The 1,153,433-nt window shown below is 36.1% G+C and overlaps 15 protein-coding genes and 1 pseudogene across 27 annotated transcripts in view; 6 read left to right on the top strand and 10 right to left on the bottom strand.

Moving 5' to 3' along the window:
- Positions 1-10,167, bottom strand: part of CASKIN1 (CASK interacting protein 1) — a 23,636-nt gene extending 13,469 nt beyond the window's left edge. The window contains 5 exon segments of the mRNA XM_074279535.1: positions 1-47; positions 158-303; positions 402-499; positions 608-659; positions 10,008-10,167. The exon segment at positions 1-47 is cut by the window's left edge and continues 49 nt beyond it. Coding sequence (XP_074135636.1) covers positions 1-47; positions 158-303; positions 402-499; positions 608-659; positions 10,008-10,101 — 437 coding nt within the window. The 5' untranslated portion in view covers positions 10,102-10,167.
- A 22,595-nt stretch (positions 10,168-32,762) lies between these two features.
- LOC141549724 (hexosaminidase D-like) lies at positions 32,763-39,670 on the bottom strand. 3 transcript variants are annotated; one of them, XM_074279515.1, is made up of 14 exons: positions 39,388-39,670; positions 38,328-38,436; positions 37,807-38,005; positions 37,539-37,648; positions 37,107-37,194; positions 36,586-36,750; positions 36,304-36,487; positions 35,453-35,524; positions 34,965-35,196; positions 34,648-34,730; positions 33,977-34,055; positions 33,646-33,744; positions 33,315-33,404; positions 32,763-33,135 (listed from the first exon to the last, which is right to left on the bottom strand). In XM_074279515.1, the coding sequence occupies exons 1-14, from the start codon at positions 39,455-39,457 to the stop codon at positions 32,844-32,846; spliced, it is 1,872 nt and encodes a 623-aa protein (XP_074135616.1). In that variant the 5' UTR covers positions 39,458-39,670; the 3' UTR covers positions 32,763-32,843. The 3 variants fall into 3 exon arrangements, with proteins under 3 accessions (XP_074135616.1, XP_074135620.1, XP_074135617.1); XM_074279519.1 differs by lacking the exon at positions 39,388-39,670 and adding an exon at positions 38,823-39,125; XM_074279516.1 differs by lacking the exon at positions 39,388-39,670 and adding an exon at positions 38,823-39,018 and having other exon boundaries at positions 38,194-38,436.
- A 30,212-nt stretch (positions 39,671-69,882) lies between these two features.
- MLST8 (MTOR associated protein, LST8 homolog) lies at positions 69,883-97,511 on the top strand. 3 transcript variants are annotated; one of them, XM_074279509.1, is made up of 10 exons: positions 69,883-69,928; positions 70,616-70,729; positions 89,809-90,083; positions 91,027-91,078; positions 91,771-91,933; positions 92,326-92,401; positions 93,387-93,539; positions 94,249-94,373; positions 96,499-96,662; positions 97,073-97,511. In XM_074279509.1, the coding sequence occupies exons 3-10, from the start codon at positions 89,955-89,957 to the stop codon at positions 97,189-97,191; spliced, it is 981 nt and encodes a 326-aa protein (XP_074135610.1). In that variant the 5' UTR covers positions 69,883-69,928; positions 70,616-70,729; positions 89,809-89,954; the 3' UTR covers positions 97,192-97,511. The 3 variants fall into 3 exon arrangements, with proteins under 3 accessions (XP_074135610.1, XP_074135611.1, XP_074135612.1); XM_074279510.1 differs by having other exon boundaries at positions 69,918-70,238; XM_074279511.1 differs by lacking the exons at positions 69,883-69,928; positions 70,616-70,729 and adding an exon at positions 70,851-71,501.
- Positions 97,512-97,915: 404 nt separating this feature from the next.
- BRICD5 (BRICHOS domain containing 5) lies at positions 97,916-101,711 on the bottom strand. The gene is made up of 6 exons (XM_074279514.1): positions 100,694-101,711; positions 100,258-100,383; positions 99,758-99,913; positions 99,451-99,552; positions 98,682-98,835; positions 97,916-98,415 (listed from the first exon to the last, which is right to left on the bottom strand). Exons 1-6 carry the CDS (start codon positions 100,742-100,744, stop codon positions 98,321-98,323), a joined length of 684 nt encoding a protein of 227 aa, XP_074135615.1. The 5' UTR covers positions 100,745-101,711; the 3' UTR covers positions 97,916-98,320.
- An 82-nt stretch (positions 101,712-101,793) lies between these two features.
- On the bottom strand, positions 101,794-106,371 carry PGP (phosphoglycolate phosphatase). Its single transcript, XM_074279513.1, has 2 exons — positions 104,529-106,371; positions 101,794-104,194 (listed from the first exon to the last, which is right to left on the bottom strand). Exons 1-2 carry the CDS (start codon positions 105,163-105,165, stop codon positions 103,869-103,871), a joined length of 963 nt encoding a protein of 320 aa, XP_074135614.1. The 5' UTR covers positions 105,166-106,371; the 3' UTR covers positions 101,794-103,868.
- A 7,300-nt stretch (positions 106,372-113,671) lies between these two features.
- E4F1 (E4F transcription factor 1) lies at positions 113,672-134,893 on the top strand. 2 transcript variants are annotated; one of them, XM_074279505.1, is made up of 14 exons: positions 113,672-116,216; positions 122,712-122,857; positions 123,296-123,392; positions 128,765-128,973; positions 129,267-129,387; positions 129,690-129,842; positions 130,337-130,503; positions 131,297-131,512; positions 132,102-132,207; positions 132,555-132,772; positions 133,132-133,330; positions 133,561-133,697; positions 133,826-133,888; positions 134,075-134,893. In XM_074279505.1, the coding sequence occupies exons 1-14, from the start codon at positions 116,060-116,062 to the stop codon at positions 134,429-134,431; spliced, it is 2,346 nt and encodes a 781-aa protein (XP_074135606.1). In that variant the 5' UTR covers positions 113,672-116,059; the 3' UTR covers positions 134,432-134,893. The 2 variants fall into 2 exon arrangements, with proteins under 2 accessions (XP_074135606.1, XP_074135605.1); XM_074279504.1 differs by having other exon boundaries at positions 123,293-123,392.
- Positions 134,894-134,999: 106 nt separating this feature from the next.
- On the top strand, positions 135,000-140,146 carry DNASE1L2 (deoxyribonuclease 1 like 2). The gene is made up of 9 exons (XM_074279508.1): positions 135,000-135,808; positions 136,053-136,245; positions 136,393-136,481; positions 137,005-137,088; positions 137,666-137,766; positions 137,855-137,967; positions 138,182-138,336; positions 138,425-138,521; positions 139,408-140,146. Exons 1-9 carry the CDS (start codon positions 135,780-135,782, stop codon positions 139,459-139,461), a joined length of 915 nt encoding a protein of 304 aa, XP_074135609.1. The 5' UTR covers positions 135,000-135,779; the 3' UTR covers positions 139,462-140,146.
- A 975-nt stretch (positions 140,147-141,121) lies between these two features.
- On the bottom strand, positions 141,122-168,935 carry ECI1 (enoyl-CoA delta isomerase 1). 2 transcript variants are annotated; one of them, XM_074279507.1, is made up of 7 exons: positions 167,070-168,935; positions 166,332-166,451; positions 150,038-150,165; positions 146,638-146,784; positions 145,412-145,533; positions 145,029-145,207; positions 141,122-141,857 (listed from the first exon to the last, which is right to left on the bottom strand). In XM_074279507.1, the coding sequence occupies exons 1-7, from the start codon at positions 167,137-167,139 to the stop codon at positions 141,691-141,693; spliced, it is 933 nt and encodes a 310-aa protein (XP_074135608.1). In that variant the 5' UTR covers positions 167,140-168,935; the 3' UTR covers positions 141,122-141,690. The 2 variants fall into 2 exon arrangements, with proteins under 2 accessions (XP_074135608.1, XP_074135607.1); XM_074279506.1 differs by having other exon boundaries at positions 150,038-150,227; positions 166,310-166,451; positions 167,070-167,254.
- Positions 168,936-177,331: 8,396 nt separating this feature from the next.
- RNPS1 (RNA binding protein with serine rich domain 1) lies at positions 177,332-188,755 on the bottom strand. The gene is given in 9 exon segments (XM_074279503.1): positions 177,332-178,318; positions 178,922-179,063; positions 181,291-181,444; positions 183,823-183,925; positions 184,855-185,049; positions 185,700-185,841; positions 185,844-185,854; positions 186,105-186,294; positions 188,630-188,755. Coding segments are annotated over 8 exon segments (918 nt in total). The 5' UTR covers positions 186,176-186,294; positions 188,630-188,755; the 3' UTR covers positions 177,332-178,218.
- A 4,640-nt stretch (positions 188,756-193,395) lies between these two features.
- Positions 193,396-198,799, top strand: LOC141549715 (uncharacterized). The gene is made up of 4 exons (XM_074279502.1): positions 193,396-194,028; positions 195,116-195,252; positions 195,740-195,856; positions 197,595-198,799. Exons 1-4 carry the CDS (start codon positions 193,599-193,601, stop codon positions 197,904-197,906), a joined length of 996 nt encoding a protein of 331 aa, XP_074135603.1. The 5' UTR covers positions 193,396-193,598; the 3' UTR covers positions 197,907-198,799.
- Positions 198,800-200,641: 1,842 nt separating this feature from the next.
- Positions 200,642-318,482, bottom strand: ABCA3 (ATP binding cassette subfamily A member 3). Its single transcript, XM_074279501.1, has 31 exons — positions 318,254-318,482; positions 285,018-285,098; positions 284,528-284,792; positions 282,718-282,845; positions 281,743-281,908; positions 280,042-280,301; positions 268,721-268,837; positions 266,447-266,567; positions 262,982-263,155; positions 248,542-248,723; positions 247,974-248,117; positions 245,996-246,125; positions 238,144-238,298; positions 237,427-237,582; positions 236,769-236,979; positions 235,991-236,141; positions 228,431-228,529; positions 225,675-225,861; positions 224,685-224,988; positions 220,712-220,985; positions 220,321-220,525; positions 219,307-219,526; positions 218,514-218,672; positions 217,159-217,331; positions 216,171-216,299; positions 215,635-215,829; positions 212,337-212,524; positions 204,375-204,545; positions 202,943-203,142; positions 202,401-202,474; positions 200,642-201,930 (listed from the first exon to the last, which is right to left on the bottom strand). Exons 2-31 carry the CDS (start codon positions 285,069-285,071, stop codon positions 201,802-201,804), a joined length of 5,121 nt encoding a protein of 1,706 aa, XP_074135602.1. The 5' UTR covers positions 285,072-285,098; positions 318,254-318,482; the 3' UTR covers positions 200,642-201,801.
- A 41,453-nt stretch (positions 318,483-359,935) lies between these two features.
- Positions 359,936-363,393, bottom strand: LOC141549713 (relaxin-3 receptor 1-like). Its single transcript, XM_074279500.1, is given in 2 exon segments — positions 359,936-362,525; positions 362,528-363,393. Coding segments are annotated over 2 exon segments (1,425 nt in total). The 5' UTR covers positions 362,718-363,393; the 3' UTR covers positions 359,936-361,290.
- Positions 363,394-400,203: 36,810 nt separating this feature from the next.
- ADAMTS12 (ADAM metallopeptidase with thrombospondin type 1 motif 12) lies at positions 400,204-910,617 on the top strand. 4 transcript variants are annotated; one of them, XM_074279496.1, is made up of 24 exons: positions 400,207-400,536; positions 418,524-418,894; positions 555,715-555,889; positions 688,933-689,129; positions 691,679-691,762; positions 711,180-711,304; positions 719,721-719,870; positions 729,827-729,970; positions 730,826-730,970; positions 733,958-734,050; positions 734,995-735,140; positions 737,938-738,107; positions 765,902-766,035; positions 789,271-789,391; positions 809,086-809,330; positions 809,903-810,044; positions 835,268-835,394; positions 849,378-849,588; positions 860,368-861,531; positions 863,506-863,658; positions 875,784-875,957; positions 883,599-883,742; positions 894,815-894,968; positions 909,737-910,617. In XM_074279496.1, the coding sequence occupies exons 1-24, from the start codon at positions 400,410-400,412 to the stop codon at positions 909,913-909,915; spliced, it is 4,875 nt and encodes a 1,624-aa protein (XP_074135597.1). In that variant the 5' UTR covers positions 400,207-400,409; the 3' UTR covers positions 909,916-910,617. The 4 variants fall into 4 exon arrangements, with proteins under 4 accessions (XP_074135598.1, XP_074135597.1, XP_074135599.1 ...); XM_074279498.1 differs by lacking the exons at positions 400,207-400,536; positions 418,524-418,894 and adding exons at positions 540,658-540,845; positions 543,045-543,138; XM_074279497.1 differs by lacking the exon at positions 883,599-883,742 and having other exon boundaries at positions 400,204-400,536.
- Positions 815,318-815,718, bottom strand: LOC141549712 (riboflavin kinase pseudogene; annotated as a pseudogene).
- A 56,834-nt stretch (positions 910,618-967,451) lies between the features above and the next one.
- Positions 967,452-1,003,694, bottom strand: TARS1 (threonyl-tRNA synthetase 1). The gene is made up of 19 exons (XM_074279495.1): positions 1,003,351-1,003,694; positions 1,000,277-1,000,357; positions 990,934-991,124; positions 989,103-989,229; positions 985,710-985,831; positions 984,535-984,652; positions 983,658-983,722; positions 983,476-983,554; positions 981,877-982,023; positions 979,831-979,929; positions 979,233-979,399; positions 977,828-977,990; positions 977,587-977,724; positions 977,173-977,250; positions 974,493-974,593; positions 973,956-974,060; positions 972,816-972,888; positions 968,813-968,927; positions 967,452-968,116 (listed from the first exon to the last, which is right to left on the bottom strand). Exons 1-19 carry the CDS (start codon positions 1,003,405-1,003,407, stop codon positions 967,968-967,970), a joined length of 2,175 nt encoding a protein of 724 aa, XP_074135596.1. The 5' UTR covers positions 1,003,408-1,003,694; the 3' UTR covers positions 967,452-967,967.
- Positions 1,003,695-1,080,081: 76,387 nt separating this feature from the next.
- NPR3 (natriuretic peptide receptor 3) lies at positions 1,080,082-1,153,224 on the top strand. 4 transcript variants are annotated; one of them, XM_074279492.1, is made up of 9 exons: positions 1,080,082-1,080,683; positions 1,081,393-1,082,111; positions 1,088,891-1,089,013; positions 1,101,262-1,101,428; positions 1,129,719-1,129,854; positions 1,143,565-1,143,659; positions 1,146,135-1,146,270; positions 1,149,349-1,149,436; positions 1,151,814-1,152,695. In XM_074279492.1, exons 2-9 carry the CDS (start codon positions 1,081,409-1,081,411, stop codon positions 1,151,923-1,151,925), a joined length of 1,560 nt encoding a protein of 519 aa, XP_074135593.1. In that variant the 5' UTR covers positions 1,080,082-1,080,683; positions 1,081,393-1,081,408; the 3' UTR covers positions 1,151,926-1,152,695. The 4 variants fall into 4 exon arrangements, with proteins under 4 accessions (XP_074135593.1, XP_074135595.1, XP_074135594.1 ...); XM_074279494.1 differs by having other exon boundaries at positions 1,080,090-1,080,683; positions 1,149,352-1,149,436; positions 1,151,814-1,153,224; XM_074279493.1 differs by lacking the exon at positions 1,080,082-1,080,683 and having other exon boundaries at positions 1,080,959-1,082,111; positions 1,149,352-1,149,436; positions 1,151,814-1,153,224.
- Positions 1,153,225-1,153,433: the final 209 nt, after the last annotated feature.

Raw genomic sequence — 1,153,433 nt, 5'->3', positions numbered from 1 at the left:
TTGTCCACAATACATGGGTTAGACTGATGCTGAAGGAGCATCTCTGACTGCAGGTCCCACAGGGGAGGAGAAGGGGAGAGGAAAAGCAGTGAGAGCTGCTGTCGGCCCAGCGCCCCAGCCCTGCCCAGTCCTCCCACGTCTGCTCTGGAGCCCTCACCACATCGTAGTGCCCATGCTGGGCTGCCAGGTGTAGCGGGATGTGGCCCTCGTCTGACGGGACGTTCACGGCGGAGCCTGCCTTCAGCACCAACTTCATAGGCTCCTTCCTGCCTTGCCAGGCTGCATAGTGCAGGGGCCGCATCCCTGGGGTAGGAGGTTGATGGTCAACTGGACCCTGACCCCTGACTTGGCCTAGGGTCTCCCTCCAGAGGGGGAAGGCAGTGGGAGGTGGGAGCACTTGCCTTTGTTGTCCTTGATGTCCACAGCGGCCTGGGCCTCCAGCAGCAGGGCGATGAGTTCTGTGTTGCCATTGAGGGCAGCATGGTGGAGGGCTGAGAAGCTGGGGAGATCGGATGGGGGGACTCGTCAGAGAGGCGTCCAGTCTCATCCCAAACCCCATTCAAGCCAGAGGCCAGGGGAAGAACCCTCCAGGGGCTCCCCAACTCACCCATCAGGGTCCTGGAAGTTGACATTGACCTTCTTGGCCGAGCCCAGGAGCTCTAGAAGGGAAGGGAGAAGGAGTGACGAGGATGAGTGGGAAACCATTGCTCTCCCTGACTCAGGCCATTTGGGAAGGGTCATAGAAAAAGGGGCACAGATACCTCTCCAACAAAAAACAGACACAAATATTTACAAAGAGGCCTAAAATCAATAGCCTGGTTCTAAAGGAGACAGAGCCCCAATCCAAGTCCAAGGCTGACGTTCACTGCATCAAGATCAACAAATAATATTAAATTATTATCATTATTATTACGTTTTATATAGCACTTAGTATGTACCCAGCACTGTGTGCTATCCTTTACAATTATCTTATTTGTACACAATGATCCTAAGAGATAAGGTTTTTAAAATAATTCCCATTTTACAGATAAAGAACTGAGGGAGATATAGATGACATGACCTGTCTGAGCCTGCATAGTTTGTGTTTGAAGCCAAATTCTTTTTTTTTTTCCCCCCTGAGGCTCAGGTTAAGTGACTTGCCCAGGGTCACACAGCTAAGAAGTGTTAAGTGTCTGAGACCAGACTTGAACTCGGGTCCTCCTGAATTCAGGGTTGGTGCTCTATCCATATGCTATCTAGCTGCCCCTGAAGCCAAATTCTAACTTGGGTCTTCCTGATTCCAAGAACAGCACTCTATCCAATATACCACCTAACTGCCTGTTTTATGATCTACAACGTATCTCAGCTCCTTTAAATCTCACAACAACAACCACACTGCCACATGATATAGTTATCCTTGTGCCCATTTCACAGATGAGGAGACACAGAGAAGCAAATCTCACAGAAGCAGCAGAACCAAGACTAGCCCAGAGCCTTCCTCCCTCCTTTGAGAACCCCTGCAATAGCCTTCCAGCTGGGCTGCTGGCCCGGAGCTGCATCTCCCCTTTAACTCTCTCCCCCACCCCCCTCCCCCCACCACACACACACTGCCATCCTCCCCTGGGCTCCTGGCCCACCAGGGCACCGATCCAGCTGCTGCTGCTATTGCTTCTCTTCTACTAAATATAGCCTGGGGGGGTGGGGGAGACTGGGAGAACACACAACAGATTCTCACACACAAACACACACACACTTCCAGGACGGGCTGAGGACTCTGTATGGGAACTAATTGAATAACTCCCCCAGTGAGTGATCCATCTTCTTGACGTCTGCAGACAGGGTGGGGCAGATTGGGCTGGCTTGGGAAAGCTGGTAGATCCAGGACAGGGGTGTCTCTGGGGGAGAGGCAGGGGCCCCCAAGGCCTCACCATTAAGCTTCTGGCTCAGAGGAGCCCTCACCCACTTCTCTATGCACTCAGAATGGAGCGGTTCCTTTTCCTTCTCCGCCCCACCCCCACGTCCCCCGGTTCCTCAGCATCCCCCAGCACAACTTGGGAAAGGCCAGCACCAGCTCTAAGGACACTTCCTGGTCCAGTAGCATAAAGCCCAAGAGTCCCTGGTAAATGCTGAAGCAAACGCCCGTGCTTGTGTGAGTATTTCTCTGTTCCTCCATCTCTGTCCCTAGTGTCTGAAGTGTTCCTAACAAAACTGAGATTCTTATTGATAAAGAGCCTCAGGCTGAGCCCAGACTCCAGTCCTGCCCCTCTTCCAACCCTGCCTGCCGCTGCCCCCCAGGATTCAGGCCCAGAACAACCTGGACCCTATACTACAGCTCCACAGCCTTCCCTGGAACAGGCCCAACACCCTGCTTTCTGTCCCCAATAGTCCAGTCATTCTCAGCTCCCTCAATCCTCTTGGAACCTTCTCCTCCAGCTCCACTCTCCAAATCTCCAGGATCTGCCATTCCATTCTGTCTGCTGGATTAGCCCGCTGCCCCTTTTCTATGGTTGGGGCCCCCCAAACCAGGACCAAGATGGAACTCTTGCTAAAGGAATAGGAAAGATGGGTAGAGGACTGCATACAAGGAAAAACGGGCAGCCAGATGGATGAATGGGTGCACGGGCATGGACAGACAGATGTAAGAGCTGTCTCTCTTGGCCCCTGCCCTGGGCTCAGGCCCTTCACCGGATCTGAGTCAGCCCTGGCCAGATTCTAGTGGCCCCCCACCACCACTGGGCCTGCCAGGACATTGGTTACATAACCTGTTTGTGGGTCAATCAACTCCATGGGGGAGGGAACCTCCGCTGGACAGAAGCCCCTTTGTCCCCGATTAGGATGAGGGGGTTGGGGACTTATGGGGAGGCTCAGGGGGTGTGGCTTGGTGGAAATATTACAGGATCAGGGGGGAATGGAGAGAAGGGTGTGATAAGATTCAAGTACTGTGTTCTAGTCCTAATTCTGTCACCAGCTATGTGATTTTAAGTGACTTCATCCTTCTGGGACTTAGTTTCTCCCATATGCAGACTCAGATTTGGATTAGATTTTCCATAAGGTCTCTCTGGTTTTCTAAGAATTCTCTTCTATCTCTAACAGCTGTAAGGGAGTTCTAAGGTCCCTTTCCTAAGGAGACAGCCTAGATAGTGTAGCAGGAAACAGTGCTAGGCCAAGAAGGCCTGAATTCAAAACCTGCCTCCGACACTGATTAGCTGTGTGACAATTACTTAATCTCTATTTGCCTCAGTTTCCTCAACTGTAAAATAGGGGAAATACTTCACAAGTTTGCTTAGAGGGTCTGATGAGTTTCTGTTTGTCAAAAAAAAAAAATCAGTACAGTGCTAAACACATAGTAAGTGCTTAATATTTATGTCCTTCTTCCTATTTCTCCTTCCCTCCATTTTTCTTCTCTCCCTTACTTCCTATTCTTCCTTTCCTCCCTCTTTCTTTTCTTTGTCCTTTCCTCCCTTCCTCCTTTTTTCCTTCCCTCCCAGTTAACATTCTAAGCACTAAATCCCTTCAAGCACTAATAGTTTGTGTTGTAAGTTCTCTTCCAGCTCAGGCCTTCTATGGTTCTGCTATTCTATCCAGTGAGACCCACACATACATCTGCTCAGTCACACTAGAGCATAGCAGATCTACCTCATTAGCACATAATAGGTGCTCAACAAATATTTTTTGAATGAATGCAGTCACACATCCACACAGTCACAGATCCACACACTGTCATATACACAGTCACCCACGCTTGCCTCTCTGGCCAGGAGGTGAAATTTTAGAGCAAATGAGGCTGATTCCCTAAGATGGATTTGAAGTTAACACTGGGAAGATGAGAGGGTCCTTGCCAAGAAAGGAAATTCCTACCCCCCATCACACACACACACACACACACAGAGAGAGAGAGAGAGAGAGAGAGAGAGAGAGAGAGAGAGAGAGAGAGAGAGAGAGAGAGAGAGAGAGAGAGAAGAGAAAGAGAGAGAGAATGAGAGAGAGAGAGAGACACAGAGAGAGAGACACAGAGACAGAGACAGAGACAGAGAGACAGACAGAGAGACAGACAGAGAGAGAGAGAGAGAGAGAGAGAGAGAGAGAGAGAGAGAGAGAGAGAGAGCCTGGCTATCCTAATGACATCCAGAGTTGGGAAGAATCTGTCTCTTCCATTGGTTAGATTAGGACGCAGGACATTTATCCTCTTCTTTGCTCCAGCCCAGTACTGTCTTAGAGATCTCCTAGTATTTAGTAGAGGGAGATGGGAGGGAGGTGAAGATATAGGTTCCCAGCACTTGTATCCTCCCCCCCTCTTCTCCTCTGAAAATCTACACAAAAGGTCTCAGACAGCCTCAGGTCTTCTGAGCTTTTTTTGAGGTCATCAGCTCTTTCTTCCTTTAGGGAAAACAACTAGTCCTTCAGCCCAGGAGTTTCCTCAGCAGACATAATAAATGATCATACAGAGACCTTGAGAACTTCCCACTGGATTATTACCATACACCATCCTTTGATATCAGATCTGACTCCAACTTAACCAACTAATGTCATCGAGTAGCCCTAAGACAACCACACTGACCTCCAAGCATCAACAAAATTCAGCTCAAATTATCAAGCCCCTGATGCTATGATAGCTGCTTACTGAGCCCTTATCACTGAGATATCACTACTGATCTCACAATATCATCATTGATCCTGGGATACAATATATAACATCATCATTCGCCCTGAGATATAAACCCATAATATCATTACTAACTCTGAGATATCACCATGTCTATTCCACCCCACAATACCACCCTGATTCAGTGGCATCATTGTACTAATCCCAAGAAATCATTATTCTGATCCCCTAATATCACATCTTACCCCAGAGATATTAACAAGTGTGTCTGAGTATGTCTTATATCCCTTCTGGGGGTTCTCTCCACAGTCTAAGAGATCTCCAAGAATAGAAGTCACATATATTCACGTACCTCCTAGAGTTGAGTCAAGTTCTGAAAAAGCTAAGGTTTGGGCACAGATAGGAGCAGTAGCTCTATGACATGGGGCAACACACTAAAGGATAAGTTCAAGTGTAGTGTAATAGGTTTAAGGGAGTAGGGAAAGGATAGGACTTTGGGATTTTCTCAGCCATAACCATAACCATAATTCTAAGGGGCACATGCATCATTGTGTTGATATCATGAAGATTCCTTGTGGGATGGTTGGTGAAAGTTTGGAGGGATCAGTGCCTGGATGCTCCTGGTTTCCTCCACCACCCACTCTATTCTGCCACAACAAAGTAGGCAAGACATTAGGTTGACTTATACCATTGGCCTTTCATGATCTTTTGAATTATATGGCAGCAAAATGATTATGGGTCACTGACAAATGGTCCTCACACAAATGGCTTACATGCAAATACACACACACAGAAGCAGACATGAATATTTGGAAATAGATTGTTTCCCAACTTCATATGTGGATGATGTTCTTCTTCAAATCCCCACATCCATCAGCAGCTAAGTTGTGTTGAGTTATCTATCTCAGTAATATTTTTGTCACTCTCTCTCTTCTTCTCCACTTCTCCGCTCACCCAGCCACCACCCTAGAACAGCCTTCATTACTGCTTTCCTGGATGATCATAATAGCCTCCTAACAGCCTTCACTTCTCGCCTTCTAATTCACCCTGTACAAGTTGCCAAGTCAATACTCTCAAGGTACCATTCTGATCCCATCACTTCTGAGCTCAAAAAATATTCAGTGGCTCCTCACTGCCCACTAGCAAACTCCTTATTCTGATATTCCAGGGATTTTACAATATGGCCCCAGCCTACTTCCCCTCACAAAAATGTGCACATAAGTCATTTTTTCATAGCCCTCTATTGGTTTACAGAGTGCTTTCTCTCAATGCCGTGTAACCTCCTTGAGAGCAGGAGTAAATTTGTAATTTGCCTTTGTATCCAAAAAGTTTTCTTTTCACACAGAGACAAAACAAGAATTGTTTGTGGAATTAAATTGAACAAGATCATAGGGGACCTCTAATTCTATTAACATAGGAGGAGCTTTCCAGTGAGGAATTTCCTCTACAAAAGTAGTGGGGCACACTCTGTGCAATTTATAGTTTTAGCATGTTACTTGCAGCCCTGAAAGGTTAAGTGATTTGACCAGTATTTTATAAAGTGGGCCAGAGGTGGAACTTTGTCTTTCTACCATAATATATTCACCTTTCCATCCTCTTTCTCTATGGAATTGCTAGTGCAAATATTACTGTTTCCATTTTACAGATAAAAAAACTGAAATTTAGAAGAATATAGGCTCTAAACTCAGAACCCTTAGTCTCAAATCCAGCACTCTATACAGCTCTATTGTATTCTATTGCTGTTACTTAAGTGACATAGTATAAAGAGATGGTCTCTGAGCTCAGGGGACCAAAGTTAAATCCCAGTCTGAAATCTTACTTGCTATGTAACCTTGGACCTATCTTCTAATGTGTAAAACTGATATAAAGGCACTTGCACTACCTACCTCTTATTCAATACAGTTCAACGTGTGTGTGTTTGAGGCAATCAGGTTAAGTGACTTGCATAGCTAGTTGACTGAGGATGGATTTGAACTTAGATTCTTTTGATTCTAAGGCTAGTATTCTATCCACTGTACCATCTGTCTTCACATTTATATATTAAATGTCTTTTATGTGTCAGAAATTATGCCGGACACCTGGAATACTAATACTAGGGAAAATTCTCTCTGAACTTTTGGTCACTGTTCCTTCTGCCTAGAATTCCTCCATCTCTTCTTATCTCAATCTGACTAATACTTAAGGTCCAGCTTAATTCTCATTTCCTTCAAAAAGGCCAGTCCAGTCCACACTGAACTTCTTCCTCTCTGAGGCCCTTCCTCAGCAGCTTAACCCCTGATCATATTTACTCCTATTCTGTTCTTTCATCCCTCAAGATGATAAGCCCTAAAGCCAGAGTTTGTTCCCCCTATCCCACTTCCACACACCATAGGAGAATATCAAATTGGGTACATGAGACACTCAGCTCAGGAAGACTAGATGAATTGGTGATAGAAACAAAAAGGGAAGATGATAGGAATGGGGGGACGATGATTGAGAAAGCAGATGGGGCCATGGGGAAAATAATCACAGGATGATGGAGAATAATAAACATAAAATAAAAATAATAAATAATCAGAGAATGGTAGAGATGGAACCTGGTAAACAGTGGAGTCAGAGGGATGGAAGAGAGCCTTTTGGTTACAGTGGGGAAATTTCCTATTTCCTCCCAGGACCAGAAGTGCCCACTGAACATCACTCCCTGACCTGGCCCCACCCTCCCACTCCCTGGGCCCAAATTCCAGCTGCACTTTGCTGAATCAAAATATATCTTACTCCAAAGCAGGCCAGTGTCACCATGGCAACCGTGCTAATTCATGAAGGGGTTTCTCCTCTCTGATTTATGAAGCCCGCCCCCTTGGAGTCAGAGCACCCGGTTGGGATTTCTGTCCCTATATCTCTGTGTCTCTGTCTCTGTCTGTCTCTCTGTCTCTCTCATTATTACATCTCTTCCAATTTCTGTCTCTCTAGTTACTATTCCTCCCAGTCTCTCTTTCTCCCTATCTATATACTCAAGTTTGAGTTTTTTCCAGAGCCTAGAAACAGATTCCTCTGACTCTGAACCTCAATGTTCCTAGTTCAGGACTTTTTAGGTGGACCACTGATTTTTGATCCTTGGGAGCGGGTGGGTGTTTAACCAGGTTAGCTTCTGAGAGAACCTATGTGTGATAAATGGGCATGATCACACTCAAGGAAAATTATTGTCTTGAGGGGAGGGGGAGTTTGAGAGCTACCAAAAATTGACAGGGATCAGAGAGATTAGAAATGAGTAGTACCAAGGGAAAGGGAGTGGTCCCTTAGTCTAACTGGCTCCCATCTTCTTGTGCTTTGTATCTGTTTATGTATGTTTCTGTGTTAGTGTATATACCTGCTAGTCTGGGTGTAATTGTGTATCTCTTTCCCAGTATGTTATTGGAGGGGTGGGGTAAGGTATCATCAATACTCTACTCTGGTCTCCCATTTGACTCTAAAGAAGCCTGAAAAAAAATTCAGACCTGGGGTCTCTAATCCCATCCCCATCCCACCTTCTGACTCCCCAGAGAGGATAAACATCAAGGCAAGTTTGGGTTAGAGGCTGACTACAATGGGGGCTTGATGACTTCCCCCACTCTCCCCCCCAGGGCTGAGTGTACCTCCAGCCCTGCCATTCCCTGGGGAAAGGGAGCTCCTCTGATTTCCCAAGAAATCCTTCCCCCCCATCGGTCCCAGATCTTAAGGACAGAGACAGATTCACATAAACAACTTGTAATTGTTCACAAACACTCAGTGACACACTTGTACACACAAATTGCCAACTGCTGCTCACACACAGATGCATTTGGATGTACACGCCATAACCACACACGCAGTCACATGCAGAGGGAGGCATAATCTCGAAACACTCTAGGAATTGGCTTCTACCTCCATCTCACCCCCCTTTTCGTCCTTCCCCCGCCCTCCCCCAGCCCCTCCATCCATCTCCTGCTCCTGGGGGAGGCTCTGGCTGAGCCAGGATCAGCATTAGGATCAGAAGGCTGAGCAGAGGCTCCTGGGCCCTCCCAGGGGGAGCTCACTGCAGCCAAGGGTTCTAACCTCTCTCCTCTGCTGGCTTCCTCCCTCCCACAGCAGCAGAAAGAGATGGGCACTGGGTGCTTTGGGATCCTTTCCCCCAGCTTCACTAGACTAGGCTACAGCAATAGTCTCTAAGAACAGACTGGTAGCTCCGACACCTGAATTCTTATCCTGGTTTTGCCCCCAGGTGGGCGACCTTGGACAGGTCACTCACACACTTCCTGCCTCAGTTTCCCCATCAGTAAAACATTGCCTAAATCTTCTCTTTAGGGGCCATGGAATGGGATTATGTCTCCTGCAAAGCCACCACCTCTGTTTCCTGCCCTTAGTCACCCCCCCCCACATATAGACATGCATACATACATACTTACAAAAATACATGGTCACATCAGCCACACCCTCAGGGTGGCCCCTGCCCAGCTTTCTCCAATCTTTGTTATTAAGCATGATGAGAAAGTGTAGAAGACCCTTCTCCATCCCCCTGGGGAGTTCCAGGGATGGACAGACCCTCATTCCCCAGTTGGAGAATGAGAATCAGAAAGGTAGGACCCTGCCCCTCACTTTCCCCACCTGCATACCCAGGGAAAGGCAGCATATAGAGCTATAAGAGAGCACACACATGGGACTGTTCAGGTGGCCCACTTGCTTATCTGTGTCCACCTGTGTGTCTTGGAGTCCCAGTGACCCTGCATCTGTCTGTCCTAGCCTTCCCTGTGCCCATCCCTCTCTGAATCCCTAAAGCTTCCTATAAATCTCTTGAGTATGTGTGCTGAGGTTGGGGGGGGGGGGGGGACGACATAGAAGGGCAGGGGGAGGTGCAGGTTTGGGCTGTTGGATAAAATGCGCCTCCGGAGCCTGGTGAGGGCGAGTCATTGCCTGGCCCCCACCACCTCTCTCGGCCCCAGGCCAGCCTCTCTGCAGCCTCTGGCTAAAGTGGGGGGGGAGGAGGCGGGCTACTGGGGGCGGGACCACAGACACCGCCCCCCTCAGCCTGAATCCCCCCTCTCCCAGAACCCCCAGACACTGCAACCCCCCCAGTATCTTCCCATCCCCTAGGTCCCTTGGGGATCCCCTCAAACCCTGCATTCCTATCGCCCAGTATCTCTTCGTTCCTTGTGCCCCCCACCTGCACCCCCTCCCAGACCTTGCACGCTCCCCTGGCATCTGGCAGCTCTCACGGATCTCCGGGGCCTCCTCTGACACCCCAAATTCTCCTAATGCGTGCCCCCAGACCCAGCACCGCCTCTGGACCCGCATCCCCCAAGGCAAGCATCTCATCACCCGGGGGGCCCTCTTGCCCCAAGCCCCCCATCCTCTCCCCGGCACCCCACCCCCCCGGATTTCTCCGCCCCCAGCCCAAAGCAACCCCCCCGCCCCCGCCCCCGCCCCCGCTCACTGGCTTTCCCGGGCCGCGGCCTCTGCAGCAGCCTCTGCACGGCGCCCACGTCCTCCGTCTTTACCGCCTGCACCAGCTCCTGGTCCTTGCCCATGACGGGGTAGCCCGCCCGGCCCTGCCCGGCCCTGTCCGGCCCCGGTCCCGCTCCGCCCAGGCTCCAACCCCGGCTCCCGGCCCGAGTCTCCCGACCCCCAGCCCCAGCCCCGGCCCCGGCCCCGGCCCCGGCTCCGCGCTCGGGCTCGGGCTCGGGCTCAGCGGCGCCGGAGCATCCTCGCCGCGGCTCTCGGGCGGGAGGGGGGAGCGCGTCACGGGCGGGGGGCGGCCCGGGGGCGGGGGGATGGCGGGGATGGGCGGGGGCGGGGCCGGGGGGAGGGGCTGCTGCGGCCCCGGGCGGAGGGGGTGTTGGGGGGGGTTAATAGGGTTGGGGGAGCCTGGTTACCTGGCGCCGCCTCCAGGACGCCTAGATCCCAAGCATCTCCTTACATCTCCCCCCTCCCCCTTCCCTAATTACGGTGGGTTCCCTCCTCTCCAGCGTGTCTGTGAGTCTGTATGTCTGTGTCGGAGTCTGTTGGGGAAGACGGATGGAGATGCATAACCTCCACCCCTGCTCAGGATCATGAGTCCTGGGGAGGACTTTTTTCTTGACCCAGTCCTGCAGCATCTCCTGGGGTTTTTCCATCTTAACATAGATAGGACTCAGGCCCCCTCTGGAGTCATCCTGAAGTGGGGGTAGGGGAAAACATCCCCATGGTGCTAAGAGAAACCCTAACCAGTTTAGTGGGAAGGGGCTAATGCTGAACATTTTGGGGGTGCCAAGTGGGGGAGGGATCGGGGAGATGCTCAAACCCCTTAGCGTTTCATTGCTTTAGGGGCCTCAGAGCAGTGAGAGATGCAGAGATGGGTATCAGGAACCCAGAGATGATGTCAAGGGACTCTGAGACATTATCAGAGGCTCAGAGATATGTCAGAGACTCAGAGATGTGTAAAAAGGTGTCAGAGACGGTGTTGAAGAGGAATCTCCCGGTAATGAATTCAGCGTCAGTGAACCTGCTCAGAACCTCGGTTCCCACCCCCACCCCCACCCCCAGTGGCACCTCCACAGCCTGAAGCCTTTTACACATTCACACTTCCTGGAAAACACAAAACACCCCCACCCCTCCTTCCAGCCCCTTCTCCACGATGGGGATGAGCAATCTTGTCCTAAAACGGTATTGGGGTTCTGTTAGCTCCACCTTTAGTTCCTTTGTGCCTAGATCCAGCTGCCAACAACAGTCCTGCAGAGCTCTGGATCTCAGGTCTCCGGTCTGACTAGGTGTCTGTTTTCTCCAGGATGTTGAGGTCAGAGCCGGGATGATCGGTGGGTGCCAGATCAGACATACACATACCCCAAATTCTCCCATCACCCCCGGGGGAAGACTCTGCTAAAAATATTTTGATGAAGCCCCATTGCTTAAAGTTAGCACATGAACATGTCATTTTGCAGTCAAGGCTCTCCGCAGTTGGCTGTCACCTTAACTTTAGAATTTTGCCCCACTTTACTGCCCTCCTCCTGCCAAACTGAGGGACACTCTCCTCATTCTCATGCTGGAATGCTTCTTCCATCTGCCCCAATATTCAGCTTTAAAATACTCCTCATTCTTCGAGGGCCACTTCTGGTGTTACTTCCTCCTGGAAGCCCTCTCTAATAACGTGCTCTTCCTCTTTACTCCCCAGCCAAAATGTTCTCTCCCTCATCTGAACCTCCCCCTCACTCCTCAGCTCACATATGGTATTTGTGTCACATCCTTCTGGGTATGATGGTCAAAAGTGTTCCTGTTTCATCATTGGAATTAAATCCTTTTTTTTTTTTTCCTCAGAGGACAAGCCTGGGTCTTCTTCATCTTCATCTCTCACCACCTCTAGCTCTTTGCTAGAGGTTCTGTTCCCCAGAAGAGCACATCTATTTGAGAAATGAACATTTATTACCAGATAAATTTAGCCCTTGATCCAAGAAGCATTGGCAAGGTAGATAGCATGACCACATACCACTATCATATACCCCCAAATCTTCCGTAGGCAGAACTGGTCATTCTTGAGGACCCATTACTTGCTGATGTCAGAGGCAGAGAAATTAGTTATCCCCTGCATAAATAATGTCCTTGAGACTCACACACTCAGCCCATAATTTCCCAGGCCTGAGAAAAAGAGTAAAACTGCCTTCATCATCCTATATAATGTAACCAGATTTCTCTTGGTAAAGGGAGAGAAGAAATACATGATGTGTAATGGCATTTGCACAGGCATGGCCCTCCCTTCCTCTTATCCTGGTATTCTACCCTGGGGAATGGCTCAGGTCTCTAGAGATGCTACTAAGACCTGCACACTAAGAACATTCTGTCTCTTTTCTACAATTTTCCCTCCCTAGATACCAGCCATACTCTCAACCCTGTGACACCCCTTTCAGCCCATCTCTTTTAGGCCATTCTGAAATCTCAGGGGCAAGCCACAACTGCATCTGGACAACTCCCTGATCCCATTCAGATACTGCTGCCTGAATTTTCTCTTTCCCTAGCACATTCCCTTTCCACTTTTCTTCAGGGCTTGCTCCAAAGAGGAAATTTCTCTACTGATCATTGGGCCATGTCTAACAACTCTCATCACTACTAGGGGCAAGACCTCATGTGAAAAGTTAAACTGGACAAAGTCCCTTCTTCCCACCCTTGAGCCTGAGAGCAGAGTTCAATCACACAGAGTACATATGTGCATTCAGGACAAAAATCTTGGTGTGGTGAAAAATATAGGATTTTATGTCAGAACTCCAGGGTTCAAATCTCCATTTTGCTATATGTATATGACTTTAGGAAAGACTCTTCCCCTTTATGGGCCTCAATTATTTGATGAAGTGATAAAATTAGAATAATGATCTTTCATGTTTCTTGCAGCTTTAACCTGGACTGTGTGATGATCAGGTGACTCAGAAGAACTATACATACCTGTCAGTTCAGGTTGGTAAATATTTAACAACTAACCCCCCCCAAAATATGTATGATGCATTCTTATGTTTAATCTACATTATTCCATCTTTGCCATCCCTTTCTTAAGTCTTTAAAATCAAGTAAATAATAAGAAAAGGCCTGATTTGTAGTATTTATGGATTTTAGAGGTATAAATACTCACAATGAAAATTTAAAAACTAGCATCCAGCATACCATTGCCATGCTACTGATCTTCTACAGTTGTAAAGGAAAAGATGTTTTTTGCCCAAGTGACAAATACCTAAGGGCCCAGCATAACTAGTGTCTTACCAAGAGACTGTCCAGAAGATTTTGTAACAGTGGGAATTTGCCCCAAAATTGAAGACTTATTCCTCTCTCTTCTCTTTAAAAGATTAGGTTCTCTAATCTTAGCAGGCAAAAAAAAAAAAAAAAAAAAAGTGGTCTTTAGTTATCTACTAATTAGAAGGAACAATGGAAAAGAAAATGGTATCTTTTTTTTTTAATGGGGAGGAGGTGGGGCAGCTAGGTGATGTAGTAGATCAATCACCAGTCCAGAACCCAGGAGAACCTGAGTTCAAATCCAGATATAGATACTTATTAGCTGTATGACCCTGAGCAAATCACCTAACCCAGATTGCCTCAAAAAAAAAAAAAATTGGAGGAGTACTGTCAAAAAGTCCCTGAGGTTTAGAAATATTTTCCTGGGAGAGATGCACATCCAATTTGCAGATAATATAAAGCAAAGGATATTTGTTAGGGTCATCAGAAAAGAAAGAAAGAAGGGTGCCAGAGAGAGTTCTGAAGAACAGAGAGGAACAAATTTTGATGGATAAATAATAGTTATGTAAGAAAGACAGAGGAGTTTTCATGAACCTGAAATTCAATGGTCAATAAAATGATATAGGAGGAAAAACTACCATTTTATTAATTTCATTATTTTAAGAATCTGTTATTTCACAGTGGGTATATATATAATTCTTCAACTAAGGCAGAATGTAATCCTTTTACCTTGTTAATAAATGGTCTTAATGAGTTGCTATGGCTGACCAAGATGTTGAATCTTTCCAAACTTAGCTAGATAACAGTCTAGTCTTAGTCTTTAGATAAACATTCCATTTCTCAGCTCTACTCAGAAAAGTCCTTCCAGTGTGATAGGATCTACTAGAACCTTTGTTCCACTAACATTTTGTCATATTGCTTCTACCAGAGGTAGTCCTATACCCCGATGAGACGTTGGCCCAAGAATGCAGAGAAGGGCTGCGTTGTCAGGCTACATTCATAGAAATTTTGTGTCCAGAATGAGAAAAATTATAAACTCTTCGTACTTTATCCCTGATTAGATCATATCTGAAATATTCTGTCCAATGCTGATGGCCAGTCTATAGATGGGCAAGTGAAATAATGAGGGGACTTAATATTATTCCATACAAAGCTTGAGAAAAGGAATTAAGGATGTTTGGCCTAAAGAAAAGTTAGGAAGGACATGATAGCAGTCTTCAAATATATGAAGAACTGTCATGTGGAAGAGAGATTAGATCTCTCTTGCTTGTCCACACAGTAGAAAAAGGAAAGAATTGGGGAAGAGGGGAAGAGAGGTACAATTGTTTTGGTATAAAAAATTTTTATTAACAGAATTGTCCAAAATTAGATTGGGATGCCTTAGAAGAAAGGATTTGTTTCCTATTTTTAATGACCATATTTGTTTCCTATTTTTAATGACCATAGAGAGATGAGTTCCTGTTGGTAATGTTGCTATATAAACTTTTATAATATATCATGGCTTGATGAATATGGAAATATGTTTAGAAGAATTACAATTTTTTTTTACAGTACATAAGCATAGGTAATTTTTTTTTCAACATTATTCCTTGTACTCCCTTCTGTTCCGAATTTTTCCCCTCCTTCCCTCCACCCCCTACCCTAGATGGCAGGCATTCCCATACATATTAAATATCTTATAGTATATCCTAGGTACAATATATATGTGCACATGTTTAACTTATATCAGCTTGCTTGCTGTCTTGGGGAGGAGGGAGGAGGAGAAAGGGGGAAAAAATTTAGAATACAAGGTTTTGCAAAGAAGAATGTTGAAAACTAATTTTGCATGTATTTGGAAAAATAAAATACTGTTAAAATAAAAATTTTTTTTTTAATTTGTGAACTGTCATAGCTGCTTATGAATTCATTAATGAATTTTAAGTGACTATTCTGCTCCAGGCATTATACTAAGTGCTTGAGATACAAAAAGAAGATCCCTGTTCTCAAGAGCTTACAAGCTAATGAACAACAGGTTATTACGTGTATACTTATAGACAAAAAGCATTTTTTTACCCACTCGTGGAGAGCAAGGCTGTTCTCCCTGCAATGACTGTGGATCTCATTTAGAAGTCTCTGAGGTGCTATGGACATTGAGGCAAATGAGTGAAAACTGGAGAACCATCTCCAAGACTGGGAATTCCTCTTTAAGAGGGATTATGCATTGTCTAACTCCAGGAGACTGGGAACCATCTCTGGTAAAAATGCAGCTCCCTGTTTTATGCTTCATTTGGTATTAATCATCAAAGAGCCAACAAAGTCATCTTTATTATGTCTTGGGGGAAGTTTTTCACACTTTGTCATGTGTATGGGAGACACATGAGAACAGTTTTTAAGGCAGTATTTTGTGTCCTGAATCAAATAATTTTTAATATTCATCAAACAATAAATAAAATATAAATTGAAAAAAATAAAAGCACATGGGCAAGACAGTATACAAATATACATAAAGCAAGCTATAATTAAGAGAAGGAAGGCACTGAAATGAATGGAATTGGGAAAGATTTCCTATAGAAGGCAGAATTTTAGCTTGGGCTTAAAAAATAACAGGGAAATCAGTAAGTGGAGATAAAAATGAGGGAAAGTATTCTAGGATAGAGGAATAGGTGGAAAAAAGGTCCAGACCTGAGAAATGGAGTGTCTTGTTTGTGGAACAGCCAGGAGGCCAGTGTCACTAGGTCAAGAAGTCCTTGTTGAGGAATAAGATATAAGCAGTCTGGAAAGTGGAGGTTATGAATGGTTATGAATGCCAAAGAGAGGGTTTTAGTATTTGGTCCTGAAGGTGATAGGGAACCATTGGAGTTTATTAAGCATGTGAGGTTGGAAGTTGACATGGTCCAATAGAAGGTTTTAGGAAAATTGTTTTGGTGGCTGAATGGAGAATGGATTGAAGTGGGGAGGGATTTGAGGCAGGAAAACCCCCCAGCAGGATATTATAGTAGTTTAGGTATGAGGTGATGAGGGTTTACACCAGGATAATGGAAGTGTTAGAAGAGAAAGGGACATATTTGAAAGATGTTGAAAAAGTGAAATAAACAGGCTTTGACAGTAGTTTGGAGGTGGAGGGGGGGCAAGGAATGATAGTGAGGAGTTGAGGAAAACTTCTAAGGTTTTGAGGCTGAAGATTTCAGGGGGAACATATTGCCCATTATACACACTAAAAGGAAGGTAAGATACGGGAAGGTTTTGGGGGAAAGATAATGAGTTCTGATTTGGATATGATTACCTTAAAATGTCCACTGGACATTTTGAGAAATCTGAAAGGCAGTTGGAGATTTGAGATTAGAGGTCAGCAGAGGAGTTAGAGCAAAACAGCTAGATTTGAGAATCATAAGCATAGAGATGGTCATCAAATCCATGGGTGATAATGAGATCATCAAGTGAAGTAGTAGAATGGGAGAAGCAAAGAAAAACCAGGATTGAACCCCAAGGAACACTTATGGGTGACTTATGGGAAGAGAGTGCAGAAAAGAGATTGAGGAAGAATGGCCAGATAGGAAAATAACCAGGAGAGAATGACATCCTGAAAACCTAGAAAAGAGAAAAAAGTATCAAGGAGAAGATGATTAGCATTGTCAAAAGTGCAGAAAAAATCAAGGAAAAGAATAAGGATTCAGAAAAGGTCATTGGACTCTGCAATTCGGAGATCAACTGTAATTTTGAGAGAGCAATTTCAGTAAAATGATAAGATCAAAAGCCAGATTGTAAGAGGTTAGGAAGAGAGTGAGAGAAGAGAACATGGAGGCACCTTTTTGAGGATTTTTAATTACAAAGGTGGGAAGAAATATAGGTTGATGATTAGATGAGGATTTTTTTCAGGATGGGCATGTTTGTGGACAGGAGAGGATAAACCAGTTGTAAGTAAGAAAAACTATGTGGATAACACAGAGGGTAATCTGTTGGAAGAGATGGGATGAAATGGGATCATTTGCACGGGTTAGTTTTGGTAAAACATAGGCCACTTCATCTTATGAGTCAGGGGTGAAGGAAGGGATATGGCAGAAAGCATTTTGAGTAATAGGTGAGAGGAGAGGGAAAAGGGGGCTCACAGCAAATGCTCTTAATTTTTTCTGTAAAATATGAAGTAAGGATTTCAGCTAAGAGATTTGGGAAGGGGGAGCCATGGGGGGTTTGATGAGGGATTTAAAAAAAAAGGTTAGAAAGTGCCACTGTGAAAATGGAATAGTAAATTGATAAGGGAAGTTAAGTAGGATTGCCTCACAGCAGTAAGAGCCCAGTTCAGATTGTACAATATGAATCTGAAGTAGACCCAGTCAGAAAGTTGCATGATTTTCTCTATTTTTCTCTATGTTTGTGGGGGCAAAGGCAAAAAAAAAAAAAAAAAAAAAAAAAAAAAGTGGAGTGATCCAAGGCTAAATAAAGCATGGTAGGACATAATTGGCAATATCTTAAGAAAGTAAGAGATTCAAGGAATGAGAACAGTATAGACCTGGATTGTCTAACTAAGGGTTCAAGGTAGAGAAAAGATATGTGCATCTAGGTGGCTCAGGGAATAAAGCACAGGGCATGGAGTTAGGAGGACCTAAATTCAAATCCAATCTCAAACACTTACTTTAATTGTGTGTGTGACCTTGAGCAAGTCACTTAATCCTGATTGCCTCCCAAAAATGGGGAAAAGAGGAGTGTCTAGTGCAGGGGAGATTTCTAGGGAAAGAATTCAGAGATTAAGAGATTAGATGTCATGACATAGATACAAAGTAGGATTTTGTAAAGGAAGAGAGGGAGAGATGAAAAGTTGATAGTTTATATAATCTGATAAGGGATTCTGGAATTCTTGAACATAGGAGTGCATTTGTGATCAGTGGCAAGATCAAACCCTAAAACCAATTGGGAAAGGCATAACTTTCCCTTTTCTTCTATCAGTGACTCCCTATTATCTGTAGAATAAGTACAAAAACTAACTTCTTTTAGTCTAAATAGCCTTTAATGTCTCCCATTGGAGACACCTTTACTGCCTTAGTTCCTACATACATGCTGGGAAAAATCATGAAACTGTGCTGATTGATTTCAGAAGCTAAGATGGTGAAATAGCAGGAAGAAGTACAGTAAGTTTTCTCCCCAAACTTCTCCAAACAGACCTATAAGAATACTTATAAATCCTAGTGGGGAAATCCAAGAAAAAGTCATAATAATTTTTCCAGTCCAGATTCAGAGAGACAGAAAAAGAAGTCTGTGGACCTTGGAAACCGCCATATGCAGAACATTCCAGCACAGGGAGAAGCACCAGTGCAAGAGGAGGTACCATACCCACCCTCAAACAGATCTCATGTGGAGTATGGGAACAAATGCCATCTGGCATCTTTGTCATTTGCTGCTTGCTACCAGATCCAGGTCATAGATCCATACCAGAATGAGGAGGAGACCTGCAAACAGGGGTAGCAATGTAATTCAGAAGCTTGCAGAAGTAACATGACTCTGGTCCCAGGGACAGAGCAGAGTCTCAGTTCCAGCTTCTAGTCTACTTTGAAGCATAAAGAAGAATAAAGCCCAGACTAGGGAGAGCTTGCAGTTCTGTCACTTTGAGCCAGACATGCTTCCCAGTGGCTGATAGCAGCTGAGACCAGTCACAGCCTATTGTTGTTCAGACCTAAACCCAGGTCAGGGACTTACAAGCTCAGGCCAGGAGGGCAACAGACTTTTCACTGGATCATACATACCATTTTGGGAGCACTGAAAGCTTGCAAGTCCCAAGCCTGAACTATCTCTGCAACCCTGAAATGACACAACACTCAATACCCTAAGAAAGTAACACAGGACTAACCTAAACCTTCCTTTCGGAAGTGCAAAAAGTTTGGCCCTAATATTAAATCTGAAATCAGTAAGTAAGCTGAATGAGTAAACAAACAAACAAAAAAAATCCACCATAAAAAGCTATTATAATGAGAGGGATATTCAAGATTCAAATCCAGAAGAGAAAGACCTGAAAACACCTACAAAGCAAAACCACAAAGAAAAAACAAGCTTGGGTACAAATTCATTTGGGAATTCCTGGAAGAGATTAAAGCAAGAATTTTTTTTAAAAAAGAGTTAAAGATGATTTTTATAAATGACATGAAAGTTATCGAGGAAACAATTAGATAATAAATGAGAACTATGGAAGAAAGAATTGAAAACAGAATTAACAGAATGACATAAGAGATAAAAACTTTACTCATGCAACAAATTCCTTGAAAATTAGAATGGATTGGGTCAGTGAGATAGCATAGTGCACAGAGTACTGGCCCTGAAGGCAGCAGGACCTGAGTTCAAGTCTCAGACTCAGGATATAACACTTGGGCAAGTCACTGAACCCCAATTACCTCATTTTAAATATGTGTGTGTGTGTGATGGACCAAATATGAACCAATGACAGCAAGAAATATTAAAAACAAAGTCAAGGATTGAAAATGTAGGAGAAAATGTAACATATTTCATAGCAAAAACAACTGATCTGGAAAATAGATCAAGACAGAAAAAAATTAAGTATCATTGTGCTATCAATCACAAAAACAATTTTAAAAATCTTATTATTTCAAGAGATAAAAGTGCCTTTGACAAAATGTAATATCAATTTCTGTTTTAAAATACACATTCACGTATATGCATGCATGCACACAAAAGTATAGGAATATATGGAGCTTTCCCTAAAATGTTAAGATGTAACTATTTAAAACCAAGGATAACTATTATTTTTAATGGGAATAAGCTGAAAGCCTTTCCAATGAGACCAGGGGTGAAGCAAGGCTATCCATTACTATCACTATTATTCAATATTGTATTAGAAATTCCACATATAGCAATAAGAAAAGAAAAAGAAATTGAATAAATAAGCAGAGATAATGAGAAAAAAATCCCATCCCCTCTGTAGATGATATGATGGTTTACTTAGAAACTCCTAGAGAATCAACTCAAAAACTAATTTTAACAACCTCAACAAAATTGCAGAATATAAAATAAACCCACACAAATCTTTGGCATTTCTATGTATTACCTAAAAAATGCAGCAGGAAGAGATAGAAAGAAAAAATTCCATTTAAAATCAGTACAGAAAGAATAAAATCCTATCTGCCAAAAATTATACAAACACAATTACAAAACACTTCACAGAAATACAGATCTAAATACCTGGAAACATATTAATTGCTCAAGGGTAGGTTGAGTTACTATTTTTAAAAAATGACAATACCACCTAAATTAATTTGTTTAGTGTCATACCAATCAAACTACCAAAAAATTACTTTATAGAGCTAGAAAAAAAATTCATCATGAAGAACAAAAGGTCAAGAATATCAAGGAAATCAATGGGGGAAAAAAGAGGAAGGAAGGGGACTAGTTTTCTCAAACTATACTACAAAGCCATAATTGTCAAACCAATTTGTACTGGATGAGAAATAAAGTGGTTGATCAATGGAATAGATTAGGTACATAATATACAGAAGCAAATGAGTAAGGCAATCTAGAGTTTGATAAAACCAAATATCACAGCTACTAGGGCAAGAACCAAGTATTTGATAGAAACTGTTGGGAAAACTGGAAATCAATCTGACAAAAAACAGGCATAGAAAAATGTTTGTGGCAGCTCTTTTCGTAGTGGCTAAAAACTGGAAAATGAATGGATGTCCATCAATTGGAGAATGGTTGGGTAAATTGTGGTATATGAAGGTTATGGAATATTATTGTTCTGTAAGAAATGACCAGCAGGAGGAATTCAGAAAGGCTTGGAGAGACTTACATGAACTGGTGCTGAGTGAAATGAGCAGAACCAGAAGATTACTATACACTTCAACAACAATACTGTATGAGGATGTATTCTGATGGAAGTGGATATCTTCAACATAAAGAAGATCCAACTCACTTCCAGTTGATCAATGATGGACAGAAATAACTACACCCAGAGAAGGAATACTGGGAAATGAATGTAAAATATTAGCACTACTGTCTATCTACCCAGGTTACTTCGGAATCCATTTCTTAGCATGCAACAAGAAAATTGGATTTACACACATATATTGTATCTAGGTTATACTGTAACACATGTAAAATGTATGGGATTGCCTGTTATCTAGGGGAGGGAGTAAAGGGAGGGTGGGGAAAATTTGGAAAAATGAATACAAGGGATAATATTATAAAAAAATTACTCATGCATATATACTGTCAAAAAATCTTATAATTATAAAATTAATTTAAAAAATAGAATCATAAAAAAAGAAAAACAGGCATAGATCAGCATCATATACTATAAATCAAGATAAACTCAAAAAGGGTACATGATTTAAACATAAATGGTGGTATCACAGGCAAATTAATGAAACATGATCCAAGTAGAGAGAGAAAGTTTCATAAGAGATAATAATAATAATATGTTTAATTATATAAAATTTAAAAGTTTTTTGCGTAAGCCAATGCAGTTAAAACTAGGAGAAAAGCAAAAAATTAGGGAAAAAAATCTTTACAGCAAGCTTCTATGATAGAGGCTTCATTTCTAAAATATATAGAAAATTGACCTAAATTTAAAAGAATAAATACTAGTCCTCAATTAATAAATGGTTAAAGGAGTTCATAGGCAGTTTTCAGATGAAGAAATCAAAAAACATAAAATACTTGAAATCACTACTAGAGAAATGCACATTAAAACAACTCTGATATACTACCTCTTCCCCATCAGATTGGCTAAGATGATAAAAAAGAAAAATGAAAACAATGGAGGGGATGGGGAAAAACAGGCATACTAATGCACTGCTGGTGAAGCTGTGAACTAGAACAATTTGGAGATATGCCCAAAGGTATATAAAACTGTGTTTAACCAGTTTTATCTTTAACCCAACAATATCACTACTATATTTTTATCCCAAAGATATCAAAAGAAAAGGAAAAGAACCTATAAGTGCAAAATTATTTATAGCAATTCTTTTTGTAGTGGCAATGAATTGGAAACTGAGGGGATGTCTATAATCCAGGAAATGGCTGACCAAGTTGTTTATTTATGTATTTATTTATTTATTTTGCTGACGCAATTGGGGTTAAGTGACTTGCCCAGGGTCACACAGATGGTTGACCAACTTGTGATATATGATTGTAATAGAATAATATTATTGCACTAGAAGAAATGAAGAGCATGATGATTTCAGAAAAAAATAGACATATGAAATGATGCAAACTGAAGTGAGCAGAACCAGGAGAACATTGTACATGGTAACAGCAACTTTGTAACAATAATCAACAGTGAAAGACTTAGCTTCTCTGATCAATACAATGATCCAAGACACTTCCAAAAGACCCATGATGAAAAATGCTATCCACTTCCAGAGAGAGAACTGATTAATTCTGAATATAAATTGAAGCATATTTTTCACTTTCTTCATCTTTATTGCTTTAATTTTTTTTTTACAACAGCTAATATAGAAATATGTTTTTCATGACTTCACATGTATAACTGATACCATATTGCTTGCCTTCTTGATGGGTGGGAAAAGAGTGGGTGGAAGGAAGATTTGGCACTCAAAATTTTTTTAAATGAATGTTAAAAAGAAAAACCTGAGAAAATTTATATAAACAGACACAAAGTGCAGTGAGCAGAATCAAGCGAACAATTGACAGAGTAATTCCAATATTGTAAAGATAATTAACAACAAAAGATTTAGTGACTCTGATCAACACAATGAACTACCTATCATAATTCCTAAGGACTCATGAGGAAAAATACTATCCACCTCCAAATAGAGAACTGATGGACTCAGACTGCAAATGAAGGCATACTCTTTTTTATCCTTCTTTTTCTTGCTTCCTCTCCACCCCCCACAGAACCCAACTAATACAGAAATATGTTTTGCATGATTTCACATTTGCAATGGGTTTTATATTTTTTGCTTTCTCACTGGATAGGAGAGAATCTAAAACTGAAAATAAAATAAAATTGAATTTTTAAAAAAGAACACAGGAAGTACACAATGCCAGGATATTCCAAAATAAATAACCGTAGTTATCTAAGACCTGGATGCAAATTTAGCTTTGAATTCATGTTAACTATGAAATTTATGATAAATAATTTTGTCTTTTAGGCCTCATTTTCCCCATTTATAAATAGCTTTTCCAGGTCAAAGAAATATAAAAAATAATTCTAAGTGGAGAATAATAACATACTATTGTCATAATCACCTTGTATTTCAGCACTGGTCCTTTTTAAGAATAGAGATAAGGATTGGACTTATGAGAAACTTCCTCTTGTAGTACAGGTCTGAACTTTCTAAGCAATTTACAATCTGAGAAAACTGAGTGGAACCCTGAAAGATTAGATAATTTTCCGAAGTCTCACAGCTGATATGTGTAGTCCTGATCCTAGATAATCCTGCTTCAGAGGCTAACTAGCATGCTATCTAATAGCACCGCAGATAAATGGAGCAATGGAAAAATAAAGTAAAATTTAGTTGGAAATTCACCAAGATAGATATTTTAAAAAATAATTCCAGGAAACTTCTTAATTACATATGAGTGATAGGATCACAGGATCATATATCTAGGACTTACAAGGAGTCCTCAGAAGCCATCCATTCTGTTACACAAGTCAGGAAACTGAAACCTGTGAAAGTTGTGTCTTGCACAAAGTCACACAAGTAATAGTGTCAGAGACATAATTTTTTAATAAAACTTTTTTATTTTCAAAACATGTACCTAGATAGTTTTCAACATTCACCCTTGCAAAACCTTGTGCTCCAAATTGTTTTCTCCCTCCCTCCTCCCCTCCCCAGATATCAGGTAACCCAATATGTGTTAAACATGTGCAATTCTTGTGAACGGATCCAGCCATTCTGGAGAATAATTTGGAACTATGCTCAAAAAGTTATCAACCCGTCCATATCCTTTGCTCCAGCGATGTTACTACTGGGCTTATGATCCCAAAGAAATCTTAAAAGAGGGAAAGGGACCCACATGTACAAAAATGTTTGTAGCAGCCCTTTTCATAATGGCAAGAAACTAGAAACTGAGTAGATGTCCATCAGTTGGAGAATGGCTGAATAATTGTGGTATATGAATGTTATGGAATATTATTGTTCTGTAAGAAACAACCAGCAGGATGATTTTAGAGACCTGGAGAGACTTACATGAACTGATGCTAAGTGAAATGAGCAGAACCAGGAGATCATTGTACATGGCAACAAGATTATAAGAAGATCAATTCTAATGAACATGGCTCTTTCCAACAATGAGATGATTGAGGCCAGTTCCAATAATCTTGTGATAAAGAGAGCCATCTACACCAGAGAGAGAAGACTATGAAATGAGTTTGGATCACAACATAGTATTTTCACTCTTTTTGTTGTTATTCACTTTTGTTTTATTTTCTTTTTCATTTTTTTTTCCTTTTTGATCTGATTCTTGTGCAAGATAATTGTATAAATATGTTTACGTGTATTGAATTTAACATATATTTTAATATGTATAATATATTACTTGCCATCTAGGGGAGGGAGTGGAGGGAAGGAGGAAAAAAATTTGGAGCACAAGGTTTTGCAAGGGTTAATGTTGAAAAATTATCCATGCAAATGTTTTGAAAATGAAAAGCTTTAATAAAAAAGGAAAAAATGAGGAATTCTTCTATATTTCTATACATATTTCTACAATTATCATGCTGCACAAGAAAAATCAAAAAGGGAAAAAAGTGAGAAAGAAAATAAAATACAAGCAAACAACAACAAAAAGTGAAAATACTATATTGTGACCCACACTCAATCCTTGCAGTCCTCTCTAAAGTGCAGATGATGCTCTCCATCATGAAGCATTTTATATGTGTATATGTATATGTATGTAGAGATACATATTCCTAAATAAATTCCAAATAACATAAAATAAAAATTTATTATAAAGAATACTTTTTTTATAAAAAATTATAATTATCTCAAAAATATGCTGACTCTGAAATCAAATCTCCTGCATTTAAATACTGTCTCTGACTTACATGAAGTGAGTAGAACCACGAGAACATTGTATAAAGCAACAACAATACTATATGATGATCAATTCTGGTGGACGTGGCTCTTTTCAACAATGAGGTAATGTTTCATAATAAAATGTCATTTTCATTTTTAAAAATTATTAGACTACATGAAAATCATAACCAACAAGCAGCCTAACCCATCATCTTTCAAGAAATCTTAAAAGAAAACTGCCCAGATCTTTTAGAACCAGAAGATAAAGTGAAACTAGAAAGAATTTGCTGGTTCCCTCATGAAATAAATGCCAAAATGAAAACTCCCAGGAACATTATAGCTAAAATCTAGAGCTTCCAGATCAAAGATAAAAAAAAAAAATACTTCAAGTAGTCAGGAAGAAAGAAACTTATGTTATATAACCTCAGCGAGGTCTTTACTGCTACAAGACAATGTTTTTATACCTCCCTAATTAATTTACTATCCCACTCACCAAATCTTTTTATCCTACTTCAAATTGTCCATGACTCCTCAACTCTCAGTTGAAAGCCTTGACTCATTCTTCACTGAAAAAAATTCATACTATTCACCAAAAGCTTCCTTTTCTTCTTCATCTCACATCATCCAGATGATTTCTCTTGCAATCTCCTCCTTTACACTGTCTCATACAAAGAAAAGGTAGCCCTTTTCCTTGACAAGATACACCCCTCTACATGCACAAATGATTCCATTCCATCAAGTTTTGTCTAGCAGGTTGCCTCTTTAATCATTCCCACTCTGTTACTTACATCACTTTCTCCCTGCTTGTTAACTGCATTCCTCCTACAAAAATGTCCATATCCACCCCACCCTTCCATACTAAAAAAAAAAAAAAAAAAATCCTCATTTGACCCATCTATCTCATCTCCTCTAACTACCATCTAAAGCAAACAGAAGTCTAGGGTCACATAGGTCTAGGGTCACATAGCTAGTAAGTATCTGAGGCCACATTTGAATGCAAGTCTTCCTGACTCCAGGTTTGATGCTCTACCCACTGATCTTATAACTGTCTCCAAATTGCTTTTAAAGCCCTTTATAATGTGATTTATCTACTCCTTTACAATTTTCTTTTTTTTAAACAGTATTTTATTTTTCCAAATACATGAAAAGGTAGTTTCATCTTTGCAAAAACTTCTGTTCCAAATTTTTCTCCCTCTCTTCCCTGCTCCTCCCAACTCAGCAAGCAATCTGATAAAGGGTAAACATATGGAATTTTTCTAAACATTTCCATATTCATCATGCTGTGCAAAAATAAATCAGAACAAAAATGAAAAAACATGAGAAAGAAAAAAAAGACCAAGCAAGCAAACAACCACAGCAAAAAGGTGAAAATACTATCCAAATTCAGTATCCATAGTTCTCTCTCTGGATGCAGATGACTCTTTCCATCACAAGTCTATTGGAATTTCCTTGAATCACTTTACTATTGAAAAGAGCCAAGTCCATCAGTTGATCATCATATAAACTTGTTGTGTACAATGTCCTATTGGTTCTGTTCATTTTACCCAACATCAGTTCAGGTAAGTCTTTCCAGGCTTTTCTGAAATCCACGTGCTCATCATTTTTTATAAAATGATAATATTCCATTACATTCATATGCCATAACTTATTTAGCCATTCCCCAACTGATGGGCATCCAATTTCCAGTCCTTATCACTACAAAAAGGACTGCAAGTCTTCTTATACTTTACTCCACCCCACGGTCTCCCCATGTGCTCTTTCATTCAATGACACTGGCATCCTTGCTATTCCTTGAACAAAACACTGCATCTCCCAGTTCCAGCATTTTTCCTGGCTGTCTCCCATTCCTGGAATGCTCTCCTTTCTCGTCTCCGCCTCATAGATTCCCTGGCTTCCTTCAAATAGCAGCCAAAATCCTACCTTCTACAAGAAGCTTTTCCCCAATCTTGCTTAATTCTAGTGCCTTCCCTCTGGATTATTTCCAATTTATCTTGTATATAGCTTATTTGTCTGCAGTTCTTTGCATGTTGTCTCCCTCATTAGACTGTGAGATCCTGGAGAGCAGGAACTGTTGATTGTTTTTCTTTGTATTCCTAGCATTAAGCATAGTGCCTAGCAAATTGTAGGTGCTTAATAAATGTTTATTGACTGACTGACAATGCAGTTTCAGTGTTTTTGATCTTATGCCTTGTGAAAAAGCTTTAGAAAGTCATGATCTTGAGCGTGTCAAGAGATAATGGAAGTATAGGGGGATTTGTTAGCTCAGTGACCAGAGGCTCTGCTGAAGAGCTCAGTAGCTGGAGCCAAATATTTAGAGATTAGTGATTTCAAGGTCAATCAGGCATCATTCTCTGAGGCAGACCTGAATAGACATGTTATCCCTGGGGAAACTGGGTTCTCCATAAACCCTTTGCCAGGATAGTTTTTACATAGCTTAATCAAAGCTCTCTCGCTGGGCACAGCCTCCAATGTCATGGATCCCACATCTTCCCAGTTCCAGCCATGGAGTTTCCCATGATGGAGGGCTGCATGCATGTAGACAGGTACCAATACACCCCTCCATCCTCATTGATATAGTAACCTAACTCAGATACAGAGTTTCAGACTCCACCCATGCAGAATCTCAGCTGCTCCCTAGCACCCCCTGGTGTGCATGGGGAATAGCAGCCAAAGTCTCTGTCCAGCAAAGTTTAGGACTGCCTCCCTCTGATCATCTTGGAGATCACTGAGTTTTGTACCTGGAAATGCTGAACTGGACTTCTCCTATACAGGGTTCTATTCCCTTCAGCCTCCTTAGTGACTTTACTCTATCAATTCCTCTCTTCTGCATCTTCAATTCTTTCCTCTCCACCCTACTATCTATCTGTTCAAGGTGTTTAGAGTTGAAAAGAACCTTAGAGATCATCAGATTATTACAACAATCTCCTAATTGGTTTTCCTGCCTCGAGTTTCTCCTCATTCCAATCTATTCTACACATTGCTACCAAAGTAATTTTCCTCAAATACTGACCATGATGTCTTATTCAACCAATTCCAGCAGCTTCCTATTTCCTCTAGAATAGGAATAGGTTTCATGGGGGGGTGGGGAGATGGGGACAGATTGTCCATGAATTCGTCTGGGGAAAAAATGCATCTTGATTTCAATAGAATTTATTGACTTTGTAATCCCATATGTTTTATTTTATGCGTTTAAAAACATTATTCTGAGAACGGGTCCATAAGTTTTGTCAAACTGCCAAAGTAGTCCTAGACACAAAAAGGATAAGAATCTTCCTTCTAGAATAAAATATAACCTCCTCTGATTAGCTTTTAAAACCCTATCTTTCCAGCCTTGCTTGACATCATTCTCTCCCTTTTCCCACATCCAAAAGTTTTGTGATCCAGGCAAATTGAACTTCTCTAGGTAAGGGACAGATATATGCACACAATACCACATCTCCTAAACTTGTGCCTTTACATGGGCAATGCCACAAGCTTAGAATTCACTCTTTCCCAGAAAGTCCCAGCCGTCTTCTACAGGAAGCCTTTCCCCAACTGCTAGTACCTTCCGCCCCAAATTACCTTGAATTTAACTGCTGTGTGTGTGTGTGTGTATACACATATTTGTATGGATGGATTTCATATTTACACGTTTAATCTTATATTTCATGAATTACATTTAAATGTACTTATATTTTATATATTACCACATAATATACAATATCCATATAATTACACATGTATGAATGTAACCTGTCCCAAAGCCTGTTAGTATGGGATTCTCTTCTTATTGGTGGAGATGAAGGCCCTGCCCAGGTGTGAGTTAGTGAGAGGCAAGAGAACTCAAACTTTCACCAATTACCTTAGAATTCACCTTTGGAAGGACTCTGGGATTTTCCTGGCTTCCAGACTCAAAACAGAAGATGAATGAAGCTGATCTCACTTCAGATAGCTGAAGAAAAAGACTCTGGGAATACAAGACAGTCTCCATCATGTCCCTATCTCCAGTTTGCTACTCTAGAGACTTTATGATGTGAGATATAGGATTCAACTAAGCTGAGTTATCTCCACTCCATTGGGAGAGTTTTACTCTATATTGTTTGATATATTTTATCCTACATATATGGGTTGTGTACACACACACATACACACACACACATCCTTTTCTGTTTTCTGTTTTGCTAATATTTGGATAAATAGACTTCTTTGCTATTCTCCATATGTCTTCATTATGATGTGAAGGAAAGTGGTCAAGCCTTGGATATAAAGCTTGGGAGTCTTTCCTTCCCCCAAAAAAATAATAAAACAAAACAAACAAAAAGTTGCTCAAACTAGACTAAAAATATTTAAGGGAGCAGATAGGTGGTACTCCATTTCTCTCTCCCTGAAGAGAGTAAAGTGGTCTCAGTCCCAACTTCCTGTCTTCCTCTCCTGGAAGGAATGAGTCTTTGAAGAACAATAGGAAAAGAGATTAAAGATGTCATTCTGCTTTTTATTAAGCCAAATAAAGCCAACAAAGCCTTACTACATGTGGACCTTCAATACACCAACACTTAGCATCATGCCTGGCACATAAATATTTGTCAATTGACTAACGGTATTCATTCCCTTTGTTTTTCCAATGAGGAAAGCTATTGCATCTCTCTCCCCTTACTAATCAAACTTACTGTAGAGTCAACTATACTTCATATCTTCATTTCCTTAGTGCTCACTTGTTTCTCAGATTTGTCTTTTGCTTTCTCAGATTTCAAAGTAGCTTCAAGATCTATCACACATCTAAAAACGCTCTCTTTAAGTTCCTTCATGACTCCATTGGACTAAATCCAATGGCTATAACTTCTCAGTCCTAGTCTTTCTTGATCTTTCTGCAGTATATGACATAAGTTGATCAATGTCTTTCTCTTGGATATTATTTCCTTCCTTGGTTTGTCTGACTCTTCTCTGAAGGCTAAGAATTGGAAATCAAAAATATGTCCACCAATTGAGAAATGGCTGAACAAATTATGGTATATGTTTGGAATGGAATATTATTATGCTATAAGAAATGTCAAGCAGGATGATTTAAGAAAAAAAGTAGAAAGACTTACATGAACTGATATAAGATGAAGTGAGCAGAACCAGAACACTATAGATAGTAATGGCAATATTGTATGATAAAGCGCTGTGAATGACTTAATTTTTCTCTGTAATACAATGATCCAAGACAGTTTCATGATGAAAACGAGAGTCTGAAAACAGACTGAAGAATGCTATTTTTCCCTCTCTTTTGCTTGTTTTATTTTTTCTTTTTGCTTGAATTTTCTTTTTTTATTAAATTTATAATTATACATTTTTGACAGTACATATGCATCAGTAATTTTTATAACATTATCCCTTGTATTCATTTTTCCAGATTTTCCCCTCCCTCCCTTTACTCCCTCCCCTAGATGACGGCAATCCCATACATTTTACATGAGTTACAGTATAACCTAGATATAATATATGTGTGTAAATCCAATTTTCTTGTTGCACATTAAGAATTGGATTCCAAAGGTGTAAGTAACCTGGGTAGATAGACAGTAGTGTTAATATTTTACATTAAATTCCCAGTGTTCCTTCTCTGGGTGTAGTTGTTTCTGTCCATCATTGATCAGCTGGAAGTGAGTTGGATCTTCTCTATGTTGAAGATTTCCACTTCCATCAGAATACATCTTCATACAGTATTGTTGTTAAAGTGTATAGTGACCTTCTGGTTCTGTTCATTTCACTCAGCAACAGTTCATGCAAGTCTCTCCAAGCCTCTCTGTATTTCTCCTGTTGGTCATTTCTTACTGAACAATAATATTCCATAACCTTCATATACCATAATTTACCCAACCATTCTCCAATTGATGGACATCCATTCATCTTCCAGTTTCTAACCACTATGAAAAGAGCTGCTACAAACATTTTGTCACACACAGGTCTCTTTAGTATTTCTTTGGGATATAAGCCCAGTAGTTTGCTTGAATTTTCTTGCATAAAATGACTAGTACAGAAATGTTTTACATGATTGTACAAATATCAGATTACTTATCATCTTCAAGGGGGAATAAAATTTGGAACTCAAAATTTAAAAAAAATACTAAAAAATATTTTCATATGTAATAAGGGAAGACACCATTTAAAGCAAAAAAGAAGGTAAGCTCTTTGAAGGTAAGAACTGTCTTTTTTTTGCTAGTATTTGTGTTTCCAGGATACAGCACAGTGCTTAACATTTAGTTAAGCGCCTAATAAATACTTATGACACATCCAGGACCAAGCAAATCTTTCCTTTCCAAATCTATTACTTTTCCTCCCCACTTCTCTATTGCAGGGGTATCACCATCCTTTTCCTCGGTTGCTGAAGCTTATGGATTTTACTTCCTTTATGTTTCTCCCCTTTATCCTCTCCTCAGTCTCCATACTATAGTTCAAACTCATATCATGTCTCCTTCAATTGTTACAATAGTTTGCTGACTCACCTCTCTAATTTCATTCTCTTCCCTCAGATCCGTTCTCTATCTAAGAATAGGGATAGAGACTGAGGAGGGTGGATTGGATAGCCTCCAAGGTCCAGCTCTACATCTTATTTATTTGTTGTTGTTTATCCTTTATTCCTGAAGGAGATCAATCTGGAGTCTGTAAATGGACCTAGATCCAGGAATTAACTCCTGGATGAGGTAATTTTCTCTTCTCATGCAGGCTGGCACTTTTTCTTAAACTTTGTCTTAAAGAATTACTAGAGTAGTAAGGTTCATTGAATTAATCAAGATCACACAACTAGTATGGGTCTAGTCTTTCTGGATTCAAAGCCAAATCCCCATCCCTTATGATACACTGCCTTTCATCTCCTATATATACAACCAAATTAATCTTCCTATTTTTCTCCTCATTGCTTTCCATTGCCATCAGGACAAAACTTCAACAGTCATCCAAGATTCCCCATGAACTGTTTCCAACATGTTTCATGATTTCTGGACCCTTCACCTTCCCCTATTTCATGTCTGCCTCGGTGACTTTTTTAAGGATTTTCTTCATACCTGGATTGTTTTTTCCTACTTTGAGGCCTTTCTAAATCCTACCTGTTTTTCAAAGCCATGCTCTAGAACCATCTCCTTGAGGAAGTGATCCCTATAAAATCCACTCCATATAGAGCTCTTTTAGCCTTTATTTGAGATAGACAATCCATCCTTCCATTATACCTATATGGTATAATCTTATATACCTATATAATATAATAATCTTATATACCTATATAATATAATCTTATATGTGTCTCCCTTCCTCAATTTCCTATTTTCCTATTCCCCACCTGTGGAATAAGGAGTGTATTCTGCCCCAGTTAGATTATACCTAGAATATTATGTTGAATTCTAGGTCTCCATAATTTAGGAAGATTCCTTCCCACTCTAGAATTCTGTTTCCATGTGTCTGCTATACTTTTGCCTCCTCTCCAGAGTGTCCAGTCACAGAGGATTACATAAAAATGCATTGATTTGTATCAGACTCCTTCTCACCCACAGCCAGTTTCCCTAAAAAATGAAAAAGTCTTCAGAAGCCCATTTAAGAAAATAGTTTTTAATCGCCAAAATCAGTTTGATACTCCCACCTCCCTCAGACAGAACCCACCCCCACCATGGGCCTTAGCCCCCAAATGAGGCATCACCTGGACTCTCCCTCCTGGAACGGGGACCCCGGAAGCCAGGGCCTGGGGTTGGGATGGCTGGGGGGTTCAGCACAACTTCCCCAGGCCGGGCCCCCCCAGGTTTCCCTTTCAGTTGGAGGAGCTCCTGGTAATCCCGAACCATAGCCCTCAAGGGTTCTAGCTGGGGTAACACATACTCCTCCAACCATTCATCCACAGTATTAGAGTAGAACACGACACCCAAATGCATCTGAAGGGTTGGCAGTAGGCTCTCCCAGGCTTCAGACACCCTGAGGAAAGGAAATGAGGGTGTCCACAGGTCTCCCTTCTCCCACCAGCCTCCAAGAATCAGTTCTTCCTCAACCCACAGTCATCAACTTGAAGCTCTCCACTCCTCCCTGAAAACCCTGAGGAGTCAGTCTCAACATCCAAGAGCCTTCCTCAATTCTTCCCCATACATATTACTCACTTGGTCAATTTTCGGCCAAAGGCCTCCAGATTCTGTGGGTTCCCAAAGTGATTTTTACGATGGTAAGGGCTGAACCAGCCCTGAGCTGTGCTAGGGATACACAACAGAGAAAGGGGCTACTTCAGCAAATGGTCAGACATCCCCTGCCTTCCCATTTTGGATGTACTAAAAGGAAAATGGCAAATTGGGATAGAGCCTCCAGGACTTCTCAAAGTCCTCCCTTCAAGGGTTCCCAAGAATGAGGCACTAGGAGCTGCTCTCCCTTGGGTAAATCAATCACATGCAGGCAGGGGAGCAGGTTAGAGGGCAGAGGGATGGGTATAGGAGGTACCTATCCTCCTCCAGAGCTCTCAGTCCATTCTCCTTCAGCTCCTTAACTTGTTCTACCAGGTGGTAGACCTCAGCCCCAGGAAACATACCATCTCCTTGGCTGTGGATAGGAAGGGGACAGGATCAAGTAGGAAGGGCCTGGACTGGAATGGGAGCAGTTATTTGGCTAGGCTTCAGACTGACATGCTAAACTGGTCCTCCCCTTCTCCTTCCAACTTCCTTCTTCCCCAAGTCTGTCCCATCCGTCAGTGATGGCCAGCCTAGCATACAAAGCCCCTCCCTAAAGCTCTAAGTAGGGACTCCACCCCCAGTCTGGCCCATGGTCTCCCCACCAAGTGCTGGACTCCAGGTTGATAGTCTGAAATCCTAGCAGCTCCATAACTGTCTTCTTGGTCACCTCAGTGAATTCTCCTAGGGAAAGAAAGAGGGAAAAAAACCAAATGATTCAGGCAACCTGCTCTTTCTAAACCAGAGATTTAAAATCTAATTCAGAGCAGGACTATAGATAGTCTACTTCTATTGTCTGGGAAAGTTACTATGAGTAGCAACTGTTTAATTGTCTAAGAATATCTACCAAAGTCTAGAGTACCTACAGAAAAAGGCTTGGTTAATCCTAGCCGCAGTTTCCTTTTCTGTAAAATAGGGATACTTATACATATATTATCAACCTCACAGTGTTTTTTATGAATAAACTGTTCTATAGATCTTCTAGTGTTTATAGTGCATATGAGTTATGCTAGTTAGGACCAAATCCTCAGGGCTACCTAGTGTTTTTTCCCACACCTTTGAAGGAACTGGAAGAAAATCAGCCATTGATGGGGTGGGAAGTGAGAGAGGGGAAGAAATAGGGAAGGGAAGTGTAAATTCCCAGCTGATGTCCATGCCTCCTCTCCCAAAACTTTTCCAAGTTGTCATAGGCCTCTCATTCACATCACACAGGAGGGAGCTAGATGAGAAAGTAAATTCCCCTCAAGCCCATTATCTTGTGAATGACTACCCATACCATCAACGAGGGTCTGCAGACAGATGGCCAAGGAAGGAACAGCCACAGGGAGCAGCTCACACAGCACAGAATAATGGTCATATCTGAAAAGAGGAAGAGAAAAGACAGAGAGCCAGAGATGTGTCTAAGACTCTTCATCAAAATACAAGTTTCTTGAGAGCAGGGAGCCTGCTTTTTGTCTTTGCATTTGGGGCACTTAGCACAGTGCCTGACCCACTGCAGTAGGTGCTTAACAAAAGTTTTTTTGATGACTGATTGCCTCTAATTCCCATACTCACCCTATCTCACCCTACTAGACCCCCAGCCTAAGCCTTCACCTCTGCCAACCAGTCAGAACAATGCCCTGGCAGCGGATAGGGCGGGCATCCCGGATGTGGGGGCCAGAAGATGCAGCCTGCAGAGCTCGGAGCACACGAAGCCACGACAGCTGGTTGCTCAGGTGATGGCTAAGAGGTGTCCACATCTGGGCTGGGCCTGTGGAACCCTTGAAGGAACTGGCAAACCAAACGCTTCGGAAGCCACTTTCTGCATACTTGGCAATGATACGTCCTGGGGATAAGGGGGAAGCATAAGAAGTGTAAGAAAGCAGGAGCTGGGAAGGAGGAAGGGTCTGGGGAGTATAAAGTGGAGAGGACCCACTCATCCAGGAGTCAGGGATCAAGAGGACTATCTATCCCACCCAGGCCCACTTTAACTATCTCAAGTTATCCTAGGGCAATATAGCTAGTTACGGGTCATCCCTGTCCCACCCAGCAACCAGGGGAGCAGGGGATGTGACTCCAGTTCTGACAGGCCATATGCTCACCAATCTGGTCAGTGTCCAAGTCAGGGTCATAGAACCACATCATAGGGTCTGCAAGCTGAGGGATCCCCGATTCTAGGAGGACAGGAAAGATCAGTAAGAGGGTACTAAGGAGGCAAGAATAAAGCATACCAAAGATTCCTCCATTATCAGGGTACTGTCCCTCTACCCCACACTAGGCCAAGATGTAGGTGACTTTGGGTTTGGGGAGACCTTCCTTAGGCATAGAAAGGCCTTAGAGGAGTGCTAGGGATAGGAAAGGGACAAATGCTAATGAAGGAATCCCAGGATGCCAGAGGCCAGAATCCAGAGAATGAATACCAACTAGATGAAGTTGGAATCTTGGGAAGGGGGGACCCTAGGATAACAGGGTTGAGAGACAACGGCCAATGAGGGAAGAAGATGGTCTGTAGGATGGGGGCATCCCAGAATACTAGGGTTGGGAAACAAATGTCTATGAGGGAAAGTCTATAAAATGGGGGTTCCCAGGATCCTAGGGTAAGGGGTATTCCTAATACTGGGGGGGACAAGGAAGGTTCCCAGGGCTGGGGGATGATTGCCGGTGAGAGGAGTTCAACATCTTTGGGATCAGGGGACTCTGGTATTCTAGACTTGTGGGAAGAATACCAATTATGGAATGGTCAGTGTCTCCATGTTGGGAAGAGTAATACCAGGGTCTCGGAGTAGGTAACATTTCTAGCATCCTCCAACCCTGAATGGCTGGGAGATGAATGGTAATAGGGGAAAGTCAGGGATGGGGAGATCCTAGAGTTCCAAAATTGAAGGATAAATGCCAATGAGGGAATGTCAAAATTTCTAGCAATTGGGGGATCCCAGGGTTGGGGTCCCCCTGCCTTGGACAGCCTGGGGTGGGAGTCTTCGAAGCACATCATCCCAAAGTAGCAGTCGAAGCCCTGGATGGCGCCAGCTCAGAAAAGTCACGACTTCTCGAACATGATTCAAGTACATGTGACCAACATCTTCTCCATGGCGAAGTAGCCAGGCTCGGGAGTCTGCACCCTCACCCAGGTGGAACACCTACACCCCAAAGGGAGATAGATCACCTTAGACAAGGCTCCCAAAGCCTGATCTTACAGGATTCTCCCCCACCTCTCCTACCCTCTCCCAGATCTGACCTCATCAGCTCCCACATGTAGCCAGCGGGTATGTGGGTGCTGGTCAAGAACCTGGCCCAGAAGGGCTCGGAGTAACGGCATTGTCCCAGCTGCATGTGGATTCAGGGTGCTGGGATAACGATCCACTTCCCGAAGGGGCCAGAACTTCTCATGTTTTAGCACAAACTGGAATGAGAAATACCAAGATGAAGAAGGGGAAAAGAAGGAATAGATCAGAAAAGCTGAGAATTTAGGGGGCAATAACCAGTTTCCCATGGAAACAGAACATATTCTCATATTTCATCAACATGTTCCTCGAGACAGGACAGAAATATAAATAGCTTGGATAGACTAGGGTAAAGGGGGACAGTCAGTCCTTACTTGGACCCTTCCCGTTGCTCTCCTGAGATCATCCCCCAACCCTGAAAAGGGTCATCCTGGGATATCCTGGTCAGGATTAAGATAAGAGGAGCTGAGTCAAGGGGCAAGGGTTAATGGCCAGGATGAGAGTTAATTGCTGAATAGGATCAGAGGTCAAGTACCTCAAAGTGGCCAAATGTCTGCACCAGGGGAATCACTTCCAGGTGGTTCTGTGTTGCCAATTGCTGAATCCTCTCAATGTCGTGTTTACTGAGGATACCAAGGTCCTTATCAGGCCCCCACCAGCCCCATCTTCATGGCCTCCATCCCCTGCCAGAATTACTTCTGGCTTCTCCAACTCATGACTAATCTTCTCTATTAAGTCCCCCAGATTCCTCCCTCTATCAGACCCCACAGCTCTGACCTCCTTCTCCCAGATCCCTGGGCAGCCTCCCTTGATGAACCCCATAGTTATAATATGTCCCCTCCCATCCAATTCAACTCTCATAGACTTGTTCCATTCCCTTATCAGACTCCTCTCTCATAGCCTAGGGCTTCCTAAATTTACAGCCCCACTCCTCCATCAGTTCCCATAAACCCAATTACATTCCCACCTGTAGGAGTGGGGTGAACGTAACAACTCCAGTTCCCCATGGAAAGGAAACATGTCTTCATATTCGATCAGCACAGCATCTGCCCCGAGCCGGGACAGAAGTGGAAACAGCTTGAGGGGGACCAGAGTGAGGGGCAACAGGTCAGAAGAACTTGGATTCTTCCCTTTGCCCTCCAGCAATCATCCCCCCACTCTGAAAAGTCATTGCCCCTCCTCTTCAGCACAGTCCTTTCCCAGATACTCCCAGGCATCTGAGTCAACTGTCTCACCTGTTCCAGATAAGATACCCTGGGAGCAGCTCCCTTCATGTCCAGATGGACAACTTTCATCACTCCTGTTTGATCTCTTCGAGGGACTTCCCCAGTCAACCTCTCAGACCAAGACCCCAGAGTGCTCTCTCCAACTGGTTCAGGAGATGGCTGGCCACCCCCTGCCTCACCCCAGGGCCTGCCTGATGTTGGCTCCAGACTAAAGTGGGGGGGAAAAAACAGTGATCATTGATCAGCCAACAGAAAGCAAGCATTGGATAGGATGAGTTCCAATGAGCACGCACAAGCAAACACATGGATGCACACACACACACACACACACACACACACACACACACACACACACCCCTTTCCCTTTTCCTCCCTTATGCCTAGGAAAGCACCTGCCTTTATTCAGGGGCTCCAGCTTATGGTGATGTATCTTTGTACATCTAAGGATAGCATGGACTTTATAGGCATATGAACAATTCTCCCCCAACTCCAAGCTCCCCACTCCTCATGCAGCAGCCCTAGCCCCTCACCACCGGGGCAGAAGCAGTCTGAGGCCGGCACAAGCACAGAGGAGCAAGGAGGCCACTTGCAGAAGCAATTTCTGGTTCCTTTGCAACATCCTGGGGGGTGTAGTTACTCCTGGGGTAAAATGGGAGGGGGGTCAGTGGGTCAAGCCCGGGACTGGGAAAGGGAGCAATTGTCATTCCTGTGAGGTATTGGGAGGATGTCGGGTCTCAGCAGATGGATGGGAGGAGGGCTAGCCTGAGAGTCGATGGGGTGAAGGGGGTTGGGAAGAAGAGGGGGGGGAGGGGAGAGTACCGCCCGGCTTTGCAGCCTCCCCTCCCCCAGGCAATCCTAGGTTGGAGCAGAAGGGAGGGAGCCTTGGGTGGAAGCTGGCCGAGAGGGAGGGGATGATTGATGGTCTAGACCCGGAGCATGGGGGCGTAGAGGCGGGGCGCCCCCGCGAATATCGCTCCCGCCTCCCAGCCCCAGCCCAAGCCCGGCCCGCCCAGGTCCCCCAGCACCTGGCTGAGCTGCTCTCCTCCCGGCCCCGTTAGGCGCCTCGGGGTTCCGACGCCTCCAGGCCCCGCCCGCACCGCTGCCCCCCCAACCCCTCCGGGCGGTCGCCGAACCGACCCCCACTCCCCGGTGCGGGCGGGCAGGTGGGGAGCGCACCGAGATCCCCAGGCTGCGGGTAGCGGGCCGAGACAGCCTCAAGCCCCACCCGATACTGCGATTGGACGCGAACAGCCGCGGCAAGCTCCTCCTGCTGCCCGAGGATGACAGCTCGGGAGGAGGAAAGGATGCAGAAGGATGCGGGGGCGGGGGTCGTGGGGGAGGGGAAGGAAGAGTGGGGTCTCCCTAACCCACCCCCCACCCAGGAACAAGTCGCTATAGCCAATTCTGAAAGCCCCACTGGACCCCATTCTTTCCCATTCCACCCCCAGACCCCGTTACAGTTATATAGGCTTATGGGGCCAACGATCCATCCGGGAAAGAACATTTGGACCACCGCCCACCTTTTCCCGGAACATCTGGGACCCGCAGAGACTCCCATCTCTCCCCATTTGACAAGTTCTCAAAGCTTACCTTCCACCATCCTATCTCCTCCATCACTCTCCCCAGAACTTTCCCCGTCTATATCCTCCGGTCTTCTCATTCCTGCCTGCGATCGATGGGTACTAAGCCTCCCTAGCCTTGCTCCACCCACTCCGCGCCTGCTCTAGCCCCTTCTACTGTGCCCTGTGGAACCCCGGTTCTACTGTGAGCAAACGCCTCTCCATCCCCCACCTTTTCCACAAGCCCTCCTTCCAGCTGCCCGCCTTAACAAAAATCTGGCTTTTTCCCTGACAACGCCGACCCCCTCCCTAACAATTCTCTCCAATGGAGACTACTTCTTCTCCCACTCCCTGTGAATCACAGGGGCAGAAGGAGGAGTCAGTATGTTTCTTGCTCACCACCTTTCTTTATTTCTCCTAGACTTTCAACCTGCCACTATCATTCAAAAATCTTTTCTTCCTTGAAATTCATGCCGTTCTTTTTCTAATATCCTCTCTCCATTTTAGCAATCATCTACCAGGACATTCTCCTTTTCTTCAGAGGCTTTAGCTCCTGGCACATTGTTTCTCTTTCTATTAAATCATCTTCAGTGACTTCAGTATTTATATTAATGGCCTTTTAAAAACCCAAGCTCCAGACTTTTTTAACACACTCGGCTCTCCAACAACTTTAACCATCTTAGATAATGATATCATAGGAAAATCAGGAATCACCTTCCTGATTCTAAACTTTTTTTTTTAATTTTTATTTTATTTTATAATTATAACATTTTTTTTGACAGTACATATCCATGGGTAATTTTTTACAACATTATCCCTTGCACTTACTTCTATTCAGATTTTTTCCCTTCCTCCCCCAACCCCCTCCCCCAGATGGCAAGCAGTCTTATATATGTTAAATATATTACAGTATAATTTAGATACAATATATGTGTGTAGAACCGAATTTTTTGTTGCACATGAAGAATTGGATTCAGAAGGTAAAAATAACAGTTTACATTCATTTCCCAGTGTTCCTTTTCTGGATGTAGCTGGTTCTGTCCATCATTAATCAATTGGAATTGGATTAGCTCTTCTCTATGTTGAAGAAATCCACTTCCATCAGCATACATCCTCGTACAGTATCATTGTTGAAGTGTATAATGATCTTCTGGTTCTGCTTGTTTCACTCAGCATCAGTTGATGTAAGTCTCTCCAAGCCTCTCTGTATTTCTCCTGTTGGTCATTTCTTATAGAACAATAATATTCCATAACATTCATATACCATAGTTTACCCAACCATTCTCCAATTGATGGACATCCATTCATCTTCCAGCTTCTAGCCACTATGAAAAGGGCTGCCACAAACATTTTGGCACATACAGGACCCTTTCCCTTCTCTAGTAGTTCCTTGGGGTATAAGCCCAGTAGTAGTATGGCTGGGTCAAAGGGTATGCACATTTTGATAACTTTTTGGGCATAATTCCAGATTGCTCTCCAGAATGGTTGGATTCTTTCACAACTCCACCAACAATGCATCAGTGTCCCAGTTTTCCCACAGCCCCTCCAACATTCATCGTTATTTGTTCCTGTCATCTTAGCCAATCTGACAGGTGTGTAATGATACCTCAGAGTTGTCTTAATTTGCATTTCTCTGATCAATAGTGATTTGGAACACTCTTTCATATGAGTGGAAATAGTTTTAATTTCATCATCTGAAAATTGTCTGTTCATATCCTTTGACCATTTATCAATTGGAGAATGGCTTGATTTCTTATAAATTAAAGTCAATTCTCTGTATATTTTGGAGATGAGGCCTTTATCAGAACCTTTAACTGTAAAAATTTTTTCCCAATTTGTTACTTCCCTTCTAATCTTGTTTGCATTAGTTTTGTTTGTGCAGAAACTTTTTAATTTGGTGTAATCAAAATGTTCTATTTTGTGATCAATAATGGTCTCTAGTTCTCCCTTGGACACAAACTCCTTCCTCCTCCACAAGTCTGAGAGGTAAACCATCCCTTGTTCCTCCAATTTATTTATGATTTCATTCTTTATGCCTAAATCTTGGACCCATTTTGATCTAATCTTAGTATGTGGTGTTAAATATGGGTCCATGCCTAGTTTCTGCCATACTAATTTCCAGTTTTCCCAGCAGTTTTTGTCAAATAATGAATTCTTATCCCAAAATTTGGGATCTTTGGGTTTGTCAAAGATTAGATTGCTATTTTTATTCACTATCTTGTCCTGTGAACCTAACCTATGCCACTGATCAACTAGTCTATTTCTTAGCCAATACCAAATGGTTTTGGTGACTGTTGCTTTATAATATAGCTTTAAATCAGGTACACTTAGACCACCTTCCTCTGACTTTTTTTTCATTAGTTCCCTTGCAATTCTCGACCTTTTATTCTTCCATATGAATTTTGTTGTTATTTTTTCTAGGTCATTAAAATAGTTTCTTGGGAGTCTGATTGGTATAGCACTAAATAAATAGATTAGTTTGGGGAGTATTGTCATCTTTATTATATTCGCTCGGCCTATCCAAGAACATTGAATGTCTTTCCAATTATTTAAATCTGACTTTATTTTTGTGGCAAGTGTTTTGTAATTTTGCTCATATAATTCCTGACTCTCCTTTGGTAGATATATTCCCAAATATTTGATACTATCGACTGTTATTTTGAATGGAATTTCTCTTTGTATCTTTTGCTGTTGGATTGTGTTGGTAATGTATAAAAATCCTGAGGATTTATGTGGATTTATTTTGTATCCTGCGACTTTGCTAAAATTCTGAATTATTTCTAATAGCTTTTTAGCAGAGTCTTTGGGGTTCTCTAAGTATACCATCATGTCATCTGCGAAAAGTGATAATTTGATTTCTTCATTTCCTACTCTAATTCCTTGAATCTCTTTCTCGGCTCTTATTGCCGAGGCTAGAGTTTCTAGTACTATATTGAATAGTAACAGTGATAGGGGGCAACCTTGTTTCACTCCTGATCTTACAGGGAAAGGTTCTAGTTTATCACCATTACATATGATGTTTACTGAAGATTTTAAATATATGCTCCTTATTATTTTAAGGAATAGTCCATTTATTCCTATACTCTCAAGGGTTTTTAGTAGGAATGGATGTTGGATTTTATCAAATGCTTTTTCTGCATCTATTGAGATGATCATATGGTTTTTATTATTTTGATTATTAATATGGTCAATTATACTAATAGTTTTCCTAATATTAAACCAGCCCTGCATTCCTGGTATAAATCCCACTTGGTCATAGTGTATTATCCTGGGGATGATTTTCTGAAGTCTATTTGCTAATATCTTATTTAAGATTTTAGCATCAATATTCATTAAGGAAATTGGTCTATAGTTTTCTTTCTCAGTTTTCGATCTACTTGGTTTAGGTATCAGTACCATGTCTGTGTCATAGAAGGAATTTGGTAGGACTCCTTCAATCCCTATTTTTTCAAATAGTTTACATAGCATTGGAGTTAGTTGTTCTTTAAATGTTTGGTAGAATTCACCTGTAAATCCATCTGGTCCTGGGGACTTTTTCTTAGGAAGTTGGTTAATAGCTTGATCTATTTCTTTTTCTGAGATGGGACTATTTAGACTACTTACTTCTTCCTCTGTTAATCTGGGCAAGCTATATTTTTGAAGGTATTCTTCCATTTCATTTAAGTTATCGAATTTATCGGCATAAAGTTGAGCAAAGTAGCTCCTAACTATTGTTCTAATTTCCTCTTCATTAGTGGTGAGTTCACCCTTTTCATTTTCAAGACTATCAATTTGCTTTTTCTCTTTCCTTTTTTTAATTAGGTTTACTAAGGGTTTGTCTATTTTGTTGGTTTTTTCATAAAACCAACTCTTAGTTTTATTAATTAATTCAATAGTTTTTTTACTTTCAATTTTATTAATCTCACCTTTTATTTTTTGAATTTCAAGTTTTGTGTTTGTCTGGGGGTTTTTAATTTGTTCCTTTTCTAGCAATTTTAGTTGTAAGCCCAATTCGTTGGCCCTCTCTTTCTCTATTTTATGCAAGTAGGCCTGTAGAGATATAAAACTTCCCCTTATTACTGCTTTGGCTGTATCCCACACATTTTGGTATGATGTCTCATTATTGTCATTTTCTTGGGTGAAGTTATTAATTATATCTATGATTTGCTGTTTTACCCAATCATTCTTTAGTATAAGATTATTTAGTTTCCAATTATTTTTTGGTCTATTTTTTCCCTGGCTTTTTATTAAATGTTATTTTGATTGCATTATGGTCTGAAAAGGATGCATTTACTATTTCTGCCTTACTGCATTTGATTTTGAGGTTTTTATGCCCTAGTATATGATCAATTTTTGTATAGGTTCCATGAACTGCTGAGAAGAAAGTATATTCCTTTCTGTCTCCATTTAGCTTTCGCCAAAGATCTATCATATCAAACTTTTCTAGTATTCTATTTACCTCTTTGACTTCTTTCTTATTTATTTTGTGGTTTGATTTATCTAATTCTGAGAGTGCAAGGTTGAGATCTCCCACTATTATAGTTTTGCTATCTATTTCCTCTTGAGGCTCTCTTAATTTCTCTTTTAAGAATTTAGATGCTGCACCACTTGGTGCATATATGTTTAATATTGATACTGCTTCATTATTGATGCTGCCCTTTAGCAGGATATAAAGCCCTTCCTTATCTCTTTTAATTAGATCAATTTTTGTTTTTGCTTGATCTGAGATGAGGATGGCTACTCCTGCTTTTTTGGTTTTGCCTGAAGCATAATAGATTCTGCTCCACCCTTTTACTTTTAGTTTGAATGTCTCACCCTGTTTCAAGTGTGTTTCCTGTAAACAACATATATTAGGATTCTGACTTTTAATCCAGTCTGCTAACTGCTTCCTCTTTATGAGGCAGTTTGCCCCATTCACATTTATGGTTAGAAGGACTAATTCCATATTGCTTGCCATCCTGTTAACCCCTGCTTATGCTTTTCCCCTTTCCTTCCCTTTTACCCCCCTACCCAATATTAAGCTTGTGAACACCACTTGCTTTTCATAGCCCTCCCTTTTTAGGATCCCTCCCCCACCTTAAAGATCCTCCCCTTATTTTACCTCTTTTCCTCGAAATTTCTGTATTCCCTTCCCCTTAGCTTACTCCTTCCCTTTCACTTTTCAATGAAGTGGAAGAAGTTTCACCACAAATCGAATATGTCTATTGATACACGCTATGTTCATCTCCCCCCTTTCTTTCTCTCAGATATAATAGGTTACCTTTGCCTCTTCATGAGATGTAGTACCACCACTTTACACTTTTTTATGATATAATCTCCTTTCCACCTCTAGTTTCTAAGACAATTGTACATATGTTCTTTACATATTTTTTTGACAGAAGTATAGTTCTCAAGATTTCTTTTTACCTTTTTAGAAATCTCTTGAGTTCTGTATTTGAAGATCAAACCTTTTATGTAGGTCTGGTTTTTTCATCAAAAATAGATGGAATTCATTTATTTCGTTAAATGTCCATCTTCTTCCCTGGAAACTGATTCTAAACTAAAATACTACTTTTTCATACAATTTCTGATCTTCCTACCTTTTCTACTCCTCCTTCATCTGCTTTTTGACCTCATCCTGACCTCTAACACCTTTGATTTTCCCTCATTTTCCCAATCCATCATCCATTATAGTTTTTCTTACTCTCTACCCAAATCTGGAGTAACATGTTATAGAAAATAAAGAGTTGATCACTTCCAGTTGATCAATGATGGACAGAGGTAGCTACACCCGGAGAAGAAACACTGGGAAGTGAATGTAAATTGTTAGCACTAATATCTGTCTGCCCCGGTTGCATGTACCTTCGGATTCTAATGTTTATTGTGCAACAAGAAAATGATATTCACACACATGTATTGTACCTAGACTATATTGTAACACATGTAAAATGTATGGGATTGCCTGTCATCGGGGGGAGGGAATAGAGGGAGGGGGGGATAATTTGGAAAAATGAATACAAGGGATAATATTATAAAATATATATATATAATAATAAAAAATTAAAAAAAAAATAAAAAATAAAGAGTTGACTTTGAATTCAGGATAGACCTGAATTTGAAACCTACCTCTAGGTGTTCGACCCTAAGCAAACCACTTAACCTTTTTGTTTAAGACTAAAAAGTTTCAGAGAAGATGTCAACTTGCATTATTGGATGTAATGTGCTCTCCTGGCAGTTACAATTACTAGTCTGTCCTAGACCCACCAGAGTACCTTTGACCACTGTCCTTTGCAGTGTGAGCTCTACCCGGCTCGCCTCCTCTGAGGCCTTCTAAGGTCTCTGGCCACAATCTCTTGAATCTATAGCTTAGTAACCGGTAGCGCACTCAAGAACAACCACATGTAATCTTAAAAGCCTTTATTATACCTACTCACATAATGCCCTAACTGATGCCCTGACTTGTTGGTTCCCTGGTGAACACCTGGTCAGAAGACCCATGTGTTCACTACCAAAACCCTTACCTCTTTTCGCTACCCATCTTGGCTTGGCCACCCAGGCTAGGGAGCCAGAGTGAAGAGCACCAGGTTAAAGAGGGCGGTTGCTGCCTGCAGTGGGCTTACATAGGGCCTGTGAGGTCACACACACAGCCAATCAGCGAGAGAGTCACCCATTACAAAACTATCTCAATATGGCCAGGATCCCGCCCAAGGGCAGTCCTAATATCCACAGAAATTACTTCTGGGCCTCAATCTCCCGATGCACTGTGTCCGCCCATTTAAAGGGCCCTTACAATTGGAGTTTCCTCAACTAGAAGTTACCTAGACCAGAAAAATTATAGATCTCACTCATAACCTTCTCAGCCTGTAATCTACTGTCAGCCATTGCAACAATGGCTTCCTATTGATTCTAACAAAAAAAAAAAAAAAAAAAAAAAAATTCCTCTGTTAGGCTTCTAAAGTCCTTCAAACCTGCCTCCAATCCATCTTTCTAACCTTATCCTGCTCTTTGAACTGGCACTAACCCTAACACTCATTCCTGGGATGCCCTCCTCTTTTCTTTTGCCCCATAGCATTCCTCTTTTCCATCAAGATATGGCCCAAGCTCCATCTTTGACATGTATTCCTTTCTGATTCTCCCATATCCTTGCACCTTCCCTTACAAGAAGTACTAAATCTTACCCAAGTGTTAAACTCCCTGAAAAAAAACAGACCAAATAGAAGCCAGTGACTCTATGTAGCCACAAGAAATGTTGAAGACAAAAGGCTGGAAAAAGAGAGAGAGAGAGAGAGAGAGAGAGAGAGAGAGAGAGAGAGAGAGAGAGAGAGAGAGAAAATATTATGTATCTTACAGCAAAGACAATTGATCTGGAAAACAGATCAAAGACAAAAAAATTAAAATTATTGGACTACATGAAAGCCAAGATCAAAACAAGGATTTAGATACCCTATTTAAAAAATCTGTAATCTGTGACTTCTTGTCCCATTCTCCATGCAAAAGCTCCAAGTTTCCCGACCAACAGGATGATTTCAGAGAGGCTTGAAGAGACCTACATGAACTAATACAAAGTGAAATGAGAATAACCAATAGATCATTATACACAGCAACAACAAGACTATACTATGATCAATTCTGACAGGCGTGGCTCTCTTTAACATTGAGATGATTCAAACCAGTTCCACTTGTGCAGGGATGAAGAGAACCATGTACACCCAGAGAGAGAACCATGGGAACAGAGGGTGGAACACAGCATAGCATTCTCACTCTCTCTGTTATTATTTGCTTGCATTTTGTTTCTTTTTTCTCAATTTTTCTTTTTCTTCCTTCTCAATCTGATTTTTCTTGCGCAACAAGATGGCTGTGTGAATATGTATACACATATTAGATCTGGCATGTATTTCAGCATCTTTAACATGTATTGGACTTCCTGCTGAGTAGGGGAGGAGATGGGAAGAAGAAGGGGAAAATTTGCAGCAGGGGGATGTTGGAAAAATTACCCATGCATATTCTGAATAAAAAGCTTAAAAAAAAAATCTCTAAGTCTTCTCCACTATCTTCAAGTGTTCATCTTACCCCCATCCTCACTGCCTTACTCTCTTTAGATAAGTTCCCCTTATATTTTATTGAGAAGTTGGAAACTGTTCTATATAATCTCCCTGGGGGGGCAGCTAGGTGGAGCAGTGGATAGAGCACCAGCTCTGAATTCAGGAGGACCTGAGTTCAAATCTGATCTCAGACACTTAATACTTCCTAGCTGTGTGACCCTGGGCAAGTCACTTAACCCCAGCCTCAGGACAAAAGAATATATATTTATATGTATATATAATTTCCCTGGATTCTCTTTCTTTATACTTCAAAGTCTATGTCATCCTCTCCTCCCTTCTGATGATGAGGGAGCAAGCATTTTTGTCAACTTTAATCCTTCAATCTTATGTTTTGATTCCATGTCTCCACCACACCTACTTAGGATTTTGGCTAACCTCTTCCTCCAACACAAAAATCTAATAAAATAAAATAAAATAAAAACAAACCCTTGCCTTTACCCTGCTGCCCCTTGAGCTATTTATCCTTGTTCTTCTTTAGATCATCACTAAATTTTTAGAAAAAAGTTTCTAAATACATTAACTCTACTTTCTCATCAACCATTCACTCCTTAATATTCTATATCCCTGCAATATGACTTATATCTCCTTCATTCCGTTAGCAGTATTTTTTTTTCAAAGTCACAGATGGCCTCATCACCAAACCTGATATCTTCAGTTTCTATATTTGATGCTGCTGACCAAAATGCCTTTCAAGAGATATTCTCTTTTCCCTTGGCTTTGTGATATTGAATTCTCCTGGTTCTCCTTCCATCATTTCTGTCTCTCTGGTTTTCCTTTTGTTTTCTTCATTGTCTGCTCTTTTTATTTCTTCCTAAAATGTAAGACATCCTCCCAAGGTCTTATCCCTAACCATCTTCTTTCTTTTCTTTCTTTTCTATTCTCATTATTTCAACTATAACCTCTCACAGATGACTCTCAAATCTCTATTTATAACAATGTAATAGTCATCATATATAAAGTGCTTTAAGATCTGTAAAATGCTTCACAAATAATATATCTCATTTGATCCTTACAACAGCACTAGGAGATAGATGCTGTTCCCCACTTTACAATTGAGGAAACTAAGGCAGAGAACAGTAAAATGATTTGTCCAGGATCACTTGGTAAATGTCTGGGTCAGGATTTGAACTCAAGCCTTATTAACCACAGATCTAAAGTTCTATCCACTAAGCCCCCTAACTACAATCCTGACATTAGGAAAGAGCAGTTTTTCCAACAGCTTGATTGTCCATTACTATTTCGATGTTAGTTGGATAAATTGAAAAGAGAAAAATCTTCAGAAAGACTTCTACCCCCAATTTCACAGTTGCATCACATTTTAAATATCATCATTAATGTTGATCAAAATTGTTTCCCTTCGTTGGCAACAATGAGACATTTTTCCCCAAAAAAATTTAAAGAGGAAACAAAAACTTATACTTGTAAACTTAAAATCCTTAACACAAACCAATAGATTCAATTGAATTAATTATACTTCAATATTCTAGGCATTTGTGATTCTGCCTTTCTTCACCAAACCAGATCACCATTCCTCTATAACTAAATACATAATTTTCAGGAGTTACTGTGGATGAAAAATTCCTCACCTCATAAACAGCCTAGTGGAGAATTACAAATTGAGCTATATTGATCAGGTAACAGGTATACATAACAGTCTTTTGTTTGTTCCAAGCTTGGAATTTTGGTAAATACTGTCAGGAATTATATTCCACTGGCATAAGCTTTCAAGAATTGAGAATCCCCACATATACAAAAATATTTATAGCAGCTCTTTTTGTGGTGGCAAAGAATTGGGAATTAAGGAGATTCCCATCAATTGGGGAATGACTCAAGTTGTGGTATATGAGTGTAATGGAATACTATTGTGATATAAAAAAGTGATGAGTAGTGGATTTCAGAAAAAAAATCTGTAAAAACATGAATTGATGCTGAGTGAACAGAACCAGAAGAACATTGTACACAGTAACAACAATTTTGTGTGGTGATCAATTTTGATAGAATTAGTTCTTCTCAGCAATACAATGATTGCAGGCAGTTCCAAAAGACTCAAGATGGAAAATGTTGCCCACATCTAGAGAAAGAATTATGGAATCTGAATACATTTTAAAGCATACTATTTTCATTTTTTGGTTGTTTTTGTTTTTTTCTTTCTCATGGGTTTTCCCTTTTGTTCTGATTCTTTTTTCATGGCATGACTAATGTGAAAATACTTTTAACATGATTGTACATGTATAACCTAAATCAGATTACTTGCTGTCTTGGGGAGGGGAGGGACAGAGGGAAACAAATTGGAAATAAAATTCTTATTTTAAAAATGAATGTTGAAAACTATTTTTACAAATAATTGGAAAAATAAAACATTATTTTGTTAGAGGATAGAATCTAGGGTCCCCTTCAACACATGAGGAGGCCCTGGAATAGGACTTTGATAGAAAAACAACAATAATACACAATACTTTTAAGATTTATAAAGCAATTTGCTTCCAATATTTCATTTAGTCTTTGAATTCGGTTGACTGCAAATGTTTAGGTTATTGACATGAAGCAAATGTTCCATTGTTTTGTTTCCAACGTGGGTTTTATTTGTCAACTAAATTCAAAAGCTACCACAGAGCATAGTTAACAAAGTCAATGTGAGTCATCTCTGCAATGTTCTAATATCTTTGCAAGAGCATGACACCGTTATCAATGACTCCCTGGCAACAATCACATATTCCGTAAAGAAATCATCTTTTCTCCAGATAATATCAGTAACAGATGTATTCCCACATAATAAATAGAATATTTCCTATGAGGGTTGCAACCAATTCTATCAAACTCAAAATAAAAACTAGAAAGAATAGTCATAGAAAGAAAACAAGTTGTTAAGAAATATGATGGCCTTTGAGAAGCCTCTTTTTCTAGGACCAAGGGATATTTAAGTAAGTCTCAATCTTACCAATTGTAAAGAAGTCCTTTTCACAGGTAAATGTATATATAAATTCCCAAATTTATTCCAAATCCAATCTTTCATACTAAGGAATTTAGGAAGCCAGAAACACAATTGTTTATACTTTTGGCCATTGAAATTTATATCCAAAAGTTAGTTCAACAATAATTATTAATATTAACAATAACTAGAATCCTGTGAAATAGATGCTATTTTTATTCCTACTTTCCAGACAAAGGAATCTGAAGCAAAAAGATTTGCCCAGTATCCCAGTAAATGTCTGAAGTAAGATTTGAACTCATACTTTCCTGATTCCAAGTCCAGCTCTCTATTCATTTCACTATCTAGCAGCCTCAATTCACAATCTAAATACAACTAAAAAAGTATATATTCATTCTTTCTGGCTGATTTTGGTTCAATACCCATTTCAAGCAACGTGATATGCTAGAAAGAGCAATAGAAGGAGAGGAAGATGACCTGAGTTCAAATCTCTCCTCTGCTACTTACTTCTTATGTGATCTCAGTAAAGTCATTTAACTTCTCTACCTCAGTTTCCTCATTTGTAAAATGGGGTTAGATTATATGATGTTTGACTTTTCTTCTAGCTCTACAACTATGATATTAGATGACCTTTAAAATTTCTTCCTGTTTTAAGGGCAACTAGGTGCATAATAGAGCACCAGCCCTAAAATCATTAATGAAGTCAAGAAAACTCATCCTCTTGAATTTAAATCTGGCCTTAGACTCTCACTAACTCTTTGATGTATTGAGAACTTTTTTCCTTCTCCCTTTCGGGGATTAGATTGACCCAAATTTAAGTTTTAAGTGATTCTTCCTGAGACTCAGTGTGGGGTTGAGGGAAGGGTTGCAAAGAACCAGAAACAATGTGAAAGAGGCTGCCTGACACCTCTCTTGTAGATCAGGCTTATCCTGGATTGAATCTAGTCTGGGGGAGGGAAAAACCCAAACCAGGGATCCCCCCAGTAGGAAAAAGAAAGTATAAGAGCTTCATCCTCTCTGGGTCTAGTGGCAACTTTTATGTTGTTATTTAATATTAGTTTATAGAAAATATACAAACACACACACACACACATATATGTATATATATTTTTTCCTCCTGAGGCTGGGGTTAAGTGACTTGCCCAGGGTCACACAGCTAGAAAGTGTTAGTGTCTGAGATCATATTTGAACTCGGTTCCTCCTGAATTCAGGGCTGGTGCTCTATCCACTGCATCACCTAGCTGCCCCTATACATATATATTGATTATGAAGTGACTTGGTGGGTAAAGCAATGAGGAAGAGAATGTGAATTAGAAAAGGCTTATTAGGACTAATACTTAAAATGAGCTTTGAAGAAAGTGAGGTATTCTAAGAGATAGAGGCAGGAGTATACTAGTAAATTGTTTGGGAAAAGAAGACCTACCCAAATTGACTACTCAGAGATCACTCATAGAAAGCAGAATTATTTATTAGAATCTCAAGAAGTGGACCCCATCCTGGTCTGCAAGCCAAATTTCACAGCAGGATAGGGCCAGAGCCTTGAAAATGCTTACAGATTTTATACATTTCAAACAAAGAACCTCCAAAATCCCGCCCTCTATATGATGTGATTGGTCACATAAGTCTATTGTACCCCTAGTTGGTCAGTAGAATGTAGTAGACAAGGTGTTATACAGCTTCTTTGGCCATGTTGGACAATGGAATATTGTTTAGGCCTTATATAAAATCATATGATTCTGGACAAGCTCAAACTGAGGCCTAATAGGCTTGATCTACTTTAGTTAACAGTCTCTGATTAATATGTGCTGTAAGTTCTTCACTCTTTTCCCACATAAAATATTTAACAACTATTTTTACAAAACAATAAACAAAAACTAGTTTAATCAGTATTATTAACATTTTTCTTCCTTCCTTGTGTGCAGACAATCAATAAAACAAATCAAGCTCTAATTTATAGCAGTTGCTAGTTTCTGAAGTATAGGAAAAGATAATGATAAATGTTGAAGGGGCTGTGGAAAACTGGGACACTAATGCATTGTTAGTGGAGTTGTGAAATGATCCAACCATTCTAGAGAGCAATTTGGAACTATGCCCAAAGGATTACCAAACTCTGCCTATCCTTTAACCTGGAGTGACATTACTGGGTCTGTATCCCAAGGATATCATAAAGGAAGGAAAAGAAGCCACATGTTTGTAGCAGTTCCTTTTGTAGTAACAAAGAACTGGAAAATGAGTAGATGCCCGTCAGCTAGGAAATGGTCGAATAAATTGTGTTATGTGAAGGTAATGGGATATTATTGTTCTATAAAAAATGTTGAACAAGCTGATTATAGAAAGGCCTGGGAAGATTTACATGAACTGATGCTGAGAGAAATAAACAGAACTGGAATACTTTGTACACAGTAACAGCAAGATTATGTGATGATCAACTATGAAAGATTTGGTGTTTCTCAGTGCTTCAATGATCCAAGGCAATTTCAATAAACTTTGGGGAAAAAATGCCATCTGCATCCAGAAAAAGAACTATAGAGATTGAATGTAAGTCAACACATGCTATGTTCACCTCTTTTTTCTATTTTTTTCTCTCTTGTGTCTTTTTCCTTTTGTTCTGATTTTTCTCTCCCAATATAGTTCATAAAGAAATGTGTACTTTAAAAAGTTAATATACATGTATAATATATAGAAAAAAGCAATTTTTAAAAAGTGTAAATGCTTTCTCAGAAAAATTAACAACTAGTTCTAGTAAAGAACATTCAAGCTAATTCCACCACATGCCAGAGTTGAAAAGGAGTATGTTCCTGGTTTTTGGTCTTATCAGTACTCTCTGCCCCTCTGTTTGGATCCTGGTTTAGGAAACAGAGACAGTAGCTCCAGGGCTTCTCTTTAAGAAAGATGAAATAGGACTTTTGAACTTCTTAAGTACTATCCATCATACTTCTCAGTGGATACCTTCTTACTCTACATACCCCCCCCCCCGTTTTTCAACTTCCTTTTGTGTATTGTCTTTCCCTATTGCATCATAAACTCCTGTAGAGTAGAGATTGTTTTTATAGTATCAAGTACAGAGTTAGGTAGAGTCAAAACGATATAGTAAAGGCAGGGACTCACCAGAGTTCTCTAAACTCTTCTAAATACTTTAAAATAATGATTCCAAACAAATTCTAGAGCAGCAGAGCCCATAGAAAGATGGAATGAAATAATTTTCCATCTCAAGACAACTTAGAAGGTTGGCAGGAAAAAATCTGTTGCATAAATGGAGCACAATTCTGGCATAGACTGTGCTAGCATAGCCCAGGTCCAGCAAACCATGAGCAGACCTTGAGAGCCACTGAATAAGCAAAAGCAGCTCTCACCCGGCAGGGTCAAACAATAGGTCCAAAGACTTCATAGGATTTTTTGTGGTCAGAAGGAGATTGTAGGGGTCTCTTTGCTACCACAGAGGACTCTGTTGCTTTGCCCTTACTTGGATCTGGTTGCAGTTCTGGATGGCAGTCCCAGGAAAGAGAGGAGCAGTAGCACACCAGAGATTGCAACCACATTGGAGTGGGGATTATCCTCACAGTTCCAGGGCAGAAAAGAGTGTTTATGATTACTCACAGTGGATAGAGCACTAGCCCTGAAGTCAGGAGGAACTGATTTCAAATTTGATCTCAGACACTTAATACTTCCTAGCTCTGTGACCCTGGGCAAGTCACTTAACCCCAACTGCCTCAGCAAAATAAATAAATAAGATCAAAAGATGAAGTTTTCAGATGAACTAATCATAGCTATCTATAGCCATATGAAAAAAATACTCTAATTCACTATTGATTGGAGAAATGCAAATTAAAACAATTCTCAAGTACTATCAAGTACTTAGATTGGCTAATAGGACATAAAAGGAAAACAACAAATGTTGGCGAGGATGTGAGGAAAAAAATGACATTAATGCCCTGTTGGTAAAGTTGTGAATTGATTCAATCACTCTGTAGAGCAATGTGAAACTATAGACTATAGAAGACTATAGACTAAGAGGAGTATAAAACTATTAATATCCTTTGACCTAGCAATACCACTACTATGTTGTATCCCAGAGAGATTTTTTTTTTTAAAGGAACAGGATCCATATATACAAAAAATATTTATAGCAGCTCTTTTGTGGGGGCAAATAATTGAAAATTAAGGGGATACCTACCAATTGGGGAATGGCTGAATAAATTGTGATATGTTATTATAATGGAATACTATTGTGTTATAAGAAATGATAAGCAAGATGTCCTCAGAAAAACCTGGTAAGACTTCCATGGGCTGATGCAAAGTGAAATGTACTATGTACAAAGCAAAAGCAATATTGTATGATTAGCTGTAAATGACAAAAATATTCTCAGTAATACAATGGTCTAAGGCAAGTCTGAAAGACTTATGATGAAAAATGCTATCTATACCCAGAAAAAGAACTGATGGTGTCTGAATACAGTTTAAAGCATGCTTTTTAAATTTTTCTTAAGTGTGTGTGTGTGTGTGTGTGTGTGTGTGTGTGTTTCTATGTTTTCTTTTACTACAATAATTAGGGAAATGTTTTTCATGACCACACATATTCTTATAATATCAGATTGCTTGCATCCCCAGTGTGGGAAAGGAAAGGAGGGATGAAGGAAAAGAATCTAGAACTCAAAGTTTTAAAAACAAATGTTAAAAATTGTTTTTACATATAGCTGGTGAAAAAAATAAAATACTTAATATAGTATTTAGCACACAGTAGCTGCTTAATAAATATTGATTTACTCGATTTGGGATGACTTGTACAAAGTCGCAGAAATGAAACATGAAATGTCATATGTGAAAAATAGCAAAAAAGCCATTTTGGCTGAATCCTACAGTTTATCCTACTCTTTAAATTATATTACTATTTAATTACATATTTAAATTATATTGCTATTTGCCCTATTTCTGCCCTATTAAAATGTTTTTTGCTGACTTCTCCAAGTTTATTTATCTTCCAACACCTGTAAATATAAAATCAAACATTTTGGGGAAGGCCACCTTATTTAATAAAAAAAAAATCTGCTTAGTCATAACAATTGCTAATTGTTATTTGAATTTATTCTTTAAAAAGCTATGTTAAAGTACCAGTTTCTCAATTGCTGGTATTGTTCATGTTCTTATAAATTTGATTGGTTTTGGCTTGGGGTGGAGGGGTCTCTTGCTTAATTGCTGATCTATAGTTTTCAAAGCCTGATTTAATAGGATATTTTATTTCTGTCTTGATATTTTATGGGTAGAGTGGTGTATATTTAGCTTAATGTTAAAGAAAAGAATCAATATTAATACTTTACATTCAGGTGTGTGAACTGGTCATTCAAGAAATATTTATTAAATTATCTACTATGGTACCAAGCACTGTGCTAAGCCAGAAAGTTTTATTTAATGTAGTAACATTGTATATTCCAATCATTTCTAATTTGAAGTGAATGCCCCAAACTATGCCCTCTGACCTGATTCTCTACCCCAAGATTTCAGGGTGACATTTAGAGAAATCTTGAACAAGGAAAATATGTATTAAAATATACACTAGGTTAACTCTTCCAGAATTGAATAGTCATAATCCTGCTCCTCCTAGGCAATTCCTTTACTGCTAGAATTAAATAATAAAACCACCTCCCTTCCACTGATATCTTAATCTTTTCTTTATGTAGAAAAATAAGACCTAAATCTCATCTCTTCTGACAGTTTGAGAGGGAAGAGATAATAACTCATTCTTTTCTGGGGTGAGGAAGGCAATGATAAACAAAAAAAGATTATTGTTATTGCTTATTAAAAATCCTTTTTGTCCTCAACCTATCACCCACACTTCCAGGGTGCCTTTCCCAAGAGTCTAAGAAAGGGCTTTAAAGAAAAATATTATTTCTTAATATTTCTAGGAAATGGAAAACTTGTTTTGTTATTTAAATAAGCCTCCATACTCATAACAGTTCACCTTAACAAACCTTTCACCTGGCTGTACTGCCCTGGGACTTTTCAGGAAGCTCATTGTTGGGAAACCTCATCATCCTTCAAGATTCCAATTACCTTGGTGCTCTGCCTCATCACTCTTCCCTAGAGTAGAACCATATTTTCCAAAATTCTCCATTCTGGGAATTCTCTTACTTCTTCTACAACTTCCTACTTTTAGCATTTTTCGGGGCATTGTCTTCTCCCATTAATCAACCAATAAACATTTATTAAATGTCTACTATATGTCAGATATTATGCTAATTCGATTCTAAGTTCTTGAAAGCAGGGACTATTTAGTACAATATACATGTACAAGGTACTTTATAAATGTTTATTGACTGACTTTTCCAAGCTGTTGTACTTTAATAAGTTCCCTTTACCTTTAACTCTTTTCTCTTACATCCTTCCCAACTCAGGGCACTAACTGCAAACTGGCTTTCCCCTGGTACCACATCTTAAACTCCAATAATAATGATGATGATAACTGACATTTATATAATGCTTGGCATTTGGTGTACAAAATACTTTACATTCATTTTCTTTTTGATCTTCACAACAACTTTGTGAAGTAAGTACTAGAGATGTTACTTTTCCACTTTTACAATAAGAAAACTGAGGCTCAGAGAGATTAATTGGCTTGCCCGTGCTCACAGTATCAGAGTTAGTAAGTATCAGAGATAGGCTGCAGATCTTTCCTGGATCCAAGTTCAGTGTATTTGAAACTATATAACACTGCCCTGATGTTGTTTCCATTTTTTCATCCTCTGTAACTAATAGGGTGCAGAGAAACCATACTTCTTGGTCTCAACTACCACTTCCAATTCCTAGTGTAAGTTTAGTTTTTGTGGTTCAGCCATTTGAACTATATCCAATTCTTTGTGACCCTATTTAGAGTTTTCTTGGCACAGATACTGGAATGATTTGTCAATACCTTCTCTAGTTCATTTTACAGATGAGGAAACTGAAGCAAAGGGATTAAATGAGTTACTTGAGATCATAGAGCTAAGAAGTAGCTGATGGTTGATTTTGAACTCAGGAAGATGAGTCTTCCCTCTGACTTCAGGTCCAACAATTACTTTACTTTTAATATTCTAATTTCTCTTCTCATCAGAATCTGCCATTCCCCATTTTGCTTTATTCCTCCTCAATCAGTTCTTCATCCTTTTCACAGCTACTACTCCCCTGAGCTCTCTATCTTACTAATCCATCGCTCTTATCCTGGTTTCACTTTGTCTTTAAAGTCTTAACTTTATAGGTTGCCATTTGACAAATGTCTTCTATCCTGGAATATCTTGCACTTTTGTTCCTTCTTTGTTCTCTCCCTGTGTCTTTTTCACTCCTACTCCCAAGCCACCAAACAGTGATAGAAGAAGTCATGAAATAGTGATGAATGGACCCACTATAAATTTGTGCCATCTCACTTCAACTGAGCCCACACAGATACACAGAAATTCTTTGGGTCATCTCTGATTAACTATTACATTGCTCACTTCAGCTTCCAAACCTTTTCCTTTCCACTCAAGATCCCAATTTCCACTCCCCACATACTCTTGGTAGCATATATTCTCATCTACTACTTTATTGAGAAAATTCATCCTCTACATCTAAAAACACCTATTTCCTCAACCCTTCTTTTGTCCTTTTCACCAGACAAAGGATGATGTGATCTTTTTCTTTATCAGGATTCATTGCTACATCTTGTGCCCCTTTTTCTATCCTACCACATTCCATTTCCTCCACAACTTTTCTTCTATCCACAATTCACTCTGATTTCAATCTTACCAATATGAAATGGAGCTCTTAACCCAAGTAAGCAGATTTTATTTCATACATGTCACTGAGATACAGTGTGATGAGAACCATGACTGGAATATCAGGCTGGAAAGATCTGCTCAAAAGGGTCTGTAATTTGTATTTTCCTTCCAACTTTGTACATTACCTGTCCATCTTGTAAAATTTTTGCCCATGCCTTTCCATAAGTTCACAACAATAGGTCTACCCAATATGCTAGAAAGCTTTTCCCCTTTCTGGTGTGCCACTTGGGAAATGGATGAAAAAAAATTATGGTGCATTAATGTAAAGTAGTACTATTGTGATGTAGGAAATGATGAAGAGAATGGTTTCAGAGAAACTTTTAAAAGACTTGTCTGAACTGATTTAGAATGAAGTGAGCAGATCCAGGAGAACAATTTATACAATAACAATATTGTAAAGCAATTTTGAAAGACTTAGGAACTCTGATCAAAGCAATGAGCAATTAGGATTCCAGAGGACTCATGATGAAACATGTAATCAGGGGCAGCTAGGTGGCATAGTGGTTAGAGCACCAGCCCTGAATTCAGGAGGACCTGAGTTCAAATCTGATCTCAGACACTTAACACTTCCTAGCTGTGTGACTCTGAGCAAGTCACTTAACCCCAGCCTCAGGAAAAAAAAGAAAGAAAGAAAGAAAGAAACATGTAATCAAACTTCGATTAAAATACAGATTGAAAAAAATATTTTTTTGACACAGCCAATGTGAGAAGTTGTTTGTTTTACATATATTTGATGAGATTTTGTTTTTCTTTCTTTCTCAAATGAGAAAGAGGAGAAAATGGCAGATTTTTATTAATTGGGAAAAACAAAATTTAATTTAAAAACAAAAACAAAAAATGCTTCTTCTTTTTCTTATGACATTACAAAGATACTAATGGAGTATTTAAGTCATATAGTTTTTATCCCTTGCTCTTATCCTGAAGCTTGGTCAAGTACTCTTCCCCTCTTTATCTTCTCTTCTTGTCATATATTTCCTTGATTATCCTTTAGTCTTATTCTTATTTGAAGTTCTTCAGAGTTTACATGTTGCAACCTACACACACACAAACATACCTGTATGCATATACACATCCATTATGAGCCTTTGTTTAATCTCTATGTGATAATTTTTTTTAATTTTTCAAAAATAATAACAAGCATTTGCATAATGCATTCTATGTGCCAGGTATTGTGCTAAGTGCTGTGCAAAAAGAAAGGCAGGTATTATTAATATCTATATTTTATAGCTGAGAAAACTGAGGCAAACAGAAGAATTAAATTACTTGTCCAAGACTATACAGCTAAAAAATTTTGAGGAGAAATTTGAACTCAGGTCTTCCTGACTCTAGGTTCAGGGCTCTATCCACTGTAGCACCTGGCTATTATATTATGTTTTGTATTTAAAACACTGTTATGTTCTATATCTTGGTGCTTTACAGAAATACTGGCAGACTTTTGGTATTAAAAAGATGGACCAATGTCCTGAGAAAGTTTGGGAACACTTAAGAGTTTGGTCAAACACCAAAGACACCAAGGTCACCCATTGTACCCCAGGCTATTGCCAGTCATTTTGATTTTTGTCTTGCTATTGGACTTCCCAAACTCTGGGAGAATGAGGCTGATGACTTTGTGCAACTCTGCCTCACTTAAATCCAATTCATGTGCAAGTCATATTACCCCTTGATGTCATTGCTCCTTTTCAAAAACAAAAGAACAAACAACATCAGTTGCTGAATTCTGAATTCTGGTGATCATGGAGGAGTGTGGGTAGTGCTGATATTAATGCATACACAATAGTGCTTCATCACAATCACATATCATAACTTGTTAAGTCATTCCTCAGTTGATGGGCATCCCCTCAATTTCCAACTTTTTGCTACCACGAGTCTCCTCAATTGAGCTAAGACACTCTCCACCTCCTAAATCTCAGTGCTTTTTCCAGTGCAATCCTTCATCTGTAGCATCCTGACCAGTCAGTCTCTCATATTCCCTCCTGTTGTTATCGAGAGGTAGATCTCCTAGGACACAAAGCACCATCTGCTAGGAGATTGGAACTCAAGGAAGATGTACTTCCTCAATTCATCCTTCAGTGGTTGACCTATTCTCAACCCCATATTCTTTGTTCCTTTATTCTTTCTAAGAAAATACAAAGAGGGAGTTAGTTGTAGAGAAAATAATATTTATTAATTTTTAAATCAAATTATTAATTATAATTATGAATATGAGTGATCATAAAATATAATTATCAATAAATAGATAATGGATTTAAATAAATGTATGGATTGAATCTTTGTCCTAAAAAAACAATAAAAACCCTTCTTTTCATTAGCAAGACTGATTAATGACTGTGAAACAAAATGTGACATATTCTATCAGATACCATCACTCTATCAGTTGCTTTTGCATAAATTTTTTTTCTTTGTTACAAAGGAGTATACTTGTAAAGGAGAGGATGTTAAAAAATTACTTTAGTACAAAAACAATTCAGTGACAACACTGCTTTAAAATAACAGTAATTTTAAAAAGAAAGTCTTCTATACTTAGTGCTTTAACTTCTCTGACTTTTTTTCTAAACAATCTGTTATATATTTTTTGTCTTTTTTTTCTAATAATTTCATCAAACCGAAACTGCTTTTTCCAGTATCACTAATGATCACTTAATTACCAAATCTACAACCTTTTTTCAATTATCATCCTTCTTGACCTTTCTGCAGCACTTGATACCGTGGATCACCTCCCTAAGTTTTCACACTATTACTCTCTCCTAGATCTTCTTGTTATCTGTCTAACCACTCCTCACCTTTCTATGATATTTCTTCTTCCAGGTCATAATCATTTTGGGTGTACCCCAAGGCTCTGTCCTGGTTCCTCTTCTCCTTTTATCCCATAGCATCTTACTTGGTTGTCTTATCAGCTCCAGTAGATATCTCTATATGGATAATTTTCTTTCTTTAAAAATATTAGTTTTTTATTTTGCAAGATATATGCAAAGATAGTTTTCAACATTCACTCTTGCCTTGTGTTCCAAATTTTTCTCCCTCCATCTCTCCCCATCGTCCTCCCTCCCCTAGACAGCAAGTAATCCAATATAGATTTAAAATGTGCAGTTTTTCTAATTATATTACTACATTTATAATATTGTGCAAGAAAAATCAGATTAAAAGGGAGAAAAATGAGAAAGAGAGAAAAAAAAAAAAGCAAACAACAGCAAAAAAAAAAAAAAAAAAAGTGAAAATGCAATGCTGTGATCCACATTCAATCTCCATAGTTTCTCTCTGGAACAGATGGATCTTTCAATTACAACTCTATTGGTATTGCCTTGAATCACCTCATTATTGAAAAGAGCCAAGTCCATCACAGTTGATCATCGAATAATTTGGGTGCTATGTACAATGTTCTCTTGGTCCTATTCACTTCACTTAACATCAGTTCATGTAAGTCTTTCCAGGCTTTTTTGTATGCAGATGATTTTCAGGTCAATATATCCATTCTTTAACTTCACAGGAGCTACAGCTTAACATTACCACCTTCCTTTTGGACTTCTCAAAGGAAATATCTTATAGGCATCTCAAACTTAACATGTCCAAGACAACTTACTCATTTTCTCCTCAAATTCTCCTCTCTGCCAAGATTCCTTATTACTCTATTACTCTCTAGAGCCCAGTTTCTTAAACTGTGGGTGGTAACCCCATGTGGGGAGTCTCATAAGTGAATGTGAAAGTCACAAAATTATGATTTATTATCAGTAAATGTTTGATTTGTATACCTTTTTTATATACTGAGGTCACATAAAAAATTTATTGGATGAAAAGGAGTCGTAAGTGAAAAAAGTTTAAGAAGCTTTAGTCTAGAATACCAGCATCCACTTAACCCTGGAGTCATTCTGGGCTGCTTATTTTCACAGTACATAAGCAGTCTATTGCCAAATCTTGTGGTTTATACCTTTACAACAGCTTTCATATACATTTGCTTCCCTCTACCTCACAAAACTACTACCCTCATTACTCCCAGACCCTCAACTTCTCTTATCTGGACTACTGTGTAGCCTACTATTTGGTATTTCTGACTCAAGTCTTTTCCCACTCCAGGCCAATCCATTCTTCACTCAACTATCAAAAATATTCCCCCCCCTTCTCATTATATATTTGGTATGTCCAGACATAGTTGCAAACTGTCTCTCTCATTAGAATAAGTTCCTTAAAAACAAGACTGTTTTTGCTTTTATATAACTAGCCCTTAGCACAGTGCCCAGCATATATACTATAAGACTTAATATACTATATTTACTATACAAACTATATTTAATACACTACAGTGCAGTATACTAAATACTTAATGCTTGTTGATTGACTAATTGAAGGAATGTCAAGATATTGCTAAGATAGAAACCCTAAATTCAGTTCCCTTCTTAGGAATGGGTGATGGATTATTTTAGTATTCTCTGGTTTTCTACATCTGGTCTTGGGTTCCTATGATTCTTCTGCTGCTTTTACATTTTCTTTAATGTGACACAAAGACTGCCTGATATTTAAAACCACATAGCACTTCAAATACTTGTTAGGGACTCTTTTGAAGAAACCTACATATAAACTATACCATGATTTTACTAGCAAATTTTCCTGGAACGACTCCAGATGGGCAGTGAATTAAAAAGAAAAAATACTTGGAAATAAGGCCCTAAGACTGGATAAGAAAGTGAGCCTTATATACCTCCAAAGAAAAGTTTATGCTCTTTGATCTCATGAAGTTGATTAGAAAATTCATCAAATTAAGCATGGACTCCTGCTCTCCAATCCAGTCACAGATAAAATCAGGTACAGCATAATATGTAAAGGGCTACATGTTTTCAATGGCTAAGTTCCAATAGTCTTGTGATGAAGGGAGTCATTTACACTCATAGAGAGGACTGTGGGGATTGAATGTGGATCACAACATAGTATTTTCATTCTTTTTGCTATTGTTTGCTTGCATTTTGTTTTCTTTCTCATTCTTATTCTTTTTTATTTGATTTTTCTTGTGTAGCTGATATTTATGGAAATATATATAGAAGAATTTCACGTGTTTAACATATATTGGATTACTTGCCATATAGGGAGGGAGATGGGGAGAGGGAGAGAAAAAAATGTAGGTAACAAAGTAAGGGTGAATGTTGAAAATTTTCTATGTATATATTTTGAAAATAAAAGCTCTAATTTAAAAAAAAAAAAAAAGTTCTAGGCTACAATTTGGCAGTAGTTTATTCAATAGAGACCCTGGTAGAAATCTAGGCAAGCTAATCTAAGGAATAATTTTATAATTGTGTTTTGGGATGAATATTACGGTTGCTCAGCTATTTGAAAATTGGTGCTTAATGGTGGAGGAAGACTCTCATGTGGGTTTAGGACCACATACTGTATATGATAAGGAAAATATTGAAAGAATGTTCCATCACATTACAGTCTCTGAGGAGGCATAAGGTACTAAATAAGGCATACAAGAAAGGAAATAATGCAATTTTTATGCTGTATGAGCTGCTTGAAAACTGGAAATTTGCAAGTTTCCAAAGAGATAACTAGAAAGGAAGGTACTTGAAAATTAATTACTGGGTTAGTAACTAGGAATAAGGAATAGAACCTTCCAGGTACTGAATGAAAGGACTGAGAAGGATGGATATGTCCTTAGCAGCAAGTGACCCGGAAATAGCCCCCTCTTCAGTCAGACAACAAACATTAAGTGACTACTGTGGGCCGGGCACTATGCTAAGTGCGGGGGACACTAAAAGAGAGAAATACCTGCCCTTAAGGAGTTCACAATCTAATGGGGGAGAAAACCAAATTTGTACAAACAAGCTCTACACATGATAGATAGGAAATAATTGAAAGGGAAAGAACTAGAATTGAAAAGGTTTGGGAAAGTTATAAGAGCATCAATTCCAGTCATTTTCAGGGCACATCACTGCCCATTAGAAGATATCCAGGCTAGGATATGCCACATGGATTATAAAAGAATGGCTGAGGACTGATGTAGATGAATGTAAGTAATGACTACTGAGCCTTAGGGAACCTGTCTTTACTTTCATCTATTACTCATATCATGGGGGGCTGGCCAATGAGGGCTTGATTCGGGGAGCATGCTCAATAGGCTCTGCCTGCTGGCAACCCAGGCAAGCAAGTCTAAGAAGCAAGGGAATTTATGAGCTGATGAGATATATATTTCTCAATCTCTCTTCCTCCCCCCGCCATTCTCTCTTTCTAAATATATATGTAAAGAAGAGCAGAAATAGAGAACTCTTTGTAAGTATATAACTACATATATACATGCAGATTATATATAGAGAGAGATAGATATATGCAGATATATATCCATACACATACATACAAAAGAGACAGAGAGATATACAGAGACAGAAAGAAACAGAGACAAAGACAGAAAGTGAAAGAGAGACAGAGACAAAGAAAAAGATAGAGACACATAGAAACAGAGAGAGAGACAGAGAGAAAGAGAGGGAAGAAGGGAGGGAAGGGGAAAGGGAGAGGAAGAGGGAGAGGGAGAGAGGGAAGGAGAATGAGAATGAGAATGAGGCAGTGAGAGAGAGAGAGAGATCTAGAGTAACAGTTTGGGGTAAAATCTCTTTTTCAAGTATATTAGAAGAGGAGAAAAGTATACTTAAAGACAGGAATAGTCAAAGAGACTGGAGGAGTAAGATAAAAATGTAGTGTAGCCTGTGCTTGACATGGATCCTTGCACTGCCTCATCATTCAATTATCTGCATTCTCCCAGTTTAATGAGAGTTTTCCAAAGAGGGGGATGCAAACTGCTCTAAATCAAAGATCTTTGTCCAGGTTCCAAAGATAAGGTAGTTTTCTGTCCCTGGCTTCTTGGGACTCCTCTTGTTCTCTGCTTACCCTTCTGTTCTTTTCCCTTTTTATAGTTTCTTCTCCTGCTGTCTTAACCTCCTCTAATTCCTCAAATTAGAGCATCCTACTAGTTCATGACTCATACCTTATGAGGTAAAAATCAAGAAATTCTTTTTTCCATTGCCCCTGAATATCCCACCTGTTCATTAACTCCCCAGATTTACAGAAACCTTATGAATTATAGAACTTTCATCTAGAGACGGAAAATGTAGACCCAGAGAGGTACTCTGTCCAAGGTTGAACAGGTAATAAGCGAGAAGGCCAGACTAGAATTACAAGTCTACTCACTTTGAATCCAATATGTGTATTTGTATTTTCCATCACATCATCCTGCTCCCCATTATCCCCAGCTTCAACACTTCCTTCCCAGATAATTTTTTGTCCTCATTTTGTTGAATAACTATTCTTTAAGAATGTCCCTGTCTGTATTACCACTCAAAGCCTAGATACTTGTGTCCCATCTCCTCAGGGACTCAGGGTCTGGTTTTCTGCTCAAGAGTTACATTTATCTGCCTCCTAAGGCTTCTCTCCCTATTCTCTCCCTATTAGGGTCTGAATTTCATTTGTTCTCTCAGACCTCAGATGTCAGTCTATCTCTTGAGGGTTTAAATATTTCCATTTGGATGCCCACCTGCTGCTTTCAGTATCTGGATGTCTTTTCACTTCATGATTTGGATGTCTATATCCCTCAAAAAGCCTGGATGTTGGTCCATCTACTCTGATTCTGGATTTTTGCCTCTTTCAAAGCCTGAATGTCTACCTGTCTTGGTCAGGACCTCTGTTCCCTCACAACATAGATGTTTGTTTCTCCCTTTCAGAGACTGAATATGATAACGCACAGATCATTGAATGAAAGGATTCTAGATCTCAGGAGCTGGAAGGAACATAAGGGGTCATCTATGAGAAAAAAAGAAAACTAGAACGATGAAGATTACCCAGATGGTAAGATCAATAGGAACTGAATAGATTCCAAAAGCTAATTTTCTTTCCTCTATGGCACACTGTTTCTAGGTATGGTACCTGTCTTCTCTACATCTGGATGTCCATCTTTTCTTCAATGGCCCTTCATGTCTGATTATAATTTTCAAAACCTTAATTAGGCCTCTGCCCTTCAAAACTGGATGTCTGCTCACTCAGCCAGCTAGGTGGCTCAGTGGACAGAACACAGGGTCTGGAGGTAGAAAGATCTGAGACATTTATTAGCTGTGATACTGTGAGCAAATCATCTCTGCTTGCTTCACTTTTCTCAACTATAAAATGAAAGTTGATAATTTTAGCACCTACCTCAGCAGGTTATTGTAAAGATCAAATTAGACAAAATACCTAAGAAGTGTTTAGCAGTGTCTGATACATAACAGGTGCTATAAAAAATATCTATTCCCTTCTTCCCTCATCAGATGATTCTGGATATATTGGTTCCCTCTGAGTCAGTCTGTCATGGTCTCTCTTTCAAGATCTCATTGATTCTTTTCTCAGAATCTGAATGTCCAGTTCTTGGAGTCTGGGCCTAAATATCTCGCATAATTTCTCCTCAGGATTCAGACATCTGTTAGTCCCTCCCAAAGAGAAATAAGAAGTTTTCTCTCCTCACTTTGGAAAGGAATGTCTCTCTTGTTACAGGTATTTTCTGCTCTCTCCTTTATCTTCTATTCCTTGAGAGCTTGACTCTACCATGGATAGGTCCTGAATATGTCTGCCTTCCCAGAACCTATAGTGAAATCTGTATCTAAAAAAGCTTGAACATTTTTCTTTCCCTTCAAAGTCAGAAGTCTATCCCTTTCTAGATCTGGGCACCAGTCTGTCCCCTACAGGCCTGCTTACCTGCCATTTCTGAACATAGATGTTTGTTCCCTCAACAATTTAACAAGTATTCTTGTCATCAAGTCAAGAAACATTTATTGAGTCTACTATGTGCCCGGCACTGGCCCTAAGAGTAAAAGACTCTTTTCTCAAGGAGACTAACAGGGAAGATAACATGCAAATGATTCTGTATACACAAAATACATAAATGATAAACTGAAAATAATGAAGGAAGGAAAAGTACTAGCATTAATGGAGGATTGGAAAATGCTTTTTGTGTCTAAGGTATGGAGGATACAAACCCAAAACAAAAACAGTTTCTACTTTCAAAGAGTTTATAAGCTTATTCAATAGTTGAGTACTTACATAGTTCAGTAAACAGAAGATAATGTAAAAAGCAAAGAAGCAAGGCTTTCTATAGGTGGTAGCACTTGGATTGAATATTGAAAGGAATTATGGATTCTAGGAGAAAAGGCAAGAAGAGATTATATTCCCACCATGGGGGACATCTATGAAGTCATGGAGGCAGGAGATGGAATGGAATACCAAATTCAAGAAGCCCTGAGTAGCTTGATTTGTCTGTAATGTAGAATACATAAAAGAACAATATGAAATAAATCTGGGAAGATTAAGGTGGGGCAAGGATTAAAATGCCAATTTAACAATTATGTAGGGCCAGATAACTGGCAAAGTGCCAGCCCTGAGTCAAGAGGGTCTGAGTTAAAATCCAATCTCAGACACTAACTGTGTGACTCTGGCCACTGTGTGACTCTTTTGTCTCAATTTCTTCACTCCAGTATCTTTGTCACGACCACCCCAAATGGGGTCATGAAGAATTAGAACTGATTGAAATAACTCAACAACAAGTAGATTAAGCTAGGCACTGTGTGCTAGGTGCTAGGAATACAGAGACAAAAGGAAAAATAATACCGGCTCTTAAGAAGTTTATACTCTAATATGGAAATATGTTTGAAATGATAATAAATGTATAACTTATATTAGATTGTTTGTTGTTTTGGGGAGAGGGGAGCTAAGGGGGAGGGAGAAAAAATTTAGAACTCAAAGTTGTATAGAAATGATGAAAACCACTTTACAAGTAATTGGGAAAATAAAATACTATTGAATTTTTTAAAAAATAAGTTTATAATCTATTGAAGGAATTCTATAGCATTTGGTCTGTATAATAATACAGACAGGTCATCAAGGGGAAGGAGTAGAGGGAGGGGGGGACAATTTGGAAAAATGAATACAAGGGATAATGTTATTAAAAATTACTCATGCATATACACTGTGAAAAAAATTATAAATAATAAAAAAATAATACATACAGGTAAATACAAGATAATTTGAGGGAGGAGAAAACAATGAGACAATGATCAGGAGGGTGATCAGGAAAGGCTTTCTATAGAAGATAACGGGTGAGCAGAGCTTTGAAATAAGAGGTCTAAATGTTGGGGGATCACAGGACTGTATCCCAAGTATGGGGAGACAGCCTGGGTGGAGGCTCAGATGTGAAAGATAAAAGGCCCAGGGAATAGTTTGTAAGCCAGTTTGGTTGTTAACACAAAGGGGAAAAGGTAAAATAAGGATGGAAGGGCACTTTGGAACTAGTTGGGGAGAGCCTCAAATTGCAGGTGAAGAAACTTTTGTCTCATCCTGGGGGAAACAGGCAGCCACTTGGGAACTTTTGAACAAAAAACGACAGCTCAGGCATTAGGAAGAATTTTTGAATGGCTATTTGTGGCAGATGGCATGGAGAGGAACAAATGAAAGCAGGGAGACCTATTGGGAGAGTATCGTAGAAGTCTGAACTGGGGAGGTAGCCAGAGGAGTGAATGGATTCTAGAAACCTTGTATGTGGAGACAGAACCAACAACACGGATTGGGGGAAGAAAAACAACTGAATGGTGGTTCTCTTAATAGAGATAAGAAATCTGTATCGAGGGTAGCTTTAGTGATGCAGTACTTGGAGTGCCTATCCTGTAATCAGGAAGACTCATTTTCCTGAGTTCAAATCTGTGGCCCTGGGCAAGACCCTCCTTGTCTCAGTCTCCTCATCTGTAAACATGAATTGAAGAAGGAAATGACAAAGTACTTCAATATCTTTGCCAAGAAAATTCTGAATGAGGCCATGCTAAGTTGGACACCACTAAACAACCACCGCAAAAGTTTGAAGCCGGGAGCGAAAAGCTGCAGACTTCAGTTCTGATGCACTGTTCATGTTGAATCTGAGATGGAGGAAGGGGCAGCACCCAAGGAACAGAGCGAAGAGGATCAGAGAGGAGGATCAGGACTACAAGTGACAGCAGGAGGTGCAATGGTCAGCTGTGGCAATGCCAATAAACTGGATAGAAAAGCCCTCTGCATCCGGAGGGAGAACTGTGGAGAAGGAATGTAAAGCATCACCTGCCATGCTCCCTTTTTTCTTTCCTTTTTTCCTCTGTGGTTTTTCCCTTTTGTTTTAATTTTTTTTCCAACGTGATTGATAAAGAAATGTGTATTAAAAATTAATGTACATGTGTAACCAGAAAAAAGATAGTTTATATTAAAAATCAAATTAAATTAAGAGAGTGAAGAGGCTCAGCGGGCAATTAGTGGGTCATAGGACTTGAAGATTATTAGTGAAAGATATTAGTCCGCCAACATCTATTCCACAGATACTGTACCAAGCCCCCGGGACAAAGGAGAAAAAACCCAGATCCCAGTTCTCAAGAAGCTCCTATTTTAAAAAAGGAAATTAGAAATCGTACGTATATATGTATATACCAATGGGTGTATTATGTATAATTGTGGTGTGTATCTATATGGAGAGAGAGGAGCGAGGAAGGTGGTGGAGAGGAGGAGGAAAAGAGAGGGAGGAGGGAGGAGGGGGGAGCTTCCATTAAGAGAGGTATCATAGAGAGAAGGCCGAGGCCAGTTAGAAACAGGAGCCAGGCCACAGGGGAATCGGGAGAGGGAAGCGTCTCAGCTCCACGAGAAGCAGAGGATGTCCTGAAGGACAGAGATGTCAGGAAGGATAGAAAAAAGCCATCGTGTTTAGCAGTTAAAGCGCGCTGGAATCTGCGTTTTGCCTGGCGCGTAGTGAGCACTTGATAAATGCGCGCCGGACAAAGAACAGAGGTTTGAGGAGATGGTAGCGAGGGGGATCTGGGAGGAACCGAGAGTGCCTGAGGAGGCGCTGACCATCTGAGACTGGCAGGGGAGAAGAGGAGCGGGGAGGGCGGGAGATGATAGTACGGGCTGAGATGTAGACAGGAGAAGAGGGAGCCAGTGACATATTGCTTCAATTTAATTTCCCCATTAAAGCAGGGCCTTGGCTCGGGGGGAGGGAAACGAGGAAGGGCCGACAGAGAAAGCCGCAGTGGGAGGAGAAGAGTCTGGAGCCTTCGCGGCGCGGGAGAGCTGGAACCAGTCAGGGAGGAGCAGAAGCGTAAAGAACCCGTTAAGATTGGATGACATAAGTTTGTGGTGGAAGTGGTCCAGCCCCAGTTAGGCCGAGGTCACGTGTTCATTTCAGCTGCACGCTGCGGGGGTCCTCCTCAGGTGGAAGGAAAACCTAGGGCGAGCAGCTCCCCACACTCAGGGAGGTGCAGGGTTATCTAGGAGGGGGTGGTCAGCTCCGTCAGTAAGGTCGAGAAGGCAGAGGGCTGAGAAAAGTCGTTAGGTTGGGCCTGAAGGACTGGATGACTGCCCTCTTCTGCACTATGCAAAACCCCGAGGGTTTCTAAGACAAGTGGTTCCCCCCATACACAGAATAATGGACTCATCCAGCTTCCTTTCCCCTCCTTTCCATTGGTTTCGCCCTAGAGCGAAAAGAATCCAATCGATGACTCTATGCTCTGGTTCGCTACCCATCGATTCGTTCCGACTCTCCCAGCCGTCCTGAGCCCCGGCAGCGGAGTGGGGATTCTTGTGAGTGAGGTACGGTGCAGGGTCCCTGCGGCCGGGGGCTCGGGAGGCAGACTGAGCGGCTTATAGGGCGGGGGCGGAGGGGAAGGTTTGGGGAGTGGGCGCAACTCCTCGGACTCGGGTTGGGACAGAGGCTCAGGTGACTTCCGATCCTAAAACCCCCCGCCCCGCCGGCTCGCTGTTAAGCTGAGCATGCGCCATGCTGGCGGCGGCGGCGGAGGCTTTCTCCCCGCGCCCTCCCCTCCCTCACGCCGTGCGCCTGCGCTTCTCATTGCTGCGCCACTCCCTGGCGTGGCAGGCGGAGGCTGCCCCCTCGTGGCCCGAGTGTAGGCTGCAGGCCCGACCGCCGGCTCCCTCTTAATTTTCATAGTCTCGTGCTGTGGGTGCGTGAGAAGAGCACGTCCTCTCTCTTTTGGGAGGCTCCCTCCTTCTGTAACCTAAAAGCTTTAGGAAAGGCCTCACTCAGCAAAGATACACGCATGGAAACCCTTGTTATTGCCCCTAAAAACACCGATAAAGACCTCACTTTAGGCCCTCCGAAGGCAGGCCCCGGACCATTTTGTGTAGATCCAGCACAGCCCCGCGCACAATGCAGAAGCTTGATGGCTTCAGGGCACTTAGCGTAATGTGTGCGCCCGGAGGCGCTTGATCCTGCGTCTTCCTCAGTGTTGCCATCAGACATCATTCTGCTTCTTAGAGTCATTTTGGAGAAATAGCTGGTAGAGCAATATAAATGAAGCAGAATGTATGTGAAGAGGAATGTTCTAGGCTGCGCCCAACTCAGGTAATGCGGGTTTAATATTGAAACAAAACGTTAACAAAAATTAAACACCTACTGTGTGCTAAGCTAAGTGCTGTGGAGATTAGGGAAAAAATACTCAGCTCATTCAGCAATTGGTAAAATGGATAGAAAGCTGGGTCTGAAAAATCGCTGGGAAAATTGGAAATGAGTATGGCAGAAAGGAGGCATTGATCCACACCTAACACTGACTACCAAGATGAGGTCGAAATGGGTTCATGACATAAAGAGTGACATGATAAGCAAATTAGAAAAAAAAAGTTGGAAGGGCTGTGGGAAAACTGGACACTGATGCATTGTTGGTGGAGTTGTGAACTGACCCTACTATTCTGGAGAACAATCTGGAATTATGCCCAAAGCTATCAAATTGGGCACACCCTTTGATCCAAAGGAACCAGGAGATCCTTGTACAGGCAACAGCAAGATTATATGATGATCAATTCTGATGGACGTGGCTCTCTCCAAAAATGAGATGATTTCCAATGGTTTTGTGATGGAGAGCCATCTGCACCCAGAGAGGCTTGTGGGAACTGAGTGGATCACAACATAGTATTTTCACTCTTTTTGTTGTAGTTTGCTTACATTTTGTTTTCTTTCTCATTTTTCTCCTTTTTGATCTGATTTTACTTGTGCAGCATGATAATTGTGGAAATATGTACAGAAGAATTGCACATGTTTAAGAATGAATGTTGAAAATTATCCATGTATTTATTTTGAAAATAAAAGGCTTTAGTTAAAAAAAAAATGATAAATTTTGAAAAAGAAAGCTGGGTCTGGTCAGATGCTTCTCAGATGCAGTCCACAGGACACTAGGCTAGTCACTTAATTTCTGATTTCCTCAGTTCCTCAACTATAAAATGAGGATAATAATTGTTATCTACCTCCCAGCTGTGTTGGGAGGTTCAACTAGATGTTATTTGAAAAAAAGCACTTAGCACCATATTTACCATGGAGTAGATGTCTATCCTTCCTAGCTGCAATAAAATTAGTCATTGAAGACAACTCTAATTGATTGAAGTGAATGAAATTCTTATCTAAATTGTCAATCATTTTCTACCCGTGAGATATCAGAGAACACCTGAAGTTCTTCCTGATCTTCCTCAGTCAGTGAGGATGCCAGGTTAACTACCTGAGTATGGTCTTTTTTAGCACAAGTCTCAAGGATGGTTTTGATATATTTTTTAATGATTTGACCAGAATTTCATATTTAATTAAATCTCTTTCATCTATAAGCATGATGCATTTCCTCATCATGTTTATTAGATTTTGTCAGTTTAAAAAAATCAGACTTGTACAGAACAGTGAAATGTCAAGAATAAAAAGCATTATTTTATATATATATATATATATATGTGTGTGTGTGTGTGTGTGTGTGTATACTTGCATATATGCACATAAAGAGACATACTTAGTAAAGGCCTTTCTTTGGCTTTATTAACTATAACATAAGTCCACTAAAGAGATTATTTTTTAAAATATTTAATTTTTCCCAAATTACACATAAAGACAATTTTTAGCATTCTTTTTTTTTTTTAAATAATTTTGAATTCCACATTTTTCTCCTTTCTTACCTCCTGTGAAACAGTAAGCAGTTGGTTAGAGTATATATGTTCTGTCATGTAAAACATACAAACATTAGTCATTTTGTGAAAGAAGACAGTCTCAAAGGAAAAAAATACAAAATAATACACAAGGTGAAAAATAATATATCTTGATCTGCAGACAGATAGCATCAGTTCTTTGGAGATGGCTAGCATTTTTCATCATGAGTCCTTTGGAATTGTCTTGGATCATTGTATTGTTGAGAATGGCTAAATCATTCAGAGTTACTCATTACAGTACTGTTGTTGCTATGTACAATGTTCTCCTTGTTCTGCTCACTTCATTTTGTATCAGTTCATATATCTTTCAAGTTTTTTTTTAAATCTACCCACTCAGCATTTTTCATAGATAGTAGTATAGTATTACAATCATATATCACATACTGTTCCTCCATTCCCCAATTGATGAGCATCTATCTCCTCAGTTTCCAATTCTTTGCCACTATAAAAAGAACTGCTAAAAATATTTTTGTACAATAGGATCCTTTTCACTTTTTTCTTTTTTAAAACTCTTTGGAATACAGGATCTGGAGTGGTATTGCTCGAACAAAGGATATGCACAGTCCTTTGGGCATAGTTACAAATAGTTCTCCAGATTGATTGGGTCAGTTCGAAATTCTACTAAGAGTGTTTTAGTGTCCCAATTTTCCCACATCCCTTTCAACTTTTATTATTTTCCTTTTCTGTCATATTAGCCAATCTGATTGGCATTAAGTGGTGCTACAGAGTCGTTTTAATTTGCATTTCTCTAATCAGTAGTGATTTAAGAGAATGTTTTCATGTAACTATGTAGAGCTTTGATTTCTTTGAAAAACTGCCTGTGCATACCCTTTGACCATTTATTAATTGGGAAATGACTTGTATTCTTATAAATTTGACTCAGATATCTCTGTATTTAAGAATTTAATTAATTAAGAATTTAAGAATAAAATTTAAGAAATTTTATTAGAGATTATTTGCTGTAAAAATTGTTTCACATCTTTCTGCTTTTCTTCTAATCTTGATTGCATTGGTTTTGTTTGTGCATAACCTTTTTAATTTAATGTAATTTACAGTTTTGTAATGCTCTTTTATCTCTTATTGGGTCATAAATTCTTCCCTACTCCATAGATTTGACAGGTAAACTATTCCTTGCTCTCCTAATTTGCTTATGGTCTCATCCTTTATGTTTAAATCATGTACCCATTTTGATTCCCTTGATATATAAAGTAAGATGTTGATCTATATTTACTTTTCCCAGCAGTTTTTGTCATATAATGAATTCTTGTCCCAAAAGCTGGTCTTTGGGTTTATCAAGCAATAGATTGCTATAGTCATTTACTACTAAGTTTTATGTAATAATATTCCACCAATCCACCACTCTGTTTCTTTGCCAGTACTGTATAGTTTTGACATTTGCTCTTTATAATACAGTCTGGGATCTGGTATGGGCAGGCAACCTTCCTTCACATTTGTTTTCCCTAATTTCCTTGATATTCTTGATCTTCTATTCTTCCAGATGAATTTTGTTATGATTTTTCTAGTGCTATAAAAGAAAATTTTTTTTTTTTTGTAATTTGATTTGGTATGTCACTGAATAAGTAAATTAAGTAGAATTGTAATTTTATTATATTGGCTTGGCCTACCCATAAGCAATTAATATTTTTCCAGTTCAAATTGGACTTTGTGTGAAAAGTGCTTTGTAATTGTGTTTATATATAGTTCTGGGTGTGTCTTGGAAGGTATACTCCCAAGTACTTTATGTAGTTTACAATTATCTTAAAAGGATTTTCTGTTTCTCTAAAGACAGATTGTGAAATCATTCTCTTCTCTAAGAAGCTCAGTGCTCTCACTGTCCCCCACTTTGTGTTTTTCATCAGTAATGTCATCTGTAAAGTCTCCCCAAATGATGATTTCCTGAGCACATACACACGTGTGTGTGCGCGTGCTCATGTGCTTAAAATGGTTAATTTCAGAAGTTGCAAGGCTGTTAAGTTTTTCTTTGCACCAGGAATTTTGGCTATTCTAACCTTTTCAGTTCTCTGTTCTTTTTTGTTTTTTTTGACCCTTTCCACCTGCCTTGTGTTATTTTCTTCTCTTTTTCTGTGCTACTTGGAAAAAATCTCTAATCATTGCCTACATTTAGCAACATCAATATGTATTTATAGTGCTCTGTTGAGAATGAAAAGATTCCCTAGCAAAGGAACTGAAGTGGGTAATCTGTGGGGGTCTTGGTTTTGCTCCTCAGGTTTCTTTACATTTAGGAGTAGTGGACTCAGAAAAGTTCATAGGTGTGTCACAAATTTCCACTCCACCCACTGAGTGTATTCATTTCCCACTCTCATTCTAAGACCTGAAGTCCTCCTCAGTCTAACTTGCTTGGGTACAGGGATTGGGATGTTGCTGCTTCTATGAGGAGTGATAGTATAAAAGGAGCTCCACTTTAGATTGTGGAGAACCTGAAAAGCCTAGAGGCCATGGGAGACTGCTAAAGGTGGTAAAACCCTTATTAAAGAGAACATCTTATTCAACACCTTCAATTTACAAATGAGGGATTGTGTAAGGCCTTCTTAACTTCTCCTCTGACACATAAGCATGGCATGGGCTGTCCCCCAAGGCCATATATATGCCTGTCTTCCCCATTCCTTGAAAAATCTTCATTGGATTTTTCCCCCACTTTTTCACCTCCTTCCTCACTTGCCAGCCACTTGTGGTCTGGCTTCTGAATCTACCCTCTGCTGAAATTGCTCTTGAACTAGTTAATTTCCTCATTGTTTATTGCCATGGTGGTTTCTGAGTCCCCATCTTGTTTGACCTCTGCAGTTTTTGATACAGTCAGCTACCCACTCTTCCACACACTTTCTTCTCTTGGTTTCCATGACATTTTTCTTGACTTTTTCTCTCCTTACTTACCTGTCTTCGGCAGTTTTCTTCACTGGATCATCCTACCTATTTCATCTATATAAGCGAAGCAGCACTTCAGTATGGTGGACCTATTTTGGTGATCTCATTGGTTGCATGTATCCAGTTGTTATCTCAAAACAGAGCATAATCTCTCCTCTTAGCTCTAGTCATGTGTTACCAATTATCTGTTGATCATCTCTATTTTGATGTCAATTCAGTATGTCTATAGGGATACCGGTAGCCAGCCCCCTTAGAGTATTTGAGGCAGCTTTTCCAGTAAGGATATGTTTGCTTTCAGTCATCCACACATTCCCAGCAGGTCATCTTAGATTTGGATTTATCCTTCTATGAGGAGCCCATTTCATCATGCTTTACCACAACAACTGAGAAAAGCACCTTTGCCCTTGAATCAAGCACCTAAACACCACACCTTTTGTAAAGGCATCAGCTTTCCAGTCAATTAGATTCATATCCTTTGAGACATTCTTGATTCTTCTCAACCAATACTGTTGATGAGTTGCAAATCTTGTCAATTTACATCCACATCAGTTCATATTTCATATTCATCTCCTTTCCTCCGCTCAGGGGGCCACTACTTAGTTCACCACTTTTTATCTGGATTATTGTATCTGCCTCCTAATTGGTCTCCCCACCAATAGTCTCTTCCCTCCCCAGTTCATAGTCCATATACCGTGTTTCCCCGATAATAAGACACTGTCTTATTATTTTTTTGGGACTAAAAAACACCAGAGGGCTTATTTTCAGGGGAGGGCTTATTTTATCCTCCATCATGCCCATTTTAGCCTCCATCATGCCCCTTTTATCCTCCATCATGCCCCTTTTATCCTCCATCATGCCCCTTTTATCCTCCATCATGCCCATTTTAGCCTCCATCATGCCCCTTTTAGCCTCCATCATGCCCCCTGAGTGCTTATTTTATTCTCCATCGCTTACTGAACTTACCGAGTTTTTAGATGGTCCTGTCTCAGCTCTACTCCGCGGCGCTGCTCTCAGTAGCGCCAGCAAGCAAATCACCAGGGAAGAAGAGGATGACGCGCTCACTGCTGCAGCTCTGATTGGATGCAGCTTGGAGCGCGACGTGCGTTTCACCCGGGAGGGGAGGGCGGCGCTGCTTACTGAAGGTACCGCTACGCAGCATATAGCGCAGGGGATCACCATGATGACCATTTTCATAGTAAGTTCGATAGGGCTTATTTTCGGGGGAGGGCTTATTTTAGCGGAATATTAAAGAGTATGTGGGTGTCTTATTTTCAGGATAGGTCTTATTATCGGGGAAACACGGTAGCTGTCTAAGACATAGATTTGACCATCTCCTGAGTTCACAAATCTTCAAAGGCTTCCTATTAACTTTGGGATAATATAAAAACTGTTCAGCCTAACCTTCAAAGCCCTCTGCAGTTAAGCTCCAACTAGATTTATTAAATATTACATTTATTCACATAGTCCATCTTTGAGCCAAATTGGACTGGTTTGAGTCAAATTGTACTAATTTATAGCATTCCATCTTTAAAATATCTACATTTAGCTAGAGATTGGAAGCTCTATCTAGCTGTTGCTTCCTCCTTCCATTGTCCAGCAGACTTCCATCTCTTCCTCTCCAAAATCAAAACCACTATTTGCTCAAGCAGAAACTCCCTTCCCTACCTCTATTTCATTCACTTCAACCCACCCCTTTCCTGGTGCTTGTCCTCTGTTCTCCATTTGTATTAGGCTGTCACTAACAAAGTTCAATTCACCTTAGACCTTTTCTCTTGCTTATTTTCCATCATTTTAGAAGAACAGGTTCTCCTACTCCCAGAGGACAGGCATTTAGAGCTTTGGTGAGCTCTTTCTCCTGAACGCTTCTCCTATATACCCTAATAGAATGGAGCACAAGGAAGTGTAGAGATAGTTCTCACTTTTTAAGTGCTGAGTTTCTGCTTCCCTTACTTGGCAAACGTTCCTCCTTTGTGGTTTATTTAGCCCATCTATATCGCTTGATCCAGATCCTTGCTGCATGCATTTACTAGTTTCCAGTCTCCTTTCTCAAGGAATTCAATGCCATACTTATGCATTTCCCCTCCGTTCCAGCCCTTTCCCTGTACTTGGGTGCTTCAGTAAACATGTTGGTATCTCATCAGACCCACTGGCCTTCTCTTTCACCCACCTCCAGCACTCACCTACATTACCATTCTCTCAAACTAATCTTTACCCATGAATGGCTGCTCGGATATGGCTTTCTCTGATGATAATTTCCTATTACATTATCCCTAGTTTTCCTTTAGTCCTCTGAAATCTGTTCTTTTCCTTCACGGTAACCTCTGAACCTCTTTACCTCTCCCTATTGTTTTGGCCCTTCAACAGTGCTTTCCCCTGATGGCTGCCTCAGAGGTCTCCAACGTAGTTAGCCACTTCAGCTGTGCATTCCTTTCTATTTGAAGCCTTTGTCTTCTTGCCCCTTCTGACTTGACAAACTCCAGCCTTCCGTTATCCCCATTCTGTGTCATTTTTGTTTAACTTGCTGCTTAAATGTCAGTTAGAGGAAATTGTACAACCACCACCTGAGTCTATGGCAAATTTATGTTATCTAATGTCCATTAGACACTGCTGAATAGTCTTTTTTTATTCTTTCTTGACTAATGGGAGATTGCATTCCCCATTGAAGTTGTCCCAAACTTTCTCTTTCCTCCTTAAGCTCTTGTTAATAGAATTTTAACTGTATTGGTCTTCTCTACTGTGAATAGCTGGAACTGCATAAAGTCGGCCGAGAGACAAGTTTTAGAGATGAAGCAACAATTTAATCTTTCAGAGTGAGGAATATAGTTTGCAAACTGGAAGTTCTTTGGGGCAGGAAACCTCTACCTGTTGTAGCATAGGCAGAGATTTTATACCCAAATTGTAAGTGAAAAGAAAGAAGGAGGGTAGATTATAATCCAATTATTTTTAAGGCCTGTGTGGTTTCTCAGGACAAGTCCATGAGTGCAGGACAACATGGGTATTCTCCAGTCTTCTGGAAACAATTTTTTAGTGATTGTTTCAAATCCCAAGGATCATTACTTGATAGGAATCAGGACCAGAGTTCTATGACAGGAAAAGACTTTGCAATCTTCGATTCACTTCACTTAACATGCACAGGAGAGCATCCTCAAAAATTGAGTGATTATTTCAAACTGCATTGTAAGACTTTTGATTCCCAAATCAGAGAATGCTGGGGAAATCATAACTCTGAAAAATTTAGATTATTAGCATGTATATTATATATATATCATGTCAATAATTATGAAAATCATTATAATAATTTTTTCAACACTCCTTATGCCTTTTCCCCTATCCTTTCAGGAGAGGATTCTAACTCCTAGTTTACAGAAAAAATTATCTGTCAGTCTTCCTTATCACTTAATCAGCTTTTATTTAGCATATAATTTATCCCAGGCACCAGATTAGGGAGCTGTGTACAAAGACAAAATGAAATAATCCTTGCCTTTGAATTCAGTGGCAATTTGATTTCAATTTGATTGAAGCTAACATCATATACACATATATGTGGATTTAAAATATGTACAAAATAAATCCAAGGTAATTTACTGGGAGGAGGCAAGAAACACAAGAAGATTGTGGGTAAAGCTTCATGTTATAAGAGATTATTGACTAAGCTTACATGGAAGTTAAGGACTGGAAGAGGAAGAGATGAGGAGAGAATAGCCTGTGCAAAGGCACAGATGACAGAGGTGGGCTGTCTTGTGTGAGAAGGGGCAACTAACACAGAGGGTATGGAAAGAGGATCTGGAACTCTCTTGTGAAGATTTCTGAGTTCCAAATATAAATTTGTATTTGAAGAAACCCCACGAGCTTCTTCCCTGTGTTATATCAGCAGACCCCTCTACCTTATTTCCTCCCATTCCCGCCTCTGCTCTAAGTGTCTTAGGAAGGTAGGACCCTTAACTTTTCAAAGGCCAGTTTTTCTATTTATGTCCATCTCTCGTTGTCTCTTCTGGTAACTCACCCCTTCTTTCTTCTTGTAAGTCTCCTAAATATTGTCTCCTTTCTTGCTTCTCACGAAAATAATCATTTTTTTCATTCTTAAAAGCATTCCTAGATGCTGTCACCCCTCAAGCTTTCATTATGCATCTCCTCCTTTTAACTATAAACTAGAAAAAGACATTTGCACTCATTTCCTCATTTCTACACTTCTTTTAGTCCTTTGTCTTCTGGTTTCACAACCAACCTGTTACTGAAACTATTATTTCCAAGTTTATAGTGATCTCTTAACTGTCACTGTAGAAAGTATGACATCTTTCTCTCAGTATTCATTTTATTTGACTTCTATATTTTTGGGCATTGCTAGTCCCACCCACTCCCTTCTCCTCCTTTGGTTTCCATAAAACAGGAGTTTTATTCAGTCAGATACTGAATTCCTTGAGAAAAGAAGGATAAGACTAGTAAGAATATTTGTGCTTCCCTTGATTTCTATAACAAAGTTCTCTCCTGGTTCTTCATAGCTACCAAACTGATCAGTTTCCCTTTCTAGATCACTCAATTTACCAAGCATTTGTTAAACTTCTTGTAATATATTTCCCACCTTCTAAGTATGGGTATCATTTAGTTCTTGCCCCTCTTCTTTCTCTATGTTCTTCCTTCTATTCAACATATTCAGTCATTAACTCTGCACAGATGATTTCTCAATGTAAATATTTAACTCTGATATCTTTTTTGAACTCTGTTCCAGCTATCTGCTGTCCACTTGCATCTAACTGTCCTGCTGGTGTTTCATATTCAATATGTCCAAAGCAGAATCGATTATCTTCCTTCTGCTAATTACACTCTTCTTCTAAACCTCTTTATTTCTATATGACCTTTATTTCTAAGTACATTCTTCCCCAGTGTCCTACCCCTTTGTAACTAAAAAAGAAAAAAGTCAGTTCATCATCCTCAATCAGCATCTGAGTCAAACACCATAATCATGTTGTTCAACCTATGCAAAGAAGTGATTTTTCTCATTTCTTCTTCACTTGGCCAAATTTGGGTCATTATGATTACCCAGCTTATAGATTCATTGGATTAATTTTCTTTTAAATAAATAATAATTAGTATATTTTGTATTCACATCATCTGTATTTCTCCATGTATCATTTTCCTCTCTCTGTCCTAGAGAGATATACTGTATATAACAAAGGATAAAAAGAGGGAAAAATTTCCAGCAAAATTAAAACAAGCATATTGAAACAGTCTGGCATTATTTGTAGTATTCTATACCCATAACCTGCTGCCTAGATTGTATTTCTTCTTTGGGGTCAAGCTTGATTATAAGAATTTCATAGCATTCAGTTTCAGTTGTTTTGTTCTTTTCATTTGCCTTGTTGTAGTCATTGTCTGTTGTTTTCCTGCTTCTGCTTTTTTTCACTCTTTTTTTCACTTTTACCTCAGTTTATATGTCTCCTCATACTTTCTTGGGTATAATAATATACTGTTACATTCATGTAACCATTTGTTTAGTCCTTTTCCAATCAGTGACTATTTCCAATTCTTTTCTACCATAAAATGTGATTCTCTATTTTGGTGCATATGGTTTCCTTCTTTTCTGTCTGTGACCTTCTTAGGATATATGCCCAGAAGTAGGCTTTTTGGCTCAATGGGTGCATACATTATTCACATTCTTAGAATAATTCCAAATTTCTTTCCAGTGTGATTAGACCAATTTGTAGCTCTTTCAACAATGTACTAGTGTTCTGGGCTTCCCACAGCCCCTCCCAGATTGATTGTTTCCATCTTATTATCTCTGCCAGCTTACCAATAAGATGAAACCTCAAGAGTTGTTTCAATTTGCATTTTTCTTATTAGTAGTAATTTGGAGTAATCTCACAGGTGATTATTAAATTTTCAGTTCTTTTGGGAACTTTGTCCTTTAGCTACTTACTAATTATGAAGGAGTTCTTGACCTTAACACATTTGTATTATTAGTTCCTTATATATCTTAGATATGAGATTCTAATGAGAACTATTTGATGCAAAGTTTTGATTTATACCCAAATTGGTAGCTCCCCTTCTCATCCTAGACACCTTGATTTTGTTGGCTCAAAAACAGTTTAATTTTGTGTAATGAAAATTTTATCTTTTGTGATCAGTTTGATTAAGAATTTTTCCTCTTGGTGCTGTGAAAGGTATTTGATCTGCTTTTTTTTAAATTATGACATAACCTTTAACATCAAGTTATATATCCATTTAGACATCATTGTGGTTTGAGATGTAAACCTTATTTCTGCCAGGCTATCTTACACTTTTGTATTTGTTTAGGGTTTTTTGTGTGTGTGTGTGAATTAGGGAATTGTTTCCGTAGGTAGTAATAATAATAATCATAGCTAACATGTATACAGTGATGTAAAATTTGCACAGTATTTCATATACATTATCTTATTTGAAACTTCTTATAACCTTTTGAGAAAGGTACTATTATTATTCCTATTTTACAAAGGAGATAACTGTTAAATTAACCTACACAGTTACGCAGCTGCTAAATGTCCAAGGCAGGATTTAAACTCTTGACTCCAAAATTGCTTGGTAATTTGATGCAATTCTAATTATGCAAGTTCATTTAGGTAGTATGTCAGTGTTGCCATATTGATGTGGCCCAACCATCAGCATTGAATATCTCTCCCAGTTATTTAAGTTGCTTTTTATTTTTTCAGTGCTTTGTAATTGTGTTTACGAAGTCTCAATATCCTTTGGTAGTTTGAACTTCCCTTTTTCTCGTAAGGGTTCCCCCTCCTCCTGGTCCCAAGTTGGCAGCCTTGTTCCTCTTCCTCACACTGCATTCTAAGCAGTGGACAAGTTGTGAGAGCGCTGGCTTTTCAGCGGAAAGCACCCTGGCTCTGGAATCAGAGAAGGTGTGTTCAGATCTCATCTCTGATGCTTACTGCCAACCTGGGCAAGTCACTTATCCAACCCACCAGGGGTCCCGGTGCCCTCATCTGTAAGGCTGGCTTTTGAAGTCCTTCTTGTTCTAAAGCTGGGCTCCAATGATCCCTTTAATTTGTTCTCTAGGGCTTCTCATGTCATCAACTGCTCTGCGCCCTGTTGGTCATTCGTGCCTGGGCCATTGCAGTAGCCTCCTAGCTGGTCTTCCTGAGTCCAGCCTCTACCCTGAATCCTCCTTCTTCCCACAGTTACCAAGCTGGTCTTCCTAAGGCAAAGGTCTGACCATGACATTCCCCTTCTGTCACAAACTCCTGGCAGAAGCTCTCCATAGTCTCACTAGCCAGCCTTTCCAGTCTTATTGCATGTTACTCCTGGTCATGCATTCGCCATCCCAAACAGAGTGAACTACTAACAGGTTCTTCATTTATCCATGTCTTTGTGATGGGTGAATGGAACCTTTCCTCCATCCCTGCCTTTCAGAATCCTAGTCTTCCTCCAGAGCCCACCTTAGGTGCTCCCTTCTCTGCAAAGTTGTCTCTCATTCTCCCAGATGTAGGTGCTCTCTCCCTCATATTGCTCCCTCACACACCACTCTAGTACAATGTAAGCTTATTGAAGGCAGAAACTGGTTTGCTTTTTGTCTTTGTATTCCTAAGTGTTTATTGGATTGAATCTGATGAATATTTTTGACCACAACTCACTAAGGCTGTCTGCTGATGCATAGAATATTTATTTTATACATACACACAGATGAACTCATGAGTCTTAGAAGTAATCAGTATGCACAGAACACTATATTGGATGCTGGGAACAAAGATAAATGAGACACTATTGCTGTCATAAAGCTAAGAGTTCCAGTGATTGCCGCTTTCAGGGGTGGAACCATGTGCCATCTGTGTACCTTCCTGGGTCACCTATAATGATGAGAGGGAAATTTGATGCTATCAGATTGATGTGGGTTGTGCTCTCTTTAAGAAACTAATCCTTTCAGGGAATGATGTAGGTTGTGCTCCCTTTGGGAAACTAATCCTTTCAGATTGATTTATTCCTTTCTGATTCCCAACCTTTGATTCACAAATCCTGTCAAAAGCACCCTTTTGAATTCTAATAGGAGATCTGAGTCTGTCCCAGTTCCCACAGGATCTGAGTCAACTTGGGACACCACCCACAAGCCTCCTTAGCTATAAAAATAAAAGACCCTAACTGGAGCTCTCTCTTTTCAGAGGTTCCTAACATGGCAGCCCTATGCCTGGCATGCCAAGGATCTCTGTCCACTGGAATCCTATTCTGGTGCTCTTTTATCTCTACCTTCACCTTTTACTAACTAGACTTTAACTTTACTTCCAAACCCCATAATAAACCTCCTTTATCAATCTAGGTTTTCGGGTCTGTAAATTCCTTTACAGGGGACTCTGCGCTGCCATTAGACCTCATTTAACTCTGTATCCTTGTGCCAAATCCAAAGAGGTTGCAGGAGAGCTCTATTTGATTCCCTATGTCCCAAACCTGCCACTAGACCTAATTTCATTTAGTTACCCCAATTCTAAACCTCATCAAGATGAAGAGCCTTTTCCCCTCACAGTAGCAACAGTAGAAGCCAAGGCAAGTGCAAATTCCTTCATGCAATAATCTTTTAAGTGTGAAATATAACAAAATTTGAATAATCCACAGTCCAGTAGGGGGATGAGACACAAAGATAGCCATAATACAATGCCTTAGAGAATGGTGAAACAAAATATAGTATGAGTTCTGGGAAGGAAAGCTGTTATTGATCAGGGGGATATACTATGTTATTTGAATAATATTTTAAAGGATGGATAAGAAGAAAGAAGGGAAAGACAATCCCAGCATAGTAGAAGTATGATAGTAGAAGTATGAACAAAGACAAAAAGGTGAGGGAGTTGAGGACATGGACAAGGGGTACATAAGTTCATTTCAACTAGATTATAGAATGTTTGGAGGAGAGTAATGTGTATCAGAGGAGTCAGATGGTATCATATTGCAGAGAGCCTTGAATACTAGGCTAAAGAGTTTTAAACTATATTGAGCAAGGTCTCATGCCCAACATACACAAGGAATTCATTCAAATTTATAAGACCAAAATTCTTCATGTAGTAGATAAATTGTCAGATACAAGTGAGCAGTCTTCAAAGGAAGAAATTGAAGCTATCAACAACAGTGTGTTAAAAAAAAATTGGCAGAGTTGGAAAAGAGGAAAATGGCAGTTCTTGGAGAAGCTATGGGAAAACAGGCACATTAATGCACTGTTAGTAGAGCTGTGAATTGATCTAGCTGTTCTGGAAAACAATTTGGAACTGTGCTCCAAAAGCCACTAAACTGTGCATACACGTTAATGTCAATAGCAATAACACTCTTAGGCCTATATCCCAAAGAAATCAAGGAAAGAGGAAAAGGGCCCATATTTACAAAAATATTTGTAGCAGCTTTTTTTTTTTTTTTTTTTTTTTGATGGCAAAGAATAAGAAACTAAGGGGTTGCCCATGAATTGAAAACTAGTTATATAAATTATGATATGTGAATATAATAGAATATTATGTCATAAAAAATGGCAAAAGAAATGTCAGAGAAACCTAGGAAGACTCACATGAACTGATATTGAGTAAAATTATCAGAAGCAAGGAACAAGCTATATAATAATAATATTATGAAGAAATAACTTTGAAAGACTTAATGCTTCTCAGTGAAAACAGTTCACATTATAAATGCTGAAACAAGTTATGCATCTCTGGCCAGAGAATTGATGTTCTCAAAATGCAGAATGAGACATAATTTTTTTTTTTTTAATCTAACCAATGTAGGACTTCGTTTTGTTTAACATAGACGGTTGTTAACTGGAGTTTTGTTTTTTTTCTTTCTTTCTCCTACCTCCCTCTCTGCCTCTCCCTTCCCTTACCCTATCCCACCCCCTGCCCCTAAGGAGAGGGCTGCCTGGAAAGGAAGGTTAGGAATAGGGTTGTCAGAAAAAAAGAAGGTCGTTGGCACTGATACATTTGTTGGTGGGATTGTGAATTGATCCAACCATTCTAGAGAGCAAGATGGAACTCTGTCCAAACTGTATACCCTTTGATCCAGCAGTATTTCTTTTTTTTTTTTTTTTTTTTAATTTTTTATTTTATTTTATAATTATAACATTTTTTGACAGTACATATGCATGGGTAGTTTTTTACAACATTATCCCTTGCACTTACTTCTATTCAGATTTTTTCCCTTCCTCCCCCAACCCCCTCCCCCAGATGGCAAGCAGTCTTATATATGTTAAATATATTACAGTATAATTTAGATACAATATATGTGTGTAGAACCGAATTTTTTGTTGCACAGGAAGAATTGGATTCAGAAGGTAAAAATAACAGTTTACATTCATTTCCCAGTCCTTTTCTGGATGTAGCTGGTTCTGTCCATCATTAATCAATTGGAATTGGATTAGCTCTTCTCTATGTTGAAGAAATCCACTTCCATCAGCATACATCCTCGTACAGTATCATTGTTGAAGTGTATAATGATCTTCTGGTTCTGCTCGTTTCACTCAGCATCAGTTGATGTAAGTCTCTCCAAGCCTCTCTGTATTTCTCCATCCAGCAGTATTTCTACTGGGCTTATAGGGACCCACATTGCAAAAATGTTTGCAGCAGCCCTTTTTGTAGTGGCAAGAGACTGGAAACTGAGTGAATGCCCATCACTTGGAGAATGGCTGAGTAAACTATGGCATATGAATGTTATGAAATATTATTGTTGTATAAGAAATGACCAGCAGGATGATTTTAGAGAGAGCTGGAGATTCTTACAGGAACTGATGCTGAGTGAAATGAGCAGAACCAGGAGATCATTATACACAGCAACAAGAAGATTATTTGATGATCAATTCTGATGGACATGGCTATTCTCAACAATGAGATGATTCAGGCCAGTTCTAATAGATTTGAGATGTAGGGAGCCATCTGCACCCAGGAGAAAATTATGGAGACCGCATAATGCAATATTTTCACTTTTTTTGTTGCTTGCTTTTTGTTTTCTTTCTCCTTTTGGATCTGATTTTTCTTGTGCAGGATGATAATTGTGAGAATCTGTAAAGAAAAATTGCACATGTTTAACATATATTGGATTACTTGCCATGTAAGGGAGGGAGTGGGAGAAAGGGAGGAAGAAAAAAATTGGAACATAGGGTTTTGCAGAAGTGAATATGGAAAACTATGCATATATTTTGAAAATAAAAAGCTTTAAAAAAAAGCATATGATAAAGCCCCTCATGTGTCAAGAGATTTTTATATGACTACCAAATCACCCTCTCCTGGGGCTTTTCCATGTTGTTCTTGGCAGTGAGTATTCTTCCATTATATGCTGAATTTGTCAAGACTGCTAGAAATATTTTCAATAAAGGATTTAGTTTGGAATTGGTGAAACTGGATGTAAAACAAAGCCTTTGAGTGGGGTGAGTTCTTATTATCTAGTACATCTATTACAGGCACTATAAAGTTAAGACTTTATAAAGCAAATATAAATGATGTGAATCTGGTCTGATTTTCACAGAAAAAAAATAGAACATTGATATATATACCCTTAGACTAAAATTTCCATAGCAGATCAGATTTACCAAGGTTTGAGGTTGACACTAGCTTCTCATTAAACTCAGGAAAGAAAAGCAGCTTAATAGAGTTTGCTTGCAGACAGCAACAAATAAATTTTGGCTGAAACATTAACTTTGATTTGGCAAGACCAGTAAATCCCAGGTCATCTGTTGTTGTTGTTGTTTTTTTTTTTTTTTGCTATTTAAACTGGCTTACTGGTCACCAGATGACCTTTAAAAGTGCTAAATCAAAGTTGACTAGGAATAACTTTGCAGGGGATCATATGCCTAGATCCTTCCAGCTTCACACTAATGTCAGTGATGAAACGGAATTTGGAGGTTCTGTTTATCAGAAGTAGGCATCCAAGGGGTTCAGCGGATAGAGCAGTGGACCTGAAGTCAGGAAGACATCTTCCAACTGGACAAGTCATTTAATCCTGTTTGCCTCAGTTTCCTCATCTGTAAAATGAGCTGGAGAAGAAAATGTCAAACCACTCTGTATCTTTGCTAAGAAAACCCCAAGTGGGGTCATAAAGAATCAGATATGACTGAAACAAAACAACAACCACAAAATTCATTGGAAAGTAATACTTCTATATAAACCCAGCTTGGACATCATGTCCTTCTTGTACTCACTTTGGCATTATAGCTAATATCAGATGGATCCCATTGCTTCTGTTTCTGAATAAGGCACTGATTTTAGTTTAATTGAAGTTGGCTATACTCAGATAGACCATGAGACTGTGTGAAGCTTATGCTGTTTGCCTTGGATAGAAAGAAAGACCATTCACTATTGAGACTGGGGCTCACCTTAGAGTCAGAGCCTTAGTATAACTGAAAAACCTGTGGAGGAGGGAAAGCAGATTTGTTATTTTATTTTTTTCTATTTTCCCCAGTTAAATGTAAAAAACAATATATAGAGATAGATATGGATATATAAATATAGATATATTTGGTTGTACATGTACATTCATTTTCTTTTCTTTTCTTTTTTTTTTTTTTAACATTTTGACTCATGTTGGGAGAAAAAAATCAAACAAAAGGGAAAAACTATGAGAGAAAAAAATAGAAGGGGGGAAAAAAGTGAACATAGCATATATTGATTTACATTCAATCTCCATAGTTCTTTCTCTGAATGCAGATGGCATTGTCCATCCAAAGTACATTGGGATTGTCTTGGATCATTGAAATGTCTGAAAAAAAAACCACGTCTGTCATAGTTGATCATCATACAATCTTGCTACTGTTATATTCAATGTTTTCCGGATCCTGTTTATTTTGCTTAGCATCAGTTCTGGTTAATCTGTCCAGGCCTTTCTGAAATCAGCCTGTTCATCATTTTTTATAGAACAATAATATTCCATTACTTTCATATACCATAACTTCAGTCATTCCCCAATTGATAGTTAGCTACTAATTTGCTACCACAAAAAGAGCTGCTAAAAGCAAAAAATTTGACTGTAAAATATATTTGCAATGTTACCAGCAGGGTTTTTTTTTTTTTTTCCCAAGGTGGGTGATTTAAAGAAGGAATGATCCAAATAAGAGTTATATTTTAAATGTTTAGATAGTTACTTGCTAGTTTCCAATTAGATTGGTTAACTCTCTAGTCATCAATGCTGTAAGTAGTGCAGTCACCTAAACATCATTTAAATATATCTTGATGTGGGTTGTGGTCCCTTTAAGAAACTAATCCTTTCAGATGGATGTATTCCTTTCTGATTCCCAGCCCCTCCTAGCTGATGCATTATCAATTCTAAAAACTAGGACCTTTGATTCACAAACCCTGTCAAAAGCACCCTTTTGAATTCCAATAGGAGATCTGGGCTCTCACTACCTCCAACCAGATCTGAGCCAACTTGGGACACCACCCACAGGCCTCTTTAGCTAAATCTTTCATTATAAAAGAGCCAAGCTGGAGCTTTCTCTTTGCAGAGGTTCCCAACATGACAGCCTTACTTCTGCTTTGGGTTGAATTGGGGAGGGAAGAGAATGAAGTTGATGAAGGCCTGTGGCAGCGTTCCGGTGGCCACTAGTGAAGCCTGTGCCAGTGTTGACAGTGGAACAAATAACAGGCAAGGGATGCAGAGGTCTTGCAGAAGTGAAATTGATGGAATTTTTTAAACTGATCAGATGTGAAAGATGAAAGAGGGATGAGTTGTAGATAATAATCAAGATTACGAACATGAGAACTTATAGTGGGAGAAGATCAGTCAATGTAGATATGAAGAATAATAACACTGATAGATTGTTTCAGAGTTTCCTCACTTCTCTATGAGATGTTAAGATCATTCTTATCTCCGTTTTACAGATGAGGAAACCAAGATTGCAATCAGTTAAGTCACTCACTTTCAGAAGCATTTAGTAGTCTCCTGTGTGAGCCCTATCCCTTCAGCTCCAGAGCTTTCTCCAGTGGGAGCTCACCTTCCACAAGCCTCTCTTTTAAGGGGCCCGATCATGAACACCTCCCAGGGAACCGTGGGCAGTGACCCTGTCATCCTTGCCACGGCCGGCTACGACCACACCGTCCGCTTCTGGCAGGCCCACAGTGGAATATGTACCCGCACAGTACAGCACCAAGACTCAGTATCCTTTGGCGTGGGTTATCCTTCCAGATGGAGGGGCTTGGGTCTGGCCTATAGAATAGGAACTGCTGTGACTCTGGAGCTGGACTCTGGAGCCAGATCAGCTAGTGTGGGATGGGGAGGCCGAACAAATACCTTTCCTAGTTCAGGGAGTGCTCACTATAAGACCAGTGTGTGATTGAGCGAGCTACGTGTTATCACAGTCAGGCAGACATGACATTGAAGCTTGTTTATACATTTGTGAGCTGTGACACTTAGCCACTTAACTCTCTGTGCCTCAATTTCCTCATTTATAAAAATGAAGCAGTTGGACTCAATGACATGAGAGAGGCCTTCCAGCTCTAAATCGGTGGTCCTCTAAGCTTTACTTGGTTTGAGGGCCCTAGGAAATCCTGCAATCTAACTCTCTGCTTTTCAGAGAAGGAAGCCTAGGGAGGGGAAAGGAAGTTAATGGCAGAGGCAATACTAGAATGGAGTTGGTCTCATTCAGTCAGTAAAGCTTTATTGAGCACCACTGTGTACCAGGGGCTGTGCTAAGTATTGTCTCTATCCAGCCCTCTTTCTATTCTTCATTGTCTCTTGTAAGATGGGTGAGCATTACAGTAATTGGAGGGGTGGGAGGGGGAGCTGGAGGAGGGAGAGTATTTGTAGATGGATTAGGGTTAGGAGACTTCCAATGCCAGGCTAAACCAGTTGGCCTTGCTGCCTGGAGCCATGAGAGGATTATCTTTTGGGTGTTTTTATGTGTGTCTGTGCCTCTTCTTGTTCTGCCTCCCCACCTGTCCAGGCCTGAGGCTTCTGCCCGCAGGGCTTCCAGCCTGGTGTCTTGTCATAGCCTGGCTTCTTGTAGCTTAATAAGCAGTCTGAGTGTCAGGGAAGTTTTATGATAACATCTTTTGCTCTGCTCCTAAACTGTCCTCGGTCACCTTAACCTAACCCCCTAGCAAGTGAATGCCCTGGAGATCACCCCAGACAGAAGCATGATCGCCGCTGCAGGTACCCGCTGGCCGGAGGGATGAGGGAGTATCCTGGATTGGCACCAGGCCAGACCAGTGCCCTCTCAGCCAGGACCCTGCAGGTTCCCACCAGACAGTGACAGGCTCTGCAAACCCTAATACAGTCATCCTAAAAGGCTCCTTTCAGGCATAGTGCTGGCACAGTACAGGCGGGCAGTGGGCTGTAACATGAAGCAGTCCCACCTAAAGTGTAGGGAGTCTGGCATTTCAGAGATTTGCCACTGGTTCCACTCCTGAGATGGGCGGGAAGGAGATATCAGTGCCAAGAAGTTCTTACAGGAAACTCAGCTACCTACGAATACTGTTCTTGCCACTGCTGGCCTGTCAGTAGGCATGGCAGATCCTTTTTTATGCTGATTCCTCTTAATGTCGTAAGAGGGGGAGGTCTGGGTGCTCTGGGGCAGCAGAGGGAAGGCTTCTGGGGAATCAGTGACCTCACCTCAAACCCCGAAGCTCCTGAAGATGCCTTAGTCTTTGCTCTTTTTTCTGGGAGAGGCCATGAGGCAAGGTCCTTGGTGCGGGTCCCAGCCTAGGCAGATCATGCTGTCAATCACATCTTCAGGATTCAACTTTCTCACCCACCATGATTCCTAGAGAGAGCTCTGCCTCAAGAGCCCCCTCCCCCCCTCAAAAGGAGGAAAAGCAACTAGTAAGCAAAACTTGTGCCCTCAGGTTACCAGCACATTCGGATGTATGATCTCAATTCCAATAATCCCAACCCTGTTATCAACTACGATGGAGTGAGCAAGAATATCACCTCGGTGGGCTTCCATGAGGATGGCCGCTGGATGTACACGGGCGGAGAGGACAGCATGGCCAGGATCTGGGACCTTAGGTGCCAGCCCAGGGATCGGGAGAGAGGGGAAAGCCTGGTGTAAGGATAGGAGGTGGGAAGTCAGGGACGAGGGGCCAACCCAGCTCAGCACTTGTCCCAGGAATCTGAGGAAGACGCTCTGCAGATTTCCCCTGGATCTAAGTCTTGTTCCTGCTTAGATCCTATTAACTGAAGCAGGAAACCACCGTTCCTCCAGTGTCAGACCCACTGGTCTGCCACATGCCCACAACCCAGTTCCCCATGACAGGCCTTCTCCTGGGGCTGCTGGGATTCTCAGGCAGCTCGGTTTTCTGGACACTCAGGGAAAACAGTTAGAGTGGCTCTCAGCTCCAAGGTAAGTTGGTACATCAGCACTGCCCCAAGCACCAATATGAGTTTGTGTTTGATGCCAGGTCACGAAATCTCCAGTGCCAGCGAATTTTCCAAGTGAATGCACCCATAAACTGTGTGTGTCTGCACCCCAACCAGGTAACCTGCTTTCCTGTCTGCTTGCTTCCTGCCTGTACCCCAGCTGTCCATGGCAGCCACCACAAGTGAGCTCTCTGTGGGCCTGGCAAGCTTGCCTGCAATGGGATGGTCTCTGGAGGTTTTTGGAAGTGAGCTTTGTGGGGACGTGTGAACCTAAGTCTTTTCTAGGCAGGGGAAAGTGACAGAGAGTGTTTCTGAGGAGACAGGTGGTGGGTGTTCATTGTTCTGTGCCGGCTTCTTGGGGTCAGATTATCAAGAGTATGGCTGGGACAGAATCAGCTACATCCAGAGAAGGAACACTGGAAAATGAGTGTAAACCCTTTGCGTTTTTGTTTTTGGTCCCAGGTTATTTTTACCTTCTGAATCCAATTCTTCCTGTGCAACAAGAAATTTGGTTCTGCACATATATATTGTATATAGGATATACTATAACATATTTAACATGTATGGGACTGCCTGCTGTCTAAGGGAGGGGGTGGAGGGAAGGAGGGGAAAATTCGGAACAGAAGTGAGTGCAAGGGATAATGTAAAAAATTACCCATGCATGTGTACTGTCAAAGAAAAAAAAAAAGTTATAATTATAAAATTAATTAAAAAAAAAAAAAAAAGTATGACTGAACAGGAATGACTGGGCCCAAATGGAATGTAACAGTCACATGCTTAGCTACTTCCAACTCTTGGTTCACATTGTCCTTTTGGGGACATCAGAAAGTAAAGGAGAGTACAAGGGGATATTCAAGGCTACCAAGCCTCTAGAATGGACTGTGGCAACATGATAAAGTCAGAAAGCTTTGCATCAAACAGTTAAAGCAGCACCAAAAATCGGGCTGAAGTGCAAGCTGACCCCCTGTGCAGTCCAGTCCAGTGATTCAGCCCTTTAGATGTCAGAAGTGCCCTCCCACTGTGGTTTGAGAATGGGAGGCCAGAGGTCTACCTTCAGGTAACTTGCAGGGAGCATCAGAGACTGACTCTACTGTCCATTCAGGCTGAACTGATTGTGGGGGACCAGAGCGGCGCTATCCACATCTGGGACCTAAAAACTGATCACAACGAGCAGCTGATTCCTGAGCCTGAGGTCTCTGTGAATTCAGTTCACATCGACCCTGACGCCAGTTACATGGCAGCTGTCAACAGTACAGTAAGAACCCTTTGGTTTTTTCCCTTAGGATCTCACCTCTGCCCTGCCTACTGCCTGCATAGCTACCCTTCTCTGTGGGCCCAGTCTTGGGGTCACTTATGTTTGGGGGAAGACCCCAGGCTCGCTCTTTCTTTTTTTTTTGAGGCTGGGGTTAAGTGACTTGCCCAGGGTCACACAGTTAGGAATCATTAAGTGTCAGATCAGATTTGAACTCGGGTCCTCCTGAATTCAAGGCTGGTGCTCTATCCATTGTGCCACCTAGCTGCCCCCTGACCCCAGGCTCTTTCACTTGGAAAAGGAGACATCTCTGGAGCCCTGCCGTCCATTCCTGCCGGGTCTGGGGGCTCCTCTGAGAGACTTATCACTGGAGGACTCTGCCGGTGAATTTGCATGCTCTTAGTCTGGAATGATTCTCCATTCTTCCTAGAGCTTTTCAGCTAGCACTCCCATCCCCAGCCTACCCACTTGGCCCCATGGGCCTGATTCCCAGAGGCCTTCCTTGTGGGAAGTGGCACCTGAGTTTCAGTGCCACACGGCCTGGTACTGAGTCAGCCTGGCCTTTTCCGTTCTTCCTGCCCAAGTGTGGACGGTCAGTCCCCCCACAGAATGCTTGACTTGGGGCAGAGCTCTGAGCACTTAAACCTTCAAGTCTGGGGAGAAAAGTTGCTTCAGAATTTTCACTCCATCTCTCTCTCTCTTTGACTTGTAGGGAAACTGTTATGTTTGGAACTTGACTGGAGGCATTGGGGAAGAAGTGACTCAGCTAATTCCCAAAACCAAAATTCCAGCTCATACGAGATATGCCCTGCAGTGTCGGTTCAGCCCAGACTCCACGTGAGTGCAGAACAGAACCGCTAGTCGAGGGAATTGGGCCGAGGTCCAGTAAACACAGGCCTCACTTCTCAGCAAGGCATCTTTTACAGGATCCTGGGGGACAGGATGCAGAAGTATAACTCAAAGGGTACTGCAGTAAGAGGCCATCATAGTCCACTGAGTGACTAGGCCCAGGAACTATTTTATCTTATTAAGTACCTTTATTCACTGGAGCTCAAGTGCATGTTAATAAAGACAGTGCAAAGCAGGATATGCCAAGTACCACACGGAGATCTGATAGCAGGGAGAGACAGCTTCCACTTGGGGCAGAACCATATGGCACAGAGGAAAAAACAGACTGCAATCGGGAGAATCGGGTTAAGCCCTGGCTTAAGTAGTAATTAGCTGTGTGACCTGGCCAAAGAATTGGACTTTGTTTTCTAGAGTCAGCTTAAATATATCTTCCACAAACAACTCATAGCTCAACTAATATTTTTATGGCATCTTTGAGATTTGTAAATAGCATTTGCTCAAGACCATCATTCAAGGCTATCTGGAAGTTCATAAATTTGAGCTAAGCCCTTCCAACTCAAAATCCTATAATCCTATGAATGGTATCTACCTGCTGGGACATCTGTCAGGGCACACTACAAGGTTCTGTCCTTGGTCAGTTTTATCAGTGTTGTAGATGAAGATATAGATTGCATGCATGCTCATTAAGTCTGCACATGCCATAGTCCTGGGAGGGGTAACAGAATCAGGATGTCAAAAGGTCATGATGGGCAGAATCAAAGGGTTGAAAAGTAATGAGAACAAAAGTGATCTTGTGCTTAATTAGGTTCAGAAAATCAGCTGCACAAATGTGTCATGGAAAGACATGGTCAGCTAGTGCATAGTGACTTTAAGCTCAGTGTGAGTCAGTAGGCTGACTTGGTCACCTAAGAAAAGTAAGGCAGCAGTGACAGAAATGGAGTTATCCCAAAGGAGGGAGCTCATAGTCCAGAGACCTTGTCTAGGTGTTCAGGGTAGGATACCATATTTCAGGAGTGGTATAGATAAACTGGAATGTGACCAGGATAAGGCAGACTTATGCCTTAGAAAGTGGGAGTGTGTAGCCTAAAGGGAAAAAAAATGAGGACATGTAATTGCTGTCTTCAATTATCTGAATGGCTGTTGTAAGGAAGGGGCTTTATACTTATTTTGTGCACTTCCAGGGAGTTTTAGGGAAATGAATTTGAGCTCATCATAAGGAAGAAATACCTGTCTTTTGTAACTGCATAAAATATAGTGAGTTTCTTATGGCTGTATTCTAGAGGAAGCTAGGTGATTATCTTTTAGAGAAAATGTGTGCCTTGGGCAGGGAATGTCTGAAATTCCATGAATGTTTATCCTTTCCTCTTTCATTAACTCCCCTGAGAGAGCTCTCTCTAGGGAGCAGGAGCTGAAGCCTATGTATAGGCAAACTCTAGACCTTATGGCCTGGCTTGGCCTCCCACGGGCCTTGGTCATTTAAATTCTCCAAGCCACAATTACAAAATCTGTAAAATGTGGCTCTTCATATCTACACTACCTACTTCACAAGGTTGGGGGGAAAGCATTTTTGAAACCAGTAGAAATGTCAGTTATTTCAGTAGGGGAATATGTTGTTATGTAGTGTGTGAGTGACCCTGTCTTCATAGAAGTACAGTCCTTCCAGACTGAGCTCCTAGTCTCAGGGATGCCTTGAGACCATGTCATAGGGAACATGTGGCCATTGGTCCTTTTCCTCATCAGATTTTTCCCTCTCATTATTAATCTCATACCCTCTTTGCCATCTAGGACAGGTGTCGAACAGGCAGCCTGAGGAACCTACGTTCCCATGTGCAGGACCATTAAAAAACAGTTGGAAAATGCTAAAGAAATGTACAGTAAAACATACGCAGTGTAATGTGTTATTTTCTAAGTCAGTCTGAGGCCAAGGGGCCTCAAGTAGGGTTTAGTGACTTCCATTTCTGTTCGACACCATTGCTGTCAACATAGGACATGCAGTCCAGTGAAGACAGCTGAATGGAGCGAGTCCCATGAGGTGGGGCCAAAGGGAAGGCCTGGTGTTTTTGGAAGGGTCCATTGGCAAAGCACAGAGTTAGGAGTTCTCCCTTTCTTACAGGCTCTTGGCCACCTGCTCAGCAGACCAAACATGCAAAATCTGGAGGACCTCAAATTTCTCTTTGATGACCGAGTTGAGCATCAAGAGCAACAATCCTGGTGAGACTTCGAGAGGCTGGATGTGGGACTGTGCCTTTTCTGGAGACTCTCAGTACATTGTGACAGGTGAGCTTCTGCATCACAGGGTTCTCCTTGGGGCCTTGATCCCATGTCCTTTAGACTTTTCTAAGTCTAAGCTCAACTTGCTTAGCTTACAGCTGGAACAGCCTGAGATAAGGATTGTGGTGTCCCAGAGCTAAGCTTCCAAATCCTAGTATTGACCTTAGTAAATAAATAAAGCCCATCCGGCCTGGGGTCTGTACTGCTGTGTCAGTCTCTGTCAGGGGAGTGTGGGTTTCAGGGTCAGGACTGTACTAACAATTCTTTACTGGAAGATCCTGTCAGAGGGGCCATGGCCCCAAGGACAGGACACATTCACTGTGGGCAAGGAGGACAGGGAAGGGACAGAACAGTACCCTAGTTCCCCTTTGAGAAGAACCTTCCAGTAATAGGACCTCTTTTCCTCTTATCTCCAGCCTCCTCTGACAATTTAGCACGGCTGTGGTGTGTGGATACAGGAGAGATCAAGAGGGAATATGGTGGACACCAGAAGGCTGTAGTCTGCCTGGCATTCAATGACAGTGTTTTGGGCTAGCTTGAAAGCCTCCTCTCTGCCTGTGGGCCTTCAGGGAGCAGGAGCTGCTCAAGACTGCTGTGCTAGCCAAAAAAATTGGGCTTTTCTGACCACGGAAAGTCTCAGCTTTGGCTCAGAGAGGAATACTCTCTCTTGCCCTTCTTGGTCTGAGGGCAGTGGAGAACAGTTCACAGGAATGGAACTGGGAGAAGAGCAAAAGGGACCTTGGGACTGAGCCTTCCAGTGGTTAGTCATAGGGCAGTTGGGCTATCAGTTTCCAACATGGCTATTTCTATGTGTATATATACAAATATAGATGGAGAATTGTTGAACATTAAAAAGCCAGGGGCATCTGGTGCCTGTGTATAGAACCTCAGCTTAAGGGAATGATAGTGGGTCTCATCAGGCCCCAATCCTCAATTTTATACCTTTTTTCCCCCCTGAGGCAGTTGGGGTTAAGTGACTTTCCCAGGGTCACACAACTAGGAAGTGTTAAGTGTCTGAGGCCGAATTTGAACTCAGATCCTTCTGAATTCAGGGCTAGCGTTCTATCCACTCTGCCACCTAGCTGTCCCTCAACTTTATTCTTAAACCTAACCTAACTCTTGGGCTATCCATACATTGAGTCAATCCAGGTAGGCCCAGTCCATCTGAGCTGTTGGAAAACAGAAAGGGCTTGGGACTGGACCTATAGACTTGGGACAACAGGGACGGAGCACGGCTGATGAGAGGTGGAAGGGCAGGAACTCTGGTACCCCTAAAGTTGGGATGGAACTGCCACAAAATAGAAGGGCACTGGATTGGTTCTCCTGATCCCAGGAAGAAACTGCAAACTCCAAAGGTTGGGATATCTAAGCCATCAAGTCAGCACAGGATCAGCCATTTGTGATCATTTTATTCAGGACTAAAATCAAGCTCTCCCTGGCATCTCCCATGTTAATGGAGAAACCCTCATTTCCAATAGAGAAATTTTCCAACCTGGCCTACAGCCCTCTGGCTTGGCACTAAGGACCAGCTGCCCCCACCCATGGATCTGGGAGGGGATTATGTTCCTGGTTTAGTCCCTGATTCCTGCATTGACCAGGGACAGACTGGGGCAGGCAGGGCAGAGAGGATCGCCCAAGGTGCCTAGTCCTTAGGCTATTTATTCCTAATCTGGAAGGTAATAAAAGCAGACAGACACACAAATGTTGCTTGGAAAACAAATGTCAATGCAGAGGTAAATTAATCTCTGTTTCCGTGAACCTGTAAAGAAAATTGTCTAAAATTAAATATCCCCCACATTGAGACATGAAAATCTGAAGCTCCCATGTCTGGCCTGGGCATTTCTTTTCCCACCCCTTCCCTGCCATAGAGTGATGCTCCATTGCCCACCCTCCATTCCCCTTCCTGGGTCATGCTGATGAGTAAGAAAAGGACCAGAAAGGCTAGGGACATTCTTTTGGTCGGTGTCCTTTCATCTGGTTCTCCTGAGAGGTCTATCTCCTGGATGCCTTTAGGAATTTACTCACCTTCTGCCCTTTGCACCCAGTAGATGGGGAGTTGGTCACAAAGGTGTTGGACTGGTCCTCCTACTAGAGCAGGGTCCACTTCATGCCCCCCTAGTACCCCCAAAAACTCTTGAGTATATCTAGTATCTTTGTTGGGACCCAGTGGCCAGTCAGCCTGAAGGAGAAATTAGCATTGTGGATGTAAGGATCTGAACAGCATGAAAGATAGGAAGATCTGAAGCGGCCAGAGCTGGCAGACTCCCCCCAGCAGTGCCCATGACAAAAATCCATGGCTTCCCTAATCCCATCTCAAACTAGAGGGAACCCCCCCCCCCACGGGTTAATATTGTGTTGTTGATGGAGCAAAGGGAGCACAACTCAGGGATTTCCCAGAGCCAGGGACACCCCCACCTTCCATCCCTTGATCCATCTGGATGTTCTGTGCTATCACTGCTCCTTCATTACTGAGAAAGGGAGGGGACAGGAAGTCTCTCAGTCCACCCCAGCCCTACCCTACCCATTGTTCCTGTAAGAAAACCAGGGTATCTGTCATCAGGGACAGCCAAGGGAAGATAAGAGTCCTCTGTTCCCCTGAAACCAGAGCCTTGGTCCCTCTGCCCTCTCAACGTGGCTGAGGGAGAGTCATCAGTCACTGGGGACAGGAAACAGGGGCCCTTTGTCTCCTTCCCCCTCACACTGCTGAGCTGAATCTCAGTGATATGGGGGCAGTCGGCTGAACTTTGGTGTTTTCATCCTGGCGGAACACCTGGGGGGGAGCAAGGTCCCTCACCTGAGAGGTGTTGAGGACCAGCTGCAGGGTTTCTCTCTCCCAGGTCTCCATCCTCCGAAGAAAGCAGGACCTTTGTTCCCCAGGGCGATAACACACAAAACCCTGGGGGCAGTGAGGGGAGTGTTTGGGAAAAGAGAATCCCCCAAGACTCTGCAGAGCTCCAGCACCTCCCCAACCCAAACCTTGGGACTAGTGACATTCTATTTTGCAGACCTGGAAACTGGGAACACAGTGAGTGAATGACTGGCTTGGAGTCTGTTCCCCTTCCCTATCCCAGTCCTAATTGGAGTAAAGGAGGTTGACTCACATTGTGGCTGTCAAATAGCACAGCCCAGCTATGGTTGTTCTGAGGTGGGGTCACCACATAGGTCACTGTGTCCTGGGCTGCGTCCACTGTGGCAGTCTGGTTGGGCCAGGAGGTAGGAGGACTCAAGAATGTCCATCGGACAGCCTGCAGCATAGGCTATGGACAGCGAGTGAGTTTAGAAGGGAGGGTATGGGCAAAATAGGCATTCCCAAGTTCCAGTGATGCCCCCGGAGACAGTCCCTCCTCTCTACCTGTCCACATCTATACCCTCCAAGCATAGGTAGGAAAAGCTAGTTTCCGGCAAACAGCAGACAGATTCATAGCTGAGTAGTCCTAGTTCCCATCTCTGAATACATAACCTTGGGTGTGGGAGCAGAGTAGGATCCAGACTACCTGGGGAGCCTGAGCACTAACTGTCCAGGACAAAGCATCTCAGAAGAAAAAAGTTGCCTTTATGCCCTTACACTTAGGATAGAGGACAGTTAAGGGCGGGAACTTACCTTAGCAGGGCTGTGTGCCAAGCCAAGGAGCCCCCCGACCACAGCTCCAGCCAAAGCCAGCAACAGTAGCAGCAGTGCCAGGCCTAGGACTGGCCAGTGTGATCTTATAGGCAGCTTGGAGCTCACCTGGGGAAGGCCATGCAGGGCAATATCAAAACTATCACTTTTTTTCCTCCTCCCTGTTCTCCCACCCCTCTGCCATTTTGCAAGGAAATCTAAAAAGTTACAGGATATATAATTTCTAAGAAAGGAAACTCAATTACTAAACTAACAATTGAAACATCCAAGAATATACTTACACAAATATGTGTGCACAACCTGTGTGTACAATCTGCCTTATGCCTTTAAAGAGGAGCTTTTCCCCAGATAAAGGGCATCATATTATTCGTATTAGTCTTAGGGAGCTTAGCGGGTTCAAGGGGTAGTAGACACTCACCTTGGAGGGCCTTTGACTCTGAACCCCACGTCCGCTGCTCTGTGCCTCCATGCTGCAGCCTAGACTCTGCTCCCACTCACAATGTCTGGATTGTGCTTGGCCCTACCCAACCTGGCTCCTTAGAGCCAGCCGAAGAAACCCAAGGATGTGTCTATCAAAGCTGAACAATCAGTATCTTCCCAGAGGACCCTCAGATCTACCCCTCCCCCCCTCCAAGCATGTCACCTGACACTGATATCCCAGGGCAAGACCAGCCAGGATCTCCCTCTTCTCCAGGTGGAGAGAGCTTCTGTCAGTCCCTCCTAGAACAGCCACCTAATTTATCAAGGGAGGGCCACAAGGCCTAGCTAAAAGTCTGTGTCAGGCTTCTTCCAGACTCCAACTTTGTATGAACATGTATATGCACAGACCTGTGTTTAATTTTGCAAAAACCTTAGCTGGTTAACACAAAGTAGCCCAACTCAACTACACTTATTAGCCATGTAGCTATGGGCATGATTTAAAGTTCCTTTCTCCCCAATATATAAAATGAGAATAAATTTACCTGTCTCCCTCACAGGATTGTTAAAAGCACTTTGCAAAATTCAGTAGAAATGTGAGATAACATGGTCATTTTGGGGGGCAGCTATGGCATAGATAAAAAATGTTCAGTGGTGTCTGGGGCATTTGCCTAGTGACTTTCACGTAATGCTCTGTCAAGAGTAAATTTTTGCCTTTTCTGTGGTCATATTAAATGGAAAAGTGGGGAAATGCAGATTTAATCTGGATCCAGATATTTGCCACAAGTAACATACATATGGTTCAAGAATTGAAAAACTTTGCTTGCACTCTGAAACTAGAGTCTTAATTGGTTGGAATTTACAAAACGCTCCTATGAAAAAGCTCACCAATACCAGGAAGAACCCCTAATTCAGTGAACACAGCAAGAGACCAAGAAAATGGTCGCACAGGATTGTGACAACAAAAAATGGGAGTTGAAAGTATAGGTTCAGTTCTTTGAGCTATGATACAAAAGCTTGGTGGGCCTTAGTTTTGTATAGTTGTCTTCATTCCTAAACCGGATTAAAATAACTTCAGAAAAAGAAACCACCCTAAGAAAATTAGAGTCTGAGCAGGTTTGTAAGTTTAATATGAATTCAGGTAAATACAGTGGGATGAGCCCCAAAGGGCATGGAAGGTTCACAAACATTTTACCAGTACAGTTCCATGGCAGGTAGGACAACCAAGGGTCTGAGACTTCTGACCTAGAAAACTAACCCAAACAGGCAATATGATATACCTACTCCCTCTACTCTAGATTTGGGTTGTAACACTTTTAATATTAAGAACCCTTGACCTGATTTGGCAGAGCCATGCTTTTGAACCACAAAAAGATTTACTTTCTGTAAATCACATGGAGGGAAACTGGGATGCATAGCGGACATAGCTGACAGTGCCAAAGAACAGTACCTACTTGCTGCCTGTAGCTGAGACTATGGAAGAAGCTGAAGAGACAGGTTTAATTCCTGTGTATTTATTGCTTATGGGAACAAACATCCATGGGCATATTTCAAGTGTGAATTTTCCTGTGAAGTCCTACCATCATGCTGTGCAACCCCATTAACACTGTTTGGAGAGTTTTTCTATCAGGATTCTGCTTTTTCTAGTACAGAACCATATTTTCACACTGAGGAGGTGTCCTATGGCCCAAGGAAGGATCAGAAGCCAAAGGATGCCCTTTCAGCCTCTACAGAAAGCTCCAAATGGTGGTGCATATCTCCAGCTTCTATAGGCACCTAAGTGTCTCTCCATTGCCCTCGTTTAGGGAAGTTACAAATTTACACTCCTGGCATCTAAATCCCCGTGTGTGTGTGTGTGTGTGTGTGTGTGTGTGTTGTGTTGTGTCTCATAGGAAAAGACTGCAAAGCTCTGTACAGCTTTGCACTGCTTTGGCCTTCTGCTTACAAGGATCCCACCCCCTCCCTGGCTGGTTCCCACTACCAGACACAAGTGCAGTTTTGCAGGTTGTTCCTTAAGATGAGGCACCTTTGTCATGGCTCTAAGCTTCTCTTTACAATGGGAGTCAGAAGCCTGGCCTGCTTAAAGGAGACCCTGAAGCTCTTTCACCACCCACAGAAGCACTGCCAGCACATGTCCTAAACAAGTATTTGAAATCCTTTAAAATATTCTTCCTAGGACATGAGAACAGCAATTAATACATTAAGATTTAATTCCACCACTTTACAAAGTTGTTCAAAAGTAAAAAAATAAGTTTTTGGTACCAATACCCACTTTCAGTTCACTAAACAGTGGTACTAAAACAAGGAGGCTGGGTAAAGTGGACACCATTTACATTCTCTCTACCACGCACTTCATAAAACTGTTCTATATAATATACTTCACTTAATATTTTAAATAAATATTGAAGATGGATTGAGACGTCCTCAGGCCTTCTGAGTTATCCTGAGATCTTACAGATATATCTGGATGGAGGCAAAACAAGGCCCAAGGGCCCTGAGTTTGAAATGCAACAAATACCCATTTGTGACATCAGAGTGCAGTTGAATTGAAAGGGGAGGGGTAAGAAATGGGGACAGAACCTTAATGAAGGGTTTCCAAATGGGAATGTGCCCTTCTTCCCCAAGTCTTGGTAACCCTAAGGCAAAGGCCTCTAAAAGGAGGCTCGCCAAGGACAAAAAGGTGTTGAGGCCCGGCCTGGTTTGGTTTCTATGTTCTCAGAAGTCACAAAATAGCCCCACCTCCCTGCCTGAAAAAAAGGCTTATCCCTGAATAAACTTTGAATTTCAGATATTTCTGAAAGATAAATTTAAACACAAGTCTGAAATACTCTCCCTTCCCTAACTCTGCAGCTTCAGTTACAACTCTGAAGTTAGCTGAATCCCTGGGAGGCAGGCATTGTGGTGGGCCCTCCCTCCCAACAAAATGCAGTCAGGAGCCACTACAATGTTTCCCTCCTTTTCAAAGTGCATCTTAAAATAGAGGAAATTTGTAAACAAAATCATCCCCTCTGTTCGCCCCCCTCCCCAGCTCAATTGCAAAGTTTACAAACTAAGATTTCTTAAATTCCAATACATTCTTTGTACTCATTTAAATGAGTACATGCTCAAGCCCACCCATTAATTAAGGTAACTGATTTTTTATTTTTTATTTTGGAGATTAAAGACACTGTAACTCTCTAATCTTCAAGAGCTGGTATAAGGTCGGCTATGCTGTCGACATAGAAATCAGGAACCATTTTGTTCCTAGAAGAACAGTCACTTTGCTGGTTGCCTTTCACATCCTCCAGACTGGAGACCCCGGTAAGAGTCAAGATGGTCTTGAGGCCACAGGTAACCCCCAGCAGGATATCTGTGTCCAGCCGGTCTCCCACCATGACGGTGCGGTCTGGGTTGAGCCCGAACTCCTTGGCCACGCAATCGAAGATGAATCTGCTGGGCTTACCTATGATCTCCGCCTGCCGCTGGGCAGCCATCTCCACCGCTCGGACCAGACAGCCAGTACCTGTGTCAGGCACAAGGAGAGGATGGTCAGTAGCCTTGGACCACCCGGCTCTCTTCCCGTCCCAACCCGGGGGGAGGAGTCCAAAGGTGAATGGGGTCTTCTGTTCTGGTGACCTTTTCCCACTATAAGATGTCCACTGGGCACTCAGCCCCTGGGAAGGTCCTGAGGCAGGGATGCTCTCTGCCCCCCCGGTGACCTGGGGTCGGGGGGCAACAGACTCACTTCCCTAGAATTCCAGAGGGCACGACCTCCCAGCCGGGCCCTCCCATCCATCGGAGCTGCAAACCCCCGGCCGGCATGGGGCCCCTTCCCAGGCTCCCTCCCTCGAACTCACCGGCAATGTAGCTTCCGCCTTCCAACGGGAGTCGGTTGTCCATGTTGGTGCCCACGAGGAGGCAGCCCGGTTGTTGGAGGTAGCGCACTGCCTTGGTCAGCTTTGCGTAGCTGAAGTGGGGGTCGAAGCCCACCACCACTGCACCCACGCCAGGCTCCAAAGGCTCCGCCAGCCAGTCCCCGGGACCGGCGCCCTGCAAGGGCTCAGGCCCTACGCCCACGCTCGCGATGCCCACGGCCTCCAGCTCGGCGGCCAGGGCCGGACTGCCCAGCACGTAGGCCTTGGCCGGGACCCCGCCGCCCTCCAGGCGCTGCCGGAGGTAGAGGGCGGCGCAGTAGGCCGTGCCGAACACCTCGAGACCGGCGCCGGGCCCCGCGGGGCCGCCAAAGCCCAGGCGCTTCAGCTTCTCGGCGTAGGCCTCGCGGGTCTTGCTGCTGTTGTTGGTCACGAAGCCCAGCCGCTTGCCCCGGGCCCGCAGCGCGGTCAGAGCCTCGGGCGCGCCGGGCACGGCGGTCTCCCCTCGCCACAGCACGCCATCGCAGTCGAAGAGCAGCGTGTCCACGTCGGCCAGCAGTGCCTGCGCCCTATCGGTACTGAGCCGGACGCAGCGGCCATCGTCGCCGCCAGCCTCCGCCATCGCTGTCCGGCCCGCTCGGCCGCCTATCCCGCCCGCTCCGGCCTTGGCCCCGGCTTGGTTCGGATCTGCCCCGCCCCCAACGGCTTCATTGGCCGCGAGGCCACCGCGCGCCCCACCCCGCGGTCCATCAACCAATCCTAGTTATCCTCCTTATCGCGCGCACCGCCCCCGGTGCGAACTGGAACCAAGCACCAACTGTCACAGCCCGGCGCGTGATAGCCTATGGAATGCTGGAGCCGATTGGCTGACGAGATCGGAGTCCGTTGATGATTGGTTAAGAAGTTTCCAATGGGTGCCTCGCTGGATCTCACCTCAAGCTTGCACCTAGTTTTATTCCCGACTCACCCAGTCTCCGGGTTAATTCGGCGTGCTTGTGGTAACGCTGCCTCCTAATGGTAGAATTGAGGGATTGCATGATTTCGGTCAGCCCAAGGGAAGGAATAGGTTTTTAGTGATGCTTGGCTACCCTCCATGTGCGTGCTCGTGGCAAGCAGTAGAAGCAACCCTGGATGTGGAGTCAAAAGGGCTGGATTCGAATTCTGCCCAATCTGCAAGTCACCAATGTGAATTGGGGCAAGTAATTTAACTTCTCGCGGCCTCGGATTACCCATCTGTGGTAAAATGAAGGTTGGATTAGAGCCCCTTTGCCACTCTTACATCCCATGATTGTTAAATCGTTTCAATCGTGTCTGACGCTTTCTGGCTCCATCTGAAGTTTTCTTGGCAAAGATACTGGAGTAATTTTGCCCTTTTCCAAAAATCCTTTGAATACTTGACTCCAACCCTTTTCAAGAGGAAAAAGCACCTGAAAAGCATTGTTGGAAATGGCTGCTCATTCCCCTTATTTACTGCTAGGAGATGAGAATAACCAGGATTTTAACAAATACTTGCAAAGTTCAGAGTTTACACATTCACTCGCTCACACACACGCAAACTCCCATCACAGACAAAAACATGGATAATGAGTAGTATTCTGATTAAGGAAGCAAGAGATACAAAATCCATTACAAATATAAAATCATGCAAAACAAATTTCTAAATTGTGTTGGGGGGGAAGAGAAACATTCCTTAATCTTCACTCTATCAGTTCTCTATTTGAAGTGGAATGGAACGTGTTTCATAATGAATCTTTTGGAACCGTGATGGGTCATCGTGTTGGCCAGAGCTTCCAGTTATCTTTACAATATTGCCATTAAATGAATGAATGCAAATTATTCTTCTAGTTCTACTTATTTCACTTTGTATCAGCTCATAAGTATTATATGTATTTTTCTGAAACCATTGCCTTTAATCATTTCTTTTTGCTGAAGAATTGGGGTTAAGTGACTTGCGGGGGGGCGGGGGGGGGGGGGTCACACAGCTAGGAAGTGTTAAAGTGTCTGAGATCATATTTGAACTCGGGTCCTCCTGACTTCAGGGCTGGTGCTCTATCCACTGCGCCACCTAGCTGCTCCCCTTTATCATTCCTTACAATGCTTCATATACTGTAAGTTGCTCATTCATTCCTTAGTTGATGGTTTCCATTTCTTTGCCACTCCAGAAAGAGCTGCCATAAATAGTTTCATACATGTTCTTTTTCCTTTCTCTTTCAAAGTAAGAAACTTGATGGGATGAGACACATGATTCAAATATTGACTTAGATGAGGTATATCTTATTTAAAACAAACACACACACATACACACACAAAACAGGATTGGTGAAAGGGGGCAGGAGGTCAATAGGACTGCATATATACATATATGTATATATACGAATATATGTAATAGGACGGCTAATATAGATATAGATTTCCTTCTGTGAAGAAATCAAAGAATCAGAGTGGTAGAGTATGGTGAAGACATTTGGAGAAAGATTAGAAACAAGCTATAGTCAGTAGAGAACAACAGGATTAAAAAAAGAAAGAAAGAAAGAACTGAGAAGATGAGGAAATAATCATAAAACTCCTAGAGATGTGTTGCAGTAATGATGTGTGTGGATGTTTCAATTATCTAGATTTGAATGAACGAATGAATGAAATATTTATTAAGCAGTTACTACATGAAAAGTGCCGTACTAAGTGTTAGAGATAGAGGCGGCAAGATAGAGTGCTAAAATGACAGAAAAAGAGAATGACAAATGTTGGAGGGGATGTGGGAAAACTGTGACAATGATACATTGTTGATGGAATTGTGAAATGATCCAACCATTCTGGAGAATAATTTGGAACTATATTCAAAAAGTTATCAAACTGTGCATATCCTTTGATCAGCAGTGTTTCTACATAGTGTCTGTATCCCAAAGAAATCTTAAAGGAGAGAAAGGGACCTGTATGTGCCAAAATGTTCGTGGCAGCTCTTTTTGTAGTGGCTAGAAACTGGAAAATAAATGGATGCCCATCAGTTGGAGAATGGTTGGGTAAATTATGGTCTATGAATGTTATGGAATATTACCATTCCATAAAAATGTATTAGGAGGATGATTTTAGAAAGGAGAGACTTACATGAACTAATGCAAAGTGAAATAAACAGAACCAGGAGATCATTATACATGGCAACAAGAAGACTATACGATGATCAATTCTGATGGATGTGGCTCTCTTCAACAATGAGATAATTCAAACCAATTCCAGTTGTTAGTGATGAAGAAAGTCATCTACCGCAGAGAGAAGACCCATGGGAACTAAGTGTGCATCACAACAGTTCATTTTCACACTTTCTGTTGATGTTTGCTTGCATTTTATTTTCTTAGTTTTTTGTCCCTCTTGATCCAATTTTTCTTGTGCAGCATGATAATTATGGAAATATGTATGGAAGAATGGCACATATTTAACATATATTGGATTATTGCTCTCTGGGGAAGGGGTTGGGGGAAAGGAGAGGAAAAAAACATTTAGAATACAAGGTTTTGCAAAAGGGTGAATGTTGAAAACTATGCATGTATTTTGAAAATAAAAAGCTTTGTTAAAAAAAATTTTAAGCTATTTTCACCTTAAAAAAACACAGTGCTGGGCCTAGAGTCAGGAGTCAAGATCTGAGTTCAAATTTGACCTGAGACACCTACCAGCTTTGTCAAAAGACTTAATCTTTGTTTGCTTTAATCCACTGGAGAAGGAAATGGCAAATCACTCCAGTAATTTTGTCAAGAAAATCCTTTGGATATTATGGTTCTTAAAAATAATAACAACAAAGTGTTAGAAAAAGCAGGACAGCTTCTGTTCTGAAGGATTAGGAAAGTTTCAGTTCCAAGTCAGATAAAGAAGTCCCCTAGTCTTTAGAGTATAGTTGCAAAAAATATTTTAATATCTTTTCTTTAATGTCATTTCTACTGATAAAATCCTTTTAGTTGAACCATTTGATAATGACAAGGGCTTTGACAGCCAGAACTTTCTTTCCTTGCCCTTTAGTAGCTGTGGCTGTAACCCCTGCAGGGGCATTTACCAAACTGCATTTCCACTGCTTCCCAGGAAGATGATTGTGGATCCTAGTTCCAAGGCAGTTGAATTAGGAGTCCTGCTGGTGTTCAGCAGCATGTTACCCCTTCCCCCCCTTCCTCAGAGTAATAGCTGTTCTGTGTGTGGCACTTGGTTGGCCAGAGGAGATTGCTGGCCTCTTCTCCATAACAATGAGGGCAGTTAATCTGACATCTGCTTCAATTATCTATTTATCTTTATGCCAAAAAAAGCAGAGCATTAACTAATTTCTTGACTTGCTTTAATGATAATTACATCTTTCAAAAGGCAGAGAAAACAAGAGGAAATTCTATCCTAGATTTGAGATTGGGCTAAAGAGACTGATGTGAATATACAGGCAATCATCAATTAAGTTAGCTTTTAGAAAAAGGAAACAATTTTTACCTTCCGAATCCAATTCTTCCTTTGCAACAACAACAACAACAACAACAAAATTCGGTTCTGCACATATATATTATACCTATGTTGTAAAAAATTACCTATGCATATGTACTGTAAAAAAAGTTATAATTATAAAATTAATTTTTTTTAAAGAAAGTATTAAAAAGAAAAAAAAGAAAAGGGAAACAAGGTCAGATAACAAAAGACCAAGATACAAATACAGCGCTGGTCTATATGAAAATGTCAATTGTGGTAAAGCTTAGAATGGTCCAGGATGGGTAGGGTGGGAGCTGGCCACGGAGAGAAAACGAAAGTGTTCAGTTTTTATTTCTCTAATGCCTGCCTTGGAAGGGGGTGTCTTTCCTTGGCATTCCTGTTTCCCACTGGGACCAGAGCACCCCAAAGAGCAGTAAAGGATGGGAAGAAGTTCATTTTTCAATTCTAGGACCAACATGGAATTAGAGCTCAGAATAAACAATTCCAATCTAAGGGTTAGTGGGACCCTGAGGCATGACTCGAGAGGTGCAATAGAGATTGAATGGGCCTGTCATTGTGCTGGAGACCCTAGAACTCCTCTCTTCTATTTCCCTGATCATGCAGAGTCAGAGTTTGCAAAAGAATTACTCCGCTGCCCTTTGGACAGGAAAGTTCCCCTTGAGCCACAGGTAGGCTGTTGTTCTCCGTAAGAGTTCCGGGGCTCTTGGTACAAAAGCTGGAATGGTTGTTGGTGAGATGGTCTTATCCTCTTTCCTTTCCCTCCTCTTAGTTCCTCCCTCCCTTTATCCCCACTCCTGACATTGACTTTGGGGCATAGAAAGTGACTCAAAACTACTAATTGGGTTGACAGTCTAGGAGTTGTCCAGAAGATAGCAGACATTCTTATCCCAGCAGCTCTTTGAAGAGTCTCAATACAGCATTTTGTTTGGTTTCTTCTCCTTTTTTAATTAAAGCTTTTTATTTTCAAAACATATGCATGGATGATTTTTAACATTAACCCTTGCAAAATCTTGTGTTCCAATTTTTCTCCCCCTTTCCCCACCACCTCCCCTAGATGGCAAGCAATCCAATCAATATATGTTAAACATGGTAAAAATATATGTTAAATCCAATATGTGCATACATATTTATATAAGATCATGCTGCACAAGAAAAATCAAATCAAAAAGAAAAAAAATGAGAAAGAAAATAAAATGCAAGCAAACAACAACAAAAACAGTATGCTATGTTGTGATCCACACTCAGTTCCCACAGTTCTCTGGGTGTAGATGGCTCTCTTCATCACAAGAACATTGGAACTGGCCTGAATCATCTCAGTGTTGAAAAGAGCCAGAGCCATCAGAATTGATCATCCCATAATCTTGTTGCTGTGAACAATGATCTCCTGGTTCTGCTCATTTCACTCAGCATCAGTTGATGTAAGTCTCTCCAAGCCTCTCTGTATTCATCCTATTGGTCATTTCTTACAGAACAATAATATTCCATAATATTCATATGTCATAACTTATTCAGCCACTCTCCTTAATTAATGGGCATCCACTCAGTTTCCAGTTTCTAGCCACTACAAAGAGGGCTGCCAAAAACATTTTTGCACATGTGGATCCCTCTCTTTTCTTTAAGAGCTCTTTGAGATATAAGTCCAGTAAAACACTGCTGGGATCAGGGTATGCAGTTTGATAGCCCTTTGGGCATAGTTCCAGATTGCTCTTCAGAATGGTTCCATTCTGGAGAGCAATCTGGAACTATGCCCAAAAAGTTATCAAACTGTGCATACCCTTTGACCCAGCCATACTACTACTGGGCTATATTATCCCAAGGAAATACTAAAGAAGGGAAAGGGACCTGTATGTGCCAAAATGTTTGTGGCAGCCCTTTTTGTAGTGGCTAGAAACTGGAAAGTGAATGGATGTCCATCAATTGGAGAATGGTTGGGTAAATTATGGTATATGAATGTTATGGAATATTATTGTTCTGTAAGAAATGACCAATAGGATGAATACAGACAGGCTTGGAGAGACTTACATCAACTGATGCTGAGTGAAACGAGCAGAACTAGGAGATCATTATACACTTCAACAACAATACTATATGAGGATCAATTCTGATGGAAGTGGATATCTTCAACATAGAGAAGAGCTAATCCAATTCCAATTGATCAATGATGGACAGAATCAGCTACACCCAGAGAAGGAACACTGGGAAATGAGTGTAAACTGTTAGCATTTTTTGTTTTTCTCCCCAGGTTATTTTTACCTTTCGAATCCAATTCTTCCTTTGCAACAACAACAACAAAATTCTGTTCTGCACATAGGATACCTAGGATATACTATAGCATATTTAATATGTATGGGAATGCCTGCCATCTAGGGGAGGGGGTGGAGGGAAGGAGGGGAAAAATTCCGAATAGAAGGGAGTACAAGGGATAATGTTGTAAAAAATTACCTATGCATATGTACTATCAAAAAATGTTATAATTACAAAATTAATTTTAAAAATATCGAGGAAATAAATGAAAAATAATTAAAAAAAAAACAGAATGGTTGGATCAGTCCACAACTCCACCAACATTGGTTTCTATTTCTTGCAATACACCTAAACTCTTCAGTGAATTTTCTTTTGAGTCGCTTGAAGTTAAGAAAAAAGCTAATTTAAAGGAAAAAGATACAAGAACTATATTTTTAGATTTTTTTTCTGGTGCTTTTAAGAGTTCTTTAAAAATAGTTTTCTGAGGGGCAGCTAGGTGGCTCAGTGGATAAAGCACCAGCCTTGAATTCAGGAGGACCCGAGTTCAAATTTAGTCTCAGACACTTATCACTCTTCTTAGCTGTGTGACCCTGGGCAAGTCACTTAACCCCAGCCTCAAAATAAAAATAAAAATAGTTTTCTGTTAAATGTGAGCTATGAGCAAAAATTGTGATACATTTTTGAAATATATATTTAATCCCTAGGCCAAGCTAAATGGGTATACTTTGCTTTTCAAAACAGGACAAGTGTTTCTGCATCAACCAAAGGAAAAGCTTCTTCTAATAGAAAGCAACAGCTAAGCCCTTCTCATGTTAGGACAATTTATTCCATTAAGGTACACAGAACTACACTGATACCACCACCCCTAACCTGTGTCACATGGCAAGGTTCTTTTTACAATCACATTTGAAACCACAATACCATCAATGCCCTTCTGTTTCACTACCATGGAAATTTTTATTTGGGATAGAAAAGGCAGAACAAAAGCCATCATTAGAGTGTTAAATTAAAAATTGGTAAGGCTTTAGCTGTTCTTAACGAATTTGCATTGTCTGGTTCAGATTAAACCAATGCTGAAAAAACGGGATTGCCCAAGCCACTCTGAAAGAACATTCAGATATATCTGAAAAAGAGGCATCATGTCCCCTGGAATCTCCTTTTCACCTAAACACCTCCAATGCTTTTATCCTCCTGTTACAATCCTGAAGCAATTTACCATCCAATTGACATTCTCTGAAGGCTTTCGAATTGATCAGTGTCTTTAGGAACAGTTTCAGGCCACATTCCTAAAGATATTTGAATCTGAGCCTTAGGGGTAATGTGGATTCTTTACTCTTCTCTCCCAGTTCCTAGAGTAGCTTAATGATTTGTAGCCAGTAGTTTCACTGGGTTGCTTTGTCAGTTTCCTAGTTTCAGAGCTGGAATCTTAGAAATTTAGTCCAATCTTCTCATTTTGCAGGATACAGGTTTAGTTATGTGATTATCTAAAGTCAGATAGATTATAAGGAGTTGAGCAAGGATTCCAACTCAAGACCCCTGATTTAAAAGAAAAAAAAGGTTATAGGAATGATACTGCAAAATTGGAGAAAGGGAATTCTATTCCCTACATAATTTTAATACATATTTTTAAGGAGATAGCAAAATGAATCTCTCTGCTGATAGACAATCTGAGGTAACATTTATTAGAATCTTAAAAAAAGATAATGTGAAAATACAATTTGGGGTTAAAATTCCTAAATACTACTTAGTTTCTATGGACTATGGTCATTAAAAATTGAGAATTCCATTCTGAAATCAGTGTCTTTGAATATAAAATGAGACATATCTTAGGGTGTTTTCTCTCTTCCTTTCTCTTTTCTTTTCCCACAGCTTCTGTCTCAGCCTTTCTCCTTTCTATTAGTCTCAAATGGGTACACTAGTAAAGCTCCTCCCTTTGCCCAAATCCTTAGCCTCAATGGAGTCCATAGTAAGTAGTAAAAAATAAACAAGAAAAACCCTTTATTATTATTATCTGTGTTGGTACCGACAGGAAAAGAAACAGGTCATTAAGGTTTTGACCAATAAAAGGTTATTTAAGCAAAATATTCAATAAGGCTTTATTTATTTATTTTAATATTACATAATTTACATGTAAGTACAGGATTAATACCCTCCCCTTCACTTCAATTTGAATTTATTTATTTAGCTCCTTTTGTAGGGCAGGGCTGGACAGACTTCACTGAAACTAAAAACTCCCTATAACAATGCATTATATAGTATCTGGCATGACTATTAAAAAAAAAATGTAGAGGTCTAAAGTTACACTAGAAAACTTTAAGGATGTTTGTCTCTAACATACTTAAGACTGCTCATCACTTCATTGTTTCAGTTTTTAAATGTTGAGCCAAACGCCCCAAAAACCAAAACAAAGCAAAGCCATGCCCAATCTCCTTTTTTTTTTTTTTTTTTTTTTTTTTTTTTAGCAATTATCATATCACAACTTTTGGCTAAAGACAAAAACAAACAAAAAACCCTCAGTCTATTTAGAAGCATTTATTGTGAACAATGAAGGGCTGAGATTCATCCTGCATTCTGAGCCACATGATGGGGTTCTAATGGCAGTCAGAGTTGTGAAAATCCCCTTTTGGTTGTGCAGGCTTGATGAGGAGTAAATGATGAGTAGTAAATTGAGGAGTAAATTGTGGTCTAAACAAAGATGGGTCAGTTCCTTTTCTCTCTCTCCTTCCTTCCCCAAAGTAACCAATGGAGGGTTCGGCAGCAAAGGAATTTGCTACTTAATGCTGTATGGAAACATAGTCTTTATTGATTAGAATGGGAACACCGGAGAGCCGGTGGGCAAAATGGCTGCATGATACAAGGCCCATTTTGCAAAAAGTAAATTTTTGAGTTCTCTCTTTTATACCAGAGCACAATCATTTAGCCTGAGAGTGATGTAAATAAGATAAGGACTCTCTTGTTATCTTTTGGGGACAGAAGAAGTCTCTTCCCAAAAAGGAATTTCCTGATGCCATTTGGTCTGTTTGAGCAGATTAGAATGGGGGGCTGTAAAACCCTGGCCAGCTCAGATAGCCCAAACTAGTTTGACCACATCAAAGTCCAAGTCCCAAATGCAGTTGGAGATCAAACAAGGAATATCAAGGGGCTACCGCCCTCAACAGGTTCATCGTGAAAGAATTCATGAACCTGAAGAGTTTTAGGTGGCAAAAATGGAAGTTTGCTGTTGGAGAAGCCAGCTTTTCTAAGAGACTGACTTGTTTAGTGGCAAGGTCCTATTAGAGAAATGGAGGCGGGCACTGAGAAGGGAATGCCTTCTCCGCGGGCAGGGTCCCGATCTGCAGCTATACCAAGAGACAAGGCATAGTCCTGCTTTGGACATTCTGCAAATAAGTGAGTTTAGAAATAGCCTTTAATAGGGAATCTTGAGGCTCCGGTTTCAGTTTGAAAAGAAAGTCCCCCGGCCTAGATCTCCAATTGAATGGAAATCACTTTTTGAAAGTTTCTGGAATTTGGAATTTCCTGAAAAGGGTCAGCATCCCCAAAAGACCAATGGGGTGATTTGCCTTGGAAAAGGCCAGCCTGAGAAACAGACCCCAGGGACCCTGGGAGACCCTGATCTCTCGGATTAAAAGGGGACACAATTTCAGACCCTCCTCACACACACCCTGGATGGAGGACTTGTGCTCCAGGTGCAACAATGATCTTGATTGCCATTTTGCTGAGGGTCTAGGTCTGGGATCTCCTCCTGCATCCTATCAGTAACATCTGGGAACCTGGCGCTGCACCAGACACACTTCCCGATGGAGTCGAAGGTAGTGATGGGTCCCCAGGAGAGAAAAGGATTTGATGGATCCCAGCTCAGAGTCCCCTCAAAATTGCCCGTCTGGTAGATGAATGTGAAGCAATAAAAACCACATATTTATCTAAGGAATGTGGAGCAATTAACACCTCTTGTTTCCTGTAAAACCCCCACCCTAACTTTGTCGCGCTCGGTAAAAGCTCCGGTTATTTCCTTCCCTAAATTATGATCTTCCGTATCTTTTGTCATTTAAAGCTCTCACGTGTTTCCCGCGCTAAATTACAGCCTTCCTTCCCTTTCTTTCATCACCTACAGTCTGGTACCTGTCAGCCCGCTGGCCACACTCCGGGTTTTCAGTATATAAACCTTTCCCAAAGATTGCGGACCCTTCCTTAGCTTCTGCTCGGCAGCTGCGGTGTAAGTCTGCACTTCTACGACAGGGGAACCCCGGAATTCTTTCACACTATGAGCCCTGATTCTCACACACACACTAGGTGGCGCCGCCGCGGACGCCGCGTCTGGCCCTCTCGTGGCTTGGGGTAACTAGACCTCCGCTTTTCCAGAGCAGGCAGGGATGCACTAAGAGGTTTATAAATACAATCTCGTTGGATCCTTCCGGCTGCAGAAACTAACGCAGTGACCTGGAGGCAGGATTTGAATTCGGGTCTTCCCCACCCTAAATCCAGCGCCAGCGTCGGAGGAAAAAGAGGAAGGCGGGACTGCAGGCCGAGGGTAGGGGGGAGGGGTTGGAGGGACCAGGCCAGGGGGAGGTGAGGTCAGCACCAGCCCCGCGCACCCAATGCGGTTCCGAGAGAGAAGGCTCCGGCCCAAACAGACATTCCCTCTCTACCGCTTTCCTGGAACGCCCAAGTTCATCCTCCCAACTCCGCCCACTCCCCTCTTGCCCCGCCCCGTACCTCGCCCCGCCCCCGTAGTGCTCTTCCTATTTTTTCCCTCCCTCCCGGCCCGGCTCGTTGTTATGACGACACGGTCGTAAATCCGCCATCTTCCTGCGGCGCGTTGCGACATGGAGGGCGCAATGGCCGTGCGGGTGGCGGCAGCTCATACGGCAGGAGCCGGGGCCGGGGCCGGGCGGGAGCGGGGTGAGCCGGGAGGCGCAGCGGCGGCAGCGACCTCAGCTCCCGGCGGCTTCCTGGGCCTTACGACGCCATTCAGCGAAGAAGGTAAAGAGAGGAATCTGAGGCTAGTCGGCCCGGAGACTGCGGTCCCTGACTAACCCCTGACCTCGGACTGACGTGACCTCATGGGTGCCCCTCCCCCTCGTTGCCCCTCCCCCACGGGGCACCCCGCCTTCCCCCCATCTCGCGCCTCTCTCTCTAGACTGGGCCGGAGCCAAGACCCTCTTGCCTTCTTGTTTCCTGCCCAGCTCTGCAACCCCCTCCCCCACTGACCCCAGCTGAGTCTGGGGAGGGGGATTGTGCCAGGAGGCGGGGCCGCCTCCACTCCTGGGCCCTGGACCCTGCCTCTTGGTCTCCTTCCCAGCTCGTCCTGAGCCCATATAAGCAGACCTGGAGTGAAGTTGGGCGAGGGTCTGCTGGAAAGAGCTCAGGGTCTGCAGTCTGGAGGGTGAGGCCGGGGCTGCCGCGGGCTTGCTGCGTGATGGAAGTTTCTGTAGGCCTCCGTTTTCTATCAGTAATCCTATTTATTTATATGATGCTCGCCACGGGCCAAGTACTCTGTCCTATCCCATTAGAGCGTCACTGTAACTCTGAGAAGTAGGGACTGCCTTAGAAAGGGGTAACTGCAGCCGAGGCGAAGTGGTGGCACAGCTGGTAGCTCCGGCCAGACGGAACCCTCCTGACTGCGGGAGGAGGGGGAGGGACTCGGTGATCTCGGAAGGCTTTGCCTGCACATCTGAAGAGGGACAGCCCACGGAGTAAGGAGCGCCGGGCTCACCCGTTTTATGTCCTAGAAAGCGGCTACCCTGTGACTGATTCTGCCTGCTGCGATGTCTGCGCTGCAAAGTGGGGCTGTGAGAACCAAGTGGAGAATCAGTCATTAGAGCGGTGCTGGAAGTGCTAGCCCTTGTTATAGAACTACTCCCGTTCCTCTGGAATCAGGGGCGCAGGGGAGAGAGGGAATTACCTGCACTAGGCCTTAGTCTCTCCCACTGGGAAATGGGCGCTTTGGGAAGGCTCGGAGTCTGCGGGAAGCCCTGTGGTTGGGGAAGCTGCGAGAGCCTCCAGTTGCTGGTGATGCTAGGAGTAATTTCCTGTGGTTTGTCTGATGTACTCCCGCGTTACATCTCACTTTAAAGCTAACTAGAGGCTGGACGGGAGTCCTTCCGCCGCGACTGGCTTCCTGCCTTTGAGGAGTTGTGAGTCAGCAAGAGCCCTCTCCTCCCGAGCCCTCGGGCACAATCATTGTGCGTCCGGAACCGGTCCGCGCTCTGCCCGAGCGCCGCCCTGTCAGCTGAGCCCTTCGCCTCAGCCTTGCTGCTCAGATTGTTTCCATCCGCTGTCATCTTTTCAGGTTTGCTGGTTAGTGAGGGAATTCTCAGAGTTGTTGGTTTACATTTTATTAGTGATTTTGGAGCAGTTATTTATATGGTTAGTAGTTAGCAGAGAATAGCTCATTTTATATATATATATATAAAATCAGATCCTAATCAAAGCTACTTGTAAAGAACAACAATTTGTCCCCAATTGACAGTTTTCAGAAGAGATGAATTTCAACAATTCAGATTGTGGAAATGATTTTTATTTCTTCTATTCCATTTACTTCACACTGGCTTCTGACCTCACTGTTTACCTGAAACTACTCTGAAAGATTGCTAATGATCTCTTAATTGTGAAATCCTTTGACCTACTCCTAATTTTCTTCAGCTTTCAACCACACTTGACAACGCTGACTGCCACCATCTTTTCTCTGACTTTCCTTGATGCTGTTCTGTCCTGATTCGCTTATCTTTTTGATCTTCCTTAGTCTCTTTTGTCGGATCTTCATTATCTTCCATGCCCTGCTCCCTAACTGTGGGCAAGTTCTCCCAAACTCTCTTGAGCCATCATCTTTTGTCTACACCTACTCTCTTGGTAATCTCATTTACTATCACATTCTACTTGTAATTTCTCTGTCAAAGACTACCAGATATTCAACTTTCCTCTCTTGACTGAGCTCTGGTCTGGTAGAAAACATCTGGTTTTCAACTGCCTGTCTCATAGAGATCTCAAATTTAGTAATGTCCAAAATAAGAATTCAATATCCCTCCCCCCCCAAAAAAAAATCCATCGCTCTTGGTCTTCCCACCATTGGCACCACGATTTTTCAGTCATTGAGGTTTACAAGTTTGCTGTCAACTTCAACCTTTCCTTCTCCCTCCTATCCCCTAATGCCTTTCTAAGGTTGTCTCCTTTGACAACACTTGCTCAGTCCCTACTGCAGTTCACTTGCCTCTTGCCTGACTAGTACAACTACCTTCCCTATAAATACCTCTGGTTTTCTTTCTCTCACCTCATCTTGGACACAGCTGCTGAACACCTTCCTCAAGTACAAACACCTGGAGAATACTCAGTGGCCCTCTGTTTTCTCCAGGATAAAGTGTCAGTTCTTTAGCTTTGCATTTATCAGTCACAATTTGATGTATTGATGTAGCAGCCAACCTTTCCAGGGTTATGGGACATTATTCTCCTTGCATTCTGCAGTCTTGCCAAGTTTACTTGCTATTTCCTCTAACTCAGCAATCTTCCTGCCTCCCTGATAGTCTGTCCTCTACCCTGGAATACAGTCCCCCTGTTCTTTAAAGTCCTCGGCCTTCTTCACACTGAAGCTCATAAGCCATTTTCCACAGAGGGTCTTCTCCACTTTTTGGCCATCTGGACCAAGCCTATGGACCTCTTCTCAGAATGAGGTTTTATAAATGCATAGGTAATTCAGTGGATAGAGTGCTGGGCCTGGAGGTAGAAAGCCTCGTTTTCCTGAGTTCAAATCCTTTCTCAGACGCTCATCTGCTGTGTGACTTTGGGCAAGTCTTTTAATCCTATTTATCTCAATTTCCTTATCTATAAAATGAGCTGGAGAATTCCATGAATGGCAAACCACTTCAGGATCTCTGCCAGGAAAAGCCCCAAATGGGGTCATGAAGAATCAGACACAACTGAAAAAACCACTGAATAAAATAAAATACATAAAATTACAAAAGAAAACCATTATATTACTACAAATATCAAATACTAAAAAAAAATTTTTTTAAACTCTTGTCCTCCAGGAAGTCATTCTTTCTTGTCCCTTTCAGTGTTTAGTGAACTTTTTTCCTCTCAAATGTTCTTTTTGATGATTAGCTGAACCTTGGCTCCTTTCTCTGCTTGTATCCCTCTCCTAAGTAGAAGCATCCTCCTAGACAGGGATGCAAGGGTTGTTTTACCTTGTGCCTTTGTGTCCTCAGTTCCCATACTTGAGAGAGAGAGAGAGAGAGAGAGAGAGAGAGAGAGAGAGAGCGCGCGAACACACACACACACACACACACACACACACACATTCACACTCACACTCTTAAGTACTTGTTGAATTAGATTGGAGATGATGGGCCCTTTCAGAATAATCAAAAGTGGGAGAGAATGACACAAGAGGGGGTGATGAAAGTCAGGATTCTTTTCCTTCTTCAGTTAGTTAATCTGGAAAATGGAAGAATTATTGCTGAATTCTCCTGATCCTTTGCAAAGGACCTTGACTTGTTTAACTGAAAGCAGATTTTATAAAATTTTTGATTTTGGGCTTTAGAGCTCTCACTGTGTTTCCAAGTTTGGTCTAGGGCATTGTCTAGTTCCTGACTCTGCTAGGCAACCCAGAACTTTATGCAGTTCCAGATAGCCTGCATCTTTTCAGGACGGAATATTTATTTACATTTCAGCAAATGGGAGTAGGATAAGGGAGCTGGAAAAAAAGCTTGAGCCTTGCCTGCTTTTCTTGGTTCTGTCTTAGGCAGGGGGATCTGACCTGTATTGTTTGTTTTTAGTTCTTGCTTGCTTATTTTGTCCTAGTTCTTTGCAAGGATGAGGTTTCTAAGGGTAGACCTATGGCAGATTTTAGGTACTGGTTCTGCTAATAACAAGAAACCCTATTAAGGGTTTCTTGGTAAGTTGGAGAGGTTTTAGAAGTCCTCCACATGTGCAAAAGTTTGTGGCAGCCCTTTTTGTAGTGGCTAGAAACTGGAAAGTGAATGGATGCCCATCAATTGGAGAATGGTTGGGTAAATTATGGTATATGAAGGTTATGGAATATTATTGTTCTGTGAGAAATGACCAACAGGATGAATACAGAGAGGCTTGGAGAGATTTACATGAACTGATGCTGAGTGAAATGAGCAGAACAAGGAGATCATTAATACACGGCAACAACAAAATGTATATGAAGATCAATTCTGGTGGACATGGCTCTCTTCAACAATCAGATGATTCAAACCAGTTCCAATTGTCCAGTAATGAAGAGTGTCATCTATACCCAGAGAGAGGACTGTGGGAAATGAGTGTGGACCACAACATAGCATTCTCACTTTCTGTTATTGTTTGCTTGCATTTTTGTTTTTCTTCTCTGGTTTTTTTCTTTCTTTCTAGATCCTATTTTTCTTGTGCAGCAAAATAATTGTATAACCATGTATACCTATACTTGATTTAATATATATTAAAAAAAATAAAAAATAAAAAGAAGAAGAAGAAGTAGTTTGTCCTGCTTCTCATTCTGAAAAGTAAGGATGGTGCCCAGAGCCCAGGACATCCTGGAGACCTTTCCCCTCTTGAGATAGTTGTACCTGTATACTTTGGCAGGGCGGATATTTGGATAGGGCACAGATATAAATCTTTAAAAACTGATTTCTTGATATTTGAGCTGCCTTTTATTTCATACAGTTTGAGGAGTCTTCAAATATTGAATTAGTTATTTTCAAGATATAGCGTACTTAAGATTTTTGCAAGGCCTCGAGTCTCCTCCAAGTAAGTTTTGATTAGCTGTCTCTGCTCCTCAACCTTCCAAACTATGTGGCTCCAAAGTGAACATGATAATGCAGAAGAGAGCACAGAGGAGCTGTCACTTCATTTGCTTTCTGCTTTAAACATCTTTTAATGTTGCCTAAGATCAGTTTAGCTATTGTGACAGCCTCATTGCAATAGTGATTCATATTGACTTTGCAGTCCATGAAAACTCCCAGATTTTTCACTCTATGGTGGCATTTTCACTTAGATTTGCTTATCCATAACTTTCACTTTGTACAGTCTAAGTGTTTGTGTGTGTGGAGATATATATATATATATATATATATATATATATATATATATATATATATATATATATATATATATATATATATATATTTTTTTTTTTTTTATATTTATAAACACAAGTGTAGGATTCTCCCCATTAAGTTTCAAGTTCATCATTTTAGCCTGGTAAGATCTTTTAAATTCCAGTTTTGTCCTCTAACATATTAACTAATCCCTGCAGCTTTATGTAGGCCACAGCTCTAGATGGGGTGATATTCCTTGACAAGTCAGGGCCAGTATGAGTCTGCAGTGTTTAAATTGCCCTCAAGAATAATACCCAGAAATGGATTCTAGTAGCCTAAATCACAAAGTGGAAAGAGCACCAACTGCTATTGAACTGATATTGAAACTTTCTAGGATGACCAGCTTTCAGATAATCTTTTTTTGAATGTCTTTGGTGAAAAGGATCCTAGGCCCTGATTACCACCATTTTAAGAAACTGAGGATACTTAACATAGAGCAGAAAAGAGTAGAGGAAGAGGGAGAATGATTTATGATTGTTGCCTTCAACTTGTTATGCAGAAGTTACTCTGACTCCTAAGAATAGTTAGGACCAGCAAGTGAAAGTTGTAAGAAGACAGTTTAGTTTAGCATAGGAAGATGCTGAAAACTTATTTTCAATCAGAACTGTATCACCTCCTAACTGAACTAATTTATTTCCCACCTCTTTTTCCAGTCCATGTTCTACACAACTGCCAAAGTGATATTCCTAAAGTACAGCTGTGAATTTATCACTTTCCTACTCAATAAACAAATTAGCATCAGTGGTTCCCTATTGCTGGATTTTAAAGCCCTTTATACCTTGGTTTTTAACTATTTTCTTAGCCTTATTATACCTTCTTGCTCCCTGTGGACTAGCCAGAATAGCCTTTCATTTCTCATACAGGGCACTCCGTGTCTAATCTCATTATCTCGACATTTGCCATACCCAGGTGGAGAATGCCTTCCTCTCTTAACCCTTAGAATCTGTTGTTTCTTTCACAACTCAATTCTTTCAAGAAAGAAACCTTTTTTCATTGCCCAGTGACTAGTTCTTCCTTCTCAAGTTATCTTGGATATAATTACAAATTTGTATGTTGTCTTCCCCAATAAAATATCAGCTTTTTTTAAGCAAGCAATTGTTTTATTTTTGTGTCTGTACCCTAGCACTAATGATGCTTGGCACATAAAATAGTAGGTTTTTAATAAATGTTCATTGGTTAATTTTTAAAATGGAAGGAATTACCTGAGAGGTGATTATGATCTTGAAGTGTTCAAGCAGTGGTTGAATAGTTACATGTCAGAGATGTTGAAGCCAAGATTCTTTCTTAAAGTGGAGGTTGACTTAGATTATCTACTGGCCTTTTCAGTTCAGAGATAATAGGAGCAGCCATGTTTATTTATTTAGTGGTACCATTTATATTTCAGATGAAGATGATGTGCATAAGTGTGGCCGTTGCCAATCTGAGTTCACCACCCTGGAAGACTTTGTGCAACACAAAATACAGAAGGCATGTCAGCGCACACCCCAGGAAGCTACGACAGCAACAGCAGCAGCTCTGCTTGGCCAGGAGGTGAGGACATTTCCCTGGTGGGATCTCTAGGGGCTATACCCTGCCTTGGGGTGCTTAAAGGGCTAACAATGACTTAATTCCCTGTAACTTTGTCTCTCTTCCATGGAGGTAAGCTGCAAAGTCTCTTTACTTGCCCTTCCTCCTTAGGTGCATCCCCTTCTTGCATCCAAATCTGCCTACTTGGAACTTGTGAAATGGACACAATTTGGTGTTTGAGAATGGAGAGTCAGTCCATAGCTAGAGAGATAAGATAGAAAGATAGATTTGTCCTCTTTTGGGAGCTCTCTCCCTGAATAATGCTTCTCTGTTTTCTTTTTAAAGGAAAGTAATTGTTATTTAAAAAAGAAAAGAAAAGCAAAAGAGAGTCATCAAAATCTTTCTTGAGTCTTGTATTTCCTGACTATTCTCCTCCATTCAATCCTTCTTGTATTACAGCAGGTGGTCCCATCTGGGGAGGAGTCCATTACAGTGGCTCACATTGTTGTGGAGACATCTTCGCTCTCAGAGGATGTCAGCAATGCTCCAGACATCATTGGTAAGTGGGGCTCTGGACCATCAGGATGTTGCCATCTCCAGGATGAGTGAGAATGCACTTTGTCAAGGGGAAGAGCTCTGTATTTGGAGTGAGAGGACTCATGCTGGAGTTCTGCTTTTCCTATGTACTCTCTCTAAACCTCTAAATCTTAAGCAAGTCACTGAATTTCTCTGGGCCTCAGGTTCTTCAGATGAAAAAGTGGGGTTGAAGTGATGTTTCTGGAAGCTTTGCCAGCTCTAATTTCTAATATCCCATGATTTTATATCTATGTATATCTTGGAGCTGTGTATTCTAGGAGTAGCATAAAACTCTTTAACTTGAAAATCTCACTTGCTAGCTGATGCCCGAAATTCCTTTGACAAGAAACAGGACCTTTCATTCCAAAGAGAGAGAGCTTAATGTGGAGCAGAGTTTCTTAACTTTTTTCCTGAGAAATTTTTACTCGACAGCTGTCTTGAATCAGAGCCGAAGTATCTCTGGCCACATTTGTGCATGTACAAAATGCCCATCTTGTGGCTTCATAACGAAGCTGCAGTGAAGTTGCTCAATGCAACATGGACAAGTGCTGCCAGAAGTACTTCGGATTCATTATGCCTTTGATTTTGAATTAATTTTTGGTTGCTGCTTGAAGAAATCTTTTAGCATTGCCACATTTTTCAGAATCTTCCCATTCAGTTATGTCACCCCCTTATGGGGTTGTGACTCACAATTTAAGAAGCTTTGTTCTAGAAGATAGAATTTAGTCATTATTGGTAAATCAACAAGCATTTTTTTTAAGAGTAATTCAGGTGTTAGGTGCTATACTAGCCAATCGATATCTGATTTTGAGGTGCTTATGTTCTCCTGGAGAAACAGTTGTACATATATGGGCATTTGCAAAACATATACAAAGTAGATACAAGATTTTTTTTTTGGAGGTAGGAGGAGGTACTAGCATCTTGGGAGTTTAGAAAAGATTTCATGTAGAAGTTGGTCCTGTAGCTGAGTGTAAGAGGAAACAGAATCCTAAGAGATATAGATAAGGAAGGAATACCTTCTAGCCAGGCACTCACATAGGAGATGAATTGTCATATATGAAAGATAGCAGAGTCATACTAGTGTACTCATTCAGTAATATACTTTTTTAATATACCTACTAGGTTTAAGATGCTATGCTTGAGGCTGTTTCATTGTGTCTAGGACAGATATCGGAACCTTTTCTGAAAGTAGATTTCAAAAGAGAATACTAAAGATGGAGGCCTAGAGGAGGCAGAGTATGGAGTGGGGAGATTAGATTGTGAATTTGGGATTGGACTATGGAGTACCAAAAACAATGTGTACACTGTTGGTGAAAGTCCCCTTTGAACTTCCACAGTTTGTCAGTTGACTTGCATCCTAGCATATCTAAGGCGACTGCCACATATTTTCTCTCCCATTCATCCACCCATTTCTTTTCTTATCCATCCCACCCCGAGTCCATTTTCTTCCTCTTATTTTTCTTTTTTTCCTTCTTGACCAGTGCCTCAGTTAGTATCTTAGTACCTCTGGGATCTCTGTTACTTAAAGTTTGCTATGATCTAGTCTGAGTGGAAATAGGGATAGATGTTCATCAGCTATCCAGATTGACATACATGAGGAGGATCTGGGCACAGCATGGTCTATTGGAATGGGTAGAATTCCATGTGTTCTTAAACAATTTGCTTCTTATCTTTATCTCTCAGCCTCAATTTCTTTTCTTCTTCTTACTTTTTTTTTTTTTTTTTTTTTTAGCCATTGGAGGTTATAGAATGAGAGAATAGCATGGTTAGATGCACTTTAGGAACATTTTTTTTTAATAACAGCTTTTTTTTTTTTTAATAACTTTATTTACAAGACATATGCATGGGTAATTTTTCAGCATTGATACTTGCATAATTTTCTGTTCTAACTTTTCCCCTCCTTTCCCTCCCCCCCAGGTGGCAGGTAGACCAATACATGTTAAATATGTTAAAGTATAGGTTAAATACAATATATGTATACATATTTATACACAGTTATCTTGCTACACAAGAAAAATCTGATTTAGAAATAAAGTAAAAATAACCTGAGAAGAAAAACAAAAATGCAGGCAGACAAAACCAGGAATGTAAATGCTATATTGTGGTTCACACTCATTTCCCAGAGTTCTTTCGCTAGGTGTAGCTGGTTCTCTTCATTATTGAACAATTGGAACTGATTTGGCTCATGTCATTGTGGAAAAGATAGCTTTTTATTTTTCAAAATACCTGCAAAATAGTTTTCAACATTCACCCCTACAAAGCTTTGTGTTTCATGTTTTTCTCCCTCCTTACCACCTACTCCCTCTAAGTAATCCAATATAGGTTAAACATATGCAATTCTTCTAAACATATTTACACACTTATCATTCAACCTCAGTTTGTCTGAAAATTGAAGATAATAATCCTGTCAAATCCCACCCACCTCATAGGGATATCATTATGAGCAAATGAATTAATGTCAAAATGTTTTAAAAGTTAAAGGAATTGCACAAATATAAGGTAATTACTACAGTTCAAAGACAAATAAGGTATTATAGGTATATTGAGTGACATGGAGAACTGAATCAAGGAATTGGGTACTGCAAGGGAATTAGTTGGAAGTTAGGATTATTCTCTTTTGTATAAGAAGTCTTCTCAGAGGAGGCTAGTGCTCATTGCATCTTTGAAGGGCAGGAATGTAAATAGCTTCTTGTATGTGAAGAGAAAGATCCTTCTTTGGATGAGATTCTGAGCATACACAGATTTAGGGCAAAAAATGGTAGGAACTGTTATCTGCCAAAAGCTAAAGCCAATCAGCACATTACTGGTCTCTGAGGGATTGTGATATAAAATGTAAAGAAGCTGATTAGATAGCAGCCTTTTAATACAATCTTACAAGTATAAAGGGAGAGGGGAAGAGGAAAAGACCTGACTGGGGAAAAGAAAGTGATGGGGCAAATCAGGAGGGGAGGCAGATATATCCAGAAATAGTGGCAGTATACCTTAGATTAAATACCTTAGATTAAAAAGTGAATCTCTTTGATATCTTCTCCACATTGTTAAGAGTGCCTGTCTTTTACTTTGCTTTAAATTCTTGAAGTATTCATACAGATAAAGAAATTTCATCCATAGGCAGCAGCACCCCAATGTAATCCCACAAGGTTTATAATTGAGCTTTCATTTGAAATTCCTGTTTCAGGGAAGGTATTATTTGGAAAACCAGTTCTTTTTGGCCCACAGTCAGACGCCCACTTTGTTCTTGAAAGTCTGCTTTGATCCTGCTACTTATGTGGATCACACTGGTGCCAGGCATGTAATTAGGTACACAAGGCACAGGCTCCCAACTGTAGCCTTCCTCTAGCTGGAATGCTTTCTCCGTGGCTACCTGGCCCCCATTCCTCATCCTGTTTCTTTCTTTCTAGTTTTCCATTGTGTTACCCATAGTTTTTCCTGCATCTGTCCCCTTTTCCCTCTCCTAATTTTCCCTTCCCCACTTAGATATCCTAAAGTACATCAGTGTCCTGCCTGCCCCTGCCCCTCCTTCCAGCTTCCTTGGCTGGCCTGACAGGCTTGGCTGGTTAAATCTCACCACTAATGAGTCCAGGGCTGTGACCCAGTTAGCGTCACATGAGAAAACATAGTCCCTGCTCATCAGTTGTCTCAGAAATAGATGCATTTGATGTACAATATATTTCTTAATAACAATAATGGGATTATATGTCTTAATGAAAGGCAGTGTAGCATATTGGCTAAACAGCTGACTTAAAAAATCTGGAAGGCATAGGTTGTAACTACTGATACATACCAGCTTTGTGACCCTGTATTTTTTTCAGTGCTCAGGCATATCTCTTAAGGCAGGGATTCTTCATTTTTTTTGTGTCCTGGACCCTTTTCATATCCTAAGAACCTCTTTTCAATAAAATGTTTTTAAGTGTATAATATATAATATTTATATAATATATAAAATACAAATGAAACCAATCACAAATATAGACAACATACTAAAAGTAACAATTTCAACAACCTCTCTCTTGAGACTTTTTAAGATGTAGAGAAGGGGCCAGTCCACAGTAGAAGCAGTCCCCTGCTCTGACAATTGGGCACGATATTGATCAAAAAATTTTATTCCTCACATTAATAAGTATTTCTCTAAGACTGTCTAGAAACTCTGTAAGATCCTGGAATAGATAATAAAACAATTATTTTCCCTAATTTATGAATAAGGAAACTGAGATTTAAAAGGTAAAAATGACTTTGCCCAAGATCAGATATCTGGTAAATGTTAGAGGTGGAATTTGAACCCATTCCTTTGGCTCTAAATCTGGCATTCTTTTCATTATATCTTAATGCCTACCTAACATCTTTACAGTAGTGAAGTGCAAGAGATAATTTAGAAGCATGTTGTTGAATATCTAAAGAGTTTAATTTTCATTCATTTTCTCCTCCTGCAATTTTTATTTAAAGAAAGAGAAATAGGAAAAATTGATCACCAGAGTAGTAAGATGTGTACCAGTGAGACAGCTGATGGGAAAGATCAGGCAAGTAATAGTTATATCCACAGAATGAGACCACCAGCCACCTCTCTTGGAGCAGAGTTTCCAGTGTTTGAGGCAAAGATTACATGAGCTTTATATTTTGGGTTCTGTTCTGGGCTTAGCAATTACTGCTGCTACTGAAAGGTCATAGAAGTGGGGAAGAAAGATGACACGTATTTGCTCAGATTTTTTTGACAGGGTGTGAAGCTTCGGCTTCCCTCTCAGTCTGACTAGCTGAATCTTACCAACTCCAAGTTCTCTTATGGCCCAGTCCTGGGCAGTTTCCTTTATGGCTCCTCCTGGATGAAGCATGATCGCACTATCCCTGATATTTTAAACTTAAAGAACAAGAGTCAAGAACATGCTTCTTCAAGAAAAGACAGTGGATCCAGATAGACCAAATTGCTTCCAGCTGTGTCTGTACTATAGGTTTGTGTGTCCTGTCCTGAGAAAAATTGGGCCATTTCAGGGCCAGAGGAGGCTTTGTTATTTTACTTGTCCTGGAGCTCAGCTTTGCTATAATTTGAGGAATTTTTTGACAGCAGTTTCAGAAGAACAAAGCTTGTGGCTCCTATTAGATCCAAGATTGACTAGTCCTATCCTTTAAACTGACCTTTGGAAACCTATTCCAGTTCTTTCCTTAGCTCTCTCTTGACAGCAAATCCTTGGACTGATTTGATAGTTTCTGTGTTCCTCCATAAAGAGCCAGGAAACACCCAAGGCCATGCTATGGGTGTGAAATTGGGCCAGCACGAAGTCCTCTAACAATTTCCCACTTTCCTGCTGTCAGGAATTTTCTTTGGCAAGAACTGAATGTGATGGCAAGATTTTCCTTCCCCAGGCAATGGTCATATCAAAGAAGTTATTGTTGCAGCAACAGACCACGTCTTTGAAAACCCCAGTGGGCCTGGGGACAGTGAGGTTGTAGAAGGTCCTGTTAGTCCTGATGATACTGAGCAAGATGTTTCCACTGAGCTACTGAAGGTGAAACTGCTTGTCAACAAGGAAGGACGCTATGTGTGTGAGCTGTGTCACAAGACTTTTAAAACGGTGAGCTGGGCTGGCCTGGGACAGAGTCCCTTCATGGTATTTGACAGTGGAGCTTTTCTTGTACTTTTGAGTGGAAGCCAGCCAGATTGGGCTATAGCTGTTCCGAAACAATGTTCCTTGAAAATGGCCATGTTTGCTGCTTACTTTCTTGACTCCAGTCATCCCCTTTTTTTGCCTTCAAGTATTTTTATCCTCATTTCTCAGTGACTTGTGTGTTTTTTTGTTTTGTTTTGTTTTATTTTGGGGATGGGCAGTATTCCATTTTACAGACAATCATCCTTCCTCCTTCCTAGGCCAGCATCCTCAAAGCCCACATGATCACACACAGCAGCAAGAAGGACTATGAGTGTAAGTTATGTGGAACTTCCTTTAGGACCAAGGGTTCTCTCATCCGGCATCACCGGCGGCACACAGGTAAGATGAAAACTGGATTTGGAGTTTTTTGGGTTCAGAACCCTTTGAACTGCATTAGTGGTTCCACTTTCTGTATAGAAATGATTGTGGCATAGTTGGGACCCAGCCTTGTTCTAGTCCAGGATAATGTTGACTGGGCCTGAAGCTCTGAACAGCCACATTCCAGGTGAGAAGAGCTACCTCTGTGGCTGAATGAGTAGTTCCTGGGTGACTTATTAACTGGGAAAGAAATTTTTTTTCCCTTAGGGTTTGTTTTCTATTCATCATCTTTTATATAACTATTGGCTTGGTTCTCTCACCAGATGAGCGTCCTTATAAGTGCAAGAACTGTGGAAAGAGCTTTAGAGAGTCTGGAGCACTGACCCGACACCTGAAATCCTTAACTCCCTGTACAGAAAAAATCCGGTTCAACATGAACAAAGAAATAGTTGTCAGCAAAGAAGACATTCCCCCAGGTTTGTAAATTCTCTAAATGAGCCCAGGATATAGTAAGTAGCTGTTCTCCTACCTATGAACTTACTGGCCTGCCACCCACAGAAGAACTAATGGGTGATTTCATGTTCAGGGGCTTCATAACAGGTGACTCCTGCAACCTCGTAGGTTAGAAAGAAACATGCATTAGTCATATGGGGTTACAGATTGATGGATCTGTTATTGTTTCTGACCTTGTCATCTTTGGGTTGTTCCTGGAAACAGGAAGGAGTGCAGAAGCCCCTACCTTGCATTTTGTCAACTCAATCAATCTTGGGTCCTTTCTTCTCAAATATACTATGGGGAATGTTAGTGCTAGGCAGGATAGAGAAGGCAGAAAGGAAGCACTGACCATAAGAAGAGTGAGGTAAAGGGAAGAAGATTCTACCCCTTTAGATATTGTTTTCTTTCCCTGTGGGCACCCAGTGGGAGGGTCAATAATTTTCTTATGATCGTGGTTTTTTCATTTTGCTTTAAGGAACCAATGATTCAAACAACGAAACAATCACAGCCATCACAAGTGAATCCATTGAGACAACCCCACCAGTAATTCACCTTGTCACTGATGATAAGGGAACTGTCATCCATGAGGTCCACGTCCAGATGCAGGAGCTTCCTGTGGAAATGAAAACGTTAGCCCAGGAAGTAGGTGAAGCTCATGAGTAGACTGGAAAGGGCTTTGTGCTAAATTGGGCTTCATTAGGTTTCTGTCTGAATAAAAAGTATTAGCTTTTCCTTCACTGAAGGAGTGAGAATGGTGTCTTCTGCCAGTTCACCAGAAGGAAGGTGAATGACCTTATCTTGGATATGTTCCTTGGCACTAGCCCTTTATGAGTAACTGCCAGGGAAAATCCCGCTTGTATTTTTCTGTATTTGGGTTAAATTGAATGCAGGATCTTTGTGAACTGGACACGTTTACTAACTATTGGGTTCTGGTGGGGAACACCTAGTTCTGTTCTTGGCTCTCCCCAAGAGTTGCAGGATTATGAAGAATCCTAGTACCAAGAAAAGTTCCAGCCCTTGTTTTAGCCCAGACTTTGTAGACCCAAGCATTAGAAGAGTCCCATATTTGCTTGTGGAGGGTAGGTAAGCCCTTGAAAATCTCAGGGTTACCATTTGAGAGGAGGAGAAAAGAGGAAGGATGGCCTTCTTCACTGGAATGAACAGGACTGAGCTCCTTGTGGGCTGCGGTGGATGCTTTTGGAGCTGGTGGAAGACATCATGTGTCCTATTGAGGGCCAGAGTCAGCTTCTCTCCTTATCCCCCAGAATATTCCTCAGGGTAAAATTGACCTCTGTGGGCTCTTCTAGATCAGTTCTCATGATCCCTCTAACAGAGTAGCCAGAATATGGATAAACTTTTTTTTAAGTGCCTTTTCTTTGCAGAGTTCAATATTAGGTACTGAACAGTATTTCTTGATATCTCTTGTTCTCTGTAGACTTCAGTCCCTGAAAAGGTACCATCTGAAGGGGAGGTGAGCAGTGAGAATTTGCTGAGACAAGCCATGCAAAATTCAGGTCTCGTGATTGAGAGAGTTGCAGTAGAAGAGGGGCCCATGCCAGCTGAGCCTTGTGTTGGCACTGCCCAGGAGCCAGGGCCCGAGGGGGTGAGGACAGGAGAACAGCACTTTGTGGCTGTGGAAGAAGTGCAAACAGTAGGTGCCTATACCCTGTGCTTCTCTCCAGCTCAGGGATAAACTTTGGGGAGTGGTGGTGTCTGCCTTCTGGAGGGGATCTTGAGGAAGCCCCATCAGTATGACTGCTCAGAGGGACCTATGTGCCCTTTACTCCATAGCTGTGCATAGTGGGGCTCCTTGTTCAGTTTCCTATTGAATTAAAGAACCCCCTTTATCCTTTTTCATAACAGAACTATCTGCACAAGCATGGCAGAGTGTGTGTGTATGTTTGTGTGTGTGCAGATGTCCAGGCCAGAACACTCCCATCAGTCAGAAGTTTTCTAGGAACTGGAAAGGTGGGAGGGGGGCAGGTGGAAAGAGGCTTTGAATGCCAGATGGGATTTTATATTTGAGCCTGGAAGTGATAAGGAGCTATTGGAGTTGGAGTTTATTGACTAAGGATATGAGCAGGAGCAGATGGGGTTTTAAGAGGATTGGAAGAGTGGAGAATAAACTGAGTCACAGTTGTGCTCTATATGTGTATGTGTATATTGGGGTAAAGTCGTGCTGTATTTCTGTCTGTATTGTGGGGGGCTCAGTTTTTGGAGATAACGGTCTGTCCCCACAGGCGGACCCAGCGTCCCAGAGCGGATACACACAGTACTCCTGCCCTCAGTGTGTAGAGGTCTTCAGGTCAGCCCCGGCGCTGGAGGTGCATGCCAAAGTTCACCTTGGTAGGTCTGGTCTCCGATGCTCTTGTCCATCTTTGTGCCCTTCTCATGCTGAGAAGGCCTTGGGAAAGAGAGGGTGCAAGGCAGTAGGAGGAAGGAGAAGGGATGTCAGCTTGTAGAGGAGACTCCTCTAGCTGGGGTTAGGGAGGGAGCTTGGCTATTGATCCCAGGCTGACACAAAGTGGCTGTGATCTGAGGGCCTATGTCTGTGTGTCAGCCTCATTGCCCATCCCTACTTCTGTGTTTGGGTGCCATTCTGGCTGTGTGTGTATATATGTGTGTGCATGCGCGTGTGCACTTGGGGATGAATTCAGTGTGGGCCCTGGGGGCTGGTCTCCCTTCATCTGCAGGACAACAGCTGTTCAGGTGTGAGCAGTGTGGGAAAGAGTTTCCTAAGGCCTACCTGTTGAAGAAGCATCAGGAGGTACATGTCAGAGAGCGGCGCTTCCGCTGTGGCGAGTGTGGGAAGCTCTATAAGACCATCGCCCATGTGAAGGGGCACCGTCGCGTACACTCCGATGAGCGTCCATATGCCTGTCCCAAATGTGGGAAACGTTATAAGACCAAGGTGGGTTATTTCTCCCTTTCATTAGAAAGGAAATTCAGGTATGGGTGGGAAAGAGTCATACCTGCAGGACCCAGGAATGGGAGACTGTTGCTGCTGACCCTCTCTGGGTCCTTCCTTGTCACTTGCCAGGGCTTTGGTGTTTGGCCTACCTAAACAGGCTCCTCCTCTGCACCTGCATTGGCCAAGCTACCTCTGACCTTCCTACAAGGAACCTGCCTGCTCTAAGCTCCCTTGGGTGGGCTTTTTTGACCTGGGGCCTCCATCAGCTGGTATAGCAGGTGCAAGAGAAGAGGGGGAAAGAAACTGTACCGGCTCCCCTGGGTAGAGGGTCATCATGGTGACCTCACTTTGTCTCCCAGAATGCCCAGCAGGTGCACTTCCGGATACACCTGGAGGAAAAGCCGCATGTGTGTCAGTTCTGCAGCCGGGGCTTTCGGGAGAAGGGCTCCCTGGTACGGCACGTGAGACATCACACTGGGGAGAAGCCCTTCAAGTGCTATAAGTGTGGCCGTGGCTTTGCCGAGCACGGTACTCTTAACCGGCATCTGCGGACCAAAGGTTAGCCTAGTGAACCTGACAAACTCTCTGCCGGGAGGTGACTCCTCTTGGTTGATGTGGGCTTATTCCCCGGGTGGGATGGAAATAAATACACAGCTCAGACTCTAGCAGAGCCAAACCTTGATTCAGAGTGGGTGTGGGTGTGGTGTCTCCCTGTGTTGTGGGAGTAGGGTGGGGGCTGGCTTTTCTGTTGGGCAGCCCCGACCCTCACCGGCCATGGGTCTGTCCAGGAGGCTGCTTGCTGGAGGTGGAAGAAGTGGTGGTGTCCAGGGCCAGCCCATCTGCTCCAACCTTGTCTGAGGATGCCCATACGGTGCTGGTGGAGTTCTCCTCAGTGGTGGCCGACACTCAGGAGTACATCATTGAGGTGCAGGGCGGCCTGGCAGAGGCTTGGGGAGGCAGGGGGAGGGAGGGATGAAAGGGTATAATGGCCCAGCTGGGCCAGCCGTCTAGGCTGACCGGAGTCCCCTCCCTGTTGTTGTTTTCCTTCCCAAGGCCACTACAGAAGACACTGAGACCAGTGAAGCCACGGAAATCATTGAGGGCACCCAGGCCGAGGTGGGATAGGGGTAGGAGGGGAGGTGGGAGCTGGGGCTTAGGGACTTTGGGTGAAGCTTGCTGGGGGATGGGCTGGGACCCTTTAGAGCCCAAGGATAGAGTACAGCAGTCAGGCTTTGTCTTGGTGCGGACCAAGGCCTCCCCCCCATCTTGAGCTCTGTAGCTGAGCCGCCTCTCCCTCCCCAGGTGGACAGTCATATCATGAAGGTAGTGCAGCAGATTGTGCACCAGGCAGGTTCCGGTCACCAAATCATCGTCCAGAATGTCACGGTGGATGAAGATGAGGGAATGGCTACCGGTGCAGCGGCTGCGTCTGATACCATCACCATTGCCACTCCTGAGAGCCTCACAGAGCAAGTGGCCATGACCCTGGCCTCAGCCATAGGAGAGGGTGCTGTGTTGACTACTCGGGCAGGAATTGAGGCTGACCAGGCCACAGTCACTATGGTGGCTTCTGAGGACATTGAGATCCTGGAGCATGCTGGGGAATTTGTGATCTCCTCACAAGAGGGTGAATTGGAGGTACAGACAGTCATTGTGTAGGGACTTTCCGACCTGGAAGGATTGGTATTGGGCTTAGTCCAGCATCCAGGAGCAGATGTGTGTTCATCAGGGTCATTGCACGGTCTGGAAGCAAGGATGGAGCCAGTGAGGATCTGAGTGAGCCCAGAAATTTGTGACAAACACCAAGGTCTTGGAAAGGCTGCCTTGAATTATGCAGATGATGGACAGAGGTGGCCTTTGGGGACCAAGGTGTTTGGAGTGTTAGAAGAGGGGCTGATGGGATCTGGAGCTTCCCCGGTGGGCACCCTAGGCCATTAGAGCCTATCAGCTGCCCCCTCGCACTGCCAGGACCCTTCCTGAGCAAGCCAAGGAGGCAAGAAAGCCATATTGTACATTGCAAACCACAGAGCAATTTAAGACAAAAACAGGATCCCAAATGACCTATTTGGGGCTGTGAATAAAATGATTTTTCCTTTGTTTACAATAAAATATTAAAGCCTACAAGAGTGTGTCTTCTGAGATTCTAGCTTCCAGCCGCCCTGCCACAGGCCTCCCCGTGCTCCCTGGCTCCCCAGAAGTGCTCAGAGAGCTGCTGCTTTCAGGGCAGTGAGCCCTTTGGTATGGATGTGTGGCTGGCTGGCAGTGTCTGTGTCTATGGGGTAGAGAAGTGGGCAATGCCAGAGCCTGAGGCCACACCCTCACCTGGCCATTCTAGACTGCGGTTTCCATCCCTATGCTTACATCACCAGCTTTCCTAACTCGGGTACGGTGACTTAATGTGCTCGGGTGTGCCCTGGGCCTTCTACTACACACTCCAACCACCAAAGACTGGGACCTTCTAAGAGGGAGGGAAGAGGGAAGTAGACCCATCACATTCTAGTTAGAGACGGACTTGAGGGACCAAGACGTTTGGTGTTCCACCTCCTTCGATGGCCGCTCATCCCGCTTTTACTCCTTCCAGCTTTTCTAAGCGAATTCCGGCTTGAGCCAATTTCCCCCCCTCCCAGCCTTGGCCGTTTTGGGGGTGGAAGGGGCAGGATCGGAGCCGCTGGATGCCCAGCACCTCCCTCTCCAGCTCCCGCGGCATCGCGTCGGAGTCCGTCCCTGTCAGAGGGGGCGGGGCCGCTCCTGGTACCGACTAAGAAAGGGACATCCCCGGGAGCAGAGGCTCAAATACGTCGGCGCAGCACCGAAGTCTCCCAGTCCGGCCCGGACGGCTGCCGGCCCCGAACTGATCCCAGACGCACCCAGGTCTCCGTCCGACCTAAGTGCCTGGGCTAGCAGGCGCCCTGGCAACTTGGACCGACCGACTGACTCGTGAACCACGGAGAACAGGAACCAGAGCCCGGAGCTTCGGCGGTCCCTGGACGTAGAGTCTGCACCTCCGATGCAGAGCGGCTCTCGCTCCCCGCTCGCGTGAGTCCTGGTCCCCGCTCGCCGGGGTCCACGGGAAGAGGTCAGGATGGGGCGCGGGAGAGAGCCGCGGCTCCCCACTCAGGCCGGGGACGGGAGTGGGGAAAGGGGGCCGGGACGAGACGTTACACCCCCGTGGGGTGGGTGCAAGCGTGAGTACACCCGAGGCTGGTAGGGCTGCTGGAGTAGGTGTGAGTGCGGGGGAGAGCGGGGAAGCACTGACGGGCTCGCTCTCCGCTCTCCGCAGCCGGCTCAGGGCGCGCACCATGCGCTCGCCCCGGGCGCTGCTGGCCGCGCCGCTGCTCCTGCTCGGCCTCCTGGCCCGGGCCCCGGCCGCCGCAGCCGCGCGCGCAGCCCCGTTCCGCGTGGGCGCCTTCAACATCCGCAGTTTCGGGGACAACAAAGTGGCGGATCCCGCCTGCAGCAGCTTCATCGCCCAGGTGCCGGGGACTGGGGGGCGGGACCCGGGCGCAGGAGCGCACCGGGGGGTAGTGGGGAGGGGCTTAAAGGCCTGGGGTCCCTGACGGGGTGGCTGGGGCCGAGACCCTGGGCTGTCCCTCGCGGGTGACCCCTGTGCCTCCTCGAAGATCCTGGCGGAGTACGATGTGACCCTGGTTCAAGAGGTCAGAGATCCGGACCTGAGCGCCGTGTCCGCGCTCCTGGAGGAGATCAACAGGTGCCTTCCGGTGACAAGAGGGACACACCCGAAGCGGGGAGGGAGAGAAAAGGAGGGGGAGAGACGGAGGGGGGAGGGAGAGGAGCTTCCTAGCAAGTCCAGCCCTCCACGGTCCTGGGAGGGTCCCCGCACAGGGTAGTTCCCAAACCGGCGCGGGTGCTTTGTCCCCGCGTCCGTCTGTCAGACCCCGCGGGCCGAAGCGGGTGCGGGACAAGCCAGGCCCTTCGCGGCTCCCCAGCCCCTTCCTCTGCGCTGTTCCTGGGAGAGATGAGTCACTGGGTTCGGAATGGTGTTTGGTGCCACGGGGGCGGAGGTCGGGGCTGGGGCTTCGGGTCGAACAAGAAAAGGTTGTCGGGCCGCCCAGGGAAGGGGAGTCCGGGGGCGAGCGCAGGGCCAGTGTGATGGTCCCGGGCTGAGGGGGCTCGTTGGCACCCGGCCTCGGCTCCGGCTGGGCTCGGCGGGGGCGTCGGATGGAGAGGCTCCCCGCGGAGCGTGCGACTCCCTCCCTGTCCTCTCTCCCCAGGATATCCGAGTACACTTACAGCTATGTGACCAGCGAGCCGCTGGGACGGGACAACTACAAAGAAATGTACCTGTTTGTGTACAGGTGAGGGGCCGCGAAGGGACGGGCCGGGCCGGGGCTCCATGGGACAGGGCCTCAGGCAAGAGAAAGCCTGAGGACGGGGCTGGCGAGGAGCAGCGGCTACTTCAGAGCGGGGACTTGGGGGCCAGAAGGGAGGCTTCGGCCAGGATGCTCAGGCCGCCTCAATAGTCATCTATTAAGGTACTTTGCTGAGCACTGGGGCTACCAAGGTAGGCAAAAGAGCTGTAGACAGGCTCTCTGTCTCTCTCTGTCTGTGTCTGTATATCTGATATATGTAGATATAAGGTAACCAGAGAGAAGGCACCATTTAGAGAGGGATTAGGAAAGCTTCTTATACAAGATGGAATCAGCAGGGGTCTGAGGGAAGCCAGAGAAGGGGGAGATGAGGCATGAGCGTTTCCGGCATGTGTCAGTCAAGGAAAATGCCAGGAGTCTGGAAGAGGGTCTAGTTTTAGGAACAGCCAGGAGGCTGTCATGGGACTTCAGGGTATGTGGTGGGTGGCAGGGAAGCAAGGCATAAAAGCCTGGAGACAGGAGAGGACTACTGATGACTGAGGTTCCCCTGCTCCACTTCCCCCAGGACAGAGACGCTGTCTGTGATGGATAGTTACTGCTACCCGGACCCGGAGGACGTTTTCAGCAGAGAGCCCTTCATTGTCAAGTTTTCATCTCCAAACACAGGTGGGGCAGGCTGACACCCTCTGACTACCTTCTTGCCCTGTTGCACCACTCTGAATTAACTCCTCCTCCCTCTGCACTGCTCCTACAGCCGTGAAGGAATTTGTCCTAGTGCCCCTGCATTCGGCCCCACACAATGCTGTGGCAGAGATCGATGCCCTGTACGATGTCTACTTGCATGTGATTGACAAGTGGGGGACTGATGTAAGACTCATCTCACCTACCTCCCACTCACCCACAACTTCCTTCCCCATTCTCACCTCCTTACCTAACTCTTCACCCACTCCTGCCCCTGCATCTTCCTCCTAAGAGCCTGAGAAGAGGGTCAGGGAATCAGGGAGGAGAGGAGGAAGGAGCTCTGAACCAGTGCCAGGGCCACCCACACATTGTCTTTATTACTGCTGATCTCCCTTTGCAGGACATCCTTTTCCTAGGAGATTTCAACGCAGACTGTAACTACGTCAAGCAGCACGACTGGGCCAACATCAGGCTTCGGACTAGTGAAATTTTTAAATGGCTTATACCAGATGGCGCTGACACCACCGTGGGCAATTCTGACTGTGCGTATGACAGGTGAGAGGAGCCGGTGCCCTGGAGAATGTGGGAGGAAGGGTCCCTCCTGGCGAGGAGGGCCGATCATCACTGTCCCATCCGTGTACAGGATCGTGGTCTGTGGCTCTCGGCTGAAAAAGTGCATCGCGCCCAACTCGGCGACAGTCAACAACTTTCAGAAGTCCTTCAGCCTGGACCAGACTGCAGTAAGTGCTGAAAAGAAGCCTGTTTTTCTGTTACCACTCACTTTTAAAAAGAGGGGTCCATCCTCTGCCCCTACAAGTGTTTTCACACAATCACCAAGGTAATTTTGTCAATTGTCTGGCTATCTCTGACCAAATTCCATTAGAATTTATGAAGATCTTAAGTGGTCAACTGGCCCATCCTCTTGCTTTCATCTCAGCTTCGTCTCTGGAAGCAGTTTCTCTATTAACCCTGACTGAAAAACACTCAAGTGCAAGGTTTGGTGGTAGTGTGGTGGGAGCACATACATGAATTCCCTCCTAACCCCAAGCCTTCCTCTGCAGTTCTGCCCTTTCCCTGTGGCTAAGATTTCCTTGGAAAGTGTTTGGAAAGTAAGCGCGTTATATTCAGGGCATGATCTAAGAATCTTTCTTGGTCACAGACTAAACTGATCCTGGCCAAAACTGAGACCTATGTTACCTAAACCACTGTTTCAGCATTCATTGTGCACATACGGCACAATACCACAAGAAAAATTAGGCAGGGAATTAATGTAAGTAATTTTCATTAATCAAGAATTGTTTAGAATACTAAGAGGAGGGAAAATCAAAACAACTGCTGTCTGAGGTGATGAATCCTCTCTTTCATAGGGAAAATTCTCTCTAGAATAATTAAAAAAAACAACCCAAACTATTATTATTATTATCTGTTGGCTGGAGGACTTGAGAAAGGACTAAAGGCTAAAAGCCAAAGGTTCAATACAAGTCATTCAACTTTGCTTATTGGTTCCTGGATAACCATTCAAGTGCCTGAGTGCATATCAGAGTATGTATTCAAGTTAATATCTTTGTAAAGATAAAAAATAAAAAGGCTAGAACAATCTCACTCTCTCTTCTTCTTTTCTTCCAGGCTTTAGCCATTAGTGACCATTTCCCTGTAGAAGTGACACTGAAAACTCACTGAAGCTACTTAAAGACTGTGTGGGATGCTCTTCTTCAGCCTCTTTTGTCACAACAAACAGCCCCACTGGACACCAATGTGGGAAAACATTGCTGGACTGTTGAGGAGATGGAGTTGGTGCCAGAGATATTTTTCTTTTTCAAGACTGAAGGTTTTCAGGATCTAACACTTTAACTGGTTTAATCCCTGGGTGCTAAGCTCCTGAAATAGTTCTAGTGGCCTTGAAGTACATATTCTCAACCTCCAACAACAGGAGGGAGAGCCTGTCTTTCCCTGAAGCCACTAAATGCTTTCTGCTGGAAACTTTCACTCAGCCTAATGGATTGTAATTCAGTCTGTCTCAAACACAAATTTTTTCAAGGGTTTTTCTACAGATTTTGCTAAATCACAAGAATCATGGACAAAATAATTAAATGAGGATGGGAAAGTCCAGATACAGTCCCACCACAAAACATACAAGGTCAATGATTGATTCTGGATGCATTAATGAATTTTATCTCCTAGTTTTATGTTCCCTAGGCTCATATTATGCAGGGGCTCCTCATAGCCTTCAGGGCTAGAGAAGAGACTGCTGCTGCCTGCATCTGCTTGCATTTCATAAGCCAGACCAGCAACTAATTCTTCAGTTTACTTGTAGAATATGAGGAATTTATCCTCAATGTTCAGTAAAAGCCCATTTTGGAGAAAACTTTCTGACCATTTTGTTTATTTGAAAAACAGAAAGCTGTCACTTTTAACTGGTGTTCTGTCCACAAAATGCTACTTACAGATACTAAAAATTTGGCTTCCCACTGAGACAGGGGAAGCCCATGATGTTACATCGTCACCATTTGATTACTCCTAGTTCAGTTTTTAAATGACAAATCTTGTATTTTATACTTTGTTATTTTTCACATCCATGATTTCATTTGTTTTAAAAGTTATGTGAATTATGTAATAGAGGGATCATTCTTTCTATCTGATAAAGAAACTGAGGTTCAGAAGGGGCTCACTTCCAAACAATTCTTCCTTGCATTCTTCTAGTCCTTTTCCATTTGTGCTTTAATTTCATTAGATTTTTCTTAAAAAAAAAAAAAAATTTTCTGAAGATTTTCACAATTAAGTTGGTACTGTCTTGAAGAGGCAGTCGGAAAAATTGGGATCCAAGTGATACACAGCCACTGTGTGGACTCAGGTAAGTCATTTCACCCCTAACAGCCTCTAGAACTTTTTCTTGCATATCTGGTGGAGGAAGTATTTACACAGGTTTGGCTCTTTCTTTTTAACCCCTCCAATATTAACCTCCATTCAAAAACCTAATTATGCTACTCAAAAAATTAGAATGACAACCTCATGTTTGGTGATTGAGACTATAACTATCTAGGGTCAGGAAGAAATTTTCTACACAATTAATGACATTTATCTGAAAGTTTGGATTTGTTCCTGAAATGTCAACCTTTGACACCCACATGAGTAGGATTTGGAAAGGGCTATGAAAAATACATAAATGGCTATTCCAGGAGAAGACAGGTTTTGGAAAGAGAAGCTCTTTGAGAATAAGTTAACAGAAGCATTTCTAAATCATGGAAGAAATCAGTATTGTGAAGATACCATCATCTCCTCTTTTCTTTCCCATTCCTATTCTCTGCAACACTCATTCCAATGACAAAGGAACAAACAAGAATCCTGAAAAGCTATTTATTTGAAAAGTTCCATTCTGAGTATATACAGGGGAAGTGGTGAAGTGCTCTTTGCAGCTCACTGATTACTTGTAAAACACCTCTCATCACTTGCAACCAGGTCACCAGCCCTGAGGCTGGAGAGCAAAAAAAAATCTTCAGACTTTTATTCACAATTCTCTTTGAGCAAAGAGGTTCTATTTCCAAGTTCTAGTAAGGCCACTACTCATGATTCCCAGGTAAAATGCTATTCAAGAACTAAAGGCTTCCTGTCCACATCATCAGCCAAGTCTCTTCAGAACCTACCCCAGCACCTTCTAGATGTATGTGGAGTGGGCTGGGGACAAAACACACTGATGGGAAGAAAGAAGATACCTTGGGGAAGTCAGGATAAAGCAGACAAGATCTTCTGAAAAAATCAACAACCTAAGAACAAATAATTATATTTAATTTTATCTTGAAAAATATTTTGTTTTAAAAAACCTACAGCTATCCAAAGAAAGGCCTGTAAGGTCTGTACATGACTTTGTTTCGATGGACCCAGCCACACAACCTGGGTCAGGAGCCTCAGCTTTTACTCTTTTCGTTCTTTAAGTGCTTTTAAATACAGATGAAGAGACTTCTGGATACCATCTCTGGATATGAATCTGACAAAGTTGTCGATATCCGCTTCTCGCTGTTTCAGCAGCAGGTCGGCAATAGGTTTTCTCATCATGGTTTTGGTAAGCTGGCGAGCATGGGCTAAAGATAGGGTTAACAAGTCATTAATTTCTAGGTCATCAAGAGTCAAACCAATTAAGTCATAACCTGGTTTTATAGAAATGCATTCCCACAAGCATATCCTACACCTTATGATGCTTTAATCAACTTTTATTTTCCAATCACAGTAAGCCCTAGCCTAATCCCAGCATAAAGTCCTACCCTAGACGCCAACACCATTGAATGACCAGCTTAGCTGCTGCTCCCCAATGACCTCCCTCTTCCAGGCATGATCCTGACTTCTGCCACCCTTTATTTTCCCAGACTTTGCCAGGAAGTCTAGATTCTCTTTCCCAATCCTTCACACCTCAGTCTGAGTCCTCTCTTGTCCATGCTCATTTAGTGGTTCTGATCTCCCCTCTTTCCAATTAGTTATGTCTGTAGAAATTCCCTCCTAATACTGTTTCCTTTAAATGCATTTTCTGGAACAAATCAATAATGTTAGACTAGAATGCCAGTAGAATGAAATGTGTACATCACTTTGGAAACTCAAAGCTTCAAATGTATACTCCAATACCTTTCTCCTTACAACAGTTTCCTCCTTTGTGACAGAGTTTTTTTTTTTTTTATATTTTTTTTTATAATATTATCCCTTGTATTCATTTTTCCAAATTATCCCCCCCCTCCCTCTACTCCCTCTCCCCGATGACAGGCAATCCCATACATTTTACATGTGTTACAATATAACCTAGATACAATACATGTGTGTAAATACCATTTTCTTGTTGCACAATAAGCATTAGATTCCGAAGGTATAAGTAACCTGGGCAGACAGATATTAGTGCTAACAATTTACATTGTGACAGAGTTTTTAACAAAAGGAGGAAAAAAGAGTAGAGGAACAGATCAGTGGGGCAGCCAGGCTATTTTTTGGAAAAAGTAGGCAATGCTACCCCTGCACAAAGAAGGGGCAGCTCAGAGCTGCACAGGAAGCTTGGAACAGCGCCCCCTTTATCCCAGAAGCAGAGCTTGACCATAAAAGAAAAGAAAAAAAAAAAAAAAAAAAAAGAAATATCAAAAGAAAATGAGTAAGAAACAGAAATGTACTTTGACCCTAGAAAGTTACTATAGTGATGGGAAAGACCAAAATACCAACACAGATGAGGACAAAATATCCATTGAGGAAATCTCAAAGAATGAGATAAATATGTCTCAAGCCCAAAGAGGCTTCTTGGAGGTGCTAATAAAAGACTTTAAAAGGAATAGAAGTAGAAGAAAAAAAAGGGGGGGGGGAAGTGAGATATGTAAGAGAGAATCACAGCTTAAAAAAGAAAGCAATTCCTTAAAAAATATAATTAGCCAACTGCAAAAAAAAAAAAAAAGAAAAAAATCACTGAAAACACTTTCAAATGTAGAATGAACCAAATGGAAAAAGAGATGGAAAAGTTAACTAAAGCAAATCACACATTAAAAACTAAAACAGGGCAAATGGAAGCTAGTGAATCTATGAGACATGAAGAATCAGTCAAACTAAAAAGAATGAAAAATGGAAGAAAATGTGAAATACCTCATTAGAAAAATAGCTGATCTGGAAAATAGATCCAGAAGAGACAATTTAAAAGTTATTGGTCTACTATAGGCCAAGACCCAGAAAAAGAGCCTGGATAGCATTCTATAAGAGATCATCAAGGAAAACTGTAGAAAGAGAGGGGAAAATACTCATTGAAAGAATCCATCCATCACCTTTGGAAAGAGATCCCACAAGGAGAACCCCAAGGAACATTGTTCCAAAACTCCAATTTCAAGGAAAAATACTTCAAGCTGCTAGAAAAAAACAATTCAAATATCAAGGAACAACAGTCAGGATTACCCAGGATCTGGCAGTTTATACAATAAAGGATCAGAGGACTTGGAATACCATATTCTGGAAGACAAAGAACCTGAGATTACAATCAAGAACAACTACAGAGTGAAGCATTGTAAAGGGCTAGAACTGAGCAATGCACTTGGATAATGAAACACGTGAGACTAATTGCCAATTGGACAGTTCCCTATTAACTTGTTTGAAGGTTGACCCTCCCCAGCTGTTCTGTGCTGACTTGATTGGTGGGACAAAGAGGGGGAGGTGATGTGTGGGAGGAGGAGGAGGAGGAGGAAGAGGAAATTGAGACACTGACGCTGAGTCAGTCTCTTGTGGCGTTTGAGGGAGGAAGGTGTGTGTGAGGTTGCTAGACCTAACCCCCTGACCTTGATCATAAAAGATCAAGAATAAAGACATTTAGTGATCCTGACTCCGGCTGATTCCTGGGAAGACAGAGTTCCAGCAAAGCATCATCTTTCAGGAGAGGCAATGGATCTTCAATGAAGCAAGAGACTTTCAATCATTTCTATTGAAAAACAGAACTTAAAAAAAAAAAATTGACCTACAAACACAGGATTCAAGAGAAACATAAAATGGTAAACAGGGGGAAAGATATATTATTTAAAGGTTAAACTGTTTACATCCTTTGATGGGAAAATTATATCTGTAACTCTTGAGAACTTTATCTGTTACTAGGGCAGTTAGAAGAGCATTACAAGAACTGAGAGTGTGTTTGTGAGTGGACTCTGATGTGGTAACATCAAAAACAAGCCATTAAGGGATGGAAAAAGGTCTGGTTGGAAGAAAAAGAAAGGGGACAATTAGTTCACATGAAGAGGTACAAAAGACATTATAATTGCGGGAAAACAGGGAAGCAGATAAGCATTGCCTGAAGCTTGATCTCATCAACTGTGGTTCTAAGAGGGAATAACTTAATCATTCAGTAGGGTATAGAAATTTATCTAAAAAGAAGTAGGAGGAGAAAGCCAAAAGAAAGGGAATGGGTTGGATAGAAGGGCAGAAACAATAAGAGAAAGGGGTTAGAGAAGGGGAGAGGGTGATAGGAGATAAGATAATGGGTGGGGTGAGTCAAAAAGAATGCTACTAAGGACAGGGTGGAAAAAGAAAACAAAAATATATATGGGGAGAAAATAAGATGGAGAGAAACACAGAGCTAGTAATCATAACTGTGAATGTGAATGGAAAGACCTCTCCCATTAAAAAAAAAAACAACCAAACCCCAAAACAAACCACCACCAACAACAACAAAAGGTGGGGGGGAAAAAAGTCAAATGTTCCCAGCAGAAATAGTCCCTCAGTGACCAGTCCCCAGCAGAAAGGCATCTTCTCACCTGGAATCTTCAGCCACTGAGACATCACACTGAGAGCTGTGCTCTGCACCTTGTCTTCTGGCACCGTCTGATCCACAAGGCCTATTCTGAGGGCTTCCGCAGGAGGGAAGAGCAAGCCCAGCTGAAGGGCCTGCTCAGAAGCTCGGTTCCCAATTGTGTTTACAAGGCTGTCTTTAAACCTAGAATTAATAACACACAGGCACGGCCGTCACTTAACTCCTGTGTGGAAGGACTGAGCAAAGATGATCAGTATTTAAAAAAAGAGAAGCGTCTAGTTCTGATACTGAGATGACAGATTCCCCAAAAAGAAAAGCAAAAGCTTCTTTCTGAGATCATGTTCCCACAAGTGCAGCAGACCTGCCTTACGGTGGGGCTGGCCTTACCAGAAGGGCGCCACGATGCCCAGCAGGGTTTCGTTCAGACCAATGGTGTACTTTGGGTTGTCCGCCATAACTCGATAGTCACACGTTAAGGCAATCAGGCAGCCTCCGGCAGGGCTGGATCCCTAGAAGCAAAGTCAGATGTTGACTCTGGGCAGGCCTGCTATTCCATCCAGCTGTGGCAGACTCAAAGTAAATGCACAGATCAGATTTAGTCCTAGAAGAATATGCTGCCATTGTGAAGGGGGGGGGGGGGGGGGAGAACACAACACAACTCTAGTTTTGTTCTTAGCCTCCTAACAGTCAAGAAGGTGTGCAAAGTTCTGAGAATGGGTCAGCTGAATCCCCGTTAAGGAAGGAAGCATGCATGGAGCTTTATATTTTAAAACCATTTGTAACTGGTCTAAATGGTCATACATTAGAGACATCCATGATGCAGTAGAAGGATTCTTAGGTTTGAAGGGTAGAGGACATAGGCTCAAACCTGAGCTTTGCTGTTTAACCTACTGTACTGAGTTTAGGCAATTTTCTTCCTGTCTCTGGGCCTCAGTTTCCTGAACTTTCAAATGAGGGAGATGGGTTACATTTCCTTTTATATCAAAATTCTGTGATCCCTGAACTCTCAACGGAACTAGGAAGGGGCCAACAAAACTCTTAACTAAGAACATGGCCAGAATGGCAAGAACACAATGTTTCTCTTTAAGACCTAAGATGAATATATAACCTCTATTATATTGGTTGCTGTCTTGGGGAGGGGACAACTAAGAGAGGAAAGGAAAAAAATTTGGAACACAAATCTTACAAAATGCTGAAAAGTATCTTTATGTGTATTTGGAAAAATAAAATACCATTGAGGAAAAAAAAATACCCAAGTTGAAGTAGCAAACACAAACTTCTTCCATCTATAGTTTTTATTATTGTTATTGTTCAATTGTTCTAGTCATATCTGGCTGTGACTCCTATTTTAGGATTTTGTTGGAGTGATCTGCCTTTTTGTTCCCAAGCTCATTTTACAGATGAGGAAATTGAGGCAAAAAAGGTGAAGTGCCTTGCCCACAGTCACACAGCTAGTAAGTGTCTGAAGCCAGGTTTTACCTCAGCAAAATGAGCCTTCCTAACTAACTCCAGGCCTAGAAGTCTATCCACTGTGATGCCTATCCTACCCTAGCTTAGGGAAAAGCAAATTACAAGCCAGTTTCCTTTGAAGTCAGAGAAAAAAGGCAACTTACATTGATTGCTGCTATCACCACCATGTTGGACATGTACAGCTTCAGCCACAACTCTTGTACTGCTTTCCAGTACTCAGTATAGTGGGCTGCATTTTTTCCACACATTTCAGTAATATCCAGGCCAGCAGAGAAGATTTTGGGGTAGTTCTGAAATAATAAAAAACAACAAGTCAATTAACATGCATTTATTAAGCATTTACTGTAAGCAAGGCAATCAGGATATGACAAAAATGAAACTCTACTCTATCAGCCTATGAGAAGTCAATGGTATACATAAAACATACACAAAGTTATATCAGATAATTTTAATGTTTAATGAATTAATTTGTTTTTGCTGAGGCAATTGGGGTTAAGTGATTTTCCCAGGGTCACATAGCCAGGAAGTATTAAGTGTCTGAGGCCACATTTGAACTCAGGTCCTCCGGATCCAGGGCTAATGCTCTATCCACTTCACCACTTACAATGAAAGTGTCTAATTATAGAGAGATACTATAGCAGGTGGATCAAAAAAATGTCAGCATGGCACTTGACAAACTTTGACTGATAACCTTGTGGACAAGAGGAAGAGATGGGTTTGTGAGTTATCTAAGCTATTCTCCCTCTCTTTCTCCATTTCTTGGATACATTCTCCTCATCCATTCATTACAAGCTGGAAGTTACAGCTCCTACTACCGTAAAATAAATTATATGATAGCAAGTGTTTGATTCATAACTAACTGAACAACCATATCCAGAGTATTGCTTTAGAGATTGCTGGTAACCTAGAGGGAGGCTTCTAGAAGCATGCTGAATAGCTCTCCTTGGACCTATCATGTTTTATGTTTTATATCAAAGGCTTAAATAATTTAGTACACTGCACAGGCCTTGAATGCTGCAGATGACTCAGACACACAGACTTTTAGAACTGGAAGGGAACTTGAAGGTCAGTTAGATGGATAAAACTCTTCCAATTCTACCCTTCCCCTCAAAAAACAGTCCTTTTAACCAGTGCTTGGAAATTATGTCTGGGTGCATCTGAGAGCTCAACCTCTTAGAGTTACTTATGTTAAAGCAATACCTGACTCCTTATTAATTCCAAAAGTCTGTCCTAGTCTTGTTACCTGTAACTGATAACAGGCCTGAGTCAGAGCAGCATCTAATTCTTCTTTGACAAGACAGTTTCTTTAAGTATTTGAAGTCAACTATCAGGTCTTCCTCCCTTTTTTCTGCTTTAAATCTTCTCTTTTCAAAGAAGGAGAGATTTTATCTGTTGGTATGTAGCCAAAGCTTCAGGAGTTGTAGATTCTTTCCTATCAAAACTTTTAAAATTCACTGATACACTTTGGTGAATGTATTTTTGAATAATTTAAAAGCAAATACAGTAACAAATGAATTTGAGAATAATAAAGAAAACAAACATATTAATTCTAGGTTAACTATCAGTGAACTGTGAAACAAGTTCTTAAAAGGTTATTACACAAAACTAAGAGGATAGCTGACATGTTACACTGACACAATGAGTGGCTGGTACCATGTACCAACCAGTGTTGATAAAACAAAATGTAACCGAGTGTAGTCACACATTAAAAATAGATCACACAACTAGAGTATAGGCAAGACTTGGCTTTAAAAATAGTTCTACTGCTCTTTTCACTATTTCTCAAGGGAGAAAAGTGTGTCAGTATCACTATTATAAAGACCTATAGTCTTGTGTCTTCTATAGAGACCTAATTTATAAAGTGTACATTTGGCTTTGTAATGTTTACTTATTATGGGTTTTTCTGAAACGTCCTGTGAGTCAGGGAATATCTGAAATCTAACTAATATGTTCTTCACAGAGTAATGCCATAAAAAAATTTGTGGCAGCCTGTGTGGATGTTAGACCAAAAGAGAGAGAAGGAATAAGAGTGCTACTCTCAGCCCTATCTGCTAAGGTCGTCCAAGTCTCTAGATCTCATGCACTAACAGAGAACTGTTTTATTGACTTTCTGCATGGGTATTTTTGCAAGATAGTGTCATGACTGGTCGGAATATCTGGTCTCTTTAGCATATTTATCACTGTCAGTGAGACTGGCATGTATTCATCGGTCTTGTGAGCTGGGTGGTATGAATTAGTTCTTCCATATCTGCAAAGCTTAGATTGAGATTCCAAGAGTTGCAAGAGCAGGCATTCAAGAGCACAGTGGGGGAGAGCTTTAGAGTAGGAAATTGGTGAGGGTGGAGTTAAAGATATAGGAATAATTGAGCACTCAGTTTGGGATTCGAGAAGCCTTTCTACAAAGGTGCTAGGGAGGTAAGGGCATAATTGGGTAGGAGGATGTTAATCATTGTAAAATGAATTCAGGAAAGTAATCATCGTCCTGAAGGGCTGAGTGTCCTAGTTAGTTCTACCAGGGTAGTAGGTACCAGAATTATTTTTCTCTTTAACTTTCCTCTCCCATATTTTTCATAATCAATTGCTTCACAAATAAGAAACCTTGCATGTTTTTTTTTGTTTGTTTGTTTGTTTTTTTCCCTGAGACAACTGGGATTAAGTGACTTGCCCAGGGTCACACAGCTAGGAAGTGTTAAGTGTCTGAAGCTAGATTTGAATTTAGGTCCTCCTGACTTCAGCACTGGTGCTCTATCCACTGTGAAACCTAGCTGCCCCTTGCATATGTTCTTAAGTATCTTTTTTTACATTTGTCCTTTATTCTGTCCATTTTGTCAGTCTTCCCCACTGGATTACTAGTTCATTAAGGACAATAGTTATTCAACTTCTACTTCTTTCTCCCTCCCTACAATGAATCTAATACACTCACACTCAGCATGGTAGATGAATAAACAGATCTTGTACTTTACTGATGATTTTGTTAAACTTTTTCTATGCATCTTTGCTACACGTAATCAGCTCAGGAAAATTAGTAACTACCTATTAGTGAAATTAGTAATAGCCAGGCACTGTGCTTAACCCTGGAATTCCAAGACAGAATTAAGTCTAGAATCTGACCTCACGGAGATTATATTCTACTTAGGGGAAAGTGACATTCACCATCTGTGGAGTCAACAGAAATGTTTTCAGAGCTCTTGAGGCTAAATTTCAAGAATATTTCCCTCTTCTCATTCACTCTACCACTTTAAAATTTCTGATAAAATGGATCACTCCTCTATTATGACTCTTAGGCTTAAAATTGGCATGTCTCTAGTATTTCTGACTGTTCTCCAGTGGCTACCAAGCCTACAGGAAGATGGCAGATTTACTATTCTCATTATCCTCAGCAGGATTCTTCTAGATTTCATTATTATTATGACAACAATTTCCTTGTTTTCCTATGTAGAGAATTTTGGTTTTTGACTCTTGGACAAATGATAGATTTGCATGTTACCCATGAGCTTTAAGGAAAGTTAAATCAGTAGTAAATAAATTAAATATAATACATACGGATGTTAAGATGACACCTTTGCAACTTTTATCATTTTCTAGTTTCTCCCAGCTTATTAAAAATTCAGTTAGTAATTCCAGACTTAAGCTGTTCACTGGAGGATTCTTCATCTTGATTGTAGCAACCCCTAGTTTATAAATGCAAAATAGAAATGTTACCACTCTGAAAGTAAAAGAGTCAAAAACAAATCTGCCAAAACAATATAAGCATGAGAAACTAAAATACTCTTTACAATATTACAATATAATACAATACAAAGTCCTTATAAGGTCTCATCAAAAACATCACTCAAAAGAATGGCCAAAGAATGGAACTGCTGATTTTTAGTCTTAAGTATGGACAGGGAAAAAGGTTATTTAGGGGGAAAAAAGCTATTTACTCTTGGCTAAATATGGAATCAGTCAACAAATATTTGTTAATTATTGAATTCATGTCTTGCAATATGCTTTGGCAATTCAAGTTCCCATCCTGAGTCTAGTTATTGAAATCTACTTTTGCATAAAACCATTTCATTTTGATCTTTACTGACCATCAAATATGAAGTATGATTCAGCAGAAACTTTCCACAGTCGGAATAAGCATTATATATTAGATATATGAACTATTTCCTCCTAAAAATTATTATACAGTATAACTGTTAATAAAAAAAGGCCATCTAAACAAAATAAGGAGTAAAATATTACCTAAAACCTTTAAGCATTTGAAAAAGTGGAAGCAACTGAACTATGCAAGCTTTTGTTTTGTATTTCTTTCTAGTTTTGTTTTTTAATATATAGTAATAGCATGTCCAAAGGGCTATAAAACTGTGTATATCCTCTGATTCAGCAGAGCCACTAGTGGGTCTGTATCCCAAAGAAATCGTAAAGAGAGAAAAGGACCCATATGTACAAATGTTTGTAGCAGCTCTTTTTGTAGTGGCAAGGAAATTTAATGAATGCCTATTAGTTGGGGAATGGCTGAATAAGTTATGATTTATGATATTAATGTAATAGAATATTATTTCTTCTATAAGAAATGATGAGCAGGCTGATTTCAGAAGAGCCTGGAAAAATCTACATGAACTGATGGTGAGTGAATTGAACAGAACCAGGAGAACATTGTACACAGTAACAGCAATATTTTGTGATGATCAACTTTGACCGGCTTAGCTCTTCTCAGCAATACAGTGATCCAAGACAATTCCAACAGCCTTGGGACTGAAAAATGACATTCACATGCAAAGAGAACTATAAAAACTGAATGTGGTTCAAAGTACAATATTTTTACCAATTTTTAATCTTGTTTTTTTCTCATTCTTTTTCCTTTTTGTTCTGATTTTTTCTCTCCCCCAAATTAAAAAACATATGGTTGTAGCTGTTGTATATATAGTTATGGTTGATCTTATTTCGCATCTTTCTTTGCAAAAAACCTATATTTTATATATATGTTTCCATATTTCTTTTTATATTTTAAGGCACTATATTACTTCACATAATTCATAATTTGAACCATTTTGGAATGGATATATTATTTCCTATTTTGCTATGTCAAGTAGTGCAGTAATAAACATTTTTGTGTTGATAGAGCCTTTTAATGATAAAATACTAGCATAAGAATCACAATGTTGAAAAGAATGCTAAGTTTTATGTCTTTAATTTGCTTATTGCCATTGTCCTCATCTAAATGTATATACCATTCTGACAGTAGGTTAAAGCAGCTATTTCACCACCAACCTGAAATTTGTTTTATGTCTTGCCATTACTACTAGTAGATATAAGATGATCTCTTACGTTTGTCTTCCACTTCCGATTATGGCATTTTTTCATGAAGTTATTTGCTTTGAAAAGTATCTATTCATATCTTTATATTTCAGTTCTTTATTATGAATTTTAGTCCTTTATTTGAAATACATCACAAATATTTCCCTCCCCTTCTGTTTCTTTTAATTTTAGAGTTATTGCTTTTTTACTGTACAAAAAAAAACTTGTCTGTATAATAAAACCCAAATTATTTCCAAAATTCTCTATCTAATTAATAAAAATGCCCCTCCTCACCATAATTGAGATAAATATATCATTTCTTTTTCCTCTTCACTTTAAATGATTTTAAAAAGTTTTTTGATTGCTGAAAGTCTTATATTTGATGGTATTATATGGGAAATCAAATTCATTATTTTGGCCATAAAATTATCTATTTTTCCCAGTTTTAGTAAATGAAGATTCTATTCCTTAATGTTTTTAGAGAAGTTTAATGAAATCCTAACCTTTTCTACGTTCTTCTATTTTTTATTCTTTTTTCTAGCATCAAAGTTTTTATAACTATTACTTTAGAATACATTGAGATCTTCACCAGTTTTTTCATATTTCTTCATTTCTTCACCTACTTTTCTATATGAATTTTGTTATGACACCCCATCACCCTGTAAAATAATACAAAACAGTGTTATTGCTGGGCTTATATCCCCAAAAGATATTAAAAGAACAGAAAGGGATTCACATGTGCAAAAATGTTTGTGGCAGCCCTTTTCGTAGTGGCTAGAAATTGGAAATTGAAGGGATGCCTACCAATTGGAGAATGGCTGAATAAACTGTGGTATATGAATGTCATGGAATATTATTGTTCTATAAGAAATGACCAGCAGGATGATTTCAGAGAAGCCTGGAGAGACTTATGTGAACTGATGCTAAGTAAAATGAGCAGAACAAGGAAATCATTATATACTTCAACAACAATACTATATGATGATCAATTCTGATGGATGTGGCTCTCTTCAACAATGAGAGGATCCAAATCAGTTCCAATTGATCTGTAATGAACAGAATCAGCTACACCCAGCAAAAGAACACTGGGAAATGAGTATAGACCACAATATAACATTTCTACTCTTTCTGTTATTGTTTGCTTGCATTTTTGTTTTTTTCTTCTCAGGTTATTTTTACATTATCTCTAAATACAATATTTTTTGTGCAACAAGATAACTGTATAAATATGTATACATATATTGTATTTAATATATACTTTAACATATTTAACATGTATGGGACTACCTGCCATCTAGGGGAAGGGGTGGAGGGCAGGAGGGGAAAAGTAAAACAGAAGTTTTTGCAAGGGTTGTATTGAAAAATTACCCATGCATGTGTTTTGTATATAAAAAGCTATAATAAAAAAAATGCAAAATTACTCAAAATATCAGTAGCTTAATTTTTAAGTTCATTTTGAAAAGTATTGACATTTTAAACATATTTATTCAACCTAATCATGAACAAAGAAAGATTTTTCCATTTGTTCAATTATTCCTTATTTCTCTCAAAATTGTGTTGAGGTTTTTTTTTTTTTTTTTTTTTTTTAATATAGTAGGTTTCTTGTATGTTTCAATAAGTTAATGCCTAAATATTTGATTCAGTTTATCTTAACTCTAAAATAAAATTTTTCTGCAGTGAATAGAGTGGGCCTGAAGTCAGGAAGACCAGAGTTCAGCTGTGACTTGAGATACTTCCTAGTTGTGTAATCCTGGACAAGACACTTAAACTTGTTTGCCTGTTTCCTAATCCATAAAAATGAGTTGGATATAACAAACCACACCAGTATTTTTTTTAATAAAAGAATATGACATAATTTTATTTTTGATACAAATGCATTGTCTTATAAAATCTAGATGTATTTTTCTTTTACTTATGGAAAACACAACACAGTGTCTATGGAATCTTAAAAGAGCTTCCCTTAGTAAATGAGTATTTTAATCTATGCAAATATTTATTTATAGTTTTGTTAATAGTGCTAGTTGTGACATTAACATAATAGTATGGTACTTAGTGAAGAAGAGGAATATATACAGTAGAAGTATATAAATAAATCAAGTATCTCTTTTCCAATTCAGCAATGACATATAGTATTGGGTTACAACAACTCAATAGTTCAATGAGTACATTTTTACAATGAGAATACTACTTGCTGCATGCTGAAATTCATGATTTTTATTTTTTTTTTAATTTATTTTTTTATTTTATTTTTTTGAGGCTGGGGTTAGATGGCTTGCCCAGGGTCACACAGCTAAGAAATGTTAAGTGTCTGAGACCAGATTTGAACTCAGGTCCTCTTGAATTCAAGGTTGGTGCTCTGTCCACTGCCCCACCTAGCTGCCCCCCTGAAATTCATGATAATGCTGTTGAAAAAGTATAAGAAGCTTGCAAAAGTTTTTCATAGCAGCATCAGATAAATATCCATTATATTATAATTATAATATCCATTATATATATGTAATCCAATATAATTATATGTATATAATCGATAAGTTATCCATTATAATAAGCCCCAAATTATTTGACTAGAGACATTTAAATTCACTTTAAAATATTTTACTTATACCTTTCCTCTTCAGACAAAACAAAACAAAACAAAAACAAAAACAAACCCGTGACCCCAAATTTCTAGGGCATTATTAATGGCACAAGCTAAAACAATCTTTTTTCTTTTTTCCCATGGAAAGATAAATTTGTAATCCTGTATCTTTTGTAGAAAAAGTAATAGAGGATATGTTCATCAAATTTGCAGGTGACATAAAACTAGGAGGGATAGCTTACATGCTGGATAATTATGAAGATCTTAAAAGATGTTGACGGTCTACAATGCTGGGCACTCAACATATCAGCAAGTCCAATGAGATGAAACTTTTTTTTTTTTTTAATAGTCAGTAGCATCTATTTATTTTTTATATTTTTTAGTGTAGTTTTTCTTTTATTTTCTTTTTTAATAGTTTTCTATTGACAGAACATATGCATTTTTCAACATGGTCCCTTGCACTCACTTCTGTTCCAACTTTTCCCTTCCCTCCCTCCATCTCCTCCCCTTAATGGCAGGCAGTCTCATACACGTTAAACATGTTAAAGTATATCTTAAATATAACATATGTGTACTGATCCGTATAGTTCTCTTGTTGTACAAGAAAAATCGGATTCAGAAGGAAAGCTAAAACAATCTTAAAATGCTTTAGAAGGTAGAGGGAGACTTTCTTACGAGGAAAATTAGTATCTTTAAATGTTAAGTCCAAGCTAGCTCCCTGGAGGCCTTGGGATCAGCCAAAGTCAGGATAAGTAAAAGTTCTTGGTCTTTAGGGGGAGAAGCAGGCAAACTGCCAGGAGTTTTGCCTAAGATCTCTTCTTGATTCCGAAGTCTAAAATCTCTACTTTTCTCCTCCTGTAACCAAGTGACTCTGACCTGTCTCACCCCTCCCTCTAATCCTTGCCTAAAATTATCTTAACACCAAACATTGAGCCCGCACCAACAGTAAAAAGAGCCATTTTCCCTAACATATGCTAATAATCATTGTCTCATATAGAATAGGTAATTAGTCTTAAGTGCTTAGTTGTCTGATTCAAGTATATCTTTTCATAGTTTCAGTCCTTTACAATCTTTCTTGAAGCAAAGAGGAGAATTCCCTTTGGTACTTATACCCAACTGTTTCAACAGCAAAAATAACTATTGATATAAAAACTATGTATTCATATCTATCGAGTCTTGCCTCTTGTCATTCTAAGTCACTTAAGTCTTTCTGGCCTAAGTTTCCTCATCTTTAAAATGAGCTGGAGAAGACTATTGCAAACCATTCCAGGATCTTTATCAAGAAACCTCCAAATAGTCACAGAGAATTGGAAACAACTGAACAACAAAATTTCTGTCAGTTTTTCTTGATTCTTATAGATAATATAAAGGAATGAAGTTCACAAATAAAGAATTGGATCAGGAAGAGACCTCAGTCCAATTCATACATATTACATATAGGGGAAACCGAGGGCAGGAGATTTAGTATTATTCAAGTGATGTGAACCCTAGTTCTCCAACTCAAGAGTTAGTACTGTAGACTGGGCTGCCAATTTATAATAACATGTAAAATTATCTTTTATCCTATTACTTTACTATAATAATATTATTTACATTACAATGTTATAAAGGAATAATCATAAACACTATGGTACTAGAAAAACATAAGTAAATAGAAAAATGGAACAGAATTTCATAATCCAGAAATAATACAGTGTGTGTGTATATGTGTGTGTGTGTGTGTGTGTGTGTGTGTGTGTGTGTGTGTGTGTGTGTGTGTGTGTGTGTATACTTAGTGTTTGCTTCAAAAACCCTGGAAATTAGAATCTTAGTTTAATAAAAATTGTAGGAAAAACTTTATAATTTTATGTCAAGTATGAACTTAGGCTCTCTCTCTCTCTCTCTCTCTCTCTCTCTCTCTCTCTCTCTCTCTCTCTCTCTCTCTCTCTATATATATATATATATATATATATATATATTTTTTTTTTTTTTTAAATCATAAAAAGCTGAAAGGAAAAAGAATACTGTGATTAACATCAACTATAAAGAGGGGCATTTTTGTTAAATGTATTTTTGACTGGGACTGTCTTGGGTTTTCTAGGAAAATAGAACTTTTTTTATACTTTCTTAAAGATGTTCCTACAATTTTTTTTTTCATGCTTAACTCCTATATTACTAAGATTTCTAAGAAACTTGATAGGAGTGTGAAAACTGGACATTTCTAGCAGCTAGGTTTGTGTGTGTGTTGTGGCAATTAGGGTTAAGTGACTTGCCCAGGGTCACACAGCTAAGAAGTATCTGAGGTCAGATTTGAACTCAGATCCTACTGATTTCAGGGCTGGTGCTCTATCCACTGTACCACCTAGCTGTCCCTCTAGCAGCTGTTTTTAATGAGAATGACTTATCTTTTTTAGCTTCTTACAAATATATTCTTAAAAATTATCTCATACTTCTCTTTTTATATATTTTAATGTTATGCACTACTGCATTATTTAACTGAAGGATTTCTCTAAGTCTAATGATGCTAAAATAGTCTTTCGGTGTTCCTTCTGATATTATTTATTATATTGATTGCTTTCTTAGAATTAAATCATGCTTACATTCCATTTAGAAATTCTTAGTTATTATCTCTTTTTTGGGGGTGGGGCTGCTGTAGCCTATTTGTGAATATTTAATATTTTCACAACCAAATTCATTAAAAATGCCTCATCTTAACTTTGAGGTACCCCTGGATTCTTGAAGGCTATGTTAGTGGAAAGTAGGCTCTGTCAGGTCCACTAGAAGCTGGAGAGGCTTCTAGTGTGGTCCTAGCAGCAGACTAAATCTTCTAGCTAAGATTAGAGGGGCTTATCATCTCTAGGTTGTCCACTAGGGTGAATTCTTTGACCACGGTAATATATGAAACCATATAAAAATAAAGTATGGAAGTGGCCCCTTTTACTTTTATAATCTAATGGGGGGAAAAAGCCAGAATAGATAGAGATAGAAGATACTAAAATAAGTTTTTAAGATTCCTATAAATATTAACTCTAGACATTCTAAATGGGGATCTTTGTTAAATGATGACTGAAGTGAGAGGAAAATAAAGTATAGAAGTGGCCCTTTTATAACCTGGTGGGGAAAAAAGTGGGAATAGAGGTAGAAGGTGCTAAAATAAGTTGTTGTTTTTTTTTAAGGTTTCTAATATTAACTACAGCTATTCTAAATGTGGGGTCTTTAATATTAATAGTGACATTCTCATGACTAATAAGTACAAGTCACCATTAAATGAATGACTTACTACTACTTCTTGGAGAGGTAACAGAAAGATGATTAAAATCTTGATTTCACAATTTGCCCAAAGGCCACAAAACAATATGCTATTTTATGTTGATATGTATTTAGTTACTTTGGCTTGCAGTGTTCATATTGGGCATAAGCAAAAAGATCACCATGAAGATAACTGCAGTTCACATACCAATATAAATTTACAATGTGTACTGAAAAGTAGAATCTCAGATTCTAATCCAGAAAGACAAAGGTGAGAAGGGAAGCAGAAAAGGAACAAGTAAAATACCAAGACAGCTGTCCAAAAGAGGCCATACAATATTTAAGCTATGAAAGGATCACTTATAAGAGACTATAAGTAACTACTATGTCATGTGCCGTTTCCTTTTTATACAATCTTTAGTGTACATGTGAATTGAAGACACATGTGGTAGGAGCAATCTCCTAACTAACCTTCTCTTCCCCTCAGCTCCCACCCATCCTGGTTCCCATGGCAGATTTGGTTAATTTTTTTCTTACAAGGCAGGGAGACATTATTCGAGAATGTCTGCTTGGGAAACTAAGGGCTTGGGATGCTGTTAGTTCCTTATTGCCAGAGTACAAAGCACAAGAGCTCCTATAGTATCTCTGACACTTGGCTGGTGGTAAAGCTGTGTTAAGTATCCTCAGGATGCCTTGCCTTTCCTCAATAATACTCTTCTGCTGGTTTGGCTAACTAAGAAAACTCTTTTTACTGACTGTTGAATGACTCACTAATGCTCAACCTGTTCCAGTACTGAAGCTTAATGACTAGGAGACTGGCCTCGGACTCAGCCCCAAAAAAGTTCCCCAAGAAGAAAACATCAAAGGAACAGGCAGCTTTCTGCAAACAGTTCTCAAATCAGACCACATATTCAGTCATGGAACTTAATGAAAAGTTGAGATTCTACGCTTTGCTTGTGCTTATTGTTAGATGGTAAGGAAACACATGGCTGAGTAAGATGAAATGCAGTGCCTTCAAGATTTTCTTCTAAGAGGTCCCTTATACATATGCTAGGATCATAAAAGATTTCTGATCAATGCAATCATAGAAAATAACTTCTCTCAATGCAATCATAGAGATAACTGTCAGATGATACACAAATCAGTAAGATATGTGCTGGGCAAAGGTGTTTACAACTGTGAAAGAGGATGTCTTGTCCCAAGTTTGCATGGAAGACAAGTATTTCTATTTTATTTAAGAGACCTATGCAGATTTCTTTACCTTGAATTTTCCTTTCTATAAATGATACGAACTTCATTTCAGGGTTATTCTAACTTCCCTCCAGATTTTCTTTGGAGGGGAGGAAACACTTAGCATAGTGCCTGGCACATAATAAATGCTTGTTGAACGACTTTGCATCGCTAGCCTTTTTTCCTTATTTCCCAGACACAGTGATTCAGCTGATACAACTCTGAGACTTCATATTTTGTAAGCAACTGGATTTTCTTGGTTTGAGAAATATGAATTATTTTCAATACTTTAAATTTTTTTCCTTCAAATAGTTTATTATTAACTATTGATTAAATAATATTAATTATTTATTTAATATTAACTATTCACTTTTTTTTTTTTTTCATTTGTGCCAACTGTTAAGTTTAAAGAGAAAACTCAGACTTGTTTTGATGACTGATTTTTTTTTTTTCACATGGTGGTTAATTACTTTAAATATCAATACAGCTTGTTCATATCCATTAAGGACTTGCTCATCATGGAATGAATCTTTGTCTTAGACATTTTTAAATTCCATTTACATTGTAGACATTAGACCATTACTTGAGATGTTTTTCTAATAGATAGCTTCCCTTCCTAACCTAGCTACATTAATTTTATTCATGCAAAATCTTTTCAATTTCATGTTAACTGAAATAATTTCTTTTGTCTTTTGTGATTTTCTCTATTCCCTGATAGCTATAGAAGGTATTTAATCTCATTCCCTAATTTCTTATTTTCTTTACATTTTTATATTTTTTTAGTACTCATGGTATCCATCTATTTTGGTGAAGATGTTGATCTAAACCTAATTTCTATTAAATTGCTTTCTACTTTTCCTAGTAGTTCAGTTTCTAGCAGCTCTATCCCATGTTATTTATTTATGTTTTCAGATGCACTGAACACTGGACTATTAAATTTGTTTGTTTTATTTTTTTCAATCTAGTTTGTTACAATAATATGGTTTTCTATTTTTTGCCTAATATATTATTTTATTTATTGCTTTACAACATGAGATATAGTCACTCCTACTTTTTTCCCCATTATATTCCTTAAGTTTTGTTATTATTTTCTCTAACTCCATAAAGTAGCCCGTTGATAGTTTGATCAATATAACATTAAATTTGTAAATTAATTAAAATGTAATCTAATCCATTGTTTTAATTAAATTAGTACAGCCCTATCATGATCAGTGAGAATCTCTACAGTTATATTTTATTTCTTTAAAGAATAACTATAATGTATCTTATCATAAAACGGTACTTCGCTTGATACATTGACTCCTTGATATTTTTACATTTTGTAGTTGTTTTGAATGGGATTTCCCTTTTTGGCATATCCTCCTAGATTTTGTCATTATTATAAATATATGCCATTGTTTTGTGGTTTTTACCTTGTATCATTATCCATAATCCATTAGTCCAGAGGACTTTTAGGGAGGACATTTAAGAATGAAGATTTGAGAAAAGGCCATTTAGTAGTTAAGATTGTTGGTGTCCATACTTTGAGATTCTATGTTAGGCATATACCTCAGGGATGTCAAAGAAAAAAAAAAGGTCCCATACACACCAAATTATTCAGAGCTTTACTTTTTGTGGTAGCAGAGAATTGGAAACAAAGTAGATATCAATCAACTGAGGAAGAAACTGGCACATGAATGTAAAAGATATTACAGCTCGGCGAATATGAAGAATTTGGAGAAATAACTGAGAAGTGTGGAGGAGAGAGGGTAGCCATCAGAGCCAGGGAGATCTGGATTTAAGTCCCACCTCTGGCCCATATTTTGTGGCTCTAAGTCCCTTAAAACCTCCCACTGCTTTAGGCATCGAGATTCTAACACCACAAGGGGCAATGAAAGTTTCCTTGCTGAGAGTTCTGTATACCAATGAAATCACAGACACAATCCTTAGTTCCTATAGGAAGACTTATTATCCATACTGGTACCTATAATGAAATGAGCAGAACCAGAAATATAGCCAATACAACGACAATAATCTAAATATAACAAAAAGCCCACAACTGAACACGGGGTAAGTACAATGACCAAGAAGCTTGTCCACTGAAGAGCTGAAAAAAATGTACTCCTCCTCCTTTCCTAGGAAGCAGATATTTACAAATTAAGGTGATGTTAAAATAAAAGACTAACAAAAACTTTTAAAAAAAAATCAAAATCTTAGTTTTCTATTTTCTTACAAAGATATTCCTTCAGGTTTAAAATTTCATTTCTGCTGGCTTGGACTTGTGAAAAAAATTAGATATATAGTTTTCAATAACTGATTGCTATGCCCAAAATGCCTTATGAAGAAGAAGACCACTACTGATAGAAACAAACAGCCCATTTCTTTTAAAAAAGTTAAAGCTCATCCTAAGTCTGTTACTGTTTTCTTTGAGCTAGAATTTCTTGGCAAAGAAGCCTCTGGTTAAAAAAAGAAAGTAAGTCAAAGGTAAAGAGGTAAAATAAAGAAGTGAAAGGTCAAAACAGAAAATTTTATACAACTGGAAATTGTCAATATAAAAAGATTGTAAAATATATGAGGTAGCAGAAATGAATACAAATCATCTACTCCAACATTAAAACAAAAGGATTTAGCTACCTTTAAGAAAAAAAAGAATGAGGTTGTGATTCAAGTCTTTTGGCAGCACTTTAAAAGAAATTCTATAATTTGTTTTTAAAGATTCAAATCTACAGCAGAAAATAAACAAACAAAACTCAAACTGTAAAAACTGTCTCTTTCTTCTTAGAAAAGACTGTGCCACCAAAAAAAAAAAAAAAAAAAAAAAGTCAGAGCCAGGAATCTCGGGAATTTAAAAGTTACTGGAAATCTAGACAAGGTCTGGTTGTGTAAAAAAAAAAAAAAATAGGACTTTTGTCGGACTGTTCTATTTTTGTCTATAAAAACAAATCTCATATATATAAATAAGTTGTATTTAACATATTTAACATGTATTGGTCTACCTGCCATCTGGGGGAGGGGTGGGGGGGAAGGAGGGGAAAAACTGGAACAAAAAGTTTTGCAATTGTCAATGCTGAAAAATTACCCATGCATTTATCTTGGGGGAAAAAAAAAAGAGATCCCAAATACACAAGTGTTTTAAAGCAGAAAAAATGGTACTTTCAGGTCCTAGTATATACCCTGAAAGAATGTTTCTTTAGGCTTTTAAATCAGACTGCTTATTTTGCCTGTAAACATGGGAGAGAGTTATAGGCTTATATCTAGATTTCTATAAGATTTACAGCAGGTGGTTCTGAGGTAATCTAGGCTGGGTGCTTTACCTTTTCAGTGTCCAGGGCCCTGTAACATCCTTGGAGAAACCCTTGGTTTCTCCTGGGGAGCAGCCTGGTGAGAGTGACACCTAGGGATGGACCCCTTCTCAAAACAAGCTTTTAAAAAAAATACAAACACACAGAGATTAACAAAGAAAATCAACAATATTGAAATACAGTAATTAAAATGGTAAAAAACCTGAAAAATTTTCAGATGAAAAAATTAAAGCCATTTCTAGTCACATGAAAAAATGCCTCATAATTGACTAGAGGAATGCAAATTAAAACAATTCTGAAGTACCACTTCACATCTCTCAGATTGGCCAAGATGACAGGAAAAGATAAATGTTGGGAGGGAATGTGGGAAAACTAGGACACTGATACATTGTTGATGGGAGAGTTGTGAAATGATCTAAACATTCTAGAGAGCAATATGCCCAAAAGGCTATAAAACTGTGCATACCTTTTGATCCAGCAGTCACTCATTACTGGATCTGTATCCCAAAGTGATAATAAAAAAAAGAAAAGAGGAACTATACATGCAAAAATATTTGTAGCAGCTCTTTTTGTAGTGGCAAGGAACTGGAAATTGAGTGGATGCCCATCAATTGGAGAATGGCTGAGTAAGTTATAGTATATGAATGTTATGGAGTATTATTGTTCTATAAGAAATAATGAACAGCCTGATTTCAGAAAAACCTGGAGAGATTTACATGAACTGATGCTGAGTGAACTGATGTTATATAAAGTTAAAACAAGATTATGTAATGATCAACTGTAGTGGACTTGGCTCTTTAATACTTCCTAGCGGGGTGACTTTGGGCAAGTCACTTAATCCCAATTGCCTCAGCAAAAAAAAAAAAAAAAAAAAGAATTAAAAAAATTAAGGCTCAGGGAGATAAAAAGATTTGCCCAGTCATACAATTTATTTTTTGCCTGTGACAAAATTCAAATCCAGTTCTCTCCTAATTCTAATCACAGAATTCCCTTCTCTTTACTGCCTTAAAAAAAAAAAAAGAAAGAGAGTAAAGAAAAGTAAACATGCTTCATGTTTATTTCAGATGGCCTCTAAACCAACATTTGTGTTTAGTCAGGAACAGATACAAACAGGGTAAGAGAGAAAAGTGAAATAGCCTGTATTCAGTTGGTTATCATGACATGATCAACTGACAAAGTTACTTCTCCCTCAAGGAGCCCATCTTTATATCTAAAAGACTTTCCAAATCCTCCCAAACCACCTTTCATTTAACTATTTTGTATACATATGTATTGATTCACTTTGTTTCATTCTTTGTGCTTATATGCCCTGGCAAATAATAGGTGCTCAATAAATACCTGTTGCTTGATTAATTCTTTTTTTTTTTAGGGCTAAGAGAGAGAAGTGTGGTTCCATTATGTGTCCCTTCCCATGAAGACAAGATTGCATATGCAGAAAGTACTTATTAAAAACTTACTAATTAGGTTCTTTTATCCTCTTTACACTATAAGTTTCTTAAAATAGGGATGTGACATTATGAAGTATCCAACAAATTAATTTGAGGAAGAAGATTCAAAAACACTATTGAAATATGTAGAGAAGTTTGATCTGATGTTGAACCAAGATGATGGAGTAGCAAGAAAAAATAAAGCATTCTTCCCTATAAATTTTCCAAAAAGATCTAGAAAATATATCAGGCAAAATTCTTATTAAAAAATACAAGAAAAAAATCACAGAATCATTTTTCCCAAAACACAGAGGTATCAGCACATTAGCGGTCCAGCCAATAATGCACATGGTTGGGTAAAAGTTAGAAGCCAGAAGTAGTCTCAGATCCAATAGAGAAGGACCTAAATTTGTATAGAGCACAGGAATAAGTGTCAACTGGCAGCTCTGCTGCTCACTACCCAATTCTGGGTCAAAAATTCAATTGACTCATAATGGGGCCTAAGTATAATTTCAGGTTGAGGTGAAGTCATGAACTGTGTACTGAGCAAGTAGCAGCTTCTAGCTCAGTCTAAAATCTACAAGGGAAGGGCCAGGACAGGAATCTAGTACTTTCCAAATGAATGAGTCTCAAATTCGTCTTTTGAAACCTCAAATGCAACAAGCCCACGGGTCTGTTGCTCATCCTCAAACTCAGGTCAGGAACTTTTCAGAGCTCAGACAAAGAGGGCAGTAATGAGATTTTCATCAGACTGAATATACTGAAAGCTTTCAGGTTCTCAGCCTAAGCTGCCCCTGAGATCTTGGAATAACACAGCAATCAATAGGCCATGAAAGCATCAACAGGACCGGCCCAGACATTCTGACCAAAAGTGTGCAGAAAATGATCAAAACGTAAAAATCTCTACATGAACTGATGATGCTAAGTAACGTGAGCAGAACCAGGAAACATTGTTCACAGTAATAACACTATACAATAATGAACTTTGTAGACTTAGCTCTCTGCAGCAATGCAATGATAAAGGACAGTTCCGAAAGATCCATGATGGAAAATGCTATCCACGTCCAGAAAAAGAACTACTGAGTCTGAATGCAGATTAAAGCACACAAAATCTAAAGTAAGGAAGTAGGCTGGAATAACGAGCAAACTGTTAGTATGATAGGGACACTCCATGACACAAAACCAGAAGAAAATGACTTCAAAGGATCTTAAAAGCACACAAATTTCTGCACACTACAATTCTTCAGAAATAAAGTAAGAATTAGGGCCAGGTAGGTGGCGCAGTGAATAGAGCACCAGTCCTGAAGTCAGGAGGACCTGAGTTCTAATCTGGTCTCAGACCCTTAAGACTTCTTAGCTGTGTGATCTTGGGCAAGTCACTTAAACCCAAATATCTCAGCAAAAATAAATAAATAAAGAATTAAATGAGAGCATTTAAAGAAAACATGGAAAAGAAATGAGAATTATGGAAGAATTGGGAAGATTAGTTTGGTGCAAGAGGATCAGGAACCACCATGAATATTATAATGAAAAAAGATTAATAATTTTATGAAACAAGAAATAATAAAGAAATTGAAAAAAAATGTAATCTCATAGCAAAAACAAATTACCTGGAAAACAGATAGACATTTTTAGAATTCAAGAATCAATAAGCTATCTAGAAGCATGACAAAAAAAATATAGCCTAGGTATCATACATGAAGAATCATGAAAGAAAACTGTCTAGATTTGTTAGAACCAGAGGGTAAAGTGGAAATAGAATCTAAGTAACTTTTTGAAACTCAAAATGAAAATTCCTAGGAATAGCACAGCCAAAATCCAGAGCTAGCAGAATAAAGAAAAAAATATTACAGGATTGAGACATAAAACGTTTGTTTGTTTGCTTTTGGTGTCACAGAAGTGAAAATTGAGGAGGTTACCCATCAGGTGGGAAGTGACTGAACAAATTATGGTATATAAATGAAGAACTATTATTATGCTAAAATCAATGTAAAAGAGGATGGTTTCTGAGAAACTTGTTAAGACTTGTATGAACTAATACTAAGTAAAATGAACCGAACCAGAATTATTTAAACAAGAACATTTTATGCTATTCGTACAACGTATAGACAAACATTTTAGCAACACAGATCAGAGTAATATTCAAGCATGATTCCAGAAGGAATCATGATCAAATATGCTATCCATTTCCTGAGAAGTGAAGCATTTTGTGGGAGGAATGGCAACATGGGGATTTGTTTTGCTTAATTTTTCTTTCTCAATAAGGTGAGGGGGAAGATTAAAAGGGACAGAATGAAGATTTTGGTCAACTGAAAAATTTTAAATAAAAAAGGAAATCTGACATTAATTTGTATCAGAAAACTATCATTGCAAATGAATCTACATTTACAAGACAAAATTCAAAAATAGCGTAGGGTAAAAAAGAACTAGATTTAGTTGCAGAGGTGGATTTGGTCACAGAGCTTTAGTTATCTTGGATAAATTATTTAATCTTTCTGGATCTCATTTTCCTCAACTGCAAAACACTAAGATTGGATGATCACAAAAGCCCTTTCCAACTTAAACAGTGTAAGAAAACTGGGCCAGAAACTAGTGGACTGATTGTTAATAAGATACTAATCTTTTCTTTGAACATCATGAACCATGGTGAAAGGCATGGTGGGAAAAAATTTGCATGAGATAAGTAACACCTTTGAAAGGGAAGCTAAGGGGAAAGCAAAAAAAAAAAAAAAAAACAACAACAACAACAACAAAAACCCAACCCTGTACAGAGAAGTAATTTAGGAGCACAAAGTTCCTAATGGCATTACCAAGACTCTGATCCATATCCACTAGAATGCGATGGTTACTAAATGACCTCCTTGCGGGTGCTGGGTTGTAACTCGGCACTTTTTCCAGTCGGTGTTGAGCAGCGCAGGGAAGAAAGTTGCCTGTAGACACAGAAGCACATTTCCCCATTACCTTTTCTGCAGGGATAGCATAACTACTACGAGAGTTTGCTCTCCGCCTGCGGAAGACCAGGGCTCTCCTTCCTCGGAGGAGCTGGTGAATTACATCCTCGTGAGAGGTTAAGCCCCAGACCACGGCCCCAGGAAAGTGATTGACATTTTTATGACTTACTTAAAGGAAAAGAATAACCATTTTTTTTTTTAATTCACAGGACGGACAAAACTGCATTTCCTCTTTTATTATGACGATTGACAAGGTTTTTGGTGGGGAAGGAGATAACTAGATATATGATCGAGGGGAGCACGGGGCAGGGGGGAGAGTGGGGAACGAACCTCTGGCGAAAGTGGGGTCCCGTAATTCTCCCCGGAAATACAGACCGGGCCCTGCCCACCCACCACCTGCCCGCCCCAAGCATTAGCCATCGGTGGAACTGGAAGGGAAACAGGCTCCCAGGTCGGCCCAGCAGGGCGGCTTGGCCAGCTGTTCTCCCAGCCGAGGTCGGGGGCAGGAGGCTCCCGCGCCGCGCGCCGCGCCCCGCCCGAGCCCTCCCCGCCCCGCACAGCCCCCTGCTGGGAGGTCGGCGGCGGATGCAATCTGACCTGAGCGAAGGAGCCCCAGGCCCGAGCCGCCGAGCCCCCTCTTCAGTGCCGACACCGTCCTCAGCGCCATCTTTGGCCAGACAGGGGGCCTGAGCCCCAGCCCCGGGAGAAGGGCAGGACAAGGATGGGAGGAGGCGGGGCTAGGCCGGACTCTGCCCGGGACACGCTCCTACCCCGCCTCCGCGCACCCCATAGATGTGGGGCGGGGCTTAACGACCGCGGACACGCCCCGTCTCCATCGGTCCTGGCCTTCCCTTCCCAACACTCACTCCCAGGGGCCGTCGCCCACCCCTACCCCCCGGAACCCCCTCAAGAGCACCCCTCCCGCTGCTCCCCTTCCCCTCCCGCCCTCCCGCAGGCCGTGGGGCGTTCAGCTCCCTCGCAACCCTTCCCGCCAAACCATCCTTCGCGCGCGCGCTGGCTCCTCGCCGGGCCCCAGGGATGCGGGCAAAGGTCAACCCCTCCACCCCCTCATCCCTGGGGTGGGGGGTAGGGGGTGCTCTCCGGGTCCCATCCCCACGAGGAGCCTTTTCCCCTAAGGCTGCATTGAGGAGCGCGCGCGTCCCCAGTCGGCGCCGGGGCCGCTCCTGGGGGAGGGCGTGCGGGCTCCCGCGGTCAGAAGGGCAGACCTCCCGGGCTGCCTGCAGTGAGCCCGGCAGGGCCGAGCGTAGGGCGAGCCGCGCCCGACTGCAGCAATCCGGGCCACAGATGATGCAGATGCCAACATGGCTGCGTTAACCCCTGCTGGACTGCAGACTGCCCACTCCTAAGAGCGGCCTATCTAATCTTGTAGATCCCTAGGCCGCAGGGGGAACTGGCCTAGTCAGCTTTCTCCACAGACGCATCCGTGTTTGCCTTTGGGCCGGGATACATTTAAGGATGGGGAAGCGTTTTTCGTTCACCTGGAGCAGCTAGGTGGTACTGCCCGGGGTCCGGAGCTGAGAAAACCTGACTTCCCTCCCGTCCAGACGAAGCCTTAATTTCTTGGTTTAAATTTTGCGCGGCACAGACGATAACATTTACCATGGGAGGATTGCATAAGTTCATATTTAAAATGTTTTTGTAAAACCTAAGTGTTTCTTATCGTTATTATTGTCTATGGCGTCCCAATTTCCCCAAGACCCTGGGGAAGGACTTTGGGGGCCGGCCTGTCTCCCTTTTTCACAAAGGAGCAGAGAGAGGGATCGGGAGCTTCACAGCCTTCAGTCAGCGCTGTACTTTATCCTTTGAGTTACCTGGCCTCGTCGGTATTTACTTAGTGTTGTTGAGATCTGTGCCGTTCCTCTGTGATCCAATTTGAGGTTTTCTTGGCAAAGCCACTGGAATGGTTCGCCATTTTCTTCTCCAGCTCATTTTATGAAAACGAGGCAAACAGAATTCAGTGTCACACAGAGGCCAGATTTGAATTGAGGAAGATGAGTCTTCTCTGACTTCAAGCCTGGTCCTATATCCTTACCATCTACAGCTGCCCCAATTTAATATGCACATATAATCAAACAGATGTAATCTGTGCACACGTTTTTTAAAGGCATCTCATATATGAAATAAAGATGAACTATGTGTTCCATGTATATAGATGTTATAACAAGCATAGTATTTACAATATGTAAATGTTTTATATGAAATGTGTAATATATTAAAATGTATCTCATATGTAACATATAACAAAGTTGGACTTGCTGTACAGGCATATTTTTAATACATATATACACATGTACACGAATATGCATATATCCTATATACACATATTATACATGTTATATATAAATAAGTATTATCCCTTTCTAGATCACTGCCTTGTTGTGATGGAAGAACTTGCATAACTCAGTTGTGAGAAATAAAATTGGAAGGTTTTGTTTCCACAGTTGAAAAGTTTCAGTCTCACAACCTTTCTGTTGGTAGGAGAGAATGTGATAGAAGCTTTAGGGTCAGTACATCCTGGCTGAAGAGAATTAAAGAATGTCCTATCAACAGAAGTAGGTGCATTTTTTTTAATGCAAATAACCTGAGTTTATGCCCGGGGCAAGCTAAATTTTAATTAAACATGCTTAATAATCCTGATATATATTAATTTCTTCCTTACGGAGGAGACACCCTCCATTTTTGAACATATGATGATGTGGCAAAGGGAGGGGGGACATGGAAACATGTCAAGGTACGTAGAGGGAGTATCATGAAATGTTGTATTTTGGAAGGATCTTCTCTAATGGAAACCCTGAGGAGGAGGAGTTGGAGTTAGGGTCGGATTACAGAAAATTATGGCTAATTTTGGCTTCTGTAAACTGCATGTGTGCTCTCCTAAACGTATGTCACTTCTCTCTAGCCTACCTTCACTCACTCCAAGTATTTGAGTCTGAAGTTTTCACTTCTAACCTGTGAATGAAACTATATTAAGTCTTCCCATGAATGGGAATGAAACTATGATGTGCAGGTTTGAAGAAGGAAATGGCAAAACTTTCCATTATCTAAATAACATCCCTTATGAATATGAAGTGGAAGTAATTAATAGATTTAAAGAATTTGACCTGGTGGATAGAGTGTCTGAAAAACCATGGTCAAAGATTCATAAAGTTATACAGAAAGCAGCAAAAAATTTTTTCTAAAGAAAAAGAAAAGCAAGAAAGCAAAATGGCTGTCTGATGAGGCTTTACAAATAGCTGAGGAAAGAAAGAAAGGGAAAATGGATATACCCAACTGAATGTACAATTCCAGAGAATAACAAGGAGAAATAAGATTTTCTGAAATAAGCAATGCAAAAAAAAAAGAAAAGAAAAGAAAAGAAAATAGAATGGGAAAGACAGATTTCTTTGAAAATTAAATATATTGTAACATTTAAAAACATTTTACAGACAGAGTTTCTGGATTTTTTAAATTATTTTAGAAATAAGGCCAGCAGATTAATAAAAGGAAAGTTATGACACACAATCATGGCAGAGTTTCAAATATTATATACTCTTCCGATGAGTAACTGATGTCAACCCATCATTATATTACTCTTGGACAGGGAAAATATCTCTATGCCAGATCATTTCCAGCCTTGGGCTATCTAGAAAAAAGGATCTGTTTTCATTCAAGTTTGAGTATAACGCAATGGATTTCCCTCTTAGTTGTAAGGTTGGGTGTTTGACTCAGATCTGAAGAGTTAAAGCAATCTTATCAGTTGTTTTCAAGAAAACTAAACTTTAAAAAATTAATAATTTGGAAAAGAGGAGACCTCTGAATTTTCCCAAGATATTAATAATCATTTCCCTTAATGTCAAGGAAAAGGTTCTTGTAAAAATGGGCATGATAAAAGACAAAAATGGTAGGGATTTAACAAGCAGGAAAAAAAAGAGTTAACAAGAACAAAGGGACTATACAAGAAAAATGCAAGGTACTTGTGGTTATTGGTTTTAAGACTAAAGAATGAAGCCAACTGGGCCCTAGCATTACTAGCAATAAGGTTAGTGTAGACAGAATTTCAGTTGAGTTATTTAAACTCTAAAAGATATTGTTACAATGCTTCAGTCAATATGACTGAACTGCACAGCTTTTCCTCCCTTAAGTCCAATCCATGCACAAGTCAAGACTGCATCCTTTGATGCCATTGGTCCTCTTTGAGAACAAAAGCATTCACTGTGCCAGAAAATTTGGAATGTGCAACAGTGGACACTGAACTGGAAAGATCAATTAATTCTAAAGAAGGGCAATGCCAAGGAAGGTTCAAATTACTGAACAATTGTGCTCATTTCACATACCAACAAAGTTATGCTTAAGATTCCTTAAGCTAGATTTGAGCAATATGTGAATTGAGAATTTCCAGAAGAGCAAACTGGTTTTCTTTCTTTTTTTTTCTTTCTTTTTTTTTTATTCTCTTTGCAATTTTCTTTTTTTTAAATTAATTTTATAATTATAATTTTTTTGACAGTACATATGCATGGGTAATTTATTTTTACAACATTATCCCTTGTATTCACTTTTCCAAATTTTCCCCACCCTCCCTCTACTCCTTCCCCTAGATGACAGATGTAACACATTACAGTATATCCTAGATTCAATATATGTGTGTAAAACCAAATTTCTTGTTGCATGGTAAGAATTGAATTCTGAAGGTATAAGTAACCTGGGTAAAAGACAATAGTGCAAACATTTTACACTCATTTCCCAGTGTTCCTTCTCTGGGTGTAGCTATTTCTGTCCATCATTGATCAACTGGAAGTGAGTTGGATCTTCTCTATGTTAAAGATATCCACTTCAATCAGAATATATCCTCATACAGTATTGTTGTTGAAGTGTATAATGATCTTCTGGTTCTGCTTGTTTCACTCAGCATCAGTTGATGTAAGTCTCTCCAAGCCTCTCTGTATTCATCCTGTTGGTCATTTCTTACAGAGCAATAATATTCCATAGCCTTCATATACCATAATTTACCCAACCATTCTCCAAGTGATGGGCATCCATTCATTTTCCAGTTTCTAGCCACTACAAAAAGGGCTGCCACGAACATTTTGGCACATACAGATCCCTTTCCCTTCTTTAGTATTTCCTTGGGATATAAGCCCAGTAGTAGCCCTGCTGGATCAAAGGGTATGCACAGTTTGATAACTTTTTGGGCATAATTCCAAATTGCTCTCCAGAATGGCTGGATTCTTTCACAATTCCATCAACAATGTATCAGTGTCCCAGTTTTCCTGCATCCCCTCCAACATTCATCATTATTTGTTCCTGTCATCTTAGCCAATCTGACAGGTGTATAATGATATCTCAGTTGTCTTAATTTGCGTTTCTCTGATCAATAGTGATTTGGAACACTCTTTCATATGCGTGGATATAGTTTCAATTTCATCATTTGAAAATTGTCTGTTCATATCCTTTGACCATTTATCAATTGGAGAATGGTTTGATTTCTTATAAATTAGGGTCAGTTCTCTATATATTTTGGAAATGAGCCCTTTATCAGAACCTTTAACTGTAAAAATGTTTTCCCAATTTGTTACTTCCCTTCTAATCTTGTTTGCATTAGTTTTGTTTGTATAAAAGCTTTTTAATTTGATATAATCAAAATCTTCTATTTTGTGATCAATAATGATCTCTAGTTCTCCTTTGGTCATAAATTCCTTCCTCCTCCACAAGTCTGAGAGGTCAACTATCCCATGTTCCTCTAATTTATTTATTATCTCATTCTTTATGCCTAAATCATGGACCCATCTTGATCTTATCTTGACATATGGTGTTAAGTGTGGGTCCATGCCTAGTTTCTGCCATACTAATTTCCAATTTTCCCAACAGTTTTTTTCAAATAATGAATTCTTATCCCAAAAGTTGGTATCTTTGGGTTTGTCAAACACTAGATTGCTATAGTTGTACACTATTTTGTCCTGTGAACCTAACCTCTTGCACTGATCAACTAGTCTATTTCTTAGCCAATACCAAATGGTTTTGGTGACTGCTGCTTTATAAAGCTATATAGCTTTAGATCAGGTACAGCTAGGCCACCTTCATCTGACTTTTTTTTTCATTAATTCCCTTGAAATTCTTGACCTTTTGTTCTTCCTTATGAATTTTGTTGTTATTTTTTCTAGGTCATTAAAATAGTTTCTTGGGAGTCTGATTGGTATAGCACTAAATAAATAGATTAGTTTAGGGAGTATTGTCATCTTAATTATATTCCCTCGGCCTATCCAAGAGCTCTGAATGTCTTTCCAATTACTTAAATCTGACTTTATTTTTGTGGCAAGTGTTTTGTAATTTGAGCAAACTGGTTTTCAAAGAGGCAAAGGAACTAGAGACCAAATTATCAACATATAATAGATTATGGAGAAAACAAAGGAGTTCTAGAAAAAACAAAACAAAACATCTATTTCTGCTTTGTTGACTACACTAAAGCCTTTGATAATGTGGATCCTAACAAAATGTTGCAAGTCCTCAAAGAGATGGGAGTACCAGATCATCTTGTTTCCTGACCAACTTGTTTGCTGGCCTAGAAGCAACAGTTAAAATCAAACATGGAACAATAAATTATTTTAAGATTGGAAAATATATATGACAAATCTATATGTTGCCACTTTAAGTTATTTGCAGAGAAGCCATTCCCCAATTAATAAATGATCAAAGGATATGAACAAATGAAAAAATTAAAGCCATTTCTAGTCATATGAAAAAAAAATGCTCCAAATCACTATTGATTAGAGAAATACAAATTGTGACAACTCTGAGGTACCACTTCACACCTCTCAGATTGGCTGACAGGAAAAGATGATAAATATTGGAGGGATGTAGGGAAAACTAATGTATTGTTGGTGGAGTTGTGAAATGATCCAGCCATTCTGGAGAGCAATATGTAACTCTGCCCAAAGGGCTATCAAACTGTGCATATCCTTGTCTCTACTAGGTCTGCATCACAAAGAGATTACAAAAGAAGGAAAAGAACCCAAATGTGCAAAAATATTTGTAGGGAAATGGAGTGGATGCCCATCAGTTGGGGAATGATTGAATAAGTTATGGTATATGAATGTTGTAGAATATTATTGTTCTATAAGAAATGATGAATAGGCTGATTTCAGAAAAGCCTGGGAAGACTTAACATGAACTGATGCTGAGTGAAGTGAGCAAAATCAAGAGAACATTGTACACAGTAACAAGATTATATGATAACCAACTGTGATGGACTTGGATCTTTAAAACAATGTAGTGATTTAAGGCAATTTCAATAGATTTGTGATGTAAAGAAAGTACCATCTGCATACAGAAAGAATTCTGCACACTGAATATGGATCAAAGCACATAGTATTTTCACCTTTGTTGTTGCTTTTTTTTCTTTTTTTCTTCTTTGTGTTTTTTTTTCTCTTTTTGATTTTATTTTTTCTTGCATAGCACAATTAATATGGAAATGTTTAAGAGAATTATACATTTTTAACCTGTAACAACAGATTGCTTGCTCTCTTGGGGAGAAGAGAGGGAGAAAAATTTGGAACATAAGATTTTGCAAAGGTGAATGTTGAAAATTATCTTTGTATATATTTGGAAAAAAGAACTAAGGATAATTTAAGATTGGTTGAATCAAAAACTGGAATAAAGGTTGTGGGGAGTGGCAACTGTATGGAATCTAGCCTTTAACCTAAGAGTGGCTAGAGCTGAACAGAATTGACCAGAGACTGGTGTGTCAGGTATTAAAGTAGTTTAATTTCAGAGTGAGGAAAACACTTGTGGATGCCCTCCTCCCTCAGTCCCCCTTCTGAGGAGTAACATGGAGGGATAACAGCAGTACTTTATATAAGTGGGCTGATCCACGACATAAGCTCATTCTTTAGCACTTTCCACTGCAAGTCCATGTATGGACAATGCAGGCGCTTCTATGTCATATGGTAAGTCTCAAGTTCATTATCTCACAGCGGGTACAGACTCAAGAGGTAGTATGGTAGTACCTGGCTAGGTTCACTTAGTAGTTACAAGAAATAGGAATAGTTAGCATGTCAAGAGATATGATGGATTAATTGCTTCTGCCTCTCAAGTCCCTGAAAAACAGGGGGAACTCCCTCAATGAACACCTAGTGCTAGTCAAAGCAATACAATTTGCCAGTGTGTGAGATCATCTATCATGCAAAGAACTATTATGTTAAGCTGCGTCAAAGGTTATGTACATTTTAGTAACTCAAAAGAGCTTTTGAAAAATGTACCATAAACAATTTTTTCCCCTGAGGCAATTAGGGTTAAGTGACTTGCCCAGGGTCACACAGCTAGGAAATGTCACAAAATTATTTTCTAAGTCTTTCTGCAAAGAACAAACTTGTTGATACATGTGACAAACTGAATAGAATGAGATGATCAATTTGAAGGTAATGTGTTTATTAAGGGATGAACTGTGGCAGTTAGTGAATTGGTCTTGGAATATACTAGCTATATAATATGATATATTAAGACACTAAGGACAAAAAAGACTCAGCTCCTATAGAAAAAAGGTTCAACACAGCAGATGGAAGATGATCAGCCTGAGTAATATAATAAGTCCAGTACTTAAGAATCACCAGAACATGGGGGCAGCTAGGTGGCACAGTGGATAGGACACCAGCCCTGAATTCAGGAGGACCCGAGTTCAAATGTGGTCTCAGACACTTAACACTTCCTAGCTGTGTGACTCTGGGCAAGTCATTTAACCCCAGCCTCAGGAGAAAAAAAAAAAGAATCACCAGAACAGGTTTCAAGCCCCAAGTCCCCTAATTTAGCTATGCAAATTAGAACAAGTCAGTAAACCTTTCTAAGCCTGTTTCTTAGTAAAATGCTGTTACTTGCATTAGCTGCCTTACAAAGTGCTTTATAAACTATTGATTTTTCCTTTTTCCAAGGATCAGACTTAAAGCTAGAGGAATTTAGAAGTTACCTAATTTTATATACCTATAAAAGGTGTCGACCTTGACTCCTCTCATTTCACATATCCAATCTGTTGCTAAGGTGGATTCTACCTTCACGTCTCTTGTAATTGTCCTTCCTCTCTGCAGCCACCATACTAGTTCAGGCTCTTGTCCTTTAACTTAATTATTTCAAGAACCTTTTTAAAATTGATCTCTCAGCCTCAAGCTTCTCCCCATTCCCATTCATCTCGACTCAGCTGCCAAAGTAATTTTCCTAATTCACCATCTGACATCACTCCTACGGATTAACTCAATAAATTCCCATGGTTCCTCATTTCCTCTAGGATAAAGTCTACAATCCTGTTTGGCTAATCCTCTCAGCCAAATTCCTCTCTTGTATACTTTTTATACTTCCTTCCCTACTTGGAAGCTGGAATCTACAATCCAGCTATATTGGCTGATTTATTATTCTTTGTGTCTTTTCAATGGCTTTTCCCATACTAGAAAAATTCTTCCTTCTCACCTATTGGTTTTTAGCTCCAATTTCACTTTCTGTTAGGATTACTAAGTGAGAACTCGGGTTGTCTGGATAGTGACAAGGTGAGAATTCAGGTTGGACAATTACAAGGTGAGAACTCAGGTTGACTTAATGGAAGGAGCAGGCTCATTGGCTGAGGTGGTTCTTCCCAGAAGCCCTTGCATTATCCCACGCCCATTCTCTGGGAGAATAAAAGAGAGGACTCCCAGAGATAGAAGAAGACTCTGCATTGCATCAGGCTTGACGGGGCTCCCTGCAGGAAGGGAAGTCACTTCTCTGGACAAGAGTTAACAGCAACTGCCTGGAGACAACGGTTCGTTACAGGAAGAAGAATCTGTCGGAGAGATTTGAGTAGAAGACACAGCAGATCTCTTCCCAGAGAGTGATCCGGCAGCTTCTAGAGACGACAGCTCGCTACAACTTTCTGTAGACTTTTTCTGGTTTTCCCACCACGGATGCTTTCCCATCTACTCTGTATATATCTTACAGTATACATGTTATCTTCTCTCAAGAGTATGAGCTACTTGAGGTTAGGAGCTGTTTTTTGCCTTTCTTTATATTCTTAGTTTTTAGATCATGTCTGAAGTCGGATCCTCCTGACTCCAGGCCCAGCACAGGTCTCCCTCACTTAAATCCAATTCACTTGCATATCCTGGCATCTCCTCCTTGGTACCATGGTCCTCTTCAAATGAAGGACAAACTTCTGTGAGCAGAAGCTGCCCCACACTGAGAACCTAACTGGAACTGGCCAGTTAAGCAACCACAGCTCTTTTCTTTTTTCCTTTCCTTTCCGTCTGTTCATATAAGAATCATACCTTTATTTACTGGTTATCTGCCCAAAGAAATGTAAATTTTGATTATGGAAACCTCAAAAGATGTCTTAAGAGCTTCTGGCTAGGATTATGATTTAAACTCAAAATTTATTGGCCAACATTAGGTCCCAGGCCAAGTCCCACTTGGTCACTGAGCCCAGTCCATTCATATTTTATTCAGCAAATTATTGTACCAGAGGATCTCTGATTGGAAGGAATATAGCTTCCAATTTCAAATCCAGTGATTTTCCCTGGGGCACCACTCAATTACTGTTTGAGGGCATTTTGGAATAAAGTCGGGTCCATTTGAGGGGAGGCAAAAGCAACACAAAGGCCTGTTTTACAGTAGTTGCCTATTTTGTCAAAAACAAAGGAGAACAAAAACTCTAACCTGGAGCTACAGAGAATTCTGAGCTCTTACTACAAAAGCTGCTCTGAGATCTTAAAATTTCTAACCAAAAGGTATACTAGGCACCAGCACATCAAGTATACTATGACTATGATCCTTTTGTGGGTTTATTTTAGAATAGACCATGACAAAAAAGTGACCCAAAAGGCCTGTAAAGAATCAACGAAACCATCATATTTCAACCCTTGAGGTTTATTCAATACGATTTTATTCCATTCTACACAACAAAAGTACAAACACAACATTATCTAAAATACTACAAAGATACAAAACTCAACACAGAAATTTTCTAGTATTGACTGTACAATAAAAGCCAAGAATGCAATTTACATTTTGCAAAATTAACCTGTTAGTTTTTCAAGAGGCCACAGCCTCAAAGGGCTGGCTCCTTGATGAGGCAGCACCAGTGGGTTGGCCTATAATCTGTTTACCAATTTTTGAGAGAGGTGGTCACTGGTGTGTGTAAAGAACCACTTACAGCAATGAGTAAGGAGTGAAATGAAAAAAAATCTATACTTCCCAGGGTCTTCTGGACCTCAAAATCAGGAGAAAAAAAATTTCAAAGCAGCAGACTGATTGTTGGCCTCGCTTTAGCAGGAGATAAAGTGGACATCAGCCTGGCCAAAAAGCAAGCATCAAGTCTTCATATTTGCCAAAAATTTACTTAGGGAGGAGGGGGGAAAAAACACACACACACACAAAACACTGCCACTTTGGGGTGGGCAGGGCTTCAGCATCTTGATCTTTTCTTTGCTTGATCTGGCTCTGCTATTTTCCTGATTTTCTCAGAAGTTAACAGCTGAGCGTTCTGTTTGGGCCAGAAAAAAAGGTATTTAGATTGCAATTCAGAACCTTCAATATTCCTGTGAGCCAAAATCAGCCCTGAGAAATGAATTAAATTTGTTGTCCAGAAGCTTTCAAGGACAGGGAGACATCCAATGCATTAAACCTTTGCTAGTCAGTGCTTGGTTCCCATTTTTTCTCTCCCCTACCCTCAGTACAAATGTTCCAATATTGTTTGTATTGAATCAAATTTAAGTTACAAAGTGAGAGCTGCCCTGCTTTATCGGGAAGAATTGGAGCTAGAGCGGCTGCGGTGGCGCCGACGGCCTGGGGAGCGTGATCGTCGGCGGACAGGAGATCTGCGCCTAGGAGATCGGGACCTATTGGAAGGAGAAAACTGCATTAGACCAAACTTGAAAAAGGGTGTTCAAGGATATAAAACTGCTATATGGCTTCTTACATGGGACTTTAACTCTTATCTCTCAAGCTTGAGCCAATGAAGGAAATAATTTTTTTCTTTAAGGCCAGATCTTTCTGAAGATACACAAAGGTTAGCTCTGCCTCCACTACTTTTCTCTTAATCCTTTATTTACTCCTTCCCTTTTATCTTCGAATAGCTGTCCCTATTAATTTTTGTTTTGTGAGGAACCACCATTATTTTAAAAAACAAAATCTTGTGCTTAAACCTTTGAATTCTCTCCTAGCAAATACTCAGTGGGCCCCAAAGACAAGACCTGTTAAGCAAGATAAAAAGCAAGATTCTTAGTACTAGGTATGTATATATACCATAACAATATGGTAACCTGCCTTTGTTAGGTCACATTTGTAGTATTACGTGCACTTATGGATGATATATTTTTAAGAAATCTATTGAGGATCTATAGAGCATCCAGAAAAGGACAATTAAGATAGTAGAGAATCTAGAAATCATGCCCCGAAGACAGGCCAACACATAAGGACCAGAGATTCATGAAAACGTTTACCTTCTCCTCATTCGTGGCGGTGATCTACGCCACATTGGGGGTGGTGGCAACATCCTTCTGGGTGGGCTAAATCGTCTGGGTGGGGGCCTGGGCCAGGGGGCCAGCACTGCAGTGGCTGTTATCTCCTGACCATCAATCTGTCCTGTTAAGAAAGGATCCATACTAAATCAGAGAACGAAACCAAAGACAAGTTACAGAGATCTTCTCTGCTGTTAGGGCAGCTAGGTGGCACAATGAATACCACACTAAGCCTGCAGTTAGGAAAAACTGAGTTTGAATCCAGCTTCAGACATTTACTAGTTATGTGACCCTGGGCAAATCATTTGACCTAGTTTACCTCAATTTCCTCATCTTTAAAATGAGCCAAAGACAGGTCACAAAGACTTGGATAGATTGAAATAACAAAGCAATCTCTGCTTTTAAATCCTTGTTTCAGGACCTGTAGATCTATAGGCTTCAGGTGGAAGAAACAACCCCCCCCCCAATTTTTGCTTACATCCAGGTTAGAGACCTCACTGGATCTCCATCTGCCAGCCCAATGACAATATATAACTAGCATAGCAACTTTTTAAAGAAATAGCTCCAGAATGACAAAAATATCATAGTAGCAACTATGAAATCATCACCCATTTTACTTGAACAAATGGGGTATGGCTTTGAACTACTTTGGACTTTCCAAACAAATTCTCAGATCAAGATGATGATATTCTAACAAAATAAGAAAATTAAAAATTTTTTTCCCCTCACAATTCAATTAATATAAAACTAGGGCTTAGATTCAGAGAATACCAAGGGCAAAAGTTCCTAAACCAGAAGCAGAGAAGGAAATCAGTAGGCTTTCTCTTCTTCCTCTCTCCCTTTTTCAGTTTCCCTGTGGTGGTTCTTCACCACAATAAAAGAAGGCATGCTTCTGTAAATCCAGAATGAAGTCCCAAAAAGGCAGCAAATTTACTAGAAAGAAAAAGAACTTAGAAGACACCCAGCTCTTCTGCTAATTTGCCATAAGATTTGGGCTAAGTAAATTCCTGTTCCTTGGACCTTGTTTCAAGTGTAAAATAAAGGAATTGGACTAAATAGCTTTCTATATTGCTGGGCTACATAAGGCCCTGGAAAAAGATGCTTCGTGTACCTCCCCATCTTGTATGGTAGCCCTGCCTCCTTTCCTATGTACCCTCTTGGTTCTAGAATATATCCCTGGGCCTCCCATGCTATTTCCAAAATTTTTGACTTTTAGGTTAGATTTCTGTCAATAAGATGTATTGTTAGAACATAGCCTCTTAATAATAAAGATATTGCTTTATGCTTTTATCTGCTTTATCCTCTGGGGCTGTACTCTAGAAACTGCACTGGCTATTAGCATTATCCCAGAACTTGATATTCCTATTTCTAGCTGAATGAAACAGTTCATTTTATTTAACAAAAGTAGCCAAGATGTATTTGGCTGTACTCCAAGTTCTGGAAGGAAGTCTTCCTTCTCAGTGTGCAAAAGTTGTTTCATGTGGAAAAATAATCAGACCTGAGTGGACAATATAATCTTGTTTGGAGGTGTTTCCCAGGTTTCCTCCAGCCATTTTAGGTGCCTTCAGCAAACCCTGAACAATAAGGATCTGGAAAGGATGAGGAGAGGTGGACAAACAAGGTCACATATGATCCCTGTCTGCAATCCATAGGATAGGAAGGATTACAAAAACAAATTTACTTCGTGTAGACAGGTTGACTAAATGATTTTAAGTAAGGGGAATGAAGGGAGGAGTAAAGGCTAAGAGCAGTGAACTATGTATACCCAGGTAGGGCAGACAAAGTGGATGCCAGCTGGAGCATGTTGAAGAGAACACCAGAAAGTTTGAAGAGAAATGTAAGGGGCAGACTGCTCAGAATACAATATACAAGACTAATTCAAGGGGAGAGCTGGAGGAAGAGCTAAGAGGGGGCAGTTGGATCAACTTGCTCATAAGTAACTTGGGGCTGAATCAGGACAGCAGACCTGGAGTCAGGAAAGACTCAAGTTTAAATCTGACCCCAAACACTTACTAGCTACATGACTGGGCAGAAGCATCATTGAATCTCTGCCTGTCTTAGCTCCCTTTTAAATAAAATATTATCTTCCTCCTAGGACTGTGAGAACAAAATACTATTAGGGACACTTTAGAAACTATAAGAGAGTAAATTATTGCTAGCTGTCAGTAAATACAAGAAAAGGTAAGATGGTAGTGCTGTGAAAGCAGGACCATTAGAGCTTCCTGAAGTGAGAGAAGAGTCTGGAGTAAAGAGGTGATAGAGGAGTCATGTTTTATTATGATCTTTTCCAGGGAGGCAAAAATGAGAAGCTAGAAGCAAATTAAAGCCTATTCCCTAGCCTAAAGACTTACCTCCATCCATGTGCTTCAATGCCTTCTCAGCCTCATCTGGGTTTTCAAACTCCACATATGCATAGCCTTTAGATAAATGAGGATGCATCCTTTCTACAGGCATATCAATCATTTTAATTTTCCCATAAGTGGAAAATATTTCCATGATGTGATCCTAGGAGACATCACATAGAAATACAAGAGATACACACATAGATAACTATTACAAAGGCAGTGCAGATGCTTTCTGCAATTCCCATCAAATTCTCATGTGAATGTTTCCTATCTACAGGGGAATCACCTGGTATTTTACCAGGGGTTTGAAAATGTTATAATTCTTTTTTTTTTTTTTTTTTTTTCTTCCTGAGGCTGGGGTTAAGTGATTTGCCCAGGGTCACACAGCTAGGAAGTGTTAAGTGTCTGAGACCAGATTTGAACTCGGGTCCTCCTGAATTCAAGGCTGGTGCTCTATCCACTGAGCCACCTAGCTGCCCCAAGTGTTATCATTCTTAAAAGCAAAAGTCTAGAATAGATCCAGTCATACTTTTATAACTGACATAGAGATAACTCAGTTCCATCCTTCAAATAAGGGAGTAGGTCCTTGGAGGGAGGAGTAATTTACCAGGTTTAAAATGCCATGACTGTTATTTGGTGACATGCCAAAGGGCAGCATGATGCCATGGGAAAGGCACTAGGTTGGAAAAGAGGTTCTAGATTCAAATCCCAGTTCTGTCATTTACTCAAGCAAGCCATTTAATTTCTGATACTCAGTTTTCTCATTTGTAAAACTATAAGTGTGGATAGAATGTCTTACGTTTTCATTAATTTCTTCTACTACCATAGTTATCCCTCCATCTCTCTCTTAGAGAATCATGCTGTACAACAGCATGGAAGGAAAAAAATAATCATTGTAACTGAATGATACATTGAAAAAGTTGGAAGACACACTGTATGTAATACTTATGGATTTACTACCTCCAAGAAGGGGCAAGTTGGGAGTGTCCTTTCATAGTTCTTCATTCAAGTCCCATTTGACTGTTCTAATTTTGAGACCGTCATTTTTGATTTTTTAGTGTGGTGTTTTTTCTGTTTACATTGGCTTTGTATATATTACTTTCTTGGCTCTGTCTCAGCACTCTGAATCAGCTCATATCCATCTTTCCATACTTTTGTGTGCTCATATTTCTTTTCTTATAGCACAGTATTAATAATTGCATCAACAAAGCACAATTTGTTTAGCCTACTCCCTAACTGATAGGCTTCTACTTTGTTTCTAATTCTTAGCTATCACAAAAAAAGTTGCTACAAATATTTGATATGTGGGAACTTTTTTTATCAAAGGCTTCCTAGAGATCTACATTTAGTAATGAAATCTCTAGTCATAAGGGTACCAACATTTAGTCATTTTATCTGCATAATTCCAAAATGGTTATACAGACATCTCACTGCTCTATCAATGTTTATAATAACACTGACTACTGCCATTTTTATCATGTTTTACCAATATGCAGGGGGTGAGGTGAAACAAGAGTTATATTGATTTTCATTTCTCTATTAAAGATCAAGTATCTTTTAAAAAATGTGGTTGTGAATACTGTGCAGTTTTTCTTTTGAAAACTTCATATCCTTTGGTCATTTATCTCTTGGATGGTGGCTATTAATCTTATATTTGTTTTTATATCTTAAGATACCAAATTTTTAATCAAAGAAACTTGATAGATTTCCCTTCCCACCTGATCCTTTTTTATCCTAGGTTCATTAATATCACCTGTGTAGAAGCTTTTCAGTTTCATGTAATCAAAGGTATCTATTTTGCCTTTTGTGATTATTATTTCTCTCTTGTAAGAAGGTATCTCTTACCCATAACTGGGAGAGAGATGTTTTCTTTCTCTTCTAATTTTTGACAATACAGTATGATTTTTAATATTAAGATTTCATATCCATTTAGAATGTTTCATCAAGTATGGCATTAAAATCGGGTTTTAACACAGTGTTCAATAACTTGTTTTTAACAAAAGTTTAAGGTCCCTTGGGATAGAAGTTATTCACAGCTCTCTGGTTCTGTTTATGGTTCAATAATTACCAAGGGGATCAATCTAAATTTTAAAAATTGTTTATACTTCCTCTAATTGTTTATATTTAAAAGAAGCCCAATAAAGGGTCTATTTGTAAACATTCTAAAACAAATTAATTTAATTGAAAAAACTATACTCCAAATAGGACTTTTAGAAGAACAGGAGAAAGGCTGGAAATGAAAATAAACAAAAGTTCCTTCTTAAAAAAGATTATAAGGTTCATTAAAGGTTCAAAAAGTTCATTAGTTTGGAAATCCTTAGTTTCTGAATAAAGAATGTCCTGAATTACTTAACAATCTATCATATGTGAGACTAATCAATCATGGTTTACTTCACTGAGAGCACTATCTCTCCCCCTACCTTCTAAATCCAAAAGTTGTCCTGTGACTCACCAATGGAAATAACCAGGATATACTAGCTCTAATGTAAACTTTGCAGAGAGACAAGAATATGAAGTGGGTACTTAATAATTTCTTACCTTTGTCACATTTCTAGTAAGCCTTCCAATATGTACTTTGGTGGGTTTGGGTGAAGGACTTCGTCTCTTCCGTTCTTTTTCATCCCTTTTAGGTGGTTTTGATCTTATTCAAAAAATACCAGACATTCCATCAACTTCTCAATTATGTCACACAATTATTACAGTTTCCCTATATCTTTAAGATGATGCAGAATTTCAAAACACATGGTGACAGTTCCAATTTAGTTTACAGTTAGTGTTTTATTTTTTATATAAAATAATATATAATATAAAAATAAATTATTTATTTTTAATATAAAAAAAACACAAAACAAACAAACAAAAAAAAAAACAAGAGTTCCAAATTCTCTTCCTCCCTCCAACTCCTCCGCTACCCATCAAGAAGGAAAGCAATGTGACAATTATACAACGCAAAATTATGCAAAACATTCCCATGTTAGTTGTTCCATAAACAATCATCTAAACACATCCCCTCTCTTTATTTCTTATAGTATAGTAGAATGCAAATAATGTTTTCAAAAGAAGTCCTTTTCACTAGATAATAACGTAATTTCTGGTAATCCCAAAGAGATTGTACAATTTTACTGAATGTTAACTAGTCACCATAAAATCCTCATCAGACTTTTCCCCCTTTATTTAGATCATGAAGGCAACCACTCTTAGGATTGTGTTGTCTTTTTGTATTCCCAGTGTTATCACAGTGCCTGGGATATAGTGGATATTTAATAAATGAATGATTGATTTTAAAAAAATCTGATCACTTTCTAGCCTATTAGGCTGCTAAATAATAGTTGATATTACTTCAAACATTCTGACTATGGTAAAAAAAAAAAAAAAGTGTATGTATGTATATCTATCTATCTATCTATCTATCTATCTATCTATCTATCTATCTATCTATCTATCTCACCCACACTCAAATTTTAAAAAATAGAAGAAAAAAACTTGGTAACTTTTATCAGCTTACAAATCACCACATCACCGACCAATTTATAACAGAAGAGACAGGAGAAGATTTAGGCTAACACTCACTTGGAACGGGACCGCCTCCTATTGTCATGCCTTCTTCTAGAGGGACTTGGAGATCCAGAGGAACTGCTGGAACTGGAACTTCGGGAGGTGCTAGAACTTCCAGACCGGCTAGATGCAGAAGAAGAGCTGGAACCACTACTAGAGCCAGTGCTAGTACTAGAGCCAGAGCTGGAAGTGGAACTGGATCGAGACCTGCTGAGTAATGAGGTGGAGAGGAGTAAAAAGGCCACAGGCTGAATAGAAATGGGAAAAGAATAATTTTCAAATTGGAATTAGAAGATCTTAGGCTCAATGGTAATGCTCTTTTAAAGAGAGAAGTCCACAGTTTTATTTTACTACTCTTTAGGGAGTAATATTACTTCTAATACCAAAATGTCTCTATTAGTTAGGTTGATGAAGAAGAAATTTAAGTAGAAACATTTAAGGTGGAGCCAAACTCCTGAGCAATAACAGGAAATCAACCACATGTTCCAAAGAGAAATCTAAAGGTTAGTACTTAGTATGGAGAATGAGAACTATACTTAATTCTCCCCTCATATATAGAAATTGAACAGGTCTAATAGAATTTATATTACAGACTGATTAATAGCAATGTTTATCAAAATAAGTAGCCTGAGAAATCACACACCTTGCCACACTAACATGGAAGAAAAATAGCCCTAATTCTTTTAACTCCCTTTATTTAAAAGTTTTTCCAAGAGACAACAGACAACCAGAACACTGTTTATCTGTCATATGAAGAGGCTGCAGGCAAGAAATCACCCCTGTAATCTGACTATGCCTGCATTCAGTTCTCCCCAGCTCATGCAATAAATAAAAAAAAATAAACAAAAAACAATCCCCACCTGGAGGTGCTGCTACCACTGGAGGCACTGCGCCTCTTACGAGCTTTGTCTCTTCCACGATCCTTTTCACTTGATTCTTTAGTGGCCCCTTTATCTTTAGACCGATCCTTTGACTTGTCATCTGTTCTATCTTTACGTTTGGTGGAGAGGGAGCCCTAGAGAGGGGAAAAGTCTGTGAGAATCACGCCACTTCCAACCACAACTTGAAACAATATGCCACAGCTTAAAAGACAGGGCATCCAAAAGCTTGCAGGGATCCCAGTTAATTACAGGGCAAAATGGTCAGTTGTTTATGGAAGCTTTCACTAAGAACAAGCAAACAATTCCAACTTTTGCCCTTCCTGAGGGATCCCTAGCAATGGCTACCCCAAAATTAGCACTAGAAAAAGCTGACGGAAGGATTACCGAGTGCTGGACTTTTTATTATTTTCTTTGACTCCTAGCAAGCTCTTCTTTTTCATTCCTGATAAATCCATTCTCCCCTTCTGAGGTGGTTCAAAGCAGTACTGGATAAGTACTCACTTATCTGAGCTCTCACTTCTAACTCCTTGATTCTGAGAACCGATCCCTAATCGAATTTACTCCATAGAGCAGCCTAATAACAAGATAAAAGGATTTAAAAAGAATCAAAGGCAACAAATCTATTTTGCAGTAAAAAAAAAAAAAAAAAAAAAAAAAAAAAAAATCAGCAGTGTGGAGATAGGATAAAGAGGTGAGAGAAAGACCATGGATTTAACACCACATACAATAAATGTTCTAGCAGAATGCTGCAGAACAAATAGGCTGAGGAAGAAGCTGATCACAGGGATAATTCCATCTCACACAAGCTTTCTCTTGGCTCTAAAGGAGTTTTCACCTTACCCTGGCATTTTCTTATCAAAGCAGACTTGGAGGAAGGGGAGTGAGAGGAAAAGGAAGATATCCTTCATAGGTGGCAAGCTCCATTTCACCAAGGGAAGGTGAAAAGCTTCTTTACCTCCCCCTCCCTCCTTTGGAATACAATTTAGTCATCATATAGAAGACAAGAGCACAAACCACCAGGGCTCTCTTGATTACAGGAGATCTATTCTTGGTTAGATTCTTGCTAAGTTTATTGCTATACTTTAAACATAGAAAATCCTATTATAATATACTACTACCACTCCAAGGTTAAGAAATATTGATATCACAGCATTTAATATCAACCTAATGAAAGCTTTAAAATTTCTGTTTACATTAAAAGCTAATACAATTATCCCTTAAAATGCATATCTTCTTACCTTTCTTCCCTTTAAATATGTGAATGGATACTTTGTTTTTAATTTAATATCTGAATATATCCCTTCCCCAGACTCCCAAGGAGCCCTCTCTTTTAACAAAAATTAAAAAAAAAAATACTATCTTAAGACGCTATGACTTTATTCCATAGAGAACTACCAGATGAGGAAACTACCAATGCAGGCTGGCATCTTCTTTGAAACTTCTAATTTTAAAGAGTTGTCTAGAACACTTGAGGGAGAAATGACTTGCCCAGGATCAGAAAGTCAGCATCTGTCAGTCAAGATGCAGAGCTTGAAGGCAGTTCTTCCTGGCTTTGAGGACAGCTCTAGACCAAGTGCTCTTCACTGAAGAATCTTAAAATTCTTACAATTAGGTGCCACATGTTTTAAGTGAAATTCAGTAATTGAATTTATTTACATAGAACTGATACACCTGTCCCAACCTCCATTTCTCAAAATCGGAAGCCCGATCTAAGTTAGGGCAAGTACACTGACTACACCTGGCACTTGTATAGACCGGGTATTCTATCTGGGAAACGAAACACTATCTTGGTCCAGGGCCCAATTTTATACTTGCCATCCCTGGAATGACTGGCAAAAGCAGAAGCCTGCACCAAAGTGTAGAGAAGAACCCTTGACCTTTGCAGTCGGAGCCAAGCAGCTCTGGATATATGATTAGAGAGAAAAAGGCAGGAGGGCATCTGAATCGAGGGTCCTGTTTTAACAATTTTAACAGCTGGCAGGACAAACTGTAAGGTGTGAGGACATGACAAGAGTAAACAGGTTTGCTTCCATTCGCATCAAATTAGGAAAAGGGCCATTTCTCCACATTTGGGAGTTTTTCAAATGCAAATCCGTCCTCCACTTGGACAGTTTCTAGAAGAACCCACACCCAAATGCCAGCAATGAAAGGCCTCTGCCCTCTTTGAGACTGTGGAACTAGACTGACCAGTGCTCTATGCAGATAGTGACCACCCACCTAACAAACCCTTCGCTAAATTTGATCTCGCTTACATTCAGGTGCCCAAATGAAAGGACACAGGAGACTCCTGTCACGTAAAAAAATCTTCAAACCCAAGCTGAGTGACTTCCGTCTTCCCTGAAAGGGCTACCTTACAGTTTGTCCTCTCAAAGTCTAAGCCTTCAGAGACGCTCATTTTCAATTTTTCTTTTTTAAGTTCTGAAGCTTAAGCTAACTCGATTTTCACGTGAAATAATCACAAAAGGTTCTGGGAAAGAGCCAGGTTCGGTGGGGCAAGCTCCCTGCCCCCGCTCCCCCCTCCCCCGACATTACCCGTTTGCTCCGGCCCTTCCTCCTCCGGCATTACTGCTGACCTCTCGCTATCAAGCTTGCCTGGTCTCGGGCCTCTCGACCCCTCCCCGCGTCCCCCACGACCTCCAGCCAGGCCGCCACCCCGCCCCAGCATCCCCGGCTTCCTTCCCTCCGGCTTCGGGCCCCCTCCCTCCGTCCTTTGGCTCCTCCCCCTAGGGCCAGGCCGGGGCCCGCTTTCTCCCTCAAACCACGATCCCGCCGGGTCCATCCGGGACTCCTTCCGCCCGTGAGGCGCTGGTCCATGTCCGCCATCCACCTTCCAGGGGATGGCGGCCGGCCCCAGGCAAGCGCGGGGCGGACAGAGCCCCGGATGGGGCCGGATTCTTCTCCACACTTACATCTTCTCAAGTCCAGCGCCTCTGCTGCCCGTTCCTCCTCCCGCACTCTCCGGCGACCAGAAATGACGTTGCGCGCCAGGGCGGGAAGACAGAGCGCTGCGCAGGGTGTTGACGCAATTGGTTACGTCTTACGTGCTAGTTAAAGGGCCATTCGGCGAGTCGAGAGCTCGCGATCAGTTCGCTTGCAGGTCGAGCTCCCGTCTGGGTCTTACCTCTCCTTCTTCTGCTCGGTCAGAGCCGATTAAGGTGGGCCTGGGTGTCGCAGCTGATCGTGTACGATTCTTCCTGAGGTGCTCTACGGATTCGAACGATTTTGTCGTTAAGACGGGGCTGCGACGTTTCGCCTTCTCCGAGGCCGCTTCGAGGCCTTCTTCTGACGCCCACACGGAAACGTGGGACAAGGGAAAGAAGAAAGAGAGAGAGATTCTGGTGGGGAATGAGCCTCACGCGCCCCGACTCCGAGAGGGTTAAGGCCGTATCCTTCCCGGCATCCTCAGCGGGTTCGCTGGCACCCGCACAGGGCGGCGGGGGCGAGGACGGGGACGCGGGCGCGGGCCCGAGCTCGAGCCCGAGCCCGAGCCCGAGCCCGAGCCCGAGCCCCAGCTCGAGCTCGAGCGCGCTCTCCCCGCGGAGATCCGCTTCGTGGATAGAGAGGCGGCGCCGACGTCGGCGTCGGCTCCTGAATCGGGCTCGCGTAACTCCCAGCGGAGCGGCGTCCACTTCGGCGTCGGCGTCGACTTCGGCGTCTGCTTCGACCTCGGCGGCAGCCGCCAGGAAGAACAGACCGGTCACCACCGGGCAGAGGGCTCGGCAAAGTGATCCCGTTCCAGCTCAGAGCTACTCCGACTCGGACGAATTCGAAGATCCGGACGCTCCGGGAACCTCAAGCGGGAGGCCGCCGCTGAGGCCTCGTGTGAGACCCCCTCTAACTCTCCTGCGCTTCCCAGGTCCGCAGGCGCAGGTCTCGATCGAATTTAGGGTGAGTGACAAGCCCGTGTGCAGAACACCTGTGGAGGGCGGGAAGGGGGCCCCCCAGCTCCACCCCGCACCCTACTTAATTACGAGAAAGTGCTGCTCCTGGCGCCAGGGCGACATGCACTTCCTAAAAAGTGAAGCCCTGGAAGCCTTCCTGGAGGAGGCGGGGGAGGGGGGAGGGGTGTGTTTGGAGAACTGGTGACCCCAGGAAAGTTTGATCGCCACTTACTCGTTCACTAGCTCCCACCATTCGATCCAGTCGCACTAGATTCGGAGCTGGAAGTCCAGCTTCTCTTTTTACAGGGAAACAAAGTGACTGACTGGTGTCCCACACAGTGCTATAATCTTAGCTGGCTAATTCAACATCTTCCTGGCCCCTTGACACTAAATCCATCTCTTCCCACTGTTTCAAAAGGTGGTCAAAAAGCATGTTTATGAAGTGTCTGCTATATGCCAGTCACTGCCAAGTACACGGAGTAAAAAACAGGTACCTGCACTCACGGAGTTTACAGCGTACCGCAACGATGTTCATGTGGCATTCCCAACTGGAACATAAGGCTCATGATGTCTAAATGATCACGGAGCAAAGAATAGAATTTTCAGAAATTCTTAAGTAGTCTTTAGTTATATCATGGAACTTTAAGTGGGATTTTACAGGAGTTGAAAGGAAAAGTAGAAGTAAACTTGTAAGTGGCATAACAGGGAAGTAGAGAGGAAGATTTACATATCAAAAATAGCAAATGACAAATTGGTGAATTTGTAAGTTGATTCATAAATAGTAGGGCATCAAAATGCTTGTCATGAGTAAATAAAGCTGAGCCAGAACTTTTTATTATTGCTGGTTAAGTTTTTTGAGGTCTCAGCTAAATTTCACATTAAAAAAAAAAAAGAAAGCTTCAGTAGGTAGCCATAGAATTGGTTGTTTTAAGCAGTGGGGCATAGTATCTTTGACCAAATCATCTACTGGAAAGGAAATTGCCCAAGAAGTCATGGTTAAGTAGACAAATGAAATATGTTACTTTAACAATTTTTTTGTCCTTTTCTAAAGAGACTGGAGACTATTCTGGGTAGGCCTTGTGTGCTATATTTACCTTTGATATCAGTCAGGATGGGGCCACATGTAATTACACCTACTTGTGGCTCCATAAATTAAGTTTTGTATTTCTTCTGCTACTTAACCAGTAGGGATAAAGGCAACACTATCAAATCTTTTCAAGGAGTCAGACTGGATACCAGTCTATAATGTACCGAGATCAAGTCCTTTCCTCATGGTGAAGTGATAGGCCGTCTGCCCTTGTCTCAGTTTTTATTCCTTCGGGTTTTGCTATCATTGCTATTTATGAAAAAAGAAATAAAAAGGAAATGGAAGACAGGATGGAGGCAACAGTTTCCACTACATCCTGTGGTATTGATGAGGTTCTTGAAGTCAAGAATGCAATCTCTGTAATGAATTCAAACCCGCCTTCCATTCTAGGAGAATATAGCTATAATAGGAGGATGAAATTATTAATAAACCCTCAATTAACAAGAGGAAAGGGGAGTGAACTTCTTTTTGCAGAGGACTAGCACAGTATGCTAGCTACACTAGTTGACTAGAGTCAGAAAGTTATGCATGATAATAACCTTGGGGGTTGACATCTATAGCTTGGCCTCTTGGTTATATTAATGCCCCTTCCTATAGCCCATCTAGACATTAGGTTGCTAGCAAAGACATGGCCTTTTGCTGGGCTTTTACTCACCATCATTATGACAATTTTTTGGGCATTGGGTTCTGACTAGTGATAATAACTGAACTCTGAGGGGAGAACCTGAAGGGGAGTGTCATCCTGACACAACCACGGGAGTCCTCCTTTGCTGCTGGTGGAGTCCTGTGAGGGATGAGGAGAGGAAGTGTTGGGCCTTGTGGTAGCTACCTATTTTAACTAATTATTCTTGCTATTTTAGTGCTGGTTTCAGCTGTTTACACTACTAAAATAGGGCAAATGCTATTAGCATTTTCTTACAAATCAAGTCTCAATCAAATTCCTGATCTATTGGGCCCAGGGTTGGGCATTGTAATTTTAGTGGCTTCCAGGATGGCTCAGGAACTACTTTTTTAAAGCAAATGTATTTTCCACAAAAATTTTTACTATCTAAGATATAACCTGTTCACAGGTAAACACATCAACCTGTCACCCGAGACTTAAGTATATGTTAGGTGTAAAGGACTGTGTTAAGCTAGGGATACAAATTTTAAAAAAGATAGAAAAGAAACAACCTCTACTCTTGTTAAGCTTATGTTCTTTTCCTTTTACAAAAAATTTTGTATATTAACATTAAAAAAATACAAAGTAGTTGGGAGGGAAAACTTTATAAGAAAGTAGTGCTTCAATTGTGTCTTGAAGAGAGATTCTGTGAGGGCAAAGACGTAAATACAAGAAATGAATTATTGTGTGAGGAACATAAAGAAGGATAGTTGGCTGAGCCTTAAGAGTGCCTGCATGTGAATAATGTAGAACGAGGATGAAAAGAAAAAATGGAACTTCCTTTAAAAGTCAACAGGAATTAATATTTTATTATAGAGTCAATAGGGAGCCGATGTGGTTTGTGGAATAAGCAATGTGATGGTTATTTTGCTGTTAAGGAACAAATCTTTTGGCAACTGTGTGAAAGATGGATTGTCCAGGGGAGAAACTTGTGGAAAGGAGAGTAGGAGACTATTTTAACAGCCTAAAAAAGAGGTGATTTTGGGGGTGAACAGAAGGGATGAATGAGAAAGATGCTTTGGAGATAAAAGCAAAAAGACTGAGCAAACTGATTGTATGGGAGAGACTGGGAACTCAAGACTTAGGCTAGATTATGAATTTGGGAGACTGGAAAAATGATTATGCTTTTCATGGATATGGGGAAACTCAGGGGGTTTTTTGGGGAGGAAAAATGAGTTCTGTTTTGAACAGATTGAATTTGACATGTGTCTGGTATATCTAGTCTGGAATGTCCAATGAACAGTGTGGCGTGGGATGAAAGTTTAGGGGAGAGACTAGGGCTGGATATATAGATGAGTTAGTCATATGCATAAAGATCTAGTCATATGCATAAAGATCATCAACTCATGGAAAGCTGATGGAATCATGAGAAGAGAATAGCTAGAAAAAGATTGCTAGTGGTAAAAGAGCTTAATGAACCAACACAGGAGCCTGAGAACCCAGAAGAGAGTAGGGTCATGAAAACCAGGAAGGATAATTGTAGTGTCAGGTGCAGCAGGAATGACAAAAAGGAATGAAGATGTTTAAAAAAAAAAAAAAAAAAGTCAGTGGCAATTTTTGTTATGGTGAGGCCAGAAGCCAGATTGCAAAGAATTGAAGAGAGGAAATATGGAGGTGATGAATATAGATTTTTTTTTTTTTAAAGGAGTTAGCTGAAAAAGAGTTGGGAGAGATAGACCAGAGCTTGAGTGTATATGGTCAGGTGTAGTGAGTATTTTTTTAAGGATCTGGTAGAGTTGAAGGCAGAAGGAAAAGAACCAGTAGATACAAAGAGAATACAAAGAGATTGGAGGAGAACATTTTTGAACAAGCATTCTGCTAGGGATATTGAGAGGGAATGGGATTAAAAGCACATAAAGAGGGAGGTTGTTTTTGAGGAATTCAAATTGGTTTTGTGTAGGAAATTTGGATATGCGGGGCAAAGATGATGGGGGGAAAAGTTAACTTAGGCATTTATTGTGTATTAGGACTAGACTGTCATCTGGGGAAGGAGATAGTGAATCTGAACCATGATGGGGCTGATAACCAGTTGTGTTTGCTTTGCAGGACCAATTTGAAGATTGGGACCCTCTTAATGAATTCTGCCCTGGAAACTTCCTCTGTGCATCTCCAAAGTCTGTCTGTGTGCATGCATATGTCTCTACACGGGCTGCTCTCTTACATCACACTGCCTGAAAGTCATCAGCCAGGGCAAGGGACTCCTCAGGAGTGAGACCCTGGATGTACTTAAGTTCCAGCAGGCCAGGGTCATGGGTCGCCTAGATGACTATGCCAAGAAGAGAATTGTGGAGCTTCGGAAAGCAGGGCTGAGTTTTCGCAAAATCAAGAAGGTTCTGGAGCTTGACAATATCCGTGTGACCCCACAGGCTATTTATCTCTTCTTGAAGCGAAATAATGTGGAGCCCAGTCCCTTGCCTGGCAGCAACCATCCTCTCCCTCCCAGGGACCAAAACAGCCGTCGGCTGGCACTCAGTAGGGCTGGTTGGGAGGAAGAACAGCTCTGGGACTTGTTGCAGGAGGGTGAGGTGGAACCAAAAGAGTCATTGGAAGGCCAGCCAGTTGGCCCCCAGGGAGAGCCTGGAGTGGATCAGAACTGGGATGGCAAAGAGGGCATTAAGATCATCAGCGTGGCATCTCTGTGTCAGGACGGTGGAGCCCATCCCAAAGATTCTTGTTCTGGTGAGACTCCCCAGACATCTGTTAACAGTAACTTTTCCAGACCTTATGGTCCTGTCTTAGTGGTTATGTCCAGTAAGGGCCATACTGTGCCTAGCAGGAGAGTGTGTCCATTAGACTTCTTGACTTTCTGGAAGTGGGGAGCCCTCTCTCTAAGATTAAGCTACTCTAAGAACTCTGCTATATCTTTTGGAAAAAGTCACTGTGGTATTATCTTCCCCTTCTCCCTTTTCCACCCAGGGTTATGTGTTGGCTGTCTCCCTTACCTAGTATGTAGTAGTGGGGAGGGTATGACAAGTCAGGGAAATTTTCTTTGCCTGACACTGCTTAGGTTACAAGGCAATAAGTATAGGAGAAAACAGTGGCCTTTTGATACTGGGAGTCTGCTAAGCAGGCATCCTCTATTCTGCTCTGGGCCTCAGGCAGAGAGGTGTTCTTGAGTCATTGTCCTCTCTTCCAGGAAGGCATCTAGTGTTAGGCAGAACTTTGGTTTGGAGGTCAAGACCCAGGCTTGAGGACTGGCTGAGTTCCCCTTTGGGCAGATCACTTTCCCTCTTTGATCTTCAGTTTCCTTATCCAACCAGTAGAGTCGACTAGATGATCCTAGGGCACTTCTTCAGTTTAAGAGCTTATGGTTCTTGAGCTGCCCTGGGCTCCCTGTAATTTTATTTCTTAGGGTAGGTGGAAGGCAGGGGAAGAACTTGAATGTTATGGTGTTCTTTCTGTCATTCAACATCAGTGACAAGCAGTATTAATAGGGCTTTTTCCCTCCCTCCCCGCCTCCCCCTTCCCCTCATCTTAATCTTATTTCCTTCATGGATCACTATGCAGGACAGGGAGTTTTTTAATGTCATTACCTCTCCAGTTTTGCCATTGCTCATGGATTTCTAGGTAGTGTTCTAACCATTCTTGACTTATCTTTGAAGAATAGCTCCTGTTTTTTCTGGGGAAATAAACACTCATTCATTCCTTTACTTGGTTTGCCTGTTAGTTCTGGGAGGCTGGATTCCCAAAGTAGAAAGCATGGCATTAGATTCTGGAGATTGGGTTTCACCTGCCTCTATAGCTGCTCTTTTTGCTTTACTTACAGATGATGCTGGTATTGGACTAGGGGCTCCTGGTCCAGGGAGCCAGCCGGCTTCCTCTCATCCATTGAGTCGGGGGCGGAGCTCTGCCCTCATTGTCAAGAAGAAGATTGTGGACAGAGCCATCTTCCTCCACAAGAAAGTAAGGAATAGGGCATCTGAATATTGATTTGATGGGAGGGCAAAAAGGGGGGAAAGTGGCCATGACTTGTGCCTTAGCTTCATTTGTATAGAGTTGAAATAGTTACATAACCTTGCACAAATAATTTTGTAACTGGCTTTAGTTGCCTTGCCTGTGAAATGGGGGTAGAGAGGGTGGTAGAGATAAGACCCTTCCTCCCCTCCCCCCTCAGAAGGTTGTTCCAAGTCTAACTAAATTTATATGAGAAGAGGTAGTAGAGCCTTCATTACCTAAATCTTCAGTTAGACTCTAAGGCTTCCTCCCATCTGGGAAAGTAGAGAGGGAGAAGGGCTGGGGGAGGAAAAGTGCGTGGAAATCCTCTGCTTTGCCGAGTTGGTATGGGCCCTTTCAGCCAGGGGTTGTATTGTATTCTCCCCTCCCCCCCTCAGTTTTTTTTCCATCTCAAAGCAGGAAGGGACTCTAGGATGACTGATTGCTTCCTCTACAGGCCACTATCCAGAGCATGCAGAGGAGCACTAGCTCCTCTTCTCTCCCTCTCCTGGTAGGAGTACAGTCTCCTGGACCCAGCCCTGGCCTTCCAAATCTTAAGGACTCCAGCCCACATGTGAGTAGATACAGAAATGGAAGGGATAAAGAGGTAGGTGAAGCAACAAACATGGAAGAATCTTTTTTTTTTTTTTTTTTTTTTTAAATTTTTCAATTACATGTAAAGATAGTTTTCAACATTCCTTTTTCCAAGATTTGAGTTCCAGATTTTTCCCCCTCTCTCCCTTCTCCAAGATAGCAAGGTCAATAGGTTATATATTTACAATCATTTTAAACATGTTTGTTTCATGGATGAATTTCTTGAAAAGGTTGGCAGGTGAAAGGGAAAAGATGGGTTGCAGGGTGTAGGGAGAAAAGTTTGATAATAAGACACACGAGCATATTGGGCAAGGGAAAAGTTGCTATGGAGAAGTGGTTGAAAGAACTGAAAATGTTAGTTTGGAAGTTTACTTAGAACAGGGAATGATGATTGCCCTCAGGTATTGGAGAGCTAATTTGTGAAGGAAAGATTTGGTTTGTGTTGCTTGGTTCAAGAAGACAATTAAAGAATTTGAGAATTGGAAAGGACTTCCTTGAAGTCCAACCCATACATGATAGGCATCTCCAAGATAACATAACCAGCACAGATTCATTCAGCCTCTGCTGGAAAACCTTCAAAGTATGTAAAGTCCACCAATTCCTGAAGCAGTCTATTCCATGTTTGTTATTTAGTCATTTTTATGTTTATGGCTCTATTTGGCGTTTTGGGACATTTTTGACAAGCTCTAATTGGTAGGCAGTTTTTCCTGAATTTAGAGCTTGATAATTTCTCATTATTCCTGATTCTGTTAAGGCAGTTAAGACGTAAGAGGTGATTATACATAGGCAATTTTCTTCCTCATGTATTAAAGCTCTTTTGATAAGGTTTTTCACACTTGGCAGTTTTTCTTACAAGCAACTTTCATCTTTACATTTTAAACAATGGTCCAGAAATCCAAATCACAATCTCAGATTTCACCTTCTTAGTGTTAACTTCCCATATTAATCTTTCCTTGTGCATCCCTTGTGTTCAATTGTTTAACAATGAAGAAAACAGAACTAGTGCCCCTGTAGTCTTTTAGTTTCTTGCTCAAGACTAATCATTGTGGAGACTTTTGGGGTTTCTTACACCTTATTATTGTCTTAATGTCCCTTCACCCACACACTATTCTTTTATGATTCTTACTGGGTGATTTCTCCCTTAATTGCTTCTGAGGCTCTTTTTCTTTTCTTTCCTTTTCTTTTTTCTTTTTTTTTTTTGGGGGGGGGGAGACAAGTTTTCTTTTTAAAGCCTTTATTTCCTCTTTTTAGGGAAAGCCAAAACTCTTTTAGCTATAATTGCCCTTTTTTCTCTATGTAACATTTCCATTCTCCAACATCCAGACAAGGATTGACTCCTCTTTTACACACTGTTCTTCTCCTCCCTATTCCTCCACAAACTTCAATTCTGACTAAAGGGTAGAAGCTAGGCAGAAAGTAATTTAATCTAAGGGGGAAAAAAAAAAGACTTCCTAACCAGCTCTTTAAAAGTGAATGCTACCTAAAGAGTGATTAGATTCCCCTTTCTTAGAGGTCTTGAATAGAGTTTGGATGCCTCTTTGTTGGATAAGTTGTGGTGGATGTTTGTGTTTTAAATACAGGTTGAAGTAGAAAACCTCAGGAGTTTCACATACCCACATTTGGAGTTGCTTTCAGTCGATTTAGGAGTGTGGGAGAGATGGAGATCTCTCTTCATCTCTCTTGTACTGGAGCCTCACACCCAACTTTTCTTTCCACAGGTTCAGGACATGAGCACCCAGACCCGTCTGCCCTGGGCCAGTGCCCAGGGCCTGGCTGAGAAGCTGGATGCAGTGCAAGGGGCTGTTGAGCAGGTTTTGCAGGTGCTCCAAGTGCTGACCAATCAGCAGAGCCGGCTAGAACGGCAACAGGAGCAGCAGCAGCGCTGGCAGCAGCAAGTGCTGGGGACTTTGCAGCAGCTCAAGGGGCCTGCCCGGAGTCAGGGCCCTGGGATCAGGGAAAGCCAGGACTTTGGTAACCCTGGGATTCTTGAGGGACCTAATTTCCACCAATTTAAGATGGAACTTCTTTGACCCAATACCCTTATATAGGTGTGGCATTCCTTTAGCTTTGAGGAAGAAGAGATTTGTGTCCTGCTACTGTCTCAGCTGAAGACAGCCCTCACTGAAGTGGGGTGTAAGCAGGAAACACTTCTCTCCTTCCCCCAGCCCTTATGTCTTTGTGCACCACACAAGCTATATAGCCCCCACATCCTTTTCCTGTGTCAGCACCTTCCCCAACAAAGTTCTGCCTGGCTATGGAGGGTGATGGGAGTGGGGGTGGTTTCATTATAAATAAGCCTGGGATATGGGAGTAGATGACCCTTTATGACTTTTTTTCTTCCCTGGGGCTTAAACTCTGGGTTTCTTTTATCTTCATATGCTGTTCTAGAGAGAGTGAAGGACTCGGTGTTTCTTCAAAATAGGGGATGGTTCATGTGTTTTTCAGGTGACTGCTAAGCACATTCCAAGGCTTAGAGCACAGTGTGGGGCCAGGATTAAGAACATAGTTAGTCGTTGGGGAACAGTAGCTATATGATAGTAAGACCAGCAAGGATTATTGAAAGGGAGAAATGTCAGGCTTTTCCATCAGGCATTGACAGTTTTCATGTGACATAAATATACTCTATCTTGAACAAGTTTAATGGCTAAGTAGGATCTCATTCTAGACTTCTGCCTCCCTAAAGAGATTGTTATTTTTGGTTGGGAGAGGGGCAGACAGCTGGCTTTTATGCACATAAAACAGTCTGCCCAGTGGCCTAGACAGGAATAGGGTCCAGTAAGACTCAGGAAGTGCTTTGCTGTCGTAATGCATTTATCGTCATTATGAAAGTAGAAACTAGGAGACAAAAAAAAGACATTGTAGTCTCCCCAGGTTTTCAACTCTGGAAACCATATCTATGTCATTAAATAGTTAAGTGAGCACAGTCCTGTTGTGCGTTGTCTTCATTTTGCGTCCATGACATAACTATTTGATCACTAATAGGTCTGTGGTCTCACCCAATACTGTGGTTCAGTCCTGTAGGAAATGTCACCTGGGAACAGACTCATACAAACCAAACTGATTGGGGCCCAATTTGTCAGTGGGAGAGAGGGTGGGGCTTCAGCTTTTTCTACTCATGATCCCTTTTCACCTGAGAAATTTTTACATGACCCTGAAAGGAGTATATAAAATAGGTGTATCAATCAAACATTTACTGATAGTCATTTTGTGATCCTCACCTTCAACTACAAGAACTTATCTGGGGTTGCAAACCAGAATTTAAGAAACTGGGCCTAGTGAAAAATGCCACCTTGAATGTAGGAAGACCTCTGTTCAGATCTTGCCTCTTGACACACACACTGGTGATGATCCTGGGCAAGTCAGGGCTGTAAACGATATTTTAGGATTCTGAAGTTGCAGAGAAAGCACTGAACTGCATTGACAAGGATTTTCTCAATCATGAGTCCCTATGCCAATGCATTCACAGTCCCTAAGCCCAGGGTGTATCATGCCAGGAGGAAGAAGTTGCTTTTGCCATAGGCCATTTGGATGGTGCCTGGAAGCTGGCAAGCTTCTTTTTCACACGCAGAATAGAGTGGTTACCAGTTAGCTAGAGTGCCACATCAGTGCTCTATTCCTGGCTGAACTTCCATCAAAAGGTTTCTTGTAGCGTTTACTCCTTTACTTAGTTTTGCCCACCTGGCTTAGGGCTCATCAGACTGGTTCCTTTATTAATTAAAAAGGGTGACAGTTCTTAAAGAAAAAAGTGCAGCAGCAGCAAAGAGGGCACAGTCCTCAAGATTATTGATTGAGGTTTGTCTTTTTACTAAATATCCATGAATGAAATTTGTAGTGTTTTTTGTCCCAATTTGAAGCACAGAAAATTATATATATATATACATATATATATATTTTTTTTTAACCTAAGAAGGGGCTAAAAGCTTGGATTCTGCCCAATTCTACAAGGTTGACCTGTGTTTTACCCAATCGTGATCATGATGGCTAAGAATGGGAGGGGTACAGGTGGTATTATATGGAATGTGAAGGTCAGAAAAGGAAAAATCTGAGTTTAAGTAGATTAAATCCTTTCCTCTGAAATAGATTAGCTTTGTCTATTGGCTGTTTTGTTAGAGGTTCCCTCCCTTGATAGATTTTAGAACTTATTCACCATTCACGGCCTTTTTGATTGGGGAGGGAAAGAATTTGCATTTTACTTCTGCAGTTGAACAGTATAAACAAAAGGACTGGGGTAAAAAGTGCTAAAAGGGGAATGCCATTCCTCTACAGACTACTGTCACAGGAAAGCCTCAAAATCGGATGAACTTCGTGATGTCTGTATAGGGCCAAATTGCTCTGTTCAGTTAAACCCCAAAGGGATATTGATGACTTGTCGAAAGTGATTCAACCTTATAATCAGAGTTTGAAGGAACTTTTTAAAGATCCTACTTTCCATCCAGGGCTCATTACAATCCTACTGAGAGTCAACCAGCCTTTAAAGAACTTTGGGGAAGCTTACATTGTGGAATAGGTTTTATCTTACATTAAGCTGAAACTGGTTTCCTCATATTTTTTTACCCATTAGACTTGGTCTACTTTAAGAATAAAAAGAATAAGTTTAATCTCTACTAGAGGAACAAGTGGCCACAGCAACCCTTAAAATCTTTAGGTTCAACATTTCCCAATTTTTTCAACTAGTATACATTTGTAAAACTGGTATTAGACATAGGGGATATTATAGAAATATCCAAGACAAGACAAGTGGGGCACAAAAGAGCTCACAACATACTTTTTTTTTTTTTTTTAATAAATGCACATTTTTAATGTTTTTTGTGGCTTGTAGGTCTTTTAATAAGTTCAAGGCGCATGTGTTACATTGAAGGCTCAGAGCCTCTGGTAGGCAGTAGCACCTTTGCAGGAAAATAACAATAAAAGTAAACAGGGCTAATCAAGAATGCTCTTTCATTAGGGGACTGTGCAAATATAATTTTCAAACCATGCCTATGTTCATTTGCTTTTTTCCAAATCCCCCTCTCGACAAACTAGTTAGTTGTCATCCCACAGAAGTGGTACCACCCAGAACTGAACACTGACCTGAAGATGTGGGCATTATAGCATAAGGTTCTGACCACTCCCTGCACCTCCAATCAGTATGCTATGTTTATAAAGACTGAAATAGTTTGTTTACCATGATTAATGTGACACAGGGACAGCATCACACACGTGCACATGAACACACTGTGGGGACATGCAGGGATTGGTGATGAAAAAACCATGGAGGGGTAAGCACCATCTCCTGCCACAAATGGGCCCCCAATGCAATAAGTGAATTGTAAACTAATTCACCTAGGACATAAAGCAAGAATCAGAGGCCACCATCCTGGAAAAAGTGGTACATGTATGCCCAAATTTCGATTTTGTTTAATTGGAATCAGGGTCACAGTTTCGGGTCGTTTTGGAGAATGTCAAGCAGAATTCCCTGTTTTCACACCTTACTCCTAGACTCCAATGATGTATCAATTTCTTTAGGCTGGTGGTCACTGATTCCTAGAGAGGCAAATGATCTTGGGATATGCCAAATGACCAGTGTGAGGATTAGCACCGTCCTTTCCTTCCCTGAATCCTTTACTCCTTGATACAGTGCATAGAGGCCTTCTCTGCTGTGGATTTTGGCCTAGTGTGTAGGGCTAGGAGATGCCACAAACAACTACATTCAGAAGTAAATTCACCGTGAGCAAGGTCCTATTCTGTCCAGAACATGTTCATCATCTCTGGTTTGAGAGCAGTATTTAAAGTCTGTTATTATGGATACTGAGTTGTTATATCCATAACATAAAAAAGAACCAACTAAACATAAAGGTGCAGGATAAAGAGTGGCGGGAGGTCGTCACGTGTAACAGCCCTGTGATAAGTACTCCCGAAAACCAACTTCGTGGTGGGTGCCCCCATTCATCGTTCATCTTCCGCTGAAGACTGTAAATGGGCAAAGCTCATGAAGACTTGTTCCAGGGAGACTTGGCTGACGGAATAGTCGTCCAATCCGTACTTCTCTTTGGCCTTCTCCAAGATGCCAAAAACCTTTGGGAGAACACAGAGTCACTGCTGAAGCCTCCAGCCAGGGGAGAGAGGCCAAGGAAGGCCTCCTTACCACATCACCAGCACCACAATGGAAAACCAAGGGCTTTAGGAGGGAATGGTCCAACTTCTTAAACCCTGGGATTCTGGATAAGATGGGAATTCTCCCCCACCCAGACAGTTTTTAGGATTACCCGGGAAATAAATGCTTTTGAGTCAAGTAAGTGCTAAGCACAGAGCTGTGCTCTTAATTTTTAAAAGGAACCTGATCATCTGGGAGAATTCAGGCTAAGAAATTTCAATGGGTATCGCCATGGTAAGTTTGAGAGAGAGAACAAACTAAGTGCTCAGGAAAGGAGAAGGATTGAGCTTTACCACCTTTTCAGATTCCCAAAGACCAGGCCATTTGCCAGTGTCTCTTGCTGGAGGCAGCATCACTATAGCCTAACACTGGGAAGCTGTCCCAAACATACCTTTGCCCAGCTGAGGTCCTTACTGGGCAGGTGGTAATGGACCATTCCTTGGTGTTCATCCTTTAGAATGCTCCCTGCCAGGGGAAAAAGACAGTTCCCATGAGGGACACAGTGAGCTAAGGCTTTCTCATCAGGTGTTGTTTTCAACCCTGTGTTACCAACTCCAGCCAGTTCAATTATCCATATGACCAGAGTGCAGTTAAAAAAGCAGAGTATCCAAACACCCCCTTTTTTCTCTTTGGGTTTGGAAGACCCTAAGCAATTAAATTTCTGTAGCACTCATTTTTGTTCCTAAAGCTGCTCAACTTTTGCTGACAACAGTGAGTTTTAATTCTTTAGGGAGATGAAAGCAGGTGCTGGGTGGTGTGCAAAATAAGTTTGACTCCCCAAGAATCAGTTTGCAGATACCTGATATATAGAATATATGTGGGAAAATCTACATGGCCCGAAAAAAAACTAGTAAGAATCTCAGTGCCATCCTTGCTTTCTGAAAATCCCATGTCTGGCCAGGGGTTCTACCAGGAAGTTTTTGGTTACATTACCTGGGAAAGTCTGGTTGATAAACATCTTGAACAACTCCAGGGCCTCCATTTTCCCCTCTTGCCTGTCGCTTTTAACCTTGGCTAAGAGGGTGTAGCCACTCCCAAACTTGCTCTTGAGATGCTGTGGGCTGCCCAAGCACTTGAACTGTCCATTCACCATCATGGTCAATCGGGTGCACAAAGCATCACATTCTTCCATGCTGGAAAGTCAAGGGGTTAAAGGGACAAAGGACTAGAGAATCCTTTCTGAGAGTGACAGTTATGGTTCCTATCTCTACAGAGGGCAGGCCTGGTAATACAGGCCCTAGGTGAAGGCTAGGGAATCAGTGGAGGCAGAGAAGACAGTGTAAAATGGAAGGAATAATTGCCCAGATCCCCAAATCTGGTAGAAGTTCCTCCCATGGTTAAGCCATCCCATAGCACACATCCCTGTTAGGATTACTAAGTGAGAACTGAGGTTTTCTGGACAATTACAAGGTGAGAACTCAGGTTGACTTGATAGAAGGGGCAAGCTCATTTAATCTTTAACAAAGTTTCCTCGTTACTCACGGTTCTGGGTCAGAGAGACTGAGATCTAGATCTGAAGCTTTTCCACTGGAATCAGGACTGTGTCTGTCCCTGTTCGGGCGCCAAATTGAGAAGGTCTGGTCTAGCTCTTCTTGTCAGGATAAGCAAATGTCCTTGCCCCACGTTGGGCGCCAATTTTAACGAGCTATCGTCTCCAGAAGCTGCTGGATCGCTCTCTGGGAAGAGATCTGCTGTGTCTTCTACTCAAATCTCTTAGACAGATTCTTCTTCCTGTAGTGAACCGTTGTCTCCAGGCAGTTGCTGTTAACTCTTGTCCAAAGAAGTGACTTCCCTTCCTGCAGAGAGCCCCGTCAGGCCTGATGCAATTCAGAGTCTTCTTCTTTCTCTGAGAGTCCTCTCTTTTATTCTCCCAGAGAATGGGCGTGGGATAATGCAAGGGCTTCTGGGAAGAACCACCCCAGCCAATGAGCTTGCCCCTTCTATCAAGTCAACCTGAGTTCTCACCTTGTAATTGTCCAGAAAACCTCAGTTCTCACTTAGTAATCCTAACACATCCCTACATGCCTTTTCCCCGCCAGTGGAATCAGTTTCTTATAATCCTTCTTTACCTAACATGAAGGGTTCCATGAATACACAGGAGATCTGTACCAATCCACGTTCCCAGTCCTATCCTCACCCTTCACTGCACCCCTGGTGCAGAACAGAAGGCTGAAAGGAAGCCTTAGAAGACACTTAGTTCAAACTCCTCAGTTTGAAAAGAGGAACCAAGGACCAGCAAAGTGGAGGCTAAGTGTCCCACCCTTGGGATTTGAGACCATCTCCTACCTGGATCAGATAGTCTTTTTACTACCCCCTTCGGTTCCCCAAGACTTTCTCTACATGTATCAAAGTGAGAGCTCCACACCTGTGGGAGGTGATGACAATGGCCTTGCCAGATTCACGGGCCCGAGTCACCGTATCCCAGAGCAGGCGCCGAGCTACAGGGTCCATGCCAGTGGATGGCTCATCCAGGAAGACGACTGAAGGCTCTCCAATCAAGGCAATACCCGTGCTCAGTTTACGCTTGTTGCCACCACTATATCACAAAAGAAGAGAAGAAATAGTGTAACTGTAAAATAATACAAATGCTCAGTTTCTAGTCCAGAATACTGGGGAGCAGAGGGACAGGAAATGTAAATTTAACTACCTCCCAGCTAGACTTTTTTTTTAACCATAGTTAGCCACCTATAGGATATAAATAACTATCCAAATATGCATTCATTTAAATGACATTTCTTTTATTTAATTTTTAATTTTTTTTTTTTTCCTGAGGCAACTGGGGTTAAGTAGAGTCACAGGCTAGGAAGTGTGAAGTGTCTGAGACCAGATTTCAACTCAGGTCCTCCTGACTTCAGGGCTGGTGCTCTATCCACTGCGCCACCTAGCTGTCCCTGTTAAATGACATTTATTAAGACCTTACTGTATATAATTTTCTTCAAGAACTTTATGATATAAGGAAGATATATATATATATATATATATATATATATATATATATATATATATATATATATATGCCTTATCTTCCTTATGTCATAAAGTCCTTATATATTTTTGTACTTGTTATATTTTATATTTTATTTATATATATGTGTATGCATACATATATATAAAAATAAAATATAAAGTAAAATACTTAGATAAGAACAAAATATTAGGGGATCAGATGAGGGAGAGATCACTTCAACAATTTTTAAAACTGCCTGCTGCTGGATTAAAATATGTAAAAAATGCTTAGAAGAAAAGGGGTTGTGTAGATGAATATTCAAACTACTATAAGAGTTTAATATGTGACAACTCAACTAAAATGATGCAACAGAAAACAAACAATGAAATAAATGACATAGGGTAAACTGGATACCAAATACAGAGAAAAATAAAATTAGACCCATAATTAACATCATCTATCATAGTAAATTCCAAAGATGTTAAAGAATTGGACACTTAAAAATATTTTAAAGAAATGGAATAACATTTGTATTCCAATTATAGATGGGAAATAATTTCTTAATTATTTAAATGATAGAATGATAGAAGAAAGTAACAGTAATGAGATGATTATATGACTATAAAATATGTAATAACTGATGACATAAAAATAAACTAATACACAAAAGAAAAGTAAAACTATGATGATAAGGCAAACATTTTGGAAAAAAATTTCCAATTATCTCAAATACAGTTTTTAATATTTTTGTCCTATTTTTCCATATTAATTTTTACTCTAATTTTATAAAAATCTATTGAAATATACTCTTAGAATTTCAAATTATTCACACTATCAGATAAATGGGGGGAAGTACTATTAACTTCTTTTTTTTTCCTACTAAATTTTTAAAAATTCATTTTGAATTTAAATACAAAAAGACAAAAAAGGGGAACATTTCCATGTCTAAAACATAAAAAGAGGATTCAATGTAAAACCATGAATTTCAATTTTATAATGCTTTCTTTTTTAAAAAAAAAATTAAAACTTTTTATTTTCAAAAATAAAATTTTGCATGTACAATTTTTCAACACTGATCTTGTAAAATCTTGTGTTCCAATTCCCCCACCTCCTCCCCACCTCTTTTCCCAGGTGGCAAGTAATCCAATATATGCATATATATCTATATAATTATCTTGCTGCATAAGAAAAATCAGATCAAAAAGGAAAAAAAATGTGAAAGAAAACAATGCAAGCAAACAACAACAAAAAGGGTGAAAATGCTATGTTGTGGTCCACACTCAGTCCCCCCCAGTCCTCTCTTTGTGTGTAGATGGTTTTCTTCATCATTGAACAACTGTAACTGGCCTGAATCATCTCATTGTTGAAAAGAGCCATGTCCATAGAATTGAGCATCGTATAATCTTGCTGCTATGTACAATGATCTCCTGCTCATTTCTGCTTTGCATTAGTTCATGTAAGTTTCTCAAAGCTTCTCTAATATCATCCTGCTGATTATTTCTTATAGAACAATAATATTTCATAACATTCATAAATCTTAACTTATTCAGCCATGACCTGATGAGATCCACTCAGTTTCCTATTTCTTCCCAATACAAAAAGGGCTGCTACAAACATTTTTGAATATGTAGGTCCCTTTCCCTCTTTAAAATGTCTTTGGGATAAAAGCCCAAACACTGTTTTCTTAAAAACAAAAACAAAAACAAAACCAAAAAAACCCCCACACCAAAACTATTTAATAAATACTACATATCACTTTCAAAAGTACCTTGATGTTTTGTGTTTCCTTCTAAGCTTTCTTTTGTTCTCTGGTATTTCTATTATATTTCTATATATTTCTATTAGTTCTTTCTCTGGATGTGGATAATATCTTTCATGAGTTCTTTGTAGTTGATTTGAGCATTTAAAATACTCAAAATTTCTTCTCCACCAATAAATTTTTGATACTGTAATTACTGTAGTATATGTAATATACTGTAATATATGTAACAATTCCTTGTTAGGTTAAGTTTTCAATGATTTTGCTATTTTAAATAGGTTCAGAGAGGTATTTCATAAATATTTCTAGAATATATGAATCTGATTAATTTTGTGAGTTTATTTTACAAACTACATTTTTGTAAAATTCATTTATAATTTTTAAGGGCTATTCTGTTTTATTTACATTTTCTAGGCACATGATCATATAATCTGCAAATAGCAATTTATTTATTCTTCATCTATTATTATTTCTTGGATCTCTATTTTACTGGGATTTAGTGATGGTAATAGGATTATGAAATAAAGATCATCTTTTTATTTTCATTTCTAAGGTCTTCATTAATAATAGAAATTACTTTTTTTTCAATGCTTTTTAAATATTTATGCAGTACATGAAAATTTTATTACTAAATACCACACTAAGTTTGAATATTTGATACTTAATTACTTTTAGCTTGTCACAATATCTCAAAGACCATATAATCCAAACCACATATGAAAAAGAATCCTCTTAAAAAACATATTTCACTTATCACACAGCCTTCACTTGAAGTCTTCTAATGAGGAAGAAAGTATCTCATGAAGCAAATTTGTGCATAGCAGGATATTTTCCCTTGAATCAGTCTAAACTTGCCACTTATTTTTCCTAGGTATTCCATACAGAAAAAAAGGTCTCATCTCTTTTCAAAAGGAAAGTCCTTCAAAACCTTATAGACAACTCTTGATGCTCTTCCTTTCCTTCTGCTTCCTCTCCCTGCCTCTATTCCAATTTTTTACTCTAAAGGGTTTTAACCTTGCCCAGGGTCACACAGCTAGGAAGTATTAAGTCTCTGAGATCAGATTTGAACTTGGGTCCTCCTGAATTCAGGGCTGGTGCTCTATCCACTGCGCCACCTAGCTGCCCCCATAAAGGGTTTTAATTCTAATCTTCATTCTGCATGATACCAATAAATATATATTTCTTTACTATTTTGATTGTTTGTTACTGGCCTCCCTAAAATGTGGTGCCCAGAACTTAACACCATGCTACACATATGGTGTGATGGGAGAGAGCATGGAGCAGCTAGGTGGAATAGTGAATAGGGAACCCAAGCCGGAAGTCAAAAAGACCTGAATTCAAATTTGGCCCCATCAAAGGAAGTGAACAGACAATTTTCAGATGAAGGAATCAAAGCAATTTCTAATTATATGAAAAAATGCTCTAAATCACTATGGATTAGAGAAATGAAAATTAATATAACTCTGAGGTACCACCATACACCTCTCAGACTGGCTGAGGTGACAGGAAAAGATAATGACAATTGTTGGAGGGGATGTGGGAAAACTGGGACACTAATACATTGTTGGTGGAGTTGTGAACTGATCCAACCACTCTGGAAAGTAGTTAGGGACTGTGCCCAAAGGGCTATCAAACTGGGCATATCCTTTCACCCACTAGTGTTTCTACTGGGCTTGTATTCCAAAGAGATCTTAAAGGAGAGAAAGGGACCTGTATGTGCAAGAATGTTTGTGGCAGCCCTCTTTGTAGTGGCCAGAAACTGGAAACTAAGTGGATGCCCATCAATTGGAGAATGGCTGAATAAATTGTGGTATATGAATGTTGTGAAATATTATTGTTTTGTAAGAAATGACCAGCAGGATGATTTCAGAGAGGCCTGAAGAGACTTACATGAACTGATGCTGAGTGAAATGAGTAGAACCAGGAGATCATTATATAGAAACAGTAAGAATATATAATGATCAACTGTTATGGACTTGCTCTTTTCAGCAATTCAGGAGAAGATTCAACAATTCCAATAGCCTTGAAATGGAAAATGTTAATCACATCCAGAGGGAGAACTATGGAGACTGTATGGGGATTGAAGCATAGTATTTTCACCTTTTTTTTTTCCCCCTGAGGCTGGGGTTAAGTGACTTGCCCAGGGTCACACAGCTGGGAAGTGTTAAGTGTCTGAGATCAGATTTGAACTCGGTCCTCCTGAATTCAGGGCTGATGCTCTATCCACTGCACCACCTAGCTGCCCCCACCTTTTTTTCCCCTGTTTTTTATTTGTCATTGTTTTTTCCCTTTTGTTCTGATTTTTCTTGCACAACATGAAAAATATGGAAATATGTTTAGAAGGATTGCACATGTTTAACCTATTGCTTTCTGTCTGGAATACAAAATCTTACAAAAATAAATGTTACAAAAATGAATGTTGGAAACTATCTTTATGTGTATTTGGGAAAATAAAATACTAACAGAGGGGAGAAAGCAATTGTGGCCTCAGACACTTACTACCTGTGTGACTCTGAGCAAGTCACTCAATCCTGTTTGCTTCAGTTCCCTCATTTGTAAACTGGAGAAGAAATGGCATAACACTCCAGTATCTTTGCCAGAAATACTTCAAATGGGGTTATGAAGACCCTGATACAACCAAACAACAAAAGGAGACAGCACAATGGGACTATCACCCATCACCTGTGACTCATTAGCCCTAAACAACAGGACTTTATCATTGCAACCTAAAAAAGCACATTAGCTTTTTTGACTGCTACATCATACTGTTGATAAAATTGAGCTTTTGGCCATCCCTATGTCTTTTTTAGGTGATTGTCTAGACATTTCTTTCACATAATTTTTCTTGTGAAGCTGATTTTTGTGAATCCCAGATTTCCACATTATTTTTCTTGTGAAGCTGATTTTTGTGAATCCGAGGTTTAGACTATTCATTTATGCCTTATTAAATTTCTTACTAGATTTGGCCCAATGTTCTCTCTACACTGTAGATTTTTTAAAAATTTAAACTGTTACAACCAGTGTGAGACAGTCCTTTCTGTTTCATTTACAAATTTTATAAATGTATCATCTTTATCTAAATCACTGATAAAAATGTTAACGCAGAATCAAGACTAAGTCTTTGGAAAACACAACTAGAGGTCTGTTCCATGCTTATAACCATTAATGCTTTCTCTCTGGATCTTTGCACTCAATATTCTCTAATTCCCTCTTCCTAAAGGGGAAGTTGTATGGCATAAGGCTCTCCTCTAACCTTCTTCTCTTCTCTTAACATATCATTTCACTTGGTGATTTCAACAGCTCATATGGATTCAACTATCAATTCTATGAAGATTATTCTTAGACCTCAAAAGAGGGAATACACACACACACACACACACACAGAATTGAGTTCAGAAATACATTTCTCTTAGTAGGGAAATAAGAGGGGAAAAGGAAAATGGAGAAGAGGGAATTTAAAAGGAGGATAGTTTAAGGGACATACTAATGTCTAATAAGGGAAAGATTAATCCTCAATAAAAATTAATCCTAAGAATGTAAAAACATTTTTAGCTCTCTTTGAGGTGGCAGAGAATGGAAACCAGAGAATGGTGAATCCACCAATTGGTGTGTATAATTATAGTTATAGTATATAAATATGATAGAAAACTACTGTTAGAAATGATGAAGGGGATGGTTTCAGAGAAATCTGGAAAGACCTGTATGAAGTGATGTGGAAGGAAGAGAACAGAACCTGAAGACAATGTATATAATGACAACATTATGCTAAAGACTTACAACTTAAAAAAAATTAATGTAATGATCAATGAGGATTCCAGAGGACTAATGATAAAACATGCTACCCTACTTCCTGAGTAAGAGGTGAAGAATTCATAGTGCAGAATGAGACATAAATATATATTTTGGATATAGCCAATATGGAAATTTGTTTTGTTTTTCTCTGTTTTTATAAAAAGGGTTTTGTGTTTCTTTTGTTCTCAATTGGGAGGATTAGTTCATTTGGGAGGGAAACAAAGTAAGTTTTTGTTGAGTGAATAAATAAAATAATAACAACTCCATGTTTTTAGTATACTTTTAGATGCATAAAATAAAATTATATGAAAATAAATATGAAAAATGCTTAAAATAAATCAAATAGAATAAGAGCCTAGAAAAATATATCACATAGACAAAACAGAATATTTCCAATCTCCATTAAAGACCTATGATGATATATATCAAAGCTTATTTTTAAATAGCACATTAAGAGTTCAAGTGCTTGATATACATCTTATTTGATCTTGAGGCAGATGCTACTATTTTTTCTGTGTGATGAAGGAGGAAACAGACTCACAGGAGTACTTATAAGGGTAACATAGTGAGAAAATATGAAACAGGATTTGAATTCAGATGATCTTAAATATAAACAATGACTCATCAAGCTGGATGGGTTTCAAGTGTGGTATGGTCATGTCTATCATCTGAGGTTCAGCCTGAATTAAAGAAAACCCATCACCAGATCCAAACCTGAATAAGGGACTGCTGGCCACAGACTGGCTCCTAAGTTGTGGATTATGGCTTGTGTCAGAATTTTTCATACCTGCACTAACATGAGTTCATTAAATGTTTAAAAAATATGATTAAAATGGATAATTCCTATATTTAAAGTAAATATATTAAAATATCCCAAAACAATGCAGCAGGTAATAATGAGCAACTGAGAAACTGGTAAACACAGATAACTGACTATGTCCCTGGAAAAGAAGCAGAAAATCATTAAGAACAAATTTAAATCTGTAACAAAACAGAATTAATACAGACTTAAAAAACAGATTAAGAAAATCAGACTCTAAGGATTCCTTGAAGGAAAAGCACAAGAAAAAATCCTATATTTTAATGTAGTAGTGTTTACATAAAGATCCCTGCAGACCACATATTGATTTAGAAACCCACAAATATATGCTATCTATGTTCTATTGTATTTTTATTAGCTTAGTTAAGCATTTTCCAATTACCCTTTTAATCTGGCAGACCTCATTCCAGGAGGTTGCAGCTTCAGTGCACTTCTTATATGTGACCCCTCAGCTTTAATGGTTTTAAGAAATCATGATGAAGGCTTTCTCTCCATCATTTCAGCTCCTAACCTTCACATATACACACAACACCTTTTCTTATTTGTGTCCAGATTTTCTCCAGATCCTCTCTAAGGGTGGGGAACGTTTGCCTGGGCTGTCCAAGGCCAGAGGAATCAGTTGCTAAGGCAACGGCAGGGATGATGAGCTGAAAGCTAAGCACACCAATCTCCCACTGCTCATAAGCTGATCATTTTGTGTGGCCCGTGATTAATGTTATTCCAAATGGCTGCTGGCAGAAAAACTCTCCACACTGCCCTACACCAAAGGAAGCTGTGAGGTGCCCTGGCAGACAAGGGCCGGCTGCTGGATGGACAGCCCGACAGCAGGTGCCCGGGCCACAGTAGCGGGTCTCTGTTCCCTGGGGCCCCAGGTCTCTTGTCTATGAGGTTGCCATGCTGACAGTGGCTGGAAACAGTCATTCCCTTTCTGGAGGAGGAGCCGCCCATTGCAGAGCAGAAGCCATTTTGTAGCTGGCACCCTGTGGAGGAAGTGAAGGAAAAGGCCTACCTGTAGGTCTTGACAAGTCTGTCTGCGTGGGGTTCCAGCAGCAGCCCTTGGAGCACGTTCTTCACGGAGTTGCTAATATGACACTCAGGGATGCCCCGCAGCCGGGCGTACATGGTTAGAGTCTCTCGTCCAGTCATGTGTTCCAACAGAGCATCAAACTGAGGACAATAGCCTATTCTCTGCCGCACCTGAAACAATAATGAATCTCCAGGAGAGGGGGCAGGTAGAAAGGGGTGCTCCAGTGAGAAACATACATGTGCTATAGAATCTGTCAACAAGGACTTTCTATCCATGATCCTACCCAGGAGAGGTGTTTGTTCCAAACACTTCCCTTTTCTGGGATTTTCCCTGTTATCTAACACAAATCAATTACAATTAAAATAAATAAAAACAAAATAAAAGAGAATTCACTAGATTCCCTATAGATGGAACCAACTAGTTGCCTCCCTATCAGGATTATCCTGAAGTTTCCTCTATTAGCATGGGGCCAAGATAACCTATTAAACATCAGTCTCCATCTCTGCTAAATTCTAGATTCAGAAAAAAACACTGAGAGAAACTTAGAAGTAGAAAGTTACACTGGAGGATTTTGCCTGGCCCAATGATACCATCAACATCACTAGGTTCCTTGGATAGTGGCTCCACATCTCCAAATATGGGTTTATAATCAAACAGATATGGATGAGAAAGGCAGGGAATTATAGCCATGGGGCATAAAGGTACTCAAACTTGAAAATGGGCTCTAGAACAAGGCAGGTGTCCAGATGCAAAGAAGATTGTCCAAGAACATGAATTAGTCATGTCAATAATGGCATTTGGCAATCAATTAGCTTGTGAGATGGACAAGTTTTAGTTTTATATTTTAGTTTTAAGTTTTAATAGTACCTACATTTTGTGTATGTGTACAGCAGACAAATAGAATTTTCCCCTTTTCTCTCTCAAAGATATTTTTGCCAAAAAACTCTGAGACCTAGGAAAATCATATCTGGCTAGATGCTAAAGCATTTGTTGTTGGATTAAATGACTTAAATTTTTTTCTTTGTGGGTCTTCATAGCTCTAGTAACATGTCAGCACCTACACCAAGCTACCATCCTACTAGCATAAATAATCTGGTGATGGACAACAAAGCCAAGAAGGCTGTGGGCAAAAAAATTAAAGGTCTTATATATTCTCCCAAAATGGCAACCCAAATCTTCAGTTCAGACTATATCATTCGTGGTTTGCCATTCATATGGACCTCATGTGCTTATTCCTGAAGGAGGAAGCTGGGTAAGAACAGAAGATGTCTAGAATTCAAAGGAAAAGAGAAAACTAGTTTTTTCTCCAGGAAGCATTTCTGTGGACATAGTAGGAACACACTTATTGACAAATGAAATATCCATTTTCCAAAAGCAGTAGGTTGCCCCATTAGTAAATTAAATCCCAGTCAAGAACTCCCTATGGGAGATTAATTGTACATTATTTCAAAGTCTGATTCTTCTTATGCAGCAAAATAACTGTATGGAGATATATACATATACTGTATTTAATATATACTTTAACATATTTAGCATGTATTGGTCTACCTGCCATCTGGGGGAGGGGAAAAATTGGAACAAAAGGTTTAGCAATTGTCAATGCTGAAAAAACCACCCATGCATGTATCTTGTAAATAAAAAGATATATTAAAAAGAAAAAAAAGAACTCCCTGTGGATTGTGCATTAAACAAATAGCAAATTAGTCATGAAGCCCTTTTGGCTAACTAGCAAGAGGACAAAGAAACTGAGGATCTTTCTTTTAAACAATTATGGAGAACAAGGAAAAATCTGCAGTGACCTAAAAGGAATATGCTTTTTTTTGCCAATACTAAGTAACATCTTTTTTGATTTCTGGCCTAGAAAAGAAGGTCAAAAGGCTGAAAAAAACAAGTTAGCTTGTACCAGGATATCAAGGAAAATGAAGTGTCCTTGAAAGAATGACTTCAAGGAGGAAACAAAGAAGAACAATTGTGTGAAGAAGTATTTGGAATAGTTACCCTGTAACAAGAGAATACAAGAAAGAAGAATAAGACACAGAGAAAAGAGGAGGAAGGAGGTCCATTAAATATCTGGAGCTAAATAATAGATATGGAGAGGTAGCTGGATCTTTTTATAAGAAGATATACTTATACTATCTTCAGTTTTGTTTTTTGTGGCTTTTCCCTTTTGTTTGGTTTTCTTTTTTTTTTTTTTTTTACAACATGACTAATGTGGAAATATGTTTAATATGACTGCACATATATAACTTATATTGCCTGTCTTCTTGGAAAGGAGAAGTGGAAGGGAAGGAGAAAAATTTGGAACTCAAAATCTTATAAAAATTAAATTTGAAAACTATCTTTACATATAAGTGTAAAAATATTATTTACAAAAACATTTTAACTATAATAGATTGTGAAATTGAAAAAAAGAAAGAAAGCAGCTTCTTAGATTCCAAGGAGAGATGATTTAGAGCCATAAAAGCCATCAGATGAGAGATCATTAAGGAATAGAGAAAGAGGAGAAGAGCAGGGAAGACTGGTGGTTCCCTGTGGAGGGTCACACCAAGATGGCTCTCTGTTGACTTATTTGGTGAAAAATGGAACTACCAAAAATAGCATTATGAAATCTTGGGGAAAAAACTTAGGAAGACAAGTGTTTTTATTATTAGTGCCAAATGGAAGTTGGATATTCAGAACAGAGGAAAATTTGGGATCTAAACAACTGGCTAAAAAGAAATGGGTTTGGATTCCAGCTAATGACTTAAAAGTATGGGAATTAGGAGCTTTCAGTGAGGGGTGGGGTATAAATAAGAAGCTTTTCCCCTCTCTATACCTGGAGTATATCCTCCTTCTCTCTGCTTCTAAAAATCCTGTTTTCTACAGAGATCAGCTGGACTACTACCTTCTACACTACCCCTTTCCTAAACCCCTGGAGGCCAGTCCTTCTCCCAAAACTATCCTACATGTATTTTGTATCTACTCATCCAGGTACTGCTTCTCCTTCTCTGTTCCCTCTCTCTGGCCTAGACTACAGTACATCCTGTATCTGTTATACCAGTATCTAGTACAGTGTCCGGAACATTGCAGGTGCTTACTAAATGTTTACTGATTCATCAGTTGACTGGAAAAATCCATTTGCTTAAAAGACGGCTTAGAGACAGGGAATGAGAACATTGTGCACATAACCTATTAATGCCACAGAAAGCAGAAAATGAAAAGGGAACAATTTCTTCTGTTTCTTCTTTTTAATGAGAGTACATTCATCTCAGGTCACTATGTTTTTCTGGGAAAATTCTACCTTTTTGATGTCACTGATGATGCTGTAGCCATCAACAAAAGCATCTCCAAAGGTAATAGTATCCTCGCCAGTCAGCATTTTGAAGGTAGTGGTTTTTCCAGCTCCATTGAAACCCAGAAGTCCAAAGCACTCCCCTTTCTGGACTGTGAGAGAGATCCTGTCCACAGCTAGGAAGGGCACCCTCTGGCTGTACACCTAAGATGTACCCAACAGAGAACCCATAGATTGAGATACTGTGAAAATTGGGGGTGCAACCCTTAAAAATAAACATAAGCCCCACCTCCTGGGAATACAATACAAGTGTTGTTTCACTTCATCCTCCAGGTTACCACTCTACATATCTATATCTATCTATCTATACATATACATACATATATCTCTATATATAGAAATAGACATCTCTCTATATCTATATCTATATCTATACATAGAAAACACATATACATTTTAGAGACCAGGGGCTCCAAGTTAATGACACATCTATTATGCTGTAGGTGGGAAGAACTAGGACAACAATGACCAAAATGTGGCCTTACTTTTGTGAGGTCCTTAATAACCAGTGGGGTATTCAGCAACAACTCTGGTAGGGATTCCAAGACTTTCTTTTTTTCATCTTCCACATCTTGGTCTTTTGGAATTACTGATGATTGGAGATGTATCTGTGCCTGGGTTCCAGAGACAAGGATTAAAGATATAAATACCCTGAAGATGTCTGGCTCAACTGGATTGGAAGGAGCTTAGAAAAGCAGGGTCTGAGGGCAATAGGAATGTGTTAGGTCTTCAGAAACCTTAGAAAAAAATACAATATTCTTAGAAAAAATACATACAAAATCCCAGTGAACTCAATACTGAATCTCCCAGAATCCATTATCTCTGAAAACAGGTAAGCAAAACACAATAAAAAGTAATTAGGACTACTTTTTTTTCCCCCACTTTTCATTTCATTTTATATATTTTTATTCCCTTTATGATGTAGTACAGAGGAACAGGGCTCAGTCATTTCCATCCACTTAGCCATTTTACCAAACTCCAAAACCAGGCATTATTATACTACTGATAATGTCAACTATTCAGCAAAAGAGTTAAGTATGGGATCTCCTATGAATGAGTGAGCTTACTCTTCAAAGGGAGGAGGCAGATTCCTTTACTTCCTTTTCTGACAATGGATTCATTTGTCTGGTCTGCTGTACATTGTATTGTATTATATATTGTGTCTGTTTTTCTGGAATAGCACTTTGATGAGATTTAAAAATAAAATTTTGTGTCCCATTTCTTGGATCCTATAGATAGCTTATATATTTCAAATAGGACCATCATGGAAAATGAAGTCTGAAATCATGAACCTGATCAGTCCTTATTTTCAGATTGGCAGAAATTATACAATGTTCATAGCTATAGGGACAAACCTATGATGGGTTAGCTAAATCTGATTCAAATTTATTTTTTTTTCTTCAAGAAAGATGGCTATATTCATCTCCTTTAAAGCTGAGGAGAAGTGAAATCTCATATAGTTATTTTACTTACCCAGTTCTGTGTTCTGAAGATGTTACTGACCAAAGTTCTCAGTCTCCAGAGGAGATTAGTTTCAATGAGGAATAGAAGAATGAGGAAAACAAAGCCTGAAACAGCCATAGAAGTCATGTATTTTCCAATCCCGGGAGCTTTCCATGCAAAGAAATTCTCTTGGTATTTAATATCTGGAAATGGTAAAAGGATACGTGTTTACTTTAAAATGCTGAGGTATATGCTTCTCTCTTCCCTTTTTTTTACTGTGGAAAGACCTCCCTGTCACTCCCTTCAGATTACTCCCAAAAGGACCCAGGTATCTTTTGAGAGGTCCATGAAGGTCATACCATTCTTCCCACAATTTGGCTAATCCAGCTTCCTATTAACCTCCGATTCCCTACCCTGAAGCAAACTCAGTGTGGCCATGCTATAAAAGATTTGGGGAAGAGGTAAATGTTTAGAGAAAGGCCTCAACCTACCTGAACTGCAGCCAATGTTAACTAGGTTCCTGGGAAGGGAAGAAGCCCTGTGTTTCCTTTCCCTCTTCTCCACCATTACACTACTGGTTTCATTCATATCAAACTGCCTTCTGCTCTGTTGCTTCCAGGTATCCTAAAGTTATAAGTCTGAATTACAGATTTTCCGCCGTGTGTATATGGAGCCTAAGAACTTTATTAATGGGTCACTGTTTAGTGATACTCCAGAGGTGGGTCTCCAAGTCTCTTGGGGCCATGGCTTGTGGGTGTGGGTCTAGAATGTAGTTAGCTCAGTACCCTAACATTATCAAGTCATCCCCAGCAACAAGGATTCATTAACATTTTTATTCTCTTCCTTTACTTCTATTCCTCTAGGATGCTCTCGGCTTTACCTCTGAGCTATGGCTTGGGAAGACAGTGTTGTCACAGAAAAAGGAGAAACTTTAGAAAGACTATCTAAACCAAAAACTCTCATATTACAAATAAGGAAACTGAGGTCCAGAGAGGGATAATTTGTCCATGGTGACATAGTAAGTGGCAAAAAGAATTTTCCAACTCCAAATCTAGTGCTCTATCCACAATAGAGTATGTTGCTTTTCTTACTCAATGGCTTGCAAAGCTTATTGGAAAACAATAAATTCTCCTGGATCAGTTCAATTTATGTGCCATGGACTACTTTGGATTTTCTCCCAGGGACACTTCTCAAAACCTCCAAGTACTTTACAGACATTTTTCCATGTTTGAGAAATAACTTCTGTGTCTCCTGAGGATGCCTCAGCCTTTTTTCTTTCAAGGAAGATTATACTACCTCCAGTTTATCCTCTGTCTGCTTTAAGTAGGAAAGGTAGTAAGAAAAGGGCTGTTAAACCAGGGCCTGTGGGAATTCAAGATACTCACTAAATTTCTTGCAGTTATGAGCTGCAATCTCAGAGGATGTGCAGTATCTCTTGGTCTCAAAGTTTTCAAAAAAATTGCTGATAGACATTCCTAGGCTATGACTGGGCAATACCAGGAAAACCATATCCAAGGTTTTAGAAAGTTGCAACAATTTTAGCCCTGTAATGGAAATGTAATAGATTAGTTTACTTTGTAACAAACCAATTATTCACTAGGGAAGCCAAACTACGCTAGTGAGATAACCTGAAGTTACAGATATTCTCTGCACAATAATAATCTTTTCATTACTCCATGTGAAAATAGAAGTGTTACTTTGGGAATTTTCTCAAAATGGACAAGTGTTATCAAACTCAACTTTGTATCTTTCACTCATATTATCAGTGTACCTTACTTTAGGCCTGGATGTCAGAAATTATCTCTGGCCTAAAAGCCCTGGGTACATTCCCAAGTTCCCTTGAACATTTCTCCTCAAACTAGAGAAAACAGATTGTCAAGAAGGAAATTGCAACAATTCCTCCAAATACTCATTCAAAATGGTTTCCAGTTATGTGAAGAAGGGGTGATGAGGTAGCTCCACCCAAGCAGCCTATTTTCCTAACTCAATATCAGCATGTTGATTTAGCTCCAGCATTAGACTGAAAGATTTATGAAAACAGAGACTTTCATTGATATCTCAGGGATTGAGTACTTAATGATCATCCGCATTCAGGAGGCTACTTCTCAGATGCTCATTATCTGAAGAAGGGTAACGTGTCTGCCGGGGGATGATGGTGACGAATTCAATGTCCCCCACCTGGCATGCGCAAGATGCTGATGATGAGGAAGGTGGCAAGGCCCGAGAGGATGTTGAATATGCTAAGTCTGGTGTAGGCAGCTGCAGCTCCAGAAAAAAAGAAGCTCATCAGGTACATAAGGGGGATGATGGACCAGCCATAGAGCATTAAGATCATCAAAGCATCTGCAAGGTGGTTATCCTGGGTGAAAACTTCCACATCGAAGGCTCTGAACACCACCTAGGTCATAGTGATACGTGGGAGATGGGGAGAAAGGGAACACAAGCAACAAGAGATTAACTTATAACAATGTCAGAAGAAAAAACAATGAAATGCAATTTCAAAAATAGATACAGAACACCTTAATCTCCCGTGAAAAATGGACACATCAGGTGTTACTAAGGGAGTCTGAGGAAGACAGGTCTAAAGATGATCTTTATCCTGGTTATCCTAGTGAGAGGAGATTCCCTCTCTTCTCTCTGGAAAGAATCAGAGGAAAGATGCTCTAACTTGTGAAGATTTCTCCTACTAACAGCTTAATGGGTCCCAAATAGGGGGATTGAGGCCTAGAAAAGATTCCTCTTTCTGCAGAGCCAGGAAAGGGGGGCGAGAAGTTTCTAACATCACTTCCTCAGCAATCAGGTTCCTTGGACAGATTAGTTCCTGGGTACCAATGGCCAAAGGAGAAGAATTAAGAAGAAATGGGAAGACTGCGTAACCTTGGAACTCTGGTTAACACAACGTCCAGTCGTGATGTCAGAGGACTGATGGTGAGGCAAGTTTGCTACCCCATAGCAGAAAGGTGATGACAATAGGTGCAGACACTTGAACATGGTCAGTCTTGATTGAACATGGTTAGCTTATTCATTACAAGGAAAAGTTCTATTTGGGGGAATGGTCATTGGAAAGTAACAGCCATATTCAAAAAAGAAAAGAGCATCAAATAAAACGCTTAAAAGAAATTAAAAACAAAAACAAGTTGCTTATAATGTGTGAGAGATAGGGTTTCAACTGACACCTTATTCAGCACTCACCAGCAGCAGGGAACAGGAGACAAGGAAGGTAAGGAGATCCCATAGCAGGGCAGAAAGCCAAAAATGAATGACATAGACTCCACTGACAAACTGAATGTGCTTTGCCTTCATGTCTCTCTCAATGACTGCCAGGATTGAAAACGTACTGGCCAAGAAAGCCATGCTGAAGAGCAAATTAAGAGCTAGGTGAAATCCAGTGTGGCTCCTGCAGGAGACAGAACGGGTAGAGGAGAGCTTTCAGTGCATCTAGTTAGAAGAAAAGAGGATTTTTACTAATAGCTGCATTCTAGAACATGATCTACTAACAAAAAATTACAACCAGCCAGGCAGGGAAAACTGCTCATGGAATCAAAGCCTTGGATCTGGGTAAAACCCAGGTTCACATACTTACTCATCGGCTTGTTCTGATGTGGCCTGTCCAGCACCTCGGGGCTGAGGGTAGTTGGAGACAGTAATGGAGGCACTGGGGCCAGAAAGCAGCTTGAACAGAATATTGTCCACAACAGCCAGGGCAGTGGCAGGAGAATGGTAGGCTTGGTTGTTGAACAGAGCAGTGATAACTGTCTGGTCTCCGACATCTCTGAAGGAAGTTGCCACAAGGCATCGTTCATTAAAACCTTCGCCTTCCACCGAGGCCCTAAAAATCAGGAACTCTTCCAAGTCACCTTGTGTGGGGAAGCAACAATTAAATTCAATTAAATAGATATTTATCAAGTACCTACTAAATGCAAAGGCTTATATTAAGTATTCAAAGATATGTGAAAATTTCTGTACCCAAAGAGCTTACAAGTTACAAGTAGATGTATATGTGTGAGTGGAGGGAGGAGAGATGTACTCAAATGACTACAATATACAGAATATAGAATATACAAAGGGTATCAAGTGCTACTGGAGTTCTGAGGAAAGATACTTTTTGATGAGAGGAACTGGGGAAAGCTTCATGAAGGAGAATGCATTTGGACCAGGTTTTGAAATATCAGTAGATTTGTAATGGGTAACAGGGAAGAATGGCTAGGATGGGAGGGTATTTCAAGTCTAAGGAATAACACAAGCAAACTATAGGAGGATGGAGTACCCAAAAAGGGTAAAAATGTGAAATAAGGCTGCTGTTATTGGTTGGTTTTGTATTTTTGAGGTTATTGAATGCCAGACTCTGGCAATGAAACTTTATTTGATAGCTAATAGGATGCAGTGGCTCAGTGGATAGAGTGGCTAACCTGGAGCCAGGAAGACTCACCTTCCTGAGTTTAAATCTGACCTTAGACACTTATTAGCTGTGTGGTCCTGGGCAAATTACTCAATCCTATTTGGCTCAGTTTCCTCCTCTGTAAAATGAACTGTAAAAAAAAAACTATTCTAGCATCTTTGCCAAGAAAAGCTCAAATGGAGTCACAAAAGAGTGTGAAATAACTCAACCACCAAAATAGGATGTCACTGACATTCTGAGCAACACTGACATGATTAGACATGTACATGAGGATGGTTAGTCAGACATCAATGTGAAGGACAGATTGAAAGGGTTATGAGACTGGAAATGAAGAGTCTAATTAGAAGGCTACTGTGTAGTTATGGAAAAAGGCATTAAAAGCCTAATCAGAGATAATGGTAACATGAGAGAGGGAAGAAGAGCGAAGATGGGAGAGATCCTTTGAAAGGATAATAACAGAATGTGGCAGCTTGTGTACTACCATTTGGGAAAGACATTATTAAATTGGAGAAACATCTAGATCAGGGTAACCACTATGATCAAGAGCTGAGTTCATGGAAAAACATACCTGATTTCATAAGTGAGTTTAAGAACTCTTATAAAAAAAATGCTTGTTGAATTTAATTGAATGATGTCAACATGGAAGGAAGTAATTAGTAGCTTGTATAAGGCTCTGATCTTTGCACTATTCTATTCAATACTTTAATCAATAAAGATAAAAACATAGAATGTATGCCTATTAAAATTTGAAGTTATGTCAAAACTACTTTTAAAAATTATTCTTAATTTTTACTCATTAATAAATTATTCTTTTTATACATTACAAAAATGTAATTTATGGAATGTCTTGAGAATTAGATGCCATATTAGTTAGGGTTATGGCCAGTATGATGTCACAAGTATTTAAAGTATTTTTCCTTGTTAGCACACCATAGAAAGAATTTCATATGTATCTGACTGGCCTAATAATTCAATTCTTACACTAAAACTATGAGTTATAGAATCAGGATCCAAAATCATCTTCATAGACTGGAACTCAAGAGATTTAATAGGAATTTAAATTTTTAAAAAACTCACAAGTTATTATAAGCATGAACAAAGCTTACATTTTAAACTTAGGATTCCCAATCTTTTCCTGATGAGAAGTCTTTGACTTTCTCATATTTTTACAATCATCAAAATGGATGTGTGCATGTGTAGGCACACATGTTCATGCACTGTAAATATAAATTCGTGATGGAGCCATGACAATAAGTCTGAACAGGTAAGGTCCAGAGACCCTGCTGGATCTGTTGGGGATATTTATCCAAGGTCTATACTGGAGAGGCCAAAGCAAGCAGTTTGGTACCTTGAAAAGGATGCTGAATTGTTATCTTTCAAAATGTAAAATACCTATTGTCATTCGATGCTTCAAGTGATACCTCAAAGTCATGCCAAGGCATCTCATCCACTTTTCCCAGTAAAATACTAAAAAAAGAGAGTGTACTTTTGCTTTTAGCATTCTTTTTTATGGTTCTTTTTGATATTTTTTCTCATTTATTTTTCTACAGGAAACTTGTGATTTCATATGACTCTATTAAGTAGTCTATGGGCATTCTGACCTATACTGAGTTAAAGCTGTAGTTTGAGAAGCAATGACTTTTTTAAAAAAAATTTATTTGCTCAACTCACCATTGAAGAGGGAACGCTTAAGCCTTCTCTTGTTCAGCTCCTCCTGTCACAATCAGTTTGGAGATGTTTTCATATCATTTGCATGTCTTGCTAGATCAATGTCTAAATATTTGATGCTCAGTTTCTGATTTCCAGACTTCAAAACTATACCTTTGCTATTTCATCCTGAAATTTCCCTTAGGGCTTGGAGCCTTCTCACTCTAGAATATCCAACTACCTCTGCAGCCTTCTCAACCTGGATTATCCCTCTGCAATTTCTTCCTACAGTCTCCCACTCAGTGGAGAGGCCCAAACCAGTCTTCCAACCCCTCTTGGCTCTGTCCCCGACTAAAAGTCTATTTCCTGGATATAGACGCTTGTTTCATCTGGGTAATTCCTGCCTTCAATCCTTCCTTTTGTTATTTAAGGGGAAATTTTCTTTTTGTCAGTTTTCCTTATTTTCTATTGGGTTGACTATTTAACCCTCTCTTTAGAAATTAAGAAACCGAAGCTGGAAGCTGAATGACACAAGTAGTTAATGGTAGACTCAGGATCTTAACAATGATGACAAATTCAGCATTCTCTTTACTATGTCATGAAACCTTTTGAAATAGTCTTTAACTTTCCTCTTTTTATAACTAAATATTTTCTGGTATTAAATTATTCTAGTTATAAATTCTGCTTTGCTGTGATAAATTAAATTATATATTAAATTAAAATTAATTAAATTAAAAATCATATTGTATCATTTAGAAATATTTATAAATATTGTATTTAGTATTTTTGTATTGGTTTATTATTTATTTTGGCTGATTTTTTTTCTCCCAGTCATCTTTGTGTTTGGCATGGATATCAAAGTTATTCTTCCTTCACTTTTTATAGATAGGTGGCTCTGAAAAAGACTGTCCATTTTCTCTTTCTGAGATCTGATGTATTTTGGTTATCTACTTGTTTTATTTTATTCTTAATTCACTTAATTTTATTCTTTCACATTTTGAAAAATAAGTATTAATTTCTTTTAGATTCTCAAATTTATTAGCAAAGAGCCATCCTTTTAGCTTTCAAATGATTGTTAACACCACATTTCCAAACAGCATATGAAAACAATGTTTATAGTACCTGTAATGTACATCCTTGCACAAAGGGTACAAGATGTGATGCAAGGTTTAGGGCTTGCAGTCAGAGATCTGTCTTAAACCCTGACATTTTATAGCTATATAACCACAGAGAAGTCTGAAGTTCCATTTCCTCATCTACAAAATAAGGATAATTTTAATTGCATGATCTATCTCACAGGATTGTTGTGAGACAACTTCTTCACAAACCTTAAACCCTACAAAACATGAGTCAGTATTATCATTACTTGAACTTTCCTGGAATCAATCAATATGAAGGCTGTTTGTGTTCCCTGTTAATTCTAAATAACTTCTCTTGTGTGATGACACCACATCATAACTTTATTTTTTGGCCCCTGGTAGACGGGTCTCCTCATGCCAGCAGCACTTACCTAACACCTCCCGAGGAACCTGTTTCTCAGCCTGCAGCATATCTTTAAAGCGTTCCGAAAGTTGCTGGTCCAGCTTGGAGGTGCCATAGATGGAAAAGGGCACAACTGTCTGACCATACTGACCCAGGGTTAGCTGCAAGATGGGGTCATCCCGAATCGCTGAAGAGTAGTTGATGGCCATGAGGGCTAAGGTGATACAAGTCAGGGGCACCAGGATCTGCGCCACCAGGATCTTCCAGTTGCGCCAGCTGTACAAGACCTTCTTTGTGAACATGGCATAGAACTGTTGGCAGTGAAGGTAGAACTACAAGAAAGAAATGACAGATTTGGAGTTACAATGGCTAACAAGACCAAGCAGGTCAACCCAGTCCAGATTCTTTGAAACTTAAAATTAATGGCATCTTAGAAATAGGAAGAAAATCCAGGGGACAGAGGAGAATCTCTGACATGTCTCAGCAGGGTGACCTGCTCACGTTTGCCCAAGAGTATTTATCTACCAAAAGAAGAGAGGTTACCAGTAGGGATCTGGTAATAGGATAAGGAGAACACCGTCTTTTATCCATGGAACACCTTAATGTCCTCAAAATATTGGCAAACTGAGCATCACTCCTGCTCTGTGAGATAAGCAGAGCAGCTCTCACCACCAAAGATGAAGGAATTGTGGATCAGAGAGATTACATGGTGTTGCTCAAGGTGAACAAGCTGAGGTGACAGAATTAGAAATCAGTACCCCTTCCAGGATTTTCTTATCACACCCTATGGTAGGATGAGAATGGTCACTGCTCTTGGATATGTAAACAGCACTTACAAAATGGAAGAACACTCTCCGTCTCAGGCGGCACCACAGAGAAGCTAACATTTCAGATCTATTGATCTATTGATGGCCGCCAATGCTAATATTTCCTTGGACCCAAATAGTTCAGACCTAGTTGAGTCACTTACATCTATCCTGAATTTGCTGGCCTTGCAGTCCCAAGTAAGAATGCTCACCCTGGTGTTGAATTTGATGGCGGTACAATCTTCCTTGATTAAGGCTCCAATGCTGTCGGTGAGATCCATTATTCCACTGAGGTTATTGTCCATGGCCCAGTCACTTGCCCGTCTCTCATGCTGATACTGCAAGGCAGGAAGCTGTATGGCTTGGATATCCATGCTTGAATCTACAAGTTTACCAACTCTGAACCAAAGAAGTATAAGACATATTTTTATTATGAATGCTGATAACATTTGGTGTGTAGGAATTAAGTCAAATGAAATATGAAACTGAAAAGACTAATTCAGCTTTCCTGAACAAAAGGAATAAAAGAAAAAGAAGGAGAAGATTCTCAAACTCTTAGTGTGGTCTTCTTTCTATGATTCTCTAAACTATGTATTCAGTAATACATTTATTTAGTACCTAATAAACATTTATTAAGTACTTACAATAGTCCAGGCACTGTTCTAAGTGCTGAGAATAAAAAGAAAAGCAAAAGATAATCTGTATTCTTGAGGAGCTTATAGGATAAGGTGATGTAAACAACTAGGTACAAAGAAGCTATATACAAAATAAATTGTAAATAATTAATAGAGGGAAAAGCACCAGAATTAAGGGAGAAGGGAGGATCAAAACTGGGACTTGAAGAAGCCAGTAGATGAAGATGAAGAGGGAGAGTTTCACCAGTAAAACTGCTCAGAATTAGGAGATGGGGTGTCTTGTTCAAGGAATGGCAAAAAGGCTGCTGTCAGTGGATCAAAGAAGATATAGGAATGGAGGGAAACAGAGGGGAGGAGAGGTATAAAGTATGGGAAGAACTGAAAGTTGGAAGGAGCAGTTGGGTTATGAAGGCCTCTGAAAACCAGAGTGGCTTTTATATTTGATCACTGGAATTTACTGAGCGTTGGTTGCATCTGATCTTTAGAAAAATTACTTTAGTGACTGGGAAGAAGATAGACTGAAATGGGAGAGACTTGTGGCAAGCAGACTAACCGACAAGCTATTGTAATCGTCCTTGCATAAAGAGATGAGAGCCTTCACCAAAGTGGCAGCAGTACCACAGGAGATAACGGGATATATTTGAGAGACGTCACATAAGTAAAATTAAAAACAGTCAGCTCTATTTTCTTTATTTTCTTTCTGAGTGTGTGTAACATGAATTTGTTCATTTTAACCACATGATTTTTGTCAATGTGTATAATGTTCTTTTTGATTCTACTTTCTTTACTCCGCATCATCTCTTATGCATATTCTTGCATTTCTTTGAATTCTTCATACCTAACTTTTCTTATTGAATAATTATATTCAATTACACTTATATATTATAATTTGTTCAATAATTCCTCATCTAAGGCAACTAGGTGGTCCAGTGGAAAGAGCACTGGTCCTGAACTCACATTTAATTTTACACTTTTACTAGCTGCGTGTTTCTGGGCAGATCAGTTAACCTGACTCAGTTGCCTCAATTGTAAAGTGGAGATAATAATAGCACCTATCTCTCAGGGTTATTTTAAGAATAAAATGAGATAATACTTGTAAAATGCTTATATCTGTGGTCTTACATTACAAATTGCCTACTGTATATTTAAAATTAGATGTTTCCTTGATATCTCAAACTTAAAATGTCCAAATCAGTATGAAATATTTTTCTCTACCCCTAAACCTCTTCCTTCTCTGAATTTTGTTTCTAGTAGGGCTTCACTATCCTTCTAGTCTGCCAAGTTCAAAACCTTAGTATCATCCTCAATTCACTCATTCATCTCACTTACTAAGCCACTGCCAAATATTTTTGTTTCTATCTCCATCACATCCCTCACATACGTACCTTTGAAGCTCTGACCATCTTGGTTCTGGCACTTATTACATGTCATCTGAACTATTGCAAAAAACTCCTATTTGGTCTCTTTGACTTAAGTCTCCTTCTACTTTAATCCATTCCCAGTTTCTAAATTGATTTTCCTAAAGTGAAAATCCTTATTACCCTCCTCAAAAAAATCCTATTTTCTATAGGATCATGAATAAATATGCATTTATAAAATAATAAATACATTTATTCCATCCAAGGTTTTAGTCCTCTTTTCATTCATTAATGCAGAAAACTCAGTTTTGCATATATATATATATAGCATTTTATATTTATTTATGTATATTTATATATATAAATTTATCTATCTATCATTTAACATTTTTAGAAGAGAGGGACAAAGGAGTTATTCTTATTCCCATTTCACACAAGTTTGAAGAGTGCCTACAGTTACTAAGCAATAAAACTGATAATAGAACCTGGTTCTCCTGATTCCTGGAGTTTAGTGTATTTTGTATTATATCATGCTGCAGAGAAATGTCTGCAATCAGACATCAGAGAATCTTCAAATTATTGTATTTGATATAATAATTATTGTAGAACTGAATGCCAGTTATTAAATTATTAGTTCTGCCAAGTATTCATCTAGAGAAAAATCTGGACCGATGACATTCTTCATAAACTTTCTTCTGGCAAAATTTTCTAAATTAAAGGCTTGGCCAAATTATCTACTACATCATAATAATAGGCACAATAGTCTCTAGAATAAATCTAGGGGAAATTATACATATTTTAGTCCTAAGAATCAGTATTGGTACTGGACTCTCTATTTAATTTTTCTATCTCTGTTCTAGAAAGAGAAATTTTAGAACAAATTGAAAAGCAATAATTCTTCCTTCAATATTTTAACCAGCAATACTTCTAAACTTCAAATGATCACCACAACAAAGTTCAGAGTTATATACACACCTAAGGAAAACTTCTTCCATGGTGGTGACAGAAGCTCCATAGCTAGCAATGCCTAGTTCCTTTCGTTTCAGTTCCAGCTCGGTAAAGAGAGTTTCAAACCTAGAAAGAGGAAGGAGATGGAATGAAAATGATCAGTTTGGTGTTCTTTAAAAAATCCATTGAAAAGAATAGGTTTTGTTTGTGAAATAGATAAGAAATATGAGCACATAAATAAAATAAAACAAACCCAGGGCTATAAAATTTTTTCATTATTTAACAATTGTTGTCCACATACCAAAAAGTATATTAGTTTTAACATAGCAATATCTACATAACCTTTTTCACTTTTCAAATTTTCTGGGTGTGAATTTGTTCATTTTAACCACATGGTTATTATAAACGTGTATAATGTTCTTTTCAGTTCTACTCTCTTTGCGCTACATCATCTCTTATACGTATTCTTGTATTTCTTTGAATTCTTCATACCTAACTTTTTTATTGTATAGTTATATTCCATTACATTTACATAACACAATTTGTTCAGTAATTTCTCATCTAAGGTAACTAAGTGGTCCAGTGGAAAAAGCTCTGAACTCAAATTTAATTTTGCACTTTTACTAGCTGTATGTCCTGGGGCAGATCATTTAATCCATCTCAGTTTCCTCAGCTGTAAAATAGAGATAATAGCACCTATCTCTCAGGGTTATTTTGAGAATAAAATGAGATAATATTTGTAAAATTCTTAACATAGTAACTGGCACATAGAAGGTAGCTATATTAATGCTAGTTATTATTTTATATTATATATTATTTCATTTATATTTATATTATTTTATTTTGTCATTTTTATTATTATACCTAGAGTTACTAAGAATTTTTTTTGCAAAAGGCCTTATTTTTTCCCTTGTCAATAATCTTCTTAGAATGTAGTACCAGCAATAGGACTAGGTCAAAGTTTGTACATTTTTCTGACTCTTTTTATTCCATATAATTCCAGATTTATCTCCAAAAAAGGTGGACCCAGTCTCACAGTTCTACTAGCTATGTTGACAGTATGCCTATTTTATTATAGCTTAGCCTTGCCAGCACTGAATACTGTTGAATACCTTTGTCATTTTGATAGGGGTGGGATCTTAGAAGTGTTTTGATGTGAATTTCTTTAATTATTAGAGATTTTGAATTTTTTGGTAAGATTGTTGATAGTTTGTTTCTTATTCTGAGGATTATCTCTTTATATTTTTTGACAGCCTATCAAATGAAAAACAGCCTTTATTCTGATAGACTTGAATCAGATTCTTTATTCTAGAAGTTATAGTTTTATCTGAAATATTTGATAAAAAGGTCTTTTAAAATATAATCAAACCTATTTTATCTTTTAAAAATTTTTCCTAAGTCACCCAAAGCTTACGAATTTATCCTTCCTCCATATAATATAATTATCCTGTCTGTTCTAATTTTTTTGGTCCCTTAAAATTTTTGTATTGTTGGCAATGATGTCCTGGTAAAAGTTTAACAACTTTTAAAAAGTTTTAATATGGAAAAAATCTGCATTTTAAACAATTTCCCCATCTTTTCTTCAGTCTATAATGGTAATACGTGAAGAAATGCAGAAAACAGAATCAAAAAAGCCATCTGCATGTTGACAAGAACTATGTGGTTAAAATCAACAAAACAGTAAATTAGGCCTTGATTTGTAATATTTGCACATTTCCAAAATGTATATGCTCACCTGAAAATTTAACAATCAGATTTTGAGTGCTGGTTTTCATGTAGGCTTCAATACATATCTGGTTGAGTCATTTAAAATGGTAAGAAGTTTTCTTCTGGTTCCAATTTTATCAAAACAGTGTAGTTTTCTGTATAATTTGTGCTGAATAATGAAATGTCTTCCCTAATGTTTTGTGGCTCTGTGTCTATCAAAAAATATGAGCTACCTATATATGGTTTGGACTTGTTAGTATTTAACCCATTCCAAGATCAATTTTAAAATTTTGTAAAAATCAGTATCAAATAGTTTTGACTGTTTTGGTTTTATACTATAACATGAAATCTGGGAATATACATCTAGTCCCCTTTCCTCTTTTTGCATAAATTCCCTTGATTTTCTTTACCTTTTTTCTTCTGTACGAATTGTCATTTTGCTTAATTCTGAAAAGTATGCCACCAAATTAATGAGCAGTATTAGTATTAAACCTATTGATTAATTTGAGAAGCATTTTAATATTTACTATATTAATGTGCACTATTTCTCTAGTTGTTTAATTTTTTATTCCTATAAAAAGCTATGTCCGTAGGAGACTAAATCCTCCTTCACAGAATAGAAACCAGTAGTCATGTTGTTGTCATGGAAACAGGGAAGAGGCTGTGATAAGGTAGAAGAGGTACATATGCAGCTGTAACAATTTACCAGCAAGCCATATTCCATGCAATGCATTTACTGCAGCAATGGCAGGGACATTACACATAAATGTTGCCCTGAGCTGAATTGTTGTCAACATAAATATGGGTGACACTTCCATGTTTGTTAAATTCTTCAATTGCATCATCTTTAATTTCTGACTCCCAGCCAAGTTCATCTTCCATTTGAGGGTTAAACACACTGGAAAGCTGGAAACACTGTGTTGTTTATTGTTGACTTACATAAGTCCTGTGTAGTTCTTAATAGATTAATCTCAAGATAATGAATATATTTTTTAAAAATAAATTTTTATTGATATCTTTTATTTTTATATTACCTGAATTTCCTTTATAACTCCCTAGAGGGCTGCCATATATAACAAATAATTTAAAATTAATTTTTAATTAGCAAATTTCCTATCACTTTTTTTAAACCGATAAAATATAGATATGCTGATGATTTTTGTGGGTTAATTTTATACTTTGCTATTATGCTGATATGTTTTTGCTTGTTTACTTAGAAAATACAAGAAAACCACATTATCTACAAGTAGTGATATCTTAACTTCCTTTTTATCCTTGAGTATTCCTTTAGTTTCTTTTTCTTATCTTACTGAGATACCATGTTTAGGACTATGTTATAAATAATAAAATGATATCGTTTACAAAATTTCTCCATTACATATAATGCTTACTCTTGAGTTAAAATAAATTCATTCTATTATGTTAAAGAAAAATTCTTGTTTTTATTTTTGGTATCTTAAACATAAAATGAGCATGATGTTTTATCAAAGGCTTTTTCTACATCTATTGATAAATTCTTTTTACTGTCAGAGGTTATGTGAATTATTTTTCTAATATTAAACTATCAATTTGGTCCTAGTATAATTGCTATTTGATCATAATGAACCAGTTTTGGAGGGAAAATTTTGCTGTCTTCTCATTCACAAAGTAAAGACAAACTTGGGAAGGCACAGCTCTTGTAACTTTGACTTTGATAGAGAGACTTCAGGTGTGGTCCTGGCAATAACTATGTCTATTTTCCAAGGATCAGCTTTTGAAAAGCAGGAAGCTCATAGTCAGTACGATAAAGGTCCAGTTAGGAATTTTTTGCCCATTGTACTAGTGATAAGAAGAAAAATACAGCCCTGTAGGGCTCTTATTGGCTTCTTCAGTGGCAGGGACTGAACTGCAGAAAATGAAGCAAAAAATACTAAAAAATGCATAATTGTGAGACCATCTTTAAATATTACCTGTATTCTAAATGTCAGTTTGTTAGAAGCCATGTATGAATCTATGTATTATTAGAGGAAATTAATTATAGCAATCATGGTATTTGCTTTAAAAATAAAAGTCTAAGACCCAAAGAGAAGTTGGTATTAAATGGAAGGACAGTCAACATTTTTTTTAAAAGAATGGCTTGAGCTACATGCCATACATTTCAGTTTGATATAATGTTATTGTTATCACCTTTGATATAATTTTTTATTGTTTTTTAACTCGATCTTTCTGGCCAATTATATTTTCCTTTCCATTTAGGCCCATTTATTACACTGACTAATAAACAGAGAGTACAAGCTAAATACTTGTTGAATTTGGGTTGGTTCTTCAAGCTTATTGGTTGCTCTTTAGCCACTGATGACAAAACGATCTTTATGAGATCCAGGCCTTTCTCTATCCACATTAAATTAGATTCTATCAGAACCTCCTTCACTTAGTTATTATCCAATTTGATTTACTTTATGTTAGGGCTAACCAGTCTGTGAGCCATTCTTGAGGATGACTTGCTATTTCTCCCTTTTTGTAACATCTCCATAATAGATCAGAGGCATTTCTAATTTGCACATTTCCAAAATGTATATGCTCACCGAAAATTTAACAATCAGATTTTGAGTGCTGGTTTTCATGTAGGCTTCAATACATATCTGGTTGAGTCATTTAAAATGTTAAGAAGTTTTCTTCTGGTTTCAATTTTGTCAAACCACTGTAATTTTCTGTATAATTTGTGCTGAATAATGAAATGTTTTCCCTAATGTTTTGTGGCTCTGTGTCTATCAAAAAATATGAGCTACCTATATATGGTTTGGACTTGTTAGTATTTAACCCATTCCAAGATCAATTTTAAAATTTTGTAAAAATCAGTATCAAATAGTTTTGATTGTTTTGGTTTTATACTATAACATGAAATCTGGGAATATACATCTAGTCCCCTTTCCTTTTTTTACATAAATTCCCTTGATTTTCTTTACCTTTTTTCTTCTGTACGAATTGTCATTTTGCTTAATTCTGAAAAGTATGCCACCAAATTAATGAGCAGTATTAGTATTAAACCTATTGATTAATTTAAGAAGCATTTTAATATTTACTAATGTGGACTACTTCTCTAGTTGTTTAATTTTTTATTCCTATAAAAAGCTATGTACGTAGGAGACTAAATCCTCCTTCACAGAATAGAAACCAGTAGTCATGTTGTTGTCATGGAAACAGGGAAGAGGCTGTGATAAGATAGAAGAGGTACATATGCAGCTGTAACAATTTACCAGCAAGCCATATTCCATGCAATGCATTTACTGCAGCAATGGCTGTAGCAATCGAGGGACATTACACATAAATGTTGCCCTGAGCTGAATTATTGTCAACATAAATATGGATGATTCCTCCATGTTTGTTATATTTCTTACATACATACGAATATATTTTTTAAAAATAAATTTTTGCTGATATCTTTTACTTTTACATTAACTAAATTTCCTATAAAACTCCCTAGAGGGCTGCCATATAACAAATAATTTAAAATTAATTTTTAATTAGCAAATTTCCTATCACTTTTTTTTAAACCGATAAAATATAGATATGCTGATGATTTTTGTGGGTTAATTTTATACCTTGCTATTTTGCTGATATGTTTTTACTTGTTTTACTTAGAAAATACAAGAAAACCACATTATCTACAAGTAGTGATATCTTAACTTCCTTTTTATCCTTGAGTATTCCTTTAGTTTCTTTTTCTTATCTTACTGAGATACCATGTTTAGGACTATGTTATAAATAATAAAATGATATCGTTTACAAAATTTCTCCATTACATATAATGCTTACTCTTGAGTTAAAATAAATTCATTCTATTATGTTAAAGAAAAATTCTTGTTTTTACTTTTGGTATCTTAAACATAAAATGAGCATGATGTTTTATCAAAGGCTTTTTCTACATCTATTGATAAATTCTTTTTACTGTCAGAGGTCATGTGAATTATTTTTCTAATATTAAACTATCAATTTGGTCCTAGTATAATTGCTATTTGATCATAATGAATCAGTTTTGGAGGGAAAATTTTGCTGTCTTCTCATTCACAAAGTAAAGACAAACTTGGGAAGGCACAGCTCTTGTAACTTTGACTTTGATAGAGAGGCTTCAGGTGTGGTCCTGGCAATAACTATGTCTATTTTCCAAGGATCAGCTTTTGAAAAGCAGGAAGCTCATAGTCAGTACGATAAAGGTCCAGTTAGGAATTTTTTGCCCATTGTACTAGTGATAAGAAGAAAAATACAGCCCTGTAGGGCTCTTATTGGCTTCTTCAGTGGCAGGGACTGAACTGCAGAAAATGAAGCAAAAAATACTAAAAAATGCATAATTGTGAGACCATCTTTAAATATTACCTGTATTCTAAATGTCAGTTTGTTAGAAGCCATGTATGAATCTATGTATTATTAGAGGAAATTAATTATAGCAATCATGGTATTTGCTTTAAAAATAAAAGTCTAAGACCCAAAGAGAAGTTGGTATTAAATGGAAGGACAGTCAACATTTTTTTTAAAAGAATGGCTTGAGCTACATGCCATACATTTCAGTTTGATATAATGTTATTGTTATCACCTTTGATATAATTTTTTATTGTTTTTTAACTCGATCTTTCTGGCCAATTATATTTTCCTTTCCATTTAGGCCCATTTATTACACTGACTAATAAACAGAGAGTACAAGCTAAATACTTGTTGAATTTGGGTTGGTTCTTCAAGCTTATTGGTTGCTCTTTAGCCACTGATGACAAAACGATCTTTATGAGATCCAGGCCTTTCTCTATCCACATTAAATTAGATTCTATCAGAACCTCCTTCACTTAGTTATTATCCAATTTGATTTACTTTATGTTAGGGCTAACCAGTCTGTGAGCCATTCTTGAGGATGACTTGCTATTTCTCCCTTTTTGTAACATCTCCATAATGCCTAGACCAGAGGTATTTCATGTGTGGAAGATTTTTTTCCCCGCTATTTGTTCATTTTTTGTTCTTTTCTTTTTTTTACTTAAAGGCAATTCTTGTTTGATGCTCTTTAGTTGTTCTCCTTTAATCTTCCCATTTTTTAAATTTAATGTTTAGCTACTCATGGGGTAGATGGGGAGTTGGCAACCTTTTACTCCATCAATTTTCCAGAATTTAATTTATGTTCAGATATTGTCTTTGACATTTGATATCTCTACCTTTTTGTAAGACTGAGCATCCAAAGTTTCTATGGCATGATACTTAAATAGTCACTATAAATCCAAAGGTACTAATGAACAAATCATTAATAAAGAAATCCCCTTTGGGGATTTCAGATGTGGAGTAGATATGAAAATTTGTGGAAAAATTAACATTGTTTTGTGTAATTAGGAAGGAAATCAAATGTATTTTAAAAAATTACTCATCTGGAGCTGCCCTTTAAAAATGACTATGCTGACTAAATTAGAAGCAAAAGATCTAAGCTTTTTTCCTGAGGTGGTCAGTAAAATGCTGTTTATTTTATAAAAGATGTAAAAGTCCTCTGCCTCAAAGCCTGATGTCACCCACTGAGTTCTGGGATTGCAATAATATCATGATTCATCATATATTGATATAGGTGACAACTAAGCTTCTAAACAGTGAGCTAAATACTCCTTTGCGGGAACTTGATGGTATTTGTGTAAAAGTGATGTACTCATTACTCTTCTACAATTTCTCTAGGGGTATCTGTGTTCCCTTGGTTTAGTAAGGTGCTTTTCATGGTGTGCATTTCCTGACTGCTCATACTATGCATGTGATGGCAATGTAAGTAACCTAGAAAAGTGCTTGTCTATTGGAACTCATTTACTAAGGCTGAGGAATACAGAGAACTGCAGACACTAAGCAAATGAAAGACCTCAATCAGTGTAGAACTCTGATGCATACCGGTGTGCACTCTCTTTGGGGAGGATAAACGATAATTCAGCTCCAACGTTGCTCTCCAAAATGGCATTTGGTATATGACGATAAACCAGATGAGAAATGTCACTGGTATTACAATGAAGCTCCTTCACTATGATCATATGATACCCCGCACCTAAAAAAAGGCATTTAAAAGACTGGATGAAACCAAACAGGTTTTTATAGTTCTGTTCCCTAGGTTGTGCCTGGCCTTAAGTTGCTTTGATCATGTTAGCCTGATGGGAGATAAGAGAGGGAACCTCCTGCAGTTTGAATGCATGTATAAAGAGCTAATCTTAGAAGATCAATTATTACTCCTGAGAACCTTGTTTCTTATTTTTCATAAGAGGGCTTGGGAATATGAGTTTGAGGGTGATTGGCTTAATGAAGAAATATAAAGCAATAATTTAGGAAGAAGGCTGCCAAAATTCCATAGCTAACAATTACATCAATGTCTTGAGTGTGAAGAGTTGAGAATAAAATATCTATAGGGGAAAAAAATCTATTCTCTGGCCATTTACACTCTCTGAGATAGAATTCTATCAGACACTGAGCTGCCTTATCTGCACAAATATTCTACCTCAGTCTAGGATCTAGGATCTAAGAGTGAGAATTTCAGTGCAAGAAAGCCTTTCATCATAATTCAGGCACTATGTCTGAAGTGAAGCTACAAAGTATTTTACTCATTATGCTGGAAATTTGATAACTCAGCAATGAAGAAAAGGAATAGAGACACCCAGTTTTCTTCCCTTGTGCTTCTCACCATATTTGTGCTTGAGGAAAAGTGAAGAGCCACAACATTGCAGGTCCCCTTTGGCCATAATGGCAATTCGGTCCCCCAACAGGTCAGCCTCGTCCATAAAATGAGTAGTCAGCACAATGGTGCGGTCACTTTTCTGCTGCTGAAGGAGATCCCAGGTGGCTCTCCGTGAAACTGGGTCCATGCCCGAAGTTGGTTCATCTAGCATCACGACCTACAGACCAAAAAGGGACAGTTATAAGACGGGTCAAATGGTACTTTGCCACTTATCAAATCAGGGATTCTGTATATTCTTTTATTGGTGACAATGTTCTTGACACCATGATGCTCCACTCAAGGGAGTACAGTGAGTTTTACTTAGACACAGCAGCTGGTATGTGAGATAGATTATCTGTTATGCATTTATTTTTCTGGATGAGATGCGAGACAGTGGGGCAATGTCAGTTGTTTAAAGACAGACAGTAGGCCCAGGACTATACAAGAATTAGAGATCCCCTCACTACTATGACCACCCTAGACCAATGAAAGACCTGATTGCCCCTTGAACATATCTTAGTAGAGTCTGCTTAGGAGGAATGGTCCATACCAGCTCATTTAGTTCTGCATCAGTTAATGTTTTTGCCAGGCTGCAGAAGGGATGTGACTCCATCCATTAACATACCTTTGAACCTCCTATGAGTGCAATGCCCACAGAAACCTTGCGTTTCATTCCTCCACTCAGTGACTTTGAAAGTGAGTGGCGTTTAGTCTCAAGATCAAGAATGTTCAAAATATGATTGACTTCCTCTGGACATTTTTGCTCGGATAATCCTTTCATCTATGAGACCAAATGAAGGAGAGAACTTTATTTATTTTTTAAAAAATATTTATTTTTAATACACATTGCTTTATGAAGTATGTTAGGAGAGAAAAATCAGAGTAAAAGAGAAAAACCATGGGAGAGAGAAAAAATTCATTCTCCTTAGTCCTTTTTCTGGAGGCAGATGGAATTTTCTGTCCAAAATCTATTGGGATTGTTTTGGATCACTGAACCACTGAGAAGGACCAAGTCTTTCATAATTGATCACTGCACATTCTTGCTGTTATTATGTAGGAGAGAACTTTAGACTGGGGCTTTCTGAGAGGAACTGGACCCAGCATGAAGTGATAGACCACTGGAGTTAAAAGTCAGAAGCTGTGGGGACCTCTCCTGCTACCATGTGAAGATGCTCATCTATATTCTCTCATTTCTTTCCTCCTCATCCCATTTCTCTACCTCCTTCCCCCATCTCCATGGTTCTTTTAAACACATTTTGTGACTCTGTGAAGGTAGGAGTACTGATTACTTCAAGCATGTGAGCAAGGGAAAAAAAAAAAAAGATGTTCATTTCCGGCTCACCTGAGCATAGAAATAAAGGTGTTCAGCCACTGTCATGTAGTCAAAGAGAACATCATGCTGGGGACATAAGCCTAGACTCTTCCGGATCTGAACTATGTCACGTGAAATCTCATAGCCATTGATATATGCCCGTCCACTTGTAGGGGGAAACAGACCTAGGAGAAGCAGAAGATGATCCGGCATGGCTCTGGTAACAAGAGAGTTAAATTCACCTCCCTCTCCCCCCCAGAAATCAGAGATTAATGTGAGTGAAAAAGCTGACCCTTCTGATGTTCCTTGTTTGACATGGCATTCCTTACCCAACCCCAGGAATTGCCACTGGCTGTCTTTCAAGCCTGGAATTATGCTCTCTCCCAATCTTCATCTCTGGTTTCCTTGATACCTTTTAAGAGCCAGCTAAAATCCCACCTTTTGTAAGAGACTACTAGTGCCTTCCCTCCAAGATGATCTCTAGTTCATCTAGTCTATATTATTTGAAGTAGTTTTTTGAATTTTGTTTATCTACCTTAGACTGTGAGCTTCTTGAGGGCAAGATCTTTTTTTGCTTTTTGTCTATTTGTTTGTTTTACTTTTCTTTATACCCCTCAGAACTTGCCTGGCACCATGGCAGGTAGTTAATAAATGCTTATTGACTTAACTTGACTTGAACCCTACCCTTCTGGCTTATTCACAACAATTAACTGAAGTCCCTTTTCCAGAAGGAATATATTAGAGCCTGAGAGAAATGTAACAGAAATTAGAAGAACAATCCCCAATTTTTATGGAGACAAAACACAAAATTGGTCAATAATTTTTTAAAAAATAACAAGTACATTTTCTTATTAAATGTGTTAAATATTAAAGAAAAGTAGAATAAAAACAAAAATAGAAGGATTAATCAGGTAACACTAGAAGAGAAGTTTTGAGTTAGTTTTGAAGGATGTGAGAAAAACAATATAATATAAAACTCTACCATAATAAGAAATATGGCTTATGCAATTAATCTCATTAATATTAGTTGCACTTTATAAATTGCGCATATGAAGTATGAGGAGTAACAATCACAGCGGTTTGGTGGAATGAACTTCCTAGTCATGGAGAAGGGACTTTAAGCAAAGTGATTTAGCTACATAAAAGGCCTTGGAAGAGAGGTACCTTTATCATTACCTTAGGGAGGCTATATCTCAAAATATTATTTTGGAATCATAGTTCCAGCAAACAAAAATTGTTAATTCATCCAACAAGACTTTAGGGAAAAAACCCAACCCTTCAAATAAGATGAACTAATTAATCACTATAGCATGGAGATAAGGTTTTTTTTTTTATCTTTTATCCTATTGCTGTCTTAAGCTTTCTGATCCATCCTCTTCCACAGCTGACAAAATGATTGTCTTAAAATGTAAGTTTGACTCTGTCATTCCTCAACTCCACTCCAATGGTTCTCCTTGCCTCTTTGAATAAACTGCCTTTCCAGTCTATTTAAGTTACATACTCATATACCTTATATCTCACTATCACTCATAATAGTAACAATTTCATGATTAAGAACTTTGAAATTCCATTCTCTGACCACAACTCTCTCTTTACTCACAATAAATTCAAGCTTCACAATTATAATTCCTAGAACCATTTTTATTCTTTCAGTCCATATTCCTGTATGTGGTCTTACTTAATTCCATATCAACTCTGATCCCAGGGTCAGCTGTTTTATTAGTCCAATAGCCATTACTCTAGAATCCCCTGTTCCCTTTCTCTTCTGCCACACCTGTCCAACAGAGCTTCACCTTTGGATAATCCTTATCAAGCCAATTTTTTTGCTTTTGCTCCAGAGCTGAGTGTCACTAATGAAAAACCACAGAATCAAGTTGATTTCACTCACTTCAAATTCATGGCACAAAATCAGGAGAAATAACATTACTTTTCAACAATCCTTGTATTCTATTCTTCTTGACTTCCTGTATATCTTTAAAGTAATGGTAATATTTTCTTATTTCTTTCCTCCCTCAACTGGCCTCTTAACAACTCCATTACCTCCTATAGATAACAAAAAAAACAGGCTAACTAAAATCATCTCTTTAAGTCCCCTATTTCATTTCTCACTATCATCTGCTGGTTTTTTTCCTTATTCCTTCTTGTCATAAAAAACGACACTTCCTTACTTTTTTCTAATATATTTCTAAATTTAATATTCAACAATATCATTCTTTCAAGAAGAAACAAACTCAAAACATATTAAACATTTTCTTAAATTAACACAATAATTGATTTTTTTTATCCTTCCATAATTTTGGTATCAGCTTATTCCTAGGTACTAGGAAAACAGTAAGGTAAAACATATTGAATGCTTTTATAATACAATCACCTTTTATTCTGAACTTAAAATGGGCATTTCTAAATAGAAAAAAACAGAGGATTACAAATGAAAGTGAGAATCTGTAATATACAGTTTGCCTGAGTACATGATAAATTAAACATGTAATTTTCTTCTTTTTTATTAAAGCTTTTAGATTTCAAAACATATGCATGGATAATTTTTCAACACTGACCCTTGCAAAATCTTGGGTTACAACTTCCTGCCTCTTCCCCCCACCTCTCCCTTAAATGGCAAGTAATCCAAAATATCAACATATAATTTTCAAAGCTATCTGCTTATCTGTAATTCTTTCTGTTCTTTTTTATGCATTCAAAATGTTTCTATAATCATCTTTTCTTTCTTCAGTGAAGGGTTATCACATTCCTAAATTCCCTTCTTCCTACCACCAAATTAAAACAAAAACAAAAGACTTGTAGCAAATAAGAATAGAGGAGCAAAACAAATTTCCACATTGTATCTGAATAAATTCTTGAGTCTATCACCTCTTTATCAGGATGTGGGTGATATGCTCTATCACTGGTCCTCTGGGAATTATGATTGGTTATATCACATCAGAGTTCTCAAGTCTTTCAAAGTTTCTGTATTTATTGTCATTAAATAAACTTTCTGGTTCACTTTGTATCAGTTTATATAAGTCTTCCAAGTTTCTTTGAAACTTTCCCTTTAATTTCTTAAAGTATAATAATAATCCATTACATTCATTTACTATATATGGGTTCCCACCCCCTTGTTTTGTTTTGGGCCCTTTTCTTTTTTCCTTGATCACACTGTGATGTAGACTTAGTAGAAGTTTTTGAACTCTTGATATTTTTCCTTTTTTCCCTATTTTCTCCAAGACTTAGCGTTAGCAGTCAATCTCATCAATCTTCAATATCTTTCTGTCTCTTTCCACCAACTGCTCTATTCTCTGTAATCCTTAAAGTCTTCTACCTAATTTTTCTAGCCAATCCAACTTCTACCCTCTCATTCCTCTCCTCCCACTCACTGAAAACTTCTTGAAAAGGCCATCTACAATCAGTGCTTCCTAGTTCCTTACTTCATACTCCTTCAAATGTCTGATCCCTGGTTTCTCCATCCACCACTCTACTGAAACAGTAGTCTCAAAGATCACCTGTGGTCTTATTGGCAAACAGCAGTCTTTTCTCTTTAATCATAGATGATCATGAAGAGATATTTCATAAACAAGATAATAAAGAAGAAGGCCTAGCACAGAGCCTTGAGGTGCAACCATATTTAGGAGGCAAAAGAAAGATGATGATCCTTCAAAGGATGCTGAAGGAGAGAGAGAAGAAAGGGGAGAAAGAGATAGAGAGGGACAGAACAGGAGAGGTAGAGACATTTACTCCCACAGAAAGATACAGAGACACAAGACAGAGAGAGACAGAGACACAGAGAAAAAGAGAGAGATAGAGAGAGCAAGAGCAAGAGTGAGAATCATAATCACAGAAAACAGAATTTCAGGAAGGGACCTTGAGGACCATGTAGTTCAATGCACTCCTGAATAAGAATCTCTTAACAGCATCGTAGGCAAGTAGTCATCCAGCTTTAAAAAAAAACAAAACTTAAAACACTTTTGGTCAAGAGCAGCTAGAGGAGCTCCTTTGGACCAGGGATTTTTTTTTTTTAAACCTATCTTGTGTTATGGATCTCTTTGGTAGTCTGATGAAACCCATGGATCCCTTCTCAAAATGTTTTTAAATGCATAAAATAAGAAACATAGGACAAAAAAGTAAACCAATTATACTGAAATACAATTATCAAAAAATTTAAAAAACCAAACAATTTAGAGTAAAATTTAAGAACTTTTGCATTGAGGATTGTCTAGTAGGGGCAGTTGTTTGGTGTAATGAACAGAATATCAGGTCTAGAGTTAGAAAGACTTGAGTTCCAGATATCCAAGTGGCACAAACACTAGCTGTGTGGCCCTGGGGCAAACTTTCTGTTTGTTTCAGTTTCCTTAGCTATAAAACAAGGGCAAATAATAGTACTTACTTCCCACATTTACTTGGACCATGGCAGAAAGAAAAACATTGTACTTTCTCTGAAAGTCACTACAGGATTCTCCCTGAGCTCTGTGCTTTCTAAAAGTTCTATAAAGCCTATATTATACACACACACACACACACACACACACACACACACACACACACACACGTATGTATATATGTTATATAATCCGACAAAGGAGAACATATTCAGATTGAGTGAGTGTAGAAGTCATCAGCTAGATTATAGCAAATAGGGTGCTACAAGGAGTGGTGAGAAAACAGAATCTAGATAATATTTCTTAGGATTTTAGCAGTAAAAGCTTGATGAGACATAGGATGAGACTCTGAACAAGTGGCAGGGTTGGGTGAAGATTTTTTTTTGAGAGAAGGGAGCCAATCTTAGGGCAGGAGCTGGCAGACAGGGAGAAATTGAAGGAAGGCACAATTAATGGGTCAAGTTTCTAGAATAAACAGGAGGAGATAGGATCAAGAACACAAGAAGTGTTAGCTTTAGCAAAGAGAAATACTCCCATCTCTTCCTCCAAAATCAAATCAAAGGAAGAAAAGATGGTAAGCCAGCACAACAGCATTTATTAAATATTTGCTATGTGCCAGGAGCCAGGCACTGGGAACACAAATACAAGCAAAGAACAACCACAACACTTGCTCTTTAGGTCCTTAAATTCTAATGGGGAAAAACAACACTTCAGGGTAAGATGAAAAGATGAGTTGAAGGAAAGGGAGCTACAGGTTAACTAGTCTTCAGAATGAGGCAACAGAGGAAAAAAGAGGAGATGACGTTGATGGTATCTAGAATTTCCTAAATAAGCTCTATGATTTAAAAACCTCTAGACCATTGTTCATGTTTATATGTGTGTGTATGAATGTGAGAGTGTGTATGTGTATGCTGGGAATCTTACTGCTTCCTAAATGCATCTGTTAAAATTCCTACCTATCCTTTAAAATCCAACTCAAATGTTACCTCCTCCAAAGAACTTTCCCTGACTGCTCTTTCCCCTTCTAATTTCAAAAAAAAGTTTGTATTAACCTTCCTTTATTTCTTTAATATTCAATGGATCGTGATTACATAAATATGGGTACTCCCTCTCCTGATCCACTTTTGTCTTCTTGTCCTTCATGGTTCTTGTCTAGGTTTTTCCATGGCTCATTTATGCAGGGTTCACCCAATAAATGCCTTCTTCTAAGGGTTTTTACATTTTTGGTAAACCTATGGAGCAAGCATCTAAGCTATTCATTTGTTATCACTTGTTTGAGACTCCTTACATTTTCCTTAATAAAAATCTTACATAATTTTTTAAACACTGATAATTCCTGGAAATATGTTAGAGCTTATTTGTCCACAGCTGAGAGCTCTTTATTGCTCTCAAGTTCACTTGGTAGGTTAATTCCTCAGAGAACAGGATGTTCCAGGATTCACAGTCATAAACAACGGCTGGAAAAACAATTATGTTTCAAAGATGGGCTTTTGAACCAAGGCCCTGATTAGTAATATAAAGTTTCCTAAATGTAATCCATCTCCAATTCAAGGTCCAATTCATTGTCCATCTGCAATGTACATTCCAAATAAATAGACCACCTCAATAAACCAACTATAAGGGTGCATGTTATGCTCTGAATAGTAGATTTTTTTTTCCCCATAAATTTAGTGTTTTTTTTTCTGAACAGATTGTTAGACTGACCATGCTTAAAAATCATGTAACTCATTGTGGAGGCTTGTAATATCATGGCATTGGATATAAATAGTACAACATCATCCACAAACTGGAGATATTATAGGCTGTCATCATTAATAGGCAATCCCTCATTCACTGTGGACCTTGCACTAAGACATCCTTTTTAAATCTTTTTTCCCTGAGGTGTTAAGTGACTTGTCCAGGGTCACACAGATAGAACATGTTAAGTGTCTGAGGCCAGATTTGAACTCAGCTCCTCCTGACTTCAGGGCTGGCACTGTACCCATTGCACCACCTAGCTTCCCCAAGACATCTTTTTCTGATAGTGGCAGACACCTGGGTAAGTGTGCATTGTCCTGGTGCACAGCCTCACGTAACACTGATAAACAGAAACTTGTGAAGAGTTATAACTGTGATGGCATTTGTTAGAGAATCTTGTGTTATTTTAACTTGTGCTCAAGAGCTTCCATTTTGGAACAAAGTTTTTAAAACAATATATTTTTTACCTATTGTATCAAATGTTTGCTTGCTATCAACAAAGCAGAGTCAATGGATTTCATCATCCCATTGTCAATTTTGTGACCAACAAGATATGATCTAGTAGGGAGAAATATCCAGTAAAACCTGCTTGCTTGCTTCTCATTTTTTTAAATCAAATATTCCTTTGATTCACATATAAATAATTTCCATAAAATTTTATAAAGATGAAAGAGTAGGCATATGAGTCAGAGTTAGAGATGTTTTCTTGATTCCCTTTTTCAGGGTACTGATTTTTAAATTGTTTTGTTTTATTCTCCTGCCTGAGATATCTTGTGAATCAATCTCTCAATGCTGCAAAGATTGTATTGTTACCGACATAGATTTCCTTGTTATGTAACTGGCCTGATACTGTTGCTTTTTCTGACACTGTCTTCCTAAATGCCTTTTAAATGTTAAGCTTCCAATTTTGGTAGTTCCTCTGTTACCTATGATAATGATAGATAATTATAGAAACATTAAAAATTTGCTACATTCAAATATATTTGTTTTCTTGCCATTTTCATCTGTGAACAAACTTGGAATGATGTAGTTCATTTTGGTTTCATGCCAGAATTTCTTTAGACTTGTTTTTGCTTCTATTTTTTCTGTTGTTTTATAAGATGATATTGCTTATAAATTACCATCCTTTATGATGTTTTATACATTTGCATTCAAAATTGATGATGCCCTTGGGCTACCATCTCCATTTTGTAAGGAGATCAAATGTTTGTTGAGTGAAGTGATTTCTAGGCTCTTTTGGCCTCTTCCTTAGGGTTCAACTTTTCTAGGAAATGTTGATCATCAAAGTCTTTAATCTTTGTCTTTTTATATTTTTATTTTTCCACATTGGCACTCTACTTATACAGTTGAATTTGAAACTCTTGCAACTGTTCAAGTGTCTCTCATCTTTAACTTTCAAATCTGATGTTGAATTTGAACTGATTTTGATGACTTCCAAATCAGTAACAGTGTGACTCTATAAATATTAACATACAATATATATATTTATATAAATTTGTACTTATTTTTGTTGTATTTGTGCATTATCTTCTTGTTTTATAATAAGCTTCATAAGAATAGGGATCTTTTCTCACTTAAATTTGGTATCTCTTCCAGTGCCTAACCTTGGTGGTCTGTATATAGTTATGTGTTTAATAAATGTTTGTTAAATGAATAAGAATGGAAAATACTGAAATAGAAACAACTCAATCTAGGCAGGAAAGGAATCTTTAGATTCAAGAAACATGAAGGGTTGTCCAGAATTATTCCCCTTGCCCCTCAGCTGGGCTGATCCTGACCTGTGAGGATGGACAAGGTAGTGGTCTTCCCTGCTCCATTATGTCCTAGGAGAACAGTGATCTGCCCCTCGTACATATTCAGAGTCAGGTCTCTTATTGCTTCTTTTCTCTTATTCCTCACCATAAACATCTGTGGAAAAGGTAAAGAAAGTAAATTTATATAAAACTCAAGGACTTGTGAAGGGGTTTACAGTAAGTTAAACATTAACCAATAGCTACTAGTTATAAATTCAATACTTTTTTCTCCTTTGTTAGTATCTACCTCATTTAAAAATTAATCTCTGAACTGTAATAAAATTCTGGCCCAAAAACCAAGCTCAGAGAGTAACAAGAGATGTTAAACTGGATAAGAGTCTAGGGGAGTGTGAAGTGTTTGTTTCTATTACCCTAATCTGTTTAACATTTTTATCTATGCCTTTGAAGAAGATAGAGATGGAATACTTATGAAAATCTGAAGCTGACATAAAAGCTTGGAAGGATATTATATCAGATAATAAAGCTAAGATCTAAAGATAACCTGATAGTTTGAACCATGATGAAACTTAAGAGGGACAAAGAGACCTACACAGGATAAAAAACTCAACTGCACATGTACAGGACAGGTGAAAATTGCTATACCACTAATAATTTCTTCTCAGGAGCAGTGAGGAGAGGGACAAAAAGTTGAGTCATTATCTAAAAGTAAACCAAAACCCCAGGCTAATCTAGAGTCTTTGATCTCTTCAAAGGTATTTCTTTAAGTGGCAGTCTCCTATCTCAAGCAAAAATCTAATGTACATCATTGAATGCATTAACTGAAGTCTGTTAATGACAGAAATGACAATCCAACTCTATTCTTTCCTGGACAGACCACAGCTAGAGTACTGAGTCCAGTTTTGACTGCTATATTTTAGGAATATTAGTGAAAAATTGGAGTATTTCCAGAGGTGGCCAAGACATTAAAAGGATTCAAAACTATACTTCAAAAGAAATGGTTGAAGAACTTTAAATGTTTAATTTAGAGAAGAGAAAACTTAGGGAGTGATTTGATTATAGTGTTCAAATATTTGAAGGGCTCCCATGTGGACAAAGGATTAGATTTATTCTGCTTGGTCCAATAAAATGGAACTCAATTCATTGAATGGAAGTTATTGAGAGGAAGAGTTCAGTTTGATAGGAAGAAAAACTTTCTACCATTTTAGAATTGTCTAGAAATGGACTATGTTGCTCCAGGAGAGAGATATCTTTCACTAATGGTCTTAAAGAAAAGGTCGGATTACACTTTTTTGAGATATTATAGAATATTTTCATACTCCAAGTTGAGCTAGATAACCTGTAGGATTCCTTTTAATGTTGAATGACTAATAAATAACAAACCAGAAGAGAAGGTTCAAAAAGACAGATATTTTTACTTCTTAGTATAAAAGAGTATGAAAGTTTCATAGGAAACTAATTTGGAAGTATTTTATATACAAGAAATTATATGCCCTAGTTCTACTACTACAAAACCCATATTTGTAAGGAAGGAGAAAAACGAGGATGAAGAGTCGAAAAACTCTGACAGATAAAAAAGAACCAGTGTTAATTCTTTTTGACAAATATTCATCTCCTTCAAGGCTATGAATCTCTAGAATCATGCTTTAACCCTTCCCAGAGGGAATTAAGGTCAAATATTGAAATGCACAATTCTTCTCACCAATCCATTATACTTGTGGGTTTTAGCATCAAATGAGACAAAGAAATGAAAGCTTTTGAAAAGACAGAAATCAATCCTCGCATACAAACTGACATAGCTACTCCCAGGACAGATTCTCAAACTCAATTTTACTTCTCAAAGACAAAATTCTACATAATTCATCATTACAGTCTCCATAAAACTTATTACATTTCTGGAAAACTGAAAGAAATGTGTTGGTAATTGGGTGAAGAAATAATGATTTCTTGGAAGACATACTCCTTCAACTATACATTGATAAAACATTTTGGTCTTAACAATTACCTTGGACAAATGCTTGATCTTTATTCCAGCTACTAAATCTTCAGGTTCAGCCTCAATGTACTCAGTTTTTAGAACTTTTTCAGGATCATCCTCTTCCTCCTCTTTTCCCATCATAGATCTTTGATTCCCACACCAATAGGAAGGCTAAGGAAGAAATCACAACTAGATCTTCAATTATTTGACAATGATGTCAAATTTTATTGAGATCAGAAAAAATATCAGTCAATGTAACAATATGAACTTTGAAGTAAATAATCTTGAATTTGGCAATCTATTTAAGAAAATCAAACTTTACTCGACAGTGTTATTATTGGTTAAGGAAGAGGGAATCTAGAATACTAAAGTCAAGGCCAAAATCATAAAATAGGAAGATTTCTATTAAATTCTATTGTAGCTAGATTTCTTTCTCTAGAATGTCCCTTAGTAAATAATAAAGCAGAAGGGAAAGGGATAGCTGTTTCCTATCCTTCTATAGTCATGATTGTGGCCTAAGTAAGCAGTGGAAGGAATAAGTTGGTTAGGAGTAGTTTCTATCTTCAAAAGATCAAATAGTAACATCAGAACTCACCATCAAGAAAAAATACCAGGGCTGGGGCATACCATATTCTCCTGGAAAGACAGCTTCCACATACCAGGTCACCAAACCATAGAAGGCAGAATCAAATAGCAGCATTATCAGCACATGCCCAAAAGTGAAGTTATCATCAACATTAACTGATTTCATGAGGTATTTCCATTGAATTCCTATTCCTGAAGCACAAAAGGGAAGAGAATTATAATTACAGATAGAATACTACTGGATCAAAGCTGTCCTGAAGCTTCTTGATATCAAAAGAGTAGCCACATGACTGAAAAAATATGTAAGCCCATTATTTACCATATTGCTATGAATCATTTACTTCATGAAGCATTCAGTAATATTTTTTCTTGCTTTAGTTTCTATTTTTTGATTAAATTTTATTTTATAGTATTGTATTGACAATCTTGAATTATCCTTCATTCACTTCCCCTACCCCACCTATCAAAAAAGCAAAAAGAACAAAAAACAAAAAACCCAAACGCTAATTTATGTAAAGCCAACCAAAACAAATACCCAAATTAGTCATGTCAAAAAATAGTATGTTTCATCATGAGTCCTCTGCAACTGTGATTGATCAGAGTTCTTGACTTTTAGAGTTAAATGTCTTTGTAATAATATTGTTTTTGTACAAATTGTTCTAGTTCTGTTTTTTCAACTCTGCATTGTTCATCTAAGTCCTCTCAGGTTTTTCTGAAACCATCTCCTTCATCATTTCTTATAGCACAGAAATTTTGTCACATTTATATATTATAACTTGTTCAGCTATTTTCCAACTGATGAGTAGTCCCACAGTTTACAATTCTTTGCCATCATTAAAAGAATTGCCATAAATTTTTTTGTGGAGATATTCTTTTTCTTTGCTCAGAATGACTAGCTCAAGTTTACAGACCCACCAATAGTATATGCATTAATGTAACTTTTTTTTCCCCAATAGCTCTTCCAGCAATATTAACCTATTTTTTTTTGCCAGTCTGAGGGGTGTGAGGTGGTACCTCAAGACTTCTTTTAATTTAAATTTCTCTAATTATAATGATTTAGATAATTTTTTCACATGGCTATTGAGAACTCAGATTTATATTCTACCACTAAAGTTACTTTAGTCTTTAATACGAGTTTGCTTTGAAATTATCAAGATCAACCTAAGCTCATTAACTGACAATAGTATCTTTACATTAGTTTTATAGTATGTGTTTGTGTGGGCCCTTTTTGGATATGGTATTAAAGTTCAATGCTTGGCTCTTTTCTACTTTCCCTGTCTACATTTACTCCACTTTATTATATTATGAAATTGCTATTTGAATGTTCCTAATAATGAACCCAACAGAAATTTTCATGGTATATTAAAATCAATCTTTGTACATAAAGTGCTCAGCTATCTATGGTGAATGAATACTTTGAGGACTACAATTGGTGCTAACTTTAAAAAAGGTCAAGACAAAATTTGAAAAAAATTAGATTAATTCTTATTTACAATTGATTTGCATGGAAATGACATGAATTTTAGTGTTATTGTATCATTGCAAATACAGTAACCTATGAAACAAACAGAGAGGCAGGGACACAAGAGTGTCCAGTGTATGACTATGAGTAACCAAGTGCTGCAATGATTCTTAAAGAGCATGCCATGGATACCATATTTCAACCTGTATGCTATGAATTATATAGTATTGATACTTGAAATCATGGGTACATGCATGAATCTCCCAAGCCTTATAAAGTATGCTATGTATTATTTCTAACAGCAAAGAATCATAATGTGAAGTGAACAAAAAAAGAAAGAAAGAAAGAAAGAAAGAAAGAAAGAAAGAAAGAAAGAAAGAAAGAAAGAAAGAAAGAAAGAAAAGAAGAAAGGAAGAAAATTACTGTTATTGATTCCAGAAAAAAAAGATGAAAAAAGAAGAGAAAGCATCACCAAAGAGTCCTTTGTTCCTTTAATCTACAGTGGACAATAGCCACGAGGGGATAACTTTTGGAAACTACAACTAGGAACTGTTCAACTGTAGTCCTCAAAGTATATAATTCATCAACAAAAGATTCTTTAACCTTTGATTCCAGGTGACAAATTGTCCAAATTTATACTGTCTTAATATACATAGTACATATATTTATTTAAGACAAAGTTAATCAGGTGCAGAACATTTCAGATGAGAGAAACATCACTGGCAAGAGGTCTTTGCAATTTAAAGATTAAAGACTAAATCACTTCCTGGCTTTCCTGAAGTCCAGATCTGTTATTGCTATGTGGACTGATTAAGAATGAAGGTAAAATCTGATCATAAGTTTTATCTTTGCCTTTTGAGAGAAAGTGGTATAAGTAATGGATTATAATTTATGTTTTGATTATCTGTTGATATGTGCCTATAAATCTTTTGTGCTTTGGGCATTTCCTCTGTGATAGAGTAATTGAGTGACTGTTGTATACCTGATATCTACACTTTGTGCAATTAATATTTTCCTTGAGGGGACTCTATTAATCCTTTTGGGAGAGAATCTGGATGCAAAACATGCCTAGGCTTTAAGAGATTTATTATTATTATTATTGGATATTTTATATACATTTAATATAATTGCCCTAAAAATTGAATATCACATTGCCATCCCCTTTATTCAAATATAATCAGACATCTCTGAGTCAAGGCAGGCTAAAGCTCAAACTTCAGAGTAAACCTATATCGCTAATTACTTAATATAGTGCCTGGCACAGAGTAAATGCTTAATAAGTCTGTTGATCAAATGAAGATCAGCCTCTTTCCACCTGGTTCAGGTCAATAAAGAAAGCACTAAGTGTTATCAACACAAATTATTTCTTAATTCCAGAGTAAAAACTATATTTCAAAAAGTATTTCATTGACTCCAGCAGAGGATAAATTTCTTTATTATATCTTTTTCAACTGGATTCAGCAAACATTTATTAAGTACCTAACATACGCATAATACTATTTAAAGTGCTGGAAGAGAGACAAAATTTATATTAAATCCCATCCTTGCTATGAAAACCTTTAATGATCTGGTTTCACTTAACTAGGCAAGACAGTTGGCCAAGTTATTTATGGAAGTGAAGGATTAACAGAAAACTAAGGATCACTAAACTCCCACTCTTTTTGTAACTAAAAACCTGCCAGCGTGGGTTTCTTTTTAAGCAATGGGGAAAAAAAATCAAACTATTATGGAAAATGTTTAAACTAAGTATAGGTTGGTCTCACTTTAAGGAAGATTGTTTCCTGAATAGTTTGTGTGGCAAGTGAACACAGCTATATTAGTGCATTTCCTCTCCCCAAAGCTTAATTTTGTTGTTTATCAGTCTCTTCTCCTAACTTAAGGCTTGTAAATTAAATAGAATTGATAAGAGTTCTCTAAGATGCTGTTTCTTGAGTTGGGCTAGATGAACTTTTTTTCTTCTTTTCATCCACTTCTCATTTTTATGTGGCCATTTTGTTGTCTTTAGACTATCCCTCTCAAGTAAATGTATACTTTCTGTATACCTGTAAACATATTCAGGTTTCCCTCCATTTCTTTCTTTCTTTTTTCTTTTTCTTCTTCTTCTTTTTTTTTTTTTCTGAGGCATTTGGGGTTAAATGACTTGCCCAGGGTCACATAGCTAGTAAGTATTAAGTGTCTGAGACCAGATTTGAACTCAGGTCCTCCTGACTTCAGGGCTCTATCCACTGCATCACCTAGATGCCCCATAAAAGATTATTTTCTAGTTATTAAATCCAATAACTTCTTTTAAAGTCTTCATCTGCTTGAATTTTCTGCAGACTAAACTAAATACTGTTGACCAATTCTTATTGGATACTACTCCTTCCCTTGGCTTCAAAGAAAGCACCTTCTTTTTGGTTCTTCTTCCTAATCTAAAATTTCATGGATCATCTTTCTCTCTAAACAGGTTGGTCCCTCTTAAGTCCTCTGTCACTATTAAGAGTAACACCGTAATTCTAGTCATCTAGGCTGTCAACTCAGGTATCACCTTCTATTCCTGATTCTTTCTCATCCCCACTCCCCCACATCCCATCCAATCATTTCTCAAGTTTGTAATTTCCATCTTGGTACCATGTCTCATATATATCCCTTTTATTCTGACACTGCAATCACCCTAGTACAAGACCTCATTACTTCATACCTGCACTACTATAATGGCCTGCTGGTTAGTCTCAGTGCTTCAAGTTCTTCTTCTTTTTTTTTGCATCCATTTTGCATTCACTTGAGCTTCTGAAATGCATATATGGCTATGCTTTCCCCCAGATCGCATGGTTTCCTAATGCCTTTGGGATGAAACATTCTGTTTGGCTTTAAAGCCCTTCATAACTTGGCCCCTTCCTATCTTTCCAGTCCTTGCACCTTACTCTTCCTCCACTCATTCTGCAATCCAGAACACCAGACTCTAAATTCCAGTTGTTTTCATAGGATGTACGCTGTGCCAGATGTTCTCTCTTGCCTCCTGACTTCCTTCTAGTCTCAGCTTAAGTCCCACTGTCTGCAAGAAGCCTTTCCTCATCTAAGACTGGCACAGAGAAGATGCTTAATAAATGCTAACTGAATGAATGATCCTTTTCAAGTCTTCTTTGCTGGCATCTTGTCTGTGTGCTTGTTCCCCAAAGCTCATCTTAGACTTTTTTTTCCCCTTCTCTTACAATTTCTTTCTTGACAAATGAATTAACTTCCATGGCTATGATCTCTATGAAGATAACTTTCAAATTTGTCTTCCAGCCCCGATTTCTTGTGAACTTTGGCTTCACAAATTCAAATACTTATACAGGATGTCTCTACCTGAATGTCCACTGTATGAAAAGAGAATTTCTTGCTCAACTTTATTACTGATATTTATTTAAAATCAGCAGGTCTGTTTGTAAAATCAAGCTATCGCCTGGTTATTATATGGTTAGTTTCTGACTTATGTGCAAAATTCCAGCTTGAGATAATTGATTATAGCTCTGGCATTTATCTTGTTTTACCTGATATAGATCTTCCCCTTCTTTGCCTTTGCCCCTTCTGTTATTTGGTTTGCAAATCATCATCTCTCTTCATTTTCTCTTTAAAATTCCATTGTACCCATCCTACTATGTAACCATATAACATAGGCTAAACCTGTTGCTCAGAGTTTAGGGATTTTTGTATATAGTGATGTCTACATTCTGAGTGTAATAAATTGCTTCCTTTACATCTCTATTTCACTGATTATTCTGTTTGTTAATAGTAGCTATAAGTCAGGTTATTTTTGTCACAACTAGAATTTCAAATATGACATATCCCAAAATGAGTTTATCATTTTGTTCTTTAAACTTGCTTCTCCTCCTCTGATATCATTATTTTTTAATATGGTAGAATTTTCTCCACCAAGTTAAAAATCTTTCACTCTTCTATTTCCTTCACTTTTCATAATCAGATAGTTACTAAGTACTGCCAATTCTACTTCTGCAGCTTCTCTCACAACTGTTTTCCCATTTCCACTGCCATAAAGCCAAAATAACAGTATGGTGATTTGGTTGCTTGGGATGGGGATGAGGATGGTGGGCAATTTTCTACTCTAGTTTTAGTCTGGTCTTGCTCCCAAGGTGATTTGCATATTATCTCAAGAATAAAAGAAGTTAAATGTAAAAATTTCACCAAAGTTCTACCTTGCTCCTTTTCATTTTTCATAAAGTGAAATTCTCAGCATGCTCATAGGTTTCTCCAAGAGTATTTATATGGGTTAAAAATACTTTTTTGACCATAACTCAAGTTAAAATTTTTTATTTAAGTATTTTACTAGCAGGCTGGATGGGTGTGAATAGAAGGGACCTGAAATCATAAAAGAGAAAAATACTACTTGGAATTATGATGGTTTAAAAGATCTAACAAAGCCCTTTATGGAAAAGATGACACATAACAAGTAAAGACCAGAAGATGGCCACAGAGAGCATTCAGCTGAGCTACCAGTTTGCAGCCCAATGACATCACCCAGGACAATTTCCTACGGGTTTTTAAAGGAAGTAAGCCACAGTGTTGGAGGCAGAAGTGTTCCAGAAAGGTGGCTGCTTTAGAAATATGAGTTGTCCAGGCTATCCCCCTCCTTACAAGTTCACCAGTCACTCATGTAATTTCTTTTGTCATATGCTTATTTAAAGGTATTTTACTTTGAATTAACTAATTTGCTAGATTAAGAAATGTGCCCCTGTGCCAAGATAAAGTCAAAATGGGTTATTATTTAGGTATAAGGGATAATACTATAAGCAAATTAGAAGAAATAGTCTACCTGTTGGTTCTGTGGAGAAGGGAGGAATTTATAGTCAAAGAAGAACTAGAGAACATTATGAATGCATAATTTTAATAACATGAAATTAAACAGTTTTTGTACAAACAAAGCCAGTACAGCCAAGATTAGAAGGGAAGCAGAAATCTGGGGAAAATTTTTTACAACCAGTGTTTCTGATACAGGCCTCATTTCTCAAATATTGAGAGATGACTCAAATTTATAACAATGCAAGTCATTCCTCAACTGATAAATGGTTGAAGAATATGAATAGACAATTTTAGATGAAGAAATTAAAGCCATTTCTAGTCATATGAAAAAATGCTCTTAATCACTATTAATTAGAAAAATGCAAATTAAAATAACTCTGAGGTACCATCTCAGACTTCTCAGATTGGCTCAGATGACAGGAAAAGATAATAATAAAAGTTGAAGGGAATGTGGGAAAACTGAAAGACTAATGCATTATGGGTAGATTTGTGAAATAATCCAATCATTCTGGAAAGCAATTTGAAATTATTCTCAAAGGACATAGAAACTATGCATGCCCTTTGATCCAGCAGTGTTTCTGGGTCTATATTCCAATGAAATAATAAAAAGGGGGAAAAGACCTATAGATGCAAAAATGTTTATAGCAGCTCTTTTTTGTAGTAGTAAGGAACTAAAAATTGGGTGGATGCCCATCAGTTGGGGAATGGTTAAATTATGGTATATGAAGATAATGGAACAATAATATAAGAAATGATAAGTAAACTGATTTCAGAAAAGTCTGGAAAGAGTTACATGAACTAAGGCTGAGTGAAGTAAGCAGAGTCAAGGAAAACATTGTACACAATAACAACAAAATTATGAGATGATGAACTTGGCTCTTCTCAATAATGTGGTGATTCAAGGCAATTCCAATCACTTGGGATAGAAAATGCCAATTTGTATCCAAAGAAGGAATTGTGGAGACTGAATGTAGTTCGAAGCATAATATTTTCACTTTTTTGTTTGTATTCTTTCTTGTAGTTTTTCCCCTTTTTTTGGTCTGATTTTTCTTGCACAACATGACAAAATTGAAAATATGTTTAAAAGGACTGTATATATAGAACCTTGTTGTCCTGGGATGAAGAGAGGTAAGGGAGAAAAATGTAGAATACAAAGTCTTATAAAAATGAATGTTGAACATAAAGAAGATCCAATTCACTTCCAGTTGATCAATGATGGACAGAAACAGCTATACCCAGAGAAGGAACACTGGGAATTGAATGTAAACCGTTAGCACTACTGTCTTTCTACCCAGGTTACTTATACCTTCAGAATCCAATTCTTACCATGCAACAAGAAAATTGGATTTACACACATATATTGTATCTAGGTTATATTGTAACACATGTAAGATGTATGGGATTGCCTGTCATCTAGGGGAGGGAGTAAAGGGACGGAGGGGAAAATTTGGAAAAATGAATACAAGGGATAATGTAAAAAAATTACTCATGCATATATACTGTCAAAAAATTATAATTATAAAATTAATAAAAAAATAACTGAACAAAAATGAATATTGAAAACTATCTTTACATATATTTGGAAAAATAAAATACTATTGGAAAAAAGAAATATATCATTAGACAATTATAAGCTGTGACTTTGATAGATGCTGGCCTCCAATGGGTTTTGAACCTGAGATAGCTTTCAGAGGACCTACATGTCAAACAGGTCCCATATGATGCATTTGTGGTACGCTTTTACTATCTACCTAGATTGATATCTACTTATTTTGCTCTAATATATACTTTATACTGTTATTTGAATAATCTTCCTTATGCATAGTCACATTTCTCATTGCCCAGTCAGAAACCTTCAAAAGTTCCTTAATTTTACCAAGAAAAGTTCGACTACCCTTGACAACTTTCAAAACTATTGCACAATACAAAGAAATTGGAATGTTATCTTCCTCATTTTCCATGCTCTCAATATGTTCTGTTTCCCCCCCCCCCACTTCCATGCATTTATTCATTAGTTTCAGCTACTGTAATGGCACTTGTTGCCTGATGTATTACTAAATTATTCTTTTAAGCTCAAATCAAATGCTACTTTCTCTGTAAAGATAGTTGGTCTGTATCTAATCCTCTTCTCTATATTTACATACTCAGTACCATTGTTTGCCATTGCAGAATATTAGACAGAACTTAAAAATAATAGTTTATAAATGACTGAATAAAATAATTCTATAATGTTATAAGTAACATAAAGCATGCAAAGAAATTTGTAAAGTTTTATAAATAGTGCAATTTGATGAAAACAGAACCAGAAAACAGTATGCTTACTTATTTAAAATGAAAAAATGTAAATATGGATACAGAATAGACAAAAACAACGAAAAGGAAGAATGACTATGGAAATACTGTATATTGAAATTAGTTTTAAAGTGTAAATTTCATGACTACTACTGAAATGTAAACAGAAATTAATTTTAAGTGTAAATAAAATATAGTAATTATGCTTAATTAGTTTAGTTTTTTTTAAGTCAAGACTATGATAAATATACTTCTCTGTTAGGTTCTTACAAAGTGCTAATGAGATAATGAGATATTTGGTTTTTACTAAGTGCTAAGTCAGTACTTAACAATTTTCTAGGTCCGGCCTTTCCTGGGAGTTTGACTTGTGAATTCCTGGGGAAGAGCTTGCATGCTTAGGAGGAGCAAGTCCATTGGTTGAAGTAATTTTTCCCAGAAGCCCTTGCATTATCCCACGCCCATTCTCTGGAAGGATAAAAGAGGGCAGCTCTGGAGGAAAAGGGAGTCTCTCCTCTAGACCAGAGAGTGATCGGCAGTCTCTGGAGACAATAGCACGTTACATATTGGCGCCCAACGTGGGGCAAGGACTTTTGCTTATCCTGACAAGGACTTATTCTGAGCCCTTCAGAGGAGCTAGCCCAGACCTTTGCATTTAAGGACTTATTCAGAGCCCTTTATGGACTGGACCAGCGCAATTTGTGCCCAACATGGGGCAGACACGATCCTGATTCCAGTGGAAAAGCCTCCTATCCAGATCTCAGTCTCTCTGACCCAGAACCCAAAGTAACAAGGAAACTTTGTTAAAGATTAAGTGAGTGTTCTAATAGACAAATAAGGAACTTGACTTGTTAAGGGCTAAACTAGCAATCTCTTATAGTGAAATAGGGCAAACACCTTCTGTTCAAGGAAAATGTTTAGAAAGCATCATCAAGGTTATGAAAAGCCAAGGATTGATTATAATTTTGGAGGATATTACTGAACTTTTAAAAACTGTGAAGGTCATATGTCCTTGTTTTTCTCTGGAAGAAGAATCGGATCCAGATGAATGGGAATTAGTAGGAAAGCAATTACGTGAACACTACAATTGCCCTTGTGACATTTTGCCCTTTGGTTCCAGACCAAACTCAATTTCCAAAGATACACTTCATACCTACAATTTAATCCAAATGGCTTTAAAAATGTTATTCTAAAGGAAGAGAAGAAGGAGCAAAATGGGGAGGTGTCAACTAAACTAGATGAAAAGGATGAATCAGATAGCAATGAAGTTAAATACAATTCTGAGCAACAGGAGCATTTCCCATCTCCTCCCTCAATTAACCCTTCATGGGTGGAGCAAGAAGGAGGAAGGGAAGAGGCAGAAACACAAACAGAATCGCCTGTGAAGCAGCCTAAGCCTATGACAAGATTAGAAAAAGCATTGGTTAAAGCTAAGAGAGAAGGACAGAATATAAGTGATTTTATACAGGCATATCCTGTGATTGAAGATATTGACTCTGTAGGTCAAAAAAGGAAAAGATATGCACCTTTAGATTTGAATAAAATTAAAGATTTGAAAAAAGGTTGTACCCTTTATGGGGCTACATCAGCTTATGTTAAAATGTTACTAGATGGTTTGTCTTATGAAGTCCTAACCCCGAATAATTGGAAATCCATAGCAAGGACATGCCTAGAACCTGGAGAAAATTTGTTATGGCTTGCGGAGTTTCACGAATTATGTAAAATCCAAGTCAGATACAATTTGGAAATAGGAGTTAACACACAATTCACTTTTGAGCACTTAGCTGGTGAAGGTCGGTATGGAGAGAATTCAGAACAGATTAATTATACCATGACAATATATGAACAAATTGCTAAGGCTGCAATAAAAGCTTGGGGTTCCCTCCCTGGACAGAAAGATCGGGGAGAGGTTTTCACTAAAATAGAGCAAGGTCCCAATGAACCTTTTGCAGATTTTGTGGGATGTTTGCAAACTGCTGTCAAAAGAACTATTGGAGAAAATGCAGCTACAGAAATAATGACCAGACATCTGGCTAAGGAAAATGCCAATGAGATTTGCAAAAGAATTATATGGGGACTAGACAAAGATGCTCCTTTAGAGGAGATCATAAAACGCTGTGCTACAGTGGGAACAAATGCTTTTTACACCCGGATGATGATGAACGTGGACAGACAGGGTCCCTCCTGGCAAAGGCCTTCTAGAGAAACTCGGCGATGTTTTCAATGTGGAAAAATTGGACATCTAAGAGCTCAGTGTAGGTATGGAGATAGAGTGAGAAGACAGGGTGAGAGAAGACCTAAAACCCCATGTCCAAAATGCAACAGAGGACTCCATTGGGCATCAGAGTGTAGAATAATTCTGGGAAATGGGATGAGGGGCCCAGGTCCAGGGCCCCAGGCAAAAAAGACTTGGGGCATGATGGCAGCTGATGTTACACCCAAAGAGCCTTTAGAAGGTCAGGACTCTGATGTGATCAACCAGCAGAAATGCAATCACATGGAGAAAGGGATTAGCTGATAAGTCAGCCAGAAGGCAATCAGATTGCAAAAATGGATTACACTTGGGGAGAATACAGGCCTTTTAAACCAACAGGGCTGTGTCCAGTGCAAACAACTCCAATGTAATTGTCAGATGATGAGAAAAGATTTAGAAAGTGGTAAATAGAAGGGAATTAGATAGGTTAACTGCCTGGGGGAGAGGGTTTGCTTGTATTTCTTCAGATGGAGAAGGAATCAGATGGGTGCCAACGAGTCATATTCGCCTTGTCCATCGGAGAGAGACAGAAAAAGAGAAAGACCTCAAAACAAAGGAGAAAATCTAAGAAACATCTGACACTGAAAGAGCATGGCTAATAAGAAGACTGTTAAAGAACTTTAAAACCAGCAGGAATCATTGGATTTCCTAACACAAGATGAGACTAATGGACAATGGACTTATGGACATTTATAAATTCTCAATTTATGATTATTTGATCATGTTATTTGTTACATACTTCTAGTATGTACAATGTTACTATGTTATTATGTTACTATGTGTTTATGTAATCTATGTAATTATGTGTAATGCCTCCCATATTGATGGATTTATGTTTCAAGGTCATGAACACCCTATGTTCTAAATCAAAAGAAAGGAGGAGATGTTAGGTTCTTACTAAGTGCTAATGAGATAATGAGATATTAGGTTTTTTACTAAGTGCTAAGTTGGTACTTAACAATTCTCTAGTTCTGGCCCTTCCTGGGGAAGAGCTTGCATGCTTAAGAGGAGCAAGTTCATTGGTTGAAGTAATTTTTCTCAGAAGCCCTTGCATTATCCCACGCCCATTCTCTGGGAGGATAAAAGAGGGCAGCTCTGGAGGAAAAGGGAGTCTCTCCTCTAGACCAGAGAGTGATTGGCAGTCTCTGGAGACAATAGCACGTTACACTTCTCAGCATCCAGTAGAATATCAGGCCTGAAGTCAGGAAAATATGAGTTTTCATCTAGTCTAAGACACTTACCGAACTATGTGACCTCTGACAAGTCACTTTATCTGTTTGACTCAGTTTTTTTTATCTGCAAAATGGGGATCATAATAGCACCTATCTCTTAGTGTTATTATGAGGATCAAATGAGATTAACAATTATAAAGTGCTTGACACAGTTCTAAATGTTACATAAATGTTAGCTATTATTATTATTAAATTTGATTAAAACCTATAAACAAAGTGTTGGAAGAGATATTAGGAAGTATTGGTGCAATGCCTTCATTCATAGATGAGAGAAGGGTTATGATTTGTTTAAAGACAAATAGTGAGATAGGCAACAGCAGAGCTAGGATAACATAGAATTGTGTATAGATCAAGAACTGGAAGTAATTTCAGAAGTCATCTAATCTAAATTTCTTATTTTATAGAAAAGGAAACCAAGGCCAAGGAGAATTAAATGACTGACCCAAGATCACAAGGAAGTAAATGTCAGAGGCAAGATCTGTTTGTTGTTTTTGTTTTTTTGATGTCTTAATATTTTTATTTTCTAGGACCTACATGTGCAGTAATATTTGTAGCAGTTCTTTTTGTAATGGCAAGAAATGGAAATGGAGTGGATGCTCATCAGTTGGAGAATGGCTGAATAAGTTATGATATATGAATGTTATGGAATATTATTGTTGTATAAGAAATGATCAGCAGGATGAATACAGAGAGGCTTGGAGAGACTTATATGAACTGATGCTGAATGAAATGAGCAGGGCCAGGAGATCATTATATACTTTAACAACAATACTATATGATGATCAATTCTGATGGATGTGCCCCTGTTCAACAATGAGATGATTCAAACCAGTTCTAATTGTTCAGTGATGAAGAGAACCATCTACACCCAGAGAAAGAGCTATGGGAAATAAGTGTGGACCATATCATAGCATTTCCACTCCTTCTGTTATTGTCTGCTTCCATTTTTGTTTTCCTTCTCAGGTTATTTTTACCTTATTTCTAAATCCGATTTTTCTTGTGCAGCAAGATAACTGTATAAATATGTATACATAAATTGGATTTAACATATACTTTAATATATTTAACATGTATTAGACTACCTGCCATCTAGGGGAGGGGTGGGAGGAAGGAGGAGAAAAGTCAGAACAGAAGGTTTTGCAAGAGTCAATGCTGAAAAATTACCCATGCATATGTTTTGTAAATAAAAAGCTATAATAATAAAAAATAAAAAAAGAAACAATCAGGAGGATGATTTCAGAGAGATCTGGAGAGACTTACATGAACTGATATTAAGTAAAATGAGCAGAACCAAGAGAACCTTTTACATAGTAACAAGATTATGTGGTGATCAATTGTAATGGTCTTGGCTTTTTTCAAAAATGAGGTTATTCAAGACAATTTTAATATATTTGTGATGGAAAGAGCCATCCATATCCAGAGAGAACTATGGAGATTGCATAGTATTTTTACCTTTTGTTATTACTATTTGCTTGTTTTTTTGTTGCTTGTGTTTCTTTTTTTTACCCTTTTGATCTAATTTTTTTGGGGGCAACATAAAGAATACGGAAATATGTTTAGAAGAATTGCACCTGTTTAATCTACATTGGATTATTTGCTATCTAGAGGACAGGGGAAAGGGAGAAGAAGAGAGAAAAAAATTGGAACACAAGATTTTACAGAGGTGAATGTTTAAAACTATCTTTGTATGTATTTGGAAAAATAAAAAGCTGATAATATTTTTATTTTCCTCAGTTACATATTTTCCTCAGTTACATATAAAGCCATTTTTTACATTTGTTTTTAAACTTTGAGCTCCCTTCCTCTCCACCCTTCCCCCACATTGAGAAGGCCCATGTGAAGTTGTGCAAAACATTTACATAAAAATCATGTCTTAAAAGAAAACATAGATCTCTACCCTTCCCCAAAATAATTCTCAAGAAAAAAATAATAAAAAGAAAAGTATGCTTCAGTCTGTATTGAGACACAATAAATTCTCTTTCTATGGGTAAGTCTTCAGAGTAGTCTTGAATCACTGAGAATAGTAAAGTCATTCACACCTGATCATCCCACAACATTGCTATTTTACTTTATCCATAGTATATTTTACTTCAGAGGCAAGATGTGAACCTAGAACTTATGGCTCCAGTGTTCTTTCTATTATGCCCACTTCTGGCAGGGGCTCTCCCTTGAAAGATATTTGTTGGCAACATTGTAAAGTAGGAGGCTTTGAGGACCACTCAAATGGCACTCCTAAGGGGAATCTTTACATATTGCAGTTGTGAAGGGTCACTCACACTTTATTAAATGTGTTTATCCTAAGTATCAACAAATAAAAATTAGTTGAATGAGCTTAACTCATGTTGGAAACTTCATACTATCATTTTCTGCCATTGGCCTAAATGATACCTAAAGTTGCAAAGGCAGCAGTTACAAAATAAAATAAAATACTCACCTTTTGCTTCAAACTTGCCTATGAGCTGGGCCCCCAATGCCATGGCAACATTTGAGAAGAGACAGGAAGATAACTTCTGGTTGAGGGTCATCCAGTTATATCGAGGACCAATGAAGAAGTAAGGAATATATGTAAAGAAATAGAGGAAACCTCCGATGGCAGCTGCCAAATTGGCTGCAAATGGGGAAAGAAAGAGAAAAAGATTAAGCAATATTTCAAGAACAGAAATATAAATACTTCATAATAACAAGAGCTGTGTACATCTATCAAGATTTTTAGAAAGAATCCAATCTTTCACTTAAGAAGCAAAGTGAACCTTTTTTGGAAGTTAATTTCCTATAATGGAACAATCAAGGAAATTTATAATACAATAAAAAAGAAGCAAAACACTTCTGTTTAAGAAAGTTGTCTCATGATCTCTTGTTGATTAAATTCAACACATATTACTTATATACCAGAAGAACATACTGGCAAATTCCCATCTTACCTTGGACAATACTTAGAAATCTTATTATTCACCTCTCATATGTGCCCCCAGTCATTAAACTCTGCATCCTCACTTGTCTCAGAGATGCTCATACACAAAAATATTCATAGTAGTTTTTTTTTTTGGTTTTAGCAAAGAAGTGGAAACAAAGTTGGGGGGGGTGCCCATTACTTGAACAATGGATAAACAAATTAGGGTATGTGACTATAATGAAGTATTATTGTACCACAAAAAATGATAAGAGGGATAGTTTCAGAGAAAGCTGGCAAAATCTGTATTGAACAGATGTAGAATGAACTAAGAACATACAGTATTAAAATACTATAAAAGATAAAATAATATCATTTATTTATACTTTAAATTAAAGATTTTATTAAAAACTGAATAGTCCATATGTGTATAAGCAATTCAGTTTTCATAGTGATTTTATATGTTTTAATTTCAATACATAAGATGTAAACACTTTTCCAGTTACTCCTCTCAATCCTGCTCTCAGGACTCTCAGAAGAATTTTTAAAAAATCATTTTCATGATATGAAGTTCCAAACTTTTTCAACATATAAAATCAGCATAGCTTATATAAAGAAGGAAACTGCCAATTGAAAAAAATCTCTTTACGAATCTGATGTCCAATACATAAAGAGAATTATCATAAATATATGAGATCAAGAGTTAATCCCCAAAAGATAAATGTTCAAATTATATGAACAATTCACAAAAGAATAGCAAACTATTAATAGCAAAGTGAACAACTGCTCTGAATCCTCATGATAAGAGAAATGTAAATCCAAACAATTCAGAGGTTTCACCTCACACCCATAAAACTGGTAAAAATGAAAACAGAAATAGTCAGTTCTGCAGCAGTTGTAATAAAATAGGCTGTGAATTGTTCAACTATTCTGGAAAACAATTTGAAGTTATAAAAAAGAAGATTAAAATGTTCATACTCTTTGATCCAGAGATCCCTATGCTAAATACCCCAAACAGGTCAAAGAAAGAAAGGTTTCATATACAGTAGCAATTTTGTTGTAATGAATTGGAAACAAAGTAGGTACCCATCAACTGAGGAATGGCGACATAAATTATTGTACTTAAATGCAATGGAATATTACTGTGCTATAAGAAACAATAGTACATATGAAGAATTCAGAGAAACTTGGGAAGACAAATTACTAATGTAAGATGAAGTAAGCAGAACCAGGAAAACAATGCACAATGACTTCAAAAATGTAAACAGAAAGAATAAAAAAAATGCTGAATATTGTGTAATGTCATAACAGCCAAGCTTAGTCTTTACAAGAAGATTTGAGAAAATGTACCTCTTTCCTTTCACTAGGAGGACTATGGATATGGAAAGTTCCGTGTGATATTCAACTCAGGTGATGCTAGATTTGTTTTCTTTTGTTTTTTTAACTTTTATTACAAAGGAAGACTCACTGTGTAGTGAAAGTAGGAAGGATTATGTCTGAGAGAAGAATATATAAAAACAAGAGACCCATTTTTAACAAAAGAACAATTGCGTCAACTTGACCTCATTTCCTTTCACAGTGTTATCAGACTAACAGATTGAGAAAGTATTATGGGTAATGCTTTTGCTAAATTTTAACCTAAGCATTTGACAAATTCCCATGGAAAATATAGAAAGATGTTGGCTAGATGACTGCATAAATAAAGTATATTTGGAACTGGATGAATAGCCCAACACAATGAAACTCGTTAATGGTTTGATGTTGACATGGAAACAAGGCTCCAGTGGACTGCCCCCCAGAGATTATGTATGTGCTTGATTCCATGCTGCTTCAAAGGTTTATAAATGAATCAGATAAAGGCATAAATGGACTGGTGAATAACAAGGATCCATAAAGATCCTGATAGACTAGATTGTTGAACTAGATCTAAAAAGATGAATTTTAAATAAATGACAGACATATAGCTGGTCTTAAACATGGGTTTGGAAAAAAACAAAACAAAACAAAACAAAACAAAAAAACTAAACCACGTAACAATTTAACCCAGTATAAAATATGGCTTGAGAACAGTTTGAAAAATCCCAGAAGGTTTAGTGCAAGCTTCAATGTGTCAGAAATATGCTATGGTAGCCAAGAATAGGCTGCATTATGAATAATGAAGTGATAGTCACACTGAATTATGTTTTGGTTAATTAACAAATTAATAAGCATTTATGAAGCACCTAGTATGTGCTAGGTATTAGGTTGAGGATAGAAATAAAAAAGAAATGAAACAATCCCACTCCCAAGGAGTTTACATTCTATCACATGCTGTATACCACCTTTTGGAAAGGACACTGATAAACTGGAGACAAGGCCAAGAATGGCAATCACAATGGAAATCATTTGAATTGACACTCTAAGAATTGGCTCAAAGAGCTATGGATGCTTAGTCTGAAGAGGAGAAGCCACAGGGGATATGAGAGATTTCAGGTGTCTGAAGATGTGTAATGTTCAAAGGGAATTAATCCCAAAGGGTAAAATTAGGAATAATGGGTAGAAGTTGAAGAGAAGCAAATTTAAACTTCTTTTAAGGAAAAAAAAACCTAATCATTGGGCTCTACTTCATTGGAGGTCTTCAATAAAAGTTTAAATCACTGCTTGTTGGGCATGTTATAGAAATGATTTTTCTTCAGTTATGGGGTAATGAATCCCCAACTCTGCAATTCCAAGATCCTATAAATAAATTAACTCCAAGTTCCTTTTTGGCTTTCAATCTATGATCCTCTGATCAAGAGAATATGATTATTTTTCTCCAACTTTTGAGATAAGTTAACATATTCATAACCACATACAAATGAAAATTTTGCTCTAGAAGAACTGAATGATCCTTGACCATCTCAGCTTTTTTGTATATGAATACCTCAAGCCACAGGGATTCTGTAGAGAAGGAGGCCCTCACAAACTCATTTTCACTATATCTCTGGGAAATACGACTTTGATGGATTGGGGTCCCCAGGCGCATTTTACCTTTATTGAAGAAGGTGCTGACCATAAAACTGAAGGAGATGGAAGAAATGGCGAAACACGTCAAAAAGACAAACACCAAAGATGGGTCACTGTTGGTGATCACTGCAATGTCCTCTTCTATCTATAAAACATTCATTATACCTGTTTAGTCATATGAGCAGCAGTATACCAATTTTATATAATCAAAATTCTCTATTTTCCCTTTTATGATCCCTTCTGTGTCTTATTTAGCCATAGGTGTAAAGGAACCCATCCCTTTATTCTCATGAAAATTTTTAGTGTTGTGAATTTTTATATTTAGACCATGTATTCATTTGTAGCTTGTGTTATAGAGTATACATTGATGGTTGTTGGTGTGTACCTAATTCCTACCAAATTTCTTTCCAGTTTTCCTAAAAGTTTTTGTCAAATAAGGAGTTCCTGGGCTTATCCTAAGATATAGCTTAATTCAATACTACACTATTGTGTCTGTTGGGGGTCTTTCCTCTTTTTTAAGCAGGACTAAATAGTTTTGATGATCTCTGCTTTATAGTATAGTTTGAGATCAGGTATTAATAGCCTCTCATTCATTCCTACTTTCTTACTACCACTTCATTTTGTTATTTCTTTGTCTCATTCTATGAAACAGAACTTGGTAGTTTGATTGGCAAGACACCAAATCTAGAAATTAATTTAGGTATATCACCAATTTTATCTATGGTCCAACCATGGACAATTAATATCTTTTCAAGTATCTAAGTTTTTCTTTATTCCTTTATAGAGTATTTTATAGTTATAATTATCATCTTGGTAGTTTAGGTTCCAGATATTTTCTGTATTTTACAGTCATTCTGAATGTAAATTTTTTGCTATCACCTCCTGCTGGGTTTTGGTAGCATTATGTAAAAATATTGATGATTTTATGAGTTTTATTTTATATTCTATTACTTTAATGAAGCTACTCATTATCTTAAAGAACTTTTTTTGGTTCTGTTACTAAAATTCCAGTCACATGTACAAATAATGAAAAAAGGGGATGGGATAGAAAGCATAACATATCATTTAACATTACAGTACCATTATTGCAACTTCAGTAATTGTTTCATAAGAGACATAACAAATTATAAGAATAAATGCTTATTCAACACCTCCTAGGCACTGTGTCAGGTGCTGAAGATTCAAATACAATAGTGAGGAAGTTTCTTAAGAAACTTCACCTCAAGAAGCTTATAGTCTATAAGGGGGAGAAACATTCACAGATAAATACAAGATATACATAAAATATATAATGATTGCAGTGGGAAGAGGGAAGGGATAAACCATTGTTAAAATTAAGAAAGGCCTCTTGAAGTAAGTGGTATTGGAGTTAAGTCTTGAAAGGAACTGGTGGTTCCAAGAGGCAATTGTGAGTACAGAGGGTACTTTAGGCAGAGATAAGGTACAGAAGAGAGGAAATGTCCTTAGGAGAAGAATAAGTAGTCTTATTTGGGGGGAGCATAGCATGCATGAGGGAGAATCATGCACAATCAGATCAGAAAGACAGGCTGGTACTAGCTGTGAGGACCAAATCTTTTATTTTATCTCAAAGGCAATAAGGAACGCTAAAACTCCTTGGACAGAGGTTAGATCACACGGTAAGATCTGAACTTAAGGGATATCAATTTGGCAGCTGTGTGTGGAAGGTGGATTAGAAAGGGTACAGATTACATGAGGTAAGATTAAGAGGCTATTGCTTGAGAATAATGTTCTGGAGAATTCTCATGATATCCTAGGAGAAGCTAGCTACTAGTTACTTTAAAAAAATCACCTTAAAAAGGAAAATAAAAAATAAGACCATATTTGAACATGTCACAGGAAAATATTATAAACAGGAATTTATCAAAACTCTACTATGTATTTTTTAAAAGGTTATTGTAATAATCCAGGCAAAAAATGATGAGGGTATGTATTGAGATAGCAGAGATAAGGGACAGATGCAAAAGATGTTGAAAAGGTAGAATTAAAAAAAGACTTGTCAACTAATTTAATATTAGGGATGTAGTGAGTGAGAAAAGTCAAGGAGGACTTTTAGAATGCTACCCTGAGTGACTGGAAGAATTATGACATATATATATATATATATATATATATATATATATATATATATATATATATATATATATATATATGTATACACACACACACATGCCCCATGCCTTATATTTTCAATCAACTATCCCCTTCATCACCACTGGGTCCAAATGAAAATTTCCTGATAAGCAGATTCAAAAAAATTGGAGAAAACCAAATACTTGCCTTGACACAGAAAAGCACAGTCATAAAAAAGACAGTGAAAAGTAGAAGCAGGAAGAATGTGAGGAACCAAGCACTCCAGTGAAGCCAGTTGCTGAGTCCCATGATGCGCATGTACTCCTATGAAGGATGAAAAAGAAACCGAACATTACAATTTGCTATTTGGTTAATATGGAAGAAAATGATTCCCTTAATCCTGGGAAGGCTAAGATGAAGGTCTCTATGATGCTTCTTTCTATCTTTTGTTTTAGAGGGCAATTAGAGTTTAGTGACTTGCTCAGGATCATATAGCTGGTAAGTGTCAAGTGTCTAAGGCTGGATTTGAATCCAGGTTTTCCTGATTTGAGGGTCTGTTCTCTAACCATTGTGACACTTAGCTGCCCTGGTGCTTCTTTATATTTAAAATCTAGAATGGGAGGGGGAGGAAGAAGCAATTTTACTTTAATGTTTATATGTAATTATGTCTGGAATTAGGAGAGAAAAAAGAAAAATGAAAACCATTAATGGCTATATGACTTTTAAGCATACAGGTAGGTTCACCTCTTTTTAAAATTTTAATTTTTTTTCTTAAAGCTTTTTATTTTCAAAACCTGTATATAGATAATTTTCAACATTCACTTTTGCAAAACCTTGTGTTCCAAAATTTTTCCTCCCTCCCTCTACCCCTTCCCTAGTTGGCAAGTAATTGCACATATTAAACATGTGCAATTTTTCTATACATATTTCCACAATTATCACACTGCATAAGAAAAATCATATCCAAAAGGAAAAAAATTGAGAAAAATGTAAGTAAACAATAAAAAAGTGAAAATATTGTATTGTAATCCTCCTTGGACAGAGGTCAGATCACATGGTAAGATCTGAACTTAGTTCCTCTGGGTGCAGATGGTTCTCTCCATCACAAGACCATTGGAATTGGCCTGAATCACCGTCAGTATTGAAAAGAGCCACATCCATTAGAATTGATCATCTTATAATCTTGTTGTTGCTGTGTATAATGTTCTCTTGGTTCTACTCACTTCATTTAGTTAAATCATCCTGCTGATCCTTTCTTATAGAACAATAATATTCACATGGTAGGTTCACCTCTTAAAGTAATTCACTTTTTTAAAATAGGAAAAAACCCCTCCAAAATCAATGACATTATATAATGATTTTAGTACCTTTTGCTTCTTAAAGATGTTAACATCTGCCCTTTTACTTTGCTCTGTAAAACAGAGCATAGATCATATCAATTTAATTGAAAAGAGGCACAGAGAAGAGAGAGAAAGAGAGAGAGAGAAAGAGAGAGAGAGAGAGAGAGAGAGAGAGAGAGAGAGAGAGAGAGAGAGAGAGAGAGAGAAAGAGAGAGAGAGAGAGAGAGAGAGAGAGAGAGAGAGAGAGAGTAAGTAAAAACTAGGGCTTCTTGAGGAAACAGTTGATGTACCAAAAAATTCTGAAAACTTTTCTTTCAGGCCATGCTATGAAACATGAATTTCCCCAAATGAGCATATTTTTGACATTTCAAGCATAGAAAGGGAATGTCTGGGGTTTCCACCGTTTCTCAAACCACAGAGCAGTAAAGAAACAGGAAGTAGGTTTATGGAATCCAAAGAGTCAGAAGGTAGCTTAGGGGTCGTATGATTTAACCTTCTACTCAGTGTAAGAAGCCTTTCTACTATATCACAGGCAAGTAGTTCGACAGCAACCACATAAAGAGCATCCCAGTTTGTTTCTGGATAACTTTTAAATAGGCTTAATTCAATTCAATATTAAGTACCTCCTATTACATAGTAAATATAAATGATACTATACCAGCATATAAAGAAGTGCCTCACAAATGTTTAAAGTCTAATGTCAGGAGTGAAGACAGATACACTAAAATATGAATTATAAAATGCTATATGCATTGAAAAGGCATAAAATACTAAGACAGATTCTTAGGAAATTCTGCCTTTCTAATAGCTCAACCCATTGCTCCTAATTCTTGCCTTCTGAAGCTACACAAAACAAATCTAATATCTATTTCATATAACTAACTTTCAAATAATTTAAATATCAGATACCCTATCCAGTATGCCATCTTGAAATCTTTTTTTTTTTCAAGCTTAAACTTCTGCAGTTTCTTCTGAATTTTTTAAATTAAAATTATTTTTAATAACAAAAACCTTTTTTTCTCTCTCCCTTTTTTCTCTTCTTATCCCAATGGGAAAAAACCTAACAACCTTATAACAAATTTGCAGGGTCAAGCAAAACAAATTCCCACACAACCATATCTGAAAAATATGTCTCAATTCTTCTCTATGAAATCATTACTTCCCTATCGGGAAGTAGATATCATACTTTGGGATCATGGCTGATCATTGCAATAATCAGAGTCCTTACGTCCTTTTTTATATTTTGAACACATATTTGGGGAATGGCTTTTGATCTAAAATATTTTTGTTAGTTGTCTATGTATCTTGGATACCAAATTTTAAATCTGAGAAATTTGATACAAAGATTTTTTGTATTAGTTATTAGATTACAATAAGTTTACATATTTTTTCTTTTTTATAATAGCTTTTCATTTTTCAAAACACATGCAAAGACAATTTTCAGCATTCACCCTTCCAAAACTTTGTATTCTATATTTTTCTCCCTCCCCCTACTCTAGATAGAAAGTAATCCAATATAGGTTAAACACATGCAATTGTTTTATCATGCTGCACAAGAAAAATCAGATCAAAAAGGAAAAAAAAATGAGGGAAAAAATGAGAGAAAAAAAACAAGCAAACAATAACAACAACAAAAAGAAGAAAATACTATTTCCACATTCAGTCCCCATAGTCCTTTCTCTGAATGCAGATGGCTCTATCACAAGTCAGTGGGAATTGGCCTGAATCATCTCATTGTTGAAAAAAGCCACGCATCCTTAATTCTTCCCAAGTTATTTAACTTTACAATGTTTTTTACTGTTTAAGTTATTTTCTGGTTCTGCTCACTTCACTTTGCACCAATTCATACAAATCTTCCCAGCTTTCTCTAAAACTGACCCTTTCATCTTTCCTTATGTTCTATAGTATCTCACTACATTCATATACCATCATTTGTTTAGATATTCTCCAATTGTTGGGCATCCCCTTAGTTTCTAGTTCTTTGTCACCACAAAAAGAGATGCTATAAATATTTTTGTATACTTTTGTCCAGTGATCGCTTTGGGGATCCATCAGTAGTTACTTTGATAGGGTAACATGGCAATTTGCAACCCTTTATCTTCTTGGTCTGCCCTCTGTGCATGTACTTCTTGTTTATCAATATCCCTATTAAAAATGATACTTAGAAATTATGTAGTTTGATAAAGAAAATATCTTTTAACTGATTAATCATCAATCATTTTTTTCCAAGTCCATACTATTTACAAGACACTATTATTATTCATTGGTCTTAAAAGAAGCAGCAAAACATATATCTACACAGGTGTATAAAAATGTACCAAGCAGAGATAACAAGATGAGTTTAGGTGCATGGAGGATACTGATGTAGAGTAAGTCTGGGCAGGGAGGATGGGGCCAGGTTACAAAGACTTTTAAATGCCAAACAGAGGAGTTTATAGAGTAATCAGAAGTTACTAATATTTATCAAGTAGAGGAATGATAAGCAGAACCACGCTTTGGGGGGAAAACATCTCTTCAAAGGAGAACTATTGCCATTTACCATATATTTTTATGTTAATGTAACCACTATAATTTTTATTAATGCAAAATAAAATCACATTAGCTTTTGAGCCTGTCATATCATAGTTCTTTATATTGAACTTCTGGAAGATTTATATAGTAATGGAAATAGGGACTAAACCTACGATTTCATTGGCATAGAAAACTCCCCAGGTAGGAAATTCCTATTATCAATGCAGTCTTAGAGGGTTATCTAAAACCCAGAGTTAATAATTTGCTCAGAATCACATAGTAAGTATATATTTCTGATATATCCCTGATATCAGATACTTATCAGAGACATCTGATGCAATTGGTAATGCAGTAGATAGAGCTCTGGGCCTGGAGGAAGGGAGACCTGAGTTCAAATTTTGTTTCAGTTAATAACTGTGTGATCCTGGGCTGTCACTTAACCTCTGTCCATCTCAGTTTTCTCAATTGTAAAACAGGAATGATAATAACAACTATTTCACAGGATTGTTGGAAAGATCAAATGAGATAATAATTGTAAAGCACTTAGCACAGTGCCTGGCATAGTAGGTACTTAATAAACGTTTTTTCCCTTCCCTTCACGTTCCCTTTGATACAAAGGTTTCTTTGCTATCTACTTCCATTCTGGTCCATTTTTTTGTTCTTGTTCATACAAGAGCTTTTCAATTTCATTTCATCAAATTATCTCCTTTGCCTTTTGTTATTGACTCTATTACCCTCTTGTTTGATTAAATTTTTCTACACCTATGAAAGGTAGTATCTATACCTACCTTATTTTAAGATATGACCTTTAATATTCAGATTATGTATCCATTTTAAGCTTATTGTGCTACATGCTTTAAGCTGTTGGTCCAAAACTAATTACTTTCAAATCACTTTTCAGTTTTTTCAGCAATTTTTGTCAGGTAAAGAGTTCTTCCATGAGCAATTTATATTCTTGGGTTTACTAAACACTGAGTTACTGAAATAATTTCTGATTCATACTGATTTAGTTTGTCATAAAAAGATTTCAAAAGAACTACAAATTACTACATATGGAAACATGTTCCAAATTATTAATATAGAAATATGAATTAAAGTGACCTCAGATGGGCAGTTAAGTGGTACAGTGGCTAGAGCATGGGCCCTGTTGTCAGGAGAACCTGAGTTTAAACCCAGCCTCAAATGCTTGACACTTAATAAGCTGTGTGACCCTGAGCAAATCACTTAATTCCTATTTACTGGCTAGAAAACCCAAAATTGACCTCAAGGTCATGACCTACAAATTGGGAGATAAAAAAATTGAACTAGACAATTAATATTCAAAGGGTTGACTAACACAGTCTTGATAATGTTATGAATTGTTTTAACTGTTCTAGGTTTCAATTTCATAATTATGCAAGAAAAACAACTAATCTCTTTACATTGTATGGCCCAGTGGCCTCATAACTGAGCATAAAAACCCCAAGAAGGTAAAAGATAGGAACAGAGATCTAGTATATGTTAATATATTGCCGAATATTTCAGTGGTAGTTCAAGTCTGGAAGGGCAGGACTATTTTTCTTTCTACTTGTATTTGCATTCCTGGCACTCAGCACTATGCCTGGGACATAGTAAATGCTTAATACATGCCTTCTGACTTGACCTGGCTGCCCATTAGCTGGGAAATGATTGAATAACCTATGACATATTGAATTTAATGGAATATTACTGTGCAGAAATGGCAAATAAGAATTCAGAGAAACCTGAGAGAAATATATGAAATGATACAGAGTAAAATAAGCAAAACCAAAGTCTGAACTATAAACACAATGACTATGACAAAATAAATGGGGAGATAAGCAAAATGAAATCAAACTCTGAGTAAGTGATAATAATAACCCAGAACAATAATCCTATAATGATTAAAGCTATCACTTCCTCTTAGCAGAGCTGGGGGATTGACAACTAGTAGAAAAGATAATTTACTCTGTCATATAGTGTCACCATATTGGAAGTTTTGGGTAGGCTGTTTTTCTTTATTAAAAGGTGAGCCAAACCAGAAACTACAAACTGAGTGGATGCCCATCAATTGGAGAATGGCTGAATAAATTGTGGTATATGAATGTTATGGAATATTATTGTTCTGTAAGAAACGACCAGCAGGATGATTTTAGAAAGGCCTGGAGAGACCTACATGAACTGATGCTGAGAGAAGTGAGCAGAACCAGGAGATCATTATACACTTCAACAACAATACTGTATGATGATCAATTCTGATGGACAAGGCCCTCTTCAACAATGAGATGAACCAAATCAGTCCCAATAGAGCAGTAATGAACTGAACCAGTTATGACCAGCGAAAGAACTCTGGGAGATGACTATGAACCACTACATAGAATTCCCAGTTCCTCTATTTTTGTCCGCTTGCATTTTGGATTTCCTTCACAGGCTAATTGTACACTATTTCAAATTCCGATTCTTTTTGTACAGTAAAATAACTGTTTGGACATATATACATATATTGTATTTAATTTATACTTTAACATATTTAATATGTATTGGTCAACGTGCCATCTGGGGGAAAGGGTGGGGGGAAGGAGGGGAAAAGTTGGAACAAAAGGTTTTGCAATTGTCCATGCTGAAAAATTACCCAATGTAAATAAAAAGCTATAATAATTAAAAAAAAAAAGGTGCGCCAAAAATAAATAAAAGGTGAGATGCCTCATATGGCACAATTTCTAGGTCCTTCACTACTCTGCTTATTTTTTAATGAATTTCTGTTTATGCTCTTCCTGGAAAATGCTGCACAGAAATGAACAAAGTTCTTAATATGTGATGTAACCAGGATAGAAAGAGTATAGCAGGATTCTCACCTCTCCTGTTATGAACACTTTCTCTTATTTCTGCCTAAGTCAGATCAGCTTTATTAGCTGCCATTTCATTCTCTTGATTGATAATGAACTTGTAAGCCACTAAAACACCAATATCTTTTTCACAAGACAGGCTGTCAAGGCCATTTGTCCCCTATACTATACTTAAGTTGATTTTTTGAATCCAAGTATTAGAACTTCATATTTATTCTTATTATTGTGGACACATTCATAAAAGAATAAAAATTTAGAGCTGGAAGGGGCATTAGATGTTCCGTAAGAAGTTTGGGTTGAGTCTTAAGGAACAGTGGGGTCAAACTCAAATAGAAATGGATTTTCAGGGGCTGCATGTTGACTTGTAAAACAAGAAATTAACATCATCTATGTTTTATTTTTATTTATTGTGTTAAGCATTTCCCATTGACATGTGAATCTGGTTGGCTGTACTGAGTTGTGTCTACTGGCCAGAAATTTTACACATCTGCCATAAATAAAAGATAAAGGCATACAAGAGAACATTTTACATAGTAACATTATGTAATGGTCAATTGTGATGGACTTGGCTCTTTTCAACAATGAGGTGATTCAAGGCAATTCCAATAGACTTGGGATAGAAAGTACCATCTGCATGTAGAGAGAACTATGGATACTGAATATGGATCAAAACATAGTATTTTCACCTTTTTTGTTATTCTTGTTGTTACTTTTTTCCCTTTTGATCTGATTTTTTTTTTTTTTGCACAGCATGACAAATATGGAAACATGTTTAGAAGAATTGCACTTATTTAACCTATATCAAATTGCTTGCTGTCTTGGGAAGAAAGATGGTGGGGGAGGGAGGGAGAAAAATTTAGAACACAAGATTTTGCAAAAATGAATGTTGAAAACTATATTTGCATGTATTTGGAAAAATGAAGTAGTATTTTAAAAAGGGATAAAGGTAAAAAGAAGGATGAGAACAAGGAATGGAAAACAGTCTATTTTAAGAACAGTAAAATGAGATAAGACTAGATAGGCATGTTAGGGGATCTTGAATGAATGCCAACATCAGAAATTTAAATTCTCTTTATTAGGCAATGGAGAGCTACTGAAGGTTTTTTAAATAGAGAAGAAATGTAATAATGGTGGTATATTAGGAAGATTCGTTGGGCAGTAGTTTGGCAGATGGATTGAAAAGAGAATCAATTGGAAATAAATCAATTAGAAGTCTGTTATAATGGTCTAATCAAGAAGAGATGGAGGCCTAAATTAAGGTCATTGAAATAAAAAATAGCTAGCATTTATAAAACACTTTAAAGTCTGCAAACCACTTTACAAATATTATTTCAGTTGATCCTTAAAATGGCCTTGGAAGGTAGTTAAGTGCAAATGAGTTTTTTGGGGGAGTATTTGGTTATTTTTGTTATTGTTTTTAAGTGACTAGCCCAGCATCCCACATCAAGCAAGTATCTCAGTCAGGATTTGAACTCGTGTATTCTTGACCTTAAATGCAGCGCTCCATCCCTATATCACATAGCAACCTCTGAAGTAGAAATGAAGAAGGGCCAGATGCTAGAAAGATTGTGGAAGGTAACTAAATGGACATATGAGAATCAAAGATAATGCTAAGATTTAAGCTTGGGTGATAGTGATTCTACTAATACAGATGAAAAATGTCATCCTTCTCTTATTCATTTGTAGCTACTGTCCAAGTACACATATTTACTGAGTAATTCAATAAAAGCCTAAAGTGTCAAACATATGGCCTGTGAGCTTCCAACTTAGATTAAAATATAAATAGGAAATATGTAACCAAAAAAATGCAATAGAACATAGTTAAAGTTAATATGTAGTTTTCTAAGTCAATATTCAGCATTAGGGATCCTCAGGTCCAGTTTAGTGGTCTGGTTTTCCTTTGGATTTGACACTAATGGTCTGGGCAAGCCATTGTTTCATCTATTTTGTGCTTCTCCTGTGGACAGTCAGACTAGTTTCTTTTGCAATCATAAGCCTTATTAAAATTCATCTTTTTAATTTTAACCCTTTGGTTCAACATGGTGAGTAAAATTTGTGTGATATATTAGCTTTTCTTCAGAGTTTTGTATCCTATGCATATTTGATAAGCAGGATTTCAGTATCCTTCACCCAAGTTAAACAAGACAAAGTGCATTCATCCAAGTGATGGCAAGAGCAAGAGCGTCAAGTTTAGAGCCCTACATATGCCATTAAAAACTTCCTTCTGTTTAACAAACCAATCGGATCATTATTCTTTGGGTTGCTGCTGTTGTTTGTCCTTTGTTCTTGAAAACAATCATGACACAAAGGAAGGTATTACCATGACATGCCCTGGAATTGGATTTCAATGAGGAAAAATAACCTGCCTTACTTCCCCATCCAGAGCCCTCTGGGTCCTGTGATCAGATATAGGTCAGGATGACTGGAGAGAGCCCTGGATTTAGTGGGAGACCTTAGCCTTTCTGGGTTAAGGTCTTTTAACAGTTTGACTGAGGCAACCAACCATTCGCTGATTAGAATTAGGTAAGAAAGAAATGAGTCAAAGAATGGCCTTTTTTTGCCTAGTCTAAAATAAATAAATAAAAAGAAATCCGTTTGGGAGGGGAAGACCTTCAGGGTTTCTGGCTAAAACCCTGAGGCAATTCTGAGGCAATCAGGGCCAAACACAGACATTATGAATCAACATAAATTTTTTTTCATCTAATTCTCCTTTCTTCATTTTATTGCAATAATATGAAAAATTTGGTCAAATGTGTTACTGAATTAAGGTATTTGAAATCAAGGTCTACAGTATTATCTTACTCTGCCTAATTATACAATAGTAGATGAAGCGGGTTGGGGTCCCTTTAAAAAACTGTATTTCCTATTGATATGTGATTCCTTTCAGATTCCCAGCCCCTCCTGGCTGAGGCATATTCTCCCCAGACAAAGTTGTCTTTCCTGGATGCCAGAGTCTTTGATTCACAAATCCTGGTCAAAAGCATCCTTTTGAATTCCAAAAGGAGATCCAGGCTTGTCCCAGCCCCCACTGGTTCTGATCTGCTTGGATTTCCCAACCTCCACTAAGACAACCAATATAATGAGCTTCCATCAACTAAGATCTTTGCAGATGGATCTTGGCAGCCATTTTTGCTGCCAGGACCTTCTGTCCACTGAGAACTGCATTCTCAGTGCAAAACTCCATTTTCCATAGATCTGCCCGCTGGAATAATGTTCTTTTTCAGTGTTATGCTTTCTTTAATCTCACCTATTTCCCTAACAAGACTTTATGCGCTCTGTCAAGATTTATAATCTTACTTCCAATCCCCATAATAAACCTCTTTTATCAATTTAGGTTTCCGGGTCTGTAAATTCCTTTACAGAGAACCTCTGTGCCACCAGAAGGGAGTCCCCAAAACTCCCTACCCTTGTGCCGAATCTCAAGGGGGTGTAGGGGAGTCAAACCTCTCCATTTGCTTCCCTGAACCTCAAACCTGCCATTAGACCTTATCATTTAGCTCCCTGACCACTAGAAACCCTAATTTCATTTTGGTTCCTTAAATCTAAACCTCATCAGTAGATACTTCATATATAGAGCTCATAAGCCATATTCCCTTGCCAGAAATATCAGGGGAGTAAACCAAAGTTTGTGCAGCCAGAAGATGCAGCCCTTTAGAGACTTGATCATGCTGGGATCTACTTTAAAGAATTAGCAGAATCAAACTGCTCAACCTATCCCCTTTGGTCATTTGAATGAATGAACTCACAACATTCCACATTCTGAACCTTCTCAAATGTAGTGTAAAATGTCTTGAGTGACTTTCCTCATTCAACTTTCTAAAACTTTTCACTCAAATCATTTAAAATGCTCCTATAATTCCTTCAAGGTTTGTGCCCATTTGAGATTTTCAGAACAATGGGTCACTAGCTTGAAGATAATTCTAAAAAAAGAAAAAAATCCCCAAAGTGTTTTTGAGCAATAGTATTATTATTAAAGTATTATTAGAATAAGATTAACCTCCTTAAGAGACTATTTTGAGCAGAAAAACATTACTTTGAATGCATAAAATTCTAGTCTGTTAGAAAATCAATCACGTTACTTTAGAATTATATCTCATTAACTACCTAATACTATCTTAAAATATTAATATCAATATCTATATCAATCAACCTAGTGCAGCTAGAAGGCACAGGGGATACAGAGACCAGAAGACTCATCTTTCTGAATTCAAATCTGGCCTCAGACACTTACTAAAGGCCTGCATCTAGGCAAATAATTTAATCCTTTTTGTCTCAGTTTCCTCATTTGTAAAATGAGCTAGAGAAGAAAATAGTAAGCCATGTCAGTATCTTTGCCAAGAAAATCCCAAACGGGGGTCACAAAGAGTTGGACACAACTGATCTGATGAAGCAACAAAATGAAACCACACATCTATATATAATAAAACCCACATTACTTTAATTATATTCTAATGTTTTTGTTCTTCTATTGGTATTGTATGTATTTACAATGTAATCTCTAACTGCTGATCCTGAACAATAGAGACAATATCCACCAATGCATAGCATTTTGCATAGTGCTACATCTAAGTATAAATACTTTATACATGTTTTCTGGCTTTTGATTTTGAAGGCTATATTTTGGGGTAAATGAACAATATAATATAATGTAATATGACATGATATGATGTAATAATCTCTGGCTGCTGTGGAAGCTCTGCCTGAATAAGGCTGCTGGCGAGCTTCATCATAACTCTACTAGCTCTGAAGTAACAGTTTCATGACAACTTTTATTTACTGAAGTTAGCTAGGTTCAACTTGTTAGTTAAAAAATCCAAACAAAAAATGTGTTTACCTTCAGTTTTCTTTCCTTTTCTTGTACGATAGCACGAGTGATGGTGAGTGTGGAATAAGTAAAGCTCAGCATGAGCAGCAAGGGAAGCTGGTATTGGATGGCTACTAGAAAGGAGTCTGAAATGAATGGTGGATATGGGAACCTCTTGGCAATAATGGTGATCTTCTCAAACAGTCTGGCTGTGGCAGCGCCTGCATGGTATTGCATAATGGCTTTATCCACAGCATGCTGAACAGCCAGGAATCCTTCTTGGATGTACCCTAAACAAGAAAGGAAAGGACACCAAGCCCTGTGAGTAGAAGAGCAGGGGTACCAAGCTGTTGGCTCTCAGAGCGCTGCCTGTCAGAAGTATGAAGGACAGCCCCACAATTCTCATACTGAGGGATGGAGGAAAAGAGTCACTTCTCTGGCCCTTTACTGCTGGTAAATCCTACAAAGCAAATGTACACACAAAGAGTGGAACAGGAGCGAGCAGTAATATTTTCATTTCTACTTCTCTCCTTTATGTGAATACTGTTTGACATGAACAGAACAGATATGACAGAACAGTGTAGATATAGAATATATCCATAGATATATATCTATAGATATATAAATATAAGATAGGCAAGATTATACCATAAAAAATGAATGTGATGGTTCCCTTAAACTCAACAAGCATTGATTAAGAGCTTTTCGTGTGCAGGGTGCTATAAGAGATAATGGGGATGCAAAGACAAATGGAAAACATTCCCTGCCCCCAAGGAATAAACTTACTCCGGGGTAATATGTGTGCTTCATTTAAGTAAATGTGTTCTCATTCGAGGTGGGACAGAGCACTAACACCTAAGGGATCCTAACAACTAGAAAACCTTTCCTACACAAGGTGGCACATAAAAGGGCCTTAAGTGTCAGCATGAGGAAGCATGGTGGTCAGCCTGTGCATAACGGTGGGCTGCTAGGCTTGGGGAATGGCAGGCAGACTGGGACACAGAGTGCATAAGGGGGGACAATGTAAAACAAGTCTGGAAAGCTTGCTACAAAGGGCTTTAAGTGTCATGGCGAAGAGGTTATATAGTAGAATAGGGAGCCACGGAAGCTTCTTAAACAAGATTAGATTTCTGCTTCTGGGAAGTGGACTGGACACGGTGAGTCTAGAAATAGGAAGACCAGTGAGGAGGCTATGAAATAACACAGTAAGAGATGAGATAAGGGCTGACCTAAGGTAGTGGCTGGATAAGGAGAGAGAAGGAACAAGATTGCAAGATGTCGTAGAAATAGATCAGAAAACATGTAGCAATCTAATGCATAGGGGCTGGGGAGGTGAGCAAGTTAAGGAAAGTGGGCAAATCAAAATAAAATCCCTGAAATTCAAGATGAAGTAGACATCTGGAACATTTCTTATCTTATAACACTGTATCTTTTTATATGTACCCACATGAGTACACATCTTCCCTGCTAAGACAGAACTTCTCTTGGGTAGTTCCTAGTTTAATTTCTCCTATACTTTTAGTGAATGTGATATGTCCTCATTCTAGATTGTGAGTTCTACAAAGGCAGGAATTAGATCTTATCTGAATTTTGAATGTCTCTCATATCTTGTATTACTTCCCCCACACTGGTTTCTTAATCAATGTTATTGAACTTTGAACTGAGTTAGGCGGCTGAAAAAACTGCTATTTTAAAAACAAACAAAAACTATGCACATAGAATTCTCCTCACCGGGTTCTCCTCCATCAGGGAATGAAGGTTCCCTGGGTCCTGGGTTTGGGAAAAGTGGAAAGAGAGAAGTCGTGTGCCATCCTTCAATCTCTTTTGGAAAAAAGAGAGACATCCCAGCCCACATATCATTCTTTCTAAAGTAACTGAAGCGCAGGTGGTACTTAACCTACAAATAGCAAATAAGAAACAAAATGTATTCCATGGCAACAAACATTTTTTCATCTGAAACCTGAGAATAGATAGGTAAAAAGACATTTTTATGAGAAACCAGATATGAGTAAGCTCATATATAATATGATCCCACATACAATAAATGTTCAAGTGAGTAATGACTGAGTCAGAGAATGACAGCAATCTTGACCTGAACCAAGTAGCAAATCCCCATATTAAGCTATTTAAGCCAGTCTCTCCATTGATCAGCAACACAAATGATCCCTTCTAGAAGCAGTGAATCACTGAGGCATCATGAATCATAATTTAAATGGAATAAATGGATGGTCCCAGCTTAAGAATACATGTATTACAAGGCTTTCAATGGCCAGCTACACAAAAATGTCCCCATTACCTCCTAAAAAAATACTGCATTTAATATGCTGAAAAATCACACTTAATTTCATCCTGAAATGCCAGCTCATGAATGGAAACATGCCATCCTGTGCCAGTACAGAGGCCTAGGAACCGATATACCTTTTAGCAACCTTACAGAGCTAAAAAGGGCCCTAGCCTCATAGCATTAGACAAGAAACCGGTTAATTCATTCTGTATTGACAATTGTTTCTTCAGAAGAATTTCACAAAAATCAAGGATGTTAGCTACAAAGACCATTGGAAGCAAGACAAAGATCTATCTGACTGAACTAAATGAAGGCAGAAAAATGAATGATGAGATAGAGGCTCTTTAGCTGAAAGCTTTTTTAAAATCACTGAAACCAACTACAACCATAACAATAATGATAATAAATAAATTCTTTCTTACCTCAAGTGGTAGGGGTTCCTTGTAATAATCAAAGTTGTGCTCAAACACAATACCAGCCAGTACATTATATGAGTGATTATTAAACTTAATGTAATCTTCAAAATCCTTTTCTGAGGGAAGGCCACGAACTGTAGAGAAAACAAAGCCCAAAGGTGACTATTCTGCATAAGATATTAATGTTCAGTCATCCAAGGATTGGCCCATTTCATCCATAGCCAAGGGTGGCCAAACTTGTACACTTCTCTCTATTTTTATAAAAAGACCTCCCTTGGGACACAAGTCCCCTTTTCTCCTCAAGGGAAGATGAAATATAGTAGTGTCTGGGAAAGCAACCCAATTTACTAGATTGTAAACTGAGACTATTTTGCTATTTCTTGCACAGCCAAATATAGTAGCTTGTACATAGTAGGATGCTAAAAGTCTGTTGAATTAAGCAAAATCAGGACTTGAATGCATTACACTAAATCAAGAATTTTAAAGGACATTCCAGGTCATCTTGTGCAATCCATATGTGAAGCATGAATCACCTCTACAGCACATTCTGCTAGAAGATGTTCAAAATTAGGTAATTCATTTCTTCTGAAGGAAGTCCATTTTATTTCTGAACAGCCTGAATTATTAGAGATTTTCTTTTCATTTTTAATTGAAATTTGCCTCTCTGTATCTTCCATCAAAAATTGAGGTTCTGCCTTCTGGGGCTGGACAAAACAAGGCTATCCCTTCTTGCACATGGAATGGAATTTCAGCTCACGTTCTAATGTAAGAGATCACTCTTAGAGCAAGGATTTCCTTCCAATAAAGAAATAAAATGAACATATCAGGTTCTGTGAACTATAGCTACAATTTCCTTTTGTGCATAGTAGTAGTCTTACAGAATACAGAATTGGAATAGATATTAGGAGCATCTAATTCACCCTCCACCCCAATTATGAATCCTATTTATAATATCCTTACTAAATATTTACCTAATCTCTGCCTGATGGTCTCTAGGAAAAGGAACATATATTGGTTCTTACACTGTATTCTATTAGTGAAAAACACAGTTCCTAAATATCACCAGTGGTCACTCTTTAAGCACGTGAGTTCTCTCCTCCTGCCTTCCTTATGCTTTCCCCTCACTTAAAAAATCTGGTATAAGTAGATTATATTACTGGACTTATTTCCCAAAGAAAGTGAGGACATTTCCTGCTTTTGAAATGCCATACCAAATGCCTTCATGAGGAAGCCTGTCCTACAAGCAAGGATTTGGAAGCACTGGTGAGGGTCAAGACCATTCAAAGATTCCTAATGCACTCAATTCTAGAGCAATGCCTCAGAAGGCCCATTCTAAGGAAGTCCTTTGAACAAACTACAAATAGAACCTTGGTTTTGCCAAAAAAGATGTTCTGTGTTTGTCACCTTATTGTCTTATTGCTACTTCTACTATTAAAAATCCTAGCATGTATTTATTGATCATTTTCTATGTACAAATAATAATTGCCTGGTTAACTGAGGAGCTTTATACTCTTCAGAAAACTTTCATGAACCTTATCTCATTTGTTTTTTTCTGTGAGGTTGAAAAGTTAGCTATGAACTACTACTTCCATTTAACAGATTAGGAAATTGAAATAGAATAAATGACTGGCCCAAGACTATACAAATTAGAGGCACAGCTACTATATTGTGATTTTTAAAGTCCTAATTTTCTAAAACACATCAATCTATAGAGATCATCACTAAAAGGGCCAAGTACAAAGAGCTGAATCTGAAGAGCTCTGATAAAACCATCTGATAATAAATTTACAAACTCATCTTCCCCACACCATCTAACCTTTCATATCGATGACCAAAGTCTTTTTCACCATCTCTGTGATAGTCTTCACAGCTTCACTGTTAGAAGGAACATAAACCAGCTCCCATGTATCTTCTGGGGGAGGGAAGTTGAAAAACAAGGGCAGGTCATTGATGGACTGGCCAGGGTATATGGTAGCATTGGGAATGTTTTCTGAGTGAATATTCTGGCGAAGCCAAATTAGTATCCCAGAAAATAGCAAGGGCAGGAGAATTTCCAAGACTGTTACTACAATCTTCCGTTTCTAAAAGAGAAATGAAATTCTGTATTAATCTAAAATAGAACACATATACAAAGCACATACAAAGCACTCTCTTGAAAATAACTTCCTCTTCTTGCCCCATGACTACCAGAAACACAGTCTGAACTGTCTAAAGAGATACAATCAAAACTGAATGAAAGGGACCTGGAATAATTTTTTCCCCTTTGTGCTATGTCCTGCACTCCATTTCTTACCATATGTATTTACCTTTAAGGTGTAATTCTTCCAGAGAAGAAGTGTAAACTGCCTGAACACAGCCATTCTTCTGTCCAAATGGGAAGCTCAGTGCTATTCAGGATCAGAAAGAAAGAGAAAGAGGGTTCAGAATAAACATTTTAGTAGCAAATCTTTTGATGGATATGCTGAAAGGGAAAAATAACAGGGAAGAGAAAATCAGTTTAATATAAATTACCCCTTCTCCCTGCATGGCTCCTCTTTTGCTCAATTCTTCACAAAAACAATAATACATACACACAGGGAAAAATGCTTAAGATCACAAATTTTCTTGTGTAGCCTAAGAGAATCTCTGGAATATAATGTTCCTTCTATGTCATCAGTACACAAATCTGTCAGGGTAAGTGATTATTATTATTATTTTTTTCTAAGAAATATGTGCCTGAATGAAAAGAGAACCACTGTCTCACAGATTTCTCTATGTGGTTTTTTTTTTTTTTTTTTTTTTTTTTTTTTTTTTTTTTTTTTTTTTTTTTTTTGGTAATGAGAGAGAATAGTTCACATCTGATTTGGTGTAAGAAATCCCTAATGTGGAAACTCCCTTCCTGTATGCAGATTTTCTATATATAGTCTCTCTCTCTGTGTCTCTCTGTGTCTCTGTGTCTCTGTGTCTCTCTCTCTCTCTCTCTCTCTCTCTCTCTCTCTCTCTCTCTCTCTCTCTCTCTCTCTCTCTCTCTCTCTCTCCCCCCCCCCTACTGAAAGACTGAATGATTTGCCCCCAAGTCACAGAGCTAGTAGGCAGAGCTTGCAGGCAGGACTTGAACCCATGTTTTCTTGACTTCTCGATCTACTTTGGCATTTAGTCCAATAACATACTTGATATATGAACTTTCTCAACATGACATTAATTAGAGAATAAATTTGTTTCATATACTCAATCAATAAACAAGCATTTATTAAGGACCTACTACATGTAGATTTGGCAGTAGTTTGGGATAGAAGGTTTGCCCTGAAATCAGAAAGACCAGAGTTTAAATGTGGCCTAAGAGACTTATTAGCTGTGTGACTTTGGATAAGTCACCTATCTATTTGCCTGAGTTTCTTCATCTGCAAATTGAGATGGGCAAAGAAATGGCAAACCACTCCATTATCATTATAGAGAAAAACCCAAATAGGGTCACAAGGAGTAAAGCATGAATGAAAATGACTGAATAATAATATAACATGCAGGGTATGTAAATACAAATACAAAAGTGGGACACAGTTCCTAGTCCTCAAACAATCAGGAAAAAAATTCAGGTTTCTGGAATTTTATCAATCTTCCTTTTTCTTTCTTTTTTTTTTTTTTTTTTTTTTTTTTTTTTTTTTTTTTTTTTGGGCTCTATCACCAGGCTGACAGAATATAGGATCAGTAAAGTAATTGTGACTCTTCAAAATCTGATTTTTGTGTAAGGAGTTGGGACAGAGGTGGAGAGGGAAGATCTCCGAGTCAAGACTGCCTACCATATTATAAAGCTTTTCCTTGCTTTTTTTAAAGATAAAGATTGGTCAGATGCTTCAAATCTTGATATCTAATTTCACATCTATTTTTTATATTTACTTATTTGTTCGATTATTTTGAGGCATTTAAGGTTAAATTACTTACCCCAGAGTAATAGAACTGTTTAAGACTGTTTTTGAATTCGGGTCCTTCTGACTCCAGGCTTGGAACTTAGCTATTTAGCTCCCTCCAAATCTATTTTTAAGACAAGTATTCATTGTTTATTTTATATCTAAGCCTTTTTTCTACTCACACAGCTAATATCTTACTACAGGTCCTCATTTTTTGAAATGACTCCTAATTGATCTCCCTTCCTTAAAGCTTCTCCTCACTCCAAACCACACTGTAGCCAATGGGATTTTCCTTAAGTACAAGTCTAACATGACTATTCTAACTCATTAACTTCAGTGATGGCCTAATGCTTCTAGAAGAAAATGTAAAACTCCTGTCGGACTTTTAAAGCCCTTCATAATCTAGCTTCATCCTATCTTTTGAGCCTCATTATATTTACATCAGCCCCCTTCCCACACATATAGTCCAATCAAACTGGCCTTCTCTGCTCCTCAATATCTTACCATATCTTGCCCTTGTCTTTGCCCTGAGCAGTCCCCAAGGCATGGAATGAATCCCTTCACCTGGAATTCATACAATCTCTCTTCCATTATGAAGCAATTTAAGTACCACTTTCTCCATGAAGTCTTTCTTGATTCCCCCAAAATAATGGCATCTTTCTTCCCATCTACTTTACATTTCTTTCTTTTCAAGGGAATCAAGGTCACACAGCCATAAATGAGGTCACATTTGAACTCTAATTCTCCCGACTTCTGGGCAGGTGCTCTATTTATTGCACTACCTAGCTGTCCCACTTTGTATTTCTTTTGCAATTATTCCATATGTACTTCTATCTGTACATTTTGCCTCCCCACCAGAATGCAGGCTCCTTGAGGGTAACTATTGTTTTATTTTCTGTATCTGGATTCTTCATCTATAAAATTAGGGAAGGGTGGGCAGAAGAACTTTAAGAGCCCTTGTGGCCATCTGTGTGGCAAATAACCAATCAGTAGCAACAACAGGGATTGGCCATTTTAGTCCATTCATTTCTGACTAGTCAAAAAAACTATTAGCAAAGCCTAAATAAGACCTAGCATGTATAACTTGGCAGATTTAGTCTTTTTTCTTTGCATCTTCAGAAAAAAAGATGCTCAGGCAAATTTCAAATTAAAAATTGGGCACAGCAATTTGTTTTCATTGAGCTTGAAGTCATCAGTTAGAGTACATTGTGTTAGGTGGGAATACCTGTTAGAAAACGTATGATATTACAGCAGAAAAGGAAGGGAGGGAACTAAGTTCTATGTGCTTAGGGTATAGAGTCAGATGACGAGAAGGCTTTTGAAAATTTCTATGTGGGCAAGAGAGAGAGCCTGAGGTTCCTCTGTTCATTTCCTGTCAAGATTTCACAACTCTGGAATTTTAAAATATGAACTGAAGTATATGATATCTTAAGCTTTCAATAAAGAAGGCAATATAAATGAACCCAGACAATCACGATAGTTGCAAATCAAAGTCAATTGCATTCTTTTGGCTAGGTATATAGGGACTAAATGCAAACACAATGAAAAGTTCATTTATTTATTTATTTTTAATTTTATTTATAAATTTTTTTTGAAAGTATATATGCATGAGTAACTTTTTAAAAATAACATTATCCCTTGTATTCATTTTTCCACATTATCCCCTCCCTCCCTCTACTCCCTCTCCTTGATGACAGGCAATCCCATACACAATGAAAAGTGTATTTTGAGGCACTGTGCTAGGTAATAAAAACATAAAGATGAAATCTGAGTTGTCATTAGGTAGTTATTTATTATTACTAAGGCATATAACTCATCAGAAGAACATAATTAGTAAATCCTCCTGAAACATACTTCAGAATATTTCAAAATGCCTTTTTTCTTAAAATAAGACATGACTATTGATTTTCTTTGGAAAATAAATGATATTCTCATAATCAACATACAAAAAAGTTAATGTCCACATAGAAGTCATGCTGGTTCTTTTCTCTAGTATGTTCCTTAAGTTTATGCTTCTTAAAATATTTTTTGCTCAAAGTAGATCATTGCTAATAGCAGTATAAAAAACAGCCACAATAAATTATGTACATGATAACTTAAAATATGGCTTATTATAAATTATGAAAAAGTATACATTTAAAGGAAACTATAATAATATGCGCAAAATGGTCAATATGTAGCTTCTAAATAAGTTGTTCTTATCACTAAATTACACACTTGATGCACAAAATTAAAGAAAAGTCTATTTATTATAATTAGTATTATAATTGATTAACATTATAATTAAGACTAGGATAAAGAGATGATTTAATTACAATAGAGAACACCCAAAGTGAAGGACTTCCTCTGCTCTTACAAATTGGCACCTCCTCTGTAATTTACAGTTTTAGAAGCTTCCTGGAGTACTGAGAAATCAAGTATTTCCCCAAGGTCATCTAATCAATATGTGTCAAATGTGGGACTTGACCCCAGTTCTTCCTGGCTTTGAGGGCAGTTCTTTATCCATGTTGCTAGACTAGTGATTAGTAAATGTTTTCTCAATTCTAAGGAACTACATAGTACAAAAGGCAGCAAAATAAGTGTTTTTAATATAGATAAGGGAAAAAAAACAAGCTAGAATCAAAAGAGTAAGCAAAGTGTGCTCAGTTGGGGCAAGAGATTTCATATGGGAACCTGATGAATTGAAATGGGCTTTTAGCTCTGTTAAATTTAAACTGTTATCTCCACACGTGGGGGTCAGTGTTAAAGGCAGTGAGTTAAACAGAACACCCAGGAGGCAGCTAAACGGTGCAATGGATAGAGCGTTGGACACGAAGTCAGAAAGTCTTGAGTTCATATCCAATTTCAGACACTGACTGCCTGTGTGACTCTGGGAAAGTCATTTAATCTGTTTGTCTCAGTTTCCTTATCTGTAAAATGGGGATAATAAAAGCATCTACTGCTTATTATTGTTGTAAGGATCAAATGAGATATTTGTAAAATTAGCATATAGTAGGCATTATATAAATGTCAGCTACCATAATTAAACAGGAAAAAGAGAGCAGAACTGCTACTTATTCTGTTTTCATTGTCCCAAATTAAATACTTCTTTTTAAGGGGATGGGGACAAAATAATTGGGAATCAAAGAAAAGACTCCTCCAATGGCTCCAATGATCTCAGGATCATAAGATTTAGAGTTAAAAAGAATTGTGATTGTCATCTGTTTTAACCCGTCTCACCCATTTCCCCCCCTCCCAACATATACACTTAAAAATGGGAAAGCTGAGGTTCATGACAATTTATTGATTTGTCCAAAATTATTCATGTAGTAAGCAGCAAAATTAAAAATGGAACTCAAGAGTCAGTTCAGATTCCAAATCTACTGTTTCTGTCCCTATATTACACAAAATCTCTCTTGAGAAAACAGCAGTAGATTTCTCTGCAGGTAAGCGAGATACTTCTGTGTGGAGTTATTGCCATCTGCAGATTATCTATCTATCTATAGATATACATATGTGTGTGTTTGTGTGTATCTATATATAAAATCTTTAGGCTCAAGAAAGGAACAGTCATTCTTACTTCTTAACTAAGATAGAGAAGCCACTGACCTGGGATCCTAGGGAGAAGCTCATGGTATTCTTCCTCCTCCTGGGAACAGGAAAAGAATGGAAAGGACACAGGTATCTTAGGGTGGAGTTAACAATCCTCTTGAGCTTGACTAGGAACTCCCTAACAAGGCAGCCCTGAAATTTGGCAACACTGACCACTCTGAGAGGTAACAGGAAAAACATTTGATGATTTAACATCATTTCCAGGCACCTTTTGAGCACACCTAGATAAAATTTGGAAAATGCTAATAAAATAATAACTCAGAAATAGCTCTTCCACAACTCAGAACAGGGTCAAAAGGTATAAATACATTTTAACTTTAAGCAAAACAGATCTGACATATGCAAATTTGTATACGAAGAGATCAGTTAGGTATGCATGGCAAAACCTTACAATATTATATAAATATGAGCCGTTAGGCAGTGATTCTTTACTTTTCCTCAGTGAATTTAAATATAACTCAGATATCACCACCAAAATGATTTACACACTATTTGCAAGCACTTCTATTGTTTAAAGTGTACTTATATTTCATATAGACATTTATGTTTATTTCATTTTACTTATAAACATAAAAAGCTAATGTTCAACAAGGGTCTCCATTTGTATTTTGTTAGATGCAAAATAAACAGAACTTCAGCTTTGGGGGGACTTCCTTGGGAAGGATTTTAACTGCTAGGAATTTTAAAGCACTTTGCTCAATGGAGGTTAAAATCTCCTATAATATGGATGTGCTTCCTTGATAGTACTTAAGCTTAATATAGTCAAAAAATTACATTTCCTTTTCTGAGAACCCAGATGTTCTTAAAAAAAAAAGCTAATTCTCTGATAGTAATAAGTACCTTTATTTAGGGGAAAGAACACTGGGTTTGGAGGCAGGGCACCTTGGTTCAAGACCTGGCCTTGCTGTATGACCCTACCCTGAATCTCCTTTTCCCTCTTCTATAATATGAGAAGGGTATGTTAGATGCTGTCTGAATATCTAGCTAGTCCTGCATCCCATTTAACTCAAGAGGGGTTGCCATAGTTGTCAAGAGCTTCAGCCTTCAGTCATGAAGAAACCAGTTATCATTAAAAATTTAGAAACTCAAGCAGAGACTTAAAGAATCCCAAAAAGTTCTAGGTAGCTAATTTCTGGATTTGGAAACTCTAGCACGACTTTTGGAGTAGCAAGAGCAGTTGTTACAAGGAAAAGCACAAAATTAAGTCCATAAAATAAGAAAATCAATCATTTGTAGCACAGACTATCGTTACTTTACAGATTAAAGACCAGGGAGCCACCACTCGACTCACAGAGATTATTATTCAGTAATTGCAATAAAATATGAGATCAAAATATTCTTTATTTAGGGTCTAATTTTCTACAAGATCATAAACAGGATGCTGGCAAATATGATTTATTTTTAATTTTAAAAAAATCACCACTTCTTTTCTGCTCCATGTCAACCTATCAATCTTAGACCACTCAAATTATTTTTCATTATGTGAAATTAAATCACTACATTTCAACATAAGTCTGTATTATAAATCTAAGTTTTCAAAATTAGACAAACACACCTCAAGGATACTACAAAACTTAAGAGCAGCTTGGATGTTTAATTACTATGTCAGCAACTAGATTGTACTCTTTTAAACTGGATGCCAACAAAGCTTTCTTTGTTCACCTTGTGTGGAACTGTGGGGAAGCCTGTGTAGTTCCCAAATCAGGGATTTACTTAAGGCAGGAAGTTAAAAAGAAACTGCCTCCTTCAATATCAACTAAACGGATAAATTACTAAATTCGACAGGTGGAAGAATTTTTTTTGTCTTGCTTTTAATAGCAAATACATGCAAAGATAGTTTTCAACATTTACTTCTGCAAATCCTTGTGTTCCAAATTTCTTCCCCCCCCCCCAAAAAAAAAAGAAATAGCAAACAATCCAATATAGGTTAAACAGGAGGAAGGAATTAAAGGAATTACTGATTGATGTGAAAGGCAAGAATTCCAACGGAAGGAACATAATCTCCTGTCATAATTATGAAACTCCTCCTGGTTTACTAGTCACTGCTACCAAGGGTGGCCTTTAATAATCTGTTCCAAGATCACAGGCTGTGTCTTCCTATGCTTTGTAGGGTAATAAAGGTAATGAAAAGCCAAGAAAACAAAGCTAGTATTTTTCACTTAAACCCTACTCTCAGTAATTCTAAATCTTAGTTATAGACAGTTTTAGGCCCTAGGACTGTACTAATACTGGATAAACTGAAACAGTGAATTAAAAAATGAACCTGCCTCTGAGTCAGAGAAGTCTAGAATCAATCAATTAATCCATAAGTATATATTAAGTGTCCACTGCTAGATGCTTGGAATATAAACAGCAAGTACATATATAAACAAGAACAGAATGTACAGAGAATACATAAAATACCAGGTAGACTGGAAGGGAAAAACTAACAGTTGCAGGAATCACAAAAGGCTAATTCATGTAGAAGATGGTAAATAAACTATGTCTTGAAGGAAAAGGGAGATTCTATGTTAAAAGGATTACTGTGAGGACAAGAGTGAGGGAATATAACCATACTGATGTGACTATGGGCAAACCTGAATATAGCATATACACTAAAACATAAGTCATATATACTAATCAAATTTCATATAACCTCAATTTATGTAGAAATAATGGTCTAGACAGAGACTCAAAAATTTTTATATTAAAATATTGGGATTGAAATTAAATAATTGAAATTAAAAAGAACTTTAAAACTATTTTTAGTTGAAAAATGCAATAAAAAATAAAAGATGTAATTTAAGATGAATTTTGACACAGCTCTCATATTTGAAAAAACCAAAACAAAAAACAAAACCCAAAACCTAACTCCTGTGTATCAGTTTCTTTGGTAAATTGTGGATAATAATCCTTGTACTACCTAGGTTACAGGGCTATTATGAAGTAAGTTTTTTGGTCCTTAATGTCCTAAATGAGATTATTTGCAGCACCCAGGTCCTCCTTCCCCACTTCACACCATCACTGAAAGTTATCCCAGGTTCAAGACACATTGTGGATCAAATGTCCACTCAAAACCATATAGTTTATGAGCTCCAACCAGTGTTTCTTTTACCACTCAACCAGAAGGCATATTAGTTCAAAGCAAAAGACATTCCTCTGCTTCTGACTCTCCATCCCCTATTCCCTCACAGCCTTCTACTTTGAAAGCTCCTTCTAACCTGGGAAAGTAGTCCCAGAAAGAAATGACAAACTGCTCCAGTATCTTTGCCAAGAATAATCCAAAGGGGATCAGAAAGAGTCAGATACAACTTAAAACAACTAAACACACTTGCCCAGGTCAGCCATACTCTCTCCTTCACTCCTTTCCCAGTATCCCTCCAAATCTTCTTCCCCTGCTCGCTCCCTCTCCACTCAGGTGACCAGCTATTTTCTTTTCTGTTCTTCCTTCATTCACATGTAAGCTCCCTCAGGGCAGGAACTGATTTTTTTTTTCTTTTTTTTTTGCTTATATTTATATTCCTACCACTTAGAAGCAAGCTTGGCATATGGCAAGTGCTTATTGACTTAAGATAGCATAGAAAATAAATGAAAAGAAAGTCCTGCCCCACCCCAGCTAAAGACAAGAGTATATTCTCCCATATAAGCCATGCAAGAAGGAGCCCTTAGTTTGTGATGCTTAGAAATCATACTCTTAAGTTACCTTTCATCTTATTTTCCCCCATTCTCTTCTGTTTTCTTGTTTAGTGAAATGCCTTTGTGTCCTGCTGTGTTTATATTCTGTCCTCTGACCAGTTCAGAGAGTGAGGTTCAAGTGTGAGTAGCTCTCCTTATTCTATCCTTGTTTGTATAGATTACCAGCAATCTGATTATGTAACATACTTTTCTCTAGCCTTTCTATCTCTTTTCTTCCACTAGTGTATTCTTCTTCTACTCTCTTACCACTCTTCTTTTAAGATCATCAAAACATAATGGAACCACTCCCCAAGTACAGTGTCTAATAGATTCCCACTATGATCCCTGATGATGATAGAATTCTGAGGGGACTTTTGAATCATCTCCTTATATACAATAAGCAGTGTGCCCCCTTAAAGTCCCTTAAGATTGTTCATGCTTATCTTTTTATATTTCTCCTAAGTCCTGTATTTGAGTTTTAGAGATTCCATGCATTTTGGATTGTTTTTCATCAGAAATATTTGGAAATCTTCAAAAGATCCATCTCCCCCCTTGTAGGAGGTTATATTCTATTCATCTTTTCTCAGTTATTTTTGGCTTCAAGCTGTTTTGCCTTTTAGAATACCATTTTCCAAATTTTCCACTCTTTTTTATTACTGGCTGCTAAATTGTGAATGATATTGTGACTCTTTCTGGTTGCTTCCAATTTTTTTTTTTGTTCTTTAATTTGGAAACTTTGATTTTGAATAAAACACTCCCAGAAAGTTTTTATTTTATGGTTTCTTCAAGAACTGACCAAACCACAAAATGCTTTCCAGTTCTACTCTCTTTTCTAGTTAGAAATCCAAGCAGTTTTATAAAATGATTTCTTGAAACACATTCTCTTTTTAGACCTTTTTTTTTTTTTTTTGGTCATGAAGTTTAATAGTTCAACAATTCTTAAATTCTCTTTCCTTGATCTGTTTTCTAAGTCTTTTTTTTTTGCTTTAATATTTCTTGTCATTTCATCAAGTCATTAGCTTTTATTTAGTGCATTCTAATTTTCAGAGTTTATTGCATGAACTGTTTTGTGCCTCTTATGCAAAACTATCAATTCCCTTTCCAATTTTTTCTTCCAGTTTTTTCCCCCTCTAGCACTCTCTTCCATATATAAAAGCATTTTACACTCCCTTTAAAAAACTTTTGCTTTACTTCTTTCAGGAATTCTAGTTGTAAATGTTATGGTTTGTGTCTTGAGCAGCCTTATCATCACAATAACTGTTTATGGTAAGGTGCTTTGTGGTTTGCTCATTCTTCCAGTTTTAGTTGAACTTTGTGTTGGGGCCAGCCTCTGTGTACTTCTAGAGGCAATGTTTGGACTGGTTCTTGGGTTATTGAGTACTAATTTTATCAAGCATTGAAGGCTGGGTTCTTAGGGAGAGTGGATGCTATTTCAGGGCTCCCAAAGTGTTATAATAACAGTCCGATTACTTCTTCTTGGTCTGAGCTCCACAAGATTTTGACCTGGGTCTGAGTTTGGGCACACTCCTGTGGACTTGGTAGATAGCTACCGGACTCAGCCACTATCAGATACTTGGAAGACTGCTGGTTTAGATAACAGAATTGGAAGCTTCCTTTTGGTCTAGGATTCCTGCCCCGATTGTTCCTCTGCAGGTTTCAGACTGGATTAAAAATTGGAACTGGGATCTAAGACATATAACTGTTGCTTGATCTTGAACTTGCTTTTAGCTCAGTGTGTAGCCTAAGGCCCACATAGCACCCTAGAGCAGTTTCCCAAACTTTTGACATATGTGTACCCCTTCTATAATTTTCATAATGCTGAGTATCCCTCATCAAAAAAATTGGATGTATTTTAATAACAATCAAAATATATTTATTCTTTCTTTTTTGGTACATACACAAAATAATAATAAATGAAAAATAAAATTATTCATAATAAGATACAAATCCTTGTCAGAAAGTTTGTCGCATGCAGAAGAAGAACAATTGTTGGAATTGGCTTCATATGGATTCTTGAAAAATAAACATAAGGAGTGTACTTTAACATCATTCTGGTTACAAACGCAACATGTGTATCCTGTTTTAACAGAAAAAGTTCTGAAATACATCTTGCCTTTTCCAACTTTATATTTATGTGAAGTTGCTTTTTCAGCATTTGTAGACATTAAGTTGAAAAAAAGGCACAGATTATTGGACATGGACCTACATCTCAGATTAAAATTAACAACCAGGGAACCAAATTATGATGTTATCTCAGCACAATTTCATCCTTTTATAAAAAAAAATCAAAATCAGTGGGACTTGCAAAAGCAAATAACAAACCTTTCCTATAAGGAAAAGCACAAAAGCTAAAAATACACAGGCACCTGGAGAAGCCACTATTAACTAAGCAAGTTGTCTCTGTAATGAAGTGCAGTATATTCATGCCACGTCACACCGGACCATCTCACACCTCACAAGATTATTTTGATTTGATTCATGAGAATGTAGAATTAGGTACAGCTAAGCACAGTGCAGTGCATATCCCCACCAAACTCTTCCTGTACCCCTGGGGGTACATGCACCACACTGGGAAATACTGCCCTAGAGTGACACTAGAGCTAACAATACCTGCACCCTGCACAAGTTTAGGCCCCCCTGTGTTAGATTCAGAATTTCTTCTTTCCCTCATGTAGAGCCTGTCCTTGTGCTCTGAGGATCTATATGGTCATTCTTTGCAAGACCTCATCTCCTCATGTTGATCTGGACTTTAAAAATGAGCATCTTAGAGATTTTTTTCCTTACAATTCCCAATCATGACTCGGCATTATTTTCTAGATTTTTTTTAATAGGAGGTGTGTGTGTGTGTGTGTGTGTGTGAGAGAGAGAGAGAGAGAGAGAGAGAGAGAGAGAGAGAGAGAGAGAGAGAGAGAGAGAGAGAGAGAGAGAGAGAAAGGGAGAGAGGAGAGAGAGAAAGAGGAGAGAGAGAGAGAGAGAGAGAGAGAGAGAGAGAGAGAGAGAGAGAGAGAGAGAGAGAGAATATGAAAATGAGTGAGTTCAGCTGTACTTCTTATTACTCTACCACCCTGGATCCCACCTCTGAAGTTAAGGAACATGTATGGTTGAAGACCATGCATAGAGGAGTACACAATTAGCTGGGAAACAGACCTAGTCCCTAAGGCAGCATTCCTGCTAGTGTTCTAGCACTTGCTGATGTTCTTTTGTGACGACATTGGCTGTAAGTTGATTTCTCCATTGAGAAGGTAGCCATTGCTAAACTGTTCTCTGATGGTCTTTCCCTACTATGCTGACTCTTCCCTTATAGAGGGAGGTCTGTTCAGCAATCTCTCTGCTACTGCTATTCTCAGTCCCATACATTCTTTTAATTCCTATAAAACTCATGATCCCTTTGTCCTTTTGGGTCCTTTTTTGGGTCCTTTCAAATCAAAAGAAGGGCACTACTTGGCAAAAATGCAGAGGAAGTACACTGAGAAAAGTCTTTTCAATCCCATAATTTTCATGGTAAAACCCCCCTCCCCACCCAAATCACTGTATTTACTTCCTGTATATTTTTATTATCATATGAAAGGGAAGGTTTATTAATAGAGAAACATAAAAAAGTTGAATGCAAAATTATAGTATGGTAAATTCCCACAAAATTCTAGAATTCATATTCCTCAGTAATCCTGTAGTGAAGCGCAATATAGCATGGTAGACAGCTGCTCACAAAGTAAAGAAGACTTGCACTCATGCCTCCTCTGTGACACACACATTGGTTGTGTGACCATGGGCCCTGGGCCAATCACTCAGTGCTTACGCTCTCTAGGACTCTAAGCTGCTGCAGAGAGGAAGTTTCCTTATCCAGGAATCCCTAATATCAAATTAAACTACTAATTCAGTACTCATCCTTATCTGTGCCGTGGCAAGTTGCTGAAACCTCAGAAACAGTGTCCGTTGCTCTCCTCTGCAGTGCTTTTTAAAAAAATGACCACTCCAATAACTCTCAGATCTCAGTTTTGGGTGATCTTGCACCAGCTGTTCACAGACCTTTTTGCAGATATCTTCTGGCTCTTATTAGGAGATCCATTACTGTCCCAGAGAACTCTTGACATTCTTAGAAGTGAGCTATAAAAGGATCCTGCCCTGGTCTCTCTCTGGAGTTATAACTCTTGGCAGAAGAGCTTATAACAACAGTACATTAGACCAGGAATAATCCCTTGTTAGCTCAATCAAAAAGACTCCAGTGTCCCATTTGAAGAGTAACTCGCTCTCTCCTAGGGCCTTTGATTTTCCCATATAGCTCATGATGATTACCAGCAGGAAAATGGAGGGAGACTATCAACTCGAGAAGCCCTTCTTATTTCTGTCTTCCACTCTCATTTCAGGGGGAACATTTCCCATTGGTTCGCAAGCTAACAATTATTCCCAAATTTGCTCTCTAAGCATTTGAGTAAAAGTAATCAAATCACTGAAAGTAATTGTTAGTACTAGTTATAAGTTCTACCAATTCTGCATGGCTTACCTATTATCCACCTAAGTTAAAAGGGAAAGTTAGAAGCCCTGGTCCAAGGTCTTAGTCTCAGAAGATATCAAGAAATGCTTTTTTCTTTTTCTTTTTCTTTTTTTTTTTTTTTTTTTGCTATAATCAAGAATACTTATTATTCATAAAAATGGAAAGAAATGTTTGAAGGTTATTTCTGGGACTTCTAGAATGTTTCTTCATTCATTCCCAATTCCCAATGTTATTTTCCCTCCAAAAATTTCAATGTTTTCTTTGGTATGTTCTTTAATATGATTTGTACATATATAGTAGATACTTTCTTAGTCATTCAAAAGTTTTTGTCACATTGAAAAGAATTGCTCATTACCCTTTAGCTTGCCTTATTTAAGTGCCTTCCCTCATTTGTCTCTGGTTAACATCTATGTCCATTAATGTGATGTTGCCATTGTTAATTTTTAAAGCTCTATTTGTGAAAATACAGGCTTTAATTTAAAAAAAAATTATCTTGCTTATGTCATTTTTATTTCTAGTTTCTTTAGCCATTTGACTTCTGAGATCCCTAGTTACCATAGCCTTTTTAGATCTTACAGTGATTCTGTAAGGATAAAGTATAGAGCCAAAAAAAGTTTCTTATATGATTTAGAAAAACAGAGACCCTATCAGGAAAAAAACACATATATTTATTTTGAAATATCTCTGGATAAAAATACACACAAAGGTTTCAACAACCAATGATATTAATGGTAATTTAAGTTACTAGAATTAGATTTTACTAATATTAAAAGTTTGAAGGACTCCCCTTATAGTTTTTTAGTGTAAATAAAGATTTTTTAAAAAAATTATATCATTCTAAAATAAAATATATTTATTGTTTTATTTAAAAACTATTTCAACACTAATTTTAGTTTTAATATAAAAATAAGCCATTAACATGTCTCAATTTTTATTTCTAAAATATAAGAACTTATAAAGTTGTAAAAGAAAAAATGGATTAACATAAAATTATACAATGAATACAAATTGAATAAAATTAACAAATAGAATCCAAGAATAAAAAGCTAACAATTATTAAAAGAATGAAAAAACATGGAAAAATAATGTATTTTCCTCCAAAATATATTTAAAGGAGTTATAATTTTATCAGGATGAGTAGTCCCTCCACTGACCAGACTGTAATCACTCCTTGCCCTTGAATCTTGTGAGATTTTCATGTTTTCCACAAATTCTTCATAGATTTTCTAAATAACAAAAGAATAATAATTTCATGGATTAATTACAAAAGCTAAAAAAATGAAGAGAAAAGAAAAAAATATGTAAAATTATTTTGATAGCCCACTATATGGTAAAAATAGTAATAACATTTGGCTCTACTTATGTGTCATCAAATGATGGTAGCTACATGTATAAAATTTCATAAAATCATCATTTATTGGCATGTAGGTGCTATTTATATTTTCTTGTGAAAATTTCAAGCAGGGATAAACCTTTTTTTCTACTTATCTTTTGGAACAAAAGTTTTTCCCCAAAACCTGATCCTGGAAGAGGGGCTAGGTTAGAGAATCTTAGAGAATCACAGATTTATAGCTGGACAGGGAAAGAGAAGCATTCAATACAACCCCTTCACCTTGCCAATAACTGCTGGGGCACTGAGAAATAACACTGTTGTAACAAGAGATGGTACTTGAATCGAGATCTTTTGACTCCAAACTCAGCACTTTTTCTACCATACTATACTGACAATGAATTTAGTATTTAAAATTAACTCCAGAGGGAGAAGTTTCAGTCAAGTGATCAAACCAGAGTTCAGAACCAGATGATAAGGAATTGAGAAATGAGTGACAAGTGAAGAAGTAAAGCAGAGGCAACAAGCATAGGAAAAGAGATATGGCACCACGCTGATGAGGATAATAGGGTCAAGTGAAGGTTTAAGTTAAATGCAAGAGTTATTGCTAAGAGTTATTCTTATTAAGATGGTTCTTATCTAACCATAGGTGTCACCCAGGCACTGTCCTGGGCCAGCCTTTATGCTTTGCATACTCTTTATTGATGATCTCAACGTGAATTCAGTTATCTCTATGCAGATCAGTACTATACATATACATCCAACCTTAACTTTCCTAAATTCTAGTCTTAAATCTCTAGTTACCTCTTAGACATCTCAAATTGTCTTGAAGCCATCTCAAATTCAATATGTTCAAAACAGAAATTTTTTCCCCCTCAAATTGTCCTCCCATCCAAACTTCCCTATTATTGTCCAAGGCACTACCACTCTCTAAGTCACTTAGGTTCACAAACTTGTTATGATCAATTCCTCATTTTCACTCACTTCCCATACGCAATCTATTCCAAATATTGTTTCTATTCTCAAAAGACTTATTATATACCATCACTTCTCTCCATTCACAAAGCCTCATCCTTAGTTCTTATTCCTGCTTTTCCCTCAGTTAGCTATCTCCCTTCTAACTCAGAGCTTCACCAACAATGAATTATTATACCTGTTTTCACACACTATTGTGTGAGATAGAACCTTAGTTCTTATAATTTGTATTTCTCTAATTATTAGTGAGATGGGACACTTTTTCATGTAGTTATTTATAGCCTAGATTTAAAAAACTGTTTAAATCATTTGATCATTGATCAATTAGAGAAATGATTCTTATTCTTTTTTTTTCCCTTTCCCGCTGAGGCATTTGGAGTTAAATGACTTGCCCAAGGTCACACAGCGAGGAAGTATTAAGTGTTTGAATTAATATTTGAACTCACGTCCTCCTGACTTCAGGGTTGGTGCTTAATCCACTGCGCCACCAAGCTGACTCTATGATGGATCTTATTCTTATAAATCTGAATCATTTCCTTAAAGATCTTGGAAACTTTCATCAAGGAAACTAGCTGCAAAGATTTTTTTTATCCTAGTTATCTGTTTCTCTCCTAATTTTAGCTTCATCAGTTTTGTTTGCACAAAATCTTTTTTTAATATAATCCAAACTGTCCAATTTATCTTTTGTGATCTTCTCTATCACTTGCTTAATCATGAACTCTTCCTTTTTGACAACTGTAGATGTGAAAGATAATTTTTTTCTTGCTCCTCTAATTTGTTTATGATGTTACTTCTTAATATTTAAGTAATATCATTTGAAGCTGATCTTGGTAGAGTAGGAGATGGTAATCTGTGCCTAATTTCTGCCAGACTGCTTCCCAGTTTTCCCAACAGTTTTTATTGACTAGTTAGTTCTCATCTCATAGGTGGGGTTTTTATGTTTGTCAAACATTAGGCATGTATGCACATGCTATGTACCCCCAATCTATTCCACTATTTTAAAATTAGTACCAAATCATTTTGATAATTAATCCTTTCTAGGAAATTTTGAAATCTGGTACTGCCAGGCCCCCTTTATTCCCACATTTTCCTCCATTTTCTCTTGGGATCTTTAAACTTTTTGTTTTTTTAGATAAATTCTGGTATTTTTTCAGGTCTATAATGTAATATTGAGTTGTTTGGTATGCACTAAACAAATAAATTGAGTGGTATTATCATTTTTACTATATCAAATTAGCCTATCTATGAGCAATTGAATTTTGTAATTGTAGTAATTTAGTTTCTTTGAGTGTATTGGTAGATAGACTTCCAAGTATTTGATATATTCTGTAGTTCTTTTAAATAGATTTTTTCTATCTTTTCCTGATAGGTTTTCATGATAACAGAAATACAAATGATTTGTGTGGTTTTATTTTATATTGTGCAACTGTCCTGAAATTATTTGTATATTTCTTAAAATGTTCTTTGAAAAATCAATTACTATTGATAACAGCTCTCTTTTCTGGCAATTAAAAACTGAAAAAATTAAACAAATATATACAGTGGCCATATCCAAAACTATATGCCTCTTTTTGCAACTTAACTCTATTCTCTCTGCCAGGAAGTGGGTAATATGCTTCACCACAGATTCTCTGGGGATCAGTTTTGTTTAGAGTTTCCTTTCTGGTCTTTCAAAACTATTATTCTTTATAATTTTTTGGTCATTATATAAATTGTTCTCCCAGTTCTACCTTTTTTTTACTTTTCATCATTTTCTACTTCCTAGGATTTTCTGAAAGTCTTTTTGATAATGGTATAATAATATTCTGTCACATAAACTACCATTTGTTTACCCATTCCCCAATTGATGGACAGCCCCTTAAGAGTCCAATTATTTGCTCCCCCATACTTTTTTTTTTAATCTCCCCTCTTCAAGTTTAAAAAGTTCTTTTGGCCTGGTATACTATATCTTCACTAATATCTATCTTTTAAACTATTCCTATCTCTATTGGCTTATTTTCCTATTGAGTTTGATATATTTCTTCACCGAACTCTCTCTCTCTCTCTCTCTCTCTCTCTCTCTCTCTCTCTCTCTCTCTCTCTCTCTCTCTCTCTCTCTGTGTGTGTGTGTGTGTGTGTGTGTGTGTGTGTGTGTGTGTGTTCAAACTCTCTTTTGGTTCAGATAAGAATGAGATTCATCAGATATTGGTTCTCACCACTTCTTTCACACACACACATTATCAGTTTCAGGTTTATTGCTTAATCTTCTAACCTATATTTCACACTTTACATAAGTAGACCTTTCCACAGATGTGGAGAAGGAAGGGGTTGGGTATCTGTGGATGGAGATGGAGATGGATTTGCACATGGTTCAAAGAGAAGTACAAACAGGAGAAGGAACAGACCTAGCTAGGACTAGCCACACTGAGATCTGGCCAGAACTGAAAGGAGAGTTGAAACTTAGGGGCTAAAGATTGACATACAGTACCCAAGTATGGAGGACAGAAGATAGTTATGGGGTGGATATGTGGGAAAGTGGGTAGAGTAGGACAAAGGTCTCCTCTCTCTGGACTAGAGCTCATAAAACAAGCCTCCTATCTGGGCAATCTCTACACATACCTAAAGTTGGTTTTGTTTTCATTTTAGGGGGAAGGGATTAGAGTCACATACCAAGGGAAAGGATCAAAGAGCACAGTAAGTGTACAGTAAAAGATTTTTTTGAATGCAAATTTCTTTCAGAATTCTTTATATAAAGTCAAATTTGTTCAATGTGAATCTACATAAAGTGAGAACTGTCTGTATTCCATTCTTTCTTCCAGAGCTATTATTTCTTGCTTCATTTCTCAATATTGATGTTGTTCTTGTAGAAAATATTTTTTCTTTGAGTCTCTGCAGTTGTTAGTATTTCTCCTTTTCACTGGATTTTAAAGTATCTGCATCACAAATAATATTTATAATGATTGACATCTTTATGTTTAGTATCTATTATCATTTGATTAATCTCTAAAGAGATATAAAATTTGAAATTAGAAGAAAGCTCCTGAGGGCTAAATTTGAGAGATATCCACACAGAGATGATAGATAAAGCCACAGGAGTATGAGAACTTTTAGGGAGAAGTCCCAGGATTGAAGGTGCTAAAGGAAAGTAGGCAATATTGAAGAGGAAAAATGGGTACAGACCACTGATTCCAACTTGACAGTTGGAGTAAGGAGAAAAATTTAGCAGAGGCTTAGAGGGAAACAAGAGCATCAAGATAATGCTTCATCTTCAAGATGACTAAGCTCTGTGCATATCTGAAGGCACAGAAAGGTCATACCAGGAACCTACATATAAAGAAAATTACTATCTGCAGCACAGATAATCTTACCTGACAGAAATAATATAATTAAAAAGCCAATCATATCAGTCTGATAGAAGTTTTTCATTTGGCATATATTGTTCTTCCAGGGATTTTTCCCTTTAAAAAGATGAACAGACTGCTTATAGCTACTAGTCCGACCGAAAATCTGGAAAAATAGTACTATTTCTCATTTAGGTAATAATCACTTCAGTACACTTAATACATTTATACTATTTCAGATGAACATTTTTAATTATGAGAAATCTCTGATTCCTAGTTTGGTGCTTTCTTTGACAACTCTGTGAAATTTAGCTGGTAGGCTAGAGATGACATACTGAAGAAAATAAATTCACCATTTTTAAAGCCCAGAGACAAAATAAATAATTTATTTCCAAGCTTTCCTAGATATTTCTTTTTCATTATTTTTCTCCATTTTCATAAGAGGACAATCTGTGAATCTGACAATCTAGATGTCACTCCTGCATTTTTTCTAAAGTTTAAACATATGTCCCCTCTATTATAAGCATGATTGTATTAGAGACATGCAACAATGCTAAAGACAATTGTTTAATAACCAAAGTGGTATGGAAAGAGGAAAGATGTATACAGGTTTTCCAGGGTCAATTCACAAAAGGCCTCTGATCCCCAAATTTTTTATTCCTTATAAAATAAGGAGAAACTGATTGAAAAGTCTTCAGCACTACTACTACCTTCAGTTTATCAATAAACATTGATTAAATACAAACTATATGCCAAGCACTAGGGATACAAGGAAAGGCAAAAGATACTATGCAAAGAACTAAGTCTAATCTTCAAATTTTGGAAGTAAAAGGAAACAATTTATGAAGCCTCATTAATATAATGGCTCTGTTGTGAATATTGCTCTATACAAGCTAAAGCTGAAGCTTTAACTCGAGTTAGTAAGCCAGATATTTAAGCTTAACAGGATTTTACCTCATCTCAATTGATCAATATTTTTTTAAAAAAAGATACTAGATGAAGGACCTGCACAAAGCTTGATGGAATATGATTAAAAGCACTGTTATCATTATTATTTATGTGCTTAGTTACATCCACAATTCTTTAAAACAGAACTCTTTAAATTGAAATTTCAATATCCAATTATTTTGTTTAAATTGCTATAAACAAAATAAGTGGTCCCCCCCCAAAGCCTTTTCGTAAAGTCTAGAGTTTTCTCAAAGAACCTCTAGCTACTACTATAAATTGACATTATTTCTATTCTGGGATTTCAATTAAGTCCAAAACAAAATTTTGATTGTAAATAATATATTTTCTGGGCAGTCAGTGCCACTTCTGATAATCAATAATGATGAATAATTGCTATATCTCAAGTGATTGGTGTGCTGTAAAACTTGGTGTGGAAAGACAACTTTCCCATTTCCCATAATACTATAAAATACTGTTTGAAAACAATGTCCTTAACATTAGAAAGCCTGAGATTTTACCTCAAAAGACTAAGCTAGTTTAAATGGAAGCAGTATATATTTTTAAAAATTCATAATAAATAAAATAGAGAATAAGATGAAAATTTCTATTTCAAAAAAGAATTTTAATATATATGGGTCAATTTATGTTCCTAGTTTTTCTAGTAAACAGATAACACAATCAGATATTTGTAACTTTTTTCAGAGTAAGGGAAGCTTGCAGTACGAGACTAGCAGAATTACAAAAGTTAGAAAGTATATTAGAATTGCAAAAGAAAATACCTATAAGGAAAAGGAAGTTAGAATTCCTTAAAATACTTGACATTTCAGTACCAAGAGCCCTCAAAAACAATAATGGCCAGAATCCAAAAAAGGTTCTTGAAATCAGAGTCCCCTAAGTCAAAGGTCCAAACTTAATTACTCAGCTCTAGTCAAACACTTAGTTATTTCACTACCACTTTTGACACCACCTTACCCTCTGCTCTCTTAAAAGAGCCCACTCCAAGAACCCTTTAAAGAGACTCATTTCATTCTGTTTAGGAGTAGGAAGAATAGGAGAAAGAATTTTGTACTGAAAAATCCATTTGCTTACTGTTAAAATATTGATCATTACAATAAATCCACTTCAGGAAAAGTTCACTGTTTACTTTTTTTTAAAGTAAGCAGTTAAACTGCCAATAGTTAGCACATACCATTTAGAGCTCACTTCCAAGAGCTATTGGTGTAGGGTATAGTATTTCTCCATATAATACTTTTGTTTCAAATAACAGGTAGTGTTCACAAGATTGGCCAGCTCAGTTCACAAACATCTATACTGCTTCAATGCCATTCTTGCAATAGTATTTTTAAACAGTAGATTAGAGTTCTAAAAATTCTAGTCTTGTTACTATTTACTTGATGACTTTGAAAAGTTTTTAATTTCTCTGTGCTTTGGCTTCTCAAATTCTTAAATGACTATATTTATTTCATACATCATTATTTATAGAATTTGTATCACTGCATATTTTGAAAAATTATATAAACAGTGTTCTGAAATCATTAAATGATATGTAAATATAAACTATTATGGCAACCAAGAGAGCAATGAAAGACTTGAGATCAATACAGTTAGATTCTCAATTTGGCAGAGGCTATGAAAAGAATATTTTGTTCTATCAGTGATTTTTACTGGAAATAAAATTTTGATTTAACCTAGTCATTAAAGCTATCTATGAAGGACTAAATTGAAACTAATATTGAACTCATAGAAGGAATTCAGTTAAAAAAAAAAAAAAGAACAATCTCACCTGGAAGGAATGGCTTACCAAATCAAGATGGGAAGCAACTATGGTACTGCTCAATGCAGATATACCTATGGTAACCAAAAATGTCTTTATCCATTTCAGTTGGACAACACAGACACATGTTCTTTGAGTGAAGAACCTATAATCTTTCTCAGTTGGATGAAGCAAAGTAAACTTCAGTTTATGACTTTTGTAGATGAGGTCTTCAAACACTGGTGGACTGAATGTTTTACTAGATGACGTAAGAATAGTAGGCAATTTAAATCCAGAGTACCCAGTAGAGGAAGAAAAGAACCTTTAGAATATGCTCCTTATTCTTTTTTTTAACATTTGAAAATAAGAAACTATACTTAAAAATACCAATGAGATAAATCATATGGTAGTTAATTTACTAGAGAAAAATACATTTACACTATAGAATATAAAAACTATTTTGTACTGCAAAAGGATTACAAAGTGATTTCTAAAGGTTTGCTTCCTAAAGATTTTGTCACAGATACAGGTTCCACACCTCAAGAGACTCCTTATAGAAAGAAATCATGGAATTAAAAAAAACCTTCCTTTCTTTTAGAAATTAGGAAATCTTAGAAAAGGAGAAACAAGGAGATGTTGAAATAAGGGTGCCTGAGTGCTCAGCCTTGGCCCTATGACCAGTTGACAATGCATTAATTACATCCCCAGATAACTGATACCCTAAAAAGAGATGAACACTTTTTTTTACTTAAGGATAAGCACATTTTAATGGCACCAGAGTTGCTCTTCCTGGCATCTCTGTTCCATCCTCAAATTCCTCCTTAAGATCATTAGAAAGGAATAAACTTAGTTGAAAGATAGGTTGATGGCACAAGACTCCAATGAATTTAATGTAGGAGTAGCAGTTTCCCTGCCAACCCACATTTTCTCCAAATGTTTAAAAAAGACAGTAAAATGGTAAATTAACAACAACAACAAAACCAGATACAGATTAAAACAGTGGATATTATAAATGACAAAAGAGGTATAAGCAAGAATGCACTCTGCTCTGTGCCATTCCCTTCAATACTACTTATTAAAATCTATCCAGCCTTCAAAATGGAACAAGAGGTTGAGAAAGTATTTTTTATTCATTGTGAACTTAAACACAAAAAATAAAAAGAACATTTCCAATTATACAGCACAACATAATGGGAGGATTAAATATAAAACCATGAAATAAATATTACCTATTGTTTTCGGTTACACTGCTTTTCTGTACTTTCTTCTAAGTTTTATTTTCTGCTGCGTATTTTTTCTCTCAGGTTATTATTTTTTAAAAATAAAATGTATTAATATTTTTTGCTTTTACATAAATTAAATCTCCTTCTGTACCCTTCTTCTCCCTTCTCCAAAAACCATATCTTAATACAAAGAAATTTTTAAAAGAAGAAAAATAATCAGCAAAACTGATCAATACCACAAAAAATCTTGACAATACATGCAATGTTCCACACTTATCAACTGAGAAATATTAATCAAAAAAACATCAGAGCAGTTAAACCTTTTTCTGATTGTGAGCTTGACAAATATCAACAAATATGAACATTTCTCATACAAATAGAAATAAAAAGGAATTGATATGAAAGCATGAATCTCCACTATATTCAGCTTACTTTTTTTCCCCTATTTCAAATTTAACATGATAGTAATAGTTCTGCTCATTTGTGTCCCTGAAATTTTTCTTCTGTGTATTTTTAAATTACTTAATTGATGCTTTTTCTTTTCTAGTTTCACTTATTACCATACCTCAGTTATTTAACCTTCCTTCCAATAAAATTCGCTCTTTGTTACAACAGAGTCACACAAAATAAATCCATACTTTGGCTATGCCTGTAAAGATATGCCATTTATAATCATAACGTCTCTCCAAGAGTTGGCAAACATGATTCAGGTTTCTGAAGTCATGATCTGTTACAATCTTTTAAAAGTGATCACATTAATATGAACATTGTATAATTTGTTCTCCTAAGTCTACTCATTTCAGTTTGCAGGGTTCCTACAAATCTAATGTTTTTCTGAACTTATCATACACATTACTTCATATAGGACAATAACATTCCATTACTATAGCAGCAGTTTTTCTCAAAGCAAAGAAATGGAAGCCAAGAGAAGGCCCATCAACTGGATAATGGCTGAACAAATTACTCAATCTTATAAAGGACTATAAGAAATGAAAAAGTTGAGGGAGTCAGAGAATCCTTGTAAGAGTTATAAGTGCTCGGTAAGAAATGACCAGCAGGAGGAATATAGAGAGGCCTGGAGAGACTTAAATCAACTGATGCTGAGTGAAATGAGCAGAACCAGAAGATCACTGTACACTTCAACAACAATACTGTATGAGGATGTATTCTGATGGAAGTGGAAATCTTCAACATAAAGAAGATCCAACTCACTTCCAGTTGATCAATGATGGACAGAGGTAGCTACACCCAGAGAAGAAACACTGGGAGGGGAATGAAAATTGTTAGCACTAATATCTGTCTGCCCAGGTTGCATGTACCTTCGGATTCTAATGTTTATTGTGCAACAAGAAAATGATATTCGCACACATGTATTGTACCTAGACTATATTGTAACACATGTAAAATGTATGGTATTGCCTGTCGTCGGGGGGAGGGAATAGAGGGAGGGGGGGTAATTTGGAAAAATGAATACAAGGGATAATATTATAATATATATATATATATATAATAAAAAAAAATAAAAAAAAAAGAGTTATAAGTACTAAAGTATAGTGAAGAAAGCAGAATCAGGAAAAATGTGTAAAGAGAAAACTATGGAAGAAAACAACTTTTAAAGACTTAACAACTCTGATATACAAAGTAAGTATAAGATATTTGCTGCATTAGCAGTGAAGGGGATCAGGAAAGGTCTCATGTAGGAGGTGATGTCTCACGAGTTCTGAAGGAAGACAGACATTCTAAGAGGCACAGGTAAGGAAGGAATGTATTCCAGGCAAAGAGGATGGACTACAGAACTACAGAAAGGACAAATGATAGAATGTCACGCATGAAGAATACCAGAGACCACTTTGGTTGAATTGGGATACAATATTAATATAGGGTAAACTTGGGAAGATCAACTGGAGTTATTTGATCCTAGAGGCAATAAGTCACAAAAATTTAATTATTTCAATGAACAAATATTATATACAAATCATTACATATGTCAAAAAGATAAAACTAAAATTAAAAATATAGACCATGCCATCAAGGAGTTTACACTCATCTACAATAGAATAAAAAGCTACTCAAGTACTTAAAAAATGAAAGAAATACAAATTAAGATGACCTCAAAATATCTTATACCTAACATATATATATATATGAAAGACTTATTGGCATAAAAGTGTTCATAGTTGTTTTATATGTAAATAGCAAAGACCTAAAACATTTATGTCTAGTAACTTGTCAAATAAATGCTATTTTACTAAAATGGAATATTAGAGTGCCACAAGATAATAAATATGAAAGAATATAAGGACAAATGTTAGAAAATCTATATGAAAATATATGAAGCAAAACCAGTATGATCAGAACTATATACATATTGCTTATTGCTATAATTGGAGAGAAAAGCCCAAAGAAATGAAACTTCAGGAAGTTTCAAAAGAAGACAAAGATTAAACCCACTAATTGTCATTTCTCCACTCCTTTCTGGATGTCTGTATATTATTTTTAAAAAAACCCTTTTTTTTCCATGCACCTCAGTTGTAACAAATATTAAATTTTCTTCCTTTCTATAATTTCACATACTTTTTACACTCCCTTATCTTCCCTATTTCTAATCTTCAGAAAAGAAACAATCCATCCTCTTCTTGTCAATTCAATACTCTTAATGCCCTTTGAAGACATCAAAGTTCTTTTTTGAAAGGCCACTTTTCCTCCCTCTTTTTCATCTTTTGGAATGTTAGCATTTTATCATCATATAGTCTTTATCATTTTAGTTTTCTAGCTTTCTCTTGACCTTTGTATTTGTATTTCAGAGTTCTTTTTCAGCTTTGTTCTTTTCACTAGACATGTTTAAAAGTCCTCTATTCCATTACAAATCCATTTCCTTCCTTCACCATATCCCATTATGATTCAAGGTAACTTTGAAAAGTAAATTAATCTTGGTGATAAGCCTACTTTTTAAAGTTTGGGATGCTGTATTTAAAGATTTCCTCTTATAGTGGAAGTCTGCAGGGTTTTATATAAATCTGGCTGTGTTTCCTCAGTTCTTAAAATCCATTTTTTTTTTGCTTCTTGGAGTATTTTTTTCTCTTCTCGATTGTTATTAGTACATTATTGGGGATTTTTGTTTCAGTTTTTTTCTTTTTTTTTCCCCAAGGAGTAGATTCCTTCCATTTCCACCATTTTCCTAGCTACTAACAGATTTTGGTTGTTCTTATATTTCTTGAAACATATTTTATAGGCTTTCAAAAAAACATGGCTTTCCAAGAGTTTGAAGTTTCATTAAAAATCTTGCCCTCTCATGTTTTCCAAGTATCAGGTGTTTTTCCTTTAATATAAGACATCTTACATATTCTATTTTTTCAAATTTTAAATTTTGTTCTAATGTTTCTTGTTTCAAGGTATCTTTGGTTTTAGGGAATTCATTACTTGATGGAGATCTACCACTTCTAGTTAAAGCATTTATTCTTTTTCATTAGCCCCCTTTAACTCCATCCAAGTATTTTTTCAGAACTTTTATTTTTATGTTTCATTCCTTGTACATATTTATGTAGACTTTGTGAAAAATGCATTTTTCCTTCCTTTGAGTGTCTTCCTACAAGTGTTATATTAATCTTTGTATTTTTTTTCCTTTCTCTGGCTCTATAACTCTTTTGTAGTGGTCAGTGTCTTCTGTTCACTTACTTCTACAGAGTTACCTCCCATAGATAGCAATCAATATGCTGTGCCTGTGAGTAGGGTACTTGATGTTTCCTGATCACTCTAGGTTACTATGATTCCCATGCTACCTCTGGTGTGTCCCTATGCTAAAAGCACTAGCAGGTGTCAGCTCTCCTTGTCTTTCTGGATTTTCAGGGTCCTCTTTAACTATTCAGAATTGGATGCTAAGGAGCTCGGAGATCCCGGCCCTGGGATATCCAATCTGAATGTGTCTCTTCCAGGATATATGCTGTGAAATTCCAACCATCCCAGAGCTTCCTGTAGAATCCTCTGATCTTGCAGCCTCTCAATAGAGAGTCTGCCTTGTAGATTACAGATACAGCTGGCTTAATTCTGGTTAGCCTGTTTTCTTTGCCTGTGATGACAATAGCTTCTAGTCAAGCCTTCTTTCCCATTGCTCATGGACTTCTGCCTTTTTGTTCACTTCCAGATGAAGTCATTTACTGTAATTTCTCATGAGATTTCTTGGTCGTTAATCAGTCTGGTGTTATTTTTTATTTTTTTGCTAGAGTAGGTGTGTGGGGATTGGGCTGCCTGCCTCCCTACAGAAAGCTCTTGGCTGCAAGTCAATGCTTACATTTTACTCTTGATTTTACATGTTTATTTGATTATTTTTATCTTGACATTTCAGTTATAATGAAAAAAAAATCAAGTCATTTAGGAGTTTGAACTAGATGATCGCTAAAGTCCTTGGCAGTTTTAACATTTTATGACTATGAAGCAATGACTTCATCAGCATGAATCAGTCGACAACATTGATTAAACTCTATGCCAAGCTTTATGCTTAGCACTAGGAATACAAAGAAAAGCAAAAGAAACTCCCAAGGTAGAAATTTCTTCCACTGGAGTAAACTCTATGTGGCTTAAAAACAATTACAATATATGTATGGCTTAGTAGAGAAGTTCTAGGGTATTGATTATGGCACAAACATTAAATGACTTGCCCAGGATCACAAAGCTACTAATTACCAGAGGAAGGACTTGAACCTATTCTAAACAGGAACAGTAAAGGAAGGGAAAAGAATAAGCATTACATAGCAAATACTATGTGCCAGGCGCTGTGTTAAGTACTTTTTTGCAAAAATTATCTTATTTGATTCTCATGATAAATCAGAAAATAGATGTTATTCTTATCTCCATTTTACAGTTAAAGAAACTAAGGCAAAGAAGAGCTTAAGTGACTTGCCTAGAGTCACAGGCTACTAAGTGTTTGAGGTTGAATTTGAACTCATGTCTTCCAGACTCCAAACCCATCAACTACTAGATTCATTAGGTCACCAGCTGCCCCTACACAGATTCTATTCTGTAGATGGTATATGTCCTATTTTAGTGCCCAACTTAAAGTCTTCTCGTTTCCTCAGTAAGGAATCTTCTTTCTCTACCTTCTCCTCAAAATATGGACAGCATTTTATTTATTTATTTAACCATTCAAATGATAGTTATTATAATACAGTAGCTGACATAGTATTTGTGTGCATGTATCAACCTTTCTATGAGTACAAAAGCTCCTTGTGGGCCAAAAATATGTAGGTAGTTTTAAAAAAATTAATTTTAACTTAATTTTACTCTCAATTACATATAAACAAAAATATTTACATCTTCTTAAAATTCCATATTCTCTCCATCCTTCCCTTTTTCCCCCTCCTTGAGGAGGCAATTTGATATATTTTATTTTTATATTTTTAAATTTGATATGTATTTTATTTATGTGTAATCATGCAAAACAAATTTTCATATTAGCTATGTTTCAAAAGAAAACACAGACCAAAAATAAAATTAAAAAAAGGATGCTTCAATTTGCATTCAAACTCCATTAGGTTTTTCTCTGGAGGTAGATATCATTTTTCCTCATAAGAATTGTCTTAGATCATTGTATCTAAGAACAGCTAAATCATTCACAGTTGACCATTGTATAATGTCATCATTATTATTTACAATGTTCTCCTGGTTCTGCTCACTTCACTTTGTATCAGTTTATATAAATCTTTCTAGGTTTTTCTGAAAGCAGCCTGTTTATTTCTTGTAGCACAACAGCATTCTAAAACAATCATATACTAAAACTTGTTCAGCTATTCTCCAAATGATGGGCATTTCTTCAATTTCCAATTCTTTGCCCCACAAAAAGAGGTGTTATAAACATTTTTGTACTTAAGTTCTTGTCCCTTTTCTTTGATCTCTTTGGGATATAGATCTAATGATATTGCTAAGTCAAAGGGCATGCAGTTTTATAGCTATTTGGACACAATTACAAATTGTTCTCCAGAATGGTGGATCACTTCACAACTCCACCAACAATGCATTAATATCCCTAATTTTTCATATCATGTGAAATTTTCACAGGTCATTTTATATTTTCTATATATTTTATTGTCACTACTCATATATGAGTATATTGTCATCTCATTAAGATGCAAGCTTCTTGAAATAAAGTACTATTTCATATTTTTGACTTTGTATCCTCAATCTAGCACAGTGACTGGTACAGAGTAGAAGGCATAAAAATGCTTGTTAAATTGATTTACTGTTTTTGACAAAACAAGCACAAATTTCCTGTAGGCAGCATGGTACAGTGGAAAGAGCAATTGTTTTAGAATCAGAGAACCAGAACTGGAATACCATCTATGGCAAAGATGTTGGCAAATCAGCTTCTAGACTCAATGTTTTCATTTGCAAAAATGAGGGGTCTGAACTCAATGAACCAGAATGTCCTTTTTAGCTGTAAGCCTAGGCTCTGTGAAATATGTTCCACACTTGCTCTTGCTTTTCTAGTCTATTCATCTTCCATAGACAAACTGTGGATTTCGCTTTCCTCTCTAGTTATTTAATTCCTTTTCCCTTCCCCATAGTCTATAGAAGTCCTGAAACTTAAAGCCTAAGACATAAACCTGAATTTCAAGAATTTACCCTGCCAAAGCACTGTTTTATAACAGTTGGATTATTCAAGGATTTACAGTAAGATTTCAGTTAATACTTTTTTTCAATAAAACACCAACATTCTCATGTTTAGATGACATTTTCACTGGCCTACCATCACTTTGAACTTAAGATATAAAAATTAAATTCATTTTCCTCCCAAAATTAACTTCTCCCTCCAATCTAGGGAACATGTCTTATTAGCTTATCTAGCACAGTGACCTGTACATGATGTACACTCAAACACTGTGATAAATAAAATGAATCTTCTCTGAGTTAAGACTTCAGGGACCTTAACTTGGCAGAAGAGCTAATTGTACCACAGGGACAAGCTATGAGGCAGAAGAGAAAGCCCAACCCAGAAATCTTACCAATGATTTCTTATTTGGGACCAAATCCACAAGTCTCAGTATGCCTTAAATGTTTTGTAAAGCCAATAACTGTTTTAAATTAGAAGTTGAACTATTTTCATATTCAAAAACTGTATTTTTCTTCTCAAGATAATGATACGGCACTTCAGACATGTCAGCAAGTCATACTTTTCCCATTTGATATTGTAAGATAAGTAAATTAAAGAAGCAAGGCTTTTTATAAAAGCTTCTTTTTGCACACATTTTAACCATTTGATATTTTTCTTAAATTTCCCCAAGTATAATCTTTCGAATCATAAATATCCAATTCAACTAAAGTATTTCTTTTAGTTCTTTCATGTGACACTACTTTGAGGTAGATAGTGTTGATCAGGTCCCTGTTCTCAAATCAACCCAATCAGACACTATGCCTGGTACTGGATATACAAAGACAAAAAACTTAACAGCTCCTGCTCTAAGAAAATTACTCTTGGGAGCCGAGTTTGATGAAACCATTTAATGAACATTTTGTAGCATCAACAATATCTTGAATTAAATATAAATAAGTTGTTCCCCCCCAAATTAAAAACCATACAAAAGAATTTTCCAAATATCTAAAAAAAGAAGTGCAAATCAAATGAGCTCTGAGGTTTCACCTCATACCCACGTATTGCCAGAGATGACAAAAGCTACAAATAGTGCTAAGGTGTTGTGGATAAATGAGTAACTAATGCAGTGTAAATTAGTCTGACCATTCCGAAATTTTGAATTAAGTTTAAAAAAAAAGAATTGAATATCCATATCTTTTGACTCAGAGACCCCTTTGCTAGGCCTATGACCCAAGGAGGTTAATAATAAAAAGGAAATCCTATGTATATGTAAACATATTTATATATGTACACATATAAACATATATTTATAGCTTTTCATTTTGTAGTAGAAAAGAACTGAAAACAAAATGATGCCCATTAGTTGAGGAATAGCTAAATGTGGTATGTGAATATAGTGGAAAATTACCATGTTGTCAGAAACGAATATGATGAACATAGTACAGAGAAATAAAGAAAAGCTCATATAAAGTGTACAGAACCAAATTCTGTTGAATCTGGAACCCAATGACTATAACAACACAAATAGGAAAAAACAATAATAATAAATCAAATTAAATTGAATGCTAAACATATTATGATGATCATGTCAGCCACAAAGAAGAGATATAAGAAAGCACTTCCCTCCCTTAAATGTAGAGAAGAGGGGTTCTAAGTGGGAACACTAGATATGAATACTCTTATCCAACTGCACCACATATTAACTAATCACCTAATAGAGTTAGGGATAGGCTAGGAACTAAGAGATCAAGATTTAGATAAGGTGTATCCTTAATAGAACCTAGAGTCTATTATATGGACATATGTCACAAATAACTATAATACAATATAATATAGGAGAGGCAAAATATGAAGTGCTAAGTGAAAAGGACATCAACGACTTTAAAGATTACAGATCTAGAGCTGGAAGTAATCTCAAATCTTCTAGTTCAACCCTTCTTCCGCTCCCCCCCCCTTTTTTTTTTTAACAATGGAAGAACAGAGACCCAGAAAGATTAAGTGATTTTTTCCCCAATGTTACACAGGTAATAAAGGTTAAAGATTAATTTGAATCCAGGCTTTTTGACTCCAGAGCCAGTGCTATTTTAACTGCACCACCAGAATTTGAGTAAGAAAACTATAGTAGAAATGTAAATGGGGTGGTATTCCAAGCTTATGGAAATAAGCACAAAGCACAGAAGCAAAAAAGTACAAAGTGTGCATAACAAGGAAGTAGTTTGTTTTTTTAAATGTATTGGGGGGGATTATGAGATCTGGCTGGAAAAGTACTTTTAAATGATAAAGCATTATATAAATATGAGCTGACACCATTATATTGTGGATGGCTTTATATACAGGTTAAGGAATCTAAACTTTTTTCAGTAGGCAATAAGAAACCAATGACTTGCTCTGAGCAGACAAATCTAATGAAACTCTGTATAAAGATTTGTTCAACTATAGTGCATAGGATACAGTGGAGCCAGAAGAGAACAGAATTTATAAAACCTGCTAAAAAGAGTACTGCAATAGCCCAGACAGATGACTGTCTTGTTTGATGAGGTTTTCAAAATAGAAAGGAAGGAACCAATGCAAGCAGCAATACAGGGCCGGTAGATTCAACAGAATTTGGTAATGGTTTCTTCCCACTCCCTTATTTCTCATATCTAATCAAATTTAACATCTAGGTTTTGAACAAGAGGGAATGAGTCAAATCAGAAAAGCAAGAAATAAAATTTTCAGAAAAGGAAATTGTCCTGTTCTACATCTATTGAGTTTGGGGAGCTGGCATGATAAGTGAAGAGATTTAAATCTATTGCATAGCTCTGAGATCATTTCTACAAACATAATAACTGAATTGAGTGAATGTGTTTGGGGAGAGAGAGACAGACAGACAAACAAAGTGTAGATGAGAAGGGAAGACAAGCACAAAATCTTGGGATACCTTAACCTGACATGAAAATGATAAGGTGCACGGGAAGGTGACATTAAAACATGATTATGGAGAAGCAGGAAGAAAGCCAAGAGAGACTGTATTCAGAAAGAGGGAGGTGGTCCAAAATGTCAAAAGCTGAAGAACGAAAGAGAATCCGAGGGGGGAAACAGTCACTGGATCTGGTGATCCCCCTTTGACAGAGCAATTTCTGTATCCTGATGGGGGTGGGAAGGTAGAAACCAAATTGCAAGGAGTTGAGATTAAAATACCAAATGCTCCAACTAACTCGAAAGGGTCCAGAACTCGATTAGGCCCTCCTGCCATTTTGCAGCTTAATCTTAGTACTGAGGATATCAGATAGCCTTCATTTGGAAGCCAGTTTCCTCATCTGCCCAGCCCAGCGTTTCACATAAATTCCAGATTCTAGACAGAAGTTTTTCAGCGCAGAGCTAGCTAGAGAGGTAGAGTTGGGTTAGTAATAAGACCGCAGCTATTCTAAAGGGACAGACAGCCACGGGGTGCGGCTGGTGGGGGCGGGGTGAGGGTGGGGTGTAGCGGCAGGACCTAAAGAGGGAATCTGCTAGGGAAGGGGGAGGAGGGGGCGGCGGCGGCTTCTGCCGGCCCCCAGGGGGCAAACTGGAAGTGGGGAAGGAGACAGAAGGAAGCAAAAGCCTGAAGGCGGTCCAGTGGAGCTGTCCCGCTAGTGCGGCTGCAGCTGGGACGAGGGCGCGGGATGGCCGGGAGTGCTGGCTGCAGGGATGGATGGATGGGCGGATGGAGGAATGCAGGGATGCAGAAGGGAGGGACCAGAGAAGGGAAGGAGCTAGGGATGCCCTAGGGAGTGGGGGCAGACGGGAGCGGTGATCAGCAGCACTCACCAGGCCCCTCAGCACTCTGCTCTGCTCGCAGCCTCGGGAGGCTTGCCCCTCTTCCCCGCGACTCAGTCTCCCAGCACCTGTCGGAAGGGCAGAGACCCAGACTCCTCACAGCGGCGGAGCCGACATAGCGAGGGAGGGGGAGCGGAGGCCGGGAGAGCCGCCCGCAAAAGCCGCCGCAGCGCTCAGCCAGCCAGCGCCGGCTCCTCGGCGCGTCACGTGACCGGCGCACGGGGCGCGCGGGGGCGCACGTGACCGGCCCCGCCGCCTCGCCAGATTCGACGCCCTTGACCCCTCCCGGGCTGTCTGGTCTCAGTCCCCGGAGACCCGCGGGTGGGCCAGGCGGGGACCTGCGGCGGTTCCGCCATTGCAGAGGCGCTTGGCCTGTGGTGGACCATTCCCCGTGCCGGGATTGCCGCTCCCTTTAGTTTTTCTTTCACTCGTAGCCCCAGCCTGTTGATAGGTGCTAACTCACTGTTGGCGATAGTCGAACTCGTGGCTTCGTCCTTAAAAGGCCCCCGGCCCCGGTTGTTTCACAGAAGGTGGGCAGCAGCCCCGCACTTGGGCACAGCCCTGTTACCTGCAGCTTTCCTGCTCATACTGAAACCGAAGCGCAGCGCTCGCCCACCTGCGGCCAATGGTTAATAACCGCTCCAAAATGGAACATTTAAAGTTTACCTGGCATTAACATTGTATCTATTTCTTTCTAAGTGTAGACAATCTACAAACCACAAGGGGAGCTCTCATTTACGTGTAGCTTTTGCCAGGGCCACTTCCCACTTTCATTTCCTGCCCGTGGCTCCAAGAGTTATCGGTCAGTTTCAGAACTTCCGCTAAAATCCATTTCTCCTGGCTGTGTGTAATTGTAACAACGCCTCCCCTTCCCTCCCCCATTTCCCCTCCCCCCCCATAACGGGGTACTAGAGACTATTGGAATTGCCTTGAATCACCTCATTGTAGGAAAAAACAAATCCATCACAACTGGTCATCATATAATCTTACTGTTGCTGTGTACAATGTTCTGTTGGTTCTAGTCACTTCACTCAGCATCAGTTCATGTAAATGTTTCCAGGCTTTTCTGAAATCAGCCTGCTCATCATTTCATATAGAACAATAACATTCTATTACATTCATATATCATAATTTATTCAGCCATTCTCCAGTTGATGGGCATCCACTCAGTTTCCAGTTCCTTCTAGGCATGGTTTTATAGCCCATTGGGTTTAATTCCAAATTGCTTCATAGAATGGTTAAATCAGTATCCAACTTCACCAATAACATGTTAATGTTTTAATTTTCTCATATGCCTTCCATATCCTTTTTTCTGTCACATTAGCTTGTGGGACCAGATTAGCTCTCTGGAGTTTCTCCAGACCAGCTTTGGTCTTAGTGGAGGAGTGAAGTGAGATAATAGCTCAGAGTTGTTTTAATTTTTATTTCATTGATAGAGATTTAGAGCATTTTTTATATGACTATAGTTAGCTTTGAGTACTTTGTCTGAAAATTGTCTGTTCATATTGTGAGGGATAGAAAATCCTATCCAAAAATGACTTCTCAGAGACCTCTCGAAGTAAAAAGCAGAAAAGTTGTTTATTTAACAAATTCTCATGAGAATGAGCAATTCCACCGTGAGGAGGGAAATAAAGAAAGCTCACGGTAGAAGGGCTAAAGAACTAAGGGAAGATATACAGTTTTTATAGGTTTAATTGCAAAAGGATTACATCATGAGTTTGGGGAACATTAAGGGATAGGTGCCCCCCCTTTCCCCACCAGTTAATTGAATGTCATCATATATCTCAAAAACTAAACAATTAGCCTAAACATCGATAGCCTGGACAGACATAAATGTCATCAAAAAATCTAAGCAATTAGTAGCCTAAACATTGAACATACCTATGCAGGTCACAGAGACCTAGAGAAGATAGAATACAGAAAAGGAATTTAACATTGCTGTAAATTCTTTACCATATCCTTACTTCATACTTGCTCCACACAATATCCTTAGACCATTTTCCAATTCCAATTTCAATTTATGGCTCTTATTTCTTTAAATTTGACTTAATTTTCTATATTTTTGAGGGATGAAGTTTTTTATCAGAGAAACTCTCTTTAAATTTTTTTTTTTTTCATAATGGGATGAACTCTCCCATAAAATGGAAGCAGATAGCAGACTGGATTAAAAGCCAGAATCCTACAATATGTTGTTTACAAGAAACACATTTAAAGCACAGTGATACATACAGAGTAAAGGTAAAGAACTGGAGCAGAATATATTATGCTTCAGGTGAAGAAAAAAACCAGGAATAGCAATCCTTATCTCAGATTAAGTCAAAGCAAAGATACAGCTAATTAAAATATATAAGGAAGGAAACTATATCTTACTAAAGGGTACCATAATGAAGTAATATCAATTCTAGAAGAGAATTTAAGAGAGATGAATGGGGGATCTCAACCTTACTGCCTTAAAACTCAATAAATTGAACCACAAAATAAATAAGAAAGAAGTTAAGAAGGTAAACAAAATGTTAGAAAAGTTAGGTATGCTAGATCTTTGGAGAAAATTGAATGGAGACAGAAAGGAGTCTACTTTTTTGCTCGGCGGTTCGTGGAACTTATACAAAAACTGACCATGTGTTAGGGCATAAAAATTTCAAAATCAAATGCAAAAAGGCAGAAATAGTAAATGCATTATTTTCAGATCATGATGCAATAAAAATCACAAGGTCAGGAGAAAACAGACCAAAAAGTAATTGGAAATGAAATAATCTCATCCTAAAGAATGAATGGGTGAAACAGCAAATCATAGATACAATTAATAATTTCATCCAAGAGAATGACAATAATGAGACAATATACCAGAATTTGTGGGATGCAGTCAGAGTAGTAATAAGGGGAAATTTTTTATCTCTAGATGCTTACTTGCATAAAATAAAGAAAGAGAAAACTCAATGAATTGGACTTGCAACTAAAAAAAGCTTGAAAAGGAACAATTAACAATCTCCAATCAAATACCAAACTTGAAATTCTAAAAATAAAAGGAGAGATTAATAAAATTAAAAGTAAAATAATTATTGAATTAATAAATAAAACTAAAAGTTGGTTTTATGAAAAAAACCCAACAAAATAAATAAACATTTAGTTAATTTGATTTAAAAAAAGAAAGAGAAAAATAAAATTGTTAGTCTCAAAAATGAAAAGGGAGAACTTTCCACTAATAAAGAGGATATTAGAGCAATAATTAGGAGTTACTCTGCTCAACTTTATGCCAATAAATTTGATAACCTAAGTGAAATGGAGGAATACCTACAAAAATGTAGATTGCCCAGATTAACAAAAGAGGAAATAAATTACTTAAATAGTCCCATTTTAGAAAAAGAAATAGAACAAGCTATTAATCAATTTCCTAAGAAAAAATCCCCAGATGGATTTACATGTGAATTCTACCAAAAATTTAAAGAACAATTAACTCCAATATTATATAAACTATTTGAAAAAATAGGGAATGAAGGACTCCTACCAAATTCCTTTTATGACAGACATGGTACTGATACCTAAACCAGGTAGGATGAAAAAAGCAAGAAAATTATAGACCAATCTCTCTAATGAATATTAATGCAAAAATCCTAAATAAAAGATTAGCAAAGAGATTACAGAAAAACATCCCCAGGAAAATGATCAAGTAGGATTTATACCAGGAATGCAGGGCTGCTTTAATATTAGGAAAACTATTAACATAATTGACTATATCAAAAACCAAATTAATAAAAAAAATATCTCAATAGATGCAAAAAAATTGATGCATTACTATTGCATTTTTTACTATTAAAAACACTGGAGAGTATAGGAATAAATGGACTTTTCCTTAAAATAGTCAGTAACATCTATTTAAACATCAGCAAGCATCAAATGTAATGGAGATAAACTGGAACCATTCCCAATAAGATCAGGGTGAAACAAGGTTACCTACTATCACCATAACTTGTGAAGTCCAAGTTAGCTTTCTCTCTCTCTCTCTCTCTCTCTCTCTCTCTCTCTCTCTCTCTCTCTCTCTCTCTCTCTTTCTCTCCTTTTACCCTGTCTATTCTCAAAAATATTTTACTTGTGACTTTTACCTATCCCAAACTACCTTCCTTTAAAAAAAATCAGCTCTCTCCGTGTCTTATTGTCTTCCCTTCTTATTTTCTTGGATAGTAAGATATATTTCTATATCCAGCTGATTGTATATATTATTCCACCTTTGAGCCAATTCCACTGTGAAAATGGTTCTCCTCCCAATTCTCCTCATTTTCCCTTCCACTCTAATATTTCTTTCAGGCCTCTTTTATGTCAGTCAGTTTATCCCACTCCACCTCTCCATTTTCCCCCCTCCTCCAATGCATTCTTCTTTCTCAACTTTCAATTTTATTTTTTAGATAAAATTACATTCAATTGACACCTCTGCTCTCTGTCTATGTATACTTCTTCTAACTGCCCTAATAATGAGAAAGTTTTTAGGAGCTATAAATGTAACTTTTTCATATAGGAATAGAAACAATTTAAACTTATTGAATCCATTGTGATTTCTCTTTCCTGTTTACATTTTGTGCTTCTTTTGAATTTTATATTTCAAAGTCAAATTTTCTATTCAGCTATGATTTTTTCATCAAGAATGCTTGAAAGTCCTCTATTTCATTGAATATCCATTGATAGGATGATTGTATTCCTTGAAGGATTGTACTCAGTTTTTCTGGGTAGATGATTCTTGGTGTAATCTTAGCTCTTTTGCCCTCTGGAATATCATATTACAAGTTCTCTGATTCTTTAATGTAGAAGTTGCTAAATCTTTTGCTATCCTGACTGTGACTACACAGTATTTGAATTGGTTTTTTTTTTAAATTTTTTTTAGTTGCTTGCAACACTTTTTCTTTGATCTGGGAGGTCTGGAATTTGACTATAATATTCCTGGGAATTTTCATTTTGGAATCTCATTCAGGAAGTGATTGGTGGATTCTTTAAATTTCTATTTTGCCTTCTGGTTCTAGAATATCAGGGCAATTTTCCTTGACAATTTCTTGAAAAATGATGACTAAGGGCTTTTTTTGGACATATTTCTCAGGAATTTCAATAATTTAAAAATTAATTCTTCTTGATCTATTTCCCAGATAAGTTGTTTTTTTTTTTTTTTCAAAGTGCTGCACTTGGGACCAGAAAATGGAATGTCGTAAATCTCCTTATGACTTGTTGTCTGATTCCCTTGGTGTTTGTGGACTGAGAGGTCTGAAAACCACCACTACTGTCATTGATTCAGTCTCTTCAAGGTTTGCTATGGTTTGCTGGGACTTCTTTTGTGCTAGCAAAACCTATGCTGGACTGAGCTCCTCTCTCACTCAACAGAGCTTTCCTGCCAATCTTCTAAGTTGTCTTAAGCTGGAAATTCCACCTTTTTTGTGGTTCTTATTGCTCTAGAATTAATTTAGAATCATTACTTAGATATTTGAAAAAGTCTGGAGAAAAGCTCAGGTAAATCCCTACTTTTACTGTCATCTTGGCTTTGACCCTTCTAAATTCTTAACATATTAACTACAACACTAGAAGATGATGAAATAAAAGTTGACAAGGGAACCTATATCTTCTCAATGTTATTCCTATTAACACTAATAAGTATATCAGAAGAAAGCAAAACTATGATGGGATAGGCTCAACAGGACAACCTTCCACCCCAAAAACCCAAACCATTTAGATAAATGAAGCTAACCAAAGAAGTGCTTCAACAATTTTTAAATTTAAAAGAAGCTGAGACTTCTTAGGTATGTATATATATGTACTTTAAGAATATATATGCATATACTGAAATATCACTAGTTCCAGATGAAATGTTAGAATTTTCTCAAGATACAATTAATTGGATAATAAATACAGTAATATTTATTAAGAAATAAATTGACAAATGATTACCAGATGAAATAATAAGGAACTAAGAGCAATGGAGAAATTCTAGGATAAGAATCTCATAAGCACTCTTTGTTCCAGCTAAACTTGGCTACTCACTCTCTCTTGAATTTTATATTCCATTTTCCATTTTCAGTAGGCTACTTTTGGCAGACTATCTGAAATGCTTATAATACCTTTCCTCTTCAGCATTACCTGGACTCTCTCCAGCTAGTTCCTCCTCCTCACCTGCCCTTTTATCATTCTGCTACCCCCTTCCTGGCCACCCTATACATTTTCTCTTCCTTCCATTAGAATATAATCTTCTTGAAGATCTTACTTGTTTACATTATTTACATGCTAGCCTACAGCATAGTCCCCATGAATTACAAATTCTCACTTACTCTGTCTCTACATCTCTCAGAATTCCTAATTTCCTTCAAAGTTCAAATCAGTTCTACCTTCCTTGGGAAAGCATTCATGATCTCTACCTCTTTCTTCCCTCTCCCCACTTCTTTGTTAATGTCTTTTTCTTCCTCAAATTAACATATCTTTCTATCTGTGTACAACTTGTATTCCCTTAAACAGGATGCCAGCTCTTTAAAGCAGATGCTGTTTTATGTTGATGATTGTAGTCCTAGTTTCTTGTGAAGAAATGGGTTTTAATAAATGTTTGTCGACTTAAGTGAAACTTTTGAGCTTAGAAATTATCTGTGGAAAATATAAACAAAACAAATAGAGTAAAAAATAATAATTTTTCTGAAAGATATTGTAGTGAGAGGATTAGAGGTAGTAAAGTAGAAAGAATGCTCAAATTGGAGTCAGAACATAAGGATTTGAATACGTTCAGCAACTTACTGATATGACCAGGGAAAATAGCTGGAAGGGAACTCAGAAATCATCTTGTTGGATTTCCTCACATTACAGAGTAAGTGACTGAAGTTCAGGGGAGTTAAAGGGATTTTCATAGAGTTAGCAAACATTAAGAGTGATATTTGAACGTAAGTTTCTGACTTCAAGCACAGTATTCTTTCCCCTGCAATACACTGGCCCTATTTGACTCCTCTAGTCTAGGGCTTTAAAAATTTTTTCCTCTCACAACTCTTTTTGCCCAAGAAATTTTTTTTACCAGACTCTGAGTATATAAGTATATAAAATAGGTATACAAATGAAACATTTACTGATTAACAAATCACAGTTTTGCAACCCCTTCATTCAATTACACAACCCCATATGGGTATTTTTAAGAGGCCCCAGAAGCTCAGCCAAATCTTTATTTCTCACCAATTATTCAATATCAAATTAATAATATTATGTCCTTAGTCCTTCAGCTTTTCAACTTTCTTTTGTTATCTTAGCCATTAAATTGTAAACTCCTTTGGGCAGGGACTATCTTTCTTGTTCTTATTTGTATCCCCAGCATTTAGTATTGTGCCTGGCACATAGTTGATGCTTAATGAATATTGTCTTGTACTGATGAAGCAGGATATGTAAGTGTTAAACTTGCAAGTAAAGTCAAATTAAAGGGACTTGAAACTCTAGTTCAATGAACTAGGCCTCTAATCTTAGTATTGATGGGGGCTGTAGCCCCTTGATATTCCTTGTTTGATCTCCAACTCCATTTGGGACTTGGACTTTGATGTGGTCAAACCAGTTTGGGCTATCTGAGCTGGTTGGAGTTTTACAACCCCCCATTCTAATCTGCTCAAACAGACCAAATGTCACAGCAGGGGAAGAGACTTCTGTCTCTACTCAAAAGATTACAAGAGAATCCTTATCTTATCTACATCACTCTCCTGAACCTCCTTAGATCAATGCATTTGAATAATTATGCTTTGTATAAAATAGGGAACCCAAAAATCTATTCTTTGCAAACTGGCCTTGTACCTTGCAGCCATTTTGCCCACCGGCTCTCCGGTGTTTCTATTCTAATCAATAAAGACTTTGTTTCTACACAGCCTTGAGTAGCAAAATTCCTGTTGGGACTTTGGGAAGGAGAAAGAGATTATTAGACCTCCTGAAAGGAACTGACCCATCTCGGTTTAGACCCTCAGTTTACTCCTCATCAGTATTACCTGTTTATCAATATTAATTTGCCTTTGTGCCAATAGTGCCATATGTTACAAAGTCCAAGAATATATAATCTTTGGAATATGACTGAAGAGGGGACCCCAAAACTCTAAAAATCCTTAAAGGAGAAAATCTCCTTCAACTCTGCCTCAGTGAGGGACCCCACCCCAGGGACAAACAGTTTCATCCTTGTTATCTAGGTGGGGTAGGCTCAGTCCTGAAACTCTTTGAATTCAAATTAAATTCTAGCTCAATGAAAAACCCAGCAAAGAACCAACTCGGAACTTCACCCATGAGTTCCCTTCAGCTAACTCCCATTATAAAAGAGCCAAACTAAAACCCTCTCTTTGCAGAGGTTCTAAACATGACAGCTATGCCATGCTTGGGATGCCAAGGGCCTCTGGCCACTGGAATATTCTTTCCAGTGCCATCCTCTCTTTACTCTCACCTATTTCCCTAACTAGGCTTTATGCCTCTCTGTCAGGATTTCTAACCTTACTTCCAATCCCCATTATAAACCCTTTTATCAATCTAGGTTTTCAGGTCTGTAAATTCTTTTACAGATAATCTCTGCGCTGCCAGAAGGGCGTTCCTCAAAACTCCCTACTCTTGTGCCAAATCCCAAGGGGTTGCAGGGGAGCCAAACCTCTCCATTTGGTTCCCTGAACCCCAAACCTGCTACTAGACCTTATCATTTAACTCCCAAACAACCAGAAATCCTAATCTCATTTGGTTCCCTAAATCTAAACCTTATCATGACCAGTTACTTTTAGATTTGTTTTAATAATTTACTCTTGCTTAAAATCTCTAGAATCTTTGAAGCTATATATTGCTGATTTTTCATGATTGTGTACTATCAATGTATCTTTGGCTTATTTTATATTTGTTAGCTAAATACTTTGTTCTTGAGTTTGTAATAATAATGCAAGCTTTATTCTCTGAGAGAATTACTTAGAATTCTTTGGCAGCCCCTTTGATAGATATTTCTTTCTTTATTTTTGTTTTGTTTTGTTTTTTTAAATTAATTTTATAATTATAACATTTTTTGACAGTACATATGCATAGGTAATTTTTTTACAACATTATCCCTTGTACTCCCTTCTGCTCCGAATTTTTTCCCTCCTTCTCTCCACCCCCTCCCCTAGATGGCAGGCATTCCCATACATATTAAATATCTTATAGTATATCCTAGGTACAATATATATGTGCAGAACAGAATTTTGTTGTTGTTATTGCAAAGGAAGAATTGGATTTCCCAGAGTTCCTTTTCTGGGTGTAGCTGATTCTGTCCATCATTGATCAATTGGAATTGGATTAGCTCTTCTTTGTGTTGAAGATATCCACTTCCATCAGAATACATCCTCATACAGTATCATTGTTCTGCTCATTTCACTTAGCATCAGTTGATGTAAGTCTCTCCAAGCCTCTCTGTATTCATCCTGTTGGTCATTTCTTACAGAACAATAATATTCCATAACATTCATATACCATAGTTTACCCAACCATTCTCCAATTGATGGGCATCCATTCATTTTCCAGTTTCTAGCCACTACAAAAAAGGCTGCCACAAACATTTTGGCACATACAGGTCCCTTTCCCTTTCCCTTCTTTAGTATTTCCTTGGGATATAAGCCCAGCACTGCTGGATCAAAGGGTATGCACAGTTTGATAACTTTTTGGGCATAATTCCAGATTGCTCTCCAGAATGGTTGGATTCTCTCACAACTCCACCAACAATGGATCAGTGTCCCAGTTTTCCCACATCCCCTCCAACATTCATCATTATTTGTTCCTGTCATCTTAGCCAATCTGACAGGTGTGTAGTGGTATCTCAGAGTTGTCTTAATTTGCATTTCTCTGATCAATAGTGATTTGGAACACTCTTTCATATGAGTGGAAATAGTTTCAATTTCATCATATGAAAATTGTCTGTTCATGTCCTTTGACCATTTATTTGATAGATATTTAAATCCTAAACTTTCTCTTAAAAATTAGAAATTTTGGCTTTTAGGGTAGATCCTTATAATATAATTCTCCAAATAATTACTTGATAAATTAATATGTAAATTATTCTCCCATGTTATTGGGACAGTTTGTTTGATTGAAAGGAGTAAAAACAAAGAAACAAACATATTTTTATAGCCCCCCCCCCCGAAAAAGTCATTTATTGAGAAAAAAAATTTACATTTTACTGACATGAGAACTTTAAGATGAAAAGATGGGATGCGTTGTTACCCAGAACTAGTTGGTTACAGGTAAAGTTAGGTAAAGAAGAGCTTTAAATACTAAATAGAAGATTTTATATTTATTCCTGGAGGTATTATAGAGTTGCTGAAGTTTATCCAGTAGAGGATGATATAGAAAGACTTGCACTTTAGGAAAATCACATGGGGGGTTGAAATGCATTAGAGTAGAGAGTTGAGGCAGGCGACTCATCTTCAATAGTTCAAGTATCAGTTGAAGAGTGCCTGTACAAGGGTGATGGGAATACCAGAGGGAAAAGGGACTTAAGACTGGTTGCAAGGATGAAATAGTCAGATCTTGGCAAGAGATTGGATATGGGGAATGACAGCAAAAAATCCAGAATAACACCAAATTGTAAGCCTTGGAGACCAAGAGGATAATAATGCCCTTGACAGGAAGAGAGAATTTTGGAAGGGAAGAGGATTTAGTTTTATTTCTTCATTGCCTTTTCTAATTTCTTCACTTTCTTTTTCTTCTCTTAATGCTGAAGTTAATATTTCTTACACTATATTTAATAATAATGGTGATAATGATATCTTATTTCATCCCTGATTTTATGTATATCCCCATTATATATAACATTTACTGATGATTTTAGATAGATACTGCTTATTCTTTTAAAGAAAACTCCATTTATTTCTATATTCTCTAGTGTTTTAAATAAGAATGAGTGATGCAATTTGTCAAAGGCTTTTAAAAATCTATCTATTGAGATAATCATATTTCTGTTAGTTTTGTTATCGATATGTCCATTATGCTTATAGTTTTCCTAATATTAAATTATCCTGGTAATAAATTGCTGTAATCTCTTTGCTAACACTTTATTTAAAAATGTTGCAGCAATATTATTTAGGGAGATCAGTCTGAAATTTTTTTTCTCACTTTTAGCTATTCCTGGTTTAGGTATTAGCACCATATTTGTGTCATAAAAAACATTTGGTACAACTCCTTCTTCATCCTTTTTTCCAAACAGTTTGTATAGTATTAGAATTAATTGTTCTTCAAGTATTTGTTAGAATTCACTTATAAATCTGTCTGGCCCTGAAGATTTTTTTCTTATGAAGTTCATTGATCTCTCGTTCAACTTGTTTTTCTAAAATGGGGCTATTAGCAAGGTGATTCAGGCCAGTTTAAAAGATCTTATGAGGGAAAGAGCCCTCTGCACCCAGTGAAAGAACTGTAGGTCTGTGTGGATCATGACATAGTATTTTCACTCCTTTTTTGTTGCTGTTTGCTTGCATTTTGTTTTCTTTGTAATTTTTTTTTTCTTTTTTGATCCGACTTTTGTTGTGCAGCATGATAATTGTGGAAATATGTATAGAAGAATTGTCCATGTTTAACATATTTTGGATTACTTGCCATCTAGGGAAAGGGTGGAGGGAAAGGAGAAAGAAAAAAAAATTAGAACACAAGATTTTGCTAAGGTGAATGTTGAAAACTATGCATGTGTTTTTGAAAATCAAAAAGCTTTATTAAAATAAAATGGTATTATTATTTAATAAGCATTTTGTTTCCTCTTTTGTTAGTCTGAGCAATTAATATTTTTGTAAATATTCCTCCATTTCACTTAGATTGTCAGATTTATTATCTAGAATTGAGCAAAATTAAAACAAGAGTTATTATTTTAATTTTCTCTTCATTGATCATGAATTCCTTTTTTCATTTTTGATATTGGTAATTTGGTTTTCTTTTTTTTAAATCAAATTAACCAAAGGTTTATTTATTATATTGCTTTTTTTTTTTTTTAGCTTTTTAAGCTGCATGTCCAATTCATGGATCCCTTCTTTCTCTATTTTATTCATGTAAGCATTTAGAGATATTAAGTTTCCTCCAAGAATTGCTTTAGCTGTATCCCATAAATTTTGGTATGTTGTCTCATTATCATCATTATCTTGGATGAAATTGTTGATTGTTTCTATGATTTGTTGTTTGGCCCACTTGTTCTTTGGGATTCGATTGTTTAAATTCTGAAGTTTTAAATCTATTTTCCCATGTTCTTTAATGCATGTAATTTTTGTTGCATTGTGATCTGAAAAGGATACATTTAATATTTCTGCCTTTCACTGTATAAAAACCCTAAATCAGAATCAATTTTTGTGTAGGGGACATGTATTGTTGAGGAAAAGGTATTCAATTTTATCCAAAAGTCTTTCATTTGTAACTTTTCTAAAATTCTATTCACCTCCTTAACTTCTTATTTATATTATGGTTAGTTTTAACTAGTTCTGAGAGAGGAAGGTTGAGGTCCTCCACTAGTAGAGTTTTGCTGTTTATATTTCTTGCTATTACTAACAACTTTTCCTCTAGGAATTTGGATGCTATACCACCAGTTGCATACATATTTAGTATTTATATTATTTCATTGTTTATGATACCTTTTAACCAGATATAGTTTTCTTCCTTATCTCTTTTAATTAGACCCATTTTTGTTTTTGCTTTGTCTGAGATCAGGATTGTTCTCCTGTCATTTTTTTTTTAAACTTCAGCTGAAGCACAATATATTTTATTCCAGCCTTTCACATTCCTTCTGTGTATAAATTTCTGCTTCAAATGTGATTTTGTAAACAAGATATTGTAGGATTCTATTTTTTAATCCACTCTGCTATATGCTTCTATTTTATGGAAAGAGTTAATCTTATTCACATTCATAGTTATGGTTACTGTGTATTTCCCTCTATCCTATTTTCTTCCCTATCTCATTTTACCCTATCCCTCCTCACTAATATTTAGCTTCTGACCACTACCTCTCTCAATTTGCTCTTCCTCCTCTTACTCCTCCCTTTTCTTCCCTTTTCTTTTACTACTTCTGTTTTCCCTTCTATCTACCCCCTCCCTTTTCTTTCCCCTTTCTCCTCCTACTTCCCCATAGGGTAAGATAAATTTCCATATCAACGTAGTATGTATGTTATTCACTCTTTGAGTCAAATATGAGGTTCAAGTTCAGAAAAATGTTCATTTCCCTCCCTACTCTTCCTCCACTGTAATAGATCTTTTGTGTCTCTTCTTGTGATGTAATTTACGACATTTTGATTCCCCCTTCTTCATCTCTCAGTACAATTCTTTTTCCATTCCTTAATTTATTTTTTATATCATCACATCAAAGTCAACTTATATCCACATCCTCTGTTTATGTATACCCCTTTTACTTCTCTAATAAAGCTACTGTTCTCTAGAGTTACAAGTATCATCTTCCCATATAGGAATGCAAACAATTTAACCTTTGAATAATATTTATTCTTTCCTGTTTATATTTTTTATGCTTCTCTTGTAACTGCTATTTGAAGATCAAATCTTCTGTTTGCTTTTGGTCTTTTGATCAGAAATGATTGAAAGCTCCCTATTTTGTTGAATATACATTTCCCTCCTAAAAGATTATATAATTTTTTTTTTCTGGTTAGTTGATTCTTGATTGTAATCCAAACTTCTTTGTGTTCTGGAATACTATATTTCAGGATTTCTGATCCTTTAACATAGAAGCTGCTAAGTCCACTGTAATTCTGACTGTGACTCATCAATATTTGAATTCTTCTTTCTGGATGCTTGTGATATTTTCCTCTTGACATGATAATTCTGGAATTTGGCTACAATGTTCTTTAATTTTCATTTTGGGATTTCTTTCAGGAAGTGATTGGTAGATTCTATCACTGACCATTTTGCCTTCTACTTCTAGGAGATCGGAGAAGTTTTCTTTCTTGATTTCTTGAAAGGCCCTTTTTTTGATCATGGCTTTCAGGTAGCCCAATAATTCTTAAATTATCTCCCCTGGATCTATTTTATAGGTCAATTGGTTTTCCAAGTAATTTTACATTTTCTTCTATTTTTTCATTCTCATTAATTTATTAGCTTCCATTTGCCCAATTCTACTTTTTAAGGAAAGATTTCCTTCAGTTAGCTTTTATACCTACTTCTAAACATTTGGCTAATTCTACTTTTAAAGGAGATGTTTCCTCCAAATGATTTTTTTCCTCCATTTGGCCAATTGTATTTTTAAGGAATTGTTTTCTTCAATCAATTTTTGTCCTTTTTTCCAAACTATTTATTCTCTCTTGCATATTTCTCAATTTCTTTTCCCAATTTTTTTACTTCTCTTTTTTGACTTTAAAATCCTTTTTTAATTCTTCCAAGAAGGCATTTTGGTCTAGAGCCTAGTCCATATCCTACTTTGAAATTTCATATCTTAAAGATAAGCTCTGCTCCCGGGGTACAGGAGGCCCTGTCTCAAGTTTCCCATATTTTGGAACATGGTTGGGGTCACTGACTTTGAGCACTGGGGCCTTGGGTTTTGGTGGCTTTCTAATTGCATTGGGGTAACCGTCCTAGTCATTCCTGTTGTTGCCTGGTTTCCAGGGCTAATAATATGTCTTCTGTGCTGGGGTTGGAAATTCTACCACTAACTTGTTGGCTGTTGATTTGTTGATCCAGGACAAAGAGGTTTTGGTTGCTGATGTGTGCTGTGGCTAAGAGCCTGCTGCTGACCTAGACACCATCTGCATCTGTGCTGGGTTGTGCTCCTTTTTTACCCAAGTGAGATTGACTTTTCCTGAAATCCTTCCAAACTATCTTAAGCTGGAAGATATTTTCCCTCCATCTTTTTGTAGGTTCTGTTACTCCAGAATCTCTTCAGAGGCTTGATTTAAAGTTGTTTCTGAGGGAAATTGGGGAGAGCAAGAGGAACTTCGTGGCTTCTCTCCCCCCCTCTTGGCTCCAACTCCCCCATCCTGGCTCCAACTCCCCCACCCAATCCAGTTTGTTTTAACTGACCTCTTTCACCTCATTAAGAAGCTTCTTAAATCTTCACTTTCTTCCAACAGAATGATATCATTTGCATATCTGAGTTTATTATTTCTCCGGGCAATCTTAATTCTGGCTTTTGATTCATCTGGTATTTCACATGCAACACTCTGCATATAAGTTAAATAAATAAGGTGACAATATACAGTTTTGCCATACTCTTTTTCCCAATTTAAAACCAATCAATTGTTCTATGTTCTATCCTAACTGTTGCTTCTTGATCTGCATATAGGTTCCTTAGGAGACCAGATTATTTGGTACTTCTATCTCCTTGAGGACTTAACTCATTTTATTGTGAACCACACAAAGACTTTAGTGTAATTAATAAAGTAGAAGAATTTGTTTTTCTGAAACTTCTTTGCTTTCTCCAAAATTTGATAAATGTTGACAATTTGGTCTCTAGTTCCTCTGCCTCTGAAGACTAGCCTGCTTTTCTGGTAATTCTTAGTCTACATATTGCTTAAACTTATCTTGCAGAATCTTAAGCTGCACATGTTTCACATGCTGTCATGTGAAATGAATGCAATTGTTCAGTCATTTAAACATTCTTTGACGTTACCCTTCTTTAGGATTAGGATGTAAAGTGATCTTTTTTAATCCAGTGGCTACTGTTTTATTTTTCAGATTAGCTGGAATATTGAGTGCAGCACTTTAATAGCAGCATCTTTTAGGATTTAAAATAACTTGCCCAGAATCCCATCACTTCCATTAGCCTTATTGTTAGCAATGCTTCCTAAGGCCTGCTTGATTTATTCTCTAACAAAGTCCAACATCAAGAGATGCAAAGAGAAATTCCATTTAAAATAACTGTTGATAATATAAAATATTTGGGAGTCTATCTGCCAACACAAAATCAGGAATTATATCAACATAATTATAAAACACTTTCCACACAAATAAAGTTAGAGCTAAACAACTGTGAAGAATATCAAGTTCTTATAGATAGGGCCAAGCTAACATAATAAAAATGATAATTCTACCTTGTTGGGGTTTCGGCCCTAATTCCTGAGTGAAATAGGCCTTATGTGACCAGCACTGCCTGTCCACTTGAATAGCAAAGACTGTGAGCAATGAGGGGCGAGAGCCAGGGTGGTGTGAGACTCCGATTTATTACAAAGACTGCAAGTCCTTTTATCTCCTCAGTGCCTGCTTCTAGTTCCTACATCATAATGTAAGCACATCCTAACCTATACAGGATACATAATTCTCTACAGGAAGCTGCACATAGATACAGAGTGAGTGTTCCTTTCCTAATAGGGTATGGTCATTGTACTCCCCTCCAAGGTCTAGCACTCCTCCCCTGGGAACTGCCACGTTTCTTCTTCGGGTAGGACCCCTTCCTCCCAATACCAACTTGTTCATCCTTACAAGGCTACTACCCTCAGTTTACCTGAGCCGCTCCCTGTGCGATGTCCAAGACTGGCAGGAGGTTGGCAAGTCCTCTTATGCTACCTAAGTTAATCTGCTTATTCAGTGTCATACTAATCAAACTGCTTAGAAATTACTTTATAGAGCTAGAAAAAAAATAACAAAATTCATTTGGAAGAACAAAAGGTCAAGAATTTCAAAGGATTAATGAAAAAAAAATGCAAATGACCTTGCTCTACCAGATCTAACATTATATTTATAAAGCAGCAGTCATCAAAATCATTTAGTATTGGCTAAGAAATAGAGTAGTTGATCAGTGGAGTGGGTTAGGTTCACAAGACACAATAGTTAATGACTATAGTAATTTAGTGTTTAATAAACCCAAAGACTCCAGCTTCTGGGATAAGAATTCACTATTTGACAAAAATTGCTGGGAAATTGGAAATTTGTTTGGAAATACAATTGGAATTGTATGGCAGATTGGAAAATAGTATGGCAGAAACTAGGCACTGACCAACACCTAATACTCTATATCAGCATAAGGTTGAAATAGATTCATGATTTAGATATAAAGAGCGATACCATAAGCAAATCAGCAGAACAAGGGCTAGATAGTCTACCTCTCAGATCTATGGAGAAGAAAGGAATTTAGGGCCAAAGAAGAACTCAAGTACATTATTGAATGCAAAATGAATAATTTTGATTATATTAAATTAAAAAGTTCTTATATAAACAAAACCAATGCAGTAAAGATTAGAAGGGAAGCAGAAAATTGGGAATTTTTTTTTTAACCTCTAACGGTTCTGATAAAGGCCTCATTTCTAAAATATAGAGAGAATTGATTCAAATTTATAAGAATAAAAGCCATTCTTCAATTGATAAATAATCAAAGTCTATGAACAATTTTCAGATGAAGAAATTAAAGCATTTTTATATGTAAAAATTACTCTAAATCATTATTGATTAGAAAAATGCAAATTAAGATAAATTTGGAAAAAAAGGTTTTGCAAGGGTGAATGTTGAAAACTATCTTTGCATGTATTTTGAAAATAAAACAGCTACTATTGAAAAAAAAAAAGTAGAGATGGATGGGGTAAGGTCCTTTGAGTCCTTGGCATCCTTTGTGTTTGCAGTGCCTTTTTGCTTAAGTGGAGGTGCTGCCTAAGTTTGGAGGCAAATGGCACTTGACCATCTTGGCCCTTCTGTATGATGGTTTGGGCATCTCTTGAGCTTTGGTTTTGAGGATCTGTAGCCATTGACTGGCATTTATCCAGAGGTAGCAGCAGAGCTGGGGTTGGGGCTAGGTCCTGGGCCCCTAATCTTAGCCTTGTTTGTCACTTTCTTGGCTAACCCAGGTCCTTATCGAGATTTAGCAGACTTGGCCTTCCTTTCTAGCCCAGGCACATGTGCAGACCCCTCCAGCTGATACCCAGACTGGTATTAGTATTTGGTATTAACTTGACCTCAGTTCTTGAAGATTATGTCTTTGGAACAAACCTGGCAAGTCAAGTTATGCAATCATAAGTTTAGATCTGGAAGGGACCTTAGAGGTCATATATTACTTAAGAAAAGACAGAGAGGAAGAGAAGTTAAAGGACTTGCCCAGACTCTAAAAGATATTGGTAAAGATAGAGCTGAACCCCAGTCCCTTTTTAGACACTATGCTAAATGCTTAAGATATAAATACAGGCAAGTAAGACAGTCCCTACCCCCAAGTCTATCTGTAAGGGGCTTATATTCTAATGGGGGAAGGTAGCACAAAGCAAGAAATGCAACTAGTTGGCTCAACAGATAGAGTGCTGACCCAGATTTGGGGGAACCTGAATTCAAATCCAGGCTCAAACACTGTTTGTGTGATTCTGGGCAAGTCAAACAATCCTCTGTCTCACTTTTTTCATTTGTATAATGAGCTGGAGAAGGAAATGGCAAACCACTCCAATATCTTTGCCAAGAAAACCTCAGATGGGATCAAGATGAGTCAGAAATGATTAAACAATATATAAAAGGGGAGTGTAACATGGTATGTGGATAGCCAGGAAGTGGTAAGGAGACCTGGCTCTAGGCAAGATGAAGCAAAAGCTTTATCAATTAGAGAGAGAGCTTGATCTATGACTGTGGTAGGCTGAGGATGAAATTCATAATAAGACATATAATATGTTATTATTCATAAAACTCATGAATAATAACAGTGAAAGAGGGCTGAATGTGAAGATGCTCACTTCTTCCTATTATATTGGACAAAGTCCAAACATGGAAGAACTGTGACTGTCAATCTTAAAAAAGAAAAAAATCAGGCAAGACAGTAAATACCTCCTCACCAATGTACCACAGAAAAAGCACCAAAAGAACACTCACAGAATCCAGATTTAGATAGACCCTACAGAAATAACATGGATTTCTACAAATAAACAGGAGAGAAAGGGGTGCTAATGCTACCAGTGCTGAGCTTGTGGTTTGAACAGCTTTTTAAGTAAAGAAAGCATCTTTTTATTTTCCAAGGAATGCATTATATCTTTTTTAACAATAATTTATTCCTAGAGAGTGAAGAAAATGAAGTCATGGAAATGTCATGTAATGGATAGAGGGAAGGTCTGGAGTTAGAAAGACTCATCTTCCTGAGTTGAAATCCAGCCTTAGACACTTACTAGCTATGTGACCCCTAGACAAATCATTTAATTCTGTTTGCCTCAGCTTCCTTATCTATACATGAACTGAAGAAGGAAATGGCAAATCACTCTAATATCTGCCAAGAAAACCTCAATTGGGGTCATGAAGGATCACACACAAATGAAAGGATTGAATAAGAAGCAAGTGACCAAGTCAGATCTGACCACCAGCCCTAAGTCTTTTCTGATTGCTTTTCAGAGGCTACAGGTTAATAATGGAAAAAATTAGTTATGGAATGATTCAGAATTATTATTGTGTGTTCACCTGCATTTGGTACTACCACTCTGGGTTAGTATCTGACAGAATCTTTGTGTACTGTTGTGTGTTAGGAAAAAGAGGGAAAGAAACAAGCATTTATCTAGCACCTATTATATACCAGACATTGTGTTAAGCATTGTTTTCAAATGTCTCATTTGATCCTTGTAATAATCTGTGGGTTAGGTGCTATTATTATCCCTATTATATGATAGAGGAAACTGAGGCAAACAGAAACCCCTGTGACATGCCCAGGGCCGTACAACCAGTTTGCACCTAGGGTCAAATTTGAATTCAGGTCTTCCTGACTGTAGACCTGGTGTTTTAATCCACTGTGTGAGTTACCTTAGAATAGGATGGACTTTCTCTCAAGCCTTTGTCCCACTTACCTCCATCAAGATCTTTTGAGGCTTCCTGGGAAATTTAGCCACTACATACATGCTGTCACTGAATTGTGCAAGAAAAATAACAGTGTAGTGTGTAACTTTAAGAAGGCCACAAAACCTCTCCACTAATATGGGGATAGTTTCTCTATCTATTTTATGGGATTTTTGTGAGGATAACAAGATAATACACTTGAAAGTGTTTTGTCAAATGGAAAGCACTATACAAATGTAAGGGAATTTCATCATTATAATTACTGTTATTTTCAAGCAATTCCCTGTAAAGAACTTGAAGCTGATGACAGCTGTGTTTTTGGGATAAAAAAGTTGGTTTGGAAAAGCTCAAATAGGGTTTCAAGCAAACTATAAGACTAAATTGGCCTGACTTCTCAGGCCAAATGATTTTGTTGAAACTGGATGTTAAGGAAAATAATAACAATAAAAGGTTTATTCAGTGACCTCTTTGACCAAATATTAAAGCTCAGAACTAGGGCAGCTAGGTGGTGCAGTGGACAGAGCAACAGCCCTGAAGTCAGGAGAACCTGAGTTCAAATCTGGTCTCAGACACTTAACACTTCCTGGCTGTGTGACCCTGGGCAAGTCACTTAACCCCAATTGCCTCAGCAAAAACAAACAACAACAACAAAAAAAACTAAGGACTTCAGAGAGATATAGTATGTGGCTTTGAAGTCAGGGCTTTGAATTTGGATGTTGGTTCTACTTCCTATAGCCTGAATGACTTCAGATGAGGTTTTACTTCATCTGGGCTTTATTTGTCAAATAAGAGGGTTCAAATAGATGGCCTCTGAAGTCTCTTTCATCTGTAGGTCTGTAATCCTGTGGTTAGCATCTTTGGATCTCTATTTAAAATCAGATACTATGTGATTTCATCTCATTTGGGAAATCATTTGAACAGCCTCTAATCAAAGTTTCTTAAACTGTGAATTGCAACCCCATATGGGATTAAGTAACTAAATATGGGGGTGTTGTGAAAAATTTGACAACAATAAAAGATAGCAATTATTCCACCAAGATTTAATTATGCAAATATAAATAAGCACATCCACCACATTAGTATGCAAATTTGCTTTTGTCTTTAATAAGTGGGAAAATTATATGTATACCAAAAATCATTTAAAAATAAATTTCTTTATAATTCATTATCAATAATTGTTTTATTTGTATACCTACTTTATATACCTATATACTTGGAGTCATGTAAAATGTCTCAGGCAAGAAAGGGTCTCAAGTAGAAAAAAGTTTAAGAAGTCCTGTTCTATATCAGCTACCCCTTCTTGATGAGGGTTGGGGTCCCTTTAAGATTCCTAATTGCCCAACCCATGACTGACCTTGATTCACAAATCCTGGTCAAAGGCACACTTTGAATATCCGGGCCCAGCTCCCATCAGCTCAGCTTCTCCCAGCTCTCACCTGATCTGGGCTAACTGAAAAGCCCGACAGAACTGGGTACTGCCCATCATTTAGGTATAAAAGAAACAAGCTGGAACGCCCTCATTGCAGGAGATCTCCCAGCCAACACATGGTATCCTTCCAGCCATGTAAGAGTCCCTGCCCGCCAACGGCCACCTTTGGCCCTGGCGTCTTTGTAACTGATCTTTACTTCCAAATTCCTACAATAAACCTTTTATTTATCAATCTAGGTTTTCGGGCCTGTAAATTCATTTTACAGGGGACACTGCGCCTCATGGAATCATCTATGCGCTGAGAAATGGGGTTCCCCCTTTCCTTTCCCTCATTATTCTCAATTGACAGGGGTAAATTTTTACTTTTAATTTATGCATGAATGATATATTTTTGTTGGGGAGGGGCCAGGAGGAAGGAAGTAATAGAAAAAACTTTCCTACTGCTGCCTGTGATAGAGTGACTTATCTAGGGAATATTAATATTTTTAAAGACCCAATATTTTAATACTGTGAAATTAATGGCACAAATGAAAATGAATTGATATGGTGAAATGGCAGGAGTTTGTCAAGCTGGTAGAAGAAATATTTTCAATCAGGGAAATTCTTCTGAATCCTCAAATGTCCTCAAAGGTCCTCAAATGGTCACATAGGCAACAACTTTTATCTCAGAGGGTCCTGCTCCAGTCTCTGTTTGTCTTTCTCTGAATCTCTGTCTCTATCTGTCTTTCTGTCTTTCTCTCTCTCACACACACAGTTACATATGCACACCCACACGTTATGTGATGGAGTCTTGTTCTTGAACTCTTGCTACAACGAATATAGGAATGGCCTCCAGGGGTGGCAGAAGAAAGGGAATTGATTGTGGCTCCCTGATTTTCCTGGTGCAACTGGCTCTGGTGGACTCAGAGATTCTTGCTCATCTTTGCTGGGAGTGTGGTTGCGGTGGTGATTGTGGCTTCTGCTGTAGCCTTATTTGGCTGTTGCTTTGTGATGTAGAATAGAATAAAAAAGAGACAATGGAATCTCATCTTTCTGATTCTTCTAGAGGAACAAAAAGGAAAGAAGACACGGACCTTTCCATTAGGGAGATTACAATCTAGAAGGGAAGACAAAAAAGGGGCATAAATGATCTGTTCATGCATCAGTTCCCAAATATTCTCCAAAAAACAAATCATTAACTCAGCGTCACTTGCTTAAGAGATAGCATAAAAGGGCCATCTTTTGGTGGAAAAAATAACTGCAGGATTTCTAATCTTTATAGCTCTAAGAGCATGACTGTACTGGGCAGCAGTCACATACTGGATTGTATGTACTGGATGTGGCTACATGCCTTGGAAAAATGGACATTTTTCTTCTGCTGTTTTTAGGTTTGTATTTTAAAGTAGAAGTTAGTTTGTAATTTTCAAAAATTAAGTTTATTCATGTTTAGTTTCTTTAGCTGGATAAATAAAAATAAAATATTTTATAGTTGAAAACTGATCATTAAAAAAAATAAAATTCTATGTGTTCTCAGTGAAATGTGCTGTGTGTATATATATCCACATAGACTTTTTGGGCAGATTTTTCTTCCTCTTAGACATAATCTTTGTAGGAACTAATTGCCTTTACTCTTTCTCCTCAATTAGTCTAGGTACATTTGACCATAGTCTCATTCCCTTTCTCTTTCTTGTTTGGGAGATGTCTAAGGAATTTAATTTTATTGCCTGGAGGGTTGTTTTCTTAAATTGTCTGTTGGGTTTTTACAAGTTAAAAAGTCTTTAGGGGATCTTTTTTTTTTCATTTCAAGATATATGACTTTAGTCTTTTTCTTAGAAGAGTTCTAGTCTCCCTTCATCAGAATATTAAATGTTGCTACGTATATATGTCATTTTGTAATCATTCACCACACTACAAATGTAAGGAGTTAGTATAGTTAATATGTTAGAAGATCTAACTAGACTCTTTTCTGGATGTGAATTTGGGGAAATTTTTAGGAATCAAGATCACTTAGATGCCATTGAAATGGAGATTTCTGGTTTTTTGTTTGTTCATTTTTAATTTCTGGGGCTGTTGTGGGGAAATGACAGAATCCTGGATAATTATATAACTATTCATAGGTTATTTGCAGTTCCATCATTAGAAATTTCAGCACCCAGGACAAGCTTCATACAAGTCACCCAGGGCAAACAGCATACAATATAACCTTAAACCAACTTTTTTCCCTCAATATTTTATTTTTCCAAATACATATAAAGATAGTTTTCAATATTCATTTTTGTAAGATTTTTTTTCCTCCTCCTCCTTCCCTTTCCCCAGGCAGCAAGCAAAGTAATATAGGTTATACATGTACAATCCTTTAAAAAAATATTTCCATATTTGTCATCCTGTGCAAGAAAAATAAGACCAAAAGAAAAAAAAATTTGAGGAAAAGTAAAAGCAAAAAATTAAAAAATAAGAAGTTAAAATACAGTGCTTTTACATTTAATATCCATAGCTCTGTTTCTGGATGTGGATGGCATTTTCCATCCCAAGTCTATTAGAATTGTCTTGGATCACTGCATTGCTGAGAAGAGTTAAGTCTATCATAGCTGAACAGCACATAATTTTGCTGTTACTGTGTGCAATGTTCTCCTGCTGAACCAATTCTTTAAGACAAATTAAATCAGGGAGAGAGAAACTTGGGAACACAATGTCCCTTTAGAAGAAAAACCCTGACTATTGCCAAGTGGAGAGAAGACAATGACCCTGGGACACAAGCTACTATTGGTGGAAAATCTATGCTGATGGGAGGATTACCAATAGGAATATTTGAAAGGACCTCACCTGGTTGCAGCTTGGGGGTGGAAAAGAAAAAGAATACATTTTTATATAGTGCCATAATGCCATGTGCTAGGCACTTTTCAAATATCATTTCATTTTGATTTTCACAATAACGCTAAGAGATAGATGCTACTATCCCCATTTTATATTTGAGGAAACTGAGATTTAAGTGACAGGTCACATAGTAAGTATCTAATGCCATATCTGAACTCAGGTCTCCCTGACTCTAGGTGCAGTACTCTATTCTCCACCTAGCTGGCAACTTATAGGGGACTTTGGGGGGAGGGAGATTAAATATGCATTTGGTAGCTTTTTGGATTAACCAGGTATTAAATTTAGGTGTTGCTATATTAGTGTCATGTGACAAAGACTAGTTACATTACCTTAATTAAGAATCTGATTATGTTCCAGATTTAGGGGATAGTAGGTTGTTGATAGAGGATTTGGAGGAGCAAAGGATAAAGGGATACAGGGAAGAGAAAAGGGCAAAAGGTCTTTGGAGACTTGGAATCTAACTCCTCATTCCTAATGAGTGCAAGACAATCTTTGAGCCTCCCTTCTTAGTACTCCTCAAAATCTTTTTTTCTTTTCTTTGCTTAAAACTGAGAATCATAGAAGGGCAGAACACAAGGCTAGGATAAACACCTTATTCCTTAAATTCTAGGCATTAGACTTATATTACATAGCCAGAGTGAGTTTGTGGATGGAAATGGGGACTGTGATCTCAACCTCAGTGGGGAGAGGAGGAAATACCATTCTTCCCCCTCCTTCTTGCTCCAATATATGCCTATTATAAATTATTGACGACATATTGAAGTCAAGGTTTTAAAAATCGAATCATCTGCATTGTCTAATGCTCATTTCCTTATGTTCCATCCACTGATGGACCATCTTACCTTCCATATCCTTTCAAATGGTCCAGTGGTGTAGCAGAGAAGATGGTTTTCGTCTCTGATTTACCTAAAAGTAACTTCCTTTATTCTAGAATAGAAGCTATGTAATTGTAATACCTTAGATGGATTAGTGAATGTGAGAATGTGCCCCACAATAAAGACTTTTCTAGGCCACCATCTTTCTTTGTTTTTATGCTATCCTTCGTAGCATATGATGGGATGGGAACATCTATTGGCATTTCATAATGCCATAATAGTTTTGGCACCTACAAAAAGAGGGCATGGTTCTCTCTTTCTGCCAATGTCCCTGACTAACTGAACTATCAATCAATATAGAACCAGCCTGCTATGGTCTTAATTAGTTGTTATAAGGTCCCACATAACTGGGGACATTAATATGGGAAGTGTGTGGACTAACATTTTTGGGGTATGAGTCCAATAGCTTATTTAGCTGACTTTACTAGGATGTGGTTTAAAGGGAGCACAAAGAGTTTTGAGTTCTTGGATATAGGTTTGAGTCCTATTGTCCTAGATTGGTTGGTCTTACAGAGGTAAAAGATCAGGAAAGCAGGAAGATCTTAAGTATGTCTTCCTTCACATGTACTTAAATAGGGCTCCTTATTTATATGCTTCTCTCTCTCTGTCTCTGTCTCTCTGTCTCTCTCTTTCTCTCTGTCTCTCTCTCTGTCTCTGTCTCTCTGCTTCTCTCTCTCTCTCTCTGTCTCTGTCTCTCTCTCTGTCTCTGTCTCTCTGCTTCTCTCTCTCTCTCTCTGTCTCTGTCTCTCTCTGTCTGTCTCTCTGTCTCTCTGTCTGTCTCTCTGTCTCTGTCTCTGTCTCTCTGTCTCTGTCTCTGTCTCTCTGTCTCTCTCTCTCTCTCTCTCTCTCTCTCTCTCTGTCTCTCTGTCTCTGTCTCTCTCTCTCTCTCTCTCTCTCTCTCTCTCTGTCTCTGTCTCTCTCTGTCTCTGTCTCTCTCTCTCTCTCTCTCTCTGTCTCTCTCTCTCTCTGTCTCTCTCTGTCTCTCTCTCTCTGTGTCTCTCTGTCTCTCTCTCTTATTTATAAATGTCTTTAAAAGATTGCCAAATACTTTATGTACATTATTTTATCTGAGTCCTATGGAAATCTTGGGATGGAGATCCAGCAAATATCTCCATTTTGCAAATGAGGAAACTAAAGCTATGAGAAGTTAATTGTCTTACTGATGCTTATACAGTTAGTAGAGTGTCAGAGGAAATGGGATTAAATTCCAGGTCCTCCTGATTCCAAGGTTAGTAATCTTGAGCACAAGAGAAGTTTGCAGGGCAGGATCTGAGAATGCAAAAAATGTGTATTTGCCCCTCTGGCAACACCAACACCTCCATGACAGCAGAGACAATTCAGTCCAGAGACCAATACTTTAGATTTGAAAGTCAAGGAAAAGGATGGGAGAGGGAAGAGTTGCATAAATTGGTCTAGTTGCCCATAGCTGTATACGCGTATATTTATACCAGCCTGTTGAGAAGCTAGAGTAACGTAGAAAACTCTTGAATTTTTTGGCTTGTCTCTTCTAACATGTTCCTCACTCTCTGTCCATGCTTCCTCCTCTTTTCTCCTCTGATTCTTTTCTGAAATCCTCTGAATCTGGATACCCTTCCCACAGTATATTTACTTATTTGTATGTATATTTTTCCTCAAAAATGTCAGTTCCTTGAATAAAGGTAAGTGGGGATTCCTCTTTGAATCCCCAACATGTAACACAATACCTGGCACTTCTTATTGGAATTATCTTGGTCGCTCCATTGCTAAGAAGAGCTAAGTCTATTACAGATGATCATCACATAATCTTGCTGTTAATGTGTGTATTGTTTTCCTGTTGTTCTCAACAAATTAAATCAGGAGAGATAGAAACCCTTCAAACTGCTAAGTGGAAGGGAAGGAAGACAGTGACCTTGGAACACAATTCAGTATAGATAGAGAATCTATGCTGATGGGAAGGTTATCACTAGGGATGGTTGGAAGGATCTCACCTGATTGAGGTTTATGAGTTGAAGGGGAAAGGAATAAACATCTGTAGAGTGCTATAATACTATGTGTTAGGTATTCTACAAATATTATCTCATTTCATCTTCACAATAATCCTAAGAAGTAGAATGAATGAAGAGGAAGCTGACCAGCTGTGGCCCAAATGTCTAGAAATGAGGTGGTGGTCCTTCTAACACGGTACTCCCTAGACACTTAAAGAAATGAGATAGAATCTGTTGACTGAGAAAAATGGCCCATTCCTTTGGGACATCTTTGCAAAGGAGATACTGCTTTTTGCACCTTGGGTAAATAGTGAAAGGTGATGTTTAAAGTTTTGATTTATTCTTTATTTCAGTTGTTTTTGCTAATTCATTGTGTTAACAAATCAAATAAATAGCCATTAATAGAGAATTATAGAATCCTGTAAGCTTTTTTGGGGGGGGTGCAGGGGAGAGGTGTAGTAGCTGACAGAGTACTCTAGGGAAGTAAGACCCAAATGAGTTAAGGAGATATTTCTATTTTTAGTCATTTTGACAATATTTTCTAGATTTCTTTTGAACTGGGAGGCAACTTGATCAAAGCCTGGTCAAAAGCACTAGAGTAGTGAAGAATAGGAACAGTATTTACAGGTAGCTAGAGTATCATCTGGGGACCAAACAGGTATGCTGCACCCTGATAAATAGGCTAAGTAATCTTTTAAAATAAAAAAATAGCTTTTTATTTTCAAAATATCTGCAAAGATAATTTTTAACATTCACCTTTGCAAAACTTTGTGGTCCAAATTTTTCCTCTCTCCCTTCCCCTTACTCCTTTCCTAGACATTAAGTAAATCAATATATGTTAAACATGTGTAATTCTTCTATACATATTTCCATAATTATCGTGCTACACTAGAAAAATCGGATCAAAGAAGGAAAAATGAGAAAGAAACAAAAAGCAAACAACAACAAAAAAGATGAAAATACTATGTTGTGATCCATATTTAGTCCTCACAGTCCTCTTTCTGGATTTGGCTCAGTAATCTTGAGCCCAAGAAGTAATTATATAATAATCTTACAATCTCTTCAATAATAGGAAGCAAAGAATAAACTAGGGGTATTTGCAGATCCTATAAAATGTATTTTTTTTAAAAAAGAATAACTTAAAATTATATTTACAAAGTATATTCATTACCTTAGTTCTTTGACTTTGTATAGAAAATGCTACCCCTATTTTACATGTTAAGAAACTAAGGCTCAGAAGTTGTCACTTATTTGCAGATACATAGCTTGTGTCAGAACCAGGATTCATTGCCTGTAAAACATAAAGCACCAAATAAACTCTTGTTTATTGGCTGACTCAAACCTAGACTTTTTGATTCCAAATTAAATATACTTTCTATCACACAAAGAGAATTTATACATTATCTTAAACAATCATTGCATATATTGATTAAGAAAAGTTAAGTGACTTCTCTGAAGTCATTCTTTTCTTATAGAGCCAAGATAAAGTTTTAGGTCATGTGATTCAGTACCATTTTCTTTCTATTACAAGATAGTGTCTGAAACTGTGCTGATCAGCTTTCAGGAATATTGAAAAAAATATCAGCATTAGGTGAGGAAATTAACTAGAGGATAATGACTTTACAATGATACATGAAATGAAAAACAATATTTTTTGTATGGCAGAAGAAGAAGATGTTTCTTTTTTGCATCTTCCTATCAACATTGAATATAAAGGGTTTGGTAGGAAAAAAGTGATGTCATTATTTTGGGAGACTTTTTGGAGGGAATGAACTTGTGGTTTAATTAGCACAGGAAATTCCTTGTAAGAAAATTGTGACAAAGTCGATATGTGTCAGAATCAGGACTCATGTTTTCCTGTGAAGCTAGTGTTCTACCCTCTATAAAAACTGTATCTCATTTTTTCAGGGGAAAAAGCAAGAAAATGATGTAAATTAGCTGTCTCCAGTTTTTCTTAAAGAGATATTTCAATTTGAGAAGTATATCGAATTCTTTACTTCCACACTTCACAGAGATTTTAAAGGTTAAACGTATGCAAAAGGACTGTTAAAACTCACACTATTGCTTTATAAATTATATCTCTTTTAATCAGTAAAATGGATCTTTCAGAAACCAGTGGTAAACTATTTTGAACTGAATATAAGATGGGCACAGAGATGTTGGCATTATGCAGAAACACTTAGGCATGATACATACACATATACACACAGAGTCTTTCCAGAGAAAATATTACACGTTTTCTAGGCACACAGGATGTATTTTTGGGTAGTATACCCTTGAATACTGTTGATGAATACATTGAATGGTAAATTTTTAGGTGAGCTATTTTGTTTGACTTATAAAAATGAAAGGGATTGAATTATTGTTCTAAGAGCAGTTCATTCTGAATCAAAGATTTTCAGAATCAGAAGTAATCTCACAAATTGACTAGTCCAGGTCCTACCCGAACACACATTGCTTTTATAATATTCTCACAAGTAGTTATCTAAGCTTTCTAATCACTGGAAATTGATCGGAATTTTACTTCCTGAATTAGCCTTTTGTATCTGGGGAGAGTTCTAATTGTTAGAGTTTCCATTTTGTTTCTATTTTCTAATATAATCTACCTCTCTGAAATTTCTACCCATCGTTCCTAATTTTAAGTCCCATTAAAACAAATATAAGCCTTCTTATTCATAGCAATATCTTACCTACTGAGAGGATACCCCACCCTAAGCACCACAAATTTCTCCAGAGCTAAACATCCCCAATCCATAAATAAAATATTATATGGCACATTCTCCTGTCATTTCAAAATTCTGATTGTCCTCTACTGATTCATAGTAGTTTCTTGATTTTCTTGATACGGAGTTGAACAAAATCATGCAGATCAGCTCTGACCATGAAGGAACATAGTAGACCTGTTAGGACTTCAATGCAAAATGTTCTTTTTAGCACTGAGATCATCATTCATCAAGGACTCCCCTATCACATCTGTAAATACAAAATGTAGACAAAATAGATATTGTTTTCATTTGATTGTTAAGACTTTAACCAAGAATAACCAAGAACAGAGATTTGCCTTGACAGAGTAGGACAATATTTTTGGTCTCATCAAGACAAAAACCATAGAAAGCAAATGAAATTAAATTGAGCCATCTATTGGAAACAATAAGGAACTACAACGGCCAAGGGAGAATGACTCCAGAGTCCATCAGAGAAGAGAATAAAGAACAAGTGAAATGAAGTGAACAGAACCAGGACATCATTGTACACAGTAACAAGATAATGTGATGATCAACTGCGATGGACTTCACTCTTTTCAATAATGAAATGATTCAAGGAAATTCTAATATAATTGGGATGGAAAATGCCATCTCCAGCCAGAGAGAGAACTATGGAGACTGAATATGGATTGAAGAGTAGTATTTTCAGTCTTTTTGTTTTGTTTTGTTTTTCTTTCTCATGATTTTTTCTTATCTGCTTTGATTTTTCTTGCACATATAGAAATATGTTAAAAGGATTGCACATATTTAACCTATATCATATTTCTTGCTGTCTTGGGGAGGGAGAGGTAAGGGAAGAAGGGAGAAAAATTTGGAACACAAGAATTTGCAGAAATGAATGTTAAAAACTATTTTTACATGTATTTGGAAAAATAAAATACTATTGAGGGGGGGAAAGGACATTAAGCTCTGGACTGGTACTATTTGGGAATTGTAGTGAATTAGAAGCGTTCACATAAATTATTAAGAATTTTACTTTGACCTTATGGGAGATAGTTGCTGCTTTGAGGTTTTTAATGTTTTCCTATGCATTTTAATACAACTTCTTGTAATACTATGTGTTCATAAGTGGACAGTTGGTCTCATTATACTGGATAACATCTTCTGTAGATTTTCTTTCCTGCATTTCTTGTATGGAAGAAGAAAATCCTCTCTCTGTGCCTTATATAAATCAAGTATTGGCAGGGAAAGAACTGTCTCTGATGGGCAGACTGGTTCAGATCTTAATGTGTAATGAGAGAGAGCTGAGCAGAAGATGTGATCTGATAGTTTTTATATATTCTTAAGAATAATAGAAAGGAGGAATATTTCTGACTTACTATTGACCTATGAAATGTTGCAGAGAAACAAACTCTAAAATGCAACTGGAGTATAAACAAGACAGGACCTAACATACTCTCCAGGGATCTCCCAAGGAAAGATTTTAAAGATTTGCAAAATCTCTATACAAATAGCTATTAGGTTTGATTATTTGTTTTTTTATTTTTATTTTTTTGCTGTTACATTCTCAGAACCAAAAACTTTCAGATTCTTGTTTATTTTTTTAAACTCCTTGCTAGATCATAGGCAATGGAATTTTAATCTACATTTTGAATATCTTTGCTTCTACTTACTTAGGAGGAGGAATTTTCACCAGAAAAAGTCTATTGGGGTCTTTCAGGTCATCTATATCATGATACTGCAGGAGAGCACTTGGCTGGGAGTCAGAGGGAGAACATTCCCACAGGATCCTCTTTAAGTCAAAGCTCTATTTTGCCAAAGGTGTTAGGCCAAAGCATGGATAACTAATGGGCAATTGTTAGGAATTAGGAATATTCGAACTGCGAAAAACAGAATCTTTTTCAACCAGAGTATGTTCAAAACTGAATTTAAACCCCCCCCCCCCATCAACTTAGTTGACTTGTCAAGAAACAGTTTGTTAGGCAAGTGTTCCTTTTGTAGCCCTAGCGAGTTGAAACATACTTATGTTAGTGATTTTAGAAAATGTTTATGTTAGTAATTTCCATAAGTTAGTTTGGGGCCCAGGATTAGGGTCCATGTCCTCTACAATGAGAGCCTCTGACATAAGAGTTATATTCATGCTTCCATTGTCATAGAATGGAAATGCCTGGCATTCTGAGGCTGATTTCTTACGTAGTCAGCTAGGTAATATTTTTAATATTAAATTCTACTTCCATGAATCCTTCCTAGACCTCTTGTACAGAAGGTAGGTAGGAATGACCAGTTTCTCCTCTGATTCCTGAAACATTTGGGTTGGTTTTTTGGAGCAGAAATGGTATTGGATTAGCAGTTAGGAGTTGGGGTTTTAGATGTAGCTCTGCTCCTTAGTGCCTGTAGTCTTAGGTCACTGATTCTCTCTAGTCTGTTAATTTGTGATATGAAAATGATAAATTGTATTACATTGATGAAGTTCTGTGTAACTAGATGGGGATTGGCCAAGAAAACCTGAAGTACTGATAAGATTACTTTCTGTGGCAAGTATGGAAGAACACTGATGGATTTCAGTTCAACCTTACAGTCCCATTCCTGTGGAGCTCTTTGGAAACCCCATCTTACTGTATCAGATCAGAAATCCAATTTATGATGTCAGGCCCCCAGGTTAAATTTCCCTGATAAATATGTCCCTGACTTGTACCATCTTTGTTGAATCCCTTGTGGGTTAGCCTACCACTGGCTTTCTGCTACATGATGTCCTTCTTCCTATTTCCCTTTCCCCATGCCTCCTTACCCTATCCTTCCACCTTCCTCTTGGTGTTTTTTTCCCCATCCTTCCTCTTCCAAGCTTCATAATGTCTTTCCCCTTGTTATAGCTAACTCTTTTAGAGCTAAACTCCTCTATAGTTTTAGCCTGCCAGTTAATGGCATACTCCCACCTTATGGTGTATTCCCTTTTCCCTGTTCAATCATGAGTTCTACTAGGGAGCTTGTTTTTTACCTTGTTAATTGTTAAAACCCCTTTCCTTGCTAATTACATGGTCTCCCAAATGTATTTCATATTTACTACTTCTGGTATCTATTTTACCTCTTCATTTTGTCTGTAACCTCTTTTCATAAATAAATATACCTTTTGGCAAAAAGAAAGGTCATTGTGAATTATTCACATGTAAATTGCTACCGAACCCCATCATTTGGTGTATCTACACAAATCTCATCATTTCGTGTCAAACACCGACATTTGGCACCAATTACTATCCTGAATCTCATCATTTGGTTCTTGTATTAATATCATCATTTGGTGCGCTGAAGCTCAATCTCATCAATATTGTAAATGGAATTCCATTTTAAATTGTAATTATGTTGTTCTTTGAATAGAGTCCTTTCTACTTGGGGAACTAATGAGCTTTTTCACTGGGGAACCTTTATGGGGACTAGGTCTCCTGACCTGGTTTGGTTGGTCTATCTAGAGAAGTAGTCTGGAATTGGAACATAGCTCATGAGTATAGAGTAACAATTCAAAACAGTACTTTCTCTGCCCCAATCTCTACTCCCAGCCAGCAACTTGTGGTACATATGAGTAAAGGATTGTTTTAAGGGAAGGGTTAAAATATAGGCAACTAAGCTCAAGTTCTTTGAGCTATTTCATGGCTCACCTGATGTTTCCTCATATAGATATCTTTGTGGATAAGGGATCACTTAAATTTTGGTATGTATATGTAACACATGGGAAAATGACTGTATTTTACAAGAAATTGTCAATCCTATTTATCCAACATTCACAATTTAGGAATATATAGAAAAACTAAAACTGCATATGACAGTCATTAGGCACAGAACTGGATCTGAAAATTGCAGAACCAGTCTTTTGTGACAAAAAAAAGGTCATAGAACACACTTTAAAATTTACTCTATATTTCTTAAGTCTAGGCAATTTACAAAACAATAAATCAAGCCCTGATTTGTTAGCATTTACAGAATTCTGAGGTGTGAATGTTCATACTGAACATTTCACAATTGACTTTCAAGACATTTCAGACTAGCTTCAGCACACCCCTGGGTACAAGTAAGAAAATGATTTGAGAAAGACAATTTATAATTTAAAAAATCCTTTGCTATTTAAGAGATCTAAGAGGAATAGTTACAATCTCATAGATGGGAGGCTTTCCTAATTCAAAGGGTAAAAGCAAAGAGGTAGGGGAATAACTTGATCTGGTATTGCCATTATTTTCATGGCAATAACTTTAGTCATCCCAGAAATATGCAGCTACATGGAATTAATTTTATTCTTAGGTAAAGTTAAGCCTCATACCCTGTAGGTGCAGTTAGCATTTCCTTTTGCATTATAGAATACTAATATGTGAGCAGAAAACTTTTAACTTGATCAAAGTGAATGCAGAGGCCAAATTTTCCTAAAAAATTCCAACTCCACACAGTTCACTACTTGTGATTCAGAGAGGGAGGGTAGTTGTTTAACATTAACAACACAAGGTTTTGATACTATTTTGCAGTTATAACATAATACATGACCTTACCACAATATAACACCTCATGTATCCCCTGAGCTCATAAAACATAATGTAAACACATTTTTCTCTTTCATACTACTGCTGCTACTGCTGCTAGCACTTTGCTAAACTTGGGTCACATACAACATTCCATTCACAATGCATTTCAGAGTAAAAATTGATTTTAAAAATTAATTATCACAAAAATATTTTAATGCAATTTAGAGATTTCACACAGAAATAATAGGATTCACTCAAAACCAGAAAGGTACTGAGTTAGAAGAGCATTAGGTAGCACAGTGGATAGAGAACTGGGCCTGAAGACAGAAAGACTCATCTTCCTGAGTTTAAATTTGGCCTCAGATATTCACTAGTTGTGTGACCCTGGGCAAATCACTTAATCCTGCTTGCCTCAGTTTCTTCATCTGTAAAATGAGTTGGAGAAGGAAATAGTAAACTATTCCATTGTATTTTCCAAGAAACCCTCAAATGGGGTTATGAAGAGTTGAACCTTAATGAACAATAACAGGTGGCAAAGTAGCTCAATACTATTGAGATTTTAATGATTCCATTATTTTTGTTATTATTAGTACAAACATCTAGCCACTCAGTTATAATATTAATCCCTGGAGATAAAAATCTTTTGGATAGGATCTATGGATTTGAAGTTGAAGGTCCTAATACTCATATTCTAAGCTTTCTCAACAAACCTTCAGGGAATTTCCCTCTATGAAAACTGGGATACAGATTGCAATCTTTTAACACACAATATCAATATCTTCCACTAACTGAAAAGGTTATTATGCACAAAAGTATAAATGTGATCTGCTGCCCCATTATTTTCCCTTATTTTCAAAAATTATGTAGCTAGTAAATGAGGGAAATAAGAGCCTTCTGAATATGATGATCAGTTTACAATATGTAGGACAAAGAGATAATTTTAAAAAACATCAATCAAGAATCCATTAATCAGTTATTATCCAAAGATGCACAAATTCTACTCAACTTTTCCTTGTCATGTGTTTCATTTAACAATGTATGTGAGTAAATGAGGGGGTGGTTGCCAAGTAGTCACAGAAGCATCAAGTTCCTGACTGATTCTTTTTCACTCTCTCATATTCTCTGATAGCATAGAGCAGTGGTTCTCAGAATGTAGTCTAGTGAATCCTATAGATGTTATAAAAGGTTTTTAGGGAATCTACAAATTCAAAATTAGTTTTTATTTTTAATATGGTAAATATCCATAAACATAATCCACATAAACAAAAACTTCTCGGGCAGATCCTCAATAATTTTTAATAGAATAAAGGATACTGAGAACAAAAGTTTGAGAACCACTGACCTAGAGGAGGTAGCATTATTCAATTCTCATTCCCATTCAAATTTCAGGCAAGAGTTTGATTTCCAGGGGAAGAAGGCAAAGAAAGAATTTGGAAGGTAGGCAAGATAGCTTAGAGGTGGCCAAGAAGTTTCTATAGTGTTATTCACATATTGAAATAGATTACAGTTTATAACTAGAAAATGAGATTGTTTTAAAATCTTAATAAAACAGTAGGAATAAATTTGTCAATTTAGCATAACTGACTTCATTTGACGTCTCAATAGGTTATCTTTCATTGATAAGGTAAGCATTTGAGTGGTATGTTATAGTAAACAACATATGTGTGTTCATAAACAATCGATAAATATATATGGATCCTTTGATAGAACAGACCACTATTTGAAATATAAATGACTTTGTCAATAGTTTATTAATAGACTACCAATCAAATTATGAGATAAGCAAAGTAGGAACTTCTATAGCTAAAATTATAAGAATCTCATCACAAATCCTTGACTTCAGCTGGATCCTAAGTCAAGGCTAGAATGGATTTTTGTGTTTGCACTTGAAATTTCAACAGCCACTGTTCACTTGAAGGCAGCACTGATTCAAGACTGTTAGCTTTTCATTTTAAAATTTAAATAACTCAAACCACAATATTCAAGATTTTTTTCCAAAGCCATATGTACAGTTTACATTTTTATACATGTAGAAAAACTTTAAACAAACCCCCTTCTTCCACATATATCTTTTAAAAGGAAAAGATTGACTTCATAGCTTCTAGTTCTGGCAACAAATCAATAGGAACATATTTTTTGCTTCACAAACCAATAAAAAGTGAATGACAAAACACATCTTTCAAAATTATCAAAATCAAAATCGATTACTAAACTGATTATAACAAACACCTAGGTTTTTCTCTCAAATTAATTCATATAGAAAATAATTCTCTTTCTCTTCTATACCAGATTTTGAGATTTCCCCATTTACTTCTGCACTGTAATCTAACTAGCAGGTTTTCCCACCTCTTCTCTTTCCTCATTTTAAATGGGCTGAAGAAAACTTGTTTGTTTTGAAATTTCAACTTGTTTTAATTGCTCTTAGGGGTGTCTCAATGTGGGGTCAAGATTATAAATGTTTATACAGCAAGAAAAAAGAAACAAAAGAACATTATGAGAAGGGAGCAGGATGTTTATGTATTACACTTTCCTGAATACAGAAAAGTGGCATAACATGAGGTCACAGCAGAAAGGAAAAAAATTGCCATTAATGAATCAAGGAATTAAAATTAGGATATGTGTTTCTTTGATTCAGGACAAGTAGAGGATAGTTTTATTTAAAAAAAGATCAAAGAGTTTATGCTAAGATATATTCCATTGTAAGAGTGCCTTTTCATCCTCATTCTAATTAATATCATTACAGAAGGGTCAAATAGCTTATCATACCAGTCAAAAGTATAAATGAAATATGAATAAGTCTTTAATCAATCTGAAAGGAATGTAGGATTCTAGCCATTTAATGAAAGGCAGATGATACCACATAGGAAACATCTTGTGATTGACTGAGAATAGAGTACATCTTTTGAGCCATATATAAAAACGGCAAGCTATTCCAGAATAAACCAGTTTAGTAGAGGAATAATTTCAGTTTAGAAGATTCTAATTTGATGGTTGGAATCCAATTCCTGAGTGGGTATTAGTCTTGAGAAAAAAAGGAGATACCTTTGGTTCTATTTTCTCTTTCTTTTTTTCCTTCCTTCTTTACTTTTCCCCTCATTGATCATCTAATCTTGTCCCTAGAGAGACTAAACCCACAACAATGCATCCAGTGGGACTAGATAGGTCAGTTCAGTAGAAGACAATATAATATGGCAGGAAGGATAGTCACCTAGGAAAGGCAGCTTCAGGGAATGATGGAGATAAGTGTAGTCTGTGGGTTTCAAAAAGGCACCAACCACAGGAGCCCACCAGAGACCTACACCTAAGGAAAACTTCATAAGAATGATGTGAAGGGATGAAAGAACTTCCACTTTGTCAGATGTGCTCTCTACACATGTGACTTAACCATTTTATATTTTCAGTTTGTACCCAATCTCCCCACAGAAAAATGTTTTTGTAATGACTATTCTTGTTATGCTATCTCAGTAAAACTCCTCAGTTACCTGCTCATTTCCCTCCAGCTGCACTGCTTGTTTCAACTGTACCATTTTTATGCCTCATTACTGGGTACCCTCCCCTTTCTATACTCCTTTCAACTTGCTTTTCTGTTCATTTTCTTCTCCCATTAGATTGTAATCTGCTTGAGGGCAGGGACTATCTTTTTCTTATTTATATCCCCAGCACTACTACTTAATAAATGTTTATTATATCATAGCAAATCTTTTTGGTTAAAATCTGATTAGGTCTGAATGATTACTAGTGGGAAGCACATTGGTTGAAGCTCATGAACAATGAGATCTAGCTCCTCAGCATAACTACTTCTATAATCTGAGAAATTGAAGTAGTAGCCCGGCTTTCCATTATTAGGAGTATAGGTTGAGAGTAACTCCAAAGATGTGTTACTCTGAGAGTTTTCAATTCATATGTGTGTGTATGTATACACACATGCATGCATATATACATAACACATACATATTTCAATATCAAATATGTGTTATAACTACATTTGTTAACTACTCTCAGTTTTTGTTAGCACATAATCTGAATACTTTACATTACTAATGTTATTAGAACTCTGATTTTACTTGATATTATATATGTTTATGTGGGGTAGCTAGATGTTGGGGCCTGGAGTTAGGAAAGCCTGAGTTCAAATCTTGACTCCGACAGTTAATAGCTATGTGACTTTAGGCAAGTCACCTAACTCTGCTTTAGAGAAGAAAATGGCAAATCATATCTTTACTAAGAAAACACCAAAAGGGGTCACAAAGAGTTGGACATGATTGAAATGACTCAGCAACAAAATGATAGCATGCATATTTATATTATACAGATACACATTTACTAATGTCCTGAATATAATTTAGACAGTCACTGAAGCAGGTTTGCCAAATGATGCTCTATATTGCTCTATGTTTATTATGTGTACTGTTGATATAGGAAATTTGTAAATGTACCCTAAGGGAATCGCTATCAATTTACCTGAAAAAATTCTACAAGATAGAGAAGAAAGTGCTGGCTTGAGGGCTGTATAATATTACCTTTAGGTTGAAAGTGAGCTAACTATTGTTAATAGCAGGGACTCAAACTTTTTCTATTCAAGACCCCTTTTCAACCAAGAAATTTTTATAAGACCGTGGGTATATAGGTACATGAAATAGGTATGCAAATAAAATATTTACTGATAATAAATCATTAATTTGTGATCCTCACATTCAATTACTTGGTCCCATATGGGATCTTGACTCAGGGTTAGGAACCTTTAGTTAACTTCTTTCAGGAGAAAAAAGAGGAAGAAGAGGAATATAGAGACAGGTGAAGACTAGGTAAGATATAGCTCCATCTGAAGTGTCAAACAGCACCAGTAAAGTCCATACTTGACTGGATTATAATGAAATTGGAAAATTTATAACAAAATAAATAAAAATATAATAGAACATGGATAATGTTAACTTGTGGTTTTCTAACCTAATATTCAACCTGCAGGGATCTTTATGTATGGTTTAATGACCCTTGTTTCTATTTGAATTTGCCTCAGTCTTCTGCAGTATAACCTATTAGCATTACATGTTCGTGATACTATCTACATCATATATCTCTCTTGAAGAATTGTTGTGAAGGAAATAATTCTGCAGACAAAATGCTTGTTCCAAATGTGATTATTCCCACACCTCTTATTTATTCCTTTTAATGGTACGAGTTCAAGTCTGAGAACATTATAGTTGTCTATAACTTTGGTTTCCTGCCTGTGCCAAGCTGATTGACTTACATATATAATAGGTATTCAAAAAATAGCTGAATAAATAAATATAAAATTATGTATGCATTGTCCCCAGTAAAGTTCCCATTCTCTAAGAGGGAAATGATTGAAAATATGAGACAAAGAGCAAGGCCAAAGGAGGATTGAATAGTTTGGGAGAAAAGCAGACTACATAGTTAAATAGAGAGAGAACCCTGCACTAGGAATCAAGAGATGTGGATTCTAGTCCCAGCTGTCACAAACCCTGTCACAAACTATTATGAGTGCAAATAGCTTCAGTTTCCCTGTGTGTTAAATTAACATACTGGACTAACCAATACCTAAATTGATTCTCTCTAGCCCTAACATTTTATAAAAAGAAGAGTAAATAGAGGAGAGGGCAAGAATTATCAAAGTGAGATGTACAAGATTCTTAGAGAATAAAGTAAGTCTTTTTCTACTTCTGTGATTACAAAGTAAGCAGGATATTATTACTCTAATAAAAATATTAACTGCAGCTTCCCCCCCAATATTTTCTACCCTAGATAGAGGGTTAGAAGTGGAGGACAAATTGATATCCCACATTTCTCATTATATTAGGTTTGTGTTGAAAGCAAACTAACACTTTTCCTTCCCCTCATTCCCCAATACTATTTGGTTTAGCATTCTAAAACAATGACTCAGAGGAACAATGAACAGATTTTCAAAAGTGGATAATATACCTATCTGCAATATTCATTCTAAGAATTATCAAGAAAAAATAAAAGAAATAGTCAGCATCTTGTTTTAACCCCTTGCTAAGTAGAGATTTTATTAGGGGTCTATTCCTTTTATTGCATTGACATGCTTTTCTTGAGATTTCTTTCCATGCAGATATTTGAAGACAGTTCTCATAATCTCACTAAGGCTTCTTTTATGTGACTTGAACATATACATTTCCTTAATTGAACCTTGCATGGTACAGTTTTCAGTCTTTTACCACCCCAGTCATAACAACAAGGCAGATACAATCAGAGCCAGGCACTAAATTCAGTGATCTCTTTCATTTCAGGATAGTCATATACCAGTTTCTGGAAAATTGAACAGAGAGCTATCCTTAGGAACATTTGAGTTCAAGTACCCTCCCCCAACTCCACATATTGTCTGTAGGATTCCCCTCTCCCATCCCAGAAGGTCATTTCACTTCTCAGTGAGTGCACCCAGCTATTCTCCAAGATAATGTAAGGGACAGAACAGATAGGTGATTATCTGCTTTGATAGAGGAATTTCCTTTCTGGAAAGTTTCCTGCAGAAATGAAATAATAGGTTGTGTCAAATTATATTGAAACAGCTTCCAGATCAGGAGGTTGCATCTGCTCAATGTCTTGTTTCAACTCATCAATCAATGGAAGGATTCTGGAAGCAGTAAAAATGAAGACTATTTGACTCTGGTGTAATTTGACTAGAATTTAGGCAAGACAAGATTTGAAATTAAATGATCAGCAGCAGTTTTTCCTAAAATTTGGGATGTAGACTGGTGTTTCTGAGACCATTTAGCAAGTAGATGGTCTCTAATTCCTTAAATAACTATTGCCTTACATGGCAATACATATTTTTACATATGTACAATACCATTATTGCAAGGCTAGGTAAAAATAAATAGGATGTGTTTAAAGTGGCCTGAAGTTGAAAGGGAACACAAGATAGCACAATATCTAACAATCCTATCATTACAACTATCCTCAATACTAATCTGAGAGAAGCAATCTATTTTTTTTCTGGCCTTTGGAAATCCTGTTTGGGTTTGAATCCTGGCCTTTCTTACTTGCTAGACAAGCCCAGTCAACCTACTTGAGCATAACCTGGTCTTAGAGTTCACATCTTTAAGGGTCCTATTAGCAGCACTTATCTCATATGGCATTTGTGAAGAATACTTTGTAAATCTGAACAGTTACGAGAAGTCTATTAATTAGTATCAATTAACTCTCTGCTCTGTCCTCTAGATGTATAGGAAAGAGCGATGCTTCATCTTGGGGGCTATTTTTTGTTTTTTAAAATCAGAAATGAATTTTTAAAAGAATGAGCTAAAATTTTCCTTTGGGAAACCCATTTTTTTGGGTATTATGGGAAGCGTAATTTCTACAGAAGGGTCTCTAAACTGAGCTTAAAGACTGGGAATTCTCTTTTGCGGTTGTAGCCTCAGTTGCAACTCAATGTATTTAAAAGACAAGGCTCGAATATCTCCGAGATGTGGGAAGCAGAGCCCAGAGCTGCAGTGTGTTCTCAGGTTTAGCGGGAATGGAGAGCGCTCACCTGCAGTTTAGCCTTTCACCGCGTGTCGGAGCTCCAAGTATACTATTCCTAGGATGGTGTTTGTTGCCGCTTTTCCCATTCGCTATTGCATTCTCCTCCCTCCTGTCTTCCGTACCCTCCACCCGACCCCCGCCACGCTCCGACCCCCCCCCCCCCAGTCTCCCGAATCCCCAGTCAGAGTTCCTTCAGTTTCGCTTTTTTCTCTTGTCATAAAATAAAGGCACATTTGCCTTTCCCCTTCAGGTCCAACTTCGCTAAGAGATGTTGCTGCCCCGCCAGGAAATAATTTAGCTACCGCTTTATTTAGAAACACGTACAAACACCTCTTCCACCAAACACCAAAATTGATGTCATTTACTATATGTCATTTTGTCTTTAAAGAGGGCCATCACGGCTGAGAAGCAGGTGTCTCTGGAGATCTGAGTAAGAATCAGTCAGTTTGGGGCTCCCTATTGGATCCTAAAGCAGAATGGACGTTCTGGCCCCTCAATACTCTCTCAATTCCCACAAGTTTTATAATAGGAGCCGGTCTTATTTCTCAGATTACAGAAGTCTGTGTCTCCAGAATCTGCCAGAAGGAGTGGCTGCCCAACAAATAGACGGTGAGAGGAATTTCTGGAGATGTCTTGACAACTCAACCCGGGCCAGACCTTTTAAGGTCCTGAATAATCCAGATTCGCTCTTTGCCGTCGTGAATGCCCAGTTTTAACCAAAAGAGACCGTGAAATTTTTTCCGTCCGTGTGAAAGCGATTTTCCTCTACTAAAGGAGAAATCATTGAGTTCTTATTTTCCTCTCAGAGTGCTTGCTCTTTCTGGGAAGAAAGGACAATAGACCGCAGCCCCCAGCTCAGCAGGGCAGCCCTTTCCATAGTTCCTTCCGGGAGCAGGGGCAGCCTTGGAGTCAGGAAGGAAAAGTGAAAGCCTCAAGGCTTACTTGAGTCTATAGATTTCACCTCACATCTTTCCATCCTCACTCTGGCCAGTTCCCGTTCTCCGGAAAGTTGTTGTTGTTGTTGTTGTTTTTTTTTTCTTCTCTAGAGACTAGACTCATCCCCTCTGCTCACAACCTAATCTCAACAAGAAAGGATTTGTCTAAGGTCTGAAATGATCCTGGCTCAAACAAAGTGAGCAAGAAGGCATAGAGCACCACAGTTTACCTCTTAGTTTAACTTAAGGTCTCATTCCGCGGCTTTTTTTTTTTTTTTTTTTTTTTTTTTTTGTTACTGCTGCTGCTGCTGTTGTTTTACCTTGGTGCAAGCCTGACTCCTCAGTACCTCTCTCGTTATCCCCTGCAGGGTCCTCAGAGCCACTTTACCAGTTTGGACCACTTTGCATCCTACACATAAAGCCTACTTTTACTGGTCCTCTCCAATCTGCTCTACACCTGTTCTCTCTCTGTTTATCTTTAGGGTTCTGTTTTTGTCTCTTTCACCTCCCTCCCTCCTCCGAGGAAATCATCTACTCCTCTTTACACAACGGACCCTCCGCCCTTGGCTTCCTTCTCTGGTCAGCTCTTCTCCTTCAGTAGCGTTGCTCCTCTGAGCTAGTGGGTAGTAGGTCATAGCGACCTCCGCTGTAGACGACGACTCCAGGTGGGCAGTAGAGGATGTCAGGCTCCACTGAGGCAGGCAGCGGGGCCAAGGTCTGCAGGGCCTGTTCCTCGGGCTCAGGTTTAGTAGTGGCGGTGAAGGGGCGCATGCTGGTGAGGGAAGGCGAGGCGATGCGCCAGAGCAAGTTTTTAAGAGCCTTGCGAAACTCCCGGCGCATGAGACAGTAGAGGATAGGGTTGAGGCAACTGTTAGAGTGGGCCAGGCACACGCTCACTGGGAACACATACACCTGGCTTAGGAAGTACTCGTGACTGAAAGGCAAGATATTCAACTTGATTAGGATCCCCCAAGTAGTCAGAGCCTGGTTGGGCAGCCAACACAAGAAGAACGACAGGACCACTATAGTGACTGACTTGGTCACCTTAGAACGCCTTCGGGCGCTGGCTCCAGCCGCGCTGCTGGATCCTTTTCCAGAGGTACTGGCAGTGCCAGGTGCAACGCCCGCGCCTCCACCTCCCGCGACGGGACGTTCGGAGATGTAGCGCACCAGCAGCAGGTAGCAGAGGCTGATCACTCCCAGCGGCAGCACGAAGCCCAGCAGCACCTTCTGTATGTGGTACAAACCCAGCCAGAACTGAGAGTCCCCGGCCCGCGGCTTGTCCGGGAAGCGAACTAAGCAGAGTTCCTCATCCATCACCGTGCTAGTGGTGGAGAAAATGGCATGGGGCAAAGAGGCCAGCACTGCTAAGACCCAGATCAACACGCAGAGCGCCTTGGCTGAAAAGCAACAGTCACCGTCGCTGCCCAATAGGAGGATTCTCCTCCAGCCACCGCCCCGACCCGGTCCTCGGGGCCGGTAGTTTTTGAGAGCGGAGGCCACCGAGTGGTAGCGCGCCACGCTCATGGCCGTGAGGAAGAAGACACTAGCGTACATGTTCATGGCTGTCACCGTGGAGATGATCTTGCACATGGCCTTGCCGAAGGGCCAGGTGAAGTCCAGTGCGTTCTCCACTGCCCAGAAGGGCAGGGTGAGCACGAACTGTAAGTCGGTCAAGGCCAAGCTGGTGACAAAGAGGTTTATGGAGGACTTACGCCAGCCCTGCTTGCTTTTCATCAGGTACAAGACCAGCAGGTTGCCCACGAGCCCCAAGGCACACACCACTGAGTATATCACACTGAGGAGGATCCGCACCGCCGCTCCTGCTGGCCGTCACTGCCAGTATTCCCACGGATGCCCGAGCTCGGGAACTGCCCTCTCATGCCGTCTGGTCTCTCCAACTCCAGGCCCTGAAGCTCGTCCCTCATCATTAGCGTAGCGTTGCCACTTGCGTTCCCCAGTTCCAGCAGGTCCGGGAAGAGACCCAGAAGAGCAGATTCCCAAGAGACAGCCTCCTTCATGTTGACAGTGGTGTCTATCCAGTTCGGGACATGACCTAAAGACGACGACTGGAGCAAGTCCGAGGTAATCCTTGAGCTGCCTTCGGGGCTACCCTCCCACAGGAACTTTCTCCGAGCAGCAGCCACTAAGTATCACAAAGTGATTGGTCTGGCGACAAGACACCCTGAGGGCTTCTCAATAGCGACTTGCCGGCCACTGCTGAGCTCTGAGTCCAGGCGCGGAAAAAATAAAGAACTCTGACGCTGGAGCTGGGAGGTAGCTGCGGAGAGGTGTGGGTCTGGATGGTTGCTTGGAGAGGAACTTTCAAAATGAGGGGTCCATCTGTCCTCTTCCCTTCCCGTTCGAAGGCCGGCGGTCGCGAAAGGGTTAAGAGATTTCAGATTGCCGCTCGGGTGCTCTTGTAATTTCCAGTTTGTTTACTCTCAAGACAAACGAAATAAAACATAAAACAAAGACCTCATACAAAGCTTTTTCCTGCTTATTTCTCTACTCGCACAAGTTTCCTCGTGGATTGTTCTCTAAGGAAGAGAATTAGGTGTGGAAAGATCATTTCTCTCAATCACTCTCTCTCTTCTCTGTACTTAATTGCCAGTAAGTTATAAGCAGCTCTCTCCGGAGTTATATTTGCACCCACTGCAGCCTCAGCTACTGGCTCAGAAGAGCATGCGCACTCACCGTGAGCACTGGAGGGGGAGCTTTCCGAGGTTCTGAATCAGAAGCTTCCACACCCAAAGTACTTGCGGGTAAATTGGGGGATAAAAGGTATTTACAATTCCGGCTCTTTAATCCTTAATTTTCTTTGTTAAAGGAATTAAATTTTGACTTTTGATCTTTTCGGCTTTCCAGTTGGTTTCATCAAAATGGTATTTTCCCTTCCTTTCAACCCAACTTCTCCATACTTCACCCTGGAAATCATTGGAAAGAAGGAATAAGAAAAAACTTGCAAATCTAATTTTTTTTTTTCTCCACTAAAGCAATAAGAATGCTATTTTCCAGCGTCCCAATCTAGTTTCAAACCCAAATCCTAATGGCTATGTTAAGCTCTTATCTGCAGTATAAAAATTGTCTGAGGTTTAGAAATTAACTTTATCTCTCTTTCATTACATGGTCATTTCACCTGACAAGATGTAAAGAAGAACTCTGAACACATCTCTTCATAGAGTTCAACATGAGATGCTTTTCAGAGGCACATTTCTACTACATCGTTCCTGGATTTTGAAAGATGAAACTTTGCAATTAGTTCAAAGGGAGTTTGTATACATGGAGCTTTCCAATTATTCCATTATTGCCTTTTCTCAGGTCCCTGTCATTGAAGGTTTCCAACCAGAACAAATTTTTATGGATATTCTAGTCCCTCTTCTCTCCTCCTTTTGTTTTGTTTTGTTTTGTTTTGCCATGACCTTGGAGGATAAAACTTTGGAATCAATGGGGAAAAATTCAAACTGCTTCATTAGCAAGAGCATCTCCAGGAGGGGAGACAGGTATTAAAGGAATTTTTACAAAATTCTTCCTTCCTTATACTTTCCTTCCTTCTTTCCTTTCTTTCTTCCCCTCCTTTGCAAAGTAAAATATCATCCTCATTTCTATTTAAAATTACTATTTAAATCACTATATTTCTCTTAAGCAGTAAGATGCTTTATTATTATTGAAAATTGTCTCAAACATGTATTGACCAATAACCCACATTTATATAATATTTATAATATACAAAACACTTTACATGCATTATTTTATCTGATTATCATAATAGCCCAAATGAAACAGATAGTGTAAATATAAATGGCCCTTGTTAGAGATGAGGGCACTGAAACTTAGTTAAGAGAAGCACACTTACAGTAGAAAGAGTTCTGACTTTGAAATCAGAACACTTTGGTACAAATCTAATTTCTCTTACTACTACTTGGTGTGATCTTAAGTAAGTCATATAACCTTATTGAATCCTAGTTTTCTTATTGGTAAAGTGACAAAGTTGGACAGGATGAACTCTCCTATCCCTTCTGCTTCTAGAGCTAAAATTCTATTATTCAAAGAGATAGTGGCTGACCCAAGCTCAGGTGCTCTGAGGGTTCACATTTCATGCTCTTTCATTAATGCCTTTATAATTCATAGTTTAGTGTAAATTGCACCTTTTTGTCAACATTACTCCCACTCTGTCTTTATCCCCAGATCTACTATATCCATCAGAAATAAGCAATCAGAAAAGTATTTTCATATATTACTTTCCCTCCCTCTCTGATGTTAATGTAGTGATTACACATTTCAGACTTCATTTAGCTTTGATGAAGTGAATAGGGATGAGATAGAAAGCATTATTTTTGAATAGAAAGAAATTGGATGAATACTAAAAACAATGAAATTTAATAGAAACCTTATACTTGGCACATGAAACACAAAGCAGGAAAAAATAGGATTGCAAAACAAACAAACAAAAAATTCTTGAAAAATTTTGTTGTAAACTGAGTGAATTTACCAGGTGGAGAGTATATTGACCACTAGAGGGCTCTAATGTTTCAGGGAAAAAAAGTCGTGATACTCTAAATTTGACAAGGGCGTGATTGAATTCCAACCAAAAGAATTGGTCCCAGGAAAATAAACATCATTTTTCACTTTAAAAATTAACTCTTACCTGATTTCTTGAGTCAGGGATTCTAAGGGATTCTCTGGTTAATGTTTCTTCATTTCCCTAGAAAATGGGACTTCCAAAGGTTTGGAAACTTGGGGTTTTCCTGGAAAAAATCCGTTATCCCCCCTCATTTTAAACTTAAGGTCTATTAAGTTTTCAGCTAAACTTTACCCCTCATTTCTTTTCTTCCTTTCAGTTTCATTTGTCCCTAAATCTTTGGTCCATAGTTGATTATTCTATTGTTTTGATGGAAAGAGGAAATCGCATTCTTTCCTTCTCTTTCTGTTTCATAAACACCCTAATCAGCTTAATAGGCATTCTATGACAAATATGCAATCGCTAACTGCTTTCTTTTATTTCTCCTCAAGAATGCTTTTGTTAATAAACTAAGCAGAAAGGGACTAGAAAGTGTGCACACAAATAGGGTCTATATTATCCATGTAAGTTGCCAACAATGGATTTTTAACTTCACATAATTCCATCATGGGAGCCCTCAAAAATCTAAGAAGACTTTTAAATTTATATTGTCTGGGGTGGGAGTGGGATTAAGGGAGAAAATAAATGCTGTGTACCTTAAGAATGGAAGAGAGATTAGAATATTCATAAGATTGTGTAATTAGAAGAAATCTTAGAGTTAATTTAATTCACTTTTTATATTTTACAGATGAAAAATATTAGTCTCATAGAAAGAGTGGAAGATTTGCCCAAAGTCTCATACCTATACAGTTTTTCACCCTGATATATGTTAGGGGAGATTTCTAGTGATGAAGGAGATAAAATTAGAGAGAGGCTCCCAAGGCTAAATGAGAAATAATTTCTACATAGCTGAATATACAACTGAATAATAGTTGAAGACAGAAGTCAGATTCTTTTTTTTATCAATTAAAAATATTTATTAAGCATTTATTGTGTTCCAGGCTCTTAATTAGATGTTCAAAGTACAAGGACAAAGAATAAGATAGTATCTACTTATAATGTACTTACATTTTAATGTTATTGCTTGCTTCCACTCTGATTAGCCAGTCTTCTTTTCTAGTCATATCACACAATACCATTCCTCTAGAGTATCTCTAACCCCCTCTTCTTTAAAAAATGCTATTTATTTATAACTAAATGGTTTTTAAGCCTTTCAAAAGTCCTTTTTTCAGTTGTAAACTCAAACTGACCAAAATGATGTTTCTTTTCATCATACATGGTACTCCATTTCCCCATTTCTTTACTTTCTTTAAATTTTTTTAATAATAGTTTTTCATTTTCAAAATATATGCAAAGCTAGTTTTCAACATTCACCTTTACAAAACCTTGCATTCCAAATTTTTCTCTCTCCCTTCCCACCCCCTCCCCCCGTTCCTCTCCCCCAGACAGCAAATAATCCAGGTTAAACATGTGAAATTCCAGAAGTCAGATTCTTAGGCTACTATCTATAAAACTGTGCACTTAAACCAAATTATAGCTAGTTATAGCACTGAATTAACAAAGTTGAGGTCAGAGTCTGATCCCTATATGGGTCAACTGTCTTTCCTCTATTCTATTAGCTACATACTATTGCCAAGTTGAGTCACCACCTTAGCAACTAAAAATTCCTTGCATCAAGAAGGCCAGGACAAGTAATTGTGCATTGACCCATGGAAAGCCCTTCACCAATGTTGAAAAACCCCCTTGGTTAGTAAGGTACTTGACGGTAGCACATCATTTCACTTACTTGCTCTAGACATTTGATGATCTGATTTAAGCACTTTGGGACATGAGTACAATTCAAGATTTTGACAAGAAAGAGTAAGCCTTCTATCATTCTGCAGAACAGCTAATAAAGTTAAGCAGCTGCTGCAAAATTTTTCTTTGGTGACTGAATGAATACATTTCTTCAAAGAATGGGAGAGAATTGGGATTATGCATTGTCTTGCTGGGATGACATTTGGGTCTGGCAGGAGAAAGTTATTTTTCTCCTTCCTATCCCTTTCCCTCTTTCAAAAGGCAAGCACTTTGATCTCAATTATATGTAAAAAGTCATACAACACATATCTCCATATTAGCCATATTGCAAAAGAGAACACTAACAAAAGAACAATAAAAAAGAAAGAAAAATTTCAAAAAGTATTTTCAATCTGTATTCAGAGTTCATCTATTCTCTTTCTGGATGTAGATACCTTTTTTAAAAATCATGAATTTTTTGGAATTGTCTTGATCAGAGTTTAAGAGTTTCACAGTTAATAATCCTAGTAATATTGCTGTTACTATTAATAAGGTTCCCCTGGTTAGACTCCCTTCACTTTAAATCAGTTCATATAAGTTTTTCCAGGGTTTTCTGAAATCATCCTGCTCATATTTCTTATAGCATCATAGTATTTAATCCCATTAATATACCACAACGTGTTCAGCTATTCTCCAGTTGATAGTCATACATTTCTTTGCCACGATAAAAAGAGTTGCCATAAACATTTTTGTACAAATGGATCTATCCTTCTCTCCTTTTAATCTCTTTGGAATTTGGATCTAATAGTGGTATTTCTGGGTAAAAAGGGTATAGTTCCAAATGGTTTTCCAGAATAGTTAGATTAGTTCACAGCTAAACCACTAGAATATCAGTTTCCCATTTTTCCCCATGACCTCTCCAACATTTGTAATTTTCCTTTTCTGTCATGTTAGACAGTTTGATAGATATGAGGTGGTATCTCAGAGTTGTTTTTATTTTCATTTTTCATTATTTTCATTTTCAGTGATTTAGAATATTTTTCATGTGACTAGTGATAGCTTTGATTTCTTTTTCTGAAAACTGCCTGTTCTTAAGTTTTGATTATCAGAGAATGGCTCTCTCTGTTTTTGACTCTGTGACTGTCGGTTTTTCTTTCTCATAAATTTGCCTCATTTCTACATATAAATGTGTGTCTTTGTCACAGAGAAGTGCTGTTAACAGTTTTTTCCCCAAGTTTCTTGTTTTTCTTCTAATTTTGGCTGCATTGTTTTTGATTGTGTAAAACCCTTTTAATTTCATGCAAGCAGAATTACTCTTTTTGCCATTTGTGAGAAAATAATATTTTCACTATTTATCTTATAGAATAATTGCAAAATGTATTTGTAAGTCTGAAAATAATATGGAAATGATTCATTGTTTCTTAAAGTTTTTCTTGCTTGTCCAATAGCTTAAACTCATGACCCAGGGTAAGCATATATCTTTTAGGTTTCCTTGGAATAAAAGGATAATCTTCCAAATGAACTATCAGTATGAATGAAGGATTTGCCTTTGGGTAGCAAGCCATTCAACCAACATAGAAATATGAGCTAATCTAAAAATACCAGATTCCATTTCTGAATACAATATCCCATTTGCTCCTAGAATTATTCTTAGCTTGTCTTTCATCCAGTAAGCAATTGAGTCCACATTACTGAGTTCTAGGAAAAGCATACTCCTAAGTGCCTCTCTGAAAAGATGCTGCTTTGGAAGATTTGTGATTTGACAATCTCTGCCTTTAATTTCTGAATCTGTTCTCTGAAATTGAACTTTAGACCATCCACTGGAATTATTGTTATTATTTATGTGCATAAAAGAGAATGGAGAGAGAAAAAATCTTTCAAAAATAATTTTTCATTGTGACAAGTGAATATCTTAGATAATTTACTCTGAAAGGTGATTAGTTTTTCCTTTAATCAAGGTGCAGGGAATTCTAAGGTAAAAAAATTCCAACTCCAAAAGGAGTTAATGCAAAGGATTTAACAAAATTGGTCAGTAATATATAATCGGATTTTAAGATCTAAACACCTCCTTCAATATCTGACCACTGTCTGACAAACAAGCTGAGGACACCCAAAAACAAATTAATCAGAAAATGCTAAAGAACTGAAAAAGAGCATGATGTTCTTTCTGGTCTCTCTCTCTTTTTTTTGCATTCCTTTAGAGACAGTTAGAATTGGTGCCAATGCCTAACTTATCACATTGGGTGTTAGACAAACTTTAGTTTGAGATAACTAGATAATCTTGTAGTATTTCACTTAACCATATGTATACCACTGATACCTTCTCCCATCCAATTTACATAAAACTAAAAGAAACAATTAAATAGGGACAATTATTAATGTTGCAAAGGAATTCCTCCAAACACTTTTAAAATAATGAAGAAGTCTGAATAGTACATGACTAATTGTAATTTCAGAGAACTGAAGATGAAGCAATTACTTTTTGGCAGAAAAGGTAAAAGATTAAAAGTGCAGAATGACATATGTAATTTCAGACATGGCCACTGCCTTGATTTGTATCTCTTAATGTATGTGCATTTATTATAAGAGAGGATTTCATTTGGGAAGAGATGAGTGAGTGAATATTGACAAAAGAAAAAAGAAAAAAAAAGCACTGAGTAAAGCATTTAAAATGCACAAGGAAAAAAGTACAGAAGAAAATACCTATCAATTTTCTTACTATGTTGTTAAGTTTAAAATATGTTTAATAAACTGTCCTTAACAAAACTTCAAAGTCTCTTATACAAATTTTCTTGTTCTATGTTTATAATAAATAAAACTCTATTGTTTCTTATACAATCTTTCTTGTCATTGTTTCTTATACAATCTTTCTTGTTCTATGACTGTACTTGTACAAGCTGTACTTAACAAAACTTCACAATTTTATACCATCTTTCTTGTTCTTTGTATAACCACAGTTCAATAGTTCCTCCCAAAGAGACTATGGAGACTTGCTATATGCAGTATTTTTAAGTAGAGATAAAATCTTAGGGAATTAAAATTTAGCTATTGTCTTTGAGAGCAATGAGAAGACTGAGAGTCTAATTGTTATTCTGAAGAAGTACCTGTCATTGTTAGAGAGTCTGAATGAAATACAAAGGACTAAGAGAACTTTAAGAGGTCAAATATAACACATCTTATAAGGAAGCATTATGAAGAGACTTTTCTCATAGATGACACATTTAAAATAATTACTCATATACTTGTTTGCTTTTTACACTACTGGTAAAGTAAATATCTAGTATTTAAGCCTAGGATAGTAAGAGAAGGAAGAGGAGGATTGGGAAGAGAGGAGGGAATAGATACATTCAGAGAGATAGACAAGAGAGGGAAACTAAGACAAAGCGACATATACAGAGACAGAGAGTAGGGGATAAAGACAGAAGAAGAGACAGAATCAGACAGAAGCAGAGATACATAGAGAGATAGAAAGGCAGAAATTATCAAAAGTTTATTGTCAAAAAAGTTAATAGATCATATTCCTGCCTCTTACTTTATCTCTGTTTGAGTATATTTCCAGGGTATGCCTTTATAAATAATTTATCATGAGTTTCTACTTTCTAATCCATTCTACTAACCTTTTCCATTTAATGAATGAGTTCATCATCCCATTCAAATTCATGCTTATGATTGTATGCTTCTCATCATCCTGTCCTTTCATAGGTTTTTTTCTCTTCCTTACTTGTCTTTAGCATAGAGATAGCAGTGCTGAGAAAACACAGTGCTAATAATCTACATTTGATGCAATCTTTTTTTTTCTTTTGCTTTTTTTCTCTCCCTCTCTAGCAGTTTCACCACACTTTCATCTTCATACAGCTCAGCCTACTACTTCTCAATTCTTATTCCCTTCTTCTTCTCTAACCTTCCTTTGTACTCTCTGGAACATTTGAACTATCATTGACACATTTTCTTTCCTCCTAGGATTTCCCTCTCTTCCCCCATCCCATCCCCAATCCCTGTCATATATATATATATATATATATATATATATATATATATATATATATATATATATATATATATATATATATTTGTTATTCTTAAATTCACAGAAACTTTATTCACTTTGGAGAATTCTTCGTCTCTGGCAAGGTTAATATCTAGGACAAGCTCCGCATTTTTTCCCCAAACATGGGACTAACCCAGTGGGGGAAATAATCATATTCTTAGTTTCTTGCTGCTACCCCTATCTCAGATGCTAGCATTATAGAATGTCCTTTCCTTTGGAGTTTGCTTTACTTGTCTATATTCTGCAGTTGATAGCTTGTTTCTATAATCTCCTGGATTCAAGTTAAGTTTCTCTCTTTCTCAAAATTTCAGGAACTAGTTTAGTCGTCTCTTCCAAATTAACACCTGGATATGATGTCAGTATGTAATGTGATATCTCCTCAAATTCTCTGGTCTCCAAACTACCTCAAGTTCCATGCTCTACATTTTCATTCCTCCTTAACTTTCCATGGTAAATTTAATGTCACCACCCAAATGGCTAAGGTGGAGTGAAGATGTAAGGGATGGGATTTAAGATCTCTCTCTCATTTATAAATGTCATTTTCATGATATGTAACTTTGAAATTTCTCTTTCTTATCATAATCTCTTATTCTTCAGTCTCTTTTCTGTCTCACTTTTCATAGCCTATTTTTCTTTTTCTTTTTCTTTTTCTTTTTTTTTTTTTTTTTTTTTTGAGGCTAGGGAACTTGCCCAGGGTCACACAGCTAGGAAGTGTTAAGTGTCTGAGACCAAATTTGAACTCGGGTCCTCCTGAATTCAAGGCTGGTGCTCTATCCACTGTGCCACCTAGCTGCCCCCCATAGCCTATTTTTCACTAGGCCTGCAACTTTCAGTCCTACCATCATTCCCTTTTCTCATAGTACATAAGTACTTCTCTGATGTAATTTTTTTTCTTCACAGTTTTAAACTTATGGTAAAGCAGTTTAGTTCTATACTTTTCTCTAACATATAATTTGTCCCTCATATAATTTATTTTTAAAAATTATTTTTTTCACACCAGCCCTAAGTCAGGAGGACCTGAGTTCATATCTGGCCTCAGACACATAACACTTCCTAGCTGTGTGACTCTGGGAAAGTCACTTAACCTCAATTACCTCAAAATTTTTTTCTTTCAATTAAGAAATGTTTACTTTTTCTTCCTTCTATCTCTCCCAGAACTGAAAAAAGAAAAAAAAAGAAAATTATTGGAACAACAATTATAGCTAACATTTTATAGTGCCTATTATGTGCTGGAGTTGGCCCAATGGAAAGTGTGTAAGGTCTGAAGTTAAGAAGTCTCATCTTCCTGAATTCAAATCTGGCCTCAGATAATTCCTAGCTGTGTCACTTTGGACAAGTCACTTAATCATGTTTGCCTTAGTTTCTCATCTATAAAATGAGCTAGAGAAGGAAACAGTAAACTACTTTATTTTTGCTAAGAAATACCCAGATAGGATTATGAAAATTCAGCTATGATGGAAATAATTGAATAGCAACAAATGTTTGGACATGGCCAAGATCATATAATAATAAGTATTTCATGAGGTTAGATTTGAACTCAGGTCTTCCTGACACTTTTCACTAAAAAACAAAATAAAACAAAGCAAAGAAATTCTCATGTACACTATTTCCATAAATGTATATCTTTTCTTCATCTTGAGTCCATAACTCCTGTGTTAGGAGATGGGTAGATTCTTAGAAAACAATAGACTTTAATAGGTTTCTATGGGAAATGAGTGTGGACCACAACATAGCATTTTCACTCATTCTGTTATTGTTTGCTTACATTTTTGTTTTCCTTCTCAGGTTTTTTTTTAACCTTCTTTCTAGAGCTGATCTTTCTTGAACAGCAAGATAACTGTATAAATATATATACATATATTGTATTTAACATATACTTTAACATCTTTAACATGTTAAATAACATGCCACCTAGGGGAGGGAGTGGGGGCAAGTTGGAATAGAATGTTTTGCAAGGATAAATGTTAAAAAATTACCCATGCATATATTTTGTAAATAAAAAGCTATAATAAAAAACCATAAGTTTTACTGCATTTTTCAGAATTCTTAAATCTTTCAAAGTTGTTTATTTTTTTAAAATCTTGTTATTATATAATTATTCTCCTAGTTCTGCTCATTTTACTCTATATTAGTTCATATAAATTTTTTCATGTTTCCCTGAAACTTTCCCTTTTATCATTTCTATTGCCTTCATATACTATACTTTGTTTAGTTATTTCCTAATTGTTCTTTGACATCACAAGAAAAATCACTGTAAATATTTTTGCATACATGTATATTTTGTATATACATCATTTACCTCTTTCTTTGATCTCTTTGGATTTTAGGTCTAATAGTGGTATGACTGAATAAAATTATATACTCTGTTAGATTAATTTTTGGATCCAGTTCCGAATTATTTTCTTTTTTTTTTTTTTTTTTAAATTTTTTATTTTATTTTATAATTATAACATTTTTGACAGTACATATGCATGGGTAATTTTTTACAACATTATCCCTTGCACTTACTTCTATTCAGATTTTTTCCCTTCCTCCCCCAACCCCCTCCCCCAGATGGCAAGCAGTCTTATATATGTTAAATATATTACAGTATAATTTAGAGACAATATATGTGTGTAGAACCGAATTTTTTGTTGCACAGGAAGAATTGGATTCAGAAGGTAAAAATAACAGTTTACATTCATTTCCCAGTGTTCCTTTTCTGGGTGTAGCTGGTTCTGTCCATCATTAATCAATTGGAATTGGATTAGCTCTTCTCTATGTTGAAGAAATCCACTTCCATCAGCATACATCCTTGTACAGTATCATTGTTGAAGTGTATAATGATCTTCTGGTTCCGAATTATTTTCTTAAATGGTTGGATCAATTCATAGCTCCAGCAACAGTGGAGCCCTTTCAACACTGGTCATTTTCTTTTAATATCTATTTTTCCTATCTTACAGGATTGAGGTAAAACTTCAGAATTGCTTCAATTTATTTTTCTCTAATCATTAATGATTTGGAGTATTTTTTTTTTCATATGGTTATTGACAGCCTGGAGTTTTTCTTTTGGAAAACGTCACTTCTTATCCTTTGTGTGTAACAGTTGGGAAATGACTTTAGTCATAAACATTTTGAATCAATTCCTTATGTATGTTGGAAATGAGACTCTCTTTAGAGAAATTAGTCACAAAGATTTCTTTTCCATTTGACTTTTCCCTTCTAATCTTAGGTGTAGTGCTTTAATTTTATTCAGAAGTGTGAACATAAATAAGCCTTATAAACTGAAAGAGCCCCAATACTTTAGTAAGTAAATTCTTGACTTACTTGCCAAAGAGAGAGAGATGGTGGTTAAAGGTAACACTGGTTTATCAATCAATTGATCAACAAGAATTTATTAAGTTCTTATTTTATGCTAGATATTGTGCCAGATGCTAAGGATAGAAATGCAGATGTGAAACAGTCCCTGCTTTCAATTTGGCAGAAACAACATATTCACTAATAAGTAAAATTGGTATTCTATACAAAATAAATACACAATTAAACGAATCTCCAATAAGTAGAAGAGCAAGGAAAGGGGTATTTGATCTGAGTCTGAAAAAGAAATGTGCCCCCAGTGTTCTGTGAGGCTTCCCTCCCACCCATTTTGGTTAAGATGTAAATGAATATGGACAAGAGTTACATATGATGGGCTGGCCCAGATGGATTGTGATCTACATTATTAAAGTTGATGTCTAAGTCAATAAATTCACAGGATCTTTTAAATATTTGAGTATCAGTGGCATATTTGATTATTACTACGGATTGGCAAGTGTGTCACAAGACAGAGTCCATGTTTTTTCAAGTGTGGACAAACCTAGTTATATTCAGATAACTCCATTATCTGGGGGTTGACTACCAGGTAATTACATTTTACTTCAGCATGGCAAATCATGAAAATTCTCTACTAAGGCATGGAGGATAGGGTGTGATCAGAGCCAGTGGAAGGAGTCATTACTCCAATGAAATTAAAAGCTATGTAATGACTGAACTCTGAATAATCATTGAATGAAACATATATGAGATACCTTCTAGCTTGTATATTCTTTGAATCTGTAACAAAGGTACCACGCAACTGACTTGAGATTGTTTTGTTGTAGGATCTGATTAATTGGTCACCATGGAATGAAAACACAACAATAGCATAAATAATCTATGGGGATAATTTGGGTTCCTGCATGCAATGCTATTGGACTTATTGAAGGAGATTTTAAAAAATGGCACAGTTTAAGTTCATGCTATTGTGGTCAAATTAAAAAATATGTGGAATCATGCCATTGATGACCTGGATTAAAAAAAAAACAGTAATATCAATTTTTAGAGGTGGAGTAAAGGTAATGGGAGCAAAAGAAATCAGAAATAATAAAATATTAGAATTAAATATAAGAACTTGTCTAAAAATAAATTATGCTATTGAATTAATTCAAATTATCCCAAACCATTTTCTGAGATGTTTGGGCTAGGAGTGTGATTTCCTTAGTATTGAGAATGTAAAATGAAGAAATTTCTTGTACTAACACTGATTAACAACTCCTTTTGTCATTTAGAGTTGCCTTGGCTACTGGAAGGTTCAGTGACTAATTATTAGAGTAACAACTCAAACACTCATTGTGTAGCTGTCAGTCCACTATATCATTCTGCCTTTGGGTGATGATGAGGAAGGAAACAAGCATCTATTAAGCATCTACAATATTCATGTTTATTTGTAAGCACCTACCTCCGTGTGTTGTAAAGATCAATGGAAATAATATGTGAAAAGTTCTTAGGGCAGTTCTTGGCATATTCCTTGTATGATATTGTCATTCAGTTGAGTGCAACTCTTTTTGATTGTATAAACTATAACACTTTAATGTCCTCGTGATCTTGGCAAAGATATTGGATTGGTGAGGCAGCTAGAGGAGGCAGTGGATAGAGTACTGGCCCTGGAGTCAGAAGATCTGAGTTCAAATCCTGTTTCAGATAGACACTTAACACCAGTTAAGTGACCTTGGGCTTAATCATAGTGGAATGATTCACCATTTCCTTCTCTAGTGCATTAAAATAAGCAGAGGATAATTGGATTTTCCAGTGTCACACAGCTAGTAAATAAATGTCTGGGTTGATTTTAAATTTAGGTCTTCCTGACTCCAGGTCCAGCATTCTATCTACTATACCACTTAGCTGACTTCTTTGTAAAGGTCAAGAAACAGGCAAGTAGAAAACCTATTTTAATTTATTTTTTATTATATACATGTAAAATTTCTTTTTGCTGAAGACTTGGGGTTAAGTGACTTGCCCAGGGTCACATAACTAGGAAGTGTTAAGTGTCTGAGGTCAGGTTTGAACTGAGGTCCTCCTGACTTCAGGGTTGATTCTCTATCTACTACACCACCTAGCTTTCTCCAAGCTTTGGATTTCTTAATGAAAGGTGAGTCTTTGGATCACAATAGAGTAAATCAATAGTTTAATGTCAGAACCTCTTGGTGTTTCCTCCAATTGCTCTGTTATTCTAGTACAATATTGCTCACTTCTGATTGGGAAGGCTGATTGATCTGTGGGGGAGGAAGCTGATGGTCATAGTCTTAATGAGAGCTGAGGATGCTAGTCAGCAGTATGTAAAAGTGGAAGGTCCCTTGTCCCTGGAAATTTGTTTGATGAAAGGATAGAGGGTAAAAAATTCAGAATTCATTCATTCACGAATTTATCTGTTCATTTACTTATTAATTTATATATAATTCTAATTTGTATTATGCCTTTGTTTATTCATCATATGTCTATATAACTATATATATTCATTCATTTATTTATTGTAACTGAACAACATGGCTCTGGAACATTTGCTTATTGATGTGCCATGAAGAGGCAATGTGTATAGTGGAAAGCCTGCTGGTTTTGGAGTCAGGGATTCTGGGTTGGAATATTTTGTTGTTATTCAGTCATTTTTAATCATGTTCAACTCTTTGTGACTTTGTTGGGACTTTCTTGGCAAGGATACTAGAACAGATTGCTATTTCCTTCTCCAGATAATTTTATATATAAAGAAACTGAGGCAAATAGGGGTAAGTGACTTGCCCAGGATCATTTAGCAAGTGTCTGAGCTTGTATTTGAATTAAGAAAGATGACTTTTCCTGAATCTAGGCTCAGCTATCCACTGCATCATCTGGCTGCCATCCTACCTCTGTCATTTAGGACCTGTGTGACCTTGACCTTTCTGGGTATTAGTTTTATCATCTCTAAAATGAGGGAGTTAGACTAAATGGCCTCTGAAGTCCCTTACAGCTGGAATAGTCCTGGCAATGAGAAATCAAGAGGCCAGTCTGTACAATGCCCTCATTTATAGTTGACAAAATGGCAGCCCATAAAAGTGAAGTGACTTGACTAAGATCATACAGAAGTAGCATCAGAGGCAGAATCTGAAGTCATGTTCACTGGGAATTTTTCTGTTCCTCTTTATTAATCCACGAGGAAAAAATCTTGCTCTTTGAAACATGAAGCAAACAAGCTGCTTGAGATCTTAGGCACAGAATACAACTAAGGACAAGGAAATAATGACTTCATGCCATGAGATCGGTGGCAGATACATCCTTGCCTTCCACATAGTTCTTGAGAAATATTTATTGATTGAATCATCAACAATTTCTGAATTTTTTTGTCCTTCTACTCTCTCTGATTGTGCCAGAGTTCATGGGACTTTGGAAGGCATTGGTTATTAGGATCCTGATGATAATGTTGCTTAGGTATCATTTGTACTGCCATTTGTACTCAAATTGTTTTAAATTTATTCCAGTGTGTGATTTCATCATAGAAAAGTTAAGCCTCCAAGGAAAATACATGTCATATTAATTCATTACCTCATTTAACAAACATTTCTTAAGCTTTATTATGAGTCAGGTATATTCTAGAATCTGTAGATACAAAATAAAAAGTGAAACAGTTCCTGTTGTCAACCTGGTAGTGGTAATGTAGTGGTGGGAGGATGAAGGGAAGAGGTGATGATGAAGGAGAAGTGTTGTGATTCCATCCTCTTGCAAGTCAGCCTAAGAGGATGCCAAGTCATTTTGTATCTGGACCAAGATCTTATTTTTACTTATAAATTAAGTGGAAGTGGAAAAAAGAAGAGTAAGGAAATATTTATATTTGGTGCTAAATTTAGATTTACTTCAAATTGTGGTAGGGGGAGGCTCAGATTGGGTGGAAGGGATATATGACGAGGCAGAAAGGAATTTACCTAATTAGGAAGTAGGTGAAAATCATGAAATTCAGATATCTTGAGTAGACATAAATAATTACCATTAGCTGAATGTCCTGGGCTCCCACCTAAGATTAGAAATGCTTCATGAAAGTTAGCACAGAAGACTTCTCACAGAGAGGTCAAGACCAAGGTACTTTCTGAAAGTTCTGAATTGCAGAAACCTGACCTGATAAGTTCTCCTACTAGAGAGTGTCAAAGAATTAGTTCAAAGAAGATTTGATAGGATTTCCTACTGAGTAGTAGGGAGTATGTTTATTTGCAGAAAAATATGCTTTCACACTTTGCTTAAGAACTTTCTGCACAGTTAGTCATATTCCTACTCGAGGTCGTGAATCAATTAAAGGACAGGAGGCTCAAATCTTTCGGAATTCTCTTTGAAGTCCCTTCTGAGAGGCAGAGCGGTTGGTTGCCCAATCATAAATAACAAAGTCAAGTTCTAGCAGTAAAAATGACCCCCCAAAAGTCACTGCATTTTTATGGAGCCAACTGATTCCATATTGGGGATATCACAAAATAAAACAAAACATTGCAGACATTAATGATTTTTGTTAGGCACTGGAGGAGATCTAAAGTTTACAAAAGAACTCTCAGGCACCAACCTACTAAGGAGATAATGCTAAGAAGCACTGGATTGGAAGCATGAGAACCTGGGTTCCAATCAAAGCTCTGTTATTTATTTGTTGTATGATTTGGATAAGTTGCTTTCTTTCTCTGCTCAGGTTCCTCATCTCTAAAATGAAGAAATTGGATTTTTGAGTTGCATTCTAGGTCTAATAGTGTGACCTTATGACATAAAGACACCAACAAAAATTGCATAGCTTTACATCATAAATAAGGCAGAAGTGTACAAATTAAAATTCAATATGAAATCTAGTGGAAACTTAAGAGTGGAAAGGAAAGAGTCAGGGAAGGGTTTCTGGAAGACTTGGCATTTGTGAAGAAAATTATAGGCTAGGAAGTAGTTCCACATATAAAAATAGGGAAGGGAGTATTTTTAAAAAAATCTTTAAAATAGGTATTATAGGTCTTCTTTTATTTCATCATAGTTGTCCTCAGTATCCCTTCCACTTTTTCTCCCAAAGAACAACCCCATATAAAAATAGTATTTTTTTAAAAACAAAAATGAAAAATAAAAGAAGAGAAAAAATAAAGTACAACTCTATCCCTCATGTATAAATTATACATAAATTATAATTATAAACATTTTTTAGGGTTTTTATTTGTAGCACAGGGATTTGTTATCTGTTAGTGATCTAACAGAAAATTATAGTTTTATTAATAACAACCTACAGTGGTTCTTATGTTCCTATCCCTCAAAAAGATCATATATGTATGTTCTTTAAATAATCAAATAAATTAAAACAAAGCAAAAATAGATATATATTGACGTTTTATAAATACATTTATAAAACTACATTTTAGAAACCTAACAAATTAAATTAAATTAAATAATTTTGATGTTTTAAATGTTTGGTTTCAAAGTACCTTCAGAACTGAAGAAGTCAAGATAAACTCATAGGATCACAGCCAAGAGAAACCATAAAGTTCAGGTTCAATTCCTTAATTTCCCAAAGGAGAAAGTTAAATCTAAAAGATAGGAAGGTATGTGACCCTTGGATAAGTTACTTAATTCTAATTGCCTTTCTTCTTCCCTCCCCCCCCCAAAAAAAAAAGAAAAGAAAAGATATGGAAATACCTGCTCAAGATTATGCAGATAGTAAATAACATAGTTGGGGTTAGAGCTCAGGTTCTCTTACTTGAAATCCAGGAGTCTTTCTGTTGCATGATACATGCATTGATTAAAAGTGCCAAACTGGCTAACCATGTGGCAAATCATGGAAATAGACTCGATTTTAAATATATGATTTCAGAACCCATTGTCACATCTTGGTCTTGAACTGAGGACTGATTTAGGCATTGGTGGTGTGAGGAGAAGGGCAGCTAGGTGGTCCTGTAGAAAGAGTGCTGGTCCTGGAGTCAAGAGGACCTGGGTTGGATTTTGACCTCAGATACTTGACACTTACTAGCTGTGTGACTCTGGACAAGTCACTTAACTCCATTACCTCAAAAAACAAAAAAGGAAGGAAGGAAGAAAGGAAGAGAGGAAGGAAGGAAGGAAGGAAGATAGAAAGGAAGAACAAGAAGGCATTGATGGGGCTGATATAGAAAGTCCATTTTATAACATATCTGAACTTGTCAAACTCTCCTTACTTTCCAAATCAATTTTAGTTTACCATCTATAATTCAGTTGTTGATGCCCAGCCTTTCACAACTTTTCTGGGCTGTTTTAAATGTTTTTCTGCACTTTTGTGTATAGGAATGTGTTTCCTATATTTTAACATATAAGAGCTAGTAAGGAACCTTCCCTACAAGTGCAGATTAGTAATATAAAATTTTAAACTCTTCCCTCAGGGCACTGAGGAATTAAACAGGTTAATAGTCCCAAGAAGGACCTTCCACAGGTCTTCCTGGTTCAGAGTTGAGCTCTCTACTAACTGTGTTGCACTGTCTCTCATAATTGGTATTACTCTCTTATTATTAAAACAATAATAATCATTGTGTTAATAATAGAGGAAACATTAAAAACCTTTAATAACTTCAGGTCACCTGGAAACTGATGCATTGAACATGTTCATTGGAGTTTGTTGGAAGTAAATGTAGAAAAACTACAGAAAAAATAGAATACTTTAACTCAATTCATCAAGTACTTAGTCAATATTTACTATATGCTTAGTCCTAATCGAGGGGCTATGAAATTTCCTTTCTGTATGCATATAGAGGAAATCACTTGACAATAAGCTCTTGATATTTCTACCAACAACCAGGAGAGGATATGGTATAAATTAGCGGGGTGAAATAGGCCAAATGTTAAAGAATTGTTGAGTCTGAGTTTTCTTAATTTATGAAATGACAGTGTGAGATTACTAGGAATACTTCTACTAATAATATTCTATGGTTCCATTGAAAAGGGGTAATTTCACCTTCATTAATTCAGTCTTTGGACTTGGTCAATTTAAAAAGAATTTCATTGAGATGAAAACAATTTTGCACCTCCAATGAATGTGGTCTCCTATTTTGCCAAGTCAATTTGGACAACTAGCTTTTCCTTGAACGTGAAATTGTATCTCCTGTTTCCATGCCTGTGCACACAATGTCTTCTCCTCACCTCTGTCTCTTTGGATCCTTAGCTTTCTTCAAAGTTCACTTTCCAATGAAGTCTTTTTTGTTTCCTTCCTAGTTCTCTTGTTCTCTTCTTTTAAAAATAACTTTGTATTATTTTGTATATACTTATGCACATTTTTTGTTCCCCCAGTAGACTGTAAGCTTTTTGAAGGCAGGGACTATTTCATTTTTGTCTTTTGATGCCCAAGACTAGTACCATCCTTTAGTAATGGGCACTTAATAAATTCTTATTTAGTTGAAATCTATTAAATTGAACCAGGGGTGAAAGTTGTAGAGAGTACATTTCAGCTCAGTGTTAGGGAAAACATTCTGGCAATAGGAGGTGTCCAGGAACTTCCTTGCAAAGTAGTGAGTTCCACCTCTATGCAAGGCTTTTCCAAAGGCTGGATGAACATATGTCAGGATGCTAGGAAGAGAATCCATGATTCAGTAGGATTGGAACCATATGGCTTCTGAGGTCCTTTCCAATCTGCATTGGATTGCATGATGTTATAAGACATTATTTAATGCCAAATTAATGGTCCAGATAATAAGTATTATGGAGTCAGAGAAAGAAAAGAGTTTACTTTGAGTGAGATTAGTGAAGAAAAACTTCACAGGCAAGTAGTACTTGAGGTGATTAGAAGAATTAAGGTAATTAGAAGAATGAAGAGGATTGGGGTAGGCAGAAAGGGGGTGAAGGAGAAGAGGCTACTTTTCTTTCTACTCGATTTACTCTCCTTTTCTTTCCAGGGTATTACTTAATCTTCAAGCAAACTTGAAATTATTCTGTTCATAACTATTCATTGATGTTGGTTATTTTAGACTATTTCACAAGCTACTGGCTTTAACTTTTAGAAGTCTCCAGAGTCTGGAGCTGCTGTGCAGAGTGATAGCAACCAAATACACTCTAGGAGGGCTGGATAATCCTTGTTACCTACAATTCTCTCCCTGGCAGAGTGAATCCTAAACACTGTCCTGTGCCTTCTGCTTTAGGGAGGATCACAATCTGGGCAAGTGAGGCAATACAAGATTTATTTTTTAACCAGGCCTTGTGTTCACACAAGATACATAATCAATTTATAATCTTCCTACTAAAAATAAATCCACTTGTAATGCCCCTTTTCTTTTCTGCCCACTCCTTCCCACCCTGCAACAATTTCCTCCATTTTAGTCTGCATGTTTTGTCACTGTTTTCTCATTACTATTTATTTTTAATCTGATTTTACATCTACAAGTGTCAGGGATGATACAGGAGTAGGCATCTATCATTGACTTGAACTTCATTTTTAATTCATCATCTCATTTCCATTTCTGCTTTCCCTTTTCTTTTTTTTTTGTCTCTCTTTACCTCTTTTATCTCTATCTTTGGCTATCTTTCTCTATGTTTCTGTTACGGTTTCTCTTTTTCTCTGAGATAAAATCTCTTTTTTTAATCTCATTTGGTAAAGTCTTCCATCTCTGGCTTTACTATTTTTTTGTAGTAGTGTCCAATTTCCTATTCCTGTAAAATCCATCTTTCTAAGAGGCTTGCAGCTGGCTTATTCCAACTCACCAGTAAAAGAAAAGAAAGTCTCTCTAAAGGGTACAAACCATGGCATGGCAGCCTATCTCCCTCTCCCTTTTCTCAGCATCACATATATCTGATTTGTTTCTTGATTTGGGGTTGGTTCTTGTTCTCTGTCTCATCTTGCCAACATCCCTGGCTCTTCTAGTTGTCCCTCTAACCTGTCTATCCATTCTATTTTCGACATGCCTTGTTAGCTATTCTTGATCATTCTATTCCATTCAATGCAGTAAACTTAAATTAAGTACTTCCTCTGACCAGATGGTCTTTCTGCTTTGGTCTACCCTTCAACTACTCAGAATTAGTTCTTAGTTCTTGGCATCTCAACTCTTTTTCTGGCATTGTGGTGATAAAATATCTGGTTACATATAAGTTCATTTTAATTGAAAACATTTATTATCTTGTATATGTAACATGTATATTTATAGATACATATATGTGTATATATATCTGTACCTACATGTCAAACAGTGGCTTTCATTAGTGCTGGATAGGGATAGTGATGCTTTGGAATTTAAAATATAATAGCAGGGGAATATATTTTTTAATATTTATAAATTTTTAACTAATAATCATTTATTTTTAAAAATAGTATTATTTTTATTTTTAACTAATAGTATCTGTGTATACTATAAACTAATTTTCAGTATTCACCTCTGCAAAACCTTGTGTTCCAAATTTTTCTCCCTTTCTCTCTTTAAGACACCAAGCAATCTGATATAGGTTAAACCTGTGCAATTCTTCTAAACATATTTCCATATTCATCATGCTGTGCAAGAAAATTCAGATCAAAAGGGAAAAATACAAGAAAGAAAAAACAGACAACAACAACAAAAAAGGTGAAAATATTGTGCTTTGATCCACATTTAGACTCCATAGTTCTCTTTCTGGATGCAGATGACATTTTCCATCACAAGTATTTTGGAATTACCTTGAATCATCTCATTGTTGAAAAAAAGCCAAGTCTATCAATTAACAATATTTTTTAAAAATTTGATAAATACAGAAAAGCAAAACCATGATACAAGTAATTTACTAACCACTATGCAATAAAATTCATTAAATAAAATACGATTGAGAAAAGCATTAAAATTATCTGATAATTAAATAACTTAAAAGATTTAGTAAATAAAAGGATGAAACATTTAATAATAGATAATTTCTTTCATTTTGTTTAAAATAATATCAACAATGAGATAAAATGCCAAATTTTAAGGATGCAACGAAAACAATCTTTACAGAAAAAAAATTATCTCTAAACACTTTTGTGAACAAAAAAAAGGAATACATCAGCACTTTTTCCAGTTATATGATACAGTGGATGGAGTGTTGGACTTTGGGTCAGGAAAATCTGAGTTCAAATGCTAATATGCCTACAGCTATATGATCTTACCTTCAGTTTTCTTAACTATAAAATGGGGATAATAGTACCTATAATTGTTATTAGGATCAAATGAGATAACACATATGAATAGTTTGCAAACTTTAAAATGTCTTATAAATGCTTGCTTCTAAATATATTTTTCTTTAAAATGATAAATTATGTGAATATATGTCCATATGTATACACATATAATTATATATACAAAGATCAATATATGTAACAGGCATAGAGTCTGTTCCAATAAAATTGAGGTGAAACAAGTATGGCCTTTGACACTACTTACATTTCACATAATATTAAAAGTGTTGGTTATAATGATGAGAAAAATATCACAGAAAAGAAAATGAGGAAATTAGAGATAAAATAATCATCTTTTTGCAGATAATTGTATGTAAACTTAAAGAACTAAAATTAATTAAATATTTTTAACCGGCAAAATTGCAGAATATAAAATAAATTTCACATAAATCATCAGCATTTCTAAATAATACCAATAAAATCCAGCAAAAAGAGATTGAAAGAGAAATTCCATTTAAAATAATTATAGAGAAAGAGCAATTATATCATTGGAAAAAGACAAATTGCTCATGGGTGAGATAAATAAATATAATAAAAATGATAATTCAACCTAAATTAATTTACTTATTCAATACTATATCAATTAAAGTTCTAAAAGATTACTTTATAGAACTAGACAAATAATGCAAGTCATATAGAGATGAAACAGGTCAAGAATCTCAGAGGAAATAATTTTTAAAAGTGTAAATGAAGGCAGAGCAGTATTGCAACTTAACCTGTACTACAAAACAATTATTCTGCCTCTGTGGCTTTAAAATAATCCTTTTTTATTTTCAAAATATATGCAAAGATGGTTTTCAACATTCACCATTGCAAAACCTTGTGTTCCAAATTTTTCTCCTTCCTTTCCCTTCCAGCCCCTCCCCTAGACAGCAAGTAATCCAATATATGTTAAATATGAACAAAACGATAATTCTCAAAACAATTTGTTCCTCATTTAAAAAGAGAGAGAGATCAATCATTGGAACAGATTGTGTGTAGTCTATGGAAGAAAATGAACCCCAATAGTTCAAACCCTCCACAGGAAATCCTTAGTTATTAGAGTCACATTTTAATGAGAACTTCTAGGAAAATTGGAAAGGAGTATGGGCAAAATTAGAATTAGAGCATATTTTAGTATAGGATTTGAGATGTTGATCTAACTGGGATATGTGACTTAAGATATAAAAACCCACGTCATAAACAAATTAGAGAAACATTTAAAAAAATCCTTTAGATTTTTGGCCAGAAGAAAGGTTCATGACCAAAGCAGGCATAGAGAGGAACACAAAAGAGATGGATAATCTTGATTACACAAAATTTAAAAGATTTTTCACGGGCATCCAAGCAAGCTAAAGATTAAAAGGGAAACAATTGGGGGGAAATGCCACATGCATCTCTGAGAAAGGTTTCATTTCCAAGAACTGATTCAAATTTATAAGAATAAGAGCCATTTTCCAACTGATAAGTGACCAAAGGGTATGAACAGTCAGTTCTCAAAAGAAGAAACTTAGGCTATTAGGAAACTGAATGAAGTGGTCTTTTCATTACTTTCTAACTTTAACAGTCTATATATTTGTGAAATTTAACCTCCATTGGATTGTGCCTCATCTCAGTCTCATTTTCACTGTATTGGAGGAACTTTCCTGTCTGACCAGGACAAGTTACTTCTACTTGGCGCCTCTATGTCTACTTTTATAAAACTGAAGAACTGGGGGTACTTGACCCTTAGTGTCAATTCTAATAACCTAAATACTTTCAGGATTGGGTTTTTTTTTTTTTTTTTTGGTTGGGGTGTGTGTGGGAGACAGGGTTAGCTTCAAGTTCTCTTTCATTCTCTCTCTTTCAAAATATTCATCCATTTATTTATTTATCCATCCATCTATTTATTTATCTATTCATTCACTCATTTATTTATTTTTACCATTTTAGCTCATTAGGCTTCCTAGATTCCAAAGATAAAGAAATAGCTAATTATTCTCACTAATTAGGTGTAAGGTATTTTAAATAGGAAACTATCTAATTCAATCTACATCCTCTGGCCTCATCAGTAATGAATTTATGTTATACTGAAGTGTCTGTCTCCTCAATAGGTTTAGGTCTTTTTCCTTATCCTCCAACAACTGAGAGGCTTTCCTGCTGCTTGTCCTGGCTGTATATAGGGACAAAAACCTGTGGTTAGAACTCTAGGTAGGAGAAAGCTTGCTGATTCAGACCTAACTTTTCCTCACTTCCAAGTTGTAAAAATTCATTATTCTTTGCATGCAACAGAGGCTAATATGTTAATTTGATGAGTCAACATACATGCTCATGCCTGAATTTTCATTAAAAAAAGGTCATCCATCTGTACTTAAAGAGCTCCCTGTGATTCCAAAAGGCTGGTTTGTCAAATCCTATTGAAGCGAAAATCACATAGATAATCATCCCAGGAGGCAGCTTATTTATTCCATCTCCTTTTACTGCAAGTGAAGGTTCTTAGAAAAAAATTAACAAAGATCTTCTGTTCTAAAGCTGATCTAAGACTAGTTATTTCTTTAGCCTTTTTAAAATGGTTCTTTTGAAGTTGCAAGTTTATGTGCTTTTTACTAATTGATTTTTTTTTAGAAGTTGATCTCTATTCTGGGGATTTTAGGATCAGGTATCTCAAAATCTGTGTAGTTAAAATTCAAAATCTCTTGGGGATCCATTGTTAATAAAGGGTAGAGAGTGATCAAAACACTTTACAGTGGAGCAGTTTTTTGTCATATTGACAAATTGTTAAATATCTGATTTGGCAAATAAACTGCTGAGCCCCATTTTAGGGGATGCACAATTTCCCAGCTCCAGCTCTTTGAGCCTTCACCTGATGACTATTTTCCTAGTTTGGACAGGTTTGAAGGAGTGCCCCAATCCTTTTCCTCAGTTCTCAGTCCCAAACTGTACATGACACTTTCAAGAACATTTCTAACTTCAGTCAGCTTTCTTTTTTGCATTACTTTATTTAACCATCAAATTTAATATTTTTGTTCCTCCCCCATTGCATATTAAAGCAATTTTGGACATTTCTTTTAAGTTTTGAGTTCCAAATTCTATTCCTCCCCCTCTCTTTCCTATAATAGCAAGCAATCATAAATCCATCATCCATATTTAATCATGTAAAATATTTCCATAATATTGTATAGGAAGATTTGGATAAAAGAAAAAGAATGTAAGAAAGACAGAAAATGAAAATAGCGTATTTCACTATATTTAGACAATATCAGTTCTTTCTCTGGAGGCAGATTGTATGCTTCATCATTAGTCCTTTGTGATTATCTTGGATCATTAGATTGCTAAGAAAAATTAAGTCATTTACAATTCTTCATCGTCAACATTGCTATTACTGGGTGCAATGTTCTGATTTTTTTTCACTTCATTTTGCATCAGTTCATGTGAAGTCTTTCTAGGCTTTTCTGAAATCACCCTGCTTGTTATTTTTTATAGCACAATGATATCCCATTACAATCATATACCACATTTTATTCAGTCTTTTCTTCAGCTGATGGGCTGCCCTTTGATTTCCAATTCTTAACCACCACAAAAAGAGCTGCTAAAATATTTTTGTACAAATATGTTCTTTTCCACTTTCTTTTTTGATGTCTTTGGGATATAAACCTAGAAATGGTATTGCTGGATCAAAAGGTATGCACAATTTTATAGTCTTCTGGGCACAGTTCCAAATTTCAGCTCTTCTTTTAAGAAATATTTGGCCCAAACAAATAAAAACCAAGGTTTTATTGTGACCCCCTCTTTGGGGTCATAACTAGAAAAGTTCTCATTTCCCTATTCTCTTTCTCTCACACACAGACATACACACGCACAGAGATACCCATACCCTAGACCTTCAATTTCCTTAATGTAAGCAACTCTCAGTATGGAAATTCTAAGTCACTTATGATCTTAGCAAATTGCCTTGGAATCAGGGCCATTATACATCTTACTCATTACCATAGAACTAGTATGTATGAAAGGAATGACTTGAACCTCGAGGTGTGCTAGAACCAGCTCACATTGGTTCTCCATAGGCTAAATTTCATATTTTGAGATAATGACTAATACTACAAATTAGAGCTTGATTTATTATTTTGTTGGTTGTTTAGAAATGAGAAAGTGATGGAGAACAATAATGCAGATTAAACTTTAAAAGTGTGTCATGAATATTTTTTTTTGAGAGTTGGTTGTCTAAGTAGTCTGCTAGAGTAAATAGAGGGCTAGATTTGGAGTTAGAAAAAATGAGTTCAAAACCATTTTTGATACTTCTAGATGTGTGATTCCAGGTAATTCTCAGCCTCAGTTTCCTTATCTGTAAAACTGGGATAATAATAGCTCATACATCAGAGTTTACTTTTGGTTAGGACCAAATAATGCATTCAAAGTGCTTTATAAACCTTAAAGTACTAAACAATGCTAGCTATTATTATTGTTGTTGCTGACATTAATAATAGTAGACCACACTCTCACTACTGAGGGGAAAAAGAGTATAAAGCATTTATCCTGCTGAAGGCATTGGCACAGGCAGCATTTCTGCACACAAAGTATAGCTCATTAATTTTTGGTGCCCATGTGAATAATGATCTCAGTAGTGTGAGAGCATATTTCCATACTCTCACTGCCAGACTCATCATCAATGATACACTATAAGTTCAGGCAGGGGTCATTTGGACGGGTTTGTTAGCATTTACTATTTTGGGGTTTCCAGGTGTTTAGACTGCATGTGTTTCCCAGGATTCAGACGCATAGTTCAGGAATGTTTAACCAAATAGCCTTCTTCTAATGGCATAAAGAACTGTGAAGGAACAGATGCCATCTCTCATAATGGTGTAGATGTTTAAGTACTCTGATAGCCTTCAAATGGAACAAACTACAGTTGGTCACTCTCCAGAACCACACATGGTACTGTCATTTTTTCCCCTAAAACTAATTATCCATCTCTTTCATGCCCTACCCCTTAGAGGTTCAAGCAATGGTGAAGCTATCGAATCCCAGTATTTGCTGGGCTTCTAAAAATTAATCTCAATCTCTGGCCTTTAGGCACAGTCCCATTCTACTCCTGCAGCCAGATGACTTGTGATTGTCTTTTCTAGGAAAAAATAGTATTTTATTTTTCCAAATAACTGAAAAGAAAGATAAATTTCAACATTCACTTTGGAAAAATTTTATTTCAAAATTTTCTCTCTCTTTTCTCCTCCCACATCCACAAGACTGCAAGCAATCTGAGATAGGTTAAATATGTGCAATTCAAGAAACATATTTCTTAGGTCAAACAGTTTTCCTGTGGCTGTAGTCCACATTCTCATCCCAGGATTCTGTTTCCAATGTTCCATTCTCATTGGAAATGGAGAACTATTGCTCGTCACTGTGATGAGAGCAGAGCTGATCACTCTTTTGACTCATCCTTGAACAATAGTGTGTTTGTCATCCTGAACAACAGCAACTGAATACAGGCAAACCCCACTGCTCTCTCATGACTCTCTACAAGCTTTGAGTGTGTCTAGTATGACAGCAAATTGAATGACTAACAACCATGAGTCACTGTGTTATTTGCATCCCTCAAGTAGGATTGTAAAGTAACAAAGACTGCTTTCTCCCTATCCAAAAGGGGATGATACTCCTAAAGACTTATAAAGGATGGTGATGGAGATGGATCCTGGAATACAAAGATGCTTTAGCTGTTCATGCTTGTGGAAAATCAAAGAAAAGAAGCCGTACAAGTTTTTGGTGGTGAAAATAATCCCTGCATCTCTTTCTCAAAGCTCAGGGCTGCTTGTAGAGCCAAACTCAATAATACCAATAAAAGAACCTTCAAGACTATACTTCAAAGCCTGGTTTTGATAATTTAAATGTATATCTTTTTAAGATATATGTAAGATATATATATATATATGCATATATATGTAAGTATATATTTAAGATAAATGTATATTTGCTTTATGCCAAGCAGAATCACAGCTTCATTTATAGAAATGTAGTTATTAAATGCTTAGAGGGTCTATACATACACTTTACCTATCCTAATGAAACTCATTAGTATCAGTCAGAAGTATGTATCTGTCTGTTTGTTTTAAGGAGTGAACAGGAGTCTTTTTTTCCTTCCTACCATTAAAGTTTATTCCAGGACTAAACACTCAAGAAATTGTAAGTATCTCAAAGTGATCATAAAAGAGGGAAAAGGACCCATGCATGCAAAAATAGTTGTAGTAGCTCTCTTTGTAATGGCAAGGAACTGGAAATTGAGTGAATGCCCATTGGTTGGGGAACAGCTGAATAAGTTATTGTATACAATGTTTTTGTTCAATAAGAAAAGATGAGCACGCTGATTTCAGAAAAGCCTGGGAAGGCCTAAGTGAACTATTGCCAAGTGAAGTGAGCAGAACCAAGAGAACATTGTACACAGCAACAACAAGATTATGTGTTGATCAACTGTGATGGACTTGGCTCTTTTCAACAATGAGGTGATTCAAGGCAATTTCAATAGAATTGGGATAGAAAGTGCTATCTGAATCCAGAGAGAGAACTATAGAGACTCAAAGCATAGTATTCTCACCTTTTTTCTTTGTGGTTGCTTGCTTTTTTTTTTTCCTCTCATGCTTTTATCCCCTTTGATCTAATTTTCTTTCACAGCATGATGAATATAGAAATATGCTTAGAAGAACTGAGCATATTTAACCTATATTGGATTGCTTGCTCTCTTGGAAAACAGGAGGGAGGAGAAAAAGGGAGTAAAATTTGGAACACAAGATTTTGAAAAGGTGAATGTTGAAAACTATCTTTGCACATATTTGGAAAAAATAAAATACTATTAAAAGTTAAAAAAGGAAAGAAATAATGAGTGTTGTCTTTACTTCTCATCCTGGAATGATCAGTCTGAAAACTGTATGAAACCTCAGGGGCTATCTGCTGCAGCCTCCTCAATATATAGATGAAGAGAATGAGACCCATTGTCAGAGGTAGGATTTGGATTCAAATTTCAGAGTTCAGAACCAGTGCTGAATACCAACTATGATTCAAGAAAAATTCTTTTTTTAAAAAAATTATTTACTTAATATTTTCCCCAGTTACATTTAAAATAATTTTGTATATTTGTTTTTTTTTAAACTTTTGAGTTCTAAATTCTCTCCCTCATACTGACCCCCAACCTCTATTAAGAAAGTACATGTGAAGTTTATGCAAATCAATTTCCAGAAGAACATTCTCCAGAGAGAGAAAGAGAATGTTTCAATCTGTATTCAGACAGAATTAGTTCCCTGGGTATGGATAGGATTTTTCATCATTAGTCCTTCAGACTAGTTGTAGATCATTGTACTAATGAGAATAGCAAACTCATTCATAGCTGATCAACCCAGAATATTGCTATTACATTATTATTGGCCACTTCCTCCCCCAATATTTCCTCTATCACCCTTACCCCCATCCCATATCCCATTCCCCTCCTATTTTCATGCAGGATAATATAGATTTCTATACCCCTATTAAGTATGTATGTTATTTCTTAGAGTCAGTATTTGAGTCTCCTATTTGAGAGTAAGGTTCACTCACTCACTCTCTCCTTTCCTTCTTCCCCTCCACTACAAAAGCTTTTTCTTGTCTTTTTTTATGGTAGATATTTTGCACCATTCCACTTCTCCCTTTCCCTTTCTCCCAGTACATTCCACTCTCATTCCTCAATTTGGTTATCTTAAAAATATGTATATTATCCCTTCATATTCAACTCACACCCATGCCCCTGTTAATATATTCTCCTTTTAACTGCCATAATGAGAATGTTCTAATGAGTTACAAGAATCATTCTTCCATATAACTCTGCAAACATAAATTTTATTAAATCCCTAATGATATCACTTCTCTGATTACCTCTTTATGCTTCTCCAGAGTCCTTTATTTAAAAATCAAATTTTCCATTCAGCTATGGTCTTTTCACCACGAATGCTTGAAAATCTTTTTTTACTTTGAAGGATTATACACATTTTTGATGGATAGTTGATTCTTGGTTGTAATCCTAGCTCCATTGCTCTCCAGAATATCATATTCCAAGCCTCTAGTCCTTTAATGTAGAAGCTGCTAAATCTTGTATTATCCTGACTATGGCTCCATCAGACTTGAATTGTTTTTTTTTCCCTTGGATGCTTGCAATATTTTCTCCTTGACCTGGGAATCCCAGAATTTGATTATAATAGAATCAATTCTTTTTAAGGATCAAATAATATGTGTAAAGTATATCGCAAACTTTAAAGCACCATACAAATAATTATTATTATTGTTGTGATTGAAAATAACAGCAATAGTTTCCCAGACTGAATAAATTTCTCTCTCTGCTAATGAAAAAAGGACTCGAAGCCTTTGTCCTCCTGAAGCATCAGTGTCAGAAGCTGTTCTGCACAGATTTCTACTATGTTTTGCTAGGAGCAAGAGAAGTCTGGCTGATCTTCAAGGCCTTATCAATCTTTTATGGTGTGGTGTGGTAGAAGAAATAAAGGTTTTGGAATCAGAAATTCTCATTCAGAATTCAGAAATTTGAGTTATGTCTGGCCCTGTTATTAGGTCTATGGCCACAGATAAATCACTTAAGCTCTCTGTGCTTCAGTTTTCCCATCTGTAAAATGGAGATAATACTTATACTACCTCCTTTACAGGATTGCTATGAGAACAATCTGTAAAGTGTTATATAAATGTGAATAGCAATTGTCTTCCACTATTCCCTTACATAAATTATTCTGTTTAAGCCAAAAAGATTTCAATTACTGGCTTACAAATACACATTATGTCTTCTTACTACCTTTGTGGTTTTCCTGTCCCCTACATGGAGTCTCTCCACTATCAGCCCCCACTTTCCTTTGTCTAACTGAATTCTCTTCTTTCCATCAAGGCCTAGCTCAATGGAGCAAGAATTCCCCCAACCTTAATTGCTATAGGTAAGAAAATTTCTTCCTTACCTAAACTCATCTATTATTTAAATCATATTTATGTTCTTCATGTTTCCTCTGAAGTGCTTAATATTAACAGTTATAATAGCTAACATTTATATATCACTTTTAAGTTTTCAAAGTGCTCTACAAATGTTTTGATTCTTTTTTTCCCCTGAGGCTGGGGTTAAGTGACTTGCCCAGGTTCACAAAATAGGAAGTGTTTAAGTGTCTGAGATCAAATTTGAACTCTGGTCCTCCTGACTTCAAGGCTGGTGCTCTATCCACTGAGCCACCTAGCTGCCCCCTTGATTCTTTTAACAATCTTGTGTGGTTATTACTTTTTACAGATGTGAAAACTGAGGCATAGGGAAGTTAAATGACTTGTCCAGAGTTCCATAGCTAGTGTCCAAAGCAGGGTCCAAATTCAGTTCTTCTCACTTCAAGTTTTATTTATAGCATCACCAAATTGGCCAACATATCAGAATTTATATCAGATTTCCTAAGGAGTGAGGAGTGACTACTACTTTTAAATTCTCTTAGGGGGGTAATACTGTAAGTGGCTATTCCTGTCATACCAACTCACAAGCCCCTATTAATGTGCTCCCTTTAACAATCAGCCAATAGAAATAATTAACCTTTAGCAAAGGTATTTGTTAAGGTGGAATAGTAAGAAAAACTGGTACAAAATAATTTTCCTCTAAATCTGAGGTGCTCTCTTCCACAAAAATATGTCCAGTAAAGAGTAGGATTAAGTGACAATGGTAGTGAGATACACATGTAAAATACAAATGAAATAATAAAAGGTAATTATATTCCTGGTACTAAAAAACCTAAACTGTTCTGTTCTGTAGAATCCTTATTTGTTTCCCTTTGACTATAGTTATGTTCTGGGAAAACTGTGCAGCTAAGTTCCCAGGGTTTACTCCTTTCTTCAGTTTACAGCACTTCTCTCTGCCACAATGACTTATACTCTCAGAAGTTGCCTCCTCCCACAACTGACTGTTTCTCCAGAATAGCTCTTGGCTGGATGGAATTATTTTTTTCTTACTGGTTTAATAACTCAGATACTTTGGCTCAAGGCCAGTAGAGAAGAGGGAGAAGGAAAAAAATCCCCTCTTCTTGCCATTGATGCTCTCTCTGGGATATAGGTGAAAGTTTTCCTGTGGAATCCCAAATCTTCAACTTTGAGACTTACTTGCATTTTTTTACTTATAGCCCCAAAGGAGTGAACCCATTTCGGCCAAACACCTAGTTTCCTTCTTTAACTAATTAGAAAGAAGTTCATTGCTAATAAAAGGATTAGATCTAGAGTATCATTAAGTAAAATGGGGGTAATAACAGCTCCTAACTTGTAAAGCTGTGAGGAATAAATGAGAATGTATCTAAGGTACTTTGCAAGCTTAAAACACTTCACAAATGTCAAGTATAATTATGAATGGAGGAGGAGTCATTATTAAACATTCTAGAATTAGAGGGGATATAGATAGGTCTGTTGTTGTTTAGTCATTTCAATTATTTCCAACTCTTTGTGATCCCATTTGGAGTTTTCTTGGCAAAGACATTAGAATGCTTTGCCATTTTCTTCTCCAGCTCATTTTACAGATGAGGAAATGGAGGCAAATAACATTGATTGACTTTCTCACGGTCTCACAGCTAGTAGGTGTCTGAAACTAGATTTGAGCTCAGTGCTTCCTAACTCCAGGTCAGTTGTTCTGTCCACTTTGACATCTGATTCCAGATGCAATGCCCTGTCCACCTTCCCACTATGAATGGGGAAAGGATAAATAATCATTTCATACTCTAGAACTGGAAGGGGTATAGAAAGGTTTATCTACCCCAAATACAGAGGTACATTGGCACTCATCTGCTTTGAAATGCCTCGAATTTGGGATTGGAAGCAGTAAGGAAATGAGGTTGCACAATGGTACTGCCCCATTGCTATTGCCCTTGGCCATGGGGACTTCTTCCCCAGAGAAGGCTTGGTGTGAAAGACTGTAGGTTGAAGTTCTTGGTGTTGAGGTATCAGGTCTGAGGTCTTCCTCAATCTTCCATGATAATGTGGCTATAGCATATAGTCTCCGGACTCTCAAAACAGTAGTACTGAAAGGGACATTGAGTGGCTAGCATATTCATCAGGAAGAGAAACAGGTGGTGGTCCAAGCAGCAGTGGCTGGAGAGGCAGAGGAGGACCCAGGACTCTTGGCAGCCCTAAGTTCCAAGGTGTCCAAGAGGGGCAACAGGCACTGGACCATAGCTTTCATCCCCACATCCAGGTATCCTTCCCTCTCTCCCCTGCCTTGCTTGGATGGTGTGGGGTAGAGTACTACCCATATAATGGTTCTTTTTAGAAAGTGAGTTGGGTCAAGAAGGGAAGATATTGGTGGAGAGTGATGGTTAGATTACAGACTGGAGATGTACCCCTTATGGGAAAATTTCATATGGTACTTATTTTCACCATTCATTGTGCCTTCTGGAACCAATTAAGGGTAAGTATGGAGGTACACCAGTTGGTTACAGTCTTCTTTCCCTCTACGTGTCCTGAAATTCTTAGCATTAGTCATTATTTGAGGCTTTATAAAAGCAGGGGGTTATCTCTTGAAGGTCACTGTTAAAGTACATGTATATTACCTAAGAGAGAAGTCAGATCAGGGCATTAGCTCCTTTTCACTAACAAGTTATCCTCTATAAACAACTGCCAAATTAAGAAGGCCTGATTTAATACATGTTTATTGTGGTAGTTAAGGTGTAAAATGAGTAGGTAAAGATGAGTAATTAGCTACTATTGTGGAAAGCAAAGATAATATTTAGAAAATAAGAGGGTATTGGAAAATTAAATTTTGATAAGGGCAAGCAGTAATAGATTGAGACACTGTAATTTTTTTTTGGTGGGGAAAAGAAAGCTTTTTTTTTTTTTAATTTAAGCACATGGATGGCATCATGCTAAATTTAGAAAATAGCTTTAATAAATAAAACAATTGTTCTGTCATTTTATTTACAAGTTTTCTTACGGATTTTAATTTATATTCTAATATCAGAATATAAAAGTAAGCCATGCCATTAAAGCTGTTTTTTTTTTTTTTTTTTTTTTTGTAGGACATAAGACTTGTGAAGTTGTTCATGAACAATTACATCATGTGCATAGATGTAAAGTGAAACTTTACAAAACTTGAGCAAAAAAATGAAATCAGAGAAAAAGAGGAAAGCTTACCATCATCAAATCAAACAAAATGTTGATAAAATAATCAACCAGAAGGCAAAACTGACAGGATTTGGTAACATATTGGTTATAGAGAAGCGAGATAAAGTGAAGAGTAGAAGATGCTGCCTCAGTTATGAACCTCTGGAACTGGGAGATAGTATTGTCCTCAACAGTGTTATTATTGTCTCTTTCTTGAGCTCTGAGAGTCTATTGGACTCTAGCAAGACAGATTATCAAATACTGAATGTAGTTATAAATTCTAGGCCTGTAAGTAAAGCCATCCTTATTTCCTCTGACTCTCTTGACCATACTCCTGCATGCTATTCTCAGCAATACCCTTAAGTCCAAGGTTGTGCTGCAGTCAGTTTAAACAAGCTCCCAATTATTACATTTTCAGAGTGATCATTTACCTCAGAAATGGGTACTATAAATCAGAGCTTTATTTATTGTTTGGTGATTGTCTAGATTTGTGAAAGTGATGGAGATTAAGCTTAAAAGTATGACATGCTATCATGCCATATCCTATTGCTGACAAAAAAGATGGTTGCTAAACATTTATCAGTTTACTTTTTGGTGGGATTTCATGGATTCTTAAGACTACGTGGACAATAATTGCTTTTCTTCCAGTCAATAATGAGCCAATGGTGAGACCATAGCCAAGGGATAGTGGAAACACTGATACCTCAAAGTTTTAGATCTTTGAAGTTAGGAAAGATGCAAAGTAAAAGAGGAATGAGGATTCTTAAATTGAAAATGATGATTCAGTTCACTAGGCATGGGACCAAAATCTTCTCTCCATTTGAAATAAAGAATACTCAGAAAGACCATACAAAGTCAATTTATTTATATGGTGTTTGGAACCAAGGAAAATGGGTTTGAATCCTGGCACTGAAATTTATTAACTATATGACTCTGAGTAAGATACTTAAATCCTCTCAGATCGACTTTCTTCATCTATAAGATAAAAAAAAAAGGATAGTTTGATCTTCACAGTGTGCATTTCAGGGAGTGGGGGGGGAGTGAAGAGTAAAGTTCTCTTTAAATCTAAAGACAATAATAGGAATTTCAGCTGATGCTATTTACCAAAGTTTTACACAACTCACATTTCCATAGTGTGTTAAAGTTTAGAAAATACTTTCATTATAACAACTTTGTGACATATGTTAAGTATTATTTTCCTCTTTTAGGAAACTAAGCCTCACTTTTAGGAAACTAAGGTCACATGGCTAATAAATTTCTCAGCTGCTTCTTCAATTTAGAACCTCCATTTTTCATATCTCTTTCCATCCTACCTCAGGACCGCAGATAAACCAATACAGTCAGACCTCTAAGGTCACTTCTAGCTTCTGTGTTCATATTATAGGATCTAGTCCAATTTGTATGATCTCCAGGGAAAAGTTGGCTAATTCAAAGTTAACCCAAACCCACTTGAGCCTTCCAGTTAATAATCTACAGCTGTGCTTGTTTTCCCAGGGTTTTGCCAGAGTGGATGTTTTGGGCCCCCTCTGATCTACAGACTAGCCACAGATATGTTGTCGTGACAACAAATGCTACAGCCCCATTTTTGGCCTCTTCTAGGCTTACTCTAGATGGTAATTTTCAATATCTAAAGATGTTGCATCCTTAGATCATAGTTCATACTGTAGTTGGTAAATTTAGAGCTGGATGGGACCTTAGAGGCCATGTGGTATAATTTTCTCATATTACAGGTGAGGAAACAAAAATCCAATGAAGTTATGTGATTTTCCCCCCATAATTACATAGGTAGTATTAAGAATTAATTTGTACCTGATTCCTCCAGCAGTCTTCCTACTGTTTATTTCTGTGGCCAAGTTCAATATTATACTAGAATAAAGCCTCTCTCCTTATAGATTTCTATGAGGAATCTAGTATACACACATATTTAGTCATTTAAAAGTTGTGCCTGACTCTCTGTGACCCCACTTGAGGTTTTCTTGGCAAAGATACTGGAATGTTTTGTCATTTCCTTCTCCAGATTATCTTACAGATGAGGAAACTGAGGCAAACAGGGTTAAGTGACTTACACAGGGTCACACAAATAGTATCTGAGTATACATCTGAACTCATGAATCAGGTTCTATATTCCATCTACTATGCTGTCTAACTGTGAAGGTGTGCACATACACACATACACAAAAGTATGAATGTATATGCATATACATGTACACATCTACATATATGCATGAATATACATAATATGGGCATAGACATACTATCCCCATTTTACAGGTTAGGAACCTGAAGCTAACAGTTCTGTGAAATATGACACACCTTCAGTATCACTAATGCTAAGTTCATTAGCAAAAAGCTCTGTGCTATCTTTTCTCTCTTGTCACAGGACTTATGACAACTAGTTGCACTTAGGACACATTCTAGGAGAAACAATGGAAAATACCGGGGATTTGGAGGTAAAGGATAGCTACCTGTGCAATCTTGGTATTCATTTGAACCTCCGTTTCTCCATCCATCTCTCTAATGTCTTCCAGCTCTACATTTAAGTACTTATAACGGGAGTTTATCATGTTATCCTCTTTGCCTTGGATGGGAAGTTACGGAGCACACGCTACTTTATATTAAAGTGAATTGTAGGTCTCTCTGTAGCTCAGGTCAGACTGGACTTTTCCAGAGTGCAGTGAGTCAGCTTTTCAGGGGCTGGGCAGCTCAAGATCGTAAAGATCTTTCTCTTTTGGAGTTGATCTACCTCGCTTTGGCGGGGGGCTAACTTCTCAGGCCCTTGGGCTGCCAGTTGGAACTACTAAGAGGCAGGACTCATCAGCAGGTGAGTCAAGTGTGCTCCACAGGTGGAGTCAATAAACAGCTAATGTTTTCTGGTGTATCTCAACCTAGTTCAAACCAGTCTCGTGGTCAGCTTTTAAAAAATTATTATTCACAGCTGTAGTCTTCTAGTTTAATGTCTATTGTGCTTGATCTCTAGGTCAAGAAAGAAAGCTGCCCAATCCTCTGTCATATAACGAATTCGAGCTCACCGGGATAGACAGAGACAGGAGAAATTAAATCGGTGAAGAGAAGGGTGAGAGTGTGAGTAACGCTTTCGGGACCTCTCAGAGAAAAGTCAAGAGAGGAGGCGGAAAAAGTGTCCCTTTCTATCCCTACCTGCGGGGTTACTCCGAGATCCTAGGTTTGAGGGCTTCCTCTTTTTCCTTTTCTGCCCAGCAGAACCCTAACCTCCCCCCAAACTGCCTCCTCCTCCAGCCCAGGGTAACGCTTCTAAGCCTCCCCTATTTGGTTTGGATCAGTAGGCTTCTGCAGAGCCTCTGGGCGGGACTGAAGGAGTTCAGGGGAGGGGAACCCCGGGGAGAAATGCCGAAGCAAAGCTTTGGGCCATGCAAATGGCTGCGCGGGTCGTGTGTGTGTGTGTGTGTGTGTGTGTGTGTGTGTGTGTGTGTGTGTGTGTGTGTGTGGAAAGGGGGGGCGGGGTGGCCCTAGGCGGCTCCCTCTTGCTTTGACCCAACCCACACTCCCAAGAAAGCAGACACTGTTGGCTTGATCACTCCCCTTTCAGGGAGGGAAAATGAGGAGGGGGGAGGAGAGAATGTGGGGGCTAGAAAGGTAACTGGCCCCAATCTGTGCAAAAAAGTCATTCTTTGCTGCTCGCACCAGCTTCTTGGTCACCCCAGGGCTATGTCCCTCAGTCTCATTCTGCCCAGCCACATGCACGGACTTTATTACTAAGTGCAAAACTTAGTACTGCCTTTTCTTCCTTTTTTCTTCTTTCTTTCCCTTTCACTCTTTCCAACAACTGAATCATGCCATGGGTCCCGAGGAACTGGGTCGGAAACATTTTCCTTGTAGTCCAGTTCCTTGACTTTCAGGCGCTGTGCAATGACAGACAGCCTCAGCCAGGCGCGTTTTCCTTTCCGGACAAGAGGCAAGGTTAGTGATTTTTCTCCTTCTTCTCTGCAGACAATGGTGCTTAGAGATACGAAAGCTGGGCAGCTTGTACTTTTTTCCTTCCAGGCGATTCCCTGCTCTCTCACCTCCCCAGCCCCAATCCAATCTAACTGCACACACACAGAGACACATAAAAAGCGAGGGAGGAGAAGGGGGGAACGCCGTCCCCAGAGGTGGAAGGCAGGCTGCACTGATTTCGGGGTAGGGGTGGAAGAGAGTTACAATCCAGGCTGTCTCGGAGTTGTCCCAGTGAGAGATCATTAAAGCCCCTCCAAGGCTGGAAGGGAAGCAGTTAACATCCCGACTCCACGCATACCCGTGATAATGCAATTCTTGAGAAATCGATGGTATGGGGACCCGGCCCTCTATTTTATTACCGCTCCTTTGAATGCAGCACTATTTCAAAATCCAAATTCTTCAGATCCCGAATATGTAAAATCATCAGATTTCTTGGAGAATCCTGCCAACGGGCAGCTCTCAGCTACTTTTTTTGTTGTTGCAAACTTCATATCAGCGTAGTCCAAATATAATCCCACCCCTGCTGAGCAAGCTTGGCTGTGTTTTGCTTTCCTGGAAAGAACTGGTCCCGTATGTGTGTGCGAGTGTGTTTAAAAGTACACACACACCCTGCCCCTCTCCCCTCCTTTTGGAGAAATTCCTTGTCCCGGCTCTCCCATTTTTGCCTTCCTCGCCATCACAGCTGGTCCCTTTCAGAAACTTTTTGCCCTAGGTGATACGCCCTGTCAGTCCGACGTATTAGGTGTAGACAAAATGTGTCAAGGGTCATGGATCAGTTGATGTGGAGCTCTTCCTTCTGCATTTCTCTGGGCTGGTAACTTGTCTCAGAAGTCCAGAGGGTGTTGTTGCCTTGCTTAGTGATAAGTAACATCATACAGAAGGAACTTCATCCCTGCTGAAGTATTCTCTCCAACTTCCAGATGTCCTCCGATTCTGGAGGCACCCAGGGTAGGGCACTTTGATGAAGTGCTGGCTCGTCTGTCTTCATTTAGAATTTCCGGAAAGATTGCCCTGGCCTACCTCGGAAAGTTCAAACACAGCTGGAGGACTCATCTGCTTTGGTTTTAAGAGGGATTAGCCGAAAAACTCCATAATTCACTAGGAATCGGCATGCCGTGTTGCAGGAACAGAGATGTGGGTCAAGGAGTCACTAGCCTTAAAAATGGTCCAGATATCCATCTCCTACTCTAGGTTTAAAATAGCAACTGTTCTTTGAACAATTTTTGTACTGCAGCAACATAAAGAAATTCAGAAAATGTTTCCCATGACATTTGCATATGATTTGGTTCAAAGGATACATCCCTCTGCTGTTAGATTCTAGCTCTGTCTCACATCCATTTTCCAAATCCTAACAGGTATAGTTGCTGCCAATAATAATATTACTTTTATGTAAACTGGGTATGATACCTCTTCTTCTCCCTCTGTAAAGAGGGACTAAACATTCCTTGAAGCAAGGCAGAGAATTCAATTTTGAAAAATATTTGTGAATGTTTTGATCCTGTTGGAGAAAGAAAAGATGACTACTTTGTACTTGTTTGTGCCATTAATTTCACACACACAGGTTTTAAAAAATTGATTTAATGAATTAAATGCATTTTATTTTTAATGAAAAAGAGTAGAGTTTCCAAGCCTCAGGCATATGTAGATGAATTAAATCTAACACCATTCGCACAATTCTATCATTCTCTTTTTAATTGTACAGTAGTTGTGTAGGGATGACCTCAGTTAAAACCATGAAGTAGAAGTTTGTTTTTCCTTTTAACATCCAACTCCTTTTTGACTCTCCCCTCCCTCCTGGAGATATTGATATAGTCAACTTTATTTAGGCTAGTCATGCAGAATTGGCTCTTGAGTTTGGTCTCTTTTAGGTAAGGTCTGGATATATGCTGATATTACATCTTCCATGCATTCTCAGAGCACTGCTCTCAGCTTTATATTATGAAAACTAGCAAATCTGATGTATTAATCTAAGATATTACTAGGAGATTAGACACATAGCATTTCCCCTTCCCCCATAATTAATATATATTCATTTGAAGAGTGGCCTTTTGCAGATAAAATAGTCTCTATTTCTGTAACTTGATTTTGGGATTTTGGGGGGGGGCAGGAAGAAGAGTGGAATTTTTATACCTCACCACAGAAAATACAAAAATTACATAAAGAATTCATAATAATCCATTAATAACCAATTACAATTTTCTTCCTTCAGCAAATACTCCTGTCTTTTAGGGCCCTATGTATCAGATTTATAGTCTCATGCTGTGGTTTGTATTTCCATCATAAAGAAAACAAACTTGGAGTTAATAGGAGTGATTGTAATCTTACTTTTGATCTGGTGGGTCCCACTTTTAACCCAGAGACCTAAGTCTCTATCTAGACCTATCCTTTTAGCACTTATTGCTCTGAGGGGTTGTACTCCTCTTGGAAGGGAAACAAATGGGGCAGGGCAGGGGGGAGTAAACTAGAATATCAATTTCCTTTCTGTTAGGATTACTAAGTGAGAACTGAGGTTGTCTGGATAGTTACAAGGTGAGAACTCAGGTTGACTTGGTAGAAGGAGCAAGCCCATTGGCTGAAGTGGTTCTTCCCAGAAGCCCTTGCATTATCCCACGCCCATTCTCTGGGAGGATAAAGAGGACAGCAATCCAGGAAGAGGAGAAGACTCTGAATTGCATCAGGCCTGACGGGGCTCTCTGCAGGAAGGGAAGTCACTTCTTTGGACAAGAGTTAACAGCAACTGCCTGGAGACAACGGTTCGTTACAGGAAGAAGAATCTGTCGGAGAGATTTGAGTAGAAGACACAGCAGATCTCTTCCCAGAGAGAGATCCAGCAACTTCTGGAGACGATAGCTCGCAACATTTGGCGTCCACACGTGGGGCAAGGACATTTGCTTATCCTGACAAGAAGAGGTAGACCAGACCTTCGCAATTTGGCGCCCGAACAGGGACAGACACAGTCCTGATTCCAGTGGAAAAGCTTCTGATCTAGATCTCAGTCTCTCTGACCCAGAACCGTGAGTAACGAGGAAACTTTGTTAAAGATTAAGTGAGCGTGCTAATAGATAAATAAGGAATTTAACTTGTTAAGGGCTAAACCAGGAATCTCTTAATAGCTGAAATGGGGCAGATGTTAGCTATATTCAATTCCTGGACCTCAGCCGACTCATCCCCAGCCCCAGAAGCAACCTCAGCTCCACCCCCATTCAGGAGTGGTACTATAGAGAGTATAATCAACATAATTGAGGAGCAGAGTTTACTTGTAACCTGGGTACAGATTGCTAAACTCTTGGCTGCATTAAGACGCACATCTCCTTGGTTCTTAGAGGAAGAAAAGATAGATGTAGATAAATGGAAGCTAGTGGGATATGAAATGAAAGATTTTCAAGCAAAAAATGGGCCTCGTTCAATTTCTGCAGAAGTATTTTATATCTACAACATAGTTCAATTAGCCTTAAACTATCAAGCAAGTTGTAGGAGAAGGAAAAGTTCTAAAAATGAACAGAGGAGGAAGTGTGAGGAAAAAAGGAAAGATCAAGATCTTTCCCTAGAGCAAGAGGATTTAAATGAGGAATTATGGTATGATTCTCTTGAAGAAGCTTCAACCCTGCCTAGAGAACAGATTATTGACAGGCCCACATCAACCCCACCTTCAGAGATGGAGGAAGAAAGAGGGGAAGAGGCAGAAACACAAACAGAATTGCCTGTGAAGCAGCCTAAGCCTATGACAAGATTAGAAAAAGCATTGGTTAAAGCTAAGAGAGAAGGACAGGATATAAGTGATTTTATACATGCATATCCTGTGATTGAAAATACTGACTCTGTAGGTAAAAAAAGGAGAAGATATGCACCTTTAGATTTGAATACAATTAAGGATTTGAAAAAAGGTTGTACCCTTTATGGGGCTACATCAGCTTATGTCAAAATGTTACTAGATGGTTTGTCTTATGAAGTCCTAACCCCGAATGATTGGAAATCCATAGCAAGGACATGTCTGGAGCCTGGAGAAAATTTATTATGGCTTGCGGAATTTCATGAATTATGTAAAATTCAAGTCAGATGCAATTTGGAAATAGGAGTTAACACACAATTCACTTTTGAGCACTTAGCTGGTGAAGGTCAATATGGAGAGAATTCGGAACAGATTAATTATACCATGACAATATATGAACAAATTGCTAAGGCTGCAATAAAAGCTTGGGGTGTCCTTCCTGGACAGAAAGATCGTGGAGAGGCTTTCACTAAAATACAGCAAGGTCCCAATGAACCTTTTGCAGATTTTGTGGGACGTTTGCAAACTGCTGTTAAAAGAACTATTGGAGAAAATTCAGCTACAGAAATAATGACCAGACATCTGGCTAAGGAAAATGCCAATGAGATTTGCAAAAGAATTATATGGGGATTAGACAAAGATGCTCCTTTAGAGGAGATCATAAGACGCTGTGCTACAGTGGGAACAAATGCTTTTTACACCCGGACAATGATGAATGTGGAAAGACAGGGTCCCTCATGGCAAGGGCCTTCTAGAGAAACTCGGCAATGTTTTCAATGTGGAAAAATTGGGCATCTAAGAGCTCAGTGTAGATATGGAGATACAGTGAGAAGACAGGGTGAGAGAAGACCTAAAACTCCATGTCCAAAATGTCACAAGGGCCTCCACTGGGCCTCCGAATGTAGATTGACACAGGGAAATGACAGGTGGGGCCCAGCTTCAGCCCCCCAAGTGGGGCATGATGGCAGCCGAGGTTACATCCAGAGAATATTAAGACACGATCAATCAGCCAAAAGGCAATCAGATGGAAGAAAGGGATTGAAATTAGGAAAAATAGAGTTGTGTGCAGTAGAGACTACCGAGATACTCCCTGGAGAAGTGAAATCTGTTCCTGTTGAGCCTATGGATCCTTTGCCTCCAGGCACAGTAGGCTTGACCATTTCACCTTCTGAGAGTGCCTACAAAACAGTGTCCATCCATACACTAATGTGGGAGACTGGAGAACGTGTATCTAATATCCCAGTCACTAACACAGGCAGACAACGTGTGATTTATCAACCAGGAGAAGTAGTAGCATCAGGCTTATTGTTACGGACCCCTAATAAGCAACCTAGTGATAGTCGCCTAGATTTTGACTCCAATGAACAAAATCCAGGAATATATTGGACAGCAGCTGTGACAGCTGACCGACCTATGCTTACTATTTATATAAACGGAATACCATTTGAAGGATTGGTAGACACGGGGGCAGATCGTACAGTTATTAGAGGTGCCAATTGGCCCGGTCACTGGCCAAAGATTAAAGCAGACACCTATATGTCTGGGGTGGGAGGATCAATAGCAGCAGAAGTTAGTGCTAGGCCTTTGAGATGGGTATTTGAAGGAGAAACAGGAGCTTTTACTCCTTTTGTGGTTGAAAAAATCCCCATCAATCTGTGGGGAAGAGACATTTTACAACAGATAGGATTACAAATAAGCACTTCGGCTTTTTAGGCAGGGCTGCTGTTGAAGGCCTACCTGCACTTTCACCAGTTCCTATTCAGTGGAAGACTGATTCACCAGTGTGGGTAGAACAGTGGCCCTTAAGAAGTGATAAAATTCAGGCCTTATTAGACATAGTGCAAGAACAACTTGACCAAGGACACTTGCGGCCTTCTCTAAGTCCTTGGAATTCCCCAGTATTTGTGGTGAAAAAGAAATCTGGAAAATGGAGGATGTTAACTGATCTAAGAAGAGTAAATGAACAGATGGAAACTATGGGAACTCTTCAGCCTGGACTTCCATCTCCTACTCAGTTGCCAAGAGAATGGCCTCTATGGGTTATAGACATTAAGGATTGTTTCTATTCTATTCCTCTAGATAAGGAGGATATGAAAAGATTTGCTTTTTCAGTGCCTAGTGTTAATTTGGCTGAGCCTTATAAAAGATATGAATGGACAGTTTTGCCACAGGGAATGAAAAACAGCCCTACTATGTGCCAAATGTATGTTGCAGCTGCTCTTGCTCCAGTAAGAAAAGCCTTTCCAAAAGTAATATTGTTACATTATATGGATGATATTTTGGGATGTGCACCTGAGGAACAAATGTTAGAGGCATGTCTACAAAGGACCATGGAAACATTAAAGTACTACAAACTGCATATAGCTACAGAAAAAATTCAAAGACATGCTCCTTTTCAATATTTAGGATATGAAGTATATCCTAAGGTGCTTACAGTACAAAAACTCTCCTTAAGAACAGAGAAGCTAAACACCTTAAATGACTTCCAGAAATTGATAGGAGATATCCAATGGATGCGTCCCGTGCTAGGCTTGACTACCTGTCAATTGCAACCACTATATGATATTTTAAGGGGAGACAGTGCTTTAAATTCACCACGCCAGCTTACAAAAGAAGCACAAAAGGCTTTGAGAGAAGTTGAACTGGCTTTATCCAATGTGGTTGAAAGAGTCACTCAAAAACCCTTGGAAATATCAGTTTTTGCTACAAAAGAGGCACCCACAGCAGTCCTTCATCAAGGAGACAGAGTGATTGAGTGGGTGAACCTCCCAGCACAACCAGAACAAAGCCTTACACCTTACCCAGTGCTTGTGGCTAGGATTTTATTAAAGGCTATTAAGAGAGTAACACAATTATCTGGGATAAGTCCTGAAAAAATATACACATTCTATACTAACGCACAGATTAATGTATGCTGTGAGAACATCCCAGAATGGCAAATTTTATTGGCCACCGCTCTAAATTTTGCACATGGATCTCCATTAAAGATTACCCGGCTACTACATAATTGGCGATGGATTTTTGAAGAAAAGGTTTCTAAGGTTCCTCTTAAAGGACCAACAATCTTTACAGATGCTTCCAAAGAAAATATTTGTGCCATATACTCTCATGATTTAACCATAAAGAGAGTAATCAGGACTCCTTTTCAATCCACTCAACAGAATGAATTATTTGCTATCATGCTAGCTCTCACTTATTACCCAGGAGACGTAAATATAATTACTGATTCAGCCTATTCAGTAGGTGTAGTAAAAAGAATTGCCACAGCCCAAATAAAATTTGCAGCCTCCAATATTTATCAGCTCTTTAAGGAACTTCAAGAGCAAGTGAGAAAACATCCAGGCAAGATTTATATCTTGCATGTCCACTCACATAGTGGACTCCCAGGTCCTATTTTTGATGGAAATTCAATGGCAGATAGCCTTCTAACCATGTTAGCCAGTAGTCTTTTATTTCAGGAAGCGCAAGAATCTCATTCTAAATATCATCAGGCTGCTCGAGCTTTACGTTTACAATTTGGAATCACGAGAGAGGAAGCTAGGAGCATAGTAAAAAGCTGTACAGCTTGTCTTCCTTTCCATGCTCCCTCACTCCCTCCAGGGAAGAATCCTCGTGGTTTGAGACCCAATGAAATCTGGCAAATGGATGTGACCCATTATAAATCTTTTGGTCGTCTATCTTTTATTCATGTCGTGGTAGACACCTTTTCAGGATTCACATTTGCAATGCCAGCAGCAAAAGAGACAGCCCGAGTGGTCACTGAATTCCTTATACAAGCTTTTGCAATTATGGGTGTGCCACAAGCAATAAAAACAGACAATGGACCTGCATATACGTCCAAACATTTTACACACTTTTGTGCACAGTATAAGATTTTACATACCACGGGCATACCCTTTAATCCTCAAGGGCAGGCAATAGTAGAGAGAAGAAACAGAGATATTAAGACACTCCTCCAAAAACAAAAGAAAGGGGGAGCCACAGGTAGCCCTAGGGAACTTCTAAATTTAGTTCTCTATACCATTAATTTTCTAATTTTTGACAAAGATGCACTGGCTCCAGCAGACAGGTTTTATAACCCACCAGAAGGGCAGTGTCCAGTGAGAGCATCTCCACTGTCCTTAGATAATCGCCAGGTGATGTGGAGAGATCCAGAAAGTGGTGAATGGAAGGGACCAGATAGGTTAACTGCCTGGGGGAGAGGGTTTGCTTGTATTTCTTCAGCAGGAGAAGGAATCAGATGGGTGCCAACGAGTCATATTCGCCTTGTCCACCAGAGAGAGACAGAAAAAGAGAAAGACCTCAAAATAAAGGAGAAGATCTAAGAAACATCTTACACCGAAAGAGCATGGATAATAAAAAGACTGTTAAAGAACTTTAAAATCAGCAGGAATCATTGGACTTCCTCACACAAGATGAGACTAATGGACAATGGACTTATGGACATTTATAAATTTTCAATTTATGATTATTTGATTATGATTATGTTATATACTTCTAGCATGTGTTATGTTACTATGTTACTATGTGCTTATGTAATTTATGTAATTATCTGTAATACTTCCCATATTGATGGATTTATGTTTCAAGGTCATGACTGTCCTATGTTCTAAATCAAAAGAAAGGGGGAGATGTTAGGATTACTAAGTGAGAACTGAGGTTGTCTGGATAGTTACAAGGTGAGAACTCAGGTTGACTTGGTAGAAGGAGCAAGCCCATTGGCTGAAGTGGTTCTTCCCAGAAGCCCTTGCATTATCCCACGCCCATTCTCTGGGAGGATAAAGAGGACAGCAATCCAGGAAGAGGAGAAGACTCTGAATTGCATCAGGCCTGACGGGGCTCTCTGCAGGAAGGGAAGTCACTTCTTTGGACAAGAGTTAACAGCAACTGCCTGGAGACAACGGTTCGTTACAGGAAGAAGAATCTGTCGGAGAGATTTGAGTAGAAGACACAGCAGATCTCTTCCCAGAGAGAGATCCAGCAACTTCTGGAGACGATAGCTCGCAACACTTTCTATTATTCCTGCTCTGGCCAAATAAGATGCAGTAATGGAGGGCACAGTGAATGATTTTCTGATATTCAGAAAATCCTCATTCTGTCTCTAGAAATATGGATTTCAGATTTTCTTCTGTCTCTATTAGTTAAGTCCTACCCAAGTACTTCTTCCTTTCTTTTGAAGTCTAGATACTTGTAGTTGAGGTTGCTAGAGAAGAGGAACTCTTCCATTTCTCAATTGAAGAATGAGCTTCAGAACTCTTAGGTTTGGAGTTGTTAGATAATTAAGATTCTGGTGCTGCTCAAAAACTCTTCTCTAGAACAGGGATTGGGTACTGCTACTGCTTGGCCACATGGTCCCCTTTTTATAAGATTGTGTAGTTGAGAACATAAGCAAAGACAATATAGCTCTTTAAGGCTAGGTCCTGGCACTTAAGAATCCATGAATTATATACATGCCTACCACTTTGGATGCTCCCATCTCTTGAGTTTAAGTATTGCTAGGTATGGGGCTGAAGTAGAAGGTACAGTGGTTGCTCAGCTCTTGATAGACTTTCCAATATGCAGCTGACTCCCCACCCCTGGAGACCAGAATTTAGTCCCATGTTTCTGGTCTCTGATCATTGCTGAAACAAGAAAAAATAAGGACAAAATGTATTTTTGCCCTTTTTTTGCCTCAAGGAAATGACTTCAGTGGTGGGTTTTTCAGGCCACATGGTAGAGGAGGGAGATGCTCTGGAAGACCATGTAGGAAAAATGTTTTTGATGCCTCTTGAAGGCACAGACTAGTTATTACCTAGTGTATCTACTTATAGCATCAACTCTGGTGAGGTTGCTTGTTAGTATGAACTAAAGATATGATAAGCTAACGTGTTGTGGGAAAATTGTTGGATGAAAAGTAAGAAGATGTAGGTTCTAGCCCAGGTTCTGCCAATAAATTGTTGAGCAATTTTGACAAGTCACAGAGTCATAGGAGTTTTGCTTTAGAAGGGACCTCTATTACAAAATATATTATGAGTGGTAATTCATCCTTTGCTTGAAGACTTTTAATTCACTATTTCCTGAGGTACGCCATTCCAATTTCAGATAGGAAGATATTTTTCTTCCCTAATGATGACAATAAATTTGTTTCCTTGCAACTTCCATCTGTTACTCCCAGTTCTGTTGCCTGGGGACCAATAGAACAAATCCCATTGCATTTCCATATGACAGTCCTTGAAATAGTTCAACATAGTTAAGAAAGACTCTTCTATTCTTCTAATGAGTTTTTTATTCACTACTTTTTCTAGCTCATTCTCAAGTAGTACAGACAAGCTCCTTCACCATTCTGATTTCCCTTCTCTGAATATTCTCCAGCTTATAAATGTAATCACAAGGATCATCAGGAACATAGATTTACAGATGTAAGAGACCTTAGAATTTATCTACTTGGCCCCTCTCTTTTTATAAACTGAAATCTAGAGTAGTGTGACACTGAGCAATATAGAAGCATAGCAGGAAAAGCTGGAATTTGAATCCAGAGTCTCTGACTCCACATACAGGAATCTTGCCATATTTCCTCTTAAACTGATCATTTAGACTTTGAGTCTAAATTTAGACTTCCTTGTGTGTAAATAAAGTATAGGATTTGGAGTAGGGCATTTATGCTTCCCTACCAGTTCTAGATTTTTATCATATGAAATGGGTCAAAATTTAATGTAGATCAACAAACATTCACTAGATACTGATGCCTGCAGTTCTGAGGCAAATGGGCATGTTGGAGAGAAAACTGGCTTCAAGGAAGGAAGAAATACCTGGGTTCAAATCCTGCCTCTGAGACATATAGACTGTGTGACCCAAAGCAAGTTATTTGTTTTCTCAGTGCTCCCAAGTAACTCTTTATGACTCTTAAGCTGTACAGCTGTTTCTAAATTGCATTGGTGGATGGTGTTTCTTCCTTGGGAGCTCAGCATAAAATAAAAAAATGTGAGTTATTTCCCCCCAAATTCAATGCTTCCTACCTTAAATGCCTCCAACACATAAGACATAAAAAAATTTAATAATATATAGTTCTTGCATTCACAGAGCTTACAGTCTGGTAAAAGAATATAACTTATAAACAGGTAACTATTATATGTAATAATTTTAATTTCATTCATTATTATGAACGGGATAGCTATAATATACAGTAACTGTCTTCCATTCATTAATCTCTTATGTTCTTCCTTTTATGCAAAGCAGAAGAAAATAATCTCATTTCATACTATTCAGATACCTCATTATCACCTCCCTTTTTATAAGTGAAAATAGCTAAATTTCTCTCTCTCTCTCTCTCTCTCTCTCTCTCTCTCTCTCTCTCTCTCTCTCTCTCTCTCTCTCTCTCTCTCTCTGTATCTCTGTCTCTCTGTATCTCTGTCTCTCTGTCTCTCTTGCTGAGGCAATTGGGGTTAAATGATTTGCTCAGGGTCATACAGCTAGGAAGTATTAAGTGTTTGAGGCCATATTTGAGGTTCTCATGACTTCAGGGCTGGTGCTATAACCACTGCCACCTAGCTGCCCCCGGAAATAGCTAAATTCTAATGAAGTTAATTTAAGCAATATGCATAAAGTCAGTCTAGTCCAGGCTGTGGACAGACAAGGCTTTTTCCTAGGTGTGTTTTCTTCTACATTCTCCTTCTTGGTGACCTCAAAGCTCCCCTGGGTCATAATTGTTGTGCAAATGATTCCTAGTTCTAGTATTCCAGTTTTGGTCTCTCTTTTAAACTATGATTCATCATTTCCAATTGCCCATTAGACTTTTCAATCTGGTTGACACAGGAATCTTACACTAACCACATCCAAATCAGAATATTTATTGAGGACATCACATACATATATAATATATAAAATATTATATTGTACATATAATATTGTATGTGTATGTTTATAATGCATAATGCATATGCATACATATACAATATATAGTATATGCATATGTGATATGTATATATGTAATATATAATATATAAAATATAATTATAGCATACTAGTATATATACATAGAATATATATGGCATACTATACATACAGAAGTATGATGCTATGATTATATAGCATATAAATGCTATATGTAATATTATTATAGTATATATACATAGTATATAATACTATACATAGTATATAATAGTATGAATAGCATATAATATTTTATGTATACTAATATTGTACTATTGCTATACTGTACTATATCATATATATATACCAGTATATAGTATATATATTGTATTTACATACGTAGTGTGTATATACGATTGTAACATGTGCCAATATATAGTATATAACATATAGTTATGCATATTAGCAATATATTACTTTCCATATTATGTATGTACTTACATATATATATATATTATGTATATGTAGTAAATTCAAACATTTTTGTGTACATGTTGTTTAGCCTGATAGAATGTAATCTTCTTGAAGACAGGGACTATATCTTTTTGTATTTGCATCTCCAATACCTAGTATAGTGCTTAATACCTAAAATACTTATTGGTTGATTTGTTTGATTAAACCGAATATCTTATTCAAATTGTTACAGTCAAAATTAGCTTCTGGATAATACCTGAAAATAATTTGTTTTCTGGTTTACTTTTTTAGTAACAGGTGAGATCAGAGAGTTAGACAGCGAATAACTTCATAGACAAAAATCAGTTTTCATTCTATCTTAGGTCTCTTTTAAGGGAGTCCTAAGCTAAATATATTTTGATTTAGCAAAGATATTGAGTATTATCCTCTGAGATACTGGTTAATGTAATAGTTTCCTAATCTGTCTCTCACCTCCTATCTCTCTCCTCTGATTCATTCTATATGTACCAGCCAGATGAAAATTCCATAAATGTTAAGACATCCTCCTCTCTTCCTCATGGCAAATATCAAAGAATTTGATTTTGAGAAATAATTAAGAACTACTTTGATAGCTTTGCCATCAATTATGGGGAGATAGAGGGAATTTTCATCATGCCATTCTCTTGGTTTAATGCCTTCAAGGGCTCCCTGTTAACTGTGGGATCAAGTACAGGTTATTTATTCTGGCATTCTGCGACCCCAACCTAAATTTTAGGTCACTTTTACAAACAATTACTTAATGCCTATCTTTATATTTTAGCACTGGATGCCAGATAGGAAGAGTTTAGGGCAATGATACAAGTTACAAATGCAGGATTTAGTAATGGAAGGAACTTGAAAACCACCTACTCCATCCTTTTGCTCTTTTATGAGAGAAAAGAGAGAAAATGCTATTTTATCAGATTCTTCTGCTTTGAGCTAAACTGGCATATGCCATGGTGGGCAGAGTATTACATTTGGAACCATTTGAGTTCAAATTCTGCCTTTTAGACTTACTTACTGTATGACCATGGGTAAATTCACTTAGTTTTTACAGGCTTCCTTTTCCTCCTTTCTGAAATGGTAATAATAATATCTTTACTTACTACAGGTTTGTAAGCTTCCAAAGGGATAGAATATGTAAAAGCTTTGCAAATCTCAAATTGCCATATAAATGGAAGTTATTATAGATAAGACAACTGAATTTTTAAGTGATATGACTAACTTGGATAGGAAATAGATAGCAAAGTCAAGATTTGGACACTGGTTTTGTGATTCCAAATTCTCTAGTATGTCCCCTGCTACCTTTGAAGCAGGATCCCTTGGCTAGAGTTGGTTCTCTCTCAGATTCCAGGCTTCTGACTCAAAACCAGAATTTTTTTTATCTTCTCTCTTACTCTGTTTTATTCAGTATATTATTGCTGGGACAAACTCAGATAGGAATAGGGCCAATAATGCATACATAATAATAATAATGATAGCTGGCTTGTATATATATATATATATATATATATATGTATATATATACACACACACACACACACACATTATATATATATATATAAATGTATGTATGGCATATATATATATATAATATAAATATATGCTGTACATACATATATACCTTTATATATATATATATATAGTGCTTATTATGTGCTAGACACTGTGCTAGGTGCTTTTATAATGATTATATCACTTGATCTCTACAATAATCCTGGGAGGTAGATGCCATTATTATCCCCATTTTGCAGATGAGGAAACTGAAGGATTTCCTTCATTAAGTGCCTTGTCAGGATCACACTCTGAAATCAGATTTAGTTGCATGAAGTCTTCTTGAAGGAAGTTAAGTGTCACAGATGATGGAGTACCAGGCCTGGATTCAGGAAGATCTGAGTTCAAAGGGCCTCAAACACTAGCTGTGTGACTCAGGACAGGTAACCGTTTATCTCAGTTTCCTTATTTGTAAAATAAGCTGCAGATAGAAATGACAAAACACTCCAGGATCTTTCCAAGAAAATCCCAAATGGGGTAATGAAGAGTTGGGCATGACTGAAAAACATCTGAATAACAACAGCTTCCTGACTCCAGACTCTTTGCTCTATCCACAGTGGTCACACCTGAAGATCCCTGTCGGCTTCATCATATTGACTTAGTTTTAAAATGTAATGTCATCTATGTTTTATTATATTTTTATTTTTATATTTATTTATTTATTTTCCTGAGGCTGGGGTTAAGTGACTTGCCCAGGGTCACACAGCTAGGAAGTGTTAAGTGTCTGAGACCACATTTGAACTCCGTTTCTCCTGAATTCAAGGCTGGTGCTCTATCCACTGCACCACCTAGCTGCCCCTATTTTTACTTATTTTGAAACATGTTTCCCAATTATATTTGAATTTGGTTCAGTTAGCATTTGAGAGTGTTGTAACCTCAGGTGGCTGTGTTTGACACCCCTGGTCTAGGGTAATGTATTTGTGATAGAACCTGGAGAGAGTTCAGATGCAGGAGTGTAACCTCATCTAAGAAAAGACTGCTTGTAATGAACTGAACCAGCTACACCCAGTGAAAGAACTCTGGGAGATGACTATGAACCACTACATAGAATTCCCAATCCCTCTATTTTTGTCCACCTGCATTTTGGATTTCCTTCACAGACTATTTCAAAGTCTGATCCTTTTTGTACAGCAAAACAACTGTTTGGTCATGTATACATATATTGTATTTAATTTATACTCTAACATATTTAACATGTATTGGTCAACCTGCCATCTGGGCGAGGGGAGGAAGGAGGGAAAAACTGGAACAAAAGGTTTGGCAATGGTCAATATTGTAAAATTACCCATGCATATATCTGGTAAATAAAAACTATAATTAATTAAAAAAAAAAGAAAGGCTGCTTGGTCTCTGTAGTTTTATGCAAATGACAGGCAAACTTTTAGCAAAGCACCACATTCCTGTCTACTCTTTTATGCTTCCCTCAGTTGAATTATGTTTTTGCTATAGTTCAATGGAAAATAAACCTCTATCATGTTATTTAAGAGCCTCTCAAATCTCATCTATATTGAAAACTGCCCCAGTCTTCTTTCTCTGAAGTCCTGTAGCATTGATTCTTGGTTTCTCCAGGAAGCCTCTTTAGCTTCCCCTAGTCTGTAATGATTGCCACTTTTGATCTCACTGAACACTTTGCTTTAAAATACTCTAATACATAGTAATACCATATAAAATTATGTGCGAATGCTGTGCTGTAGGTAGTTTGTGCTTGTCAATTTTCCTTCCCTACTATACTGTGAATTCTAAAGACTAGACATCATATCTTTAACTTTTCATCTTCCCTGCTGCCTAACTTATGGGATGTTTTGCATCCTGTATGCTATACCTAATATTTGTTAAGTGAATCACTCATTTTAACTTAACTCTATATTATCTTTTAAAAATATTCTTATCACCTTAACAATTACTTCTAGGTATATATTCTGTTGCCCCAGTTAGACGGAGTAATTCCTTCAAAGGAGTGTACAAATCTCATAATCTTTTTTTCTGCCCTAAAGCATAGCCAATTTAGGAAGGATACTTAAAGGAATTCAAAAATATGAATACTAATAATACTTTATGTTTTAATGTGTTCTAAAGCATTTTACTTGCATTGTTTCATTTGAACTACTATATCAATAGGCAATCACAATTTCATGAAACTTATGTGAAAATTAGGCTTGTTATTATGAGAACATACATGTAGAACCTAAAGAGTTAATAATTCATATAAAAGTTTGCATTTTTATAGCAGTAAGACAAAGGAAGGAGGAAATACCAGAAATCTCCACCTAAAGATCTATGGCATGGGAAGGTGAAAGGTACAGTAAAGATGGGAAAAGGACAAAAACCCTTTCTAAAGGGGAAGAGCAAAGCTAATGCTAAAGTATTTTTTTCCTTGGGAACTGCTACACTGTTAAGATTAGATGGTCTGCTTATCCATAAGGGCCTCAGCTGAGCAAGCAGTTTCTCAGTCTAGACAGACTAACTGGTGACTGTCTTGACTCTCAAATACAGAGAGGGAATCCAGCTTGGGATGCAAATAACAAACTATGTCAGCTCAGTTGAAGGCTTCGTCCTCGACACATTCAGGACCTCCAGCATACTCTAGGTCCAGTGTTCCTGGAAAATATTGTAACTCAAACAAATTCAGGGAACTCCTTCATAGTCCTTAACGATAATAAATGAGATTCAGGGGGATGAAGTGACTTGTCCAAGATCAAAAAGATAATGAATGTGCAAATCTGTTTTCTTTACTTTAGTTCCAATGTTCCAACTGCCCTTACCTCCTGATAAAAAGCAAAGGAGAATAAGTTCTAGCTTTGAGGAAATTTAAAGTTTAGGGGAATGTGTTTCACACAGAAATAATGACAACATGGAATGAAAAGAGCATTTGAAAGATTCAAAAGGAAATGCTGCATGAGGGTTGGGTGCCGAGAGAAAGTCATTATTGATTGGGGGAAACAAAGGGAAGGTTATGTGTTAAATGTAATAGGTACATATGGGGGGGAGGACATTCTAGTCATAGAGGTTATTGTATGCAAAAGCATTGAGGCTAGAGAGCCCAGAAAGTGTTGGGGAACAGAAAGTGGTCATGTTTGGATGGAGTTGTTGTCTGGGGAATGCCAGGCAAGTGAGTTAGAACTTCACATAGCAGCAAAAATACTTACACTAAAGTGTGACATGATCACATCTGGGCTAGGATATCTACCTGGCAGATGGAGTAAGGGAAGGAGACTGGAAATACTGCCAAAAGGCTTTTGAAATAGGCTAATACAGGGATAGAGAAGGTCTCTTGGGTGTAGCAGGGAAAGAGAGAAGGGCATGATTTAGAAAACCTTGGCTCTCCGTTATTGCTTCATACCTTACAGGGAGTGAGGCACAACACTCTTGTACTCTGGCCAAGTCTGTCTTAAGGGGAGGCTCTCAAATGGCCTTTTAATGAAGCCCTCGAGATGAGAACTGTTCTGTTCAATGATGTTTGCCCGAGGAATGGCAGATCCCAATCTCTTTACTCTGGCACTGCTTATTAATTTTCCCTTTTAAATCCTGTTAACTCTGCTCCCTGGTTACTGGTGTCAGGACCCTGCATTCTAACCAGGGACTGAAAGCCAGTTTTGCTTGACTTAGGAAGATGATAAAATTTGGTAGTCCTTATGTGGTAAAGATAACCAATAGATTGGAAAAGACCTTAATATTCTAAAGTAGGAGAATTTGTGATTCAAACCCTTCAATGGAAGTAGCCACAGCTATTCAAGATTTAGCAAAATGTTGTCATTGTCAAGTGGTCTGGTATCAGGAATGGTTGTGGATCATCCAGAAAATGACATAAAGAAGAGCCAATACCACCTGTACCCTGAATTTCAAGGCAACCTTTCCATCTGACTTGTAGATGAAACCTCTGAAATGCTTATCTTCCCCATTAGAATGTGAGCTACTAGAGAAGGACTGCCTTGCTTTTCTTTTTGCATCTCTTGTGTTTAGCACAGGGCTTTTGCACCTGATAAATACTTTTGGTTAATTCACTCACGAAAATGACACTGGATAGCAAAGTACCCTTAAAACCAGGAAAATCTGGTTCCAATTTCTCCTTTGACACATGTAGTCTGTGTTACTCTGACAAATTAATTGACCATTCAATGCCTCCAAGAAACTCTGAGCTTGGGGAGTTGCAATTGATTGAGGAGTCCACATAGGAATTGCCTATACCAATGAAATCCCAGGGCCAGTTCTTATCCCATCTACAAAATCGGTATTAATTTGTATCTCTACCAATTTCAACTAATTTTTTTTCTTCTTTTTTTTCTTCCAGAACACTTTATCAAGGCTTTGCCAGAGTATCATGTGGTGGGCCCTGTAAAAGTAAATGCAACTGGACATTTTGTATCCCATGCTTTGTATCATCATGCCCCCAGTGGAGGGAATGCTAGGAGAAGAAGAGATCTGGAGCTCCAAGATGACCGAGTATATTATAAAATTGCTCATGAGGACAAGAACCTGTTTTTTAATCTGACAGTTAATCGAGGATTTCTTTTTAATAACTACATCTTGGAGAGACGATATGGAAACCTCACAGGTGCCAAAATGGAAGCCCATTCAGGCTCTTCCTGCCACTTCCACGGCACAGTACTACAATCGGGAGTTGGAGATGGCACTGCAGCTCTTAGTGCCTGCGAGGGACTGGTAAGGGGGCAGTTAATTCCATCTCCACTTTTCTCTTGTGCCCTCGACCTTTATCTTACATGGTTTGTTCTATGTTATTTGTTTCTATGATCATTCACTCAACAACGTTCACTCAGACATTTTTATGGCTGCCAGGATGAGATGGCCACCAGTTCAGGATCCTCTGGGTTGAAGAGATGATGGCTTTGTGAAAGTTTCCTACAGAGACAGATGTGAGACAGAGAGGAGAATATTTTAGCATGTGGAAAAAACAAATAAGATGGAAGCTAGAACCAGGATTCACAAGAGGGATGCTAAAAACTGGACTGAGGTCCAAGATAAATTCAGTCACTGGGAAGGAGATCAGAGTGGGTGGAGCTGAGAGCTAGGATCCAATAATTCTGATTAGCGCAGCCATCTAGTGTGACTGCCCATCTTTTAGTTATGAGCTCTCTGTTATGGATCAGTAGGTTTCACTTCTTTTGAGTGTGTGTGTGTGTGTGTGTGTGTGTGTGTGTGTGTGTGTGTGTGTAGATATGAACACTGCTAGACCATTGCCTGTGCTGTACAGTGCAAATATGAGGGGATTCTGAAAAAGTAGATATGAGGGTAATTGTCCTCAAGGATCTCACAGTGCATGTGTGAAAAATTAATATGGCATCCCATATTTTCAGACATTGAAATGTGTATATATATACATCTATATCTATATATACATGTATACATATAGCTGTTTTCTTTTCTTTTTTTTCCTTTTAAAAATATTCCTTGTTCTATGGGGTGGTGCTTTAGGGAGGCAATAAGAGAGGGAAAATTTTGGTGATTTTTAGGACAAGATATCAATAATTTTTTAAAAAGAAAAGTTAGAAAATACAAGAAATTAACAAAGCAGTGTGGAATAGAATATAGGATTGAGAGTTAAAAGGCATGGGTTCTCATTTCAGCTCTGTCACTGACTGCCAGTGTGAGACTGGGCAAATAATGAAACTTCTCTGTTTGTCTATCTCTAAAATGAGTATAAAAATGTTAAGTTAATGATGGATTCGAATCAGATCTTGGTTCCTGATGACTAATGTGTGAGTGCATGATGTTGAACAAGTCACTTCTTTGTGCCTCAGTTTCTTCATCCATAAAATGAAGGGATTGGACATTCTATATCTCTGATCCCATGAACTTCTTTTTCCTTAGACATTCACAGTCCTCATGACTCACAACGTCAATGAAAATCAGCGATTAGGTTTGTTATTATATTTTCTTATTCTGAAAAATCTGAATTTTCACATTCAGAGTTGACTTGAGTTTTTGTATATTCTTGTATATATTTATTTTATCTCTGGTCCTGGTCTTTGGCTATCCCTACTCAAAGATGGCTTTTTCCTTGCTTCCTCTATAATTCTTCAAGAGTTCTAATGAAATTCCTTATTTTGTTGCTTGATAGGTTACCTCTTTGGATTATATAATTTTTGTCCTTTAGGCTGAATTTGCTTTTTATCTTTCACCTCTCCTCTGGCCTCCCTCTTGTATCCCAGTTCCTATCATGGAAAATCAGTCAATAAACATTTATTAAACAAATATTATGGACCAGGCACACACAAAGGCAGCTAGGTGTTACAGAGTGACGGCCCTGGAGTTTGGAACTGAGTTCAAATCCAGCCTGGGACATTTATTACCTGCGTCACCTGTTAGCCTCAGTCTCCTCATTTGTAAAATAAAATGGAGAAGAAAATAGAAAACTATTCCAATATCTTTTTTTTTTGGAAGCAATAGGGTGAAATGACTTGCCCAGTCATACGAATGTTAAGTGTCTTGCATCTTCTGAGGTCAGATTTCAAGTCCTCAGACACTAAGTATGAGATTGCTGTTGAAGTCGAGTCCTCCCGAGTCCAGGACCAGTGTTCTATCCGCTGCTCCACTGAGCTGCCTCATTCTAGTATTTTTGCCAAAAAAACCTCAAATGGAGTCACAAAGAGTTGGATATAGGGGACGCCACTGAACAAAAACACATGCCAGGTACATAGAGATGTGCTAAGCCATAGGTATTCAAAAAACAAAACAAAACAATCTCTTCTCTCAAGGAGCTTACAAACTAATAGGGATAGCTGAAAAGCTGGGGGAGAAATAAAGGGGAAGAACAAGGAAATCTTTTATAGAGACATGATAAAATCAAGTGCAAAATGGGTATCACCAGGTGGGGAATAAAGAGATGACCTTTCTTATAATATTTTCATATTTGTTGTTTGCTTGTTTTTTTTCTTTCTCGTATTTTTTCCTTTGATCAGATTTTTCTTAAGTAGTGTGATGAATATGGAAATATATTTAGAAGAATTGCACACGTTTAACCTATATCAGATTACTTGCTGTCTTGGGGAGGGGGGAGGAGGAAAGAGAGAGGGAGAATTTGGAACAAAACGTTTTGCAAAGTTAAATGTTGAAAGCTATCTTTGCATGTATTTAGAAAAGTAAATTACTATTTTTTTTTTAAAAGGAGATAGCTTTTCTGAACTTCTTAAACTTTAAATAAAGATTTTAGAGTTCTTGGATTTGCCCTCTAAATCAGAAGTCAAAATAATAACAATAAATAATAATAAATATTAATTTAATTAAATAAAATATTAATTAAAATAATAATAAAGTCAAAGTCAAAGTAATAACAAGGTTCTCAAGGCTGATTGGATCTTGTTGGATGATGAGATTTCCCAGTGATGAAGTTCTTGAGAGCATGATAAAGTCTAGTAAGTCCACAGAAATGTATATAGTTGGGAAATGAGGTTGTTTCACACAATGGTACAAATCTAATTATTTATGTGATAATTGTCAGTCATTATCACCATTCTCTGACAGTAGTAGCAGGGGCAGCAAATACTGTCTTTAATAGTAGCTGATGTTGCTCTTCTTCTAAGTAGAAAAAAGAAATAGTCACTACCAGTAAGGTAAATGAAATGTTAAGATAATGCTAAATGTTGACTTAAGCACTTGACAAAAGAATATGGTTCCAAACCACGAAAACACACACAAATGTGAGTATACTTTAGAGCTACACATTATTAGGCAAAGGTAGACCTTCCTGCAGACATCAGAATGTATCAAGAATAGAACAATGTGAGAATATTTATTAGCAGGATCAACCACCATTGTTGTACAATAGACATCTCTCTGACAAAAGTTTTGCCCCTGTGCCTGTTTGATGGAAATGGAAGGAAAATGACAGTGAGAGAGGGACCTGGACAGGGAGAAAAAGAGACTCGGTGTTAGTGACAAGACTGCCTGGAATTGGGAAGACTTGGCTCTTTGTGACCCTTACAGGCTCTCTGGACACTGATTTTTTTTTTTTTTACTTAATCTCTCTAGGACTCAATTGGCTCTTTAGCATGCAGGGACATCCCATACCTCATATTTGGAATTAGAGTCTTGAATTCTCTCCTCTCTCAAACTTTGGTTTATTAGAAAAATTAAATATTTAGAAATATGTCAGACCTAAAAGGGTGGCTAGATAATGCAATGAATAGAGTGCTAGCCCTGGAGTCAAGAGGACTTGAGTTCAAATGCAATCTCAGACATTTAGTAGCTATGTGATCCTGTTCAAATCAGTTAACACTCTTTGCTTTAGTTTCCTCATTTCTCAAATGAGCTGGAGAAGGAAAGGTCTGAAGTACTGCAGTATCTTTGCCTACAAAACCCCAAATAGGGTTACAGAGTTGGACATAAATAATTTACTTAACAACAACAGAATTAAAAATTGAACCTAAAAGATGGGATTTCTAGAAAATATGCTTTGTATATTTCCTGATAATGAACTATGGTGTGATAATAGAGCAAATATCAATAAATATGCAAACTCATGGTTTAGATGGGAGAGATTTTGAAAATCAGAATACTGCCTAATTTTACCATTAGGAACAATTTATTGGAATCTCTTTTGGAGTTTTCAAGTGGCCAATTAATTAAGGGTTATAAAGAGAGAATATAATTAGAATATAATTATTTTCTTTTGAGGTTTGATATCAGCAGCACAGCCCTTTAACACTCATTTTGTATAAACCCTCTAAATTGCAAATGACATTTATAGAGATAATATGTATAAAGCACTTTGCAAACCTGAAAGTGATATATAAATATCTATTTTAATATAGATATTTAACATATATAACAATGCCTAATAGTGGTATTGTTAGATCAAAAGATATACATGACTTTATAACCCTTTGGGCATAGATCATATCTTTTGATTATTTATCAATTGGGGAATGGCCTTTTTTTTTTTTTTTTAAATAAATTTGACTCAGTTCCCTAAACATTTGAGAAATGGTCTTCATCAGAGAAAATTGCTTCAAGATTCCTTTCATAATTACTATTGTTAACTGTATTTCCCCCATTTGTTCTATTATCTCTTTCCTTTTATCCTGTCACTCCTCAAAAGTGTCTTTCTTCTGACTAGTCCCTCCCTCTTCTATCATCCTCCCCCTCCTCTTATCTCCTTTCCCTCCTACTTTTCTGCAGGGTAAGATAGATTGAGTGTGTATGTTATTTCCTCTCTGAGCCAATTTTGATGAGAATAAGATTTATGATATATAAATATTATTAATATTATTTGTAGGGATTGGGTTCCTTAATCTGTATCACCTACCTTACCTCTCCAAGTAGAATGTAAATTCTTGGAAGACAGGCGTTGATTTGGCGTTTTATCTTAACTAACATAACACTTTACATATAGTAAGTGCTTAAGGAATGTTTGTTAAATTGCTATGAACTCTGATCGAGGCATAATGAAAAGAGTTCTGGCTTCAGAACGAGTCTTAGTTCTGTCACTAACCCAGTCCAAGTCTTTGAACTTCACCACCCTCATCTGTAAGAAGAAAAAAAGTGACTAATACTTCATTCAAACAGACAGTAATACTCTAATGAATATATAAATGTAACTTATGGATAATATGAATAATACTTGTACAAATTTATTTGATGCTCTTGTTTTGAAATCTTAGGAAATAATGTATGTGAGGTCTTGCCATTGGAGCATTTCTCAGATACATTCTCTCTTCAAACAATTGACATTTGCTTATTATTAATTATTGCTTACTACATAGGTACTAGTGATATAGAGACAAAAGAACTTACATTCTAGATTCTCCCATTTCTCTGCTTAAGGAATCCTAGAATTCTGGGATTAGACCTCAGAAATTATTTAATCCAACTCATATAAAGAATACTGCTACAACATGTCTGATGTATAGTTAACCAGGTATAATTTGAAGTCCATCACTAGGTAGAATTTGGGAAGGGGAGAAAGAACCAATTTTTTGAGGCATCTAAGTATGTTTCTTAATAACTTTAATAACTTAAATTGTTAGGACATTTTATCTTGAATCAAATGAAATTCTGCCTCTTCTCAAGGTTTCTTGATTTTGCTCACTGAGGCCAGGCTCAACAAGTCTCTGTGTTTCCATCCTACATATAGGATGGAAGATAGTGGTTCTATTCCTTCCACCCAAGTCTTGTTCTCTATAGGTAAACATCCTAACAACTTCAATTGATTCTGATATGTAACTTTTTGAGATTATTCACCATTATGATTGCCTTCCTCAGAATGCTTTCCAAATTTTCAAGGTTTTCCCTAGATATATGACCTAGAACTGAGCATAATACTCTGACTGTGGTCTGACCAGCAAAGACGACAGCAGAATTTTTACTTCCCTGTTTCCTTGACATTTTGCCTCTCAGTGAAGTGTAAGATCACATTAGTGTGTTTTTTTCATAACACTGTTGACTTGTATTAAATTTGTACTCTAAAAAACACTAAATCTTTCTTAAATGTCTAGCTATTTCTCCCTCATCTTGTGAAGCTGATTTTTTTGAATCTGATTAAATTTACATTTAAGTCAATTCAATTAAATTTTATTACATTTGGCCCAAGATTTTAGCCTACTGAGATCTTTTTTGATCCTGCTTCTGTCATCTAGCATGTTAACTAGTATCATCTGCAAAATTGGTAAGCATGCTATATTTTGAATGACTAGAAATTGAAAAAATTCTAAATCTCCAAAAACTAATCACAGATTCCCTGAGGTACCTTTGCAAGTTGGCATCAAACCATGAAGGACTAATCTTTGGGTTCATACAAATCAATTCTGAATCCACTTAACTGTTGATATGAAGTCTCCATTACTCTATCTTTTCCATAAGAACAGCATGAACAACTTTGTCTGATATTTTGCTGAAATATAGGTAATCTCTATCTGTACCAGACTAGTAGCTCTCTCAAAAAAAGAAAATGGAATGAGTCTAACATTACTTGTTTTTGACAGTTTCACTTTCTAGATGTTCATAGACATCCCAGTATACTTAGAATTTTTCTAGGAATTGAAGCTCATTGCCTCTAGTTTGCCATGTTAACTCTGCTTTTTTTTTTTTTTTAAATGGGACAGTACCTGCTTTTTTTGTAGTCCTTTAGCATCTTTCTTGGATCCCACACTCTTTCAGAGACATAAGGTCCAGTTTCTCCAATATTCTAGGATATAATTCCTTGACTCTGGTGGCTGGAATTTATTAATAGCATTTGGTAGCCCTATGCTCCACCTGAGGGAATGGAAATTTGAGGGTATCTGGGTCTGATACCTTTTCTCTATGAAAAGGAATAAGATTTTAGGGAGTCTTAAACTCTGGATATCAGAATAAGGACTCTGATAGTTCTGTTGAGTTGAGGAAATTCTGCTTCATATATACACATCCCAGGTTCAAAAAATCTCCCTTGCTTTCAAAGGACTTTGAGAAATGGAGAGGGTTTTAGAAGGCAAGGCTTAGGTTAAAATCAATTTTTCAAGGCCTTGTCAATTTCAGGACCATATCAGGACTCTGAGCCTATTTTCCTCTCAAACCCAATATTTTTCAAAGTATTCTATTTCTGTCGAGGGTACCACTATATTAATCTTCTAATGAATAGGGTTCATAAACTTGAAGTCATCCACAACTCTTCACTCTTTCTCACTTCAAATATCTAATCAGTTGTAGTGACTAATTAAAAAAAATCCTTTTACATCATCTCTCACATCTTTTCCCTTCTTTTCATTCATATATGCCAAACACCTTAGATCATAACTTCATTACTTGGGCTATTTCAGTAGCCTAATTGGTATCATTGCTTTAATTCTTTTCCCTTTCAAATTTATCTTCCACAAATCACCAGAAATCTGCTGAAACAATATTCTAAAATATAGCCTCAATATTATCTTTTGGATCAAAGACAAACTCTTAAGTTTGTATTTAAAGTTTTTTTCTGGCCCACTGACAGACTCCCTTTTCTGACATATGCTTTCTTACTCATCTTGTACTTTTTTGGTCCAATCAGAATAGCCTCTTTATTGTTATTCACATATAATATTCCCTTCACATTTCTGTGAATTTTTGTCTCTTCTGTCTCTTAGACTCCTTAGTTGCCTTTAAAATCTACCTTAAATGCTACCTGTTTTAATAGACCTTTGTTCATGTCCCTCCCTAACATCAGGAAAACCTGTCAAGTTACTTGGCACATATAAAATCTTTCCCTTGGTGGAAGATAAATTCTTTGAGGATAGGGAGTACTTCGTGATGGTGGATCAGGAATTTACAGCTGGAAGGCTATCCAGTCTAACCCTCTCCTTTTATATGTATGGAAACTTGGATCTTTTGAGGTGAAATGACTTGTCCACGCCACACAGCTAGTAAATGTCAGAATCAAGATTTGAACTGGTGCAGCTTGGCATATTGAAGTAGAATGATGGACTTGGTGTCCGGAAAATCTGAATTAAAATCCTACTCTCGACAACTACAAACTAACAAACTCTTCTAGCCTCTATTTTTTCATCTATAAAAATGGGGATAATTTTAGCATCTACCTCATGTGAAGAGCAAAGATTCTCTATCTGTGTTTCTATCTATGTGTATATGTGGAACCTAACATTTCTTCCACTCTGGATTGATGCTAGTTCTTTCACCCCATTTTCATCCACACTGGCAGATTGAAATAGATCCCCAAAGGGGAAGATATTCTATTATTCATGTTTGGGGACCTATGGGTAACTATAGTGTAGGGGTGAACATATATCTCTTACAGCTATAGTACCTAAGAAAGTGTATTTTTGATTTAAAAATTAGCCAAGATGACTAATTCTTAATTATGGAACATTTCTTATCAGGAGACAAAAGTGGTAATAGTCACAACATAATGCAACAGTATACACACTCTCCTATATAATATCTGCAGAAGAAAGTGAGAACTACTTGTAGTAACTTAACAGTGAGTCATTCAAGTATGGAAACTCATATGCTGGTCCACAAGACTGACTTGCAGTCTTTCAGTGAAAAGCAGTTCCCTTCAGCCCAGAATTTCCAAAGCTCTTGAGAGCGTTCTCTCTTTGAATCATGGAGGACATTTAGGACAATGTAGACAATTTCTGAGGTGTTTCTATTTTCTCAAGCTGAATATAGAAAGCTATATAGCAAAGATGGCTCTTCAAACCACAGAGTTGTTGGCTTTCTCTAACCAATTCCCAACATCAGAGCTTTCTTTCAATCAGATCAATTCCCTGCATCAACTGTCTTTAATCATTCTATCTTAGCTCAAAGTAGTGTCTTTATCTTCTCTCTTCTCTCTTCTGCCTTTCTGCTCCTGTCAGCTTCTCAGCTCTGTCAATTTTGTCTTCTAGTGCTCTGCTTTTGTTAGCTTTAGCCTAATTTGACATTAACTCTCTTGTCTTAAATCAAGATCTCATATGGAGTTACCCACTTCTATCTTAGGTTGAGAAACCTATATTCCTGTCAAATATGACATAGTTAACACAATTGTCCTAAGCAGGTTTTTTTTTTAATTTAGATTTTCTCAACAATGAACTTCAAAACCCTAAAAATAAATGTACACAAATTAGGTTCCAGAAATAATGCATAGTAGTACTCTTTCCCATCAATACTTTTTGCCACTGAGGGCTTTCATTCAGATTGTCTCAGAATTGTCAGTGTTTCTCTTCAAACTACTTTTCTCTGCATTTCTCACACCAATGACCTTGTTCTGCCCCCTTTCAGTAAACAAAAGATCTACATGAGAAATGGACACTTATGTGAAGTACTTGGTAAACCTTCAAGTGTTATATAACAAATTCTATATATTATTATTGTTAGCCACAGTGATGTACTCCTTCTCATTTTTGTTTTTAACATCCCTAGCATCTAATACAGAATTAAGTACATTGGTATTTGATAAATTATTTTTGATGGATTGACGAATTAATCTGATCTGCTCTGAAGAAGGAATGAGTGGTCCCAAATGAAGTTGTAGCTACTAGAGACAATAGAATACCGGGGGTGAATCTTTAATCACAGATTAGCTTTTGGTGGTTTTTCACTAATTAATTCATTGTTCTACTTCAAATCATAACTCAAGTCTTGCCTTTTCTATGAAATTTCTTATATTAATCGCTGTTCTGTAACATACCATCTCCACTTGTGCCTTACCCTTTTCCCTTGATGCATGTATAATTTTTTAATGCATTTCTCTCAATTATGTATTTTTCACAATAATTGCAATGATGTGCAGATAGGTAGCATAGTGAATGGAGTGCTGGATCTGGAGGCAGGAAGACTCATTTTCCTGAGTTCAATTCTGGTCTTAGATACTTAGTAGGTGAGTGACCCAGGGAAGATAATTTAACCCTCTTTGCCTCAATTTCCTCATCTGTGAAATGAGCTGGAGAAGGAAATAGCAAACCACAGCAATATCTTTGCCAAGAAAACCCCAAGTCTGAATAGTCAGACATGACTGAGATGACTAAACAACAAAATACATATGGTAATATAACGATAGGTTGAAGAATTTACATTTTACTCTGAAAGGCCTTACTTAAGATACTGGCCTCAGTCCCAGTTGGAAAATCCTGGTGGTCCCTTTTCCATAATATCAAAGACTTTTGCCCTTTTGCTCATGAACTCTGGCTGAAGAATGGGGTGATGTAGCTGAGGAATGAAGTTCCTTGGCAGAGCTTTGTGGGAAAACTTTCCCTGGGCTACATTTCGCTCTATTTTCCAATCTGGAACTTCACTTCTCATTTGTAGAAAGCATTCATTTTAATTTGATGATGGGCGTGTTTGAGAAATTACTCTTCCTCATTGGAGGTCTGGCTACACTGGTGTTGGGAATGAGGATAAATGAGTAAGGGAGAGAAATAGGGAAGGGAATAAAGGGGCTGTTTATTCCCTGATGTCTCCAGGCTAAGCAACGTGACTTGTGGAATTTTTGGGGTTTCCTGATTAAATACTTCCTTGTTGAGGATCTATTCTTCTTCCTACGTCCTAGCCAAGTGGTTCTACTTGTTGTTTCCCAAAATTTTCAATTCATTTCCTATCTCTACATATTTGCACAGACTGTCCTATATACATAGAAATCACCTCTATCTCAAAGGATCCTTTTCTTTTTTTCAAGGCTCAGCTTGGGTGCTACTTCCTATTCCTTTTCTGATATCTTTAGTTGTTAAGGCTCCCCCCCCACTTCCCCCGCAAATTATGGTGTGCTTACTTTATTATCTGTGTAACCTTCTAGAATATCTTGCACATTATTGTTGTTTAATCATTTCAGTCATGGCCCTATTTGAGATTTTCTTGGCAAAGATGGAGTGATTTGTCATCTCCAGTTCATTTTACAGATAAAGAAACTGAGGAAAACAGAGCAAAGTGACTTGCTTAGTCACACAGCTAGGAAGTATCTGAGGCCAGATTTGAACTCAGGAAGATGAATCTTCTTAATGCCAGACTTGGCACTCCCTCTACTGTACTACCTAGCTGCCACCTTGTATACAGAAGGTACTTAATAGATGCTTGGAGACTTGAATTATTTACTTTTTTAGTTTCTTTTTAGTCTTTTTGTGCTTCATTAACACTCCCTTTCTGGGAACTGAAGAGTTTATCTTATTAATGGATAGCATAATTTTTCTCCCTTAATTGAGAGATCATCTCCAAGATTTGATTGTTAGAGATTCCTTTGTTGTAGAAAATATAAAGAATAACCCTTTGACTATAAGTGTTACTGAGTTAATGACAAATGCAAAATAGACCCTATGAAAGTCTGTTTAAGTATTCTCTCTAGGTTTTACTAGGGAATATATTACTATTTGCATTGCAGATGCTACATTTAGAGTATTTGAGTCTTTCTTTTGAACTTCTTTGGCAGGCAAATTCTGAGACAAGGAGCCTTTTTTGTGTACCTAACAAGGAATTTTCTTTCTAAGAGGCACTGTGGCAAAGTGCACACTCAGCCTTGGAAGAGGGAGGAGCAAGATTCAGATACTGCCTTTGACACCAACTGAGCAAATCACTTAACCGACTGGTGCCCAGATAGCTCTGTAAAACTATAATTTGCAGAGTAGAAGCTCTTCTTATGCCTTTGTAGAGGGTATTTTCTTACTGGGAGTTCCATATATCAATGAAACCAAAATGACCAAAACCAGAACAAATCTACTAATTGTGTAACCTTCATCAAGCTACTACTTCTCCAAGCCTTAGTTTTCTCATTAGTAAAATGAGGGGCTTGAATTATATGACCTTTGAAATCCCTTTCCAATCTATAATCAGTCTTTGTCAGGAAGTGGACAGCATGTTTTATCATTAGTGTTCTGCAACCATGGTTTGTCGTGGCAACGATCTGAGTTCCGAAAAATGTTGTTATTTACAAAATTGTTATATATAAATTATTCTCCTGGTTCTGTTCACTTTATTCTGTATCAGTTTATATAATTTCCCTCAATTTTTTTCTGAAACAGTTTATTTTATCATTTTTATGGCACAGTAATATTTCATTATAACCTTGCATGTTGATTTGCTTAGTTATCCCCCAATTAATGGGGAACCTCCTGAGATTTCAGTTCTTTTCTACCGTAAGACAAAGCTATGATGTCTTTGTAATTACAGATTTTTCTTTGGTCTTTTTTTTTGGGATTTTGGGATTATCACAGATTTTTCACTAGCTTTTTTCCATGCCCAGGATATTTTTCTATCCTTTATTTTCTGACTTCTTGTGTTCTTTCAAGATTCAATTGAAATCCTTCCTTCAGAAGGTTTTCTCCCAATTCCTTTCACAATTAGTGCCTCTCTCTGACATTAATTTTCATTTATATTGGTTATATTTTGTTGTGAACATAGTTATTTAGGTCTCTCCCTTTAGAATTCTCCTTGAGGGCAGGGTCCTCAGCACTTAATGCAGTGCCTGGAACATAACAAGCAAATGTTTGTTGATGGGGTGACTTCATAAGATCCTTTCTGAGATCTAACCCATAGCAGGGCAGTTGGCACATATGTGCATAGTAAATATTACTGGCTGACTAATTGACAGGATCCATTCCAGCTCTTGATCTATGGTTCTGTGATTTAATTAGTTACTGAGTTATTTACCAACCATCTTTACCACATATCCTCTACAACTTTCTGTCAGAATGTCTTCTCTTACTTAAATGTAAGTCCTACATGAGAGTGCCTCATAACAAACCAAAAAATAGAAATTCTGTAGTATGTGTAATCCTTTCCGGAAATGCTTACCCATAGTCCCACGGCGGGACTGGATGGGAATTCAGTGAAATATCAACACTTAAGAGACATAGTTCTCCCAGTCTCATAAAACTTCATAGGCAAGGGAGTCATCAAATGTCTGATTATTTCTCTCCGCTCCCCACCTATCCCCCTGGCATTTATAGATGGACAATTTTGCCATCTGGGAATTCTTGCTTCCTTATTCATTTTCTATTTTAGCCTTCAGTAATGATTTAAACAATTTTCCTACTTGTTCACAGTTTCTAGAAACATGGTAGGTCTCTTTACAAATCAACTACTCTTACCCTTATCATTATTGATTAGTCATTTTCAATCATATCTGACTCTTCAAAACCTCATTTTGAATTTTGGGACAACCACTGGAGGGGTTTACCATTTTCCCCCCTCCAGCTCATTTTACAGATGAGGAAATTGAGGCAAGTAAGGTCAAGTGACAGTTCCTAAGTGTCTGAGACCAGTTTTGAACTCAGGAAGATGAGTCTTCTTGACTTCAGACTTGGTATTCTATCCACTGTGTCACCAAGCTGCCCCAACCTAATCAATGTCCCAGTACATCTCTACCATCAGGTTAAAGATAATTTGTGATTCTTGATGAGCTCATTTTCAGGCTTGTAAATAGTAGCTTTTTTTTTTTTTTTTTTTTTTTTTGCTTTTATTATTCTCTTTACTTGTTCTTTTAGGACACTAATCATGAATATTTTTGTTTGGAGTTAGATAAAGATTGAGGCAGTAGGGCTAATATTAATGTTGTATTCATTTGGCTACTGGGAGTGACTGGAAAAAAGATTAATTGGGGAGGGAGTTGAGCTACAGGCCAAAATGGGTTTTGTTAAGTGCATAGATAATGCTTTCTCTCCAGGGTAAAAATGGTTTGTACTTCCTAGACTTCTGAAATTGGTAGATTTTGCTTATTTCCAGAGGTAAGGGAATATCACATGGTTTGGGATTGAGACAGTACTCCAAGGAAAGTTCATGAAAAAGGAAGAGAGAGGACAGCTCTTCTCCCCAGCAGCCCAGGATCCCTGAAGAAGAGTAGGCTTGAGAGTGATGGTTTATATGGATCCATAATCAGTGCTGATAGTTTGAACAGCAGCTGATATACTAATGGCTTCTCCTAAGTCATAGGGAAAGGAAGGCAAGAAGAAAAGGAATGTACTAAGAGAAGGGCAATGACCCCAGGCATGAGGAATGGCATTGTGGATGTGGCAATGATGATGGTGACATTGGAAATTTCTCCCTCAAAAACTCTATTCCTCTGAGAAGACTGGTGAGGAGAAGGTTAAAGAGACAAGCACCAGAGATTTTTTTTTTTAAAATAATGGCTACTCATTCAGGAGGGCTTGAGGACTAAAAAAAAAGCCTCATGTTGTGAGGAATGTGGGAGAATTGGTGGTCTTTCCCCCCCTTCCCTGCTTCAGTAGAGTATGACTGGAACTCAATGATCACAGCATAGTTGGACAAGGCAGCAAGCAGTGCAGTGCGAGGACTGATTTTTGCCTTTGTCTCTCCTGCACTTTGCATTTTACTATGTGCCTTTAAAACTTGTTATCTGAAAAGGCACCAGCTTAGGAGGAAAGAAGATCTAGTTTAATCTAACTCTGCTACAACCTAGTTATGTGACTTTGGACATTACTTTACTTGCCTAGGTCTTTCTGATAAAAAGAGACAGTTGGACTACAGCCTTCTAAGATTGTTTCCAGTTCTAACAATTTTCTTGTCATCTCTCAGTTTGTTTTTAGTGAATCATCAGCTTTGTAGCTTATCTGTTAGGTCACTATGGTGCAGTGATATATAATAGATAATATTTTTTGAATGTAAAAAAGAGAAAAAATTAGTTCAACTGATCAACACTTTGGAAAATGTCTGAAAACATGTATGATGTACAACACCGGTGGTCCTGCCATCTCCATGAAAGGGTGGCTAGGGAATATTCTCTCCTAGCTCATTACATAGTCTCTAGAACAAAATAAGTGCTTAATAAATATTGATCTCTTTCTTAATTTGAGTCATTATTTTTTTGCTATATTTATTCACTTTTGTGGTTCTTTTGATTTACATTTATGTAACAATTATATATACTACTGTTGTTTTGGCTCTATTTACAATTTTTTGTATATACAATATACAATTCACATAGATCTTTCCACGATTCTCTATTCATCACATGCTTTACAACGCAAGTAACATTCCATTACATCCAAGTGCACAATTGATGAACATCTACTTTGTTCTTAATTCTTTGTAACCCCCAAAAGTGCTGCTATAATTATTTTGGTGCATATTGTAATTTTCTTCTTATCAGTAAATACCATTTATTTTCATGCAATTTGGAAATGACAATATTCATCTTTTTAGTCCTCAAGTTGGTCAATTTTAAAGTCTTAACTCCCTCTAATTCTTTGAATCCTGTTAAAAATACTTCTACCAAGTAATTAGGGCTAGTATTTCTTTCTTTCTTTCTTTTTTAACAAGGAAGTTTTTCTTATTATAGCTTTTTATTTACAAAACATATGCATGGGTAATTTTTCAACATTGACTCTTGCAAAATCTTCTATTCCAACTTTTTCCCTCCTTCCCCCCACCCCCTCCCTTAGATGGCAGGTAATCCAATACATGTTAAATATGTTATAGTATATGTTAAATCTAATATATATATACATATTTATACAGTTATCTTGCTGTACAAGAAAAATCAGATCTAGAAAGAAAGTTAAAAAAACCTGAGAGGGAAAACAAAAATGCAAGCAAATAATAACAGGAAGAGTGAAAATTCTATATTGTGCTCCACACTCATTTCCCATAGTTCTCTCTCTGGTTGTAGATTCTCTTCATTCTCTTCATCACTGAACAATTGGAACTGATTTGAATTATCTCATTGTTGAAGAGAACCACGTCCATCAGAATTGATCATCATATAGTATTGTTGTTGAGGTGTATAATGATCTCCTGGTTCTGCTCATTTCATTCAGCATCAGTTCATCTAAGTCTCTCCAGGCCTCTCGGAAATCATCCTGCTGGTCATTTCTGCACATGTGGGTCCTTTTCCTTCTTTAAAATCTCTTTGGGATATAAGCTCAGTAGTAACACTGCTGGGTCAAAGGGTATGCATAGTTAGATAACTTTTTGATCATAGTTCCAAATTGCTCTCCAGAATGGTTGGATCCATCCACAGTTCCACCAACAATGCATCAGTGTCCCAGTTTTCCCGCATCCCCTCCAACATTCTGCATTATCTTTCCCTGTCATTCTAGCCAATCTGAAATGTGTGTAGTGGTATCTCAGAGTTGTCTTAATTTGCATTTCTCTGATCAATAATGCTTTGGAAGGGCTAGTATTTCTAATTTAAACACTTGTGATCACATTGAGCCTTATAGAAGAAAAGCACTTGTTATTTCTGCTCAGGGTATGTACATGATCCTGAAGAGTGTATGTGGTCAGTCTGAGGTTAGATTGAGTTAACTTTTTAGGGTTTGGTGTTTGTTGGTGAAAGAAAAAGTCAATTAATAACAGAAACAACAAATATTAAGTGTCAACTATGTGCTAGGCAAATGAGATTGTTTCTGTTTTCAAGGAGCTTACATAATACTATTAATGATTAGCATTTATATAGTGCTTTAAGTTTTACAAAACACTTATGTTATCCCATTTGCTCCTCACAACATACATGTAAGGAAGGTACTATTATTACCCTCATTTTACAGAAGAGGAAAATGAGGTTAAAAAAGTTTAAGTACTGAGGTTTATGCTTGATTGCAAGTCCAGCTCTTTATCCACTCTATGCATTTTATTTGCCTGAACCACAAATCAAAGATGATTACGATGGGGATGAAATAGCTCCAAGCTCTTGAAAATTATATTATTCCAAGGTAGTAAAAAAGGAGCAGAACTTAATGGCTGTATTAGACATTCCAAGGCATCTTTTTAAAATGGGAATTACAATGGGGACATTAAATGTACTGGATATGTTATCAAAACTTTGCTCCCCTGACCCCATCTCTTCCCCACCCTCCAAGGCGGAGGTCAGAGTTTTGGAGTTCGTTTTGGTCACAGAGAGCTGTGGGAAGTGACTTCCAATTTATTAAGATAATTTTTGGGCAGATAATGGTGCAGTGGATGGAGCACTGATCTTAGGGTCAGGAGGACCTGACTTCAAATCTGACCTCAGACAGGATAGATTTACTAGATAGATCCTGGGCAAGTCACTCCAGTGGCCTCACAAAAATGAGAAAAGAAAAAAAATAAAGACAATTTGAAAGCTTTTATATCTTTGATGGGGCCCCTAGAGGGCATTTTCCCTCTAGTTTTTATGGAAATTGACTTTTGCAACTTTCAACTTGAGAACTACATTAGATGAGAGTGATGGGATATAAAGAATTTCTGTAGAAGACAGGGTGTAGCAGATAAAATTCATATCTTGAAATCAAGAAGTCATGAATTTGAATGCTAATTTGCCTTTGTCTCATTCTTACTGTGTGTCTTTGGGCAGATTATTCCAACTTGCTCGGCCCTAATTTCCTCATCTGTAAACTGGGGAAAGTCTTGCTTGGTACATATACTTTATGTGCTTATTGTAAAGCTCAAAAGAGATAATGGATGAAAAAAATTGCTAAAAGAATACTTTCCCTACTTTCAGTAAAGGGTGGTGGTGGTAGTGGATTTGCTAAGCAAAATATCTATACAAATGGCCTTCAGTTAATTTTATTTATATACTTTAAAATATTTTTCTGTTGCATTTGACATTACTGAGTATCCTCACTTAATATTCTCTTCTTCTTTTTTTAAAACGATTCCCTCCCCCAAGGCTGAGGTTAAGTGACTTGCCCAGGGTCACACAGCTAGGAAGTGTTAAGTATCTGAGACCAAATTTGAACTTGGGTCCTCCTGAATTCAAGGCTGGTGCTCTATCCACTGCACCACCTAGCTGCCCCTAATATTCTCTTCTTCTGAATTTTCCCAGAATGATTCTTTTTTTCTTGACTCTCTTATATGTTTGACTGTTTTACTTCATTTGCCTTTGCAGAATCATCTTTCTTATTAAGCACTCTGATGATGAGTGTTCCCTCACTTCTCATTTTCCTTTTCCTGGAGTCCTTGAAATTTATTTTTAATATTTTTGATTACCAAAAAAATTCTGAAATAGTTATCTTATATATGTTATTTTATGTGGGAAAACATTATTCTAAGTAGTGGTTTGTTAATGTCACCAAACTGCCAAAGGGACACACAAAGAGGTATTTCTCTATAACCTCATCGATTTCAATGAGTTTAATTATCATTTCTATATAGATGGTTCATATATGTGTTTATTAGAGTGTACACACACATACACAGTCCAGTTCTAGTCTCTCCCTGACCTTCAGTCCTGCATCATTATTCTCCTGTTAGACCTACATTTCATTTTTAAAAAATTAATGCCTAAATACATAATACAATTTTATTTTTTTTTATTATAGCTTTTTATTTACAAGACATGTGCATGGGCAATTTTACAGCATTGATAATTGCCAAGCCATTTGTTCCAATTTTTCTCCTCCTTCCCCCCAGATGGCAGGTTGACCAATACATGTTACATATGTTAAACAAGTTAAATACAATCCATGTATACATAGACATACATTTCAAACAGGATGTCCCAGAAATATTTCAAACTCGATCGAACTTGCTATGTTTCCCTCAAAACCTCCTATCTTCAAATATTTTTCCATTTTTGTCAAAGATCAATATCCTTCTAGTCTCCCAGGTTTATAATTTTGGCATATCCTTAATTCCTCATTCTCTCTCATTGCTAGTTGGCAAATCTTGCCATTTCCACTGCCACATCATCACTCACATTTAATTCTTTGTCTCTACCTCACACAATTACCATCTGAACTTAGTAAGAAGTTTGTAAGAAACAAAGAATATAAGAAACACAGGGAGGAAAGTACATGAAATAATTCAAAGTGAATTCCCTCTCACTGAAATTATTGCAAGAATCTCCTAATTAGTCTCTTTTCCTCACCATTTACATAAATTCTACATACTCCTGCCAAAGTAGTTTTCTTTTCACACAGATCAGACTGTGCTATTTTCCTACTTAACCAACTCTATTGGTTTCTTGTTTCCTATAAAACAATATATAAGCTCCTCTGTTTAACTGTAAAAATTCCTTACAACCTTCCTCTAAGCTATTTTTCCAACCCTGGTGGATATTACTTCTCTTATACTCTTGTGTTCTGACCAAAATGACTTTCTCTTTATTCTTCCTATGGAACACTATCTTCTTTTTCTGTGCTTGACTTTGGACTCATTGTTTTTCAAGTCTGGATTGCCTTTTCTTACCTTTGCCTCAGAAAGCCCCTCTCTTTCTTTAAGATCCGGTTGAAATATTACTTTCTACTTGAAGTCTTTTCTGATTCTCTAATATCAAGTGCCCTCTTGCCCTAACTTGTATTTATTTTGTGTTTACTCTGTATATTTTTGTTCTATGTACATTAGTATATATTTTTTGCATTGATCAAATGTAAGCTACTTGTGAGTATATTTTTTGTTCTTTGATTTTGTATACCTAATATCTGGCACTATGTATAACTAGCACATAATCAACACTAAATAAATCTTTGAGAAGAAGAAAAGTCAGTGAAGGAGAGAGAGAAGAGCCAGAGATGGAGGAAAAAAAAACCAAGATGATTTGGTGTCATGGAAATCAAAGGAGGAATGAATTCAAGGATGAATTACCATGGATAATTAAATCAAGTCCAATTCAACAAGTATTTTTTGAGTGCCAATAATGTACAAAGTACTGGGGATACAAAAAAGAAAAAAAACAATCCTCCACCTCAATTAATTTATGTTCTGTAAGGGGATATGAAATTCTTGATGTTCAGGGTAATTCAAAAAACATTTTTTGTACATTATCTTCATTTCTCAACAAATCCTTCCCCCTCCCCCAACTAGAGAGCCATACCTTATAACAACAAATAAAGCAAAAAAGAAAGAGAAAGAAAATGTTTAGCTAAAATTTGTGATCATCACATCAGTGGAGTCTGATAGTATATGTAATACTTGACCTCTGTGATCTCCTACCTGAGTAAAACAAGGAGGTAAGTGCAGTCTCCTGTCACTTCTTCCTGATCAAGTTTGATCATTATAATTTCAGTGTTTACTTTTAATTTGTTTTTTTCATTTACATTATTTTCATCATTATGTACATTGTTTTCTTGCCTTTTCTTCACTTTGAATCAGCTTGCATATTTTCCTATTCCTCCCTGTATTCCTAATGTCCATTGTTTCTTATAGAACAGTAATATTTCCTTACATTTATATATCATTATTTGTTATATGTTCTTTAATAACCAGTAGGTTAGGGTACCACATTCAAAAAGATAAATCAATTACAACATCTGAAGAAGGACACACCATAAACAACTAAGATATCAGACAAGACTTTTTATAGGGAGTGGTACAGGAATGGATCCTTGAATGAAGAGGTGGAGGTGAGAAAAGAGTGCATTCTTGTGGGGGGAAAACACATAGCTTGTACAAAACTATGGGAGGCAGAAGATGGAATTCAAAGCCTAATTGGGACAGAGAATGTGAAGGTGAGTGAAGTGGAATTAGTCTGGAAAAGTAGAATGGAGTCAGATTGTGAAGAGCTGCAAAGGATCAAACTGAAAATATAGTATTTGGTACTTAGGATGTCATTCATCATCTGTTGGGAAGTTGTTCAAAGCAAGGGGAAAGTGGATATCAATGGGTTAAGAGGTAAGTGGATTGTTAGTGGAAGAAGTACATAATAGACTATTCTTTTAAGTTCAGAGATGTTGAATAGGGATGACAGCAAAGGCCCACCAGAGGCAAACTAGTGCTGATGGCTGTGGCTATCACCTTCGAAATTCTCTGTCCCTTTCATCCTAGTGGGGGTGATATATCCCCACTGAAGCTCCTGACTTGTCCAAAAGTGACATTATTCAGCTCTTACCAAAGGAGAAGTGAACAAAAGGTAGACAATAAGAAGGAAGTAACATTTAAAACAATTGATGGTTGTGGGGATTGGTTGATTGGTTGTTGCCTTTCATTCTCAAAGAAGGCCAAAATGGTGAGCTCAGGGTTCTGTTGATCAGACTGATCCTAGCTATCAATTTTTGAAGGTCCAAGGCAAAATTTCTCCAAGTAATTGAAGCTCCCAGGCCTGGAGTTGTTCAAGTTTGGAATTAGCTTAACATTTGAAAAGCTCTTTCCTCTTGAAAGTTTGTTGCTATGGCATAAAGGAATTAATACTGGGATTGCCCAGCAATAATTCATTCTGTCAAAAATAAAAGGGGAGAAGTACATTGAATGCATTAAGTCCTGAAGCTATGTGCCTCTAAAATAATCATTTTTCTCAACTGGTAATTTGATTGTTTTATTCCTCCATATGATGGTCCAGGAAAGCTTTCTTTTGTCCATTTCAGGACATGGGGGAATGGAATGCTAAAGAAGGCATTTATAGTGAGTGCAAAGGGGAGTAGCACTCTGTAATTTTCTTTGCATTGTGATTCCCAGTGGGCTATATTGTGGTTATCTGCTTCTTAAATGCTTTTGGATGAGGGTAATGATAGGGGGAATAAAATTTTTTTCTAGAGATCATTTCTGAAGTAGACAGAAAAATATAAGAAATAAATTTATGTATTTATGCAGTATATTGGGAGAGGAAGCATGTGGAAGTGGGATGGGGGGGTGTCCCAAAAGTCTTAATAGTTTAAAACTGCACTAAGACTATGGATTCTGTATGTGCCTATATGTGCTCAAGTTATTTCTCTCTCCTTTGAGGGAAGGGACTCTTTCCTTTATGCCTCTGTGTCTCTAGTGCCTGGTACAGTGCATGGTAGTTGTTTAATAGATGTTCATCCATTGATTTATAGATGAGTGGTGACTCCCAGATTTTTCTACCTCTAAGGACAGATTTCTGGCCATGTTAACTATTAGAGGATGTGGGGATGTTGCTGGAATAACCTCAGAAGAACAGTAGAATATATTTTAAAAATAGGTAATGTCATATTTTATGTAATTATGGTATGTTTTAATTGGAAAGGATTTAGAGATGACCTGGCCTAGCTCTATGATTTTTACAGATGAAGGAACTATGACACAGCTACTTCTAGAACCCAAGTCTCCTGGTTTCCAGCCTAATGTTTTTTCATTTAGCAAATAGCAGCTAGGTGACACACCACATGGGGAATGCTGGACATGAAGTCAGAAAAACCTAAATTCAAATCCAATCTCAGAGATTTACAAACTGGGTGAGTCACTTAAGCTCTGTCAGCTTCATATTCTTCATCTGTAAAATGGAGATCAAGATAGTAACTACCTCCCAGGGTTGTAAGAGGGAAAAAATGAGATAATACTTATAAATCTATGTAAATAATATTTGCAAATATTAAATAACATTTAGTTTACCAATTTTTAAGCATTATATAAAAATGATAGTTATTATTATTGTTATTTTTGTTACATTGAGATAGTTCTCAAATTATAAAAATTTATTTGCATATTTGTTTGAAAGTCAGAACATATTTGTGTCATAAGAAAATAAATTATGGTGATCAAGTTTTTATGCTAATCCATAGAAGCCCCATTAGTCTACAATATGACCAAAATTGTTTGTAATGAAAAATATAGTCAGAAACAACATTGTTGAAATACTAGGGTTTTTTTTCCCCCTGAGGCAATTGGGGTTAAGTGACTTGCCCAGGGTCACACAGCCAGGAAGTGTTAAGTGTCTGAGACCAGATGAGAATTCAGATCCTCCTGACTTCAGGGTTGTGCCAGCCTAGCTGCTCTATGAAATACTAGTTATTAAATAACATTCATAAATAATACCATTGAATAAAAATTATTTTTTATTTATCTGGAATTTTGGTAATAAGGGAAAACAGATTTAATTAGAGAATGTCTATTTCTGAAAGTTACTTCTGGAAACTTTCAAGGACTTTGGAGATTGATGATCCTTTATTATGTTTGATTTTTCTTTCAAACTTAAAAATTTTCCTATTTTCTGTTGCAGGTGTAACACTGGTAATATACAAACTTTTAGACATGATTAAGATTCTTGTTTAGTTCATGAATAGAAGTAAGATGAAGAAAGACAATTTCCTGAGACAAAATTTATAAGCAAGAAAGAAGAAGGTTAAAGAAGATATATGTACTTCTGAAAAAGATAGACTGAAGTGAAATTAATTGGGCTGTGTGTTGGGAGAGACAGAATAAACGGGAGATACAGTTTGCCTGTGATCTCTCTCTATGGGGAAGACAGGTAGTGGCTCTCACATTTGCCCAATAGCTATATTGTTAACCCAGAATGGCTAAGTCACTGACTAGTCTGTGGGGTGGGGGAGTAAAGAGAAGGGGAAGTAGAAGGAAAGGAGGCAGTGTGAAAAATCAGTCATTGGAATGTACAGGATATGCTCAGGATATCTTTCAGATTGTCTTTATTGATTGAGTTTTTAGAATGTAGCACAAGCCTTTAGAGATAGACTAGTTGATAGTCAATAAGGTGAGTGTGTGCTAAACACTGTGCAAGGTGCTATAAATTCAAAGAAAGGCAAAAATGTGTTCCCTGACTTTAAGGAATCCATATGCTAATGGAGACTAACCTCCCCTCCTGCAAAGTACATTCAAGATGTGTGGATAGTAATATATTTATACCTATACACAGTATGTACATAAATAAATGTATATGTGTAGGTGTAAATAGGAAAATATTTGACTGTTATTCATGTGTATATAAATAACCATTTATACATGCATAGCTGTCTATCTATATCTATCCATCCATCCATCATCTATTTATCTCTCCATCTAATCTCCCTTTTACTTCTTAGCTTAATTTTCACCTTCTACATGGAATTTTTCTTGATCCTCTTTATTGCTAATGAAATTCCACTAAGACCAACTATATTAACTATATACACACAGTATACTTTGCTAGGATTACCTAAATAATTATGTATAGTCTATTAGATGTGTACACAATGCATAAACAGAGTTCGTGTAGAAGGGATCTTGCATATAGCAGGATATATGTTATATAACACACGTGTGTGTATATATATGTATATATATACAAATATACACACAATATATACATATGTGTATATATGCATACATATATACATCTATATATCTAGTAGAGAGAGCGTATATAAATGGAGGTAGTCTTACAGGTAATCTTCATGGAAAGGCATTAACAATGAAAGGGAGCAGGGAGGATCTTCTGTAAAAGGTGAGATTTAAAGTCAGAGGTGGGAGAAGGGAGGACATTCAGTGAGAAGGTACAGAATTGGAGATGGAGTTTGCAAGGAAGAGCAAGCAGGCTGGTATCTTTGGAACTGTATAGTTCAGAGAAAGGAATAAAATGTAAGAAAACTGGAAAGGTAAGAAGTAAACAGATTTTGATGGCCTTTAAATGTCAAACAGGATTTATATTTGATTTGGAGTCATTGGAATTTATTGCTTTTTGGGAGGGATGACATAATCTGTGTGTGCTTTAGGAAGATTGCTTTGGCAGCTGAGTCAAGAATGGACTGCAACTGGGAGAGACTTAGGACAGCAACGAGCTTTTGCAATCGTCTAGGCTGTGAAAGTTGGACTATAAGGAAAGCTGAGCCCTGCAGAATAGCTCTGCTTTTAAATTATGGTGCTGGAAAAGACTTCTGAAAGTTCCCTGGACAGCAAGGAGATCTAATCAATCAATACTTATATTGAAACTGAAGTTTAAATACTTGGGCCACATAATGAGGAGATAGGATTCATTGAAGTATGGGAAAAATTAAAGGTAAAAGGAGAAGGGGATGGTAGAGGATGAAAGGGATATATAATGTCATAGAAGTAATGAACATGAGCATGGACAGACTTTGGAAGATAGTGGAGGACAGAAAAATCTGACCTGCTGTGGTCCATACAATCATAAAGAATGACTGAATGACTGGAAAACAACAGCAATTAGGCATATATCAGGGATGACTGTGAGAGGGGATAAAGGATGTATAAAATACATGAGGAGAATATAGAAATGATAGGACTTAGCACCATATTATACATGTGGGATGAACAGGAGTGAAGAATAAAGCCTGACACTGACTTTGTGAGTCTGAGCAACTGGGAGCATGGTAGTACCCTTGATAGCAAAGTTATGAAGAGGAGAAGATGGGGGGGGAAGATAATAAGTTATGTTTCTATTAATTATATCAAAATTTATGAGATTGCAAGTGAACCCAATTACTTTGAAATACAATTATCAAAATATTAACCCCCCTCCACACAAGTTTATAATCCCTTGGTAAAGAATCCTTGGATTTAGTATAATATAACAGAGAGAAAGTCTCTCTTAATCCTTGAGGGGAATGGTTGGGGAAGGAATTAAGTAGTTTTATATAATGTAATAATTGTTCTATTAGAGAGAGTAGAATGTTAACCTTAAATTGTATTTTAACATATTGTGATCTTTTTTTCTAGTTCAAAATCCCTGTAAATGTTATTCCTATTATCTTATGGGAAAGAGATGTGTTAGGATATGGGGGAGGGACTATTTCTCTAATTGGACATTTCTGTCTCTAAGCTAGAGATGTTTGAGTTAAATAATATTACATTATGAAAAATTGTTTCTTGCAGATTTGTGGCTAAAATGTTGAGTGCGGTATCAGTATGTTTTTCATCAGTAGTTTTATACTTGTACTTGAAATGTCTATGGAAAATCCATTTTGGGGTGTACAAAAGGCAGTTGGTAATGAGAAACTGGAGCTCCATAAAGAGGTTAAGTGTGGATGTATCTGTCTTGGAATCATTTGCACAGAGAAGATGATACCAATAAGAGCTGATGAAAATACCAAGTGAGATAATGTAGAAGTAGTAGATAAGAGAGTTTAGAGTAGAGCCTTGGGGTTATCATCATCATCTCTAGAATTTATATGGTGTTTTAAAGTTTGCAAAGTTAAATTATATTTGAGTCTCACAATAACCTTATGAGATGTTTGATATTATTATCTCCATTTTACAGAGAGAGAGAGAACAGATTGAGAAGGGTTAAATTATTTGCTCAGGGTCATAAAACTAGTAAATATTTGAGGCAGGATTCACATTCAGTTCTTTCTGATTTCAAAACCAATATTCTATTCTTTTTACCATCTAACTACCTCTTACTAGACATATTCTTGTTCTAAAATGACTCAGAATCCACTTCTGATGAATCTAACATTTAGCTAGGTCATTCATTCACTTAACAATTATTTACTGAGCTCCTTGAAAGGCACTGTGCTAGGCCTGTGAAGAATACAAACATATATTCCATAAAAATATATAAAATTCAAATTTTATTCTATAAGATTTGAATTTGAATCTAAAGGAGTTGACTATAGAGGGAAAAAATAAGGTAATAAAACTATGTTAAAAATAAAGATTGATATAGTAGGCTTGGAGTCGGATTTTCTTCTGATTTTTCTAGGATCATTTGTATACTTAGATATCAAAAATTTAACTTATTTATGTATTACATGAATTCTGTTGTCCTGTTAGGATAGAGAATACTGTATTTCCTACATGGGAAAATTACTTCATAAATGGTAAAATGAATGTTGATGGAGAGACTTTAATTCTTATATTTCCCAATATTAATGCAGTATTAACAGAGTGGTAAATCAATATTTTGTCTGCTTCTTTAAAATGGAGAAGAGACAGAGTAAAAGGTCAATAAATACTGTGCTTGAGAACATGTAGTACTTTATTCTATCAGTCTCCTTTTTCTCTTTCTCTTGTTTCTGTTTTCCTTCCTTCCTTTCATTTCTCTTTCAACTATTCCCTAGTTCTTGCTATTCCCCCCTCTAAATCTCTGCTTCTCAGACTTCTCTCTCTGGATGTCTCTTTCTTTTACCTTTCCTTTCTTTCTTTCCCTAAAGTGGGCAGTGAGATCTATTTGTACATTGTACAGTGAAATTGAATCATATGGGAGTTCATCTTTGTGATAGAGCTTAATCACAGTGGGTAAATTTTGTCACTGGAAAATGTCAATAGTCAGGTTCAGCTTAGGGAGAAAGATAATATTTCTCTATGCAATGCATTGTTCTTGTAGTTGGAATTCTTTAGTGTGAATATATGAAAGAGGACTACTTCATATTTTTTCCAGACTTTTTCAGTCATGATTCATGATAGAAAACTAGTTATTCATGTATGCTTTTTTTTGGGGGGAGGGATTATTTGAGGTTTAAGGATATGTTTTTGGAAATAATGACTTTATCCTTGGAGCTTAACTTTGTTTCTCTTATTTGTTCCTTGTTCAGCTTTGTAAGAGAAACGAAAAGACTTGTGGTTGGAAAACTGGAAACTATTGATCCTCAAAGGTGGTTGGTAGTTCTTAAACAAATAACCATTTTATGATTTATATCCTAGTCCTCAGTGATTAAAATTACCATTACCTAAAGTGGGGTTAACTATGAATATCTTAAGCCCAACTACCAGAAAGTTGAATCCAAATAAAAATTAAGAGATATTGGTTATATGTTGAGATCCTACCTGTTGTACTAAAAAGCTTGATGTCTTAGGCTGAGAATTTACTGCTTGAGAAATAAGAAGCTTTGTAGTCTAGTCAACCCAAAGGATAAGTAGCATTTTGCTGGCCCCAGGCAATGTTTTCTGCTTTCTCCAAAAGAGATATGATGGGCAAAAAAACAATCTATGGATTCTAAGGAAAAGAAAACATGACAGTACCCGTGCTTCCCTCAAGGATCAAAGAGCCGAGAAGTATTTCAGACAAGTCTGTAGAGTAGGGTTTGGCAGCAGCATTTAGTAGAGCATGATGCAGGGGAGAATACAACTGTCATTTTATTAAATGCCTTTGTTTGGAACTAATTGCACCCTCTGACTGCAATTTGTGAAACACATTGATAAAGCTCATGAGTTATGGCCTTTTTAGGATGTGAACTAACAGTGTGCTTTGAACCTCAGATAACTTTTTTAAGACCCACTCTTTAAAATGGATGTTTAGAGACATTTGTATTCAAGCATTTTTGGGAGATTTGTGGAAAAAAATTTGGAAAATGATTTCTTAGTCACAAATCTCAAGATGGTTACTTTTTTAGAGTTTGAGAGATGTTGAATTCTACTATAATTTAATTTAAATGTGACACATTTTCAGATTAAATAATAGTGGCTCTATTGTATTCTCCATTGTCCAGAAGTTTTAATTTAATTTCCAGAAAATCAGTTTTAGTGATGGGGAAAGGGTACATAAAGTTATAAAGAAGGTCAATGTATTTAGAAAGGGACATAGAGTTAAACATTCTTTTAGATAATGAATTCTGGGCATTGCACTTGCAGGAATAGTTTACCCAATGTCTAAGTTATTGAACCCTAGAAAATTCACATGCCTTGGCCTGCCTTTCTGGTCATGTCATTTGGTATTTGTCTATTTGGTTCATTCTTTAAAATGCCCCCAACAGTTTTAACTATATCTTCTGGGAAGGCTTTGCAGTTCAAGGGAAAATTAATGGAATGTGGACTTACCTCTGCCTTGGAATCTCACCCAGCTGAGCTCAAAGGCATTCCCTGCAGGGCCTGGGGTAGATTCCTTAAAAGGAATGGATGAGTTTCAAGAATTTTCTGGTTTCATAAAATCTTAGCACTAGTTAGAGCCAAATGATTAATCATCAAAAAAGAGGGTTAGTGTGGAGTTTGTTATGGGCATTAAAATCAATACTCTTCTCTGGGTCTGACATTAAACAAAATATCAAAATCTTCAAAAATTATATTTAAGTGTTCCTAACTTCTGCTTGATCTAACTTCATGCCCCTCTTTCAATACCTCTCTAATTCTCAGAGTCCATTGCATTATGATGTCAAATCTTCAGGGTTTCCTGAAGATGAGAGATCTGATAAATGAATTAATACTAAGGTGAGATTTAATAAGTTTTCTGTCTGACAAATATTTGCATTTTCTCAATGATTGACTTGAAAGAGTAAAGGGGAAGGAATATAAATTACTTCTAGGGACCTGGTGTTACTCCTTTCTAAATTCAAAAGTAATGTTTTGTTGTTTTTCTACTTCATGCCAATATAGATTGGCAATCTTTCTGTAGCCTGTAGCTTTGGAGAATTGCTTGGAACACTCCAGAGTTCACTGACTTGACTAGGGCTTCACTGTTCCAGAGTTGGACTCTGAACCCACGTCAGTCATCTGCAATTCTAGACTGCCAATCTCTAACTTGCAAATTGTAGGTTATAAAGATTTTATTCAATGAGTGAATGTTGACTGAATGATTAGAATAATAATAAATCGCTAATGGTAAGTTTTAGGGATATATGGGGATTTTTTCCTCAAATCTTCAAATTACATTATGTGGGTAACTCCCTAGTTTACCTGGTTCCCCATTTGACTTTTAATGTAATTAATCAGTCCATCCCACTTATTTGCCTCAAGCAGCAAAATACTCCCAGGTGCTAGTCATACTTTTTATAAATGGCCTCAGGTCTTGGCTTCCTTGTCAACTTTTTGACTTAGAAAAGATAGCTATGTGTCAAGAGAGTAAAAGGACAAATGGAGTTTTATTAATTATTTTGTTTTCTTGCTTCATAACACAAGGTAAACTTCTCCTAGAGGAATTGTTTGTCAGCACAGGGATTTTGTAAATCCTTTCTCTAAATCTTTCAAAGACCAGCACTGAGGAAAACTGTGATTTGGCTTATTTAGTCTGAATATTAATTACTTGGTTTTCATGGTGTTATGGAATAGTGGAAAGCTTTTGTAATTGTGGTACCTAGGTTTGAATCTGGCCTGTAATAATTCTTTACGTGTGATCATGTTTCACACTTCCTCTCTCTGAAACTGTTTCCTCATTTGTCAAATGAGGAAAATAATGCTTGTACTGCTTACCTCACAGGATTGTTGGGAGGATCAAAAGTTAGACATTTTGTGGAAGCCTATGACACTATATTCATACAAAATATGATTATTATTAATAAATAGAACCATAAATTTAGTATGGGAAGGAAGGGTTAGCATCTAGTCCAATTCCAATGTTTCCCAGTTAAGCCCACATGACTCAATTTACTTGATTATACAATTTGTTATGTGGTAATTCTAGAATTTGGACGCAGAGCCTCTGATACCAAATTTGGAGTTTTCTCTTTCTTTGAAAACATGACTGCTTTACTGATGATTCAAATAAAGGCTATTTTTTTACTCTGACATTCAAGGCTTTTGGAATCTGGCCCCTATTCACCTTTCTAGTCTTATCTCTCATTACTCATCTACATAAATTTCTGTCCACCCCAATGTACTGCTACCTACTCCAGTGTTCAGATTTCAATGGCTCTATGGTCTCACCTGTGTGGGGACTGCATTCAGTGGTGTCAATCATATAAAACCTTCTCATCCTATGTAGTTCTTGTTTCTCCAATACTTTAAATCCTTCCCAGACAGTCTATTTACAGTTCTGGCGGCCTTTTAAGTGTCAGAGGAGCAGCAATTAGACTTTTTTTTTCCCCATCAGTCATCCCTTGATCTCACTATGTGATGAGCTTGCCTCCTTCTCTGATCACATGCTTTTTGGAGAACATGTCTTTTCACTATGCCTCATGAGCAAATTATCATTAGTAACATACTGCAGCCTACTTACACCCATCATGGAGCTCCCCATTCTCTTTGAGTCACCTGCAATTTCAGTTCTTTGGAGATTTTAGGAATTCATGATTGACAGTCCCTCAGCATCACTGGGAAAAGTACTGTTAGAAAAAAAAGTTTTTTATGTTAGAGTGAATATCTTGAAATCACTATAAGCCCTACATTTTTCAAATACATTTCAGGATAAGTATCACACATTCTACATTCCAATTAAATTTGACCTCTTTCTCTGATCTGACTGCACTTTATCTTCTTCAATGTTACTTCCTTTGCTTATGCTACCTAACCTTCCATCTATTCAAATCCTGTCCAATCTTCAACACAGCTTCTGTTCCACCTCCTGCAAGAGGCCCTTTGTGATCTTACCAGATAAAAGTTAATTAGCTTAGTACTATTTCAGAGTAGAATCAGCTATCTTGGGAGAAAATAGATTTCTTCCACTTCTCTGAGGTCTTCGAGAAATAAATACATCACTATTTATTGTGCATTAGAATTTTTGTGGCTATTTGTACTAGATAGCCACTGATATTCCTTTCAACTCTGAATTTCTGTGATTCTCTGGTTAGAAAAGATCATTTGATTGCTATGGGGCTTATTTCCTCATCTGTAAAATGAGTGCATTGCAATGGACCTTTATATTCCTTTTAACTTCTCAAAATCTATAATTCTATGATCTTTCTTTCTTCTCAACTTCTGCAGCATTTTGGTTATCTTTCTCTTTATATTTAGCATATACTATAATTAATTGTATATATCTTTCCATGTTCAATTCTAAGTCTGAGATTATACTTTCACAGGTTCTATTATGATTGAGTCTCTCTCATAGATAGGGCTACCTTCCCAATGGATAGGGTCATTACTCTTGAATTGCCTGGTCTGAGGATTCATGAAAAGAGACACACAACTGAAATCTGTGCTAAGTTTTAATTAATGCTTTGTCATTCATTCTTCAGTGTGAGGTCAGTAAGGACCATCAGTGGAAAAAGGTAGAGAAAGAGCTGCTATACCTACTCTATTACACAGTAAATTCTTTGAGGGTGGGGACTTATCTTAACCCTTTCTCTCGGTATTCATTGTAGTCTTTATCTTCTCTACTGATAGCCTGTACAGAGAAAACAATGAATACATTTTAGTGGCTGATTATAACATGGTTTTTATAGAATTTGACTATAAGGAAATCTGTCCTGAAGAATCGACTCTCAAATTGTGGCATTGGAGAAGACCTTTCAGAATTTCTTGGACAGCAAGGAGATCAAGCTAGCCAATATTTAAAAAAATTAATTTAGACTATTCATTGTAATTTCAAAGACTGAAGCTGAAGCTTAAATACCTTTGCCATGCAATGAAAAAAACCAAAACTCATTGGAAAAGACCCTGATGTAATGAAAGATTTAAGGCAAAAAGAAAAGGGGGCAGGAGAGGATGAGGTGAGTTTGTAGTGTTATGGAAACAATGAACATCAACTTGGACAGACTTTGAAAGATAATGGAGGACAGAAGGGACTAGTGTATTATATATATATAGCTTATGGGGTCATGCAGAGTTGAACAAGGCTGAACAACTGAAGAGCAACAATGAATTATGTATTTCCTGTCAAAGAAATAATTATTATTTCTAACTCTTTCCCCCTGCTGTGGTCAAGTGAAGGGGCTCCATCTCTGAGTCAGGATTCAGAGGCTCTGGTTCCAGCACTTTTTGTCTTAGAAATTTGGAATTGATTTACCTTTTCTCTACTTTTTCCCCTCATGCTTTTTGGCTAGTAACTTTTAAATCTCTTATTCTTCTAATTCTAGTGATTCAGAATCACCTCTTTTCTTGATGAAAACCCCTTAGCCTTGATAATCAGCCAACTCTCCCTCACTCTTTCAAGCCTATTGAGCTTGGTTAGGCCCAGCTCTCCCTTCCTGTTGTTAACAGAATCCTTTTCATCTCAAATCTCCTCCTCTCACATTCCTTCCCTCTTCTGGTACTCTCTGATGCCTAGTTTCTTCTGAAGATATTCTTTCTCTTGGAACCTCTCAGGCAGGAATACTTCTTTCTTACTCTGTAACATTGAGAGCCAGAAGGAGAGATAAGCTTATTCATGTTTCCCATGATCACTTAAAATTTCTTTTCATGTCCTTATCCTTTATTTATTTATTTTTATTTATAAAACATATTCATGAGTAATTTTTCAACATTGATCCTTGCAAAATTTTCTGTTCCAACTTTTCCCCTCCTTCTGCCCATCTCCTCCCCTAGATGGCAGGCAGTCCAACACATGTTAAATATGTTAAATCTAATATATTTATACATATTTATACAGTTATCTTGCTATACAAGAAAAATTGGATATAGAAAGAAAGGAAAAAAAAACCTGAGAAGGAAAACAAAAATGCAAGCAAACTATAACAGAGTGGAAATGCTATGTTGTGCTCCACACTCACTTCCCATAGTTCTCTCTCTGGGTGTAGCCGATTCTTTTCATTACTGAACAATTGGAACTGGTTTGAATCATTTCATTGTTGAAGAGAGCCACAGCCATCAGAGTTGATCATCATATAATCTTGTTGTTGCCATGTATAATGATCTCCTGGTTCTGCTCATTTCACTTAGTATCAGTTCATGTAAGCCATTCCAGGCCTTTTTTTCTGTATTCATCCTGTTGGTCATTTATTATAGAACAATAATATTCCATAACATTCATATATCACAATTTATTTAACCATTCTCCAATTGATGAACATCCATTCAATTTCCAGTTTCTAGCCACTACAAAAAGGGCTGCCATAAACATTTTTGCACATGTCGGTCCCTTTCCCTTCTTTAAGATCTCTTTGGGACATAAACCCAGTAGTAACACTGATGGATCAAAGGGTATGCACAGTTTGATAGCTTTTTGAGCACAGTTCCAAACTGTTCTCCAGAATGGTTGGATTTGTTCACAGTTCCACCAACAATGTATCAGTATTCCAGTTTTCCCACATCCCCTCCAAAATTCACCATTATCTTTTTCTGTCATCTTAGCCAATCTGACATGTGTGGAGTGATATCTCAGTGTTGTCTTAATTAATTTCCATTTCTCTGATCAATAATGATATGGAACACCTTTTCATGACTAGAAATAGTTTGTTTTTTCATTTGAAAATTGTCTGTTCATATCCTTTTGTCCATTTATCAATTGGAGAATTGCTTGATTTCTTATAAATTTGAGTCAATTCTCTATATATTTTAGAAATGTAAAAATATTTTCCCAGTTTATTGTTTCCCTTCTAATCTTGTCTGCATTAGTTTTATTTGTACAAAAACTTTTAAACTTAATATAATAAAAAATTTCTATTTTATGATCAATAATGGTATCTAGTTCTTCTTTGGTCAAAAATTCCTTTCTCCTTCACAGGTCTAAGACGTAAACTATTCTGTGTTCTTCTAATTTATTTATAATCTCATTTTTTATGTCTAAATCATTTTGACCTTATCTTGAGTATGGGTCAATGCCTAGTTACTGCCATACTAGTTTCCAATTTTCCAAGTAGTTTTTGTCAAATAGTGAATTTTTATCCCAAAAGTTGGGGTCTTTGGGTTTGTCAAACACTAGATTGCTATAATTATTGACTATTTTGTCTTGTAAACCCAATCTATTCCACTGATCAACTAGTCTATTTCTTAGCCAGTACCAAATGGCTTTCTGTTGCTTTATAATATAGTTTTAGATCAGGTATAGCTAGGCCACATTCATTTGATTTTCTTTTTCATTAATTCCCTTGAAATTCTTGACCTTTTATTCTTCCAGATGAATTTTGTTGTTATTTTTTCTAGGTCAGTAAAATAGTTTCTTGGGAGTTTGGTATAGCACTAAATAAATAGATTAGTTTAGTAGTATTTTTAGTTTAGGTAGTATTGTCATTTTTATTTTATTCACTTGACATATTCAAGAGCATTTGATATTTTCCCAATTGCCTAGATATGACTTTATTTGTGTGGAAAGCGTTTTGTAGTTTTGCTTATATAGTTTCTGACTTTCCCTTGGCAGATAGATTCCCAAACATTTTATACTATTGACAGTTATTCTAAATGGAATTTCTCTTTGTATTTCTTGCTGTTGGATTTTATCAGTGATGTATAAAAATGCTTGATGACTTATGTGGATTTATTTTGTATCCTGCAACTTTGCTAAAGTTGTGGATTATTTGTAATACCTTTTAGTAGATTCTCTAGGATTTCTAAGTATAGCATCATATCATCTGCAAAGAGTAATAATTTGATTTCCTTATTACCCACTCTAATTCCTTAAATATCTTTTTCATCTCTTATTGCCAAAGCTAGCATTTCTAATACAATATTGAATAGTGATGGTGATAGTGGGCAACCTTGTTTCACTCCTGATCTTGTTGGGAATTGTTGCAGTTTATCCCCATTACATATGATGCTTAATGATGGTTTTAAATAGATGCTACTGACTCTTTTAAGGAAAAGTCCATTTATTGCTATATTTTCTAGCGTTTTTAATAGAAATGGATGTTGGATTTTATCAAATGTTTTTTATGTATCTATTGAGGTGATCGTATGGTTTTTGTTAATTTGGTTAATTATATAGTCAATTATGCTAAAAGTTTTCCTAATATTGAATTTCCTAATATTGAATACCTGCATTCCTGGTATAAATCCTTAGTCATGGTGTATTATCCTGGGGATGATTTCCTGTAATCTCTTTGCTAATATTTTATTTATGATTTTTTCATCAATATTCATTAGGGAGATTGGTTTATAATTTTCTTTCTCTGTTTTCCTCCTACCTGGTTTAGGTATCACTACTATGTATCATAAAAAGAATTTGGTAGGACTCTTCATTCTTTATTTTTTCAAATAGTTTATATAGTATTGGGGTTAATTGTTCTTTAAATGTTTGGTAGAATTCACATGTAAATCCATCTGGTCCTGGGGATTTTTTCTTAGGGTGTTGATTAATAGCTTGCTCTATTTCTTTTTCTAAAATGGGACTATTTAAGCAATTTACTTCCTCCTCTGTTAATCTGGCCAATTTATATTTTTGTAGGTATTCATCCATTTCACTTGGGTTATCAAATTTATTGTCATGAAGTTGGACAAAGTAACTCCTAATTATTGCTCTAATTTCCTCTTCATTGGTGGAAAGTTCTTTCTTTTCATTTTTAAGACTAACAATTTGATTTTCCTCTTTCCTTTTTCTAATCATATTTACCAAAGAATTATCTATTTTGTTGGTTTTTTCATAAAACCAACACTGAGTTTTATTAATTCAATAATTGTTTACTTTCAATTTTATTAATCTCTCCTTTTATTTTTAGAATTTCAAGTTTAGGATTTGATTGGGGATTCTTAATTTGCTCTTTTTCTAGCTTTTTTTAGTTGCAAGCCCAATGCATTGATCTTCTCTTTCTCTATTTTATGCAAGTAAGCCTTTAGAGATATAAAATTTCCCATTATTATCGCTTTGGCTGCATCCCACAAATTTTGGTATGTTGTCTCATTATTTCATTCTCTTGGATGAAATTATTAATTGTGGTTATGATTTGCTGTTTCACTCATTCATTCTTTAGGATGAGATTATTTAGTTTCCAATTACTTTTTGGTCTATTTTCCCCTGCCTTTTTACTGAATGTAGTTTTTATTGCATCGTGATCTGAAAAGAATGCATTTACTATTTCTGCCTTTCTGCATTTGATTTTGAGGTCTTTATGTCCTAATATATGGTCAATTTTTGTATAAGTTCCATGAACTGCTGAGAAGAAAGTGTACTTCTTTCTTCTGTCTCCATTCAATTTTCTCCAAAGATCTATAATATCTAGTTTTTCTAGTATTCTATTTGCCTCTTTAATTTCTTTCTTATTTATTTTGTGGTTTGATTTATCTAGTTCTGAGAGTGCAAGGTTGAGGTCTCCCACTATTATAGTTCTGCTATCTATTTCTTCTTGCACTTCTCTTATCTTCTTGTTTAGGAATTTGGATGCTATACCACTTGGTACATATATGTTTAGTACTGATATTGCTTCATTATCTATGGTACCCTTTAGCAAAATATAGTTTCTTTCCTTATTTCTTTTAATTAGATTAATTTTGCTTTTGCTCTGAGATCAGGGTGGCTACCCCTGCTTTTTTTTTTTTTTTTTTTTGCTTTACCTGAAGCATAATAGATTCTGCTCAACCTTTTATCTTTATTCTATATGTATCACCCTGCTTTAAATATGTTTCCTGTAAACAACATATAGTAGGATTCTGGCTTTTAATCCAGTCTGCTATCCATCTCCACTTTATGGGAGAGTTCACCTTATTCACATTGAAGGCTAAAACTACTAATTCTGTATTTCCTGCTATCTTCTTATCCCCAGATTATATTTTTCTCTTTCCTTTTCCCTTCCCCAGTATTTAACTTATTGGCACCACTTGCCTCAAGCAGTCCTCCTCTTTTAGAATCCATCCCTCTTAGTCTCTCCCTCTTTCTTATACCTTTTCACTACTATTTTTGTATTCTCTTCTATTTAGCCTACCCCTTCCCTTTTCTGCTTTTGCCCTTCCACTTTTCAATAAGGTGAGAGAAGTTTCTCTGTAAACCAAATATGTCTAATATTTTCTCTTTGAGTCAAATCTGATGAGAGTAGATTCACATGATGTTTATCCTCCTTCCTTCTTTCCCTCAGATACAGTAGGTTTCCTTTGCCTGTTCATGAGGCATTTTTACCTCCACTTTTCCCTTTTTCTGGTACAATCCCCTTTCCACCTCTAGTTCCTTTTTTATATTATAATAGTAAAATCAAATTATACCTGGACTCTCTATGTATACCCATAACAGAAATACAGTTCTCAAGAATTCTTTTTACCTTTTTATGCTTCTCTTGAGTCCTATATTTGAAGGCCAAATTTTTTGTTTAGCTCTGTTTTTTTTCATCAGAAATAAATGGAATTCACTTGTTTCATTGAGTGCCCATATTCTTCCCTGGAAGAAAATGCTCAATTTAGCAGGGTAATTTATTCTTGGCTGCATTCCAAGTTCCTTTTCCTTTCAGAATATCAGATTCCAGGCCCTTTGATCCTTTAATGTGGAAGCTGCTAGATCCTGAGTAATTCTTTTCATGGCTTCTTGGTATTTTTTTCCCCCTGGCTGCTTATAATATTTTTTCCTTGTTCCAAGGGTTCTGAAATTTAGCCACAATATTCCTTGGAGTTTCAATTTTGGGATCTCTTTCAGGAGGTGTTCAATGAATTTTTCAATGGCTATTTTACCTTCTGATTCTTTGATATCTGGACAGTTTTTTTTTTGATGATTTCCAGAAAAATAGCTCTCCTACTATCTTCACACTAATTACAAAATTCAGCCTCTGAAATAGTGCTGGACTGGTAGAATCCATGAATATTGGGAATTACCAGCAGAAGATAATTTCAAAAATCACCAGAAAAGGTTTATTTTGATCAGACGTGGGCATGGGAGGAGGCTAGCTTATGCTGATTTATCAGAAAATCATGATTTTTCACTGAGTCCAATAATCCTTAGATTATCTATCCTAGATCTGTTGTTTTCTCAAGTAGGTATTTAACATTTTTTTCTATTTTTTTAATTTTTTTTTTTTTTTTGGTTTTGCTTGACTGATTCTTGATGTCTCATCAAGTCATTCATTTCCATTTGTTCAGTTCTGATTTTTAATGAATTATTTTCTCAATTTACTTTTTTTAAACTTCTTTTTGTATTTGTCCAATTGACTTTTTAAATGAGTTGTTGTTTGTTTTGGATTTTTTCCATTTCACAAATTTTTTAAAGGAATTATTTTCTTTTTCTAATTCACAAATTCTGTTTTCCTGGGAGTTCTTCACCTTTTCTAATTTACAGATTCTGTTTTTCAGGGAGTTGTTTTCTTTTTCCATTGTATATTTTAATAAGTTATATGCCTTTTCCAAACCCTCTTCTTTTTTTCCTTTTCACAAATTCTTTTTTTAAGGAGTTGTTTTCTTTTTTTGTTTCACATATTCTGTTTTTCTGGGAGTTGTTTTCTTTTTCCATTATCTTTAATGAGTTATATGCAAAGTTTTCCTTTCCTTTCCCCATTTTTCTTCTAGCTATCATTTAAGATCCTTTTTAATTCCTTCTAGGAGAGCTTGTGTGATGGGGACTAGATTATATCACCCTTTGGGGCTTCATCTGGAGACAATTTGCTTTTAGTCTTCTCAGGATTTGAAATCTGTTCTTCTGTTTCACTATAGAAGCTGTTAGAGCTCTCTTTGCCTTTTTACTCATTAAAAAAAAAAGTTGGATTCTGCTTTTTTAGGACAAGGATGTTCCAAGGTTCTTCTACAGACACCTGGAAATGGCAACAGCTGTGCTGGGATAGCACTGAGTCACTCCCACAGTTGGGTGGTTGTAGCCAGGTCCTGTGAGACTCTGGTGCTTTGGGGTACACACTTTACCTTTTGTGTTTGTGCTGGATGTTTTATAACTTCTCTGCTGATCTACTGGCTTGCAACCAGGGCAGAATAGCCAACACTGGTAGAGTTCTCCCCGTAGATTCTCCATCCTGTGTAGACTGCCCCTCCCCATTCTTCTCTCCCTCCTCCCAAAGCTTAGCGTGGGCTGGCCTCTATGCTCTGCCTCCCTGCCTGTGCGTGGCCTTCTTCCATGCCTGTGTCTAATCAAAACAGACCTTTTCTGGTAATCTTCTAAATTATCTTCTGCTGTTAATTTGCTGCACTCCCAATATTCGTGGATTCTGCCAGTGCAGCACTATTTCAGAGGCTGAATTTTGTAATTAGTGTGAAGGTAGTAGGAGAGCTCAGAAAGAAGCGTGTGTCCTCTCCACCATCTTGGCTCCATCCCTGCCCTGTTCTTATCCTTTAGAGACCACCACTTCTTCAAAATTCCTGTAATCCTGGCCCAGATTCTTGTTGCCATCATTCTCTGTGGAACCCTTGCTACTTTCCCTCTTTCCAAATAGTTTCTGCATCTGATTCACTATTCTTCTCCATCTTAATTCCTATCACTTTGAACCCCTGTCTTTCTGATTCTTCATCTTTCTCAGTTCCCAAGATATCCATTTATGGTCTCCTGAATAGGAAAGCACATATATTAAGTACCTCTCCCCTTCTACTTGATTTTTTTTCTCTGTACCAGAATTCCTAGTTAAGGCTCTAGAAGTAAAAGCTCCAAGATCCACTAAGTTTGGTTTTTCTGGAAATAGGAGAGGTTATTTGATCAGATTCCTCAGTGTTATTCAAGTTCAATCCTTCAAGTTCCAGCCAAAATTATCTTTTATAAGAAGCCTTTCTTGATCTCTCTTAATTCTGTGCCTCTCTTCTGTTGATTATTTCTAGTTTAATCTGTATCTACTTTGTTGGTACATAATTAGTTGTAAGTTAACTCCAGATTTTTCCCTGTCTGTCTCTCCGTATGTCTGACTCTATATCTCTCTCTGTATCTTTCTCTTCTTGTTCTTTTCTCTGTCTGTTTCTCTGTCTCCTTTTTTCCCTACCTCAATCTCTCCCTTTCTCCCTCCCTCTTTCTCTCTTCTTCCCTCTTTCCCTTCCTCCCTCCCTCTTTTTCTTCCTCCCTCCATCTTTTTCTCCCTTCCTTTCTTCTTCTTTCCCTCACTCTCTCTACGTTTTCTTCTCTCTCCTTCCCTCCTACCCTCTCTCTTCCTCCTACCCTCTCCCTTCCTTCTCATTTTCTCTCCCTCCCTCTCTCTCCCTTCTCCCCTCTGCTTTCCTGTCTCTATCTTTGGCTCTCTGTTATTTTGGGCAGGTTGCTCTGGGCCTTAATTTCATCACATATAAAATAAGTGGGATGGACTAGATGGGCCATATATACCACAAAATGATTATGAATTGCATACAAGGCTCTTTATATCTTTCTGAAGGAATAAAATAAGATTCTTCCTCTTATTCTACCTGAACATTTTCCTTTTTCCATCTTAAAGTTTCCTTCTTTGGGTTCTCCATACACATTTCAATTATCTGGCTTCCTTTTCTTGGCTGATTTCCTAATTGCTTTTCCCATCATTTTTGGCTTTTTTCTTTGACTTACCTACAGAATAGTGGCTTCACCCTTTTTCTAAACCATTCCTGTGAATGTTATTTTTTCGGTGTACCACAATGAGCTTGATTATTCTTTAATAGCATGAGATTGGGTCCATAAATATGGTTTAGGCTTCTAAAATTATCAGCAATGTTTCAAAAAAGTGTGACTTTTTGTGGCAAAAATATATATGTATTTTTCAAACAGGCTTTTATAAATAACATTTTTTTTTGGCATAGGTCAATGTGTTTTTTGATGACTGACTCACAGAATTTGAATGTAGTGATCTAATTCTTTAGGGAATCAGTGACAAATCTTTCTAGTTCACATATGCATATGATTCTTATGTGAAGTCTTCTTGATGCTCTCTTCCTTCTGGCTTTGCCTTCCTACGTCTGCCAGCAGAGACCTAGGCTGATAGGATGGAAGGTATTCAGAAAGCCTGCCAAAGATTTACAAGAAAGCATTTTGGAAACCCAGTCTTCTCAATATGAAGAATTATTCATTCTCTGATATATACCTGGCATTTGGCTCTGTTCTCAGAATGTTGCTTTGAAGGAAATCCTTGCTATGTTTTGAACAGTCATGTCAGTATTGATTCAATTACATATGGTTATAGGGAATAAGGAAGAATGATAGTATAAAATTCTCAAAGCAACAAGTGCATATTATTTGCAAGGCACTATGCCAGGGGCAGAGGAATCTAGGAGGAAAGAAGAATGGCAGCTCTGGGAGCTCCTTGAAAGCTATTTCATCTTATCCACAGAGCCAAGTAAAGAGTAGGACCTTAACAAATATTTCTTGCTTTGAATAAAATTGATAATCCATATAATGAAGCTCAATCAGGGGAAACTGAAGAATTTGATGTGCTATCCCTCATCAAACACATTTGTTGAGATCACAGAACTTGGTGAGGACCATTGTTAGTCCCCGTTCAAATGTAGCAGTTTCTGAATTAAACTGATAAGATTTGGCGGTTTGGATCATTTCTTTGAAGTTATTGATCAGATAGAACCTGATTGAGAATCAGCTATCCTTCAACCTGATTGAGAATCAGCTATTCTTCTCAGTCATTAAGAATATAATCTCACTATCTGATGACTTCTTTTTTAAAAAAATTCTTGTTGCCAAAAAAGCAAGAAAAATAAAGAAAAAAATTATACAGTTTAACTGCCACTAAGGCTTTATCAGTTCTCTGATATTTTTCATTATTAATACTTTGTAATTGTCAAGGATCATTGTATTAATCAGAGTAGTCAAGTCTTTCACAGGTGATTATCATTATAATATCTCTGCTACTATGTATATTGCTTTCCTGATTCTGCTTACTTTACTCTGTACTTATCCATATATGTTTTCTCAGCCTTTTGTGAAGTCATGCTTTTCTTAATTTTTTATAGCACAGTAATATTTCATCACAAACTTATAGTGTAACTTGTTCAGTCATTCCCCCAATTGATAGACATTCCCTCAGTTTCTTTGCCACTATAAAAAGAGCATCTATAGATATTTTTTCCTATTTCATTGATCTGTTTGGGATTTTACAAACTTAATAGTGATATTGCTGAGGTCAAGAAGTATTCTATACTTTGTGATCCCAATTTGTTCTCCAGAATGGTTGGATTAGATCACAACTCTACCAATAATGCATTAGTATATTTGTTTTTTCACATCACTTCCAGCATTTGTCATTTTCCTTTTATTTCATATTATCTGATACGTGTAAGATGGTACCAGAGTTGCTTTCATATGCATTTCTATAATTATTAGTGATTTAGAATATTTTTATGACCATAGCTTTTATTTCTTCTGAAAACTACCTGTTCATATTTTCCAATCATTTAGCAGTTAAGGAATGGCTTTTATTTTTATAAATTTGATTAACTTCTCTACATTTTGAGGAATGGTTTATGAAAAAGTTACTATAAATTTTTATCCTTTCTTACTTATCTTTATGAGTGTAATTTATTTCTCTTGTCTTAATGCTATTGTGTTAGCATTTGCAAAATTTTATCAAATGATAGTGCAGAGAATAGACATCCTCTATTTATTGGGAAAAGTTCTATGTGTTCCTGTTGCATAGGATGCATGTTTTTGGTTTTAGATACATTCTTTTATAATGTTAAAGCCCTCTGTAGTTTGCAAACTTTTTTTTTTTTTTTAGCATAAATGATTATTACACTTTGCCAAAGTATAATAAGGGCCTTTTCTTCATTTAATGTATTTTGGATGTTATTGTTTTTAATGGAATTATTTATGTTGATTATTTTCAGACTTTTGAATTATATTTACATTTCTGGTATAAATGCAATTTGGTCATGATGAATGTTTTCTTAGTTAAATTGTTTTAGTTTGATATGATTTTATTTATCATTTAAAAATAAATTTCCACTAATGATATTGTTCTATAGTTACCCTTTTGTGCTTTATCCCTTTCCTTCACATGAAACTGGAAATCTACCACATACAACTTGATATTCCTTCTAAATATGCAACAAAGTTATCATGTAAGTTCCTTTTTTCCCCCTTTTTTCTCCTCTCCCATCCTAGAAATGGCTACATATATATATATATATATATATATATATAAATATATATATATATATATATATATACACACACATACAGGTGTGTGTATGTATATATATGTATATATAAATATAAATGTAAAATTATTGTACATAGTTCTTTCTCTGGATATAGATATCAACTCTTCACATGTTTTTAATTTTTTATTTGTATATTTACAATATTCAAAATGACTTAGTCACACAAAATTATTTTTAAAACAATGTTGCTTTTACAATATACAATGTCCTTTTGATTCTGCTCACTTCGTTCTTCATCATTTTGTGCAAGTCACTCCATGCCTTTTTTAACATCACTGATCTTATCATTTCTTATAGCATAGTACTTAATTCCATCACAGCCATACACCACAATTTGTTTAGGCATTCCTCAGTTGATGGGGATCCCTGCAATATTCAGTTCTTTGTCCCCCATTGCATTCACATTCAAGGTTATAATTTACTATTTGTGAATTTCCCTCAATCTTATTTTACTCACTATTTTCTTTCTCAACCTCTTTATACCCTATCCCTATTATCTTATTTTCTTCCCCAATTCTCATACTTCCTATGCATCCCTGCAAGAGTCCTTCCATCCTTTTCTTCCAGCCTAGGAAATCTTATTTCAAACACTCCTCAAAAAGTCATTCCCCCTAGTGATTTCTAGTATGGTACATAGACTTCTTCTATATTATGTGCTGTTACCCTGTTTGAGCTGAAATTTGAAGGATGACGGGTAAATCCTCATGTATGGTTAATGAGCATCTGAGATGGTATATGCTGGGAGAATTACTCTGAACTCTTCTGAAGAGAAGCTCTGATGTTGCATGTTATTATTTTTAGGACTTTGTCTTTTCCCACATCCTCACTGTACTGCTATTGCCCAATAAGAGATATTGGTGTGTTGTAATTTTTTTAGTCTCTTTTTTTCTTTAATCCTATGGAAATAGAACCAGCTCTTAGAAAGAATGATGGCTTTGGAACGATGGTGCTGCTCTGAGCAGCCTGAGGAATTGCTGAGACTAATTGGAAGTGTCTTGAAGAAATGATCACATTTTTTGACTCACTTCTTGTACTGTACTTGGAACAGTAACTGTCTTTTCCAGTTTTCTTTCCTAAATTGGGGAGCTGAGATCCTTTTCTCTGCCATTCTGTCATAGTGACAATTCAGTCATTGTACCCTGGGAAGAGCAATTATTAGAAACAAGATGTTCTGTCATCAATACTAATGGGAGGGACCAAGTTGGCTGAGGCAGGGAAAGTCAGAAAATTAATCAAAGGAGAAAATGAAGAAGCTTGTTTTCTCCACATTCTGATATGAGACTGGGATTCTCTAATCTGGTCCCCAGGTCCTTTAACTGTCCTTATTGTTTGTTGGCATGGCTAAGGGAAAGCAAAGTGTTATGATTTTCATAAATAGATAAATAACATGCTACATGTTCCATTTAATTGTGTGTGTGTGTGTGTGTGTGTGTGTGTGTGTGTGTGTATGTGTGTGCAGCTAGGTGGTTCAGTGCATACTAACCCTGACGTCAGGAGGACCTGAGTTCAAATCTGGTCTCAGACACTTAAACACCTCCTGGCTGTGTGACCCTGAGCAAGTCACTGAACCCCAATTGCCTCAGCAAAAAAAAAAAAAAAAAAAAAAAAAAAAAAGTAAAGTGTATATGGGAGGGGATATATGTCAAAATATAGTTTGTTGAGAGCTATTTCTAATCTATTTTTCAAACCTGCAAAAATTATGTCTTTTAAAAAAATCAAAATACTTGGATGTGTGGGACAAGTTAAAAAAATCTTAACCTGTCTTGCACTCCTGAATGGAAATATTCTGTCGGATACAGCAGCAATTTAGGTTGGGAGGGGTGTGTGTGTGTGTGTGTGTGTGTGTGTGTGTGTGTGTGTGTGTGTATAAATAGAGGAGCCCCCAGTGCTGAACACACTTGGCTATATCTCTCTTCTAGAAAACAGCCCACTCCTTTGACAGCTGAAAACAATTTGAAGCTAAATTCAGAAAAAGGAATCAAATTAAGTATTTGAGAAAAGTTCAAGAACATTGAGAATTTTCAGTTCTCACACTGTATATTTTTGAGTCATTATGCAGGGCTAGGGACCCAGTCATGAAATTGACCTATTTATCTTGAGTTGCTAAGAGTAAGGTAGGTAATCATTCCTATTGAACAGATGAAGAAACTGAGACTTTCTGAGACTTTGTTCAATTCTATACAATGTGTCAGTGGCACATTGAATTCAAAGACTTCTGTTTTCCATTTAATAACTCTAACCACTAGCTAGTATTGCCTCCCACAAAGTCTAGAATTTTGCTTTTGGCAAAGGAATACAAACATTTTCTCCTCTCTTTTGAACCATTCCAGATGTTTTAGTCATGCTTTGGAAATGTCAAAAAATCCAGATTCTTTATAAATAGTTCAGAAAACAATTGGAAAAATGAATTTACTTGTTATTCAATATTTAAGGAAACCATTTTACTAATCTGAGCAAAGTTCTATTTTTTAATGGCATTTTATTTTTTCAAATACATTTAAAGATAGTTTTCAACATTCACTTTTGTAAAACTTTGTGTACTAAAATTTTCTTTCTTCTTTCCGTACCTCCCAAAGACAGCAAGCAATATGACTATGTTAAATATGTGTAATCCTTTAAAATATTTGTTCATATTTGTCATGTTGTGTGAACAAAATCAGATCCAAAAGAAAAAAAAACCATGAGAAAGAAAAAGGCAAACGAACCAAAAAAGGTGGAAATAATATGCTTCGATCCACACTTCCAATTCTCTCTCCATGTGAGTGGAATTTTCCAACCCAAGTATTGGAGTTGTTTTGGATCACCACATTGTTGAGAAAAGCCAAGTCTATCACAGTTGATCATCATATAATCTTGATATTGTGTATGATGGTCTCTTGGTTCTGCTCACTTCATTTAGCATTAGTTCATGTAAGTTTTTTCAGGCTTTTCTGAAATTATCCTACTGATCATTACTTATGGAACAATAATATTCAATTACCTTTGTGAGAAATGCTGAAAAGTTGGTTTTCCACAGTGTTGTAAGCTTTGAGGTAGTATGGGATTGGGATAGTGGGTACCATTGACCAAGAGGTTTTCAGAATGTGAGAGATTAAGGAAAATTAGGATTCACAGAACATTTAAGTGATCAATAGACGCATTGAGCAAATAAGAAATTGGGGGGGGTAGGAAGGCACAAGTGGATTCAATCAATCAGAAAGACTCTTGTGATTTTGAGAAAACCACAAACTTAAGATGATAGCCCATCCAGGTCAAACTAGTTCTGTCAATGATCCGACTTAACCAAATCACTATTGCCTGCTTAATAGACTAATTAAGTATTACACAACACTCCAGAGGAGGCATTTCCCCACCATTTTTGAACATGGGATATATGATGGGGGGTATGTAGTGGGTATATCAGAAAGACTGTAACTTGGATAAAACGGACCAATCTATTTTCTGAAAGGAGATGCCTCTGCCTCACACAAGCAAATATAAAGGTTCCCCCATTTCTGTACTCAGTGCTCCCTCTTCCCGAAGAAGAGTGGGGCCCACTTCTGGCCAGAATTGTTAAGACAATTCCTTAAGATTCTTCTTTAATAAATTTTCCTTTATTTGATTTTCAGTCTCAAGAGTGTTATTCTATCACCTTCATTTAGCATAACTTAGCTATTTCCCCTCTGATGGGTATCTTCACTTTCCTGTTCAAAAAGGGCTTGAGCAAAGTTCTTTTAGCTAATTCTCCCATGAAGGACAGACAGACAATTTTTTTCTTATTTAGAATCAAACCCCAGGTTTAGTTACCTATTAACTGTGAGATACTTGAATCAATCTTAGATATTTTTAGGTCTCAATTTCTTCATCTGTAAGATGAAAAGAGTAGTAAGACTTATAAAACTTACATCAAAGGCTCCTGAGAAAAGCATTTTGTAAAGTTTAAGTATGAACTGTGGTTATTTTGGTGCTTTGTAAGCAGGGACATACTCAAACTAGCTTCAAGACAGCTATTAAATTTTCATTTGGAGTCTTTATATCTTAGAAATCAATAAATGCTACAAGCCATTGCTTAATTTGTTGTTTTGTTGATTTTCTAGATGTAAGAAAGTGATGGAGAAAGTGTTAATAATTTAGATTAAATTTAAAAGCCTGTCCTACTTTTTGGAGAGCTGGTTATTAAACATTTACTTGTATTCTTGGATACTTGTGCATCCTTACACAATTTGCACTTGAAAATAAGGTCTAGAAGTAAGCAAACTGCTTTAAAACTAGAATGAATTATATTATAGAGGCAGCTTATTTAATTTATTTACAAATGCATTAAGTATTTATTTGTCAAATGACAGATCTGGTGTCAGCCTGAGAGGTGATTAGAAACACTTAGGAAAATAGATCTTTGTTTTTTTTTTTTTTTCTTTTTTTGGTAAAAAATAGGCATTGTCCTTAGACCCCAAGGTCTTCTAGGAAACACCTGGCAAAATCATTGTAGAAAATTTGTCTCAAAACTGAGCCCTCATTTAGAAATAAATCATTTACCATTCCATGTTCACTAATCACCCTCTGGGCAAAGAATCCCTTAACTTAGGGAAAATTAGAATGATTAACTCAGGACTCTGCTCCAGTCTTGCCCACACTGTTGTGTCTAGAATGATAAAGTAACTGAAGACTGGTAAAAGAAAGATTAGAATTACTCAGCTGGGTGAAAGAGGAGGTGCTCCCTCTTAGATGATGTACTGCTAAGGTACATGAATTTCACATTGGCTGGCAAAGAAAGGGCCAAGAGTGGAATCCAGGCATTTTAACACATCCTTTGTTCCTACCTTCACCTCTGGTTCTGTTTGTGGAGCCATGAGATTTACTGCTGGACTTTGGAGAAAATCAGTAAGATATAAGCTCCCTGAGAACAGGGACTGTTTTGTGTCTTTTTATCTTTAGAAACATGATATAGAGGTTCGAAAGCTGGTATGGGCATCAGGAAAGTGTAGATTCCAACCCAGTCCTCTGATATATTCTAGCTGCTGAGACAGATATTGGACAAATGACTTAATTTCCAAGTTCTCACGCAACTTTTTTTTTTTTTTTTTTTTTTTTTTAAGACTTTTAATGTTGCAGTGTAGCTGGTAGTGGGAGTTTCCCTATTAGGAAAACAGTAAACACTTCATCTAGTGTTTTTCTGCCATTTAGTGTTGTTTCATTTGCAAAGGTGAAACAATTGTGGTATTCATGGAGCACTGTCACTTTTGGTGGGAACATTTGCTTCGCTTTTTCAGAGGGGCTTAACCACTTCTAATATCCCCCTGTCACCCAACTCTCATCTGCAGCTCCAAGAAGCTATATAACATGTGGAGCAGTCATACCCTGGGAAACTGTCTCTGCAGATGGGCTAAACTAAGTTGAGGATAACCAATGGATTATCTACCCCAAGCATGTAACGATGTCACCCAGTGGAATGGACAGATAAGAACAATTCATTCTAAAGGCCAACAACTTTTTGCAACAGTGCTCTGGAGTGCTTAGAGCATCAAAGATGCCAGGGTCATCCACTGCAATCTAGACCATTGCCAGTCATCATGACTATTGTCTTGCCATTGGATTTTGATTATTCTGGAAGAAAGAATGAGACCAATGACTGTGATTGCTTCACTTAAATCCAAGTTATGTGCAATCATCACTTGTGACATCATTGGTTTTCTTTGGAAAAAAAAAAAGGATGAAAAATGGTTCACTCTGTAACACTTTTTGCAAGTCTTCTGATTTTTCGAACCCTTCATATCTATAAACATTGAAATCCGGCAGGTTTGCTCCACCCTCCAAAAAATAACAAATAAAAACCCTTTAGTATAGAATCTTGTACATTTTTTGGACACTAAGTAGATAACTAATGTTTACTAAACAAGATTAGAATTAGGTTAGGTAGTTGATTTTTTTTCCTCTTTAGTTTCATACAACATGTGCTGCAATCAAAGCCTTTTTCTATTCCGAGAGGAAGGAATGGAAGTGGATAGAGAAAAGTGAGGGAGAGAGAAGGAAAGGAAATGGAGAGAGAAAAACCAGAAATAGAGACTGAGAGAAGCATTACTCGTTGATTAGAGTTTGAAGTTGAACTTTAAGCATCAGTTAAATTATGCTCATTTATAAATAGCCTGAAACCTGAAAGTCAAAGAATCTGGTTTTCTGCTTAATTCTCTTACTGGTAGTAACCAAGGCAGCAGCTCTCAGTGTGTGTGCTAGAGTTCTCCCCATGGAGGAAGGGATATGTTGTCGTGTGGGAGAGGTGGAGGCAGCTTTTGTCAACCAGATTTTACCACTCAGAATTCTTAACATAGAAAGATGAAAAGATATCTTTTCTAAAATAGAAAGGCAACAACAACAATGATAAAGAATGCCCTACATAGAGATAATAAAGAAACTGGCTTAGGGTTCATGCATATTATTGAATGAATAATTCTGAGGTGTTGATAATGTCATTCATTTCATAGGCAAGTTCCTAGACTGGAATTGACTGCTGCTACCCAGATGTGTGTGCCAGAGGCAGGAGGGCTGGGTTGTACCAGGCAGTAAAGAAATCATCCAGAATGAGGAGCTGCTAAGAGTTGGAGATATAGTTCTTTGATTAGAAACAGTAAAACACTAATTGCCACCAGTTTCTATAAATGCAGTCTGCCAAAAAAAAAAAATGCCTGTTTTGTTTAGGCAACCGTGAAATGCCTACCATCATAAAGCTGGCTTAAAGCTGTCGAGGCTGCTTCTGATTTTGTATAATTGTCGCAGGTAAATAAATAGTAATCATTTTGCTCAATATAGTCAGGGGGCAGTGCCTGAGTTTTTAATTTTAGTTTTATTTATTTAATTTTTGTTTATATTATTTTTATTTATTTTATTTTTGTTCAACATATGGAGCTCTTTTTTAGGAAGTCTTGATGTGTTTTGCCTCCTACAGTCATAATGAGAAAAGTTTTGACAATAGAATTGAATCAGGAACCCAGCTGCACTAAGCCAACAGCTGCCAGTCCTTCCAGATGTTCCGACTTCTAGGTGAAACTCTTTAACAAGCAACGTTAAAATCATCGATAAAAAGAAAGGTCCCATTTACACTAAAATATTTATAGCAGCACTTTATTTTGATGGTAACAAAGAACTGGAAATAGAGCAGATGCCCATTAATTAGAAAATGGTTAATATGTTGGGGTATATGAATGTAATATAATATTATTGTTTTGTAAGAAATACTGATTTTGATGATTACAGAGAAGAAAAACTTAGTGGTACACAGTGAAGTAAAGAGAGCCAAGAAACGCACACGTGTATATGTGCATATATATGTACACATGCAATACTCATATATAATACACACATAAACACAGAAAGACACACACACACACACACACACACACACATATATATATATATATATATACCTACAAAATTGTTATAATATAGACAAAAAGAACAACCACCACCAGACAATTGGAAGTGAATGCTACAAAGTAAGATTGCCTTCTGAGAACACATAGGAGGGGACGTTTCCTCTTATTCCTTTGTCAAGATGGGAGGTCCATAGGTGTGAGATATTGTATCTTCAGATTTTTTTTCAGTGTATTGATTGCATTTGCTAATTATTTTCCTCTTCATCTTTTTAAAATAATTTTTTTGTTATATGGAGTGGCTCTTTGGAAAAGGGAAAAGAGAAGGAATATAGAAGAAAATCTAGGCTATGTAAAAACAAAAACTATCAACATTTTATTTAAAAAGAAAAGAAGTCATCTTGAAAAGACCTTGTACCTCACCAGGAACCTTGTTCTAGAAATACAAGGTGGTATAGTTGGAGTAGGGGGGAGAGAAAGAGTGAAGAAAAAAGAGACGTTAGAAGACAAAGAGGGAAAGGGAGAGGGAAGAAGTGGGAGAGAGGGGGAAGAGAGAGAAAAGGGAGGAAGAAGAAAGAAAGAAAAAGAATTAGAGAGGGATAAGGCAAGAGAGGGAGAGGATCTAACATTTATGAACTTGGATAAATCATGAGATCATAGATTTAGAATAGGAAGGAACTTTATAGACCATTGGGGTTAATTAGCTTCATTGAACCTCCGTTTTACAATCTATAAAATTGGAATTTGACGTTCACTTCTTTGACAAACATTTATTAAACATTCACTGTATTTCAGGCATCATGTGAGAATCAGAGTAGTGTATCTTAGTGAAAAAAGGGTCAGATTAGAGTCAAGAAGACCTAGATTCAAGTCTCACCTCTGGTATATATTGACTATATGGACTTGGGCAAGTTTTAATTTCTCAATGTCCCAGGAAGTTCTCCATGACTATGAGGTTTGTAATGCACATTGGTAGAGTTCCCCGCACCATTGAAATTACATTTTTACTTCCCTCTCCCAATGAAGCACCAGCCTCAAAGTCTATATCCTCAAGGAGTCTAACATTCCATTTAGAAAAATATTTACACAGGAAATTAAATATAAACTCAATGTACAAAACAATTTCTGGGGTGAAGACTCTAGTAACCTCCTATAGGGAGTTACATTCAAACTTAGCTTTAAAGGAAGCAGAAGTAGGAGAGGGGCAAGCAGTACTTGGGGACATTGGGGACTATTTGTACAAAGATACAGAGGGAAGACACAGAATGGAATATACAAGCAATGACAAGCAGGCCAGTTTGGTGTATGGAGGAGAGTGATATGCATCAAACCTGGAAAAATTGGCAGGAGTTAAGTTGTGAGGGCTCTGAAAACTTAATTGAAAACTTAACTGTGCCTTTTCCTGAAAATCCCAGCTGAGTTGCTCCTTTTTATTATTATTAATTTTTAGGTTATACATATACATTCATTTTTTACATATTCCATATGTCATGTTGGGAGAAAATATAGGACAAAAGAGAAAAACTATGAGAGGAAATAAAAAGAGAAAAAAGGGTGAAAATAGTGTGCATTGATTCATATTCAATCTCCATAGGTCTCTTTCTGGCTGCAGATGACATCCAAAGTTTTCCATTCAAAGTTTATTGGAATTTCCTTGAATCACTGAATTACTGAGAAAAACTAAGCCCATCATAGTTGATCATCACACAATCTTGTTGTTATGTATGATGTTTTCCTGGTGCTACTTGCTTTGTTCAGCATCAGTTCATGTAAATCTTTCTAGATTTTTCCAAAATCTCAGCTGAGCTTCTTAAGTTAGGAAGTGACAGAATCAAAGATGCGCTTTGAGAATATCCATTTGGCATCTATGCAGAGGATAGATAGGAGAGGACATGAGGCTCAGTGAGGAGACCATGATAATAGTCCTGTAGATGATGTAAGAGGCTGGCCTAGTGGTGGCTGTGTGATGGACAGGTACAATCCCGATTATGGAACTGATTTTGATTTTGTGATTTTGAATAAAACCTCTAATACTTGATAAAACAGTCAGAAATTCAGTATTTTCTGTTATTGTAAAAAGATGGAGGAAATATGAGAAGAACAGTTCTAGCATCAATTTATTATCCATACAACTTGGTCAGATGGAAGGGAGATTAGGTTGGGACAAGAACATGGTGGGTTGAAGTTGACATGAATGGGAATGAATTAGAAGAGAGCAGGGAGAAAATTTTTCACGTAGGTAATTCTGAATCTCAGAGATTTTAAATGGAAATATAGGACTACATCTTGTAGTGTGCTTTCTAGAGCCCTCAAATTGGGGTGCCAAAATGTTCTATACTTTCTAGAGCTCCTACACTGGGGTACCAAAATATATTGTCTAGACTTGCTCTCTGGAGGATCTGGAGACCAGCCCGAGTCCTAGCTCTTATTTCAAGTCTTCTCAGTCCCCAAATATCTTAGTAGGAATACATTACAATAGTACACTGAGCATGTGCCAACTATAGAACCATTACATCACCATAGCACATTGCACAAGTGCTGACTATAAGCAACCTGCTCTTGATATGTAAATGCCTCTCTTTACTGTAAGTATCTCTTGCTTCAAGTAGAACACAGGTTCTCATTCATACCCTCAGGACTTGACTTCTCAGGAAGGGGGAGAACACCAAAGGGAGGTGGGGAGCCAAACCAGACATTGTCAGGAGGTTCCCTTAGGGCTGAAGGGTCTTATACCTTAATCAAAGTTTCCCTACCATCTGCGGTCCTCTACAACATCTTGTTAACTAGTAGTTTTTGTTCTCTGAGGAAGAAGAGGTAGAGAGTCAGGGAGGAAGGAAAAGAGGGAGAAAAACAGAGAAATGGATGAAGTGCAGATAATACTTCTAAGGTTATTGTAAGGTGAGCACTCTGGTAAATGAATATTGGTTGAATTGAATTCAGTTGTAACATTTACAATATTTTATAAATATGACATTATTATTAGTTTATCCCAATATATATCATTCTGGTAAGCTTGGTAGCTTCTGATGTCTCTTTTTTTTTTTTGAATGGAAAATATCTTTCTATACTTCCATGGATCCATGTGTGGGAATTCCTTCCAATGGAGTGTGTTTCAAACTATATTCCTCTTTTTACTCTGTATTAATCTTGGCCATGGCTTTCTATAAGGCTTCAAGGTTTCTGTCGACTTTCTTTTAGGTATTTTAGTATTAATATTGTATTGATATCACATCTGTTATCCCTCATCCTTTCTACATGAATGATCCATTTTCTCTTCCAAGGACATGTCCATATTGTATTTCTTGTGCACAAGACATCTTTGACAACAGCCAATGAGTATATAATATGTCTCTCTAATGTCCTTTGGGTGACTTCCAATTTTGATTTTTTGGAGACTGTGGTGGTGTAAGATTCATCATTCAAAAAATACTAGTGTTAAAAAAAAGATGTCAGGAAACAACTTGGGATCATTGAAAGCCTTGAAGTTTCTCCTTTGTAGTCCCCTCTCTTCCTTCTGTTTAATCCTGGGGTCAATTCATTATCCATTTTCAATAATTCTCCATGATTTGAGCGTTATAATGATTTGCCTATTTGACTTCATGAAACATAGTTTGTATAGTTAAATGAAATGTCAAACAGATGTAGAATTCATAGAAATTTCAGATACAATCTAGTCCAACTGAGGAAATCAAGAGCAAAGAATTTAAGTGACTTGCCCAAGATCCCACATTACTTAAGTAGGAGATACATATAGGTTCATTAACTTTATATCAAGCTCTCTTTCTTCTATACCAAGTTATCTCTGTAAATCAATCTATAACTCATTAAGAGTAAGGACTACCATTTTTTTCTCCTTTATATTTCCAGTTTTAACACAGTATCTTTCACATAGTAGGTCCTTAATAAATTTGAATACATGAATACATAAGTAACCTAAGTTGACCCTTGATATCATGTTGTAGGTGTATAGCTTTTATCTTCTCCTGCCTTTCTTTCTATGTCCATTTGACGTTCAAAGGCCTTTCTCTCATTCTTCCCTCTGGTCCTGTTGAATATCCTTTTGGAGCATTCCTTTCAGGCTTTCCCTTTGTGGCAGTGCCCATGTTCTAAAATAGCCCCGTTTCTTCTCACCCAGACCATCAAAATATCTATTCATTAAGTGTTCATGTGATTTCAGTTAGATGCTAGAAAAATAACAGATTTATTTAGTGTAACAATTACACCAATTAGAGTTATCTGACAATGGAGGAATCCACTATGTCAAGTCGTGATCTTCACATTGCTGGAGGTGTTTAAATATTTGTTATTATATGTCACTTGTGTCATGGGAAGAATTTTTGCACTGAAAAGCATAGTGTAAGATGCATTTCATAACCTTTAAAATATCTTCCAAATATAGAATTTGAATTAAATGACCACTATAGCTGTTTAATATTTACTCTCAGGACTGTTAATATTTTAAACATTCAAATGAATTTATATCTAATGGTGTAATATCAGGCAATATGACCAAATGAAGTAAGAATTTCAGGAGGACAGAAGTCTTATCCTAGGGTTGGTGGTTATATCTCCTCCAACAGCCTCAGAACTTAAAAATTAGAATTCAGACTTAATCATGTTTTCAACTCTCAGGACCATTTTTCTTAAGTGATTCATAGAAATTGCTTCCAAGTCCCAATATTGTTTCAATCTTAGCAGCATAATTTAACAATGCCATGTCTCCTAGGAATTATTGGGAAAGGAAGTATTGACACATTAGTCAAGGGCTATGTGTGACCTGCTTGTTCTCCCCCAAGAAAGCTAAATGAGTCCCTCACTACTGAATAGATGGTTCCTCAGGAAAAAGTCCTTAGAGAATGAAGAGAAACTGGTTTACATTAAAGCCAAAAATAGAATGGGGAGAACAGAGAAAGTAGTACAGAAAAGGAAGTATCATTCTTGTTGATCACTCTTTAGTTTAGTCCAAGGCCATAAGTTCAAAGGAACAGAGCGGTACCAGGGAACTGTTTCTAGAAAGTGAGTATGATCAGGGCAGAGAATCTGAGATTTTAATTGAGATTCAAGGAAGCCACCAGACAAAAGTAAGGAGGGAGAATCTTTCAGGATTGGGGAGAAACTGTGAAAATGGCTACTATCAGGAGATGGGCAGTCAGTCACATTGGATTGTAGACAATGTAGAGGAGACTATATAAGAAGACTAGGATGGAGTCAGGACTTTAAAAGTTAGAGGATGCTGAGTGACTCAAAGTTTGCTTAGGATATGTCCTATAATCTGTCTTCTGGTTTTATAGATCTTAAAACTAAAAAAAAATAAGTTTCCTAAAGATTTAGTCCATCTTCCTCATTTTATAGAGAAAACCTAGGCTGAGAAAAATTAACTAACTCGATCAGGGTTATAAAGGTAGAAAGCAGCAGAGTTCGATTTGTGTTCAAGGGCTCTGATTACATGGGGGAAGCTATGTGAGTAGAGAACCAGACTAGTGTGGAAGACCTGAGTTCAAATCCCGTTCTAGATAATAGCTTAATAGCTAGGCAAATCATTTAGCAGTTTCTTTATCTGTAAATCGAGCTGGAGAAGGAAATGGCAAAGTACTCCTTTATCTCAGCCAAGAAAATTCCAGATGGTGTTACAAAGAGTGGACATAATGACTGAACAGCAACAATGTCTGATTACAGACCTAATGCTATCCTTATTAATTTATTTTTTAAATCATATTTCCCTCTGTGAGAAGGAGATCCTGGGATATTCCAAATTTGGCCAGAGGAGGGATTAGTAGTTTATAATACAAGAACCAGAGATAGCATGAAGGCTAGTTTTCTTTTTCAAATCTTTTCCCCAGCCTCTGAGTGTGTTCTCTCTCTCTCTTTCTTCCTCTCTCTCTCTCTCTCTCTCTCTCTCTCTCTCTCTCTCTCTCTCTCTCTCTCTCTCTCTCTCTCTCTCTCTCGTCTCTCTCTCGTCTCTCTCTCGTCTCTCTCTCTCCCTCTCTCTCTCTCTTTCTCTCTCTCTCTTTCTCTCTCTCTCTCTCTCCCTCTCTCTCTCTCCCTCTCTCTCGTCTCTCGTTTTCTCTTGTTCTCTTTCTCTCTCTTGTTTCTCTCTATGTCTCTGTGTGTCTCTGTCTATCTCTTTCTCAGAGAGAGAAGGAGGATGTGTTTTGACCTGTGATTTCATTGGGATAGGAAGATCTAAGTGAGGAAATTGACTATATTTCAACTAAAAGTCTTAGACATTTGTCTGGGCTTACTGAGACCTTAAGTATTTGCCTAATTTTCAATATTATATTGATTGGTGGCATCCCTGCTTGCTTTAGCTTCTAGTGGGAATACACCTGTCATAGAAGTTGTCTCATACATGACTTTAACATATAGTACCCACTGAACCAAAAAGCACAGAAATCATCAAAAATTTCTCCAAATTCTGGGTATAAGCAGAGAGGATATCTGGGTAGAAGGTCAGAAACTTTATTGTTATCACTGTGATCATCATCATCATCACCACCACCATCACCACCAGCAGCAACATTTATGTGACACTTTAAGGTTTACAAAACACTTTTCATATATTATGTCATAGATGTTATTTTTATTCCCATTTTACATATGAGAAACTAAGGCTGAGAGAGTTTGAATGTTTTGAACAGCTAGTAAATAACTGAATCAGAATTGATACTTGGTTCTTTCTGACTCACCCTCTCTTCTCCCTATTTCTTTTCCTCTCTCCTCGAAAGAATCATCATGTTTATAATTCCTCTGTCTCAGAGCTATCTTGGGAATATCTTTCTTCATTCCAACACTCCCAGTGTGTGTCAGAAGAATATGGATCAAAATATTGTCACTCCCCACACCCACACAAAGGAGGGGTGGCTGATCTTAGGCTGAGAAAAAAAACCTTTTAGAAATCAATGTTCTCTTAGAGCACTAATTCAATCATTTACTATCTCATTAATTTAATTTGTAAAAGTACTTTCCCTTGGGAAGGTCACTTGTCCTAGGAAGAAATGCAACTCCCTTCTGAATATACACAGACATACAGCCATACAGACACACAGATACACACACTGATGCACAGACTCATTTAAGAGTTGGCATAAATACAGTTGTAAGCAGCACTCTCAGTTTTGAAAGCTGACTTGCAGCCAACTGGCTGAAATCACTGGACTAAAACAATATGTTCTTGTGAGTGATTTGACTTTGTCAAGCTGCCTAGGCTGTTCCAACTCGATTGCCAAATTGGGCAGGTGTATTTCCCCAAGGTAGATTAATGTTGTTCATTTATTTTTTTGGTAGTTATTTTCTTTTAAAATTTTTTTATTATAGCTTTTTATTTACCAGATATATGCATAGGTAATTTTTCAGCATTGACAATTGCAAAACCTTTGTTCCAACCTTTCCCCTCCTTCTCCCATTCCTTCCCCCAGGTGGCAGATTGACCAATACATGTTAAATATGTTAAAGTATAAGTTAAATACAATATATGTATACATGTCCATACAGTTATTTTGCTGTACAAAAGAGTCAGACTTTGAAATAGTGTACCATTAGCCTGGGAAGGAAATAAAAAATGCAGGCGGACAAAAATAGAGGGATTGGGAATCCTGTGTAGTGGTTCATAGTCATCTCCCAGAGTTCTTTTGCTGTCACCACTTATTCTTAAGAATTTTTTCATTTATGTGTTCCAAGACAGCATACGTTGGTATTCTGTAGATGATCTCCCAGGGCATAAGGGTCCTAATGCAGAACAGCATGTTGGCACAGTGAAAAAAAAAAAACAAACAAACATTGAATTTAAAGACAAAGTACCTATTTCCTATCTGTATAAACATTGAAGATACCAAGAAAATCAGAGGACCTACTTGCAAGGTTCTCACTGTTTAATGGAGGAGATCACATGCAAATAATAGTGATGTAAAATGCTATCATAAAGTTGTTTTAATTTGTATTTTTCTAATAATAAGCTAAAGAAGGGAAAAGTGACAAATGTTGAAGGAGATGTGGAAAAATTGGGACACATTCATTGTTGGTGGAACTGTGAACTGATCCACTCATTTTGGAGAAGAATCTGGAATTATAATTAAAGGGTTATTAAACTGCTTATATCTTTTGATTCCTGGTATTTCATCTGTTTCCATAGATGATTGGGGAAAAGAGGAGAAGAAGCTATATATTTTAAAACATTTATAGCAGCTCTTTCCGTGGTAGCAAAGAACTTGAAATTGTTGAGATGCCCATCAATTGGAGAATGGCTAAACAAATTATGGTTTATGATTGTGATGGAAAACTATTGTGCTGCAAGAAATGATGAGTTCAATGATCTTAGAAAAGCATGGAAAGCCTTGCATTAAATAATGAAGAGCAAAATGAACAGAACCAAGAGAATATTGTATACAGTAATAGCAATCTTGTTTTAAGAGCGACTTTGAGTGAAGTCATTTTGACTATTGTAAATACTCAAATTAATTATAAAGGCATATGAAGGAAGCTACTTTCTGCATCCAGAGAAAGAACAAATAGAAATATATATAGAATGATTTTACATACACATGTATCTAATGATAGCTGTCTTAGAGGTAGAAGAAAAAAATTTACAGGATAATTATCATAAACTTAAAAGGAATAACAAGTCATACAAAATAGATATGCAATTTCATGTGCAATTATAATTTTTGGTTATACTACACCACAGAAATTCTTGTTTTATTTCATAAATTCAAAATAAATAAAAGTTTAAAAAATCATTAGGGAAAGGATGGCAAAGAGAAACCAGGGATCATAAAGAACAGCCAATACTGATGGTACTTGGCACTTATAGATGACATTACCCAGTCAGTTGAAAGTGATTTCTGGAGTTGGAATCATCAGGCTTTAGAAGTTGAATTATATTGTAAATCATACCATAAATGTAGGCTGTATTACAAACTCCGAATAAGAAGTCAGTATTTGTTGGGGTTTAATGAGCATGGAACAAATTAAATTAAAAAATCAACATTAAGAACTCTCAGATTATAATAATATCTTTAAAATTTACAAAACATTCAATACTCTGCTCTCATTTGAAATTCCATAACTCTGTAAGCAGTTTCTCCAGTTGTTATTATACCCATTTTATAGATACAAAAAACTAATGATCAGATAGGTTAAGAACCTCATCCTTGGTGATCCAACCATTGTCAGAGGAGATATTTGAACCAAGGGTTTGCTGACTGGTACGCTAATTGATATATTATTATAGCATGTAGGTGAGTTTGTACTCATTGAAGGGTTATTTATCACAATTATTCCCTAGTGGGGCAGCTAGGTGGCACAGTGGATAGAGCACCAGTCCTGAATTCAGGAGGACCTGAGTTCAAATCTGCTCTCAGACACTTAAACACTTCCTATTGTGTGACCCTTGGCAAGTCACTTAACCCCAGCCTCAGAGGGAAAAAAAAAACAAAAACAAAAACAAAAACCAAAAACAAACAAAAAAATTATTCCCTGGTTCCTGAGCTAAATAAACATGAGATATTATCTAATCCAATCCTCTCTTTCATTTTATAGATGAGAAAATTGAGAGTCAGGGAGGTTAAACTCTTAGCTGGAGGTTACACAGATCATAGCAGAATTGGAAACCAAGAAATTTGTTGTAATATATATTTGAATACTTTCATGTGTTCTGCTGTGAACATGGTAATTTTTTCTTTTTCTATTTCATTTTTTTTCTATTTTCTATTTAAGTTTTAAATGAAAAAGTAATAAATAAACAAAAAAGAACTGGAGTTCAAACCAAGGCCTTTTGAATTATAGTCCAGAGCTCTTGTCAATATATTCCATAGAAGGGCACCCCGAAAAAAAAGGCATTGCCTGTAGTAATCAAGGCCTGGTTTCATCTTTCTCAAAACTGAGAAGTGGAATGAGAATTTATGAGTTTCAAAAATGTGTATTTGCATTCTGGTTTTCATTTCTAACTTTCCATCCTTGGGGCTACAAGCTCGGAGCAGATGTTGTGACTTATGTTTGAGAAAATGGCTCCATTGGATCCTCCCTCGGTCCATCAGGCAACATTTTCTGTTTTTAAAGTAGAAATGCTAATAGTATTTTGATGGCTCTTATTTGATTTAAATCTCATGGACACCTGCCATGATAAACATTACCCCCCCAAATAGTTTCCTACAACTCTTTTTTTAAAAAAAATTTTTTTTCTCATTCCTTAATGGTGTGAAAAACTTTCCACACAAAATTCACCCATGTTCTTTTTTCTTTTAGATTTCAAATTAAATTGATAAACAAAGGCAAGCCTTACAGAGACTCGTTGGTGAATGGCCTGAGTAACTATATGTGTGGTTTTCAATATTCCTTCCCTGATGCTTTGGGCACAGAAATTAAGAACAAATAGTCATTAAAATTACCAAAGAGAGTTGTAGGAAACTCTTTGAGGGGTGATGTTTATGAATAGAAACTGACAAAACTTAATTCAGACATGTCTACTTGGCCATTTGGTAAAAAGTAATTCAGCTCTTCCCAACTCAGGTTGAATTTCCTAGCCATTTATTTCTGCATATATGACATTGGAGGAAGTATTTTTGATTCTCAGAGATTAGGAAAATAAAATCTTAGATCTGGAAATGACGTTTGTAGTATAAACTTTTCATTTGACCAATAAGGAAATTGAGATCTACAGCCATGAACTGATTTACCTAATGATGCATTAGTAATAACAGAACCTAGACAGCATCCCCAATATTCTGATTCCCATTCCAGAGTTTTTTCTGACATCCTTCCTCTCTGTTCAAACTCAGAAAAATGGTTATTAGTTTCCAAATCAGGATAGAAGAGAGCAAAGGAAAGGCAAGCATGGCTTTTAGAAATAGAAGATTTGGGCCTCTGAACAGTTAGTTACTTTCCTTTTTACTTTCTAGTCTTGGGAGAATTGAGCAGCAATGGTTCCATTCTTCTTTGATTACTGAGGGGAATATGGGAAAGGAGGGCTCAGTGGAAGTCAAAGAGATGTAGAGTAATGCCCTTTTGGGGAGTCAGATGGGTTAGATATAGGTAGAAGTTCTATGGACTAAGTTCTGATCTTTTTTTGTTTTGTTTTGTGTTAGGTGTTTATGCCAAACTCCTGTGGCAGTTTAATAGAGCCCATGGACTCCTTCTCTTAAAAATGTTTTAAATGTATAAAATAAAAGACATACTATTATAGAGAAAACCAACTCAATTATCAAAATATTTTTATAATCATTCATGGATCCTAGGTTAGAGCTATTAATAGATAAAATTGAACTATGTAGTTTTAAAAAATTTAATTTAAAGTTTTTTCTTCATTTAATAGTATTTTATTTCTCCTAATTACCTGCAAAGATAGTTTTTAACATTTACTTTTATAAGATTTTGATTTTCTTTTTTTTTCTTACTCTCTCCTTCCCTCTCCCCAAAATGGCAAGCATGCTGATATACAATATACAATATACAACCATATTTAACATAGTTACACATTAGTCATATTGTGAAAGAAGAATCAAAACAAAAGGGAAAAACCTATATAATTCATCTTATAGACTCTCATATTAACTTTTCAGTGCTTTCCTCTTCTGTGTTGGTTCCTAGCTATCCACAATCCTCCATAAAAATGCTTCACCTTTGCACGGACTCCTTATTGAAACTTACCTGTTCTGTGTTCCATAACTTAGGATCCTGCTTTCTAATAGCTAAAACTGATGGCAATATAATAAACTGAGGTGCATATAATGACTAGGTTTGATTTATTTACATTTCCTCACCTAGACAAAATATTTATTTGAACAGAAGTCTTCAATACCTTAACCCAAAGGAATGTGTGTAATATGGAAGTTTCAGATGCCATAAAGGGATATATTTTTTAGTTAAAGGGGCCTTTTAGTGTTTTTTATCTTCCACCAATTTGCAGCTGTGTACCCTGACCCTGCATAAGGCTGACCTTGCTTGGAGGGATTTTATGTTCTCTCTTATTGTTTTTTAGAGTGGGCTAAAGACCACTTGGAAATCACTGAATATTCATTTAAAGGTTCTTTCCACTCATGGCAGGGGGTTGTAACAGTTTTATTGTTTGGCCTGTGATTCTCTCATGCAGAGGGAATTTTGCATTCCTCTCAGGGAAACAGCTGTACAAGAAAATTGTGAAGTAGATATTGGAAAGAGCAGAACTGAACAAATGAATAAGGGAGTGACAGGAGTTTGTTATGAAGAAAGAACAGACGACATCATACAAAATGAAGAGGTTGGCTAGAAAATAATGGACCCGTCTTCCCTTTGGGAGGAGAAAGATAAGGTTGTGAAGGCATATGAGGACATTCACAGTTGCCTTCTGTATCCTAAAGCCAAAGAAGGATTAAGTTAGTGATAGATTCACTCCTCTCATCCTTAGTACACTGGAAAAAATGACTTTTTTAAAAAAAAATTTTATTATTATTTTTTAAATTTTATAATTATACATTTTTTTCTGACAGCATATATGCATGAGTAATTTTTTTTATAACATTATCCCTTGTATTCATTTTTCCAAATTTTCCCCTCCCTCCCTCTACTCTCTCCCCTACATGACAGGCAATCCCATACATTTTACATGTGTTACAGTATAACCTAGATACAATATATGTGTGTAAATACCATTTTCTTGTTGCACGTTAAGTATTGGATTCCCAAGGTATAAGTAACCTGGTAGATAGACAGTAGTGCTAACAATTTACATTCACTTCCCAATGTTCCTTCTCTGGGTGTAGTTGTTTCTGTCCATCATTGATCAGCTGGAAGTGAGTTGGATCTTCTTTATGTTGAAGATATCCACTTCCATCAGAATACATCTTCATACAACATTGAAGTGTACAGCGATCTTTTGGTTCTATTCATTTCACTCAGCATCAGTTGATGTAAGTCTCTCCAAGCCTCTCTGTATTCCTCCTGCTGGTCATTTCTTACAGAGCAATAATATTCCATAACCTTCATATACCATAATTTACCCAACCATTCTCCAATTGATGGGCATCCATTCATCTTCCAGTTTCTAGCCACTACAAAAAGAGCTGCCACAAACATTTTGGCACATACAGGTCCCTTTCCCCTCTTTAGTATTTCTTTGGGATATAAGCCCAATAGCAGCAATGCTGGATCAAAGGGTATGCACAGTTTGATAACTTTTTGGGCATAGTTCCTAATTGCTCTCCAGAATGGCCAGATTCTTTCACAGCTCCACCAAAAATGACTTTTTAATTGATTTCAATAAAGATATATTAAGCAACTACTATGTGTAGGGTATCACTAATATAGTTAGGAAAACCTTGGTTCAAGATACTTCTCTAACTCATACTCAACAAATTATTTAACCACTCAGTGCTCCTCTTCAAATCTATAATTGGTGAACTAGTTACTAATCTACCATGGTGGAGGAAGTTCTTTACTAGATATAGATTCAGAGGTTTAAACAATAGGAAAATGGACAGAGATACAATGATAAAACAAAAAGTCTGTTAGCCTAGATGTTTTTATATTTTATGGGAGTGGTTGATATGAGTTTATGAAGTTGCCTAGAAAACCAAGGAGGGAGAGAAGGGAGCAAAGGACAGATCAAGACCAAATTCTCTGGAAATATTTGAGGAGAGAGTGCAGATGGGGCTATATGTGGAAGGACTGAATCTGGAAAAAAGATAAACATTTGAAAGATATGGGGTGAGAGGTATGTTAGTTATAGAGGAGAATCCTTATAGATGGACAAAGGTGAGAATTGGAATTCCAAGTTCAGGGAACAGTTAGTAAACATTCCAACCAATTTGGAATGGAGATGATTTTAATGCAATAAGACTTTAAAGACAGATTGCATCTAGTGAAGGTACCATTTTAAAAATAATAGAATCTAATTTTAGTAGTAATAAGTAATAAGCCTCCAGGCTGCACTATAGACTTCTTTTACCATGTCCCAGTTCTTCATCCTGAAATCTTACTTCAGTCCTGTACTTCCCACATTGGAAGTATCCTCTGCCACTGTGACTTCTCTATCAGATTGGATGATTCCTCCAAGAGCCTCCATTTGAAGAGGACTCCCTAGACCAGCCATATCTTATTCCTCCATGGGGTGGATTCTGGACTATATCATTTCATTGTGGCTAGCTTTGTTTGTCCCTCCCTTTCTCACCCAACTTCCATCTTTCAACAGTTGGTGCCTGATACATAAAAAGATCTTTATAAATACTTCTTATTGTTGACTCTGTCTTTTTTTTTAAAAAGACATAGGAAGCTTCTGACGTTTTTTGAGCAGTTAGTGATGTGGTCAAACTTTTGCTTCTTTTTGTTGGGAGAGATCTGGACCTGTTATTTCATTGGTATAGAGTAGTCAAACTCAAATAGAAATGGCTCCCTACAGATCCATATTGACATAGAAAACCTCAAGTTAACATCTATGTTGCATTTTTATTTATTTTATTAACTATATCCTAATTAAATTTTAATTTGGTTTAGCATTGCCAAGTCGAGGGATTCCCTCCTCTAATGCTGTTTTGTACATCTGTAAGTGATAAACATCTTATATGATTGCCTAGACTCACTGAGAGATTAGTAAGATTATTTTGGTAATTTGTTTGAAGGATGACTTAAAGAAAGAAGGATCTGAAGATAGAGAGACAAGTGGTGATAATGCTGGTGGTAGTTGGTGGTGAGTGAATGAGCAAATCACAATTAGTCCAAGTCTCAGCTTTTTAATTTGTAAAATAGATATAATATTCATCACAGTATATGGCTCCAAAAGTTGTTTCTTGGAAAGTGTTTCCTCTAGACTTTTTTAATGTTGAATTTTCTGTAGCAATCGAGTAATTAATTATTCTCAGATTTTTCCACATGATCTTTCCACACCTTCTAGATTTAAAGAAGAGGGTTAATAGTGGGGAATAAAAAGCGTAGCTAGGGAGAATAATAGATTACAGAACTCTGGATAAAACATACCTAGGGCCTCAACAGTAAGGGAGACTAAGAAGATTACCTTTGTAGAGAGAAGCTACTGAGTATAATCTGGGTTCTAGACTGTAGTAGGGCTATTGCTCCTCTTGAAATTGATACAACCTACTCTTCCAACAAGCCCAGATAATATAGAAGTAAAATGATCAAAAATGCTTTATGTCATTCAAATGGACTTCTTAAGTTTGCTTTTCATTTGCTTGGGGTCTTAAAATTTAGAATTGCAAAAGACTTTAGAGATCTTCTAAACTAAAACCTCATTTTACAGAAAAGAATGTTCCATCTACTCTCCTCCCTAGGAATTTCTTCCATCCTCCTATTTTTCCAATCAGAGGCATGGGAAAGAGACTGCTACTAGAGAAGTGACAGTGCTGATCTAATAATGGCTATGGCTGGGGCCTGAGAGTTGGCGGAGGTGGAGTCAGTGACCTCTACGGGTCTTAAACATTCCCTTTAACATAGGACCATCTATCATACTAAAGTGAAAAAAACAAAACAGAACCTTGAAGGCTCTGTGTCACATGCTCTGTCCTTTTTTGAGTTCTATATTAGATCAACTTAGTATCATCTTCCATTCTTTTCTTCCTTTCCCCATCTTAGAGGAGTTGACTCTTTCTTGCCAAAACTAACACCTCTAAGTTTCCTACTGATCAATTCCATTTCCTCACCAAGTTTTGATCTCTCATTATTCCCTTTCTCCTCAGTTTACTTCATCAGTTTACCCCCAAATCTCCTTTATCCTTAACAAAAACAAAAAACAGACAAACATATACCTGAGCCTATCATCCCCTTAAAGATCCCTCTTTCCTTTTACAACAAAATTCTAGAAGAAGCTCTTGGCACTTTTTGACTCCTCTTTTTTAACCTCTTAATGATTCTTTTTGGCTTCTATCCTTATCATCCAACTGAAATCCTTTTGGTACATTTACCCATGATTTCTTTATTGCCAAATTTTATGACCTTTTCTTAGTCTTCATGATTTTTTACCTTGACATGCATAAATGCACACACACACACACACACACACACACACACACACACACAGCGTGCTTTTTTTTCATAACTTTTCTTATCTGTTTGATGACTCCTCAGTCTCCTTAGTAGTATCACGATGGCTCCAATGTAAGAATGTACCCTCAGGCTTGTCATAGATTATCTTTCCTACATTCTTTCTCAGTGATCTCATCATTTCCTTGAATTCAGATGTCCATCTCTAAGCAGATAACCCCCAAGTCTATATTTCTAATACTCATCTTTCTCTTGAGCTATTATATCTCTGACACCTGGACTTCACCATCTGGATGTCCTCTTAGGCATCTTGAATAAACAAGTCCAAACTGAAGTCTTGATCTTTCACCCTAAACCTATTTTTCTTCTCATTGTTCCTTTTCTTTCTGAGGCATCATTGTTTTTCCATTTAACCAACTCCCTGACTTCATTCTTTCTCAATCCCCATAAGTAAGCCGTTGTTAAGTCTTGCTGATTAATATCCCAAATATGTCCTCTTCCTTGCTCTTATACCACAATCACCTTATTCCCAGGTCCTTTTCACTTCTTTCCTGGACTATTAGAATCATAGTCTCCTAATTTATCTCTTTATATTTGGACTCTACTCTCTCTTATCCATTCTCACTTAACTTCCAAATAGATATCCTAGATCTTACCATGTCACATTTGTACTTTTAAAAAGATTCAATGATTCTCCATTACTGTTAGAATAAAATACATTATTCTATTTGAAATTTATAGCCTTTCTGTCTCCTCCTTTTCCTCATCACATCCCTCTCCTTCCCATACCTTCTCTGCAATTTGCAGTCTTTGAGAATTAATAGAGACACTGAGAGTTATGGCCACACTTTCAATATGTATCAGTTCTTTCAGTCTGTTACTGGGATATTTTTCTAAGACCTTTGGCAGCCCTTAGGTAGAGTGCTACAGTGGAATCACAGGATCTAGATCCAAATGTTTTATCACTTATTAATTACCTGGGTGACTTTGGTTTCAGTTTCCTCATTTGTAAAATGAGAAAAACGAACCAGATGCTCTCTAGTGTTCCTTCCAATAATCTGGTATGTTCAATCACTGCTCCTTCAATTACAAATAGGTATAATATCTCACTGTCCTTTGAAATCCATTTCTCTCCCTGTCCCTTCCCTTGCTCAATTTGAGACAGAATCTAAGAGAGACTTCTGGTTAAGGAGAAAGTTGGTATTTTTTTGCCTGGAAGGGCAATCCAAGTCATTTTATGATTTGAATTATGCAGAAATAATTCATCTCCTCTGAGGGAAGAATGGAAAAAAAAGACATCTATATAGACACTTAACAAAAACATATTGAACGAATGAATGATTTCTAACCATGTAGAAACACTTCACCCCCCTACCAAAGATAAATGGGAGGTTAGTCTGTAATCAGTTATTATGGAAGATGATATGATCTTTTCCCCTGAAGATCTTTCCAAATAGGATGGATTCTTAAATGTCTGGGATGGTTTATTCAGGGACTGAGCTAAATGACTTTCTTGGCTGCTATAGCCCTAGTCTTATTTGTGCATAGTACAGTTTAGGACATGTAGTTGAAAGTTAAAGAATAGCCATTAAAGGCTGAGATAATCAAGGGCGAAGCATCTGTGGAGGTGAGCTGAGCAGTTTATCCTATTTCCATTTTCATGTTCCTAACTGTTTTAGGCATATGAAGATCTCTCCCCACTAACACTTATTTACTGTCTTGTATTAAAAGGTAGAGAATAGGTCTTTCTGCTTGGTATTCTATACCTATAATCTAGTCACTGACATCTCAAGGTTAATATTGCTTCCTTTGTAATTTCTCAAGCTTAACAACTTTCTTTTGGTTTCAGAATTAGTAGAACAAGGATCACTGAGGGGTAGTTTACAGAGGTAATGGCAGCCCCACCATCTGCACAGTCTGGGCTTACATTTATCTTCAGCTCTTTCCAAAAATTTGGAAAGGTTTCATTTATGTCCTTGAGCTGCTGGTTATAATCCTGAGCGCTCAAGCTATACATAAACATTTAGCATCTATAGCTTCTAAGTGTCTGAAGTTAGATTTCAACTTTTTAAGTCTCCTTGACTTTAGACCCAGCACTCTATCCTAGCTACTTCTAACTTTATTATATTTACAATTTTAGTTATAGAATCCTAAATTTGGGGAAGAGAGAACAAGTCACCTTCATTTTAGAAAATAGTAAATGGCAGAACCAGAGCAAGAACCCAAGGCTCTTGACCACTAGTTCAGAGCTATGTATGATCCCTCTGTATTATTCTTCGTGCCTATATTGGTGAATTAAATTTTTAGGGAATGTTAGTTTTTTTTTTTTTTTCTGGGGACCATGTTCTATTCCATTATCTATTTGGTGAGTTGGGATTAAGCTGTGGCAGCTTCCTAGAAGAAAGCCTTATGTAGGATGAATAAAGATAATGAAATGTATTGGAGTTGAACAGAGAAGGTATTTTTTTTTTTGTTTCTCTGATTATGCTTGAATTGAAGGACATGCAAAATCAGGTTGGTAATGAAATCCTTTTAGGCCTTAGAGTACCAACCACTTAATGAATTATTGTGTTTTTAAAAAAAGTTTATTTATTTATTTATTATTTTACCAGTTACATTCTTTTAAAAAGATATTTGTTGGTTTTTTTCCATTTGCTTTTAAGATTTTTGAGTTCTAAGTTTTCTCCTTTATCCTCAATCACAATTAAGAAACCACACATGGAGTTATGCAAAACATTTCCATAAAAGTCAAGTTGTGAAAAAAAACAAACATAGATCTCTCACCCTAATGAAAATAAAAAAAAAACTCTCAAGAAAAATTAAGTTAAAAAGAAAAAGAGAAGTAGAGAATGCTTCTATTTGTATTCAGACACAATCAGTTCCTTCTCTGGTATGGATAGGATTTTCCATTCTAAGTCCTTTAAAATAGTTGTGGATGATGGTATTACTGACAATAACAAAGTCATTGTAGCTGGTCTTCCCAGAACATTGCTATTACTTCGTATACAGTATATTTCATGTTGTTCATAGAGGACTTTCTAGGTTTTTTTTTTTTCTGAGAGCATTTTGCTCATTATTTCCCATATACCACAGTTTATTGAGCCATTCCCTAATTGATGGACATCCCCTCAATTTCAGATTTTTTTGTTCTGAGAAGAGTAGCTATGAATATTTTTTGTGCATATAAGTCATTTTCCTTTTTTTCCCACTTCTATTTTTTTTGACTCTCTTTTGGTATTCATATCTAGTGGTGTTGTTCAAAGGATATACATGTTATTATCTCTTTTTACCAAAAAATTTCAATAGAATTTTATTTCCCAAATACATGTAAAGATAATTTTCAACACTTGTTTTTATAACACTTTGTGTTTCAAAATTTCCCCCTCCTTTCTTTATTTCCACCTTCCCCAAGATAGCAAGTAATCTGATATAGATTAAATATGGGTAATTCTTTTAAGACTATTTACATATTTGTAATATTGTACAAGAAAAATCAGACTATAAAGAAAAAAAACATGAGAGAGAAAAACAAACAAAAAGTGAAAATACTATATTTCAATCCATATTCAATGTCTATAGTTCTCTCTCTGGATGTGAACAGCATTTTGCATTCAAGTCTATTGAAATTGCCTTGTTATATTCACTCTTTTAGCAGACAAAAAGTATTTGAATTTATTTTCCTTTTAACAGCATTTGATAGATATTATTGATTCTACCTCTTACATTTGACCTCACATTCACACTCATGTGATAACCACCTTATTCTGCTCTTCATCACCTCTAACTTCAATATCTTCAATAGCTTTTTAATTGATCCCCATGCCTCACACCTTTCTGTAATGCATCCTTCACCCTGCTGCAAAATTAATATTTTTAAACCACATGTATGACCATGTTACAGCCTACTATGAGAAGCATCTGTGACTTCCTCTTGCCTTTGAAACCATTCATTCAATAAACATTTATTAAATGCCTTCTATATACCAGACACTGTGCTAAGTGCCTACAAAACTAGGTAAAACATAGTTCCTGCCCTCTCGGAGCTTACAGTCTAATGGGGGAAAATAGCACTCATACAAATATATACAAACCAAGTTGTGTACAGGGTAAATACGAAATAATTAAAAGAAGAAAAACATTGGAATTAAAAGAGGTTGGAGAAAGTTTTCTGTAGAAGACCGAGTATAAATTACTTTGACATTTAAAGTCTTTTGCAATCTGGCTTCAAAATGTATTAATGGACCAGTTTCACTTTCCTTCCCCTCATGAACTCTCTACTCTTGTCAAACTGTTCTATCCTTTGCTTCTCATACTGATGTTGCATCTATCCCCTCCAACCCTTTGCCAAGAATGTCCCCCATGCCCGGAATACTTTCCATCTTCACGTCTACCTTTCAGAATCTGTAACTTCCTTCAACATACAGTCCAGATGCCACCCAGAAGTCTTTCTTTCTCCTCTTAACCCAGTTATTAGTAACTTCCTCATCCTGAATTACTCTGTAATTTTATTGTAAATTGTAATTCAAAATTAAAATTTACTATAAATTACAAATTGTAATTTATTATAATTTTGTTTTGTATTTTCATGCAAAGAGGCCCACAGAGAGATTTACACTCATGGTGTAGAGCTCCACAAGCCAGTTAGAGTTAGAAATGTCTTGAGTTCGAGTCTTGCCCTTGACACATACTAGCTGTGATTTTGGGCAAGATGCCTTAACTCTTGATGTTTCAGACATTTCTCTGTGACTATACATTTTTATTTTTTTAAATAACATTTTGTTTTCCAAATACATGTAAAGATGGTTTTCAACTTTGATTTTTGTAAAACTTTGTGTTTCAAATGTTTCTCCTTCCTTCTTTTACTTTCTCCCTTCCCAAGACAGCAAGCAATATGAGATGGGTTAAATATGAGCAATTCTTTTAAGCATATTTCCATATTTGTCATGTTGTGCAAGAAAAATCAAACCAAAAAGGAAAAATCATGAGAGAAAAACAACAGCAATGACAACAATCTAACGTAAAAATGTTATGCTTCTATACACATTCATTCTCCATGGTTCTTTCTCTAGATGAGGATGACACTTTTAATCCCAACTCTGTTTGAATTGCCTTGAATCAATTAATAGTTAGGAAGAGCCAAGTCCATGTGATGACACATTTTAGAGACTTAGATACTCTGCACCCCAAGGAAATAACAAGTCTAGTCTCTATTCTTTTGTTTTACATGTACTTACCTGTGCATATGCTGTTTTCTCCCAACAGAATGTAAACTTTTTGAGGTCAGAGATTATTTTATTTATTTTGTCTTTGTAGTCTCACAGCTTGGAAGACAGCAGATGCTCAATAATTCATTGTTGAATTGAATAGTTCATAAAGTCATAGATTTAAAGTGGGAGGGGACCTTAGAAGAGGTCAAGGAGAAGCGAATAGTTGTACAGCCAAATAAACTAAGGTACAGAGAGATTAAATAACTTTCCAAAAGTCAGAGAGGCAGTAAGTAGCAGAGTTGGAATTTAAATCAAATTTGAACTCAGGTCCTCTGACCTACATTCCTAACCACTCCAGAAAGCAGCTTGATAGAGAAAGAAAAGCACTGGACTAGGCCTCAGGAGAGCAAAATAAAAGTGCTAATTCTAAAATGAATTATCCAGGTGATGTTGGGAAAGTAATTTATTCTCTGTGGAAAAAAAACAAAACAAAACATGTCCTCAGCTGTAAAACTAGAATAATATTATCTGACTTACTACCTTACATTATTGTTGAGAATAGCAAATAAGATACTGTATGTGCAAACATCTTTTTAAAAAGTTTTATTATATAAATGAAAGACATTATTAACATAGTACCAAGTATTCAGTGATCTGTCCATTCTCATTGTTTGGGATTTAAGATTTCTATGAGGCAGTTAGCTGATTCCTTTCTTGAAATGAATATTCTAGCCTGGTTTGGGGCAAAAGTGACTATCCTTAAAAAAAAACAAAAACAAAAAAAACAACAAATGGGAAATTCTGTTTGAATCTATGTGTTATAACATATAGTGCTAATTTTTTCAATGTGCTAGCTAGACTTAATGATTTTCTTTAGCTTCCTGTTAGGGAAAAGCTATTTACAAATCTTGGATTGCTTAGGCAGATTCTTGGTAATTAGCTTTATGGCATTTTTCAGCCCGTGGACAATATGGTGTGTGAGCTGACAAACAAGACAAATTTGCCCCAGTCTTCTATTTATTATGTGTTTAGACTCTGCATTCTAAGTCCAGAGCTCTGGTTGGTCAGAAAAAAGGTTTATTTCATCTGCTGCTTCACAAGTCACATTCTTTTGCTCTTCTCTTATGATTACTTAGGCTCCTCCAATTAATTAAAAAGGGTAGAAATATATTAGCCTTTGAATCAATCACACACTCCTGTTAGTAGGGGAATTCTTGCTCAAATTGGATTTCTTAGTTAGCTCATGTGATAGAGAGGCTAGTCCTGGGGATGGAGGTAAGGTCACTTCCTTTCTGAATGCTCACAGAGACACCTGGCTAGCAAGAATTTATCCTCTGGTCCTCCAGATGAAGCCTCAGGGGCATCAGCCAGTCTCAGCAACTACTTGTTATCCTTTCAAGCGGGAGATGTTCACATCTGTTGGAGCAGCTGATGCCATCTCAGCAAGCCATGAGCCAGTTCAGACAGCAGCTGTAGCAAGCCAAGAAAATTTGAGTGAGTGGGTGGGAAGTAACTAATAAATAGAAGAGCATATTCCTGCTTTTGGAACCTTTGTCTCCTGCTCCAGGGGATGCAAAACATTGGGTTAAATGTATGACCTGTGTAAGAGAAACTAAAACAGGGGCAAGTAGGTTCTAGGGAATTCTGGAGCTGGTTTCGTCTTTTTTTCCCTCCAATTTTTTTAAAATTAATTTTTATAATTATAACATTTTTTGACAGTACATATGCATAGGTAATTTTTTTTACAACATTATCCCTTGTACTCCCTTCTGTTCCGAATTTTTCCCCACCTTCCCTCCACCTCCTCCCCTAGATGGCAGGCATTCCCATACATATTAAATATCTTATAGTATATCCTAGGTACAATATATATGTGCAGAACCGAATTTTGTTGTTGTTATTGTTGCAAAGGAAGAATTGTATTTGGAAGGTAAAAATAATCTGGGAAGAAAAACAAAAAAAAATAATAATGCTCACAGTTTACACTCATTTCCCAGTGTTCCTTTTCTGGATGTAGCTGATTCTGTCCATCATTGATCAATTGGAATTGGATTAGCTCTTCCCTATGTTGAAGATATCCACTTCCATCAGAATACATCCTCATACAGTATCATTGTTGAAGTGTATAGTGATCTTCTGGTTCTGCTCATTTCACTCAGCATCAGTTGATGTAAGTCTCTCCAAGCCTCTCTGTATTCCTCCTGTTGGTCATTTCTTACAGAACAATAATATTCCATAACATTCATATACCATAATTTACCCAATCATTCTCCAATTGATAGGCATCTGTTCATTTTCCAGTTTCTAGCCACTACAAAAAGGGCTGCCACATACATTTTGGCACATATAGGTCCCTTTCCCTTCTTTAGTATTTCTTTGGGATATAAGCCCAGTAGTTGCACTGCTGGGTCAAAGGTATGCACATTCTGATAACTTTTTGGGCATAGTTCCAGATTGCTCTCCAGAATGGTTGGATTCTTTCACAACTCCACCAACAATGCATTAGTGTCCCAGTTTTCCCACAGCCTCTCCAACATTCATCGTTATTTGTTCCTGTCATCTTAGCCAATCTGACAGGTGTGTAATGATATCTCAGAGTTGTCATAATTTGCATTTCTCTGATCAATAGTGATTTGGAACACTCTTTCATATGAGTGGGAATAGTTTTAATTTCGTCATCTGAAAATTGTCTGTTCATATCCTTTGACCATTTATCAATTGGAGAATGGCTTGATTTCTTATAAATTAAAGTCAATTCTCTGTATATTTTGGAGATGAGCCTTTATCAGAACCTTTACCTGTAAAAATGTTTTCCCAATTTGTTACTTCCCTTCTAATCTTGTTTGCATTAGTTTTGTTTGTGCACAAACTTTTTAATTTGGTGTAATCAAAATTTTCTATTTTGTGATCAATAATGGTCTCTAGTTCTCCTTTGGCCACAAATTCCTTCCTCCTTCACAAATCTGAGAGGTAAACTATCCTATGTTCCTCTAATTTATTTATAATTTCGTTCTTTATGCCTAAATCTTATCTTTTGATCTTATCTTAGTATGTGGTGTTAAGTGTGAGTCCATGCCTAGTTTTTGCCATACTAATTTCCAGTTTTCCCGGCAGTTTTTGTCAAATAATGAATTCTTACCCCAGAAATTGGGATCTTTGGGTTTGTCAAACACTAGATTGCTATTTTTATTCACTATCTTGCCCTGTGAACCTAACCTATTCTACTGATCAACTAGTCTTTTTCTTAGCCAATACCAAATGATTTTGGTGACTGATGCTTTATAATATATTTCTAGATCAGGTACAGCTAGACCACCTTCATTTAATTTTTTTTTCATTACTTCCCTTGAAATTCTCGACCTTTTGTTGTTTCATATGAATTCTGTTGTTATTTTTTCTAGGTCATTAAAATAGTTTCTTGGGAGTCTGATTGGTATAGCACTAAATAAATAGATTAGTTTAGGGAGTATTGTCATCTTAATTATATTTGCTGGGCCTATCCAAGAGCACTCAATGTCTTTCCAATTATTTAAATCTAACTTTATTTTTGTGGCAAGTGTTTCATGATTTTGCTCATATAATTCCTGACTTTCCTTTGGTAGATATATTCCCAAATATTTTATACTATCGACAGTTATTTTGAATGGAATTTCTCTTTGTATCTCTTGCTCTTCGATTGTGTTGGTGATGTATAAAAATTCTGAGGATTTATGTGGATTTATTTTGTATCCTGCCACTTTGCTAAAATTCTGAATTATTTTTAATAGCTTTTTAGCAGAGTCTTTGGGGTTCTCCAAGTATACCATCATGTCATCTGCAAAGAGTGATAGTTTGATTTCCTCATTTCCTATTCTAATTTCTTGAATCTCTTTCTTGGCTCTTTTTGCCAAAGCTAGCATTTCTAGTACATAGTGAATAGTAATGGTGATAGTGAGCAACCTTGTTTTACTCCTGATCTTACAGGGAAAGATTCCAGTTTATCGCCATTACATATGATGTTTACTGACGGTTTTAAATATATGCTCGTTATTATTTTATGGAATATGCTCGTTATTATTTTAAGGAATAGTCCATTTGTTCTTATACTCTCAAGTGTTTTTAGTAGGAATGGATGTTGGATTTTATCAAATGCTTTTTCTGCATCTATTGAGATGATCATATAGTTTTTATTAATTTGATTATTAATATGGTCAATTATATTAATAGTTTTCCTAATATTAAACCAGCCCTGCATTCCTGGTATAAATCCTACTTGATCATAGTGTATTATCCTGGAGATGATTTTCTGAAGTCTTTTTGCAAATATCTTATTTAAGATTTTACTATCAATATTCATTAAGGAGATTGGTCTATAGTTTCCTTTCTCAGTTTTCAATCTACCTGGTTTAGGTATTAGTACCATGTCTGTGTCATAAAAGGAATTTGGTAGGACTCCTGCAATCCCTATTTTTTCAAATAGTTTATATAGCATTGGAGTTCTTCTTTAAATGTTTGGTAGAATTCACCTGTAAATCCATCTGGTCCTGGGGATTTTTTCTTAGGAAGTTAGTTAATAGCTTGTTCTCTTTCTTTTTCTGAGATGGGACTATTTAGACTACTTACTTCTTCCTCTGTTAATCTGGGCAAGCTATATTTTTGAAGGTATTCTTCCATTTCATTTAAGTTATCAAATTGATTGGCATAAAGTTGAGCAAAGTAGCTCCTAACTATTGTTTTAATTTCCTCTTCATTAGTGGTGAGTTCTCCCTTTTCATTTTCAAGACTAACAATTTGCTTTTTCTCTTTCCTTTTTAAAATCAGGTTTACTAAGGGTTTGTCTATTTTGTTGGTTTTTTCATAAAACCAACACTTAGTTTTATTAATTAATTCAATAGTTTTTTTACTTTCAATTTTATTAATCTCACCTTTTATTTTTAGAATTTCAAGTTTCATGTTTGTCTGGGATTTTTTAATTTGTTCCTTTTCTAGCAATTTTAGTTGTAAGCCCAATTCGTTGACCCTCTCTTTCTCTATTTTATGCAAGTAGGCCTCTAGAGATATAAAACTTCCCCTTATTACTGCTTTGGCTGTATCCCACACATTTTGGTATAATGTCTCATTATTGTCATTTTCTTGGGTGAAGTTATTAATTATGTCTATGATTTGCTGTTTTACCCAATAATTTTTTAGTATAAGATTATTTAGTTTCCAATTATTTCCTGGTCTATTTTCCCCTGGCTTTTTATTAAATGTAATTTTAATTGCATTGTGCTCTGAAAAGGATGCATTTACTATTTCTTCCTTACTGCATTTGATTTTGAGGTTTTTATGCCCTAGTATATGATCAATTTTTGTATAGGTTCCATGAACTGTTGAGAAGAAAGTATACTCCTTTCTGTCTCCATTTAGCTTTTCCATATCAAACTTTTCTATTATTCTATTTACCTCTTTGACTTCTTTCTTATTTATTCTGTGGTTTGATTTATCTAATTCTGAGAGTGCAAGCTTGAGATCTCCCACTATTATAGTTTTACTGTCTATTTCTTCTTGCAGCTCTCTTAATTTCTCTTTTAAGAATTTAGATGCTGCACCACTTGGCGTGTATATGTTTAATATTGATACTAGTTCATTATTGATGCTACCCTTTAGCAGGATATAATGCCCTTCCTTATCTCTTTTAACTAGATCAATTTTTGTTTTTGATCTGAGATGAGGATGGCTACCCCTGCTTTTTTGGCTTTACCTGAATTGTAGTAGATTCTGCCCTACCCTTTTACTTTTAGTTTGAATGTATTACCCTGTTTCAGGTGTGTTTCCTGAAAACAACATATAGTAGGATTCTGACTTTTAATCCAGTCTGCTAACTGCTTCTTCTTTATGAGGCAGTTTACCCCATTCACATTTATGGTTAGAATGATTAATTCTATATTGCTTGCCATCCTGTTAACCTCTGCTTATGCTTTTCTCCTTTCCTTTCCTCTTACCCCCCTACCCAGTATTAAACTTATGAACACCACTTGCTTTTCACAGCCCTCCCTTTTTAGTATCCCTCCCTCACTTTAAAGTTCCTCCCCTTATTTTACCCCTTTTCCTCACAATTTCTGTTTTCCCTTCCCCTTAGCTTACTCCTTCCCTCTCACTTTTCAATGAAGTGGAAGAAGTTTCACCATAAATTGAATATGTTTATTGATACACACTATGTTCATCTCCCTCCTTTCTTTCTCTCAGATATAATAGGTTACCTTTGCCTCTTCATGAGATGTAGTACCACCACTTTACCTTTTTTTTATGATACAATTTCCTTTTCACCTCTAGTTTCTAGGACAAATTATACATGTGTTCTTTACATATCTTTATGGCAGAAATATAGTTCTCAAGATTTCTTTTTACCTTTTTAGAAATCTCTTGAGTTCTGTATATGAAGATCAAACATTTTGTGTAGGTCTCGTTTTTTCATCAAGAATAGATGGAATTCATTTATTTCATTAAATGTCCATCTTCTTCCCTGGAAAACGATGCTCATTTTTGCTGGTAAGTTATTCTTGGCTGTATACCAAGTTCCTTAGCCTTTCGGAATATCATGTTCCAGGCCCTTTGTTCTTTTAATGTGGATGCTGCTAGATCCTGGGTTATCCTTATTGTGGCTCCTCCATATCTGAATTGGTTTTTTCTAGCAGCTTCCAGTATTTTTACCTTCGTCTGATGGTTCTTGAACTTGGCCAATATATTTCTTGGCATTTTGATTTTAGGGTCCCTTTCAGTAGGGATCAATGAATTTTTTCAATGTCTATTTTACCCTCTGTTTCCAAAACATCTGGGCAGTTCTCTTTGATAATTTCCTGGAAAATAGTGTCCAGGCTCTTTTTTTCCTCACATTTTTCAGGAAGTCCAACTATTCTCAAATTGTCTCTCCTGGTTCTGTTTTTCAGGTCTGTTGTCTTTCTAATAAGGTACTTGACATTCTTTTCAATTGTTTTGTTTTTCTGGTTTTGCTTGACTACTTCTTGGTTTCTCCTTGAGTCATTCATTTCTACTTGTTCGAGTCTAATTTTCAATGATGTGTTTTCTTCATTCACTTTTTTTATATCTTTTTGTAATTGTCCAATTGAGTTTTTATCTTCTATGGAATTTTTTCCATTTTATCCATTTTATTTTTTAGAGAGCTGTTTTCTTTTTCCAGCTCACTAATCCTATTTTCCTTGGAGTTGTTTACCTTTTCTAATTCACTAATTTTATTTCTCAATGATTTGATCTCTTTATCCACTCTGGATAACTTCTCCAGCCTCTCTTGCCAAGCTTCCTTTTCTTTTTCCCATTTCTCCTTTATCTCTCTTGTGAGAGCCTTTTTGATTTCCTCTATGAGAGTCTTATGTATTGAGGAGCAGCTCATATCCCCCTTAAGGAATTCCTCTGAAGATAATCTGCTTTTAGTGTCCTCAGTATTTGAAGTCTGCTCTCTCTTCATACAGAAGCTGTCAATGTTTAGAGCCCTTATAAATTTTTTGTTCATTTTGTCAGAGCGGAATCGAAGAAAACAAATTGACAAGAGAAACAATTGGTCTGTTTCTGGGGGGGGAGGATGGGGTGGATGGTGTTACTAGGCTTCCTCTACAGATTGAGGGAGACAGCAGCGAGGCACTAATAGGACAGAGATGGCTGTGCTGGGTCTGCACTCTGAGGCTCTGAGAATGCGCTGTCACTCTGGGTGGGGGTGGGGGTGGCCAGGTTCTGAGAGGCTGGCTTTCTGGGGTTTTATTCTTCACCTCTGGTATTTACACCCTCTCCACTGCTTCTGGCTTGCTGCCAAGATGGAATATCCACACTGGGGTAAAAGTCTTTTCGCAGAAATGGAAGAGATTGTACCCCTCCCCACTACGGTCTGAGCTGTGTGAGCTGCCTGTCTCGCTCTAGCTGCCTGCCTTCAGTCTGTGCCCAGTCTGTTTGTCCCCTCCCCTGAACAAACACAGACCTTCTCTGGCGAATTTCAAGGATGCCTTCTGTTGGTGATTATTTGTGGGTTTCTTTTCCGGTCAAGCGTTACCTCCAAGGCTTGTCATGAAGTAAGTCCTGAGAGAAAACATGGAGCTCAAGCAGCTGTCTGCCTCCATGCCGCCATCTTGGCCGGAAGTCCTGGAGCTGGTTTCTATAGGCCAATCCTTAGTTTTTACCGTGTGAACATTTATGAAAATTAATTAATGCTACAAATCAGGATTTTGTAAATTTTTTGAGAGCCAATTGTTAAATATTTGCCAGCACACTTATGGTACTTTACTGCACCTAAAAGAATACAAAACCTTTTTACATGTTGTGAACAGTTTTTCTCTTATGTATACATATAAGATTTGCTGTGACACACTGCCAAAAAATTACTGAGCCAACTGTTGCAGTAGAGAATAGACCTGAGTCAAATACCTGTGAATGAGCTCCATGAGGTATTAAGTCCTAGAGAGAAAAGAGAATTAAAGATGGACAGGTCTTCAGAGAGCACCCAATTAAAGGGTCTATAGGAACAAGAAACTTGTGAAGATGGAGAGACTAAGTTTAGGCAGAGAGAGAGGAAAACAAAACAAGTGTTTTGCTCAGAAGTGGAGAGAAAAGAGAATATATAATAGGAGTGAAAGAGTTGACAGCAGCTAAAGGTTTAAAGGGGTCAAGGACCACTGGATAGCCACAGGCCATCGGGTTTAACCATTTGGTTACTGTAATCAAGACAATTTCATTAGAGTGGTGGGCAAATAAGTTGATGACAAAATGGATAGTAGACAAATGTACAGATTATCTTTTGAAGGTTAGTGGTGAAGGAAAGGAAAAGAAAGAGATGTAACAGTAGCAGCTTATTTTTTGAATATTATTAGGACTGAAAGAGGAAAGAAATGTATGAATAGCTATTTTGGGGAGAAAAAAAATTTATATGATAACTTTATTATATACTTAAAAGGAATAGCAAATTCATAATAGATTTGCAGTTTCATGTGCTATCTTTTGTTGTTATGCTATTTTATTATTATGCTATGTTACAGAAATGCCTGTTTTATTCCATAAAAAAGACTTAGTGGATGACTTTTTTTAGCCTGAAGGGACTTGATGGTATGTATAAGGAATTAGAAATGAGCCACGAGCCATCTCTAAGTAGGAGACTGATGTTTTTGAAAGATAAAGGATTACTATTCAAGTAAGATCCTGGCAGAAATTTATAGATTATACTATTGGTGGGGAACAAGAATATTGATTGTATGACATGGAAGATACTGACACAGGACTACCTAACGTGGTATGACCTTATTAGAGAAGGTGTTTTGGTGTTTTACTCTATGAGCAAAATGGAATTGAATTAGCTTTGAAGAAACATGAGATGTGCAGTAAGAGAAGTTGTCTCAAATGTTTATAGGAATTATTTGTGTCTGACATGTGTCAGAGAATTCCAAGTTCATATTGGTCCTTTTAAGAATGAAGGACAACAACCAACCAACCTGTTCATCACTATTATTAAATGTAGTTCTAGAAATTCAATATATCAATATTGAATATCAATATCAATAAGAAAAGCAAAGGAGTTCAAGGGAAAACATATGCAAAGAGAAAACAAAATTATTGCTATTTGCTGATGCTATAATGAGAGAACTCTAGGGATTCAACAAAAAGAGTTTTAAAAATTAATAACTTGAATTAAGTAGGCTATAAAATAAACCCACAAAATGAGGGACATTTCTTTATATTATTAACAAACCAATTAAGGTTAAACTGAAAAAGAAAGTCCATTTAAACTACAGACTAGTCATACTAACCTAAATATAAATAGTTGTAAATTTCCATATTATATAAAAAGATCTATAAATGTACAATGATGCAACTAAATTGTCAAATGTCATACTAACCTAAGTATCAATGTTGTAAATTTCCATATTATATAAAAAGATCTATAAATGTAAAATAAACTACAGGCTATATAGAATATTTGGGAATTTCCAGCCATAACAAGGGAAAAGATGCTTCAAGGCAGGCAAATTTAATTTGCTGCAATAGGGCTGGCAGTTCCTAAGAAACCTGCAAAGAAGTGGGTTCTTTTATAGGGTCACTGAACACTAAAGGTAGAGGAGCACTCTTGAAAAGGGCTTCAGCAAGTCCTCACACAGTTGTGTGAGGTTCGAGCTCTCCTGAATCCCACTCACACCTGGGCTATTGTAAGGATAAATCAAATGCTGTTTATTTCATTGCTATACAAAGATTAAATAGTGTTATTATACAGTGAAGATAAGTCACATAATAATATTTTAAAACTCCAAAATACAGTTTCTTATTTTGGAAGAAATATAAGTTTAAATATTTTTAAAGACCAGATAGTTTTATGTTTATATCAATGCATATCCAGATTTTAACTCCCTAAAACATCTGTTCCTGGACTTTCATCAACTTCCTCTGGTTTACAACTTATATTCGAGAAGTGGGAGGAAGCTGTGGTTTTTTCTATACAACTTTTATTAGCAATTGGACTAAAATGAAAACTTTTGAGGTTTTGCTTTATAATTTTAATAAACTTTTTTCTTTTATTATTAAAGCTTTTTTTCAAAACATATACATAGATAATTTTCAACATTCAGCCTTGCAAAATCTTGTTTCAAGTTTTTTTCCTTTCCTTTCTCTCACCCCATCCCTTAGTTGGCAAGTAATCTAATATATGTTAAACATGTGCAATGTTTCTATATATATTTCCAGATTTATTATGCTGCACAAGAAAAATCGGATCAAAAAGGAAAAAAAATGAGAAGGAAAACAAAATGCAAGCAAACAATAACAGAGTGAAAGTCCTATGTTATGATCCATACTCAGTTCCCACAGTTCTCTCTCTGAGTACAGATGAGATGGCTCTCTTCATCACAAGACCATTGAACTGGCGTGAATCTTGATAAACTTTTTTGAAGAGCTCTGATGTTGTCTTGGAATCAGGTACTGAATGTTATCCTGAGTTTCAAAAAGCACAAGACCATCAGTCCCAAAATTGCTAAAGTAAGCTTCCAAACAGAGAACATTGCACAAAAGTCTGTACAATGTAGCAGGAAGGATAGAGGTACTATGACATTCATTTAAAATCAGGGCTATGATAAATGCTTTTGTTGTGGGAGAGAGAGAACCTGGGGTTGTGCTGAATCAGAAAAAGACAAATTGTTGGTTATTCACTAGAAAGTCACCAAAATTCTTATGGCTCCAGCTTTAGTGGAATCATTATCATGGCACCATGGATTCTGGGCATCACATTTTGGGAATTACTTTGATAAGTTAAGTGAGTCTAGGAAAGGATAATCAGGATGGTGAAGCATCTTTCATGGATTAATTAGAAAAACCACATGTATTTGGAAAACAGCATGTATGGAATAAAACAAGCATTTCCATAACTTAGTATAATAAAAAGATGAATGCACACGAAACTACAAATAAAACTATTATATACAACTTGCTATTCTCTTTAAATAGTAATAAAATTATCATGTAAATTTCTTTTTTCTTCTCTTGCCTCCGCTTTGAAGATGGCTACCATTAGATGCAAATAAATATGTGAAATTATCATATATATATGTGTGTGTCATATTTTTATATATATACACATACACATACATTTCTATTTCTTTCTCTGGATGCAGATAACATCTTTCTTCATATGTCCTTTGTAGTTAATATGGTTATTTATAATAGTCAAAATGATTTATTCACTCAAAGTCATTCTGAAAAGAATGTTCCTGTATACAATATTCTCTTGGTTTTGCTCATTTTACTTTTTATTATTTCATGCAAGTCTTTCCATGTTTTCTAAGAAACACTTGTAGTAGTCTATCACAATCATATCACGAGTGTCATATATCACAATTTGTTCAGCCTTTTTTCAATTATTTGAAGGGAACTCAAATGAAAGACTGGACTTGTTATACTTGATTAAAGTGGAGAGAACTAGGAATAATGTGTAGAAGTTTGTAGAGAAGCATATTTAGGTTTGAGACCAGGAAAAAAACTCTCAACAATTTGAACTATTCAGAAATGGAACCAATGTCCTCAACAGAGATGTTCAGAAAGAGGCTGAATGACTTGTTAGGTATTGTTTAAAGGGGATTCATATGCAAAAGTGGGTTGCCCAAAATGACCTTTTCTTGATAGGGACTTTGAGATCCCCTCCCATTTGGAGAGTATGTGATTCATGATTTCAGCATCAAAACATAATGCCAAAGTATTGTCCAGAGATACCCCCTGATAATAAGTGATATTTCTAATGCTTTAAAGTTTAACAAAGCATTTTATCTGTATTTGAAACTCATGGCAATCCTATGAGATGAGGTATATATGAAAGTTCACATTTTATTGATATGGAAACTGAAATTGCTAAAGTGACTTACATATGGCCACAAAAAAGTTGTTAGAGGTAGAATAAGAAATGTGCTTTTCTAGTATTCCATCTCCTAATTTCAAGTGAGTGACACTTAGACATGTTTAGGGTTGAAAGAAACTTGAGGTAATAAAAAGAATATTAGGGAGCCATTAGTTGGTGCAGTAGATAGAGCACTGACCCTGGAATCAGGAGTCACCTAACCCCAGTTACCTCTAAAAGAAACATTAAGATTATTTTATAGCCAGAAGACCTGGGTTTAAGTTCTGCCTCTGCCATTCTTACATAACACATGACCTTGGATAAGCCCTTCCCCTCCCTGGGTGTCAGTTTCCTTATTTGTCAAAAATTTGTCAAATTTGAGTAAGATGAATTCTCAGATCTATTCAACCCTAACATTTTGTGGTTTTGTGACTCCGTGGCCCTGACCTAAATATCTAAACAATCTAACTCCCTTCATTCCCAAATCATTGCCAGGGTCATGTTTGAGGTAGGTATAGCACCCACAATATTTTATTAATGCTATAGCAATGGTTATTTCAGAGATTTTGAGGAGAGAAGAGTTAATAAATTATTTAAATACTCAATTCACTTTTTTCCCTATGTCTCCTCACTCTGACTTCCATATCTAATTCATATTTTATCCATATCTCATTCCATATCTGGCTTCTAAGGAGCATGAGACTATAGAACCTAGCAAGTGCAGAGTATTTAGGAATGTATATTAAAGAAATTAAAATTTTAAACTCCGAATGCCAATCACATTAAGAGAGAGATCTTTGGAGACTGAATGTGGATTGAAGTGTAGTATTTTTACCTTTTAATTGTTTTTTCTTTCTCATAGTTTTTGGTCTGATTTTTCTTGTTGATGAATATGGAACTATGTTTAAAAGGACTGCACATATTTAACCTATATTAGATTGCTTGCTATCTTGGGGAGGAAGGAGATAAAGGAAAAAGAGAGAAAAATTTGGAACACAAAATCTTATCTTATAAAAATGAATGTTGAAAGCTATCTTTACAAATATTTGGAAAAATAAAATACTATTGGAAAAACCCTTACATTTCTGTCCTCAGGAGCTTAGTTGAAGCTTATTTTAGTTGAAGATAGGGGAATCCCTTCTCTGCTCCCCTTTATTTTTCCTTTCCTCTTATTCTCTCATTTTGTAGATGGTGCCTGAGCATTGCCTCACTGAAGACACAATGGATTTCTCAATCATTAGATTAGGGTTTCTGGATCATAGAGACCTCAGTTTCCTCAGGCATAAAATCGAAGTGGGATGAATTAAATAGTCTCTGAGGTCCCTTGCAGCTCACATATTCTTTGGGTCTATGTTAACATAGTTTGTCTTCCTCAAAGAGATCCTAGCTGCTTTTTCTGACCTCATCTGGCTCCCAGCCTTACTAATCCCTCTCATCCCTCCGGCTTCTCTGGTTTTTCCACAACTCTGTTGGCTAAGCTTCTGCCTGATTTTCTTTTCATCTTTCCTTGGTTCATGCTTGTGAACTTCTCTTTCCATGCTTGGTTTGGGGAGGATTAAAGGCAGTTTCTTGGCCCCTCTTCTACCCTGTCCTAAACCTGGCTTTATTGTCTCCAAACTTACTGTACTACTCCTCCCCTGGCACCAAATTCAGCTCACTTATCCAAGAATCTGCCCAAGCACTAAAACTGCTGCTAAATCTCAATTCCTGTTTTATTTACATATATATAATATGTATATATATATATATATGCACATACATATCTATCTATCTATCTATCTATCTATCTATCTATCTATCTATCTATCTATCTATCAATATCCGATCATACCTTCTGTACAGATCTCTGTTTCTAAAGCCAAAACTTGGAATCTAAATCCAATCAAGAACATAAACATAAAATACACAGCTGAGCAAAATATAGTATCTAACAAGCATGGTAAGGAGTAACACACTTGTGCATGTTGCACAGAAACGTATATCAGGGTAGTGGTGATGCAGGTGGTGGCACTGAATCAAATCAGGTTTGCTTAATCAGAATAGCCTCCCTAGAGGAAGGACTTTCAAGACAGACAAGGTTATGCTAGGAGCAAACTTGGATCATTTTATTGACTCCATCCCTAGTTTTCCCAGTTTATTTGTAATTTCTCTGTATTCAGCCATCTCATTTTCCTTCATATCTATATTCCTTTATTTTCAACCATTTCCTTCCTCCAAAGGCATTGATGATATAGGAAATATGTGAATAGATCAGCCATGACTACTCAGATACTTGTTTTTCCCTCTGGATGCAGATGGCATTGTTTTTCACCCAAAATTGATTGGAATTTCCTTGCGTCATTGAATTGTTGAGAAGAACCACATCTATCATAGTTAATCATTACAAAATTTTGTTGCTGTGTACAATGTTTTTTTCTGGTTCTGCTTGCTTTACTCAGCATCAGTTCATGTAAATCATTCCAGGCTGTTCTCACTCAGATTCTTAATGGGTATTGGTAAAGGGAAGACATCTCTGTGCCCTTCAGGTACAAAATTTCATGGTTGATTCACCAAGTTTAACCAAGACATGGCCCTTGCCCTGATAAAGGTCTAGTAGGGGGATAAGAGGCAAAGACAGAAAACTAAAATATACAATATTACATGTTACGAAAATTGTAATAGCACTATAAGCATTTTTATGAGGTCTGAGGGTTAAGGTTATTGCTGATGAAAGAGGTCAGGGCAAACTTTCAAGAAGAGATGGCATTTGCTTTGGGCTTAAATAAAAGGATAGGAATCCTACTAGAAGATTCCTCTTTGTTGAAACCGTCTTCCAGCATATGGTTTCTTGCTGAAATCACGATCTTCCACTACATAAAAAAAGCTCAAATTATCCCTTTAATTTGTTCTTGTTCTAAAGAAAAAAATATGTATTTCTCATTTTAGGGCTAATTATGATATGATTTGAAGTCCTATGGGGAAAGGACATTTTCCCTCTATAAGTACCCTTGGAATTTGTCTTGTTTATCCATACCCACATTATGAAGGGCAACTGGGCAGAAGGCTCTTTTTCATTCTTTGGCATTTGGCAGGATTGGGCAGAGCAACTTCAGAGCTATTCCATAATTGAGCATAGACAGTTTTCTTTTATAACCATTCATCAAGCAGTTTAATGGACCTCATCTAGAAAATTTCCATTGACAAATACAATTTTTGGTACATTATTGTATATTATTTTCTCTCAGATTTTTTTGTGAAATCAGGTATGAATCAATTTATGGAAATTGAATCAGATTTCACACATGCTAAGAAATCTTACTGCTTAACAGTATTATTGCAAAACTCAGCAAAGTATCACTTTCTGATTTATCTTTTTATTTCTGTAAGAGAAGAGATTATATCTTACTCTTTGTGGCCATATAATATCTAACACACTGACATGCATATGACTTAGTATCAAGGAAGGTTTTTTAAATTTCTATCTGATCTAGGGGCTACTAACTTGGAGTCTGTGAACTTTTAAAAAATATTGATTACTATTTCAATATAATAAGTTTCCTTTGTAATCCTGTGTATTTTCATTAATTTATTTGATTATTAATTATCATTAATTTATTTTATTATGGCTATTATAATAATAATTGGTTTTATTTGTTATGCACTTTATTATTTAAAAACATTCTGAGAAAGAATCCTTAGGTTTCTCCAAGTTTGTAAAAAGGGTCACCCCAAAAGAATTAAGAAAATTTATTTTAGTTCAGTCTTTCATTTTACAGATGGAAAATTTGAACTTCAGAAAGGTTGAGTAATCTATCTAAATTCACATTGCTAGAAAGCAGCAAAGTTAGCTTTTACAATATAATCAAGTGTAGTTTCAACTTGGTCATCTTATATTTCATAGGCTCTCAATATATATTTTTAAATTCATAAGTATTTATCTGTTGAATGAGTTTAAAAGTAGTTTTAATGTAATTGGCCAAAAATGAGGTAAATCTGTTACCAGAGTTCCTCCTCCTATGAACAAATGATGTCTGTTCACTGAATTGCTATGGTAATAGAGCCAAAGTATATATTTATGTCAAACACATTCTACCTCCACTCAGATGCTTAAGAAAAGCACAACATAAGGGAACAGCACAAGGGGGAATTGGTTTCTCAGAGGCCCCATCTACATGGTATTAGGCTAACTGCCCAGTTTAATTAATGAATTCAGTCAGCAAGTCATTTCATTAGGTTTTTTTTTTTTTTTTTCATGAAGTAGATCCATATGTCTTTCTGACCTCGGGCACATGTTTAATTCCTAGGACAAATCTGGGGAGTGACTCAAACATTCCCTTCTCCCTGAGTTGTTTTTTCACTTAGAGAGGTTCTTAGAGATTTCTGGTTAAGATAGCATTGTGAAAGGTCATAGAGCATCTGAGTTGTACCACATATCTACCAGCAATTATTGAAAAAGGGCATTGGATTGAATAGGATTAAGCAATCTAAAGAAAAACATCAATAAATTCATTTATCCAGCCCAGGAATGCACAAAAAAAAGACACTAGAAGCTGAGAGCACTGGAAAATGAGCTTCTTTGTGGTAGAAATTCTCTTTTGCCTCATTTTTTGGGATATTTCTGGCACTTATCACAAAGCTGGAACATGGTAGATACTTAAGAAATGTTCATTGATTGATTGGAAGAAGGGTTTTGGCAGCAATGTGAGGAACTCTGGGGTTGTGAGTAGGGGTGGAAAGAAGCTCATAGTAGTGCCTTGACTGGGAAGATTTTTAAATAAATGGTTAAAATATTAATATGTAATTTTTACAATAAGAAATGTTAGCTATTAACAATAATAACAACGCTCCAAATAACTAATTATAAGATATATGAAAATTAAAGCAATTAGGACAGTCTATTTCATACTCCTGTTTGGTAAAAATAGTAGAAAAAAAATGAAAGTTGTTAGATGCTATTGATGAAGTTTTTGAGTGTTGTACTTCAACCTCATTTTCCCAGAAGCCCCAATGGCTTTTATTGCTCAAATTAGGTAGCATGGTGATTTTTAGGAATACACATCTCATTAGAACAGAACTGACTTGTATTTTTAAAAAGTGATCTATACATAATGATTCCTATAGTTTTCTATACAAGAATATTTTTCTATTTTTTTTACATACAGAAATGTTGATTTGTGTTATTTAGCATAGAATAACTAAAATTGTTTTAAAAAAGTTTTACCTGGATCACTTTGGGGAATCAAAAATAAAACATTTATTTAATGTTTACTTTGTGCTAGGAAGGGTTCAAGGTGCTAGGAATTCAGAGTGGATGATGTATGATTTGTGATGTATGACAAGTAAAAGAGTTTCTTCCCTCAAGGAGTTTATAGTCTATCAGATATCAATATTTAAAACATGTCAATATATTGTTGTTTATCCTTCATTCTAGAAAAGGACCATCATATCTGGGAGGTGATGCCATGACATGTAAGGTGAATTGGATTTAAGTGAGGAAGGGCTGGGTAAGGTCACCTGTCTTACTTTCCCCTCCAGAGTCTTTTGGGTACAGGGGCAGATTATAGATCAAGATGACTGGAGATGGCTCTGGATGCAATGAGAGACTTTGGTCTTTATAAGCTGAAGTCTTTAACAGTTCTCAGTTTGACTGAGGCAACAACCAAACAGTGATTAAAGCTAGGTAGCAACTGAGGCAAAAATACTTTTCTTTCATCTAGTCCCCACCCCAATCTAAATGAATGACTGAATGAATCTGGGGGAAGACCCTCAGAGTTTCTGGCCAAAACAGAAATGATTGCTATTTGGATTGCTTAATTTTAAATTGCTATTTGGATCTGATCCAAACAATGACAAAATAGGCTTGGCCTAGGACCTCTTGTTGGCCAATTAGAATCAGATTTTAAAAGGCCTGGTTATTCAGAAAGAAATCTAGCCAGTAAGCTTCAAGATATCTTGGGAGGGTTCAGAGGTACAAATGAGAAAAAAAAACCTGCTTTTAAGAGCATCTGTAAGCAAGGGTGTAGTAATATAATAATTTATGTGGACAGAGGGAGAAGAAAGGAAGGAGTGAGGGAGAAAGGGAGGGAAAGAAGAAAGAAAAGAAGGAAGGAAGGGAGAGAGGGAAGAAGGAAGGAAAGAAGAAAAGCAAGGAAGGAAGGAAAAGAAGAAGGAAGGAAAGAAGGAAAGGAGAAGAAATGGAGAGAGAGAAGGAGAGAAAAAGAAAGAAAGGAAGAAAGGAATTTTCCAATTGATAATTGCAGAGGTTGTTACTTGTCCCTTCATTTTGGAAGAGGACTATGACATCAGGGAGATTTTGCCATGACATTCAAATGATTTGGATTGAAATGAGGGAGGGCTGTATAAGGTCACTTGCCTCACCTTCCCTTCCAGAGCCATCAGGGTCTCGTGATCTTGATCTATATCTTATCAATATATAAATATATACAGAATGCACGTATATAGAATAAATATTAAAAAAAAAACCCTCAAAAGACAGTTAAATACAAGATAATTTAGGATGGAGAATACTAGCAGTTAGAAGCCTTTACGAAAGACTTTCTAGAGAAGATGGATCTTAAATTGTGTCTTATAGATAGAATTGGGGGGAGAATATATTCCAAGCATGAGGAAGAGGGTGTGTAATACTATAACTGACTGACAATTAAGAGAAAGATGTTAATTTTGGAGGAAATAATGAACTAGAATAAATGAACTCCAAATTTCCATCTATCTGTGTTTGTTATCCTCTGACTAAAGAAATAGATAATCTCTATATAACAACATGGGTTAAAAGTAATCCATTTCCAACTATTCTAGCTAAGTTCTTCAGTGTATAGAGTGCCTATTGGGCTTAGAGTCAGGAAAACCTGAGTTCAAATCCAGCCTCAGATACTTATTAGCTCTGTAACCCTGGGTAAGTCACTGAACTCTGTTTACCTTAATTTTCTCATCTTTAAAATGAGCTGGAGAAGGAAATGGCATGCAAATTGCTATAGCTCTTTGGACCCCAGTTTCTTCATCTATAAAATGAGGGATTTGGGATAGATAGCATTGAGATCTCTTCTAACTTTAATCCTGTGGACACTTGTCACAAAGGAAGTTTTCTGGAGCTCACTCCTTGGCCTGCTTCTGTGACTTTTTTTTAAATTATTTACCTGAATAAAAACACATAGAATGAGTGAAATGAGTAGAACCAGAAGATCACTATACATTTCAACAACAATACTGTATGAAGATATATTCTGATGGAAGTGGATATCTTCAACATAAAGAAGATCCAACTCACTTCCAGTTGATCAATGATGGACAGAAATAACTACACCCAGAGAAGGAACACTGGGAATTAAATGTAAACTGTTAGCACTACTGTCTATCTACCCAGGTTACTTATACCTTCGGAATCCAATTCTTAACGTGCAACAAGATTTACACACATATATTGTATCTAGGTTATACTGCAACACATTTAATATGTATGGGATTGCCTGTCATCTAGGGGAGGGAGTAGAGGGAGGGAGGGAAACATTTGGAAAAATGAATACAAGGGATAATGTTATAAAAAAATTACTCATGTATATATACTGTCAAAAATTTTATAATTATAAAATTAATTAAAAAAATAAATTGCTGTAATCTAAAAAAAACCACATAGAATGTGATTATTCAATTTGCACATGAAATAAAGTTGGGAGAAATGGCTAGAGTGTTATATATCTACATTTCCCAAAGGAATTTGGGATTGAAACATAATAAAAAAATTCATAAATGTTGGTATTGGAAAGTATGAGAATGTAAAATACTTTGGAAATAAAAGGTACTCAGGGAAGTTTTGGATCAAGATCAAAGAAACTGAGCCAATTTTATGTAACTAATTTCTCTTACGTATTTGGTTCATAATTTTATATTTAATATTTAGAGGAGAAACCACTGTTAGACATTTCTTCTTTTCCCTTCCTCTAGGATCCTTCTTCTTATGGATAGAGGCTTGCACAGGATACAGACTTGGAAATGTTGCATAACATGATACAATCCAAATCCAAAAAGAACTTAATATTCTGGAACAACGGGCTACTTCTGATAGCACAAAATAGAAGAGTGAAAAATATATATAGTCTTTCCTTGGTTTCAAAAACAATCAAGCCCCTGGGTATAGGAGGGGAAAGCTATGTCTAGACAGAAGCTTATGTGGAAGGGACCTGGGGGCTTAATGACCTGAAGACTATGTGTGTCAAAAGTTTAATATAGTTGCCAAAAAAGTTAATATGATTTAAGTCTAAGAATGAGAACAGTAACAGTTCCACTGTACTCTGTACTGGACAGATCACATCTGGAATGTTGGGTTCAGTTCTGTGCATTGAAATTTAAGATCTATCTGTGGCTGCCACTCAGAACTGGCTAGTCATGATGGAAGCCATCCAGCTGCAGCTTATAGAGAGGAAGCTGGAAGGTGGTGCTGACCACCTGTACAAGAAAATACAAGAAAAATAAGATATCCAGATATAAGGAAAGAAAACATGTATGCAAGGGTAAAGAAATAGCAGATGGTGTGAACCCTGTCCAGAAGGCAGACGACCCTCTTTACTGTTCTAGTCAATAATAAGCACAGGATCTTGTTTCCAGGATGTACCTACTTATTTGCTGCAAAACTTCACTTAATCCCCTGCTTCTGTTTTGGACATTTCCTTCTGCCTCTGGTCTTTTGGCTCAGTCCCACTGCTACAGGCTAGACCCAATATAGGCTGGTCTGATGTGTGAGCTTTGGAATTGGCAGGAAATGAGGCCCTTATAGATCATCTAACAGTTAAAATCAATCAACTGATCAATCAATCGACCAATCAAAAGACATTTATTACCTACTATGTGCATGATACTATGCTAAGTATTGGGGATATTAGAGAGAAAAGATAGCTCCTGCCTTCAAGGACCTCATAATCTAATAGAGAAGACAACAAGCAAATGAATATGTACAAACAAGCTATGTACAAGGAATCATTAAAAGAGGGAAAACACTTGAATTAGGAGTTGGAAAAAAGCTTTTTATAAAGATGATATTTTAGCTGGGACTTGAGGAAATCTTGGAGAGTCAATAGACAGAGATGAGGAGGGAAAGCATTCCAGGGACAGCGCCCAGAACTGAGAGGTAGAACATCTTGTTTATAGAACAGCAAGGTGGTTGGTATCAGTGAATGAGAATTCATGGTGGGGAGCCAAATATAAGGCTGGGAGCTGTGGAGGAGTAGATTGTGAAGAGTTTTGAATCTGAACCAGAGGATTTTAGATTTGAGCCTGGAATCAAATGGGAGCCATTAGAGTTTATTGAATAGGGAGGATGTGGTGATATGGTCAGATCTATAATTCTGGAAAAAGGAGGTTAACTTAACCTAGTGCTAGCATGAAAAGGGTGCTCATCCAGGATATAGCACAATTCACTGGAGCATGAGGGTATTGACCAGGCTGGTGTGCCATACAGAAGCCTGAGGTGAAACTCTTGACTCCTCCTGTGGTCCCCAGAAAGCTATGTCAGTGATTTGAACCTTAGTCTCTGTGCCAATTAAGTCTCAAGGATGATTTTGGTAGCTTTTAAGGAAAAAATAAGTAGCCTAGCTTGCTTGCAAACCTAGATCAACCTATCTTAGGAAGCTTGTATCTCTTGATCCATAGAGTCTTATGTAAGGGGCTCCCTAGGGATTTCCTACTTAGAATTTTGTAGATTTGGAACTATATCTCAGAAATAATTTAGCCCAACCCCCTAATTTTACAGATGAAATAATAGATAACAGAGGCCAGAGAGATTAAGTCTCTTACCTAAGGTCACATGTGTAACAAGTAGAACAATCTGGACTTGGAGCTGAGTTATTTGGAACTAAAACGTGTTCTTTTCCTCTCTGTTCTTTATTTTACAGATAAGGAAACCAAGGGCCAGAAATATGATTTGCCAAAAGTTATATGGGTTGAATTTCTAAGTGTTAAAATGGCTTCCAGAATTGCTTAGTCTCACCTCATCTCAACAGATCACAAGCAGAAGAACTGGGATTCAGATCCAGGTCCTCTAAAACCATATCTAGTGGCTTTTTTGCTACATCACAAACTCCTGGCAACCCACTGTTCTGGAAAACCAAGAGGATGCTTCTTGGCTTTTGCTTCATGCATAATTTCCCATTTAATTCTTCCCTTGTTATTTGGCTTAAGAGATTTTTGCTTGTTGGAGACCTTGTTCTGTCCTTTCTTTCCTCTAAATGAGGTTGAGACAAACAGGAATAAGCTTGATCCCAAAGAACATATGTATGATGAGACTCCTCCTGCCCTGATACTCCTTATTTGTAAAGGTCAGAATTAATCTTTGTGGAAGATTTTTAAAAATATGAAAATCAATTTTGCTCTTCTCTTCCCCCCATCTTTAAAATTTTTTCTTATAAGAATTTGTCCTCTGGAAAAGAGAAAGTAGTGACAGGCAAATCTAAGTGATCTAAAGAAGTTTTTGATTAAAAAAATTACTAAAAAATATAATAGATAAGCTAGGGAGAGGGTAATGAGAACAGAAACTGACTGGGATGGTAAGGGCCACAAAACAATAATCATCTGTGGATCAACTGAAGGAACTAGGGATGATTATAAGAAAACTTATGTCTAATAACTCTCTTCAAGTATTTGTGCAACTTAGAGTATGTTTATCTTGCTTGGCTCCAGAGAGTAGAGCTAATAGCCACAGGGGCAGATTTCAACTCTGTATCAATAAAGATATAATTGAACCTTTAAAAATTGAATTTTTTTCTTTTGAAGGGTAGTTCATTGGTTCAGATCCCATTTCAAGAGGTCATTAGGAAGAAAGTGGATGAGTCCATGTTAGGGAAATTTGTGTGGAAAATTTCAGTTCAATTGTGTATCAGAGCAGATGATTTTTGAAATCCTTTGCAATTCAGATTCTGTGATTCTAAGGTTTAACACTTGGAATACAAACTTTTCTTACTTTAATTTCTTCCATCCTGGCCCACTGTCAATTGTCTTGACTCTTATCTAGCCTTGGACTGTGAAGACTGTGGAAGAGTGAGGCTGAGGACTTTGCACCAATCTGCCTCACTTAAATCCAATTCATTTGCAAATCATTTTTCACCCTCCTGATATCATTGGTCCTCTGAGAAAGAAGAAGGAGCAACAATAGAAACTCCTCCCTCCCTATTCTCTTCTGCCAGATGGGATCTTAGAATAATTTTGTTTTACAATTTCTGAATAGTTTATACTTATCATCCATCCATATGTGTCAACTTGCTTCACTAGTAGGAAACTAGACCCTGTCCTAAGCTGATCTCCTCTCCTAAGCAACACTCATGTTTGTGAGCTCCGCAATGAAATCTTGCTCCCTGGGAGCTTAAATGGAAAATCTACCTTGAATTAATGACTAAAGCTCTTTACCCAGATTAGAGCATACATTAGAGAGCAAAGGCTGGAGTCAACTGCCTTATAAATTAAATTATATATATATGTATGTATATACATACATACATATATATATATAAATGAAAATTAGTTTAAAATAATACATTTTATAATTATAAAAATATATATTAGTGTTTTAAGGTTTACAAAGTACATTCTTCATAGCAACCCTATGAGACATACAAATGATAATATTTATATGTTTAATTACCATTTTAAAGATGAGGATCAGAAAGATTATTATTTGTCCTAGTCAATATCAGAAGTAGAATATGAACCTATATCTCCTAAATCCCCAAATGGTAGTGATTCCATTATACTGTGCTGCTTTAGTGTACCTTCACTAGAAGCAGAGTAAAAATACTAGTGGTATTGGTGGTGGGGAGGAGGGGATAGATTTTCATATATATGTGTAAATATATACACATATATTTCATATACACATATACATATATACCAGATTTATGTGTATATAAGTATATGCACACATTTGCACATGAGAGTATATGTTATCTATATATCTATATATATCTATTTTAGACCATTACAAATGAGGAGTGTCGGGGCAGGAAGAATCACATCATACATATCTTCTTTGGGACCAAGCTTATTCCTGTTTGTCCCAAAGTCATTTACAGGGAAGAAAGGGAAGAACAAAATCTCCAACAAGCAAAAGCATAATAATGTGGAAGACTTTTCCATGATGGTTTGAGGAATCATAGCTCTCCGAGCTAGAGGGACTTTGGAAGCCATCTCTGTACCTGGTTTACCTTCCTCTCTATTATACTCTAAGTAGCCATTCAGTCTTTGCTTAAAGATCTCCAGGAAGTAGGAACTCATTCCACTTTTGGACAGCTCTCATTGTTAGGAGAGTTGTCCTCACATCAAGACTAGATTAGCCTCCAGGACTGTTTTTCTTTTTCTTGGTTCTGCTCTCAAAGGCCAAGAAGAGCATGATCAATTTGTTTTCTATTAGGCTATACTTCTAATACTTAAAGGTAGTTATTATTGTTATAACCTTCTCCCTGTTCAGATTCCTCCCATCCCAACCCTAGGTCTTTTTTTTCCTTTTTTCTGCAGAATAAACATCCCTAACTTCTTTTTTTTTTTTTCAGAATTTTTTTTTGCATGAGTAATTTTTTTATAACATTATCCCTTGTATTCATTTTTCCAAATTTTCCCCTTCCTTCTTCTACTCCCTTGCCTAGATGACAGGCAATCCCATACATATTAAATGTGTTACAGTATAACCTAGATACAATATATGTGTGTAAATCCAATTTTCTTGTTGCACTTTAAGAATTGGATTCCGAAGGTAAGTAACCTGGGTAGAAAGACAGTAGTGCTAACAGTTTACATTCAATTCCCAGTGTTCCTTCTCTGGGTGTAGTTGTTTCTGTCCATCATTGATCAACTAGAAGTGGGTTGGATCTTCTTTATGTTGAAGATATCCACTTCCATCAGAATACATCTTCATACAGTATTGTTGTTGAAGTGTATAGTGATCTTCTGGTTCTGCTCATTTCACTCAGCATCAGTTCATGTAAGTCTCTTCAAGTCTTTCTGAATTCATCCTGTTGGTCGTTTCTTACAGAACAATAATATTCCATAATATTCATATACCATAATTTACCCAACTATTTTCCAATTGATGGACATCCATTCATCTTCCAGTTTCTAGCCACTATGAAAAGGGCTGCCACAAACATTTTGGCACATACAGGTCCCTTTCCCCTCTTTAGTATTTCTTTGGGATATGAGCCCAGTAGTAGCACGGCTGGGTCAAAGGGTATGCACAGTTTGATAACTTTTTGGGCATAGTTCCAAATTGCTCTCCAGAATGGCCGGATTCTTTCACAACTCCACCAACAATGTATCAGTGTCCCAATTTTCCCACATCCCCCCCAACATTTATCATTATTTGTTCCTGTCATCTTAGCCAATCTGACAGGTGTGTAGTGGTATCTCAGAGTTGTCTTAATTTGCATTCTCTGATCACTAGTGATTTGGAACACTCTTTCATGTGAGTGGAAATAGTTTTAATTTCATCATCTGAAAATTGTCTGTTCATATCCTTTGACCATTTATCAATTGGAGAATGGTTTGATTTCTTATAAATTAGGGTCAGTTCTCTATATATTTTGGAAATGAGGCCTTTATCAGAACCTTTAACTGTAAAAATATTTTCCCAATTTGTTACTTCCCTTCTAATCTTGTTTGTATTAGTATTGTTTGTACAGAAGCTTTTTAGTTTGATGTAATCAAAATCTTCTACCTTGTGATTAATAATGATCTCTAGTTCTCCTCTGGTTATAAATTCCTTTCTCCACCACAGGTCTGAGAGGTAGACTATTCTCTGTTCCTCTAATCTATTTATGATCTCATTCTTTATGCCTAAATCATGGACCCATTTTGATCTTATCTTGGTATATGGTGTTAAGTGTGGATCCATATCTAATTTCTGCCATACTAATTTCAAGTTTTCTCAACAGTTTTTTTTTTTCAAATAATGAATTTTTATCCCAAATGTTGGTATCTTTGGGTTTGTTAAACACTAGATTGCTATAGATGTACCCTTTTTTGTCCTTTGTACCTAATCTGTTCCACTGATCGACTGGTCTATTTCTTAGCCAATACCAAATGGTTTTGGTGACTGCTGCTATATAATATAGCTTTAGATCAGGTACACTTAGACCACCTTCATCTGACTTTTTTTTTCCCATTAATTCCCTTGAAATTCTCGACCTTTTATTCTTCCATATGAATTTTGTTGTTATTTTTTCTAGGCCATTAAAATAGTTTCTTGGGAGTCTGATTGGTATAGCACTAAATAAATAGATTAGTTTGGGGAGTATTGTCATCTTTATTATATTCGCTCAGCCTATCCAAGAGCACTGAATGTCTTTCCAATTATTTAAAACTGACTTTATTTTTGTGGCAAGTGTTTTGTAATTTTTCTCATATAATTCCTGACTTTTCTTTGGTAGATGGATTCCCAAATATTTTATACTCTCAACATTTGTTACCATTCTCTTGGTATCTCTTGCAGTTGCATTTTGTTGGTGATGTATAAAAATGCTGAGGATTTATGTGGATTTATTTTGTATCCTGCAACTTTGCTAAAATTCTGAACTATTTCTAATAGCTTTTTATTAGAATCTCTAGGGTTCTCTAAGTATACCATCATATCATCTGCAAAGAGTCCATCCCTAACTTTTTCAATTGATTCTCATACAACATGGTCTAAAGCTACTCTTCTGGTTGTCCCTTTCTAGACCCTCTACAACTTGTCAATGCCTTTTCTAAACATGAGACATGGTCTCACCAGAGATAAGTATAGTACAACCATCACCTAGTTCTGCTTCTCTTAATTCAGCATTAGTTGATATTTCATAAAGTGTCATCATCCTTGATATGCTCGACTAATAGGATATTTGTGCAGTCTACCAGATACAGAAACTCTAGTATTGCTAGGGGGCGGATTCCATTACTCTCTTTGAGATGAATTATTTAGTTTGACTACTTTTTAAATTATTTGTTTGACTACTGGGATTGTCCAGCTTCCACAGATGCTTCCAGCAGTGCTATTTGTATTTGCTTTGATCCTTGTTTGCAATGTGCTCGAATGAAAATTGAGGTTGCTAGGTAATTTATCAAAACGGATGCCTACCTTATCTTCCAGTTTCTTGATGTTATGGAGAAGTTTAACAAATTTATTACAGAGTAACCTAATGAATCTTTTTACTGGCAGTGAATTATTCATGATAAAAGCATCTTGAAGTTTGAAGACAAATTATGGAATTTGACATTCAGGACTGTAACAAGGCTATAATCAAGATCAGATTCTAAAAGCATAAAAAATTCAAATAGGAGGAACACAAAAAGCTTCAGAACAAGTGCTAAAACCTGCAGAAACAAAAAAAGCAAGTACAAGAATATTACTGAAGGCCCATATTAGTTAAACCAGTCATTGTATTTTTCTGCTTTCAGTTAAAGGCATTCTGGGAAAGAACGTCCAAAAGAATTAGTACCGTGTACTTTTAACTGCTCAAAGTCTAGCTACAGAAAGAGATCAGTCAAGCTTTTATTAAGCACCTACTATAGCAGAGAAGTCAATGTGGAATGACTTTGAGAACTGACCTTGGGAGTCAAGAAAAGGTTTTGAGTTTTACTTTTGACATGCTGTTTGATCCTGGGCAATTCACTTAACTTCTGAGTGCTTCAGAGGACTTAAGTTGCAGAGCAGATACCATCGGTTTTGATCTGAACCAATTAAATCACAGTTTTGAGTGTCAGCGAAGGGACAGAGAATAGGGAAGGAAGAGTGTTTGCTTGGGGTGCACATATTGGGAAATGATGGTCAGGGAAGAGGTCTTCAGTCTAGGTAGCCAAGGATAGAGCGTGAAGCCATAGGGAAATAGATTGTCATGCATTTTACTAGTCATGATGATCATACTGATTTATTTATTATTTCTTAAGCAAGATACACGATTAAGATAAGTGTAGATGTCCATGTGGCAAGATGTTGGCACTAGTTTAACCTTAGTCTTCCTGGTGAGATACATGAAGAATGGTCTAGTCAGTTAGATATAGAAGGCTAGAGTGAGATTTGATTCATTTACCCTTTAATCCAGGCAGTTTTTTCCCCCACGAAGTACCAAAGTTAAGTGTGTTAATTTTCCCTGCAATTGTGGGTCAATGTTTCTGGACCTTTCTTGACCACAGTTGAAGCAGGCAACAATAGGACAGATGCCAAGGTGCTTGTCTTAGCTAAACCCTTAAATGATGACTAGATTGAAAGATTGGAACACATACTTGCTGGAAGCAAGGGGATTTCTCTCTCAGGGCTATGAGAGAAGGACAGACTGATTCAAAGCTTAGTAGGAGAGAAGTTCAATAAATGCCTTATTGTTTTAAATATAAAGAGCTAGCTGGATATAGAGCTGAACTTGGAGGGAAGAAGACCTGAGTTAGAATCATGCTGTAGATACTTACTAGCTGTATGACCCTGGGCAACTTCTATTAAGCTCAGTTTTCTCATTTATAAAATGTGCATAATAATTGCATCTCCTTTGTAAGGTTGCTTCTGCATCCTAGAAGGATCAAAGAAGATAAAATAGTAAGATAACATAAAATACAAAACAGTTTTGCTGCAACTTAAAGCACTATATAAATGCTAGTTACTTGTGTTATTCATTCTTTGTCCTTCATTCTCAAAGAGGACCAATGGCATCAAGACTAATGTCTTGATTTCTGTGCAAATTGATTTTAAGTGAGGCAGAACTGCTCAGTCATCATTATCACTCTCTCTTGAAGAATCATTCACTAACTAGCAATTATTATGATGTAGACCAGAGCTTCTTAAGTTTTTTCCATTTGTGACCCCATTTTCCCTGAGAAATGTTTATGTAAGTTTGGTTATATAGGTATACAAGTCAAATATTTACTGATAATAAATCATAATTTTGTGACCCCCAAATTTAGTTATGAAACCCCATATGAGGTCATGAACCATGGTTTAAGAAGCTGTAATATAGCCAATCCATTCTACTCTCACCTGATAAATATGGATTATTCACAGCCAAAATATGGTCTTGCCCAGGAAATAACTGATATTATTTATTCATGATTGTATTAGTATTATGAGTCCCTAGAATGAAATAGGATTACAAGATAGAGGATTATTTTCATGAAGCAGGGCAATGGTGTTTCTGGGAGCAATGGGATAAGTTGCTTTGCGTTTGGAGGATGGGGTGGGTACTACAGTAAAAACTTTTCCCATGTCAGCAGTGAGATATAATTGTATATGCTAATACAGATAATAATCTTTATTTTAATTCTAGTGGAACTTAAAAATTATATTGAGATCATGACCAAAATGACCAATTTCATATTTATTAGATTGGTCTCAAGAGGGAACTATAAAAGCAAAGAAATCTAGTTGTTTTTAGATCAAGTTAAAAGTATTTGACTTAGTAAAATGAAGTTTTAACTTGTTGGGAAATATAATTGGAGTGTCAATTTCTTGGGTGAAAATGTGAAAGGGAACTGGAAGAATCCCTATGAGATACTTTTTGTGCTATACAAGTAGTGTGTGTGTGTGTGTGTGTGTGTGTGTGTGTGTGTGTGTGTATGTGTGTGTGTGTATGTAACCTTATAGGTGAGTGCCCTGGATTTGGAGGCAGTAGATGAGGTTGCAAGGTGAGTAAACCAAGGCAGGTGATGCTTCCTCAGAAAACCTTTTATTATCTATAAAATTGATATAGGAACACTGTATTAAGAACCTTGCTCCAATATAGTGAGGCACAATTGAGTTAATTTTGTGACAGTGTATTTCAGCTATACATAAAGATACTATTGTTACTTTAGCCACTAACCTAGAGTAATAGATGGAAGACTACTCTCCATATCAGGTACATGAGTTCAGGTTCTGCCTTAACACCTTCTAGAAGTGGGATTATGAACAATAAATCTCTCCCCTCCCCCAGTCAATTCTCTGACTTTAAGTTCTTAACCAAAAAGGTCAGAGACCTTTTTAGTAAACTGGGGAAGTCTTGGGATCCATTCTTGGAATAATATTTTTAAAGACATTAAGTAAAATAAATGACATTTTAAAGAAAACCAATTATGGTGAAATATATTTATCAAAATATTTTTTTAAAAGTCTAGAATCCACATAGCAATAACAAGATTGTGTGATGATTATCTATGATAGACTTGGTTCTCCTTAGCAATTTAATGATCCAAGGCAATCCCAATAAACTTTGAATGGAAAACGCCAACCACAAAAAATTAAAACAAAAACAAAAAATTCAAAAAAGGTCTAGGAATCCCAGATTAAGAAGGGCTGCATCTAGGTCTTTGTTAGAGATGAATTGCCAATCTATTTGGGAGAAGGGGATTATTTTATTTTTTTAAAAATTAAGTAATTTGTTTTTGTAACCATTGTCTCTTCCTCCCACTGCCTTCTCCCTATTGAAAAATAAGGTCAACAATACAATATCTTCATAACAAACATGCACAGCCTAGCAAAACACATTCCTACATTGATCGTGTCCAGACGTGTATGTTTATTTTGGATTTGAAACCTATCACTTTTCTGACAGGAGGCAAATGATGTGTTTCATCTGAAGCATTCTGGACTTGTGGTTTAAAGTTGCACTGGTCAGAGTTTTAAGTGTTTCAAAGTTGCTTTTCTCTGTAATGTTGTTGCAATTATATACATTGTTCTACTTTTGCTTACTTCTCTCTTCATCAGTTCATACACGTTTCTGGTGGGTGTTCTAATCTAGGACTCTTAGTTCAGGTTTGATGTTGGGATAAAATGAGGCACTTGCAAATCACTGAACAGGAGGTTTTACTTTGATCAATATAGCATAGCCATGTAATAAGAACATAATGATATTTAGCTTCTTTTGAACCTCATCTTCATATGGAAATGCATCTATCTGATCATCAAGGCAGAATATGGTGAAGGATGTGATGATGATGGACTTGGCCCTCAGAAATCCACCAAATCATTTTTCTACTTTCTATGGCTAGGGCTATTTATGCCTTTTGGTCCTTGGGAAGCCAGCACTCAGGACTTTGTCTGCATTTAGGGGAAGCTAATTCCTTAGTTGTGAATATGAAGGAAAGAAGCTATGTTAGGGAAACATTTGTAAATACAAGGTATTCCAAAAGTCTTAGTGTAATTTTAAGTTATTAATGCTAATAAATTAAATTAATTTAATATTAAACTAGCTCTCTCACAGAGATCTTTCCAGTATCTCTGAAATGATGGTCTATACTCTACTCACACCCAGTAAAATATAAATTTCTTGAGAGATGCGACTTTTCTCTCCCCCAAAATCTTTTTATCTTTATAGTCTAGCACAGTGTCTTGTACATAACAAGTGTTTAATAAATGTATTTGAATTAGATTGGATTCAGAGAAACTTTAGCTATCTATGATGTTGGTTATTTGCTAGATATTTATGCTTATACCTTGAGAATCACAGCAGCTCTGGATAGATTTCAGAATTGCCTCCAGGCATCTGTGGAGGAAATCCAAACTAAACAAGGTTTTAGTTCTTTGTGTCATAGTTTTTAAGTCAGAAAAGACCAGAGAGGATAGGGAATCTATCCTTATAGCATAGATAGAAAGTGACTATTTTGGGGAATTAGCCTTGAAATGAAGTTACCCATTGTTTCAGCTAGAATTATAAGATACTGAAGTGACTTTTGCAGGACTCCCAAAGCTATAGATGTTTCTTAAAGAACACAAAGATAGAAAATAGCCCCAGTGGATGATTCCCACTAGAGCTTGGGTTTCAGGCCCCATTTAATACAGCTTGGTCTCAATCATCAGTCTTCTGCCTTTTCAGAGTCACTGCATAGTGCCCCAGTTATCTCAAATGTGTATTTTTTGTTAACCAGGGCATTTTCCCAAGGTGGAACTGGTCTACATTCCCCCTCAGAGAGAGGTTTTTATATTTCAAAGGTGGGATGGGTTTGTGTATATGTGGGGGGTGGGTGGGAATGAAGGCACTTTTATCTTCTAAGGCTCTCTTGTATAAAATTCTCAAAACTACCTGGTACTGGCTAAGAAATAGAAAGGTGGACCAATGGAATAAAAAAAAAAAAACAAACAATTTACACAAGCAAATAGATATTGTTAGCAACTGTATATTCACAAATATAAAGACTTAAGATTTTGGGATAAGAATTCACTATTTTTATCATGTTTAACATATATTGGACTACTTGCAATCTAGGGGAGAGGGTGAGTGAAGGGGGGGAAATTGGAACACAAGATTTTGCAAGAGTTAATGTAGAATTATCTATGCATATGTTTTGAAAAATAAAAAAACTTTTAATAATAAAAATTCATCATTTCATAGAGATCATTTAATTCAATCCTCTAATTTTACAAATGAGGAAACTGGAGGCCCAAATGTTTAAGTGACTTGCTTAGGATCACATAGCTAATAATTGTTTGAGATGGCATTTGAATGCAGATCTTAATGAATGCAGGTGTTCAGAACTAGTACTTCTATGATTTAGGAAGAAAGAGTGAGGCTCACAGTTTTATGCAATGCTGCCTCACTTAAAATCCAATTTAAATTCATCACCCATGATGTCTTTGGTCCTATTTGTTGTTGTTGTTATTATTGTTGTTTTTTGCTGAGGCAACTGGGGTCAAGTGATTTGCTCAGCATCACACAGCTAAGAAATGTTAAGTGTCTGAGGTCAAATTTAAACTCAGGTCCTCCTGACTTCAGGACTGGTGCTCTATCCACTGTGGTGGATAGCTGGTCCTTTTTTAAACAAAAGACAAATAGCAATACATAACTGAATTATGGATCAATTTTTCATCATCAATTTTTTATCATTTGATAAATGATGGAAATCATTTGATTTTCTTCTGCTGCTTGAAAGTCTTATCTGTCTATCTCAGTCAGTACCTTTTATTTTAAGCTATTAGAAAGCAGGAGACAGTTCTTTATCTTTCTCAGGATAGATGTTTAGCTTGACAACACTCAATAAATGCAGGATGGTACTTGTAGTAATGATGATGATGAAGATAAGATCATAAATTTAAGCCTGGAGGGGATCTCAGAGACCATCTGGACCAAAGATTCTTAATCTGGATTGATAACCATATTATGGTTTTGATAACCATATTATAACTGTATAAATGGTTTCTTCATAACCCTACTTATTTTACTTTATCTATTTAAAAACATTATTCTGGGAAGGAGTCCATAGACTTCATCCACCTGCCAAAATGGGCTATCATCCAAAAAGAGGTTCAAGAACCTCTGATCTAGTCCAATCCCCTCATTTTGCAAATGAGTATATTGAGGCCTGGGGCGTTGAAGTGACTTGTCTAAAGTTACATATAGCCCTTGACATCTAAAAGCAAAAATCATTTCTAAAGCTAATGAAAGAGATAGTCAGTGGAAAGAGTAAAAATCATACTCTTTAAATATGGATTTCAGGCTCAGCTCCTAAGAACCTGTCTGACATTGGTGTGGAAAGTTCATGAAATAGCTTGGAAAGCCTTAATCTCTCCCCCAAATTGGCAAGTATGTAATATTAATATTGAGGGCCAGTAGATTCCTCCTAGAAATAAATTTGAAGAACACAGACATAGTAATTATCACACTTATGGATAAGTGAGCAATTTGCGAATAAACAGGACATATAGATCAGAATGAGTTGTGAAATGTATAATTTTGATTACATTAAATTAAAAAAGTTTTGTACAAATAAAACAAATGTAGCCAATATCATAAGGAAAACAGAAAATTGGGACAAATTTATAGACAATTTTTCAGATAAGTGTCTCATATCTCAAATGTATTAAGATTTTTATTAAATCTATAAGAATACAAATCATTCCCCAATTGATAAATGTTCAAGAGATATGGACAGGCAGTTTTCCAATGAAGAGGTCAAAACAATTTATAGTCATAATAAAATGCTATAAATCATTATTGGTTACAGAAATGCATATTAGAACAATCTTGAGTTATCATTTTATGCCTACCAGACTGGTTAAAATGATACAAGGTGAAAACATACAAATGTTGGAGGGAGTGTGAAAAAATTGGAAATGGAATTGTGAACTTATCCTACCATTTTAGAGAGCTATCTGGAATTATGCCCAAGGAATTATTAAATATTCTATATCCTTTGACCCAGCAATATCACTAGTAGGTCTATTTCTAAAGATGACTGGGGAAAAATACCCTGTATCTTCTAAAATACTTGTAGCAGCTCTCCTTGTGGGTGGCAAAGAATTGGAAATTTCGGGGTTGCCCATCAGGTGGGGGATGGTTGAATAAGTTGTGATTTATGATTGTGATGGAATACTACTGTGTTAAAAGAAATGATGAGCTCGATGGTCTTAGAAAAATATGGATAGACTTGCATGAAATAATGAAAAACAAAATGAGCAGAATCAAGGGAGAGTTGTATAAAATAGCAGTAATATTGCTTTAAGAATAGCTTTGAATGAGTAAGTCATTTTGACTATTATAAATATCCAAATTAACTACAAAGGACATGAAGGAAGTTGCTATTTGTATCCAGAGGAAAAAATGATACATAGAAGCATGCATACAATAATTTTACACCCCACCCCCACATATATTATATTGATATTTAATGGTAGCCATCTGTAGCAGAGAGGGAAGGGAAAAAACAGAAAAAAAGAAATACATGATAACTTTAATATATATTTAAAAGGAATAGCAACTTTTGCATGATAGTTTTGAAGTTTCATATGTAATCATCTTTTTAAAAATTATGATATATTATGGAAATGCTTATTTTATTCCAAAAATTAAAAATAAAATAAATAAAAAATTTAAAATGACCTTTATGATCCCTTTCAACTCTAATTCTATTATCTTATGCTTTCCATTGCATTCCCCTCCCACCCCTGCCTCCCCAAGCTTTCAGATGAGAACTGATCAAATAAGGGAGTATACACTGTGATTATCACAGGCATTTTCATAGGAGAAAAATTACATCCTAAAGCTTTTGGCTGAAGATTTTGTTTTTATTTGTAGAGAACATAATTCTGCATTAGTGACCCATTCACATTTCAGATTCCCTAAGGGAGTCAATGAGAGCTAAAGATAGCTACAGCATTTTTTCCACATCACACAAGAAGCTTGGTGCATAAGGAAATCATGAAAGCATTGGGAGTGTGATATATTAGATTCCAGGCCTTAACCAGTCCTGGTTGATTCCATTGTAGTTAGAAATGACATGGAATAACTTTGGGAACACATGGGTTCAAATTTTACCTTATATACTTACTAGATATGCGATGTGGGGCAAGTCATCTGATTTCTCTAAACCTCACTTCTCTTTTCTGAAGTATTGTGGTGTTGGACTTCTGAAGTCCTGCAGCCCTATCTGAAGGCCTATTGATATGGATTTCTCTCCTTATTGGTTGAAATGCTCTGCTTGATGGGCAGAATCCCCAATATTTGCCAGGACCCTTTGGAATTTATTAAGGTGTGTTATATCATTCTCAGTGGGAGAGCACCTTCTTTTTGTTTTGTCAGGTATTCTATATAAATCTCTGATTTCTGTTTTGCTATAATTGCTATTCACTGTGTATATTTATTCTGCAACAGATATTTGATAGGAAAGCAATCTGAAGTTTTGTTGGATTCTTCCCTTTTTGAAGAGGGGACCCTGGAACTCTGAAAATCCTTGAAGGAGAAAATCTCCTTTAACTCTGCCTCAATAAGGGACACTGCCGCAAGTCTTTTTCCTTTAAATGAATTTAAGTTTTGACTGCTTGAGGGGGGAATGAAGAGGGAACCCCAAAACTCTGAATATCCTTAAAGGAGAAAATCTCTTTCAATTCTGTCTCAGTGAGGGGACTCCACCCCAAAGCACAGTTTCATCTTTGTTATCTGGGTGGGGATGGCTCAGTCCGGAAACCCATTGAATTCAATTCAAATTCTAACCCTACCTGAAACCTAGCGAGGAGCCAATTGGGGACTCCACCCACAAGCCCCCTTCAGCTTGTATCCAAAGCCCCCTTTTATAAAAGAGCCAAACTAAACCCTCTCTTTGCAGTGGTTCCTAACATGCCAGCCCTATGCTTGGCACCCCAAGGAGCTTTTGCCCACTGGAATACTCTTTTCCAGTGTCCTCTTCTCTTTACCCTCACCTATTTCCTTGACCAGACATTAACTTTACTTTCAATTCCCATAATAAACCTCTTTTATTAATCTAGGTTTTTGGGTCTGTAAATTCCTTTACAGAGAACTGCTTGTGCTGACAGAAGAGAGTCCCCCCAAACTCCCTACCCTTGCACTGAATCCCAAGAGATGCAGGGGAGCCAAACCTACCCTGTACCCCAAATCTGCCACTAGACCTCATTTAACTCCTTGTCCACCAGTAACCCTAATTTCATTCAAGTTCCCCAAATCTAAACCTCATCATTTTCTCTCTTAAAGCTGGAAGCTAGAAGTGCCTGAATTGAATTGATTTAAAGCTTGATAAGTCCTAGGGAGGACTGACTTCTGAAGAATCTCAGATGGCACTATTGAAGGCTGGAAATCTCTGACCTGTCACCAAATCCCTTACCCACTAAGGGGAGAGTCACATGCCAATGAGATTTGGGACAGGGATTCCAATACCATTCTAACTCTAAATATATGATTCTAAAAAGATCAAAAAATGTTTTGACATAAATGATTGCATATTTGAGCACAAGAACTGATTTGGCTCTCTTTTATGTTATAAAGAGTAATTTGATGAATGGGTAGCTTAAGGAAGATTTTGTACCCTAATAATATTGAACAGAGAATAACAATAGAAATGGAAACAATATTTGCATTTGCTAATTGTTCTTCACATTGCTCTCCTTTGATCTTTATCAAGCATTCTTTCAATAAATATTTACAAGTATCTACAGTAGTGGAAGTGTGTCCATTTCCTGTAGGAAGTGATACTAAAATCAAGCCTAGAAGGAAGAAGTGGGAGTACATTCCAGAAATAGGGGATATTCTATTTTTAAAAGAGGGGGGAAATGTAGTGTCAAACTAAGGGAATATGAATAAATCATTTTGACTGGAAAATGGCTGGAGCATAATGAACATGAAGAGATGGATGTGAAATAATTTGGGAAATATAGACTGTAGTTGGAAATGCCAAACTGAGAAATTTGTATTTATCTTGGAAGCAGGAAGAAGTAATCATAAATCTTTGAGCTAGTGAATGACTTAGAGCATTTTATTTAGGAAAATTATTTTGGCATTAGTGAGGAAGACAAATTAGAAACAAAGAAATTGGAACCAAGTATCCAATTAGAAGAATGTCTCATTAACCCAGGTGAGAGATGATATGAATCTAATTGAGAACAGTAACTGTATAAATATGAAGAAGCTAGATTCAAGCGGTGTAATACAGAGAAAAATTAACAAAACTTAGACATTTATTAGCTATGGAGATGGGGTGGAAGAATAAGGAGTCAAGGATAAAGAGGCTGTTTACTGCTTACTAAGCAGAGACTACTTGAGGGACTGGGGAGGGAAGAACATGGGATATCCAGGTACAGGTAATAGAGAGAGCATTGGAAAGGTAGATGGCAACTGTGAGCAGATTGACATAGAACCAAGGAGAAACTCCAGAGAAAAACAGAAATAAAGATATTATCAAAGAATTACATGATAGAAAGAGATAAACTGTTCATGAAGTAAGAGCAAGAGATAACAGGTGGCTAGTCATGGTACTTCATTGATACCCATAAGATGTTGCAAGAAAGTGAGGAAAGCATCTATTATATTGGGTCCTTACCATTCCCAAATAACATTTTGGGTGGACATAGATAATTTTCACTGGATCCAATCCAATCCAGTGAACACTTTTTAAACACCTCTTATATGTCAGGCACTATATTAAGTGCTGGGGATACAATTAATGGAAAGAAATACTGTCTCTGGTCTCAAGGAGCTTATAATCTAATGGTGGGAGGAACAGCACACAAAGAAACAGAGGATAGAGGAAGGGAGAAACCAGTATACCTGGAGTAGAGGGATCTTATTCCATGTAATCTCTGAATCCAGGCAGAGTAACTGATGCAAAGAGGAGTGAGTAGATGGGTTGTAATGTGTATCCTCAAAGAGAATATCTAATTTGAAGGCATCATATTCTTTTTAAAGCATCTTTATATTCTTAGAAATGTCATCTAACTCAAGAGTATTAATGATATTTCAAAGAAAGAGAATAGAGAGAATAAAAGAGATCTCAAGGAATAGTGAAGATGGTACTTATAAATAAGAATTGGGCATGAATGTTGACCAGGCAAAAAAAGCTTGGAAGAAGCAATTAGATAAACAAGAGGAGAAACAGGAGAGATAAGTGTTATAAAAACTAAAAGAGAGAGTATTTGGTGGAGGGGATGGCTAAATGCAAAATTTTGTGTTCAAACTTTTCTCCTCTTCCTCCCAAACCCTCCACTAGACAGCAAGTAATCCAAATCTAAGAATATGTACAATTCTTTTAAACATATTTCTACAATGATCATGTTGCACAAGAAAAATCAGATAAAAAAATGAGAAAGAAAAAACCAAACAAACAACAACAAAAAAGGTGAAAATACTATGTTATGGTTCATGAATAGTCTCCATGGTCCTCTTTCTGGATGCAGATGGCTTTCTCCATCACAAATCTATTGGAATTTGTCCTCCTTTTAAAAATTAAGGTTCTGGGAGTCCAGTCAGAATGAGAAGTCAATAATGGAAAGATATTGAAAAGGAAAAGACTTTAAATTTGGCAACAAATAGATCATTGCTTGCCAGTTTCAACAGAGTGATGAGATGGGAAGCAAAATCACAGACTTTAAAGTGATTGAAAATGAGAAAGAGATAACACGTGTTTACAGGAGTTTGGCTTTGTAAGAGTTAAGGTCAAGAAAGTTGAGGACTGAAATAATGCCATTAAATTATGTAATTAGTTGAATAGGAGAGTAGGCTGGATTTTTTTCCAGGAAATGACAGTGTTCTTTTATGAATCCAGAGCTTCCTGTGAAAACAAAGGCCCATCTATTCAGTATTAACATCTTATTAATATTACTATATGTCTGTGACTTGTAGATCAGCAGTAAATCAGAGCTAAAGATAAGCATCACATACATGGCAATGGAAAGATACATGGTTGAGCAAACTATACTAGGTAACGAATGGTGAATGTTATTCTAAAAAAGGAACAGAGATAAAGGATATCATCAAGGAATTATGTTATTGGAAGAGAAGATGGTTGGTTATGCGGCAAGATGGAGAGCTGATGAGGGTGGCTAGCCAGAGTATTCCAATAGTATCTTCATTGTGTCACAAGAAAGTGAGGAAACTCTTTAGCACATTGGGCAGACCTTTGGGCTGAACTTTTATAAGGACATTGACCAGTATCACATAGTTGCTGCCCAGGATGGGCAGGCATAGATGAGTTGTGACCTACATCATTAGAGGGAACTCCCAAATTAATAGATCATAGCTCCACTTGAGTATTTTGTATAGAAATAAGAGATTACAAATATCCATAAATAGCATTTAGGTACTAGTAATTTATTTTGTGTATCATCTGATTCCTTAGAATTTTCTACTTTCTTCTGGACATTTGAACATTCTAGGATAGGGAAGAGGGAATAAAAGATGGATCTGTAATCAATTCTTCTTGTTACTGTTGAACAACCTCAACCAGTGCTCTCAGTGAAACTCATTGCACTTTCTCAAGGTTTTCACAATATCACTGCCACTTATGTAACAAGGGTGCCCAGTAGTCAGCCACCTTATATATGTAATTCAGTCTGACAAAATCAAATTCCAAGGTAAGTCATTAATCATACACAGAAACTCTTCTCTGGTTAAATGACACCTAGCTATTTGCCCTTGGACAAAGACAACATCCTCCTTCTTTGGTTGTTGGCTGGCTGGCTTTGTCCATTTTTCCCTGGTGGGTGGTAAATGTTTGTCTTATAATCCACATCCCTTTTATTTTTCAGTCCATTTGAAGTTGGCATGACAGGGAAGAGATTCGGGATCATAGCAGGTGATAGAAAACATGGGATCCCAGGCATGTTTTTATCTCTGCTAAATCAACCTTCAGTTGAGATAGTTAGTTGGCATAGTAGGTAGAATACCTTGTCTGGAGTTGGGAAAACTCATCTTTCTGATTTCAAATTTGACCTCAGACACTTACTAACTCTCATTTTGACTAAGTCTGGGCAAGTCACTTACCCCATTTCTCTCAATTTCCTCATGTATAAAGTGATCTAGGAAAGGAAGTGGCAGACCACTCTAGTGTCTTTGCCAAGGAAACCCCAAATGGAATTATGAAGACTTGGACATGATTGAACTACTGAATTAAATAAGTCTCAGTTTCTCATTTATAAAGTAAGGCTAATAATTCATTCCTTCTATATGCAAACACACAGATACATGCATATTCATGTTTACATATATACATACATACACAATGTACATACATACCTATATCATATACACTCATACCCTACTATCGGATCTGGAAGGAAGTTTAGAAGTCCTATAGCCCAATCCCTTCATTTTTCTGATGAGAAACCTGGAGAGAAATAATTTACTCAAGTGTTTTTGAAGACAATGAGCTATTTCTTCTTGTTTCCATCAAATATACAAGTCTGTGATACACATAATCTCTTTTAATTCCTTCTAAAACTTCTGTAACCTCTTTCTATGTGGAACTACCCTAAAACTATTTTTTTCCAAATATAAAACAAACTGTATTTTACATGGGTACATTTGACATTATTATACAGCATGGCCTTAGGGGTGTCAAATGATTCTTCATTTTCATTAACTGCAACCCCTGCTTGGCCCAGCCACAAGGCAGAATGTCTATATTGTCACTGAAAAGCCCTATTGAAACTCAATGTTGTTTGGAATTATGGTGACACAGTGAGTCATGATCAGCTAAGGGTGTGTGTGTGTGTGTGTGTGTGTGTGTGTTATGGGGATGTCAAAATACCAGGAATATACAAATGACAACTCAAATCAGCTCTTGAGAGTTTATTGTTAAATTTTTTTGTGTGAACATTTATATTTTTAAAAGTTAGCAAATGCTAAAAATGCTTGATTTCAGTCAATAAATATTATTCATTAGGCACTGGATTGTATAATAAATTTATTACTCTGTTGATTGTTCAGACTTAAAGAATGGAAGAAAATATTTTTGCAGATTAAACTTAAAAGTATGTTATCTGTTCCTTTTTTTTTTTTACAAAGGTTTTTGCAAAACCTTTACTAGCACACCTTTGAATGGCACTAAAGACAAACTTTGATTACAATCTTATATTACATTAGGATATCCCTGATATTAGGAAAGATGTAACATTTTCACTTTCTATATTATCTGGGGTTAGTTTTATTCTTATTCAATGTAGAGGGAATAGAAATTGTAAAGTGTGTAAAGAATCCTAGACTTGAGTTTGGCTTCTGACTCTTATTGTGAAGAAGCAAATCACTTGATCTTTATCTTCAAAATGGAAATAATAATACCTGTGCTAATAATATTTGTACTCTTTACCTCACTAGTTTCATGGGAAGAAAGTACATAATAAAGCCTATAGAGTGATGTAAATGTGAGCTATTATAATAGTGGTGCCAGTGTTGTTATTTGGGAACACTCCTGATAGACCAAGCAACATGTTTTGCTGTTCCTAATCCTGAAAATGCTAATATTCCTAACTAGATCCAACCCATGGTTTATTATATGAGTAGAGAATGCATACTGTTTGTTTCCTTTGTTAGCTTGCCCTTTTGTCTTGCTGTTTCTGTGTTTTTTTCTGTGAAAATCTGTGGGGTCCACGGTCCTGCAAGAGTGAATGTTGATGCCAGCCTCCGCATGACTCTGTCTTGCTGAATTCCTGGGAGGTCAATGTCTTGCCCAGAACTTTCTTCCTTTATTCTACTCTTGCTTTCTGTGTTTTGACCCCCTCTCCAGAGCACTCCAGTACTCTAAAACCACTGGCTGTCTGTGTGAACAGTCTTATTAGGCAGCATATTTTGTGCTACCTGTGCACATCAGACTCTTGAGTAGAGAAATTGTGATTTCAATTTAGTTTCTATTGTGTTTGTTGCATGGCTATAGTGTAAGGGAGGGGACATGCATTAAGGAAAAAATTGATAAAAGTATCCTAGGATCGGTAAGGGCTCACTGGAAAGGACCATTGAGGGATTATCTAGTCTAACTGCCTGATTTTACAGATGAGGAAACTGAGACCTAGACTTTCCTGACTTCATATAGCTAGCAGCAAAGTACAGGGCTAAGTTCTGAACTCAAGTGTTCTGATTCCAGTTCTAGTTCTAATAAAATTTATTTAATTCTAGTTCTTTCCACAAGACTATGCTAACAGCTCTAAGCAAAATTGTGAAGTTAGTAAAGAGAATCTGTGGTTTCTATTTCTACTTCATTGTATTAAGAACTCTGTTCCTTCCTAGTTGTGTAAACTTGGGCAAGCCAAGTTTTTGCTAATTTGCTCTAAGCCTTAGTTTCTTCATCTTTGTCAGAGAGAGACAGACAGAGAGAGGGGGAAGGAGGAGAAGGGGGAGGGGGAGAAGGAGAGAAGTGGGGGAGGAAGAGGAGGGGGAGAGAGACAGACATACAGACACATACACACAGAGATAGACACACAGAGAGCCAGAGACAGATAGAGACAGAGGCACAGGAGACAAAGAGACAGACACATAGAGAGATAGAGACAGAGACAGAGACAGGCAGAGATAGAGGCACAGAGGAAGACAGACACAGAGAAAGACAGAGACAGAGAGACAGAGACAGAGGCACAGAGGGAGACAGATAGACAGGCCTACACAGAGCAAGAGAAACAGAGAGTCAGAGAGCCAGAGAGGGAGAAGGGGAGGATGTGTGTGGGTGTGTGTGAGTGTGAATGTGTAGGTATTGGACAATATCTCTAAGGTTCCTTTTGTCTCCAAGGGATCTTCATGTTCTCTTTTCTATCAAAATTATATCCTAAGGAAAGGACATGATTAACCCATTTACATTCATTGATAATACCTTGGGGTCATATGTGGGTTTGACCTTCCCAGGATAAATTCTAATGGCATTTATACATTCATGTAGAGGACTCCCTATTTGGCTTATGTCAAGAAAATGCTATTCTATGGAAATATGTTTAGAAGAATTGCACATATGAAAATTATTTTGAATTGCTTTCTGTCTTGAGGAAGGGAAAGAAAGGGAGAAAAATGTGGAACATGAGGTTTTGCAAAGATGAATATTGAAAATCATCTCTGCATGAATTTATAAAAATTATATACTATATAAAAAAGAAAATGCATATCAAAGGAAAGTTATTTTTCTGGGCACAAAGGTTTTCCAAGTGCCTCTGAAATGACAATTTGTATTCAGCAGAAACTCTACTAATGTATAAGTTTGGCTTTGCTGTTTGTTAGATTTTTCTTCCTGGACTTCCCCAAGAATCTGACCACATCCTTTCAAAAAGCTAATGGAGAACATGGGAAAATTTTATTTTCTCAGCTATTTTTTGCTACTTTAGCCTTATGTCACCTCAAACTTAATAGTCATAAGCCCTAGAATTTTAAAGAAGGGTGTTTTAGAAATCATCTATTCCAACCCTCTCATTCCCACATGGGGCCATGGTCCTTGATAGTAAGCAAGAGCAGAGGTTAGTAGAATTCTCCTGGTGATGAGACTTGGTAAGAGCTCTGAACTTTGGTCTAAATGAGCTGAATCACAGGCATTTGTAAATTTTGTACTTCCTTCAAGAGACATTACATGGTCCAGATTACTGAGTTATGGGAGAGATTCCAACATTTTCATAAGTTCTTTAAAAATCAACAGGAAGACATGCTGTTTTTTCACAAATCCCCACAAAACCTCCATTTCTTTAGTCTAAGTTAAGAATGACTAAAACCCAAGTCACAGGCCACATTTCCAGTAACACTAGTGAGGGATTCAGATCCTGCAGGCTGTAACGGGTATTCAGATGTGAACTTCTGAAGACAAGGAAAAGCACAGAGAAGATATGATAGAGTGGATAGGATACTGGACTTGGAATCAGGGATACCTACATTCAAATCCCTCTATTGACCCTTACTAGCTGTGTGCTCGTACAAATGACTCAACCTCTTTGAAATTTTGTCCTTTCATTTGTAAAATGCGGGGCTAGAGGAGATGATCCCATTCTAACCCTAAGCCTATGACCCATAGAACCTTTGACATCATTCTACAACTGCACGTATCAGGAAGCAAGAAAATCTGAATTAATTAGCTTCAGAGCCATACACAAGATTTCTAAGAAGGTAAGACATTTGAATAGTCTCTTCGTGATTTAAATATTCAGACATGGAAAAAGATATAGTAGTCGCTTTCCATGAGCATCATGAAATTATTTGTTACCAACTCAGTTCCTGTATTCAGCCAACCTTCCACCTATCCTTACCCTCCTTCAGACCCCAAGTAGAAAGAAGAGCTATTAAGTCTTCTGATGCATTCCTGTGGCATGGAAGTATCTCTGTGTTCTTGTGCCATACTGGTTGAGTTAAAACTAGCAGATCTTCCCAACCTATTCAGGCTTCAAATATGGGCACAGAAATGAAGTATCTATTGTTTAAGGACCAATCTAGCTAAGTGTAGAGAGCCTCATTTCCATGGGGAAAGTTTCTGGATAATACCATTTTTGGCCACTGCAAATCATGATGCTATTTAGTTACTCAGGGAGCAGAGAAGAAACAGCTGGACTTGAGGTCAAAGATTGTGAGATCTTGAATTTCAGGGGCTGGCAAATGTCCAGGTAGAATTACTGCAGATGCTTGGAAATATGATTCTGGATGTTTGGATAGAAAATTGAGATTTAGAAACGTTCCTCTTTTTTTCAATTCCTTCCTTCACTTATCATTTATTAAGAACTTAAGGTGATTGATTGATTAAAGTGATGAAGATTGAACTAGGATGGTAATTTTGTTAGTGGACAGAAATGGAAAATGGGTGACCTGATAAGGCTAACCAGTTCATTGAATTTATGGAATGAAAAAGATGAATGGGAAAGAATGACTCTGAGATTGCATTGCAAATATGGTGGTGCCTTCAATAAACATATGCAGAAATGAGTGTCCTCAGCTGTGTAGTCATGGATCTTGAAGGATTCAAATGTGGAAAGAGAAAAAGACATTAAGATCTTAACTTTAATATACTTAACTGTTCATTACAAATAGCTATAAATAGCTGCATGGAGGTGCAAATGACTCTTTAAATATCTATCTGTAGTCCTTACCTTTAGGCTCACATCTCATTCTGGCTCCAGGATATCTCTAACTGAGGTGGACAGAGTAGTATGGAGAGTACTAGTATGAAGGTGGCTCATTCAACTTTGTTGTTTATCTATCACCCAACTCTTACCTGTGTCTTCAAGAAGCTGTGATGTATATAGCAGCCACATCCTGGTAAACCATTTAGACAGATAGACCATCAGGTTGAGGATAGCCAATACACTCCCACCCATTAGTGAGCAAGGGAGGTATCTACCCAAAGGACTGAGGACTTCTCTGGTGGAATGGGCAAACAGGAACAATTTGTTTCGATCAGGAAGGTGACTGAAGCAGGCACTATAGAGCCCTTAGAGCTTGATAAGACATTGAAGATACCAAAGTCTTCCACTATGTTTTGAGCCATTAACAGTCATCCTACTTTTGTTCTGCCGGTGTTGGTGACTGAGAGAAAGAGTGAGGCTGATGATTTGGGCAATTCTGAATCATTTAAATTCAATTCATGAAAAATGAGACATCGCTCATTCATGATGTTATTGATCATCTTCAAAAGCAAAGAACTACTACCAGCACCACTAATAACCTGAACTAATTCCCCTCAATCATGTGTGATCAAAGAGGACTGCAATGAAGCAGAGAATGCAGTTGATTTAATCACACTAAAATCTGCCCTGCATAAATTAGATTCCTTTATCAAGTCTGGACAAAATTTGTGGATAGCAATATCTATCCCATCCTTCTTGCTGTTGGACATAGGTAGTAGTGTAATAAGCTTAACACTGCTATTTTTATTTTATTATTTTTATAATATTAAATTATATTATAATTGATATATACCTAATAACCTAGCTATTAAATTCAACCTCTTTTACTTTAGGTAGCAAAGTGGATAGAATATTGAACTCTGAGTCAGGTAGACTGGAGTCTGAATCCTGCCTCAGAAACTTAATATCTGTATGACCCTAGGCATATTATTTGACCTCTGTGTTTTATTTTCCATATTTATAAAAATGGAATTAATAATAGACCCTACCTTATAGGGTTGTTGTGAAGTTCAAATTAGATAATATATTTAGAGCATTTTGTAAAACTGAAAACTATATATAAGTGCTAGCTGCTATTATTATTTTACATAAAGTACTATATGACCTTGGGGTTGAGTTACATTACCTTTCACAGCTTTGGTTTAGTATTCTGTAAAATGGAGCTAATAATACTTTGCTTACCTTTCTTTGCTGCCAAGATTCATTGCGATTATATTACTAATAATCAAGAGAATATTTTTCCTTTATCAATCTCTTCTTCAATTCCTTTTGTATTTTTTGTGCATGTCAGACTAGACTATACTATTATATGTACATGTAAACATCTATTTATGTATGTGTTCTGTCCTATTCTCTCATTTCATAATATACATTTTAGCACTTTCTTACAGCACTTAGAGGACTGTTTTTTGTCTCAAAATATTCTTAGAAAACTGTAAATTGCTAAGTGTTTCATTGTAAAATGAGTCACATTTTTCTGTGAGAACAAATGCTATGATTTGGGGTTGCCTTCCTGTCCAAGGACGTGGAATGAAATCAATCATAGATAAGAGCAACAGAATTTAATAAAAGCAGAGATACATCTATAAACCTCTATAATCATTAACAAAATATAATTATCCTCCTATTCATATGAAATATGAATAATGCTCTGTACACATTGATTTGGCCATAAACTCAAAAGTACAACACCCACACAACACATGAAATACGCATCTCTGGGTCAACAAATTGATCCCCCAAACAAAGTATTAAACATTTAATTAAGAAAGAATCATCCAGCTTAAGAGCTGCAAGGGATCCAACAATCATCTAGTACATCCTTCTTTATGCAGTTGAAGAAACTAAGACCAGGCAGAGTCAATGGTCCCTTATGGATAAATGGCAAAGATAGAATAAGCACCCATATATGCCAGCTCTCAGGCCAGTATTCAACCCTGCACTTTTCTCTTTGTTGATTCTCTTGCTTTTAAATCTTCCTGTATTGCCTCCTAGGAAGCTGATTTATAGTGCATTCCCCACCCTGCCTTGACTCCAGATAGCTATTATGCCTGACCCTGCCTTAGCAGTCTGGTTCAACTCTTCTGTCTCACTAGCTTGATAACTTCAGTGATCTATAGTTTCATTTGACTTTTAAGAATTTAGAAAGCCTTTATTTTTGTCTGTGTAAAATATTTTGGATAGCTAAGATTTTTTTTTTTGAAAAGCTGTCTAGAGGAGTTTGAATTGATCTCCTTTTTCTTTTGATAAAGTTCCCAGGAAGAAGCAGGGACTTCAAAATAATTCCATTGACCTTTTGGCAAGACTTTTCAAAAATATTCTTCAATTCTTTCTTTTAGGTAGAACACTTGCATACAAGCAAACTAGTAGTAAACAGAGATGAACAAATATTTATTAAGTATTTAATAAGTACAGAGGACTATTCTAAGCTCTCACTGGAGGGCCAAAATTTAGCCTTTGCTCTCAGGGAGCATACATTCTAATGAACATAAATATGATAACTATAATGCAAAATAAAACATGACAAGTATGTAAGACTGGTTCAAAAAATGCTGCATAAGCATGAAAAATGAAGGGGTCAAGGAGGGAGTCCTAGAGAAGATGGCATTTGAGTTTAGTGTCAAGCATTTGGTAAAGGGTTTAGTAAACAGTAAATACATGCACTGGCAAGACAGGACAGAGTAGGCTATACTAGGGTGAAGAAGGTGTTCTAGCTATAGGGAAACAGCCTGAACAAAGACCCAGGAGAAGAACAGTGAAGGGAACTGCTGGAATGAAATATTTTGAGAAGAACAAATCTCCATGCCATTTCTCAGCTAATCACTTGGCTTTAGTTTCTTCATCTGTCAAATGGGGATAATATGGAAACACCTTCACAGATCAGGTAAGACTGTGTAAAGTGCTTAGCAAACTAAAAAACACTATATAAATACTGTCATAATAATTTAAAAAATGTCCCTAATGAGAATGTACATTTATTAAGTCAAGGCCACTATCTTACACTCCTGTTGTATTCTATAGTGTTAAATACAATGTCAGGCATATCATAAATGTTCAATAAACATTTGTTGGTTAATAGAGTTCTTGTCTATAACTTTTATTTTCTGGCTTTGTCTTTCTGTTTATATTCTTCCCTGCTATTCTATCCTCCAGTGAAATAATTCTATTTCTCATTGATTACATTATTTATATTTTCTATATATATTCTTAATCTTCCAAATTTCATCATTTTCTTGTCCTAAGATTCCTCAGTTGCATGTACTTACTTTATTTCTTCTTGTGACTTTAGGCTAATTAATTTTCTCTTTTGAATTTCCTCAGTATTCATGTTTATTATTCATTTTAATAATTTTTGAAAAACATCTCATCAAGTTTAGTAGCTATTACTTCCATTGATGTTATTTCAGTACATTTTTTCTTTTAATCTTTATTTTTCATTGCATCATAATTCTGCTTTACTCATTATTTTGGTCATTTAAAATTTTTTTGTTTGAAGATCTTGCATAATTTTGTTTATTTCTAGTGTTTCTATCCTTTTTTAAAAAAAAGGATATTAAGGTGTCTGCCATATAATCCCCTTGCTCTATCACTTTGCAGAAGTGTTAAGCCTATAACTTTTATAAGTGTTGTCCCTGGGTTTTTAAGGATTTTGTTTGCAATGGAGGTTTGGATTATATAAAATCTACCCTTCTTTGGTAAATGGGCTCACACAAAACTCTTTGACCTGATGCCTAGTTGGAAAGAGTAAGACTTTGTGAGGAAGAGATAGAAATCCTGAGAAGAGAAGGTAGAAGATGAGAGTATCAAAAGAAAAGTCATCTGAAGAAATTGCCAATGGTGGAGAGATGAACCAGAGCAGAGACATTATTGACTTCTGAACTGGCCAATAAAGACGATGGGAAAAGACAATAGTGCTGAGAGACTTTGCTAGCTGCTGAAGGGATAGAATGATGATGTTCAGGAGGCATGAGAAACAGGACTCATTGCTGCCAAGATGGGATTTTTTTCTGTTTGAAGTGGGGAGCTTTCTCTTGGACCTAAGTTTGGAAAGAGGATAGTGGAAACATATTCATTTGGGAATCATTGGTGAGGATGTTTCTAACTTTATTTCTTTTTTGGCTCAATAATATGTTTTTTATTTGTTCCATGCTGCGGCTTGCTTTGTCTTTGATACTTCTATGACATCTATCATATGTTATCCCTTATCTCCACTAGCTGAGGAATGAGTTCATATTCTCATCATTTGTCACCTAGATTATTGCAACAGCCTCCTAATTAGTTTCCTCACCTCAAATTTCTCCTCATTCTAGTCCATCCCACATTGTTGCCAGTGATTTTCCTTAAGTGCTGATCTGACCTTGTGACTCCCTTACTTAATCAGTTCCGATGCTTCCTGTTGCCTGTGAAATATAATATAAATTCCTTGGCTTAGCTTTTAAAGCTATATACAAACTGGCCCCAGACCATCTTTCCAGCTTCATTGGACATTACTCTCCCTCTGACCCTTTTCAATCCAGACACACAGGATTTTTCACTGTTTCTCACACACTACAGTCCCTATGCCTCTCTCTCCCTCAAAGTGGTCATCCCACATACTTGGAATGCTTATCTTTATCTCCTCTTGAGTTCCTCTTTTTATTTATAACAAAACTTAGATGTCATCTTCTTTATGAAGATAATGCCATTTGCTAGGGCCCTCTAGCAAGGCAGACCCAATATTGCATTTAATTACTTTGTATGCATGTGTATTTATTTACTTTTTATTTATACTGCATATATTTTATATGTATTTATTGGCATCCCCTTTAGAACATAAGCTCCTTGAGAGTAAGGATTGTTTTATTATTTGTTCTTGTATCCCCAGGTCTGTCTCATAGCAGGAACATATTAAATAGACACTTGTTGATTGATTAAATTGGTGAAATCAAAACATCTACACCTGAATTAACTTTAGAGATCCCAGTTTTACACTGGAGTTGGAGCTTGGACTGTGATTTTCAGATACCACACTGAATCCAGAAATCCATGATGATTTGAAAGCAGAGTGTACAATGGACAACACATCAATGTAAATTTCAGATTTCTTTTATGTCAATTTTATGTATTTGGGTTTTCTTCTTCTTTCTCTCTATCTTATCTCCTTTCTACTAATTTTCCTTTTATTTTTCCTATTTCCTTTCCACCCTATTTCTTCTTTTTTCTCCTTTCTTCCTTTCTCTTCATCTTTCTCTTCTAATTTCTTCCTTTATTTCCCTTCCTTTCTATATTTTCTCCTACTTATTTTCTTCTTCGTTTCTCTCTGAAATTTTCCTTTTATTTCCAGAAAAAATGAATTATATTATTGTTAAAATACTTATCACAGAGCCTGACACATAGTATGTCATTTAGTTTTACTTAATTATTAAAAACAATAATTAGAAATAAAAAGAAAAAGCTCTTGGTTACAAGGAAAGATTGGATGGATTGGGAATTTTCAGAGCTAACTGTGATGTGAAAAATGAAAGACAGCAACAAACTTTAATGAAAACTAGTAGTAGTTGGGAAAGAAGAGAGAAGGAAAAGGAAAAAAGAGAAGGAAGAATAGGAAGAAAAAGGAAGAAGATGATGATGATGGTGATGGGATGAGGCTGGTTCTAAATTTTGATAGGAAATAGACTTTGCTTTCCAAGCCATTCTGAATTGTATTTTCAGGGTTATCATGCATTTTCTCCATTTTTGAAGCCCACTTCCCTTGATTATATGTACAACTCTGGACAGAACTGCCATTTTTTTTTTGCACATTGTTAAAAAAATGCAAATCCTACTTAAAAGGCTAACATTTTGTTTTTCTGTGAAGTCTGCAGTTTTCTGAAGAGAACTTTGTTGCAGAAAAGATGCCTTATTCTCTTGTTTCATTTCTAAGAGACATGTCTTTCCCTCCCTCACCTCTCCTAATCAGGAAGTAGTTTCTTTCCTTTATACTCACTTTATACAATTAGGATTATAAGATTTTGGATCCAAAAGTACCTTAGATATTCTCAAATCTAATGTGTTCACTTTGCAGATAGTGTAACTGAGACATAAATATACAAAGTGACTAATTATCTTTTGATTTATTTATATCTATGCATATTTCTGTTGTTCTTCTAGAGAAGAAACTCTTTGAAGTTAGGGGCTATTTTTCCACCTCTCTGTTTTCCCTGGCATTTATCATAGCACATTGTAGATTATTGATGTTGAATAAAAAAGCTATAGTACTGGAATACTATGTTCATTTTTAGAAGCTTTTTTTTAAAGTATTAAGGATATATTTCATGTTTTATTACCTTCATTGGTAAATTTCAAAATCAATCTCTTTGTCTCTCTTTTTCTCCTGTCTTCCTTCTCTCCCTTTCTCCTTCCTTCCCCCAACTCTGTCTCTCCTTCCCCCCCCCATTCTTTCCTCTACCTCTCTCTTCCCCTCCCTCCCACTCTCCTCTCTCTCTCTTTCTCTCCTTCTTCCTCCCCCCTTTTCTTCTCTTCTCTCTTTCTTTCTTTCCCTTGCTCCCTCCCACCTCCCTCCCTTCCCTTCTCCTCTTTCCTTCTCTCCTAAATTTCTTTCTGTAGTTTTGACTTGGAGTTTATGTCCACTGATGGGATTTCCAGTTCGAACTGGTAGTTATTTTAATAAGTGGGACATTGACAAGCTAAAATACAATGAGAGAAAGGTGATGAGAATGATGAAATGTTTAGAAATGATGTCATCTACATGTGCTGCAATATTTGTAGACGTTATGTTAGCAATAACAAAGAACTGAAAACTAAGGGACAGTTCATAAATTGGGCAATAGACGAATAATAGTTTTGTACTATAAGAAATTATAAAAGGGACAATTTCATTAGAACCAGGAGAATAATTTATACAATACAACATTTTAAAGAAAAACAGCTTTGAAAAATTTAAGAATTCTGAATAATTCCATAACCAAACATGATAACAAAGGACTGATGATAAAGCATGTTATTTATCTTTTGACAGAGGCAATGGACTTGAAATGTAGAATAAGACATATATTTTATGATGCAACCAATGTGGGAATTTGTTCTTCTTGATTATGCATATTTATTAAAAGGATTTTTTTTCCTTGAGGGAAAACAGAACAAAAAGAATCATAGACAAGCAAGTTAGCACTGACATTTATACATTGCTTTTTATTTTAAATATATAATAAATTCAATGTGTACATAAAAGAGACTTACCAAAAAATTCTCTTCTGTTCTTTGCATATGAATGTCCATTTTGTTTGAGATTTGGAATAAAAATAAAATAAAAAAGAAATGTGACACAGGAAAAATAAATTGAAGAATTTGTACGCTAACCTGGAAAAGACAAGATTTAGAAGGTACTCAATTTTTGTTTTTCTGTCATTTGGAAGAAGAATTTACACATACTCTATATGTTCCTTAAGTTGTTCAATGAAGACCAATGGCTAGAAATTGTTAGGGATGTTGTGTCCAGGATTCCTGCATTGGGACCAAATGTTTTTTCCTATTCTTTTCAACTTTAAGTTTCGCTGACTTTGAATGACTGTTTCTAAGTTGATGGTATTTTATTTACATAATTGTGGTTAATTCAAGAATTTAACAATTGTTTATTGTTTTCTTCCATGTATTTGGCATTTGACCTACTACATGTGTAATAGAAGAAGATACAAAAGAAATTTATAATGACCCTCCAAGAGATTACAGTATAATGAAGGACAAAAGACCTAGAGTTTTGGAAAAAATAAAAGGCTGCAATAAGATTCTAAATTGAACATAATTTAATGCCAATATGTTTGATTGTGACACTTAATGTAATGGGACATCTGGAAGAGCAGAGACCTATGTTGGCCAGAATTATTAGGGGGAGTTTCATAAAAAAATGAGATGAGACAATATAAACTTAGGTAGCATTAATAGAAGTGTAGGCTTATAGCAAAATGTATAATTAATAGAAACATACAATGGCACAAAAGAAACATAATATTCAGAGTGAAGGAAGTGATAGTTCCCATATAAATTTATCCAGTTCTGAACCAAGTCAGCTGTAGTATTGTGTTCTCTGTGCCACATTTTAATATCTAAAAGAAAGGTGGTTACCATGACAGAGGGACTGGAGACCATACTTGGGATATAAATTTGAATACAGTAAATCCTAAAGAAATGCTGATGAGTAGTGGTGGTAGAGGGAGAGTCTGGAAGAAGCAATGGAGAGGGAAGAGTATTCTTACTCCCCCACCAAGACCAATGAGTTGGGCATTTGAAAAAAAAGTAAAACAGTAGCCAGGAAGGCAATGTTTTCTTGGAGGAAGCAGGTTTCAGTAAAATTCTAGAAGTAAAAAGGAATAAGAAAGGAAGAGGTCTAACATGAAAGTAAGTTCATTAATTTTAAAAGGGGACATCTCAAAGACTCAGTAGAAGGAAGAGATAGATCTAGAGAAGAGTGGGAGAGAGGAAGAGAAGGTTGAGGTAGATGAGAAAAAATGAGTAGATTACTTCATTGGTATGGGAAGTTATTTTGACAGTTAAAAGTTCAGTGTCACTGGTGTGGGGAGAATAAAAGGAGGAGGGAATATGCTAACCATTGTGGAATGAGTCTAGGAAGAATATCAGGGGATGGAGGAGCCATTCTAAGTGATTAAAAAAATTCAAGATTTCTCTCAGGTCTAGACCCTTCAGTCTTCACTCTCAACTGCCTACCCTTGTGGCAACTGCATTGCTGTTTCCTCTGGGCAATCCAAAATACGTCTTCAAGGCAAGTGAAAGCAGGCCTTGGTGGTGGTGTGACCTAAAGGGTCTCAGGTACCATATAACAAAGCTTCTTAAACTGTGGGGTATTACCCACATGGGGTCTCATAACTGAATGTGGCAGACATAAAATTATGATTTACTTTTAGTATTTGATATGTATATCTATTTTATATACCTATATACCGACATCATGTAATAATTTCTTGGGCAAAAAGGGCTTGCGTGTGGAAAAAGTTTAAGAAGATCTGAGATATAGAGAAAAAGAGAAAATGTTGAGGTTTCTGAAAAGACAGTTGGTCCCTGTGGAAATCATCATATATAGTGTTCACTGGGAGACTTTTCTGACTAATGTTGAGATTGTGTGTCGGGCAATGATGGATGGCATGTTGAATAGAGACAATAAGTTTTAAGAGGTAGAATAGAATTATAAGATTTAAAAATTGAAGAGAACTCAAAAGTCATTCAATCAAATATCCTTATTTTATAGACGAGGAAACTAAAGCTTAGAGAGTAAAAACCTTTACTTGACTGAGGTCATGTAGTAGCAGAGCTGGAAGAAAACTCCAGGTGTTCTGAAGCAAATTCAATCCTCTTTTCACTGTATCATGTCAACTTGCTATGTTGGACATTGGGAAGTCACATCAATGCATATATTCGAGTAGAGGAATGACTTGATGGTAAGGGGCTTCTAGAAAGACTAAGCTCTTTGTGATGTTCAGAATGGGATGGGAAGTAGCGGGTGGGAAGGACTGGCTGGGCAGAAAATACAGGCAGGCTCCTCAGTTAGGGGACCCTTGTAACCTTTCAGACGAGAAGTGACCAGAGCCTGGATTTTTGCCCTCTAGTGGTAGTCATGAGCATAAAAAAGGAGGATCTAAAATACTGAAAAAGGATTAGCTGTTGGTATTTTAGGCAGCAAACTTGGTAACAGTGTTTCATTTTTTTCTTTTCATGATATCCATTTGTAGAGATGGGCATGCAGAGATGTATTGCTATTCCTTTTTTTTCCGGATAGCTAGTCTTTGATATAAAGATCAAGTAGTTTGCTCAAGGTCATAGAGTCAGTTAGTGATAGAGCTTGGACTAGAAGGCAACTTCTTTGACTTTTTGCCCAGTGTTCTTTCCACTAGCTCACAAGGCTGAAATTGCCAAGATTCAGACAATGTTCTCTCAGTATGTTGAGCTTATTTCCAGGTCTCTGTGCTCAAATAAGGTAAGATATAACTCATGAATATACAAAAATGAAAAAATAATGTCTCCCTCAGGGTACTATGATTACCACACGTAAAAATTGCATCATTGTGCCTCTGAATCATAGAAAATTTCTAGCAAGAGGAGAGTTTACTACCTCACAAGTCAGTGAACTTTTGGCAGATAAATTATCAGAAAGTTATCAACCTGATCACTCCTCATAGCTTCCATCCCATTACTCCTAGTCCTGACTCTATAGCAATACAGGACAAATCCATTTTCCCTTCCACTTGAGAATAATATTTAAAGTAAATCAACATTTAATCCTTTATATATTCTCTCTTCAATTATTCCTAACATTATTCTACCTCTCACCTTCTTTCATATAGTTTTTATTGAATTTCTCCTCTTAAAGCATTGTACTCAGAATTTGGGGGTTTTTTTGTTGTTTTGTTTTGTTTTTCAAAACAATTTTTGACTCATGCTGAGTTTGTGACCAAGTAAAACCAAAGTCCATTTCTCCTCTCTCACCTTCCCTTCCTCCCTTCCTTTTTCCCTCCCTCCTTTCCTTCCCTCCCTTCCCTTCCTTCCCTTCCTTCCCTCCCTTCCCTTCCTTCCCTTCCTTCCTTTCCTTCCCTTCCTTCCTTTCCTTCCCTTCCTTCCTTTCCTTCCCTTCCCTCCTTTCCTTCCCTTCCCTCCTTTCCTTCCCTTCCCTCCTTTCCTTCCCTTCCCTCCTTTCCTTCCCTTCCTTCCCTCCCTTCCTTTCCTTCCTTCCCTTCCCTTCCCTTCCCTTCCTCTCCTTTCCTTCCCTTCCCTCCTTTCCTTCCCTTCCTTCCCTCCCTTCCTTTCCTTCCTTCCCTTCCCTTCCCTTCCCTTCCTCTCCTTCCCTTCCCTTCCTCTCCTTCCCTTCCTTTCCTCTCCTTCCCTTCCCTTCCTTCCCTCCCTTCCTTTCCTTCCTTCCCTTCCCTTCCCTTCCCTTCCTCTTCTTCCCTTCCCTTCCTCTACTTCCCTTCCCTTCCTCTCCTTCCCTTCCCTTCCTTCCCTCCCTTCCTTTCCTTCCTTCCCTTCCTTCCCTTCCCTTCCCTTCCCTTCCTCTCCTTCCCCTCCCTTCCTTTCCTTCCCTTCCCTCCCCTCCCTTCCTTTCCTTCCCTTCCCTCCTTCCCTTCCTTTCCTTCCCTTCCCTCCTTCCCTTCCTTTCCTTCCCTTCCCTCCTTCCCTTCCTTTCCTTCCCTTCCTTCCCTCCCTTCCTTTCCTTCCTTCCCTTCCCTTCCCTTCCCTTCCTCTCCTTCCCTTCCCTTCCTCTCCTTCCCTTCCCTTCCTCTCCTTCCCTTCCCTTCCTTCTCTCCCTTCCTTTCCTTCCTTCCCTTCCCTTCCCTTCCTCTCCTTCCCTTCCCTTCCTCTCCTTCCCTTCCCTCCCCTTCCTTCCTTTCCTTCCCTTCCCTCCTTCCCTTCCTTTCCTTCCCTTCCCTCCTTCCCTTCCTTTCCTTCCCTTCCCTCCTTCCCTTCCTTTCCTTCCCTTCCCTCCTTCCCTTCCTTTCCTTCCCTTCCCTCCCTCCCTTCCTTTCCTTCCCTTCCCTCCCTCCCTTCCTTTCCCTCCCCTCCCTTCCTTCCCTTCCCTTCCCTCCCTCCCTTCCTTTCCTTCCCTTCCCTCCCTCCCTTCCTTTCCTTCCCTTCCCTCCCTCCCTTCCTTTCCTTCCTTCCCTTCCCTCCCTCCCTTCCTTTCCTTCCCTTCCCTCCCTCCCTTCCTTTCCTTCCCTTCTTCCCTCCCTCCCTCCCTTCCTTTCCTTCCCTTCCCTCCCTCCCTCCCTTCCTTTCCTTCCCTTCCCTCCCTCCCTTCCTTTCCTTCCCTTCCCTCCCTTTCCTCCCTTCCCTTCCTAGGGATTTTAAGAGGCAGAAATGAAGAGGAAGAGTATTCTAATCATGAAGTATACACAATTCAAAAGTCTTGTAGCAGGAGATAGAAATGTGGTGGGAACAATTCTGTAGTTTTGCCTGGAAAATTAAAGTGTGCCTAGGATGCCCTGTCCTTCTATTCTCACATTTTCTTTCTCTTCCTTCTTTCCCCAAATATCTATTTCTTCCAGAATTGGTTATTATACAGAACACAAATAAAATGTTTTATATTCTTTATTAGATAAAATTTAATTTAACTTTTTATTTAAAAACAGGTAAGTTGAATTATATTACATTTCTGTTTCTTAAAAGACAATCATCTGTATTAAGCTGTGTCATTCTCAATTCATTTTTCCTTTCTGCTAATCAGTAGTCCTTAATATAAAATTCCTCCCAGACAATGGAAATGAGGTATTAGTGGTAGTGGGCATGAAGGAGAAAGTCCTGGAATAGGATCAGGAAGACTGTTCTATCATATATACTTTAGAATTGTTTGAAACAATCTCCTTTGCTGTAACCTATTTGAATTGCCTAACAGAATGAACAACTGAGAGATTCATGATTTGCTGCTGCTGTTCCCACTCCACCACACCTTCCTATTCTCTCTATGGCCTTTCTCTTCAGTCTATTTCCCTTTCACTTAGCCCTACTCTCTGACCCCTGCTCTGTTTCCCCTGAATCATCTCCTCATCAACCTATTCATCATCTCTTCCTCTTATCTTATTCTCCCAATTTTGGTAATAAACATTATTGTCAGCCCAAATGCATTGACTATTAACCTAATTTTATGGGATACTGTCCTAATTTCTATACAGAAAGCGTTACTATGGTGACAAAAGGCCCTGGCCTCTAGGAGCAATAATGCTTTTCATCTTTCCATCAAAATATCCTAGGAAACAGAGATAATAATATGGTTTAATGTGTACCAGATACACCTCCAGTAGATTTGAACATTAAATCAGGATATGACTAAGCAGAAAATAATATATGCTTTTGTAGAATGGATGCATGTATGAATTAGGTAGTAGGAAATCAGGGAGACATTTGGAAGAGCTATAAATTTGCTGGGTCAAAGAGGAGGAAATCTTAGGGGCTAGCAAAACTTCTGAATGTAGCCCAACTAGCTTAAAAATATAATAATGTTTAACAAAATAGATAAAAATATAGTATAACATAGATAATGTTAATGTGTTGATTTTCTAAGTCAACATGCAGACAGCAGGAATCTCTTTTCTATTTGAATTTGAAATCATTGCTCCAATGAATCTAGGATTTCATCAGTATGGTTATTCCTTCTAGAAGAGTAGATTTCAGCTCATTTGATACATACCTTGAGGCACTTAGGTAGCATTGGATAGAATGCCAGACCTGGAGTCAGGAAGACTTATCTTCTTAGTTCAAATCAGACACTTATTAATTATGTGACCCTGGTCAAGTCACCACAATCTGTTTGCCTCAGTTTCCTCATCTGAAAATAGCTGAAGAAAGAAAATGGCAAATCCCAACTGAGGTCACAAAAATAGTACATGATTGAATAATAATAACATACATTTCAGTCATGGGGGATAGTTTCTGCAAAGAAATATCCTGTATGGAGAACAGCAAATAGGACAGTTTGTTGGGAACATATAGCCTATGAAGGAGAGTAATGTGTAATTGGGGTGGAAGGATAGATTGTGGACTTTTAGGTCTTATTCCAGCTTGAAGAATATCATTCTGGAGGTGGAGCCAAGATAGCAAAGAATCAGGAAGTATTGAAGCAAGGAGTTCCATCCACATTGGTCTGAAGTCAGTCAACAAAGGTGGATTTAGCATCTATTACCTTCTTTGCTCTTTCCACCTCTGGGTCATTGAAAAGGCCTGTCATACGCCATTTCTACTGCCTCTTGGAATCTTTTCAAAGATCAAATCAGATGCCATCATCTATGTGAGTCTCTTGTGATTACCCCCAAAGCTAGTACCTCTTCTCTTAAAATTACCTTATGTCTATTTTTAGTATATGTTTGCATGTACATATGTGACATTGACTAGTATGGCCTTCCTTTTATGTAAAACCAGGAAAGTAAGATTTTATTCCTCCCTCAGGATTCTCTGGCATCCTTAAGAGAACTGGAAGCATTTAGGTTCTCTGCAAATGGGACCAGGCCCCACCACTGATGTTATCTTCAGTATAAGGAATGTAGAACCCTTATATTCTAGTTCCATTTAGCCACAAATAATTCGATTTGCTTTTATAAAAGAAAACTTGCTTCAAAATATAATCTTTTTTTCTTTTTAAAAATATTAGCTTTTTATTTTCAAAGTAAAGAGTTTTCAACATTCACTTTTGTAAAACTTTGTGCTTCATTTTTTTCTCCTTCCCCCACTCCCTCCCCTAGATGGCAAATAATCCAATATGTTAAACATGTACAATTCTCCTATACATATTTCCATAATCATCATATTGAATAAGAAAAATCAGATCAAAAGGGAAAAATGAGAAAGAAAACAAAAAGCAAGCAAACAACAACAAAAGGTGAATATACTATGTTGTGATCCACATTTAGTCACCCCAGTCTTCTCTCTGGGTGCAGATGGCTTGCTCTCTCCATCACAAGTCTATTGGAATTGGCCTGAATCATCTCATTGTTGAAAAGAGCCACAACCATCAGATTTGATACTTTTGTTGTTGCTATGTAGAATGTTCTCTTGGTTTTACTTACTTCTCTGCTTAGTTAGCATGTAAGTCTCTCTAGGCCTCTCTGAAATCATCCTGCCGATCCTTTCTTGTAGAACAATAATATTCTATAACATTCATAAACCATAACTTATTTAGCCACAAAATATAATCTCAAAAGAACTGATGGAGTCTGAATACAGATTAAAATGTTCTTTTTAAAACTTTGGGTTTTTTTGATCATTTTCTTTCACAAAATGGCTAATATTGAAATGTGTTTTGCATGATTACATATGTATAGTTTATATAAAATTTCTTTTCTTCTCCAAGGAGAGGAAAGGGGAAGAAGGGAGGAAGAGAATTTGGAACTCAACATTTTAAAAAACAAATGTTGAAAATTGTTTTTATATGTAATTAGAAAAAAGTATAAAATAAAAAAAGTAATCACAAATGTACCAAATTACTCCCTCAACATTTGGGAGGCATAATCCTTCTCTCTAGTCTGTATCAGTCTCTGTGCATGGGAAGATAATGAAATTATAGTTTAGCTCTGTTCCTTTGGAGCACATTCCTAGTTCCAGACCTTAACTAGGGCTAAGGTTTTAGGCACCCTGGCTTGTCAGGGCTTCCATGCCAAGCTGGCATCTCTACAATTCTGGCTCCAGGGTCACATTGGTTCAAACGTCCAAGTCCTGAATCACCTCTAGCACTTGAACCTGAGAGAATATCAAATAATAGAGAACAGAAACAAATATAAAGGTCCCTTTCTCTCAATGCAAGAGGGAGAAGGAATATTTTTCCCCTGCTTGCCCATTCAGTTCATGTCTCCCATACTGTGGGGGAAGTAGGATCTTCACCCTCTGGAGGTAGTAGATAAGAGTTGTTGAAGAGAGAGAAGCAGAAAAAGATACTGGCTTAGTCTCACCAGATTTAAAGGCATTCAATACAATGAGGCTACCTCTGCTTGTGTGTTAGCTGATGAAGAAGCCTCCATGATAGGCAATCCAGATGTTTCCCAAAAGATATCAAATTAGGTATACCCAGTCAAGCCTGCATTTTACTTATATGTGTACATATTCTTTTCTCCAATAAATGCAAACTGAGGACAGGGACTGTTTTATTTTTGTCTGCATTCTCAGAACCTAGCACAGTGCCAGGAATATATAACAGGTGATTGATAAATACTTATTTATTTATGCTTGATTGCTTAGCATAATGAGGAAAATAAGAAGTATGTATTTTGGTACTTTTCAAGAAGACTATAATCTCCTTGGGCAAATGAGGCTACTGTGCCTGAAACATTTGGCAAACAATAAGTGTAATTAAATGCTAAATTGTGAAGTCACAATTCTAAAGACTATAGGTCAGAATAAAGTGAGAGAGGGTAGGCTGAAGTATTTGATTAATGATCTTTGTATGTTCTTTAGTGTTCACAATTTAAATTCAGTAGTTTCATAAACCATTTGTTAAAAGACTAACAGATGCTAGGTACTGGTGATTTACATACAATGAATAATTCCAGTTAAAATAGTTTTTATTTTACTACTCTTATAGATTCACAATAAATTGCTGAATTGGATTGAATTGATTTAGAGAAAATGTGGCTTTAGTATTCCTCCTAAACTGTCATGGGAAAGGTGGCTTCTAACATGACACAACATGACTTAGTTTTGTAATTTGTGGAAACTGAACATTGGGAAAACAGCAGCAAGAGAACCCACTCCTGATGCACAAAAAGTGACAATGATGTCTTGGATCAACCTCATCTGGCTCTGTACAATTTGGGTGTCTGCACAAAGTTTGGGATTGAGGAAACACCATTAAAATCTCATTATTGTATGTAACCTTCTGTTACCTTTTTTGGTTGTTCAGTCATTTCAGTTGAAATGTGGGTTTGTATTGTATCCTGTCTTTTAGAGCCCCCAAGTTGGGGTAACAAAATGTACCATTGCTTTCTAGAGCCCCCACATCGGGATGATTAAAATATACCCTCCTAGTGGAGAAGTGATGAGGTGGGACTCCTGAAGATGGTGGGAAAATGGAGTTTGTTTATTTCAAGGACTATCCCCTTTATATAATGTAACAAAACCAGCACTATGCACATGCGACCACATGAACAACTTGCTATTGTACATAGTTTGCCACCAGGTATCACTCTTCCTCCTGCTATCACTCTGCTTCAATAACAACAAAGGTTGTCACCACTCCCTGACTGCTCAGGAAGGCCGAGAGCCCTTAGTGGATGGGGAGCCAAACCAGACATTGTCAGCAGGTTCCCTCTGGGCTGAAGTCTCTTATACTTCACCCAGGAGTTTCCCCACTGACTGTGACCCTCTACAGGTTTTACTCTTCATGATCCCTTTTAGGGTTTATTTTGCAAAGATATTGGAGCTCTAGCTCTAGCTCTAGCTCATCTTACAGATAAAGAAACTGAGGCAAACAGAGTAAAGTGACTTTTTCAGAGACATACAGCTAGTAAGTGTCTGAAGCCAGATTTGAACTCAGGTTTTCCTGATTCCAGGTCTGGCCATAGCACCTCAGCTACTCCACTCACCTCCCTTAGAAAAGTGATAGTCAGTTGATAAAAGTCATAGAATGTTCACAGAATTCATGACCCTATTTGGAGACTTGTTTTGTTACTATGGAGCAAAAATGTACTCTTAACAACCCATATCAGACTCAGATTCTCTGTCTGCACTGCTCTTATGCTTAATTATAGAAATGGAAACAAATGCTTGAGTTATAAGGAGTCTATTTCCAGCTATTTTAATGCCTTGACTCGTCCTGGAGAGGCTCTGACTTTAAGGAAAAACAATGACAGAGAAAATGACAGTCCTCAAAGGAACAACAGGAAGAAATGCTGGATTTGGATTTTTTTAAAAGCATGGTTGGTATGCCATCTTTGTCATTTTTCCTTTGTGACAAACTCTTGGAGCCTCTATTTTCATCTGTAAAACTAATATAGTTGGACTAGATCAGTGGTTTCAAATCCAGATAAGAAGGGGTGAAAAGATCTCTGTAATCTGTATATTGACTTTAAAAACTCTTTATTGACATTATCTAAATTCTTTTTTCTTTATTTTGTATTTCCCAATTGCATTTCAATCTGGTTTGGGAGACCTGTGACATCTCTAGACTTGGTAATCAGTCAGGTTCTTTATCATTTGAAACTTCTATGTGAGGATGACTGAAACACTGGATCAGATGGGTTTACTGTGGTCTTTTATAATAATATAACATAATTCAATAAAAATTGAGGAATATCAGTGACTAAGATGGGGAACTAGTTATATAATTTGTGATTATATCATTTTTCATAGAAGGTTGATTTTGGAATCAAGAAAATGTGGATTCAAATCATTTTTGACATGTATTTTCATATGCAACAACTTTTTGTTTTTAAAATTAAAAGGATAAAATAAAAGCATGAAATTCCTGAAATATAGTACAGGATTTTAAAAAATGCTTTGTAATTTTCTCAGATGTAGTACTTTCCCTGGACTCTAAATAATATTTCTCAATTATCTGATATATCTATATCTATATCTATATCTATTTTCTATTTGGTTATTGGCAAATTACTTTAACTTTTGGTGTCCCAAGCAACCCTCTAAGACAACCTTACAAACTTTGCATTAGATTTCATTGCTGTAGGGAGTTTTCATGCTGGAAGTTCCTCAGACACAAATTTAGAGCACTCACCTACCTCCGCCAAAAAAAAAAAAAAAAAAAGGAATAAAAAATTTCAGAAGTAGCTCTCTCAAATTGGTATTAGATATCAAATTTAGTTATCAGTGACCACAAGAACTTTCTTCTTTGAAAATTTCTTACTTGAAATTATGCACAGCTTGTTTGAATCATCTTTATATCTATGATTCTCTATATAAGAATGCTTGGCATACATAGTAAAATAGATTTGGGATTTTCCATAGATTAACTTGGAGTGATTTATCTCTTGGGGTGTTTGTTTTAGGATTGGCTTTCTAAGATTCTTGAGGTTCTGGGTCTGTGAGCTGGTCCCACAGGTCTAACTTCTATCCTGATTCCTAATCAAAAAATGTATGTTTTGGAATTGTCAACCCAAATGATACCATTCTGGAAAGGGATAAATGTGTGTGGTGATGTAAATATTAGATTTATAACAGGAGAGCCCATAAGTACAATCAATCAAAATGTTTCTTTCCAACATATATTCTCTTCTGGATGGGAGAATGAGGTTCCCAGTGGAAGAAAATGGCAGCATTGTACAATGGACAGAGTGATGAATTTGGAGTCAGAAGAACTGGGTTCAAATTCTTGGACAATTCACAATACCTCTCTGATCAGTTTCTTTGAGTATAAAATAATGGGATTAGACTAAACAACCTTGAACATCCATTCTGACTTTGAAATTCCCCCACTAGTGTTATGGCCACATGCATTAGCACTTTGCAAGAGTGAGGTACAGAGAATCAACAAGTAGTCCTATTCCAAGAAAGGGTGGGTACAGGTCTAGAAATGAGGACCCTGTCATCATGCTGTGTGTAACTCGTTTTTCATAGATCAAGTTATTATATCTTAGTTTCCCGTGTTCTTGAATCCTGTAGGTCAGTGATATATCAGTTTTGCTACTTAGCAACCTTATGGTGAGCAGTTTGCATTCTAAGCCAATGGAGAGGAATGACTGAATGAATGAGTGAATAAATCAATGAATGAATGAAAAAACATTTAAGTTCTGACTTTCTATGTACCAGGAATTTTGCTATGTATTGGCAATTTTAGTTGGGAATTCAACACATATAATAGAAGTGGTGACTAAGAGAATTGGCCTTGGAACTCCAGGGATGGTGACTCTTTATCTACTTGAAGTTAATTGACCTGCCTTTTCTGAAGCAGTGGATTTGATTACAGTGCCCAGAGTGAGAGGTAGAAAGAGAGGGGGTAGGGTGAGGTGAGGATATATTTGAGCTGACAGCAAGATACCCAGACTAAATAGATGGAGGGCATATGAAGGTGATTTGGGGCCAGCTAGATACAGTGGAGTAGATAGATTTTTGTCTCATTCACCAATCAAGATAGCTGAGCTTGGGTTCAACCAGATGAAGTATCAGTTCAGGATAAGACGGCAGGGAGTTCAAATAGACTATATAGAAAAGCTGTTGAATAGATAATGTACCCAAGGACAATTTGGAAACTGCTAAAGTCATCAGGAGATCATGTTATTCTTGCAAATCATTAAGTCACTACTGAGAGGTCCTATTTGGTAACTGATATTAATACTGGACAGTTCTTTTTAGATGCAGGAGGATAGCTAGAAGAGGAAATGTATGTTTGGTGCTGAACAGTGATCTATAGAAATGCTGGTCTTCAGCAACAGCAACATCTACAGAATTTTGTTTTCTCTAAGTTTTTCTTTCACTTGCAAGAAGTTGATCTAAATCAATCTTCTTACTGAATGTATTTTCAGACTGGATTTTTCCGCCTGCCACAAGGAGACTATTTCATTGAACCTGTTAAAATGCATCCATTGGCTGAAGGAAAGCATCACCCACATGTCATTTACAAGAGACAAGTACACCTAGATTCTCTGAAGAGGAAGTGGGGATCTCCAGAACAAAAAGAACCTGCTTGTGGATTAAACGGTAGGGGGATCTTTTTTTTTTTTTTTTTTTTTTTTTTTTTTTACTGTTTGAGAGGGATAGTTGGAAGTTGATGCTGAAAGTAGAGTCTTTAGGAATGAAGATGTTTATTCCAAATATACTCTGATTTGTTTTTATGTTGTTTTATTTTTTATTGTTTCTCCTTCATTAAGAAAAATTATTTCTATTTACAGGCCTTGTCACTAAATTATCTCACTTGCTTGTGCTAAAGTTTCTTCCTTTGTGAAATGAAAGGAGCTTATAAGCTCTCTGAACAGAGATGCTATTGAACACAATGGCGGCTTATTTTTTAAAAGTAAAGACATATTTCAAGAGATATATTAGGAATAAAAGACTTGTTGATTATTTTTAATGTTACAAGTACAAAAACTTTTAGATTACGAGACAGCTTTTTACATGTTCATGTAATAAGAACTAGATCAGTAGCTCTCAAAGTGTAGCCTACAGATCCCTGGGAGTCCCCAAAATATTTTCAGGGTATCTATGTGATAAAAATTATTTTTATCATAATATTAATACAATCAAATTTCTAATATGGTAAATATTGATAGCTATAACCCACATAAACAAAATTCTTCAAAGGTCCTCAATTTTTAAGAGCTATAATGGTGTCTTGAGACCAAAAAATTTGAGAATCACTGGTCTAGATAAATATTTGACAATAAATGGCATACATTTAGTAAAGAAAGAACTGGACTTGATATCAGGGAACCTGGGTTTGGGCTTGAAATCCTGCTTGGACACTTATTATCTATGTGATCATGGGCAACTCTGTACCTCATTTTCATCACCTGGATAAATGAGGATGTTGGAATCTCTCAGAGGTGTTGTGAGGAAAGTGCATTACCTGGAAATGATATATTTTGTTGGGTTGTTTGATTATTTTAAAGGAAAAAAAATTGGTCACCCACTAGGTGGCAGTTCCAGTTATCATATTATGGCTTAAGTATTGTTGAAAACTTTCTTATTAATTTTACTTTGTGTCCATGCCATGGTGTACAAACTATATTGTGCCACATGCAGGGCATCCATCTGGCTCCACTGATGCTTCCTTTCATCTTGATAATGGGGATAAATTTTTGGAAATAATCTGGCTAAAACCTCCTTTCTTTAGTATTCAGGAATGCTGAAAATGATAATCCGATGTCTACTGAGATTTTGAAATTGCTATGAGAATTATAGGATAAACTTATGTTTCCATGTGTACTTTATTCATTCACATCAACCTGGTGCTATGAGTAGTACTAATATGATTATTTACATTTTCCAGATGGGAAAACTAAGACTCAGACATAATTCATGGCCACACAGATGGTAAATTTTCAGAAAAAGGACTTGATCCTGTGTGTCCTTTCTTCAATTTCTGTGCATTGTCCAATACCTTTAGTCTTAAAAGAAGATCAGGGGGTTGGGGTAGAAAGAATATATAATATTAGAGGAGAAGGAACCTGAATTACAAGAGAGAAATTGGTTAACAATAAGGAGACTAGGAAAAGGCAACAATGAAAAAGGCTTGGGTTAGTCAGTCATTCAACCAGCTATCTATTAAGTACCTGCACCTACAATATGCTAAGCACTAGGAATATAAAGAATGGCAAATGGAAGTCTGATCTCAAAGAGCTCAGTTTAATAGAAGAGACAGTGTACAATAAACTATTTACAAAGAAGAGATACACAGGGCAATTTGTAGATAAATTTAGATGGAAAGTATTAATGATGCAAGGGATTAGGAGTGGCTTTCTGAAAAAGGTGGGAATTAGCTGGGATTTGAAAAAATCTAGGGAATCCAGGAGGCAAAGAAGAGGAGGGAGGGAATTCTAGACATGAGGAACAGACAGTAAAGATTTATAGTATCCGAAAATGGAGTATCTTATGTGAGGAACAACACAAAATTAGAAAACAAGAGATAGTTGTAAGAACAAAGGTAAGGATATAAGTTGGCATTTACATTAATTTCTCTGAGACTCCCCTCCCCCAAATGAGAGTACTAGCAGTTTCTTGAATGTATTCTGTGGTGCTATAGCAAAATAACTTCAGAGACTGAGAGGTATTCTTTGCATCATGAAGACAGATTGCAGTTGAGGCATCTTGGTGATGTAGTAGATATAGCACTGGTCCTGGAATCAGGAGGGACTTGAGTTCAAGTTCAACATCAAAATCTTGATATTTACTCTCTGTGTGTGATTCTGGACAAGCCACTTAACCACACTACTTCATACACACAAAAAGATGGAGGCTTTCATCTTTGATTTACTATCCATATAAGTTATTGCTTCCTTATTTGACAAGCTGTCACACAAAGAGCCAGAGCTTTTCAAGGGCATTGCCATGTTTGGGGATGTCCATGTCCCACTTGGAAGACTTTCCTCCAGGTACATACATTTTTGTGTGTGTTGATACTCCACAAAACATTTCTGCCTTCAGCCTTAATCCATATAAATTTGAATGACCATACTCGCCATTATTGTTTTTTCACACTTTTTAATAAAATCTAATGAAAACTTATATTGTTATTCTTTCCGTTTTCTTTTTATCTTTTTTGATAGGGTTCAGATAGAAATGTAATGTTCTCACATATCATGCTTGTATTCTTTTATGTTTAAAATGTAGTGAATTATTGTGCAGATGGGTTAAGTGATTTCTTTGTGTTAATGAATAAGAGTTTTGAGATGAGAATCAAATCAGTGGAAAATATTCACTATCCAACATATAGAAACAAATCATTGTAGCTTCATAGTGTTTGACAGGCTCAAAGACCATAACTACCAATGTAAGGAACCTACTATTAGACCAAAAACTGAAGAAACTGAAAATTAGGTTGGCAGAAATTAGGTTTAGATAAAGATTTCATACCATATGCCACCATGAATATATGACCTAGATATAAAATGTCACATCATAAATAAATTAGAGGAGCAAGAAAAAATACCTTTTATAACTATGGGCAAAGGCAAAGTCCATGACAAAGAAGAAATAGAGATTCTCATGAAAGGTAAATGGACACATTTTTTACAAGTAAAATCAATATAGTTAAAATTAGAAGGGGAACAGTTAACTGGGGATATATCTTTGCAGTAAGTTTCCTTGATAAAGAAATGGTGTCCAAGATATATAAGGGACTGATTAAATTATATAAGAATGACAATCATTGCTTTATAGATAGATGACAAAAGGATATAAACATACAGTTCTCAGGGGAATTGTCTACCAATAAACATGAAAAATGCTTTAATGTTATTAAATCATCAATAGCAAGAGATACAATAATTAATATTTAATAATAGAAGTAAAAATTAAAATGACATTGCATCTCACTTCTATCATATTGGTAAAGATGAATACAAAGGAAAATGATGATTATTGAAGGGCTATGGAAAAATAGGCAGTTTGGTAAACTGTCTCTTTAGAAGATACCTCTTTTTATACCAATTGTTCTTGATATTATTGTGTTGGTAATAGGTTTTCAATAAAGAATGATTTTCTATGTAGATATCAAATGCTGTGGCACAGTGGTTCTCAAAGTATGGTAGTGAGTTCTCTGGGGATCCTTAATACCCTTTCTGGGGATTTGTGAGGTTAAAAGTATTTCCATCATAATACTAAGATATTTTAATTCCTAATATGATAAATATCAATAGATATAACTCATATGAAGAAGTTATTTGCAAAGAGGAATGTCTTCAATTTAATTATAAAATCTTTCATTTATTTACTTTTTTCACATACTTTTCTTTTTAAATTTTGAATTCCAACTCCTTCACCTTTCTGATACTCTCCTTCACCAATGTGAAGAAAAGCAAAATGTCATTAATTATACATGCGAAATCATGTAAAAATGCTCCCATATTGGCCATGTCACCAAAAAAAGGAAAAAAAATACAAAAAGTAAAAAAAGTTATACTTCATTTTGTACTCAGAGTTTGTCATTTCTATCTCTTGTGTTGATAGAATTTTTTTTATCATGTGTATTTTGAAATTGTCTTAGACCATTGTATTGACCACAGAATGCAAGTCTTTCACAGTTTATCATCATTACTACATTGCTGTTACTATGCACAATGATCACCTGGTACTTCTCATTTTATTTCTTATCAGTTCATGTAGGATCTGTTACATTTTTCTTGAAACCACCCCTCATCATTTCTTATAGCACAATAGTATTCTATCACAATCATATGCTATGACTTGTTCAGCTATTCTCCAATTAATGTTTCCCCTCAATTTTCAATTCTTTGCCACCATAAAAGAGCTGCTATAAATATTAATTTATGTATATCTTTTTTCCTTTTTATTTGATTTCTTTGGAGTATAGACCTAGTAGAGATATTTGTGGGGTTAAAAGTATGCAGAGTTTGATAGCCCTTTGGGCCTAGTTCTAAATAATTCTCCAAATTGGTTGGAACAATTCACTCTACTAACAATTTATTATTGTACTTATTTCTTCTTATTCCCAGCAGCATTTTCCATTTCTGATAAATGTGAGATTTAGAAGTGTTTTAATTTTTATTTCTCTAATGCATAGTGACTTTGAGCATTTTTCCATATGATTATAGATAACTGATTTCTTCTTCTGAAAACTGTTCATATGTTTTATCCTCAACAATCTTTAAGAATTTAAAGAAGTTCTAGCATATTTATTATGCATAGATCTATTTTATGCATTTACAGTATATTACTAACCCAAAAATGTACAACTCAAAGGTTTTGTGATTATCAATAAAGTAATGTAAATGTTATAGTAAATTGTGGCACTTTGAAGTGGTTTTTCCAGCATCTGGTGAACTAATAATGGATTTTTCTTTATGCCCATAAAACTGCTTGATATTCCTTTTTGGCTCCCCAACTAATATCTTGTTTTCTCTTAAATTTTTATAGATTTTTTTTGAGAATACAAGCTTTAAATGTTTTGCATGATGGGCATAAACATTTAATTGAACTATATTTGTTGGAGGAGTTATTACTATTCCCATTTTTTGGTAACAAATATGTAATACTTTCTGTTAAGAAAGATGAGATCAAATGCAATGAGCAACCACAATACCAGAGGACCAAATGATGAAATATGTTATTTACCTCTTGACATATAGATGATGGACTCAGGGAGCAAAATGAAACATGATTTTTCCTTATGGTTAATGCACGAATTTCTTTTACTTGACTATTCATATTTGTTACAAGGTTTTGCTTTTCTTGTCTTTTTCCAATGGAAAAGAGGTAGAAAGAAAAGAAACTGAATTTTCATTAATAGAAAAATTAATGAAAAACTTAAAAGTAGATAAAGTTATGTTTGTATCTGAGAGAAATTTAATAGAATGTGTTGCTAATAATATGAAGCACATTGAAATGTTTAAACCAATAATTATGGATTTTAATGAACTTACTATTTTTCTACTTTAACAGTAAAGTTAGAGTTTGTCTCTTTCTTTGATGTAATAATTTTGTCATTTATCATCATTATTATATTACCACCAACTTCATTGTCCTTATCACCTGCCTCACTATTGCTTATCTTTAATGACCTCACAGTGAACTCAATCTTCTTCTAGTTTATTTGCTCTTGTTTTCTACCAGTGGATTCCCAGCTTCAAGCTCATGCATGATAGAATATGAGAAAAAATAAGTCTGAGCCCTGGATACCCCAGTTTATGAACCACAAGAAGGGAACCACCAAAGGGGTTCCCACTGAGTCAAGGTGAACCAACTCTATTTTTTGAATTCTCAGCAGGAAAGACCATACTTGTAGCAAGTGGGGAGTAAAATATCAATCATATTTGCAATAGTAATAAAGAAAACAGAGATAGACAATGAAGAGGAGGAAGGCAGCTCAAGGGAGAAAGGTAATAGTTGGAGACTGGAATTGAGAGCACTTGGACAGCATGGTCCTGTATTGAGAGGAAGAGTGCCTAAGGGCGATGGTTTTGGGGTCCATTTTATAGAATTTTGATGCTGATAGACCATCCCTTATCCAACTCACCTAGGATGAATTCATTAACATCAAAATCATCTTAAAGTTATTAATGCCACTCTAGAGATCCTTATTTTACATAATATTTTTTTGCTATGCAGGCCTGGAATTTATCTGCAATCTTCAGACTGAGGGAAGTTAGTGGGATTGAGGGCTGCTAAAATGAGGTCTATTTGATTTTCTCTAATTTAACACATAATTTCAGGATGTGGTTTCAGTTAATTTGAGATGGTTTGCAAGTGCCTGCAATGTTCTCCTTTATACTCTTCCTATTATTGTTGTTGTTTGTTCTTGATTTTCAAAGAGGACAAATGACCTTGTATTAGCTATTTATGTACTATACTTCCTAGAAGTGGGGATGAGGGTCAAGAGACTAGAACAAGATATTATTTCAACATAATTACTATAACACTATATGAATTAGAGATAAGAGATTTTTTTAGTTAAAATTTCTCAGTGTAGAAGAAGTAACAGTAGATGGAGTTTTGGGTCTGGAGTAAGAAGAATTAAATTCAGACTTTCTCTCAGATACTTACTAACTTATTATCATATTAGGATTATGAGAGAATCTATCTTGCAAAGTTATTGTGAGGATCCAACAAAATAATATTTGTAAAAAAGCATTTAGCACAATGCTTGGCACATAGTAAGTTCTTTGTAAATGCCTATTCCTTTCCCCTGCCCTTCCTCAATATCCTTCCTTCAAGGTCCTTCAACCTCATCGTTTTTCCTTCATACTTGAAGAGGATCCATGACATCACAATGTTGGGGTCAAGGTACAGTGTGTTCAAGTCCAAATGAACTTGGAAGGCTCTACCACATGTCAGGCACAAATAGTCCATTGGAACATTTGGGATGGAGATGTTTCCAGATTTGTGCATCTCCAGTTTCATTTGTGCTATTGCAATTCTGCTTTGCTCATAGAGTACAGAATCTTTTTTGAAATGGGCACACTGTGATGGGCAATTTGTGCCAATATGTCCTGTGCCTCAAATTGATACTGAAGTTTTTCAGAGGCCTTTGTAATGCCCTTGTATCACTTCATCAGACTTCCCTGTAAGTACTTGCCTTATGTAATAGTCTTTTAGATAAAAATATATTTGACACTTAGGCTTCGTGTCCAGCTCATCAGATTTGCACTCTCTGCAGTAGAGCTTGAATGTTTGGCAAATCAGCTTGAGAGAGGATCTCAGTGTCTGGTAACTTATTTTCCCCTGATATTATATCAAATATTGCTTCTTTCACAAAGCCTTCAGTAATTCCCTCAACCAAAAGTGATTAACCAATCAATCAGTTGGTCAAGAAGTAGTCTCTATGGTAAAAACTTATAGTACCTTATTCATCTTTCTTTTATTATTAGTTCTGGAGCTCTCAAACACCCTGTGATAATGAAGAAGAGTCTCAAACTAACCATCTTTAGAAACAAAGCTTGTATTACACACACATACACACACACACACATATATACATACACATACATATACTTGTATAGACATACTTACACAAACATATTTGAGTACATAAATGCATATACATATACATGTTCAGGTACAACACTCTTATGATTTGGTTTGTTAACATTACTTGTGCATATATCATCACACACTTAATTATAATAGATATATATCACTATACAAACATTAATGCATACACATATGCCCTTCCAGCAAGTACAACACTCTTATCATGATTTGGTTTGTTAATATTACCTGTACATATACTATCACACACATAATTATATAGACATACATACTTATACAAACATATTTGCGTACATAAATGCATATACTTATACACATATAACACTTATCATGATTTGGTTTGTCAGTACAGATATTATCACACATACTTACTATAACACTATATGAATTAGAGACATACTTATATAGACATACATATTTATACAAAAATATATGCATACACATATGTTCTTCCAGCAAGTACAACAGTCTTATCACGATTTGGTTTGTTAATATTACCTGTTCACACATCATGAAACAATTATTGTATCCTAACAAATTTGTCCAAACTTGTCACCTTTCTACCACTGCATTTTGTGTTTCAGATTTGAGGCTTGAACACATATTGAGATAATGTATCTCTCTATAGGTTTTAGATATATTTTTTCTCTTGACTTTACTACAAAGTATCTTTCTTATAGTTTTACCCACCCTCATCCCAATTTTTTCATCAGTGAGTAGATATAAGTAAGATAGTTTAAGTTTTGTGATATGTTTTTATGTGTTTGAGAGTCTATTCAGTTCCACATTTTAACCAGGATTACATTGTAATGAGTCATAAAAATAACACATTTATCCTCGTTTTATTTGGCTCCTAAGCTTATTTAAAACACATCATTTAAAATTTTTCCAAATTGCCTGCTGATATTCACATCTTTTTCTCATTACAGTAGCAGGAAATGTATCTTTAATAAGTAAAATATATCAAAGCAACGGAAGCTAAAATGTTGGTGATTTTGAATCAAGATGAACAAAGCAATAGTTTAGGTAGAAATTATCAGGGCTTCCCAAGATGTCAGTAGATACAGTAGTGAAGAGAGAATGAGACTTGAGATCCAAAAGACCCAAGTTAACACTTTTTCTCAGACACGTATTGGCTGGGTCATCCAACCTCAGTCAGATTCAGTTTTGGCATCTGTAAGATGGAAATAATAGTAGTACCTATCCCCAGGGTAGTGTGAAGATCAAATGAAATACAAGTAGATAAAGTGCTTTGTGTGTGGCATCACATAATATTATTACATACTATTATCTTTTATTAATTACCACATACTATTCTTATTTTCACCTCTCTTTCCCCAGTGGAAAAACCTCCTACTCCCAATCTGTGATGTTGGCCAAGTAGTTCAGTATTTATAACTGCTCAAGGGTCACTTTCCTGATCAATCCTAATCAACAGTGATTTTTCTCTTGTTCTGTCTTTCTTCCTTATTAATGGTCATTATCAAGGAGCCCAAAACAATCTAATCTACTTTCTCTGTCTTTTTTTTAAGAATTTATTTTTGTAAATGATATGTAAAGATAGTTTTTAACATTCATTTTAAATTTTAAATAGCTTTTCATTTTTTCAAAACATGCCAAGATAGTTTTCAACATTTACCTTTGCAAAATCTTGTGTTTCAAATTTTTCTCCCTTCTTCTCCCAAACCCCTTCCCATAGATAGCAAGCAATCCAATATAGGTTAAACATGTGCAATTCTTCTAAACATATTTCCATATTTGTCATGCTACATAAGAAAAATCAGATCAAAAGGTGAGAAAAAGAAAAAAAAAGAAGGAAAAAAACTCAAGCAAACAAACAACAATAACAACAACAAAAAAAAAAAAACAAGATCCACCTTCAGTATCCAAAGTTCTCTCTCTGGATGTGGATGGCTTTTTCCATCACTAGTCTATTGAAATTGCCTTGAATAATCTCATTTCAACATTCTTAATTTTAAATAAGTCTTTGAGTTCCAAATTTTTTTCCCTCCCTCCCTTTCCAACCAGCAAAGCAATCTGATATAGGTTATACATCTGCAATTATATTAAACATATTTCCACATTAATTATGCACTTTTTCTTTTAATCTGTTCTTAGTCCAGCTTCTTGTTTACCTATAAGAAAAACCTGGGTTTTCCATCTCAAATCTACTAATTCATAGCATTTGTATACTGAAAAAGTGAAAGCTATAGGCTACTCTATGTTATATGTCCAAATTGCCAAGAGATAGACAGATGGAACATTTGTCAAGCACTTAACTCTATGTCAGGCTCTGTATTAACACTTGAAGGACCAGGGACAAATTACTTTATTTCCATGAAGTTCTTTTATATATATGTGTGCATAGATCTTTGTCTCTATTTAGTTATATATACATACATATATATGTGTATGTATATATACATATATATGCATGTATATCTGTACATATTTGTATATATATATACATATATATGTGTGTGTATGCATGTGTGTGTATATAGATAGATAGCCAGCCTGTATAGGCTATTAATCTATATATATTGACATCCACACTCTCATACTTCCGTTAATATATATCAGCAACAGATAGTCAAGAAATAGGCAGGGGTTTTGATTTTGAACTAGTATCTGAGAGTGGACGGCCCTAAGTCTTATGACAAAAATAAGAAAAGACATTTTGGTCGAACTGGGAAGTAAAGGGCTGCTGAGTAAGGGAGTTCTAAAACAGTTGTAATCTGAACATCATGGCTCTTTGTTGAATAGTACCTTCTCTCCCTTATTGTACTTGGAATTAGGAAAACCTAAGTTCAAATTTTGCCATTCTGATTCACCAGCTTTGTTACCATAGGCAAGTAAGTCATTTAACATCTTCAGCCCTCAGTTTCTTCATCTCTAAAATCGGGAGAATAATACAGTACCTACTTATAGAGGTTTTATGGAGCTTAAAAGAAATAACAAATGCAAAATGCTTCAGTAAAAGACTATATACATTTCATTCTTTATTATTGGAAAGTGAGCTGTTGGTGGACCCAAAATTTTCTGAGTTACAATTCTGACTCATTCAAATTCAATGACCCTAGGCAAGGAATGGACCTCTAGGCAACCCTATACAACTTCAAGTTGTAGATCAGATGATAAAATACATTTGTAGGGAAATTTCCTCTCCAGATATTCTCTATGCCAGTGAAATCATAAGTCTAGTACCTTTTACTGAATTAAGGTTTACACTGTTCAGTTACATTCTCTTAAATTTCCAGTACCTTTGGGCTAAGACAAATCATACAATTATTATCAATCATTAATAGTTTAGTTGGAATTAGTTTATTAGATAATTTTCTAATGACAGAAATTTTTTTAACAAAGCTAAAAGGTGGGCCATCAGACACTGTCTGGAAAAAGGAGGCTTGCCTAAGACAATAAGTTGGTATATAGACCACATATATATACCAGGTGCCTAGAGGAAGATAATGGAAGGAAACATTTCCTTTATTTTTACAAAGGGGACACAGGACTGGTGGATTGCCCTAAGTGACCTTTGAGAGTTCTTCCAGGTCTAAGATCCTGTGATTCACTATAAATGTGTCCATGTATGTGGTTATTAAAAAGAAGGGCCGTGAAGATAGTAGTAGAGACAACCGATCTAAACTGATTTTAATGGTCTCTGACCAGTATGATCTTTTTCTGTTGGGATTAACAACCATGAAAAGATTTTTAAAAATGAGTCTGATGTAATTTTATATTTCATTTAGTTTTTTAAATAGTAACCCTTTTACTGACTCTCTGTGCCATGGACGATTGTCCTTCATTATGCAGTTCTCTTCCCTCCCATCAGATACCTCTTTTCTAATACCTAACTAACATCCTAAGTGTCATCTCAGTAAATCTGTATGATCAGAGTTGCACACTTTGGATAATTCACACAGCAGAGAATAATTTAATGATGTTGAGGCTCAATTCTTCTCTCCAACACCTACTCTGTTCTTTTTGGCATTCTTTATTTTTTCATATCCATAATTTGATACTTATCTCTGCCACTTAATCTATAATAATACTGCCTCTTAGGGTCTGAAACAGCTTTGGCAGGCTAATCCTTCAAGAATATGGTCCCCTTGACTCTTGAAACTTTTTTCTCTGGGAAATAAGTTCACATATGACATAGCTCATGACATATAACATGACATATGACAGGGCTCCCCAGCCCGCTCTAGGCCCAAGGCAAAGACAGGAAGATGGAGGGAGAAGTAAGACAGTCAAAGGCCAAGTCAGAGAGGGTGAGGGAGCAGGATAGAGAAGGCAGGAGCCATGGCAAATGCAGGAGGAGGGAGATACGCAGGGGCAGATTAGGCAAGAGAACAGGCCGGGCAGGAGAGTGTGGGGAATAGAGGGAGATAAGGTGAAGAACTTACAGGAATGTATGAATTCTTTTTCTGTGTTTTATTTTCATTGTTTCTGTGTTTCCCCTGTGACCTGTATAATATGTGCAGGCCCATGTGCACTTGAGCCTTGGCCACCTATATCTGAAGCCTGAAGGCCTGAAGTATTTGCTCTGAATTAGTCTTGAATTGAATTAGTCTTGAATTATTTTGAGTTTGCAGCATATAAAAGTTAGGGCTTTTGTGTCTGGTATATGTAGGCCTGAGGGGTTAATATAAAGGTGTGACTTTAAATGCTACACTAGGTATAATCAAGTCATCTCTTTGTTATAAAATATTCTTTGATTCACTTCAGAGAATGCTGGCCTGTATAGAATATAAGTTCAACTCAAGTCAATAAGTATTTACTGAATACCTTTTCGCATGGCATTATAGGTAGGTGCTGGGAATACAGACACAAAATAAAAACATTTCCTTTTCTCAAGGAGTTTGATTTCTATTAAGGTGTGGGAAATAACATGTACATAGATGAGGAAATATGGTATTTAAAAAAAGAAGAAATTAAGAATAACTGAGGAGAAATCAGGAAAAGTTACATGAAAGAGTTACTGCTTGAGCCAAAACTTGAAGAATTGAAAACTGAAAGGCAAAGTTGAGGAAAGGGTAAGAGGCAATGCAGTACAGTGGAAACAAGACTGGATTTGGAGACCCAGAGTTCAAATCCCACCTCTCACTAAATCCCTATGTGACCTTAAGCTTTGATATTTCTTCATTTGTAAAATGATGGAATTGGATTAGATATCCTCCAACATCTTTTACAGCTCTAAATCTTTGATCCTCTGAGAACATTATAGACATGGGCAGGGGGAGAGCAGATGGAAGATGAAATGAGAGTTTTAGAAAAAGTTAGTAGTCTTAGATTCCGTGGAATATAGTAGACATAGAGGTGAGTCATAGAAATGGAACTAGGGAAGATATGTTAGCAGCAGATTTCAAAAGGATTAAATGCCTGGCTTAAAAGCTTATATTTTAACCTAAGAGCATTAGGAAGCCATGTAAGGTTTTTGTATAGGAAAATGAAAATGGTGAGAACTGTATTATAGGAATACTATTTTGGTAGTTTTATGGAAGATGGATTAGAGAGGGGAGAGACTTGAAGAAAGGAGGTCAAGCAGGAGGTCATTGCAATAGCTGAGTCAGAGAGAGTGAGGACCTGTGATAGGATGGTGACTGAGAGTCAGGAGAAGAGTATGATACATGTTTTGGAAGATAAATCAGTGCATTTGGCAAATGATTACATATACCTTTGTCAGAAGGAAGAGTCATGGTTACTCTGAGATAATGAATTTGAGTGAATGGGAAGAAATTTTTTTAAAATAAAATTTTTTATTTTCAAAACCCATGGATAGATAGTTTTCAACATACACTCTTGAAAAACCTTGTATTACAAATTTTTCTCCCTCTCCTCCCCCACATGCTACCTTGGATAGCAAATAATCCAATATATATGTATAATTCTTCTATATATATTTCCACATTTATGATGTTGCACAAGAAAAATCAGATCAAAAAGGGAAAAAATGAGAAAGAAAACAAAATGCAAGCAAACAACAAAAAGGTGAAAATACTAAATTGTGATCCATACTCAGTCTTTACAGTCCTCTCTCTGGGTGCAGATAGCTCTCTCCATCGCATAACCATTGAAGCTGGCCTAAATCACCTCATTGTTGAAGAGAACCAAGTCCATAATATTGATCATCACATAATATTGTTGTTGCAGTGTATAATATTCTCTTGGCTCTGCTCACTTCACTTAGTATCAGTTCTTGTAAGTCGCTCCAGATATCTCTGGCATCATCCTGTTGATGGTTTCTTATAGAACAATAATATCCATAACATTCATTCTCCAAGTAATAGTCATCCACTCAGTTTCCAGTTCCTTGCTACTACAAAAAGGACTGCCACAAACATTTTTGCACATGTGGATCCTTTATGATCTATTTGGGTTGGGAAGAAATTCTCAACAGAAATAAGCAAGTTTGAAAGAGTGGGCTGGGAAAGAAAAAGATTAGTGCAGTTTTGGACCTGATTGAATTTAAGATGTTATTGGGGCATCCAATTGGAAATGGTAAGTAAGCAGTTATTGATATGATGCTAGAGTTTAGAAAAGACCAGTATACTCTCATTCTATTTCTTTCTGTCTCTTTCTCTCTCTCTATGTTTCTCTCCTTTCTCTCTCTCTCTCTCTCTCTCTCTCTCTCTCTCTCTCTCTCTCTCTCTCTCTCTCTCTCTCTCTCTCTCTTTCTCTCTCTCTCTCTCTCCCAAAAAAAGAGAATTCAGACAGTGTGGAGGAGAACCAGAAGACAGATGTCTTGATAAGAAGGAAAAGGGAACATTTCAGAAGGAAAGATGTTTTTATGTCAAAGATTACAGACAGGAAAAGAAGACTGAGGACTGAGAAATGTATACAGGATGTAGAAGTCATGAGGTCATCATCTATCTGTCTCACAAAGTTTCAACACAGTGAGTTAAAAAGATCAAGAAGTGAGTGGAAATTCAGGAAGTAGAGGCAGAAATGATGTTGGTTGGCATTTGAGTAAGAGAAAAGAAAAAGAGAGACTACACATTTTTGACATTTAATAAGTTCTTATGATTTGAACACTCTTGAAGGGGGCAGTTGGAATTAACCTCACCTCTTGTATAAAAATTGATTTTAAACTAAGCCAGAACTATCCTGCCTAAAAAAGAAAAAAAAAACATATTATAGTAAGTTATAGTAAACTTCCACCTTAAGATCTCTCATTCTTCTTCCCACCAAGAATGAATGTATTAAAACATTAGAATTTTAGAACTTGAAGGGACTATGGTTCATGAGAATACATAATTCCATAGTCATAGTTGTGATTGACTCAGACATATAACTAATTTGTGCTGGAGCCAGATAAGAATTCATTGTTTCTATCAGTTTCTATCATAAACTATCAGTTGATAGTTTAAGGCTCTTCCTGCTATGAGATACTTTTTCCTATCTCAGAAGCATATTCCTGAAACGAGACTACCTAGAGGGAAGCAGGTACATGCTTAAATGAACTGCTGGTCTTGCTATGTTCTCATGGTGGAGAACTTCTACTTTCAGAGTGGTATTCAGAGAGAATGCCACATCTGGGATTCTCTATTTGTCTTCAGTTAACAGCAGAAAAACACTCTAAAACCTCTTACCTTGTCAGTAACTTTTGTCTTTTTCTAATTTTCCTAATGATTGGATTACATTAAGTACCAGGCTGCAGATGGCATTTCAGAGGCTCCTTTAAAGGGATCTCTTATTCTACTCTGCTCTTGTACTTTTCACATTTTAATTATTTTATAAGGCCTCGGTTTTGAAATATGATAGTAAAGTTTCCTTGAACATTTGCCTTCATCAGATTAGAAGATAATGAGGGAGAATTTTAGTAATCAGTTAATCAAAAGAAAGGGGAAGAGAAGACCAGAGTTAAAATGTATAGCTGAAGTTGATATGTGAAGAGCAAATGGTAACACAGTTTGTTTCTTCTATTTAGATATTGTTAGAATGCCTCTTCAGAACATGGAGATGACTCTGAATATCTATCTCTTTTTAATTTAAATTTTTTATTTTTAATTCTAAATCCTGTCCTTTCCTCAACTTCCTCTTCTACCCACTGAGAGTGCAAAAATATAATACCCATTATACATATGTGGTCATGGACAATTTATTTCCACATTAACCATTAAAAAGCCAAAAAATTAAGAAAGTAGACAAAAACATTCATCAATCTGTATTCTGAGTCTATCAGTTCTTTCTCTGGAGGTGGATAGCATTTTTTTTTTCACTTGTTCTTTGGAATTATAATCCATAATTGTATTTGTCAGAGTAGCTAAATCTTTTAGTTTATCATTACAATACTGTGGTTAACATATATAATATTCTCTTAATTCTGATCACTTCACTTTGCATAAATTCATGTAATCTTTCTGAGATTTTTTGAAGCCGTTCCCTTCAATCAGTTTTTAATAACACCATCATTTTCCATAACAACCATACACCAAAACTTGTTTACCCATTACCTAATTGATGGTCATCCTCTCCACTTCCAATTCTTTGCCAAAAAGAGCTTCTATGAATATTTTTGTACATATGAGTCTTTTATCTTTTCTATAGTTTCCTTGAGGGACCTAGTAGCAGTACTGCTGGATCAAAGAGTATGCACAGTTTTATAACCCTTTTGGTATAGTTCCAAATTGTTTTCCAGAATGGTTAAACTATTTCACAACTCTATCAACAATCTATTTTTCCATATCCTCTCCATAATTTATTATTTTCCTTTTCTGTCATGTTAACCAATCTAATTTATATGAATGAAGTAGTATGTCAGAATAGTTTTTATTTGCATTTCTCTAAATTATTGGTAATTTAGAGCACTTTCCTCCCACATAATTTTGAATAGCTTTAATTTCTTCTTCTAAAGACATGCCTCTTCAAATTCTTTAACCATTTATCATTTGGACAATGGGTCATGATTTTATAAATTTGGCTCATTCCTTATATGTTTGAGAAATGAGTCTTTTATCAGAGAAACTTGCTGTTAAAATTTTCTCCCAGTTTCCTGTTTTTCTTCTAGTTTTGATTTCATTGGTTTTGTTTGTTTAAATTCTTTTAAAGTTTAATGCAATCAAAACTAGTCATTGTATCTCCTTTGATTCTATTACTTATTTGGTCTTAAATTATTCCCTTATTCATAGATCTAGCAGGTAATTTTTTTTCATTGCTTTTCTAATTTGCTTATATTACCCTTTATATTTAAATCATGTAGCTATTTTTGATCTTATTTTAGTTTGTTGTGTGAGATGTTGGTTTATGTCTAATTTCTGACAGATTGCAATCAATCCTGAATTTTCCTGTGCCCATAAGTGGCAAGCTCTATTAGATCTCATGAAGCTTAAAAGACTTTGAGTACTAGCCTAATGACATCTGTGATCTGAGGACTAATGTAGCTCAGTACTGAGAAAAGGGAGACAGTTTAAGAGATACTGCAGACTCTGGATTAAAAGAAACTAAGTTGAATTCTACCACTAATGACTACTTTTGGGTTACCTCAGGCAATTTCCTTCATTTTTTTTCTCAGTTTCTTCATTTGTAAAATGAGAGAACTGGGTAATGAATTTGTGATGGTCCTTTTCAAAATATAGGTATGGAAAATCTGCATTCCCTGTTGGTAAAGGGAGAATTAGTGCTGATAAAATTGGAGAGCTTTTGAAAGGAATTTGCTTGATGCAGTAAAAGAGAGAAAGAGAAAGAGGAGTGAGATGGAGAAGAGAGAGAGATATAGGAGAGAGGAGAGAGAGGAAGGAAAGAGGAGATAAAAAAAGAGAGAGACAGTGACAGAGGCAGAGAGGAAGAAACAGAGAGAAAGAAAGAAATAGAAGGGAGCAGGGAGGGAAGAAGGAAGGAAGGAAAAAGAAAGGAAGAAGGAAAGAAGAGAAGGTAGGCAAAAGAAGACATAAGCATACAATATATCAGAAACAGTAAAGATCAGCACTGGGGCAGCCACTTTGTACATTTTAACTGTGTTCCACTTTATCCTTTATGATCTTGTTCTGAAGCCTATCTTAAGTAGCATAGGATAACGGCTCTAGGCTTTCAAAGTACCACAAAGGTTATCTCATCCAACTCCCTCACTTTACAGATGAGGCTACTGAGGGCCTGACAGGTTAAATGAGTTGCTCAAGATCACACAGATAGCAAGTGGCAATGCTGGCATCTTTTTCCATTTCCCCTGCTGCATCTCTAGTCTAACATCAAAACCAATCTTTTGTAACAAACTTCTTGGTTTAGCATCGACTTTAATAACTTTTTCCCCTTGAAATTCTCAACATTTTGGAATTCGCTCTATTATTTAGCAACTATTATTTGGTTAATATTTCATTCTGTCCTCCCCCCCACACTTTTATTTGTATCTCTTTCACCCACCATTCCTTCATCAAATACCAATTCCCCAGAACAAAGTTGTACTTTTATACTTTTCCTTTCCTTTGTATCCCCATAGAACATCTAGTACTACAATACTTTGCAGGAAAGTCATTGCTCATTAAACTGTTGTTGACCTATTAATTTGCTTTATGTATCCTTGGGGCTGTGTAATTCAAAAACAATCAAAAACAGGGATAGTGGAGTAAAGGACCATCCAATTTCTTCCTTCCAAATAGTGTTGGGTTTTAAAATAGGCATGTAGTACTGTCTCTCTATTTAATTTTCTTCTCCCTGTACTTATCACTCTCACCTCATTTCATGGTCTAGGTTTCATCTGAAAGTAGAGGGTCAGAGTGCTTATGGATTCATAAGGATATTAAACAATATGTTCTTGTATGGCTTTCCTTTTTCCTTTTAAAGTTTTATCATTGTCTTTTGTTTTTACACTATAATCATTTCCCCTTGATATCCTGAGTCTCTGCCACTGAACCATTCCTAGTAAGAAAGAAAAATATTTAAAAACACAGCTAAGCAGCATAACATCAACATTGGACAGTGTGTTCCTCATCCCACATCCATAGTCCTTATATCTCTACTGAGGGGAGGACAATTTGTTCCTTTATCAGAACATAAGATCATGGCTCTAATGCTGGAAAGAATCTTAGAGGACCATCTGTCCTTGGCTCCCATCTGTCCTTGGCTCCCATTATGTATTATATTTATTAATATGTGTGTTATATTGCCCTTACTAGACTATAAATATCATAGGGCCAGGACTACTGGTTTTCATTTTAGATATGAGGGAACTGAGATATGAGATATGAGGCAGTTTAACTAACTTGTGTAATGTTGTACATATAGAAAGAATCAGAGGTAGAATTTGAAACCATGTCTTTTGTCTCCAGAGCCAGTGTCCTTTCCACTCCATTAGAACTTTAAAAACTGATATTGCTTATTATAGTTCATCACAATTAACTTTTTTTAGTGATAACATTTAATTGTTTACATTTCTATAAATTACTGTATTTTGTTCTCATTCTGCTTACTTAGCTTTGCAACAGTCAATATAAAACTTTCCATGTTTCTCTGAATTTCTCATGCCATTTTATAGCATACCAATATTCTATTATATATACCATAATTTGTTTGGCCATTATACATATGATAGGCAACTGTTCTGCTTGTGATTTTTAAAAATCATCATAAAGAGCCTCATGTTGTTACTTTTCAACCAAGTTTTACAAATTCCCAAAGAGCTTACTTCAGATAAACAAATTGACTTTGATGGTTTTCAGATTTATTTCAGAAATAGAAATCACCTCTCCCAATTTGAAACCGGAAGTTTCTAAATAACAAAAATAATTTCAATCCCAAATGTTCATTTAGCTCCTAAAGGTTTTCAGGATGCTATGAGGAAGTTATTTTAAATATTCTTAACTCCATTTTACTGATGGGAAACTGAAGTTGTAAGGGATTATGATATGCCTAGAACCACATGGCTAATTAATGTCTGAGGTGAGATATAGGCAAAGGTCTCCTAATGCTAAGTCCTGTCCTCAATCAGCAAATCAGTTGAGAATTTCAGAAATCAGAAATCAGTAAAGATTGACTGAGCTGCTATTAGATATAATGAATTGAAAATTATAAAAAATATGGAATCTGCTACTTCAAGACCTAGAATAATAATTTATACATAGAAAAGAATTAATAAATATTTGCTGTATTTAATCATAATTTAGTTGAGGAGATAAAATATGTGCCAAGATGGCTAAAAAACTGAGTAATAAATGGTCATTGTCAAATTACAGTTGTAAAGCTGTGGACAGTTGATTCAGTTGGAAAACTTTATTAGAAGTTTGGAGGTAGAAAATGTTTTTCCCAATGAGGTTATTAGGGAAGGCTTGAAGAAAGAGCTAGGTTTTTAGCAGTGCCTTCAAGGATTCAGATAGGTAAAAAGGAGAGAAGAGAACATTCATTGCAGGAGAGAAAAGAGCAATTCCATTCACTTTAAAAGCATTTGTTAAGCACTGGCTAGACATTCTGTTCAGTGCTAGACATACAAAGTTGAAAAATGGTAGTCTCTATACTCAGTACTCTGGAAACTCAAAGTTTCCAGTTTATTAGAGTGAATATCATGTATAAAAATCACCTTAATAGAAAACAGGGTATGATAGAGATTCATAGCCTAACTCCCCTCTTTCTGTTGAGAGTATGACCATCACTCCAATTACCCAGGTTCCCAACTTTGGAGTTATCCTGGACTCCTTCCTTTTCCTCATCTCTCATAAACAATAAATGGGAAGTATTATCTATTGTACTTACACTGTATTTCTTGCAGTTCGTCTTCTTCTCTCCACTCACATAGGCAATATTCTACTCCAGGCTCTTGTTCTCTCTTTCCTTGGCTAATTTCGGGAAAGAGAATGGTATTAGTTCTGTGATTTCAGTGGCATAAAGAACAATTAGGTGACTAAGTTTACCAATGTAATTCAATACTTTTTTCTGTACCCTATTTTCTTAGAGTTTTGCCTAATTCACCAAGAAGTTAAATTGCTTGCTTATAGTCATATAGCTTGTACATATAGATTAAGCCTTCCAGGGGGCTTCTTATAATGTCATTGGAAATCTCTTTCCATTTCCCCCTCCCCCTCTCTTTTATTCCTGTAATTACTTTTAACTACTTATTTGTCCCACAGCCTGATTAATGTCTTTATTTGCAAGAAACAAACATTTCTATCCCTACGCATTTGAACTTCAGCAGCTGGAAATCATGTAAATGACTGTGAAATTTTTTTATAGGGAAGTAAAAAGGAGATTTATGGGAAAGAGCTGGAAATTGTCACTGTGTGCTGTAAAAATTATCAATATACTATACAGTGAACACCAAAAAAGTCACTATAAAGAAAAAAAGTAAGTTAATGATGTTTAACTATCTCTTCCAGTCCACTGAGCACTAAACTCCTAAATTGAACAAGTAAATTCTCATAGGTTTTTACCAGAGCTTATGTTCTTAGCTTTCCTTTTTTATATTCTAGGCTTTTTAAAATGCTATTTTTATAAATTCATAAATTCATACAAAGTTAGTTTTCAACATTCACCTTTGTAAAACCTTGTGTTTCAAATTTTTGTCCCTTTCTCCTCCCTCCCTCCTTCCCCAGACAGCAAGTAATTGGATATAAGTTAAATATGTGTAGTTCTTCTAAACAAATTTCCTTATTTGTCATGCTGTGCAAGAAAAGTCAGATCAAAAGGGAGAAAAAAAAGAGAAATAAAAAAATCAAGCAAACAAACAACAACAAAGGTGACAATATTATTCTTTGATCCATGTACAGTTTTTTTTGTTCTCTCTCTCTCTCTCTCTCTCTCTCTCTCTCTCTCTCTCTCTCTCTCTCTCTCTCTCTCTCTCTCTCTCTCTCGATGTGGTTGACTCTTTCCATCATAGTCTATTAGAATTGCTTTGAATCATCTTATTGCTGAAAAGAGCTAAATCCATCACAGTTGATCATCAAATCTTGTTGCTGTGTACAATGTTCTCTTGGTTTTGCTTACTCCACTTAGCATGTACATGTAAGCCTTTCCAGGCTTTTCTGAAATCATCCTGTAGAGCTTGATTTCTTCATAAATGTTTCTTTCTAACCTGCTGCTTTTTCCAGCTTCACTATTGCAGTAAGGAACTTGGTCGTTCACTCAATCTCCCCATGCACTTCACATTGTAGTACTTATGATTATTTCACCTTCTTTGCCCACCAGTTACTGTGTTTTGTTGATTGTTGTCTTTGCAACATCTGTTGTACCTCATCTCTTTTTTTCTAGTCTTGCCACTCCCCATTTTTGTTTAGGTTTTCATTGCTGCTAAACTTGATATCTCCAACTCTCATAATGCCTCCCTTTATTCAAGGTTCATTTCAGGCAGGCTCATTTCATTGCTTTCTGTGACATCTCCAGGCTTGGAAAGGCTATATAATTCCAAGAGATAAAGGCAGGCCTGGGTTTAAGTCCTGCTATAAAAACTGTGACCAGGGGGCCAATCAGGACTCAGCTTCTCAGGACCCCTAATAATCCTTTAAGATTATAAGTTATAAGAGGAAATCTAAGTTAAACAAAAAAAATAATAAAAATCTGTTTTTGAAAAAAAAAGTTATAGATGAGATAATGATCTGTGTCCGTGCCGTGATTTTTTTCATTAAGATTTCCCTGTGGCTAATGGAATAATGGAATTAGAAATTACTCCCCCTGACAAAGTCTTCCCTGACCCAATTGTTTAGCATACTATCCTGTATATACATGGTAGTAGTGATAGTAGAAATAATGGTAGTAATATTTGTAGTAGTAGTAATAGAGGTAGTAGTAGTGGTAGTATTAGTAGTAATAATAGTAGTGGTAGTAATAGTAGCAGTACCACCAGTAGTGGTAGTGGTAGTAATAAGTGGTAGTAGAAGTAAAAGTGGTGTTAATGGTAGTGATAGTAGTAGTTGTTATTGTTCAATAATTTCAGTTATGTCTGACTCTGTGACACCATTTGTTTTTTGGTAAAGATAGAGGTTTTCTATTTCCTTCTCTATTCATTTCACAGATAAAGAAACTAAAGCAAACAGGGTTAAATGATTTAGCCATAGTCACACAACTAATATGTATCTGAGACCAGATTTGAACTCTTTAAGATGAGATTTCCTGACTCCAGGTCTGACTCTTTCCACTGTACCATGTACACACACATATACATGACAATTGATAAATGTTAAAGCTAATTATAATATTGTTTTCTTCCCATTTTCAATCAAGCCATACTGTTGCCACAAAAAAATTCTTATGCTTGGGGAAACACAATTGTTCAGTGACTGGAGTGTTTGAATTGGAACTAGGAAAATTTGAGGTTCTAGAGCTGCCTCTGATACAAACTGTGTGATGTTAGGCAAGTCACAGCCTTTCCTTGTGAGTCTAGGCTTGCTACAAGTGGCAAGCACAATTGCTGATTTTGATTGCTAGAATCTCTGTTCCTGGGAGTTCCTATACAAAAAAGATCACAATGTCCTTTATTTGGATCATGTTTAATCATTCACCAGTTCACAAATTTCTAGTGGTTCTTGAGTAACATTCAGAGTCCTTTGCCTGGTGTGCAAAATCCTCTGCAACTTGATACCACTTTACCTTTCTATGTATGGCTGCTATTACTTCCCTGTGTATTCAGTCTGAATATCACTCAGAAGGGGACAAGTTTTACTTAGGCTATCCATATTCAGAATGCCTTTCTTCTTAGCTTCATCTTTTAGACTCTTGCTCATACTTTAAAGCACAGCCAAGAAAACTTCTCTGATCATCCTCCTCCCAGAAAAAAAAGTCCTTACCCTCTAAAAATTCCTCCCCACCTCAGATTTTATAAAGCACATCATTTTGTAACTTTATCATTATGCACTTATTATGTAACATTATGTTACATCTATTTATGGAGGTGACACGTTAGATTCTCTATTAGATTAAATTCTTTGAGGGCAGAGACTATTAATTTTGAAACTTCCTTAGCCTAAGTACTATATTCTCTGTATACCATAGGCATTTAATAAATGTTTGCTAGTGGTTAAAAACAATAGACCTAAATCAAATACCCCAACTTCCAGTGTTCTCTTTGCCTCTGGCTGTGCCAAAGAGCTGGAGCTTAGGTTCTTTTGAGCTTTTGTCCCCCCATTATTCCAAGTCTTCTTGTTGCCAGGATACCCAGGGACCTAGCTGACCCTGCTCCTTCCCTTATTCTTCTTACCCCAGGGCTCTCTTAGTCTAAAATAGAACCTAAAGAAGAGGACAGGAGTCCACAATGCTCTTGTTCTTACTCTATATTTACATTCACTCTATGTAGGAAACAGTCATGATGTATCCCAGCAAACAGTTGATACTCCCTCTCATGTATATTGTTTCCATTTTTATTCTATTATCATGAGTCTGTACTGCTTAGAGTATCGCCCTAAACCTGTACAAAACTCCAAATTGGATCTGAGCAGCACAGATGGGACCATCATCTCTCTTACTCTAATACTCAGTTGCTATTAGAGCAATAGGATCACAATCTGCTTTTTTACTGTATCTTCAAACTATTAGCCCCAGGAAGCAAGAGCTGGCTCAGCTGAGGTGCCTCAGGTTTTATAAAAGTTTATTTTTAACTTTTCAGCATACCCTGTAGATTACAACCTGTACTGTTCCAATGGACAGAAGAGTCCTTTGTTTAACTCCTCAGGGATGAAGGAATTCAGACTCAGGAGCCAAGTTCTACTGAAGGATTTCCCTTCTGTGGGAGACAGAGTGCATATACTAGTACCAACTTTACCTCACTGGGTTAAGTGTATCCAATTTTTGTTTTTCCAATAATTCATATAAATAGAAATCCATATGGGTGCAGCTCACATGAACATTTTTATAATTGTCATTACTAATTGATTGGAGATTGCCAGCATGACATCTGGCAGCAAACCAATGGTAGGGCTCCACTTGCTTAAAAGTTGATACATGTTAGTTAATTAAGATCATAGGTTTAGAACTACAAGGAATCTTAAAGGTCATTTAGTCTAACCCATCTGTTTTACAGGTGAGGCACCTGAGGCCCAGAGGTTGCCAAAAGGTAATTGGCAAAGTCAGGGTTTTGAATGCAGGTTCTCTGATTCTGCACATTCCAAGGTCCCATGGTCTCTTTCCATTTTTTTTTCTTTTTGGGGTGATGGTAGATACTATAACTCTAAAGCAGGCCATTGCCTGGGGTCAGGCATATTGGATATTCCAGTGATGGATGCCTATTCAGTCACATGATAAGGAACTAACTCATCTTCAAAGGAGTTTAGTGGCAGAACTAAGTTTCCAGTGAGAATTTTCTATCAAGGGGCAATCATCTCCATCATCTTTTTACCCAACTGTAATCAGGAATGTGTACTTATTGTCAGTTCCTAGCTTGTGAAAACTCCATGCTGAGTTAGTTGCATTGGTGATTAGAAAGAGGTAGACATCAAGGACTAATAATGAATCCTTGCCAGACTTATTGGCTCATGACAGGAAACTTAACAACCAGGAGGAATTTAGTCACAATGACAGAATAATGAAAAAAATTAGACTGAAGTGTAATTTGACTTGGTTTCCACACCTCAATTGACATGATTGAGGGGATAGGTATTATATTTCATTCATTGCATTGGTATAGAGGTATAGCTATAGACATAGATATATAGATTTTATATCAATATTGATATAGATATAGAGATGTAAATATGATATATATATAATATCTATGTCTATAAACATGTAGATATATAGATGCATATATAAGTATATAAATTTGATAGCAACATCAATTTAGATTTGCCAATATAGGCAAAAGTAGATATATAGATTGAACATGGGAATGGGATGTGCAAGGCCACTATAGCTTTCCTTTGCAGCTATTTTCCATTCATAGTGATTTTTTTTTTGGAAAAATGAAAGAATTGGGGAAGGACATGGGAAAAGACAGTAACCTTGGAGGAGCTAGGAATTTTCTGGTCATGGAATCAGGAAGACCCAAGTGCAAATATGGCCTCTGACACTTAACTAGCTGAGTGACCCTGGGCAAGTCACTTAACCCTGTATACCTCAATTTCCTTATCTGCAAAATGAGTTGGAAAAGAAAATGGGAAACCATTCCAGTAATCTTTGCCAAGAAAATTCCAAATGGGGTCACGAAGAGTCAGCCATGACTGAAATCACTGAATAATAATAAAACATCCAAAAGACTATGGCCAGGGAGTTTCCTGGGAAGCATGCAGTGGGAAGAAGCTGAGTGCATATTTTCCATCTTTGCAAGGAGAACAGAAGAGAGTGGGTACCAGTGAAAGTGCCTGGGGCATAGCAACTAAGGGATGAAAAGTAGAAATGGGATGGTAACCTGAGCAGAAACAATAAATATTCACTGGTGAGTGGTCTTGTTCAGTCCCACAGTTCAGAATTCCTCATCCCTCCCCACTTCCCACCTTCTCATTTTCTATAACTCTCTGTAAGAGACCTGGTGGCATTAGTGACTGACTAAACTATGGGTGCTGAGAAGTTATCTATGTTTTCTCATAATTCCCATGCTACTAAAATTTTGGCTAATTGTTAAGCTGGGTATGTCAGTTCTTATTTGTAGCTTTAAGAGAAACAATTGGAAAATTTGGAAGGGAAGGAGTTCTAAACTGTCTCATCAGCAGCCTTAAGATGTGGGTTCATATTCAAAGGGAAAGAGGTTATTTAAATAATTTTCCAAATCAAAGAATACATTCATCAGGGGACCAGGAGTATCCTTCACCACAAAGCTTCTTAAACTGTGGGGTCACAAAAAATGTTGGCAGCAGTAAGGGTATCAAATATTCCATCAAGATTTAGTTATTTATATAAAAAGAAATAAGCACACCTCATTAATTTGCAAATTACCATCTTTAATAAATAGAAAATTATATGTATATCAAAGAATTGTTTTAAAATAAATTTCTTTATGATTTATTATCAATTAGTATTTGCTCATATACCTATTTTACATATCTATATACCGGAGGTCACATAAAATTTTTCTGGGCAAAAAGGGTTTGTGAGTAGAAAACATTAAGCCTTGCTCTATCATCACTTGATTAAAAATCACAATGGTGGCTGAAGCTAATTAGCCTGCAATCATAACAGTTTCAGCTTTTGAGAATTTTATAGACAACCAAATCTTGTTTGCCTCAGTTTCCTCATCTATAAAATGAGCTAGAGGAGGGAAATGGCAAACCAATCCTGTATCTTTGATGAAAAAAAAGTTTACAGAAATTGAAATGAAGTCACAGAGTTGGACATAACTGAAATGATTGAACTACAATCATTTCTTGGTACTTTCATATCTATATCTTTAATCCCTTTCTCTGTTATGTTTGTATAGGAAAGTTGTGTGCTAGTCTGAGCTGCAAGTTGCCTGAAGTCTGTGGCTGCACCAAGGAACTGGTCAGCATTACAAGATTAGCAAAAGTCATGTCCTTGATAACACCTTCTTAATCTTCTTCCATTTATTCAGGCTTATATTTGTCAGAGGTTGTAATATCTTGACATGAGACAGACACATAAGGCACTGAGTTGGGAGTGCGGAGAGCAATTGTGTTTTATCATCATGAAGCTGGACAGAGTACCTGAATAGGATGTATTTACCATGAATGTTCTGAAGCTGAAGATTCATATTTTCAAATGCAAAAAATAACTCCAAAATTTAAACAAATGTTTACATAGTTTCAAATAGTATCCCAACTGCTCACTTTTCCTGCACTTTGTTCTTTCTCATGACTCATTCTCTTTTCTTCAGATGAAACTTTCTTCCTAACCATGCTCATCATTCTTCCTTCTGGAGGATTCCTGATGCTACATCTTGATGTTGATGATATACAAAACTATAAATTACAGAGAAAATGTTAATTTTCACTGGTAGAAGTTCTTTAGTGGGGAACACTTTATGCCAGTGAAATCACAGATCTAATTCCTATAGAAATTTACATATTTAACAATTTTTTTCTTTAAACAAACAAGAAATTTCACTTTTTTCATAGATACTTTGGTCCTAAAATGTAGTTCCATGCTTTAAATCTAAATCCTGGGATATCAGTCCTAGGCAAAGTCCCCAATGTAGGACTGACATCTTTGCTTCTGATGTACAATATGTGTTTAATCTTGAATGTTTCTAAGAATATGGTCCCTGGTCTAGCCCTGCCGTGACTGTGTGTGTGTGTATGTGTGTGTGTGTGTGTGTGTGTGTGTGTGTGTGTGTATGCTTCTGCTCAGATCCTGATTTAGAAACTGATTGTTGGTCTGAAAGAAAGGCGTCTCTCCCTTAGGCTCAATAGTTGTCCTAATTAATGATGCAGGATAGTCCCCCCTTTGACTTCTTTTCTTCCTGATGTGAGTTTTGCATTTCCTGTTCAGGTTCTGACATGTTTATGATTGGCTCAAGACCAGGTCATGTTGTCTGTGTTCCCTGAAAAATGGAGTCCTATTGTAGCTCCCTCAGATCTGATTATTTTGGGATAAGGGATGTAGAACTGAAGACAGTAGTAGTAAACTTTATTTTAATATCTATGAGATTCCTTATTGATATTAGGTGAGAGTAGAATAGGAAGCTTAACAACCATGACAGACATAATGCCTTATGCTGAATTCCTGAGGCAATTTCAATGAATTTTGAATTAGAGAGTTTTCAATAGAATCAATTTTTATCTTGTTCTTCTTGTCTTTTAGGATAAAGGGGAAAATTATAAAGAAGCTAAATTGATATCAGGGATTTGCCTTTTTGAAGGCCCATAAATCCCCACATACTTTAGAGACACAAATATATTTTGAGGCTTCTCAGAACTCAGATTTCCTCCTTTCTGACTGTATTCAGAGGTATAATATTCTTTGAAAGGATGTAATTTTTCAACAGTACCAATCTTGTTATCTTGTGTTTTTGTCTCATATCTGTGATTGTTGACAAATCTCCCTGGTGGCTCTTTATCATCAAAAAAAGAAAGATTTACAAGCTCATTTTGTAGGCCCAAGTGAAGGAATCTGACTGTTATTTTAACAGAATGGGAAAAAAATCAACAAAAAACCTGAAGTAAGCAACTCTCATACTTGAGATTCTCTAAAGTGTTCATTCTCTATATGGGAAGATATTAGAAACAAAAGACTGAATTTAAATTCATAATCTGACTTGTTTTGGCTTTTCCTTACTTAATCCAGTTGAACTCTTGAGCAGGTACTTTAACTCTTTCAAAAGGGAAATTCAAAGATTTAAAACCCTCCAGAATTTAGATTGAAAATAATAGTGGTCACATGTGAATTCTACCAAACATTTAAAGAACAATTAGCCCCAATGTTATATAAATTATTTGAAAAAATAGGGGATGAAGGAGTCCTACCAAACTCCTTTTATGACACAGACATGGTACTGATACCTAAACCAGGTAGATCGAAAACTGAGAAAGAAAATTATAGACCAATCTCCTTAATGAATATTGATGCTAAAATCTTAAATAAGATATTAGCAAAAAGACTTCAGAAAATCATCTCCAAGATAATACACTATGATCAAGTAGGATTTATTCCAGGAATGCAGGGCTGGTTTAATATTAGGAAAACTATTAATATAATTGATCATATTAATAATCAAATTAATAAGAACCATATGATCATCTCAATAGATGCAGAAAAAGCATTTGACAAAATCCAACATCCATTCCTACTAAAAACTCTTGAGAGTATAGGAATAAATGGACTATTCCTTAGAATAATCAGGAGCATATATTTAAGACCTTCAGTAAGCATAATATGTAATAGAAATAAACTGGAACCTTTCCCAGTAAGATCAGGAGTGAAACAAGGTTGCCCACTATCACCATTACTATTCAATATAGTACTAGAAACGCTAGCCTCGGCAATAAGAGCCGAGAAAGAGATTCAAGGAATTAGAGTAGGAAATGAGGAAATTAAACTATCACTTTTTGCAGATGACATGATGGTATACTTAGAGAACCCCAAAGACTCTGCTAAAAAGCTACTAGAAATAATTCAAAATTTCAGCAAAGTGGCAGGATACAAAATAAATCCACATAAATCCTCGGCATTTTTATATATCACTAACAAAATGCAACAGCAAGAGATACAAAGAGAAATTCCATTCCAAACAAATGTTGAGAGTATAAAATATTTGGGAATCCATCTACCAAAGAAAAGTCAGGAATTATATGAGAAAAATTACAAAACACTTGCCACAAAAATAAAATCAGATTTAAATAATTGGAAAGACATTCAGTGCTCTTGGATAGGCCGAGCGAATATAATAAAGATGACAATACTCCCCAAACTAATCTATTTATTTAGTGCTATACCAATCAGACTCCCAAGAAACTATTTCAATGACCTAGAAAAAATAACAACAAAATTCATATGGAAGAATAAAAGGTCGAGAATTGCAAGGGAACTAATGAAAAAAAACTCAGAGGAAGGTGGTCTAAGTGTACCTGATCTAAAGCTATATTATATAGCAGCAGTCACCAAAACCATTTGGTATTGGCTAAGAAATAGACCGGTAGATCAGTGGAACAGATTAGATACAAAGGACAAAAAAGGGTACATCTATAGCAATCTAATCTTTGACAAACCCAACGATTCCAACATTAGGGATAAAAATTCATTATTCGGAAAAAACTGTTGGGAAAACTGGAAATTAGTATGGCAGAAATTAGATATGGATCCACACTTAACACCATATACCAAGATAAGATCAAAATGGATCCATGATTTAGGCATAAAGAGGGAGATAATAAATAGATTAGAGGAATAGAGGATAATCTACCTCTCAGACTTGTGGAGGAGGAAGGAATTTATGACCAGAGGAGAACTAGAGATCATTATTGATCACAAAATAGAAGATTTTGATTACATCAAACTAAAAAGTTTCTGTACAAATAATACTAATGCAAACAAGATTAGAAGGGAAGTAACAAATTGGGAAAATATTTTTAAAAACAAAGGTTCTGACAAAGGTCTCATTTCCAAAATATATAGAGAACTGACCCTAATTTATAAGAAACCGAACCATTCTCCAATTGATAAATGGTCAAAGGATATGAACAGACAATTCTCAGAGGAAGAAATTGAAACTATATCCACTCACATGAAAGAGTGTTCCAAATCACTACTGATCAGAGAAATGCAAATTAAGACCACTCTGAGATACCACTACACACCTGTCAGATTGGCTAAGATGACAGGAACAAATAATGATAAATGTTGGAGGGGATGTGGGGAAATTGGGACACTAATGCATTGCTGGTGGAGTTGCGAAAGAATCCAGCCATTCTGGAGAGCAATCTGGAATTATGCCCAAAAAGTTATCAAACTGTGCATACCCTTTGACCCAGCAGCGCTACTACTGGGATTATATCCCAAAGAAATACTAAGGAGCGGAAAGAGACATATATGTGCCAAAATGTTTGTGGCAGCTCTTTTTGTTGTAGCTAGAAACTTGAAGATGAATGGATGTCCATCAGTTGGAGAATGGTTGGGTAAATTGTGGTATATGAAGGTTATGGAATATTATTGCTCTGTAAGAAATGACCAGCAGGAGGAATACAGAGAGGCCTGGAGAGACTTAAACCAACTGATGCTGAGTGAAATGAGCAGAACCAGAAGATCACTGTACACTTCAACAACAATACTGTATGAGGATGTATTCTGATGGAAGTGGAAATCTTCAATATAAAGAAGATCCAACTCACTTCCAGTTGATCAATGATGGACAGAGGTAGCTACACCCAGAGAAGAAACACTGGGAAGTGAATGTAAATTGTTAGCACTAATATCTGTCTGCCCAGGTTGCATGTACCTTCTGATTCTAATGTTTATTGTGCAACAAGAAAATGATATTCACACACATGTATTGTACCTAGACTATGTTGTAACACATGTAAAATGTATGGGATTGCCTGTCATCGGGGGGAGGGAATAGAGGGAGGGGGGGTAATTTGGAAAAATGAATACAAGGGATAATATTATAAAAAATATATATATAATAAAAAATTAAAAAAAAAAAAGAAAATAATAGAGGTAACAGATCTAGAAGACTAGGCTTTAGAGCATTCAAAATGCATATTGTTTCCTTAAGTGATTAGGGTGCAGGGTTAATCTAGATATGAGAAATAGGCCGACTTCTTTCTTGGTGTTTTCACCCTGCCTTGGTCATGCCCTTCTTTCTCTTCATTGGCTTATCTCACTGAGGAGTGCATGTCCTCTTTCTCTTCTACTCTTTGTTAACTATAAAAATTCTACCTTAAATTGGGAAGGCAATGTGGAGAGATACCTGTCCTAATTAATGAGGAAGATTTGAGTTTAAAACCTGCTTCTGTTATGCATTGACTGTGTGACACTATAAACATCTTTGGATTCCAGGCAACTTTCAAAAAATTTAAATTGAATTGAAAATTAGAAATATATGTATTTAACTTATCCTTTAACATATTTATTGGTCAACCTGCTATCTGGGAAGGGGTAAGGGGAAGGAGAGGAAAAATTGGAACAAAAGGCTTTGCAATTGTCAATGCTGAAAAATTACCTATGCATATATCTTGTAAGTAAAAAGCTATAATTAAAAAAAAGAAAATTAGAAATATATGAAATGTTTAACTTTTGTTACTCATTGTACTCTAAAATCACTTCATTAATTTAACAACAAAATACCTTACTTTTACTCATGAAATGATCTTTTTTTTATTATACATATGTTTTTTTAAAAAAAGATTATTCAGAGAGTGATTATAAGTTTACTAAATAAATTTATTTCACATTGTTTTTTATTGTGTTTAGAAGTGAAGTTAAAAGCTGCCAAACTTTTAGGAATCTTTTAGTTTTGCCAAAATATATTTAATAGGCAAATTTTGAAAACAGAAGAAACTCTTACCTTGATTTTTAAAAAGGTTACATTATCCTCCTAATTTTTTTTCCTTTGCAATTAAAAAAAGATAGAGAAATAACTCATTGTAAAAAACACTAAAAAATCACAACTTTTCTTACAGAGAACCAAGGCTGCTCAATTCTATTTTCTGAGTTCTCATTGTCAACAATGTCTCCTTGTTCTGAAGCTTTAATTTTATCCCCATCATATTTTTCTTTTTGCTTTCCCCCTTTCCCTTCTCACCAATGTTTTGCTTCTGACCACCACCTCCCTCAATCTTCCCATTTTATAGTCCCTCCCACTTTCTTATCACTTTCCCCTTCTACAGTTCTCCCTTCCTTTCCCTTTTCTCCTCCTAATTCCCTATAGGATGAGAAGATTTTCCATATTAAACTAAATATGTCTGATATTCTTTGAGCCAAATCCAATGAGATTAAGCTTCATACAATTAAGCTTCAATTTTATCACCATTCCAAAATTCTGAAAATGGAAATCTTGAATAGGTAAAGGTAAAGCCTTCTCTGCTTTGAAAGATCTTACTCTGTTTTGTATTTTGATTTGAGGATTTGCAAAGAGTTGATTTCTTTCATTTTTGAAAAAAACCCTAAGACTTTTAACAAGGTAGAAATAGAGAAACTTTTTCAGAGTTAGAGATTTCATATTTTGAAAAGCTACCATCCAAGTCAGTGTTGATGAGTACAAAAAACTCTCCCCCCAAATAAATAACCTATCCCCTAATTCTTTAATTTGTTTCCTTTTCTTTTACCCTTCCTTTCATCCCCTGTGTCTTCAATTGCTAGCAAAATATGATTAATCATTTTCAGGACTTGTCTTATCTGAACTAAAATTTTAAATCTGGACTTTTAGATTTAGATTGTCTGAGAAAGGGAAAGGGAGAGGCAGGAGGCTGACTAGTTTCTTCAGTGAATGAAGGCATGGATTACAGTAACCTCCAAGACCCCTTCCCAAGTTATATCCGTGATTTTATTATTCTTTCTAACACTTCTGGTCAAAGAAAATAGGTGTCTATTTATAAAATAAATCTTTGAGTCAATGAAATTTACTTTACCTAGTGTGGGCAACTAGGTAGCACAGTGAATAAAGTATTAGGCCTGGAGTCAGGAAGTCTTATCTTCTTGAGTTCAAATTTGGCTTCAGACACTTACTAGTTAGGTGACCCTGGACAAGTCATTTAACCTCATTTACCACTAGTATCTTTGCTAAGAAAACCTCAAATGAAGTTATAGAGTTGGATATGACTGAAACAACTCAAGAATAATGACGAATTATGTCTAGAAGAAATAAATATTGTCTAAAAATGGTAATCCAGAGAACTTAGAACTGAAAAGGACCGGAGAGGAAAAGTCCCTTCTTTAAAGTTGCATAAGTAGTAAGCAGCAGAACTGACCCCAGTGTTCTTTCAAATAATGTCTCTACTCTCTTGAATCATAGGAAGAATTCGTTTCATATCTATGGAGGCTACATATTTGGATTGTCTATTGACAGAGGAAATAAGTTTAGTCCAAAGATTGGGAAGAGTCAAAAGAATATAATTTGCTTCATATGGAGAATATACATATATATATACATAGATATATATATATATATATCTATATATATATATATATGCATGCTGTTAAAATAGCAAACTAGGTATTGTTCTTATTGAGACATGGTTTGAGGTCATTATCTATTTTTCCTTTTTATTTGACAGCTAGTTGGAGCATTAGATTGAGCACTGAACTTACAGTCAGAAAAAAATAAATTCAAAAAGTCCTGACTCAAATAATGACTAGTTCTGTGACCCTAGGCAAATTAATTTAATTCTCTGTATCTGAGTTTTATGTCCTTCAAATAATACTCTCTCTTGCTGCAATACACTTCCAAATACAGAAATACTTTGTTGCCTGATTGATACAATTTGCTAAGACAAATTGTTAAGACATCTTGTTCAAATTCCATTTACCTTTTTACGCTCTTTAAGAATGTAACTGCCTTTCTACATTGTTGTAGCCCAGGATTTCTTAAACTTTTCTCACATCCCTTTTTGCCTGAGAAATTTTTATGCTACTCCAGGTATATAGATATGTAAAATAAGTATACAAATCATTTACTGAAAATAAAGCATAATTCTGTGACCCCCACATTCAGTTATGAGACACTATGTGGTTGCAAACCACAGTTTAAGAAGCTGGATCTGGGATATATCATACAAAATACACGCACAAGTTACAAAATACCTAATGTTTCTTGAGATGCTTCCTTTATTCTGTGGTAATGTCAGCTTTGTGAAGTAACCACTAACAAGTTATTATCCCAGCTTTATAGATAAATGAACCAAGGACCAGGAAGGTCAAGATCACATAGTGGTAGAGCTGAGACTTTATGATTCCCAGTCAAATTCTCATTCCATGACACCAAACCAATTCCACCTAGGCATTCCCAGAAATAGAAAAAATTGGGAAGGATTCAGATTGCAAAGTGAGACAATATGTAGTTGTCTAAGTAGGCTGTTATGGTGTACTTCCTCCCTGCCATCACTCACCTTTCAGTACTCATTTTTACCTCATGTGCAAAAACTGACAAGTTGACAATGGACTCTGGTTACATCCTATAATGTGAAATTTATGATGAGATATTCCTTCCCTTTATCCCCCCATGAAAGAACTTAAAATTTTCATAGAGAGTGATCTATGGAGAAAAAAGCTCTGATAGTCCATTCCATTCAGGAATGAAAAAAGGCTATATTTATCAATTTTGCTGAACTCTTTGCATGTGATTATCATGGTGAATCATAACATATTGCCATATTTAAGGCATATTCTTTATAATGAGAATGAAGCAGGGACTTTTCTGTGCAGTTTGGCCAGTGTGTTTGATATGTGTGTGAGTATGCAAGTGTGAACACTAAAAACTCAAACTTATCTTTGGAAAACCAGACACTGACCAAATATCATTATATGTCTACCTAACACCACACATTTTATATATTTTCTCTGGGCAAATGTGAAGTTCTCTTTTCATAGCCTGGACTTTATTTTACTCTAGTGTTAATCGCTCTGTATAAATGCTGTTGCTTTTGGAAAATCCCCAGAAATTCATAAACAGGACATTCCAGAGAGTCAATTTACATTTAGACAGTTCATTATGGCTGCAAAATGCTTTTGCACACATCATCTCATTTTAGTATAAATGATTTTTGATGCAATGCTTTGAGGTTTACTAAAAGTTTTTCTCCTAGCAGTTCAGTGAGATGCAAGTGCTCTTATCCCCATTTCACAGATGAGAGATCTGGGCCTCTATGACTTGCTCATTGTCATGCAATTAGTAAATATCAAGACTCACTTGAACTAAGATCTTTGTACTCAAATTCATAGCATTTCCTCCAATGTGCAACTAACCATTCAACTATTCTTTCACAAATACAGAGTAAAGATGGCATTGAGCATGTCATTTTATTATTATTTGAAGTATATAAGGCATTTTGCTTTTAAACAACTTAAATTTTTTAGATGTTTTAATATTAATGTGTAATATTTGTGTCATTCTTTACAAACTAACAAAGTTCTTTTGCCTAAAATAAAACAATAAAAAGTAATACTTAAACTTTTTTCAAGAGGTTGGAACTTTGAAGAAATTCTACCATAAAAGGCAAATATCAGATGGCTGTTAGGCTATGTATTCCTATATGAAAAAGTTAAGTTTTATATTGCTAGACTATGGGAGGGCATGAGACACTGCAATGTTGTTAACAGAACTTCTCGGGGATGGAACTGAACCCTCTTTTAAAGGCCTAAGATAGACTTCCCTTTGCTATTTTACCTGTTATGGTCTTTTAGGACCTTGGGCAGGAATCTGAAATGATGTAAAATCTTGGCTATAATCCAATAGTTACATAATAAAATTTGTATGAGACTAGTTCATGAATTCTCTTGTTATCAATCAATAAGGCACTTGGTGTCTGGTCAGGCCATGCACTGGGGAGATAGATAAAAATGACAATATTCCCTAACCATAAGTTACTTACAGTCTATTAGGAAGAAACGGCATATGTACAAGTAAGTAAATAAAAAAATGCATATGGACTAAAGATAGTGATTTTTAGGGAGAGGATCACTAACAATAACAACTGATCAACAAGCATTATGATGTACTTATTGTTTGCCAGGTTCTATACAAAGTACTGGAGATATCAAGATAAAATTAAAACAGTCTTGTCCTCTTCCTCCTTCTTTCCTCCCTCCCTTCCTTTTCCTTCCTGTCTCCCTCTATCTCTTCTTTCCTTTCTTCTCCCTACCTCCCTCTTCCCTTCCTCTTCCTTTTCCCCTCTCCCTCCATCCGTCCATGCAACCTTCCTTCCTTCCTCCCTTCCCTCCCTCCATCTGTCCCTTCCTCCCTCCATCCATCCATTCCTTCCTCCTTTAGCTCCAGCTCCTTCATATTGTCCTTCATAATGGGGATGTGGTGCAATGGGAAATATGTTGGACTCAAGAGTATACTAGGAATTGTGTAACAACTGGCTCTTCAAAAAATATGGAAGACACTTAAAATTTAATCTGCTTATATGAACAAATGTTCTATTATCACTTTCTTACATCTAGAAAACCAACAAAACAGAAATGAAGCTGATTAATAGCATTTGTCAATTTCTGAGGTATGAAAGCTCCTGCTAAACATTTAACAATTAGTTCTGTTTGAACTAACTTTGGAATACTTCTGGACTTGGATCCCCAATGAGAAAGCTGGGCTCAATTCCCACCCCCAATAACTGACTAATTATGAGACTTTGGGCATATTGCTCAGGCTCACTTTTTGTTTCTTTACCTAAAAAAATGGGGAGAATAATAGTGCTCAGAGTATTATTAGGACACAATGTGGATAAAGTGCTGGGCCTAAAGTCAGTTCAGATTTAACCTTCAACAAGTCATTAACCTTTCTGTCTACCTCAGCTTCATCAGTTATAAAATAGAGATAATAATAGTACTTTCTTTCCAGCGTTGTTGTGAGAATCAAATAAAATAATATTTTAAAGTGCTTAGCACAGGGCCTGGCATATATTAGCTATTTTAAAAATGCTTGTCTCCCACCCCCTTGTAATGATGGAATACAATAATATATGTGAAAAGAAGTACATTTTAAACATTAAACATTAGGTAAGCATTTAAGCATTAGGTAAATGCCTAGTACCTGGTTTCATTTAGAACAAAAATGTTAACAAGTATATGATTAAAAAACAAAAGGAAGATGTCTTGTTGGTAATGATGTTGATCCAAAACTTCCATTTACAGATATTGTTATATGCTCTTTGCATCTGGTCCTGAAACATTGTAAATATTCCTCAATGAAACCACAGAGATGTGAAACAAATTGTCCTAAATAAAGGAGATTAAAAAACTTTTTTTTTAAAAATTCACATTGCCAAAATCATGATGTGTAGCTAATGGAACCTCTGACAAGTTACTCTATCCATCCATATACCTGGAATTGATGCTATGGTAGGGGTACAATGAACTGCATTCAAAATTGAATAGTTGGAGAACACATTGGGCTACATTTTGCAAAACTGGACAGTTGTTTCAAGGATACAAGTTTGCTTTTTAGCATTCTTGTGTTAGGATTACTAAGTGAGAACTCAGGTTGTCTGGACAATTACAAGGTGAGAACTCAGGTTGACTTGACAGTTCTCTGGCTCAGACCTGTAAAGGGAGTTTACACCTTAGGAATCCTAGAAGGAGCAAGCTCATTGGTTGAAGTGCTTCTTCCCAGAAGCCCTTGCATTATCCCACGCCCATTCTCTGGGAGGATAAAAGAGGCAACATTGGGCCTGGAGAGGAGTCTGCCTGGGGAAGGACAAGAGCTGGAGGAGATTCAGAGCCAGGATTCAAGAAGAAGTCTCTGCATTACATCAGGCCTGACAGGGCTCTCTGCAGGAAGGGAAGTCACTTCTCTGGACAAAAGTTAACAGCAACTGCCTGGAGACAACGGTTCGTTACAGGAAGAAGAATCTGTTTGAGAGATTTGAGTAGACACAGCAGATCTCTTCCCAGAGAGCGATCTGGCAGCTTCTGGAGACAACAGCTCGCTACATTCTTGTATTCCAAGAAATCTCTTGTCTACTTATGTTATTTACCTCTCCAGAAAAAATTTGTTGGCTTGTAATTATTTCCAACCATATTTAAATCTGGAGAGTTTTAAATTCTCTTTGGCTATTGAGAAGCTGTTTCACAGCAGTGATGGGAAAGGGTCTCAGTTTTAAAAAATGATATGTTATAATTATATTATTACTTGTGTCTCTGTTTTTGGGAAGTTGAGGGCTAAGCTTTGTAACTTGAATTTATTACAATATACACTCATGCTAGAATGTAAGCAAATTTTTCTTTGTGATGTATTTATCGTCCCACTAAAATAGCTATCAAGCCTGTTCATTGTCCCTTTTGGCTTACAATTTATTGTTGGCCAATCAATGAGAACCAGAGGGATTTAGGTCTGTGGCCTGCTCCTACCTCTCAGCCACATGATAATTTTGTGCATAAATCTGCATACTGATACACAAATCAGAGAATTGAGCAGACTAACTGGGAACTCTTAGTTGAATTATGCATAGAGCATAATATACTTATTTTTTCTTGTGTCCTTGATTTTCCTTTGTTCTTAATTAGTTGTGCTTTACTCCATTAGTTTTTAACAGGGAAAACTTTGTAAATGGGAAAAATATAAAAAAGAATTTGTAAACAAGCAAAAACAAGGACTTAAAGTGAAAGTGTTTTCTTGAACTTCTATAAGAATCCAATAACAAAGAATTCTATAATTCTATTAAATTCTATAAGAATTTTATAACAAACCTTAGAATTCATAGTTCTGTTAGCTCTTAACTAATTGAGACCAAACCTTGTTTGAGGCAGATCACATTCTTTATTCTCATTTTATAATAAGGAACATGACAGCATATGATATTCTCCTAGCTATAAATCAAGTGAGTAAGCAGAACCAACATTAGAATATATGGTTCTTCATTCCAAGACTTCCCCAAACCCCAAAGATCAGATTGTCTCTCATAATGTTTAGAGAAAGTAATGTTTTTCTCCCCTGTCTATTTTGTCTTTAAACATGTATGTAATAAAATAATAGAACCCCCCTCAGAGCTTTCATTATAGTATTTTATAACTTTAATTTTTCTCTTTCATTGACAAAAGTCCACAAGCTATTTTTACCTATAGTTTCAACTTTGAGACAGTTTTTTTTTTTTAGTAAATCAAATGTTTATTTGAAATATAACTGTCTTTAGTTATTTTAACAATGTGTTTAGTGATTGTTTTTGCTACATAAATTTATGAATTGCTTTTAAAATCAAGATTAAATCTGAAATTTCATCGTGGAATAGAAATGACTTTAGGTTCTCAAAGTCTAGCCTCATAGAGCACAGTATTGGCAATTGAAAAGTCTTTTTTTGGGGGTAGGGGAAACCTAGTGACTATGCTTGCTAAAGATCAATTGAGGTTGTTCTAAATTTCCAGAGTATCCTCCCCAGGTTGACTTTGAGTTAAGAATTTTTTAAGCCATAACAATCTGGAAGAGTCAGCTAAATCATAGGGAAATTATGATCTGTATCAGTGGAAAGAGTATCTGTACTAATGAAATCACACATGCTTAATGTTTTGAAATATTTTAAAATAATTTTATGGGCTGAAGTATTGCTAAAATTTCAAATTTGGGGAAACATATAATTATTGATTTTTCCTTCATGTACCAGAGGTCAGAAGGTGGCAAACTGTATGAAAATATTTTATATTAAGATGCTATGAAATTCCTTTTATCTTTCAAAGTCATGCCAGTTGAATTAATTTTTAAAGTAATAACCTGTTAATGATCCTAGTGATTCCATAAACTGGATTTTTAAACCAAAGAAAATGATGGAAGGAAGTCTGGTTAAAGATAATCAACTCATTCAGAATTCTCCAAAATATCTAGAATAAGATAATAGGATCATAGATTTAGAAATTAAGGGAACCTTCTAGGTTTGGTAGTCTCATTTCTTCATTTTTATAGTTGAGGGAAACTGAGACAAATGCATACTCATAGTAAAAGCTGGACATTAATCTGTTCTTGCCAATCGTCCCCAACAACTGACAGCTGTTACAGTGTCCTGTTAGTAATTATAATAGGTAACATTTATATAGCACTATAAGGTTCACAAAATATTTTATATATGCTCTGTTATTGTTGTTATTTTCTCCAGATGGATTGAGGTGTTATTTTACATGGGACTGTTGGAATAAATTTAATGACTAATTTTTGAGAGTTAGCCTAAAGTAATGTTTCTTAATCTAATTTGGCTATAGAATACTTTAGTGCTTGAAATATATTGACAGAATCCAAAATTGATGGTTTGGGATATCTGTAGATATATAATCCCTATCAAAAATCAGGATTGAGGAGAATTTTTGGCACAAAAATGAAATTAAACCTATTTTAATATCAATTACTTCAATGGATCTATTAAACCTCAATATATCTATCATCACTGTGAATACTCATTCCAATGCTGTAAATTGCAAGCCCTCTCAAATAAGAAAGGGATGGATTCAGTGGCCTTCAAGATCCTTTCCAAATTTATTTTTGTGATTCTGTTGTATCTGTGAGATTCTTGGCTTTTAAAAAATTGTTTATAAAGAAGCTATGCAATGGTCTGGAGGCTTTCTTTTATTTCTTGAAATAATCTGTAGTTACCATGCTATATTAAGTTTGATGTTTGTGATTCTTTTCCCTACACTATTGGGCTACCTTCTTTATTTAAATGCAAACAGAAACAAGTTTTAATGATAAATTTTGTTTTTTTATATAGCTCTTTCCAAATATTTCTTAGTTGTTCCAAGATTATCCTTGTTAACAATGAAAAACAGTTTAGAGACTTTACATCTGATATTATCTTCAACATTTCAAATTAGAGCCTTTATGTCCTCTCTGTAAGAGGGAAGAAAATACATTCCATTGGGATATCAGTTATGAAATTTCAGTTTGACTTTTGTTCAGTGTTCTTTTTTATTTACATTATTGCAGTTATTCTATTTCTTGTTCTCCTGGTCTTGCTTACTTTGAACATGCAAATCTTAATAATAATAACTAGAATTTACACACTTCTTTAAGGTTTGCAAAACTGTCCAAAATTGTCCTCATTATTGTCCTTTCTTATGGTTCAACCATATTTCATGATATTCTCATATCATGCATTTTTTAGCTTTGACTCAATCAATAAACATATATTAAGTACTTATTATAGTTTAGCCTCTTTGTTGAATGCTGGGAGATACAAAAAGAGGCAAAAGACATTCCTCAAGAATATTGCAGTCTAATGACAGAGGCAATATGTAAACATCTATATACAAACAAGCAATAGTCAGGATAAATAGGAAATAATCAAGAGAATGTCAGTAGAACAAGGAGGGATAAGGAAAGCCTTCCCGTAGCAGGTGAGATTTAAGATGGGACTTGAAGAAAGTGAGGAGGCAGAGATAAGGAGAGGGAACGTGACAGGCAAGGGAAACATTCAATAAAAATTCAGAACTGAGAGATGGAGGAACAATAGGGAGGCCATTGTTACTGGATAAAAAAATACATGGGAGTTATATATGGCATAAGATACAAGGCATAAGATGTGATATAAGGAATAGGAAGACTGGAAAGTTGTGTATGTGATAGTGGTGGGAGCTACATTATGAAGGACTTTGAACACCAAATAGAAGATTTTACATTTGATCCTGGAGTTTCTAGGGAGTGACTGGGGTCAAGGAGCATGGGGGAAGTGAAATGGCCAGACTTGTACTTTAAGAAAATCACTTTGGCAATTGAATGGAAGATGAACTAGATGAGGGAGTAATTTGTGGCAGTCAGAGAAACCAACAGGCCGTTGTAATGGTCCAGATGTAAGGCAATGAAAGGAACACATTTTAAAAATGTTGTAAAGGTGAAATCGACAGGCCTTGGCAGCAGATTAAGTATGGGAGGTAAGAGATCATGAGGAACTGAGAGTGATATCTAGGTTGTGAGCTTGAAAGATTAAGAGGAGGATGATTCCCTTGAGAATAATAGAGAAATTTGAAAATGGGGAGGCCTTGGGGGGAAAGAATGCGTTTAGTTTTGAACATGTTAAGTTTAGGATGTCTAGAAAACATTCAGTTCAAGATGTCTAATAGAGAGGGATGTGATTCTGGAGGTTAGTAAAGAGGTTAGGGCTGGTTTGAGAATCATCAACATGGTGATGATAATTGAATACATGAGAGCTGATGAGATGATCAAGTGATGTATAGAAAGAGAAGAAAAGCAGAGCTGACAGAATCCTGCATGAAACTTACAGTTATTGAGCATGACCTGGATAAAAATCCAACAAAGCACTGGGAAAGATTGGTCAGATAGGTAGGAAGAGAACTACAAAGAATGGTGTCCTGAAAACCTAGTGAGAAGAGAATATCAAAAAGAGGGTAATTAATAGCATCAAAGAGAACAGAGAGGACAAGAGGAGTGAAAAATGAAAAATATTTATTGGATTTGGTATTTAAAAGATGATTGCTAACTTTGAAAAGAGCAATTTCAGTGGAATAAAGAGGTCAGAAGTCAATTTGCAGAGAGTTAATAAGAGTATTGAAAATATTTATTGCAGATGATCTTTTCATGGAATTTAGCTTGAAAAGGCAGAAGAGATAGGGAACAATACCCTGCAGGGATGGAAGGCTCAGTTGAGGATGGAGGAGACATGGACGTCATTGTAGGCAACAGGGAGATAACAAGTCAATAGGTAAAGAATGAAGATAAGTGAGAGAGTGGAGGTGATAGAAGTGGCAGCCTACTGGAGGGGATGGATGGAATGGGATCATTTATGCATATTGTGAGGTTTGCTTGAAAAGGAGTATGAACTCTCTTCATGAGAGACTAAGTGAAGGAAGAGATTAGTAGCACAAGGAATCTGAGTGAAATGAGGAGAGGAGAGAAGAGGGAGTTCTCTCTCTTCAATTAAGGGCATATACTTTGTTTCCACAAAAATAATGCTATGATATTTTGGTTTATCTGTGATCTTTATTTCTGTCTTTGATCTCTTGTCCTATATGCCAAGTAGTGGAACCACTGGGCCAAAGAACATTAATAGTTTAGTGAACTTATTCATTAAAATCAAATATGTTTTTCAGAAATTTATAAAACCTTTTCATATTTCTACCTAATAATGTATTACTGTGATGATAAAATTATGGAAACAAACAATTTTGGAAGGACAAGCACAATAATGATCTTCCTACTGATTATTTATAAATGTATGCACACAGTTATATATGTAAAAGCTTAGTGATTTTATATATATTATATATCTGTATATGTCTGCATATACACATACAATATGTGAAAATATGTGTGCATATATATACATATACACAAATATATTTACGCAATCTCATATTAAGTTTTCTTCACACTTTTTTCTTCAAGTAACACTTGCTGTTTAAGAAAAGGTAATTTTCATAATCTTCTACAATCCTTGTCTGTAATATTTTGCAGGGGAATATACATATATACACAAGGCTCTTAGATTTAAGTTACAAATCTAAATCCTCAGTTTTCAAAAGTACATCCATATATTTCATATATATACATATATATTTATAGATAGATAGTTGACAAATATTGCCAAAATATATGATGAATAACATTAATGGGTTTTTCTTCCAACAGTTTATCATAGTGTGAAAAATATACATCTACTTTTTCTTTGTGAATTGTTTCATTTTTGTTGTGTGGCAATGGATCTCATGGAAGAACTTACATAGTATTTTGGTACTTAATACAATCGATATGATGTTGCCTAAAAATAATACCTTTTTCATTTGGTCTCTGCATAGGTCATCCATTATTATAGTGGTGAACACTTTCGAGCACATAATTCCCTGTTTTGTTTCTCATTTGATAATTATAATCAGAAGATTACTGAAAAAGTTTCATGTTTGTATCTATTAAAAACTTTTTTATTACTTCAAATTATCTTGTTGGAGAAGAGCCTTTAATGCTATATTTTGCTTTGCAAAGGCTGCTTTCTTCTGTAGAAAATGGTTTGTGAATTTTTTTTATATTTTCATCAACATTATAAAATACTTAGCATTTTATGTAATTATCTTGTATAGATCATTATACTAAAAAATTGTCTAGAGATTGGAAAAATAGTTCTAATGGTTAATAGATATTTATGTCCTCTCAGTTACATTTCTGTGGGTAATAATACTGATTGATTGCTCCCCCAATTTTGGAAGACAATCTTCCCCCTTTTCAGATAACTTGAAAATCATTCTTTCAATACTATCAGTCATATTGCATATAACACAAATTTGTACTGTGTATATTTGGCAAGATTGCTTTTGTCATCTTTATCTTCTTTAGTACTTTTTATCTTCTTCCTTTATGCATTCCAGGCACCAAATTATTAGATTACAAATATGTTGATTACTCTACCCATTGACAAACATATTTTGCTATAGAAATACTGACAGGTTTGTTGCATTTTGCAAGTATTTTATGTTGTCTTTCTACTTTCATCTATAATTGTTCTTGGAATGATCTAACTTATTTGAGTCTTATATTAAACTTTCTTCACTTATTTTTTCTTCAACTATGTTTTGCTGTTTATGAAAAGATAATGTGCATCATCTTCTACAATTGTAGAATTGTAACATTTTACAGGTGAATTTATATCCTGAGCTCTTGATCCTTTGAATTTCCTATTTCTCTGGTAAGGCAGTCAAATATTTGCTATACAAAATAGTTTCTTATTCTTGTGTCATCTGTTGTAGGGATAGTTTTATAACAATTTAACTTAGGTAGGAAATAAGAAATAATCACTATTATCACTTATATAATGTCTCATCCATTTTCCATTTACCATCACTAGTAGTTTGCTGCTCAATGTGAAACTGTTAAAATTGTAGTCAATATAGTATCTTAATCCTTCTAATTTGGAGTTGATTATAGTCTTCTTCTAAGAAGCCAGTCATAGGAATGTAGAAAATCCTTTTTTTTTCCAGAGTGGGAGTAAGGGAAATAATTTCCATGTCAATGACTAGTTGGATTTCTGTCTGTTAAGATATATTCAATTTCTTTTCTTTTTAATATTTTACATTTACCATATCCAATGCCTTTTAACATCTTTTTTTCATGAAATTATTTATGATGTATAGGTATGAGGATTCAAAGTAGTTTCCAAGACTTTGAACTCTTCCATTGTATAATTCTGAACCAAATTTTCTCATATATATTTTTATGTTTTTCCCCTGTTTCCTTTTATGTCTAAATTATTATGTTTATGTTGTCTTGCTTTGAAGCATCTTGCCAAGTTCTTTGTAAAATTTCTCTATCTCTTCATCCTCTTCGATGGATATTAGTGTTTCTGTATCAGTAGAAGAGCTGCAATTGTCTTCATCATGATCCTTTTGCATATGTTCATTCAGAGCACTGCAAAGCACAATAGTCAAATATCCATGAAAGAATGCTTCTTATTGCTTTTTGGCACAGGATGAAACAAAATCTGCCAATTCTGTCCATTCCTTTCTTTGCCTCTTCAGGAAAACCTGTGATTCATACATTTAACCACAAATTCTTTATGTCCTCTGGCTTTATTCATAATAAGAATGTCAATATTGGTATAGTTGGGTCTTCTAATAATATGTCAGTTCTTTGGCTGCCAAACATGAATTGCAAATTTAGAGTTTGGATCATTCATTTTTTAAAAATGTAAAACTTATTTCCATGTTAGCCATATAGCAAAAATAAAAACAAGAAAAATAAAGTGAAAAAGTTATATTTTAATCTACATTTAGTTCTTTCTCTTCAGGTTGATAGCATTTTTCATAATAAGTCTTTTGGAATTGTCATTGATTATTGTATTGATCAGAATAGCTAAGTCATTATGATCATCATGCAATATTGCTGTTACTCTTCTACTTCTGCTTACTTTACTTTGCATCAGTTTATATATCTTTCCAAGTTTTTTTGAAGCCATCCTGTTCATCATTTCTTTTTAAAAAGTTTTAAATTTAATTTTTATTCATATTGAACTTAAATTAACAAAGAAAAAAGAAAACTTCCGATACAGCACAATGTGAAAGAGGATTTATTATAAAATCTTGGGCTCCTATTTGACACTGTTTAACAATTTTCTGTTTTACACTATTACTGTTACTGGGTACAACATTTTCTTGGTTCTGCATATTTTTACTCTTCATTATTTCATGTGACTTTCCATGTTTGTCTAAAATCAATCAGCATATAATTTCTAGGTTATAAATTCTTTCCTTATTCATAGATGTGAGAAGTAAAATTTTTCATGTTTTCCTTATTTGCCCATTTTGGCCTGATTTTGCTATTTGGTATGAGGTATTGGCCTGTGTCTACTTTCTACCAGACTGCTTTCCAATTTTTCTAGTAATTTTTGTCAGATAGTGAATTCATGTACTCAAAGTTTGAATCTTTGGTTTCACCAAATCCCAGATTATTATGGTCATTTATTATTGTGTATTGGGTACTTAATCTATTCAACTGATCTACCATCTGATTTCTTAGCTAGTACTAGATTGTTTTGATGATTACCATTTTGTAATACAGTTTGAATTCTCATAATGCTAAGCTATCTTCTTTCACATTCCCCCCTCTCACTATTGCCCCGTCTCTTCCATTGATATTCTTGACTTTGTTCCTTCCACGGTGTATTTTATTATTTTTTCCTAACTCTATGAAATAATTTCTTGGTAGCTTGATTGATATGACACTTGTAAAGGGCTGAAACTCTGAATAGGTGCACTGGAATCAGACAAGTGAGCACTTAAAGCTAATTACCTATTGGACAATACTTTATTAGCATATGCTTGGAAAAATGGCCCTTCTCACTATTCAGTGCTGGCTCAATCTTTCAGTGTATACAGATAATTGTAGGAGGGATTAGAGGGTGGAGTAAGACAAGCCAGAGTCACTTTGGAAGAGTACAAGAAGAAGGGAATCCGTGGATAGCGTATGACAGATTTGTCGATCCCTTCACTTCTCCCCTTAAAGACCAAGGACTTTTGCTTATCCTGACTCCAGATGATTCTGAGGCCTCCAGGGAGCTAATCTGGACTTCACAGACACTGAATAAATAAATCAATTTAAATAGAATTGTAAATTCTATTATTTTGCTTGGCCTACTTATAGCCAATTAATTTTATTTATGTGAAAAGTGTTTTGTAACAATGTTCATATAGTTCTTGTTTTTTTCCTGATAGGTAGATGTCCAAATATTTTATTGTCTACAGTTATTTTAGATTAAATTTCTCTTTCTATCTCTTCTTGCTGGACTTTGTTAGTGATATATAGAAATGGTGATGATTTGCTGGGTTTATTTTATATTTTGTAGCTTTGCTGAAGCTGTCCATCATTTCAACTAATTTTTTAGTTGATTCTCTAGTATACTATAATATCATCTGCAAAGAGGGATAGTTTTGTTTCCTCATTGCCTCTTTTAAATCCCTAAATTTCTTTTTCTTCTCTTTATGCTATAGCTAGCATTTCTAGTACAATACTGAATAATAATGGTGATAATGGGCATCTTTGCTCATCTTTGATCTTACTGATAAAGTTTCTAGCTTATTTCCGTTACAGATAATGCTTCCTGATGGCTTTATTTAGATCCTGCTCATCATTTTAAGGAAAAGCTTTTATTCCTGTGCTCTCTAGTATTTTTAATAGGAATAAGTGTTGTATTTTGTCAAAATATTTTTCTGCACCTATTTAAATAATCATAAGATTTTAAAATTGTTTTTGTTATTCATATGGCTGTGGTGATAATCTTCCTAATTATTGAAACAGTTCTGAATTTCTGATAAAAATTTTATTCATAATATAACTATACAAATATAAATAAAGAAAAACATAAAATTCCTTCATACATGATCTTTCTGATATATTGCTGTAATTTCCTTGATATTTTTTATTTAAAATTTTTGCATCACTTTTCATTAGGGAAATTGTTCTATAATTTTTTTTCCTGCTTTTTCTCTTTCTAATTTAGGTATCAGCATCATATTCTGGTCAAAATAAGAATTTGGTTCAACTCCTTTTTTGCCTATTTCCCCAAATAATTTATATAGTATTGGGATTAATTGTTCTTTTAAGTGTTGGGTAGAATTCAATTGTGTATTCATTTAATTTTGTGTCTTTTTCTTAAGAGAGAGAATTCATTAATGGCTTGTTCAGTTTAATTTTTTAAGTTGGGATTATTTAAATATTCTATTTTTTTTCCTTTAAATTTTTTTTAGTAAATTTTCCCTCATTTTTGTAAGTTTTGTTTGTAAGCATTCATTTTACTTATATTATTAGATTTGTTATATAATTGGGTCAAAAAGCCCTTATCTTCTGAGAGCAGAGATCAAGTTTAAAACAAAGGAAAAAGTCCCAAAAAGATGAGCAAAAAACAATAACAAAAAAAGATCAAAGAAAGTTGTTATAGTGACAGGGAAAGTTAAGACATAAACTCAGAGGAGGCATTGAAAAATTTTACTGACCACCTCAGGAAAGAGATCCCTCCCACAAAAACAAACAAACAAACAAAACAAAACAAAAAAACAATTTCAAACAAACTTTCAGAACTATCCTATCAAGGAAAATATATTGCAAGTGGCCAGAAAGAAACAATTCAAATATTGGGGATTCACAACCAGAATTACATAGGACTTAGCAGCTGCAATATTAAAGGATAAGAAGTCATGGAATATAATATTCCAGAAGACAAAAGAGATAGGACTACAACCCAAAAATCACCTACCTGGCAAAATTAAGCATAATACTTCAAGGGAAAAAATAGTCATTCCACAAAATAAAAGGATTTCAAGTTTTCATAAGGAGATAACTAGAATTGAACAACAAAAGAAAAAATGATTTCCAATATCAAGACTGAAAAGAAAGCTAAAAAGGGGAAAAGGGAAAAGAAACAATAAGGGATTCAGTGGATCTGAATTATTTATATAACTAAATGGAAATATGATACTTGTAATTCTTTAAAATGGAAGCACTTGTAGTATACCTAGAAGGAAAGATTGAAAGCATGGTATAAGATAAATTTGAATTAATAACAATCAGCTAGTTTTCCTTGAGAATTTCTTGAAAGATGATGTTTAACCTCTTATTTTTTGTGTTATGGTTTTTAGTTGGTCTAAAATTCTCTCTTCTAATTCTATATTCTAGGTCAATAGATTTTCCAATGAGATATTTAATATTTTTCCCTTTCCCTAATTATTTTATTTTATTTTACTCTTTTTTCATATCTCATGGAGTTTCCAGCTCTTGTACTTCTTTTTTCATTTGGTCATTCTACTTTTTCTTTTCTTCAATGAACTTTTGTACTTCTTTTCCCATTTAACTTATTTTACTTTTAAATTAGTTCTCTTCAGTAGATTTTCTGTGTTTCTTTTACAAAGTGGCTAATTCTGTTTTTTTTTTCCAGTATATTTTGTTCTTTTTTCACCAAGATGCTGTCTCTCTTTTCATAATTTTCTGACATCACTCTCATTTCTTTCTCCAATTTTCCCTCTATTTCTTATTTGATTTTTAAAATAATTTTTGAGCTCTTCCAGGAATTCCTGTTTGGCTCATGTTCAAATCACATTTTTCTTTGAGCTTTGCTTATAGGTATTTTTATATTACTGTCTTCTGAGTTTGTAACTTGAACTTTCCTGTCACTATAATAATTTTAAATAGTCACTTTCTTTCTTTCTTTTTGTTGCTGTTTGCTCATTTTCCAGGCCACTTTTTTGTCTTTTAAATATGTTAAAGTTGAGTTCTATTCTCAGAATGGAGAGGGCATTGTCCCAAGCTATAGGTTTTTTGTGCTGGTGTTTTCAGAGTTGGGGGCCTATAAGTTTTCAATGCTTCTAAGATGGCATGATCCAAAGAAAGATGTAGTTAATACTTTCTGGCCTGTGGTTTGGTCTTTTCCCAGGAAGGGACTTTTCACCTTTTAGCACAAGTATTATTGCTTTCACTCTGAATATATAATCAGTTCTATGTATGGACAATGCAATAGATTCTTGCACACAGTGCCAGCAAAGGCTTCGCTATAATCTCTTTCTGACCAGTTGTCCAATCCCCTTACCATCTGTTGGCTGAGAGTTCTTGAAGCTGCTGTCACTGTTGTAATTGCTTCCAAGGATTGCTTTTGGTGGTATACTGGAAAGTGTTTCCATAGCCCCTACTGCACTCCAGGCAAACTCTAACCCAAAACCCTGAGATTTCCTGCCAGCCTATTAAGTTGTCTTTTGCTGGAAAATGTCTCCTGACTTTTTGTTACCTCTAATATTTCATAATTCAATTTGAAGTGTTATTTTAAAGTTGTTTGGAGAAGGATGTTGGAAAAGTTGCTGCCTATGCTCCTCCATCTTGGTTCTGCTCCCAAAGTATGTTTATATATAGAATAAATACTAAGAAAATTGTTAGTGATACCAACTTTATTTTTAAAATTCCTAATATCTTACTGTATGCCAGGTGTCTAAAGGAATAAAAGCTCAAGGTGGAAGCTCTTGAATAAAATAATAGAGTTTTTTCTTTTTGCAAAGGGAGCTTTTTAGACAGTAGGTCATTCTGAATTGTAGATGAACTCTTCCTGAATGTGGAAAGATCCCGCCCTGGAATCTGGAATGTTCTCCTGGGATGGGGAAAGGGTAGGTATGGGGAATGAATTTGGAGTTTTCATGGGGAGGGGCAATTCCGGAAAATCTCAACTAAGAGAGTGAAAATCTAGGACAGACTTTGGGTGGGGATGCCTCTTGAGAGAAAACTCTGGAAGAAGGGCTAAGTAAAGATTGAAGCTAGGAAAGGCCTAGAAATAACCCTAGAAATAACAGATCCTCTGTGAAATTACTTTTTTATCTTTTGTTTTTTTTCCTCTATCCCTTTCCCTTCAATATGTAGTAAATCTTTTTTTTTTTTTTTTTTTTTTTTTTTTTGTGCTTTAAGGAAGGGCTGTGTGCTATTTTTTGGCAAGAGACTTCAGATCAGGCATGTCAGCTTTCCCTGGAATCTAAACTGGGGTGAATGGTACAGTGGAAAATTCAGCACTATTGATAGAAACAGTAAGGCAAAAGAGAGTACCAGTGAGTTAAGTCCATGGCTTATCAATATAGAATCAATCACTGACTGTTCTATATGTATATGTGTGTACACATGTGTGTGTCTGTCTGTGTGTAACATAAATAGTGGATCTGTTTTTGGCAAAATATGTATAAGATTTTTAATAACCATTTAGATTCTTGTTTTTATGGTGTTCTGTATACATTCATTTGTATTAATGAATATTTGGGACAATTGAGTAAAACAGAAAATCTGGGAAAAAAGCCCTCAAATATTCATAATAATCAGAATTTGAAGAGGAAATAAGCATTTCCAAGCCTAATCCCAAAAGGAAAAAAAAATGTAATTCTGGCAAAAGTTACATCCAATTAGGTCTACTTTCAGTGGTCTTGATAGGCAATATGTGTTGCATTAACATGTTAAAAAATTAGTAGAATGTTCTGACAATTATGAAGACATTTACAAATAAAACACAGACACTCTAATTTTTGTAAAGTAAACACGTGATGAACAATTCTTCCCTGCCTCATACTGGCTTATATAAGGAATGGGAGAAATGAAAAAAAAAATTTACACATTTTACTTTAACATGAGTTATTGCCTCCAATATTATTCACAGCTATTTAACAGTTATTGAAGGCAAACTTACTTCTCATTTAATATGTTGTTTGTAATATTGTTAGATTTACAAATCTGAACACATAAGATTTTTGGGGTACCTTATTTAGTAGCATTGTCTTAAAGCAATAGACCCTGTACTATTAGGGATACAAATAGAGATGACAGCCTCTTCCCATGAAGAGCAAATATTCTAATGGAGGAAGACAATATACAAAATGGAGCGTTAAAAGGTTGGGTGAAGTTCCAATTTTGAAGTCCAAAAAATCAGAGGCCAGAGACTAGAGGGAAATGAAATTTGCTAAGGCGGGTCATTTCACAAAATGAAGGGCCCAGGAAGAATTCACCAATGCAAGGAGGCAAATCTGCCTTGGAGAGAGGGCTATTCTAGGGTGAGAAATCAATAAAGATGGTTACATGTCAGAAGGTGAGGAGATGAGGGAAATTCTAAGATGGTTTAGCTGCAACTGAGGCATGGCTTTGAAGTGCAGAAAGGATCAAGACTAGGACTAGAATATCTGAGTTTTGAGGGAAGGCATGAAAGCCAGAAGTTGTAGGTGAGAAGGGAGAGCAAACCCTCAGGCAGTTAAAATTTGCAGAACAAGGAGATGGATTTTTTTGTGTGGGAAGAATAATAATTAGGCCAGAAGAGTTGAATCACTGAGTGTATGGAAATATAGTAAAATATATGGAAATTGTAAAGATGGGAAGGAGCCAGGTTATGAAGAGCTTTAAATGCTAAATGAAGAACTTTGCATCTGATCCTGGAAGTAATAGGGAGCCACTGTGTTTCACTGAATAAGGGAGTAATATGGTAAGAACTAAGCTTTAGGAAAACCCACTTTCCGTAGCTTAATGGAGCATATATTGGAATGGAGAGTGACTTGAAGCAGGAAGACCATTTGAAAGGTTATTGCTATAGTTCAGGAAAGAAGTAATATGAGAAGGCATATATACATATATATATACATATATATACATATATATATATATATATATATATATATATATATATATATATATATATATATATATATATATATATATGAGAGATTTTGTAAAGAGAGAAATTGCAAGATTTGGCAATCAACTAGATATGTAGGGGTGAGGATGAGAAGTAAAATATGATTAAAATTGTGAGTCTGATAATTTAGAAATTGGGGTTTTGGACAGTAATTGAGAAACTGGAACAGAGAATATGGTATTTTTTTTGGTAGGGTGGAGGGAGGTAGGAGGCAGATAATGAATTCTATTTTTGGAAATGTTAAGTTTGAGATGCCTACAGGACATCAAAGTCAACATGACCTCCAAAAGATATATCTATAATATGATATTAGAATTTAGCAGAAAGACTAGGGCTAGATAGATGGATCTGCCAATCATTTGTATAGAGATGATAATTAAATGTGTGCAAGCTGGTAAGATTAGAGCAATGCAATTTAGAAGGAGAAGAGAGCCCAGTAGATTTAGAGCAGGAGGGCACTATAAAAGCCTTCTGTTCCAAACCCTTTACTTTATAGCTGCAGAATTAAGGCTTAGAGATGTAATCTAGTGGTGGGTAGCAAGAGTCAAGATTCTGAAATAGGTCCTCATTGGAACAGGAATGGAAATTACAGAAAGCTAACTCAAAGAACAAAGTAGAAATGCACAGAGATAAAACTCTAAGGTAGTCAGATCAATACAACTGTATAAGAAAGCTTTGGCTACGCACACTGAACAAAAGCCATTGTATGTGATGCCAAATAACTCTTCTGACTGTCTCTCTGTATAGTCAGAGAACTTTCTGACCCTTTTAGTTTTCTGTGTTGCTTCTCCTTCACCTCCCATCTCCTGGTCCCTCCCTTTCTCATATCCCTAGAAGCTATAAGGAAATTCAGGCTGAATCAAAATCAGTCAGCAACCTCATATTAATGAATGGATGGATGAAGTGCTTATTAAGAGTTTACTAGGCACTGTGCTAAATGCTGAGAATACAAATAGAAAATTAAGATAGTTCCTAGTCTCAAGGAGCTCACATTTTAATTGGAGAGACAATCCATCTGGTAGGTTTCAGCTGCAAGTCAGATGAAAAGACCCATGTTCCTTAGCATGCAACAACAATGTAAATGCTGATGCTGTTTATGAAATCAAAGCATTTTCTGATGTGGAGCCATTTTTAGTGCCAAGAACTTGGCTTTCAGAAACTGTGGCTGTTCCTGTAGGAGCAGTTGCTAAGCTGCTTCCTAGGATGATGGTTAAGGACACAGTTGCTATTTGCAAGGTTCTGATCCACCCTTTCATTCTTTGGCAGTGAGATGGACTAGATTGGAAGTGGGCAGGATCCTGGAGATATAGGAGGAGAGGGAAGCTTCCTTCTGGAATGTAGAGAGTGTTGTCAAATTCTACTTGACAAGTTTATTCAAACTGGTTACACTGAGAATTTTTAGTTTCTTTTGAATTGAACCTTTTTTTTTCTGTGATTAGTATGAATTTGCACATATAAAATGGATACTTTGATTTTTATTGTCTTTCAAACTGGATTTAAAAATGATCCCTTTTGCCCATAGAGCAGTGATAAATCTACATCTGAAATAAAGATGAGGATGTTGAAGACACTAATGATGACTATCTAGCAATGCATCTCATGGTATGATGCAATCTACTTTACTAAAATAATTATGAGGAGGCCTATTTTTTCTCTTTTTTGAAAAAAAAGAAAAACAAAAGAAATACAAAACAAACTAAAATAAAACAAAAGATAACATTGTCATGTGTGGAACATCAATGAAGATTCAAAATATATAACAACAAATTACTAGATCAAGAAAGTGTGTGTGTGTGTGTGTATATATATATATATATATATATATATATATATATATATATATGTTAGTAGAAGAAATTATATTCATGAATGCCCATTTTTTCTTTACTTTATTTTATTCTTTTCCCACTTTTATCCACCCCCATCCCCAAGCAAGCTACCATTAGGAAAAGATATTTATGTATATATGTGTAGATGCATACATACATCTCATGTATACACATGTCTTTCCTATCCCTGTTGCCTCTTTAATAAAATTTGAGGAAGCATATATCTTAATAATTTTGGAAGCATGTTTTGAACCCAGTAGTTATATTTTTTGTCTCAATCAGGAGTAAGATTTTGGATCACATCTTTAGAACTGGGAAGGATATTAGGGGACACCTAATCTAATCCCATCATTTTACATATGAAAAAATTGAGGTTCAAAAATGCTTTACTCAAGGTCACGTAGGTAAGAAGTGGATTTGAACATTGCTCCTTTGAATCTGGATCTAGAGTAGAGATGTGAAACTCAAATAGAAACTTTCTATGCTCACTAAACCTTACATAGGTCCCTGCATATTGATGTAGAAAACCATATTAATATTATTTGTTATATTGTATTTTTATGTATTTTGCTAAATATCTCCCGATTTCATTTTATAATTGTCATCAGTGATTTAGAACTTTTCTTTTTTAATTGTACCATGTAGCTTCTTCTAATGTTTCCAATCAATGACTATAGACTCAAAACTATCCATATCCAACAGTGCATAGAAAACAGAGGAGAAAGCAAAGAACAGGAAGGAAAGATCAGCAGAGTATGATTCTATTCTAGAAATCATTGAACTGATAGTGATGTTCTAGTTGTTCTGCTTTACTTCCTTGAATGCCAGTTCCTGCCCAGATCTGGCAAGGATGTCTATTCCATCCTGAGTTAGTTGACTTTCTGGGACTTTCATGCCTAGACTAATGGTATCCGCCAGATACTTCCCACTAAACTTCATTTTCAGGTTTGGATCCTACCGACTAACCCTGCCCTATTGCCACTGATATTCAGTGACAATAATAGATGAAAAAATTGAGTAATTGGAATGATGGAAATAATCCTATAGTTGGTTACAATACTGAGAATTTGAAATCATCCTCGTTTTTCTAAGTGCTAGAACATAACTGCTTTTGTTTTTGTCTTGATAAGAAGATTTATTTGTCATTTATTTTATGAATTAGATGATGTAAAACATGCAATTTTTTTCTTTTCTTTTTTTTTATTAAAGTTTTTATTTACAAAACATAAGCATGGGTAATTTTTCCAGCATTGACCCTTGCAAAACCTTTTGTTCCAAATTTTCCTTTCCTTTTCCCCACCCTGTCTCCTAACTGGGAGGTAGTCCAATACATGTTAAATATGTTAAAATGCATGTTAAATCCAATATATGTATACATATTTATACAGTTATCTTGCTGCACAATAAAAATCAGATCAAGAAAGAAGAAAAAAACTGAGAAAGAAAACAAAATACAAGCAAATAACAGAGAGAATGAGAATGTTGTTATGTTCCACACTGTTCCCACAATTCTCTCACTGGGTATAGATGGTTTTCTTTATCACTGAACAAGTAAAACTAGTTTGAATTCTCTCATTGTTGAAGAGAGCCATGTCCACCAGAATTGATCATTGTATAGTCTTGTTGCTGTGTACAATGGTCTCCTGATTCTGCTTATTTCACTTAGCATCAATCAGTTCATGTAAGTGTCTCCAGGCCTCTCTGAAATCATCCTGCTGGTTGTTTCATAAAGAAAAATAATATTCCATAGCATTCATATTATACATATACATACATACATATATATATATATTCAGCCATTCTCCAATTGATGGGCATTCACTCAGTTTCCAGTTTCTAGCTACTACAAAGAGGGCTGCCACAAACATTTTTGCACATATGGATCTCTTTCTCTCCTTTAAGATATCTTTGGGATTTAATCCCAGTAGTAACACTGCTGGATCAAAGGGTATGCACAGTTTGAAATTTTTTTGAGCATAGTTCCAAACTTCTCTCCAGAATAGCTGGATCTGTTCACAGGTCACCAACAATGTATCAGTGTCTTAGTTTTCCTACATCTCCTCCAACATTGGTCATTATATTTTCATGTCATTTTAGTCAATCTGACAGGTGTGTAGTGGTATCTCAGAGTTGTCTTAATTTGCATTTCTCTGATCAAGAGTGATTGGGAGCACTTTTTCATATGATTACAAATAGTTACAATTTCTTTGTCTGAAAATTGTTCATATCATTTGACCATTTATCCATTGGAGAATGGTTTGAACTATTATAAATTTGAATCAATTCTCTATGTTTTAGAAATGAGACCTTTATCAGATACTTTGGTTGGAAAAATGTTTTCCCAGTTTATTGCTTCCCTTCTAATCATGTTTGCATTAGTTTTTTTTGTACAAAACCTTTTTAACGTATTATAATCAAAATCATCTATTATGTGATCAATAATGATTTCTAATTCTTCTTTGATCACAAATTCCTTCCTCCTCCACAAATCTGAGAGGTAAACTATCCTATGATCTTCAAATTTGTTTATAATATCATTCTTTATGTCTAGATTATGAACCCATTTTGACCTGATCTTGGTATATAGTGTTAGATATGGGTCTATGCCTACTTTCTGCCATATTAGTTTCCAGTTGTCCCAGCAGTTTTTGTCAAATAGTGAATTCTTATCCCAAAAGTTGGTGTCTTTGGGTTTGTTGATTACTAGATTACTATGGTCGTTGACTATTTTGTTCTGTGAACCTAACCTATTCCACTGATCAACTTCTCTATTTCTTACCCAGTAACAAATAGTTTTGATGACTGCTGCTTTATAATATAGTTTTAGATCTGGTATAGCTAGACCACCTTCATTTCCTTTTCTCTTCATTAATTCCTTTGAAATTCTTGACCTTTTGTTCTTCTAGATGAATTTTGTTGTTATTTTTTCTAGGTCAGTAAAATAGTTTCTTGGGAGTTTGATTGGTATAGCACTAAATAAATAGGTTATTTAGGAGGTATTGTTATCGTTATTATATTCACTCGACCTATCCAAGAGCACTTGATGTTTTTCCAGTTACTTAGATCTGACTTTATTTGTGTGGAAAGTATTTTGTAGTTTTGCATTAATATTCATTAAGGAGATTGGTCTATAAATTTCTTTCTCTGTTTTCATCCTACCTGGTCTATGTCATAAAAGGAATTTGGTAGGAATCCTTCATTCCCTATTTTTTCAAATAGTTTATGTAGTATTGGAGTTAATTGTTCTTTAAATGTTTGGTAGAATTCACATGTAAATCCATCTGGTTCTGGGGATTTTTTTTCTTAGGGACTTGATTAATAGGTTGTTCTATTTCTTTTTCTAAAATAGGACTTTTTAAGTAATTTATTTCCTCTTTTGTTAATCAGGGCAATCTATATTTTTGTAGTATTCTTCCATTTCACTTAGATTGTCAAATTTAGTGGCATAAAGTTGGGCAAAGTAACTCTTAATTATTGCTCTAATTTCCTCTTCATTGGTGGATAGTTCTCTTTTCATTTTTAACATTAGCAATTTGATTTTCCTCTTTCTTTTTTCTAATCAAATTAACTAAAGGTTTATCTATTTTGTTGGTTTTTTCATAAAACCAACTCTTAGTTTTATTTATTAATTCAATAGTTTTTTTTTTTATTTTCAATTTTATTGATCTTTCCTTTTATTTTTAGAATTTCAAGTTTGGTATTTGGGGGTTTTTAATTTGTTCTTTTTCTAGCTTTTTTAGTTGCAACCTAATTCACTGATTTTCTCTTTCTCTATTTTATATTAGTAGGCCTGTAAAAATATAAAATTTTCCTTTATTACCACTTTGGCTGCATCCCACAAATTTTGGTATGTTGTCTCATTATTGTCATTCTCTTGGATGAAATAATGATTTGCTGTTTCACCCATTTATTCTTTAGGATGGGATTATTTAGTTTCCAATTACTTTTTGGTCTATTTTCACCTGGCTTTTTATTTTATTGCATTATGATCTGAAAAAATGCATTTACTATTTTTGCCTTTCTGCATTTGATCTTGAGGTCTTTATGTGCTAATATATGGTCAATTTTTGTATACTTTTCATGAACTGCTGAGAAGAAAGTATATTCCTTTCTGTCTCCATTCAATTTTCTCCAAAGATGTATCATATCTAGCTTTTCTATTTACTTCTTTAACTTCTTTCTTATTTATGATGTGGTTTGATTTATCTAGTTCTGAGAGAGCAAGGTTGAGATCTTCCACTATTATATTTCTGCTATTTCTGCTGTCTATTTCTTCTTGCAACTCTTAACTTCTCCTTTAGGAATTTAGATGCTATACCACTTGGTGCATACATGTTTAATATTGATATTGCTTCATTATCTATCCTACCCTTTAGTAAGACGTCGTTTCCTTCCTTATTTCTTTTAGATCAATTTTTTGCTTTTGGTTGATTTGAGATCAGGATGGCTACCCCTGCTTTTTTTCTTCACCTGAAGCAAAATAGATTCTGTTCCAGTCTTTTACCTTTACTTTGTATGTATAGCTCTGCTTTAAATGTGTTTCTTGTAAACAATATATTGTAGGATTTTGGCTTTTAATGCAATCTGCTATCTACTTATGCTTTATGGGAGAGTTCACCCCATTCACATTTACAATAATTCTGTATTTCCTGCCATTTTATTAACTCTGGATTATACTTTTCTCTTTCCTTTTCCCTTTTCCCTCTTCCCCAGTATTTTACTTATGAATACTACTTGGCTCAAGCAGTTCTTCCCCCTTAGAGACCCTCCCCTTTTCTTATACCTACTATTTCTGTTCCTTTGTATTTAGCCTTTTCTCTTTTCTTTTCCCCTTTCCCCTCCTACTTTTCTATAAGGTGAGAGAAGTTTCTCCATGAAACCAAATATATCTAATATTCTTTCTTTGAGCCAATTCTGATGAGAGTAAGATTCACACAATATTCATCACCTTCCCTTCTTTCCCTCAATTATAATAGATTTTCTTTGCCTCTTCTTAAGATGTAATTTCCCTCATTTTACCCCCATTTTCTCCTTTTTTTCCTGTTACAATCCCCTTTCCATCTCTAATTTCTTTTTTACATTATAACAGTAAAATCAGATTATACGTGTAAGCTCTATGTATACCCATAATAGAAATATAGTTTTCAAGAGTTTTTTTTTTCTTTTTACCTTTTCATGCTCCTCTTGAGTTCTATAATTGGAAGTCAATTTTTTTGTTTAGCTCTGGTTTTTTCATCAAAAATAAATATAACTCACCAATTTCATTGAATGTCCATTTTCTTCCCTGAAAGAAAATGCTCAGTTTAGCAAGGTAATTTATTCTTGGCTGCATTCCAAGTTCCTTTGCCTTTCAGAATATCAGATTCCAGGCCCTTCCATCCTTTAAAGTGGAAGCTGCTAGGTCCTGAGTAATCTCTATTGTGGCTTCTCCATATTTGAATTGTTTCTTTCTGGCTGCTTGTAATATTTTTCCTTGGTCCAATAGTTCTGAAATTTAGCCACTATATTTCTTGGGGTTTTAATTTTGGGGTCTCAGGAGGTGTTGGGTGAATTCTTCAAATGGTCATTTTACCTTCTGATTCCATGACATCTGGGCAGTTCTCTTTGATGATATCCTAAAATATTTTTTCATCATGTATTTCAGGAGTCCAATAATCCTTAGATTTTCTCTCCTAGATCTATTTTCCAGGTCAGTTGTTTTCCTAGTTAGATATTTTAATTTTTTTCCTGTTTTTTTTTTTTTTGTTTTGTTTGACTGATTCTTGTTGTCTTATTAAGTCATTCATTTCCATTTGTTCAGTTCTGAATTTTAGTGAATTTCTTCATTTATTTATTTTTTTATTTCTTTTTGTATTTGTCCAATTGAATTTTTAAATGAGTTGTTTTGTTCTATGTAATTTTTTTACATTTCACAAATTGTTTTTTAAGGAGTTTTTTTTCTTTTTCTATTTCATAAATTCTGTTTTTCTAAGAGTTGTTTTCTTTTCCATTTTATCAAATCTATCTTTTAATGAGTTATATGCAGAGTTTTCATTTCCTTTCCCCATTTTTCTCCTAACTCTCTTTTAAGATCCTTTTCTATTTCTTCTAGAAGAGTCTTGTGTGATGGGAGCAAGTTATATTACCTTTTGGGGCTTCATCTGGAGACAATTTGCCTTTAGTCTCCTCATGATTTGAAGTCTGTTCTTCTCTTTCACCATAAATGCTGTCTATCTTCAGAATCCTCTTTACTTTTTTACTCTATAAGTGGCCAGGGCTGCACTGGGTCAGAGCTGATTCACTCCCAGTGTTGGGTGGGCGTGGCCAGGTCTCATGAGATTCTGGCATTTTGGGGTTCAATCTTTACCTTTTTTGTTTGTGTTGGATGTTCTATAACTTCTCTGCTGATCTACTGGTTAGCATCCAGGTCAGAGTGGCTAACACTGTGGTAGAGTCCTGTAGATTCTTACCCATAGATTCTCTACTACATGGAGTCTGCACTATCCTGGGACTGTGCATTGTCTTTGCTGGGGTGTGTACTCAGTTGCTTGTGCTGGCTGCCTCCCTCCTGTTTCTTATTGAAACAGGACTTTTCTGGTGATTTTTGAAATTATCTTCTGATGATAATTTGTTGCACTCCCAATATTCGTGGATTCTGCCAGTTCAGAGGTAATTCAGGGACTGGATTTGCTAATTAGTCTAAGGATTGTAGGAAAAGGTAAGAAAGAAACATGTGTCCTCTCTGCCATCTTGGTTCCACCCCCTGCTATTTTTTTCTAAATGAAAACATAAAAACAAATATTGACTATTTTTTTCTGTTCTTTTGCATGGCCTTGAAAATGTTAGAAACTCTAGGACACTTTTTTGTTTTCTCATTAAACTTTATTCTCATGGAGCAGGTTTAACATTAGATAAGTTTAGGACTATGCACTATTATACAAAGGTATAATTACCCCCACCCCCGGTCCCCATACATACACCATGATCTTTGTCTAGGATATTGTCTTACTCTCACAGGAAGACCCTGAAAATCAAGAACCACAAATATTGAACTAACAAAACATGACAGCTAGGAAAAGTTATTGTTTTATTTGATGGTCTTGCTATATTTATTTGTTTTTTTTTTAATAAAATAGTAATTTGTTCTATGTCAATTGTCCTTGTATAGTTGAGTAAAGAAGTTCTAAATTTCAGGATATTCTTATAATTATTTTCCCTTGCAAAATATTTGGAATAAATCAATGGTACATAATGGAAATAGGATTACATTTGGAAGGCTGTAACATAACATAGAGAGCGAATGTACCAGAAAAATAAGATTTAGTGCTTGATTACCTTAATTTGAGTAACCTTTTATTTATTTTTAGTAGAGCTGGGTGAGAATTGATTCTTTTCAACTTATTGTATCATGTCAGTTCTTGAATTTGTAGTTAATATGTAATATTATTTCTTGCCACTTCCATTATTCTGTTCACTTATTCTTCTCTATGTTTTTCCTTGTTGTGCCTCTCAGCATTTCCAGGTGGCTACCTTCCCAAATGTAAATCAGTAGGGACCTAAAGTAGAGTTTTCAAACACATATTCCATAGTATTACCTAGCACACTTGAACCAGTTTAAAATGTAGTTCCTATCTTATTTTTAATATGTTAGTATATTAACAAAAATGAATTATATAAACATGAGTAATTTTCTAAGTCAATATGTGATCTACAGGATGTGCATGATTTAGTGACCCCATTTCTATTTGAGTTAGAAGTCAATGATCTTAAAAAAAGATAAATAAAGATATCTTTTAAAGACTACATAGGGAAAAGATGGCTGTCCTCCATTATAGTGCTGTCATACTATAGTGACTTAGAAAATCACACATTACCATTATCATTGTTCTGTTATATTTTTATTTATTTTGCCAAACATTTTCTTTTTTTATTTTAATAGTTTTTATTTACCAGATATATGCATGGGTAATTTTACAACATTGACAATTGCCAAACCTTTTGTTCTAATTTTTCCCCTCCTTCCCCCTACCCCCAAATGGCAGGTTGACCAATTCATGTTAAATATGTTAAAGTATAAATTAAATACAATATATGTTGTTTTGCTGTACAAAAAGAATCGGACTTTGAAATAGTGTACATTTAGCCTGTGAAGGAAATCCAAAATGCAGGCAGACAAAATTAGAGGGATTGGGAATTCTATATAGTGGTTCATAATCATCTCCCAGAGTTCTTTTGCTGGGTGTAGCTGGTTCAGTTCATTACTGCTCTATTGGAGATGATTTGGTTCATCTCATTGTTGAAGAGGACCACATCCATCAGAAATTGATCATCATATAGTATTGTTGTTGAAGTATACAACTATCTCCTGGTTCTGCTCATTTCACTCAGCATCAGTTCACATAAGTCTCTCCAGGCCTTTCTGAAATCATCTTGTTGGTCATTTCTTACAGAACAATAAATATTCCATAATATTCATATACCACAATTTATTCAGCCAATTTCCAATTGATGGGCATCCATGTAGTTTCCAATTTCTGGCTACCACAAAGAGGGCTGCCACAAACATTCTTGAACATACAGGTTCTTTTCCCTTCTTTAAGATCTCTTTGGGATATAAGCCCAGTAGTAACACTTCTGGGTCAAAGGGTATGCACAATTTGATAACTTTTTGAGCACAGTTCCAAATTGCTCTCCAGAATGGCTGGATGTATTAATTCCACCAACAATGTATCAGTGTCCCTGTTTTCCCACATCCCCTCCAACATTCTGCATTATCTTTCCCTGTCATTCTAGTCAATCTGACAGGCTAGAATGTATGTAATGAAGAATGTAATGAGTGGTATCTCAGAGTTGTCTTAATTTGCATTTCTCTGATTAATAATGACTTGGAGCATCTTTTCATATGACTAGATAGTTTCAATTTCTTCATCTGAGAATTGTCTGTTCATATCCTATGACCATTTATTAATTGGAGATTGGCTTGATTTCTTATAAATTAGAGTCAATTCTTTATATATTTTGGAAATGAGGCTTTAGTGGAACCTTTGACTGTAAAAATGTTTTCCCAGTTTATTGTTTCCTTTGTAATCTGCATTAGCTTTGTTTGTACAAAAACTTTTCAATTTGATATAATCAAAGTTTTCTACTTTGTGATCAATAATGGCCTCTAGTTCTTCTTTGGACATAAATTCATTCCTCTTCCATAGGTATGAGAGGTAAACTATCCTATGTTCCTCTAATTTATTTATAACCTCATTCTTTATTCCTAGGTCATGAATCCATTTTGACCTGACCTTGGTGTATGGTCTTAAGTGTGGGTCAATGCCTAGTTTCTGCCATATTAATATCCAATTTCCCAACAATTTTTGTCAAATATTGAGTTCTTATCCCAAAGGCTGGGGTCCTTGGGTTTGTCAAATACTAGGTTATAAGAGTTATTATTTTGTCCTTTGGACCTAACCTATTCCACTGATCAACTAGTCTATTTCTTAGTCAATACCAAATGGTTTTGGTAAACTGCTGCTTTATAATATAATTTTAGATCTGGTACAGCTAGGCCACCTTCATTTGATTTTTTTTTTTCATTAATTCTCTTGAAATTCTTGACCTTTTGTTTTTCCATATGAACTTTGTTGTTATTTTTTCTAGGCCATTAAAATAGTTTTTTGGGAGTCTGATTGGTATAGTGCTAAATAAATAGATTAGTTTAGATAGTATTGTCATCTTTATTATATTTGTTCGCCCTATCCAGGAGCACTTAATATTTTTCCAATTGATTAGACCAAACTTAATTTGTGTGGAAAGTGTTTTGTAGTTTTGCTCGTATAGTTTCTGATTTTCCCTTGGCAGATAGATTCCTAAATATTTTATACTATTGGTATTTCTCTTTGTAACTCTAACTGTTGGATTTTGTTAGTGACATATAAGAATGCTGATGATTTATGTGGGTTTATTTTATATCCTGCAACTTTGCTAAAGGTGTGGATTATTTCTAATAGCTTTTAAGTAGAATCTTTGGGGTGCTCTAAGTATACCATCATATCATCAGCAAAAAGTGATAATTTGGTTTGCTCATTACCTACTCTAATTCCTTTAATCTCTTTCTCCACTCTTATTGCCAAAGCTAGCATTTCTAATACAATATTGAATAGTAATGGTAATAGTGGACAACCTTGTTTCACCCCTGATCTTAATTGGAATGGTTGCAATCTTTCCCCATTACATATGATGCTTATTGATGGTTTTAAATAGATGCCACTGATTATTATTTTTAATAGTTTTTATTTACCAGATATATGCATGGGTAATTTTATAACATTGACAATTGCCAAACCCTTTGTTCCAATTTTTCCCTTCCTTCCCCCTCCCCTCAGATGGCAGGTTGACCAATACATGTTAAATATGTTATAGTGTAAATTAAATACAATATATGTATATGTGTCCAAACAGTTGTTTTGTTGTACAAAAAAAATTGGACTTTGAAATAGTGTACATTTAGCCTATGAAGGAAATCCAAAATGCAGGCAGACAAAATTAGAGGGATTGGAAATTCTATGTAGTGGTTCATATCATCTCCTAGAATTCTTTTGCTGGGTGTAGCTGGTTCAGTTCATTACTGCTCTATTGGAGATGATTTGGTTCATCTCATTGTTGGAGAGGGCCACATCCATCAGAATTGATCATCATATAGTATTGTAGTTGAAGTATACAACGATTTCCTGGTCCTGCTCATTTCACTCAGCGTCAGTTCATGTAAGTCTCTCCAGGCCTTTCTAAAATCATCCTGCTGGTAATTTCTTACAGAACAATAATATTCCATAATATTCATATACTACAATTTATTCAGCCAATCCAATTGATGGGCATCCATGTAGTTTCCAGTTTCTGGCCACCACAAAGAGGGCTGCCACAAACATTCTTGCACATATAGGTCCCTTTCCCTTCTTTAAGATCTCTTTGGGATACAAACCCAGTATGCTACTGATTATTTTAAGGAAAAGTCCATTTATTCCTATACTCTCAAGTGTTTTTAATAGAAATGGATGTTGGATTTTATCAAATGCTTTTTCTGCATCTATTGAGATGATCACATGATTTTTGTTAATTTGGTTATTAATATGGTCAATTATACTGATAGTTTTTCTAATAGTGAACCAGCCCTGCATTCCTGGTATAAATCCTACTTGATCATAATGTATTATCCTGGGGATGATTTTCTGAATTCTTTTTGCTAATATCTTATTTAAGATTTTAGCATCAATATTCTTTAGAGAGATTGCTCTATAGTTTTCTTTCTCCATTTTCAATCTACCTGGTCTGGGTATCAGTACCATGTCTATGTCATAAAAGGAATTTAGTAGGACTCCTTCATTCCCTATTTTTTTCAAATAATTTATATAACATTGGAGCTAATTGTTCTTTGAATGTTTGGTAGAATTCACCTGTAAATCCATCTGGTCCTGGAGATTTTTTCTTATGGAGTTGATTAATAGCTTATTCTTTTTCTTTTTCTGAAATGGGACTATTTAAGCAATCTACTTCCTCCTGTGTTAATCTGGAAAGGCTATGCTTTTGGAGGTAGTCATCCATTTCACTTAGGTCATCAGATTTATTGACATAAAGTTGGGCAAAGTAACTCCTTATTATTTCTCTAATTTCCTCCTCATTGGTAGAAAGTTCCCCCTTTTCATTTTTAAGACTAACAATTTGGTTTTCCTCTCTTCTTTTTCTAATCAGATTTACCAAAGGTTTATCTATTTTATTGTTTTTTTCATAAAACCAACTCTTAATTTTATTTATTAGGTCAATAGGATTTTGCCAAACACTTTCTAATTACATTTTAATTTGGTTTTCATTGTAGCTCTGGTACACATTTCCTACCTGGGCACCTATTGCTGCATGTTTAAAGTTACACATCATGAAAACAGAACTTGAGAGTTGGAAGAGGCTATAGTGAGAGAATTGAGTGACAGCTTTTCAAACTGTTTTGATGTCTGTATGTAGAGAGATTCTGTGAGGAAAACATTGATGCTAATGAAGTCAATCTGGCCCTTTGATTCCATATATTTCCTCTGTAGCATGCTACCACTCCTTGGATTGTTATTCAGTCATTTCAATCCTCCTGTCTGACTCTTCCTGACTCCATTTGGAATTTTCCTGGCTGAGATGCTGGAGCAGATTAACATTTCCTTCTCCACCTCATTTTACAGATTAGGAAACTGAGGTCAATAGAGTTAAGGGACTTGCCCAGGATCACACAACTAGTAAGTATTTGAGCCTCCTCCTTGGAACTGGGGCTGAAATATAGTGGAACCTTGAGCTTGGAAACCCAGATCATACCTTTCACGGATATCTAAATATTGTACATTAAATTTATTTCCTTAAAGGTGACCTCTAAGGTTCCTTTCAATTTCAAAGCTAGCAGCTACAATTCCAAGTTTTATGTCTGGAACAGAGTTCTCCAGCAAGAACATTCCCTGACTGTTGAGCAGAGAATCCTTTCAGATTGCTAGTGCTCTCCAACACTTCACCTCCTCACCCCTGGAATTTGCTTTGCATTTCATTTTCTGTGTATGTTTTGCATCTCTAAATAAAATAAAATCTCTTTCAGGGAAGGAATTTGTTTTTGTCTTTTGAATTCTTAACATATGGTCCATAGAAGCATGTGTTGAATAGAATTAAATTGAAAGAGCAGACAACTCTTATTGATTGCCACCTATGAATCAGAGTGATCAATCTTTTGCCTCATGGTTCACAGACTCACACAGGCCTTCCTGTTGTAGGAAACAGGGATCCACTGAGTTGATTTTCAAGCAGAAAGGTCTGTGATCACTGCTGTGTATTAAAATCGTTAATTTAGTTGTATGTGAAGGATGAATTGGAGGGTAGAGAGAATGAATTCAGCCAATTGGGAGAGTGTTCTAATAGTTTTGGTGAGAGTTTGTGAGAGTCTCACTAATATATAGTGGCAGCCCTCTATGGAGCTCACCTTTACTCCCTTTCTACCATCCATCTTAGATACATTTACTGATTTCATTATCAAGGTTTCTTTGACAGGTAGAAACAGGATATAGATAAGGAAGGAGCTAGGGGTTGCATCTGGTATCTTTGATGAGATGTTGAATTGAGATGTTGAATTTGCCATTGGGTTTAAGACTTATGCTTCCCTCATGTGTAGTTTATTTTTTTAGGGGAGAATCAGATCTAGATCTGTAATTTCCTGGATTAAGGTGCTCCTAATGAGGAGCCCTCTTTACCAGAACATCTCAGTAACTATTCTACCACTTATGTAGAAGAGGTGAAGTGACTGCCATGGGTTTTATAGCTAGGATAACTAAAGGTACAAATGACTCTACAATTGCTCTCCTGTCTTTCAAGCCAAACTGTGTATGGGTGCATTTGTATTCATGAGTATAGGTATATACATACATATATATCTATATATAGATAGATAGATAGATAGATATAGATATAGGTATATGTATAGATATCTGTACATCTCTCTCTCTCTCTCTCTCTCTATATATATATATATATACACACACACACACACACACATACACAAACCTATTTTTGCTTTTTGTGGAGTTAATTCAGTTGTGCCCAACTCTTTGTTGACTCCATTTGAGGTTTTATTGGTAAAGATATTGGAAATGAATGAAACAGAGTTAAGTGACTTGTCCAGGGTCATATAGCTAATAAGTGTCGGAGGTTGGTTTTGAACTCATGAAGATGAATCTTCCTGGTTCCAAGTCCAGTGCTCTATGCACTATGGTGTCACCTATCACAATTGTGCCCCATGCAAACATATAGGCATGTATAAAACATTGGAGAGAAGGAACTAGCTACTGGGGGTGGAGTGAGGACTCAAGAAAGCTTCATGTAAAATAAAGAGCTTGAGCTGAGTCTGAAGGAAATTTGGAGTTCTATGCGGTAAAAGAGAAAGAGGAGAAAGGGCATTCCAGGCATTGAGGCAGTCTGTGCAGTGTCAGAAAAATGAGAATGGAGTAACATGTGTGAGTACATAAAAATGGAAATGTAGAGGTTGTGAGGGTTTTGAATTCTAAACAAAGGAATTTGTATCTGATCCTGGGGGTAATCGGGAGCCATTAGAGGTTATTGAGTAGGAGAATGTCCTAAAACCTGTATTTTAGGAAAATAATTTTGTCAGCTAGGTAGAGAACAGATGAAAGAAGCAAGAATTTAAGGCAAGGAGAAGAACAAAAATAGAAGAATATTACACTCATTCAGGGGAGAAGAGATAAGGCCCTGTTGTTAAGTTCTGCATTTTCTTTTCAAAGGCACAAAACTTGTCATTTCAATGATGTGTGTAGGTTAACATGAAAGCTTGGCTGAGCATTATCTATTCACTTAGAGTCATAGGATTTTATATGTAAAAACCTTAGAGCCCTCTCCCCCTAAATTTTACAGTTAAGCTGAGACAATCATGAAGTGCCTTTCTCCTAGATCACACATCTTGTTAGTGGCAAAGTCAGGACTAGAACTGATGTTCTGTAGTCTCATTCACTCTGAGATGTGAATGACATCGCATGCATTGCTTAGAAAATAGTATCACAAGAGAGAAGGAGGATCCCAATGAAGGGAGATAGGAGGAGATTGAAAAAAGAGGAAGAAAAATAAATCAGACTGATGACATTGCAGATAAACTTCACCTTCCCCACCTTTCTAAGTTCAACCTGGCAAAGGGGATCCTCCCAAATCAAACCATCCCTCCTTATTCCCTGCCCCCAATCAAACTTCCTGGAAATATTTTATTCCACATCAAACAGGAGCCCAACAGGGAACAATTTCTTCTCAAGGGTTTTTTCCTGTAAAGTCTTTTTTTTGTGTATTTCAGAGCTGTTCCTGTACCTACTCATCTGGTCCTTTCCTGCTTCCCTTTTAGCCTGTGGATTTTCAGCTGACTCTTGTTATTTCAGTAAACAGCTAAAGGAGAATGTCTTCCTTCAGATTCTATGAGGGGGCCTCCATCTCTCACTTCCCGCAGCTGTACTTTCTTCAAGATGGGGATGGGGATAGGGATGGGGTGGGTGAGGTTGGGGATCAGCCAGACTGTCATCTGTCTGCCACTTGTTCATCTGCTGATCCTGGAACATTTAGCAGGTCTCTGTTAAGAAATGGCTTTTTTTCCACAGTGATGCTGGAAGGTCTCAGACTTTAAGGCTTTGGACAGGATTAAAAACACACTATTTTCTGTTATCTATGTAACGAAGGCTCAGGAAGAGCTAAGAAAGTGATCTCTGTGGAACCCATAGAACTAAGTTTAGGCTTTAGAATTCTTTGTGCTAGATCAGAACTGATAGGACAAAAGAAAGCAAACATTTATTATTTTAATAGTATTTTATATTTACAAATATGTGTAAAGATAGTTTTCAACATATATTTTTGTAAAACTTTATTCTAATTTTTTCTCCTTCCCTCCTCTACTTTTCTCCTTTCCAAGACATCAAGCAATCCAATATAGGTTAAATATGTGCAATTCTTTTAAACAGTTCCATATTGGTCATATTGTGCAAGAAAAATCAGACCAAAAAAGAAAAAGAATCCATAAGAAAGAAAAAAAAAAGTGAAAATACTATGCTTCAATCCACATTCAGTTTCTATAGTTCTCTCTCGATGTGGAGGTCAGGATAAACCATAAATTGAGGTTATTAAGTTACCTGTAAATAAAATCAATACTTTTCCCCACCCATCTTGATCAAATAACAGAATCTTGATCTCAGAATGTCATTTGAACTTGATAAGTGTTATTCATGATATATGTAGAGACACACACACCTTGAAGATTTTGAATTTGATTTCAGAAATCTAACAGATCAAATCAAAATTTTTAAAAGTTTTTTTTTTTTTCTGCCCCACATCACATATAAATCAGCCAAGGAGAAAACTTTAGCTCTGAATGTCAAGAGACTTACTGGTGTCTTAATATCAAAACTCATTGAGAAGAATGTGGAATTGAAGCAAATGATGGTTAAATCTGATAGCTAGTAAGTGTTTTAGCATAGATTTGAACTGAACACTAACAGAAGGGACTAAATAAATAATTGATAGTTGATTTCACTTTGCATGATCTCTTTTGATCCTCAGTGTAAAGTGAGAAGATTACACTAGATGACCCCCTAAAGTTCCTTTGGAGTATAATGGTCTATGTTTCTATGTCAGAACTCTCCCACCATCTCTAGCAAAGTTTCCTCTTCTTCAGAGTTCAGATTTACATGTCCAGATAAATATGCAAAGGAGCATAAAGCCGTTGGCCCACCTAGGAAGGCTCCTGCACTCCCTTTCTGAGCTTTCTGGATTATTGGAGAGCTGAGTTTGTTATATCTAAAGATGCCTCTTTAGGAGGAAGGAACAAACAACAGCTGGCCAGGATCAGAGCCAAGAAAATGCTGCCTTTGCCGCGCTGGATCTTAGATCTCCTAAAGGTTCTTCTAAAAAATTGTGTCCCAGGAGTGGGCAAATGGTTCATGCAGTCCTATGAATCAGCTGAAGGGAATCAGCTGTGAGAGGTTAGCTAAGCTCCTTGACAAGATCATAGATTTAAGGTTAGAAGAACACTTCCTAATTCCCCCTTTGATTTATATAATCACAGAAGCCCCAGACTTCTCAGGTGAATTTATTAAACAATGTGATTAAATACTTTGATTCCTAAAGATCATGAAGAAATATCTTGAGATTGGCTTCCCATTATTTTACAGATGAGAAGACTGAGGCTCAGATAGATTGAGTGGCTTACTTAGGATCACACAGTGATCACACAGTGATCACACACACAGCGACACATTTCTAATTTTAACTCAGGTGAAGGAGAACAGTCAAATTTTTCCTTTTTTTTCCTTCCTTCTCCCTCTCCACAGCTAGCAGGGGAGCATTTAGAGTGTAGGCTGGGATAACTGCTTTCCAAAAAGAAATAAGTTCTATGCAGGAATGCAAATTCTTTCTTAATTTAGCTCATGTTTGTTAGTCTGTGTGAGTTCCTCAAAGATATACTCCACCTTTTCTCTTAAGCCCCACTTTTTTCTGTCTCCTGACAAACCCAACATACTTAGACACCCACAAAGTCTTCAAGATTTCCTAGTTTCCAAATGATCAAGTTTATGATAACTCTGGTAGAAAAGTACAGATGGGAAAAGTGACAATTTACAGGAAATCTAATATTCTTGAAAATGCTGGAGCAGAAAAATCCTTTTAAGAGGGGCCTTGTTTAAAGAGGGATAAGAAAAGGAAGGTTGGGAGGAAGTGCATCTTAGGGACATGGGCAAGAGGAAGAGACCTTTAACCTTTAGCAAACTTGGCCTGAGATCCAGAGAAGACTCCTTTTAAAAGTCTTGATGACCAGGCAGCCTTTGAAATTGTCTTTTACAGGACAAGTTTGAATAAAATAAAAGAACTGAAATAAATCTTAAAAATAAATTAACCCAGCCCTGAAAAGTCATTCTTTATGGGAATCTCATGAAATGACTTATTCAAGATATGAACCTCATAAATGGCACAATCTGTGCTAAAAATCACCTCATTTTCCTTCCAATGATCTGTAGTGTCTACTTTACCAGCAGGTTTAATCTTTTTCTCTTTAGTACAAAGGAGAGTTATCCGAAGTTATTCAAAGAACATTGTGCTTTGAAAGCATCAGGAACTTTTGGAAAGACTTCACAAGAAACTAGAAAGACAGTCTCTTCTTTTGTACATCTGAATATTCTGAATGGATTGTAATTAATGGCAGTATCATTTAGCTTTCCATGAAGACTTTATAGAGAGATTTTATGGTTCTTTCCATATCCTAATCTCTGAATTCAATTAAATATTTATATTACACGTTAGAATAGGTTTATTCTATTAGCACTAGGTCATTCTGTTGTTGCTTAAACAACATTAACCGTAGAGCTGTTTGCCCCTCAATTCCCTATTACAGAAGCTGCTATTGCTCTCAAGATTCTAGGGGTAATCTTGTTTTTTAAATTAAAGCTTTTTATTTTTAAAACATATGGATGGGTAATTTTTCTTTTTTTATTATAGTTTTTATTGATTTTATATATATATATATATATATATATATATATATATATATATATATATATATATATATATATATATATATATATATATAATCCATTATATATATGGATAATTTTTCAACAATGACCCTTGCAAAATCTTGTGTTTCAAATTTTCCCCAACTTCCCCCACCTCCTCCCCTAGATGGCAAGTAATCCAACATATAATAAGCATGTTAAAATACATGTTAAATCCAATATATATGTATATATTTATACATATGTGCATCTTGCTGTACAAAAAAAAATTATATCAAAAAGAAAAAAAATGAGAAAGCAAACAACAACAACAAAAAGAGTGAAAATGCTATACTGTAAATCACACTCATTTCCCATAGTTCTGTTTCTGAGTATAGATGGCTCTCTATCATCACAAGATCATTGGAACTGGCCTACATCATCTCATTGTTGAAAAGAGCCAGTTCCATCAGAATTGATCATCATATAGTCTTGTTGACTCCTAGTTCTGTTTATTTCACTCAGCATCAGTTCATGTAAGTCTCTCCAGGCCTCTCTAAAAATCATCCTCCTGATCATTTCTTAAAGTAATATTCCATAACATTCATATACCACAATTTATTCAGACATTCTCCAATTGTTGGGCATCCATTCAGTTTCCAGTTTCTGGCCACTACAAAAAGGGCTGCCACAAACATTCTTGCACATTTGGGTCCCTTTCCCTCGTTTAAACATCTCTTTGGGCTATAAGCCCAGTAGAAACATTGCTGGGTCAAAGGGTATGCACAGTTTTCATAACTTTTTGAGCATAATTCCAGATTGCTCTCCAGAATGGTTGGATTCTTTCACAACTCCACCAACAATGCATCAGTGTCCCAGTTTTCCCACAGCCCCTCCAACATTCCTCGTTATTTGTTCCTGTCATCTTAGCCAATCTGACAGGTGTGTAGTGGTATCTCAGAGTTGTCTTAATTTGCATTTCTCTGATCAATAGTGATTTAGAGCACCTTTTCATATGACTAGAAATGGTTTTAATTTCTTCATCTGAAAATTGTCTGTTCATATCCTTTGATCTAGATATATATATTGCTAGGGAGTTGGGATTTCTAGTACTGTCACTCATGAGCTTCCCACTGGTGTGCTGTGCATTGTTTATCAGCTTTAAAAATTTTATTGCTTAATTTAATTTAATGTTTAACTGATAAATAAATAAAGACAGAAAAAGAATGTCATGTACCTAGCAAAACATAAGGGAGGATTCAAAATATGTAATAATAAATTTTTATTTCCAGCAAGCATATATAACAATAAAAGATATCAAAATTCAGAACTGTCCATCTTTTCTTTTCTTCCTTGTAGATTTTCTTTGTTCTCTGTTGTACATTTTTTACTTTATTCTTTTTCCCTCTTTCCTTCCCCTACCTTCCCCAAGCAAGCAAGAGTTAAACATGAATATATTTATGTATACATGGATATATATGGATGTACACACATATATGTACATATTCATTCACACATACATATTTATATACATATATATGTAAAACAATATTAATATGGCTGACATAGATTTCTTAAGTTCATCAACTTTTAAGAATTGTATTTACTAAGCAGGTATAAAAATAGTTGTTGCAGAAACATCTCATATTAGGGGAGTACTCACTTCTTGTACAAATAAGATTTGGAGAAAATAGGGTTCAAAAGTATACTCACAATTTCTACTTATTGGAAGTTATTTTCTCATTTAGTGGAATCCTCATGAAGTTCTCCCTTGATGTAATTCTCTGCTGGATTCCAAAGGTTGGTATCCTTGTAATAAGGTCTTAATGTAATGTTCTATTTGTCCCCATGTATCTTGGCTCCCAATTTGGAGACTGTTGTGAGCCACTGTTCTCCAGGGGCCTTCTTGCCAGCTCCAGGAGGTGCAGCAGCTAACTCACACCTGCCTCTTTTCTGGTCACTAATGGGACATTTGATGTTTCTTGGGGGGTTGAAATTCTCCGTTTTCCCTTGCTGAGTGATTCCATTATAGGGTTTGGCTACAATTGTTTGACCAGCAGAATGACCTTCTGCTAGAATACAGGATCCCCTGGTTCCTTGGTCTTTTTATGGCAATTATTTGTCTTAACTAATAGTCAAATTATTTCATTTTTCCCAAATTGATTAAGAACTTATTTGCCCCAGCTTAGTGTCTGAGATAAAATTTGAATTCAGAGCTTCCAGAGTTCAGACCTGGTGCTTTGTGCACTACACTGTCACCTTGTGGTCCAAAGGAAAATATACAAGGCAATTGATAGCTGTCTTCTGTTAAATTCATTTCCAGTGTTACAATGCATTTCCAATATTCCTAAAGTCAATATGGCATAGGCAAAATACTTCTTTTAATCTAAGCTTGTTTTACATCTCTTTTTTTCTAGTTGACGTCTTTGTTTTTCAGATTGGGAAAATGAAGTACAAGGAAGTTAACAAGTTCAAAATCATATTTATTTACTTTAAAAAGTCATTTTTATGGATACCTTTTATTTTTGTATTCCTTTTATCTCCCTATATCCCCACCTTAATGAATTTCAGAGACATATTCTTTAAAACAAAGGAGTTTTAGAGAGGAAGAAAAGAAAAATTAAAAAAAAAACTCAACATATTAAAAAAGTCTAATAAGTGAAATATTTCACGGTTTTATCACCCTTATTTACTGAATGGAGTTAACTGGAAACAGGCTTTTCAACCCTCAATTCATTATCTTTATCATTATCTCATACTATTTTTCTTTAGGAAAATAACTTTCAAGGACCTCTGTAATCTAATTTTGTCTTATCTGCAGAAGCTAGTTTACCCCTTTTATTTAACTTGTACCTTATGCTCCAAATGGATCAATCCCTCCCAACCTCTTACTTATCCTTTATACATTCCTGATAAATTTTTACCTTGTATCTTTTTTAGTGCTGTTACTCCTGCTTAGGAGGCAGATCCTCCTGAACTAAATCTACATTGATCCAAATCATTCTCATTCACTGGAAGTCCAGGTTAAGTCCCACTGTAATCAATCTACTAACTTCTACATGTAATTTGCTAGGTTGTTTGTAAGAAAGGACTCATTTGTTCAAAGCAGCACTATTTACAAATGCAAAAGGCTGTAAATGAACTATGTCCCCAAAGATTGGGCAATAGCTGAGCAAAATATGGTACATAAATACAATAGACTATATAATAGAACACATACAGCTCTACAATGGATAATGCACTATAATAAATGACACTTGAAGAATTAAGAGCAATATAGGAAAACTGATATAGAGATATAGTAAGAAGAAAGCATATGTCAAATGAAAGCCTACAAAATGACTGCAACAAACTAAAAACAAAATAAAATGGCAATTAAAAATGTCAAAAAATAATATGGGGAATGTTGACATAAAATCAAATAATTAACTGGAAAGAGAGTTGAATTTGGAATCAGAAGCCTGAAATTCAGTTCACAATCCTGCTAATTAGTACTTATGTGAGCTTGGTCAAGTAGTTTCCTCTTCCATAAAATGAGAAAATTTTAATTAAGTCTAATGTCTATTCTAGTTCTTAATGTGCAATTTTATGGAATGATTTGGAAAAATATGTCAAGTATTTACTAAGTATTAATTACTTTGCCAAACATAGAAAAACAAGACAATCCTTGATCTCAAATAGGTCCACGTCTAGTTAGGGTAGATGAATGCTATTTCATGGCAGATGAAAAGGCTTAAGAATTTGGAGAGTCAAGAAATAGGGAGAAGTAAGGCTCAATAGACCTTGAGAAACAATGTCAGGACAAAAAGTCCCTGGCCAGTAACTTCTGGGAAGAAAGTTGTGAAATTCAAGATTGGAGTGGAGAAAGGCTCTGTATTATCTCAAGTAGGGCCATGGTCACTTTATTTTTCTCTACCCTGATAAATAGACTTGATGAGCAATATTTGTGTTGTGTTGACTTTTGCTTTAGAACATTGCCAAAACTATCATAGATTTAAGGATATTGCAAATGGGATTTATGATTTTGGAAAGAGTTGGACTAGATCATTATTCAAACTCCTTTTAATTCTTCTTTGAATATGCAGTTGATTTTTGATGATCAATCTGTGAATTATTAAGTCTCCTCAAATTTTATTTGATGATTATAGGATTTGGTTCTGGTCAGCTGGCTCAACCCTTAAATTTTATAGTTGCAGAAACTGAAGCTATACCAGAGATATGGTATGCACACCATACCACAGATGCATAAAAACAGTTGGTAGTAGAGCTAGATGTAAAGCGAGGTCTGCTGACTCCAAGGTTAGTATTGTTCTACTATTCTTAGCTAGGAAGTCTAAAATTGCTTGTCTTTAAAATTTGGGAGATGTGAGTATACTTTTCTTGGCAGAGATATTGGAATGGTTTGTCATGTCCTTCTTCAGCTCATTTTACAGATAAAGAAATCAAGGCAAACAAGATTAAATGACTTGCCCAGGATCACACAGTAAGTGTTTGAGTCAGATGTGAATTAGGAAGATGAATCTTCCTGATTTCAGGCCTGGATTCTATCCATCATGGACCCAGCTGTCTTGTTATAGCCTTTTAGAATTTTGCAATTAGAAAATAGCACAATGAAAGGAATATATTCATCCATAGTTAAGAAAAAAAATTGCAAATACAAATTGCATCCTGCTGCCACCTTGATTATATTGGAAATAAAAGCCTTGGCACATGAAGCTGTCTAGTGTTAATGTAATAGAGGGAGAAGAAAAATAATAGCATACATTTGAATGTTTGCTCTGCTCTCTGTTAGTTTTAGCTCAGGACTTCCATGAGCTAACAATCAGTATGCAAAAAGAATTTGTGGCTTTTAAATTTTTGTACTAGAATAATAGATTTAGAGCTAAAAGACACCACAGAAGTTATGGTCTCTCACAATCTCCTTGCTTTACAAGTGAGGAATTTTAGCCATAGAGAAATTTAGTATGTTGGCTCAAATCACCCAGGCAGTAAGTATCAGGGCCAGGTTTGGAACTGAAAATCTCTTGTTCTAAGAAGCTTGCAAGTGGGAAAAATTCAGATGTAACATGAAGGGAATTCTTTGGGCTGGAATTGCTTAGTACTATTCTGTGCCCTCCACATCTATCAATAGCTGCTATGGAAGCTCAGGGATTTATCCTAGAGATTGTGGAAAAGGAAGAGGCCCATGAAGTCTCCAAAATTTCACTCTCCTCTTCCCTGGCAGCCAGCTGCTTATGGATTGGCCTTTTCGTTCTTTATAATTAATTCAGTTATTTTTGTCCCATTAAATACCACAGGGGATTAGATATTCACAGGAGATTGACATTATTACCTCTTGATGTCATTTTCCAACAGACTATCTAGCATCTTTCAAAGAGGAGGGTAACCCCCATTGTACAGCCCCAAATGGAGACTTAATGGTGAAATCCTAAATAATGAGAATCAAATAACAAACCATAGAGATAATTACTAAATTATGTGAAAGAAAATTACGTTAAGGAAACAAAATTTTGAAGTTTTCTGGAATGTAATTAAAGTATTCCTCAGAGGATAAAATTATATCACTAAAACATCCTTTTAAAAATAGAATTAATGAATAAATATTTTTAAATTAGAAAGTCAGCAAATAAACTTGAAATAAGTATAGAAGAGAAAATATTAAAAATTAGAGAAGAAACTGAAAAAAAGCTGAAAAGGAAAAAAAGCTATGAAAATGGAAAATAAAACTAAAAGCTGATTCTTGGAAATGATTAATAAAATTGATAAGCTTTTCACCAATGTAGTTTTTCAAAAAGAGGCAGAGGATTTAATAAAAAAAAATGTGACTAGTGCTAATCTGAACTGCATTCAGTATGATCCAATAGATTTTAATCTCCATCCTCCTCTAGGTCATCAAGTTACTGGTCTCAAAAGTATGTGTGCATTGGATTCATATCAGTTCTGGCTAATATGAAGATCTAGCTCTGCCTTACTGTGTTTTATTTATTTATTTACAAAAGAAAGAATCCCTTGTGTGTGCTCATGGCAGGAGCGTCTGACTCTTGGAATGAAAATAAAAGATTCTGAAGGAACATTTTCTGGAGTTTATAAAATAGTGGTGGTTCTTAGAATTAATAATCTTTTCTTTATCGCTATGAGCCAATTTAAAGAAGCTAAAATCAGTGACAAAGGAAATCTTTTTCTTCCTTGCTGATAGTTCATCTTAAGAGCAATATTCCATTCGATGGAAATTAGTTACTGATTTATAAATGTCTGAACAGCTTCCTATTTAGTTCATTTGAATTTCACAAATCCATAAATTTTTTTCATAAAATTCATAAAATGTCATAAAAATTTTTGGCTCTAAGGATTGACTCAAAAAAGGTCAGATGGGTGATTTTCCTTAAAGATATCTAGGAATTAAATTTAGATTACTTAAATATACAATCATTGGAGATATCACAAGGAAATTTGTCCAGTGGCTTATTAGTGTTTTTCAATATTTAGTGTTGATCAATATTCAAGAATACCTTTTTTTTTTTGTAAATGTAATATCTGTAACAATGTCTTTCCAAATTCAAGGAGACTTAAGTGTAGTGACTTGCTAATAAATATTTGCTACAATTTTGATTTTCATCTTAATTATTGGCATTTTCTCCATTACTTTCTTAAGTCTAATTAAGAAATTAATGAAACAATAAATCAAATCCTGACTTGTAGCCTATTTCCAAGTTATAAATGTTTACACTGAATATAATCAGCTCTATGAAGTAATGCAAGTTAGACCCAGTATACCCAGGATTAGGATAACTACTAATTTTTATATCCTCTTATGGCTCACAAATTATCTTCTGGAGAGCAAAATAATTGATGGAGATTAGGAAACTATGCTGAATCTGCATGAAGAAAATAACACTATAAGAATGCGAATTGAAATGTATACTTTAACATATCAAGAATCATCCCCAAGGAAGCAACCTAACTACAACATTCCAAAATAATTATGTTAATAGTTGCTAGTTAGGTGAATGAAATGCTACTTCTGAGTTTTACTTTTTGTACAACCTCTCTGGACCTCACTTTTCTCATCTGCAAAAATGAGGGAGATAAACTAGATAGCTGTTGAAATCCCTTTCAGCTGCAGATTTTGGGTCCTATGAATCAACTAGTTACCAAATGCTATGATGGCAGTATCTCAGTAGCTATTATCATGCACAAATTATGTCATAAAGTCGGTGTGTAATAAAAGCATAAAAAAGCATCATGACATGGGGAGGTGATACCATGTGCAAGTGATTTGGATTTGAATGAGGGAGGGGCTGGGCAAAGTCACCTGCCGCCATTTCTCCTCTGGAACCATCTGGATCCAGTGACTGATAATAAATCAGGATGACTGGAAATGGACCAGATGCACTGAGAGACCTTGGCTTTTTTAAATTAAAGTCTTTAATAGGTTTGACTGAAGCAACTTCTCATTTAGTGATAAAGGCTAAGGCAAAAAATGGCCTTTTTTAAACCTAGATAAAAAATTATCAATCAATTTGTACTTTGTCCCTTCCTTTTTACAATAGTTTCACCATGGCTCTTCCTTTTAAGAGTTTCGCTGGATCAGGGCACCTGATCATGATGGATTAGATGATGATTTTGGATGATGAATTGACCCAGTGGAAAGTACAGATGAGACTTTCCAAGTACATTGAGGTACAGCCAAGTCTCTTTGGTAACACATTTGAAATTCCCATGTGATTAATTCATATCTGTACGCAAATGATTGGTTCTCTCCTCATCTTCCCAGGTTAAGGTAGATGGAGTTCTGTTGCTATTTCATATTTGGTTATTTCTCAGAGTATTCCTACAATCTGCAAATGCATATCCAGCACACAACTTGCTGATTCCTAGTATATTAAATTGATTATGGAGCTATTTTTCTAACCTCATTCACACTGATACTCTGAAGAGAATGTGGTTGGCTTCTTTTGTCTTCAAAGTTCTAGGGGACCCTAAGCTAATGGAGATGATTTTGCCAGTACTTTATGGCAAAGTTACTTACCCCTATCAATCTGCTTCCTCTGTTGTCAATTGATATCAATTGTTATCTAGAACTGCTTTTAGAAATAGTTATTTGCTTAGATGATATTATTCTTTATCCCTTACAATTGGAGAACATTCACACAAATGCATACAGAAAAAAGTGGGTTCAAGCTTAGGAAGTACATGAGACAAAAGTTTTTTTAGCTTCTGCAAGTCTTTTTGCTATCAGTTTCTTTTTTCCCTTAGTGGAATCCTCATGAATTTCTCTTTAGAAATGGTTTGATTTTCTTATAAGTTCCAGATAGAGTCTTGGAGCTGCTTTTCCTCAGAATGTCTATAACCTACTTCCTATAATAAGCTTTTTTTCTGATTAGTTCCTATTAACTGTGTTTATTCTTTTACTCTGCATCCTTTCAATACTTGAATAAATCATTATTCTTTGTATTACTCTTCATGTTGCTATGGTTTACTTAGAAGTATTCTTGTGTGATTACCATATATGAATATTTACACACACACACACACACACACACACACACACACACACACACACACACACACACACACCCAATAAGTTGTATTGGAATTGAGATTGTAACTGCAGTTTTTTGATGCTTTATTCCTCACCATAATAATAGTGCTTGAGAGCTAACAGTTTATTTATAAGCAAGTCATATTTTTATAGAACTTCACAATTTTCAAAGTATTTTCTCATTTTATAGCAATCTTTCAAGGAAGGTAGTAGAAGTATTCATAGTTTTCATAAACTTAGAGCTGGAAAGAACCTTGAGAATTATCTAAGTCAACTCTCATTTTACACAGGAGGAAACTGAGGATGGGCAAGAGTAAGTGATAGAGCTAGCTTCTGAGCAGTTTTGTTTATAATAATAAAGCAATTTATAAGAAAGACCTAGTGCTGGGCAGAGCCAAGATGGCGGAGAAGATATATGCGATTTTGTAAGCTTCCTTTTCCCCTCATTACCAATTAGTTAAATCAGCCTCAAAAATAACACTGGACTGATAGAAACCACAAGGATTGGAAGCATGACTTACCAGCTGAAAAGAATCTGGAATTTCAACAGAAAAGGTCAGTTCTGAGGGGAGGAAGAAAAAAAGCCACCACAGACAGGGTTAAGTGCTAGAACACTGTGCCGATTGGGCTGGGGAGAACTCTGGGATCAGAGAAGCCACTGAGATAGAGGAATCTGACACAGGCTGTTAGCTCTTCTCTGCTTATAAAACAGCAGATCAGAAGAGAAATCAAGCCACTTTAAAATATAAAGCCAGATCCTAGAACCACCCCAATCCAGAAGTGACCTAACAGATCTTGGCACGGCTGTGCAGCTGCTTTCTGCTGCCCGGGGCTTCATCTTGGGGTAGTTAAGAGCTTTAACAGCTGGGACACAGCCTGAGGCAACGTCTAATCCACATAGTGCCAGGCTTGGCTGGAGGCTGTGGAACTAAGCCATGGAAGTCCCAGAGAAGCAGAACCTTTGAAATAAGGACCGTGGTTTCCGGGCAGACACTTCCACTTTGAGCGCAGGGGCTTTTCACTTCAGCTGCTGATATCCACGCTCCATGGGACACATTGGCTGGGCTTTGTGTCACCTTTACTGTTTAGTCTTAAACCTCAGGGAAGTCACTACGACACACAGCAGGGTCCTTTACTGGGCAACCCTCACAGCGCAGCCATACTAAAAACCTCTGAGGCACTTCCAGGGAGGGGGAGGGGAACTCTCTCCCAGAGCTATCTCTTAGATCAGGCACCGGGGCCGCTGCATCCATCCAGTCTGGGAGGAAGCTGGTAAAGAAATAAATAAATAAACTTCTTACCCCAAGAACTGACCCGAAAAGATTTTTTAACCATGAGTAAAGAGCTAAAGAGAACCATTGATTCTTCTACACAGAGAAAGAACGGGTATCCAACCCTGAGGAAGTTAATAGCAGAGAGTCAGTAGGTAACAGCCTAAAGGGGAATGATACCTGCCCCCCCATCACATAACTCTCATCTAGAAGAAACTATTAAAAAATTAAGAGAGTTTGAAGAAAAATGGGGAAAGGAAAGAGAAGCTATGATAGAGAATAACAATGTCCTGAAATTTGAGTTGGAAAAAATAAAGAATTCACAGGAGGCGCAGGGAAACAAAACTTGTGAATTAGAAAAGGTTAAAAAATCACAGGAAAGTAGGATTTCTGAATTGGAAAAGATGAAAAAGTCTCAAGAAAGTAGGATTTCTGAATTGGAAAAAGAAAATAATTCTCTAAAAAAATTAGGGAAATGAAAAAAAATTCAATAGAGCAAAAGAATTCATTTAAAAACTCAATTGAGCATATACAAAAAGAACTAAAAAATGTGAATGAAGAAAATAATTCATTAAAAATCAGGACAAAACAAATAGAAATGAATGATTCATTAAGAAACCAAGAATCAATCAAACAAAACAAAACAAAAAAAAAAAAAAATGAAAAGCTGGAGAATAACATCAAATACTTCCTGGAAAAATCCTTAGACCTGGAAAATAGATCTAGGAGAGATAATCTGAGGATCATTGAACTTGCTGAAAAGTATGACCAACAAAAGAGCCTAGATTCTATTTTACAGGAAATCATCAAAGAGAACTGTCCAGAGATAATAGAAACAGAAGGGAAAATAGACGTCGAAAGAATTCATCGAACTCCTTCTGAAATAGACCCTAAAAAAAGAACTCCATGGAATATTGTGGCTAAGCTGCAGAATTACCACACAAAGGAAAAAATATTGCAAGCATCTAGAAAAAAGCAATTCAAATATCAAGGGGCCACAATAAGGGTCACTCAAGATCTGGCTGCCTCCACATTAAAAGATCGAAGGGCCTGGAACCTGATATTCCGAAAGGCAAAAGATCAAGGATTGCAACCAAGAATAAACTACCCAGCTAAGTTTAGTATTTTCTTCCATGGAAGAAGATGGTCATTTAATGAAACAGAGGAATTCCATTTGTTTCTAAGAAAAAAAAAACCAGACTTAAACAAAAAATTTGATCTACATCCACAAGACTGAAGAGAAACAGAAAAAGGTAAAAAGAACTCTTGAGAACTATATCTTTGTTGTGGATATATAGAAAATCCTCATGGATAATTTGATTTTACTGATATAAAAAAGGGGGAGTAGTAAAGGGAAGGGGGTAGTATCAGAAAAAGGGGAAGGAGTGATAAAAAGAGGGAAACTACATCCCAGGAAGAGGCATAGAAAATATCCATATCTGAGGGAATTTAGAGAGGGGGAGAAACATTGTGTGAATCTTACTCTCATCAGAATAGGCTCAAAGAGTAAATAATTGACATATTTGTTTTTCAGAGAATTCTCTCTCACCTCATTAAAAGGGGGGAGAAGAAAAGAGAAAAGGAAAAGGGAAATAAGAGAAGGGACTTGGAAGGAGGGGGAAGGGATACTAAAAAGGGAGGGCTGTGCATCACAAGTGGGGTCTATAAATTAAATATTGGGGAAGGGTTTAGGGGGGTCAAGGGAAAAAGCATAATGTGGGGATAATATGATGGCAGGAAATAGAGAATTAGTAATTTTAACTGTAAATTTGAATGGGATGAACTCTCCCATCAAATGGAGACGGATAGCAGACTGGATCAAAAGTCAGAACCCTACAATATGTTGTTTACAGAAAACACACTTAAAGCAGGGAGATACATACAGAGTAAAGGTAAAAGGTTGGAGCAGAATCTATTATGCTTCAGGTAAAGCCAAAAAAGCAGGGGTAGCCATCTTTATCTCAGATCAAGCAAAAGCAGAAGTTGATCAAATTAAAAGAGATAAGGAAGGAAACTATATCTTGCTAAAAGGTAGCATAAACAATGAAGCCATATCAATACTAAACATATATGCATCAAGTGGTATAGCATATAACTTTCTAAAGGAAAAGTTAAGAGAATTGCAAGAAGAAATAGATAGTAAAACTATAATAGTGGGAGATCTCAACCTTGCACTCTCAGATTTAGACAAATCACACCACAAAACAAATAAGAAAGAAATTTAAAAAGTAAATAGAACATTAGAAAAACTAGGTATGATAGACCTTTGGAGAAAACTGAATGGCGATAGAAAGGAATATACTTTCTTCTCAGCAGTTCATGGAACCTATACAAAAATTGACCATATATTAGGACATAAAGATCTCAAAATTAAATGCAGGAAGGCAGAAATAATAAATGCCTTCTTCTCAGATCACAATGCAATAAAAGCTACATTAAGTAAGAAGTTAGGGGTAAATAGACCAAAAAGTAATTGGAAACTGAATAATCTCATCTTAAAGAATGGGTGAAACAGCAAATTATAGAAACAATTAATAATTTCACCCAAGATAATGACAATGATGAGATATCATACCAAAATCTGTGGGATGCAGCTAAAGCAGCAATAAGGGGAAATTTTATATCTTTAGAGGCTTATTTGAACAAAATAGAGAAAGAGAAGATTAACAAATTGGGCCTGCAACTTTAAAAGCTAAAAAAAGACCAAATTAAAACCCCCCAACCAAAAATCAAACTTGAAATACAAAAATTAAAAGGAGAAATCAATAATATTGAAAGTAAAAAAACTATTGAATTAATAAATAAAACCAAGAGTTGGTTTTACGAAGCCAATAAAATAGATAAACCTTTGGTAAATCTGATCAGAAAAAGGAAAGAGGAAAATCAAATTGTTAGTCTTACAAATGAAAAGGGGGGTCTTTCCACCAATGAAGAGGAAATTAGAGAAATAATAAGGAGTTACTTTGCCCAACTTTATGCCAATAAATTTGATAACTTAAGGGAAATGGATGACTACCTCCAAAAATATAGGCTTCCTAGATTAACAGAGGAGGAGATAAAGTGCTTAAATAGTCCCATTTCAGAAAAAGAAATAGAACAAGCTATTAATCAACTCCCCAGGAAAAAATCCCCAGGACCAGATGGATTTCCATGTGAATTCAACCAAACATTTAAAGAACAATTAGCCCCAATGTTATATAAACTATTTGAAAAAATAGGGGATGAAGAAGTCCTACCAAACTCTTTTTATGACACAGATGTGGTACTGATACCTAAACCAGGTAGATCAAAAACTGAGAAAGAAAACTATAGACCAATTTCCTTAATGAATATTGATGCTAAAATTTTAAATAAGATATTAGCAAAAAGAATTCAGAAAATCATCCCCAGGATAATACACTATGATCAAGTAGGATTTATACCAGGAATGCAGGGCTGATTTAATATTAGGAAAACTACTAGTATAATTGACCATATTAATAATCAAATTAACAAAAATCATGTGATCATCTCAATAGATGCAGAAAAAGCATTTGATAAAATTCAACATCCATTCCTACTAAAAACGCTTGAGAGTATAGGAATAAATGGACTATTCCTTAGAATAATTAGGAGCATATATTTATGACCATCAGTAAGCATAATATGCAATAGAGATAAACTGGAACCTTTCCCAGTAAGATCAGGAGTGAAACAAGGTTGCCCACTATCACCATTACTATTCAATATAGTACTAGAAATGCTAGCCTCGGCAATAAGAGCTGAGAAAGAGATTCAAGGAATTAGAGTAGGAAATGAGGAAATCAAACTATCACTCTTTGCAGATGACATGATGGTATACTTAGAGAACCCCAAAGACTCTGCTAAAAAGCTATTAGAAATAATTCAGAATTTTAGCAAAGTTGCAGGATACAAAATAAATCCACATAAATCCTCAGCATTTTTATATATCACCAACAAAATGCAACAGCAAGAGATACAAAGAGAAATTCCATTCCAAACAAATGTTGAGAGTATAAAATATTTGGGAATCCATCTACCAAAGAATAGTCAGGAATTATATGAGCAAAATTACAAAACACTAGCCACAAAAATAAAGTCAGATTTAAATAATTGGAAAGGCATTCAGTGCTCTTGGATAGGCCAAGCGAATATAATAAAGATGACAATACTCCCTAAACTAATCTATTTATTTAGTGCTATACCAAATAGACTCCCAAGAAACTATTTTAATGACCTAGAAAAAATAACAACAAAATCCATATGGAAAAATAAAAGGACAAGAATGGCAAGGGAAGTAATGAAAAAAAAGTCAGATAAAGGTGGTCTAGGTGCACCTGATCTAAAGCTATATTATACAGCAGCAGTCACCAAAACCATTTGGTATTGGCTAAGAAATAGACCCGTCAATCAGTGGAACAGATTAGGTACAAAGGACAAAAAAGGGTACATCTATAGCAATCTAGTCTTTGACAAACCCAAAGATACCAACATTAGGGATAAAAATTCATTATTTGGAAAAAACTGTTGGGAAAACTGGAAATTAGTATGGCAGAAATTAGATATGGATCCACACTTAACACCATATACCAAGATAAGATCAAAATGGGTCAATGATTTAGGCATAAAGAATGAAATCATAAATAGATTAGAGGAACAGAGAATAGTCTACATCTCAGACCTGTGGAGGAGGAAGGAATTTATGACCAGAGGAGAACTAGAGATCATTATTGATCACAAAATAGAAGATTTTGATTACATCAAACTAAAAAGTTTCTGTACAAACAATACTAATGCAAACAAGATTAGAAGGGAAGTAACAAATTGGGAAAATATTTTTACAGTTAAAGGTTCTGATAAAGGTCTCATTTCCAAAATATATAGAGAACTGACCCTAATTTATAAGAAACCAAACCATTCTCCAATTGATAAATGGTCAAAGGATATGAACAGACAATTCTCGGATGATGAAATTGAAATTATATCCACTCATATGAAAGAGTGTTCCAAATCACTACTGATCAGAGAAATGCAAATTAAGACAATTCTGAGATACCACTACACACCTGTCAGATTGGCTAAGATGACAGGAACAAATAATGATGAAAATTGGAGGGGATGTGGGAAAACTGGGACACTGATACATTGTTGGTGGAGTTGTGAAAGAATCCAACCATTCTGGAGAGCAATTTGGAATTATGCCCCAAAAGTTATCAAACTGTGCATACCCTTTAATCCAGCATTGCTGCTATTGGGCTTATATCCCAAAGAAATACTGAGGAGGGGAAAGGGACCTGTATGTGCCAAAATGTTTGTGGCAGCCCTTTTCATAGTGGCTAGAAACTGGAAGATGAATGGATGTCCATCAATTGTAGAATGGTTGGGTAAATTATGGCATATGAAGGTTATGGAATATTATTGCTCTGTAAGAAATGACCGCAGGAGGAATACAGAGAGGCTTGGAGAGACTTATATCAACTGATGCTGAGTGAAATGAATAGAACCAGAAGATCGCTGTACACTTCAATGTTGTATGAAGATGTATTCTGATGGAAGTGGATATCTTCAACATAAAGAAGATCTAACTCACTTCCAGTTGATCAATGATGGACAGAAACAACTACACCTAGAGAAGGAACACTGGGAAGTGAATGTAAATTGTTAGCACTACTGTCTATCTACCCAGGTTACTTATACCTTTGGAATCTAATACTTAATGTGCAACAAGAAAATGGGATTTACACACATATATTGTATCTAGGTTATACTGTAACACATGTAAAATGTATGGGATTGCCTGTCATCTAGGGGAGGGAGTAGAGGGAGGGAGGGGATAATTTGGAAAAATGAATACAAGGGAAATTTTATTTTAAAAAATTACTCATGCATATATACTGTCAAAAAATTTATAATTATAAAATAAAAAAAAAAGAAAGACCTAGTGCTTCTGAAATTGTAAGTTCATGAAAGGCATGGGTTTTGTTGTTGTTGTTTCCTTTTGTTTGTGATAGAGTGTCCTTTATTTTTTATTTTATTTTTTAATTTTTTAAAATTTTATAATTATAAATTTTTGACAGTATATATGCATGAGTAATTTTCATAACATTATCCCTTATATTCATTTTTCCAAATTTTCCCCTCCCTCCCTCTACTTCCTCCCTTAGATGACAGACAATCCCATACATTTTACATGTGTTATAGTATAATCTAGATATAATATATGTGTGTAAATCCAATTTTTTTGTTGCACGTTGAGTATTAGATTCCGAAGGTATAAGTAACCTGGGTAGATACAGTAGTGCTAACAATGTACATTCACTTCCCAGTGTTCCTTCTCTGGGTGTAGTTGTTTCTGTCCATCATTGATCAACTGGAACTGAGTTGGATCTTCTTTATGTTAAAGATATCCACTTCCATCAGAATACCTCTTCATACAGTTCTTGAAATGTACAGCGATCTTCTGGTTCTGTTCATTTCACTCAGCATCAGTTCATGTAAGTCTCTCCAAACCTTTCTGAATTCATCCTGCTGGTCATTTCTTTTTTTTTTTTTTTTGTATTCATTTTTCCAAATTACCCCCCCTCCCTCCCCCCGATGACAGGCAATCCCATACATTTTACATGTGTTACAATATAGTCTAGGTACAATACATGTGTGTGAATATCATTTTCTTGTTGCACAATAAACATTAGAATCAGAAGGTACATGCAACCTGGGCAGACAGATATTAGTGCTAACAATTTACATTCACTTCCCAGTGTTTCTTCTCTGGGTGTAGCTACCTCTGTCCATCATTGATCAACTGGAAGTGAGTTGGATCTTCTTTATGTTGAAGATTTCCACTTCCATCAGAATACAACCTCATACAGTATTGTTGTTGAAGTGTACAGTGATCTTCTGGTTCTGCTCATTTCACTCAGCATCAGTTGATTTAAGTCTCTCCAGGCCTCTCTGTATTCCTCCTGCTGGTCATTTCTTACAGAGCAATAATATTCCATAACCTTCATATACCACAATTTACCCAACCATTCTCCAACTGATGGACATCCATTCATCTTCCAGTTTCTAGCCACAACAAAAAGAGCTGCCACAAACATTTTGGCACATATATGACTCTTTCCGCTCTTTAGTATTTCTTTGGGATATAATCCCAGTAGTCTGCTGGTCATTTCTTACAGAACAATAATATTCCATAACCTTCATATACCATAATTTACCCAACCATTCTCCAATTGATGGGCATACATTCATTTTCCAGTGTCTAGCCACTACGAAAAGGGCCTGCCACAAACATTTTGGCACATACAGGCCCCTTTCCCCTCTTTAATATTTCTTTGGGATATAAGCCCAATAGCAGCAATGCTGGATTAAAGGGTATGCACAGTTTGATAACTTTTTGGGCATAGTTCCAGATTGCTCTCCAGAATGGCCAGATTCTTTCACAACTCCACCAACAATGTATTAGTGTCCCAGTTTTCCCACATCCCCTCCAACATTCATTATTATTTGTTCCTGTCATCTTAGCCAATCTGACAGGTGTGTAGTGGTATCTCAGAATTGTCTTAATTTGCATTTCTCTGATCAGTAGTTGTAACGTGCTCTCCTGGCAGTTACAATTACTAGCTTAATAACCGGTAGCGCACTCAAGAACAACCACGTGTAATCTTAAAAGCCTTTATTATACCTACTCACATAATGCCCTGACTGATGCCCTGACTTGTTGGTTCCCGAGTGAACACCAGGTCAGAAGATCCATGTGTTCACTACCAAAACCCTTACCTCTTTTGGCTATCCATCTTGGCTTGGCCACCCAGGCTGGGAAGCCAAGGTGAAGAGTGTCAGGTTAAAGAGGGCAATTGCTGCCTGCAGTGGCCTTACATAGGGCCTGTGAGGTCACACGTACACAGCCAATCAGTGAGAGAGTCACACATTACTAAGCTATCTCAATATGGCCAGGATCCCGCCCAAGGGCAGTCCTAATATCCACAGAAATTACTTCCGGGCCTCAGTCTCCCGATGCGCTGTGGCACCCATTTAAAGGCCCCTTACAAGTAGTGATTTGTGGAGTGTCCTTTAAATCACAATCAACTTGTATTGAATTGAAAATCTCATGCTGTCTTTTCTATTCTTCTTTTAGTTTACTTATATAAGTTAAATAGAAAATTGCTTATTGAGTAGATGATACCATATTGATAAGTTTTGTGGTCTTGAAGAACCCAACTGCATAAGGTTCCCTCAGCACAAGATTTTAAGTGGGGTATCCTTATAATTATATAGTTAAGCAAAATTAATCAGAAGAGAAAAATCTGTAATACCTCAACAGTAGAAAAACAAACATTCAAAATCTTGCTAAATTATGAAATAAATGTTTGTATTATGTAAACATTGAATTAACTAAAAATAACTTAATATTACAATTAAGGGGGAAAAGTTCTGCATAATTAGGAAATTACACAGAAGACAAATAAAAAAAAGATATCACCTGTGACATCATTGGTCCTCTTCTGAAATGAAAGACAAATAAAATATTCAAGGTATAGTGGTTCAAAATATAGAAGATTATAAAATGGTTGTTTAGATAGAGTTGTTGGGTTGCAAATAATATATATCAGCAAAACTTTGTCAAATATGCATTGCTTGACTCAGACAGAGTGAATGAGGAATTATTACAGAGAGGTCCTGTCTATGATAATGAAATTATTAAGTTTTAGAACTGAGGTTCATTCTAGGTGTTCTGACTTTCTGGAAAGTTTCATTTTTGTCTATATGGTATTCTCTTTCTAACTTCATCTCTAAGTGCTCTGGCCAAACTAGACCTCAGTCCAGGCTTTCTGTAAGATGATAAAAACTAATATTATATTGTCAGTGTTGCTTATTGAATTGATTTTATTTAAAAAATTAAATAATATTTTATTTTTCCAAATGTATGCAAAGATAATTTTCAACATTCATCTTTGCAAAACCTTATGTTCCAAATTTTTCTTCTCTCTCATCACCTCCCTTTCTTAGATAGCAAGCAATCAAAAATAGGGTAAGCATGTGCAATTCTTCTAAAGACATTTCCATATTTGTCATGCTGTACAAGAAAAATCAGATCACAACAACAAATGATATCAACACTGAAAAGAAAGAAAAGCAAAGAACAATAATCAAAAAAATCATGAAAATACCACAGTCTGTCTCCATAGTTTTCTCTTTTGATATGGATGGCACTTTCCATCACAAATCTTTTGGAATTGCCTTGAATCTTCTCATTGTTGATAAGAGCCAAGTCCATCATGGTTGATCATCACATAGACTTCTTGTTACTGTGTACAATGTTCTGTTCTGCTCACTTCACTTAGCATCAGTTCATGCAGGTCTTTCCAGGATTTTCTGAAGTCATTCTGTTCATTGTTTCTTATAGAACAATAATATTCCAAACATTCATATACCATAACTTATTCAGCCATTCCCCAACTGATGGGCATTCACTCAGTTTCCAGTTCTTTGCTACCATAAAAAGAGCTGCCACAAACACTTTTGTACATGAGGGTCCTTTTCCCTCTTTTAAGATCTCTTTGTGATATGGCTCCAGTAGAGATACTGCTGTATCAGAGGGTATGCACAGCTTTATAGCCTTTTGGGCATAGTTCTCTAGAATGGTTGGATCATTTGTTGAATTGATTTTAGGCACACTCTTTATGGTGGTGGTTGTGGTGTTAGTGATGATGGTAATAATAAGTATGATGATGATTTAGTGTTATGTTTTGAACCGAATACATCAAGCCTCAGAACACTTTCAGGCATATTTCAGGGAGATAGAGCTGTGGCTACTTAAATGAGACAAGCTTAACAATTTATAAGAGATAAGCTGAATGGATAGAAAATGTCAATTGCTTAGACTATGGAAGATATATAGTTAGGTGGCTAGCCTACTAAGTTAATATATTAATACATATATCAGGGTAAGATACTGTAGGTGAAGAATGAGTTAGACCCCAAATTGAATATAGGTTAGAGAGTAGACTATTATGCAGTTAGGAAATTGTCATTTATTGATTCCATTCAGTCCCTGGTTTCCTCTTTTTAAACAAATGTTCTTTTAAGTGATGCTACATGGTTATGAATTGTGGGATATTTCAGTCTCTCAGGAGTCAATTTTGCAAGTTATATAAAAAGCCATAGAGAAATACATGGTGAGTAAAAACAGGTTTAAATTTTATTCTAGAATCCCAACTGATATTAACAAGGAAATATATACTAGAAAAGGAACATAGGATTGTCTTTGTACTGTGAATCAATCAGCTAAGTGCTAGTACTCATAAAATATATAAAGAATAGGAAAGCTTCTAGTGCACTGAAGGGAATCCTTTTTCTCTGTGAAGACTCTTATAGAAGGCTATGGGTAAGAATCTCCCTGGAAAGGAAAGTAGGCATGGGTTTATACTCCCACAATAAGCATCTTTAAGATGTTTAGAGGACTTGATTGACTTAGCTGTAGTTTGTGTCTTCAAAGAAGTTACTGTTTGGTACCTTCTTATGGATGTCATAGAATTTCTATCATATCATTACAGGTTATGTTGAAATTGAGCTTCCCAAGAAGGATGCCTCATTTTAATCATAGAATGGTAAGGCTAGAAGGGATCCTAGTGGCTACCTAAACAAAGTGGTAGAGTAATGGGAGATTTGGTCTTGGAGGAAGAAGGCCTGAGGTCAAGTTCTTGCTTTAATATTTTTTTCTGTGAGTCTAGGCAAGTTAGTTAATAGCTCTGATTGTTGTGAGAAAAATATTTGTGAATTTTAAAGCATCCTATAAATATGTTCTATTATATATAGTCATGCAATCATAAATTTGGAGCAGAGAGGGATCTCAGATGTCTTCTCCTCCAACCCTACCATTTTATAGAAGAGGAAGCTGAATCCCAAAGAGGTAAAACAACTAATTTATGGGTAGTAAGCTGAAGAGCTGAGTTTTGCACCAAGGTCTCCTGATTTTTACCCTCATCATACTCCAGCTGCCTCTTCTATAAACAAGAAAAATGAGGTCCAGAGAACTGGAATGACTTACTCAAAACTACAGAGCAAGAGAATGATGTGAGAATCTGAAACAAAACCTGCTTCTGATATGGATTCATTGTTTTCTGCTACATTTACTGCCTCCAAGGTGAATGACTTTAGGCTTTAATTACTATGCATTTCAAAAGCCTTCCAAACTATGAGCATCTAGGCACAACTTCTCAAGTATTAACATTTCTGGCTACCTCAAGTGCCAAGCTTTGGACTACCAGAATTCTAGGCCTGTTTCCAACACTGAGTATGCAGGAGAAACAAACAAACAAAAAACCCATCACTACACCTTTAGTAGCAAGGTGAAAGCTATTGCATATGTAAAATAGGCAGCTGCCTCAACTGTGGGATTATAACAGACCTCCTTACCTAATTTTCAAAACCTAATTTCTCAGAGATCTGCAGATTCCACTGTTTTGGCATCATGCTGTATTACTTTATCTAGATATAGCTATAACTATCCATTTTCCTTCCCCCCTCCCTCCCTCCCTCCTTTTTTCCCTCCTTCCCTCCTTCATTCCCTCCTTCCCTCCTTCCTTCCCTCCTTCCTTCCCTCCTTCATTCCTTCCCTCCTTCCTTCCCTCCTTCCTTCCCTCCTTCCTTCCCTCCTTCCTTCCTTCCCTCCTTCCTTCCCTCCTTCCTTCCTTCCCTCCTTCCTTCCCTCCTTCCTTCCCTCCTTCCTTCCTTCCTTCCTTCCTTCCTTCCCTCCTTCCTTCCCTCCTTCCTTCCCTCCTTCCTTCCCTCCTTCCTTCCTTCCCTCCTTCCTTCCCTCCTTCCTTCCCTCCTTCCTTCCCTCCTTCTTTTCTTCCCTACCTCCTTTCTTCCCTCCTTCCCTCCTTCCTTCCCTCCTTCCCTCCTTCCTTCCCTCCTTCCTTCCCTCCTTCCTTCCCTCCTTCCTTCCCTCCTTCCCTCCTTCCTTCTTTCCTTCCTTCCCTCCTTCCTTCCTTCCTTCCTTCCCTCCTTCCTTCCTTCCTTCTTTCCTTCCTTCCCTCCTTCCTTCCCTCCTTCCTTCCCTCCTTCCTTCCCTCCTTCCTTCCCTCCTTCCTTCCCTCCTTCCTTCCCTCCTTCCTTCCTTCCCTCCTTCCTTCCCTCCTTCCCTCCTTCCTTCCCTCCTTCCTTCCCTCCTTCCTTCCTTCCTTCCTTCCTTCCCTCCTTCCTTCCCTCCTTCCTTCCTTCCTTCCCTTTTTCCTTCCTTCCTTCCTTCCCTCCTTCCTTCCTTCCTTCCTTCCCTCTTTCCTTCCTTCCTTCCCTCCTTCCTTCCTTCCTTCCTTCCCTCTTTCCTTCCTTCCTTCCTTCCTTCCTTCCTTCCTTCCTTCCTTCCTTTCTTCCTTCCTTCTTCCTTCCTTTTTTTCCCTTGTTCTTTTTCTCTCTTTCTTTCCTTCCTTCCACCTCTCTCTTTATTTTATCATTATATTTTAGTCATCTTTCAAAATAAAATATTTTTATTTGATATATAATATGAAAATAATGCTAAAATGCCTTTATCAGAATAGCTAGTTGTTACTTTGCAGAGGAGAGAATAGAATGAATGGTTAGAAGGCAGACCTTAGGGTATTACCCAAGAAGGTGAGATCTGAGTGAGAAGCCAGTAGTATAGAGCCCTAGACAGCTGGAAAGCAGCACAATTAAGACACTGGGAGGGGTGTGGGTATATTTTTAAGGAGGATGGGAGAATTTAGAGAGGAGAAAGAAACAAAGGGAGCATGGAGAATTCTAAAGTCAATTTTTTTTTCACTCACTTCCTAATTTTGCTCTCAAATAGTGTTTAGGAACTAATCAGCTCAGATCATCTTGGTATAGTAGAGAGTACAGGCCTTGGAGTTAGAAGGCCTGAGGCTAACCTAATTACCTGCTCCAATTTAAGTAATTTCTCTTCTCTGAACCTCTTTTTTTAATCTGTAAGATAGGAGTCATTTTAACCCTAATCTCATAGGCTATTGTGAAAGAACTATTGTGAATCTTAATGTGTTACAGAAATGGGAACTTTTTGCTACTCATGATGTCCATAAAGAAGACCTACCTGGTCAGTTCCTGTCATACCAAGAAGAGCTTCTGTCACAGTCTTTCCTAAAATTGAGGAAAAAAAAGTCCAGTTTCTCAGAAAATTGCGACTATTAGCTCGTCCATGGTGATGAAGTTCTTGCAGTTTTGAAGCTCAAAAGAATTTTATAATAAGCTAGAATCAGACCTTCCAGCTTTAAATCAGAGGTTTCAAAAGGTTGACTGAGAGTAACCAACTGTGTTTTGAGTTTTGGTATCTCAGGGTGGTTATTTGAGTTTGTTTTCTGAGTTGGAGGGAGAGTTTGATGTCCTTTGTGAAGGAGCACCACACATCCACCAGAATTGCTGACTGGGCACTGATGCTCACAATAAACCCTGATAAAATATTATCTAACTTAGGCCTGCATTATAGCTGCCTGATTGGCCCATTGGGAAATGCTGATTGTCCCCTTTGTTCTGTTCTATTTACACCATGAAGCCTGCTCTAATGACTGATGGGAAGTATAGCACCTGCCTGTTTAGCTTTGGCAAGCTTTGGTCTAATCATGGCAACATGATTAAGGAAAGAGGTGGCAGGAAATAGAGCAGGTCCTTAATTCAGAACAGAATAGCTGGGTCACACCCCTGGATCTTTCATTAACTAGTTCTGTGATCTAGAACAGGTCACTGAATCTGTCTCAGACTTAGTTTTTTAATTTGTAAGAAGACGGGAGTGATACTTGTACAACTCACTTCCTAAGATCGGTATGAAGAAAGTACTTTGTAAACCAAACAGGGCTTTGGGAGTGTGCGTCATTATTATCCATGGATCCACGAAAGAAATATCTGGATTCTGCTAAAATGCTCTTAGAGGCAACATTGCCTAATGGTTAGAGTGAAGTTTGCTAACTGCAGCTCTGGTTGCTTCAGTTAACCTCTCTGAAGCCCAGTTTCTTCATCTGTAAAATGAAATAATTGGACTAGATGAACTAAAAGCTCTAAATCTGTGATCCTATGGGGATTGTTTTTTGTCCTAGAGCAAGAGCCTCCCATAGGGAGGTCAGTTACATATGAGGAATGCAATCTGGGGCATTAGCTCTGTATTTATTTAATCTAAAAACATGATATCTGGGTTAAGCTCCTGCCAAGTCCTGCAAAAGTTCAAAAATTCTTCACCAATTCAAGCCAAAGTCCACAGGGACTTGGGGTCATAATTGCTAAGTCCAGGGGAATGCTATGCTGTTTGTCTCATCCTTTTTTCATGGATTGTGGCTGAATCTATGATCCATAATCTAGGCAGAGTTTCAGAAAGGCCTTGGTGACCCAATGGACAGCTGTTGGCCAGGGGTGCCAAAGATTCAGTATCAGTTATAAAGAACTCTGATGAGGTCATTTTAGCTGGAAACCATCTTTTCCCAGGACACAGAATCATAGATTTGGAAGGTACCTTGGGTTGAGAGGTCCTATCGTTTATATAATAACACTAACAGCCCAAAGATCATTAACCTTAAAAAAAAAAAACCAATAGCAGGACATGTCCCAGGATTATTCATTTTTGAACCTCATTGAAAAAGATGATAGTAATATTACCACTAGCAACCCATCTACATAGTGCTTAAGGTTTACAAGGTAGTACTCAAGAAAAGCTTAGTATAGTGGGTAGAAAACTGGTTCTAAATCACAAATACTTGGATTCAATCCTGTCTCATACATTGTGATCCAGAATTAGCTACTTAATTCCTAGTCTCTAGTCAACTCTATAGGAATATAAATTAAAGAGCAAGTATCAGTCTACATGGATAGATGTTGTTCCCTATACCAGTGAAATTACAAGTTCAAGACTGGGGATAAGGGATGAATGAATTGTAAATCCTTTTTTGATAACAGTCCTATGAATCAGCATTATTCTATCACTTCCTATTTTACAGATTTGTAAGCCAAAGTTTGCAAAAGTTTGTTTTAGATTGCACAATTATTAAGCAGCAAAAATAGGCCTCAGTTCCATGTCTTTGGATGCTAACTCCAATTTTTCTTTCACCATGCTAGCTTCCTAGTTGGACAAACAAGTTTTCTTTATGTCTTCTACATCTCTCTTGCTAACTGAGGATACATCGATGCTCGTCTTGTCTTGTTCCTGGGACTTCAACATCCACAGCCAACCTTTTAACAATTCTTATTTCCTTCCTTCTTAATCACCTGTCATTTCTTCAATACATCTAATAGCTATGTATTGTATAATCTTCCTATAGGAAGGCACATTGTTGAACTTTCATCATATTGAGGATAAGATAATAGGTATTTTTATAAACTCTTAGCATTGTTGTTCCTATTACAGACATGCATTTCTGCCTTTTTCATTATTTGGTTGTTAGTACCAAAGGCTTGAGCTCTTCTAGTATGGTTCTGGCTCTTAGTGTACTGGGAAAATACATGGATAAAAGTATTCAATATATTTGAGGGTATAGGAAAGCTCCAAAATATGGAAGACAGTTTTTTACCCTCACTGGCACTTTCCCTGTAAAAATATTGCATTTACTCTGAAGGTCTCATAGTCCCAGAGTGGGGATTTTTAACATGAGAATATTGATTTTAGGTAGACCATGAATTTGGATGGAAAAAACCCACAAACATTTTATTTCAATGTAATTAGTTTTCTTTGTAATCCTATGGATTTTATGTTGTGTATTTGTAAGAACTGTTTTGAGGATTAGTCCATAGGCTTTACCTGAGGCAGCTGGTGGCTAAGTGGATAGAAGAATTAGGAAGATATAAATTCAGACACCCTAAGAAACTTACTATCTATATATGCCTGGATAAGTCTTCCCCATTTTTTTCAATATCAAATAAAATATTAGTTTAATAATCAATGAATAATTTGGGATTCAAGCTTTTCTCTTTCATTTCCTCACTAAGTCCCAGATCCTATAAAAATCATTCTCTGAAAGACATGACATTGGTGAAATAACCCCTAGCCCTCAAAGAACATGCTCTTCAATTTTGGATAGGACCCCACTCAACTAGGAGATCTATCTTCTGTTTAGAGTGTAAATAAAATCCAATCTGGATAAGTTCTTACCCCAGAGGAAGAAATCCTTGTCCTTAGAGTTTAGGGTGGCCTAGCTCATGAAGGAGAAAACCAACCAGAGTGATTTGTTTGGAAATGAATTCTCCTGTCCAGATTGCTGGAGGTGGCTGAGTCTTATGATTAAGTCATGTTATCTGTAGGAGGAGCTGAAATCTTCTCATCTACCTGTTCATTTAATATCCACCAATTGAGGTTGACTTTCATTGTCAAGGGCATTCCCTTTTCAAAAAAATATTTAAGGCTTTTTGGCTCTCTATGGGTTGAAACCACTAATCACCAATTTATTGATTATTAGCTAGTCTAATTAATTATTAGTTGCCCATAATGCTTTCTCTTGGGGTTTTTCATTTGTTACATTATAAAATGGGGATGTTGATAGAGGATTAAATGAAGCAATATTTGTAAAAAAAAAAAAAAAAAAAAAAGTGTTTAGCACAAAGCCTGGTACTAAGAAGCACTATGTAAATTCCTATTTTCTTCCTTTGCCTTCCACTTTTCACCAGACTGCCAATGACTCAAGAAAGGGAAGTCTAGCACGAGAGAAATAATTGTTCAGTTGTTTTGACTCTCTGTGACCCTATTTAGTGTTTTCTTGGCAAAGATACTGGAGTGATTTGCCATTTTCTACTCAAATTCATTTCACAGATGAGAAAACTGAGGCAAATGGGGCTAAGGGACTTGTCTAAAGTCACATACTTAAGTGTCACATACTCAGGGTCTGAGGCCTGATTTGAACTTAGAAAAAAAATAAGTCTTCCTGACTTCAAGCCTGGAACTCTGTGCCCTATGGCCATCTAGCTGCCTTAGTAGAGAATTAGAACAGTACTACTCCATAGCCCACTTTTCCAGGAACATGTAACATAGTGCTCAACTCTTTAAGTATTTAAGCTATCCAGATCCACTGGAAACTGAAATCCACAAAAGGTGCTTCACTGGTATATAAAGTCTGAAACTATTCTCCATTATCAGTCACATTCATACCCAAATAAAATAACTTATATTCTGTTAACAGTAAAATTGTATTTGGCTAATCTAGGTCTAAGTAGCCTCCTGCTGGTAGAGATCTCCCTATCATCCTTTGTGTGGTCTCACTTCCTCCCCTTGACTTCATCATTTCTCAAAAGTCTATTCATTCACTAGTTGTCAACAGTCATAAATCAAGATCAGAAAGGGTCCTTGAGGGTCATCTCATACAGGCCCCTTCTTCAGTAGATTAATAAGAAGCTGTGAGTTATAGGAACTGAGTGATTTATGTAAGTACCATGGAAGATAGGAAGCAGAATCAGTATTTGAACTCGTCTAGTAATTTCAAGTACAGCAACTTTTGTATTGCCCCATCACTGTCTCTCTTAATTTTTAGCTCTGTAATTTTCATTGACAAATGAACCCAACTCCTTGTTCTCCCCTTTCCCACAGTATCAACTCTTGAGGAAGGTTTCATTTTCATATTTTTGTGAGCCAGTTCACTCCTTATGGTGCCATGGATAGTAGATTCTCTTAATAAAAGTTTATTAAATTGAATTGAGGTCATATTTTTCTTTGTTTTCATAATTAATGTTATTCTTTTAACATGGGAAACACCAGGTTGCACAGGTTGGGCATTTTATTGAATATATCACAATAAAACAAAACGGAAATTAAAAGCCTCATTGCCCCACTTGCTGTTTATCCTCAGGGTGGCTCCATCTCTCTGAGATTGAGTGTTCTTTTAAAAGTAGTAATTATATTTCCATAAAGAAAGAACAACAATCTCATCATCCCTTTCTCCTAAACTAATAATGATATAGAAGGCAAAGAAGAGAAGGGGAGGGAGTCTGGATGGCATTGTGTGCATTCATATGCACTATTTAACATTTTCTTCCGATTGAGGGGGAAAGAGGTGACTGGTGTGTTTATTGACATAATTCAATCCTTTTGGAAACTGATTCCAGGGGGCAGGGCAGAGGCATATGCTGAATGTTTTTAAAAGCCCCAGAGGCCTGTTTGTGCAATGAAGAACCACAGAGACATTGGAGGCCCTGCTGCCTGAGCCAGCTGCAACCCGACCCCATCTTTAATTCAGAATTTCCTGAGTAATTTGTTGAGCCAAAGCTTTCAATGTGCTTTTCATGATGATAACTAAAAAAGGAACAAGAAGTCAGTCAGCTAAAAAAAAAGTGTTTTCTAGGAACTCAGCCATGTTATCAAACATTGTCATTCCAGGGTAACCAAATAAATAACACTTTAGAAACTCATAGAAAATGGGGAGCCACAGCCTGGAGGAGAGTGTCAGGGAGAGAGTGCTTAAAATTTCATGGACTTAGTGAACTGCGGAAGCCAGCCTCCAGAATATAGAACTGTGAAATTTGGGCACTGATATCTAGTTCTTGTTTTAAGATTTACTTAGAGATGAAAGGAATGAACTAGTGGTCAAAGTTGCTTTCTTGCCTTCAGAATAAAAGGGAGAAAGCAGAGAATTTAGTAATGATTTTTTTTTCATTCATTAGCATAATGTGTTATTTTATCTTTCCTAGTTAACTCATGTTTAAAATGAAGTGGTGGGGCAAAATGATATTTTCCAACATTAACATTTTTTAAAAGCTTTTTATTTTCAAAACATGTGCATAGATGATTTTCAACATTCATCTTGTACCTTGTGCACCTTGCAAAACCTTGTGTTCCAAATTCTTTTCTCCCTCCTTTCTCTCTATCTCCTCCCCTAGATGGCAAGTAATGCAATATACCAACACTAACATTCTTGTGAATATGCCTTGTTCCTGACTTGCTACACAGGGAATTGTTTTCCTAGACGATGTGATAGATTTGCCAATAAGATGTGCATATATTTTCACTCCTTGACCTTGTTTAGTTCCTGGAACATAATTGGCATTTAGTAAATACACATTTCCTTTCCCCTTCCACCCAGCACCTGAAGTGACCATTGACAAGTATTTGTGAAAACAATGGTGCCTGGAAACAGAGTGTGCATGCCGTGGATGTCCATGATACAGTGGAGCTGATTGCTTCACATCAAGATTGAATCCATGACTTTGCTTTCATCTATTCTCAATGGGTATCATTTAATAACTCTCCCCTATTTCATGGCTAACCTCCTAATAAACCTAATAATAATTAGTACCTTCAATCTCTGCAGCTTGATTTCTGACCTTAATTGAAACTGTTCTTTTAAGTTACCCAATGATCTCTTAATTGCCAAAACTAAGGGGTCTTTTCTCATTCTTCATTCTTGATCACTTTGCTGCCTTTGACACTCCTTTGACACCTTCTTCTCCTGGACACTTTCATTTCTTTGCCTTTTCATGATATTATTCTCTCCTGGTTCTCCTACCTTACTCTCAGTTTCCTTTCCTGAATTATCAGCTAAGTTATAGCTAACAATTAGCTGTCTCCCTAATGTTCCATCTTGGGGCCTCTTCTCTTTTCCTTCTATACAATATTGCTTGGGGATTTCATAAGCTCCCATAGATTCAGTTATTATCCCTATATAATCGCAGATCTATTTATCTAGCTCTAACCTCTCTCCTGACCTTCAATCTCTGTTTGAACACTTTCAGTGATGGGGAACTTACTTCATGAAGCAATCTATGCCCTTATTATACAGTGCTAAATGTTAGGAATATTCATTATAATAAGCTGAAATATTCCTGGTAGGTTGATTGGCCTTCTGAAACTTGTGACACACTTTGCATATTATCTAAGTGACCTGATGCTTAATGATTCAACATGTCTTATGGGGTTGAAAGGAAAGAGTAATGATTTAGCTGGACCTAAATAATTGGCTGTATGCTTTTAATTGCTATCTAGTGCAGTTATTTGTATTCAGTGAACCAAAACAAATTCATCTCTATATCATGTTAGAAGCTGACTAGTGATTTTTTTTTCATATTTTGAGTCAAATCACATTTTGTGTAGAGCTAATTACTGTATGACTACTTGTCTAAAGTACCATTTTTCCCAGCCTCCCCACCCTTTGCAGCTGAATAATCCAGATGCAGGAGAGTTTATGAGTTTTATGCATCAAACTCATAGCTTCTATTTTTTCTTCTTCCCTTTCATATATTGCCAGAATCTTTATATAAAATACATGGACTTAGTTTAATCCTGCACTTAAAAAATGAGTAACATAGGGCAACCAAATGTAGAACATCTTTCATCCTCAGCTAGTTATCTTTTAAATTTTCTGACACTACAACTCATCTCACATTAGTAAACAACCTTCCTGATCGTGGCAGTTGTGCATTGGGAAATCTTTTGTTATTTATGCCTTTTTCCCCTTTATTGTGCAGTCACTCATTCATCATCGCTGCTTATTCAGTGATTTGTGGAGACTTCTGCTTTATTGGGGAAATAGTGCACCCTCTACTGGAAAGGTTTTCTATCAAAAAAAACCCAACAACAACATGCAACCAAAAGTCAATGCAAACAGAATCCAGGAGTAATTCCACTCTCACTACAAAAGAAAAATATTACTCAAACCTGGATTTTTTAATATTTCTCTCAGGCTCAAAAGATGGGAGACAGCATGATACAGTGGAAAGAGAACTTTATTTAGAGTCAGAAAAGCTTGGATCAAACCTCATCCAATGCTTTCTTTCTATTTGGACCATGGAAAGTCATATAATCATGCTAGAATTTGTTTTCTTTATCTGTAAAATGAGGAAATAACATTAGACAGCCTTAGAGGTTCTGCCCAGTTCTAAACATATGTTCCCATCATTTCACAGCCTTCCTGACTCAAGCCTATTCTGTGCCTTACAAGGTGTGTAGGCAATATGGAGAATCCTTTTTTGTTTTAATTATCAGGATATTCTAACTGAGAGTGGGTTCAGCAACTGAATTTTACTGTGGATTCTCTATGTTGATCTTCTATAAATAACAACAAAGTTATTCACCACTGAAGTGGGCAGGAGAGCTGAGTGGGACTGGCATTCAACAAGAGTGACAGTTTATTTTTATTTTTTGAAGAATCAACTCTAGAGAAAGAGGGCTGTCAGATGTATATTATTTTCTGGAATCTCCATTTACATTTCTCTATTAACACCTCAATAATAATAGCTGATATTCATATAGTACTTTAAGGTTTGTAAAACACTTTATACATATATTTTAAGCATCACAACAACCCTGTGCAATAGGTGGTATTATTATAGTTTTTTAAAAAAATTAGGCGGTATTATTATCCTTCTTTTGAAAAGATATATGAAATCCTTGGTGCTTTTATTCCCTCATTTACAAAATGATAATACTTGCTCTACCTACCTTGCACATAACTATTAGGAAGATCAGATGAAATAAATATATGAACATGCTCTGAAAAAAAATTGATAACACTATATGGATTTATGACATTGGTGTCAAACTAATAAGAAAAAAGCCACCAATCTGAACATAAAGATCCTTGTAGGAAGTGTAATTTTAAAATGTAGTTCTATCTGTGTTGTATTATATTTTTATTTCTTGTATTAGAATTGGGATTATGGAAATCTAATTTAGATAAATTTAGAAATTGAGATTTTTTTTTTTTTGAAGTCAAGGAGTGTAGAACCTATGGCTTAAAGGTTTCGTCTTTTACACTTAGACTATACTGGTAGAATATATGAGAGATTTTAGTAAATCTATGTTGATGGGACAAATCATAAGCATTTTAAAAATATGCTTTTTATCATTTACCCTTTTTAACACTGGTGGCTATAAAGACCTCTGTCTGCCTTTTAAAGTCTTTTGTAACCTTTCCAGTTTTCTTCTACCTTCCTCTGCCTCATCCCCAACCCTAGCTATGTATTCTGTAAACATTGACCTCTTTGCTGTTCCTCAAATGCAATACTCGATATCCCAATTAAGGGCATTTTTACTGATCATCATCCATATCTAGAATACATTCTCTCCTCATTTCTGCCACCTGCCTTTCTTCAATTCCCAGCTTGCACAAGAGCCCTTTCCCAGTCATTCTTATTCTTAGTGCCTTCTTGCTACTGTGATTATCTCTAGTTCATTTCACATACACATCTCTTACACACATATAAGTATCATATATGTACATATGTATAACATATGGAAAATCTTATTTTCACATAGTTATTTGCATCTTACCTCCCATATTAAAATGTATACTCCTTTGGAGCAGAGACTCCCTCCCTTTTTAAAAATACCTAGCTTTTAGAATGCCTGACACATAGCAGGAGCCTAATGAATGCTTATTAACTTGAATTTAGAGGGGAAATAGAATTTTCATAATTGTACTAATTGAGCTTTTAATTGTTTTATTTTTCTCCTTTTCTAGTCACATCTGACTCTTTAGGACACATTTGGGGTTTTCTTGGCAAAGATCTTGTAATGGCTTGCCATTTCCTTTTCCGGATTGTTTTATGGATGTAAAGAGGACAAAGTGACTTGACCAGAATCACACAGCTAGTATGTGTCTGAAGCCAGATTTGAACTCAGGAATAAGTATCATGGACTCTAGGAGAAGCACTCTATCCACTGCCCCACTTAACTGCTCCCAGGTTTTATATTCTATATCAAAGAGTTTTTCTATTTTGTGAGTGTATCATTATCCCATTGAGGATCAGAGGTGGGAGATATGAGGGAAGTTTGCTTGCCTTTGTTTTGCTCCATGTGTTCTAGTGCCACTTTGGAAAGACTCCTTTAAAGATACTTTTGATGAGTATTATATCCTTTTAACTTGACATTAGCTAGAAACCTTGGGGAAAGGGGAAAGATAGAGCAGCTTCTTTCTGTGGATATGAAGGATTTTCCTATTTATTTTCAATAAAGTAAGACAAAGGGGAAACTATATCTCTCTGAACCTACATTTTACCAGCTGAAAAGTTACCCTCCATTTGATTGGGCAGAACAGGGAGGCCAAAGTCTACTCTCTTCTGTTCTGATTCTGAATGTTGGCTATTTAGAATGACTCAGATGTAACTCTTTTTAAAATTTTTTACTATTTTAGCTTTTTATTTTCAAAATATATGCATAGTTTTCAACATTCACTCTTACAAAACTGTGTGTTCCAAAATTTTTCTCCCTCCTTTCCCCTATGCCCTCCCTTAGAAGGTAAGTAATCCAATATATGTTAAACATGTGCAATTCTTCTATATATATTTCCACAATTAGTATGTTGCACATGAAAAATCAGATTAAAAAGGGGAAAATGATAAAGAAAGGAAAAAAAAAACAAGCAAACAACAATAGAAAAAGCTGAAAATACTATGTTGTGATCCACACTCAATCCCAATAGTCCTCTCTCTGGATGCAGATGGCTCTCTCTATTACAAGACCATTGGAACTTACCTGAATCACATCATTATTGAAAAGAGCCAAATCTATCACAGTTGAACATTGTATAATCTTGCTGTTGATGTGTACAATGTTCTCTTGATTCTATTCACTTCCCTTAGTATCAGTTCATGTAAGTCTCTCCAGGCTTTTCTGAAATCATCCTGCTAATTGTTTCTTATGGAACAATAATATTCCATTACATTCATATACTTTAATTTATTTAGCCATTCTCCAATTGATGGGCATCCACTCAGTTTCCAGTTTCTAACCACTACAAAGAGGGCTGCCACAAACATTTTTGCACATGTGGGTCCCTTTCCCTTCTTTATATCCTTCTCTGGATATAAAGTAGAGACACTCCAGCTTTAACTCAACATATAGATTTCAAATTATCCTTAGCCCTGACCGGGATGTAACTTCTATTTTGAGACACAACTGACTTTCTGGAGTTCCGAACAGTTAGCCCATGATAGCATCTCCTGGATTCAGGCTTATGGCAAACAACAAGGAGACTGAATGGACAAAAGCTGAAGATAAAATTGGCCTTGAAAGCACCTTGAGTTCCATAAGAATGGGATGTCTCATTCTTATTCCATCTCTGCCACAGTATGAGCTTTGCTTGCCTGAAGTTATCTATAGTGTGAAAGTAATGGTATAGGAGTGAGCACTGGAAAAGCGAGAATGCTTTCTCACTGACCTGTAGGAGGTCTGGTGTTAGATCTGTTGTTACCTGTAGCTATGTTCTGTGGCAATCTAGGGAGGCCAGGAAGGCTTTGGGATTTTCTACCCCACTATTCCTCTTATATTAGCATTCTGTTACCTGAATTTCCATCCTTTGAGATTTTAACTTTTTATCTTGATCAATCACTTTTATCCATGACTGGGGCAATTAGGCGCCATTAGTATAGATAGACTATACTTAGATTATATATAAACAGGCTAAACTTGGAGTCAGCATCCTTGCTAGTTGTGTGATCTTGGTCAAGTCAGTTTATTTCCTTTACACCTAGCTTTCAGAGTTGCTTTGAGCATCAAATATGAGAATATTTGTAAAGTTCTTTGCAACTTTTAAAGTGCTATATAAATACTGGCTTTTATTATTACTATTATTCTGTCTTGGATGAAATCATAGAAGGAATATTTGTCAGATTTACAGATGAGACATTTAAGATGCACAGTTAGCTAATTTGGACTATAAGAGTTGAAAAATGTCTCAGCAAATTAGAATGATGGATTGAAATGAAGGATGTGAAATTTTAATAGGTGTAAATTCTACACTTGGGCTAAGAAATCAACTTCACAGCTATGGGATGAGGAAACATGATTAGATGATGCTTGATACCTACTAAGTACTTAACCAATTCTTTTGACTGTCAACATATCCTCTGTTACTGGCTGATGTGTGCTGTCAATCAATATTGGGAAGATGGCAATTAAGTAGTCAATTCTATCACCTTCTTGGAACCTCACAGCAATTCAATTGTTATCCCCATCTGCAAGATGGGGAAACCAAGACTGAGAATGGGTATCAGATGATTCTAAGACCTAGGCTGGAACTGATTCCAAGCCCAGCATCTATTCAGTATACCACATTGACTTTGGATAGCTTTTGGCAAGTTGTTCAATCTGTCAGGGCCTCTGTTTTCCATTGAAAAAGAAGGCATTAGTCATCAAGAAAGGTACTGAGTGGGCTTTCTTAAGTCTCAAACTCTTTTGTGACAACTGACTCTTCCTTTCCCACTAACAATGCACTAGACTGTCAGAATTCAGACATACAGGAACAAGTTTGGAAGCTCACACTGGGGATGAATCTGGTACTTGTGACTGTCATGTAGAGGAAGTATGTTCGGGCTAAATGTGATATAATTTTCTTCACTAACTTCTTTGTGTGGCTGAAATAACTTTGATTTTTCACAATTGATTAGAAACAGTCTTTTTTTCCTTACATATTTTCTTTATAGCTCTATCTTATCTCCAGTGATATTTGAAACTTTCATGGGAAAGGCTATAGCTTATCTTTCTTTATTCCCAATGGAACCTATTTTAGTGGAGGGTACCATTAAATCTTTCCATTGTTGGGGCAGAGTCAAGTTGGTAGAGAGAAGCCAGGAAGGTGCCTGAACTCATCCCAGTTTCCCTGAGAAAGGATGCTAAATCAAGCTCTAAATAGATTCTAAAGTGACAGAAGTCACTAGAAGACAGAGTGAAACAATTTTCTAGTTTGATAACTTAAAAGGACTTCAGGAAATATATCTCACTTCGGTAAAAGGGGAGCACAGCCTAGTGCAGGTAAATTCCTTCCTTTATATTGGCCCAAGAACTTTATGGATTTTCATTAGGAAAAACAAGCTTTATTGTTAGTAAATGCTCATTATATAACTCTTGAGTTTAATATCCTCATTCCCACCATTGTCTTTGATATAGAGTTTTCTTAAAGAAGTAGAGTCTATCTCTGGAGACCAACTAGAAACTTCTCTTTTGTAATTATTCTGTAGTAAGGAGCTTGCCCACCAAAATGTTTCAGAGTACACACTCAAGGAAATTGAAGCAGATTGAAGAGGGTAGATGAAAGAGATTTCCTAATTAGTATGCTAGGTTGTAAACTCCTTGAGTGTGAGGACCCTGTTCTTATTTTCTTTACTACTTTGTAAAAGATCTTTAGATAGGATAGGATGGAAGCAAAATTAGATCAATAAACCTTAGGAACCGTAGGAAAAAAGGAACTTGAGTTTAATAATGCCCTAGCTTCTCTGATGAGCACAGAACATTCAGTCATTAGATATGGTTTTATTTTTTCTTAACTATCTGATAAACAAACTCAATCAATTCTCATGTTTAATATACTGAATTATATGGGTCATCATGGATCTTGGATTGAATATACTAGTGTATCTGAACCCCTTGGCCCATGCTTTATGCACACCTTATGCTGAATTATTGAATTAGGTATATTCAAGGTTTCAAGGAACAGAGAAATGGCCATGACTACTTTAAGCTAGCTATTGGATTTATAGAATGATACACAGACTATTTGAATTTAAAAAAACATAAAAGATAAGGAGATAATATTATTAACATTTTATTTTTCCAATTACATGTAAAGATAGTTTTCAATATTCATTTTGGTACTTTGTGTTCTAAACTTTTTCTTCCTCCCTCCCTTATCTCCCATCTCTAAGGACAGCAAGCTACTTGACATAGGTCATATGTACAATCATTTTGTAAGTCCAATCATATGTACAATCATTTTACACATATTTCCATGTTTGCCAGAACATTTTTACTGCTCCAAAAGTTTAGAAGTAATTAGACTTAGTACTTAGTGAACAAGAATAACTAATAGAACTAGGTAACTACTAGATGAACTAAATGTTTATTTCTCTTATAACCTTGCACAATAGAAGCAAAATCAAAGAGGATGTTATCAGAGATATAGAGAGCTGAAGAGAGACAATCTAGGCCCACTTGGTCCAGAATCATCAACTGCTTGTTGGACTATCTCTATCTGTGAATATCCCATAGCTATTTCAGATTTGATATACTAAAACAGAACTTACTGTCTATTATTTTTCTTTCAACGTCACTTTTTTCCTGATTTCCCTATTTCCATTGAAGGCATCCCCATTTTTGCTATCATTTTCATTTGCAATCTTAGAATCATCCTCAATTCTGTCCTTTTCCCTCCTACAATATTCAGTCAATTACCAGGAGCTGTCAGTTTTTCATTTACATTTTTCATATCTGTTCCTTCTTCTCCAATCACACTGTCAGCACCTTAGCTATTACCTCTTTCCTGGATATTTGCAAAATCCTCTTAATTGGATGCCCTGCATGTAGGAACTTGCATCTTCAATTAATTCTCCCTGGGACTTTCATTAGTCTCCCTCATGCATTCTGGGATGTTCTCTATATAAAATCGGTTGTTCCCTACACAAACATCTTTCACTTCTATGCCTTTGCATGGGTCATTTCTGACATTTGGAGTGTGAGTGCTCCTCCTCCTCTCCCTCACCCCTTTTAAAAAATTTCTATTTGTCAGAAGCTGTAGCTGTTATTTAAGGATCAGGTCAATGTCTTATATCTTTTCTGATTCCCTCTTTTGTTAGTGCTTCCCTAAGCCTATAAAATTATTTTGTTTATATTTTGAATTTGTTTGTTGTGTGCATGCTGTTTCTCCCAGTAAAACAAACAAACAAATAGATAAACTCACTGGGGCACTTGGTATTGCTTGTTGAATTTAACTGAGGATCAGTTTTATTTGGTAAAAGTCTGACTATTGGATGACTTGTAGATGTTAGTACTATGTTGTTTTATAATGATATAGACAAAGCACTGTAGATACTTTGATCTAGAGGCAAGTAAATCCCATCATCTCTGAATACACCATTTTAAGATTTTGCCAGAGAAAGCTTAAACACGGGTTGATGAATTCCTTTGGAGTATGAAGCTCGATGAATATTCATCAGTCTATTAGCTCTTCCTATCCCCATTAGTCTAAGTGAAAGATTTTGAATTAATTGTCCTGCAGCAATTATCAAATTCATGTTTCATACTCTGTGTAGATGAAGAAATCCTTGAGTCAACATTCAAAAGAAGTAAATAAGTACAGTATCAAGGACTGGACCTCATGTATATTGAGTTACTTTCTGAGGAAAATGTAAATGTTGAGAAGAAGAAATATTAATAATTTAAAAGGAAATAGAAGTCTTTGAAGCAAACAAAGGAACAAAGAGCAATTATTCAAGTTAAGTTTTTCTCAAATCCAACAGCCTTGGGCGATTCTGCTTAGGAAGTGTCTCAGAAGAGCCAAAACAGCTGAAAATATGATAATGGATCACATTTGTATAGTGATTTATGAAGAGTCTTTCTTACAATGTTCGTATGTGCTAAACAGAAAATGCATGGTGAGGACCTAGACCAGGTAGATTGAATGAAATTCACACAATGTGTGTCAGAATCTATATAAATCTAGAACTTCTGATAGATATGCTAAACTTTTTTTTTTTGTGTTTTTTTGTTTTTTGCTTTTTATTGTTCATTTGTTTCATTCCTGTCTGATTCGTTGTGACCCCATTTGGGGTTTTCTTGGCAAAGATAAGAGAATAATTTGTCATTTTTCCTCCAGCTCATTTGACAGATGACAAAACTAAGGTGAGCAGTTAAATGACTCACCCAGGCTCATACATATTTGAATTCGGGAAGATAAATCTTTCTTACTCCAAGCCCAGCAGTATATTCTTTATGGTACCACCTAGCTTCCTGTCTTTTGCTACTTTGGGATTAATTGGCCAGGGCCAGTATCATGGTAGGGAGAGAAGGAGTGACATAGATGCTTGATCACTGACTCCACAGAAATAATCTCCACCCTATCCCTTATAGACTTGAGGACTGTCAGGAGTACAAGGCAATATTAGCTGGAAGCAAAAACAAATCTCTTCCAGTGGTTAGATTGGATTGCTTTCCTGAATGTCCAAAGGAAGATGGAGATGTCATTTTCCCCTTTTGCTTAATGTCATCACAAGGCATAGTATTATCTTAAGAATTAGAAAGCCTTTTAGCTTAATTTATTTTAGCTACAGTTGTTGAAAAACTTTATAAGATAAATGAGCTCACTTTTTTGCCTTAAGAAATATAGTGAATATATTTAGATTTTTAAAAATACATAAGAATCTTAAAATGTTGAATCACAGACCATGAGATTTGAAAGATTATCAGGCCAGGGATTCTTAATCAATTTTGGTATCATGGACTCCTTTGACAGCCTGTGAGTGTCTTCTTAGAATAAAGTTTTTAAATAATTGAAGGAAATGCTAAATTTCAGCTAAAATCTAGTTAAATTAAAATATAACCCCCCCAATTTGTCCAAGTTCATGAAACCTTAAAATCTATCACTGATCCCAAGTTAGGAATTCATGATCAAATCTAACACATGCATTTAATACATGAGAAACTGAGATACTTGGTGTGACTGATGTGGCTTGCCAAAAGTCATACCTAGTGTATAAGTGATGAAGTCACAACTAGAAACTAGTCATCTGGACTCCTAGGGCTCTTTATATCATAAAATATATCTATATCTACATCTATACATATATATATATATCTTTATGTTATCTTTATATGATAAAATACCTTGAAAGATAGGGTTGAACACTGATTTCCTTTTTTAGAAAGTAGTGCAATTCCATAGTTTTTAAAAATTCCTTTTAGTTCTGTCAGTCCCCTAGGGAAAACACAGTGTCTTATTTTCATAGTTCTCAACTAACTTTTAAAGAAGAATAGATAGTTTATGTGCAAACTACAAAGCAAACTTACTAACTTTCTACCTTGCTTGTCTTTCTTCTTCTCTCCCTCCTCTTCCTTCCTTATTTCTTTATTTCTTTATTTTCTTTCTTCCTTCTGTATTTCAGAGTTCATTTTTTTTCACTTGAAAAGAACTGGAAAATCATAAAGAAAATGAGTGGTTCTGTATTTCTCAACAGTGATATGTGTTATTAAGCAATATTGATTGTCAAGAGGGTGCTTTATAAAGCTTCCATGGGGCTATATAGAGCCTCATGCTCTGAGTAAAAAGGAAAAAGTCATAACAATAAGGAATAGGTGAGAAACCAACAAAAATATCTCTTTTAAAATACAAAATGTAATGAAAACTACATAGAAATGAACAATCTCTCCCCTTTATATTCTAGATAAAAACACTTGGGAGGTACCAAGAAGTTTTAAAATTGATCCTAGAAAGATCAGGCTAATTTGTTGCTTAGTTTGTTCCTTTAATAGTAGAAGAAAAGACCTTCCTTGTTCAATTTTCTGGTGTATGTTAGAAATGTGTGTTTTGTGTTATCTGTCACCTTCCAAAGAATCTTTTCCTTGGCTTCAGGCTCTCTTACTCTGAAAGAGAAGGATGTTTCTCAGGTGTCCTGCACTGTTCTGGAAGCCACTATAACATTTTCTTGTGCTTTCCATGACTCTGAGTTGCTCTTGACACTCTTGTCTTGTACCTGACAAATCTATTCTATCCTGATTGGTTTTCCTGGAGCAGATTTTCTAGATATTTATTCTATGTCTCTCTTCCATGCTGATAGGTTTAGAATAGTATATGAATCCAATCCTCTCTAGACTTGTGATTATTTGCCATGGGATTAGCTTATCAGGATATCTAAACTTTCTAATATTGTTCTTTGTTAGAGTTTCTGGGGAACGAGTTGTTTTTTCCAATTCTATGTTGGACTTCCCATTGAGCTCTATTTGCCCATTTCTCAGCTCATCAGTGAAACAGAAATGATAAATAATATCTTTGTTCCACAAATAATACTGATTCCCTTATGCTCTCCTATATGACTATACAAAGATGATCTTTCCCTCTGTGAAGGGATGGTTTTCTGGAACTCCATTCAGCATTGGTTTAAAATAGAAAAATAGAAAATGGAAAAAAAAAAATTGGTCCAAATCTTGCTTCTGCTGTTTATTCCCTATGAGAATCTGGATAAAGTAATCACTATTTTATTAATTTTCAATAGTAACAATAAAGACTGACATACAGTGATTTAATATTTTCAAAGAAATACTTAAATTTGCTCTCTGAACTTTTTGACATGAGGTTAGTAGCAGAAATTCCCTACTAACTCTAAGAGTGTTTCCCTCATTCTTTCTTCCAATTTACATAAGAGAAAGGACAATTCCTTCCCATTGTGAATGTCCTAGAGCTTTGTGACTATTAGCTTTGCATTAGCACCCTTTGAGTTTTCTTTGTTTTTCAATCTCAGCTGGAGGGCTAGATCAGAAATCTGAATTTCCTTCTTATTTCTGCAGCCCTTGGTACTTCTCATATTTCTACAACTGATTGGGGGTGGAGCAGGGACAGGGGGATTAAAAAAGGGAGAAATACTGTTTCAATATACAGATATTTTTCTGAAAGAACAGGGTTTTCAGGATATTGAATATGCAAGCAGCAGTTCGGTACATTCCTAACCAAAGGCAGGATAAGTACTATTTGTTGCAATATCTTACATAAATTCTAAGCAGCTCCATCCCAAAACTACACTTTTCAAAGACAGAAGGAAAAAAAAAATGCATGTAGCATTTTAACTTTTAATGAAACAGAATTGAGCAGTTCTCAGCTTTTCCAACTTCAATTAGTTTCCAGAGCTATGCAATATTTCTGCTAATTTCATTCTTGGTCTTCCTTTCTTCTCTCTAGCAGTCTCTTGTAGGGGATAGAATTGGGAAGGGACTGATGCCTCCCAAACAAAACTCAGTTGTGAGTTTGCCATTTCACACCCATTTTGCCATTGGACAAGGTAAGCTTGAGCTCTGCACCAGCCTCTTTGCCCTTCGACATTTTTTACCAGGGATCAATCCTTCTCTCTTTCTCTCTGTCTCTGGAGAAGTTATTTCACTATCTCAGTCCTGGATAATGGAGCTCTCTTAACATGATCCACCTTACCTATGAGTCAGTCTTGTTTTATGGCTGGAATAATCACTAGAGGTTGGAATATAATAACAATAAGCATTTATATAACATATTAAAGTCTGTAAAGCAGAGATGAAGTGCTTTAACTGAGGTTTTCCTGCCTCCTAGTTCTACATATTATCTACTGAACCACTTAACTTGTTTAAAATAGCTAACAAAGCACATTACTTTCTTTTTTTCCTTGCACTTTTCCTTTTTTTTTTTTTTTCTTCTATCTGGTATTTCCACCATGAATTCGAGACCTAGTTGACACCTCCCAGGGTTAGCTTATCAAGATCTCTTCTTTCCATATTTTTGTGCAACTCACTTATATGTAGGGCTGTTTTTACCACAAACAGAAGAGGAACCTGTCCACTGAAGAGATTATTATTGATTTGTCTATGGCAGAAATTCTCAACTTGGGGCTCATAAACCCCTAGGGTCTATATGAATTAGATCGCAGGAATAGTTAAATTAATTTTTTTAATGTTGAGAAATATATTACAATATAATTGGTTTCCTTTGTAATCCTATATATTTTATTTTCTACACTAAAAGACATTATACTACAAAGGGCTCTGTAGGTTTTATCAGGCTGCTCAAGATTTCTTGAAATTGGAAGAATAGTGATATGTTAAGAAAAAGCAATACCTGATTAAAAAAAACAAAAACAAAAACAAAACAAAACAAAAAAACAACAACAACAACCAAAACCAAAAACCCCCCCCTGCATTTCTAAAGATTGGGAAATAGTTATTTTTACTGATATTCATTTTATGTTAAAAGAGTTGTCAGAAGAAGTCTATAGTGAGGACTGAGCTAAGTCCTGAGGGTACAAAGAAAGTAAAATTAATCCTTTCCTTCAAGGATCTCACAGTTTAATGGAGGGTGGGATGTGCAAATAACTATCTACAAAAAAAAAGATCAATTGATAAATAGATAAATTTATGTACATATATATAGACATACATATATAGATAAATGGGAGAACTTTTAGAGATAAGACTGTAGGAAGCAAATGGTGATGAAGGGGACTGAAGAAGACCTCTTGCAGAAAGTGGAATTTTAGCTGAGACTTGGAAGGAAGACAAGAAGTCTAGGAGATAGGGTTGAAGAGTGAAAACATTTTAAGCATGATGGACTGGAGTTCATCCTCCCCAAATAGGATCTAGATCAATTCTATCATCCTATTTAATTAAGGGCCAAGTTAATTGTCCATATACAGCATCTTTCTAAAAAGTAAAAACAGAAAGATTAACTCAGTGAGCTGGCTGATTTCTAGTTTCATGTTCTAGTCACTGGTATATGTTTTTCATCCCCTTTGCTTTTCCAGGGTAAATGAACAAAGCAAACTTTCATTTGACTGAGGATATCATTAAAGAACTTTTGTACTGTTCTGGAACTATATACAAAAGCATGACATTTTTTTGAAGTCTGTGTTTTCTTATTTTATACCTCATTTGATGTCAGAAATCGACATTCAACCAAGTTCTCTCCATATTCAAATGTGTTATTAAGCCCTACCCTACTTAAATGTCTATATAAGAAACATCTAGTTTGAGGCAAGCCTTAATGATTGTATTTTGAACTGTTGAGCCAAATGCTTTTAAAAAATAAAAAATAGACATACTGCTTTATGTTCCACATTTTTAAGCAGTTTTATGACTCTGAAGGTATGGCCTACTGGAAAAAAAATCATCTTTGAAAGCTTCTGTTTCCTTTGAACGTTTTCAATTTGTTTCCAATGTACACATAAACTATTATTATCATAAACATTTTGTTAAGATGAAAATGTAGGCACAGGGATCATTAATTGCTGATGTTTTCTCCATCCTAGAGAGTTGTTTTGAGGAAAGGGAATAATAGAAATGTTCATCTATTCTGTTTTTTGAAACCTTTTCCTTTTTGATATGTTATGAAAAATCAATCCTCAAATTAAATAAAAGATGACCTGATTCCTTAAATTCATTAGTAATGTAAGAAGTTACTTCATGTAGTTAATAGTGATTCAAATCGAGCCTCAAATATTTAGTTATCCGTGTGGTCCTGGGCTACTTATGCTATATCTCATTCTTAGTTTCTCCAACTGTAAAAGAACAATAATGATGGCACCAACTTCATAATTTTGATAGCACATAATGATTATAGGTAGTAGGGTATATTAAATCAATTACAAGCTAGTGATTTCTCTACTTAGGTATATTACTGAAAATGTATAGTAGATTGAAAGAATATAGGAGAGAAAAAAAGAGAGAGGCATTTAATAAAAGTTAGAAAGCACATGATAGTTTTCAATATTCACCTTTGCAAAACCTTGTGAGTTCCCAAATTCTCTCCTTCTTCCTCTCCTGAAGACAGCAAGCAATCTGATATAGGTTAGACATGTGCAATTCTTCTGAACATATTTTCATAATCATTATTCACAGCATGATGATTATGAAGGGGAAAAATGAGAAAAAAAACAAGCAAACAAACAAAAAAGGTGAAAAATACAATATTTTGATCCAGCAGCCTCCATAATTCTTTCTCTAGGTGCAGATGGCATTTTCCATCCCCAATCTATTGAATCACCTCATTGTTGAGAAGATCCAAGCCCATCACAGCTGATCATCACATAATCTTGTTGTTACTATGTTCAATGTTCTTGTGTTTGTTTATTTCACTTAGCATCAGTTCATGTCCATGATTTTTTTGAAAAATTTCTAGCTTAGTATAAACATACTTATGTATACTTATTATATTACATATTATAAAAATGACTTCAATCAGGTGAGGATAAATTCTGGTAAAAGTAATTCTTGAATGATAGTCATAAAGAGAAGTAATAGTAGGTATTCGTATGAAAGGATGAATGTGATGCAGTGGAATGTTCACAGATTCTAGAATCAAAGAGCATGGTCTAAAACCTGCTTTTAACATTATCTGTGTCATGTTGGCCAAGTTGCATAACCTTCCCCCCCATCCTAGGCCAAATTTTGTTCATCTGTGTAATGAGCAAATTAAAGTAGTTGGCCCCTAAGGTCCTTGGAATTATGATGTGGCTTGAGATTTATGATCCATAGGATTATCATTCTTATGAATTACCAATTACTATTGATTTAAACCTGAGGGACGGTTTGACCACCAGAGTCAAATACAGCATCCTTAATGATGATGACTGGGCACGAAGATGAGGCAGAGTGAGTATAGAGCCACTTTCTAAGATTCCGTGCTTTAGGATCAAAGCCTTAGTAGAGATGTATAAATGTATGACTTTTCTTACAACTTCAGGTCTCACCAGGTTATGGGCATGTGCTGATCCTCACACTTGTTACTCAGCAGCATTGAGGGATGTAGGGAACGTCAGACTTTTTTCATTTCAACTTCTATGCATACTACAGGATTAGTATTCTCCCTTTTCAAGGAATGAGTTAATTTTCAATTAAGGAGATGTTTACAGCAAAAAGGAAACCTCAGCCTGGTCAACATGACACTTTGGGAAATTACTGGCTATGAGAGAATTGAGAGTCTTTGTGTCTATACAGATCTGAACCACAATCTTCTGAATTTTCATCCCTCTTCCTCCTCTGACTTCAGATGTCTTCTTAATATGGCATTGGAGTAAATTCCTTTCAAAGGAAAGCTTTAAAAATGAGGATAGTTTCATTTAGTTAGACTGGCTTTGCTTTAATATGAAACTCAGGGGAATGGATTAAATGGCCTATGAATGTCTTCTAGGCCTAAGAAAAGAATCATGGTGCAGGAAATGGAACTAGAGAACCTGGGTTCTGTTCCTGACTCTGATGTTTACTACTTGGACAAGTTATTTAACTTTCCTAATTAAAATGATGGGATTATATTATGTCCTGCTTTCTAGAACACACATGTTGGGGTGATTAAAATATACCTTCCTAGTGGAGAAGTGATGAGGCAGGACTCCTGAAGATGGTGGAAATACGGAGTCCATTTATTCCCAGTTTTTCCCCCTTTTTATGCCCTCATACCTGTATGTAACAAAACCAATGGGCAAGCGCCAAGTATATACTGTGCATGTGGGACCACATGAACAACTTGCTATTGCCACCTGGATTCACTCTTCCACTTGGTATCACTCTGCCTCAATCTCAACACAGGTTGTCACCACCCACTAACTGCTCAGGAAGGCCAAGAGCCCTTAGGGGAGATGGGGAGCCGAACCAGATATTGTCAGCAGGTTCCCTCTGGGCTGAAGGGTCTTATAACTTGCCCAGAGTTTCCCCACTGTCTATAACTCTCTATGGGATTGGATAAGATAGTCTTGAAGGTCCTTTTCTGTTTTAACCCTGATCCTTCAAGATAACCTCTGAGATCCTTTTAAGATCTATGGTCCTAACTCTCAGGGATATACTTCAGTTAGCTACATTTTCTGATTTCTTTGCTCTTATAGAATCATTCAAACTGTTCATCTCTATTATCATTCATTAACATTTATGAAGCAGGTTATTTCATGACATGTTTGCCTGAGAGACACTGAGAGATCTAGATAGGATTTAGTGCCCATTTAAGCATCTGATTCTTGTTAGTCAAAATATCACACAGTTCTGGGAGGCACAGATAGTAGTGAATAAAGCAACAAGCCTTTGATGAAAGCAGATAAATAATGATTAATACAGCCTAGCGCACAGGGGCTACCTTGCACCTTTGAAAAAAGAAAGAATAAAAGTGTGTGAACTCAGATGACCAATTTGCTGCATTGCAGTTTTTCCTGTCCTTTGAACTCTCTGGGACTTAGTGTATTACTATCTGCTAGGAATTCTGCCGTAGGGGAGATATGACAAGTTTCTTTTGATGGAAAGAGGACATATAGATGTTTGAAACAGTCTACTGCTGGATGCTGCTGGCATTCTCAGTGGGACTAGTCCTGTCGTTGGGACTGCTGACAGATTGGTGGCACTGAAAAAGAAAAAAAAAACCTAGGGAAAAATTTCTTTTTATTTCCTTTTATTTCTATCCTGAGTGGAGGAGAAATAACCATTGGAGGCAGCATAATTGTACCATCTGATTTTACCCCTCACTTTGATACTTCACTAAGGGAGATGTTTTATGCACCACCTGGATATTTGAGAATCTTAATAAATTTTCCAAAGCATGGAAGGGATCAGATAACTGTTATGGGAAAACTTGAGTTACTCTCTGTGAGTCAATGTGGTTTTCAATACTTATGACAGATGTGAAGATGCTCAGGCAAATGCAGAATACAACAGAACATGTAACCCACAGGCTGTGAGATTGTCTTAGTCTCTGCTTGTTCAGAATACTTAAGTTCAAATCTGGCCTTAGACACTTACTAGTTGTGTGACTGGGAAAATCACTTAACCTCTGTTTGCCTCAGTTTCCCCTGCTGTAAAAATGAGAATAATAATAGCATCTGTGAGTACCAAAATGAGATAATACTTGCAAGTACAGTGTCTGCCACATTAGTAGGTCCCATGCAAATGTTATCTGTCATTTGTCATCATCAACATCATCATCATTATTACACCATGGCTTTTTTTTTGATCCCTTAGGCAAACAAGTAATCTTTGATGCATGTTACCAATAGGGATCGAAGAGTTACTCATTCATTTACTATGTAACAGGTAGTGTGATTGGAGGTGATTAGTACTGTCTGTATTAGATACTATTAATCTCTTCTTCTGAAAATGAATAATGTTACTTTTTCCCATCTCTTTTTTGGCTCCCACAGTCTCTTGCTTTTGCTCATTCTCTTTCCAGGGATAAGCTAACTTCCAAAGAGGACAATGGGATTCACCTTGTTTGAGTATCCTGTCTTTTAACCCAGCAGGTTTCTAGGCAGCAATCCCTATTTTACTCACTACAGCCTGAAGACAAAAGATGACCTCCATATAGCTTTACTTTGCTTCAGAAAGCTTAGAAAAAATTCTCTCCCTTCCCTTCTTTCTCTTCCTCTTCCTTTCTTCTTCTTTTTCTTCTTCCCCTCCTCTCTCTCCATTTCTATCTTTTCTTTCCATCTCTCTTCTCCTTCTCTCTTCTTTTCTCTCTCTTCTCTCTCTGTCTCTTTATCTCTCTTCTCCTTCTCTCTTCTCTCCCTCTCTGTCTCTTTCTATTTCTTTCACTCACTCCTCTCTCTATCTCTTCTCTGCCTCTATTTGTCTATCTTGTCTATCTCTCTCTACCTCTCTTCCTTCCTCCTCTTCCTCTTCCTCCTCCTCCTCCTTTTTCTTCTTCTCTCTCACCTTTATTGGCCAGATGATTTCTCTGCTTTTTATTATGTTGTCCAGATTTGCCATAGATTTCCTTCCAAGGAGCATGTTTTAATTTCATGGCTGCAGTCACAATGTATAGTGATCTTTGAAATCAAGAATATATTTTAAACTATAAAGAGGAAATCCTTCCATACCTTAAAAACTTGAAAGCTTGAATAGTTCAACTGCTTATAAAAAGAGAAAAACTTGCAGAGAAGATGAATTTGCCCTAAGGCACAGACTGCTATATATACATTTATTGCCAGCTCCTCATCTTTATAATACTGTAGCAGGAATCTGATGACCATAAGCAAGGATGGAGTACCTCACTGAAAGAACCTGCTCTGGGTCAAGAAGAAAATCAAGTTAGAGAGACCAAAACTTTGCCATCTCCCACCTGGAGTTGAGTCTCTGAGGGAGCCAAAAAAAGAGAATGTTTCAGCACTCCTAGATTAGGGGTCATTCACTTATTGGAAAGAATATAGTAACACCTGAGTGAGACACTCAAGTTGATGAAGACTATAGCTGTCCATTAAAGAGCAAACCTAGGGAGTCTAGTAGATGAGCCATCCAGCTGAGTCCTCTGGACATTTCAGTCTAGACAACTCTAGCTCAGTGGTCAGGATACTTAAAATATCCTGTAAGAACTGTCTTCCCTTGCTCAATCTGGCAGCATTTTATCCAGTGGCTGAGCAACCTGCTCAGTTCAGTTCAGTAGCTGCTGACCTTGAAAAGAGCCAGACCATCAGCCAAGTAACCTATTTGGTTCAACCCAGCACTGGATTGACCCATTCAGCAGAGATATTGTGCCCTAAAAGGAGGCAAACCCATCTGAGTATCAGAGCAAATGGTATGCCACTGATGTCCTATCCTCTGCTGAACTTCGTATGGTAATAAAGAACATCAAGTTCTACCTGTTCTAGTATTGTGAGTTACCTTAACCCTATATGTTCTCTTCACATGTGGCTTGCTATTAAAGTACATAAGCACTTTAAGTTTGTATCTACTTCCCATCCCCCTTCCCCTATGATTCTATGTATCTGTTGAAGACTATACCCTATGTTTCAGGGAAAACACTATACCTACTATTCTTGCTGTGCCCTTTTGAATAAATACCTATTCTTTGTTTCTTTACATTTGGATGTGTTTGCTTTTTGTATTATAAATATTTTCAGATTATTTCCGCTTTATGAAGGATCTCTTGTAACAAAAGTAAACTAGTTAATCATACAGTGACTTAATTAGTGACTCATATAATGGCATCATATTAATAATATAGCGATCTTCATATAATAGAAATAACATTTTGAAAGCATATTCAATATTTTGCATCTGTCAAAATACTCCATCTACTCTATATGAATAAACATGAAAAGAATTTCCCTTACATATATATATATATATATATATATATATATATATATATATATATATATATGAAACACAGGGGAATGGATATATATATATATATACATATATATATATACACATACATACATATGCATATATGTATGTGTGTGTATTTTGTTTGATAGCCTAAATCCATCACTTTTCTGTAATGGAGAGTGTGCTGTTCATCATGGATTCTTTGGAATCATGAATGTTCATTTTTTGAATATTCATGATTCCAAAGAATCCATAATTGGGTTGTATTGATAATTCATATAGCTTTTAAAGTTTTTTAAAACATGTTTATTGTTATTGTATGAGGTGTTCTATTTTTGCTCATTTCATTCTTTATGATTTTATAGAAGTTCTCGAAATTGTTCATTTTAATAATATTGATGTTATAGTATGAATTATTCTACTTCTCATTCTCTTTGCATCAGTTCACACAAGTCTTTCTATGTCCTTTTGAAATAATCCTTTTTCTCATATCTTATTGTTTCCCCCCCCATCACATTCATTTACCATAACTCATATCCCTAAGAGTATTTTATCAGTTGGAGAATGGCTCTTGTTCTAATAAATTTGAGTCAGTTTTTTTTTTTTTGGTATCTTGGAATAATTCAAAGAAACTTGTGATGAAGATTCCCCTCTTCCCAGTTAATAGTTTCCATTTTAATCTTGATTAAATTTGTTTATGCAAAAACTTTTAAAATTTTGTGAAATCAGAATTATGAATTTTATCTTCTGTGATCTTCTCTATTCCTTGTTTGGTCATGAACTTTTCTTCTACACATAGATCTGATAGATAATTTTTCCATATTTCTCTAATTTGTTTATAATGTGACCTTTTTATATTTTGGTCAAGTATCAATGGTAACTCCTTTTTATATAAGGTATTGATCTAAATTTAATTTATTCTTTACTGCTGTCAATTTTCCCAGGACTTTTTGACAAATACTGAATCCTTATCCCAATAACTAAGGTCTTTGTGTTTATCAAATACTAGGATATCAACCATTTTTGTTTCTGCTGATTCCACTGATTGATGTCTCTCTTTATTAACAAGTACCAAATTCTAAAAAGCTAATTGAGTTTACTGGCTGACTATTAGGGGAAACATATCAGTAGGGGATCATATTAGGAAAGCAGTTATCTATAGGATTATTCTTAGAACTACTTACTAATGTGAATTGAGAAAATGAACTCAAATGGTATGAATTACAAAATATAGACAGAGTAACAAAGTAATTTCTAGGAAGGAGCATACTAACAAATGTGGCAGTAGGATGTATTTTCATTACGAGATGCCACTGAAGTTGATCTGAATGTCCATAAGCATTTTAAACTCAACATGTACAAACCAGAACTTATTATTATTCCCACAAATCATCCTATTTTCTAGACTTTATATGTCAGCAGTGCTTCCACCTTTCCAGTCATACAAGTTTGTCCGCTTACCCTCTCAGTACTCTTTTATCTACCTCTCTACATTCCATCTTTTCTGTTGACTAGGTGTTTGGGACTCTTAGGTTTCTCCTTGGTTGTTGAGATAAGTTGCTTGGATACTTCACCTATGTTTCTCAACCCTCTGCTCCTCAGTATCTATGACACTAACAATTCCTCTCTGCTCCTCCAATTCTGGTGAGAATCTTGAATTTCAACAAATAAGAGGTCATCGAGATCAAAGAGACACACAAAAAGAAAATATAAACCACCTAACATAGCAATTACTCTTGTTTTAAAAATTATTTTTGAGTGCTTTTTTTGCTCTTGAATTCCTATAAGAATTATGACTCAAAATTAAATGGAAATTTAAGATTGACAAAATTTTCTTTCATGTTCAAAATATTATAGAATATTAGAGTTGGAAGGGACCTTTATGTTCACTTAGTCAAATCTGTTTTTTTCAAAGTAGCAATATCCTTTGCACCATTTATCAACTTATTTGGGTGTTCACTACTGATTTGGGCAACCTATTATGTTTTCATACAGTCCCTTCCCTAAGATGTACAAACATTTTAAAGAAAGTTAAGGCCTTGAAGGCAACAGAAAGTGATCATTGATATCACAAGTGAAACTCCCAAGTTTCTAAATTGCTCTCAATACCCTCAGTCACTAAGATGAAGGGAAGAATGAGATCCAATCAACTCTCAATTGTGCTAAAGCTCATTGTGCATTTTGTGAATTATTCAGCATTCTGCCTCCTGCTGTCTCATTGTGTTACTATTCAATTTTTGACCAATTCTCAGATTATTAGCACCACAGGTTCTGGAAGGAAAGGAAAGAAAGGGGAAACTCAAATTTGCCTACATATTGGGAGCATTGGTAATGAATGAAATGAAGGATTAAGAAACAACAGTCATCGTATGTCCTAAATTTATCTATGTAAACCTTTCTCCTATGAACAAATTCCTTAACTGGAGTCACTTTGGACTCTACGTTCATTTCATTTTCCAGGAAAAAGTTACATCTGTCTTTTATGTGAACTGACCATCATCCTCTTTCCCTAATTTTTTTTTTCCCTTTTTTGATTTAAGTAATGTAGTGGGATTAAGGTTACTTAAACCTCGGAAGGTTGATTACAATTGAATTGGCTCACTGAAGATAGTCCATCCTGTGTGAATCTTAACTCTCCATTCCTGATATCTCTTTAGTGTTTCAGATCCCACAACATATATGACTTTCAGGACAACTTCACCTAGATATCTCACTGACCCCTCAAACTCTACACATCCAAAACCAAATGGATTAACTTTTGATTTGACTATTTCTGTCATATTCAGAATTTTATCCCTCATTTCTTACTCACCCAGGTATTAAATAAACAGCCAATAATCCTCTGTAATATTTCATGCATCTGGCCTTATCTCTCTTTTTCTGCTGTCAGTATTTGAGTTATTCTTCAGTGGTTGCTAATAGTTATCTTCATTATTGCCTGCCTGGACTACTTCAGCATTCTCCTCATATTGGCTTGCTTTCACTCTCCCTCCTCCAATTCTTTCATCCTGCTGCCAAACGCCTTTAAATATAGATCTGGTGGTGTGACTTCTATGCGCAAAAATCTTCAGTGGATTCCTACTGCTGATCAAATAGAATTCAAATTATTTTTCCTGGCATTTTAAACTCTCCACAGATTGGCCCAACTTCAACTTTCCAGGCTTATCTCACTCTCATCCATATCCTCGGAACTCCAGCCAAATGAGATCTTCTATATTCTTTCTACTTTCTTGACTATGTGCTCTTGACTACACTGAATCCCCTGCTGAGGATGTGTTGAACTTCTCCATTTTTCTCCTTTTGGCCTTCCTTCCTCCCTCCCTCCTTTCCCTTCTTCCCTCCCTCTTTTCCTTCCTTCCCTCCCTCTTTTCCTTCCTTCCTTCCCTCTTTTCCTTCCTTCCTTCCTTCCTTCCTTCCTTCCTTCCTTCCTTCCTTCCTTCCTTCCTTCCTTCCTTCCTTCCTTCCTTCCTTCCTTCCTTCCTTCCTTCCTTCCTTCCTTCCTTCCTTCCTTCCTTCCTTCCTTCCTTCCTTCCTTCCTTCCTTCCTTCCTTCCTTCCTTCCTTCCTTCCTTCCTTCCTTCCTTCCTTCCTTCCTTCCTTCCTTCCTTCTCTCTGAGGGATGATTACATATTTCATAAGTCTTTCAGAAATGTCTTTGGATCATTTTATTGCTAAGTCATTCATAGCTCTTGGTATATTGTTCATTTCACTTTGCATTAGCTCATGCATGTCTTTTCAGGTTTTTCTGAGAGCATCCTTTTCATCATTTCTTACAGTACATCATAATCTCATACCCTAATTTGTTCAGTCATTTCCCAATTGTTGGGTATTCCCTCAATTTCTAATTCTTTGCCCCCAGAAAAGAGCTGCTATAAATATATATATATTTTTTAACAAGAGTCCTTTCCCTTTTTGTTTCTTTTATTTTTTAGGGGGAGGGAATACAGACCTAGTGGTGCTATCACTAGGTCAAAGGGTATGTGTGGTTTTATAGCCTTTTGAGCACAGTTTCAAATTGTTCTCTAGAGTGATTGAAATAGGTCACAGTTCCACCAATTGCATTATTGCCTCATTTTCCACATTCCTGAACATTTCTCATTTTATTTTTCTGTCCTATTAGCTAATCTAGTAGGTATAATTGCTTTAGAATTGTTTTAGTTTGCATTTTTTCTAGTCAATAGTGAATTAGAACATTTTTCCCCAATATGGCTATAGATAGCCTCGATTACTTCATTTGAAAATTATTCATTACTTCCAATCATTTAGCAATTAGAGAATAGCTCTTATTTTATTTTTTTTTATAAATTTGACTCAGTTCCCTGATGACCATTTTAAGGTAAACATTTTTTTCATTTTAAAATACAATAATACTTTAATTAGTAGCAGTTTCTTCATCTGTAAAATGAAATGGAGAAGGAAATGACAAACTGCTTCAATATCTTTGCCAAGAAAACACCAAATAGAATTATGAAGGGTTGGACCCAACTGAAAACATCTGATAAACCAACAACAAAACTTCATTTAAAAATGTGAAACAAAACAAAACTTTCTTGGTTAAAGGAAAGACATTACAAAAATAAAGAGCAGGCATTATTTGGCCCCTAAATAGTAGGTAGAATGCTTGACTTGAGAGAGAAAGACCTGGGTTCAAATTCCACATCAGATATTTACCAGCTTTGAGTCTAATCAAGTCATTTCATTTCTACCTGCTTCAGTTTCTTCATTTGCAACCCTGCAAAATGACAAGATTGGACTCATGGCCCATAAAAGTCCCTTCTAAATCAATTTTCTTATAATTCTATATATTGAATATAGGAACTAGAAAGATAAAAACAACCATTCCTTGTTCTCAGGAGTTTACATTCCATTGACCTGTACTTTGTTTGTACTTCTTAAATGTTCTTACTTCGCTTTATTAACATTATCTACTTATGACTTTCCCCCAGTTGAGTTAGGTTATAGGAATTTAATTTTATCTAAATGTTGTATCTCCCCCAGGACCTGGCATAATTCTCTACACTGAACAGGCTCTAAGGAAAATTTTTTGACCCTAATAGATAAGATTTTTACTCTTAGGCTTCAGCAGTCTACCAGAATATGCTTGAAAACCTTTAAAATTTATATATTTGAAAAATAAGCTGCAGTGTGACTCATCTTCATCTGAAGGTGAAATCTGGATATGTTAGGAGAGACATTTGTATCCTTTTCTGATCTTTGCTTTCTTTCAGTCATCATTATCATTCTAGACAACATGCAGAGAGCATATTTGGTACAGTAGAATTGTTAGTGAAGGATTCAGAAAATTGGAAATTTTATAACTAAAATGGAAGAAACCAAGCCAGTTCAAAGAAAAATAGGCATAAATAAAAATAACAGGAAATAAATTTGATCTTTCTTGTGTAACAAGATAACGTATAAATATGTATATTATATTGTATTTGACATATACTTTAACATATTTAACATGTATTGGATTACCTGCCATCTAGGGAAGGGGGTGGAGGGAAGGAGGGGAAAAATTGAAACAGATGTTTTTGCAAGAGTCATGCAAAGGTTTTGTATATAAAAGCTATAATTAAAAAAATAACAGAAAAATCAAATGAGTACTGTGCCCTTTATTCATGAGAAGCAAGTCTAGGTTATCCAGCTAATGAGGAGGTAACTTTATCCAATAGTTCTTGTAGCTTTCTGGCGTGCTCACCCCCTGATTTCATAGGTAACAGAGTAGATAGAGTGCTGGGCTTGGAGTCAAGAAGACCTGAGTTCAGTTAGCCTCAGATACTAGCTGTATTATCCAAGGCAAATCTCTTAACCCTGTTTGCCTCTGTTCCCTCCTCTGTAAAACGAATTGGAAAAGGAAACAGCAAACCTCCAATGTCTTTGCCAAGAAAACCCCATATGGGGTCACAGAGTTGGACAGGACTGAAAAACAACTAAACAACAACACAATTCTAAGCAGGAGGGGAAGTGCTTCTGGGAGAGGAGTTCTCCCATATCCAAAGCCAGCCAACATTCCCACTCCCACCTCAAACCTGGGTGATCTTTAGGTTCCAGAAGGAAAAAGCATCTTCTTTCTCACAAAAGGGCTGGAAACTAAGAGGTAGTGTGGGATGAACAGAATCAAGGAAGATTTATTTGAAAGGAGCTGAAATCTTGAGCAGTTGTGATGAGGACTTGGATAGCTGGGTTGGCAGAGAGAAACTGGAGGACTGATGGAATTTTTCCCTGGAGCAGGCAGGGGAAAAAGGCTCCGATAGAGATCAGTTTAACTTAGTGGTCCCATCTTCTATGGCGGTTCTTCCTCAGTTGTGGATGGCCCTACCTTGCTGTGTCCCATCAAGAAATCAATTTATGTCAAGCCCTTGAGGTTCACTCTCTTTGGGGCTTGTGGGCAACCCAATTATGTCCTATCAGAAATCCCAAGCATATCTCTCAGGTTAAATTTTCTCCATAAATCTGTTTATAGTCCATGCCATCTTTGCTGAATCTCCTTTGGGCCAGTCTGCCATGACACTCTGTCTCATGGTGTCTTTTCCCTTCTGCCTTCCCTCTTCCCCATGCCACATGGTATTTCTCCTAACCCTCCTATGTCTTATAGTGTCTTTCCTCTCAGACTCATTTCTCCTTATAGTTAGCTCCTTATACTTAGGGTGCTAAATCTCTTTTAGGATTATAGGGCAGATGGCATGCAATCAAGTAGGCACAAAGAAGCCAAATTCAGGATAAATTTGAAATAATCAACTAAGTGAAGGCAGTAGAATTAAAGAGGATGGAGAAAGGCTTCTTGTAAATAGTGAGATTGATCTGGGACTTGAAAGAAGCTTGGGAAAAAGGAGAATATTTCAGGCAGAATTGAAGAGAGTTCATTGATAAAGAATTAAGAAGTTATTACCTAGTGCTGTGGAGTGGAAGTTGGATATAGAGTGATAGTGAAGGATGTTCTATTGGATGAGTAGGCATGAGAATTTATTAGATGAAAAGAGAAAGGGAGGATATTCTAGGTAAGCAAAGACACAGCAGTGGGAAATGTGAAGCTTGTTTGCAAGTGATTTAGGAGTCTAATTTGGCTGGAGCATCAAAAACATGGAGAGAAGTAATAAAAGAAAATTTTGGAGAGGAAGGATGCCAGATTGCTAGGGGACCTTGAATGCACTCTTATGAATGTTTTTTTTACATTTCTTTTGTGGAAATAAACAGTTGTTCTGCCCTTTGTTTATTGAACAACTTCTTTAAAAAAAGATTCTGTCAATTTCTTTTGGGGGAGACATAAGGACAGAATTTAACTTTAAAAAATTTATCTTCTGGGATATGAGTTTAGGATATTAGTCATTTATTAAGAGAAAAGACTTCAATCCTTTCTGTTTAGGGTTAGGTCCCCAGAACACTGTACTAGGTTTATAGTAGTCCAGATTAAGAGCCCCCTGACTAGGGGATGGGATGAGAGGAAGGAAGGGAAAAAATTTGCAAAACAAGGCTTTGCAAGAGTGAATGTTGAAAATTATCCATTGATATGTTTTGAAATAAAAAGCTTTAATAAAAAAGTGCCTATTTTCTCCCTGAGTGACAATGTAAGTTTCTTTAAAGGTAGGGACTGTTTTGCTTTTGTATTCCTGACTCCCCTACTAGTGCCTGACACATAGTAGGCACTTAATGGATGCTTGTTGATTGATTAAAGGATGGGAAACATGTTTTCTGATATTTTTAAAAAAAAAAAAAACTCCTATTAGGAGATTAATTTGTAATTACTGATAATTTATAACCCCCCAAAGAGAAGGAGGTTATAATTTTTTGCTTCTACATGACCTTTAGTGTCTACTCACTTGTCTTTTATAAGTCTCACTTGATATGCTCACTTGAGCATTTATAAGATAAGCTAGCCATAAGATTATCATTTCTTTTCTTATCCAGTTTTTTCTCTTTCTACAACTCACAGAGTCTGCCTAAGATGATAGAGGGCTGTGATTTTTATTGAGAATGCCCACACAGTGATGAAATCTAGAGTCTTTGAAATACTGAAGCATAGCTTCAGAGAAGAACTCCCCGGGGTTGGGGGGAATGATGGTTGCATTATTCTGTGTCTCTTCCAATTCTGTGATTCTTCTAGTAGTAAATCCTGAAATCAGATAGATAGCAGCTCTTGCTGGAGATTTTTTTTTCAATTTTAATTTTCTGATAGTTTCATTTAGACCAACTTTTTTTCCCTTGGAGATGAAAGGATCTTTCAGGATTTATAATGGGCAGTACTAGGGCTGGTAGGGGAGCCATCCTGCTTTTTAAAATTTTTCTTTTTTACCATGTCCTTATAAATTGGTATTATTTTTTCTTGATTATGTTCATTCCACCTCCAATAGTCACTGTTTTTGTTAAATTACCTAGATTCTTAGGCCTCAGGATCACCCTGAGTTCCTCCATCTTTCTCACTTCCCACGACTATCCAATTATTATGTTCTCTTAATTCTCTTTTGTCATAATTGTATAGCCATCCTCTTTTTTGACTCTTATCCCCCTCTCATCACTTCCTTATGGTATCTCAATTGCTCTATCATTGTTCTTTCTCTCCCTTTATTGTCTCTACTTCAGTTGACTCTTCATGAAGCTACAAAAAATTAACATGCTAATATATATATATATACATATATATATATATATATATATATATATATATATATATATATATATATATATATATATATATATATATATATCTCATCTAGAATAAAAGGCAAACCCCTGAGCCTGAAATTTAAAGCCTTCAATTCTCTGGGCCCAACCTAGTACTAGAGACTTATTTCACATTATTCCTCTACATTATATTCAAAAGCACTTAGTTAGCTCCACTTTAGATTGGGCATTCTCTCTCTTGGTTCCACATAACCATTCTTCAGTATTAGACTGCTATTTGTTCTCTCTGTCTTTTATGTTTTTAATCTTTCTTCAAAGTTTAGCTTTCTGAAGCTTCTCTCACCCCCCCACCTATTAATGCTCTTTTTCTCTTTCATTATTAATTATATAATCTTTTCTTATTCACTCACTACTATGTTATTTTCTAAATATATATTGCATTTCCCTACTGTTAAGCTTCTTAAGAACATAGGCTGATTTATTTTTATCTCCCTTTCTCCAGTGTCTAGGATGGGAATGATTAAATGAAAAAGAATATTTGTTACTCTGTCAAGAACCATGCTAAGCTATGGGGATACCAATACAAAAATGAGGTGCTTCATGAACACAAGGCACTTATATTCTAATGGAGCTGACAAACTCACGTAGGGTAGTGTTTAGCATGGAGTATTCTTTTGCCTTATGAACTTTCAAGAATGGTGATTGGAAACCATAGGGAAGTTGAGTAACATGTCCTTCTTAATGTCAATGACAATAGTTATTTGATTTTGGCTTCCAAAGGGATAAAGAAGAGGTGGAGTGTTATTAGTTAACCATGTAGGGCAGATGGTAAGTAGAAGGCCTTGTTAATCAGGCAGCTAGCACTTATTACCTGCTTACTGTGAATCAGAAGCAGTTAGGTGATACTGTAAATAGAGTGCTAAGATTGAATCAGTAAGGCTCATATTTCTGAGTTCAAATGCAGCCTCTGACGATTATTAGCTGTGTAAGCCGGTGAAGGAGCTTACAATCTAAAGGGGGAGACAATATGCAATAACTACATTCAAATAAGATAGAGAGTGTTCCAGGCATGGGAGATAGTCCATGAAAACTCTCAGAGTTGGGAAAAGGATAGTGTTCAGAGAATGGAAAGATGCTAGTGTCACTGGATCAAAGTTCATGAAGGAGAATAAGATTTAAGAATACTAGAAGTTAGGAAAGGATCAGATTATGAAGAACTTTAAAAGCCAAGCAAAGGATTTTATATTTGATTCTGGAGCAGGCCCCCCAGAGATGAAAGGATGATGTCCTCTAGGGACTGCTCTCTAAAAGCCCAGTGTTCTGTCCATTGCCAATGATGGACAGGTAGGATGGTAAGACCAGAAATGCTTGATCAATTTTGATTGAATTGAACCCCAATTTTTCTTTAGTAAATCATGTTCATGGATTGATGTGATGTTTTTTCATTTATTTATATTTACACCATTTTTAGCTTTTTTGAATATAGTATTCTTGAATTGCTACATGAAACAGTATTTGCTTTTATTTTATCTAAACAATCACTTTTTTAAGCTTCAAGGAATATTCTCCAGTATGAATACACTGGGATTTGTGAACAACCCCACATTTAATCTTCCATATCCTTCTTTATTTTATAGATTATGATCAGTATTTATTTTTAAACTACGTTTTTTTTTTTTTTTAAATCTTGATCTATACTCAATTTTGTCCCTTTGTAGATGATCATGACTACTCTTGACATTCAGGTTTAGATTCACTTAGGTTCTATATATGTACTGTTTCATATACTCAATTTTCTTTTTAACATCCTTTGTAATAACAAATGTCATCCTTCTCCAACTTTATTATCTTTTGGGAAAAGATAATACTTGGGCATGTACTATAGATTATAGTATATTAAGTAATGTTAAGGAAACAGCAAATCAAGGTCATAAGCCTGGTTGATAGCAGAGCTAAGATTCAACTACAGGATCAGTATGAAAATTAAAAGCAAGGCATTTCAAAGTATTGACAATTGTGATGTTCTTGTCTGAAAATTTTACTGCCTTGAATTTTAATTCAAATTGATTTTCAGTGATATTTAGTGTCATTCATTGATCTGTAATTGTATTTCTTCTGGTTCTTAACTCATTTTCTACTTTGCAGGTGGAAATAAATATGTACATAATGTGTGTGTTTATCAGAGCATTGTATAAGAACTTTTTAACATATTATACTCATTTGCTTGCATCTTTACACAAACAAATCCAAATCATGATCAAATCTTTTCTATTTTGTTCCACATTTAGATAGTCGTGCCATTTTTCAACAGCAAGAACAACAACGAGAAAAGTGGGAGAGAAACAATGCGTCAAAGAAAAGACTCTCTCGGAGATCCATCAGCAAAGAACGATGGGTAGAGACCCTGGTTGTAGCGGATACAAAGATGATCGAATACCATGGGAGTGACAGTGTGGAATCTTACATCCTCACCATCATGAACATGGTATGTTGATGAATGTAGTTGGAAATAACTTCTTATTAAAAAGTGAGAGTAGTCATATTTTTGGTTTCTTTTTAATGCTTGGAGTTAGAATATCACTCTGTGTTACTAGTGAGTGAAGGGAAACATTCAAAGTAAGATTGTTTTCCTTTTGGAGATGAGATTTCTAAGAAATGTTATTTGATATTTATATAGTGTGTTAAATTGAAGAAAAAACTATAAAGACATGCACAAATCTGTTAAACTAATCTATCAAGCAGTAAAAATTTGATAAAAGTGTCTATTGTGTACCAAGTACTCTTCTAGACATTAGGAATACAAAGACAAAAAAATTTTTTAAACTCCTATATACACATACATACAAAGACAAAAAATGAAATAAATTATATATACACATATGCATATATAATGTGTGTGAGTATGTGTGTGTATATATATATATACATATATATATAATGTATATACAGGATAAATATAAATAAATACAAAATAAGGAGAGAGGAAACTAGAAGTTGAGAGATCAAAATATCAAGACAAAAATGTTTGCAAATTTACTTTTAAAAAATATGTTTTCTCTAGTTTCTGAGTTTCATTGACATAAAAAATGAGAAAGCAATTTGTTTCAAAAGATTGGTCATTTCATTGATGTGATTACTTTTTGCTTTGAAACATATTGCAAGAAATATATCCATATCTTAGACAGCAATTTTCTGCTACCTTATCATCATCTGAAATTGGCCCTGGTTCTCAGATGCAATGCAGAGTCCAAGTTCTGATAGATCCTATCAAGATGGAAAAGCTTCTACTGAGAATCTAATCTGAGGATCTAGCTGTATGTCTCCCTATCATCAAAGGACCACTTTAATTGAACATGGAAACTAAAGTTCTACAAGTCACCCCTCACCTTCACTTTTTAATGCCAAATATGTAACTTGGAATTAGGGTTACTGAAAAGATTAGAACGTTTGACTTCTAAAAACAAACAAAAAACTTTCACAGCCCAAATCCAGCTAAAACATTTAATTTTCTACAAGCAAATCAAAAGATTGATCATGGGTTGGTTTAATATAAAGAAAAAAAAATTCTTGGCAATTTGATTTCCCCCAAGTGGCAGTGACTGTCTTAGTATGTAATAGGTTTTCTTCAAACAAAAGCTAGATGTCCACTTCTCAGAGATATTATAACAGGAATTCTTATACAAGTATAGGTTGGATCAAATAACTCATCTCTAAGATTGCTTCCCAAAGACTGAAATTCTATGATAATCTTTCAAATCTTTGATTCCTAAAATGAAAAAAAGTAAAAAGATAGAAGAAAATGGGAGGCACATATCAGACATTTCAACCTAAGAAGTTTACATTAAAAATGAGGGAAGATTCATCTAAGAAAGCATCATCTTTGTTCACCTGTTTGACAGAAAGTAATTAAAAATTAAAAATTTCAAACTCTGGCTTTTTTTTTTTTGGTAGAAATAATGCCAGTGCACATCCTGGAGGGGCACGAACTATTTAAATTTAAAATAATCTTGCCTCTGTGAGTTCAGGAAATAACACGATACTTTAATGTTCTCACCAGTTCTTTTGGCAATTATTAAAGCCCAGTTCTTTTGGCTATTATATGAGGCTAGGCTATTATGAACTCAAGGAAAAATGCTCTGAATTCATAAACTGGAGATAGGATGTAATGGTTAGACTCATTCTGCTGTTTTACTCTATCTTACATATCTCTCAATAGGGAAGTTCTATTCTAGAAAATCACCTTCCCATTCCCTCCCAACCTTCCATCCTCCTACACTCTCACACTACCCAGTGAAAATGCTGGTTTCAACTTGACAGTCCCCAATCTGGCTTACCATTCTTTCTTATGACCTGAATCTTGCAAATTATGGCAAAAAACTGTTCCTTTGAGTTCTAAATCTACAGTCTTATTAAGAGTCTACTATAAAAAGTCTACTATGTTCAAGGCCATATGCAAAGCCATGAAGACTATAGAATATATAAAAGACATTAGAAAACTCAACTTATTTTTGCCATTTGCTTCTTAGAAAACATCTATTTGTACCCAAAAGTGGTTCTTTACAAATACACCAGTTAACAAAGGAGTAAGAACTTATTTCAAGACCTGCATACACATCCTCTGGGGGGGTCTGGCAGGTGTGGATGGCAGGCATGTCTCTAAGAAAGGCAAGATTTTAAATTAAGCAGAACATCAGATCAGCCAGGGCTTTAACTTTCAAGTGGTTATCGGTGACAGGGAGAATTAAGTTATGGAAGAAGGACTAGAATAGAAATATCTTATAGCTGTTCCTGGGTCTGCCATCCTTCGCTAAGTAAGGTTGGGCTTTAGATAAGTACTTTATCCCATAGGGTGGAATATGCCGTTATCATGGGTCACTCTTTCTTATGAATACCTTACCATCCAGTTCTCTAACAATGTGAAAAAGGGTAAGCCAGTTCCAAGGTACACATTACCAAAATTGGTTTGCATATTTTCCTTTCAAAAGTTAATTGTTGGACTTGGGCTACAATTAATTTTTTCCCTCTGGTTTGTAGGTCACTGGATTATTCCATAATCCAAGTATTGGCAATGCTATTCATATTGTAGTGGTCCGGCTTATTCTACTAGAAGAAGAAGAGGTAAGAGTATTTTTAATTATCTCTTACTTTGGACTGATGAGGAAGATTAATGACTGAGAAAGTCTAATAGGATGGAATGTAATAGGATGAAATGTGGAAATTAGGTAATAGAATAGGCCTAAGATGTAGCAGGAGAGTGTTCAGGTGGCAATTGGAGAAGAAAAATAAACAAAAAACTAACAATACAGAACTACCTATCCCAGGAAAATTAGTGGTATATTATATAATTACATATCATAATCACATTGATATGTAATTATACATTATGTTATTATGTTATAGTTGCATTATAATATGTAACTATACATCATATCATGTAATTGTATATTGTGATATAATATTAGAGGATCATGAATACACTCCATTTTACAGATGAAGAAACCAAAGATCAGGAATATTTAAGTGATTTGAGTTTGTCACAGTTAAGTGACAGAGCCAGGATCCAAACTCAGGTCTTATGCCTCCAAATTCAAGGTTCTTTGCAATGATTCATTGCCTCTCTATATGTCCAAGCACTACACTATGGTAGAGGATAAATGACTTGCCCAGAATCACACAGCCAGTAAGTGTATGAGAATATATTTGAATTCAAATCTGCCAGTCTCCAGGCCCAGCACCCTATCAATTGTCCAACCAGCTGTCTCCAAATGAACAGTGAATCAAATTTCACAAGATTTAATGGATAAAGTGGGAGAAATTTGATGGAGATAAATGTGAAGTTCTGTATCTTGGTGGACAACTAAACAACAGCTAATGAGAAAAATATAAGAGAGATTAGCTGGATTTCAGTGTCAATATCAATTAATTTTAAAAAGCAACTCTTTCTGGATTTTGAATTATTGAGGGCAGCATAATCTAATGCAGAACTGTCAAACAAGTGCCCTGAAAGGAATCTCTCAAGTATGCCTGAACCAGATTAAAATATAATTGGGAAATATTTAACAAAACAAGTAAGAATATGATAAAACATAGATAATGTTACTTTGTGGGGTTTTCTAAGTTAATATATGACCTAAAAGGGTGTTTCTTTTTGAGTTTGACATCTATCAGCTCTATGATCCTGGGCTAATCACCTAACCTCTCAGTGCCACTATACATTGCAGAATAGGTGCCAGTCTCTACTGGGAGATGAAATTTATTTAACAGGATGTTCCTTGTGCCACTGAAATCAATCATTCAACATGCATTTATTAAGTGACTGCTGTGACCATGTAAGACTGCCCCTCCAAAACCCAACAATCCAAAAAAGCAATCTAAACAAAAAAGGCATTGAGTCCATAAATAGGGAGTTTAGAGTCATCCTTTTCTGACCAAGTAGGACAATATGTACAGGGTTTCATGCACTTTTAGTCATGAAAGATCATTCATTCATGAAGATCATTTGTTCAAAAATATACTTATTTTTTAAATTAATTAATTAATTTTATTTTTACAAAAATTTTATGCATAGGTAATTTTCCAGCATTAACAATTGCAAAACCTTTTGTTTCAACTTTTCCCCTCCTTCCCCCCACCCCTTCCCCAAGATGGCAGGTTGACCAATACATGTTAAATATGTTAAAGTATAAATTAAATACAATATATGTATACATGTCCAAACAGTTATTTGCTGTACAAAAAGAATCAGACTTTGAAACAGTGTACAATTAGCCTGTGAAGGAAATAAAAAATGTAGGCAGACAAAAATAGAGGGATTGGGAATTCTATGTATTGGTTCATAATCATCTCCCAGCGTTCTTTCGCTGGGTGTAGCTGGTTCAGTTCATTACTGCTCTATTAGAACTGATTTGGTTCATCTCATTGTTGAAAATGGCCACATCCATCAGAATTGATCATCATATAGTGTTGTTGTTGAAGTACATAATGATCTCCTGGTCCTGCTCATTTCACTCAGCATCAGCTCATGTAAGTCTCTCCAGGCCTTTCTGAAATCATCCTGTTGGTCATTTCTTACAAACAATAATATTCCATAATTCAATATATACTTATTAAACACTTCTAGTGTGTTAGACATTGTTCAAGTTACTGAGGGATATACAAATATTTAAGACAGAATTGATTGACCTTCATGAATCCCTTTGGAAATCTAGAAGAAGCCTATGGGCTTCTTATCAAGATGTTTCCAAATGTATAACATAACAGAGGATAACAAAAGAAACTAATAATACTGAAATACAGTTATCAATACTAAAATGATAATATTAATATTATAATGGATGAAAATAATAAGAATATGGCTCAGGTTAAAAATCTTTGCTTTTAATTTTCCTTCTTATCACTGGTCTTGCTTAGAAATCTATCACAGGTAGTTCTCCTGGAATTTATAATCTCCTGGGAGAGTATTTTTTTTTTTAAAGCTCAGCATCTACACCATTTTCCTAATCTTACACTAAAAGCTAGTCAGGTCTGCTTTCTCCAGAGATAGTAATTCCCCATCAGCAAATCACACATTAAGATTAGCAGCCACTATTGTATTTTATCTACTACTAGAATAAACATTAGCAGAGAAATTGCAAGAAAGGGAAGGGGAACCAGGTTGTATCCTGCTGCCAAAAGAAGTAAGACTTTTCTGTGCTAACACCTGCTCATTGATAAGTGAAGCAAAAAGTCCAGCATGGTGTTGATGGAAATCTTTTCCCTAGTTTAGAGACATGACAAGAAAGATTTGTCTTAAAGGCAGCAGGGAACAATATCACCTGAACTGTACAACTAGAATTAATGAGTGTAGGTTATTCATTATTGACCCAACACAGCAATATTATTAATTAGAATGACTTCCAGTGTGCTGGCAATAGATGACTCTTTCAGGATCATTGAAGGGGAAGGACAAATTCAATATTAAGTACTTCATTCTTCAACACTCAACATATCCATGAGATGGAGGGGACCTGACTTTTAATCTCTGAGCTATGATTTTCTCCTTTTTTCTAGCATCTTTCTCCCAGAACTCTGAAAAATTTCAGAAACATGCATATAGGCCAGTGGAATCTTGAGGAAAAATTCTGAATCTCTAAAATTACCCTAATTTAGGGTCATATTCTGATGCAGGGTTGTAGTACCTTCCCAGTCTTAGATTTTTCTTTCCTCCCTTCTCCTATACTCTACAATTCAGCTACAATGACATCCCTTGTAATGCTCTATCTTCCACCTCTGTGACATTGTACTTGCTATCACTAATACGTGAATTTTTTTTCTCTTCTCATCTTAAAATCCTTCCTTGAAGACTCAGGTCAAATATCACTTTCTGAAGGTCCCATCCAGTCCTTTCAACTACTAGAGTCTTCTTTAAAATTATCTTCCATTTACTTTGTAAGTACCTATTTATTATATATTATTTCCTTCATATATAATAAGCTTCTTAAGAACAGGGCCTATTTTTGGCCTTTTTGCACCCCCAGATCTTAGCACAATGCTTGCCACTTAGTAAGGACCTAATAAATCCTTTTTGACTAATTCATTTTGCAACTTCCCATAAGACAATGAACAATTCACTTAGCCTATCTGGGACTCATTTTTCTCATCTGCAAAGTGATGGAATTTTACTAGATCTTTAAGATCCTGTAAGCCATTTTGAACTTTCTTTTTCTTTAGTTAGAAGTATAAGAGAGCAATATGGAAAGGATAATTAGACCATGGAATCTAGAGCTAGAAGAAACCTTAGAGATAATCTAGTTCATTTTTCAGGACATGAAAACTGAGACCCAGAAAGGCCATGTCAACTGTATCAGAAGTAGCCACTAATCTGTGGGTAGCCAGAGCCAAACAACAGAGTAGACTAGAGACAGGAGAATAGGGACACAAATAGAAGTTTAATTTCAGAGTCAGAAAAATGACCTTCGCAAGTGGAAGTTCCCTTTTTAAGAAGGAGAGCTTAACATGATGAACCAAAGGCAGGTCTTACATATCACAAGTGAGTTGGATTATGACAATCGCTTTTAGGTCTTGAGTTACTGTTTCCATGGGCCCTGTAGGAATAGTATTGTCTCAAATCTTGAGGGTTGTGTCACCCTGCAGGGCATAAAACCAGAGTTCTGTAACAGGAACAGAAATGCAGTACCTATCATGACCAGGAGCAAGGATTATGAATATGAGATTGATGCCCCTGGGATTTAGGGGGAGCGTGAACCCTAAATCCCTTAGTGAACACTTGCTGCTGGTACAAATAATATTCTTTACTAGTCAGTGATATTATCCAGAGGGCAAAGGATTATGCCAAGATTAGGACACAGCCTGCTTGCTGGGCCCTAGTTCTGGGAAACAGGATGTCTCCAAAATATTTTTGACAGCCAAGTGATAAATTCATATAGGTAATAAATGGCCAAACTAAGATTTGAACTCAAATATTCTGAACTCCAAATCCAGTGTTTTTTCTGCTTCTCCCATGGGAGGAAAACAAGTTCCCAAACCCACTTTTATGGTTATTCTGTTCTTTGTAATATTCTGGGGCAACATATCCAGAAGAATGTGAAAAAAACTAATCTATTGCTAGACATGAGATTGTACCTCAAAATCAGAACTAGTTTTAGAAATAAAGTTATTTGGTAGTTAGAAAGCTAGAAAAAGGGAAACCCCTTCCCTTAGTCTTTGTGAGGTTATATGATGTAGAGTTCAGACAGGGGTGTAAGGACATTTGCCTGATTGGTCTCATGTAGGTAGTAGGAAGTCTCCAAAAGAAGGACAATGTAAGATGTATATCTAATTTGGGGAACCCAAAACAAACTTTGGGTATACCTTGAACAAGACCTGAATAGACCCCACAAAAATCACTGGGTGGGATCTAACTATTTCTTACAATCCTACCCCCTCCTTGGATCCTTTCTGAGCTAATGATTAGATAATTAGAATTGATGATTGTGGAAACTTTGTCTCAGGGCCTGGCATTGGGCAGCTTGTTCAGTCTGTTTGTAAGAGATAGTTCAGCTCTTTGAGCAAAAGATCACCTCCACAGTAGTTGGTCCTTTGAAAGAGGAGTCAGAAATATTCACTACCATTGATTTTTCTACTTAGCTACAGTGCCATCTGATAGGGGAGGGAATCATCATTTTTTATAAGAATTCACATCTGAAAATTGCCTGGTTCCTCTCTAATACAGGTTTCCTCCCTCTCCCATCCTCCCCCAGACTTTTAAGAAGAGAAATGTATGTTCGGTCAATCTGGGTAGCAAGTTAAATGTTATTATAATTCATTCCAAAATAAATCAATCAATATTTTTGTTTTGGAAAGAGGTTGCAGAGGAAAATAGTGATTTATAATAAGACATGTATTCCCTTTGGATAATTTCCTCTAGTTCCTTGGAACTGTGTATTCAAAAGGTTTGTGATTTCCTTGAAGCTAAACACTTTTCCTGTAAAGGTCACACATCCAATATTCTGTTATCATTCCTAACAGCCTAGGAAGGGAGTGTGGGGGATAGCTATTGAATTGGTTTGAGAAAATGAAGTGTGAAAAAATAAATGAAGAGTCAAAAGGGAAATGTATTTTTATTTTCTAAGGAAATAGAAAAGTGTTAGTATTGAAGAGGGCTGTTCCAACAAGCTCAGATAACAAGATAATCTACTTTGTGATATATATATAGATATATCACATTGTATATATATTGATATATATATATATACAAAATATATATATATATTTTATCTAGCTCACCTTAAGAATCTTATCTAGTCATCATAATTCCCAGGATGAGAGAAAATATATCTTGGGCTGTAATGCCAGAGAAACTGAGGCAAGATAGAGATTAGAGAGTTTTTAATATTTTATTTGAGAGAAAGAGTTTGTACCGGGGGCAAAACAGGATCCATTTTGCTCCCAGAGCTGAATAAGTCTCAAGAGTATCCAGAAATGAGTGAAGAATTCCAGGGATTTTTATAGGCTCCAGCAATCAGGGGAACAAAGCAAGGTGGGGTTAGAGCTCTGGTGAGCAGGAATTTCCAGGAAGGAACCATAATTCAGTTCTGACAGATTGGGGGTAAAGATCATAAATCCTGATAACTTGGGAGACTAGGAGCCAGGATGTCTGATTCAGAAGTCCCGCCATCTGCATTTTATGGTTCTATGGAATGCTAGTCATCTGGGCTAGTTATCTCTGTCCTAATTTATATCAGTTGTAATGTCAGAAAGGGAGGTTACCATTGAGACAGAACAATTCTGGGAAACTGAAGTAGAACAATTCAGAGAAATTGAAGTAGAGCAATTCAGGGAAACTGAGGCAGAACAATTCAGGGAAACTGTAGAATAACAGGGCTAGGAAAAAAAAAACTGTCTTCATTGCAACTCTTTAAGATTAATTTGGTTGAGAGTGTGAAAAACTCTTCTACTAAAGAGGTCATCACCAGGGGAAGTTACTCAGTGGAAAAGATTAAGGAAGTCACCTTCTCAGAGTGTGACCAACACTAGGAAAATAGGGAGTCATTGGAGAAAATATTTGGCAATTAATATTTTAACTATTTTATAAGGTACCAGGCTTAGTTGTTTCTGCCCACCTTCTGAAGGAATATGGGTGCTGTTACTACTCTAGAAATGCTGGCTTTTTTTATAGCTCGGTTTACTTTTACAGACACATCAGGATCTAGCATGATTTATTGCTGGAGTCTAGGTCCTGTAGTGAATTAATGGTGTGAATTTACCAGGGCCAGGCAGAGAGACTCTCAAATATGAATTCTTCAAAGTTTATTGATTAGAGAGACAAATATATATTCCTCCAATGCTTATAGACTTATACAAAATCTAACAAGCATAGTCTACTGAGATGTAAATGTTTAAGCTCTAATCTTGGTTACTTAGACAGAGATGTAAATAGTTGAGATATACATGAGAGTAAACTTATCATATCAATATCCTCAAGTACCTTTTTCCCAAATGCCTTTAGTCTCCATTGTGGGCTGTTTTTCCTGTCCTAAAATCAAAGGTAAACCTTTGATCCATTGCATAGTAGTTTTACATTTTGCTTCAGTTGTTAGATTTCTAATCCTTATTATTAACAAGTATGTCTCTGCTATTTCATAAGAAGAGGAAGGCTGGTAAGCCAAGTTACTGTAAGATTCAAGACCTGGAATAGATTCTTACCTCTTGGCCCTCTATAATTTATGAAAGTTTTTTTGAATCATATGTATATTAATGATAGTATTATTTGTATGGAAATTGTTAATTGCCTATTCCAAGCTGAATTGATCAATATATTCAAGAAAGAGGAATGAATTCCTGTTATCTGTATATGACACCTTTACATATGCTTTTAAAAATTCACATTTCAATGTAGTGGAGAGTGGGAAGGAGGAAAGCAATAAATCTAGAGCTCAAAGTGTTTTTTTTTTTTTAAAAGGTTAAAATTGTTTTAACATGTAACTGGGGAAAAATAAAATCCTAAAAACAAAACAAAATAAAACAAAACCCCCCACAGAAAAACAGTACAAGGTAGTCATGTCCTATTGAGACTTCTAGTAATTCATAAGAAAGAAGTCAGAAACCTAGATGAAGCCACAAAATGCTCATTTGGCATACAACATCTCCAAAAGAAAAATTATCTAAATGTGAAAGGTTAGCATTTGTTCAAGAATAACTCAGTTAGTTATATTTGTGACTTTAGTTTTCTGAAAAAAATGTGGAATAGTCCACAGAACAGGGATTAATTAGGTTCCTAATAGCTACTTTTTCTCCCTTGTAGTGTCCAAAATAATATGATAATAATAATTAACCTTTATATATCACAGTTAGATTTCCAAAGCACTTCATATAAGTACTTTGTACTTGATCCTCAAAACTATTAGATATATGTTATTATTATTGCTATTTTACAGATAAGGAAATTGAGGCACAAAGAGGTTGACTTGCCCAGAGTCATGCAGCTAATAAATGTCTGAGGCTAGATTTGAACTCAGATGTTCCTGTTTCTAGGACCATTATTCTATAGATTGTAGCTTCTCGGTGTAGATATTCTCAACATTGTTCAGCCAGAAGGATCTCTGTCTAAGATCACTTTGTTTCTGGATTAATATCATTTTGTCCTTTTACCTTTCATCCATTGTGACATTAGGTTATTTGAAATTCATGGGATTGTCATTAAAAAAATCTTTTGAGGGCTCTATCATAGGCATTTCCTCCTCTCAAGTACTATTCATTCAACAAATATTCATTTTTGCAATCACTATTTTCAAAGTACTCTACTACATCTGGGAAGATAGAGAATTAAAAGAAATAGTCCCTGGCTTCAAAGAATAGATCATTGGAATACAAAATGTAAGTACCATATATTAGACTATAGAAGCAGGGAGGATAGATCACTTTTAATGGAAAGAATCAGAAAAGGTTCAGGGGAAGAATCTAACATTTGAGCTGGCTCTTGAAGGATGGATACCATTTCTTTATGTAGAGCAGTCAGTGGAAGGATGATATTTTAGCTATAGGAAATGGCATAAGCAAAGGCATGGAAATGGATAAGTATAACATGTCTTTAGAAAACAATTGTCCCAATTTTCTTAAAGCCTTAGTACTTGAAGGGCAGCTACATGGTTCAGTGAACAGATTGGACCTAAAGGAAAGAAAACTCATCTTCCTGACTTTAAATCTGGCCTCAGATACTTAGTAGCTTTGTAATAATTCATATTTCTATTCTATTTTACAATTTATAAATTTTTATTTTATTACAATAATCCTATGAGCAGTTAACATAAATAGCATTATTTTTATTTTATAAATTAGGACATAGAGACTAGAAGAATAGAAGTGAATATTTATTGTCTCAAAGTTGGTAAGTGACAAAGCCAGAATTCATGTATATATCTCTTCTGGATATAGTTTTGACCTAAATTTAAATCTGGCCTGTAATACTAAATGCATGATCCTGGGAAAGTCATTTAACCTCTGGTTCTCTAGGTTTCATCATGATTAATTTAAAATTAAATTAAAATTAATTTAAAATTTTAAAATGGAAAAACTTTCTTTCTACAACTTTCTTCTCTGTTTTCAAACAAATATAATAAGTCAGTGGATTTTCCACTGGGAACATTTCAAGTACTTTGGCTTTGCTAGAGTTCTTTCCCACTGAGCCATTACTAAAATACTAAGGAAGTCCCCAAATATAGCAATTACATGCTACCTTGTAATTCTTAAAAGCAATTCAATTCTATTAAAAATTTTTCATACTTTCTGTTCCTTTAAAATAAGTATTATTTTAAATATTTAAATACTATTAAAATTTAATATAAAATGAAAAAATAAATTGAAATTTGACTCTTAAAATGCCTTTAAAACAATATAATTGTGGGCTTCTGGGAGCCAAGATGATGGAATAAGTAGTTAATCACCACAACTCTTCCATATTTAGCTCCAAACAACCATAAAGTACCACTTCAAAACAAATTCTGAAACAGTAGAACCGACAAAAAGATGGAGTAAAACAATCTTTGAATCCAAGAAACTTGAAATATCAGCAGGAAAGGCTTGTCTCACTTGGTAAAAAGGGAGTGCTAAGATAGGAAGCATTCCAGCAAGCCAGCAGCAAGTCCTACTTCAGGAAACTGAAGATCCTGAGCCCTGAGTCTGGAGTGATGGAGCAGGCAAATGCCAATAGGACCTACCACATGTATCAGCATATTCAGGAGAACAGGCAAATTCCAGCTCTGAGAACCTCTTATGATTCTGCATATTCCTGGGAAAACTGACTGGGAACAGAAAGAATATATCTTTTCTCCACTGCCCATGGTACTTATACAAAAGCTGACAACCTAATAGGACATTAAAATCTCACAATCAATTGTAAAAGACAGACTTATTATATGTATTTCAGATCACAATACAATATGAAAATTATGTTCAAATAAGTGCACCGGAATGATATATTAAAAATTAATTGGAAACTAAATAATTTAATTTTAAAGAATAAGTGTGATTAGATACAAAGGACAAAAGATTAGATACAAAGGACAAAAAAGGGTACATCTATAGCAATCTAATCTTTGACAAACCCAAAGATTCCAACATTAGGGATAAAAATTCATTATTCGGAAAAAACTGTTGGGAAAACTGGAAATTAGTATGGCAGAAATTAGATATGGATCCACACTTAACACCATATACCAAGATAAGATCAAAATGGGTCCATGATTTAGGCATAAAGAGGGAGATAATAAATAGATTAGAGGAACAGAGGATAATCTACCTCTCAGACTTGTGGAGGAGGAAGGAATTTATGACCAGAGGAGAACTAGAGATCATTATTGATCACAAAATAGAAGATTTTGATTACATCAAACTAAAAAGTTTCTGTACAAATAATACTAATGCAAACAAGATTAGAAGGGAAGTAACAAATTGGGAAAATATTTTTAAAAACAAAGGTTCTGACAAAGGTCTCATTTCCAAAATATATAGAGAACTGACCATAATTTATAAGAAACCGAACCATTCTCCTATTGATAAATGGTCAAAGGATATGAACAGACAATTCTCAGAGGAAGAAATTGAAACTATATCCACTCACATGAAAGAGTGTTCCAAATCACTACTGATCAGAGAAATGCAAATTAAGACCACTCTGAGATACCACTACACACCTGTCAGATTGGCTAAGATGACAGGAACAAATAATGATAAATGTTGGAGGGGATGTGGGGAAATTGGGACACTAATACATTGCTGGTGGAGTTGTGAAAGAATCCAGCCATTCTGGAGAGCAATCTGGAATTATGCCCAAAAAGTTATCAAACTGTGCATACCCTTTGACCCAGCAGCGCTACTACTGGGATTATATCCCAAAGAAATACTAAAGAGCGGAAAGAGACATATATGTGCCAAAATGTTTGTGGCAGCTCTTTTTGTTGTAGCTAGAAACTGGAAGATGAATGGATGTCCATCAGTTGGAGAATGGTTGGGTAAATTGTGGTATATGAAGGTTATGGAATATTATTGCTCGGTAAGAAATGACCAGCAGGAGGAATATAGAGAGGCCTGTAGAGACTTAAATCAACTGATGCTGAGTGAAATGAGCAGAACCAGAAGATCACTGTACACTTCAACAACAATACTGTATGAGGATGTATTCTGATGGAAGTGGAAATCTTCAATATAAAGAAGATCCAACTCACTTCCAGTTGATCAATGATGGACAGAGGTAGCTACACCCAGAGAAGAAACACTGGGAGGGGAATGAAAATTGTTAGCACTAATATCTGTCTGCCCAGGTTGCATGTACCTTCGGATTCTAATGTTTATTGTGCAACAAGAAAATGATATTCGCACACATGTATTGTACCTAGATTATATTGTAACACATGTAAAATGTATGGTATTGCCTGTCGTCGGGGGGAGGGAATAGAGGGAGGGGGGGTAATTTGGAAAAAATGAATACAAGGGATAATATTATAAAATATATATATATATATATATATATATATATATATATATATATATATATATAATAAAAAAAAAATGAATCCCAAAAAAAAAAAAAAAAAAAGAATAAGTGTGTCAAAGAACAAATCATAGAAACAGCCAAAAAATTCATTAAAGAGAGTGACAGCAATGAGTCAATGCATCAAAATCTATAGGATACATCCAAAGCAGTACTTAGGGAAAATTTCCTTGCTATAAATTCTTATATCAACAAGAGAGAAAAAGAACAGATTAATGATTTGTGCATGCAACTAAATAAATTAGAAAAAGAACAAATTAAAAATCCCCAATTGAGCACCAAATTGGAAATCCTAAAAATCAAAGGGAAGATTGAAATAAGATTGAAAGTAAAAACAAAACAAAACAAACTATTAAATTAATAAATAAATCTAGGAACTGGTTTTATGAAAAAATATAAATGAGCCATTGGTTAATTTGATTAAAAATAAAGAAGGAAACTAAATATTTAGCATCAAAAATTAAAATGGTGAAATCGCTAATGATGAAGAAATTAAAGCAATTATTAGGAAATATTTTGCCCAATTATATATTAATAAATATGAGATTTTAGTGAAATCAATGAATATTTGTGAAAATATAATTTATCTAGATTAATAAATTAGAAAATATAATGCCTAAGTAATCCCACTAAAAAGAAATTGAACAAGCCATTAATGAACTCCATAGGAAAAATCCCCAAGGCCAGATAGGTTCATGAGTAAGTTCTACCAAACATTTAAAGAATAATTAATTCCAATACTATATAAATTATTTGAAAAAAATAGGCAAAGAAGGTGTTTTATTAAAATCCTTTTTTGACACAAATATGGTGCTAATAACTAAGATTTGGAAAAGCTAAAATAGAGGAAGAAAATTGGAGACCAATTGCCCTAATGAATATTGATGCAAAATTTTTGAATGGAATACTAGCAAGATGATTATAGCAACATATCAAAAAGATTATACACTATGACAAGATGGGATTTATACTAGAAATGCAGGATTGGTTCAATATTAGAAGACTATAAACATAATTTAGTATATTAATAACAAAACTGATATAAATCATGTAATTATTTAAGATGATGAAAAAGTTTTTGACAAAGTACAGTGCCCATTCCTATTAAAAATACTAGAGAGCATAAGAATAAAGGGAACATTCAGATGATAAACAGAATCTATCAAAAATCATCAGCAGGCATTATCTGTAATGGATATAACCTAGAAGCCTTCCCAATAAGATCAAGAGTGAAGCAATGATGCCTATTATTACCACTGCTATTCAATACAATGTTAAAAATGTTAAATATAAGAATAAGAGAAGAAAAAGAAATCAAAGGAATTAAAATAGGTGATGAACTATCACTACTTGCAGATGATATGATGAATCAAGAGAATCAAGTAAAAAAAACTAGAAATAATTAGCAACTTGAGTAAAATTATAAGATACACATTCATTTATTAAGTGTCATAACAATCTGATTGATACATAATCTGTTCCACTGATTCACCATTCTATTTCTTGACCTGTATCAGATAGTTTTGATGATTACTGCTTTATAATAAAGTTTGAGATCTGGTATCGCTAGGCCATCTTCCTTTGAATTTTTTCCCATTAATTCTCTTGATATTCTTGACCTTTGTTGTTCCAGATTAATTTTGCTATTATTTTTATTTTTTGTAGCTATATCAGATAAGTCAAAGGACTTGCCAAAGGTCACATAACCAGAAAGAACCAGAACTAGAAGAGAAACAGAAAGAGAAACCAGTGTCTAGACTTAGACCAATGTCTTTTATACTAATACTGACATATGAAATACTTTCTCCTTCCACCTCCAGAGTCACGATTATATCATTTTATTTTTCCCTCAACTACTTATGAAGAAAATTTTAGCATTCATTTAAAGATAATAGCTTTTTATTCTCAAAATACATGTAATTTTCAACATTTACCCTTACAAAACCTTGTGTTGCAAAATTTTTCTTTCCCTTCCTTCATCCTCTCCTCTAGACATCAAGTAACCCAATATATGTTAAACTTGTACAATTCTTCTATATATATGCTTCCACAATTATCATGATGCACAAGAAAAATTAGATCAAAAAGAAAAAAAATGAGAAAGAAAACAAAAAAAAACCCAAGCCAACAACAACAAAAAAGATGAAAATACTATATTATGATCCATATTCAGTTCCCACAGTCCTCTTTCTTAATGCAGATGCTTTTCCCATCACAAGTCTATTGGAATTGGCCTGAATTACCATATTGTTGACAAGAGCCACATTTATCAGAGTTGATTGTTGCATAATCTTGCTCTTGCCATGTACAATGTTCTCTTGGTTCTACTCACTTCACTTAGTATCAGTTCATGTAAGTCTCTCTAGGTCTTTCTGAAATCATCCTATTGATCATTTCTTATAGAACAATAATATTCCATAGCAGTCATATACCATAACTTATTCAACAATCCACTCAATTTCCAGTTCCTTGCCACTACAAAAAGGGCAATAACATTCATTTTTACAAAATTTTGAGTTCCAGTTTTTATCTTCCTCCATCACCTCCTTCTTCTAAAAATAACAGGCAATTTGATATAAGTTATACAGGTACTATCATGTAGAACATGTTTCCATATTAATCACATTGTGAAGGAAGAAACAGATCAAAAGGAAAAATCCATGAAAAAGAATAAAGTGAAAAAATATGCTTTGATGTTTATTCAGAGTCTTTCAGTTCTTTATCTGAATATGAATAGCATTTTCCTTCATGAGTCCTTTGTATTTGTTTTGGATCACTATGCTGCTGAGAAGAGCTGATTCATTCATAGTTAATGTTGCTGATATTGTGTATACTATTTTCTTGGTTCTGCTCATTTCACTTACTATCAGTTTGTACAAGTATTTCCAGGTTTTTTTGAAATCTGTCTGTTCATCATTTCATATCATTCATATACCATAGCTTGTTCAGCTATTCCCTGATCAATGGGTATCCCCTCAATTTAGAATATTTTGCCATCATGAAAAGGACTGCTATAAATATTTTTGTGCATATATATCCTTTCCTTTTTTTATGATCGCTTTGGGATACAGACTGAATATGGTATTGGGCAAAAGAAACATGGGATGTTTAGTTAGAAAATCCACCCCAAATATTTATATGGATTATGTGTACCTAACCAATGGTGGAACATTCCAAGCTCATATTGATCTGATCAACCAAAGTTAAAATACACTGTCATTTGCTTCTAATATAGTGATGTTATTTGGTCCTCTTTTAAATTGGAAGACAACTACCACCATTGCCACCATGCTATTGCTAAGTCAGAGGATACACGGTTTTGTTAGCCTTTCGGCAAAGTCCAAAATTGCTCTGCAGCTTATTTTTAATTAGACTTTTTTTTTTTTCAAAAATGTAACTAATATTTATGGCGGTCATTGGTTAGAAATTCCTTTGGGCTAGCCCAGTAAGTTGCCCTTTTCTTTTTTGCATTACTAGAACTCAAGTCTTTTTCTTGCCAGTCATTTTGCTTGCTGCTACCACCTTTTTTCACATTTCCCTGAATGTCTTCTTTCATTTTCTCATCTTATCCTTATCTATATTGTCAAGACATTCCCCCTCTCATAATATAACTTCAGGTTCTTAGACCTTTACTTTCGAGACTGTGCTCCTCTCTAGGGCTGATTGTCTCTAACGGTAGTTTTCTTTCATTCCCATTTTTTCCTATTTTGTTTTCCAGATCTCTAGTTCATGGGAAGCACTGTGTCATATTTAGGTGGAGTGGGACTTACTTTATGAAAGTGTCTCTAGTTAGTATGTTTATGTCCAAATCAAATCAGGATTATAAGAAAATCTACTATATGAAACTTGAGCTTGTCAAATAAATAATTTGCTTTGATGGAAAGTTTAACCATAGAGTTTCTTTAGCTAATGTGTAATTTAAGATACTATGAATGTAATCACAGGTGCTACCTAGTCTGATTCCTTCACTTTACAGATGAACAAACAGGCCCAAAGACTATCCAAAAGCTCACCTGTCTGTCTCTTACATGTCCTACCTAACACCACACAGGTATTAATTATCAAAGTTAGGATTTGAACTGTGAACTTTTGAATTCAGCGTCAATGTTTATCTTATACAACACTGTCTCCATAGATAATGTGATATATATATATATATATATATATATATATATAATATACTATATAGATATATATATAATGTATATAATATATATAATAATATATATTTATATTATATATAATATATTATATAATATTATATATAATATATATAATAATATATATATTATATATATAATATATATATAATGTACTTGTATATATGAGTTGATGGTCCCTCCAGGATTCCTACATAAACTCTCCTAAGATATTAAACTCAAAGATAGATTTTAGAATTTAGAATTGAAACAGGCCTTGATCATGTAGTTGATCCAGTCATTTAACAGTTATCTAGTCAACAAGCTTTCACAAAGCTTACAATGGGTTGGATAATGTGCTAAACACTAGGGATGGAAGGAAAAGAAAAGAAAACCTTGGTCCCTGCCCTTAAAGAGCTCATACTCTACTATGAGAGAATGAGTACAATTATGTACTCTATTTTTCCTCACTTTAATTGCCAGCCCTATATCTTTTGCCTCTGTAGAGGCTAAATTTGCTTCTGTATGCCAGGGAAAAATTCTTCAGGAAAGACATGCTGCCCTGTTCTATTAATTGATTAACTTGATTGGATAGCTAATCTTGATGCCTTCAAACCATCCCCATACATCATCTTCAGAGAGAACAGAGAGCAGTAGGGTAGGGAGAATGACTAGCAGCAGGAAGAACAATATAATATGTTTTTGTCTATGTAAATTATTCCTGATACATAGTTCTTTCCTCCTGCGGAACCATTTATTTTTATTTTATTTTTTTTGGTATTTGCCCTAGGGAAGGCAGCCTGTAATTGGAAGAAAGATATCTGGGAATGGAATAGAGATTAAGGGTTAGAATGATGTGGGGGCTGGAGAGAGATTTTTTTAAACAACCCCAGGGAATCAGCAATTCCATCAAGCTTGTTGCTCTGTTGGCTGTGGTGTATTTTGTTCAGGAATGGGGTGAGGAGGAGGCTGGCAGATCTGTTTGCTTGGTACATAGCCTTCCTGAGCTTTGTAGGAAACCTACCACTTCATAAAAAAAAAAAAAAAAAAAAGAATAAGGATTTAAAAGAAAAGAATGGGGTCATATTTTGAAGCCTCAGAAAAATTGTTCTTATTATGTCATCCCTGAATACCAGTCAGTCTCACTACTCCCATCTTTAACCCCTTCCATAATTAACATGCCTCTCCAACCCCAATGCCCATCAGCTTTGCAATCATTTAGTTAACAGCATAATTAATTACTGTGTCAGTTCGGTTTGCAGATAGATAGTTGATGATGGGTTCTATGGTAAAATCCTGTTCAAATTTGTCCTGCCTGACAGATATTGCTTCACCCCATGCATACTCAGTTCACTTAGATCCCCCAAAAAAGAAGGGAGAAAGGAAACAAATATTTATTGTGTACTCTGTGCCAGGCACTATGCTAAGTGCTCTATACATATTATCTCATCTTATCCTCACAACAACCCTGGGAGGTAGGTACTATCATAGTATGTGTGTGTGTGTGTGTGTGTGTGTGTGTGTGTGTGTGTGTGTGTGTGTGTGTTTATGTATTGTACTTGCATTTAAACTAAGTCCAACCAGCAAAAGACAAACCAAACTCTTCAGGAGTGGCGTACTTTCTGTCCTCTGTTCTCTGTAGAGTATCTCATCATTTATCATGTTTGGTTGAATTTGGTCCAATATTTTAAATGTCCAGAAATAAGCAGTCCAAAAAATACTGTAGGCTCTTTAAGGCTAAGTCTTCCCAGTGTTTCTCTAAGATAAAATGTTCATTTCATAGTTGAAGAAATTGAGGCAGATACAGGTTATTGATTTGTCAAATGATATCCAGCTAGTGTCTGAGATCAAATTTAAATTTAGGTCTTCCTGGGGGTAGCTAGATGGCACAGGGGATTGAGCACCAGCTTTGAAGTCAGGAGGACCTGAAATCTGATTATGATATGAAATCAAATCTGATCTCAGACACTTAAACACTTCCTAGCTGTGTGACCCTGGGTAAGTCACTTAAACTTAATTGCCTCAGGGGAAAAATAAATAAAAAATAAATTTAGATCTTTCTGATTTTGGGCCCTGAGCTCTATCCAAGGTAATAGGGGTTTAGATCAGAGGTTTCAGAAAGTATTCACCTCCCATGACTGTAATCCATTCTTTACTTGTAATGGCTCTGTCCAAACCCTCAGAAGGCTACTCTTGCAGAATTAGTTAAACCAAGCAAAAGATACCCTGGAGCTTAGTCGTGGTCTAAAAAAGTGTAAATTCTTTGAGGGAAAAGAGTTTTGTTTTGTATCCTCAGAGGGAAAAAAAAAAATCTAAATACTTCCTTAGAAGTCAGAGGAACTGGATTGAACTTCTACCTCTTAAACTTCCTACCTGTTTGATTCTGAGCAAATTATTTAACTTCTGGGCTTCAGTTTCATCATCCATAAATGAGGGGTTTAACTGATATATTGTTGATGGAGTTGTGAACTGATCCAGCCATTCTGGAGAGCAATTTGGAACTATACCATCAAACTGTGCATACCTTTTGATCCACCAGTATTTCTACTGGCCTGTATCCCAAAGAAATCATAAAGAGGGAAAAGGACCCACATGTGTACAAATATTTGTGGCAGCCCTCTTTGTAGTGACAAGGAACTGGAAACAGTGGATGCCTATTAGTTGTAGAATGACTGAATAAATTATGATATATGAATATTATAGAATATTATTGTTCTGTAAGAGATGACCATCAGGATGATTTCAGAAAGGCCTGGAGAGACTTACTTGAACTGATGCTGAGTGAAGTGAGCAGAACTAGGAGAATATTGTGTAGAGTAACACAAGATCATGTGATGATCAACTATGATAGATTTAGCTCTTCTCAGCAATACAGTGATCCAAAGCAATTCCAATAGACTTGGAATAGAAAATTCCATCCAGATTCAGAGAAAAAAGTTTGCTTACAATGAAGAGCAAAGAAGTTCTGTTAAGCATAAGAAAGTAATAAATAAGCAACTCATGCATGAAAACACTGAAGCATCAGGAAATTACATAGTCCAAGGTTTCTTTAGAAAAACAGCTCTCTCTTGTGTATATAAGCTTGGATCCTCAGATTAATAAACAGACTTCTTTGCTGAAGCATCTGCCTGTCCTGCATCATATTTTATCCTTGGAAAGACCTTTGAGTTGATCTCATTAGGTGAGTATGAAGTGCCTAGTAATGAGGCACTAAGCTAGGCATTAGGGATATAAAGATAAAAAAAAAATCATAAACAAAAATTCTATCAGAGCAGTCCCAGAATTGTAGGAATCCCTAAGGAGTCAACCTCTAGCCCAATATGTTTATTTTCTAATTAATAAAAATCAGCAAAGAGGCCCTTTCTGAAATGTATGTTTGATGGAAGGAAGTGAAAAGGAAGAAAAAAGAAACAGATAATCAGTTGCAATTGATCTTGAGAAATTTTTAAGTCTTTAGTGATATTTTCTTTTCTTTTTTTCTTTTAAGGCTGTTTTATCCCAATGCTAATTTCTCATTTATGTATGTAGTAGAAGGAGTATGGGTTAGAGGATCAAAGATTTGGATTCAAATTTAGACTGTCATTTATTACCTATGTGAACTTGATCAAATTAGATGACTTGTTAAATGAGAGAATTGAACTGGATGAATTGTAAGATTCTTCCTTGCTCCAAATTGTATGAGCCTTTGCCCCTCAGTTCTGTTAGAGGAATGGCAGAGAAGAAAAGCAAAGAGTTAAGCATACATGTTGTTATTCCTTCTCCCCCAAGCCAAAATCTAGCTCTACAATGAAACTCCTGGAAACACTGGGAGTATAATAGACTGCTAGTCCCATGGCCACCTCAGGCTAATCCCTTGTTTTTCTGTCTCCAGCAAGGATTGAAAATAGTTCACCATGCAGACAAGACGCTGGCCAGTTTCTGCAAATGGCAGAAAAGCATCAATCCTAAGAGTGACCTCAACCCTGCCCATCATGATGTGGCCGTCCTCATAACCAGGTATTGTCATCCCTTCTGGATGGAGAACTGGGGGATGCCCGCAGGAGGAAAGAACATGGGAGGATCTGAGAAATGAGCAGGGTTTTGTCCATTCTTCCATTTCTTGGAGGCTACTTTTCTGATACTTCCAATTGCTGTACTAATGGATGGAGCAAAATGAGATGAGTCATCCAGAATCATGGATGATACAAAAGGTTTATTTGAAATGCCTGACATGAGTTTGGGGAATGAATTTGGAGGAGCTGAGTATAGTGGAAAGCTTTCTGAGATTGAAATAAAGGATTTAGTTTTGAATCCCAAATCTGTCAATTACTATACTTGAGAAAATAACTTCACTTTTTAGGGTCTCAGTTGCCTCATCTGTAAAATGAGAGTATTGGACTAATTGATCTCCGAGTTCTTTTCCAGTATAATACTATGATCCTATAATTTTCCTTCCTAATACATTTTTCTTAGTAATCATCAAGGAAGTTCCATTTGGTTGATGGGGGAAGAGAAAGTGATGAATGTCCAAAGAATCCAGATTCTTTTAACTTTTCTAAAGTTAACAGAATACAGATTATGTTTTTGAATGTTTTCTGCTGTAGTCAGTTCACACAGAATTGCTTGTTGATCAAGGCTGCCTATGGCTTTTCCCCTGCATGCACTAAGATTGACTTCTCAAAAGCATTGTACGGTATAAAGGGCAGACTACTAGAGATGTGGGGAACTGGAAGCAGAATAAATGCTTGGAATGAAGAAACATCTTTTGAATAACTCTATTCTTAATGCACAGAGGAAATGTGGAAGGCAGGGACAAGAGTTATGCATAGCTAAAAGTCTTTCATGGTGTAGATTCTTTGGCGATATTTGTTATAGTTCACATACATGTGTAAAGATGTGTGTATGTTAAATTTGCATTTATCCTGGACCTACTATTGGAAATGTTCAAATAAAGTCTCTACTTTACCATTAATTCTCATGAAATCTCCTTGGGAGGGTGGCAAAAAAGGGAAGGATGCAAGAAGTTGTTCTAATAATTTGGGTTCAAAGATCTGGAGCTGCCAAGTCTAATTCCATCAATACAGAGATAAAAAAAAACCCAAAAACCAAAAACAAACAAACAAACAAAACTGTGATATAGTTTTCTATATCTAGAGATGCTAATTGATTCCACATGGTCACACAGTGATTAAGTGTTCTAAGTGGGGCTTGTACCGAGGTCCTCCTAAGTCCTTATGTAACCTTGACTCCCTTTTTCCTTACCTTCCAAATAGAACTCCTATACTTTATTTTTTAAAAATTACCACTATATTTCATGACAAAGGATTTGGCAGAAAGAATATTAGTTAGAAAGCTCTTTGAAGGCAGAAATTATGTTATTTTTGTCTTTTTCCACCCAGCAACTAGTACATAATAGATATCTAATAAATTCTTATTGATAGATTGATTGACTAATCTTGAGTAGTAATACCTGGGTTTAAGTCTACTCTTCACTTACTACTACTTTTTAGGAAGCAATATTGCCTCATGACTTGTAACAAAATACTTTCACCATCTTTTTCAGTCCAGTTCAAATAATATAAAAGTGCTGTTGGTTTATTGGAGTTGTAGGAGGAAAGTCTGTGCCATTGCTCTAATATAATGAGATGATGACACTGTGGTTTTAGAATCTGGAATTGGAGAAGGAAGCCTATAAAAATCACAGCCATCACCAAGATGACATCTATGGCACAGTAATATTCTACTTCATTCCTATAAAATATAGTTTAATCAGGAGGGGAACCAAAGGGGAACAAAACTGGAAGGTGGGGAGGAGGTTCTAGCAGATTTAGAATTTCTAGAGGAAGGAAGTTTCCCTAAACCTTGCATATTTAAGAGGATCACATTTGGTTAATTCTGGGATCCAGTAGTTTCTTCCTTGGATTATTCATTCAGGGCCTGGAAGACAATTAATACAAAGGCACAGAGATAGGAAGTGGGAATACCATGTATGAAGAAGTTGGAATAGATCAGTAAGTGTGGGAAGGGAAATGAGGTACAATAAATTTGGTGTGTTAGAGTGGGGGTCAGATTGTGAAGGGCATTAAAAGCTAAACAGTGGAATTTATATTTAATCTTAAAGATAATGGGAGGTTCATTTGAATTTATGAATTGATTGGGGGAATGACAATATTAGACTGGCACTTTAAAATCACTCTATGGGAGCTGAACTGAAGAGGAAAGACACTTAAGATAGGGAGGCCAATTAGGAAGCTGTTATTCCAATAATCCAGTCAAGAGGTTATGAGGATCTAAATCAGGGCTGTGGCTGTGTGATCAGAAAAGCTGAAGGATGAATGAGATTCTGACAAGTTTGAGGGCTGATTAGATATGTGGGTTAAAAGAAAGTGGGGAGTCATGGATGATGTGAAAGTTGTGAATGTGAAGAAATAGAATCATAGTATTGTCAACATAATTGGGCAACTTCAAGAAGGAGAAAAGTTTCGCCAGAAAGATAAATTCAGTTTTAGACATGCTGAGTTTGAGATGATGAGGGGACATTCAGTTAGAAATATTCAATAAGCAGTTGGAAATGACAACTGGATCTTAAGAAAGATGCTAGGGTTGGCTATATAAATGTTGAAGTTATCTGTATGGAAATAATTAAAACCCTAGGAGCTAATGAGGTCAACTCATGAGAGAGTTTAGAGGGGAAAAAACAGAATGTTTAGAAAAAAGAGAACTCTGAACAGATCCTTTACTATACCAACAGATCCTTTACTATACCATACTGTGGTATGGAAGATAAATTGTCAAAGGAAATGGAGAAGTAGTTGTCAGATACTTAGGAAGAGAAAAAAAAATGTTACACAAAAATCAGGAAGGAGAGAATATCCAGGAAGGTGGTCAGCAATATCAGATACTGCATAGTGGTCAAAGCATGAGAATTGAGAAAAGATCATGGATATGATCATAAATATGATAAGACATTAGCAAGAACTTTGGAACCGAATTATTTTAGCTCATTGATGAGGTTAGAAGCCGGATTGCAAAGGGTTTAGAAATGGGTATGAGTCCAGGAAGAAGAAACAGTAGATGTAGATCACTTTTTCCCTAGGACTTTGGTTGTGAAAGCATGTAGGGATAGGATGATGGTTTGGGAAAATGACTAATGAGGGTTTTATCAGGATGGGGATAACTTAGGTGTGTATGAAGGCAGCAGGGAAGAACTCAGTAGATAAGAAGATGAGTTTTTATTAGAAACTAGTAGATGGAGGATCATTGTATATGTGTATATAAGGAAGCAATATTACAGAATTTTCTACAGAAGGCTACAGGAAATTGGATCAAGAAATGCTAGAAGGCTAATTTTAACCGGTGGGCCCAAGTCTTAGGTAATATAATCATGAAAAAGAATGTAAGCTCTTTGAGGTATGGGATAATGTCATACAAAGCAGCTTTTTTTTTGTTTTTTTGCTATTTCTTTGAGGCTAATGTATACTGTTGAATGCACAATATGTATTCAGTCAAAATGTATTGAATTGATTGACCCCAGGATGTATTCATTAGAAAAGTTAATAAATGATTCATTATTACTACCTGTCACTACCATTTTTACTGGACTCCTGGCTCTTTGGAATGAAATGAAGAAAAAGACTATAGAATCCCACTGGCCAGATAGCTGTTTAGGGTAGGGAGAATATTTAATTGCTATTTCTACATGTCCAAAAGGGATTAAAGTGGCCATGGTATATGACAAAATAAAACACTTTGGAAATTTCAGAGGCAGCTGTTGTCACTAGCAAAGCACGTGTGCAGAATCTTTGATACTCCTCTGTAAATAGAAATCTTTGGAACTGGCTCCATTATCCCAGTTATTGCTATAGCTATGGGCTAATGAAAACTGGCAAGATTCCCCTGTGCCAGCATCTTTCTAACAGCACAATTGACATCAAAGTCCAGAAAACCTATGTAGACAAAAGCAGTACCCACACAAACCACATGCATTAAGGCCTGAGAACTGAAATTCATGATGCCTTTGGTGTTTGAATGAGTCACTTATTGGCAAAGAAAGTTTTCTTGTCCTGAAGACATCCCGCAACTTATGCTAGCAGTTTTTGTGACATGATTTGAATTGATTTAAATGACCTTGCCTCAACAAGTGTATCAGACATATATAACTTAATTTGGAATGTAGAAGGATGAAGGGAGGAAATTTGAAACTGAAAATTCTTTTTCAAATATTTCATGTACTTTTATTGTTTAAGCTTTTCATTTTTAAGACATATGTATAGATAGTTTCACCATTCACCTTTGCAAAACTTTGTGTTCTAAATTTTTTCTCCCTCCCTTGCTCCCACCTTCTCCCCTAGATGGCAAGTAATCCAATAAGTGTTAACTTGTGCAATTCTTCTATACATATTTTCACAATTATTGTGCTGCACGTGAAAAATCAGATCAAAAAGGAAAAAAGAGAAAAATGCAATCAAACAATGACAAAAAAGTAAAATACTATGTTGTGATCCATACTCAGAATCCACAGTCCCCTTTCTGGGTGCAGATGGATCTTTCCATCACAAGGCTATTGGAACTGGCCTAAATCACCTCGCTGTGGAAAAGAGCCATGTCCATCAGAATTAATCATCATATTATCTTGTTGGTGCTATGTACAATGTTCTCTTGATTCCCCTCACTTAGCTTAGCATCAGTCTCTCCAGGCCTTTCTGAAATCATCCTGAGTGATCGTTTCTTGTAGAACAATAATATTCCATAACATTCATATACTATAATTTATTCAGTTATTCTCCAATGGATGGGCATCCACTCGGTTTCCAGGAATTGAACAGTTTTTTAAAAGAATGTTAAAAATGTTTTTATATATAATTGGAAAAATAAAATATTAAATACTTTAAAAGTATGCTATAATAATTTGATGTGTCAAACATATCCCATGTGACTTGTGATGAGCTTGGGACAACTGAATGGTGCAATGGATAGAATGATGGGCCTGGAATCAAGAAGTGAGTTCAAATCTGGTACCAGGCACTGATTAGCTGTTTGATCCTGGACAAATCACTTAAATCCCATTTGCCTCAATTTTCTCAAATGTAAAATGAAGATCATAATAGTATTCCCAGGTTATTGTATCAAAATGAGATAATCTAAAATGCTTAGTACAGTGCCTGGCATATAGTAAGTGATATTTAAACATTAATTATTATTGTTATTTTTTGTTATGGTTGTCCTTTTCCCATTTTTGACCAGGAACAGTATAACACTATTTAATGTCTCTAAATAGTGCCAGCTTGTTAGCAGAGTCTGTGTTTGTATAGGTAGATAAATTAGAGAATAAGTGTGAAAGGGAACAGAGAAAAAAAATCAAGTAGGTGTGTGCCTATGTATGGAAGAAGTAGGTGTATACACTCTTCTAGGGTGCTACAGGTGAAGAGTATATGCTGTCAGACACAGTTTGTTTTGCTTAAATGTATTTTGTTATGAGTCAGGATTTTATTCAACAGTAGTGGGAAAGGGGATGTTGTATTAGGAATAACAGTTATGTTTTAAAAAAGAAACTATTTTAAACAAAAAAACCCATTAACATTGTGGACATTACAAGGTCCCTGGGAACATTTGTAAAAAAGCTCTCTAGTAAGGGAAAGTCACTTCTCTGCCTAATATCAGTCCTTGAAGTTATAGTAAAAAAAAAACTGATAAATGAAAAAAAAAGATACATTGGCTGTTGATAGAGTGAGAGGAACCCCTAGATCCTGGACTCCTCATAACAAATTGAAGGAGCCCTGGAAGCAGAGTGACATACTGCCCAACATGACTCCTCATTCTCATGTCCCTCCATTTGGGGCCACTTAACTTGCACTTGAAAACTTCAACCCACCCTATGACCAATCTATCACCTAGGCAATAGAAATAGAAGTACCTGTAAATGTGTAAATCCTTGCTATTGATGTTCCATATCCCTTGGTTCTAGCAACTAGTTTCTTTTTGCCTTGTCTTTAACCCAAGAACTATAATTATGAATTAGATTGGTATACATCCAAATGTCCCATTTCCTTTGGAATTGGGGTCAAACCTTACTTGCAACTAACTGTTCTCTCCTAAAGTTATAGCCTTTGTAGGTATATCCCATTACCTACTTTTAGATCTTAGAGTAGACAATAGGGTTCAGAGATTTAGAATGAGAAGACATATGTTTAAATGCTGAATTTGCCTATTAATATACGACCTTGGACAAGTAATATAAGGCTCTCTGGACTCAGGTTTGTGTTCTGTAAATTAAGGGGGTTAGACTAGATAGCTTCCAAGGCTCCTCCTAATTCTAGATCTGTAATTTTATCTGAATTGATACTAGTTCTCATATTCTTATGAGAACCTTGCCTACTGCTTCACCTTCTTCCAAGTTCACATCGCTGACCCCTTCCTGAGTCACTATTGCCATCCTCCTGGGTCTGTATACTTTTCAGTCATTGGACAGTTCCTTCTTTGCCTATTAAGTCTTAGCACCAACAGGGTAGAAGTAGAAGCTAGACAGATGGCTTGAATTATGGATAGTTAGCACTCTTTTGGAAAGTTAGCACCACATTTTGGAAACATGTTTGTATTAACATGGATGAGAAATATGCTCTGATGTGCTTTGGGTCGCAGATGCAAAAGCTTGACCTTTTCTAGTTAATGTCTCTAAATAGTGCCAGCTTCTTAGCAGAGTCTGTGTTTGTTCAGGTGGATAAATGGTTATATTATAAGCTCATCGTTTAGAAATGGCCTTCTCTTCCAGTCACATTTTAAAGTGAATAAACTGAAATCCAGAGAAAAGTGAATCGATAAAAGTCACATGAAGACTTAGTGGCAGAGTTGAGACTTGACTGCATGCCTTACTCCAAAGCCAGAGAGCTTTCCACTGTGCTGCACTGCTTCACAGTTTCTTGTGATCTAGTTGATGATGAAGAAGATAATAAGACATAATGGAAAAAATGCAGGGTCCAGAGTCAGAAAGAATTCAAATGTGGACCTTGCATACTAGTTGAGTAACCCTGAGCAAGTAACTTTTGACCTAGGTCTATTTCAATTTCCACATTTGTAAAATGGAAATGCTAATAGCATCTGTTTTCTAGGGAGGATCAAATCAGATAATCCTTGTAGAGCACAATGCATGGCACATAATTGATATTATATAAATGGTAATTATCTTCTTCCTCCTCCTTGTATTTCTTCTTTTCCTCTTTCTCCTTCTCCTCCTCTTCCTCCTCTTTATTTATCTCCTCCTCCTTGTTTTTCTTCTTCTCCTTTATCTCCTCCTCCTTCTCCTCCTTCTTCTTTTCCTCTCCCCCCTAAAGTTAACGAAAAGTAAAGCATCAGAGGTGAAATTTAAACCCAAAGCCTTTGATTTCAGAATCACTCTTTCCCTTTGCTCTGTCAAATCAGTGAGATATTATCCCAAAGTAATGTTTATTTATTCTTAAATAAATGCTAATTTAAGTTTATTCTTTTTTCCCCTGGGGCAATCGGGGTTAAGTGACTTGCCCAGGATCACACAGGTAGGGAGTGTTAAGTGTCTGAGGTTAGATTTGAACTCAGGTCCTCCTGACTTCAGGGCTGGTAATTTAACAACTACACCAACTAACTGCCCCTAAATTTCTTCTTAATAAGTATATCTCTTATTTCAAAAATGCTTTCAAACTATTCCAGATGTTTACCTAATATTGTAACTGTTTTATTATGATATTTTATTAAACATTGTCTTTAGGTATAGCACCCTCCAAAATCTATAAAGAAATAAGTGGGAGGGAGGGATGAGCGGATGAGGAAGTAAAGGTTAAGGGAAGAAGACAAGAGAAGGATCCTTGGGTGATGGAAGATTAAATAATTGTAAGATAAATTATGAAGCAGAATTTAATTAAAGAGGCAGCAGGAAAAACATGTATGTGTATGTATAAGACATGTGTGGGTATGAGTGTATATGTATGTATATAATTACATATGTATGGATAAATCTTTTCTTAACTGTGGGGTGGTCGTGGGGAGGAAAGGGATAAAAAAATAAAGTAAATAAGGTGCACAGCAGAGAATGAAAGAAAAGTTTACAAGGAAGTAAAGAAAAAAAGGACATTCATGAATATAATTTCTCCTACTAACATATATATATATATATATATATATATATATATATATATATATATATGTGTGTGTGTGTGTGTGTGTGTGTGTGTGTGTGTGTGTTTTCTTGTTCTGGTAATTTATTATTATATATTTTGAATCCTCCCTGATGCTCCTCTAGGTACATGACAATGTTCTCTATTGTTTTGCTTTATTTTGTTTTGTATTTTTCTTTTTTTCTTACTGTTTTTTCAAATAAAGTAAAATTTTAAAATATGCAATAAAAAACAAAAAAACAAAAAAACATTGTCTTCAATGACTAGTTCTCCCTATTCTCTATTTCTAGGAAAGACATCTGTGCTGGGGTTAATCATCCTTGTGAAACCCTAGGCCTTTCTCATCTCTCTGGCATGTGCCAGCCTCACCGGAGCTGTAATATCAACGAAGACTCGGGACTCCCCCTGGCTTTCACAATTGCCCATGAACTTGGGCACAGGTAATGACCTAAGAAAGGATGGAGAAGCTGTGGCTAGCTGATATTTAAAACAGAAAAGATCTGGGAAGTTTATTATGTCTAGAGCTCCCTATGTGTCTGCTCTGTAACAGGGCAATCACAAAAGCATAGGTTGCCATCAAACTTGTGTCCAGAATGAGGAAGGTGATATTCATTGTGTTTAATTCTACCTTGGTCAGATCACACCTAGAATGTTCTGTTTAGTTCTCACTGCCACACTATAGCAACATAGTGAGTGACTGGAATATGACTAGAAAGGGGAAAATCAGAGAATTAGAGATTCAGGGCTTAGAAGTTATATATAGATATATTATTTATATTATGTAGATAAGGAAACTGAGGCTCAAGTGTATAAGTTCTGAGTCACATGGATACTAAGTGGGAGAGTCATAATTTGAACCCTCACGCTATAGTTTCAAAGTGAGAATTCTTTTTTTCCCCCATGAGGCAGTTGGGGTTAAGTGAATAGCCTGGCTAGAAACTGTTAAGTGTGTTCTATCTAGTGCATCATCTAGTTGCCCCCAGAATTCTTTCCAATTATACAATTCTTCTTCCCAATTATATTCCAAGGGGAACTTAAAGTTGTTGGTTTCACTTTATCATTTGAAGGAACCAGTGATGTTTAGTTTGAAGTTTGAAGAAAATTTAAAGCTGATGTGACAGTGGTCTTTAAATATTTGAAGAGCTGTTGTGTGGAAGAGAGGGTGGCCTGATTCTGCTTGGCCCTGGGGGGTAGAACGAGGACATATGAATAGAAACTATAGAGAGTCATGTGGAGGTAACCTGTGGGGAAGGACTTCTTAATAATCACAGCTGTCACAGAAATGGAAAAGGCGGCCTTAAGGCTTGTCACTGGAGGTCTATAAATGAAGACGAGCCCTCTTTGGGGCTCCTGTAGAGAGAGCTCATTCTTCAGGTAGCACTTGGACTAGACCAAGAGGCCTTTTAGCCTTTTGTGTACTATGGATCTCTCTGACCATGTGATATGGACCCCTATTCAGAATAGAATTTCTAAGTACAAAAAGTAAAATGCAGAAGATCACAAAGAAAATTAGTTGTTTTTGAAGTTACATTTATATATGCACAAATATACAGGTACACACACACATATATATATATATATATGTACATATATGTATATGCACACTGTGTATATGTCAATCTATACACAATATGTAGACAACACATGTCTATATACACATACATGTTCAATACACACATATAGATAACACAAATGTATGCATATGTGTCATATAAACACAATGCATGTTTATGGCTATGTGCATATGTGTACATGCATATACATGTATAGATATATGCATACAGATGCACATCTATATATGTGCGTGTGTGTACACACACATTCAGAGCAAGTCTGTGAGGATAGCTAGGATGCAGATGTACTACTTCAGCTGTTTAAAAGTTTCTTGTAGGGGGCAGCTAGGTGGTGCAGTGGATAGAGCACCAGCCCTGAATTCAGGAGGACCTGAGTTAAAATCTGGTCTCACACACTTAACACTTCCTAGTGTGTGACCCTGGGCAAGTCACTTAACCCCAGCCTCAGGGGGGGAAAAAAAAAAAGAAAGAAAGAAAGAAAAGTAAAAGTTTCTTGTACTGTAAGAAAGGTGACACAGCCTGCTTCTTCGAAACTACCCATTGTTTCTAAGAATGGCGTTCTGGCTAGCACTCATTCCCCTTCCAAATGGAGAGTAAGAGAAAACTGAAAGAACTTTGTCAAACATTTCACATAAAGTTGGGGAGGCCTAAGTGGGAAAGCATCTGTCTATCTCTTATCTGAACCTCATTTTAGTGATTGTTATTTACTCCTGAATTCCACAGAATATGGAATCAAATCCTGCTACTTACTGGTATGATCTTGGGCAAGTCATTATACTTCTCTAGGATTAAATTGATTTAATCATCTCGAAAAGGAATTGATTACCTTGGTGATTTTTCCAAGTTCTAGATTTCTGATTATCTGATACTTTTCACCAGTGTGGGATGGGTGCTAGACCCCCTTTCCCAAATTAACTAATCAGAGACAACTTCAGGTACAAAGAGAAAGCATTCCTGCAGACATGCTTGGGAGCCATCCCAACTCCCACCATATGCTCCTGGAACCTGGCCAGCTTCAGAGGTTTAAATAGCAAAAGACCTGAGCTTTTTCATTGGATAGACTAAAAGAATGGAACCATTCTTGACCAATGTTGTCTGCTTCCTGTGGGTCATGTCGCTTCCTGTGACTTCACTAATTTAGTCTGACCTTTTGTCTCTGGGAATAGGGATCATGTGATCTAGGTCTAGTCTCATAGATTGAGAAATCTCTACCTGATCCCATTCAACCACAACCTGATCCCACTTACATCAAGGAAATGATGGCATTAAATTCTTGGAGTAAGCAGAATTTCTCAGTTTATCAAACTTCAAAACTAATGACAGTGACAGAGAAAGTAGAGAAAGAATCAGCTTTGGGATGCAAAGAGTGAAAGCTTTTGCTATTGCCATCCTTCCAGTAGCATTTTGCCTCCATTTCTAATTAACTTCCTTTTCTTCGTTTCCACCCCCCCTGACATATTTCTCTACCCAGACTATTATGAACCACCCATTCTCCCTCATATAACCTGAAAACTCAATACAGTGATAATTGAATCTTTGGAATAAGACAGGAAAAAATCAAATAATCCAGAAAACAGGACTCCCATCTGAAAAATGATTTTCAAATTCAAGGTGATTTGCTGGGGGATATAAGAACAACAAAAATGACAGCCCTTGTCCTCGGAGAGCGAAAACACACAAAAGGAGCTGAAAAATGGGAGGAGGGGTGCAGGGCAAGGTGAGGGAAGGTGCCCGATACAGGGGCAAGATAGAAAAATCTGAGAAGTCCTGCAGTGTTATAGCCAAGAGAGAAAGGAGGAGTACGCAAAGACAAAAACAAAACAGTCCCTGCCCTTAAAATGCTTATAATCTTTTGAGGACAAAAGAACATGGATCCAGAAAAGTTATTTAGGATATAATATAATACAGTATATGCATAAATATACATATGCTATGTGAATGAATATACATACATACATATGTATGTATGTGAGTATATACATAGTAATTCCCAGGAGAGAGAAAACACTAGCAAATGATGGTGTTATGTAGGACGAGTTAAATGAGATGGAGTAGGAAGAGTACCAGAGCTGAGCTTTGAAGGGAACTGGGATAGAAGTGAGGAAGCACAAAGGTAGTAGAAGAAATATCAGCAGTTCGGTTAGTTTGGAGCAGACAGCGCATGGTGGAATTGTGCAGTGAGCTTGGAAAGACAGACTAGAGCTACATTATGAAGAACTTTAAAAGCCAGAGTAGTTTGCATTTTACTCTACAGGCAAAAGAGAGCCACTCGAGTTTATTGAGCAAGGGAGAAACAATGTGCATTAGTAATATAAGTGAAATGAGAGAGTAGTAATGGGAAGAGTAGTTTGCAATAGTTCCCTTGGTCCTCCAAATCAGAGATGGTAACAGCCTGACTCAATGTGATAGAAATGTGAATGGAAAGAAAGTTTTGGAAAGGAAAGATATTTTGGAAGTAGAATCAATGCAACTTGGCAACTGAAATAAATAGCTCATTAAAATTAAATTGCTTTTTGTTGGTAACTTATGAAGCTATAAAGTAGAAGCTAATAAACAGAACCAGATTAACATAAATATTAACTGATTTGATTTGATCAGCTAATTGCAGGAGGGTTGCCAAATTCTTGAAGAGAGGACTAAGATGGGAGATTAATGAAGGATGAGCAATTAACTCTGGTTATCATTTTAATGGGGACCTTTCCTGGGGAAGAAAACATATTCTTGAAAGGAGGTATGATTAGAAAGGAAAGGAGGGATGTATTAATAATAATAACATTGTATAATATAGTACTTATACTTGTGTGATTCTTAATGCATTTCAAAGCATTTTCACATCCTTTATTTCACTTGCTCTTCATATTAACCCTGTGAGCTCTTTCCAGGCAGTTTTATTATTCCTTGGGGGTGACTGGCTAAGGTAGTAGGTAGTAGACAGAATCAGCACAAAAAGCTGATTTCCAGACTCCTATTTTTAATACCATAGCATGTTGTGTTTGTACTCCACTGTGTGGGAAAAAGACCATTTAACTGTTCAAATATATATTTTGTCTCCTTTAAAATGATGTTACTGTATCAGGAGTGTTAGATTAGATCTGACGAAGATTTGGATTTTCATTTTCCTTGGTAACCCTATTGCTCTCCCAAATCTATTACATATGACCACACTTGCTGCTTCATTTTGTCTGTAACTTCTCTTAAGTAAAGGTAATTTGTGTCAAGGAGGAAAAAAAAAAAGACTTGGGTTTTAATTTGCTAATGCTTACTAGACTTGGAACATTGGACAAGTCATAATTCCTCTGAAGCTCAGTTTCCTTATCTATACAAAAGGACGATAGCTTTACATTTACATGAGCTGGAAGGACCTGAGAACTTATCTGTTTCATTTTAGAGATGAAGTTTAGAAGGATCAAAGAGATTACTTGGCTGCCTTACCTCACTTAGGTGTTGTAAGAAAAGTGTTTTGTGAACCATAAAGTGTCAGAGTGAGTTATTGCTGTTAATTAAGGATCTTTTGTGTCCTAAAAGCAAAATTGTGTCATCCCTTAGGTGAAAGAGGTTTCCTTGAAGGAGGAAATTAGAAATAGATAGGACAGACACAGTGCTATTTAATCCTTTTAAAAAGAATGTTCAGAGGCAGTCAAGAAAGAAACAACAGGATGACATCTCACAACATACCCACAGAGGATTAGTTAGAATTGTTTAGAATTAGCATGGCTTTCCCAAAAATTTATCAAGGAGGGATATGGTATTCTTAAATAGTAGTTGAGTAGAAATAGAAAGAAATTACCTCATAGGTGAATGCCAATGTTCCCAAAAGGAATTGATTAAGGTTTAAGTTGGTGATCAGGTATGCCATTTTCAACCTTTTATAAACCATGCTTTGTTCTTTCAATGTTTGTTCTGTATGATAAAATTGATGTCAAATATACATTTAATGTGTATATACTTATGTACAAAAATACATAGGGCCTTTTTGTAAAATTCTACTCTTTACATGTACCCCACTCGATCTTCTCAACAACCCTTTGAAGTAGATAGTCCCATCTTCTTGATAAGAAAAATGAGTCTCAAAGAGTGTACCTGACTGATAGAGGGGTGATTCAAAACCAAATGTTCTCCAATCCCAGGTTCAATAGTCTTTCTACTATACCTTGCTGTGGGTTGTTTTATCTTGATGGAAGTTAACTAGTTTCTATAAAATTCCTAAATTTATACACACATAAATGCACACACAGGTATAATTTTTGGAAAGCAGAATTAAATTAACTAAGTGGGGGCAGTTCCATTCTCATTGCCAAAGTAATACTAATGGTTGCATCTTACTTTATACTACTAAATTACCATAAGTATCATAGGACTGTAAATCAAGAGAAGCATTGACTTTAGGAATCTTGCAGGGGGGTAGTCATCTGAACCAACCTTCTCTTTTTATAGATGAGTAAATTGAGACCCCAGAAGGTCAAATGACTTTCCTAAATGTATATAGATAGGAAGTGGTAGATCTAAAATCAGGATTTGGGTCCTGTGCCTTTAAAATAGCATTCTTCTTACTGTACTATGCTACTTCTAATTACATTCAGGTGACAGATAACAAATTCAGTACCTGGGAAGGATTTAAAATACCTTTTAGCTCATTTTTCTGAAACCTTTTTAAGTGATTAAAACATTGCACAAAGCATCTGAACCCTTGAGATACAGTCTGTAATTACATAATTTTTTCTACTGTTGGATTCTATGACCTATTCTGGTGCCTATCAAGGCTCAGAAAATGTTAAATGAACTAAGCTAGTTAAAAAAATCTAAATGTTATTTGGAAATATAAGCTCTATATCTCTTGAGGAAATACTATCATAAAATAGTCAAAATGAGCAGATAAAATCCAATAAATTGCCTAGCATATATTTTCTCTCTGTTAATTTACCCTTATTGTATAGGTTTGCCAAATCTGTGGTCAGTGAATAAAATGCAAACAAGTTACAACAAAGCAAGAAAGAAAAAGGCTAATCAGAACAGAGAAAATAATGAAGTCTTTTTTCCCTCCTTACTCAGTAAATAGACTCTGTGCTATGGACAAACCTCCCTATCCTTCATATTCCCTTGGATTAGCCTACAGGGCAGAGATTCTGAAACAAGGCACATCAGTAGTACAGGAAAAACATTACTGGATTTGGAAATAGAAGACCTGGTTTTGGACCCTATTTCTACTACTTAGTAATTGTGTAACCTTGAGAAAGTTATCTATCTTCTTCGAACACTAGTAAAACCAGGTGATTGAATTAAGTAAACTTGAAAGTCTCCAACAGCTTTAACTTACAAAATCTATTTCAATCCCATCATTTTTGTAAATGAGGAAGCTGAAATACAGGAAGTTAAAGACTTGCCTAGCAAGCTGGGAAGTGGCAACATTCTAGTGGAAATGGGGCTGGTCTCAGAATAGAAAGATCTTGATCCTCCATTTACTAGTGAAATAGGCTAGATCCTGAAGTATTTAATCCTGTAAAAATGAGTTTATCTGCCTAATACAACCTCAAAAGGTTGTAATAAAGATCAAATTCAATTTGATGAAGATTTATTAATCATTCATCATGAGCAAGGCAGAGAATTCATGGCCCAATGGAAAGAGAGGTAGATTTAGAGTGAGGAAGATCTGAATTAGAAATCATACCTCAAACACTTAATGGCCTTCATGGGTAATCTGTTAATATCTCTGAGCCTCAATCAGATCTTTAAGGCTTACCTAGACCACTGGAATTACTCATCTTTGACTTGTTATATGTGAATCCTATGGGTGAAATAAAGATATGACAAAAGAAACTATCATTGAATAGCTATCAATGATAATATGTAAATGGGACCCTTAAGTACTTCATAAATATGAGCTATTATTATTATTGTTATTCTACCTGTAATCCTACTGGGGACAGAACTAGAACCAAAGCCCCCGAATCTCCTGCTTCTTCAGAGCAAGGCTTCTCCCACTTCATCATAATACATTTTCTTTCCATCGTTTCTTCAAGACAAGAACAGTATCACAAAGCAATGGAATATCCAGTTTCTGCTACTGTTTCTGAGAGCTTCTTTTCTTTTTAAGTTAGGAAAGTTTTCTGAAAAAAATTAAGGGGATAATACTGGAGATATTAGATCTATTTAATGCAGGGAAGATTTTTTTTTTGCAATAGTCAATCCTCTTTAAGTGTTTGGCTAACACCTGAGACCTATTAGAGCATCGTGCTGTGTGTGTGGTCCTTGGGTATGGAAGCAGACAATGTTAGAAAGATCGAAGTTCCTCTCGCCTACCAGGGAACTGCTAGAGGCTTGAAACTTTGATAAATTATTAAACAGATAATCTCAGAGAGGAGTTGATGAGTCAGAAAAGATTGAATTTTGAGCAGTCTAGGGAGGACCTGCTGAAATAAATCATTGCATCAAACCACATTCTCCACTGGAAAAGAGGTAATTATTGGGATGAGAGGTTTGTAGATTAATTCTTTGCCTTATTTGTGAGTACATATCAAGTCTAAATGAGTTGAGGGCTCATGTTTAAATCGATTTAACTTTTCATAAAAAGGCATAGAAAAATGAAAGAAAAATCACTAGCTCCCCCAAGACATTCATGTACATTACAAGTCAGGAAGAACTGCTTGTGTTTGTCAGAAGCTTTGATGCAAAAGTAATATAAGCTTACAGGCATGAGCCTGGCCACTAGTTTATATCTTTTTCAACCAAAGCAGCCTACTTAACTTTTCTCCTTCAGGTAACAGTGAATCTGTGGCAGGACTGCCAAGAGGGAAGTATCTCTGAGACAAAATAGGGTTCTTGGAAGCTGATAGTGTATAATGTGTATGTGGAAGAGAGGGGATAGTCATTCCAAGATCATCAACAGATATCACTAAATAAGGTTTCCTTGTCCACTGGGTTAAATGAGCCTAACTCACTGATATGAAACTTTAAGATGTATAAAGTGATTTCCTTACATCTTATCTGTGAAGAGAAGCAGAGTGAGTGCTATAACCCCCATTTTAAGATGACATAGCAGTTGTATCCTGTTGACAGAGGGTGGGCCAGAAGTCAAGCTTTAACTAAGGGGAAAGAAAATCATACTGAGGAGCTTGGAAGTTTGCTTCAGACAAACCAATCAGAACAGAGAGGAATAGGTCAAGGTTGAAATGAGAAGTGTAAGGAGCCAGATCCTTTGTGATTCAGCAAAGTGTGAGGAGGATAACCTGAAAACAGTGGGAGTAACCTTGGGAAGTCAGAGAAGATAGCATGATATAATGAAAATGGGCTGGATCTGGAGTTAAAGGAACTAAGTTCAAATTCCAGCTCTGTCACTTACTTTCTGTAGATAAATGATCAGTCTGAGCCTCAATTTATTTACATAAAATTTAAGGTTTACACAAGATGATCTTTAAAATTCCTTACAACTTTAAATCTATGATCCTATGATCTAGAAAGCCAAGAGGGCTGGTTTTCCTAGGGCTCAAAAACATCAAGAGTGCCCTCGAAGGGAAAGGACAAGGTCTTTGCAGAGCAGCTTGAAGCCCAATGGAAGAATCTTCAGAGGACAGATTTAACTCCATGCCACAAACTTTTATTAAGCACCTGTTATATACAGAGCACTGCAGTAGGAGATAATAGATTTGGATGGGAAGAGAGAATTGGGACAAAATCTGAGATTTCATTGGGTATAGGGAGTTATGAGGAACTCCTACCAATGCAGTCTATTTATTTACTTCTCAGACTTAAATCTTGGTTGCCTAAAATACCAAGAAGTTATACAATTTACCCATTGTACGCAATGATTCTGTGCCAGGAAATGGGGCTTCCTGACTCACAGATTATCTCTACATCATCATGCTACGCTGACATCCCTTACTACTGGATTTAACTAAGATAGTAACTGTGATTGTGGGGGCAGCCACATTAAATTATCTTCCCATTTCACACAGTTGGTAGACATTAGAAGTGATTTTTTAAACCTCTCTGGTCTAATTTGATTCACTTGAATCCAATTCTAACATTTCCCCCCCCCATATTGCTTCTCCATTGCCATCTAATTATAATAGGAGAGGATGGGCCAGGATCAATCAAGCAGCAGGAATAAGAAATAGTAATGGATAGCTAAAGTGCTATGACAGTGCCCATGAAATGATAGGAATCCTGGGGTAAGATATCTAACCTACTGAGCAGTTCCTCAATGGAGTGTTTATTGGAGGGCATAGACAAGAATTTTACAGGGTGAAGAGGAATGGAGGGATCATAATTTGCAATATTGGAATGAGTATTCATGTCACTAAAATCCCTGAAATGATGACATTTGTACTTTTCTATCATTACTGGCAGTAAAATTCTTAGGAAACCTAAAGGAGAGTTGTATTTTCATCTGAAACAACAAGTTTATGTAAGGGTGGAGTTAAAAACTTATATTTCCACATTTAGGAGAACTGGGTGAGGGGAACCCCAAATTAGAGAGCATGTAATGGCATGAATTAGCTGGGGGATTGGAAAGATTTTGGAAGAGACTGGTTGGGCTTGGGGTGAGGGTGGAAGTGAAGGCTTCAAATCAAATAAACCATAGGGTTTGGACCAAAGTTCTTGACCCCAATCAAGAGCAAAGATAGCAGTCTCTTCCCTTTGCCCCTTCCCACCCTAAGTAAGTGAAGTATTGTGTATTTTGTAGAAATCTATTTTCCCTATAGCAACATTGAATTATGGTGCTTAACCTAATAAAAATGTGCATTTATCTTGGCCAAGAAAAATGAAAATTTCTTCTTTGATTATTGCCATTCAGCTTGTTGTTGTTCTGCATACATCCCTTTTAGCTTTGGCATCCAGCATGATGGAAGAGAAAACGACTGTGAGCCTGTGGGAAGGCATCCCTATATCATGTCTCGTCAGCTCCAGTATGACCCCACTCCACTTACATGGTCCAAATGTAGCAAGGATTATATCACTCGCTTCCTTGAGTAAGTAGTTAAGGAGCTTCCTAATTATCTAATTAGTGATTCCTAATTATTATCCTGAGCTTCTCCAATGCAACTTATTTGCATTTGATTTCCTCCGTAGCAGTTTCCCAAAGGAGATTTGTTGTTGCAATAAATAAAATTAGGGATATAAGTATAAGGGTTCATGATCGACCATGTTTATTATGCATTAATATTATTTGCTTGGTGATTAGCCAGATGAGTCAGATTTGAAGAATTTGTATTCGGTTTGGAAGTCAACATTTAGGCGTTGAAAAGATTAGACAAGGAAATGCCTATGATACTAGGACAGATGAAAGGGGCACTATTTGTGAAACATTCTGCAGCGTTCATCCAGGTTTATTCCATATATATTAATTATTTTCTATTCACTGGGTATACATATTAAGTATTAAGCTTTAAACAAAATAGTCCTTGCCCTAAAGAGCTTATAGTCACCTAAAGGAAGTAGCCCTTTCTCACTTCTGACATTTTCCGTTCCAGCTCTTTGTGGATCTCTTCCACAATCTGAGTCCATTTTCCTGAAGTTGAAGGAAACCTCGAATGTTCCCAATTGAAAATTGTCCAGACTGGGCAAATTCAGTAACAGATATTGTTTTGAGTTGCAAGATAAAGCTACTGTGCTTGTACTGAGCAGCCATGAGCTCAGCTTGGCCATTGCTTGTATTGCTGTGCTCTCTGAAGACCAAATATTTGAACTTTGATTAAGGATACAAAAGAATAAGAATGTGATAGAGAGGAGGCTTTGGGATTGGAATGTACATCTGCCAACTAAATCAGTTGGTGAGAATGATTATTGTTGACTTTCATTTACTTGTGTTGAATGCTCATGTTCAGCCGAGGCTGGGGGTTCTGCCTGGATGATGTCCCCCAGAAGAAAGGCTTGAAGTCCAAGGTCATTGCTCCTGGAGTGATCTATGACATCCACCACCAGTGCCAGCTGCAATATGGTCCCAATGCAACCTTCTGTCAGGAAGTCGATGTAAGTGCCAGATGTCTTCAGCATTCCTCCCTATTGCTGTGTCAAGCAGGCCTAAGTGGAGGTCTAGACACTCTGCCCAAAACATGGATAGCAAAACGCTTAGAAGCTTGCAGATTGCAAAGCAAGAAAATCATTGATTAGTAGGCTGCAAATTAAGTTATCTGGCATCTTCTGACTCCTAGGCTGTGTCCCTTTCCACTATTATTGGGGGAGGGAAAGGAACAAACATTTATTTAGTACCTACTATGTATGTCAGAAGTCAGGTATCACCTAGTTAGTAAGTATCTCAATCCACATTTGAATTTAGGTCTTCCATCTAATGATCTAATTGATCATCATCTGATGATGATGATAATTCCACTAATACTTTGTGGAGGACTAGTAGTACACTAATACTTTGCTTTTCTTTTGCTGTACCTGGCAATATTCACATACCACTAAATGCCATGAATTCTTGGGATTAAAAAAAAATGCTATAGAAAGTTAAGGAATAGTAATTTATTAGGAATAAAAGGGAAATAATTTTTTAAACACAGTAGAAAGAAAGGAAAGCACACTCCATGAATAATGAAGGAGAATTCACATGGATAAAGTCCCAGGGAAGAATATAAGATATTCTTAACTGAGCTGATATATATAACCATTTTTGGGAGATGATGGATATAAATGATGTCAACCCCACTTCTCTGTCCAGATTCAAGAAAAAGCTTGTTGATTTTATTCTCCTTTATGATTGCATTTATTTTCTTGAAGTTAAAAAGCAATGAATTTTTACATCATTTTCATTTCCAATTATGGCCATGCCCTCCCTAACTCAGAGAGCCATCTCCTGTAATAAAGAATAAAAAAAAAAAAAAAAAGGGAGGAAATGTAGTTCAGCAAGACTAACCAACACAACAACCGATTGTTATTATATGATGTTCTGAATGCATAGTCCCTCATCTCTACAAAGAAGAAAGAGAGGTATATTTTTTCATTTTTTCTTGAAGGCCAAGAGAGGATATTATATTGCATGGCATTTAATTTTTGTTGCTCTTCATATTTCCATTGTGTAGTATATATGTGTATATATGCAAACATATACACACACACAGATTTTCTTTTTTCTGTTTACTTCACTTTATATACATTCATGCTTTAAGTCCCTTTCCTTTGTATTTTTGATTCTTTTAATGTGATTTTCTATGGTATGATAAAAAAATGAAATAAACAAGGTCATAATGTGTTCCAAGATCTTTCATCATTAATTAGGAAAGAGAACTGATTCTGAAGTCAGGTGGCTTCATTTTGAATGCTGGTTATGTCATCGTATCCCCCTACCCTCTGTTTTTCTATTTGTAAAATGAAGGATTGCACTATTCTTGGCCCCTTCAAACTCTGCATTTATGATCATATGATCCTGGCATGATCTTGGGCAAATTATTCTTTGGGGTTTTGATTTCTAAATAGGAGGGGATTCATGAGATTCCTTATAGTTTAAATATTTTATGATTCTATATCAAAATCACATCTAAAATAATGGTTAAATGGAAATGGATGTGCTTATTGCATTTAATAGGAAACCAAACTAAGACTCTGTAGATCATTCTTAGAAGGTTCCCACAATACCTTTCTCACATTCCTGTTAAACTTGTTATCTATCTTTCTCTCTCCCTCTCTCCCTCCTTCCTTCCTTCTCTCTCCCTCTCTCTCCCTCTCTCTCCCCCTCCCCCTCCCTCTCTCTTCCTCTCTCTCTCTTTCTCTCTCTCTCTGTCTCTCTCTCTCTCTCTCTGTCTCTCTCTGTCTCTCTCTCTCTCTTTCTCTCTCTCTCTCCGTCTTCCTCCCTCTCTCTCTCTCTCTCTCTCTCTCTCTCTCTCTCTCTCTCTCTCTCTCTCTCTCTCTCTCTCTCTCTCGTCTTCCTCCTCTCTCTCTCTCTCTCTCTCTCTCTCTCTCTCTCTCTCTCTCTCTCTCTCTCTCTCTCTCTCTTCTCTCTCTCTCTCTCTCTCTCTCTCTCTCTCTCTCTCTCTCTCTCTCTCTCTCTCTCTCTCTCTCTCTCCGTCTTCCCCTCTCTCTCTCTCTCTCTCTCTCTCTCTCTCTCTTTCTCTCTCTCTCTCCGTCTTCCTCCCTCTCTCTCGCGTTCTCTCTCTCTCTCTCTCGCTCTCTCTCTCTCTCTCTCTCGCTCTCTCTCTCTCTCTCTCTCTCTCTCGCTCTCTCGCTCTCTTGCTCTCTCTCTTTATATATATATATAAAACTATTTTATGAATAGTGAGAATACTAGATAATTTTCATTTCCTTCACTGGAAAAAGACAAATATAATTATTCCACTTTTATTGATGGAGAAGACTAGCTGAAGGCCTTTTGAAACAAATGTGTGAATACTCAATGATGATTAGAACCCAGAATCTGTGACTTGCTCTCAGTTATCATGTTTACCAATGATTATGTGTCAAGAATTATTCACTATATTATTAAACGTTCTGCAAAAATAATCTTGGATTTTAAGGAAACATGGTCCCATCTTTTATTTTCCTAAACACTAGAATCTAGATCCCTATCTTTCATATAGTATTTAAATCCAAAGTGTGTTTGAACTGGATTGGATGCTAAACTTAAAGGGAGATTATATGGTATAATGAAAAGAGTACTGGATTTGGGAACCTGGGTTTAAAACTATCACATTATCTGTATGACACTGAGCAAGTAATTTAATCTTTTTGGGCCCCATACTTCAAAGTATCTGTGATCAGAGCATCTCCATTATGTCCTTCCAAACATTATTGAAAGTATAGTTCAAATTTTGTCTCAGGAATTTACTAGTTCTGTGATGATGAGCAAATCACTTAATTTAGAGAACCTCTATTTCTTCATCTGTAAAATGGGAATAATAATAATTAACCTCTACTTCATAGGATGGGTGAGAGTAAGACACTTTGCAAATCTCCTTGTACTGTATTAGTAGGAATTGTAATTCTTATTACTAATGGCTGGGCCTTTCCTGGTTTCACAGAACATTTGCCAAACATTATGGTGCTCGGTGAAAGGTTCTTGCCGTTCAAAGCTGGATGCTGCTGCGGATGGGACAAGATGTGGAGAGAAAAAGGTGATGTTTTAGACTGTAGATGAAGACTAGAGGAACAGAGAATCCTGATCTTAAGGAAAAAGGTCACAGAAGATCAGTCAGTGTGCCCTGCGACTGAAAACAGTTCAGGCAGAGCACCTGGAGATAAGCATTTTCACTTCTGATACTCATTCTGGCATTTTCTAGTAGGAAGATGGAAAGAGAGGGAACAGTCCTCCATGCTACATTTAGCTGAATAACCTGTGGCCAAAGATTAGCATGAGTTTTATTATACACACATATATATATATATATATATATATATATATATATATATATATATATATATATATAAAACTCATACACACATATATAAATATCTATGTAAAATGCTAGCCTTCTGTAATATGAAGTCGGGGAAGAAGAGAGACAATTCAAAACAACAAAAAATGAAAGGAATTTTTGCATGGTTTCATATGAGAAAGAAAATTGATTTATTCTTTGCTGCAGAAGGTAAGGTTAAAAACAACAGGTTAGATTAACAAAAAAGCATTCCTTATTCATCAAAAAAAAAAAAAAAAAAAAAAAAAAGAATTGTTGAAGCCCTATCTCAAACAGTAGAGAGCTGCCCATGATTAGAAGCATGAATCAAATACTAGCTGACAACTTGTCAAGGGCATTCTAGAGGAGATCCCTGTACCACATGGGAAGTTGAATCAGGTGATATCTAAGAACTCTTTTAACTCTAATATTATGTGACTACGAAGGTCAAAACTCTCAAAGGGGACTCTCTTTAGCTTCTATTTCTCTGGTTTAGTTTTGAATTACTTGCCTCAAAAATTAGTGGCAAAAGCAAGGTCCTGAGTTTGAATTTCCCTGCTGTGAAGATATTTTTTTAGCTCCCATAGTGCTAAGTTTTTATTGCTGTGAGGTTGCCAACTTCCTGATCTATTTTCTCTTTTTTCCACTTCCTCTTGATCCCTCAGTGGTGTATGGCTGGCAAGTGTATCACAGTGGGAAAGAAACCAGAGAGCATCCCTGGAGGTTGGGGTCGCTGGTCACCCTGGTCACACTGCTCCAGGACCTGCGGGGCTGGAGTTCAGAGTGCAGAGAGACTTTGCAACAACCCTGAGTAAGTCTGCCCCTTATTTTTTCTCCATTTAAAAAAATGCCTTTGTGAGTATAATCCCTGTAATTCCAAGCTTTCTATCAAGTCAGTGATTCTCTTTTCTCAATCAAGAAAGAATCAAAAGGAATGACAAAGGACAATAAGAATTCATTGGCTTTGTGTTTGATTAGCTATTAGGCCTGCTTCCTAATATTTTGTTTTTATAGCTTGAACAATTAGGTCAGTTATCATTTTTATGGTTAAATTTTGAATTGACTTTTTATTTTTCTAATGTGCACATGTCCAACTGTAATGCTTTAGAATAGTTTCATTCACTTAGGGCAAAAAATATCTCTAGAGCCCATTGATGCAGAATTTATTTTTGCAAGAAAATTTTCTGCCTAATTTGATCTATCAGTGAAAATTTCTTAAGGGTACCTCCTGTATATCCTGATGTAACTGCTGAAATATTCAATAATATGGACTAACTGATATGATTTTAATAACTGAATTCTGAGTTTTCCAAATTTTTCACAGAATCCTTGATTTGTACAGATACTTGTTTGGGACAAGTGGATAAACAGAGGTCAGTGGGTTAGTTTTACCACTGGAAGCTTAGATTTATGGTAAAATTACTGATTTAAAAAATACTCTAAGTTTGTATGATGCTGGATCTAAATCCTTTCATTCTTTCTAGTTCCAAAAGATACTCTAATGCCTAGTATTAGTTCTTTTTGTACTAAAAAATAATCAAGTGCTACAGCAGAAAGGTGACAGTATATACTGTCACTCACAATCAGAAACTGAGGTTCATTTTGCTGTGACTTAGAAAAGAAAAAGCATGAACATTAAACAAATTTTATTACAAGTGCTCCAGCTCCACTAACTTTTTACTAATTAATTAATATGAAAACTTTACATCATTAAGAGATGACCTGGCTTAGTTTATAGAGAAGACTGATCTTGAAGTCTTTAATCTTTGGCATCAAGTTCTGCATCTGACATATTAAGGTAATTCCCACACAGGAAGTTCCCTTCACAAATGAAATTCTAGGGCCAAATCTACACCCAAAGAGAATACTGTGGGAACTGAGTGTGGACCACAATATAACATTTTCACTCTTTCTGTTGTATTGTTTTCTTTCTCAGTTTTTTTTTTCTTTCTTGATCTGATTTTTCTTGTGCAGTAAGATAACTATATAAATATGTATACATATATTTGATTTAACATATATTTTAACATATTTAACACATATTAGATGACCTGCCATCTAGGAGAAGGGATGGGGATAAGGAGGGGAAAATTTGGAAAAACAATGTTTTGTAAGGATCAATGTTGAAAAATTACCCGTGCATATGTTTTGTAAATAAAATGCTTTAATTAAAAAAAAAAAGAGAGAGAGAAATTCCAGGGCCAGATAATTTTTTAAAAATTGTGATTATTATCAGGATGATGATGATGATGACTATAGTGATAAATTTAATACTTCAGTTCAGACTTTAACTTGGTCCATGGACCCCATAGAGGTCCAGATAGATTTCAGGGAATCTATGAACTCATATGGGAAAAAGTATATCTTTATTTCAGTAAAATTGTTTTTTTTATCCTTTGTGTTTTATTTTATGCATTTAAAGTATTATTCTGAAAATGGTTCAGAGGCATAAAACTTCCAAAGGAGTCCCTGAGACAAAAAAGGTTAAGAACCTCTGCTCTACTGTTTCTCTGTAATACGAGGTAACCTTCATTTCTTGAAGGTTATACCAGTAAGGCACAAACTGTGGCATGTCCTTCCAACTTGGAAAACATCTGAGTAGAGGTGCAGCAATAGCTTGTATGGCTACAGTCTAAAGACTTACCTCTCTAAATTTAGTGTAGCCATCAGAGAATGATGTTTTTTATCCTGAAATTCATGAAACCCAAATACTGATGGGTAGAAGCGCTATTTGAAGGAGCATTCATATAATGGAATCATGCTTTTTAGGAATAATCATAGGTGGTGCAATTGAGAGATAGTTACTGAATTTGGAGTCAGAAAATTCCAAATCTTGCCTTAAATACTATCTATGTGACATTGGACAAGTCACTTAACTTTTCTTACAGTTTCCTCAATTGAAAAATGGGAAAATAATAACATCTAAGAGAATTATTGTGAAGATTAAGTGAAATAAATGTATTTATATCATTAAATACTTTCTTTTCTCCTCCCTTTCCTCTCCATCCTCGATGGTCCATTGGCTAAAAATTGGTATGAGAAAATGTCTTATACCAATTAGATAGATATAGATATGGACAATAGAGATAGAGAGTTGGAGATATAGATGGGTATAGTATAGATTCTATAAATGTGGATATAAATATAGACAATGTCAATGTGAATATATACATATATATATACATACATATTATATGTATATGTATATATATATTTTTTTCCATTTACTAATATTGAAAGTAGTAACTCTCTCTGTCAATGCAGATTGGCAACTTTTCTGTAACTTTTAATGTCAGAGTTGTCTTGGGGCATTGAAAAATCCAGTGCCTTCCCTGGATCACAATCAATGTGTCAGAGGAAACACTAAGGTTCAAGTTTTTCCGAAACCCAGGCAATGCTTTTATTTCACAATGTTTCTGGGTTATTATATATCATTATGTACTAAAGTGCTGAAAATATGCTGTAGAGAATTGGCCATTTAAAATAAGTGACTTTTGAAGGCGGAAGGAGACATGAATTTGGTAGAGAGTGAAAAATTCTGGATAATGCTTTTCACCAAAAAAAGTTCTATTTGAGGAAAATTTGAAAGCTCCTTGTTTCATTGGCAGACCCAAGTTTGGAGGGAAGTATTGCACTGGAGAAAGAAAGCGTTATCGCCTTTGCAACATCCACCCCTGCCGCATAGAAGTGCCAACGTTTCGGCAGATGCAGTGCAGTGAATTTGACACAGTTCCCTACAAAAATGAGTTCTACAATTGGTTTCCAGTTTTTAACTCAGGTAAGATATGATGAAAGTTAGCACATCCCATTTCCTGAGTTTTATCAATTCAAAAAACATATTTCGTTTTCATATTGCCTATGGCACCTGAACTATCAAATAGAAAAAATAAAATAAAATCATGAATCTAGTCCTCTAGGAATTAATAAAAGAAACAGGTAACTTTGACATGGATATATCAATCAGTCAGCAGTTCTTAGTTGTCCTGTACATTCAATGTTTGTTGAGGCGTACTGTGAAGGAGTTATAATGAACATATAAGATACAATCCCTACTCTCAAGGAGCATTCTCTTTCTCATACACACACACGTACATGTACGGTTTTATTTGTGCTTGTAAAAGGTAAATTTCACAAATGATATTCCTCATGATTGGGATGCTCACTAGTTGTTCAAGATATCATGATTGGTGGTATACTTAACGCTACAGTCATCAGAAATGATGAACTCAGCTGTCAGATTCTTAAACTCTTTGTCATTGATCTTTTCTGAGAACTCATTTCTTAGAGATGTGGGTCTTCTGGTAGCCAGGGAACTTGAATTTTATCCTCTTCAAAAGCTCAATTGCATATTATGTATTCTGAACCTTGATTCAGATGAACGTGATGATCTGGCTAATACACACATGGGTTACAGTGCCCTGAAGTTTTCCAAAGACTCTCTCCCCCCGTACTTTATATATTAGTTTAGAACCTATCAGTCCTGAACAGGAAAATATCTTATTAATGTGGATGACATGAAAGGGATGCAGTTGTACCCAGAAATGAAAGCCATCCCTGTCATAGCTCTTCACTTTGTACTTATTGACATAGATTTGAGAGAAATTCAGGGCTTCTGAACATTGCTGCTTGTATTCATCTAAAAAATACAGACACAAAATGGGAACTCATTCACTTTTGCTTTCTTTTTGTCAAGATATTGATTATCCTCAGCAAACTCTCTGCAAAAATGGAATTTTAGGTACAGTTTGTTCCTATACAGTAAGTATACCTTGCACTACCTTTAGCAGCAAATAGGATGATGACCTATGACAGCAGCATGATCAAGTGCTATGTCTTTCCCCAGAGAAGGAATTAATGAAACTTTTAAAACTAGCACATATGAATAGTGGGGGGGCGGGGAGGAATAAAGGCTTGGGTACTTGCTAATTCATCTCAGTAGTATTAGTTATACCTTTATATCATTAGTTATTCTATATATATATATACATATATACATATATATATATATGGAGGTATGGCCTGAAATATTCAGAGACAACTTTTTGGAGGAGGTCAAAGTGATAATGGGCTTCAAAGTGTTCATAGGGAGTGAGATGTGGATCAGTAGAGGGGGGAAGGAAAGTAGCTTAAGCAACATCACAAAATTGTAATGGAATGTGCTATACATGGAATTGGAGCAGTAGAAGAAATACTAAAAAAACAAATAATAAACCTTGGTAATGTTTGACTATAAAGTATATTCTATTTAGATTTTATAATTGAGATAGATATAAGGCAATTTCAGCAGTTCTGTGACCAGGAATAATGGCTCAGAGAAGCTTTCTGAAACTTGTGAACAGAGGAATGGACAGAAGTCTTTCCTATGCAAGGACAACAGTCTGAGAGCCAAAGGTCTTTAGCTACAGTATAAAAAATGCCTGTTATCCATAAGAAGTAAGTTCCTGCTGATATTGGAATGAGTTAGGAGAGATTCCCATTTGCCTAGATGTGATCCTTACTGAAGGTGAAATAGGTGGTTTTTTCCAGGTCCTTGTCAACTCCTGGTACCTGACTTTATAGCTGCTGAAAATGCACTTGGAAGGATATGAGAAAAAAAAATTTTAATTATTAGCAAAAGAATAAAAGTTGCATGCCTGAAGTTTGAAATGAGTGGTGTGGCATTTGAGAGGCTGTGGTATAGTGAGAAGATCATTGTATTTGAGCTCTAAAGATATGCATTTAAATACTGGCACACATACTGAACCACACAAATCTGTGTGGAGTTTGCCAACTTATTTATTGAATTATTTTATTCCTCTCTTTCCTCATATATACACTACTGATAATATCTACACTTTCTACTTCTCAGGTTGGTGGTGAGCAAGGCACTTTAAAAACTGGTATACTCTACAGAAATACCAGTCATTAATTCATGTTCTCTTTTCTACTAACTTTCTATCTGAAATAGATTTTATAAAGTATATAGTTGTCAAGGTCAACATCTGCCTCTCTGACAAAGAACCATCCATTCATACTTTTGGTTTAAAATCTCATGTATCTTTCTGAGATGTGTGTCTGAATTCTGGGAAACACATGTAATCTAAATACCTGAGAACCCCAAATAACAAAAACTAATATCCTTTTCCAAATGGTCATTGCCTGATCTTCAGTCACAGACTTGTGGTATGTCCTTGATGATGAAAGTGCTGATGGGAGTGTGGAACTTTTCCCTCACAGTTTTGAGGGATACTCAAGAGTGTTCTTTAATGCACATTGTCTTTTATTTTCAGAGTTGCTTCTGATGCTTGCCCTCCCTAGAGACATTTCTAAAGTGCTTTTTCAAAACTACAAAATATTTTACATATAGGGATTGGATTGGTGAATTAATTGATATCAAGTGAAATTTTGCATGTAAAGTTGGGGGAGTGGAAGGAAGAAGGGGTATGGATCTAATTTTTTCCATCATGATAAATATTTTTATATCAAAACTCTGAACAACAGTGCAGATTGGCAACTGCTCCATTACTAAGTTTCACTTAGAATTGAAAAAGGTTGTGGTCATGCAATTAACATGTGTAAAAAGTGGTACCTGAATAGGGTTTTTTTTTAAATCATTTCATAGCTAGCCCTGTATCTTCTCTCCCGTGACCAGTTTTGCCAACAAGGAAACTGAAGTAGAAAGCTTAAAAGTCATAAGCAAATAGGTGTTAGAGGCAGGATTAGAATCCAGAATTCTCTAGGATGCTACTAGAACTCTTCTGCTAATGATATAATAATAAATGGGTTAATATTAATGACAAAGTATCAATAACACATTTCTAAATTGTGATTTTCTTTAATTCACAACCATGAAGCATCACTAGAAGCATAATATAGTGGCAACCAGATGGGTTTTTGAAGTATCAGGCAGTTTGGATTCAATGGAAACATTGAAGTTTCATAAATGTGAGCTAATCCAATTTCCTGCTTTTATTCAATTTTGGGTATGGCATATAATTGTCCACCTACATTTCCTGACAAAAACACACACACTGATGGAATAATTTGATAGGCTCTTTATCCAATTGGATGTTATAATCTGGACACTTGGTATTTTATCTACTTTGTTTTGATTTTTGAAAGATATATGATAAGAATTCAAGAATGTTATTCACACATACATATCTATCTATATATGTACATACACATGAAAATATATGCGTATATATACACACATATACATATATACGTATATAGACAAGTAGATAAATATGATTTATAACATGGGAATCTTGGATTTGGGGAGACAATTCTAATTTTTAGGTTAACATTATGGAGGTTAAACCTTCCTTCCCACAATACATCTTTTAGTGCTGGTGTCCAAGATAGACTATTGGCCCTTACATATGATTCACTGTGGTTGCACTTTCAACATAATGGTCTCATGTGAGAATTTTAATAATCTATTTTTAAATTATCATGAAACTCTAAAATAGTGGCCTAGTCTCTCTGTACCTCAGCTTCCTCAACTATGAAATGGGATTAATAACTCCTTTCCTGCTTATCCCACGAGAGGTTATCATGAAATTAAAACAAAATAAGGAGTTTGAAAATACTTTTCACTTTAATAATTCAACTCAATGAGATATTCATTATGCTTCTCATACAATGGAAAGTATTGATGGCAGACACTGGGAATACTAGGGAAAAAATGAGAAGAAAATCTGCTAGAAGCTTGTTTTCTATTAAGAATTGGAGTGAAGATGACACAACATGTAAACAAACAAAGAATGTATCAATAAAGTTATTTGTGGAGGAGAAAACATTAACCATTGGAGCAATCAAAAAGGCTTCATGAAAGAGGCAGTATTTAGGATTTAGAAAAGAAGAGTTAGAGGAGTATATTTTAAGACAAGGGATGTTCTGTGTTAGTGTAGTGTGGCAGGAAATGGGATGATGAGTACAGAGAGTAATTAGCATTCCAGTTTGGCTAGGGCATGGAATACAGGAAAGGGAGCAAAGTGAAAAATGACTGCAAAAGTTATTGCAGAATTACAGTATTCCAGAGATGGACAAGACCACAGAGAATACCTTATACATGAATGCCTATTAGAGTACATCCGACATGTGGCCAATCAGCCTTTGCTTTGGGATTTCTAGTAGGGAGGATGTCTACTCTCTCAGGAAACAGCCCATTAGACTTTGGGGATAACTTAGTAACAGTCTAACAATAGTTAGTAACTGATTTCAAGTCTTAATTTACCTCTTTGGAACTTCTACCCCAGTTGTACTACTTCTTAGCTCAGAGGCCAAACAGAACAAGTCCATTTCTTCTTCTTTGAAACAACCCTTTAAATGTCAATAGAGAACCATTATTTCTCATCTTAGTCTTCTCTAAAATAAACGTTCCCAATTTTATCCCCATAGGACATTATCTCAAATGTCTTCATTATTTTGACTTCTATCTTCCCTTCTATGTGTTTTGTGCATAAATAATAAGAAGAATAAATTAATAATGTCTAATATATGTGGTTTTAAAAAAAATTCATTCATTCAGTATCATTAATTCTTAACATATATTCCCCAACTCAACAAAATATTGCAAATGTGGTCTGATCACTTTCTCTATTCTTGGAAGCTCTGCTTCTCTTAACTTAACACAGCCTAAGATCTCTTTAATTCTTGGCTTTTATATCACACTTCTAACACTCAGGAATCTTTGATGATTTTGGCAGTAGTGAAGATGATGACTGAAGAAAGAGATAATGGAATAAGGGAAACTAATTAGGAAGCTATTGTAATAGTTCAGCTAACAACACCAAATCTTTTATAGATTATTGTGTAGCCCAGTCTTTCCCACATTGTACTTGTAAGATATTCTTCTTAAATTTAAATGTAAAACTTTACATGGTGTCTTAGCAGATTGCCTATTTTTCATTCAATACAATTTTTTAGCCTGTCAAGATATTTTTTGGATCCTAACTCTCTCAATCTTTGTGTTAGCTATCTCTCTGTTTTGTTTAGATTAGATAAGGCTTCAGACTTTCTTTATCAGAGAAACTAATAAATATGTTAAATAGCATTGGGTCAAAAAACAACATTGAATTAAAAACAGATCTCTGAGGCACTTTGGTTGAGTTGTTGTTTAGTAACCTTTCAGTCTTGTTCAAGGATTAATGGTTCCATTTGGGGTTTTCTTAACAGAGGCTCTGAAATAACTTGCCATTTCTTTCTTCAGCTCATTTTTCAAATGAGAAAACAGAAACAAAGAGGATTAAGTGACTTCCTAATAAGTGTCTGAGTCTGGATTTGAACTAAAATCTTTCTGACTCCAGGCCTCGTGCTCTATCCATTGTACCACTTAGTTGCCTTTATTTTATTGGAGACTTCCTTTTAAATTGTTAGAGATTGTTAGAATTAGAGAGACTGAACTGATTATTTAATTTCTGTAGGGAATTCCTAAATGAGGAAACTCCTATCAATGCAGGTTTCTCTGTAATTTGGTCAGGACTTAAAGCCAAATTTTCCTGGATTCAAATCTAACTTTTCTATTCACTATATCCTGACATTCTAAATTTTACTACCATTTCACTCTGGGACATTCCTTCTCCAGGCTGATCTCCTTCTTCTATTGATGAGTCCCTCTTATAGCCTCTATTTTAATTGAACAAAGGGCTAACCTTCATCCATCTCTTCAGTCTGCTTCTCTTTTTTTATCTTTTAAATTTTTTTATTGAAGCTTTTAATTTCAAAACATATGCAAGGATAATCTTTCAATAATGACCTTTGCAAAATCTTGTTTTCCAATTTCTTCGCTTTTCCTTCCCCAACCTCTTCCTTAGGTGGTAAGTAATCCAGTATCACTCTGCTTCTCGAGACCCAGCATATAACATTGTATCTAAAGCATGGTTGACACTTAATAAATAACTTATTTTCTATTGGCTATATGATGCTACTTTCTTTTTTTTAATTATTTTTTATTATATTTTTTTATAATATCCCTTATATTCATTTTTCCAAATTATCCCCCCCTCTCTCTACTCCCTCCCCCTGATGACAGGCAATCCCATACATCTTACATGTGCTACAATATAACCTAGATACAATACATGTGTGTAAATATCATTTTCTTGTTGCACAATAAGCATTAGATTCCGAAGGTACATGTAACCTGGGCAGACAGACATTACTGCTAACAATTTACATTCACTTCCTAGTATTCCTTCTCTGGGTGTAGTTATTTCTGTCCATCATTGATCAACTGGAAGTGAGTTGGATCTTCTTTATGTTGAAGATTTCCACTTCCTTCAGAATACATCCTCATACAGTATTGTTGTTGAAGTGTATAGTGATTTTCTGGTTCTGCTCATTTCACTCAGCATCAGTTAATGTAAGTCTCTCCAAGCCTCTCTGTATTCCTCCTGCTGGTCATTTCTTACAGAGCAATAATATTCCATAACCTTCATATACCACAATTTACCCAACCATTCTCCAACTGATGGACATCCATTCATCTTCCAGTTTCTAGCTACAACAAAAAGAGCTGCCACAAACATTTTGGCACATACAGGTCTCTTTCCGCTCTTTAGTATTTCTTTGGGATATAATCCCAGTAGTAGCACTGCTGGGTCAAAGAGTATGCACAGTTTGATAACTTTTTGGGCATAGTTCCAAATTGCTCTCCAGAATGGTTGGATTCTTTCACAACTCCACCAACAATGTATCAGTGTCCCAGTTTTCCCACATCCCCTCCAACATTCATCATTATTTGTTCCTGTCATCTTAGCCAATCTGACAGGTGTGTAGTGGTATCTCAGAGTTGTCTTAATTTGCATTTCTCTGATCAGTAGTGATTTGGAACACTCTTTCATATGAGTGAATATAGTTTCAATTTCATCATCTGAGAATTGTCTGTTCATATCCTTTGACCATTTATCAATAGGAGAATGGTTTGGTTTCTTATAAATTAGGGTCAATTCTCTATATATTTTGGAAATGAGACCTTTGTCAGAACCTTTACTTTTAAAAATATTTTCCCAATTTGTTACTTCCCTTCTAATCTTATTTGCATTAGTTTTGTTTGTACAGAAACTTTTTAGTTTGATGTAATCAAAATCTTCTGTTTTGTGATCAATAATGATCTCTAGTTCTCCTCTGGTCATAAATTCCTTCCTCCTCCACAAGTCTGAGAGGTAGACTATTTTCTGTTTCTCTAATCTATTTATTATCTCATTCTTTATGAGATAATCATGGACCCATTTTGATCTTATCTTGGTATATGGTGTTAAGTGTGGATCCATATCTAATTTCTGCCATATTAATTTCCAGTTTTCCCAACAGTTTTTTCCAAATAATGAATTTTTATCCCTAATGTTGGTATCTTTGGGTTTGTCAAAGATTAGATTGCTATAGTTGTACCCTTTTTTGTCCTTTGTATCTAATCTGTTCCACTGATCTACCAGTCTATTTCTTAGTCAATACCAAATGGTTTTGGTGACTGCTGCTATATAATATAGCTTTAGATCAGGTGCACTTAGACCACCTTCCTCTGAGTTTTTTTTCATTAGTTCCCTTGCAATTCTCGACCTTTTATTCTTCCATATGAATTTTGTTGTTATTTTTTCTAGGTCATTAAAATAGTTTCTTGGGAGTCTGATTGGTATAGCACTAAATAAATAGATTAGTTTGGGGAGTATTGTCATCTTTATTATATTCGCTCGGCCTATCCAAGAGCACTGAATGTCTTTCCGATTATTTAAATCTGACTTTATTTTTGTGACAAGTGTTTTGTAATTTTTTCATATAATTCCTGACTTTTCTTTGGTAGATGGATTCCCAAATACTTTATACTCTCAACATTTGTTTGGAATGGAATTTCTCTTTGTATCTCTTGCTGTTGCATTTTGTTGGTGATATATAAAAATGCTGAGGATTTATGTGGATTTATTTTGTATCCTGCCACTTTGCTAAAATTCTGAATTATTTCTAGTAGCTTTTTAGCAGAGTCTTTGGGGTTCTCTAAGTATACCGTCATGTCATCTGCAAAGAGTGATAGTTTGATTTCCTCATTTCCTACTCTAATTCCTTGAATCTCTTTCTCGGCTCTTATTGCCTAGGCTAGCATTTCTAGTACTATATTGAATAGTAATGGTGATAGTGGGCAACCTTGTTTCATTCCTGATCTTACTGGGAAAGGTTGCAGTTTATTTCTATTGCATATTGTGCTTACTGACGGTCTTAAATATATGCTCCTGATTATTCTAAGGAATAGTTCATTTATTCCTATACTCTCAAGAGTTTTTAGTAGGAATGGATGTTGGATTTTGTCAAATGCTTTTTCTGCATCTATTGAGATGATATATGATGCTACTTTCAAATTAATATGGAGTCATTGGTTAATATTTTTTTTTGAGCCAGGCCATTCAACCACTTTTGAATCCATTTAAATGCATTCTTATCTAGCCTACAAGAATAGTAGGAGATACTTTGTCACAGTCTTTAATAAAATCTAGGTAAAATATGACAATATTTCTCTAATCTAATAGTTTCTTAATCTTATCAATGATGAAAGCAGACAAGTTGAAGCTAAATTGTAAAGTACCTTAAATTGCCAAGTACAGTTTTACTTACCTTTATACATAATAGGAAGTCCCTGTAAATTTTTGATCAGGGAAGTGATTTATTTGGTCAGACTTATATTTTAGGAAGATGATTTTGACCACAGAGTAGACAATGACTGAAGAGTGATAGAGATGAAAGAAGAGAAACCAATTTGGAAGCCATTTCAATAGTCCTTCTAAGAGACAATGAGGTTTGAACTAAGGTGATAGATGCCTAACTGGAGAGCAGGACATTGGATAAAAGAGATATTGTAGAAATTGACAAGACTTTGAAACTGATTTGATGTTTGAGTCAGGATGAGAAAATTGAAAGAATGAGGATGACTTCATCATTATGAGCCTGTTTAACTAGGGCAGTGTTAGTACTCTTAACAAAAATAAGGCATTGGAAGGAGAGATGCGGTTTGGATTTGTAGTCTTAAATCCACAAAGGGAAGTAAGATAATAGAAGTATTGAAATGAAAAACTTACCCAGTAGTGTTAAAGCTTTACATAGTAGATATGTTATCAGAATTTGACTTTGGATATGGATTGTATTAGGGGTTATGTTTAATTCTTAAATTTTGTGACTATAATTCACATAGTTGTTTTGATTAAATTTGAAACAGGGAAAAATACTTCTATATTTTAGATAAAAGACAGATTGCATTATTCTTTTTTCTTTGCATTAAGCTTTTTTGTACTTATTAAGACTGGAACTGTATTCAAATATAAGGGAATTAAGCTAAACACCACATTGTCAACCCACATTATGCTTATATTAAGCCATTTTCCATTATCTCCTAGACTCTTTATATAGTCTTTTCATATTCCACTGAGTCACTGTGTGATCTAGGGCAAGTGACTTTGTCTCTATGAACCTCATTTATAAAATGAAGGCACTGAAGAGCACCAAATGAACTCCAGGGACCTTTCTAATGCTGAGATTCTCAGATTTTGTAGTTTGACCACTATTGGCTTATTACCTCACCTAAGTAACTGCTGTGTGTGTGTGACTTTTATCAGCACAATTTATTTTCCTCTCCCATCTCTTTTCAGCCTGCTTCACATGGTGGTCACATACATAGAAAAAGGAAAACATGATGGATTTAAATCATATTACATATGATTTAAATTTCTGATTTTTCACTACCATAGCTTTCCTTTAGAAGCTTCTCGGAGCCTAAAATAAATATGACCACATGATTCTAGAAGGAGTTGGATGGGACCATCCGATCCAATCTCCTCATTTTGCAGAAGGGCAAAGTGGATGGGCTTAGGTCACATAGCAATTATTAAATTTTCCTATTTATTGAGTCAAAATGTTAATAGCTTTAACTAAGTGACTGTTTATGAGTGTTCCTTTGATCTCCTCAATGGTCATTGAAAGAAAAGCAAACCTTATTAGTTCTTAGTGAATGAAATTTATTCTCTCTTCTATCCTTTGTTAGGAAATGACAGGTATCTGTACTGGGTGCTTTGAGTTTCCTGGAATTTTTCTCTCCATAGAAATGTTGTTTTTTTTTTCTTTAACGGTGTGCCTTATTTACCATCATTTAGGCAAATGACTTTTCTCATCTTCTGATTGCCATTCAGACCTGCTGGTGCTTGTTACTATTAACCTTTCCAAGAAAGATTAAATTTGGAGCTACTGCAATGAGGTTATAGACTTCTCCTAACAGATTATCAAGAATTGGCCATATGGAATAGGATAATGGGGAAAATGGTAATAGTGCTGTGTATTTATGTAGTAAAAATGATTCCTTTTGTGAGGCATAGTTAAGGACCTCAGGGATCCCTATGTTTCACAAAACATCTTGTACTTTAGGAATCCTGGACCTTTGGAGGACATAAAGTCACAATGATGGGTAGGAGTTTAGAGAGCATTCAGTTATGGAAATATATTGAGGTCTCCCTTGTTCCCTCTTTGGGCTTTCTATTACAAAATAATATTAGGGATTTGCTATAGACTCACATCTTTGGCCTTCTATTTGGGCAATGTTTATTTCCTTCTTTCTTTTCCTCCTTCCCTCCTTCCCTCCCTCCTTTGCTCTCCTCCTTCCTTTTTCCTTCCTTCCTTCCTAGATCAAAGAGTATATAGTTTAATAGCCCTTTGGACATAGTTCCATATTGCTTTCCAGAATGGTTGGATCAGTTCACAACTCTACTTACAATGTATGTGTCCAATTTTCCCACATTTCCAACATTTATCATTGTCTTTTCTTGTCATCTTAGGCAATCTGAGAGGTGTATAGTGGTACCTCAGAGTTGTCTTAATTTGCATTTCACTGAGAAATAGTAGACTGACAGCTTTCTACTCAGTGGAGAAATCTCCATGATGTCCATGATAGGTAATCCTCCAAATCCTCTTTGAATAGTTTCAGTGGCAGGTAGCTTACTACTTGATAATTACATTATATTTAAATAGTTTTCTTTGTTAGAATGATCTTATAAAAATTGAGTCATAATGTGTTATAGAAGAGAGGACAGTAGATTTGAAGCAAGAATACTAGATTTGAATCCTAGGTCTGTTACTTACTAGTATGTGATCTCCAGCAAAAGATTTCATTTCTCTCTATCTTCCCTTCCTGTCTGTAAATATCAGTGTGTGTGTGTGTGTGTGTGTGTGTGTGTGTGTGTGTGTGTGTGTGTGTGTGTGTGTGTGTGTGTTTTGGGGATTGTAGAGCAAATAATGAGATCTCTTCTCTCCCCAAATCCTTTGAAAAATCTTTCTTTTTTAAATTTCTGCTTATTGATCCTAGTTCTTATATTTATTGCTTACTGACAAAAAGTATTTGTCTCTGTAAAGTATGTTTTATTTAAAGGCTCTTTCCTAACAAAGTATCCATACTCTGAGATCATGCAAGACTCCTTGTAAATGTGACTAAAGAGATACTTTTGTACAGAGATCCTTTGATTACCAATATCAAGCAAGACCTAAAGTAAGGAGGCATATGCTTAACAAAAAGCATCATTACTATCCTGATATCTAATGTAGAGTTCTGGAGCAGGGATCCCTATCTTGGAGATCATGGGCCAAAAGATCTGTGAAGTTAAATATAGAAAAATATTTTCATTACATTATTATTGAAATTTATCATTTCCTTCAGTTGTTTTAAAAACATTCTTTGGAATAGGGGTATATAGGCTTCATCAAATTGTCAAAAGAGTTCATGACACATAAAAAATCAGTAATCCTTCACATAAAGAATGAGGTTCTTGAGATATCCGTTGTTTCAGATGATATTGTATAAATGGCATTTAACTCTGGGACACTCAAGAGTCTTTTTGCTGAAATTCCCTAATTTCTTGCTGTAACAGGAGATTTAACCTCATGATCCACAAGGAAAAAACAAGTTGATTTAGAATGAATAATTTTCCAATTATGACAGATTTTTTTGATATAGAATCCATTGAGCAGCTCAACATAATACCCATGTGTTGGATAGGTACTGCTAGTGGATTAGGAATTTCCTTCCCCTATACTGCAAAGAAGGAAGTGAGTGGATTGGGGGTATATTTGGAAGACATATTTTGTACTTCTGAAGATTTGAGGCTGTTTCCTGCTCACAAAGTCCACATTTTAAAATCCCACAATCCTCCAGGCAGTATCACAAAGCTCCAACTCATGGAATGCCACTATCTCAGAAGAATCAAAATTCTAAGTGACCCAAGGAGTAACTGTATGGTGAACATTAAGTGGGCCTCATCAAATTATAAACAATGACTTGGAATCAAGAAGTAGCAGAAAAGTCATAAACAAAGTCATGTAGACAGAAAATATCTCAAATATTTAAAAAGAGAAAGTATCTTTCCATAAGGAGAAAAAAGAGAGACACACAGAGATAGACAGAGAAAGAGAAACACAAAGAGACAGATAGACATATACACAGAGAGAGACAGAGAGAAACAGAGAGACAGAGATGGGGGTGGGAGAGTCTCTTACATAATTACAGGACTATCTATAAACATTTTAAAGCCCTCTTTGTAGTCCTTATCAATTTTCACAAATCTCAGCATGTTCTGTGCTGTAGCTCTCCTCACACTACTCTCATCCCAGACTACTCTTACATTTGTCCTTTATTATGTTCTTCTATCTTTTATGCATATTTTTTTAAAAATATGAATTCCTTGAAGAGCTTTCTTCATTCACCACAGTATTATTACAGGATTTAGAGCCTAATGGATTTTTAGAAACTATCTGATCTAGGAATTTTTAACCTGGCCTTTTAAAACATTGAATGTGTTTTTGCTAATATTTTAATAGATGTATTTTAATATGCTTGGCTTTAAAAATAATCCTTTGTATTTTTATCTTAGGCATTTAAAAGCTTTATTCTGAAAGGAGTCCCATAGGCTTCACTATATTTCACAAAAATATAGCTACTCTTATCAAGTATCTTAAGTATCAAGACATTTACAAAGGATACATAGTGAAAAATGCTACCCACCTCTAGAGACAAAACTGATAAACTCAGAATACAGGTCACAGCATAATTATTTTATTTTATTTTAGTTTAGTTTGTGTGTATTTGTTTTCTTTTGCCACATGGCTAATATAGAAATGTTTTGCCTTATTTCACATGCACAATTAAGTCATGGACTATAGTGTCCTGACTAGCTCTTTGGAGGATCTTGGGATCAGTCTTGAATTTAGTGGAGGAGTGAAGAAGGTAGGAGAGCCACCAAGATGTTCAAAGATAGAGTGTGTCATTTCTAGTCCTCTCAGCCCTTAAACACCTCAGTATGATTACATCATTACAGCACACTAAGTATATGTGAACTAGAGAGCCATTTTCTCATCAGTCACACTGATTATTTGATAACTATAAGCATCCTGCTATGTAAAATTCCTCTTACTGTAAGTATCCCTTGCTTCAAGCAGAACACAGGTGGATATGCCCTTCCTAACTTCTTAGGAAGAGATGTGGGAGCCAAACCAGATAATGTTAGCAGGTTTCCTCTGGGCTGAAGGGTCTTATACCTTACCCAGAGTTCCCTCACTATCTGCGGCCCTCTACAATGTACAAAAATATCACCTTGCTTGCTTTCTCAAGGGTTTTTTTTTCAACTGACAATCCTTACAATATTGCAATTATTGTGTACAATACTGCTTATTTCATTTTGCATCAGTTCATATGTCTTTCCAGGTTTTTTCTGAAACCATCTACTTATAATTTCTTTTTTATAATAAGTTTTTTATTTTTTACAATACATACTAATTTTCAGCTTTAACCCTTGCAAAACCTTGTGTTTCAAATATTTCTTCCTCCCTCCTTCTCCCTCCCCTAGAGAGAAGGAAATGCAATATAGGTTATACACGTGCAATTCTTCTAAACATATTTTTACATTTATCATGCTGCATAAGAAAAATTAGATCAAAAGAGAAAAAAATGAGAGAGAAAAAAAAACAAAACAAAAAGTAAGCAAACAACAACAAAGGTGAAAATATTATCCTATGATCCTCACTCAGTTCCCACAGTCCTCTCCCTAGGTGCAGATGACTTTCTCCATCACAAGTCTGTTGGAACTGGCCTGAATCACCTCCAACAATGTATTAATGCCCCAGTTTTCATCACATTTCCTGTAATATTTATCATTATTTTTTCTTGTATCTTAGCTAATTTGAGAAGTATGAAGTAGTATCTCAGAGTTGTCTTAATTTGTATTTCTCTAATCAGTAGTGATTTAGCTGTTCTTAATTTCTTATAGCACAATAGTTTCCCTCCACAATCATATACTACAGCTTGTTCAGCCATTCCCCAATTGCTAGGTATCCCCTCAATTTCCATTTCTTTGTCAACAAAATATGAGCTATAAATATTTTTGTAAAAATAGGTCCTTTTCCTTTTTTATTTTATCTCTTTGGGATGTAGACCTATTGTTGAATCAAAAGGTACATGGTTTAATCGTCTTTTGAGTGTTGTTTGAAATTGTTTTACAGAATGGTTAGACTACTTTACAACTCCATCAACAGTACATTAAGGGTCCAGTTTCTCCAAATGGCCCCTGGCATTTGTAATTTTTCTTTTCTATCATCAACTCATCTGTTAGCTTGAGGTGATATTTTAGAGGTTTCTTATTTTGCATATTTCTAATAAATAGCAAATTAGAATGTTTTTATTATATAACCACTGATAGCTTTGATTTCTTCTTCTGAAACTGCCTTTTTATATCCTTTAACCATTTGTCAACTGGAAAAAAGCTTGTATTTTTATAAATTTGGTTCAGTTCCCTGTATCTTGGAAAAATGATACCTTTAGCGGATGCTATACATTTCTCCCTCCCCCCCCACCCCAATTTCTTGTTTTCCTTAAAATTTAGGCTGTTTTCTTTATGTGCAACCTTTTTCATTTCTTGCAATCAAAATTGTCCATTTTACTTTCCTTGATCATCTCTATCACTGATTTAGTTATAGAATTTTTAATTTTCTATAAATCTAACAGGTAAAATTTTCAGTGCTCTCCTAATTCACTTATGATATTATCCTCTATCTCTAAATCACTTATCCATTTTAACTTTTTCTCAACATATAATGTGCGATGTTAGTCTGTTCCTAGCTTCTACCTAATTGCTTTCTACATTTCCCAACAGTTTTTGCCCCAAAAGCTTGAATCTAGGTTTATCAAATAATAGATTACTATGATCATTTTACTAATATGTATTATGTACCTAATCTATCTCTCTAATCCACCATTCTAGTTTTTCGACAGTACCAGATTGTTTTCATGATTACCACTTTATAATACAATTTGAAATCTGATACTGCTAACTTTCCTTCCTTCACATTTTTTTTTTCATGGATTTTCCCTGAATGTAGATATCTTCACTACATTATGAGCTTTGCTAGGACAACAAATTCTACTTCAATCACTTGAAGTCCTCATTTCTTTTTTTATGAGAATCTTAAGATCCACTGAATTTGTTTGCATAAAGGTAGTGGATTTTGTAAATGTTTTATGAATGGCTTTTATTCTTTATACCACAGTCATTTCCCAATAATTATTCCCACAGAGTCCTTCCTAATTATAAACAAAAACAATTAAACAAAATCAATTAACAGTTAACCAAAATTATATGGTAGGAACATTTATCATTCAATAATGATTAAGGTCTTATTATCTACTAGACATTGTGCTAAGTGCCAATGACATAAGGAAAAAGCAAAAATAGCCCCTTTCCTCAAGGAGCACACATTTTAATGGGAGATATACAACACTTACAAATAGAAGTTAACCTTATAGGAGAAAGTATCAGCAACTGGGTTGAGGGTAAGGAAAACTAGGAAATATTTCCTTCAGAATTATCTTGAAGAAAATTAAGGAATCTAAAAGGCAGAAGTGGTGAGAGTAAGAGCAAGAGAGCAAGCAAGTGAGAGTGAGAGAGTGAGGGTGTGAATACAATGCTGATGAGAATACAAGTCCAAAGGAACAAAGAAAACATAATGTTTCATGATATAGATAAGTATTGCTGGACTAGAAGGATCAAGAAAGGGAGAAATGTATGAAAAAAAGGTAGTTTTGACAAAGTCAGATGCACTCTGGCATATTTGTAATATTCACAAGGAATCAAACTTTTGATTATTTTTGGGTATTCATATGCATTCACACACATACCCATACACATACCACACACATATATATATATGTATATATATATATATATATATATATATATATATATATATATATATATATATATATATATATATATATTTATATATATATATATATTCATACATGCTGCTTCTTAGTACAGTGCTTCATAAATGATATACCTTGAAAACCTGTTTTCAAAAAAAAAAAAATACTCTAAATGACTGAAAAAACCAAACAAACAGAAAAATGTAAAATTTAATGCTTATAAAAATTTCTGACATTGGAATGAGATTGTATGTATTCAAGTTTTCTAAATATTTAGGGATTCATATTTTATTCTAGTGGATACATGTGCAAGAAACAAGTGTTTTACCAAAAGGGCCTTCTATAGACCCTAATGAAGCAAGGAAATGATTTTATTACATTCTTGCAAGAATGGGTATCCAAATTAGTAGGCACACTTAAAATCAGTAAAATATGCCTTATTAAACCCTGTCCTCAAATTTTAAGTTCCTCCTCTGATTCCCTATTGGCTGAGTATTACAGATGTAATAGCCTATATGGAGCCTCTAATTCCTCCACACGTGTGAACCTCCACCCTACTAGTGTTCATCTTACTTGGACATAGTTCCTATGTCCTCTCCTAATTCTCTATTGGCTGAGTACTACAGAGCTTATAGCCTATCTATAGTGCCTAATTCCCCCCACATGAGTCTCCACCCCTTATTACATATCTCATTGATGGTCATTTTATTTGGATATAGTTTCTGTCTCTCCCCTAGTTCCCTATTGGCTGAATATTACAGAGTGAATAGCCTATCAAGAACACCTAATTCCTCCTTGTGAGTACCCATCCCTGATTAAATTGCATAGTGTGTTTCTTATTCTAAGTTATGGCTTCCCTTTATAAGTTTTATAAGCTTTAGATTTCATTTCTTAGGTTTCAATTTCATTCCTCTGATTTAAGTTTCATTTTTCTAGTTTTAACTTTCATAATTTTCTGTGAAAACTAAACTCTCATCCAGTTCTCACACATGGTCAGACCTATGTATTAGGAAAAAGATTTTGGCAGCTACTTGGAAGATATATTGATATTAGTAGAGGTATAGTGGGGAGACCAATTAGAAGACTATTGGAATAGTCTGATGAGATCATGAAGATCTGAACTAGGAATGTGATCATATAAGTGAGGAGCAGGGAGTATATAGGAGAAATGATATATAAAGGCAGAAAGAACAAGACATAGAGGGTGCCATGTGGTGCAGTGAATAGAGCACTGGCCCTGAATTCAGGGGAACCTGCATTCAAATCCGGCTCAGATATTTACTAGTTATGTGATTCTGGGTAAGTTACTTAGCCTCTCTATTAGCCATAGCTTCTCAACTGTAAAATGGGGATAATAACAGCACCTCTTTCCCAGAGATTCTGTGAGTATCAAATAGGATAATATTTATAAAGTTCTAAGCACAGAACTTGATGCTTAAAAATGCTTATTTCTTTCCCTTTTCTTCCCTTATTATCTTATTGGGATCAGTGAGAATGATCTGTCAAGAGATAATCATGATGACTCTATACAATATTCTTAAACCATCCTTCATCTTCTCCCTACTGCAAGGAGAGAAGTGTGTTGCTTTTTACAGATCTTCTCCAATAAAAGTTGGCTATTAAGAACATACATTTAAAATTATTTTAAAAATTAGGATTTAAACCATTACAAGAATAATAATCAATGCTCTCCGCTAACTGGGAAGTTTTAGTCTCTTTTTCTTAGTGATGGGATGTGGGGCATAACCCCTCAAATGTTGGGGTTCTGGCCCAGTGTCACAAAGTGTCTCAAAAGAAATTTATAGTCTTAGATCGGCTCCAAATCAAGAGGCAAAGCTTTTATTATTGGCAGATTAAGTCCCGAAAAAGAGTAGTTCATTAATAAGGGGAAAGGGGTCAGTAAAGGCACTATGAAGGGAAGAGAATGGGTGCCTAATAATACTAGGCTTAGTCCTGAAAGAACTTACCAAAGATCATCATGAGCAAATCTTTTATAGAGAAAATACATCCATGGGAATTTCTCAAAGAAATCAGGGTAGTAAAGGGAGGAACTCCAAGGGAGGGATAAAGGAGAAGCCAAAGGAAAATACCTGGCAGACCAGGTCTCAGACCTACCTAAAGATATACTAATCAATATTTCAAAGGTTGTTGTAAAATGCACAGAGGTTAAGGGATAAATAATGAAAGTTGATAAAGAGTTCTATCTTCATAATCACTCTATTAAAACAGAATAGCCTGTGAATTAATTATATCTGATAATAGCCAGATGGGTTTCTTACTCACAGGGGAAGACAGTAAGTCTACATCATATGGATCCTAAATGTTCTGTTCTATAGGATACTACTTCTTCAGTTGTGTAATTAAAGATTTTTAGCTTCACCCTTCCCAAGTCCAATGGAGTTATTTCTCACATTATCTAGTCTAATGACTAGAAGAGAAGAATTCCTCTGTGCTATGTTGGGAAACGTTTCCTTTCATGTCTCTTCAGCTTCTATCTCTTTCTTCTAGTTCTGTTCTTTGGGGCTTAAGAAAAGAAATCTAATCCTTTATTCAGATAACAACCCTTCAAATACTTGGAGACAGGTATCTTTTTTAGGGTAAATTGCCCAGTTCCATCAATTGCTTTTTACATGATATAAACTTGAGTTTCCTTGACAACCTAGTTACCTTTCTTTGAATAGTCCCCAGCTTATTAATGACTTTCATGAAATATGGTACCTAGAATAGAACACAGGCTCTTTTTTTTTTTCTAACAACAGCAAGAGTTTGCCTTTCTCTACTTTATTATTCTCTGCAGTCTGCAGGTAGGCTTTGCTGGGGATGAATCTCTCTGAGAAGTAATTCCTGAGAAATCCTAAAGCCTTGGGAGTGTCACAAACAATGAAGACTGTTCCAGAACAATCTGTTGGTCAGTAAGCCACAGAATTCAAAGATGGGAGCTGTTCCACCTTTAAGCCACAGAATTCAATGATGAGCACTGTTCCATCTTTTCTACTAATTGTACCTCTAAGCCATAAAATTAGCATAACCTAATCTTTGCTTTTCTTTCTTATAAAATTATTTTCTTGCTCCTGACTCTGCTAAATTCCCTTGGAACTTTAGTCCTTTGTCAAGCAGCTTAATAAATCTTTGCCCCTTAACCTGGAGACTGAGTTTGTAAATATCTTCACCATACTTGTGACATGGGACAGGGGATATCTTCTGCCTCAACCTTGGCGTTGTCACAATTGCTTCCTTTCCTATTCTTTTTCTAGAAATTTATAACTTTCAAACAGACTTCTGACATAATCTCCCTTGCATGTAAATACACCATTCCCATGGGAACATGAAACCCTTCCAGTGAACATTTACTTTATGGAAATAATTAAATAAATAATAGTCTTATCTTCTTGGGAATCAGACTAATGTAAGAATTAGATAAATTAAATCACACATCTGAACATAATTTCCATGATGGAACTAGATCCCTAGATTGAGAACCAAATTACTACAATTCAACTTCATAATACATAAATATCTGATATCTTTCTCAGTCTTTCTATTTATACTGTTGAGGAGTGAGAAATGAGGTTTGAGAGATCCCCTGACAGCAGTGTGGTCCCCTTGTTGGTGGCAGGCTTTGAGAAAGAATTCGCAAACCTCAATGAATACAGGCATGAGGTTGGTAGCAAAAAAAGTGGGTTTATTACACTAAGAAAACAGCTTTCTTAGTGGGTAAAATCCTGTTAGGATTATTTGCAAATGTCTGGGCACACAGTCTTTGATTTTTATTGGATTTTTTGCTGCCCCAAGCTAGGGACCTTTCAATAGAGGGTGGTCATTATGCCCCTAGCCAAGATCTCCAATTGAATGGTAGGAGGAGATTACTTATTTGGAATTTTCTCCTTTAAACAGGAGGGTGGGGGCTCCTCCCAAAGGCCTCATTGCTTCTAATTGGTTATCTTGCCCATAGCCTTCCCAGCACCCCAACTCCAATTCATTTTTCACACCACAGCTGAAATAGTCTTCTTGAACTCTGATTTTATCTCTCCTCTCCCTCCATTCATATCCCTTAAAAAGCTTTAATGATGGGGCAGCTAGGTAGTACAGTGGATAGAGATCTGAATGCAGGAGGACCTGAATTCAAATATGATCTCAGATAGTTAACACTTACTAGCTATGTGACCCTGGATGGATCACTTAACTCTAATTGCCTGGGGGGGGGGGGGAAGCTTTAATTACTTTTTTTCCTATAAGAAAACAAAACAAATACTTTCATCTGTTATTCCTGCCTGTCCATAATTATGGTTATCTAGGAGCATTTCTTTTCAGGCACAAAAGTTGCAGCCCAAGGGGACTAGTGGTGCTTGTTTCTTCTAATGATACTATTCCCTACTCCCACTCAAAGGAGGTTTATTCATCTTAAAATCAATGCCTAAAGCACATCATTGTCAAAGTTACAATAAGCAGCTGGATAAATTTACCAAAAGAGAGGAGCAACTGTAGCTTATTCATGAAGATCTTTGTTTGAAAAGTTCTCTTTTTGTAGCACAGAAGTAAGAGAAAGCTCTAGAAGGACTCAAAACATTCATTGTATACCTTTTGCTTTATGTAAGCCCAGAAATACCTTGTCCTTTTTTTTCTTGTTTTTTTTTTTCTTCTCTTTGGCAACCAAACAATATACTGTTTTAGGAAATTATTTATCTAAATTCCATGCATCTGAATTAGTGCTTTTTATTCCAGGATTTTTCCTGAGTGATGTTGAAAATATCCTTTATCCAGTTAATGTAGTATCTGAGCCAATAATGGCTCCAAAAGTTGAAGAAGTAAAGGTCTTTGTGATATGCTGATGTAGCAAATGATGTGACTCCAGATGATGTGCTTTAGGAGAACGTCTGTAATTTTCTTTCTCTGTTCTGGTTCTTCCTGGTTTACATATCAGTACCATATTTGTGTCATAGAAGGAATTTGACAAGACTTCTTCTTTACCTATTTTTCTTAGTAGTTTACATAGTACTAGGATTAATTGTTCTTAAAATGTTTGGTTGAATTCACTTGTGAATTCATCTGGCCCTGGAGAATTTTTTCTTGGCCTTGTTCAATTTCTTTTTTCTAAAATTAACTATTTAAGTAATTTATAATTGATTTATAATCAGATCAACCAAAGGTTTATTTATTTTGTTGTTGTTTTTTCATAAAACCAACTCTTACTTTTATTTATTAGCTCAATAGCTTTCTTAGTTTCATTATATTAATTAATTAATTGTATTAATCTCTTCTTTGAGTTTCAGAATTTCTAATTTGGTATTTAATTGGGAGTTTTTAATTTGTTCTGTTTCTAGCTTTTTTTAGTTGCATGCCAATTCATTGATCTCTTTTCCTCTATTTTATTTATGTAGTCATTTAGAGATATAAAATATTCCCTATGAAGTGCTTTGGCTGCATCCCATAGGTTTAATATGTTGTCTCATGATTGTTATTCTCTTGGATGAAATTATGGATTGTTTCTGTGATTTGTTGTTTGACCCACTCATTTTTTAGAATTGTATTATTTAATTTCCAATTGGTTTTTATTCTATCTTTTGTTGAATATAATTTTCATTGCATTGTGTCTGAAAAGAACACATTTACTATTTCTGAAAGCCTTTGTGCATTTGATTGTGAGGTTTTAGTGCCCTAATACGTGGTCAATTTTTGTGTAGGTGCCATGCACTGCTGAGAAAAAGGTATATTCCTTTCTGTCCCTATTCAGTTTTCTCCAGAGGTCTATTGTATCTAGGTTTTCTAGGATTCTTTTAACTTTTCTAGTTTCTTTCTTGTTTATTTTGTTTAATTAGATTTGTCTAATTCTGATATGGGAAGGTTGAGGTTCCATACTAGTTTAGTTTTGCTGTCTATTTCTTACTGTAACTGGCTTATGATGTTTTCTAGGAATTTGGCTATTCTACCACTTGATACAAATATATATTTGGTATTGTTATTACTATTTCATTGTTTATGATATCCTTTATCAAGATATACTTTCCTTCTTTATCTCTTTTAATAATATTCATCTTTACTTTTGCTTTATCTGAGATCAGAATTGCTACTCCTGGTTTTTTTTTTTTTTGTTTGTTTGTTTTTTACTTCAGCTGAAGTATAATGAATCCTGTTCCAGCCTTTTATTTTTACTTTTTATGTATCTCTCTCTGTGTCAAATGTGTTTCTTGTAAACCAAGCTTATTGGTTTCTGTATTGTAGGATTCTGTTGTTTAACCCACTCTGCTGTTCTCTTCCATTTTATGGTGAGTTCATCCATTTACATTCATAGTTATGATGATTAGCTCTGTATTTCCCTCCATCCTATTTTTTCCTTTGTATGTACTTTTATTCTCTCTTTTCCATCCTGTCCTTTAGAAGTGCTTTTTTTTTTTACCCATTATACCCATTACCTATCTCCTATCACCCTCCCCCTTCTCTTAGCAGTGTTTTTTAATCTACTCCATCCACTACCTTATCTTCTATCACCACTCTCCTCTTTTCTTACCTTTTTTTTTTTTTAAATGTTTCTGCCCTCTCTTCTATCCTGCTTCTCCCTTTTCTTTCATCTTTATCGTCCTACTTCTTTATAGGGTTAGATAAATTTCTATACCCAACTGAATGAAGTTATTCCCTCTTAGAGTTAAACTGATGAGATCAAGCTTCAGACAAGCTTCTTTTCCTTTATTGTAATAGATCTCTTGCTCTTCTTCTTGTAATCTAATTTGTTCCATTATACCTCCTCTTTCCTCTTTTCCAAGTACAGCCCTTTTTCCATCCCTTAATGTCTTTTTTTTTGATATCACATCAGAGTCCATTCACACACACACCCTCTTTCCATGTGGTCCCCCCCTCCCCGTCAGTCCCAGTGACAGACACAGTTCTCAAGAGTTACAGATATTGTTTTCCCATCATTTAATTTCTATTGTACTCCATGGTTCTTGAATATTAGGACAATTTTGCTTGATAATTTCTTGAAATATGTTGCCTGGGATCTATTTTTGATCATGGCTTTCAAGTAGTAAAAATTCTTAAGTTATCTCTCCTGGATCTATTTTCTAGAGCAGTTTTTTAAATGTGATATTTCACATTTTCTTTTATTTTTTTCCATTCCTTTGTTTTCTTTTTATTGCTTCTTGATGTCTCATGGAGTCATTAGTTTCTACTTGCCCAATTCTAATTTTTAAGGCATCATTTTCTTCAGTGAGTTTTTTTTTTTTAACTTCCTTTTCTATTTCTCCACTTCTGTTCTTTAAGGCATTCTCTTCATTGAATTTTTGTGCCTCCTGTATTATTTGACCTATACAGTTTCTTAAGGTATTATTTTCTTCAGTGTATTTTATGCCTTCTTTACCAAGCTTCTGACTTTTTTCATGACTTTTTTCATCACTGTGTCATTTCTTTGCCAGTCATTTCTCTGCCTCTTTTATTAGATTTTTAAACTCCTTTTCAAGTTCTTCTAGGAATTCTTTTTTTTGGGCTTGAGACCAACTCACATTTATCTTTGAGCTTTGAGCAATTTTGACTTTGTTGTTTTCTTCTAAGTTTGTACTTTAATTTTTCTTGTTACCATAACAACTTTCTGTGTTTGGGATCTTATTTTGTAGTTTGCTCATTTTTTTTTCCAACCTATTTCTTGATATTTGACTCTGTTAAAATTGGGTTCTACTCTCAAAGTGGATGGGGCACTGTCTCAAGCTTTGAGTTTTTATTAATTTGTTTTTAGAGCTAGTTCTGTGGGTCTATAAGCTTTTAATTCTTCCAAGATGCTATAACCTAAGTTAATTCTTCCAAGATGCTATAACCTAAGTAAGGTATATTTTTTTTACTCGTTTGGACTGTGTTCTGGTCTGTGATTAACCATAAAGACTTTTTTTCTGCCCTGAAACTGTGACAACAGTCCCCACTCTGTTGTGGCCACAAATTTTGCTGTGCTGGTGCTTCTCCTCTCTCTGGGATTGTGACCCAGGATTGTAACCCTGATCCAAGTATGGGCAATATAACAGAGTCCTACAACCAGTGCCAATAAAGGAACCCCTTTATTCTCCTTCTGACCAGTTGTCTAACCCTCTTACTATCTGTGGACTAGAGCTCAGGAAGTAGAATCTGCAACTGCTGATTCAATCACTTCCAGGTCCTATTACTGGTTTGTTGGGATGAGGCCTGCACTGGTACACTGGACTACATACACTCCTCTCTTGCCTCAGTGGAAAATGGTTTTTCCTCATCCCTTTGTGGGTTTTGCTGCAGATTTTTTTTTTTTTTTTGGCTGGGGCAATTGGAGTTAAGTGACTTGCCCAGGGTCACACAGCTAGGAAGTGTTAAGTGTCTGAGGCCAAATTTGAATTCGGGTCCCCCTGACCCTAGGGCTGGTGTTCTATCCACTGTCCCACCTAGCTGTCCCCTGCAGAATTTATTTAGAGGAATTATTTAAAGTTTAGAGAAGAATTGCAGAGAGCTCAGCTGTATCTCTGCCTTTTCTCTACCATCTTGGATTCTTTTCTTGCTGTCTTTAAAAATATTAAAATATCTCCTTAAATTGGTTTTTCTTTGTTGACTTTTCTAGTAATTTGTTTCCTGGACTTTATGTAAATTCAGCTAGTTCTTATTCTTTGTTTTCAGCCTTTTTCTCTTAGGAACAATGGTTGTCCTTAATTATTCCATCCTTTCCTCTCCTCTCCTCTCCTCTCCTCTCCTCTCCTCTCCTCTCCTCTCCTCTCCTCTATTCTCCTCTATTCTCCTCTCCTCTCTTCTTTTTTCCTCTTCTCTCCTCTCCTCTCCTCTTCCCTCTCCTCCTCTCCTTTCAATGGTTGGTCCCTCACTTTTTATTCCCAGGAAATAGTATTCTTATGAAATTAGGAATCTTTCCTTAAATAGTCGTTGTTGTTCACTTGTATATAACTCTTCATGACCCCAAAGACTGTCTATTGAGTTTTCTTGGCAAAGAGACTAGAGTGGTTTGTCATTTCCTTCTCCAGTGGATCTATATTGACAGAGGTTAAATAACTTGCTCAGGATTACAGCAAGCAACTGTTTGATCTAGATTTGCATTCACGTCTTCCTGATTGTAGTTTCAGTTCTCTATTCACAGAGCCATCTCATTGTTTCCATTGATTTTCCTTTACAAGTCAATGCTAAATTGTCATACAACATGTAGCCCATTGTTATATCTATACAACGCTACTGTTAGTAAAACAAGTGAGCATTTTGCTCCTTAAGAATTACTTTGCAGCTATTTTGCTTGAAGATTCACATGGTCACATGGATGGTACCATCTTTATCCTCTACTTATCTGGTCCTTGAAGAAAGAGCTATCCAGTTGTATATAACAAATTTATTCAGAAGAAATAAGCAAAGTATGTTTCAAAATTGAGAATAAGCAAAAGTAGATCTGTCCTTTTCTTAGATTTACTGAAATAAAAATATAAATGAAGCCAGATTCCAGGGATAAAACTATTTATATAGCTGCCCCTGATTAGGAGATAGAAATAAGCAAAAAAAATATTAAAAAATACTACTAATTGGGTTGAGGGTATTGATGTAACAGGGGAGTTGTGGAATGGATTCTTGTTTAGGCAAGATTTCTATGAAATGCCCTCTGAAGCTGTTTCCAACTCTTTGATTCTGGAATCATAATTAAATAATTTCATGTACCTGCCAGTGCAAACTAATTCTGCAGAAGAGATCAGGTTACAAATTTGTCTATGATACAGCTTTTTAGGACTCTCATTTATTTGTAATAGGCAAGGTTTTAAAAAGATTTAATTTCTTACACATCTCATCTTTTTCAGTCAAGAGAGATAAAAAAAGACAGTTCTCAATGAGACAAGGATGTGGCATCCAAGGTGGAAGAAATCATTATGGTTTAACTAAGCAATATTTCAGTATTTGGGAAGGGAACAAAATAAATACTTATGCAGCACTTCATTTGTGCCAGGCTTTTTTTGCTTTTTAACAAATTACTCATTGGAGCTTCACAGAAACCTTTTGATATAGGTACTATTATCATCATTTTACAGATGAGAAAACTGAGGCAAGGAGCTGTTGAGTGACTTGTCTTAGGTTACACAGCTAGCAAATATCTGAGGCTGGATGTGAACTCAGGTTTTTCTGCTTCCAGATCTAGAGTTTTATCCACTGTGCTGTTTACATTAGAATCCTGACCATTTGAGTAAATTTACATTCTGAGACTTATATGCTGAATGATCTTGGAAACAATCTTTAAGTCTTAGTTTTCTCATACATTAAATGGGAATGACAATACCTATAATACCTACCTCAGGTGCATTTCCTGATGACCCAAGTTGTCATTGCCTCCTCCACTCCTACTAATGTTATTCCCCCAGAAAGTTTAGATACCTTTTATTTTATGAGAATTTCGTCATATTTCTGTTTATCCCCAGTTCCTAATACAGTGCCTATCTGTATGTTTGGGATCTGTGTGTATGTGTGTGTATGTTTGTGCGTATATATACATACACATACAAACATACATATTCACAGAAATATCTCCCCTGAACCTCATAAACAGTGCTGCCAATCAATAAGTATTTATCACATGCTCTCCCACAACACACACACACACACACACACACACACACACACACACACACACTACAAATTTACAATACTATATAAAAGTCAAAAAAGCAGTATGGAATAGTAAATAGAGAGAAGGCTTAAAGCCTAGATTTAAGTCCTAGATCTTAGTGCCATCTTTGATACATTAATTGTGTGTTCCTGGGCATGTTATTGAACTTACTTGGTACTCTAGCCAGTGGGGTAAAATACAAATAGAAATGGGGGGAGCACCAAACTAAACTTTCCTGAAGCCCACATATTGATTTATAAAACCATATTTACATATAAAACATGTTTTTATTTCATATATATATAATGTGTAAATGATATGTTGAAGAATAAGTATTTGTTTAGTGCCTATTATATGACTAAGGTTGTGTTGGATACCACCATGCTACAGTTTTCAAATATATGTAACAACAACAACTATAACAAAAATGGCTAGCACTTAGGGGCTGTTTTAGATATTATCTCATTTATTTAATACTATAACTCTATTATTATCCCTATTTTATAGATGAGGAAACTGAAGTTGGGAAAATTAAGTGACTAGCTCAGGATTTCACAGCTAGCAAACATGTGAGGCAGAATTTGAATTCAGGTCTTCCTGACTCCAAATCAGGTGCTTTTTTCATTACATCACCCAGCTGTCCTAGGAATGAGGTTCTTGCGGTTTTAAAATCAAAGGATGATTAGATGTCACAAATTTTAAAAGTTTTAGAAAAGTCATGAATGTTAATCAAAATGTTAATTTGAAATTTATGTTTTTCTCTCTTTTATTGTTTCCACTGCAGAATATCCCTGTGAACTCTACTGTCGGCCCATTGATGGACAGTTTTCTGAGAAAATGCTAGATGCTGTTATTGATGGTACACCTTGTTTTGAAGGAGGCAACAGCAGAAATGTCTGTATTAATGGCATATGTAAGGTATTGGGTATGTTTCCTTAATATCCAACTTTGAACAATCATGATTTTCCAAAGTAATTAAGCTGAGTTAAAATCATTTTGGTTCAAGATGTTTAAATTTCTCATCAGTTCTTGACATGAAATTTCATTTTGCCCTTATGATCCAGTAGATCCCAAGGTTTTTATAGATTTGTTGTTGTTGTTGTTGTTGTGTTTTGTTTTTTCCTCTCAGGCATCTTTGCCTAAATGCTGTTTTTTCCTTTTTGTGGTTCAATGGAACATTTGGAGATAGAAGACGGGGTGCAAATCCCAGTTCTGTCATTTACTCTCTATGGGATCTTGATTAAAAGCATTTTGTTTATTAAGGGTTTTGTGAGCACTTAACATTTCTTTGGTGTAGGTCTAGCTTTCAGATATTGAAGAGTAGACAGAAAAGGACATATGGGGACTTGTCTTTTCAAGAAGCTTAGCATCTAATTGATAAATGTTTGGGGAACACAATCCAATCCAGAGAGTTTCTATGACATTTAAGATTCTGCATTTAAAATGATCCTCTGTTTACTTTGTCAATGAAGTGAGATTTCAAATAAAAATCAAAGTTAACCGTATAATTTTACACTTGTATAATTTTCCTGTATTTTCAAATCATTATTGAATCTTCATTATTCATTGAGGCAAACAAGGCAGAGAATTGCTATTACATGAAAAACCTATAATTAGTCAGTAGGAGCTCCTAGTATGGTAACTCTCCATCCTTCTCTGTCTCAAAACATAAGATGGCTTGTTGATGACAGAAACAAGAAACTGAGTTTTCTTGAGATTCAGAAGGGATAAGTCATTTATCCTTGGTCACATAGCTAGTAAGTAAATCTTGTCAAGAGACAAGATTTGAGCCTAGATATTTCTTGCCTCCAAGGCCAATGTTACATAAATTATAGATGACAGTTCTTAGTCTTTTTTTAAAACAACATTAGGAAATTGAGACTCAATGAAGATAAATCCTTGTCCAAGGACAAAGTTGTTTTAGCATTGAAAGGTATTTTAGAACTCATCTAGACACAACCTTTTATTTTCTAATTGAGGAATATTGAAGTTTAGAGACATTGGCACATTGTATTTACCCAATGTGATATAGCTAGTTAGTGTCAGAGTTGGGTTTTAAATGCCAGATTTAAAAATTCTTTACATAATGTCTTTAGTGTTACACCTCAGTGCATCCTTTAACTGTTTTTTTTTTATTTAAATCCAATGTGTAAAAAACATTTGTAAGTGGACTATGTATTATGAAATTATAGCTTGGTATTTATCTTAAAAAGAATAAGAATTCTTGTGAACTGATCAGTTTAGTGATAAAAAGCAAGCTAAATTGTAAAAAGAAATTGTTTCATCCAATAAAGGGAAATATACTGGATTCACTATGGCTTGCCACAGTGTTCAAATCAACTCTAACAATCATTTGCTTGTCATTTCCAGAGCCATCTCAAAATATGACAATGTTAGCCCCAGTTTCCTCAACTAAAAATCAAGGGAAAATAATACAGATTGCTTCATTTGGAGTCAGGAGACTTTAGTTCAAATCATGGCTCTTCTTATATACTACCTATGTGCATAGGACAAATCATCTAACTTGTCTACACTACAAAATTAGGTTATATAATTGGCCTCTTACTGTGTACAACAAAGCATGCCTTTTATATTTCCCTCAATGGCTTTACTGCTGTCCACTCACTACAGCTGCTCTTTTATCACTCTCCAAGCCTCCCAGGGAACTCCTTCTATCTACCCTCTCAGGTGAAGACCATACCCCATACTGCACTGAAAAAAAAAAGGTCATTCAATAAGTTCTTTCTCTTTTCTTTCTCATCTTAAACATTTCCTTTACCATTTTCTCTTTCATCCCTTACATGAAGAAGTGGCCCTTCTCTTTATCAAAGTAAACATGCAATCTTGATCATGTCAAGTTTTGTACAGTTGATCTCTTCCTCTATTCTCCTCACTGACTCCCTCCCTTCCTCCTCCTTGTTTCTCTCTCCCTGTATTTCTGTCTCTCTCTCCCTCTCCTTCTGTCTCTCTCCCTTTCCCTCTGCCTCTTTCCCTGTCTGTCTGTCTGTCTGTTCTTTTCTATCTCCATATCTTTGTCTCTGCTTCTGTCTCTCTTCTCTTTCTTTCCCTCTTTTCCTTCCTCCTTGCCCCTTTCCCTCTTGTTCATTCTCTCTACTGTGTACTTCCATGATGCCTTTGAACATATCTTTATTTCTTCTGTCTTTAAAAACTCAGTCTTTACTGGACCCAACTAATCATCCCTATTAGATACTCTTCTCTCTCTCTTGTCCTCTTCTTAACTAAATTTCTTGGAAGTTTCTCTTCTCCTTTAATCTACATATGCAACCCTATTATTTAACTGAAATTACTCTCTCTAAAGTTACCAACAACTTCTTAATTACTAATTTTAATGACATTTTCTCATACCCAATTTTTCTTAGTCTCTTTGCAGCTTTGGACCCCATCAATCATACTTGTCTCCCAGACTCTCTCTTTTCTGTAAGGTTATTGCAGCACTATTCTCTTGTGCTTTTTCTTCTACCTGACTGACTGTTCCTTCTCAGTTTCTTTTTGTAAGTCTTTAATCATATCATGTCTAATAAATACAGATTGTTTTGAAAGCTATATCTTTAGCTCTCTTCTGTTTTTCTTTGATACTATATTTCTTGATGATCTCATCAGCTCCAATAAATTATCAGTTATTTCCATTTATATGCACATATGTGCATATATACACAAATAAACAAATATATGTGCATTATATGTTTATATATATGCATGTATGTATAAAGACACTTATGAACATTTTTGACTATAAAGACACATATATAATACACCTATATACATTTAAATACACATATACATGTAAGTCACAAAAGTCTGGATTATTAAAGCTTTAATAGCTTAAAACTTCATTGACTTTTGGTATTTCCTATATTACATATGCATACATACATGTATATATCTTTATGTATGCATACATATATTTATATGGGAAGGAGGAGAGGAAGTAGAAAAGAAAAAGAAAGAGAGAGAGATGGAGAAAAAGGAAAAAATGAGAAATAGAGGAGGAATAAGAAGGGAGGAAAGAAAAGGGAGTAGAGGTGTAGAGGTTAAGGGGTGAGGATAGAGAATGAATCTCTCCTGTCTATAGTCCCAAAATCACCAGCTATCTTTTGAATTCCTCAGATTGGATATCCCAAAGGCATATCAAATTCAGTAGATCCAAAACTTACTATCTCCCCTCCTCCCCTCCATAAAGCCCTCCCTTCTTTTCATCTTTCTTCCCAGTCGCCAAGGTATACAACTTCACTTTCTCATTTGCACTCATACCACATGTACGGTGTATTGTCCAATTTTATTATTTCTATGCATATATTTTTCATATACATCTCTTTTCTATCACATAATCATCATCCTAGTTTCCTAATATCTTTTTGATAAATTATAAAAATCCTGTTTTGGGCATTTAGAGCCCTTTACAACCTGATCCCTTTTTATCTTTTCAGGCTCCTTATATCTTACACTCTCCATGCACTCTTTTATATAGCTCCATATATCTACTTGCTCTTCCTCCTGTGTGATACTCCATCTTTCAATTCTGCAAAAGGAACTTTCCCTCATGTCTCATATGCTCTCCTTCCTTCCCTCTGCTTTCTGTATTCCTTGACTTCTTTTTGGACTCTATTAAAATCCTTACCTCTGCAAGAGGCATTTCTTATTCTCTACTCATCCATCCCCAGACCTAATGCCTTTCCTGTATAGATATTGTATGTGCACAAGTATTTGTATGTCCCCCCCATTAAACATGTGCACTTATTTTAAACATATTTCTGTATTTGTTATGCTATACAAGAAAAATCAGATCAAAGGAGGAGAAAATGAGAAAGAAAAAAACCTAGCAAATAAACAACAATAAGGTGAAAATATTATGCTTTGATCTACATTCTGGGTGTGGATGGCTCTTTCCATTACATTGGAATTCCTTTGAATCACCTCATTGTTGAAAAAAGCCATCTCAGCTGATCATCACATAATCTATTGTATACAGTATTCTCTTGGTTTTACTCACTTCACTTAGCATCAATTCTTATCAGTCTTTCCAGGCTTTTCTGAAATTAGCATGCTCATTATTTCTTATAGAACAATAGTATTACATTACTTTCATATACCTTAACTTATTTGGCCATTCTTCAGCTGATGGGTGTCCACTCAATTTCCAATTTCTACCAAAAAAGGACTGTCACAAACATTTTTACACCTGTGGATTTTTTCCCCTTTTTTATGATCTCTTTGGGATATAGGCCCAGTAGAGACCCTGCTGGATCAAAGGATATACACATTTTGATAACCCTTTGAGCACAGTTTCAAATTGCTCTCCAAAATGGAGATCAATTCACAACTCCATCAGCAACAGTTTCTGCCATTCTATTTTCCACTTTTTTCCAGCACCTTCTGTCAAATCGTGAGTTCTTATACCAGAAACTGAAGTTTTTGAGTTTATCAAACACTAGATTACTATAGTCATTGACTACAGTGTGCTGTGAACTTATCATATTCTACTAATCCACTACTTTATTTCTTAGCCGGTACTAAATGGTTTTGATGAATGCTCTTTTATAATATAGTTTTAGGTCTGGTACAACTGGGCCACCTTCCTTTGCATTTTTTTCATTAGTTCCCTTGAAATTCTTGACCTTTTGTTCTTCCAAATGATTTTTTGTACTCTTTTTTTTCTAGCTTTATAAAATAATTTCTTGAGTAGTGTGGCACTGAATAAGTAGATTAATTTAGATAGAAATGTCATTTTTATTATATTAGGTTGACCTACTCATGAGCACTTGATATTATTCTAACTTGTTTAAATATAACTTTACTGGTACGAAAAGTGTTTTGTAATTGTGTTCATATAGTTCCTGGCTTTGTCTTGACAGGTGGACCCCCCAATATTTCATGTTATCTACAGTTATTTTAAATGAAATTTATCTTTCTATCTCATGTTGCTGAAACTTTATCGATAACATAGAAATGCCAGTGATTTATGTGGTTTTTTTTAAATCCTGCAACTTCCTAAAGTTGGTAATTATTTCTAGTAGTTTTTGTTGTTGTTGTTGTTGATTCTTTAGGATTCTCTAAGTATACCATCATTTCATCTGCAAAGAGAAATAGCTTTGTTTCTTCATTACCTACTCTAATTCTTTTGGTTTATTTTTCTTCTCTTTTTGCTAAAGCTAACATTTATAGTACAATATTGAATAGTAGTGGTAATAATTGGCAATCTTGTTTCACCTGTGATCTTATTGGGAATGCTTCTAGTTTATTCTCATTACATATAATGCTTATTAATGGTTTTAGATAGATGCTACTTAACATTTTAAGGAAAACTCCATTTATTCCTATGTTTTCTAGTGTTTTAAATAGGAATGGGTATTATATTTTGTCAAATGTTTTTTCTGCATCTAATGTTATAATCATCTGATTTCTGTTAGTTTGGTTATTAATATGGTCAAGTATGCTGATAGTTTTCCTGATATTGAACAATCTCTGAATTCCTGTTATAAATCCTTTTTGAACATAATATATTATCCTGGTGATAAGTTGTTGTCATCTCTTTGATATTATTTTATTTAAAACTTTTACATCAATATTCATAAGGAAAATTGGTCTTTCTTTCTCTGTTTTGTCCCTTTCTGATTTAGGTATCAAACTATATCCAATAGTTTATACAGTAATGGAATTAATTGTTCCTTAATGTTTGTTAGAATTTACTTGTAAATCTATCTGGTCCTGGAGATTTTTTTAGGGAGTTCACCAATGGCTTCATTAATTTCTTTCTTTCTTTCTTTCTTTCTTTCTTTCTTTCTTTCTTTCTTTCTTTCTTTCTTTCTTTCTTTCTTTCTTTCTTTCTTTCTTTCTTTCTTTCTTTCTTTCTTTCTTTCTTTCTTTCTTTCTTTCTTTCTTTCTTTCTTTCTTTCTTTCTTTCTTTCTTTCTTTCTTTCTTTCTTTCTTTCTTTCTTTCTTTCTTTCTTTCTTTCTTTCTTTCTTTCTTTCTTTCTTTCTTTCTTTCTTTCTTTCTTTCTTTCTTTCTTTCTTTCTTTCTTTCTTTCTTTCTTTCTTTCTTTCTCTTTCTTTTTTTTCCCTAAAATGGGACCATTTAAGTAATTTATTTCCTCCATTAATCTGTTAATCTCTATTTTTAAAGTATTCACATATTTCACTTAATCACATTTATTGGCATAAATTTGGGCAAATAGCTTCTAATTATTGCTTTAATTCCCTCTTGATTGGTGCTAAATTCATCCTTTTCATTTTTGATACTGGTATTTTAATTTTATTCTTTCCTTTTTCTAACCAAATTAACCAAAAGGCTTATCTATTTTGTTGGTTCCCCCCCCCCAAATCAACAGTTTTGTGTTGTGTTTATTATTTCAATAGTTTTCTTACTTTCCATTTTATTAATCTCTCCTTTAATTTTTAGCATTTCTAATTTGGTATTTAATTGGGTTTTTTTCATTTGTTCCTTTCTTAGCTTTTTTATTTGCATACTCAATTCATTGAGCTTTTCTGTCTCTATTTTATTCATGTAAACAGCTAGAGATATAAAATTTCCCCTAAGAATTGCTTTGGCTACATTCCATAACTTTTGATGTGTTATCTCATTATTGTCATTCTCTTGGATTAAATTATTGTTTGTTTCTATGATTTGCTATTTCCCTCAGTCATTTTTTAGGATTTCGGAGAACTCAGGCAATGTCTTGTCTATTCTCCTCCATTTTGGCTTTGCCCCGTTAGCACTTCATTTTATGAATGAGGATACTGAAGTCCAGAGAGACTAAATGATTTACCAGTCATACTTTATAAATTTTAAAAGTGGGTTTGAATCCAGGTCCTAAGGAATAGCAGTATAAGAACAAGCAGAAGTTCAAGGGTATCATTAGGTCAAAGCTGGAGGGGAATGCTTTGTTGAAATGGGTAATTATAGAATAAAGAACATGAAAAGCCAGATGCAAAGTCAGAACAAAACTGACTGATAGACTTGAAGAACAAATAAACATGGAAGGACTAGAGGGCATAAAAGTGCAGGTTCATGAAAAATGATATGGTGAGAAAGAGAATTGTTATCAGAGTGGGAAGTATCAAAGATCATGATCTTAGAAGAAGTAACCACCCCTAGGATTATTGGGAGAGTGAGGAAGGAGTTATGGAGAAATGAGTTTGATAGTATGGTAGCTCAGGTATTAGAAGTGACACCAGCATATATATTGAAGTCTCTAAGGGCTTGAGGTAGATAGGAAGAATTTAAGCCAAGAGCTGGAATAATTGAAGAAGATGGGATAGTAACCTGGAGGTCATAAATGGCTATGAAAAATTCATGAATTGTTTTCATTGGCCTTCTCATAGTCACATTTCTCCCACCAAATAAAGAAACAAATAATGAACACAAAAGAAACAATACATTTACCCTTCTATCCCAGCATAGAACTTGAATTTCTCTCCTAACTATTCACATAGGAATCAGTGACTGTTGTATAAGAACCATTCATTCAAATGCTGTCTTCCACAGGAACTCATTTTTTGGGCATTAACTGGAGTAGTAGGGCCTAATAGTGGAAGGTCATACATAAGATGTTCAGGACAGGACCTTCTGAGTAATAAATACTACCTCATTTGATGATCTACATATGTTTGTATCATGTTCGAAATGTCAGAGGAAATAGATTGCCAACTATAGCAATCTTATAGAAGCAAACCAGTAGCATCTATAAGTCAAAATTGTTTCACTGCAGAATTGGAGATGAAACTGCTAGAAGAGAAAAAGAGGCACAAGAAGTAGTTAATCTATGACTTCTAGACCTTGAAGGAACCTCAGAGATCATTTGGTCCAATGCTCTTCTTTTACATATAGGTATTCTGAGATTCAGAGGAGTTTGATAGTTTGAGTAGGTCCAAACAACAAGACAGTAACAGGTCCAGGATCTGATTTGACTTCTGGGTCAGTATTTTTATTACAATGCAGGATTTCTTACCCAAAGGTCTATGAAAATTTAAAAAAAAATCCAACATCTGAAAATTTTGTTTCAGAATAATTTGTTTTTTTTTAAATAGTGTGGATTCAAATATATATAATTTTAAGCTATTGTGAGAAAAGCTTCACCAAACTGTCAAAGTATTCTGACAGAAAATATTGAGTCCCAACACTGTACCATTATTACCTCCAGACTAAAGAGTCAGCAGGCTAAAAAAGATCATGGATTTATAGATTGTAAATGACTTTAGAAAGCATCTACTCTTAGCCTCTCATTTTTTAGATAAAGAACCTGACGCTTAGATATGATGACTTGCCTACAGTTATCCTGACAATAAAGTAGTAGACCTCCTCTAATCAGCACCTTGGTCAGAGGCAGCAGGTAAGCTGAATGTTTTCAGTTGAGTCAGAAGATAGCAGAAAGCCATTTTCAGTTCATTTGTATTGGGTTTTTTTTTTTTTTTCCCCTTTTGATGGATCTGTTGGGGAATGATAGATTTAAGAAGAAATAATTACTACTATCAGTAGTAATTTAGATAGCAATGTGGATAGAGCTCTGTGTCAAGTCAGCAAAACCTGAGTTCAAATCCAGTTTCAAAAACTTTCTAGTTTTGTGACCATAAGTAAGTCACTGAGATATGCCTCAGTTTCCTCATCTATAAAATTTGGATAATAATAGCACTTAACCTTGAAGGGTTGTAGTGGGAATACAATGAGATAATATTTGAAAAATACTTTTAAAATTTTACAGTGTTATATAAGTGTGTAGGAAAGAGGAAGAGGAGGAGAACAGCAATGACCAGGAGACACTATTGTGATATCTTGGAGCACTCTTTTTGGAGAATGATACAGATTCCAAGTTCTAGGGAAGTGTAATCACATCATTAAGGAAGAAATTCTCAGCGTAGCTATTGGGCCTCCTTGAAGATGTCAAAATGACAAAGGAGTCAAATATATATGTATATGTATATATACATAGACGTATATATATACATATATATATATGTGTGTGTGTGTGTGTGTGTATGTATATATGTATATATACGTATATGTATATATACATATATATGTATATATGTGTGTATATATGTGTGTGTATGTGTATATATATATATATATATATATATATATATATATATATATATATATATATATATATGAAAGATTTTTTTCCCCTTCAGAATCTTGCTTGCTGTGTCCCTCAGTGATCTAAGAAGAAATAGTCAGGGTTGGGGGTCTGGTATTGGGTGACTTTTATGATGACCAGGACTTCCTAAGAGAGCCTAAGGTCACATCTAAAGTAAAAATTGACCCTATCAGTCTTTAAACTTGTTTAAAAGTCACATATTTACTGATGAGAAGCAAGTTCAAAACAACATTAAATAAAGAATTTGAAATGCTAAAATCAAACCAGTTAGAGGCAAAAGATATTGACTACATTGCTTCAGAGACAGCCAAATTCTGAAGATCCAGAAACCTAGCACTTTTTGGTTCTGAATTGCACTCAACAAGGCCATTAGATGTAATGACCTTTAATGGACTTATGCAATAACATTATACTCTACATTAATCTTTTTTTTTTTTTTTTCTTTTCTGAAGCAATTGGGGTTGTGACTTGCCCAGGGTCATACAGCTAGGAAGTATTGTGTCTTAGGCCAGATTTGAACTCAGATCCTCCTGATTTCAGGATTGGTGCTTTATCTACTATACCAACTAGCTGCCCCTACTCTACATTAATTTTATATGCAAAAAATAGGAATATGTAATTACATATAATAATTAAATGGGAAGGAGAAAAGAAGGGAATAGACATTCAGATAGCACCTACTATATGCCAGAAAGTGCACTAAAAATATTCTTTTACTTGCTGCTCACAACAGTTCTATATAATAGATACTGTTATCATTATTTTACAATTGAAGAAACTGAGGCTGAGAGATTAAATGACTTGCCTAGGGTCGTGAAGCTAGTATGTGTTGGAGGCTAGATTTGATTCAGGCAGATCTTCCTGACTCCAGGTCCAGAATTCTATCCAGTTCAATATCTACCTTTTAATAAAATGCTCTTTATTAATTGGCATTTTCTGAATCTGTAACCTCATGAGAAAATGCACATTTAGAATTCTCCAGTACCTTTCTGTGTAAAGGGAGGAAAGCATAAGAAAACTATATATGTACCCTCTCTTCCACCCTCTCTCCTTGCTTCCTTATTTCTCTCTTTTCTCCCCTCTCTCTGTGCTTTTCTTTTCCTCTTTTCCCCTCTCACTCTTTCTCTCCCTTGTCTCTGTCTCTGTCACACACACACACACACACACACACACACACACACACACACACACACACACTACATGTATACAGTTGGATAATTACACAAGAATCCAGTGATAGAGAAAACATGCTAAGATAAAACAATAACCTGATCCTTATTCCTTAGTAGAAAGCAGGAGAGACAGAGAGATATACCAATAGAAAGACAGAGATAGAGAAGAGAGAAAGGAAGAAAGAGGAGAAGGAAAAGAAGGAAGAGGAGGAGGACGAGGATGAGGGAGGAGAAAAATACTTTTGCTTAGAGTAGATGAAACCAGAGAGGATATTCACTTCAGTCTATTAGTCTTGTGTTACAGAATTAGACTTACCTACCTTATCTTTTGCTATCCTAAGCACTAGGAGAAATATTCATAAAACATTCATATATAGACTTCAAACAAAGACACTTTTACTAATAATAGACCTGAGAAATATGATGATTTTTATGCACTTTCCAGTACCATTTTATGATTCCATAGGAGAAAGGATGATGTGAATATAATCACGATTAGGGAGTTATTAGATCGCTAAGTGCCCATTTATCCCAAGTACTCTCCTAAGCACTGGAAATACAAAGACAAAAATAAAACAATTCCTATCCTCAAGGATTGGATTATATAAGTACATAAATTACATAAAGAAGTATAAACAAAATAGGTGCTGAGTGGCTTTGGAGGAAAGGTACTAAGAAAGAAGATAGCAAATATTTTGTGGAGATAGTACTTCAGCTGAATCTTGATAGTTACTAGGATTTGAAACAATTGAGGAAGTAGATACTAAGCAGATTAAACACACACACACACACACACCCTAAACCAGTAGAATGTTAATTTATTCTATCTGATTATTTGATTTATATTGGGTATCTCTGGTCTTTCACAAGTTTGTAAATTTAGCATCTTATGAGCTTTTGGACCTGAGAGTAAGAGGTTAAGTGTTATTTCTTTGATACTTCCAAGACTATTACAGTATACTAAATTAATCTGAGATATTATCTTGTATTTGTAGTAACATCCGTTATTTGCCCACTTGGAAAGGGGGAGAATGAATTCCTTAGGTATAGTGTATGAGTGATATACCTTAAAAGTATATCTTTATCTGTATTGTTGTGAAAAGAAATGTGAAATGAATTAGAAGCAATCAGAAGTGTAGAATCACAAACACCTTCATGTACTATCCATTCCTTGAAAGAAGGTATACATTTTGTATTCCTTTATATTCCTGGCACTTAGAATTGTGCCTAGCACATTATAAGTGATTATTAATTGCTTGTTGAGTGAGTAACTGCTAGTCTGAGGAGAAAGTAAACCATGTTAGGTAGGTTACTACTAGTAAGAGTGTATACTTTTGGGAGAGGAAAAAATACATGATGAAATCAAAAGCATTACCCCTAGTATGGAGGGGAAAATGTGAGAGTTTTAAATTATTTTTACCAAGTTCAGCTACAAACTTAATGAATTTGTGGCATAATAATCTATTTTAGAAGAGTTGACATAGAAATTGACATATTACTGAAATGCTATGTGCATACCTATAATGTCTTACACAGATCCTCTTGACCTATTATCTGGCTGGAGAAAAACATTGTCCAGCATGCCTCAGTAGGAGTGATCTATGAGTAGGATTGAAAATGCATAGTGGACAGGTGGGCCTGGAAAGAAGGACCCTATGACTGCTGGTGGTAAATTTGTTTGATATTTAGTGGCAGAAATATTTATAGTAAAAAATTTATAGTCAATTTATAGTCAATAGAAGGGCTACTCATGGTTTCAAATCTGACAAGGACTCAAATTTAGGTTTTTATGAGTGTTCATCTGTCTGTTGAACATGGTTTCAAAAAGAATCTGGGATTCTTCAGGCTCCCAGGAAGGCTGAAAATGTTTTAAGGTTTTATGACTGGTGTGAATGGTGATAATTGGATATGTCACTGACTCAGAATAATGTCTCCATATTTCAAATGTGCTTTTAACTCTGAGCAATAACTTTTCTCAGACTGTATAGTTCTACTTCACGGCAGACAGCCTCATTAGGAAATATACATGGGGTCAGTGTATCTAGGGAGTAACATGTAACATAGAAAGAGCATGACTGAATTTGGGATCAGAGATCTAATCCCGGTTTTCCAATTTGTGTGAGTTTGGGCCAATTACATATAATTTTCTGAGCCACTGAATTAGATAACCTCTAGATCTATGATGTTATTGGCAGCATGGTATTGATTTCCATGATTAACTTCTCACAAAACTAGATATATGAAGACAAGATTAAGATAGCATGGTCCTTCAAGTTGGTAAAAGAGACCTCTGGTTCTAGTATCCAATGGAAAGTCACTTAGGTGGTGCCATAATCTGCAGAGTGCTGAGCCTGGAGTCAGGAAGATTCACCTTTCTGAGTTCAAATCCATCTTAGACACTTTCTTGCTGTGTGACCCTGGGCAAGTCACTTAACCCTATTTACCTCAGTTTACTCATCTGTAAAATGATCTGGAGAAGTAAATGGCAAACCATTTCAGCATTTTTGCCCAGAAAATCCCGTAGAGGGTGACAAGTCAGACATAAGTGAAATGATTAAGCAGTAACAAAGAAAGTCCTGGGGGCAAGGAAGCCTTCCATGGTTCAGTGAGAAGAACCTACAGGGCAAAGAATTTGAGAGGAAATTGGAATGTAGTATACTATCAAGCTGATAAGCTTGTTACTATGGTATCTTTAATCTATGGCTAGGATGATTGAGCTTCTTAGAATTGTATCTAAAAACAAAATAAAATTCAATAAAACTGGCTTTTATGAGCTATTTAGTGCCTAACGTTTTGTTATCCCTCCTTTTTTGGGGGTGGGGTGGGGAAGTTGTTGCTCAGAGACATTTTTTGCATCTTCTTAAGGTTGGCAGAGAAAGCCTGAAGTACTAATAAGATTACTTTCTGAGGCAAGCAGAGAAGGTCATTGATGAAAATCAGCTCAGCCTTACAGTCCCACTCCTGTGGAGGTCTTACTGTATCTAATCAGAAAGCCAAGTTATGATGTCAAACATTTGACATCTATAAATCTACCCATGATGTTTGCCATCCTTTGCTAAATTCCTTTTAGGTTAGCCAGCCTCGAGGTATTTTTCTCTTTACCTCCCCAACCCCCTACCTCCTTGTTATTAAAGATGAGGTGTAGACAAATGAAATTAGGGTTACTGGTGGTCATGCAGTTAAATAAGGTCTAGTGGCGGTGCAAGGGCAGGGAGTTCTGGGATTCCCTTCTGGAGGTGCAGAGTCCCCATAAAGGAATTTACAGATCCAAAAACCTAGATTGATAAAAGGAAAAAAAAAAAAAAAAAAAGGAAATAGTAAAGAGAAGGGGTACTGGAAACAGTATTCTAGTGGGCAGAGAGTCCTTGGGGTGCCAGGCATGGCATAGCTGGCATGTTTGGAACCTCTGCAAAGAGAGGGTTTTAGTTTGGCTCTTTTATAATAGGGGGTTTTAGCTACAAGCTGAAGGGGCTCGTGGGTGGAGTCCCAGGTCTGCTCCTGCTGAGTTTCAGCTAGGGTTAGAATTAGAATTGAATTCTATGGGTTTTTGGGACTGAGCAGCTCCACCCAGATAACTAAGATGAAACTGTTTGTGCTTGGAGTGGAGTCCTCTCCCTGAGACAGGAGGTTTTCTCCTTTAAGGATTTTTCAGAGTTTTGGGGTTCTCTCTTAATAACTAACTCTTTTAGGGTGCTAAATTCTTCTATGGATTTTGCCTGCCAATCGATAACTTATTCTCACCTCATGGGGTATTCCTTTTTTACTGGTTTACTGTGAGTTCCACTGAGAAACTGATCCTCTTTCCTTGCTAACTATATGCTCTCCTAAATCTGTTTCATATTAGCATTACTGGTGTCCATTATACCTTTTACCTCTTGTAATTTTTTTGTAATTTTGCCTTTTGGCAAAGGAGAAAGTCCTTTTGAATTCTTCACATGTGAATTGCTACTGAAGCTCATCATTTGATCCCAAACCAAATTTGTTGACATTCATTTGGTGACAATTGCTCACCTCAATCTCATTAGGCATCCTTTAGTAAAAATTTTCCTAAGTATCCTTCTTATCCCTCCCAGAGAGTCATCTTTTATAATAAATTTTTTAAATCACAGAAGAAAAAAATTCATCAAAACTATTCAATATATGAAAAAAAATCTTCCAATATCTTCAGTGTTCTCCCTTTCACTGTGTTAACTTTTTATTTCTACTAATTATTCTAACTAGATGTTACAAGTTCTATTGTTTCTAAACTACTGAAGAATTGTAATTGCAATCAGTGCTCTCTCAATTCAGAATTGCCCCAGGAAAAGCACTGTTTGCCTCACCCTACCTAGTTTTAGCTACATTTTAGTTCTACTCTCTTATTTCACAAATGAGGAAATTGAGAAAGGGTTAAGTAACTTGCCTAAGTGAGTTTCCCAGAGGTATTTAAGGTAACACAGTGAATAGAGCACTAGATCTAGATTCTTTTGTCTTGAGACAAAATAGGGAAAGTACCAGGTTAAGATTTTTGGAGGGAGAGAGGCATTTAGGGGCCATATGAGCTTATGAAGTCCTTAGAAGACTGAAATGGATTAAACTAAGTTTTAGAAAATATGAAGTCAAATTCAAGTTTTGTCATTTGGTGTAACTTTAACTTTCTGTGTCCCCTTAGTCAGGTTATTTTACTCTCCCATCCTAACAGGTCACTTCTGTAAACTGAGGGTCTGTGATCTTAATTTTTTTTTTTTTTTTTTTTTTGATAACTGTATTTCAATATAGAGCAGCTAGGTGACTCAGTGGATAGCACACCAGGTCTGAAGTCAGGAAGATATGCATTCAAATTTGACCCTAGACCTAGCTGTGTGACCTTGGACAAGTCACTAAACTATTTGCCTTAATTTCCTCATCTGTGAAATGAGCTGGAGAGGGAAATGGTAAGTCACTCCAGTGTCTCTGCTAAGAAAACTTCAAATGACTTCACACAGACTCAGGACTGAAACAAGTGAACAACCACAATTTCAATATAATTGTTTTCCTTTTGAATCATATACATTTTATTTTATAAGTTAAAAGAATGTTATTTTATGAAGGAATACATAGTCTTTGCCAGACTGCTAACAGGGTTTGTGCCCTAAAGTTAAGCATTTCTGACCTAAGTAATTTCTTGGGTTCCCACTAAAATTTCTACAAAAGTCAGTGGGGAGTAGGACAACAATGGCACACATACTATTATTTCACTATATTGGCTAGAGCTACTCTCATTAAGGCATATTAATTTTTAAAAATTTATTTTTAATTTATGAAATAAAAATGTTTTTAATTTATGAAATTTCCATAACATATCACAATATAGCATAATTTATGAAATTTCCATAATATACCATAAAACTGTTGAATATGAAACTGCAAATCTACTATACACATTTTGTTATTCAAATATGTAACAAAATGATTGTGTAAATTTCTTTCTCCTCACCCCCCCAACTCTAGAGATGTTTATCATTGGACACACACACACACATACACACACACACACACACACACACACACACACACACACACACACACACATATATATATAAACCATTCTATATACATATTTCTTCCTTTGGATACAGAGAGTATTTTTCTTCATGTATCCTATATAGTTAATTTGGATACTTATAATAGTTAAAATAATTTGCTCACTCAAAGTAGTTCCTAAAATAGTATTGTTTTTTTTGTATTTAATGTTCTCTTGATTCTGTTAATTTCATTCTTCATTATTCCATGCAAGTCTTTAGATTTTTCTAAGATCTTCGAGCTCATCATTTCTTAGAGCACAATAATATTCCATCATAATCATATACCATATTGAATTTTGCTAAGCTGTTCCATCTCTTATTATTTGTATAGGCAGGATTTTGAGCTTTTGAAGCTTATCAGAAATCATTTAGAATTGTGAATTCTATTTTAGCTAGATGATAACATTAGTGAGCTCTGCAGATAGGGGTTATTGTATTAATGCCAGAGGAAAGCCTACTGTAGCTGGTCCATTCATGAATAAGATTCCATTATCCATCTCATTTGATAAGTATAACACACATTAATTGTTTGAAATTGCTAAAGCTTTACAACCCAGAAAGTTTTGTAATCAGGAAACCAGGAACCTGGCCTTCTTCCCTGCTTTGTCTGCTATTAAGCCTTGAATAATATGATTAAGAATTTTAGAGAGACATTACTTTTAGGATGGATTAGGAAAGGAGACTTAACACTCTCTTCTTCTTGGAGTTACATATTTTAGTTTTTGTCGATTTTTCCGTGAATATAGTATTAACCTTTTAGAGAAAGACTCAGAAGAGAAAATGAAAAAATAGGTTAAAAAGAGGGGGAACCATGTCAGTCCCGAATATATACCAGGTACTCAGTAAATATTTGTTATTCCTCCCTCCCCCTTAAAATAAATTTTGCTGATGTTTCATTTCTGGAAGTGAAATCTCCCAGTTCCATGCCATTCCTAGGAAATATGCACTTCCTTGCAACAAAGAAAAAGAATTAAATAAAAACAATGAATCAATGCTGTGATCACCTCTAACAATCCTTGCCATATTCTGCACTCATTAACCCCGACTTCTTTGAGAGGAAAGATTGAAGTTGAATTTCTGTAATTTCTGTTACTGCAAGATCATTGCCATTTCATTTATTTGGGGCTCAATTTCTTTTTCAGATTTTTTATGTTGTGGTTCTCTTATTTCACTCTGAGTCAGATGAATGAATAAAATACACACATACACAAATACACACACATTCATTCACTCTTAAGGGTGTCAAACAAATGCCTTAGGAGGAATTGGTTTTTTGCCTTTCTTGTTATCTTTAGGGCCTGGTACCTAGTCTATAATAGGCAGTGGGAATACAAATACAACACAAAACAGCTCTTTTTGTCCAGAGACTTGTATTCAAATAGGGGAGACAAAACATAAAAGGAACAACCAGGGAAGGGAGTTTGGATTTGGTGAATCAGGACTGTTGATTTGATCAACAGGGAAGCAGATTGCAGAGTATTGATTTATCTACTTTGCCCAGAGCAAAAGGTAGAAAATGGAGATGGGGAAAAGGGAAAAATGAGTACCAGCAGGATACATGGGAAGGTTATTGTATAAGTATTTTGTATTTGTATAAGTAGATGCCTTGAAGGATGTAAATTCTAGTTTGGAGCCAACCAGATAGAGTAGACAAAGTGAGTTATTCTCACTAATCAAGCCAGTTTAGATACAGGGCAGGAGATCCAAAGCTAAGTAGAATTTTTGTCTTGGGGAATGGAGGGCATGGTGTCTTGAGTAGTCCAGAATGTGCTGTACCAAACTGAGAAAAGTAGGGCAAGTCAGGGCAAATCAGTGAGTCTTTATTAAATGCTTACTTTATGTTAGGCACTATGGTTAGTGCTGGGGATATAAAAAAAGTCAAAAATAACTCTTGTCTCCCCAAGCCTACAAACTAATGCAGAGGCAACATTCAAACAAGGCAAATAGAGAATAAATTGTAAATATTCACAGGGGAAAGGCATTAACATTAAGGAGAGATGGAAGGGGTTTCTTGTATAAGGTAGACAAGAGACATGAAGGAAGGCAGGAGGTCAATGAAAGCGCAACGTTGGCGGATAGAACACTGTATAAGAAATAGCAAGGATTATAAGAGAGTAAAATGTAAAAAGTCTGGAAAGGGAGGAAGGAGTGACATCTGAAAAGGCTTTTTAAAGGCAAAAAGAAGATTTTATGATGCAACAGGAAGACACTAGAATTTATTAAGGAGGGAAGGGGAGAGGTAGGACTAACTAAGTAGCAGAGTAGATCAAGTGCTGTGCCTGGAGTCAAGAAGACTTCCTCTCAGGGCAGCTAGGTGGCTCAGTGGATAGAGCACCAGCCCTGAATTCAGGAGGACCCAAGTTCAAATCTGATTTCAGACACTTTCACTTCCTAGCTGTATGACCCTGGGCAAGTCACTTAACTCCAGCCTCAGGGGAAAAAAAAAAAAAAAAAAAAAAGAAGACTTCCTCTCCCTGAGTTCAAATTTAGTCTTAGACACAGTTACTAGATGTGTGACCTGGGCAAGTTACTTCCCCCTGTTTGCCTCAGTTTCTTCATCTGTATAATGATCTGGAGAAGGAAATGGCAAACCACTTTTTGGGGAAAACCCCAAGTGTGATCATGGAGAGTTGGAGATGTCTTAATAATAACACTGTGGAGGGGACATGTGTTTGAGGTTTAGCAACTAATGATGAGATTGATGTAGGCACTGCATGCTGAGATTTAGGAGAACAATTGGCATCAAATGTTGCTATTTGGTCATGTGAAGAATTCACAATGGCCTATTTACAGACAAAATGAAAAGATAAAATAGGCACAGGAATGGTAAATATGAAATAAGAGTTGGGAGAACATATAGTTAGACACTATGAGGCATGGGAGAGGGAGAAGGAGAAAGACACTATGAGTGGTGGGCTCACTAGGGTGGGCTAACCTAAAAAGGATGTAACAAAGATGGTGTCGCTGTGGACAGATTTATAGGAGATAATTTAACCTCAGATGTTTGACATAACTTGGATTCTGATTGGACATAGCAAGGTGGAACTACCCACGACCTCCACAGAAACTGGGATTATAAGGTTGACTTGATCAGTACCCTTCCCTGTTTGCTTCAGGGAGTCATTTTATCAATACTTCAGTCTCTCTATGCCAATTCAACTTAGTGGCTTTGTATCTCATCAAACAGATTAGAGCAAGGAGAGACTTGAGGCAGAACAACCAACCCAATAGTCTATTGAAATCCTTCAGGGATGAAGTAACAATGGGGACCTATGCCAGGTGGTGGCAGTATCTTAGGAGAAAAGGAGGCATGTATACAAGAGATGTTGCTAAGGTAAAAATAAAAGGTGTGCCAGTAGATTGGATTTGTGAAATGAGAGAGAAAGCCAAGTGGGGAACCTAAGCAAGTGAGAGAATTGTGTTCTCAACAGCAGTAGACAAATTAGGAAGGGGAAGGTTGAGAAGGCAGATGAAAAAAAAATAAAGAAAATAATGAATTCACTTTTGGACATGTTAGGTTTAAGACGTCTTCGAAACATAATATCTCCAATTTATCTTGTATATATTTTATATGAACATAGTTGTTTGCATGCTATCTCTTTCATTCTACTGGGAGTTTCTTGAGAGGCAGCATTGTAAGATAGTAGATAGAGTACAGGATCCAGAGTCGAGAATACTGAGTTTATATCGGCCTTAGACACTTAACTGTGAAACCCTAGGCAAATCATTTAACCTCTCTACTTCAGTTTTCTCAACTGTAAAATGCCTCTCATAATAATACCTACCTCGAAGGATTGTTGTGAGAATCAAATGAGAATATTTGTCAAATGATATAATATTTGAGACACTTAGCACAGTGTCTGATAGTGGTTAATAAGTGCTTTATTTTTTTTTGCCCTCTTGCCTTTCTTCAATGCTTTTACACAATGCCATGCACATAGTAGACACTTAATAAATGTTGGTTGACTTGATTAAGTTCTTCTCTGGGCTTATAAAGATAGAAATAGTGTTTGCCCTCTTAATATGTGATTATACAATGTATCGGGGAAACTATGTATGCAGTATAATTATATTCAAAATATGTAAAAAGTAACTACAAGATAATTTCCCTCATAAGAAGTACTATCTATTGGAGAATGGTCATAATAGAATGATTTGGTAGCACTAGCAAGTCCATCTCTTGAGTTGGTAATAAGATAATAAGAGAGAGCCATGACTTTTTGGAGTCAAAAAACTGAACACAAGACAAAATTATAATACATAAAGCCCTCCCTATTTTTCTTCCTTCTTATGGGGGCATCTTCTAAGTGAGAGCATAATAGATCACATTTAGAGGGTATTTTGAGATTTCTACAGTATCGTAGTCATAAAGCCTGGCACAGAAATATAATATGTTACTGCTGAGAGAGTTCAGTTACCTAGGTATCTGCTAAATCATTTTCCTACCAACAGCCAAGCAAATAATCATTTCTTGATTTCTTTAAAAAAGGAAAGAAACTAACAAGAAATATTTTGCTAGGATATAGTTGCTAGGATAAAATTTGTGAGAACTGTGATTAGAAATGACCATATCATATTAGAAATGGTTGTAGATAAGGGAAATCAAATGTGTCATGCATTCTACATTTCTTCAGAGGAGATTTCAGAGGGTTCTGAAGAAGGATAGGTAATAGAAATTTATAGGATAAAATTTTATTAGGAGAGAAGGGGAATTGTGAAGAAGGAAATTCTTCTATTCTTAAAGAACCCCCAAAACCCAATAACACATTTATTCTGAACTTCACCACCAAAAATTAAGAGCATTTCCATATATACAGCACTAAAAGAATATAATACTTTTAATCTCCATATTACTTGTAATATTACTTGACTAGGTAAAAAAGGCCATTCCTTGCATCATTTCTTTCTTACCTCAATGGGTATTACTTCAATCCAGCTGAAACCTTGAAAATAAAAGCCAAAGTCTCCCATTGCATCTGGGGCCATCTCCCGTTATCCTGATCTATATCTCTCCACTGAACCCAAATGGCTCTGGAGGTGAAAGTGAGGGAAGTGACTTTGTATAGCCCTTCCTCATTTCAGTCAAATTCCCTTACAATTCATGACACCATCTCCCTGATGTCATGGTCATCTTTTGAGAATGGACAGACAATAACAATAACAACAATTCTACGGTATATTTACAGTGAAAAAAATATTACTCTCATTCTATAGGAAGAGAGTGTGTTATATTAAAAAGGCATTGAATTTGGAGTCAGAGGACCAGGATTTGAATTTTATCTATCCAACTCACTAAACTTCTTGGGCCTCAGTTTCCTTGTCTGTTAAAGTTGAGTAGTAGATGATTTCTGAAGCCCCTTTTAATTCTAGATCTATTGACCTAGATGAGGAAATCAAGTCTCAGAGGGATGAGCTATTTGTCCATGGATATACAGCTAGAAAATTAAAGTCATAGTCATATGAAAAGGGCTTTGAAAATTCTAGTTCATTCCTCTCATTTTCTAGATGAAGTGAGTAAAGCAGAAGTGACTTGCCTGTGTTCTCACAGATAGCAAATAACTGACTGGAGTCCCAAGCCTTTTTTCTCCAAATCCAGTGGTCTATCCTTTGCAACAGGAGCATTAATATCAAGAGTCATATTTAGGGCTCATGACTCCAAATCCTCTTTTACTTTCAAGTCTTACTCATTTTAGTAATATTTTAAAAGTGTATCACATGATTACCTTATTTTCATTTGTTTGGAGCACAGTGGAAGGTAGGGAAAATTGAATGAGATATAAGTCAAAATAATGTCATGTTTTCTCCATGATATCACTTGACACAATGTCTAATTATTTTTTCCATGGAAGTCTTGATTTGGTAATAAAGGTACCAGTAGTGATAATATGAAATAGATTTGAGAGAGCATAATTATAAAAGAATATCATAAAATAGTATAATGGCTCAATTTATGATAGAGACATCCATCACAGGTAACCTATATTTGCCATTTATTTATGTAAAATAGCTCAAGCTATTGAACATAGATTCAAACAAATATGACTAGGTGAGATAGAGTCAGATTGATTGAGCAACTTGCTTTTGGGGGGACACAACTTTTAAAGTTTCTGGGGAGGAGCAATGGGAGCAGGATTTAGGAAGTGATAAAGATGTGTCTTAAGATATTGAGACTATCTTAAAGACAGTCTTAAAGACTGAGTTCCCATCAAAGTTGCTTCAAATATCCTAACAAGACAATTGTTGAAGAGGTTTAAAGCAGGATGGATGGCAATTAACAATGATTCAATCTTCACATCATTCTATGCAAACAGGACTATCTAGGACAACTGACCTGATTATGATTTGATAATAGGGATATTTTATATTTATTATGTTTTATTATATCATATTTATAATTTTTTAAACAATTTCTGAGAATAAGCTGGTTTAGGATTCACTCAATTTCACCCATTGAAAAGGTCCCCTATAAGTTCTATAATGTCATGGGTAGAAAGAATGTTAGAAATAATTTTCTAGATAAGAGAATTAAGGCCAGATTAGAGAAAATGACTTACTCCATTTAACTAGTGGCAGAGCCAGATCTTAAACCCAGGCCTTGATCTTCCTACTACAGGGTGGTTATTTTTTTTGTTTGTTTTAATTTTTTTTGGTTCTTAAAACATTTAATTTGCCCTGGCTCTGGGCAGAGTATGAAAAGAATAGTTTTAAATGAATCAGAAGACTTCTTGTTGTGCAGTGTCCCTGGATTATTTGGAATTCATGAATGGATGAAGGAATAGTGGGAATGTGATTTCTAATTATGGTGCCCAATTTTGGCACAATCACATCACTTTTAAGTGTTTGACATTTTTATTCACTCACATCCATTGAATGGCCACATTTGGAAAATTTCTTCTATTCTTGATGACCAGGATTAAGTATCTATTCATTTTCTGATGCAAATATCTCATAACCATGTAGGTTGAAATTTCAGGATTATGTCTAACTAGGATATCAGAGCTATCGCCCCATTTGGAGATGCTTCTTCTCTCCTAATTTCACCTAAATTTACCCTTTCACCATCCTTTACTTTCATATTTATGCCTTGGGATAAGGCATCCTTATCTAGCATGTCATGTGTGCTGATATTTGTTGACTCACTGAATGATTAGTAATCCCTTTGATAAGTACTGTTTCTCTTGCTAGAAATATGAGGATCTTTGTATAGTTCCAAATAGTATATAGCAATGAAAGTGAGAAAGAATAATAGGAGACTGCAGAGTCAAAAGCTCCAAACAGTTCTTGATGAGACTCACTTATATTGGAAACTCTTTTTTTCCCCCTCAGATGGTTGGCTGTGACTATGAAATTGATTCCAATGCTACTGAAGATCGCTGTGGGGTATGCCTGGGAGATGGTTCTGCTTGTCACACGGTGAAGAAGATATTCAAGCAGAAGGAAGGATTTGGTAAAAAAAAAAAAAAAAAAAAAAAAAAAAAAAAAATTAAAGAAAGAAAAAGCTTCCTAGTTGTGTGATCCTGGGCAAGTCACTTAATCTTAATTGCCTCAGCAGCAAGCAACAACAACAACCAAAAAAAAAAAAAAAAAAAGGAAAAAAAAGGAAAAAATTGGGACTGATAATATGGGGATAAAACATAGTAGTTAACTGGTATTTCCCCCAACACAATCTGATTTACTAAGAACAATATTTAGGATTTTTACTTATTTTCACTGGAATGTAATTAGAGCTTATGGCCCGGATTAGGAAATTTTACCAAAAAATCCTAATGTGGAAAATATTCAAGTGTCTTCTGCCCTCATCAATTAGATGTACCATGAAGTTCCTTCTAGTTCTAAATCTATGATTTTATAATTCTTAGAAATATCTGGACTGTGGAAAAAAGTTCTAAGATAGAAAAAATTATCATATGTTATATAATATATCATGCCAGTTCAGATTTCTCCATAGATACATATAATCAAACTACTACCTTAGATTTGAGATGGTTACTTTGGAAATCCTGCCTTCTTTGGAGAGAGGATGAATTTAGCCTGGGAGTGAAGCTGGCTCTTAAGGCTAACTGTCAAGATGAGCATTATATAGTATATAAGGAAGGGAAGGCAGAAAGGGAAAGGGGAGGGGAGAGAAAGAGACTGAGATAGATAGAAAAAAGAGACAGATAGGGAGAAAGAGAAAGGAAGGAAGGAAGAGAGAAAAAGAGAGAGAAAGAAAGGAAGAAAAAGAGAAAGAGAAAGAAGACAGAGGGATACACAGAGAGAGACAGAGATAGAGAGAGATGGAAACAAAAAGACAGAAACAAACACAGAGAGACATACAGAGACAGAAATGGAGGGAGTGAAAGAGATAAAGAGACACAAAAAGATAGACAGAAAGACAAAGAGAGAGATTGAGAGAGAATTACAGAGATGCACACCCAGAGAAAGAGAGTGTTTAAAAGACCCTTGGATCATAGTTACAGAGGTATCATTTAGTTCAACCCTTAATTTTATGGATGAAGAAACTGAGGCTGCTAAACCTTAAATTACCTGCTCAAGATCATAAGGCTAGTTTGTAGAAGAATTGGGATTTGAATTCAACCCCTCTTATTCCAAATCAAGGCTATTCCCCAGTTTACCAGGCTGCTTTTTATTATTGGACACTAGCTATGAGAAGTCATTTTTCCAGTGTCCTAGGTGTAAACAGGAGGCAGTTTTTTAGTCTCTACTCTGCCATTAATTTCTTGCAAGTTTATTGAATAAATCTCTCTTTCAACTTTAGTTTCTTAATCTATTAAATGACCTAGGAAGGTCTCTAAGGTTTCTACATATGGTGAAATTTAGTTAAATTGCATGTAGCTCAAAGCAGCTCCATTCTTTAATTTGTCAGATGACTTGTTGCTCTTTAATTTTTCTTTTGAAAAGGGATATTTTGAATCTGGTTAAATTCTCTCCATGTATTCATTAGGTTTTATAGTAGGATGGAATATGATTACTTTATTATATAATGATCATTGGATCCATGAAGAATATCCATTGGGAGAAATGTATTTGAATTACTTCATTGACAGATTCATTCTGGGTGAAATATAATCTTTGACTTAGTTATTAAGAGTGTAGCAACCCAACATATTTCAAGTATTTCATGATGATTTAAATGTTTTTTTCAGTCCTTTCAAAAAGCCTCCATTGTGTAACTATTTTCCATTTTTTTGCATCATGAATATGATTAAATGAATTACAAAAAAGTTGATTTGGGGATTAAGAACAATTAACCTTTATTTTCTTTTCTCCCTTCTTGGGGATTAAGATCTTTTGTAATAATGGAGGCAATCAAGTACAATGTGGATAGAGAGCTGTTCTTTGTCCACCTTGTGCCTGTTTGCCACAATTGTTCAAAAGTTCTTATATGTGTGTATGTATTTGTATACAATTCATACATATTTATGCATATATACATATACGTATGTATTATATTTATCAAGGTTTTATATATCTATGTACATGCATACATACACATACATACATATACTAGACAAGTCACTTGACCTCTCAGTACCTCTAGGAACTCTCTAAAACTATAGGTTACAAGACAATTTCCAATGTATATTGAAAGAGGGAATCTTCTAACTGAGGTTTTCTTACCAGTAAAATCACAGGTCTAGAAAAAAATCATAATATTAGAGTTAAGACATTGAAAACCAGATGAAGAATCTTAAAAGCCAGGATCCTCATCCCTGTGAACCCTTGGAAACTGGCCACCTCAATGTCTGACTCAGGGTTTCTAACAGTCTTTGACTTTTTCATAAGGATCTTGCATCTCCCTGGCTTCTTGGCCTTTTCCGGATGATGCCTTCTTTTATCATGGTCAAAGCTTTGCCCTTCATGGTCTTCTTTTCAATTTCTCACTCATTTGCCACTTAGAATACTCCAGATAGCTTTTTCTTTTCATCAGGTCATATATGCTTTAAGATACTTCTGCACTTATGTTGGCAGTCTTGCCCACATAAGTATGGCAATGTGCTGAAATCTTTTTAAAAAGTGAACATGAATTACGTTGCCAGATTGTCACTTTCTCTTAAGCTGAGTAATAGAGAATCTTAAAATATTAGGGTGTTACTATAGAAGCCATGTACTATAATTAGCTTACTCCATGCAGAAATGTCAACATATGAGAGGGAAAACAATTTGTCTCTGTTACAAAGTAATGTGACTTTCTTAAGTAGGAAGTTTCCTGACTGAATCACCGATACCAAAATTTAAACTAACTATGAAAGAAAATTGTCTTTCCTGAATACTGAAAGCACTGACAATCTAACCTACAAGTTTGGGTACTTAGCCCCTATCTTATGTTGTTATTGTGCTTTCTCTCTATGTATATCTTATATTGTTTCTTCCATAGAATTGTAAGCTTTCTGATAGAAGAGACTACTTCTTATTTATATGCCTTGTATTTCAACTTACCTTTGGGAGGGTTTTATGGTATAGGTAGTATGTTGGACCTGGAGTCAAGAACACTTGTATTCAAAATTTGCCTTATCAGCTGCATGACTCTGGGTAAGTAAATCACTTAGTTTTTCTGGATCTCAGTTTTCTCATCTGAAAAATGAGCATGATGAGATCTATCTTGGAGGGTTGTAATATCAAATAAAACTGTAGACACATATATGTATATATACACATGTATAAAGAGCTTTGCAAACTTTACACCACTATATATAATAGATAAACTATTATTTTTTCTATTTTATCCCTAAAATATATAGCATAATGCAGAGTATAGTATGGGTCAGAGAAACATTTAAGGCAGAAGGATCCCTCTATCTTGGGACCCTTAAACTTATCCTTCAGTCTTACTTTGACTTCCTCAAAACTGCAAATTTTTTCTAGAACATCCCAAGCTCTTGCCCTACACTGATTACAATCTCCTTCCTTTTCTGCTTTAACTCCATAGTGAATCACACTGTCCTTTTGACTTGTGCTGAACCCCAATCTTGGTTAACTCCCATCATACACTGCCTTTGCTCCTATTCACAGACTATTGGTTGATCATAGCTAGAGAAAATCATGAAATGGTGCTAAAATGGGTCCACTAGAAATTTATTTTGCAATCTAAACAGGATTCTCACCAAGATAGCCATGCTATCCTTTTGTATTCCATAATTGACTCACTATTCTGTTCAACACAGAGGCTTTTCCAACCTTTCCATTTGTCCTCAAATTTCCTATAGCTTCCTCTAACCTCATTTTCAGCTCCTGACCTCATATTTCATTGAAAAAAGAGGTTATTCTCTAGGAATTCCTACTTCTCCCCTTATATTCATTTCCTATTACTCAGTTGCCTTTTGACACTATCTCCTCCCACACCCCTATCTCATATAAAGAAGTGACCCTATTCCTTGCTAAGGCAAACCCTTTTACTTGCACAAATGATCCCAATTCACTCAATCTTTTCCAGTAAATTGCTCCCTCTGTTAGGTAACATTTTTTTTCTCCCATTCCTGACTCTCACTAATCTTCAGTTGTATACTGCCAATCTTTTGTTTTCCTACTAATTCTGAATATGTCCATATTTCCTCCATCTTCAAAATCTCCTCACTTGATCCATCCATCCCATTCTGTCTCTTCTCAAATCACATCCACCCTCAGTGAACTCCAAGAGCAAATATAAAATCCTCTGATAAAAAAGCCCTTTGTAACTAGACCCTCCTATTTTTCCAAGTCTTCTTGTACCTTATTCACTCTAGGTATCCTCAGTCTAGTGCCATTGACTTCCTTGCTGGTCCTTGTATCAGATACTTGATCTCCCAGTTCCAGTCATTATCACTGAATATCACCTGTGCCTAGAATATTCTCCCTCCTCATCTTCAATTCCTGAATTCCCTGACTTCAAATCCCAGCTAACATCCTAACTTCTACAAGAATCCTTTCCTAATCCCTTTAATGTTAGGGCTTCCCCTCTTTTGATTATCTTGTTTACCCTATTTATAACTTGTTTCTGAATAGTTGTAACATGTCCCTGGGTTAGACTTTGAGCTAAGAACAAGTACTTCTTTTTTGTTGTTTTTTTATTTGTATCCCTAGCATTCATAGTAGCACTTGGCTCATAACAGGTGCTTAATAAATGCTTGTTATCTAACTAATCTTGTAAATTCTCCATATTTTACAGATTGAATTCACTGAGGTAGAAAAGATGAAGTAACTTTCTTAAAATGATGGAGGTAGTAAGTGACAGAGCAGGACTTTGTGATCAGGTCTTCTATACAAATTGAATGTGCAGTAAGTTCCAATAAGAAAACTGCAAAAAGGTGATCGAATTTTGATTTAGAGTAAGAATGAAGGTAAATTGATAATTATATACCATTCTGTTGTTTCTTTGGTGATTTAAAAAATGTTTACATATTGCCTTGATTTGCTTGAATACCACTATTTTCTTTCAGTATCAGTAACCCTATCCAGCTTTACAAGCCTTGTCAAAAAGTTAAATATTATTTATCCTTCTCTTGGTCATTCCTATTTTTTATTTATTCTTCTTTCCTTCCCCCTTAAGCATAAATATATGCTCTATGGTGAGTGGGAATATTTTTTAAAAGATGCCAAGTTGTCACCTTGACTTTGGATAAATAGATGCTTCACTGACTTTTAAAGGATATTGTTGTGGAGTTGGATTATGGCATATTGTCAAGTAGTATGGATTTTGGGAAATGACATTTTGTTTCAGTAGTTGTATATCAAGCACCCAAAAAAACTGTTGCTGAACTGACTAGTTTGTTAGGGCCATAGAGAAATGGTCTTTGCATTAATAATTTATTTATTTATTTTTAAATGAGATTTTGGCAATCAGCTAAAGGAACCAAAAACCAATTAAGTTGGTTGCCAAGTTAATTAAGATTAATAATACCTCCCACCCACAGTTTTTTTATGCTTTAGAAGAATATAAGATCAATTCTAACCAGATATCAAAGCCATCTACAATTTAGCCCCATCCTACCTTTCCAAACTGCTCTCCCAAAATTCATCTTCATGCTCCAGGCAAATGTGACTATTATTCACTTGACGCATTTGTTGTATTCATGTTGTTGATTTCTCCTTTCTCTATACTGCTCCCTCTCCTTAATTGATTACTATCCATCAAAGATTGAGCTCAAATGACATTCTCTCTTGAAAGTCAGCTTTGTCCTCAAAGTCTTCCTTCCCCTAAATATACAGTTTCAAGTTGTTTTTTTCAAATTCAGAGTAAAAATTGATTTTAGAAAAGGATAATGATCTGTTTTGGGTGAAGTGTAACAGATGGCATAGAAAACAGCATAAATCATTCATGTGGCACAAGAACAACTTTAATGAGAGTATATTTGTGTGGGTGCACATTGTCCTGTGGGGAGATAGGGATCTTGGATACTATGAGGCCATTTCTGGGAATGTTGCCCTCCTTCTACCAAAAGAAGTGGATCATTTGAAAATGTCTTAATACAAATAACTATTCTTTATAATTAGGTGCTAATAAATACATGTTACATGAGAAGCCTAATTGCTAGTGGGTGTGAGGAGATAAGTGATCCTTTTAGCAGATAAATGATTTGGGAATTGAGACTAAAATATGGCTTGAAACTAACCTCTACAAAAAGTATAAATACTAAAAATACAAAAATTATTATTTTAAAACTATGAAGGACTTTAGGGATTATTTAGATTGCCATACTCATTTTAACTCATTTGATAGCTGGGGTTTTGTTGTGTAGGTGAGATTGCTGACACTTTGCTCAGAAAGAATTGTGGAAAGGTCCTGAGCCTTCATATACAAATATCAAAATAAGTCACTTTCCAAACAAATTGTACTAGACCAAATTGTCATCAATAAATTCAATAAAAACTATAGTGATTTTTTTTCTCTGTGCCATAATTGTACAAAAAGTCAGTTTTAAATTCATTGGCAATAGGAAATGATAAATCATCAGAAACACAAGCACTCATACTCAGCATGACCAGAGGTAGTAATAGGTTTCAAAGCTTTGTATCCAGAGGTAAAGTGAATGAAAAATTCTCTCAGGGAAGTCCCAGAATGGTTGGAAATCCACAGTGAGCACCTTGGAAGGTACTAGGAATAGTAAAAAACAGAAGAAGCCATGACTAGTCCATGCACAATAGTACTCAAAACAGTACACTCCAGGCCCAAATCTCTAGTACTTTGTCCTGAAATAATATAGGGGGACCTCTTGATCCAGTCCTCTGGAAAGAAACATAACTCTAGGAGGCAGTGATGTATTCAGAAACTGAGGTGACCCATACAGAGGCCAACAAGAACAACCATTCCAACCAAGAGCACACCAGTTGAGCCTGGCCTTGTTACTAAGCCCAAACAAAGAAACTAAGCTGGAAAGTTAATCAAACAGGAGAGATGGCCCACTATAAAAAAACATAAGTACATCCAGAGCTATCCAAAAATCGAATAAAGAAGCAATACATAATTTCATAAAAACTGCAAGTAGCAATTTAAAGGGAAAAATGGATTTCCCATAAGGATTACATGAATACATAGCAAAAATTAATCAAATGATAAAACAAAATTGAAAGAAAAGCTCTGGAGGAGAGTTGAACACACAAAGTTTAGTGTAAAAAAGCAGCAAACTCGGTAAGAAAATAATTAAGAATAGGGAGAGAATTGTTTAAAAGGCAGGATAACACTATAGAAAGAAATAATCCTAAGTGAAACAAGCATCCTGATCTCGAAGAGATTAAAAGAAAAAACAAACTAAAAAGGTGTTGAGCATTTAGGGAATGGGTGAATAAATTATGGTATATGAATATAAAGGAATATTATTGAGTTATAAGAAATGACAGGACTGTTTCATAGAATCCTCAGAAGTAGGAACTGATGCAGAGTCAAGTAAGAAGAATGAGAATAACACTATATACAATGACCATGGAATTATAAAGAAAAACAACCTTGAAAGACTTGAGAACTTTTCTCAAAACAATGGCCAATCATTTCTCCAGAGAATCTATGATGGAGCATGTTATTTGCCTCCTGTCAGAGAGGTGATGGATTCAAGGTCTGGGAGGAGACATCCATTTTTGGACATAGCTACAATGTGAATTTGTTTGCTTGATTGTTTTTATTCTTTGCAAGCTGATTTCCTTCCCCCTTATTCATCTAGGAGTTGGAAGGGGGGTGGGGGGAGTATCAAGAGGGAGGCAAAAAAAAAAAAAAAAAAAGTCATTGAAACATTTTATAAAAGCTCCAAAGGAGAATAGAAGGTAGTTCAGAAAGAATCACGGACAAGCAGCAGAATTTTGGAAGTAATTTATTATTTACTTTCAATCAAGAGAAAGAGGTAAGGAATAGAGATTTACAGTTTCAAATACAATATTTTTGTGTTTTATATATGAAAATGCTCACTTGTTAAGTTCAGAATAATTTTAATGGAGGTTTTATAGTAATGAAATAAAGTAAAATTCAATATAAAGTCAAAATAAGAGGACGTCATGTCTGATGAAGCACAGCTAATTGGAATTTGAGGGGTTTTTCCCCTGCTGCTTAAGTCAAGAGACCTTCAGGATTCTATAAACCCTTGTTTCTTACTTTCTCAAATAGTAATTTAACCTGAATTTACCTTAAGGGATTAAATGAGAAAATCTATAAGGTAGTTGGTGTCCTTAGAGAAAAGTATTTCCTTCTCATAAAATGGCATTCCAATCAATTCTTCACTATTCAGAGGTCATCTCATTGTCTACTAGGCAGAGTTTTACTCCTCTCCACCCCCCTACCAGTACTCCTCGTTTGGCTTCTTCCTTCCTTGTTAAAATCACTGGAGGATGAGCAGACCTTCTAATCTTAGAATTCATTTATTTCTTGTTTCCTTGAGAGAAAGATGAGAGATAATAGAGTGAAAATGGAGTGGGATTTTCTGTCTGTGGGTTTTATTTTACCATGATTAGCACAACTGATCTAGGGGTTTTGTTAAGATCTGAAACCTCAATATTATTGCCAAGAAGTTTCTCTACCCATCATTTCATTATTATGTCTTAGCAACAGATGTTCTTTCTTTTCTTTTTTTTTCTTTCTTTTTGTTGGTCAGCAGATGCTGAGAACTTTCCCTTTATTCCACATCTCTCTATTCTGTATCCTGTGCTGGGACATAAAATCATAGAGTGACAGGATCTTGGTTAAAAGTGACATCAGAGATCCCAAATGTACTGGAGTGGGAATATACTCTATAAAGGTTTAAAAAGTAGTGATCCAATACCAAGTGGAAGATGTTGAATGATATGGAATTCATTAACTTCCAAGGCAACCTGTTCCATTTTTTTATACTTTTCATTGTTATGAAGTCCTTTATAGTATGCCAAAATATATCTATTAGTAGTTTCTATCTACTGCTCCTAATTCTATCCCCTCAGATCAAGTGTGTGTGTGTGTGTGTGTGTGTGTGTGTGTGTGTGTGAACTCAGCCAAGTCATTTAATTTTAATTGCCTCCCTCCCAAAAAAGGAAAGACTTTTAATGCCTTTTCCAATATGTGTAGATATCAAATCCCTTAACTATTCTCTTCTTCAAGATATTAAAACCCTCTTTCCTTCCTCTCACCACCTTCGTAACCACCTCTAAATGTGGATTCTTTCCTAAAAAGTGGATTACTAGTGTTGGTTGCCATATTACAGTATTGTCTCATATTGATCTTATATAATTGCCCAAAAACCATCCAACTCTTTTTTATATGACTTTTTATATTCTCTATTCATGTCCCTCCCTATTTGTGCTATTTGTTTTTTTAATGCAAATGTAAAATATGTAATGGGGATTAGACTTGCCCAGAGGGCCAAATAAGGAGCAAAAGGTAAAATTTATAAAGAAAAACATTTAGGCTAGATGATGTGTGTATGTGTTGAAGAGAGGATTCTTGGTTAATCATAAATTGGACTGAGTTGCCTCTGAACTATATTCCAACTCTGAGATTCTATGAATTTTCCTTTTATTTTCTTAATCAACTTCATCTTACTGTCCCAGTGGTCTGTCCTGTGACGGTATCCTTTATGATATCCTCCCAAAATAATCACTCCTCTGTGTCATTGTATAAGTAATCAAGCTTTTTAAAAAATACTAGATTTGTATTCAAATTATCCACTTACTGTATGACCTAGAGAATTTCATAATATCTATGGGTTTCAGATCCTTGTTGAATTATATTGCTTCTGAGATCCCTTCCAGCTCTAGATCTATAATTGTATGATACAAATAAGTCCAGGAACTGCTTCCTGTGATGTTTTATTAGACACTTCCATACAGGTGGTCATTGATCTAATTCCTACCATTTTGGGAGTTGCTTGACCAGTTTTAAACTCACCTAACCCTATAATTTTATAGTCTTCTTTTGTCCATCTGGAAAGATGGTAGTATTTTCTACAGAAACTGGAAAATTGAAAAGAAAAATGGGTTTGATGGGGGAAATACAAATGACTTGTTTTTTGGACACATTGAGTCTGAGATGTTTGTGGTATGTCCAATTTAAATTTCTAATAGGTGGTTGGTGATCTAGGACTGGAGCTCAAGAGAGAGCCTGAGGCTAGATATATTGATTCCTATGTCCAGTAAATAAAGTAAGCTCATGAGAGCTGAGGAACTCATCCAAAGAATACAAAAGAGAAAAGAGGCAAGGACAGAACCTTGAAGGATGCCTATAATAAAGAGGTGTGATATGGGTGATAAAACAAAACTGAAGACTGAAAAGGAGTATTCATATAAGCAGGAGAAAGCAGTGTTATGAAAACCAAAAAGCAAGAATAGATACTTTTACAAATGTGTTCCAAATCTAAGACTATTTTGGGCCCTGATCACTAAATATATACAAATCCCTTTTATCAGAAGATAAAAGAAGATAAAAGACACATAGGAATAAAGCTTTATTACTTCTGATGGTATGTTGTGCTTATTAAACCTCTTGGTGAGTATTATAGTCCTGTACTCCCTTATTGCATACTCTGAATTACTAAAACTCATTTTTTGGACTCATTATTGGGTTCTGTGTTCCTTTCTTCTCCAGTTTCTCAAGCTCAGCTTCCTAATTCCTGCTACCTGAAGTCTTCCATTCCAAATATCTTCTTGTTTGCTACAAGCTACATAACCTATTTCTTTCTTCCTCCTCACCTTTATTGAGTTTTCAGATCTTCATTGCTGAACCTTCCAAATTTAGGTTCTAGAAGCCAGATCCTTTCTTGTTTAACCAAACTTCTGGCCATATTCCTAGCCCTCTTTTCTGCCCTGATTTCTGTTTAGTTCTAGACATAGAAATAAAATCTGGAATTTGAAGAATGTTTTATAACTTCCATCTCAATTATTAAATCATTTAGCCAAACCACTATTTCTGTCAGTAGCTCACTTCTGTTCCTCTAGTAACTAATTAACTAAGACCCTTTAAGAAAAGACTAAGCACAGAACCTTAGTCTTCAAAATTGATGACATTAATTGTGAGATAAGATCACCACTTACTTCATGAACATTGTTTATTGACAGATTTAAAAACTATAGAGTATCTAACTTAACTTTCTTAGCTTATTCAACTTAAACCACAGCTTCCCCTGCCTGTATATATACAAATCCAACTCAGTTTCTTTCTTTTTTCTTTTTTTCTTTTTTAATTACAGCCTTTTATTTTCAATAAAAGAATTAAAAGTGGTAATGTTTGTAAGGAAATAAAAATATAGCTCTTATTTGGAGAGAAGTAGTTTAGCTTTCTGAAAGGCCTAGTTAGTACATTTGTTTCATTTGCTGTCTTCTGTTGTGTTTTTTTTGGCTCCATGTTTTTATTAAAACCTGTCAAAGAGAACTGGAGTTCACTGAGATCATAAATTGTTCTTTCCCTGATTTCTTCTCACATAAGTCATTAGACCTTGGCCTTCAGTGAGAATTGCATTATATACTACTAAGTGCCAATATAAATCATAACAGAAAAGCAAGTCAGTGTTTAAAGATCGATTGTCTGGGGTTGATATAAAACCTTTTTACTCGCATATCTTTAAAGAGTTTACAGAGATTAGAAACCAAAGGAATTTTGTTTAGGTTCCAGAGCACAGTTAAAAAGATTTGCATTAGCTTGAATACTACACTGTATCTAGTCATTTGTTCAAAAGATTATATATAGGTTGCTGGATGCTCAAGATTTTTATCACAACTCTTCGAGAACCCATATGGTGGCTCTCATTTTGGGGTTCCCAAGACTCAAGGATAGCTAGTTAGTTAATATAGTTTCCTATTGACTCTTAGGTCTGAGGCTTCCCACCTTAGGGTAATGACATCTTGGCTTCCCTAGTCTACCTAGAAAAGTATTTAATGGTTCCCCTAAAGAAGTGAAGCTTAGAAAAAATAACAGCTGTGTGCTTAAAGTAAAACAAAACAAAACAAAACAAAAAAACCCAACAAACTTATAACAGCTTTTAGCTCTGAATAACCCCTTTCCCTACTCTTTCTCTAGTCCATAGGACAACAAAAGGCCATACTGGAAATATATGGAATTGATGTTTTAGGAATATGGCCCTTGGGTATTTGTAAAGAAGTGCAGGATGGAATATATGAAAGGAGAGAGTGATTAGTGTAACATGTCTGTATGGAATAAGAGAGGGTGCTGGCAGTTTTCAGGTAAGGATTTAAGGAAAAATTGAGGATGCATTTGGTATATCAGGCACCTCCCACTAAAGGGTTTAGGATACCATGGAAATATTTGAACCTTAAGGCAGTCTGAGAAAGTAGCTATCTTCCATATATATCCAGTTGGCAAATGCCTGGAGGATCCCACAGAGTAATTACCACAGAGTAATAGTGGAATATGGGGATCATAATGGTTTACAGGCATAAAAAATCCACATGAGGGAGAAACTTTGCAAATGTGATTTATATAGTAAAAGATTCCATTAGAAAATTCATAATGCAAGGCATTGGATCATCCAGAACCCTCTAAATGCAATTAGTGTGGTAAAGGATTAATTCAGAGAAAAAGCACTGCACATTCATAATGGAGTCTATTCAAGAAGAAAGTTAAACAACAGTGAAAGTGGTAAAGGAATCAGCCACTACTCCCATTTTTAAAGACATCAGAAAGTACTGTTTGTGTGATATATGTTTGACCCAATTTGGAGCCTCTAATCAGGAAACAAGTATCAAAGCATGTGTAAGTAGGTACATAGCAGGAAATTATAGTAAAATTGCCAAAAATTGGATTTAGATAAATGTCTTTTAATATGCTTTATCCACATTTCTATGCCCATCATTCTCATCAGCAGCAGCACTTTTTATGAACAAATTCTAGGTTCTGACGATATAAAGGATTTTTCTATCTCTCTCCTCAAGGGGACTGTAATATAATTGGGAATCACTAAAACTCAAAATTTATTTTAAAAAAATGTTAAAATCATTTTAGATGCAATTGAGAAAAAATAAAATAACAACAGTGTTAAAGAAAAAAAAAGAATAATAAAGGGTCTATATGGTAAGTATGTGAGTGATAAAGCCTTTCAATGCTATAAGAATTTAGAGGAAAGAGAGAATTTACTGATTTAGTGTTGGGACATTTGGAGAGATAACATCTAAGTTCTGATCTAGAAAGAAGTATATTCCTTAAAATATTCAATGGATCTGTTATCTCAATGATGTGGATGTTCCCTCCATGATGTAGATCATAAGCTATCCATGCCCACCCATCCTGAGCTATTCTTGTTCAAATTCTTCCCTTAATTTACCACATGGGCTCATTTCTTCCCACAATGTGCTGGGCAACTTTCTTGTTTCTCTTGATGTTAGAAGAACACCAGTGGAACATATCTAAGTACCAGTGGAACATGTGCTAAGCCCCTCTTCTCTTTTTATCATACAGACATACTTTACTTTGGGTTTTTTCCCCTATAATTCCTTATTTGTTATGTGTTACGGTCTGTTATGTGATGTAATCTGTTCAGAGCTGCCACATATCTCTCTCTTATGTCCTCTGAGGAATCCTTGTTTTTAAATCTCTCTAGTCATGATACCATTATATGTGCAAATATATGGCTAGTGTATATTTACATATGCATATACATGTGAATACATGTATGCATGTAAATCTATGCATATCTATGTATATTTCTCTATATATAATATACCTCTGATTATTTGCCATAATCCAAACAACAGGCATTCTCTATTCACTTGGTTTTTCCTGTTTGAATGATTAAGCTAAGCTCTTGAGGAGTTGCAAGTTTTATCTGGGATACTTTGCAATATTCTGGGGCTTGATTCAACCAATAGAATATGATCTTCAAGAAAGAGGAGTATCTGAAGGACCTCATTCTTTATAGGAAATTCTTTTCAACCTTGACTCTGCCTTGGATCATTTTTATCATAGGGGGATAAACAGTTCTGGAGTCAAGTCAATTCAACAAGTATTTGTTAAGTGCCTATTATGTAGTCTTTAGAGAACCTACATCACTCTATTTTAAGTTTCATCTCTTAATATGACTAAAGTTTTATCATATAATGTAATTTCTGTCAGATCTTTCAAGTAAAGAATAGGTTATACTTGCTTCCTTCATTTCATTACTAACTACCCATTCCTCAGCCTAATACAAGCTGGATTTCATCCTCTTCACTTTCCAGAAATAGTTCTGCTCCAAGGTCTCCAATGATTCAATTAAAAAATCTAGTTAGAATATTTTCTAAGTTTTTATCCTTGATAGTTTTGCAGATTTTAACATTGTTGATTATTTCTTTCTTCTTAATGCTATCTTATTCCTTAGTTGCTGTGTTCGGATATGATTTTCCTATACCAATATGACTGTTTCTTCTTGTCATTTTATTACCTCTCCCCTCTTATTCCTCCCACCCCCTTGTGTGTATATGTGTATATCTATATCTATATATCCCCTAAGATTTTGTTCTCAGTGCTTTTTAAAAAAATCTTACATTTTTCCTTTGAAGAGCTTATTCCCCTAAAGAAGCACATGACTCAGTTATTGCCTTTAGGTATGGATGACTCTCGAATCTGTCTCTTATCTTTTTTTATGAGCCTACAAGCCTATGAGACTCCTCTTTTGATCTTAAATCCAATTCATGGGCAAATCCAGACAGCACCCTATGATGTCATTGGTCTTCTTAAAATAACAAAGGATGAATAACAACTAACAAATTTCTTGTATCAGATATCCATAACCAAGCAAAAGAAATTCCTTTAATGAATCATATGCCAAAATGCAAATGTCTTATTCTATACCCTAAAATACTTCTATATCATCATCAGTCTTCTGGAATCACAATTGGTCGCTGAGTTGATGTGAGCTGGTTATTACAGCTTTGAAAGTGGTTTGATTTTACAATATTGTTATTGTGTGATTTATTCTCTTGGTTCTGCTCAGTTCATTCTTTATCATTTTATAAAAATCTTCCAAATTGTTCACATTTATGATATTGATTTATGATATTATTCCTCTGGTTTTGCTCACTTCATTCTGTATCAGGTGATATAAGTCTTTCCATTTCTTTTTGAAATCATCTATTTTCTCTCTTGCCTTTTACTTACATTACATTCTCCCTTGCATTACATTATATCCATGTATTCTTTTTTCAAGTCCTCTTTCCTTCTCTGTGAAATTTAAACTCCTTGAGGGCAGGAAACCTGAAGTATTCAGCTTTCTTTTCTCAGTCTTATCATGGCCCCCAGTGCAAAGCACACTTAAATGTTAATTCCATTGCTTATTTGAATATAAGTCTCTTGAGGTCTTGAAAGTTTATTTCATTTTTGTCTTGATATACTCAGCACTAACACAATACCTCACACATAGTAGGAATTCAGCAAATCATTATTAAGCATCTATTACTTAGCACTGAGCATGCAAAAATAGACTTTGTTTTCAGTGGGTTACATTCTACTGGTGAGATACAACATATATGTTGTTGTTTAGTCATTTTAGTCATGGCTGACTCTTTGGGACCCTATTGGGAGTTTCCTTGGCAAAGATACTGAAGTGGTTTGCCATTTCCTTCTCCAGTTTTATTTTGCAGATGAGGAAACTGAAGCAAACAGATATGGGGTCACACACCTAGGATTTTAGGCTGGATTTGAATTCAGGAAGATAAATCTTTCTGACTCTAGGCCTAATTACTATGCCACCTTGCTGCCCACAAGATGTATACAGAAAAAAATATGTTTTAAAATGTATGTGAAGTAATTTAAGGAGCAAGGGAACACTAGAAACTGGGAGGATCAAGAAAGAATAGAAAACGGTGGCAATTGAACTATGCTTTGAAGGATGTCAGGGTTCTAAGAAGCAGAAATGAAGAAGGAGTATAAACATAAGAGAAAGCCCCTAGACCAAACATATGGAAGTGAGATGAGAGAAGAAATTTTGTAGACAGAGAACAACTACTAGGCAAATTTGACAGGAATGGATTTTGAATAGGAAGAAATGTGGACTGAACCAGGACTGAAAAAATGGATGAGAACTTGATTGTGGAGGGCTTTGGTACTGTACAGGCTGAGGTTTTGTCTTTTATCCTAGAAGCCTAATGGGAATGACCTTTAAAGAAAGTAATAGGTGGACAACCTGAATGCTGCATTTGTGTATTAGAGTTATTAAGAAAATCCAAAGAAATCATCTGGCATGTTGAGTAAATCTTATATGGAAGATTGATGGAAAGACATGGGCAAAAAGCTCCCAGGTTAAAACATTGTATTATTGTCCTCTGCATTGTTGGAGATAGAAAGGCGAATGGAGAAGTGCCATACTTTGCCTGGAGTTAAGAATCCCTGGATTTAAATTTCATCCTTCACATTTACTAATTGTCTGACTTTGAGCAGACTAGGTGTCAGCTTCCAGACATGGAAAGCAACATAAGGAGTTCGGGACTACCATAAGTTCCCTTGCAACTCTGTGATGCTAGGACTACGTATACTTGTGAAATTACAAAGTTAGCAAGCTATCATTTGGTTCCCCAAATGAGTTTGTTTTTCTCTTTCATTCATATAGAATTTGGATATGATAAATTATTTCTTCTCTTTGGTGATTTTAAAATTTAATTTGCAAATTGGTGCATGAATTGCTTTATTTTACACTTGCCTTCCAGAGCTCTTATGAGGAAATCTTGTCATCAGTCTTAAAGCACTATATAAGTGTAACCTGTTACCATTTACTATTATTATTCAGTTCCTCCTGTATTCTTTGATTTGCCAGCAAGAAATAGTGGTGGTTATGGTTTCTAATGTTTTGAGATTTCCCTCATATTCTCCAGTATAAAAAGGGGTGTGATACATTTGGTCATTCTGAAATGTTCCTCTGTAACCTACATTTTTAGAGCCAAATGTACTGTCTCCCAGGAAACCTCCTTGAAACCTCCTTGAATATTTCTTTCAGATGAAGTTTATACATTAATGGTTTTAATTAACTCTCTTCTACAAGTGTGTAAACTTCAACTGGAGTCATCACATTCAGGAGACATTTCATTTCCATTAAAAGTGTTTCATTAAAAGATAGTTTTTTTTTTTTTTTTAATGGAGTTTTTGTTGACTCATTTTTTTACTCCTTGTAACCCCAGTAGGTTTTTTCTTGTCAAAGATAATGAAGTGATTTGTCATTTCCCTCTCCAGCTCATTTTACTGATGAGAACTTGAGGCAAACAGTGATTTGCCCAGGTCATACAGTTAGTAAGTCTCTAAAGCCACATTTGAACTTGTAAAGAGAAGTCTGTCTAACTCTAGGCCCTGCACTCTATGTACTGTGCTCCCTAGTTGCCTGTTCCTTTCCCTATGAAATTTAAGATCTTGAAGGCAGGGAACCTGTCATTCAGCTTTCTATTCTCAGCACTTAATGTAGCTCTTTACACAAAGCAGGCACACTAAATATTTTAATATTTTATGTTAATATCAATTGCCCATTTTTAAAAAGTCTGTTAAAATTGTATGAGCTTAATTTGTGGTTAGTAGAACTCTAAGGAGTCTGTGAATAGATTTCAGTATCAATGAACTTGAATTAAAAAAATTACATCTTTTTGTGTATGTGTATACATATATATGTGTGTGTACATATATATATATATACATATATATACATATATATATATATATATATATATATATATATATATATATATATGTGTGTGTGTGTGTGTGTGTGTGTGTATAGATAGATAATTGTATGCATTTAAAAGCCTCATTCCGAGGTCTGTACATTTTGCCAGACTGCCAAAGGAGCCCATGACAAAAAAGTTAAGATCCCCTAATGTAGAATTTAAACAGTAAAAGAAAGTAATTTGAAAGCTAATAAACTTGTCATTATTTGAGACATTCAAAAAAGAGGTTAAATGACCTTTGTGAAATAGTGAAGCCAATGGTAGATTTGAAGAAGAGATGTAAATTCACATCATAATTTTGAAACTTCTTAGTTATATGACTCAGGAAAGGTTATTTAATTTCTCTGAGTCTCATCTGTAAAATAAGGAATATAATTCATATCTGTAGAAAAGTAAATTATTTTCTATTATTATTGAAGCTATTAGGAAGGAGTCTTCATTAGGTGAAAGAGTGAACTAAATATAATTTGATAGTCTCCTCAACATTAAAATTCAATGAATATCGTGTGTCCTTAGGAAAATAGTCCAGAAGCAGTATGTTGGATAGGTTGAAGAAAAGAGAGACTAAGAGAGATTAGTTGAAAGTTGCAAAATATTTGACTTACAAAAATTGGGTAACAGAAAAACTAATGTTAAATCAACCATTAAATGTTTGGGATTGTCATATAAACTTTATTCATCTAACAATATTAAGCTATTTTTTGAAATTGAACTAACTTTCTCTCTCTCTCTGTCTCTGTCTCTGTCTCTCTCTCTGTCTCTCTCTCTCTTTCTAGAGGAAGAGAGAGAGAAGGAGGGAGGGAAGGATTCCTCTCCTTTTGCCTCTGCCTCTTCCTCTTCCTTCTCTTTTCTTTCTCTCTCTCTCTCTCTCTCTCTCTCTCTCTCTCTCTCTCTCTCTCTCTCGATAGATAGATAGATAGATATAGATAGGTATAATAAGCATAGACCCTTCTTAAAACACTGAGTTTCTCAAATATTCTCATTTTACACTATTCTGCAAATCTATATAAATAATAAAGTGATATGAATATGACATGCTATGGGGTGAAAAAGACATTTTCAGAAATATATATTTTTATACGAGACTCTGACTTGTCTCTTCTCTGAATTCCATACTTACATTTCCAACTGTTTATTAGATATCACCTTGTTTTTCCACTTGTATTTTTGATTGAACACATCTAAGATTACACTTATGAGCTACACTACTCCTCTCCAATAACAATAAAAAGTTGCTCCTTCTGAATTCTTCCACAGGGATACCATTATTCACCTATCTTGTATATATTGATGTTTCATCTGTCATCTATTTGTCTGTTTTTGTTTTTTCCCCAATGGAGCATTTTATTTTTAATGTATAGCTTAAAAAAAAAGAACCCCAGGATTTTTCTTCCTATGTGCTTTAATCTTGCCAACAGAAGTTGTAAGCACATTGAACTCAAACTGAAAAGATGGTAGTAGATTATTTTGCCACTCTTCCAGATCTTTCAGTTAAACAACAGATCTGCAGCTTCTTGTACCGTAACAGCTTAATCAGCCGAGTAGGTTGATTTGTCCTGCCCTGGGATCATCAATAATCTCATATCCATCATGCTTTATCATCACAATTAGGAACAAGGCAATAATTTTAGAGAAAGGGCAATGAGATGGACCCCTTTTTAGAATGATGGTTTTAAGTGCATAAAATAAAGTACATAGCATTACAAAGAAAATAAATTATACAGAAATGTAGTTATTAAAATATAAAAAAACCCAAGTTCATGAGCTTCAATTTAAGAATTTTTGATTCAGATAAGCCTCCTCATTTTTCAGATAGCAAAACTGATGGCCAAAGAGTGACTTGCTTAAAGTAAGTGGAAGAACAAACATTTGAACCCAAGCCTCTGAGTCAGATCCAGCTCTCTTTCCATTTTGTATTTTTTAACATATTTAATTTTCTCTCACTCTATTTTAAACTCCACAAGAGCGGGGACTGGGTTTTATTGAGGTTTGTATTTTCCCAAGTGTACTGCATATGGTAGGCATTTAATAAACACTTTTTAAAAAAAATTTTTTATCATTTCATCTATTTTATCTCCTTAGGCTATGTTGATATTGGGCTTATTCCAAAAGGAGCAAGAGACATTCGAGTTGTAGAAGTTGAAGAAGCTGGAAACTTCCTGGCTATCAGGAGTGAAGACCCAGAAAAGTATTACCTAAACGGAGGATTTATTATCCAGTGGAATGGAGACTACAAGTTGGCAGGGACAGTCTTTCAGTATGATAGGAAAGGGGACCTGGAGAATCTGAGGGCAGCTGGCCCTACCAATGAGTCCGTGTGGATACAGGTAATATGCAATGTCAGTAGGAAGTTCTGAACTCTAAATGGGACAGTACTCTTCAGATGTACTTTTCAGAACAGTGGATTGTGAAAGCATTGATTACTAAGCCAAGATATTTAACTGCATAAATGTATGATCCAAATACTCACTGAAATCAAATAACAAAGAAATTCAAAGCCATTAAATTTATTCTGCTCCATGACTGACTTTTTTGGGGTGGAAGGCCAGACATATTTATTTTAGATCTTCAATAATTCCTGTGATTTCTGTGTTTGTATGTGAATATTAAGTCACAAGGAGTCAGCCTGAAGTATTTATTGGAGAACTGGTCCCTGTGTCGGGTAATCCTGAATTTAGGTCCCACTTTTAACACATAGAGGTTGGGTGTTCCTGGGCAAATCACTTAACCTCTCAATATTCTAGGAAACCCTCTAAGACTTTAAGCTGCAAAGTATTCAACTACCAACTTTCTTTGGTAAAAGAAAGTCCTTATTGGAACCTTCTAAAACTGACAGAATCACAGATCTGATTTTAAAAATGAGCATGACTCAGTTTGTTGTCACTCTCTTGCTTTTCAGCTCCTGTTCCAAGTGACCAATCCAGGCATAAAGTATGAGTACACAATACGGAAAGATGGCAGCTCTGAAAATGATATAGAGAAGCCAGAGTACTTTTGGCAATATGGCAGCTGGACAGACTGCAGTGTAACATGTGGGATAGGTAAACATTGGCTCATATAAGATTTGGTTGGTTCCTCAGAAGGGATGGCCTATGGAGGAAGGATTAGGTTTGTCTTAACTCCAGAGAGCAGAAATAGCACCAATAAAGTGTAGTTTTAGGGAGGTAGAATTTAGCTCATTAAATAGAAAAATCTCTTAATCTGCTAACAGACAGTAGGTAGAGTACCAGGCATGTATTCAGGAAGACTCATTCTTCTAAATTCAAATCTGGCTTCAGACGCTTACTAGCAGTGTGGCCCTTGGAAATGCTGTTTGCCTCAGTTTCCTAAACTGTAAAACGAGCTGGAGAAAAAAAAAATGGCAAATCACTTCAGTTTCTTTGCCAAGAAAACCCCAAATGTGATGACATAGTCAAATATAACTAAAATGACTGAATAGCAATAACAACAGTGACAAAATTTAAGATGCAATGGATGGCCTTTCTCAGAGTAGTATAGTGGAGAGAGAGTCAGATGTGGAGATAGGGGTAGAATCTTGCTTCTGATACCCCCCAGTTATATGGGACCTTGTCAAGACATCCAATTTCTGGGCATCTCAGTTTTTTCCTCTGAAAAATAGAAATAATAACTAAAAAGTTTGCCTCAAAAAGTCAATGGATCCATTTCAGGAGATATGGGAAATTAGGTGATATTTTGCAAACGCTAAACCCTGAAAGCTAATTTATGAGCTGGCTGTCTGGCTAGATGTATAGTTCTGCTCTATAGGTATATTGTCACCTACATTGTGTTGTGTTTTTCCATGAAAAAGTACAAAACACTGTCCTCACATAGCAATTTTCTTCCCTCTGATTCATCACTGTGCTTGTCTTGCCAGATTCCAGCCCTGGGATACCTACCATATCTGCATTTTACCAACTTTGATTTTATTTAATGAAAGCTACTACAGAAAGTGACATGACTATACCAACTGGCACCCTTACACATTTCTGTCATCCAATCTCTACTGGGACCTAAGAGCTTTCTTTCTTCTCTTATAGATTCTCTATCACATTACACCCAGAGGTTATTCTAAACCTTGTCTTTGATCTACAAGACTCCAACAACATCCTTTCCTCTCAACAGAGGATCTCACCTCTTTTAATGATAAATTTAAAAGCATCTGAGTTCTCTCTTTTAGACCTCAAAGCTCCCCCTACCTTATGCATGCATATTTTCTCCCCCTTCATTAAGAAGAGGCAGTCCTTTTTGCCAAGGTCAACCTGTATTTGTGTCCTTGATCACATTCCCTCCTGTCTTCCTGCAACTTGCCCCTTCAATATCTCCCCTATATGCTTTTTAATTTCTCCCTGTTCTCCCTTCTTCTTTGTTGTCTACAAATCTGGCCAGGCCTTTTTCATCTTTGTAAAACTTCCCTTGACCTTGCCATCCCCTCAAGTTGTTATTCTATCTCTTTCTCAGCTTCCCCAACCAGACTGGTAGGAAATCCCATCTGTTTCTCTTCAAAGCAAATTTGGTTCCTCTCCTCTCATTTACTTCTCATCCCTTTGTAATCTGACTTCAAACATCATGATTAAATTGAAACTATTTTGCCCAGGTTACTCCAACTCTTAATCACAAATCTTATCACCAGAACTTAGTCCTCACCCTCTAGATTTCCCTGGAGCATTTAACACTGCTGATCATCCATCCTTCTGGACGTTCTCTTCTTGTGTTTTCATGAAACTGTTCTCTTCTATTCTCCACTACTACTTCTCTGAACACTCTCTAGCTTTCTTTACTATATACATCTTTATCTATGCTGCATTTTCTAACTGTATTTAAGCCCAAAATCTCTGTTCTAGGCTATTTCCATTTTTCTCTCAACACTGTCTCTGGATAATTTCATCAGTTTCTATGGTTCAAATCTATCACTATAATCTTATCATGAGTTCCAATTTTACATTCCCAAACAACTGTTGGGTATCTCCAAATGTCTGTCTCATTGTTTTCACAAGTCTAATGTTTCTAATACATAAATCATTATCTTTTCCCCAAAGCCACCTCTCTTCCAAACCACTGGTTCTACTGAGGGTACCACTATCTATCCCCATTACTCAGGTTCAAACACTTAGAAATTATCACGGAGTTTTCATTCTCACTCTCACTCACCCCTATATCCAATTAGTTGCTGAGTTTTATCAGCTTTATCCTTGCAATATCTCTTTCATGTCTTCCTGTATAGCCATCACTCTTGACTGTTGTAATAGTTTCCTTTTATGTATCTCTGTTGCATCTAGAATAAATTACTTGCCTCTACATATAATTTGAAATCCTTCATAATCTAGCTCTAGAAACTGATTTAAGAGTATACCTATTCTAAATTGCACCAAATTTGTCTATTTGGAGTTATTGTATAGGGCATACAATTTGCCATTCCCATATCTTTGAATAGGCTATTCCTTGTATCTGGAAATCTCTACCTCATCACCTTTGTCCCTTGGAATCCCTCCTTCGATTCAAAGCTAAGCGCCAATATTGCCTTCTATATAAAGCTTTTCTTGCCCCCTTCTGTATTTGTGCTACTTTATTGTCCCTCCCATTATTTTGTAAAGATCATATCATTAATCTAGAGAGAATTTATGTACACAGATGTGTAGATGTGTATACCTATATATAGACACATATAATTTGTTTGTGTATCTCTTTACCTGCTGTTTTCTCTTCAATAGAATATTTTTGTTTTTGCATCCTTAATATCTAGAACAGGGCCTGGCATACATTAGGTACTTTAAAAAAATGCATGTTACATTAGCTTGTTGGGTATTGAAACTACTTCAGCAGAAAACTAATGGGACATTTTTAGCAATGAACAATTCTGAGGAAAACAAAGGTAGCATGATTGTAAGTATCATTTTCCCAATGGTCCCAACATCAGTCTTGCAGTAGTTTAATGTATTAGCAAGAGCACCGGACTATGTGACTTTGGCTTAATTATGTAAATTCTCCAATCTTCAGTTTCCCTAACAATAAAATGATGGAGTTTTACGTGCTAGTACTTCAAATCCTTTCCAATTTTAACATTATATGATTGTAATCTATGACTGAATTATAGAATATAAATATAATTTTTGTTTTCCTAACATTTTGGGGAGTTAAACTAAGACATTACTGAGCTAATATAATGTAGATCTCACCATAGACAGCTTAAAGAATTGGAATTATTTTAATCCTTGTTATTTCATATAACACATCAAAGAAGGAGAATGACAAACTTTCTATTCTGTGCACGGTATGTTAGTGCATCTGGAATGAAAAGATAACTGCTTGATTTCTTTGATGATAGCAAAGGAACATCTGATTCAGTTGCCCAGTAAATCAGAGATTGCCTTGCCAGATGTGGTCTGTTTTCTTTTGTTATCAATATATTCAGTCAGTAATACTCTTTCCTATTCTAGATTCAAGTTGTCAAAGCTTAAAGAACAACCTTCCCCAATTTAGTCACTCAGAAACATTAGGTTTTAAGGCAAATTTTTGAGATACTTTTTAAATGTCTCCTTGTTTAGCCAGAAATGAAAGTTCTGAAGTTATTGATGTTTATGGTAGGTAACATGTACTTTCTAGGTAAACTGATTATCTTTTGACCCTGGTGTTATTAAGTCTTGGAGAAAAGTAGCCACTTTCATTGCAATTACATGGATCCATAGAAATGATTTGCCATTCTCTTAGATAAGGTTTCTGAAGCTGAAAATCATCCAGAAAGGGTGTCTCTATTTTAATAGCTCCTCTCTTTAATTCCAGTGTTTTTTGTCTTAGATTGTCACTAAAGTTTAAAGGCTTTGCTACTTGGTTTCTAAGATTGTTTAAGTCTACAATGTTCAGAGAACATTATCAGCAGTACCTCTCATCTGAACCCCAACATAAGCCATGGTTTTGTTGTTTGATAATTTCAGTCATGTCTGACTCTTCATGAATCCATTAGGTTTTGTTTGTTTGTTTCTCTGGCAGAGATCCTGGAGTGGTTTGCCATTTCCTTCTGCAGCTCATTTTATAGATGAGGAAACTGAGGCAAACAGTGTTAAATGACTTGTTCAAGAACACACAAATAGTGTCTGAAGCCAGATTTGAACTTTAATCTATAGAGCTTATAAATCCTTTTCAAGTTATAAATATTGGACTGGCATTAACAATGTAATTACACAACTATAGCAGAGTTTACTCATACTTAATATACTCAATTACATTTAAAATAAGTTAAATAACTTTTAAAATATGTTCTATAATTTAATTGGCCCTTAAATGTTTTCTCTCTGGGAAACATTAGCTGAACTTTTGCTTTTTCTATTCAATTGGTTAACTATTTTCCCCTCACTTTAATGAGTTACTTTAAAAAACTAAGGTTGTTGAAATATTTAAAGTTTTGTTTTTCTGAAGTGAAATCCAATACTTTTTGCATATCTATTATTGTTCAGTTAATAGTAGCAGAGGGAAAGAACTAGAGAGACTACAAAAAAACATCAATTGGAAAGAATAATATGAATACAAAGAAATCAAAGTTTAAGGAGTAAAAAAGGTTCAAATAGTTTTGAATAAAACAACATTTATGATGAAAGGATAGAAAATACATGGAAATTTGATAGTTATAGTTTTGAATTATTTTTAAAATTTAAAAACCCTTGGAATTCAGAGCATGAAAATAAATATAAAATGGAAAACAGTGCAATAATTTGACCCTAATAAGAATTTTATTTTAAATAAATAATCCCAAATAAAAATTAGTTTCACAAAATTCCATCTTTAACAATATGTAACACGTATCAAATACAAATACTACCATTTCTTTCTTTCAGGTTATTAAACTGCCAAAGCTTTACGTAGGTACATTTTACTTCTCCATGGCATTTGGGTCTTATAGATTAGTTGGAAATCATAAGTGAATATTACAGAATCCCTAGCCATGACCATTACTCTCATCTTTAGCAAATGACTTAGTTAAGCCAGTTTTTACTTACATACATATATTTTCATCATAAAAACTCAAGATCTTGTTTATACTCTCTGCTTTTACTGTGGTGTGTTTAGTGAAACTTTCTGTATAGTTCAAAATTTTTTTTCTCTCAAAAATCTTGATTTTTAAATAGATCTTTTTGGCACTGCTGCCATGATGGATTTAATGTAACATTAATTTATGTATAAAATGGCAACTATATTTTATTGTATAAATTCCTAGCTTCTGGGAAAAATTTTCTTAAGCTAACCAAATACAAGGCTGCAGGAATTATATAGAATAGTGGAATACAAGGGAAAAAATGAATAAGTAAATCAAATGACTTTTTAATCAGTGGTCATTCATTATTAATTTTTTGGCATATGGAAGAAATTATCTTTTTTGAGTTTAAAATGTTCTAGTAAATCCAGTTGTCTCTTACCTTCTTCAATATCACTTTGAATTGAACTAAAGTTCTTCTCTAGTCTGATGTAATACTATACTATACTAAGGATTTCTCCATAGAAGTCCTCTTTAAAGGTTATGTATGAGTTTCCATAGATTTTTTAGTATTCTTGTAGTATGGATTCAATCCTATACTTAAAACCATTTATGGACATCTCCATTTCCAACACAGACCCAACCATAATAAATTCCAGGAGATAAATCATGTGGAATATGCCCAACTGCTTGGAACCCCATCTGAAGCTCCTTACCATCTTGGCCCAGCAGAAATAAGGCAGGTGTTTCATCACATCACTGACTTTGGGCTCTGGAGACAAACTGGGGCAGAGTCCAGTGGAGCTACCATCGAGTTCAGGGCCAAGATTAGCTTTAGTGGCAGAAAGAGATTCAGGATCATAGGAAACTTTACCCAACTTCCCAAATGAAATTTGACTTGATCTCCTTCTGTTCAACTCCAAAGCAAACTCAGTCTATCAGCAGTGCCTGCCCAATATGTTCAGTCTCTGTGCTGATGGACAACCTTAGTGAGCTGCCCATAATTGTATCTTTTCATCTGATCCCAAGGCATTCTATATGTTATGTAAGACTTTGTATCATATAACAGAAAGAACTAGATTTGGAATCATCATGCAATCAGAATACTGCATCTTTATTCTGTCATTTTACATGTGGGTTCAAACATAGCTCTATCAATCATCACCTATATGACCTTAAACAAGGTACCCTTTCTGGGTCTCAGTTATCCATGAGTCCCTAGCTGGAATCTTTCATAGGGATCCCATTGAGGCTTACTATATTCCTAGCTCAGCTAACTCTCTAGAGTATTCCATATCCTTCCTTCCTTCCTTCCCTCCCTCCCTCCCTCTCTCCCTCCCTTTTTTCCCCTCCCCCTCCCTTCTTCCTTCTTTCCTCCTTCTTTCCTTTTCCTTCCTTCCTTCCTTCCTTCCTTCCTTCCTTCCTTCCTTCCTTCCTTCCTTCCTTCCTTCCTTCCTTCCTTCTTCCTTCTTCCTTCTTCCTTCCTTCTTCCTTCCTTTTTTCCTTCCTTTCTTTTCTTCTTTCTTTCCTTCCTTTCTTCTTTCTTTCCTTCCTTCCTTTACTCCTTCCTGTCCTCCCTCCTTCCTGCCTGCCTTCATTCCTTTTCTCCCTTCCTCCCTCCCTTCTTTCTTCTATCATTCCATCCTTATTTCTTTCCTTCTTTCCTTCCTCTACTCCTCCCATCCTTCAACCATTCCTTTGTTTGTTCATTCTTTCCTTCCTTTTCTGTCATCTGGCTCTAATTACTCTCTGTAATACTTCCTTCCTAGTTATTAATGTTAATACAAAAGTTAATGCTTCTCATTGAAGCCTCAGGCTTATAAAGTTTTTACCAATTTAGGTACAGTATTTATTATTATTATTATAGTAGTAGTCATAGTAGTAGTAATAGTAGTAGTAATAGTAGTAGTAATAGTAAGCATGTACATTGTGCTTTGAGATTTACAATTTGCTTTACAAATATCTGATTTTATCCTCAAAATAATCCTGGGAAGCAGGTGCTATTATTATCCCTATTTTGTAGATGAGGAAGCTGAAGTTGGAAAAGTTTAAATAACTTTATCAGGATCTCACAACTAGTAAATTTCTGAAACCAGATGTGAATTTAGGTCTTTCTCACTCCTCCTTGAGAAGGTGTATTTACTTTAGAATTTGATGAATTTTATAAAAGAAAGTAATATATTGGGTGTGGCAGATGAGGTGGCTCAATAGAGCTCTAGGTCTGGAAATCAGAAGATTCATTCTCCTGAGTTGAAACCTGGCCTCAGGCATTTCTTAGTTGTGTGACTCTGGTCTTGCCTCAGTTTTCTCATCTGTAAAATGAACTGGAGAAGGAAATGGCAAATCACTCTAGTTTTTTTGCCAAGAAACCCCAAATGGTATCATGAAAAGTTGGATATGATTAGAATATCTGAACAACATCTTGGGTGGTAGTTTTAGAGGAAAAACACTGCTGTTTCAGAATTGAAGCACTGACTATGTATCTGACATTTTCTGTCTTCAATTGTGTGTAGTAATAGGGCCAGAAGTCCAGGTCTCTCAGTTACCCTTGTATACATTGTCTTCTCTTTTATGAATCAAGCTAACTCTCTTCCAGACAGGATCCAGTGAGCTCTTTCATAAAGTGTTTAGCCAACTAAAGTAGAATCTATAAAGATCTTTTTCTGAGCTTGGTGTCCCTAATCCCACATTTCCCTTCAGCAAATTCTTCTGAATTCTCTTTAGATTATGGTCGCCACTACCAAACATTTCATGTGATAAAGCACAAAGGCAAATATTCAGGCATGGAGACCACCCGAAGGGTCTGGGGATTGGCCCACATGCCTTCAACTTAAATTGACTAGATGTGTGAAGGATATGTTGAGCAGAAAATCTGGAAATAACAGATGTGTATAGTCACTGAAATCAACAAAGTAAATTAAATTATGTAGTTCCAGCAGCTAGTTCTTAATGAGATCTCTAGATCAGCTTTGACAATCTGTTTTAACAGTTAATATTTAAAGTGACAATATCATATGTGAATCCCTCTAACTCTCTTCTGGGCCTTTGAAAATATGTCAGCAGTTTAAAAGAGTTGTGATTTCATTGAGTATTCTTTCCACTGGCATAGGTTATTCCTTCCTCATCTTTTTATACAAATTTTTTTTTTGCACATCTCCTACTGTAGCCTATTACCTCTGTTCAAGTCTTTGCTGCTTTTTGCCTAGATTATAATTACAAGAATAGCCCCTTGCTGGTTCTCTCTGCCTCAAGTTTCTCTTTTCACTATTCTATTGTCCTCATATCTGCCAAAATTACTCTTCTAAAGTATATTTCTGACCATGTTACTAGATAGACTTCAATGGTTTTCTTTTATTGTTAGAAGGAAATATAAATTCCATTTTGTGCTTGAAGCTTTTCACAATCTGTCTCTAACCTGTCTTTCCAGTCTTATTATACATTATTCCCTTTTGTGAATTCTCCAATCCGACCAAGCTGAGCTTCTTATTGCTCCTCACACACAACATTCTATCTTTTATCTCCATTCCAGGAGATATGGCATATCTATCTTTCCCATGCCAGGAATGTATTTCCTCATTACTTCTGCCTCTTAAAATCCCTAATTTCCTTTCTTTTCTTATGTGAAACCTTTCTGGATCTTCCCAGGTACTAGTGCTTTCCCCCAAAGTTGCTTGTGTGTGTGTATACATATGTATGTATGTGTTCATGAGTACATATATTATATATATATATATATGCATATATATACATATATATATATATATGCATATATATACATATATATATATGCATATATATACATATATAGCATTGCCTTGATCAAATATATGTGAATCTTGAAGACAGAGATCTTTATTTTTACAACTGTGTTCTTAGCACATTAAACATAGTAAATACTTAATGAAAGTTAGTTGATTGGTTCATGTGTTGCTTTCGGCATAGAAGTCATCCTTTTTATCTGCTAGCCAACAATTCTGGTAATGGTAGGATTCAGCCTCTAATATAAACACAATAACCATTTATAAACTCATGCTTAACATTTTTCAGTTTGGGTAGGATCTACCAGAAATCAGCTGGCACAGGCTTTAAGAACCCAGAATTACCTTCAAGCCACTATGAGGTAGCAGTCAGATTTTGTGGACAATGTCTTTTTTTTTTAATGATTAATTCTCTCTCTCTCTTTTTTATTATAGCTTTTTATTTACTAGATATATGCATGGGTAATTTTACAGCATTGACAATTGCAAAACCTTTTGTTCCAATTTCCCCCCCCCCATCTCCTCTCCCAGATGGCAGGTTGACCAATATATGTTAAATATGTTAAAGTATAAATTAAATACAAGATATATATATACATGTCCAAACAGTTATTTTGCTATACAAAAAGAATCAGACTTTGAAATAGTGTACAATTAGCCTGTGAAGGAAATCAAAATGCAGGCAGACAAAAATAGAGGGATTGGGAATTCTATGTAGTGGTTCATAGTCATCTCCCAGAGTTCTTTCGCTGGGTGTAGCTGGTTCAGTTCATTAGTGCTCTATTGGAACTGATTTGGTTCATCTCATTGTTGAAGATGGCCACATCCATCAGAATTGATCATCATGTAGTATTGTTGTTGAAGTATATAATGATCTCCTGGTTCTGCTCATTTCACTCAGCATCAGTTCATGTAAGTCTCTCCAGGTCTTTCTGAAATCATCCTGCCAGTCATTTTTTACAGAACAATAATATTCCATAACATTCATATACCACAATTTATTCAGCCATTCTCCAATTAATGGGCAACCACTTAGTTTCCAGTTTCTGGCCACTACAAAGAGGGCAGACAACTGATTTTCATTTGTGCCACTGATATGTTGATCCCTCCTGATTGTAAGAACAGCTCTTTAAGACTCAGAAGTCCAAATTTTTTAAACTTATCAAAATAAATCATTCATAAATGGATAGCAGGAGCAAATAGTTTATGTAGCCAAAAAGTGTGTATTGATTGTTTTTACAGTAGATTATATTCTCTTTTGATACTTCTGTCTATGCAGAAAGTTACACAATTATTGTTCCTATTTTACAAATAGAAGAACTGAAGCTCAGTGGGGTACACAGGGCTTACATTTGAACTTAGGTCATCTAATTTGAATTCTGAGCTGCTTTAGGAGTCCAAATGTCAGGATTTATCTGAGGTTTATAGGAGACAAATATGGATTATAGTAAAGCTCCATTCACTGGCACTGTGCCAACTTGGAATTGACTGTGATTTGGACTGAATGTTCTTTGTGAACATTTCCAAAAAAATTGTATAGCAAGATTCTTCTCTTGATAGCACTAGCTCTGTTGGGTCAAATGTTGCTAAATGAGGATAGCATTGTAGATTTGAGTCTCTCAAGATCCCAATTTGCTTTGTAGTCACAGTGTTCTCAGTTCTGGATAACATCCTATTAAAGCTTGTATTTGATCAAAAGGAGGGACTGTTAGGAAGTAGATATGCCTTGATCCAATTATCACCACTTGAAAAAATGATGAGATTTTCCCAATGGAGTTTTAATTGGCCATAAAAAATTGTCTAGAATTTGATGGCATTGAGATTTCTTAAACATTATTCAGGGAAGTACTAGAGGATTTTTCTAGGCTGAACTGTGAACTATTAGGAGCTTTCTATTTAACTCAAAAAGCATTAATTAAATACATGCTGTTAGGCATTACGTAAGGTGCTGGAAATACAACTGGACCCATGGGCTTCCCACAGTGTTAGTGAGTGGCCTATCCTTTTTTTTTTTTTTTTTCCCCTGAGGCAATTGGAGTTAAGTGACTCACCCAGTGTCACACAGCCAGGAAGTGTTAAATGTTTGAGGTCAAATTTGAACTCAGGTCCTCCTGACTTCAGAGTTGGTGCTCTATCCACTGCACTACATAGCTGCTCCCTAATGATATTCTTTTCACCACTTCTGCATAATTCTCCATCTGTAATGTGGTGTAGGTTGTTTACACTTACAGTGCGCCTTTCCATTATCCTTTAAGTAATCTTTAACTCCAGTTTTTAGACAGTAGTGTTCTGAGATGTCATAGGTAGACCTTTAAATTTGTAATCAACTGACCTCAATTCAAACCCTTGCTTTGCCACTTACCTTGTGATCTTTGGCAAATCACAGAACTTCTCCTGGCTCATTTTTGTCCTCTGTTAAATAAAGGAATAGATTAACTAGATTCTCAAAATAATTTCCTGCTTCAAATCTCCCTATAGCCCATTATTCATAACCATTAAATCCCATTGGAAGAAATTAGTATCAAGCATGTGAACATTTGTTCCTAAAGGTAGAATTCTACTTGTGTGGTTTCTAATTCTCCCCAGTGGTGATTATATACTTTAGAAGTCAATTGTAATCATGTAAATGTGTAACTGGTATTGCAATGTTTCATTATGAAGAGTAATTTTATCCTTTTTAAAACCTGAACTAGTTAGCATATGATTGTTGTGATGTATCATTTTCGAAGGTTTGCAGGGAGTCTGGTATCCTCATGACCTAGGCTCCCTTGAGTACCCTCTCTTAGGTTTTAAGAAATTGGTTATCAATTTTTTTTTTTTCTGCAGGACATTTTGGAGCCAATAATTGATAGCCCCAGAGATGTTTTCTCTCTATGTAAGACACGATCGAATTTAATGAGGCCTTTTTAAAAGTCCTGTCTCATCTGAAGTAAATACTTTATTCTACCTGCTCCATCTGTTAGAATTTAAAAGATGACTTAACAGTGAGAACATGGGGAGTTATATCACTGCTCATCCAATGTCCCTGACAACCCACTTAACCTAGACTGCCTCCCAAAATTAAAATAAATAAATAAATGAAAATGAAACAAGGGAGTCATATATATCCCCTGTCCTCCAGGAGCTTAAATTCTCCAAGGATAATGTAGGAAAATTTAAATAACTGATACTTCTTTAATAAGGGGCAGTATAGCATAATGGATAGAATGCATTCATCAGAGCCACCAAGACTTGGTTTCAAGCCCAATCTCTGACACACATTGACTGTTTGCCCTAGAGAAGGTTAATTAATATCTCAGTGCCCTGTGAGAACTCTCCAGGACTATAAATTCCAGAACTATTTCCAGTGATAAGGGAAGTTTCTCCCTAGAAGTTCTTTATAATGATGAAATCAAAGATTCATATAAAAATGAATAAATTCTTCAATCCTCTAAGAATCTAGACTTTCATTAGTTTGGGTATTAACTCTACTACTATAGATAACATAACTCCCAGGATATTCAGAGGGTTTTGTTTTTTTTTTCCCCCTGAGGCTGGGGTTAAGTGACTTGCCCAGGGTCACACAGCTAGGAAGTGTTAAGTGTCTGAGACCATATTTGAACTCGGGTCCTCCTGAATTCAAGGCTGGTGCTCTATCCACTGCGCCACCTAGCTTACCCCTATTCAGAGGATTTAAAAAAGATAATGAAACTTAATTTATCCTTTTAAAAATATTCCTTTTCTTAAAATTTCCTATTCACATTTGGATATTTTAGTTTTGTTTCTGTATAATAAATTTTGGGCAATATATTATGTGGTGAAAAAGTTTTATGTGCCAAAAGTTTATATTTGATTCTATAGTCAATGGATATCTACCAAAGCTTATTGAGCTGAGTGGTGACAGGGTCAGTCTGGCCTTTATAAAAGTCTCTGGCAAGTTCTGGAAGCCAAAGCGTGCAATCTCTGCTGCTGGAGAGACTTTGCTTGATATTGTTTATTATTTTATCCTTTGTTCTTAAAGAGGATCATGACATCAGGGAGCTGATGTCATGACAATCATGTGAATTGGATTTAAGTGAAAGTGGGCTGTGCAAATCAACAGTTTCACTTTCTCCTCTAGGGCCATCTGTGTCCAAGATAAAGATCAGCACAATTGGAGATGGCTAATAAACAGATCTCTGGAATTTAGAAGTTTGGAGCTGCAGTGAACTAAGCCCATCAGGTGTTTAGTGACTAGGTGCAAGAAATACAAAGAAAGGCAAAGGAGCTCTTGCCCTGGAATAACTATCTTAAATGGGAGCTTAGATAGAGGGAAAAGCCAGCCAATATATCAAGCATATAAGTATATGCATTGTTTTTCAAAAGTAGACTCCTACTTCCGTACACTAAGCTTTTTGAAGAAAGAATCAAATAATATAAGATTTAACACCAAGTATTGAGTTTAAAAAAATAATTTATCATTATTTTTAATGTTCATTAAATTTTTTTTTTTGAGTTCTGAATTCTCTTCTTCCCTCTCACCTTCCCCCACCCATTGTGAAGGCAAGAAATGTGATATCAATTATTTATGTTAAATCATGCAAAATGTATTTCCATGTTAGTCATGACGAAAGAAAATTCACCCCCCAAAACAAGAAAAATAAAGAAAATGAAAAAAATACATTTCAATCTGCATTCAGATTCTATCAGTTCTTTCTCTGGAGATACCTAGCATCTTACTTCCTAAGTTCTCCACAATTGTCTTGAATCATTATAACTGCTGAGAATAACTCGATTCTTTATCATACGACATTGTTGTTACTTTGTATAACATTCTCTTGGTTTTGCTCATTTCACTTTGCATCAATTCATGTAAGACTGTCCAGGTTTGTTTGAAACCATTCTGCTCACCATTTCTTCTAGCATGATAGTATTCTATCACAATCATACAATCATATACCACTCTTTAATCATTCCCCAATGGGTGGGTGGGTATCCCCTCAATTTATAATTCTTTGCCTCTACAAAAAGAGCTCATACACATATTTTTATACATACAGGTCATTTTCCTTTTTTTAATCTCTTTAATCTCTAGACTTAGTAGTGAGTGATATTTCTGGATTAAAGAGTATGTGCATCTTTATAGACTTTTAGGCATAGTTTCAAATTGCTCTCCAGAATGATTGGACTACATATTTTATCAACTGTGAATTAGTGTATGAGTTTTTCCATATCCCTTCCAATATTTGTCATTTTCATTTTCTGTCATACTTGTTGCTGTTGTTCAGTAATTTCAGTAATGTCCAAATCTTGATGATTTCATTTGGGTTTTTCTTGGATAAGATACTGAAGTAGCTTGCCATTTCCTTCTCCAGCTCATTTTACACATGAAGAAACTGAGATAAACAAGGTTAAGTGACCTGACCAAAGTCACAGAGCTAATATCTAAGGCCACACTTGAACTCAGGTCTTCTTTACTCTTGGCTTGGTATTTTATCCACTGCCTCATCTACTTGCCTTTCTGTCATATTAGTCAATTGGATAGGTGTGAGGTGGTATTACAAAATTGTTTTAATTTGCATTTTTCTTCTAATTTGGTTTGCTAATACTTAACCTCCCTCTACCCATGGATCCTTCCCTTGTCTTCTTCACACATGCTTGCTTCCCTGTCCATCCATCCTTTTATTTCTTTATAGATTTTGGAGGGTGTTATACCCTTCATTGTATATATGTAGTGCTGACTATTTAACCCATTCTCAGTGTAAGTATGTTTTCAGAACTGCAACCTCTCTTTCCCCTTTTAAGGCCTCTATTTAGTCTTCCTCTGTATCTCATTTGCAAGACATAATTATTATTTTTACTTTAACTCTGCCCCAATCTTTCTTTTGAGCTACCTTATTGTTGATGTCAACCTTAAACATATGCTACATATTTCCCATGTAAAAAAAAAAAAAATACAAACAATTTGTCCATGTTGAGTTCCTTGAAATTTTAATATTGGTGTTTATATGCCAAAGTTTCCATTCTATTAAGGTCCTTGAAATTTTGATATTGTTTTTATATGTTAAATTCTTTATTAAGTTTGGGTTTGGTAGGTAGAAAGTCCTGAAAATATGCAAGCTCATTGTCGTGTATTTTTTCTATTTCCATTTTCTTCTCCTGTTCTATCACTCCAAGATAATTTTCTTAGATTATTTCTTACATTATTGTATCAAGGTCTTGTTTTTGGTCACAACTTTCAGACAGTCCAATTATTCTTAGATTTTCTTTCTTGATATGTTCTCCAGATCTTTTTTTCTTATAAGCTATTTTACATTCTGTTCTATTTTTTTTTCATTCTTTATAATATATTTTGTTATTTCTTGGTCTCTCATAGTTTCACTGGCTTCCTCTTACCCAATTCTAATTTTCAAAGAATTATTTTCATCTTTGAGATTGCATTTCCTTTTCTAGTTGTTTGACTTTTTAAAAATAATTTTCTTATTTTTCTTGGGTTTTTATTTTTTTTTACTTTTTCCTCAATACCTCTTAGTTGATTTTTAAATTCTTTTTTGAGTCTTTTTATATATTATCTCTGGGCAGGGATCCATATTACTCTTTGGGATAATTTTTTTTTTTTTTTTTTTTTTTTTTTTTTTTACTTCAGTGCCCTCCTCTGAAGTTGAACCCTGATCTTTCCTGTTCCCACGGGATGTTTCTATAGTGAAGTTTTTTTCTTCTTTGCCAGGACATCCCTCTAATTCTGGGGTGGGGGGATGGTGCCTCCAGTTTCACTTCAGCTCTCTCCTCTGATCAGAAACCTCAAACCAAGAACTCTCCCCTCCAGCAGGTGCCTACAGTCAGAAGCATTCCTGTCCCCTGCTTCTGCACTCACCAAGTGCTGGGTCCTTCCCACCCAAGGCCTGGCTCTGAAGCACAGCTGGGATTGGCATTCCTAATCAGCAGATGATACCTCAGCCTTCTTGGACTCAGATCCTGACTCTGAAAACAGTCTGGGAGATGAAATTCCCTGTGGCTCCTGCTGAGGATCCAACCACACCCAGATAGGCTCAGGAGTACCCACTTGGTATTTTTATGGAGCTAGCCTGGAGGTGTTCGTAATTCACACGGGTTAATCCCAAATCTCTCTTTGGATTTTTTTCCAGTCTTTCTTCAGATATTGCTTTGCATCAGGAGGACCCTTGTTGTTCTCCAAGTTTTCTTAATTTTTCATCAGTCTATGTTCACCCTGAGGAGCAAATTTATTTTATTTATAGGGGAAATCAGGAAAGAGAACCCACTTTGCTATCTTCCCAGAATCCTCACCTGCATTTTTCTAATCAATAATGATTTAGAATATTTTAAAATGTGACTATAGATAACTTTGATTTCTTATGAAGACTGTCTCTTCATAATCTTTGATTATTTATCAATTAAGGAATGACTCTGTTATAAATTTGACTCAGTTCTCTATGTCTCTTTACCAGAGAAACTTGCTATAAAATTTCCCCCTAGTTTCCAGCTTTCCTTCTAATATTGATCGCATTTGACTTGATTGTTCAAAACCTTTTAAATTTAATGTAATCAAAATCATTCAATTCTTTCTGTCTCTTATTTGATCTTAAGTTCTTCCCTTATTGTTTGGATCCTAAATGATTCAAAGTGAATGTAAATAGCAGTCATTTCTGCTTTGGTCAGAAACTCTGAGGGTCTTCCCCTCCCAGATTAATTTATTCATTTAGATTTTTTTTTTTTTTTTGGACTAGGTGAAAGAGGAGATTCTGTGTCTCAGTTCCCACCTAACCTTAATCACTTAATGGGTGTGGCCTCAGTCAAACTGAGACCTATTGAAGACCTTAGCTTAAAAAGGCCAAGGTCTCCCATTTCATCCAGGGCCATCTCCAGTAATCTTGATCTATGTCTGGGCACTGGACTCAAATGGCTCTGGAGGGGAAACTGAGGCAGCCCTAACTCAAATCCAGTTCACTTGCATGTCATGGCATTACCTCCCTGATGCCATGGTCCTCTTTGAGTACAAATAACAAACCTGAGAGATAAGATATTTGCAAGCTTCCTTAATTTTCTTTTGATATCACTTTTCTGCTTAAATCATGTATCTATTTTTACCTGATTTTGGTATAGACAGTGTGAGATGTTGATTTATACTTAGTTTATGCCAAACTGATTTCCAGTTTTCCCAGCAAGTTTTGTCAAGTAGTGACTTCTTGTCCCCAAAGCTTGGATTTTGGGGTTTGTCAAACACTAGATTATTATTGCATACTTAATCTGTTCCACTAACTTATCATTCTATTTCTTTGCCAGCACCAGATCATTTGGATAACTATCAATTTATAATACAGCTTGAAATCTATACTGTTAGGCCAATTTCCTTCATTCTTTTTAATACTGATTCCATTGGTATTCTTAACCTTTTGTTCTTTCTGATGAAGTTTACTATTTTTCTAGCTCTATAAAATAACTTTTGGTAATTTGATTAGTATAGCACTAAATAAGTAAATTAATTTAGGTAGAATTGTCTATTTATTAGAATGACTCAATACACCCATGAAGAGTTAATATTTTCCCAGTTGTTTAGATCTGTATTTACTTGCGTGAAAAATGTTTTGTAATTGTGTTCATAAAGTCTTGGGTTTGCCTTGTCAGGTAGACTTCCAAGAATTTTATATTAACTGCAGTTTTTTGAATGGAATTTCTCTCTCTTTTCCTGATGGACTTTGTTTGTAATGGTGATAATTTTTGTAGGTTTATTTTATATTCTGCATTTTTGCTGAAGTTGTTCATTGTCCATCATTTTTTAGTTGATTCTATAAGATTCTCTATCATCATACCATCTCCGAAAAGTGATAGTTTTATTTTTTCATTGCCTATTCTAATTATTTCAAGTTCTTTTTCTTCTCATACTATTATAGGTAACATTTCTTTTTTAATATTTCAAATACAACATTGAATAATAGTGCTGATATTTATAGAAGTTTTTTGGCCCTGAAACTGTGACCTAGGTCCCTGGCTCTCTTCTGCAAGGGCTCCTTTTTGCTTTAAAACTGAGGCCAGAATTTTGCTTCCTTATGAGAAATCATAAGTGCTTTTCTGCATCCTGGAACTCTGACCCAAAGTATGGACTGTGCAAATTGTACTCTATCTCCTGTAGTTGTCTGATACTTTTATTACCTATGGGGTGAGAGTTTCTGGAGCATTGCATCTGCAGTTACCTCCAAGACCTGCTGCTGGTATTGCTACAACATTGGCTAACATGGCCTGCACAGAGCTCCAAGTTGACCACCACTCTAGTCATCTCTTAAGTTGTCTTGGGATGGAAAAATGTCTCATCCTGACTTTTTGTTAGCTCTGACACTTCAGAATTCTATTTGAGGCTTTACTTTAAAGTCATATGGAAGATAATATTAGAAGCATTCTTCTGAATTGTTGCCTGTGTTCTGACATCTTGGCTCCTTCTCCCTTCCCACCTCTAAGTATTGATTTTTAAAAGAAATGGCTTTCAGGCCCAGCCTAATTCTCTCTCCTTAATCTCTTTGAGCTATTTCCTTATCTGCAAAATGGAGATAGTAATATTTGCCCTATATATACTTCATAGAATTAAAATATGTGTGTGTTTGATAAGTGCATCTGTATATCTACACTTGGATGAGATCTTTTAGAAACTGGTTAAAGAAGGTTTTCATAGAGGAGAATTGGTCTGGAGGCAACTTGGACTATGTGACATCAGCAAACTTGTAGAGGATTCTTATGCTATCTCAAAATATTCTTGGTCCTTATATTGATGCCAAATTCATCATTGTTCAAGTAACTTAGAATTTATAGGAATTTTTAGAACATCAACATCTTATCCTTTTGTGCCAATGTAAAATGGCCTATTTTGTTTCATATGTTTGTTTTTCTGACTTCAGACATTCTAAACACCTTTTCAACTGAAATTATCTAAAACATGTACAGATGTTTATCTTTCAGAACAAGGATTTCAGCTTCATTCAATGTGCCTGTCAAAGGGCCTTCTCTTGTATCACGCCAACAGTGTTTATTTATGGAGAGAACAAGAACACAAGAAGATAGACAAGAAGGTTAAATTAATTGGAATAAACCTGGTTGGTTAGTTACCTATTTTTAATAATTTGATTTCTTATCAAAACAAAAGAAAAAAGAAGATAATTCATTTTCTATAGACTTTTGTTATTTTATAGCAATGATTGACCACTTTTGTGATAAATAGGTACAGTAATCTAACTCTGTAGGCAGAAAGTCATTATTGGAGAGGCTAAGAGAGTAAATTTTATCATGAAGCTGTGTGAGATAGTGATTCATAGAATCAGGAATCTTGATATCTTTTGAGTTCTTTCAACAAGGATAATTCTTCAACTTTATCACTTGTAAAATAAACATAATAATAATAATAATAATAAGAAGATATTCTGGTAAAATAATAATGGAGACTTCCGAGTCACTTGAACAATAAAATGGAGAACTAGATATTTTCTCTCATTCTCATGATTTCTCATACCTCTTCAAAGTAAAATTATGCAAAAGAAAAACTGTTTCCATGGTCTAGGCCACCAAAAAGACAAAGGAGGTACAAATGTCATGAACTAATACTTAATTTGGGCTCACTTAGCATCCTTTCCCTAATATCTACTGTACTCCTGTATTAAGACTGCACTAGATGACCCAACGTAGAGGCTTGTAATAGAATATAACTCTATATCCTGATCTCCTCCCCGACCCCACCCCACCCTCGCCAATTCTTTAGTGCCATAGAGATCCAAAGTGCAGAAATGTGGTGAGCCTGTAGGGCCAGTCAGTGCTGCAGCAATATTCTATGTTTTAATAGAGCTCTGTGGGAGAGCAGAACAGGAGCAATAAAGCATTCTTATGTTTGGGCTTATAATAGAGTTCAGTTCTCCATTCTGGCCCCCCACCTCTTCCCAGTGTCAAAGAGATTCAAACTCCAAATGAGAGAAATGAAATACTCTTTCATGTTGGCCAGAGATCTGAGGAACAGGGACAGGATACTATATGAGGAAGGATACATGCACATCACTAAGCCTGAGGAAAAATCCCAGCACTCATCTACAGTTAGTTTTATTTCTCCCCAAAATACTTGGGGAAGATATTTAAGTTGGTAAATCATGAATAAATTCCCATTGTGGGAGGATGCTGGTACTCTGAGATCCAGCTCCTAGGGAAATTATCATTGAAAAGCAGGGATTCAGAAAATGAGCAACAAGGAAAAAAAAAAAGATGGAAATTACCAATGATTTCAGCAGGTAGAAAACTACAGGAATTTGTTGATAAACTAATAGGGGAGATAGCAGAAGAGCATGTAACTTACTACTAACTAGACCATGTAAATGAGTTTAGGCATTTATGAATAAATTTATGAAAAAACAGTGTAAAACAAAGGAAAATGATGAGGAAAAGTAAAAGGAATGAAGAAAAGAGGGAAAGGACTCCATGGATTTTTTTTAAGGAAGGCAGAAGAACAAAACAACCTGTTTCTGATTGTTTTGAAAGGAAAATGAGAACTGTGAAAATAGAATTTATAGCCTGCATAATAAAAATAACTAGCATAATGGGAAAAAAAAACCAAAACACTAAAATCTGTTGAGAGCAAGTTTCACCAAAGAAACAAAAGGGAGGATTATTGGGAATGCAAGCACATGGAAGTAAGGACAATCTGGAAGAGAAGCAAAAAGCAACAGCATTAAAAAACAAAACAAAACATGCTATCAATACAAATGAACATGTTACTCTGAAAGACTAAATATGTATAAGCAAACTAAATATTATAAGTCTCCTAGAAGAACATGAAAATTTAAAAAACTTGAATACTATAATGCAAAAAAGACCCAAAAATTTAATTAGCAACTTAAATTACTTCCATTGGTACATGTATTAACAGCAAGGTATTTTATCATTTTCCTTTTGGATGGAAACCCAACCTCATCTTTCCTAACAGAAGATATCACTATTTACTTACCAAAAATAAGAACACCAGTGACCCCCCATATATGTAAATTTCATGTCTGTATTTCATACAAACAATTCACAATCTGTATAACATTCTTTGTTGTTGCGGCTGAGGCAATTGGGGTTAAATGACTTGCCCAGGATCACACAGCTAGGAAGTGTTAAGTGTCTGAAATCAAATTTGAACTCAGATCCTCCTGACTTCAGGGCTAGTGCACTATCCACTGTGCCATCTAGCTGCCCCAATCTGTATAATTTTTAAAAACCTATAAAGCTTTTCAAGACTATTGCCTGAGGAGCAAAACTGGTGTATCTTCTCCCCCCTAAAAAAAAAAAAAAAAAAAAGTATAAAGAGCAACTCATCAATATAGTAAGTATGGAACAATTTACCCCAAAACATTATAACATTTGTAAAGGAAGAATAAGCATTTATTAAGCATTTGCTATATACCAGGTATTATACTAAATGTATTAAACATATCATTTGATCTTTTTTTAATCACATTATCTCATTTGATTTATTTTGTCTTTTAAAAATTATAATAAAATCTTTGATTTAGTATTGCATTCATGAGTTATTCTATGTACTGAAACTATTAAAATAAATCCAAATATAGTGAGAATACCAGAATAATTGTTTTCTGTTTAAAATAAATCACCAATATAATAATGATAAGAAAGGGGGGCATTTTTCAGGAAAACAGTTTGAGCCCATTTTATTAGTGCCAAGCCTGAAATGCATTATCATTTCATGTAAATTGAATTAAGTGTGGCTTCCAAATTAAAGAGTGAGTCAAAGCAAAACATCTTATTAATCACTGAATATACATAGATGGATCTACTAAAAAGAAAATAGCTCTTTTGTTGCACACATGGACTATTTTTTTCCAATATCAAAATCCATTTTTTTAAACTCAGTAAGCATAAAATTCTTAATATATGCCTAAGACAGAGTCTGGAGGCTTCCAGTTTGAATTAGGACTTTGCATTGAGCCAATGGATAAAAATCATATCACAAAATCTTTGTTTCCTTTAAGCAAGATACATAAACATAAAGATATCAAGAAGTCATTGGCTAAATGCATTAAAAGAGTTGCTTGCATCACGAAATTAAAAAAGAGAAAACATATTTAAATCAATTAACACTTGTGTAGTAGTATTCTAAATGTACACTTTAACAACTGTAAAATGAATGTAACAGATTTGAAAAGTATCTTTATAAAAAATCCTATACAATATTACTAAATCAGGCAGCCCATCTCTTTAAAGAAGCTATAGAAAGATGAACACTGTGCCACCAAAAAAAGGAAAGGGATTGATATCCCCTTATAGTAAGTTTTGTTTTTTAATAACCAGTACAAAGGGCATTCTCTTTGTCATTCAGTGAATCAATAAACATTTATTAGGGGTAGCTATGTGGTACAATGAATAAAGTACCAGGCCTGAAGTCAGGAAGACCCATCTTCCTCAGTTCAAATCTGACCTCAGATATTAACTTTGGAATTTGGACAAGTCACTTAACCCTAATTGCCTCAGCTTTAAGATGAATTGGAGGAAGACATGACAAAGCAATTCAAGAAAATCCCCCAAATGGCATTACGAGTCAGACATGGCTGAACTACATTGTGTTTAGGTCTTTTCCCATTCTTTTTGGCAGAGAAAACAATCAGAACAAGAATTTGCACATCTCTGTATCCTGTTAGTAATTATGATTTTATCCATCCCAGGTCAGAATGGGTAAGGGTCTCCACTATGATCATGCTGATAACATCAGAATCAAGTTTCAAGTGTTTAGATTGCAAGATCAGCATATTTCCACATTGCTTCATACCATATGTTTCACTCCTTCAGACATCTCAGGAATCTGGTGTAGGTTTTTTTATTCCCCATTGAGAATACTTTCTGAACCAATTCATATAATAACCTCTCAATGATTCATATCATAGCTATAAACAAATATAAAAAATCCTTAGTATATAATATTTATATTGCTAGACTGTAAATTTCCCTGAAGTTAGGGACTATAATTTATATCTCTTAAAAACACCTAGGGTACTTTGCGTCATGTACTATATGTACTCAGCTGTTGTGGTTGTAACGGTGGTTGTTGTTGTTTGTCCTTTGTTCTCAAAGAGGACCATAACATCAGGGAATTGATGGAATGACATGGAAGTGAATTGGATTTAAGTGAGGGAGGGCTGGGTAAGATCACCTGCCTCACTTTTCCCCGTAGAGCCATTTGGGTGCAGTGGCAACATCAAAACAACTGGAGATGGCCCTGGATTCAATGGCCTCTAAAGTCTTCAGTATTTCTCACTTTGGGAAGAGAAGAAGGAAATGTATAAAAAAGAAAATGAAGAGTAGGGAGATGGGGGGAAATATTTTGCATTTTCTTTGTGAATGTCTTCTTAGTTCAATTAGCTCAAGCAGTATTAATGATGGGATTGGTTTGATCACTATGTGAGCTAAAAAACTTTGCTTCATAGCCAAGTCACAGATTGCACAGTCAACTCCAAGAAGTTCTTCTACAGCTCTCTGCTACTAGCCATAAGAGGTATCAAATAAGAGAGTGTAGATTGGTCATAGCTGCAAAAATAATTTAAAGAGCATATTTAACTAAGGTAGAACCACCTTTGTTTCTGAAGAAGTCTCTGAGGTTTTAGAATGATAGAACCCAAAGTGATCAAGGGAATTATAGGTGTAATTCCAAGAGTAGAAACAACAATATGAGGGATGGAAAAGGGATGGATGGTTTTCCAAAGCAAAATCCCAACGACACTTAACTGGAATTGAGGACTGGAAGCTATAGGAAAGTAGATTTTTTATCTCAGCATAAGAACCAACTTCCTGAAAAATAAGTCAGTCAAAAATAGGTACCCTTATTTGAATAGTTCTGGTTACTGGAGTTATTATAAGGCTAAGTGAAAACCACTGAAGATGTTGTAAAGGAGATTCTTGCATGAGATTTAAGGTTGGTATACATAATCTCCAACATTCTATGATTCCCTTGGTTCATTCTTGAAATAAAAAAAAAAAAAACAACTTATTTAAAAATATTTATCTAAATCCCCTTAATAATAAAATAGAATTGTTATTTAACCTCATAGAGTATTTCTCTTAAATAAGAAATGAAAATTGAGCATATATTTGGGACTGGTTAAAAATAGAAAAGTAGATCAATGGAACTAAATAAATATATGAAAAAGAAATAATTGAAATCAACAACCCAATAAATCTAAGAAGATAAGCTAATGGGAAAAAAAAATTCCTGTTCAATAAGGAGTGATGGGAAAAATGGAAAGCAGTTTGGCAGAAATCTAGGTTTAAATCAATTTGTTATACCACATGCTACAATAAACTCAAATGAATATACAACCTGAATATTAATAGTCCTACCATTAAAAAAAATTAGAAGAGAACCAGTTCAGGTAACTTTTGTAGCTCTGGTTAGAGATTTCTTTGTCAAATAAGAAAAAGTAGTGAACACAAAATATAAAACAACTAATTTAATTAACATGAAAATGAAAGACAGTTGCATTAATAAAATCAATACAATTCAATAAGAAGAGAAGCAATCAGGAAAAAATCTTTTCAGTAGTTTGTATTTTTTTCCCTTTGGGAGCTAGGTTGTCCCCTTTTAAAACAGTCTAAGATTAAATTTGTTTTATTTTATTTTTTGGCTGATATATCATATAGCTAATTCATTTTAAACTTATAGTGTGCTAAAACTCTAAAATCTTCTTAATCTATGGTTTAATTCTTTGAGAACTTATGAAACACCTCTTCTAGACAAATACCATGCTAGACATTCAGGATACAGACAAAAAAAAGGAAACAAACTGCCTTCAAGGAGCTTACATTCTATTGATGTGCGCGGAAATGTATACAACATATAATGTATATAATATATGTAATATAATAAATGTATATTGGCAAATTCATGTACATAGCTTGAGGAGGGAGAGACACTGACAACTTGGGTTGGGGGGACACATCATGCAATAAGACAAATCACTTTTTTTTTTTTTATAAAAGTTAGGAATTATAGGAAGTATATTTTATTACTCTTTATATTCCCCAAAGCACCAGGGACACGACTTTACTTATTTTACTTGCCTAAGAAATATTTAATTTTTGTTGATTTAAATATTCACAGTCAAAACCAAAACCTTTATGAAACCACATGAATTCTGCTATTCATTTATTGGATTGGTAGCCACTTTGTTGGAACATGTGGCTGGAAATAATATCTACTTTTTTTCACCATCTAAATTCTGTTTTTTCTTTTCTTTAGGAAGTGTTATCTGGTATGCATTTATATAACTAATTTATCTGAGACAGACTATAGTTATGCCCCAGGAGACCAATTGAGCACTTTGGCTTCATCATCAAGATTATAAATTGGAAATGTCATTTGTCATTTCTATTGTAAAGATTTACACATGCTTGTGATTTGTGAACAAGTGCATTTCCATCAGTGAAAAGTCTTTTTTGTTAGCCACAAGCATGGCAACCAGCTATGCTTATGTTTGCATACAACAGAAATTATGTGGATTTAATGCAGTTTTCTATATGTATGAATCATTATGTCTTTTTTTTTTTTTAGGTATTCGCCGCCAGACTGCCCGCTGTATGAAGAAGGGTAAAGGCATGGTCAGAGCTACATTTTGTGACCCTGAAACCCAACCCAATGGGAGGCAAAAGAAATGCTATGAAAGGGATTGTCCACCCAGGTAACATTAAAACCAAAAAGGCAGTTTGTATCTCTTCAGGGTTATGTCTCAGCTTCATTGTCTAAGAAGCAATGCACAGGAGAAATTAAAAGTTTCCATGGTTATGGAATACGATTCTACACAAAATACAATTGAATACAATGTCTCCCTGGGGAGTGAAATATGTTTATGGAATGGAATATGACTGTGGTCTGGATTTAATTATTTGATTAAATATGAATTACAAAGTAATGTGGTGGGCAAAACCTTGCAGATTTTTGGAAGGCTACTTAGAAGAATTTGAATCTTCTGGGCTACTGTCTTTATAAAGATTTCCCTGATTCCTTTGGTTGGAAGTGATCCTTTGCTTTTAGTACATCTCTGGGATAATACAATGTGAAGCTGGATGCCACATTAGATATCATTTAGTCCAAATCTTCATTGATGAGGAAACAGAGGTCTGGTGAGGTTACATGACTTGCTCCAAGTTATATAGATACTAAGCAGAAAATCTGAGATTTTAAATCCCAGTAATACAATCCAAGACTTGGAAGGGATCTCTTTTAGTTTATTTTTTGTTTGTTTGTTTATTTTTTTTTCAAATTCTAAAGTTCCAAATTCTCTTTTTCCTTCCCTTCCCACTTCATTGGGAAGATAAACAATCTGATATAGATTATGTATGTGCAATTGTGCAAAACACATTTTATAGAAGTCATGTTGTAAAAGAAAACAAAGAAACTCAAGAAAATTAAAATAGGTAATCATATACATACACATACATATATACATACAAGCATACATATATACATATACACACACATATGCTTTAATCTGCATTTCAGAAGATATCAATTCTTTCTTTGGAGGTGGATAGTATTTTTCATTATAAGTCCTTTGGAATTATCTTGATCATTGTATTGCTGGAATTCATTCATAGCTTTTCATCATACAATGTTGCTGTTACTGTGTACACTGTTCTCCTGGCTCTGCTCACTTCATTTTGCATCAATTCATGTAAGTCTTTTAGAAAGAATCTTAAGTCCAATCCAATCTGTATGTGACCATGTGATTCCTTCCATGATAACTGCTGACAAATGGGATACTCAAGGAAACCCATTCCTCTAGAAAATTTTAATATGTATCTGCATCAAGCCTAAATCTGTCTCTCTACAATTTACACTCATTGCTCTGGTTCTGGCTGATGTGGAAGAATAAGTCTAATTTATTTTACTGATGGAAGCCTTATCTTTTCCAGACTTTAAATCCCGAGTAGCTTCAATCAATTTTTAATACTTGATCTCTGCTCCTCTGACCATCCTAATCATACTTTTCTGAGTATGTTCCTCTCATTAGAACTGAATACACTACTCAGGATGTATCCTTGAAAAGGCATATTCTTTTTTTAGTAGCCTACATTTCCCTTCATTAAGACTAAATTTTGTTTGTGGGGTTGCCATGTTGCATTTAATTCATATGGAACCTTCAAATTACTAAAATTTAGCTTTCTCACATGACTGTGTGTCCCCAGACTTGTTATTTGTGAAACTGATTTTTTCACTATATGTTTATGGTGGTATTCTATACCACAGAGAACCTGATATGCATGCATATTAAATTTTATCTTTCTTGATTTGGTCCTTAAGTCTCCATTGAACAAATCCAATTAATGTTTAATAATGTCCATTATGTTTGAGACAATTCATGCCCATGTCTGATCATGCATAAAGCATATTTGTTAGTTAACTTATTAGTTGCTGGAAGACCATGACAACTTTCTTTTCTCATGTCCTAGGTCCCTCTAACTTTGTTATTCAGTACATTGGCTATCCCTCTTATTTAGATGTCACGTATGTATTTGACAAGCATTGCAACTATTCTTTTACCTGAGTCATTGATTTAAAAAAAGTTATATAGTTCAGGGCACTGGAAATAATACACTAGAGACTTTCATTCAAAATGACATTAGTAGAATTAATGACTAATCTTTGGATAACTCATTCAAATAATTCCAAATGCACTTAACTATACCATTATCCAGTTCCCGTTTTCTCAAGTTTTTCAACCAATATGAAGAAAATCTGATACTTTGATGAAACTTGAATACAATATAATATAATATTAAACTGATCTACCAGTCTAGTTACCCTATGAAAAAAGAAAATAAGATTAATCAGGAATGACATATTTTGCTTTGTTTTATTCATTCATTCATTCATTTGTTTAATTACTTATCTATCTATCTGTCAAGCTATTTATTGATTGATTGATGAGGCAATTGGGGTTAAGTGACTTGCCCAGGGTCACATAGCTAGGAAGAGTTAAGTGTCTGAGGCCAGATTTAAACTCAAGTCCTCCAGAATTCAAGGCTGGTGCTCTTCAGGGTTGGTGCTCTATCCACTACACCAACTAACTGCCCCAGGAATGATATATTTTGAAGAAATCATACTTACTATTACTAATGAAGAAATATCATTGCTTCCCTTTTTAAATGCTTTGCTTTTAATTAAATTTAATTAAAGCTATGCTTTAATACTATGACTTAGGATTTTCAAAAAAATGAAAGTGAAGCTTACAGACCTCACATAGGTCTTATGAACTCACATGTATACATTTATGTTATAGCCCTATCTATATGTGTCATGTTCCTTTTATTAGAAAAAACAGCTTAAGATTTGTAAAGCACTTTTAGATATGTCATCTCTTCACATTTTAAGATACCCAAAGGTAGGGTCTATATCTTACCTAAATAAATTTTTTTTCTCTTAGTAGTTAGCACAGTGTTCTACTTATATAAAATGTTTAACAAATTATTCTTTCCAATGTTTATGTCTGATCTTCATTAAAATAATTTTTTGTATTGTTTTGAATTTAAGATTGGTTACAGGATCATGGGAATTAAAACCAGATGTGCTTTTGACATAATTTAATCCAATTTACTTATTTTACAGATGAAGAAACTGAGAGCCATAGAGAGTAGGTGATTTTTTTTTTTCAAAGCTAAACAGTTATTAAGTAGGTAGAGCTAAAGTTCAAGTGTGAGTCCTCTGACTTTTAAATCCAGTGTTTACACTGCATTTCTCCTCAGCAGTTAAACCTGCATAAATAAACATTCATTGAACTCCTGCTTTGTATAAGACGTGTCAGAGGATGAGGACATATATGTTGTCCAAATCCTTAAGAGCTTACAATGTAAAATATGTATATGAAAATTTAATCAATAACAAGGAAAAAAACAGGAGAGGATAAAAGAAGAAGAGTTAGGATAACCATTCTACCATAGCTGACTTTCAGTAATTAACCAATCTGCTCTCTACCATTTACAGAATTGAGCATCTTTTTTTTTTTTTTTTTTTTTTTTTTTTTTTTTTTGTTGATGCAATTGGGGCTAAGTGACTTTGCCCAGGGTCACACAGCTAGGAAGTGTTAAGTGTCTGAGGTCAGATTTGAATTCAGGTCTCCTGACTTCTGGTCTGGTGCTCTATCCATTGCACTACCTAGCTGCCTCCTGAACATCATTTTTTTTTTAAAGATTCAGTTTCTTAGATTCATTTTTTTTCAACTCAAGCTTTCTTTTTTCTTATGAACCTAACAACAATCAAACACAAGTCTTTAATTAGAAAGAAGATTGAAGAAGAAATTGTGAACCTCTCTAATGGATGGCCTATTTTTAAAGAAGAACAATCCAAAAGTAGAATAGGCTTCAATAGGAGATAGTGGATTCTCTTCAATCTTTTGCACCTCAGGTTTGAGCTCTTTTCAATTGTAGGAAAATAGATCCAGAATTTCAAAGACCTTAAAGGTGATGTGCTCTGATCCTTTACTTCTTTTTTATGGTAGCTTTTTATTTTTCAAAATATATGCAAAGATAGTTTTCATTTTTCTCTCTCTCTTCATTCCCCCCTTTCCCTAGACAGCAAGTAATCCAATATAGGATAACCATGTACAGTTCTCCTAAACATATTTCCACATTGATTATGCTACATAAGAAAAATCAGATCAAAAAGTGATCCTTTATAAGTAATTAGTGGTGGAATTTGGAAGAGATTTTGAAGGGGGAAAAGAGGGAGAGGGAGAAAGAGAAAGAGAGAGACAGACAGAGAGACACACAGAGGCACATAGAGACAGACACAGAGACACAGAGACAGAAGAGGAGAAGGGGAGAAGGAGGGAGGGAGGGAAGGAGAGAGGGAGAAGGGGAGGCAAACAAAAAAAAATCATCCTTTACTTCTTATAGATGAGGAATTTATTCCCAGAGAGGTTAAGTTAGTTGGTTAGTCATTCAGTTAGTAATTCTCTGAGTAGGATTTGAACTCAAGTCTGCTCAACCTCAGGTTCAGCATTCTATCCCAATGTTATTATGTAGGGGATTATAGTAGAAGCTGTTGAATCCAGGGACCTTGTGATATTTTGTTATTTCTACATGTTTTTCTAGTTCCTTGTTGTCAGGGCATCTTGAGAACAAGGAAATGAAATCTTTTTACATTGGAATTGTACTCTCCAATTAAGCATGTAAAATCAGATAAGTCTTTTGAAATGAGCCAGTGAGAAAGGAGATTCTGCTCATTATAAAGAAAATACTAATGGATCCTAAATAGCAAGTAGGTTCTCTGGCAACTCACCTCTACCTCTGCACAATACCAGAACATTTGGGGCTTTTTCCCCTTGGTTAGCAAGTAACCAATCATGTTTATAACTGTATCTTTTACATTATTTTACTATGGTTCTTAGAAGAAAAAGAAAAGAATAGTTGTGAGCATTTAGACAATGCTATAATTTATATTTTGTCTCCTTTTGATGAGGTTTAGATTTGGGGAATCCAAATGAAATTAGGGTTTCTGGTGGTCAGAGGGTTAAATGAGGTCTAGTGGCAGTACAAAGGTAGGGAGTTCTGGGGATTCCCTTCTGGTGGTGCAGAGATCCTCTGTAAAGGAATTTATAGATCCAAAAACCTAGATTGATAAAAGAGGTTTATTATGGGGATTGGAAGTAAGGTTAAAGTCTAGTTAAGGAAATAGGTGAGGGTAAAGAGAAGATAGCACTGGAAACAATATTCCAGTGGGCAGAGGCCTTTGGCATGCCAAGTATAGCATAGCATGACATGTTTGGAACCTCTGCAAAGAGAAGGTTTTAATTTGGCTCTTTTTATAATGAGAGATTTAGCTAAAGAGGGCCTGTAGGTAGAGTCCCAAGTTGGCTCAGATCCGGTGGGGGTTGGGACAAGGCCAAATCTCCTATTGGAATTCAAAGGGATGCTTTTAACCAGAATTTGTGAATCAAAGACTCTAGCTTCCTGGATTGATAAAGCATCAGCCAGGAGGGGCTGGGAGTAATCTGAAAGGAATCACAAATCAATAGGAAATAGTTTCTTAAAGGGACCACAACCCACTTCACTTTGATTCTAACAACACTATGAGATAAGCACAGTTATTATCCCCTACTTTATGGATGAGGAAATTTAGGTTGAAAAAGGTTAACTAATTTAAATTGTAAATGACTGAGGCAGAATCAAATGCTGGGCTTCTTGATTCCAAGGCTAGAGTTCTAACCACTGTACCATCTAACTGCCTCAAAGAAAATTTAAAAAAGAAGGCCAGAACCTTACATATTGATAAGGTCTAGATTTAGGGAACCAAAATGAGATTAGGATTTCTGGTGATCAGGGAGTTAAATAATAAAGTCTAGTGGCAGGTTTGGAGTCCAAGGAACCAAATGGAGAGGTTTGACTCCCTTGTACCCCCTTGGGATTCAGCACAAGGGAAGAAAGTTTTGTGGACTCTCTTCTGGTGGCGCAGAGGTTCTCTGTAAAAGAATTTACAGACCCAAAAACCTAGATTGATAAAAGAGGTTTATTATAGGGATTGGGAAGCAAGGTTAGAAATCCTTCCAGAGAGGCATAAGGTCTCATTGGGGAAATAAGTGAGGATAAAGAGAGGGTGACACTGGAAAAGAATATTCCCAGAAGGCAGAGGCCCTTGGCATAGCAAGCATGGCATAGCTAGCATGTTTTGAACCTCTGCAAAGAGAGGGTTTTAGATTGGTTCTTTTATAAGCCCTAACTACAACTGGGGGTTGCTTTTGATGGACCTGGATACAGCTTGAGTTGAATTGAATAGAAGATCTTCATTTGAATAGGGTTAGAATTATTTAGCTCTGGGCTGAACCAACCCCACATAGATAAACCACTTTATCTGTTTCCCTGGGGCAGTCTCTCACTGAGGCAGGGTTGAAGGAGATTTTCTCCTTCAAGGATTTTTAGAGTTTTGGGGTCCCTTCTTCATTATTAGTTTTTGTGTGATAAATATATTTTCCTCCTGACCTTCAAAAAATTAGTATTAAAAAAAGCATTGAAGGACAAGGCTGTAAAATGACTTAAGTCATAAATTTCTAACATCTAACACTTGCCTATTTTTCTTATGACTAATTACTTTTCCCTTCACAATATTTTCTACCTTCTGAATGCCTGTGCATAGCTTAGGTCAGTGGTCCTCAAACTTTTTAAATAGGGGACCAGTTCACTGTCCTTCAGACTATTAGTAAAAACAAAACCTTACACTGTCTCCACCCCTCAGCCCATTTGCCATAACCCGGCTGGCCGGGTCTCAGTGGGCCGCATCTGGCCTGAGGGCTGTAGTTTGAGAACCCCTGATTATCCAACAGTACATGCCTTACTTCTCCTATTGATGAGGTTTAGATTTGGGGAACCCAAATGAAATTAGGGTTTCTGGTGGTCAGGGAGTTAAATGAGGTCTAGTGTCAGATTTGGGATTCAGGGTAGGCTTCGGCGCACGGGTAGGGAATTTTGGGGAGTCCCTTCTGGCAGCACAGAAGTTCCCCTCTTCACTACTAGACTAAATATTCTTGAGGTCCAGTCAGTGTCTGGAACATCTTCTTGTTCTCTCCATCTCCCAAAGCAATCAACTCAGAGACTTGCTTATAATGGCAATACCAATTGGTTGAACAAGTAGACTTATAGCTATCAAAGTCAATAAATTAGTCTAAAAAGCTTTATTGAATGGATCTCTCCTTAACCTAAGGACTTATTTGAGACAAACTTGTTTCTTTATTGGAAGGAGGTTGTATAGTTTTTGTTGAGCCTCCAGAAGTAATAAATCATGCTTGGTGATTTTTTTTTTCTTTTTATGTCTTGGGGTGTGGTTTGAATTTAGTTAAACAAATAGAATTGGGGTTCCATGACACCAACTAAAAGACTAAGTTCAGATTGTTGTTTGAACTTTATATAGATACCAGCTAAGTTATGGTGTTATTTAATTCTATCTAGATATATTTATTTTATTGATGTCTGTCAATCTGAAAGAAAAAGTTGACTGAAAGATGAGAGCTCACTTCAAGTGTGGGGAGGGAGGTATATACATGATGACTTCATGGTGTGAAGATGGCTGAGAAGTGGGATTAGAATCCTGGTTCCAGGCAGGATAAGACAAAAGGTCATTTATTAAAGCAGAGAGAGACTCAAATCATGAAGAGACCAGATTAATATGTGCTTAAAAAAAAAAAAGTTCACAGCAAGAAAAATCAATTAGGAAATAAGCTGTATGAATCAAGCTGTGTATGAATTCAGTGTAATTTGACAAGTATTTAATAAGTACCTATTGCATGGAAGATTCTGTGCCAAAATACTAGGGATATAGCCAAGAAGAAAAATGATGCAACCCCTACAGTGAAAGAGCTTGCCATCCAATTGGAGAATATGACAAATACTCCAGTAAGTGGGATTATAAACTATGATGTAATGTGATCACAGTCAAGGAGAGACCCAAACAAAATGCCTGGGAATATTTGGGAAGGAACTTGAAAAGGGCTCAGGGAAGACTTCTGAAGAGAGATGGAAATGGGCCCAAAGCTGGGGGGGGGGGGTTCTTTGAAAAAAAAAAAAAAAAAAAAAAAGAGCATTTTAAGAAGCACAGATTTGAAGGAATTGATCTTTAGGCACCTCAGTCTGGAAGAATGCATGCAGAGTCTATACATGAAAAGCTTTGTTTTGATTTTTGTATCTCTGAAGAATTTAAAATAACGTGTTTTATTTTGTTGTGTAAAATGGAAGAAAATTACATGGAATAAGTCTCTGGGGTTGGAATAAAGAGGGCAGAGAACAAGATTGGGCAAAAGGTACTAATTCATTTAGGATGAAATAGTGATTGAAAAATCACCAGGAAGGGTTTTTTTGAGGCAAGATTACAGCAGATGTTAAACGTCAGACTAAGGTTTGTGGATTTTTTCCCATAGTTAATACAGATCCACTGATAAATTTTGAGTGGAGAGTGATGTGGACAAATGAAAAGAAATGAAGATAATTATAACAACCGTGTGAAAGATGGATTAGAAAAGGGAACACTACTGGAAGTAAAGAAACTAGTTCAGAATCTTTTAAAATATTCTAGGAAATAAATGATAAGGAATAGATTTAGTTTGGTGGCTATGTAAATGTAGAGATAGGAGATGAGGCAGGACAGTGGCATAAAAGATCCTCATCTATATAGAGTAGTTCCCAGGAAGAAAGAGAGTCACAGTGCTGAATGATCTAAACTCGAGTACTGAGAAAAAGAGTTATTTGAGAATGATGAGTATCATAATAATTAATATTTATGTAGCATGTTAAGACTTGCAAATAATTTTACATTCATTAACATATTTGATCTTCACAATAACTAGGGAAGGTAGATGTTATTATTATCACTATTGTACCAGGAAGGAAACGAAACCTTAAAGGTATTGAATGCCAAGATGACATGGCTGTTAAATGTCTAGGACAGAATTTAAACTCAGGTTTTCTGTGTTCCAAGGCCAGCATTCTATTTACCATACCAAACTTTTCAGTTGTTTCATTTGTAAACAACTCTTCTTAACCCCATTTGGAATTTTCTTGGCAAATATAGTGGAGTGGTTTGCCACTCCTTCTAGATCATTTTACAAATGAGGAGACTGAGACAGAGTTAAATGACTTGCCCAAGGTCACACAAATAGTGTCGAGCCAGATTTGAACTCACAAAGATGATCCAGCAATCTCCGTTCTATGGCTCCACCTAGGTACCATGCTACTACTGCTCTAAAATGTGTTGATTATGTTAAAATATTTGCATGTTGTTGATATTTTGTTTCACCTTGATTTATAATTTCATTATTGTAGGAAATTTCTGGTTCATTCTAGATAAATAGATTGCCTTGGTTACTTAGGAATTAAACAATTTTCCCATGGCAACTAGTTTATATCAGAGGCAAAACCTGTCCTAGAACCTATACCTGTACTTTATCATTGTACCTTTTGTCTCGCCCCACATGTTTCATAATATCTTAATAGAAGTTAATAGGCATAAGCCATTTCATCTACAACATACATAATGATACTCCCTCAAACACCCTATCTTCCCAATTCACTCTTTTCCCATGTCCTTCTCCACATTAGTTACACACAAAGATGATTGTTCCTTTGATGTTCACACATGCTTGACTTCCATAGTCATGAACTCTGAAATGCTTTTTAAAATTCTGGTCATATTTGGCAGATGTCCCAAGACCAACAGAGTTGGTACACTCTGATCTGCTCACCACAAATTTCAGGGATATATCTATCCAAGCTAAATGCTATACTTGTTGAATACACTTTCCATGTTATACCAAGTAAACTTCTCTTCACTTACTGCTGAAAAAAAATTCTGGTCATAATTTTATTATTCTAGCTTTCCCTCTATCAAATAACCCTTAGTTCTGTTTTTCATTCTCACAGTGACCTTCAACTCCTCCACTTCTCAGTTTTTACCCCCTATCCCAGCTATGTTCTTTTCCTTTCCCTATCTCTACTTCTTGTTGAACTCATTCAACTTTACACTATCTTCTACAAGAAGATGCTAGTACAAGAGATGCTAATCCTCATTGAACACCCTTTAAGGGCTGTTTATCTACTTATTGTGTCCATTCTCACCCAACTCTCACCAGTGATTCTAAGAAACTGTAGCATATACAGCAGCAGATCCCAGCGAAATTGTGCTTGCAGATGGGCTAAACCAGGGTGAGGATGACCAATAGATCTCAAGTCAGTCTGTGAGTCAGGGTGATACCTACCTCAAGCATGTGACTTTCTTCCCACAGAATGGATAGATGAGAACAATTTGTTCCACTAGTCATGAAGGTTGGCTGAAGCAGGTACTGTGGAGTGCTGAGCTTGGTCAGACATGGAAGATGCCAAGATTATTCACATCTCAATCTATCACTGGCTGTCTACCATACTTGTCCCTTCCACTGGTTTTGGATGACTTGTAAGAGTGAGGCTGACAATTTTGTACTTTTCCTTATTTAATCCTCCAATTCATGAGAAAGTCAAGACATAGCTCATGATGTCACTGTTTCTCTTCAAAAATGAAGAATCAATAACAGCTCTACTTACCTAGGTGACACAGTGACTAAAGTGCTATGTCTGGAGTTAGAAAGAGTTGAGTTCAAAATGTAATCTTAGAGACTAACAACTCATTTAAATTCTATTTGTCTTAGTTTCTTCAACTGTCAAATGACAGTTACGATAAAATTCTTAGCATAGCCCACAGGGGGTACTATATAAATGCTTATTTCCCCCTTTTTTCCTTCTATCCTTTATTTCCTTATCCTATTATCACTTTGTCTAACTAAATCTCAACCTTAGATTATTCCCACTATCCTCTCTTCACTCCTATTCACATATAATTAAATCAAATTGGAGAAAATCACAAAATCATCTTGATTGGATCCACTACAAATTTGTTACCTGATTTACAGCAATGCCTTCACTATAGGAAGACGATTTATTTTCAGTTCTCAAATTCACCACAGGGATTATTCCAAACCTTTTCATTCCTTCTCAAGCTACCCATGGTAACTCCTGTGACTCCAGTAATTAAGACAAGTATTAGATACAAACAAATGTTGATGCAAAAGTAGCTTTCATGCTTAGGGATGGAGAGTTTTTGTTCCTATAAGTGTCTCTACACACTATCTGCAACTTAATAAAGCTTTATATATTGCCTTTCATATAAAGAAACTCAGAAGACTTTACCTGTACTTTTTTTTTTTAATTAGTTTCCTGATATGTGGAAGTGAAGTGAAGACAGAAGGAATAAAATAGATGGAAGGCAGCAAGCAACAGGAAAGCTCTTCTTTTCTCCTTATCCCTGTCAGAAAGATCTCACAGTGTAAAAGATCGTGCCATTTTTAAGATAGTGACAAGCATATGGAGAGTATCCATCACTGTATGGAGGAAATACCAGGAAAGGAAAACAAGGAGGTACATTATCTCTTCTCAGGGATACAGCTGAAGGCCCAGCTGAGAGTAATTAGATAAGTCAGGCATTCAGTCAGCCCAGATTAAGCAGCAGCCAGAATGACATTTCTTATATTCAGCAGTGTGCTTAGGATACTGGGAAAATGTCAGAGGTAGAGAAAAGTAATTAAATTAGTAAAGGAGACTATTAGTTCAGTTTCACATCACACAGTTCCAAATATTAATTTTTTTGTCAGTGTGTGGTACTGGCATCCTCTGTCACTGAAAGAAAAGCAAGTGATCTCACTTGCTGAGAAATTTTACCCCTCCAGAACAAAACTTCTTCAAAAGGCCATGACTTTAAAAATGACTACATTTTTGGAGGCACTGATTATTTTTCTTCCTGTAAAATTTGGTCAAGATCTTAAATTATAGTAAAGTAATAAAACTCTTAGCTGACATAATAAATAACAATAATAAAAATGATATATTAAATATAGAAATAATAAGTAATATAAATGATATGGATAATTATAAATATATAAAATGATAATATTAATAGCATTTACTTTGTATTTTATGTTATCTCAATCTTCATAATAATTCTATAAGGTAAGTACAATTATGATCTCCATTTTATAGATTAAAAAATCAAACTTGAATAATGTTATGATATTTGCTCAGAATTACATAGCTAATATAAATATCCAAAGCAGGATTTGAATTCTGACTATAAACAAGACTTTTAACTTCCTTATAGCCTCAGTTCCCTCATCTGTAAAATGATAAATTTGGAGTAAATTACCTCTGAGATGTCTTCCAGCCCAATTTAATTGAACCAAATAAGCTTTTATTAAGTAGCTATAATGTGCCAGGATCATGCTAAATGCTAGAGATACAAAAAAGGCAAAAGACAGAGCCCCTTCTCTCAAGGGGCTTATAATCTAATAGGGAAGATAACATGCAAAAAAAAAATTACATACCAAGAAAACTATATACAGGATAAATAGGGGAATGTTTTAAGAGAAGGAAGAGGGGTTAGGGAGAGATTTCTCTAGAAGATAAAATTTTAGTTGGGATTTAAAGAAGGTCAGAGGAGGTCAGTAGTCAGAGCTGAAGAGAGACAGCTTTCACAGCATGGAGGATAGCCAAAGAATCAGGATGGATAACTTTACAATCAATCTCTAAGTCTCTTTTAGCTTTCTGACTATGATCCTATGATTTTTTACCTGTCCATATCTCATTGAGGGTGTAAGTATGCAATTTTAGGGACAATAAATAAAATGTAGATAAAAGAAGAAGGGAAGACACTCAGGATGTGTAATGAGCTCTGGAATAATCAAAAATAATCTATCCCATTAATGGCATCATGATCAAGTAGGAAAAACAACAAATAAACTCTAGACTGAGAATGAGACAGTTTGGATACAGTGGACAGAACACTAAACCTGAGCTCAGGAAGACCTGACATCCAATATAATTCAAATATAACCTCATAGTTATGACATACATATGACTATGGACTGCAAGCCTGCCCACAGGAAATTTCTTATGCTTGAGAAAATCCATCCCTACTCTCTATTATCTCATATCTTCTTTCTTTCATGGCTAAACTCCTTGAGAAGATTGTCTAAATAGATGTTTTTCACTTTTTTCTTGACTACAGTCTGTTTTCTGAAACTACTCTCTTTAAAATTACTAAATGATCTCTTCTGACCAAATCTCATGGATTTTTCTTCATGCTCACTCTTGACCTTTTGCAATTTTTGACACAGTCAATAAGTCTCTTCTCTCTAGGTTACATGATACTACTGGCTCTCTTTCTACCTATCTTACTGTTCCTTCTTAGTTTTCTTTGATAGATCTTTATTCAGATCATATCTGCTTCGTAGGTATTCCACAGGGATCTGCTCTGTGCCTTTTCTTCTCTCTATACCATTTGATTTAGTTATTTCATCAGCACATATAAATATAATTATCATTGCTGCCAATTCTAAGGTTTATTTATCCAAATCTAATTTCTCTGCTGACTTCCAGTCTCACATCTTCAACTGCCTACTGGGCATCATTTGAACTGGATTCCTATAGATATCCTAAACTCAACATGTCCAAAAATGAACTTATCTTTCCCCCTAAATCTCTTCACTTCCAAACTTCCCAATTACTCTGGGACTCCTCTCCATCATCTACATTTGCAACCTAAGTGTCCATTTTGATTCCTCTTTCATCAAGATTTCATTTGAAGACCTCCAGTAAGGGGAAAGCTATAGTTTTCTGAGGTAGCCACTTTAGGACAGCTAATAGTGTAATTTTCAGATCTTTCTCAGATGAATTGATCTTCTGAGTTCACCATAACTTTATCTTTATTGTATTTAATGCTTTTAGAATAAACTCACTTTTTTCTAGCCTATCAAGATATGTCATTCTTTAATCAATCATCCACAGTATACTACATGCCTCCAAATTTTAGGGGCAAGTTTTAGAATTACAGCCTATCTTTGTCCTATTCATTGTAAAATATGCTAAATAGAATAGAATACCAAATCCTTCAAAGATTCCATTAATAATCATCTTCCCATTTCATAGCAGACCATTAATAACTATGTCTTGCCCATATCACTCCATCTTTTCCACTGGAACAGAATGAGAAATTTTCAAGTATTCACAATTTCCATAATTGTATGTCATATTTATTTTCTTTTAAATACATGGAACTAGATGTATTTATGATTTTTTAATTGCCATAAATTTCTTTGTAGATGGTGGGCAGGAGAGTGGCAGGCCTGTTCAGCAACCTGTGGTCTTCAAGGAGAGAAGAAACGAACAGTGCTGTGTATTCAGACAGTGGGTTCTGATGAGCAAGCTCTTCCTGCGAAGGACTGCCATCATTTGCTTAAGCCAAAGGCTCTCATTTCCTGCAATAGAGATGTATTGTGTCCATCTGACTGGACAGTGAGCAACTGGAGTGAGGTAAGTTGAGCCACATGAGGCAAGTATGAGTTCTAAGGGTTTTATTAAAGGTCCTTCTCTAGGACCATATTTCAGATGATCAACACTCAGAAAACTTGGGCAATGACTATGTATCCTTTCCCCCCATTTCTTTTTTTCCTGCCTATGTCCTATCACTACAAATTTTTAATCTAGGTTTGCTGTCAACTAATAAGGCTTAATACTTCCTAGGGGCTATTTATATATTCATGATGGGCTCTTGAAAATTGACAGTCTTTGAAATTCAAAGAAACTATACAGCATAATGTCAGGAAACAAAAATGACATTTGGGTGTAGAAAACCTAATATCCTCTTTAATCATCCCTTTATTGTAAGCAAACTCCTATTTTGCTTATATATTAGAAAGCATGACACTCTGATTAAGCTTTTAGTCATATTCTTGGAAAGAATCAGGGTGATATAGCATAGACCCAGAATATATCATTTTTATGGATTGTCATTATACTTGTAGAATTTATTTTCTGGAATGCATAATTCAGAAACAATCAGATGTAAGTTTATCCTCAACTTAGATTTTCTTCCAATCAACTTCTAGATTGGCATCCTGAGGCTTTGGCTGATTCCCTAAGTGATTCTAAAAGAAATGCATTTTTATTTGTCATCATAAGGATCAAAGGTCATTATTGTTTCCAGTCCTGTTGTTGGGATTGCATGCTATATCTGCTTGCCACCAAGTTAGTTAATAACTGCAAAGATGACTCAAAGTGATGTGATTAAATTGTTTCAAGAAACAGACCATATTATACATATTCAAATAAGGCTTGTCTCTAGAGGTCATTATCTTAAAAGTCAATATATACTTCTTTAAAGTAATGATGCTCTGTTCCCCTTGCTTATTGTTACAATAAATGTAACTTAGCAAGGTAATAGGCAATGTCTGCCAGGCATATAAAAATAAGAATTTATTTTTATGGTGAGCTAGAATTTGAAAAGTACTTTTATCACAAGAATCTTGTGAGCTATGAAATACAAGTATAACCCCCATTTTACAAATGAGAGAACTGATAATCTAAAGAGGCTCAAGGGTCACATTAGAAAAAAAATATTACAAAGATTAGAGCTATTCTGTTTGATACTAGCAGGCATAATGAGGAGCTATAGGTTGAAATTACAGAATAGTAAATTTAGACTTAATATTAGGGGGAATAAACTCACTAACAATTAGACCCTGCCACTGGAGGTCCTTATATATAGACTGGACCACTACTCTGTCAGTGTGCTGTAGAGGGAATTTTTGTTGAGTTATACTTTGGATTAGACAGGTTCTAAAGTCTCTTCCAAATTCTTTCTCATTCTGGAACTTACCCAAAATCATCTCCTCAAGAGCTGTCAGTCTCTTCTAGTGAGCTAAAAACCAACTGTCTATCACGCCATTTATATTCTTTCTCAGGTTGTAGTCTCCACATTTTCAAAATCCGTTTCTGCTTTGGTTAAATGGGCCTTTACTCAACATTCTTAAACTCAGCAAACCCAGGACACTGGTTCCTTTAGCTTCTGTGAAAGATCTAAAAGTCAAGAATATGCCAGTGAAATAAACCTCTTGGTACTACAGAAATGCATATCCTAATATATCATTGTTGGGCTAGAGCATCCTTTCTGTAGTTTCAGGGAGGGTCTGAACATAAAGATTGGACAGGCAGGTGTATTTCCCTACTGACCCACAGGGCTACAAATAATCATGTTGCCAAACAGGCCAAATGGGATATTACAGCTAGTCCATTAAATCTGTTTATCTAAAATGTGTCACGCACACCATAACTTTAACTTTATCTTTATTGTATTTAATGCTTTTAGAGTAAATTCATCTGTCATGCAGAATTCACTAATTGCTAGTCCCTAGTGGTTTTTTTTTACAAGATATTTAATGGCAGATTCTATTGTGAAATTCTTCACATTATATTTGTATACAAGATGTACAGAATGACTCACATTAGCTGGTTTAAAAACAAAACAAAACCAAACCTGGTAAATGGCCTGACACATGCTGGTACCTACGTACTTCTTACTCTAGGTTTGTTACATAGTTTGTTGTTGGAGGGATACCTGTACCTGTGATTTGGCTTTCATCTGTCATAGTTAACTGTAAATAATAGCAAAACCACTTGTTAAGTAATGTTATTACTCTTTTTAAATCTATGCATACACATAGAGGGACCTAGCCTTCTCATTTATCCCCTAGCATTCTCCTAATCCATCATTGAAGATTGACAAATAATAGGTACCTTGGCAGAGGACGGAGTTGAATGATGCAGGTCTTCCTGACTCCTAAGCTCCACACTCACAGACTTACTGTTCTACATTGGTGGGGAAAGTTTCCATGTTGGGAGTTGCCCAGATCAATAAGCATGAATCTAGCCCTGCTCCCATCTCCCTACCTATCATGCACCACCACTTTTTCTGCCATAATATGTATATAATAATTATATCTCTCATACATGTTACTGGATATATAGGATAAGGAGCTAGTGACAGACAAATACTATCTTCCATTTCTTCCCAAGAACCAAATAAGTTGTCTCTGATACTGCCACTATTCTGTATTGTCTCACCCTTGGACAAATTTATGGCACTCTGCTCAGTCTGTGTACTGGCATTGCTTAACAATCTTACCAGGATTTTCATGTGTGAATGGAGAGTGTTGGAAGGCAAGTCATTTCTTAACCCAATTCAATTCAATTTCAAATTCAATAAACATTTACTTAGTACCTATCATGTGCCAGGATTATATTAAGCAGTGGGTATACAAGTAAGAAAAAGAAAGTCTAGTCCCAATTTTCAAGGAGCGTATAAACCTAATAAGAGAAGATATCATAGAAGGAAGCTGGAAAGGGAGGGGAGATGAAATATTAGAAATAATAGAAGAGCAGAGAGGCATCTTGTTGAGTTGAGTTTAAAACAATGAAAGTTGCAGATGGAAGTGAAGCATGAATTAGAAAGTTTAGATCGAACCATCTATTAAGGAAAACTTTTTTTAAAATTTAATTTTATTTTTTTTATTCATTTTTCCAAATTATCCCCTCCCCCCGATAACAGGCAATCCCATACATTTTATATGTGTTACAATATAACCTAGATACAATATATGTGTGTAAATACCATTTTCTTGTTGCACATTAAGTATTAGCTTCTGAAGGTATAAATAACCTGGGTAGATAGACAGCAGTGCTAACAATATACATTCACTTCCCCGTGTTCCTTCTCTGGGTGTAGTTATTTCTGTCCATCATTGATCAACTGGAAGTGAGTTGGATCTTCTTTATGTTGAAGATATCCATGAAGGAAAACTTTAAAAGCTATTGAATTTAAAAAAAAAAAGTTTATTATTTGCTTAACATTCTCTTTTTTATTAGGCTTTACATTCTTTTCCTTCCTCTAGCTCCTCCCCCACTAACTGAGAAGACCAGAAATATATTGATTATAAAAGTGAAATCATACAAAACATATTTCTATATTAGCCGTATTGCAAAAAAGACAAGAAAAATGAAATAACAAAATTATACTTTGCCTTTAGAGTTCATTTTTTCTCTCTATGGAGGTAATTTCATCATAAGTCCTTTGGAATTGTCTTGGATTATTGTTTCACCAGAGTAACTAAATCTTCCATGGTTGATCATCATTACAATATTGCTACTAACATGTACCCTGGTCTCCTAGTTCTGCTCACTTCACTTTCTATCAGTGCATAAATCTCAGATTTTTCTTTTTTTATTATTAAAACTTTTCATTTTCAAAACATATTCATGGATAATTTTTCAACACTTTCCCTTGTAAAAGCTTGTGTTCCAAATTTTCCCCCTTTTCCCCCATCCCCTCCCCAAGATGGCAAGTAATCCAATATATGTTAAAATATGTTAAATCCAATATATGTATACATATTTATACAATCATCTTGCCACATAAGAAAAATCAGATCAAAAAGGAAAATAAAATGAGAAAGAAAACAAAATGCGAGTGAACAACAACAAAAAGAATAAAAATTCTATATTGTGATGCATTCAGTTTTCCCAGTCTTCTCTTTGGGTGTAGATGGCTTTCTTCATCACACATCATTGGAACTGTCCTCAATCATCTTATTGTTGGAAAGATCCACGTCCATCAGAATTGATCATTGTATAATCTTGTTGTTGTCATGTACAATGATCTCCTGGTTTTGCTCATTTCACTTAGCATTAAGTTTGTCAGGTTTTTCTAAAACCATTCTCTTCATTTCTTATAGCACAATAAAATTTTATCACAACCATATACCACAACTTGTTCAGCTATTCCCCAACTGACAAGTAGTCTTTCAATTGCCAATTCTTTGCCATCAATAAACTGCTATGAAAGTTTTCATACATGTTCTTTTCCTTTTCTTTAATCTCTTTGGGATATAGACCTAGTAAGGTTATTGCTTAGTCATAGTGCATTTTATAGCCCTTTGGGCATGGTTCCAAATTGTTCTCCAAAATAGTTAGATTACTTCAAAACTACACCAACAGTACATCAATGTTCCTCTTTTCCACATATTCTCCAGCATTTGTAATTTTCCTTTCCTGTTACATTAATCCCTCTGATGGGGTGAATGGTATCTCAGTAGTGATTCAGAGCATTTTTTCATATGACTATAGATAAATCTGGCTTTTTAATTTTCTAAAACCTGTCTTTTCATATCCTTTGACCATTTATCAATTAGAGAATGGCAAATAGTTTTATAAATTTGGCTCTCTTCTTCACATGTTTAATAAACAAGGACTTTAATCTGTGAAAATGGCTGTAAATATTCTTTTTTAGTTTCCTGCTTGCTTTCCTTCTAATTGTGGCTATATTGGTTTTGTTTCTGCAAATCTTTTTAATTTCGTGTAACCAAAATTTTCCATTATGCTTTTCATGATGCTCTCTATCTCTTGTATGGAAAAGCCATTGCATTGTAAATCAAATCATTTAATTGACCTTTTGATTTACCCACTTTCTTAAATTACAATTGACTGAATCCAGGTGGAGTCTCAGTTGGGTTTGCCTGCCCTAAGGAGATAGCCAGTTCACTTTCCCTTTTTTTGTTTTTATATAAACTATTTGACTAGGGCATTGATCATATGGTTGACAGGTTATGGATTCATTTGTTTTATGTAATCTAAGTGGTGCAGTGGATAGAGTTGTGTATCAGGAAGACATGAGTTCAAATCTAGCTGCAGACACTTTTTACCTGTACAGTGCTGGACAAGTCACAGCATCTGTCTGTCTTAGTTTCCTCATCTGTAAAATAGGGATAATAATAGCATCTGCCTCCTGGATTGTTGTGAGGATCAAATTAAGTTAGCTGTCATCATCATTAATGCTGTTGTTATCATTTGAAGAAGTGGGTAGTCAGAAGAAGATATGCATAGAGTTGACAGGCACAGAGAAGTAAGAATGCTATGACATCTTCAGGGGGCAGGAGCTATCTTTTTCTTTAGCTGGGGGAGCAAGTCCATTAGGGGTGCAAGTGAGGGTCTTCAATCTTGACACTATGGCAGCAAAAGAAAAATGAGCCATGATCATGTGACATGATGCTTGTGGACTTAACACCCACTTAGATCACTCCATAAAAGAAGGCTGGATATCTTATAGAAAAAGATGGTGTCTCACTCAACCTTTTCTGATTGGTTTCTTACCCTTGATGTCACAAAAGGTTAGGTGTCAAAAATCTAGATGTTTCTACCAAGAGTTATTGCAAAGGGTTTCTAGAGATAAGACAGGGTAGACATTCAAGCAGAATGGAGACAACCTGTTCTGAGAATGATTGCACTTCTCAAACCAGAGGTTTTTCAGGCTAAGCACAGGGAATGGATTATTTGGGTCTTCTAGTTTGTGCTTACACATTACACCCCTGTCCTTCCTTAAATTCTTGAAATTGCTCTTGTTCTTAGAGTGGCTATTTTTTTGAAAATGCTCCTTGAATATACTGTCACCATCGGGGATACAGATGAGCCTCCTGCCAAGATCAGTGTGATGGTATTAACCTGTTCCCTACTCTGAGATTGCTTGTAGACACCAAATAAGAAAGGATGGAAACAAGGGTTCTGATTTTGTCTTTTTATTCTGATTATGGAAAGGAAAGAGAAGCATATAGTAGAATGATGGGATTTGGAATCAAAGATCCAAATCCCGTATCTGATAATTATTTTGTATTTGATCTTGGGCAAAAAATTGATAGGTAGGTGCTATGTAGCCTAGATAACCTATGAGATCAAGTGATGGGGCTTCAAGTTCCTACCTTAAACAAAAAAGTCAAGGGTGAACTGTGTAGTTAAGTGACTAGAACAATGTCACACATGTGGAAATCAAGATCTGACAAGTTCTGACACTGCTTCTTTCCAATGCAACATCCTGCCTTCTGAGGGGTCTGTCTGGTTGAAAGTGATTACAAAAGACTTTGCTAGGGAAATAGTATTTGGATTGTGAAAACTATGGTAAAGAAATAGCAAAGTCAGGAAGAGGAACTAGGTTTGAAGTGGGAAATTAGTTCAGTTTAGGATATGATGTGGCCAACAAAACATCCATATGAATTTTAGTGATGATAATGGAAATATGGGGAACAGATGTGAGAAGCATTTTGGGAGGATAAGATTTGGCAGATGATTTGATGTTGGGAATGAGAAAATACAGAATTCAAAATGACAACACAATTTCAAATTTATATAAGGGAATGAGCACTTTCCTCATTACACAAATTTGAAACTGTCAGTAGAAATAATAAAAGTAGTAGAAAGAACATGTTATAGAGCAGAAGAGAGGGAAGTAATGGTTTGGGATAGGATGAGTTTGAGATACTAGCATTATATCCAAATGAAAATTTCCAGCAAGGCACTGGGAATGCAGAGTGGGAACTGAAGAGAGATCAGGCTACACTAGATAGACACATTTGAAAGTATTCCTATAAATCAGAAAAATAAAAGTACATGGTTAAAAAAGAAAAAAAAAGGTTAAATATCAAAGTAAAAGTGGAAAGTTAAGAGTATCTAATGTTACAAAGAAATACAAGAGAATTTTTAATAAGTTCATTGCATTGATATTAAGAAGACTGCCAAGAAACTTCAAAGGGCAGCTACCATTGGTGGTGAACATTGAACCAACACTTGCCAGACATTGAAGGGGTAAGGAGTGAATAAATAAAAAGGAAATGGAATTAGCAATCATTTGGTCCTCACAACAATCCTGGGAGGTAGGTGACTTTATTATCCCCACTTTATATATGAGTCAGTCCTATCATTCTATCAACTGTGCTTCCTTATTGTAGAAGAAGATAAGAGAGAGAGAGAATATCTTAAAGACATAAATGGGTCAAAGAAAGGTGGTTGCTATTATTGTTATTTTTTAGACTAAGAGGAATCTGATCATATTTGTTGATTATCCTTTGGGTCACTCATGGTTTAGAATCATCTGAAATTTTGTGAGCCATGTCAAAGTTGGGATCTAGTAGAGAGGGAGAGACAAAAGAATGATGGAACATGGATGGAATGATGGAACATTCTAAGGGATTGCTGGAAGACTCAAATGGGACAATGAATTATAAAGTATTTTGAAAAATATAAAGCCCTTACATAAAGGTAATATATTATTTTTTCAGTGTAATATATTATTAATAACAATTATTATCATTGTATAGACTTGGGATACATACATTTTTAGGCATATCTCATTCAAATATATGAAATGCCAAGAAAAATGAAAGGGTAAGGAGTCAGACTAAATAATCTCTTAGGCACTTATCTACACTAGGAATCTAAGAGAAGGATTCTCCAAGAATATATTCAAGTAGCAAATTGGGTGATGCAGCCTAAAAATACAACTGAAATTTTAAATTGGTTTTAAAAAGGTGGGGGTGGTGCTTCCAAATATCTGAAAGTCTGGAGACCCAGATGGCCTGTACAAATGTTGTGAATATCTATTGTTGATTCAGTTAAGCCCTTTTCCTGATTTAGTTCCTTCACATGCTTCACCTAATCCCCTAAGCAATGGTGTTTGTCTATTGCCTATAGAATACGACTTTAAAACCATTTCCATGGGGAAAAAAAAGTAGCAATAGCACACCTTAAAACTCTGCAAAACAGTCTCGTAACATAAGAAACATGGCATACTTTGCTTGAGATTATTTCCATTCTTCTTGGTAAATACTTTTCAGATATATGAAAGAATACTCTATGGTATATGATTATTTTCTGTATTTTCCAAGCTCAGAGTTTGTTTAAATAAAGAGCTTTGTTTTCCCTGTAGGACAACAGAACAACTTTACCTATAAAGATGTTATAAAAATCATAATGGTTGTGCTGATTGAAGAAGCACTATGTTATCCCCAGGAAGGCCTAAGCCTTTTCAACTTTACCATAATGATACTAACATGCATTGTGATTTGTAATTAGAAATGACTTTCACTGACAGTGTCATGATATTTCAATTACTTTTAACCACCATGTAAAAATAAAATGTCTTCTTTTGGGTTTATTAGCTGTTTGTCTTGTACACAGGTAATAAATGAATTTTAAAATGTTTTGTGAGCCATGTCTTCCAAAATGTTTTGGTAATCCTATGAGAATAGCTGAACATTATGCTTCTCTGAAGTTCAAAAAGGAGACATTTTGGAGGAAATCTGCCTCCAAATTAGACCAGGATTATATCTGATAACCAAGAATATATTTGAATTGAAATGGATACTGGTTCGTATAGAAATATAATTTATAGATGAAAAAACACGAGCTATTCTAACTATATGGTAAGAACATTTGGTTTTTCTTTATACAGTCTTTCTTCCAGAGAAATTATATTTGCCTAATTCTCAAACTATTAGGGTAGTACATTCCTTTAGGACCAATTCAAAGATGACCAAGAAGTTAGTCATATATTTGACTGACTTTCACTATACTCTTAGGTCTGTTTTTTTCTCCTGGTGTATGGTTTTGTTCAAGTAACATTGGTGCAAACCAATAAAATCAAGGAAAATATTTAAGTTCGATTCTATTACTTCTGTAACTGCTTGCTACAAAAAAGGTTGTGGAGGCCATATTGCTCCACTAATTTGTTCAGACAAAATTACTTTGTGGAAATAATGTCCAGTACACAAGCAAGAAGAGTATAAGTTGAGTTACCAATGACATTCACATGTCTGCTCTTTCTGCTTTGTTTCCTCAGTCTGGTTAAGTATCAATTTTTGTACTGGTGAATGGTGATATTTAGCTGTGGGGAAAGTGTCATAGCTAATAACAAAATAACAACAAATCTCTAGCTTTTACACTTCAAAAAAGAAACAATGGAATTTCTTTTTTTAAAAGATTTTTTTTTTCAGCATGAGATAGATACTATATTTTTTGAAGGACTTAGTTGTAATCTTCCTCATAAACAAAAAGAAATATATCCATTAATCAACAAAAATTTATTAAATACTCACTATGTATTGGGCACTGTGTGAGGCACTAGACTAGAGATGAACTATTGAGGTGATATCTTTTGTTTCCTTAAGAGTATTTTATTTTTCCAATTATATGTAAAAATAATTTTCAACATTCATTTTTGTAAGAGCTTGTGTTCCAAATTCTTTTCTTCCTTCTTCGCTTACTTCCCTCCTCCCTAAGGTAGCAAGCAATCTGATTTGGATTATACATATTAATTTTAAACATATTTCCATACTTGAAACGTAGTGAAAGGCAAATCAGAACAAAAGGGACAAAATGAAGAAAGAAAAAGCAAACAAACAAACAAAATGGTGAAAATAATATGCTTCGATCTGGATGTTGATGGTACTTTCCATCTTAAATCTGTTGCAATTCTTTTGGATCATTGGAGTGATTTCTAACTACCCCTCCCATGTTTATGGGCATATGCCTATGATTGCAAAAGATTCTTAAATTGGTTATCTATGTACTATATTTGTTAACTCAGATTCACCACTATTGGAATTCAGAGCAAAACACCACCTTGAATCAAATTTCTTTAGTTTAATTTGTCTTTACTTACATTGCCAAAGACTATTAATTTCTTCCTATGAAAAGTGATTCTTTATCTTGCCAACAGCTTTGATAATTTCCACATTCCACATAAGGGAAGCTATTATTTCTGCACAGGTTCACAAGCCCCTTGAGATTATATTATTTCCTTAATTGTTAGATAAAGTTTTTATCCTGGGGGATAAATGTGATTTCCCTAAGTCACTGGCAAAGGAAGCTTGCTAAATACAGTCATTTTCAACTTTTGACAAGCTCTGAACATTCTTATACTGGATCTTCCCATATTTGTTCATATCTCCATTTACTGATCTGCGGCAATGTCTACATGACACCACTCAAAATAGGCAATTTAATCAGATTACTGGAACTGGAAAAGAACAGGCAGATTTGGTGCTGTAATGGGGCTATTTGGGTCACTCATATCCATACTTATTGAAATGGATTGAATATTTTGCTTGATCAAGAATTCAGAATCAAATCATAAAATCATAGCTTCCTAGAATTGGAAGGGATTATAGAAGCTATATATTTTGTCAAATTTTCCTCACCTCAATATAATGTTAGAACTTCCTCCTTGGGATTTCTGATTTATGGTTGGTTGGGATCTATTTGGACACTTTCTAGGGTGATCATTCCTTTAACAGATAGCTGATTCCATTATTGAACAGCTCTAGTTGCAATTTATTTTCAGCATACTGCCCAATTTCCATTAGGTCCTAATTATAATGATAAGGGTTTTTTTTTTTCTTATCCAGAATAACTATTGATTTTTTTTTCTCCCAGTGTACTGTTTCCTGTGGTGGAGGAGTAAGGATTCGAAATGTCACTTGTGCCAAGAACAATGATGAACCATGTGACTTTACAAAGAAACCCAATAGCCGAGCCCTGTGTGGTCTACAACAGTGTCCTTCTGGCCGGCAACTACTGATCCCTCCTCTGAAACCCAAGAAAGGACCAATTCCCAATAGGAGAACTCTTCCCAAACCTAAATCAACTCCCTCAAGACTTCCCCCTACACCTAGTTCCACAGTTCTGACTACACCCAAGATGTCTGAAAATGTGAACTTGAGCACTACAATAACTATTAGCCCAAGTCCTGCCATGTCTTCTGAAGATCAAGATCCAACAGGAGGAAAATTGCAAAATAATTCAATCTCTTCTGAGCTATACCCTCCTGTTTCCATTGTTCCTACTGAAAACACATCACAGCCAAATCCTACTACTGGTTCTGTGAGTACCCAGACAAGCAGCAGAATTACAACTAGCAAAGAGAACATTTCCCATTCAGAAATGACATCCACCTCTAAAGTGGACTTTGTGGTCAAAACAGATGTCACTCCTGTGTTACCATTTACCACAAGCCCAGTGACTTTGCAAGTAACTCCCATTTTTGATCATTTGACTGAGGAGCCAGAAATAGACCACAGTGGCTCAGGAGAGGACAGTGAACAGCATGTAGACAAAACTACTGATGGTCCTGTAATGTGGACCAAGAGCAAAAGCCTCACAAGCCAGTTTCCATCTTTAGATGAAATAAGTATGCCCCCCCAGCCCCAACCAACACTATACCTCAGTGATCTTACCACAGGGTATTCATTCAGCACAACAGCAGATGGGTTATTGTCTTCAACAAGGATCAGTCAACAGCCTACTACTCTTGAATATGACACACTGGATGTCAATGCAATTGTCACCAAAAAACCTTCCCAACTACCACCAGGGCAGAAAATTGAACCGATGCCACATGAAAAGCTGTTGACTCATATGCAAACAGAATCTATGAGCAACAAGACTGTATCACAAGGCCTTGAATCTGATCTGACTGAGGAGGATGCAAAGAATCTGATTGCTGAGGGGTTTTTACTGAATGCCTCTAATTATAAGCATCTCAAAGTGCCCAGCCCAACACAAAGCATTGCCTACTGGATTGTGGGTAACTGGAGTGAGGTAAGAAGTGTTATCTAGCTCATTAGCTAATAGAATCATAGGACAACAACTAAAAGGGACCTTCTTGTCCATTGAGTCTAGCTTCTTCATTTTACAAATGAGGAAACTAAAGTGCCTATGGAAGTCACTCAGATTCTCTTGTCACACAAATACTTAACAGTCTTGCAGTAAGCACCACAGATTGGCTTTGAATTTAGGTCCTCTGACACTGGAGCCAGTACTTTCCACTATATCCCTTAAATAGATTTCATGTGTAGAAAACAGCCAGAAGCTTAATATTCTAAGTAATCTGACTCCAGGTCCAGTATTCTTTCTACTCTATTACATTTTCACTCCATTTTTCATTTCCATAAATGCATTACTAGTGTTTGGTAAGTGGTAGTTAGAAACTGACTTGAGTATATTTATCAAGAAAGTATAGATAGACAGCTAACATTAGTGGTGACAGTTCACCAAGTAGAGAGGACAGCACTTGATGTTTGCTAGGATATGTTTATAAAGCCCTTGTTACACATTTCTATCTTTGTGAAAGAAACAGAATAAAGAAAATGTAGATAGAGGAGGAGAAGATGCTCCTCACTGTGCAAAAGACACACCTAGTAATCTTTAGCCCAAGGTTGCAAGATCAGTTTCTGTCTTTTAGAAAGAACATATCTAAATCATGAGTTTCTGGGTTCATTCTAGCTGTATTCTAGGAAGAGATTGCCTTGTGACTCAAGGAATGGAGTATGTAAGACAGAGCATACCAGTATTATGACAAGTGTTTTATACATAATGAATGATAAAAGTGCTACTGAGTAAATGGATGAACCACTAAAATGTAGAATCATAGAATTTAATAAATTTTCAGAAAAGGAAGTAAATTAGAGATGTTTTTGTCCAACTATGCCTCTCATTTTTCAAGTGATAAAACTGAAGCAACAATGAAAGCCTCAGAGATTTGTCTTGGACCCTATATGATTCCACACTTTTATCAATGAAGAATAGGTGGTAAGTCCTGTCATCCTATGTAGATGGACAACAGGGTGGAAATTGTCCGTGAATTTGAAGGTACTATCTTTGCCCTGATTCCAGATTGCTGTGTCCCTCTGGGAAAATCTTTGTATTTCTCTGTGACTTTATAACAGGGTTTTGTGATAGATTATCTTTGTGACCTTGAACTAGCCATTGCATCTCTTTGTGCTTCAGTTTTCTCACCTAGAAAATGAAGGGATCAAACATTTGAAATCTATGATCAACTTCTTGACCTAAGGATTCCTTGTGACCCCAAGAAGCATGATGTAAAAACATAAGAAATACCTTTCTTTATGATATCCATTGTATTTCAAAGAGCTCCACATGAAATCCAGGAATGGATAGCTCCCTTTATTTACAGAATCACAGAATGTGAAAAGTAGAAGGAACCTCAGAAATGATGTAAGGTAACCCCCTCATTTTACCATATCATACCAGACTCTTCTATCCTCAATTATCTCTCAATGTTTATCCAAGCTCATATTCATTGCTTTCATGACAGTATCTACTCATCTCATCCTCTGCCATTCCTTTATCCTCTTGCCTTCAATCTTCCCAACATGCTATGAGTTCCATCTTCTCATTATGTGACGAAAGCAGTTAAGCTTCAGTGTTAGTATTTGACCTTCAGGTTACTGCCTGAATTAATTTTTTTAAGTACTGACTGCTTTTTTTACACAATAATTATTTCCTGATAACCTTTCCTTTCCTTATTAAGTTCACCCTTTGAACATAGCAAAACAAGTCAAGCCAGACCATCTAAGAAAACAATTTTATCTAATAGCCTGTGCACCATTTCACTCTATAGCTCTCTCCTTCTTACTGGAGAGAAGAAGCAAGTGTTTCATCCTATGTTTCTTTGGGCAAGATTAGTCACCACCATTCATTTGAATCTGGCAGTTTTAATGTTGTAGTTATGTGTAACTTGCTCCATCAATCCTTTCTTTTGCTCTCCCACAGTGTTCTACCACATGTGGCTTGGGTGCTCTTTGGAGACACGTGGAATGTAGCACTCAGATTGACTCTGACTGTGAGTCCATTCAGAGACCCGATCCTGCCAAGAGATGTCACCTGCGCCCCTGTGCAGGTTGGAAAGTGGGCACCTGGAGCAAGGTAATTAAAGCTCAGTCTTGTGCTTGAGGAATCCCTAAAGATTCACAAGAAAATAAAACACACACATTACAAAAAAGCCTCCCTTCCTTCCTTTCAGAAAAAAAGAGTCTCAACTAAGGTGATAATTGTGAATTGAGAGAAAAGAACATTTTGTTCTGAAGTTAGAAAGAGCAAGATATAGCAGTTGATTGGATACATGGGATACTATGTGAACTGAATAATAGGGAAGATGGTGGTATCCTCAATAATGATAATTAGGAAGTTTCAAAAGAGTTAGCAGTTTAGAAGGAAAGTTTTTTTGAACATTTGGAGTTTGAGATACTTAGAAGGCATCCAATTTGAGATAGATGTCTGAAAGACAGTTGGTAATGCTTAAAAGAGACACAAAAACCAGATATATAGGCCTGGGAATCAAAGGCAGGGAAGTGAGAAGTGGCCTCATGGAAACTGATATTACCTAAGTGAAAGAAAAGGGGAAAAAAAGAAAAAAAAAGTCTTAAAGGACACTTATGGTTTGTGAACATGAATAAAGAAATATTAAAGGAGTCGGAGAGAGAGCTCAGATAGAGAACTAAGAGAAAGACTTGTCATGAAAATCTTGGAGAGTATAGATGAAAAAGTGATTAATAGTTTGGATTGCTGTAAAGAAGTTGAGAAGAGGGAGGACTGAGAAAAAAAGTATTAAATCTGGCAATTAAGAGAACACTGGTAACTTTGAGGAGAACGGTTTCAGTTGAATAATGACACTAGAAGCCAGATTACAGAGAATCATGTAGAAGGGAGCAACTGAAGATGATTATGGTTTTCCCAAGGAGCTTTTTTTCTCATAAGAAGAGGAAAGATATAGGACTATAGTTAGCAGGATGATGGGACTAATGGAGAGGGTTTTTTTTTTTTTAAAGGATGGGCAAGACATGATCATTTGGAGATATTGCTCCTTTTAAAGGGATCAGTCAGAATTAAGAACAGATTACCTTTATTAGTTGTAGAAAATTGTTCAATTCTAACCATTTGCAAGATCTAATATTGTCTCCTTTTCTAAGACCCATTGTTCTTAATAATTCTGATCTCATGACTTGATCAGAGTCAGGAAATAAAGGATGCATTGGGATCTAATTTGGTGTGATCATCCCCATGCATAAACATAATATGAGGCAAGGAATATAAAAGTTGCAATAAGAGATTGAAACTTCTGAGAAATTGGTTGAATCAATAAACAGGGATCTTGTCAATACTGTCTGTGCCCTGGCTTCTAATCTGGGACTTAACCATACAAGGATGACTCTCCATTCTAAAATGTATTTTCCCACTCATCAGAGCCCCTTGGACTTTAGAGATATAGAGAAATTCAGTTTCTCAAACCAGGCCAATCTTTGTTTTATAATCACTTAGAACTTTATTTTAACCATGCCTCCCTTTTCCTCTCTCTAGCCCCAGTTCTAGAGATTGACATGATAATTCACAGATGTCAGTCACCTGAGATGATGGGGAATATGAGGGAATGATGGTAGAGGTGGAAAGGACAAGTATACTTAGATGTCAGCAATGATGGAAAAGTTCCTAATATTATAGGAAGCAGATAAGGAATAGAGAATATCTGGTGAAAGGAGATCTGCCCTTTGATTTATGAGCAGGATCCTTATTGGGAAAGAATTTCATGTTGTAAGAAAATGACTGGCAATTAGATAAACAGATACCACCTCTGTCTCAACAAGGTACAACAATAGGCAGAAATATAGACCTCTCTCCCATCTTGGTATCCATTTTCCCAAGGGAGATATAATTTTCTGATATCTGGAAGAAGGGGAAAATGGAGTATCTAGAAAAATTGGAAAGGAAGTGAAATTTGTCTTTGGCATCTCATTGTCTCCCTTTTGATAAATTTCTATCACATGATTCTTCTACTATTTAGAGACCTGGTACCATCATCTTGCCTTTTGTATTTCCAAAATCCCCACAATGATATTTGACTTTCCTTCCTATTTATAGAGATGCACATGCAAAGATTTCTTCCCTCTTCCTTATGAATAAAAGCTTCCATTCTCTCAGATAATTGATGCTAGGTATCCTAGATCTTAGCAAATGTTAATATTTCATGATAGTTTTGTGGAAAAGAGAGAGATGTGGGCCAGTTAATTGTACAATTTTGTGGATTCAGAAATGGTGAATGGATGTAACAAAAAGTAATTAATAATCTTATATCAGCTATTAGGAGGTGGAAAGTCCCAGGAATCCACTCTGAGATCTATGCTATTCAATTTTTTAAATGACTTGAATAAAGATAGGTAATACATTTTCAAATTTGTAGATAGAAGATGAGAAAGTCAAAGATGGGAAGAATAATTAACATACTGAAGGAGAGAGTCAAGATCTTAAACAACTAAAGCATTTGGCTGAATCTAATCATTTGGAATATAATAGGAATAAATATAATATCTTACACATGAGTTCAAAAATTTACTTTATAAATTTAACATGGAAAAAGCATGGCAGATGACAATTTGAAAAAAGATCTTTTTAAAAGCAAACAGTAAGCTTAATGCAAACTAGCAATTTAATATGGCAATCAAGGATGCTAATATAACCTTAGATAGTGTCCAGAGATGCCCAGTGTTCACACATAGGGAACAGATAGGCTCTCTATACTCTTCTCTGTCCATACAATGTTTGATGTGTTATGTTTAATTCTGGACTTTCTATTTTAGGAAAGGCATTGGAAAGATGGAAAGAATAAAAAAGCCAGTGCCAATGCCAATCAAGTAGTTGTCTTGCCTATTGTTAGTGTTCATTCATTTTAATCATGTCCAACTCTTCATAACCCCATTTGGGGTCTTGTTGGCAAAGATACTAGAGAGGTTTATAATTTCCTTCCCCAGCTCATTTTACAGATAAGGAAACTGAGGCCAATGAGTTAGATGACTTGTCCAGGATCACAAAGCTACTAAATATCTGAGACTGGATTTGAACTTGGGTATTTCTAAAACCAGGTCTAGTGTTCTATCTATTGCATCACCTAGCTTTCCTTGATTGTTGACTTATGGATAAATTAAAATGGTAAGAAGTCTTGAGTTCATGCCTTGTAAGGATCAATGTAAGGATTGAGACAAACTTAAATTCAATATCTATCTTTAGGGATCTGAGTATTGTTACCATTGAAGAGGGACCAGATTCATGTTTTTTCATTCTTGGAAGGAAGAGTTAAGGCCAACTGGTGCAAGTTCCAAGGTGCACAAATTTTTCATTTAAGAAAGCTTCCTAACAGTTATGGTTAACTAAAAATAAAATGAACTTTCTACAGAAGTATGAGTTTTAGCTCTCTCTGGATAATTTGTAGAAAAGCTGAATAGGTCAGGTATGATATAGAAAGGTATAATATAGAGGGAAAATTCTTATTCTGGTAGTTTTTTTGAAACAGTTGACCTTTGATTCCTTCCATTTTATGTTAGAAGGAAAGAAATTTGGTTACATAAATTATGACTAAAAAAATGACCTTTATTTATTTGTCATGAAGACTTAACTTTTTTTTTATTTGATAGTTTTTATTTACCAGATATATGCATGGGTAATTTTACAACACTGACAATTGCCAAACCTTTTGTTATGATTTTTTTCCCCTCTTCCCCCCACCCCCAGATGGCAGGTTGACCAATACATGTTAAATATTTTAACGTATAAATTTAATACAATATATGTATACATGTCCAGACAGTTGTTTTGCTGTATAAAAAGAATTGGACTTTGAAATAGTGTACAATTAGTCTGTGAAGGAAATCCAAAATGCAGTGGACAAAAATAGAGGGACTGGGAATTCTATGTAGTCATAGTCATCTCCCAGAGTTCTTTCACTGGGTGTAGCTGGTTCGGTTCATTACTGCTCTATTGGAATTGATTTGGTTCATCTCATTGTTGAAAATGGCCACATCCATCAGAATTGATCATCATATAGTGTTGTTGAAGTATACAACGATCTCCTTTTCCTGCTCATTTCACTCAGCATCAGTTCATGTAGAAGACTTAACTTTTAAAGGAATATGCTCGCTAACCCAAATTAATTTTTAATTAGTGAAATCTGTCAAATAGTAAAACTTATAATTTCAATGAATATCAAAGACATTTGGGACCCAGGCACAGAAGCTGGTAGACTGAATATCTAATATCCCTATTTTTGTACCCTATATCATTTAGCAAAAGTTCTTATTCTGAGATGAGATCAATAAGCTTCACCAGAATTCACTAAAGAAGTTCACAGCATAAACAAAAAATGGTTAAGAATCCCTTTAAAGGGTACTCTGAATGAATACTTACTGTGCTTATCTCCTTTTTCCCTTCTTCCCATGGAAGTACCATTCATGTTTATCCCAGATTTTTTGTTGGTTCTCCCTGTTCTCCTATTCTTCCTAGATTGGTCTTTGTCTAACTACAAGCTATGTTTGTGTATAGCAAAACTGACTCTGACTAGATAGCGGAAAATTTAAAAACTTTGGTTTTATTCAAGGTAGGACAAACCTGACTAAGAGTTTTGGCTCAAGAATTCCATTGATACTGTATAATTAGAGAACCCCAAAGACTCTGCTAAAAAGCTATTAGAAATAATTAAGAACTTCAGCAAAGTTGCAGGATACAAAATAAATCCACATAAATCCTCAGCATTTTTATACATTACCAACACAATCCAACAGCAAGAGATACAAAGAGAAATTCCATTCAAAATAACGGTCGATAGTATAAAATATTTGGAAATATATCTACCAAAGGAAAGTCAGGAATTATATGAGCAAAATTATGAAACACTTGCCACAAAAATAAAGTCAGATTTAAATAATTGGAAAGACATTCAATGCTCTTGGATAGGCCGAGCGAATATAATTAAGATGACAATACTCCCTAAACTAATCTATTTATTTAGTGCTATACCAATCAGACTCCCAAGAAACTATTTTAATGACCTAGAAAAAATAACAACGGAATTCATATGGAACAACAAAAGGGAATTTCAAGGGAAGTAATAAAAAAAAATTAAATGAAGGTGATCTAGCTGTACCTGATCTAGAACTATATTATAAAGCAACAGTCACCAAAACCATTTGGTATTGGCTAAGAAATAGACTAGTTGATCAGTGGCATAGGTTAGGTTCACAGGGCAAGATAGTGAATAAAAATAGCAATCTAGTGTTTGACAAACCCAAAGATCCCAACTTTTGGGATAAGAATTCATTATTTGACAAAAACTGCTGGGAAAACTGGAAATTAGTATGGCAGAAACTAGGCATGGACCCATATTTAACACCACATACTAAGATAAGATCAAAATGGGTCCAAGATTTAGGCATAAAGAACAAAATCATAAATAAATTAGAGGATCATAGGATAGTTTACCTCTCAGACTTGTGGAGGAGGAAGGAGTTTGTGTCCAAGGGAGAACTAGAGACCATTATTGATCACAAAAGAGAACATTTTGATTACACCAAATTAAAAAGTTTCTGCACAAACAAAACTAATGTAAACAAGATTAGAAGGGAAGTAACAAATTGGGAAAACATTTTTACAGTTAAAGGTTCTGATAAAGGCCTCATCTCCAAAATATACAGAGAATTGACTCAAAATTGTAAGAAATCAAGCCATTCTCCAATTGATAAATGGTCAAAGGATATGAACAGACAATTTTCAGATGATGAAATTGAAACTATTTCCACTCATATGAAAGAGTGTTCCAAATCACTATTGATCAGAGAAATGCAAATTAAGACAACTCTGAGATATCATTACATACCTGTCAGATTGGCTAAGATGACAGGAACAAATAATGATGAATGTTGGAGGGGCTGTGGGAAAACTGGGACACTGATGCATTGTTGGTGGAGTTGTGAAAGAATCCAACCATTCTGGAGAGCAATCTGGAATTATGCCCAAAAAGTTATCAAAATGTGCATACCCTTTGACCCAGCTATACTATTACTGGGCTTATATTCCAAGGAAATACTAAAGAAGGGAAAGGGACCTGTATGTGCCAAAATGTTTGTGGTAGCCCTTTTCATAGTGGCTAGAAGCTGGAAGATGAATGGATGTCCATCAATTGGAGAATGGTTGGGTAAATTATGGTATATGGATGTTATGGAATATTATTGTTCTGTAAGAAATGACCAACTGGAGGAATACAAAGAGGCTTAGAGAGACTTACATCAACTGATGCTGAGTGAAACGAGCAGAACTAGGAGATCATTATACACTTCAACAATGATACTGTATGAGGATGTATTCTGATTGAAGTGGATATCTTCAACATAGAGAAGAGCTAATCCAATTCCAATTGATCAATGATGGACAGAATCAGCTACATCCAGAAAAGGAACACTGGGAAATGAGTGTAAACTGTGAGCATTGTTTTTTTGTTTTGTTTTGTTTTGTTTTGTTTTGTTTCTCTTCCCAGATTATTTTTACCTTGCGAATACAATCCTTCCTTTGCAACAACAACAACAACAACAAAATTCGGTTCTGCACATATATATTGTACCTAGGATATACTATAAGATATTTAATATGTATGGGAATGCCTGCCATCTAGGGGAAGAGGTGGAGGGAAGGAGGGGAAAAACTCGGAATAGAAGGGAGTACAAGGGATAATGTTGTAAAAAAAAAATTACCTATGCATATATAATGTCAAAGAAAATGTTATAATTATAAAAATTAATAAAAAACAAAAACAAACAAAAAGAATTCCATTGATACCTGCTTTACTATCCCTGTGCCACTAACTAAATTCTATTGACTTGTTCTCAGTTGCATTCTCATTCTCTCTTTCTGTCTCTGTCTCTGTCTCTCTTTTTCTGTCTCTGTATCTCTCTTTCTCTTACACATACACACACACACACCCTCCCAATAAACTTGCATAATGCAGCAAAACAAATCCCTACACTGTTCATGTACAAAAATATATCCTTTTTCCTGGATTTTAAATTCATCACCTCTCTAGCAGAAGGTGGGTGATGTGATTCATCTTTAGCCACTAAATTCATGACTTATCATTATATTAATCAGAGTTCTAAAATCTTTTGAAATTATTTTTCTCTATAATGTTGTTTTCATTATTTAAATTGTTCTCCTACTTCTATTCTCCTATTCAAGACATATTATTTATTCCTCTACCACTTCCTCCAATAGGAAACTTTTCCTCATTACCAAAGCATCATTGGATACTTAAAACAAAAAGTTTGAGAACCATTGATTGAGAATAGAGAAGGAAAGAGTAAGGATAGTGACTAAATAATGTAATCTAAATGTACTTAGAGTAATGACCATTATGACCATTTGTCATTCACAATATTACTGACTTTGGATCTCAAATGAGATAGACAGCTGTCAAAACTGATTTTTATCCTGCCATACTGTCCTCCCCCTTTACCTTATCTTAGTATATGACTTTAAGTTTTTAAGACTAGTGTTTCTGTGTGACAATGAGGCAGAAATATAATAATAAGCTAAACATCTTTTCTGGCTATTGGTATAGATTTAATGTCTTGGCCATTTTTTTAACTCTAAGAAATCAGCTTGATACAGAAAAAGCCTAGAGTATGCAAAGCCAGGGAAAATGCTTACCATGGTTTTGAGCCATTCATTGTTAATGAATTTAACCTGGGAACACATTGAAATGATTTCATAGATCATAAAAACGCCAGGAAGAGGGAATTGTGATTTCATTTCAGTCTCACCACTGGCTCCAGCCAGCCAGTGGCATTTGTCATTTTAACTTGATTTGGTTTGGAAATTATATCAGTTGAGTAACTGCACTGGAGTAGGCTGGAAAATTATTGGGCCTGGTCAGTAACAATGATTACATCGTCAACCTTTTTCATTAGTCCAGTCCCTACCCTCTGTCTGATTCATGTCCCCTTTCATTAGGAAGTGCATAGATTTTATTTTTAAAAAGACACTTATTTGAGAACTGTGGAGATGAACTTAGGCAATTGACATTCAGTACACAAAGGCAAAACAATATTTAGAGTGGAGTGATTTAATATGTCACCATTTCCCTCTTACTAATTCAATCTTAGAGCTTTTGAGAATGTAATAGAGTAAAATAACCAGGGAGCACCTTAGTCAATTGCTTTATTTAGTATATTAATATTTCATTTCTTTGTAAATAAACATATTCTTTCACCAAAAAGGGTAATTTTAAAAATAAATTTATGAAGAGACCATGGCAACAAGTAGAAAAACCAGAAGACCCCTTAGTCTATGAAAGTCTTGAAAATTTATTAAAAAGAAGAGTTCTCACTTTTTTTTGCACTGTTATATTTGCCTGGAGTTTGTTTATGGGAGACAAATGACTGCTTTATGTGGAAGTCATTACTATACTTCCTCATCTGTTTTGATGCTAATTTTAAATTGGCAGTTTTCTTCTAGAGGTGCTCATTGCAATACAGGGAAATAGGAGTTTTATAGTGTGTTTTTTGAGCTATTGGACCAAGGATGATCTTTTTTTTTTCCCATGAGAAAACCAACACACTTTATTCATAGAAGGTGAGAAACAGCCATCTGGCCCCTGCCTACTTTCTCACTGTCTTCCCTAGTTATATGTTAAGAACTTGTTGTTGTTGTTTGTCCTTCTTTCTCTGAGAAGACTGTAATATTCTTCTCTAAATTGTAATTTTATCTGGGAGCAGGTTTCTTGGGGGGCTTTTGGGAGCAGCCTTCCTTTCAGTTCAGTAATCACAAGTGCAGCCAGGGATTAAAGTCCAAATCCTTTATTGTCTCCTTCAAAGTCTTGTCTCCTTCACTTGGGGCTTGGCTAGAGTTTCTGGAGGCCTTCTGTCGTCTTGGTTCCAAGAGCTTAAGCTGCCTTCTCTGGCTTCTGAATCTCCTCCACTGAATCCTTGCTGAGGCTCCAAGAGCTTCTAGTGGTCTTCTCCTTTCTGGCCCTGAGAGCTTCTCCTTATATGCCCCACATTGAGTATATACCAATCATTATATCACTAGGAAACCATTATTTGTTATAGGATTAAATCAATGCTAAACTAGATTTAACCACTGTCTCCTCAATTCTACTTACTTAGCACCTTGTAAGAATCCTAACAGAAGACCATAACATCAGGGAGGTGATGCCTTGTCATTTGAGTGAATTGGATTTAAATGAGGAAGGCTGTGCAAGGGCATCTGCCTCACTTTCCCCTCCAGAACTATCTGGCTTCAGTGGGCAGATATAGATCAAGAAGACTGGACTTGAAAGCTATAATACTTGTGGAGTATTTCTCCAGTACATCAGGGAAAGAAGGAAAGTTAAATATTTCAGTATCACTTCTTAGGACTCTAAATTCAAGGTTTGAAGAGATCTTAAAGATTGTCTAATCCAATCTAGTCTGTTTCCCATTTTACATTTAGCCCAAGCTCAGCCAAGTAAGATACAGCATAGCTGGAATTTGGACCTCCATTTTTCTGACTACAGATCCGATAGTCTTTCCATTGAACCTATTCAGTGACCAAAGGAAGAAGAAATCTTTTTGTGAAATGACAGATTTTGTGAAATCTCCCTTAGGGGCCATAGATTTCTCCCACAATACATCATCTACTATGAATTTTAATCTTTTTTTAGAGAAAAGAGCATAGAACCAAAATGATAAAGTATTGATATGAGAGCAGCCAGGGGCATGCCATTGGTAAGAATATATCTTCCTTAATTAAAAAGTGTATCACTGACAGGAGGCATGAAGGATATGAATTAGTAGCTACTGTTCAATGTATGAGAGATATTATCTGAGTTGCCTTTGAGTGACTGAAGATTTTTGTGAGCTGAGAGAGCTATGGTTTCTAGAAAATTTTGAAAATCTAGGTAGTTTAGAGATCAAATCCAAGTGCCACTGTTCAGAAAGGTACCATAGATCTAGAAAATCAGATAGACAACATTCAAAATGAAGGAGAGATAGCGTAAAATAGAAAGAACATTGAAATTGTAGTCAGAAGAACAGGATTTAAATCCTGATTCTGGCTCCCATTTGCTTTATGTCCTTAGGCAAATGTCTGAATTCTCAGTTTTTCTCTTCTATAAGAGGAGGTTATTGTATTTAATCACTTCCAAAATGTTCTGGACTCTAAAATTTTATGAATTTCATACTAAACAATCAATAAGACCAGCATTAGCAAATAATTGCCAAATTTTGATTCTAGGACAAAGGCTATTTGCCCTATCCTGTATTGTTTTACCTTCTGAGTGTGGATAGTCTTGGATCCACAAGTGTAGGTGTTTAGCAGAAAGTGGTCATAGATCTTTTAAATATTAAAGCCAGAAAAAGGTAAATGGGCATATGAATCCTTTCTTTGGTTATAATAGGGAGAGTACTGGTAAGATGATCTCTTCTATGTAAGATTATGGTGATGATACAGAGGGAGGGGAGGAACAATCATTTATATAGCTTTGTGCAATATTCTAAGATGTCTGTTTTTAACACAAAGCAGGAATGAATTCTTTTTTTGTTTTGTTTTGTTTTGTTTTTTTTGGTTTTTTGCTGAGGCAATTGGGGTTAAGTGAGTTGCCCAGGATCACACAGCTAGGAAGTGTTAAGTGTCTGAGAGCAGATTTGAACTCAGGTGGTCCTGACTTCAGGGCTGATACTCTTCATGGCTATAGGCAAGATGGAGTGATCTACCTCTCTTCCCTAAAGGAAATGAAAGGGGGAATGGCAGGTGGATATGTTGCAGGTGTTCATGTCTCAGGGTAGAAATGCTGTGATCCAGCTTCCTGAAAATGGTTATTTGGATTCTAGTGAAATAAAGAAAAAATAAGGATTTCAAAACATATTTTAAGTTACCTTAAGGCGAAGAAGAAAAGAAAATGTAGATTATTTTATTATTCATAATTGTTAACCTACATATTACTAAGTGAAATGTGAAACTAAATTTCACATATAAAATACTCAACTGAACTTGAGGTGGCTACTGATGTGTACATACTTATGCTAAAAAGATTTAGGGCAGGAAGGTCAGCAGGGAAAGGCATTTTGTAACAAAGTCAAAAGTAGACCAAAACTTTAAATTTAAGGAGACTTCCATTTGCTTTGTTTAAAGTTCACTTTGAGTTTCATGGCTGTCCCCATAGGATGGGCTGGTAGCACAAAAATTTGACACATTTTCTGGGTATGCATATTATCTATATTAGGAGATTAAAAAGTGTTGCTCTAATTTGGAACTATGTTCAAAAAGTTACCAAACCGTACATACGCTTTGATCCAACAGTGTTTCTACTGGGTCTGTATCCCAAAGAAATTTTAAAGAAGGGAAACAGACCCATGTGTGCAAAAATGTTTGTGGCAGCCCTTTCTGTAATGGCAAGAAACTGGAAACTGAATGGATGCCCATCAATTGGAGAATGATGGAATAAATTATGGGATATGAATGTTATGGAATATTATTGTTCTGTTAAAAAAAATCATCATCAGAATGATTTCAGAGAGGCCTGGAGAGACTTACATGAACTTATACGAAGTGAAGTGAGTAGAACCAAGAGATCATTGTACATGGCATCAAGATTATACAATGATCAATTCTGATAGACATGACTCTCTTCAACAATGAGATGATTCAAACTAGTTCCAATTGTTCAGTGATGAAGAGAGCCATCTATACGCTGAGAGAGGACTGTGGGAATTGAGTGTGGTTCACAACATAGCATGTTCACTTTTTTTGTTGTTGTTTACTTGCATTTTACTTTGTTTCTCTTTTTTTCTTGTGTGGCATGATAATTGTATAAATATGTATACACATGTTGGATTTAACATATACTAGACTATTTGCTATCTAGGAGAGGGCATGGTGGAAGGGGGAAGGAAATTGGAACAGAGTTTTGCAAGGGCTAATGTTGAAGAATTTTCCATGTATATATTTTGAAAAATAAAAAGCTTTAATAAAAAAATGTTGCTCTGATCTCTCTTTGTGTTCCTTTCAAAGGTACTAAAGTAATTTTATTTAAGACTAAGTTACTCTTTCTTCCTAAAAGTAAATGTTGTTATTTAACTATGAACAAGGAGGAGCTGTCCAACAGCCTCATGAACAGCTTGCTGTTTAAGAAGATACTGCCCATGAAACAAATGAGCTAAGACTATCCAACACTTATTCTCTTTGCTCTTGCTTCCTTCCAGTGCTCCCGGAATTGCGGAGGGGGCATCAAGGTCCGGGAGGCTCGATGCGTGAATAGCCATGACCACCGAAACCTGAGGCCATTTCACTGTCAATTACTTGAAAATAAGCCCCAGTTGAGCACCACTTGTAACATGGAGCCCTGCCTAGAGTGGAAGACAGAGCCCTGGAGCCAGGTACAGTGGGTGACCATAGCCTCTTAGAAACTGCAAGGAGATGTTAATAGCCCTGTTTGAACCTCAAATTCAAGAAAGACACATAGCTAGACTTTGGATCATAGATATAGAACTATAAGGGACTTTGGAGGAGTCCAGTCTTCTTCTTTATTTTACAAATGTAGAAACTGGGACTTGGGCAGGTTAATAACTTGTCCAATTTCTCACTGAGTGGTAGGTGGAAATCGAATCCAGATTCACTGACTCCAGTAGTCATAGTACACTATATCCCTTATGAAAACATTTGTGCTTAGAATGAGTATGGATATGCAACAGCATTTACTTGTTATTGTGGATAGCAAGAGGATTGAATGCTTGATTAGGGCTTAACCAAATGTGTTCTGGGTACCATGCTAGGCACTAGGGTATACCTGTTCACTTGTTTCAGTCTTGCCTGACTTTTAATGACTCCATTCAGGGTTTTCTTGGCAAAGGTACTATAATGGTTTGCCATTTCTGTCTCCAGGTCATTTTACAGATGAGGAAATTGAAACAAACTGGGTGAAATGACTTGCCCCAGCGTCACACAGTTAGTAGGTGTCTAAAGCCATATTTGAACTTTAAAAGTTGAGTCTTTCTGACTCCAAGCTCATTGTTCTGTACACTAGGGCACCACTTAGCTGTCCAAGGTAGATATATAATCATGAAAAAGCTGTTTTCCTTATGGAGCTTGTGTTCTAAAAATGGCAGACACTGGTAGCCAGAGTAAGGAGTTTTGATCTAGTCAATGACAGGGACTATGAGTGGAACCAAAGGGCAGTAGGATGTCATTACCCTTCCAGTAGCAAGAGCAGTATTGATTTGAATATTGTTCCCAGGTCAAGAAGTAAAAAGGAGGGGAAGGATAATAAGAAATGTATATGTCCAGGATCAGAACATTGACAAGATATCTACACTCTGTAGACCTGGTACCTTAGTTGAAGATGATATGGTAGTGGAGCAAATTCTAGGGTTGGTTAGATAAGTGAATTGAGGTGAGATTTTACTCAACCACCAATTGAGACTTGTATTTCTGTTGAAGAAATCTGAAATTTGAAACTTGAGGGCCAGGGCCATGAGAAGACTGGGACTGGGGAACTTCTATTTCCAATAATACAGTGGAATAACCACAAAGCTAGTAAGAAAAATAAGAGAACAAGGTATCCATTGAAAAGTCATATTGGAAGAACCAAAATAGGTCTATAATGCTGTTTGTGCCTTGGTTCAGATTTGTTTTCTTATTTAATTGCAGAATTCCAGGGTTCTTCCAAATCACTTTATCTGCCAAACATCTACAGCCTTCACCCTTTCCTCTTCCCCCTCCTTGTAGGGAGCTATCATGGATCATATCATATGCTTCATCCATATTGTCCTTGTAAGGACAATTGATATTTGTGCTAAATGTTTTGTTTTGATTTTCATTCTGGCTAAGTGCATCATGGATTGTTGTCCTTTAAAATGATTGCAACCACTTTACTAATGATCAAGGCATGATTTGGCCCTTGTTCTCTTTACCTAAGAAGCATCCTTAGTGACAGAACTATTGTGCTCTGTAGCTAGGTGTGATGATCTGTTCTAAAAATTCTAGGTTTCTGGGTTATTTAGTGGGTTTTTTTTGGAGGGGTTAATTATCCTCGTGATTAAAATGATCTTCCCACTAACTCATCATTTTAATTAAACTCAAATGGCTCTCTGTCATTTCCATGATCAAATATAAAATATTCTGTTTGGTGTTCAAAATTTTTCATAACGACCCTCTTCTCAGCCTTTCCAATATTTTTATACCTTACTCTGCTTCCCCATACACCTGATATTCTGAAGTTTAGTGCCCGTGGTCTTTTGGCTCTTTGTCACACAAAATAATCCTTTTTCCTGACTTTTTCACAATTTCCCATGCCTAGAATTCTCTCCAGGCTTCCATCAAGTCCCAGCTAAAATCCCATCTTGTAAAAAAACAAAAACATAAAAGCACAAAAAATAAGCCAAAAAACCCTTTCCTGATCTCCCTAATGATTGTGTCTTCTCTTTATTAATTATTTCCAATTTATCCTGTAAATAGCTCATTTGTAGGTTGTTTGTGTACTGTCTCTCTCTTTAGATTGTGAGCTCAAGGATTGTATTTTTACCATATTTTATATTGCCAGCATTTAGCATAATGCCTCATTCATAGCAGATATATAATAAATGGTCCTTGACTTACTGACTATAATATTTATCTCATAGGGTAATTGTGAGGCACAAAAACATAAGAAAAATATTTGATAACTCAAGTATTTTATAAATAGTGTTGTACAAATAAGAATAATTCTTAGCTAATCCTATATTGCTAGCAGCCTTATTTATTCATCCATATAGCCATATGATCATAGGCCCATTTCCTTTTCTGATCATAACTTTCCTTGGTGATATTTTTAGATCTACTCCTTTAAGCCTTTTTGGATCCACCATACATCTTATTCCATTGAATCACATGAAATTTTTGTTCTTTAGATTGTACTGTTCTATGAGTCAAAATCAGAAAACACTTCCAGGTCACATGAGTTACAAGTTGACAGACTAGACATTTTCTTTGATCCCTACAACCTTTCAGACATTTCTAGGACAGAAGTTATACACTAAAGGTATAGCAACTTCTATTGTCTTCATGTTCTAGAACACAAAGAATCATCGCCCCCTCCTTCTCAAAAACAAAGTTTAAAAAATTCCCTTATCTCCCACACTAGTGGCAGCAAGACTGGATTAAGAGACCCAGGACATGTCACATCAAAATCCATTCCTCCCTCTTTCAAATGATGTGGAAAGTGTTGAAATCTCAATCCTATGCTGTGGAGGTCTGCTTGGGCTTCATAACTTGGTTATAGCTACTCAAAAGCAAAAACCTGCCAGGGGCTGAAACCTGGAAACACCAATGTAGCAAAACTCTGAAGTTGTGATGTTGGCAAAAACAGATTCTGAACTGCTAGTGCTGACCCAGAGAACTGAGGGACAGGAATGAGACAGGTAGACAGAATGGTATCCTAAATATGTGGGGAGCTGTCCAGCACCCTGCCAAGCCTGAGGAAAAGAGGCCAGTTTTAATTACCCACCAAAAGTCACTTGAAACAGAAACTTAGGTTGGTGAAACATGAATCAACCAAAGTATCAGGAAGCTTAGATACTTTGAGATCCAACACAAGTAATTCATAATCAAAGAAGAGGGAGTTTGGAAGTGAGTGATAAGATAAATGAGGAGGGAAAAGACTAAAAAGTACCAAAGATTCAGGAAGAAGAAAAATCAAAGACTTTGAATATAAATTGATAAATCAAGAAGAAAAACAGTAACAGTAGGAAATATGGCTTCCACGTCTAGTCAATTAATTCAGGCATCTATAAGTCAATATTGCAAAACAAAGGAAAATGATCCAGCACTTAATGACAAATTGAAGCCTGTGGAGTTTGAAAAGATTATGGAAAAAACATTTTGAAAAGCAATTTGGAATTATGCAAATAGAGTAACTAAAATGTCTATAATCTTTGAACCAGAGACTCTATTACTGAATTTATTCTCCAAGGAAAGCATTAATAAGAAAAAAAAGTCTTCATATATTTTAAAATGTTTGTAATAGCATTTTTATGATTGCTAAGAATTAGAAAAAAGAAATGTCTATCAGTTGGAGAATGGGTAAACAAATTGTGATAACATGAATGTAATGGAATATTACTGTGCATCCTTAAAGAACACATATTCTATTGGAGATTAAAAACTGAAAAGAATCTAACATGGTTACAGAAAAATAAATGCAGTCTATATGCAAACTAAGTAGATAGTAATTGGGAGAAAGCTAAGAACTAGGAGAATTAGGAGAGCTTTTTTTTTTTTTTTTTTTTTTTTTTTTTTTAAGTAGAAAGTGGCATATGAGTTGACCCTTGAAGGGATCTAGAAGTTCTAAGTGGTAGAGATAAGTTAGGAGAGTAACCCATTCAAAGAGATGGAATTTCATAACACAGATGCAGACTAGCCATTAAACAATAGGTATTCTCCCACCATTTGATTTTTCCTGTGTGCATCGCTAAGCCTTCATTGAAGAGGCTCTATACATGTATCAAGCAATCATTAAAATGTCACCCACAAGCTCACAACTTAGAACTGAAGAATTTGGAGTCCTTGATCTAGGTCAACAGCACATGTGATGGCTTGGAAGAACCATTCTTCTTTTTAATTTCTTTGCTTTCCTCAGAGAAAGCTGCTTCTCAGCTACCTTCAGGATGCTAAAGCACAATTAAAATTTTTTAAAGCAAAGCGTAATTTTAAGTCTGGGATCTGTAAACCTTCCTAGGGCTCTGCACCCTTGGCTGAAAGTTTAGGTAGAATTACTCTTTGAATGGAAAGAAGTTTCCTTAACCCAGGTTAAGTAACCCTTAACTGCCAAGCTATTCAGATATACTCTTTGGGTTTTGAGAAGTCTTCTCCATCTGCTTATGTCACCTTTTCTTAGTTTTTCTCCTCTGGTTTCTTTATCTTCTGATTTTCCTTCTCTCTGTAGCATCTAATATCAGCTTCATATTCCTTGTCTTCATGGTCTCTCCTACCTTAAAAAGGAATTCTTTATATAGAGTGACATGTCTATTTTAGATTAAGAAACTTTAAATCCACATTTCAGTTAAATGTAGCACAGATAGTCAATGTGCAGTTGTCCAATTGTCCCCAAACAGCTATTTGATTCAGTTTCCCAGCAATAACTTAAGATTTTAAAATAGTCATAAAAAGCCATATGTAAACTAGTTTCTGGGAAACATGCACAGCAGCCATTTTTGCTGTTATTCACTATATTGTTTCAGGGGGAAGGTGAATGCTTTTCTTTCAAGTTCTTTCTAAATTATATCTTCTCAAGCTGTTTTTCACACAAATATTCTTTTTCTGTCCCTTTAAATAAATAAATATTCACATAAGAGAGGGGTACTTCACTACATTCATTCTTCTATAGAAGTTGCCATGAAAGAGAGTTTTTAAGGCTGCATTTTGCTCTAATCTGCTTTTTTAAAAAATCAGCAAATAATAAACTAGTAGAATTTTCAACTAATCATGTAAAGATGGGACCTATCTAGCAAATGTATTGTGAGCACCAAAATATTCTCTTCCTATCTTTTCAACAAGCATCTTCCAATATGTACATATAGAAATAGAAAGTAGGCATTTTTGGTCAGTAGTTATTGATGTCTTCTTAATCATTTATTGGGGGCAATAATATCATGTATGATTTTTCCCCTTCTTTCTGGAATGTCCTTTCTTTTAGGGATCCTGGAAATGGATTCTTTAGTGCTTTCAAAGTATTGAACATGGAATAATAACCCATAGTGAATATGTTTGAACCCTAAATAAAAAATCATATCCACCCTCCCCACTTCCTTGCCATTAGGACTGGGAAATTGAGTTTAAAAAAACAAAACAAAAAAAAAAAAAAAAAAACAAACAAACAAACAAGAAAAACCTTGAAGATCAGATCACCTTTACATACCATTGTGTGAGGTGTATTATCTCAATCCTTGCTAGGATAATTCAGCCTCTGTTTGAGTATTGCCCTTAGCCTTGTTGTCTCCTGCCCTGGACCTTCATTTCTTGATCCCTATCCTGTCATGTTATGGCTTGTCCATCCTCCCATTGTCCTTGTCTCTAATATCTACCTTTGTTTCTCCTATAAGATTGTATGCTCAGGTTATGTTTTCTGTGTTCAAACCCTCATTAATTAAAAGCTTATATAAGTTCCCTGCCTCAGTTTATCTGCACCGAATGCTTTGGACAAGAGTCCCATGAGGCTGGCTAGCCTAAACTCTTCACATTAAAGATTAAAACCCAATCTCTGTCTGCCTCACTTTCTCTGGTATTACAAAAGTTGTATCATCTCTCTGTAGAAATGTTGGAAAAGATATTTAATTTTTGTTGCTTTTTTTGTTTTTCGTTTTTCTTTCAGTTTTATCCATATATCCTTTTATGGGTCCTATGATAAGTTTTCAATAGATTTTCACTACTCTTCTAGTTTGTGATGTGATTTTGCTGTTATTTCCCTTTCCTCCTTCATGCCATCCATTATCCTTTAGAAGACTTTATGAATAATTTTATATTCTAAAAGAATAGTGCTCTTGGCTGTCATTTCTAATAGGGGAAGGAAATCATTGTTTTCCAGCTGGGAGAATTTTGAGGGGTTTTTTTGGCCTTTTTTTGTGATGATAATATCCTGAAGAAATATGATAATAAGTACCATTGTTTTTTCCAGGTAGAAAATAGGCTATTTCCAGGAAGAATATAAACCTAAATGAGTAAGAAATAGCCAGCTTATCTCTAGAGAAAGTATGGTACAGGATTTCAAAAATAATTGTTTAGTGGCCACTTTTTGAGTTCTGAAATATTAATTTAGCATAATTTCCTTTTCCAATGTAGTATTTTGCCTAAGTACATTATGATGATATTACTAATAACTGTCTATTTTTCACTAGTTTATACTTAATTGCTTTTGGTAAATTCTCTGCTTTCTCTAGTGCCTCATAAAAATGAAATGAAATATCTGATAATATTGTTTAAGTGAGTAAAAATCTCACATGAATTTTGTAGATTTATGCTTCAAAATCCCACTTGTTTTCTGAATTTATTTTATGAGAGCCAATATATCAGAACTACCTGAGTGTCTCCCAACTGTATTACCCATAACATGGACAAGTTTATTACTGAAATACTAACTAGTGGAATATCTATCACTTCCTATATAGGGCTGAGAGGAAAAGGAAATTTTCATTATGGTAGAAGATGAAATACTGTATTCCTGGCTTTTTGTTGGGTTGTCAGATCTGAATAAAAACACATTAATTTTAAATTTTGACTTCTTGCCATGCTTTGTTCAAATACTAAGTGGTATTTTGGGGGACTAAACTTTCTGGTTTGTTATTATCCGAATTAGAATCATGACTAGCATGGCGAGAACAATACTGTCTCAAGGCAATAATATCTGACAGAAGGGATTGTGCTTTTTACCTGAGAGGGCACTGTTTCTTTCCATGATTATAACACTATCCAAATTTGGCATCTTTATTCTCTGCTGACCCACACTAACACAAGGTAAAATTATCCCTGAGTCACACCATGCTCCACAGAGTCATCATGATATCTCTCTCATAGGGTCCCACCTTCTTTCTTAGCCCCATAGAGTTATCCCTATCTCCAAACAAGTTGCCCCTAATGCGAGACCATCTCCTTCCCCAAAGAAAAAATGTTTTTCCCCAAGGCGAAAATATTCCTAGTTACAGTCCCTAGACATATCGCTCCCGTACTGTTGATTATTTGTCTTTATCTTAGATCCTTCCTTCCCTAGCTTTTGAAATTTCTTTTCTCAACCATATTTTGATTTCTAGTCTCATCTTTGGTACTCATGGCTATTAGTCACTATGAATGATTCAGTAAGGATACTTCCCCTAGTCAATTGCATGACATGTCATTTGGCACAAGTATCCCCAAGCTAACACAGTATAAATCTGAGCAGTGCAACCCCACAGAATCATGTAAATGATTATAAAATTTAATTTCTATATCCCCAGAATTCTTTCCAAGCGACTTCCCTTTTAATTTTGTTCCATGCACTACTTTGTACTCTCCAGTGCTCCAAATCTTGTGGAGGTGGTATCCAAGAAAGGTTGGTGCATTGCCCAGGAGACCATTGTGATTGGCAGATGAGACCCGACTCCACTAGGCATTGTAACAGACATTCTTGTTCCCATTGGGTAAAAGGGACATGGAATTTGGTAAGTTTGATTATGTTCCTTGTCTTCTTCCAACAGCTGACTACATTTTTATTGTTGTTTATACCCAATCAATTGGTGAAAAGAATTTATTAAATATCTGTTATGTACTAGATGCATAACAAAGAAAAAAATGAAATGTTCCCTATCACATTCTGCTATAGGAGACAGCCTCTATCTATGTGAATATTAACAAAATAAGAACAAAAACAAATACAAGGAAGTTAGGAGAAAGAACACTAATGACAGGATAGAACAGGTAGAGAAGAAAAAAAAAAAAAAAAGCTTTGAGTAGGTTATGCTGGAGTTGAAATCTGAAGGATGTGATCAATTCAGTGAGGAAGAAATGAGAAGAGAGAGCAATTTAGGTATGGCCAGAATAGAGTCACAGAAATTAAGAATGGCCAAATTGACTGAATCAAAGAGCACAGAAAGAGGATTTAAGCCAGGTGGTTAAAAGCTTTAAAAGCCAAACAGAGGAGTTTATATTTTATCCTAGAAGCAACAGGGAGTTTACTGGTAGGAAATTGACATTATCAGATCTTCACTTAAAGAAGATGCTTAAACCTATTAGATTACCTCATTGTACCCTTATAACAGCCCTGTGATACAGGCAAGATACTTTTTAATTATCCTCATCTTATAAATGCAGAACTTAAGAAAGGTTAAGAGATTTGCCCAGTTGTACAACTATCAATTGTAGAGCCAAGATTCAAGCTCAGGCCTTATGACTTCAAATAGGGCAATCATCAATTCTTAAGTCACATTCTTTCTCTTTTCCTCTTATTCTACTTTCTTTTTCTTCCTGTTGATTCAGTCAAATTGGACTTTTCTATGTCACTCACACATTTAATTTCTGTTACTCTATTCTGGCCATACCTGAATTGATCTCTCTTCTCATTTCTTCCTCATTGAATTGATCACATCCTTCAGTAGTTCCTGAGGGAACATCTTTTGTCATGCAGCAATTTCCTAGCTTGCTGTTATAGTCTCTATGTTTAGCAGATCCATTTCATTAACATTCAATCAAAGCAATCTACAGGTCCGTGTTCCATCTGTAAGAGAGAGAGACCAGTAGAAACTACAAACTGTCACTCAGAGAAGATCCCAGCTGATCTATTCATCTAAGAGCTACTGTTTTAGCTCTGTGGGCATTAAGCTTAGTTATTTTAGACTGAGTGGTTTCCTTAATGATCCAAAACAAAACATGTTATTTCCAACTATGAATTTTTACACATTCTTTCTCCATGCCCAGAATTCTTTCTTTCCTTAATTCTGCTTCCTCCTTTACCTGGCTTCCTTTGGGTCTCAGCTAAAATTCCACCTTCTACAAGAAACCTTTAGTCAAGAAGTTCAAATCTGGACTCAGATACTTATGGTTGTATGATCCTGGTCAACTACTTAACCCTGTTTGCCTCAGTTAATTGAATTATAAAATGGTAATTACCTTGTATTTGATTCTTTAAGGATCAAATGAGATAATATTTGCAAAAGATATTTAGCAAAATATCTGGTACAGAATAGGCATGAAACAAATGTTTATTCCCTTCTTTTGCATTTTTTGGGGTACATAAATACTTTGCACAGTACCTGACACATGATAGGTTAATAAATCTTTGTTAACCAAATCACAGCTTACATTTCTATATGATTTTATAGTTTAAGAAACACAAGGAATTGAGTGCTTATAATGTTTTCCTTTAAACTTTAAAGAGAATTGAGGAAAGAAAGGGGTGATTTAGAACTATTAGGGATCTTAGAAGTCAACTAAACCCACACACATACATACACATATATGTTCATATGAGTTTATATATACTTATGTGTATATATATATACACACACACACACACACACACACACACATATATATATATATATATATATATATATATAATTTTGTTTTCACATCATATTTATTTCTGAAGATACCTACATACACCTAGGAAGATTCTCGTATAGTGAAATTTAAAAAAAAAAAAAAAAAAAACAATTCCTTCTTATAGCATATTCAGAATACAACACCAGTAACTAAATTTTTCAGTGAAGGAAGAGAATATTCTCATCTTTTCTCCAGGACTAAGCTTTTCCCATTATATTTATTCAGAATTCAGGGTTTTAAAAATTGTTCTTTATGTTTACATTGCTGTAAGTCTTTCCATACTTCTCTTATTTCTTTATATTATTTTAAATTGTGTCATATGTGCTATTATATATCTATATGGTAATTTGTTCAACCATTCCCTAATCAGTGGCTATCACTGATTGGGTATTGCCTCAGTCAAACCTCTTAAAGATCTTAGTTTTAAGCCTCCCACTGAAGACAGGGCTATCTCCAGTCATCTTGATCTCTATCTCTAGATGTCTTTGGAGGAGAAATTGAGGCAGGCACTTAGCATAGCTCACCTTCACTTAAATCCAATTCACTTGCATTCCATTGTATCATTTCCATGATGTCATGGTCTGTAATGTAATAACATTACTTTTGGGATAAAGGAGGACAAAAAAGAACAACAATAATTAATGATTATCCACTTAGTTTCCAGAGGTTTTTTTTTTTGGTTTTTTTTTTTTTTTTTGGTTGTTGTCATTGTTTCTTTTTTGTTAACACTATGCATAGCTACAGCTAGGAATAATTTGTATATGGGGACCTTTCTTTTTGTCTTTGAGCCACTTGAGTTAAATAAGCCAACCTCATTTTACAAATGAAGAAACTGAAACTTAGAACAGCTAAAGGATTTGTCTAAGCCTACATATTAGTTACCAACCCAATATCTAGTACACTTTACAAAATACCATGAGGAAGGAAGGGAATGGTGACCATTTAATACATAGTTACAGCAGAACCAGAATTTGTGCAACCAAATGGACCATAAAAATACCAAAATGTGTTGTTTTTTTTTGTTTTTTGTTTTTTTGTTTTTTGTTTTTTTTACTTTAAAACCTTAATTCTCATTATTGTTCTGTAAGAAACAAACAGCAGGATGATTTCAGAGAGGCCTGGAGAGACTTACATGAACTGATGCTGAGTGAAATGAGCAGGGCCAGGAGATCATTATACATAGCAACAACAAGATTATATGATAATCAATTGTGATAGTTGTGATTCTCTTCAACAATGAGATGATTCAGACCAGTTCTAATTGTTTAGTGAGGAATAGAGCCATATATACCCAGAGAGAGGACTGTGGGAACTGAGTCTGGTTCACAACACAGCATTTTCACTCTTTTTGTTGTTGTTTGCTTGCATTTTATTTTGCTTCTCTCTCTCTGTCTCTATCTCTCTCTCTCTCTCTCTCTCCTGCTTTGATTTGATTTTTCTTATGTGGCATGATAATTGTCTAAATAAATATGCACATGTTGGATTTTAAAAAATTAACAACCTTAATTTTCTAATTTAGTACACCAAATCAGTATTTTATTTATTATTTTTTAATTTTTAATTAATTTTTATAATTATAACATTTTCTTTGACAGTACATATGCATAGGTAATTTTTATTTTTACATTATCTCTTTTACTCCCTTCTGTTCCGAGTTTTTCCCCTCCTTCCCTCCACCTCCTCCCCTAGATGGCAGGCATTCCCATACATATTAAATATCTTATAGTATATCCTAGGTACCATATATATGTGCAGAACCGAATTTTGTTGTTGTTGCAAAGGAAGGATTGTATTCGCAAGGTAAAAATAATCTGGGAAGAGAAACAAAACAAAACAAAACAAAACAAAAAAACAATGCTCACAGTTTACACTCATTTCCCAGTGTTCCTTTTCTGGATGTAGCTGATTCTGTCCATCATTGATCAATTGGAATTGGATTAGCTCTTCTCTATGTTGAAGATATCCACTTCCATCAGAATACATCCTCATACAGTGTCATTGTTGAAGTGTATAATGATCTCCTAATTCTGCTCATTTCACTCAGCATCAGTTCATGTAAGTCTCTCCAAGCCTCTTTGTATTCCTCCAGTTGGTCATTTCTTACAGAACAATAATATTCCATAACATCCATATACCATAATTTACCCAACCATTCTCCAATTGATGGACATCCATTCATTTTCCAGTTTCTAGCCACTATGAAAAGGGCTGCCACAAACATTTTGGCACATACAGGTCCCTTTCCCTTCTTTAGTATTTCCTTGGAATATAAGCCCAGTAGTAGTATGGCTGGGTCAAAGGGTATGCACAATTTGATAACTTTTTGGGCACAATTCCAGATTGCTCTCCAGAATGGTTGGATTCTTTCACAACTCCACCAACAATGCATCAGTGTCCCAGTTTTCCCACAGCCCCTCCAACATTCATCGTTATTTGTTCCTGTCATCTTAGCCAATCTGACAGATGTGTAATGATATCTCAGAGTTGTCTTAATTTGCATTTCTCTGATCAATAGTGATTTGGAACACTCTTTCATATGAGTGGAAATAGTTTCAATTTCATCATCTGAAAATTGTCTGTTCATATCCTTTGACCATTTAGCAATTGGAGAATGGCTTGATTTCTTACAAATTAAAGTCAATTCTCTGTATATTTTGGAGATGAGGCCTTTATCAGAACCTTTAACTGTAAAAATGTTTTCCCAATTTGTTACTTCCCTTCTAATCTTGTTTGCATTAGTTTTGTTTGTGCAGAAACTTTTTAAAGTCTAAAAGGCACACTCCCTCATTAAGCATCTCTTTTCCATTTAGTGTTCTTTAGTATATTGCAATAGAAAAAAGAGGTAGGGTATACAGTGGAAAGAATGGTGAATTTGAAATCAAAGGATCCTAGTTCAAATACTGACCCTGCCACTTAATATGTGTGTATATATAAGCAACTTGCTTAACCTGAGTCTCACTTTCTTTATCTGTAAAATAAAAGGGTTAGACTAGATAGCCCCTGAGGTCCTCTTTCTTGTTTTTGAGTTATACTTCAAATAAACATAAATAGAAACCTTTTTTATGAATATTCCCAACTCCTTTAATAAAATGCATGCATATTTCATAAATAAATGATATTTCATAAATACGTGAACAGACTTCATAAGAGTTGAAAAGAAAGCTTTATTTAGACACTATTACCTAGGCTCTTAAGAGTTGAAGATAAAGATTTTTGAGTCCCCTCATTTTCGAGTCTAGGCTCTCATTTAAATGTTTTTCCTTGTTTAACAAGGGAGATAGATTCTGCAAATTTCACTTAGGCAAAACTGCTGATGCTGATATATTAGTGATAATAGTGGGAAAGAAATATACAACATTTCTGGCTTTTAGCACAGGCAGTGGAAAAGAATGTTTAGAAACACATTTATCTGAAGAAAAGCAATCTACTTTCTTCTCACTAGTAGCCATGGGTCCTATGTTTTAGTCTGCTCTATTTCTGGTTGGATTATAGAATTTCTTCTATGAATTTGTTTTATTGTTGTGAATGTAATATTTTTGTTTATTTACAGTTAAAGAAGCTCAAAGCACTTAGATAGCTTTAAAGTTGAAAAGTGTTAAATGTGGAAAAGGTAGAGAGATTCTATCTTTTCTTAAGGCTTCTGTGGTTAATTAGGGAGGCTAAAATCTAGATCTCTAGTTTTTTTAAAGAAGGAATACAGGATATATGGGCTCATGATTTCAAATCCTAAGGAATAAAAATTGTCCTTAGAGGCAAAAAAACAAGAATAAAATCAATCAGCAGCTGTTCATTGAAGTTTTATCTGTGTACTTACTCCTTTCACCTATGCATCGAACCCCCTATACCTTATATATAATTTTAGTAATATCTCACTTTTACATAGTATTTTAAGGTTTGCAAAGTGCTTACAGGACAAGCAATTCTGAAAGGATTAAGTAATCTGCAGTAACCACTCATCATTCCAGCAAACAAACAATAAACTATCCCATCTATATCCTGATAGAGAGGCAATGGACTCAAGGAGCAATTTTTTTTTTTTTAATCTGGCCAATGCAGAAATTTGTTTTACTTGGCTTTTCATGTTTGTAACATGGGTTTTTTTCTTTTTCTTTCTTTGTTTTCTAAAGCAAAGGAAGAAGTTGAAGAGAGAGTAAAAATTGATTTTTTTTTTAAACTGGAAAAAATTAAACTAAATTAAATTTTAAAATCAAGTGCTTTGGTGTAAAGGTCACAATACACAAAGCTTCTCTGGATATTGGCTCACAGGGCCTGAACCTGCTGGAGACCTTAAAAGTTCTGCCTTACATGGAACCATCATGTCGTGTGGCTAATCATTCCTTAATCAAGGAAAAAATATTCATATTTCCTAAAAAGAAGACAATTAGTTTAGCACTTGTTATTGCCCTTATTTTCTGTAACCATAACAATTGGAGGAGAATAAGCTACAAATAGCACTCCTTCTCCCTATTCACAAGATCCTTTGAGGGAGAGACCTATGGATAATGGTGTCTGAATAATATTTTTTTCAACCCTTTTGAAGGTGGTTCATATCTTTATGAAATGCTATTTTAGTGACGGCATCTACCCACTTTCTATTCAGTCTGATACATGTTATATACAAAGAATTTTGGAAACTTTAAAAGGCTAGATATTAATTATTATTGTTATTATTTTACAAATGAGAAAACAAACTCAGGAAATTTAAGTGACTTGCTCAAAGTCTTACAGTAAGTTTCTTAGTTAGCATTTAAGCAGTCTATGACTTTAAGTTGTGATCAGAGTGATGAACTTGGAATAAATATTCAGGGTAAGACAAAAAGGGACCAGGTAAGAGGGGAAAGGAAAAAAAAAAGAAAGAGGGAAGAAGAAAGTTAAAAAGGGAAAGGAAGAAAAGGGTAAGGAAAAAGGAGGAGAGCAGCTGTTTTGAGAGAAGGTAGCACAGCAGATGTCAGCAGAGGAAACGTAAAAGCCAGTGAGGCAAACAGGGACATAGAACTTGAGTATTAGTACTTCTGCCCGTGGCATAAATTCCATCTACAACATCCCTGATGAGCTTTTCAAGTTGAGAAATATTTTAAGATAAGATATAAGGAAGAGAATCAGCCAACCAGCTAATGTTCAACTATTAAGCCTCCATCATGTGTCAGATATTGGAGACACAAATATAATTATGTGAAAACTCCTATTCTCAAGGAACTTATATCTTTTTGAAGAAGATGACATGGTGAGTATGTGTGTATGTGTACACAGAAAAAATACAAACAAAATAAATACAGAAAAACAAGCTAATTGGAGGGAAGAGGAATCAGGAAAGATCTCATGTCTTGTCGAAGGAAATGGGGACTATAAGAAGCCAAGGTCGAGACAGTGTTCATTCAAGAGAGGAATGGGGTAGGGATGGAGAAGCCTGTGAAAGGCATATTATGTGTGAAGGACAGCAAGAAGACCAGTTTGGCAGGACCATACTGTTTGTGAACTGTATAATTAGCCTGGAAGCCTAGATTGGAGCCATAATATTCATGGCTATAAATTCCAAAACGAGAAGGTAATGTGTTTGTTGTTTGTTTTTTGTTTTGTTTTTTTTTTTTTTTTGATAGGGAGTTATTATATCTTTTGGAGCAATGAAGTGATATGATAAACTTGTATTATAGGTTGTCATGGGGAGAAGGCTTAAGGCAGAGAAAGGACCAGGGCTAGATGCCAGAAATGTTGTTAAGGTAGAAATCAACAAAACATGGCGATTGATTAAGTGTGGATATGTCTGTGAGGGAGAGTGAAGAGTAGAGGATAATACTTAGGTTCTTCATCTTGGTGCCTAGAAAGATGTGGTGTCTTATCACTGAATAGGAATAGAGTTTAGAAGGGGTCGGATGATGAGTTCTGTTTTGGATATGTTGAATTTGTTCTGCCTGTGGGACATCCAGTTTGCAACGTACAATATCACACATGCACACACACACATATTCCATATATATTATGCATATATATATGTATTGCAACACAGTCATATACATAAAGATGATATTCAAGTCCATAGTTGTTGATGAAGTCTTCAAAAGAGAAAATAGAGGGAGAAAAGTTCATGGGGAAAAGTGTTAGAGTATACCCAGAATTACAGAACAATGTATAGATGATGATCCAGATGAGGAGATTGAGAAGCAGTATTCAAGGTTAAGGGGAGATGCTAGCAAGGGGAGCATTAAGAAAAAAAAAACCTGAGAGGATCCAGTGTTTCCAGGAGGAGAAGATAATCAAGAATGTCAATTACTATAGAGAGATGAGGTAGGATTAAGACTAAAGAAAATCATCAATTTGGATGATTGAGAGCTCATTCATAACTTTGGACAAAGCAATTTAAATTTCAGTCCCCGGTGATGGGTTGAAAGCCAGATTGCAAACAGTTGATAAATTGGCTGAGATGAAGTGGAAGCAACAAGTATAGGTAACTTTTCCTAGGAGCTGTGAAAGCGAGGAGAAATAGAATGGGGAGAGCTATGAATCTTTATAGATAACAAAGAAGGAAGCAGCAAATAGGGAGAGTTTGAAAATAATTGGGAGGGGATAATTGCAGGGATAATCTCCTGAAGGAGGTGAGAGAGGATAAAATAAAATGTAGTGAGGGTTCATCTTTTGCAAGGAGATGGTTATCTCTATCAGAAACTGAAGAATAGAATTAGAAAATAGATATGATATCAAGGAATTTTGAGATATAGATAAAGGGAGAAGGGGAAACCCAGAACTTATAGCCTCAATTTCTTCAGGAGTATATGTAAACTACAGAGAAGGGATAATGTGTGATACTTGAGAAGAGAATATTTGCAACAGACAAATCAATTACAATGAGTAAAAAATTGCCTTGCTGCATTGAGAGTCCATGTAAGATTATATAACATAATTTTGCAATAGACTCACTTAGCAATGATGGATCAAAGTATCATAAATTTGAGCTAGAAGGGACTTTTAGAGACCATTGAGTTCATTCCTCTTATTTCATTAATGGGGAAACTTGAGATTAACAAAATTTAATTGACTTGCTTGTGATCACAAGCTAGTATTAGAGGTAAGAATAGAACTCAGATCTTTATGAATCTATACTCTGCACTTCACTCCTATGCCTCTATTTTTGTTAACTATTTGAGTAGGAGGGGTGGAGGCAAATAATGAAAGTAATGCAAGGTTGGGATTTGATGTATTATGAAGAGTGAGAGGACAAAGAACAAGGTATCCATGAACAGAGGACAGGGTAATCTTAAATTTATTAGCTATCGGATTGAGATTAGGAAAGAGAAAAGTAAAATCAGGACAGGAATGATAGAAGAATTGTAGATCACAGCTAAGATGAAGGATAAGTTTAGGAAATAGTGCAAGTGGAGATCTGGGAATGGCACATTGGAAAGAGTTTCAACTCTGAAATCAGAAGGTTCAAATCCTGCTGCCCTCACATCAACCCTTACTACCTTTATGATCTTGAGCAAGACACTTAGCCTCCCTGTGCCTCAGTTTCCTCATCTGTATAATGGAAAAAGTAGATTAGATGGCCACTGAGACCCCTTCCAACTATAGATCTATATCTTGGTTAATGCCTTTGTGAGACAGTCCAGGAACTTGAACTCAAGAACCTTGGGAAATGCAGTGTCCCCCAATCAACCAGACCTGCCTCCAGCCTAACCCCTGAAGTCATCATCGAAGGGAGAAATCATTACAGAGAGAGAATTTTACTGTTCTCATCATCACCACTACCACTAACTGCTGACCAACTGTCAGCAATAGGCAGATTGGCAGGAGTGGCAGCACCCTCCCTCTTTGAAGTCACTGGTTCCTATCCTTCTAGTCCTCATCCAGGGAGACAGCTTTCATAGAAAAGGGACCAGCCATCCCGATCATCTGCCAACTGACTTCCAATCATGGGGAATACAAATCAGATAGCAAAGCACATTGAGAGAGAAAAATGGGAGGCAGCATGTGCCAGGAAAATCAAATGACTGTTACCATTTTGACCAATATTTTTCCTCTGACCCAGATGGAGACAGCCACAAATCCTGAACCCAAGAACATGGTAAACAGCAATATTTTCAATCCTGCAGCCACCATTCTGGGGAATAACCTCTGTGGAAATACACTCTGATAATTGCTCCTGCAGGTGCTACTGCTACATCTATTGAAGATCCATAGGAGAAAAATTCTTGCTATTCAAGTTCTCAACATGGTCAATTAGCTCAACATTGGGAATGAATATGATTTTTATCAGTGGAAATGACATTAAGAAAGAAGCATTGCCATGTGCTTTGTCATTGTACCCTAATCTTTTCAAGTGACTTGCAGCTGAAGCTTCCTACAGGTGTTGTCGCCCCCATGGGAATATGAGCTACTTGAAAGCAAAAACTATCTTACTTTTCTTCTCTGTGTTCCCTAGCACTTAGCATGGTGCTTTGTCCATATTAAGCACTTAATAGATGCTTTTTCACTAATAAATTCAAGGAGACAATTGTATAGATATCCTCAAATATTTGGAGGAAAGGGCTCAGAAAACTAGAAGGGGTGGGTACAGTTTATGGTGCTTCTCAGACTTCTGTCCCCTAGAACTGTTTTCATCAATCAATAGATGGTGCTCTTTGTACCAGTCCCAACTCCATGATAAACTCTTATTCCTATTATATGCAATCTTATTTATTGCTTTCAAAAAACTTATATTTCTAATTCAATGATCCATCTGTTTATATTTATGGTGGAAAGTAAAATAAAAATATTAATTCAATGAAGATCTAAAACTTTGCTTAATGTGAAAGCCCAATCACTAGCAGAGGCATCCAGGTAGATAGCCCTTAGAACACTGGATCTGGAGTAAGGAAAACTTGAGGTCAAATCCAGCTTCAGATGTTTATTAGTTTTGTGACCCTGGGTAAATCACTTAACCACAGTCTGCTTCAGTTTACTCATCTGTAAATTAAGAATAAAAATAGCACTTAAAACTCAAGAGTTGTGAAGATCAAATGGGATACTATATGTAAAGTGCTGTATAAATACTCTTATTTTAGTGCTTCTACTTCATTAATTGTCAAAAAATGATTCTGATCCTTGTATTATTCCTTTCCTCAACAACCATAATCTCCATGTTTTGCATGTATTCTGATCATCCTGTGTTAAATTGTTTCTCTCCCAGAATGATGGCTAAGCTCCTGATTTTCTCTTTTAGTGTACTGTTTCCTGTGGTGGTGGCATTCAGCAGAGAATGGTCCAGTGTATCAACTCAGAAAGCAATAAAACAGAGGACCCCAGCCTATGTGAGAGCACCCCCAAACCTCTGGAATCACAGAAGTGCAATGAGCAAGAATGCAGGAAACACACAAGTAGGTTGATAGATTTATTGAACAGATTTGAACAAATTTTTCACAAATACCTTGTTCCATATGACTATGTGTGTGTGTATGTGTGCGTGCACGCATGATACGGATATATATGTGTGTGTATGTAAACACATAGACACATATACATATATATGTATACACACGTGTGTGTATACATATATATGTATATGTATATACACTCATGTATATATATACTGTGATTGCTTTTATTCCCTATTTTTTGAGTATTATAAAACTAATTTACAATAGACACAAAGGCCTTAAAAACTTAAAATATACCATTTGAATTTCCTTTCATCTGTTAGTAAGCCATTTAGATAAATAAAATTCAAGTGTTACTCCTTGAGAACCTTGCTTATAACTTCTTACTATATTTAAATTATATTTTGTGTTATACTTTATAGGTATCATTCATTCAGTAGGAAAGTGTCAGAGCTATCAGTCTCTGAGTGGGTGGAAACATATATTTTACAAACTCTGTAGATTCTATGTTTAACATTTTCTTCTTGAAATTCTGCAGGTTTGTTTCTTTAAGTTTATACGTAATTACAATCATATGCTAAAAAGTTGTCTTGGGGAAGAGACATATATGGTTCCTAGTTAACTCTACCTAAGTATTCCCTCTCTTCCCAAAATGAGAGCTAGGGCAATTTTCTAAGATCTCTGAGGCTATTCCATATGGCTTTATGTCTTTGAATGTTCTGATCTCTAGATTCCAATTTACTATTGATCATTGTCTTTTCTTCTCTTTTCTATCTTTCCCTCTTCCTCTTATTTTTGATTTTGTGTGTATATGTGTGTGTGTGTGTGTATATGTAAAGCCATTTTACTCTACATGACCCCTCTGCAGTTTTTTTATACTGTTCTCCTAGATATTCTCTCCTTTTGTTTGCTTGATCTCTCCCTCACTCTTCCTGTCTCTCTGTTTCTGTCTCTCTAAAATCTATTCAAGCTAAAACTGCTTTAAACTTAGCAACATCCTGTACAATGAACCAAATTAGTGAGTTTTTTTTCTACCCTGGAAGGTAGGTGCTATTATTATCCCCATTTTACAATTGAAAAAACTGAAGTAAATAGAAGTTAAGGGATATGTTCAAAGTCACATAACTAAGACATTTTAGAGGTGGGATTTGAACTCAGTTCTTCTATCCCATGCACCATCTAGCTGCCTAGAAATTAATAAAAAGATCTAATGGAGCCAGAGAAAGATATAGCATAGGATTTCTTGGTAATCCATTCCTATCTTCCCTATTCATCTAGATCTCATTCAATTTGTTCTGTTTTCACCAAAGACAGGAGAATCCAAAATTGTTCCTATTAATTTTTTTGAAAAAAAATATTTTTATAAATATTATATATTTATATTGAGGGGTAGTTAGGTGACATGGTAGATAGATGGGTGTGGGGCCTGGGGTCAAGAAGATTCTTCTTCATGAGTTCAAATTTGATCTCAGACACTTACTAGCTGTGTGAATCTGGGCAAGTCACTCAACCTGTTTGCCTCAGTTTTCTCATCTGTAAAATGATCTAGAGAAGGAAATGGCAAATCATTCCACTATCCTGTCAAATTGGGTCACAAAGAGTTGTCTCTGAACTTGGTTATCACTGACAAACAGATAATCTTGGTTATCACCAAATTATCTATCTGATAGTCAGCAAGCTTTGTAAGACTATCCTAAGGCCAGAAGACTTTAATTATTGACAGACAGATTGTTAGAACAATAGCACTCTAAGGTCCTTAGTATATTTCCTTTGGAAGATGTACCCCCTTCAGCATTCTGTGAACATTTTCTCATTTGATTCTCACAACAATGGTGTTATGGACATAATCCAGTAATATTATAGGGAAAGCAATAAGCATTTATTAAGTAATTACCATGTGCCAAGAATATATTATGCCCAAGGGACACAAATATAAGAAAAAAATAAAGACTGGCTAAGTTCTCTAGGGGCTTCCATTCTAATTGTTGAAAAAGAGAATTGGAAAGAGGAAGGGGGATAGGATGTGTGCATGAAGATCTCCATACAAGAACATGATGTGGAAGTCAGAAAAGCATAAAACATAATGAGGATGGGTAAGAAAATTGGTTGGTCTGGGCCCTTGCTAAAAATGGAGGCCCCAGGAGAAATTTGCCAATGAGGGAAGATGGCCAGAGTACTGGAGTGACAATCCACTGGGAGAAAGCTGGAGAGGTAAATGAATGTTCCAGGGTTAAGAAAGTGTTAAGGGAGGCTCCAGGAGAAGACTTTAGCTAAAGCATGATTTCAAAGCCTGAAAATTCTGATTATCACATTATAGTAGCATGACATGGTTGGTAAATCTCTGTACTTAAAATTAGAAAGACTTAAATTTAATTCCACTGTTTGAATCACATTTTCCAATTGTTCAGGAGGAAATCACATAACCTGAGCTTCATTTCCCCATCTATAAAATGAAGATAACAATGCCTTTAGTATTTATCCCTGCAGTTATTGTCACTCATGTAAAAAGAGCTTTACATGCCTTGAAGTGATGTAGATATTAGCTAGTCCCATTTTATAGATGAAGAAATTGAATCTTCTTCAGATTTAGCTGCTGTAGTTGCATAGCTAAGTAGAAGATTTGGATTGTCTAAGTATCCAATGTTCTTTCTTCTCTATGTCATGTTCCCTTTTCAGCTTCATCTCCACAGATTATGTTCCAAACATTCCCTGAGGAAGTAGACTGGTGGCTATCCCTTTAAATTTCTAAATCCATTTTATACTTTATGAGCTAGAGGCAAATTGGGATATAGCACTGATTATAACCATTGTATTTAGTGAAGGACAAGTTCAATTGGATGAGGAATAGTACAAACCTTTATTGTTTTCAAATAATGGTGAGAGCTGATGCAATTAAAGTACTTGGCCTCTTGATGAATTGTTTAGATGAGCTGAGAAACATAGGTTTGGGATTCAGGATTGTAAATATAATCTAGTATAAATATTTCTTCTTTAACCCCATCCTCCTTGCTCCACCATGGCCAAACCACCTAACTCTACTATGCCAAAGGGCCTCCTACTTACAAATGACCCTGGGCCTTTGAGCAACCTGGAAAGCCCTCATTCACTCTTCCAGAGATCATCAGCTCAAATGGCATTCAAATTTGATCAAGACGGGCACTGTAACAAACAAACTAAAGAGAAAATTTTTTTATAATTGGAATATAGGGCTAGCCTTGCAAACAGGCAGCCATCTGTATGGTATGATTTGAAGAGTATAAGCAGAGGCCCCTTCAAAAAACTGACCAATTTCTAGTCATCCTTTTAATTTTTTTTAACTTTTTTAAGTAACAAATTATTTTTATTAATCTGCCACCACTGAGAATTTTTTTTTAACTCTGAAAAGTAAAGCTTTATATACCTTCATAGTCTGACAAAACAAATTTCTACATTAGCCATGTCCACTAATATATGTCTTTCTTGATTTCAAGTTCATCATCTTTCTATCAAGTAAGGAGTGATACATTTCAGTATTTTTTGATTGTTTTAATCATGCTTTGATCAGCATTTTAATCTTGCAAACTTGTTTTGCTTTTTAATTTTTCATAGTATATTCTCCTAGTTCTGCTTCACATGCAAAAGATCTTCACATTCCTTCAAAATTGTCCATTCATCATTTCTTTTGGCACAGTAATATTGTATTATGTGAATGTACCATAATTTCTTTAGCCATCCCCTAAGAGATTTCTAATTTTTGGCTACTATGAAAAGGGCCATACCTTTTTCTTTGATTTCTTTGCTGAGGGAAGGATAGAGTAATTGTTGTTATAGGCTTAGTAGTGGTATAGTTAGATCAAAAGGTATGCAGAATTTAGTAATCTTGGGGGGCATAGTTTTAAAAATGTTCTCCAAAATGAGTGGAACAATTCACAGCTATGCTACCAATGCTCTAGTGTATCTTTTCCCATAGTTCCTCCATTTGTCATTTTCTTCCTTTGTCATCTTTGCCAATCTGATGATTGTGAACTCATGAGATAGAATCTCAAGGTAACTTTAATATGCATTTCTTTAGTTATTAATAATTTTGATCCTTTTTCATATGAATGTTTATAACATGGATTTCTTTCTTTGAAAACTATATTTCCTATGCTTTGACTATTTATCTGTTGGGGAACAGCTCATAGTTTTGAAAATTTGAAAGAAGTTTATTATTATAATATATATTATATATAACTCATATATATTATATATGAAGGAATTATATATATATATATATATATATATATATATATATATATATATATATATATATATATATTGTATATCTCTTAAATGAGACTTCAAAGAAACATAGCAAAAATTTCCTCCAATTACCTGTTTTTCTTCTAATTTCCACTATAATAGATATATTTGTACAAAATTTTTCAATCTTGTGAGGTCATGTAATTTATTTAATCATAAATTTTTCCCCTTTATCCCTAGATCCAAAAGGTAATTTTCTTCTTTGTTCTTCTCATTTGTTTATCATGTGATCTTTTATATCTAGGTCACGTATCTGGAGCTTATGTTGGTACATGGTGGGAGATACTAATCTAAACCTAATTTCTGCCAAACTGCTAATTTTCCCAACAGTTTTTGCCAAGTAGTAAATTCATCTTCCAACAATTTTATCCTCATTTCTTGTCATCTGATTGGACATTTTACCATTAGACATTTATTCCTCAAGGTCTTGAATATTTTTCTATCTCCAAAGTCTCTTTCCTGAATGAAAATGCCCTTTTAAGGTAGATAGATAGCTAAATGAATGCAAACTTGGATAGGTAGCAACTGAAATTAAAGGTATTGGGTACAAATATATATAATATTGACTTTTTTTTTTTAACCTAAAGTGGCTCTAGCTTTTTAAGAAGACAATAAGTATGTGAAATATGTAGAAAACAATTAAAAAGCAATGTGTCATAAAATAATAGATTTTGTGGTTTAGATGATAAGTAAACAATGTAGGGGTGGGGCTAGAAATGAAAGGAAGGAAGTAGATCTGGAGTCAACCCTTGACCCTTTCTTCTCTCTACTTTCTTTTATACCAACTCCACAAATGCATTTATTTGCTTATACCTATGAGGTGGCATTATATTGCTAGGTAACTACAAAAATCTATGATGTGTGATTACTTTAGCATCTTGAAGTAGTCATATTGTGACAGTACACTGTCCCAAACAGTTACAAGCTTCTGAAAAGGAATTCTAAAATTGCTCTATATAGTACCCCACATTGCTAGATCAGGTAACTAGTGTTCCCTGATGTTTGCTAAACTGATAACATCCCTGATGATATTTCTACTGTTTTTGTAGAGGGAGAAAGGCTTTTGGAATTTCAGGACTAGAAAGGAGTATGGAGGTCATTTAGTTTACTACTCTCATTTTAGAATGAAATGATTTGCCCAAAAGCACATAGCAAACAACCAGAAAAACCAGGATTCAGTCCTAGGTTTCCTGACTTCAAGTTGAGTGCTCTTTTTTGCTACCATATGATTTTGAAGCATCCATGTGTGTGGAAATGGGGAGCAATGCATGAATGAACCTTATTTATTTAAGGGTCAACAACTCACTGGTATGTTCAATATACATTATTTTAATGTTATTCCTTTGGTTTGGGGTAATGTAGCTTTATTTTGAACTTAAGAAACACCAAATAAAATGGTTGTTTACATTTATATAATAGAACAGAAAAAAGAATTGTTGATTAAACTTCAGTTCTCTCATTTATTTTTCTTTTGAAGCATATAAACTCAACACATAATTTTGAAAGGTATCCTGCCTTGCATGTTTACATATGGGTAAATGCATGTGCATATAAATATGTATGAATATATGGGGATATGTCTGTATATATAAATATATCTGTGCTTAACTTCAGCCTTGGAGGAGGTGGGGGATAGAATGAAAGGGGAAAAAAGAAAAGTAAAAAGTGCTCAGCAAAGAACAAAGAATAACCTATAAGGAAGCAAAGAAAAGCTTGACACTCATGAATATAATTTCTTCTATTATATATGCTTTTTTGAAATGAAAATTTATTGTTGTATATTTTGAATTCTTTCTAATCTGCTAGGCACATAATAATGTTTTGTTTTGTTTTCCTTTTCTGCCTTTCTTTTTTCTATTCTTTTTTTTTCTTATTTCATAGTTAGTTCAATAAGTAAAAAAGAAAGAAAGCTATCCTGCTTGTGTCTGCTTCTTTCTGACATTCTTTCTATTTTTTTCTTTGCATTTTAAAAGAAGAGGCCATAATTATCCCCCCTTTTAAAAATTCTTTCTTTTTTCCTACTTTATTTTTAACTACATCCCTATCAGAAAAGGAACAACAAAGTCCTGAAATATGCAGAATTAAGCAAAACAAATTCCTCAAACGGACCATATGAAAAAGTATTCCTTATTTTGCATTTTATGTTTATCATCTTTTTGATGGGAATGTGAAACATGTCATATAGAGGAAAATTATAAGAACTTGACCTAAGTTACCTCGGTTGAAGCTCACATCAAATTCTGTGAGGTCATTAACAAAGAAATTGATATGCAAGATGTTAAAGGTTAAGGTTAGGATTAAGATGTCCAAAGTCCTGAAGCTAGTGTCACAAATGGAGATCAACCCTTGTTCTCTTTGTACACCAGATTTCACATTCTCCCCACTCTGTCATGTGACCTTCCAGGTGGATTCCTTGCCAGAGGTGGATTTTCAATACAAATTAAATTGTTTATTGACCTCAGAAAGAAAGCCTGCTGAAAGAAGGTCTCTGCAATTGAAGGACTCAGTTCTCATCCTTTATGTTCTTCTAAACAAACTCCTCAATAGTAAAGACAATGAGATTTTGGCAGCTCCACAGAGGAAACATGGTAATAGAAAGAGATCACAGTGATTGTAGTAATGAGCTATTTGTAGGCATTTTTGAGCTTAATGCTTTTTTTTTTTTTTTTTTTTTTTTTTTTAAAGAAAAAGATTCTGTCCAAAGCTTCTGGAAAATACACTGCTCCAATTTTCCCATTTAATTAACTGGTCCATTTACAAAATGCTCCTGGATATTGGCCTGGTTTATGAAAGTGATTTTCTCCAGGAGCCCTCAGTAACCTTTGCTCTGTGCAAGGAAAAAATGACAACAGCAAAATGATAAGCTAGGCTCTGGCAGTCACTCCAGCAAAATCTAAAAGAACTTTCTCTTGTGTAAAAAAAATCTATTAACTGTAAGCATTGCATCATCTCTCTAAATGAGAAGAGGTCATGAAATTCAGAGATATAGAGGACCTTAAGGATCTTCTAGTCCAATTTTCTCATTTTACAGATGAGTAAAGTAAGAACTAGATAAAGAGATTTGCACAAAGTTTCTCAGGTAGTAAGTGGTAGAGTCAAGATTTGAACCCAGAGTAGTTGGCCAATAAACATTTCCTAAACACCTACAATGTTCTGGGTATTGTGCTAAACACTGCAGATACAAAGAATGGCAAAAAGTAGTCTTTGCTCTCAAGAATCCAATGGATAAACAACATGTGAACTGCTATGTACAAATAATATGTGGGAAAAATAGAATATAAAATAGAAGAAAAGTGCTAGAAGATTTGGGAAAGATTTCTTGTAGAAAGATTTTAGCTGGATTTGAAGGAAGCTAGGAAACAGAGTTAAGGAAGGAGAACATTCTAAGTGGGGATTAGGCAATCTAATGAAAACAAGGGTGCCTTGTTTGGGGAATAGATGGGGGAAGGGAAATGTAAAAAGTAAAAAGGTTGGCATGGTCCACTGTTAATTTCCCTCCATAACACTGAACCTAACCGATCTGTGTTGTAAAATGAAATGGATTTTTTAAAAATGAGATTAGATGTTCTCTAAGATCCTTTCCAGTTGTTGTTGTTGTTGCTGTTTTTTTTAGCATAGTATAAATTTCCTCCAGGTTTAGGATAAAAAGCTTCTGCTGAAGACCTATTCAATTAAATTCAACAAAAAGTAATGAATATTGTCACATTCAAGGCACTATGCTGAAGCAAAAATAAAATTGACCCTATCCTTAAAGTTGTTATAATCTAGCAGAAGTTGATATGATATATATAAAAGTAGCTACAAAACAAAAATCAGAAAGTATGTAACAGATGATACATGTAATAGAGATACTAATTGTTCTTAAAGTTTAGAGATAGGAGAGACCATTTCCAGATTAGAAGATCTGGGAAGGATTCAAAGAAGTTAGCATTTAATAGGTATTCAAATAACAATGTAGCTAAAGTATGATTTTAAGAGGTTTAAATAGAGAGAAGACATCCTAGCTGTAGGCAATGGCAAAGTGAAGTCAAGAAAATGAATTTTTATTTCAAGGAAGCTGTGTAATCTGGTTAGCTTAAATATATCACAAAGTAGAAATAGGAGAAACAAAGTTAGAAACTAGATTGGAGCTAGATACACACACGTACATATGCATGTATGTATGACTTCTGGTACCAAGTTGGCAGAGTGAGGAAGAAACTCTCTGAAGCCCTTGAAAATTCCCCTCCAAACAACTAAAAACACTGCCTCAAAATTGATCTAGGAGCAGTGAAGCAGTTTACCAGTATGGTAGGAAAAGTCTGTCTCTCTAGAGTGGGAGAGGACTGAGGTTCAAAGGCAGCAGAAGTAGCAGCCAGCCTCACAGCAAGGGACTTGCAACAAGGTTCCAAACCTGGAACAATCCACCAGTGAACCTTCCCCATCCTCCTGCAAACCACACAGGCAACGTGAAAGGCCTCACTGCTGACCAGTAGAGAAGCCCACTCTCCCCCACCATGCTAGGTAACAGCAGGGCCCAGTCCCCAGGGTCTATCAACAAACAGACCCTATTTCCATAGCAACTCAGGAGCAGAACCTCCTCTTTGGGACAGACCAACAACTAAACTCCACACCCAATGGAAGCCTCACCCCCACATACAAGCCAGTGAAAGCAAGCAGCTAAGCTTTAAGTACCTGAAGCCCAGTGAAAGCCAGCAGTAAGATCTTGATCCACAGCACAAAAAGTCTGGCACAGTTGCAGGGCCAAAGCTATCCTCTCACATAAAAATAGCAAAGTCACCAAAAAAGGTAGAATAATGAGCAAAAAAGAAAAGAAAAGAAAAAACTTGACTATAAAAAGTTACTATGGTGACAGGGAAGATTAAGGCATAAACTTAGAAGAAGATAGTATTATCAGAATGGTTACATGTGATGCCTTAAAGAAAAACATAATTTGGTCTTAGGCTCAAAAATAATTCCTGCAAGAGCTTTGAAAAGAGTTAAAAGGCTATTTAGAGAAGCAGAAGAAAAACTGGGGAAAGAAATGAGAGTAATATAAGAGAGTCATGAAAAAAATCAATAGCATGGAAAAAGATTTTTTAAAATTTACCAAGGGGAGGCAGCTAGGTGGCACAGTGGATAGAGCACTAGCCTTGAATTCAGGAGGACCTGAGTTCAAATCTGATCTCAGACACTTAACATTGCCTACCCGTGTGACCCTGGGCAAGTCATTTAACCCCAGACTCAGGGAAAAAAAAAGTTACCAAGGAATATAGCTCCCTAAAATAGCTCCTCTGAACACTTTAAATAATGCAAAACAATTCCTGAAGGAGTAGAACTCACAAAAGGATGAGATGAAATAAATTTTTCAAAGACAAATTTAGAATTTTAGCAGGAAAAGTCTGTCACACCTGAGTGAGAGTGAAGCACAACTAGTGAAGACTGTACCAGTTCAGATCCAGCCCTAGCAAAGCAGGAGCAGGCTTTGTGAGCCACTCAGTCATCATCATCAGCTACCACTTTCCAAAGCTCTCAGTAGAGAGTCAATGGGGTCAATAACTGGTGAGAAGGAGATTGCAGGGGTCTCTTTGCTAGCACTGAGGTAGGACTCTTTTGCTTTGCCCATACTCAGTTCTGAGTTGCAGTCCTATGTAGCATTCTCAGAGTGAGACGCACTAGCACACCAAAGCTTGCAGTCACAGTGGACCAGGCTCCCTTGTCATAGTTTCAGGACATAAAAGAGTGTGTGTGTGATCACTCAGGAGAATAGTAAACACATCTTATTTTTTCATACCATTTTGGAAGAACTGAAACTTATAGGTCCCTAGAAGGATCTCTGAAAATAGCTGAAACTTGAGACAATGTATCCTCCCATCATGAGAGCAGGGCCCTACTTTAACAAAAAGTTAAAATCAAGAAATGGGCTGGGAAAATGAAGAAACAACAGAAAAATTTCTGACCATAGAAAGTTACTGTGATGACAAGGAAGACTAAAACACACACTTAAGAGAATGTAACATGATCAAAGTTCTGACATCCAAAGGCTCCAAAAATAGACAAATTAGTCTTAGACCAAATGGCAAAAGAGCTACAAAGAAGCCAATGAGGCAGGAAAATGCATTGAAAAGCAAAATTGTCCAAATGGGGAAAAGAGGCACAAAAGGTTACCAAAGAAAATGATTTCTTAAAAAATAGAATTGAACAAATGGAATCCAGTGACTCTATGAAGAATCAAGAAATAATAAAACAAAACTAAAAGAATGAAAAATGTGAAATATCTCATTGGAAAAACAAATGACCTGGAAAATAGATCCGGGAGAGATCATTTACAAATTATTGGACTATCTGAAAGCCATGATCCAAAAAAAAAAAATAAAAAAAAAGAGCCTAGACATCATCTTCTAAGAAATTATCAAGGAAAATTGTACTAATATTCTAGAACCAGAGAGTAAAATAGAAAGCAAAAGAACCTATCACTCACCTTCTGAAAGAGATCCATAATTGAAAACTCTCAGGAATATTATAACCAAATTCCAAATCTCCCAGGTCAAGGAGAAACTGTTACACGCAGCTAGAAAGACACAATTCAAGTATTGTGAGCTACGATCAGCTTAACACAAAATTTAGCAACTTCTACATTAAAGGATCAGAGGGCTTTGGATATGATATTCTGGAGGGCAAAGGTACTAGGATTACAAGCAAAAAATATCTATGCAGAAAAACTGAGTAAAATCCTTCAAGAGAAAAATGAATATTCAATGAAATAGAGGATGTTCAAGCATTCTTGATGAAAAGACCAGAGTTGTATAGAAAATTTGACTTTCAGGTACAAGAATGAAGAGTGGCATAAAAAGATAAACAGAAAAGGAAATTCATAAGAGACTTAATAAGGTTAAACATTTTATGTCCCTACATAGGAAGATGATACTTGTACTTCTAAAACTTTTCTCATTATTAGGGCAATTAAAAGATTTATATATAAACAAAAGGCACAGGTATGAGTTGAATATAAAGGGATGGTATCTCAAAAAATAAAATTAAGGTGTCAGAGAGAAATGTAATTGTAGAAAGCAAAATAAAGAAGTCGAATTGGGCAAATGGAAGCTAAGTATTTTATGAGACATCAAAATAACAAATAAATAAAAAAATGAAAAAAAGAAAAATCTGTGAAATTTCTCATTGGAAAAACAACTGATTTAGGAAGATCCAACAGAGATAATATAAGAATTCTTGGACTACCTGAAATCTATGATGAAAAAAACAAAAACAATACAGGATATTATAAAAGACATATTAGAAAAAATTATTAGGAGTTGTTTTGCTCGATTTCATGTTAATAAATTTGACAATCTAAATGAGATGGCTATCTACAAAAATAGAAATTACTCAGATTAAAACTTAAGCCAGTCTTAGAAAAAGAAATTGAACAAGCCATCACTGAATTTCTCTAGGACCAGATGTATTCACAAGCTAATTCCACCAAACATTTATAAATAATTAATCCCAATACTATATAAACTATTTAGAAAAATAGCCAAGAAGGAGTTCTATGAAATTTCTTTTATGATGCTGATAGTTAAACTAGTATGAGTCAAAACAGAAAAAGAAAATTTTAGACCAATTTCCCTAATAACTATCGATGATGCAAAATTTTTAAATAAAATTCTAGCCAAGAGATTATGGCAATATAGGTGGAATGTTATACCAAAACCTCCAGGCTCATTCAATTTTAGAAAAACTATTAAAATAATTGACCATACCAATAACAAAACCAACAGAAATTATATAATTATCTTAATAGATGCAGAAAAACCCTTTGACTCAGCAATAGCACCATTAGATCATTTTTAAAATGATCATTTTTTTAAAAAAATGAAAGGGACCTACATGTACAAAAGTATTTAGAGCAACTCTTTTCATGGTTGCAAAATATTGGAACTTGAGATGTACTCATCAATTGGGAAATATCTGAACATGCTGTGGTATATTAATTTATATAATAGAATACTATTGTGCAAAAAAAATGAAGAAACAAATTTCAGAAAAACCTGGAAAGACTTGTATGAATTGATGCAAAGTAAAATAACCAGAACAAGGAAAACATTGCATACAAGATCAGCAACATTATGTAATGATCAACTGTGATTGCCTCATCTCTTCTTAGCAACACACAAGAAAGAAGGGCTCAAAAAAATGCTATTCACTTGTGGAAAACTGATGGAGTCAGAATGTAGCATTTTTTTCACTTTATTCTTTCTTGTGGCATTTTTCCTTTTGATCTGTTTTTTAGTAAGTGGGACTAATATGGATATTTTACATGATAGTATGTGTAATAAAGTATATCAAAACTGCCTACCAATTTTAGAAGAGGGGAGGGGAAAAAGGAGAAAAATTTGAAACTCAAGTTTTTTATAAAAACAAATGCTAAAAATCTTCTTGATTTGTAACTGGGAAAAAATAGCATACCATTTTTTAAAAGCCTTGACAAAATACAGCAGCCAAAATGCCATGAAAAGTCTGGCACAGTTACAAGATCAGAGTCTATTAAGAAAGATTACCTTAAAATGATCAATAATATTTATCTAAAACAACCAGCAAACATCTGTAATTGATTTAAGCTAGAAGTCTTTCCAATACAACAAGAGAGAAGCAAGAATTCTCATTATCACCTTTATTATATAATACTATACTAGAAATATTAGCTATAGAAATAAAAAAAATTGAAGTAATTAGGATAAGCAATAAGGAAAGAAAATTGTCATTGTGTTTTAGTCATGGAGCAGTAAGGAAGACAGAGAAATTTATCGAGAAAGAGAATAACATGGCCAGATCTGGGCTTTAGAAAAATTACTTAGGCAAATGAATGGATGGTAGATTGGAATGGTGAAAGACTTGAGAAAGAGTATAACAGAAGAAGGATGATCAAAAGTGTCAAAGGCTGAAGAGAAGTCAAGAAGAATGAAGATTAAGAAAAGGCTTCCTACCACTTCGAGGAGTAAATACAAAATCATCTTTGGCATTTCAAGCCTTACTTAACACTCCCTCCTCCCCCCACATATCTTCCCAATTTTACATCTTACTCCCTTCCATTTACTCTTTGATCTGTGACACTGTCTTTCTTGCTGTTCCATGACTAAAGGAAGGCAGGTGTAGAAGAATTGCCTAGCAGAAGTGAGGACCCACTTGAAGTTGTATAACATAAATCTGTAGTGAATCCAGTCAGAATAATTGTATGCTTTTCTTCATCTTTGTTTAACAGCATGTGTATAAGAGTGAAGAATGCAGATGGTGGGAATCATCCAAGGCTAAGGCTAAAGCATGGCAGGGCATAATTGTCAAAAGGATAAGGGGATCAAGGACTCAAGAGAAGAAGACAGTGTAGAGTTTAACTGATTCATAAGGGGGCCAAGTTGGAGGGAAAAAAAAAAAGAGTTGAGGGAAGATTGCCTTTAAAAGAACCAAAAAGTAGATGTTTTCGAGAACATGATATATGGACAAAGATTGAGAAAGCAGAGGAAGAAGTTAAAAGCCAATAGATTATACTCATATAAGGAAATTTTGGAATTCTTGAGCATGGAACATTTGTGGGTTATAAACAAAATCAAGGGTATGGTTATATTTGTATGTGGTTGAAGCTCAGTGGAGGAGTAGGACACAGGAAGTGAGTATACTGAGGAACTGAGTGTTTAGGATATTTGTGGAGGAGTCATTTTGAGGTCCCTAAGTATGAGGACAGAGTTGAAGAGAGAAAAATTGTGACCCATGTGCCAAAGTTGTTGAGGAAGGAAGGGGAATATGTAGTGTTCTGATCGTCTCTCAGTTGTAATCCTTCTCTAGGAGGAGGTTTCTCACCTGGTAATCCTAACAGGAATAAACTGTAAGTCTGTTCACAACATCTACCAGGCTTTTGACTGGATAGATTTGAAGAAGAGGTTACTGAATGATGGAGAAAGGAGTTAAGGGGAATGGGGAAGAAGGAATATTCCTAAGACCTTGCTGCAATCAATGAGCCAATGAGAGCAGCTGGTACTGGAAAGGGCAGCCAGGGAGACTATGTAATTAGGGGAGAGCCAGGTTTCAATGATAGCAAAGAATTTAGTGCTTTGCCTTTTGTTAAGATTCCAGTTCATAAAATTTTAAAGCAGGGAAGATTCTTTGAAATTCTAAACTAATCCCCTTATAGGGGGATATGAGGAAATGAGTGAAATAACTTGCCCAGATAGTTAATTACAAAGTCAAGGCAGTAATCCAGATCACCTATGATACATTGCCTAGTATTGGGATTACATATATATGTGACACAGTGTCACCAAATAGATCTAAACATCATGAGGATAGAAATTCCGAGGTCTTATTTGTGCTGATGCTATTAGACCTTACCTTTAGTAGAAAGATTTAGTGAATTTCTATGACAGAAAAGTTTCTAGAAATGTAAAGATGCCAAATTAACAGCAGTTTAAAACCATTTACCTACTAAGCATAATTTTAAAATGTTTTCTCCCTCACAGATCTACCTTGCAGCAAGGACAAACTGACATCCATTTTCTGTCAGACATTGAAAACGATGGGCAAATGCTCTGTCATCACTTTAAGAGCTCAATGCTGCTACACATGTGGTAAGCCTCACACCATGCAGTCTCGACAGCCAAAAACTCGACATGGCTTCAGAAAATCCAAACTGCTCTGATGCCGGAAAGAATCCATCCTTCACCAAAGACAGCAGCAACCTGCTAGACATGATGAGTTCTGGGCTCTGGGTTAATTTTATTGAAGTCTCAGTTCCTTTATTTTATTTGAAATTGGGTAATTTTAAAAATCTTATTGTATCCCTCTATTCCAAAGGATGTTGTTGAGCTGTAATATGTGCTGATCCTTGGCAAAAAGGTGAAATGCCAAGTCAGGTTAGTTTTATGGATTCCTGCCATTCTTTACAGGTATAATTTCTATGAAAGGTGCCAAATTGAAAAATTCTATACAATCTTGTGTCTCCTCAAAGGGGGTGAGGGGTCTGAAATTTCATTCTACCTCAGGCATGCAAAGACAAAGAACTGTGGTTAGAGGGTACAATGAAATCCTACTGATTTCCCTTGATGAGTGCAGTCTGCCCTCTCACCTGCCCCTCAAAGTTGTTTAGCATCCTCAGAGGGATAGTTTACACTATTTACACTTAATCCAAACCAAGGGAAAAGCTTTATCTGACCAATATTCAGTGGAAAGCAGAATGGAAGAACTAGTCTATTCCTTGACCAATCCCCCCAAGTCTTCTATTTGCAACCCTGAGTTGAAGAATTAGATGCTAGAGGATTGAAATAATACCTTTATTATTAGAATTGCTACTTTTGTGAACTTTTGGAAGTATTCACAAAATAAATATAAGCATCCATAAAAAGGGTTGGGGTGAATAATACCAAGTCTAAAGCCTCAGTAATAAAGACTAATGAAACTTCAAGTAGGTCCTTTATAAATACTTTTCCAATTAAATTCAATAAATCTCTACTATGTACTAGAGTTTGACAAAGGCAAAAATTCAATATTCTCTGATCTCAATAATTTTTACATTCTATTTAATTATATATGTATACTATATCATATATAATTACAGCCATGGATAATATAATCAATAACAGATATATATATATATGCAAATGCAATTTATATACTTTTACAACATTTTTTTTTTCTGCTGAGGCAATTGGGGTTGTGACTTGCCACACATAGCTAGGAAGTGTTAAGTGTCTAAGACCAGATTTGAACTCAGGTCCTCCTGACTTCAGGGCTGGTGCTCTATTCACCTCTACCACCTAGCTGCCCCCCTATTTTACAACTATTAAATAATAATAGTAAATGGATTAAAAATTTCAGGAAAAAATACATGTAAAAAGCACTCTGCTTGACCCTCGAAAAAGATACAAAATTTAAATAAGACACTCTCTGCCCTTGTGGAATTTATAATCTGTTGTTTCATTTGTTGAATGGAATTAATTCATGAGTCTGGCAAGTCAGATAGCAAGATTTGAGACATTCTCAACTTCTATGGTAAAATAATGGACTTTAATTTCCTGTTTTATCTTTAACAATAATAGCTATTACCTTAAAATTTAACAAGTACTGGTCAAATAAATTGATTTTCCATATGAAATCTTGAGCAACTGTGTTCAGTTAGTTGATTTGATTAGAGCCCAAAGCTAAGGGAGGATGTTGATTTGGTTTCTGAATCTTACCCGGAATAAAGAGGACTAAAAGGACATGTGTGTATAAATCAGTGCAAATCTCACCAAGGGAATGAGAAACAAGTCTAAGCCCCCACCTCTTGGTAGTTGGCATTGACACCTTTGTGCAAGGGATAGCACAGTACCAGATTCAAAAACATTTCTACTCCAATCATGTATTTCATCTTCTAGTGAGGCAAATTATTCTCAGCTATAGTTACCCATATTCCCATAGAACATCTGTTCAGTAGAATGGTGCTATTGAATAATGGTGCTGATATCTGGATGGTGGCAGAAATAATATATTCCTATATGTATAGATATAGAGTGATTGTATATGAAACTATACATACTTTGTAAAAATGATACTTAATGGTGTTGCTGGCCAATGCTAGTTCTATTACTTTGATACTATGTGCTTAAAGTTTGTTATATACTTTTTATATTTTATTTGTTAAGATATGAATGTAGAACACTCAAAGTCCCTGTGAAGGATGAAGGAAAAACTGATAGAATTAAAAGGGATAGGGCTAAATTTCAAGGCAAGGGACAAAATGAAGGATAGTTGCATTTACTGTTGTCAGGGAAACAAGCTTTTCACAGTAATCAGTTTTATCCCTGACAATATCTAGAGGTGATAGGGAATATTCAAGGTGGAGGCAGAAGTCTAGAAAGTGTAAAATAGAAGAAAATCTTTTTTTGTTTTTAATTTGGCAGGCTTTGTTCTCAAAGCATTTATGAGTATTAGTTATTCTGAATATTAAGTAATCCACTTTAACTTAATATAACATGACCATTTGGGGTCTTTACACTTAACCATGAAAGTCTATTAAATTATATAAGGAATCCAAGTCTGTGATCTTGCCTGTGAACTTTCAGTATTGATCTATTGCTATCCTATTGAATTCTACAGGCTTAACCTTAACTGTTGTCATGAAAGTAAAAAGAATAGTTAACATATTTTCAAAGAGATGACTATATATTATCTGACAAGATGAGAGCAGTAGCGATGGGAGAATTGAGTCCTACAATTATGGTGCCCACAGGAAAAAGTCAGACTGATCTGTATGAATCAACCAGAAAGCAGACATATACTATATATAAATATATATCTCACATATCTACTTCTTAGAGTCATACTCCTATAGAGTATTAGTTTTTCAACTGTCACACCTACTTGGACAATAAAAAGATTCCCTAAAATATGAATGAAATTATATTTCATGCATTAGCTCTTCTAAGCATGCAGATAAGGGACAACCAAATCACCCAAAAACTAATGAGCTAATAGACTTCAAAGTTGGCACCATAAGAGGTAACCTCAGATTAATAAATATAGGGCTATATGTTCTGGGGCAAAAACCTGACCATTTTCTTCACCAAGTGTTCTTCTGACGCTCAGATTTATGAAATAAGACTGGTGCTGACTTGATTTTCTTTCTACTTTAAAGGATTAAATGATAGGTTTGAAATTGAGATTCAAGGATATATATATATATACACACACACACACACACACACACACACACACACACACAACTTTTGGAAACCAGAGAGGATTACTGCAGGGCCTGGTGCTGAAATAATAATGTAGAAGAAAAAAATCCTCAAATCTTTATGTAAATTTATCTGACTTTACATGCTAATAGGGAGGTTTTCTAAAAAATTGTGTGCAAATTCAATTTTTGTAAATCAAGTCATGTACTAACTAAAGGAGTTTGGAATTCAAGTCAACCTTGTACTTTATGTGTTTGTAAAGTGAAGAATTATGTTGTGATACAAATACTCACCTAATTTATCTGTTCTGTGGATTTGAATTTTTGTATAATGGGTTTTATTAAACTAGGATCCATTTGTATAGGGTTAGATACAGAAATTACTAAAGAAGTTTCATAAGATTTTGAGATAAATTTTAGAATATCTAAAAATTCAGTGTAACTTAAGAAGCTGAACAAATTCATATCCCTATCCCTCTTTGAAGGATACTATTTGAAACCCATCTAGCCTACATGTCCCAACTTTTCATAAGAGTCAGGTAGAAGTTATAACAGATAGACCATTGGGTTTGGAGTCAGTTCAAATTCAGCAGTTACGTGATCTTTGACAACTGACTTAACTGCTGCCTACCTCAGTTTCTCTAAAATGGGGGTGACAATAGCACCACCCTCACAAGATAATCATGAGGATTAAATGAGGTAACATTTGAAAAGAATTTAGTACAGTGCCTGGAATAAAGCTGATGTTTGTTACATGCTTGTTTCCTTCATTCCCTCCTTCAAATATCCCATTCCAAACATGGCTTGGTCACAAAGATTGCAAATTTTCAATCTTCTACTGTATGAGTTCAGGGTAAAGCCCAGGAACAGTATCTGGTGCTCAGCTGCATGTAGTTTCAGGAAACAGATCACAATTTCATGTATTACAAATAAAATGGTGCTGCCTTGTATCACTTACATTTCATGTGACTCCTTCAGTTTACATTATGAATGTCTTTCTTCTTATTATTATTATGAGTAGTAGTAGTAGTAATGTTATTTAAAATTCTGTGGTTGGGGAAGCACAATTCTACCTGTCTTTATCCTCAGGAGTAGATGGTATAGTTGTGATATTACACACAACACACAAATTGTATTGCCCTCCCTGCAGTGTTACTTTGTAGATCCCCTTTTCAGTCTCCTTAAGTGATGTACTTATGTCTCGAGATTGAAAAGAAAAATGTAATGACAATCTATCTGTCCAAAGGATCAATAAATGGCTGTATTCACTAGTGGTTTCTGTGTGAATCTTTTGCATATAATTTTATATTTTCATAACACTTTGTGATTATGAAACTATAACACATTTGTCTAAAAGCAAATTATGACTGTATCTTTTTATCACTCAATATTCTTCTGTTATGAACAATGACTTACAATCTATAAATTATTTTTCTATGTTTTGTTGATGCTATAATTAAAAAAAAAAAGGTAGGAGTAAAAGAAATGATAGGGAGCATGGGAGGAAGGATGAGGGAATTACCATGTGATGTGCAAGGAGGAATATATAAAATATGGAAGGAATGGGTGTTATTTAAACTTCATTTTCACCTAACGTGGTCAAAAGAAGTAGAAAATCCACAAACTTTGGTTATGAATACATTCAACTTTATCTGGATAAATTAAAAAGAGTAAGAAAAAGAAGAAGCGTAGGTTTGGGAAGGGATTAGTCATGAACAGTTTTATTAAACTAGGATCTGTATCAGAAATCTTCCCTAGCTGCAACTGAAATATTTCTAGGGTTAGATACAGAAATTACTAAAGAAGTTTCATAAAATTTTGAGGTAAATTTTAGAATATCTAAAAATTCAGTGTAACTTAGGAAGCTGAACAAATTCATACCCAATCCCTCCTTGAAGGATAGATACCATATGAAACCCATCTAGTAGAGGATGTAGTGAAAAGGAAGTTAAAAGGAAAGGAAGAAAGAGTAGAACCTGGAATAGAGGGAACAAGGAAGATAAAGATGAAAGAGTATGAGGACAGTCCGAGGAAAATGTACAATTATTATAATTGTGAATGGATTCACATAAAACAGAACACATCAACAGAATGAATTAGAAAGCAAAATCTAACCACACTTTGAAACATACTTAAAAGATAAAAACTTTCATAGAAGTAAAATAAAGAGTTGGAGCAAAATCTATGATACCTCAGTTCAATGCAAAAGTAAATATAATTAAAAATGAAGCAGCTTGATGATGCCATAGTACACAGAACACCAGGCCTGAAGTCAGGAAGACATCTTTCCAAGTTCAAATCTGATCTCAATTATTAGTTGTGACCCTGAGCAAATCACAACCCTGTTTCTCCTCTGTAAAATAAGCTGGAGAAGGAAACTACAAACAACTGTTGAATCTCTGCCAAGAAACCCCCAAATGGGATCACAAAAAGTCAGATGAAACTAAATCAAAGGGATTTTTGTAAGTTTTTGTAGTTTTTGTAGTTTTCTTATTTATCCTTTGGTTTAGTTCACACACACATTTTGGGCTGTCCCTCTGCTACACTTGATTCTTGACCTCTCCCCCTTTATAAGCTGATGTGCCCTTAATGATACGTTCCATGCCACTTCTGAAATGCAAATTATCCTTGATAATATGCTGTAACCTCCTTATATCCATTTTAGGTTACTTGTAATTTGGATCCTTTATTATCTGCAAAAAGTTCTCTAAAATCATTGACATGTCTTTAATGACAGTACAAACTCCAACTCTGAATGTGTGTGTGTGTGTGGGGGGCAATTGGGGTTAAGTGACAGCAAGGTCACATAGCTAGGAAGTGTTAATTGTCTGAGGTAGAATTTAAACTTAGGTCCTCCTGACTCCAGGACTGGCGTCTATCAGAGGATAGCCATCTAGCTGTCCCTCCAATTTCAAACTTGCCAGAATTGAAGTTACAGTTGATTTTAGAGATTGTGGTGTCTTTGGAGATTGTATATTAAGGTTAGAGACTTTAGTATCCATGTTAATCAGCAAATAACATTCATTTGAATTTACAAAGATTTTACTTTGATTATTTTTTTAGTTCCTACCAAGTCACTTGAGATTTGAGTGGACTGATGTCTCCTCCCTTTCCTTAATTCTAACCTTTTACAAGATCCTAAGAATCTGAGCTTCATTTGTTAGAATTCAGTGTAGTGGTAATCACTCCTCCAAGATTAAAGAGCTAGGCAAAGACATCAAACATATTATTCTGGGTCATGGTAGAAAGAACCCTAGAGATGTCCACACTATTCTAGAAGCCATCACTATCAAAGTGGACACAGCCTTAAAGAGCTGACACCTTTGAACTGGTGTGACTATATGTAATATTTTGTCTAGTACAGATTGTCTGGTACAGAACAGAATTGGTTTTGCTTGAGTTAGTAATGTTAGTTAGTAATGGGCAATTCATTATAAGCATTGAAAATATTCAAATGCTCCTCCACAACTGCCATTATGCTCAAGAATCAGCAGGGATAAGAAAGATGTATGTGTATGTGGTATGTATGTATATATCTACATATCTATACATACATATATCTTTTCTTAACTATAGCTTGCTTGGGTATGGTGGGGGAATGAAAGGGGAAAAAAGAATAAAATAAATAAGGTTCACAGAGTTTACAAGGAAGTAAAAAAAATAGACATTTATAAATACAATTTCTTTTATAATATATACTTTCTTGATTTGGTAATTTGTTGTTATATATTTTGAATCCTCCCTGATGTTCTGCTGGGCACATGACAATGTTCTCTTTTGTTTTTCTTTATTTTGCTTTGTATTCCTTTTTTTGTTTTTCTTTTTTCCCTCATTCTTTTAAAAAAAAAATAAAGTTAGGGGAAAAGAACAAGACGTGTTCTTGTGAGATGAATATAATCAGCGTGCCAGAGGATTGAATGAAGATGCAAACAATGCTTTGAGACTAGTAAGACAAGGAGCTACATGTTCTACTTTTACTGACAGCTGATGCTTTTAGCCAAATTCATCAGCAAGCAATTAAATATTTACTAAATGTTGGGAGATACAAAGAAAAGAGCAAAAAATGTCTCTACTCTCATGGAGCTCACATTTTAATGAAAGACACAATGTGTAAGCAATTATGCATACACAATACATATACATATATATGTCCATGTTATTGTTCATGTTATTGTCCATTGTTATTTAGCCATTTCGGTCATGATCAACTATTTTTCATGACCGCATTTGGGGTTTCTTGGCAAAGATATTGGAGTGATCTCCCATTTCCTTCTCTAGATCATTTTGCAAGTGAGGAAACTAAGTTACTTGCCCAGAGTCACACAGTTAGTATCTAAAGCCATATTTGAACTCAGGTCTTCCTGTCTCCAGGCTTAGTACTCCATATGCCTATACACATAGATAAACTATGAATGTAAAACAAAAAAAAACCAGTTTCTAAATACTGTTTTATTATAGATCTTGCTTTTTTTAGGGAAAAAAAATCATCTACCAGCCACAGTTATTTCTAACTACAGGGAATTTTCCTAACTAAGGACAATTAGTATCTTTTGATAGTGCTTGTTATTGCTTTTTAAATTTTATTAATATGTTTTTATTTTCAATTCATGGTGACTTTCAGGCATATTAGATATGAATAGAGACTTTATTAATAAATGATATTTTATAAAACACTGTAAGGTTTGCAAAGCACTTTACATATGCTATCTTATTTAATCTGTATAACAACCTTAGGAGGTAGGTGATGGTATTGAATTACCAATGAGGGAAGTGAGGCTTATAAGAGGTCCACATAGCTAGAAAACATCTAAGGAACCATGTAAATGGAGGTGTAAGCAATTCAAAGTCTAGCACTATGCACTCTGATCGAATTTATTTAATGTCAGTGCTAGTTTAGGAAAGACTGGCCTTTGAGGGGTCAAGCCCAGGGAGCATATTTATTGGTGAGCTTACATCTAGAAGTGCCTGATTATTTAGACATCTGCTTATACCAAATGCTTATTAAAAAGGCCTCTTGATAGTCTCTTAATCCACAATTAAGTGTGCATACAAGAAGGGTACATACTCAAAATGAAGGCATACATGGTAGATGAATCTCTCTTTCCTAGCAGGAAAAAAAATCCATTCCAGAGATATCTATAGGTAAACTAGGTGAGGGACTAGCACAGTGTTAAGCAATATAGTATATCTAGCCCAGCAAGTGGATTGATTAGCAAGATGCTATGTGCTTCAAGACAAGATTGATTATCTTCAATCAAGACAGTTGATTATGTCATATCCATAAGCAAATTTATGGAATTGATGTTCATAGCATCTAGATTAAATTTGAGCCCAAAGACCAAGATGGTTTAGAGGAAAATGTGACCCTGAATTTTTTTTGTAGGGGATGAAAGAATTCCTTCTTCTCACTATCTTTTCAATAAGTACCCTTATGGAAAAGCTAAATGATAATCATTGGTTACATGATATTGGGGAACTAGTCAATAGTATCGATTATATGGAAGAAACATTAATGTTAGGAAAAACATATTATAATAAAGGCTTGAGCCAAAGGCATTAAAAAGATACTTTCTTAGTCCTCCAAGATCTTCTCAGGAACCTGAGAGGGAAATGTAGCTAGTAAAGTTCTGAGGGATTCACCAGCATTGGGAGTTTTTAAGTGGGAGTTAGGATAAAGATCCCCACTAATTTTGCAGGAATATTTTCCCCTCTAAAATATTCAATATGCAATTATATTTGTCTCAAAAATATTTCTTACTACACTAAATTCTACTAAATTCGCGCACTACAGGGTATTTTCATGGGCTAAATTTCTTCTATTTTGCTACAAATTTTCCTTGACATTTATTTATCCTGGAGGAGTTTTGTTATAGTAACCTATTCCCAATCCCTGAACCAATATTTAGGAATTCAGCTAATCCAAACCCAAAATATCTGGTGGCTAAATTAATTTGGGAAACATAGACTTAGATAGTTACTCTTCCCTTCCCTTGCCTCATCTCACTGTTTCCTGGTGGAATTCTGCTTAACACACACACACACACACACACACACACACACACACACACACACACACACACACACACATTATATCCTTGTGAAATGAGATTTCCATTGATAACATCTTCAGGTCTCCACAGGAAAAGAAAATAACTAGAACTAGAAGGAGAACTGACAAGACTGATCAACTAATAAGCAACTATAACTTTCTTTTCATCCCTAGGATATTGACAAATGGAATCCTATAGAGTTATCCATTGCAAATTAGCTTAAAAAGACAGCCAGACAAAATTGCAATCTGTTTTCAGCTGATTGTTTTGCATCTGTTTTTGATTCCAGACAATAGATGACCTAATGAAGTGTAAGACTAAATTAACCTTTTTTGGGCCCATGTGAATTTAGAAATGGATAGTTATATATTGGCTGGGAATTCAGGAATAAACTGTCTACTTTATGATTTGTTAAGGAGCAGAGAAGCCTCACAGATAAAACCTTCTATTTTTTTTAGTCTTTTTTTAAATTAATTTTTATAATTATAACATTTTTGACAGTACATATGCATAGGTAATTTTAAAAAATTATCCCTTGCACTCCTCTCAGTTCCGAATTTTTCCCCTCCTTCCCTCCACCCCCTCCCCTAGATGGCAGGCATTCCCATACATATTAAATATCTTATAGTATATCCTAGGTACAATATATACGTGCAGAACCGAATTTTGTTGTTGTTGTTGCAAAGGAAGAATTGGATTCGGAAGGTAAAAATAATATGGAAAGAAAAACAAACAAACAAACAAACAAAAATGCTCACAGTTTATATTCATTTCCCAGTGTTCCTTTTCTGGATGTAGCTGATTCTGTCCATCATTGATCAATTAGAATTGGATTAGCTCTTCTCCATGTTGAAGATATCCACTTCTATCAGAATACATCCTCATACAAGTATCGTTGTTGAAGTATATAATGATCACCTGGTTCTGCTTATTTCACTCAGCATCAGTTCATGTAAGTCTCTCCAAGCCTCTCTGTATTCCTCCTGTTGGTCATTTCTTACAGAACAATAATATTCCATAACATTCATATACCATAATTTACCCAACCATTCTCCAATTGATGGACATCCATTCATTATCCAGTTTCTAGCCACTACAAAAAGGGATGCCACAAACATTTTGGCACATACAGGTCCCTTTCCCTTCTTTAGTATTTCCTTGGGATATAAGCCCAGTAGTAGCACTGCTGGGTCAAAGGGTATGCACATTTTGATAACTTTTTGGGCATAATTCCATATTGCTCTCCAGAATGGTTGGATTTTTTCACAACTCCACCAACAATGCATCAGTGTCCCAGTTTTCCCACAGCCCCTCCAACATTCATCGTTATTTGTTCCTGTCATCTTAGCCAATCTGACAGGTATGTAATGATATCTCAGAGTTGTCTTAATTTGCATTTCTCTGATCAATAGTGATTTGGAACACTCTTTCATATGAGTGGAAATAGTTTCAATTTCATCATCTGAAAATTGTCTGCTCATATCCTTTGACCATTTATCAACTGGAGAATGGCTTGATTTCTTACAAATTAGAGTCAATTCTCAGTATATTTTGGAGATGAGGCCTTTATCAGAACCTTTAACTGTAAAAATGTTTTCCCAATTTGTTACTTCCCTTCTAATCTTGTTTGCATTAGTTTTGTTTGTGCACAAACTTTTTAATTTGGTGTAATCAAAATTTTCTATTTTGTGATCAATAATGGTCTCTAGTTCTCCTTTGGACACAAATTCCTTCCTCCTTCACAAGTCTGAGAGCTAAACTATCCTATGTTCCTCTAATTTATTTATGATTTCATTCTTTATGCCTAAATCCTGGACCCATTTTGATCTTATCTTAGTATGTGGTGTTAAATGTGGGTCCATGCCTAGTTTCTGCCATACTAATTTCCAGTTTTCCCAACAGTTTTTGTCAAATAATGAATTCTTATCCCAAAAGTTGGGATCTTTGGGTTTGTCAAACACTAGATTGCTATTTTTATTCACTATCTTGCCCTGTGAACCTAACCTATTCTACTGATCAACTACTCTATTTCTTAACCAATACCAAATGGTTTTGGTGACTGTTGCTTTATAATATAGTTCTAGATCAGGTACAGCTAAACCACCTTCATTTAATTTTTTTTTTCATTACTTCCCTTGAAATTCTCAACCTTTTGTTGTTCCATATGAATTCTGTTGTTATTTTTTCTAGGTCATTAAAATAGTTTCTTGGGAATCTGATTGGTATAGCACTAAATAAATAGATTAGTTTAGGGAGTATTGTCATCTTAATTATATTCGCTCGGCCTATCCAAGAGCATTGAATGTCTTTCCAATTATTTAAATCTGACTTTATTTTTGTGGCAAGTGTTTCATAATTTTGCTCATATAATTCCTGACTTTCCTTTGGTAGATATATTTCCAAATATTTTATACTATCGACCGTTATTTTGAATGGAATTTCTCTTTGTATCTCTTGCTGTTGGATTGTGTTGATAATGTATAAAAATGCTAAGGATTTATGTGGATTTATTTTGTATCCTGCAACTTTGCTAAAATTCTGAATTATTTCTAATAGCTTTTTAGCAGAGTCTTTGGGGTTCTCTAAGTATACCATCATGTCATCTGCAAAGAGTGATAGTTTGATTTCCTCATTTCCTCCTCTAATTCCTTGAATATCTTTCTTGGTTCTTATTGCCGAGGCTTGCATTTCTAGTAGTATATTGAATAGTAATGGTGATAGTGGGCAACCTTGTTTCACTCCTGATCTTACAGGGAAAGGTTCCAGTTTATCGCCATTACATATGATGTTTACTGACGGTTTTAAATATATGTTCGTTATGATTTTAAGGAATAGTCCATTTATTCCTATACTCTCAAGCGTTTTTAGTAGAAATGGATGTTGGATTTTATCAAATGCTTTTTCTGCATCTATAGAGATGATCATATGGTTTTTATTAATTTGATTATTAATATGGTCAATTATACTAATAGTTTTCCTAATATTAAACCAGCCCTGCATTCCTGGTATAAATCCTACTTGATCATAGTGTATTATCCTGGGGATGATTTTCTGAAGTCTTTTTGCTAATATCTTATTTAAGATTTTAGCATCAATATTCATTAAGGAGATTGGTCTATAGTTTTCTTTCTCAGTTTTCGATCTACCTGGTTTAGGTATCAGTACCATGTCTGTGTCATAAAAGGAATTTGGTAGGACTCCTTCAATCCCTATTTTTTTTAATAGTTTATATAGCATTGGAGTTAGTTGTTCTTTAAATTTTGGTAGAATTCACATGTAAATCCATCTGGTCCTGGGGATTTTTTCTTAGGGAGTTGGTTAATAGCTTGTTCCATTTCTTTTTCTGAGATGGGACTATTTAGACTACTTACTTCTTCCTCTGTTAATCTGGGCAAGCTATATATTTGAAGGTATTCTTCCATTTCATTTAATTTATCAAATTTATTGGCATAAAGTTGAGCAAAGTAGCTCCTAACTATTGTTCTAATTTCCTCTTCATTAGTGGTGAGTTCTCCCTTTTCATTTTCAAGACTAACAATTTGCTTTTTCTCTTTCCTTTTTTAAATCAGGTTTACTAAGGGTTTGTCTATTTTGTTGGTTTTTTCATAGAACCAACTCTTAGTTTTATTAATTAATTCAATAGTTTTTTTACTTTCAATTTTATTAATCTCACGTTTTATTTTTAGAATTTCAAGTTTCGTGTTTGGGAGTAAAACCTTCTATTTGCTTAGTGATTGGGGGGCAGCTCTGCCTCATGAAAACTGGAGCAGGGCAGGAAGGGAAATGAAAAGTTGCTAATAATATACTAACAATGTGTTCCTTAGATATACTATTGGAAGCATGTGATTTTCTAAGAAATTCAATTGAACTGAAAATATTTTGGGTGAAAAAGTTGTCAGGGAAGGGAAGGTGGGCCCAAGACTGTACCCTGTCAAGATTCAATTACCTGCTGCAAAGATTGTTCCAGACAAACAATAATCACAAGCCTCATAGTCCTATAATTGAGCCATAATGTATACCCTGGAGGTATTTCTCTGCTACTCAAGTCATATTTGCTTATTTCAGTATGGACAATTCTAAGAACCAATTTTATTCCACACCTAGCATCACGTCTATTAAGCATAGGTCTCTCCAAAGTCAAAAACAGAAGAAAAGACCTTACACACACATGATAATCATAGCAGCAATTTTTCTGGCAGTAAAACTACCCCAGAAAATAAAGGGGACAACTATCGACTGGGAAATGGCTAAATAAATTGTCATATATAAGGAAAATGGAATATTACTGTGCCCAATTATGGGGAATCAATAAAACTTGCTAAGATTTATATGAATTGATACAGAAACAAAAAAAAAGAATATAATCAAGACAATAAGAAACAGTAACAATAAGAATATAAATAATAACATCGAGAGATATAGGAATTAAGATTAATGCAAAAACCAGGTTGGATGATCCATATTTATAGTGCTTGCTGCTGGGGAGGCCAGTGGATTACTTGAATTCTGATGGGAAAAAGGGAAGGAAATAAGCATTTCTATAGCACTTACTACATGATAGGCCCTTCACAAAGCACTATACAAATATTAATCTCATTTGATTCTCATAGCAACACTAGGTGATAATTGTTTTTCTCTATTTTACAGTTGAGGAACTAAAATAAGATAAGTGACTTAGCTAGAGCCACAGCCAAGGGTATTTCTGATTCCAGACCCAGTCCTATATTCACCTCACCACCTAATTCATGCCTGTAAAATTCTGAGCTACAAACTAATCAAGTATTTGCAATTAGTTCCGGCTTGGAGACAGGGAGTCTCTGGGATCAGAGGGCTACCAGACTGCCTAAGGAGAAATGAACTGGATTATGGTTAGAGCCAGTGAGAGCCCCAGTGCTGATTAGTATTAAGATTGGTGCTATGAGTGTTTACTGAACATCTGGCCTTAATATATCAGAAGACCTGTACCAATAAGTCCTGTCCAGTTGCCCCTTTAACACAAACCACTAAGCTCTGGGGTTCTTGATCTGGCATAGATAGGCTCAGAAAATGAGTCCCCAGTGACTGGCAAGGCAAGGTAATGTGAGAAATGCTGAAAAGTTGGGTTTCCACAGTGTTGCAAGCTTTGAGATAGTGTGGAATAGTGGGAACCACTGACCAAGAGGTTTTCAGAATGTGAGAGGTTAAAGAAGATTAGAATTCATAGAAGATAGGTTTCATAGGATTCATAAATGATAAACAGAAGCCTTGAGCAAAGAAGAAATTGGCAGGAAGGCAGGATTCAGCCAATCAAAAAGAGTCTTGTGGTTTTGAGAAAACCACAAACTTAAGATAATAGCCCATCCACCCCAAAATAGTTGGGGTCAATGACAGAACTTGAACAAATCATTATTGGGAACTTTGGCGGGGGGGGGGGGGGGGGGGGGGGGAGAAGCCAAGATGGCAGAGAGCAGACACAGGTCTCTGTGACCTCCTCTGAATTTCTCTCGACAGCAGATTAAGCCTGTAAAGCGTTTTTGAATTAAAAAAAAAATCCACAAATATTTGGAGTACAACACATTTCTAGAAAAAGTTACCTTGGAAGAACTCCAGAATAGGTCTGTTTCAAATAAGCAGGAAGACAGTCTACCAAGCCCAGGCCTCAGCACAGGAAGATGGGGGCAAGAAGTTGCAGCTGGGAGTCAGAGCATTGTATCTTCCATGCACCTGGGAATCTTCTGTGAGCCTCTTATGCCACTCTGTCCTGGTTGCAAGCAGGTGGTTTGGCAGATTTGCTGCAAATTATAAACTACTGAGCCCTGGAAAAATGCCAGACCTAGCTGCCATAACCTAGCACTGGAAATCAGCAGAACTGCTCCAAGGCAGATTAAAGCAACTGTTGCTCCTTTGCATTGAACAGACCACAAGCCTTAAAAAGTGAATAAAAAACACCAAAAAGAACTCTCATCATAGACAGCTTTTATGAAGAAAAAGAAGAACAGACCTCAAATCCTTTGGTTCCTAAAGGCAAAGTAACTCCAGATGAAGCACCAAAGAGAGACATGAGTTGGTCTCCATTTCACAAGGTTTTCTTGCAAGATTGCATAAAAGATCTTAAAAGAAAATTAGAAGAAAAATGGGGAAATGAAATGAGATCATTGCAAGAAGGAATGGAAAAAGCATATAATGCCCTACAATAGAGATATGAAAAAGACACCAATTCACTGAAAAACAAAATTTATGAAATGGAAAAAGAATCCAATGAACAAAAAAATACAACTGCTCAACTGCAAAAGGAGCTAAAAAGATAACTAAAGAAAATAATACACTAAAAATTAGAATTGAACAAATGGAAGTGAATGACTCAATAAGACTTCAAGAATCAGTCAAACAAAAACAAAAACAAATATAAGAAAATATGAAATATCTCTTGGAAAAAACTAATTGGGAAAATAGAAATAGGAGAGATAATCTAAGGATTATTGGACTTCCTGAAAGCCATGGTGAAAAAAAGAACCTAGATATTATCTTAGGAAATTATAAAAGAAAACTGCCCTATATTTTTTAATCAGAAGGTAAAAAAGCCATTGAAAGAATTTACCGATCACCCCCTGAAAGAGACCCCAAAATTAAATCCCCAAGGAATATAGTGGCTAAATTTCAGAACTATTTCAACAAAGGAAAGATATTATAAGCAGCAAGAAAGAAACTATTTAAATACTAAGGAGCCACAATTAGGATTACCCAGGAACTAGCAGCTTTTACTTTAAAGTATTGGAAGGGCCTAGAATGTGATATTCCAAAAGCCAAAGGAACTTGAATTACAGCCAAGAATCAGCTATCCAGCTAAAATGAGCATTATCTTTCAGAACTACACAAAAAAATTCAATCTCCAAACATAGAACTCAAGAGAAGCATTAAAAAAGTAAAAAGGAAAGAATTCTTGAGAACCATATTTCTGTTATGAATATACTTAGAAAATGTAGGTATAATTTGATTTTATTATGATAATATGAAAAAAAAACTAGTGGTGGAAAGGGAATAGTACTGGAAAAAGGAGATAAAATAAGGGAAATTACATCTCATGAAGAGGCAGAGAAAACCTATTATAATTGAGAAAAAGATGGAGGTAGATCTTACTCTCATCAGATTTGGCTCTAAGAGAGAATAGCAGACATATTTGGTTTCACATAGAAACTTGTCTCACCTTATAAGGAAGTAGGAGGGAAAGGGGGAAAAGAAAAGGAAAGACTAATAGAAGGGAAAACAGAATAATTAGGGGAAAGTTATAAAAAGGGAGGGGGAGCTCCTAAGGGGGAGGACTGTTTGAGAGAGGTGGTCATCAAAAGCAAAACTGGGGAGAAGGGAAAGGAGAAAGAAATAAAAAAGCATAACAGGGCAAAAAAGATGGCAGGAAATACAGAATTAGTTATTTTAACTGTGAATGGGATGAATTCTCCTATAAAATAGAAGCAGATAGCAGACTGGATTAAAGACCAGAAGCCTATAATATGTTGTTTACAAGAAACACATTTAAAGCATAGTGATACTTACAGAAGAAATAGACAGCATTACTGACCACTAGTCAATTGTTACTTTCTTTTTCAGTCCATCCAATGAACCCAAACCTTTTGCTATATAATTGATTTCCTGTTTCTGGGCCCCAGGTGCCACACATTATGCTGGGAGATGGGAGCTGAGAGGCTCTGGGTCTGCTCAGCAGGTGTGCTTGGACCTTTCATTGCAAGGACTGAATAAATGCTTTCTCTCTGTATCTGAAGATGCCTCTGAGTAGTCAATTTGGATAAGGGGATCTAGCGCTCTATTCCATACAATGGGTACAATTATAGATCTCTATTTCAAGCACCAGTGTGACATGCCCAATTGCCCACTGAATATTTCCACTTCAATATCTCTCCCCAACTCCATATCCATGACTTTTTTTCCAGAAGAGAACTGATTTTTTTCTTTCTTGTCACAGATGGATGACACAATGGATACAGTGTTGGGCTTGGATTCAAAGGCACCTGAGTTCTAATTCAGCCTCAGATACTCACTATCTGAACCTGGTCAAGTCAATCAATCTGTGTGTATCAGTTTCAAAGGGTTTCTATGAAGATGATCAAATGAGATGGTATTTGTATTTAACAGTGTTTGGCACATAGTAGATAATTAATAAATGTTTATTTCCTGCTTCTCCTCTCTAAATCTATTTTTTTCTCCAAACTTTTCTACTTCTGTGGAGAGTGCAACTATCCTTCCAATAACATTATTTCAAAACTTTAGAATCATCCTCCTTTTCATTCCTCTGATGTTACCAGATCTTGTTAATTTTACATTCACGTCTCTCATATCTGCATTTAGTAGGTGATAAATTTAAAGCTGAATTACACAGTTTTTCATATCACCTCATATAGAAAAGCTGAATTAATCAAACAACAAACATTTATTAAACACTATATGTCAAGCACCACACTGATCAATGCTTATGCTAAATCAACACTTTCATATCACATAATAAAGTATGATGTTGGCAAATTAGCTTGATTTCATAGACATTTATTAAAATGTTATTAATCTGTTCTTTCAAACTTCATACTTGTTTGCTATAGTGTTATTGTATAAATTGTTCTCTTGATTTTATTTATTTCATATCTTAACAATTTTTTTATCTTTTTTTTTTCCTTGAGGCTGGGGTTAAGTGACTTGCCCAGGGTCACACAGCTAGGAAGTGTTAAGTGTCTGAGATCAAATTTGAACTCGGGTCCTCCTGAATTCAAGGCTGGTGCTCTATCTACTTCTCCACCTAGCTGCCCCCATATCTTAACAATTAATAAAGCTTCAATATTGTTCATTTTTAAAAAGATATAATTTTACTATGTTCAAACTGGAATTCATCTTTCAGAATCTAAATGCAGATAGCCAATAGACAAGTTTTCTGGGTTTTTTTCCTTTCCTATTGGACTTTTACTTATTAGCATGGTACAAAAGACACTAGGCTAGTAATCAACTCAACTATTAATTAGTTCTGTGACCTCAAGCAAGACACATAACTTTTCAACCTCATTTTTGTCATCTATAAAATAGGGAAAATAATACCATCATCACTCCATGCTTCCTAGGGCTACTGCCCAATCAAAAGAAATAAAATGCAAAAACATTTTGTAAACTATAAAACCTAATTCAAATGGCTTTTACAGTTTGATAACTTTTTGATTATAGTTCCAAATTGCTCTCCAGAATGGTTGGATCCATTCACAACTCCACCAACAATGCATCAATGTCCCAGTTTTCCTATATCCCCTCCAATATTCATCATTATCTTTTCTTGTCATCTTAGCCAATCTGACAGTCGTGTAGTGGTATCTCAGAGTTGTCTTAATTTGCATTTCTCTGATCAATAGTGATTTGAAACATTGTAATGTTCTTGGTGGTTTTCTGGAGGTCTTTGAGCAGCCTTTGTTTCAGTTGAGTAATCACCATGAGAACAGCCAGGTGTTAAAGTCCAAAGTCTTTAGGAGATTTCTCTACTTTCACAAGGTCACAATATATTTAAGAAACCTATCTTTCTCCTCCACTCTTGGTGCCAATCTCCTTTTGAGCACTTGGCAAAAATGTGTTCTTTGAGGTGACTGCTAGCTGACTTACAGAAAGAGAACAGGGAGCTTTGCCACCACTGCTGTCAGGTTTTAGTCAGAATTTAATGGCGGAAAAAAAAAAAAAGGCAAGGATGTGCCAAATAGACTGAAGGGCTGGAATGAAAGATGCTAAGAACAACAATGAGCCATGAGAGATATGGAAGGGAATATAAAGATCTAATTGAAGCCACAGGCAGATCATGTATTTACCTAAAAACCAAACTATCTCTAGGCTAGCCCTAAAATCAGGGCAACTCCCTCAGGTGTTCTAATTGAGGAGTCTCTCTATCACTGCAGTTGCTAGGCAATATATGAGAGCTGCTGCTGCTAAAAATCATTGTGTGCATACCATCAGCCTATAAAACCTCCATCCTTCCCAAGTCAAAGAGGTGACATTCACTTTCCCCCATTCAGAGTTTATCTCTCCAGTTGCCCATTCATGACTTTTCTCCTTGGAAATTGCCTTCAGAATTTATTGGATACTGCTGGGCTGGCATTTCTCCTTAGATGATCCTGTCTGGGAGAATTTCAGATTCAGAAATTCAGATTTGTATTGAAACTCAGTTGGAGGAGAGAGGAAGAAAAACAGAGTGGATGGGTAATGAAAAACAAAGGTTTATGAAAGTCATATAAGAGCTGACTTTCTCCTAGAAGTGAAGAATATGTTGAAGAACTAAAATGAAAAATATGTGAATAAATGTGAAGGAAGGAGGGGAGTGTGACTATTACCACTGTTAATTTCAGGCTATGAAAGATTCTGAAGTTATCTCAGTATCTCTCACAGCCTGTAACTGCATTTCATTGGAAGTTACTGCATGTCATCTTCTCAAAATTAGCAGTTGCTTCTCTGAGAATGGCCTTCTCTTTTGGGTTATATTCAGAAAGCATATGCCATCAAAAGTTGTTGACATCATGAACTAACTCTGTGTCAGTTTGCCAGAGAATCAAGTGAGATATCACTTAAGAAACATTTTACTATAAGCTTTCTTTCTCTTGAAAGTCAGAGCTCAGGAGGCATTGGACCTGCCTGGACAGTGTGACATTTACCCAAATACTTATACATTGGCTTGCAAAACTCATTTAAAATTGACCATTTCCAAGGTTAACCTTCTCTTAATCCTACCACTCCTGGAATTCATGCCTTTCAGAGAGTGGAATAAAGAAATTGAAGAAGTCCCAATTGATAAATGGTCAAAGGATATGAACTGACAATTTTCAGATGATGAAATTAAAGCCATTTATAATTATATGAAAAAAGCCTCTAAATAACTATTGATTAGAGAAATGCAAAGTAAAGCAACTCTGAAGTACCACCCCACACCTCTCAAATTGGCTAAGATGACAGAAAAAGATAATGATAAATGTTGGAGGAGATGTGGGAAAACTAGAATACTAATGCATTATTGATTGTGAAATGGTTGTGAAATGATCCAACCATTCTGGAGAACACTTTGAAACTATGCCCAAAGGGCTATCAAACTGTGTATACCCTTTGATCCAGCAGTACCATTATTGGATCTGTATCCCAAGGAAATTATAAAGGAGAAAAAGGGCCACACGTGCAAAATGTTTGTAGCAGCTCTTTTTGTGGTAGCAAAGAATTAGAAAAAGAGTGGATGCCCATCAGTTAAGGAATGGCTGAATAAGCTGTGATACTTGAAGGTAATGGAATATTATTGTTCTGTAAAAAATTATGAACAAGCTGATTATATAAAGGCCTGGAAAGATTTCCATGAACTGATGCTAAGCAAAACAAGAAGAACCAGGAATACACTGTATACAATAATAGCAAGAATGTGCTATGATCAACTATTAAAGGCTTGGTTCTTCTCAGCAATTTAGTGATCCAAAGCAAACCCAATAGACTTTGGACAGAAAATACCATCTTCATTCAGAAAAAATATCTTTTTTTAATTAATTTTATAATTATAACATTTTTTGACAGTACATATGCATAGGTAATTTTTTACAACATTATCCTTTATACTCCCTTCTGTTCCAAAATTTTCCCCTCCTTCCCTCCACCTCCTCCCCTAGATAGCAGGCATTCCCATACACATTAAATATCTTATAGTATATCCTAGGTACAATATATATGTGCAGAACCGAATTTTATTGTTGTTGTTGTTGTTGTTGCAAAGGAAGAATTGGATTTGGAAGGTAAAAATAATATGGGAAGAAAAACAAAAAATGCTAACAGTTTATACTCATTTCCCAGTGTTCCTTTTGCTGATTCTGTCCATCATTGATCAATTGGAATTGGATTAGCTCTTCTCTATGTTGAAGATATCCACTTCCATCAGAATACATTCTCATATAGTATCATTGTTGAAGTGTATAATGATCTCCTAGTTCTGCTCGTTTCACTCAGCATCAGTTGATGTAAGTCTCTCCAAGCCTCTCTGTCATTTCTTACAGAACAATAATATTCCATAACATTAATATACCATAATTTACCCAACCATTCTCCAATTGATGGACATCCATTCATTATCCAGTTTCTAGCCACTACAAAAAGGGCTGCCACAAACATTTTGGCACATACAGGTCCTTTTCCCTTCTTTAGTATTTCCTTGGGATATAAGCCCAGTAGTAGCACTGCTGGGTCAAAAGGTATGCACATTTTGATAACTTTTTGGGCATAATTCCAGATTGCTCTCCAGAATGGTTGGATTCTTTCACAAGTCCACCAACAATGCATCAGTGTCCCAGTTTTCCCACATCCCCTCCAACATTCATCATTATTTGTTCCTGTCATCTTAGCCAATCTGACAGGTGTGTAATGATATCTCAGAGTTGTCTTAATTTGCATTTCTCTGATCAGTAGTGATTTGGAACACTTTTTCATATGAGGGAAAATAGTTTCAATTTCATCATCTGAAAATTGTCTGTTCATATCCTTTGACTATTTATCAATTGGAGAATGGCTTGATTTCTTACAAATTAAGAGTCAATTCTCTAAATATTTTGGAAATGGGGCCTTTATCAGAACCTTTAATTGTAAAAATGTTTTTCCCAATTTGTTACTTCCCTTCTAATCTTGTTTGCATTGTTTGTACAATTTTGTTTGTACATTTTGTTTGTACAAAAGCTTTTTAATTTGATGTAATCAAAATTTTCTATTTTGTGATCAATAATGATCTCTAGTTCTCCTTTGGTCACTTCCTCCTCCACAAGCCTGAGAGATAAACTATCCTATGTTCCTCTAATTTATTTATGACCTCGTTCTTTATGCCTAAATCTTGGACCCATTTTGATCTTATGTTAGTATGTGGTGTTAAGTGTGGGTCCATGCCTAGTTTCAGAAAAATATCTAAGGAGACTGAATGTAAATCAACACATGCTATGTTCACTTCTTTTTTTTCTGTTTATTTTTTTCTCTCCCATCATTTTTCCCTTTTGCTTTGATTTTTCTCTCCCTATATGATTCATAAAAAAAATGTGTTTTAAAAATAAACTTACTACAATAAAAAAATTAAAAAAAATTGATTTTTTTCTTCAAAGAACACAATGATCAAATCTATATTTGCTAAAGTAGTTTAAAGTCCAGGCAAAATTATAAAGTAGATTGGTGCCTGCCTCCTTCCTTCCTATCTTCGCTTTACTAACTTTTCCTTGTTTTTTTTTTTTTTTTTTTTTTTTTTTTTTTTTTTTTTTTTTGCTATTTTTCTTCCTTTTTTTCTCTCCCACCTGATGGAGCTGGAGTATGAGCTAGTCTTTATCTAGAGTAGTAGTTTTCAAAGTGTAGTTCACAGAATCCTTCTTCCAGAGGATTCATACATTCAAAATTAGTTTTTACTTGTAATATGGTAAATATCTATAAATAAAATTCTATAAACAAAAACTCTTCACACAGATCATCAATAATTTTTGATAACAAAAAGATAGTGAGAAAAAAAATTTGAGAATCACTGGATATCTCATATTTCAGTTAGGTTTTCCTATCTGGAGAGCAGGGAGTTTGTAGTTTTTATGTCCTCACTATGGAAGGAATAAAAAGTTCTTAATTAAACATGAGAGCTAAATGGAGGAGCTACAAGCTGTTTCACGTCAAAATACAAGTTGATACCAGAGGAACACAGGTGAAGAGATATTGTTTAGCTCAATCAGAAGATTCAGGGAATAGAATAATGAGAAGTGTTTGTATTTCTCAAAGTTTGAGGCAATCTGTTAACATCTTATGAAGTCTTGCATGTTTTTATGCTTAATTTCTCACTACTATCATCATTACCATCATTACTATCTTCTGGAGAAGTGATTATCAATAAGTAGTATCAGTTATCTCCTTTTTTGTTTTCTGATGGTTCCTTTCCTCTCTTCCCCCCCCCCCCAGTTACTCAATGCCTACCTGCTATCTATTATTAGTCCATGGCCTCCCACATAAGACTGCCCTCCCTTTTCTATATATACACATATCCCAATTTCTGGACTATTTTTGACCTTGTTTTCATTAATTATTGCTTCTTTGTGTTCCATTCCCTTAGCAATATACTCTTCTTTAGGACAAAGTAATTGAGTTAGTGTTTTAATGAGAAAAATGAATTAATGTGTCAACTCTCTTAGAAAATATTTGCATTTTAGCACATAGCCTTTCAAAGTCTTAATCAAAAAGAGAGTAATGATGGGAATTTTAGACTATTGCAAGATTACCATTAGGCTCCATAAGTAATAATCTGTCATTATCCCTCAAACCTCAAAAGGCAAGTTACTGCCTGTGAGCAAGATTAGTCCTGTACTTCATATCCCCAAAACTATCTCCTTTCACCAAATAATTTTTCTTTTGTTCTACTTACCAATTAACCATTCTATAAAAGAACGTTCTTTTATAGATTAGATATAAAAAGAATGAATATTAACAACACCAAAAATAGTAGCAGTACTAGATGGCTACTGTCCAGGGTGCTGACAGTAAAATACATTACCACTTATCATGATTTTAGACCAAAAAGGAGGACCAGAAACTGCCTAATGTGTGGTTCTCCCAATAAACCTTTCTCTACTCACTGTCTGCATTCACTACTTTATTATAAAGTTTTAGGTCTGGTACTATTAGGGAACCTTTTTTTTTTTTTTTTTTTTGCATTTTTTCCTCATTAATTCTTTTGATATTTTGACCTTTTCTTTTTCCAGATAAATTTTGTTATTTTTTCTTGTTCTATAAAATATTACTTGGCAGTTTGGTATGGCACTGAACAAATAGGCTAATTTAGGCAAAATTTCCATTTTTATTATATTAGCATGGCCTACCCATAAGCAATTGATATTTTTTCAATTGTTTATATCTGACTTTATTTATACAAAAAGTGTTTGATAATTGTGTTCATATAGTTCCTAGGTTTGTCTTGGCAGAGTCTCAAATATTTCATTTTCTCTACAGTTTTTAAGTGAAAGTTTTCTTCCTATGTCTTGCTGCTGGGCTTTGTTAGTAACATAAATAAATGCTGATGATTTGTGTGGATTTATTTTATATCCTGCAATTTTGCTAAGCTGTTAATTATTTCAAGTATATTTTTGGTTGATTCTCTAGGATTAAGATTTTTTACATCAATATTCATTAGGGAGATTAGTCTATAATTTTTTTTCTCTGTTTTCATCCTATCTGGTTTAGGTATCAGTGCCATGTCTGTGTCATAAAAGGAGTTTGGTAGGAGTCCTTCATTCCCTATTTTTTCAAATAGTTTATATAGTATTGGAGTTAATTGTTCTTTAAATGTTTGGTAGGATTCACATGTAAATCCACCTGGTCCAAGGGATTTTTCTTAGGGAGTTGATTAATAGCTTGTTCTATTTCTTTCTTCTAAAATGGGACGATTTAAGTATTTTATTTCCTCTTCTATTAATCTGGCATTCTATATTTTTGTAGGTATTCCTCCATTTCACTTAGGTTGTCAAATTTATTGGCATAAAATTGGGCAAAGTAACTCCTGATAACTGCTCTAATTTCCTTTTCATTGATGAAAAGTTGTTCCTTTTCATTTTTGATTCCTTTTGACTAACAACTTGATTTTCTTCTTTCCTTTTTCTTATCAAATTAACTAAAGATTAATCTATTTTGTTGGTTTTTTCATAAAACCAACTCTTAGTTTTATTTATTAATGCAATAGTTTTTTAGTTTCGATTTTATTGATCTTTTCTTTTATTTTTAGAATTACAAATTTGTTATTCGATTGGGGCTTTTAATTTGTTCTTTTTCTAGCTCTTTTAGTTGCAAGCCCAATTTATTGATTTTCTCTTTTTCTATTTTACACAAGTAAGCCTCTAGACATATAAAATTTGCTCTTATTACCACTTTGATTGCATCCCACAAATTTTGGTATATTGTCTCATTATTGTCATTCTCTTGGATGAAATTATTGTGTCTACAATTTGCTGTTTTGCCCATTCATTCTTTAGGATGAGATTATTTAGTTTCCAATTTTTTTTGGTCTATTTTTCTCTGGCCCTTTATCGAATATAATTTTTATTGCATCATGATCTGAAAAAAAAATGCATTTATTATTTCTGCCTTTCTGCTTTTAATTTTGAGGTCTTTATGTCCTAATATATGGTCAATTTTTATATAGGTTTCATGAACGGCCAAGAAGAAAGTGTACTCCTTTTTTTTCCATTCAATTTTCTCCAAAAGTCTATCATATCTAGTTTTTCTAGTATTATATTTGCCTCTGACTTCTTTCTTATTTAATTTATGGTTTGATTTATTTAGTTCTGAGAGAGCAAAGTTGAGTTCTCCCACTATTATATGTTTATTTCTTTGTGCAACTCTCTTAACATCTCCTTCAGGAATTTAGATGCTATACCACTTGGTGCATATATGTTTAGTATTGATATTGCTTCGTTATCTGTGTACTCTTTCTCACTTCTTTTGTCTACTGACCTTCTCTGAGACCTGGGTCCAGTGGTACACTAATAAATGTTTAATGACTAACTTCACAAGAAGGAAAAAGTACTTAAAGTATAATTTGTATTAATAATATGTTCTCCATCACTTTCTTAAGTCAGAAAATAAAAAGCCCAAACCTTGATTTTTTTTTAGTGTTAGCTGATGTTCTAGATATAAATACTCACATTAAAAATATAACAATAGTCTCTCATAAATTCTTTCAAATTGATTACAGCATGTCCCTTCTGCTGGCACCACTACCCTCACTACCTTTCCAGTGCTTGCTATACTTTCTCCAAATCCTAACTCACTGAAGTTGTTTTGGGGAGAGAGGGAGTGTTGGAATACTCTGCTTCCTATTGACACTTACAACCTCTCCTACCACTTTCATTCAGCAAACCTTACTCTTGTGAGGTTGATATTATAAAAATTTACCACTTAATCCATATCCTAGTAACTATTAACTATCCATTCCCCAGGATATTCTGTTTCCTTTTCAAAGAGTCAATTATCTACCTCACAAATTTTCCCTCCATTTCTTGTTCATATACTAGGGAACTTCAGTATCCATAGTGATGGTATCCCTCAAATATTCTAATTTTTGAATTTCTCAATCTATTCATTTCTCTACTCCACCATAGGTACATAAGAAATACTTATTTGCTGAACTGCATCATTACTCTTGTGCTCACTTTCATACTCATTAATTCTGAAAATCCCTTTAGGTGGGACCATAATCTTTTTATCATCCACCTTTCCCAGTACTATTATCTTATTTCTTGTCTTCCTTGCATTCAACATAATTTCCATGTTCAATATCTCTACTTGTTCCTTCTTTGTTATCTATAAAAACTTTCACATCTCCTACAACTTAAAAAAAAAATCTTTACATGATTCCACCATCTCTCTTTAACATCTTCCTATATTTCAACTGCTTGTGACTAAACTGTAGAAAGTTATCTATGATAAGCACCTCCATTTCCTTTTATACTTCTAAACTCTTAGCAATAAAGCTTCTAGGATCATCATTTAACTGAAACTTCCCTCTTCAAAGTTACTACTGATTTCTTAATTGTCAAATTTAATAGGCTTTTTTGGAAGATGAATGGATGTCCATCAATTGGAGAATGGTTGGGTAAACTATGGTATATGAATGTTATGGAATATTATTGTTCTATAAGAAATGACCAACAGGAGAAATACAGAGAGGCTTGGAGAGACTTACATCAACTGATGCTGAGTGAAACGAGCAGAACCAGAAGATCATTATACACTTCAACAATGATACTGTACGAGGATGAATGCTGATGGAAGTGGATTTCTTCAACATAGAGAAGAACTAATCCAATTCCAATTGATTAATGATGGACAGAACCAGCTACATCCAGAAAAGGAACACTGGGAAATGAATGTAAACTGTTATTTTTACCTTCTGAATCCAATTCTTCCTGTGCAACAAAAAATTCGGTTCTACACACATATATTGTATCTAAATTATACTGTAATATATTTAACATATATAAGACTGCTTGCCATCTGGGGGAGGGGGTTGGGGGAGGAAGGGAAAAAATCTGAATAGAAGTAAGTGCAAGGGATAATGTTGTAAAAAATTACCCATGCATATGTACTGTCAAAAAATGTTATAATTATAAAATAAAATAAAAAATTAAAAAAAAATTAATAGGCTTTTCTCAATTTCCATCTTATTTTTTATTTCTCTGCAGCATTTAATATTTGATTGTTTTCTGCTTCTAGACATACTCTCCTTCTTATATTCTCATGGCAATGCTTTCTTATTTTCTTCCTACACATCAGCTGCTCCTTGGTATTTCTTGCTAGTGATCCATCTATGTTACACCAACTAAATGTGAATATCCTCCTTGGTTCTGTCCTGGTCCCTCTTTTCTTTTCATTCAATACTATTTCATTTGGTAATCTTATCTACTCCCATTAATTCAGTTTATCATTTCTACACAGGTGATTCCCAAATCTATATAGCCTTAAATGTGAATGTCATCCTAGACTTTTCACTCCCATTCACCCTACATGTACAGTAATTTATAATAAATCTTATCATTTCTATCTTCACAACATCTATTATATATAGGCCCTTTTTTTCTTCATTTGTACAGTAATTAGTTGCACTGAATCAAATCTCTCCCCATTTCAATCTATCCTCCATTTGGTTATTAAGGTGATTTTTTTTAAAGAATAACTCATATCATGCCATCCTCTACTCAGTGAGTTTCAGTAATTTCCTATTATATGCAGGATCAAATATAAAATCTATTGTTGCCATTTAAAATTCTTTACAATCTGGCCCCTTCCTACTTTTCTGGTTTTCCTAAATTATATTCCCTTCTATATATTCTATAATCTAGCTTCACTTTTTTTTCTTGCATATGACCATTCACATGCTGTTTCCACACCTTTGCCCTGGCTATCACCCATGGCTATAATCCTTTCTTTCTTTATTATTACCTGAGTTGTTCTAGTCTCCTTCAGAGTCTCAATTTAAATCTAATCTTCTTCAGTAGACCTCTTCTTGTTCCTTCCAGATGCTAACACTTTCCCCTCTGAGCTTACCTTGTAACTACTCTCTATCTATATTGTATATATTATTTACTGTGTATCTGTTTACTAGCTTTTTACTGTTTACCATGTATCTGTTTGCTAGTTTTCTCTCCCATTAGAATATGAGCTTTTTGAAAGCAAAATATATTTTTGCTTTTCATTGTACCTCCAGAAAATGGCATAGTACTTGATATTAAGTGTAATTAACACTTAATAAATGCTTTGGGAGCAGTTAGGTGATGCATTGTTAATAATACAGTCAGACTAATCTTTTCAGAATATCAACTTGGCATGTGTATGAAAATTAGATTTGGAAAAGAAAAAGATCAATTTCAGTAGTTCAAGTCAGAAGTGATATGGGTTTGAATCAAGAAAGTAGCCTTTTGAGTGTAGAGAAAAAAGCTGATATGACATGCTGTGGAGTTTGCGTTTTTGCAACTGAATAGATATAAGAAGAGTGTAAATTAAAAATGCTCTAAGTTTGCAAGCCTAGATGACTAGAAGGATCATGAAGCCTTTGAAAGATATAAGGAAGTTCAGATGTGGGTTTTGGAAAGGAAGATAGTGAATTTTCTTTTGGACATGTTAAGTTTGAGATGTTTACAAGACATTCAGTTGGAAATATCCAACAAACAACTGGTGATTCAATAATGGAGCTCAGGGAAGAGAATATAATTGGATATATAGAACCCATGGGAGCTGATGGATTTACAAGAAGACAAAAGAGAAGAAAAGGAAGAAAAGAAGAGGGAGAGGAGAGGGACTATCATCATGGTTACAATATTTTTCTCCTTACCTCTATCTTGCTTTATAGCAATTCTCTTTTACTTTCCTATGATATAGATCTATGTTCTGAACTGTGCTCTAGAGCAGTGGTCCTCACACTTTTTAAATAAGGGGCCAGTTCACTGTCCCTCAGACTGTTGGAGGGTCGGACTATAGTAAAAACAAAACCTCTGTCTCCGCCCCTCAGTCCATTTGCCATAACCGGAAGGGGGGGGGTGTCACATAAATGTCCTCAGTGGGCCACATCTGGCCCATGGGCCGTAGTTTGAGAATCCCTGCTCTAGAGAGAAGAAAAATAAGGAACAGATAAATCAAATAAGCTACAGATCATATTCAAAGTTACATAATCATTCAAACTAGAATATCTTCCAAGTTTCTAGCTTATGTCTTAGACTCCCCCTAGAGAGAACAACATTCCACATTATCCCATAAGCTGAGAGACCAAGATAGGAAAGGTGAAGCAAAGTCCACTATGACAAAAGAACCAGTCCCTCCACACACTAATAGAAAGAGTGGTAGAAAGTTTGCCTGGGTTACACTTATTTAATCTTGCCATAGTGTGAAAAATCAGGTGTTTACATTTACTGAACATCAGCAAAGTTCAGCTATTAATCCTGTTATTAAGATCCATGGCCTGAGTCCTTTACCATTTATCACTGTAAACTTTTTTCCTAACCCAAAAAATTAGGCAACATTTTTTTAGAACAATGTTAAGTACATTACTGATCTATATTTTATCCTTTTGTTCAAGATCCATAGCAAGCCAAGATAGCAGTTTTAAAATTCTAAAGGGAAATTTGATAATGAAATACTATGGAAATCTCTGAGTACATGATTTTTGAGGTATTTCCGTACAGCTTATTCTGATTTATTTAAAATTTCATACTTTTTAATGAATGCTAGAGCAAACCATCCCACCTAGCAAGACAAGGATTTTTATTCCTAACATCTCTTAGCTATAGCTCATTTTTTTTTTATCAAAAGCTAATATAGTAAGTTGTATAGTAAAAATAACAAATCTGTTTTCCCTTAAGAGAATGTTTAAATCCTCTAAAGAATTTTTGCTATAAAGTAGGAAAACAATTTGCCAGTCAAAACAGGAAGAAAACAAAGGAGTTTTGTACTATAAATACAGTATTTTTATTATATTATATTATATAATTATATTATATGTTATTTATATTTTATGTTATATAATTATATTATATATTATTTATGTTATATGTATATATATAAAACTTGCTGGTCAAAACACAAGAAGAAATTTGGAAAGTAGATGGAGAACCTACTAGAGGCCTATACTGCCTTATTTTACCTTTTGGTCATACTCAAATTTATTTGTATACTAAACCAAAAATGATCTTGGGAATGTTTAACTCTAAATTAAATGGTTGTTTAGAATGATAATCTCAAACCAGATATAGGACTTGAAAAGAAAACAAAAATCTTAGCCTAAAGGTAAAATTATTTGGTAATACCTATGAATAAAGAGCTATTAGCTTTTTAGTACTTTTTAGAAGAGCATCGTCACTAAATATACCTTAATAAACTGGATCTGAGGTAGCTGGCAGGTGTCTCTAAAGAGTTAAATGAGCTGAAAATAGGAAGCTAAGCCCAGAGGAGATCATGTGCTTAGTAATCACCATGAAACCAAAAGAGACCAGTGAAGTAATGCTCAACTGAGAGTACCATACTTAGGAACCATCATGAAATCATCAAAGACCAACAAGTCATTGCAAGTTTGGGAGTGGAAGGGGAAGGAGGAAATTATTGGATTATATATAGAGAGGAGACCAGTAAACAAGCATTAATTAAGTGTCTACTCTGTGCCTTGTTAAGCACTGTGGATACAAAGAAAGATATTTTTAAAATAGTTCCTTATATTAAGGTTATTACAATCTAATGAGGGAAGGCAATATTCAAATGATTATGTACAAATGAGATATATACAGAATAAATTACATAATATCAGATATTAGGATATAATATTAGAAGTATAATACCTCACTTTCCCTGAATTATTATGCTATACCCTGAATAAAAATATTATAACCATACATGCTCCTTTCCTTACCCCATTAAGCTCTTATCACTCTCACATTCCAGTGAGTCATAAAACTCCAGATGGCTTATCTCAAATGCCAGAGTATCATTCACTATCTCTTGCCCTAAACTTGTCTCCTAACCCCCATCCTGTCAGAACTAAAGTTATGATTCTTTCCTGGAATTTCCACTCACCTAGTATTCTGTTCCCTGGCTCCCCCCCCCCCCCCAGTCTTTGTTTCCCTGATAGCTGGAGCCCTATAAAAGTCTCTAGAATTTTGGTCAAATTACAGCTGTACTGACCTGCTTCTGGGACTTAGATCAGCCCATTGGATGCTTCCAAAATACCACCCTCCCAATCCAACCCCTTGGAATAGGATTCAACTCTGTGCCCATTCTCAGCAGGAAACAGTTTCAGAAGATGAGACAGTTGGCCCTGCTCCTAATGGACTTTGAGCCTCATTGATTTGGGGGGAACTTAAAGTGGTTGATGAATGATTGCAAAATCCTGACTGGGTCCCCTATTATGATGTATTTAGGATTTAGGATGAAAAATGTTGGGTTAAAGTTTGGTTAACTCTTGCTATGAAAACTGCTTGTAATATGTATCTGCATTATCTAATTGACCATAATGTTCCCTTCAGAACATGTAAATTATTTGAGAGATCTTTAGATAAGTTCCTGGGGGAAGGGGAAACCCTTACTGTACTAGTATGTTTTATATATAGGAACTTTTATTCACTTTTAGGAGTTGTATATGAGGTGGCTACTTAACAGTGGGAGCCCTATTTACTCCTCCTTGGATGATTTCTTTGATAAAAACAAAAGGGAAGGATAAAAGATAAGAGACCAGGAAAGCTGGTGGATTTTCCTAAAAGAAAGAATGGGAAAAACACTTTCATCAGACAACTCACTTAGGAATTAGACTGAATCCTTCCCACAATCTTGGTCCTGCCTAACCCTGCTCAATCCATACCACCTGTAGTACCACTAATTCCTATTCACTTTGCCCCAGGCATTACTGCCCCTCCTAACCCACCAATTCAAATTGAAAGCCCCGTCAGAAGGCTTTTTCATCTTTATGCTTTGCTTGGTTTATTATTTGTAACCCCAGTTGAACTGTGATTACTGGTTTTGCTTTAACTTTGAACCCCCTTATTCTGCTAGAATTGCCCTGGCAGACTCAGTTTATGGGACCATTTTCTGATTACCTGTTCTTGGGAACAACCAGAAATCATCCTTGAAAATCTCCAAGGTGGGGCAGCTAAGTGGCAGAGTAGATAGAGCACCAGCCTTGAATTCAGGAGGACCTGAGTTCAAATCTGGTCTCAGACACTTAACACTTCCTAGATGTGTGACCCTGGGTAAGTCACTTAACCCCAGCCTCAAAAAAAAAAAAAAAAAAGAAAATCTCCAAGGTACAGATAAATGTCTTGTGATTACCTCCATGGGTCTTTCTGATCCACTCCCCCAATATTGTAACCCCAGTTTCTTAATTAGTATTTTAGCATCCTCAAAGGATGTTGCAGTTTGGCATCAGGCCTCTGAAGGCTCATGATAAGATGAAGGTCTGACTGTAAGTGTACATACTCCCCACTTTGCTCAGTAATCCGCATCCTTTCTGTATCCTAGTAGCAATGTTCCCTAACTTGCCTTCCCCCTTGCAATCCCTTGGAGTCTCTGACAGCCATGCAATGCCCCTCCTAGAAGAACTAGCACAACTGCCTTGAGCACTGCTCCTCCTCTGCAAGCAGATGCTGAGTTAAGTGCACAAATGATTGCAGACTCACTTGGAATCGTCCGTCTCAAACCAGATTCCCTGGCTGAGATGGTGCCTCAGAACTGCAGATGACCTTACATGCTTGTAACGGGGAGGCCCCTGTGCTACCCTAAACAAGAAATGCTGTTAACAACTTTGAGGTTATCAGGGAGAGACTTGCCTTGGCCATAGGTCCTTGCAGCTTTTCTAATTTTATTTTGACTTATCTGCTCCCAGGTAGAATCAATCAAAATCATGGTGCTAAAACCTTCTAGGTATCTGGGGGGAAGATGATTCATTGATTTGAATACCTACTAGAGAGAGTATAGAATTGCAATACCTCAGTTTACCTAAATTATTATACTATATCCTGAATAAAATATTATGGTCACCATTCCCCTTTCCTTACCCCATTAAGCTTTTGTCATTCTCCTTCCAGTGAAAACTCCAGATGGCCTATCTCAAATGCCTGAGTATCACTCACTAGCTCTTGCCCTAGACTCGACATCTCCTGACCCCCAGCCAGTCAGAACTAAAGTTATGATCCATTCCTGGAATTTCCATTCATATAGTGTTCTGCCTACCCCACCCCCTTGCTTTGTTTCCCTGATAGCTGGAGCTCTATAAAAGTCTCTGGAACTAATTCCTTGCTGCTGGATGCTTTGAGACAAGAGTCTCATTCAGCCAGCTGGCTTCAGTTAGTCCAAATTCTCTACTATTAAAATATTAAAAACTTAATCTGTCTTGCCTCAGTTTCTCCAGCATTACAGAAGCAAGATACTGATATGAAGGAGGAATAAGTAAAGGCTTCTTATAAAAGTTAGGATTCTATCTTGACTTAAAAGAAGTAATGAAAGCAAGATATGGAGATGTAAACAGCTTTGAACCCTTCCAAGATTTCTTGGGGTTTACTGGCTGGAGTTCTTTCTTAAGGACCGGCCTCCAGCCAAAGCCAATCTGATTTTAATTAGCCACCAATAAGTCCTAAGCCAAGTTTCATTTGGTCATTGTTTGAGGCCTAATTGACTCAGATTGAATGTAATTAGCAGAGATTTCCAGGTATAGGGTAAAGCCAGTAAAATTGTCCAATTAAAGATGGAGTGCTGTGTGTGAGGAACAGCAAAGAAGCCATTGTCACTTCACTGTGGAGGATGTGGAAGGAAGGAGACTGTATAAGGTAATTAGAAATATGAGAATAGGCTAGGTTATTCAAGTCTTTATAGGGAGACTAAATATTGATCCAGTAAGAAATATGGGCAAACCAATTGATTAATGGTTAAAGGATATGAAAAGGTAATTATCAAATGAAGAAATTAAAACTATTTTTATATATAAAATTTTTTTATAACTTTTTATTGACAGAACATATGCATGGGTAATTTTTTACAACATTATCCCTTGCACTTCTATTCTGACTTTTCCTTTCCCTCCCTCTCCCCTCTCCCCTCTCCCCTAGATTGCAGGCAGTCTTATACATGTTAAATATGTTATAGTATATCTTAAATATAATATATGTGTGCAGAACCATATAGTTCTCTTGTTGCACAAGAAGAATTGGATTCAGAAGGTAAAAATAACCTGGGAAGAAAAACAAAAATGCAAGTAGTCCACATTCATTTCCCAGTGTTCCTTCTCTGGGTGTAGCTGATTCTGTCCATCATTGATCAATTGGAATTGGATTAGCTCTTCTCCATGTTGAAGATATCCACTTCCATCTGAATACATCCTCATACAGTATTGTTGTTGAAGTGTATAATGATCTCCTGGTTCTGCTAATTTCACTCAGCATCAGTTCATGTAAGTCTCTCCAAGCCTCTCTGAATTCATCCTGTTGGTCATTTCTTACAGAACAATAATATTCCATAACATTCATATACCACAAATTTTCCATTCTCCAATTGATAGGCATCCATTCATTTTCTAGTTTCTAGCCACTACAAAAAGGGCTGCCACAAACATTTTGGCACATACAGGTCCCTTTCCCTTCTTTAGTATCTCTGAGATATAAGCCCAGTAGTACCACTGCTAGATCAAAGGGTATGCACAGTTTGATAACTTTTGGGGCATAATTCCAGATTGCTCTCCAGAATGGGTGGTTTCATTCATAACTCCACCAACAATGCATCAGTGTCCCAGTTTTCCTGCATCCCCTCCAACATTTGTCCTTGTCTTTTCCTGTTATCTTAGCCAATCTGACAGGTATGTAGTGGTATCTCAGAGTTGTCTTAATTTGCATTTCTCTGATCAATAGTGATTTGGAACACCCTTTCATTTAAGTAGAAATGGTTTCAATTTCATCATCTGAAAGTTGTCTGTTCATATCCTTTGACCATTTATCTATTGGAGAATGGCTTGATTTCTTATAAATTAGAGTCAATTCTCTAAATATTTTGGAAATGAGGCCTTTATCAGAACCTTTAACTGTAGAGATGGTTTCCCAGTTTATTGCTTCCCTTCTAATCTTGTTTGCATTAGTTTTGTTTGTACAAAGATTTTTTAATTTGATATAATCAAAATTTTCTATTTTGTGATCAATAATGATCTCTAGTTCTTCCTTCCTCCTCCACAAGTCTGAGAGGTAAACTATCCTATGTTCCTCTAATTTATTTATAATCTCGTTCTTTATGCCTAAATCATGGACCTATTTTGATCTTATCTTGGTGTATGGTGTTAAGTGTGGGTCCAACTGAGGAAAATTTTTAAAAAAGAATCTTAAGAAATCATCTTAACAATTCTGGCCAGAAGGAGGCCCTACTCCTCTTCCAGAAGAGGAAGCACTAAGCACAGAAGTTGGAGAACCTTTATACTTGCTACTGTGGTGCAGCTCCTTCCTTCAGAGGATGGATTTGTCTGTTTATTCTAGGTTACAATCTTTCTGATATGCCCACTACATGTGTCCCCTTAATATTTATAAAACATGTTCCCCCCCTCATCATATATCTCATATTCAAAAATGACAGAAAAGTCCTCCTACAGGGTGTGTTGTTTAATATTCAATTAGCTTATTAAGTCAGCAAAGTAGTGTTTTGTCAAGTCAGTCACTGAACCCAACTAGTTTGGGCTGGACCAGTTATTATCTTAAGTTTGTCATTTTCTCAAAACCATAAGATTCTTTCTGATTGGTTGAAACCACCCATGCCTTTCTAGCCTCCCCACCCTCAACCTGCCCCCAATTCCTTGTTTGCTCTAGGCTTTTATTGATAACTTAATTGTTCTGTAAATCCTAACCTTCCTAACATTCTGAATTTAACCTCACATTCTGAAAACCTCTAGGTCAAGTGACTGCTATCCTACACTACATCAAAGCTTGCAACACTGTGGAAACCCAGCTTTTCACCATTTCTCACAATATGAAAAAGGTACTCTAAATCATTATTGATCAGAGTCCCTTATCTAGACATTATCATGAATTCTCAGAAATTACAGAGGACAGTCTTTAACAGGTCTTAAGTTGTAAATGATCTTGAGTACAAGATCATCAACAGATCAATCATGTGCCAACTGTGTGAGGACAAACCTAGGTAGATAGAGAGGCTCATCACCAGAGGTTTAACTACCAGGATTTAAAAAACAAAACCCAAAACATAAATAACCAACTATCAATGAAACAAAAATAAAATGACTCTCAAAATTTTCCATGTTAAAAATAGTTAAGTGGTAGAACACAAAGCAAAGAGTAGTAATCAAGAAAATATAATTTGGTACTAGTTTTTAAAATATATCAAGGGAATATACTAGATTTTTAAAAATCTAAAGCAATTGAATACCATTGTCCCATGCTTAATAAATCCAAGAATATAAAACTATTTAGAGATTTTTTTAAAATCTAAGAACTGCAAGGAAGACTGGAAAGCAATTCAATAGAAATTGAGACTAGTATGTTAAACCATATCTAATGATGAAAACCAAACAGATATATAACCTAAGCTGAAACGCTTTCCAATACAAATATGAGAGGAACAGCAGTTATCTTTCCCAACTATGGTTAGGAGCAAAATTCTTAAATATATAAGAAAAAGAGATCATAAAAGAAAAAAATAAACAATTTTGACTATAAAAAGTTGAAAGTTTTGCATCATTGAAATGCAATATAGCTAAGAAAAGAATGAAAACTATCAACTGTAGGCAAGGGCAGGGGAGGGGCATTGTATTAAATAACTCAAGTTCTGATACAACCATATGGTATATGGCACATATATACACATTGGTTATTTTGCTTCTCTACTTCTATCATCCCATGCTACATATTTAAAATATATATGTATGTATGTATATATATATATATATATATATATATATATATATATATATATATATATATATATATGTATGTATACATGAAGAAGTAAATGATTTACTCAAGGAATCTTGATAAATTAGTACAGAAACATAGTGTACAAATAATTATGACCATAAATATAACTATTATGTGGCAGTATCACAGTGTAAGAACATGGGATGAGAAGTTGGGAGCCCTAGAGCTCTAGATTTTAAGCCCAACTCAACTATTCACTAGCTTTGCAAACTTAGGAAGGCTAACTTCTCTAGCTTCCAGTATGCAGTTATGAAATAGAAGGTTCAGCCACATCATCTCTAATGCCTCTCCAAGTTTTACCATTCTGTGATGATCTGTAACTATTAAAGTCAGAAAAAGTCCATAGGAAAGGGATCAAAAAATGAATGATAATGATCATTTAAAAATTAACTGGAAAGAAGCAGTGTGGAGCCAACATTGTTGGCTGCAATGAATGAGGATAGAGAAAGAAAAAGTAGTGAAAGGCAGAAAGTGATAAGGCTATCTGGATGTCAGGCAATTCTGTTTTGTGTGTGTGTGTGTGTGTGTGTGTGTGTGTGTGTGTGTGTGTGTGTGTGTGTGTGTGTGTGTGTTGACTTTTTTCTTTGTTGTTAACTGGGATGATTGATTCATTACTGACTTCTGTCATAATAGAATCTTTGGGAGGTAGTGAGAAAAACATCTCAGTTCACTGGGATGAAAGCCTGAATCCAGTAGAGAACACTATACAACAGATAAAATATTTGAGGGTCAAATTTGACAGACTATTAAGCCCAGTGAACATCTAGATGTTCAACTAATAGATTATTTTAAATACTTTTAGTTATATTACCAAAATTTTAAAAGACACAGAAGAAAATGGAGAAGAGAAGGCACTGCTCTGGAGCTGTTCCTCTCTTCTTCATTTCTGGTTAGGATTGCAAAGTAGGAGAGGCAGACATTCTTCAGTGCAAGAGCTTATCCTAGAGACAGGCAAGAGACTAGTTGATGAATTGGTAAATTAGTGAATTCAGTACATTCCTACTACCTCCACCTTACTTCCAATCCTGGTAATAATTAGGATGGAGAAATCAAAGCTTACTCTGTCATAATTTAGCAGATATTGACAGCACTTTATATTCCTTCAGCATGGAATCACTTGAATTTAATAAGAATACTTTCTTAAAATAAAAAGCTATCAAATGGCTATCTATATCTCAAAGTAAGCTCCTCCTAGGCCCTCTATATACTTCTCTCTAGCTCCATACCCATTCCATGATAGCATCCTTATATGCAGCATTGTAGTGTAGACTCTTTGAGTCTTTCCCTTTACCTCCATTAATTGAATTTCCATAGTTGTCAACATTACTGGTTATAGGTCCATCTTTCCAATTATTAAAAACATTTACTAGGTGCCTGCTATTTATAAATGACTATGCTAGGCACTAGGAATATATAGACAAGGTTCATATCCTTGAGGGGCTCACTTAATAATTGATGGAAATTGATATATACATAACAATAAAAGACAGGCATATACAAATGGTTAAAAATGGTGGTATAAATATAGGCGATAATTTTAGTTAAGATGGTGGTATGAGAGTTCATAGAAAAGCACAAAATTCCCATATTTATTCTTGAAATGATCTGAAAAAAATAACCATCACCACGATATCAAATAAAAACCAAAATATCAAAAGAGAAACATCAAAAAAAACCAAAAAACAAAAACAAAAAAACTTCCTTCATTAAATCCAGCCTTACATAGAAATACATTAAGAAACTAAGATCACTTGAAGAGGCTCCTCCAAGGAAAGCTACAATGAGCTTAAATGAAGAAACTGATACCTCTGGAAGCGTCAAGACCAAAGGATGGGATGATAGGAAAGGAAAGGGACAGAAATTTACAATTGGCTGAGGATAGCCAACTTCAGAGGTCTAATTGGGAACATTGTCAGCTTTCTGATTACAGGTACGAAAGTAGAGGCTCAAGATCATGGGAGATCCTAGGAAATCATTGTCAGGTCAAAATAAGACTTGACTACTATGTCCAAGAGTGTAGGAAGAGAAGATCCTATCACTGGCACAAAAACCCAAATAAAGCTTTGGGATAGATTAGAGTAGGAATCTCTGAAAGAAAATGTTAATTTCTGGAGCCTATAAAAATATTAAAGATTAAGAGATGCCCAAGATATAAATTCAGAGAAAGAGTAACTCTATAATTACCACAAGTAGAATTACAGAAGAGGACAATTACACTGACATAAAGACTATAAGAATATTTAAAAACTAATATGGAAATTTGATTTACATTATTTCATGTTTATAATGCATTTTGTATTTCTTGCCATTTTAATAGTTAGGAGAGAAAGTGGCAGAATGGAGAAAATCTGGGATTGAAAACAAAATAGAATTAAATTTTTTTTTAAAGAGTGCCTAAAAATGAAACAATTTTAAAATGGAATTCTAATTTAAGAACAATTTTAGAGGAAAGAATTTGAAAAAGAATAACTAACTTGGAACAGAATGTGGAAAATTTTACTCAAGTAATGAAATAATTGAAAATTAGAACGGATCAAATGGAACTCGGTTATTCCATGAACCAACATGAAATAATAGAATGAAAAATATTGAAGAAAAATAAATATCTGCCATAAAAACAAAGAAATCTAAGGAGATATAATCCTTCACCCCCAATTCCCTCCAAAGCCCAGACATCATATTTTTTTGAAATCATAATTTAATACTGCCCAGATTTACCAGACTAAGAGTGCAAAATGAAAATTGCAAGAGTGTATTGATCACTTTCTTAGTAAAAAAAAGAAAGAAAGAAAGAAATAAAAGGTAACTCAAGAATGTCACTATCAAAATTTTAAAATCAAAGAAAAAAGTATGTCCTGAAATAAAGAATTTTAGTTCCAAGGAATCATAGTCAAGACCACAAAAAACTTGATTATTATAAAAAGAAAGTGAAAAATATCTTGGAACTATATTATATCCCAAAAATATTCCAAAACAATATCTCATTGCCAAAAGTGAAAGATAACAACTTAAAACACAGAATAACTTAACCAACAAACCTGAATATAGTAGAGGACTATTCAGACATTAATATAAAGATGAGAAATGAGTCAAAACTTTGATTTCAAACATAGGAGTCAAGAAAAATTTCAAAAAAGTAAACATATTTGAATAAATGAGAGGGACTATATAGTTATGAAGAACTTATATTGTAATAGATGAAGAAACAAATATTCCTGCAAAATTCTAATGTCATCAAGAGTCACAGAGGAAATAAGGCAAAAAGAAGGAATGGAATAACTTTATTCTGGGTTGATTCTTTTAAAAGGAAAGAAAAAGGAAGTGAACTTGGAATGGCTCATAAATGGAGTACTGTGAAAAAAATTATAGAAACATGAAGGAAGTGGGGATAGATAGGGAATGACATTATAGGAACCATATTCTTATCCAAACCTAAAAAAGGAGAGTTGGATATATCTTTATATGTACATCACCATCACCCCTCCCACAAACATTTGGTATAGTAACAAATTAAATTGAAAGGTAATTAGATAAGGATAGGGAAAGACAAGATGGCCTTAAGAGAGAGGATAAAGATGGGAAAAGTATAGTCATATGCACAATGCAGAGTACATTATAAATGATATATTAAAAGGAAAGAAAATATAGTAAACAGTAACCCAGGTCTGGGTGGAGAGAAGAGGGGAAATAGCAGAAAAAGATGTTTAAATTATAGATCACTAATGTTGTTCACATTAGTTCTCTTTCACTACCCTTTTCTTTGTAAAGAGGGGGAGAAGGGAGAAAGATCAGAAAGGGATGCAGATTTAAAGGAAAGAAATGCACAAGTAATAGTAAAAATGATGAATGTACATGTGATGAACTCACCCATAAAAACAGAGGAAGACAGAAAAATGTATTGTAAGAGGAAGATAGAAAAATGTATTGTAAGAATTTATTATTCTTCAAATAAATTAAACAAAAGGCAATAATTATGATATTAGACAAGGCAACAATAAAAAGGGATTTTAAAAGGAATAAATGAAAAAAATAATAAGTAAAACAATTATACGACAAAGGTGCCACAGCCAATGAAATGGGATAAATACATAACTATATATATATATATATATATATATATATATATATATATATATATATATATATATATATATATATATACACACACACACACACACACACACACACACACACACACACACACACACACACACAAAATAAATAACATAAAATCTAAGGATTTAAAGCAAAAGTTAATTGAATTATAGGGAGAAATAGAAAATGAAACCTTCAGAGGTGGGGTCCTCAATGTATCATCTTTAAGACTAAGACAAATCTAATAAAAAGGTAAACAAGAAATAAACTAAGGATCTTAATAGAACTTCAGAAAAGTTAAATATGATAGATTACTAGTAATAATTGAATAAAAAATATTAAAGACTATGCCTAGTTATTAGAAACATATGACAGCTTTAGGTAAAAATTTGTTGTAGTACTATTCTATAAAAACTTCATAACAATTCAGAAAAGCAAAACAAAAAAAAATACATCTTTCATTCATCAGAATGTAAGAAAAGTATATATAAGACTTTTGAACAAAAGATTCAAACTTAAATGGAGATTCTATGAAATTATTTTGACAGCATGGAGTATGAATAGAATATTGAACACAGAGTCAGTAAGATCTAGGGTCAAATCCTATCTCAAACATTTATAACTTATGTGATTCTGGGCAAGACACAAACTCATAGTTTCATCAAATAAGATGGCAAGAGTAAAATAATATAAAATTGTTGTTCTTAAAATAATTCAATCAAAGCAGTCCTAGGGGAAATGTATATAGCTAAACACTCAGCAACAAAAGAAAAAGACTATTTTAATGAATTGTTTATGCAACTAAAAAATGTAGAAAAGCAAAAACAAAAAAATACTAAGAACAAAACTAGAAATCTTGAAAAACCAAAGAAGTATTTAACAAAACTGAAAAAAAAAAAAAAAAACCAGATAAAACTAGGAACTGTTTCACAAAATCTAACAAAAAAAGACCAATAAATTAATAAAAAGGAGAAAAATCCTAATGACCAATATCAAAAATGGAAAAGGAAAATTGATAGTAAATTAAGAGGAAATAATGAAAAATTATCAGAAAATATTTTGTTCAATTATATAACAAAATAATAAAGTGGCGGAATGTTTCTAAAACACCAAAATATTCAGATTAATATGAGAGAGAATTCAAATAGCTCCAATCTCAGAAAAATAAATTGAACAAGTGATAAATGAATTACCAAAGAGGAAAAAAGGAACAAGTTGATTTATATGTGAATTCTACCCAGTATTTAAATAATAAACTGTGGCAAAATATAAAAAAAGGGTATCCCATAAAATTAGTTCTATGATATACATATAGTTATGAAGTTTAAACCAAGAAGAAAGATAAAATTATAGACCAAGATCACTAATTAATACCAACATCAAAATATTGAAAAAATATTATCAAAAATTACAGCAAAGTATTATAAAGATTATATAGCTTGAATAGGTTGAATTTATATCAGGAATTCAGAATTGCTCCAATAGTAGAAAAGTCACAAATATAATAGACCATATTAATTATAAAACCAATAAAAATTAGTCACTTTGAAAGATGCATAAAAAAACTTGACAAAATACCAATTTTTGTTAAAAAAAACATACATACATAAACCATAGTAAAGCACATAGGAATAAAAATACCATTCTAGCTTTCAATTTTTCCAGTAAAATAGAGATTAAAGCAAAGTTGTTTATGTATCACCACTATTATTTGAAATAGTTCTGGAAACACTAGTTATAGGAACAAGACAAGAAAAATACATAAGTACAAGCCAAGAGGAAACAAAATTACTACTTTTTCTTGTAGATAATGATCACCTACTTAGAGAATATTAGAGATTATAATTATATAAAATTAAACAATAACTTGTTGTTAAACAACAAAGTATCAGTATATAAAATAAATGCATAAAAATGTCAACTTTTCTATATGTTTCTGACAAAACCCACCATATAAAGAAAGAGATTCTATTCAAAAAAACCACAGATTGGATAAAATATTTGGGAGTTTATCTTCCAAGACACACAAAAGGATTTTATAAATATAACTAAAAACATTTTTTTACAAGTAATAGAGACCTAAAAAAATGGAGGGAAATTAATTATTCATGTTTAGAACATACCAATATAATAAAAATAACAATAAGACCCAAATTAATTTACTTGTTTAAAGTTATACCAAACTATCAAAGAATTACTTTAAATACTTAAAGATCATAAAAAAAATTCATCTGGAATCAAGAATCTCATAGGAGAAAAAAAAAAGGTATGAAAAGGACCTGGACTTTAAATTATTCTATAAAATAGTAATCATGAAAACTATTTAGTATTATTTAAAACATAGAAAAACCTATCAGTGATATAAATTAGGAATACATTATTCAAAAGACATAATAAACATAATATCATAGTGTTTAATAAATTCAAAATCCACTAGGTACTAGGGTAAATATTCACTATTTGCCAAAATTTTCTGGAAAAAACTAGAAATCAATATGACACAAAGTAGGTATAGATCAGTATCTCATAGCTGGAGGCCAGACCTCTTGTCTCCTGACCTCTATTTTTGCCCCTATAGTCTTTCCATCCCATTATTGCCAAGGAGCTTTGTTTTAGTCCTGACAGACCACCTACCTGCTTCTGGCCTCTTCCTTCCAGAGAATTTTCATGTAATCCTATTGATCCCAAGTGTAGGCCTCCAGTCTCTGTATTTGTCTCAGATCTTTTAACCATGAGGTGGGCCTGCTGAGCCCCTTAGGATACAGTATCATTAGCTATTTAAAAAAGAAAAAGTTTTCTCTAAAGGGAGGGCCTTGAACAGCTAATCAGTCAGGTCCCTAAATGAACCTCTTTGTAGCCACTGATACTGACTAGATGCATCCCTTAATAGTTAGCATATTCCCACCTCCCCAAATTTTCTTCATCCCAGTGATTCAAAACCCCTGACTTCTGAAATACACATTCTGTTCCCCCTTTTCCACCCCCATCTCCCTCAACCTTAACCCCTATAAATGTCTCACCTTAGAATCTCTCATCCCTTCAGCTGCACTGTCTAAAATGCTTGTTCAAAAATCTACAAACATATTGATTGACCTTAGAGCTTTTTTCTTTCACACTATTACAATTTTTATAGATAACCAGATGTCTTTGTAGATAGAACTCTGGATCTGAAGTCAGGAAGACCAAGTAAAAATTATGCCTCAAACATGTATTTTTTTTGGTGACCTGGGACTGGTCACTCTGTCAACCAATCTATCTCAGTTTCTTCCTCTATAAAGTGAGGACAATGATATAGGGTTAAATGGATAAAATGAGATATTTGTGAAGTGCTTTGCAACTTTTAAAGTACTATGCAAATGCTAACTATTATAATAATCTTTGAGGTGCAGTGGATAGAATCTTGGGCTTGGAGTGAGAAAGAATTGAGTTCAAATCCAATCTCAGTCACTTACTAGCTGTGAGACCCCATGCAAATCACTTAACTCAGTTTCTTCTTCTGAAAATGAGCTGAAGAAGAAATGGCAAACACTTTAGTATCTTTGCCAAGAAAACCCCAAAAGGAGTCATGAAGAGTTGGTTCCCCCAAAAAACATAAGAACTACAAAATAATTTTTAGACTTTTACTGAGACTTAGTACCCTCCTAATGCCATTGTATTACTGATCTTTCTTTTCAGTATTGATTGCATTTGAACTCATACTCTCCAACTCACTAGTCTTGGGGGGAAATCTGAGTTGTCCTCATTGACATTTTGTATCTATGTTTCCTTTGTGACAATAATTTAACAACAAATCTTCTTTTCAGGTTCTCATTATTCAAATTTATCACCCAATCCAGGTCCTGTATTAGGGCAGTTAGGTACTGCAGTGTGCTAGTACATCATAGATTGAGATTTGGAGCAGACCTCAGAGGTATTTAGTACAAACTCTTAATTTTAGAGAGAGGAAACTAAAACCCCAGCGGCTTCAGTGCATTGGCCAAGTGGCAGTAGGAGCACTTGCCTATGTTGCCGTTGTTTTCATCTGCTTCACTCCTCTTTCAGCTGCACAATTAACCTGCAAACAGAAGCCCCTTTTGACCTGACCTGCCAATAAAAATATCACCTGACTGTGGGCAGCCTGAAGTCACAGCTCACTGTCTGGTTGTGGTCCCTACATTGACTTGCCTCCTTTTCCTTCCCACTCAAGACATCCTTGTTTTCCCTAGCCTAGCAGTGGTCACCAGCTCTCCTTACTCGAAGCTTCCCAGAAAGAGGTTGGAAGGTGGAGTGGTCAGGGAGTGGTGGGTTAAAAGACTCTAAATGACCCTCAGGTGAATTTTAAGCTAAGATGTGCTGATAAATATTTAACAATTGGCTCTGGTGGAAGGATAGAAAGCTGTATGTATTAACATTTTCTCCATCACCTTAAGTTTAGACAATCACTCAACTAAATAATAAATCAAGCTTTGATTTGTTGCTTTTGCTAATTTCTGAGGTGTGTATACTCACACAGAAAACTTAACAATTGCCAGCCGGAGGAACTGCTTCCAGCACATCCCTGGATATGCATGCTGATTTAATGTGATTTAGACAATCTTGACAGCAGTTCTCTCCAGTCATGGAAGATTTGGAAGAATAAAAGTTAGAAAAAGTAAGAAAGTGTGGTAGTAGTGTGGAACAGAAGTGATGGTGGTGATGGGAGAAAGAGAGAGAGACATTCAGACAGACAGACAGAGACAGAAAGACAGAGAGACAGAGACAGAGACAGAATTATGACTAGTATAAGGTACTGAATGAAATGGGAGGAAAAAGGAATCTTTAAGGATGCAGAAGGGAGGATTCTCCTTCCTAAGAAACATAAAAAGAAGAACACCAGAATACAATGGATCGTGATACTGGGAAGTTTTACTCAAAGGAATTTGGCTAGTTTTCATTAGAAGCCCTCCCCCATCTTTCTAGTGAAGAAGGAAGCTAGGTTACCGGCATAAATGTCTGAATTAGATTACAGTGCTAAAGAGTTCAAAGTTATGAGGTTCCAAACCTAACAAACACCGATTAAAAAAAAAAAATTATCATTTTCCATGACTACACTCCAAATATTGGCCAGATAACTCACAAACTGAGGTTTGTCTTAATTCTAGTCTTAATTCTCAAGCTGGTCCATCTCCTACATCTGCATTCAGTGCCTTTTTCATCCCTCTTTGGTCCTTCTGCTAGATTTTTATTCTATGTATTATCTCCTAGGGACTTACTTGATTTCAGGGCGCTGTTATGTTATAGAATCAAAGGAATATTTTCCTCCCATGTCTCTACATTTTAAGGCCCTCTTAAAGCTGGGAAAGAAATTAATTTCTAAAATATGGAAAGACTTGCATGAATAATGAAGAATAAAAGAAGCAGAACTAAAAGAACATTGCATAAAATAACAGCAATATTGTTCAAAGAATAACCATGAATGACTAAGTTGTTCTGAGCATTATAAATACTCAAATCACTACAAAGAACCTATGAAGGAAGATGCAATCTATCTCCAGAGAAAGAAATGCTAACTAGAAGTCTATATCGTATAGTTGCAAACATACACACAGACTCATGTCTGTGTGTGTGTGTGTGTTTGTGTGTGTGTGTGTGTATTCAGAGCTTCTTAAACTTTTTCCACTTATAACTTCTTTTCACCTGAGAAATTTTTACATGACTTCAAGTATATAGGTTTTTAAAATAGGTATACAAATCATATATTTGCTAATAATAAATCATAATTTTGAGACATTCTCCAATTCAGTTATACAATCCCACATGGGTCATGTCTTCCACAGTTTAAGAAATATTGGTTGGGGCAGCTAGGTGGTGCAGTGGATAGAGCACCAGCTTTGAATTCAGGAGGACCAGAGTTCAAATCTGGTCTCAGACACTTAACACTTCCTAGCTGTGTGACCCTGGGCAAGTCACTTAACCCCAGCCTGGGGGGGGGGGGAGAAGTATTGGTATATGTATATATGTATGCATATGTATGCATACATATGTGTTTATATACATATATGCATGAATGCATGTATATATATATATATATATATATATATATATATATATATATATATATATATATATATATATATATATATATATATATATATATCAAATAATTAGAATATTATGGGGAGGGAGATAGTTTGAAAATTTAAATGTAACCAAAAAAATTAATTTTTTTAAAAAAGGATAAGCCAATACATACAACAAATACATTCTCAAATGAAGTCCAAACCATTTCAAAATGTAGTTTCCATCTGATTTTAATGTGTTGATCATTTGTTTGGAAAAAGAAATATATTTAGTGTGGTTTTTAAGTTAATAAGAGACCTGAAGGGACTCATATACAGTTTAGTATACTTATTTCTATTTGACTTTAATACCACTGTTCTAGAATATTATAATTATCTTCAGTGATAAAAATATAATGAATACCTGATTTTGCAACATTTTAATTTATGTTTAAAGATGATGTTCTATAGGCAAAGACTTCAAAATCCTTCCACTTTCCCATTTTATGTCAGGATCCTTTCTTTCACCTGTTCCCCATGGAACATGGGAACCATAACTATGGTCTCCTTAAACTTGTTAGTTTAAAATAACTAAAATAGTTATTCTTTCCTTTCCTTCAACTTGCCTGGTCCTTGGTGCTCCTTGCTGTAAAATTATCTACTTTTTCAAGATACATCAATATTCTAATTCCCTGAGTACCCTTTTCTTAGTTATAGGCCAATTACAAAGTAGTTTGATAAATATATTCATATAAGCATGTTAATAGGTGATAAGAATTTAATGAGTGCTCTTTCATGAGAGTATTTGCATTTTAAAGGAGCATATTTTAGTTATTATGACACAAGCAGGGTTGAACTTGATGTCCCAGACTTAAGTCAAAATTCCCAGTTCTGCAACTTACTTGGCTAAATTACTTAATATCTCCCCAGTTTGCTTCATCTATAAAATGAAGGGTTAGAATAGAAGACCTGAAGATTCCCTTTCAACTTCCAAACAATGACATTATAAATCCAAAGGAATGAGTCTCTAATAGTGGAATATCAGGCATTATGACAAGGCAGGAAGTAAACTTTTCCAGAATATTCCTCTGCCCCCTTCCCCAAAACTCAGTCTTTTAAAATTCACCATTTCCTTTCCAGTATTTCCCAGAAGGCCAGACCTGCCACTGACTATCTTTGCTACAGCTAATATTTATATTTGATTTTAGCTATTTAATAGCTAATATTTATATCACAAAATTATATACATATATGCATATGTATATATACACATATATATCATATAAAATCATATGTGTATATATGTATAATTACTATATATAAAACACTTTATTTGTATCATCTCATGTGTAAAATACTTTTATACACACATACACACATATATACATATACATATATATATATATGATTTCATCCTCACAACAACCTTGGGAGGTTGGTTCTATTAATATCCCAATTTTATACTTGAAACAACTGGGGCAAACAGAAGGGACTTCCCTAATAAGGGACTTGCTATGTAAATTCCCCTAAGTTTTATTAAGAATAGATTGTAAAACCTAGCATACCAGTGAGCTGTTAGATTGTGATCAAGGAGGAGGCACTTTTTTCTTATCTCCAAGGAGTAGTATCCTGAATAAATACTCCCTGAAGGCATAGGCAGGGATCCCGAGTGTACCATTCTGCATTCACGTGGTTAATGGGAGTAAATTAATATCAATAAACTCTTGTCATTCCTGTGACCCCAACTTCTGATATGGGAGCATTAGTTATGGGTTCTAGTACTCAAGAACTTTTGTCCAAGTAAGAAGATATATGAGCTTAGTGGTGATATACCCTAACTTCCTATCCCAAGCTCTGAGAATCCCCTTGGCTATCCCTGGGTTCTGCTTAAACACTTCTAGCAACTATTTTTCAGTGAGTTGCTCACTCCACTTTAGACAGATCCATTTTCAGACAGTGTGATAAAGTGGAAAGAGCAACACTATGGGTAATTTGAGTTTGAAGTTCTCATTTGCCATTTTCTAACTCTGGGGGACCAGGGACAATCTCTTTTTTTTTTTTTTTTTTTTTTTTTTTAACCTTTCTGACCTCGATTTCCTCATTTGTAATATGAACTTTCAGGTCTCTTCCAAACTCTAAATGTTTTATTGTTTAGGTTCAGTTTTTATTGAGTAATTTAAATGAATCAGAAAACTGGCTCCCTGCAACTACTTCTAATTGGTTCTTGTTCTTTCCCTCATCTCCTACTTCCTATTCCACAGTCTTGATGCAGAAAAAGTCTAATAGTCATTCCAAATGACACTCTTTTGAATACTGGAGGACAGCTATCAGGTTCTCCAGCATGAACTTATTATCCTCTTGCTCAGCCATTCTTGCACCCCAAGTCCCTCCCAGTAGTGTCCACTTACAAGTTCACCCTCCATCTCATCTTGCTCCTGCTGTTGCACTAAAGACTGGAAGATATCCAGTACACAGAAGACAGCTTCCCTTAGTGTTTCTTCATCTCTCACAACCCTTCCAGCATTATTTGTTGTTGGATTGCAAAGCACTTGTAACTTTGACAGATGTATGGTGTTTCTAGAAAGACATGTTATCAATCTTTCAGTCATCACTTAAGCATTAGTGGGAGGGGGGGGGGGCGGGGAGAGACAGAGAGACAGAGAGACACACACACAGAAAGATAGAGACAGAGATAGAAACAGACACAGAGAGAGACAAGCCAGACACAGAGACAGAGATATAGACAGGGACAGAGAGAGAGAGACAGAGCCCGAGAAACAAACAGAGACAGAGAGAGACAAACACAGAAGGAGGGAGAGAGGGAGAGAGAGAAGGAGGGAGGGTGGGAAATTCTTATAACTTTTGAGGTAAATTGAGGATAAAGGAAGTTTTGTCTGAATAATGCTCCCCAAAAAATAAATAAATAAAAGAAATTCTATCGTTCAGTGGGGGTGGGAAAGATATATGGGCAGAGCATCATTCAGCTACTTTCCTTTGAAGTATGCCTAATTGGTGGCAAGGTTATTTTAACTGGTTTTTAGTTAATATGCAATTTAACTATGCCTAGTGAATCCATCTAAGCAGAGTACAAGAGTGTCCTCTGCTGCCTAGAAGTAAAATTGTTTCTTTCCTCTCCTAATTTATACCACATCAGAACAGAAACGTCTATGGCTAACCTCGATTTTAGAGATCAGCTAGTCTGATCTCTTTGCTTTATAAATGAAAAAAACCGATGATTTTAGTGTTAGTAATTGAATGGTAATCAAAAGAATATGGAAGATCTGCTTCCCATCTTTGAACTGGCAACAACTAAAACTATTATGAAGGATTCAAAGACAGCATAAAAGATAGATCATATAGTAACTTTAATGACTTCAAAGTCTCCAAGCTTAGGGAATATACACACACATGCATGTGTCTACCCATGTTTCTACATACATGTGCATTGTATTCTCATGTGTATATACATATATACATACAGTGTGTTTCCCACTGCTACCCTTTCAGGGATCAACTAGAGGAAATTTAATTTCTCCCCCAATATTCAAAAACTTTCAAAACCCTTGGGGACATATATAATTATGACAATGTCAGGAAGAGTCAAGAGACCTCCAACATGTATTAATTGGGTGATGAGATTCTATTTTTCCCCACTGTAAAACAGAGGTAGTTGTTTTCATCAAGGTTGTTGGACCTCAAGTGAAACTTTAAAATTATAAGAAATTTTAAAGTGTTTTGTTTCTATTGTTATTTTTATTATTAGAAACAGCTAATATGTCTCTTCTAAGTCTTCTCAGTTTTTTTCAGCCAAAGCTCTGAATGTTTTCTAGCTGACCAACCTCTTCCTAAAACGTAGAACCCAGAATTGAGTACAGCACTTCACACATGGTCCGTCTGTACCCAGTCCTGGATGCAATCACTTGCTCAATATATTTTGTGAGATCCCAAAAGCCTTTTTAAAACACAGCATTTTGGTGACTCTTATTTGCATTTATAATCCAACCCAAACCACTGAGTTCTTTTTTAGCCAAATTGTTCTTTTAGTCCTACCCTCTACTTTCTTTTATTTATGAAGCTGGATATTTGAATTCAGTATAAAAGTATGAAAGCTTAGATTGATTTTATCTTCTTAGATTTGGCCCATTCTTCTAGTTTTTCAAGATCTCCCTGGATCCTATCATTCAGTTTATTATATCTCCCTCTCAGCTTTGGATCATAAGGAAATTGGAAATGAATGTCACCTATATCTTTTATCCAAGTAATATTTACCAGCAAAGAGCCAAGGGCTCAAAAGTCAAGATGATCTTGATAGTCTGGAAAAATGGTCCAAATGCAAAAAAGATCAGATTTAATAAAAATGTATTTTATAAGATCCTATTTAGGTTAAAAAAAAATTTCAGAAGTAGAGTGCAAAATTAGGGAGATCAGATTGACAGTATTTCCTATGAAAAAGACTTGGATTTTTTTTAACTGACTCCATTAAGATGGATTAATCAGTCTAAAAGACTAATTCAATTGGGCTATATTAGTGGAAATAATGACAAGATGAAAAGAATGAATAAATGAGGGAGAAATGAATAAATAAAAAAATGTACTGTGTGCAAAGTAGAAACAGTTTGTAAGCACTCTCAAGGAGCTTGCAATCTATTGGGGAGGCTACAAAGATGGTGTTTCTGCTGGGTGGTAGTCCTTAGGGTACAATCTATATTCTGTATTGTTAAATCATTTGATAACGGCAAAGGAAAGTAACAGTCCCTTTGTACTTTTCTGATCAGACCAAGTCTGATTTGGTTCTCATCCTTTAAAGAAGGAACCTGAAATATTAGTGAGATCTTGTGATTTCCAAGAGGATATTTAGCCTAAGGAGAAAATGTGGGCACTGGTAACTAAAGAGCTTCCTTCAAACATTTGAACAGATGACAAGCAGAAAGCAGAGGGTGCCACAAATTTAGATTGCTGTATTCTCCTTCAGGGCACTTTTTCTGTATCCCTAGTGCTTATCACAGTGCCTGGATCATTTTAAGTACAGAATATATCTTGTTGACTGATCAACGATTGAGGTTGTAGTTAAGTTTAGTAACAATTAGTGTGCTTAAATTCCTAAGTTTACGTTGATATCTAAAGGCCAAAGTGAAACCTGAAAAACAATTTTAATATTTTTAAAAATCTACAAGAAATCTTAGTAAGTCTCAGCTATGTCCTTGAAATATTTTCTGTGATTGTAAGGAATCTCAATGAATGTCAGCCAGATCCCTTTGTATAACTTTGTATTGAGAACATGAAAATGTGCTTGAAATTATTTGTTAAGATACTGGAAAGCACAGAATTAACTTTACCTTGTGCCTGATTTTAAGATCTTCCTTTTGAGTTTTAGCATGTGTTTAATACCAGAAACCTATCCAATGCCCTGAGCGAAACTAGCTGGCTTAAAGGAGTGACTAAACTGCTCCTTTTGGTGGAAGCCCCCATATTTGGGAAGCTGTTTTGTCCAGGAGTCATATATCACATAATAAACTTAGCAAAGTGCCTTCTTTATAAACCTTTAGTGAGGTAGATACTTCAGAGCTTCACCCAAGAAGAGGACACCTTGCCTGGGATTTTTTTCTCCTCTTTGGGGTGGACTCTGACCAGCTGCATTATTTAGGGCTCCCCTAGCTAGTCTCAAGAGTCAGAAGTTGATGTTTCCTGGATTGTCTGTTATTACTGTGATACAAGCACCTGTTGTTTCTCTATCACGTTTCCTCTTCCCATGTGTCTTGCTTGAATCAAGGTTCTGAACAATAATAAACTTGTACTCAACCCCCTGTGCTTGTTGAATGAAAAGTGCAAACCTACATTAACCCTACAAACCAACTGAATATAATGCTTTATTCTACTTTCAGAGTTATATTAGAAATGTGATTGAGAAGATGATGTTTGAGTCAGTAATGCACTTGAATCATTAATGGTGGTGGTCCGTGATTTTGCTAAAATGACATTATTTCTGAATCTGAAGTCTGACTTGTCCCCCATTATAAGGTCGAGAATGTACTAATCATTCACTCCATCATTTATTCATTTAACAAACCTTACTAAAGCCACCTCAAAATGCAGCCAGTTTGTTTTTAGTCAAGTACAACTCTACATGACCACATAAATTTTGTCCATGAGGTTTCCATGACAAAGTTACTGGATGCTTTACCATTCCCTTCTCCATCATGTCCCCATTTTACAGAAGAGGAACTAAAGCAAATAGGGGTTAAGTGACTTGCTCTGAATCATGCAGATAAGTGTCTGAGGATGTATTTGAATTCAGATCATCTGGACTCCAAGTCTAGTATTCTAAACAACCGGGAACCTTGCTGCTCCCATATTGTACTAAAGACTCAGGAAAAAACAAAGATAAAGACGCATATCAGACTCGAAATCAAAAAGAAAAAAATGTCTCTCCACAATTCTTCTCAAAATTGAGATCTACAGTTTATTAGACTTTCATACAGAGGAGGGCTAGAAGTGACTTCAAAAGCCCTTTAAGTGCAATCTGTCTAATGAATCTTCTATTTCATCTCACTGCCTTAGGCCGTTTTGTAGGAACAATTTAAATGCCAATTAGCTACTTAAGGGAAGAAACCAATAATGAATTTATCTTTGATATGCTTCATACAACTTCTATCTTGACACCTAATGACTACCTGGTGAATGAATAGTAGGTGGTCCTACAGGAGCCTCAGAAGACACTGGTTATTAAGCATAGTTTTTCTTAAGACTTTCTTGATAATTCCCTTTTCCCCATCTCAGATTTGCTTCCTTTCCTTTTTTATCATTATTATTACTTCATGTTTGGCTACCATAAAGCCTACTAGAACTTTTCTCCTGTCCTAGGTGCCTCTTGAACTGGAATATAAACATGATAATTCTTCTCCAAATCCCACCTATATAATGTTTATTCCCCTGACAAAATTTAGACTAATAATATTTCACCCGATTCCCCTCCCCAATAAAATAGCAATCATTTATTATGCAAAGTATTATGTGGTTGGCAGCTAGGGAATGGTAATGGTTCAAGGTAAACTGTCTTGCCCTGGAGGAATTTGTCTATTTGGGAAGACTGTATGTCTGTCTACATGAAAAAATACCACTCAAACATAATATTGTACACACTTAGAGATCATCTAATTCACCTTCCCATTTTAGGTAAGAATCCTCTCATAATGATTCCATAATGATCCTATGAAGAGAAAAAAGGAATAAATGAAAAAAAAAAATCACTTTGTACAAAGTAAACAATCTTAAGCACCTTGAAGGAGCTTGGAGTCTAATGAAGCTATAAAGATGGTGTTTCTGCTGTAAATTAGCTGGTGGTCCTTAGGGTACAGTTTATTTTCATTATTGTTGAATTATTTGATGGTGGCAAAGGAAAGTAACAGTCTCATTATATTTGGTTCTCACCCTTTAAAGAGGGAAACTGAAATGTTAGTGAGATTTTGTGGTTTTCAGGAGGATGAAAGTTCTGGGAGTTGTCATTGACAGAATAGAGGAACCTCAGGATATTTAGCCTAAGGAGAAAATATGGGCACTGGAACAGGAGAGGAATACCTCTGATAGATGGTTTTTATTTAATTTTAGCTTGGGAACACACAACTTTTGTTGGCAATCCATTCCATAAGTATTTCCCTCTTTTTTCTGGTTGAGCTGAAATCTAGCTTCCCTTTCTCCCCCACTCATTGGTCCTAATTAATTTCTGCAATTCAGTTTAATGGGGAGTTCTAAGTGTTCACAAAGTCCTGGGGAGCTAGCACCTGACCTGAGCCTTGAAGAATGGCAAGGCTTTTATAAAAGCTTCTGGAATAACAAAGAGCAGTGGCACATGACTTTCTTCCTTTCTACATTGATAACAATTTAGTTTTTTGAAAACACCATTCCTCAGTTACCAGTTCCCTCAACTAGCCCTCACCCGGTTTCCAACTCTGGCCTAGGGGTCATTGTTTTAGGAACACACTCTATTCTTTTAAAATATGGTACCCAAGACTGAAAATAATATGCCAGTGTAAGTGTGGTGGGATTGTTACATCCCTAAAGTTGGTCAGCAAGGCAGCTAGGTACCGGCCGGGAGTCAGAAAGTCTTCTTGAGTTCAAATGTGCCTATTGTGTAACCTTGCCATGTTTGCCCGTTTGCTCCAGTTTCCTCATCTGTAAGGTGAACTGGAGAAGGAAATAGCAAACCCACTCCAGTATTTTTGCCAAGAAAATCCCAAAAGAGATCACTTAAGTTGGTCACAACTGAAACGACTGAACAATAAAACTGGACAGGAGTCTAAAACTGTATTATTTTAGCAGTCTGTTTTCTCAACTATAAAGGGAGTATTAATAGCATCTAGTGTGGTAATGAAGATCAAATAAGTTATTTGTAAAAGTCCTCAGCACTGTGTCTTGCACATAGCAATTGCTTAAAAGTTTGTTCTTTATTTTAGGTTGGTGGTGAATTAAAAACCTTTGTTTTTTTTTTTGTTTGTTTTGTTTTTTTTTTAAACATGAACTGCTCTTAAGCCAAGTCTCACACTTGCTTAAACACAACTGCTTAAAATTTTTTTTTTAATAATCCAATTCTAGGACTTGACATTAATTTCTGCAAAATCTTTATGGCTATAGTTCTTTTTAACAATTGAAATAATGGAGATAGCAGGATACTGTGGAACAAGTCTCAATCTTCTAATGCCTACAATCTTGGTCAGTCCTGGCCCTTAGTCTTCCCACCTATCAAAGGAGAGGACTAGATTACAGGACACAACATCCCTTCCAACTTTTTGCTAGAAAGCTTGATTCAGATGTTTGTTCCATTACTTATGTTTCCCAGATTTATGTCCTCCAAAAATTTGGTACATGTAACTTCTAAGCAGTTATACAAGTCAGTTAATTTATAAAACAGAATAAAATAGGCCAAAGGACAGAGAATTCGTTCTAGTCTGAGTCAAATTTAGTCATCTCCGTATTTCAACTGCTGATATTTATCTGAGCAGTATAGAAAATAAGCACTGTAGGAATTAAAAGGACAAAAAAGATCACTTTCAATTGGAGTGGCCTGGAAAGGAAGACAGTGCAAACTAGATTGTAATGGACATATGGTAAGACATTTGAGGAACAACAGACATACAAATACACATGAATAAAACATAAGCTTTGTCTTGGGCACAACTAATAGGACCAGTTGGTTGGGACATGATTTATAGAGTAGTAAGAAATGAGAAAGGACAGGTAAGTTAGGGTCAGATTTGAGTGTATTGCTACAAGAAAATTCCTGTATAGGTTATGATTAAAAGAGGATTTTTTGAAAAGATTAAAATACAGCAATGTGTAGGAAGGAAGAGATTAGCAACCTCTTGCCTATTGTGTCAAATCTAAATTCTTCAGCCAGACATTTGAGCACCCAGGAGACTTTTGCTGTAATTATTCTAGGCTCCACCACTACTGACAAACCCATTTGCTGCTCATTATTTATTTTTCTTGTCTTCTTACTTGTTGTAATGATCTTCTTTCATCCTATCAACCCACATCCACAAGTGGTATAGTCTAACCATGCTTTTATTCTGTATTACTTTAGCATAGTATTTTGCTTTAATTTTTGTTATTTTGTAAAGGTATTCAGCTAGATCTGAGGGTACCTTTTGTGTAATAGAAGTTCAAGGAATGCAAGAGTTCCCCCTTCCTTGTTTTCATTCAACATCTTCTATCTGAAGAATTTTTCAAAAACTCCTAAATAGGAACTCAAATATTGACAAAAATCCATTAAATAACTCAAGTAAGTATTACTTTAATTTGAGCAAAGAAGTTTTAGTGTGTGTTTTTTTGGGGTGAATAGGGAGGCAGAGGAATGGATAGTCCAGGTGTAGGATAACCTTGGTGTGTATTCATATCGTCAACTTGTCTAAAATTTCATAGCATTAGAGAGTCTGGGAGAGAGTGAATAAAGCAGGACTTATACCTAGTGTGTATAAAAACTGATGACAACCATATTAGAAAAGAGTTCAATAAATTATGAAAAAGAAAAACCTTTTGAAATTAGGTTTAGTCTATGGTTCAAGGAAAAATATGGTAAGGCAATACTGACTAAACTATTAGGGGAAAAAAAAGTCAAAATAACTATATAATTTGAAAATACAAAAGACTAGGTTAAAACTGATGTCTCATTGTGGTGTGTGTGTGTGTGTGTGTGTGTGTGTGTGTGTGTGTGTGTGTGTGTGTACACATGCAATTAAAGAACCTACCTCTGGCTAAGGCTTAGGATGTTTAAAAGTTGTCAATGTTAATTATAAATTTTAGTAAATTCTTAGAAGATTTTTTTAAAATAAATAAATAATGAGAATTTAGTTCTTATTCCTTATGCTTGTTTGCTTCACCACAGTAACAAATTTATTTTAAAACAATACATTTTAATATTGAATGAAATCATTTATACATGTTTGCCTGATGTTATTGTAAAAGGACTTTGCATTTGATGACACATATCAAACTTTTCATTATTTCTTTAACCTTCTACCACTAATCTACATAGTTTTCAAATATCAATTTAAGTAGAAAAATTAAATTTATTGTTTATTATGACTAATCATGTCTTACATAATACTTCCCACTTTAAAACATTCTTCATCTTATTTTCAGTGATCAGATACTTAGGAAATCTAAGCAGTTTTCAGATTTTCTGTTTTATTAATCAAATGTTTCAAGTATATTTATTCAGTGTCTAAAAATGGCAAAAACAGAGATTAAAAGTCTGAGCAGGCAGTGCAAAGAAAGATATTCCTCTATAGCCAGTAAAAACTGAGGTTATACAACCTGTAAAAATTTAATGTTATTTAGAAAAACACAAAAACCTGCTGGGGTTTTTTCACTGAACCAATCATGGGGGCCAGGCTAAGAAATCTTTGTTAAAATTCTTCTTCAGCTTGCTTGCTTCGAGACTGCTTTAGCTGCTGTAACCTCTCAATTGTTTCGGAGACTGTCCGTTCTCCATGTACCTTGTTATCTCTTGTACGGATATTCACGGTCCCACTAGTTTTTTCTTTTTCACCAACAACTAAAATACATAAAACATCTTCATTAGATAGACTAGACCAAGAACAAATTTGAAAGGATATTTAGAAGAGCCATAACTTCCTTAAAGGGAAATTAAAGATTATCCAGTTATGGACATTTATACCTTACTGGCTTACCCAGGATAGATGGATCAACTATTACATGAATTTTTACATTCAATCTCTGTACATTTTACTGGCTCTATCACAAAGATATGGGACCTTGGACAAATCATTTCCCCTTGTAACAGTTCTCTCATACATAAAAAGAGAAAAATATAATGCATGCATTATCACTGATAGAATTAACTGTGGGGGGAAAAAAAAAAGCATTTTATAACAAAGTATCTTGCAAATGTGAACAATTGTATGTAATTAAAACTTCTACTGCTCACTGAGCTTTGCCCTCTCAAGAATGATAGATAATACAAGAGAAATATTCTGTGTTAACTGAGAAATATAAGGAGTGAAAGGATATAAAAATTTAAACTTTTAGATATCTTTCTATACATCAAAAGACTTCATTATATCATGTGTATTACAGAAATCTGTAGCAAAACTTTAAGGCTCCCCAAACCAGCTGATTTAAAATGAACAAGTTTTTCTAGCAGCTCACCCAACCCTCTTCTGGTGTACAGCCTCAGTCCAGCCCAGTTTTAAGGCACTAGAGATAGCCCTTACATTTTTTTCATTTTTACCTAGAATGAAGTTATACTGTGCTAGCTGTGCATTTCTGATCTTCTTGTTCAATGTACAGCCTGGATCCAAATCAATGTCAGTCATTAATTTAGCATCATGGAACTGTTGTTGTACCTAATAAGACAAAATAAATCGTTATAGATTTTACATTCAAACCATATTTTGATTTATGACTTTATAATCCATTGGTGGCCCTTAACTCCCTTAACTTGAATCTTCAAGAGGGTATTGTTGAAAATAATACTAAGATATTTAAAGGACACACTTAAATTTTGCATTAAAACAATATTAAAGACTATGTGAATAATAACTCAAGATATTTTACTCTATAAATACTCTATAAGCAGTCATTAAATTAACCGATCACTTTATGAGATTCAAAGTACAATTTTTTTGTATTTGTATCACTGATTACAAATAGCTTCCATTTGGTATTTATGAAATGATTCTAATCCTTTATATAGGGTTGCTTTCTCTATTGAATACCTTCTGAATGTAGTCAGCAGTAACTATTCATAGTCAACTTTCTATGGGCATTTTTTTTTTGTTTATTTTATTGTTTTACAAAAAGCAAAAATGCAGAGTATGGACAATTGAAAGATGGCAACAGATTCTATGTTAAATCAGGTGAAGGAACATCATCTAATTGATTAACAAAATTTTCCCAGCAGCAAGTTACTGCTTTCAAAGCTGCCTCTCAATGCAATTATTTCCTTTATACGAATATATACAATGATATAACTAAAGAGATTACTAAGAGGAATTTAAATGAACTTGAAGAACATATTCTAAATTACTATGTTTAAAGAAACATTTACAGTTCTTTTCATTACAAACACAAACTTTTCCTTTGAAAACAAGCATTAAATGAACAGCTGCTATTGTTATAAGTTTAGTGAAATGAATTTCAAATACAATTTTAAAGAAATTTTTAAGCTTGTAAGCTAATGTATTAAAGAATAGAAGTCATCATTCTCAAACGCACTTTCTAGTAGGTCTTTTAACGCCATCACTTGTCCTTGCCATTGGCATACCAGTTTAACCATACTAATTTACCTTTATTCCCAACAAAAAAATATCAACCAGGTTTTTGATAAGTTTTTTTTTCTTAATTGTACAATAAATTAATACACTTGGCTAGCACAAATATTTCTACCTTTACAACAAGTGAAATCCTACTGTTACTTTGAAGGAAGCACTATTTTACAATGTCATGCTAAGTTATGCTTTGGGAAACTTCTGGGTCATATGACCAACAAGATGAAGGATTGACCATTTTCTCTGGTTATCATGGCCTCTAAAATGTCTTCAAAAAGGAATTGTGCACATGAGATAAAGCAGTTCAGCCAATTCCCTGGTCTAAGACACTAAGAATGGGTAAAATCTGGTTAAAAAAAAAAAAAAAAAAGGTAAAATCTGATGAACTAACAGCAGAGAAGGCAAATTCTTAACACTCAAAACACTCAGCACTCTGTTCCCTATTGTCTTACAGAATTACAATATTATATTACAGAACCCAATTATTTCATTGCAGAAACCCATCTAGGATAATATAATACTTATATAACAGCACTCACTGATTATCCTTTCCACCTTTGATAGCAACTTGGGAAATCTAAAAAACAAAAATCTGCTCTAGCTGTGACTTCCTCTGGAAAAGAACAAAAGTATACCGTATACCATCAGTTCTGACCAGAAGCTAAGAGCCTAGCAGGGATCAGATCTGTCTTCCAGAAATCACAGAATACAGAAAGTGAGGCTGGTGAAATGTGAATTACCCAGCATGGGATGAGCTAGAGATGGCTTTGAGACCCACTCCATAGGGAAGACACAATCAAAAAGAAAGGTATTAGAAAGTAAATAAAAGAAATACTAGGGAAAAGACCAAAATTAATAAAGCTCAAAGGAGAAAGTTCAATTAAAGACCATAAACATAAGCATATCAATCAACAGGAAAGATAATAATTAACAAAAAAGGTAGATGGCCTCTAGATCAGCTAAATGAGTCTAGACATCCATGAACAAATAATGGAAGATAAGACAGTCAATGAAGCAGAAAACATTAGATTCTCGGAACAAAGAACCACTAGTGAAATGTACTAATTTGAGAGAAACAAGAATTATGAAAGCATAATTAATGATCTGCATGGTTGAAATAATTGGTAGAAAAGAAAAACTTGAATCCATTGTGACAAATTTTACTATTAAAACAAACAAACAAAAACTGGGAATGCGATTACACAAAAGTGAAGGACTATGTAGGAGAAAAGAAGCTAAAAGTCCTGCTTGACATGAAAAGAAAATATGATTTCCACAATAGCAGAATATATGATGTTGAAGACAATGTAGAGAAACAATTTATATTATAAATCTCCAAGAACACAAATAAAAGTCTGAATATCATAATCTAAGAAACACTATTAAAAAACTGCCTAGAATTTCTGAATACAGAAAACAAAGCGTCAAAAGAATCCACAGATTTGCCTCTAGGAAAAAACAATAAATAAAACCTCTACGAAACAAATTCTAAGATAACTAGTGGTTAAATTTAATCGTTCCAATGAGTAATGCTTCAGTGAGATGTTCTTTCTTAAAAAACAATAACTTCAAAGTAAGAGAAATGTTGACTTTTTCAAAGATCAAGTTCACATGGGGATTAATTTATTTATGACATGCTAGTCAAAAACAATCAAGCTCAAAATTTTGATCTGTAATACACAAAAGTTAATAATTGGTTATACACTGTACCAGCAGTATCCAAATTAAAAAAGCCCTTCACATGCGAGTACAATGCAGAGAAATATCCAAATCATTGTTCTTTCTTTCCAAGGGTCATCTAAGATTCTCCATTTCAGAATATATGAGGAGAGACTGACCTGGAAAAGTGGTGATGCTCTCTTCTAGGCAAATACAGACATTTTAAAGATTCCTGGTACCCAGAAGTATCTATCCTGTACTTTGAACAATACTTGCCCCCTACATGTTACACAAAGGAAGCAAATGGAGAATATGTATTGTACAGAACAGTCACTCAATAAGTACTTACCAAATTGAATTAATACACAGTTGAAACTTGGAACCTTATCTTCATTACCAAACTATTACAACTAATAATGATAATCTATTAAAGCCCTACTTCAAAGGCTAGTTGTATCCAAAAACCTTGAAATGTGGCCCTCAGTTTTTGAAGGATGAGGTTTGGGGATAAAAGTTTTAATAGGTCCTACATCAAGTTGGAAAGATGTCTAGGCCGAGGTTTGACTAGATGTCTTCCATCTGGGAACCAATCTCTCACAAGAATGGAGAAGATCATTACAAGACTGACCATCAGTTTTCAGTTATTTTATTCAGTTCTAGTGAACTTCAGTTCTGCTTCCAAATGCCTGACATACATCCATTCATAAAATGTACCCTTCCAATTATACATGCCAATAAAAGGACATTTGATAAAATTTAGCTATCTACCCTGGTGTTAAAGAATCCAATTCATAATAGGTATTGTTTTAAACCAACAGGCTAAAAAAACTTATTTTTCAATTTAAATGAATTTTAAAATCCTCACACTTCATAAAAGGGTGATGAGAAAAGTCAAAAATTTCAGATGAAATTACTACAAGGGACAAAGCGTCAGGTACCCAAACTAACACTTGCCATATGCAACTGAAGGACAACAGCTGAATGAAACATAAATTTGCGAAATGCTTTCCTAATTTTTTTTCTACTAGGTTTTCAAAAGGCTCAAGGACATTTTAAAGAAAAATAAAGATATTTTAAACATAGCAATCTGTTAAAATCTACAGCTGTGTAAATCTTGCTTCTGATCATGCAGTAATTATCTTCCTCAAAGTTAAAAAAATGAATATAATTTACCAGGCATACCTATGACAGCGAGAATCACATTTCTCTTTGAAATAAGCAACCTGAGAGAAAAAAAAACTAGTTTGCAAAAGCCTAAAAAGAATGTTAGCAATAAAGTTTAAGCTCCCAAACTTTATGGATCACCTTTTGGGCATATGCATCACATGTTGGTCCCACTGGTACCACCATTACTTGCCGAGGAGACAGCCAAAAAGGCCTATGGAAGAAAATGAAAATGTTAGGCACACTAGTTACTAGTAACAAAGGTAAAATTCTTATATCTGTTCTTAATAATATCTGAATAGAATTCTATTCACAATGATGATGAAGTTTCAAAAAGTGATTTGAAATAAACTATCATTCACTGACATTTTAACTGAAATGAAATAAAAAGATCATGGATCCAAAAGCTCAATTAAACTATGCTCTCTTCCTAGCCTAACAAAAAGAAAAGACAAAAGATATTCCTTTGGCTATTTTACATATTCAGATAGAAATCATAGAGAGGAAGAAGGCCTTGGAATCACTAAGACCTAGCTTCAAGCCCCTTCTCTGACACATGCTGATTATATATCCCTGGGCAAATCCAGTAACCTCTTGATCCTCTAGGCCCTAGCTTCTTCAATTATGGTTTGTGATTCCATATGGAGTCTTGTAAGTGAATATGGGGGAGAGAGGGGTCATAAAATTATGATTTATTATCTGTAAATGTTTGATTTATAGGTCTGTTTTATATGCCTATATACCTGGGGTCACATAAAAATTTGTTGGGCAAAAAAGGGTGACAAGTAGAAAAAATTTAAGAAGTCCTGGTCGAGGTAATTCTCTTTTGTTACTGAGAATGTGCTGATTTGCATTAGTAAAGGAAATTTCTTCCCCAGGAAGTTCCCTATACCAAAATGAAATCACATATTCACTTGGCAATACTATCTAGATACTACCATTTCCCCCTTTGCCATCTTCATTCATCAAATGGCTAACACATGAACAATCCCATGCACAAGTTTTGTCTTTGTGTTCCTAAGCCAGGGATACAAAGATAAAATTAAAATATTCTACCCTCAGAAAGCTTACATTCTTCATTTTTATTGCTATCCTTTATTTGTATCTCACCTCCATTTCTCAATATGTTCATTTACCACCCCTACCCAGAGGGTCATCCCTTATAACAAAAAGAGGAAAAAACGAAACAAGCAACAGTTTAGCAAAACCAATAAACACATTAACCAAGTCTAACAATTTGTATAGGCATTACGTTTTTAAAAGAACGTGCTTTTGCCTTACCATTTGCCTCCATAGTTTTCAGTTAGAATAGCAATCATTCTTTCCACAGATCCTAAAATGGCTCTATGAATAATTACTGGCCTTTTTTTATCATCACCATCATGACTATAAAGAAAAGACAACATATTTTTGCTTATTCCAGAGTAAATATTTAGCTTTAAACATGTCTTATTCTTTGACGTAGGCTCTCCCTCCACTGGCATGGATCACAACCCCTATGTAATCTGGTAGACAGCTGTTGAGAATTGCTATAGCTAAAAAAAGGTCATACTTTTTCATCAACCCAATAGTATGAATCTCCACATTTAACCAGACAAATCCTAGGACAACAGACAGAGTGCAAAATGGGGCCCAAACCCAAAATCTTTCTAGCTTGGTTAGTCCCAGAGTTAATTTTCATTTACATCAGTTTCCAAAAAGTAGATGAGTTACATCTATGATACTATAAAGCCTCAGAGGAGCACTTTCTTGGAGGAACCTTTAAATATTCCTTTTTAATTAAAGACTCACCTGGAAAAAATGTAGATGTGCACTCACCTTACATAAGTAAGATTAAATCTAATTGGCAGTTGAAAATCTAGTTGAATTGTTGCACACTGATGATATCGACCAATAGCATCTTTAATTTGAATGTCAATCTAAGAAAGATCAAATTCACTGAAATAATCTCTATAGTAATAAAGAATGGTAAAGTGAAATTTCATTGTCAATATCTTCTTTAATCAAAATTGAGTAATAATTAAATGTATATTACATACAAATAACCAATTAAAATAAGCTAAGTGCAAGAATGATAATACAAACAATATTAGCTAACATTTAAAAAGTGCAATTTATATAAATGGTCTCATCTGAGATTGCTAACAGTTTGCAAGTTTTACATGAATTATTACTGAGGAAAGTGACATTCTAAGAGTTTAAAGTGATTCAGGCAAGGTCACACAGTAATTAGATGTGTCGGAGGCTCAATGTGAACAGATTTTCTTCATACATTGCCTGTCTGATACAATTGAAAGGCTATGAATGTTCAGAAAGAGAGAAATCATTTGTCGCCTGTGTACACACCTCAGGTAGGGAGAATGAAGGGAATCTGAAGAGAGGGATAATAGAGGTAGTTTTACTGAGGAAGTGCTATTTGAAAATGAACTTCGAGGCTGGACATGATTTTAGAATGATGAATAACTGGGTGTGGATGAAATATAAAAAAGTAAGTGTGAAGAATGGGGAAAGATAATCTATACCAAAGTACACTGAATGTCAACAGTCTGGACCATAGGCTAAGAGTTTAAATTCCACACCAGAAGGCATAAGGAGGGAATGTGAACAGTCATCAGTATCAGGAATGACAGTTGTCCCAGGTAGAGATAGAGCACAAATAACTGGTTAGTCAGTCAATCTGCATTAAGTACCTAATGTCAAGCACAATTCTGCAGTGGGGATAGAAAGCCTAATGAAAGAAACTATAAACAACCACACACTAACAGGAGAGAACTTTAGAAAGAAACATCAAGGAGGTTTCTTGCAGCGTGTAAGACTTTGGCTTATATATAAAGGAAACCAGAGGAAGTCAGAAATGAGAAGGAAGAATGTCTTGTGCAAGTAACAGAAAGGAGGTATCACAATAATGAAGAGAGAACAACAGCCTGAATTAGAGTACTAGCAGTAGGAATGGAAGAAGGACAGGACAGTATCTTCAATATAAGAGATGAAGGAAGAGGAATCCAAAAAAAAAAAAAAAAATTGAAATTTTGAAAATAGGTGATTGAGATCATAGTATGTCATTCACAGGATGCACATTAAAGTAGTGCCTATTATGTACAAGAAACAAATCAGAGCCATGTCATTTGATCTCTCTGTAAAATGAGGGCACTGAGGTAAGGGATTGCTGAGATCCATTAATTTAACCGAATTATCAAGAACAAGTTTGGAGAGAAAAAGAAGAGATGTTTGTCTTGGATATGTTAAACTTCAAGATACAGGCAGAGAGAATAGATAGGGAGAGATGTGTATTAGGTAACTGAAAATTCAAATATGGAGAAGTTGAGGACTAAAGACATGGACTTGGAAGTAAATACCAGGGAGAGGCACTTGAAGTCATGGGAACAAATAAAAGTGGATATTTGGGGGAGAGAGGGAGGGAGGGAAGGAAGGGAGGGAGGGAAAGAAGGGGGGAGGGAGAGAGAGATATTTATGGCATTAGATAGGAAAGGGAGGAAAAGGAGCCAGAATTAGAATCAGAAAACCAAGTTTCAGAAGGGAAAGCAGAGTGGGTAGGGCCAGGTGTCAAATATTCCAAAGTCTGGAACTTCCAGAGTGACTGAAAAAAAAGACCATTGGATTTGGTGCTTAATTGGCATGATTCTTTACAACCTGACCCCAGCTTCAGGGCTGGTGCTCTATCCACTGCGCCACTTAGCTGCCCCTCTAGTACTTTTTAATGTAGCCAAATTGGCCTTAGCAGTGTTCCTCCACCTTGCATCTCTACACCTTTGCCACCCTCCATGCTTGAGATGTCTTTTCTCTTTACCTCAACCTCATAGAATGCCTTTCTTCAGTCAAGACAAAGCTCAAGCATCATCTTCTACATGAAGGTATTATTTCCTTTCCTGATCCCAACAACTAGTGCCTCCCCAATATGTTATGCAAGATAGAGTTCTTTACTGATCTTTAATATGGAGCCATAAAAATTAACTTTTACCTAAAGAAAATATATCAGATCAAATGATAAAGGTTGAATGATATTGCCTCTTTAATAGAAACATTTTGGTACCAAAGGATATAGGGTAATAACTTATATGTGACTAGCTGGATAGTTAAAAGAGAAAGCTAAAAAGAAATTTAAATTCAGTCCTGGAGGAAGAAGAGAAACACTATCCATTGGTTGTCCCTCATTCTCTGTATGAAAAGCTCACATCCTTCTATTCCTGATGACACAACTATTTATTATTTTTCTATATGTAATATATTTTAGAAATATTTCACTAGGAAAAATTGAAACAAAGTCTTAGTGGTATAAGAGAAAAATACTTCAAAAGTGACAATGGGATACAGATTATGCTCACTGCCTCTTACTAATCCTGTTATGAAAAACTGAAGGGGAATTTCATTGAATAAAATTATCAAGAATGTTATTTCATCAGAGAAAAGCCAAGATTTTCTGAGACTTTCAATTATCCCTTCCCTGTATCTACATTAATTAATATTTTGGGGTACTAACCTTTGGTCCGTAGAATGCTCCATCCCCAGGGTTTAACTCCCACTTCTCACCAAATTCATTAAGGCTACTTTCAAGTTGCTAAAGATAACAAAACAGATTAAAATAGAAATATGAATCACTGCCTTCAATTCTAGTTTAGAACTTAAGATAATATTTCCTATCCCTTCATATACTACCTTTCCCAGTAAATACAACTTGATTATTATTCTAAAACCAATCTTTTCTTTAAACAAAAAAAAAATCAATTAATCAGGCAGAAATGATAACTTAATTCTCTGCAATGTGTGGATTATCAATGACAACATCAACACCCTCACCAGCCTCTTGCTTAAGCTCATTTAAAGAAACCTGTATTTCGTAAAATATTCTCAGATTCAATTCAATTCCAATAAATTTTCAATAAAATGAAAATACCTTTTCAGCTTGATTCCATATTTCAATATCTCCAAGGAATTTTTCTGGGCGAGTTGAAAGGTTTAATTTAAAGGAAAATCCAAACACATCATACACTGCACGCAAGAAGTCCAAACAATTTTTTATCTCCTCTTCAATCTTTGTTTTGTTTAGAAAAAAAAAAAAAATGAAAACTGTTGATTAATTGTTATTACTTGTATTCTGGCATTTTAAATTTGACTTAACAGGATCTAATTAGTACCTGCTCCATGGTACAGAATATGTGAGCATCATCTTGCTGGAATCTCCGTACTCTTGTGAGCCCTGTGAGAGCTCCTGACAATTCATTCCGATGAAGTACCCCAAAGTCAGCTATTCGCAGAGGTAACTCCCTCCAAGATCTGGGCCGGTGATCAAACATAAGACTGGAAATAAAAGGAAAGTTATGAGAATACACTGATATATATCTAAGTCTCCAAAACAGCCAATTAGTTTAATGACATTGGCAAAATGTTACAACAGTAGTTCTCAAAATTTTTTGGTTTCAGGATCTCTTTAACACTTAAAAATTGAAGAACTTGCCCTCTTTCCCCAGTCTCAGACAACTTTTCTTAATAAGGTTGTATCTTATCCATATTTACCATAGTAGTATGAAAACAGTTTTGACCTCATGATCCCCCTTGAAGGGTTATGAAGGTCCTCTACAAGTCCCCAGATCACACTCTTGAGAACCACTAATTATAGTAAAATAGATTCCCACAGAAAACTAACAGAAAATCTTATTTCAAATTAGAAGTAGTAACATCTCTCAAATTTTGGGTTTCTGAGTTTATTCATAAATAGATTATTATGAAGCAATTTAAGGGCCTTATATAAATAAAACTAGAGAATACATTATGAAACAATCAGCTCTAGACAATGAGCCATTTCTTTGCAGAAGTTTGAGAAGGCTAAGATAGCCCACTTAAAAACCTGCTAGCTCTACTACACTTATAATAGGCATCATATTGCCTGCCTTCTCAATGCGTAAGGGAGTACCTGGAGAGAAGGAAAGAATTTGGAACTCAAAGAAAATTTATTTTTGTTTAGATTGGATGAGTGCAAATATCATGAAAAAACCTAGAAAGATGAGTTAACCCCACCTGATTCCTAGAAATATAGTTCAGGTTTTTCCTTAGCTGCTTTTGTGACTTAATTTCCTATTTGAGAAACTACCCGGAAGGTAATTCTTATCTTTGTATACCTATTCCATCATAGTGCCTTTTACATAATAGGCACTAAATAAATGCTTGTAGAACTGAGAAAAGAATAGTCTGAACAAAAGGCTGACTTTGAATTTCTTAGGCCCACAGCACTCCTCACTCCTATGGTCAAACAGTCCTCTGTTCACAGCATGTAGATAGAAAAAAGAAATACTACTTTAATAAGAGCATATATATTTAAGCATCTTCCTAACGTCTATGGAGTTTATACATATCCCTTATGAAGGTGAATATTTCCAGATCCTTGGGTCCTAGTCAGAAAAAAATACAATACACTTAGCCAAATTCCCCAGAAGAACATGGAGTATATCTTAAAACAGAAAATCTTTCCAGAAAGAGAAAACAAATTCAGTTTAATTATAACACTTGATAACATTACTAGAATCTCAAAGCAAGCTATAATACCAGTGTCCTGGGCAGTTCATGGGCTTCAGAGCAAATATCTCCTTTTCAACTTCAAAAGAGAACATGTTTTCACTGTAGTGTTGCCAGTGTCCTGAAGTCAGCCAGAGTTTGCTATTATAGATATTTGGGGTGACGACCTCCTGGAATCCCCTTTTCCTATACTCACTCTGAAAAAGCAAACACCCAAAATAAAACCAAGATCCTAAAAATAATGGACTAGACAAACAATTATATCAGTATTTTAAAAAATAAACTATGTCAAAGTAAACAAACTAAGAGAACTTTGAGAAGAGGCCTCAATTGAGATAAATGAGTGTGCCAACAAATTACAAGAAGACCAGATGTCTCTAGATCACAAATCAATTTTAGTGGATTTACTCATACATGTATATATATATGCCCTGCCTTTTAATATAATGGTTATCAATATATATTATTATCAAAAGGCTTAAAAAACTTTATAGCATGAAAAAACAAATTCACATTCAAGTAGTTTTATCTACTCCCCAAAATCAAAATTATTTCCTCCCCCCCGCCTTAAATTTAGACTGTGCATTTGAAAATGTTTGGGAACAATATAACAGAAGAAGATATTTACCCTAATGAATTCAACAAGTGTATTATAGATGTAGGCTCCCTTTGGCAGGAAAAAGCAACTTCCAGGACTAAGTTCATGGAAGAAATAGAGTTCCTGATCCTAAGTAAGAGAAGAAAAGGAGAATGTCCAAAATATAAAACCATAATAATCATCAAGTTCATCAATGTTTATGTAACACTTTAAAATTTATCAAGTATCTTAAATAAACTATTTCATCTAAGCCTCACAACAATTTTACAAGTTATCATTTTATAAGTTGTTATTTTAAGATTTTATTATCTCAAATACTAATGAGAAGACAGACATATCCATGGTCATAGCTAGGGTCAGAGACAGTATCTCAAAGGCAGTATCTTAATGCAGACCTTCCTGCCTCCAAATCCTGTATATTATCTAAGCCAATCAATAAACATTAAATACTTATGATGTGACAAATATTGTGCTCAGCTGGAGCTGCAAAGAAAAGCAAAAGTCACTGTCTACTACCCTTAAAGTCTAATAATAAGCTAAACAGCAGAGGGGTAGTAGGTGGTGATAGTGAAGGGTTGGCCAAGGCCATATGACGATCTTTCCCGAGCCCCTCCTCAGAGAACGTAGGAGGAGTTCTTTCATGTGTATCTTCCATTCTCTTCAATCAGGAGTGAGAGTAGTGAGGAAGTCAATTTCAGAGCTGATATGATTTTGTAAGAAGATGAGTTTCTGGAGACAACAGTGAAGTCCAGGTGAGCAGTCAAATAGTAATTGTCCTGGTTCCATACTAATGACTTTCCATATGCCCATATATCAAAACTTTAGCTGAAGGCCAAATTAACTTCTTGGGAAGCAAATGAAGTCCCTCAAAGCATATTCATTGATTTTTTTTTTTTAAAGCTGCTTTTTAACAAAAGAAAATGCACACAAAATCCCTTCTGGTCTCTCTCCTATTCTACTCCCCAGAATAGGGATACCTAACCTTTTCATGAGATAGAATTGTTTCTTACTCCCCTTAAAAGAATGCTGGTACTCAAGGGATATGAAGAGCTAACAATGAAGTCCTTGGTCAGGAGGTGGGGATGGCCACCTACAAACCACAATAAAAGAGACAAAGGAGTTGCTTCAACTTCCATGTCTCAGAGTTCATGGCTCCCTATTTTAAATGTCCCAAACCTACAATTAGGAGGTCATGGCCCCAAAGGCAGCAGGGATTTTTGGTAAGCAAGGTGAGATGGCAGCAGATCCCACCTGTGATCCAATCAATCAATCAAGTTTCTTTACTGACCAGTTGGGTATCCCAGCCCGGAGGACAACCAGTATTTGCAGAATGCATGAAAGACTTGTGACTTCATGAGGGTAAGAACATCTTTTATTGAGACAAAATGAATTTCACCTATAACCTGTAGTTTTAGACAGTTGCCTGATGCACAGAGAAATTCAATGACTTGTTCATAGCCATACAGTTAGCTCCAGACCTTCCCATCTCCATCACTAACACACCATCCACTATATAAGGCTGCTTATCACTTAAGTATCTGTTAACAATTCTTTCAATAGTAATACCACCTTAGATCTGGTTAGAAGAGACTCAGTTTTTTAGCTCAATTAATTATTAACTCGATATAACCAACATTTAATCATATCAGTAGTTTACTATGGGTTTAGGAAAGAGTCCTGAGTGTTGTTTCATTCAAACTCTTTTTATCTTATATGTCTAAGGAGGACTTCAAGAGGCATACAATAGTGACCTTTATCTACTGTTATGATAGAAGTCTGTCTGATTCCATCTGCCTAGAATGCTCTAAGCCCAAGAATTCATTCAGGAATTCTCATGGTGCCAAAGAAGAAAAGGTTTGGGAATCCTACTTTAATTTCCTTTACTGAAATAGTTTGGGGTACAAATCTCTGGCATTACTCAGCCACTGAGACATCTACTTGTGTACATAATAAAACAAAGAGAAAAGGTGCCATCCATTCTCCATCATTTATTATTTCAGTTCTATTTGGATTATCAGCACAGTTTCAATGGATTGGCATTTCTTAGAAATTGAAGTTATTAGATATTTAACTTACCCGGCCAATTTTTCTGTGATCTCTATTTTTTGCCTCCTCTTGGAATTTCTCCCATTCTTTCAACATTTTAGGGTCTGGGAATGAAATGCCATAAATTCTTTGAAGAGTTTCCATATCAGCTTTGCCTTCCCAATATGTAGATGAATTCTACAAATAAGAATTAATGATATAATAACCAGTTAACAAATGTCTGCTGGGATGAAATTAGCCTGCCTATTTGTCAACACTTTATAGTCACTGCAGTCATTATAAGCTCTCATGTACATCATTCACTTCACTGAACAGGAAACAGCTATCAGAGGATTATTATTTGTCATCTGTCTAATAAATGATTCTGATCATCTTTGGTCTAACAAAACTAGAAGAAAACATTAACAGGGGAAGTAGGACATTCATCCAGCTCCATCGTGACCATTGCTTTTCTACCACACTACCTAGTACCCAACTTCTCATCCACCTAAAAAAATAGCTTTTGTTTAAAAATCTACTTACATGCTGAATATTGTTACTATAACCTTACCTCACATACAATCATTAAGTTAAATTAGAGGGAAAATAGCTGGCATTATTACACATATAGCTGTCATATAATTCAAATCTTATTTTCATAGCAGTTAATCCATATGGTATTTAAATAATAGCATATTACTAATGGTATTTCATTCAATAGAGAATTTGAATATGAATATTAGCCATTACTTAAAAGTCAGATTACACTATTGTAGTAAATAAATCAAAATTTTTGTGCAGTCATGAAATCATAGACATACTTTCTAATAGGGTGCTGTCTGTCTTTTATTTATTGTCTAAACACAAAAACAGCTAACTTTTCATAAGGTTTGAAAGTTATGAAACAGAAATAGTTAGCATGATTTTAATGTTTGCATTAGAGCAAACTGAGAAAATCTGATTTAAGAATTTTCTAAGAATTTCTACATATTTCTTTGAGATCACTTGGGATAAAAAGTTATAAAAGAGTTTCAAATGATTATTCTGTAGAAATAAAGTTTAAATGAGAGAAAAACACAACACACAAAAGATAATAATATGCATAAAAATATAAACAAACATGAATTAAACACAAGAGGGAAGACAGTAAGAAAAAACATAATAAGAGTTCTAAGAATACTGAAATGTAGTGAGAAACATATGGGCATTTATTTGATTTCCAGTTATGAAAATTAAGTAAAAGAAATGAAATTTAAATTAGAAAACTGAAACCCACAAGGACATCAAAGAATAATCAAGGGTAGAGGTTATCTTCCCCTCAAAAAATATGTAAGCTACATGGGGGCAGGAACTAACTATGTAATGAAGAATAGAGAATCAAGTCCTATAACTTCTGTATATCCAACTGAAGGAGAATCAGAGGAGGGACTGGTGCTTCAGGATTGGAAATAAAATGCTACCTTTGAAGTTTTAAGGTGTGTCTACTAACCTAGGCACCCATGTTTGAACAATGTAAAATAAATCTTTCCTCCATTCATCAGTGAGTCAGTGGAGTTCTTGGTAAGATATTTAGTTTCTACAGTAAGATTAGGAATGCCTTCTAGATAAAAAATATTTTTAAATAGGCATTTTGAGGTTATACAGACTTACTTTATGAATTTTCAAAGTCTTAATCTTGCCAGTATGTCTTACATGAGGACCTCTGCACAGATCTATTAAGGGACCACACCTAAAAGAAATGAAAGCAATTTATACAAAACTTTAAATGGATGGACTTCATTACTCTATGAATTCTTATTATGCTATTATTATAAGACACTGTAATAGCTCACCTATAGACTGTAGTAGTTGGAGTATTCACTTTTTCATTCAAGATCCGACATTTGAATTTATTGTACTAAAAAGACAGAAAAATAGAAATGAATGACAGGGGCAGCTAGGTGGCCCAGTGGATAGAGTACCAGCCCTGAATTCAGGAAGACCCGAGTTCAAATCTGGTCTCAGACACTTAATACTGCCTAGCTGTGTGACCCTGGGCAAGTCACTTAACCCCAGCCTTAAGAGGAAAAAAAAAAAAAAAAAGAAATGAATATGACACTTAAATTTTCAGCTCTGCATGACACATTATTTCTGCAAATTGTCCCCACTCCTGGAATGCTTCCTTTCTTATCTCTGGCTTTCAGAATCCTCATCCTCTTTCAGAGCTTAGATCAAATGTCAGCTACTGTTTAAAGTCTCTCCCATTATCTCCAGGATGAGAGTGCGCTCTCCTTCCTGATATTAACTTGTATTTACTTTCTGTTACCTTGTCATATCTTTGCATCATTGTTTCTTCAGGAGGACCTGAGTTCAGGTCTGGTCTCAGACACTTAACCCTTCCTGGCTGTGTGACCCTGGGTAAGTCACTTAACCCCAGCCTCAGAAAATAAATAAAAGCTCATTATGCCACTATTACATTAATAAAAATTAAAAAAACTTGAATATCATAATTCAAGAATAACCCAGTCACATTCAGTATAGAAATGTCTAATGTATAAAAGTTCACATTATCAAAATATCCAAGGAGTTTCATTAACAATATTTAACTTAGCACACTAAACATCAGATAGACAACTCCTAATACTAAATGAAGATAAATGTGATGTAATGTTGCTAAATTAAACAGTGATACCTCTTCAGACATGTCTTTCTGAACTAAGTGAAACTTACCTTAAACATTTCAAGCAAAGTTTCTTTCTTAACTTCCAATCTTTCAAATAACTGTTTCTCTTTAATGATTTTCTTACACAAAGCCTCCAAAGCAGAGAAATCATTACTAGACACGCCTCTGGGTAGGGAATGGGAGGTGAAAGGAAAAAAAGATAAATTTGTCTTCATTTCAATGACAACAGAAGAGTGCAAATATACATTTTAAAAAAACAACAAAAAAATTTTGGGGTTTCATCAGGAAAATCAGCATGTATACATACATGTATATATGCAAATACACATACTGTATATATGAATATGTACACACATATATACAAAAAGATTGTTGTTCAATCATTTCAATGGCATCTGACTCTTTGTGACCCTATTTGGGTTTTCTTGGCAAAGATACTGGAGTGACTGGTATTTCTTTCTCCAGATCACTTTATAGATGAGAAAACTGAGGGAAATCAAGTTAAGTTAAGTTGCACAGGGTCACACAGGACGTCCTGGTTCCAGATGCAGTATTCTTACTTTTGTACGATCTAGCTGCCCCTTCCCTACATATGAACGTGCATATATAGTGCCTGTATATACACTATATACATATACAATGTCTATATATGACACATATATACATATATAATGCACTGGAGAGTTTACACTTTTTAATAAGAAGTTTTTATATTTCACATCAAACACAATTCTTACTTGTAAGAAGAACCTTAACTAGGAAGTGGAAAAGAGAACAGCTTCAGAGGAAGCAAAGTATACTCCTGAACTTGAAGTCAGAAGTAGGTTTGCATTGTAACTGTCATTTTTGGGCAGGGAAGTATAAAGAATTCACTTGAACTCTATGAACCTCAGTTTCCTTATTTATAAAATCTAATTATGTCTGCACTGATTATATGACAAAGCCATTGTGAAGAAAGCACTTTGCCAATTTAAAAATACTAGTGATACATGTGAGTTATTATTTCCCCTCCTCCACACATAAGGTCTCTGCCTTACCTGCAGAGAATAATGTACAAATTGAAATATGAAACTATTAAGTGTTAACTCAGGAATAACCAAAATTATTCTATAAGCAAAACTTAAGGGGGAAAAAAACCCCAACCTAATTATTTTAATTATGACTCATGTTATGAAGTCTTCAAATTTATGTATCCAGACAATCAGAACTTGATTGAACTCACCCATTTTCAAGGTACATGTCATAATAAAAGCCATTTTCTATTGGTGGACCATAGCACAAGCATCCACCATAGACTCTCTCCATAGCTTCACCCATTATATGAGCACTGGAGTGCCAGTATACCTGCAATTTTGCAATTAAAGATAAATACGGTCATATGAGTCTCAGAGATTATTATTAAAATACAGACTACAAAACAAAGAAAGAAATTGGGTACTATAAACATAATTTTAAAATATAGTAATTAACTTGTTTTAAACTAATCCAAATACAGAAAGATTCTTAAGTAGAGGAAAACTTAAGAGGATCTTTCATGTATAAAGAAAATTCAGTATAAGATGTTTCTAAGTAAACTTTCCCAGTACATCTAAAAACATTCAATTTATAAAAATTTTAATTGCTTATTGGATTTGTAGCAGCCCTTTTTGTAGCAGTAAGGAACTGGAAACTGAGCGGATGCTCATCAGTTGAAGAATGGCTGAATAAGCTGTGGTATATGAATGTTATGGAATATTATTGTTCTATAAGAAATGATCAACAGGATGATTTCAGAAAGGCCTGGAGAGATTTACAAGAACTGATACTAAATGAAGTGAGTAGAGCCAAGAGAACACTGTACATAGTAACAATAAGAGTTATGGTGGATCATTGCATTCATCAGAGTTATTAAGTCTTTCCACAGTTAAATATTTTAACAATATTGCTATTACTCTGTAGACTGCTCTCCTGGTTCTGTTTACTTCACTTTTAATCAGTTCATATAAGGTTTCCTAGGTTTTTCTGAAGCCTTTCCCTTCATCATTTCTTACAGCATAACAGAATTCCAGCACATTTATTGGCTTTTTAAATATACATTTTATTCCTAATTTTTGAAGTTTTAAAGTTTAAGATAACATATAACAAAGTATGTGATTTTATGGACCCATTATCAAGGTACTTAGATTCTTTATCATAGACAGATAGATATGTATTATCAGAAGAAAAATATAGGAAGAAATACATTCCCATAAATGATTTTACAATGCTAGTTTATACTAGGCTACCTAGAATTCTGGGCTTCAAAAATCATACAATTCATGTTATCAAAACTATAGTTCAACCAAAGCAATTATGTTGTTTTAAATAGGTTCCAGCCTATTACCTTTGGTAAAGTGAACAAAAGAGCTTAGCCATGGACAAAAATTGCACAGAATGAGAAGACATTGTTTAAAAGATAAAAAGCATGATTCCAAAAGCAACTTTTCTATTTAAAAACAGTCATTAGAATTTTTTTATATTGTCTTAATTTAGATAACTTTAGCAAGAAAAGAATAACTTATATTTGATTTATTTTCAATGGTTACATTCTCATTTTTTAAAATTTGTAATTAATTAATTAGTGCATTCTATGTAAAAACAGTTCAATGCCACAAATGTTAATTTGCTGTGCATTGTTATAAAATAGTAACTAAAAGTTAAGCTGGGTATTAAAACTGTGCATTATAAAAGCAATTATCTATCCATTATAGGCAATGTCTTTTATTTCAGCAAACCTTTATAGTTTAAACCTTTGAATGTGTCCTGATTAGAAATTTTACAATAACTTGTTTTAAAGATACTCTGAGGAAGTCATTTAAGTTTTATTGTCTTACTCTATTTTACTGCTATTTTTGATGAATTTTTAAAATACTGTGAGTTTTTGAAGAGCAATCTTACAAGAAACAAGTTTCATGAACTAATTGGGTCATAAGGCTCAACAACCCTTACTATGGCATATATGGGGGGAAAAAAGAATCTATTTTTCAAAAATGTTGATCACAATTTTAATCTTAATATATAGCAGTAAAAATTAATCTAATGCTTGGAGAATGAAACAATGAACTACTATAGTGCCACAAAAACTGACAAATTTGAAGAATACAGTAAACTAATGTAAAGATATGAAGTAAAGAAAATTGAAATAGGAACTAGAAGCAGCATATACATAGCCTACAACTATATAAAAGGGAAATGATACTAACAATACAGAGCAGAGCTTTAAAAGCACACAAATGGATTGACGAAGTGACACAATGTTCTTGCAGTGCTTAGTTTAAAAAGGCCAAAGTCTCCCATTATCTCCAAGGCCATCTCTAGCCCCCTCTTCATCTATATCTGGTCACTAGTCCCAGATGATGGCTCTGGAGAGGAAAGGCCTTGCACAGCTCTTTCTCACTTAAATCCAATTCATTTGCATGTCATGGCATCACCTCCCCGATACCATGGTCCTCTTCGAGAAAGAAGGGCCAACAACAACAGCTATTAGCAAATCTCAACAATTAAAATGTATGGCATAATTCCAATTATGATATAAGCAGTCTCCAGATTTTAAGATTTATGCTGTATTTGATCTTACTACTTGTTTAAAGGGTATTTACTTTAAAATTTACATTTGTAATTATGATAAAAAATTATTGTTTTTTAAATTGTCTTTATGAAATAAGAGAATCCTGAGAAAAAAGGCAGGGAATACATCCTTTCTTTAAAAACAGTATGATATAATGAAAGTTATTTAGGAAAAAAATTTTAATTTATAGTTCAATAAACTAAAAGCTGATTTTTACTACTAAGATATTTATACTTTCCCCTTGAAAGAAAATGTAACTGAGCAAAAAATGTGCTTATCACAAATCCAAATAAGGAAATTTGATGATTTGATTTTTACTCAGCATATTATACTGATTAATCACTTTTAAAATAGATTTAATTGATATCCTTCTATATCATGGATTTCTCCAGATTTCTCCATATATCCCATAACCTTCCCAATGTCCCAGAGTGTCATCTTTTATAATAGAACTTTTTTTTCCTTTAAAAGATGAGTGAAAAAAATGCATTAATCTAATGTTATTTAACATTCCTTGTGGACTCCATCATCTGCAAAACAGCAGTGGGAGATTATCTTCTCATCTCTCTTCTGTGGGGTTAGAATTTTTAGTTTCAATCATTTTGTAATTATTGCACTTTCTAATTTCATTGTTGTCATCATTTTGTATATTGTTTTCCTGGCTTTGCTTATTTCACTTTGCATAAGTTTATGACTAATTATGTAAAAAAAAATTATCTAGCTCACCTCTCTCCCCCAACAAATTTTGTGATAATGAAAAAGAACTTAATTCCACATCTTAATTTTTTAATGAAAGGGCATGTGTGCCCTGTCTGTCTTTGCTTTTCTCTCCTTTAATCTAAGAACAAAATACAAATATAAATTTGAAAGTAAAGTCATTTTAGTGTTAAATTCAACACAAAAAAATTTGAAATTAGTTTGTGAGTTCTAGCTACTCATTTATACTACTCTGCTTGGGGAAGAATTTTAAATAACTGGGGGAAAAGAAAATAAACAGTAATTCAAAATCATCAATGACTAAAAACTTACTGCTTGAGCTTCTTCATCCTCAAACTTAAGAAGCTCCAAGGTACAGTCTTCCCTCCAGGAGGGCGCGTCTAGATCCCAAACAACTTTATTTACTTTGGCAATTACTGTGTTATCAGCTAGTCCTTGACTAAAAAAAAAAATAATAATAATGATGATGATGATCATGGTGATAATTTTAATTTATGTGAAATATCAACCTGCAGGACAGATTCTTTTTAGTTCAAATACTTAATTTTTCATGGAATTGTAAAGAAAACTAGAGAACCTAGAATCATAGTAATGAAAATCAAAGAAATAAAAAGGGAAAAGCCCCCAAAAGTACAAAGGATAATAAAAAAATAATGGATGAATTTCAGGTCTTGCCAAATCTAAAATCCTAAAGTTCCTAATTAACTATGGAATAAAATTTCTCATTTAACCTGAAAAATCAGTTTTTCACAAAAATATGTGTGTGTGTGTGTGGGAAGTATTTGATTAAGCTATTAGTACATACAATTATCTTACCATAAAGAAAATTAATTTTGAACAACTCAGGCCTCAATAATAAGTTTCTTAAGCTTAAATAACTTTCTGTGACTTTTAAAACCATGCATTTATTCTCCTAAAACAGATAATATATTAAAAGCAACTTTGCAAATAACTGTAAGAATATTATTTTAACTATGGACAGGAACATGCTTTTTGAAGGTATAATAAACAATATTCCCATAGCTTATACCAACACAGTTATGGTAAACAATAAAAATTGTTCATAATACTTTGTTATTAAGGAAATTTGGAAAGATATTTTGTTTTCAAAAGACAATGAGATAGATCCATTATTTTCTCTATTAAGTGAAACAAAGCTCATAAAAACCTGTTTTAACTCTAGTCTGGCCTGTGTCAATAATTATACAATGTAAAAAAGATGCTTCATTAGTCTCAACAACTTGAAGGTAACAAAGTATTTCATTACACTAATAAAGAATATTTGAAAGATAAATTATACATTGTTTTTTGTATATGGCTTTAGCTACAGTTTCAAGGACCTGACCATGAATGACCTTATTCTAAACTTTTTTCTAATCAAATCAAATCAAATCAATAGTTTATTAAGCACTATTTCCAAGACACAGCAAGTAAATAAACTACTCTTGGGAGCTTTCAATGTAGCTGAATAATCAGGAAGAAAGAGGAAATTTTAGAATAACTTCATGTTTTTAAAAACAAGTACTACAGCATAATTGACTCTTCCAGTTATAAAATTCTGCACCTTCCTCTTATAAGAGAAATTTCTTTATCTAACAGTTTTCTCCTGTTCTCCTCTATCCCTGTACTTTCATGCAATATTCCAAAATAGGCATGTAACAAAAATTCTGTTTATAGATACCTGAAATATCAGGTGTGTGTGTGTGTGTGTGTGTGTGTGTGTGTGTGTGTGTGTGTGTGTATGAAAAAACCTAATAGATTTATGGACTCTTTAAGTGTGGCCAAGTCTTTAAGGTCATAAGGATATCTTACTTATAAATACCTGGGTGTTCCTTTCTATTTCCAATTATGGTTCTTTTTACATTCAACAAGATGATAGATAAGTTTCTGAATATAGGACAATTATTTCTGATCAAAATTAAAGGAGCTGAAATTAGAAAATTTTTTTCAAAGTATATTTACTTTTAAATCCACAAAACTATAGATTTACTTAAACCCTAATGAATTATTTTATCTTTTGTAGTATGAATAGTATGTATTATGTAGTATGAATAACTAGTATGATAGAAGAAAATATAAAACTACATTAGACAACTTAATTTGATTATAAAAGAGTAGAAAATCAAATAAGTATGTTTCATACCTAATTCCACAAGCCACTTGATATGGAGTAGTCTTCCAGGATTCAGCATCAACTTGTTTACCATCAGGTAAGGTGACTTTAATTGGCTGACTATTTTTTGAAGCTTTCTCTAACATAATGGCATCATTTTCTGCTTTCAGTTTATTGTACATCTCAAGACGTTTGTTGATATATTCGGGCCAAGGATTCAACTGAAAGACAAAGAAAATGAGTAAAATAAAGGAAAGGAAAGCATGCTTTCTTTATATAAACCATCATCCTTAATTTAAAAATTTTATTTTATTTTGATATGAAAAAGGTAGCAATTGAGTTGGTGCAAACAGGCTATTCTTATAAAGTAACATTTAAGATATTCTCATCTGAAAGGGGGGATAGAAGATTTTGAGATGGATTAGATTGCCTCTTTAATATTTTTGCCTTAATATGATCAATAATAAATGCTCATCATTCATTCATTTATACATACAACTGAGCATAATATTCTACATGAGGCCTGATAACCTGATCAATCATATATTAAGCATCTCATATGCCAGGTACTTTACTTGAAAGAAGCCAGGAGACAAAGAGAAAGAGGGAGAAAATTTCAGGAATGAGATGCTGAAAGTGAAAATGCTGAGAAAAGGAGGAGATAAGAATTAAAAAGTGTGTGCAGGGAGGTTGGGGGAAATGCAATGGCATTCAAAAGCTAGAGAATTGTATATTTGACCTTACAGTTGATGGGAAACCATCTGAAGGTTAGGGAGGAGGACACAGTCAGACTTGAGCTTTAGAAAGATCACACTGATAAATGTTCAGAGAATAAGTACAATGGCACTTGATTATTGGTAGCCAGTGGGGAAAAAAATTATCGCACTAAAAGATTTCCTTTTGTTTCTAGAATGACTGTAACAGTTTTGAATGGTTTACAAACATCTGATTTCTGTTTGTGTTTTAAATATTATTACATCACTATTGACTGACCAACAAGTAGATGCCTGACCAGAAGAAAGACATTGTATTCATTATGATATTCACATAAAATTGAAGACAAAAAAGGATTTGAAGCTACTTCAAACAACTTCTTTCCAACAATATCATAGTCATCACATATGGTGTCATGTACTGTATGAGGAAGATAAACTGAAAAAACAAAACAAACAAAAAAAAAGCTGCAAAGAGCAGCTAAAGTAACTCAACTATTCAGAAGTCATCTGTTCTACAGAGCTTAAAGCTTTGATTTTTTTTTAAATTACAAGTTATTAACACATAAAAAACTTAAACATAAGATAATATAATCTAGCATGCATAGATATCTATAACAAAAATAATAATAATAGTAAAGTATTGAGTGACCTTGTTTTTGATGCAATTTCTCAAAATGTGATATCTTTACTGACACTGCTAATTATAATTCTTTTTCAACCATTTTTTTCCCTTTGATTTATCCAATCCTCATACTACTCTGCCACTGAGCAAAAAACATCATGATAATACCAAGCCCTCAAAACACAAACGCATAGTCTAACCAAAACAAATTCTCACATTGGTCCCAGACGAAAACCTATGTCTCTGTATTTTAAATTCATCACCTTTCTGTTAGGAAGTGAGTGTCGTGTATCATTTTCATTCTTTTTGACTTGTGACTAATAAGTGACAATCTGTAAAGACTTCTAAATTTTTTTTTCTATATTGTTATAATTTTAAAGATTATTCTCCTAGTTCTGCTAGGGTCCTTTCAGACTCCTCTGAAATTGGCTATTTCCTCATTCTTATGACAAAAAACATTTTACTACATTCAGATCATAATTTGTTTAGCCAGTTCTCATAAAGGACGTTATTAGTTTCTAATTTGGAGCAACCTTGAAAAGATTCAATGCATCTATTTTTGTACTTATGGATCCCTTTTCCTTTTTCATTTGCCTCCCTGTATCAGGATCTGTTACCTAGATGGACCCCTAAGGCCATGTGCTTCATTGTTGATTCTTTTGTTTTATTTTTCCCCCAGGAGCTATTCTTCTTTCTATAGCTTCCACTGTAGCTACCCTCAAGGGCAGAGGCATCAAATTCATGGCCAGCAAGCCAAATCAGAATAAAACATAATTGAGAAATGTCTAACAAAATAAATAAAATAAAAACAACAAATAAATACAACAGAGAAAATATTAATTTGTGGTTTTCTATCACATTTACTTGGCAAATATAACACTGTACATTCAGTTCTAGTCAGTGCAAAATTCTAGTCAGTGCTTGCCTTTGCTTCTTATTGCAAATGAATTCTCTACTCCTTTCTCATTCTTACTAGTAGCTTATTTGAAAAATGGCTGTGGCAAACTGCTGGTGAAGCTCAATGTTTACTTTACTAGAATTTTGACAACTTCAGCTCATTTCCTCCACCATTTTCATCTCTACCTCAAATTCATCTTCTTAAGACTTCCTCTTTCTGCCAAAATACTTGCCAAATATATTTTGGATAAAGCATCTCAGAAGCTCAAAAAGGGAAAAAAAAAAAAAAAGGCTTAAGAAACGACTTTCATCAGTTGCCAAAGTAAACTGTTATTATGAGCATGTGCCACAATTCAAATAATCAGGCAGCAGAAACATTCAAGCTACTGACTTCACCTAAATTACAATGATTTTATGTACTGCCATTCATCTAAAACAATGTACACTTTCAGCAAGCAACTGTAATTACATATAATGTGAATAACTGCTGTGTAATTGATTGGAGAATTGTTACAATTTCCCTAAAACTTTTATTTCCAAATGGCTTTTAAAGACATTAGCTATGATTATGGATTATTTAAATATGCCCACTGATACTTACATATATTCAACAATGCTATATAAAATATTTAAAATCTAAACAAATTAAAAAGTTGGTTCTTGAGAAAACGTTTTTTGGACCAAAAAAAAAAAAGTATCCTCAAAACTCCTAGTCCATTGACTCACTGAGATATACAGGTGATCATGTGTTCTTGGAAGTTATAAGTACAAGCCCTACCAAATGGGATAAGGAAAGACTAAATGATAGAATGTGTCTGAGGACTGAACACTGGCCTTATAAAGCACAAAGCATATTTTAATTCTTTGGCCATGAGATCTCATGAAATAGATAAAAATACAAGCAAATTTTCAATCTTGTAAGGTTTTGGCTTCTTGTCCAACCAAATGAAAAGACACATTCCTAGAAAAACTGAATTACTATCATACTGATATTATCAGTATAAATGAAAGTAGAATTTAGAGCCAATCACAAAATTCTCCTTAGAAAAGCAAATGAAGGAGCTAGATTCATTACCTACTCCCTGCCCTTCCCACCCTCCCCACCCACTTCCAGAAAAAAATCACTTAATGAAATACTTGGTTATTTCACTTTGCAGTACAGATGAGCACAAATAAAAAGAACACCATGAGGATGATTACTGTTTACATGCCAATGTCTGTTGCAGAGGTAAAGAAGAACATAGATTCTTGGAAATATTGAAAGGATCCATAATTTCTCAAAATTTATGTAGCTGCTAAGGCACAGTCTGATAATATGACTCCCCGCATCAAAAACAAAGCTCCAATTATTTCTTTCCATGACTCTCTTTCACACTCTTCCAGCCAAAATGGGATGCACTAATTGCTTCCCAAATGTGGCCTGCAGTTTCACCTCCCTGTAAGTCACTGCCCATTCATACACTGTTTTTAGAGATAAGTTGTCTCTAATTTTAAAAATTCTCATCTTCCTTTAACTTAAGATTATTTTCCTGAATTTTCACTATTCAATTACCCCTTATTGCAATCATGAAATCTTGAATTTAGGACCAAAGCTGAATGAATTATGACTTCATAGATTTCATTTAGTCACTACTTTTATGAGACCCCCTCAGTACTTAATAATTTGATTCTCCCCTCATCAAAACATTTCTGGTTCTATTACAGTTAGCATTCTTGATGTGGATAAACCATGAATTTTGTTCAAGAATAAGATGAAGTTGTTTGAGTTCTATTTTTTTTTTTGTTTGTTTGTTTTCAAGAGTTAGATTTCCAAAATTTTTTCTAAAATTGTCCTGCATTTTGTGGGCTTTTCTGGCCACAATACATTTTTCTGTGAAAATACAAGCTGGAGGGGAAGTTGTATACACACATCCACATGTATGTGGCATAATATAACTGTTTCTTTCCCAGGATTTGAATAGCTAGTTTATTATCCTATCAATACTTTAAGGATGCATTATTTAATCAATGTGGATACTAATCAACTGTGACCATAGCAGGTGGGATTCAGAAGCTGTTGTGGCCAAAATACAAATTAAAAAAAAAACCACACACACCAAAAACCTTATCACCTGCTGGACAAAAAAAAAAATCATTTTGGTTATGTTCTTTGAGAAGCCCCAAATGTTTATACATCTTTAATATGGGACTAAAAATGGTTTTAATTATCAATAACTTACTTCAGCTTTTTTCCCCCCTATACTTAAATCATGTATTTATAGGAAACAAATGGTTTCTCTAATTCAAAAAATACTAATACACTCACTTATTATGCAACTTACTGTGCTAAGTTTAGGAATACTGAGTAAAAATATTAAACAGTTCTTGTTCTTATTGAATCTACTTTCTATTAAGGAGATTCAACATTTACATAGGTAATTCAGGACAAAATATATACAGAGTAATTTAGAGAGGAGGAGAGCAATAAAAACTAATGGGGGAAGAGGGACATCAGGGGGAAAAAAAAGAATGGCTGACATTCTTTACTTAAGTCTTAGAAGGAATTTAGGGGATACCAAAAGGTGAAAATGAAGAGAGAGGGAAGGAATTTTAGGGCAAAAGAGGTGGGAAATAAATCATCATGTGGAGGGGGGCGGTGTTAATAAACCAGTCTGGTTAGAAGATAGACTATGTGAGCAGAAGTAATTTAAAAGAAATCTGAAGTCAGAAGGGCTTTTATAGGACAACCAGGGGTTTTGGATCTGATCCTAGAAACAACAGGGGGCCACTAAACTTTGGAAACAGAGAAGTAATGCAGTCAGAGATGTATCTTAGAAATGTGACTTTGCATTTTTATACTCAAAGGTTCTGATAAAGGCCTCATTTCCAAAACACATAGAGAACTGACTCAAATTTATAAGAAATCAAGCCATTCTCTGATTGATAAATGGTCAAAGGATATGAACAGACAATTCTCAGACAAAGAAATTGAAACTATTTCTAGCCATATGAAAAGATTCTCCAAGTCATTATTAATTAGATAAATGCAAATTAAGACAACTTTGAGATACCACTACCCACCTGTCAGACTGGCTAGAATGTCAGGGAAAGATAATGCAGAATGTTGGAGGGGGTGTGGAAAACCAGGGACACTGATACATTGTTGGTGGAGTTGTGAATACATCTAGCCATTCTGGAGAATGATTTGGAACTATGCTCAAAAAGTTATCAAACTATGCATTCCCTTTGATCCATCAGTGTTACTACTGGGCTTATATCCCAAAGAGATCTTAAAGAAGGGAAAGGGACCTGTATGTGCAAGAATGTTTGTGGCAGCCCTCTTTGTAGTGGCCAGAAACTGGGAACTGAGTGGATACCCATCAATTGGAGAATGGCTGAAGAAGTTATGGTATATGAATATTATGGAATATTATTGTTCTGTAAGAAATGACCAACAGGATGATTTCAGAAAGGCCTGGAGAGACTTACATGAACTGATGCTGAGTGAAATGAACAGCACCAGGAGATCATTATATACTGCAACAACAATACTATATGATGATCAATTCTGATGGATATGGCCATCTTCAACAATAAGATGAACTAATCAGTTCCAACAGAGCAATAATGAACTAAATCAGTTACGCTCAGTGAAAGAACTCTGGGAAATGACTATGAACCTTAATTGTACACTATTTCAAAGTTTGATTCCTTTTGTACAGCAAAATAACTGTTTAGACATGTATACATATATTTTTTTTAATTTATACTTTAACAGATGTAACATGTATTGGTCAACCTGCCATCTGGGGGAGGGGGGTGGGGTGAAGGAGGGGAAAAATTGGAACAAAAGGCTTGGCAATTGTCAGTGCTGTAAAATTACCCATGCATATATTTTGTAAATAAAAAACTATTATAAAAAAAAAGAAGAAAAAAAAAAAAGAAAAGAAAAGAAAAGAAAAGAGAAAAAAAAAGAAATGTGATTTTGGTAGTGGTGTGAGGAATAGATTGATTATGGTAGAGATTGGAAGCAAGGAGACCAAGTAAGAGATTACTATTTTAGCCCTGGCAAGAGAGAATGAGAGGGCTAAACAACAAAGACAGTTGTGTAAGCAAAGAAAAAGGAGATAGATACAAGCTGTGTAATATAGCCAAAACTGACAAAATTTGGCAACTGATTGGATACAGAGGTTAGGAAAGAATAAAGGTTAATGGGTTCCACAGCTGCAAAAAGTGGAGGAAGCGAAATTAAGTGCCTTTGAAAGAAAGAGGTGAGTTGAAAGGGTCATATTTGGGGAGGTAAATTCTGCTTAAGACTTCTAGTTTAAGGTGAGAAGGTGTAAATGTCCAGCAGGCAGTCAGTTGGTGATATGAAACTGGAGTTTAAGAGAGAGAATAGGATTGGATATACAGATTTTGTGACTAATCTAAGAGATCAGAACACAACTAGAATTGATGAGATCAACGGCAGTCAAGAAAGATGCTGTGTTTTATATTTTATTTCACTCTACTTGATTCCATTCTGTAACCATATTCTGTATTCCATGTAAGAAACTTGGAACTTTTTTCTTTTGTCTGAATAAAGCAGCTCATGTTTTCAAAAGTTCAGTCTCTTACCTTCTAGTTACATGCAAAGGTTTTCCCACAGCCATTATTAATGAAAGGAAAACTTGGAACTATTTTTAGAGATTCAATGCCCTTATAAAACATTTTCACTCTTAGGGAATTATTACTTGTGCTTCACCTGCGAACTGCTTTGTGCCAAGGAAACTCATCATAACTTCAGCTCCTGAGAAGCTCCATGACATCTTGGTGACATTCTTGAGAAAAGAGGTTCTTGTCCCATCTTAGCCTCAACCCTGACAACTAACTTACTCTGCCAGTTTTGTGTGTTTGTGTGTGTGTGTGTGTGTGTGTGTGTGTGTGTGTGTGTGTGCTCGAGCACTAGCTTTAATATTCCTTAACCCCAGGTTTCTGGCTAATTGTATAATTTCCTCTTCTGTTTTGTTATTTGTTCTATGTAAATAAAAATGTGTTGTAATTTCAATAATATGTCTTTGTCTAGAAATTTAGACAAGCCATTAGCATTTTTGTTGGCAGATAGTGCTCCTGTTAATAAGATATCATTTTGCTCGGGGAAAATGTGCCTTGATCTACCTTTTTGTTGAATTTCAGTCATGGCAGAGCCTTGGGGATTACCCACAGATTGAGGGCAGAAGATGCATGATGATTCAAGAAAGAAGATTTAAAAGAATAATCAGGATGTAGGAGAACTAAACTGTCACAAATGTTATAGGAAGAGAGAGTTTAGGAGAAAGGGGTATTCAGCAATATTAAAAGAAATGGAGAGTTCCAGAGGGATGAAGACTGAGAAAAGACTACTGGATGTATCAATTAAGAGACTGCTAATTCTAGAGAATGGTTTCACTTAAGGTTCTTGAAGCAATAAAGACTATGGACAATTTCTTCTGAGTGTGAAAAGAATAGAGATACAGTAATAGGTTGAGGAGATGGCACTATCAAGTGAAGGTAAGAAAGATGAAGAAAGAGGTATATAAGAAAGGATGATCAAAAAAGCAAGCTGGAAACAGTGTAAATAAAAGGAATGGTCTTGGCAGAAAGGACCCGCTCTTTGTTCAGGGAAAAAAAGTAAGTTAAAAGATAAAAAAGGAAGATGATGTTTAGTTATTTTGAGGTAGAAAAGTTCACACTATTCTATATTCTTAGGAAAGGAGGAGACTGTTGTAGGGAAGAGTTGTAGGAAGTAAAATAAGGCATTATAAATTAATCAGTATACAACTGGTAGAGACAGCTCTTTATAAAAAGCAAGTGAAACCTGTTTTAACATATAGCTAAAAATTGGTTCCTTTGCTCAACTGAATTGTACTGGAAATTTTGTAATGGCTGCTAGTAAAACACCTAGAATGACTAAAACAGAAAGTGGAATAGTGCTCAAAGGCATTCAACATCAAACAGATCATAAGAAGGATATGAAGTTGGCTAATTATGCCCTGTCACACAACAACCAGAGATGAGCTTTGTTCAGTGAGTCTAAGGTCTCAGGGATAGAAGATTATAAGTTCTGGAGCTAAAAGGGATCGAAGAGATGGGTGATCTATCTCAATTGCTTTTTTTTTTTTTTCCTTTAAATACAGATGATGAAACTGAGGACCGTGGAGATTAAGTGACTTTCTTAAGTCACAGAGAGCTGGCTTTTGAACCCAAATGTTTAGATTCCAGAGCAATTTATCTTTCCCATAGTGTCCACTCTAGGTCTTAAGAAATCCCAGAATGGACAGCCTGAATCTAAAACATTTTCAAGCTAACCTCTGGTCTATCTCAACTTCCAGAATTCAGAAAACTAGATTCCTTTTAAACTCCTTTTCTTTTCAATATATGCTCACAAATTACATTAATGTCCTGAAATCAGTTTCTAATCTTTTTGGCCATAAACTCTTCTTGATCTCCATTCTCCCCTTCCTTCCCCCCCACTTTTAAAAGTTTTTATCTAGAATTTTAATTTTTGTTATTCAATATTTTACCCCCCCAATTTTTAAAAAATAAATTTCATATGTAAAGGACAGGAAATGAGAACTACATACAAAACTGTGAATCTCCATTTCAAATATAAATTCAACATTTTAGTCTAAAACAAATCCTGCTTTTATATATCTCCCTGTAAACCTCCTGTTCTCATCTGTTGCTTTCTTTTCTTAATTTTTAAGGACCCTCTTCTTTTTATTTCGATATCACTAACACTAGCTCTAGTTTCACCTTCCATTTAGGAAAAAAAAAAAAGGCATTCCTTGTGAAAAATAAGCATAGTTAAGCAAACCAAATCCAATTTATGGTTGTCTCCATTTTAGCTTTTAGCTTTTTTTTTTTTTTATAGGTTTATAGGTTTTATAAGTTCACCCTAGTCTGCAATAAGTTTCTTTAACTATGACATCCCAATCCTTTTCTCTTCATGAACAGCTTCTAATCTCAATTCTCTTCTTTTTAGAAAAACCTGTTCTCCATGTTTCCTTTAAACTTGTATGATTATATTAAGCAAAATTTTATTTCCTAAATATAATGAATATTATAATTCCTAGATATAACTTTAGATATCAAAAGAAAAAAGATTTCTTCTAATACAGTGTCTATTTTAAAAATTTACCTCTGTTCGACCTCCATCGGTAGATCCTTCTTTAGTTTTCTTTTTTCCTCCTTCTTTTCTTTTTTCTTCACCTCCACCTAACTGAATAAGAGAAAAAACAAAGCTTAGGGATCTACAGTTTAAATTTATTTTCCCTCTAAAAATTTGGGAATGTTTTTTGAAGCAGCTAAAATAAAATTAGCAAAACATCCAACTTACTTTTTTAAGAAATTTGAGTAGTAAGTAAAAAGCAGCTAGTACGTATGAGACAAATCTTGTTTAGGTAAAAGGGATTCAGGTGCAAGTATGTAATATTTTATATTCATTTCTTTCCTTTTATATGAAGTATATGAAATACTGGGTATATAAAAAAGCAATTATAGGATTTATTTCCTGCTGATCTAATCAATCACACCTCCCCTGGTTTCATCTCAGTCTTTCAGTGTTAACCCTTTATTTGTTTGTCAATTGACTAAGAGTAGGTGTCCCCATTGTATTTCAAACTGAGACTGCAGTGACCACTCATAAACCTGATGCCAATGCAGAATGGCAAAGAAGCTTTAATAGATTCCATTTCTGACTGATTTACGCCTTCAAAAGCAGCTTTGATAGATCCTTTCTCCTGAAGATTCGCACACTCATACAGATTTAGTGTGGATAACTCACCAGCTTTAGCTACTGCAGTTGAGAATTTTCAAGCTTAAGCAAGCCACTAGTTTCAATTTCATTGAGATGTGAAGATTACAGTCCACAAACCTGGTGTGAGTCTAAAAATTAGCCATCTGAATGAGAAACTTCTAAGCTCTACCCTTGAATCCTTTTCCCCTTTGTCCTTCTGTTGCTACAATCCCTTTAATCCCTTACTTTGGATCAATTCCTCAATCCGCTCTTATTTGAAAAAAATCTAGAACTACAACGTCACAAAATTTTAATGACTGGATTCATTACAAATCACATTACTTCATTTCAGTTTGAGGTATTCCTGACAAGGAAATTCCTTCTAGTCATCTCTGATTAACTTCCTACTGAGAGGCTGATTGCACAATGGATACAGTTCCAGGCCTGGAGTCAGGAAGACCCAAGTTCAAATCTGACCTCAGATACTTACTAATTTTGTGACCCTGGGCAAGTTATTTTCCGTGTTTGCCTCAGCTTCCTTCTCTGTAAAATGGGAATAATGTAATTATCCCTTTCATTCTCAACTTTTCCCATCACCATTTTAATATTCAGCATAAGAAATTAAAGTGGAATTCGTAGAGGGAGTTTTGTGGAAACTGTGGACAATATGCAAAGACTAGCAGACGGAATGAAAAAGTTTAGAAACTTAGAAATGAATAAAATATATACACAGTATTGCATACCACCAACATATTTCATCTTTTTAATGCCATAATAATCCTTCTCTTTCATACAAAGGAAGAGTCAAAAAAAAAAAAAAAATTTCCATGGATTTTCCAGATTGTGGAGCCTGAACTCAACACTCCATCTTCTGTCTGTATTGACATAAGTCAATGTCTAGATAGTTCTCCCCTATCATCAGAAATCTTATGTCTTTAAGAAGCTTAATTGGGCAGGCAGCTAGATAATGAAATGTACCATTCCTGAAGTCAGGAAGACTTAATTTCAAAGCTAGTAAGTGTTAAATGTTTGAGGTCACATTTCTATCTTTGTACTCTGTGCATGGACAGAGGACAATTTACTGATCTAAACGAATGTGTACCCAGCAATCAAAAAGTGTTACTAAATAGCTATTATGTACTGGGCCCTAGAAATATAAAATCAAAAATAAGATGATGCCTGTCCAAAGAAGCTTATGTTCTACATTAGGAGAAGAAAATAAGTATAGAGATAAAGCAAAACCATATACAAGGCAGTTTGGGGGGAAAAAGAAAGGAACTAGCAAATGAGAAGAATCAGAGAGGAGGTAGTATTTAAACTGAGCTTTGAGGGTAAGCAAAAGATAGATATGAGGAAGAAGTATACTTCAGGTATGGGACAGAGAGACCTGAATTAATCCCAGGTAAAATGAGCAGAATGAAAAGTACAGAGTACATGGTAACAAGACTCTGTGAGGATCACCAGTGATGTACTTGGCTCTTTTCAATAATTCGGTGAACTATGATGACTGTGAATCAAGGCACAGTATTTCCATCTTTGTTTCTTTCTTTCTAATTTTTTCCCCCTTCTGGTCTGATTTTTCTCTCACAATGTGACAAACATGAAAATATGTTTAAAAGAATGGCACATATTTAACCTATACCAGATTACTTGCTGCCTTGGAGAGAGTGTTGAGAAATGCGGAACAGAAAATCTTACAAAAATGAATGTTGCAAATTATCTTTCACATATATTTGGAAAAATAAAATACTATTGAAAATATAAAAAAAAAATCATAAATTACAAGTGTTAGGGTCAGAATTTGAACCCAGGTTCTCAGAGAAGTTTCTAGAGGATTACACTGAATCATAAAATGACCTCGGTAATCTGCCTTTTAATTCTAAAGCCGACCCTATGATTTCCAGTTATCTTGTATGTAGTTTACATACACCTATATGCAAGCCTCTTTGTTATCTTCCCCGTTAGATTGACTTGCAGGAATAGGCACTTTTTTGGACCTTTCCTTGATAAACAGTGCCTACACAAGGTAAGCCTTTATTAAGTATCTGACTGATACTGTCTCTCCCATTAGACTGGGGGGTCTTAGCACACAGTAGGTGCTTCATATTTATTGACTGATCCAACACTGTACTTGGCAGGCACGACTGGTACCAGCTTGAACAGGATAACCGTAGATTCAAATCCAATCAATCATATCACTGTGGATCGGTCACTTAACCTCATATGTAAATAACTCGACCTTCCGCCGGTCTGGCTGTACACCCGGAGCTCGAGATCGTCCTCTCCGGCCTTAGAACTACAACCGCCCTCACGCCAAATGGGAAGCCCCCCAGAAGACCCGCGGAGGGGAGGGCTCTCGCCAGGACCTCCTCTCCTCGCCCGGGACGGGCTCCGGACTCAGGAAACAACGCCTAGCAGTCCTCGGCCGTCCTGCCCAACCACCCCCCACCCCCCGGTCGGGAACTCCCGGCGCTTACCGACTTCTCTTCCTCACTCATCTTCCCGGTGGGCTCGACTGCAACCTCCAGAGACATCGTCCGAAGCTACGGGGGCCGCGAAGAGGCAACGGGGAACAGACCGGGAAACGAGGAAGCCCTTCAAGAAGCTAAAAGAATAAATGCTAGTCGTGCAGCACAGAGACACGCACCTCCACTGCGCTTGCGCCACGTGGCCACCACTACGGCACCAGCTGATGCAACCAAAACGCGCTCAAAAGCCGCCCTCCTCAGCCCGCCTTCGGGTTTCAGTATCCAATTAGCAAAGTGGAAAGAGGACATTCCCATCTTCTCATCCAGTAGGGCGTCTGATTTCGAGGTGGAGGGGAGGGACCTATGCTAATAATACCAGACCCTCTCATTCCAAGGGCCCGCAACCTTTCTCTAGATTTGAGTCGGCCCCGGAAAGACCTAGGGTGGGGGGGAAAGTAGGATGTGCGCTCGCGCCTGCGCAGTATGGTGCTAGTCTTTATGTTTGAGATACTTTGTTCTTTTGCCTACTCGGCTACCGTAGCACTGGCGTGGAACGCTACTGACGTGTGGTGTGAGGTGGTAATGGTTGGGAAGAAACTTGTTTTTTTAAAAAAGGAAGAAACGGCTGGTTTTACTCTTGGGAAAGTCTCGGTTGGCCCACATTTATGAAACAATGTGGGAGTCAAAGGACTAAATCCTGCCTTTGCTACTTATTGTGTGGGAGTGAGCACGTCTCCCCCTCTGGAAAATGAGGGGAAGGGAGATTGGATTAAAGGGGCCTCCGAGGCCCTCCTCGGCTTGAAGGCGACGTTAATGCCGCTGCAGGTGAAGAAAGGGAGAAGCCAGGGACACGCCCTGTAGCAGACACAGTGAAAGAATGCCACTACCGGTCATAAGCCGGAAAGGGGGGTCGAGAATAGGTTCCACGTCGGGTTATGTCGCGTGCCAGTTTCAGTGAGAGTGTTTTCCGCTTCCGGGGTCCCTCAGTTTCTCATTTTGCATCTAGCCTTTTTGCTGTCTCTTATGAAACTTGGGCTCTTTAGGCTAGTAGCTGCCCAGATTTACCTTTATTGGGAAATTTAAAGTGCTTCCTAGCAATATATTTGACTCCATTTTTTCACCCCTGCCAAAACAAAGAGTTGAGGAATGGTCTGGTATGCACCTTATTATTGTCTCAAACTTTTGTTATTACTCCTCTAAGACCACTTCTCACTTCTACCGCTAAGCCAAAAGTGAGCGTTAACATAAGCACTTTATCTCTTTTTCCTATAAATTGATCTTCTTGCTCCTGGTTCATTGCTAAATTCTTTCGGCACTTAGCCTGCTTTATTTGATGCGACAATTATAATAAACTGCCCTTTGGCTTCAAGATAGGTCCCAGCCTGCAAATTCTTTGGAAACACCACCTTTTGGGGTGTCCTTTGAACCCCAACACCTTTACCACCAACAATTTTGATATTTCAGAGAGTGTGGTGTTCCATGACTTATATACACATAGTATTAGTGGAATAACACTGAACTTAAACAAATATTTCTGTGCTAGGAAGTACTTTGGAATAATTGCAAGAGAGATTTGGCTTTTTTTCCACTCGTTTCTAAACACAGCTCTTTTGTCTAATAAGGAAAAGCAGGAAATGAATGAAATGGAATAGGATCTAAAGCAGTGGTCCTCAACCTTTTGTTCTTAGTATCTAGATTAAGATCTGTCCAAAGAGTTTTTGTTTACATGCGTTATATTTGTAGATATTTATCGTATTAGAAATAAAAGCTAATTATGAATTTGTAGGACATATGAGTTTCAGAGACCCTGGGGATTATCTGGATCACACTTTGAGAGCCATTGGTCTCAAGTATAGAAGAGCAGGAATATGTAATTAATGAGGGTGTTTGGGTGAGTTACAGCTTGCTTAATCCACAGTGCCCTCTGCTGTCCTTCTATCATTTGTGCATCCTAGGAATCTAAAGGGGAAAAAAAGAAATATATATATATATATATATATATATATATGTATATATATATATATATACACATATATGTATATATGTATATATATATACATATATACATATAAATATAACAACAATAATCAAGTAGCTACAATAATTTCAGTTCCAGTGGACTGGTCCAACGAAATTCAATTACTCTAATTTTAGATCTTTTAGCAAAAACAAAAGCAAAAGAAAAGAAAGAAAAATACTCTTGCCAACAGGTTCAGTGTTGCTTTTTATTATTCAACAAACACTTTTTGATCTCTATTTTTAAAATTTTATTTCAATAATTTTATTTTTCCAATTATATATAAAGATAGTTTTCAGGGTTCATTTTTGGAAGATTTTAATTTCTAATTTTTTTTTCCTCTTTCACTTCCTTAGCTCACCCCTCTCCAAAACAGCAAGCAATCTAACATGTACAATCATTTAAAACCTATTTCCCATATTTAACTTCTATTTTTAATGAATCTTCAATTTACTATTTTTGTGCATTGTATGCCTTAGAAAAATATTTTGTTTGTAGGTTCAGAGATTTTTTTTTTAAGTACCTGAAGCTTGTTTGTTACTCATTTGATAATGTTATCAGTTATTATTTTTTCCCCTGAGGCTGGGGTTAAGTGACTTGCCCAGGGTCACACAGCTAGGAAGTGTTAAGTGTCTGAGTCCTCCTGACTTCAGGGCTGGTGCTCTATCTACTGCTCCACCTAGCTGCCCCTTATCAGTTATTTATTATTGGAATATTCAATTTGGCTTACTTAGCCAAAGCCAATTTTGCTTTGGCTAAGAAGTTGAAATAGTTAAGATTTTTGCTTATTCATCATGGCAGCTTTTTTAGGTAGAAATAGTTTCTTTAAAACTAATAAATATAAATTAACAATGTTTTCAAATTATGTTATATATGTAAATATATAAATATTATGTATTATTCCTCATGACAAAAAATTCAGCTCACTGACATCCTAGAACCGTAATGTCATAAATATAGCATGCTAGGCAACCATATGAAATTAAGTGGCAATAAATCTTTTATTATTCCAAAACTCTTAAGAAGGATAGGAACTGGGGAAATTAGAGCTACAAGAATTAAAAGTGTTGTCAACCTCAAATAAGGATCCCTGTATATCATATAATTGGTGAGGTTTAGAATTGGGGTACCTAAATGAAATTAGGGTTTAATTGAGGTCTAGTGGCAGATTTGGGGCACAGGAAGTCAAACAGAGCTCCCCTGCAACCCCTTTGGATTTGGCGCAAGAATACAGAGTTAAATGAAGTCTAGCAGCGTATAAGAATCCCTAGTAAAGGAATTTACAGACACAAAAACCTAGATTGATAAAAAGAGGTTTATTATGGAGTTTGGAAGCAAGGTTAAAGTCTTAATTAGTAAAAGGTGTTAAGTAGAGAAAAGAGGGCACCAGAACCAGTGGCAACCAGGCGTAAGGCTGCCGTTAGGAACCTCTGCAAAAAGAGGACTCCAGCTTGGCTCGTTTATGAGAGATGGTTGGGCTCCCAAATTGCCTCAGATCTGGATGGGGGTAGTGAGAGCCGGAATCTCTTATTGGAATTCAAAAGGGTGCTTTTGACAGGATTTGTAAATCAAAGGTCCTAGCTTCTAGAATTAATAATGCATCAGCTAGGAGGGGAGCCTGGATCTCTTATTGGAATTCAAAAGGGTGCTTTTGACAGGATTTGTAAATCAAAGGTCCTAGCTTCTTGAATAGGAGGGGCTGGGAATCAGAAAGGAATAAATCTATCTGAAAGGATTAGTTTCCTAACGGTATCTGAAAGGATTAGTTTCCTAACTAACACAACCCACATCATTATGACTTAGAAAAATGCATATTAATTATATTCTATTTTATTTTTGCTTTTGCTGTAAGTTTCCCAATCATATTTTATCCAGTTCCTTCAACACTTAGAGTGTTATGTAACTCCCTGTATTTTTCATTTCTGAATTCCAATATCTTCTTAAATGGAGCAGGTCAAAAAAAAAATGCCTCTCAAAAGCACATGGAACTTTTATAAAAATTCCCCATGTATTCAGGAACAGAGATTATGGGTAATGAATGTTTAAAAGGGCAGAAATAGAAAATTTACAAACCAAAATGTAGTGAAAAATAATCACTTGAGGGAGCACAAAAAAGAAATCATTTAACATTAAATTCCTAAATAATGAGTAAAATGAAAAATGAATCAGAAACAATGAAAGAAAATGATCAAATAATATACCAAAATTTTGGGATGCAGCTAAAGCAGTCCTCAGAAAAAATGTATATCATTAAAAAGGCATACTAATAGAAGAGGAAAGGATTAGTAAACTGAATATGCATTTTTAAATATTAGCAAACTGACATCCAAAATAAGCACAAACAAGGAGATATTGAGAATTATTAGAGAAATAGATAACTGAGACCCTAACAGACTAAAGGAATTACTAAAAACCTGGTTCTAGTTCTCAAAAAGACTTAACAAAATTTGATGACACTTCAGCCAACCTTATGAAAAGGGCAGAAGAAACAGAGCCAAGGTGGTAAAGAGCATGATCTCTGTCCCAAATGCCTCCAAATCTCTTTAAATAATGACTCTAAACAAATTTTAGAGTGGTAGAACTCACAAAAAGACAGTGATACAATTTTCCAGTCCAAGACATCTTAGAAGTTTGACAAAAAGATTTGTGTTGCACCAGGATGAGAGTGGATCACAGTCCAACATAGACCATACCAGCACATTCCCAATCCCAGCCCCAGTGAACTAGGAGCAGGACTTTGGAGCCACTCAATCAGCAGTGGCAGGAACTATTTACAGAGCTCTTAACCTATAGATGAGGAGATCAAACAATTGGTCGGGAGATTACAGATTTTTTGTTAGCATTGATGCAGAACTCTGCCCATAGTTGGACCTAAATCTCAGTCCTGGGAGGCAGTTTCAAAGGAGCATTTAGCACACCAGAGCTTGCAGGTCCAATGGAGCAGAGATCTCCTCACAGTTCCAGGGCAGAAATGAATGTCTATGGTCACTCACAAGCCAGGAGAGTAGTAAACAATTCTCTTTAAATCATATCACCTAGAAAGAACTCAGAACATACAGAATCCTAGAAGTATCTTTGAAAACAGCTGCATAAAACCTCGGGAGTTTTGGACAATGCATTTTCCACCCTGAAAGCAGAGCCCTACTGTAACAAAGAATTAAAAGTCAAGTAATAGACTGGGAAAATGAACAAACAACAGAAAAAAATTTTGACCATAGAAAATTACTATTGTGTCAAGGAAGATCAAAACATACTTAGAAAATAACAAAGACAAAGTTCCTATATCCAAAGCTTCTAAGAAAAAGAATTGTTTTCTGGCCATGAACAAGCTCAAAAAGGATTTTGAAAATGAAGTAAGAGATGTAGAGGGGAAATGGTGCAGAGAAATGAGAATGATGCAAAAGAGTCATGAAAAATTCGTCAGCAGCTTGGTAAGGGAGACACACAAAAAATGCTGAAGAAAACACCTTTAAAAAGTAAAGTAGGTCAAGTAGTCAAAGAAGTACAGAAATCCAATGAGGAGAAGAATGCCTTAAAAAGCAGAATTGGCCAAAGGGAAAGAGGCACAAAAATTCACTGAAACAAAAAACAAAAACAAAAACAACTCCTTAAAATGTAAAATTGGCCAAATAGAAAAGGAAGTTCAAAAGATAATTGAAGAAAATAATTCCCTATTATTCTTCTGTAAGAAATAACAAGCAGGATGATTTCAGAAAGGCCTGGAGTGACCTACATGAACTGATGCTGAACGAAATGAGCAAGACCAAGAGATTATTATATACTTCAACAATAATACTATATGATGATCAATTCTGATGGACGTGGCCCTCTTCAACAATGAGATGAACCAAATCAGTTCCAGCAGAGCATTAATAAATTGAACCAGCTACACTCAGTGAAAGAACTCTGGGAGATGACTATAAACCACTACATAGAATTCCCAATCCCTCTATTTTTGTCTATCTGCATTTTGGATTTCCTTCACAGGCTAATTGTACACTCTTTCAAAGTCCGGTTCTTTGTTGTATAGCAAAATAACTATGGACAGTTATACATATATTGTATTTAACATGTATTGGTCAACCTGCCTTCTGGGGGGAGGAGGAGAAAAGTTGGAACAAAAGGTTTTATATCTGTCAATGCTGAAAAATTACCCATGCATATATCTTGTAAATAAAAAGCTATAATAAAAAAAAAAAAATGGGGAAAAAAATGGACATCTAATAAACTTGTAGATTTTTAGGTCTTTCTGTCAACCAAACCTTAACTCAATAGAAAATTTAACATATAAGAGCAAATATCAGATTAATTTCAAGAAACTTAACATGGACAAATTGTTTATGATTTTTACATGAAAATGTATACCATATGTTTAAGACTAACATAAGTAGTAGAGTGCTCAAAAGAAAGATTGGAACAGAGTTAAAGTAAAAATATAATTGTTATATAAATGAGTTATGGAGGAAGAATAGACATGGGCATTGGGGTGAGGGGGGAGGGCTAGTAGTTCTGAAAATCTACTCACATTGGGAATGGATTAAATAGGCAACATGAAAATCTATAAAGAAATAAGGGCTGAGAGATGAAGAGAGGTAGAAGCAAAGGCTGGAAGAAGACCAGGGAGGGATCCCTGAATGGGAAGAAATTAAATAATATCAAAGCAAGTAAAGAGGTAACAGGGATAGGAAAGATGTGTATCTGTGTGTGGATGGATATGTGTGTGTGTGTGTATATATATAGGTATACCTAAATATATCCTTAACTATAATCTGCTTAGGGAGATTAGGGGAGGTAAAAGGAGGCAAAAGAATAAAGTAAGTCCAGAAAATCCAATTAAATGGCAAATTATGCAGTGGGGCCAAATGTATGGTACCTTCAACCTAGGGATTCTGCTTATTTCAAAATGCTTCTTATGAAATTCTAAGAGTCTCATATGGGAATAGACAAATTTAGAGGATTAGCACTAAAATCTCATCAGATAGGCCTAATGCCAGATGGAGCCTAGTTCAATGAGAAATGTAAAATGTAAGGTTTATCATTTTCTTTATTTTTTATCAGCTCTGAAATAAACTTTATAGGAAATTCATCTTTTAAAATATTATTGGTAGAGTGAAACAAGGTTGCTCACTATCACCATTACTATTCAATATAGTACTAGAAACGCTAACCTCCGCAATAAGAGCCGAGAAAGAGATTCAAGGAATTAGAGTAGGAAATGAGGAAATCAAACTATCACTCTTTGCAGATGACATGATGGTATACTTAGAGAACCCCAAAGACTCTGCTAAAAAGCTCTTAGAAATAATTCAGAATTTTAGCAAAGTTGCAGGATACAAAATAAATCCACATAAATCCTCAGCATTTTTATATATCACCAACAAAATACAACAGCAAGAGATACAAAGAGAAATTCCATTCCAAACAAATGTTAAGAGTATAAAGTATTTGGGAATCCATCTACCAAAGAATAGTCAGGAATTATATGAGAAAAATTATGAAACACTTGCCACAAAAACAGATTTAAATAATTGGAAAGACAGTGCTCTTGGATAGGCCGAGCGAATATAATCAAGATGACAATACTCCCTAAACTAATCTATTTATTTAGTGCTATACCAATCAGACTCCCAAGAAACTATTTTAATGACCTAGAAAAAATAACAGAATTCATATGGAACAACAAAAGGTTGAGAATTTCAAGGGAAATAATGGAAAAAAAAATTAAATGAAGTTGGTCTAGCTGTATCTGATCTAGGACTATATTATAAAGCAACAGTCACCAAAACCATTTGCTATTGGCTAAGAAATAGACTAGTTGATCAGTGGAATAGGTTAGGTTCACAGGGCAAGATAGTGAATAAAAATAGCAATCTAGTGTTTGACAAACCTAAACATCCCAACTTTTGGGATAAGAATTCATTATTTGACAAAAACTACTGGGAAAACTGGAAATTAGTATGGCAGAAACGAGGCATGGACCCACATTTAACACCACATATTAAGATAAGATCAAAATGGGTCCAAGATTTAGGCATAAAGAATGAAATCATTAATTGGAGGAACATGGGCTAGTCTACTCTCAGACTTGTGGAAGAGGAAGGAGTTTGTGTCCAAGGGAGAACTAGAGACCATTATTGATCACAAAAGAGAACATTTTGATTACACCAAATTAAAAAGTTTCTGCACAAACAAAACTAATGTAAACAAGATTAGAAGGGAAGTAACAAATTGGGAAAACAGTTTTACAGTTAAAGGTTCTGATAAAGGCCTCATCTCCAAAATATACTGAGAATTGACTTTAATTTATAAGAAATCAAGCCATTCTCCAATTGATAAATGGTCAAAGGATATGAGCAGACAATTTTCAGATGATGAAATTGAAACTATTTCCACTCATATGAAAGAGTGTTCCAAATCACTATTGATCAGAGAAATGCAAATTAAGACAACTCTGAGATACCACTACACACCTGTCAGATTGGCTAAGATGACAGGAACAAATAATGATGAATGTTGGAGGGGATGTGGGAAAACTGGGACACTGATACATTGTTGGTGGAGTTGTGAAAGAATCCAACCATTCTGGAGAGCAATCTGGAATTATGCCCAAAAAGTTATCAAAATGTGCATACCCTTTGACCCAGCAGTGGTACTCCTGGGCTTATATTCCAAGGAAATACTAAAGAAGGGAAAGGGACCAAAAATGTGCCAAAATGTTTGTGGCAGCCCTTTTCATAGTGGCTAGAAACTGGAAAATGAATGGATGTCCATCAATTGGAGAATGGTTGGGTAAATTATGGTATATGAATGTTATGGAATATTATTGTTCTGTAAGAAATGACCAACAGGAGGAATACAGAGAGGCTTGGAGAGACTTACATCAACTGATGCTAAGTGAAACGAGCAGAACTAGGAGATCATTATACACTTCAACAATGATACTGTATGAGGATGTAGTCTGATGGAAGTGGATATCTTCAACATAGAGAAGAGCTAATCCAATTCCAATTGATCAATGATGGACAGAATCAGCTACATCCAGAAAAGGAACACTGGGAAATGAGTATAAACTGTGAGCACTGTTTTGTTTTGTTTTGTTTTTCTTCCCAGATTATTTTTAGCTTCCAAATACAATTCTTCCTTTACAACAACAACAACAACAACAAAATTCGGTTCTGCACATATATATTGTACCTAGGATATACTATAAAATATTTAATATGTATGGGAATGCCTGCCATCTAGGGGAGGGGGTGGAGGGAAGGAGGGGAAAAATTTGGAACAGAAGGGAGTACAATGGATAATGTTGTAAAAAAAAAATTACCTATGAATATGTACTGTCAAAAAAAATTATAATTATAAAAATTAATAAAAAATATTATTGGTATGTGCATATGGAATTTATATTACAAGAAATGATTTCTGTGTACAATTATTTATTTCTATGTTTGTACATTAAAGAAGAAGAATCCATTAATCACCTCACAAAAGAAATCTCAAAATGAAAACTCCAAGCAATATTTTAGTGAAATTCCAGAGCTCCTAGGAAAAAATATTGCAAGCTGCCAGAAAGAAACAGTTCAAGTATTGTGGAACCACAGTCAAGATAATACAAAATTTACTAGCTTCTACATTTAAAGATCAGAGAACTTGCAACATAAGATTCTAGAGGTTAAAGGATCAAGGAATACAACCAACAATCATCTACTCAGCAAAATTGAATTTTTCCCTTCAGGGGAAAAATATATATTCAATGAAATACAGGACTTTTAAGTATTCATAATGAAAAGACTAGAGCTGAATAGGAAATACAAGACTTTAGAGAAGAATAAACAGATAAACAGAAAAGAGAAATAATAAGAAACTTAATAAGCTTAAATTGTTTACATACTGAATGAGATGAGGTGAGATCTTTCAAGACAGTTGTGAAAATCGAGTAAGGCTTCATCTACTTCAGAGTTTGAGTAGGCCTGAAGAACTCTAAACATGGAGTCAAGGGCATAATTGCGTTCCCCTCCCATGATATCATCTCCCTATTTCAGCCAAATATGGGTAACTATGTACTTATTGGTCAAGTTCAATTTCATGGGCAGATCTCGAGTTTAGAATGTAAGACTCTCAGCCAATGAGGATGAGGGTCAGTGGTGGGAGGGGGTGTTTTGCGTTAGGGATTAAAGGGGCTGTCCTGCCCACAGGAGGCACTTCCTGCCTTGTACTCGCCAACTGGTATCCCCTTGCCAGGCAGTTTGGCCTTTCTGGAGGCCAAATGCCTGTCTACCCTTTTACTATCAATAAAGACTTTGTTTTGATACAACATTGTGTAGTGAATTCATTCCCTACCAGATCTGCCCTTGGGTTACTTTGGGAAAGGAGAGAGAGGTAATAAGTCCATGAGGAAAAGAGTTGATCCATCTAGGCTTAGAGCCCCAATTTCTCCTCATCATAGTCATATTAAAAAAAAATATTCTAATTTGCTATTGATTGGAAAAATACAAATTAAAACAATTCTGATGTACTACTTCACTCTTATTAGATTGGATTAGATTTCCAGGAAAGGAAAATGACAAATGGTGGAGAGGATATAGAGAAAATGAAACATTAATACACTGTCAGTGAAGATTTGAATTGAATCAACTATCCTGTAGAGCAGTTTGAAACTATCCTCAAAAGACAAAACAATACATACCCTTTTACCTAGCAAAATGCTATCCATCCCCAGATGGTTTCTGAATACAGATTAAAGCATTTTTTTTTTTTTTTACTTTATTTTTCTTGAGTTTTTTTTTTTTCTTTTGGTTATGTTTTGTTTTATAACACAACTGTTATAGAAATGTCTTGCATGATTACACATATATAACCCGTGTCAAATTGTCTTCTCAATGAGGAGATTGTGAAGAGAGTAAGGAAGAGAATTGGGAAGTTAAAATTTTTAAAATAAATGTTAAAAATTCTTTTTACATGTAACTGAAGAAAAATAAAATATTAGATAAATTTAAAAAAAACTTTTAAAAAAGAAGACAGGAAAATCAAAATCACAAAATGATAAAACAGCAAAAAGTATAAGAAACGTTTCAATTAGAAAAATAATTTATCAGAACCTATTATACACAGAAATATACTAGCAAATCTGAGAACTTAAAAGAAATAGAGGGATGTCTCTAAAGAAATTAAATTCTTAGACTAACCAAAGACCAACTAGAGATCTTAAATAAGCCAGTTGCAAATAGGAAATAAGACTACCAATAAAGGAAATACCAAGGAAATAATTTTTTTGATCTTCACATATTCATGGGGCAATTCTTTCAAACCAAAAAAGAAACAAACAATTAGTACTAATACTACACAAGTTATTCTTAAAAGTAGAGAAAGAAAACATTCTACTAATCTGTTATGAAGCAAATATAATCCTAGTAACTAAACATGGAGGGATGAAACACAAGAATCATAGATAAGCATCAACCATATTTTTTTAAATTTACATAAAATTCTTTCTAATAAAGTACAGCCATTCATCTAAGAAATCATTAATTATGAACAAGTAATTCCATTTATATAAATGATGTAGATACTTCAAAATTAGGAAAACAATCATTAAAAACAAAACTATCCAAAATCCCATATGATTTTTGCAATAGAAGTAGAAAAAGTTTTTGACAGAGTATCGGTATAAATTAATAATTCTTTGGCTATCCCTCTCTAGAAGAGTCCCTCTTAGAAGAATGTAGGATTCTCCTATTGACCCTTGGTTTCAACAATTGGGCTGACAATGCCATATTTCTCCCTTCAGGTATGATTGTCAATAAGTTGAGTCCTTATACAGGTACTCAGTTTATGTCTAAGGAAAGGTCTGTGGGATAGCAAGAGATATTGCAAAAATAACTCTTAATGAGTTTGAGTGCTGACAATAAAATGTAAAACAACGAATCAGTTAAATACAAAGCTTTCTTGCAAGCAGTGGGGAAAGGAGAACCCAATACACAAATCAGATATATATATATACATACATATATATATATATATATATATATATATATATATATATATATATATATATATATATATATATATATATATACATACATATATATATATATATATATGTACTGACATAAGAGTATAATTCATGGGACAGCTAGGTGGTGCAGTGGATAGAGAACCAGCTCTGAAATTAGGAGACCTGAGTTCAAATTTGACCTCAGATACTTAACACTTCCCTGTTGTGTTACCCTAGGCAGGTCACTTAACCCCAATTGCCTCAGCAAAAACAAATAAACAAAAAAGGAGTATAACTCAGAAATGGCTGAGCTGCTTTGGAGAGCATGTGGGTCTATTCACCAGGAAGGGGATGTTCTTGAGGAAGGTAAGGATGTATTTATTTTATTTTATTTGGTTTTTATTAGTATAGCTTTTTATTTACAAAACATATGCATGGGTAATTTTTCAACACTGACCCTTGCAAAACCTTCTGTTCCAAATTTTCCCCTCCTTCCCCTTACCCCCTCCCCTAAATGGCAGGTAGTACAATACATGCTAAATATGTTAAAATATATGTTAAATTCAATATATGTATACATATTTATATAATTATCTTGCTGTGCAAGAAAAATCAGATCTAGAAAGAAAGAAAAAAACCTGAGAAGGAAAACAAAAAATGCAAGCAAACAATAACAGGACAAAAATGCTATGTTGTGGTTCACACTCATTTCCCATAGTCCTTTCTCTGGGTGTGGATGATTCTCTTCATTACTGAACAATTGAAATAGATTTCAATCATCTCATTGTTGAAGAGAGCCATGTCCATCAGAATTGATCTTCATATAGTCTTGTTGTTGTCATATATAATGATCTCCTGATTCTGGTCGTTTCACTTAGCATCAGTAAATATAGATCTGCTGTTTGTATATTCCATAACATTCATAATTTAGTCAGCCATTCTCCAATTGATGGGCATCCATTCAGTTTCCAGTTTCTCGCCACTACAAAAAGGACTGTCACAAACATTTTTGCACATCAAGGTCCCTTTCCCTCCTTTAAGATTTCTTTGGGTTATAAGCCCAGTAGTAGCACTGCTGGATCAAAGGGTATGCACAGTTTGATAACTTTTTCAGCATAGTTCTAAATTGCTCTCCAGAACTGTTGAATCCATTCACAGTCCCACCAACAATGTAGCAGTGTCCCAGTTTTCCCACATCCCCTCCAATATTCATCATTATCTTTTCCTGTCATCTTAGCCAATCTGACAGGTGTATAGTGGTATCTCAGAGTTGTCTTAATTTGCATTTCTCTGATCAATAGTGATTTGGAGCATATTTTCAAATGACTAGAAATAGTTTCAATTTCTTCATCTGAAAATTGTCTGTTCATACTCTTTGACCATTTACCAATTGGAGAATGGCTTGATTTCTTATAAATTTGAATTAATTCTCTGTATATTTTGGAAATGAGGCCTTTATCAGAACCTTTGAATGCAAAAATGTTTTCCCAGTTTATTGCTTCCCTTCTAATCTTGTCTGCATTAGTTTTGTTTGAACAAAACCTTTTAAACTTAATATAACCAAATTATCTATTTTGTGATCAATAATGATCTCTAGTTCTTCTTTGGTCACAAATTCCTTCTTCCTCCACATGTCTGAGAGGTAAACTATGCTATGTTCTTTTAATTTATTTATAATAGCATTCTTTATGTCTAGATCATGAACCCATTTTGACCTTATCTTGGTATACAGTGTTAAGTGTGGGTCAATGCCTAGTTTCTGCCATAATAGTTTTCAATTTTCCCAGCAGTTTTTGTCAAATAGTGAATTCTTATCCCCAAAGCTGGGGCCTTTGATTTGTCAAATACTAGATTGTTACTGTCATTAGCTATTTTGCTCTGTGAATCTAACCTATTCCACTGATCAACTTCTCTATTTCTTAGCCAGTACCAAATGGTTTGATGACCACTGCTTTATAATATAGTTTTAGATCAGATACAGCTAGGCCACCTTAACTTGCTTTTTTCTTCATCGATTCCTTTGAAATTCTTGCCGTTTTCTTCTTCCAGATGAATTTTTTTCCTAGTTCAGGAAAATAGTTTCTTGGGTGTTTGATTGGTATTGCACTAAATAAATAGATTAGTTTAGGGAGTATAGTCATTTTTATTATATTCGCTTGACCTATCCAAGAGCACTTGATATTTTTCCAATTGTTTAGATCTGACTGTATTTGTGTGGAAAGTGTTTTGTAGTTTTGCTTATATCATTCCTGATTTTTCTTTGGCAGATAAGTTCCCAAACATTTTAAATTATTAACACTTATTTTATATGGAATTTCTCTTTGTATTTCTTGCTGTTGGATTTTGTTAGTGATGTAGAAGAATGCTGATGATTTATGTGGATTTATTTTGTATTCTACAACTTTGCTAAAGTTGTGGATTATTTCTAATAACTTTTTAGTTGATTCTCTGGGGTTCTCTAAGTATATCAACAAATCATCTGCAAAAAGTGATAATTTGGTTTCCTCATTACCTACTCTAATTCCTTTAATTTTTTTAATTCTGTTATTGCCAAGGCTAGCATTTCTAATACAATATTGAATAACAATGGTGATAGTGGGCAACTTTGTTTCACCCGTGATCTTATTGGGAATAGTTCTAGCTTATCCCCATTACAAATGATACTTACTGAGGATTTTATATACATGCTATTGATTATTTTAAGGAAAAGTCCATTTATTCCTGTATTTTCTAGTGTATTTTAATAGGAATGAGTGTTGGATTTTATCAAGTGCTTTTTCTGTATCTATTGAGATAATCATATGATTTTTGTTAATTTGGTCATAAATCTAGTCAATTATGCTAATAGTTTTCCTAATATTGAACCAGCCCTGCATTCCTGGTATAAATCCTACTTGGTCATAGTGTATTATCCAGTGGATCATTTTCGGTAATCTCTTTGCTAATATTTCATTTAAGATTTTTGCATCAATACTCATTAGGGAGATTGGTCTATAATTTCTTTCTCTGTTTTCATCCTGCCTGAAAAATGGTATCAGTTCCATGTCTATGTAATAAAAGGAATTTGATAGGAGTTCTTCATTCTCTATTTTTAAAAATAGTTTATATAATGTTAGAGTTAATTGTTCTTTAAATATTTGGTAGAATTCACATGTAAATCTATCTGGTCCTGGGGATTTTTCCTTAGGGAGTTGATTAATAGCTTGTTCTATTTCTTTTTCTAAAATGGGACTATTTAAGCAATTTACCCTCTCCTCTATTAATCTGGGCAACATATATTTTTGTAGGTATTCCTCCATTTTACTTATCAAATTTATTGACATAAAGTTGGGCAAAGTAACTTAATTATTACTCTAATTTCCTCTTCATTGGTGGAAAGTTTTCCCTTTTCATTTTTAATATTAACAATTTGATTTTCCACTTTCCTTTTTCTAATCAAATTTACTAAAGGTTTATCTTTTTTTTTTTCATAAAACCAGCTCTTAGTTTTATTTATTAAATCAATTTTTTTTCTTTCAATTTTATTAATCTCTCCTTTTATTTTTAGAATTTGAAGTTTGGTATTTGATTAGGAGTTTTTAATCTGCTCTTTTTCTAGCTTTTTTAGTTGCAAGACCAATTCATTGATCTTCTCTTTCTCTATTTTATGCAAGTAAGCCTCTAAAGACATAAAATTTCCCCTTATTACTGCTTTGGCTACATACCACACATTTTGGTATGTTGTCTCATTATTGTCATTCCCTTGGATGAAATTATTAATTATGTCTATGATTTGCTGTTTCACCCATTCATTCTTTAGGATGAGATTATTTAGTTTCCAATTGCTTTTTGGCCTATTTTCCCCTGGCCATTTATTGAATGTAATTTTTATTGCATCATGATCTGAAAAAAGTACATTTACTATTTCTGCCTTTCTGCATTTGATTTTGAGGTCTTTATCCTAATATATCGTCTATTTTTGTATAGGTTACATGAACTGCAGAGAAGAAAGTATATTCCTTTCTGTCTCCATTCAATTTTTTCTAAAGATCTATCATATCTAGTTTTTCTAGTATTGTATTTATCTCTTTAACTTCTTTCTTATTTATTTTGTGGTTTGATTTATCTAGTTCTGAGAGAGAAAGATTGAGATCTCCCACTATTATAGTTCTGCTGTCTATTTTTTCTTTCACCTCTTTTAACTTCTCCTTTAGAAATTTAGATGCTACATTACTTGGTGCATATATGTTTAATATTGATATTGATTTATTATCTATGGTACCTTTTAGTAAGATATAGTTTCCTTCCTTATCTCTTTTAATTAGATCAATTTTTTGCTTTTGCTTGATCTGAGATCAGGATGGTTACTCTTGCTGTTTTTTACTTCACCTGAAGTAAAGATTCTACTCCAGCCTTTCACCTTTACTCTGTATGTATTACTCTGCTTTAAATGTGTTTCTTGTAAACAACATATTGTAGGATTTTGGCTTTTAATCCAGTCTGCTATCCACTTACGTTTTATGGGAGAGTTCACCCTATTCACATTTACAGTTAAAACTACTCATTCTGTATTTCCTGCCATATCATTAACCCCAAATTATACTTTTCTCTTTCCTTTTCCCTTTTTCCTCCACCCCAGTATTTTACTTATGAGTACTACTTGCTTCAAGCAGTTCTCCCCCTTTAGAGACCTTCTCCCTTTCTTATACCTTTCCCCTACTATTTCTCTTTTCCCTTCTATTTAGCCTAGCTCTTCCCTTTTCCCTTTTCCTTTCCCACTTTTCTATAAGGTGAGAGAAATTTCTCAGTGAAACCAAATATATCTAATATTCTTTCTTTGAGCCAAATCTGATGAGAGTAAGATTGACACAATATTCATCACCCTGCCTTCTTTCCCTCAATTATAATAGGTTTTCTTTGCCTCTTCCTGAGATGAAATTTCCCTTATTTTACCTCCCCTTTCCCCTTTTTCCAGAACAATCCTATTTCTACCTCTAGCTCCTTTTTAATATTATAACAGTAAAATCAAATTATACATGCACTCTCTATGCATATCCATAACAGAAATACAATTCTCAAGAGTTCTTTTTATGCTTCTCTTGAGTCCCATATTTGGAGGTCAAATTTTTAGTTTAGCTCTGGTCTTTTCATCAGAAATAAATGGAATTCATCCATTTCATCGAATGCCCATCTACTTCTTTGAAGAAAATGCTCAGTTTAGCAGGGCAGTTTATTCTTGGCTGAGTTCCAATTTCAGAATTTGTCTTTCAGAATATCAGATTCCAGGCCTTTTGATCCTCTAAAGTGGAAACTGTTAGGATTACTAAGTGAGAACTGAGGTTGTCTGGACAGTGACAAGGTGAGAATTCAGGTTTTCTGGACAATTACAAGGTGAGAACTCAGGTTGACTTGATAGAGGGGGCAAGCTCATTGGCTGGGGTGGTTCTTCCCAGAAGCCCTTGCATTATCCCACGCCCATTCTCTGGGAGGATAAAAAGAGACGCGCAGAGGGCAGATCGGCCTGGAGAAGGATAAGAGCTGGAGGAGATTCAGAGCCAGGATTCAAGAAGAAAGACTCTCTGCATTACATCAGGCCTGACGGGGCTCTCTGCAGGAAGGGAAGTCACTTCTAAGGACAAGAGTTAACAGCAACTGCCTGGAGACAACGGTTCGTTACAGGAAGAAGAATCTGTCGGAGAGATTTGAGTAGAAGACACAGCAGATCTCTTCCCAGAGAGTGATCCGGCAGCTTCTGGAGACGACAGCTCGCTACATTTGGCGTCCACACGTGGGGCAAGGACTTTTACTTATCCTGACAAGAGGAGCTAGACCAGACCTTTGCAATTTGGCGCCCGAACAGGGACAGACACAGTCCTGATTCCAGTGGAAAAGCTTCCAATCTAGATCTCAGTCTCTCTGACCCAGAACCGTGAGTAACGAGGAAACTTTGTTAAAGATTAAGTGAGCGTGCTAATAGATAAATAAGGAACTTAACTTGTTAAGGGCTAAACCAGGAATCTCTTATAGCTGAAATGGGGCAGATGTTAGCTATATTCAATCCCTGGACCTCAGCCGACTCAACCTCAGCCCCAGACGCAACCTCAGCTCCATTCAGGAGTGGTACTATAGAGAGTATAATCAAGATAATTGAGGAGCAGAGTTTACTTGTAACCTGGGTACAGATTGCTAAACTCTTGGCTGCATTAAGACGCACATCCCCTTGGTTCTTAGAGGAAGAAAAGATAGATGTAGATAAATGGAAGCTAGTGGGATATGAAATGAAAGAATTTCAAGCAAAAAATGGGCCTCGTTCAATTTCTGCAGAAGTATTTTATATCTACAACATAGTTCAATTAGCCTTAAACTATCAAGCAAGTTGTAGGAGAAGGAAAAGTTCTAAAAATGAACAGAGGAGGAAGTGTGAGGAAAAAAGGAAAGATCAAGATCTTTCCCTAGAGCAAGAGGATTTAAATGAGGAATTATGGTATGATTCTCTTGAAGAAGCTTCAACCCTGCCTAGAGAACAGATTATTGACAGGCCCACATCAACCCCACCTTCAGAGATGGAGGAAGAAAGAGGGGAAGAGGCAGAAACACAAACAGAATTGCCTGTGAAGAAGCCTAAGCCTATGACAAGATTAGAAAAAGCATTGGTTAAAGCTAAGAGAGAAGGACAGGATATAAGTGATTTTATACATGCATATCCTGTGATTGAAAATACTGACTCTGTAGGTAAAAAAAGGAGAAGATATGCACCTTTAGATTTGAATACAATTAAGGATTTGAAAAAAGGTTGTACCCTTTATGGGGCTACATCAGCTTATGTCAAAATGTTACTAGATGGTTTGTCTTATGAAGTCCTAACCCCGAATGATTGGAAATCCATAGCAAGGACATGTCTGGAACCTGGAGAAAATTTATTATGGCTTGCGGAATTTCATGAATCATGTAAAATTCAAGTCAGATGCAATTTGGAAATAGGAGTTAACACACAATTCACTTTTGAGCACTTAGCTGGTGAAGGTCAGTATGGAGAGAATTCGGAACAGATTAATTATACCATGACAATATATGAACAAATTGCTAAGGCTGCAATAAAAGCTTGGGGTGTCCTTCCTGGACAGAAAGATCGTGGAGAGGCTTTCACTAAAATACAGCAAGGTCCCAATGAACCTTTTGCAGATTTTGTGGGACGTTTGCAAACTGCTGTCAAAAGAACTATTGGAGAAAATTCAGCTACAGAAATAATGACCAGACATCTGGCTAAGGAAAATGCCAATGAGATTTGCAAAAGAATTATATGGGGATTAGACAAAGATGCTCCTTTAGAGGAGATCATAAGACGCTGTGCTACAGTGGGAACAAATGCTTTTTACACCCGGACAATGATGAATGTGGAAAGACAGGGTCCCTCATGGCAAGGGCCTTCTAGAGAAACTCGGCGATGTTTTCAATGTGGAAAAATTGGGCATCTAAGAGCTCAGTGTAGATATGGAGATACAGTGAGAAGACAGGGTGAGAGAAGACCTAAAACTCCATGTCCAAAATGTCACAAGGGCCTCCACTGGGCCTCCGAATGTAGATTGACACAGGGAAATGACAGGTGGGGCCCAGCTTCAGCCCCCCAGGTGGGGAATGATGGCAGCCGAGGTTACATCCAGAGAATTTTAAGACACGATCAATCAGCCAAAAGGCAATCAGATGGAAGAAAGGGATTGAAATTAGGAAAAATAGAGTTGTGTGCAGTAGAGACTACCGAGATACTCCCTGGAGAAGTGAAATCTGTTCCTGTTGAGCCTATGGATCCTTTGCCTCCAGGCACAGTAGGCTTGACCATTTCACCTTCCGAGAGTGCCTACAAAACAGTGTCCATCCATACACTGATGTGGGAGACTGGAGAACGTGTATCTAATATCCCAGTCACTAACACAGGCAGACAACGTGTGATTTATCAACCAGGAGAAGTAGTAGCATCAGGCTTATTGTTACGGACCCCTAATAAGCAACCTAGTGATAGTCGCCTAGATTTTGACTCCAATGAACAAAATCCAGGAATATATTGGACAGCAGCTGTGACAGCTGACCGACCTATGCTTACTATTTATATAAACGGAATACCATTTGAAGGATTGGTAGACACGGGTGCAGATCGTACAGTTATTAGAGGTGCCAATTGGCCCGGTCACTGGCCAAAGATTAAAGCAGACACCTATATGTCTGGGGTGGGAGGATCAATAGCAGCAGAAGTTAGTGCTAGGCCTTTGAGATGGGTATTTGAAGGAGAAACAGGAGCTTTTACTCCTTTTGTGGTTGAAAAAATCCCCATCAATCTGTGGGGAAGAGACATTTTACAGCAGATAGGATTACAAATAAGCACTTCGGCTTTTTAGGCAGGGCTGCTGTTGAAGGCCTACCTGCACTTTCACCAGTTCCTATTCAGTGGAAGACTGATTCACCGGTGTGGGTAGAACAGTGGCCCTTAAGAAGTGATAAAATTCAGGCCTTATTAGACATAGTGCAAGAACAACTTGACCAAGGACACTTGCGGCCTTCTCTAAGTCCTTGGAATTCCCCAGTATTTGTGGTGAAAAAGAAATCTGGAAAATGGAGGATGATAACTGATCTAAGAAGAGTAAATGAACAGATGGAAACTATGGGAACTCTTCAGCCTGGACTTCCATCTCCTACTCAGTTGCCAAGAGAATGGCCTCTATGGGTTATAGACATTAAGGATTGTTTCTATTCTATTCCTCTAGATAAGGAGGATATGAAAAGATTTGCTTTTTCAGTGCCTAGTGTTAATTTGGCTGAGCCTTATAAAAGATATGAATGGACAGTTTTGCCACAGGGAATGAAAAACAGCCCTACTATGTGCCAAATGTATGTTGCAGCTGCTCTTGCTCCAGTAAGAAAAGCCTTTCCAAAAGTAATATTGTTACATTATATGGATGATATTTTGGGATGTGCACCTGAGGAACAAATGTTAGAGGCATGTCTACAAAGGACCATGGAAACATTAAAGTACTACAAACTGCATATAGCTACAGAAAAAATTCAAAGACATGCTCCTTTTCAATATTTAGGATATGAAGTATATCCTAAGACACTCACAGTACAAAAGCTTTCTTTAAGAACAGAGAAGTTGAACACCTTAAATGACTTTCAAAAATTAATAGGAGATATCCAATGGATGCGTCCAGTGTTAGGCTTAACTACCAATCAACTACAACCTCTCTATGACATTTTAAGGGGAGACAGTGCTTTAAATTCACCACGCCAGCTTACAAAAGAAGCACAAAAGGCTTTGAGAGAAGTTGAACTGGCTTTATCCAATATGGTTGAAAGAGTCACTCAAAAACCCTTGGAAATATCAGTTTTTGCTACAAAAGAGGCACCCACAGCAGTCCTTCATCAAGGAGACAGAGTGATTGAGTGGGTGAACCTCCCAGCACAACCAGAACAAAGCCTTACACCTTACCCAGTGCTTGTGGCTAGGATTTTATTAAAGGCTATTAAGAGAGTAACACAATTATCTGGGATAAGTCCTGAAAAAATATACACATTCTATACTAACGCACAGATTAATGTATGCTGTGAGACCATCCCAGAATGGCAAATTTTATTGGCCACCGCTCCAAATTTTGCACATGGATCTCCATTAAAGATTACCCGGCTACTACATAATTGGCGATGGATTTTTGAAGAAAAGGTTTCTAAGGTTCCTCTTAAAGGACCAACAATCTTTACAGATGCCTCCAAAGAAAATATTTGTGCCATATACTCTCATGATTTAACCATAAAGAGAGTAATCAGGACTCCTTTTCAATCCACTCAACAGAATGAATTATTTGCTATCATGCTAGCTCTCACTTATTACCCAGGAGACGTAAATATAATTACTGATTCAGCCTATTCAGTAGGTGTAGTACAAAGAATTGCCACAGCCCAAATAAAATTTGCAGCCTCCAATATTTATCAGCTCTTTAAGGAACTTCAAGAGCAAGTGAGAAAACATCCAGGCAAGATTTATATCTTGCATGTCCACTCACATAGTGGACTCCCAGGTCCTATTTTTGATGGAAATTCAATGGCAGATAGCCTTCTAACCATGTTAGCCAGTAGTCCTTTATTTCAGGAAGCGCAAGAATCTCATTCTAAATATCATCAGGCTGCTCGAGCTTTACGTTTACAATTTGGAATCACAAGAGAGGAAGCTAGGAGCATAGTAAAAAGCTGTACAGCTTGTCTTCCTTTCCATGCTCCTACACTCCCTCCAGGGAAGAATCCTCGTGGTTTGAGACCCAATGAAATCTGGCAAATGGATGTGACCCATTATAAATCTTTTGGTCGTCTATCTTTTATTCATGTCGTGGTAGACACCTTTTCAGGATTCACATTTGCAATGGCAGCAGCAAAAGAGACAGCCCGAGTGGTCACTGAATTCCTTATACAAGCTTTTGCAATTATGGGTGTGCCACAAGCAATAAAAACAGACAATGGACCTGCATATACGTCCAAACATTTTACACACTTTTGTGCACAGTATAAGATTTTACATACCACGGGCATACCCTTTAATCCTCAAGGGCAGGCAATAGTAGAGAGAAGAAACAGAGATATTAAGACACTCCTCCAAAAACAAAAGAAAGGGGGAGCCACAGGTAGCCCTAGGGAACTTCTAAATTTAGTTCTCTATACCATTAATTTTCTAATTTTTGACAAAGATGCGCTGGCTCCAGCAGACAGGTTTTATAACCCACCAGAAGGGCAGTGTCCAGTGAGAGCATCTCCACTGTCCTTAGATAATCGCCAGGTGATATGGAGAGATCCAGAAAGTGGTGAATGGAAGGGACCAGATAGGTTAACTGCCTGGGGGAGAGGGTTTGCTTGTATTTCTTCAGCAGGAGAAGGAATCAAATGGGTGCCAACGAGTCATATTCGCCTTGTCCATCAGAGAGAGACAGAAAAAGAGAAAGACCTCAAAATAAAGGAGAAGATCTAAGAAACATCTGACACTGAAAGAGCATGGATAATAAGAAGACTGTTAAAGAACTTTAAAAACCAGCAGGAATCATTGGACTTCCTCACACAAGATGAGAATAATGGACAATGGACTTATGGACATTTATAAATTTTCAATTTATGATTATTTGATTATGTTATATACTTCTAGCATGCGTTATGTTACTATGTTACTATATGCTTATGTAATTTATGTAATTATCTGTAATACTTCCCATATTGATGGATTTATGTTTCAAGGTCATTTATGTAATTATCTGTAATACTTCCCATATTGATGGATTTATGTTTCAAGGTCATGACTGTCCTATGTTCTAAATCAAAAGAAAGGGGGAGATGTTAGGATTACTAAGTGAGAACTGAGGTTGTCTGGACAGTGACAAGGTGAGAATTCAGGTTTTCTGGACAATTACAAGGTGAGAACTCAGGTTGACTTGATAGAGGGGGCAAGCTCATTGGCTGGGGTGGTTCTTCCCAGAAGCCCTTGCATTATCCCACGCCCATTCTCTGGGAGGATAAAAAGAGACGCGCAGAGGGCAGATCGGCCTGGAGAAGGATAAGAGCTGGAGGAGATTCAGAGCCAGGATTCAAGAAGAAAGACTCTCTGCATTACATCAGGCCTGACGGGGCTCTCTGCAGGAAGGGAAGTCACTTCTAAGGACAAGAGTTAACAGCAACTGCCTGGAGACAACGGTTCGTTACAGGAAGAAGAATCTGTCGGAGAGATTTGAGTAGAAGACACAGCAGATCTCTTCCCAGAGAGTGATCCGGCAGCTTCTGGAGACGACAGCTCGTTACAGGAAACTGCTAGATCCTCAGTAATCTTCATTGTGGTTCCATGGTATTTGAATTGTTTTTTTCCTGGCTGCTTGTAATGTTTTTCCTTCATCTGATAGTTCTGAAATTTAGCCATGATATTCCTTGGACTTTTAGTTTTGGGGTCTCTTTCAGGTGATGTTTAGTGAATTCTTTCAATGGCTATTTTACCTTCTGATTCTGTGACTAAGGGCAGTTCTCTTTGATGATTTTCTGAAAAGGTGTCTATGCTCTTTTTTTCATCCTGGTTTTCAGGAAGTCCAATAATCCTTACATTTTCTCTTCTAAATCTATTTTCCAGGCCAGTTGTTTTCCCAAATAGGTATTTTACTTTTTTTTTCCATTTTTTTGCTTGACTGATTCTTGATATCTCATAGAGTCATTCATTTCTATTTGTTCAGTTCTGATTTTTAGTGAATTATTTTCATTTACTTTTTTTTAAGTTCTTTTTTGTATTTGTCCAATTGAGTTTTTAAATGAATTGTTTTGTTCTATGAAACTTTTTTCCATTTCACAAATTCTGTTTTCTTAGGAGTTATTTACCTTTTCCATTTCACAAATTCTGTTTTTCAGGGAGTTGTTTTCTTTTTATATTTTGTCAAATCCATATTTTAATGAGTTATATGTCTTTTCCAAACCTTTTTGCAAAGTTTTCCTTTCCTTTCCCCATTTTTCTTTTAGCTTTCTTTTGACATCCTTTTAAATTTCTTGCAAGAGTGCTTTGTGTGATGGGGACCCAATTATATCACCCTTTGGGGTTTCATCTGGAGACAATTTGCTTTCAGTCTCCTTAGGGTTTGAAATCTGTTCTTTTTCACCATAGAAACTATCTATAGTTAGAGTTCTCTTTGCCTTTTTACTCATTAAAAAAAAAAAAAAAAAAAAAAAAAAAAAAAAAAAGTTAGGATCTTCTTTTAGGGCAATGGAGGTTTTCCAAGCTTCCTCTACAGGTGGCAGCAAAGTAGCCATGGGTCCATGCTGACTCACTCTTGGTGCTTGGTGAGCGTAGTCAGGTCCTGTGAGACTCTAGGGATTAGGAGTTCTCTATTTACCTTTAGTGTTTGTGTTGGATGTTTTATAACTTCTCTGCTGATCTATTGGCTTGTAGCCAGGTCAGAGTAGCCAAAACTAGTGTAGATTCCTTCCCATAGATTCTTCTGCATGGGGAGTCTGCACCACCCCAGGTCTGCACAGTATGCACTGGCATCCTGCACTTGGCCACTTCCTCCCATGCTCCACCAAAACAGACCTTTTCTGGAGAACCTCGAAATTATCTTCTGCTGGTAATTTGCTGTACTCCCTATATTCTTGGATTCTGCCAGTCCAGAGCAAATTCAGAGGCTTGATTTCCTAATTAGTGTGAGGGTAGTAGGAGAAGGAAAAAAAAGAAATATGTGGCCTCTCAGTCACTTGGCTCTGCCCCCCAGATGCATTTCTGAGAGTGGTGTTCTTACATTCTGATTTTGAACTCCTTTCCCAGATGGTCAATTTGCATATGAGGACCAGTTCAAAATATTATTTGAGGGGTTGATTATTGGGGAGAAAAAACAAGCTTGAAGTAGACAAATTATCATTTGGGGACTACAGATGTATTGATCTTTGAAAAATAATATTGCCAGTATTTTTCCATCATTATGTCTCATAATTTTATGGCCTCCCTTAAGAAAATTCCTTCATGACTATTATAAAACTATTAGGTCTAATCTTACTTTTAAAAAATGATTTCTATCTATACATTCTATAAGCTAAAAAATCCTTTAATGGGAGAATGTCATGGTGGCCCCAAAGTCATGAGACCTAATCTTATAGCATAATCTTAAAAATCCTACAAAGTACAGGTTAAATGCTTTTTAAAAATATAATAAAAAACCTCAAAACCAACAATAAGCATTAGTCAATGAGGATATATTAGAAGATTAATGCAGGAATAAAACAAGATGCCCACTTTGTTCACTAATACTTGATATAGTTTTAGGAATGCTAGCAACTAATATGCCAAGAGATAGAATTAAAGATATGGTTTACTGAGAAAAATTCTAAGTAATCAACAAAATTAATTGAGACAATGGTTTGGGCAATGTTATAAGCTACAAAATCACCTCTCTTCCAGAAATGCAAATTAAGACGACTCTGAGATATCACTACACACCTGTCAGATTGGCTAAGATGACAGGAACAAATAATGATGAATGTTGGAGGGGATGCGGGAAAACTGGGACACTAATACATTGCTGGTGGAGTTGTGAAAGAATCCAGCCATTCTGGAGAGCAATTTGGAACTATGCCCAAAAAGTTATCAAACTGTGCATACCCTTTGATCCAGCATTGCTGCTATTGGGCTTATATCCCAAAGAAATACTGAGAAGGGGAAAGGGACCTGTATGTGCCAAAATGTTTGTAGTAGCTAGAAACTGGAAGATGAATGGATGTCCATCAAATGGAGAATGGTTGGGTAAATTATAGTATATGAATGTTATGGAATATTATTGCTCTGTAAGAAATGACCAGCAGGAGGAATACAGAGAGGCTTGGAGAGATACATGAACTGATGCTGAGTGAAATGAGCAGAACCAGAAGATCACTATATACTTCAACAACAATACTGTATGAAGATATATTCTTATGGAAGTGGATATCTTCAACATAAAGAAGATTCAACTCACTTCCAATTGATCAATGATGGACAGAAACAACTACACCCAGAGAAGGAACACTGGGAAGTGAATGTAAATTGTTAGCACTACTGTCTATCTACCTAGGTTACTTATACCTTTGGAATCTAATACTTAATATGCAACAAGAAAATGGTATTTACACACATATATTATATCTAGGTTATATTGTAACATATGTAAAATGTATGGGATTGCCTGTCATCAAGGGGAGGGAGTAGAGGGAAGGAGAGGATAATTTGGAAAAATAAATACAAGGGATAATATTATAAAAAAAATTACTCATGCATATATACTGTGAAAAAAATTATTTAAAAAATCACCTCTCTTCCTACTCCTTTCCACCTCCAACAACTATTCTATGTAATTATAACAAAATCCAAGAAATAATAATAGAAAAGGAAGATCTATGCCAAGTAACTAAAAAAGGGACAAAATATTTGAGGAATCAATATATTAAAAGCACATAAGATTTATATAGATTTAATCACAAAGTGTGGAATGTCACATATGTTTGTCTGAAAGGGAAATAGGAATGGTTATATTTAGTGTTTCTACCCCCTACTCTTTTCCAGGGGAGACCTCAGTCCTGCCAGGAAGAGAAGTCAGAGCCTACTTTGCTCTCCTCTGAAAGAGAGAGTATTGGGCTATAATGATATCTATCTGTTCCCTTAAATATTATTAGTCTGGGAAATGGAATTTTCAAGCTAAACTGATCAGGCTAGCTAAATAGTATAGGGTATAGAGAGCCAGGCTTGGAGTCAGGAAGACTCATGTTTCTGAGTTCAAATCAGAGTTCATGCACTTACTAGATATGTAGTGACTTAACAGTGTTTGCCTTAGTTCCCCATCTGCAAAATGGGGAAAAGAAATTGCGAACTATTACATTATCTGGAAAAAGAAATTGTGAACTATTACATTATCTTTGCCAAGAAAACACAAAATGGGGTCACAAAGAATGAGATATGATTGAAACAATTTAAACAAACAAAAAACCTTCTGACTATTATTTCTCAATGGGGGAAGGAAAGTCCCAAGCTTTATATCCAAGTCTTGATACCCATTCCACCAAATACCAGTTCCACAATGAATGCACCTATAGCAAATATCAAAGCAAATCAGAGGAAGCATTTGTATGAAAATATATATCTGGCAAAACATATTGAAAGAGCTCTCCCACTGGGAGTCGGGTAACTTACAACTAAGAAAAAAAAAGAGTTATATATCTTACCTAAGGAGAAATTCTCATGTATTAAGTATTCTTTTGTGATGTATGTATGAAGTATTTCAATGTTTTCGTATATGAATGGGATAAACTGAGTGAAGACCTTTCATAAAAATGTGGCCTTGACCTTTACCCTAACTGTAAGTTGATACTTTGCAATAACAAATTGTACTATAGTTAAAAGCTATAGATATTTGCTTATCTTTTGACAAACATGCATTTCCTTCCTATTCCCCTTGTCCTTTTTGCCACATTACCTCTAAGTTCCTAATATGGTTAAGAATGTGCCATTGGTTAGGATTCTTTATCTCTGGGGTATCCAGGTGATCTTGGACTCCCAGCCAATGGGAAGAAAGACTGGTGGGGAGAGGCTTCATCATTAGGGTCTATATAATCCTGTGTTTTGCAGCTTGTTTTTCACTCCTCTACTGATGACATCTTGTCTATTGGGAGTTGCTTTCTCACAAGATTTTTATAAATGTTTTTTGCTTTTCTACCTTGAGAGTTTCTGATTTCAATTTGGGTAGGGTCATTGATGTCCCACACGGCTTTGGGAACTTGTTCTAGAATATTTCCTGTTTGTGAGGAGTCTCTCCCATACTGACTCCTGGGAAGAGAGTTTTCCAGTGGTCCTTGGTCTTGGCTTGGTAACTCTCACTCTGACCAGGTAAATTAATGAAGAGAGACACTTCAGAGAAAGCAAAAATAGAAATAAGTGGAGCTCTGGACCAGACTAGAGAAGATAGAGAATTAATTTGGCTCAGGAGATATGCCATTGATTAGAAGTTTGAAATCAGTCATTTAAGTTGTGGTAAGTAAGAACTGGTAAACCTGGAAACTCTAAGCAGTTTAAGTCAATCAGGGTTCTATCCTTTTGGCAAGAATTGGTGAGCAGCCTAGGTAACTGGGGTTAGGAGACTCTAAGTGGTTTGAGTCCATAAGAGTACCCTATTCTCTTTGTTAAGGTAGGGTGAGCCTTCCATTAAAAGGAATAAGATACTGTGAACCATGGGAAAGGAACAATGTAAGGCTCTAAAAATCTATCTAATATCCCCCAAAATAGCCTTTTATGAAATAGACTTAAGAATTGGGATGAAGTACCAAAATATACAAAGAAGAACAAAAATAAAATGATTTTAAATTTATTCATAGATGAATCCTCCTGACTGATGGGAAGAAAAAGGAGAAATGGATATGCTATAATTAATGGAGATAGAATTGCTATAGTTGAAGCTGGGGGATTGCCTAAAACATGATCCATCCAGATCTTTGAATTTTATGTGCTCAATCAAGCCCTGAAGTTATGGGAAAAGAAAGAAAGGAATATTTATACTGATTCTGAGTATGCCTGGAGAGTGGCATATGTGTTTGAAAAAGTTAGGGAAGAGAGAAGTATGGTCAGTAGCAAGGGCAAAGAATTAGTTCATACTACATTATTATTACCAGTCTTGAAAAACCTTTTATTACCCAAGACATTGCTATCATACATGCAAATGGGCATAAACCTGGTTAGTCCTTTGAAGCTAGAGGAAACTGCCTTGCATTTGAAGAAGCAAGGAGGGCATGAAATAAGAAACCTGAATGGGCTGACCATCTGTTGTTCTTGATTCCATCTTTTTCCTGAGTCTAATTGCTCCACCTTTGTCAGAAGAAGAGAAACAACAGGCCTGAGAGTTGGGAGTCTGGGAGGACTGTAATGGTAAATGGTCTCCCAGATGTTTGGGAAGTGTTGAATAAGGCAAGTATGAGGCATATTTTATAACAGCTTCAGGGCAGCCATTAAGATACGCAAAACCTCTGCAATGCAGTCTTAGCCGGATTTGTATCTGCTGGCCTGTATATCTTTGCATGCCAACTGGTGGATGGTTGCCTTATTTATCAAATAACAAAGTACCAGGCACCAGCAGGAGGGAGGTCCCTAGGAATCTGAAAATATTTTTCAGAGCATACAAGTGGATTTTTCCCAGCTGCCCTTGGTAGGTTGCCTCATAGATCATTTGACCTCGTGGAGAGAGGTCTTTCCTGTAAGACCTTATTGGAATAAATTGTTCTCACATATGGGATGATGGGAAGAATAAACTCAGATCAGGGAACTAACTTAACCTCTAAGTTTCTCTAGTCCCTGACATAGGCCTTAGATATTATCTAGGAATTTCATACTCTTTGGCACCCCACTTCCTTGAATAAAGTGGAAAGAATGAATAAGGAAATCAAGAGGAGATTTATTAAATTGGCATGAAAACCACAATTGTTATGGACTAAATACTTCCCCTAGCCCTCATCAGAATTAGGACCAAATACTGGAGTGCAATGACTGCATTAGTACCCTGGATATCTTAGAATCAGTCAGTCAGGATAAGCAAAAGCCTTTATTCTTGGTCTTTTGGGGTCATCATCAGGGGATTAGATATAGGAATCTCTACACCTCCTTTCTCTCTCTTCACCACCAAAGAATGATCCTGCTTGTCCTACTCCACCCTCTCCACTCTCTCACACTTCTCTGTCTCTACCCACCGATTGAGCCAGCTCAGAATAGTTGGTCAGGGTCATGCTCCAAGGATATGCTAATAGAGTATTGTCCAATTGGTAATTAACCTCAAGTGCTCCATTGGATTCAGTGCAACTCAGATTTTCAGCCCTTTATACCGGAGGGGTTATCATCTTATGAACTCTTTGGACATCCTTATCCAGGAAGAAGAGAGGAAAAGTGGTACTTCATATTTGATAGTAGAGACAAATTCCTCAGGAATTCTGTGTGTCCTCTGGCAAAACATTTGATTATGTTGCAGAATAAAGGGCTGATTGCTCAGGGTCTATCACTGGGATTTCCTGTACACAGATTGGAAAAAGGAAAAACTCACTCCTTCCTGGAAGACCTTTCCAAATCTTACTGATGTCAGACATCATTGTGAGGACCCAGGGGAAAGGCTGGAGCCACTACATGTGGGTTGAAGGAGCAGGAAGGAGGATGGGATTCTTTGCTGGGTCTATATAATCTTTTGTTTTGAAGCTTGTGCTTTACACTCCTCTACTGACTACACTTTGTCTATTGGGAGTTGTCCTTTCTCATGAGATTGTAATAAATACTTTTTGTTTCTCTACCTTGAGAGTCTCTGACTTCAATTTGGGTGGGGGTCATTACTGTCCTACATAGTGAATATGAAAATGTAGGTAGATCTGTCATATATATTTTTCTAATTGCCTTTTTTTGTTGAGTAATAAGGCTTGTGTTTTGTATTGTTTTCAAATATTTAATATTCTTCCCTATTTCAGGTATCTTGAGAATCTATGCCAATGTTCTAGTACAAACAGCCTCTTTCTATAATATCTGGTCTAGCTGCTCTTCCTACTTTTGTCGTCTGTGATGCCATCTCTATTTCTTCATGTAATATATTGTAAACTTTGATATTAGTCTAAATGTGATCTGTTCCATTGTTACTGATGGAAGATAGTTTCTTATACTAATCTTGGCAAATCTTTTGTGTTATCTTCCTTTCATTTTATGCTTAAGTACTATTAGGATTTTCATCCCTAAATTAGTTCTCTTGCCAAATTTCTTTTTTTGCTTCTTTTAGCTCTTCTTTAAAGGGCTTTTCCCCTCCACCTCATCTTGCTGTTTAATGAAGTAACACCATCTATAATCTTCCATTATCCTCTTCTCTAAGACTTTACAAATAAAAAAAGAATAAATTTTAAAGTTTGTTTATTAATTTTTATTTTTATTCTAGAAACATTTATTGAGAACCTCTGTCATGAGTGAAAAATGTTTCAATCATAAAGTTGAACAATTTTTAAATTATAAATTACTACTCAATCACAACACTGTAGCAAGGGCTTCTGTATAAAATATGCTGTAAAGATATACTTTATGGATTTCTGTAAAGCTTTTCTTTGTATCTAGGTGGTCCTGTGCTATTCCTACACTCTGAATTTTCCCCTTGCATCCCATGAGTTTAATTATTGCTTATAGATTAACTCTCTATGACAGGAAGATAACAGGAAATAAAAGTAACATGACAAAACACTCCAAGCTTTCCTTAGAGCAAAACTTTCTTTAAAAATTTTCAATGATGAAATTGTTTCACATTCTTCATCACTGAAATTCAACTTAATTCAATGATTATATTAATATACTTGAATATAGCTACATATATATATATATAATATACATATATAATGTATTTGAATATAGCTCAGGTACAACTCAGGCACTAGGTGATACAGAAAATTCAGAAAACATATAGCCCTTGTTTCTTTGGAGTTTTTTATAGAAATAACTATAATACAAAATCTGAAGTTCTTTAAGACTAAGAATTGAAAGAATTTTTATTCTCTTAAAAATAATTAGGAATATATGCCTAACTTAAATGACACCTGACAACTACCTGGGAGCATCAAAATGCTCTGATAGAATTTACATTGAATAAATTAAACAAAACAAAACACCCCATCTCATTATGTTGTACTATCATTCAATATTCCTCATTTTGCCAGAAGGTGGTAGCAAAGGTATTTAGTCTCACAGATATGACTGTTATTTAAGCTATTTCAGAAATATTGTTGCCCTTTTAAATAATTTTCTTCTGGAATTCTAAGAGAATCCCACAAGAAAATAAAAGCTGCTTTTTGCTATAATAAAGAGCCAGTTGAATTTTAAGAGTTTCAATCTTAAAATTTTTAATAAAATCCAATGTCCAAATTATCAATTATGCTCACAGACCTGTGAGAAATATCAGGAATCAAAGTGAAAGACTTTCAATAATAAATGGATAAAGGCAGTAATATGCTTTATTTTTTTCATAGTAGTTTGCCAAATGATATTAAAATATTAATGTCATGTATACATATATTGTATTTAATTTATACTTTAACATTGAACATGTATTAGTCAACCTGCCATCTGGGGAGGGGGAAGGAGGGGAAAGATTGGAATAGAAGGTTTGGCAATTGTTAATGTTGTAAAATTACACATGCATATATCTGGTGAATAAAAACTATTAAAAATATTAATGTCATTCAACACATTTTTCAAAATGATTAGTAAGGATAATCTATTAGAGGAGTAAAAAAATATTTTTGTTTCATCTTGTTTGCTTAATTTCTTCAAGGCAGCTTGGTGATCCTGTAGATAGAACACTGGGCGTGAAGTCAGAAAGATTTGAGTTCAAATTTGGTCTCAGATACTTATTAGCTACTTATTAGCATAGTCCAGCAAAATAAATTCCCTAAGTGGCTATATATGTACATATGTATATATGTATATATATTTATATATATATACATATCTAAACAATACACACACATATACATATCTAAACAATACACACACACACACACACACACACACATATATATATATATATATATATATATATATATATATATATATATACATACATACATAAACATACATATTCCATAATGGGCACACACATATCTATGTATATACATATTCTCTCTGTGTGTTTCTGTCTCTATCTCTGCTTATCTGTTTATCTCTGCCTCTCTTTTTTTCTCTTCCTTTCAAATATTTTTACCTTTGATTCCAAGAGAATTTATGTTACTTGCATTTCCTATAAGTTTAAGTGTACAGTACAGGGTCACTTTGGGAAATGGAGATGATATTCCATTTATGTATTAGAGAGTAATTTCTGACTAGTACCTTCCTTTTCTAATCCCAATCAAAGCTGCTTATCCATTTGTTGTACTGGTAAGGACAAAGAAAACAATTTAGAAAAGCCTCTTTTGGAGATGTAGTTATTAATTCAAAGAAAAAGAAAATGAAAATAGTCATGGAGAATAAGCAAAAAATTTGTTGATTTTCTTATACAGATATGTTGTTGTTTGGCTTTGGGAAAGAAGAAAAAATTACATGATAAGGAGGAGAAATATGATATTGCCTATGTTGGGAGTGGGAGGAGCAAAAAAACTTAGAAGAGTTTAATTTAATTGAAACTTCCTGATTTGACTTTATGTTTCTTTAATTCTCTTTCCCTTGTGTAACCTCCCTTTGGTTCTAGTATCTCAAGCTAGAGTGCCCATAATTTTTACAGTTAGAAAGTTTCTTGGAATTTCTGAAAATAAGAGTTGTACCATGTAGAAGAGAATGTGTTGAAGTAGAAAGAAGACTAATCACTTAGTAGATGCGCAAAACTTGATCATGTACTTTGGTTTGTCTAATTCTCAGTTTATCAAACTGTAAAATGATGATAATATTAAAGATCATGCAAAATTGTGAGAAATAGTGTTTTGTATATTCTAAAGCAGTATGCAAATGCAAATCCTTATTATTATTGCAAATCATCTTAGTTGACACTTTTTTTTTTTTTTTTTTACAAACGTGGCTATAAATTTCAAAATACAATGGCTTGTACAGAAATTCATATCCTGCTTTTTCCATAAATTAAGTAAATGTAAATTTACATTTGAGAAAAGACTGTAACGAAAAGCATGAAAAGCTCCAGAAAGCAAATTCTAACTAAAGTATCAGTTTCTTCCTGAATTGTGGGAATTCCCTGTTATGGGAACCTTAAGATGCTACATTCTTTCAAGTTAAAACATTATGTAATATAATTTTATTCTCCTGTTTTAAAATATTCATATTCTAAAGCAAGTTAAAATACATTTGAATGGGCTTAAGTAATAAATACTGACATTTACAATTCTGAAATGACCCTAAGTTTGAAATAATTTCTTTCCCCTAGTATCTTCTCTTATATATATTCTATGGCCAAGATCCTAAAGCTATTGGTTTTAGTGACCTGGGTTTGATTTTGGAATCTACTGACAAATCACACAGGGTTTCCTCAGGAAACATCAGAACATAGCTCATGTCTGAGTGTCTATCTAAAAAGGAAAAGTCCCATGTAAACACTCAACAGATATATATTAATTATAGAAGACATCTTAACAGAAAACTCCAAAAGACATTGATGTCCAAGGGCATAAATGCAACATATCTGTTTCTAGGATTGAGGCTCAATGAATGAATCTGAAATCACTGAAAAAAGATGACTCCTGGGGCAGCTAGGTGACACAGTGGATAGAGCACCAGCCCTGAATTCAGGAGGACCTGAGTTCAAATCTGGTCTCAGGCACTTAACACTTCCTAGCTATGTGACCCTGGGCAAGTCACTTAACCCCAGCCTCAGAAAAAAAAAAAAAAAAAAGAAGTCTTGTCTTTCTTATTGTTTCACTTCTTTAGTAGTCCACCCAGTAAAGATCATTATATTAGGCAAATATATAATCAAATCAATTTTCACATATACATTTAAATATGTATAAGTATACATATATATATATATAAATTTTTTTTTAAGTTTCAGTACTTTAATAAAAACTTTTACTGGTATTGTAGAATTTTGTAATGTTTCATAATCTTAAGTCACACATCCTGGTGATTATCTTAAGAAGGCTGTTTTAGCTGGAAATTGAATGGATATCCATCAATTGGAGAATGATTGGGTAAATTGTGATATATGAATGTTATGGAATATTATTGTTCTTTAAGAAATCACCAGTAGGATGAATACAAAAAGACTTGGAGAGATTTACATGAACTAATGCTAAGTGAAATGAGCAGAACCAGGAGGTCATTATATACTTCAACAACAATACTATATGAGGATCAATTCTGATGGAAATGGCTATCTTCAACAATGAGAGGATCCAAATAAGTTCCAATTGATCAATAATGAATAGAACAAGCTACACTCAGTGAAAGAACACTGGAAAATGAGTGGGGACCCCAATATAGCATTTCCACTCTCTGTTATTGTTTGCTTGCATTTTTGTTTTTCTTCTCAGGTTATTTTTACCTTCTTTCTAAATCCAATTTTTCTTATGTACCAAGATAACTGTATAAATATGTATACATATATTGCATTTAACATATACTTTAACATATTTAACATGTATGGGACTACCTGCCATGTAGAGGAGTGGATGGAGGGAAGGAGGGGAAAGTTGAAACAGAAGTTTTTGTAAGGATCAATGCTGAAAAATTACCCATGCATATATTTTGTCAATAAAAAGCTATAATAAAAAAGAATGCTGTTTTAGTAACAAGAAGATTACACAATAATCAATTCTGATGGATCTTTTCACCATGAGGTTATTCTGGCCAATTCCAATAGACTTGTGATGGAGAGAGCCATCTGCATTCACAGAGAGGACTATGGGAATGTGGATCACAACATGGTATTTTCACTTTTTTGTTATTATTTGCTTCCTCTTTGTTTTCTTTCCTTTTTGATTGATTTTTCTTGTTTAGCATGATAATTGTGGAAATATGTGTAGAATAATTGCACATATTTTATATATATTGGATTACTTGCTATGTAAGGGAGGGAATGGGGGAAGGAGGGAGAAAATATTTGGAACACAAAGTTTTATAAGGGTGAATGCTGAAAACTAGGCATACATTTTGAAAATTAAAAGCTAAAAAAAGAAAAATTTAAAGCCACTTACATTTTTTTTTTCTTGCTTTTTTTGCTGAGGCAATTGGGGTTAAGTGACTTGCCTTGGGTCACACAGCTGGAAAGTGTTAAATGTTTGAGATCAGATTTGAACTCAAGTCCTCTTGACTTCAGGGCTGCTGAGCTATCCACTATGCCACCTAAGTACTCCCCCCAAGGTAATTAAAATTAAAAAAAAAAGTTCTGTTTTATAATGTTTTTTGATATGGACCAGTAGTGTTGGTAAAACTCCCTTCCCCAAACAAACATAAAAAAGAAAAACAAACCCAGATTGAAAAAACTGAAGCAAACTAAGTTCAAGAAGAGGAAATTAGAAAACCTAATTCAAAATTAGAAAAGAAGTCATTATTTCCATCGGATTTGTCAAAATTAATTTTTTTTGTTAGAACTTAAATTGTCATTTTATTCTGATATTAAAAATCTTACTACTCTCAATATAAGATAGATTTGCACTATTATTTATACATAAGTGAATCAGACTCTTTCACAGAATATTAAAGTTTTCCTGAAAATTTTGTTTTGTACAAAAATGATTGTATATTTTTATTTCATTTTTGCATAATTCTTTTCTACAGCTTGGGAAATTTTTATTATAAATAAAAAACTTTGGGAAAGATATTATCAAGTAGTATAGAATCCACAAATTTTGGGAGTGCAACAAATTATCAGCAGAAGGTAATTTCAAAGATTGCCAGTAAAGGTCTGTTTCAATTGGAAACAGGAGGGAGGCAGCCAAGCACAAGCAGGTGAGAACAAATGCCATCACAGACAACACAGAGACATGGGGCATACTGTCTTCACGTGGCAGTTGAAGACTCCATGTGGCAGAGAATCTACAGGGAGAAAACAGACGAGAAATGGTCTGTTTCAATCAGAAAAGGGAGGAAGGCAGCCAAGCATAAGCAGCTGAACACTTATGCCAGTGCAAACAGTGCAGAGTCCTATGGTGGTGTGGACTCTGAGGGTGGTGTGGATTCCATGTAGGGGAGAATCTACAGGGAGGAATCTACAGCAGCAATGTTGGCCACTCTGCCCTGGTTGCAAGCCAATAGATCAGCGGAGAAATTGTAAAACATCCAACACAAACAAAAAAAAGGTAAATAGTGAACCCCAAAATGCCAGAATCTCATGGAACCTGGCAATGCTCACACAGCACTCAGATTGAGTCAGTAATGATCCAGTGCAGCCACCCCTGCTTATAGAGAAAACTTGGAAAAACGCCATTGCCTTTGACTTTTTTTTTTTTTTTTTTTTTTTTTAATGAGTAAAAAAGTAAAAAGAATTCTGATGATAGCCAGCTTTTATAGTGACAGGGAAGAACAGGTGAGGAGACTAAAGACAGATGAAGCCCCAAAAGGTGATATAGCCTGGTCCCCATCACACATGGCTCTCCTAGAAGAAATTTTAAAGGATCTTAAAAGAGAAGAAAGATGAGGAAAGGAAATGAAACTTTGCAAGAGGATTTGGAAAAGGCATATAACTCATTAAAAGATACATTTGATAAAATGGGAAAAGAAAACAACTACCAGAAAAACAGAATTTGTGAAACAGAAAAAGAAAATATCTCCTTAAAAACAGAATTTGTGAAATGGAAAAAAAAATCCATAGAACAAAACAACTCATTTAAAAATTCAATTGGACAAATCCAAAAAGAAGTAAAAAAAAAGTAAATGAAGAAAATATTTCATTAAAATTCAGAACTGAACAAATGGAAATAAAAAACTCAATGACACAACAAGAATCAGCAAAGCAAAACCAAAAATATGAAAAAAAATAGAAAAAAATGTAAAATACCTAATTGGGAAAACAATCAATCTGAAAAACAGACCTAGGAGAGATAATCTAAGGATTATTGAACTTCCTGAAATCCATAATGAAAAAAAGAGCCTAAACATAATTTTTCCGGAAATCATCAAAGAGAACTGCCCTTAAGTCATAGAATCAGAAGGTAAAATGACCATTGAAAGAATTCATTGAACATCTCCTGAAAGAGATTCCAAAATTAAAACCCGAAGGAATATCGTGGCTAAATTTCAGAACTATCAGACCAAGACAAAAATATTACAAGCAGCCAGAAACAATTCAAATACTGAGACACCACAATAAGGATTACTCAGGACCTAGCAGCTTCCACTTTAAAGGACTGAAGGGCCTGGAATTGGATATTCCAAAAGCCAAAAGGCTACAAAGAAATGTAGCAAAGAATAAATTACCCTACTAAAATGAGCATTTTTCTTTCAGGGAAGAAGATGAACATTCAATTAAACTAGTGAATTCCATTTATTTTTTTATGAAAAGACCAGAGCTAAACAAAAATTTGACCTTCAAATATAAAACTTAAGAGAAGCATAAAAAGAAAAAAAGAAAAAAAAACCTCTTAAGTACTATTTCTGTTATGGATATACATAGAGAATATATGTATAGTATAATTTACTGTTATAAAAAAGAAACTAGAGGTGGAAAGGGGATTGTAACAGAAAAAAGGGGGAAAGGGGAGGTAAAATGAGGGAAATTTCATCTCAGCAAGACGCAAAGAAAACCTATTATAATTGAGGGAAAGAAGGCAGGGTGATGAATATTGTGTCAATCTTACTCTCATCAGATTTGGCTCAAAGAAAGAATTTTAGGTATATTTGGTTTCACTAAGAAACTTCTCTCACCTTACAGAAAAGTGGGAAAGGAAAAGGGAAAAGGGAAGAGCTAGGCTAAATAGAAGGGAAAAGAGAAATAGTAGGGAAAGATATAAGAAAGGGAGAGGGTCTCTAAAGGGGGAGAACCACTTGAAGCAAGTAGTACTCATAAATAAAATACTGGGGTGGAGGAAAAAGGGAAAAGGAAAGAGAAAAGTATAATTTGGGGTTAATGATATGGCAGGAAATACAGAATTAGTAGTTTTAACTGTAAATGTAAATAGGGTGAACTCTCCCATAAAATGTAAGTGGATAGCAGACTGGATTAAAAGACAGAATCCTACAATATGTTGTTTACAAGAAACACATTTAAAGCAGAGTGATACATACAGAGTAAAGGTGAAAGGCTAGAGCAGAATCTGTTATGCTTCAGATGATATAAAAAAAATCAGGGGTAGCCATCCTGGTCTCAGATCAAGCAAAAGCAAAATTTTATCTAATTAAAAGAGATAAGGAAGGAAACTATATCTTACTAAAAGGTACCATAGATAATGAAGCAATATCAATATTAAACATATGTGCACCAAGTAGTGTAGCATCTAAATTCCTAAAAGAGAAGTTAAAAGAGGTACAAGAAGAAATAGACAGCAGAACTATAATAGTGGTAGAACTCAACCTCACTCTCTCAGAAGTAGATAAATTAAACCACAAAATAAATAAGAAAGAAGTTAAAGAAGTAAGTAGAATACTAGACAAGCTAGATATGATAGATCTTTGGAGAAAATTGAATGGAGACAGAAAGGACTACACTTTCTTCTCTGCAGTTCATGGAACCTAAACAAAAATAGAAGATACATTAGGACATAAAGACCTCAAAATCAAATGCAGAAAGGCAGAAATAGTAAATGCATTTTTTCAGATCACAATGCAATAAAAATTACATTCAATAAAGAGCTATGGGAAAATAGACCAAAAAGTAATTGGAAACTAAAGAATCTCATCCTAAAGAATGAATGGGTGAAACAGCAAATCAATAATTTCCAAGAGAATGACAATAATGATATGTAACGAGCTGCCGTCTCCAGAAGCTGCCAGATCGCTCTCTGGGAAGAGATCTGCTGTGTCTACTCAAAACTTTCAGACAGATTCTTCTTCCTGTAGTGAACCGTTGTCTCCAGGCAGTTGCTGTTAACTCTTGTCCTTAGAAGTGACTTCCCTTCCTGCAGAGAGCCCCGTCAGGCCTGATGTAATGCAGAGAGTCTTCTTCTTTCTCTGAGAGTCCTCTCTTTTATTCTCCCAGAGAATGGGCATGGGATAATGCAAGGGCTTCTGGGAAGAACCACTTCAGCCAATGGGCTTGCTCCTTCTATCAAGTCAACCTGAGTTCTCACCTTGTAATTGTTCAGAAAACCTGAATTCTCACCTTGTCACTGTCCAGACAACCTCAGTTCTCACTTAGTAATCCTAACATCTCCCCCTTTCTTTTGATTTAGAACATAGGACAGTCATGACCTTGAAACATAAATCCATCAATATGGGAAGTATTACAGATAATTACATAAATTACATAAGCACATAGTAACATAGTAACATAACGCATGCTAGAAGTATATAACATAATCAAATAATCATAAATTGAAAATTTATAAATGTCCATAAGTCCATTGTCCATTATTCTCATCTTGTGTGAGGAAGTCCAATGATTCCTGCTGGTTTTTAAAGTTCTTTAACAGTCTTCTTATTATCCATGCTCTTTCAGTGTCAGATGTTTCTTAGATCTTCTCCTTTATTTTGAGGTCTTTCTCTTTTTCTGTCTCTCTCTGGTGGACAAGGCGAATATGACTCGTTGGCACCCATCTGATTCCTTCTCCTGCTGAAGAAATACAAGCAAACCCTCTCCCCCAGGCAGTTAACCTATCTGGTCCCTTCCATTCACCACTTTCTGGATCTCTCCACATCACCTGGCGATTATCTAAGGACAGTGGAGATGCTCTCATTGGACACTGCCCTTCTGGTGGGTTATAAAACCTGTCTGCTGGAGCCAGTGCATCTTTGTCAAAAATTAGAAAATTAATGGTATAGAGAACTAAATTTAGAAGTTCCCTAGGGCTACCTGTGGCTCCCCCTTTCTTTTGTTTTTGGAGGAGTGTCTTAATATCTCTGTTTCTTCTCTCTACTATTGCCTGCCCTTGAGGATTAAAGGGTATGCCCGTGGTATGTAAAATCTTATACTGTGCACAAAAGTGTGTAAAATGTTTGGACGTATATGCAGGTCCATTGTCTGTTTTTATTGCTTGTGGCACACCCATAATTGCAAAAGCTTGTATAAGGAATTCAGTGACCACTCGGGCTGTCTCTTTTGCTGCTGCCATTGCAAATGTGAATCCTGAAAAGGTGTCTACCACGACATGAATAAAAGATAGACGACCAAAAGATTTATAATGGGTCACATCCATTTGCCAGATTTCATTGGGTCTCAAACCACGAGGATTCTTCCCTGGAGGGAGTGTAGGAGCATGGAAAGGAAGACAAGCTGTACAGCTTTTTACTATGCTCCTAGCTTCCTCTCTTGTGATTCCAAATTGTAAACGTAAAGCTCGAGCAGCCTGATGATATTTAGAATGAGATTCTTGTGCTTCCTGAAATAAAGGACTATTGGCTAACATGGTTAGAAGGCTATCTGCCTTTGAATTTCCATCAAAAATGGGACCTGGAAGTCCACTATGTGAGTGGACATGCAAGATATAAATCTTGCCTGGATGTTTTCTTACTTGCTCTTGAAGTTCCTTAAAGAGCTGATAAATATTGGAGGCTGCAAATTTTATTTGGGCTGTGGCAATTCTTTGTACTACACCTACTGAATAGGCTGAATCAGTAATTATATTTACGTCTCCTGGGTAATAAGTGAGAGCTAGCATGATAGCAAATAATTCATTCTGTTGAGTGGATTGAAAAGGAGTCCTGATTACTCTCTTTATGGTTAAATCATGAGAGTATATGGCACAAATATTTTCTTTGGAGGCATCTGTAAAGATTGTTGGTCCTTTAAGAGGAACCTTAGAAACCTTTTCTTCAAAAATCCATCGCCAATTATGTAGTAGCCGGGTAATCTTTAATGGAGATCCATGTGCAAAATTTGGAGCGGTGGCCAATAAAATTTGCCATTCTGGGATGGTCTCACAGCATACATTAATCTGTGCGTTAGTATAGAATGTGTATATTTTTTCAGGACTTATCCCAGATAATTGTATTACTCTCTTAATAGCCTTTAATAAAATCCTAGCCACAAGCACTGGGTAAGGTGTAAGGCTTTGTTCTGGTTGTGCTGGGAGGTTCACCCACTCAATCACTCTGTCTCCTTGATGAAGGACTGCTGTGGGTGCCTCTTTTGTAGCAAAAACTGATATTTCCAAGGGTTTTTGAGTGACTCTTTCAACCACATTGGATAAAGCCAGTTCAACTTCTCTCAAAGCCTTTTGTGCTTCTTTTGTAAGCTGGCGTGGTGAATTTAAAGCACTGTCTCCCCTTAAAATATCATATAGTGGTTGCAATTGACAGGTAGTCAAGCCTAGCACGGGACGCATCCATTGGATATCTCCTATCAATTTCTGGAAGTCATTTAAGGTGTTTAGCTTCTCTGTTCTTAAGGAGAGTTTTTGTACTGTAAGCACCTTAGGATATACTTCATATCCTAAATATTGAAAAGGAACATGTCTTTGAATTTTTTCTGTAGCTATATGCAGTTTGTAGTACTTTAATGTTTCCATGGTCCTTTGTAGACATGCCTCTAACATTTGTTCCTCAGGTGCACATCCCAAAATATCATCCATATAATGTAACAATATTACTTTTGGAAAGGCTTTTCTTACTGGAGCAAGAGCAGCTGCAACATACATTTGGCACATAGTAGGGCTGTTTTTCATTCCCTGTGGCAAAACTGTCCATTCATATCTTTTATAAGGCTCAGCTAAATTAACACTAGGCACTGAAAAAGCAAATCTTTTCATATCCTCCTTATCTAGAGGAATAGAATAGAAACAATCCTTAATGTCTATAACCCATAGAGGCCATTCTCTTGGCAACTGAGTAGGAGATGGAAGTCCAGGCTGAAGAGTTCCCATAGTTTCCATCTGTTCATTTACTCTTCTTAGATCAGTTATCATCCTCCATTTTCCAGATTTCTTTTTCACCACAAATACTGGGGAATTCCAAGGACTTAGAGAAGGCCGCAAGTGTCCTTGGTCAAGTTGTTCTTGCACTATGTCTAATAAGGCCTGAATTTTATCACTTCTTAAGGGCCACTGTTCTACCCACACTGGTGAATCAGTCTTCCACTGAATAGGAACTGGTGAAAGTGCAGGTAGGCCTTCAACAGCAGCCCTGCCTAAAAAGCCGAAGTGCTTATTTGTAATCCTATCTGCTGTAAAATGTCTCTTCCCCACAGATTGATGGGGATTTTTTCAACCACAAAAGGAGTAAAAGCTCCTGTTTCTCCTTCAAATACCCATCTCAAAGGCCTAGCACTAACCTCTGCTGCTATTGATCCTCCCACCCCAGACATATAGGTGTCTGCTTTAATCTTTGGCCAGTGACCGGGCCAATTGGCACCTCTAATAACTGTACGATCTGCACCCGTGTCTACCAATCCTTCAAATGGTATTCCGTTTATATAAATAGTAAGCATAGGTCGGTCAGCTGTCACAGCTGCTGTCCAATATATTCCTGGATTTTGTTCATTGGAGTCAAAATCTAGGCGACTATCACTAGGTTGCTTATTAGGGGTCCGTAACAATAAGCCTGATGCTACTACTTCTCCTGGTTGATAAATCACACGTTGTCTGCCTGTGTTAGTGACTGGGATATTAGATACACGTTCTCCAGTCTCCCACATCAGTGTATGGATGGACACTGTTTTGTAGGCACTCTCAGAAGGTGAAATGGTCAAGCCTACTGTGCCTGGAGGCAAAGGATCCATAGGCTCAACAGGAACAGATTTCACTTCTCCAGGGAGTATCTCGGTAGTCTCTACTGCACACAACTCTATTTTTCCTAATTTCAATCCCTTTCTTCCATCTGATTGCCTTTTGGCTGATTGATCATGTCTTAAAATTCTCTGGATGTAACCTCGGCTACCATCATGCCCCACTTGGGGGGCTGAAGCTGGGCCCCATCTGTCATTTCCCTGGGTCAATCTACATTCGGAGGCCCAGTGGAGGCCCTTGTGACATTTTGGACATGGAGTTTTAGGTCTTCTCTCACCCTGTCTTCTCACTGTATCTCCATATCTACACTGAGCTCTTAGATGCCCAATTTTTCCACATTGAAAACATCGCCGAGTTTCTCTAGAAGGCCCTTGCCAGGAGGGACCCTGTCTTTCCACATTCATCATTGTCCGGGTGTAAAAAGCATTTGTTCCCACTGTAGCACAGCGTCTTATGATCTCCTCTAAAGGAGCATCTTTGTCTAATCCCCATATAATTCTTTTGCAAATTTCATTGGCATTTTCCTTAGCCAGATGTCTGGTCATTATTTCTGTAGCTGAATTTTCTCCAATAGTTCTTTTGACAGCAGTTTGCAAACGTCCCACAAAATCTGCAAAAGGTTCATTGGGACCTTGCTGTATTTTAGTGAAAGCCTCTCCACGATCTTTCTGTCCAGGAAGGACACCCCAAGCTTTTATTGCAGCCTTAGCAATTTGTTCATATATTGTCATGGTATAATCAGTCTGTTCTGAATTCTCTCCATACCGACCTTCACCAGCCAAGTGCTCAAAAGTGAATTGTGTGTTAACTCCTATTTCCAAATTGCATCTGACTTGAATTTTACATAATTCATGAAATTCCGCAAGCCATAATAAATTTTCTCCAGGTTCCAGGCATATCCTTGCTATGGATTTCCAATCATTCGGGGTTAGGACTTCATAAGACAAACCATCTAGTAACATTTTGACATAAGCTGATGTAGCCCCATAAAGGGTACAACCTTTTTTCAAATCCTTAATTTTATTCAAATCTAAAGGTGCATATCTTCTCCTTTTTTTACCTACAGAGTCAGTATTTTCAATCACAGGATATGCATGTATAAAATCACTTATATCCTGTCCTTCTTTCTTAGCTTTAACCAATGCTTTTTCTAATCTTGTCATAGGCTTAGGCTTCTTCACAGGCAATTCTGTTTGTGTTTCTGCCTCTTCCTCTCCTCCTTCTTGCTCCACCCCTGAAGGGTTAATTGAGGGAGGAGATGGGAGGTGCTCCTGTTGCTGTTGCTCAGAATTGTACTTAACTTCATTGTTATCTGATTCATCCTTTTCACCTAGTTTAGTTGACACCTCCCCATTTTGCTCCTTCATCTCTTCCTTTAGAATAACATTTTTTAAAGCCATTTGGATTAAATTGTAGGTATGAATTGTATCTTTGGAAACTGAGTTTGGTCTGGAACCAAAGGGTAAAATGTCACAAAGGTAATTGTACTGTTCACCTAATTGCTCTCCTACTAATTTCCACTCATCTGGATCCAATTCTTCTTCCAGAGAAAAAGAAGGACATATAACCTTCACAGTTCTTAAAAGTTCAGTAATCTCCTCTAAAATTATAATCAATCCTTGGCTTTTCATAACCTTGATGATGCTCTCTAAACATTTTCCTTGAACAGAAGGTGTTTGCCCCATTTCACTATAAGAGATTCCTGGTTTAGTCCTTAACAAGTTCCTTATTTATCTATTAGCACGCTCACTTAATCTTTAACAAAGTTTCCTCGTTACTCACGGTTCTGGGTCAGAGAGACTGAGATCTAGATCGGAAGCTTTTCCACTGGAATCAGGACTGTGTCTGTCCCTGTTCGGGCGCCAAATTGCGAAGGTCTGGTCTAGCTCCTCTTGTCAGGATAAGCAAAAGTCCTTGCCCCACGTGTGGACGCCAAATGTAGTGAGCTGTCGTCTCTAGAAGCTGCCGGATCGCTCTCTGGGAAGAGATCTGCTGTGTCTACTCAAATCTTTCAGACAGATTCTTCTTCCTGTAGTGAACCGTTGTCTCCAGGCAGTTGCTGTTAACTCTTGTCCTTAGAAGTGACTTCCCTTCCTGCAGAGAGCCCCGTCAGGCCTGATGTAATGCAGAGAGTCTTCTTCTTTCTCTGAGAGTCCTCTCTTTTATTCTCCCAGAGAATGGGCGTGGGATAATGCAAGGGCTTCTGGGAAGAACCACTTCAGCCAATGGGCTTGCTCCTTCTATCAAGTCAACCTGAGTTCTCACCTTGTAATTGTCCAGAAAACCTGAATTCTCACCTTGTCACTGTCCAGACAACCTCAGTTCTCACTTAGTAATCCTAACAATGATACAACATGCCAAAATGTGTAGGATGCAGCCAAAGCAGTAATAAGGAGAACTTTTATGTCTGTAGATGCTTACTTGCATAAAATAGAGAAAGATAAGATCAATGAATTGGGCTTGCAAATAAAAAAGCTAGAAAAAGAACTAATTAAAAACCCACAAATACCTGACTTGAAATTCTAAAAATAAAAGGAGAGATCAATAAAAATTGAAACTAAAAAAAAACTATTGAAAAAACCAACAAAATAGATAAAACTTTAGTTAATTTGATTAGAAAAAGGAAAGAGAAAAATCAAATTATAAAATTCAAAAATGAAAAGGAAGAACTATCCACCAATCAAGAGGAAACTAGAGCAATTATCAGGAGGTACTTTGCCCAACTTTATGCCAATAAATTTGATTACCTAAGTGAAATGGAAACTTATAAAATATAGATTGCCCAGATTAACAGAAGAGGAAATAAATTATTTAAATAGTCCCATTTTAGAAAAAAGAAATAGAACATGCTATTAATTAACTTCCTAAGAAAAAAATCTCCAGGACCAGATGGATTTACATGTGAATTCTAGCAAAATTAAAGAACAATTAACTCCAATATTACATAAATTATTTAAAAAAATAGGGAATGAAGGAGTCCTATCAAATTCCTTTTATGACACATACATGGTACTGAAACCTAAACTAGGTAAGACGAAAACAGAGAAAGAAAATTATAGACCAATCTCCCTAATGAATATGGATGCAAAAAGTTTAAATAAAATATTAACAAAGAGATTACAGAAAATCACTCCCAGGATAATATACCACAACCAAGTAGGATTTATATCAGGAATGCCAGGCTGGTTCAATATTGGGAAAACTATTAGCTTAATTCACTACATCAGTAACCAAATTAACAAAAAGCATATGATTATCTCAATAAATGCAGAAAAAGCATTTGATAAAATCCAACACCCATTCCTAATAAAAAAATACTAGAGAGTATAGGATTAAATGGACTTTTCCTTAAAACAGTCCATAGCATCTATTTAAAACCATCAGCAAGCATCATACATAATGGGGATCAACTGGAACCATTCCCAGTAAGATCAGGCGTGAAACTAGGTTATCCACTATCACCATTATTATTCAATATTATATTAGAAATATAATTTCTTCTACTAATATATGTATATATATATATATATATATATATATATATATATATATATATATATATATATATATATATATATATATATATATATATATATACTTTCTTGAACTGGTAATTTGTTATTATATATTTTGAATCCTCCCTGATGTTTTCCTGGACACATGACAATGTTCTCTTTTGTTTTGTTCTATTCCTTTTCCACTTTTCTTTTTTTTTTTAATAAAAAAAAATTTAAAGGATATTTCACATTTTTAATGTTTTCATATATATTTTTTTAATTTATGGTTTCTCATAAAGTCATTAGTTTCCATTTGTTCAATTCTAATTTTTAAGGAATTATTTTTCTCAGTGAGCTTTTTTACATCCTTTCCCTAGTCTGAGGCCAATTCTTTTTTTCTTTTTTTTTGATGTTTTGAATATGGGAGCTTTTACTTTGTATCTATCTTCTTCTGAGTGTGTGTTTTGATCTTGTCAACACAGTAACTTTCTATAGTTGGAATCTTTTTTTGTTGCCCTTTCATTTTCCTAGCCTATAACTTTGCTTCTAACTTTTTGTTAAAGTAGAACTCTGTTTCAGGATGTATACTGTCCCAAACTGTTTTTAGAGATTTCTCTAGGTATCTGACCAGAAGCCCTATTTTCTGCTTTGGAACTGTGAGGAGGTTCCCTGCCTCACCATAGCTAAAAGACCTAATATGCTAAAGCAACAGAGTCCTCCTATGATTTTAAGTCTTTAGAAATTGCTCCCATCACCACTACCCATGCTCACTCTTGGTTTGATGATTTCCCAAGACCCCCTTACGTTACTGACATCTTTTCTGCCACCTTGCAGGTCTTCCTTAATGTCTTTGAGTTGAGAGATCTAGAAACTGTCAGTGCTGCTGCTCACACAGAGGTCCTGCTTTGCTGGTACTGGTGCTGGTGCTGAGGTTGGGAATGGACTGGGCTGCTAGTTCAGCCTGCTCTGTGATTACATGCTGGACTTTTAATCTGTTGCCTCAGACTGTTTTTTCTGTCTTTCCTAGTCCTCTTTGGTGTCTATGGGCTGAGAGGTCTAGAAACTGCCAGATTCAAAGGTTCCTAGATTTGTTACTACTTTATTGTTACTAGTACTGGTACTGAGGCTGAGATTGGGGCTGGGATCAGGCCTGGGGCTGTACTAGCTCAGCCTGCATATCCCTGATATCACACCCTGATATCACAAGCCTTTTCTGCTGACCTTCTGCTGGAAAATGTTTTACTCTGTAATGTTCTCTCTAAAATGTAATGTTCTCTGTTGAGGTTTTCTTGGGGTCTCTGGAGGCAGTATTCATTTCAGTTCAGTAATCACCACAAGTACAGCCAGGTGTTAAAGTCCAAATCCTTTATTATCTCCTTCAAAGTCTTGTCTCCTTTCCTGGGGCCCAGTTAGCTTTCTTAGAGGCCTATTTCTCTCCTTGCTTTCAAGAGCTTGAGCTCCTGCCTCCTTCTCTGTCCTCTGAATCTCTCTGAATCCAAAGGTTTGTGCTTCAGTCTCCAGCCACCACAAAAGTGGATGATGGAATGAATCTGTCTCAGCCTCCGAGAGCCTGTAGTGTGCTTGTCCTTTTGACCCTGAGAGCTTCTTCCTTATATGCTTTACACTGATTATAAACCAATCATTATATCACTAGGAAACCATAATTTGTTGTAAGATTAAATTAATGCTAAACTAGATTTAATCATTGTCTCCTCAATTCCATTTAGTACCTTGTTTCAAGTTCTGGCCCATAACATCTCCTTGTAGGATTAAATCAATCATACTGAACCATGCTAAATTAGATAACTATTGTCTCTATCAATTCCACTGACTTAGTACCTTGTAAAAATCCTTTGTTTCAAGTTCAGAGTTCTGGCCCATAACAATATTCCATCTTTTTGGGTGTTCTTATGTTCTATAATTTGTTTAGAGTTATTATTTAAAGGAATTTGAAGAGGTTTGGGAGATAGGTTGGGTGAATTCTTGCCTTTACACTGCCATATTGGCTCCATTGTAGGCTAATCTGTTTTAAATAACTATGGATCTCATTGGGGAGGCCCTGAAGTGTTTTGAAAGTTTACAGACTCAATATAGTATCATTTAGAAGCAATAATATCTGGAAGACCTTACTTGTATCATCTATCTTCTCTGGCTTTTTGTGTCAGTGTCTTATATGTTTTTGGCCACTCCTCAGCCATCATGGGTCCTGTTAATATTTTAAACTGGATGTGCTAAGGGTATTTCAGTCAATCAGTCAAATAAAATCAATTAAGAACATACTATGTATTGGGCACTGTGTTAATATTAGAGTTACAAAAAAAGGTAACAAACAATGTTTGCTATCAAGGAGCTCACATTCTAATGGGAGAGACAAAATGCAAATAACTATTAAAAACAACTATTTATAAGTAAGATATATACAAAATAAATTGTGGATAATCTTGGATGGAAGGCTTTTAAGACTTTTAAAATTTTAATTCAATGTTATTTTATTTTCATGTTCATTTTCTTTCCCTCCTACCTTTCATTAAAAAAGCAAGACAAACAAAATTTGTTGTAAATATGTATAGTTAAGCAAAATAAATTACTGCATTGGCCACATTCAAATATTTACTTCCCTCAGTGTACAGTCTTGAGGCCTTCACCTTTCTAAAATAAGGTAGTTAGCACACCTCATCATGAGCCCTTTGGAAGTATGGCTGATCAGTGTGTTGATCAGAGTTTCTAAGTCTTAAAAAGTTATCTATCTTTACAATATTGTCATTCTTTTATAAAATTTTCCTTTTGGTTTTGTTCACTTTATTTTGCATTATTTTAGGTTTCTTTGAAACTACTCCCTTCATCATTTTCTACAGCACAAAGTATTCCATCACATCCATATATCTTAACTTGTTTGGCTATTCCCCAATGGATGAATATCCTATGAGTTCCTAATTGTTTGCCACTACAAAGAACTTGCATATGTGGTTTCTTTTCTTCCTTTGATCTTTTTGGTGTAATGACCTAGAAGTGCTATCATTGGGTCAAAGAATATGTTTAGTTTAATAGTTTTGGGAGCATAGTTCCAAATTGTTTTCCCAAATAGCTAGATCAGTTCACAGCTATATTAATAGGTTATAAATGTATTCCCATGGTTCCTCCAGCATTTGTCACTTTCTCTTTTTTTGGTCAAATTTGCCTATCTGATGGGTAGGAAGTGGATCCTTAGAGTTGTTTTAATTTAAATTTAACTTGTTATCTAATTATAAGTAATTTAGAGCATATTTTCATGTAGCTATTAACAAATTGGATTTCTTCTTAAAACTGTCTATTTATATGCTTTGACAATTTATTAATTGGGGAATGGCTCTTCATCTTATAAATTTGATTCTGTTCCTTATATATCTTGGAAATAGGGCTTTCCTCAGAGGAAAACGGCTGCATTTACCTTTTAATTTCTCATTTCTCTTTTAATTTAAGCTTAGTTGATTTTGCTTGTATACAAACTTTTTAAGTACATGTAATCAAAATTGTCCATTTTACTGCCTATAACCCTCTTTCTTTTTTGTTGGAGCATACTTTTTTTATTCTATTCATAAATTTGATTTTATATTTATGATAATTTCTAAGTAATTTTTTTCATGATCCTATAATTTATGTTGTCATCCTTTATGTCTAAATCATGTATCTACTTGGAGCTTGTCTTGGTATAAAGTGTGGGATATTAGCCTATAATTACTGTTTCCCATGCTATTTTGTAGTTTTCCCAATAGCCAAATAATGAGTTATTGTGTCAATTTCTGGGGTCTTGGAGTCTATCAAACTAGTCTATCAAACCTTTTTCTGTATAATGGAATACCTAACCTATTCCACTGATAATTTTCTATATTTCTTACCCAGTACCAAATTATTTTTATGATTTTTGACTTTGTAGTATAAGATGATAACTAGTGTAGTATTATATTGTATTGTCTCCTTTGGGAAAGCACTAAGATTAAGAAAGACTGGGAAAGGGTTCTTGCAAATGATGAGACTTCAACTGATACTTTACTTGAAGAAACCAGGGAAGTTAGAAAGCAAAAAAGAGGATGGATTGTATTTTAGGCATGGATGACAACCCATGAGAATAGTCAGGAAATGGAGTATTTTGTTCTAGGAACAGCTAGGAGGGCAGTGTCACTAGGCTGTACAATACATAAATAGAAATATAGTATAAGAAAATTGGAAAGGCAGGAAGGGATCCAAAACATTACTCATAATTCTTCTCCACTCTTTTACCAAACCTTCCTATTTCTGTCAAGTATATTACCAAGCTTTTAGTAATCCAGGTTCACAACTTTAGTATCATTCTTAATTTCTTACTCTCCCTTGGCCTATATATCTAGTTAACTCCCAAATCTTATCAAATTTACCTCCCCAACATGTCTTGCATCTATTCTCCCATCTTTATTCATAGGGTCACCATCTTGTATGGATAATGTTAGTGTCTAGTAGAACAGGTCTAAAATATTGCACTATACCAGTAGGTGATAGTTTCTAACATACAACATATAATCATGTAAAAATGTCTTAAATTGGAAGCTAGCAGGTATTCTAACATATAATATATAAGCATGTAAACATTTCTTAAATTAGAAGGTTTAGATTTTAGATACCTTTGTTCTTTTTGCTTTATCCAGTCTACAAATTTGAAATTCTATATGTCATATTTACCTAGGATAATAAATTAATTGTCTCTCCATTTTAATGGTGCAGAAATAGAATTGATTTATTTGAAGTCATAATGGCATCTTATGACTCCTGAAGAAAAAGACTATGACATTAGTCTTTCAACTACAGCACATTACTTTATTCACTTTGAAACTACAGTTGCCCTTCTAGGCTAATTCAGTGGCATTTAATCATATCTAACACTGGCCTTTTGCCCCCTGGATTTAGATCTTAAAATCGTGGCCAATATCTTAGCAACTAAGATGGAAGAGAGTCATCAACTAGACCAGATCAGGTACCAGAAGGTCTTCTATGCACATTATTCTGGACATGCCCTGTCACTTGACAGCAACCAGACAATCTTCATCAACTCTTCAGTATACCAGGCACCTGGAAGTGAATTGAGATCAGGAAATTTGTTTATTTACTATAAGAAATGGTGGGAGAACAATATTCAGTTTCCACAGATGTTGTGACTTGGCTATAAAGATAAGGAATTGGAAGGAGAATCAAATCAGTGTTCCATACTATCTCCGTCAGCAGTAGTGCTTGTAGTCACAAAGGAATTTATTCAAATATAAAGTCAGGATTAAGGGAACAGTTAAAACATCCTGTTAAGATATCTCCAACCAATTACCCTGTGAGTCAGGAAGCTAGATAACCATGAAGTTTTTGATAACAGGGCTCAGACCTAAAACTGGCTAAAACCAGCTAGAGTCAGTGACAGGACAAAAGCTTTTTGCAATGAACCTCATACCTATTAATTGACATACCCCTAGGGTGGATTTAGTCACCATCTTTGAACATGGGATATATGATCAAGGAGGGGGAACACATTAAATGTATGTAATGTATGTAGTGGGAGTGGAAGGAAGCATGAGATTTCTGAAAGGTCTCCTCCAATGGAAATTCTGGGAAGGAGGAGGATGAAGGCCTATGGCAGTATTACTAGGTATAATTGTTGATTCTGATACCAGTGATTTGTGTGGGTAAACTCATATAGAGGTTTCACACTCACTCCTGCAGGAGTGTATTTGAAAGTTTAAACTGCTTCACTTCTCCTGAATCTATTCATTCACTGTGTCCTTTTTGGGATTCTGTGAATTATTCCTCACAACCACTAATTTTGGAAAAAAAAAATTAGCTTCCCTGGAATATGGAAATGCACTCCATGTGTTTGAAATCATGAAGTTTGGCAAGTTCCATATTACATATCTAAAACTATGATATAACTATCTGATTTAGATTGTAAATCTGTCATATAGGGCTAAGTACTTTTCTTAATTCAAAAGTATCATTAAGTTGTCAGTGCTTAATAACTATGGAATAATAGTAATTTCCATTATCCAAATTCTGTGTATAGTAATAGAAAGAAGTTTTAAACCATCAGAAGTCAAGATTAAACTCATGGATACAAGCTGGCAATTTGGCAAAGATATATGTATTTGCCATCAGATATTGTGCTTTAAAAAAAAATCTAGCCAATATAATTTTTTTCTTGGTCAATTCCTTAATCAAAAAAGGAAATTTTTTTGCTTAAGAATTTCTAACATAAATATTCTTTGTTTCATGGTGCATATGTTGTTACAAGAACAAGTATCATATTTGAAATTTACTTTAACTTGTTTAATCATTAAGACTACCAGATATGATAAGGAGTTATTGAGAGGAATGGAGTTGGAAACAGTAACAGCAGGGGTCACTTATTATTGAAATCCTGTGCATTTTGTGAACTCATCACTGACACTGTCTTCTATTTATCTAAATGCAATAAAGCTTCCTGAATGGACTCTTGCAGCAAACATTGACATTTAATATAAACCTCCACTTACTGTATTCCTTTCCCCTATTTTTTCATTCTTCTTTTAAGATTAATAAGGTAGGGCAGCTAGGTGGTACAGTGGATAGAGCAGTACCAGCCCTGAAGTCAGGAGGACCTGAGTTCAAATCTGGCTTCAAACACATAACACTTCCTAATTGTGTGACCCTAGACAAGTCACTTAACCCCTGCCTCAGCAAAAAAAAAAAAAAAAAAATTAATAAGGCAATAACCACTTATAAGGCTTCTATCTAATTAGACTCCATCTAGATGATAACAGGGTTCATAGGAGGCATATTTTTCATCTCTTCATAAGACTATAAGCAGTATTTCATTGTTTAGTTCTTTGTAATTGTTAATTTGTGATTAATTTTTTATATTTCTTTTAACTAGCATTTTTGTCACAATTCTAATCTTTTCATCAGGAGCCAAAGCTGGCAAGAGGAATAAATGAACAAAAATAATCTTTGTAATAGTTTTATATTGTGAAAAGTTATAAATACAGTATAAAATATATTACAGTATACAAATATGTATAAAAATTATTGTAGATCTAGAGATCTTGTCCCCTGTTCCCCTCTGAAGAGGAGAGAGTCATTCTGTTACAAATTTTTCCCAAGAGCTATATAAGTTCCTAGAAAAAAATCTCTTGCTTTCATTTTCTTGCTTCATATATATATACACACACACATGCATATAAAGTATATATATATATATATTATATATATATATAGATAGATAGATAGATATATAGATATATACACACACATATATAAAGTTCACAGAACTTTATTTGTGAACTCTAGAGGAAAGAATTGGAAGGAGGAAAAGTAGTTTAGAAGAGAAGGTTGTTAATCTTTATCTAAGTAAATTACTCCTTGAAAACTAGGACAGACTAAATAGAAATCAAGGACTCCATGAGACAGCAAGAAATCAAAAGAGTGAAAATATAGAAAATATAAGATATATAGTATCAAGGAGAGAAAATTTATAAATCATTAATCTTCCTGAAAACCATAATTAAAAATTAGTTTTCGAGAAATTATAAATGACCAGATCAGAGGTATCAAACATGCTGTCCCATGTAACTCACAACAATACTAATTACTGCCTGAACCAGATTACAACATAAATGGGAAATATTTAGCAAAATAAAAAAAGTATAATAAAACATATAAGAATTTTAAAACTAAATCAATATGTTATCTTCAGAGATTCTTATATATTAATTAGAAACCCTGGTTTCAATTCTAATTTTTTTTTTTTTGGTCCAGATTTATTAGAACCAAAAGGCAAAATGAAGATAGAAAGAATATTCTGATAACTTTCAACCAAAAACACAAAGGAAAAATCCATAAGCATGTCATAGTCAAAGCTGTTCATCAAGGAAAAAAAAAAGAACCTTGGAAATATACCTCCCCCCCCCCCCCCAAATCACTGCACTGGATAAATGAAGGATAGATTTGAGTAAGGAAAAATTTATGACATGGCAAATGCATTAGCAGGCTATTCCAACAGCTCAGACATGAGGTGATAAAGGCTTTTACCATCATGGTAGCAGTATCAGAGCAGAGAAGGGAACAAATTGAGAGATATTGCAAAATTTATAGGACTTGTCAAAATCTACCTTCCCTCTTAAACCCTCTCCCTCCCTCTCTCTGTCTCTCTCTCTGTCTCTCTGTCTCTCTGTCTCTCTCTGTCTCTCTCTGTCTCTCTCTCTCTCTCTCTCTCTCTCTCTCTCTCTCTCTCTCTCTATTTCTCTCTCTCTCTCTGCTGTCCCTGTCTCCTGCATTTTTTCCCCCCATTGAATTTAATGAATTGCTACACAGAACTTTATATGTTCAATCTTTCATTGCCTGGTCTAGGTAAAAGTGAGGTTCATGAAGTGTCCCCTATTCCCACTTTGATGCTTGTATATTCTTCTTCAAGTATATTTGAATTTTGAGAAATAGTAAATCTTTCCTTCCTATATTTCCCCCCATTGTATTGCTGTTTCTCCTTCCCTCTCTCCCTCCCTGGCCCCTCCCCCACTTCTCTCAAAATCAACAAAGCAGTAAAACAAAATTCAGGAACTGTGCATACTTCTAACAAAATTATTTTTTGTTGTTGTTTGTTTTTTATCCACTCTCTTTGTGACTACTGAAGATGAGATGCTAAAGAGTTACTTTTTTCTTTTCTCTCATTAGGTTGCAGGAGTTATTTACTTTTCCCCTTGTGGGACTGTAGTGGATCTCTACACACTCAGTGTGTAATCTTAGTCAAGCCAAACAAATCTATATGGTGGATATTGTCAAAAATATGTCTTTGTACATCCTGAGTTCATTTATTTTATGAGATATACAACATGTTTCATTGTAGGTCTTTGGAAGACCTTAATCATTTCATTGATCAGAGTTCTTAAGTCTTTTAAAGTTGTTTTTTTACACAGTGTTGTCCTTATATAAACTGTTCTCTTGGTTATTCTTACTTCATTCTACATAGTTCATTGAACCCTGGATTCTCTGTCTCTATCATTTATTGTGGTGCAATAATATGTCATTACACTAATATATCACAATTATTTTAATCATTTCTCACTTGATGGAAACCACTTCTGGATTCTAGTTTTTTGCTTTTTCTACTTTTTTTTTTTTTTCATTTAAATCCTTTCTTAGTGGCAGTTCCTAGTGCAATAGAAAGAGCACTTGGCCTGCAGTCAGAAAGTCCTCAGTTCAAATATGGCCTCAGTCACTTACTAGTTGTGTGCTCCTGGCAAGTCACTTAACCGCTGTTGGCCTTCACTTTCTCAACTGTAAAACATTAGTAAAGATAGTATTTATCTTTTAGGGTTGTTGTGAAGATCAAATGAGATAATATAAAGTGCTTAGCAAAAGGATTGGCACATAATAGGAACTTTATAAATGCTTATTTCCTTTCCTTTCCTTTTTTAGAACTAGGAAATATGTTTCTTTGTGACAATTCCCTCCTGAATAACTTCCTCTTCCTATTTGTGTTTCCTTCAAGTTTGATACATTTCTACACCAAAATGTGTGTGTGTTCAACCTTCCTTTGTTTACTTCAGATAAGAATGAGGTTTAGATATAGCCAGTTCCACCCAGACTTTGCTTATTTTTGCTTATGCTTCTTTTCATGTACCCGAATTGTGAAAAATAGCTATTTATTTCTTTTAATCCTCTCTGCTACACTAGTATCAACTTTTATTTATCTACTCCCAGGTCCTCCATTCCAGATTCAGATTCTAGATTAGGTTCTTATAATGGGTCAAGGTTCTAGAGTCTGGACACCACTGGATACCTTGTTTCAGTTCTGAACTGGGTAACTAATTCCTGGGACTAGATCTCAGACTAGGACCTTCCCTCTACCTCAAGCCCTGGCTTTTGCTTTCATCTCCTACTGTCCATTTTCAAGCTCTGGGCTCAGCCCTAAATGCCTCATTTTCCTTGGAAGATATTCTTGTGACTTTCTTAGGGGAACTCTGACGTTTGACATTAACATTTTGAATGAAACTATTAATGTTTAATAGACTTTAACTTGCTTCATTTAAATGACCACATGTTATCATTTATTAGACTATTTCCCAAATTTATTAGAGTATTCCCAAATTTTCCATAAATCTATGATACATACATACTTGGGTATGTGTATGTATATATACACACATACGTATATACATGTAGTATATAATATGTAGTATATACATATTATATATGTGTAGTATATACATGTAGTATATAATATGTAGTATATACATGTAGTATATAATGTCAAATGTCATCTGAACTGGAACTAGCCTCTAATCTATTGGTGGTCAGAGCCGAAATTGACAGGGCAGGCTAGAGGCAAGAGAGAACACATAGAAGTTTAATTAATTTTAGAGTGAGGATAATTATATTTGCATACAGAAGTGCCCTACTTCCAAGAAGGAGGGCTTAACAATCTGACCAAAGATAGGGCTTATATAACGCAGCTTCCTAAACTGTGGACTGTGATGCCCTTATAGGATCTCACAACTTCAGGGTTTGCAAATGTGGGGGTTGCAAAATTATGATTTATTATCAAGAAATGTTTAGTTTATATATATGTTTTATAGCTCTACATACAAGGGGTCAGATAAAAATTTCTGGAAAGAGTTTAATGTAGCACAAATAGGCTGGATTATAACATTATTTTTAGATCTTGAGTTACAATATGTGTGCAAGTTTATGTATATATGTGTATATACACAAATGTGTGTATATATGTATATGTGCATATACATGTATGTATATATGTATTATAATTTCCTGAACAAGTGACCATTTTGTATCCCCTTGAAAACCTTCAGGAAGGATGAACCCACTATCTTCTAAGCTATATCATTCCATTTTGGGATAGATCTAATTAATAGGTAGTTTCATATTTATGTGTAACTCCATGTTTAATGTTATATCACCTTAAAGGAAAAATAATTTAGACCAATTTAAAGTGGCAAGGGAAGCAAATTGCTAGTATTAGGTATGAATAGAAAAGAGAACATATGTGAAGTCAGAAGGTCTGTTTTCAAATCGTTTCTTTGAGATCCCTATAATACTTCACTTCACTATCCTGGGTCTCAGTTTCCTAACATGTAAAATTAAGGGATTAGACTTCATGATCTCCAGGATTCCCCCCAACTCCAAATCCCACAGGTTTATTCAGCAAAATGTTACCCTTGACCAAAGTAGTTTTGCAGGATTTTACTAGAGAATCTCACATTCCATATAGTCAAAATAGTTCTTGATATAGAGTCCTTCTACAACATAACCAAGCAGTAATCATTCAGACTTAAGATGGTGATCTTACATGAGGAGAAAATTCTTTTCTGTGCAGGCAGCCCATTCTGCCTTTAGATATCTCCAATAAGAAATTTTTTTCTTTAAATCAAGCCACAATCTGCTTCCTTACAATTCCCATCCTTTACCCTTAGTTCTGTTATATGCAGACAAATAGAACAAGGCAAACTCTTCCTCTGCATGACAGCCTGAGAGCTTTTTTATTCCATTTAGTCTCTCTCCTCTCATTTATGATTTACACATATTTATTTATGAATGAAATGAGCAAGACACAATGAATTTATGGATAGAAAGTAAGTATAGGCACCTGATCTTTGTGCATCTTCCCAAGAAGAGAATTTTTCTTTTATTTAGGTTGTAATAAATCAATTAATAATTCTATAAATTAATTCATAATTCAATGATTTCTCAGAGAAATTGCTACAGTCTGTTTGATAAAAATTTTGAATCAATATTAATGAGATTGATCTGTAGTTTTCTTCTTGTAGTTTATCCTTCCCTGACTATATTTGTCTCATAGAAAGATTCCGATAGAATGCTTTCAGTTCATATCCTCTGACCATTTAATAATTCTTAGGTTTATTGTAAAGTTCTGTTGTCTCCAGAAACTGCCAATTGCTCTCTGGGAGGAGATCTGCTGTCTCAACTCAATCTCTCAGCCAGATTCTTCTTCTTGAAGAGCAGCCAACTCTGACCTAGAGTAGACTCTTCTCCCTTGCTCAATGTCGCTTCTTTTATCCTCCCAGAGAATGGGGGTGGAATAACTCAGGGACTTCTGGGAAAAAATACTTCAACCAATAAACTTGTTCCTCTTAAACATGCAAGCTCCTCCCCAGAAGTTCAAAGGGGTAAAACTTCCCTTAAAGACCGGAACTAGAAAATTGTTAAGTACCGACTTAGCACTTAGCAAGAACCTAACAGTTTATAAATTTGACTCAGTTTTCTACATGTTTGAAAAACAAGGTTTTTAATCAGAAAATTTGCTATAATGATTTTCAATATTTTCTATGGTACTTTTTATCACAATTAGTTATCCTTTGTATTTCTCTTAATTACATCTATCTCTGATTTTGCTTTGTCTGATTGCTATACTAGCTTTTATTCATAGGAGTTATATGTATCATCTTCTTTATAGTAATGTATATGGTTTAATTTTATTGAGACCTTTCAGTTACTCTTTCATATTTACCTTTTTATGCTTCTCTTGAGTCTTTTGTTTGAATGTCAAATTTTCTATTCGTTCTGTTATTTAATAAGGAATACCTGAAAATCCTCTATTCAAATATCCATCTCCCCTGAAAGATTATATTGAATTTGCTAGGTGGGTTATTCTTGGTTGTAATCTAAGATCATTTGTCTTCTAGCATACCATTATTTCAAGCTCCTTTAATATAGGAGATGCTAGATTTTATGTGATCCTGCTTCAAGAATTCTCAACAGAATATATGAGAATTTTTTGTCTTCTTTTACTCTTGGCCATGTAAATTCTTCCCAGCAGCTCCATTCTCTGTACTTTTTTTCTCTAAGTTTTTTGATAATATAAAATCTCTTTATTGGCTATCCTTTGTCCTAACTATACAATTGGCTCATTTGCTTTTCTAGACATGTTTTTCAAGGTTGTTGTGAGGATCAAATAATAATACTATTTGTAAAGTGATTAGCACAATGCTTGGGACATAGTAGGTGTTTCATAAACACTTGTTCCCTTCTTCACCATCTCAAATGATTGGATCAAATCACAGTTTAAAAAGTGTATTAAAGCCATTTTCCCATAACTCTTCCAGAATTTGTTGTTTCCTTCTCTCTCTCTCTCTCTCTCTCTCTCTCTCTCTCTCTCTCTCTCTCTCTCTCTCTCTCTTTTTGGCAATTTTTCCAGTATAAAAGATTTGAGCTCAAATTACAGAGTATCTTTATCTGAGTGATTTGGGGCATTTTTTCTTATAGTTACTAGTAGCTTATATTTCTTTATCTGAAAAATCTGTTCATAATGTTTGGCCACTTTTAAATGGGGAAATGGCTTCTATTATTATAAATTTGAATCAGTTCCCTATATATTTTAGAAATTAGCCCTTTATCAGAGAAATCTGTTGTAAAACTTTTCTGTCAGTCACCTATTCATCTTCTTTGGTCCAGTGAGTTACTGTAAATGAAGTTATGCTTACCTAAAACTAGATTTTTATTATTATTTTTACATGTTGTATTCATTGAACTGGGGGTGAGCATAAGGGTGGAGTGGAATTCCTGAATATTCAATTTAGCCAATTTTATATGTTATCATAGAATTTTCTGTCAATACGTTTCTGGTCCCATTTCAATTCCAAGACATCATTTCTAAGAATGTTTATAAATTTTGTCAGATTCTCATTCAAGATTACTATAAGATCTCCCCACCCCTATGCCTGCAACTTAACTTTCCCTACTTTTGACAGTGTCCCCATTCTTTGTCAAAACAAACAAATAAATAAGTCTAAAGCCTAGGCTGCAGAAAAAGGTTATTTATAGAAATAACAGTAATGGCCTTCTGGGACTGATTGTCAGAAAATCAGTGTTTCATGATCAATTTCCTATCAAGTATAGGGTTGGAGTAACATAGTCTACTATATGTCTAAATGAGCACATAACTATTTCATTTAAAGCTTCACACAGTACTTTGCTGACCAGCATCCAAAAGGAAGAACTGAAAAAGATTGACATGGGGAATAATTACCAAACAAATTTTTAGAGATCAAAATGATTTTCTTTCCTAAATATTACTTGGATAGTATGGTAGAAATACTTGGAAAACCTGCCTCAAAGAAATGAGTTTTATTAGTTTTTTTTTTTTTTTTAATTTCCCTTAATATTTAAAGGACTAGGAATTAGACATGGCTCCCTCCTACTGGGTTTTTGGTTCCCTCAAATTGGAAAAAAGGACAATTTTAAGTCTTTCCTTATGTGTACCATGGTCCCAGGGAGTTAGCATTGTGATCTGACATTTAATCATCACTTTCCATATCCAAGTTCTTTATAAGTACTCATTCCAATTCTTCATAAGTAGAGGGAGTGAGCTGTCATGTTATTACTCAAGAATCTTCATGATCTTTTCTAAAAAAAATTTGTAATGAGCTTAAGAGACCTAAATGAGAAACATTTCCATAAACATAGAACACCAAAAGAGAATTATTTGTGAGGCCAAAAATTCCATTTCATAGCAATTACTTTAAAATAAAATGATAAATGTCACACATTACTTTCAAAACTGTTCTACTTATCTGTTCTTCCTTATGAACTTCCTTTTATTTCTTTGCATTTTCCAAATTATTTCAATAGATACCTTTTTAAATTACATCATCATTACTAACTCCCTTTAATAAAGGAAGAGGAAAAATAGTTTGTAACAAATAAGTACATTTGAGGAAAACAATCTACATAGTGGCCATTCACCAAAAAAACTATCCATCTTTCTATACCTGAACCTATCTTCTTTCTAGAAGAGATGAATTACATGCTTTATCAAAAGTCTTCTGGACACATTTTTGGCCATATTATTGATTAGAATTCTTAAATCTTTCTTTAAAAAAAATAAATTTGTACTGATATCTGTTGTTTTTTTAATAAACAAAATTTCTCCCAGGATTCATTTCTTCCCCTCCCCCAAGAAAGTCATTCCATAAATGTTGTTTGTTTGCTTTTTTTTTTTTTAATGAGGGGGAAATTAGCTAAACTGATCAATGCATTCAAAAAATCTGAAATGCAATGTATTATATCCTTGGACCTTCCAACTCTGAAATTGAATTAGAAGGAGGTACTTCTTTGGGTCCATTGATTTTTTTGTATAACATTCAGTTGGATTGTAATCATTTCCATTTCCATTGTTACAGTCAGTATGTATGTGTGTGCACACACATGCTTGTAGGGGCTGCTTACTTTACTCTTTATCAATTCATGCATTTCCATTCTTCTCTGTATTCAATAGCAATATTTTTTAAGCCAGAATAATATTCCAGAAATTCATGTGTACTACAATCTGTTTGATCATTCTCTAATTTATAGGCATTTACTTTTTTTTTCCCCAGTTCTTGAGTAACAGAAAAATATTACATAAATACTTTATTACACATAAGGACTTTCTTCGGACTTTCTTCTTATCAATAACCTCCTTAGTATATAAACCTTAGTGAAGTCTTGGGTCAAAAAAATATGAAATATTTTAGTCACTGTATTTGCTTAATCCTAAATTGCTTTTCAAAAAAACTTATGGATTTACAGTTCCATGAATAATCCACTAGTGTGCTTATCTTCCCCAAATTATAATAACATTAATTATTCTCATTTTTGTTATCTTTGCCAAATTTGTTAAATGTGAGATGAAATGTTGAAGTTTTGATTTGCATTTGTTTTATTATTAGTGATTTAAAACATTCCTTCATATGGTTTTTAATAGTTTAATTGTTTGTTTTTCTGTATTTCCTTTGATATTGTAGATTAGAGGTGTCCAATGTGACCTCTGTGGCCTACCTGCAACAATTTGACTGGAATTGGATTTTTTTAAAAATTAATTTTATAATTATAAATTTTTTTGACAGTATCTATGCATGAGTAATTTTTTTTATAACATTATCTCTTGCATTCATTTTTCCAGATTTTACCCTCCCTCCCTCTACTCCTTCCCCTGGATGACAGGCAATCCCATACATTTTACATGTGTTACAGTATAACCTAAATATAGTATATGTGTGTAAATTCAATTTTCTTGTTGCACGTTACATATTGGATTCCGAAGGTATAAGTAACCTGGGTAGATAGACAGTAGTGCTAACAATTTACATTCACTTCCCAGTGTTCCTTCTCTGGGTGTAGTTGCTTCTGTCCATCATCGATCAGCTGGAAATGAGTTGGATCTTCTTTATGTTGAAGATATCCACTTCCATCAGAATACATCTTCATACAGTATTGTTGTTGAAGTGTATAGTGATCTTCTGGTTCTGCTCATTTCACTTAGCATCAGTTCATGCAAGTCTCTCCAAGCCTTTCTGAATTCATCCTGCTGGTCATTTCTTACAGAGCAATAATATGTAATTGGATTAAAATATAATTGGGAAATATTTAACAAAATAAATAAAAATACAACAGTACATAGAAAAAATATATCTATATCTATCTACATACATCTTTTAAATCAATATGTGACCCACAGAGATTCTGCTGTACAGCTTAGTGGGTCTCATTTTTATATGAATTTGAAACCATTATTCTGTTTATCCACATGGATTTCATTTCATTGAATTTTGTAAAATATCCCTCAGTTGGTTTGGAATAGCATTGAAACTGAAAATTTGCTTTAATATTATTTTCATTTTTATTATATCAGAACAGCCTAACCATGAACACTGAATATTTCTCTAGCTATGATTATCTTCTTTTCATCAAAGAAATTTGATTTCATCAAAAAATTTCAAAATTTCATAATCATTTGATGAAAAGATTGGAGATGGCCTTGAATTCAAAGAAAGATCTAGGTCTTTTAAGCTAAAGTCTTTAATAGGTCTCAATTTGACCAAGACCACACCCTTTTAGTGATTAAAACTAAATAGAAATAGAGGCAAAGAATTGCCTCTTTCTTATCTAGTAGAAAAACAAACAAACAAAACAATCTAAATTAATAAATCTGGGAGAGAAGACTCTCAGGATTTCTGGCCAAAACAGATTTTGGATTTAGCAAGAGACTCAAATTTTACTTCTGCCTATTATATTCTGTATGGAATTGTCAGGTCTTTGGATTTGATCTTGTTTTCTTGAGTTTCTGCTTTGGGCTTCTACTTCTCTTGTTATGTCTCTCCCCCAAGCAATATCAGACTTCTGTGTATCCAGTCAGAATTCTACATCTTGCTCTCTTTGAAGAGAGTATTGATTTTTCTTCTCTTCCTTGTGAGGCTTCCTTGTTCTGAAAGGTCTCTATCTCCCTTGAATGTTCTTTGATTTTTTGCTGAGTAGTCTTTTATATCATTCGACCTTTCTTGATCAGGGCACTGAGTAGTCTACTGACTTTTTTTTCTTTTTTTCTTCCCAAATAAGAGACTGGGGGGTCTTTTGCAGACCTTGTGATATTCACAATCAAGATGTCTTGTAGTCTTATATGCCTTACTGGAATTTCTCTGGTCATGACATTGCTGTTTCTATTTTCTGCACCCTAATCTTCATATCTCCTGGAGTTGTTCTAGTCAGAGTGGTAGATGATTTCTGTACTATCTGAAACTTTCTTAGTAATGGATAGGTATCATCTTATTTATGATTTGTAGTCTTCTACATGCTTATCTTAGCTTCTCTGATAGGCTGATGCTTCCAGTGTGCATAGACTTCTGATTGTTGTGAATTTAAATTGTTGAGTTCCAGATTTATAACCTCACTATGGGAGTAGGAAATTAATTAATTAATTCACTGGTTTTCTTCATTATGGATGCATTTGCTTCTCTTTTTCTTTGACTTAAAAGAATTGACAATAGTCTGTCAGTCTTCAGTCTTTCTTACAAGGTCTTTTTCTATCAACGACTGAGTTATGTTCAATATATTCCTCATAACAGAAATTTGAAATGATCCACTAGCTGTTACATTTATCGACATTTTAAATATAATTAACAGATTTTTAAAAATGAAAATGATATAATGTAGAAGTCTGATTCCATATTTACATAGATTAATGTCAGGACAATTTCAATAAACAGTAGTCAAATGTGGCTCCTCTTGAAATCTGTTTATATTGCCCACTTCACAAACAATCACACACATATAAAGAAACAAATGTAAAGAGATACCATTTTAAAGTTGTTATAAGAATAGTTAATTTTATTTTAAAATAATTTGTTAAATGAATATTTCTTTGAAAAGTATAATTATATGGGAGTGAAAGATAGCAGTACTTTGCCCTGTGATGGTAAGTTGTCTGGGAAGTTTTCTTGCAAGATGATGTGTAAGCTCCTGTAGTGTGTGGACTAGCTTTCTGGAGGATCTCAGGACCAGTCTTGGTCTTAATGGAGTAGACAGAAGAGACACCAGGAGGATGGTCAAGGATGGAGTGTCTCATTTCCAGTCCTTTCATCCTTTAAATACCTCAGTATATTTACATCATTACATCACACTAACTATGTGCAAGCTAGAGAACCATTATCTCATCAATCACACTGAGTAAGTGCTAACTATAAGTACTCTGCTGTAAGTATCCCTTGCTTCAAGTAGAGTACAGGTGGTCACACTCTCCCTGACTTCTCAGGAAGGAAGGTGAGAACACCAAAGGGAAATGGAGAGTAAACCAGATACTGTTAGCAGATTTTCTCTGGGCTGAAGGGTCTTATACCTTACTCAGAGTTCCCCCATTGCATTTTATAATGTTCTTTTTTTCTTGTTTGTTCATAAACAACCTCCTTTCTTCATAGACCTGGCAGGTAAACGCTTCCTTTTTCTCCTTATGGTATGAACTGTTACAAATGAACCCATTTCAACCTTATCTTGGTGGGGTGTGAGATATTAGTCTATGCCTAGTTTCTGCCATATTATTTTCTCCTTTTCCTAGCAGTTTTTGTCAAATAGTGAATTCTTGGGGGCAGCTAGATGGTACAGTGGATAGAGCACCAGCCCTGAATTCAGGAGGACCTGAGTTCAAATCTAGTCTCAGACATTTAACACTTCCTTGACCCTGGGCAAGTCACTTAACCCCAGCCTCAAAAAAAGAAAAAAAAATAGTGAATTCTTATCTCAGAAGCTGGAGTCTTTGGATTTATCAAACAGTAAATTACTATAGTCATTGACTACTGTATCTTGGATACCTAACCCACCTTCCTTTGATTCACCATTGTATTTCTTAGCCAGTACCAAATGGTTTTGATGCTTTGGTACAGCTAGGCCACTTTCCTTTGCATTTCCCTCCATTAATTCCTTTGATAATGTTGATCTTTTGTTCTTCCAGATGCATTTTGTTAATTTTTTTCCTAGCTCTATAAAATAGTTTTTGATGTTTGATTGATATGGCATTGAATATGTTGAATAAGACAGAATTATCATTTTTATTATGCAAGCTTAGTCTATGCATGAGCAATTGATTTTTTTCTAATTGATTAGATCTAACTTTATTTGTGTGAAAAATGTTTTGTGATTGCTTTTATATAGTTCCTAGGTTTGCCTTGGCAGGTAGACATCCAAACATTTTATATTGTCATTATTTATTTTTAAATGGATTTTTTCTTTCTATCTCTTGATGCTGGGTTTTGTGGGTGATATATAGAAATACTAATGATTTATATAGGTTTATTTTACATCCTTCAACTTTGCTAAAGTTGTTAATTGTATAATATAGTTTAAGTATATCATCACATCATCTGCAGAGTGATAATTTTGTTTCATCACTTCCTAGTCTAATTCCTTCAATTTCTTTTTCTAAATGGAATTACATAATCCCATTTTTATTTCCTCTTCTGTTAATCTGGGAGATTTATAAAATATTAATCCATTGTAATTAGATTGTCAGGTTATTGGCATAACAGCTTCTAATTATTGGTTTAATTTCTTCTTCATTGGTGGCAAATTCACTCTTTTCATTTTTGATACTGGTAATTTAGTTTTCTTCTTTCCTTTTTCTATTTAAATTAAGCAAAGGTTTATTTATTTTATTTTTTGTAAAACTAACTCTTAGTTTTATTGATTAGTTCAATTATTTTCTTCATTTCAAATTTATTAATCTTTCATTTTCAGACTTTCTAATTTGGCATTCAGTTGGGGATTTTTAATTTGTACTTTTTTCTAGCTTTTTAAATTGCATACTCAATTCATTAATCTTCTCTTCCTCTATCTTATTCATGTAAACATTTAGAGATATAAAATTTCCTCTAAGAACTGCATCCCATATTGTCTCATTATTTTCATTCTCTTGGATTAAATTATTGATTAATTGTTTTCATGACTTGTTTCACCCACTCATTCTTTAGAATTAGATTATTTAGTTTCTAATTAATTTTTTTTATCTATTTTTCCATGGCTCTTTATTACACATAATTTTATTGCATCATAATCAGGGTTTTCATCATTATCATCATCATCACCATCATCATCATGATCTTCAAAAGATGCATTTAATATTTCTGCCTTGATTGGGAAAGTCAGTTCCCAATTTGATTGGGAGGTTTTATACCCTAATATGGTAGGTATATATATTAGTATATAGTAGTGATATTACTTCATTGTATGGTACTTTTCACCAAGATGTAATTTCCTTCCTTATCTTTATTAATTAGATCTATTTTTGCTTTTCCTTTAAGATCAGAATTGCTATCCTTGCTTTATTTTTTAAATTTCAGTTAAAGCATAAGGTATTCTGCTCCAGCCTTTTGTCTTGATTCTGAATGTATCCCTCTGCTTCAGATGTGTTTCTTTTAAACAACAGATTGTAAGGTTCTGGATTTTAATCCATTCTGCTAGTTCTTCTATTTTATGGGAGATTTGATACTGGGAAATTACCAATATCAAATTATCAGTATCCATTTACATTCACAGTAATAATTGCTGTGCATTTCCCTCCATCCTATTTTCCCCATTTATACTTTTCTCTTTCCTTTCACCCTGTCCCTCCTCACAAGTGTTTTGCTTCTGATTCCTCACCTCTTTTAGTCTTTTCTTCATTCTATCAGCCTCTCCTTTCCTTTCTTACTTCTATTCTCCTTTTTATCAGCCACTATCTTTCATTTTTCTTTCTCTATTCCCTTTCTACTTCCCTAAAGGGCAAGAAGATTTCTATGCCCAAGTAAATGTGTATGTTATTCTGTCTTTGAGTGAAATCTAATGAGAGTGAGAATCACAAAATACTCACTCTTTTCCTTCTTTCCCTCTACTGTAATAGGTCTTTTGTGCCTTTTCATGTGATATAATTTACCCTATTCTGCCTCCCCCTTTCCTCTTCTCCCAATACAATCATTTTTTCTCACTCATTAATTTTTAAAATCATCACATCAAAGTTGACTTTTACCCACACTCTTCTATGTATATTCCTTCTAATTTCCTTAATAGAGATAGTTGTCAAGAGATATAAATATCATCTTCCCATATAAGGCAGTCTCAATTTAATATTTTTAAATAAAATGGTTTTTTTCCCCTTGCCTGTTCACCTTTTTATGCATCTTTTGAGTCTTACATTTGAAGATCAAATGTTCTGTTTATTTCGGGTATTTTCATCAGGAAAGATTGAAAGTTCTCTATTTCATTGAATATCCATATTTTCCCTCTGAAAAAATTATGCTCAATTTTGCTGAGTATTTGATTCCTTTGTTATAATCCATACTCTTTTGAGTTCTGGAATGTTCTCTGTTTCTTTAATGTAGATGCCTCTCTATCCTGTGTAATCCTGACTCTGATGTTTGAATTATTTCTTTCTGGCTGCTTGATGTATTTTTTTTACCTGATAATTCTGGAATTTGGTTACAACATTCCTTGGAGTTTTCATTTTGGGATCTTGTTCAGGAGGTGATTATTGAATTATTTTAATTGCTATTTTGCTCTTTGGTTCTAGCATATCAGGACAGTTTTCCTTGATAATTTCTTGAAAGATGTTGTCCAGGGTTTTCTTTCTTTCTCTTCCTTCCTTCCTTCCTTCCTTCCTTCCTTCCTTCCTTCCTTCCTTCCTTCCTTCCTTCCTTCCTTCCTTCCTTCCTTCCTTCCTTCCTTCCTTCCTTCCTTCCTTCCTTCCTTCCTTCCTTCCTTCCTTCCTTCCTTCCTTTCCTTTTCTTTCTTTCTTTCTTTTCTTTCTTTCTTTCTTTCTTTCTTCCTTCCTTCCTTCCTTCCTTCCTTCCTTCCTTCCTTCCTTCCTTCCTTCCTTCCTTCCTTCCTTCCTTCCTTCCTTCCTTCCTTCCTTCCTTCCTTCCTTCCTTCCTTCCTTCCTTCCTTCCTTCCTTTCTTTCTTCCTTCCTTCCTTTCTTTCTTTCTTTCTTTCTTTCTTTCTTTTCTTTCTTTCTTTCTTTCTTTCTTTCTTTCTTTCTTTCTTTCTTTCTCTTCTTCTTTCTTTTTCTTTCTCTTCTTTCTTCTTCCTTCTTTCTTTCTTCTTTCTTTCTTTCTTTCTTTTTCTTCCTTTCTTCCCTTTTCTTCTTTCTTTCTTTCTTCTTCTTTCTTTCTTTCTTTCTTCTTTCTTTCTTTCTTTCTTTCTCTCTTTCTTTCTTTTCTTTCTTTCTTTCTTTCTTTCTTTCTTTCTTTCTTTCCTTTCCTTACCTCCCATTTCAATTCTATTTTGAAAAGAGTTGCTTTCTTTAGTGGATTCCCACCCCCCACCCCAATTTGGCAAATTCCATTTTTTAATGAAATATTTTCTTCAATCAAAGGACTGAGGGGCTTTTATTGCTGATCTGTGCTGTGGCTAGGAGCCTTCCACTAGATTGCTTGCACCCCGCCCTGCACTGGGCTGTGTCACTTTTTAACCAAGTGAGACAGACCTTTCCTAAAGACTTAAGTTATCTTAAGCTGGAAAAGTGTTTTCACTCCATCTTTTTTATGGGCTCTGTTACTCTATAGTACATTTAGAGTCTTGATTTAGCATTGTTTCTGAGGAAAACTGGGAAAAATTCAGGCAACTTTCTGGCTTCTCTCTATCATTTAAAAAATTATTATTGATTTTCCAAGTCTATTTTATACGATTGATAATTTGTACTTCTTTTGAGAACTATTTAGTTATATCTTTCAAACACTCATCTTTTGGAGATTTTTTTTTTTTTTTTTTGTACAAAGATTTTCCCTAGTCTATATCCTTGCTTATTCTAGTACATTTACTTTATTTTCATAATTTTTAAAAAGAACAGTCTACTTCATCTCTCACATTTTCTGTGTTACAAATTCAAGTCCTATCTACAATTAAAAAATATGTCTCAAAATTTTATTTTAGATTTTGATAGTGCAACTTACATTTTATCTTATTCCATTTGGAATTTATTATACTACATGATGCAAAATTATGTTGTTTCTGACAAATTTCTGACAGATTGCTATTCAATTTTTCCAGCATTCCTTCTGACTAAATCCCAGCTTCTGAAACTCGTTTTTTGACTGCAAACAGGGTTGAGTACCTGAATGTGGGGGTTATAAAATTATGTTTGATTTGTAAATGCTTGACTTGTATGCCTATTTTATATACTTTCTATGCCTGGGGCAATTGTAAAAATTTTGAGGCAAAAAAAGAGTCATGAGTGGAAAAAGTTTTAAAAAGTCCTGTATTTAAGTGTTCTCTTCCGATTATTATGAATTTTTAGGTTTTCTGAAGATTAGAAACCTTACTATAAGTGTTTGATTCTTAGTCTTCATTAACTAAACTTGTAATTTCTTTTTTTTTTTTTTTAATTTAGGGATCAGATAGTTTTTGATAATCATTTAAAATATAATTTGAGCCAGAATAATGCCAACCCTTTCTCTTTATTTTCACTTCAAAATTTATTTCCCCATGCATTTTTGATTTTTTTTTTTGTTTCTCCACATGAATTTCATTATTATTTTGTCTAATACATGCAATCATCTCCTTGCTAATTATTGACACTGTTAAATCCACAGATTAATTTTAGCACCATGATCACTGAATATTTTCTTCACTTTTTAAAGGTAAATAGTAGTATGATTAAGAGTAATAGGAGTGCTTTAAGAGTACCACAATAATGGAGATATTTCTTGTAGTTAGGAGTAGTTAGGAAAGTTTATATTAAGAAAATGGGCCTTGAAGCAGTCACTGAAGCTTTCTCTTTTTTAATGTTTTCCAAATTCCTGTTCAACATCTACACATGTATTATGTATGAAATTGAGACACACACAAATGTACACACATACACATGCTTTATTTGAATCTTTCTATATATCTGGGATATTATATGTGTGAATATTCTCTCTACCAGTTTCTTGTTCTATGAATTTTTTCTTTATATTTTCTTATAAATCTTCCATAGAAAATATTTTTTTATCTAGATCTTTCTTTGTTTCTTTTAATATTTCATCCACCCCAATGTAGAACGTATAAGATCCATGTATCAGAATGCTAACTTAATGGGCAACCAATCCAAATGCATACTATAAATCTGGGAAAATGTTCTTTATCAGCTTGGTTTTTTTTAACCAATGTATATTCAAATCTCTTTGATAGCTGGGGCAGTTGGTGGTACAGTGAATAGTGCAATGGACTTGGAATCAAGAAGACTCATCATCCTGAGTTCAAATCTCGCCTCAGATAATTTTCAGTTGTGTGACCCTGGACAAGTCACTTAACTATATTTGTCTTAATTTCCCTCATCTGTAAAGTAAGTTGGATAAGGAAATGGCAAACCACTTCAGTGTCTTTGCCAAGAAAACTCCAAATTAGGGTTATGAATCAGACACATCTGAAAGAAAACCAACAACAAAAAGCTTGGGAGCTCACTGAAAAAGTTCTATAGTATTACAGAGCTTAATACAATAGACATAATGCAAACAAGAGCATCTGCAGAATCTTTACTCTCTAGAAAAGTCCTTTTCTGTTAAGTAGGACTTCTCACATAAAAATGATAGACATCTTTGATAATCATTATGTCTTCCCTCCTTGATAATCAGAGGAAAAATTAACAATGTAATTTGTTGTGGTTCTATCTATTAAGAAGTCTTGTATAGGATCTAAATACATGGGGAGATTGGGGGGAATTTTCTATCAAATTATGAAGACTTAGCTTGTAAATACTAAAATGAGTTATGCCCAGCACTTAGATGGGTTAAATCATTTACTATCTAAACATTTTCCATTAGGTTTCTCAAGTATAATTCTTTCTTGGAAAGAAAATAAGCAAAGGGGAAAAACAATTTGTAGTTAATGTACACCTAAGAGAATAGTAAAAACTAAGCCTTAAGAATAAGAAATAGATGATCTCCTAGAGCCATGTGTTCACTAATTCCCACAAGGCCCTCCACCACAGCAATATCTGGTGAATTTTTATCATAAATTTAAGCAGAAAACATTTTCCATTTCTTGTGAATCTTAAAACAGAAGTATACAATAGAAGAAGTGGTGCCAAGTAATAGAGCCTCTGCTGTGGGAAGCTAAATCCTAAAGTCAAGTTTTTACTTAATGTTTTGGCATTTCTTGTATTTTTTTCCACCTACAAGTTCTTTCTTTAATATGAACTATACATTAAAATGGAAATCTTACACTAAATGACAGACGTATTTTTGAATTAAGTGTTATGCTTTTTTATCTTTTTGACCTCTAGGGGGAACTGTCTTTTCAGCAATCCTTTCCCCAGGAGGCATTCTGTGAATGAGCTACAGACTTCCTAAGGATGTTCCTCAGTGTTACTTAGAGCTGGTCGGCTGGTCAAATGAAGGGTGGAGTCTTTCTTAAGAATTGAAGCTGGGTCCAAAGTGTAACAATTACAGCTGGGATTCCAATAATGAGTTACTGGAGAGCAGCAATTGTTGGTAGAGACAATCAATCTGTTTTTAATAGCCTTTAGAAATGCTATTCTTCTATAGAATACTAGTTCCAAATGTTGTAATTATGTCAAGAAACACATAGTATTGTCATAGTAGAATAGTGTTTTGTTTTCATAGATCCTTAAACAAATGATCAAACAGTTTAGAGAAAAGTTGTTACTCCAGTCTTCTGATTTCGTGATTTAAAATGTTATACACAATTAACTAAATAATTTTTAAACTATATGACATAAGTATTCATTTGCTTCACAAATTAAATTTAGAGGCTGCATAGAGTGTTAAAATATTCCTTTCTTTCCCTACTTTAGCTTTATTCTGCTTTGTATCATGTTCTCAACATCTTTAATTTTATATTGCTTTCTGACAGGAAAGTGGGAAAAAAGTTCTTTCTCATTTCAACATTTTTAAACAATTTCAGAGGAGAAGTATTTTCAAGTTGGATCCTTCAGGGATGTAACACTTCTATTTTGTAAGTAGTTTTGGCCATTCACATAATAAACGTAAAACATCCTATCACAATAGTCTATATTTATATGACTCTTTAAGATTTGAAAAGTGCTTTACATATGTTAGCTCATTTGATCCTCATAACAAGCCTGAGAGGTAAGTGCTATTATTAATTCCATCTCATAGAGGAGGAAACAGATGGAAAGAGGTTAAATGATTGCCACATCATAAGCTAGTAATCATTTGAGACAGAACTAAAACTCAGGATTTGACCCTCCCTATTTGGATTACAGAACTCTATACAATGTGCTATCTAATATTGTGTGCATTTATGTCATTGAAATTTTGCCATATACAATTGTGGGTTTTTATTTTAATAAAATGGAAATCACACTACTACTTGAAAGCATCATTACAGGAGAGCACCACTATATAGAAAAGATTGTCTATTCATGTTGGAACTTGGCTTATATACCATAATTGGTTCACATACCATCTATCAACACATAATTCTAAATCTTGCTTACAGTCATACGGCCAGTATGTATCCAAAACAGGTCTTTTCAACTACAAGGCCATCCTTCAATCCAACTAGGTGATATAAAATATTCAGGTTATGAGAGCATGGACAAGTCACTTAACTACTTAATGTCTCCTAGGAGTAGATTCCCAGAACAATTCTATCACAAACATATCATTGATCTGAAGAGGTGTAGGGAGTTTTTGCACTGGAAATCGATCATAGATCAAATCACAAATTTGGACTAGTAAAAAAAAAATCTAGTAATACTCAGAATATGAAAATGAACATTGGGGAATTATATATGGAATGTTCTCATTACATAAATATTTGGAGGATATTCCCTAATATATCAGATGATGGGACTAGATGATTTCTAAGACCCATTCCAGTTTTAGGACATTACTTAATATGTATATAATGATATATTTTTATACACTGATATTCATCTAAACTTCTTATTGATTTTCAAATGCTAATTTTAAACGAAATAAACAATTCAACAATATAAAATGCAATACTTTATCTATGGTATTTATAATTAGCCTATTTACATAATTTTATGTCAATTTTCATTTGACAATCTGTTGATAAATCCAATTTTTCTTCTTTAATATTTTTTCTGAGGGGATGTTTGGAAAAGCAGAAAATTTTGCATATGGTACTCTAATAAACTAAATAATGAACCTAGAGTACATCCATATGCAAAATTTTTCCTTAGTTCCTTTTACATTTTAAATAGCTATAAAAATTTTCAAATAGGTTACACACTGAAAATGAGGCATGCCAATTCTAAATCCAAATAGTGAAAATTCTGGTAGTAAAGTAAATTTACATGCATTGTTTTGATAGTGACCTCCATGTTAAGTTGAGAAGGCCAAGTGAGAGGCAATTCACTCATACCATTTAAATCCTAGGTCTCCCTCTTTATGGCTTGAATAACAAAGTCTGGAGAATTATTTTGCCTTTGACTGTATTCACCCTGCAAACTCTTAATAGGAATACTAGGATACTTCTTATTCTTTAGGATCTTCAGTTTAAAATGATAAATTCATTCAATCTGGGATTCATACTTTGACTTCCTTTAAAAACCTTATGCCTAAAATTACTTAATAAAGTGTATTTTCAATTATTCTTTTGTGGATTTTGTCCAGGTCCTATGCTTGGGGTAAGGGAAGAATATGGGATGTTTAGAGAGCAGCAGTTCTGTGATTTTAGTTGTATAATGAACTCCCATTGTAGGAATTCTTCCTACCTTTACCAATCCACAACTCTCTGTATAGGTACTCTGACAGAATTGCTTGATATACAAAGATTTGTCCATGATCACATTGCTAGGATGTGTTAGATGAAAGATTTAAACTCAAAAGTTGTTGACAGTGGGACCTAGCACTCTAGCCACTATTCCATGCAATCTCTCTGGCTATTATTCGGTAAAATGAAAATATTGTAGAGTTTCAGTCTATTTTCTTGACTATTAAATAGTTAAAAATGAATACATTTTATTTTTCCCAGTTATATGTTTAAAACAATTTAAAACATTAAAAAAAGTTTGAGTTCCAAATTCTATCCCTTTCCTTCGCGTCCCTGAAGTTTTTTTTTTTTTAATAAAATATTTCATAGGAGTGAAGAGAACTTTATTTAAAGTTAGGATTTTAAGATTAATTATATTTTTTTATTCTCTGTGAGTATTGATAATGAAAAATTGTATTTCTTATCTCAGCAAGATAAAAAAAAAGAATTATCAGGAAGCACTTAATCATAAATACAAAAGGAAATAAGAATTCTAAATTAGTAGACAAAAAATGCAGAGCCTGGAGCAGTGGTGCAAAGGTTACCAGACATATTCATTTTACTACCGAAAGAGGGCGTTTTCCTAGGAGTAATGGAGGAGGGGAAGCTTTTAAAGTTGGCTTTCTTTAAAGTTAAGTGAAAGTATTCAAGCGAAGTGCAGATCTTTTGTATCTTTTTAATTTGTGTAATTTTAATGTTTTTAAAGTCTCATAGATGTCGAGAAACGTGAGCCAAATAAATAATGTTTTACGTGTGCGTATACCAATAATAAGAATACTGAATTATATTTAAACATGCCTGGAAAAGCAAGGATTTCTTGACTTGATAGTCCGGCCATTGACTTAGTATGAAATCCTTTCCATTCTTGCCTTTTGATTTGCAAGAAATCAGGATTTCGGACCTTTTACCTTCCTCTTCTTCAGAGAGCTGCACTCTCCTTTGAAAGGCGAGGAAATGGAAGATCCCGAACTTACTTTTCCTTTTGTGCCTATAAGATTCCAAGTACGGTTTTTTGGGGCAGTTTGCAATCATTTGCCATGTTTCGACAGCTTGTGGAAGAGGAATCGCGGACTGGAAGTCGTCCTGCATGCAAGAAGTTTCGCTCCCCTCTCTTCTCTTCTCTTCTCTTCTCTTTTCTCTCTCTCTCTCTCTCTCTCTCTCTCTCTCTCTCTCTCTCTCTCTCTCTCTCTCTCTCTCTCTCTCTCTCTCTCTCTCTCTCTCTCTCTCTCTCTCTCTCTCTCTCTCTCTCTCTCTCTCTCTCTCTCTCTCTCTCTCTCTCTCTCTCTCTCTCTCTCTCTCTCCCCACCCCCACCCCCACCCCCACCCCCTTGGTTTCAATTGATCTACATATCTACAGATCTTCCTAATGTGGGAAGAACATATGTAAAGAGAAGCTCCCGCAACTTCAGGGATCAGAGGGAAGGCAGAAACTGCATAGGTGAAAAAGAGGAGGGAATGGAGGAAAAGACACAAGAAAGTTTCTGCCGGGGAAGCGCAGGGTGCAGGAAGACCGCCAGAAATTGGATTTGGCAGCTTGTGTCCAAGTTATGTAGTAAATGCCGGGACGCTGGACAAGTCTAGTTGACTTCCATCTGTGAAACCAACTTCTTTCTTTGGGCGCTTCAATCTAATTGTCAAAGATGTCAGCCTCAGAAGAGCTCTCTATGGATAGTAGAGATACATAGCAGGCAAAAATATCTTCTCCGCATTTAGACGCCTTTCTGTGACACTGTCTGAAAGAGAGGAAAGAGAGAGAGGGCTAAAGAGGAGAGAGCGCGAGCGCGTTCTACAGTGGAGAGCGCCGAAGTTTTTCTTGCCAGTAAGTCAGACAGGATCTCGATTGATTGTTATGTTTGCTTGGAGCCTGTGTGTAAATCTGCAAATTAATTTACTGAATGAGGATCTTTTGAGGATCTTTTAATCAGACGCCTTTGAACTGGAGCAGTAGAGCCTGAACTGAACTGCTGAGTACTGGAACAAGTTGGGGAACAGAAAAGGCGCGTGTGTACTGTGAGTATGAACAGAGGAGAGATGAGTGAGTACGTGTGCTGCAACTTTAAGAAAAAGGTCGGGGTGGTGGGAGGATTGAGGTTGGGGAGGAGGGAGGGAAGGGGTGTGGGGAGGAGTCCTGATGTAAGAATGCTAATGAGAGGCTCCCCTCCAACCCCCCCGCCAACCCCCCCCACCCTACCCGCTCGAAATACAAACCCGTTCTCGCAGCTCCATGTGTGGTAACAGGCTCCTCCGCTACCACACTATTTAAACAGAGGATATGTATCAAGGAACAAGGGAGAATCAATGAGATCAAACAAGAGGCAGATGCTCCGTCAATTACAATCACTTGGACAAGTTTAACTTTTTTTTTTTTTTTTTTTTTTTTTTTTTGCAAGCATTCTTTCAAAACCAACCTCAACAACATCCAAAAAAAAGAAGTCACCTCTAGGCAAAATAGTATATAGGAGAAAAAAATCAGTATCTATATAACATATTGCAGGGTCATAGATAAAAATTTTTAAAAACTGGTGACATTTCAGAGTACCCTTTTTCCCGTCATTTGACGGTAGAGGGGAAAATTCTGTTTTCTAAGGGCACCCAAGGGGGCGCAGGGACTAAGAAGGTAGAGGAAAAGGAGAGGGAGAAGGAGGAGGGTGGTGGAAAGAAGAAAGGTTAAGGTGAGTGGAAGGCACTTCAGCGCAATGCCATCCTTTTTGTTACTCAGTTTCTCTTCTTGCGCTATGCTCAGCTGGGCGCTCCTGGCAAGCGGCGGCGGCAGTAGCAGCGGAAACCGAGGCGAAGGGCTCCCTGTGGTGGAAGAGACGCAGAAGATCGAGGTTCTGGTGCTTCTACCCAAGGACAACGCTTACATGTTCTCCTTGGCCAGGGTCAAGCCGGCTATCGAGTACGCGCTGCGTAGCGTGGAGGAAAATGGAACCAGACGTCAGCTGCTTCCACAGGGCTACAGCTTCCAGGTGGACTATCAGGATTCACACTGCGGCAATCAGGCACTCTTTAGTTTAGTTGACCGTGTGGCAGTTGCCCGGAGGTCTAAACCAGACTTGATCCTGGGCCCCGTCTGCGAGTATGCGGCAGCACCTGTGGCCCGGCTGGCATCGCACTGGGACCTGCCCATGCTGTCTGCTGGTGCTCTTGCCGCTGGCTTCAAGCATAAGGAAAGCGAGTTCTCGCACCTCACCCGTGTGGCACCCGCCTACGCCAAGATGGGAGAGATGATGCTCGCCTTGTTCCGGCATCACCAGTGGAGCCGGGCATCCCTGATCTATAGTGATGACAAGCTGGAGCGGAACTGTTACTTCACCCTGGAGGGGGTCCATGAGGTCTTCCAGGAGGAGGGTTTGCACACATCCGCCTACAGCTTCGACGAGACCAAAGCCCTGGACGCAGAAGAGATCGTGCGCTACATCCAGGCCAGCGAGAGGGGTGAGCTAGGGGAACGTCTCCATCTCGAGTACCTTTTAGCCCTCTCCCACTCCGCTTCCCAACCCTCTCTATTCTACTCCCTGAACATTGTAAGGGTACCCCAACCTTTTCCCACTTTCCCTGGCTCTGGGGACTTGGAAAGGGTGACAGTGCTGGAGAATTGCAAAGGGTAATTGCAGAAGTCCAAGTACTTTCAGCTTTGGGACGAACTTTTTCTGCTGGTCCTAAGTATCAGCCTTCCCACCTCCCTCGTAAAGGAAGAGAATGTTGGAAGGGCACAGAGGGGTGGAGATAGGGAGATAGGAAGGAAATCTATTCTCTCTCCTTCCTTAGGTTTCGGTCCTGGTAGTGAAGATTTATTTTGACTTTCCTCTTTCCTTTCCTCTTCCTTAAAGTTTGTGTAGAGGTGATTAGCTTTCCTAAAGCCCATTTTAAGTGTCTTTTCCCCCTCTCTCTGCCTGTCATGCTGTTGTCGCATTTCCCGTACTCTTCCGGCTACTATTTTGTTTTCTTTAAAAAGCTTGATTGTATTCATTTTGCCCCCTCCATTTCCAGGGTCCTCCTCCCTTCGTGTACTTCCACCCACTCACCCTCAGCCTCCTTATAAATATGTTTCCTGAGTTTCCATTCAAAATGCGTTGCTGCGCCAGGCAGCAATCAACTTTGCCTTTAGATCCTTGAGTGTTTCCATCCCCAGAGCTCCCAAATACGGGCAGCTTCAGGCTCCGGGCTTGTTGAAGAATCACCCAGAGGTTGAAGCTTGCATCCACGTGGTTCCAACCCTAATTATAATTGCGTCTTAAAAAATAAATGCCGAAATCAGCAAGAGGTGGGAAATGGGTTGCGTGAACTTGGTAGCTGCGAGTGAGAAAATAAAGGGGTTCAACTTCCTATTATAAACTAATTTCAAGGCAGTGAGTGAGATTTCCCGGGAAGATCAGACACGGTGCCTAACCATATCTGGATGAGGGCGCAATGCGCTAAGGGGATGCCGTCAGCTAATTCCAGAATATAGAGCCACCTTTCCTCCTCCCTTTACGCCCTAGAGGAATGTAGGTGGTGAAGTCTTGGTGCTCTCTGCCCTGGAAACGGGACACGTAAGGTTCAGCTCCTCTAAAGGTGCGTGAGCTGGCAGATCGGTTTACCAGCAGTGTGGAAAAGGCGGTTCCGCGCACCTGAGAGCTGGGCAGGCAGAGCGTAGCGGAGAAGCAAGCACTGGGCTCGTGGCGTGGAGCGGTTTTTGGCCCAACCTCCTCACTTGGTTTCAGAAATCCAAAACAGGTGGGAGGGCTGCAAAAGGCTAGGCGTCAGTTTTAGCCTTGCACATAGTGGCTCAATCTAAGGTGTTGGGCAGAGGGACCCCTTGGCCTACATGGAGGAAGAGGAGGTCCTGGAATTGCGAAAGATGTGGCCCAAATGAAGTTTTTCCATGCATATCTGCCCAGAGCCTGCCTAGGGTTGCCCCGGGCTATTGACACGTGGGGCTAATGTGAACGCGTATTAAGTCTACAATATATCATTGAGCTATATACATGTATGTGTATATTTGCCCATATTCCTATTTCCAAATGTACAACTCACACACGATTAGCGTTCTAGTCCATTTACCCAAGACTTTGGGCCAGTCCTCCCTATGTCTGCACACACCTCAGACTACCCAGATTACTTGGGCTTTTCTGCTGCTTATGGAAGAGACATTCTGAGTGAGCTGCTTACAACACATTTCCTACCAGCCACACCCAAGATGTGAAAATAAACCCATCCCTATCTCTTCCCCACCCAAACACAGCAGATCTCTCCTATAACGGCATACATCCCCAGCGTCTGTACTGGCGTTAGATGACTGCAGGAATTAATTTGAAACTGACAGACACGGAGCTCAGATCATCAGCCCAAGTGTAACCCTTTCCTTGCGTCTGGTCAGTGTGAGCGGCGTTAAACTGAATAGTAGAGAGAGCAGGGAAGGTACTGTCTGCGTGGATATCTGTAACTGGCAATGCTGACTTCCTCCTACTTTCTGCTCAGATTTATCTCAGATTCTCCCAATAGGCATGCTTTTTGCATTGCAAATGTGGGCTTTGGATGCCCCATCGAGACATATTGGAGGAAGGGAATCTTTATGGAACATTTCCAATCCCATTGGGGCAGTAGTTTTCGCTTTTAAATTCAGGTTAGGAAGGGCATTTCTTCAGAACTCTTCCCTTCTCTCCAGGTTCTCCCGCTCCGGCTCATTGTGGCTTGGGGGGACCTGAAGTTTTCAGTTTTAGTCAGTTTCAGAAGGCAGAAGTTTCAGAAGAAAAAGCAGAGGTAGAATAAAATATCAGTGTGTTCACTAGCTTATTGAAGGGGAAACCCCTATACTTAAATTTTCCCCCTTGTGTTTTCTCTCTCTAATAGGAAAAAAGTGTAGTTTATTGCTTTAAATTTGAATATAAAAATTTATATTTAAATAACATACCTGATGATTGTGAATTAAAGCTATACTTTTATTTTATTTTATTATTTATTTATTTATTTATTTTTAACATGCTCCTACCTGTAGTTGCAGTTCAGGGATTTTGGAACCTAGAAGGAAAAAACAAAAAACAAAACAAAACTATGAAACCCCATTTTGAAAGAATAAGATCCATCAGGTCCTCTTTCTATGTTCTTCTTCCTTTTCCCCATCCCACAAAAGGGAGCAAACAGAAAGGTTCACTTTGTGACTGGCATATAGTAGTTCTTTAATAAATCTTTGTTGACTGATTGATTTTTTTTCCAAGAAAGTCTATGTTTGCAAAGGAAATACAACTACATTGTTAGAGGCAATTAATTTTCAGATACTCATAACATCTTTTAACAGCATATTACATTAAAATTGTTTTCAACAATAATAATAATAACACTAGCTGAACATCCATTATTTAAGGTTAGAAGACAGCATATTGCCTCTTAAATCTGTAGGTCTTTAAAATTTTATCCCCATTTTAAAGATGGGGAAACTGAGGCTCACAGGGGTAACAATTTGGACAATGTCACACAATGAGGGTCAGAAAAAGATTGACTCTTCATAGTAGCTTGGCTGTTGTTTATGACATCAATTTATTTTCAAAACAGATGTTTGGCAGTAACTCTCAAGGTACACAGGTTGACAGACTTGTTCAAGGCCACCCCCTCCAAAAAAAAACCCATCCTCTACTAATTGTCTTTGCCCTTATATATGTGGCACCGTACAAAGACACACTGGTTGATCTGATTAGAAGTTTATAGCCTGAAACAAGAAAGGGAACTCTGTCTTACTCTTTAAGGAAATTAGAAAATTAATTGAAGACATAAACATTCAAACAGAATAAAGTACATAAATTATAACTAACTCTCCTAAAAAGCTGCTGAGAAGCCTGTTGGGAAAAGCAAGTATCTGGAGTCAGACAACCTTCCCCCTACTCAGGAGATCTGGTTTTGAAGGCCACATCAGCCATAAGCTTTGCATTTCTGGTCAAGTCCTTAACCTTTTAGAACTCAAATTCATCACCTTTCAAACGGGGATAATATATCCTGAAACTCATAAGACTGTTGTAAGGAAAGCACTTTTCAAACCTTAAAGTACCATATAAATGTGAGTTATTGCTTTAAATATTTGGTTAAAAATGGCTGTACTAGTACTGTACTAGTATACCTGTATATTTTATTACATATAAAAAGATGACTTTTTTGGTAATACATCTATTTTTGACATTTAATTCTATTCAGCAAGTACTTATTAAATTTTTATTTTGTACAAGACACTTTTTAGAACTCTGGGTATACAAAGCCAAATGAAAAAACAGTTCTTTCCCTTAAGGACTTTCAGTGGCAGAAAATAATTTGGAGACCAAGAGCACTAAAACTAGGGGGATTAGGAAAGATTTATTATAAGAGGGCATATGAAATTGAGCATTGAATAAGAAATACAGATCATAATAGGCAGAAGTGAAAAGAGAGCTCATTTCATACTTAGAGACCAGTTTAAAGACATGGAGCCAATATATAGAATGTCAGATTCTGAGAACAAGTAATTCATTTTGCTGAAGAAAGTATGCAAAGGAGAGTAATGTAAATTAAGCCTAGAAAGTAGAAAAAAAATCAAAGTCTGAGTAAAGGGAATTCAAGTTTTTTAAAGGTACACCTAATAAGAGCTAATTCTAGAGTTATTCTCCTTGAGTTAACTATTCAATCTAGGACTGAATATTACTAGTTTAGTTATTCGTGACTGGATTAATCTGTGCAATTCATGATTAGACCTAGATACTTGATAAGAATTTAAACCAGCAGATTCATGATTTCTTTATTAAACAGTCTGAGATAAAGAATTCATTGGATGGTCAGTGGTGTTTCCAACCAAAGGACTCAATGTATCCTGGCTGATTGAAGGATGTTCTAAAAACCTTTGGAGAGCACAGTGCTTTCTGAACAAGCAAAAAAAATGTTAACATCTTTGAAGACCTATTATTTGTTTGTATGAAGCACACTTTTTTTTTTTATTTAGTTGCAAATAATATGCCTTTTGGGGGATAGAAATAATCCTAAATTATTTTCTTTTTATTAACTATTATTTGCATATATATCTTATATAGTTGTGTGATTCATTCATTTGTATGCATATGTAATACATGTTTACATGTGAACAATGATGAAGAAATTGTAGAACATCAGTCTTCTAGCCCAAAAGCCTAGCTGCTGTACTGAAATTACACTTAGTAAAACCTTTAAAGAATGTATACCTCGTTAGGTATTGCTACCTATTCTCCCTAAATAACAGTCTCACCACTTATCTACACATTACTGTTTTGCCTACCACATCAGCCACATATAACATTTAACTTTCTCTTAAGGGCTCAGTAGTGTCTGTATACCAGCTTATAGGCCTTTTCTGTACTACTCTCCAAATGGTTATAGAAAAGTGTTGGAACCATAGGTTATATAGACTTCAAAAAAGGATGTGGAAAGAGGGTCAAAGAAAGAACACATGGAATTCCACAAATTCTCCAGCATAGAAAAATAGAGTATAATAGAGAGGAAGTGACTATACCTAAAATCCACCTAAGATGCCAAAGAATCAGAGAACAGGGTCTCAGACATACCGACTCAGTCTTATTCTTAATTAATCATAATTTATCAAAATACATTTCAATAAATTAATAAGTGGAATAAAAAATCAGTGTGTTCACTGAGAGCTATACAGGACCATAAGAAGTTTGCAACCTGGCACTTCCTAGCATTCCTACATGGAAACTATGCAAGAGAATTATTAGCATCATAAAAAGTCTCCTGGGAAGGAGATTCCTCTACTTTCCTTAGTACTCAGGTTTCACTGTTTCATTCTTTAAATGTTTCCTCTAAGGCAAATCTAAAGCCTGTTTTTTGAAATTTAATATCGGGTTTTTTTTTCAGAATATAGAGTTGATAAGATAATTCTTGACAGTCAATTCTTATTTTTTTTTTTTTTATGCTGATGGGGCAAAAGAAGCCAATTGAAATCTGAAGTTCTTATCTTAGTCAGCTGTTTCACCCTTCTCCTCAACTAACCCTTCCCCCTAATTTCCAACTGCTGCCAAAAAGGAAAGAAATGCATTGGCTTGTGTTATACTTCTTCCATCAGTGGATTGATGAAAGGAAGATCTTAACCTTAGGATTTAAATAATATAAATAACAAAGAGTGAGTTTGAGTTGTAAAACTCAAGGTACTAAGACATGTAACTCTTCATTCCAAATGGATATATTAGCCATATCTCCATTCATCAAAAACCCAATTCCATGGTACATCCCTTTAAGAGTTTTAGCCCCTTCATAATAACAAGCATCAAACTTGGTGCCATAACACATTGAGCTCACATGTATGATAAAGTAAATATCAATCAGCTTAACTAGCCTCCAAGGCAGGATTTTGCATGGTAAGTTTCAAGCGTGTTTTGTGTCTTTCAGTACCTATGCTATTATAAGAGATAGTCACTTCTCTCATTGTTGCCATCACTCATGACCAACAGCTCTACAAAGTTTTTTGCTTACCACAGTGAAAACTGTGGGACATTAAATGGTTTATCCAGGGCAAACAAAAGTAGAGATCTTTATATTACTTAACTTGCTTATCAATATTGATCAGACTGAAAAAAAAATCCCGACAACCAATATTTATATAGCTCTTTAAGCTTTACTAAATAAACACTTTCCATACAACAGTTTGGAAGATAGTTCAAATATTATTATCACCTTTTCATATAGGAAGAAACTGAGCCCCAGAGTGCTTAAATTATCTCCTAGTCATATAGCAACAGGGCCAGTATTGAACTGACTTCTGATTTCAAGACCAGTGTTATTTTCACCTACTACTCTGCCTCACATCAGTATATGTTGCTATTCCAGTATTCTGGAAATACTTAGATATTGTCTATATTATAAATGTAAAAATGTGGGTCTAAATTGAATTTCAGATAACAGATCCAACATGCAGCAAAGTACCTACTGCGTGTGTTAAAGAAGCCTCAAAATAATCTTTTCACATTCAAATGAGGAGATAAACTAAATGCTATTATTTTCTCTTTGAAAAATGTTTAATTCCTCAGAATAGATTTTTTTTTTAACAATTCAAATAATGAAGATATACTTAATTTAGTATTATTGTTGTTAAGATATTTGTATTATTTTATTACTATATAACTTCTTCCCTCTTACCACCACCAAATGGAATTAGGTAAATTTATCAGTTTGTTCTGAATATTTTCAAGGACAACTTCTTATTGAAGTTTTTCATTTTTCCTCATCAGTTGTGATCATGTGTGCCAACAGCAGCACAATCAGAAACATCATGTTAACTGCTCACCGGCAAGGAATGACCAATGGGGAATATGCTTTCTTCAATATTGAACTCTTCAACAGCTCTTCATATGGTAATTCTATTTTCTTTTTCACCTTTTTGACCAGTGTGTAAACTTTGTATTTATAAATGTGATTTTAATGTAATCAATTGATGATTCTTAGGGTTCTCACTACATTCTCAAACATTTATGTTTTCATTTGTGAAGAATTCTAGGTGAACAAAAAGATAATATGGAATTTAGGTGCTAAGCATTTTAAAATTGATCCCTTCAAAAGTTCATAGAATCCTTGAAGTGAGGAGAAAAAGTGTTAGAAATTATCTAAAGAAATTGATACAACAATATAGCTTGTAGGCTCTATAGCTAGAAAGACCCATGTTTTCCAGCCTTCTCCCATTTTGATTCTTGAACTAGTTTCAGAGAAATTAATGACTATCTGGATACACAGTTATACAGTTATCCCTTCCCTATCTTTATTTTCCTCATCACAGTATTGATATATTGTGGTTGGCATAAGAAATTAAATGGGGAAATTGGGGGGGGAGGAGTTTTGTGGAAGCTGTAGATAACACATGAAGGCCAGCCAATAACATAGAAACATTTTAAAGACTCACAAATGCATAAAATATATGTATAATATTGTATACTGCAGCCTATGACCAAATACTTAAGCCAAATTTTTACAATAAGGTACTGAAAATCCCCTAAAAAAATAAAAAAGGACAGACGTCTTTTCTAGTATGAAGGGAAGGCCAAAAAATTTTATGTGGATTTTCCAGATCACAGGCTATCTCTAAACCAAAGTAGATGAAAGGGATAATGGTAGAGGTGACAATTAAACTGAGATTCTCTCATTCTAAATTTAGTGCCTTTGGCCCTCCAAGCTGAAAAAGGGACCCTAGAGGGTCATTCCATTTCTTGTCCACAAAATGCTACAGCTTGGCTTCTTAAAATTCAGCTCTTCTAGAACTTAGGAGATGGTTTTTCAAGAATATTTGTCATTGAAAAGTTCATCACTCTGGAGTGATCTTGAGGATGATGAGTCTCTCTGATGATGGTCTCTCTGAATTTATGTAGGCTGTTCCCCAGGCAATAGTTATGCAATCTTCTACCTTGCCTGTCCATGAATGCTTCCAACTTGATAGAACCTGCTAGGAAATTGGAGCAGAATTTTAGTGAATGTATTATGATTATATTGGTAATAATAGATTAAAAACTGGAGGCGTATGAAAGGGAACATGTCTTACGAATCCAGAAATTCAGTACACAAACACTTTCTATTTTGCAGACTGCAAAGCTTGCAGTTCAAGTAATATTTTTGTACTACCTTACTAATTATTTTTCATTCAGATTCTTTTTATTCAGTTTTTCTTTTTAATTTTCAAACTGTTGACTCATTAAAATACTGTTACTTTTTGGTAAGAAGTTGTTTGCTTTTATCATTAACAATCTCTTATGCTTTATGTTGATCATAACCTTGAATTATCTAAAAGGGTGATAATTTCATATGTAGCTTGGAGGCTGAATTTTGCTTCTAGGCTTCTAGACCAAGAAATTAGAAATTTATATGGTCCTTCCTTTTCACTTGTTTTCCTGGGATTGATAAATAACTTTTTGAATAGTTAGGATCTTGTCACTTTCACTTCCAGCACATCCCAAGACAATTGGAATACTGTTCAGAATTTGAAGATAGGCAAAAAGAGAGATGTATTCCATGTGGATGATATAATAGTATATGGAGAGGTTAATTAATTTAGACCCAAGTCACTGTGTGAGTCTCTAAAGAGATAATTCTGAGTTTCTTCCTTGAAAGGGGAAAAAGATGTAGCCTTGAAATGTCTATAATGGGTGTAAACATTTTCTCTATCAGTAAAAGACCCTCAATAAGTTAATATTTATTTGAAAATGATTTTTTTTCTAATGTTAAAGGAACAGTCAGTGGTGATCACTACCAGTTATTAGATAAGTTATAGAACAGTAGAATATAGAATTGCAAGTTATTTTAGAGACATCTAGTTGAATTCCCTTACTTTATGGAAAAAGAAATTGTAGCCTAGAGAAGGTTAGATGACTTTCCTAAAAATATACAGGTAGTAAGGATAAAAGGTAAAGTATGAACTCAGGTCTTTAATCAACCAACCAACAAGCATTTAGTAAGCACTAATTATATAAAGGGAGAAAACATATACACATTGGGGCATCTAAAAATAAATACAAGGTGATATGAAGACAAGGGAGGACATTGGCAGCAGGAGGTGGTTAAGAAAGGTTTCATGTAGAAGGTGGTACCATGAATTTCTAAAGGGAAATTAAGTATTTTAAGAGACAGAGATGAGAAGAAAGTATTTTCCAGGAATTGAGAATAGCCACTTCAAAGGAATGGAGAATGGAATTGGAATGCTTTGTATGAGGATTGTTAGGAAAGATAGTTTAATTGCATTGTAAGGTAAATTGATGAAGGAAAGTAATATGTAATAAGATGAGAAAATTAAGTTGGTGTCCAGGGTATTAAGTGCCAAACAGAGGAGTTCATATTTACTTTTAATGGTAATGGGGCAGCCACTGGAATTTATTAAGTACAGACATAACATGATCAGAACTTTTTTAAAGAACTTAAAAAACCCTTTTGGTAGCTAGGTGGAAAATGAATCAGAATGCAGAGACACTTGAGGCAGAAAGAGCAATTAGGAAGCTAGATTTCTTTCTTTCTTTCTTCCTTTCTTCCTTCCTTCCTTCCTTCCTTCTTTCCTTCCTTCCTTCCTTCCTTGGCAAACTAGGAAGTTTTTTTTGCCTCAATTGTTACTTTAGCCTTGAATCACTGAATGGGTGTTCTTTCATAGAAACTGAGATCTGGGAAAGATTTTAGCTTAAAAAGGCCAAGATCTTCTGCTTCCAGGGCCATCGCCAATATCTTGACCTGTGCCTTGCCATTGGAGTCTGATGACTTTTGAGGAAAGAAAGTGATGACTCCTGCACAGCTCTCCCTAATTGCAAATGAAATCCAATTTATTTGCAAATCAAGATGCCATCCTCCTGATGTCATAACCCTCTTCCAGAATGAAGGACAAATAAACACAACAACCACAATATTATAATAGTCCAAGCAAGAAATAATGAAAACCTGAATTAGGACAGTAGTGGTATGGATGGATAGAAGTAGGAGAAATATGAGAGATGTTATTGAGGTAGAATCAACAAGATTCAGTAGTTGACTGGATATGAGGGATAAAAATGAAGATTTGAATATGACACCAAAGTTGTGAACCTGGATAATTGTAAGAGTGATGATGGCATTGATTAAAATAGGAAAGTTCAGAATAGGAATGTGTCTTGGGATGGGGTAGATAGTGAGACCTGTTTTGGACATTTTGAATTGGAGCTATATTTGGGTCATTGAGTTGGAAATGTTCATTAGGCAATTGGTGATATGTGAGTGACACTCAAGAACTCTGGCTAGAGCTACACAGATCTGAAAATTAAACAATGAGATGTGATGAGGTCACCAAGTAGGAGAATAAAGAGAGAAAAAAAGAAGAGTCAGGATAGAACCTTGGAGTACATTGATAGGGAAAATGAAATGAGTTACTCCAGCAAAGATAGAGGGAGTGATCTGGTAAAAGGAGAACTAAAATATAGCATAGTCAAGGAAGTCCAAAGGAGAATATATATCCAGGGGAAGAGATTAGTCAACAGTATCAAATGTGGCAAAGATCAAGAAAAGCCACCGGATTTGATAAGAAATGTGGATTGTGATAATTTTTTTCCTTAGAAAAAGATCAATTGAACATAATGTGTTATGGTTTCTTTAAAGATTTATTCATTTATTTATTTATGTGATTATATTTGAAAAATCTTTTTCCTACAGGTTTGCATATACTTATACAATAATGATCAGGAAGGGATCTTGAGAAATTTTCTAGCTTAGCATTATCTACATTATCCTCTTAGAATATAAATTAAGTGAATAGTTGAATGAGAGATCTTGTCTTTTGATGTTAAGTAATTTTACAAAGCTATTCTGCTTTTTGGGGATCCTAATGAATATTATTTAATTATAAGAATGGGAATATGGTATATAGCAGTAATTTCATGCCAAATGACTGGAAAAGCTAAAAATAGGAAAATATTAGAAATTTGAGCAAACTGTTGAGTGTCTAGAATGCACAAACCTGGAGCAGAAACATTAAAATATACTATGTTTGTAAATTTGCAAATGATTCAATTGGCTTTGACCTTCTCCCAAGGGCTACTTAAATAACCTCTAATGTTTTCAAGTGGCAAAAGGTACAGGAAAATTCAGCCAATCTGTGTAAATGCCATTGGGAAGCCTGAGCTCAATGTATTCTTTATAACCTGGGCCTCTTTAGAGCTTTAGCAGATTCAGGAATGTGAATCTAGAATTTCTCAAGGATTGAAAAAATAATTCTATTCTGGAATAATCCACCAGGGATAGCCAAACTCTCAGGCCAAAGAATTTCTAGGCAAAGAAGTCTGTTTGGAGCAACCTTGAGATTCTTATCTATTTGAAAGAAGCAACTCAGATAGTACAGGCCTATCTTCTAAGATAAATGGCAGCACATGTAGAATTTGAGGCCTTCCCTCTGAGATTATCTCCTTTACACAGTCTATGTCTTATAAGTGCATGATTCTTTGCCTGTTGCCCCTTCCTCTAGAATTGCACTCACTGTGGACAGGTGTAATGTTCTGTTGTCTCCAGAAATTGCTGATCGCTCTCTGGGAGGAGATCTGCTGCCTCAACTGCGGCCAACTCTGACCTAGAGTTGACTTCCTCCCCCTTGCTCAATGTTGCTTCTTTTATCTTCCCAGAGAAAGGGCGTGGAATAATTCAGGGGCTTCTGGGAAAAAAATACTTCAAGCAATGAACTTGCTCCTCCTAAGCATGCAAGCTCCTCCCCAGAAGTTCAAAGGGGTAAAACTCCCCTCAAAGGCCGGAACTAGAGAATTGTTAAGTACTGATTTAGCACTTAGTAAGAACCTAATATCTCATTATCTCATTAGCACTCAGTAAGAACCTAACATCTCCCCCTTTCTTTTGATTTAGAACATAGGGTGGTCATGACCTTGAAACATAAATCCATCAGTATGGGAGGTATTACACATAATTACATAGATTACATAAACACATAGTAACATAGTAACATAATACATGCTAGAAGTATAACAAATAACATGATCAAATAATCATAAACTGAAAATTTATAAATGTCCATAAGTCCATTGTCCATTAGTCTCATCCTGTATTAGGAAATCCAATGATTCCTGCTGGTTTTAAAGTTCTTTAACAGTCTTCTTATTAGCAATGCTCTTTCGGTGTCAGATGTTTCTTAGATTTTTTCTTTTGTTTTGAGGTTTTTCTCTTTTTCTGTCTCTCTCCAGATGCTTGTTGCCACCTATCTGTTTCCTTCTTCATCTGTTTCCTTCTGTCTGTTAAAATACAAGCAAACCCTCTCTCCCAGGCAGTTAACCTATCTGGTTCCTTCTATTCACCACTTTCTGGGTCTTTCCACATCACCTGGCGATTATCTAAGGACAGTGGAGCTGCTCGCACTGGACACTGCCCTTTTGGTGGATTATAAAACCTGTCTGCTGGAACCAGTGCATCTTTGTCAAAAATTAGAAAATTAATGGTATAGAGAACTAAATTTAGAAGTTCTCTAGGGTTACCTGTGGCTCCCCCTTTCTTTTGTTTTTGGAGGAGTGTCTTAATGTCTCTGTTTCTTCTCTCTACTATTGCCTGACCTTGCAGATTAAAAGGTATTCCAGTGGTGTGTAAAATCTTATACTATGCACAAAAAGTGTGCAAAATGTTTAGAAGAATATGCATGTCCATTATCTGTTTTTATTTCTTGTGGCACACCCATAATTGCAAATGCTTGTATAAGGAATTCAGTGACCACTCGGGCTGTCTCTTTTGCTGTTGGCACTGCAAAAGTGAATCCTGAAAAGGTATCTACTACCACATGGATAAAAGACAGACAACCAAAAGATTTATAATGGGTCACATCCATTTGCCAGATTTCATTGGGTCTCAAACCATGAGGATTCTTCCCTGGAGGGAGTGTAGGAGCATAAAAAGGAAGGCAAGCTGTACAGCTTGTATGCCCTGTTCGGGTGCCAAAATGCTAAGGTCTGGGCTAGCTCCTCTGAAGGGCTCAGAATAAATCCTTGTCATGATAAGCAAAAGTCCTTGTCCCACGTTGGGCACCAATATGTAAAGTTCTGATCTTCTCTCAGTTGTAATCCTTCTCTGGGAGGAGGTTTCTTTTCTCTGTGAATCTTTTTCTCTGTCCTCTTCACTTGCGAATCCATGGGAAGTCTTCTCCTTGATCCAATCCAGAACTGACTTTCCAGACTCTAACTTCTTCTTTGATCCTTCCAGAGAATGGGTGTGGAATAACTCAGGGGCTTGTGGGAGAAATACTTCAACCAATGAACTTGCTCCTCTTAAACATGTAAGCTCCTCCCCAGAGTAAAACTCCCCTTAAAAGCAGCAACTAGAGAATTGTTAAGTACCTACCGACTTAGCACTTAGTAAAAACCTAATATCTCATTATCTCATTAGCACTTAGTAAGAACCTAACATAGCTGTACCTTAATTTTCTTTTCTTTAAATAAGAAATAATCTTATATGTCTTGAGGAAATGAGGAGGGGCAATAGATTGAGCACTGGGCCTAGAACCAGGGATGCTTGAGTTCAAATCTGATTTCTGACAATTACTAGTTATATGATCCTGGGCAAGTCACTTAATCTCAGTTTGTCTCAGTTTTTTCAACTGTAAAATTGGGATAATAATAGCACTTACCTTACAGGATCAAATGAGATAATATTTGTCAAGCATCTAGCACAGTGTCTGGCACATAAGAGGCATTATATAAATGCTTATTCTCTTCCCTCCTCTTTCCTTTCCTACATTATACAATTGCTATATCAAATGAAATGACTTATGTGATAGGATTTTGAAAAAATATAGATCTTTACATAAACAGATGATATTATTATTATACCTTACCTCCACAGAGTTCTGGACCTCAAGGACAATACTAAATATTTTTGTACCTTCTATTCTTCTGGAATATAATCTAGAAATTATCTAGCCTAGATCTTTATCCCTGAAATAGTCTGAAGGACTTCAGATATAGACCAGATGTCATATCTTGCCCACTGACACTGTTTGCACCTTCACACTAATCATCCCTCTAATTTCCCATGGTTCAGCAGGATTGGAATTGAAGGTGACAAGAAATGTTATGCACCAAGACTTTTAAAAAATGAAACACAAAAATATGATCTAAATTGTTTATTGAGTGTGGTTCATCAGTCTCCAAAGCTTTAATTCTGTTTTGGGGGAATTTCTTTTATTTTAATTCAATTAATTTCAAAAATTTATTTAGCACTCACTATATGAAAAGCATTTTTCTATATGCTGGGGATACAAGGGCAAAGTCACTGCCTCAAGAAATTTACATTCCCTAGTGAAGATAAAATGTGTATAGATGTATCACCTCTCTATCTCTGATACTAAGAATAGTCCTTGATATATAGTAAGCATTTAACAAATGCTCACTGACCAGCTGATTGATGACTAAGTAAATACAAGATAATTTCGCAAGGAAATGAATACAAATGACCATATGAATTAGGAAAGTCTTCATCTATGTGGTAATAAGTTGGATTAAACTTAAAAGAATGCTATTAATTCTAGAGATGGAGTTGTTATGAGTATAACCAATGTTGGGATGTTTGGGAGCAAAGGCCTAAAAGCAGAAGGGTAGCATGCTAAATTAGGGTCTCAACATGTAGGCCATTTTACTGGAATATAGAGCATTTGAGGTGAGTAATATGAAATATGTTTGGAAAAGTGGATTAGAACAAGAATGTGGAGAGCTTTGAAAAATGTCAGATTGAGGAGTGTTTGTTTTATCCTGAAAGCCGAGGAGAAGCACTGAAAATTTTTTTAACAAAGGAGCAAAGTGGTTGGGTCTAGCAATATTAATTTAGCAACTATGTGGAAAATATAGTGAAGAGAGGAGAATGTGAAAGCAGGGGAACTGATCAAGGAATAGGCCATTGCAAAAGTATGATCAAGAGATGATAAGATACTATGTTAAAGTAAAGCCTGAGTGGAGAGAGGTTGTGGAGATAGATTATCCAAGATTTGGTAACTGATTGAATAAAGATGGTGAGGGAGAGGGAAGATTTGAATGTACAAACTTCAGTTGCTAGAAGCATAGTAAGTGAATGAAAAAAGTACTTATTTAATATTTACTATGTGCTACTACTACTACTGTGTTAAGAGCTTTAAATACAAGTAAAAAAGCCAAACAGTCCCTGACTACAAAACTCATTTTCTTTTGTTATTAAAGCTTTTTATTTTCAAAACATATGCATGGATAATTTTTCACCATTAACCCTTGCAAAATCTTGTGTTTCAATTTTCTCCCCTTCCCCCTACCTCCTTCTCTAGATGGTAAGGAACCCAATATATGTTAAACATGGTAAAATATATGTTAAATCCAATATATGCACACATATTTATACAATTATCTTGCTTCACAAGAAAAATCAAATCAAAAAGGGAAAAAATGAGAAAGAAAATAAAATGCAAGCAAACAATCAACAAAAAGAGTAAAATTCTGCTTTGTGATCTACACTCAGTTCTCATAGTTCTGTCTCTGTGTGTAGATGGCTCTTTTCATCACAAGATCATTGGAATGGACCTGAATCATCTCATTGTTAAAAAGTGTCATGTGCATCAGAATTGGTCATCTATAATCTTCTTGTTGCTGAGTACAGAAGTAAAAGGGCTCAGAGCCCAAGAAGAGGGAATAACCTTGGTATGAAGGAAAGTTAGCTCTTCTTCAGAGACTAAAAGAAAGGAAAAGTGAGTGGGAGATGAGAGATTTTAGGATGTAGAGTAATACAGATGAGAGAGATTACAATAGAGATTGAATTATATATGTAGATTGAGTGAAGAGAAGATATTCAGTTATGGCAGCAGTTAAAGAGTTTGTTAAGTAACTTCAAGAAACAAGAACTAAATGTATTTCTCCTAATCTAATATCTTAAGGAGTATGAGATAAGGTATCCAATGATGGGGAAAGTAGCTGGGGACACAATGCTTTTTCACTGTCCAAATACAACTTTCTTTTCTTATTTCTTCATAGCATTTATAATTATCAGACCAAACTAATCTTCCCTTTGTCCATAACAATAAATAATTATAAGAACAAATTGGCTAAAAGGGATGATAATATAAAAATAAAAACAAACAAATTAATTGTTCAAGAAAACAGTACATTTTCAAGCTCTCTTCATTGTGATTCATCTGTTTCCCACATCAAATCAACACTTGAGAATACTGTATAGTGAGCAAATGAATGCTATGTTGAAATTCATTGCTTTGTATTTTCTGATAAGGTAATCCTGTCAATATCTTGAAATAGTAAAATAGTTGACACCATTGTAATGAACCTATGAAAATTTCATGGACTTTGGGGGCTTCCAGATGTAGAATTAGATGTGACTATACAAGAAAGCATCCTCTACTGCTATCACCTTAATTCAATTATCCCTCCCCCCCCACTAAATAGCTATTATGTGCAAGTTTGTGCTAAAAATTAAGAAATAAGAATGAAAATTAAGTTTTCCTACAAAATGTTCATAGTTTAATTATTGCAGGAAGATAATGCATATATCCATGCAACTTTGATACAAAGAAAAATTTGATTAGGGAAGATGGTAAGTTTACCTTTGGACATGTTGAATTTGAGGTACTACGGGTACATTAAAGTGTGGATGCTCATCAGACAACTAAAAATAAAAGACTAGAAATTGGGAAAGTCTCTCTTTTGAGATATATGTATTCACACACACACACAACACATATATATACATATATATATAAGTAAAGCCATTTACATAATGATGATAATCTAAGAAATGAGAATGGATGAAATTAACAAGTGAGATATGATCCAGTGAAGAGAAGTGGGCTAGATATAGTCTTGGGGGACATTGTACCTAGAAGTCATCTTAACCAGGAAAAGAGACTAAGGTAAAATGATTTAACATGCAGGGAGAACAAGAGTAAGCAGTGTCATAGAAAGAAAATATGGAAAGATTATCAAGGACAGGGTAATTTGTCAAGAATGTCAAATGTTGCAGAAGGTTCAAGGGAGATGAGGGATGCAAAAGTACCATTCTTTGCATCTGGCACTTAAAAGATCATTGTAAAGCCTTGTCAGTACAAAAGACTCTTACCAATAATTAACAACTCTGCTGTCTGTAAAACATTGAGAACATTACATATAGAACTCCATACCTCAAATCAAACCAAATCATACCAGCAAATCTGTGTTGTGCTCCAACTAAGAGCCAGCTTCATCTATAAGTGAAGTCATTTCAGGATTCCTCAACATTTTGGCTTTTCTTTGGCTGAGTAAAGTGGTATAGAAACTAATTATTAGTAACTGTTTATCTTAATCATTCTGAATATCTAGAAAAAAGTATCATAGTTAGATCATATTTAGAGCTGAAGGAGACCTTAGAAAGTAAGTCCAAACTCCACCTTTTGTAAATGAAAAAAGTAAAGTTCTGAAAGGAGATAAAATAAGGTTCTGGTCTCTTGCCTCAAAATTTCATGCTCATTCCTACTACACAGTAAGAGGAGAAAAGTTTAAGGACAGTCTTTGAAGACAAACCTTACACAATATCTTGGGGTTTAATTTTTTTTATAATTAAAAGTTCTAATCTGATTCCCACTCTACATAGATCTGACCCCAGGAAGTGGTTTATAAGTTATACTAGCAGAATAACAACTCAGGAAGGTTCCACCATAATGGAAAGGCTTATAGATTTAGCAATGAACACTATGTAAGCTGAATAAGGTCCAGCCTAATCACATTTTTGAGTGACTAACCTAAGTGACTAATTGTTTTTGATCACAGCATCCTAACAATGTCATTGACTAAGATATAGAGGGGCTGGGACTTGAACTGTTAGAGACAGTAAGCATGCAGATGAAATGACAGATATTTGAAGTATTGAAAAGTACAATGGAAAAAAAAATGAGATGGATAGATGCCTATCTTTCACATCAGCTATCTTCCTCCTTCCATCATCTGTTAAGATTAGAACGGCCTAGAGTTAAATGGATAGCTGATACTATGATATCATTTATGTGCTAGATTCCAGTCATCTAAGTGTCTTAGATTTGTTTCCAGGGATATAAGAAATAACATCATGTCATGGAAATAATTGCCCTCTGACAGTAACTATAAGTTAAGATTTGTTCATTGGATCTTAATTCTCCCTAATCTTTCAGAATAAAAAAAAAAGATAATTTTGAAAGTTCAGGTTTTTAGTCACTCAACTCACTTTTGCTTCAGTGCTCAATTGATAGTGAGCAAATGAATGCTATGTTGAAATTCATTATCATAGGATTATAATTTTAAAAATCATTTTGTATATTTTAATTGAAAGCATTTAAGATACTCATTACTTTAAAATTCTTGGCAGTGTCAATTTTATGACATTTGTTGTTATATGTATATGTATAGAATATATACTATATATGTATTTTAATTAAATTTTTAGAGAGGTAGTGTGACATAGTAAATAGAATACTGAACTTTAAAGTCAGGAAAACCTATGTTCAAATCCTACAAATCATGTAACAGTAACTGATATTTATATAATGTTTGCCCACATTTCACTAACTTCATTAACAACCTGTTAGGTAGGTTATTATCTCCATTTTGTGGATTAGGTAATGGGAGCCTGATAAAGCTAATATTTATCAAGTTATAGGCATTTTTATGTGGTAGAGAGAGGAAATAAATCCTTAATGTATGGATATATTGTTCTGTATACATTTGTGATAGTGTGATGTTTCAAGACACAATTATATAACATAACGAACAATTTAGTATACAGTTACACTTTCATCAAATTTCTAGTTGGTTCCAAATGATTTCTATTTAAGAAGACAGGAAAAAGATTTTGGTTTTGAAATTTCGGTGGGTGGAAATTGTCTTTAGGGGCTTATTACCAGGCAATTTCATCAACAATCCTTTGTTTCTCTTCCCATTTCAAATCTATTTTTTTGTTCATGGGCCTCCTGTCATCAGATGTTTTCCACAATGATACATTCTAACTAACTGCAAAACTGTGACAATACCTCTTAGCTTGGCTACTACAGAAAGAAAGCAGAATGTGGCGACTCAGGGCAGTCTAAAAGGAAAATGGTTCCTTTATGGTGACTAGCTTGGAATTGTAAATATTTTTATTTCTCCTGTAGGAGATGGCTCGTGGAAGCGAGGAGACAAACACGACCTTGAAGCTAAGCAAGCGTACTCATCCCTTCAAACAGTTACTCTACTGAGGACAGTGAAACCTGAGTTTGAGAAGTTTTCCATGGAGGTGAAAAGTTCTGTTGAGAAACAAGGACTCAATGAAGAGGATTACGTAAGTACTTGATTATAAGCCTAGACCTTAATAGCCTGAAAACAGTCATATAATTAAATCAAAGGTGACAAAGTCGACTATTCTAAACCATTTGGGACTTCCTAGGATCAAGTCTGAAATCCACTGTTACCATCTGAGTACTTTTTGTTGGTCAACCTTCATTCTCTCCCCTGTCCTCCCATCCTTCAGTCATACTTTTCCAACTGCAATAGGGAAAAAATGTATTTTTTGTGTAATTTCAATTATGCAGAGCAGATTTCTTTAGACACTCTCATCTCCTTATTAAGCAGGGAGAAGATGTAAGAAGGAATTCCACATTTCGGTCATGCCTCATTTTCTAAATCTTAGCAGCAGGAGAGAATTATGGTTTTAACATTTTCTTTCTTTTGGCACATTTTTCCTCCTCTTAACTTTTCTGCTTGCCAGGTCTTCTCTTGTCTATTTTCTTATCTCATTTGTCCCACTTTTTGCTGTAAAATATTTCTTCTGAAGAAAGTAGGGTGCTTTCTATACTGATTCAATTCAGTTCATTAAACATTTATTCATTATCTACATTTTATGAGCCACACAATTGCTAGGTACTACAGATATAAAGACAAACTCTTCAAATTTCACCAGTCTCCAAGGAGTAATATTGATGATAAAATTTTCAAACCTGGACTAGACAAATTAGCATATTTCACAGAAAATGTTGTTCTCAAAAAGTTAATATTTAAGCTGAAAAAATTTGACCAACATAATAAACTCTGGCCCCTTCTTCCATCTAATTTTATCTACTCTATTGTTATTAAGACAATTTCCATTAGATATTTTATTATTTTAAAACAATATGGTTAAGATAGACTTTTAAAATCTTATTTGAAAAGCTTTTTCACAGCTTAATAAGAAAGCAGTGGGGCTTTTTGGACAGTTGAGTTAAAGTATGTGAAACTGCTAATGCTCACATATATAGTTCAGGAAATTGGTTTCAATGATCCTTTCATATGCCAGTTTCAGAAACTGGAAGAGAAAGCCTTTTTCATAAGCTAATATAATCTGTTAAATAAAGTCTAGGAATAATTTGAATTAAAGTTAATCTCACTATTCCTTTGAGTATAATTCAAAACAATAATATAGCTGGGTTCAAATCATGACTCTGCTAATTAGTTTCAGTTTTCTTATCAGTAATATGGATAATAATATTTGTATTATTCAGTTTTCTTATCGGTAAAATGGATAATAATATTTGTATTATTACTTATACCACAGGGTTGTTGGTGAGGAAAATACTTTGCAAATTTCCAAGTACTATATATACTATTCTAATACATTATTGTGCCAAGTACTTTTTAAGTGCTTGTTAATTAAAATTGATTGATCAACTAATTCTAAGAAAGGCAGCATAGCATAATGAATGGAGAAATGATTGAAATAATGTTTAAGGGATACTTCTAATATTAAGTGTTCTTTGATTCTAGGGAAGTTGTTTAACTTCTTAGTGTCCCAGGAAGTTCTCTTAATACTTAGGTTATATAACAATCATACATATATAATTTATATATATATATTAGACTAAATAACAATTTTATGTATATAGGTAGAGAGAGTTTTTTCAAAAGGAATACCCCAAATCACAGGTCTAAAAATTGTTACTTCTCCTTATGAATGCAATATTTCTTTTTATATTATAGCTTTTTTTATTGACAGAACATATGCATGGGTAATTTTTACAACATTATCCCTTGCATTCACTTCTGTTCCAACTTTTCCCTTCCCTCCCTCCACTCCTTCCCCTAGATGGCAAGCAGTCTCATATATGTTAAACATGTTAAAGTATATCTTAGATACAATACAGATCTATACAGTCCTCTTGTTGCACAAGAAAAATTGGATTCAAAAGGTAAAAATAACCTGGGAAGAAAAACAAAAATGCAAGTAGTCCACAATGAATGCAATATTTCTAAACTGAAATATATGTGAGCTATTGTTGTTATTATTACTTTTCTATCTCATAGAAGGTCATAGGATCCAATGACTGATAAACATGTTTATATAACACTAGAGAAAATGTAAATTCTTTGTGTTAAATAATAATATTTAGTATAAGAGCAACAAAGGCAAGTACTTGTAATAATCTGTGTGCTGAAGCAAGTAGATTTATGTAACATAGGAAAAACCATCAATTCTTTTATTTTTTTATCATTCTTTAAAGTTCTTTGTTCTAGTAGATTGAAAATAACAAAAGCTTGAGTATTTTATTTTATTTTTTTAGGGTTCTAGGATATGAAAATTCCTATTGGGTACAAGAAGTTTGGGGAATATTGAGTAATCAACTCTATGATCTTATTGAACCATTGTAAAAATAAAAGTATTAGGGAAAATATTTCTGGATTGTCAAGAGAACAGCTTTATGATACTAAAATTGTTGTCATATATCAAAGAAACTTATTTTTATCAGAAATTAATCTCTTTTATAACATTTTATATATACATGGAAAACTATAGAATTTATTTCCTTTCATATTAAACAGGGAATACTGAAAGTCAAGAGATATGAGCAGCAAAAAAGATTGGGAACCCAATTTAAGTTCTTAGGACTCCTAAAGGGAGAGAAATTTCAATTTTTAAGATTTTGTTATTATGTGATTTCAATTAGTTGACTAGAATGCCCCAACAATAGCTTTTTAAAAAGTACTTTATTATAATAGTTAATGTTTATTAACTTAAAGTTTTTAAAACATGTAACAAACATTGTCGATTGATCATTTTGTGGAAAATCCTCCCCAAGATTTTGTCTCTAAAATGTTGTTTAGAAAGCAACATAAAGTCTTCTCTCAATTATCTGCACATGATTTGATGCCTAATAGGTAAATATTGACTAAAGGCTGGTTTCCTAGTCTCACTCAACAGACTTTTGGTCCATTGCCTACAGCCATCAGTTGGCATACATTCAGGGAGTGTAATCTAATTTTAATAATAGCATATGCAAAACCTAGTTTGGAATGCATTATGACTTTTTGTAGTGGATTTACTTTCCCAAGTCAAATATAAATAATTACTTGATCTTTTGGATAAGCTCTACTATTACTTCTCTCCATTGGTGGGATAATTAAAGGGTGACTCTATGAGTAAATAATAAACAGAAAATAGAGAAAGATGTGTCACCTAGTCCATCCAGCAGACAGACATTAGTGCAAAATTTCTTCTTCCTTTTTAAATATTATAGTTTTTCTACCATTCTTATGAATATTTATCATTAAACAAAATTATTTTAAAATCAGAGTTTTCTTCCATCAACAGTAAACTCCAGAGAATCTTTACACTGGGATTGCCTTTAATCATGCCTGATGACACCCCGAATTTAAAGCCCTTCTCTATAGTTTTGCCAAAGAGTAGCTCTTATCATAGAAAAATAAAGCTGGAAAAATCCTCCATTTTGCAGATGAGGAGAGAGATCCAGAGAAATTCGTTGATTCCTAGTATGTATAATGTCACATTATTATTGAAGAAAACATGTCTTGAATTCTACCTCTTCTACTGTACTATGCTGCTACCTCTAACAATAGGCTCTGCTCCTTTGAGTTAACCTGGAAATATGAGCTGAAATGTTTTTTCTACACACACTCACATGGTTTCAACATAGTATTATACCTCCATACCCTGTGCTCACATACTTATAGTGGTAACAAGATTCCTTCCGTCTTTCCTGATTCTGCTGTAACCTGCTCTCTCTATTGCATGTGAGGTAGAGCAAGTAGTACTTATTAAATGATCCATACACTTCTAGTACATAATCAAATAATATTTATTCTATACCTAACTAAGTATGACTGAACTAAATGCTAGTGTTGTGCTCTCCAGAGGGTATGGGAGGATCTTTTGTTTCTGTGAACCCCAGCATGCATGATAGCTCCTTCCTTTAAAAAAAAATAAGTCTCTGTCATAACATTTAATTGCATTCCTTGTCTTCAACCCTTATCAGACTGTGAAAGCTTGGAACTTACTTGTAGTCCCTGTATTGTAAGTAAGAGTCTATAACTTACCTATAGTATTTATATTAAGGGGAAATCACAAGATGGAAAATAAGCACCTATCCTTAAAGGCTGAGGATGGGAATCTGGAATTGAAATGGAAATTAGGATGAAATTAAATAGTGGGAGGTAGGAGAACCCTATGGCAAGGATCATCAAAAGGGGAAAATAAATAATTTGGATAGTTTATGATGTATTTTAATCTTTACTATGAAAAGTTAGTTGGCTTCTTACATTTTGGTTAGTGTTATACTTGAAAATAGAAGCAGCTAGGTGGTAGAATGGCTAGAGTGTTGGGCCTAGAGATAGAAATATTAATCTTCATGAATTTAAATCTCACCTCAGACACTTAATTAGCTTTATGACCCCAAGAAATCACTTACCCCTGTTGACACATAAAATGAGCTGGAGAGGCAAATGGCAAAACATTACAGTGTTCTTGCTAAGAAAATCCCAAATGGGTTCACAAAGAGTCAGACCTGATTGAACAACAAATGGAATTACTAAATATCATCTTCACTTGTGGTATAATAAAAACTGGACTGGTACAGTAGCACAAGACGTTGAAATTAGAAATGCCAAAAATTACTTAACCCTGTTTGCCTCAATTTCCTCACCTGTAAAATGAGCTGGAGAAGAAAATGGCAAACTACTCCAGTATCTTTGCCAAGAAAACCTCAAATGGAGTTACAAAGAATCAGACATGGCTGAAAAATGAGTCAACAACATATTTGAAAATATATTCTGACTAGCTGTGGCCAGATCAAATTATATATAAGATCTATACTTACTGTATTCGGTCTCTGGCAGTGAGCTCATTGCAGTAATATGTTACACATAGCTTTCTTCAGAAAGTCTGAATTTTATCAGGAGGTTTATTTATCCTGGCTGAGGTTGACCGAAATGAGCAGGCAATATTGTTACTGCTTAGCATATTGTGGAGAACAGCCTGTTTGGCAAAGCTAATGGATTAACTGTGGACACAGTCTGACAAATGAGGGTGTCAGAAACCAAAGAGCTTACTGAGTTTAATACTATTTTAAAGTTTTGGTCTATTATAATATGTATCATTCCACCTTTCACCCATTTCTTTCCACCCCAGTTCTCTCTTACTTGGGATCCACTAATAAGAATAAAGGAACTGTTGTGTTCACAAGACAGCTCTTATTGAAAATGTATCAGCTGCCTGTGATTTGATAGTCAGTTGTGACATGGAAATGAAGGTCCTTTGATAATAGAGACCAGATGAGATTAACAGGGTCAGCTAGACAATTTCTCAACATTTTTTTGAAAATATGAAATGGATCCATAAAAGTCTATGATACTAGACTATGAAAGTACCTAGAAGCTGTATTTTGTACCTCCTTAGTGAAATAACATGTAAATGTGTGTCTAACATTCAGATATACTGGATTTGCTAGCAGAATCTAAGCCAATTTATGCTGTAGCAGAATAAATCCAGTGCATTTGTTAAAAAATGCCCAAGTCGCCCAGACAAAAGGAATAGAATCTTGCAGGCTTGGTTATTCATCATTTAGCAGGAGGTCTCTTTCACAAGCATCTGTGAGGCGATAGCTCTTTGTTCCTTTAACGTGACCGTGGTCAGTTAGTGTGCACACAGATGGTGTTGCCCTTATTATTGCTTTTAAGAAACTCTAGAGAATGGTTGTTTTTATCTTATCTCATATACACATATGAGACACCCACACAATATATGTATATATACACATATATACATATACATACACACATACACTTTTGTACACACACAGAGATAGACAGAGAAACAGAGAGTTATATAGACCAAAGCTTCTTAGATTATGCGTTATGACTCCATATACAGTCAAATAACTAAATGTGGAGGTCACAAAATTATGATTTATTATCAATAAACATTTGATTTGTATATCTATTTTATATACCTATAAACTCTGGGATGTGTAAACATTTCTTGTGTGAAAAGGGGTCATGAGTGGAAAAAGTTTAAGAAGAATTTGTATAGACAACTCTGTGTCCTCCAAGAATGTGAAAAATTCCTGAGATGCAATAGTGGTATCATCTTATCTTGCACTATTTAAAATTGTGCCTATTGAAAATACTTTTTCTTTTTATATTTTAAAAAATGAAGTGAGGAATAAAAAGAAAATATGAAATGAAAGAATTCTGGAAACTGTCAATACCAGGCCATGGCCCATAAATCTTGTCACTAGAAATATTAATGAATAGTGGTAGAAGATATAGTATTATAAAAATTGTTCCAATCAAAGCAGGCTGATAGTTTTGAAGATATAGCAGTCTGGATGGTGTCTTAAGTTTTTCTAGTTCATTACACTGCTGCTAATCTGATTAATGCATCATTTCAGATGGCTAAATAACCATTTTATTTTTAGTTAGATGTTTTAATTAAATCTATCCAGGGAAAAAAATTCTGTAGCCTACTTTGGTAGGCTGGTTCAGTATTTTAATAATTAACCATAAATTTTTTCTTTTAGTCTAGTCCATATCCCCCCAGCTGAAGATTTAAGCTTCTTTTTTCTTATTCTCTTCTTTTAGATACAGTAATTACTCATCCTTCTCTGTGCAACCACTTTTCATATAGCAATTATTTCATACCTAAACATGAATATCAATATGTGGTTAGAGCATAATGATGAAGGTAAAAACATAGTTTTGGTGCTGTTGAATTCACCACTCACCTATCATAAAGCAAGAAAAACTGAGAGAGCTTACAGATCAATGCAAATCAGTTGTGACTTAACCAGAAAAATAATACACACCCTAACTATGGTGAGTTTATCATCTTTGTATATGAAAGAGAGTATAGTCTCTGACTACCTGGCTAAAAATGCTCCTTCTCCAAATAGTTTTTGTAAAAACTTTACTTAAAAAATATTCTCTTGTGTATTTTAGAGATTTACTGTCGAAACAAATATCATCTTAGATTCCACTATGGAAATTGATTTGAGCAGGTTTAATGGAATAGAAGGTGTGCCAAGACTTTAAACTAGCTGTGAGTCAGGATAAAAAGATTAACTAAGAAGAATATGAGAACAGGATAGTAATAAAAGGGAATTATTGAACAGATCATTTAAAACAATCCCTATTTAATGGGTTATAGGTTTTATATGTTTATTCCCTCTTTTGCTTTACTGCTTTCCCCTCTTCCAATTGTAGGAGAATACACTACTATTGAAAGCACTTTATATGTGAAGGAAGCTAATTACTTATAGTTAGCTAATTGTGGTACAACTTGGATTTGTAAAGCTCTGTATTGAAAAGTTAATCTAGGGTTTTCAAATAATGCCTTATGTAATCTCAACCATATGTCTTGGGTGTTTTTTTAGGCTTAGACATAATGTTTTGGTTACAAAATTCATGAAAAATCCATGTTTTGTTATGTTAAATAATTATGCCCCCTTAGTATTTTCTTAAAAGAAAGCAGAGGCACATTGTGAGGAGAAGAGAGGAGGAATATATTTGTTAGAGAGGATTTTCTTAATAGGAAACTTTAGCTACTTTTAATCTCATGAAGAGAAGCTATTGTAGAAAGTTGATTTTCTAACTTAGATCTAAACAAGTATTTTCAGTAAACTCTGAACAGAACTCTTCTGCTAAGGAAACTCAATTCTTAAAGGAAACAAGTTTAGAATTGCTTTTATTAATCTGAAGCTTTTATCTGTTAGGTCATATTAGCTCTATTACTCCTGAAGATGTTTGTAAGATTCTTGAAGTCCTCAGTTGAAAAGCCCCAATGTAGTGTAATAAACAAAAGCTCTGAAATGAAAATTCAAAACCAGTCAGATACCAAGCTTTATCAGAGTTAAAAGTATTCCTTAAAGGGCTGAACTTGAAGAGTGAGACAACTAAGGATGCTTAATGCTTTGTTTAAAATATTACACCAGAACACATCTTTAGAGATATTCACTGATCATATTTTAAAATACAAAAGACTAGTTTTTCTTTCATTTCTAATTGGACACTGATGTGTAGCATTCAACTGTCAGCATATGCAGAACATACTTTTGTTTATACAATTAACTAATTGTGGTGTGACTTGGATGTGTAAAGCTTTATATTGAAAAGTTGATGGAGAGTTTTCAAATAATGCCCTGTGTAATCTCTATTGTGTCTTGGGTGCTAATTTTTTTTTAGGTTTAGAAATAATGTTTTGGTTACAAAATATATGGAAAATCCATTTTTTGTTGTTGTTAAATAATGTTACCCCCTTAGTATTTTGATTTTGACTTTATACTTAGTTTCATCCTTCTTAATGCTACCTCTGTTCTAGACTTAAGGGAGAATTTGGTAAATGCTGTTTTTATTTCTAACCAAGTATTCTGAGCAGGGATGATTTTATAACCTTGGATATTTGCTCTTTTGAGGTTAGCTGGCCACCCATAACTTGTTTTTTCTTCTCATTGAAAAGCTGAAAATTTAACTAATTAAACAAACATTCCAACAGTGCCTGATGCACACCAGTATTGTTAGTGAGTAAGGATGTGTGTGAAAATTCTCTTACCCATCCTGTGATGCTTCCAAATATAGAGAAGGAAGAATGAGGTGCCAGAGTATTTATCTAGCTAAAGAATGTGAGCAGAGGCAAGGTTTTGTAAATAGTTTAGGTAGCTCAGACATTACCTTTTGGAAACCAAAATGTTTTCAAAAATATATTAAGTTCCTTAAGTCAGAAAAAGGAACATAAAGATAGATTCTGAAGCTGGAAATTCTTACTTTAACACCAATTATCAAAAAAAGGAAGGTAGGAGGTGACATCAGTCTTGAATTTGCCAGATCAGATCATCCTTCCAGGCTTGGCTAAATCCTTCCCCACACTGTTGTCTTACTTTCACCATCCAATTGAATGGGGACGGCAACCTCAGAAATAAATTTTTAAAGTTAACTATTCAGCAAACCTAGTGAAAGAAAATAGCAATAACAACCAAAAAAGCAACATATACAGATCTGTGTTTGCCCCACATCACGAAAGCAGGGTCATTGACTGGTGACTAGCAGGCTTTTGTGGCTTTCCAGTCCCATCAGAATAAGAACAGGCTGGAGAGCTTTCTTCCCCATCCCCCCAGTCCCTTTCTCTTTACTGTGGGCCAGGAGTAATTTGTCCAAATGAAAAGGCCCATTCAGGGACTAGATCGCTTTACTAATTGCATTTGAAAGAATAAAAGCAAACCACAAATTGGCATTCCACAACAAGAAAAAAATTCACAGGCCAACAAATTCATAAGATTAATTCTATTATTGAAAAGCAATTAGGAAGAATAAATGTACTACAGTAAAAGAGAGGAATGACTTTAAAATTTTTCCCAGTCCAAAGAAAAAACAGCTTTTCTAAAAATTTAATACATTCAAAATTTCATTATTTTCATACTTGTAAAATAGAAGAAATGTGAAAAAATTCATTCTGTAATGAATGGCTAGTTTTAGTTTTTTTCTTCTAATTATATTAAAACAAAATAATAAAAAAGTTCTGCTAAAAATTAGTTCTCACTTGATTAGGAGACATTAAGTATCTATTAATTAAAGACTTTTCCCTTGTTTTTTTTACATGTAAATTATTTGCACATTGGCAGGGATGGATATATTGTTTTTCCACACTCCAGTGACTATGCTATTATGTTATCATGCTGTGCATGATCAATTATTTGAAAACATTACTAATTCTGTGAAAATGTAGGTTTTCTCCATTGTCTATGGAAGAGCTCTGTGTTCTGTAGACTTTCACAATAATAATCTTCTTGCTTGTCTGAAACATCTTTTGTTTATTGTTTCACATATGATTCTTTATAAACACATTTGGGGTTTTCTTGGCAAAAATGCCAGAGTGGCTTGCCATTTTCTTCTTCAGCTCATTTTATAGATGAGGAAACTGAGGTAAACATAATTAAATAATGTGTTCAGAGTGGTGACACAACTAGTAAGTATCTGAGATTGAATTTGAACTTAGGTCTCGATTCCAGAGTCAGTGTTCTATAAACTGTGCCACTTTGCTGTACTAAAGCATCTATATTCCGTTTAAATATTGTTTTTAATATCTTCTTTAATGTGTTCTTTCAGTTTGTGCTACAAAATAATTTTGGCTATAAAAGTGTTTGCAAATGATGGCAAAATTTGCATTCACTCTTGCCTGAAATAAATAGTAATTTAATTATATACATACACATATATCACCATGAAAAGAGTAATACAGCCATATTCTTTTTTTTTTGATAGTGTAGAGTAACAGGCCTTTCATATTGTTTTACAAAATTTTCATTATGCAAAAAATTTTGGATTTTTAATTTGATGGAAACCAGTGTGCATAAGAGGGAGGACTGGAACCCAGGAATGTTCTTCTGATTTTGAGACCTGTTTTCTATTTATTAAACCAATCTCATTGTCTGAAAATAACTTAGTGATGAAAATGTCCTTTAGAAATCAATGTATGCTATTTTAAAACAAGAACAACTGATTTAATTTGAAATAACGTATGCATTATAACCTTATTACAATGCTACATAGGTGGTGCAAAGAATAGAGTATTAGGCTTGGAATCATGAGTTCAAATACACTCTTGGACATTTACTAGCTGATCCTGGATAAGTCACTTAACCCTGTTTGCTTCAGTTTCCTCATTTATATAATGAGGTGGAGAAGGAAATGGCAAACCACTCTAGTATCTGTCAAGAAAACTTCAAATGGGATCATGACTGAAATGACACTTCTAAAATGACAGAACAACCCCACTTTAATTTGAAATAATATATACATTACAACCTCATTATGATGCTCGTAAGATATTTATAGGAAAACTTTTGAAGTTTTCAAACTCTTCCTTTTCCATCTGCCCTTTTTTTTCCAATATAAATCCAGTACCTACAATAGGTTTACTTCTCTCATACTGTCTTCTATCTCTACTGAAGGAAGAGAATAGTCTGATGAACTAATTTGGAATAAATTGAAAATATTGCCTTTATCAGGTATATTAAAATTTTAAAGAAAAGAATCTTAAAAGGATAATGCTTACTCCAAAGAAATGATTTTGTAATGGTGGTATTTTTTTCAGGCATTCCTATTGATATCCCATCCCAGCTCTGCTGTAACTTTGTGTAACTTTGTGTAACTTTGGGTCAATTACCTCTCTGGAACTCAGTTTTCTTATCTATAAAATGACCCCAGCTTGGATTATTTTTAAGTAATTGAGCTCACTAAGCCAACAGATAATTTAGGTCTTAATCATGAATCAAAACCTGATATCTGCTCTACAGAAAATAGTACTATAATCAAATGTTTTCCAGATCAATAGGTCAATCAATCAATTTGAAATATTCACTAAATGCTTATTTTGTGCCAGGTGTTACACAAAACATTATGGATAGAAAGAGAAACAAAAACAATCCCTTCATTTAAGAAGTTTACATCTTAATGGCATTGACACGGTGTAAACAAATAGGTTCATACAACATCAGTCAACAAGTACTTATTGAGTGCTTGCTATGTTCCAGGTGACTGCGCTAGGTGTTGATGATATAAGAACCAAAAAATGAAACAATCCTTACTTTTAAGAAGCTTACATTCTACTAGGAAAGACAAATACATATGTAAATATGAAATATATTTTTCAAATATATACAGTGGTTAAAGATCTGGTAGTTTGGGAGAGAAGTCACTAGTATTTAGAAGAGGGTGAGAGATTAGGAAAGATTTCTTGCAGAAAATAGTGCTTGAGTTGCATCTCTAAGGAAGAGAGTAACTATGAGGTGGGAATAAGTATGTGGGATAGTCAATATAAAAGCATAGGAATGGGATATTGGAATGTCATTTATGAGAAATGGAAAGAAAGCTAATTTGGATGGATTGCAGAATGATGAAGGGGAAATAATGCTCAACAAAGCTAAAAAAATAGTTTAAGATCAGATTGTGTAAGGATTTAAAAGATAAACAGAAGGATTTCGATGAGATCCTAGAGGCAATAAGGAGCCACTAGAGTTTATTGAGTAGGATAGTGACACAGATATCCATATAAGGAACACTTTGAAAATACTGTGTAGGTTGGAGTGGAGTGGTGAGGGAGGATAATTAAGGGACAATAACCTATGCAAGCAGTGCATAAATTAACTTGAGAGGAATATTGTGCAAGTGTAAATACCAAGATTAAGGAACTGATTGGTTGTATGGGGTGAGGAAGAGCCAGGAGTCAAGCATAATGCTGAGATTATGACCCTGGGAGTCTAGAAGAATAGTAATATCTAAAACAAAAAATAAGGAAGTTTGGAAGAGGAAAGGTTTCAGGGGGAAAGCTAATGTTTTTTGCTTTGGATATTATAAGTTTAAGATATCTCCCGAATATCCATTTTGGAATGTTCAATACACAAGTATTGATGCAGGACTAAAGCTCAGAAGAGATAGTGGGGCTGGAAAATATGTGTGTCTGTATATAAACATATATACACATATGACACCTATATAGACATCTATTATATATACATATACATACACCCATATATGATATTGATGATGAACAAGTAAAAGAAAAATTGGTCTGATGGTCAGGAAGAGAACTAAATAGAGGAACTTGGAGATTGGGATGGCCTCCTGTAGAACTTGGTATATGATATGAGTCTTGAAAGATATAGGATGTATGTAGATATGGTTTGAAAATGATGGTGTGTTTGTTTTAAGAAATTTGTTTTTTCTTTTCCTTTTTTCAATAGAATAGAATGGGTAAGAGAGAAAAAAGATTTCTGTGAATTTTTTAAAATACAGAAGTAGAAGTAATGTTATAGGTCTGAATTATTGCCTGCACACCCAGATGAGATCACTGTATTGTTAGTTTTATTAGTATTATTAGTTAAATAATAAATTATTATTGTTTTATTTGTGATGAGACCTCATAAAGTGGGAATAATCTGTTAATGTATGTAATTTTAAAAAATCAATAAAACTGAAAATGACCAAAAAAAGGATATAATCAGGAATGATTAGAGCTGCTAATTAAGAAATATTGTGTCCATGATGAAGACATAGCAGAACAACTTAACTTTTATTTTGTTTCCAACTGCCTCAGCAAAGAGGACCTCAAACTGGAAAGAGTGAAATAAACTTAATTAATGTAGAATTGAACTTTTAGGTAGTTGAAGAGATGGGGAGAGAATACCTAAGTAAGTACAAATCCTTAGGCCAAGAGAAGTTGCATCCTAGATTCCTGATAATGACTTTTGTTGTTGCTCTTGCTGAAACACGACTAGGTTAAACTTTTGAGAAAACATGAAAAACAGAAGATGTGTGGAAAGACTGGAAATATACAAATGATGTTCCAATTTTTTAAAAATGGCAAAAAGTAGAAACCAGATATGAACAATTTGTTATTGAGCTCTGAAAAAAAATACAGAATGGATTAGTAAATAGGTGGTTTGTGAGACCTTAGCAAAGGAAGCAGTGCTCATTGGAAGTCACCAATTAATTAGCTAAGAGCAAGTCATGGCAAACACATACACACACTTTTCTGAAATGTTCGCTTCAGTCATGTCTAACTCGTAATCCCAATTGGGGTTTTCTTGGCAAAGATAATAGAATGGTTTGCCATTTCCTTCTCCAGTTTGTTTTACAGATGAAGGAACTGAGGCAAACAAGGTTGCTCAGGGTCACATAGCTAACAAGTACCTGAAACTGGGTTTGAAATCACAAACATCAGTTCTTCTGACTTCAGACCCCAGTACTCTATCCATTGTACCACATTGATCCATTCCATCAACAGCTATAGAATATCAAAAGGATAGATATATAGATATAGATAGATGAATAGATATAGATACAGATATATATATATATATATATATATATATATATATTTTAAAACAAAGTTTTGTCACATATGTGCCTGGCCTTTGATATATCCTGGCTTTGTGGGACTGAACAAGTTACTTAATTTCTCAGTCTTGTAGGCATTTCTCTGAGACTGTCCTGTTTAGAGAAGTCACAGATAAGCCTGGGTATAGAAATATTCTTCTCAGAAGCTCATAAAATCAGGAAATTACAGGTGCATTCTCTGTTCTTTGTTATAGGGAATCTGGCAACATTGATACTGGTGCTGATTCTCCTGCTAAATAATTATGCCATCTTGTCACTAAGATTCTTGAACTCTGGGTCTTTATTTATAAAATTATATTCCTTGGTTAGTTGATCTTTAATGTCCCTTCTGGCTTTAAAAGTCTATGCTTCTAAAATGGAGAAAGTTTGGCTCCAATAATTGTAAAATTAGGTAGCATTGTAGCTAGTTGAAAGTTTTAACCTAGAAAACATTAATTTTTGATTGATATTAGCCTGAAGGAAGGTCTCTAGTGTAATGTAACAAGACTTTGTCCTCAGACTTGCCATATCTATGTTTTGTTGTTGTTGTTTCTTTCATATTAGTAATGCAGAAAATATTTTTATTAAGTGTGCAGATAGATTTGGGAGGCAGAAGTTAATGGGTTAAATGACAATAAGAATTTTAAAAAATTGTAACAGATTAAATGTTTTTGCATTGTCTTCCTGATCTCATTTGAATTTTTTAAAGGCAAAGATATTGAAGTGTTTTGCTATTTCCTTCTCCAGATCATTTTTCAGATAAGAAAACTGAGGCAAATGGGGTTATATGACTTAAGGCCACACAACTAGGAAGTGTCAGAGACTGGATTTGATTTCAGGAAGATGAATCCTTCTGACTTCAGGACTGGCACTCTATCCATTGTGCCACCTAATTGCCCTAGGCTAGCAAACCATGTCAAAATTAAGGCGAAATATAACAATATATAAGGTCCTTGTTTCAGATTAAAAATAATAAATTATACCAGGTGTAAGATGGAAGAGATCTAGCCTGATAACAACAACAAGATGTCGTGTTATGGGCCAGAACTCTGAACTTGAAACAAGGATGCTTACAAGGTACTAAGTGGAATTGATGAGACAGTGGTTATCTAGTTTAGCATGGTTCAGTATGATTGATTTAATCTTACAACAAATAATGGTTTCCTAGTGATATAATGATTGGTTTATACTCAGTGTGAAGCATATATGCAGGGACTAAGAGCCACAGAGGAATAAACGCACAAAAAGCTCTTGGAGCCAAGGAGACAGAAATTCATTTCACCTTCAGTCAGGTGGTTGGCCTGGCCTCTTGAACTTCCCTCACTGAGACCAAGGCCGGTCTGAAAGGCTCTCCAGAAAGCTGCCCAGCCCCAGGAAGGAGATAGATAATAAAGGATTTGGACTTTAACACCTGGCTGTTCTTGTGGTGATTACTGAAATGAAATGAAGGCTGTTCCCAGGGACCTCAAGAAAACCGAACCAGAGAACATTACAATGTACAGTCTTTACTTGACCACAAATTCAAAGTGATCTATATTATAATATAGCTAATAAAAAAGTTAAAGTGATCTTGAGCTACATGAATAGAAATCAAGCACACAGAAAAAGGGAATAAGTAATCCAGTTCAAGAAACTGTGTTTTGTGTGTTTGAATACGGATATTCCCCTTACCACATTTTGAGATAAGCATTTTACAAACTAGAAAGCATACAAAAGATGGTGATCTGGATCATGAGAAAAGTTTGGAAATCATATCCTTAATGAAAATAGTTGAGGAAACTAGGAATGTTTAGGGAATCCCATGGACTAGTTGCCATCTGCAAATATTTGAAAGGTTGCTGTATAGACAGCCTTTCTTCTAGAAGGTAGAATGAAGAACAGTTTGTAGAAATTATAGTAAATTAGAGTTCAAATAAATAGAAGGAAAAACTTCCATTAAAACTATTCCATAATGAAACGGAATGCCTTTGAAATAGTGAACACTGTGCCACTGGTGAAGTTAAAGCAGAGTCTGTTGGAGGTGTCATAAGTGTTTCAATAGGAACTGGATGACTTTAAAAGTTTTTTATTAAGCTGAATTTGACCTCAAGGAACACAAAAATAGTCATTTTTTTTGTGGACAATCATTTCATGGCTGTTATACTCCTATGGACTACTCTAACCTGGGAGCTCCCCTTAGAGCTACTCTTAATGCCCATCCGTCGACGGCACAGCTAGGCCACACTTACCCGTCTTCAGGCACCAACCCGGATCCCATAGAGACAGACCACCATTAGATAGGGGTGAAGCAAAAGAGAACTTTATTCTGAGATAGCACATATTTGTACCCCACTGATGATATGGGGGAAGGGGGAAGTCCTCTAGGAACCTGGCATAATGGGATTGACCCAAGAAGAAAGAGGGAGGCGTGCTAGGCTTTGAGAACACTAAGGAGGGAGGCGTGGTACCTGGAATCAGACACCGCCTCATGGGGCTGTGCCCCACCTCCATGTAGGACTCGCCTGCTCCTCAGAACCTCTCATCCCTCACGTCCTCCCACATGCCTTGAACTGCATTCCTTGCTTCTAGAGGCTTTTTAACCCTTACACATGGCCTACTATGTTCTTTATCTTTTGTTTCCATATTTGAAAATAAATAGGTTTTCCCCATCATGTGCTTGGTGAATTGCTCCTTTTCCCCCTAGATGGTAATTATGCATTTGTTTATTTTAACTTTATCCGATTTTTCTTTTTTCTTCTTCACCTTTGCAAAGTTGGAAATTTCCATACTAATCACCTTCATATTGAGGTGGGGGAGAAGTGTGTCTTTAATAAGTTGCCATCATAAACAATTTTTTAAAAGAAAATCATATCATGCATGTCAACTGGATCCTGGATGAGATTTTAAAATCACTGATTGGTAAAATGCTCTTAGATTGATAGTAAGTCATTGAAAACTATTTCTGGATTTAGGGCCTCAAAAGTAATTTTATGTCTCCAATAAGATCATGAATTTTGAGATTCTCCCTCATTTTGCAAAGAAGAAATTAAGTGTTTAAAGATTAAGTAATTTACCCTGTTGCAAAGTAGCCAAAACTAATTTGAACTGGTCTATAATATAAATATGATATAATATTAATATAACATAAATCTGATTTATAATTCCAAATTCCAAATGCTTTTCATGTTATGCCATGCTGCCTTTCTACATGACAGAATTCTCTATGCTTCTTTCCCCTATTTTATTGAGTCTTTCTTTGGGATCAGAATAAAACACATTTTTAAAAGTCAAAATGCATGTCTCTTTTTCCCTTTGTGAATCTCTACATTTTTCCTCTAGCAACTTCATTGATTTTTCAATTACTTGAAGTTCAACTTCATTTTAGTGATCATCTCATTGACATTTTTGTAGGCATTTATGCATATTGTTTTCTATACTGTTTATTTCAACTCAGCATTAGTGCATGTAAATCTCATGTTTTTCTGAATTCATTCTATTCAGTTTTTCATACTTCACAAAAATGTTCTATTCCATTCATATATAATACTTTTTTGGTTTCTTTTTGTATTCATTCCTAGTTGATCTGCTTTTTGCCACTGCAGGAAGTACCACTATACATATTTTGAAATACTTTCTATCTTTGTTCCTGTTTTTGGCTTTTTTTAGGATCTCTGAATCAAAGAATTTAGATATTTTAGCCACTTTTTTTCTGCATGATTTCAAATGTATATCCAGAATGGCTTTACCAATCTATAATAACATCATTTATCAGTGTACCTGTCCTTTCACAATGCTGTAGGATCTTTCAGATGAGTTTATTTCCCCAGCTGCTGTTATACTTGACTTCCATATTACTCTTCTTGGCAAAAAAGAAAAAAAATCAGTGTTTGATGATTAGTCATCTCAAGGCTCTTCTGATCACCTTGTTATGATAATTATCTTATATTAATTAAGATGATTAGGAACTGGTTATAATTTGTGTCAGCACTTTTCCTCTTTCTGTTTCCCATTTTTGGTGTTGACAATTTGTATGATTGGGTCAGATTAAAGTGGTTTAGTTTTGTTTAGTTGGAATTGTTTTTTGATTGCTATTCTTTTAGCAAGTTAATTATATTATCTTCAGAAAGGTTATTTGAAAATTGCTTTCCTATCACTTACCAGTAATTTACTATCTATTAATGTGTAGTCTACTTCATTTTTATGTCACTTTTTTTGGCCGTGATGACAAAAATAGAGAAATATGCAAAATGACTTTTAGTCATAATTTATTAAAGTATTAGTATAGCAACTTTTTATTGTAAAGCTATAAACATTTAGTTGGACTGGTAATATGCTTTTTGGGGACCTCAGTTTCCTTATTTGTAAAATGGAGGAGGTTAAACTAGGTGAACTGAAAGTACTTTGCAGCTTTAAAATTCTATGCCTTTTAAAAATTATTCCCCAGTATCCTATTACTTCCTGCGTTATTACTAATTAGCCTTTGAATGAATTTCAGTCATTTTTTCAAGTATACAAGTTTACTTCATTGAACAAATGAGAAGCTGTAGATTATTCAAAGGATGATATTTATGCTAGCTAGATAGTACAATGGTTAGGGTGCTGAACCTGGAGTCAGGAAGAATAAAGTTCAAATTTGGCCTTGGATATTTACTCACTGTATGATCCTGGGCAAGTCACTTACTCCTGTTTTTTCTTAGTTTCCTCATCTGTAAAATGATATGGAAAGGGAAATAGCAAACCACTTCAGTATCTTTGCCAAGAAAATCTCAAATGGAGTCATCAAGACTTCAGTTACAACTGAACAACAATAAAAACACTACATTTAGCTTTCTAGGCACACATCAAAATCACTATTGATTTCTGAAAACAATTGTTAATTATAGATATAGAGTCTTTGCCTGAGTTTTTTATTTTTTTAAATTAATTTTTATTTACAAAACATATGCATGGGTAGTTTTTCAACATTGACCCTTGCAAAACCTTCTTTTCCAACTTTTCCCCCTTTCCCCACCCCTTCTCCTAGATGGCAGATAGTCCAACCATGTTAAATATGTTAACGTATATGTTAAATACAATATATGTATATATATTTATACAGTTATCTTGCTGCTCAAGAAAGATTGGATCTAGAACAAAAGGTTAAAAAAAAATCTGAGAAGGAAAACAAAAATGCAATTTGCCTGAGTTTTTAAAGACTTGTACAATTAGCACTGGGTATTTTTTTTTAAAGACTTATAATTTCATTGTTGTACAAAGAAGTCATGGATCAATGTGAATCAGCAATTTAGCTGTAACTTTTAGTTTTAGAATATTGTCTGTTGTAATGAGAAGCTTGTCAAATGATTTGCTGTTTTTTGACATAGGCAATAGATCCATGACTTATATCCAAGGTTTCCTGGTTCTAATATTGCCTCTCAAACCACCATGCCATACTACCATCAAAACATGTAATTAAGTAAGAACAAATATTAAGTTTTACATATAGGTTAAAAACCTCAACTTTATAAGAATAAAATGGGTGTATGATCACCACCACTTCCAAAAAATCTGGAGGGGCTGTTAGTGGATATTAAACTCAATATGAAATCACCTGTGTGATTTGATGAAGTATTTTGACTTCATCTAGTCCAGTCACCAAAAAAACTAATGCAATCTTAAATTGTATTAAAGGAGGCACAATTTCTAGAAAAAAGGAGGTGATAATCTCATTTAAGATTTTCTACAACTCTAAAATTTGTTTTAATCACAGGACATTCAGTCTTACAAGTTTAGGGTTTTTTTTTTTTTTTTTTTTTTTTTGTTTGTTTTTTTTTTTGTTTGTTTGTTTTTTTGTTGTTGTTGTTCCTGTTTTTCTTACATTCAAATAAGAATTACACTTGCAGCAACCTAAGTGATTCCTCCTCTTTTTCTCTCTTTCTCCTAGTATTTAGCCAATATTTTTTATTCACAATAACAAAAAAAAAATCCTTCAAAGGCAACAAAGTTTCTTCATAGTTAACATAGCTTAATGACAAAATTTCTTTCTAAGAATAATTTACGTGCTTAAAAAATATAAGGATTAAAAAATAGCTGAATAGTGATGATGGTGGCAGACATGCTGCACCAGGAATAAGATCTGCCTCTGCCTTGGCCCCTGCCCTTGGGAAATTAGGTATCCTTAGATATTTGTCTTACTATTCTTAGAAATAAAATAATAAAGTCAGGTCACCTCAAAGGATGTTTTTCTACTTTGTGATTTATGATTTCCTCAAGCCATTAAGGACAGTTAAAAATATTTCATGCATCTATTTACTAATCGAAAAGAAATTCAGTCTACATAGGGGAGATTAGCTTATATCACAATGAACCTTTTTAGGAAGTAAGCCTTGTCTAAGACATTTGCTCAAATCCTTGAAGTTCCTATAGCTGGGCCATACCCCTACTACATCTGGAATACTGCATGCTATTTTGGAAACAATACGGCAATAAATAATACTGCTTTGTGTTTTCATAGTGCTTCATATCAAACTGTATTATTAAAGTTTCAAGGAAGATAATTACTTTTAGTTGCTCAAGGAAATGGAACAGCTTTTTTTTTCTTTTTATTAGGATATATAGAATAAAGACTTAGTATTCACTAAGTTCAAGAAGAAATAGAATTCAAATTGAGAAAGGAAGAGTTAAAAGGAAACAAATATATATCAATTGGGTTTGAGTTCTGGTTTTAACCCTTCCAAGTGATATGGCTTTGGGTAAGATGGAACCTAGTTTTCTTATTTATAAAATGAGTATGGCAATATTTGTACTGACCATCTTAAAGTATTATGAGAAAAGTGATTTGTGAAGTTATATATATATATATATAAATATTAGCTATTATTATTGTTAGTAGTAGTAGTAAAATATGCATTTTTATATTTATTATTAAAGCTTTTTTATTTACAAAGCATATGCAAGGGTAATTTTTCCAACATTGACCCTTGCATAACCTTTTGTTCCATATTTTCCCCTCCTTCTCCCTCACCCCTTCTGTTAGCTGGCAGGTAGTTCAATACATGTTAAATATGTTGAAATACATCTTAGATCCAATATATGGATACATATTTATACAGTTATTGTACAAGAAAAATCAGCTTAAGAAGGAAGAAAAACAAAAATTGAGAAAGAAAACAAAATGCAAGCAAATAACATCAGAAAAATTGAGAATTCTATGTTGTGTTCCATACTTTGTTCCCATCGTTTTCTCTCTGGGTGTAGATGGCTTTCTTCATGATTGCACAATTGGAACTGGTTTGAATAATCTCAATGTTGAAGAGAGCCACGTCCATCAGAATTGATTGTCATATAGTCTTGTTGTTGCCATGTATAATCTCCTGGTTCTGCTAATTTTACTTAGCATCAATTCATATAAGTGTCTCCAAGCCTCTCTGAAATGATCCTGTTGATTATTTTTTACAGAACAATAGTATTCCATAGCATTCATATAAGATAATTTATTCAGCCATTCTTCAACTGATAGGCATCCACTCAGTTTCCAGTTTCTTGCCACTACAAAGAGGGCTGCCACAAATATTTTTCACATTCAGGTCCCTTTCCCTTCTTCAATATGTCTTTGGGATATAAGCCCACTAAAGACACTGCTGGATCAAAAGGTAAGCACAGTTCCAAACTGCACTCCAGAATGGTTGGATCCATTTACAATCCCACCAATAATGTATTAGTGTCCCAGTTTTTCCATATCCCCTCCAATATTCATCATTTTCTTTTCCTGTCATCTTAGCCAATTTGACAGGTGTAATGGTACCTCAGAGTTTCTTAATTTGCATTTCTCTGATCAATAGTGATTTAGAGCACCTTTTCATGTGGCTATTTCTTCATCTGAAAATTGTCTGTTCATATCCTTTGACCATTTATCAATTGGAGAATGACTTGAACTATTATTTCCAATTTTCCCAGCAGTTTTTGTCAAATAGTGAATTTTTATCCCAAAAGCTGGGGCCTTTGGGTTTGTCAAATACTAGATTGTTACAGTCATTGACTTTTTTGTTCTGTGAACTTAACCTATTCCACTGATCAACTTCTCTATTTCTTAGCCAGTACCAAATGGTTTTGATGACCGCTACTTTATAATGTAGTTTTAGATCTGGTACAAGTAGGCCACCTTCATTTGCTTTTCTCTTAATTAATTCCTTTGGAATTCTTGCCCTTTTCTTCTTCCAGATGAATTTTGTTGGTATTTTTTCTAGTTCAGTTAAATGGTTTCTTGGATGTTTGATTGGTATTGCACTAAATAAATAGATTAGTGTAAGGAGTATAGTCATCTTTATTATATTCGCTCGACTTCTAAGAGCACTTGATATTTTTTCCAATTAGATCTTACTTTATTTGTGTGGAAAGTATTTGGTTGTTTTGCTTATATAGTTCCTGACTTTCCCTTGGCAGATAAGTTCCCAAATATTTTATATTATCAATACTTATTTTAGATTGAATTTCTCTTTGTATTTCTTGCTGTTAGATTTTGTTAGTGATGTAAAAGAATGCTGATGGTTTATGTGGATTTATTTCGTATCCTACAACTTTGCTAAAGTTGTGGATTATTTCTAATAGCTTTTTAGGTGATTCTCTGGGGTTCTATAAGTATACCAACATATCATCTGCAAAGAGTGATAATTTGGTTTCCTTATTACTTACTCTAATTCCTTTAATTTCTTTTTCTTCTCTTATTGCCAAGATTAGAATTTCTAATATAATATTGAATAGCAATGGTGATAGTGGGCAATCTTCTTTCACCTCTGATCTTATTGGCAATGGCTCTAGTTTATCCCCATTACAAATGATGCGATGCTTGCTGATGGTTTTAAATAGATGCTACTGACTATTTTAAGGAAAAGTCCATTTATTGCTATACTCTCTAGTGTAATAGGAATGGCTGTAGGGTTTTATCAAATGCTTTTTCTGCATCTATTGAGATAATATATGGTTTTTGTTAATTTGGTTATTGATATAATTAATTATGGTAATAGTTTTCCTTATATTGAACCAGCCCAGCATTCCTGGTATAAATTCTACATGGTCGTGGTGTATTATCCTGGGGATGATTATCTGTAATCTCTTTGCTAATATTTTGTTTAAGATTTTTGCATCAATATTCATTAGGGAGATTGGCTTATAATTTTCTTTCTCTGTTTTCGTCCTACCTGGTTTAGGTATCAGTACCATGTCTGTGTCTTAAGAGGAATTTGGTAGGGGTTTTTTATTCCCTATTTTTTCAAATAGTTTATATAGTGTTGGAGTTAATTGTTCTTTAAATGTTTGGTAGAATTCACATGTAACTCCATCTGGTCCTGGTGATTTTTTCTTAGGAAGTTGATTAATAACTTGTTCTTTTCTTTTTCTAAAATGGGACTATTTAAGTAATTTATTTCCTCTTCTGTTAATCTGGGCAACCTATTTTTTTGAAGGTATTCATCCATTTAATTCAGGTTATCAAATTTATTGGCATAAAGTTGGGTAGAGTAACTCCTGATTATTGTTCTAATTTCCTCTTCATTAGTAGATAGTTCTTCCTTTTCATTTTTAAAACTAACAATTTGATTTTCCTCTTTCTTTTTTTCTAATCAAATTTACCAAAGGTTTATATATTTTGTTATTTTTTAAATAAAACTAACTCTTAGTTTTATTTATTAATTTAATAGTTTTTTTTTAAATTTCAATTTTATTGAGCTCTCCTTGTATTTTTAGAATTTCAAGTTTGGTATTTGATTGGGGGGTTTTAATTTGTTCTTTTTGTAGCTTTTTAAGTTGCAAGCCCAATTTATTGATATTCCCTTTCTCTATTTTATAAAAGTAAGTATCTAGAGATATAAAATTCCCCCTTATTACTGCTTTGGTTGCATTCCACAAATTTTGGTGTCTTGTCTCATTATTGTCATTCTCTTGGATAAAATTATTGATTTGCTGTTTTACCCATTCATTCTTTAGGATGAGATTATTTAGTTTCCAATTAATTTTTGGCCTATTTTCCCCTGGCTGTTTATTGAATGTAATTTTTATTGCATTATGAGCTGAAAAATGCATTTAACATTTCTGCCTTTCTGCATTTCATTTTGAGGTCTTTATGTCCTAACATGTGGTCAGTTTTTATATAGGTTCTATGAACTGCCGAGAAGAAAGTGTACTCCTTTCTGTCTCCATTCAATTTTCTCCAAAGATCTATCATATCTAGCTTTTCTAGTATTCTATTTACCTCTTTAACTTCTTTCTTATTTATTTTGTAGTTTGATTTATCTAGTTCTGAGAGAGTGAGGTTGAGATCCACTATTATTGTTCTGCTGTCTATTTCTTCTTGCACCTCTTTTAACTTCTCCTTTAGGAATTTAGATTCTACACTACTTGGTGCATATATGTTTAATATTGATATTGATTCATTATTTATGGTATCCTTTAGTAAGATATAGTTTCCTTCCTTATCTCTTTTAATTAGATCAATTTTTTGCTTTTGCTTGATCTGACATGAGGATGGTTACCCTTGCTTTTTTTTACTTCACCCGAAGTAAAGATTCTGCTCCAGCCTTTTACCGTTACTCTGTATGTATAACTCTGCTTTAAATGTATTTCTAGTGAACAACATATTGTAGGATTTTGGCTTTTAATCCAGTCTGCTATCCATTTATATTTTATGGGAGAGTTCACCCTATTCACATTTACAGTTAAAAATACTAATTCTGTATTTCCTGCCATCTTATAAACCCCAAATTATACTTTTCTCTTTCCTTTTCCCTTTTCTCTCCTGCCCAATATTTTACTTATGAGCATTATTTGCTTCAAACAGTCTTCCCCCTTTAGAAACCCTCCCTCTTTCTTATACCTTTCCCTTACTATTTCTCTTTTCTCTTCTATTTAGCCTACCCCTTCCATTTTCCCCTTTCCCCTCCCACTTTTCTATAAGATGAGAGATGTTTCTTGGTAAAACTAAGTATATCTAATATTCTTTCTTTGGGCCAGATCTGATGAGAGTAAGATTCATACACTATTTGGCATTCTTCCTTCTTTCCCTCAATTATAATATGTTTTCTATGTCTCTTCCTGAGATGTCATTTCCCTTATTTTACCTCTACTTTCCCCTTTTTTCTATATAATCTCATTTCCACCTCTAGTTTCTTTTTTATATTATAACAGTAAAATCAGATTATCCATGTACTCTCAATGCATACCTAAGAGGTTTTTTTTCTTTCTTTTTACCTTTTTATGCCTCTCTTGAGCTCTATATTTGGAGGTCAATTTTTTTTGTTTTTGTTTAGCTCTGGTCTTTTCATCAAAAATAAATGGAATTCACCAGTTAATTGAATGTCCATTTTCCTCTCTGAATGGAAATGCTCAGTTTAGCAAGGTACTTTATTCTTCGCTGCATTCCAAGTTTCTTCACCTTTTCAGAATATCAGATTCTAGGCCCTTCAAGCCTTTAAAGTGAAAGCTGCTAGGTCCTCAGTAATACTTATTGTGGCTTTTTGGTATTCGAATTATTTCTTTCTGGCTGATTGTAATTTTTTTCCTTGGTCTGATAATTCTCAAATTTAGCCACAATATTCTTTGGGATTTTAATTTTGCGGTCTCTTTCAGGAGGTGTTTGGTGAGTTCTTTCAATTGTCATTTTACCTTCTGATTCTATGATATCCAGTCAGTTCTCTTTGATGATTTGCTGAAAGATAATGTCTAGGTTTTTTTTTTTCATGATGTATTTCAGGGAGTCCAATAATCCTTAGACTGTCTCTCATAAATCTATTTTTCAGATAAGTTGTTTTCCCAATTAGGAAACTAGAGATTTAGAGTAGGAAGACAGAGTCACCATATTATTTATTTCAGCACATATGAATACTACAAAGTAAGAACCAGACAGGATTTGGTATTGTTTTAAATTTAAGTAGCTTTTTTTGTCTAATAAACACCAAATGATCTACAAGTGTTCTCTAGATTTATGGATCCTGGGGAGTTAATGACAAGGACTATTTACTCTTACTTTAGAGAAGAGCTGAGAAGTATCTTTCTTTACTATTATGTGGAAAGTTGCTAATACAAGCATTAAGGATTCCCCTGAATATAAGATTGTTTTATAAGAGAGGGGAGGGGAGAGAAAAAGAGAGAGACACACATACATACACATAGAGAAATATTAACATTTGGAAATGCTCTATTTCATAAGTTACTAGGCATCACTCATTGCTCAATAAATTATTATGTTACTACCCTCTTCTGAAATACATGGTATAATTGATGAATGTTATTAGTAAAGAAACTAAATAATGAAAATCCCATTTTTCCCAATACTGGGTAAAATGCTAGTAACGATTCTGACTAATTTGCTCCTTATATCTAGTAAGGGTCAACACAGAAAAAATATGATAAAACTATGGATATCCTATATTAAATATGTTCTAACTTTGAAATGTTGGAACATAATCTCATTTCTCCCATCAAATTTCCCCAGATTGAATATAAGAAAGATAATGACTCCTACTTCATCCCAATGATAAACAATTAACTACATAGTACAAATATTTGTCATTCTTGATTTGACTGTCATCCTTAGGCTATTTCTTCATTCAGTTATATAATCTCTGTTCATTTCTATGACTATTCTGTTTGTCTTTAACATCATATTGTATGGCTTAGATGGTAAATTCCTCTAACATCTGCATTATGTCTCTTTAATGTTATTTAGACAGTATTCAGCATCAGCCAAATCAATTTAGGTATTTAGGAAAGGCTTGTTTGTAATAACTGGGGAAATATTTTCTGGAACTGAGAAGTATGAAGTCCATGAACAGGTTATTCAGAAGATCTCTTTTCCTGAGGCCAGTGAAAATAATTCAGTGCATATTTAGGTGCAGTCTCACATAGAAATTATTTTTCATTTCCTTATGGTCCCCTGATCCACCAGGAAAGAGAATTTCAATAACAAGTTGATGTTGAAGTGCTTTTTCCCCCCTTCCATTTTTCCCTTTGTACTTCCATTTACTTATTTTCTTCTTTAAACTTCAAATTTCCAGCATCTAGAATGTGTTAAGAGGCATTCCTTCCATTAAAAAGCAAAGGTAAGTGTGAGGATTTGCTACTTGTGAAAGAATCTCAACACTAGGGTTTTGCTTCTGGCTTGAGGCCTATGAGGTAGGTGTTATGACAGATTTCTGGTATCAAACAGTGCTGCTAACAGGTCTCTCCACCCACGACTAGCCTCACCAGTGCTAATTGTGTCCCTAGAGGGAAGGAGAAAATTAGCCATTCTGTAGAGAAAGAGGGGAATGTGTCAGATTCACTTGCAAATAAGTTAGATTTGAATACAGCACTAGAAATGAGACTCCAAGTGGACTGTTTTCCTTCAGTATTAAACCTTTCACCTATTTATTTTTATATTTATGTTTTTATATAGATATGTTGTTTTCCCCAGTAGAACATTAATTCATTGAGGACTTGAGATATTTTGCTTTGTCTTTTTATCTCCCATAGCTCAGGGCCGGATACATAGGAGACACTTGATGCTTGATTGATTAATCAGCAGAAATTAATTGCAAGTATTTTTATGTACGTTAATTTTATGTATGGCACAGGAAATTCCAACATTGCAGAGAGCAAGAATGGGATACCAAAAAGAGGGAGGAGACTCTACCATGGGAATTTTTAAAAACTAGAACTGTTAAAGTATGCCTTTTTTTTTCCTTTTTTAGATATTAATGTGAAAACTCACAATATAACTGAATGGCATTTATTAAAATGTAATTACTTTCTCATACCAAGAATAGATAATCTCTAAGATTCTGATTGCTCAACTAAAAATTTCATGATTCCTTGGAAAATCCATAATCTAAGTTCACAAAAGATACTTTTACACCAGGCAATATTGCCTCTTTGCCCCTTTTTTCCTTATATGCTTTGAGGTAGTGATTTTAAGATGAACTCAACATCTAGTGTCAGAGATTTGTTCTTATCCCTCCCAGAAAGCCATTCAATAGCTGACAAAGTAATAGAATCCAAATATGAATTTAATGATTGAACTCAGGCATTGTAGTACTGTGCAGAAGTAAAGAGTTCCCAGGAACTTTAAAGCAGAAATGAAAGACCATAAGGGAAGCTAGGTGGTACCACATTGCACAGAGCATTGGTTCTGGAGTTAGGAAGGCTCATCTTCCTGAAAATCTCACCTTAGTCACTAACTGTATGATGCTGGGCAAGCCACTAAATCCTGTTTGTCTCAGTTTCCTCATTTATAAAATGGGTTGGAGAAGTAAACAGCAGCCACTCCAATACTTCTGTCCAGAAAACCCCAAATAGAGTCACAAAGAATCAGACACAATTGAAAACAACACAGCAACACCACATGTTTTCCTAAGGCATGAAATGGGGGTAATGGTCAAGATCCTAGTTAATATTCATTAAGAGAAATAATTTGGCACTTGATCTCAGCTAACTGATATTATTACCTTTTCAGGTTAACATGTTTGTGGAAGGATTCCATGATGCCATTCTTCTCTATGGTCTGGCTTTACATGAAGTGCTGAGGGCTGGCTACAGCAAGAAGGATGGAGGAAAAATCATTCAGCACACTAGGAACAGAACATTTGAAGGTATGAATTAATTGTAGCATTCAGAACAGAGTCGTAAAATTTGAGTTCTAATTGATGCTATAGAGAATTGAGGTGAGAATCCCCTTTGGTCAGAGGCACAGGTCTAATGTGAAAAGAATTCATGAGCCTGAAAAGTTTCATTGGAAAAAGGGAAGTTTATTGGCACTGAGAAGTTTGCTTTGCCAGGAAGGCAGACTTCTGAGTAGCAAAGTCCTGTTAGGGAAATAAAAGGTTATAATTGAGAAGAAGATCTCTTCACAGTGGGCAGATATCCTGGTAGACAGCTGTGCCAAGAAGAGAGATCCCTTGACAAAGCATACTACCTCAGACTTCTGCAAAATTTGGAGTTTAGAATTGTCCTTTTTAACAGTCTGAGGCTAAGGTTTCCAATTGAAAAGAGACCCAATGCCCCCAGGCCTGGATATTTCTCTTGGAGTTTCAAGCCATTCAGTATTAGACCCAGATGTTCAACTGAATGAAATTCTTGAAGATCCAACTATCCAAAAGATCAATAGGGAATGATTTGCCCAAGATCTCTGATTGAATGAAGCCTCTTATCTTAGAACAAGTTTGTCTGGAAAGTATACTTCTTTCCAGACTTTTTGGAATTGGAGATCCCAAATCTCCCTTCTTTTACAGATCAAAGGGGACACAGTTTTAGAATAATTATTTTACAGACTAAAGGGGACACAGTTTCACCCCTGTCATAACCCCTACTCTATTTGGGTCAAGTCATCTGGACTTTTGTCCTATTTTTCTCATTTTAAAATGTGAATTATTTTAGACTCATAGCCTACTTTATACACCTGTTGCAAAAACAAGTGATTTATCTGAACAAATGATATATTATTAAAGATAACACAATCTTTGTTTACTAAACTGAAGAGCTATTCTTTTTTGGACAAAAGAAAACATTTGTGACTCCAAGTCTTGTTCATATTGAGGACAGAATTATCATTCTACTGACTGACTTAAGTAGAGATCCCTTAGAGCTATTAGTCAAGGATGTCTTCTTATCTCTTGTGTTACCATGGAATAAAGACTGCTTTTTATTTTTCTTAATAGTTCATTTTTCAGGTCTGAAAAAAGGAAGAAAATATTACTTCCTATCTTAAAGATGATTATTTTAATATAAATCAGGTCAGTGTAATACACCATTCAGCCTGGGATGCCTAAGTTCTTTAGAGAATCATGGTATTATGGATCTATCCAGAATGACGAGAGTTGAGTACATAGTCTAGAGTTACAGGGGAGGGCACACACAGCAAGACCTACCATTTAATATTGCTTCTTACAAATGAATGCGAGTTTTATAATAAAATTCCCATTTATCAGGGTGCAAGTTATTTACATTGTGATGTCAATTCACATATATTAAAGCAAAAGCTCAAAACCTCCACTGAATCATATTCCAGTGGATAAAGCATACGATTTGAATTTAAATCCCAAGTCTAAATTACCCATATGATTGGTGATGTTAGTTCATCTCTTTAGACCTTAGTTTATTCATTTGAAAAATGAAACAATAATTCTAGAATATATCTAGATTCTAGAGTCTACAATCCTGTAACTTTCCTAGATTTTAAAAAATACTTTGTCCTAGTACATTTTTCTAGTTCTATACTTATTACTTATGCAAAAATGTATAAAAAAATCTAGACAGATTAAAAAAAACATATTCCTTAGGTAATTCTTTCCTTCAAATTCATTCGGATTGTCACATTAATGCATCTCAAATCCCTTTTTTGTCTTTGAAAATATTATATGCAGTCCACCATTTTGATTCACATGGTATTAGGTTTTGGCAATACCATAGAAGATAAGAGATTGGGGAGTTTGGAGAAATTAGAATCAGGAAAATTCTAGATTTGAATCTTAGCACTGTCCCTTCTTAACTGCTGGAACTCAGGCAAATTCCCTATCCTTTGTGATAAAATGAGGAGGATATGATAGTTGTACTACCTTCCTTATGTCAATTATAAGAGAAGTGCTTTTTAAAACTCTGCTGTGAATATGTGAGTAATTACAACCCATTTAGTAATATCCATTTATTTTTATGTTTAAAATTAGAGATATTAAAATGTTCCTTAGATCAATTTTACTTAAATGTTTTCTACACTCATTTTTGAGATTTAAAAAAAATACTGATTAGTTTGATACTGAATATTTTTACTTCAACATCATGCCTACATATACAATTGAATTCCAAAGTTCATGTCTGATTTTTAAAAATCTGTCCAATTTAAGCTGTTATTTCTTATTCTAATGTGTCTGTGTTTACCAAGAAACCCAAAGAAATGCCTAAGAGAATGGAAGTATTTCCTTTTGATAACAAAGAATTAATTTAGTAATGGAAACATATTATTTTCTTTTGCATTGATTTTACAATATTCCCCAAGTACAGTAAATTATAAAGCAGATATATGTTTTATCCATTCAGGGTCTCAGTTACAAATATGTTTTTGGACAAGTAACTAAAATCACATCTTACAAAACAAGCTACGAATAAATCAGAACATAAAACCCAATTTTATTAATATATTCTGTTTTTACATTACCTTATATTTTCCATGCATCCCAGAAAACCATCCCTATAACAACAGTGACAATGGTTAATGAAAGAAAGAATAGGAAAAATCAGCAAAACCAACCAACCCAATGAAAAAAATCTGACACCATATTCAGTATTCCACACCTCTGGACTCTCACTTCTCTCCTGCAAGAGTTAGTGGAGGGTTTTTTCCTAATATCTCTTTGTTGGGACCAAACTTGATCCTTGTAATTTTGTAATTTGTTTTGATTCTGTTATTGTTTTTCCCATTTATATTGTATATTTTTCCCATTCGTTTACTTACTTTGTATCGGTTCATATGTTTGTGTTTCTCTGTATTTGTCATATTATCATTTCTTACAGTACAAGAATATTTAATTAAATTCATAATCATGATTTGTTTAGTCATTCCCAAACTTAAAGGTATCTACTTTGTTTTCTACTTCTTCACTAAAAAAAACAGCAAAAAACAAATGCTGTTATAAATAATTTTTATTATAAATGGAATCTTTCTTTTGTCAATGTCCTCCTTGGGGTTTATGTCTAGAAATGGAATCTCTGGGTCAAGAAGTATAGGCATTTTAGTTATGTCATTTGCATTATTTCAAATTGTTTTCCAATATAATACTAATCTACAGCTTTATTAACAATGAATTAGTGTGCTTGTCTTCCCATATTCCTTCCAAAATGTACTATTCCAATCTTTTGTTATCATTTGTTGGGTATGAGATGACACCTAAGTTATTTTGAGTGAACATTTTAAAAATTTTGCTTCACATAGTTTTTGTGAGGAAAGCATCTTGTTAACAAGCCAGCTGAACTAATCTTTGTTTTTTCTAATAATAGCTTTTTATTTTCAAAATATATGCAAAGATAGTGTTCAACATTCACTCTTACAGAACCTTGTGTTACTAATTTTTCTCTCCCCCTTCTCCCACCCTCACCCCTCAACAGCAAGTAATCCAATATATGTTAAACATGTATAATTCTTATATACATATTTCTACAATTTTTATTATGCACAAGAAAAATCAGATCAAAAAGGGGAAAAATGAGAAACAAAACAAAAAAACAACAACAAAAAAGTGAAAATACTATGTTGTGATCCACATTTAGTCCCCATAGTCCTCTTTATGGATGCAGATGGCTCTCTCCATTACAAGTGTATTGAAATTGGCCTGAATCACCTCACTGTTGAAAAGAGCCATGTGCATCAGAATTAATTATTTGGACTACATCTAGTCCATCTAGTTTGGACAACATCTAGTTTATTATTGGACTGAAATTTGAAGCCTCTCTAGTGAATAGAAACTGCCTAGCCCTTGAGAATCCCGAGTCACCTGTCTACCATAATAAATCATCCAAATAGGGAATTAATGGAGAGAATTGTTGGTGAGAAGCAGTATGGTTTAATAGTAAATGTTCTAGACTTAGTGTAAAAAGTTCTGAGTTCAAATTCTGACTTTGACACTTAACTATCTGTGGGACTGTGAGTGAGTTCTAATCTCATTTATAAATTTTCTCAATTTTTAAAAAGAGGATAATAATTCTTGTGCTAGAACTTATCTCATAAAATTGTAGTGGAGTAAACACCTTGTAAGTTTATCTCATAAGAATTGTGGCAGGATAAACACCTTTTAAGCCTTAAAGCTCTACACAAATCTAAGCCGTTCTTATTTTCCTGTTACTGTGCTATACTTTTTTTTATTTCCTTTATGCAAGATATTGCACAAGATATTGTTTAAAAGATATTATTGCTTGTTGAGATTATTTTTTTTCTCTAAGAGAAATAACTTGATTTTTTTTTAGATTTGATGAATGTTACCTATAAATTTACTTATCTTTCTTCATCTCCCTAACCATCTCCCCAACCAACAAATTCTAATCTTTGTTGATTGCCTTGTGTCTGTACTGAGTCTCACAATTAACTAGCAACTGTCGATTAATTCATTAAGTATTAGTAGTTGTTGTTCAGTCATTTTTTCAGTTGTGTCCAATTTTTTTTGACTCAATTTGGGTTTTTCTTGACAAAGATAATGGGCCCTTTGTCATTTCATTTTCCAGCTTATTTTACATGTGAGGAACTGAGGCAAATGGGACTAACTGATTTGCCCAGTCACACAACTCTGTAAGTGTCTGAATTTAAATGTGTAAAGATGAGTCTTCTTGATTCCAAACCCAGTGTTCATTCTATTCCACCATCTAGCTTCTCCATTCTTATTGTACCTTTTTGTCAATGAAATTTTTAGTTGGATCCACTATAACAGTTAGATTGTTCTGTACTGGATTTTACTGGTAGATTCAAATAGAAAAATGAATGTCCTGACACTATAAGCTTTATGTTCTGAGAACAAAAATTCTGCAAATGTATTGGACATTTTGTATATGTATGCACATACAAGTACATAAAATATATTCAACTTCAAAATAGCCATGGTTTCATAATGGTTTCAAATGAAAATGTCAGCTCTTTTATAAAAAAATATTATAAAGGGCCTACTATATCCCAAATATTGTGCTAGTTAACAGGAATAAAAGTACAAAGAATGCCTAGTTGCAATGACATAAACATTAAATACTTATAAAAATCTGTACACCAGAAATATAAACCAAATATATATGAGTTCTTAAATACAGTATAGTTTGCAAGGGTGAAAAATAATAGTTGGGAAAATCACTGAATTAGCTTTTGGGCAAAAAGATTTTATCTGTGGCCAATCTTCAGTTGATTAGTTTGTACACATTTAACTAATATGGCCTGTATATAAACCATATGGCACATACTTCTTCTCTAGATGGGCTCTGTCAGACTTTTCACTCTGCTAGCATTTCCTTCTTAAAATCATTCTATAATGAGGAATTGGGGGATTACTCAAGGAGATGATAATATGTATATGTGTGCATACATGCATACATATAAATACACACAAATAAACATATGTTTATATGTTTGTATGTATACACACATACACATATACATAGGCCCAGATAGAGTGCCAGACCTAAAGTAAAAACAAAACAAAAACAACAACTCATTTTCCTAAAATCAAATCTGGCAAACCATTGTTTGCCTCAATGTGTCCCCCCTCCAGAATAGCATTTTATTTTATTTTTCAAATGCACGTAAAGATACTTTTCAACATTCATTTTGGTAAAACTCTGTGTTCCAAATTTTCTTCCCTCCCTTCCTTACCTCCTTCCTCCCCAAGACAGCAAGCAATCTGATATATTGCCTCAATTTTTTCATATGTAAAATGATCTGGAAAGGATATGGCAATCCACTCTAAAACTTTTGCCATGAAAACACCAAAAGAGGTCATGAGAAGTCAAACATGACTGAAAAATGACTGAATAACAACAAAGAACATATTGAGGAAAAGATACTTTACTTTTGAATGATTTATATTGTAATTATTAGCAGTTTTAAAAAATACTCATTCAGTGTTGTATTATTGCTATAAATCATGAATTAGTATAAAAAAAAGAAAGAAAGAAAGAATGTAAGCCTGAGGTTGGGAGAAATGGGTGCTAGTCCTGGCTCTGCCATTAAATCGTTCTGTGACCTTGAACAGGTTAGTCAGTTACTCTGAGCTTCAGTTTCTAAATTAATGAATTGAAGGACCCAGGACTCCAGTCCATACAAAGATTTCTCTTTAATTCTCCACAGTTTCATTAGAATTTCCCAGTTCTTTTGGATTAACTTCTGCAAAATATTAGATTTTTTTAGATGCTTCCTAAACTTTTGCACTCTATTCTCTCATATTTCAGGGTACATGCCAAAGTTCTTCATGTCTCTTCTGTTCTTTTTCACAAACTTTATGATGATGGAGTCTTTACCCACCCGACTCATGTAATCACATTTCTATCTCAGTAAACAGCAATTCCATCTTGGTCAGCACTGGTTCCCAAATAGCCATTTCTCCTTTTATTTCCTCTATCTTTTGAAGGATAAATCATAAATATATCAGCTGCTTGCTGTTGGCAGTTCTGTTGCCCATGGCCCAGCAGAACAAGTTCAATCTTGCTTTCATGTGCCAGCTCTTCCAATACTTGAAGACACTATCATCCCTACCTTGCTTTATATCTTTTTTCACACTAAATATCCTTATGTGATAATTAATTTTATGGCATAATTTCCAGGCCTCTCATTAGTCACTCTTCTTGAATATGCTCCAGTTTGTTGATGTCCTTCGTAAAATGTAAAGTTTAAAACTGAACATAATACTCCAGATGTGTTCTGACCAGGGCAGAGTAAAGTATAAGCCTACTCATTCTGAACATTTTGTCACTTAAATCAAATTCAGGTCATATTAGTTCTTTTGGACACCATTCACATTTTTGACCCATGCTGAGTTTAGAGTCACTAAGAAGCTCCAGAGATCCCCCCTCCATAAATTGTTGTTTAGTCATGAATTTGCTGTTCTGAATTTGTGTTCTTTTTTAACCCATGTGAAATACTTTAAATTTACTTTTCATTAATTTTTACCAAATAACTGTTATCCTTTTGCTCTAGCCTGAGATCAAGACCTTTCTGAATCTTGATTTTGTTATCAAACATTTTGTTATCTATCCCTTCCAATTTCATGTCATCTGTAAATTTGATAACTATTCCATCTGTGTTTTCATAATATATTATTTGTAAAACAGTTAAAAAGAGAGGAGCCAAAGAGAAAGCCCTGTAGTACCTAGATTAATTTCTACAGATGGATAATGATCAAACTCATCCCTCTTTGAACTCCAAATCAACTTAATTGCACTATCACGCAATGCATGATATTTTACCAGATGTTTTGTTAAAATATAGGTACAATATGTTGATGGAATGTTCATGATCTACTTTATCATACAGAATACAGGATCACCTTTATATCATGAATAAGCTTCATTATTAGATTTCTGTGAGGGGTATTGTTGTGATGGAAAGATAGTATAATCTAGTAGAAAGTGGGTATAAAAAAAGGTATAAAAAAACCTGACCTCAAATCCAGGCCAAAAATAAAAATAAAAAGGAAATTGCGTTGGATGGGATGAACTTTTATTGATGACTCTTGCTGACTTATAGTGATAATTGGGTTCTCTTTCTGTGTAGTCATAAATTATCCCTTTAGATAATATGCTCTATAATTTTATCAGGTATCAAAATGAAGCTTATTAGTCAATGGATTTAAGAATCATCTTCATTTTTTCAAAATTTAGGGCAACATTCTATCGACTTTCATGCAATAGGCTTTATCACATTCTGACTGTTTGATCCTGAGCAAATTATTTAAACTCAGTGTCCTCAGGGCAATGTTTTAAAGCATCTATGTTGTACAGTTGCTGATCTGATTTGCATTTCTGGTGAGAGTTTTCTAATTGAATATTCATCTGCTCAGACTTGAAAACTAGATTTATAGGTCTAGGATTGTCCTCTATATCATTCCCACCCCCACAGTACTACAGCCCATCTCTTAATCTACTTTTTTTTTTTTTCTGAGGTATTTTGTGTTAAGTGACTTGCCTAGGGTCACACAGCTAGGAAATGTTAAGCATCTAAGATCGGATTTGAACTCAGGTCCTCCTGACTTCAGGATTGGCACTCTATCCACTGCACCATCTAGATGTCCCTCTCTATGTTTTTTTTTTTTTTCCTCTCAAAAATTTGAGTTATATCCCAAGTATTCTTTTTGTTCTCTGGGTTATATTTTTTCCAGGTCTTGTGACTGGGATTTATTGTTAGCAATAGCTATAGCTCTCTTATCATCTCTCTTCTTACTTTATACTTTTTTTTTTTGGTTCTATAAATCAAAACATCATTCTTTTTTTTTTTTAGAGAAATAACAAATAAAATAGGAATTGATTCTACCTCTTCCTTTTATTGATCTCAAATAAAGAAATATTTAAATGCCTATTATGTGCCAATCACTGTGATCGGCACTGTAAAAACAGAATACTTGAAAAAAAATCCCTACTGGAAAAGAAATTATATTATAAATCAAAAAGACAATAGCAATCTCTATAAGCATATATAGAATGAATGTAAAAGTTGTTGAACTAAATAAGATAGTCTGATAAGGGGCATTAGCAGTGTGGGATCAAGAAAGGCTTCTTATAGGAGGGAGTGCTTGAGATGCAACTTGGAGTCTCTAAAGCAGAGCTAAGGAAGGAAAACATGCCAGGCATGGAGGGTGGAATGATGAGATCTGGTGCAGGGCAGAGAGCTGTGGGAACCCTTTCTGGTCAGTGCAGGTCCTTCATAAAAGAATTTACAAACTCGAAAAGTTAGACTGGCAAAAACAAGTTTATTGGCGCTAGGAGGCTGACTTCCTCACTTCAATTGTTTGGAGATGAGGAAGCTGTTCTTCTCCCTCATTATATAACCCATATTCAAAAATGGTGGAAAATTCTTCCTTTGGGAAGGAGAAATTAATATTAATTAACTTTTTAAAGCATGTACACTCAGTGCTTGCAGTTAATTTTCACCCACTTCTTATTTTGGGGTGATTTTTTTTTATCATTTTACCAATTTAGTGGCACACTATCTTGTTTTGTACAACTAAATTGGTCAGCTCTCTAAGTCTTTGAACCTATATGGAAAATATAATTCTATAGGTTTCCCACAAGTAGTTAGGTGGCAGTGGATAGAATATCATGCCTGAAGTTAGAAAGCCCTGAATTCAAATCCAGCTTCACTCTGGGGCAAGTCATTTAATTCTATTTGCCTCAGTTTTTGCATCTGTAAATGAGTTGGAAAAGGGAATGACAAACCACTTCAAAAACTTTACCAAGAAAACTTGAAATGGGGTCATAAAGTCAGACATGACTGAACAACAACATCTTTGTATCAAGTTAATTCCCTTCTTTCATGTTCTTTAGTTTGATCTGACTTTTAGCATTTTTAAAATTCTTTTAGATAGGTGCTTCTCTTAGTTATTCATCCTCAATTACCTGACTTCCCTTCTCTCAATTAAAAAATTTTTTTTGTTAGTAAATGAGTTGCTTGAGTCTTGGATCTATTTAGTTACTCCCCTTTTCTCCTTGAAAAAATGTCAAGAATGATACAATGCAGATCAGACCTGTTATGAGTGTTAAGGACATGACAAAAAGTGATTTTTAAAGCTAGGTAAGTAGCAATAGGAAAACTCATTGCATTTCTCCCCAAACCTTTTTTTCAAAATATCTTTTTATTTTCAAAATACATGCAAAGGTAGTTTTCAACATTCACCCTTGCAAATCCTTGTTTCAATTTTTCCCTCCCTTCTTCCACTCCTAGACAAAGTAATTCAATATATGTTAAACATGTGTAATTCTTCTATACATATTTCCACATTTATCATGCTGCACAAGAAAAATTAGATCAAAAAAGGAAAAAAAAGAGAAAGAAAACAAAAAGGAAGGAAATAACAACAAAAGATGAAAATACTATGATCAATATTAAGTCCCATAGTCCTCTTTCTGGATGCAGATGACTCTCTCCCTTCCAAATCTATTGGAATTGGCTTGAATCACTTCCTTGTTGAAAAAAGCCACATCCTTCAGACTTGATAATCACATAATCGTGTTGCTGTGTACAATGTTCTGTTGAATAAAAGTTAACTTCTTTTTTCTTTAAAAGATATCACAATTCTTCCAGTTTCAGGGTTCAGTGTTATTTTTGATTCCTGACTTTCCATGAATCCAAAGATCTGATGAATTTCTAACTCATGCTATTTTATTTCCATAACATCACTTACATCCAACTCTTTCTCTTCTACTTGTTATAATCTCTTAATTGCCAAATTTAATGGCCTTTTGTCAATAGTCATCCTTCCTGATTTTTCTGCAGCCTTTGATGCTATTATCCTCTTATCCTTGATACCCTTTTCTCCTTAAGTTTCCAAGGCTTTCTATCTTGGTTTTCCTCCTAATCACTCGTCAGTCTCCTTTGCTGGATCTTTGTCCAAATCATGCTGGTTAAAGGCTAATGTCTCCTGGGGCTCTGTACAAGGCCCACTTCTCTTTTCCCTCTATACTCTTTCATTTGGTCATTTCATCAACTCCTATGGATTAAATTATAATCTCTATGCTGATGATTCTAAATTCTATTTATTCATTCCTTACCTTTCTGCTGACAAGTGATCTTATTCTATCTCACCTTCTCCATCAGTTTACCTCTTATATTATTCCCATTCTCTTACTTATCTTCAATTTCTGCTTGTCTTCTAGCTGTTTCTCTAATAGATACAAATGATCTGTGATTCATTCTCAAAAAAATCCTCACTTGATCCATCCATCTCTACTACCATTCTGTATTTTTTACTTTCATGATTAAACTCTTTGAAGGCCATCTACACTTAATGTTTTCACTTCCTCTTATATACTCTTTAACACTTCTTAACTCTCTGCAGTATAGCTTTTGACATCATAAAACTGAAACTTCTTTCTTAAAAGTTTTTAATGATTTTTAACTGCCAAATCTGGTTGCCTTTTCTTGTTCCTCATCTTCTTGACCTCTATAGCTTTTGACATCATCAAGTACCTTTTTCTCCTTAAGATTCTGTTCTTTATAGGTTTTTTTTTTGGACACTGTTTTCTTTTGGTCCTCCTACTTTTCTGACTACTCCTTCTCTGCTCCTTTTCTGGATCTTTATCTGGGACATGCCCAGTATCTGTGGCTGTCTCCCAAGCTTCTGTCCTGGGCCTTTTTCTTTTCTTCTATACTATTTTACTTGATAGTCTCATAAACTCCACTGGATCCACCTACCTACCAGAGTTGTTATAAGGATCAAATAAGATAATATTTGTAAAATATTTAACATAGTGCTTGACACATAATAAGTAAAATAGTAAGTATAAATGCATCATCATTATTATTATTTTCTATTAAGCAATTATCTTTGCTATATAGAAGAGTCTCTGTTTTATTTTCACAACTCTAAATTCTCCCCTTACCAAGCCTAGGGATTATTTAGCAAATTTGGAATTTAGCAAATTTGGATTATGACTGATTTTTTAAAAGTATTTGATAAAGAGGGTGGTAAGAAAGTTCAATTTCATCTTTATGTGAGAGGTCAGAGTGAGCAAGAACTAGAAATGTAGCTCAAATCTTTTTTTTTTTTTTTTTTTCCTTTTTCTGAGGCTGGGGTTAAGTGACTTGCCCAGGGTCACACAGCTAGGAAGTGTTAAGTGTCTTAGACCAGATTTGAACTTGGGTCCTCCTGAATTCAAGGCTGGTGCTCTATCCACTGCGCCACCTAGCTGCCACCTAGCTGCCACCTAGCTGCCCCCTGTAGCTAATTCTTGAGAAAGTTTACCTTAGACAAATCAAGGTGAAAGGTAATGTTACTTATATTATGATTTTGATAGATCTCACCTTTTGAAATTTTCAATTCACTAATCTGCAACCCTGTGAATTTTCACCTAGTGGTCTCACCTTGTTTCTTGGCAGATCATTTAGAACTGTAATGTGGTCTGCAGTTAACTGATATGTCTTTATGGTATATGTATCCTTAAATGAATGCAACACATTTATTAGTGCATCAGATTGCTGCGTGTAAACTTTGCTTGACACTTTGAATAGAAAAAAAAATCATGAAGATAGAGAATACATTTTTGAGTGCTAGGATAATTATAATTTAAAAATCATATGGAGACCTAAGGGCATGACATTTGGGGCGGCCAAAAACTTTTAGTAGTTACTTATTTACTACTAAATTAGTTAAAAACTCCTTAATTTGACTTTAGAGACTCTCCATAGCACTGCACCAATCTACATTTCCAAGTCTTATCTCCCATTCTCTCTCTCCCCTCTCTCCCGCCCCTTATATAGTCTTTATTTCATATATATATATATATATATATATATATATATATATATTTTTTTTTTTTTTTTTTTTTTTTTTTTTTTTTTGAGGCTGGGTTAAGGGCCTTGCCCAGGGTCACACAGCTAGGAAGTGTTAAGTGTCTGAGACCAGATTTGAACTCGGGTCCTCCTGAATTCAGGGCTGGTGCTCTATCCACTGCGCCACCTAGCTGCCCCCATATATTCTTTATTTCAACCAAACTGAACTACCTGGAGCTTTGTCCAATTGAGTCATGCTGACTAACTGTATATCATCTGTGTTCATACTCTGTACTTGCTTGCTTTCATGTGGAAGTTCTATCCATTTTTTGAGTCCCTTCAGATTTCATTTCTTTTGTGAAACTTTCTAATTTTCCAACTCTAGTAGGAAAAAAAAAACTTTTAAAGAAAAAATGTGACAGAAAACATGATTTTTTTCTCTTTTGAATGCTTACATTAGTGTTTGTACATTTCTTATATATTTATCATATTCTAATTTGTTTTATAGTTAGCTGCATACTTATACCATCTTCATATGGAAGTCAGTGAGACATCATGGCTACAAAGCTGGCTTTGAAGCCAGAAAGACTCTGCCAAATTGTTTAACTTTTTAGGAACTATAAGTATCTAACATGAAGTGGAAGATTTTCCTTACTGGAATTCCTATACCAATGAAATTATACTGTTCTCTATTATTCTCCGCACAACATTACCATAACATTTTTGAAGACAAAGAGCTTAATTTTAATCATCTTGGTATAGAATTACAATGCTTGGTGCCTTGAACATATTAGGTACTTATTAAATATTTTTGGATATAAATGAATATAAAATTATGTCTTTTTAAACTTAATCAAATCATAAGACCCAATTCACCATGGCTCATTTAGTAAACAGTGACACAGTCATATCAGGAATCCAGAAATATTTACTTTCTTCTTTGTCTTTGTACTAACACTGGCCTCAAAGAATCTGAGATAATTTTTAATAACTTTCCAATTCACCTTCAACACAAGCTCTGTGAATGTAAATCAATTTTTCACTTAACAGTTTTAATATAATATTCTCTGTTGGCATTCTTCATTTCTGAAGTAATTCCAAGTTCTCTTTCTCTTCAATATATTTCCAAATTAAAGTCACATTTCTTTTTTTTTTAATAAGAAAATGTTAAGAATTCAGGAATATAGAGACACAGATAAACTTACAATTTTTTTACATATGCCAACAAAAACATCTAGGAGACTAATGAGATTTTCTTTGGTATTTGTTATATAATAAAGAAAATTGTCAATTCATTTTCAATTTTGGGAAAAAATTATTTTAAGTAACTGACTTCTAGCTCTTGGTATATTATCTCTAGGTATTGCAGGACAAGTATCCATTGATGCCAATGGAGACAGATATGGTGATTTCTCTGTGATTGCAATGACTGATACAGAAGCAGGTACTCAAGAGGTAAGCATGTGAGTCTTTTTGAGTCTTACTCAATTCCAGGCATTACTAAATTAATTTCTTTCCTATTTAATGAAATGAGCTTCCCTAAGTGAATGCCAAGTGCAAAGCTAGCTGGCTGGAATACTATTTTGTCATACCACAATTCCCAGATGATCTAGAATCAGGCCTTCCTTGTTAAGTGTAAGAAAGTGTGCTAGACAAGAGAAATATTATGGAACCTTGTCTTTTTTTTTTCTTCATTAAACTTTGAGGACTCTCTGAGTAAAAAAAAAAAATTAGAGATGGACTTTAATGCACCAAAAGACAAACTGATTGAATAGTGTTAGTATAAACCTGACCTTTTGAGTTGAGACAGTAATTCATTTCTATAATATTACTTGAAAGGGAACTGCAGAGGACAGGAAGCTTGGATGGAGATTTCTTAAGTATGTTCCCATTTGATAATTTGATAGAGAAATGAATAAACTGAGAGTAAGGAGTTGAAAAACTAGGAGAGATCTTTACTTCTTCTAACTCTTCTCAGTGAAAAGAAAGTCTAATTCATAAACTTTTTGTTTGGGGGGATTCAAGTCAAAAGAATATCCCTAGGCTGGAATTTGGGTGGATGAGAAGTGATTATTTCAGTTTAAGACTAAGATGAAACTTGGAATCAGATAGGAAAGGTTATGATTTCTCCAGAGATCAAAGCTACTCTGAGAGACAGCTCAGGCTGAACATGGGGTTGCACATAGGGTAAGGGAATCCAAAGGTCATGGCTACAAGAAGAGCCAGTTGACTTGAACATATCAAGAAAGTTATCATGGAATCTAGGCAGGAAGCCTTCTATATAAAGATATTTTTGACGGTACTTGGCTTCAACATTTCTTCAGGAACTCTTTATTTGGAAATAATCAATCCTCTAATCCTTATGAGTTTGAATTATACTACAGAATGATAGATCTTGCATTTAACATTATATTTTAAAAAAATGACTAAACCATATGAGAGGATGCCTATTAGTTGATGAATTCTTGAACAAATTGTATTATATGATGGTGAAGGAACATTATTATATTATAAGAAATTATGAGAGGGTGCCTTCATAAAAACCTGGAAAAAACTTACATGAATGGATGCAAAGTGAAATGGGCAGGACCAGGATACATTGAATACTCTAACAGCAATATTATAAGAATAATCAACTGTGAAAGACTTAAGTTTTTAATCCAAGACAATTTCAAAGGATCCATGATGAAAAATGCTATTAATTTTCTGAGAGAGAATTGATGAACACTGAATGCAGATTGAAGCATATATATAATTTTTTACTTTATTAATTCTTCTTTTGCTTGCATGATTTAAGTGTATAATTGATATCATATTACTTGCCTTCTTAGAAGGAGAGAATCTGGAACTCAAATTTTTTTTTTTAAATGAATGCTATAAATAAATAAATAGAAACTTTTAATAAATTACTAAAACAGAAAAGGATATACATATTCAACATATAAATAAATTTATCTTCTTGAGAATAAATTCCTAATATTTTAGCTGAAAAATTCTTTAGATGCATATGGCATACACTATTTTTGGAGAGAAAATTTATCAAATTGCAAATTGGCATCTAAAGAATCAGCATACCACATATGCAAGCATCTGATACTGCCATCTCTTATCTCCTCACTCCTGGACTATTGTGTTTTATAATCTCAAATCTCTTTCCACTTAACTTAATCATCTATTTAGCCATTAAAGTGATTTTTCTAAAGTTCAGGTTCAACTATGTCACTCCTCTTCCTCAATAAACTTCAGTCTAGCCCTAGCACCTCTAGGATCAAATAAAATCCTCTTTTTGGCATTCAAATCCCTTAATAACTTACCCCTCCAACCTTTTCCAATCTACAGGATTCTGGTCAAGTCATTTAACCTTCATTTAACCTCTAATCACGTTTCCTTATCTGTAAAAGGAAGATAATTATATATATCTCCTACCTTGGGAGATTTTTGTAAGGATCAGATGAAGTAGTAATTGTGAAGTACTTAGCACAATGTCTGACACAGAATAGATGTGATATAAATGTTAACTATTATTATTATTTTTTTTTTTGTACCCTATACTCCCACGTCTCTGCCTCCTGGCTTCCCTGACTTCCTTGAAGTCTTAGCTAAAATGCCACCTTCTCCAGGAAGCCCTTCCTTTTCCCTTTGAATACTAGTACTTTCCCTCTGTTGTTTATTTTTATTAATTCCATATGTATTTTGTTTGCATTAAACTGTGAGCTCCTCAAAGGCAGGAACTGTCTTCTGTCTTTTATTGTATACCCAGAGTTGAGCACAGTACCTGGCACATAGTAGACAATTAATAAATATTTATTAACTGAAATAATAGGCAGGGAGTTTAAAGTATATTCTCTCCACTAATAAGACAGAACTGTGCATTTTTGCCTCAATAGGAAAAATATATTTTTGGATTTGACTTTTTTTTTCTTTCCATAGGTTATTGGTGATTACTTTGGAAAATTGGGTCGTTTTGAAATGAGACCTAATATAAAGTATCCTGGGGGACCTATAAAACTGAGAATAGATGAAACCAGAGTTATGGAGCACACAAACTCTTCTCCTTGTAAATCATGTAAGTTTAGTAACAATATGCCATCCTTTTCTCTCTACAAATTCAGAATGAAAAACTGTCATAATCAACCTAAAGAATTTATTAAGATATCCATGTGATCCTGGGACTTACAAGTATTTTGAGAATATTTAAGTATTTTGGTACTTGGGTATTTAAGCATTTGGTATCTATGGTATTTAAGCATATTTAAGTATTTTGGTATTTATTTTGAGCACTTAGTATTTAGCTTTCCCTTTGAGGAAAATATCAAATGCTAGGATTTATCCATCTCTTCTAACTAGGAAACATTCAGGTTTTTGGAGATTGGAATTGGGCTTTTTCCTTGACTACTGAGAACTAGGTGTCAAAACTACTAAAAATTCCTGAAATCTCCTGGATTTGCTTCAAAATTAAAATTTTGGACTTTTAAACTGTCATGTATATCAATAGAGAATAATTATTAGCCTATCAAGTGAGTGTAAGTAAATACTCTCCTAAAGATTATACATATGATAAAAGAGTCAAAATTTTTGTCATAGTAAAACCTTTCCTAAGCCAGGTCTGGGATAATTGATCATTTCTGAGTTTTCTAGAGATAATTGTTTTTCCTTTTAAACTCTGAAGATCTTGAGATTACAGATTTAGAGCAATTAATTGTATCCAAAGTGCTTCAGGCAAGGAGAGAGAGAGAGGTCAGAAGTCCTTCTGACACAAGATCTGGCCTATTTTATGAATGGAGAGAGAGGCCTGGTCTTTGCCTCCTTTAGTGCCAATGATAGTGAGTCTTTTGTGGATACATGGAGAGAGAAACACAGAGTTTCCAAGCAGTTTTCAGAAGCAAGATACTTATCATCCATCTTGCTTTCCCATTATAAACCAGAAAAGAAAGGAATCCTTGGGATGAGGCAAGACCTGGGAAGGAAGGTATTCTTTGTTAGAGGGCCTTTTCTTGTATTTGTTTCCCTAATTATTGGTTCCTTTTCTTTCCCTACAATTTTTTTTGCCCTCCTTGTCTTCTCAAACTTTGGTGTGGGGTGTTATTCTAGAGAACCAGGTTTAAATATGTGAGGGGTTCTTTCATGAGCTCAGAGGAGCTACTTCGAGCCTTGGGATCCTGAACATGAGGAGTGAGCTGCCTAGAAAGGGAGAGAAGAACACATCCTTACACCTAGGGGTTCTTGGCAGAAGCCATTGAGTTACCTTTCAATGAAATCTGTTCTTAATTTTGGGGAGGATTTTAAGAGAAGAAAAAGAAAACCATTTAGTCTCTGCTTAAAGGCCACATCTTCCTGAGAAGCTTCTATCTTCAAATCCAGAGGCTTTTGCTTCCCTTGAAACTTTTTTTTTTTTAACCTCCCAAGATGCTCAAACTTCCCACAAGAGTGGAGCCTGAGCTGTGATGAACTTGGGGTCATTCCCCCTCCTTCAACCTGCTCAATTGCTTGTAACAAGGCCCGAAATCAGAATGCACTCCTTTGGAAAGGCTAGTGTTCCTTTCCTGTGCCCCTTAAGAAGGCCAGATTTTTATCATCTCAAATGAAGGAGCACTAGACTAGAAGACAGGATATTTATCTGACAGTAATTTTGGGCATCTGTTTTTTCCTGACAGTCTTGGGTTTTGCTCTTCATTTAAAAAAAATAATATTAGCTTTCTATTTTTCAAAATGTATACAAAGATGATTTTCAACATTCACCCATGCAAAACCTTGTGTTCAAAATTTTTCTTCCTTCCCACTTCTTCCTTCCCCTGGACAGAATGTAATCTAATATAGGTTAAACATGTGTAATTCTTTTATACATATTTCCACATTTATCATGCTATACAAGAAAAATCATATCAAAAGGGGAAAAATGAGAAAGAAAAAATACCTAGCAAGCAAACAACAACTAAAAAGGAGAAAATACTATGCTGTGATCTGCATTCAGTCCCAACAGTCCTCTCTCTGGATGCAGATGGTTCTTTCCATTACAAGTCTATTGGAATTGCTTAGTCTTAATTTGATTCTATTTTAGTAAGAGTTGAATGAATCTTCTGGGAACTTGGACAAGTGATTCTGTCTATTTATTATTCCTCCTTTTTAATAAAGAAGTTGAACTGTTACCCCTAAAGCTTTAACATGTTGTTATTATTATGATGATATTTTATTTTATTTAAGAAGGAGGAGGGTATCTTTAAGCCCCTTTTCACCTCTCTTCCTCTAAATCTGTAAGGATTGTAACTATGGAGCAAGAATTGGCCCTCTATGTACATAAACAATTTTAGCACCACTTTCTTTAGGCTAAGTAATCAACAAAACAGTAAATCAAGCCCTGATTTATAACATATAAATGCTCACACTGAAAATTTAACAATGGACTCAAAGTTTTAATTGTTTCCAGTATATTCTTGTAGTCATTTATTATACACCTACCTCAAAGTAATCAGAATTTTCAGGTAACAAATATAAAGGGACAACTGGCTTTAATACTTAGGTATAATTAGTTGAAATAAGAAGGTACCAAATTCCTTGTTTTCTTCTGTGAGGGAAACTTTATGATTTTCTAAGGCCTTTTTCTTTCTCCATGGGTCTACCTTCTCCCAACTGAGGGTGAACTTTGTTCTGCTTTTTCCATCTGAAAAAAATTCCTAATTCTGACCTGTGACATCCTGGGCAAGTCTCTTAATTTCTATGTATATTTGATAGATTCCTAGTCCTTCTCTCCAAAGTCATAAACAACTTGGAATTTCCTATGCTGATGAAATCAGTTCTTTTGTGTATTCCTATAATAGAGACTTTCATTCTAAAGATTTCGTAGATCAGTAAAATATGCTTTGTTTTGACATTTAAGAAATATGGTCATAGATCAATGTGTCTAACTTGTAGAAACTCTTATACTGAACAATGCCTTCAAATCCCAGAATCATCTGATTCATCTTCACTCTTTTCTATAGATATTCTCGTCGGAAAAATATGCAATTTTCTCTAAAAATTTTCCAAAGAAGAAAAAAAAGATTGACTTAGGATGAAGAATGTAGAAACACTTTCTAATGAGGGGGAAAACAACACCAAACCTAATTATTTCACAAATTGAATTCTAAGCCTTTCATTATTCTTCAAGCAGGTGGCCTGGAAGAATCAGCAGTCACAGGAATTGTTGTAGGTGCCTTACTAGGAGCTGGCTTGTTAATGGCCTTCTACTTTTTCAGGTTAGTATTTTTTAGATATTCTTTCCAGAACATTTAAAATGGCCTCTCCCTTGTTCACATCCCTTGTCTTGTGTGCATAATTCTCCATAGTTCAGCTAGCCATTTCTTTCTTTCTTTCTTTCTTTCTTTCTTTCTTTCTTTCTTTCTTTCTTTCTTTCTTTCTTTCTTTCTTTCTTTCTTTCTTTCTTTCTTTCTTTCTTTCTTTCTTTCTTTCTTTCTTTCTTTCTTTCTTTCTTTCTTTCTTTCTTTCTTTCTTTCTTTCTTTCTTTCTTTCTTTCTTTCTTTCTTTCTTTCTTTCTTTCTTTCTTTCTTTCTTTCTTTCTTTCTTTCTTTCTTTCTTTCTTTCTTTCTTTCTTTCTTTCTTTCTTTCTTTCTTTCTTTCTCTTCTTTCTTTCTTTCTTTCTTTCTTTCTTTCTTTCTTTCTTTCTTTCTTTCTTTCTTTCTTTCTTTCTTTCTTTCTTTCTTTCTTTCTTTCTTTCTTTCTTTCTTTCTTTCTTTCTTTCTTTCTTTCTTTCTTTCTTTCTTTCTTTCTTTCTTTCTTTCTTTCTTTCTTTCTTTCTTTCTTTCTTTCTTTCTTTCTTTCTTTTTAGAAGTGCTAGCTCAGTAGCCTAAAAAAGCAGAGACTTTGGTCTGCAATTAGTTACCTCAGCTGATTAGAGATTATTATTAATAAGGACAGTAGAATTATATATTCAATCCCTATGGAATAATGCTAACATTTACTAGATTTTATAGAGAGATTTAAAATTTGCAATACACTTTAAAAATGTTATAAAAGATGTCAATCAGTTAGCCATTGTGTCCTCTGACTGCAAATATTCTGTTCCTAAGTTTGGCTAGCTTTGTATATACATATACCATTTGTCACAAGAGTGATCAAGTATGAGAGTGGAAAGACCAATATAAATTCATCATTATGGCTAGAAAAGTACATGACCCATTTGTGGCTCAGGAATCACAAATAGTGATACATTTAATAAAGATTTGAGTCAAAAAGTTAAAGCTTTTCCTTATTTCTGGATCCCCAGGCATTCTTCATGTTTTTGTTTCCTTCTCTATTTTAATAATACTGTTAAATAATTGTAAAATAATTTATAGTATCATCTGTAGTTTTAGGAATATTACAAAGCTATAAGGAACTTTAGAGATCATTTTGCCTAGCTTCTTTATTTTACCAGTGAATGAGATTAAGTTTCAGAAAAGGAAAGGCACTTTCCTGAGATCACATAGTCTAGTGAGAGATCTAAAATACTAAACCAGGTCTCCTAGATTCCCAATCCCTTCTACCATATCTCTCTGCTCCTCAGGGCATTTAATGTCCAATGTACACCTTCAGACAGTCTTGCTACACATGAGAGGATTCAGGGCTAAAGTCATTTTGGATCATAAAGAATTCTAAGGAGGAAAGAAACTAATCACTAATCTACTACTAAATACATAAAAAACACATGCATCATTTCATTGCACTTTTGAGTAGAATTTCTGAAAACTCACCTTGCTTTTACCTTGCTCCCCTAGTAATTTCCTTAAGCCAGCCATGAAATTAGAACTAACTGCAGAACTAATCTGGAGCAAAAGCTTACTGGTTGTCATGAGGAACCATCACTAGGATTACTACATGTGAACATAAATGATATTTCTGGCAGTGTGTGTGTGTATGTATGTGTATGTGTGTGTTTATGTGTTTGTGTGTGTGTGTGTGTGTGTGTGTGTGTGTGTGTGTGTGTGTGTGTGTAGTCATTATGGTCTGTATCCAGGATCTGAAAAAGCCTATGTGTTCAACATCCTACTCTATGTCCTGAAGATTCACAAAATTGAATATTTATTTATGTGTGAGACTACTGGTATATACTAAAAGAGCACTTTATTCTTTCCTTGATTCTCTTGGTAAGAAAGTTGGTAATTCTTTAGTATTTCACGGTTCTGGAAAGCTAGGATCTCCTAACTTAGCAGGACTGGGTAACATTTTTTAAGTGTCACTTTGTGGGAATAATTTTTTCTCCCAGTTTGTTCAGAAACTGTGCAATTACTTTGATCCTTAGTTCATACATGTAACAGTGGTTTGGGAGTGTGGGGTAGGACAGACAAGATTTAATCCTTTAAACCACAAAGTACCCAAGGAAAAAGGGAAAGATTTATTCCTTGATGCTTTTAGAAAGCATCTCAGTTTTTATCGACTTAGAGCTCTTGAATGAAGGCACAATGCTTCAGGGCATAGTACTTTTATCTTTGACCAGGGCTTCATTTTCTGTCACTTCTAATCTATCAACCCAAACTCAGATGTCCCCCTGGGGCATAATTTGTAAGAGATGCTATAGTGCCGTACAACCAAATGAAGTTTTTTTTTTTTTTAACTTTCCTCTCTCTTTTCATGAAGGAAGAAATACAGAATAACCATTGAGAGACGAAACCAGCAGGAAGAAAATAACATCGGAAAGCATCGGGAGTTAAGGGAAGATTCTATCAGATCCCATTTTTCAGTAGCATAAGGAAATCCCTGCTATTCTTCCTTAAATGCTTTAAGAAGATGGATGGAATGACAGACATCGGTGTAATGAAAGAGTGGCTCTTGAAGAACTCATTCTTTTATAAAGTTAGCTCATTTTGTTCTTCAATTTCTTTAGAAGCTCAGGAATGATTTACTAATCACATTATGCCACATGGCCTTTCATCTCATGACAAGCAAATATAAAGATGAAGTGTTATTCTATAAGATCTTTTTAATTGTTTAGAGGGTCTATGGATATGTTTATGGTTCTTAGGTTTGACATCTCTAGAATTTGAAGGCTCTACCAGCCATGACAAGTAAGGATAGAAAGCTGTGGTTTCTTGGACTGAAAAGCTGCCTTATGACCAGTATAAAAGCATCTTTACTTATAGATTAATCTTGGAAAAGATTTAACATTCAGAACTCTCTTAATGAGAAATGGAAAGGTTGGAAAAACAGTCTCACTCTCTGGATCTGGAAGGCAGTTTTGGAGCTCAGGACTCACTTGTCCTTCAGCCAATATGTGCTGTCAGATTTGACTACATGTCTAAAAAAGGCTCTCCTCCCTGCCCCCCTTCCAGGGAAAAAAATAAATTGTAAATACTAGTGAGGTGTGAAAAGATTTGTAACTATTATAGGCCTTTTTTTAATGGGGAGGGAAAATTTATTTCAAAGTAGCATTTTACATTTAAGCATTTTTATCTTTTTCTTTTGCTATTAGGAAACATCTATCTTTTCACACATGTTTAAAATCCAAAAATAAGAGAAAAATGAAATATTTCTAAAACATGGGAAACTGCATCAACCTATAATGCTACAAAAATATATCTCTTGTTATATAGAGGCTGAAAGGCATATTACTTCTTCTCCTCTCCACTAGTCTTGACTAAAAAAGAGTTGATCCTTTAATGATAAAGAAACAGAAACATGTCTCTTTTAAACTTCAAACAATTGGCCTAGCAATATATCAGACACTGAAAGGAGGTTATCTCCAAGGCGCAAAAACTTCTTACTGGTACCTGGCAGGAAATAGGGATGGGATTGAGCATAAATGTCTATTAAGTACAGGAGGAGAATTAAGTTTTGTAAATAAAAGGAGGCAGCTTTTCTTTCTGGAGGACAATTTATAACCTAACACTAGAGTACAACTTCTAGAAGACTACTTATCACTTAAGGTATAAATCTATAATACTTGTCACCTCTAATTTATAAATATAGTGAAAGATTATAATAAGCTATATTCAACTTTGATACAAAAAGGTAATCATTAAAATATATTAAAATTATTTGATAAGAGCAAGAATGTAATTATCTCCTATGACCCTCCAACTACCCCTATGGAGCTTTATGTTTTTCTGGTAATTCTTGTTTAATAACTAGGTAGATGTGGTATTGAAATTTCAATTCCATTGATCAGGTTTTCCTGTACTCACATATAGCACAATCCATATTTAGGTGTCAAGATGCCATTTTAGCTCTTCATTTTGGAGAAGTAAAATCTCAGAAAAC

This window comes from Sminthopsis crassicaudata, chromosome 1, assembly GCF_048593235.1.
Source record: "Sminthopsis crassicaudata isolate SCR6 chromosome 1, ASM4859323v1, whole genome shotgun sequence".
Taxonomy (NCBI): Eukaryota; Metazoa; Chordata; class Mammalia; order Dasyuromorphia; family Dasyuridae; genus Sminthopsis; species Sminthopsis crassicaudata.
This window is presented reverse-complemented; position numbering and strand designations above follow the sequence as displayed.

Excerpts from the sequence above, each read along its gene's own strand:
- LOC141549724 (XM_074279515.1), bottom strand. The coding sequence starts at position 39,457 with ATGAGAAGACCGGAGGATATAGACGGGGAAAGTTCTGGGGAGAGTGAT. Across the intron at positions 36,488-36,585 it reads TACATGTGGGAGCTGATGAG|GTGTTCCACCTGGGTGAGGG; the intron begins GTCAGATCTGGG and ends TTTGGGGTGTAG. Across the intron at positions 33,745-33,976 it reads AACCTGGAGTCCAGCACTTG|CCAAGGAGATGGTATGTTTC; the intron begins GTGGGGAGACCA and ends TCCTATCCACAG.
- MLST8 (XM_074279509.1), top strand. The coding sequence starts at position 89,955 with ATGAACACCTCCCAGGGAACCGTGGGCAGTGACCCTGTCATCCTTGCC. Across the intron at positions 91,079-91,770 it reads AAGCATGATCGCCGCTGCAG|GTTACCAGCACATTCGGATG; the intron begins GTACCCGCTGGC and ends TTGTGCCCTCAG. Across the intron at positions 92,402-93,386 it reads TGTGTCTGCACCCCAACCAG|GCTGAACTGATTGTGGGGGA; the intron begins GTAACCTGCTTT and ends CTGTCCATTCAG.
- BRICD5 (XM_074279514.1), bottom strand. The coding sequence starts at position 100,744 with ATGGAGGCACAGAGCAGCGGACGTGGGGTTCAGAGTCAAAGGCCCTCC. Across the intron at positions 99,553-99,757 it reads TGCTATTTGACAGCCACAAT|GGTTTTGTGTGTTATCGCCC; the intron begins GTGAGTCAACCT and ends CACTGCCCCCAG. Across the intron at positions 98,416-98,681 it reads CTGGGTGCAAAGGGCAGAAG|GTTCACGGAAACAGAGATTA; the intron begins GTGAGTAAATTC and ends TTTTCTTTACAG.
- PGP (XM_074279513.1), bottom strand. The coding sequence starts at position 105,165 with ATGGCGGAGGCTGGCGGCGACGATGGCCGCTGCGTCCGGCTCAGTACC. Across the intron at positions 104,195-104,528 it reads AGGCGGAAGCTACATTGCCG|GTACTGGCTGTCTGGTCCGA; the intron begins GTGAGTTCGAGG and ends TGCCTGACACAG.
- E4F1 (XM_074279504.1), top strand. The coding sequence starts at position 116,060 with ATGGAGGGCGCAATGGCCGTGCGGGTGGCGGCAGCTCATACGGCAGGA. Across the intron at positions 129,388-129,689 it reads GCATCACCGGCGGCACACAG|ATGAGCGTCCTTATAAGTGC; the intron begins GTAAGATGAAAA and ends TTCTCTCACCAG. Across the intron at positions 132,773-133,131 it reads GGAAACGTTATAAGACCAAG|AATGCCCAGCAGGTGCACTT; the intron begins GTGGGTTATTTC and ends TTTGTCTCCCAG.
- DNASE1L2 (XM_074279508.1), top strand. The coding sequence starts at position 135,780 with ATGCAGAGCGGCTCTCGCTCCCCGCTCGC. Across the intron at positions 137,089-137,665 it reads ATGTACCTGTTTGTGTACAG|GACAGAGACGCTGTCTGTGA; the intron begins GTGAGGGGCCGC and ends CACTTCCCCCAG. Across the intron at positions 137,968-138,181 it reads TTGACAAGTGGGGGACTGAT|GACATCCTTTTCCTAGGAGA; the intron begins GTAAGACTCATC and ends CTCCCTTTGCAG.
- ECI1 (XM_074279506.1), bottom strand. The coding sequence starts at position 167,139 with ATGGCGCTGAGGACGGTGTCGGCACTGAAGAGGGGGCTCGGCGGCTCG. Across the intron at positions 166,452-167,069 it reads CCTGGGGCTCCTTCGCTCAG|GCAACTTTCTTCCCTGCGCT; the intron begins GTCAGATTGCAT and ends CTGTGTCTACAG. Across the intron at positions 141,858-145,028 it reads TCAGTGGCTGAAGATTCCAG|CCCATGCTCGCCAGCTTACC; the intron begins GTGAGAAGATGC and ends CCCTATCTTTAG.
- LOC141549715 (XM_074279502.1), top strand. The coding sequence starts at position 193,599 with ATGGGTCGCCTAGATGACTATGCCAAGAAGAGAATTGTGGAGCTTCGG. Across the intron at positions 194,029-195,115 it reads TCCCAAAGATTCTTGTTCTG|ATGATGCTGGTATTGGACTA; the intron begins GTGAGACTCCCC and ends CTTTACTTACAG. Across the intron at positions 195,857-197,594 it reads TTAAGGACTCCAGCCCACAT|GTTCAGGACATGAGCACCCA; the intron begins GTGAGTAGATAC and ends TTCTTTCCACAG.
- ABCA3 (XM_074279501.1), bottom strand. The coding sequence starts at position 285,071 with ATGGCTGTGTTCAGGCAGTTTACACTTCTTCTCTGGAAGAATTACACC. Across the intron at positions 263,156-266,446 it reads CAGCACCTTCTTCAATAAAG|CCAATTTGGCAGCTGCCATC; the intron begins GTAAAATGCGCC and ends CCCCATTTGCAG. Across the intron at positions 217,332-218,513 it reads TCATAACTGCAAGAAATTTA|ATATTAAATACCAAGAGAAT; the intron begins GTGAGTATCTTG and ends TACCATTTCCAG.
- ADAMTS12 (XM_074279496.1), top strand. The coding sequence starts at position 400,410 with ATGCCATGGGTCCCGAGGAACTGGGTCGGAAACATTTTCCTTGTAGTC. Across the intron at positions 875,958-883,598 it reads AGACAGAGCCCTGGAGCCAG|TGCTCCAAATCTTGTGGAGG; the intron begins GTACAGTGGGTG and ends TGTACTCTCCAG. Across the intron at positions 894,969-909,736 it reads AGAATGCAGGAAACACACAA|ATCTACCTTGCAGCAAGGAC; the intron begins GTAGGTTGATAG and ends TCTCCCTCACAG.
- TARS1 (XM_074279495.1), bottom strand. The coding sequence starts at position 1,003,407 with ATGTCTCTGGAGGTTGCAGTCGAGCCCACCGGGAAGATGAGTGAGGAA. Across the intron at positions 991,125-1,000,276 it reads CCGATGGAGGTCGAACAGAG|TTGAATCCTTGGCCCGAATA; the intron begins GTAAATTTTTAA and ends TTTGTCTTTCAG. Across the intron at positions 977,991-979,232 it reads ATGAACTGCCCAGGACACTG|TCTTATGTTTGATCACCGGC; the intron begins GTATTATAGCTT and ends TTTTATTTCCAG.
- NPR3 (XM_074279491.1), top strand. The coding sequence starts at position 1,081,370 with ATGCCATCCTTTTTGTTACTCAGTTTCTCTTCTTGCGCTATGCTCAGC. Across the intron at positions 1,101,429-1,129,718 it reads GACTCAATGAAGAGGATTAC|GTTAACATGTTTGTGGAAGG; the intron begins GTAAGTACTTGA and ends TTACCTTTTCAG. Across the intron at positions 1,129,855-1,143,564 it reads TAGGAACAGAACATTTGAAG|GTATTGCAGGACAAGTATCC; the intron begins GTATGAATTAAT and ends TATTATCTCTAG.